This window comes from Ambystoma mexicanum, chromosome 6q, assembly GCF_040938575.1.
Source record: "Ambystoma mexicanum isolate Mex_15411 chromosome 6q, UKY_AmexF1_1, whole genome shotgun sequence".
Classification (NCBI taxonomy): Eukaryota; Metazoa; Chordata; class Amphibia; order Caudata; family Ambystomatidae; genus Ambystoma; species Ambystoma mexicanum.
The window spans coordinates 1,481,922,244-1,482,955,251 of record NC_090937.1 but is presented as its reverse complement, the minus strand read 5'-3'; the positions used below and the strand labels follow the sequence as shown (position 1 = coordinate 1,482,955,251).

Below are 1,033,008 nucleotides of genomic sequence, written 5' to 3'. Positions count from 1 at the left end.
CTGTGTGCTCTGTCTGGCGTCCCAGGCGGTGCTCTGCTGCTTCTGCACACCGCGCTGGGTGCCGCCATTATAAGCTGTTTGTTGACTCACGTTCGTCTCGGGCCGCGCATGCGCGATGGTGTAGTGTCTTAGCGCTGGTCCCGGCGCATGCGCGTCGTAGTGCGCGACTTGCGCATGCGCCGCGGATCAGTGAAAGGCCTTCATCGGGAATTGCTTGTGATTAGATTGGATGATCGGGGGTGGGTGGCCCTAGCCCTTGGCTATGTGGCAAAAGGGATCTAGGTGAGCTTGAAATGATAAAATGTTGTGTGTTTCTAGTCTGTTGCGAGGGGTGTCAATTAGAATGACGGTGTGTGTGGCATAGTCTCATGTCGGGCCGTGTCATACCCACATTTGGGTCACTATCCCTGCCGGGGTTTGAAGATTAAGATTTAGGTAGAGAAAAATTGTAGAAAAGGAGGATGATGAAGATTTACAGGAAGACATTTAAATCATGGTCTTTGTTAAGGCCATTCTTCACACATCTAAAATGACAAATTAAACGTGCTTCCTCTTGTCTCAGTTTCCGGATTCTGTCTCCTCCTCTTGGGCCCAGCCGGACCAACTTAAGTCCGATGAACCTTATGTCACTCTTGTTCTCCATTTGGTGGTTCCTCTGCCAGTGGTTTGCCAATGGCAGTTTGGGGTCCTGTGACTGTATACTGTTCATGTGCTCTCTGATCCTGAAGCGTGTCTCTCGGATGGTGCTGCCTATGTATATTTTATTACAAACACAAATGATTGCATAAATTACAAATTTACTTCTACAATTAATGTGCTCAGTGATGTTGAAGATGGGACAGCCTGAGAATTTGGCGCATTTGGTCTGTGTTGCATGCTTGCACATTGAGCATGTCCCGCATTTCGTGAAACCAATTGGTGTCCTTTTACTGAGCCAGTCCTGTGCCATGATACGTTTGTCTGCAAGAAAGGAGGGGCTCAGTAAGGTCCTTAGTGTTGGTGCTCTGCTGTATGACATGCTGGGATATGTTTCTAGTTGCGGCTTGATATGCTCGTCCATGAGGAGTAGTCCCCAGTGCTTCCTCAAAATTTTTTGTAATGCATAACTGTCTTTGTTGTATCTTGTTACAAATCTGATGGTAGGATTGTCATCGTGTCTTCTCGGTTTGGGTGAGAGCAGTGTTGATCTTTCCAGTCGGCAGGCTTGTTTTCTTGCTTCTGCCAGGTTCACATGGGAATAGCCCCGACTACTGAATCTTTGATCCAGCAGGTTGCATTCTTCTATGAACGATTCATCTGTGTTGCAGTTCCTTCTTGCCCGAATGTATTCTCCTTTCGGAATGTTGCGAATGACACTTTTTTTATGGCAACTTAATGCATGGAGGGTGGAATTGACTTCCGTTGGTTTGCGGTAAGTTCTGGTAGTGATTTGGTTCTCTTTTATTTCAATCTTGAGGTCCAGGAAGTCAATTTGAATATTGCTGATGTGGCTCGTTAATTCAATACCAAAGTCATTGGTATTGAGATAGCTCATATATTCATTAAGTTCATCTTTAGTTCCTTTCCAAATTAAGATGATATCATCTATGAATCTGGCCCAATTGACAATGAGCCTGGTGAATTTGTCTTCTTTCATTGCGTGTTTAAGTTCATAGGAGTGCATAAAACAATTAGCTAATGCAGGAGCATAGCTGGCTCCCATCGCGATCCCTTTAGTCTGCTTGAAATATTCTCCATTGAATATGAATATATTGTTCTTGAGAGAGAAGTTCAGGAAGGCTTTAGTCATTTCTACTTGGTCTAGGTGTGAGGCTGATTCATGTTTGAGTAGAAACCCCATGCTGGTTATAGCCAATTCATGGTCAATTGATGTGTACAGCGCTTTAACATCAAGCGTAGCCATAAGGAAATGCGGTTCCCATTTGATTTTGGCAAGGATCTCTAAGGTATGCATGGTGTCTCTCAGGTAGCTCGGTATTTTTATGACCAGTGGCTGAATGACATTGTTGATATATCTGGCTAATGTCTCCGTGATTCCTCCTATACCACTCAGGATTGGTCTGCCCTCTGGAATAGTGTTGAAAGCTTTGTGGACTTTTGGCAGAAAATAGATTGTTGGCATGATGGGGTGGTCTGTCCTAAGGTAGTTGTATTCATCATCTGTTATCAGCCCCGTCGCTTTGTAATTAGTTAGTAGTTCCTGGTGTTCTTTCAGTATCTTCGCCTGTGGGTTGCTGTCCAATTTGACATAATTGCCGGGTGTTTCCAGATGGTTGAGTGCCATTTTGATGTAATCTGATTTATCCATTATTACTATATTTCCACCTTTATCAGCTTCCTTAATTATGATATTGGTTTCTTTTCGTAGGTTTCTGAGAATGGTCTGTTCTTCCTTGGTTAGGTTGCCCTTGTTCTCTGTTTCATGCGTCCGTTGGTCTTCCAATTTGTGTAGATCCATGGTTACTGCTTGATGAAAAGTGTCGATGTAATTTTCTGCATAGAGTTGCGGCGTGAATCTGGATTTGGTTTTGAGTTCCGGAATCGTCATTGCTATATTACAGATGCCCAGTTCATGTAAGCATTCTTGCTTGCTTTTGTCGTTATCAGCCAGAGTGCTAAGGAGATGAATGTCTTCAACATCCCCGATGGTGAGTGGGCTTGGTTTAGGTATTATTTCCGGTGGTTTGTATACCGATGTCTTAGTGGCAAAGAATTTCTTAAGTTTAAGACGTCTTGTAAATTTAAATAGATCAATTTGTATGTCTACGAAGTTGTTCCTGCTGGATGGTGAAAATGAAAGTCCTTTGTTGAGCACTTTCTTTTCAGGATTTGTGAATTCTCTGTTGGACAAGTTCATGATTAAGTTTTGTTCTGTTTCTGTCCCACAGTTTTCTGTGACTGAGATCTGGTCTGTCTTTGCTCTATTTCTTCTTCCAGCTGTCTTGCGTCTTCTGACTCTTCTTCCTCCTCTGCTTCTTCTTGTTGGGTTCCTGTATTTATCAAAGGTTTTGCGAAGGATACCGTTTTTTTGTTGTTTTTGGGTTGTGGTTTCAGACGACTTGCTTTCTTGTGTAGTTTGATTTGATCTAAAAAACTCCGTTTGGTTGGTTGTATCTCTGTTCTTTTTCCACATGGATCCGATGTTTCGTCTGGTTCACTGTCAATTTCGGAGCTAGCCCCTGAGCTGTTTGGGGTGCTTTCTTTAGATTTGGGCTGTTGTTGGTTCTGGTCGTATTTGGGTTGATAGGTGAAGACTCTGTCTTCTCTATAGTCTTTGTCATCCCTGAAAAATTTGTGGAGTTTCCTCATTTTTACATCATCTTGGTGTGTTTTCAGAATTCTATACATAGTTTTGTAATTTTTCTCTTTGGTAGTTTTTGGAGCGTCATAATCCTCTATTTCTTTTTTTAATTCTTCAAGTTGAATCACAACCCTATCATGTTTTCTTTTGGCGTGTTCTATTAGTAATTCTATCATCCTTGCTGATCCAAGTATCAGGTTCCGTTCCCATTCATCTGCTAGATCTGTGTCCAGTGGGTCGTCAAAGTCCGGGAAAATAAGGATCCTCAGGCCTCTCGGTATTCTCTTCTGTTCCGCGTATTCCTGCATTGTTGTTTTTTCCCAGAATTTGTTGATTTCCTTTTTTGATAGTTTCTCAAGTCTCATAAATTTTTGTTTGAGGTCCTCTTGTAGATTGTTGTCTCTAAATGCGTTGTCTGTTGATCCTCGTGGGGCAAAGAGTGCCTTAATGTCCTCATTCCTTGACATCATATATTCTGACGCAAGACAGCTGGAAGAAGAAATAGAGCAAAGACAGACCAGATCTCAGTCACAGAAAACTGTGGGACAGAAACAGAACAAAACTTAATCATGAACTTGTCCAACAGAGAATTCACAAATCCTGAAAAGAAAGTGCTCAACAAAGGACTTTCATTTTCACCATCCAGCAGGAACAACTTCGTAGACATACAAATTGATCTATTTAAATTTACAAGACGTCTTAAACTTAAGAAATTCTTTGCCACTAAGACATCGGTATACAAACCACCGGAAATAATACCTAAACCAAGCCCACTCACCATCGGGGATGTTGAAGACATTCATCTCCTTAGCACTCTGGCTGATAACGACAAAAGCAAGCAAGAATGCTTACATGAACTGGGCATCTGTAATATAGCAATGACGATTCCGGAACTCAAAACCAAATCCAGATTCACGCCGCAACTCTATGCAGAAAATTACATCGACACTTTTCATCAAGCAGTAACCATGGATCTACACAAATTGGAAGACCAACGGACGCATGAAACAGAGAACAAGGGCAACCTAACCAAGGAAGAACAGACCATTCTCAGAAACCTACGAAAAGAAACCAATATCATAATTAAGGAAGCTGATAAAGGTGGAAATATAGTAATAATGGATAAATCAGATTACATCAAAATGGCACTCAACCATCTGGAAACACCCGGCAATTATGTCAAATTGGACAGCAACCCACAGGCGAAGATACTGAAAGAACACCAGGAACTACTAACTAATTACAAAGCGACGGGGCTGATAACAGATGATGAATACAACTACCTTAGGACAGACCACCCCATCATGCCAACAATCTATTTTCTGCCAAAAGTCCACAAAGCTTTCAACACTATTCCAGAGGGCAGACCAATCCTGAGTGGTATAGGAGGAATCACGGAGACATTAGCCAGATATATCAACAATGTCATTCAGCCACTGGTCATAAAAATACCGAGCTACCTGAGAGACACCATGCATACCTTAGAGATCCTTGCCAAAATCAAATGGGAACCGCATTTCCTTATGGCTACGCTTGATGTTAAAGCGCTGTACACATCAATTGACCATGAATTGGCTATAACCAGCATGGGGTTTCTACTCAAACATGAATCAGCCTCACACCTAGACCAAGTAGAAATGACTAAAGCCTTCCTGAACTTCTCTCTCAAGAACAATATATTCATATTCAATGGAGAATATTTCAAGCAGACTAAAGGGATCGCGATGGGAGCCAGCTATGCTCCTGCATTAGCTAATTGTGTTATGCACTCCTATGAACTTAAACACGCAATGAAAGAAGACAAATTCACCAGGCTCATTGTCAATTGGGCCAGATTCATAGATGATATCATCTTAATTTGGAAAGGAACTAAAGATGAACTTAATGAATATATGAGCTATCTCAATACCAATGAGTTTGGTATTGAATTAACGAGCCACATCAGCAATATTCAAATTGACTTCCTGGACCTCAAGATTGAAATAAAAGAGAACCAAATCACTACCAGAACTTACCGCAAACCAACGGAAGTCAATTCCACCCTCCATGCATTAAGTTGCCATAAAAAAAGTGTCATTCGCAACATTCCGAAAGGAGAATACATTCGGGCAAGAAGGAACTGCAACACAGATGAATCGTTCATAGAAGAATGCAACCTGCTGGATCAAAGATTCAGTAGTCGGGGCTATTCCCATGTGAACCTGGCAGAAGCAAGAAAACAAGCCTGCCGACTGGAAAGATCAACACTGCTCTCACCCAAACCGAGAAGACACGATGACAATCCTACCATCAGATTTGTAACAAGATACAACAAAGACAGTTATGCATTACAAAAAATTTTGAGGAAGCACTGGGGACTACTCCTCATGGACGAGCATATCAAGCCGCAACTAGAAACATATCCCAGCATGTCATACAGCAGAGCACCAACACTAAGGACCTTACTGAGCCCCTCCTTTCTTGCAGACAAACGTATCATGGCACAGGACTGGCTCAGTAAAAGGACACCAATTGGTTTCACGAAATGCGGGACATGCTCAATGTGCAAGCATGCAACACAGACCAAATGCGCCAAATTCTCAGGCTGTCCCATCTTCAAAATCACTGAGCACATTAATTGTAGAAGTAAATTTGTAATTTATGCAATCATTTGTGTTTGTAATAAAATATACATAGGCAGCACCATCCGAGAGACACGCTTCAGGATCAGAGAGCACATGAACAGTATACAGTCACAGGACCCCAAACTGCCATTGGCAAACCACTGGCAGAGGAACCACCAAATGGAGAACAAGAGTGACATAAGGTTCATCGGACTTAAGTTGGTCCGGCTGGGCCCAAGAGGAGGAGACAGAATCCGGAAACTGAGACAAGAGGAAGAACGTTTAATTTGTCATTTTAGATGTGTGAAGAATGGCCTTAACAAAGACCATGATTTAAATGTCTTCCTGTAAATCTTCATCATCCTCCTTTTCTACAATTTTTCTCTACCTAAATCTTAATCTTCAAACCCCGGCAGGGATAGTGACCCAAATGTGGGTATGACACGGCCCGACATGAGACCATGCCACACACACCGTCATTCTAATTGACACCCCTCGCAACAGACTAGAAACACACAACATTTTATCATTTCAAGCTCACCTAGATCCCTTTTGCCACATAGCCAAGGGCTAGGGCCACCCACCCCCGATCCTCCAATCTAATCACAAGCAATTCCCGGTGAAGGCCTTTCACTGATCCGCGGCGCATGCGCAAGTCGCGCACTACGACGCGCATGCGCCGGGACCAGCGCTAAGACACTACACCATCGCGCATGCGCGGCCCGAGACGAACGTGAGTCAACAAACAGCTTACAATGGCGGCACCCAGCGCGGTGTGCAGAAGCAGCAGAGCACCGCCTGGGACGCCAGACAGAGCACACAGGTGAGCTTCCTAGCCCATCCCAGAGACAGCAAGTACCTTGCCCAACTAAGGGATATAGTTAGCTTTTAGCGCTAATCTTAATTTTCTTCATGCTCACTTTCCAACAATAGGAAATGTATTACAAATGCTATCTATGGCTGGGTACACACAAGAGCTCTCTTCTAAAAGAGCCCCTGATGTACATCTAGGACCATCCAATTCACCAACCCCAGTCATTTTCACTACCTGGGGCCAACCATCAGGAAGTACACGGTTAGATGATACCATCACTATCACTACTAACACGCTCAACAGGTGAAAAAACACAAGGGCTATTCAAGAAAAGCCCTTGATGTTTTCCACCTGTTACTTGTGCAATGACCACAGCCGATTAAATCCAATGAGACGAATGTGACTATAACGCACCTTGGGGGCTCTCCTTTTGTGAAAGCTCCCACCAACCATCCCCTCCACTCTCTTTCTCCCAAAGGGCCCAACAGGAGCCGGAACTGCCGTAAAGGACAGTTCACAATTTAGAACCCTACTGAGGGCACACAGCAAGCCACGACTGGGTAAGAGGCAATTACCTCAATCTAATATACCACAAGCCCAATAACCAGCAACTTACTTTTCTTTTCTCTTCCTCCCTCCTTTTCTTCCAATGATTTTCTTACTTTTTTCCAAAACTGTTATATACCGACACATCAATGTGTTTTGATGTAATGTCACTACCTATCACTATGTGTGCACATCACCTAAAACACCACTGCTGAAAATAATGCAATATGTCACTACTTGATCACAAATTGAATATTGTTCAGCCTTGAGAACGACCGTAAGGTCGAAACACGTGTCGGCTGACCGAAAACTTGCTCGTCAAGTTCCAAAAAGTGTTTCTCATAAACACATGTATCTAGATTAAATCACTAGAAAAAACGCTGAATAATAAACGAATTAATTCGTATTAACCAAAGTGTCATATTATTTATTTCACAAACTGCAAGCAAGATAGCCGGGAGCAACAAACCTCTGATTTTCAACTTACCAAACTGGGGCTTAGGCTAAACCCCAAAAAACCGCTCCTGTGATCTTGCGTAAATTCGCAATCACAATAATTGGAGCTTAGCACTGGCAGGTTCCACTCCTAGAGCCTAAAACCCACCCTACTTTTACACTAGGGAACCAGCCTATGCTCAAGCACCCGGAATTTTCCAATAAATACAAACAGGTGGATAAAACGAAGGAATGGCAGAATATATGATGTCAAGGAATGAGGACATTAAGGCACTCTTTGCCCCACGAGGATCAACAGACAACGCATTTAGAGACAACAATCTACAAGAGGACCTCAAACAAAAATTTATGAGACTTGAGAAACTATCAAAAAAGGAAATCAACAAATTCTGGAAAAAACAACAATGCAGGAATACGCGGAACAGAAGAGAATACCGAGAGGCCTGAGGATCCTTATTTTCCCGGACTTTGACGACCCACTGGACACAGATCTAGCAGATGAATGGGAACGGAACCTGATACTTGGATCAGCAAGGATGATAGAATTACTAATAGAACACGCCAAAAGAAAACATGATAGGGTTGTGATTCAACTTGAAGAATTAAAAAAAGAAATAGAGGATTATGACGCTCCAAAAACTACCAAAGAGAAAAATTACAAAACTATGTATAGAATTCTGAAAACACACCAAGATGATGTAAAAATGAGGAAACTCCACAAATTTTTCAGGGATGACAAAGACTATAGAGAAGACAGAGTCTTCACCTATCAACCCAAATACGACCAGAACCAACAACAGCCCAAATCTAAAGAAAGCACCCCAAACAGCTCAGGGGCTAGCTCCGAAATTGACAGTGAACCAGACGAAACATCGGATCCATGTGGAAAAAGAACAGAGATACAACCAACCAAACGGAGTTTTTTAGATCAAATCAAACTACACAAGAAAGCAAGTCGTCTGAAACCACAACCCAAAAACAACAAAAAAACGGTATCCTTCGCAAAACCTTTGATAAATACAGGAACCCAACAAGAAGAAGCAGAGGAGGAAGAAGAGTCAGAAGACGCAAGACAGCTGGAAGAAGAAATAGAGCAAAGACAGACCAGATCTCAGTCACAGAAAACTGTGGGACAGAAACAGAACAAAACTTAATCATGAACTTGTCCAACAGAGAATTCACAAATCCTGAAAAGAAAGTGCTCAACAAAGGACTTTCATTTTCACCATCCAGCAGGAACAACTTCGTAGACATACAAATTGATCTATTTAAATTTACAAGACGTCTTAAACTTAAGAAATTCTTTGCCACTAAGACATCGGTATACAAACCACCGGAAATAATACCTAAACCAAGCCCACTCACCATCGGGGATGTTGAAGACATTCATCTCCTTAGCACTCTGGCTGATAACGACAAAAGCAAGCAAGAATGCTTACATGAACTGGGCATCTGTAATATAGCAATGACGATTCCGGAACTCAAAACCAAATCCAGATTCACGCCGCAACTCTATGCAGAAAATTACATCGACACTTTTCATCAAGCAGTAACCATGGATCTACACAAATTGGAAGACCAACGGACGCATGAAACAGAGAACAAGGGCAACCTAACCAAGGAAGAACAGACCATTCTCAGAAACCTACGAAAAGAAACCAATATCATAATTAAGGAAGCTGATAAAGGTGGAAATATAGTAATAATGGATAAATCAGATTACATCAAAATGGCACTCAACCATCTGGAAACACCCGGCAATTATGTCAAATTGGACAGCAACCCACAGGCGAAAATACTGAAAGAACACCAGGAACTACTAACTAATTACAAAGCGACGGGGCTGTTAACAGATGATGAATACAACTACTTTAGGACAGACCACCCCATCATGCCAACAATCTATTTTCTGCCAAAAGTCCACAAAGCTTTCAACACTATTCCAGAGGGCAGACCAATCCTGAGTGGTATAGGAGGAATCACGGAGACATTAGCCAGATATATCAACAATGTCATTCAGCCACTGGTCATAAAAATACCGAGCTACCTGAGAGACACCATGCATACCTTAGAGATCCTTGCCAAAATCAAATGGGAACCGCATTTCCTTATGGCTACGCTTGATGTTAAAGCGATGTACACATCAATTGACCATGAATTGGCTATAACCAGCATGGGGTTTCTACTCAAACATGAATCAGCCTCACACCTAGACCAAGTAGAAATGACTAAAGCCTTCCTGAACTTCTCTCTCAAGAACAATATATTCATATTCAATGGAGAATATTTCAAGCAGACTAAAGGGATCGCGATGGGAGCCAGCTATGCTCCTGCATTAGCTAATTGTTTTATGCACTCCTATGAACTTAAACACGCAATGAAAGAAGACAAATTCACCAGGCTCATTGTCAATTGGGCCAGATTCATAGATGATATCATCTTAATTTGGAAAGGAACTAAAGATGAACTTAATGAATATATGAGCTATCTCAATACCAATGACTTTGGTATTGAATTAACGAGCCACATCAGCAATATTCAAATTGACTTCCTGGACCTCAAGATTGAAATAAAAGAGAACCAAATCACTACCAGAACTTACCGCAAACCAACGGAAGTCAATTCCACCCTCCATGCATTAAGTTGCCATAAAAAAAGTGTCATTCGCAACATTCCGAAAGGAGAATACATTCGGGCAAGAAGGAACTGCAACACAGATGAATCGTTCATAGAAGAATGCAACCTGCTGGATCAAAGATTCAGTAGTCGGGGCTATTCCCATGTGAACCTGGCAGAAGCAAGAAAACAAGCCTGCCGACTGGAAAGATCAACACTGCTCTCACCCAAACCGAGAAGACACGATGACAATCCTACCATCAGATTTGTAACAAGATACAACAAAGACAGTTATGCATTACAAAAAATTTTGAGGAAGCACTGGGGACTACTCCTCATGGACGAGCATATCAAGCCGCAACTAGAAACATATCCCAGCATGTCATACAGCAGAGCACCAACACTAAGGACCTTACTGAGCCCCTCCTTTCTTGCAGACAAACGTATCATGGCACAGGACTGGCTCAGTAAAAGGACACCAATTGGTTTCACGAAATGCGGGACATGCTCAATGTGCAAGCATGCAACACAGACCAAATGCGCCAAATTCTCAGGCTGTCCCATCTTCAACATCACTGAGCACATTAATTGTAGAAGTAAATTTGTAATTTATGCAATCATTTGTGTTTGTAATAAAATATACATAGGCAGCACCATCCGAGAGACACGCTTCAGGATCAGAGAGCACATGAACAGTATACAGTCACAGGACCCCAAACTGCCATTGGCAAACCACTGGCAGAGGAACCACCAAATGGAGAACAAGAGTGACATAAGGTTCATCGGACTTAAGTTGGTCCGGCTGGGCCCAAGAGGAGGAGACAGAATCCGGAGACTGAGACAAGAGGAAGCACGTTTAATTTGTCATTTTAGATGTGTGAAGAATGGCCTTAACAAAGACCATGATTTAAATGTCTTCCTGTAAATCTTCATCATCCTCCTTTTCTACAATTTTTCTCTACCTAAATCTTAATCTTCAAACCCCGGCAGGGATAGTGACCCAAATGTGGGTATGACACGGCCCGACATGAGACCATGCCACACACACCGTCATTCTAATTGACACCCCTCGCAACAGACTAGAAACACACAACATTTTATCATTTCAAGCTCACCTAGATCCCTTTTGCCACATAGCCAAGGGCTAGGGCCACCCACCCCCGATCCTCCAATCTAATCACAAGCAATTCCCGGTGAAGGCCTTTCACTGATCCGCGGCGCATGCGCAAGTCGCGCACTACGACGCGCATGCGCCGGGACCAGCGCTAAGACACTACACCATCGCGCATGCGCGGCCCGAGACGAACGTGAGTCAACAAACAGCTTATAATGGCGGCACCCAGCGCGGTGTGCAGAAGCAGCAGAGCACCGCCTGGGACGCCAGACAGAGCACACAGGTGAGCTTCCTAGCCCATCCCAGAGACAGCAAGTACCTTGCCCAACTAAGGGATATAGTTAGCTTTTAGCGCTAATCTTAATTTTCTTCATGCTCACTTTCCAACAATAGGAAATGTATTACAAATGCTATCTATGGCTGGGTACACACAAGAGCTCTCTTCTAAAAGAGCCCCTGATGTACATCTAGGACCATCCAATTCACCAACCCCAGTCATTTTCACTACCTGGGGCCAACCATCAGGAAGTACACGGTTAGATGATACCATCACTATCACTACTAACACGCTCAACAGGTGAAAATACACAAGGGCTATTCAAGAAAAGCCCTTGATGTTTTCCACCTGTTACTTGTGCAATGACCACAGCCGATTAAATCCAATGAGACGAATGTGACTATAACGCACCTTGGGGGCTCTCCTTTTGTGAAAGCTCCCACCAACCATCCCCTCCACTCTCTTTCTCCCAAAGGGCCCAACAGGAGCCGGAACTGCCGTAAAGGACAGTTCACAATTTAGAACCCTACTGAGGGCACACAGCAAGCCACGACTGGGTAAGAGGCAATTACCTCAATCTAATATACCACAAGCCCAATAACCAGCAACTTACTTTTCTTTTCTCTTCCTCCCTCCTTTTCTTCCAATGATTTTCTTACTTTTTTCCAAAACTGTTATATACCGACACATCAATGTGTTTTGATGTAATGTCACTACCTATCACTATGTGTGCACATCACCTAAAACACCACTGCTGAAAATAATGCAATATGTCACTACTTGATCACAAATTGAATATTGTTCAGCCTTGAGAACGACCGTAAGGTCGAAACACGTGTCGGCTGACCGAAAACTTGCTCGTCAAGTTCCAAAAAGTGTTTCTCATAAACACATGTATCTAGATTAAATCACTAGAAAAAACGCTGAATAATAAACGAATTAATTCGTATTAACCAAAGTGTCATATTATTTATTTCACAAACTGCAAGCAAGATAGCCGGGAGCAACAAACCTCTGATTTTCAACTAGTAAAATATTGACGCAACAATTCAAAATGCAGAATTAATGCTTCATTCCTAGATGGGCAGATTTTTTGTAGAAATATTGCAGCTGGTATTACTGAAAATCTCCCCATATCAGAGTTTTATACTGGTGTTGGTGGTGTTGCTGCTATATTATTGGTGGTATTTCAACAACCCCAACTCTGTCAGTGGAAACCTTAAAAAGTATATTTTGGGAAATAATGTTGATCCATTTCCAATTGCACCGGGACAGTGGAAATGGATAATGTGCCCTAGTTGCTCAGATCGCTACTGTATATTTTTTAAATGCACGAAAGTAATACAACTTTGTTAAATGGACGTTATGGTTCAATTATTCTAATAAAACAATCTGAAATATTGAGAAAAATCTGGTTAAAGGGATGTTATTGTTGCAGCGCAAAATCGAAAACCGAAGAAATACACCAGTTATAGTCAGATATGCAACCATAACTCTCGCTCCACCACACACTACTCTGGCTAACACCGACGACATCAAAACATTTCTTCACAAAGGACAGCATCAATGACCTAACTACAGTGTCAAGTTGGATTTTCCTTTGGAAGAGCAATTTTTCAGCAACGTATAACTTATGACTTTGCCACTGTTCGACGAATCTCTACAAAACTTTGCAAAACAAATATAGACCAAATGTTTATTTTGGAAGGTTTGGTGTGGTTTCATCAAGCAGAGTTGCAGGGGCAGTCCCAACATTTTCAAAATCCAGTTAAACTTGATTGGGAAACTGCTGGGTTAATTTGCACCAAACTTGCACGAGGAGCAGTGGTCCCGAAAGAGTCCTTCTGCAATTTCAGAGTTAATCCATCCATCAGATTTTGCAAAAATGACCAAAAAGTAGGTACAAAAGAACAGCAACATCTCGGTTTGGTCCAGGGGCTCACTTTGTGATTTGGTCTCCAAAGTCGCCTGTGGACCAATCAGGAAACTGTGTAACATTTGTGGACATTGTGTAAAATCAATTGCGAAATGTGAGGTGCATTAAAACCTTTGAAACAGACCCCATTATTGATTTGCAAACTGCACACCTAGTCTGCGAACATTGCAGTGAGAAAATATTCAAAAACACTATATTACAACCCCTAGAGAGGTGAGGGTTGGAAGGTATGCGGTGGAGTATATCTAGAAATGGGAAAAAATCTTTTTCTTTTTCTCCAATGTCCGCTCGCTGTATTTCAGGGACATTGATGTGGTGTTCTTGAACTTGACAAATGTTTGAGAACATGATATATTCAGAGAAAAATCTTTGTTAAAGGGACACTCCAAACAGGACTCCTTGTAGGGACTTTCCATCAGGATAGTTACAGAGTAGTTATGTGATCGATGATGCCATTTGCGTTGTCATCTTTGGTGTCCTGGGTAATTTCTTTGATTTTTGGTTTTTGCCTTGGAACCATAACGTTCCAAAATGATACAATTCTTTTACTTATATATAAGCTGTTACTCAGTTTATTACATACATGTTATACTTCACAATCTAGAACAACAAGAACTAGCTAATCATGAAGGACAAAATAACACTATTTTGCAAAATATAGAAAATTGAATAAACCAATTATGTGTAGATTTACTTAAAAATCAAATTGTCATTGCCCTACCTGAAACTGTGACCCTTTCCCCCATCAATCACCTCAATCATTCCAAGAGGACATAACAGATTAACGGTTTGATGAGATTTCTAGCCCTCCTTCTCTTAATAATGTAAATATGTAATGGCCATTGGGCAAGGGCCCAGGCCTTCATCACCCCCAGGGTCCTCATGGACCCAGTCCTGGCACCTCTGGCTCATGGAAATGTGTACTTTGCACACTCTGTGCCTAAGACACGTGCACCAGGGCCGGGCGTGGCCATAGAACAGCATTGGGAAGCACATGCTGGAGTCCTTGGGTGGGGCAAGGTGGAGCCACATGGCGTGGCTAAAGGGAGTGGCCGGAGCCAGCCTATATAAGGCCAGCTCATCCACATGCCCTCGCTTTGCATTACTCTGCTTTGCAGAGTGATGCTTACCGCCGTTCTTCACCTTGATTCCAGTTACTTCATCTCTGAAGATCGTCTTACCTACCTGATCCCAGCCGCTACATCGCTGAGGCGCACCTACCTGATCCCAGCCGCTCCATCGTTGAGGCGCACCTTCCTGATCCCAGCCGCTCCATCGCTGAAGGCGCACCTACCTGATACCAGCCGCTCCATCGCTGAGGCACACCTACCTGATCCCAGCTGCTCCATCGTTGAAGGCACATCTACCAGATTCCAGCCACTCCATCGCTGAAGGTGCGCTTACCTGATTCCAGCCACTCCATCGCTGTGCGTGCTCCCTACCTGCATTCCATCGGAGTCGGGGCCTTTTCTCACCCGATTCGGACTTCCAGCGACGCGGGAGCCTTCGCTTCTTCTCCGCTTCAACACGGTATCTTCCTCTGCGGCCGCTGAACTGTCTTCAAGCATCCAGACTCTGCGCCACGCCATCAGACCGCTCCTACAAGGGGAAAAGAACACAACAGGTTAGAAACCTCGTAATAAACTCTTGGCTGCATCATACCCGAGTCTTGACTTCCATTATAACGGCCTGTTACCTGTTGACCTTGACAGTCCAAAGAACTAACAAAGGACTGGGTTTTTTAATATATATAGAAAGGCCTAGGACGGTGCCCAATGGAACTTGTATTATTACAGAAAAAAGGTCCTAGCTCCTCTCAAGTCCTCGCCCTTAAGGATCCAAAATAAATTGTTTGGATACCTAATGACCTGCCCTCCTTAGTTGCAACAAATTGCACTCACAACCATCATTGAAAAACTATATATATATTGCTATGCTTTATTACAAAATTCATTCCATATTAAAACTTTTTTTTATAAAAAACAGCATTTCAACCACAATAATTCATATGTGTGGAGCAACAAAACAACACTTAAATGAAAAAGTAGAAAACAAGTAAGGAAAGAAGACAGAAAACCAAAGATAGAACTAAAGGAGTTCTGTGTTTAACGTGAAAAGAAACACCTGCACCTTTAATAAGCAGAAAAACAGAAACACAATTAATGTAGCAAATGTTACTCATTAGTGGTTGTTATTAATATTACAAACACACATCCAATTGTATACTAAACAACTCATAAAAAATACACAATATGAAACATTAGCATCTTAGGTCCAAATACAAATCTGATGTCTAATTATGAATCTATTAAATTAATAATGAGATCCTATTATTAATTCTAAGTAGACAGCAGCTCTTAATGCCTTGTTAAAACCGTGACAGTTATCTCACAGCCAGAGAAACCCGACATGTTTCATTCCCATAGTTCTTTGAGAGAATTATTAACAGGAAATTCTTCAGGGGGGGGATGTACTGTAGACAACAATCGGAATTACAATAACGAACAATTCACAGTATTAACAGTGCGACCTGATGCAAGCAAGCGGGGGCAGCTCTTTGATGAAAGGCTCTGAACACTGTGTGGTGTCAGCCTCACTGCCAACTTATTATTAGTAGCAGGGGTAAAAGGAGAGTCTTCGCGTGAGGAGGTTCCGCCCTCTTAGGCACAGGGTCTTGTAATATCAATGGCGGCAAGACTTAGAAATCTTCATGCGGCCGAAAACTTCAAAAGAAGACACGGCTTCAAACGTTCTCACACCAGTAGCCCTAAGGAGCACTTCACTGTGTTTTGTTATGCCTTCACTCCGCCTGCACTCGCACTGAGCAATCTCGACAGTCCATCATCCTTAGGGGAATCCCAGGTTCCGCTCCACCCTTCCGATCTATCATCTTCACACCTATAGAGAAGAGCAGAGACATTGCAAGACATCATTATTACTTATAATCAAGTCAAGACTCAGTGTTAAAGACTTTATTGAAAAACAAACAATAACCATAACCAAAGACTTACCCTCCAAGTGGATTGGTCACAGCCGTTCTGGATCGCCACTTTGCGGGCCAGTGAAGCAACTAGGCCCATTCTACGCGCCCCTGCTGAAGGAAGTAGGACGGAGAGCCCAGCATTACAAATAACAGGTGAGCTTGCATGGGAAGGATCTTGCGCACTCCGTTTTGACAAGAAAGGGGTGAGGTAATTCGTAACACCTCCGCGCCATCCTCATTGCCTCTCCTCTTCTCCCAGGGGCGATAACAGCATCCAGAACAACATACTCCGCAGCAGCTGGGGAAGACAGCCGATATAGGGGAGCCAAGTAGAGGGAGGGCTCCAACCATGCCCCAACACTCCCGCAGAGACCAGGTGAGCGTAACACATATACCACCCGTATGTTTCCCACAGTGGTTTAACCACAATTTGATCTCCGAGCACTATCATGTCTGCAACAACTCACTGGAGTACCGTCACCAGGGGTGCCAAAATGTGCAAATTGACCGCCATGTCTGTGGCGTCATAACACACTTTTGTTTTTTAAATGTCTGGGCGTGGCTGTGGTCATTACAGCACAGTGGAATGACAGTCACTGGGGTGCGCTAATGTTTGCAAATGGACCACCGTGTCTGTTGCTTCATGACACAGTTTTAATTGGTTCACAAACATCTGGGCATGACCACGGTCGTTGCAGCTTACAGGAATGACATCACCTGGGTGCGCTAATGTTCACCAACTGACCCTAATGTCTGCGGCATCATGATGCACTTTTAATTGGTTCACCAACATCGGGGCACAGCACAGAGATTACAGTGCACCCGGGTGACCCACCAGGGTGCACGAACATAATGACTTCACTGTGCCCATACAGCGTGATTACATGTCCATGGTCAAGGTCTGTGCTTTCAGACATTTTGGAACCCATTTTGCGCCCACACTACCAACTGTCAAGTTGAAACTTTACCCTTCCACAAATGGTACTAAACTTTTTTGTTGTTCTCTGAATTTTGTACAACTTTTAACACCCTTTATTGTCCTTTGACGTCCACAGGCATTTCCACCAAAGGGGCACACCCATGTCTTATAATCATTCTCAATCTGGCAGTGCAGGAGAGTAGAACAACTTTGGAGTGCTGGACAATATTCTACAATGGTATCTGTCATGGCCATCCCTCCTGCTCAGGGGCCTCCACCACCACCACTACATGGAAGACCTGGAGAAGGGAACAGGGCCATTGTAGCAGATGAGCTGCAGGTGGAAGAGGATGCAATGGAAGAGGTACCTTCTACGTCCGGTGGTCACAAAGAATCCTAGCTGTGGCAGTATTTCACCACTGTTGGGGGACTGCCGAAGGCTCATGGTGTGGCGTCGCACTGAGTAGTGGCCAGAAAGGGCAGTGCTCCTTTGGCACCACCTCCATTTGTTGCTTCACCCGACTGCTCCAAGAAAGGCAGTGCCTCTTTTAAGACATAGGTCGACCTTTTTTAGTGCAACATCCTCTTAGACTCTTGCCCATACTAGAACCACTTCAGTTGGGGAGAGGATTCCTCCTGCTGCATCACAGCTTATAGCAGAGTCAGTTGACCCCTACCTTCAGAAGACAACTGTCCTCTGTATATCCTGTGATGCATTGATCTGCCAGCAGGAGAAATTCCGAAGAGCCTTTGAGGCCAATGTGAAGGCTTATGAAAACTATTGACCCATCCCCTAGTTACATCACCAGTACCCACATCTTCTTTCTCCATCGCTCCCTCTTTTATTGTGGGTGGTTTGTGCCCCTTTCCTCCCCTGACACATCCTACCACCCACACTCCATGACCCCTCTTGAAAAACAATAAAAACTAAAAAACTTAAAAAACCCAAAAAAGTAGGTTCCATGGGGAACCACATTTCAAAGGCTAAAAATAGAATTAAAAAAATAAAAACATGCACAGTAGAACCCTAGTGAGTTAGCTACTTCATGCTAATGCATAAAGCAGGCAGACTCCATAGGAATCTCCAGCATGAAAATCCACACCAGCGCAAATACTGGAGCATTTGTATGGCACAGAGGAAAAAAGATGGCAGAAATGAAGTTGTGTTCCACCCCTCTTCCCTGCCATACAAACAATTGAAAACGTAGTGTGCCATGAATGGAAGGCGTTAAAGCCTTAGTCAAGACCTTTATCCCTTCCATTCACATTACACTACCAAACAACATGAGCTTCCTCTTTGTGTATTTCCACCCATGATGTCCAAGGACAAGCAACTTTGTCCACGGACATTGCAATAAAAACGTGGAATGGAAGCTGTATCAACTCAACTACTTTTTTGGTAGTATTTTATATTGGCTCTTAAAATAGATTTTTTGTTAATGTAAGAGGGTGACCTTAACATTTATTTTATTTATTTATTTGGATTTGTATAGCGCACATCTGCCCATGGGCATCGTGGCGCTGAGGCAATCTTAACTTGTTACAGGCATACATGGTATATTTATAAGAAACAATGCAGAACATGTTAGCATATATACATACAATTGTGCTTATATACATACATTTGTGAAATACAGTAGGATAGGTAAGGTCGGGTGGAGTTAGTTAAACAGCGTGGTTGGAGAAGTCTGCGGAAAATATGGTATGGGTTTTCGTTCCTAAGCACGGTGGGGAGTGCGTTCCAATTTTTGGGTGCTAGGTGTTGAAAGCTCGACCCCCCGGCATTGCTTCTTTTAAATGTGGGTACATGGGTCTGATTGGTCATGTGTGACCTAGTGGGTCTAGCGGATGTGTTAAGGGTGATTCTTTCCGAGAGATAGTGTGGAGCCTTTCTGGAGAGGCATCTGTGGGTGATGGCCATAGATCTGAATAGTATCCGTTCTTATATTGGTAACCAGTGGGCTTCTTTTCTGGCTTGGGAGATGTGCTCCCTTTTGGGGATGCTTAAGGCTGCTCTTAGGGCATTGTTTTGTGTGACTTGCATTTTTTTAAAGTTTTGTACAGATGTGCCCAGGAAGAGGGCATTGCAATAGTCCAATCTGGTACCTACTATGGCTCTTGCTACGGGCAGGCAGTTTTTAGTGGATAGGAAGGGTTTAACAGCGTTGATTATCTTAGTGGTGAGTACGGCAGATGAAGCTATGGCATTGGCTTGCCGTGTCATGGAGAGAGTGGAGTCAAGGTATACTCCTAGCGTTTTTACTGCAGTGGACACTGTGATGGTGGAGTTATCTATGTTGAAGGATTTGTACTGCGGTGGGAGTTTGTTTAGTATTTCTTTGGTGCCAACTAGTAAGATATCTGTTTTGTCCCCGTTTAGGTAGAGACCGTTGGCTGCCATCCAGGCTTGGATGGCAGTATAGATCTTGGTTAGTGCAGCTGCGTCTTGTTCATAGACCCCTGTGAGAGGGAGCAGAACTTGCGTGTCGTCAGCATAATTGGTGTATGCTATGTGACGACGGTCCAAGTCATTGAACAGTGGGAGGGTGAAGAGGTTGTATAGGGTGGGTGCAGTGCAGGGCCCTTGTGGGACGCCACAGTAGATGGTGGTGGGGGCTCGCAGAGTCTGAAAAGACTTTCATAAGTCGACCCTCGAGGAATGATTTGACCCAGGAGGTGGCTTCTGGTGAGAAGTGGGCTTCATTTTTGAGTTGCGTGCCTAAAATATCGTAATTGACCAGGTCGAAGGCGTCAGATAGGTCTAGCAGGAGCAGGAGTGCAGGTTTGCCTTTGTCCATGATGTCATTTAGTTGGATTTCGAGATCTAGTAGGGCCGATTCGGTCCCATGTCCCGGGCGGAAACCTGATTTCCTTTTTCCTAGAATGCGGTTTTCTTCCAGGTATTGCTGTATTTGCGTGTAGGAAACTTTGTCGAGGATCTTGAGCAGGAAGGGAACGGTAGTGATGGGTCTATAGTTGTTGGCGTTTTCGGGATCTAGAGTTGTTTTTTTAAGAAGAGGGCGCACCCAAGCTTCTTTTAGGCTGGTTGGGACTGAGTTTGTGTTGAAGGATGCATTGATGAAAGTTTTAAGAAATGGTGCTAGTGTTTCTACGCAGTCTTTAACTAGTTTGGTGGGGCAGGCGTCGCCTTTACAGTTTGAAGGTTTGATTCTGTTAACGATAACAATTACCTCTTTTTCTGAGACTTCTCTGAATTTGAATAGTGAGTAAAGAGCTTAGACTTTGTTCTCAGTCACAGTTTCGGTATGTACAAACATACAATGTGTAGTCTTGCAGTTTTTCATTACATAGTACTTTTCCCCAATGTAATTTGTTTCACAAAAGAATGCTGCCTGCATTTTGAATATTAGGAACAAAATGCTAATTTCCAAGATTTGTAAGATGTACCCCATCCTTTCTAAAAATGTTTACTCCATCATGTCGCATATTATCATTTTCAAAAGATGACCTTCCAAAAATCTCAAAGAAATGCACATACAGCTTTGTTCATATTCAGCCTTGCTTTTCTATTTGTGGGCAAAACAGCTTGGATCTTTTCCATACTGGTCTCCGTTTAATCTATGAAAAAATAAACATGGTTTCTGAAGAAGATTAATCAGCTTTGTGAAAGTATCTTTCATATCAAACTGCAAAGGTACACCAGTTACATACCCTGAACTATAACCTCCACAATGTTCTACAATAATTTATGTATGTTTCAAATGCACCACATCTTGACACATTGGTAATAGTTGATTCCATTTCATAATCCATACAACAACCAATTATTCTAAGCCAAGATTATGTGAGATACCAAACTGCTCTGTATATGTCTGCAGTCAATGAACTCATGTATCCCCTATAATACAAAGTCTTCTTGTTGAGCTCCATGCCTTCAGCAATTAAAACAAGAAATGAAACACTTGTTGCCCTGTCCTCCCCTATAGTTCAACTTCTCCTCCAAAAAGAAAAGGCCTGATTGGATGAGCCTCCCAACATCTGTGGACATCTGCGATGTCTGCGGCCTCCGCAGTCCTCTTTCCCTGCAGGACATGGTAAAAGTATTGGGATGGCGCATGCTGTCCATCAGCAAAGAGACGCGTATGCCCACAGACATCCAGAGGCACAGGGCAGCCCTCCATCCATGTTTACTAATATCTCTAGCACTCCCTGATTGGCTACATTCAAACAGACACAGACTCATTCACCAATCACACCTGAAAACCCTACATCTAACCCTTTCACCTTAGCTCAACGGTTCTGATGTGTCTTTCAACTCTGACAGTGCATTTGTGCTGTGATTCAGAGCCTGCTCTATCACAATCTACTTTATAAAGATTTACACATTGCTATTTCCAGCACCTACAGGATTTTCATTACAAAATCTACATCCAAGAAGACATACTTCAGGTATGTTTTAATTTTCAAAAGTAGTATTCTATACCACCTTTTTTTAATAATATAACTTGACGAATAACAGTTTTTTAAGCTGCAAAACATTCTTCACAGCAGCCACCATCCCAATAGTTCATTACTGCTTTTGAAGGTTTTTCTGCTTCCATAGTGACTGCTACATGTGCTACTACTTGAAGCAGTGCATAGTTCCATAATTAAAAATACCTCAATTACCAAGCTAAAGTACACAAAATAATGACATCTTTTTAAAAAATGTCTTCAGTCAAAACTGTAACAGTCTTTCATATTACTGAATCAATACAACCTTCCTTTAACTTCACCACAGCTATAACTGGTTCTGTGTGCTGCAAAAGATGCTTCACAACAGCACCCACCCCAATAGTTCATTACTTCTTTTAAAAGTGCCTCCGCTTGAATAGTGACTACCAGATGCTTATAGCAATGCACAATTCCAAATAACTCCATAACCAAGGTATAGTAGAACCTATATTGACATGTCTTTGTCAAAACTATAACACTGTAAACCTTGCCTTTAACTTCACTTCAAATATAACTGGTTTTCTGTGCTGCAAAACATGCTTCACCACAGCACCCATCCAAATAGTTTATTAGTGCTTTTAAAATGACTTCTGCTTGCGTAGTGAATGCCATGTCCCACAATTTTCAAAGTTGCCCACAATCTTTCTTTTACATTTCCTTAAAAATGATTACCAAATAAACCTTCTCAAGAAAGCAAGCTCTTCCATTTCGAAAAAGTAAGTATATTAATGTGGCATGTATGTCAGTACAATTTTAAGAACACAACTATGCTGTGTATTATCTAATCTATTGTCAGCATGTATTAATACTATACTCTGATATTCACCACTTACTCATTCCATTGCTGCAACCACCATCTTTTCCATTACAGCTCCATCACTCTTCATCTTCCTATAACACCACGATAGCACAAACATTTCATCACACAACTCCCATCACCAATGCATCGTTCTTCCACAAACCAATTTCAAATTACAATCTAAATAATTTACCCAACATCCCTATTTGTCTCATTATACCAGAGTTCTACAACCTTTCACTCTACACATCATTTGTGCCACATCTCCAATCAGCTATACTTATTTCTCCCTCATGTTACTTCTGAAATTAAACGTACATTGTTTTCCCAACAGTCTTGGTCCTCATCGCAATACCCAACATTAATTCATATCATTATGCTTACAGCACTCTCCCTCATGCCACTACATGAAAAACAATGCATTAATTGCTGTATTTCCTCCTTATCCATACCATTACTGAAGTCACATTATTTTACATTATGTCTATATCCCTCTTCCTCCTACAACTACACCAGAGGTCTAGAAAAAGTTATCTTCCAGATCCTACTTTACCATTATAATCAATATCAATAAAAACATACTCCTCTTTCTCGTCCTAGTATACCAGCGGTCTAAGACTTGTAACCGTAAACATGTTTTGACCTACAGCTCCTATTACATATGCATCCATATTCCTCATGTTACCTCCCAATCATAACCCAGATCATTACTCCATCACCTTTTCCTCATCCCACTACCCAATATTAATACTTATCATTATCCATACAACACTCTTTCTTATCCCGGTACAATACCACCAATCCAAGTTACCTGCACATTCATCTTCCTCATCCTATTAATCAATAATAATCCTTCTCAAGCTCAACAACCATATTCTTTACTCCACTATTTAATATCTTAACACTCTACAACAAAAAAGTACACACTTTCTTTTCTCCAACAGATACAGAAAGTCATATACTCACCTTCCACTAAAACAAATTATAGAAATTACAAATGGGACTTTGTTCTTTCAAAGTACACCAACACTCGCCACCAACAAAGCTATTGCTCCTGCTTCCAAAACAAAAGTAACCAAATATGTAGTAAAAAAATTACAACTGAATATGAACCTCAAACTATATCAATCAATGTAGTTAAAATAAAACATTTAAAAAAATCACTTTTTACAAAATAAATTCCTGCACAGAGTTCTTGGTGATCTCAGAACAAATCTGAGAAGTCACATTCCTTACTTCAAAATTATCAAACATGTTCAAAGAAAACTGATACTTCTGAACATGCGCAATGTCAAAATAGATAACTTTTGTAACATCTATGCAGGTAAATGCAGTAGCACAACACAGAACTTCCATGAAGAAGCATACAACCAACAGCAAATAAACCCATTTGGCATACTAATTGAAGAGGCTATGAAATAGTAAAAGACAAAATTGTGGCAAAAGAAAGCTTAATTGAAAAATCTTCCCCAACAGATTTTCAACCAAATTTTCCTCATGTCCACACCGCTTGTCCAGTGTTCAAACGCATGTGCATCTCAATATACAATGGACGCCTACAGACTTTCAATTTCTCAATCAATACGTTAAAATAAAAGACAAAAGTAGCATCAAAGTTGTCCCTAACAGGGACTCCTGTCTAGTGTGTATTCACACTGGAGTATGGGGACCTTCATTAGCCTGTGCTCAGGAATAGCTTGTAAAAGCATGTTCCATCACATAAACATTTTAGCAATACACCTTTCTACAATGCACAACTTTGTGCATAATTTTTCAGAGCTAAAAGTCCTACTCTATAACTGCAAATGTGGTTACATCACAATAAAACACAAAATAATAATAACTGCAAAAGCTCAATGACAATCTCCTAAAGGGAACATCCCAAGAAGTGCTGAGGCGAATAGAACACATACAAAGTAAATATTTTTGAACTGAAGAAGAAGTGGAAAAACTTAGAAAATATTAACCAACCACCTTCAAACACTAACCTTCTTACAAACGCATACAAAAAAGAAATGGAAAAGTTTGAAAAAACGTCTGCTGACATTCCAGACAAATTATGTGTCTGTTGTCACAGAACTTTCTAATAAAAAAGTACAAGAATTGTAGTTATGTCCTACAATATAAGACAATAAGGAATCTCAAAGGTTCCAATTGGCCTTGTATCTAACAGTAGAAAATGAATACAACCCAACCAATCCATTATTAGTTTGCACACACTGCAATAATAAGCTTGAGGATAAACACATTGCATCACGAGCTATCAATAATAAATTAAAACATTTCCATTTTCAAATGCTCTCAAACAATTTAAACTTTATGAGAGTATCATAATGCAAACAGTTCACCCACTCCAAGCTATATGTCTGCAGTCCAAGACTGCAAATTGCCTCCATCAGAATTACTGAAAGGGTTTTGTGGCAAGGTAGCATATTTACCATTAGACCTTAATGAAAATGTGTAGACACTAGGAGAAGGGTGACCAGTACATAAGTCTTTTATTGTACTAGTCCCAACAGAAGACAAATACATTTTTGCAGCAACTTGTTGACTTTAGCAAAGTTAAAGACGCCCAAGAGTATCTCAAACAGATCAATGAATACTATAAAGATCTAATCATAGAAGATAATATAAGAAGATACACCACAAACAGGTCAGTTTGAATGTGTTGATCACTGCGGGCAACATTCTTGACCAGTAAACAATTCACTCACTACATTCCAGAGACACCATGGAAGATGCATTAGAAACATATTAAATGCATCAAGCAAAAGGGTCTCAAATGAGGATTTGGAGAAAAGGTATAAAATCATGTTGTTTTCCACTACTCTTCCCTACAGGAAAAGGACAAAAATCGATGACAGACCCAAAATCAGTGCATCAGAATATTATTCCCTACAAATGTATTCTGAAGGTTCAAGATACCAGCCACATTTTGTATACATATTCCATCTCTTGTTTGAAAGCGAACTAGCAACTCTGTTATGGAGCTGCACACACACTTAAAACAGGAACCCACTTACTAAACATGTCAGCTGATGAACTCCTTGAAAAGATAAAAGACAAAGATGAAGCGTTGGAGTCGTCAAGCATTACAAATCTCTTGGCAAATATGCGTGGTGCGAAAGTATACTGGTTCTGATGTCATGCTGATCTCTGCAGCATGTTAAGGAACCTAGGCCCCCCCTCGCATGGTTTGTTACTCTGTTGTGTAGAAATGCATGGAATGACTTACATGACTTCCTACGTACTACAAACAAAAATAAAGGACTAGACATAAAAAGTGCAGGAAAGTGCTGTTCTCTCAATTCTGTAAATACTCCCAGATTTGACCACGACATTGATGATACAGTTTTAAAATTTATTGAAAAGTACATAACCTCTGACATCCCTTCAGAACACATACATAATGATTTACAGGGACACATTTTACATTTCCAATGGCCTAAGCGTGTCAAATATTGCTAGTGTTGATACAGAAACACAATCAAATATGGGGTTTACGCAGATTTTGAGATCAGCAACACACATTAAGGGAAATGTTCTATATTGGATTGCTACCAAGTACATCAGTAGATCAGTAGTGGTGTCACGTCTGCAGAGCTTTGCATAGGGTCTGACCATGCTGGGGCTTTTTTGACATCACACCACCATTAAAGCTTAAGCATTACAGTTTAACAGAAATCTCTCTCCTGTCATTACTACCTCAAACATTAATACTAAGAATATATGGGCCTCTGGATTGTCCAATTGAATGGATCCTTTAATGGCATCTTCCAAAGAACCAATACTCCTGAGGCTTTGGGTGAGGCCTACAACTCTGCATGGATTTCTTTTTTTTGACATGTAAGCCCCCCTGAAATAAAAAAAAGTTCTGTCAAATCTCTAGAGACCAGAAATGGTGGTCTGAGGAGTTGGCTACACTTAAAAAAGATAAACGTGTGAAAGAAAGAGCCTGGCAAAAAATGAACTGCCCAGCTAATAAACACTTGAAAAATGTCACCTCTAAATGATTGTGCAGCCCTAAGCGAATGGTAAATACCCTATTCAAATTGAATGTGTAACTGGACAAGAAATACAGTGAAACAAAGAGTCCAAAGCAATAGATTTTTCAGTCAAAAAAATGATTTTATGAGTTGATGCAAAAACAAGACTGCCGACACGTGTTTCGACCCAAAACAACGGGTCCTTTTCAAGGCAAGACTGTGGTGTTGGTATGATTCATATACATTCCAATACAGCAAAATATTATATAATCATGCCATAAGGATAAGAACATTTGAAATATAAACAAAATTAACCAGCAGAGGAAGAAGAGGGGGCCAGATTTAAAGAAGAGAAATGCAACCAAGAAAGAAAAAATCCCATATGGACATTACATCATGTCAAAGAGCAAAGCAACCATTTCAATGTGAAGCATATTCCAAGTAAATAAGGAGTAAATAAAAAACATTTGATTTGTTACCATATGTTGTCGAGCCAAAAATCACGGTCGAAGTGTCCATATGTGAATGTCCATATAATGAAAACAAAATAATATGAAAAAAAAGAGAGAAAACACCACAAGCCTGAATCCTAAATGAATAAACAACTGATACATTTTAACAATGTATTAATCCCATATACACGCATAGTGCAAAGGTAACAGACTATTGTGCCAAGGATCAAAATGCTCATCCCTCATGCGCCTCATGGTGGTAAAATGTATTATTACATTGTCACCCGTGTGTGATATGAATGTTAAAATGAATAAATGTTTTACTGTATGTTATTCAAACTGAGTTGGAAAACCCAAGCCCTCCTTAGGGGCAGATATATGGGCCAATTCTAAAGTAGTTGATTCTCCTCAAGAATATAAACGGCAAATAACTGAAAAATACATAAACAAAGAAGCCCAAGACATGAGTTGTCTTGACAAGAGATCGACATTTGACTTAAATGGGTTGTCAAAAATATCCAAATGCTTAAAAATAATGGACAGCGATACCTGAAGCAGTCTCTGTTACTGATACATTATGGTACATTCCCAGAACATGGGAGCTTGTTCAAACGTTGCAACTGCCAAAAAAAGACAATGGATCAAAACTCAATTCCGCAGGTAGGTCGAATAACATAAATATTTGTAAGAATCAGTCTAACAGTGAGATATTCTGAAAGTACTGTCAAGCCCATACCTGTAAGTTCAGGGGCTGGTTCCCCACTGTGGCCAGAGTCCAAAAGCTTCACGAAATCAGTGTTGTGCAGTTCATTCCTTCCATGTGTTTAGAGAAAAGAACCTAAAAATGTGTCACGTGACTCAGTCATGTGATTAAATTTAGTGCAAGGAATTATGGTAATGGTAGTCCTTGTATTAAGTAAGGCAAGGGCTTGCCTCTTGTTTGTGCCCTAGACAATGTCTACATGTGTTAACACAACTATTAAATACTAAATAAAAGTCTAATGCATAATAAGCTGTAATGGCAGTGTGCATGCAAAATAAAAATAAAAATAAATATAAAAAAAAATAATTCAAATTGAAAAAATTGAAAAATCAAAAATCTCTGGAATGTTTAATGACGGCGAGGGACGGATGAGCAATTTGATACTGGAAAAGATTCCTGACTGTCTTGGTTGTTTAAATTTGACTAGATGTAAATACATGAAAACAAACAAGGAATAATGAAAATGCAGTTGCTGCAAGTATAGGAAATATGCACCATCATTTGTATAAAGCATTACAAAAATACATTTAGTTCCATGTCCGTGTTGAGACCAAGACTGGTACAACAAAGTTTGGCGATGGTGCGTGCCTCAAGCTGACGTAAAAGTAATTGACGGTCCCCGCCTCTTGGGTGGAATGCGCTTGAATGAGCCCGATGAACTTAAGATCTTTTACTGAATCCATTTGATGATTCTGTTGCCAATGCAGGGCAAGTGGCAGCTTCGGATCTTGGCTCTTTAGGTGTGCAAAATGTTCTTGAATGCGGACTCGCAGTTCTCTTATATTAGAACCAACATATACTTTGCGGCATACGCATAAAATGCCACAAATTTCGATTTACAATTGATAAAATCGGAAATGTGAATTGACAAACCATGGTGGCAACTGAATGTATTTTGGATAAGAGCATATTGGCAAAAAGTGCTTAGACCACATTTGAAAAAACCAACAGGTTTGGGTGGAAGCCAAGTTAAAGGCTGTTCATGAGTAGGCTTTGGTTGTGAGAACGAGGGGCAGAGTTTGTTGCGCAATGTTTTGTTGCGAGTAAAGATGAGTTTGGGAGTAGCCGAGACATAAGGCAAAAGGTCTGGGTCAAGTCTCAACAAATGCCAATGTCAACAAATGCAATGTTTGCTTAACAGGCAATAGAGCATGCAATGGTCTTCTGAATATTTTGTTGTGACCTGTACATACTCCATACTTTGGGTTTTGATGCATTGTCTTTTTTTGGCAGTTGCAACGTTTGAACAAACTCCCATGTTCTGGGAATGTACCACAATGTATCAGTAACAGAGACTGCTTCAGGTATCGCTGTCCATTATTTTTATGCATTTGGATATTTTTGACAACCCATTTAAGTCATATGTCGATCTCTTGTCAAGACAACTCATGTCTTGGGTTTCTTTGTTTATGTATTTTTCAGTTATTTGTTTATATTCTTGAGGAGAATCAACTACTTTAGAATTGGCCCATATATCTGCCCCTAAGGAGGGCTTGGGTTTTCCAACTCAGTTTGAATAACATACGGTAAAACATTTATTCATTTTAACATTCATATCACACACGGGTGACAATGTAATAATACATTTTACCACCATGAGGCGCATGAGGGATGAGCATTTTGATCCTTGGCACAATAGTCTGTTACCTTTGCACTATGCGTTTATATGGGATTAATAAATTGTTAAAATGTATCAGTTGTTTATTCATTTAGGATTCAGGCTTATGGTGTTTTCTCTCTTTTGTACATATTATTTTGTTTTGATTATATGGATATTCACATATGGACACTTCGACCGTGATTTTTGGCTCGACAGCATATGGTAACAAATCAAATGTTTTTTATTTACTCCTTATTTACTTGGAATATGTTTCCCATTGAAATGGTTGCTTTGCTCTTTGACATGATGTAATGTCCATATGGGATTTTTTCTTTCTTGGTTGCATTTCTCTTCTTTAACTCTGGCCCCCTCTTCTTCCTCTGCTGGTTAATTTTGTTTATATTTCAAATGTTCTTATCCTTATGGCATGATTATTTAATATTTTGCTCTATTGGAATGTATATGAATCATACCAACACCACAGTCTTGCCTTGAAAAGGACCCGTTGTTTTGGGTTGTAACACGTGTCGGCAGTCTTGTTTTTGCATCAACTCATAAAATCTGTTTCAACAGCGATTTTTTGACTAAAGAATCTATTGCTTTGGACTCTTTGTTTCACTGTATTTGTTGTCCAGTTACACATTCAATTTAAATAGGACATTTACCATTCGCTTAGGACTGTGCAATCATTTAGAGGTGACATTTTTCAAGTGTTTGTATCTATTAGCAGTTTTTGAGGTGACTGCTGGTCCCTCTTTAGTGCAGCAACCCAATCTTATTTGGTTTGTAAGGGTAGCATTGACTTTAGTTTGTCTTTTCAAATTTAGTTCTAACCCAGCGCCTCACCACACCGGCACACCGGCATACAATTTTCCCACTTCCAAGACAGAAAATAACATAAGCAGTTGTTTTCCATTCTAAATGAATTAAAATGCCCAATAGAAATGGAGGTTCTTGTTTCCCTGACACCCAAGATTGCAGCAGAGCTCAAGATCCCTTTAAAAATAAGATACAAACAGCTAGAGAAAAAAAGCTGCCACTAAATTAGCAGATCCCTCTATTAATATTATAACTGAGATCTCAAAGTTGATCTCTCTGAGCAGAACTAATTTGTTTTTAAACCTAATGTGGTGCAGAACATGCTCTAAATACTTAGAAGTATGCGTCCTACCACTGTTATGTATGATGTTTGGCTAATATTTTACGGGTTTATATTGAGTAATTCGAATTACATTATGTCGAAAGACAATGTCGAAAAAAAAGTCTAAAAACATTTTTTAATGTCTTTTTTTGTTTGTTTTTTGTTCGAAATGGGGGGTTCCTCCCCAACCCCCTCTTTTTTGGGGGGTTTTACCACTTTTTTTTGCTTACGGAACCCCACAAAAACATATGAATGAAAAAATAAAAGATTTGAATGTTTTTTTTCGATTTTTTTTTTTTGTTGACATTGTCTTTCTCGACATAATGTTTTCGATTTTTTAACTGCACACTGATTTTACGTGCATGTTCTGAAATGGTTGTTCCTTCTTTGACTCGATTGATCAACGCTACCTTCCAACAATGCTCAGTGCCAGAGATTATTAAACATGTACAAGTTACACCGCTTACAAAAAACCTGGCCTTGATCCATCTGATCCAAAAAATTATCAGCCAATAACAAACATTCTGTTTTTACTTAAAGTGGTGGACAAAATAGCTACAAGCCAATTTGAACAATATATTGAAGAGAATAATATCCTTCACCATAGTCCGTCACGATTTCATCATATTCATGGTAAAGAGACAGCCTTGTTTGATATCCAGTAACAGTCATTGACTCGGGGAGGGATGGGGATTTTTTATGCTGTTAGATCTTTTTGCAGCATTTTATCTTTTGGACCACGAGATCCTGCTGAATAGATTAAGCAAAAACATGGGTTTCACTGCCAACTCTGTATCCTGGATTTCATCGTTCCTGTCAAACAGGCTATGTAAAATCTGCTGTGAAGGTGACATATCAGAGGAAGAGGCATTGACTAGCTGAGACCCACAGGGTGCCTGCTTGTCACCTTCTCTTCTCAATGTATATAGGAAGCCACTTTTTGACCTATTGCCTGAACAAAATATCTTATTTAGCAAGTTTGCGGATGGTACGCAGTTATTGATTGAACTATCTGAAAACAGGGACGTCATTTCACCAAAATGCCAGGGGTAGCGGAAGTGACATCACACAACCCCTGACGACATCACAGGAAGTGATGTCATTTGACCCCACCCCAAAGTGATATCGCGGGAAGTGATTGAACACAACCTTTCACCCGTTGACAAAACAGGAAGTGGCATCACGTAACATTGTACACTACGAAAATTATGGTTATGCTATCACTATAATGTGATGTACATTTCTTACAAGAATGGATTGCCATATGTATCGTTAAGATCAGTGTGTATTGGCCCATATTACCAAATTACTGTGAATACAAGCAGACGTCCATGATCAAATGATAATGATGTGTTATTATATAGCACTTACGTTTAAGTGCTTTATATAGGAAAAATATATACCCAATATCACCCAACCTGTGTTGGTACTCATTTATCGACCTCAGAAGGATGAAAGTCTGAGTTGAGGCGTTTAAGAACAGACTAAATCAGTGACTCACCCCATGAAGTGTGCCTGAAATAAACCTTTAATGAGTCTAGCACTTATTGTATAGAATTCCAGAGAGACATATTATTTGGTATTCCTATTCTTTCTTATTTAGAGTCAGTGCTGAAAGTGTTATACTTGTGGCACACCAGTTCTTATTTTTCTTACTTTTTTAAGGGGCCTGAACAAGAAAGCCAGCCATTCTAGAAGTAAAAGACTTTTTTAGAGGTCACAAGGGAGAACTCAGAGGTCGAGGGTGCAACCTCTGGTGACCCCTTAATGACGTCCTTGTCTGGAGATTTTATTACGGCTCAAGAAAAGATCAATAACACTTACAGCCTGATTAAATATTGGATGAGCTGTGACTGGTTGTGTTTAAATGGTGCTAAAACAGAGTTGATGTTGGTGGCTTTTGTGTGGAAATTAGCGAGGATAAAACTGGATTACAATCAGTTTTGCATTGATGGTTGTACTTTTCTGAAAGTTAATACTCTCGGTGTTACATTAGACTCTTCCCTGACTATGGATTTTCACACCAGTTTGCTGGTGAGCTCCTCATGCTTTCACTTAAGATTGGTCCAGAAGATTCATCCTTATCTGTCTTGAAAAACTGTTCCACAACTGCTAGAGCAGTTGTCCCTACCTAATTGTGGTATTATAAAAGCCTGCTCGTTGGAACTTGCGCAAAAAACCTCCAAAACTATAAGTTGCACAAAATGATTCAGTCGAATGATTGCCTGCATCAAACGCAGGCAACATACTTCAGATCACAGGTAGGCCTTGCACGGGCTTCCGGTGACGGCTTGAGCTGAATTCAAAGTGCCCTCAATGGTTAATAAGTGCGTCAATTAAGCCATTCAGCCCTATAAACGGACTCAATCTCTCTGGTTCAATTCTCAAGCATTGCTCTCCTGTCCCAGAGTTCAACTAGTCAGGGGTAAGTGGAAATGCTTCTATTCCCTCGGTTCTAATCTTTGGAATGATGTGCCATTAAATATTCAGTTAACATCGAGCTTCTCAGTGTCCAGAAAGTGACTAAAAACTTGGTTGTTTGAGAAATATTAACAACACAAGAGTCTTATTTTGTTGTTTAATTTGGCCTCTTCTGCTGTCCCTTTAATTTATTTGCATTGCTTTGTTGCTGTATGTTTGTTTTGTTATGTTCGGGGGCCTGATGCCTGTGGGCTACAGTGCTTGATAAGTAAATAAAATAAAAAATAAAAATAAGGAACAAAGGGAAATGCTTCTCCAAATTTTGTTTTGGATTCCCTAGATCAGTTTGTACCAAAAGTCAAGTAACTAATTTCATGTTTTCTGTTTGGCAAATCTCCCAAAAACATACAACATTAAAAGAGATGAGGCATCCAAGTTCATCAATGATTACAATCCTATCATTGCACTCTTGTGGAATGCTAACATAGACATTCAATACATTGCAGGCAATACCACTTCAGTTGCATTTTATGTCACAGAAAAACTTAGAAAACTGAAATAAAAGACCTGTGGGATGACATATTATCTGACCAAACTCTCACTAAAATTGTACAATTTTGGTACTGTCACATAGAGAGTGCAGGTCCTACGGAGCTGCAGTTCGTTTAACAGGTACAGCAATGTATGGGAAATCTGAAAGTACTCCCTGACTCAACCTTGGTCCAACTTCATCTCGAGAAAGAGTCCTGAAATCCTACCAAGAAATCAAATCTATAACTACAGAAAATCCAAATAGCCAAAACATCTTAAAAAATGATCTGATTGACACATACTATGCAAACAGAAGTACTACTTGGAAAATGCATTTGTATGACATATAGCCGAAAACTATACATACAAAGAAAGTAATGCCAAGACTTTCAATACCCAGTCTAATTAACCATCTAAAATCAAAATCTACACAGCATAGAGAACTTTACTACATGACCCTACTGAAACTATTCAAACCTTCGAGAAAAGAGGAAGAATTTTTAAGTGAACATGACACATTTGAAGCTCCATATTAGGAAAATGAAAGCAGTATAATACATTTACAATTTTAAACAGTAAAAAGAAATGTTAGAAAATAAAGGACAACAAAAAACAGAGGAAATATTTAGATAAAGACACTCCTTAAATGAGTCAATCATCTCTTACAGGAAGCCAAAAACCACTCATTCATAATTAAGCAGAAATAGCAATGAATGAAGCAGAAAACACCATGAATCCATCCAAACCATGTAAAGAAGATTTGTCAGTGCTCAAATCACAGGTAAATGATGAATAACTCACCATTTACCAAGAAGTCACTGATAAAATTAAACATGAATTAAAACATGAAATGAATAATTGCAGCTGTAAAAATTACAAACCTCTTGTACGCAAGTGGAGAAGCTGGTTCTGGCAAAACCCTCTTAACTAAAACAATCCAGACATTTTTAGAAGATAAAACAACAATCGTTCAGCAGTTGTAACAGCCCCCCAGGTATGGCTGCTTAGAACATAGGAGGTGTAACTTTACACCGACTACTGCTCCTCTTAGTTGACCACCAAAACCAATTAGAATCCTACTCATTTTCTTTTTTTTTTAATACTTGCTTTAATTGAAAATCAATTTTTACAAGAGTCGACATTTTCATTTCTGTTGTCCAGTGTAAATAAAAAGAAAATCGAAATCCTAGAGAGGGAGGGAACAATGAAGAAAAGGTATGGTACACAAGGTAGTTGCTGGCCAGTCTCTGCTTTCAAAGTCCCTGAAAATGTCTCCTTTCATTTGTCAATGCAGGTTCTAATGATCGGTTCAAAGAATACCCTCCCCCGACCCATTATTCACTTTTTTAATTGTTTTTCAGTTGAACTATAGTTTAGCTTTCAATCATTTCCTGCAGTCTCCAGTTCCAATGTCTCAAAGAATTTAGTGACAGCCTGCACCAATGTATCCTTTCGCCGCTAAGCAAACTTGATCACCATTCGTTTTCATCGTAAGAATGAATATCAAAGAGAATGTGTCCCAAATAAGTCTGGCGCTGTCTTGCTAGAGTTTGGCAATTTAATAGTAGATGTTTCAAATTTTCAATTGACTCTTTGGTTTTGCAAAAACGGCAGGAATTTTCACTTAGTTTACTCCTTATGGCTGCCACCTCTTTGCTCTTCAGTAAGTTCAATCTTATTCTCATAAAGTTTTCTCTTAACCTTTTGTTTGGGAATTTTTGAATGTAATTTGGTGGCTGATTGATTTTGCTTGTCATCGGAGGAATATTTTTTGTCAATTTGTTTTTGTTAGCCTGGTCTTGCGTTAGAATCCAATCATGCCTAAGTAACTTTTAAAAAAATGTTATTCAGATTTTTCAATAGGTCTTCCTCTGTACAGCTAATTTGCTCTAGTCGATCTTGAGTATTAGAATGCTACTAATTGTCAGTAGAAGGCGCAACTGAAGAAGGCAGAATTCTAGGACAAATGAAAGTCCTCCTAGTGGTAGCATGGCTTCCAACCTAATGCTTGCTTTAATTCATCTAAGAATGCCGGAGGCCCTAAAAACTGGATACAAAGAACGGTTTGGAGGAAAACATGTAATTGTCTTTGGAGGCCTCCTACAGTTAACACAAGTGAAAGGGCAACCTATATCCAAAATATTAGGTTACAAAGTATGCCGTACTTGACTCGGCAGCATAGGCAATGTGAATGTGTGGCATCTTTTTTGCAACAATTTGTACAAAACTTGTGTCAGTTTGCAGATCCAACATGTGCTCGTATTTTAAAAAACATTCAGATTGGAGTTCGTACTGAACATGCATATTGTTCTTTGAAAAGTATATTCATAAATGAGCTGTATGGCAAAAAGACATCTGATGTACTGGGACAATTAACACAACTAAATCAACAATGAGTGTGTCAACCCTTGCAAACTGTGGCCAATTTAATTTAACAATGTCCAAGAAAGAGATGCCAATCCATAGTCCACATCAGCTGTGTAGACCAACTAGAAGTGCATGGCATGACACTACCTATGTCTTAAAAAGCAACAACATAACTAAATAACCTAGCAACATCTATCTCAATCACTGATGGATTGGAAAAAGTATGGACTCTCTGCTGATAATGCTGCGAGATACTAAAAATCAACCTTGGCATAGACCAAGGTTTAGTTAGTGGAGTGATTCGAACAGTTGTTGCCTTTCAAATATACTAAAACGTAAATAATATCCAGTTTGTCATCAATTTTGACAAACCTGAACAAACTAAAAGAATTCCCCGCACCACATCACATTTGCTTCTTTTTAATGATGTGAAAGGACCAGAAAACAATCCTTCTCTTCCTACGCTCCAAGACTATGAACCCTCTTCCCTGTCGGCAGCCGACTCGACTCCACGCCTCCTACAATTCATAAAATAACTCAGAACCTCCTGCTCAACACCTAGGCCATCACGTCACCCCTCGTGCCACCTTACTCGCTAGATGCCGCCTGCCCGCTCCTCTCCACCACTCGGTACAGCTCTACCCCTCCCCTGTCCCCCTCTGTATCCTACCCCTGCTGTATATCTGTTATGTTGTTACCAATGAAAAGCACGCTGTTATTCATCTGTATTGGTGTATACTGCTGTATAGCACTTCTCAAAGCTAGGTATGCGTACAATGAATACCATAATAATAATAACAATCATAAAATATATGTACACAGAGAACAGTCCTGTCTCTTGCATATGATGTTATCATTCACAAGTTACAAGGTATAACCCTCAACCATGCACTTGTAGAGATTGGCAGCACAGTCTTCAAAGAAGGTATGAGTTATTTAGCAGTTTCACATCTTCATACGATCACTGGTCTATTCTTAGTAGACTTTGTTGCAAGCAAAGTCAACTTTGACATTTCTTGCATCCTGGAATACAACAGACTATGTGCACTGTATATTCCTCATCTGGATATGTACCATGCACCACCAAAAAGAAAACCTTTAAAAAGACAGCTGATACAAACAGAAACTATAGAAGATCTCACCATAATCCCTGCTAAATATACGGAGGATCTTCAAACCAGAGTCACCTAATTCACTGGTCCTTTAAATTCAACAACACAACTGGAGTACATTGCTATGCAAATGTAGTAATCGTTTTTTGATTCCTATTGCCACCAATTGTGGACAATATTTACTTACATTTACTTATATTTACTTACACAGCTCAGAACATCTATGTTTACAATCCTCATCCTGAACCGAAAGGCTACTAACAACCCTGACATTGTCTACAGTGTCTCAGGGAGGATCGGCAAGAATATCTAATGTACTTGCTAGAAGTAGTATAGAGAAAACATATCCCTATAAATTAAATCCTACACATCTCCAACACTTGAAAACATACATGCAGTCTCTGCAACCATGTTTCTCAAGAGTGTGTTACTAATGACTGATTTGTGTATGTATCTATACCAGATTATAATACAATTCCATAGCAACCTACCACACAAGGAACACATATCAGACCATGCAATCTCACTTTCTATGTTTTCCTCTTGACATCAAAAAAATTGAAGATTTTCAAATGTGTGATGGGTTTTGCTGAACCGTCGCAGGACCACTTTCACACCTTGTTGTTTAGTTTCTGCCACCTCTTGACTGAATACCTTTACAGAGACCTTCGATTGAGCACCAATGCAGTGCTGGACCACTCTGTTACTGGTATTGTATCTTTCCTTCTCAAAGTTCAAACATTCATCAGCAATTTAGTTTTTCTCACATCTTACATCACACACATTTAATATTTCAATTCCTGCACTCGTTATACAATGTTGCCACTTGCAACCTTGACTTCAACATAGACCGGTGTTGCATCAGCTTCCCCAAATCACCGGCTGTGTTGATCTCTCTTGTGCTACTCTGTTCTTGGAGCCAAGGACGATACCACAGTAGCTTGTTCAGCTACACAGGACAGCCTTTGGTATCTTCAACATACAATGCAGGATTCTTTAGCCTGGTTTCCTGGCCTTATGTTTTCTGATCTACAAGGTTCTTGAAAGTAACCGTTTCCTGTCGGAAAAGTCAAGGGTATTTCTGTCCATGCAAAACCTTCTTGGTTTGCCGTCTTTTTCCCCACACTCAGCTGCCTTCTCGAAAACGCTGCTCCTTCGTGTGCTTTGCTTCTTTCAGAGTGTGCCCTCATGCTCCGCTTTTTATCCACGTGGGGAAGTTTAATGGATGTCAGGTGTGAGTGATTGTCAGTAATTGCGTGACTTCACCTGTCCATAGTAGTGGGTCATGTCAGGTATACTGCTTGGGTGTAAGTCTGTTTTCTCCCAGAGCAGGCTGTCTGTGTGGAAGTGTTTGTGAAGGGAAAGAGGTGTGGGGGGGTGAAGTTCCCATGTATCCTACCTGGTAGGATGGGGTAAAGGTGTTACAGGGGGATGGATACTGCATCTTACCATCTGTTGTCCCATACCCACTCCCCGAAGACCCCTCACTCAGGTGATCATTCTGCACTGGTTCACTCCAGGGTCTGGATTCAAAGGCGGTGGCCGTTCCCTGGCCACTTGAGAGAGAGATCCCCGGGGACTAGCGGGTGAGACAGCTTCTGGTTTCTCACACCAGATAGTTGGTGGCAATAAACCCAAAATAACTGTACTGTTGTGGGCATGGCCAAATGCAAAGTAAGCGTACTGTTCTGGCCATGGCCAGTTCTCAGATTGTTGAGGGCCTTAAACCCAAAATAACTGTACTGTTGTGGCAATGGCCAGAGGCCAGATTGTTCGAGGCATTTCATGGCCACAACAATATGTACTGTGACTACTACTACTCTACCCAAAATTCCTATTCTGTTTCAAGCCAGAGGTCACATAGTTCAAACTACATAACTAGTCAACCCAAAGTAAGCATACTGTTCTCACCATGGCAAGTGTTCAGATTGTTGGGGAAATTAAACCCAAAGTAAACATACTATTGTGACCATGGCCAGTGGCTGTAAACGTGCTGTAGTGGCCATGATGAAACTCAAAGTAAGCCCACTGTGGTGGCCAAGGCCAGTGGCCTGCTTGTTTGGGGGTATTAACGCCAAGGTAAACATACTGATTGTTCAGGGCATGGCCAGTATGTCCTGAATAATCTGGCCACTGGCCATGGCCACAACAATATGTACAGTAACTTCTGATTTTATACCCATATTCCAAAACTCCCATTGTGGCTGTGCTCATGGCTAAGATTCACATTGTTCAAAGTACATAACTATTGAACCCAAAGTAAGCATAGCCTTCTGGCCATACATACCCAGTGACCAGATTACAATCTGGTTGAAGCCATATTTACTAGTCCGATTACATGTGTTAAACCCAAATTAAACATTGTTGTAGCAAATAACGTAACCCCACTCTTCTCAATGGATATCCACGGACACCGATTGCTTCCCGTGTGAGCTGTGGACAGTAAAAATGACAGTGAACACTGCGACAACCAAGCAGCCATATTTAACCCAATAACACACACATCATTCCCTTTCTTTTCTCCCCCACCATCCCCAGGCACTCTTTCATCCTCAACATAACCAGAAATATATTTTTGGAAGCTTTTCTATATTGCGGTGTCAGTGAACAAAGGGCATACTTCACGGAACAACAAGACTACCATTTCAAAAAACGTTCATGCCCCTCAAAGTGTCTAACTTGGCCAATCAGCGCCTTTACATGATGTGTTTGTAAAAGTGCACATGTGCAGACAACGAACCAGGAAGAAAGCATTTGGCCAATCCAAGATGTCACTAATTACTTTGGGCCTACATTTTGGCCATTTGAAAGAATCTACTGGACGGATTTACATCAAACTTGCAAAATCACGCTTTTGGGACCAGGCCACCACTCATCACGCATGTTTGGTGCAAATAAGTCCAGCGATTCAGGCTGTAGCCATACAAAGCAAGGTTTTTTCCCATTCAAGTCTATCTGGATTTGAAAAGGTTTGCTCCCCCTCTAAAACCTTGCCCCCGCTTAACGGATCTGCACAAAAGTTTGGATTATCATTCGTGGCCAAGTATAAACCTTTTTGGCAAAGTTTCTTGTGAATTTGTCAAATAGCGCCAAAGTTATTATTTTTTTGTTTTAATTGATTTTGCTGAAATTAATCAACTTTTCAATACAATAAAGCATAAAATACGTGAGATTACAATGATTAATAACATTCATTTGACCATAAGAACCCAACTCATAAAACATTAAAAACCTGCAAGACATAATGACATATTACTAAATAAAAAGAACAGAAAAAACAGAACAATTAATATAAGACATCATTTTGATTGTCCTTTTTTATAACACAGAATGAAAATGACATGTGGTGAAAACACTGACAAAAGCATTTAGATACCAAGAAGTTACTATTTGAGAGTTAGTGTCTTAAAAAAGAATAAGAAACTGCTCATTATTCATTGGGCTATAACACATGAGTACATACTCCCAAATGACATCATAAATTGTGTATCACAGTTAAGAGACGATATACTAAGTCATTAAACGAGGTTAATTCATGCAAGGTAGTCACTAGGGGCAAGTCTATGCAACTGTTGTCTCCAATTCATTAGCAGTATCCAGTGCTAAAGCTGTCAAGAAATTAACAGTGGCAATACGAATAGAAGGAGTGCAGAAAATCACTGCCCACCTGAAATCTGGGTGCAGATGTCCAATGTATTTAAATTGTTTGGCAAAAAACCTCAGTCTGGCCGAGTTGAGGGCTGGCAAGTAAATGATCTAATGCTCAAGTGTTTCTTTACATGTTCAATCTCCACAATAGCGACATACACTTTTGTCCAACATGATGATCTTCCATTCGGCCAAAAGGTCTCGAGTTGGCCGTAAATTCAATCGCAGTCGTAAAATGGATGATCTGATAAGAGGAGAGGGTGACTTGCAAAGATAGGGTTCCATGATTCTAAATCTATTTTCCCCAAATCAATTGCTTGCAAAATGTTTGTAATTCAGCACAGTCTCCTTGTCTCAATCCAATCTGTCAGACATATTTTCTGTTAAGATCTGTCAGGATCCCTAATGAGAACTTCCACAGAGAGATCGGCAGAGCAAGTATATAGCAAATGCTCCTTTTCCAATTTCGGACGAACACATTCTCAGAGGAAAATATATAATTGGACAATACTTTGAGGACAAGATTCAGATTAGTAGAAATGAGACATTTTGGAAGTAATGCGCATAGGCGCCAATGATATAACACACTGAGCGAGGTAAGCCAGGTTCATATCGCAGTCATGGGACTGAAGTGCATTGTGGAAGGTGTAAAACTTGTCTCCAAAATTTCCACTCAAGTTTGTTGAGGCAATTGATTGGCAAGATTGCTCTGGTTTCCAACCCATATAGAAGGCTTTTGAGGACTTTTTGATTCCAATATGTCATGGCCGCAGTTATTGAGAACTTGCCATACCTGTGCAAAATTATCCTGGTCTGCGATATGGCTGTGGTTAGCTTTTGCTCCATGGCTATCATGTGGCTGTCCAAATGCAGCATTCCTTCAATCACCATCCCCAAGTACATGTAATGTGGAACCACCTCTAGCTGAACATTTTTTGATGACCCAACTCATTTTGCCTCTGCTTGACTTGATTGGGGTATACGCTAAAATGTGTGTTTTGTGCATATGAATTAACTCACTCTGATCGATATATTGTGTTAAGGCAGTTAGTAGTTTCTGGAGTCCCATTAGAGTTTTAGAGATGACGACGAGATCATCGGCATACAATAGGGCTCGTTTTGAATTTGCATTCAGTTTTGGAGAATCTGAGCTGACATTTTCAAAAGCATGCTTAACATCCTGTATGAAAAAATTAAAGAGGGCTGAATCAAGGATGCACCCCTGCTTTAGCCCTCTGGAGGTGGGAATAGAGGTACAGAGCAGTCCTTCCATTGATAATCTAATTTGAATTGATGTATTTGAGTGGAGGACGTATATAATATCACTCAAAGAGGAAGGACAATCAGCCTTCAGCAATTTGGACATGAGTATGACTGGTGATACAGAGTTAAACGCAGAATGAAAATAAATGAATGAAAAATAAATTGGCTGACTGGAGGAATGGGCCGGAGCTTTAATAGCATTAAGGCATAGCATGTTGACTGCTGTGCCCATCCCTACTACATATCCCGTTTGATGTGGATCACGTTGCTGATAAGCCTGGGTCCAAGCGTTAAAGTCTCGAAGGACTAGCCGGGCAAAGATCTTCCCAGGCGCATCAAGCAGTGCGATGGGTCTGTAGTTTTTTGGTGATGAACAGTCGCCCTTCTTAAATATTGGGACAATTAGAGATTTGCACGAGGATGCAGGGATGACACACGTCGTTATGATGTTTCGGAGGATGTTATTCAGTATAGTGGCCCAGGGACTAGAGTGTGACTTAAGCATAAAGTTGTTCAGGCCGTCAGGGCCCGCTGCTCTCGATGTGCTGGATTTTTTTTTTAATGAGATCTGCTATAATTTATTGGAAGAAAGCTAATGCCCAAGATGTTAAGAAGGTCTCACTGTCTTGTTTGAACATTCTAGCCTTCCGGGCCCGTGACCAGTTTTGATATCTGCATTTAGCAGACTTAAAGACTCTGACCCTGTCAGTATTGGGAAGCCTCATAATATCTTTCCTTTCTTTCTTGTAGTTGGCTCGCTTTTGCTTTAACACATGATCATAGCTGTGTTTATGTAGGCTGCCAGGCCATCGTGGCAATGTTAAAAGTAATTAAGGCTCCTGTATATTGAGATGTGCTTCCAGCGGCTTGATGAAGAAAGAGTGTCTTATTTAAGGCGTTTAAGTTGGAATCTGACCAACGAAAGCCCGTTTTGGAATTATTGATGTATAACAACTGGTGTGACCATTGTGTGTTCGGGATAGGCTTATTAAAGTCCCATGACCAATAAAGTGCGAGCATATGATGGCCACTATGTTGCTGGCTGATAATTTTGAATCATTCAAGTAGATGTAATCAATTATACTGGTGGATGTACCTCTGCTCAAAGTGTGTTGAGCCGGGACATCACCCGGAATTGAACCATTCACCATCCTGAAGTTTCTTTCTGACATAAGCGCTATCCATCTACCAACATCTACCTGTTTAAACGTAGTGTTTGTGTTAATACAGTTTAAGTTAAGATCCCCTGCTGTTATGGTGGCGGTGATGTCAGATGACATGGATGTAATGTCAAGAAGTTGTGCTAAGGCTTGGTAGAAAGCATCATCTGAGATGCCAGCTCGGTTACGATATATATTTAAGAGTGCTAAGGTTTTGGTCATGATGTATAATTCTGACCAATTGAATAAACTTATTTGGAGCTGCCCACGATTTGATTGTCAACCAGCACTTCTTTTTACCGCAACAAGAAGGCCTGATGTAGGCCTACCTCTTGATGAAGTTTTCCCTGGGAGAAAGATGTTCTCATGGTCATTCCATAAAGGTGTGTGAGTCGAATTTATCAATCTGATTATCTGTGGAAGATGGTAAATGGGAGGGACCGTGTGTGTTCCAGCTAGCCATACAAATGTATTTCATTGTGGTTTTCACTATTGGTTAGGCCTCATTATGGAGCTGGGCAGACAGATGTTGTGCATCTGAATTAAGACAGTGGACACAATTAGAGGGTGGCGGGTTCACCCTGGCAGACATGACCCTGGTGTGTTGTTTTCCCGAGTCTTGTGCTATGAGGAACCCCATTTTAAATAAGTCCATCTTAGCCTTCCAGATAGTATTTAGGACCACACCCGAGGGGATCCAAAGCCTAACAATGGACAAATTGTCATCACACATAAATTCCATCTGATCAACATCACACGATGAAATATCCTCAAGCGCAGGCACATCATTGTAGATGTTCAAAATGCTAATTCTACCTAAATTGTATTTTGTGTATAGAGCATCACGACATTTCATGATCAGAGAGTGAGTGAGTAGATTGGATTTACTATTTTGGCCGACAGATTTTCGAACAGCAACATTCTGATTGATTTGAAGATCAGGTTTACCATGTGGGGTGGCTCTGTTTGTGCACTGTGTCTGAATGCCTTGGGCAGCTACAGGCCACGTGCCGTGGTTCAACTGAACAATTGAGGGAATTTGAATAGAGGAACACTGCTGTGTCTGATCATGTTTTAAGGGGATGTGCTGGATGGTTTGAGGACGAGATTATGGGAGCTTTAAGACGCGATTCAAAATAAGTGTTGGCAGCTTTTTTTATCTCTCTAGTTTTTTCCTCAAGCTCTAGATCATTGCAGTTGTCTACCCTATTGGTTGTCGTTCTTGTCTTATGCAGCAGATTCATATGGGGTGGATTTACTTTTAGATGCATCGGACTGTCATTCTGTTCGATGATCTCAATGAGTTAGCGAATGATCCTGGAGCGTTTGGTCAGAGGCGTTAGCAAGAGCCTCCGGTTTGTGCACTTGGACTGATGAGCAGGAGTCAGTGATCTTAGTTGATTTGTGAACAAGATTAATAGCTTGAATAAAAGGGTCTAATGCTCTAAGTGGTAGTCAACTGTGATCGCTGCATGTTTTTGCATTTCTTTGTTTGTGGCAATGGTTGTTGGGGTTTCCTCTTGGGAGCATTCCGACGCTGTTGTTGTGGTCCTTGAGAGGCAAAGGTGTTGAAAGAGTTCTGTGGCGGCACAGCTAAAGTGGAGGCATTAGTAGGATCTATGCTTATCCACGAATCATTAGTTGCTTCCACCGTGGCACACCCTGGAACTCCAACAACAGGGAGTATGACCTGTGTGAAAAGAGGAAGAACTGAGGATATATTAGTGGCTGTAGAAAATGGCGGTCGTTGTTCAAGAGGAACGCCAACAAGGGGTGGATTGGGGACTTGAATACAAGATGCTTTTAACTGTATTTATGCATTTTGTGCTTTATGTAATGAATGAATACTCCTTTGCAATAAAAGATGGTACAGCCCAAATGTTACTACTATTATAGCTTAGGCAGCATTGCGCCTTGTTGTTGGTTGCAGTGTTTGTTCTTTCAAGATAGCTATTTGCAATAGACATTGGTGAATGACTACAGCGTTCGTATGTCACATGGTAAATTAAGCGTAGCATCACAGCAACATGCATGAAATCAGCCACTATGCATTCAGTAAGTAATGGGTTCCTTATACTTCACATCTTTCAAAACAAAAGTGTATTTGTCATCCCATTGCTTAGGTCTTCTGAATATATATTTTGTGGCGTTGGCCCCCCACCTACCTAATGACAGCAATTTGGAGCCATGCTAATAAAAGCATGAATGCAAAATTGATAAATAGGAAAAGATGAGTGACCAAGAAACAATATTTAGCAGCTATTTATCCACAAGAGGAGTATACATAATAATTAAGGTGACCATTATGAATGCATAGTCCCCATGTATGAGGATTGTGCACCCACTTATGTAAGATACTAATGAATAGACATTATTGTCTTGCCCTTCGGTCATCCCTATCAATATAGTTCAACACACTACAATCTCTATTTTCGAAATTGGTGAACTTGCAAGTACACATATTGTGCTTTCTTACTACTCTTAACGATGCTGACTCAGTTCAATTTTATTCTATTTCTGAATATGATTTTACTGTGAATACCCTTCTTTTTGCTCTATAAAAGAATATCCCCTGATTAAGGTCCAACCTTTGGACTGAAACATGTAGGGCAGAAATTGCTTTCCCTAACACTGATGGACAATAATGTAAGGAGAATACACATAAGGCTATAGCATATGTATATATTGTGTGTATAATGTTAAATATGTTTCAGGTGAATTATTATTTAATTCACTCCATGGATCTGTGTATCTGAAATGTATTGTTTGTGCAGTTTATGCATTGCAACATTACTGTTAATAGACGATGGTCTCTCCCATCTTATAACTCATTGAAAAATATGTAGTTCATTGTGAATAGGGCTGGTTTATGATGTATTATGAACATTGCATTAAATGTTTTTTTCAGTGCCAAAGCCTGCAAATGTACAGGGGTTATTGTGTAACAAAGTAAAACAAACATTGTTGGAACCTTAGCTCACCCTTCAAATAAAAAATAAAGTGGCATAGGTATTTATTTACGATATAAATCAACACACTTGCAGAGTAAACATTGAAGGAATCCTGAAAACACACCACATTACCATGTGACCAAATAAAAAAAAAACTAGACACATATAATGTATACAACTATAAATATTAAATTACCTCAAACTATCCACTCACACCGTTTACTAAATGACTTCAAAACCAAGATCACACATTATATTTAATTACATCCAAACGTCCATCTACAATCATATCTTATATGAACCTATCAACACACTCACAAATTAACAACAATCCAAAAAAGGGGCCAATGTTGCTTTTTAGGTTGGTTATTTTTACAATATGTGTAGTGTTTGATAATAGGTTAAACTAGGATGCCTTATCTGTCTAGACTTCCTCAGCTGACTATTAGTTCCTACTGAAAGATTTCCCTATTTATTGATTCATGGTTTGTTCCTTCTAGACACTCAAGTCCCACTCTCGCTTCTCCTTCTGAGCTCTTGTGTTCCTCTCCTATCCCTCTGTCACTCTCCCTTCCTCTTCCTACATGCCTCCCTTCTACACAACCTAGTGTCCTGGCTGTTCTTTCGATTTTCCTCTCATTAAAGGTCTACCTCCACACCACTACTGTTCTCCCCCCTCCATATTACTCCACCCACACCCCCTTACTCAGTCACCCCCCTCTTTCACTCTTCTAGACACCTTCTCATTCACACCCTACTATCCCTGGCCACTCCAATAATACTCATGCTTGTTCAACTTCTAGTACCACTTCCTCTCATCGACCAATACCTCGAAAACTGACTGAATAATATGTCTCCATACTCCTCTGCACCATCCTTCCTCCACCTGGTTTCTTGATCTGCCTCCTCACCCAAACAACCAAAACATCCTTCCTCATGTGTCTCCATTTATCCCACACAGTTTTTCCTCCATTGGCCATCCTACCAGAACAACGTCCTCCTATTCTGCCCACACAAGAGTAGTTACATTATGCCATTATGCAAAAGACATGAAAGGGGCGGGGGATGTCTGAACCCTACTCCTTTCTTGTGTGAGGGTATGCCTGATAATGGTGGCCCACTGCTGTGAGTTAGAGAGTTTGTGTTCCAGTTTGTATACGGGTCTCTCAGGGTCTCTGGCCGTTGGTTTAGCTGGGAAGCTGCTCTGTGATTCCATTCTGGTTGCAGTAGATAGCAGTTTCCCTTCATTCTCCTTGCCATTTGGGTGTGTGGTTAATCTGCAATTTGCAGAATCTTTCTCAGGCTGTACTGTTGTCCTCCATTGGCTCTGCATGCTGGAACCAGTAATTTTGTAAAAGAAAGAGAAATAAACTGGCCAGCATCATGCAAGACATGCATGGGTGATTAACAGTGGTAATCTTTGCAAGTGTACTGGCACTATAAGAAAGGACAGGGGTAGGGACCCTCCCAATAGCCACCTTCCACCTGTGGGATAGGATTGGCTTTGGCTGTCACACTGGTATGCCAGGCTCAGCAGGATCCCCATCTACTCTTGACGGGCCAGGCTACTGACCCTGTCACAATTTTCAATGAGATATACACCACTTACCATCATTTGAAAAAGAAACCATCATCATTTGATCAGGTACTACCACCATATGGCCAGTATAGTTATGATATACCTGTTATTGCTATCAATTGCTCAGATATTCACAACATTGACATGTTTTACCCTCAAATTTTCCAAACCATTGCCAGGAATTGCCAACAAATTCCCAGCTATTCACATCAATGTCCAGATTTGTGTAGCTGTGTGGAAAAAAGCAGTAATGCCGTTAGAGCTACAGGTCACCTCTTGTTTTAACATTATATATTGTGTTTATTATTTTGCAACGCACTACCTTGCAAGCAGAAGGATATACACACAGTACAGAACCTATAGTAGCACAGTTCTTATTCCAGTCTCCTCAATCCTCCTCCACGTGCCAGTAATGCGTCAAAACTAAAAACAGGTGAAATAACACAGCATTTGTTGAATTTCATCTAACATTTTGTACTCATATGATCTTATTTTATGTCACAGACCCTTTACAGCAAATGCATTTTGAGTGATTATGCTAGTTCTCCCTGTTGGTGTTCCATTTTGATATAGTTGATTTTAGTATTTAGAATCACCAGGCTTTGAGGCTGTGTATTTATAGTATAATCATTTTCAATTGAGCACAACCTCATTTGGAGAAATGCAACAACCCACACCCAAACCAGATTCATGCAATTCATTTTCTTTGGTCCTTTTTACGAATATGGGACCCCTCAGTCTCATTGGGAATCATTACAACTTCCCTGGTCCGGACTGCAGTGATTCTGCGGCGGCGGTAACAAAGTTTCTGCATCTGCAAGGTTGCGGAAAGACCGGCCGATTACGTGCTGTCGGTCATGCGCACCAGACAGATGGGGAAACGGTGTAACCGCTGTCACGGAAAAACCCAAGGAAATGGACATAGTGGCCGCACAAGTAGCGTAAAACCCGTTTCCGCCACCGTCGCCACGGACACAGAACCGGAAATACCATGATCGCCAAAACAGGAAACAGAGAGGCGGCCATCATATAAAGCACAATCCATTGCCATCCAGAGTCAGCACAAGCAAAATCCACACTGTGAGAAGCCAAAAGGGACCGCCAGCATATCTGCCAGGATTCCAGCCCAGAGGCAGTGCAAACAGCGCTTTAGCGAGGCAGAGCTAACTGTTCTGGTCGAGCACATAGTGGAGCATGCTGAGATGCTGTTCAGTGCCGATCAACGGCGTGCTACACAGCAGCGGAGGAAGGAAGTGTGGGCGGAAGCAGCACGCAAGTGCACCGCTGTGGGCATGACTGTGAGGAGCATAAAGGACTGCCACAAGCGGTGGGACGACCTACCTCAGGCTGAGGGTGCAGAACCTGATTTCCACACACCGCCAACACAGCAGTGGGAAAGGTGGAGGACCCCCTTCCCCACTGAGGCTGCAAACATGGGAGGAGCGCTGCAGCAGTGTCCTCCACCTTGAGGGCATCCATGGGATTGGGGATGCTGAGGCAGGAGTGAGTCTTTACGAGCGGCTCCGTTTGATTTTCCCCTTCCTACCGTGCTTCTCTAGAGCCTCAGCCTCCGGTGTACCTAGTAACTATAGTCCACCTAAAGCTACCTGTACACCCAATGCTATACAACTAAACGGGTTTGTGGTGACTGCATTATAGTACTTCTCCTAGCCACCCCCGGATGCTTTCACTACCCAATATACGGTCTGGTCTAGATGCCTTTACTCTACTAAACAGAGAAGAGAATTGTGAACAAGTTACTTTGCAACTGTGCAACTGGGGATTTACACCCTTCTGGCGAATTCGCTCTCTAAACATCAGACACTTCGTTATTTATTGAACTACTCTTCAACCACGAATTGAGTCATAAAACCCCCCCTGGGTTTGCACCCCTTGGAAACACTATACCCCTGAAGAAGTTCCCGTAACTCTATTACCTTCCAGAGGAACGAAACATGTAGGGTTAATGTCAATATTAATACCAAATGTTCTGAACAAGATCAATATCCACCAAGGTTGCTTAATAGATCAGTACAAGACAAAAGTACCAACCATAGAGTAACCAGAACTGTTTAGTACTCTACACTTTAGGTGTCCTGTTGTTTTTTCGTATATGTGGTTTTTTAATATGGTTATTAGACATTTGTTCTAATGTGATTCCATTTTTGGACTCTAATATTTGTACCTCAAGTGTATTGTTAAATAGGTGCGTTTCTAGTTATTTGTTGTTTTTTATATTTCCTGCACCTTACACCTTATAGAGGTAGACCCCTTGGAGGTTTTCTACCATTATAAGGTTACACTTACACTTGCACATTGTCACTTTATGAGATTTTTTCTAATGCTTTTTATGATGTTTTATTATAACTGTTTTTTATTAATATGTATTCAAATTGCTATAGTTTTTTGATCAACATTAGTGTGTTTTGGTTGAATGCTCCATACACACAATTACATGATGCCAAGGGTATATATTAATGTGATTCATCCCCCACAAGTCTAGTGATTTGCTTCACTGTACTTTACCGGACCTTAAGAGGCAGGGAGTTTGTTTTGCTTGTGTTAGATATCGTAATATCTGGTTTACTCCCCCCTCCTTGACATTTATAGTCCCTCTAGTGTTGTTTAAGCAGGAGTGAGTCCACCTGCAGATGCTGGTAAGTGTGCAAATTTGAATGCCATATGAGTATATGTAGAGGCCAGGAGTGGCCCAATGGACCCATTAACAACCCCTCCACCCCCCCTAGGCAGTGCATGACTGGGCCAAAGGACCCATTAACAAGCCCCCTCCCCCCAGGCAGTGCATGACTGGGCCAAAGGACCCATTACCACCCCCCCACCCCCTGGCATTGCATGACTGGGCCAAAGGACCCATTAACAACCCCTCCCAGGCAGTGCATGACTGGGCCACATGACCCATTAACAATCCCCCCCCACCCAAGCAGTGCATGACTGGGCCAAAGGACCCATCATGAACCAGATGGTGACCCATATCACTACAATGCATTACCGGCAACAAGCAGATGCATATAAATGCTATTATTTAATGATCAACCTGTATGATGCATGTGATGCACCCATCAGACACCACCATATAACTAAATGCATGCCCTCTGTGTCCCCACAGCCGTATCGAGTGACAGTGATACTGCACAACAGCCCAGGCAATCAGCTCCTGCATGTGTGCAAGCCAGCAGTTCGGCATCTCTGCCCCCAGTAGTAACTGCAACACATGTGCCGGCCACCATCACCAACATCTCCACCATCTCCACGCTGACTGATGCAACACAGGTTCCACGGGCACCCATCATGCCAATGCAACCCACCACAGAGAGCATCTGCACTGCAGAGGAGGCAGCATGTAGTGACAACAGTGCCCCGGCAGTGCAGTCTGATACAGGGCCACAGAGGGAGGTGCCCACCCTGGATGACTTGGAATCGTTCCATCAGCTGGAGTTGAGCCCCACATCACCCCACAGTCCTATGAGGTCACCTACCCCCTCAATGGCAGAGCTAAATTCCCGCATGCAGCGGATGGAGGAGCAGCAGGCTACCCTCACCCAGCTGGTGGAGAGGCAGCTTGAGGAATCTAGGCTGCAGAGGGAGTGCTACAGCACATCTGTACGTCGCCTCTCAAGGTCCATTGGCCGCTTTGCCAGCACTATAGTCACCCTGGCACGCCATGTGCGGGAGGGCAATGACAACACCTTGAGGATGATTGAGTCCATGTTGATTGGCCAACAGGCAAATCTTGCACATATGCCACCTATTCCAGATTCTGTGCCATCCAATACCACCACCCCATCCAGCTCCATCCCTGCCAGTCCAGGGAGGCGCTTGAGTCGGCTAACAGGGCTCTCGGGCAAGGATGCACAAGCACATAATTTCACACGGAAATGATGGCATGTGTGTCGGGCACTGCAGGACACATATGGACTAGAGGGTGTGAAGGGGTGGGTACGTTTGGGTGGTGGGGGAGGACCATTAGGGGGTTTGAGTATTGGGGCCTGGTTGGGGGTGGGTACGTTTGGGTGGTGGGTGGGCACGGGTGTACAGCTTCCCTAACCATTGCACCTCCTTCCCTGTTGTTTATTCATCAATATATCATCATTTCAAAAAAACATACATGAGTGGACATCCATCATTTCATTTCCAGCACAACAATTCATTTATTGGCATCACCATATCTGTCTATCTGCTGTCTCTCAAAAGTAAATGCGAATCAGTGCATCCCGTTCTCGTTGTCCATCTAGTGGACCCCCAGGAGGTGGTTGTGCCATCCCATCCCCATCCCCATCCCAATCCCCATCTCCGTCTCCATCCCCATCTTCATCATCTGCGTTTGGGGGCATTGGACTGTTCCTGCGCAGGCACAGATTGTGCAGCATGGCACAAACGAGCGTGATTTTACCCGTCTTCACTGGGCTGTACTGCAGTGATCCGCCAGATCTGCTCAAACAGCAGAACCGGGCCTTCAGTAGTCCAAATGTCCTCTCAATCATGCCATGTATGCGGACATGTGCCCTGTTGTACGCCTCTTCATGCCTGTTCCTTGGCCTCTGTACAGGCGTCATCAGCCATGGCTTGAGTGCATATACAGCATCACCTGCATGGGATGTAGATGGGGGGACATGTCAGTGTTTGTGGTATCATGTCTTCATCAGATGCAGTGCAATCTTGTGTCATTGTTCATTCATGCATATGTGGCATGCAGTGATTTGACGGTGGGTGGTTCTGTTCTTTGGCCATTGTAGAGGACGTTGGCAACTAGACATTGACCAACGCATTGGTGTGCATGTGTACTCTGGCCTGCGGGTGACATTGGCTTGTGAGTATGGCATTGTGCAGTGATGTGCACACATTTCAGAGTCAGTCCACCGTGATGATGTAGTCGATGCAGGACGTCTCATGTACAGGCATCATGTGCATTGGGAGGGCAGTGTTGCATATTGTGGCTGGGTGTTTGTAGTGGCTCCAGGTGTATGTTCCAGCGGCAGTTCAGGCTGTGTGTGTCATGTGGCAGGCTGTGTACGGGGACACTGTGGCAACCTGTCATGTGTTGCTTTGTGATGTTTGGGTTCTGCTGTATATTCAGTTGATGGGCGGGGGGTGAGGCATGTGCAGTCACAGCGGCACACTCACATTGCTCATTGCCCTGGACACACACACACACCACTTCCACAGGGCCGGTGCATTGGCAGCTGTAGTCACCCAATAGTCATGTGCTTTGTCCAGCATAGCATTCCATGTACCGTGGCAATGTGGAATTCCGCAGTACCATTGAGTCATGGGTTGAGCCCAGGAAACGTGCACAGCAATGTGTTATCACTTGCGTGGCATCACATACCATCTGTACATTCAGTGAGTGGTACTGTTTCCTATTGCGGTACACCATCTCCATTGCACGTGGTACTGTCAGCTCAATGTGGGTGCAGTCGACTGCACCTATGCAATTTGGCATGCCTGATATGGCATGGAAGGCCAACTTGGTGGCAATAACCTGGGGGAGGGTACGGGGTAGGGCTATCTGTTCCGGCATATGGCGCAACAGGGCATCAGTACCTGTACCAGGATTTTGGAGAAATAGGGTTGTGATAGGCCGTGCAGCTCATCAAATGTGTGTTGATAGGTGCCGGTGCCAAGAAAATGTAGAACAGACACAACCTTCAGGAGAACAGGGATGGCGGTGGGGGTGTCTATGTGGCTGCTGATATCGTCCTCTATCATGGCGGTGATGTACAGGATTGTTGGACGGTCCAGCCGGTATAGTGTGTGGATCTGTCCTGGGGTAAGGTTCCAGGGTGAGGCCCTGATGCGTGGTATTGAATGCTGCCTGCGGGGTGGTGCTGGCTGGACAATGGGGTTTGCCATGGGTACAGGGTTGGCTGGTTGCTGCCTGCGCCTTCTACGGCTCCGCCTCCTCCTCTGCAACATTACTTCCATCATGTGCAGTGTTGCCTGTTGGTTGAGTAGGCCCAGTCCCAATGCTACTAGTGCTGCTGCCTGCATGGTTCTGTTTTGTGTTGGGCTGGGTGTGGCCCTTTTGTAGGCTCCCAGTGGCCTGCTGGGTCCAGCTGGGCTGATTAGGTGCACCTGTGCCCAGATTCAGGTCAGCAGGCACTGTTTAACGTCATGTTCGCGGTGGCGGCGGTACCACCACCGTGATCACGGTTTTAACGCCATTTTTCAGGCGGTGTTTCCATGTCCGCGTTAGTTGTGATGCTCGCAGTGTTTAGTATTGCCAGTAACGGAGGGGTTTCCGTGCAGGCGGAGTTTACGGGAGCCTTAACTCTGTGGTGGCGGTTGAGGGTGGTGCTATTTCCGGGTCCGCAGTTCATGATTGGGCGGACGCGGAAACAGTGCCGGTATGGTTAAGTCCGGACCGATGTACTTGTAATGAGGCCCATTGTCTGGTACATCACAATCTCACTCCCACCCTATGGAACAAGCTATAAGACAGGCTGTAACAATTTTTTTTTATTTGACGTGGGCTACAACTTTTATTGCCAGGTCGCTCCCTACTATTAATGCAAGGGAAATACACCTGAAGCACTGTTGACGGACAAGCACATTAAACCAGAATACCAATAGAATACAGCCTTTCTCATTCAACCAACAATTTGGATGGAATTAACTAACACGCTTGCAGTAGCTTCAAGCACATTTTTGTTATGTGTTTAAGTAATGCACTCAGTTTATACGAGTTTTCTTTAGTAAATATGTAGGGAATATTACAGTTTAGATCATTTACATGAAATGGATTCTAAGTTGTCTATTGACCTGCTCACGCATTTAGCCCCGTGATATTTGAAGAACTTGCTGTATACTTCCAAAGAAATCAAGAAAAAACGATTTTCACTGCACAGCTATTCATAGAATTTTCAAATAATCTTTTAGCAATGTAAGAAATATTTCTTTAGAGGTCAAGGTACATGGGAGAAAAGTACAATCCCATTACAAAAGATTAAAAATCACAAACAAAGAGAATAAATTATCCTATGGTAGAGGATACTCCCTTGCATGGCACAATGTCAAAGGCTGGTATTGCCAGTTATGGAAATGTATTCTATGTTATTCCAGATATTTATAAGCATACAAGCAATGGACATATTGTAGAGGGATATTTGCGAGTAAACAATAGTTTATGCATATAGTCGTTAAATTATAACAAAAAAGTTGAACAACAGATACGTGTCAATAAATGTAGTAAACCAATAATCTTAAATGTACAATATTCCTGAAATGTTACCTATTCAGTAAAATATAATCCAGAACATAAACTCTTCATCAGGAGCATCATTTTCTAATCTATAAAGTCAAAATATATCGGGTTAAGGATGCCAATTAATCTGTAGATAATATAATTCAGAATAGACCTCATATAATTATGAGTTGATTTACCTTCTTTAATGAGAACCCATTCTTTTACAAGTATGAAACAATTCTTATTCCTAAAAAGGATAGTTAAGGTTCTCAGATAATGTTGAGACTTAAATAGAGATATATCTGCAATGAGAGAACATCTAATAGCACATTTATAAGCAAATAGAGTGTGCTAAATTATACAAGATTTAAGGGCAATTCCTTACCTCTCTGGTAAGTGGTAATGGAAGTCTCTAGCTGAATGTTTCAAGAAAATCTGTTGTGTACAAAATAATACAGGGATTATATATTTTTCTAATTCCTCCCATGAGAAATAAAAAAGAGGTATAGCATATTAACTACCTTCCTGCTTGATGTATTAACCTAACAAGATGTTCACCTTCATGGTCAGTGGAGGATGTCACAAGCAACAAGGCATCTAAGATGCGCCATATTTATTTTCTGATGTACAATGATGTATTGCATGTTTACGTCAAATAATCATGCATCACGGGCAAAACTTGATGAAAATGTTTAATGGAAATAGAATTATGTGTAATTCTATTATAATAAGAGATTAGGACATGCTTTTTTAAACTATCACACACATTATGTTAAAAAACGAAATATTAAGAGAATCTTCATAAGGAGTAATACTGTAATATGTGTTAATGGGAAAAGTTAAATCAAGGACACGTAATCATATTTACAGACATAGGAGTGTCCTAGTAGATTTGTGAGGCATACATGTAGGATGAATTTAGCATGGTATTGCCTCTCATATTATCACTTGTGTTGTCATTAACACTGATTATAAACATTGTTACAAGAACATGTATTCATATCACACAAAGAATATTTATCACCAACATGCAGTCTAATATCCTAAGATATAAGATAAGATCTACTGGAGCTGGGTAAGCACAATTCTCTCCAAAGATGTTACATATTGAAATGATGGGGAACAGCATAATTGCATGATATCTCCCATCTTATTATCAAATTTCTTGTCATTAGCACTCATTACAAACATTAGTACATGTACTCCTATCACATGCAGAGCAATAAGGTGTGACATATCACCTAATGAAATAGAATTATTTAAATATGTATCATGCTTGGAGATAAGTGTGTTTATTTAGCTCAATAAGATCTCATCTTATATTTCATTTTGGGGATAAATGTCATCCCTATTGCTCTTGATGCAATACGAGTGCATGTTCATGTGACAGCAAGGTAGGAGATATCATGCACCTGTGCTGTTCCACATTATTTCAATATGCAACATCTTTGGGAGAATGGTGCTTATCCAGCTCCAGTAGATATTATTTAATATATTAGTATATATATACTGAATATTGGTTGTAACTCTTCATCAAGTGGCATGAGCACGTTCTTGTAATATAATGCTTACAATCCATGTTAATGATGAGAAATGTTATATAACAGGTAATAACATGCTAAATTCATACTGCATTTATTCTTCACAAAACTGCTAGGAAGCTCCTAATTCTGTGAATATGATTATGTGCACTTGATTGAGCTTTTGATATTAACATATATTATGGTATTTCTTCTACTCAAGATTCTCTCAATATTTAGTTCATTTTTTTAACATAATTTGTGGGATATTTAATACATAAACGTCCTCATCTCTAATTATAATAGAATTGCTCATAATTCTATTTTAATTAAGCATTTTCGTCAGATTTTGCCTGTGATGTGCAATCATCTGACATCATCATGATGTCATCACGTAATACGTCATTGTACGTCAGAAAATAAATATGTGGCCATCTCATATGCCATGTTGTTTGCGGCATCCTTCACTGACCATGAAGATGGAGATCTTGTTTAGTTAATACATTGAGCTACAAGGTAATTCATATTCGACACATTAGAAGATTTTCTAATCCTGGTATTCTTGTTTACACTACATATTTCCTTGAAGAAATCAGCTAGGGTCTTCCATCACCTCTTACCAGAGAGGCAAGCACTTTCCCTTGTATTATTTAGCTCACTCTTTCTGCTTATAAATAGATTGTCTGTTATCTCATTAAAGACATATATGAATGTAAGTGTCCACATTATCTGAGGACCACAACTATCCTTTTTTGGAATAGGAATGGTTGCAGACTTTTACAAGAATATTTTCTTTCTTATTTAAGAAGATAAATCACCTCATGTAATTATGAGGTCTATTCTGAATTACATCATCTACAGATTCATTGGCATCCTTAATATGATCTATGTTTACTTTCTTTACCTTGTAGATCAGAATACTATGCTCTGATAAAGGGATTATATCCCGAAACGTGCAGCCATGTTCTGGATGATATTTTGATGAATAAACAGCTTCTGAGGAGGATTGTACATTTAAGACTATTGGTTTACTACCTGTATTGACACTTATCTGTGTTTCAACAGTGTTGTTCTAATTTAATGATTACATGCATAAACTATTGCTTACTCGCAAATATTTCTCTACAATTTTTTCCATTTCTCTTATTTTTCATAAATATCTGGAATAATAAAGAATACCTTTTGATAACTGCCAATACTAGACTTTGTTAGTGTGCATGTGATGGGAGTATCATCTACCATAAAATAATGTATTCTCTTCACTTCCAAAGAAATGTCATGCTTTCTGGATATTTTAGTCATAGCTAGGTTATCTAACAGGTTTTTAAGTTCCAACTCACATAGTCTGCATAGACTCTAAAGCTACTTTCTCTACACCTGAGTGACTTTGTTTTTGTCTGAATATGCCTCATCTGTGAAGACTGGTCAGGGTCATCTTTCTTATACAGTGCTGCATATCAGTATGCACATGAGGCGTGTATTGGAACCTTACAGTATAGTTCTACTGATCTTTTCATTGATTTTAATGCCCTCATGTACCTGTAATTTTAATAGTCATGAGTCTACAAATGTTGGCATTTTATTTTTAAAGTTGATCTGTAGCTACCGAACGATAATAATTGATGGATTGATCTAGGGGAACTTCTTTTCTATCTTTTATTTCACACATTTCTAAGTTCTTTCTCTGATGGTAGGTTAGACAATTTGGAATTAACATGATTATAGTCTAAGGTTTTATATTCCAGAATTAGTATTTCTGTTACAAAGCTACAATCCTTTACTGTTGTATATAAAGCATAATTCACTATGCCCCAAGGTAGACCATCATAGCATCCCAAACTATACTAATATGTGACAACTCCTAATTTGTGCTGACCCAGATACCCCGGCATGTTAATTATCAATTGAGACTAATCATTTGTGATCAAGTTGTCATTCTATACATTTATGAATCGGTCAAAAAAGATTTATAATAATTGAAAGTGGAGAATTATCAGAAATACACATTCCATCAGCACTATCGTCAGTTAATACGTTTGACCTGCTGCCACTTGATAGGACTTGACTCCAGCCTGGTGTTTGTTTGCGAACACGCACAAAGAAACCTGTGCTAATGAACCATGGCTCATATATCGTACTTTGCAAGTGCTGTGTTCCGTCTGTTGCTTTTTAATCAATTTGCTTGTTTCTCAGAATCCTCCTGATGAACGGATGTGAGGTCATGAAGCCTCCTTATGACATTATCTGTTTCGAGCCGGTGCTTGAACAAATGGAGCAAATACAATATTAGAAAATCCTAAGGAAACATTTGCAAGTGGCCCAAATCTTACATAAGGCATACAAGATTAGCATAGGAAAGTGGTTTGTTTTCCATGGCAAAGATTGAAGGCAACTGTTCAAGTGATCCATTACAGAGAATGAAACGATGAGGATCGAAGACAGTCCAATATTTACTAAGGGGAATAACAGCAAGTGTTATACAAAAGGCTGAAATGAGGAGGGACTGATGTGTTTGGATGCAGCCACAATGGGTCAGGCATGACATCACTACAATTTCATGAAGGGGAAGGGACTGTAAGATGTATTGGAGGGAAGAAAGAGAAAGGAAAAGCTGGGTGAAGCAAAAGGGCAACGAAAAAAAAAGAGGATTCCATTGTAAGCTGAAGGGAAAAACAAGTGATGAGACATTTGTTATAGCATGTTTATACATTTGTTTAAAGTATTTTTATTAATACTCAGCTCATCATAAACAGTTACACTAAGGGGGAAAATCTAAGGGTAGGAAATTAATCGACAGAAATGTTGCATGAACACCTGGCCACACAATGGTCAATCGGACTTGTCAACTACACTACATTATACAATTGTGTTTACTTTATAAACATTTCAATGTTTGTAAAACCGTATACAACAAATGTAAACATTTCTACACACCGTTATTTCAATGGTAATCTTTCAGATGATGTACACATGCAGTATTTGAACATTCTGTCAAAGTCATTTGGAAGGAGATGCGCTGGTTTCATGAAGTTTGGTGCTGATGGAACTGATTTGTTTGAATGAAAGATCATATGATCCCATCAGCCCTTATGCCTCACACTTGCTTGCTGTGAATGCAATCTGATTAGTTCTGAGAATCAGTATGATGTGATGAGAAACGTAATTCCTACAAAACTTAGTTTCATTATAGAATTCAACATGCTAACATTTCCATTCATAGGCTTTACAAAATTGTATATAAAGTTGCTAAGAATAGTAATGGTATGCAATTTAGTTGACAGACCTATTGATTGCTTATTTATTTCTTGCGTGTGTCAAGAGGAAGCCCGAACCCTTAAATGTCAAGAAACCTGTGGGTTGATTTGATTGTCTAGATGTTGAGATACATTTCACGGTAAGAAAAACAAAAGATGTATCAAAGAGTCCACTTTTAATCCCCCTAAACCTCCCACCCCGAACTGTACAGGATTAAAGGATTTAAATATGATGATATTGCCTCAGAATTGGACATCTGAATTACATGTTGTCATTTGTTTACTTTTTAAAGTACTGGTGGGCATTGGCAACTTGATGCTGAAGTCTTGCTCTTGAGCGGTCTTTGAAAAGGTAACTATTGAGACCATGTCATCGCCAATGTCCACTTGGGATCTCCAGCGTCTGCAGACCAGCAACTTCTTCAATGCCCTCTGGAAGTCCCTGTTTAAGAAGGCATAAAGCATGGGGTTGATTGTGGAATTGCAGTAGCCCAGCCAAGTAAGGATTTTGAAGGAGTTGATGAGGACTGCGCTGGCTGATTCTGTCCCCTTTGTGGCTATCCAAACATTCAGCACAAAGTACGGCAGCCAGCACATGACAAAGACCGAGATGATGATGCTCATTGTTCTGGTTGCCTTGTTTTCCAATTGCAAGTTGTTTCTCCTCTTGCTATCTGGATGATAATGGAGATCCAGTGTCTGGGAAACAATACGAGTGGCCTTCAGTCGAGACGCTCGGTAGATGAAGAAATACATGCTACACATGATCATGAAGGGGATGTAAAAGGCCAACGCAGAAGCCACTATGGCAAATGTCCAGTTGGTGACGAAGATGCACTCTTTGCCGGTATCAAAGTCTATGCCGGGTATCTCGTTCCAGCCTTGCATGACCGGAAGAAAGGATATTAGGGAGGAGTAGACCCAGATTGTTATGGTCATAATAATGCACCTGCAAAATAACATGAGAACACGTCATCATTGTGTGCTCTGGAAACAGTCCGATTATTTTACTCACTTCATTCTTTAAGTACGAGTTCATACACCATGGTGGGAAAAGAAAGCATTGAGCAATACGTGAAAAGTACAGATCCATCTGAGTTTCGAGGATCCATTTAATGATCGTCCACATCTGAATAAGAAATCTGGGATTGGAATGAGGCGATGGATGACTTCAGCAGAAATGGTGATCAAGAAATGCCAAAGTTGGTCAACGCACAAAATTAAGGTCTGATACACAAGGTCAGGGGATTATAAAATAGGTGAATAGCTGCAAGAAGGCACAAATGGATCACAAAGGAAAGGTATCATCCCGCTTGCATGAACATACCCAACACATAGAAGGCAACTACAATAATTGAGCAAATTAAAATTTTCAAAACTTAGAAATCTGAGAACACTAGCTGTACTAACATTAAACAGCATCATTGCACTGAAAACCAAAAAGCGCCAACACTCAATGCTCCACATCATTTCTGAACGCTACTGTGCCAAACAGTAAAAACATATTCATATAAGTCGAAAGAATCAGGATTTAGTTAAATAAGCAAATGGAAATTCACAGTGGCTGAGGGTCAGTATTGGGAGAGTGGTTGTAGGCTTGATTTACTTTAGCTGTAATCCTAAAACATCCTATTTAGGGGTTTGCAGGCAGAGGTATGTCCAAGGGCATCATTGAATGTAAGACTGCAAGGTTTTTGGCATTTTAGGTATAAACAGTTCTGAGTTAAATTCAGTTGAGGCTTAAATAACGCACACACCAGGTTTAGAATACAAATTGTGTACATTGGCTACAGCAACCACGTCATTCCAGTCCTGCCAGGGTCCTGGAGAGCACTGAGCTGGAACTCAGGTGCACTAGGTCTGTTATGTAGAGACTAGCCTATTTACATTTGGGACAATCCCAGGATAATGATTCTTCTGAAAACGAGGGGGTATGAAGAGTGATGTGCATGATAGGCAGAGCTTGGGTAAGCATTCTGTGTAATGAAATCTTCTCTGGTTCTCGCATACTTTACAACATGACCTTGGAAGTCAACCTCAACTTCTCTGTGTCTTTCTCTGTCTCTCTCAAGCCACTTTATAATTCACTATACACCCTTTCTCCCCATATGTACTTACTTCTTTCTCCTTTCTCCTTTTCTCCACATTCCTCTGTATGTCTATTCCCATCGACATTCCTGTGCCTCAGCCATTTTACCTTCCCTCTCCTCTCTCATCTCTGCTAGACTCGTACCCTTTTCCACTTCACTATCCTCCCCATCTCATCCCCCCATTTACTTTCTCCATATCCCTCCTCTCTTCTCCTCATTCTAATTCCCCACCCCCCCTTCAGCAATCATCTTCCTCGTCTGGGTTTGAGAGGCAGTTTGCACAGAATCTCTTACCATTCCTTGCATTTTACTGTGGAACCATCTGCTTTCCCCCTGTAACCATACACTCTGCTGCCCTCGTTCAGTCAAGCAGGGGCAATTCCTCTTCTTTTCTAATAGGGCTGAAGAAAGTTGGTGACAGGGCGAGCTAGGTTTCTCGAAATGCTGTGATGTGGTCCGGGGAGGGCGGGTCTCGAGGGCTGAGTCAGACACAATTACATGCCAGACCGAGATTGAGATTTGATTAACTGTGCTCAAGCCTTGTTAGACTTTCAGAAGCAATTGTTTAGAAGTGACTCAGTCAGTTTGCCTCTGCTGATCTCTCTCCTCCATCCTATTCCTCTATACTCTTCCTTTCATCCCACATTTGTCCTATCTTCACTGCCGTCCTTTCTAATCATTTATGTCCTCTTGACCCCTTCAACTTTCACCATTCTCTGTATTACTATTATGTTGTGCCACTGGGTTTGATACCACACTCCACTGCCATGTGCCTGGCGGGTCTGAAGGAGAGAGGAGCAGGTTATGTTATTGGGGATGCATAAATTGGGACTGTGATTTATACCTTTCTTAGAGAGTGGTAGCATTTTGATGTCTGATGTGTACTGGAAGGAGTGCTGTTGTGCAATATTTTGGTGGCTTGTTACGTATGCATATTATGTGAATTAAGCATGTGGAGTAGTTAGGGGAGAGGTTGGTGGATATTTGGGCATCTATCTGTTACGAGTGGCTGCCCCTTTAAGGCAGCCCACACACTGGGGAGACGTCATGGGGGAAGTGACGTGGTAAGAGGAGGAGGGTGCCAGGAGAAGGCACTTCCGGGTTGTATTTCAATAAAGAAGGTTCCTATGCTACCCGCTGGTGTCTGTGTGTTCTTTCGGGCTATCCAGCCCCCAACATTTGGCGACAAAGATTTCTCCCACCAGTGGTCCTCCTTGTTCCGGCGCCAGAGAGCCCTCTGTGCATGCTCCTCCTTCGCTAGTGATCCCACTAGCCTGCGGATCCCTGCTCCCACGGATCCCCGCTCCTGCACCATTCCACGTGCCCAGGTGAGCGGCGCTTCTGAACTCTCCCTCCCCCACTTGCGTGCGATCCCGCCACGTGTGCGTGCTACAAGCACAGCATACACGTGCGATCCCGCCGTGTACACCGCCGCGTGTGCGTCTCCATTTACAAGAACACGTGCGATCCCGCCGTGCTTGCTCCTGCAAGTGCCAGTGACACGATAGATCCGCCATACCCATCTCACAAACAGGTGCCTGGCAGCAAGAAGAACAAATTGAGGAAAAAAAAAATGTTTTCTCTGTTTGCTACTCCTCATCCTCCTGCAACCTTCTTCCTCATCACAGTACTTTTCTCACATGTGACTTACCCGGTGCCATACCACCACAGCAGATGGACTCTGGAACCCCCTGTTCCCACACTTGGCACCAGAGATTGGCGCTGTGCAAGCCATTTCTGCCTGCCGTGGTATCGTCTGATGGCAGCAAGCGGCCTCAAATGCACTCATCATGAGTACCGCCGCAGATCAGGCATCGTCCAGCTCGCAACCACCGCCAGCTGTCTCAAGGTCCACCGTCACAGCATGGCGCATGCCGCTCCCTTTCCCCATGATGCCACAAGCAGATAAAGGTGCAAGGTGGGTGGAATGGTTGGAGGACTTTAATAACTTTATAGATGCAGCAGGGGAGAAACCTCCCCACGACTACGCCGCTTGTTCATCAACACGGCGGGTACAGAGATAAATACGCTGATCAAAACCATACCACCAACTGAAATTACTGACTTTGGTAGCCTCATCACAGCCCTAAACAAACGCCTCGTCATTGCCCCCAATAGAGACTATGAGAGATATGTCTTCAACCAGTGCACACAGCGCATTGAGGAAACGGTGGATGAATTCATCACAAGACTTCGAGTTAAAGGTGCGCGCCGTCAGTTTGATGCGTTTTCGCTAGATGAAGCGATCCGACTCAGTCATCGAGGGCTGCGTGTCATCGGCACTACAGAAGCAACTTCTGAAGAAACCCATCACCATTGAACAAATGAGTGAAATGGCACGCATACTTGAGAGAGTGGAAAAGCAGGCCACACATATGACCACCAACACCACCACGAAACATGACAAGAGTGACATCATAGCAGCAATACAGGCTGGCAACCTCAAGAGCTACGACAGAAGCATCACGTCGGCCCCGCGCATGCAAAGACAATGTTACAGATGTGGAATGGCATTCCCGCATGCAGGATCCTGCCCTGCGCTCTCCCAAAAATGTGGCAACTGTGGCAAGGAAGGCCATTTTCAGTCTATGTGCAGGGAAGGAAAACGTTTCCCACTCCGCGCATGGGTACAGGCCTGCAGGCCAGACCAACCCAAAGAACATTCCCCAGCCAATCTTACCAGTCACGACCCTACCAGCAAGGGCCAAGGAGATACATAAGGCTGTTGGAGGAAGTAAATCCGGACGAAGACAACCAAGAGTATGTGACACAAGGACAAACTGTGCAATTGAGGGATGAGTATGATGGGCCACCACCAGCACGTCATGAGCCATCACTACTAACCCACGGAGAGTTTTCCTATGATAGTGCATATGACCTATATGCCCAAGATGATTTTGCCAATCTTATCATGGATGAAAAGGAAGCCCAGCAGGCACCCAGGATATTGATAGACATTTTCAATCAACAACTCTGTTTTCTGATTGACTCGGGAGCAATAGTGAACATTATGGGAGAAACAGAGTTTCAACTACTGCACAACAAACCGATAATAAGCCCATCAATCTCGAAGATATATCAATGGGGAGCGGATTCCGCGCTGCACTGCATAGGGTCATTCAAAAGGTGACTCACTTTTGCCGACAAGGAACCCCGGACCAAAAATCGAGGACATGATTGTCCAGCTGAACAAATCTGTCCTTTTCTCAAAATTGGATTTGAATCAGGGGTATCACCAAATAGTGATTCACCCGGATTCACCGCCCATCACCACATTCGCATCGCACGATGTACTGTTCCGCTACAAGCGGCTACATTTTGGGATCTCGTCAGCGGCTGAAATATTTCATGAAACAATCTGGCAGATCATACGTCCCATCAAAGGGACTCTCAATTACAGGAACGACATTCTGGTTTTTGGAAAGTCACGCAGGGAACATGATGTAGCACTCTGCGAAGCATGTCGGGCAGTACAGGAGGCCGGACTAACACTCAATATTGAGAAATGTCGATTCAGCAAAGCCAAACTCAAGTTCTTTGGCCACATTTTCTCAGCAGATGGGATGACCACTGACCCCGATAAAGTATCAACCATCTTTCAGCTGGACACACCTACCCAAGTTGCTGATGTCAGATCATTCCTGGGAATGGCCGGGTACTGTGCTTGATACATTCACATTTTGTGTCCATCATTGAACCTCTCAGGTGCCTACTGCAAAAGGAAGTCACATTCGAATGGTCTGAGGAATGCCAAGCAGCTTTCGACACCATAAAACAGTCCCTGACAGAGGCTAGGAAGTTGGCATATTTTGACCCCGAATGGCACACTGAGATAGTAGTGGACGCCAGCCCAGTGGGACTGGGTGCCATTCTAGTGCAAACCAGCGGACAAGACACCCACCCAAGGCATATAGTTGCCTATGACAGCAGGGCCCTAGCCCCACCGGAGTCTGCCTATTTCCAGGCAGAGAAAGAGAGCCTGGCAGCTGTCTGGGCGTGCAAGCACTTCTATAATTTCATCATTGGGAAGAAATTCACCTTGATTACAGATCATCAAGCCCTACTATCACTTTTTGGCAATGCGCGTACGAAAATGTCACCTTGGATTGAGAGGTGGGGAATCCGTCTGCAGGAGTATGACTTTGACATCATTCACCGACCAGGGGGTGAGAACAATCCAGCAGACTACCTCTCCAGACATCCAGTTGGTAGCCCCACACCTCGATAGGGTGACGCGGAATACATCAGCTACGTCACCGCCAATGCGTTACCGCCCGATATATCCATTGAAACAATTGCTGTGGCATCGGCCGCAGACCCATCCATGGCCCTGGCAATCAGTCTGACAGAAAACAACAAGTGGAAGGACTTTCGCAGAGCAGTCCAAAGACACCAAGGTGTATGCTGTGACGAGATCGAGAGACTGGTGAGAGTGCACACAGAATTAGCGGTCCAAGACAAGGCCATTCTGGTACGAGGCTGCAAAATTGTCATACCCTCCACATTGCGTTCTGAGGTCATCTAAACTGCACATGAGGGACACCATGGAGTTGAAAACACAAAAAGACAGTTAAGATGCAATGTCTGGTTCCCCTTCATGGACGATATGGTCGACCGGTGGGTTAAGAACTGCACGGCATGCCAGTGAACAGCAAAACCTGTGCCGCCGGTACCGCTCAGAATAACCACAATCCCAGCCCATCCATTGGGAGAGAGTAGGGGTCGATTTCTATGGACCACGGGAGGAATGAGATTATCTACTATTATTCATCGATGAACACTCCAGGTTCCCCATAGTGAAACGGGTCAAATCGACAGCCTTTGCCCATGTCGCTGCGACATTTGATGAAGTCTTCAGCGAGTGGGGGATACCAGACACACTAAAATCAGATAATGGAGCTCCTTTCAGTGGTCATGAATTCGGGGTGTTCGCAAAACACATGGGATTCCATCACCAAAGAGTGACACTGAGATGGCTGCAAGCTAACGGAATGGCAGAAAGACTTATGGCGTCCATTAAAAAGACCATACAAAGAGCACGCCTAGAGGGGACTGACTGCCATCAAGCGCTATGCAGAATGTTGAGAGACTATAGGAACATACTCCACGAAGCCACCAACAGAACCCCTGCAGAGCTCATGATGAAGTACCAGGTCAGGACCAGACTTGTCAACAACCCAACAAGGCGGCCCGAAGCAGACCAGGAAGTTATCAAATGAGATGGAGCAACCAAAGAGAAAACGCGGGAGCAGACTGACAGAAGGAGGAGGGCACAGTCAAAATAATTCCAAATAGGAAATGAGGTGTGGGTACAAAGAGCCATAACAAAAAAGACAGACTCACAGTTCTCACCCGAGCCCCTTCAAGTAATTGCAGTAAAAGGGACTATGATAACAGCGGAGAATGGAGAACAGGAAGTGACTTGCAACAGTTCAAGGTTCAAGCATGTCACAAGACCTGACGAAGAGGAGCCACCCCCCGAGGATCCTGACCCAGAATACACAGACATTCACGATGAAACGTGGGTCCCCCTCGAACCACAGGTTCAAAGTCAGGTCAACCGTGCGGAAGACACTGACGGCATGCTCCCACCCAGAGACATGAGGAAGACCCCAGAGGAGCATCAGGAGGCCTCCCAGGTTAGTGGAAGAGTGTTGACAGTGTCGTCAGTTGGCCAAGTTTAAGATACTTGTAAGGACATTTGTCCGGGGGTGTTGTTACGAGTGGCTGCCCCTTTAAGGCAGTCCACACACTGGGGAAAGTGACGTGGTGAGAGGAGGAGGGTGCCAGGAGAAGGCACTTCCAGGTTGTATTTCAATAAAGAAGGTTGCTATGCTACCCGCTGGTGTCCGTGTGTTCTTTCGGGCTATCCAGCCCCCAACACTATCTGCTCTGGCCCTGATGGTAGGGCCATTTTGAGGTGAGGTTCAGAGGTACCACGCATACCTCTTCAACCTTCACCTTCTTTTCTGCATGTCACTCTGTTTACCTCTTCTTTCTTTCTCAACCAATCCCCTCACATCTCCCCTTTTTCCTGTCTTTCCGCATCTACTTTCACCGTGTCCCCTCTCTTCATATGTCACTCTTTCCTCCTCCTTTTATCCTCCACTTCTCACTTCTTCTGTTTCATTTCCCCCTCTCCTCTCTTGTCCTATCCTTAGTCTAAGTGGCTTACCTTTGAAAATAAGTTCCAACAGGGAGAAAAAAATAACACCAGATGTCAAAACATGATGCAAGGTGTCAATCACAGGTGTGGGCTCTCAGCGATTGGTCCATTTCGCGCAGCTCAGCAGGTGGCACCTTTCATAGGATTTAGCAGGCTGTGCGTTACCTGGATTCACTTGGCATATCGACTAGGCTGCTCAGACCACCTAGAGATGCATCCTTGCATTTCCATTTGTTTTTGTTGTGGTGGAAGAAACGCTGCAGTTTCTATAATTCCTCAATAGATCTGGTTATCAGATGATAAACTTATTCCTTAGAGCAGGCGCAAACAAACACTGGCGTTTGGGGATCACAGAAGCGTGTGCACTTTCCTTCATTGCTGCTGAATGCCTTTGCTAAAACCATTCCTAACGTGAATGTCCCTGGCCCTGTGGACATCCATAAGAATAGGTCCACAGTCCTCCAGTGTAACAGGACCTAATCTCTGCTTTCTGAATCATTCAAACACATTCATTCTGTATTGTACAGAAAGTTCTCTTCGGTTAGGGTTGGGAATCCTCACTCAGGGGTCAAGCCTTCAAGTCACACAAAAGTGGGAAGTCAATTTAATAGGGAGGGGGTTTCTCCTGATGGAACAGTGATCTGCTACCTGCACACAACCATCCCTGGGTAGTAGAGAGAGTTAATGCAGAGGCTTGGAGTTACTTGTGGTGTGGAGTTGTAACTTTCTTCATGCTCTACAACCTGGCTGCTTTGAAACCTGTCACATAATCTTTGGGCAAGTCCTCTTTGTGAACATCATTCTCACTATCCCCTCAGGCCAGCCATTCCTACATGGCTGGAGTAATCAAGGTTTTTCGAGAGGTAACTATGGAGCCAAGGCTGGTGGTTGCATAGGGAACTTGTGGCGTCCTCTGTATGCCTCCTCTGGGGCCTGCATCACACAGTGAGTGGTGGCACCCAGTTCACCCCAGTCCCATAAACATGCCTCAAATATGTGACCTTTTCAGTACTAAAAAAGTAAAATGGCTATCATGATGACTTATGAAGCAAAGTTGGACCAACCACCATCAGTACAGCATTTTCATTCTGGTGTGATATTAGTTATTCACATATTGTAGTTTATGGGCAAATTGACATTGGGCCTCATTACAAGTTTGGCAGTAGTCTTGCCGGTTAAACCACAGGCTGCCTCCAAACTTGTGAATTTTTCTGGCCCCTGGCAATGGGGAAATACAGGGCCGTTACAACCCTGGCGGACCCTGTATTTCCCCATTGCCAAGGACCGGAAACTTTTACTCGCCATTCCCATTAGAGCCCCATAGGCAGAATTGTGCCGGTACATCCTACACGCTCTGCTCGCGTGTGCCGGTACGGCCGCCAGGACAGACCTGGCAGCTATAATGGCACCCGCGAGCAGAACTCGTAGTTTGCCAGTCCGGGAACTACGTTACCGGCAAACTTAACAGTACCGTAGTTCCCAGACCGGCACACTTGTAATGAGGCCCATTTTGGTGTTCAGAGAATTATTGGTGTATACACTGCACATTTTCCACTGATCCCGAGAAGGGAATACTCACCGTCGATGGGACATCCTCTTTGAATAATGATAGGGAGTCACGACAGAGCAGTACCGGTCCAGACTGATGAAACATAATGTGACGATGGACGCTGTGCAGAACAGAACATCGAAAGAAATCCAGACTTTGCAAAACTGTCTCCCGAATAGCCACATTCCTGTCACTTCATAAATGATACTGTAAAAGAAAGATAAGATAACGTTGATTTGAGATGGTGACCACACACTTGTCCCCAGATATTACATCACTTAATTTGCTATAGTATCATGACCAGTGCTGCGTCTAAGATGATTGCGATCCCTGCCTTTGTACAACATTTGTGATTGTTAGTATTCTGTAGAAAAAAACACATCATGAGATGAGAATCTGACCAATGAACTGGGGATTATGACTCTGCCAGAGATACCTAGACCCTGCTCCAGAGTAAGGAAGAACTAAGAACAACTCAAACAATGAAGAAAGGGATAATGAGGTGATGAGATGCATTGAGAGATTGTGGATAGGGGAAGACTTAGTATGTATGTGTATTGTGCAATGGTAGAAAAATTATCATGATGGAATAAGGAAAATGTGATCTCATGCAGTAGAGCATTTTTCAGTGGAAGCAGTTTTCCAAAATTACAGACAGAAGTGTTTGGGAAATTAGTGAAGCATGGGTGCATAGTGACCGGAACACCTGCTCTGATGATCTTTAGTAATGTGTTCGCCAAAGTTTGTCAGGCACCATTGATAGGAACCCCGCGGTCTCCCAGATATGTAATGACATTGGTAAGCGATTGACCTAGATGTATACACTGTTCTGGACCAATTTCACGGACTACATCCTTGCAACTTGTATGTCATTGATGGTGATCTTCAAGTTGAACCTAAATTCTATCCAACAGGATCAGTCAGACAACAAAGTGGGGTAAACATATGTATTGTGAAAGTATCCTGATCTTTCACCTCTCTCTCTGATCAATAAAATAACAACATAACATCTCACAGACACATATCCATCCAGCGTGACTCCTTTGAAAGCATGCGCGCATGACAGATACAGGTTGGTACAGACAAAAGGTAGGAGTAGCCATTGCAAGAGATGCAACTTCATGCAATTAGTCGACAATGAAAGATACATATGGTTGAGGCAAAATATAATATTTTATTCTTTCTCATGTTGCTACTACAAGAGTTACTTACAAAAGTATTGTATGCTACACCTGGGCAAATCTTACTTGCCCCTCATGGACTACCTTGTGTTTTGTATGGAAATGCACAGCACTTCCGAGCACAATTTGGACATTTAACATTTTCCTGCCGAATTGGCTGTTTCCTCTGTAAATATCGCCATTATTTTGAAAGGAAATGTCCTAGAGATGTGGCTGATACAGTTTTGCTAGTTGCTGTCTGTCGTTTCGCTACTAGCTGCCAACATGTCAATCAACAAGGCACATCATGGCTGCACATGCCTGCTCTCTTCACACTGCATGCAGACCTCTTGGGCTGAAAGCAAATTTATATTGGGTGATGCATGATGTGTCATTGGCAGAGCTCTTGTGGAACAGAGGTTAGAACACTCACCAGGGAAGAGATCAGCTCATGGGTAGTGGGTTCTATTCTCATCACTAATTTTGTAATATGACTAATTTTCCTCCCCATTGTTAAGCATAATACTTATTAGTTACATTTTCAATATGGCCCAATTACTTTTCAGCAGATGATTGGCAAAGGTTTTAGTCTGCCTACTCTGGGAAATCATTAAGTTAGTGGTTCGTTCACTGAAGGGGTGAATGCTGCATTGTTGACACAATGGCACAGAATAAGGAGAAACTAACTGAGATATAGTGAATTGATTGGTCCGGCAGAGTCCCAGTTTGCCCAGAGACTCTCCGTGTGTGTATCTGTGAGGAGCTGCAGCGACCTACGTGGAGTCTGCTTTCTATCTCCAGTGGTTTCATATAAATACACTTATGCCGCGCGGAGAGCGGCGCGGAGTCCGGCAGAGTTCCAGTTTGCCCAGTTCGCCCGGGAGCGACCGGGGGCAGGCGCTGGTGATGGTCGCTACTCCGAAAGCCTGCCTTTCGGGTGGGACGCAGACGCGCCACAAGACACTGCAGCAGCGTCGGATGTTAAATCCATGAACTGCCTTGCCGGTAACTTCGGCTGCTGTTGCCGTTGCAAGCCAGAAGCCACAAGCTAAGCCCGCTGTTTGCGTGAAGCCTGTGGGCCCTCTGGCGAGGGCCACGCCTCAAACCACCGCCCAAGTGCACCATGATGACTCTATTGTTCACCTTGAATCTACTGTTACGCCAGTTCAAGCTGACATTTTTGATCCCATTTCTATTACTGAGCCAGCAGGCACGACACCCTCCCATTCTGCACCAAGACCGCTGGTTTTGCTTTCCCTTACTGACCTTGCATCGATCCTGACGCCGCCAGCTGATTGTGCAGTGGCAGATGTACTGTATGCAGTGAAACTTCCTCCTCCTGAATCCTATTTCTCCCCCTTTGATCTCACGGACGCAGAAATCATAAGCGCCACGGCGGCTACTCAGGATAAAACCGACAAAGTAGGAACTCCGTTGGTTGCTCCTTTCCTCTTAATCGACCAGGGGGGTGTTGATGCTCGCTCAGTGACACATGCAAATGTTGAGTCGGATAGTCGTATTACCGCAGCTGACTCAAGTATCACGCCGGCCTCGCAGCTTGTTTCCAGCAATGGTGCAACAGACCTGATCTCGCTCCTTTCAGGCAATAGAACGCTTGATTACCAAAAAAACTCTCACTGCCGATAACAGGGCTAGTGGAAAACAGCGATTTGTTTGAGGCACCAAAGGACTTGAAATTGACAGCATTGAAGTTCAGTGAAGCAATCACTACTATCAAAGCGCATAAGGTGCAGTGTGCTGCAGCCTCAACCTTGTCTCCTCAGAGCCTTGGTTGCATGCCTGAGAATGCAGTATTGGCCCTTTCTGCGCCCAAAGCTGATAAGCACGTCCCATATCGGCCACAATCTGGGACACTTGATGTGAATTCAGTCCAACATGGCTTGCATAATGATCGACCGATTTCTAATCCTCAGACGACGAATATGGGCCAGAAACATTTAGCGCAACCAATTACAACCTTGCTGGCCACATCCACATTGATTCCTCAAACAATGTTGTGCTCTGGTCTCCAAGAAAAAGGCAAACTCCTGATCTCGATGTGTACAGCCAAACAGCGAGAAGGTAGCAGCTGTTTGAAAGGCGCAAATTATCCAGCACTAATAACCACTCCATCAAAACCCTCCACGTCCAGCTTCGAGCACTTAAATGCTCCAACTCCAGTTAAAGATGGTCAGAAAACACTAAACTCAAAAATCAATTTGTCTGTGGGTGCTGCAATACAGCTGCACAATAATGTGCTTGCGGCGTCATCACAAGCCATATCCCGTTTGTCAAGCTGTATGAGTCGTTAAATGAAACAATTAGAGATCAAGGGGCTATGTTACTGAACCTTTCATCTAACCTGGACCAAATTGATTCTTTTGCCAAGTTTATTCAGCAAGATGTGCAAGCAGGAAAAGATGCAAGCGCACACTGGCATTCTCGTCTAAACGACCTTGTCACCCTACAACAAGAGAGACATGACCTCCAGCTAAAATGTCTTTTGGAGGTCTTGACTGAGATCGCGCCCCTACTCAACTCAGGCCATAGTTCAAACCAGTTCAAAGCTGACAAGCACAGCCTTGTCTCACCGCTGAACGCTTTTTCTAGGCCGCAAGCAGAGAAGCAAGGTGGTGCTTCTTCTGTCTCAGTGACATTTCAAAATGATTGCACAACTGTCCCGCTGGAGGAAAGTCAAGACGCTTGCCATCCAGCTGCATTCAGTGCTTCTCACAGCTTGGTTGGGGCTGTCCAGTATGTTTCGTTGAACGCTACGTCGGCAGTAGCGGATGCGGAACCACCATCTCAAGCTACATCGAGTTCATCATCTGCCGCAACACAAGCTGATACTCAGGCAAGTGCTCCTCCCATAGCTGGCATCTTTATAGGACATGTAAAGAATGACATAGCTGGCTGCTCTACACAATCAAATGCAGCTAGCACAAAATCCAAGCTCATAGTTCAAGCCAAAAATGTGAAGCAAAATACTACGACTAAAAAAGTAAAACCGGCAGCTCACACATCCACGAAAAGGTTCTTCAGAAACTTGACTACAACCCGCGGTTGGGGCTTTTCAAGCGCAACATTGAGGATGTGAATGGTCCTACAGTAACTCAACCCAGTGCATTAAAGCCCCCCCTGAAACAAGGTGCCAAGTGTCGTCGTTCAAACTCAGACGACAGTTCTTCAGTCATCTCGGTGAAATTGGACTCGCTGGATTTATGCGATCTGTCTACATACTCAAACTCTAGCGATGATGAAATATCGCATGGTGCCAGTGATGAAAATCTGTCCGAGATGCAGAGGTTTCCAGAAGCCGCTAATTCAAGACAAGGTCGATCACCACTGAAGAGGCAAGCAGTGCATAGTCGCCATCCAATCACTTCTCACAAAGATGACTCAAACTACATGGATGTAACAACTAATTTAAATCCAAAATTTACCATAAGTCAACGCAACCAGCAAACTCGTCCCACATGGAGATCTCAAGCTCCACACTTACAGCGACAAAATAACTATAAGTGTAAATTGAGACTACAAAACATCCACAAAGAAGAAAATGAGCTGAACTTAAATCGAGCAAACGTTCTACGCTTATTCAAACATATTCCACCTCTGCGGCTGATAAACTCGGATGACATTAAAATCGTCGAATATGTGAATGAACATTGCTCCGATACTGTGCTGTTACACATCGATGCTGCAGGAGTACGAAATACGCTACTCAAAGCAGCCGAGGATCTATTACTGTTTGGTTTTGATATTTCGGTTGAACCAGAAAAGCATTCCTGGAGTTCCAATTCCAATCAGCCGGATTCAGGTTCGGCCGACTTTAACCCAGCAGAGGTGAGAACTCTACGTCACAGCATGGTCTCTGAGGGGAAAGCAGGTGACCCTAGTGCCCAAAAGGAAAAAAAGGCTAGTCACCAGAGAAATCAAAATCAGGACTAGCCATGACTATGTCACCAGGATGCCACCTCTTCCATCATCTTGTGGAATACTCGAGGGTTCCATCATCTGTTCCAGGAGTTTGAGGTCCCCTTGGATGAAGTTTTCACTATTTGTCTGCAAGAGACCTGGTTGAGCGAGGCACCAATGAGAGACGGCTTTGCTACACTGATTAACCCTGTCATTAAAAACAAACAAGGGCGCCCAAGTGCAGGACTATTGACCAAGATACGGCTCTCCCAAAACTGGTCTAGTCCAAGTTGCTCCAACCCAAACCCATATGTCCAAGGATCTATCATGCATTCACGGACTGAACACTCAAATGTCGTTTATTCTCTGCTATTGATAAATTGTTATTGGAACCCAGCCAAAATACAGGAATCTGTCTTCATCTCAGCGATTAGCGCCTTAATGGATGATGCAATGCTGAAATATCACAACCTGTCAATCATCTGCTGTGGAGACTTAAACGGGTCTTGGTTTAAGTGTGATCCACACTCCAACATCTATTGCCAACTTGCCCATGATGAACTAGGGGCGAAAGAGCAACGTTGGTCAAATCTAATAGAGACGCATAACTGTGTGATGTTGAATGGTACAAATATTTGCCATTTTTAGAGAGCTCGAGACACCCACTCCTGTCCCCCAGAATTTCACCAAAGACAAAGACTGGTGTGACGAAATACAAAAGGCCATGCAATCCAAACTTAGCCTCCTCAAAAACAAAATACTAGCCACTAAACAAGCCCTTCCGAACAAGCACATCCCAGTCCCACTGCCTGCCCCTGATCGCCCCTTACCCTTCTCCTTCAAACCCATTCAGGAAGAAGACATCATCAACATAATGAGGAACATCAAACCTTCTAACTGAAAAGGTGATGCATGCCCAGCCTCCATTATCAAAGACTGCCTTTGTAAAAGCCTCCTTTTCCACAGGGAAAGTCCCTGCCTCCCTCAAGGAAGCGTGGGTCCGCCCTCTTCTAAAAAAGCCATGGCTCGATCCCACCTCCCCCAACAACTACAGACCCATCACCACTGTCCCCTTCCTCCTTAAAATAGTGGACAAAGCAGCCTACCTGCAGGTCCAACACTTCATTGAAGAGAACAAACTCCTTGGACTCCGACAATCTGGCTTCCACCCCAGACACGGAACTGAAACAGCCCTACTGGACCTGAAAAATCAGATGGACGATGCAAGAGACATGGGTAAACCAGCTCTTCTCCTACTCCTCGACCTTTCAGCGGCATTTGATCTTGTTGATCATAGCGTCCTATGCAACCATCTCTCCAACACCGCCAAATTCTCCCCTGAATCCACAGCGTGGATCACCTCCTTCCTACAAGACAGAACCATGCAAGTTTTCTCGGACCTAGCCGCAGCTTCACCAACCATCATACTCTGCGGGGTGCCCCAAGGCTCCTGCCTCTCCCCCACGCTATACAACATCTTTACACGCCCCCTCTTCCTCATCCTCGACGCCATGGGCATCTCCTACACAAACTACGCCGACGACACACAGATCCTCCTCACTCTCACAGGTAACTATACCACTGACTCCCTGACCCTCAACAACCTCTACAACACCATCCAAGCCTGTATGGCAGATAACGGCCTATGCCTCAACTCCGACAAGACGGAACTCCTCCTGGTAGGTTCTCCCGACACCCTAAAAAACCTAGATGCCCAATTCAGCCACTTCACCATTGACTCCATTAAAATTCAAGATTCCGACTCTGTCAAAACTCTGGGAGTCTACCTGGATTCCAGCCTATCCATGGACAGACAAATCAACGCAATTGCCTCTGCAGCTCCATATCATGCCAAACTTATCAATGCAGTCAGACCCTTTCTCTCCAAAGAAAACTGCACCAACATAGCCAGAGCCATCACCGGCTCTAGGCTAGACTACTGTAACATACTCTTCCTAGGAACCTCCAATAAAAACTTAGAGAGATTACAAGTAATACAGAACAATGCACTCCGGGCAGCCCAAGGCATTGCAAGAAGAGAACACATCTCGGAGGCCAGAAAACTAGCCCACTGGCTCCCAATAAAAGAAAGGATCTTATTCAAAGCCCTTACACTGACCCACAAGTGCATCCACCTCACTGCTCCTGCATACCTCTCTCAAAGGATACACCTCGTCTCCTCCACCAGGCCAACCAGATCGCCGTATACCAACATGCTCTCGGTGCCACGAGTAAAAAAAGCAAAAGCGGGCGGAACCAGCTTCCCTTATCTCGCGCCCTCTCACTGGAATGCCCTACCACCCACTATCCGTGGCGAGGCCTCCCACACCACCTTCCGCAAAACGTTGAAGACCACCCTCTTCACTTAAGGCCAGACACACCAGCACGAATACCTCCATGTATCATGTATTATACGACCAAAGCGATATATGTAACATTCACAATGTGTCAACAACTTCTACCATGCCTGTAACATGTAACTAAGTTTAATGCAAGTAACAGCGCCTCAATGCCCCTGGGCTGCTTGCGCGCTATATAAATGTAAATAAATGAATAAATAAATAAATAGGGTGCGAGGTGACATGCCGGCTCAACCGACATGGCATCGCAATTCAATGCACAGCATCATTGATTACTTCTGGGTGTCCAGGAATTTTGAAGAGAAGACCAGTGCTCTTCACTCAATAATTTCGACAAAGAGCGATCACAGGGTATTAAAACTAGATTGCCTACTGCCAGCGCCCAACTCTGCACTATGATATTCGGCGCCAGTAGAGGCACACCCAAGTGGCAATCGCTTAAGATTGAGCATTAAGAAGATATGCTCCTTAACGGAAAATCTGATAAATCTGCCAATTGGTGTCAACTATACGCCGCTCTTATCAATACACAAGTCAACAAACAACATGGTACCCAGCCAGTTTACAAATCACAATCATTGGTTAAGCAAAGTGATGGAGGTAAAAAAAAAAGAGCTAAGAAGTGACATCCGCCGTTTAAAAAAACAAAAAAACGTCGCCTGGAAAAGTGTGCGCGATGAAGTCAAAACACGAAGAGCAATCTATAGAAATTGGTCTAGATCCCAGAGACTCATCGTCAAGCAAGATCGTGCTGAATTCATGATGAAGCTGCTGATCACCAAAAATACAGGAGATACTTGGAAAATCTTGAAATCTTCAATAAGTACAAACTTAACGCAGAATACGATTGCTGGTGATATCAGGTGTAAGCACTTCACGGCAGTTTTTAACAGTCATTTTAAGGTCCATATGTTACCTCCTGAAGTAAACCAAGTGCCATGGGATGTAGAAATGTCGCATATTGAAATTGTGGACGCCATCAAGACGCTCAAAAACTCGCGTGCAGCTGGTCCAGATATGATTAGCAACGTGATGCTAAAAAAAAATCCACAAATCTGGGCCCCTTTCATTGAGCTCCTTTTTCAAAATATTGCCAGCGCACGCAGTTTGCCGGAGTCTTGGCTCACAGCATTTGTGATTCCGATTCACAAGAAGGGCAGTTGGGATGCTCTCGAAAACTATAGGCCCATTGCCCTCCTAGATTGCATTGGCAAACTTTTTGGATCCAATTTGAGAGTGAAACTGGCAGCTTGGGCAAAAAAAGCAGGAATTCTTGATGTCCGCCAAACAGGGTTCTCCAAGGGTACTGGAGTGGACGTAAATCTCTCTATATTAACAGCTCTGAAACTTGATGCCCTAAAACAAAAAACCAAATTACACCTAGCCTTCATTGATATGAAGCAAGCGTTTGATGGCATTAATCGTGAACTGCTTTGGACAAAATTAATTAAATGGAATTGTCCTGCAAATATTCTCACCACAATTATGGCCCTTCACGCGAACACTTCATTTCGCGTACGCCTTAGTAAGAACGGAGACTTATCTGGTAGCATCTCCACAACAAGAGGAGTGAAGCAAGGTTGTCCGCTTGCCGCCGACTTGTTTAAATTGTTTCTGGCAGAGCTCCAGAATCATCTCGATCAGGCACACTGTTTTCCCCCGAGAGTAAATATGTCTCCAGTGCGCTACATTGCATATGCAGATGATCTGGTATTGATCGATAAAACGCAGATCGGACTACATCGGCTCTTAAACTGTCTTTTTGATTACCTAACTTTTAATAAACTAGTAATCAATCCAGACAAAAACGAAAATCCTTTCAATAGGGTCTAAAACCAGCAAAAAAGATTGTGCATTTGTTTGGCCCGTTGGCAAATCAATTCGATCCGTTATCTGGGTGTCCAGTTCAACAATTCACTCTGTGAAGAGCAGTGGCTAAATGTTCTAAAACTGAAAGCAGCAAGATTGGCGCTCCAAGCGGCAAAGCTTAATAACAACTTTGGAAAATTTTCGCTAACTCCAGTACTCACGTTCTACCTTCAAAAGGTAGTTCCTATTTTAACATTCGGCACAGAAGCCGGCTCGATCATTAGTGAGCAAAAATGGAACCAACTAGAGGGGCTTTTCTGGAGACGTGTTCTGAATCTTCCGGACTGTGTTCCAATCATTCTGATACGCCATGAACTATCGCTAAACTCTCTCTTCACCCATATGATTTGGAAGTCCATCCTGCTGTGGCGGAAAATAAAAGACGTGAATGGGGCGCCAGCCTATAAAATATTCACTCTCAATAGTGATCTAAGCTCCAGTTGCATGTTAGACCAATGGCAAAAAAAAGTTCAAGACTGGATCGTGGCCGCAGAAATCAATAATTTCGATCTATTTTTTCGTCCCAAATTTCTATAGATTGCTCTTCGTGTTTTGACTTCATCGCGCACGATTTTCCAAATGGTCATGGATCGTCAAGGTTGAAAAACGGACAACAATGGCAACCTCTAAATGGCTAGGCAATGTACAAAAAAAACTTAACTGCCAAGCCCAATACCTGACTCAATGCTATACCCGCTTCTATCGTGAGCAATTCCTACGTTTCCGTTTAAACACTTTGAACTCGAAGGAAATTCTACACCAAAGGAAACATCCCACTGTAAACAATAATCTATGTCGCTTCTGTGCCGCTTCAGTGGAATCACTGAAGCATTTAATTCTGAATTGCCCAGCGTTATGTGACCTTCGCTCTGCCTATTTAGGCAAATTCGCCCCCTTGGATGGGGACATGGCGACATGGTGGCTTTTGATTTCCTCTGGACAAAACAATAAACATGTATGTGCTATTGTAAACTATCTAACAGCACTTCTAAAGTTTCCATTCGACTACAAAAAAAATTCTGTTGTGTAGTTTCAGTAGTTCATAGAGATGCCAGCAATCGATGGTTCCTGCTGTATAGAAATGATGTGACAATGTCTTGAAACAAAAGTTTTTTCTGTATGTTAAAACTGTAGTTTTTCAATAAAAAAATTGGTGGCTAGAGAATCAGGCTTTAACAACATTGAGAACATTGAAATGTGGACTAGACTGAGTAGCCATGATTACAATACATACATTGCTAGGCTTACACAGAGGGGGATACAGCTGGAAAAACAACAGCATGGCTCCAGAAAAGGAAACATCCACACACATATGACAGAACTGAGGAATGGAACTGATGATATCATTTACACTCAGAATCAAATCAATGGAATTGATTCTCCCATTTAATACTACCAATTCCCACTCAGATAAAAAATCGAAATTGATTCTCCCATTTAATAAGATCCCCTCTTCACCTGGCTTCTTTACCCAATTTGTAATCAACACATCCACATAGGAAAATATAGCATCAGTCCTGGTACCTCCCGGGATCATATATTTTGATCAACAATACCCGTCTGAAGTTGGTCCCCCCCACCCCGGGCTTACTTTAACGCCAATACATTACCAGCCGGTTAATGGGGTACACCATCCAAGAGAATAGCTCATGTTTTACACCCATTAAAAGTCCTCCATAGGGACATCCTACAGGCCCTTTTTTGGCCCGAGCCTGATGTATACTAAACCCATCAACAAGAAAGGGAGTAGTTAGCCAAGTTTCTTGGAGCATGAAGACAGAATGCTGTAACAGAAAATCAATGGAGGGACACTTCTGAAGAAAATGGGAATGTCCTCTGGTGTTCCATTAGGCCACAGTGAATTTTAATTTCTCCATACCATCACATCCTGCAAAAATACTCTTTAGCCACAACCAGCATTGGGCGTTGTCAATGGGTACACTGGGCCCCACACTCTTCCCTTTTTCTACAGGTACCTTCGGTTTCACAAGGTGGTAACAGCATTTGCAAAGGTCGCCCGAAGCCTGGACTAGAATGACTTCATCCAGTTCATACCCCAGGAGTTCTAATGACTCAGACAGGGCTCTAATCAATGAAGTAGTCACCGGCACACAGTGGACCCACGCACATGCCCCTACCCAAGTTTTGACTGGTTCAATGAAATCAAAGTCACGCAAACTGAGGATGCATAGCGCTGGAATTTTCCCACAAACTGCAAATAGTGCACCTCTGTTGATATGCTTGATATTGCCTTTGGCTCCCAACTTTCTGATTGAAGCAGTCCGCAGAGTACATTGTACAGGTACCCTAGGAGCCACAAGACTCGCGCCAATCGGGTCGGAGATGACCACAGGACCAGAAGTTCCAGCAAACCTAGACAAAACAGCCGTCTTATGGGAGCATACAATCAAGTCCACACTACCCACTCCACGGAGGATACGGGAGGAGAAGATCCCAAACCCTTGTTATCTTTTAAAAGCCAACTAGTCAATGTGCCTGCACTAAATTGAAGACGCTTGTGGGCTGGCCTTTCCCTTGCCTGCTTGGTTGATTTTACTTTGCTTGCCACTGTCACGATTGTAGAGTTGAGAGGTTGATGGGTCTCATTGCCAGATTTCACCTCTTGAGCTGCATTTCTGGCGGCAAGCCTTTTTTGCTTCTCCCTCCAATGTATTTGTTTGTGAATTAAGTAATTGTGCAGTAATGTCCAATTTTTTGCAGCCAGCTTTCACATCTTGTGAGGGAATAAAAATAGGCAGAGGATCAGATGCCCTCACAGGTAGCAGATTTTGGACCCCTCCTTCGCTTGCAATAACATTGCATTGGCCTGAATTATGACAAGACACCCTGGGGCCTAGTAGATGTAAAATGTAATCATTTTGTTTTTTGTTACTTCTCCATGAATACGGCCACATAATTTCAAAAGGATTTTTACGGCGAAATTTAGGACATTCAATGAAGAGCCCACCTCCAAATTTGATGTCCAGGGGATGGTTTAATTACCCAGGCATGGGGGCAACCCCCTCATCTTGATCCTGATTTCCCACCTGCGTCACCACCCGCTCCCCCGGTGAGGCTGAGGAGGGAAACAAGTTTGGCGATGCCGATAGCCGCTGTGACAAAAAGGGATCCGGCAAGGGAGAACAGGGATTTTCAGATAGACTTCCAGACACATTCACATTGAACATAGTCATAAATCCAATGGGGTCCAAGAAACAGCCACCATTACACAGGGAGTAACATAGCTGTAACAGAGAGTTGTTGTCAATATCCTCAAATGCAGCATTCAACATCATCCCTAATGACAGTGCCCCCATTGATTTATTCAAATTCTCCTCTGGTGAGGCTGTCTCGCAAGGGGCTGGCAGGGCATTCACACCTTTTGATTTAAAGTATTTTGTAATCTCGCATGCAGAGGACCCATCCTCCGCTGCCATCCATGGCAAACCTTGCTTCACATTGGGCCACCTCCCAACTGTCGCTGTGGGCCACAAAGCACTCCAGCCACATCACATCTATAGCCATTGGATTCGCTGTTAGTCTTGCTTTGCTTTTACGCAAGTTGTATGTCCTTTGTTTTGTGGGCGCCATACCTGGCATAAAAAGCCGTGCACGGAACCAGCACCAAAGTGCACTAAGGAGCACAGCAACTACCGGGCTTACTAACGCTAGCAGGCAAGGTACCCCCTGTTTCTTCGCCTAATTAGGGAGTCCATGTCCTGCAGATAGGGGCTGCGCACAAGTACACAGACACAGAAAACACCAGCAACACACTCCACCAGACTACAATCCTTTTATAATCACTTAGTTCCTGCTTAGCTCTGTACAGGACACTTTAAAAAACACTTTACAAAGCCACAGCCGCCACATTGTCTAAGCCACAAAGCAAGGAATATGCTCCTTCTATGATCAAAATAAAATAAATCTAATCGATCAGTGTCACTTGCGACACTCATGCTTCATCAATGAATATTTTATTCAGCTTGTGGAAATCCATACAAAACCAAGTGGATCCATCTGGTTTGGGTGCTAGCATTATAGGAGAACACCAAGGGCTAACTCAAGGCTCAATGATACCTAGTCATAGCTTCTCATCTATTTCTTGTTGTACTAACCTGCATTTGGCCTCCAGAATCCGCTATGGAGGAAGTCACATTCTTGTGCCAGCGATTATTTTTACTTCATGCTCAACTAATGTAGTTCGGCCTGGTAGGTTTGAAAAGACGTCCTTATTACTGGTTTAGAAGTTCACATACTTTTTTTTAGGTTCTTCTGCTAATCTGCTAGATTGCCCACCCCCACTGGACCTCTTAATGGACTGATGTTGAGTACTCTGTCTTCTCCAATGTGTTGAGCCCTATTGTCACTGTGGGATCGTTCCACCATTTTACAAGGTTGATGTGGTAGGTTTTTCAGGCTGAGATTGGTTGGGTTAGGAAACTATGTAACTTACGGGTCCCATTAACTTTACTACAGTCCTCTTTACCTGGCAAGCATCTTGTTGTTGCTGGTGGGCAGGGGGACAAGCACTTTAACTTCTACTTGAAAGGTTTGCATATGGCTCTTCTTGTTGTATTGATTTTTCTGATCTCGCTGTGTTCCTTCATACTCCATCAACGGTTTATCTTACTTTGCCAGTTATTCCTATTCTTCTCAAACTATATCCTGCAGGGTACAAGCTTGTCTTCCGAAGAGTAACTCAAAAGGCGAGAAGCCTGTGGGTGACTGTGGGCTGTTTCTTAGAACATTATCACTATAGGCAGAGTCTCCTCCTAATTCCTAACTTGCGGTCCTACCACTCAGAACAACATCTGTTCAATGGTATTCTTTTAGCGCTCTATGAGTCCATCTGTTTTAGGGTGACAGACTGATGTTTGTATCTGTTTGATCTGTAATCATTGGCATACTTGCTTCATGACAGTCGACATGAAGATTGCTCCTTGATCCCTTATGTTCTCTTTGGGTATTCCAACCCGGTAAAGTCACATATTTGTTCAGCTGACATGCCTCTCAGAGGGAAGGCCTTCAGGTATCTTGTAGAATAGTCAGTTGTTACAAGAATGTATTTAGAACACTGACTTGCTGGCTTTAAGGGCCCCACCACATCAATTCTAATTCTCTGGAATGGTAATTTGATTAGTGGCATCTTTTGTAATGGTACTCCCCGAGGTATGATGGGATTCATGATTGGGCAACTCTTGCAGTATCTGGAAATCTCTCAGAATTGCTTCATCAGGTTTTGTTGGGTTTTCTTGTCTGGAAAGGCCCCCCACTGGTGTGTGACTGCGCTTTTGGCTGAAGCATGGACTTCCTCAGTTTCCGGTTCTTCTCCCTGGTCTGCTTTAATTTATTTTTTATTGGTCATTTGTAAGGTGCTTATACAATTAGTAAAACTGTCTCAAAGCGCCCACAGGGCAAAAGGGTGGGGACAGGTGAAGGTGGATAATGAAATACAACAAAGATAAATAAATGAATTAATAGTACAAAAAAATAATGAGAACGACAGGGAGGGCAGACAAACCTACTTTGCTTGTGGGTGTTCAGAACGTGCAAGTGCAGAGGGAAGGGGGTAAGGGATAGGTGCAGTGGTGCTCATGAAGAATTGCTAGGAGTGAAGTGCTAAGAAGAGATGAACGTAAGTGCAACCTCTCATGGGGAGGGTGAGCCTAGGTAAGTGCAGTTAGTAGACGGCGGCTGGGATGAGAGACGTGTGGGGGGGTCAGGACACCAAGGATACATAAGGGTCTTGCACACTAGTTGCACTACTGTGTGATTAGCAGGGAAGAGATGAGGAGAAGCAAGAGGTAAAGAGAAAGGTCTTGAGGCTTTTCCAGAACTTAAGGATGTCCTGCTCAAGATGGAGAGGGAGGCTATTCCACAGAAGGGAGCCCGCTGAGGAAAGTGATCGACCACCAGCTCTCTGTTGAAAGTGATCGACCACAAGATCACTGTTTAGCAAACAACTTCACACGCAGGGAATTGGTGCCAGAGGAATGCAGGACTCGAGAAGGGGATTATTTAGTCAGGAAGTGTTGAAGAAAGATTGGGCCCGTCCCCAGATAGCCTTGTGGATGATACAGAAGGATTTTAATTTAATCTGTGTGGAGACCGGGAGCCAGTGAAGACTTTGTAGAGCAGGAGAGATGCAGTCCCTGGACTTGAGGCCAAGGATAAGTCTTGCTGCCCTATTTTGGGTTAGCTAGAGGGGTTGCATGAAGGACGCAGGAAGATTAAGGAGGAGGCTATTGCAATAGTCTAGCCTGGAGAGGATCAGAGCACGGGTAACATTGAGTCTCTGGGGAACGGTGAGGAAGGAAGAACTGAAAGTGGGACTTCTTGACAATGTCCTGAATATGAGGGATGAAGGAAAGGGAGGAATCGAAGATGACTCTGAGATTCCTAACTTCAGAGGAGGGGCAGGGGAGACCATGAAGGAAGGTCAGAGTGAAGGGAAGAAGTAGGGTGCAGGGGACCCAGTGGGGAGAATCTCGGTTTCGCTGCCATTGAGGCAGATGTTATTAGCAGTGCACCAGCCCTGGGTGGCAGAGAGGCAGTCTGGGATGAAGGAAGGTGCAATGGAGTTCTGAGGGATGCCACAGGTGGAGGAGGAAGTAGGGGAGGAGAAGGGCACAGAATGGTGTTGGAGGAACAGTCGGTTAGGAAGGAGGTGAGCCAGTCCAGTGCCTGCTCCAAGATTCCAAGGGTATCATGGATCCTTTGTATGAGGAGGGAATGGTTCACTGTGTCAAATGCAGAAGATAGATCAAGGAGGATGAGGACAGCAGGGGCGTTGGAATGAAGGGATGCGAGTAGTTCTTCACGTGTGTATAGAAGAGCAGTTTCCATTCCTCTAGATGCTTGAAATCGAGATTGGTGGTTGTGTAGAACGCCAACAAGATCGGTGTGAGAGTTGAGTTGGGGGGGGCAACTTCTCGAGCAATTTCCTCAGAAAGGGGATGATGGCAAAAGGTCGGTAGATATGCTATTTGAAGTGCAGGGTCTGCCAACATGGCTGCTCTTAATGAAGAGGCGTTGCGTTCTGTGCTTCAATCTATGCAGCCAAGTTTATTAGTCACCATTCTCAAAACCCCTTTTTCATGTAGTACCTCTTCTTCTGACTCTGATTGCTATTCCTCTATTCTGTATTTTTCAGGTTGACCATCTTAGTGGGGTAAGGTATCATATCCCCATGGAAGCAATTTATCATAACCATGGGATTCCGGACTGCCCATAGTGGATTTACGTAGGAGTCATGGCAGTAGGCTGGCTGCCGCGATCCAGCACAGTGTAGGTTGGAGTTCCATCCACTTGAAAAACAAAAGTTTAACATCTGGTGGGATCTGGGTTCTGTTGCATTGCATTGATTTCCATGGTCTCAGAAATGCTCTTTTTTGACATACCCAAGTGATCTGCCCCTATTCTGTGCAGTTGAAACACTGTGGTTGTCTCAGTAGTGCTGCAGGAGTAGACCATCTTAGGTCTGCTCAGTTCATCCTTTCTTCTGGTCCCTTCCATCTTGGTATCATTGGATGTACCAGTCATATTCATTTGGGTCCTTGAGGTGTCCTTGGTCTGTGCTGGGTTCTATTAGAGGCAGGACAGTTATAGCCAGTCTTTTGATATACCAAGGATATCTTAAGGGCTTCTGCGAGATCGGGTTGTGATGCTGGTGTACCCAATCTTACACAGACCACGGTAGAGCATTCAGGTATTGTTCTAGTGTTATCTTTTCTGTTATTCCTACCACTGAGGATGAGGCTGGTTGTAGCTATTTCTCAGCCCTGTCCTTCACCCAATAATATTATTGCTGTGGTTTCTCTCTGGGTCCTAGTTTCTTTCCTCTGAATTTATGTTGGCTTTATTATCCAGTCCTATTCTTTCCAAAATGGCCTTCTTTATATCTAGTGACCTCATTGAATTGGCCACTTGATATGATCCTGGCATTCCCCCCTTGAGCAATGGTGCCACATATTGACCCCATCTTTCTTGTGGCCAATGAGAATTTTGGGCTATTTCCTCACAATTCATGAAAAAGAATGAAGGATCCAACCCTTCAATGTATGTTTGTAGCACTGAGGAAGGGTACCATTAGATGGGCCATCATTGAGGCTACTGTGCTGGTACTATGAATGAGTGCTTATTGGTGCTTCTATTGGATAACTGTTTGGTGACTGCCCTGCAGTTGAATGCCCTGTTGGAAAGCCTCCTGATCCGCTTGAACCTGCTGTGTCTGAAACTGGATCAGATGTTAACGCCTTATTCAGGGTCTCTATGAAGTTCTCTGAATCTCACTTCTGACACCACTTTGTGGCCAAGGACAAGACTTAGAAAATTGTGCTGAAGACTTACGAGCAGTCCAGTGTCTTAGGAAGTGTCTCTCTGGCCTCAGTTTACTTCACTTAGGCTTTTCATACGGGTGTATCTTTTGGGAATGGTAGGGAAGGACCCCCTTGTTGCTTTGTTGGTGTTCCTCTACTTTGTCCTAGTAGGTTCATGATAATATGCCGTTTGTAAAGCTGGTGCTCTTTTCCTGGAAAGATGGAAACAAAAGTTGCACTTGTTATCGAGCCCCTGCCCCTTTCACCCATGGACATCCCCTCCCACTAACTCTCAAATGGAAGTCCTCTCACTCTAAGGAGGGACCCACATCTTCGTCTCTGCCCCTCCCGGTTCGTCAGAACCGCCATTCTGCCATGCTCTGCTATTGCTTCCTTTTTCCATGCTGCCTTTTCCATCAGGTTTGACGGATGCCTCAGGTTACTATTCCGGATGTAGGATGACACACAGGGCAGTCCTTGTTCGCCATCTGGCCCTTCTTCCATCACAATCTTCTTCATCAGCGGTAGCAGGTATACCCACATATGTTCTCGCCCGCCTGGTGGTTTTTGAGTACCTGGGCTCTTGTGCCTTCTCCTCTCCTGAGATCTGTGTCTTGGGGTCCGCCAGGCACGTCATGGCATTGATAGTCAGGGTGAACATCTTCGGGGGTTCTCGGGTCTCTTGACCACACATGCAGACAAAGACATAGGAACAATAGGGAAGTGAAGATGACAGAAAGACTGTAGGTGCCATTCTTAGCATACATAACTGTTTTTTTTTTGCCAATAATGATGTCTTGTCTTCAATTTGTGGCAGTGGGTTTTGTATTTTCATTCCACCGCTTCAGTGTCCGTCAGGATAAGGGCTCAGGAGCGCCACAGTTTGTGGTTCTTATACGCATGGAAGGTCCGAGGGAATATCACAAAGACAACAAAGAAGGGCATACTGGGGCAGTTGAACACCACTAGCCCGGTTAATGCAGATGAGGGCCTCAGATCAAATGTTGTGGAGTAAGCTGAAGTAGCAAAACATATGCTATCGCTTGACTTATACAGACGGACCTTGTACTTGTGAGGCAACACTTTCACTTCTCCCATCCTGATTAAGGCCAGCACAATTGGAGCTAATAGGATACCCTAGGACCAAACACTGTTGTGTCGACTGGTTTTTGTTTAAGTGTGCCAAAATTGGCAAAAAATAGACATTTGTTGCATTTTATATTGTGACATTGATAAACCTTGACAGTACAAGTCACGAGATTTTGTTTTTTATGTTATAAACTGTAAACAATGTTATGTTTCTACGGGAAGGTGTGAGACTCACTACACCAAGATGGTGAAGGTCATTTTTGTAAAATGTATATAAAAATTACGAAATGTATTGTGATCAAACAAATTGTGTGAACAGATTCATTTCTCCGCGTGTTTGTTTGTTCAGGTACGCCCTGATCAATTGCATTTTTACATATTATATAATACCTGGAGCAGTCCGGGAGAAGCCAGGTGCCCCTGTTGTATATTATGGTGCAGAGATACAGCAAGTACAGGAGGTCACAGAAGTCTAATGGAAGAGTGCTTACAATGCAGAAGAGGTACTTTTGCATGCCTGCAAAAGAGACAGACATCTGCAGGGTTCCCACTGTACCATAGGTTCCTGGATGCAGAGGAAGTTCAATAAACTGTATGGTCAGAAGCAGCATTTCCACCTTCTAAGTAGACATGTGCATCTTTCGAAAGACACTGTAGAAATTTGGCATGGGCCGTTGGCAGCCCAGATCAAGCAGCAGGGAAAAACACCATGCACTTTATCAAAGTAAAATACTCATCCACTGTATCATCAAGCAAGGGTCTCCCGTTGTTTCAACCAAGTTTCATTACTTAGTGGTAATTTACATTACATTGTTGCAAACACTTAGGAATACTTTGAATTTTGTAAATATATTTGAGTGTTAAGGGGTAAAAGAGGGGTTTGAGGGCTTGCGGTAGGGGTGGTGGGGAAGGAGAGGCATGCAACCACCCCTAAATAAAAATAAATAAAATCAAATTGATTAAAACGATGGAAATGATCACGTTGTAATAACGAAGACCCCAAAAAAGCCCTAGAGAAGGGACAACTTGTTAATTCTACCCAGCTCTGCAAAGATCACTTTCAGACTCTCTCTGCCTGTCTTCTCCTACACACATTTTCACTGTAATTCGTGTGGTGTCAGCCAAGTAAACCCCCCCGGCAGGGGCCTCCCTCTGGAACAGCCTTCCTGCCTCCCTGAAACTTGAGGAGAACCACCTCTGGTTCCGGAAGCACCTCAAAACCTTCCTCTTTGCTTCTGCTTTCTCTCTCCCTCTCCCCTGCTGAACAGCTAATTAATTCTTCACTAAACTGCACTGATCCTGCAACTGGACCACTCTAAACTGCCTTCGGTCCTGGTCCCAGTCACTGATCCCCTGGAACCCCTCTGCACTACGGGACTGTCTCTGTATCCCTACAGCCCCCCCCCTTCCCCAGCACTTGTTCTGCACTTACCTTGCACTTGCCACTAGCTGGCCCTTTTTTATTTATTACTTACGCCACTTACCTTTACTGCACTTCCCCCCCTCCCCTTCCCCTTGCACTTTTCCCCCCTCCCCCATCCCTGCACTTGCGCGATCTGAATGACACCTGGCCTAGTAGGATCGTTTGTTTTGTCTCCCCTTGTTCCTCCCCTCCCTGCCTCGTCGCGCCTTGAAACACCTGTGTATAGGCGCGTTACAAATACCATATCATATCATATCATATCATATCATATCATATCATATCCTCTGTTAAACATCCTGCCGACCCTTCATGACTGTTACCATTACTGAAACCACCAACACAATCCAAACCCCATTTTACCGCTCTCCTTGACAGAATTGCTCATGACATCTTCCCCCACACCAATACTCCCAGTATACCAGACATGGGAATGCTGGTAACTCTGATCCTTTCTTGTGCACCCTTCTCCTGGTTGGTGCCCATGGTGGGACGTCAATTATCCCTGTCCCATTGTTTCAAAGAAGGCATTGTTATGGGATACCAGATACAGTCACCGGTGTAGATGTATGCCTGCTGTTCCTGGGCTTCAGGTATCTTAACCCCCTGTGGTGAGGTCCTTTCGAGGGGTCCACCTACTCCTGTGGCAGCTGCTCCCTTGGAACCTGTATGGGAGCAAAGTTTCCAATACAGGCCCCTCCTTGTAGTACCCCTCCCTGGACTGTGCCTCAGTGGTGTCACATGCAGAGTTCCTGCCGGGGCACACAAGCACTCCGTGTGGAGCCGCTACCCTTGGTGCAAATGTGGCCTACAGGAGGGGTTGGCGTTTCGTCTCTTCACCCCTCTTGTGGTTGCCTGGCCAGCCTCGGGGTCCACATATGCCAGAGACCCAACAGGGGCTACTTTCCTCTTCACACACGCCCCACGCCTTTGTCCCCGGGGCTAGGCTAGCGCTGGAGGCACGCCCCTGACTCGCTGTTGGCTGCCGCTGGGCCACGCGCCTTTTCTGGGCAACCTCCGGTGTGCCCTCCGCCCGGGGAACCTCAAGGCCCGATGGGTCTAGGGTTCTTTTTTTTTTTTCTTTAATAGTGGACGTTTTCACCACCGGCAGCCCGGGCACAGCGGATGCCCTCCCCCCCCAATGTAGAACGCCGCCGCGGGCTGAATCTCCTGGCCCCCTTCCTTTGTTGTGGGGCCTAGGCCTCCACGTGGCCCACGCCGCAGTCCAGACCTCACCGGCCCAGCGAACGACTGCACCGCTCCCTCCAGGTAAGGCGGCCACCCCTTCCAGCGCTGCCGCGGGCACCCGGCATACTGCGTGGCAACACCCCTGCAGGTCCCTGGGCCCCCTGCAATGCTGCTGCCACCACGCTTCTCTCCCCACACGGCCGGCGACTGCGGCCGTGTGCGCAGGTCCTTTTGTGCGCCCACCCGCCGCGTAAATCAGCAGGCGGAGCGACTTCCTCGTCGCCACTGTTGTGGGCTGCCACAGGTCTCCGGAGGAGCCCACCGTTGGTGTCGGGATCACCCGACACAAGAGGCGAGCCGGGCAGCAGCCGACAAACCTCGCGTAGGGTAGCACCCTACGGCGCCCGGTCACAAGGGGCGCAAGACTCACGGTGCGTGGGTGTCACCCTCAGTTGTCTCAGCCGCGGCTCCGAGGACACTCGGGCCGCGGCACACAGTAGGCCACATCCACGTGGCAGGCCACACACATAGAAACACAGACACGAGTTGCCACTTCCTGGGGCTCAGCTGCTCTGCCCTAGCAGCGCCAGCAGAGCCCCTTTTATTACACACGCATGTGAGCATCATGACACAGACAAGGCACTCACATCAACCAGAACACTAGACCCCCACACAACATCCCTCCTTTATTATAATCAAACAAAAACAAACAAATCCCACCGCAAACATTTGGTGCATTCCAGTGCGCGCACCACCTAAATGCTAATAAACTCAAACATTTTCAATACTTGAAAACAAACAGGTGTGTTCCAGCCCTCACACAACGGGGCCCTATGACGGGCTCGTCCACCTCAGAACATCTCGGGATCAAACTGGCCCCCGGCACCGCTGCAGGACAAAAAGAATATATTCTCTTCGTACTCCTCCCCCATATCATACAGTGCTTCTCAGGGACTCTCCGCCACGTGGACCGTCGCCACCTTGGGAGTCTTTCTCCCCTTCGCCTCACTCCCCGCTGATACCCCTGCCATGCCAGCTGGGGCTGGAGCGAGACACACTTGTGCGAAGTGATCTCCTTTCCCGCACCTTCCACATATTTGTCCCATCGCCGGGCAGTCCTGCGGGTGTGGAAGATCCCACCCACACTGATGACATATTGTGGCGTTGGGGTCTCTCCTCGGCCAGTCTCCCCTCCTCATCACTCTTCCTCCTGGCCACCTGCCGACCGCCGCCACCTCCTCAACCTTCACTCGCTGCATGGGGACCTCCATCTTTAGGTGGTGTCTAGAGGAGTCCATGACCGAGGCCCGCACCTCTGCCAGTTCCTGGGCCCGGCCAAGCTCCAATATTCGATCGAGGGTCAGTGCTAGGTCCCTCAGAACCTGCTTGCGCAGTTTGGTGGAGCGGCAGCCATAGATGATCTGCGTCCGGATCTCGTCCTCCTCGAAATTCCCCAGGCCACAGGAGAGTGCAATTCCGCGCAGCTTCCCGTGGAATGCATCAAGGCTTTCCCCTTCCTCCTGCCTCGCACACCTCATCCTGAACCGCTCATAGTCCCTGTTGACCATGGGTCTGAAGTACTCGTTCAGGACTGCGATGGCCGCATCGTAAGACTGATCTCTGGGCCTTAATGTCTTGAACAGCCTCTGGACGGCTAGCCCAGCCGAGTACAGGAGTGTTGGGCGCTTTGCTGCGTCTTTGATTTCCATCGCCTCAAAGTAAAGCTCCAGGTTTTCCACCCAGGCTGTCCACCGGGGTCCCAGACTTGCAGGCGTACCCAGGACATCGAAGTGGGATATTGGTGCCAGCTGACCCCGACATATCCCCTCGTCATCCGCCATGCTGACTGCAGTTGAGGATACAGTCACCGGTGTAGATGTATGCCTGCTGTTCCCGGGCTTCAGGTATCTTAACCCCCTGTGGTGAGGTCCTTTCGAGGGGTCCACCTACTCCCGTGGCTGCTGCTCCCTTGGAACGTGTATGGGAGCAAAGTTTCCAGTACAGGCCCCTCCTCGCAGTACCCCTCCCTGGACTGTGCCTCAGTGGTGCAGTGGTGTCACATGCAGAGTTCCTGCCGGGGCGCATGATCACGTGTGGAGCCGCTACCCTCGGTGCAATGTGGCCTGCAGGAGGGGTTGGCGTTTCGTCTCTTCGCCCCTCTTGTGGTGGCCTGGCCAGCCTCGGGGTCCACATATGCCAGAGACCCAACAGGGGCTACTTTCCTCTTCACACACGCCCCACGCCATTATGCCCAGGGCTAGGCTAGCGCTGGAGGCACGCCCCTGACTCGCTGTTGGCTTCCACTGGGCCACGCCCCTTTTCTGGGCAACCTCCGGTGTGTCCTCCGCCCGGGGAACCTCAGGGCCCGACGGGTCTAGGGTTCTTTTTTTTTTCTTTAATAGTGGACGTTTTCACCGCCGGCAACCCGGGGCACAGCGGATGCTCTCCCCACCCCAATGGAGAACGCCGCCGCGGGCCGAATCTCCCGGCCCCCTTCCTTTGTTGTGGGACCTAGGCCTCCTCATGGCCCACGCCGCAGTCCAGACCTCACTGGCCCAGCGAACGACTGCACCGCTCCCTCCAGGTAGGACGGCCACCCCTTCCACTGCCGCCGCGGGCACCAGGCATACTGCGTGGCAACACCCCTGCAGGTCCCTGGGCCCCCTGCAATGCTGCCGCCACCACGCTTCTCTCCCCACACGGCCGCCGACTGCGGCCACGTGCGCCGGTCCTTTTGTGCGCCCACCCGCCATGAAAAGCAGCAGGCGGAGCGACTTCCTCGTTGCCAGTGTTGTGGGCTGCCACCGGTCTTATTAAAAAGTCTTTTCATAAAAAGGTAGCACCCTGATAGATAGGTTCAAACCCAGCTTTCAAGGCTGCGCCTTTTGATTCTCTACACTAGCAAGTCTCTTCTTGGGAGGAACATACAACAATACTGTATATTGTTTAAGCTTATTGTATGCGCTGGCCACCAAAAATGCAGGTCACTACATAATGCAATATGTTGTTTAGTTTAGTTTATTTATTTATAGAGCGCACAGAGCCCTTAGGCCTCAGGGCGCTAAACTTACATGTTGCGATAATACAGACATTTATATGGATTAACACACAATGAGTGCAGCAATAACAGGCATCAATAAACAGTAAAGTGGCATAGATTAAAATATACAAGTGGAGGAAAAAGGAAAAAAAAGAGCCTTTATAATATATAGTAGTGTGCAGGGTGATCTATATCGGGCGGGCTAGGCATTAGATAAGGTATCTTGCTCTTGAAGCCACGATTTAGTCTTTTTCCGGAATAGGTGGTGGGAGTGTTCCTCTCTTAATGCGAGAGGGAGGGCATTCCATTTTTTGGCTGTGAGAACAGGGAAACTAGCTCAACCTGCACAATGAAGCCTAAATCTAGGAGTGTTGACAGTGTGCCTTACGGCTCTTCTGGTGGGCCGTGATGATGTGTGCCGGGAGATAGTGTTGGCAAAGTAGATAGGTGCCTGGTTAAATAGGCATTTGTGCATAAGCGACAAAGTTTTTAAGGCTATTCTTTGGCTAATGTTGAGCCATTTCAGTGATAGTCTAGTTTCAGTGATGTGTTGGGATATTTAACTCTGGCCGAATAGCATTATTTTGCAGAACTGGCATTTTATTGATGTTTTCTTGTGAGGTGCCCAGTTATAGTGCATTACAATAATCAAGCTTCGAGAGCAGTAATGCTCTAGCTGTAGTGATGCAGTTTGCTGGGGATAGGTATGGTCGGCACGCAGTGTTGATCTTGCATGTGTAGGCAGAGGAAGAGGCCAATGCATTCGTTTGTCTAGTCAGTTTTAGTGCAGAGTCGATGTAGATTTCTAATGTTTTCTCTACATTAGCGACTTTAATGATGTTGCTGTCAATGTTAAATGAGGAAAATGACGCGTCTAGCTTTTTCAGGTTGGCGGGCGAGCCCTGAAGGAGCAGCTCTGTCTTATTATCATTAAGACAGAGCCCATGCTTCGCCATCCAAGCTTGTATGATGAGATAAATGTTGTTTAGGGTCCCATTGTCTACAGTATAATCACCAGTAATGGGAATGAGTATCTCGGTGTCCTCTGCATAGTTGGTGTAGGTGACACCCAGATAGTCAAGTTCATCAAAGAGTGGCTTGGTGAATACATTGTAGAGAGTAGGGCACACACAAGAACCTTGGGGCACCCCGCAGGTGACAGGGGTTGGTATAGCAGAGGCAGAGAGTGAGAAGACCCTCACAGATCTGTTATTGAGGAATGATTCAATCCTAACATTCTCTTGGTCTGAGAAGTGCACAGCTGATGATAGGTGTTTGCATAGAATTTTATGGTTCACCAAATCAAAAGCTGCTGATCGGTCGAGTAGGAGAAGCAAGGCAAACTTGCCTTTTTCTTTCATAACCTGGATTTGGGTCTTTAGGTCGATAAGGGCGGTTTCAGTTCCGTATCTAGGTCTAAATCCTGATTGCCTTAGTCCTAGTAAAATATTGAATTCGAGGAGTTGTTGTAGCTGCAGGTATGCAGTTTGGTCAAGAATTTTTTAATAAGAAAGGAACTGTTGCAATGGGTCTGTAATGGGCTGGGTTGTTTGGTTCTAGTTCTATTGCACCCCATGGTGGGGAGAGTTGGGAGTTGCAATGATTTTTCTTTTAGGCATTCCACCAATGGAAAAAAATAAATTAGGTGTGGAAGGTACCTCTCCACAATTCCGGGTATCACATTATGGAATGTCAATAAGACTAGAAATGTCCATGACAAGTGCTAGAGGGAGGTGTCAGACAAGAGGACAGCCCATTTATTTGTGTCATACATGTCAGAAATATAACATCGGTGAATGCACATGGTAAAATAGCTTGATTCCAATCATGCACCCTATTTTCCTTGCAGGATTGTGTGTGCATATGGTTAATTATCACCAGAAACCCTTCTTCCTGTTTAATGGGGATTCTTTTTTTGGCAATGGGTTACATTTTATTATGTGCTTGCTGTTGTGTCAGGACAAACATGTCTATTTGCAGCTCTGTCGGAGAAAAACCCTCTCTGAGAACATGATTTGAAAAGCGTTCGTATTTACAAATGTCGGAGGAAGCCTTCCAGCAGCAACACCGTTTAGTGAATGACTTGTGAATTCATGAAATCGAAGACGTGCCCTCTGACTGGTGTGTCTGACGTCTGTTCTTGGGCTCTTAGCTATTATCTAGTAAAGCAACCACAGGAACACTCACTGCCTGGTATTTCCCTCGTTCTCTGTGACAATGCACCAACTGTGAGTCGCTCCCTGCAATACGGGAAGCCAATTTGGCCAGGAAATGGAGGCAGCATAGTTTTAGTTAGGCCGCAGGACCAATTGTGTGACTTGTGGGATGTGCCTGTCCCCACAGTTGCCTAGAGGCGGAGCACATGCGGCTTCGCTTATTCAATAAGCCTTATTGCCATCCAACACAGTAATGAGCTCGCTGACGCAGAGGTGGACTGGGGGCACAGGTGCCGTTACTCATCAGTGCTCAGGATCCAACAGGTGGAACTCTCATCTGCTTGGTAGTAAACTATGTTCCCAGTGGTTAGGCTTGCCTGAGCGTCCTCAAATACACTATTCACGTAGTGATATTGCCCCCACTGCTTCGGGGGCTTTTTCAAAGATAGTCAACAACATAGCCATTTGTTTCTATGGAATAAATATGGCAATAGCATGAATTAATTGCTAGACCGTGTGGCTTAAAGTGTGAGACATACCTCCGTCTAATACAACAATAGATAAGAAAGTAATAACATGTCTACTTTGCTTGATGTTATTTTAAAATAAAAAATAATTAATTAATAAACTACAAAACAAAATAAACAGGAAAGTGCTTGATAACATGGCAATTCAAAGCCGCACAGACTAAACAAGGGTGGATAATTTACAATTGAAAATAAAGTCAGTCAGCAACAGCTTATTCAGTGTAAAAAACAAAAACATAAAATAAACAAGTGCAGTACGTTTCATTCATCAAATGATACAGCATAAAAACATATTTTAGATTTTTAAAACAATCCATGACATCTAAAATCACGATGATGGACATAGGGCGGTGCATACTGCTATTGTTTGATCAATGTGCTTCTCCTCAGCCAAGCCCTATGATATACTTGATAACATGGAGCACAACATTGAGGACACCTGTGGACTTACATAAAGCGAATGCTTCATTTGCATGCATGAGGCCGAACATTCTAAATAACGAAATAACGGATGTAAATAAAGACCCCCGAACGTTGCAAATTGCTGACAAAAGAGCAGTCAGTCATCTGCAGATTCTTCATCCAGACCACAAACCTGGCAACAGACTGCATTTGGGCCCTTTAAATTCTTTGTAACTTCAGCCACCGCTAATGTGCTCAGTCTGCAGTCTATATACGATGCTCTTGCTAAAAATCAAAATGTGGTTTGTTTCCTAGATAGGACTGTCCTTTTGAAACTTGATCTACACAACATGTACAACAAAAACCCAAGACAATCAATGTACAACAAATAAAACATGGTAAACAATACAAGAAAAGCACAGCATTTTAAACAGTTCAATGTACAGAGTGAGATATACAATAACGCAAACCCCCAATAAATCAAACAAATCTCTCAATCACCCCCCCACCCAGAAACCAAAATGTTAGAATAGCTGCAAAAATCTAGCCCATATTGTTTCAAACAAAGCCAATTTACCAAGTCTCCTATACATCACTCTCTCCATATTTGCCAATTCATGCATCTCAGAAAACCACGTCTCAACATTCAATGTCAAAGCATATTCCTTAAGATAATTCTTTTACCAGTCATTGCCCCTCTGAACAACCTCTTCTTCTCACTCCGAGTGAGATCATCCAAAGACGCATCACTCCCCAATATGATCACACTAAAATCCAAGACCGGGAGACCAACAATCACTTTGTCACATATACGTCCAATCTCACCCCAGAACAGCCTCACCAGCCTACAATCCCATAGTAGATGTTCCAGTGTACCAATTTCACATGAACACCTCCAACATTCTGCACTCTCCGACATCCCTCTTTTATGCATTCTCTCAGGCGTCCAATAAATGCGATTTAGAATTTTAATCTGTCGCAATCTTTCTGTGAGTCCCAACGAGCACAACTTCACGTTCATACACATGTTTTGCCACAAGCCCTCCATGATATCCAATCCGATTCTCCTGCCCCACTCCTCTCTTAAAGAATCATTCCCTTGAAAACATGACACAATCACTTTATACAGGCGACTGGCCAGACCTCCACCCGATCCCACCAAATCCAGCGCAATTTTCTTATCCAAATCCACCACACCAATTGCTCTTTTGAGCTTTACAAATTCAGAAGCTCTAAAGTTTTCAATACCATATTGTTGCTGCAATTCCCTTGCGTTCATCCAACAACCATTTGTAAACAGGTCACAAACCCACCTCACCCCACCCAGAAACCAATCTGCCCAAAGAAATCACCTTGTCATCTATCTTGATAGCAGGATTTAGCCACACCGAGGCACCAGGTTCCCTCAAAGCATCCACATCCAAATAACAACACAAACCCCACCAGGCGCTCCTCAAGTCATCCATCAACAAATCATGTCCACAACTCTTCCTGGAGACCGAGGTCAACACAGCTCTGGAAGTAAGAGGTCCATTGAAACTGGTGGTTTCTGCCTCTACCCAAACATCCTGCAAATCCTCCACAAAGGGAACCAAAAATTCGGAAAAGAAGGCTAGGTGATATGCCCTGAAATTCGGCACCCCAAGACCACCCCTATGAAATGGCAATTGTAACTTCCACAATTTCAATCTCGGGGGCTTCCTATCCCACAAGAATTCCTGCAACAACCTGTACAAATCTCTCCAAAACGTATTAGGGAATATCAAGGGAACCATGCTCAAAACATAAAGAATCCTCAGGGCTGATACCATTTTTAAGGCGTTCACCTTACCCCACAAAGAAAGATTCAAAAGACTCCATCTCTCAAGATCCGTCCGAAAACCACTACACATGACCCGCGCATTTTCCTTAACCATGTCACCAATCCCCAGAGTTAGCCAAACCCCCAAATACAGCAATCTATCTGGACACCACCTGACGCCCAAATCCACCACAAACCTCCTATCAACAGAATGTGTCAAAGGCATAATCTCCGATTTCATCCAGTTAATTATGTATCCAGAACAAAGATTAAACTCCGCCATAACATCCATCAATGCCGGTATAGACTTCTTGAGATCACTAAGGACTAAAAGCATGTCATCTGCAAACAACCAAATCTTCTGCGTTATCCCCCAGCACGAGTGACCCACCAAATCTTCAGCCCTTCTGATAAACTCGGCCAGTGGTTCCAAAGCCAACACAAATAGAAGAGGCGACAGAGGGCATCCCTGCCTCATACCCCTCTCCATTCTAATTCTCCCTGACCTCATACCATTGCTAACTACCTCTGCAGTCGGTTCACTATATAACAGCCTGATCCAGGAAATAAACCTAACACCAAAATCCATCTTCTCCAACACCGCGTACAGGAAGTCCCAATTCACCCTATCAAACGCCTTCTCCGTATCCAAAGATAAAACTGCACTATACCCTTCCTGACCACTTGCTTTCGAGACAATATTTAAAATCTTCCTGATGTTACTGGAGGTCTTCCTACCCTTCACAAACCCGATTGATTCACATGTATCACTGACGGAAGTAGACGCTCCAACCTGCAAGCCAACATTTTCGCCAGTATCTTATTATCAACATTAACAAGACTAATGGGCCTATAACTGGAAGGCAGAGTTTCATCCCTCCCTCCTTTCAAGAAGACTGATATCAAAGCATGAGGAGTAGTCTCGGGAAGTAATCCTATGGTCAACGACTCCACATACACATCCAGCAACAATCGTAGAGCCGCATCCGGCAGGATGTTGTAAAACTCCGCCGGGAACCCATCCGGTTCAATTTACCAATCGCCGTCCTAACCACATCCAATGAAAAATCCTCCTCCAGCAACATTGAATCATCCACAGTAATCCTAGACAGGCCTACCTTTTCCAGAAATTGTGCACCTTCACCTGATATCCCAGATTCATTCTTATAAAGTTCCTCATAAAAGTCTTTGAAAATGTTGTTTATCACACCCGGATGATAGCTAATGCTGCCGTCATGAGTCCTAACCGAAGGAATAGACCGCTCCCTCAACCTATAAGCCAACCACCTGTTGCATTTTTCACCCTTCTCAAAGTAGGCGCATTTTAAATAGAAGCTACTTGGATCATTACACTCATCAATGAGCGAAGTCAATTCTCTCCTCACCCTTGTAAGTTCACCCACCACCTCCCCACAAACAGGACCTACCATCACCCTCCTCGACAATTCGGTAAATTTAGTCTCCAACAATGCCTCCCTTTCAACGCTCTTTTTCCGTAACCCACTCGATACACCAATTAGATGGCCCCGTATCATACATTTCAAAGCTTCCCAGACAACACTGGGACGCATCACGCCATCATGATTACTCTCCACAAAACATTCCACTTCCTTCCTCAATGCCTCCAACACATCATCCTGTTGCAGCAATGAAACATTCATCCTCCAAAATGTATGAACATTTAGCGCATATCGCAGCCGTAACTGCAAAACCACATGCGCATGATCCGTTAAGAGTATGCTACCTATTTCACTTGTTTCACAACACTCCGTCATCCGAGCAGCAGTCAAAAACATATCTATTCTCGAATATACTGAATGTTCACCCGAGTAAAAACTATACTCCCTGGTCAAGGGATGTTCCAGTCTCCAACAATCTTGTAAATTATGTTCCAACATCAAATCCGCCAATGCCAAATGTTGCCGGTCTGCACCACCCCTAGAATGACTTCCACTCCTATCCACTGACTCATCCAAAACAATATTAAAATCTCCTCCCAACACAACATTCCTGTGTGACTGTCCTGAACGCAGCTGATGGCAAGCATCCTCCATTTTCCTCCTTGATCGGATGATTGCTTAATGCTTTAGTAGTACAATTGATACGTGTTGGCAGTTCCCATAAAGATGAGAGGTTCAGCTCGGCTAGAACCAACTTCACAAACGTTAACCAAGGGAGCGGCCTTGCTCGCTCTAATGCTGTGATATGTAACAGGGCGCCCCTATAATACTCTAGCCTTGCAATCCTACAGATCCTAGCCCAGTAGAGTAAAGATTTGGTGATGGCAAAGTCCACGATCGTTCTCAGATCGCACTCCATGTAGAAGGTGGCATTTCCTGTACCCTTGGGCAGCATGAGCAAGGATATAAGAAACTTGCTTTCCACAGTTTCCAACAATTGTAAGCCATCATGTCCCCAGATTTCTATCCCATAGAGTGCCAACGCGAGGGCTTGTGTTTTGTATATTTCTAGGGCTGGCGTAACAGCCTCGCCTCCATAGCTGGCAGAAAATCTTGTTATTCCGCCAATATTTTTCTCTAACCTTACACAGGCTTTAGCCACATGGGCAGTCCAGAGGCTGTTCTCAGAAAACCGGAACCCTAAAGAATCATAAAATGGTACCTGCTCTAGTTTATGGTTGCAGACTGTGATATTCAGACTCATATGTCTGGTGGTTTTAGCCCTTAGGACCATCACCTTTGTCTTTGTTTGTTGATCTCTAATATAGCTTTCATGCCCCGGCTGGGGGGCTGCCATGAAGATTAGTGGCCCGCCAGCCCGTTGCTTTGGTAGGCCACAGCTGCGGGCCATTAAACCCAATGTTCGCCCCCCAACTGGGGCGTGAAAGATATTCACACCCCTGCATTTTTTTTTCCATCCAGCGGCAGATGAGCTCTGCACGATCCCATCTCTCATCAGAGAAAAAACAAAACAAATGCAAAAAATTGGCTGCTGCCATAGAATGGCCATGGAAAACACGTTCCTAGTACCTTTTCTATGTTGATGACAGCAGCCGGACGGGAGGAGCATCGGGGACCGGACCGTATGGCTCTTGTCCTCAAGGTAAGTTGGGCTGGGGGAAAGGGAATTGGGGTTTTCTAATATGGGCAGGCAACACGGAGAGCCTCCCTGTGGCCCCCGCAACATTAGAAAAAAAAAGGAAAAGAAAAAGCACAACCCGGGGAAGGCCCTCAGGTGTCTGGAACAGCAGACAGTGATTGCGTATTATTGCCTGCTGTTCCAGCCACCAAAATGGCTGAGTGCCCATCCCCGGGTGCAAATTTGAGTTCTTTGCTCTTGGTAATAAAACTCTCTAGCGTACACCTTAAATCTATTGGTGTAGTTGAGAGCAGCACCGCATTGTCAGCAAAGAAGAGACATGGTATGCTTTCTCCTCCCATTCTGGGTGAGTCTTGAGAGTTTATCAACAGCTCCTCAATCACCTTGTCTATATGGATGCAGAAAAGCGGCGGGGTCAGGACACACCCCTGGTGCACACCTTTCTCTACATCTGTAGGACTAGTTGTCTTGCCCTCTGATCCCCAAATGAGCAGTAATTCCTTTTCTCTAAAGGACAGACCACAATCATTTTCTGGGAACACACTCGAAAGCTGTTTGGAGGTCCACAAAGATTGTGCAAACTCTCAATTTTCCCAGAGACAAGTATTTAGATAAATTAAGCTGCAGATGAAAGCTCTGATCGATTGTGCTTCTTCCTGTCTTCCTGACTGGAACCCAGCATATTGATGAATGAGATTGTTATCAGTATCTACCAAATCTTGTAGGTGTACTCAAATCATCTTTGCAAAGGTTTCCCTGATGCGTCTAAGTGTGATATAGAGCGGTAATTTGCAAGGCATGTTATGATATGTCATTTATAACACGCTTGTGCACAATTGTTTCTAGGTGCATCTCTTGTAAAGTTGAAGGCAGCCCAAAACCTGAACAGTAAAAATAATCCAAAAGTCCAAAAAATCACTGTACCTCTTTGAAAGGGAAAACTGGGTTTATTACTGTAAAGCAACAGACCAAACAAAGCAAGATAATGATATCGTTTATTGCTTGTAGGGATAAGCTGGATACAGAGACCCCCAACCATCCACCAGGTAGCCTCAACTGATCTGCTTAAAGAATAACATTCTAACAACAATGCTAGAGACTGCACTGATGTCATCACTAACTAAGATTCCATCCATAGAACATGTAAACATATTTACATTACAAAGAGATACATTAACACAACACACCCCCCTCCCTTATCTAAACACATACATTTTTGTTTATTTAAAATACATTAATAACACGTGTAAATTGAGATGAACATGTTACACTCACACTCCAACCTAAAGCGAAGAAATACACATCTCCTCATCAGTTATTTCTTCATCCTCGCCACCCTTGCAAGGTTCCACACCTGTCCACTCTCCAATTTCATGGCACCCTCAAAAACTTGCACAACCTTAAACGGATCTGAATACAACAGATCACCCTTTTTCCTTATAACAGCTTTCCTTATCCTAACTAGATCGCCCACCGCAACTGTGGTTCTTTTTCTTGGAAATTTCTCATTGACTTTCTTGGCACGCCTCCTCTTCCGTTCATCCATACTTCTTTTAACTTCCTCCACCACCTCATCCGTTTCTCTGGCCCGGCCCAGCAAAGCTGGAGACAACAAAGTGTTACTTCTCTGTCCTCTCATCAATTCAAATGGACTAACTCTTGTTTCCGCATTCGGAGCCATCCGCAACGCATACATCCGTTCTTTTACTGCAACCTTCCTGTCTAACCCACACGTTTTTGCATTCCTAATGCCTTCCATTATACAGCGATTTACTCTCTCAATCACGCCATTGGCTTGAGGGCAATACAAAGCAGTCTTTTTATGTTTGACACCACATCTGTACATGTACTCTTGGAAGAAAACTCCAGTAAACTGTGGACCATTATCCGTCAAAATACTCCTTGGCAACCCCTCCCTCTCAAATATCTCTTCTAGGAATGCCACAATGGACTGACTAGTAACTTCTCTCACTATTTTAACTTCCGTCCACCGTGAAAACATATCCACTAGGGCCAACACAAACCTACCACGACCTCTGCCCATATCTACTGGCCCTAAAATATCCATGGCAAGGTCTTGCCATACGCCTTTGGGACTTTCAACTCCTTTCACAGGTTGCACTACAGCAGATATATTTTTGCCTGACTTTATGCAATCTACACATTCTCCTACTGTCTTCTCAATTTGGCGGTCCATACCCGGCCACCAATAATCAGCTTTAATAACTTCCTTGGTTTTTATGTACCAATGTGGCCTCGATCTGCAATGTCTATAAGTTTCTTTCTTAAACACACAGGGACAATAAATTTATCCCATCGATATATCAGCCCATTTTTCACCAAAAGCTCACCTCTTACCTCCCACAGAGCCCGCTCTTCTCCAGATAACAATCTTTTCTCAGGCCAACCACCATTGACAAAATCCATTATCCGCCTCCACATTTCGTTAGATAACAACGCTTCAACCCATTCTTCTCTATGAAGAACACCCTCCACAGTAGAGAATACCATACTCTCATCTTCAACAGACTCCTTTTCATTTTCTTCATCTCTAACTCTTACTCTTGATGCATGATCAGCCAGCACATTGTCCTTACCCGCTACTACTTCAATGGTAAACTTGTGACATTGCAATCTTGTTACCCAGCTGGCAACCCTCCTCGAGACCTTGTCCAACCCTTTACATTCAAATATGGCCTTTAAAGGCTTGTGATCTGTCCTAAAAAAAAATCCTGACCCCACACAAAAATGTTCAGCTTTTCTATGCCCCAATGGCACGCCAAAGCCTCTTTTTCCAAAACTGAGTAATTTAGTTCAGGACCTCTCAACATACGTGAAGCATGTAACACCACCAATTCTGCTCCATCCATTCCCACTTGTGACATAACCACCCCAATACCAGTTTCACTCGCATCAACCAACAAAATTGTCCTTTTTTTAGTATCATACATTGCCAAAGGTTTCGCCATATCAATTTCAGACTTAATCTCAACAAATTATTTTTTGCATTCTGCATCCCAAACAAATTCCACTCCTTTTTTTAACAAAGCTCTCAGTGAAGTAACCTTATCAGCATATTTTTCAATGAAACAGTGATAGAACTCTATTGTTGCCAAGAATGAGCGTAACTCTGCCTTATTCTTTGGAGATTCCAATCTCTTAATTCCATCTACTAACACTTTTTTTGGCTTTAAACCCTCCTCCGATATTTCATGTCCTAAGTATTCTACTACTTGAGTAGAAAAGACACATTTCTCACTCCGTAAAGTATTACCTCGTGCTCTAAAAATTTCTAACACAGTATTGAGTTTTCTTTTTAGCTCCTCTTCAGTACTTCCGCAAATCAACACATCATACTGGAAGCACCAGACATTGGTTATACCCTTGAACAAACCATCCATAACTTTTTGGAATACTGATGAGGCTGATATTAGTCCAAATGGCATGCGCCGAAACTGGTAAGTGCCTTCATGAGTAATAAAAGCCGTAAGCTTTCGCGATTCAACATCTAGGTTAATCTGATGATAGGCGCTCGCCATATCCAATTTGAGTATTTAGCATTTCCTATTCTAGATAGAAGTTCTCCCATATTACGAAGGGGATGTCGGTCTGCTACCACACATTGATTCAATTCTCTTAAATCTATACACACTCTCAAATCCCCACTAGGCTTTTTTACAACGACTACGGGAGAAATCCATTCAACCGCCTTCGCTGGTTCAATAATGCCAGCCTTTAGCAGTTTCTCCAATTCCACTCTCACAGCATCACGCATTGACAACGGTACAGATCGTAATTTTGCCGCCACTGGCCTAGAACCATCCTTTAGCACAATTTTATGAATCATCCCTTTTAAACAACCAACGTTTTTGTTAAACACATCTGGAAATTTGGTAATAAATGACTTAGAACCATCATCCGAATTACTGTCCAAAGGTACCTTGTCAACATTTAATACTTGTTCTTTACTATTTGGATCCAATTTAATGCACAGGCCCCTTTGCTCTCTCCACCCCAACAGCGTCACACCTTTCTTGGTGACATATATTTTACCATACGTAACTCTGTTTTTAAATTTAAATGCCGCATGACAGCACCCCACCAAATCAATTCTGCTACCACTATAGCCCCCAGGTACCTTGTCTGACGGGCTTAGATCATCAATCTTACCACCTAGCACATTTTCATACACAGCTTTAGACATCAAAGTGATTTTAGAGCATGAATTTGCTAGCATTTTAACTTCGCAGCCATTCACTTCCACCCAAGCCGAAGGATGTTGGCATTCATCAATCCCAGAACATTGAACCATATTCACAGTAACAATTTCATTTTCTGAACCTTCATATTCATCTGAGGATGGCCCATCAGGCTCCTCAACCAGCATGACACTCCTTCCAGCACCAATACTATAATTAGCACAACAATTTGAAAAGTGTCCCCATCTTTTACAGACGTTTCATATAGCTCTTCTCCCGGGGCACATTGGAGAATTAGATTGATGCCGAGCACTGTCGCACCTAAAACATAGTCGTTCTTCTTTCTTTTTACTACCTTGCACATTCTCCCTTTGCAAAGGTTTGTTTGCTATTTGTGCATTATTACCACCCTTCCCTTGGTACATATCAGCAGATCTAGCCATTTTCCCTTTCTTTTTCTTTTGGATCTTGCCCATATCTTTCTTTCTGTCGCCTATCTTCAAGACTTCAACCTGTTGGATATCTTTGGATTCTTTCACGCCGAGCTTTGCAACATATTTCAAAGTATGTTCAATCCTTTTTGCTATGCCAATTACTTCATCTAAACCAGGATCGTCTTTTAGCCACACTTCTTCCCTGACCTTGTCATTAGCACAATGTAACATGAACTGATCTCTGATATGTTCATCCAGTTTGTCACCAAACTTACAGTTCAGTTACAAGTGCCTCAGCGCAGTAATATAATCCTCTACAGTTTCACCCTCATGCTGAGACCTCATACCAAAATGATAGCGTTCCAACACAGTGCTTATTTTCAGTTCAAAATGTTTGTCCAATTTCACCAGTGCCGCATCAAAGTCATTCATACCTTCTTCAACATCCAACTTGCTCACTTCAGGTAATGTTTCATAAATTCGCTGCCCCTCATACCCAAGAAGATGCATGAGCATTGACACCTTCCTCTCTACTGACATCCCATTTCCACATGTGGCTTTCACGTAATGCAAAAAGCCTCTTTTCCAGGCCCCCCATTTAATTCTGGGGGAGCCCGGGGTCGGTAAAAACATCTGTGGACCCGGGATTCCAGATAGGGCCATGGCACTGGACTAAATCCTCAGTGCCCACCAATGACAGTCACCAAACCTCTGAACACAAAGATATATTCCTTTGTCAAAAGTTGCTGAGAATTCCTCAATGCTTGGCACCTTAGTAATCAATTGTCACACTTTCAAGCTTGTCATGTGGGTGCTCACCTCCTTACAGTCTCATCACGTACATTTCACATATACATCCAATTGCCTGCCGATGCACTTGTGCAGCCATGAGCGTTTGCTTCCTTATCCCTAATCTCTGCTTCCGGTCACATGTCACTACGTGTGACGAGGGACGTCCGCCGACACGTGATGAAGATTACGCAAACAGAGTCGCTCTCTGCTCTGCACTCTCCGCGTATGGAGACGGCACACGCGCATGTCACCAACCGCGGGCAGGCAAATTCGCTATCCTTCGCGCGAGCACCTCGCGCCTGCCAACCTCGCATGCGCGCGCGTCTCCCCCCCTGGAAAATGGGGCTTGTGCGCGAATGCCAAAACAGCTGGTGTATCCCAAAAAGACACTCTCCACGCTCCCAGACACCACAGTGCGATGTCTCCTCTTGCCAGCGGACTCCTCAGTGGTGCATTAGAACCTGGGCCGCTGCCATATAAGATGAAACCAATGTCCAGCTGGACTAGTGGAATTCAGGGGTAAGTGTGCTTATTTTCGGCAGGCTATGCTTCTAGTCCATCGACACCGGCCTGGTGGGGGGCAGCTCCTCTTCCGCGGACCGGCGGTTGGGGGTCTCACTCTAGTTCAACATGCCACTTCTTCTCCAGCAGCTGCTCTCTATGTTGCAGCAAATCCCATCCTCGTCGCCAATGTAAATCAACAGACCAAACAAAGCAGGATAATGATATGGTTTATTGCTTGTAGGGATAAGCTGGATACAGAGACCCCCAACCATCCACCAGGTAGCCTCAACTGATCTGCTTAAAGAATAACATTCTAACAACAATGCTAGAGACTGCACTGATGTCATCACTAACTAAGATTCCATCCATAGAACATGTAAACACCATAAGAAAACATATTGACATTACAAAGAGATACATTAACGCAACAATTACATGCAAAAAGTTCTCAGATGGTCCCATCGAACCAAACTGCCACAGAGCTCATCACTTCCCTACAAGTTACTGGTTATATAGTGTTAAACCACACAATCTGAATACATAGGTTATAATGTTATCCCACCACCCTCATTGGCTGCCACCTATAGAACATGCTAAGATCCCCTTAGAGTCCCGGGACCGATTGGCCACACCTTATTTAAACACATGGCCTACTACATCGTCACTATTGAATCCAAGTATGGGATCGGTTGTTCGGACATATTGACACAATAATAAATCATAACCATCACATGATGTGTACCCCTTCAAACCAACTCTGCTTTGATAAGACAATAGGGCTTCTCAGTATACCAGACACCAAGGTGCACACCAGCAGCCTCCCTGATCTTGTACTAAATTTATTGGAATCACCTCTGCTCCTCCTATCTCAAATCATGGAACGTTCAAGACACGGCTCTTCCCATTATCTGCCTCAAGCCCAAGGTGTCCAGTAATGACGTGACTGGGGCATCGCTCATGAGTCTGAATTTCAGGGATTTATTTGTTTTCGGTTATGCGTGTGCTTGTAATTCAAATTGGATGACCACTCTTGGGTGAGGGCTGTAGTGCTCTAAATCTTCTCATTGCCCCTTGGTATCACAAAACCTTATTCCCTATTCTCATGAGTTTGTCCTTTAAAGGGTGCATATTTTCCTGCTCTACGCACAGTAAATATTCCATTTCCACGACATCCAGGCCCTGCAGCTGTATACAATAAGTGTTTCTTTGTGCACTGCGGGGGCCTCTGACCTCAGCTTGTTTCCTGGCGAACAAATGAGGGGATTTGTTTTTGGCGCAGAGCTAAATTGAGCTGCAGCTCCACAGCCTGTGTTCTGGACTGGCCCGCTGTTGCTTCCACCAGAGTAACACGTAGAGCCAAGATGACAGACTGGACAGACCCACTTAGCTTCGTTTGTTGGACTCGTACGAATATCTTTCTGCAATGGAGAAAGGGAATTAACCTCCCGTAATCTGAGCGTTAACCCGCTTTCCCACTCCCCTTGTCTGCCCACAGAACACTCCTGAAGTTCCCTCTTAATCTCACCTGAAGATTTGGAAAGATGAGCTCTCCATCCTGCGTCGAACGCAGGGGCGCGTAGACTACCAGTTACTTCACTGGCGTGGAGGAATTGGTGAGTTCCAGTATTGACTCTAAGTCCAATTGTTCGTAAGAGTTCAAAAGTCTAAACTTCACTCTGCCAGATTCCTTGCAGGTTGCGGATTTAAACCACCAGAAGAGTTCCAAGTGGCAATTGGTAAGATCCTGGTAAGTCTATTGTGGTTCTCCCCTTTGGGGCCGGGGTACAGCGATGATGCAGAATTAACTGCGCCAACCCGAAATGAGGTGAGTACCCCCCTGGGGTAAATCAGGTAAGTCTTTGGGGTTAGGTTGTATTGTCCTTGTTTTTTCCCCTTAGGGGCCGGGGTGCGGCGGTGATGCGGAATTGACTGCACCGACCCGAGATGAGGTGAGTACCCCCCTGTGGTAATAGGGTAAGTCTTTGGGGGTGATTTGTATTGTCCTTGTTTTTTCCCCTTAGGGGCCGGGGTGCGGCAGTGATGCAGAATTGACTACGCGTGGCAATGCACCTGAGAAGGCCTCTCTCTTCCAGATCGACGATGTGCTGGATCAAGGATTCAGGTAAGGGTTTTGTTCTGACCTCTTCTCCTTCTCCTTTTCTTGTTTCAGGTGTTCCAGGGCTGAAGCGGGCGTGGCTGAAGACTGGAGCTGCTGAGGACACGGTGAGCGTTACGCTGCAGCAAGCAGAATAACGCGAAGCACGTGTGGCTGTCCGGGTGTGGCTTAAATAGCCTTGGAAGAAGTCCCAGGTAAGTATTCTTCCACAGCCCCACCCGAGAGGAAAGGAGTCCCTGAGGTAAAGTAGTCCCTTTAAGCCTCATTTGGCTTGTGGCTTCGTGCAGCATGGTCTGCATCAGGTAGGTATGCAGCATGGCCTGCAACAGGTAAGATTTCTGTAATGAGCCTGGCGCCCATGGCGGCAGGAATGACTTTATTCTTATGAGCCTGGCGCCATAGGCGCCAGGACTGTAGCCAAACAGCCCCTAACTGGGGTTTTTGGGCATGCTTCAAGTGGCATGATGCCTGCTTCCGGGCTTGCTGGGCCTGGTCTGGCTTTCCGGGGGCAGGCATCGTGACAGCTCATCGTGTACTAGGCATTAGCATCCAATATGGTGATACTTCTGCCATGTTAACATGCTGAACTCACTTCTACTACAGTTTCAACTCTTTTGCACACCTCACTGAAAAACATAATTTTGGATACATCTAAACACAGGGCCTATAAAACTGTCCTATATATGACCTCTGCAACTGCAACATTTATACTTCTGTTGCTCCTTCTGGGTTGCTATTTGTGGGTATCTAACATGTGTCAGAACTAACTACAAATCATATGTGCACCTTCTGTCATGCCAAACTCGCTCTGCTCACACAATGATACGTGCTAATAGTTGTTTCCCAGCCTGAACCTTTTTGCCTGGCTTTGGTGCTGTATGTGCATCCCAAAAGTCCCCCCATTAGTTAATACTCCATTAACTAACCATGCTTCCTCCTTCCCTCGATAGTCATCATCCTTGGGTACCCACATCCTACACACATGATGTAAACTTCCTTCCCCCCATGGGCATATTCTTCTGGGTTACCGATCATAAAGCAACAGCCTCCAACTCCTGCTAAATCAACCCAGTGCTCTACGTTGTTCTCTGGGTCTGGTAGGGGTGTGGTCAAGGTACTGGGCATACATAAGCCTGCTATATTTTCACCATCCTTGGTTGATAACCCTGTCCCATCTATCAGTCTAGGTGCACTTGTGTTTTCTGAGAGGAGGAGGTCTACACACTGTTAATAACACCATCATCATTGACTCTTTGACAGGATCTTCGTACAACATCTGAGGATCATCTGACACAAAAAAAGTACAAACAGAAAAACCATGATGGGAAATAATAATTTTACAGCTATTTCTAACTACGATGGGGCCCATTAAAACATTGAATCGAGCCAGTCATCCTTTTTTTCTGCTTCGTTCTCCATGTCAATCCTCAAATTATAAAGGGGCCCTATCGCATGGTTCAAAGACCCATTATCTGTTTCATTAGGGAGGATACATATGCGCAACAGGACAGTCCAATTTTCTTGCAAACACCCCCTTCCATAGCCGTGAACAGATCCAGAACGTATCTGTTCTGGAGGGTTGGAGCCTGATTGCTCTTAACTCAGTCTTTATGGAATTAAGACCCTGCTCCGTTTGGTTCACCAACTGAACCTTCTCCCATGTGGTTGTCTGCAGCCACTTGGCATTGACTGCAGTCTGGTTAACTGGCACCAGGAGGGAGGTGAAAAAAGTTTTCATTTTAGTAAATAATTTGGAATCACTTTTAATTTATTGGAGGAGCCTTTAGACAGATAGTTCGATCTTTTCTGATGAGGAAGCCTTAATGACCGACAGGCCCACATGTCAGATGGATGGGGACTTGGATGGTTCTTTGAGCGGCACATTTATCACAGTCAGATGGGCATCAAGATCTACCAGAACTGCTGAGTACAAGGTGTTCAGTGAACATACACCCATCCATGATGGCGGGAGGTGTAGATATGCATATTGTCCACGCACCAACTCTTAGAATGGACCTGCCCTACCACAACTTACGATCTAAGGTTGTACCATGGTTGAAAACGCAGGCTCTTAAACGCAATTTGGTGTTAAGTCTTTCCACGAGGAGTATAGCATTCTACCTTACTGTCTACATGTACATACTTTATTTAACTTTTACTTGCTCACAATCACTACTGTAAGTACTGCTACAGTATTCCCTCTTGTTTTATAATCCTGATATTACTGTGTGTATGTATATATTCTCGCTGTTGTAACTAAGCTTTGCATATACATGTAACTGCTGCGCCCTGTTACCTGAGGGTAGGATCGCGCATTATAAATAATAAAACAAACAAACAAGCAAACCCATTAGAAATCCATTAACACCACTGTGCCTATGTTCAGGTCAAGGATGAAAAGCGTTTTATTACAGCAAATGTTTGTTGCTTCAGATATAGTGCCATTTCCTCGGAAGCAAAAGGAATACTCTGCTGGCCTCTGTACTTTTGCTGGTGTCTCACTTAACTCGATCTATGTCAATTTTGGCACGTAATTTCCACATGTCCTGCCAAAGTTCTGATTGACATGTGCCACTACATCTTCCAAAACCCCAATAAGCCTCCTGCTGCACAGCTCGCTACTCCTGCCACCCATCTATCTTTTGAAAACAACATTCCCTTCTTCTTCAGTAACATTTTTTTACAACACGCTTGTTCGTTCATCTTGGTACATTCTTCATCATCTCTACCCATTATTTATTACTGCTTGGACCATGGGCCCTTGGAAAGTACTTCATACTCTTGGGTGGGCCCATCGCATGAAGTATCAAAGAGCATACATAGCAGTTCTCATTTGTCCTCTGCCTCCCCACTTCGCACATGTGATTATACTACATGTTATCCGATTCAGGGTGTCAAATGAGAAATTATATCGTGCCTCCTATTGCAATGAATATATGCATACTGGCCTACGCCAAGCTGCTTGTAAGTCACTTGTGAAGAAATCCGTGTTGCAAGGTCCTGACCTGAAAATCAATGTAAGCCGCCATTTTAGGACAATCGGCCATTTTAGGTTCACTTTGTAAAGTCACCCTGTGAGTTAAAATGGTGCATGATGTCATTCCGAAATACAACATGGGTGTCTTGACCTCTGTGTGTAATTAATATGTAACTTGCCTGCAGGCCACTTGTTGAGGTCGTGAACTGAGATCTTGTCCTTCGTTGACCTGTGTGTAAAGGATTACTCGCGTCAATGAAACTAATCCGCGAGCATATGTTAAGAACAATGTATTCAAATACTGAACTAAGAACATTTGTTTAGCTACATTATATTAATGTTTGAGAAGACCTGTATCGGAAATCCCAAAATACACAGTTGCCGTGTAGGCTTGTTGACGTATGTATTAAAGGCAAACTAGATGCATGTGGATATGCAAACTCGGCATGAACCCTAGATCAGTAATGTATTAGAGGAATATTAACCCGAAGTAGGGTTGGACATCGTGTTCGCAAATGGTATAAAAGAGCAATGAATTCTAATGTACAGCATCTCTCACTGAATACACCGAACCACTCTGGAGTTCGCTGTGTTATACTGAGGGCCAATAGCTATCTGATTTTGCTTTGTTCTTTGTAACTGATTCAGTATAAATTAAAGATCTTTGTATGTTTCTTTGTAACCCGTGTTCGGTGTATTTCCTTTTGGGGTACTCAGCCTCGATATTTTGATTTTGTTTTCACAAGGGAGTTGCACATTCACCACAGTGACCAGTATTATCAACCTCTCACTTCATTAAAAAAAACCCAGGACATGCTGTCGACCCTCTCCACCCCACCCCTCCCCTCCCCTCTCTATCTGTGCTGGCTGACCCTCCTTTAGCCACCCCCCCCACCATCCTTCTCATCCTTTCCTCTTTTCTCACCTGACGAGGTTGCTAGACAAGTCTGATCTATGAAAGCCTCATCAAAACAGGTTCATCCCTGTTTGTCTTAAACCATCAAGGACCATATTGACACCCTCACTCCGGCCCTTGCTGATTTTTGCAACCACTCCTTTGCCTCAGGAACCACTCTTTTGCCTCAGGATCCTTCTCCTCCCCTCTGAAGCACTCCCTTGTGCATCCCCTTCTCAAAAAACCCACAACTGATCCTTCTTGTCCAGCTTACTATCGCTCAATTTCCAGTACTCCCTTTCTGGGCAAACTCCTGGAAAAGTTGGCCATCTCTCAGCTTAACCTTCAATCCAATTCTGCTGGCTGTCTCCATGACCACAAGTCTGGCTTCAGAAATGCCAGGGGCATGGAAACTGCTCTCTTGAACATCCGTGAAGATATGCTCTCCAACCTTGACTCTAACATTCCCACTGTCCTCATCCTCCTAGATCTTTCTTCTGCCTTCGACATGGTCAACCATACCATCCTGCTTAACCGTCTCAGTGAAAACCTGGGTATCACTGATCAGGCTCTGGCCTGGCTGACCTCTTTCCTCTCAGATCGACCCTCCCAGGCCCAACTTGGTCCTTCCTATCATCTATCTTCCTCTCTACATGTGGTGTTCCCCAGCGGTCTAACCTCTTGCCCTGGCTTTTCAACCAATACCTGGCAACTCTTGCCCCCTGCATTGCCATTTTCTGCTCAAATTTCCAGTGCTACGCTGACGACACTCAACTCATTTTCAGGCTGCCTCTGCCACATCCTCTCCCTCTTTCATCTCTGATTGCCTAACTGCTATTCAAGATTAGTGTGCCGCTAATGATCTTTGTCTGAATGTCAGCAAGACAGAGATCCTCCTTATCGGCACACCTTCACCATCCTTCCCCCTCACTCTCTGGCCGGCTTCCCTTGGCCCTCCTCCTACCCCCACCTGCGAGGCTAAGAACCTCAGGGTCATCTTTGATGCCACCCTTTCCTTCTCCACCCACATCTCCGAGGTCTCTAAAAAGTCAAATTTCCTACTGCACCTCCTCAGAGGTACTCTGCCTTTTCTCTCCTTCCCCCAGAAGCTCATGGTATCCCAAGCTCTGGTTCTCTCTAGGTTGGACTATTGTAACAGCCTCTTTCTAAATCTACCGGCCTCTACTCTCCCACCCTCTGCAATTAATCCAGAACAAGACTGCGAGACTTATCTTTGGCCTCAAGCCCTAGGATCATATCTCTCCAGCTCTGAAATCTCTCCATTGGCTCCCAGTGGATGCAAGGATTAAATTCAAAACCCTCTGCATTGTCCACAAGGCTTTCTGGGACCTGGGTCCAAAATACCTTCAGCTATCCCTCCGCAAATACCTTCCCTCTCGAGTTCTTTGCTCCTCTACCTCTAACTCCCTCAGGGTCAATCGTTTTCCAAAGAAACGAGCTGGGGGTAGATCTCTGTCTTCGGCTTGGGCCTCCCTCTGGAACAGCCTCCCTGCCACTCTAAAACTTGAGGAGAACCATCTCCGGTTCCGGAAGCACCTCAAGACATTCCTCTTTTCTTCTGCCTTCGCTCTCCCTCTCCCCTGCTGATCTGTTCTCTCTTGGCACCGTGCACCTGGCCAACCTCTGTCCTCTGGGCCCAGGTACCTGCTTACCCTGCCCCCCTCCTCCACTGCCTCCGGTCCATCCCTTGCACCGGGGTCTGTATCTGTACCCATACAGCCCCACCTTTTTCTTCCTGCACTTATCAGACCTACCCTATCTGCTGCCTTAAACCTAGCACTTGCAAATTGCTGGCTGCACTACCACTTTTTGTTGCCTTTATTATTTATTTATTGTTATTTATCTGTTTCTCCTCTGCTTCGCACTTTCCACTTCTCCCCCTTCCATGCACTTTTCCCCTCCCCCTCTCCCATGCACTTGCGCGTTCTCAATGTCACTGGGCCTAGTAAGACCGCTGTTTTGTTCTCCACTGTTCCCCTCCCTTGCCTTGTTGCGCTTTGTGTACGAGCACGATAGAAATAAAATATCAATATCAATATTAACCCTTTTTTATAATTATATTCTATCTCTATCTCCATTTCCCTCCTGGATTGTGTCATCCCCAAAGATACATCTGTGTCATTTTCATTTCTATTACCCCCCTTTAAATGCTCCAACCATATAAAATAACCACACAGAAACACTATACCTACTCCACAAAGAAACCAACATATACAACATGGCAGATATATTACATGACGCTTGTAGGGCTGAACCTGCAGTGGGATAGAAAAACTGAAAAACATACAGAAAAATCTATACTTTTTATCATATCATAAAGATTGACCATGTTTAGAATCATAAAAAGACGTGCTGCAAAGAATACTTTAATATTACTCAATTATATGTTTATTCTGGTGAGAAGGTGGATCGTGCTGGGTGCTCTCCGAACATAGGATACGTGGACCCAGTACCGCACCTTCACACAAACTGCAAATGGTATTACAAAGATGACAGAGTAAGGTCCCTGGAACCACTGATGGTTCCAATGGCGGACAAAATTCCTGACATACACCTTATATTGCTTTGGCGCTAGTGATTTCAGTTCATCAGTCAGCAAAGCTTCAGCTGTGTCTTATCTTCTAGGACCATTACGGTGAGACAAAATCTATATACTTTTTGTTATCTTCCTCAAATACCCCTGCAACTCCTCCATCAAAACACCTGCTGCCCTGTGAGCTTCTGATGCTCTGCGTGTATTAGTGAGATGTGTGTGCATGCTTCTTCCTGTCACTATCTCGTGCGGGGACAAGTGATGATATTTACTGGGCTGCGTTCTCAAGCTAAACAAAGCCAGAGGGAGACAGTGCAACCAGTTCCTCCCTAGTGTAGTACATATCTTCAACAATTTACTCCACAATAGTCTGTTCATTTTTTCGACAATGCTGTTGGCCTGCTGATGATAATAAATTGATCACAGTTTGTGCCTTATCCCTAATAAGGACACAATCTCTTTAAATAATTATTTTAAAAAGTGAGGACCTCACATACCTCCCAGTGAGGCAAGACCTTGAATACCAGACTTTTGGATGGTGATTTTGAATTGGGTTGTGCCCAAGGACCAGCCTCATTCCAATGGGAGAACAGACATACTACAACAATAAGGTAACAGTAATTACTGCACCTGTTAAGCACTTCCACATAATCAATGTGGAGTTCCCAGAAGGGTCCAGTGAGACCAGGCAATGGGCTGTGCAGCATCCTATGAGTCAATCCAGTGCTGTAAAGATGACATGTTGTGTGTAATTTTCCACAAACTGGTTGACATATTCCTGCTGGGGACAAACCAGTTCTCCTGAACATCTGCTGCAATGTGCTTTTTAAAAACATGTACAGGGTAATGCAGTTTCTCAAGAACAACAATGAGCAGTTCCCATGGCATTACTGCTTTACCTTTAATATTTTGTCTCCATATCAAATCGGTCTGTGACTGTAAGCCACCCCCTTTTAACCCACAGCTCTTTCTCTACCTGGTGCACCTGACCTTGTAACATGATGATTTGCATGAGTGGTAATGCAGTGTCTGGAATTGCTAGTTGTATCTGTTGATTGGCCTTAGGATATTCAGTGACATTTGGTCCCCTGTGATATGCCGATTCTTTGGTGGCCTTATCTGCTGCATCATTGCCAAGTTAAACAGAGCCTGTATTTTGGGTGTGAACGTTGCACTTAACCACCACATCGAGAGACAGGTGTGACTGGGCATACATCAATCTCTCAAATAAGGCTGCATGCTGTACAGGCATGCCATATGACCTTCGATATCCCCTCCTTTTCCATTTGGACAATCCTGATTGTATGGCGGTATTCTTGTATGCAGAATCAGATATGGTCACTAAGCATCCTTGCAATGCTTCTAATGTTTCAATTAATGCAATCAATTCTGCTGTCTGGGCTGAATGTGTTGTGTAACCTTTTTTGAACTATTACCTAATATTCCCCATCTACAAGGTGCACCACTACTGCAACTGTTTGTCTCTGTCCCGTGTCCTGGTCAATCGTCGATGACCCATCAACGAAGAGGACCTCCCACACTTCAAGTGCTTCCTCCCCTGCTCTCAAAAGATGATCATCAGGATCTACGTATGTAACATAATGTAACATAATCATGCACTTCTTCACCTTCTTCAACAGGTATTGCAATTGTTGAGGTGGTCAGGATGTTGCGCATTCCTTATTTGTGAGTGGGGGTGCTGCAAAGTTGGTGTCATGTTGCATTTTGATATTTATCCATTGCTGTTAAATATGGATGGTATATCTTACTTTAGTGTTACTTTTTGTTTAAATTGATACATATTAGATTTGCACACATGCAGAAAGATAAAATGCTAAAACCACCAAATGAAGTATAAATGCAATTCCAACATGGTGTGCAATGGAGTGCCCAGATGCAGGCAACAAGAAGTTTCATAATGGGCATGCAAGGAAAGTGGGTCTTTCCTGAAGAAAGATAATATTTATTAAATAATCATGTACACTGAGGAGCGAATGTATACATCTGTATGTAGTGGCCTTTTATGAATTCATTTAGACTTTGCAGTCAGCAGTGCACGTGGTGAATTTCCAATGGCTGGGAAAATCAAGTTCTGCAGGATTGAAGACTGGAGAGGAACAATAATTAACCAAGCAGATGGTCAACCGTTGAACAGCACAAGGTGTTTATGGCTTGGTAGTTCTGCAGGAGGCAGATGTAATCTCTTTAAGTGCATTGATGTTTTAAAGAGGGGTCAGCCATTTGTTTTAACCACAAGGGGTGAAGTAACACTTGAGGCTAAAGTGATCGATACTGAGGAGTTTCAAATGTATTCTCAGATGTGCTGTGCATGTTGAAATGGTAGTCATTTAGATGTGAATGTTTCAATGATGCCAGCAAACCTGTTTATTCAACCTTCCTCATGTTGCTTGAAGTATCCATGCAAAGCATGTACAATTATGTTTAAGGTTAAAGGGCTCAGGCCAGTTGTGATTTGTAATGAGTTATGTTTGTATGTGAATGTGTAATTATGTCATGATGTCACAACCTACCACAGACAAATCTCAAGAACGGGTGTGCTATGAATATAATCTGAAGATGGTAGTTAAGATAACAAGTGGCCAATGAGAATGGCAGAATTGGAGAAGGATGGGATTTCTTTGTATATGTTTTGCCCAATCATGTGTGTTTGGGTGGATTGTAATATTATATGAGAGTGTTTTAAAAGTTGCAAAAGTGTATATAGAGTGTCAACTTATGTGGTTCAATGACACTTGGGTTAGTTTGACTCTTCAGCGTCACCTAGCTCCTCCCTGAATGATTGTACAATAAACTTGCTTTACATCCAAAAGTGCACTTGTTCCTTAGGTTGTGGGCCTGCTTGGGTGAAGGTGATTGGGGGCCCACCCATACACAATAAAGGTGGTGGGTTACACTGTGCAACACCTTACAATGCTTGTCAAAATAAGCTCATATGCCGAGGCCCTCTGTGTGGTTAAAGTGGATTTAGATTGCTCAAGAATTGTAAACAGTGCATGCTCTAGCAACCCATAGTGATTGTTTATGATGTTTCGATGGCAAAGGCTGAAGATGGCAATTGACCCTGCATCACTAAATCTAATATACCACTTTAATATGCTGGGGTTTGTGTCGTAGGGATGTTTGCTGAGCCAACATACCAGTCATTACTTGACCATTGGAATGTGAGAACAAATGCAATTCTTTCATGTAATCAGGGGTTGCCAGTACTGGTGCATTACCTAATGAATTTTTGAGTTCATGGAAACATGTTATAATTTCTCCTGTCCATCTGAGGGACCCTGTGCTTCTCTGAGTCCCTGTAGTATGGGGTTTTGTAAGTAGAATAATCATAATTCTGTGCTCTAAAATAGTTACACAAACCAAATAATGGTTGCATTTCTTTAACCGTAGTGGGCTTTGGTGTGTTCTGTACTGCCGCTGCTCTTTCTGGGGTTACTCTTTGCTGATGATATTATTTCTCCCAAATACAGCACCTCTTTCTGACAGTATGCCATTTGTCCTTATTAGTTGGTATCCTTTGTCCGCAAGCACTGTTAGAAGTGTAATTGAATCCACTCTACATAGTTCTTTTGTTGTGCTGCACACTAAGACATCATCTACATACTGAATGTCAGAACTCTGTACATGTATATTCCCCAAATCCATATACAGTTCCCTGTTAAAAATGCTTGGGGACTCACAGTACAGTGTGGTGTGTTGGAATCTTTGCCGCGGATAGGTAAAGGCATGTTAAAAATGCTTGGGGACTCACAGTACAGTGTGGTGTGTTGGAACCTTTGCCGCGGATAGGTAAAGGCAGTTAGATATTGAGAATTGGGATACAGTGGGATGATGACAAATGCATGTTTCAAATCAATGACCGTAAAATGTGTGGCCGCAATGGGTATATTCCAAAGAATCGTGGCTGTGTACTACTGGGAAATCTGCTTCAACATTATTATTCAATGGGCATAGGTCCTGTATCATACTCCAACTTGACCACTCTGCTTTTTTGACAGGATATATTGCTGTGTTGCATGGGTAGTCTGAGGGTACTATAATGCCCTTCTGCCATAGCACCACAATCGTCTCATGTATTTCCTCATCTGATTCCCTTGACAATGGATACTGTCACACTCTGGGTAACACTACACCTTGCTTCAGCTTTATGCATACTGCCACTATACTCTTCAGGAGCCCCATATCATGAAGGTTGTCAGTCCATAAAGTGCTTGGGACCTGTAGCATGGCCTCCTCTAGGTGTGCAGGCATGTATTTGGCAATAAGAATATTGCAAGGGACATTCCTTTGCCAGATCATTATTTCACATGGAATACAAACCTACAGTATCATCTCACCATCATTATTAGCATCTTCATACAACTGTCAATCCGACAGCCCACTCAGTGGCTGTGCCGGATCAATACACAACATTGTACACCACTCTTCTCCCTCCTCTTCAATCCATATAAAAACTATCTTATAGCTCATACTTAGTACCCCCTCCAGGTCTAGTGTGATAATGGTACCCGGGGTATGATCTTGGGGAACCGCTGGTCTAAACAAAAATTCGGACGGCACACTGAATTGTTTGTTACTGATGCCTGGCACCCAACTCAACATCACAATCAGTCCACGATCAGTCCAGACATAAACAAATCCAGGTGCAAAGGTATTCCTCTCGTGGCACCATCACTATACAATGCTTGTGTTATTGCTAGAACCCTACAAATTCCTGGGGAAGAAAACACTACTGATTCTTCCGTGAATGAAATTGTCATATTTAGTTTGCTTACTAGATCCCAGCCTAAAAAGTTCATTAGTGTTGCATTTGAAAACAAAAGCAGAGCTAACACCTCTTTCTTACCTACCTTGATGGGTAAGTCTGTGAATGAAACCACATGTATTGACCCAGAGAACCCCTGCGTGTCCATTTCCTTTCCTGACAAGGGAAAGCACCTTTCCTTTATACATGATTTTTTTGCACCTGTGTCAACCATGAAAACAAATGATTTGCTGCCAGCTCCACACCTACCAGGGTTTCCTCTTCTGGGTTGGCAGTAACTGATAGGATTAGGTGTGCCAGAGCTCTCTGTGGGCTGCCCTAACCTGGGTATGTGTTCGACCCTGGTAATACAAAAGTGTTACTGCCCAACACACTCCGCCTGTATACAGTGTCACTGTGCAATGCAGCAAAGCATTTTTGTTCCATACTTGGTGCTGGCTATTCTGGATGTTGCTGTGCATACAATGGCATGCTATTGGGTGCTGGGGATTGTATCTGTTGTGGCACTGATGCCTGATAGTGATACTGGGGCTGTTGTCCCTGCTGGGGAACCTCTGCAGGATCTGCGCCATGCGGGGCAATTGGAGACACCATTCCATACTGCTGTTGATATGTGACCGGGGGCGTCGATCTGCTGGGAAATGCACAGGGATCATACCCAGACCTTTTCCTGCTCCTACACTCTTGTGCAAAATTGCCCATTCTCCCACATGACCAATAGGGTCCTGGTCCCCCAATTCTCAGCCCTATCCCTCCAAATATTTCTCCTGTACCTTTTTGCCCTCCTTGGAATCCCCCTCTTGCTCCCTGATAATCTACCTGCTAAACACCCTGGTAACCTCTGTTGTCCTCATAACCTTTAGACCCTACTGTCCATTCTGGTACCATTCTCGTTTCCATTGGTACCGTTCTCAGTCCTACCTGCCCTATAGGCATACCCCTAATCACTGCTCCTTCTATGCTCAACTTGCTAATTTCTGTGCATTATCCACCACTTCCTTCTCTTTCTCCTGCCTTCGCCTGTAATTATGTACTATAATTGCCTGAATCTCTGCCCATCCCTTAGCCACAATCCCCACTACCATGTCCAAATCTTTCTGCATCTCTTTTGGTAGTCCTTTCTTTGACATATGATAGAATATTGTTATAGCCTTATCCCAAGGTTCCCCTGTCTCAGCCCTCCACATCTCCTGAATATGTAGTAAGTATTGTGGTGGGTCTTTGTCTTCTTTCATAGTGCGTGCCATAATTGAATGTATGTCCAGTGTGTTGGGATATGCAGCTCTTAGGGCAGCCCACACTTTAGCCTGACCATTGCTTAAATGCACCCCATTATGATTGGCATCACCTATGTTTCCCCTAGGTAACCCACTCTTTTTCCAAATATCATCTGCTTAATCTCGTAATAATGCGGCAAACAATATTTTCATATGTCCTATAGCTAGTGTAATGCCTGCAGCCTGTTTTTTCAAGTACTTATTTCCACTTGCCTGCTCCTGATGCGAGCAATGGCAGTGTGTTCCTCAAGTTGTTTCTATCCATGTATTGCCAGGTCATTTACTGTGTCCTACCAGGACCTTTATTTAACAATGCAAACTGTGTTCCTACCCGCTTAGGCGGTGACTTTCTCCACACTTGCTTCCCCTTCACCACCTGTGAGGACTGGGAATTGGGGTACTGGTTTGTAGCACTGCGGCAAGAGTCATGTTGTCAGGGCTCAAAGGGTTTGGCAGTGTCAGGCAGTTGGAAACTGCCGGCAGAGGGGAAATCTACACTTCCCAGTAAGCTTGGTGGCATCACATGTTCAGCTACATGGTGGAGGACTGCCTTGACAGCCTATTTAGTCCCGCCCCAGCTTGTGCTGCTTGCTGGTGATTTTGAAATTATGCAGGCACGGGCGAGGTGCAAGCAGGTGTGGAAGCCAAGTTTTTTGTAAGTGTATGTGGTGAGAAGCAGCAGGCATTCCGGGCTTGTGGTGAGCCGGTCAGCTCAATGAAAATGCGGGACGCTGAACTATGCCATATTTGCTGCCATAGTCTCGGGAGGATAGCTCCGGGGCAACGTTCTTGCTTTGGAAGCAAGACGACACTGAGCACCATAGGTTCGATCCCCGGGTCTGCGCTTAGAAACCTCTGGGTATTAAGCGCATTATAAATAACCTATCATATAATATCATTGGAGACATCAGGAGTCGGTGCGCTGATCCTTTACGGCTGCGGCATATTCGCTGGTTCTACTGCACCTGGGACACTGCAGATGGGTCCTAAGGAACACAGGTCCTCCCAAGAGCAAGTGGGTAAGTTGTGTTGGACATACACTCAATTCAGTGGGGCATTGCTACTTCATTCATTTCGTTACTCATGCCATGCTTTTTGTTGTTTGTCTAACTTTATTATGTTGCTTGCTTCTCAGTCCTTACGGACATCATTGTATGTGCTTATCTGTGCATCTACTTTGTTTGGCAACCATCTTCTGCTACTTGGGTTATGACTATACTGTAGGAACATGTTGAGACTGAAGGTCAGGGCTGTTAGGACTGCAGATCTTGATTAAGGAAGGGCATTCAGGTTTCATGGCCAGTAGACTACAGGAACTACTGTGAATTCACTTGTTATGCATCTTCCCTATTTCCCCCAACCATATCTATTAACATTTCCTAAAACTCTTTCCGGTTTTCCTCATTCCCCCTGCCTATCCACAACATCTCCTTAACCCTCTTCTCCCCACTGGCTGCCACGTGGTGACCTGTATTTCTTGAAACCAAGCACTTGTGCCAACCTCGGGTGGAGGGTCGACTTCCATTCGGCTTCCATGGTCAGGGTGAAGTGTGTGTTTCCTCGGTGGGTCTGACACCACCACCATGAGGTCTCGTCACGCTCTCAGCCTTGGACCCCACAAATTCTCTACTCTCTGCATCACTCTGGGCAGAATCTCACTGCCCTCTTCCTCATCTGTCCCCAATTCGTCCTCCACTGCTGCTCCTGCATCAGCATCTGATCTGATTGACTTGTAGTCTAAACTGTCTGCCTGTGGTAGTCCCTCTCGATACCTCTCATCGTTGTGGCCATCATCCTTCTTTTCACCATGTACGTCCCTAATCACAGTACTATCAATTTGAAATAAAATATCACCTGCTCTTCATTCATCAATACCTATCAGTGCCCTTCGCCATATTCCTGTTCTAGCTTTACTTGCACAAGCTCTGCCTCTGTCATTAACAACGCTGTTTCCAAGTCTCTTCATTTCCTATTCTTTGTATTTATCACTAATGGGTCACATGTGGTATTTACTGCTGGAGGCTGTGGGATATTTCCATAGGTTGGGGGGGCTCTCTGTCATGAGGCTGCATTGGGCACATACTAGGGATTAGTATAACCTGCAGCTGCTTGCATCGGGTAACAACCCTATGGGGGTGTTGGGGCTTTGGGGGTGGTTGGTTTATCACAGGACACAGTGCTACACTAGGTGCGGGGGTGACATAGGGTACTTGTATTACAGTTTATCCTTTTTTAGGGTCCTATGGGACATCTTCCAAATCCTCAACCATTCTCAAGAGCTCAAGAATACCCTTTTTATTCTTCAACTTCCTGTCCTTATATTTGTAGCTAAATAAGTGTACATGTGGCCCAAAACATCTTTATTATCTCGTTCCTTCTTTGGGTCACGGCTTGTATATGCCTCCTCTCATATCAGTGACCCACTAACTATGGTACTTCATAATTTACTCCCAGTACAGCGGGAGCACTGTACACATGTATTCGAGTGGTGTGAGGGAACTCGTTGTTATTTCTAATCCTGCACACGCAATAATCTTTTGTTTCCTAAAAACTGTTGCCGACCTACCTGCCCCCTCCAACTACTGTCCACATTCCCTGTTACTCCTCCCTGCTCTCTTCGCCCCACACCGCACCCACTTATTACACCACACCTCCCTTCATATAACTCAAACACCACCAATCCACACTATAACAACTCCAAAAGCACCTTAAATCACAAATGAATGATAACACAATTATATACCCAATGGTTTAGGCCCTTCCTCAGTCTCCTCTTCGAGAAGAGTGAATTTACCTCCTCACGCCCCCTTATGCCGGTCAAAGGGATTCCAGCCCCGCCATATAATGGGGCTACACACCCAAATCCCACTCATTTACACAATGGTTTGGACCCATCCTCTATCTACTTGCCTCAGGGAAGAGGCAATGTATCTCTTCACACTCCCCTTTGCCATATGGAGATATCCAAGGTCCTCCATATACTGGACCTTACCTCTATTGTACTTGCAGCGCTGCCTTTCCTCTGCAATGTAGGAGATCCTGTTACCTCTCTCTTTTCTTTTCCTCACAATATATGCTGTGACGTCACCTTTCCTCTTGGCAGAGGATTTCCCTCTGGCCACTTCGATATATAAAAAAACACTATTTATGGCCATGTGGTCTTTTACAGACCACAGACTCACACACTCTCCTCTTGTTGTTTTCTCCTCCAAAGGTGCACTTACATCTATGCTTTCTCCTGAGTGCCTTCAATACAGGGTCCCGTCAACAGCCTGCAGAATATGGGAGGAGCGTTCCACTCCAAGGAGCAGACAGGCCTTCTGGCAACACACAGTGAAGCTGGAACAATTTTTAGAGTGGAGTGCTGGTTAATGTCATGTCACAACAATCATTGGAGTGTGAACAATCCTGATGCAAATGAGCCAGCAGGTGTAGCAAATTTGCGAAACTCCTTCAGCAGTACTGTGTGCTGTGGGGAAATGCCTTTAATATATTTTTGAAAATATTGACCCACATATATTATTAATATATGAGATGCCCGGTGTTGTACTTTTTTGAAAGAGCAGGTTCACCACTCAAATGGTCTCTTAAGTGCTCCTTTAGGTTGCTGTAAAATGGCAAACTGTACAGTTACCTATTGGTCAGGCTTTTTTCTGCCCCTTTTGATCCATCACTAAGCACGGAGGAGACAGATTAGTAATTCACTTTATGAATGCATTAACTGCACGTGTGCGGTCACACAATAGACATCTGGAACTATTTTCTCTATACAATTCCATAGATTTCACATGTTTGTTGGTTGCACAGAAAAAACTGATATGTGCTTTTGCAGTCAGAATTCACATTGCATGCTTATTCAGAAGTCTGTTTCTGATAATATTGAAAGTGACAAGGTACTATGCTTTACATATATAGAGAAAGATATGAATGTTGGAAAGAATTGAAGAAATTATTTAATTCTAGAGGTAAACGCTAAGGCAACAGAGCAGAGAGTTAAGGGCCCCTCTTTGTGCACCAATGAAAGTCAATTTCATCATAAGCCATATTGCAGTGCACAACATTGGAAAGTAATTAAACCTGTTTCTGTCCATTAAGTGGTGTTGGTCAATGGCAGTGTTATGCGATATAGCATCTTTTAAGTGCAGAGACTTGGCATGTGATATTAAACAAAAAGCATCATGGGATGCTTATGCAGCATAGTGGGAGAATCATATGTTTCTTTCTCAATACAGTACTACAAGCACATGAAACTGAAAACTACAACTGTATTATGTTATACAGCTAATTCAGTATCAGTCAAATGCCAGGTATGGTAGAGGTTGTGAAACGTTTTGTCTTTGTATCAGTGTTCACCCTACTGGTTCATGAGGATCAGATGGAGATCTACTAAAAGTAAAGTAGCTCTTCCAAGAGGCCTGCTGCATTAAATTGTCCATTACATCTATAGCAGCCATGCCGAGAGGTTCTTCTTCTGTCGTTTTTGGAGAGTAACAGCCATTTGAAAAAAGGTATACTGTCCTATAGAAAATACAGCAGTCCTGCTGCAAAATGCTGATCTGTCCTAGGGGGATGGGTGGAACACTGCTACTCCATGTAGTGATATGATATGGCATTTATAACGCGCCTATACACAAATGTTTCAAGGCACGACGAGGCAGAGAGGGGGAACTGAGGGAAGACAGAGACAACGATTTTACTAGGCCAGGTGACATTGAGATCATGCAATTGCAGGGGAGGGGGAAAGGGAAAGTGCAGGGGCAGGGCAGTACATAGGATCAACAGTAAAAAATTATAAATATAATGAATAAAAACAATGGGTAAAAAGTGCGGCCAGCTTGTGGCAAGTGCAGGGGTAAGTGCAGACATCAAGTGTCAGGAGCTGGTGGGGACTGTATGGATACAGAAACAGCCCCCAATTACAGGGGTTGCCTGGGAGGCAGTGCAGGTGTGCAGCTGGTGGGGAAGGGGACCTGGGCCCGAGATCAGAGGGTAGACAGGTGACCAGTGCAGTTACAGTGAGAAGTTCGGCAGGGGAGAGGAGGAGAGAAAGCAGACGCAAAGAGGAATGTCTTGAGGTGCTTCCGGAACTGGAGATGGTTCTCCACAAGTTTCAGGGAGGCAGGGAGACTGTTCCAGATGGAGCCCCAGCCGAAGTAAGAGATCTACCACCAACTTGTTGCTTGGAGAAGCGACTGACCCTGAGGGAGTTGGAGGCGGATGAGCGAAGAGCTCCAGAAGGAAGATATTTAGGAAGAGAGAGTTGAAGGTATTGAGGCCCTAGGCCCCAGAAGGCCTTGTGGACAATGCAGAGGGTTTTGAACTTCATCCTCGGAGCCACTGGGAGCCAGTGTAGAATTTTCAGTCCTAGAGGGATACGATCCCTGGGCTTGAGGCCAAGGACAAGTCTTGCAGTCCTGTTCTGGATGAGTTACAGAGGGTGGAGAGTAGAAGCAAGCAGATTTAGAAAGAGGCGGTTGCAGTAGTCCAGCCTAGAGAGAACTAGAGCTCTGGAGACTGTGAGCTTCTGGGGGAAGGAGAGTAGAGGAAGAATACCTCTGAGGAGGTGCAGCTGGTGGTGTGACTTCTTATAGACGTCAGATATATGAGGAGAGAAGGAGAGTGTGGAGTCAAAGATGACCCCGAGGTTTTTAGCCTCACAAGTGGGAGGAGGAAGAGGGCCAAGAGAGACCGGCCAGAGAGCGATAGGAAAGGAGGGAGCAGGTGTTCCGATTAGGAGAATCTCAGTCTTACTGGCATTAAGACAGAGATCATTGGCAGCACTCCACTCCTGGATAGCAGACAGTGTAGTGGATCAATGCGTTAGGGAATTACTGACACTCATGGCAATTCCAAATCCATGTGGGACCCCTAGAAATCACACCTAACAATGCAGGTGTTCCAGCTAGACTGATTAATCACAATATCCTACAGATGGTGAGACTGATCAATCTGATTAGCTCAGGTAGCTGTTGCCAGGTGGAAACAAATACAGACAGTGATGCTTTCCATTCTGGAATGGGGGCAAAGGGAATGTAAAGCGTTATGTCCTGACAGCATGGACTGTAATGATAATGTTTATTTATAAAGCGCCTATACACAGACAGTTTCTCAAAGTGCTCAAGGAGGGAGGGAACATGGGGAAAAACAACAGTCGCTCAGAGCCCTTGAAATTCTGAGATGATAACGGTCTGCACAGGCAGAGTAAGTGAATATGATACATTTAACAGTTGAGATACAGCAAATAGGCCTGACAGCGATTCTGCTGTTTTTACAAGTGCTCATTAATGGGGGAAGACAAGAGAGAACAGACAGACAATCTTCAGGCAGAGATGCATTCAGATCGTGCAAGTGCAAGACGGCAGGGAGGGGAGAGGGTCCAAGTGCACCCAGTAGAGACTGGGGTAGGTGCGTAGAGAGAAGCTCTCTTGGATTTATTTACAAGTTTAGTGAGGGGGTGGGGTGCAGGGCCCTGAGGCACGTGCAAAGAGGACTGGCAGAGAGGACTGGCGGGGATGCAAGGGACCTGTGAGACTCTGAGGTACACCAGGCGGCCTGTCAGCAAGCTGTATGTAAGAGGAGGGAGAGATAGAAAGAGCAGAGAGCTAGGTTAGCAGGGTAGGAGGAGAGAGAGGAGGAGGAGAAGAGGAAGGTCTTGAGGAGTTTCCGTTACTTAAGAAGATCAGGCTCAAGACGGGAGCCTGTTCCAGAGGGAAGCGCCTGCTGCGGAGAAGGATCTCTCTCCAAATCTCTGCTTGGAGAACCGGCTCACTTGCAGAGGTTAGAGGTAGATTAGCAGAGGGTTCAAGAAGGACAATATTTAGGTAGGCAACGTTGCAGGTAAGTAGGTCCCAGACCCCAGAAAGCCTTGTAGACAATGCAGTTGGTTTTGAATTTGATCCTTGCAGCCACGGGGAGCCAGTGAAGGGATTTCAGCGCCAGAGGGTTGCGGTCCCTGGGCTTGAGGTCAAGGGGAACTCTGGCAGTTCTGTTCCGGATGAGTTGCAGAGGGTGCAGGGCAGAAGCAGGGAGGTTGAGGATGAGGCTGTTGCAGTAGTCCAGCCTAGAGAGAACCAGGCCTCTGGAGACAGTGAGATGCTGGGGAAAGTGATCAAAGGTAGAGTGCCTCTGAAGAGGTGTAGCTGGTAGTTAGACTTTTTTGACAGAAATGTGAGAGGAGAAGGAGAGAGTGAAGTCGAAGATGACCCCAAGGTTTTTGGCCTCTCAGGTGGGGGTGGACGTGGAGCCACGGGAGGCCGACCAGAGTGAAAGTGGGAAAGCGGGAGCAGGGCTCCCAATGCAAATGATCTTAGTTTTTCTGGTGTTGAGGCAGAGGTCGTTTTCAGCACAGCATGACTGAATAGCGGACAGACAGTCAGGTATGAGTGAGGAGGAGGAAGCAGCTGAGGGTAGCCTGAAAGATAGATGTGTTTCATCCGCATAACACTGGAATTAGAGGTGAAAGTGGCGTTCACATGTGCCAAGATAGTCATATAGATGTTGAAGAACCAGGGGGATAGGAACGCTTCAGGTTGAGAGAGTGATGGTTGAGAGAAAGGCTCCAAGTTCCACCTCGGATAGGCGGTCGGAGAGAAAGGTGCTTAACCACGCCAGAGCCTGATCTGTGATTCCCAGGGTGTCACAGAGACGTGCAATCAGGATCTTGTGGTTAACCGTGTCAAAGGCAGAGGAGAGATCAAGGAGAATGAGGACAGAGGGAGTGTTAGTGTCAAGATCTGAGAGCAGGTCTTCATAGGTGTTCAGAAGAGCAGTTTCCATGCCTCTGGATGCTCTAAAGCCAAACTGATGGTCATGAAAACAACCAATTGATTCAGTGTGGAGGTTCAGCTGAGAGATAGCCAACTTCTCCAAGCGTTTGCCTAGGAAAGGCGTGATAGAGATCGGGTGGTAGTTTTTAGGAATGGAGGGGTCAGTAGAGGGATTTTTGAGCATATTGTACAAAATGCATTGCTTCAGAGCAGTTGGGAAAACTCCAGTCGAAAAGGAGAGATTGCAAAGATCAGCCAAGGCTGGGGTGAGGGAATCAATGTTGTCCTTAATGGTTTTGGTGGGGCAACGGTCCACTTGTTTGGATGAGGCCTTCATAGACCGAACTTGCCTGACGACCTCATCCGGTCTGATGGGTGAGAGAGAGGAGAGGAGAAGTGGAGGTGGGACCAAAGGAGGCACTGGTGTTGGTGTGTGCTGTGATGCGGGGGGAAGGGAGGAAAGGTTGTCTTGGGTTTTTGTGGTGAAGTGTCCTGCCAGGGCAGAGCAGAGGTCCTGGGTGGGTGTAACGGAAGGAGAGGCTGCTGCAGGATTGGCCAGTTGCTTGCAGACTTTGAAAAGTTTGGCTGTGTTGTTTGATGCTGCAGAGATGCAGGCTTGAATAAAGATTATTTTCTTGGAGCAGATGCAGAGTCAATATTGCCTTTGAAGGTCCACCAGACAAATTCCATTATACGTTCAGCTGCCCTACACTTGCGTTTAAGGGCAGCCAGATTGGAGTCGTACTAAGAGTTGTACTTTTTGGAAGGCTTCAGTTGGACCCTCATGACGAGGGCAAGAGTTTCAAGAGTGTTGGAGATAGAGAGATATAGAGATTAAGGTTAGTGAAGGCTGTGTCAGGGTGGGATTCAGCTGCAGGAATTGGAGGAGAGTAGGAGGAGGCAAAGGCAGCCGCTGTCACTTTTTTAATGGGTCTGGTGACTTTGAAGCTGAGTGGCTGCACAGGGTTTGTCACTGCAAGAGGAGAGGAGAGCTTCAGGTGTGTAGATAGAAGAGAGTGGTTGGTGCAAGAGAGAGAGAGGTAGTGAGTGGGATAGAGAGTGGGATGTCAGTGGAGATGAGTGCATGTGCGTGGAGCCAGAGGGTAGGATAGAGAGGGGGAGAGAGTCACATTGGTTGCAGAAAGGTTCTGAGGAGTCAGGAGAGTCCAGATGGATGTTGAGATCACTCAGCAGGAGGAGTTGAGAGGAGGAGGAGAAAAGTAGAGAGGAGGCAAGGTCAGCCGATTCCGAAAGGAAGAGAGTCTGCTGTCCGAGAGGCCGATAGAAGGTGGCCATAAGGAGAGAAGATTTAGGAGAGAGTGAGAGCCTGCAGACTAGGCACTCGAAGGAGGAGTAGGTGTGAGTAGGGATGATGGACATAGGTATCCATTTTGGGATGATCAGTGCTACTCCACGGCCTGTCTTCTTTGGCCTGGGCACAAAAAGGATTTTGTAGGCTTCAGGGAGGAGAGTGTCAAAGCTTGTGACTGAGCTATCCTTGAACCATGTCTCAGTGATGGCGATCACATCAAGATCCATGAGTTCAACGAGGTGGCAGATGTCGGACAAGTGTTCCACAGAGGAGGGAGTGTTAAGGGTGGCAATGTGGAGCAGCTTACCAACCTTAAAGGTCTTCCGCGGGGGGCACAGGGGACAGTGGTACGCCCCCAAGGGTGACGAGGGCCAGAGGGATAATAGAGGATAGCAGAGTAGTTAAGACCGACAAGGGTGCTGGGACAGTAAGGCAAGGCACAGGCTCCTGTGCAGAGGAGGAGGAGGAAGGCACAGTGGTCAAGGGAGTCTTTGCAGATGAGGGGAAAGGCACAGTAGCCAAGGGAGCCAGGCCGGAGGGGGAGGTAAGGTTAGAGAGGTGAGGGAGGAGCCTGTCAAAGAGAAGAAGTTTGGGTTGAGGACCCTGATCCATGATGGTTTCTGTTGAAGTAGACATTAATGATGACTCTGGAAATGGCAAAGAGGTCCTGGAGAACCTCCCAGCGAGTGCCACCATTAATGGGAGAAGAGGCGATAGGAGAGAGAAAGCCGACCATGTAGCGAGTCCATAGGTCAGGTGCGTTGATGAAGAAAAGGATGTCAGTGAGAGACTCTCTGGCGGAAGCCGCGACATAGGTGTCTGCAACAGGAAGGCCTGGGTTGGAGCCCAGTATGACCTTCTTAAATTTCTTCTGGGCAGTTTTAGTGATAGGAGAAGGATAGGAGATAGCGAAAAAGTTAGAGAAGATAGGAGAGATAGATGGAGACATAGCTAACGGCGGTGGTGAGGAGGACACTCAGCAGTCTGAAGTACTGAGGCACAAGGAGGAAGGGGGGAGCATAGGGGCTGAGACAGAGGGTAGTGCACACAGATAGTCAATTTTAGCTGAGCAGAATGAAAACACAAAGCAGCAGGCACACCTCATCATACATTACAGGCAAGCAGGCACTTTCTAACAGCAAATGGGGCACAGCTAATTTTGAATCTCATGCAAGCAGGCACTTTCTAGCAGCAAAGGGGTCAAAGCTATTTTCGATTTTCAGGCAAGCAGGCACTTTCTAACAGCAAAGGGGGCATAGCTAATTTAGAATCTCATGCAAGCAGGCACTTTCTAACAGCAAAGAGGGCACAGCTAATTTCGATACTCAGGCAAGCAGGCACTTTCTAGTAGCAAAGGGGGCACAGCTAATTTCGAATCTCATGCAAGCAGGCACTTTCTAACAGCAAAGAGGGCACAGCTAATTTCGATTTTCAGACAAGTAAATGCCCTATGAAGAGCATTGCAGCCATGCTAGCAAGTGTCAGTACTCTGATGATTAAAAGCAATGCCATTTTGATGAGACATACCTTGCAATCCCTTTAAAAAGTATAGTACTCCTGAAGAAAAGTACCATGCTGTTCAATTTAATCTATAGCAGTCCGGAGGAGAAGTGCGACCCCGCTGCATTAAAGATCTACCAGTTAAGTTGATAAATGGAAGGTTAAATCAGGTCATATGTGATTCAAACCCATGATCTACATTGTGAACATGTATTTGTGCATCAGACACATTAACTCACAAAGCAAACTCATCAGAATGGGAACCTTGGATCTACAGGTTAGGCCTAGATCCCCACTGTAGGAGCATTAACTAATTGAGATATGCTTTGTACCAGGCTGGTGAATGCAGACTCTGGGCAGTGTTAGTAACATTTAACACTTCCCTAAATTGTAACTGGCATTGCTTAAGCCCTATGAGATAATGAAAGTTCTGTCCTGTACGTAAATAGGGAGAGTTTTCAATAGGGTGGTGTCTTTGAAATTCTGGTGGGCCTAGCACACTTTTCATGGCATTTCAGTCATGTGAGATGAGAGACCATGAAAGGTGACGGATTGAGCCCACTATGCAGTGTGGCGCCTATAGCAATTCAAATCTCACACTGCCCACAGGACATCATTATACTTGCCCATGAAGAGGGAGAGATGAGTTCAAACATTGCTTTAACTCTCCTCCTAGACAGCCAAGTGTCAGTACAGCAAAACCTCTGAGAAGTGTATGTACTATCGCAATGAAAAAGCATATTAGTCCTACTTAGAAATACTGGCACTGTTCCTGTAAAAGTATATGTTTACTAGCAAAAAGTACCCATAATCTGCATGATTTCTGTAGACAGACATGATAACACTACCATCACTTGTTGAAAATCAATGATCCAGTAGGTCACTGTTCTGAGTCGCTTATCACTTGATTTGCTTTGCACTCTGTAGTAAACTGCACTGAGAATGAGTGCATGTGGTTGGCTAACATAAACCGAAACAGACATTGAGGGGAGATGAGAGATGGCATGCTGCAGCGTACTGGGTGCTTCTGTACGCTCTGCCCACCTGTTGCCTCACCCTGGTGCAGTGCAGTGCGTTGTAGTGCAGATATCACAGATAAAATTTGCCAGCATGTTTTGATCAAGACTGGGCTTTTTCAGTAGTGGGGTCACAGAAACCTTTTTTATTGCCGTAGGCACACAGGATTCCCTAATGCTAGCATTTATCAGGTGAGCCAGAAATGGAAAAAATTATTATTTATTATTTAAGATAATCTGAGATGGAAGGAGTTCTCCTTCACATGTGGATGGTTGTACTTCCTCTGATATATCCCTGCAGGAGAAGATTGGAGAAACATTTTTAACCGACTCCACGTCCAAATGATAATTTATCTAAATTAGTAGCAATTTGCCAGAGGGCAGATGATATTTTCAGAGCAAAAGCTTTCTGTAAAGCTTCACAGTCTGCATCTGAGTGATCCTTCTGTTGGGTCATAGCCTTAGGTTTCTCCAGATCTCTAAGAGTTTGCCCACATTGTTGTTAGCCTGAGCAATTTGGTTATCCAGAAACATGCCTTTAGCTAGGATAATCTCCTTCTTAAAAAAGCTTTTCCAGAGATTTCCATTTGTCCCTGTTCACCTCTGATTGATCTTTCAACCAGGCTCTTTCAGGCCTTCTCTTTTCCCTTTTTCGATCTAACAATACAAATGTGTACCATTTCTGGTTATTACACTTCTCCCTGAACAATTTTAATGCAACCGGCGCAACTCAATTTAGGAATCTGGTAAAGTAATTATCAAATTCCAAGACCAGATGATCACGATGGTCAGTGTCCTGCGTGGATACAATCAGAGCAACAAGACATGACTTTAAGTCTGATTCTTGTACTTCAGTCTTGGTTTGTGTTTGCGAGTTTGAGATATTCTGATTCTGGCATTGCATTAATGGTGGCTCCGGAGTCCAAAAAGAACTCAAATTCTTGTACTTGGATGGATAGTGGCAGTGTGGAGCTGTGTTCAGATGATGTGGGATTGCCCTGGGCATACATATATCTTCTCTTGTGTTCTGTGCTGGACTATGAGTCAGACTCACTTGTGGATGGTGTGTTCGTGTGCAGATGGGAATCCAACTCCTCCCTTTTCGGTGGCTGTCTGGTGACGGTGAGTTCTTTACACGTGTGTGGCGTCTTTCCTTATAATGCCGTCTTTCCTGCGTCCTATTCCTTTCTTCTTGGTGATGCCGCGGTAGGCACTTGTGCCAGTGTGATATATGTTCAGAAGAGCTGTTTCTGGCTTCCTTAGGATTCCGGCACATGGTGAAAAAATGATCTTGAACCCTACAGGCAGAACATATCTGGCCGATGGCTGGACATGACCCGTCGTGTGGAAGTCATAATCGTATCAGAAACACTGCTGTTTCTCCTGTCGGGCGTCTTGTGCTGAGTGTTGTTGAGTCATGAGTTTGTTTATGGCCTTTTCTTTGATGGTTGGTGTTGTAGAGATGTGGGTTTCACTGAATGTGGATATTCTTAGGTCCAGTGCCGAAGATGTTCTTGCTAGGACGAAGATTTCCGCTAGCATATGGAGCACTTGTAGTAGCTTCTTTTTTAGTACTATACTGTCACACCCTGCAATAACCTCGGATTTGATAGTCTCCTCATTTTTGTAAAGGTGAAATTCACAGTGCTTTGCTCTGGATTTCAGGTGTGTTACAAATGTATCCATGCTTTCACCAGGAGTTGTGTCCCAGACATATGGTGTGACACTGGTGACCTTATAGGCTCATCTGTGTTGGTCCAGCTGTGGGCCGAAGTGGGTAATTTATTTGTGCCGGTCGGGCACACTCCAACGGCACTGTGCTGTCTGGCACCACCTGAGTTGTAATGCTCTGTCAGACTGCTGATGCAGCTTTCAGCTGGAAGTCAGCCAGAAAGGGCGAGGAGCAAGGATCAGCTCCCTATCCACCTTGTCGCCAGTTGTTGGGAAGGGCCAGGGACAGCAGATCCCTCCTTAATGACAGACACAAACACCACTGTGTAGGTCTCAGCACCCATGCCTGTGCTTTAGTAGGGTCCCCATTTAGTTGCTCAGTGAAGTAGGGTTTCACCAGACAGGGGGAACATCTTATGTCATAACACATACCTTGCCATTTGAGAGATCCTCTATAGTTTAGTTTATTTATTTGTAAAGCGCACCCAACCATGGGGTAACTGGGCGCATAAGCTTGATACATGGTTACAGTCAATCAGAAATAACAAACTGGTTGAATACAATAGCCAGGCGACTTGGAGTTACAGAGTGGGCAGCGTACAGATTAATACAAGTAAGTGCTGGAATTGCCAATTGTTACAGTAAGATGACAATGCAGAAGTAAGGAGGGAGAGGCTGTTAATAAGACTTGACTGTGATCCAGTTCTTAACTTTGGTTTTGAAGCCAGAAAGATTGCCGGTTCTGATCAAGAGAGGGAGAGAGTTCCAATATTTAGCAGCCAGGACAGGGAAACTGGATCTTCCAGCGGTTTGTAGGTTAATCCTTGGGATGCTCAGGCAGTGTGAATAGCAGGATCTGGTGGGTCTGTCAGGTTGATTTCTAGTGAATCTGTCTGAAATGTATTTCGGTGCAGTGTTGGAAAGACATTTGTGTGTGATAGCAAGCGTGCAGTGCAGGATTCTGTCATGGATCAGGAGCTAGTGGGTGTCTCGTCTGAGGTTTGATACATGGTGAGACCTAGGCATGTTGAGAACTACCCTCAAGGCATTATTCTGATACCTGTTGCCTGTTAAGGTTTCATTCTGAGGATCCTAAGAATAGAGAGTTACAGTAATCTAACTTAGATAAGACTAGTGCCCTATCTAGGGTAATGCAGCTCTTAGGGGACAGGTAAGATTTGCATGCATTGATAAGCTTATTAGAGTAGGCAGTTGTGGATGCAGTAGCGCTCTCTTGTTTCTTGAGTGAGAGCGTGAAATCTAGATGGAGTCCGAAGGTCTTGACCTCCTTGGCGTCCTTAATGGTCAATGTTGAAAGATGTGTAACGGGGGTCCAGTTTGTTCAGGCGAGCTTGTGTCCTGATGATCAAAGTCTCTGTCTTGTCGTCATTGAGACACAAGCTGTGGGCAGCCATCCAAGTTTGTATTTCCTGGTAAATTTTAATTATCAGATTGGAATCATTCTCATAGCAACCAGTGAGCGTAATGAGAACCTGAGTGTCATCGCCATAGTTTGTGTAGGTGACACCCATGTTGTCAAGACGGTCAAAGAGAAGAAGAGAAGCTTAGTGAATATGTTATAGAGCGTCAGGGAGCCGCAAGAGCCCTGGGGTACGCCACAGGAGATAGGTACTGGCTCAGCTGAAGCTGAAGGAGCAAACACTCTAGTGGTTCGGTTTGATAGGAAAGATTGAATCCAATTTGATGAAATTAAGGAGAAGGCAGCAGCTGTGGTTAGATGTTCTGTAAGGATCTGGTGATCGACAACATCGAATGCTGCAGAGCGGACTAGCAGCAGAAGTACAGCCAGCTTGCCTTTATCTCGGGACTCGTCCGTTTGGATTTTTAAATCCTAGAGGGCCGTTTCTGTGCCGTGTATCGTCTGAATCCAGATTGGTGGAAACCAAGTAAATTGTTATCCTCCAGGTGTTTTTGTATTTGAATATGGGCCACTCTGTCCAGTATTTTTCAAAGGAACGGGTCAGTTGCAATGGGCCTATAATTGGTTGGAGTGTTAGGATATTAATTGGGGTCTTGAGGATGGGCATAACCCATGCCTCTTTGAGGCCACTTGAACTAAACCAGTGTTGAAGGAATAGTTGATCACAGAGGCAATGAATGAGGCCAAGTCTTTTGCGGCTTCCTTGATAACTGTGGCAGGGCAGATATCACCCTGACATCTTGATGGTTTTAGGCTGTGGATAATGTTTTCCACTTCCTTTGGAGTGTCTGGGGTAAAGAAAAATGGAGGGCAGATGTGGGTATGAGGATCCAGCAGGGTGTTTAAGTTGGAGCTGTTGGATAGACTTGTTCTTTTCCTTCTCTATTTTGGTTTGAAGCATCGAGATCTTTTCACAGAGAGCCGTCTGTATATTAGCGCACTACGCTGCGTCTTTGACATGAGCTTCTGTTAGTGGGACTGAGGACTCTAGTTCCCTCAGGATGGTGAAGAGTTCCTTGGTGCCAGGTTTTCATTTAGGATTCTGTTATTATTGGTCTCTTTTTGGTATTAAGGATGGCGAGTTTGTAAGCGGCAGCCGCCGAGGTGATGTTAGTCTTGTTAACAACGGTCAGTGATTTCCTCCACAGAGTTTCTGCGGCTCTCTTGGCGTTGCAGAGGGTTTTTAGTTCAGCAGTGAACCATTTATTGAGATGAGCTACTGGTTTAGACTTTTGTAATTTGATAAGGGCAACATCATTTATAGCAGATTTTAAGGTGACATTGTAAAGATTGACCAGATTGTCAAAGCCTAGGTCTTTCTACTTAGGAGGGTCAAGGATGGCACGGAGTAATGGACGTATGTTTTGTAGAGTAATGTTGTGGGTATTTCTGGCTAGCATTTGAGGGGTGATGGTGGGGCTGAGGTTGTTGGGTGCAGACTGTTGAATGGAAAAGGAGATACAATGATGTTCTGACCAAGCAGTAGGTACATTCTGGAGGATAGTGGTTGAGCAGTTGAGATCTGTCAACCAGACCAGCGTTCTGCCTTTGTTGTGCATAGGCCCCGTGATGCAGTGTTTAAAGCCCATTTGGGAGATGGCATTTTCCAGTAAGGTGGAGTTGGAGTCATTGGGGTCATTCAGTCCTAGGTTGAAGTCACCAAGCAGGATGATTTGGGAACCTGGCTTAGTGTTATGAGTGAGTAGATCTGTGATATCTTACTCAAAAGAAGAGATAGGGACAGGAGGACGGTAGATTAGGTGGCGTAGGAGCGTTTGAGTTGCCGAAATGGGGACTTTGACTAACAATAGTTCAGCTGATTGGAAGGGGCAGCGGACATAGTTCTGAAGCCAAGGTGTGTTTTGGCTATAAAGACTACTCCTCCTTCTTTGCCTGAGTCTCTGTCTGACCTTATGATGGTGAATCCCTCTGGTAGAGCTAGGGTCAACACCGGGCCGGCTGCCTGATGTAGCCAGTTTTTGGTGATGGCGAGGCAGTTAGTGGAGATTAAATCAGAGATGTCGAGTGCATGAGCGGCCAGCGAGCGTGCGTTGATGAGTGCTCCTTTGAGGGTAGGCGGCGGTAAGTTGGTGTTTTTTTTCAGGTTTTGTATTCTCAGCCATGATGGGCGTAGGTTGAGTGAAAGTGGTCTTGGTTGTGGTGGTCTGTCTTAGCGGCTTAGTAATAGTATTATGGTTTGGGAGCCGTGATCCTAGTCTCTCATTTCTGAGGTTCAATGGGCATGGTATCAACGGGGTAGGTGGAAGAGCAAAGTGGCTGATCCATCCCGCTGGGCTAAGGGGGCTGCTAAGGTTATCGATGTTATTGGTGCGGAAGGTGGTAGTAGAAGGATTGGGGGGAGTGTGTGTGGAGAGGTGAGGGAGGAATTTAGTAGGTGTGATGGACTGCAACAGTGGGAGGATAGTGGCCATAGTGAGCGTGACTCTACGTAAATAGGCCATGAGGACAGAAAGCTGGTCAGGTAACAGCTAGATAACACGTTATAATAGTGTACAAATGCTAGGTAAGACGTTGTAGTATTGCACACAGGGGGTGGCAGTGGCAGACTAGCGTAGCACAGTTAGGTAGCAGCTAAGAAATAACATGCTGTAACAATGCACACAGGTTAAATAGCGCACTGTAAAAATGCAGATGGGCTAAGTAACATGTTGTAAAGTTGCACACAGGGAGAGGCAATGGCAGGCTAAAGTAACACAATTAGGTAGTAGATAAAAACAAACACGTTGTAATATTACACACAGATTAAGGGACAGGCTGTGATAATGCAGACGCTAGCTAAATAACATGTTGTGGTAAAACACAAAGGAATGGCAATGACAAGGCTGAAATACCAGGGCTTATTGACATAGCACTGTGATCTAATACAGTAAGTTAACACAATAGGCTATTTGCACATTGCGGCATAGCGAGCATAATAGGGCTAATGTGGAGCGTCACCGTGGGGAGACGTTGCCTATACTATAATTCTAGAGACGGGGTGAAGCGTCAGCACCCGTTGCGGACACGTGTACAGAGTAGCAAGCACCACTGCATCAGTGTTCGGTGACACCAAGGGTACAGAAAGGCAAGTATGCGAGTGTCAAAGCGTGACTGGCCCATATCGCGACAGGTTCCGGCTGCTGTTACTCAGATCAGTTGTAAAGTTGGCACAATGACCATGATAGCAAATCACCATAGTGGAATACCTAGGTACTGACGTGACGCACAGCATCTCTATAAACTGTTGGAGGGGTAAATGTTGACAGTCTCTAGTGGCGAATATAGATAGAAGCAGCAATAATCCAAACAGAGAGCTTTCAGCTCCCTCCAGAGGTGGCTTGGTGGAATACAAGTTTGCAGTGACTCTAATGAATTCCTACCGACTGTAGAAATTCTTCATATAGAATTCTAGAAATGTACTGTTGGGAAACCTCACGCTAGTTGCTCACTGCGAATATTCCTGGTCCTGCACTGTTCCTCACCAAATCTGGTGGACCTACTGTCAAGTGAAATGAATGGAAGGAAGGGCTTTCAAAAAATATATTAGGAGTTAATAGCACACAATTTGCCAGTGACAGGAAGAACGCTCTACTGTTTCACTGTCTTGAACATGAAGTCAAAGCATTTCTAAATGTTTTCGAACTTGAACCTTAAGAGTGAGAGGAACTCAATAGTTTTGAAATTGGGCTGGGAGGATAGCTCAGGGGCACCGCGTTTTTCTAGGAAGCAAGGCAATGCAGAGCAATTCCATCTCACGCTTAGAGACTGGTACCCGGTATTAGGCAGATAATAAAATATTAATTAATTAGGCTGATGAAGCTTAAGAGGCATTTTACAGTGAAGCAGAACAGGACTTTTGTCTGATACTATTTTGCCACTAGGAAGCAGAAGGGTGAGGCCACAGAGCCCTTTTAAAGTGTCTTAAGAGGGTTGGCCATCAAAAGTGTATTCATACATTGCCTGAAAGACCATTTCAGAGATCAACTCATGATGACATGTGCCAATCATAACATTTGAGAATCATTGTGGAGGGAGAAAGATACACCTGTTGAGATGACAATTAATATAGACAAACTCATAGAACACACTAAGAGCTGGACAATGAAATGGGAAGCAGACACGTCTAAGAATGAATGTGAGACTAATGTATTACCAAAAGTCTAAAAAAGAAGGATACACCCAAGGATGTGGGAAAAAAGGAGATTTGACAAGCCTCAAGACAGAGGTCAAACGTTTTGAGAGCACGCTTGTTTTAGTTGTCGAAGCCTTGGCCACATAGCTAATGACAAGAAATAATTTTCTGTCCATGTTTGCGGTCCATGTCATGTGGGGGACACATGAGCGAGGTGTTTCAGATTAAACAGTGAAGACAGCATAGAATCAGAGGTGTCTAAGGCTGGTAAACATCACTTCGACATCCAGGTGATACTTCCAGGGAGTGATGAAGAGAGTATACAGTCAGTGGTTCAAGGTGTGGTAAAAGGAGTTAAGCCACATATCACCATAACGATCAATGGCAGAAATCTGGAGTTGTTGGTGGACTCAGGTCAGAATATACTCTAATTAATGCCCACACATGAAAAGCCAAGTTCAAATTCTGTACTTTCAATGAAACAGATGTGATTTTCAATGCATATGGGGACATTCCTATTAAGATAGGGTATATTATGAAAATGTTCATGGAGGGCGCTCCACTCTACTTGGCATGTAGGCAGGAAGGTACACTATACTATCATGGGAGGAGAAAGGCAAAATGGGAACACAACTGGATCCAGATCACCCACTCCATGTTCTATCTGTCTGTTTTCAGGACACAATTGTTAAAGAAGCCAATGAGGACATTTTGAGTCGGGAACCCAGCATATTCAGGATTGTGACTGGTTGTCTCAAGGGCTTTTCACATTTCTTAAAGTTAAAACCCAATGCTACAACTATATTATATGCAGCAAGAACAATCCCATTGGCTCTGAGGGCAGAAGTTGAAAAGGAAACACACAAGATGCTAAAGGATGGTGTTATAGAGCCAGGAAATGCCTCTCGAGGGGGAGTCCCATTGTGGTAGTACACAAGAAAAGTGGGGCTGTCAGGATAAGCATTGATTTGATAGTACTTAATTGAAATGTGGTGGCTGTGAAGGATTGCCATCTGGCAAGGGGGTGGAAGCCCTGCCTTTTTCGGTTTGTATTAGTTAACAAAATGATGTAGGTATTTCTATCTCTGAAAGTGACATTTGCTGATTAGATTCCCCTTTTATGGTGTATACCTGTGTCCTGCTGCACGAGTAGCCTGATCTGCAGCACCTGCTTTCCAGTGGCACAGAGTAGGTGCCAATGTCACAGGTGCCCATCTGAGAGCTGCGGTGACAGCCAAGTATGTGCAGCACAAGGGTGGCAATTAAGACATGCACCCTTCTACAAAAAATATGGGTTTACTCTTCTGGTACATCTTTAAATATAATCCATACCTGAGTTATGGTGTAATGGGCTCCATCACAAGTTGGGCGGTATTCCGGCGGTAAATGGAACCAAATCTATTAGCGTTTCTGTAACTCAGTCCGGCACAGTTTGCACCGGATCCCGAGTTCCAGTGGGGCGATAAATCCCCATTCCCATTGTGTCCATTGGGTTTCTTGGTTCTATTAGCAACGGCGCAATCATCGCTGAAAATGGGCGGAAAGGGGAGATTTTTACCTCCAGCAAAAAGCTGGTCGTAAAACTCCCACTTTCCGCTCAACTCAAGACTGGGTGGAGCATTAAATGCGGCAGTAATACTGTTACGCAAGGAGGGGGAAACAAAAGGTGGGACAAAACAACCATCGTACTAGGCCTTGTGCCTTTCAGATCACGCAAGAGCAAGGAAGAGGGGAGGGGAGAAGTGCTGAGGGTAGAGGGAGGATGGAGAAGTGCGGGACAATGGAGAAAAAACAAGAGTGCGTCTAACGGGTGGCAAGTGGGGATAATCAAAAGTGCAGCCAACGGGTGGAAAATAAGTGCAAAAGAGGGGGCTATAGGGTTACAGATACAGACCACAAGTGCAGGGGAGCCAAGAGGCAGTGCAGGATTGCAGCTGGACAGGCAGGGACCTGGGTCCCGAATTCAGAGGGTGACCAGGTGACCAGTGACTGAAACAGGCAGATGATCAGCAAAGGAGAGGAAGAGAGAAGGCAGAAGCAAAGAGAAAGGTGTTGAGTTGCTTCTGGAACCGGAGATAGTTTTGCTGAAGTTTCAGAGAGGCAGGGAGCCTGATCGAGAGGGAGGTCCCAGCCGAAGAAAGAGATCTGCCACCAACTCTTTGCTTGGAAAAGCGACTGACCCTCAGACAGTTGGAGGTGGTAGAGCGGCGAGCTCGACAAGGCAGATATTTAGGAAGAGAGAGTTGGGGGTAATGTGGTGCCAGGCCCCAGAAAGCCTTGTGGACAATGCAGAGGGTCTTGAACTTGATCCTTGCTGCACTGGGAGCCAGTGACTCAGAACAACCGAAGAAGGAGGTTGAGGTACCACAGCCATGGAGGCAGAGCAGAGAGAGAAGACCAGAATACCTGAAGATGGGAGAAGAAAAGCTGAAACATCCACACAGGAAGAGGTTGAGCAGATCTGAAGATGGGAGAGAGCCCAGCAGATATGAACTCTGACAAGATGCCAGCTACTTGCAACTGAAGACATGGGTTATGACCTCTCATACTCATAATCGAGCAAAGCTAAAATAAAAAACTATATTTCTTAGAATTATTTTTTAGAAGCACAGACTTGCTATTTGAATTAAATTCATAATTTACATTATCCAAAGAGATAAAAGGAAAAGCCTTTTGAGAATAGAATTTCTAGCCAACTAGAAGGTACACTAGGATTAGTACAGAGACAAGGAAGCATTTGGGAAACTCTGTTTTGATTATGCAGTATACCAAGTATAGAAATAAAAGGATCAATATAAGCATGTGTGTTTGAAGTACGAACACCTACATTACAAGCACAAAAGGAGAAGCCTACATTTCATTGTTTTGATAAAGAGTCAATAATAGACAGTATAATAATAAGGAAAATAAAAATAAAATGGGGAATTAAAAACATTGAATCAAGGTTTGCATATCAACCAGCATGTACACATACAGATTAGCAGGTGAGAATTTTATATCAAAAACATGTCTAAGTAGAGTTCAGTTAAAAAAGGAAAAAGGGCAAGGACTATGGGAGGCTTCAGAGGGAGAAGATGGAAAGTGGTTCAGGGAGAACCCCGCCCCCACCGAACAGGTGTTTTCAAGTCAGGTGTTGATAGTATGCATGTTGGGTCAGGGAAAGGACAGGAAACAAACAACCTTACAGACATTTGAGCAACACAAACGTATTATTTGAAAGACCACAAGAGGGCACTCTGACACCATAGATTGTGAATGCAGGGAGCGCTGAAAACGGGAATTCGATATTTCTCTCACAGTTGTTTGCAGTTCGATGAATAACCAGATCATGGTTATAAGAACAGTACCAGTGTTCGAAGTGTATGAAAAGAAGTAGTGGAACACACAATACCAACCCCCAAACACAGGCACCAGCTGTTTAAGGGAACGTTCAGTGCAAGTTTCAAATTCTTCCTACACTTTGATTTTAAAACGAAACCATTCCGGAACGGTTTCTTTTTAAAATAAAAGTATCGGAACAGTAAACCCTAATTTAAAAAAAGTAGAGGAGCACCGTTCCGAATCGCTCTTGCTCACTTCGACCATTGAATGCTTCACTCACGTATAACAACTATGTTTACAGCATGGAGTTAATACACGACATCCCACTTTGTGAACACACTTCACTTTAGAGTACATCATGTCCAAAAAGACAGAAATGTTTTAAGAGAGGAAAAGACAATTGTCACAATTGTATAGTATTTTATTTTAAAGAATGGATTCATGAAGGGTGAACCTCTTTTTTAAGAAGATGCATCAGCCTTGATGCGTTTTATGTTGATTAAGATTGTCAACTGAACATGATAATGTGTTGTTTTTTAGTCAAATACCTTTTTTATAATATACGTATTCTCGCAGCTCATTCAAAACAAAGACCAATGTCTGAGCTAAAATGGATATATTTGTTGACAGGTTACTTCTCCCTACCAATGGCAGGAAAGGCTGGGAGAACCACGGTGTAAGATGTACAGGAAGTGGAGACACAACAGGATCACAGACTCAAGCCAGTATTTCTATTGTTGACTGACGGCTGGATATGCTGCATTTTACACTTATGCTAAATAGACTTTTCTGTGAGCCCGGATTTCAGGAAAATCAGGCAGATTTAAGTGAGGAATAGGAAGCTTGCTCGGTAATTGAATTTGTAATCTTCGTCTTAATTTGAGTTACTTTCTCGCAGGGCAAGAGGTCAAAGTCACCAAAGGTGGAATTCACATTAGGTTAACCGGAGCAACCGACAAGGATAGTGAAATACTCCACCTTGAATAGTAATGACCAGGGTCGGACTGTGACATGAAATAGGCCCGACACCCAAAACAAAGTAGCCGAGCACTCGCCGCAAAAAATGTCCACCCCCACACCTCACGACCTTTGACCTCTGATGACATCACCGGAAGTGATGTCATTTGGCCCCACCCCAAAGTGACATCCCAGGAAGTGATGAAACACGACCTTTCACCCCTTGACAAAACAGGAAGTGGCATCAAATAGCATTGTTCATAAGTACACTATGAAAAATATGGTTATGATTTCACTAATGTGATATACATTTCATACACGAGGGTTAACCATATGTATCATTAATATCTGTGTGTGTAGATCCATATTCCATGTTGCAGGTGGTATTTTTTTTCAAAATGTATTTTTTTTCAAAACCGGCCCAGGAGTGGCCAGAAACCAGCCCCCACCCCCCAGGGACGATTTCGACCCGGCCACGGGTCCATCCGACCCTGGTAATGACTTCTATAACTATAGGTGGCCTGTTGTCCCACTGTCAGATTTATGGAAACATCTGCGTCTCAGCTCTCAAGTTTTCCTCATGCAATTTGTGAGTAGGACATTCATTCCTTTTTTTCCTTTGCAATTTGTGTCTTGTAGTCCTCCATTTAAAATGGCAAAAGCAGAACAATATGTCCCAGAATTCAAATAATACCCTTACAATGCACCAGTTGTGCATGGCATGGAGAAACGTGAGTTGCACAAGTATACATCTAGGAGGGGCAAAGGCAGGGAGACATCAGTTATGTTTTTGAGCCCGAGAATGTTTCAGCAGTATGTGGTTGATGCTGGTAAGCCTGACTGTGAGTCTGACCTCCTTTGCTGTTAAGGATGAATAGACTTGAAGATGGGAAAGATGGAAGGGGAGGATGATGCAGGGGACACAGGAGATGACTACCATGTGTATGGACAGGCCACTGGCGTTAACCGCTGATACCCCACCCTGATTCAGGGGCTTAAATACCTTCAACTCGCTCTTCCTAAATATCTTCCTTCCCGAGCCCTTCGCTCATCCATCTCCAACTCCCTCAGGGTCAGCCGCTTCTCGAAGCAACGAGTCGGGGGTCGATCTCTCGCCGTGGCAGGGGCCTCCCTCTGGAACAGCCTTCCTGCCTCCCTGAAACTTGAGGAGAACCATCTCCGGTTCCGGAAGCACCTCAAAACCTTCCTCTTTGCTTCTGCTTTCTCTCTCCCTCTCCCCTGCTAAAGTCTCGACTGAATCTGCACCAAATCTGCAACTGGGCCGCTCTCACCGACCTCGGTCCTGGTCCCAGCCACTCTCCTCTTGCACTGCCTCCCTGGCAACCCCTGCACTGAGGGACTGTCTCTGTATCCCTACATTCCCCCCTTTCCCAGCACTTGTCTGCACTTACCTTGCACTTGCCACCAGCTGGCCCTATTTATTTACTTATTCTACTTACTTGTACTGCACTTCCCCCTTCCCCTTGCACTTTTCTCTTCCCCCTACCCCTGCACTTGCGTGGTCTGAATGTCACCTGGCCTAGTAGGATCGTTGTCTGTCTTCCCCTTGTTCCCCCCCCCTGCCTCGTCGCGCCTTGAAACACTTGTGTATAGGCGCGTTACAAATGCCATATCATATCATATCCCTTCCTGGCAGTGCTTTATCCATAGTTGGTTCAGATTGTGACTAAATAAAGCCTTTTCATTCGTTGATAATTGTTTTTGCAACGTGCTGACACACTGGCATAAGGCGCAGGCTGCCTGCTTTTGTTTTATTTCTCACAAGAACAGCCCAGGTGGTTTGCCGCAATGGTTGCACGCTGAGATAGAAATGACTTGAGAGAATTTGCTATGGCGGATTATAAATAAAGGTGACTACAATCTACTTGTAACTCAGAACAATAGGTGCCTAGGTAACCTCCTCTTCAGTGTAAAAGCAACCTTTTCAGATGCAGCCCTATGACCTTTGTTAATAATCCTACCTAGACATGTGTAGTACAGTTTGCCTGTAAATCCAATATCAAGAGAAACACATAGCCGGGTGAATGCCAGATTTTTTCCACATCATATAAAATGATGATCTGACAGGCCTGCAAGCTCTATTCCTACTTGAAAGCTTCTAATCCACTTCAGAATCGTATCATCAAAAACACTAGGTGATGGCATGGGCAGTTTTAAGAGCAACAGTGAGTGATAGCTGTGGGTTAAACACTGACAGTGTTCAGCTCTTTGCCATGTTGTGAGACTAAGTGCCACATGGGCGTGGCCAAGAGGAGGGCCACACGAAGCAACTTTCTGCATGAGCTCCTAGCATGCTCCGATAGAAAGGACCTGGTACACAGCTTCCAACGTAATCATGTTAAAAGCACCACCCTTTGCCAGAAAATACTGGGCAGAGATTTCTCCAATAAATTCCTTGAAATTGGCACAGTCAATTTAGAGCTAGGAAATCATGCTCCTGCCTCTGCAGGGACGCAAAAGTGGGCGCGAAAACAGAAATGGTAGCGACCAGATCCCGAAGATATTCCGCCATATTCGTTTAACTTTACGGCCACCAAATTATGAGTGACCTGTTGTGGTTAGTCGACATTTTCATGTCCCTTAGGACTCAATTGGGGTTTGGAGCATTGACCATCACAAGTGCCACTCTTTCTGTCTGCTATAGGTTTTTATTCCTGCTCCCCTCGCGTGCTCCCCCCAACCTCGGAATATGACTGCATAGTGTAAGTGGTAGTACATCTTTTCCATCCCCCATACGCATATGCATTGAAGTCAGGCATGAGATGAAATGTAAAGCTGAAATGGATACATACGTTTTCATACCTGGGCGAAACGAAAAAACTTAAACTGGACTGGGGGAGTGCCAGTTTTAATTACATTTCATTATTGCAAGATTTAAAGTAGCCTGACCAGCATACCTTTTCTGGGAGTTTTCCTAGAGTCCTACTGGTAGTACGACTTTAGTAAGCTATCCCAGTGGTTTGTACATTTTCAACCCTTAGTATCAGTCTGTACTAACTCAGAACCTTGGTAGAGTAGCAGAGCAGTCAGGCTTATCTTAAGAGGAAGATGTGAGCTATAGGTAAGTACAGTGGACCCTAGTTAGACATGTACACCAAAGAAACTCTTACACTTATAATTTATATAAAATGAAATATTTATTATAAATACTCCAGAATCACTTTAATTACTTTAGACATTTACACTAGAACACTTCAGAATACTTGATAATACTCTTCAAAGGACAATTTCACTTTTGTGTTTGTTTATGTTTATTGTGTTTATATGGTGCTTTACGCAAAAGTGTTTGTTCGCGGTTACAGTTGTAGCAACATTAGAAAGGGAAAAGACAATGCTATCGGATTACCGGTTATTACACACACCTGTGTTTTTAACAGTGCATACGGTAATACATGTACTCTGCAAACACATATAGTAAAGTCAATTAAAGGGAGGAAAATAGTGTAACATTAGCTTGGTTCTAGGTTCTAGAGAGGGTTTCATCGCACAGCAAGTATTTTAAGTCCAAACATGCAACCCTAGTCAAAGGTAGTTCAGAGAGGGCTCAAAGTCTTGACAAGCAGCAGAGTACAAAGATTTCCTGAGAATTTCTTCCAGCCTCTAGTATCAAAGAAGCAGCAAGTTAGCAAATGACCAGGGAGATCTGTAAAAGGACTCGATGAAGGGACACAATCAGCGGCTTGTGTCGGAGGTAAGAGGGGGTGACCGTGGACACCTCTTCGTGCTGGATGCTCCGCAATGTTGCAGTCCTGGACCCGACCTCTGGATTCCTTGATATGATGACTGAAGGCAGGACAATGGACAGGGTCTCTAAGCAACAGCCTCAAGGGAGGACCTGGGACATGACTTTCAGCAACTTCTTGCATCTTTTCTGCAGCACTAACAAAGGACATGGATTTCCCGGTCAATCGTCTATGCTTCCTGCAGTCGCACACTATGATGAGGGGGTCTGGGTGAGTTGGATCAGATTTCTGGAGTGTCCTTACGTGTTCAGCAAAGATTTTGATGCATTCAGCCTTTTCTCAATGATGCACTCGATATGGGCAGCAGATCTCCTGGTATTGGGGTTCCACGGCTCTGGAAACTCCTAGGACCTCGGGAGATGGCTCAATTCAAAGTTTGTCTTGGGACTGGTTGTTCCCACCAGCCAAAGGGAAGGAGTCATCCTCTTTGGAGCCTCTGTCACACAGAAACAGAGTCAGGACAGCAGTGGTTGCTTCACAGTGTTGCAAAGGGTCTGCCGGTGTCTCTGGTCGACTTGCTTTTCACTCCAGAAGCCTCATCTTTAATACAGTTCCAGAACACACTCCTCTGCAATCTATATCTGCACTTTACAGAAAGGTGTGTTTGGCTGTCCAATCAGGGCAGCCAGATCCTTTGTGGGAGCTGGTCTTATTCAGGCACTCTGGCAGACAAAGGACAGGGGGGTGGAAGACTCCTCCTCACACTCTGGAGCCTAGGCAGGGATACCCAAGCGTTTCCCCCCCCCAAAGGCAAAACACTCACACTGACCTGTCCTTCCCAGAATGGTAGAAGAAGTGTTAGCAAAGGGCAACCATGCTAGTAATGGTGGAAAAAGAAGGGAGGCTCCAAGTTGGTACTTGGTTGCCCCTATTTTGCATTACCAAGGCTTTGGGCATAGCCTGCGGTATAAAAATGACACAATAGTTGGTAGAACACATCCATGTCCAAGCAAATCACATATATACAGTTTGCAACAATTAATACACTCCCCCGGATACTGTTACAAAGGCATCCCCTCAAATATGATTGGTTGCCCTGTACAGATAAATCGAAAACCCACACAGTTCAATGGACACAGACATTATAAGACAATACCCTAAAATGTTATCATTACAAGGTTTACATTTCCAACACACTCCTTCCCAAAAACCTCACATTATTAAGTGGCAGCCTTGCCTCTTAGTTACATAACAACAGAATTCCTATTGATAACGCACATGGTCCTGCCCCAAAAATACCTAAGCACATGAAAACGAGAGAAAGACACATAGGGACTCATTGCAAGTGTGGTAGTAAGGGGTTAACAGCGCCGGTAAGGATGCCGGTGCCGTTAACCCCTTACCGCCGCATTACGAGGTCCCTTAGCGGGAGCCGCTAAGGTCGGCTGGTTTTAACACTAAGGGACCAGGGAGCTAATAACGGTACCATTATTAACAGGCCTGTTATTAGCTCCCTCCCCATTCCCACTGAGCCCTATGGGGGCTCGAATGGGGATGGGTATTTTGAATGGGGACTGACCAGGTCCTCCAAAGTTGGAATGACCCAGTAAGTCCCCATTCAAGAAACCCGGACGCGAGTTTGGAGGCAGCCGTGGCACTAATAGCAACATGGCTACCTCCAAACTAGTAATGACCACCAAAGATTTACTTTTGACCTATTCGTGTTTGCTAACTGCATTGCCCAAATTTGTCCGGTGTCCAATTTTTATGATTTCTACGTGACTGACCTTTCCTATTCACATGAGTTCCACTCACTCCCTGAAAACACAGTCGCTCTCCTGAAATGTATTACTTCTGCTCTCTGCAAGTGCCCTGGAAGAGGCCACCTGTTCCAAACAACCGAGCAAGTTCACAAATGCCTATCCCTTACAACATTGAGCTCTCCTGTTTACCAGAGATCATATCTTCCCTTCGCTCCCTCCAGCACTTGAGCCATCTGCAAACTGACTGCAGCCACTCCGTTGACCAAGTTACAAAACCTGTTCCCTGACTGCTGACACGGCCTTTGCAATCCTTTGCCACGATTGCGAAAACACCCTTCTAATTAAACCACAATACGAAGACCCATTATACACAGAGCAACCACACCTCATATATTTCATTTCTTTTACTAAATTTGAAAAATACTTCCCATACATGTATACCATTATGTGTGCATTTTTATACCTATTATGATCTCCTTTAATGACTGCCATTCATACAGCTAAACTCCAGGTGCATATATTGATCTCCTGCTTCACCTGAGTGGGGCGGGGCCCTCTGTGTGGTAATGTTTCATCGTTATGTATCTGCACGTATGCAAATCTAAAAACACATGTGCCCTCATTCCGAGTTTGGCGGTAGTCATGGCGCTAATAGCGCCATGACTACCACCAATAACGGGACCGTGTCCGGTCCCGTTCAATGGGGATTTACCGGTCCAATCCGACCTTGGCGGGAACGGTAAATCCCCATTATAAAAGCCATTCGCCATTCCCATTTGAACCCCCATAGGGCTCAATGGGAAGGGGGAAGGCGCCAATTGGCTCTGATTGGCTCTGATTGGCGCTGATTTCCCTTAACGGGTCCAGTCCCTAACGCCTGGTAAAACCAGACGTTAAGGAAGGGACCCGCTAAGGGAACTCGGAATAGGGCGCAAAGGGATTACCGGCTCCGGTGTCCTTACCGGTGCCGGTAATCCCTTTGCGCCAACCTCGGAATGAGGGCCATAGTAACCTAAATGTAACACTTATCCCATTTACCATAAATATTGTAATATTTGTAGCAATTTGTGAAAGGGACAGAAATTATGATGATATCGTGTCCACCCCCCAGTCAGTGGTATGGCACACAAAGTTCAAACTTTTCCAGTTTCCCAACACTAAGGGCCTCATTACGACTTTGGAGGCAGCCAAGCGCTTAATAAGGGCATGGCTGCCTCCAAAATCGGGTCCGGGTTCCCTGAAAGGGGAATTACTGGGCCATTCCGAGTTTGGAGGGCCCGGTAATTCCTCCTACAGGGAACCCGGGCCCAGTCCTTGCCCATTCCTATTTGAGCCCCCCATAGGGCTCAATGGGAATGGGTGCGGGAGCTTACAACAGGCCGATTACGACCGGCCTGTTGTTAGCTCCCTGGTCCCCTCACGGGACCCGCTCTGGTCATCTGGTAAAAACAGACGTCCAAAGCGGGTCCCGCAAGGGGACCTCGTAATATTGCGGAATGGGTTTAACGGCGCCGCCACCATTAGCAACGCCCGTAAACCCATTCCGGCCCCAAGTATCCCTTTGGCACTCCACTGAAGGAGAATCTATCAGACTATAGCATTTTGGGAGAGATATTAAGTAAGAACTGTAGTTATATAAAAAATTAATTTATTTGGATCATGAAATTCCGTCAAAGTTTACAAAAGAGCAACAAAATTTACAAATGCATAACCATTAATAAAATTGGTGATTAAAACGAGAGGGGCAAAAAGGGTAAAATTAGAAATCTTGCACAGAGGCCTGTTCTAACCATGCTCAAAATATATCAAAATAACCTGGAAGGTTACTTCTTCCAATAGATCATTACGTAATGAAAACCATTTTCAATGTAGAAGGAAAGACACTGTGCATCATGTAGGTTCGGGACAGAAAGCAGATACATGAAGGCTGCATGAGCGTGTCTCACACCCCGTGCCCTCAGTGAGGGGAGAATACATCTTTTTCTCACGCTTGAGAACACAGAGCAGAAGAATAGAAAATGCTGAAAATCATGTACATTATACCCGGAACACACACATTTTCTTCCTACAAGGTTTTTATTCTGTGATGAATGTGTAGGTCTATATGCAAAGAGTAGATTCGTCCAAAGGCAGAGAATAATCTCAAAGTAGAGCCCGAAGGGTCCCCAGCAACAAAGCCCATAAGGAACTGTGTGCTGCAATAGTAAAACACAGATGCCTTTAAGAGCTATGGAGCAGACAGACTCCATAGCACAGGTATAATACAAAGAATAGAGTTCCGAAAGGCAGAGCCCACAAGAATGAATGCGTGGAAAAAGAAGTCCAGCAAAACGTGCTGGGGGTCTCACAAGGAGAGGGGATGAAGCATACAAATGATAAATCTTCCTAACACTACCCAACCTTCCTCTACACCACTACTTTAAACACAGTTCGAGAGCTGGCCATTGCAGTCAATAGTTTTGGTAATTTAAGACACGTTTTCCGGAAATATTGTGAGTAGGGGAAATGCTGCAATTATCACACTTAGCCAATTATGTAGAGAATAGCTATGAAATGAAAACCTAGCAAGAGCTAATAGAAGCAGTGGTGTGTCGGGCAGTCTGTTCTTTTTAGTCTGGGCTATTAGATGTCGCTTGCAACACCTTTAAGCCAAAATTATTGCACAAATATGGAGGAATGACATAGATGAGGGACACAGAGTCTGTAGGTGTTTTTTTTCATTTTGTGCCCAACCATTGCCTGCCCATAGCTATGCTAATCCCTATGGCCATTCCCAGCCATTTCTGCCTCTGCTGACAAAAACGCCTCCTCAAGCCTTACCATCAGACTTCACATTCAAAGTGCCTGCCAGTGTTTGTTGAAAGCAGTCTTCTTGGAGTTAAAGACTTAGGCCCTGATTGATGGAATTATTTGCGTGTAAAATGTGGATTTGTGTGCCATTCTGCCCGCAAATCCCTGTTTGACGAATGGGGATTTGCATGCAAAATGGCCCGGCAACATTTTTGGCTTGTGCATATGTTTTAAGCTTTTTCCAGACACTGTTATTGGATGCCCAGGTACTTGCACCATTTTGTACCTTCTGCCAACAATGGGTAGTTAATACCACTACAGCTGTGCCTTGCACGTGCTTTGTCCATGCCTATACAAAAGCCAACCTGTTGGCATTGTCAATTATTGTTTATAATGAAGGCTTCCAGTTTTCCGTTTTTACTGATTTTCACACATAAATACAGATGGAAATCAATCCTTATTACAACAGTTCCTAACTTACAATTTTAAAGCAAAACCCAATACCCTTCGACCACTAGAGGGCAGTGATGCATAGGGTTTTGTTAATCAGGATGGTGGCCAGTAAAAAGATTCTGGAAAACCTAGTGTGTAGTGGAAGGGCTTGTTTTTAAGGAAGGTGGTGTGAGAAAGTGGAGTTTGGGGTTTTTACCCGCTTTTGCCAGGAATATTTCGAAACGTTTCGCTGTGAACTGTAAAATGAACACACTGTTTTAAAATGCATTTTCCGGCACTGTTTTTTTAATTTTAAAATGTATTCCAATGTAAGATGATTTTGAATTGAGCAGTCATAATGCACACAGAGAGGCCAAGTCTCAAATCTTTTTTGTTTTTGTTTGCACAAGTGGAAGATGTGCTAAAAATGTGTAAGAATTTCACCAAACATTGATGTGCGTGATCTCAGAAATACAAATATATGTGATGTGCTATCCTGCAGAATCTGCACAACATCAGGGCAAAAGATGTGCACAGGGAGCAGCAAACGCATGTAAATCAGCTACATTACGCAAGCAAGAGGGGAATGTGCATGAAAATTGGCCAAAATATGTATTTATTTTATTTATTTATCGGACATTTGTAAGGCGCCTTTACATCAAATGGTGTTTCAAGGCACCAAAAGACAAAAATGGGAGGGGGGAGGACATGGGAGAAAGATAACAATAAAGGTCCTAATAGGCCTTGTTATATTCGAATTGTGCAAGTGCAGTAATACAAAGTTTGAGTGAGAGGGGGTTGGGGGAAGTGCCAGTCTGCGCAAATGTGAAGTGTTAGGGTGGGCAGGTAAGTGCGGGGTAAAGAGGAGAGAGTGCAAGTGAAGTGGAGTGGAGAAGGGGGGAAGGTCAACAGAGGCTAGACCAGTGCTAGGGGGATGCCCGAAGGGCAAGTGCATTTAATTGCATGGGATGCAGGGGGTGAGGGTCCACATGCTAGGTGCGAGAAGTGTGGGTGGACTGGAAGAGGGGGCCTAGTGCCCTGCAGAAATCAGAGGGAACCAGGCAGCCAGTCACTGTGGCAGACGGGGGTGTTAGCAGGGGAGATGGAGAGGGAAGGAAGAAGAGAAAAGGAGGGTCTTGAGGAGCCTCCGGAACTTAGGGAGATCCGGCTCAAGCCTGCGAGGGGCAGCGAGAACATTCTAGCATTACTGGCATTATGACAGAGATCATTAGCAGCACACCATGCCTGAATAGCAGTCAGTCAGGGATGAGAAAGGAGGAAGAGGAGGCAGTAGAGGTATGCTTGAAGAAGAGCTGCACGTCATCTGCATAACACTGGTAGGGAGTAGAGAAGGAGGAGGTCAGGTGGGCCAGAGGGCCAAGGTAGATGTTGAAAAGCCACAGAGAGCAAATAGAGCCTTGAGGGATGCCGCAGACGGAGAGAGTGATAAGGGAGAGAAAAGGCTCCAGTTGAACCTGGGATGGGCGGTCAGAGTAGAATGAGGTCAACCAGTGAAGTGCCAGGCCTTTGATGCCACGGCAGTCATGGAGCTGATTAGACAGGGTGGCATGATTGACCGTGTTGAAGGCAGAGGAAAGATCCAGAAGGATAAGAGCGGAAGGAGAGTTGGAATCGAGATTTGAGAGCAAGTCTTCACTGCTGTTCAGTAGATCAGATTCCGTGCCTCTTGCTGCTCGAAGCCAGAATGGTGGCCGTGGAGACAACCAACAGATTCAGTGTCTTGGATCTGTTGGGAGATGACCAGCTTCTCCAGGAGTTTGCCCAGGAAGTGGGTGATGGATATAGGGCGGTAGCTAGTAGGACAGGAAGAGTCGGCAGGGGGCTTTTTGAGGAGAGGATGCACAGGGGAGTGCTTGAGGGATAGCGGGAAGGAGCCAGTGGCAAAGGAGTGATGACAGAAATCGTCCAAGGCTGGAGCAAGGGTGGCAATGTTGTCCTTAATGGTTCTGGAGGAGCAGGGGAGCACCTGTTTGGAGGAGACTTTCATAGAGTGGACTCATCCGATGCTATGGGCGAGAAGGAGGAGAGTAGGAGGGAAGAGGAGAGGGGGCTAAGGGAGGCCTGAGAGCAGGGACGGAGGAGGGAGTGGCGTAGAGGAGAGTGAGTTCAGGATGTCCTGAGTTTTCGTTAAGAAGTGGGAAGCCAATGAAGTACAGGGGGACTGGGATGGCAGGGGAGAAGTGGAAACTGAAGTAGAATTGCTGATTTGCTTGCAGATTTTAAACAATTCACTCGGATTGTTATTGGTCCGAGAGATGCGGGCTTCGATATGGGCCCTCTTCTTCAAGCGGATGGAGAGTTTGTATTGCCTTTGGAGCAGGCGGCAGGCCAGTCCGTCAGAGGATCTGCCTGATGCACGCTACATCCACTCAGCAACTCTGCACTTGCTTTTCAGAGAGGCTGGGTCGGAGTCATAGTAGGTGTTGTGCTTGGAGGCAGGCTTCATGCGGATCCTCATGGCAGGTGCAAGGATGTCAAGGGTGTTGCTGATAAAGAACTAAATATTAGCAAGGGCAGAGTCAGTGTGGGAGTCAGTGGTAGGTGTGGGAGAGGGAATGAAAGTGGCAGCAAAGGTAGCAGCTGACACTCGCTTCTTCAGTCGAAGGACGGAGAAGCAGACTGGCAGTGCAGGCATAGGCTTAGCCGAGGCACCTAAGAGATCCAGATGAGAGGACTGGATGAGAGGACAGGAGAGCATGGACAGACAAGGAGACATTTGTAGTGAGAGAGTTGAAGATGGGGATGTCTGCTGAGATGAGAGCATCCAGGTTATATCCGGCTTAATGCGTCAGACCCTAGGAATGAATAGTGAATGAAAGTCAGAGGCTGCGAAAGAGTTCATTTGCTGAATCATGAGAGTCAATGTGAATATTAAAGTCTCAGAGGAGGAATAGTTTGGAGGTGGAGGCAAGAAGAGAGGATGATAAGTCAGACCACTCTGAGAGGGAGAGGGAGACCGGTGGAGCGTTTTGACAAGAGGGTTGGAGAAACATGAAGCCTGCAGATGAGGCATTCATATGTCTCAGTGGGAATGATACTAGCAGGGACCCATTCCAGGAAGATCAAGGTCCCCCTGCCTCCAGACATGCTAGGCCTGGGCTTGGAGAGGATCTTGTAGCCATCAGAGAGGAGTGTGTCAAAAGCAGTGACATAGCTGGCAGTGAACCACGTCTCAGTAAGAGTGAGAAGATCAAGGTCAAAGATTCCATGAAGGTGATAGATATCAGAGAGGTTTAACAGCAGGGCAAACGTTGAGGGTAGCTAGGTGAAGCTTGTTGCCACCTTTCTAGGTCTTCAGAGGAGGGGTATAGGGATGTGGTATACCAGTCAGTGACGAGGAAGGGCAAAGGGGGGTGGCAGACAGACGAGAGGCAGAAGAAGGGAGGAAGTTGATGAGAGACAGAAGACGCCTATCAAGAAGGAGGAGGTTGGGCTGAGAGCCCTGGAACATGACAGCACTGTTCTGATAGACATTAATGATGCCCCTAGAGGATGAGAAGCACGCCAAGAGTACTTCCCATCTGGTGCCACCATTAATGGGTGATGAAGAAAAAGGGGAGAGAACAGAGACCATGTGGGGAGTCCATAGGTCTGGGGATGGAGTGACAAAGAGAACATCTGTAACTGTCTGTCTGGAAGAAGTATTGACGTAGGTGTCAGCAATGGGCAGGCCTGGGTTAGAGACCAGAAGATCTTTCTTGAACTTTTTACTTCCAGGCTTAGAAAGAGGGGTAGGATTGGTGATAGCGTAGCAGTTAGAGTAAATAGGGGAAATGGAGAGCACCATGGAGGGAGAGGGCAGGGAGATGGGAGGGGAGAGAGAGTGAGGAGACTCTACAAAGCACAATGAACTCACCATGTGGCTTAGAAGCAAGATAGGCACAGACGAATAAGGTGCACAATGTCACCCAGGTTGCCGAGCGGGGTATTGCGCTGCTCCAGCCACAGAGGAGGAAGGTGACAGCTGGGGGAACAGGCAGCTTATCATATACTTGATGATATCACAGAGACTGACATCCAATGACCCTCACATCACAGGACGTGGTGCCATCAAGTAAAGAAAGGCTATCGTGCAGCCCTAGTGTGTAATTCGTGTGGTCCTGATATGCTGGGGTCACACCCAGAAGGACCATCATAAGGCTGGAGCACTGTTTTCTTGGGCCAGTTTTTGACATCTTTTATCTGTTTGAGTCTCATAAGTCAGGCACTGCTGTAATATTGTAAGTGCAACAATTCACAGTTTGTGGTCAACATATGCAGCTACAGCCTCACATGCCCAAGTGTTGTGCTAATTGCCAAGTGCAGAATCAATCGCCCAAATACTGTCAGTTTAAGAAACGGATGGGTTACACCTGGCAATTGGAATGGCAACACATTTTACCTATAAATGAAATAAAATACTTAAGTTTCAAAGTTAGAGCCTCACCAAGTCAAAATGAAATGTATACTAACCTTAAGAACAAGTTGATTACACTGTGCTCCCCGATGACAAAAATAAACAGAACATATAAGGGAGGTTTTCTATAGTTCCAATGATCAGATTCTATACGGATAAGAATCCTTCTCTTTTGTGTGGCCTTGAAGTCTGCCACGAGGTAACCACAACAGATATGTCAAAATTGAGAGTTTAATATGCAAACAAGTTTTATCTTTATCGAATTGTGTTCAAATGAGTGCCCTTTGAGATGAGCTGGACTTGCAATCACAGAAATGCTGGCATAATTGGAAACGGCTCCAACTACAAACTACAACTACAAACTCCTGCTGGACCCCCCAGAAAACTCTTTACATATCGACCTTCACTGGGTTTTGCATGTCCCAGAAATTCAACCTATTGCCCGCTGCAAAGGCTATTGTGATGCTATCTGGAAATCATTGAGTTTGGCACCCTTCAGTTTAAAAACGAATTCATTATCTGTAAAGAGAAGACCCTTTGAATCACATTGGTTCAAAACCATTAGGAGAACATGCAATCTCAAACAATTATCAGTCCCACGTTACTTAATGTAATTTCCTAAAGCTTTTTGAAGATTTCAGTTCCTGCGATTTTGATTAAATCTCCTTTTAACCCAGGAGATCATTAGTATAGGTAATACAATGTTGCCAGCTTTTTGCCTACGCTGAGACAATAGATGTTTTGGTGGATTGTTGGTGGAATGTTCGGTTGTGAACTCCTTACTGATCTCCTTACGCAGCACCATTGTTCATCATGTTGAATGGCTCTCTATTGATGAATGTTGGTATGTTGTATAGTTTATAAAGGGCAAGAGACCTTTTTAACTATTGCAGTCCTCATTTTTAGTAGTAATCACATTCATTAAATTGAATTACATTTTAATTTGTAGTCTGTAGGAATGGGCTATTGTAATGAACTAAAAGAGTATAGGAGGTGATTAAATATTGTATCACTGTTTTCTATTCACTTCAATTATTTTATACATGAAGCAATTTTTATTATTTTTGATTGTAATATTTTTGTATATTGTGTAAGGTTTATTTTTTAAACCAATTCACTGAATAAAAAAAAAATACTGTCAGCTTACGACAGATAAATCCTAAAATGCTAGAACAGGATTAATCTTTTTTTTTGTATGTAATGTAAACTAACCTGCATTACTTTTGGTGATCTCAATTTGAGCAGTTAGGGAACATTAGCTCTGTGATGTAAAGTGATTTGCTCAGGGTAACAGGTGTAAGCTAGGTAGAGATTCTGTGATTTGTGCATATTTTACTGTCTCTAGTTTACTTAGTAGACCACACTTCGCACTATCCAATATTTAATTTTACACCAACATACTAAGACTTCTGTGTTGTGTTCCTCCATGTTCAGAAGCAGTTGTTTACAGCTGTTATTGCAAAAGTTCTTGACCAAGCTTATATGTGAAGCACCAAACCACATTCCACATCAACCTCAAAATACAAATGAAATCTTAATCGAAACTTGTATGGTAAAACCAAGTACGGTTTATTGTGATGGGATGCAGGAGGAAAACAGCAGCTAGCTGTAAGCACTGACATCACTGAACTTACCTTTTTTATATACTGTATCAAAAACATAATTTCCTGAATGCAGATAGGTACACAGAAATAAGTGATATGCAGAGTTTACAATGAAGTGTCACACAGAAGAAATATACAGCTCCCTACACAATAATTTAGAAGACGCCAAGTGCTATTGTGTAAAATATTTTCTCTCCTTACGCAAATGGACAAATCATACTTTCTTTCAGGAATTCCGTGTGGTGGTAGATTCCACTACACACACAATCATAACTTTGAGCAGGTAATTGGGATCAAACTATATTTCTTGACCCAGCAGTGTTTGCGCAAAAGCAGGATGTATTGCTTGTACGCTTCCATTGACTGCTCCGACGCATTTTGGTGCACTGACAAGACAAAGGAGGGGCATGGAGTAGCGATAAGATCTCTGCCGTGCATGCCTCCACCGTCTCCTGCGAATGCCTCATTGCAGATGTAGGACAGATGGATTCCAATAAAATCCCCCTTGCATTAGCACCTGCTAATGAGCAGGCAGATTGCATAGGAATGCATTGCAAATGCTGCCTGCAAAGCGCATTTGCAGGCAGCGGTTACATTTCCACGAGAAAAGTGAAAAAATTACAGGGTAAAAGTGAGTTCACTTCACTTTTTACTGTTACCTTGACCACTCCGCCTAATGGGCATTAGAAATTGAATTCCGGGCACCCCACAGCCATATAAGTGCTAACATTGAGTGGACCCTGCCTGCAAAACCGATTTGTTAAAAATGAGGCTGTAGGAGCAGAGAGGGTGGTGGTATGAAAATACACCGCACGCACGCACGCACGCACGCACGCACACACACTTACCCCCCACGCCCCCACCGCAGAAACAATAAAGGAATGTCCATGTAATATAGTTACTGAGTAATATCTTTATATGAAACTGTGCATTAAAGTAAAATCTACTATTACAGATAAATTATCAGAGATATGTATGAAAAACATCGAGTCTTCTAAAAAGGGACACAACACCTTTTAACTCAATAGTACACAGTTCAACAGATAAGGTACTTGCCTACGCCTTTTTTTGGGACTCTGAAAGTTCAAAAAAAGTTTCGTTACAGCAAACAAATCATGAAACATCAAAGGTAAGTACTACACATCAGATCAATGTCTCCAAAAAAGTCCAGTTCCTGCAGTAAGTAAATATATTCAGTACTTTTAGTACGTTTTAGATAACTTACAAAAGTCTGTCCATTGGGTTGAATGGGACAAAGTCTGCAGGCAGCTCGAGGTTATAATGAAAAGTAAGCTAGGTATTACCAGCATTTCGGAGGAGCTTCAGTGTGGACAACCTTTGGTCTGGTGAATCTAGGGGATCCCGCCAAAAAAATTCCAGCTCCAGGTTTGACAGCCAAAGGCCCGTAGGAGAGAGATTGCAGGCTTCAAGCCAAGCCCTGTTGTAGTGAATGTCGAGGTCAGGAGTTTGGGTGGTGGCTTGAAGGCAGACTTAACATGAAGCTCCTTACTCTAAGTAAAGAAGAGGACCATCATTAGTTTGGAGGTCAGAAGCCTCCAGGAAGATGACCCAGGAGGTTGAATGCCACGAAGGAAGCCTAGGAGTCATGGGTACAGGTTTCAGCTCTGGCAGCTGGATGTAGATTTAGTTCCGAGGACGGTTCCGGTTAAAGCGTCTGTAGGCAGAGACCTAGGAGAAGGCTGGGTGATGATAACGTTGCATGATTCCTCTAAATCAACCCATGAAGTGGACCAATAGTAGTGGCAAGCAACCACAATAGTGAAACTTTAAAACAAGTCATATGCTTCTGTGGAGACCAAGGGCCACAAGGCAGGATGCATGCTGGCCCCAGAGAATAAGCAACTGCAGAGGTACAGGCCAGCATGTTGGTATCAAAATGACTTCTGCTTTCCAGGAGTATAAAGCTGAGTAGTGGCTGAACCGCCTACTCAGCCGCCACACTTCTACAAACCAACAGTGATCCCAATCATACCCAACTTCACAAATGATCAAATGAGAGCAAGCTCCCGCTGGGTCGTATTATGCTGGATGCAGCAAGACAGCCAGTCTCAGGAAAATACACATAGCCTTTTCATGACTGGGCATGGCTTAAAGGGCTGAAATTATTATGATATTAACTTGATGTGGCTTTAATAATTAGAGAGATACTAGCCACCATACTATACCTTGAACACAGGTATGCCTTATTTTTAAAGTTTGGCAACAGAGGTCGATATCTTAAATACAGCCCCCTGCATGTTGCTGTCAAGAGGACACATCTGACCTTCTGAACATGTTCTGTGCCACTAGTGAGCAGGCGCTGCAGATCAGGGTACTGATTCAGCAGGGCACAGGGTTACATTATGCTTTTGGCATGGAGGCTGCTGCAAGGGGTTCTGGTTAGCAGGCCACCCTTTCTGAGATAGAATTACCTGCTCTCTTGTTTCAGGTCCTGTGATGAACACTGGTCTAGAAAGCTTCAGGAGAGCACCAGGAAGCTGCTGTGGAGGAGGATCCAATTGGTCCAGCCAGATCAAGGGAAAGAATCACTTGAAACAGGTTTCCTCTGGTCAGTTGAGGTAGAACTTATCTTTCAGGAGGATCAGGATTAAGCAGGATTGATCCCGGGAGGATAGCTCAGTGATAACGCGCGTGCCTTGGAAGCAAGACGACACAAGCAACACAGGTTCGATCCCCGGGTCCGTGCTTAGAAACCTCTGGGTGTTTAAGCGTGTTATAAATACGCAACTAAGACAAAAAAGCAATTGCGCAACTAAAAAGAAATCAATTCCTGTAACAGCGCCTTGATGCCCGCAGGCTGTGTGAGTGCTTTAAGAATGAAAAATAATAATAATAAAAGCAGGAAAGCTTCCAGCGAGAATTCCTCAATGCCATTGTAGTCTCTTAAGTACATACAGTTCCAGTAGTCGAGTGAGAAATAACTAGTTACAACCATCTCTGGAGTAAAGGGTTAGTTCTGGCCTTCAATCATCATTTGTTCATCTGTCCAAGTTTTGTCAGCCATCTAATTAGGATTATCCTGCCAAACTCAACTTTCACGGGCCCAGATATTAGAATATAAATTGACTCGCCTGACCCTCATCTAGCCTTAACTAGATTCCACTCACTCATGGAAGCCTTAGTGAGTTTTTACTAAAGACTGCATACAAAATGGCCATGTCATTGGACTTTCAAAAGCACTGATAGTCAGTTTGCTTCCATTCAGGGGGAAGGATGCTCCCAGTGCGGTTAAAGGTCTACAGGCTAGTGTAGCCAAAGGTACCTTACACAGCTGCTGCTAGCCCATGACTCAACACACTTCCTGGGTGAGCGAACTCATAAAAGGACAACATCCAGCATTCAGGGAGCACCACAGCCCATATAAGCTACTGTGCAACCTTTGCTCACCTAAGCTACTGTGTTCAGCAAATAAATAAAAAAAATGACTACAGTGAGGCTTTAGAAAATCCTCATTATTGACAGAACACAGTGTAGAACAAAAGATGCCAGCAACAATACAAGGATTGGTCAAAATAGCGACAGAGGGAGACTCAGATGTCCCCCAATAAATTTCAATGGCAATGACACATCTCACACCAAAGAGAAAACACACCACAGTATAAAATGCTAGCAAGTACACATCCCCAAAATGTCAGACCAATTAGGAATTATGCATCTGTAATAACCTATCAGGAGAAGGGTAAGGAGGAAAAGATTTTACAGAAAGAGGGTGTCCTTCTTACAAAGGCCATGTTAAGCTAACCCTCACCACAGGAAATTCAATTAAGCTTCATATAGGCAGCATCCTAACACAGGTGGGGTGAGGGGAGGTAACTACACCTACCTTCAGAGGACATGCCATACCTTACCAGTGAAGCCTTGATTCATTTTCAACTGCCTCTTTTCAGAGGATCAGTGGTATTACAGCAGGGATATCATAGTCCTCAGAGTAACAGTCTCTACACCAGTACCTCAATGTGACTCTCACATCTGCCACAAAACACATCCATGCCCATGAGGCATGTAGAAAGGCATAATTTCACATGGGGGGTTCCATGACAAGTCAGAGTTCCCTGAGGTCTACAGTCCGATTGATTACACCAATGTGGCTCTCAGATCCCCTATGGCTATGGAACATCTGTACAGGAGCAAGGGATGTTGGCATTCCATGAATGTCCTCATGATGTTTGATGCCAGCACCAACATCATGAATGTGAATGCAACTACCCAGGAGCGACACATGGCAGCTTTACCAGCACTCTGCAAAAGCAGGGAATTTGAGGCAGGACAGTATGGAGGTTCCTGGTTGGAAGGTACATCATGACACTTTGGAGCTCATTTTAAATAATTGCATAGAATTGCCTGGTTGGGAGTGCTTATGTTTGCACTTACATGCAAATATGTCCTCTTCAGGCAATTTTCAGCATTTGCACTGTGATGCGCAAAAGGGAAGTGAAACATGTTGGAGTAAGTGCACTTGCATCTGACCTTTACATCTTCCTTTTGCACTCAACGGTGCATAAAGAGTACATGCTGCCTGCCATTTATACATGGCAGGCAGTGTTTACAATGGATTTCTAAAGAACTTGCATGTTAGTGTTAGTGGAAAAAGCAGGCAACTTCCAAATGAGTCCATTGGTTTTACACTAGCATGAAAAATTGTTTTTTGAGGGCAGAGGGGAAAAGGCAGGTGGAAATGTAACTCCTGTTCCACCGCCTCCTTCACCTTCAAAAACTACAACAACAAAAAATGGCAGAATGAAGGTGTTAATATGATGAGCTCTTGAAGGAAGTGAGCTTAGCGCACATGAAATGACAGGCATGGCTTTGTGATTTGAGTCAGAGGAAAGTGGGAACAAAGGGGAAATTTCGTTTTGTAACACACATACAGATGAGATGAAATGCTTTGTAATTCTGGTATGGTGATTTTCTATAGTGGAATTCATTTGAATTGGATTGAATACAATGTGCCATGGGCCTACCCAGTTTCAACCCCCCTACCAACTAATGGAAAGGGATACGTCAGGTAGCTCCCAACACAATTGATGGTTTTTAGATTGGTCTACTTATATGGGAGACTGTGGTCAGGGAAAACAGCAGGGCTTATCTGAGGATAGCACATATCTGGTCAGGGGCTTTCAGTGAAGGATTTTCTCCTGCACCCAGACTCCTTCTGCTCCTCTGATGGGGTCCCAGCTATCTTCTATATTTCCCTATTACTGTATGTGGGTTTTACATTTTGTATTCTGGAAAATCTCACAATGTGGCAACTACCTTAATCTTTCATATAACCACATGACTATATATATTTTTGAGTTCTATATTTTATGGTGAGTCGGAAAATACTAATTTTCTTTTGGCACACCCTTCCTGGGCAGAGCCACCATTTTTCAAGGTTTGCTACTGCACCAAATAGTTACAACTCTGACACCACATATTTCCAACATTAATTTCACTGTCTATTAGTCTATCAATATTTCCAATTCCTCAGAGTTGTGAAAATGCCAGAATCAAACTTTTGATCATAACTTAAGTTATGTGTATCACACAAATTTCGTTTTACATGGTTCCAACTGACTTTGTATCCCCTTTAAAATGAACCTGGGGTGGGCTTGATAGGGCACAACATGCTCTTTTTATTTAAGAAAATGTGTTCAATGTTTAATCAATGGCACTGCAGGCTATGAGATGTAGTTTTGTTTCTCCTCCAAGTTTCCATTTCTCCTGAAGTATGTGACCAGCCACCTGCTCGGGCCAGTGTTTATCCTACCTTCTTCTGCTGCGCTTCAAACGGTCTTTGTTCAGAACTAATGCACATTTTATGTGAAACCTGACCATTTCTGTTGGTCATGTTATCTGTATATCCCAGAATTATCATTGACTTCTATGTATTTCTTAGCATTTAAATTGACAGCCAGACCTGTTTCCTTGGTAGGCCCAGCCCCAATCATCTTGGGGTCAAAGTTTCAGCTCAGAGAGAAAACAAGTTGCAGTTCACAATTCTGAAAGGCTCGCATATTTCATTTACCCACTGTGTACATGTAATTTACAATATTGCGCCAGGGCCTGTTGTTCACAATATGATCTTTCTATATATTCATTAAAAAAAAGTTGTTAAAGGGACGTTATGGTTCAAAGTAAAACCAAAAACCCCTGAAATTCGCCTAGTTATGGTAAGCTATGCAACCATAACTCGCGCCACCAATGTGCATTGCTAAGACTAACACCCAGGATATCAAAGATGACATCACACATTTTACTTTGCACCATAACTTCCCTTTAACACATTTTTTTACTGAATTTCATAGGTTTTTAGTAGCGCAACTTAACCATAACCTCCGTTTATCAAAGTTATTTTTACTGAATACACATATACATAGTGTGAATTTGATAGATGTTTACTAGAATTCCCTTACTTTATATACATGTAACATAGAACATACCAAACCCCCTGCTAGTGATTTTGATGTCCGCGGACTGCAGCAGACAACAGCAACACTACCCAAAAATTAGGGGGTATCTTAGTTTGTTCTATCATGCTATATAAACACTGAACTTGTTCAAAAAGCAGCATGTAAACATATTATATGTAATAATAAATAAGAAGTGAAACCTATATATGTAACACATCAACCATCCATTTAAATACCTTGTACTAAAATGGAAAATACCAAAACAAAAAAGATATGCTTCCACCATAATTACCTCACAGAAACTGCACAGCTAGGAGCAACAGCAGACCTACACAACAGTAAGAACACAACTTACCAGAAACTAGTAAGTAAACTTAATTTTTCTTATATATTTCTAAACTTGTTGTATTAGGTACACTAAAAGTAATATATTTCTTTTCACACAGAAATGTCCAGTACTTTGGAATGGCTTGAGGAAAATTTCCCATGTGAGAAAATGTCTGAAGACAGTGATACTAATGGTAGACACTTCTCTTTATAAGCAAATTAATAATCACTACTTTATGTGCACTTAGCATACATATATTTTTTTAACAGACGATGCAAACATTGAAAATAATACACCAAAAGAGACATTAGAAAATACTCTGCAGCGCATGGAACCAAACATTGACATGCTTATGGAACATTTGTATCTTTTGAAACATTTTGTGGAGGACCACATAAAAGAAAAAAATAAATATCATTGCCCCACATGCACCTGTTGCCCCTCTCCATGTACCAGTCAACTATCCCTAAACCCTCAACACCAAGAAAAACGTTTTGATGAGACTTCCATCCCTTAATCCCCTCCCATCCATCCTCTCCAAACCCCTAATTCCCCTGTATTTGTGTCAGTTTCTGTTTCCCCCTCTCTTTCATAAATGTTGTATCTGTATATAATAAAAGAAATATTATGTGTCTTTTAATTCAGTCCTTTGTGTCTTATTTTTTTTTTAAAAGGCAGTTGGGATGTCCGTGGCCAGTGCGGGTGTCCGGGATGTCCGTAAGTAAACAAAATGGAGGTGTCCTAAGGACACTATACCTGTCCGTACTGTACGCAAGCAAAATGGAACTGTTCTTGGAACACACCCAGTGTCCGAAATGTTCGCAATTAACCCAAAGGAGGGTGTTCTAAGGGTGGAAGGTGGTGTTGAAGCCTGATCAAAGTGGTGTGTCGTGTAAGGGGGTGTTGTATGGTGTGCCGGTGTCCATGAATATGTCTGAGGTGGAGGAGCAGCTGGCGGATGTGGGGGTAGTGGAGGCGTGGAGGCTGGAGAGGAGAGATGCATAAGGGGATGTGGTGTCAATGACTGTGGCAGTGAGGCTTGCGAGAACGGAGTGTCCGGAGGTGGTGGAGATGGGTTATCAGAGGTTCCGTGTGAAAGTTTATGTAGCGATGCCATTGAGGTGTTATAAGTGTCAGCAGTTTGGACATGTGGCGAGCGTGTGCAGGAATGAGAGGCATTGTGGGAGGTGTGGAGGAGATCATGATATTAAGGAATGCAAGGTGGAGACCCCGGAGAAGTGTGTGAATTGTGGGGGGCACTCTACTGTGTTTATGGGGTGTGAGAGCCATAGGGTGGCGAGAGAGGTGGTGCAGGTGAGGCGGCAGAAGGTTTGCCTTATGCGGAGGCAGTGGCAAAGGTGAAACCGGTACGAGTAGTGAATGAGGTGTGTGGGAGAGAGCCAGTGGTGGATGAGGCTGTGGGAAGGAAGAGAGTGGTGGGAGAGGTGAAAGGCGTAGAAATGATGGTTGTCCCGAAAACAGAGTTTATCTGCTTTATAGTGAGTGTGCTGGAGCTGGTTCAGGGGAATTTGTCATTCAGTGTGTCGGATCTTACAAAAGGAGTGGTGGAAGCAGGGAGGAGGTTTTTGAATGTTGTGGATGTGTTGGAAAAGGATGTGTTCAGGACGGTTACTAAAATGCGGAAGCAGAGTGGGGTGTCGGCCTGAGGATTTTGCAGTGGAACGCAAGGAGTTTGTTGAGGAATGGGCAGGAGTTGAAAGCGGCGCTGTGTGGGGAATTGAATGTTGATGTGGTTTGTATTCAGGAGACGTGGTTAAGGGGTGATCTGAGGTTTGTGAATCCGGGTTTTGAGTTGTTTCCTAAGGATATGTTGGAGGGGAGTGAGGGGGGTGTGGCTCTGGCAGTTCGGAAGGGGTTGGCTGTAAGAGAGATTGTGGTGGATGGAACAGTGGAGGCTATCGGGGCGGGGATTCGGGTAGAGGGATCAGAAGTCTTGGTGTTAAATTATTATAATCCGTGTGAGGTGGTGGAGGTGGATGTGCTGTCTGGAGTGATAAGGGGGCATGTGGGACCTTGTGTTTTGTGTGGCGATTTTAACAGTGCCAACACGTCATGGGGTAGTGATTGGACAGATGCGAATGGGGAACTATTGTGCCTGTTTTTGCTGAATGATGGTTCGGGTACGCGGTTGGATGTGAGGACTGGGAAGTTGTCGTGTTTGGATTTGACCTGGGTGTCTGCTGCGATTGTGGGAGAATGTGATTGGGAGGTGCGTGAGGATGGGGATATGGGGAGCGACCATTCTGGTATTTTGGTGACAGTGAGGGGTAAGGTAGGGATCAGGCCACGGATGTCTGGGAGCCGGTTGAACTTTAGGAAGGCTGATTGGAGTTGTATAAGAGATTGTGTCAGGAATTGATTGTTCCTCGGGATAGGGATGGGGGGGTGGATGAATGGAACGAGCATTTGGTGGAGGGAATGAGAGCGGCGTCGGTGGCGGCAGTTCCGGAGGTTGAGAAGGGGAAGGGTGGGAAGGTTGAGGTTCCTTGGTGGTCGGTGAAATGTTCACGGGCTGTGGCAGCGTGTAAGAAGGCGAGGGCCAGGGCGGTGAGAACGGGAATGTTGGAGGATTTAGTGGCATACAAGAAGGCGAAGGCGGTGGTGCAGAGGGTGATTAGGGAAAGAAAGCGTAGATATTGGAGGGGCTACTGTGGGTCTCTGGGGAGTAATTCTGGCGTGGGTGAGGTTTGGCAGCAGTTCAAGTGGATGTCCGGGTTGATGAGGCCGCAGGGTGGTATGTCTGTGTTGTTGAAAGGGGAGGAGGTGGTCAGTGATGATGGGGAGAAGGCGAATTTGTTGGGGGAGCATTTTGCGGGAGTGCACAGTTCAGGGAACTTCCCAGAGGCAGTGAGACTAAGTATGGGAGTGGTTGAGGAGAAGATGCGGGAGTTGTTGGCAAATGTTGGGCCTTGGGAAGAGCAGTATGAGGTTCCGTTTTCTATGGTGGAGTTGGATGAGGCGATTTGGAAGGGGAAGTGGTCTAGTCCAGGGGAGGATGGGGTCATATATGTATTTTTGGAGAAGTTGTCAGTGGAATGTAAGTTGGAGGTGTTAGCATTGTTCAATGAGATCTGGAAGAGTGGAGATTTACCGAGGTTGTGGAAGAGAGTGATTGTGGTGGCGATTTTGAAGAGTGGCAAGGTCCCGACGGAGTGTAAGTCGTATAGACCGATTGCGCTGACTGTTGTGTTGTGTAAAGTTATGGAACGGATGGTAGTTGAGTGTTTGGAGTTTTATTTGGAGTCGAATAGGTTTTTGAGTGATTTTCAGAGTGGGTTCAGGAAGAATCTGTGCCAGATCTGTTAGTGAGGTTGGTGACTGGAGTGGAGGAGGCGTTGTGTGATGGGGAGATGGTGGGAGCATTCTTTTTGGATTTGGCGAAGGCGTATGATATGGTGTGGAAGAACCGGTTGCTGGTGAGACTGTTGGAAATCGGTGTGAAGGGAAGGATGTTTCGGTGGATTAAGGCGTTTTTGGCTGACAGGACCTTTCAGGTGAGAGTGAGGGGGGTGATGTCTGAGGTTTGGAAGATGGAGAATGGGACGCCGGAGGGGAGTGTGATTAGTGCGATGCTGTTTAATGTGATGGTGGATGGGTTGATTCGAGCTTTGGCGGGTTTCGGGTGTCAGGTGGATTTCTTCGCAGATGATGGTGTGGCATGGGTAAGAGGGCGGAGTTTGTTGTTGGTGCAGAGTCAGCTGCAAGCTGCGATAGAGCGTATGGAAGAGTGGTGTGGGAAATGGGGCTTTTCGGTGTCTGTGGATAAAAGTGTCATTATGATTTTCTCAAGGAGAATAGTGCAGCAAGGGTTGGACTTAGTTTTGAAAGTTGAGAGGGTGAAAAGCGTGGAAGAGTTTCGGTACTTGGGGGTGATCTTGGATAGGAAGTTAAACTGGAATTTGCAGGTGAATGGTATGGTGGATCAGTGTAAACATTGGTTGAATTTGCTGCGGGCGGTGACTGGGTAAGAGTGGGGTGCGCAGCAGAAGTGTCTACGAATGTTGTATAAGGGGTTGATTCTGAGTGTGATGGATTTTGGATGCCAGGTGTCAGTGGGTTTCACAGCGAGTCAGAAGTTGCGGTTGGATAGGGTACAGGCGAGGGCATTGATGGTGTGTTGAGGTGTGATGAGGTCCTCTCCAGTGAATGCGGTTCAGGTGCTTGTGGGAGAGATGCCGCTGGGGTTGAGGAGGGATGCGTTGAATATGAGATGGTGGGTGAAGTGCAGTACAAAGAGTGTGGCTCATCCGGTGCGTGAATGTTTGAAGTATAATTGGAGGTTTGACTATTATAGGGACCGGTGGAGGAGGAAGGGGGGCACTTTTGGGTTTCACATGTGGGAGAAGGGAGTGCAGTGGGGTGTGGGCGATTTGATGACTGTGACGGGTACGGATTTGGAGAGATGGCCGAGGTGGATGATGGGGTCTCCAAAGGTGTGTTTGGGGTTGGCAAATGTGGTGTCGAAGAAGAGAGGATTGCGGGGCGAGATCAAAGCTATGGGTCAGGCGTATGTGGCAGGAAAGGAAGGATGCAAGGTGTTCGCGGATGGTTCGAAAGACCCTGTGTCTGGGAGAGTGGGTATGGCGTATTATCTGGAAAGCATTGGGGAGTATAAAGTGGGACGATTGACGAATGATGTGTCGATCTGTACGGCTGAGTTGGTGGCGATTGCATTGGCGATTTAATAGAGTGTGCGAGTTGGGGTTAGAGAAGGTGGTGATGTTTTCAGATTCATTGAGTGGGTTGCAGGCGATTGTGGCAGGGGATGGCGACAGGAAGGATGTGATTTTGGACATCAGGAGGAAGATTGATCTGTGTGTGCGTGGGGGAATGGATTTGGAGTTGGCGTGGGTCCCCAGTTACAGTGGCATTTTGGGTAATGAGTTGGTGGATCTGGCGGGGAGTGAGGGTATGAGAAGGGGAGTGGTCGATGTGAGGCTGCCTTTGAGTGTGGATGAGGTGAAGGCTGTGGTGGTGAGACGGGTCATGGATGAGTGGCAGGAGAGGTGGGTGAGTGGGGTGAAGGGCAGGTGGATGTTTGGTGTTCGTGGGAAAGTGTCGGTGAAGGTGGATGCGGGGAGTCTGGAATGGAGGAGGGGGGAGGAGGTGATGCTGAATCGATTGAGGATAGGGCATGTGGGGCTGAATGACTGTCTGTATCGAGTGGGGAAGCGTGAGACGAGGGATTGTGCAGTGTATGGGGTGCCTGAGACTGTGGGACATTTTCTGCTTAGATGTGAGAGACATGTTGAGGAGAGAGAATTGATGAGGGTTCGGTTATCTGCGCTGGGTGTGGCTGAGCTGAGTGGGAAGGCTTTGCTGGGAGGTGACGGGGTGAGAGGCAGGAGGAGGAACAGTGTGATGTTGGATTTTGTGAGGCAGACGGGGCGGTGGGAGTAGTTGTGAGTTTATGTGAGACAAGTATTGATAGGTGGGTCTGGTGCACATCATCCTTTAGGATGGGGAAGCGCCTGCGTGGGTCCGCCCACACACCCGATAATTAAGAAGAAGAAGGTGTTTTAAGGACACTATACCTGTCTGTACAGTCTGTAGAACATCTACGCACATGTGAACCATATCCATAAGTCCTACGAACATCGCGCCGGTCCGTAACTGTCCGTCTCACTTGTGTCACACATGGAATTAGTTTGAGGACCTGAACACTGTCTGTAGAACACCCAACGCATGCGCATGACCGTTCCGGTGCATTTGGTATCCTGCAGACACCCGTTCCCTTCGCGGACGTGTTCGCAACGTCATCATGTGACCGCACCCACGCTGAGCATGTGCCCTGATTTGCGAACACTGTCCGGGTCCCCGAACATTTTAAAAGTACTTTTTCAGACAATCCAATGTATTTTACAGTAAAAATTCACCATTGCACATGTCCCAGACAATGACCCTGGCTTTCCACGTACTTTTTGGAACTTTTTGGCCCTTTTTGGGGTGTTCGATCTGTCCGCGGAGCGCACCCCTGGACCCCTATAAAAGGCTACACCCCAGAGCTGATCTTCATTGTGCTTCCTTCCAGATTGACCTTTGCTGCATTTGCTGCTCTGCTGAGATTATCTCATCAACCCTGATGGCACCCATGGCTGCTGCTGCTCCAGCTGGTGCTACATCTGCCTCAGCACCACCCGCAACCCCTCCACCACCACCACCTCCCCAAGGGCCTGTAGCGGGGAACATGTGTGAGGATGTAGAGGAGGAGGATGAAGAGAATGGAGAGGATGAGGTAGTGGAAGTCCCTACTACCAGCACTCGCCGTGAGTCTTAGGTGTGGCGGTTGTCCAAAAGCATGTGTGAACAAGATCACCTGCAACCAGTGGAAAATGGTGCTGAGTCGTGGGAGGTGTGGTTCGTACAGCTTTGGTACGACATCCATGAAGCGACACCTAAGGTCGTTCCATGGTGGGGCCATTTGCAAGGTTGTACCTTGTGAGCAATGTAGTAGGTTGAGTTTCTCTACCACATCCTCCGTTTCCGCTCCTCTCACCCCAAGAGACACTCCTGTGGGAGAGCGCATCCCTCCAGCTGCCTCCCAGGCCATTCACAAAGCTGCTGACCCGTACCTTTCGAGGGTCACAATATTGTGTATGTACTGCGATGCAGTCCTCTGCAGGGGGGAGAATTTCAAAGTGCTTTCGAGACTACGGTCAAGGACCACCAGAAGGTCTGCTACCTACCTAAATAAGGCCCACCCTACATATTCCTCTCTCCACGTGCCCTTTCTTATCCCCGTGGTTGGTATCCCTTCCTTACCCTCATTTCTCCTCCTCTCCTAGTGTGTTGTGTGTAAAAAACAAAAAAATATATAAAATAACAAAAATCCAAAAAAAGGCTCTTTTCAGAGCCGCCTTTCACAGTTTAAAAATAGAAGTGGCAAATAAATGGTGCAAGGCCCTGTGCATTTTTTAGAAGTCCAGGGCCATCTAAAATTTTAGGGTGCTGCCCTATCAAAACCATTCTACTTTTGTCTGGGAGGAAGTGGTGGCTCTGAAAAGAGCCTTTTGGTGGTATTTTTGTGTGTTTCAAAAACTTGAAATGGTCAACATCTACTGCAAAAGTAATATATTTCTTTTTACACAGAAATGTCCAGTACTTTGGAATGGCTTGAGGAAAATTTCCCATGTGAGAAAATGTCTGAAGACAGTGATACTAATGGTAGACACTTCTCTTTATAAGCAAATTAATAATCACTACTTTATGTGCACTTAGCATACATATATTTTTTTAACAGACGATACAAACATTGAAAATAATACACCAAAAGAGACATTAGAAAATACTCTGCAGCGCATGGAACCAAACATTGACATGCTTATGGAACATTTGTATCTTTTGAAAGATGGCTGTAATTCCAAAAAAGGTCGCAATGCATTTTGTACATTCCTCATAAAAATCTGATTGCCAGCATAAGTAGGATGGACTCGCACTCTGCAAAAAATGTATGTGCTACGAAAGATAATATTTTCATTGTGAAAAGAGGACTTGCCAACATCTCTTAGAAAGGCACAAACAGCCTTATTGACATTGCACCTGGCTTTCTCCATTTGTGGACCAAATGAAGAAGTACGCAGCCACATTTGTCTCTGCGCAATACGAGAAAAAATTACTCGGGAATTTGGAAACATGTCCATGACCTTCCCAAATCCTTCTTTCATTGCAAATTGCAATGAAATTCCAGACACATGTCCTAAACTGTTCCCTCAACAATGAATTATAATTATGTCTGGATAATGCTCTGTCTCCAAAGTAGCACAGAGAGGTACCAAGTCCAGCCACTTCATTCCACGCACTCCATGCCAGTGCACTTCCACATGTGGGAATCCAAGATCTACAGCTACTCCACAGCGTTCTGCATGCACCTCCAACCAATGTATCCATGAGTCTCCCAAAATCCAGATAATCTGTTTTCTGAAACACACAGCCATAGCTATCTGTTCTTCTCTCAGGAAAAAGACTTTGGCCCTCATTATGACCCTGGCGGTAAGTATCGGCCATTACCGGCATGGCGCAAATATTGTATCTGTGCTGCCCAGAGACTGCTAAAAGCGGCACTTAACGACTTCTCAGGCACGAGCATTGCTCCATGCCGGTAATGTAATCTCTGCCATGCCGCTAAAGGCCGTAAAATAGCACTTACCGGCATCGTATGCCATGCAAATAGCACCTACGCCACCCTAGCCATCGACATTAGCGGTCACCGCTAATAGCGGTAACCGAAATTAACGGGAACCGCTATTAGCGGCGACCGTAAATAAGCGGATCCGGAAGTAGCATCACCGCACAGGAACGGGAAAGAGCACGGCGGCCATCTTTAAAAACACAATCCATTGCCATCCTCTGTAACCAGTGGACACCTGACCCCCACAACCTCCACAAACCTTCTACACCACCCATTCCACATCACAATGCCAAAAGTTCTGAAGAAGAGCGGAGATCGGCTGCGGCAGGAGCGCTTTTCAAGGGAGGAGCTAACTATATCGGCCGAAACCCTCCAAGAGCATGCTGATGTTGTGTTTTCCACGGAGATGACCAGACCGGCGCTGCAGAGAAAAAAGGCCATATGGGCCATGGTAGCCCAGGGGGTCAGTGCCGTCGGCACAACATCCCGCAATGCCAGACAATGCCGGAAAAGGTGGGACGATCTACGTCTCCGCGTCAGGAGCATACTGGCGGCCAATCGGAATCTCGGCATGGCGACTGGCGGAGGAGCTGAGGCGCCCATCAAACTACAGCCGTGGGAGGAGATATGTGCCGCCACTATAGGCACGGAGAGCATTGAGAGAGTTGGAGATATGGAGAAAGGAGCCCCGACATCAGGTGACGCAGGTAGATGCCGTAAGTCCAACTATGCCAATCTCACCACAATGATGTCCAGATGGTTGGGAAGTGCAATGATGCCTAACAGGGTCCACCGGACACATTAGCACAAGACTGCCTACAGGCAGTGCTGACCTCCACTTTGTACACATAAATAATGCACCCCCTTTCTGTAGCCACCCACATGCCTCCATGCTTCTACCACCTAAGAGTGAGACAACCTGTATGTCACTGCCTCCAATGTGAACCATCTAGCAATCAAAATGAATGCAGCCATCACAATGCCTGCTCAATGTCCGTAGACCCATCACTAACCCTCTCCCTCCTTTGGTCCACCACAGGCTCTCATTCGGACAGTGCCGATGAAGACACAGGCACAACACCTGCCAAGAATCCCAGGCCCGAAGAGCCACAACACCGACCCTCCAGCTCAGGTAGAAAAAGCAAACCCCCACAACAGGAAAAATCCCACAGCACAGGCCACGGCACTGATGTCCAGCAAGTCAACCACTTTGGTGCCACCGACTTCAACCATCCACTCAGTGGTGTCCACTGAAGGCACTGGATCCGCAGAAAGCAGCACCATCGGTGAGACTGCTTCCACTGCAGCTATCGCAGACAACGAGGAAGGGGATGTAGATATTGTCATGGGTCCCCCCACTGGCCTCCTGCATTCCCCCTACCTGTCCCCGTGCAGCCAGCATGACACTAGCATACAGGGGCAATCTCCTGGAAACTCTTGGCCGGCTACTCCCTGCCCAATAGCAGATGTGCAGGAGGGGAGCAGCATAACGGACACGCCACAACCATCAGCCACAAGCCACAACACCCAAGAGTCAATGCAGGAAATAATCATGCGGCAACAGCAACTTGCAGGCCTGTTGACACAGCATGTCACAGAATGCGCCAGCGCTAGGGGGGAAATGCGCGAATGTGCTGATACTGTCAGGTCTGCCATCGAGTCCACTTCTAAGGACATTTGTGCCGATCTGGCCGCGGTGCGGCACGTACTTTCAGAGCTAGTCCAGACAATGCGGGACATGCGTCCATGTGAGCAACCCAGTTCCTCCTCGGCTGCCAGTTCAACCCGAACCAGCCCTGTTCGCAGATCGGGCAGGAACCTGCGGAATACCGACAGGGGTGCACCGGGTGCCGGGATTGGGGGGTGCCAATAGGCGCCGCCTCGTGTACTGATGCCATATGATGTACTTGTGCACAGTCATCCACACCATGTTATGGGGAGTAGAGGGGCGAGTGGGAGTGGGTGTGTTGGGGAGTTGAGGGGGCTGGGGGGAGTGGGTGTGTTGGGGAGTTGAGGGGGGAGTGGGTGTGTTGGGGAGTTGAGGGGGAGGAGGAGTGGATGTGTTCACTTAGATTTACCTTTTCAATACACTTTTTGGTTATGCACAAATCACATGTGTGGACATTGCTCATTGCGTACATGTGCTTTATTGGTGAACAGTCTACAGTGTCCATGTCCCTGACACACCCAATGCCCCAAGTGCCATCTCCATGTGACACCCCCATCCATGTGTGCTAGAAGAATTGGTTGATCAGAGTCCGACGCATGTCACGTCCCACCTGTGCATCGCTTCCTCCCTGAGGTGCTGCCCCATCCCCACCCTCCTTATCTTCTTCGTCAGGGGGTTACTGTTCTGCATCAGTGGGCAGGCGCACATTCCGTCTGATGCACATATTGTGTAGCATCACACATGCCATGACAATCTTTGTCACCTTCTCATGGCGGTACAGGAGTGCCCCACCAGACCTGCTGAGGCAGCAAAACCATGCCTTCAAGAGCCCAAATGTCTGCTCAATCACCACACGGGTTTGTGTATGGGCACGATTATAGCCCTCCTCGTGCCTGTTCTGTGGGTTCCAGACTGGGCTAAGGAGCCACTGCTTCAAGGGATAGCCTGCATCACCTGCATGTGGGCAACAATGTATGTGTAAGTTTACTCATCATGTTTGACCTCATTAAGTGATACCATGGCATGCATTTGTTTCTTCATCTCAACCCCAATTCCATGCATGGATGGAGTCACACGATGAGACTGGTATGTGTGTATTCCTCTCATGGACTGGTTTGCATGTCATTTATTAGTGTGCACGGGGGGGGGGGTCCAGTTCCTTGTGAGTGCACATGCACTGTGTCAGTCCACGTCCGTTGTTTCTGTGATCTTGCAGATGTCCACTTATTTGTATGCTGTCATTCTGGCAACGTTGATGTCAGCCTCATGATGCTCTCACTACGCACAACAAATGGTGTCATGCAATTTAGTTGGGCTTCTGTGTCAGTGTAGTGGTGTATTGATGTATTTGAACCTCATGTGACTCCTTTGTACGCCGTAATGGGGGACTGGCCTTTCAGTTCATGGTGTTTTGTGCTTTGTATTTGCTATAGTCGTTGCTTGTGGCTGCATTTCGTTTTGGGGGATGCAGTCGGATTTGATACAGTGCACATGCAGATGTCTGTGGGATGGATGGGACACCGCTTCATTCGCATGGTAGGGCTGCTTGCTTCTTGCATTATGTGGTCAGGTGTCAGGTCCAGTCTGGGCGTATTTTGGGGTGTGAGCTTCCTCCATTCCCTCTGGCACTCGCAGCTAGGTTATGTATGCATCCCCCCCCATCTCAGCCAGGTGAAGTATGCATCTATGCCTCAATCACCTACCCACATCACATTTTCATGAGCCAAACATGCGACTCACCGAGAAGCCAGGATCTGTGCCCTGCATGTCGCTCCATGTAGCGTGCAATCGTGGAGTTCTGCAGGACCATTGAATCATGGGTTGATCCGGGGAATCGAGCACAACAATGTGTGATGATCTTGTTTGAGTCACATACCATTTGCACATTGTTTGAGTGGTGTAGTTTACGGTTGCGGTACACTACCTCCATGGCATGTGGGACCACCAATTCCACACGGGTGCAGTCGATGGCACCAATGCAACCAGGTATGCTGGCCAGTGAATGGAAACCCACTTTGGTGTTTAAGATCTCCTGGGCAGACCGTGGTAAGGAAATGTGTTCGTCTGTGTGCTTGAGGAGGGCATCAAGCACTTGGTTCAACGTACGTGAGAATAATGGTTGTGAAATACCATGCAGTTGCCCCACTGTGTGTTGGTAGGTGCCTTTGGCCAGGAAGTGGAGCACAGTCACCACCTTCAGTAGGGGTGGGATGGCGGTGCATTTTTTAAAGAGGCTGACTATGTCATCATGTATCATGTTCACAATGGTGGTGATGGTGTCCCGGTCCAGGCGGTACAGGGTGTGGATCTGCTCAGCGGTTAGGTTGAATGGACTGGCTCTGATGCGTGGGATTGGGGGCTGCCTGCGTGGTGGCACTGGCTGTGCTGGTGGGGCATGCTGGCCCTGCTTTGCCCTCCTTCTCCTCCTGCGTCTCCTCTGTGCTGCCTTTTGTTGTACTTCTTGTAGCTGTTGTTGTAGCACTTCCACTGCAATCAGGTCCTCCAGCCCCAGCATTGCTAGTACTATTGGATTCATTGTGGAGTGTAACTGTGTGTGGGAAGGGGTGGGGTGTGTTCATTTTGTGCTTGCCCAGTCTGTATTGCCTCCACCTGTGATGATTGTGTGCACCTGTGGCAGCTGGGAACACTGCACATGGCCATTTACGGTTGGTCCGCAATGGCGGTATTAGCACCATGGTGGTAAGGTACTTTATGGCCTTCACAAAGGCGTTATTTCCATGTCAGCGTGACTCGTAATGTTCATGGCGGTATGTACGGCATGGGAGTCGCATGCCCGCACCCTTGGCGCTTTTAACGGCACCGTTGATTATGGTGCCGCTAATAGCGCTATCTCAGGTCATAATCGGCCCTAGCGGTAAGCGATGCCGGTATTCCTTTACCGGCATCGTTTTTCACTTACCGCCAGGGTTGTAATGAGGGCCTTTCTGACAAACTCTCTCCTTACACAACACACCCAGTAAACTTTACTGACCAATCCCTTGCTCTGCTCATTCTCATTTGCATGCCTCTCCACCCCACAATCCCTGTATGTAATACTTGCTGTCCACGGACTACCGCCATGTCCGCGGACATATCGTAAAATCTGAGCTTGGAGAATGTAAATTTAAATAGTGTGCCCCATTTCCCCTTTGAGGTTGGCTCTGATTGACAGACACCTGTTATTTTTTCTTTTTTCTTTTCTTAATTTACTCCTAAAATCTTCACATAACCTTCTCCAAAGCAACCCTTACATTCCAAAACAGAATGGCATTTCCCATAAAAGATAAGGAAATACCATCTTCTTTAAAATAAACAGCATTACTGGAATCAATATTCTCATTATTACAGAAGAACATACCAGCTCTAAGCATGAAAGCACACATGCCTCGGTTGATTGCACACCTAGCAATGTTTTGTTGAGGACAAAAAACAGAACTATTGTCCCATATTGCCCTAGGTACTAATCCAGAAAAAAATACTTTGGCATTTGGAAGGATGTTCATTACTGCTTGAACCAAGTGTTCCAAATCTGCCAACAAAGTAGGGGCTCAGACATAGCCCAAATGGAAAGCACCATAGTGCAAAACTACCACATGGGGACTGTTCATCCTGCCCATATTTTCACAAACTTGTAAAATTCCCTGTACATTGCAATCAGGCACAGTGCTCCACACAACCTCCACTCCTTTAACATCAAAATTGTTTGCCACATGACTGCATTGAGCATTCTGCTGTAAACCATGCACAAACATATCCCCAAGAACCAACACCCTAACTTTCTCCACCTCTGCCATCTTCACTACACACAGTCTCTTTCAACACAAATCCACAACCTCAACATCTGATTGGCTGATCCCTACAGTCCCCTTTCCATGCTGGATTTGCTGGAAAACCCCGGATGTGGCACACCCTGTCTGCGGACAGCCGTGGTGTCCGCGGACTGCGTAACTCTTAGACAGCCCTTCTACCCTTTCCACATCACTCTCTCTGCCATTCCCTCTTTGGATACAGCTAAGCAGTCACAGAACCATCCACCAATCACATCCAAGACCTCTACATCTAACTCCATCATCAGAGTTCAGCACTTCATATGTACTGTTGATCACTCTGAGTACAAGTCTCATATCATTGGAAAGCACCTACTACAAAAACTACTCTACAAGTCTCCAGGATTTCTACTTGCAGCTGCATGCATATCCACATGCATGAATACAAACTACAGGTATGCATATTTTCTGCACAGTACATGTACAACTCTTATGAATCCACATAAACAGAGTAACTGCCACTTAACCTGTATAACCTATAAAATGAACTTACTGTAATTTTTCCCATCTGCTATAATCAACTGTCACTTCCAAACCTGTCTGCTATCTACATTTTTTACACTCACAGCTATCTAAAAAATTATAATATTAGAAGATGGGAGAAATAACAGTATAATTGTAGAAATAAAAACTTAGTAGTGTATTATAAAATGACACACAGCCAGGATAAGGTAATGCATCTTCATACACTCACACACATAGACACTATCATTGAAAAGCTCCCAGCTGCAATAACACCACTGCCTGTAAATCACATCCTTCTGATTTATTACCCACACCTTCACAAATGCATACATTCCGTGCTTTTCTATACAGTATCTGCCATTTACCTTATAAAAATTGCAAAATAAGTATATCATTATTTCTTCTTTCTCCTAACATTAAATAACACAGCCTTAAAAAAACAAGTGAGTTTCATACACTTAGTATTCTACTCATTTGCAAAGCATGTTGAACTAACATATTGTAAGTAAAATATAAAGGCTGCATGTAGTCAAAGGAAACTGCATGCACACAATATATTCAGATATCAAACAAGAATACTACTACAAAAACATAAAAATCAACGTATAAATTAACATCAGTGCTATAAACACACAAAATTGCTGCATCTGAAGTACAAACAATAACTTAGAAGAAACCTGCTCATTCCACACAAAAAGAGTAAGTACAATACTACCATAATTTTCTTACTGTTACTCAAACACACTGTGGGGTTGATTCGTGGGATTTGTGCACTGAAAAAAGGAGATTTGTGCACCATTCTGCCCACAAATCCCCATTTGTTAAACAGGAATTAGCAGGTAGAATGGCGCACAAATCCCTGTTTTTTGGCACACAAATGACATAACTAAGCCCCTAGAATGTTAGTATTACAGAACAAAGAACTGTTTTAAATCTATACCATTAGATTTAGTATTAGTGCTTCTCCTCACCACTAGCTTACTTTGGACTGTCATCTGAACCTCAGTATAGTAACACACAAATAGAAGAATAGCCTTCCCAACTAGTTGTAGCTGCCCAATGCACAATCACACACCACCACATACATCCTTACCCTCATACTCAGACACTCATGCATACAGCACACATATATTGCAGAACAGCCCAACCCATACCTTCTTTTTTTTTCAACAGACCCCAAAGAATGCCTACCAAAAAGCAAGTCCATAGAAAGCAACGCAGAAGTAGAGCAAATGAAAAAAAAAGTGTCCAAAATAAGCATCCATCTCTAGCAGAATGTGTACAAAAAGTTCAAACAAAACAGCTAATACAGTCATTAAGCGAAACAAAACAAGCTTCCAGTACAGAAACTTTGCATCCTCTATCAAAATGTAAAATGAAACAGAAAGTGATTAACAAGAATTCAGCTACCACTACTGCTAACACTGCTCCTATAAATCTTGATGTAGTGGCAAGTAACCATACCAAAAAAAATATTTTAGCAAAAATGTTCCGCCACAGAGTCCTTAAGAATCTTATAAAAACAGGAGACAAATCATGCACAACCCTTAAAACCTACCGTACAAAATTAATCTTAGAAGCTTTGATAGACAGTGCAATCCTTTTCAAAAAGAAGTTATTTATTTTAGTATTCTAAACAGAATGTAACCACTAACAAAACTAACGACTAAACTACAAAAAAGTCTTCTCAATAAATGGAATATCAACAAAAATAACTACAAAAATAGCTTCCTTATTTTAGTGTTAAACAGAATGAAACCACTAACAAAATGAACTACTAAATTACAAAAAAGACTTCTCAATAAACGGAATGTAAACAAAAATAACTTCTTAAATATCTGTGGATGTGAATGGAGTCACACCACGAGCACAGAGCCATATTTCAATGAAGAAGCATACAAACAAAAGCAAACAAACACAATTGCCATACATAGCAGTGCATGACGGTATGAAAAACCTAATAATACCATAATGCAACAAGAAATACTGCTTCAAAAATATCCCCAGAAAACTCAGTATCACCTCTCCATTCGACTGAACCAGAGCGTCCAGTATACAAATGGCCATGCACGTCAATGTGTAACATTGCCAAAAAATCTTTCAAATCTTTACGCCAGTTCCTCAATCAGTATGTGAAAGGCAAAGACAAAATCAAAATAAAATTGCTACAAAATATAGATACCTGTCCAGTGCGCAAATACACAGGTCTACAAGGACATTCATTAGCCTGTATTTCAGGACCTATTTGCAAAAGCACCTTCCATCGTAACAAAATGATATCTTTCAACTATAAGAAATCTAGTCTTTAGCACTAGCCAATTTAAATAACAATCTTCTACATGGTACAGCCAAAGACCTACTCGAAGAAATAGAGCATATCCAGAGAAAATATTTTGGAAGTGAAATCCACTTACAAAATGCAATAGCTTTACAACAGACTAGCAACAATTATACACATGGCAACCTTCTACTACACACATACAAACAAGAAATACTAAAATTTAAAAGTACATCTGCTGAAGTACCAAACCTTGTGTGTGTGTGTTGCCGCAAAACTTTTTATAAAAGTAACACAAAAACTATAGACGTAACATACAAAATAGAAGACAATGAAGATTCCAAATGGTTTGAATTAGCTCTCTAACTTATAGCAGAAAACAAATACGAAATAACGGACCCCTTAATACTTTACAGTTACTGCACTACAAAACTTGACAACAACCAAACTCCTTCACGTGCTATCACAATTAACTTCGAATTATTCCCACTACCAAAGACCCTGCAACAACTCAATGTATATGAGAGCATCATAATTCAAACAGTGCACCCATTTCAAGCAATAATACGCCGTCAACCAAAAACAGCTACATTACCTCCCTCTGAATTAGTGAAAGGCATTTGTGGCAAAGTAGTTTATTTACCATTAGATCTAAAAGAAAATTTGCTCATTCTGGGAAAGCAACGTCCAATAGAGCAATCTTTAATTGTCTTAGTAAATGGTGTACTTACAAAAGAAAAAAAAAATTGGCAGCAACTCGTAGACTTACATAAAGTTAGACAAGCCTTGCAATATCTAAAAGACAATAAAGAATACTACAAAGAAATGAATATTGAAGAAAACTTAAGGGAAATAATTCAAGAGTCACCAGAAACTTCTAGATCCTGCTACAGTATCCAAGATTTTAGACCATTATACAATTCATCCATTACACCATAGATGATGCACTAGAAATGCACCAAATGCGACAAACCAAAGGATCACCAATCAGCATATGGGAAAAAAGTATAGAAGCAAGTATAGAAGCACGTGCTTTTCCTCTACTCTTTCCTACTCTTTCCTACTGGGAAAAGGAGTAAGGTACGATGATAGACCCCTTCAGATAACAGCATCAGAATAACACTCGTTATGAATGTATTCTGAAGATCCCACATTTAGACAAAATGTGGAATACATATTCCACCTACTCTTTGAAAGTGAACAAGCAACTCTATGTTACAGAGTTGCACACACATTGAAATCAGGAACCCACTTTCAAAATATGTCAGCTATGCAATTACTACAAAAAGTGCAAGAAAAACATGAGGTTTTACAATCAAGCATTACAAATCTGTTAGCGAACATGCGTGGTACTAAAGAGTACTGGTTCCAAAGTCACAGATGTACGTTGTATGATAAGAAACCTTGGCCCACCTACTTGGTTTGTTAAGTTGTGCAGAATATGCATGAGAAGATCTACATGATTTCCTATGCATATCAAACAAAAACAAAACAAACATAGATATACTAATACCTAGAGAACTTTGCTCTTTAGATCCTGTTAATGTTTCAAGATATTTCCATCATCGCTTCATTGCTATGCTACACTTTATTTGTAATAAAACTGTTCCTCCCCTCAGAGAAGTGCAGCACTTCTTTTGGAGAAAAGAATACTAAGCCAGAGGAGCACCACATATCCACATGCTTTTATGGATTAATGATGCTCCTAAATTTGGTCAAGACAGTGAAGCCACTGTTTTACAGTTTATCGAAAAATATGTCACTTGTGAAATTCCATCAGAAGCAACAAATAGTGATCTTCATGCATACATTTTACAATTTCAAAGACACAAATATGGGAAATATTGTCGTTGCAAATACAAAAACAAAGGGAAATACTACACCAAATGCTGCTTTGGTTTCCCTAGACCAGTTACAGAAACAGGTGAAGTGACAAACTTCATGTCTTCAGTTAGACATAGTTTTAAAGGTAAATCACCTAAGAACACATATAACATAAAAAGAACAGAAGAAGAAAACTATATCAATGATCACAATGCAATCATTGCCCTCTTATGGAATGCAAACATAGATGTGCAGTACATTGCAGACAATTCCACTGCAGTTGCACGATATGTTACAGCCTACTTAACCAAAGCAGAAAAAACAGAGCTTCACGACCTCTGGAATGACCTATCATCGGACAAAACACTGTCTCAGAAATTGTACAGCTTAGACATAAAAATGCTCTCTCATAGAGAATTTGGCTGCTATGAAGCTGCAGATCGTTTAACCGGTACTGGTTTGTAAAGAAAATCTGAAAATATAGTATGGCTAAGTCTTGGTCCTGCTAAATCTAGAAAAAGAGTTCTCAAATCATACGATAACATAGAAGCAATAGCCACAAATGATCCCAACAGCCAAGTCATTATGAAAAACAATTTACTAAACACATACTACCCAAACAGGAGAACCACTTTGGAAACCATGTGTCTATACCACATAGCCCAAAACTTCACATACAAAAATAATATAGAACCCGATGGAAAAAAAGGTAGATACAGAGTGACAAATTCTGATGGCAGCTTAGTGAAACTTACCAAATGAAGATTAATTAATCATATCAAATTGTCATTAAAAACTCCTCAACCTAGAGAACTATATTACATGTCCCTGCTACAACTTTTTAAACCATGGAGAAAAGAAGAAGAGATACTAGATATCTTTGACTCCTATGAAGACGCTTTCGAAGCAAATGAAAGCACTATCACCGATGTAAACTTTACACAGTACAAAACAATGTTGCACAATGAACAGCAACATGAAGAAGAACTCCAGATCCAACTAGATAAGGACACTACCGGCAGTAGTCAACCTTCTATAATAACAACATAAGCCAAGAACCCCTGAGACAGCCACTAATAGAAAACGAGGCAGAATTAGCTATGACAGAAGTAGAAAACACCATGTGTCACTATGAAGAAGATACAGAAGACTTAACTGTACTACAATCAACACTGAACAAAGAGCAGTGTACCATTTTTCAAGAAGTAACAAAAGAAATTGCACATGGTGTACAACATGAAAATAAAGAATGTACCTGCCAAAATTACAAACCTATACTACTATACGTCAGTGGTGAAGCTGCTTCAGGCAAAACATTCTTAATCAAAATCATCAGCAAGTTCCTTCAACAATTGACAAACAACAAACTGTCAGCTGTTATAACTGCCCCCACAGGTTTAGCTGCCTACAAAATAGGCGGTGTCACTTTACACCAATTACTACTCCTTCAAGTAGAACACCAAAACAAATTAGAATTTTACAAACGTTCTACAGAAGCTGAAATTGAACTACGCAGAGTGTTAAAACAAATGAAAATGCTACTAATAGATGAAGTGAGCATGGTCTCCAACCTAATGTTGGCTTTGATTCACCTCAGATTACAAGAAGTACTCAAAAACAAACTACGAAGAGCTCTTTGCAGGAAAACACATTATTGTTTTCGGAGATCTTCTTCAATTGACACCAGTGAAAGGTGAACCTATTTTTAAAACCTTAGGACACAAACTCTGCCGTAAAACTGTTGGCAGCATAGGAAATGTTAATCTTTGGCAACATTTCCAATACAGAGAATTAACAGAAAACATGTGCCAGTCTGCAGACCTCACCTATGCCAACATTTTAAAAAGTATTAGAGTTGGTGTACTATCTCAAGAAGTACAAGGAATATTAAAAACCTGGCACATCCATGCACTCTATGGCGATAACTCATGTGCTACTGATGTCATGGAACAATTAGCACACCAAAATTTCAATTGTATGTCCTTGATGCCAACTCTTGCAAGCTCTTCCAAATTCAATGAAACAATGTTGAAAAAAGAAATGCAACCAAAATTGAAATTTGCTCCACAGACAAACTGGACGTACATGGTATGACTCTACCCATGTGTCAACAAGCCACAACAAGACTAAATACCTTAGAAAACTCTATCTCCAACACAGTTGGTTTGGAGAAAATATTAAAATTATCTTCATACTGTAGAGTAACGCTTACATGTAACCTTGACGTGGAGCAAGGACTAGTTAATGGAGCACTTGGTACAGTTGTTGGTTTTTAAACATACCCACATGACACCAACATTCAGTTTGTCAATATTCTCTTTGACAAACTATCAGAAGTAAAAAGAATAGGACGCTCAACAGCTCGATTTCTTCTTTTCAAAGCCATGTATGTACGTAGAGAACAATTTTCTCTAACTCTAGCATATGCAGTCACCATTCACAACTCACAAGGTCTTACCCTAGATACAGCATGTATAGATATTGGGAACACAGTCTTTAAAGAAGGCATGAGCTACGTAGTACTAGCATGCTTACGTACACATGACGGTCTATTTCTAATCAACTTTGAGGCAAGTAAAGTAAACGCTGATATTCCTTGCATTTTAGAATACAATAGACTACGTACACTATACACCCCCATCTAAAAACCTATCCTGTTCCACAAAAACCAAAAGGTTGTAAAAGAAAACTACTTCAAACAGAAATGCAACAGGATCTCACTGCAAATCCTCCAAAGAGAATAAAAGAAGCTAATACAGCATCTATTACTACAACTAAAGTAACTCAGGTACTTCTTCAAAGAAGCAGCAAACACTCCGAAGAAATGACTTGGACACAGAACTATCTGGTCCATTCAAATTTTAAAATATAACTGGTGTAAATTGCTACGCAAATGTAGCAATAAATATTCTATTTCAATTGCCACCAATTTTCGACAACATTTATTTACACAATACAGACCAATTGTGTTTGCAAATGTTAGTCATTCATAGAAATGCAAGCAACAATCCTGACAACACATAGTGTTCATGGAATAAGACAAGAATTGGACTACTGTGCTGGACTGGTGAAATTCACTATAAACTCACAAGAAGATACACAATAATTTCTAATATACTTACTACAAGTACAGGAAAACAAAATCATACCTATGAATGAAATCTTCCAGATTACATACATGTGGAAACATACATGCACTCTGTGCAACAATATGGCACAGGAACAAATCCCTAATGAACGTTTTGTGTATGTATCCATACCTAACTGTGAATCCGTTCCATTTCAGCAACTTGTACAAAATGCAAACCATGGCAGATTATGTACTACCTGCAATTCAGATAATCGTTCCACCTTACAAATACAAACACATAGTGAATACGTAATACTTATGCTTTTACGTTACAATGTAGATGGCACCAAAAACAACTGCAAGCTGACTGTTTTCACACATGGTCAAGTATCACTTTGTAAGAAAACCTTCACAACAATAGGTATAATCTACCATGCAGCAGCCACAACCAATGCAGGTCACTACACTGCATATATAAAAAAGAATTGTGGATGATAGTACCATTACTCTAAAAGTAAAGATTACCAGCAAATCTTATAAACGCTTATTTAATATTCTTAAAACCAAAATTTTATATAACTAATCTGTGCATAAACATTAATAAAACTTCAATTAGAAAACTATAAACAGTTAGAATACACCAACAGGTATCTAACTGCCCCAAGATTTTGCAACAACCAAACAAATCAATACCACCAATAACTAATCTGTGCATAAACATTAATAGAACTTCAATTAGAAAACTATAAACAGCTACAATACGCCAGCAGGCATCTAACTGCCACAAAATTCTGCAACAACCAAACAGATAAATCAATACCACTAAATTATAAAAAGAAATAAACAGTTAGAATACGCCACCATGTATCTAACTGCCCCAAGAATCTGCAACAACCCAACATATAGATTAGCAGCTTGAGAATATAAATAAAAAACTAAAACCAGTTACAATTCGACAACAGGTATCTAACATTCTGCAACAAGCCAACCGATAGAACATTAGCCAGAAACAACAAGTAAACACTGAAAACAAAGAAACAAATGCACTGTACCATAACAAAAATGTTTTTTTTTAATCCAACATGGATTTTTTTTCCCACAGACCCAATGATTTAAGCAACAAACACAGAAACTGAGCAAATTGCACAGTACACTGGTTTGTAAACTACTAAATATGAGGGTCGACATAAAGCAGAAATGTCTATTATGCAATGTAATAAGTCTTTATAAACTACCTACACTAACATGATCTTTTCTTTTATCACAGAAATTGACAAAGAATATATCTACTCCAGTTACCCACGTCATGAAAAAAATATATCCAATCACAAAAAATCGAACAGTAGGTATATTATAATAAATACAAATCATAAATACTGCTCCATAACACATCCATTGAAGCAAACATATAACCATACACCGCAATACAAAATGTTTACTTCCATGGATATGTTATACTGCAGTGCTTGTTACCAAACTCTACAATCTTAATGACATGACGTAGCCAAAACTTCACATACAAACTATACAAATCAAATAGTACACAAACTGTAGATTTGTGGATATTTGATAGATGTTTGATTCTATGGGTGTGTAATGCTGCAGTGGTTGTGGCCAGGGCCTAGAGTTTTGGGAGCATGACCTACGGCCTACGGCCTTTGGCCATGCACCCATGATTCTAGACCCTGGCCCCAACCACCGCAGCATAACACACCCATGGAATCAAACATTTTACCTGTGCTATATGGGCTACTACAATGCATTTTGTATGTCCGTGGACAGCCGCGGTGACCGCGGTCATGACAAACACATCAGGGGTGCCTACCACCTAAACAAACACAGCATTTGACCCATCCCCTACTCCCCCACCCTCCCCATGCACTCTTACTCACCAACACACTTGCCAAACTTGTATTTCTCCCTATTCGTCGCCACGCTGTCCGCGGATCCAAGATGGCGGGCACATCGAAACAATATGACGCACTTTGCGCTTCATTCCAGCCAATCAGCGGACATGTCGCATGTCCGCAGACATGACGCAAGCCGATTAGCCATTCGGTGTCCTGTCCGCGGAGCGAATGGGGAAGTGTGTCCGCGGAGCAGACATAGATATCACTAATTTTTTGTGACCTACTTTTTGGTCGTTTTAAAAAAAATACTGGACGGATTTTCACCAAATTTACAAAAGCACGCTTTCGGGACAACGTCGTTGCTCCTGCAGCAACTTTGGTGAAAATCTGTCCAGCGGTTTGGGCTGTAAACGTGTGCAAAGTTTTTTCCCCATTCAGTCTATGGGAAAAAAAGAAATTTTGGGACCCCCCTATAACTTTGCCCCCTCTAGACCAAACCTCACCAATCTTTGAGTGGGGCATATACTTTTTTTGCAAAATTTGGTGTGGATTTGTCCAGGGGGAGCAAAGTCATAAACTGCCCAAAAAGTGCTCTGCCTATGGGATTAGCAAATTAACCATAACTACACAGCCACTAGCGTGGCTGTGTAATACTCTATAAACAGAAATAAGTTCACTCTTGATATTCTTGACAAAATATGCCACAGCTACATAAGAAACCAGTGTTCATTTATGCAAACACGAAATAGGCCTTTCCTTATAAATGTTGTCATCTCAGGTGCTGAACTTAAATCTCTTCATTCCTCTTGAATGCAATTTGTCATTCGACTTTAATATTCAAATGTAAGGCATCATTCCTCCCTTTTAGCTTCCAGATGCGCAGTATTTAAAATGTCTTTTTATTTCCATGTGCACTGTAGCAGTTTTGAATCTGGTTTTGCCAGGCGTTAAGGACGGGACCCGCAAAGTTACTTTGGAGCTAATAACGGTACCGCAATTTGCGGTACCGTTATTAGCGCCTTCCCCATTCCCATTGAGCCCTATGGGCCCTATGGGGGCTCAATGGGAATGGGGAAGGGCCCTGGGGAATGGGGAATTACCGCCCCTGCCAACCTTGGAATGGGGCGGTAATAGCTCCATTGACCAGGGCGGAGTCGGTAAGGATTTGGAGGCAGCCATGGCGCAAATAGCGCCATGGTTACCTCCAACCTCGTAAATAGACCCAATGTCTGATTTTATCTGCGTGAATGCTTCTTCACATTGTTGCGACCATTGAAACACTCCACGCTGCTTAATGAGTTCTCTGAGGGCAACACTGGTGGTAGCAAAATCATGTAGATACCGGCCACAGTACCTAGCCATTCCTAAGAACGATCTAACCTCGCTGATGTCTTTGCGAGCTAAGATTTCTGAGATGGCGGCAAGCCTTGCTCGGGTCAGAGCTCATGCCCTCAAATCAGAAGATGTGACTGTAAAACTTGAGGCCAGACTTGTGAAATATGCAATTCTCGTTATTCAAAGTCAGACCAGCCTATAGTAGGGCAATGCATACCTGTTGGAGGGCTTGATCGTGTTGTGCCGTGGTCGCACCGAAGGCCAGAATGTCGTCACTGTCGTTAAAACAGTTATTCAAATGGTGGATTACTCTTCTCAAGCTCTCCTGGAATATCTCTGCCGCTGAGCTGAGGTCAAAGCTAAGTCTCTTATATCAAAAGAGACTAATTGGTGTGGCAAAAGTGGTGATATATCAGGACTACTTGTCTATTTGGATCTGATGATATCCTTTATTCAGATCGAGTTTTGAGAAAACTCTGCTGCATTGAGCAGGCTGATCATGTCATCCAGATGTATCCCAGGGTGTCTTTTTCATCAAATAGTCTTGTTGGCTTGGCGCATATCCATGCATATGCGTATCTTATCCGGTGACCCTCTTGTCGGCCACTATGGGAGATATCCATGGAGTGAGGCCATTTGTGGGTTCTATTATGTCTTCGGCCAGTAGGGTTTGTATCTCCTTCTCTACAAGCAGCTGCAGATGCGATTGGTATCCTTCTCAGGTGTTTAGCCACCGATGGTAAAGATTCATAAATATGGAGTGTCATGGATTCTCCTTGAGGCATCCCATTCCCTCAAATAGAGTCAGGAACATTTGCAAGACTGAGAGCCCATGTTGCATGGTGTAGGTTACTGCAGCAATTCCTATTTCGAGGGCAGTGTGGCTGCCCAGTAAATTGTTTCCAGGGGCTTCCCCCTGCAGTACATGAAACTCGACTTGCGCAAACTTTTCCTTGTATTGTAGGGTTGTGAAGAATTACCCGTGATTTAGCATGGGCCCTCTCGCGGCCCACTGGAAGACCTTCTGATCAGATGGCTGTAGTTGTGGGAGAGACGTTCTCTTATGGTACTCTGATGCACACATGATGTTTAGGGTGGCGCCTGTGTCAATGAGAAACTTGGCTGGGTGATTTCCCACAAGCAGACCGATATCGCCCTCCGGTGGAGTTGTGGTCCTTTTCATCATGTGCACGCAGACGTGCTGGTTGACCTCCTGAGGGGGTGATGGCGAGGGGGACCTTCTGGTAACTTGCCTGACAAGGTACCACCTTGCACACGCATCTCTTCTAGGACCGATATCATGTGGGCCTGATTCTGGTTTGGAGAATAGGGGAGCATATCCTGGTGATTGTCCCAGAGGGGATTTGCACATGACCGCTAGGTGGTTTTCTCTGCCACACTTGGTGTACGTTTGTCCAAATGCAGGTCATCTGATGCCTTCTATGTGGGGAAAAGGGATGCTACATCAGTAACATCTCCCAGATGATGTAGGCCCCTGGGTAGATGTCCGCTCACCTGAAGTCCTTGAGTCGCTGCTGCAACTTGGCATATTTGCTCCATTCTAGTGGTCTTGGCGCTTTCAATTTGAGAAGCTTGAGTGTCTGCTCTGGATTCCATCCTAGCCATTTGTAGTATAATGGTTATATAGGAGTGGCTCCCAGAGCAGCTTCTTCCTGAATACTGAGCAGAGGCATCCTCCTAATATTCTTAGTCTAATGGTCTCTTTGTTCGTAAACTTTTGGAATTCACAGTGTGCCACCAACTTGTGTAGGCGAGTCGCAGAGGCATCCATGGACTCACCAGCCATCTGGCATGCCATGTTGAAGGTGTGTCTCTCATGGTAGATGTTGCATTGGGGGTCAAAGTATGCGCTTAGTGCTTCTCTGAGGCCTGCGTATGTTTTAATGTCATTCGGGGGGGAATGTGGGTGTGAGATCTTCCAACTCATCCTTCCCCCTCCAGGTACACTAGCAGCCTCCTGGTGAATTTGTCAGGCGAATTTTCATCGTAAGAGTGTAGGTAGTTCTCAAATGTTCTTATCCAACTTAAGCAGCATTGTCCCAGGGCTATCTCGTCGCCCATGTCAAATGGCCCTCCTAATGTGCATGCTCACCCCTTGCAGAATCCGGTTAGGTGTCACTTTCGTGACAGAGCTTCCTGGCTCCATTAACTGTGTCCTCTCCGGGACACTACAGCCTCAGTAGGTATTTTTGCAGGGATGATGGGCCAGACCCTTAGAAGGGTGGGTCTCAACCTTTGTGGCAGGTGTTGTGTGTGAATGATTGCCATCTGGTAAGGGTGTAGAAGCCATGGCTTTTATTGATTTGTATTAAATATAAAATGATGCAGGTAATTCTCTCGTAGAGAGGGTGGTCTGCGGACCAGACCTGCTCTCCACAAACTCCATGCCAAAAGCACAGTGTATATCTGTTCCCCGCTGAATCAGTATCCTGATCTGCAGCACCTGCTCTAGTGTGGCACAGAACAGGTTAATTGTGCACCGGGGCCCTCTGACAAGTGTATCGACAGCCAGGTCATTAGAGCATAGGAGCTGCATTTAGGATATGTAATATAAGCCAAATGTAAGTTATGGTATGGTAGATTCTACCATCTTGTTTTCTCTCTTTATCTCTCTTCCTTCCTGTGCCCTCCGCTTCCTCAAACTAAAAGCACTTTGGGCATGATGTCAGAAGGCAAAGTTCACTTGTCCCAAAGACAGGGATCGGACCCATAATGCTGGCTTGCTTTAGTCGAATCACCTGACACCTTTTGCCTTGAAAAGATAGGTACTATCACTCCTTCACTGATTCACTCCTGGACAAGCACAAGAGGAAGAATTAATTTCGGCCTCTTTTGGGGAGTTGTTCTTTCCAAAGTTCTCAATGAATGGGATAAAGAAGGAACAGCCCAAAGCAGAGGTATGTTCTGCTCCCTACCAACTCTCAGGGCACACTGGTGGTGCTCTTGCTGTTGGCAAGGACCTACCAGTCTGCACCAGATCTCCCTATGCTAGAAGAGCAGATTATGAGTGGAATCATCCTGTCCCAGAGCCCCTGGAGTGGATCTCCCAGCAGCTGGAGGACCAGATCAGCTAAGGTCCCTGTTCTACCACACCAGGTGAACACATTAGAACAATTTGTACCATCTTTGACCCAGAAGACTCAGCTGGTACCGATTCTGGCACTCAACCGAACTTTTGAACCAGCTTGATGCGGCACATGTCCTCACAGAGGCAGTCATCTACTTGAATCAACCGCTAACTGCAACCAGCAATTACCAAACGATTGCACCCAGCTTGATCTCGAACTACTGCTTCATCTAACCGCAAGACAGAACATGAAGATCACTGCTTCGAACCATCGCTGACCTTCGACTCGGACTGCTGAAGCGTCACTAATCGACTCTACCCATGGTGCAAGGCAAGCGGCCTTGTTGGTGCCTTGGATTTCCCCTCTACAGCAGTTGCCAACGTGAGGATGTGAGGGTACACTTACTGAATAACTTGTAAAGTGCCTGCATTTTACTCGAAGTTGCAAAGCCTGGGGCAAGGTAAAGGGCGGTGTAGGCACCTTGGTTTCCCCTCAACAGTAGTTGCAGATTTGAGGACACCCCTGCAAATAACTTTTAAATTACCTGCATTTTCCCCGGAGCAGCGAAGCCCGGTGCAAGGCAAAGGGCGGTGTTGGTGCAGCTGGTGTTTGTGGCAGAGGACTGTCCTAATTATATCTCCGACCGGACCTAATAGTGTGACCAAGTGGAACAGTCGAAAAGATCAAGGTAATAAATGTTAAGGGTACCGTGCTGGGTCGCTGGATTTGCACAGTGTGTAAAATAGTGTGTCAGCTCCCCTATCCCCTAACCGCTTGGAGAGCCTCTTGTGTGGATAACTCCTGAGTACCGGGTAGCAATCTAATTGAAGATCCCTTCGTGTATCGCTAGGGCTGATCTCTTATTTATTTTTATCCCAGCGACAGCAAAAGAACCAGCAATACGCACCGCTGGAATACGTGAATGGTGAAAGAAGCTGAAACCCTGAAAAAATATTTAAGGGTTTATCAAAGACAAGGCTAATTACGCTAACACTGAGGCCGGCACCAGTTAAAATACACATAGCGGGGGAACATCTATCTCTGCTGCTACTGATACTGTTGCCATCTTGTGGAGATTAATCCCTTGCTCAAATTCGGGCACTCTGACATGCAGGGTTTCAACAACATCAAATTGAAATTAAGCAGAAAAGCAGAGTGGAGCGGGGATGGGGAGGCGGACCATGGATGCCCTCTGAGCTGTCGAGCATCCCCTTCTCTCTGCGCTGCTATTTGTTGTTGGATTTTTTTATTCTACGTTCTAATAATTTAAAACATAATATGGACTTAAGGTCTTATAGTCCTATGGTCACATCTAATCATTTTTAGACAACACATTGAGATCTTTACACGCAGGCTTTTTAGAATTTTGTTATCAATACACCAATTTTTAACATTTATTATTTTCATCATTACTATACATTTCTACATTGGGATATTATACATCTTGAACTTGGTTGACCTCTTGGACTTAAACTGGACTGAGTGTGTTTGCTGTACTAATTAATTGGAAAACAAGCACTGTATACTTTGGCACTTTTCCCTTTTCTATTTTAGACAAGTTAATTGTCTGCTTAATTCTTGAGCATTGGAGCACTAAAGCACTTTTCCTTTATGATATGATATGATATGATAGTTTATTTATATAGCGCCTATACACAATGTGTTTCAAAGCGCTTCAAGGCAAGGGAAGGAACAAGGGAAAATACAACGACATTCTTACAGGCCATGAAGAGTAAGGATGTGAAATTAACTATCGTACTCGGCCTGACGACATTTCAGATAGTGCAAGTGCTAAGACATAGATAAGGAAGGGAGCGGGAGAGTGGGAAGGAAATGGAAACAGACAGGCGACTACAGTACTAGACCTGACAACATTTCTGGTAGAGCCTGAGGAAAACAAAAGGTGTGGGAGAGGGGTGCAGAAATGGAGGAGAGGAACAAAACAAGCGACTATCGTACTAGGCCTGACAACGTTTCAGATAGTGCTGGAGGGAGGGGGGGAACATTAAGGGGACAGACGAAGTTGCTATCATACTAGGCCCAGGGACAATTCTGATAGAGTAAGTGCATAGAAGAAAGTAAGGGGGAGGAGATAGGAAAAGGGAGAGGGAGGGGAGGACAGAACAGAGAGTAAGCGGTCAAAAAGTGTGGAGAAGCAAGAGGAGAGAACAAATACAATAGCAGAAGTCAGTAGTAACACATAATGGCCCTCATTACGACCTAGGCGGTAAGGTGTTAACGGCGCTGTAAAAGGTGGTGGCGCTGTTAACCCCTTACCGCCTAATTACGAGGTCCCTTTGCGGGTCCCTACCTTAATGGCTGGTTTTTACCAGCCGTTAAGGATTGGAACCGCAAAGGGACCTTGGAGGTATTTACGGTACCGCAATTTACGGTACCGTAACTACCGCCTTCCCCATTTCCATTGAGCCCTATGGGAGCAAAAATGGGAATGGGGAAGGGCTAATGGTGAATGGGGAATTGCCCCCCCGCCAACCTTGGAATGGGGCGGTAATTCCGCCGTTCACCATGGCGGAATCAGTAAAATACCGGCGGCAACCATGGCGCTAATAGCGCCATGGTTACCGCCTGGGTCGTAATGACCCACAATGTTGCAAGTCTGGATCCAAGATCAAGATCGGAACAGCATGATTCAGGATCACCATGAGTACAAGATGCAAAGGAAGTCCAGCATGAGAGTTGAGAAAGGGTGACGCACCGTGAATCAATGAAGTCCATAAAAGTAAAATCTAGCATTGGCCACAAGACGGTGATGGTGAAACCAGAATGTATCAGAACAGACTCCTGTGTGCAGGAAAGGGGGGGGCACAAGGGAACAACATGGGGGACCAGAGAGGGTGGGGATGGCTTGTGGGGACAGAGGGTGTAAACACATGTTGGTGCATGCTTACCTGCTGTCTTAGCAGGGGGTCGGACCCTGGATCCTCCTGGACCGAACAGGTCCAAACAGGAATTGCCCTTTTCTTTGACTGCCCTTCACTTTGGGTGCCAGGGCGCGAGACGCCCTTGATCTAAGAGTTAAGAGCAGGAAGGAAGAGGCAGGGCTAAGAAGGTGGGTGGTGCTTAGGCCAGGTGACCTAGATCCACTTACACCTGCTCCCTAGCTGCAAAAGGAAAAGAGGCTGGAGGGCTCCTTAAGTATGGAAAAGAGCGGCAAGCAGGAAGGCACGAGGTGGGCGGGGCTTAGGCCAGGTGACCTAGATCCACTTACACCTGCTCCCCAGCTGCAAAGGAAAAGAGGCTGGAGGGCTCCTTAAGTAGGGAAAAGAGCGGCAAGCAGTAAGGCACTAGGTGGGCGGGGCTTGCTAAGTGGTGAAATAGAGCGGCAACCAGGAAGGCACCAGGTGGGCGGGGCTTAGGCCAGGTGACCTGGATCCACTTACACCTGCTCCCCAGATGCAAAGGAAAAGAGGCTGGAGGGCTCCTTAAGTAGGGAAAGAGCAGCAAGCAGGAAGGCACCAGCTGGGCGGGGCTTACTAAGTGGTGAAAAAGAGTGGCAACCAGGAAGGCAACAGGTGGGCTGGGCTTAGGCCAGGTGACCTAGATCCACTTACACCTGCTCCCCAGCTGCAAAGGAAAAGAGGCTGGAGGGCTCCTTAAGTAGGGAAAAGAGTGGCAAGCAGGAAGGCACCAGGTGGGCGGGGCTTGCTAAGTGGTGAAAAGGAGCGCGAAACAGGAAGACACCAGGTGGTCGGGGCTTAGGCCAGGTGACCTAGATCCACTTACACCTGTTCCCCAGCTGCAAAGGAAAAGAGGCTGGAGGGTTCCTTAAGTAGGGAAAGAGCGGCAAGCTGGAAGGCACCAGCTGGGCAGGGCTTGCTAAGTGGTGAAAAAGAGCAGCAACCAGGAAGGTACCAGGTGGGCGGGGCTTAGGCCAGATGACCTAGATCCACTGACACCTATCCTCAGCTGCAAAGGAAAAGAGGCTGGAGGGCTCCTTAAGTATGGAAAAGAGCAGCAAGCAGGAAGGCACCAGGGGGGCGGGGCTTGCTAAGTGATGAAAAAGAGCGGCAACCAGGAAGGCACCAAGTGGGCGGGGCTTAGGCCAGGTGACCTAGATCCACTTACACCTGCTCCCCAGCTGCAAAGGAAAAGAGGCTGGAGGGCTCCTTAAGTAGGGAAAAGAGCGGCAAGCAGGAAGTGTAAGGATATTTGGCGTGTTACAGCACAGAGTACAGCACTACTGCACAGGTAGCAATTTTTTTTTTAATGCAGCGCCACCACATGGGTGCGGTGCATTGCTATATGTGTTACCAGATTAACATGACATATAAGTAAAGCCAGGCTATTCAGTCAAAAACGATTTTAACATATAAGATGCAAATCTATTTTTACAGTTAAAAGCACATGTGCACATTCAAAAATGCACACTATTTTTAACCTGAAATGCCTATGGTGCAAGAGACACATTTGAAAATTAATAACTAACATTATTAATAACTAACCTGACTAATAAAACTGCATTTAACATAACCCACTAATAAAAATGTGTCTCCACTGCAGAAATAGGCCTACTCTGAAAGTGAACTTTTAAACGCACATTCAATTTTTTTCTTTTTCTCTGCTGCTCTGTTCACATAACTCAGGAAGCCAAGGGCTCGAAGATACAGGAAATCAGTTGGTTACAAATGGTTACTGTAAAAAGGAGCCATTGTGTAGAGAGGGAGGAGATGGCATGATTAATTTCTGATTGGAGCAGCGTCATAGCAAGTATCATGCTAGAGGCAGTGATGAGGGTTTTGCTGGGGGGAGTTTGAAGAGAGGGGGAGGACAGTCGGGATTTGGAGAGCTGGGAGAAGGACCTGTTTTCCTGGTTGGAGCATTTCTGCTGAAAAAGCTGAGAGTTCCAGGCAATAACCCCGGTTTGAGAACGAAAGACGCTTGTTTTCACCGGGGTTAATCTTCAAGGGAGCCACATTCAGAAAGAGAACAGCTGAAGAAAACTCGGGCTGAACAGATAAGGTAATTACAGAAGTGTGGGGGCTGAGTGTGTACGAGAATATTCAGTCAGTGTAGGAACGGAGATTCCTGTGCTTTAATCACATGTTAATGTTGCAAATTGAGTTCTCGTCTCCGCCACTCTCTTTTCAGTGTATCACAGACAATGCTGTTACTGTGCTATTTTATTTATTTCTGTAAAGAGTGAGATCGTGTTTAAATGCAACTTTTATAATACACAAAAATATTTGAAAGCAGACGGGTGGTGTGTTTTATATTTACCAAAGCAGTGCTGATGATGTGGGGAGATGTTTAGACAGTGCAATTGTCATTTTCAATGTAGCTAAACATCAAATTTGGTTGCAGCCGTGTGCACAATGTAATTTAGTATGAGCAGTTATAACTAACTGTGTGTGTTGTAGTTTGTCGGAGGTCTATGAGTCGACAAAAAGGGAGGCCCGGGACATAGTTCACTACCGTATATAAGATAGTGAAAATACCACATGATAGCTCGCTGCCGTAGATAAGACAGAGAGAAATTGCCCATGGTGGCACACTAAAAATGAAAATGTGGTGTTCCAGAAATGCAAGCCTGAGGTCTCTCTAGTGATTACACGAAAAATCTAAGCAAAAATAAGGGATTCTGGATATTGGGGCCACAAATAAAACAAGGGAATTATGCTCACCAAAATACCACCAACCACGCATACCAACTACGCATACCAAATATGCATGTCTGGGTGCTGAAATAATGCATGTCCACTGTATTATTGTTGTACATGGCCCAATCTGAATACAAGGAGTGATTGTTGCTAAGTTATTTTTCGGCGGTAAGAAAATACCGTCAGGCCCCAAATCTCCACAAAATACCCTACATATTTATGGTGCGTTGGCCGGGAAAGTGATCATAGAGTACCTACTGGGCGTGGCAAGCGTGTCTCACACTGCCATTTGCACATTAAAGGGAACCCATTTTATAATAGCAGTGTGCCACTAAAAACGAATTTCAGAATGTCACAAAGGGAAACCACATTCTCAGTGCAATATTTAGAGGCAAAGTTGTTTGCACATGGAAATTGGTCGTCGAATAGCACGTTAGAATGGCGTGAACGCATTCAGGGTGAGGTGCAGAAAGAAAAACTAGACAATATTTTTGCAGAAGGCAGAATAATTCAGGTCTGCCTTACAAGATTATTGAATGCAGCCGATAAACGTGCAGAGAAAGACTGTTTAATACAGCTATGCGGCAAAATATGGTTTATTTTAAACAAGTCCCTGCGAATGCAAGAGAATGATACTCAGCTAATTAACAGGTTAAACACTGAATTAGATGGGGCAGGTAAAAATCAGGAAATGTTGAGAGCAGAATTGGATGTATGCCAAAAAGACATGCAATTAAAATGCAGAGACTTTGATACTCAGTTATCCAAAAGCAAGAAACAATTTGAGGATAGTGAGCAAGAATTGGTACACTTAAAAGCCTTAGTGGACCACATTAGACAGGATAAAGATGAGGTTGTTTCAGAAATGCAGATTTTACAAAAAGAACATTGTGAAAAAGAATGTGATCTCCAGAGTGCAGAACAAGAAATGATTAAAATGATTCAAGAAAGAGACAAGAGAAATAAAGAGTTCAATGAATGCCAAATGCAAATGTGCGACATGCAGGAGGTGATTAATAAGATGAGTGATGAAAACAACTATTTGCAAGAAGAAGCCAACAGACTCCTTAAAAAGTGTAAGGACTTAGAACAGCAAATGTGCATTCCCAGGTCCCAGGAGAGGCGGCAGGGTACCACATTCAATGGAGTGGAGATGAATTCTAGCTCTGCCCAAAGAGCTAGTGCTCCAGTGACTGGGCCGGTGACTGAACTTGGTTGCAGCGCCCTTGGGGGATTTGATACTCCCATTGGGGGCAGCCACCAATATCATACACCTGAAAACAGGATTGAATCACAAAATAGTGCAATTCCATGCATTGCAACAAATAGCCCCATAAAAATAATGAAATCCATTAAAGCCCTGATCAAACCATTTAAAAAGGGAGGTGAATGCTGCATTGAGGATCACTTAGAAGCGGTGCAGGACATTTTTAAAGTACTCCAGATACCTAAGGAACAGTACAGACAATATTTTCATTTAATTTTAGATGCCCCGATGGCCAGCATCATAAGGGGATTAAATGAACAGCAGAATATGACATGGTTGGAGTTTGAAAAAGAAATTAGGCGTCATTTTTCTCCTTTTCAGTCATTGCAGGAGGCAAAGAAAGTCGCTTACACAATTACTGCTGGACCTAATACATCCCCTCACCAATTTTTACAAGACTTAAAAAGAGTATTTTCTCGCTTTGATGTATCGTTTGACTCAAATTCCAATGAGTTTAAAACTGCATACTTCTATGGGCTACAGAAAGACATCATATCCCAATTGGTCCGTGAATTTGACCGTGACAAGTCCCTTGAATGGATTGTACATCAAAGCACAAAACTATATGAGGTACTCTATTGTCAGGGTAGAGAAAGTGATAAAATGAAAGATACTAGACCTAAATCTAAAGAACCCTCAGCCACAGTAATGGAAATCAGGTCAGCCAAAATGTCCCTTGAGTCTGCTCAAAGCCAAGGTAAAAATAATGTGACACCTGAACAAAGGGGTAATCAACAAAGATCGCCATTTCCTGTACCAATGTTCCAATCACATGATCCTAGTAATAGAGAGAGCTACATCAGCCCTAGGTATTTAGGGGACAGACCCCGGGTAGGATATTGGCCTGACATGGCAGGTATGAACAATAACCAGAGACAAAATCAAGATCAAAGAAATGATGGTCCATACCAGTCATTGGGGACACAGAGCAGATTTGATCCCAACACCATGATATATGGTAATCAGGATAGGCCCCGATATGTGGATCGATTTACTGATAATGGAAATCAACCTAGGGGCCAGTACCCACAATCTGAGAGACAGGACATGAGGCAAAACGTGAACTACAATCCACGCCAGTACAATGATTCCCCACCAGGGGATTATAATCAAAGGATGGGTGCAACCCGCTCCCCTCCACAAATGAATCAAGAGTTCAGAAACCATCCCAACCGACATCATTCACCTGAGAGGTATCAGAATAGATCCAATCAGGGGGAAAACAACCAATATCGACCTAGACCACAGAAAGAGGATCCTAGAGAGATGGAAAGGTTCCAGTGCCTTGAGGCCCAAGTGAAAATGTTAGCTGAGCAAATAGGAAAGCTCTGTACAGCGCAAAAACAACCTTCCAAAGAGGGGGCTGATGGCCATAGCAATGACCGGGGGGCTTCCGAAAAGTGACTAAGTACTCATGATAACTGCAGTGCCAAAATGACAGATTGCTCTGATATAATTTTGCATAACGACTCTGAGATGCCTAATGGATTAAATGTGAAAGTGCCAGTAAATGAACTTGTGACAGAAAGTGGAAATAATTCTAAAAAAGAGGTACGGTTTAACCTAGAGCTAAATAAAACAGTAAAGATTTGTACAAATGAAAAAGAAACATTAGGAATTCCAAAAGAAAAAAGGGACAGACTTAAGAAAAATGACTCATGCATAGGGAATACCAGTGGACAGGGAGTAAGTGAGGATGCTATAGCTCCTTCCCTGGGCAAGCAAAACAATGACCAAACACAGACAGAAAAAGGAAATACTCACAAGGAGGGTACAAGTCAATCACCTGAACAATTCTTTGAGCCACATATTTTTGAAGAGGCTGAAAGGGCTGGTATCACACTAAATGATCACAAATGCACAGAATTAAAAAATGACAAATTGATGAATGATGTTGTTACACATGTTCAGTTGGAAGGTTGTAATGTGGTCTCTGATGTTACCCAGATGGATTGGCGAACAGTGGCCACACTCCAAAAAACCTCTGATCATGGAGAAATGAATAAAGTCTCTCGCGCAGAAATGGGTAAAAAGGAGGGAAAAATGTCTTTCCATTTACCAATGTGTTTAGCCAAAAGTGAAAAAGACCTGAGAAAGGTGAGCCCTGAAATCAGTAAGAATTCACATTTCTTATGTGTATTAGAGGAAGTTGAGGACAGATATTATGCACCCATCACTGTAGAAGAAAAATGCCACACCTTTGCTATGATTGACACTGGCGCACAGGCCACAATTATGTCCAAGGAGCTGGTAAAGAGTATCAATGAAGGGAGACCCCCACGGAGTCAGATCACAGTGAAGGAAAATCAAGGCCCAGTGCATAACTTTAATGGGGAGGAGGTGCCCATCATAGGTGTAACTGAGGTTGACATAAAAATAGGAAAGCACAGAATGAAACAAGAGGTATTGATCACATCTATTTGTGAAATTCCATTTCTGATGGGGACAGATTGTCTGAAAAGATTGTCTCCTCTAATAGATGGGGTGAATGGAGTGCTGTGGTCCTTAACCAAAAAACCATTGAGGCCTAAGAAACTAAAATCACAAAACAGCAATATAAATGAATGTCACACCGTTGCCAAAACAAATGATGCTGTGGAGGTATATCTCCAGAATAGCTGCATACCTAGTGTCACTGTTATATTAATGTGTCAAGACAAAATGCAGAGCGACAATGAAAAACTACCTGTACAAATATACTTGGACCCAAGGAAAAATTGGCAGACTGCCATAGATGAGCACACATTACGTTTTTATTTAAAAGAGAAAACATGCAAACAGAATATTACTCCTAAAACAGATTCAGAAAAACACATTACCACTCTGGCAGAAATACACATGGAAGATGAGCAACCATGGGTTCATGTTGGTATAAATGACTATTTTAAAACAATAAAAGCCACTTTAGCGCTTGAACATGAAAGGAGTTTCATTAATGAGAAATTGTTGCAAAAAATAATGGAGAGGGAAGAAATCCCGAGATTTAGGATTAAAAACCAATATGTTTCTGGCTTGGACAGTCCAGACTTTGAAAACCGAATTGCAGGCAGATGCATGCTTAAAATTAGCATTGGGCAGAAAACAATTTACCATAATGTATGGATAGTGAGTGGAGCACAAAATGAATTTTACATAGGCAATGACATCATGCACAGAATGTGTATGGTGTTAGATTTCCTTAATCAAAAAATATGGTCACGCCTAGGTGGTCCGGCACCTGAATTTGAAGACAAAAGAAGGGCTTGTCATTGTGCACAACTGGTTCCTTATGCAATCGAATTACAAATGAGGAAAGATACTATTATTCCTGCATTTACAAAACAGTTTGCAATAACACTGAAATGCAAAAATGGACAGCAGATGAAAGGCTCTGATGCATTTGTATGCCTAAATGAATCCATAAAACAGCAAGGCCTGGATTATGAATACATTCCATTGGTAGATATTGGTGAAGGATCTGTAAAAATGATGGTAAATAATAAAGGTTGTCAGGATATTCATTTAGAGGAAAACTCCCCATTAGGAATGGCCATACAAAAATCACATTATACGGCAGATTTAAATAACATGGTGATTGGAAATATTCCTGAAAAATATGTAGATGCCAAGGGTGAGTTGCCAGAACACCTGGACTCTCAGCCCAAAGGAATATTTAAAATTCATTCTGTGTATCCTTATGATTCAAATGAGACAGTGTGCTGCCATCAAGAGGATTGCATAATATTTAATTTAAATGAAAATGAAACAGAAAATCAGCCCATTGAAGTGGAAGCTGATATGCCAAAATATTTAAAAGTGGCAGCTTTACAAAAAGACACAGCCACACAGTTAGAGAAAAGCGCCGAGATTCCCTTACCAGAAGATTTTCCAGAATTCTCCAAAATGGTAGAAGAACAGATCTCCTTAGCGAATGCATGTGAAAGCAATGAAGAGAGGGACAATCTGAGGAAGATATTTATGGAGTTTAAGGATGTATTTGCAAAAGATGCTTATGATTGTGGTTTAACTGATTTACATGTGGCCACACTACCAGAAGGGTGTAGCAGAAATCCAGTGTTTGTACGCCAGTATAGACTACCGCTGGCATGTTTAGAATCATTGGCAGAGATTATTAAAAATTTGGAATCGCGGGGAATCATCAGGCCCATTCATAGCACATCCAATACACCTATTTTAGGTGTGTTAAAGCCAAATGGTCAATGGCGGCTGTGTGCAGACTTGAGAGAGTTAAATAAAAGAGTACCAGTATCTAGATGGCCACTGCCATTCATTGATCAGGGCCTAGCTCAGATACATGGTTCAAATGTATTTACCACATTAGATCTCACCTCTGGATATTGGTGCGTGCCATTGGCAGAGGAGATACAACATTTATTTTCCTTTACATTTGACAGGACTCAATATGCCTGGCTTAGAGCTCCGTTCGGGTACATCAATAGTGGGAGTGAATTTGGCATATTTTTGAGAAAGGCCATGCCGGATGCAGCGGAAAGAGGAACAATAGTTTATGTGGACGATGTCCTGATAAAAAATAAAAGCCTGAAAAGCCATTTTGATGAAATAAGACATGTACTTGGCCAATTGCAGAAAGCAGGCGCCAAAGTATCTTTGCAAAAAGCACAATGGTGCAAGAAAAAAGTGAACTTTCTAGGGCATGAAGTGACTGAACATGGGCTAAATCCACAAAAGAAGAAAATAGAGGCCATACAAAGATTAAAAGATCCTAAAAATGTGAAAGGAGTAAAAAGTTTATTAGGGATGACAGGCTATAACAGAAAGTTCATTGAAAATTATGCAGAAATCACTCACCATTGACTAAACTGCTTAAACTGAATACTCCCTGGAAATGGGAAAAAGAGCAGTCTGATGCAGTGGCTAAATTAAAGGAATGTCTTGTAAAGGCACCATGTTTAGCATACCCCATAAAGGACAGGGATTTCTTTATAGAAATAGGTTTTTCTGAACATTGTATGTCAGCAGTGTTATCCCAAAAACACGATTTGAATCACAAAACCATTGCATATGCAAGTAAGGCATTTTCCCAAGTTGAAATGAAATTTAATGAATGTGAAAAGGCCCTATTAACCACTGTGTGGGCGCTACAACATTGCCGCCCCATTGTTCAGGGAGAAAAGGTGATTATTGAAACAAATCACCAACCTTTGCAATTTTTAGAGAGTAAAAGAATTAGATCAGGTAATCTAGCGCAATCCAGAATCACTTCATGGACGCTGGCATTACAAGGTTTTCCCGTAGAAGTGAGATATGGACAAAATAAAAAGAACCCAATTGCTCAAGGGTTAGCTGACTTACATGACTATGCAGCTGAACAAATACCAAATGAAATGGAAGTAGAAACTAGTTTGCAGGAATTTGAACAATCACCACACAAAGCTTTTGATGAAAAAACATGCAAGGATTTGCCAACTGTATATGTGGATGGTTGTGCTTTTCACATTGAAAATGACAGTAATAAACAGTTAGTGGCAGGAATAGGAAATGTCTGGTTGAAATGTGAAGGTGTCCCCAGTATAGGGATGAGGATTGGAGATAGGAGCAGTCAGGTGGCGGAATTGGCAGCCATTTATAAAGCAATTGCTACTGCAGTTGATAAAAAGTTCAGTGAAATTGTCCTGGTGACTGATTCTGACTATGCACGGAATAGCTTTGTGGAGTATTTGCCTGGTTGGAAAGCAAGAGGCATGGTTACATACAACAAAAAGCCACTTAAGCATGGAAAAATGATACAAGCCATAGACAAATTGGTGTCAGAGTATAAGTTAACAATATACTGGAGAAAAATTCGTGGGCATTTAAAAACACCAGGAGAGGATAAGGAGGGAAATGATAAGGCAGACCACCTGGCTAAGATTGGGGCTGTGATGAGAGAATTGCTACCTATTGATTATTTAATGAGTGAAATACAAATTGATGCAGTCACACGTTCTAAAGCACCAAAGGAGGTAGATCAACCGGTGGTGCAGTGGAGTCATGACACGCCAGACCAAGATTTGATTGAGGCACAAAAGAATGATCAAATTTTGGGAATCTATTATAATCATTTGATAGATCCCGAACAAAATTCTTTGACAGAAAATGATTGTATGGGAAAAGAAGAGTTGAGGGTGTTATTAAAGAACAAAACACGAATTAGATTACAGGATGGACTCATGATTAGAGAGTCCATAACAGGACAAATACAGTGGGTAGTACCCCTTTCATTCAGAGGACTAATGCTACACCATGCACATGATGCCATAACTGCAGGCCATAGAGGTTCACAAAAAACATTAGAAATACTAAAAGATTATGCTTACTGGCCACATATGTCCCAAGATGTGGAATTATATACTAGAGGATGTCTAGTATGCGCCCAATTTAAACCTGCTTCACCAATGCATAGAGCACCATTGATGAAAAGAGGCCTAACTCTCCCATGGTCAGATTTGCAAATAGACTATGTAGGTCCTTTAAAAAGGTCGAGCAGGGGACACCGTTATATTTTGAGTGTGGTATGTTTGATGTCGAAGTGGATTGAATGCATTCCTGCACCCGATTGTAGTGCGCAAACAGCAGCCACATTGCTGGTGAACCATGTGTTCTCAAGGTTTGGGTTGCCACAAAGAATTGAGTCAGACAGAGGAAGTCATTTCACAAGTACTCTAATGAGTAAGGTATGGCAAATACTAGGTGTGAAAAGGAAACTACATATCGCATATCGGGCGGCGTCTTCAGGTACAGTTGAAAGAAGCAATAGGTCTGTTGTGGATATTTTAAAGAAATTTGTGGCAGAAGCAGGTTCCAGCTGGGATTTACGTTTACCGTTGGTTTTGATGGCAATCAGATCAACTCCTGCCAAGGCAACAGGAGTTAGCCCCCATGAGGTCTTGACAGGTAGGAAAATGGTGTTACCACAACACCTACTATACAGAACACATGAGCAGACACTTGTGAGTGCATCCACAGTTCATGAATATATTGATGAACTGAGGAGGCATTTGCAACATGCATTTGCTTTTGTGCAGAGAAATCTGGAAAGAGCTGCTGACAGTGCAAAGTCTTATTATGACAAAAAGACATCAGTAAAGGAATACAGTGTAGGGGATCAGGTGTACAAGTTTCATTTTGGAAAAAGTAAACAGAAAAATTCTAAATTTCTAGCAGCCTGGCAGGGGCCAATTCGAATTATAGATAAGGTCTCTCCTGTAGTTTATACAATTTTGAAAAATGAAGGTGAAACGGCAATAGAGCAGTTTGTCCATGTAAACCAAATCAAACCATGCCATCCCAGACATGAGATCAGGCAGCTTGAGCATGTAGAAACAGATAAAGTCCCTTGAACACAAAAAGAGAAAATAAATAGGTACAATCAGGAGGCAGTGACAAAGAAGTTAAAAAGTTGATTGTTATAATGGCACATAAACACTGTAATATATGTAAAAAGATATAATATAAAATAAATAAATAAATAAATAAAAATATATAATGGAAGCTCATGGTTGGTGTGCAGAGAGAAAATGTATTAAATATTGAATGCTGTTTTATATGTGCTTGTTTTCTTTTAACTTGTGTTTAATTTCAGAAAAAAAAAAAAAAAAAAAACGAAATATTTTTACCAAGCATGTTTTATTTTTGGCAAAAGGGTGAAGTTAGTATTGTGCTATGTACTTAATTTGTTTATTTCCTATTTGATTTAGAAAATTAACATTATTTGGTCGGAGGTTCCGGGATATCAGAGCCCACGGGAGACGATGGAGTCCTGGAGCCCACGTGGACGGATTCCGGGAAAGCCCCAAAGAGGGGTGAAGACCAAGGCTGCAAAGCGATCAGCATTGAAGATGATACCGATGATATGGTTAATGATGATGATATTTGGAGGGATCTTCAAGAATTCAGAAGCACAGGTTGTCATTGAACCTGGACCAGCATCTGGTATCGCGGTGGAAGAGGCACCAGGATTCATCATGAGTGATAGAAGGATGATTTTCCAAAATATATACATACCATTGAATCCTGAGATTTTGATTGAAAAACACTTGTACAATACCGGAATTAAGATTGAACAGACTAAAGAGTGGCTGGAAATAAGAAAAGAGGACACTAAGCAGTCAATAAGAGATATATTAATGCAATTGGAAAAAACATTCGTGAATTCAGCAGACATTAAGAAGAAGAGAGGAAAGAGAGGTGCGGTGATGCTCGCGATATCATTGGTAATGTCTATAGTTGGAGCCATAATAGGTACCACAATATCAACAGCCAATTCTATTTCGGTAGGAACACTGAGTACTAAAGCGCAACAACTGAGTATTGACCTAGAAATAATACAAAAAACATTAGATGGAATTAGAGGGGGACTGGATGAACAAGTAAGATTCATAAATGAAACTGCAATCATTCTAAATGAACAAGCGGATGTAATGCAACGGGCGACTAAAATAATACTTAAGCATGACAGAACTTTAAATGAAATATTGAACATAATGAGTCCTGTTGATAGACTATTAACGAATTATATGAGAGAAGTTCAAACTGCAGTTTCACAATTGATTCAAGGACATATCCCCTTGTATTTTGTTTCGCAGGATATTATTCGTCAAATGATAGAAAGATTGACCAGGAGGGAAATTGATATAATACAGGTAAAAATTGCATTCGAAATGGGTAATGCAATGCCGTTATATGTGGACTTGGAAAGACTAGAGATCGGATTTTTGCTATGCATCCCATATGTAGCCCCTGAACTTATTTATCAAACGAAGTGGGTACACAACGTGGGATTTTGGCAAGAGGACAAATTTATTAAGATTAAGACTCCAGAAGTGGTGGCATTTCAGTCATGGGAACCTGAAGTTTATTTAATACCAAACCTGGAAACATGTGTAAAATTTAAAGAACAAAATTATATGTGTCCAGGTAAACCGTTTGTTCCTGATGCCAAAGATGCTATTTGTGGTTTGAAATCTGACCCAAGTATATCAGAGGGATGTGAAGTGATTATTAGCAATAAGGGGAGTGAAGAAATGGCACAGGCTAAGATGGTCAGAGGTAAATGGTTGATCAGCACCTGTTTAAAGAACATGACGGTAGTACATTTAAACCATGGAACATACGTGGTTAAACAGGTGAAATATAATGTTTTTTATTTACAGGTTCCAAAGGATACAATTGTGTCAATTGGGGGTTAACATTGTTTCATGTAACAAATGATGTTTGGGAAAGCCAAGTGGAAAATATCGATTTTTTTCAAAGGGATACTTTTCCAATAGATCCGGATGTGGAATATTTATTGAATCACAAAGAAAGACATGTTATAAAAATGAATTTGAGAAAAAACAATATTACAATTAGTAATCTGGGGATAATAGAAGTGGAAAGATTTAATTGGGGAACCTGGGGGGAACGCTCAATAGTGGGTTTGGCTGTCCTGGTGTTAATCATGGGTGGATGGTTGATTGTGCTATCAGTAAAAATGAAAATGTTACTGATTTTACTAGCTACGTCAGGAAGAGAAAGATATCCCAATACACATGCATTTAAAAAAAAAAAAAAGAACAAGTTGTTTTTAGGAATTGGCTTGGATTGTAACTAAGTTCTAAAAACAAAAGGAGGGTATGTAAGGATATTTGGCGTGTTACAGCACAGAGTACAGCACTACTGCACAGGTAGCAATTTTTTTTTAATGCAGCGCCACCACATGGGTGCGGTGCATTGCTATATGTGTTACCAGATTAACATGACATATAAGTAAAGCCAGGCTATTCAGTCAAAAACGATTTTAACATATAAGATGCAAATCTATTTTTACAGTTAAAAGCACACGTGCACATTCAAAAATGCACACTATTTTTCACCTGAAATGCCTATGGTGCAAGAGACACATTTGAAAATTAATAACTAACATTATTAATAACTAACCTGACTAATAAAACTGCATTTAACATAACCCACTAATAACAATGTGTCTCCACTGCAGAAATAGGCCTACTCTGAAAGTGAACTTTTAAACGCACATTCAATTTTTTTCTTTTTCTCTGCTGCTCTGTCCACATAACTCAGGAAGCCAAGGGCTCGAAGATACAGGAAATCAGTTGGTTACAAATGGTTACTGTAAAAAGGAGCCATTGTGTAGAGAGGGAGGAGATGGCATGATTAATTTCTGATTGGAGCAGCGTCATAGCAAGTATCATGCTAGAGGCAGTGATGAGGGTTTTGCTGGGGGGAGTTTGAAGAGAGGGGGAGGACAGTCGGGATTTGGAGAGCTGGGAGAAGGACCTGTTTTCCTGGTTGGAGCATTTCTGCTGAAAAAGCTGAGAGTTCCAGGCAATAACCCCGGTTTGAGAACGAAAGACGCTTGTTTTCACCGGGGTTAATCTTCAAGGGAGCCACATTCAGAAAGAGAACAGCTGAAGAAAACTCGGGCTGAACAGATAAGGTAATTACAGAAGTGTGGGGGCTGAGTGTGTACGAGAATATTCAGTCAGTGTAGGAAAGGAGATTCCTGTGCTTTAATCACATGTTAATGTTGCAAATTGAGTTCTCGTCTCCGCCACTCTCTTTTCAGTGTATCACAGACAATGCTGTTACTGTGCTATTTTATTTATTTCTGTAAAGAGTGAGATCGTGTTTAAATGCAACTTTTATAATACACAAAAATATTTGAAAGTAGACGGGTGGTGTGTTTTATATTTACCAAAGCAGTGCTGATGATGTGGGGAGATGTTTAGACAGTGCAATTGTCATTTTCAAGGTAGCTAAACATCAAATTTGGTTGCAGCCGTGTGCACAATGTAATTTAGTATGAGCAGTTATAACTAACTGTGTGTGTTGTAGTTTGTCGGAGGTCTATGAGTCGACAAAAAGGGAGGCCCAGGACATAGTTCACTACCGTATATAAGATAGTGAAAATACCACATGATAGCTCGCTGCCGTAGATAAGACAGAGAGAAATTGCCCATGGTGGCACACTAAAAATGAAAATGTGGTGTTCCAGAAATGCATGCCTGAGGTCTCTCTAGTGATTACACGAAAAATCTAAGCAAAAATAAGGGATTCTGGATATTGGGGCCACAAATAAAACAAGGGAATTATGCTCACCAAAATACCACCAACCACGCATACCAAATATGCATGTCTGGGTGCTGAAATAATGCATGTCCACTGTATTATTGTTGTACATGGCCCAATCTGAATACAAGGAGTGATTGTTGCTAAGTTATTTTTCGGCGGTAAGAAAATACCGTCAGGCCCCAAATCTCCACAAAATACCCTACAGAAGGCACCAAGTGGGCGGGGCTTGCTAAGTGGTGAAAAAGAGCGGCAACCAGGAAGGCACCAGGTGGGTGGGGCTTAGGCCAGGTGACCTAGATCCACTTACACCTGCTCCCCAGCTGCGATGCCAGGAGGGTTAGTCAATGCCAGGAGGGTTAAGTAACCCAACAGGGACTTGTGGGGGTCAGAGGGCTGTTCTTCACATAACTATATGTTTTGTTTATGTGGATGGTAAGGTGTTGCCCTTTTCTTGGCTATTGGTCATTGGGGGCTGTAGCTGCAACAGGCTCCAATAACAGTATTGTAACATTGGTGCTTAGTGACCCTGTGGAGGTTTATATAGCACATATATTGTGTGTAATCAGCACACATAGGTTCATTAGGTTGTTTAGTACACTTAACTTGTGTAAATTGGGTAACCCGTTATCGACTGTTGCCTTTTGATCACTGACACAAGGGTGCAGTGACCTAGTAAAAGAGGTGGTGAAGCGTAAAGCAAACTCCACCATCTCTGCAGGAATGGAACGAAAAAGAGTACACAAGCTCTTTGAGCCCATAAATGAAGTCAATGTACATATTTAGGAAATAAAAGGCTTCTTGCATGACATTAATGGTGGGGCGGCCCAAACCTATCAAATGTAACTGTGCAGTACTGGACAATGGTATGAATGTAATAGGTGTGGTTGAGACAGAAGATGATGTTTGAACTACCTCCAGTCACCACAGTAGCCTGAGAGCAAGATGTGCTAGGAACTGGCAACGAGGACCCACAAGACCAATTTGTGGTGGAGAACATCACGGGTAAAGAGGGAATGTGAAATTACCTTATCCCTGTACATATCCTTAAATCCCTGGGTTCTCCTTCAACCAACGTGATAAGGTGCAGGGAAATTCACACACATAGTTGAATTTGATAGATTGAACTTCTAGCAAATTTGAGGGGGTTTCTATGCGGGTCCGGGTGCTGGCCTGGTAAACCTAATATGGTCAACAGATCTTAGAGAGCTGCTAGAATCTACCATAATTGTACCTGACATCCCACTACAAAAAAAGACATCCTCCATTTTTGGTGCAGGATTTTGGAGTAGAAACACAGCAGAATGCGGGTCTGGAAGCCCCAGTGCTCATGAATAGTGACAGTGGTGCAACTGGGATCGCAAGGTACACTGTGGAGGGGACACATAGCTCCATGAAAGCGCTGCCAAAATCAATAGCATGAATACAAAATGCTAAGAAAAAGTTGACACTGAATCCTGAGTCCGTGTAAGGGATTCCAACCTGTGTGTGTAAATATAATTTAAGTGTTAATTTGGAAAACTTAGGGAAAGGTTGGTCAACTGAATTAACACAACCACTGAAGAGAGGGAGCAGTTAACTAGGTTATATAATGAACAAGCACATCACCTTCCTCAATCATCTGCCATTTTGGTTGGGCAGGTTGTGAACCAGGAAAAGGTCAAGGAGACTTCTTCGACTTATTATCAAAACAAGGCAATTAGCCTTGTCGAGGAAAAAGCATTGACTAAAGTCAAGCTTAAAAAGGTGGGGAAAGCGCCTGACTGTGTAAAAAGCATAACGAATGACATTTACTGGCATGAGGCTGCCCATCCCCCAGGAGGTTTGGCAAAGGAAGATACAATCACCCAACGCAAGTCAACCTATTTTTACGATGGTGGGGCGTAAACAAGGAGGGGTGGGAAGGGGAGCATCTGTCTATATGTATAACATACCCAAGTTAAAGCCTGGGTCCTATGAGACTAGAGAGACATTGATTAATAAGAGTTAGAGGATGCACATATGTGAAAAGAGAGGATATTGTTATGTGTGAAAGATGGACTATGCCCACCGGCTAGATTCATGTATCCAACTGTTCCTAAATCATAAGCAATTGATTGAGTGACTATTAGCAATTGAAGCAAGATTTTATCCTCTGCCAGGAACAATGATATATATGCGGCCTCCCCTCTATAGTGGGAGCCAGTGTGGTATCAGAGAACAACTCAGGACCCAATCTAGGGGTAGCACCATACACTTGGGAGAAAAATAGAAGAGGTTGATTGTCAAGTTCCCTCCACTAGCCCCGATTCCCTAGTTAGATCTAAGGCAGTAAGGGAATGTTGGAATGTTGCCACTATAGAAAGGTATTTGACGGACCCGGTTTGGGTGGCCCTAATTTCTACTAATAAGATCGTTTGTATCCAGGAAACCTGTGCCTTAACTACGGTTGACGTGCCAGGTTTCAAGCCATTGAACACCCCGACGACAAATGGTGCTAGAGAAGACCATGTGGCTGTGGGTTACTGACCCTAATATGGGTTGACTCTGGGTGGGAAACTGAGATGAGTGACCAGAGTACCTGCAATTGGTTGTTGGTAAAAACAGGATGGGCATATCTTGCTTGTGTTTACTTGTACAATATGCCGTATGGCACTAACCCCTTGGGTACTATGACACTTTTACAAGAATTAATCACCAGCCACGACCATATGACCAAAAGGATGCTTCATGTCATAGTCAAGGGTGACTTCAATTTACAGTTTAAACCTCTAAAAGGATTGGAGGGACTATGGGATGAGGTTGATCAGGTATGGCATATTCCTGGCCTAGAAGCAGGTCATCCGCCAAGGGTACATAAACATGCCCTGTATTCAGCCAGATTATTGTTAGGGCTCAATCTCGGAGCCCGTAATGGTAGATGTAGCGGTGACCGCCCAGGCAGGAACACGTTTTTTTGGTCCATCAGTTCCTCAAGGGTTGAATTCATTCTTGTATTTGCGAGTGATTGGAAACTTGTTGACGGATTTACCATCATTGATCACGTAGATTGTGATAACAAACGGCTTCTCTTGGTAGTGAAACTAAATGGTGGGCATTGGCACATGTCGGTATCTAGTGCACTGATAACAGTTTATGGGAATGCCAGGCATGTCATAAAATGGGACACAATAGAGGAGGCTGGGATCAAACATATGCTTTATCAATAGGCCTTGCTTAGTATCGAGAGTATCTGTGGGAGGGGCCTAAGTAGTGGAGAGATCCTGATTGAGTTTGATTACCTGGTTGCTGGCATTAGCCCCCTTTTTACAAGATCATCAAAAAAGATAAAGCAAATGGAATGGTTAAGAACTCCTGGTTCGATGACAAGTGCCGGATGGCTGAGAGGGATTTCTCGGATCTGTCTTTTAGTGGTGGGAAGAGTGAACAAAGAGGATATACGCCTCTGTAGAACTAAATACAAGAACATCATTTGTGAGAAAAAGTAGGAAAGTGAGAAACCACCTAGAGATGGCTCCTAGGAATGATGGTAAGAAGGGAATTAATGATAATGGGTCCACTGCCACATCCTCCCCAGGATTGGTTTAACCACTTTTGTGGGTTTTACGAAGATGTGGCAGTTGGAGAACGTGAGTACACCGGGGGACCAGCCGCCCTTAGCGGGAGCCGCTAAGGGACCATGCAGCTAATAACGGGCCCTCTATTTGCGGGCCCGTTATTAGCTCCTTCCCCATTCGCATTGAGCCCTATCGGGGCTCGAATGGGGAATGGTTTTCAGAATGGGGACTTATTGGGTCCTCCAAGGTTGGAATGACCCGGTAAGGCCCTATTCCGACAACCCAGACCCGGAATGTGGTAACGGGGGAGCCATGGTGCTAATAGCACCATAGTTACCTCCAACCTCGTAATGAGGCCCAATGTAACCAGTTTTTAAAATAATTGGTAATTGCAGGCCTATCTCCCAACTTGATGCCACTGGCAAAACAAAATCTAAAGTTGTTTTAAAACAGTTGCAGGAGTGTGTGACCTCAAGAAACCTCATCTCTATGCTGGGTTCCAGCAAAGGATAAGTACTATCGACCAATGTTTCCGCCTGTTCCTTATTTTACACAAACGCATAATACCCCAGAGAATCAAGGCATACCCTTTCTTAGTAGACCTCCAAGTCATTTTGGGCTCTGGTCGCCGTTAAGAAGGGAATTAATTATAGTGGGCTCCACTGTCACATCCACCCCAAGAATTGGTTTAACCACTTTTGTGGTTTATAGCAAGATGTGGCGGTTGGAGAACGTGACTACACTGCAGGGCCCTTTGGCAATGGTGCAGCGTACACTGACAGAAGTTAGAAGTGCTATTTTTAACTCCAAGTTCCCGAAAGCTCCAGGTCCGGACAGGTTCCATGACGATCTGCTAAAAGATGAGTTAGATGTAACCCGTCCTAACTAAATTGTTCCAATCTGTGGTCCAAATCAACAATGTCCGGACTCTTGGCGAATGGCTGAAATATTGCTGGTCTACAAAAAAGGTGTGGGGGGGAGAAGCCTGGCAATTATAAGCCTATCTCCCTACTTCATGCCACTGGCCACACCTTTGCTAAAGTTATTTTAAAACAGTTGCAGGAGTGTTTAACCTCAAGAAAACTCATCTCTCATCTCCAGACTAGGTTTCAGCAAGGGATTAGTAATATTGACCAATATTTCCGCTTGTCCCTTATTTTACACAAACAAATAGTACTCAAGATAGGAAGGGGTACACAGTCTTTGTAGACCTCCAGATGACTTTTGACTCTGTACCTAAAGATCAACTATGCTGGGTTATACTGGAGCAGGGGGTGCCTGCCGAATCGGTAGCAATAATGAGTGAATTATATTCTAACAACACAGTGGTAGTGAGGTGGGGCTCTGGGGGAGAAACTATTAGCCAGTTCAGGGTGGACAGGGGCGTGCAGCAGGGTTATGCCCTTGCCCCGCTCCTGTTTTGTCTTTACATTAATTAAGTGATTCTGGAACTGTTAAAGAGATGTTTGACCCAACTAAGTTAGGAATTGATATGCAAATATTTTTTGCTGAAGATGCTGCACTATTGGCTACATCTACCATGGGGATACCTAGAATGGTTGACCATACAGAATATTTATCTGTTAATAATAACGAGATGTCGGATAAAATGAGCATGGTGAACCTTGATAGCCAAAATGATACACCTGCTTCCTTTTCTCCTACAAGAGTGGGCACACCTCCACATCACAATTTCCTAACATGTTTGAGAACTCCATCCAAGAATCCCTGGCACTTTCACTCTCAATTACTCGTCCAACACCACGTAGGAGTGGTTTACTACTGGTGGCTTGCAACCTTCATTTGCAAAGCATGAGTCTCAGAGCGCACAGACTATCTTGCTTGAGATTACATTAGCTGCCATGAATATGACCATTCTTTGGCTGTACAAATTATTTGAGACTTTGGACTTTAATATTAGGCAGCAATCGAAACAAATTGATCAGATTGTGCAATGGATGCTTAGTTTACAAAAAGATAGGGTGGCCCCTACTGATGAGCCACCTCGGTCAAATAACAACTTGATGATACAGTCTTGTGGCATGGTGAGTGGTGCGCTCTCAGACGTGCGCTAGTCACTTGGTCATTCATCGTCACATCTAAAAGAAATTGTTCCCACTTTTACTCAAATAATACTGCCCTGCCTTGAAACTATGATAGACCCGGCATGTGATGGCGATGTTAATCTGCGTGTTAAATCTAACAATGCCACAATTGATCTAAATAGAGCGCCACAAAAAGCATTTTTTCACAAAAAGGTAATGAACCGTGCCGGTGCTACAGGAATTCCCATTGAGCCCTATCGGGCTCAAATGGGAATGGGGATATACTGGCTCCGGCACCTGCGAAAGGGCAGTTACTGGGTCCGGCTGGGCCGGAATACCCCAGTAATTACCCATTCGCGGGTGCTAGATTTTCTTGCTGGTATAGAGGTAGCCTTGCCGGTTTTACCGGCAAGGCTACCTCCAACGTTGTAATGAGGCCCATTGCTTAAATCCACTAATAAATCTAATGTTAAACAATTCATACACAAAATTCAGATACCTAAGAAACAGTCTCTGCCAGCACAGCCATGCTTGATAAATACAAAACTTAGCGTGTGCTAAACGAGACAATAATATTCAAAAATCAACTGTACCTACAAACTACCCTCCACTGTGTGGAGCGTACACAAACAGTCTCTTTTCATGCCTACTGCTCTTCCTCTCTTTTTTGTGGTTGTCCGAAGGATCTGCTGTGTATTGCTGCTTTTGTTTAATCTTTACTTGCAGCCATTGGCAGACCTCATCTCAGATTTTGGGGTTCATTTTTACATGTACAGTGACGACACACAGCATCCATCTTGAATCACCTACAACCTATCCCCATGTAAATTGAAAGATTGTCAGCAATAGGGAGTTTGATGTCATCTAATTGGTTGAAGCTCAACAGGGAAAAACAGAAGTCCTTGTGTTTGGTTCCCAGATGGCAAACACCACCTGGAGCTCTGAGTTTTGGCCAGAATCTCTGGGTCCCTGCCCCATCCCCAGCGTTTCTGTAAAAAGTCAGGGTGTGATGCCTCTCCCCCTGGCTCTAGAGAAGCTCAGATTTCGGCTACTGCAACACTGGCTTTGCAAAATTAAAAGTGTTGAGAAAGATTACCCTTTTTTTTTACCTGCCAACTGTTGCACAAAGGTAGTCACCTCAGCGATCATGGGATCGCTGGATTACTGTAATGGGCTCTACCTGGACAGCCATTGCACCTGTTGCAGTGGATAAACAAGGGTTGTTGTTTGGGGACAAGTTTGTAAACAAACTTTCACAGCCCTAGACAAATGCCAAAGCAATTATCAAGAATGCCCTGTCTCCTGGTGTTTTTGTCAGGGCTGGGAGAGGCAGAGCCTGCTCTTACGGCTGCCCATACCAGGGCTCTGTGTGGCAAGCACAGTATGCTACCAGAGTAATACATGTGGGATCATTTGCTGCCAGGGTCAGTGCAGATGCCTTCTTCACGGAGCACGGGGATCAATGGAGAGGATGTGCGTCCAAGCGTCAGTCTGTGGCAGAGCTGAAACAGGTAAGCAGTTTGTCTTTAAATGTTTCTTTCCGGGAAGGTTGGGGGGCCTTTAGCTCTTTCCTCCCAATTGGGCAGCTCTAACCTCAGATGCGTGGGTCCTGCAGACAGTGTCAGGGTTTCAGATAGAGTTTTACTGCCCTCCCCTTCAGCAGTTCCTTCCTTTCCCGCTGGTTTTCAATATGGAGATACAGGTTCTCGTGGACATAGAGGTAGATGACCTAATTTCCAAGGGAGATGTACTTCCCACTTCCTGGAGTCATTCTTCCTTCCTCAGTAAAATCATTTTGGTGGCCAAGATAGACAGAGGATTCTGTCACATAATAGATCTCGAAGTCCTCAGTACGTTTGTGGTATACCAACACTTCAAAATGGAGAGGACTCATCTCCTCAGGGACACTTCTTCTGGGGGACTGGATGGGCAAGATAAAGCTCAAGGACACGTATTTGGTAGTTCAAGTTTATCCCCCACATCAGGATTATCTCCAGTTTCAGTGGCAAGGCTGCCACTGGCAGTTTGCCTCTCTCCCTTTCGTAATGACATCGGCTACGTGGTGCTTCATGAAGTTTCCCCCCTAGTGATGGCAATCCCCCCTATTTGGACAATATGCTTCTGTTAGCCAGTGGCATAACACAAAATGTGGGAGACCCCTGCAAGCCATGCTGATGGGGCCCCCCAAACTCGGCAACAAATCATGGCCAGTGCCACACGCTGGTCCAGCCTAGATTATCATGCTTGCACAATACACACAAACGTGCTGCTGAAGGGGTATGTCGACACTGGACTAGGAGAAAGATATAAATATGTGTTTTCATTCAATATACAGCACACTTTCGGAGAAAAATTGGCTAAAAAGCCAGCGTGTTTCCAATTGTTTTGTAGGTTAACACCAATCCAATACATGCAAGTCACCAACAGTGCATAGGAACATTAATGCTTTGCGATTAGAAATGCCATGCCAGATGCCACATTGAAAACTTGTCCCACTGGCTGCACAATGTATACCAGTGTAGACACATAATAACATTACAGTAAAGCAGGCCAGGCCACATTTATACATACCTAGACTAGTTGCACCAAAATGCCAGTCAAAGCAATAACACTCATCAAGAAGAGAGAACACATTCAAGCCCAGGTCTATGATGCCTATTAACACAGCCAAACTCTTTAAAATCTGCAAGGAACTGGTCAATACTGTTACAGTCTCTACCACTCCTGTTCCCACCCAGGCCCTTTGTATGGCTTTGGTCTCTCACTTCTCCGCTAAAACTCAGGACATCATGTCCTCTATCTCCTCTTCCTCTATCGGCCGCCCTTTGGCCATCTTTACCTTTCCTCCTACTTTCTCTCTGACAACACCTGACAAGGTTTCTAGACAGGTCTGCTCTATGAAAGTGTCGTCCAAACAGGTGCTCTTCTGCTCCTCCCGAACCATCAAGGGCCAGATTGACACCCTTGCTGCATGCTTGGCCAATTTCTGCAATTACTCTTTCGCCAGTTTAACCTTCCCTTCTCCCCTTAAGCACTCCCTTGTGCACCCACTCCTCAAGAAACCATCTGCCGATCCTACCTGCCGGCAAACTATTGCCCAATCTCAATCACCCCTTTCCTGGGCAAACTCTTGGAAAAGCTAACCATCTCCCAGCTTACTCTCCACACTGAATCTGTTGGTTGTCTCCATGACCATCAGTCTGGCTTCAGAGCTGCCAAAGGCACGTAAACTGATCTCCTGAACACCTGTGAAGATCTGCTATGTAACCTTGATTCCAGTATTCCGGATCCTACCTGCCGGCAAACTATTGCCCAATCTCAATCACCCCTTTCCTGGGCAAACTCTTGGAAAAGCTAACCATCTCCCAGCTTACTCTCCACACTGAATCTGTTGGTTGTCTCCATGACCATCAGTCTGGCTTCAGAGCTGCCAAAGGCACGTAAACTGATCTCCTGAACACCTGTGAAGATCTGCTATGTAACCTTGATTCCAGTATTCCTTCTGTCCTAATCCTCCTTGATCTTCCTCTACTTTCGACAGTCAACAACGCCATCCTGATCAATCGATTACGTCAAGACCTTGGCATCATGGATCAGGCCCTGGAGTGGCTTACCTCCTTCCACTTGGACTGCTCCTCTCAGGTCCAACTTGGTCCCTTTCTCTCCGCCACCTTTCTATCAACCTGTTGCATTCCCCAGGGCTCTATCCTCTCACCCTGGTTTGTCAACCTCTACTTGGCCCCTTTGGGCTACCTGATCTCTACCTTCTCCTCTAACTTTCAGTTTTATGCAGATAACACTCAGCTTTCCTTCGGTTCCTCTCCTCTCTCGCTCACTCCTGACTGTCTATCTGCAATTCAGGATTGGTGCACCTCCAACAATCTCTGCCTTAATGCCATTAAGACAGAGATCCTTCTCATTGGGACCCCTACCCTGCTTACCCCTCTCTCATTCTGGCCACCCACATTGGGCCCTCTTCCTTCACCTTCCTGCGAGGCAAAAAGCTGTGCTGTCATCTTCAACTCCACTCTCTCTTTCTCTCCTCACTCACAACTCGGACGTCACCAAGAAGTCCCATTTCCAAAGGGACTCTTCCTTTTCTCACTTTCCCTCAGAAGCTCATTGTCTCCAGAGCCCTGTTTCTCTCTTGGCTGGACTACTGCAACAACCTCTTTCTAAATCTGCCTTCCTCTACTCTTCGCCCTCTGCAACTAATCCAGAACAGGACTGCAAGACTTATCCTTGGCCTCAAGCCCAGGGATCGTATCTCTACATCCCTGAAATCTCTTCACTGGCTCCCGGTGGCTGCAAGGATCAAGTTCAAGACCCTGTGCATTGTCCACAAGGCTTTCTGGGGTCAGGGCCCACACTACATCCAACGCTCTCTTCCAAAATACCTTCCTTATCGAGCCCTTGCCCCAGCTACCTCCAACTCCGTAAGGGTTAGATGGTTCTCCAGGCAGAGAGTGGGGGGTAGATCTCCCTCCTCTGTAGGTGCCCGCCTCTGGAATGGCCTCCCTGCCCCTCTCAAACTTGAGCAGACTACCTGAATTTCTGTAAGCAGCTCTAAAATTTCCTCTTCTCCTCTGCTTTCTCTCCCTCCCTTGCTGACCTACCCGTCGCTGTACTGACTGGTTGCTTGGCTACCCTCAGAGTCTCACTGAGTCCAGGCTCTTTCTTGGTCAGTCACCCTCCGGGCTTACCACGCACTTTGGGGCTGTAACTTTAACCCTAGAGTCCTGTGTTCTCCCTGCACTACCCAGAGCCGCACTGCCCTCGCTGCACTTACTCAGAACATTACTGCCCTGTTTTCCCCTCCCATCTTGCTTGCACTTTCCCACATCCCTTTCCCCTTGCATTTCTCGTTCTTGCACTTGCATGATCTGAATGACACAAGACCTATTAAGATCGTTTGTCTTGTGCTCCCTCTATCTTCCCTCCCCTCTTGTCGCGCCTAGAAACACATGTGTACAGGTGTGTTATAAATGACTTATATCATACTATATCATCTTTTATAACAGATGCCCAGAAAAAAATATACAATGCCGCAGTAAGAAATGGCTAGACTGGCTTCAACCAAATGCTATTCTAGCCAGGTAATTACACATAGCAGGACTGCTTTATCAGAAATGCGCAGTTAAAAAAAAGTCATACCAAACTGAGGAATGACTAGACTGGCTGTATGAAAATGCCTCTATAGTCACTAATAGCACATATATTGCCTGCTTAGCCTGGACATGACCAACCATTATGATTTATTGCACAATCCCGCCCCTCCCCGCTCCCTCCCACCTCTACCCCAACCTCAAAAATCAGCTCCTTGGACCAGAATTACCTTCATGTCCCTCTTCCTTGTCCCTGAGCTTACATATGAGGCTCCTTGGCTCATAGGTAATTACTTGGCAGAGGAAGAGTGGGACTAGGAGTAATGAAGATTACAGGTAGTTAAGTCAGGCATTACCTCCATGTACCGCTACCTCATCATGTTACTCTTCTCTATCTACACTAATCCTCTATCTGTACTTATTTATTCCCTCAATCTTTCATATCACTTTACTCTCTTGACTCACAGATCTCATGATATTTCTCCTCCTTCTCTGACTCTCTTCACTCTGCCATCTCAGCGTGCCTTTCTGCTGTTCGGTCTTGGGTGCTCTCTCATTTGTTCCCCTCCCCTGCCTCTGCCTCACTCTGGTGTCCTTTTCTCTCCTACCTTTTTCTCTTTTTCCTCACTGGCCTTAATCTCAGGGTCACCTTTGACTCTTCTTTATCATGTTCCCACCATATTTCTACTAATGGTCGTGTCTGTTGCTTATACCTTTACAATATACGTTGCATACAACCATTCCTACCATTTCAAGCTACCAAACTTATTATCTTTTCCTCTCTTCTCTCTCAACTCAATGCTTCCTCTGCCCTGGTATTGGGCCTTCCTTCCTCTCATCTTACTACAGTTTTTTCTGTATTTACTTCCAGCATCCGTGTTCTCTTTCTTTAACTTCCAGATCCTCTATTAATTCATCTCTTCTCTGCTTACCCACCTTCCATTTGAATCTTGTCTTCTTTTTCACTTCCTATCTATTGCTTGCAAGGGCAGCCATGGTCAAGCCCCCCTTACATGTCCTCTATTTTAACCCCTATTGCCCCTCCCTCACTCTTCGCTCACAACACTTACACCTCTCTGTTCCAACACACCCCCACCCCACCCGACACCCCATCTCGCACCTGTACATATTTCACTCTTCTTGCACCTGTACTCTGGAGCTCTTTTCCTCCTGACATTCGTCCTTCTCCTTCACTTCACATCTTTCATACCCATTTAAAAGCCCCTTTTCTCGCCTCTCTCTCCGCTAATTTCTCTGTGTTGTTAATCAATTTTGTAATTTATCAAATTCATATCGTGTTCCGTATTCTCTAAATCATGTACATAGCTTTGGCGAAAGCACTTTACAAATCTCAATAAAATATATAAAATATAAAACTATAAAACTAAAGCATGACACATCTTTTCTAGTTGTGAATGTTGCAATAATCGATGATGGGATTGCATTGTTCACTTAGCCGGTCCAACTTGTGCAAAGCGGAATTCCAGTTGGTGGTCTTTGTGTGTTCTGTGGCAACATGTGGTGAACCTGCAATTGCCACAGTATTTCTTACACTGTAGGCCTAGATTAAGTGTTAGGTGATCGTCTGGGCCATGCCAATGATTTCCTTCAGGAGGCTGGCAAATGCAGATGAAATCCTTCACCAGAAAGGGACAGACATGCACAAAGTAAGGACAAGGCATTGTCTTTCCAATTCACAGGACAGCAAGGGTTTTAGACCCACCACCAGCAGAAAACAAGTCTAGAATTAGATGTGGGGTATTAGTCATAGGGCCACCACCTGCTTCACTTTCTCACAGATGTACACTTCACTGGAGCTTTTGTAGCAAAAAATTCCGCTATAGACAAAGTGCACCTGCTGTCCCCTTCCTATACTTCAGTATCGGGACCTCTCTTGCATGGCTGGTGGAGTGAAGGTTACCCAATTTGTGGTCACAGCAATTGAGTCAATGCGCCGCCCACTGGGTCACATGTCCTTGGTTAAATGATCTTTCTGGCCCTCTGGTTGATCTTGTGCCTTCCCAACTTTAAAAAGAACCTTGATGTACAACTCAATTTTTTCTACAAAAGAATAGGGCAACATTATGGCCAGTTAAGGTTCAGCAAGCCCACGCTGTCATGTGACGGCTGACTTTTTGGTCCATGCCAAAATATCTCACTGATGTTGCACAACGAAGATCATTGCTGAGCCTGTGTGCACCATGCACCACTGGAAAATTGGGACTTGGGCTTTGCATCTCATACGATGTCACAACAGCAATGGTTTTGTCAGTAATGGGATGGGGTAGTATGTTGATTGGCATCTGGAGGGCTGACGTTGAGGTCTTGCAAGCTCATCTCAGTCCTGGGATTGGTGAAACATCTCATGGGTTCGCAAAGATGTGTCACTCGGGTTGGTCCACAGTTTAGTTGAGCAGGTGGTGAGATGCTGTTATTCTTTGTACTGCATACGAAAATTCCATATTCTGGAATGTTTGGGAGTGCTTAGATGTGCTCTGCTATGCTTAACAGATTGTGACAGTGGGCTTGGTGGTGGTGCTGCCACACATGGATGTTTTACAATGTCAGATCTGCCATGCTGTGTTGGAAAGACACTGTTCTCAGGTGGAGGAGTAACGTTGCCCTCCCCCCATCTCTGTAACTGTTGTCTCTGCAATATCAGTCCTTTCCATAATCATTTGCTGCAGCCAGGTCTCAGATGGGCCATCACCTTCACCGTGGTCAACATCACCATTAGTCTCAGACTCATAGGTGGATGTGGATGGTAGCAAAGACCAGGCATTTCCCTAATGCTGGTTTTCTACCCTATGAGTTGTTTCTCTCAAAACATACATTCAATCAGATACCATAGATACAATATGCACCTCCCCAAACTTTGTCCCAGTAATAGTGGAGTGAAGCTCCTTCTTCTCTAGCTGCTATACCTGAGCATGTACTACATCCCATTGCAGGTGCTACTGAAGTTGTGGCAGACTCCTTCAATTATTGATACACAATTCAGCCATCTCAGCTCCATACTGCAACTGATGCAGCTGATGTCAAATTCCCCTAACCGCATGCCCTCCCCTCACTATGGCTCATTTACCTAACTCGCCATCATTATACTTTCCGTTGATACAATTGGCTGCATATCACTCAAGGTGTACTGAGTTTCTTTGTTGCATTTGCTGTGCCAAAAACAAAATGAACACATCTTTCAGAACAGTGGCAGCTACCTTGGACTGTCATGTTCAGGCACTGTTTTCTACAGTTTATGCTGAAGTATAATATGCATTTGCAAATTCCCTGGCTCTGTGCATGTATAACTATTTATATTATGTTTATTTATTTTTGTTTGTTTCTTTTTTTTTTTTAAAGAGCTCTTCTTTTTTTGTATTTCTGCATTGTGTAAGAAATATGTCTAAAGGCAGTACCATACATATCTTGTTACTTAACATCTGACTGTACTCTGTTCACATTTACAAAATGTTACATTACATTTGTGAATACAAACAGGGATGTGGGATTGTGAAATGGAGGAAGACAATCTTTTGTTTTCTGTGTGCTTGCATGGCTGGCATCGTCACGAGGGGGACTCTAGCTCTTCTATTCAATGCCTCAGTGTTAGGGATATGCATAATTTGTATGCTTCATCCTCTCTCATAGTGAGACACCCAGCACTTTTTGCTGGACTTCTGGACCTTTTTCTTTAAATCCTGAATGAGTGAAGCCTTTTCACCCTTATTCATTCTTGTGGCATCTGTCTTTTGGAACTCTATTCTTTGTACTCTACATGTACTATGGAGTCTGTCTGCTCCATAGCTCTTAAAGGCACCTGAGCTCGTTTTAATACTGCAGCACACAACTCCTTATGGGTAGTGTTGCTGGGGACACATAGGGTCCTCCTTTGAGATTCTTTTTCTTTATGCTAGAGTAGCTACAGTTCTTAAAGATGGAGAGATACTTACAGGCCGATTCATGGAATTAATGTGCTCGGAAAAAACGGCGCACGCGTGCGAAAACGTGCGATTCGCAGTGAAATAGCGAAAATCGCAGTGAAAGTGCGATTATCGCACAGAAAACATCGCACATCTATTCATGGAAGTCCGTGCACGCGCAAAATGTGGGATGTGCGCTGAAAAAGTGTGCGGCGCACGCTGTCGCACGCTGGCGCACAGGTCATCGAACGCTGTGCGATTAGGCGACAGCGAATTCGCACATAGCGCGGCACACATAACAAAAGTAGGCGTAACACGGGGCGTCACACGCAGAATGGGGAACAACTTGTGAAAATGTGGGCGTCACGGGGGAAGTACAGGAGGCAAGTGCGCAAAACGCCCACACGCTCGCCTACAACACGTATTCATGGAATCGAATAGGGAAAAACAGCGCACGGCCAAAGACGCGCACATGCCCATACATGTCCGCCACACGAAAGCAGGCAGTAGCGTCCCTGCGCAGGAAAAAAATGTGCGCCAAAGTTCTACACGCGCGAGAAGGCCCACACGCGATGGGGCCAGGGGGAGCGTGTGCGTGTATCTCAGAGGTGCACGAGAAGTCTCACACGCGATCAGGCCTGGGGGAGCGTGTGCGTGTATTTCAGAGGTGCGCGTGAAGTTCCACACGCGATTGGCCGCGTGTATTTCAGAGGTGCACGAGAAGTACCACACGCGATTGGGCCTGGGGGAGCGTGTGCGTGTAGTACAGAGGTGCGCGAGAAGTTCCACACGCGATTGGCCTGGGCGCGTGTATTTCAGGGGTGCGCGAGAAGTTCCACACGCGATTGGCCTGGGCGCATGTATTTCAGAGGTGCGCGAGAAGGTCCACACGCGAATGGGCCTGCGGGAGCGTGAGCGTGTATTTCAGAGGTGCGTGTGAAGTTCCACACGCGATTGGCCTGGGCGCGTGTATTTCAGAGGTGCGCGAGAAGTTCCACACCCGATTGGCCTGGGCGCGTGTATTTCAGAGGTGCGCGAGAAGTTCCACACGCGATTGGCCTGGGCGCGTGTATTTCAGAGGTGCGCGAGAAGTTGCACACGCGATTGGCCTGGGCGCGTGTATTTTAGGGGTGCGCAAGAAGTTTCTCACACGCGATTGGCCTGGGCGCGTGTATTTCAGGGGCTCGCGGGTGTTTTTACACGCGATCGGGCCTGGGGGAGCGGGGTTCGTGTATTTCAGGGGCTCGCCGGTGTTTTTACACGCGATCGGGCCTGGGGGAGCGGGGTACGTGTATTTCAGGGGCTCGTGGGTGTATGTACACGCGATCGGGCCTGGGGGAGCGGGTTACGTGTATTTCAGGGGCTCGCGGGTGTTTTTACACGCGATCTGGCCTGGGGGAGCAGGGTACCACGCACCGTCTGCCTTGCGTGTAGAAGAACACGTAGCCAACACCCACCCGCTGTGAAGTAATAGCGTGTGAACCCCAACGCCTGCAAGACACACGCACCGCACCCTACGAAAAGCAACGCCCGTGCGCTATACATCACAGACACGTATACGCGCTAAGGGCCTTTGGTCCAATGGAATCGCGTATGCGTGCTGACGCGCTTACGCGCTAAGGGCCTTTCCTCGATTCACACGCTGACGTGCAGAATTTTCACGTGCCAAATCACTCCGTATCAAGCTGGCCACGCGTAAGCACACGGAAGACCACACTCCTGCCCAAAAGGCCGAATTACTGCCCCCCAGAGCCCCGAGCAGCCTCCCACGAGCCATCTGCTGCTGCCTGCCTGCCTGCTGCCACCGTGCCCTGCCATTTGGTGCCTGCACATCAGCCATCTGCAGGGGTCCAGTTGCTGTGTCCACCCCTGCTGGAACAGAACACTCCCGACTGGGATGCCATCGCTCCACAGCCCAGCCCCAGGACCCAGTTACCCACCCACGCCTGCCTCGGGGGTCGCCATGTCGGGGCAAACACCATCCGAGACCACTGGCGACCCCCAGCCAGAGGGGCAGAGGGCCAACAGCTTCAGTCAGAAGGAAGTTGGTGTCCTGGTGGAGCTTGTCCTGGGGCATTATGATGCCCTCTTCGGATCACCACGCGCCGACAAGGAAGGACGGGACAGGATCTGGGACGACTTTGTGGTTGCTATCAACGCGGAGGGGGTGTCAACTACCATCCAGCTGAGGGTCCTGGAACGCGTACGCCCAGCGCTCCATGCCCAGATCCTTGAGAGGCAGACCCGCCTGGAGTCGAGCGGTAAGTGGCCAAGCATTGCTGTGTGAGACAGGGCATGTTGCAGCGTGCTGGTTGTCTGATACTTGCCTGTATGTGTGGCATAGGCCATGTACGCGTGTGTGTGTGCAGGGGCATCATGGTCATGCATGTGAGACCAGTAATGTGTGAAGCACACGGTTGGTGTATGTGTTTAAATGCAACATGGGGAGCCCTATGCGGAATGGACACATGAGAGCATGCCATTCTCTGTTCCTGGACATGGGTGTGGGTGAGGGATGGGTGCTGATGCCATGTACATGTATGCTGTCCATGTCTGTGTTTCTGACCTGCATGTCTGTGACTTGTGGATGCCATGGATGCATGACACATGTCTGTGACAATGTTCAGATTCACTGATGCAGCCTAGTTATCCTTGCATCCACTGTGTCTGGGGTGGACGCGTCCAGATGGATGAAAGTACGTTGAAGTGTGTGCATGTGATAGGCATGACCCATGATGCATGTGAGTCCAAAAACAACATTGTATGCTTCAAGAGTCCCTTGGACATGTTTGCTTATGTCCATAGCATGCGCCATGCCTGTTACTGCTTGTGTTTTGCCTGCACTGACCCATGTGTTGTGGAGGGACATGATGGAAGTGATCTTTGACAGTGCCACTCATCTGCTGTTGCTTCCTGTCTAGGGGACCATTGTACAGTACCCTGATGCTTGTGTTCTATGTCTCCCTCTACACAGCGCAAAGTGAAGAAGAGGGCGGAGATGGCACTGTGGAGCTAAGCGGCGGGGATGCCCCCACGGCTGCAGTGGAAGGGGTGGGTGAGCCCCCACAGGGGCTTGCAACGGCGGAAGACGGTGTGGAGCCATCTAGGTTGGTGGTTTCCACAGAGGAGGAGGAGGCCGCTACTGAGCCGCACATGGGGCCTGGTGGGGGCATCCCTGCTGGTGCAAGTGGTGCAGTCCAGGGGCAGGGGCAGGGGCAGGAGGCAGCACAGGTCGCCGTGGAGGTGCCTGTGCATGTCACTGTCCCTGACACTGTGACTGCACCACCGTGCACCAGCAGGGATGCCCCATCCCAGGCCCGTCCGCAGGTAGGGGGGATGTCCATGTCATCTGACTCCCCTCCACCTGCGGACGAGGGGACCCCTAGCCGTATGGAGAAGGTCCTGATTGGTGTCGCGTTGCGCACAGCTGTCATTCGTGATGAGGTGCGTGCTTCCCGGGGGAGCACGCACGTCATCACGAAGAGCACCGTGCCAACGTGGCCCAGTTGGGAGCGGTCATAGTCGGGGGTCTCGTACATGTGTCGGGCACTCTGGGGACCCTCTCCTCCTCTGTGGAGGCTATGCGCCAGTCGTACTCCATGCCGTCTTCCGGCCCAGATGCCACCAGGGCCCCCTGTGGACCTGCCCCGACCAATGCAGCCACCTCGGTGGGGATCCCATCCCTGCCACAGTCGGGAGTCGGAGGTCCAGCAGGGGTGGACACACCAGCAACTGGACCACAGCATCATCGGGCAGGGCACGTGCACAACGGCGTCGGTGGTTTCCATCAGCCTGGATGCCATCGTGCTGGCACAGGCAGTTGAGTTGGAGGCAGCGGCAGGCTCGACGTGGGAGGCATCATGGCTCGGGGCCATCAACATCAGGGGTGCAGGCATCGGCCGGAGGGCAGGAGAACCCTGGAATGGGAGTGGCTTCCGTGTGGGAGCGGTTGGGCCAGCAGATAGGTGCGGAGCGGCAGCGGGCAGAGGAGGAACGGCTCACAATGGTCAGGGCGGAGAACTCCATGCGGAGGGTGCTGAGGCGGGCTGAGTACCTCGAGGGTCTTCGCAGGGAGTTGGAGCTGGACACTGCATTATCCCTGCGGGACCTTGGGGCCAGGGAACATGCCCGCCTCCAAGCCATTGAACAGGAGTTTGATGATGCTCTGGCCCATGACAACAACCAGTGAGCCGTCGGACTAGCCCGCTGCCCTTGTAAATAGTTATGTAGTTAGTGTATGTTTCCTTTGCTTTTTTATTTATTTTGGACCTTTTGGACAATGGGCCACATTCTTGTATATAGTTTTATTTTATTAGGTAGTATTTTTATGTAGTTTTCATCTCTTCGGTTGGGATCATGGACCCTGGTTTGTTTATCTGTATATAGTTGAATGTTAGATTTTTTTATTTTTTTTTGGATTTACCCATGGAGCAATGGTTTTCGGTTTTGTATTTACCTTGGATTTACTTTCTTGAACTGTGACTTTGGACACCTTTCCTTTGGATTATGATTTGTCGTTTTTCATTATTTTACGGACATGCTGCTTTTGGTTTTTGATTCCCATTGTCATTTGTTTATTTTTAATTCCATTTATGCTGTTTTTAATACATTTTTTTCATCAAACTTCAATGTGTAGTATCATCTCATTGGTATCATGCATATCATGATATGGGTTTTGAGATTCACTGACACCCATTGGGTGTATGTGAGGGCCATGTGTTCATTTCCAGACTTGCTATTGGGGTTCTATCATGTCATTGCCATTTCTAAGTGGGTGGATGCAATACTCGAGTGGGTGTTTTGCATTTGGAGGCTGACCATAAGGGCCAGGGATCTAGATTGTGATGACATGTTGGCTGGGGGACATGTGTGGGGGCATGCTGGCAGGTGCCCCGCAATGCTGGGGGGTGGGGGTGCAGGGGGACATGAGTGGGACATGAGTGGGGGCCTGCTGGCAGGTGCCCCACAGTGCTGGGGGGTGGGGGTGGTGGGGAACATGAGTTGGACATGGGTGGGGGCCTGCTGGCAGGTGCCCCACAGTGCTGGGGGGTGGGGGTGGTGGGGAACATGAGTTGGACATGGGTGGGGGCCTGCTGGCAGGTGCCCCGCAATGCTGGGGGTGGGGGTGGTGGGGAACATGAGTGGGACATGAGTGGGTGCCTGCTGGCAGGTGCCCCGCAATGGTTGGGTGGGGGTGGTGGGAGACATGGGTGGGGGCCTGGTGGAGGGTGCCCCTGCACTGCTGGGGGGTGGGGGTGCAAGGGGACATGAGTTGGTGATCATTAGTGCAAGGAGACATGTGCCTTTGCTGGGGGGCATGCCCATGTTGGGTGGGCTGCCTACGGGACATGACCAGGGATGCAGGGTAGTCCCCTGTGGTGTGGGCTGCCTGCAGGGGCCGTGGAGGGTGTACAGGGAACACCTGGGAGGACCCACACTGGCAAATCACATATAGGACTCCCCGGCACCCCTGAAATACACGTACCCTGCTGAAATTACGTGTAAAACTTTCCGCGCACCCCTGGTATACACGCACACGCTCCCCCCGGCCAATTGCGTGTGGAACTTCGCGCGCACCCCTGAAATACCCGCACGCAACCCAATCGCGTGTGAAACTTCCCGCGCACCCCTGAAATACCCACACGCAGCCCAATCGCGTGTGCAACTTCCCGCGCACCTCTGATATACACGCACACGCTCCCCCAGGCCAGATCGCGTGTGGAACTTCTCGCGCACCTCTGAAATACATGCACACGCTCCCCCAGGCCAATCGCGTGTGGAACTTCTCACGCACCTTGGAAATACACGTGCCCAGGCCAATCGCGTGTGGAACTTCACGCGCACCTCTGAAATACACACGCCAAGGCCAATCGCGTGTGGAACTTCTCGCGCACCCCTGAAATACACGCGCCCAGGCCAATCACGTGTGGAACTTCATGCGCACCTCTGAAATACACGCGCCCAGGCCAATCGCGTGTGGAACTTCTCGCGCACCCCTGAAATACACGCGCCCAGGCCAATCGCGTGTGGAACTTCTCGCGCACCCCTGAAATACACGCGCTCAGGCCAATCGCGTGTGGAACTTCTCGCGCACCCCTGAAATACACGCGCCCAGGGCAATCGCGTGTGGAACTTCTCGCGCACCTCTGAAATACACGCGCCCAGGCCAATCGCGTGTGGAACTTCTCGCGCACCCCTGAAATACACGCGCCCAGGCCAGATCGCGTGTGTAACTTCTCGCGCACGCGTGTTCCCGAAACCCGTAATACGCGTTCCCCGCTTTGCGTTTGCTGTTTGCCAGTCCGGTAAACTGGTACAGGGTTGGCACAGCCCTTTGCGATGGGTTTGCTATCTTGATGGCTTTCCCTTGCGCTAGGGCGTTCTTGGGGGCGTAACTGGCGCTGCTGCAGGGTCGCTGTGCCACTCTGCGCCACATCTGCTTTTGGAGGCGAGAATCCATGAATACGCTGTGCGCGGAAATTGATTTTATCGCACGCGGCTGGCGCAGACACTTTTGAGAGGAATTACATGAATCGGCCTGTTAAAACTCTATGGTCGGAGAGATTGGCACACACCACCTTATGTGGAGTGCCAAAGGTTTCTCTAGTATCCCCCTTCTCTCTGCTTCTGTGACTTTTTGGTCACATAAACAATCTCCTAGTTATGGCTGGTGGCAGTGGACATGTTCATACAACTATTGTGTACATTTGGTATCAGGTAATAATATCCGTATATATGGGTGCCGTATATAATGTTGCCGGGAAAAGATTGTGGCGACATTGTTTAGGTGACCATATATATAGGGACAGGGGGCACGGGGCGTTGCGGGGGTGACCCCTGGTCCCCTTGAAAGAAAAAAAGGGGTTGGAGTTGCGGGGGGTGTCCCTCGCATGGTCCATGTAATAATGTCCCCTCAAAAAAACAGCCATTTTTCAGCGATTTTATTGCATGGCGATATTTGTAAGGGGACATTATTACATGCAACGGTACATTTTATACTGCGGGCTATGTCCATAGCCTCGGTAGTGCTCAATAGAGGCACCCAAGTACCAACTTGGGGCCCCCTTCTTTCTTTTGCCATTACTAGCGTGGTTGTTCTTTGTTAGCCCTTCTTCTACCATGCTGGCAGAGAGAAGTCAGTGTTTATGTTTTGCCTTCGGCATGAACACTTGGGTGTCCCCGCCTAGGCTCCAGAATGTCTGGGCTGGCAGGAAGTAGGGGAGGAGTTCACCGCCCACCTGTCCTTTGTCTGTCAGAGTGCCTGAAAAGGACCAGCTCCTACAGAGGGTTTGGCTGGCCTGATTGGACAGCCAAATGCTCCTTTCTGTAAAATGCAGAGCGAGATTGCAGAGGAGTGTGTGCAGGAACTACAAAAAGGTGAGGTTTCTGGAGTAAAAAGCAAGTCAGCCACTGGAAGCTAAAGTAACTGCAGAAGAAGGTGACCAGAGACGCCTCCAGGCCCTTTGCAACACCATAAAGCGACCACTGCTGTCCTTACCCTGTTTTCTGTGCGACATAGGAACTCTGAAGAGGACAACTCCTTCCCTGTGGCTGGTAGGAACAACCAGGCCCAAGACAAACTTTAAATTGAGCCATCTCCCGAGGTCCTAGGCATTTCCAGAGCTTTGGAACCCCAATACCAGGAGACCTGCTGCCCACTTCAAGTGCATCCTTGTGGAAAGGCTGAATCCATCAAATTCTTTATTGAGTCCTCAAGGACACTCCACCGATCCGATCTAAAATGATTCTGGTGTAAATATAATAAATACACAATTTTATATACATTATAAGTGTAAGTTCTTCTTTGATGTGCATGTGTGAGTTCAGTGTATTTACTTACAACTCACATCTTCCTCTTAAGATGAGCCTGACTGCTCTGCCAATCTACCAAGACCCTGAGTTACTACAGACTGATACTAAGAGTTGGGGATCTACAAACCACTTGGAACGTATACTAAAGTCTTACCTCCAGGTGGGACTCTAGGAAAACTCCGCTAACACTCAGCAAGATTGCCAAGTTAATTAGGTATTCTTATTGGCGGACTTACTCACCAAGATGAGCGTTTTCAGGGATAAACAAGAGCAATATGTTCAAATGTCATTTTCAAGTATATTAGATGCTACAGACCTGTTGACACACATGATGGTCACTTTTCCTTCAACAATAGTAAAAAAGAAATGCTGCATGCGTTGCACACTGACTGCTACTGCATGTAATCTCCTTCCTCCAAATAACTTTGGTAAACCTTACTCTTGCCTATTGCTCTCTCCTATCACAAACACTCATTGGTAGTCACTTCCGGGAAATATCATGTGTGCGCACGTCATGCAAGGTGGTGTGAGAAACCTGAAGGTGCCTCAACCGCAAGTCCCCGGGGATCTGTCATCCAGGTGGCTAGGAGACGGCCATCACTTTTGGATCCAGTTTCTTGGGGGTGGACCATTGCAGGGGATCACCTGGGTGAGGAGTCTTTGGGGAGTGGGAGACCGGATGGCGAGACACAGTATCCCCTTCCTTGTAACACCTTTATCCCATCTTACCAGGTAGGATACTTAGGAACTCAGCACCCTCCCTTTACAATATAAACACTTTCTCACAGACAGCTCACTATGAGAGAAAAACAGACTAAAACCCAATCTGTGTACCGGACAAATGCCAATACAATGGTCAGGCAGGGTCTGGCAATTACTGACCATCACACACACTGACTTCCATTACGCTTCCCCACATTGATAAAAGGCGGAGCACGAAGACACACTCTGAGCAAGGCAAAACACACGAGGAAGCAGCAGTTCCAAGATGGCAGTTTAACATGAGTAGATGGCAGCTACACAGAAGGGGATCGCAAGGAGAGAAGTGCCCTTGACCTTTTTTTCGACGAGGAACCGTTACTTTCACAATCCCTCGAGAACAGACTGGTACCATACCGATCTGTGCTAAAGCCAAGGTTGCAAGCAGCAACATTGTATGGTGAGCGCTGTAGTGAACATTGTGTTAAAAAATTTGTGATAACCAACGCGAGTGAAGTGGAAAAACAGATGAGTGATTTTACTTTGAAACTAAGATACAATACCTTTGACAGAGTGGTCCAGCACCACGTGTGCTTATTCGAAGATCGCTGTAAGGTATCCAACTAAGAGTAAAGATTGGTAAAAGAGTGGCAAAGAACTGTGCATCGAAGTGGTCCTGAGACGGGTCAAGCACAATCATGTGCACAATCGCAAATCTTTGATATTGACACTACCAAACAAATTGATGAAAAAAGTGAATTAAGCTTTTTGGGATCAAATAAGTATTGTGTTAAAGAGAATTACATTGGTTTGATCCCGGTGGAGGGAGACAGATTGAACATTTTGTTAAACCGGTTCTCAGCCTGGCTGAGAGGGATCTAAGGTGATTAGTGAATCATCAGAGAAATTGGACACATCAAAATTCTACAATGTTTGTATTAAAGGGGATCTGAGCACAGCTGAGGGGGATCTGAGGTGAATAGTGAGTTACCTGAGAAGTTGAGTATGTGTGAAATTCCGAGAGGAAAATAACTTATTGTTTATTAGCTAACTACCTGCTTCACCCAGGATTTTAATTCTCAGATTTTCAAATCTCGGATCAGTAAGTCCCTCTTCAGTTTCTTCAGCAGTTTCATTGCTTCAGTTTTTAGCAGCACAAATTCTCAGATCAGTAAGTCTCGCTTGAGTTCCTTCAGCAATTTCATTGCTTCATTGTTTAGTAGCACTAATTCTCTTAACAGCAAGTTGTGTTTCAGTTTATCCAGCAGTTTCATTGCTTTGTTTTTTAGCAGCACACATTCTCTGATTAGTAAGTCTTGCTTCAGGTTCTTGAGCACTTTCATTGTTCTGTCTGAAAACATGTTGCATTCTATCAGCTTTGTGGTCTTCATATCTTACTTCTTCAGAATGTTGATCGTGTTTCAGCTTTCGATGTTTTGTTTTGATTCGGGTGGGATTAAATACTGCTCTCTTTTTTCGTGGCATTTCTGTAAAAACATATTTGTGGGATGAAAGCATTAATGAAAGTAGAGAATACAGAGGATAGAAGTATTTGTGTTAAAAATGGAATCTGATTCAAATCAACTGATTGAACTATGTCATCTTCAAATTGTAGCAAAATTCCACTTGATGTCCTTTACAATACTTTGCGATAGAAAATAATCAGGTGTTCATCACGTTTCAGCTTCGATGCGCAATGATGAACACTTTCTACAAATGATCTGTAGATGGTGGTGTAACACCACAAAACGTAATGCAGAAAAACAAAGTCGAAAAGCCAAAAGGATTAATTATCTCAGGAACGGGATGACCTATCGTGCCAAAAATAGCTGCATTCAAATAAAGAATATTCCATGAAAAATTCATGACACCAGACCTCACTGTTCATGCAGAGTTACATCCCCAAGAACACCACATACAAACCCACAAACAAACACAACTTTATTTTATATGTATAGATTTGTTGCATAAGGCCCTCTGAAAGAAGAGACTTTGAAAGCCAAAGAGACTGGGTCACAGAAGGACCTGATGCTAAAGTTTAAACTGCACCCTCGTGTCAGAGAAGCCAGAGTTTGTGCTAAAGTTGAGTGTGCAGCCTTGTCCCATGCTGAAAACATGGGGAAGGGTGGCCAACGGCCTGAACATCCTGACATATGGTTAATTAAACACTTTTCTTTTGCATAACATTGTTTCCCATATTATTTGTATTCAGAGATAAGGATTGGCAATAGGTTTATTAGTATAGGCCCTTTTATTTTGACAAGACACCGCTAGGACTGCTTTATTATTATTTGATGGTGATAGCTTGCTCCCATCTTTAGATTTAGGATTAGATCGGCATTTTACATACCATTTCATTTGAAGTTCAATACACACCCTTGAACTGTGGTCAATTGTGTCTGTCTTATTGTTGATACCATGCCTTCCTTACAGTGGTCACTGGTATTCTCTCATCCAACGTAGTTATAGTAGTGTGGCACACTGAAGTACAGGCAATGAATAGTAATTCCCTGCCTGCCTCCAATCAATTGTAGGATTTCCCCTTCCCTAGTCACTGACAAGAAATCTCACATGCATTGATGTCTTTTAAGGGGGCTTCTGAGGTGCATCTGTTGCACGTTCACATATAGCCACTGAACGTTATCTCCTGTCTCAAACCAACTCTGATATTCTCCTAATTAGTCACAAAAGGAAAGGATGACACCCTTAGTTACAGCCACTGAATGGTAGTCTCTTGTATTTGTTTCTTTCTAGGCCCTAACTCACTGACTAGAAATGCAGCATGCACATTTGTTATGCCAGGTAGTCACTGAGATTCTCTCCTCCCTAATAGTATCCGTAAAATGATGGCACTCTCAGTCATAGTCACTGAATGGTAATCTGCCTATTCTCAAAATATAACAAACCTTTCGCATTTTAATTCACTATCTCTTCTTCAAATTAATCTTATTTCAATCTTCTACCTCTCTTAATTCTATGCAAATGTTTACTTTTCTGTTAACTATTCTCCTATTCTAGCAAACTCCTAAAAGACGGATTGCAAACTCCTTCCATGTGTGCCTTATATAACGTCTGAGGTTAAACTGGCCTGAACCTCAGAGGAAGGCACAAATATGTATGCCTGGGTGTACTTTAAAGTCAGTTCACTGTTTTTTTTCAGTTCTGTAGTATATTTCTGGGAATTCATGTTCAAGACAGTGTGCATACAGGTTGTTCAATAGAGAAATGTTTCTATTGAGTTCAAATTGTAAACATGTCAAGTCCTTGCCCTCCTTGTCCAGCAGATCTATATGAAGTATGTCTATGACGTTGTGGTACTCTCTAGTGACTTTCCAAATCCCAAGTGGACATTCTTCGTTTTTGAGTTAAATTGATTTAGTTGCTTTCAGGGTGGTTTTCCCATGCCAATCCTCCATTTTCTGGCGTGAGATTAGGATCTTGTATACATTTTTCTTGCTTTTACTCGCACGTTTAAAGTCTTAACAATTGTATCCTAACATTCTCTTTTTCTTTCTCTTTGATGCTAGATTTTCTACTTTGTTTTTATTTGTTTCCATATTATCATCTACACCTGTCCATGTAAGCAATTCTAATTGTAATCCTAGACAGGATTGGCGCAAATTGGGTGTAAATGTTTTTGCTGTCGAAACTAAAGTGACATTTTACCCGCCTCAGCCACTAACAATGGAGCACAACATGCTGCTTCAACTGTTTATCATTGCTGTGCCCTATTATTTTCTTGTTTTGTATTATATTGGAAAAGGATAACATTGGTGTTTGGACAAAAATGCTTCTCAAAGAATAATGGTAGAAATCTCATTTCTGGGTCCTTACAATTTAAAGAAACAATAGGGTTTTGAGGGCAAAGAAATTAAGGGAGAATTGTATTGGACAAGTGAAATCAATATCCGACTCACAAAGGAAGGATTAAGGAGGGGGACATCAATTGGTTGTTAGTGTCTTCAGAAACAGTCAAAGGGGAAGAGAACCAGCTCGCTGTGAGGGTATAGGCAGAAGTAGTAGCGGCACCCAGAACCATCTCGGGATGGGGAGTACGGTAAGGGGTGAAGGCACCCGCCCAGCACTGGGACAGCCGATCTGGGGAAGAGGAGCACACCCTGAATCAGGGTTCAGTGGAGGGGAAGCTAAAGTGGAAACACCTACCTGAGTGATGCAACAAGATGTAAGAGCACGGCACCTTCCTGGTTAAAGGTATTCATCGTTTTTGGCAAATAGCAACTTTCCCAAATGCTTTTTTGCTGAATTATGTATCTATTTTTTTTATTTACCACCAGTGGAGTAACTTTGCTGAAAATGTTGGGGGAGGACATGACATCTGGATAAAAAGGTGCCCCAGCCAAATGAATGAGAACAAAATGGTGTGCCATGAAAGTTGGGGGTGGGGGGCAAACACTCCTGTACCCCCCTAAAATTCCGTCCATGTTTACCACAGATGGTAAGTATGGGTAAGGCATATAAAAGGGGGTGGTTAGGGTGGAAAGGGGGGTTTGCGGGTGTCTCACCCCACTTTCTGTGTTAAAAAAAAGTGGTAAAAATTGTGAATACAAATCGTCAAAGTTGCCATTTCTCAATAAAAATCAGCAACGCCTACTAGATCCAGGGCAAACGCGCTAACACATTTTGCCTTGTCTGTGCCCCCTCTGCCAGCCTGACAGGCGAGTTGCCCCAGCTCCATTGGTGCAGTGGTAGAGTTAGGCAGTCACATGTTCGACAGGGGTAAATAGGCATGCTCCCTTCTCTGTGAAGACCTCTGTGGTAACTGTGGCCCACGCCCCCCCCCGCGACACGAGATTCAGCAGGGAACCAAGCAGATAATATAGTCCTCCCCAAGTCCTGGGATGAAGTAGCAACCAAAAGAGGCAAGTAGAGTACTGCTCAATGTTTTTGTTCATGAACGATTTTACAGGTTTCGGTTCAATTTGTCACTTGGTGGCCAGAGACTAACCGGCACGGTCCATGGCCTGCAACGGCTTTTATGGACACGGTGGGCCGCAGATCTAGCCCTGATGTGCAGTTTGGGACCTGGCAGATGAAATGACCTGGTTCCTAACCCTTGGAGTTGAAGTGGCACTTCAAAAAGGGTTGCGGTTACACAGTCAATGTTAGACATGAGCTAGTCCATGATGTCATGATTCGACTGAACTGTGCCGGGACCGTGCCCCCTGGGTTTACTGTCATTCATGCGTGTTATACCTTCAGCAGCCACTCTTGTAGGGTTGCATATGTGTGGCCTATGGTGTACGTTTCACTGCTAATACTCCAGCACTGAATTGGGGAAATGCACCTGTTGAAATTGACTCATATGTGCCTCCCTTTGTCCACTTCTCTTGCTCTGCCATAGGAGGGTAAACAGTCTATCACACTCACTGACTCGGAGCTGATCAATATGCCTCTATGCAGTTGCCATAGCTCTCGTTACTACTATGTCTTTCCCTTTTTCCGCTGGAGCTGGTACTCCTGTTGCTGTCTCTGCAGTAGCTACTTTAACTGCCACTCTTGTGGAACCTGCAGCTTAACAAGACATGATCCGTGTCCCAGGAGCTGCAACTTTCTGTTCTTCCCTATGTGATGTTTGCCTTGTTTCAGGGGTCAAGTCCTAAAAATTAGTGTGGGGACTCATCGACAAACGCAAAGGGATGTATCGCCAGAAATTAGCATATCAAGGTGAAATATGCACATTTTATTAAATTGGTTTTGCATAACCACCCAAATTGCACAGGACGAATGGCATTTGCCTTTCATAAAATCAACACAAGAACAAAACCAAGGGAGGATCATTTCTACTATTAGTATTTTTTAAAACGTTAACAGGTCTGCATGTTTCATCCTCCAAGAACCAATACAAATGTTTTCCCTGGAACTTGCAGTATCGAAATAGGACCTGCCACCTTTAGTTGTTTGTTATTTTTCATTAGGTTTTAGTGCAGTGGTAAAGTGTCTGGCCTGCAAACCTGTCTCCGAAGTCGATGGTTCCGAGGTCGGCTTTAATTCCTAAATTTAAAGAGGACTTTCAATGTTTCTCAATCTAGCTTGTGGGGGACTGAGTCCACCCTCTGACAAAAGTGTACCCTGGACTTGAGCCTTGCCTTGTTTCCCCCTGAATGCAAGGAGAGGTGCCTGTGGTGGTGCCTTGATGTCTGTATTAGATAGGGAGCCAGGTGGCACTGTAATATGTGTGGACAGCCCCTGGATTCCAATAGTCAATGCTGCCCTCGGTTAAAAGATGCATTTTTTGCTTTAAGAGCTACATTACCTGTTGACTCCATATGTTGATGTGTAAAAGTTTGAATTACCAAATGCACAATAAAAAAAATAAAAAAGAATACTTAAATATGCATTCCACACGTCCAGCCACAACCCACAGTGTTCAAGAGTACAGTGATAGTGAGTAACTGAAACAGCACTTACAACACGCTATAAGGCATTATCGCCACCCATCTTTAATTAAAAGTTGAGCCTATGGTCCCCTTTTCAATCTCTTGGGGCATGATTTGCACTTTTGACGGCACCAAAAGTTGCAAGGAACCATGCCAGCCTCTACATGACTCATTCAGAAGAATGTTTAAGGCTGCGCACTATGTTTTCACGCTCTGCAGCAGCCAAACACGTCACTCGCCCAGTGTATGCTGGATAATGGTGAGGCTGAAGGAAACTGCTCGCTCTTAAGAGAATTTAAGAATACATGTCTTCTGGAAGCCACTCTGCCAAAACAAGAACCTCCATGAAACCGCGAGGACAGCAAGGCAAATGTGAAAGAGAGTAAAAGGAAGAACGCCAAAATAAAATAAAAGGGTCACGCCTTTGGTAAAAGCCAAATGGATAGAAAACAGAAACTAAAGGAAAGCACTTTTAAGGAATTTAAAAAAAAGTCAGCGTCATTTTATTATACTGTTTAATCAAACCAATGAACAGCAACATTGTAAGTTGTTGTAATACCAATAGAATTTGACACTCTCATGAGCAGAGTGTGCACATTATGCTTTGGAAGCAGCTGAGAGTGTTAGATGAGTTGGATTGTGTTTTACTTCACATCTGTGGATTCCTGTAATGCCAGAATAATATATATATTTGTTTAAAGATTATTGCTGACTGTGCTCCGGGAAGTAGAAAAAGAACGTTATGGCCGGCTGTGAAACTAGAGCCTTGACATGGCATTCATCATGTTCATTATAGATTCTTAGACCATTATATTTTATTTTCTCTGCTTTCCAGCAGCTCCACCAATCTAATACGACTGCTCTGCTGTAGCTAATGCAGCACTGGTCACCTTAATGCACCCACAGGTGTTCATGTGATTATACCGAGCTTTCTATAACAACTGATGTGTCTTTTTTCAGTCCCTGTAGTAGTGTTTCAAGCTGGTTAGTCCTTCAGCAGTTTGGTGGATGCCAGTTTGTGCCATTTACAGTATGCTCAAGTAGTTTGTGGATTTGAGTTCATCGGTGGCAGTCAAGGTTATTGTATGACCTTTAAAACATATGTACGCAACCTCAGAGTTATTCTTGTGCTTCTGAGTCTTACAAATACTTTGAGGTTATGCTGCACAGAACCACTTTTTAGCCCCCTCAGACATGTCTGTATTACTTATGGGGATCTGAAGATTTCTAAATCTCTCTTGAAAATGACACAGCTGGTTGATGAATTGTTCAACAGCCAATCATTAGTATCTTATTCATACATAGGGCCTCATCACGAGTTTGGCGGTAATGCAACGGTTTTCACGTCAGACATAAATAGTGCTAACGCCAAGGCCCCCGGCAGATAATCTGCCAAATCACGAGTTATCATGCACGCGCCCCGGTCCATGGCGTTATCGCAAATAGCGCAAACCCTTAAATCCGGCGCACCGTGCGCTATTGCCATAGCGCACTAGCAGCGCGCACCATGAGTGCGCACTATTAGCGCGCGGGAAACGCGTCACCGCCGGAACGGGAAACAAAGCAGCGACCATCTTGGAATTCACAATCCGTCGGATATCACAGCCCCTGGCAGCCATCCACGCCATCTAACACCAAAACATGTCACAGAAGCGCACTAGGGGCAAGTCTGCCCTGGACAGGGTGAGAAAGCCCAAATTCAGCAACCAGGAGCTAGCTGTACTGGTGGAGGAGGTTGAGACACATCATGAGGAGCTGCAGCAGCGCAAAACCAGTGGCCAGCGCAGAGCACAAATTTGGCGCACCATCAGCCAAAAGGTCACTGCTGTGGGGTGTGTGCCCCGGGATGGGGAGGATTGCCGCAAGCGCCTCAACGACCTGCGTGTGCGAGTCCGTGGCATCCTGTCACAGCACAGGAGTGCAAGTAGGGGCACTGGAGGAGGGCCACCACCACCCCCACCCGAACTCACACCTTGGGAGGAGAAAATGACTGCCCTGATAGATGTTGGCACCATCGAGGGAATTGGTGGAGCGAAGGCAGGCATCGATCCAACTGCTGGTGAGTCCCACCCCCGAATGCATGCAATTGAAAGTACCACACATGCAGACCCTGAGTGAATGAATGTGAAGAAATGTGTGTGAGGAACTGCGGACACCCATAAGTGAGGCCTACATCCATTGAACCGTAGTGCTGCCTAGATGACCCTGCACGTGCAGTGCATCAATGTCAGGGGCAGGGGATAGACATTCATAGCCATGGGACAGCTACGTAGAGTTTGAGTGTGCATGAATACACCCCCAAAACCCTGAGCTCAGTGCACCCCAACCACACATGCAATCTTGTCACTCAAACATTCCCATGCAGTGTACCTCCATACTCACTCACACCAAGCACCACATGGCGACTGAACAGAATGCAATTTGAATGCATGATTGATACTGTCTTCAATCCCACTTGTTAGCATGAACTGCATTACACAAAAGTAGGTGGCATTGAACTCAGACCACACCCTATGTACCCCACAGACACACGTCAAACCCAACAGGATGAAGATGATGGGGAGGAGGCCACACCAACACAGCAGCGAGCCTTCACCAGCACCACCACTCCACAAAGAGGCCGCACGGAAGGGAGACGACCCAGGCCACCCCCCACTTCACCCCAACGCAGCCCTACCAGATGGCAGCAGCACCCACATGCCCGCAGGGAGGCCACCGCCAGCTCGCCCCAAGCCACCAGACACAGCCCCGATGCAGGGAGACTGACCTGTGGATCGGAGCCCGACGTGGGAGTTACACCTCCATGTGCTCATCATGCAGGAGGACAGCATTCACCCGAAAGCAGTGATGCAGAAGGGATGGTCACACCACAGGGAACCCCAATGCCTGGCACACAGCAAGCACAAACCCCACATGTGCATGTGCGTCCTGTCCGCACACCACAGCCGGATGAGGACACGCCATCATATGGCAGCCCTGAAGACCAGCACTCAGAGCCTGGCAGCCCAATCCAAGCTGGCACTATGTCCCAATGCAGCCCCCCCCCGACAGAGCACAAGTGGCAGGCCAGCACATGACACACCAGGGGTGCCCTTCGTCATAGGGGCAGCAGTGATGGCCCGACTCTACGTGATTGAAGCCAAACAGGCCAGGGTAGAATCAATGGCCAAGGTGCAGAGATGGCACATCAAGGCTATCAGTGCATCTATACGCCATGGATGCAAATACATAGCGCGTGACAATGCGCACACACGCAGAGTCGTAGAAAAATGTACCGCTGCCCTGACAGGGTTTGGACAACGAGTGAGGGGGTTGAGCGAGGCAATGTCAGCACTTGCTGAGCAAACAAGGGAGGGAAACAACCTCATGTGACAGCCCATGCATGCCACCGGGTCAGTCCCTTCAACATCAACCACACCCATGGAGGGTTTCATTGAGTCATCTCCTAGGCGACGGTCTATGCGCCACCTGAGGTCACGCACACCAGAGGGGCCCGGAAAAGGAAAGCGCCCACGACCATCCTAGTCATGCATGGCATTGTTTTTGGTGCCCTGATAAGACACATGCACCTATCTGCACAGTTGTGGGTAGTTCACTGGGGGGAGGGGGGATTGTGTTCTGAGTGTTCACTGGGGGGAGGGGGGATTGTGTGCTGGATGTACACTGGGGTTTGTTGGACTGAAAATAAATCACGTTTGAAAAATCACAAAGCATGGACAGTAGTGATTGTTGACAAATCCAATTTAATGTTGAAGTGACATCTGTTCAATTTACCCATCACCCGTGTTAGAAAAATGCATCAATCAATCCCTGTCTGGCCAACCTCCACTCCCTCGGCCCAAACCTTTGTGCATTTGCAACACCTTCTGCCACGTCATCACCCTCACTCCCATCCTCAGGTGGCTGCACATGAGCATCAGGTGGCAGTGGCACTTTTCTGCGACAGCAGATGTTGTGCAGCATGGCACGTCAGTACAATTTTGCCAACTTTTTCTGGTGCATACATCATTGCCCCTCCCGTGCGGTCGAGGCACCGGAAGCGTGCCTTCAGCAGTCCAAATGCCATCTCCACGCAGATCTGTGTACGAGCATGGTCAAGGTTGTATGCCAGCTCCGCTGCCGTGTGTGGATGATGCACAGGGGTCATGAGCCACGTGTATTGGGGATATCCAGAATCACCTGCAGGGGAGAGAAAGCTGGTATGTGGACAAGGTAAGTCCAGCCGGTGTACATAGCTCTGTCATCAGTGTCATTTTTCCATACTTGTCATTAGGTCCACAACATTGTGGAGTGTGCTGTTCTACGGGCACAATTGAAACAATGAGGTACTCTCAACTTGGCACACCTATGTTTCAGGATGTAACAGTACTCATTCACTTGTTGCTGGGTAAGGGGGCCCTTCCATCTACTTCTGCATGACAGAAGTGGCTGCCTCATGTGTCATTGCCATTCCATTTGGCTGCAGTTGCATTTGCTGGTTGTCACTATTCTGTACTGTTCTCCATGCATTTGCTTGGCCATTCTGGGGACAGTGTTTGAGGGATGTACATTTCCATTACTCAGTCTGCTCATGTGTGGTGCATTTGTGGATGTGGAAATTTATGGGTTAGATTTTCATTACTGTCGGGTGGGCAGGGTGGGATTTCTGTACTGTGTCAGTGTTGGGAGCCATAGTGCTACTCACACAGGAGGCTTTATGGTGGTGGGGCTTCCATATGTCACTGTGCTGCCACATGTCTTTTACATCCTGAATGGGTGTGTTCTGCTGTGTTGGACATGTCCAAGGTTTGTCGTGCAAGCTGCTTGAATGTGAATGCTGCAGTAATGGTGCTGCCTATTGGGAATCATGGATTTCATTGTGTTTGACCAGCCCCATCAGTTGTGGATTGACATGCATTATGCTATACATTTCTACTCATCCAGCAGCCAGGTGTTTTGCCCTCAGTGCCTTTCCATGTACGCCGGCAGTGTACTGTTGTGCAGGACCATGGAGTCGTGGGTGGATCCTGGGTAGCAGACACAGCAGTGGCTGTGTGGCTGGCAGTGCGATGTGCTCGTTCACATTCAACAGTGCATCGAGCACCGGTCCCAGCATGGCACTGAATGTGGACTGAGCCATTCCATGCATCATGGCAACGGTATGTTGGTAGCTGCCAGTCCCAAGGAAATGAAGCACAGACACAAGCTTCACTAGGGGAGGTACTGCTGTGCTGGTGGCTATGCGGCTGGCGATTTCGCCCTGGATTGTGTCCAGCAACTGGGTGATGGTTGCCCTGTCCAGCCGATATTCCATCACCAACTGCCCATCAGTCAGGGCCCAGGGTATTGGCCTGACCCTGGGGATGGCTGGCTGCTTTGTTGGTGCTGCTCTCCTCCTCCTTCTCCTCATCCCCACCACCCCCTGCGCTCCGAAGGCCCTGGCCTGGTTGGCTGGCCTCTGTAGCTCCAGGCGCAGCAGGTAGAAGTTAACATCAAGGCTCCCGGCTCCAAATGGCAGCATGGTGTTGGTGAGGGTGTGTTGTGCAGGGGTGGGTCCTTTGTAGGCCTCTGATTTGCATTGGTTTCACCTGAGCCGTTATTGCTGTAGCCTGTGTTCTGTTACCTCCAGCTTTTCACTGGGGGTATTTTCGGCCGATTATCCGCCGCTATTCTGGCGCTAATTGAGGCTAACCCGGACTCGTGATTACTAATGTTTTAGCGCGAATGGTTACTGGCGCTTTTACAGTCGATGCTTGTACAGCCGGCTGTACTTGCGCCAGCTGTAATCGTGCCAGCGGTATTAGGACTCGTGATCCGACGGACCCTTAAAATTGGCACTGATAGCGTTACCGCCGATTTTAAGGGTTACCACCAAACTCGTGATGAGGCCCATGCTATGATATTCACCTCCTCTTTTACTTTAGAAGATTGACAAGGTTAGATGTACTTTTTGGATTGTTGCCTCCCACACGCACATACTAACTTCATGTGGTAGAAACTTTACAGCCAAAAAAAAGAAGTATTCCCTTGGTGACTGCTAGGACAGCAATTACTATGATTCAAACAAACACTGACTCAAGGTTTTTGAGTAAAAGAATATACATTTATTTACACATCAGTTATAACATATTTCACTATTATCAAGCAGTTGACAAATCACAATCTTAATACACTACACCACACCCAATAGATACTGGACAAGTTGAGCTCAAAATGAAGTGTGAGCAAAATGGCACTCCAGTAATTTAAAAGGGAGGGAAAGACAAAGACAAAGTTAGACAAACGTTGAGCAGCACCAACAAGTAAGTAAGCAGGGCAATCTACAAAAAGGAACTACAGTGAGGAAATCAAATCAAGGTGCCTGGGCCAAAGTCAATGGACCAAAGTCTTTGCAGAGGATCATACAGTTCCGGGTAGTTCGCAGTTAAGTCTTTGCCAAGAGTTCAGAACGAAGTTGGTTGGACAAAAAGTTACTTTAAAGAATAGAGAAGGACAAGCCCTCGGATTGGCGAAAGATTTCAAACACTTTCACCGCGGTTGGACAAAACGAACAACCGGGTTAGCACAGTACCTTAAGAGCAGAAGAATGCTGTAGTTGAGGCAGATGTTCCGGCCAGGTCCTGCAGGCTCACATTTCCTGAAGCGACTGTCGGACTAACAAGAAGGAGGAAGACTGGAGGGTCCTGCACTGCCCAGGGAAGAAACCAGCAGCGTGGCAAAACGCCAAATACACGGTGCGCTCCTTAAAACCCAAGCGGGTTCCGATGCTCCTGGCTATCCGGTTCACTGTAGCTGTGCACAGCAAATTCGACCAGAGGAGGGAGGCCTGGCTTGCAGTTTGGCAAACTGGTTGATCCCACCAGCTCAAGGGGAGAAGATTCCTTGCAGATCTTCCCTGTCATCGAAGTTTGGAGATTCGGACCCGCAGCAGGGCTTCACCGGGAGGTTCAGTCATGGTAGAGGTCCTCTTATGTGAGCTTCTCTTTGGTTCTCTCGATCCAGTGTCGACTCTACCTTCTCAGTCCCAGAGACCTGCTTTTTATGCAGTCTTCCCCCAGTCACATAGACTGGCTGTCAATCACACAGCAGGGTGGCTGTCCTGGCAGGACAGTCACCCAGCAAATCAAACAGGAGTGCGACCTGGGTTACCAAGGGAACCCATGGCAGGGGTCCTAAAACCCCTCCCTCTCATCCTCCCTACCCAGACTTTCAGGTGCCTAAGGAGGGCTTCTTTGTAGACGCCCGCCAATGGTCGGCGAAAAAAGCGACCAAACCTGGTTTGGCGCGCAGAGTAAAACACGAGAAAGACCTTTATAAAAACAAATGGTGAATAAACCCACCTGGAACCAAATAAAAGTAAATGTGGTCCAGCGGATTTAAGTTCGAGGCGACTAAGTTGCCCTAAAACAATACCAAGGCTATTTAAAATAACTGCTGTAAGAAAAACAGGGTAGATACCACTCCCACCAGCCAAGTCTTAATGAAAAGGGAACAAAACAATGTTCCATGAGAGACAGACAAAAAGGGATAACTGTTAACCCTTTCCAGTACTCTATGTAAGATAGTTTGTACTGGGTCTGTGGTTTTAAAAAGACAAATACAGTCAATGGCAACTTTACATGTTCTGGGAGACAGTAGTCAGTCCCAGAAAATGAAGTGGGAAGTCTTAAAAAGACAATCCTGTGTCACTGCACTGAAGGTGTCTATGGAGTAGGTGAGGCTTCACAGTCCATGAACACAAAAATGTTAAACACACACAGCAAAACACATGTAAGAGTGGGAAAACAGGCTCACACTCTTACTGGGTGAAAAAAAAATCCTAGAATTCCAGCAAAGCTGCTGAGGGACTCAGTAGTAAGGGAAATTAGCCATTTTGGAGCATTCTCCCTAACACGTGGCATGGTCAATTTCCGCTCTTGTGTTTTGGATTGTCATACAGCGCATCAAGCGCATTCTGATCCCGCTGGATTCATGACATTTTTCAGAATTGTACATTACCTTGTTGGGCCTACAAAAACAAGTGCAACCCGTGAAAAATGATTGGGAGAATGGTAATCGCTATTTTGTTTAAATGCCATCTATCATTGCTGATCTATGCTGTGACCATATGGAGCACTAACCATAGAATCATCATATTCATTTGTTGACACACACATGTGATGTCATGTTCCTGGGCCTTTCACCACATGCATAAAATGACTTACTTGTGCTCTCCTATCTGTATGGATGGGGATCAGAATCATGGGAAAAAGCCTGACCAGTGGGTCTGAGCCAGAGGGAAAGAGCCAGAACCACTGCTCAGGCTCTTTCCCTCAGTTTGCCAGCAGCAATCAAAGGGCCATGTGATTGCTTAGCTGCAGTATTTTAACACTGGTTATGATATGAATAGATGTTGTTGAGAACACTATTCCATCGTAAGGACATGACTATTCATATCTTATGCTATATCCACATGCAGTTTACTAAGCATGGATACTTCTGCTTTGACTCAGGCATTTGGTAGCCAGTGCATATGAGTGGGATCGCTGTATCTTTGCTCTGGAATGAGATCTGTTCTATTTATCCACGCTTACGTAAGGCATTGGAGTATGATGCGACATATGGGCTTTAAAGATGTTTTGTAGATTGATCAAGGTTCTACATTTATTATTTGCGGTCAGTTCGATCGCAGGCAGGTTGAACACATTTTTGGGACCATTAAACACCCATCCACACTTACTGGCATTATTTACTGATGTAATACAAGTCCTACCATATTTGGGGAAAGCGCTAAATAGTGAGTTAGGTCGACCAGTTGGTGACCAAATTGTCTTTGGCCTATAGACGATATACGGGATTGGTTTGCTAAGGTGTGATTGGGCACTGCACAGAGTGGCAATCTTTATGGTATGAACATAAAATCAGATAAAAGGATTTACGAGTCATATTAGAAATGGACAAAGCAAAACATCCTTTATTGCTGGTTTGCAAACGATATAAACAAATAACACCCTATTAGCCCACTGCCCAAACTAATCCAGCCTGACTCCAAGTCACGTTCCCCTTATATTCCCTCCTGGTCTGGCCTCTCATAATAACTGTCATCTCTTTAGGACCTCCCCCATCCCCAAAACATAACAATAATGTTCATTGTATATATCTGTAGTCCGTCATCTGCTTCTCTCTTGTCTCCTCCCATATTGTGGTTTATTATTTTTTATGATTGTAGATGTTTTGTTGACTACTAGGCTAATCTAGCTGATCTTTCTATACCTCCCTGAGCTGAAAGCTTCCTTGGTCATACCTCTGTTGAAGAAGCCTTCTTTGGACCCCACTTTCTCCTCCAACTTACGCCCTATCTCCTTTCTTCCTTTTCTGATGAAGCTTCTTGAATCACTGGTCTCCCCTATCCTGTCCTCTTTTCTTGAATCTTCTAATTTCCCTGACCCAGCCCAGTCTGGCTTCGGCCCGGGTAGAGGCATGGAGAGCGTTCTCGTCTCCGTCCAGGACGACATGGCCAGGCTGGTTGACAGCAGCGGTGTTGGAGCCCTGATTCTTCTTGACCTGTCAGCGGCTTCATGCCATCCTGCTCTCCCGTCTGAGCCAGATTGGTGTTTCAGGTCAGGTACTTGCCTGGTTTCTATCTTTTCTGTCGGCTAGGTCTCAAACTCCCTCTCTTCCTCTGTTCACTTCTAAGACTTGCACCTTAGCTATGGTGTCCCTTAGGGGTCTGGTCTGTCGCCCATTCTGTTTAATATCTATATCTTCCTATTAGTGTGCCTTATCCGCTCCCTCTGCGTCAGGTGCTATTCATACACCGATGATACTCAGCTGCTGATCCGTCTTGATCTTGATCAGGCGGAGGCAGCGGCATGCTTGAATGAGGGCCTGGCAGCTGTTCGTGAGTGGATGGGTCACAACTGGTTGAAGCTGAATGGTGATAAGACAGAGGTGATGGTGGTAGTGGTAGGTTTCCCCCCTGTCCCTTCACTCTATATGTATATGTATATCACACTTTATAATAATTAATAATTGAATATCACACTTAATCTGCGCAGTAATCAATAATGGATAGTCTGGCACTAGCACACTTGTGAATAGGAACAGAAGAATAAGGTGGTAGAGAAGGCTTTTTTTATTTTTTTATTTTATTATAAGTTCAGATGGATGCAATGTTGAATGAAATGCAATACCGAAAATACTCAATATGATTTCAACAAAACAATGTAATCACTTTTCTCTGGCAATCCACTCCCCCCTTTATGCAATGCAAGGAAATGGAAGGAAAGCACACAGTTCTCAGAAATGCAATCAAATGTAATTCAGTTCACCCCAGCAAGCTTAGACTACAGAAGTTTGAAACACAGGCCCAAAATGCTTTTATATGTGCTGGCAATGAAGTGAAAAATATGCTAAAATGCTTTTAATTCCCTCTAGAGGTTCAGGGTGAGTGGTGTCAAGTTAATATTAGTCCAGGCTCACTCTAGCAATGATTCAGGGATGGTTCTTAAGAGGCAAACGAATTTTTAGCAAGGAAAGCAAGGAAGCTGCTGTTTTCACACGTGGAGAAATTTGCAAATCGCTGTAAAATTCGCGAGTGCGTTTTTCGCGATTGCGGGAAAAGTATAGGGGGTAGGAATGCGGTTCTAGGTTCGTTGAAAAGCCAAGATTCCCAGCTTTCAGAGGAAAGTCTCTAAGACAAACGGTCACGGAGATATGAGCGATATGGTAAAGGTCATTTTTCAGATTTGAAATTTTAAAAGTTCAAAGTGACAAGTTACAGCTAGCAACTAGAAATGACAGGTGACAGCTTTGCAAATGACAAGGTACAACTTCTAGGAGACAGTTCTGGTTAGATTAAAATAGATTGAATTATATTATTTTAACTAAGAGATTGGTTCTGCACAGTTCTGCTAGGTACTCACAATATATTTTTGAAATAGAATGGGCCTCGCCACGGATCTGGTCAGGTTTTAGACTGGACTCTGGTCTGGTCTCGGCACTTCACAGTGATCTGGGTCAGCTCTCTGGTTCTGCTAACAGTGGTCTGGGTCAGCTCTGCTCTCTCTGGGTACAGCACTGCTTCTGGATCTTTCTGCACAGCTTTCTCTAGAGATTGATGGATTTGAAGTCTGGATCTCTGGATGTGGTATGGTCCGGCAGCATGCTCCGCAGCAAATGGAATTGAATGTCCCTATCTGTCCTGACTGTCTGCTTTTATGTGTTTTGAAAGTGGGTGTGTGTGCAGCATCACTAGCCAGCCCCTCTCTCAACTGCCCATTGGCCCAATTCTCCCCTCTCCCATGATTGGGGAAGGAACTGTGAGTCAGAGTGATGCTGTAGGTTTTATGGGTCAGAGGATCCTCTCCTGGTCAGTTTGCCCACAAAATCTATATTTGATCAAAAAGACATATTTCATAGCTACACAGTGGTTTGAAATTACATGCACCCATCATGCATATCACATGAGATATACCCTGTTCAAATCTGCTCTTCCTGAGAGCTTGCATTGAGAAAAGGCAACATATTTCACTTTTTGGTCAAGTTACCAATATCAGATTCTTACTCAAATTTACCCAAATGTGTGCAAGGCATGCAGGCATTAATTGATGAAGTATCAGACTTTTCACATGCAGACATTTTAAGTAATACCCTCTTAACTGCTAGTTTGCCCCTAGATCATGCCACCGGTTCTAAAAACCTCTTAAAATGTGGGCAGAAAAATCACAAGAATTATGGTATCATTTAAATAATTATGACAAGTCCGTACTATGAGTTATTCATCTTTTTCTAAAACCATATTCTGGCTACAGGGGTGTGGTTTCCCAAGTCACATGGTGTAGAAACCAGTTTGTCCAATTTCTGCCAGGCTCTGAGGCCCTACCCCTCCCAGCTTCTGCCAAGAGGAAGCTGTTTTACGGTCCCCCAATAAACCATCTGCCTGGGCCCTGGAAGGCCCATTGTTCAAGAGGAAGCCATTTATGGCCACTTCAATACACCCTCTGCCTGGGTCCTATGTTTAGTCTCTAGCAGTCCCTTGGTAATTCAATCAGAGAAGTTTCATATCCCTTTTGGTGGGAACAGCAAAAGGCAGCTAGGCCTGGGAACTGCTGTGGATCCAGTTTCACTCCAATTGGGGGGAAGTTGTCAAGCAGAATCCAGTTCCTTAAGCCAGGCCCCAGCTAATGTCACTTTTAGTTACCCAGTTTTCTGCATTCAAATAAAACTAACCATTTTTACATATGCAGCTAGAATGCTGATTCTAAGTTTAAAACTATGACATTTAAACAATTGCAACCTATGTGACACTCAAAAGTATGTCACTCATTTCTTTTAAACATTTAGATTTTTAGTGTCTTTCAGTCCAAATTTACTTAAACTGCTGAAATCCACAGCTCAGCCAGTCTTGTTATAAACCTTCAAGTCACTTCAGAATATAACTTTACATTGTATCCACCTCTCAGTAAGTCTTTCTTTGGCCTGCTTTGGGTTCATTTATTCAGTTTTACACAAAAAAAAAAGTCTGGTGTTGTTTTAAAACGCCGGCTTTCTGATAGTGGTGAGTACTGGTAATGCACCCATTTTTGGGATTTAAGAAAATGAATTCCCCACAATTCTAGGTTGCTTTTGGCAATCAGCATTGCCATTCCCAATGGTTTCAGACTACTGTGTGGGTAGTCCAATGGTGGTTTTAGGCAGTGCCCTTCTGTGCCCATAACATCGGCAAAAATGGGTGGCAGCCTATTCTTCATGCACTTCCCTGGGCATTTTCTGGGAAGCTCTGGCCATCATGATGTTTTCAATGCCAGTACTGCACAGTTTTTGAGGTAGGGCTCGGATGCATGGGTAAAAACATCCCACACCGTTGCCCTCTACCAAGGTAAAAAACTTGGGGGTCCTTAGGACTAACAATCTGGCCATGGCAGCTCAGGTATCAGCGGTCTGTCAGACCTGCCATCTTCAGTTGAAATTTCAGAGAAAGACCCTCCATTTGATCCTGGACACACTTTGTCCCCCTGTGGTAGCCGCCATGATCATGAGTAAGTTGGATTATTTCAACTCTCTATATCTGTCTCCGCATAAGGGGCTGGTAGGGCGCCTGCAACGCCTTCAAAATATGGCGGCTCGGGTGGCAACCGGGTCCCCCCATGTGGCCCATATTACCCCCGTGCTGCGTTCCCTGCACTGGCTTCCGGTGGTCCAGCACATTCAATTCAAGTCGCTGTGCATCGCGCACCGCGCTCTCTATGACGAGGGAGTGGAATACCTGCACACTAAGTTTGTACGCTATGTTCCTAATCACCCCTTGCGGTCTGCTGCCTCTGGGCTGCTCTCTATGCCATCTTTTCAGCTCACTTGGGTAGGGGGTCAGGCGTTCTCCGTGGATGCTGCTCAGCTCTGGAATACCCTCCCTCTATCACTGAAGCTATTGCCCAACCATCTTTTTGAAAGGATCTAAAAACGCTTATGTTTTGATTTTGTGATGATGTTTCGCTTCTCTGTTCTGTTCTTTGGGCTCCTCCCTCTCCAGCGCCATGATGCCTCTGGGCAACCGTGCACTTTACAAAATCACGTAACATAACATAACATAACCTCTATGCTACATACGTCAATTCACCAGTTTTTTGTTTGTGCACAGAGCTCTATTCTAATCTGCACCCAACTATGGTCCAGTCCTGGTTTTCATCCTCATGATTTTTAGAAGCTTGCAACAATTTCCTCAGCTCCTGTTGCAGCATTTCAAATTCGTGTTGCATTTCTAGCAGGACAGACTGAAGAGGAGACAAGCTGCAGGGTCCATTTTGCATTACAACAGCTCCTGACGAGCGACAGCATTGCATACAGCCCCAGATTATCCTTGTCAAGAGAAGAGAAAATGCTGTGAGACGTAGGGCCCGATTCACAGAACATTTTCCTATGGGACTGCGCCATTATAAAACACGTATCAGAGTCAGGCCCATAATGTGGTGCAAATATAAGGTTGCTGAGACACTTCTTTGTTTACAGCATGTCGAACATCTCCCACAGTACACATTGTAGCTGTTCGATGGGCCACTTTAAATGGCTCTTTTTCTCTATTATACACTGTATCGAACATTTGTAAGCTGTTGGCCACATTGGTCACATGTCTCACTGCAGTTTCTACTTCCTCTAAATCCCTAAATCTCTGTGGCACCAGCTGTGGTCACCCTTTGAAAAACTCCACATTCACCTTTACCATCCTCCTCTATATAGCTGGCCAGAAAAATGTAAACTGATTGGTGCAACTGATTGGTGCCTGCATGGATGGTAAAATACCATCTTATTCAGGTGAAGCTATTAATTCAAACAATCCTTTCCTCAAAGACAACCGTCTCCCAACCAAACTAGATCCTGCTACCTCACTGTCCCAACACACTCTATTTCCAACCAACACTATCTGACCCTCGCGTAATTTACTCAAGCATTACAATGGTGGGGCTGTAAAGCTCATAACTACCAATTTGAACCAGAGATCAGGTATCTGGAGGCATTGTTGGGTAGTTTGATTTCCCACACTTCATGTAAGTCACCTACTCCCAGTTGCCTCCTGCTCAACGTCCAGACAATATTCTGCTAGCCAGTCCACAAAGTTTGTTAATTGGCCTTTGTGCTGTAAACAAACATTCTTTATCTTCACAATACCAACCTCTGTACTTCCAAAAGTTCTGCACGGCCATAGGCGTTCAGGTATCCCAGAGTCATTCTTCAATAACCGTGGCCAGCTATTGTATTGCACATCTCCTCTCATGGATATCAGTTGGGCATTCAAATAATCTTGCACCTCTTCATACGCCATATTCCATTCCATATTTTCTTATGGCTTCCAGCACACTGTCCATCAGTTTCTGCAGTGCCCCTTTGGTAAGCTTACTCAAAGACCCATTCATCGCTGACCTGTGCCTCACTAACTGTCAGCTCTGTCCCAGATATGAGCCCTGTGGCCCTCTCCAGTCGGTCAAGTCAACCCTCTAAATGTGTGCTTTTGTATGCTTCCCTTTTCTGCCAATCATCCGACAACTCCGCTTGCTTTTGAGCCAATCAATGTGTAGTCACCTGGAAATCGGACAAAGAAACAGTAAACAAAACCGTGGCTAAAGTTGCATTTAATACCATATATCTGTATCCGGCTCTTTCCTGATTCGACACAGTGTTGGACCACAGCCTCTGATAATTCACCTGGGCATACTCCATAAAATCTCCTATTTCCATCTCTGGTGACTGTAAGTGCTGAAGCATAGTACATTTTCTATCATCTAAATTGTCTGAAAAATGACACTAGGCATCTGTAGGATTTGAACACACTTTCACGGACCTGGTACTATTCTTCCCATCCACTGACTGTTCCTTCCTTTTACCTACAACTGTACTGAGATCTTCCATCTCATAATACCCTGGCACCACCACACTGTGCATAGCCATGGGAAAATTTACCAAGTCTTCGGGAACTATGCTTCCATTACTAGCAATTCCTCTTTGTGATGTTACCTACGTGGTTCATTGCTTATACCAATAGACAATTTTAGAAATCATTTTGTTTCTTCTCCAAGTAAAAAGAACAGAATGACAGTAATACATTAGATCAGAAACGTGAGGGCACTGGATAGAGTATACTCAGCTTTTCAGTTACCGTATTAGGTATGTTAGTGGTTGTACTTGTTTCTCTATTTCTAAGGTTAGGTTGGGGTCTCGCTGTGGGCTCTTAATATTCCTCAATCATCCAATTCGGTACAGCCTCACATGGAGATGGGACTACCCCCACTGGACATTCAATTGGCCGTGGTATAAATGTCAACCAAAGGTCCACCCTGCTTTCCCACGATCCATGAAGATCACATTTTACCCCTTGCCAATGTACTATCCATCGCTTCTTATACCACAGCCGGGCCCTGACATCAGCTGATGATATGATGTTAGTCAGGTTTTTCATGGTTAGGGTAATTTGTACAAGTGAGTCATTCTCCTACAAGGACATTAGTGCAAGCAAAGCCAAAATAAACACATTAACCAGACAATGGTAACTCTACTGTGGGTGCTAACCCCTGTATGCAGTGACTCATGTGCACCCATATTGAGTAGGATGAGATAGGGCCCCTTCCACCTGGGGGCCAGAGCAGTCTTTCTTTGGTGAACCTTTATCAGGACACCGTCACAGGGCTATAAGGAATGACCTGGAGAGTCTGGTTCCCTTGGCAGGGCAGCTTGAACCTGATTGTGAATGAGACTGACAGAAGACATTAAAGTCTTGACATATTCCAACTGTTGATTATCGGTTAATTTCAAATTATCAGGTACAGTTTTAACCGGTGGTGTACATGCAACCTCATAGATGCTCTGTAAAGGATTTCATACAGACTTAACCCATTTTACTTAATGTGGGAACTTCTCATACTAAACAGAACAAGAGGGAGGGGGATTCTGGCCACTTCAAAGACAATTATCTTTTCAAAACCCTTTTTCATCTCTACTACCTGATGACTGAGGGTGGTGAGGGCAATGCAAATTATGCTGAATGTTCGAAGTGGACAACAGTGTTTTAACAATATTATTATCAAAGCGAGTTCCATGATCACTTTTAATGCATACAGGCATCCCAAACATGGGCACAAATTCCCAAAACACTATTTTTGCAACTGCATCTGCATTTCTACAAGGATAATCATCCACTAATCATGAAAAAAACATCCACTATTACTAGCAGTTATTGCCACTGATTGTATTTTGGTAGTTGTACAAAAGGAATCTGCAACCCCACAAATTGGCCGTATGGTGGAGGATGCACCCTGGCTTAATCAGCACACTTTCCCCCATGTTTTTTTGTAAACATATTACACATCTTTGACAGTATTCCTTTGCCATAGTGGTAAGTGCTGGTGTGAACCAGGATTGTCCCACTAGCATTGCCATGCCATGCATTCCAACATGTGCCTGCCGATGATACATAGGTGTAACACGTGTAGCAGTAGCCAGTTAAAAACGTAAACCACTCGAGTAACAACTGTTTGCCTAAGATTACAACTTTGCGGTTGACATATACAGATTAGGAGGCGCTAATCAAGTGCCGGAACTGGCTTCCTAGTAGTTACAACTTTAAATAAATTGAAATGGAAAGCAAGACCATGATAGTGTGAGAGTGTGTTAAGAAATATAACACTTGAGCACGCATCTTGTTTTCTATCTAGGTTAAATGCTTCACTAGGAGAGGAAGTTGAAACACACAGTGTATGTGAAGACAGCTCCACTAAGAAGTAGAACATAACGTAACCTACATGTAACAGAATTCCTAGCTACTATGAGCAGCAACATGACAAGCCAATATAGAAACATTGAAGTCACAATGTATTGTAGGTACAAATAGACAAAAAGTACTCTATTGGTTTGCAGGTGTTCACATACAAATCCGGATCTGCAACAATTACTAGATTAGCTTATACATTGAGTTAGCTCACAGCAGATTAGTGCATCACATTGACCCAAGAAGACAGGTGAGAAATCCCTGAGAATCTTCTCTTGGTGAAACATAATAACAATGAAGAGTGAAATCAGGAGATTGATGGTACCCCCATTTTCCATTTTCCTTTTAGGGCTGTGACAAAGAAGCCACACTGCCCGGCAGAAACCCAGAGTTATCCTCCAGAATCCACCAACGTGGACATACAAGACAAGAACATAAAACTGTCTCTTTCTTTAAAATACGATGTAATGTATGATTGCCATTACATGTCCTGAAGAAAGCGGCAAGATAGTGATAACCTATGAAACTGGTCGACAATACATGTGGTTTAGGAGAGATGAACTGAACCCTGATACCCACCACAATAGCGAAGTGGGCTCAGTTTAGGCACATCATTTTTTATATTTTGTTACTATAAACAGTGAAAAACAATTAGTGCCTGTCTGATTTTTAAAACTTTATCTGAAGTATCAAGTAATTGTGAAAAATAAGACACACAGACTGGAGGCAACAATAATAAAGTGGATGCTCGACCCCCAAGAAGTGTGCACATAGTTTTAGTAGCAGGAAAGTAGTGAGAGAGGTTAGGGTAAGTACCGTGGTAGTCCCAATTTTTCTAAGGAGGCAGAACATCAGCACCCTTAAAGGTTAGAACTAACCCAGTGAGGAATCACATGATACCAGGCATATGGACATTTAGGGGGTCATTACAAGGTTCCTGAATGGGGAAATACCAGGCCATTCCAACCTTGGAGGACCCGGTATTTCCCCATTCAGGGAACACATTCCCATTCCCATTCAAGCCCCCATAGGGGTCAATGGGATTGGGGACCATGCTAACAACAGGCCAGTTAATAACGGGCCCTTTGTTAGCATGCTGATCCTTTAGCGGGTCCCGCTAAGGGCTCCTGGTAAAACCAGGCACCCTTAGTGGGACCCACTAAAGGACCTCGTAATGCGGCGGTAAGGGGTTGACGGCTCCGGCACCTTTACCGGTGCCATTACGCCCTAACTGCCAACCTTGTAATGACCCCCTTAGTCATTTGTAGGGATTAAGACCATAGGAATAATTTGAAAATTATAATTGTTCTGTCTATATGGTGATACTAGTATTTTGGAGCCACTAACTGACCCTGCTCATCTCACCATAGAGGGTTCTCATGCAACTAGCACCCCTTTCGAATGGATTTATACTTTTTGTCAGATGGTGCATTCTCCTGCATATGCAAAATATCTTCTATTGTTTTATACCGTAGTTCCACCTGCATTGTTTTTACTGGCAACATGTACACATCAATGCGCTCTTGGGTGGCAGCCAATTTGGTGGTTTCATCAGCCAAATCATTTCCACAACCAATAGTGTCATTCAGTGGCTGGTGGGCAGCAAACTTGATGATGGCAATTCAATGTGGAATATTATACCATCTAAAAGAACTCATACATACTGACTATTTTTATGGGTGTACCAGTTAAAATCATGAAACCTCTGTGCTTACAGAGTTAGCCAAAGTTGTGGGGTATGCCAAATACATATCATGAACTGGTATAAACATTAACAGATTTCTGAGTCACCCTTGTACTCGAGGTCTGGGTCTGTTAGTGGTACATCGGATGGGTCTGTGTGGGGCATGACTAGACAGTCAGTTACTGAAACACAGTCTTGTGGGGTGGAATCATGTGCTCTCCCTTCTGTGGAGTCGGTAATAACGATACTGGGTTCAGAACTGAGCATCTAGTCATGCTAATGTACGAAGAATTTTGTAAAAGTATTTCGTATTTGCATATTCTTGAGGCTGACATGTGCTGAGTCTTTGGCCCTCATTACGACCCTGGCGGAAAGTGACTGACCGGACCGCCACAGCGTTTCCGCCATTGCACGAAGGAGCAAAGTGCGGCCCATTCCGACCCATCGGGCACGAGCACCACGGCATGGCGGAAGTGCAAAGTCCGCGATGGCGGAAATGACCCCAAAACGGCCCACACCGCCGCCGTACGGCGCCCTAGGTGCCATACCGCCACCCATCACAGCGGACACCGCAGTGTGCGCCTACCGGAAAGTACGGTGACCGGAAATATACGGAAACGGAAGTAAAAACATGGGCCCGGAACGGGAAACATCCCGCCGTACACCTATAAAACCACAAAAACCACACAACCACTAAAAACACTACCCTGAGACACACCCCAACCCGTCATCCACCCTAGCGAAACCAAGAAAAATGGGAAAAGTAGCGAAGAAAGCGTGCGACCGCAAGCGGCAGGTCCACTTCTCCCGTGAGGAACTCACCGTGCTAACAGAGACCCTCCAGGAGAATGCTGCCGTCGTCTTCTCCACGCAAATGACCAGGACGGCACTTGCGAACAAGAAGGCCATATGGGCTCTGGTGGCACAGCGGGTAAGTGCGGTGGGGACCGCACCCCGCAACCCACAGCAATGCAGAAAGCGATGGGACGACCTGCGGATACGCGTCCGCAGCATACTCTCTGCCAACCGCAACATTGCCACAGCCACCTGGGGAGGTCCTGAATCACCCATCAAGTTGACCCCCTGGGAAGAAATCTGTGCCTCCACCATCGGAATGGAGAGCATAGAGGGAGTCGGACGGATGGAGAAAGGAGTGCAGACATCCGAAGATTCAGGTAGGTGGGCCAGATAAAACAATGCTAAATCCACAATGTCCAATCATGTGAAGTACCATGTGTCCACATAGTGCAACAGAAACACATGTCCAGGAGAACGTCCACACACATCGGCCTGATAGCGCACTTTAAAACTCACAATAAATACATAAATAATTAAAAACCCCTAAAACACGCACTACACGTGCAGCAGGCACACCCTAACTACAGGCTGCCAAACAACTGCACCCTCACTCCACACACAAATGAAAGCACCTCCAAGGCCCCGACCCAAATCACCCTCAGGTACCACCCCAATGCATGTGATACAATGCCATTCCAATTCCCACAGACCCATTAATAACCCTCGCCCTCCTTTACTCCACCACAGGGTCCGATCCAAACGACGAGCATCAGGACACCCCTACCAGCACACCTGCAAAGAGGGCCAAGACCAACGGCCAAAGACCCTCCACCTCAGCTGCACGCATCAAGACACGGCAGCAGCACAAATCAGGTGGCAGCACAGAGGAGGGAACATCAACAGGCACCCCAGCAGCCAGCATGCCCACAACACCACCACCACAGGTCCCCCCAACGGATGCCACAGAAGGCACTGCCTCTGGTGGCAGCAGCACCATAGGTGACACCCCATTGATGGCAGCATGCTCCGACACAGAAGACGGGGATGTCGAAGTCAGATCCATCCATGACCTGTCCCAATCCCCCTGTCTGTCCCATCCCGTACAACATGAGGATACCACGCAGGGGCACCCACAAGACGACGACTGGCCATCCCCCACAAGCCCTGTGGCAAGGCAACATGAGGTCAACAGCCCCTCTGTGACACCCCCGCAAATGGCCATGGCACAGCAGAGGCAACAGTCCCTCGACCAGTTAATCGTGCAACAGCAGCAACTGGCCACGCTCCTCAAGGACCATGCCGATGAATGTGGGGGCACTAAGGCAGACATAGAAACATCAACTGAGACACTTAGGGCAGAAATGGAGAGGAGTACAGAGACACTAAGGGCACAAATGGAGAGTAGCACCGAGAGCCTGAGAGTCCAAATGGAGTGTAGCACCGAGAGCCTGAGAGTCCAAATGGAGAGTAGCACCGAGAGCCTGAGAGTCCAAATGGAGAGAAGCACCGAGAGCCTGAGGGGGGAACTGCATGCGACGTCCAAAGACGTATGTGCCGAACTTGCCGCAGTGCGCCGTGTGCTCACTGAGCTCTCGCAAACCCTTAGGGACATGCATGGACGTGAGCAGGCAGAGACATCATCCGTTGCAAGTTCCGTCCAGGGCAGCCCCCAACGTAGATCTGGGAGGAACCTGCGCTCCACAGGCAGGGGTGCCCCTGATACCCGCAGAGGGGGCTTGCAATAGCGACAGCCCACTGACAATGAGCATCTTTGGACACTGGTGTTCGGGGGGGAGGTAGGAGGGTGGAGGGGGTGTGTTGGGCTCACTTGGGTGGCGGGTCGATAGGGTGTTCAACATGATATCACATATGCCATAAACAGTGCACGATCAACCAATGAGATGTGTGGACAATGATCTTTGTGTACTAGGCCATCATAGGCGTACAGTCCATATTGTACATGTACCAGACACACACAGTGCCACGAGTCCCGTGTCCATGTATCAGCCACCAGGCGTGAGTGCTAGAAGCATGCATCAATGAGATGCTGACGAATGTCACGGCCCTCCGGTGCCTCGCAGACTCCTTGAGGTGCTGCCACATCCCCACCCTCATCATGACCATCATCAGGTGCTTGCAGTTCTGCGTCAGGGGGCATGGGCACATTTCTACGTACGCACATGTTGTGGAGCATGACACATGCCATCACCATCTTTGCAACCTTCTCATGGCGGTACAGGAGTGCCCCGCCAGACCTGCTGAGGCAGCGGAAACGAGTCTTCAGTAGGCCGAATGCCTGTTCAATGACTACACGGGTACGTGAGTGGGCATGGTTGTAGTCCTCCTCATGCTGGTCCCGTGGGTTCCAGACTGGTGTGAGGAGCCATCTCTTCAGTGGATACCCAGCATCACCTGTATGTGGACGAGAAACGTATGATGTGGAATGCCATTGCTACGTACGCACACCCCCCCCCTTCCTGCCAGGTCATTGCCGCATCACATACCCCACATCATCATGCATGAAATGAGACTCACCGAGTAGCCAGGATCTGTTCCCTGCGTGTCGCTCCATGTAGCGTGGTATTGTTGAGTTCCTCAAGACCATAGAATCATGGGTTGATCCAGGGAATCTGGCACAACAATGTGTAATGATCCTGTTGGAGTCACACACCATTTGTACATTCAGGGAATGGAATTGTTTTCGGTTGCGGTACTGGGCCTCCATGGCATGTGGGACGACCAATTCCACATGGGTGCAGTCGATGGCACCAATGCAACCCGGTATGCCGGCAAGTGCATGGAATCCCACTTTTGTGTTGGTAATTTCCTGCTCCGAGCGTGGTAGAGAGATGTAGTCGTCTGCGTGCTGCAGGAGGGCATCGAGCACTTGCAATAGTGTCCGTGAGAACAGTGGCTGAGAAATGCCATGCAACTGTCCGACTGTGTGCTGGTAGGTGCCTGTGGCCAGGAAGTGGAGTACAGACACCACCTTCAGTAGGGGTGGGATGGCGGTTGGGCTATCTATCATGCTGACAAGGTCAGCCTGTGTCATGTCCACAATGGCGGCTATGGTGTCCCTGTCCAAACGGTAGAGGGTGTGGATCTGCTCATCAGTGAGGTTGAATGGATGTGCTCGGAGGCGTGGGATTGCGGGCTGCCTGCGTGGTGGTAGTGGCTGTGCTGGCGGCCCTTGCTGGCTCTGCCTTGCCCTCCTCCTCCTCCTGCGTCTCCTCCGTGCGGCCGGTTGTAGTTGGTGTTCGTCTTCTTCTTGGAGTTGGAGTACTTGCAGTGCTATCAGGTCCCCCAGGGCCAACATCGCGAGTCCTGCCGGTAGCATTTCGGAGTGGGTGTGGTTGTGGGAGGAGACTGGGTGTGCAATTTATGTGTTTTCAGGCTGTATGGCCTCCACCTGTGGTGATTCATTCCACCTGTGCAAACTGCTCTCCCCTTTGGCCGAGCACGTCCCGCACACAACGCTGCAATTCGAGGAATGGCATCTTGCTATTGCAATCATGTATTTGTACCCGATGGCCGTGTAACATTGGTTGATATGTTCATTCTGCTATGGTCCCATTGTTTCACATACTATCTTTGCAGTCGCGAACAGACTTGTGAAGGGTCAGTGGAACGTAGTACTCGAGTAACGGTGGGCCCTCATGCATCACTGTACCGAGTTGCAATGACGGGCGGGGCGTCCCATTTGTGGGTGAAGGCATTTGCCATTTCCACACACAGCCGCACTACATGGATTAATTAGTGTTTTCAAACGGCCACAGATGCCTTTTCGACGTGATGTTGCAAATGAGGAATTCGAAGGGCGGCGCTTTCGGTTTTCAGCTAGCGGCGAGGAGATGCCCACAGGTCTGACTGCAAATATAACGTTCTATTGTTCAATGTCCTTGAGACAGGGGCCATGGCGAGGATGCAATGATTGATATGAATGGTTTGGGATGCGCAATAGCGACGTGGGCGATGAGGCCGGACGTTCCCAAATACATGTTACTTCACAACACTGGAATTACGGGCTGGGGCACTGTGGATTTTGCAGGCTGCATAACGCACAGACTCAATGGATATTTCTAATGTTATGTGAGTAAATATTCAGGCGTTTTTATACCGGGATGAGGGAATGATGAATGGATGCATGGGCAGGTGATTTGATACAGAGTTTGCCATGTACAGGGCTTCTTGGAATCTATCCGCCTCCCCTGCGCTATGTGATGCAGGGCTGCCATAGTGGGACCATCGTCTATCTGGCCTTGTTGAGCCCTCCCTGTCTCGACGCGCCCTCAGACACTTGTGTCCATGCACGTTACCAATCCCATCTGATGGATTCTGTTTTGACAGACGCATGCACAGGTACACTCGTTTGTGATGGTGTTTACACCTCGATATAGATGGTTATGAGTCGCAAGTGGTTTTGGGGTGGTGATGATCCTTTGGAGTGGGCTAGCATGCATATGGCTGTGGATTTAGTGTGATCATTGAAGTGAGTTGTTCGAATGTAGTTCTGATGGCCATTCTGTTCTTTTTCTTTTCTTTTGGTTGACAGGTATCTCCTCCCCTTTTGCCACTGCCATCTGTATGCCACTCCTGCAGATGGCTTTTACTCCCGACACCTGCTGCTTCGTGTTAATCAGTGGAGCAGCATTACGATCTTATGGGACGATCGCCAATGGGCCACATGCCCTTACGCAGTACTAGTGGCTCGGAGCAACATTTCAGCCTTTCAGCTGGACTAGTGCCTCCCCATAGGGACGGCCCTGCGGTTCTGTGCGCTTCCATGTTGCCTTTTCGTACGTGAATGTGGCTCTGTGTACCATGATGGAACAGGGCGTCACACAAGTAGTGGCTGGTCATTTCTTGCGGATGCAGCCCACAATGGTGAAATGTGTTTTGGAGTTCATGGCCTAATGGCTGTATGGGCTTGGTGATTTTGTTGTGCATTAAATTTCTATTCTGATTTGGCCCGTGTAGCGTTCTTCTTTGCAAGTGATGTGGCATATTCCTATTTGGGGAGCGATGTATTGGGAGGAGATCTGCATTGGGTTCCAGCTTCTGAGTTTAGTTGCGTGGTACTGTACTGGGCGCGTTTGCCTACGAAGCCCAGTGAGGTCAGGGATGGGGGCTGCCAATATGACTGTTTGAATGTTGTCATGCTCAGGGGCGGGGGATTGGGTTTTGTGTAACAGATGGCGGTCAGCCAGGTGGACTGGTGGAATGATGTGATTTTCGGAATATTGCTGGTCACAGGTGCCTGTGTTTGCGTGCGTTTCGGGGGGGGGGGGGACTGTGGTCATGTCCATTGGAATGGCTTCTGTATTCGTGCCATCTGTGCCCTGCAGCTCCCATTGGCCCCTCTTGTGATTCTTTTGTTCGTTGGCATGCATGGGTGACTTGTACATTTCACTGGTTGCATTGTGACTTCATTGCACCTACGGGGAGTTGTACTTTGTGGGCAGGGAGCAGTGTACAGGCACTCAGTGGGGCCGTTTACGGTTGATTCGCGATGCCGTACTTCTCACCATGGCGGAATGGTACATTCCGCCATGCTTGATGGCGTTAGGTACATGTCCGCTAGGGTCGGAATTCGCGTACCCTTGCGCCATGGTGGTATTTACGGTTTGGCATGGCGCGCGCGCGCGTACTTGGTGCAGTTAGCGTTGGCGTTCACTACGGTGTCGCTAATGGCTTCGTACTTTGCGGTGACTGGTCATAGTCGCACCGAGCGCTATTCGATGGCGGTATTGCATTTCCGCCATCGTTTTCCGATTTCCGCCAGGGTCGTAATGAGGCCCTTTGTCATCAATAAAAATGATAGCACTGCATGTGGAACGGCCACCTCTAATGGGGACCCCAATACAATATCCACGCTTTGTTCAAATACCAGAGATGCAGCACCACTGATCGCAAACAGGGCAGCATTTCTGCCGCAACCGGGTCCAACTCTTTTCTGTAATAGGCTATGGGTAAGATGTATTCCATGATTTTGGTTACGGGCAGCCAGAGAAAATCGTTTTCTCTCATGACAATACAAAGTTAATCCTCTCTTGTAATTGGGACACCCCAAAGCATATGCCTTCGCTAGCCTTGTTATGCTTGTGAATGCCTATTCTCCTTCTGGTGTCCACTGCAGTGGTTCGATAGTGTTCAATCAGGTGTAGTCTTGGTGTGGTTTGACTATTTCGGCAAATCCAGGGATCCTTTAAAAGCAGTAGCCTACTGCCCCTAGAAAAGCACGGGTACATTTTAGAGTAAGAGGGTATGGGGAAAGGCTAAAGCCTGGTAGTAAATAGGGACAGGTGGATGAGTGTATGGGTATGGTCTTCAGGATCTTCCTAATCTATAGGATGGAGGGTGCCAGTCTAATCGGTATTGGTAACTTGTTCTAGGGAAGGGATGCATAGCAGGAATGGCCCTATTTCCTATTTGTTTCCTCTTGCAGTTCTTTGTTTCCAGCCTGGCGATGTTTTGGCTTCTGGGAGTGTGGGTATTGGCTTCTGGGAGTGTGGTGGCCTCCAGAGAAGGTGAGTTTCTCAACCAGTGCTGTGGTGTTTTGACTTGGCTCCTTTTTAGGTGATGAAGTTCTCTCTTGAGCATGGTTCATGCTTGGAAGGATAGCCAGTGCAGCTCCTTGTGGATGGGAAAGATGTGTTAGTCTTTTCTTGGTCCTGTGATGACGTGTGCTGTAGCATGTTGGATGGAGTTCAGAGGGGCCCAGGTGGCATCTCAAACCATGAGAGTAGGGTGTTGCCACCCTCCAGGTGGAAGATGACAACGTTTGGAAAACGTTTCTGAAACCCGAGACATGGATGAAAGCATTGACTTTGCAGCGGAACACAATCTGATAACATGCTGCTCGGTTCATCTTGGCGATCTCTGTTTTGAAGTAAATATCGCAGTCATTGGTGAAGCAAAGATATTTTGCATTAGACAAGATTTGTGGTATGAATTTGTCAGACTTCATGTCAGTGAGCCAATGCATGCCATTAGGGCCCAACACATGATGTTCATGTAGGATAGCCACTGAGAATGAATGGTTGTAGAATATGTTCTGACATGTCCAATCATCAATGTAACCCAATGTCTGGGCAGATAGTAAAGCCCAGGAAGGGGCAGTCTGGTATGAACACATCTTCCCTAAATATTGTGTTTTCTATTTCCATTGCAATAACCATCATATAGAATTCTATTACAAGCACAAGGCTCACGTGCACTAAACATATTGTTTCTAAAAAATGAGATCTCGGGTGGATGTTCTGCTAGAAATACTTCATGCTATTGCTAGCCTGAGGTCTGCCTTGCCATTATATGTGTTTGTTCTATTTCCCGCATGGCAGCCTTGATGAAAGAAAAAGAAAAAAATATATTATTTCTTAAACGAGGCATGCCAGTGGAACAACATTTGTTTTATTTTTAGTTCAGGGACGACAGTGCTAGAAAAATTAACTTTGCCATTTCTAGTGTGTGACACTTCTTATCATACATCCAGCTAACATCAGCTTAACACTAGAACTAGCATTTTTCGGCTAAAATTACTCTTAATTCGTTCCCAAGCCCTTGTCCTCCCCAAATTAGAAATAAAAAACAAATATGTTTCTCCTTTGGGATGTCCCACACTAGAAGTCATCTATGTTCCTATTCCTGCTCCGTTTCCCAGTCGTCTAAATCCCAGGGTGAGTTTGTGATGACATTTGGGGGCACCAATTGAAAAAATAACATTTGTGAGCACCTAAACTTTAATATAAACCGTGCATGTTTTTGTGAGGTTTTGATGGGTGACTTGCTGCATTGTCCTGGTTCATCTTTCCATGGAATTAGGTCTGGCGGAGGCAGTTTTGTAATTAATAATAATCAAAATGTAAGGATTGACTCAAATTCTTGGACAAAATGTCCATTTTGAAACAAAAAGAAAAACAATTCAAGACACATGTTTAGTCTGTTATGTACAATGTCGTCAAACAAAACCTCTGTCGCTGATTAAGGGTTGTTTTTAGGTGTGGCTTGAGAGAACCTTGCTTACTACCACGGAGAGTGAATGAATGAAGACACATGAAGGGAGGGGCATTGGTGCCAGTCAGCTGCTCGGCCATGCTGGATCAGTACATTCTGCCCAAAGCTCACTTTCAGCAACCACCATTTTTTTAGGGTAAGTGGAGCTGTATAAGCTTAACGATGCTTCAAAGCACTTATTCTGTTTCCCTGCTGTGCGTACACTGAATTATTTCACTGTTAAGCTGCAAGTGGGGAATTCTATTTTGAGGGGAGATTTATGACTGATGCTTTTAAGAGCATGTTTTGTTTCCATGCTGCATGTACCCTGCTGAGGGTTGTTAATTACATGCTGCATTATAATGAGGTTTAGTAATAAAAAGCTAGGCACCAAATCCTGAACATATGAAATAGTCCCTAATGCCTAAAAGTTATGTCTCCAGAAGCTGTCCTGTGCAGAAAAGTTCAAGCTGCACACAAGGATTATTGTTAGACTGAAGTTCACAAAGCAACCAACAGATGCCCTTACAGTGGCTAACACATTCCCTGCAATGCAGTTAAAATTGTGACACTAGACTGCAGTTCTGCAAACAACAAATACGACAAGCAGAATCCTCTGAGGCATAAATCACAGAAGGCGAGTGTTGTACCTGGGTACCAGGAACAGTGTTTGGGTCTCCTGTGAAAGGGAATTGTGGAAACAGCTGTCCAATGCCAACAGCCACTAGTATTGCACACGCTTATCCCAGTGGGTGTTGAATAAAGACGTGGCTCCGTGATTATGACTTTTCTCTCAGCTTTTGTACCACAGGTGGCTGGCATCTTGCCACTGGTATCTGATGGTGCTTGGAGGATAGGCTCAGGGCTACTTGTGCTTCGTTCATTTCAGGCGCGCCCTCATTACAGGTCTTTTAGAGAGGAATGGGCAATGCGGCAGAACTTTACAGGCGACTGATTGGATGGCGGCATCCTGACTGACAGCTGCTGGGATCCTGTGCTGCCAGAGAATGAATGGGACCGGAAAGGATGCCAGGGGAAGTTCCTGTTAGCAAGGACATCGCCCGAGTCAGAGTAACGCTTTTCCAAGGGCCCATCCCTCTTGTAAAGCTCTTCTACGCCCAGAGGTGCTTCCTGTCTTTGATCCTCTGTGCTGGTCTCTGCTGTATTCCACTGAACAAGGGGATAATCATACACAGCACTGCTGCAAACGCCTGGCAACAGACCCTTTAGAAATGAATGAAAGAATCAAACAATACCCCAAGACAAAATGAAACGGATTATAATAGTATGTGCAGTTTAAAAAAAAAAATTGCCAAGTGAGGTTGCTTAACAGTTGTTAAATTGAGTGACGCACACCGTGTACAGCCACAGCATGTATTCATGAATGTGCTGCAAAACTGTGTGAGATCTGCTGACCACGTGTTTGTTTCTTCACAGGTCGATGGCATGAGTCCCATTGAGCTGTGTAGTGGCAGACTAAATTGCTTTTTAAAATTGTGTTATCATTTTGGCCGCCATAACACACCACATTGTGCACCTGGGACAGCTGTGAGTATGCTGGGGCCGTGCTGATCTCCGCTCTGAAATGCGACAATGCCGGTGATGTGATTCTGGAAAAATGGGCAAATACCTGTCAGAGCTGAAATAATATTTCTTGCAAGTCATATTTTACTGAAACAATTTTACTGAAAAATACTATTTTTCTTTGATTTTTTTTTATTTGGATGTGCTCACCTCCCCAAATCCCCCGTGTCCCCATGTTTTACCCCGCCCCAAACTCCCCCCCCCACCTGTTTTCAGACCTTACACAGCCATATATATATTTTAAAAATGAAAACAGTATTTTTTCGGTAAAATTGTTTCTGTAAAAAATGTCTCTTATAAAATGTTTTTTTACTAAAATCACTGGATGCCATGCAGGCATTCTAGTGTCACTCTGCCATATACAGTCACATAGTCGTAGACATGAGCTACCACCACCCCCTGCTTGTTATTGATTCTGCGTGAAAAAAACATATGAAAAATACAGAGTTTATCTCAACAGTGTGAATCTTCAATTCACCAGAATAACATGTGCCCGACAATTCTTGCTTAATCATGAATATTACCTAGATTCAATTTGCTTAGGCTGCACCAAACATGTGGCAACTATATCATCCTATCAGACATCAATTGGAACTAACCAGACCACACATTACTGGCTTACCACCTTCAAATGTGAGATTTATATAGCATATGATGACTAAGCCTCGCGTGTGAGGCTTTAACTGGGGTAGGGTGGCAGCAGCTGGCAACAGACACTTTCTCTGGCTTATGAAGGCTGTGCCCTCGGCCTCTGTGGGTTCTGCTGGATGTATCCTCGAATTAGCCCTTCTATCCTCCATCCACACAATCAACTCATCCACCCAACCCTCTATCCATTCATAACACACATTAACAACTATACACAGCCAGACCTACTGGCTGTGCCAATGCTTGCTGTATTTACTTTCATGATGTCAATCATCATGGCATACAATACCGGTTCTATGTTATTATTTCGATTTTTGCAGGTTGCCGAACCAAAACATCGATTTTATTCAGCCAATTTTAGGAGGCCTAAAAAATGTTTAAATAATGACATTCCCCCGCCCCGACCGGAACTCCCCTCACCCTCTCCTCCCGTTTTTAGTCCATATAGGGTGGTTTTATCCCCCGAATCCCACTCCCTCAGGACCAGCTACCTACCACCAAAGCCCCCCCCAAAATGAACATAAACACACCCACATACACTTCCACCCCCAAACGTACCCGATCCCCCCTCATGGCTGATTCCGGGTTTTGGCGTGCCTGTCAGCCCCTGCGTGCACTCGTGTGTGTAGCAGGGGCTGACAGTTCAATTTAGAAAGACTGCTCTGTGCCGTTACAGAGCGGTCTTTCTAAATCATGTATTTTTCGTTTTCGTTTTTTTAAAAAAAGGACTTTTGACTTAATACCCCATTACCGTCCAGTTCTAATACCTTTTCTAAACTGACAATGACTACCATTCATTAGCTCCACATCTGATTTACAGGTCGAATTCTTCCCTGAAGGATATATTTCTCACTTTATATGTAAAGGTGCATTTATTTAAGGGAACATTTCAGAAATGCATGTTATTAAGACCCCGTTCTAACATTTGCAAGGGATTTAAGCAGACCAAGACAAATTTGACTTGCATACTTCACATCTATTCAACTAAACACATGACTTGTTACTTTGCAATATATTAATCAGTGAATAAACAGAACTACTATTAGACATTCTTTAAATAAACCATCTTGTTTTTAGTAAACTGGAAGCATCGTTGCCTTTAGGCTCACAGGGAATGAATATTTATTTTCTACTTGCATTTACTGTTACGTTGTTGCATTATCCACGCCTGTTCCATTTATATTGGCAGCAGCTACAACATATTACTGCCAACTCAGGGCCATACAGTTCATTATTATCTTAATTATGTTCACATCTCTGTGGAATATATGAATTAGAGTTAATGCACACATCCCCTGGCAAGCCCCCAGGTCCCATATTTGCTGGAGATAACTCTGAAAGCTGAGGATGTAAAACATACATTCTACTCTCCACTCAAAAGTGCGTTTTCCCATTAACATCTAATACTTTCTAAAAATACTGGCTCATCCTAGTAGCTTTGCAGCTTTCACCCAGTAATTGCAATTTCTGTTCAATTTGAAGAGTTCTTGATTCTCTCAATCACTTTTAGCACCATGCAGCTGTCAGATCTGACGGTATTTTATGTATGATATGCTGCGGGAGTTCATGGACTGCGGAGAGAATTAAAGCACAACCATAACTGGGAGATGATATGGAGACCTCAACCATGTTCCCTCAGAACCGGAATAGGATCCTGTGGGCGCTTGAAACTGGATATTACGTGTGATGACAAGCAGGGTCGGACAGGACCATCAAATGACCTCGGGCAGCAATGAAAAAGTGGCCCACCGTTGCAAATGGCAATTCATTCCTTTTGTGACACTGTTTGAATAGTAATTTAGGGGAATATTTTGATGAAGTGTGATCCAAATTTAGCATTTTAAAGGATAGTTAAAGAATACTTATTCAGCAACACTGGTAAAAACTACTACCCACAGAGTAACCTAACTGATCAAACTTTCCAATATTGGCCAAAAAAGTGGCGCACTTTGACCAAAAACAATGGCCCTCCACCAGCATTTTGTGTTTTTGGTTAGGCCGTAGCTCTATTGCCCTATAGGCCCGTCCGAGCCGGATGGAAATATCCACTAGAGATGGTGGGCTTACCACGTGGGTAAGACAGGTGGAATTGTACAGGTCTTGAATCGTGCTGAAAAGTCATGTGACCTAAGTTCAGAGGATGATTCGTTAGGTAGTTCATTGTTTTTTTTTTGATAACATGTTTTATTGTCTTTTTCGTGTTACAATACAATAACATATAAACTTACAAACTTAAAACTGTGCATACATGTGGTAGAGCTACATGAGGGACCTCTGCCTATATGCGGACCAATGTAGAAACACAAGTGAGGTTATGAATACAGTAGATATTGACCATATCAAGTGTCCATTGACATTTCACGTTCAGTTCTTACAGATGACTAGAGGATTTAATGACCTAGCTATTATGCCCAGAGGCGGCGAGGATGTTAAACTACAAGCTGGATTATTTCAAATTGTACCGGTTTCACAACATCTCTTCCCACTTCCCCCATACTTTGTCTGCTTTGCCCGTGCACCCTCTTGCTTGGTAAACCCGTCGTTCCATTGGGATAATTGCGTCTATGTCTGATTTCCATTGTTCAGACTGTGGAGTGATCTCAGAACCCCATTGTTGCGCTATGTTTCGTTTAGCTATGCCGGTGGATGTTAAGACTAATAGCTTTTCAAAGCGCGATAGGTCCTGTTCCGTATCAATACCCAGTAGAAGGAGTTTGGGGCCAGTAGGGATAGGTCGGCCTAAGACTCTAGTGAGTCTATCACAGCAGCTACGCCAGAATTGTTCTACTTGTGTACTGTGGGATGTTTTTACCCATGCATACAAGCCCTACCATAAAACTGTGCAGTACTGGCATGGAAAACATCATGATGGGCAGAACTCCCCGGAGAGTGCACAGGGAAAACATAAAGAATAGGCTGCCACCCATTTTTGCCTATGTTGTGAGCACAGGAGGGCACTGCCTAAAACCACCATTGGGCTACACACACAGTAGCCTGAAACCATTGGGAATGGCAATGCTGATTGCCAAAAAAAGCAACTCCGAACTGTGGGGAATTCATTTTCTTAATCCCAAAAATGGTTGCATTACCAGTACTCACCACTATCAGAAAGCCGGCGTTTTAAAACCACCAGACATTTGTGTAAAACTGCACAAATGGAACAAAACCAGACCAAGGAAAGACTTGCTAAGAGGTGGAAGAATGTAAAACCATATTCTGAAATGACTTGAAGGAAGTAATTATTTAATGTATAGGTACAAATTGTCAGTTTGATTTGAATGTAGAAAACTGGGAACAAAAAGTGACATTTAGCTGAAACCTGGCTTAGTGAAACTGGATTCTGCCTGAGAACTACCCTCGACAGGAGAAACCTGTTCAGCCACTTTTCCCAGGCCTAGCTGCATCCTGCTGTCCCTTGCCAAAAGGAGTTGTCACCTGTCTGATTAGATTAGGGGTGGAGCACCTGGGAACTGGAAGGAACAGAACAATGCAACTCCCTTGACTCAGGCAAATGTTATATTGGGGGCGTCGTAAAGTGGCTTCCTCTTAGGGGAAACTGGGAGGGGCAGTGTCTCTGCTAGCAGCTGAGCTTGGGGGAAGTGGATAAACCAGTTATTCCACCCTGTGATGTGGGAAGCCACACCCCTATTTGACAAGGGCATAATTTTAAAAAGATAGATAACTCATAGTGCGGACTTGTACTATTATAAGTAATATCATTATTTTTGTGATTTTTCTGTGAACATTTTGAGAGGCGTTAGGACCCTGTGGTGTATTCTGGAGGGTTGCTAGTGGAAAATAGGGTCTCACTCCAAATGTCTGCATGTTAAAAATCTGACACTTCATCAATTAATGTCCATACTCCTTGCGCACATGTGTGTAATTTTGGGTAAATGTCCGATATTGCAAAACCAGTGAAAAAGCGCAAAATGTTGTCATTTTTGAATGCAAGCCCCCAGGAAGATCAGAGGCGGACAAGCATGGACCATAAGGAATATATAATGTGCACATGTAATTTCAACAAATTGTATATCTGGGAAAGATATATTTGAATCAAATATAGATTTGTGGGCAAACTGACCAGAGGAGGATCCTCTGACCCATAAACAGACCTCATCATGATGACAATCCATTTCCTTCCCCCAATCATGAGAGAGGGGAGAATTGGGCCATTGACAAATAGGGAGGGGCATGCTTAGCTAGGCCCAGGCACACACCCATTTTCAAAACACATAAAAAGAGACTGCTGGGACAGGTAGAGACATTCAATTCCATTTGCTGCGGAGCATGCTGACCGACGACTTCACATCCAGAGATCCAACACTTAGACTTCCAAGCTAAACAGAGACTACAGAATTTTGAACCAAGAAGGCCCACTGCAAGCATAAGTATTTGTCAGCAGGCCTCAAAATCATTTGCAAACTATTCCACAGCCGGGCGAGCTGTCTGAATTCTTTTGCCAAGAACTCTTGCCAGTACCTGTTACACATTGCGGTAGATGGACTCTGTGGTCCCGTGCCGGCTTGTGCGGTATCATGCGGAAGTGCATTTCCAAGATGGATGCCTGTCGGATTTCTCCAGCCGACAGCTACGGTCTAGTCTCTTCACGTCCCTCCGAGAGACTACGGACCGCTCACGTGATACTATATCCAGACTCCAAGCCAAGGTTTCATCGCGTCGCTTCTGTTACAGACGCTCCTTGAGTTTGTTATTTGAATCCTGTATTTACGTGTCTATTAGTCCTTGATTACTCTTTAAACTGTCCAAATCTTGTCATTATCTATCTCTCAGAGATTATCTCCATTCAACCTTTCCAATCTCTGCTACCTTCGTCTCCAATCCAACCTGGCGAACCCTGCCCAACTTAGCCGTCTATAACACCTCCTCAACGGCATTATCTTCTGCTTTGAACCCCATTTGGGTAAGCTTCATATTCCCTGAGTCCTCTCTTCTAGCCCCGATTAGAATCACTTACCTGTCTGTTCTTGCAGATTTCCTGCCTCTATTCCGTTGTTCTTCCGAAGCCCAGCTCTGAAGTTTCAGTCCCAATCCTTCCCTCCAAGGGTGAGAACTTTTCCCTTCTGCCTTCTCTTTTGGTCTTCCCTTTTTACCTTTCACTGACACTATCTATTCCTCTCGTTTACTCAGAAAGGATATCCTGTGCAATTTCCGTTTGAAACCACCTCTCAAGGAGTCTCCTGCTACTACTACTTCCCGATCGACGAGCTTCCAGACTCGACCAGCGTTTTCTTCCCATTAGAGGGTTTCCCTGGCAATCCTATCCTCTCCCCCGGTTTTCACTTCTTTCCGGGTCGGAGGGGCCAGGATTGTTTCAGGGGAGCTTTCACTGCTGCATTTGACTCTTCCACATTGGATTTCCGTATTGTCAAGGTGAGCGGTTTTGTTGAGGTGTATTACCGCTTTAAACTGTTTGCAGTAATTAATAACAGTACCCAGAAAGCAGTGTTACATCCAGAATCCACTTGATCCGGACCGGAAATCAGAGCAGTATCCAGAACCAGGGGCCTCTGAATCCAGAGAGGCTAGACCAGCAGAGCAGAGCTGACCCAGATCGCTGTGAGCAGAACCGGTGCCTGATTGACCCGCCGAGCAGACAGAACCGCAGCCAGACGTGTTGACCAGATCCGTGACAAGGCCTAGTTGAAATTTATATTGTGAGTACCTAGCAGAACTGTGCAGAACCAATCTCTTAGTTAAAATAATCGAATCCAAACTATTTTAACCTAAGTAGAACTGCCTCCTAGAAATCGTGTCCTCTGTCATTTTTAAAGCTGCACAACTGTCACCTGTCAATTCTGCAGCTGCAAGCTGTCACCTGTCATTTTGAGTTTTACTGAGAGAACTGTGTGCTCCCCTTTCCATCTCCTTCCATTTCTTACATTGCATAGGGGAGGGGGGCGAATTGCCAGAGAAAAAGTGATTATCTTATCTTTTGCTAACATCATATCAAGTATTTCTGTACTGCATTTTATTCCTCATTGCTTTTCCCTTGAAATCATAAAAGTATTTTTGCTACTTTATCCATCCTATACTAACGCCTCATTGATTGCAAAGAAGTGTGCTAGTGCCAGATTACCCATTGTTGATCAACATCATATGTCTAAGTGTACGATCAGATATTCATTTATTATAAAGTGTGATATATATATATTGTTTAAATTCTCAAATAAACCTTTTAATTTGCCAAGCAAACCTACTTCTTGGCTCAGTGGGGTCAGGGAGATTCTAAGAGGGGGGTGTTATACAAGGGTGGTCATCCAGAGTACTGAACTAGACATAAAAATACATCAATAAGGGTTTTTCTCAGCATCCCAGACTAGGCATTGACTTGGCTGTAGAGTTGATTGAATATTGCTTACAGTACATTGCCACAGAATGTGATAGAATGTCCCCTCTTCTTGCTTGCAACGTAAGCATTTTGGTTCAGATGTTTTGTCCCACTTGTATAGCGCCACTCGAGGGTAATAAATTCTGTGGGGTATTTTCAGCTGAATGAGTCGGATTCTTGCTGAGATCACCGTTTCCCTGGGGTACATCAGTCTCTCAATCCAGTCTTCGGGTAGAATCGGGCCCACGTCCCCTTCCTATTTGAGTTTCAGGCTCGAGAGCTCTCTTGTGGCAAAGGAGGAGATAGCGTTATGCATGGTGGATGTGATCCTGGCTTTTACACTGTCGATAACTATATTTCTCTCTATGGGCGTGCACTCTGGCATTTCCAGTAAGCGGGCTCCCTATTCCATTAGTGCATGGTGTAGCTGATTATAATGGAAACTTTCAGTGGCAGGGAGACTGTGTGTGGATGAGATTTCGGCAAACGGGATTATTTGATTATTTGCATATACCTGCTCGATGGTATGAATACCAGCTGCTACCCAAGCCGACCATTTAGGGAGATTGTCGAGACCTGCAAGATGGATGTTGTTCCAGATGGGCTGGAACGGGGTGAGTATGTTGTCCCAACCTATGTACTTATGAGTATCTCTCCATATTTGGGCTGTGTGGGCTGTGATCGTGCCCTTAGGATGACGATTCACACTGGTGTATAGGCTTTCAATCAGGGTCATATAATGACGGCCAGCAATCTCAGCCTGTATGTGGGGGAGCTTTGGGTCTCCGTGCAGAATGTCGTTTGTTGTCGCCATCTGTGACACCCAGTAGTCGACCTGGATATTCAGTAGCCCTATTCCCCCCTCCCAGACCGAGCGTTGGAGGGTTTTAAGCGCTATTCTCTGGTGTTTCCCTGCCCATAGGAGCCTACGTGTTATTCTGTCTATTGTGTGGAATTCTGCAATGGGAATACTGAGATGGGCGTTCTGGAGGATATAGAGGAATTGGGGCAGGGCCAGCATTTTGAAGAGTGCCGCTCTGCCTAACAGCGTCAATGGCAGTGATGCCCAGTGAGCTACATCTTGCGAGTATCTTTTGATCAGGGTATGTAGGCTTTGGGTTACCTAATTGTCAAGTCTGTTTTCTATTAGGACGCCAAGGTATCAGAACTGTGTGGTTTCAATACGGTATGGGGAGCCGGAAGGCGGAATGCAGTCTATCCCCTTTACCGGAAAGAACACCGATTTCACCCAATTCACTCTTAGTCCGCTAAAGACCCCATAATCCACCAGTAATTGAGTTACTTTAGGGCAGGAGACCGCCGGGTCCCCCAGATACACTAGAAGATCATCGGCATACAGGGACACCCTGTCCTGCCACTCTGAGTTCCAGCAGAAGCTGCGCGATGTGGGTGAGCTCCGTAGGATGACTGCTAGCGGTTCTATTATTAATGCGAATAGCATAGCCGAAAGTGGGCAGCCTTGCCTGGTACCCTTACCCAATGGGAATATCCGGGAATGCCAGCCGTTTACCCTTACCTCTGCTAGTGGGCAATTATAGAGGAGTTGGACCCATTTTATAAAGGAATCACCAAATTGCATCTTCCTCATGATCGCCCATAAAGCATCCCAATAGACAGTGTCGAAGGCCTTTTTGAGGTCTATGGCCAGTAATGCTAGTGATTGTTGTAGCACGGGTGCTCGTTCTAATGCCAGGAGTCTGCGAATATTCATTCTCGTCGACCTTTGGGGCATGAAGCCACACTGGTCCGGTGTATCAGTGTGATGACCGCTTGGAGTCTATTTGCTAGCACTTTGGCCAAGATTTTGGGTTCACTATTGATTAGGGATATGGGTCTATATGAGCTGCACTCATCAGGGGTTTTGCCGTCCTTGGGGATCACTATTATGGTGGCCTTACGGAGGTCCGGTGGGAGTCTACCTTTGGTTAGGGAGTGCTCGAACATGTTGAGCATCTGCGTGGATATGTCCAGGTTGTCCAGCTTCTTCCAGATATTGATCGTGAACCCGTTGGGTCCTGGCGTCTTGCCCGTTTGTAGCTGGGAGATGGCCGCAGATATTTCTTCCACTGTTATTTTGCTGTCTAACATGGTGACCTGTTCCATGGTAAGTATTGGGAGATCAATGTTGTCGAGCGTGTCATTGGCTGGTGTGGTGGCTGCGGGCTTGTAGAGATTTTTGGAGAAATCCACAAATCGCTCTGCTATCTCCGCATCAGTGGAGACTGGTTCTCTGTCTGCTGTCTTAATACATTTCACCTTTTGATGCCCCTCTTCTCGTCACTCTCCATCCAAGCGAGCATTTTACCAGCTTTTTCTCCTGTTTCATAAAGGTGTGCCCTCATGGCGTGGTGTGCCGTTTGGGCACAGTCAAGCGATAGGTTATGAAGTTTCTTTTGCTCTAGTGTTAACGCTCGATTCATCTCCGGGGTATCGTTGGTGATGTGCTCTACCTCCCTGGTCACTACCTCTTCTTCGGCAGACTTAATCTGTTCACAGTGTGCTTTTTTCTTTGCTGACGTCCACGAAATGATGTCGCCCCTCAGGACTGATTTGTAGGCATCCCATAGCGTGGTAGGATCCTGAATTTAGCTCATAGTAATTGGAGGTGGCTGTCTCTATCGTCTCCATGTAGGTGGGGGGCACGGTCTCTCTGTTTCTAGTTCCAGGATCAGCGGGGAGTGGTCCGAGATACCCCGTGGGAGTAGGGATGCGTTGCATATTTTGTGCACATTTTGTTTTGGCAGGAAGAAGTAGTCTATTCTGGACATAGAGACGTGCACTCCAGAGTGGAAGGAATATTCTCGGGCATCTTTGTGTATGTCGCGCCATGCATCTCGTAGTCCCAGTGCGGAGGCAAATGCTGCCACTTTGGTGGTGGCAGCGGGATTCCTTGCCCTCAGGTGTGAGCGATCTGAGACATTGTTCATGACCACGTTAAAGTCTCCTCCAAGCACCCATGTATCTGCATCATTTTCTGCAAGGATCGGGGTAATGTCTGCTAGGAGAGCACTGAGTAAAGATGGGGGGGAGTATATTGCCAGGATCGCCAGGGTTTGATTCCATATTGTTGCCTGGACGTGTACATAGCGGCCACCTTTGTCTTGTGTGGTATGCGTGATTTCCAGTGGGAGCCATTTATGTATGAGTATCAGCACTCCTCTTGCGCCCATGGAGAAGCCTGCATGTTCTGCTGTGCGGTAATTAGATCTTTGGAAAAATTTGCATGAGGTTCCTGCCAGATGGGTTTTGGTCAGAAGGACTATGTCAGGGGAGTGGCGATTTAAATGCCGTAACACCAGCCTTCTCTTGATACTGGAGCCTAGCCCATTGACATTACATGTCATGAGTGTTAGGCGCCTATTGGTTGGAGTCGCTTCAGGTGGCATCTGGTGCGTGAAGTATAGTCTCACAGGTGTGTTTCCTTTGGTGCTTTTGCAGCGAAATGGCGGCATGGGCCAAGTTTACATTGCTCTTCGTACCTTTGTATGCTAAAATTTGTAGACAAACGTTGTCTCCAACTCCCCCCTCCCTACGCTCCACCCTCAACTGAAGCATCTGTCGAACCAACAGCAACATGTGAACAGTTAAACTTTACAGCACCTCTGTGTGGTGCTGGAACTTAAGTCTTGGTTCAGGGGGCAGGTGTTTGATTGATTAGCCACCGGCCTGGATGTGTTCTGTGATTAGACTGCTGTAGGGAGCGGTGGCTCCATAGCGTTACATTACTTGGTGACTCTATCGTATTGCTCACAGCTACTCTTACTTCATACATCTCACTGCTGCGGGTTTTCTGGTTGTGGTTGCTGCTGCGGTTCTTTTTCCGGTGGCCACTCTGGTCGAGGGCTATTGCGTTCCCTACTCTTTTTTCCCTCAACGCTCCAGTCCCCTTCTATATGACGCTCAGCCCAGCTCCACGCTTCTCTAGGGTCAGTGAAGTGTAAGTTGTGCCCTTGTGGAATATCTTGAGTTGGGCCGGGAAGATTAGCCCATACTTAACACCCATCGAGTGCAATCGTTTCTTAAGCAGGTCGAATGATTGACGCGCTTTCTGCACCTCCCTGGTGAAGTCAGAGAAGAAGGCTATCCTTGATCTGTTAAATGTGACCATGCCCTTTGATCTCGCCAGTTGGAGAACAGTGTCCCTGTCCCTATAATTCAGAAATCTGGCGGCGACTGTGCGTGGTGGAGATCCCGGTGTAAACTTGCTAGTTGGGATATGGTGGGCACGCTCTATAGAGAAGAACCTGGAGAATGACTCTGCGTCATAGGTGTTTGCCAGCCATTCTTTGAGGAACAGTTCCATGCATTCCCCTTCTGCTTTTTCCGGAAGGCCGACTATGCGGATATTGTTGCGTCTGGATCTGCCTTCACTGTCATCAGCTCTTGTTTCCAGGGTTTTAATGCACGCTAACATGCTCAACACTTGTCGATTCACTCCACGTAAGCCATCCTCGATTTCCAAGATTTGGGTCTCTGCTTCTCCCGTACGGGAGGTCAGCTTTTGCAGGTCGTGGCGCAACAAGGACACGTCTGCGCCAATATTGTCCATCTTTTTTTCCATTGAGGTCCTGGAGCTGGCAATGGCACTCATTATGTCTCTGAGGGAGATATTTTCTTCCACATGATCTAGATCGGCCGCTGGGAGCCTCTCTGGTGAGCGAGGCACTGAAGTAGATACATATTGATAAATTCTACTTTCCTGGGCTTATCTTTACCCATCTTTCTGCTTAGTAGGATGTTGGTGCAGGAGGCTGGTGTTGGGTCTTGATGGGGGGAGTGCTGGTTGATAGGATAGGCCGCTGTTGCCAGGGCTGTGGTGGTGGTTGCAGCGGCGCTAGGCGTGGCATACAAGGCGATTACTTATATCCGCACTAACTTTGTGTGCACCTTTATCTCAATGTCTGCCAACCAGGGGGGGAATGCCAGTTCTCTCTATCCCACCATCTCCCGCTCATTACCGCCCCGCAGCACACTCGGGAGTCGGGTTGTTGGGGTCGTGCCTCGGTTTGCCGGGGGTTCTGTGCGGGCGCTCTACACCGAGCGGAGCGCCCGCTATCACTCCGTGGATCGTCCCTCATTGCACCACCACTGAGCCCGCCTGGGCTTCTCCCACTCTCTCGTGATGGGGAATGGTCCGCAGGTGAGGGGCGCCTTTCCACAGTCCGAGCGCCGCCACTCTGCGCTTCGTCCTTCAGGCACGCCCCGGGCTTGCAGCTCCAGGATGTCCGCACAGGCAGAGGCGCCCGCCCAGCGGTTAACAGTGGGCCGGTACCCGCCGCTGATGAATGGGCGAAGCCCGCCCTCAGCTGCCGCACAACACCTCCGTCGGGATCAGGATATCGGACACAGAGCTGGCTCCTCACGTGCGCCCGCAGACACTGTGCCCGGTGTCTGATTTTGTTTCAGGGGCTCACTGTCCTCTGCCTCGGTCGCTGGCTACTGCAAATGCACGGCGGCCATCTTGGAAACGGCCTTCATTTCGGGTCCCTGGACTTTGCGCTCGCTCGGGAAACCGATCCATGATCCGGTTTCGCGCCGTTGCAGTGCGATTCAGTGCAGCAGAGGTTCTCACTTTGGTGAGCTACTTTGGGGCTCGTCACAGAAGAGTTTTAATGCAGGATCGTTGCAGAATAAGGCCGGTGGCACGGGAGCAGCAAAACTCACATCCTCATTGTACGGCTGCTGGCCACGCCTCTCAGGTACTTCATTGTTAATATAACTGACTAAATGTGTTATACTGACTCTTCTGAATAACCCTATAAAAAGCCTGTGTTCGACGGACATATTTATAGATCTGCAGATCCTCTGTGAAAGTTGCATTTACAAGTATACCCAATGGACACTCTGGATAGTTGCATTTATAAGTGTACCCAATTGCCTCTGTGAGAGTTGCATTTCGAAGTGTACTCAATAGCCTCTCTGGAAAATTGATTTTAATAGTGCACCCAGTAGCCTCTCTGTGGAAAATTTCAAATTTAGAAATGTGCCCAATAGCCTCGCTGAGAAAGTTGCATTTAGAAGTGTGCCCAATACCCTCTGTGAAAGTTCATTATAGAAGAGTATCCAATAGACGCTCTGTAAATGTCGCATTTATGAGTGGCCCAATATCCTCTAGGAAACTGAATTAGAAGTGCTCCCAATGGCCTTTTTGGAAAATTGATTTGACAAGTGCGCCCAGTGGCCCCTCTGTGGAAAATTGAATTTAGAAGTGTGCCAATGGCCACGCCGTGAAAGTTGCACTTAGAAGTGTTCCCAATAGCATCTGTGAAAGTTGATCATATAAGTGTACCCAATAGACACTATAGAAAGTTGCATTTAGAAGTGTGCCCAATAGCCTCTCTATGGAAAATTGTATTTAGAAGTTCGCCCGGTACCCTCTCTGGGAAACATGCATTTAGAAGTGTGCTCAATGAAAGAGCATATAACCCATCACATCACACCACCACGCTTACTCTCTCCTGTACATCACCACTCAACTAGAACACAGAGATACTATGACACCATTCGGTATAACTGTTCTCATACTAACACCCACCGCTTACTCCACATCATTCTATGTAAACACTGCTGGTTTCACACCCCAGCCAGGCGTTTTCCTCAGGCCTAACGCAGCCACATCCGTTCCGGATAAATCCTGCCAGAACGAACACATTCTCCTGATCTCTCAACCACCACATCTACCGCTAAGAAGCAGCTATTACACAAGTACCGCACGAGCTGCACACATACCCGGTGCTCACACGCACCTTTGACTCTCCCTACTCTCTCTACTGATCTGAACTTCGGTTCCTGAGGTTGTTCAACCTACCAGCGCCTTCAGACCATATCAATGGTATATAAGGCGCTATATAAGTGCAAAATAACATAACATAACATAACATAACATAGGGCGTTGATACTATGCCTGTTTCCCAGTTCATGTCTGTGTAAAAATAAATAAATGTTGCCTCTACATTTGCTCCTGAGTGATTACTTGCTGATGGATTTCAGCTCGTACAATTTGGTGCCATCACGCCTCCATTTTGCCAGAGCCAGCTGAGTGGGAGGAGCACACTGCTTCCCCTCAAACCTTGGTGTGCACACAAAGGAAAGGTAAGAGGCCTACATGAAACCCCTGCAAAGAGTTTCAAAGGAGTACTTCTCACGAAGGTTGGTGTTTCTTCTTGTGCTGACTTATAGCCTGCTTTATATAATGATAGAGTCAGCACAGGTAGACAGGGAAGGATAGGATACCATTGGGTACAAAATCAATGCGGGGTTAGATAGAATAGTTTAGAGAAAGAATAAGCCACACCACAGAAATAATACGATTTCAAACTCTAGGAAAATAGGGAAACAGAAAGAAGGAAGCTGAGGACAGGATCAGAGAAGAAAAGTCGAAGAGGACGAGAGCCTTTAAATTGAATCCTGTCAATTATGATTCTGTCCTAAACAGAAGAAAAGTGTTTTTGGGAGCTCAATACTGTAAGTTTGTAACAAGTAAAAACAAAATGCAGGGCGGCTTCTGGAAAACATGTAAAAGGGTGGACCACATTTATAGCAAATTGTAAAGAATCAGTTCAAGGCGCCAAGTGCTCAGGATAGGGGTAAAGCTGAGTACTTCATGTACATCAATTATAGACTAGAGATGTGTAGGTACTTGACAAAGGGGGACATGCATTGTTAATTCGCATTAGATGGGACTTTTGTTTAAACATTTCAACTTGCAAAGTTTTTTGGAAAATAAAAGGAGGAAAATAAACAACCGGAAGAGTGGAATGTCTGTAGTTTGGGCTATTAGGTGTAGCTTCGGACACCTATAAACCACAACTATTGTCAATGAAATAAGAACTTCAGAGTGGAGATGAGTTGAGGGCTTGTAAGTCTTTCAAATGGAGATGGCATATGAGGATGGACACACAGGGCCAGATTCATGGAATATTTGCCCGGTTTAAAGTGAATTTGCACTGCTGAAAATTGACTTTGCACTGCCGACACAAACCCTTATTCATGGATCCGTGCAAAATGTATTTTTGCCGTGCAAAGTCGGCACATGGTAAATTTAGCAGTACAAAATGACTTTGCCAGGACTTTGCACGGCAAAAATACACTTTAGACGGTTCCATGAATCAGGGATTTTGTTGGCAGTGTAAAGTCCCTTTGAACCGGGCAAATATTCCATGAATCTGGCCCATAGTCTGTAGGTGTTGTGTCCACCCATTTCCGCCTATTTGGAGGTGAAACCTATGAGAATTTCCACCCATTCCCACCCATTCCTGCCCAACACCACACCCATTTCGCACTCTCTTTGCATTTGTATTGTGGGCTGAATTTGGCAGCCATTTTTATTTCCAAAATGGCAGCCACCATAGGTTCATGTTCTTAAAAAGTATTTTGTACTCGTTTTCCGCTTTACAAAAATATACTGGTGCTTATAAGTCATGTAATGATTATTTATTTATTTCAAAACATAAACAACTTAACATTTAAAACCAGTTCTGATCGAAAGTGTCCATGTACTTGCTTATGGGTGTTGGTCTATTTTTTTTTTTATGGCTGAGGAGTTTTGTTGTTTAAGTATTCTGCTGTAAGCAGCACCTGATTGGATGTGGAGTGCGTTATGGATGTTAGTATGACTTGATTGGCTTTAATGTATGCTTGTTACACAAGATAGCAATTTTCTTTGGAGATTAGAAGAGAGAGTTAAGGCTTTTAGTTTACTGTGTTGAACCTTATAACGATATGTTGTTTTAACTTCTGTGCACCTCGCAGGATAGAGGCACCACATCAAGTGATGGAAAAATCCCCCCACCCCTCAAATGGGGCTCCTCTCACTACCCTAATGGGTGGGGTGGTAGAGAAAGGAAGGCAGTCCGGTTTTGTTTTTGTTTTACTGCGCAAGTAGAGCAGACTTGGAGGACAGACTTCCTGGAGCATTGCAGGCTCCTTGGCAGCACTTTCTTGCATCATTAGCAAATGTGTGGTGGGGCGGGGTTATTCACTGGTGTTTTCCACACAATTTAAGGGGTAATTCTGTATCACTTGGAAAGCAACATGTGTGCCAAATATCCTCTTTTATTAGTACAGCCTCACAAGCCGTGTTATGGTTTCTTTTGTTCCAGGGAAACATTTGAGTTTTTTTTTAATTCCTTTTAATACAGTGAGGTAAACGTAACGTGGGTCTGTGAAGAGTGTGGCACGGGGCTGGAGTAAAGCATGTTACACGTGTTTAATGCAGTTCAAGAGTGGTTTTTGATTCGTATGTTGTGTAGCTTTTTAAGTTCAAGGTTTTCACTTTTTTTGTTATTAAAGTATTGAAGAGCTACGTCTTATCCAGTGCTTAATACTTCATACCCAGTGTCTAGAACAGCTTTTGAATCTTGGCTTCAACGTCTTAGCCACGTGTTCCAGAATGTTCTTCCTGCTTTTATGTCCTGAGGAATAGTCTTAATTGGTATGGCTGGTCAGTTAGTGTGTGGGATTTTAAATCATGTGCACCCACAGTCCATACCTGTCAACCTGTGCTGTCCATGCTGCGCTGACCCTTTACTGTGCATCAGTCCATGCACATTGATTTAGAAGCAATGACCATTTGCAATACAGTGCACAGCACCACTGCAAAAGTACTTCTTAATCTTTCACCCCAAAAACACCAGGATTTGCAGTACACCTGCAGAGACAAGTGTCCACCAGAAAGACAGATAGTGGCTACTTCCTGATGCCGCCTGTACTGCAATGGGTCCTGCATGACCATTGAACTTCCTCATATACGGGCCCGGTTCATGGAAATGTGTGCAGAAATCCTGCAAGAAGGACACTGCACGAGCCTGCGCGCAGAAAGAAAAATGCACGCCCCGCGTATTCATGGAATTTACAGTGCAAAGTAGCTGTAATCGCAAGTCACAGCCGGAACGCCCCCATATTTTTGCGGCGATATTAAGGCATGGAACCTGCGGGGGACACCCCCGACACCCACGCTCCCAAAAACCTTGAAAATGATCCCCCCCAAAAATATCGCCTATGGCTGTTCCAAAGAACCATATATACGGCAATATTTTTGGTGGGGATAATATGTAGTGATAAGGTCCCAACACACCCATACGTAAAGCAAAAAACGCCAGAACAGCTTGCACGCTCCCCCAGGAGTGAATACAAGCACCCTTCAAACTGTGCATGGGGTCCCCCGCAAGCAAACCTGCATCTCAAGGAACCTGTGCGGGGTCCCAGTAACTGTATCCAGCAATCAACAACATACAAATGAAAAATAACTCAGTAATTACTTGGGAAATCTGTGTGCGAAGCCCCATAAACCGTTTCTGCACCCCTCTAACTGCGTGTGTGCACCCCTAAATTAGACCGGATCCCCGGTTGTGTACATGCACCCCGAAATCCGACATGCAAGCCCACCTCTGCGCTGCGATTCCTACACACAAGTCTATTTAAGCCTGCCTTCGGGTGGCGGATAGTTTGAAGGACTTGCATGGGCATTTCCCAGCTTAGAGGTTGTGCGATTGAATCCATGAATACATATAGTGCAGCGCAATTGTGGGTGTGCAAGGGACTGCCTGTAGACTGTCCCTCGGAACGCCAACTTTTTTGCAAGTTCTTCCCCATTTTTGGTGTTCGCCCCCTTCCCTGCCCTCCGCACAATCCATGTCCATGCTCCGTGTGGAGTCTCGTCCAAGGCCCTCGATGGCTCGTACAGATGTACCGAGCCAGTGCGAACTCCACGCAATTCCAGGAAAAGTTCTGCACATGCGGTTCCATGAATCGATGAATGCGGATTTGCGTGCAGTTTGGCGCACATGTACCCCATTTTTCACGCAAATAATTCCATGAATTCGGGCCTACAGTGTCTTTCTTTGAGAGCAATTAGAGCCCTTCCTGCAACGAAAAGAAGAAGTGAAAATTCAGGAGTTCTGTGCAGAGACACCGAATATCCCCAAAATTGTGCAGGCTCAAAACACTGCGAATGCTCGCTAGTAAAAGTGGATCTGGGCCCGGGTTCCAGGAATGTGGACTGTGCAACTGCAGGGTAACTTTAGGATGAGACCACCCATGTCAAGTGCATGATTAATTGCCTTCAATCGGTTTCGCTTCCTGATTGCACTGTATCACTGTAGTGTCTTGCCGTAAAGATAGCTTTTTGTAGGGCTAGGAATTTTGTCAGTCCTGCGGCACTTGCACGTGACAGTCACTGCTAGGCACGCTCGTCCGTATGTCAGGGTTTTCCCTCAGACTTGCCCTGACCAGTTGTTGGTTCACTTGGAACCTGCTGAGGCTGGCTTTATGCACAAGACATGAACAACGCAGAACTTGTTTTTCTTGCTGGGGCTTGTGCAAATACAGATTGCCACAAGCCTCTGATTGGCCAGGAGATGGTTGAGTTCCATTTGGTGAAACAATAGCATGAATAATAACAACTTGGTGCTTATGTAGCAGTGACTGCCACCGTTTTCCATTTCGTAGCACTGTAAATAGCTAGTGTACCCATTACCCAGAATAATGATACCTCAGTTATGGACCAAGCTAGGATGAAGGATTAAGGCTACAAACCTGTGACTGCACAGGCTGGAAATAGAAATAAGCAGTGAGTGCTTGCGTCACTGGACTAGACATTTATTATGGTTAGCTTGCACTCAGTCAGGGTGTTAATCCATTAGGAATGGCCTGGCCTCTCAGTTCTATGTTTTCGCAGTTTTTGTCCAGACACCTCCAGCTGTGGTACTCAAAGCAACCTTTTGCTGACCTCTGTCCAACTGTCACTTCGGCCATATTTGCACCTTGTAAGAGCAATCGGTTTCCCCAGCACTCATGGTGCCATGCCTTAGGTGATGCTGATAATTTCTGTCCCCTAGGATGTTGATATAGGGGAGTATCAAGCATGGCAGGAGCGTGGGGCGGGGGGATAAGCTAAAATGATTGCATTAGAGTGCAGAAAGGGGAGAAGGCGAATATGAGAAAAAACACACAGCTTGTAGGTGTCCGGTTATTTATCCACCCATTGACTGCCCAAAGCCATGCTAATCCTTATGGCCCTTCTCCCCCCCCCCCCCGCTGTCTGCCTCTCCCACCCAAAGCACACCTTCCTAGGATCTCTTTGAGCTCGCTTTAATCCAGACTTGCATTAAATGTGCCTGCCAGTGTTTTCTCAAAGCAGTCTTATTTTATTTTATTTGTATTGCTTATAGCATAAACCTATCTCTAGAGCAGTGGGGTGCCTTACAACAGGATTGTGCCAGAATTGGACTTGGCATCCGGGAGTTAATGACTTAACTGGAGCTGTAAACATGCTACGGGTGTAATAAAAATGTCTCAATTTAGCCAGGTATACCTTTAGCCACTTTACTTACAAGCACTATGATTGTCCTACACGTAATTCCTGTTAAAAACTAGCATCGGCAAAGCCAACAGTTTTGGCTTGTGTATAAGTATTAGGCATTTGCCAGGCACTGCTATTAGATGCCCAGGTACACGCGCGATCTTGCACCTGCTACCATCAATAGGCACTTAATAACACTACGGAAGTGCCTGGCAAGTGCCTTTTCCATGCCTACCCAAAAGCCCAAACTGCTCGCATTACCAATGCCTGTTTTTAATTGGTTCTTTAAATAGTCAAAAAGAGTCGAGGAATCGAGATTAAGGGGTCCGGAAGACATGAAGGTCAAATTAAGACACAAGATCAAGATCAAAATCTATAGAAAGAAAAGAAAGGACAGGAAGGGAGAGAAAGGTCTACTTTGCCCCTTCCCCCTACCCCCTAGAATATCTTGATTACATCCCTAGACCTGCAATTAACAAAGAAAAATGCAATGAGGAGGATAGAGAGGAAGAAGACATTATTGAGTCTCTTGGCACCTCAAACTTAACACCTAATCACAATGCTAGATACGTCCCAGCAGCACAAGGGCAAGCTCAAGGCAATTGCTCCCAGCAAACGCAGCTTCAGAGTGCAGCTCAAGCCACGGCTTGACACACATCTAGTGCTTCCATCACTGTAAGTCTGTTAAATACCCGTGCATGTGTGATTTACGGTGCATTTGTAAAGAGTGGGTGCTGACGGTGTTGGTACCCTCGTAACAGTGCATGCCTCATGGATACTTGAAGATTTGCAGTATTTCTCTGAAGAGTTTCCTACTGCCAGGGGAGACACAGAGACATTTACTTAGGAACTGAGTGATTCATCATTAATAATCTTCTTGAACTGACATGAAACAGGTCATGGGCTTGTTTGTTTGTTTGTTTTATTTGCTTATATAGCGAACCGAGCCCAAAGGTATCTGGGTGCTTTTCTTAAAGTACATGTTACAATTTTATATACAGTATGATACAAAATACAATGAGTTATACATTGGAAGATAACAACTATTTAACATTTATCGATATATAGAAGATATTTGCATTTTACAAAATGTACAGAGAAGACAGTTTCATAATTAGAGCTTACGTGGGAATACAGATGGTCATGGATGGCCTAGACGTGAGACCTACCAAGGCTCTAGGCTTAGTTGAGAGGGTAGCTGGGGTCTAGTAGTCACAATAGAGCAGAGTGGTTATTTAGTTAGATTGCGAGAATAACCAGCATTTTGTTTTGTTCTGAAATGAGAGGAACACAGGGTCGGTTCTTAGTGCAAGTGGAAGCTTGTTCCAAGTCTCAGCTGCTAACAACGGGAAACTGGATCCTCCTGCATTGTTTAGTTTGAAGGTCGGAATGTTTAGACAGTGGGCATACATGGATCTAGTAGGCCTGGTGGAGTCTTTCCTGGAAAATGTGTTCATCAGGTACTTAGGAGCTGAGTTGTTGAGGCATTTGTGGATGATCATGAACGTTCTGAAGGTGATATAACTTTTTGTTGGTGTTTTGTCTGATTTGTGTGATGTGGTCAGATCGAGGGATATTAATAGCAGCCCTGAGAGCATTATTTTGCAATACTTGTAACTTGTGCAGATTCCTTTGGCTGGTGCCCAAGTAGAGAGTATTACAAAAGTCCAGTTTGGACATTATAAGGGCTCCAGCAAGGGTGAGACAGCTGTTGGTATTCAGTAATGGTCGACAGGCATTTATCAGTTTTGATGTGTAAGCCTTTGAAGAAACAGTGGCATTAATTTGTCTTTAGAGGTTTAAGGCAGAGTCTAAATAAAAACCTAGGGTTTTTGCTACCTTGTCTATTTGATGATCTTACCATTGATAGTGAATGAAGAGTATTTAGGGCCTAATTCGCTGAGTCTTAGTTTAGAACCGATGAGGAGGATCTCAGTTTTATCATCGTTGAGACAGAGGCCATGATTGGCCATGCATCCCTGAATTTTGCATTGAGGAGAGTGGTATCAGATTGGTAGTTGCCTGATAGAGTGATGAGTGTTTGCGTATCGTCTACTTAGTTCGTTTATGATACACCTAAATAATCTAGATGATCAAACAATAGCTTTGTGTTTATGTTATAGAGAGTGGGTGATACGCAGCATCCTTGAGGGACTCCACAACTGATAGGGGATGGATTGGCTGAGATGATGGTGGAGAAGACCCTCATGGATCTGTCAGCCAGGAAGGAATTGACCCCAGCTGCAGTTTGGCTAGAGAATGAAGCAGCTGTGGTTAGATGGTTAGTTAGGATGTTGTGGTCGACTAAATCAAACGCTGCCGATAAGTCTAATAAGAGGAGTAGAGCAGGCTTACCATTATTCCTTGCCTCATCCATTTGGATTTCCAGATCCAAAAGAGCTGTTTCTGTCCCATGTCTTGGTCTGAAGCCCGATTGTTGGAGGCCAAGGAGGTTGTTTGATTTTAGGTGGTTTTAAATCTGGATACATGCGGCCTTGGCTAAAGTTTTTAGGAGTAAAGGCACAGTGGTAATTGGTCTAAAGTTAGTTGGGATATTAGGATCAAGGTTTGCTTTTTTTGATGAGCGGCATGACCCATGCGTCTTTAAGATATTTCAGGACAGTGCAGGAGGCAAAGGATGCATTTATAAAAGAGGTGAGGAAGGGAGCAAATTCTTTGGCACCTTCTTTTATGATGGTGGTTGGGCATATATCCCCTGGGCACCTGGATGGTTTAAGGCTTCTTATGATGGATTCAACCTCTAGTGAGGTGACAAGCGGGAATTTAAAGGCTGTGTTAGGAATACTGGCATGAAGCAGATTGTGGGCTTCGGTTATGTTGCATAGAGTTTAGAATGCTCGTTTTGGCAGAAGTCGATATGCTAGCTCTTTTTGCTTCAATTTTAGTTTGGAGTAATGTGATTTTATTGAGTATAGCCTTTTCTATGTTGGTACACCAAAGGGCATCTTTATTGCATGTGGTGTGATAGGAGATTCCAGTTCTTTGAGGATAGTGAAGAGCTCCTTAGTATTAGATCTGGCATTCGAGATTCCGTTATTGTAACTCTCTCTTTTGGTTTCTAGGATAGCAGTTTTTTAAGAAGTGGAGGCGCTTACAAATTTATCCTTATTGTGAAATGAGTTTTTTTTTCCAAGACACTCTTTTAGCTTTGCATAGTGATTTCAGTTCAGAAGTGAACCATTTATTGAGGTGTGCTACAGGTTATGTTTTCCTTAATTTAAGGAGGGGGCAGTTGGTCCAGGGAATCTAAGAGGTTCTGGTTATAAAGTTCTACCATAGTGGCAGGATCTAAATCCAGAGGCAATTGTTACTGAGTAATAGGTTGAATTAAAGGGAGAATGCTTTCTAAGGATATTAGGCGGTTGTTCTGAGTTAATGTGGGCGGAGCTTGGGTGTCCTTCTGTGATGAAGGTTTGGAATCAGGGATTTCGAAGGGAATGACATTATGGTCACACCAAGCACACAGACCAAGCACACAGTGTATTGGTTAGTGTTTTGGTGTTACTGTTGAGGTTTGCTGCCCAATCTAAGATTCTGCCTTTACAGTGTGTTGGGTCTGAAATCCTCAATGAGAAACCGAGTTCTAGGTGAGTAGTTTGGATGGCTAGAGCGTTGGTATATAGGTTGTCATGTAAGCCTAGGTTCAAATCGCCTCGGAGTAGTATTTGTGAGTTAAGTTTTGTATTTTGCATGAGGGAGCAGGTTACGTCATTCTCAAAGGAGGATAATTGGCCAGGTGGTCCATAGATAGTGTGGATGAAGAACGTCCGTTCTGCTGAGAGCGGTAGTTTCACCAAGAGGAGTTCTCCAGATGTGAACTGGGTGCTGGTACTTTGGCTAGGGTATTTTTGGCAACGATGCCTACCCCTCTGTGCCAATGACTAAGAGTTCCCGAATCAACCTCATTCCCAAGCTCTGGCAGCTGTTAATCCCTCTGGCTCTCCTTCTCCAAACATGAACGTGGAGGATTTCCATCCACAAGTGAAGCGGCCCTGAAAGGAATTGACTGATGTTTCAAATTCTTTTCTATTCCTATACATCAATATTTGATCGACTTTGCTCATTATATGCTTCCCTACACAGAGCAAAACGTTTACCTAATGCCCAGTGTTACTGAAATAGTCCCTAATGCCTAAAAGTTATGCCTCCAGAAGCTGTCATGTGCAGAAAAGTTCAAGCTGCACACATTGATTACATAAGTATTGTTAGACTGCAGTTTACAAAGCAACCAACAGATGCCCTTACAGTGGCTCACACATGCCCTGCAATGCAGTTAAAATTGTGACACTAGACTGCAGTTCTGCAAACAACAAATACGACAAGCAGAATCCTCTGAGGCATAAATCACAGAAGGCGAGTGTTGTACCTGGATAGCAGGAGCAGTGTTTGGGTCTCCTGTGAAAGGGAATTGTGGAAACAGCTGTCCAATCCCAACAGCCCCTAGTATTGCACACGATTATCCCAGTGGGTGTTACATAAAGAAGTGGCTCCATGATTATGACTTTTCTCTCAGCTTTTGTACCACAGGTGGCTGGCATCTTGCCACTGGTATCTGATGGTGCTTGGAGGATAGGCTCAGGGCTACTTGTGCTTCGGTCATTTCAGGCGCGCCCTCATTACAGGTCTTTTAGAGAGGAATGGGCAATGCAGCAGAACTTTACAGGAGACTGATTGGATGGCGGCATCCTGACTGACAGCTGCTGGGATCCTGTGCTGCCAGAGAATGAATGGGACCGGAAAGGCTGCCAGGGGAAGTTCCTGTTAGCAAGGACATCGCCCGAGTCAGAGTAACGCTTTTCCAAGGGCCCATCCCTCTTGTAAAGCTCTTCTACGCCCAGAGGTGCTTCCTGTCTTTGATCCTCTGTGCTGGTCCCTGCTGTATTCCACTGAACAAGGGGATAATCATACACAGCACTGCTGCAAACGCCTGGAAACAGACCCTTTAGAAATGAATGAAAGAATCAAACAATACCCCAAGACAAAATGAAACGGATTATAATAGTATGTGCAGTTTAAAAAAAAAAAATTGCCAAGTGAGGTTGCTTAACAGTTGTTAAATTGAGTGACGCACACCGTGTACAGCCACAGCATGTATTCATGAATGTGCTGCAAAACTGTGTGAGATCTGCTGACCACGTGTTTGTTTCTTCACAGGTCGATGGCATGAGTCCCATTGAGCTGTGTAGTGGCAGACTAAATTGCTTTTTAAAATTGTGTTATCATTTTGGCCGCCATAACACAACAAATTGTGCACCTGGGTCAGCTGTGAACACACTGGGGACGTGCTCATCTCAGCTCTGAAATGCGACAATGCCGACGATGTGATTCTGGCAAAATGGGTAAATACCTGTCAGAGCGGAAATAATATTTCTTGCAAGTCATATCTTTTTGGAGCAAGCTGTCAATCACTTGGCCTAAATGCAGGCTGGTTCTTTGTGATTTTACTGAATGCTTGTTTTTTTCTAGGCATTTTTTTATCGAAACAATTTTACAGAAAATACTATTTTTATTTGATGTTTTTAATTTGGGTGGGCTCACCCCCCAAAGGTCCCTGTTTCCCCATGTTTTTAACCTCACCAACACCGTCCCCACGTGCTTTAACCCCTTACATCCCCATGTATATATTTTAAAAAATAAAACAGTATTTTTTTGTTAAAATTGTTTCGGTAAAAAATGCCTTTAATACATTTTATTTTGCTAAAATCACTGGATGCCATGCAGGCATTCTTGTGTCACTCTGTCACATATAGTCACAGAGTCATAGACATGAGCTACCACCACCCCCTGCTTGTTATTGATTCTGCATGAAAGAAATCACCCCAAATGAAAAATACAGAGCTTATCTCAACAGTGTGAATCTTCAAATCACCAGAGTAACATGTGCCTGACAATTCCGGCTTAATCATGAATATTGCCTAAATTCAATTTTCTTAGGTTGCACAAACATGTGGCGACTATATCATCCTATCAGACATCAATTGGAACTAACCAGACCACACATTACTGGCTCAGCACCTGCAAATGTGAGGATTTATATAGTATGTGATGACTAAGCCTGGTGTTGAGGCTTTCACTGTGGTAGGGTGGCAGCAGCTGGCAACAGACACCCATACTGGCTTATGAAGTCACTGAGGCTTACTCGGCCTCTGTGGGTTCTACTGGATGTATACTAGAATAAGCCCTTCTATCCTCCATCCACACAATCAACTCATCTACCCAATTGACTATCCATTATAACAAACTTTAACCACTATACACAGCCAGACCTACTGGCTGTGACAATGCTTGCTGTATTTACTTTCATGATGCCGATCAGCAGGGCGTACCATTACCGATTCTATGTCATTATTTTGAATTTTGTAGGCCGCCTAACCAAAAGACCCATTTTTTTGCGGCCTACACAAATTGAAATTATTACATTCCCCCTGCAAACTTCCCCCCACCCTCTCTTCCCGTTATTAGTCCACATTGGGCAGTTTCATCCCTGAATCCCCCTCCCTCAGCTCCGCCTCCCTCCCACCCCTCGAAAAGCCCCCCAAAAAATGCTTACAAACACACACACATACACTCACACCACACGCACACACACACACACACACACACGCGCGTGCCCGCGCGCGCCCGATCTCCCTCGTGGCTGCTTCTGGGTCCTAGCGTTCCTGTCAGCCATTGCGCGCACTCGTATGCGTCGCATGGACTGACAGTTCGATATAGATAGACCACTATGCGCGATCACAGAGCAGTCTTTCTAAATCAGTTTTAAAAAAAGGTCTATTGACGTAATACCCCATTACCGTCCAGTTCTAATACCTTTTCTAAATTGACAATGGCCACCTTTCATTATCTCCACATCTGATTTGCAGGTCGCATTCTTCCCTGAAAGATGTTTTTCTCACTTTATGTGTAAAGGTGCATTTATTTAAGGGAACATTTCAGAAATGCATGTTATTAAGACCCCCTCTTAATATTTGCAAGAGATTTAAGCAGCCCAAGTAAAATTTTACATTCATACTTCACATCTATTCAACTAAACACGTGATTTGTTACTTTGCAATATATTAATCAAAACAACTACTATTAGACAGTCTTTAAATGAATCATCTTGCTTTTAATAAACTGGAAGCTTCAGTTATTTTCTACTTGCATTTACTGTTAAGTTGTTGCATTCTCCACACCTACTCCATTTATATTAGCAGCAGCTGCAGCACATTACTGCCAACTCAGGGCTATGCGGCTGATTACCCACTTAATTATGTTCACATCTCTGTGGAATATATGAATTAGAGTTAATGCACACATCCCCTGGCAAGACCTCAGGCCGCGCATTTTCTGGAGATAACTCTGAAAGCTGAGGATGTAAAAAATACATTCTACTCTTCATTTATAGGTGGGTTTTCCCATTAACATGTAATACTTTCTAAAAATACTGGCTCATCCTGGTAGCTTTGCAGCTATCACCCAGTAATTGCAATTTCTGTTCAATTTGGAGAGTTCTTGATTCTCTCAATCACTTTTAGCGCCATGTAGCTCTCAAAACTGACAGTATTTTATATATGATACGCCGTGGGAGTTCATGAACCACGGACAGAACAAAATCACAGCCATAACTGGGAAATTACATGGAGCCTCAACCATGTTAGCTCAGAACCGGAATAGGGATCCTGTGGACGCTCGAAACTGGATATTACGCAGGATATCACTCTACTACCTGTAGAGTGAACTTACTCATCAAACTTTTCTGAATTGGCCAAAAAAGTGGCACACCTTGTCCAAAAACAATATCCCACACCAGCATTTTGTGTGCATTTTGTGTTTTTGGTTAGGCCATGGGCCTATTGCCCTATAGCCCAGTCCGAGCCTGATGGAAAGATCCCCTAGAGATGGTGGGCTTTACCACGTGGTTAGGTCAGGTGGAATTGTAGAGGTCCTGAATGGTGCTGAAAGGTCATGTACTCTTAAGTTCAGAGGATGATTCCTTAGGTAGTTCATTGTCACTCACCTTGGAATGGGGCGGTAAATCCGCCATTCACCATGGTGTAAACATAGTTTACACCATGGTGGTAAAGTTGGCGCAATTATCGCCTGGGTTGTAATGACCCCCATTGTCTCTACCTTTGCTCCTCAGTGATTACTTGGTGATGGATTTCAGCTCGTACAATTTGGTGCCATCACGCCTGCGTTTTGCCAGAGCCAGCCGAGGCAGTAATGGGACGAGCACACTGCTTCCCCTCAAATCTTGGTGTGCACACAAAGGAAAGGTAAGAGGCCTAAAAGAAACCTCTGCAAAGGGTTTCAAAGGAGGACTGCCCATGAAGGTTGGTTATTCTTGGGTTGAGTGATAGTCTGCATTATATAATTAAAGAGTCAGCACAGGTAGACAGGGAAGGGTGGGCTAATATTGGGTACAAAAAGAATGAGGAGTTAGACAGAATAATTTAGAGAAAGAATAAGCCACACCACAGAAATAATAAGATGTCAACAGAGTCGGAGAAGAAAAGTTGAAGAGGGCGGGAGCCTTTAAATTGAATCCTGTCAATTATGATTCTGTCCTAAACAGAAGAAAAGTTGTTTTGTGAGCTCAATACTGTAAGTTAGTAACAAATAAAAACAAAATGCAAGGGGGCTTCTGGAATACATGTAAAAAGGATGGACCACATTTATACCAAATTGGGAAGAATCAGTTAAAGGAGCTAAGTGCTCAGGATAGGGGTGCAGCCGAGTACTTCATGTATATCAATTATAGGCTAGAGATGTGTAGGTACTTCGAAATATTTAGCTACTTGACAAAGGGGGACACACATTGTTAGTTCCCATTAGATGAGACTTTTGATTAAACATTTCCACTTACAAAGTATTTTAGAGAATAAAACAAGGAAAATAAACCGGAAGAGTGGGATGTCATTAGTTTGGGATATTAGGTGTGGCCTGCGACATCTATAAGCCAAAACTATTGTCAATTAAATAAGAACTTCAGAGTGGAGATAAGAATGAGGGCTTGTAAGGCTTTCAAATGGAGATGGCATATGAGGATGGACACACAATGCTCGTTTCATGGAATGTTTGCCCGGTTCAAAGTGAATTTGCACTGCTGAAAAATGACTTTTCACTGTCGACACAAACTCTGACTCATGGAACCGTGCAAAATGTATTTTTGTACTGAAAAGTCAAAATGACACTTTTCAGCAGTGCAAATTCAGTTTGAACTGTGAAAATATTCCATGAATGGGGCCCATAGCCTGTAGGTGTTTTTTGGGTAAGTGTACACACATTTCCGCCCATTTGTAGGTGAAACCTATGTGAATTTCCACCCATTCCCGCCCAAAACTACACCCCTTTTGCACTCTCTTTGCATTTGTATTTTGGGCTGTATTTGGAAGCCATTTTTACTTCCAAAATGGCAGCCCATAAAGGTTCATGTTTTTAGAAAGTTATTTTACTTGTTTTGTGCTTTAAAAGAATATACTGGTGCTTATAAATTATGTAATGATTATTAATTTATTTTAAAAACATAAACAACTTAACATTAACAACTAGTTCTGATCGAAAGCGTACATTTACTTGCTTATGGGTGTTGGTCTAATGATTATTTATTTTTTTATTGCTGAGGCGTTTCGTTGTTTAAGTATTTGGATGTGGCGTTTGTTGGGGATGTCAGTATGATTTGAATGGCTCTAGAGTGCGCTTGTTCCAGATAGCCAATGTGAGGCACCAGGTCAGCTGATGGATAAACCAATCCTCCCTCACACGCCCCCCCCCCCACTATCTTACTGGGCGCCATGGGGAGAAAGGAAGGCAGTCCGGTTTTGTTTTTGTTTCACTGCCCAAGTAGCGCAGATTTGGAGGACAGGTTTCCTGGGGCAATACAGGCTCCTTGGCAGCGCTTCCTTGCATCAATAGCAACTGCGTGGATTGCGGGGCTGTTCACTGGTGTTTTCCACACAATTTAAGGGGACATATCACATGGAAAAGCTAACCTGTATTATTGGGACAGCCTCAAAAGCTTTGTTAAGGTTTCTTTTGTGCTAGTGAAAATGTGAGTTTCTTTTTAAATTCCTTTTTATAAAGTGACGTAAATGTAACGTAGGTCTGTGAAGAGTGTTGCGTGGGGCAGAAGTAAAACATATTACACGCGTTTAATGCATTGCAAGTGTGGAGTTTGATTTGTATATTTTGTAGCTTTTTAAGTTCAAGGTTTTCACATTTATTTGTGAATGAAGCTTTGAAGAGCTACGTCTTATCCAGTGCTTAATACTTCATACCCAGTGTCTCAGTGAACAGCTTTTGAATCATGGATTCAACGTGTTAGCCACGCGTTCCAGAATGTTCTTCGTGCTTTTGTGTCCCAAGGAATGGTCTTAATTGGTATGGCTGGTCAGTGTGAGGGATTATAAATCATGTGCATCCACTACAGTTTGGTACTACAGTGAATAAGGTCCATGCTGCGCTGGCCCTTTACTGTACATCTGTCCACAAACATTGACCTAGTAGCAATGACCATTTGCAATACATTGAACAGCACCACTACATAAGCACTTCTTAATCTTTCACCCAAAGAAATGCAGGATTTGCAGTACATCTGCAGAAACAAGTGCCCACCATAAAGACAGATAGCAGCTCCTTCCTGACGCCACCTGTACTGCAATGGGTCCTGTAGGACCACTGAACTTCCTCATATATGTGGCTTGATTCAAGGAAATTAGTGGATAAATCCTGCAAGGGCTGCACGCCAAGAAGCACACTGTGCAAGCCTGCGCGCAGAAAAAAAAATGCACGCTCTACGTATTCATGGAATGTACAGCACAAAGTAGCCGTAATCGCAAGTCATGCCCAGAACGCCCCCGACACGCCCACACGCAAAGCAAAAACAGCCAGAACAGCCACCTTTGCATGCTCCCCCAGGCACAAATACAATCACTCTTCAAATAGTGCGTGGGGTCTCCTGCAAGCAGGCCTGCATCCCAGGGACCCACCGTGGGGGCCCCGTAAATGAATCCGGTACCCCGCCAACATGCATATAAAAAAAAAATCATAACTCAGTAATTACTTGGGAAATCTGCGTGCAAACCCCCGTAAACCATTCCTGCACCCCACTAAACTGCGTTTTTGCACCCCTAAGTTAGATCGGAACCCTGGTTGGGTACACACACCTCAAAATCCGACATGTGAGCCCACCTCTGCATTTTGAATCCTACACAGAAGTGTACTTATACCTGCCTTTAGGTGGCAGATAGTGTGAAGGACTTGCATGGCCATTTCCCAGCCGAGAGGTTGCACGATCGAATCCATGAATACATCTCGTGATGCGCAATTGTGGGCGTGTGAGGGACAGTTTGCAGCCGTCCCTCGGAACGTCAACTTTTTGACCAAGTTCTTCCACATTTTTGTTGTTCGCCCCCTTCCCAGCCCTCGGCGCAAGCCATGCACATGCTGTGCGTGAAGTCTCGTGCAAGGCCTTCGACGGCTCACATGAATCGTCGGATGCAGATTTCAGCGCAGTTTGGCACACAAGTACCACATTTTCTACTCAAACAATTCTATGAATCAGGCCCACAGTGTCTTTCTTTGACAGCAATTAGAGCCCTTCCCATGCATTGGAGTCATTTCGAAAACATGAAAATGTTTGCATTCACCTGGCAACACAAAAATGCAACAAAAAGAAGAAGTGAAACTTCAGGAGTACTGTATCCCCAAAATCATACAGGCCCAAATACCTGCGAATGCTCGCAAGCAAAAGCAAATCTGAGCCCGAGTTCCAAGAATGTGGACTGTGTAACTGCACAGTAACTTTAGGATGAGACCACCCATGTCAAGTGCATCATTAACTGCCTTCAATCGGTTTTACTTCCTGATTGCACTGTATCACTGCAGAATCACTACAGTGTCTCGCTGTAAAGGTAGGTTTTGTAGGGTGTGATGCTGGAAATGCATCGGAGGGACAGGGCCTCAGTATCCTTGTCCTTTACTGCTTTTTATTGTGTGTTCTGTCGTGTTTTCCGCGCAGTAGTTCATGTTGGACTCCTGGTGGTGCAGCTCTCTCTTTTGGTTTTGGTGAACAGACCCATGGGATACCCTTATGGCACCCATGGGTGGGGGTACAACCCTGTGCCCCTAACGTATATTTTTGGACATATGTGTGTGGCCCACAGAGCAGGGTACGGGCTGGTGGCAGCTCCGTGCTGAATTGACTGGTGCCCTGGTTGTCCTCCATTTTGGGATGCCCTGTCCCTGTCATTGGGATCGGTAGATTCCTGATGGAGACAAGATGGTCCCAGTGGCCTCTTGCCTTCCATCGCCTGTTACCTTGATCTTCCCGAAGTCCCGGGAAGCCCCGACTTTGTACCTTCTCCCGGACTGGCTGTTGGGTGGAAGTTCCATATATGGTAGTGTGGGGAAGTGCCGACCAGACTGGCTGGAGCCTTCCCAATGACTGTATGTTGTAGGTACGCCCGTGGGTGGGACCTGGGTGAATGGAGTGTGTGACGAATATGCACTTCCTGTTGTAGATGTCTGGTTTCTGGTGTTTGACACAATGACTGAGACAGCTCTGCCCGAAACTGGTATGAATGCAGTGTAGAGTGTTGAATGGCGTGGTACTTGCCCGAATCCACATTCTGTGTTGTCAGTGTCTGGATGGAGAAGAATCGCCGGAATGCACCATGCGCCTGATTTTCTGACAGAGTGCTGAATGCCCTTCATAGTGATTGGATGCTCAAGTGTGATCAGCGGAATTAATGGGATATCAACAGTATATCTGGGGACTTCTCACTGCTAGGAATCGTTTTCAGAGGAAGTGTTCAGAGCTGAAGTCCAAACTACGAAGAGTAACTGGAATTAAACTGACGCTTGACCTTGAAGCCCTGCCGGAAGAGAAGAATTGCTGTTGCTCTCCTTCATCAATCTGAAAGCTGCTATGTCTCCAAGGACTGACCCAGAGAGGACCTGGTAAGGCACCCTCTTGCTGAGCTAGGAGGGACCAATGTGCACAAGCTGACCTTTGCCAAAGCTCCCTGGTAGACAGACCTATGACAGGCTGCTGGCCCGAGATGGGGACTGCCGCGGAATCCCAAAGAGAAGCACCCGGACTGTTGTCCGCCACTGTCGATGACTGCCGTCGCCGACCGGAGCCGTTGTGCTCCCATTGCCTAAGAACTCTTGATACAAGGATGCGCTCGTCTGCATCATCGCCTGTCTGATGCTGCTGGAGAAGGCCAGGCCGTTGACGTGCCAAGGAGAATACGTCGGTGGGTTTCCCGCCACCCAAAGACCACAGAGACGCCGACAACTAGACGCCCTTGCTGGGCCACAGTTCTTCAAACTATTTGCGGTCCAGAACTATCGACACAAGGTGCCCCGCACGCCTCTTCCTTGCAGGACGTTTACGCTTCCCCATCGACGAGCACCGCTAGGAAAGAAGCTGCCACTTCACTGCCGTAGTTCACCCTGTTCTCCGTCGGAGATTCGACGACCCCTGACTCAAGTAGGGATGTCGATTCCCCAACGAGGAACGCAACAACGCCAGGTAATTTGGGGTTGCAGAACTATTGGAAAGTCTCTTGGGAACAATATATCGACTGGGCTTGTGATATAACTTTATTCTACAGGTTGCCCAGGTGGGGGGGGGGATCTAACAGTAGGGGCCAGTATTCTGCCAATTGTTTTAACCAACTACTTTCCTCTTATCTCTATTGTTGGTTTCCTTTACAAACTGATTTGTGTGCCATTTAACCGTACAGTTGATGCACTTTAAAGAGATCTAATAGTAATTGTGGTACCACGTAAAACTGTATATTTGCCATTACAGATAACCGAGTACAAAGTGAGGTATCGTGATATTGTACATAACCCTGAATATTAATTATATAAAGACTGTGTTTTAACCGATGCAGTGCGCGGACATTCCTTTGTGGGTACTTAAGTACTTAAGAACCCGCCCGCATCACCTCCTGAGAAGCTAGGCCTTGATTGCTCGTCCATTGCTACCATAATAGAAAATCTTGGCAGGGGTCCTCTGTGCCTCTCCTCTACCATAGAGAGCAGAAGTACAGAGCCCCCTCTGGTCCTTCACACTGGTGGCAGCGGTGGAATGCTTATGGTTTTTAGAATCAGTGTATAACCGTGCCACTTACAAGGATATCTGCACTTTGTTAAATTGAGGTTTAGTTGTGTACAAGATAACTGCATTACAAGCAATGGAATCTATTGCGAATGATAAATTGACTCGGATGAGCTTAGAGGGTCTCCAAGATGCTTGTGAAGCCAGGGAGTTAGACTTTGTGGATACGTCTAGGGCTGAGCTGATAGCTGCTCTGGTGGACTACCAGACTGACGGTGAAACTCTTGAAGTGGGGGATGCAACCAATGAGCATTCTGCCCCGGGGGTTGTCGCTGAATCTGTTTCTGGGAATGCCACCATTCCTGCTGGCTCTGTTCCAAACCCCAGCAATTCCTTGGAACTTGAGTTATTGAGGATGGAATTGGCCTTTGAATACCGCAAGTTGGAAATAGATGCTGAACTTAGGAAAGAGGAGCTGGCACAGCAAGTGGAACTCAAGAATAGGGATCTTGAACTCAAAGACAAGGACACTGAATGTCAGCGAATCCAGTTAGAGAAAGCTCAAGTGGAGACTTAAGCTAAACCAGTTGAGAGTGTCAGGTCCCCAGCAACCAAGCTTATCAAAGATTTGGTTGGTGTGTATGCGGCGGGTTCTGATATCCTCCAATGGAATGAAGCGTTTGAGATGGCTTGTGCAATTCATGATGTTGATAAAAGAGATTGGGCTAAGTGTTTGTTAAGCAGAGTGCCTCAGACTGGATATGACTGTATTCTGAAACTGATTGTGGAAGAAAGGGGTCAGTATGAGTGCATGAAGTCTGCTTTGATTGCCATGTTTGGCAAGATGCCTACCCAATACCTTAAGAGGTTCAGGGATTTTAAGAAACTAGAGAATGTGTCTTGGATTGACCGGGTGAGTGCTGCACACATGAACATGATGGTGTGGATTGATGGTTACAAAGTGAAAACATTTGTTGAATTGTCCCACCTTTTGTTTTTTGAGCATTTTTCGGAAGCCTGTCACCAGAGCTGCGTCAGTATGTTGCTGTCCAGAACATTTTGGACCCCTTTAAGCTGGCTAGTTTGGCTGACAAGTGGGTCTCCCATCGGGTGTCCCCTAAGGACTCCAGTGGGAAGGACAAGGACAAAGAAAAGGGGACCTCTCAGAAAGCTGAGGAGTCCAAGAAGCAATCACAGTCGGGTAAACCAAAACCTTCCTCTCCTAAGACCCAAAAACCTAGTGGGGATAAGTCTGTTGTGGGTGGGAGTAAGAGTAGTGGTCCGCCTGCTGCAAAGCAGGGTCCAAGTGGTTCCAGTACCGTACCCCGCACTCCCGTCACTTGTTATGATTGTGGGGCTCTGGATCACCTAAGGGGTGACCCCAAGTGTAAGGGTAAGGCACTTGGAGTCCAGGCTGTCAGCCTGACCTACCCATACTCTGTACCTGAGGTGGAGGCCACTGTCCTCCCCTCCTCTACTGGGATTACCTTTGGTGCTCCCATAGAGATTTTTTTAGTGTCCCTTGGGGCCTAGGACCAGTACGCAGAAGTACTGGCAACTATCCCACAGACCACTCATAGGTTTTTGAGAAGTGTCCTCTTGAATGGCCAGCTTTCTACTGGTTTGAGAGACACTGGGCAAGCATGACAGTGGTGGACAGGACCCTGCTCAAGCCAGAGGACTATGTAGGTGCTCCTCTGAGAACCACCAGGTTAGCTGGTGGGCCTCCCAAATTATCACCTGTAGCCTTAGTCAACATTATGATTGGAGACAAGACAACAAAGCTTCCGGTCCTGGTTCAAGACAATGTGCCCGAGAGCATATTGTTAGGAAACGATTTGGTCAAGATGGGGATGATCACGGATGGTCTACCCATGGCTGCTGTGGTGGTCACCTGATCGCAGGTCACACAGGATCATGCTGCAAGCCCAGTACCCTTGCCGACAAGGAAACCCAAGGCACGAAGGAAACGGAAGAGTAAGAAGGCCACCTCTGTGGCGGGTGCCCCTGCTCTTCCTGCTGTTCCGACAGCACCCATTGGGATCCATGCTCCGGATGCGCTGGATCCAGTGGTGAACCCTGTCTCAACCCCTGTGGGAGACGAGCCAGAAGACTTTCCCGTGGGAGAGGTGTTCAACCCAGAGGACCACCCCGACCTTCAATGCTTGTTAGCTGAAGGGGGACCCTCCCGGGCGGTCTTCTGTAAGGGACAGAGAGCGTGCCACTCTCGAGGGCCTGAGGAAACAGGCCCTGTCCCCGGCACAAGTAGAAGTGCCTAGGACATTCCGGATTTATTGGAATGGTGAGCTCCTTGTTAGTGAGCCCACTAAGCCTGAACCTGGTGCCCTCAAGAGATTGGTTATACCCCAGGTTTGCAGGCCCTTCCTGCTGGAGTTGGCGTATGAGGTGCCCTTAGCTGGTCATCTTGGTACCAAGAAGACGAAGCAGAGGCTCTCAGGCCATTTCTACTGGCCTCCGATGGGAGTAGAAGTGGAGTCCCACTGCAGGACCCGCCCAACTTGTCAGTTGTCTGGCAAGACTGGAGGCAGTGTCATTGCCCCACTGCAGCTGTTGCCAGTGGTTGTCACACCGTTTGAGCAGGTGGGCATCAACATTGTCGGTTCACTTGACCCTTCCACTTCAGGTGGACATCGGTTCATCCTGGTATTGGTTGATCATGCCACCAGGTACCCTGAGGCTATACCCCTTCAGACTGTTAATGTCAAGGTGGTTGCCAGGGCTCTCCTGGGCATGTTTACCCATGTTGGATTCCCTAAGGAGGTTGTCTCTTACAGAGGATCCAACTTCATGTCTAGTTACATGAAAACCATCTGGAAAGGGTGCAGGGTACAAGTTCTCAACAGCTTTCCATCTCCAGAACATTGGTCTGGTTGAAAGATTTAATAAAACTCTCAAGGGCATGCTAGGCACTTTGGAAGAGCCCCTAAGGAGCCCCTAAGGAGGAAATGGGATCTCCTCCTGCCATGCCTGCTGTTCGCTTACAGAGAGGTACCTGTGGGATGTATTTACCCATGCATCCGGGCCCTACCTCAAAACTGTGCAGTACTGACATGGAAAACCTCATGATGGCCAGAGCTTCCCAGAAAATGCACAGGGAAATGCATGAAGAATAGGCTGCCACTCATTTTTGCCGATGTTATGGGCACAGAAGGACACTGCCTAAAACCACCATTGGACTACCCACACAGTAGTCTGAAACCATTGGGAATGGCAATGCTGATTGCCAAATGCAACCTAGAATTGTTGGGAATTCATTTTCTTAAATCCCAAAAATGGGTGCAGTACCAGTACTCACCACTATCCAAAAGCCGGCAGTTTAAAACCACCCTGTGTTTCTCTGAAGGCAAGCCAAAGTGCCTATTTCAAACATTGCAATATGTGCAAAATATTCACTGAACACCAGCAGACATTTGGTAGAATGGAGTTTTGTGTGCCTACAAAATCTGGGAAATGAAGAGCCCAGAACAATGCTTATAACAAAACTGGCTGAGCTATGGAGTCAGCAGTTAAGTTGCACTGGATTTTTATCTGAAACCTGGCTTAAGGAACTGAATTCTGCCTGGCAACTACCCCCATCAGGAGTGAAACTTGAGTCACAGCTGTGTTCCCAGGCCTAGCTGCCCTTTTGCTGCTCACACTAAGGATATGCCATCTATCTGATAATTGAATTACCTGTGCTCTGCAGGAAAGTGAACAAAGCCCTGTCCTGGCTCAGGCAAAGGTTTTATTGGCAGGAGTCGTAAATGGTCGTAAAAAGTGGCTTCCTCCTGAGGAAAGGGGAGGGGCACTGCCTGTGAGAGCAAGCTGGCTTGGCAGAACTGGAAAAACCAGAAATTCAACCTTGTGCTGAGGGTAAACCACACCCCTTTGGAGCCAGAACATAACTTTAAAAAGATGAATAACTCATAGAGCGGACATGTGAACATTTTATAAATGATACCATAATTCTTGTGATTTTTCTGCCCACAGTTTAAGAGGTTTTTAGAACCGGTGGTATGTTCAGGGGGGTGTCAGCGGAAAAGTGGGGATAACTCTAAATGTATGCATGTTAAAAATCTGAAACTTCATCAGTTAATGTCCGTACTCCCTGCGCACATGTATGTAAAGTTGGGTCAATGTCAGAAATTGCAAAATCAGTTAAAAAGTGAAATATGTGCCATTTCTGAATGCAAGCTCCCAGGAAGAGCAGAGTTTGAACAGGGGATACCTCCTGTAATGCATGATGGGTGCATATGATTTTAAAACAATATGTACCTCTGCAAATATGTATTTGTTTCAAATCTAGATTTGTGTGTAAGTTGACAGGAGGAGTGGACTTTCTGCAGGCTGTAAAATGACATCACTCTGACTCACAGTTCATTCCCCAATCAAATGATAAATGGAAGTTTGACCAATTAGAAGCTGAGAGAGAGGTAGGGTCAGTGATGCTAGAACACACCCACATTCTAAACACATAAAAGCAGACAGACAGGACAGACAGGGACCTTCCAAATCCATCTGCAGCGGGACGCTCTGCCGGAAAAATCCATACTTTACCTCCATCAAACCTCCAGAAAGCCAAACTAGAGACCAGACCAGAGAGAGAAAGCAGTGCTGTACCCAGAGAGACCCAGACCAGCAGAGAGAGCTGACCCAGATCACTGTGAAGTGCAGAGGCCAGACCAGACCAGACCAGAGTCCAGTTTAAAACCCTGACCAGATCCGTGATGAGGCCCATTTAATTCAAGAATATAGTGTGAGTACCCAGCAGGACTGTGTAGAACCAAGCTTTATCTAAATTCATCTAATTCAATCTATTTAACCTAAGTAGAACTGCAGCTTAGCAATTGTGTTATCCTGCCATCATTTTAAAGCTGAAAAAGTGTGCGTTTAAAATTTCAAATCTGAAAAACGACCTTTATTCAATCGTTCATATCTCCGCAACCGTTTGTGCTAGAGACTTGCAGTAACTTTCATTTTGAAGCTGAGATCCTAGGCTTTCCTTAACGATAGAGATAGTCCTTGTGGTTCCTCTGTAATAGCGCTCGGCGCATCCGCGAATTTTACCGCGATTTGCAAATTTCTTCACATGTAAAAACTGCTGCTGCTTGCCTTCCATTTGCCAGAAATTCGTTTAACCTGCTAACTATCCCTGCCTCATTGCTAGTGTGAGCCTGGACTAATATTAACTAGATACCACTCACCCTGAACCTCTGAAAGGGAATTAAAAAGCATTTCCAGCATATTTCTCATCCATTGCTAGCACATATCAAAGCATTTGGGCCTGTGTTTTCAAAACTCCTATCTGTGTTTTAAACTTCTGTTGTCTAAGCTTGCCGGGGTGAACTGAATCACATTTGATTGCATTTCTGAGAACTGTGTGTTTCCTTCCATTTCCTTGCCTTGCATCAAGGGGGGGAGGGGATTGCCAGAGAAAAGTGATCACATTGTTTGGTTGAAATCATATTGAGTATTTTCTGTACTGCATTCATTGAATATTGCATCCACCTGAGCTTACATAAAGCATCCTCTACCACATTATACTTTTGTTCCTATTTACCAGTGTGCTACCTTATCCATTTCATGTCAACTCATTAGTGATTATAAGAAGTGTGCTAGTGCCAGATTCTCCGTTGTTGATCTTTATCATATCAGATTAAGTGTGCTATTCAATTATTAATTTACTATAAAGTGTGATATATAGATATTGTTTAAATTATCAAATAAATCTTTTAACTTGCAAAACAGAACTACTTCTTGGCTCAGTGGGGTCAGGGGGATTCCAAGAGAGGGGTGTTATATAGGGGTAGTCATCCAGAACGCATGAACTGGACCTAAAGATATATCAATAAGGGTTTTCATTCAGTATTATAGACTAGGCGTTGACTTAGCTGTAGTGTTGAATTGAATCCTCTTACAAATTGGGGGCTCGAGCCGAGACGTTGGGTTGGATTTACCACTTGTGCAGCTTAATACAGTGTGCTAACTGACGGGATACATACATCCGGTCGGATCACCACGCTGCATTACGCTGTGAAGCATTCCTCAAAAGGGACACTCCAAGAAAAGTTCTGTTCTGCAAAAATAAAATACAAACTTCTGTAAGTCAGGACAGAGACCAATCTCTAGAATGACGACCTTAGTAGACATGAAAATAGCCAGAGAGCACCTCTTGCATAAGCTATTTGTGAGAGGTGAATGGACCGAACAGGGCCAGGATGTGTGGTTGCAGGCCATCACACAACAGGTCACTGAAACAGGGTCAGATATATATAGAGATCAGGGTCCATTACATGTGGCCCTGAGTGAACTATATATGGCTCCTAAGGCCAAAGATGAACACGACAAGATTGTTAGGATAGCGGCATACCTGTACCTATATATGGGAGACATGCAGGATAGATGTGCTGAAAGCCAAAATCTGGCAAATAGGCAACAGATGGCGTTAGAGAAGGTCCAATCTGACCTGGTCTCTTCTGAGCAGAGGCTGCAGAGGAGCCAGGAGTCAGAAGATGATAGTAGGCAGCACATCATTAAAATAAAGAAGGATATGGATGTGCTGCAACAGGAAAAGGTAGAACAGGATACCAGATTTCTGGCCTTGCAGAAGGAATACCAAGAAGGTTTGGACTCCCTACTGCAAAACCAGAAAAAGCTGGAGCAACAACTGGACTTCAACAGGGTATGTGCTGAGCAGGTAGTCACCCTGCAAGGCCACCTAGATAGAGTGAAGGCAGAGAGCAACAAACTAATTCTGAAAGACCTGGATACCCAGGCAGAGTTTGATCAGGAGCGCCAGAATGCTGGTGCCTTCCAAAGGCAGAGGGACGACCTGGCGGCACAAATGCAGGCTCTTAGTCAGGAAAGAGACGCCATAGGCCAGGAAGTCTGCCATTTAAAAAGGAAAATGGAAGAAAATCACCTGTCCCTCCAGGGGCTGGGTGACCTCCAAAAAGAAAATCAGAACTTGTTAGAGCACACCAGGAGGGTGGAAGAGGCTTTGGCAAGAAAGGAGCAGGCCAATAGGGACATTGCCCAGGAGGTAACCCTCCTGCAGCAAAGACTGGCCCAGTACTCCAGGACCAATCAGGAAGCACAGAGAGAGAATGAGGCTCTCTGCCAACACAATGATAGGCTCCAGCAACAGGTAGCGATGCAGGAGAAACTGATAGAGTCGAGTAAGGCCTTAACAGAGGAACTGAAAGCACAAATGCAGGCTCTTGCATTGCAACAGGGAGCAGGGGCGGATAGAGATGAGGTCCGCTGGGAAAGAGAGACTCCTGACCATAACCGCAGGAGCCCTAACACCAGGGGCCTTCATCTCCCCCAGTCCCTGGACTCTACCACCCCCATGTCCCCTGGCGCACATGAGCACAGGGCCGCAGGGATGGCAGATTACTATCCAGCTAAGAGTATGGGGCTCATAGGCCAGTACCACTCAGGAATGGAGGGGTGGGCATCCGGGTATGGGCACCCAAGTACAGTACAGTTCAATGGGGAACCCCAGGAGAGTAGGCCCATTAAGGGCATCCTGAAAACCTCTGCCCAGTTAGGTCAGTGGAGGGGGTACCCATCAAATCCTGGCAGCAAGGAGGAATCTGAAGACTCCCCTGAACTGCGCAGGACACAGGAGACCAGGTCCCCACATTCTGCCAGCCATTCCCAGGCTCGCAGAATCCGGGAAAACCTGGAAGAACAGACGGGAACCTCTGGGAGCAGTGCCTCTGAGTCCGAGGAAGAAAGGACAAGGGTTACCCGAACCAAAAAGGCCAATAAGGCAAAAAGGGCCTTGCTTAAGGACCCCTTAAAGCAGATTAAGGCGATCAGGAGCGTCATCACGCCTTACCATAAGAACGCTAAGTATTCTGTTTGGGAGCACTTAGAGTTGTTTGAACAAATGATGGAGACTTTCCATTTGAAGGACAGCCAAAGCTGTATTCAATATGTAAAGTGGACCTTCTCCCCGGAATACTCCAGTTTCTTTGCGGGGCTGGAGGACCAAAATCATTTAAGATGGTCCACCTATAAGGCGGCCATCTTGAAACATTTTTCTGTTCACAGAAATCCTCAAGAGGCTCGCAAGGCAGCCTACAATTTGCAATGTGGGGAGGATCAGGCCCCACAAGAATTTGTGCAGGAGTTAAAGCGTGCTTTTGCACAGACCACAAGAAGGGCGCGCACAGATAGTAGAGAGTTCATTAATACGTTTTTCCATGCCTTGCCCAAATATATCATGAGCCAGCTCGTGAGGGATTTTCACGAGAAAAGATCTTTAGACTGGGTCATTGAACAGGCTACCCGGATCTATGAGGTGCAGAAACCGGTAGATAGCAAAAGTAATGCCCAGAAAAACCCCAAAGCCAACAGCACCCCTGCTGCTGCCAAGGTGGCAGAGGTAAAGGTTACCCCCGTTTTGGATTTGGAGATGGGGGGGCCTAAAAACCTACCTGCACCTAATAATGCTAGGCCCAGAAGGTCCTCGGGTCAGTCACAGACAGGGAGCCAAGGAGGCAGCCCCACAAATGGGGTCCCTCGCTCTCCTGATTATGTAAGTCCCCGTTACAAGGGAAATCGACCCATCCTGGGTTATGTGTGGACTCCTCCAGCCCAAGGGGGGGGGGTCCAGCCAAGCACCTAACCCAGGGAACTTCCCTCCAAACTTCCCTCAGGAGGGCAGAAATTTACCAAACCCAGGGCAGAACTTTTTCCCCAGATATCCACCCGACTTTCAGCCCCAAAACCATCCATCCTTCTTTCCCCAATTCCCTGAGCCCAGACCACTGAATCCGGGAGAGGGGAGGCCAAGGGTGGAGGGGTACCCAAATCTTCCCAACCCGGGGTACTACCAGAGGAGGGACAGCTACCCTTCCCGGGATCAGCCCAGGGGAGAAAACAGGGCCCCGTATCAGCCTGAGCGGGTTTCCCAGTTAGAGCGCCAGGTTCAAAACATGGCGCGGGACCTGGGTCACATACTGAGGGCTCAGCAGAACCCTCAGATGGGAGTGCCGGCGCAGAATGCACCCAACTCTGGACCTGGTGCTCCAGAACAATGACGGGGGCAGCACCCCGATAACTCACCGGTTCCCAGGGAGGAGGCACAAAGGGAAGGGGGGTGTAAAGCCTTGGAGGAAGCTTCCTTCCTCACTTGTAAACAGCCCCTGGAAACCCAGGAACCGGAAACGAAATCTCTTGCCCCTGAAAGTCTGCCTCCTAAGGAGCAGAGGGGGGGTAGGAGAAACAAAAGACCCAAACAGACTCAGTTTGAGGAGGAGGTACAGATCTTCCAATTTGAGGGAGAGGGATCCTCAGAGGATCCTGGGAAAAGGATCTTCTCCTTCAGAGAGGGGGGAACTCCTCCCAAAGAAAAATGGGTCCCTAGGGATGCAAATCCAGACTGGGGAGATGTGGAGACTGAGCTACCGCCGCCCACTATCTCATCCCAGAACAAACAGCAAGAAAACCCCCTGGTTCAAACCCATCCTGGTGACTGCCTCCAAAAAGGGGGGGCGGCCCAGAACCGGAACCAGGGGAACCCACAATGGCTCTGATCTCCAGTTGCCAACTGTTTCTTTCAGATTCCCAAGGCTCTCCACAGAATTCTGCCCAAAATTCTTCTCTCGCGATGTCCAAAACCAGAAAATTAGCCCACCAGTTGTCCAAAAATGTACATTATCTGTGCCCCCTAGAGGAGAAGGAGGGAAGATATTATGCCCCGGTACAAGTACAGGGGCAGGGTACAATCTCGGCACTGGTGGACACTGGATCTCAAGCTACCCTTCTGTCCAGAAGGGCCTTTGACGAACTGAATGCAGGAAGGGGAGAGAATTACCAAATTCCTCTCACCTCTCTTCCTGGACAACTGCAGAACTTTGACGGGAAGGAAATTCCCGTTGAGGGGACTGCAGACTTGGACATTAAAATTGGGCGACACAAGCTGAAACACCCGGTCATAGTTGTGACCCCGGAGGGCACCCCTTGTTTACTAGGGAATGACCTCCTGAGAAGGTTGTCACCCCTAATAGATTGTGTAAACAAGGTCCTCTGGACCCAGACTAGCCGACCAATAAAATTGAAACAGAGTGTCAACCATGTTAGTTTAAACGGCACCTGCCACATGGTTGAACAAAAATCTGACCAAGTAGAATTTCATTTCCAGAACAACCAGATTCCAGACGTGACAGTAATAGCAGTAGGACAACAGACTGGTGATGGGGGGTCCTCTCTATTTCTGAAAATCAACCTTCCTTCCAGTCTAAAGTGGTATTCCATGCTGGATGGAAACACTCTGAAATTCTATACTAATCCACAATCTGAAACTCCCACTCCTATAGTCCAGAAAGATGTTAAATCAGCTCAAAGCCTGGCTGATATTCAGCAAATTGGAGAGCAGTTGTTCATCCCTGTTCAGTTAAATGATGGGAAGGACTCTGTTCTCGCTCGAGTGTGCGTGAACAATGGTAAGAGCTTCATCAGCGAAGCCATGTTTCGCCAACTCCCAAAAGATCCAGCCATTCCCACCTTCAAACTGATAGACAAATGGGAAATGGACCTGGAAGCACCCAATTCAAAACATCTCCTGCCAAGCAGGTGTATGCTCAAAATCTCCATTGGCAACAAGAGCATAGTCCATAATTGTTGGGTCGTGCGAGACGTCACTGCCGCCTTTTACTTAGGCAGTGACATTCTCAATCGCTTTGCCATTAGTTGGACCTAATAAACTTCAAAGCTTGGTCCCGATTAGCGGATAATCCCATGGGCTTTGATGATCCAGAAAAAGCATTTAGGTCAGCTCAATTGCTACCTTATGCAGTTGAAATTCAGGTTAAAGAGGAAGTCACCATCCCAGAAAGGACCCGACAATTCTCCCTGGAAGTGAAAGTTAAAAGGGGACAAGAGTTGAAAAACCCTGATGCTTACATACATCTAAATGCTTCTCTCCAACAGCAAGGGTTGGGGGTAAACCCAACTCCATTAGTCAACATAGAACATGACACCATTCCAATAGAGGTGGATAACAGCGACTTAAAGAGTATTACTCTAGCTGCAGGCACCATTATTGGAATGGCGGTTGATGACCAACATTTCTCCATTGATCTTGTAAATGAACTGTTAGGACCAATCCCCAAGGACTGTTTTGACAGTGACAGTGATGACAATACAACACCAGACAGGATTTCTACCCGGCATGGGTGGAACTTCCTGGTGTACACTTCCTGCCCCTATGGTAAGGAAGATGTGACTTGTGACTTCAGGAGGGATGAGGTGATTTTCCAAGTCCATGAGGGCTGCCTTTCCCACCTGAAGCCTCCGGTCCAAATCAGCACTCTGACCAGGGACTGCTCCACCCAGCTGGAGGAGGCCGCGGAGATAGCAAAACCAGAAGTCTTTCCAGGCTTCAGGCAGATGGTGGAAGAGAGAGTCAACCTAGCTGATGCCTGTGTGACTCTGGAACAAAAGCAAAAGTTGAAACAAGTTTTCTTGGATTTCCAAGATCTCTTTGCGGTAGACTCGTATGACTGTGGTCGCACTGACATCCACACAACAACAATCCCCACGGACCCTGGCATGACTCCAGTGTTTGTGAAGCAATATCGCTTGCCTCTCGCATCAATGGAGTCCCTTACTGAAATAATTAAGAACCTTGAGTCCCGGGGAATAATCCGTCCAGTCCACAGCACCTTCAATAATCCGGTGCTGGGAATATTGAAGCCAAACGGCCAGTGGAGACTCTGCGCCGACCTTAGGGAGCTCAACAAACCGGTCGATACTTCCCGATGGCCTCTGCCCTACATTGACCAAGGTCTGGCCCAGATTCAGGGGTCACAGGTATTCACTGCAATAGACCTGACCAATGGATACTGGACCGTGCCTGTCAGTAGGGAGGACCAATACAAGCTGGCTTTTACCTTTGGGGGCCAGCAGTACACATGGACCCGGACTCCCTTCGGATACCTCAACTCCGGCAATGAATTCAACATTTTTCTACACAAGGCCATGCCTGACTTGGGTGCAAGGGGTAACCTGGCTTATGTAGATGATGTCCTCATCAAAAGTTCGTCTGTGGAGGAACACATAGCGGAGATCCGTTATGTTCTGACACAGTTGAGGGCCGCCGGAGCAAAACTTTCCTTTCAGAAAGCACAGTGGTGTAGAACCCGTGTTAATTTCTTGGGGCATGAGATTACTCCTCAGGGCCTCTGTCCCCAGGAAAAGAAAGTGGAAGCACTTCAGAAACTGAAAGACCCCACAACTCTGCGGGAACTAAGGAGCCTCCTTGGACTGACTAATTACAGCAGAAAGTTCATTGAGGGCTACGCAGAGATCACCAGACCCCTGATTCATCTCCTAAGGGGGGGGTCAAGTGGGAATGGGGTCCAGAACAATCCGAGGCAGTAAGACAACTCAAGAGAAGCCTCTCACAAGCGCCTTGCCTAGCTTACCCTGTCAGAAACAAGGAGTTCTTCCTGGAGACAGGGTTCTCTAATACGTGCTTGACGGCCGTATTATACCAAAAGCATGACAAGGTCAATAAAGTAATCTCATATGCGAGCAAAACTTTATCCTCTGTGGAGGAAAAATTCAACGATTGTGAGAAGGCACTCCTGGCAACGGTGTGGGCATTGAAGAATTACCGCCCGTTTATCCAGGGGGAACACATCATAGTGGAGACTCCACACCAGCCTCTGCAATATCTCCAAAGTGACAGAATCCGGGCCGGAAATGTGAGTAATTCCCGAATTACTTCCTGGATTCTGTCAATGCAAGGCTTTCCTGTGGAGGTCAGATATGGCCAAAACAAGAAGAGTCCCCTCGCGCAAGGTCTGGCTGACTTGCATGATTGTGCCAGAGAAAACTGTCTCGAGGACGAAAGTCTAAAAATAAAGGACAACATGGAGGCATACCTTAATTCCCCCCACAAAGTCTTTGAAGAGGACAAGTGTGAGGGAATGCCCACAGTGTATGTGGATGGATGCTCTTACCATGTTGACAACGACGGGGAGAAAGAACTGGTGGCTGGCGTAGGGAATGCATGGGTGAATGAGTCCCCAGAACCCTCCGCTGGATACAAAATTGGTCCCCGAAGTAGTCAGGTGGCAGAATTGATGGCTGTGCATCAGGCCATCCTCACTGCTGTCCAGCATCAACTCCACGAACTGGTCATAATCACAGATTCGGATTATGTACGGAACGGGTTCGTGGAGCACCTGGTTAATTGGAAAACCAGAGGCATGTTATGTGCTAACAACAAACCCTTGAAACATGGGAAGTTGATCCAAAACATTGATGATCTGGTCACATCGACTGAGATGACCATCTATTGGAAAAAGATCAAGGGTCATTCCAAAGTAGAGGGACCAGACAAAACTGGAAATGACTTAGCTGATCAGCTGGCCAAAACCGGGGCCATCCAAGGGGATCTAATTGAGATTGAGTTCCTGTTGGGGGAAATCCAGGTCACTGCTATCACTAGGTCCCAGACAAATGCTCACAACGACCTTTCAATTGCACAATGGAGTAAGGAGACCCCTGATGCTGATTTGATTACCGCTCAGAAGGGGGATCCAATTATTGGTAAATTTTACCAGCACCTGGAGGACCCTGAGAACTTTCCCCTGACGGATACCAATTACATTGGGAAAGAGGACCTAAGAGTGTTGATGAAATGTCCAAAAATGTTCCGGATCCAAGACGGTTGCTGGTAAGGAAATCCAAAGCTGGCCACGCTCAGTGGGTGGTTCCTACCTCATTCCGAAGCCTGATGTTAAGTCACGCCCATGATGCGGCCACCGCCGGTCATAGGGGGTTTCACACAACATTGGAAATCTTAAGAGAGGTTGCATACTGGCCACACATGGGGCAGGACCTCGACCAATACTTGAAGGGGTGTCTTGTGTGTGCACAATTTCAGCCATCATCCCTCACGCACCGTGCGCCTCTCCAAAAGAGGGGGATGACACTGCCATGGTCAGATTTGCAAATCGACTTTGTAGGCCCTGTGATTCGCTCGGCTAGGGGGAATAAGTACATGTTGACTCTGACATGCTTGTTTACCAAGTGGGTGGAATGTCTCCCAGCCCCAAACTGCAAGGCAGAAACGGCAGCTGCCTTGATGATTAACCACATCTTTTCCCGTTTTGGTCTACCTCAAAGGATTGAGTCAGACAGAGGTAGCCACTTCACCAGTGAAGTAATGACAAAGATGTGGGAGATACTGGGGGTCAAGAGAAAGCTGCATATTGCTTATAGACCAGCTTCTTCTGGGGCAGTGGAGAGATATAACCGAACCATTGTGAGCATCTTAAAAAAGTTTGTGGCAGATTCTGGGCCAAGTTGGGATATCCGATTACCTCTGGTCCTAATGGCTATCAGATCTACCCCTTCATCTGCAACCAAAATGTCACCATTTGAGTTGATGACTGGGCGCAAGATGGTGCTTCCTCAGCATTTGCTCTACAGGACCCAAGAGCAGACACTGATAAATGCCTCCACTACTCATGAGTATGTAGAGAATTTAAGGAAACACCTCCAACATGCTTTTGCTTATGCTCAGCGGAATCTAGAAAGATCAGCCGATAGCATGAAGACCCATTATGACCTGAAAACTTCCAGGAAGGAATATCAGGTGGGAGACCGGGTCTATCTATACAACTTCCAAAGGAACCAGGCCAAGCAGCGCAAATTTTGCCTACATGGAAAGGACCCTTTGAGATCATCGACAAGATCTCCCCTGTGGCCTACAAGATCCGCATTCCCAAAGGCGGTTCGGCAGAGGGGGAAGATAAGTGGGTCCACATAAACCAGTTGAAGTGTTGCCATCCCAGGCACACTCTGCAACAACTAGAGGAATCCTCTGGAATCCTAGCGGGTACTGTCTCAGACTAATTCAGTTCCAATCATAAAACATACCACATCTAGTCTCTAAAAATACTGTGATTTGCATGAAACTGTCTCTTAGTTATACTGTTGTTTTTTCAAAATAAGAATGCAATGTTTCATTATGATGAAATGCATATGCTGCCCCACTATCTCAACAGTGGTGGAAAAACGTCTATGAGTAGGTATTGCCGCTTTTGCTTTATCATCCTAGGAGAGATGAAACCATGGAGAATGACCAAGGAGGACGATCCGGAGACCGGGAGCAGAGACGCAACGGGCCCGGGGTACCGCCCAATTTTCCCATCAGGACCGGCGAGGAGAACCGATCGATCAGTACCGGATGGAGGAAAAGATGCTGAACTGTGCCATCTATTGGAAGAAGATGAGGAAACATCCCAGGTCTTGCGAGTCCCATTCGTGAAGTAGAATGGCCATCGCAAGAGGGGGGCTTGTGGGATGTATTTACCCATGCATCCGGGCCCTACCTCAAAACTGTGCAGTACTGACATGGAAAACCTCATGATGGCCAGAGCTTCCCAGAAAATGCACAAGGAAATGCATGAAGAATAGGCTGCCACTCATTTTTGCCGACAGGGACCTTCCAAATCCATCTGCAGTGGGACGCTCTGCCGGAAAAATCCATACTTTACCTCCATCAAACCTCCAGAAAGCCAAACTAGAGACCAGACCAGAGAGAGAAAGCAGTGCTGTACCCAGAGAGACCCAGACCAGCAGAGAGAGCTGACCCAGATCACTGTGAAGTGCAGAGGCCAGACCAGACCAGACCAGAGTCCAGTTTAAAACCCTGACCAGATCCGTGATGAGGCCCATTTAATTCAAGAATATAGTGTGAGTACCCAGCAGGACTGTGTAGAACCAAGCTTTAGTTTAAATTCATCTAATTCAATCTATTTAACCTAAGTAGAACTGCAGCTTAGCAATTGTGTTATCCTGCCATCATTTTAAAGCTGAAAAAGTGTGCGTTTAAAATTTCAAATCTGAAAAACGACCTTTATTCAATCGTTCATATCTCCGCAACCGTTTGTGCTAGAGACTTGCAGTAACTTTCATTTTGAAGCTGAGATCCTAGGCTTTCCTAGGACCCCAAAACGATAGAGATAGTCCTTGTGGTTCCTCTGTAATAGCGCTCGGCGCATCCGCGAATTTTACCGCGATTTGCAAATTTCTTCACATGTAAAAACTGCTGCTGCTTGCCTTCCATTTGCCAGAAATTCGTTTAACCTGCTAACTATCCCTGCCTCATTGCTAGTGTGAGCCTGGACTAATATTAACTAGATACCACTCACCCTGAACCTCTGAAAGGGAATTAAAAAGCATTTCCAGCATATTTCTCATCCATTGCTAGCACATATCAAAGCATTTGGGCCTGTGTTTTCAAAACTCCTATCTGTGTTTTAAACTTCTGTTGTCTAAGCTTGCCGGGGTGAACTGAATCACATTTGATTGCATTTCTGAGAACTGTGTGTTTCCTTCCATTTCCTTGCCTTGCATCAAGGGGGGGAGGGGATTGCCAGAGAAAAGTGATCACATTGTTTGGTTGAAATCATATTGAGTATTTTCTGTACTGCATTCATTGAATATTGCATCCACCTGAGCTTACATAAAGCATCCTCTACCACATTATACTTTTGTTCCTATTTACCAGTGTGCTACCTTATCCATTTCATGTCAACTCATTAGTGATTATAAGAAGTGTGCTAGTGCCAGATTCTCCGTTGTTGATCTTTATCATATCAGATTAAGTGTGCTATTCAATTATTAATTTACTATAAAGTGTGATATATAGATATTGTTTAAATTATCAAATAAATCTTTTAACTTGCAAAACAGAACTACTTCTTGGTTCAGTGGGGTCAGGGGGATTCCAAGAGAGGGGTGTTATATAGGGGTAGTCATCCAGAACGCATGAAGTGGACCTAAAGATATATCAATAAGGGTTTTCATTCAGTATTATAGACTAGGCGTTGACTTAGCTGTAGTGTTGAATTGAATCCTCTTACATACCTCAAGAAGGTGTTGGTTTTAGCCCCTTTGAGTTTTTCTTTGGACATACCGTGAAGGGGCCCCTTGCCTTATTCAGGGAAGGTTTGGAAGCCACCCCTCCAGGTCCTGCCAAGCAAGTGGGGGATTATGTGTTAGGCCTCAGACGGAGGATGACACAGATGATGGGTCAGGTGACAGCAAATCTCAAGGCCAGCCATGAATTAAATAAATACTGGCATAACCTTAAAGCATTGCAAGTGGATTGGACTCCGGGACAGGAGGTCCTCGTGATGGAGCCCACCAAGCCTCGAGCGTTGGCAGATAAATGGACTGGACCCTACAGGATAATCTCCAAGATGGGCAAGGTCAATTATCTGGTTGACTTGGGAGTCTCTTGATTAGCCCCTCAAGTATTCCATGTCTACAGGCTCAAGCCTTTCCACAGGTGAGCAGAAGTCTCATGTCTCTTGCTAGCTACAGAGCAAGAAGAGGATGAGAGTGAGCCCCTTCCTGATTTGCTGCATAGCAACCCTCAGGATGGCTCAGTGGAGGGAGTACATCTCTCTCCAGATCTGATGACAGAGCAGCAGAAGGCCTGCAGGGCTTTGCTCCGGGAGTATGCCTCTCTGTTTTCACTGACACCAGGCCTTACACCATGGTGTAGGCATGAAATTGAAACTGGAGATAGTGTGCCTGTCAAAAGCAGGTGCTACCGTATATCAGATACTGTTAAGAACCACATCCAGGCTGAGGTCGCCAAGATGTTGGATCTGAGTGTTATTGAACCCTCAACCAGTCCCTGGTCCAGTCCCGTGGTCCTTGTCCTCATGGCAAGTTCCCAGGCAGGTACTAAGGATTGGAGGTTCTGTGTGGACTACCGAGGAGTCAATGTCATCACCAAAACTGACGCGCACGCATTGCCCAGGGCTGATGAGCTCGTGGACACCATAGGTGCTGCCAAATTTGTGAGCCCCTTTGACCTTACCTCAGGCTATTGGCAAGTAGCTCTGACGGACCATGCCAAGGAAAAGACGGCGTTCTCAACACCTGAGGGACTCTACCGGTTTAGGGTCATGCCTTTTGGGTTGAAGAATGCCCCGACCACCTTCCAGAGATTGGTTAATCATGCCCTCAGTGGGCTGGAGGCCTTTTGTGTGGCCTACTTAGACGACATTGCCGTCTAAAGTTCCACCTGGGAAGAGCATTTGACACATCTGGATAAGGTGTTGCAGGCCTTGAAAAGGGCTAACCTCACTATCAAGGCCACCAAGTGCCAGATAGCTCAGGGGAAAGTCACATATCTTGGTCATGAGGTAGCAGGGGGTCAAATCCAACCTCTCCCCAGTAAAGTACAGCATGTACATGAGTGGGAAGCTCCCACTACTCAAACCCAGGTGAGAGCCTTTTGGTCCTCACTGGGTATTATCGCAATTTCATGGCGGACTATGGAACCATAGCTGCACCCCTGACAGCTCTGACTTCACCCAAACAGACTAGGAATTTTAATTGGACTGAAGACTGTCAGAGGGCCTTTGATGGCTTGAAAGAAAGTCTGTGTAGGGCACCTGTGTTGTGTGCGCCTGACTACAGCCGACCCTTTATCGTCCAGACGGATGCCTGCGACACCGGAATTGGAGCTGTCTTGTCCCAGTTAGATGACAAAGGGAGGGAAAATTCTATCCTATTCATCAGTAGACAACTCAAGGGTAGAGAACTTAGGTGGGCTACTGTTGAAAAGGAATGTTTTAGCATAGTTTGGAGCCTTAGGCGTTTTAGGCCCTACCTTTGACTGGAGGGCGGAACGACCTCTGACGGGCCCATGGGATCAGAGCTCACCCTCAAGTACTTTAAGACATGATAGCTGCACCTCGAGGAGGATGGAGTGCAGGATTCTCTTACTCCAACACCAATCAATAAGGACAACTCATTGGTTTGGCAAAGGGAAGTCCGTTTAATGACAAGTACAAAAACAGGGAAAAATTAGGAAATCATCGGTGATGACATGGCCCGTCTTGCTTCAACTTCCACAATCTTCATTCAAACAGCAATTTTTATAGGCAATATTCATCATCATTGACATGTAACACTCGAAGGTTTGTCATGCGAGTCTATTGGTTGGAAAAGGTAACTTAAGTATGGATACTATAACTGTATATGGTAACAGAGTGTGAAGATTGGATAACTCTTATCGGGTGGGCGTCTATTCCCCTCCCTCTACATCACTCGTGCTAGGCTTTACTACAAGTACGACGTCTCATTGGGACTGCTAGCTATAGGACCCTAGGTTACTTGGTCCATTGTGATTGGATCGGTTACACCACTAGGCATAAATCTCCAATTTAATTAGTAGCTTGCAGAATGGTTACCCAGATGCGGCATGGCCCAAGATGAATCCTGCCTCCCTTCCATCAATCAGTACTTTAGGGATATGTGTCAATTAGTTGGCTGAGGATGGCCTCGAAACTGCAGCTTATCAGTGAAAGTTATGGCATCCTCTGGTTTTGGGTGACATCAGAAGTTGGTACCTCTTTGCGCTTGGCTGGTCACGTGTCAGTACACCATGAAGCTGCTTCATTTTCCATCTATTTGCATATTTGATTCTCTCTTCGGCCTTGCCACCTGCCTGTGCCTCCTTATCTCGACCTTCATGGCAGGCTGCTATGCTCTTAAGTTTCGATTCTTTGGAGTTGCCTCTCTCCTCCCTTCCTTGGGATGACCTCAAATTCCTAGGCATGAGCTACTTCTTGCTAAATTTCGATTCCGCTCTTTCGTCCGGTTTTGTGCTGGTATATGAATCCTGGCCTGTTTGGCCCCTACCATCCTGGGCTTAATTCTGCGTTCATGTAAAGTGAACTGCACTTAAATAATGTGCTTCATTGAGGTAGATATATATATATATATATATAGTTGGCGCTTGCCGCTATATTCTTCTACTAAGCATAGCAAGCCGTACTGTTTTCTTAGATTCTTGCGTTACAAGCCTAAGTACAGGCGTTAGCTGGTTGCATATTTACATCCTGCTTTATGGTTGCGTTTCTTTATATTTTGACATCGTCTTAACTTCTATGTCTATGATGTCTTTATTCATGGTGTTTCGTCTTAGTGTGTTATCTTTTGGTTGTTGTTTGTTCATCTGTACGTCTGCCCGGGCCCTCGTGACATCACCATTCACCTTCGATTAACGCCCTTTGGGTCTCTTCTGGGACTTTCTGAAACTAGTCTTCATGTCGAGTCAGCTTTTGGTACGGTTGTCTCAATGGGTACCGTCCTACCCATGGTTGTCTGATCATTGACACTTCAACAGGTATTTCAATTCTGATGGGCACTGGGCAGAGCCCCAGTGTGGCTCTCTGTTGATTTATTTGCTTCTCATACGTCACATATCTCGGCGAGTATGTTCCTGGTATTTCAAAATGGGTGGCTAGAGTGCAGGCCATATCTGCGACCTCCTCTACACTCCCCCCCTCTGTTTGGTTCATCGACCACTTCTGCTTCCTCCTTTGCATTCACCTTACTTTGTTCTTCTGTATTCATTTCTTCTTCATCTACTGGGTTTGTACATGATGGTGTGAAGGAGTGTTTCTTTGGAGTCCAAATTTGTATCACTCCTTTCAAACTTCCTGCTGTTTTTATATGTTCGTCTTTGTTCCAAGTCATTAGCTGGCATTGTCCATTTGAGCTACAATAAATCCATTTTCCTTCATACTTCGTTTCCTGGGATACACAAATTGTGGTCCTTCTGGCGCAAATTCGCTGGCCTTCACACAGTTTCTTATTTATTCATCAGTCAGGTCTCTAGGCTTCCAACCTGGTTTGACATCGATCATGATCTTCATCCGAATGGCTTTCTTCGCAGTTTTCTGGCATTGTGAGATAATTATCTTGATAACACAGAATCTTAATAGTATCATCAGTAGCAGGGCTCCCAGGAACTTGAATATGTCTGCTATCCATTGTGTGACCCATGAGAAAAGTGTTCCAAACCAGCTGTCATCATCAACTTCGTCAGTTTCATCGATCATCTGGTTCTGTAGCTTCGTTAGCATCTCTATGGCTTCTGTCAGGGTTCCATTTTCTTCGTCATGAGAAGGTATAAATGTGCAACATGATTCTCCTATTTTTGCACAAACTCCTCCATCCATCGCTGTTATCTTGTCAAGCACATATCTGTTCTGTAGTGTCAACAGTCGGATTGCTCTTGACTCTACCTTGATTGCATTGAATCCTTTTATTGTCGAGTTGATGGTTTTTCAGTAATTCCCATATGGTAATTTACAACCACTTAGTATTTTCTCCAACCTATAATCTTGGCATGATGATCGTTGTGAACGCAGATGAGGTGAGGCTGAAGAGCCTGTATTCATATGGGATTGCATGGAATGCTTCTTCTGATTTGGCGGAAAAGTAATTTTCTCTTTTCTTTCGGGGTACCAGCTCCACAGATCTCCTTTTCCTCAGGTGAGCATCTGATTTTGGTAAATTATCAATATTCAGGTCACTTTTCGGGATCACTAGTGCAGGAACGTGGACGTTCACTATTGTGCATATGCCTCCCCAGTTTTTCGGCAGTCTTATGTATGATTTGGATCTACACGCCCAGTAATGATCCATAATTACTGCGGTTCCATTAGTCATTCCTGGAGCCTCAAAAATGTGTCCACAGTTCTGATTCTCTCCCATCTTCCTCGTGCCGTTGTTCCTGAAGCACAATTTTGGGCTTTCCAGTGGCACTATCTGCAGGGGGCCTCCTCTGTCTTTAACCCATGTCAGTAATCTTGTGAGTTTCGGCCATAAAGGTTTGCACAACCTCTGTGAGTTCTCTATTGCTTCCTTATAGGCTCCAAAGACCATCCATGCTCGGCAGATCGCCACTCCTTCTTCCCATCCGTTTGGTGAAAGCACTGTTCCCCAAATCTGCATGTGGCCTCTGTTCTTCCAATGTTTTGCCTCTTCTTGAGTTTTTCCTTGGACATTCAGCTTTGGGTTCACTTCCCATCTGATTGCTGTTTCTTTAACTCCAGGCTTCTCGTACCTGATCACATGATTCCTTGTATGGGCTCTGTTTCTTGTCCTAATGTCCTGTATATAATAGTCTTCATCGGGGTAATTTGTCTCGGTTGCCCATATCAATGAGGCATCCCTTCCCATGAACTGTCCTCTGGTGTTGCACATTGCTACGTGTGAAAGAGAGTGTGCTGTCGGGACATCAATTTCTACAGCTACAAAGATCTTGGATTTCCTCATGCTGTACGGTAGGAGTGCATGAACGAAGCATTCTCCTTCTGATTTCCTTCTTCAAACTTCTTTCATGTGCTGGTACCAAATGTTGTTTCCTAGATGTGGTGTGGTGTCCAGGTAGTCATTCAGTTCACTGTTATCTTCATGCAGGCTCCTCTTGATCCTTAGTGTCTTCCTGTAGTTCGCTATAACTACATCTCTAAACACGTATGTGTGGCTTTTCCTTGCTGGAGGACACTCGGGCATTCTCGTCGATGGAACAGGTTTCTTTATCTGCATCGATGTGGTAGGTGGAGGTTTTGCAATTTTCTCCTTCTCTTCTTGCATTCTTTTCCTGCCCTCTATAAGTGCCTTTGTTAGCCACCAGCCTGTCACAGGCCCAGTGTATGGCAGCATCGTGGGCCTGGTACTTGTACCTTGCGTGGTTGTCAATACAGTCTCTGCGGTTTTATTTTTCAGTTCCTCATGCCGTTTCTTCGCTCTAGCTATAAACGGGAATAAATGATATATTAACATTTGTGTCTTTGCAGTGAATACTCCTACAGCCACTTCTGTCTTTTTAAAGGCTTGTGTTGAGTCTTCTTTCATTGGCTTTTCTCTTGATTCTTCTCGGTTTATCTCATTATTTTCTGGGGCTAATTGTTTGGCAGGCATTCTCATGCTCTTGATTGCCTTCTCTTGAGGTCCTGCGACCATTGACACATGCCCTGGTTCGTGTGCATTCAGTGTGTGGGTGCGTGTAGTTGTCAGTGCTAAGTTTTTATTCATTCCGTGCTGACCCTGTCTCCAGCTCTTCTCTTCATTCGTTACCACAAGTGTGTATGTGTCACTGTTAATTCCATTCATTTTCAGTTCATTTACTTTACCATCGGATTTTCTCGGCACTGGAATAACTATATAGGGTCTGGGTGCTTTTGTGGGACTCGTGCGTACATCATCAGGCAGTTGCACTGAAATTGGAACGCTTCGTGCACCAAGAAAAAATGCAGCTCTGATAGTCTGACAGCAAAATAATGAGAAATGCAATGCATAGATACATGATGGTACGGTACGTGAGGCAGCAGCATTTCTTTCCAGAGAAGTGAGGGCGCCCCTCTTCTTGTGGGAGGACCAGGTTACTGTTCTGGGCCCCCATCTCGCTCATAACAAAATGTCAATGTTTATTCTTTTCCCCCAATTCATTTGTTCTCGAACAGTTTGTGTCATAAAGTGTCTGGTGCTTCACAAGTGTCCCCCCTCTTGCGGGTGATGATTGTCTCTTGATACAGGATGCAGTATCCTTGCTAGACTATGGAAAAATAGATTAGACTAACACTTCGATAAGTCACTTTTACTGTGTATATTAAAAGTAGGTGAGTTGCCAGTCCACCCCCTGAATCTACTTCAGTCCTGAGGACAGGCTGGAAACTGGTCAATGTGAAGAAATGGGAAAATAGCAATCAAAACAAATATAGGTGAAGTTCTTGTCTCTGCTCCCTCAATCTGTCCCTCGGCAGAAGGTTTCAATGGAATCTCCTCATGTAATCTCTCTGAAAGTTCGACAGCTCCACTTGAAGCATGATGTCGTGGAGGAGCGTTCCCATCTGTGCGACGTTAGCTGGATCTCTGATGAAGGTGAGGATGTCAACCCGCGACAGGTCTCTCCACCATTTCCGGAAAGTCAGTTACTAGGCGGAAGAGGATGTTGTGAGCCAGTCGGCTGTCCTCTGGTGATAGGGACATTTATCCTGCCTTGCTGGGTTTAGGATTATAGTCTCTTCCCTTGACGTGAACAATGCTTGCACTTTCCTGATGCATAGATTGCAACCAGATAACTTAGCTTGGTCCTCAGCTGGCTCAAGAGTTCCGAGTTTGCTGGATCTCTAATAAATGTAAGATTGTCAGTGGTTCTCCCAACGATTGCTGGGCACTTCTCTATGATACGAAAGAAAAGCGTATTGGTGAGTTCATCTACTATCACCTGTGGTGGAAGCATTTGTGTCCTTATCACTGCTATTCAGGCAGTTCAATGAAGGCTTCCGCGATGACAGTAAGTAGTTGACAAATTATCTTCTTGTTGGCAGGGTCGTGGATGAAGTCTGAGACACTGGTGACCCTCACTACTAGTGATGGATAGGATTCCAATACTAACTGAAAGTAGCTTAGCACATCACTTGTGATATTTCTTCTGGGAGACACAATAAGTTCTGCACCTCAAAGTCTTGGTATTGGATGATTCAGGATACTGTAATTTGCTCTTAAGGTAAAAGTCCTTGCTCGCTGTCTGTTTCTCAACAATGCTTAAGTGTGGCTTGGTTTACAGGTTCGTATCAACAAAACGTGTTGTGGCTTACGTACGTATTTTCTTCTTCACCCTGCAACTAGGATGCACAGAGTGTCCGTTTTATGTCCTTATCCCCCTTTTTGCTTAGAGGAAATGTCCAATTTAAGCCACAATTTGCTCAAGAGTTATTTGTCTTAGCTTTGCTGCTCATGCGTCCTTCTTCCTCGTCATGGATCTCGTCTGCACGTGCTGAGGTTCTGCCCCATTGTCTGTAGTTTCTTCGCAGTGGGGTGCAGCTAGAGGACTTTCTCCGATATAGGGCTTAATGTCATTGAGAAAAATCCATGGTCTCCTGGATCCATGGTCTCCTGCCTTGAAGTTTTACAGCTGAAGGAGTGCAGTCCTCTACAATGAAATGGCCATTGAATGTTGGCTCCTCCCACCTCTTCCTCGTATGTTTTTGTTTTACTACCACCACATCTCCAGGAAAGACAAGTGGAACGCGTAGACCTTGAACTGCATCTGTTTCAGTGTCTCCTGCTGTGTTTTGTGCTGCGCTGCACCCTTTTCGTTGTCGCTGCAGGTGGTCTGAAATTATAGTAAGACTCGATGTCATGCAGTTCAGATATTCTTGTAATTTGGATCCCAGGACCTCTCGGGTTGGCTGGGCATCACATCTAGCTCTGTCTCGGTGGGTTAGGGGAGTATTCATTCTCCTTCCTGTGACTATCTTATGTGGCGTAAGATGATGATCGGAGCCTGGTTGGTTTTGAAGAGCATATAATGCCAGTGGAAGGCAGTGCAACCATCCCCTCTTTAGAGTAAGCTTCAACTTGGCTGTCCTTTCTTTCAACAAACAATGGAGCCACTCTCAGATACCATTACCTTCCGGATAATACACCGATGAGAACTTGTGCTTTATACCAAGCAACAAGCTGATCTGTTCAAAAACTGCATTTACAAAATGAGCCCCATTGTCTGATCTCATCACCTCACACCCCCCCCATCGAGCAAACACTTCCCTCACCAGAAAAGTGGCTGCACAGGTAGAGTCTGGCTGCACAGGTAGAGTCTGGGTGTGTACATGGACCTTCTTTTATCCATCTGGAGAATAGACACACCACTACAATTAAGTACCTGTACGTGTTACACACTTGAATCATGTCGACGTAGTCGATATGTAAGTGCTGAAAAGGCCCATTTGGCCAGGGGATGACTCCTCTCACTACGTTTAATGTGTGCCCGGCGGTAAATTGCTGGCAGATTATGCAGTTAACCAAAAATAATGCAACATGCTCTGCTAAATTCGGTTTAAACCAGTCTTCTGCGAGCGTTGCTGCTAAATTTTCCTTTGACATGTGTATGGGGTAATGCAATTGCTCCAATGCTATTTTTAGTAGGGCTACAGGCATTACTGGTTTACCAGTGCTGTCTTGCCGCCACAATCCATCAGAGGGGTTTAAAGAACACCCTTGACATTTCCACAGGTTCTTTTCATCCTGCGTTGCCTCCCCTTGAAGCTCCATTCGTTGTGTCTACCCCATATTACTATAGGCTTCGGGTGTGGTTTGTGCCACCATCATTCTCTCATGGGTACATGTTACTTTCAGTTACATGATCATCTCACTTTTGGGTGCCATACGCTTGGCTTCCGTGTCTGCTGCATGGTTTCAGCGTGACACGAATTCTGTCCCTTTGGTGTGGGCAGCGCATTTCACGACTGCTATGCCCACTGGGAGCTGTAGTGCCTTGATCAGCCTGTCCAATAAGGCTGCATGTTGCACTGGTGTGCCGTCCGCTTGAAGGTAGCCCCTTCTTTGCCAGCATGCTAGTCCTGCGTGCACTGTGGAAGTCACATGCGCAGAGTCACTGTACACTGTAACTTCCTGGTCTGCGTGATTCTCAATGGCTAGTATCAATGCCAATAATTCTGCAGCCTGTGCTGAATAATGCGATGGTATTCATGCACTGACGAGCACTTGGAATTCTCTGTTTGCTATGTGTTTTATAACGGCAACGCCTGTATATCTTTGTCCGTCTTCTTGGTCGATTCTCGAAGAGCCGCCAATGAAAACGATCTCTCCTACCGCCAGGGGATTTTCTCTCACGCTGGGGATTTCATCATATAATTATTAATAGTTTGCACAGTCATGTATCGGCTCTCCTTCAGTGACTGGCTCTGCTATGAATGTAGCTGGGTTCACTGTTTTACATCAAACTATTTTGATCGATGGATTAGATATGATCACTTCATATGTTGACGTCACTCTGAGACTTCAACGTGCCTTTAGGTTTCTCTAAAATAGCGAACAGTGAATGTTCAACGTATAACGTCATGGAACACCCCATCACAATAGTGGTTGCCTTTTCCATGGCGAACGCTGCGGCAGCTAAACTTTATTCGCATGGGAAGTGGCCTCTCATTACTGGGTCAGGATCCCAATGTAGTATGCCAGTGGCTTGTATCCCAATTAAGTTTTTTGAGCGAGCACTGCCGTCATAACGTTGCAAAACAGGTCGATTTCCTCTGCATAATTAGGAATTCCGAGAACTGGATCTGTACAAATCGCTCTCTTGAGTTCAGCAAACCCTGAACCATTGCCTCAGACCATTCAATATTTTCCTTTGTCACCTGGGCTTTCTTTAGAGCCTGAAGCAAAGGCCTGATGTATGAGCTGTAATCGAAGACCCATGCTCAAACATAGTTACATAGGCCTAGAAAGCTCTGTATTTGCTTGATCGTGTGTGGCTTAGCCGTGTTCAATATGGCTTCAGCCCTTTCTGGGGTTACCTTCTTGCCTTCATGTGAGATCAACTGGCCTATGTGTAGCACCTCTGGTTGACAATACTGTAACTTTTCCTTGTCAACCTTATAATCTTTCTCAGGCAGTATAGTCAATAGCCGAATAGAATCGCGTCTGCATTGTTCTTCCATGGAGCTGCAGATCAGGATGCCGTCCACATCATGCAAGACAACACTTTCTAATGCAATGTTGCTTAGGTCCATCTGTAGGACTCTATTGAAAATGGACAGGGACTCACAGTACCCCTGTGGCAACCTCATGCTTTTCAGACACCTTTGTCTGAAAGTGAATGGCGTCAGATCTTGAGAGTCACGGTGCAACGGGATTGAGAAAAAGGCATTTTTCAAGTCAATCACCGTAAAATATTTTGCCTAGGTGGGTATATTACATAAGATTGTAGATGGATTACATACTAGAGGGAACTCGGCCTCAACAATATCGTTTAATGCTCTTAAATCTTGAAATAAACGCCAAGACCCTCCTTTTGATTTCTTGACAGGATAAATCACTCTATTACATGGTGACTCTGACGTCACCAAGATGCCCTGGTCCATCATGGCGGAAATTGTCTTCGCGATCCCCTCATCTGCCTCTCTGGACATTGGATACTGTCGCGCTCTCTGTAAAATTGCTCCTGGTTTCAATTTAATTTTCACTTCCCACACTCCCTTCAGGAGGCCTACGTCATATGGTCCTGTAGTCAGACAGACATCTGGGCCATGTCGTCATCAAAGTATTCCGTACGCATCAGTGCCAACATCATTTTCTGAGGCACTTCTCTTTTGATCATTTTTACCCAAAATATGAGACTCACTTCCACCCTTGTCTCTTCTGAATCCGGTTGTTCTTCAAACAGATTGTCATCGATGACGTCAGTCACTCGGCACCCTTCTACAATGGCGATAACGGCGCACCATTGTCTGCCTTCATCATCGCAGCCTTCAACCAATGCTATTTTCCCTCGCACAGCTGTGGTATGTATCATTAAGTGAAATACTTGTCCCTCCTCTTCATGCATAGGTATTCTTGGTCTGAATAAAAATTCTGCGGGGGTTCTCATGGTACTATCTGCAAGGCCTGGCAATTCTGCCATGAGCACACGCATGCCATATGCGAAGACCTCTGTCTCTAGAGGTACGGCCCTCATGGCTATGTATCCTGAGTATGCCCTGATCATTTTGCACATGTTTGAATAATGCATTCCTGGAGTGGAGCACACTATGCCCTCCTCCGTGAAAGATATTGTCATATTCAATTTTGGCATTAAGTCTCGACCCAAAATGTTTACCAGGGTCTGACGTGAATATAACAAAGGTACATTCATCTCACACTCTCCTACAGAGACTGGGAGTGTGTCTGTAAAGGGAACTTGACTGTAAGTTCCTGCAAAACTCTGAGTATCTATGGCCTCGCTGGACAAGGAAAACTTGCCTTCACGTATACATGAGCGTGTTGCACCCGTGTCAACTAAGAAGGAATATTCTTTACCCCCTATGACTACATTCACCCTAGGTTCCCTATTAGGGTCTGGAGTCACTGATACGATAGAGCACATCAGGGTTCCCAGTGAGCTGTCCTAGTTCATATATAAGTTCGGTCCACTGTACACTTGTGATTCCCTCCACTCCCAGTGCTGCCTCCCCTTTGGGAGATGGTGCCCTGAGAAGATTGCGGTGGTGCCTGTTGAAATTGCCCTTCAGGCAAATTCCCCATGTTCGGGGTTTGAACCCCTTGTTGCGCACCCTGCTGCACTCCTGGTGCTTGCTGCTTCACTGTGTGGTTTTGCGTATTGCCCTGTTGTGAGATCGCAGGTGGATTCGCCGTGCCTGCTCCCATTCCTTGCCTATTCTGCCACACTTCTTGACTTCTCCATGTGCGTGCCAAATGCCCCGTCATTCCACACAGCCAACATACTGGCGGTGGTCAGATTATTTGTCCATTTGACATATCTGGGTTGCCAATTTGCACGTTTTGAAAACCTCCTTGATTACTCTGGAAACCTCCTTGATTACTTTGCCATCCTCTTCCTCTAAATCCCCTTCCCCTCGGGTACAGTCCTACGTTACCCTGGTTGTTCTACTCTGGGTTAGCCACCTGTTGTGAGCTCTGTTCAGCTGGGCTAGTTAGCATGGATCCTTCGAGAGCATACTTTGGGTTATAGGTCAAAGGTTCGAATCAAAAGGTTTGAATTACAATCAATCCTTTAACTGGATGCCCATACTTTGATAATTTCTATTGCACCAGCTTCGTTTCCTCACCCTTTCAAGTTGCCTCCTTTTTCCGATTCTTTTCTTGCAACAATGTACAGTAATGCGCGATAGTTAACTGTATTTCAGCCCAAGGTTTAGCCTCAACCCCTACCAATTTCTTGACCTGTCTCTGCACTGGTTCTGGCAACCCTTGGCACAATATGAGGTAAAACACCAGTATAGATTTTGTCCAAGATTCATGAGTTTTGAGAACGCACGTGTCTTGGAAATTCTGGATATAAATCAACAGATCTTCTGACTCCTTCATTTTTCGAGTCATTATAGCTCCCATATCGGAAGTTTCTGGGTACAGCACTTGTAGCGCTTTCCATACTGCTGCTCTGCAATTATGAAATGGTGCTCTGTCTTGAGCAGTGTTAATTATGGTTACCCCAGGATACCCTGCTGTAAAGGACCGGTAGGGGGTGGTCTGTACTTCTGCTCTCTATATGGTAGAGGGGAGGCACAGAGGACCCCAGCCTAGATTCTCTATTCTGTAGCTATGGTCGAGCAATCAAGGCCTAGCTTCTCACGAGGTGATGCAGGCTGGTTCTTAAGTACAATGTAGTCCCCAAGCCCCCACAAAGGAATGTCCGCACACTGTATTGGTTAGAACACAGTCTTTATATAATCAATATTCAAGGTTATGTACACTTATCATAATAACTCACTTTGTACTTAGGAAAATCAACAATGGCAAATATATACAATTCTAACGTGGTACCACCCTTTGTATTAGATCTCATTAAAGTGCATCAACAATACTGTAACAATGTCACACAGATCAATAGAGTGAAACCAGCAATAGAGAGAGGAGAGAAAATAAGATGGTTGAGCAATGGGCAGAATACTGGCCCCTACCACTAGACACAGTTCTGTGTGGAGATCCCCCCACCTGGGCAACCTGTAAAATAAAGATATAGCACAAGCCCAGTCCATATATTGTTCTGCAAGTCTTATTCCCTCCTATAATGTTTTTACACCCCCCAATGTACCTGGTGGAGTCGAGTTCTTCGAAGAGGCGTCGACAGATCCTTCTTGAGCGACCCCCTTTCAAGCGGGAGTCACGGATCATCGAGAGGCGTCGAGAAGCGTCAAGGAACTCGGCGTTCGGCGGCGGGGAATCGAAGGCCCTTCTTGAATGCCTTCCCTTTCAAGCGGGAGACACGGGGCGTCGAACGTCCGTCGAGGAACTCGGCGTTCGGCATCGGGGAATCGACGGCCCTTCTTGAATGCCTTCCCTTTCAAGCGGGAGACACGGGGCGTCGAACGTCCGACAACAAACAGGGTAGAACGGCGTCGATGAGGCGGCAGCTTCGTCCGAGCGGTGCTCGTCGGCGTCGGAGCGTCGGTGTACTGCAAGGAAGAGGCGTGCGGGGCACCTCGACGACAATTGTTCTGGACCGCAAAGATTCGTGAAGACGGGGGCCCAGTAAGGGCGTCGAGTCGTTCCAGTCTTTGTAGTCTTCGGGTGGGGGGAAACCCACCGGCAGGTTTCTCCTCGGCGCGTTGGTCGTCCTCGACTTTCTCCGGCAGGATAAAGCGGTCGACGGTGTGGACGAGGGAGTCCTTCGATTCAAATGTTCTTAGGCAAAGGAGCGGGCGGCTCCGGTCGTCGGTGGCACGGCGTCAAGTGGTTCCCACGGCTGGGCAACACAACTTTGATGGGCCTCCAGCGGTTACACAGACCTGCGAACCCTGGTCGACGGCAATGGACTTCGACGGCAGCGATGTCCGGGTGCTTCACTTCGATCTCCTCGGCGGTTCCGTCTCGGGTCGGCAGCCTTTCCAGGGTCTGACTTCCAGGGCGCTTCGGCGAAGATGGAGCGGTGCTCGATGATCCCTCGGAGCACGGGAAGAGGGTGCCTTACCAGGTCCTCTCTCGGGTCAGTCTTCGACGATTTCGGCAGCCTTCGGATCGTTCGAAGCAAATGCAGCAGCAAATCTTCTTCTTCCAGCTGGACGTCGAGGATCAGCAGTTCCAGTTACTCTTAGAGTGGAGACTCAGCTCCAGAACGCTTCTGAACAATTACGAGTGGTGAGAGGTCCCCAGATATACTATTCTGTCTCTCATCCACACTGCTGGCACACACTCAGCAGCCAATCATACAGAAGGGCATTCATGCAGTCAGTCAGCCAATCAGGCACACAGTGCATTCAGGCTACACTCCTCCCTTTCAGACACTCACAACAAGGAATGTGGATTGGGACAAGTACCCAGCCATTCAACACTACACACTGCATTCAGGCCAGTTTCGGGCAGGGCTGTCTCAGTCTTTGTCTCTCATGCCAGAAACCAGACAACCACAACAAGGAGTGTATATTGGTCACACACTCCATTCACCCAGGTCCCACCCACAGGAGGTACCCACAACATACAGTCACTGGGAAGGCTCCAGTCAGTCTAGCTGGGCCTTCACAACAACACCATATATGGAACTTCCACCCAACAGCCAGTCAGGGGGAAAGGACAGAGTCAGGGCTTCCCAGGACTTTGGGAAACAAGGTAACAGGCAATAGAAAGCAAGAGGCCACAGGGGCCATCTTGTTTCCTATCAGGAATCAACTGATCCCAATGGCAGGGCCTGGGTATCCCAAAAATGGAGGACACCCAGAGCACCTGTCAAATTCAGCATGGAGCTGCCACCAGCCCATACCCTGCTCTGTGGGCCACCCACAGGTGCCCAAAAACATACACTAGGGGCACAGGGTTGTACCCCTACCCATGGGTGCCATAAGGATATCCCATGGGTCTGTTCACCAACCCAAAAGAGAGAGCTGCACTGCCAGGAGTCCCACATGGACTCCTGGGCAGAAAACACGACAGAACACACGATAGAAAGCAGTAAAGGACAAGGATTCAGAGGCCCTGTCCCTCGGATGCATTTCCAGCATCACACCTGCCCGCATCCACACATCATCTGCTCTCTCACCAAGTATGGCGATCAGGAGACCCTATTGCGAGCTTGACACCCCCTGTAATTTTTTCTAACTCGTGTATCCACTTCCCGGCTCCCATATGTCAGCATTGGAAGCTTATTTTTCAGGTTTTCGCTATCCATGTATAGCCATGGAATATATTGCGGCCTTTCTCCCCCTTTTCTAGCAGCGGAAATTGGAATGCGCAGCCTTCTTTCTCTTTCCCAATAGCTCTTCTGTCTATCACTGGGGTAATAATATTCCCACATCGCCGTCTGCCTGGCAATGTCTTCAACCTGTCTACATAGGTGGGCGCTGACCCCCCCTCTGACCCTGTGGTGTTACGTCATGCCGGTCTGACTGTGTGGCAGACTCTGATGTCCTCGTGCGGACTCACTAGCAACTGACCATCACACCCTCTTATCCCTTGGGAGCCGCTTTTCATGTTGTCTCCCTTCTTCATTTGTCTTACGCTCCGTTTCCTCTCCCGAGTCGGACATTGATTATTCCCAATTCACGCAACTCCTTGTGTCATCATCATTTTTACTGATTTCTCGTCTATCCAGGGACAGTCTCCCACTCCCACTACGTTGGGTGATATCCTCAGTGTCAGACAGCTGAGTGCTCTCCAGGTGCTCATCTTCCCTTTCCCCTTGGGGCATTTGTTCTAACCCCATTTCATCATATATCTGATCGATCATTTTCCCGATGCTTCTGGTATCGAAGTCATCTTAAATAATTGCCCCGGTCATGCCTGGCACTGAGTCATACGCAGGGAAGAATTCTTCAGTGTCTTTCCATTCTACGACAGGATTGGGTTTTTTAACTTCCCTCTCCAGTTATCCGAGATCGCGTGCCCTCTGTCTACGCTTACATTCTATGACATCATCACATTCTTTGCGCTTCCTCGCCTCTTCTCTGACTTTATCTTCTTCCCTACTCCTTTCATTTCTATGTTTATTTTCCCTTCAAACTTCCTCATCCCTTCATCTCCTTATCTTGTCACGTACTCTTTGCTCTTCTGCTAAACCTTGCTGTTTCTGTCTGTCCAAGGCATAGACGGCTCTCTGTTTGCGATCAAGCTGTTTCTCTTGCTATTCGCGATACAGCTGTTCACGCCTCAGTCTATCCTTCCGTTCTATCCTCTCATCCCTTGACTCCTTGTCTTTCTCCTATCTCTGTGCCTCATCTTCTCTATAGGCCTCACATCATCACTTCCTTTTCCATCGAGTTTCAACAATATGTGTCCTCCCATCCATTCGTGAATCCATTTTGCGAATGCTACCTCATCAGTTCTGCTTTCACTTTCTTTCCATTTCTTTCCCTCTCTCTCCTTATCGAGAGATGCACTAATCTGTGCCTGATCCTTCCTCTCATCATCGCGTCTCTCCTTGTCCATTGGGACTGCAGAAGTAAGAATCTGGTCCTGATCCTTCCCTCGGTTTTCATCACTACTGTAAGTAGGTGACTCATATGCGGGGTTGCTGTACCCTGTGGCTGCTTTAAGCTCCCTTAATGGGAAGAGCCCCTCATGCTTACTTCCCTCGGTTTCTGTTTCAGGTGGGACAGGTGGCGCGGTAGGCGTCTCACACCCCTCCAAGCAACAATTTAATATCCAGTCTGCAGGTGGCTCTTCCTCCTTCACCTGTTCAGAAATTTTCCAAAGTTCTAGAACAGTGAGGCGACTCTCTAGTTTTTTTCCCATGCAAGTAAGTCGTCATGTGTTGTAAGACGGCTTTAGCTAAAGACCCACTTTGTGGCCACGGCATAAACATCTTGTGGGCGGTGCCCTTAACCCACTATGTGCTATATTTCTTAAGCTTGGGTGCATGTTTCAGCAGTTGTTTACATAAGTGTGATATTGGTGTAATTTCTTCCATGCTTAAATCTGTTCTACTTTCCTCTTAAACACCACTTTTCAATGCTTCCATGAAATTTTAACACTTGTCAATAATATGTGCGAGCACCAAACACTGCAAGCTCCAATCCAATTATTTTTTTTTTCTGCCAAAACTTTTTTTATCACCAATTTACTGAAGAACATCAATCCATGTGCGATTCCCCCTCAACTATAGAATCGCGTAAAAACCCTATTTGATTTCAAACAATACAAGACAAAATTTCTTCAATATGACATACAACAGAACAGGTACAACAGACATTTGACAGACTAGACAGACACCAGCTGGACATAAATATCTCTTCCTTCTAATTAATACCCCGATATGGAGTTTAAACAAACTCCTTTTACGACATCTTTAAATGTGGTCTTAGCCTAGTCGTCCCCTATTATGTGGGCTCTGAGTTCACGTTTCTTCTGACCGCTATATTAAAGCGCAGGAACAAGGCGAATCCTCTCTCTCCTCGGGTGTCCGCCCTGGAATCCTCTCTCTTCTCAGGTTTCTACCCCTGTATTGTTTAATATCTCAGGTGTCCACCCTGGTATTCTTTACTATCTCAGGAGTCCACCCTGGTATTCTTTACTATCTCAATTATTCTCGAGTCATTATCCCCATATATATATATGTTACCTTTTCCCTTACTTGTTAAGCATTTATTTTTTTTATTTCACTCACCGCTCGCATGGTTCCTCTCTGGATCCTCAGGATCACTGCCTCCGTTACCGCCTTCTTTAGTCTTTCGTCTGTTCCACTGCCCGTAGGAATGGAAGGTTTTCTGTTTATAAAATGGGTTCCTTCAGACCCACTGCAGATTTTAGATAGATTCATACTAACATTGTCCACGGGAATCTTCACAGTATACTCAGCCAAATGGCGAAGGACTTGTGATATTGACGAAGACCTAGAGCTACTTCGTGTTGATGGTCAATAGATGTCTTATTTTAATCTGTAATCACTAATCAATAATTGATGGTCATAAACCATCCTCTGCTACGAAGTGTGCAGGAGGTCGGAGCGTCCTCTAACGGGCCCATGGGGTCATAGCTCACCCACAAGTACTATAAGACGAGATAGCTGCTCCTTGAATTGGATGGGGTGCAGTATTCTCTTACTCCAACACCAATCAATAAGGACAACTCTATGGTTTGGCAAAGGGAAGTCCATTTAATGACAAGTACAAAAAACGGGGAAACATTAGGAAATCATCAGTGATGCAATCCCCCGTCTCGCTTCAACTTCCACAATCTTCATTCAAATAGCAATTTTTATAGGCAATATTCGTCATCACTGACGTGTAACACTTGAAAGTTTGTCATGCGAGTCTATTGGTTGGAAAAGGTAACTTAAGTATAGGTACTATAACTGTATATGGTAACAGAGTGTGAGGATTGGATAACTCTTATCGGGTGGGCATCTATGCCCCTCCCTCTACATCACTCATGCTCGACGTCATTACAAGTACGACGTCTCATTGGTTCTATTAGCTGTAGGACCCTAGATTGCTTGGTCCATTGTGATTGGGTCGGTTACACCCCCCATCTATTTGCGTATTTGATTCTCTCTTCAGCCTCGCCACCTGCCTGGGCCTCCTTATCTCGACCTTCATGGCGGGCTGCTAGGCTCTCAAGTTTCGATTCTTCGGAGTTGCCGCTCTCCTCCCTTTCTTGGGTTTACTTCGAATTCCTAGGCATGAGCTACTTCTTGCTAAGTTTCGATTCCGCTCTTTCGTCTGGCTTTGTGCTGGTATATGAATCCTGGCCTGTTTGGCCCCTACCATCCTGGGCTTAATTCTGCTTTCATGTAAAGTGGACTGCACTTATATAATGTGCTTCATTGAGGTAGATATATATATATATATATATATATATATATATATATATATATATATATATATATATATATAGTTGGCGCTTACCGCTCTATTCTTCTACTAAGCATAGCAAGCCTACTGTTTTCTTAGCTTCTTGTATTACAAGTCTATGTACAGGCGTTAGCTGGTTGCATATTTACATCCTGCTTTATGGTTGCGTTTCTTTATATTTTGGCATCGTCTTAACTTCTATGTCTGTGATGTCTTTATTCATGGTGTTTCGTCTTAGTGTGTTATCTTTTGGTTGTTGTTTGTTCATCTGTACATCTGCCTGGGCCCTCGTGATATCACCATTTGCCTTTGATTAAGGCCCTTTGGGTCTCTTCTGGGACTGTCTGAAAGTAGTCTCATTTCGTGTCAGCTGTTGGTACGGTTGTCTCAATAGGTACTGTGGCTACCCATGGTTGTTTGGTTATTGGCACTTGAACAGGTATTTCTCTTCTGATGGGCACTGGGCAGAGCCCCAGTTTGGCTCTCTGTTGATTTATTTGCTCCTCATACGTCACATATCTCGGCAAGTATGTTCCTGGTATTTCAAAATGGGTGGCTGGAGTGCAGGCCATATCTGGGACCTACTCTACACTTTGCAGGCTCTACCTTCAAGGTCCATAAGCCCCTGAATTCTCATGACCACTGTGAGGGGGCACAAGTTGTGCCACAAACAGGCACCCACCAGAACCCTGAGGGCCTTAAAACCACTGCAAAAGGGCTCCTGGAGCCAGTCCTGGTGCCTTTGGCACCAGGCTCATATGCAGGAAGGAAGGGCTGCTCAAACTCGGTACCATTTATGTACATGGGCCTTCCAACATGGAAGCACCCACACTGCCAAGTTCTAAGAACCAAGCCATGCGGTTTAGTGTTTTGGGTGTGGCAGGCCTGGAACTACTTTCCCAGGTGCTACTCTACCTGTGCTATATAAATCACACCCTGACTGCAGAACACGCTTCGTGTTATTCTGCAACCAGCAGCGTGACGCTCACCGTGTCCAGCTCCTGGTCTTCAGCATCTTCCTGTAGTCCTGCAAGAACAAGAACACGATTATTCTGTAGTACCTGAGAAAACACCATGCAGCACTCAGCATCCACACCAGGCTGCGATCTGTGGAAACCGAGAGAAGATGAAACATCACTCACCTGTGAGTACTAGCTTAAGGACTTCCAGCGAACCGCTACTACAGCTGCTGCTCGAACATCGCGACCTGCAATAACGAGAAAGGAAAATCAATATTAGAATGCGCGCGCTTCCAAAACATCGAATTCCATCAGTTTTACCTGAATTTCATTGCGCTACGCCGCGTTTTCCTCCGGAGCACCACAGCAACATCTGCAAAGGAAAAATACATATTTAAGTTCGCTTTCAATATTAAACAACCGCACAACGCTGTACTTACCTTAACGGATTCTGGGGGCCTGTTTTTCATCGCGCTCTCATCCACTCGCAGCACCACAGCTGCCTATGAGGAGAAGAAAAAGAAAACACAGGTTAGCTTTAAAAGACAATAAAGGCACTGCGCTTTGCGCTACTGTTACCTAGAAACGTGCCTCTCCATCCGGCACACCAGCATCAAGACCTTCGTATCTGAAAAGAAGGAGATAAAGACATTAACGAATTCCCACCATAAACAGAACAAAGACTTACAATTAACAAACCTACCTGCCTACCAGCAGATTCGGAGTCACAGCAGTCCTGGGCCCAAGGAAGGTGTACTGCACCAGTGAAACAACTCGGGCAGCTTGCCAACAAACGTCAAGCGCCCCTGCACAAGAAATGCAGGATGGATAGCTCACCCTACAAATAACTAAGGTGAGAAAAGAACCCAGTGGGAAGGGATTCGGTCAGAGGGAGGTGAAGGATTCACTCATTAGAGACAGTTATCACAAATCGTCCCTTCTGTAATTGCAGATTCATTATTCAGCACTGGGCAACTACGCATGTAGGGTTCCAGATCTCAGAGCCTTCCAGACGCCCCCAGGGATATCAGGTGAGCGTAACAGAAGTGGATTTTTCAGATGAAGGGTGAAAACCCGAAACTGCTCATGTGATCCATTAGCCTGCAAGGGCTAGACTTCACCATAGAGCATAGACCAGGGAAGAGTCACGATAATGCAGATGGCCTTTCCAGAAGGTATGTTAACCGTCTGCAAGAGGGTGTCTATCTCGTGGGAGATTAGGCACCCTAACTTCAGTCTGGGGGGGTGACTGTGATGCTGGAAATGCACCAGAGGGACAGAGCCTCCAGATCCTTGTCCTTTACTGCTTTTTATCATGTGTTCTGTCGTGTGTTTTCCACGCAGGAGTTCATGTGGGACTCCTGGTGGTGCCGCTCTCTCTTTTGGTTTTGGTGAACAGACCCATGGGCTACCCTTATGGCACCCATGGTTGGGGGTACAACCCTGTGCCCCTAATGTATGTTTTTGGGCACCTGTGTGCGGCCCACAGAGCAGGGTACAGGCTGGTGGCACCTCCGTGCTGAATTGACTGTTGCCTTGGGTGTCCTCCATTTTGGGATGCCCAGGCCCTGTCATTGGGATTGGTAGATTCCTGATGGAGACAAGATGGCCCCCGTGGCCTCTTGCCTTCCATCGTTTGTTACCTTGATCTTCGCGAAGTTCCATGAAGCCCTGATTCTGTCCCTTCCCCCTGACTGGCTGTTGGGTGGAAGTTCCATATATGGTAGTGTGGGAAAGTGCCGACCAGACTGGCTGGAGCCTTCCCAATGACCGTATGTTGTGGGTACGCCTGTGGGTGGGACCTGGGTGAATGGAGTGTGTGATGAACATGCACTTCTTGTTGTGGATGTCTGGTTTCTGGTGTTTTACACAATGACTGAGACCGCCCTGCTGAAACTGGTATGAATGCAGTGTGTAGTGTTGAACGGCATGATACTTGTCCGAATCCACATTCTGTGTTGTGAGTGTCTGGATGGAGAAGAATGGCCTGAATGCAATGTGCACCTGATTGGCTGACAGACTGCTGAATGCCCTTCATAGTGATTGGATGCTCGAGTGTCACCTAGCGGAATTAATGGGAGATCAACAGTATATCTGGGGACCTCTCACTGCTAGGAATCGTGTTCAGAAGTGTTCAGAGCTGGAGGCCAAACTACGAAGAGTAACTGGAGTGAAACTGATGCTTGATCTGGAAGCCCTGCTGGAAGAGAAGAATTGCTGTTGCTCTCCTTCCTCAATCTGAAAGCTGCTTTGTCTCCAAAGACTGACTCAGAGAGGACCTATAAGGCGCCCTATTCCCCAGCTACGAGGGACCATCGTGCACCAGCTGACCTTTGCCAAAGCTCCCTGGTAGACAGACCTATGACAGGCTGCCGACCCGAGACGGGGACTGCCGCGGAATCCCAAGGTGAAGCGCCCGGACTGTAGTCTGCCACTGTCGACGACTGCTGATGCCGACTGGAGCCGCTGTGCTCCGTTGCCTAAGAACTCTTGATGCAAGGACGCTCTTGTCTGCATCATCGCCTGTCTGATCCTGCTGGAGAAGGCCAGGCCATTGATGCGCCAAGGGGTATCCGCATGTGGTTTTCCCGCCACCCAAAGACCACAGAGATGCCAACGACTCAACGCCCTTGCTGGGCCACAGTTATTCAAACTCTTTGCGGTCCAGAACTATCGACATGAGGTGCCCCGCACGCCTCTTCCTTGCAGGAGGTTTACGCTTCCCCGTCGATGAGCACCGCTAGGAAAGAAGCTCCCACTTCACCGCCGTAGTTCACCCTGTTCTCCGTCGGACGTTCGACGACCCGTGACTCCTACCTTAAAGGGAGGGCACTCAAGAAGGGCCGTTGATTCCCTGACGAGGAACGCGACAGCGGCAGGTACTTTGGGGTTGCAGAACTATTGGAAAGTCTCTTGGGAACAATATATGGACTGGGCTTGTGATATATCTGTATTCTACAGGTTTCCCAGGTGGGGGGATCTCCACACAGAACTGTGTCTAACGGTAGGGGCCAATATTCTGCCAATTGATCTAACCAACTGCTTTCCTCTTATCTCTATTGTAGATTTCCTTTACGAACTGATTTCTGTGTCATTTAACCGTACAGTTGATGCACTTTAAAGAGATCTAATAGTAATTGTGGTACCACGTAGAATTGTATATTTGTCATTACAGATAACTGAGTACAAGGTGAGTTATCGTGATATTCTATATAACCTTCAATATTAATTATATAAAGACTGTGTTTTAACCGATACAGTGTGCAGCATTCCTTTGTGGGTGCTTGGGGTCCACACTGTACTTAAGAACCAGCCTGCATCACCTACTGAGAAGCTAGGCCTTGATTGCTCGTCCATCGCTACCATAATAGAGAATCTTGGCAGGGGTTCTCTGTGCCTCTCCTCTACCACTAAGAGCAGAAGTACAGACCCCCCCTCCGGTCCTTCATATAGGGCTGGGAATTTTGTCAGTCATGCAGCACTTGCACGTGACGCTCTTCTGGTGGAGTCACACCCGTAGCCTGACAGTAAACTGGTGAACCCTAGATCACCACTGGGTATTCCACCAATGTCACGTGACAGTCACTGCTAGACACACTCGTCCACATGTCAAGGTTTTCCTTCAGACTTGCCCTGACCAGTTGTTGGTTGACTTGGAACCTGCAGAGACTGGCTTTATGCACAATATACGGACAACCCAGAACTTCTTTTTCTTACTGGGGCTTGTGCAAATACAGATTTCCACAAGCCTCTGATGTGCCAGGAGATGGTTGAGATCCATTTGGTGAAACAATAGCATAAATAATAACAACTTGCTGCTTATGTAGCAGTGGCTGCTACAGGTTTCCATTTCATAGCCCTGCAAATAGCTGGTGTTCCCATGGCCCAGATTAATGATACCTCAGTTATGGACCAAGCTAGGATGAAGGACTAAGGCTGCAAACCTGTGACTTCATAGGTTGGGAACAGAAATAAGCAGTGAGTGCTTGTGTCAGTGGACTACAACATTTAATATCGTCAGCTTGCACCCAGTCAGGGTGTTAATCCATTAGTAATTACCTGGCCTCTCAGTTCTATGTTTTTGTAGTTTTTGTCCAAACACGGCCAGCTGTGGTGCTCAAAGCAACCTTTCGCTGACCTCTGTCCAACTGTCCCTTCTGTCATATTTGCACCTTGTAAGTGCAACCGGTTTCCCCAGCACTCATGGTGCCATGCCTTAGGCGATGCTGATAATTGCTATCCCCTAGGATGCTGATATAGGAGAGTATCCAGCATGGCAGGAGGGGGGAAGGGGGAGAAGCTGAAACTATTGCATTAGAGTGCAGATATTGGAGAAAGGGCATATGAGGAGTGACACACAGCTTGTAGGTGTTTACTTATTTATCCACCCATTGACAGGGCTCACACACAACAAAACTACACCTGTTTATAGAGGCAACAGGACTGTGGGATGTTTGGATGGATCTGAATCAGGGGAAAAATGGATCTCTTTTATATTCGAGTGCTCATACATTGTTCTCATGGTTGGACTATTTCTTCCTCCCTGGTGTGTTTATGGGAACGGTAGAAGAGGCTGAATACTTAGCAAAAGGCATTTCGCACCATGCCCCCCTGTGAATAACAATCTCTGGCAGGGAGACATGTATGGGGAGGGGGATGGAGACTGAATGCTTAATACTTAACTAATCCCACAGTCAGGGAAACTTTAAAGGAGGGCACTGAAGAGTATTTTTTTGCTTAAATGTGGGAACAGTCCTTAGTCACATTACAATGTGGGAGGCCTATAAACCAGGGGCCTGGATGTAACCATGATAGTGCAACACAGAAAGGAAAGACAGCTGCAACTGAATCAATTAGTAACCAATTAGTAACCAATTAGTAACCAAAGTCAAGGAAAGAGAAGAAATATACATTAGACAACAATCTGAGGCCAGTAGAAGGGAATATGTGAAATCAGCAGACCACAGCAGATCAGTGGCATTGATGATACAAAAAGGCATATTGGGATAAGAAAGCGAGAAAATACGACGTAAGGGGCACATCTGGGAAAATGCTTGGCTGGTTAGAAAAATGGGAAGAAGGATCTATGTGGGTGTGGGAAATATGGAACAATGAGGGAGAAATACTTCAAACTGAAGCACAGATAGACGAAGCCTTTTCACAGTACTATCAGGAATTATTCCTACTATACCCCGAGATGCACAACAGGCTATGGAGGCAGACTCCACATTAGAAGAGTTTCAAGCATCGATTGGCCAACTGCAATCTGGGAAAACACTGGGCCGTAATGGGATCCCAATGGAGTTCTGGAAGAGGGTAGAGGAACCAGTGGTAGAGGCAATGGGGGAAATGCTCCAGGAAAGTTATCAAAATGAGGTATTGCCCAATGACCTGCAGTCAGCTACAATAGTAGTTATACATAAAAGAGGGGATGCCCAGACCAATGTGCAGCATATCGACCAATTTCCATACTAAAAGGGGAAACAAACTGTTTACCTAAGGTCTTGGTGAATAGGCTATAGGCAGTGATAGGCCACTTGATTTATTCAGACCAATGCAGCCTTGTACCAGGTGGAGCCACCAGGATGAACCATGGAAGGGTACAGAACGTGCTGGATAAGGCATCAATGATGCAAAGGCCACATGCACTTGTGACTCTTGACTCAGAAAATCTTTTGATTCTGTCAGATGGGAATATCTATGGGTGGTCATGGGGAAAATGGTGTGTGACCCACAATATATGGCCTGGGTAAAGCTTCTTTATGGAAGCCCACTAGCCAGGGTGAGGGGCAATGGCTGTTTGTTAAAAACCTTCCAACTGCAAAGAAGCACAAGACAAGGTCATTCCCTCTCACCTCTTTTATTCCTGCTGTCGATAGAACCCCTAATGAGTAAGGTGGGACTGGACCCTATACTGAAATGGTTTAATTGGCCAATGGGGGGAGGGGACTGCAAATCATTATATGCCAATGACGTCTTTATCTGTGTAGGTGATCCGATAAACTTGGGACCAAGGGCAATGCATTTGGTTAAGACCTTCAGGGAACACAGTGGGTTGGAGGTCAAATGGGGAAAAACGGTACTGCTTCCACTTAAAAAGGAAGAGGTGTCGATACCGGTGGATTACCCACTAAAGATCGTGAGGGACACCTTCATGAATCTCAGCATCAAAGTGCGGATAGAGGGAGAGGACCTTGTACAGGCCAACGTGCAACCACGACTACAAGAAAATGCAAAACGTTGGGCGAGATTGCCAATAACAGTATTACAGAGGGCCAATCTCTTCAAAATAATGTCACTGCCAAGATTACTCTACGTGCTCCCAAACAGCCCACCTAGAATTCCTCAGGGGCTATATCAAAAAATAGAAGGCTTAAAAAGAGAGGTCATATGGGGCAGGGTTCCCCCAAGAATTTACCTTTAAACCCTAAGTAGGTTGGTATGGGAAGGGGTGCTGGGACTTCTGAATATCAGGAATTATTACTGGGCATCACACTTAGTGTTTGCAAATGAATGGATTTATGGTGACGAACATTCGGCGCATATTCGACTAGAGTGGGAATTGATGGAGGATCACTCCCCCCCCCTACATAAATACTGTACGGTAGCTCACAGGGTCTTAGGCTACCACAAGCAGAACAAGGTCTGGTGGGGGCACATAGGAAAGTAATGAGAGAAATGGGAAGGGGGCGTCAAAATAACCATTGCATAGCCCCTATGCGAGAATCCACACATACTCAACCAGAAGGAAATATCTCCCTTCCAACATCTGAAAGAAAAATTCAATCTGAGTAAAAGAGACAGATATACATACTTGCAGATAAAACATGCAATGAGTGCTGAGGGTAGAGAGAACTGAGATATGCCGGATCATTCCCCGTTAGAGATCAATCTGATGGAAGGAGAATTTACAGGGAAAGCCATATCGATACTATATCAAGCAATTAACCACTTAACTTCCCCACCACTGAGGAAGCTGAAGACACAATGGGAAAGGGATTTAGGGGAACTAGAGGAGGAGGAGGAGGAGGAAGAGGAGGAGGAGTGGATGTAAGCCCACTGGACGCCAGGGGAAGCCAACATCTCAAGAAGGTTGCACCTAGTTCATTACACAATTCTGCATAGGGTCTACTAAACCTTGGAGAACCTAAATCGTATGGGTGAAGTGCAGGATCCCAACTGCCTGAGGTGCAAAACACAATTTGGGAATGTCGGTCCATACAATCCTACAGGGCAACAATCTATGTGAAAATGTCCATGGTGTCAGCATCCCAAAGACGAGAATGCCTGATATTTGGGCTGCTGCAAATTTGGGATACCAGGGAGATTACTGTGCACAATACGAAATAGTTAGCAACAGCCCTGGTGGCTGAGGAAAGGGATTTAGATGCTAGATGGTGCAGGCCGGATACCCCGAGCATAGCACAATGGAGGTAGGGAATGCATAACTGTTATGCACTAGAAGAAAAGGTGTATAGATCAAGAGCGTGCCCAACGAAACACAGGATATGAGGGAAGAGGCAGGGTAAGGGGTAGATAAGGGATAGGGCCAGAGGTGGATTGTAACTCATGAAGCGAGGAGGACAGGGCGGGGGTAAAGGTATCCACTTAGGAGAAGTGGGTGGGGGAGAAGGGAAGGGATTCCAAAGTTGTTTATATATTCAATATATGTATGGTTTGTATATGAAACATTAAAAAATGAATAAGAGTTCTAAAAAAAAAAAATCACATTCACAAACTGTTTTGGCTACCTACCTGAGGGCTAAGTGAAAAGGGATTTGCAGAACACACTGCAACACCTGGAGATATATGGTTCTGTGTACACTGGCAAACATTTGGAGAATTAAAATTCTTTGTACTGACCTAGCTAGGGAAATTCACATTTATAATCAGACTGCACATAATTAATAAACAGTTGCTGAAGAAGGGAACTGATTCTTCAATTATGAACCTAATGGAAAACCCTCATGTTTGTGCTTATGGAGGCAGCCAAGCCTTTCAAGAGGGTTTTTGAATAGACACTAGGTTATCTAGAAGGAGGAGAAGATTGTACCCATCATGGCCAGGGTTATAGTAATCTGCTAACATATGGGCCCTTTGCCCACTTTGCATGGGTGAGAGCAAGGTGAGCACATTGTTGAGTTGGAGCTATCATTTTTAATTTGTTGCGAATGAGCTTGATATCCTTTCCATGCAAGGATCCTCCTTCCTTTATTCCCATTTCAAGGCCATTTGATATTTTGCTGGTCTGAGATTGCAGACAATATAAGTGTGATGTCTAACATGCTGAAAATAGGGAGGGAGGATTATGATGTGATAATAATTCAGCTTCAGACATTGTACTTAGATGATTAGAAAAAATGTAACTTCATTACATATTTAATAAATATTTCTCTAATAAATAATAAGGGCCTTCCCCTAGGTTACCCCATGTGCCACTTTCAGACCTCTGTCTGCTAAACTATTGGTTAGTTTCCTATAAGAAATAAAAGGGAGATCAGATGAGCTTCTGATAGCCTGAGCAGTATAATGGGCTTAATAGTGTACAGTACTCCATTAGAAAGTTAGAGATGGCAGCAATTTTAATGATTAGACATTGCATACAGAATCACACAGAGCGTCTTCTGAAGATGGCCTGCCTAAGTGCAAAATGGTCTGTCCAAATTATTGGACAAGGAGGGTAATAAAAAACCCATGCTATGAAAGAAACCATATGTCCATATATATATATATATATATAACCATTTGTTGGGCTAGTGGGAGGTCTTCTATGGCTTCTAGAAGACCCTGCAGAGAGAGGGTGAGATTATTATGAGACATGGTGGTAAGCCGCCAAGCAAAAAACACCAACAGCATTAGGAGGCAGAGGACTGGATGGAGATTCACAAAACCATGGCGATTCAGAGAACCTCCTCACCATCAACATCAGACCCACCCCTTCACTTCCACAGTTCAGGAAGAAGCTCCAGACCCTCCTCTGCAAGGAATGGTTCGTCCAGAGCACCTAGGTCCACACACCCTTCACTCCCCATCCTACCTGAGACTGCTACTGTTTTTAGCTCCCTGCTCCTTTACTTCCCCCTGTGTTCTTCCTCCTATGATTATAAAGTGCCCAACTGCTTTCCAAAGCTAGATCCACAATCAATTATTATTAATAATAATACTAATAATAATAATACTACTAATAATACTAATAATACTAATAATAATAATAATGTTATTAGAGGAAATGGAAAGTCACTTGGTGCCTTCTAGAGCAGGAGGAAGTGGTCCAGGATTGAGGAAAAATGAGGTTAAAGAGTAGCAGGAGAAGTAAGACAATAACACAGACTCAGGACACGTGAAGAGGAAGATGGAGAGGCAACACGGGAGGAGGAGGAAGAGGAAAAGAATGATGCATGGTCAGGAGGAGAAGAAGATTCAAGAGGCACAGTTGGAGGTGGAATAAAATGAGGACAATGTGGGGAAGGAAAAAGATGGCATGAGGAAGAAGATTCAGATAGAAGGAGGCCGGGCATCAGGGGGTAGGACATGAGTTAATTGCAGGAAGGATGAAAAAATGTAGCAAGAGGTAGAAAATTAAAGGATAGTTCCGGGACTTTTTTTTTATTGTTCCTATGGTTCGGCCATGTGTTTTTAAGCATAAATCGGTAGATCGTAGAAAACTTTCCTATGGACCTTACCCGACTTTTCGTCCATTAACGCACTCGAAAACATCCGCCATTTTATGATAATCCTATCATTTCCCCCCATCGCCCTGGCTCACCTGCTTTTGCGGCACTAAATCAAATCCCCCGCCCCTGAGCCTGACATCAGCAGACGCGTACCGCCCATTTCCCGTTTCGTGTCAACAATCGCTGCGCCTCAGCTAATGAAGTGTCGCCATGGAAATGGCAGGACGCCTCTTTCCTCAATAAGTATAAACAGACCGTTTCACAACACACAGCAGCAGATTTTCGAATCCATTTCTCTCTCTGTGTTACTTTGAGTATTCTGTGACTCGTTTCTGTGCTCTGGTCAGCTACCTTCGTTGATTGTAGCCCGTGTGAACAGATACCAGTACCACCGCTATAAATTATTTTACTTTCTTTACCACATAATGGCTACAATAATGCCGTATATGTACGAGCCCGAGTACACCGAGGAAGAACTACTGGAAAGGCAAGCACGCGAAAACGATGGGGATTTGGACGGCAGTTGGGAGGACCAGTCAACGGATGAAGAGCCTGGACCATGTCGCATGGACGGCGTCTCCACCTGGTGCACGTGCAATCGGTGCGAGCTAATGCCAACTGAGGAGGAGAACTGCTGCTGCCGAGAAAACTCGGGATGCCTGGCCTACATTTCGGAAGGCGAGCCAAGTCCGCAATGCATCACCGAGCTGCCAGAGTTCAGGGAAGCCTGCCTTTCACGGACCGTGTTGAGGATGATGATGGTGCTTATGCAAGAACTTCGCGGCACTGTTCGTCCGCGTAATCCGAGTAACGAGTAAGTATACTCTGGTTGTGATGTCAGTGATGCCACTACTATGTCATGGTCGTCTCCCACATATAAAATTACATCTACATATCATTCGAATGCATGTAAATTGGTTCCATATTGTGCATTTTCTAGATAGAATTTTTTTCAAAGCAGAATGACATTTTTTACCTGAATCGACAGTGATAAGAAAGTTTTGTCATTTTAATACAGTTTGCATCTTTCATTTTCACAGGTGGTACAGGCTGGTGGCCTATCGTTGCTTCACTTGGTGGCTTCACGGGAGGCTCGGACACCGCGTTCGGAGAGTAATACCTGCCTGTGCGGTACTTGCCATTAGACAACATTTCCCCAGCGACAGTGGACAATACCGCGGATTTTCCCTGGATGTGCTGCAACCGCAAATTTACAATGTGTAATGTTTATTATTTATGTTCAATTGAAATTAAGATCCAAAATAAAACCCAATATATATTTTAACAATGGTTGTTTTGATTTGTTCAAGCGTTGGCAATAAAAGGAAGGCCGTTGTATTTTATCGATACAAAACATGGTTATAGGTAAATATGGTTGATCATAAGACCACCGCCCCAATCCACCCCCCGCCCTATCAAAGGCAGTTCGCACAGGGGTACTTGTGCTGGCAACTGGAGCAGTCAGGGAGCGATAAAGGCCAAGAGGTGCCAAAGACCATGTACACTTCAAAGTGGTCTATAGAGCATGGGTTGTTGTTCCCATGTCTACCTCCAGACCCCGTGTCTCCTGCCAAGCATCCCCCCTCACGCTGGACGGCCCCCTGCAATCCACATAAGTGTGTCTCCATTCACGAGTCTTCCTGTGTCTTGTCTGCACGACCACCGCCCCAATCCACCCCCCGCCCTATCAAAGGCAGTTCGCACCGGGGTACTTGTGCTGGCAACTGGAGCAGTCAGGGAGCGATAAAGGCCAAGAGGTGCCAAAGACCATGTACACTTCAAAGTGGTCTATAGAGCATGGGTTGTTGTTCCCATGTCTACCTCCAGACCCCGTGTCTCCTGCCAAGCATCCCCCCTCACGCTGGACGGCCCCCTGCAATCCACATAATGCCACGACATATACACGTCATTCATTCACAAACACACCCCTGTTTCGAATTCTTTATAACCCACTTCATATTTCTAATGAGCACTTCTTTGCGCTTTGCTAGTCAACCCGTGAAGGTGCTGGTTATCTGCTCTTCGTCTCTGTGAACTTCCGTGACCACTTCGAGGAAACTCGTCAGTTTGCAACCTGTGAACTGCTCCCTGTTCTACGACAAGAAACTACTCTGATCCCTGCATCTAACTGTTTGTTCGTCAAGGTAAGGCCATGTACCATAATCATTTTGCGTCCAATTTCTTTTCGTTCAAGACAGTACATGCAAGGAACTAGTCACATGTTCTGAGTTTACATTGGTATTCATAGAGAATTGTTGATCTTTACTTTTCAGAACTTTCCACAATGCCTGCCTGTTCCATTGGCGGTTGCCCTTCGAAGACCCATAATAAATCTGAAGGTACTATAATGCATGTTTTCCCTAAGACAATAGATCAGATAAGAGAATGGGTCCGATATTGCGGATATCCACCGTCTGAGCTTGAAAGTAGAGTCCTAGAGGTCTTTGCGGACAAGAGGGGTGATCGATACCGCATCTGCAGCAGGCACTTTACCTCTGACATGTACTCCACATCATTGCTAATAAAGAAGAACACACCGCGAGCGAGGCGAAAATTGCTCTCAACCGCTATTCCCACTCTATTCGTCCACATCCCTCCACTGGTGAGTCAAGTTTACGTATTTATCTCTTGGCCTTGCGGTAGTGTGTAGCATTAGCTAACAATAATTTCCCATTTATATATCCACTCAATATGAAGGCGGAAGATTCTCCATCCGTGTCGTTATTGCAGTCATCAGCCACTTCAAGCGCCTATCGGGTAATCTTACTTGGCTATTCTGCCACTGACTTGTTTTAGGCATGTAAATCAATAGTTTTAATTTATCGTGTAATTATGTTACCTAATGGTACACCCTTGTACTCATTCTCTAGTCTTTGTTTTCAGTTATAATTATTGTTATCCAAAATAATGCAAGTACTGTCTTTCAGGGAGATGCTGAGGAGTCCAACGTATTGACGACTACCGTTGATGTCACTCAGATGCTCGAGGTACGTTTCAGGACAGTTCCGTCGCCCTCCTATGTGTCTTCTTTTTTCAATTTTGTGTTCATTACTAATGAAAGTCCTATGTTTCAGGGAGTCGATGGAGCATTAGTCCAAGAAGAAGGGGGAGCATGCAGTTACGGGTCGGCGCAACAGCTTGCAGAAGTGTGCACCGCAGTTACATCGTCCCTTGATGTTCTTATGCATTTCGAGGTATGGATACTGACAGTTCGATCAAGCGAAATCATATGACGTGATTACATCCGCTATACTTCCTTCTTTATTAACGCAAGTACTATGTTTCAGGGAGATGACGGAGCTTCTTCTACAAGAACATCACCCCTAGTAGTTGATGCAGATCTCTGGGTGGTGACACTTCCAACGATCAAGCAAATCGAATCATATTTACATATCCATTATTTATTTTAGACAACTGATCATTTGTGCAGGTCTATTTAGATGAGCCGTTCACACCTGCACAAAGTTTCTGTTCTTTTTATCAAAATAGAAAACCATACTAATGCAATTACTGTGTTTCAGGGAGTCACTGAAGCATCATCTTCAATAATATCATCAATGGAAGTCTATGAGGAGCCCGAGGTATGGATCTTGACAGTTCCATCTAACTAGATCAACAATGCGTGAATAATTGTGGTTTGAATGTTCTACACAAAGCGTTCATTCGTGTTTTGCTATTGAGATGTACGTGGTTATTGGTCCCCAAGTACATTTTGTGTTTTCAATATTATTATACATACTAATGAAAGTTCTATGTTTCAGGGAGTCGATGGAGCGTTAGTGCGTGATGGATGTGCTTATCATGAAAATGTAGTCGTTGCAGCGCAAGAGGAAGTGGAGACATGCACACACGAGTCGGAGCAACAGCGTCCTGATGTTGAAGTTCGAGGCAAGAAAGTTTCAAAGAAAAGAAAGCAAAAGAAGGTTAGTGTCCTGGTCACTATATTATGTTGTTTTTCACTGTTAATAGTTCAATACTGTAAGTTGTGTTTAAACTGAACATCCCTTTTCCAATCTGTCCTCTAGTTGCGAGTGGGTGTACGAACTAGATCTACACAGACAGTGAAGCGAACGAGAGATGTTGCTTGTCAAACCTTTTGGCAGGGACTTGAGACTGGAGATGCATCGTGCCAATGGGAAGAATATGAAGTGATTGACAACGGAGCTATACCACCACCAGCCATTGATAGTGAATGTCCTCCTGGTAGTTCGGATGCAGTTGGAGATAAATTCACAGAATCCACACCCGCAAAAACTAAGACCGCGAGAAAGTTGAAGAAATTGTCCTATTCACCCATTGCCGGAGAAGGAACAGATGTTGCAATGGAAGAGAATGAAGTGGACTACAATGAAACACCTTCAATATCACTGAACATAGCGGAAGACGATATCAGAGATTCTACCTTTCATGTGAGTGACATGTCCTCAACGTTACAGGCCGAACCAGCTGGGATGCAGAGTGACAGTATAAGGAAAGAGGCCAAATTCATTGTATTCGATAGTTGTTTGATTGATATTATTATTCGGTTGAAATGTGGGCATTCGGTAGGTGGGGAAGTATGTGGGGAGCCATTGATTAATGTGACTCGTGCAATTCGAGGCACTAACCTTAAAATACATGCCACCTGTACAAAATATCATCCTTTCTCATGGTCTGCACAACCCACGCTGGGACAACTGCCAGCAGGCAATCTACTTTGTGCAGCGGCTGCACTTTTTAGTGGTTCAAGTTTTAAAAAATTAGAGTCTTTCTTTCAGTTTGTGGGAATCCGTTTCATTGCGAAAACTCAGTTCTACAAATACCAAACCGATTATCTATTTCCAGCCATTAGCGAAGCTTGGAAAATGGAAAAAATGCTTATTGATAGTACATTCGCGGGCAAACGGTTCAGGCTAGCCGGTGATGGACAGTGCGACAGCCCAGGATTTTCAGCCAAGTACTGCACCTACCACTTTCAGGACATGGAAAGTAAGACAATTGTGAGTTCGGTGGTTGTGCAGGTGTCACAAAGTACATCCTCAGTGGCCATGGAGAAAGTTGGCTTTGTAGCATCATTGCAAGAACTACAATCGCGGGGAATGGTGATCGACCTGATAGCCACGGACAGACACGTTTCAATTGCCAAGACAATGAGAGAAGAGTACAAAAATATAAATCACCAATTTGACGTTTGGCATCTTGCAAACACAATCAATAAAAAATTGTCGGCTGCAGGTAAAAAAAAAGATATGCAAGGTATTTCACAGTGGTCCAAGTCAATCAGCAACCATCTTTGGTGGAGCTCAAAAACATGTGGAGGGTCGTTGGAAATTCTACTGGAAAAATGGCGGTCAGTAATGCTACACTGTACAAACGTGCACAGCTGGAACACGAGCCAACATTTCCACAATTGTGAACATGGCCATTTGTCCACAGAGGAGGCACGGAAGAAGAAGAAGTGGTTGATTCCTTCATCACCCACTCACAAAGCCATTGAAAAGATTGTATTTGATAAAACTATAACAAAAGCTTTGAGGGGACTCACGGAATTCTGCCACACAGGAGATTTGGAGGTGTTCCACAATATGTGCAAAAAGTACAGGCCAAAACGATTGCATTTTGGCATGGAGGGCATGATAAATCGGACTCTTTTAGCGGTCTTGGCACATAACCATAATGTCGGCCGTCAACAAAGTAGGACGACCGGAACTTTAGGGACGCTTCGCTACAATAAGGCCTTCACTAAAAGAAGTACACAATGGGTGATCAAACCAGTGTTTGAGGATATGCAATATGAGTTTATTGAGAGACTTATTGTTGACGTCCTAGATAGGCACATAAATGGAGTTGTGAACGAACCTGTGCAGGTGACAACTGCATTGCCACCCAACATTGCCTCTGTTCCATGTCCACCTAAAGAAGAGCTCATTGAGAAATACACATCACGGTTTAAATGATTGTAATTTGATTGTCTGTTCTCTCGAGTCTCCTCATGTCGCAGGCCCATTGAATATGTTTATATATCCAACCTTGTTCATTTGCGCATTAAATTAAACCAAACAGTAATATAAATGATTTTTCCAAAAATATAGAATGTCTCCGTATTTATGGTTCTGTGGGGCAGCAAAGCACGCAGAAAAAATGCAAAGATGGAGTGTAAATTTCAAGTCCTGTAAGACGGCCTTACACTGAATGTAGCTAACTAGGAATGTGTGTTCGTTCAAAGTGAAGGTCAGCTGCTTTGATTTTTTCTCAGGTGCCAGAATGGCCCACGACTCAGTATAAGGTTCTATTGTTATTTGACCTTGACAGGCCGGGACCACGTAAGAAACGATAATGAATATAATTTCAGAAACGAAAGCCATTTCATGTTCGTTCATTAGAAGAAATAAAACGTCGGCATAGAAGGAGTGGTATTTCGGGGCTGCCCTACGCACAGACACAATGGAAAATGCAAATATAATGTAAGTAACTCTTTAGATGAGTTTATACCGCAATTTAATTACTATACAGTAGCTTTAAAGACGGGTTAAGTTGTACTTGTTCATTCTATGTGGCATATTGTTTTGTACCGCGCACTATCTTGGGGAGAACCGTCTCCTTTTACGGAAGCACCTCCAAACCTTCCTCTTTGCGTCTGCTTTCTCTCTCCCTCTCCCCTGCTACAACTTGTCCACTGTCTGCGACCTCGGTCCTGGGCCCTTCCACTCTCCACCTGCACTCCCTGTCAACCCCTGCACTGGGGTACTGTCTCAGTATCCTACAGCCCCCCTTGACGTATAAAACCCAGTTGCACTGTCCTAGCTATGAAATAATTTCCAGACCTAATATATAAAATGAATAATTTTAATAAAGATCTGATGGTGAGACTAATTTCCTTTTTTTATGTTTTTCAAATAGATACATCGTCCATTATTGTCTGTGTCACGAGTACCAGACACCGGCGGATGGCTTCTATAATCGCCAGTTGCTTCTCCGCGTGAACAACGTTAGCACCCTGACCATTTTGTGGGACGATCGCCAAGTACAAGTATGCCCTTACGCGGTACTAACGGCTAGATGCAACATACAGACCGTTGTGGTGCCCTAGTGCCTCGTTGTTGGAATAGCCATGCGATTATCAGTGCGACCGAAGAGCTTATTTTATCGTAAACCAACACCCTGTCTACTGCACACGAACATCGCTTGCCTCAAGACGAAATATTTTGGATCGAGAGCAAATAAAAATTCATTTATCTAAGACCCTGTGTTCAGCAAAGGAACATCGTGTGCCTCGAAACGAACTTTTCGGAACGTGAGCAAATAAAAATGCAAATCGCTGAATATTCTCAAAACATTTGATGTCAAATAAATGTACTTTGCCAAATGTACAATCTTGCCGTTTGCTTTTAAACCACTGTTTCATATTCCAAATTGTGGCGCTGTATTGTGAGATGATCTAAGACCCTGTGTACAGCAAAGGAACATCGTGTGCCTCGAAACAAACTTTTTGGAACGTGAGCAAATAAAAATGCTAATCGCTGAATATTCTCAAAACATTTGATGTCAAATAAATGTACTTTACCAAATTTACAATCTTGCGGTTTAATTTAAAAGTACAGTTTCATATTCCCAATTGTGGCGCGCTGTGTTGTTTGAGCTCATCTGTGTTGATTTCCTGGTTCTGTGTGGAGTCGCGTAGAAGACGCCTGGGCGCGTTTGCCTATGCAGCTCAGTCACGTCACGGATAGAGGCGGGGAATATGAATGTTTTGATCAAGTCTGTTTCAGGGGCGGGGGATTTGATTTAGTGCCGCAAAAGCAGGTGAGCCAGGGCGATGCGGCAACTGAGAGGATTATCATAAAATGGCGGATGTTTTCGAGTGCGTTAATGGACGAAAAGTCGGGTAAGGTCCATAGGAAAGTTTTCTACGATCTACCGATTTATGCTTAAAAACACATGGCCGAACCATAGGAACAATAAAAAAAAAGTCCCGGAACTATCCTTTAAGATGCACGTGAAGAGGAGGGACAGTAATTGTAAAATGACAGGTTGAGCAAGAGGAAGGATGAAGAGCCATAGGTGGCATGACACACAAAGATGCAGACAGAAGAAGTGGCAGCTGGATTTAGAACACACAGAGGTGGTTACAAGGAGAACAGGAAATGTTAGCAGGAGCTAGAAGAAAAACATGTATAGGAGAAGGAGGAGGAGGAAGAGGAGGGACAGGAGGTGGAAAACAGGGGTTAAATAAGAGGAAAGAACAGAAGCCACAGGAGGCACGGAACACAAGGAGAGGGATGTAGGGCAAACGTTGAATGACCCAAATGATGAAGTCGGGAAGGATGTAGCAGAGAAGGAGGAGGAGTGTCCAACTACATAAAGAGTAGCAGAAGGAGGCTGGCATTGCTGATGTTGGTGGCCCCTGCCCTGTGGAGGAGTAAGATGGGCCAAAGGACAGGGACTTTTCCCGCAATGTCTAGAATGTGCACCATATGGGTGTGGCAGTACTTCTCGTTCCCTGAAGAGAATATGCAGGCAATTTAGTGTACAGTTGTTGCACACCTTGCAAAAAGGAACTATTGTGCACATATTTAACTCATAAAGGCTTTCGAATGCAACACAAATAGACCTATAAGATCCATGTGGTACCACTTCCCCCACGGTACCCTCCAGGGGTGAGGAGGACATATCTGTCAGCATGTCTGCAGATGCTGGTTGTACTCACCTTGTTGTCAATTTTGGTTGTGTGAAAGCAGGCACAAACACAGCCAGGGGCACTGGTCAGAATGGCACTGGATGCAGTTATCAGGTTCATTTTAGCTCTCATCCCCTGTTATGAATAGGGTATCTGTGCCCCCATCTGGGGGCAACCACTGTGAACTCCTGTTCCTGCGTGCAACCACCCATTGCCTGCATTGTGGGTTGCGGTCAGCTGGAGAGAGCAGATGGACTCTGCAGTCCAAGGTCCTGCACTGGCTCATCTGTATGCCTATCATACCAATATTAAAGGGAACAAAAGGGGTAGGAAGACCAGCAGCTGCTCTATGTGAAGGAAGCAAGCAGCTATTGTCAAGTAAACCCAGAGAAGTATATGTGGTTGCTTCAATGGCATAGTAGGGAGACAAAGTGAAATATTTGTAGTTGCAACTATTTTATAACAGGGAGACCCAGAGAAATGTTTGTCGTGGCAGATATTGCATTGTGTGGAGACTAAAAGTATTTGTCGTTGGCGCTATTGTTTATTAAGGAATCCCAGATAATTGTTTGTATTTCTGACAATTGCATAGTAGGGACAATAAGAGAAATATTTGCTGTTGCAGCTTCTGCGAGGCATGCAGACTCAGATAAATATTTGTAGTTGGTGCTGTTTTGTATTAAGGAAATCCAGACTTTTATTTTTATTATTCTTTACTGTGTTATAGTTCACAAGGAACTTTTCACAAAATACACACAAAATATCACAAGAAAGAAAAATTTGCATTAAAATTCATAAAAACATTTACAGAAAAAAAGAAATAAGGAAAAACAATTTTAACTTTAGTAACAGAACCGTCTGCATAATACTGTTTGTTAACGACCAAAACCTTTCATGAAGTGTATGGGGGCCAAATACCATTTAAAAGACGTATTCGTTAAAATACATTGCCAGACCCATCCCGGTTCGACTTCCTTAAAATACTTTAGGAGGTGCAGGAAAAAAGTCTTACGTCCGTTGTCAATTTACCACAATGCAAAAGAAGGCGCTGAAGTGTTTCTATGGAGTTCACCACTTTGCAAAATCTGCAGCACCTTAATTTGCCTGCTATACCCTGACGTGCACCAACAATTTCATTTGTAGGGAGCAAATTTAGATGGAGGCGCAAACACTGGGAACGCCAGTGGTGTCCCGGGCATTTATCAAGAAATAAGGCAAAGAATGATAAGGCCTGGCATCCAGGAGTATATCTCTGAACAGATGATACTTCTTGACAAGGTTTATTGTGTCAATCCAGTCCAACCTCTTTTTTACCCTCATTGGGTACATTGGAAGGTATTCAACAGTAGAGTCATCACTGGTTAGTATTTCATGGCAATGGATGGACCATTCTATGAGGCCGGCCGGGAAGCTTGCCTCTAAATCACTCTTTAACAGCCCCATGTTGATCCTTCTTTCGCCAACTAGCTCTTTTGAAGAAAGTTTAAATGTTTCCAATTTACCTATGGTTCCAATGAGAACAGGCCTAATTCATTCCTTAAAACAGGAGCAGGTACACCATGTGGCAGTCCCAGCACTCTGCTCCAAAATGCTCCCTCAAACTTCACCCATTACCCTTTAAGAGCAAAAAATAACATCTCGGCCCATAGACTATTATCGTCACCACCTTTTTGCAATAAAACTCTCGGACTGGAATAATCGAGAAATTGCTCAGTTTCTTGTTTATAGTAGTACGCTGTGTGGTTACAGCCTTCATCTTTAATATTTTTCCCAAAAGAAACCTTTTTTTGGTTCCCTAGGTACACAATGGAATCCACTTTCTCGAGGGTTGAGCCTTTAACACGCCATTTAATGTGTTAACCTACTTTTCCAGAACTTTATGGAGGATTAAGAATTTTGATTTTGGAACACTTACCATTAGCATATTCTTGTTTGTGTATACCCCAGACCTCTTGAACTGACGCTGCAGACCTATAGGTGTATGGTCCAATAGGACCAGATCGTCTGCATACAGTAAATAATTAATCACTCGGTCGTGCAGTTTTGGGGGAATAAATGCGATGTTAGAGAAGGCATCCCCAATCAAAAATAAAATTGGGGCCATTAAGCAGCCTTGCTTCAGTCCTCCGGCCGTATGAATCAGTGCAGATAGACTCTCCTCTCTATCCAAATGGACACATAGTGTGGTGTCCCTATGTAGCGCATTCAGGATTGCCAATACGGTAGTCGGACAACCCCTCTTATCTTATTATGCCCAAAGCCTATTTTGCGGCACGGTGTCAAAGGCAATAGAAAAACCTATGAATACTGCATGAAGTGGATTGTTATTTTTCAATGTCCCCTTTTTCAAAAGTTCCAATATAAAGCCATTCATCTTGGTTCCCACTCCCTGGCAAAACCCTGTTTGGAAGATATCCAATCTTCCATACTCGTTTGCCCATTTTTGCAGGTCGATCTTCGCTGAGAAATCCAGAAGGGGGATTGCTCTGTAATTCAAAGTACTCAAACGGGAACCCCCTTTAAAAATCCAAAATTACAATGGCGGTTTCCATGAAGCTGGTAACACTTTTTCCCTGATCATGGTTTTAAACATTCTGTCAAGGACAGCAACCCAAGTGTCCGGCTATTATTTAACACACACATAGCCAACCCATCTGGCCCCTGAGCCATCGATTTTTTTACTCTTGGATATTAGGTAGGATAAGTCATCTAGGTCCCAAATTAAATCCCACTCTACCCTTTCTGTCAAATCTCCATTCCAGGTCTGCATGTTGGCACCCTCTAATTTATAGATCTCAGTGAAGTGAGACCTCCAATTTTTTTCAGTTATCAGGTTTATTTCGGCCCCCGATTGATGCTTGTCATCATCTTTCAAGACTTTCAAGAAGTTATGCAGGTTTTTAGTAGCCATGACCTCCAGAATCCGACAGGCATCGCCCAGAAGTAGTTGGTGATGGAAGTGGTATAACTATATCTTATAGGTCACCGTCAAACGAGACCTGTTAGACTTATGTTCTTTCACAAGTGCTTTTAGAGCTTTTCGTAGTGCTCTCTTTTTAAATAAGATGGTAATATCAAAGTTATGTTTGTGGACCGCTTTACCCAAGTATTAACCAAATGATACTAAGTGGCAAATGATCACTTGCCAAGGTTTCCACCATAGCTAGTGATTCACACTCTGCGTAAATATCCTCAGACACATATAGATAATATAAAATATTGTCTTGGACACCCCTCTTCCATGTGTTTTGTGGTGCTTTGTCCGCCTTAATGTTCCCATTAAGGATCATTAAACCCCATTCATCCATGAGTTCACCCCATACCCTGCCCCTAACCCTAACCCTAATGATCCTATCGGGACCTGAAAGTATTTTGGCAGCAGGCCAATCAAAACATCTGCAATTTAAATCACCACAGATAATATCGGAAGTTAAAATTCTGCCAATGTGATCGAATATGAGCTCTTCAACTGCCTCCATCATCTCCTGTTGCACCATCTTTAAATTGTTGCAATATATATTTATCAACAGGGTATCTGTTCGGCCAGGGCACAAGTTCTTATTACACACACGTTTAGCTCCCTGCACATAAGGGTTGGGGCTGGTCAGGGACTCAATCTCTGACTAAATCTTCTTAGAGACAGCAATGAACAGCCCAGCTGCATGGCACCCCTTTTTCTCCTTTAATGGCCGGGTTTAAGTAAACCGAGTACCCATTGATGGCGGGGACTTTTGACATCCAACAGTCTTGGAGATTAAACAAATCATAATTTAGCAATTCTACATTGCCCGGCTGCAGCAGGTGTGTAAATCCTCTGCAATTCCAGGATAGAAAATTGAGTATTAAACAGGACTTATGCTTTAAGCCACATCTATGTTGATCCATTTTGGCTTGCATTCAAAGCCCTCTGTCCGCACCGAGAATTCTCTCAAGTTAGCTCCCGTCTCTAGCGTTTTTATTGCTAGAAACCCAGATAATTGTTTTTATTTCCGACTATTGCATAGCAGGGAGACTAAGGGAAGAATGTGCTGCTGCAGCTTCTGCAAGGAATGGAGACTAAGATAATTATTTGTTGTTGCTGCTTCTGCGAGGCATGGAGACTCAGAGAAATATTTGCAGTTGGTGCTATTGTGTATTGTGGAACCCCAGGTAATAATTTGTATTTCCAACTATTGCATAACAGGGACATTAAGAGAAATATTTGCTGTTGCAGCTTCTGCGTGGCATGGAGACGCAGCAAAATAATTGCTGCTGCAGCTTCTTCAAAGCCTGGAGACCCAGAGAAATATTTGCAGATGGAGCTTTCATGTATTAGGGAAACCAACATACATATTTGTAGTTAGAAGCTCTCAAGTGGCAGAGAGAAAACAGACATTTATTATGCTTGTATCCCTTGTGTGGCCAGGAGAACCAGAAAGAAGATCATGTTTATAACTCTCATGTCGCAGGAAGAATCCAAAGAATGACCATGTTTGTGGCCCTTATTTAACAGGGAGTACCTGAACAATTCTCATGTTTGCATGTTGTAGAGTGAAGCCTAAGCATTCTCATGTTTGTTGATCTCATGGAGCAGAGAGGCTGCACACACATCTCATGTCTTGGGCACCTTTGTAGCAAGGAGAACCCGAGATATATGGAACAGGATGAACCTGAGAAATTGCCATGTTTACAGGTGATGTGATTGTGGCTTTTGAGTAGCAGGGCGAACCCAAAACATTCTCCTGTGTGATGTCTGCCTTGTGAGAAGGTAGCTCAGCTCTGTATATTATTTGTATTCTAAAATAGCAGGTGCGATCTCAAGAACTGAACAATGGTAGCACAAACTCTAATTGCATCTCATTATTAACATCATCATCAGTCAACAGACGCATCCATGTCACAACTAAAAGTACCATCAAACAACGCTGCTCTCCTTCCATATATGTGATTTAAAGCAGGGAAGTCATCAACATCAGAGCTAGACATACTGTTTGTTAAATCAGTACTAAATATGTAAAGCCTCCACCATCTGAACTGCTTAGGATCCGCTGTATATTCTTGCAGCCCCATCTTCACTGAAACCTCTAGTCTTTATGAGTGTGTCCAACAGGCTCTCAAAAGCATATGCCACGTTCACAGAAGATGGATTATGCGATTTAGGAGACAAATGGGAGGTACTTCTGTTCTAGCCTAGTGCATAACCTTGCTCTAGCGCTTAGTTTTACATCTGCAAGATCAGCTGTGTTGTATGTGTGTGAGAGCAGTGGAGCTTGGAGTGTTGGTGTGAGGCCTGAAACAGAGGGAGAATGAGGGTTTCAGGAATGACGGTTGGGACAGGCAGGGAGATAGCCAGAGGTGGTAGAAGCACATTACTTGATCTCCAGCCTTACCTTCCTACTATGAACTGTATACTCTAACAATAAAGAAACTTACCTTTTCTACATGCCTGGCTATGGAGTGGTTCCTGTGTGTCCTGCCTATGTTAATTACTAATCCAAGATACATCATTTGGCGATGAGTAAATCCAAGAACACAGAGGAAGGAGAGAGAGTGATGAATGGTGGAGAAGGAGATCCAACGAGAAGAAGTGAGGCCTTGGAGGAGAGGGCAGTCCATATTAGGAGCAGAGTCCATGGAAGTAATGCAGAGGCCGTAACAAGTGGAAACCAGAAAAGTCCATGCTGCTTGAGGGTCTGAGAGGACCAGGACAGGTATAATTCCTTCACTTTGGGGGTACCTGAGTCTGGAGTGAGTACCCAGACAGGCAGCCAGAAGAAGAGTGTACACACTGGTGGTGTACAAATGAAGACATGGGCAGCAGCTGAAGCCGTGAGCGCGCAGTGTTGCTTGGAGGAAAAACAGTTTATGATGAGCAGTCCACGAGTGACAATAACCTGCTTTAAGGTACTGTGGGAAAAGGGAAACATAATTGGATGAATTTGGGGCTATGGTGAGCGTTGTGGGGGCTGTCGGAGTAGTGTGCGCCGAGCTGGCCGTGCGTTACAGCCTATCGGAATAGCTGGAAAACAGAAAGAAAGCCCCGCACCATTCAGTTAATTCTCTGTGTTCAGAGGACGTACATCAGAGGGAAGGCCCCAGCAACGTTGCAGAGCGTAATGATGCTTTGGGAGTAAACAATGAAGTTTGAGGTTAAATGGACGCGCAGGAGATTCTTATCGAATCTACGAGAGAAGTCATTCGTTGTTTTACGAGCCCGATGGAAGGGCGTTTTTTTTTTTTAACTCCGCTGTTGAGGAGGGTCAATGGATGAAAGCTGGCATTGATGAAAGCGTTTTCCAAGTAAAAATGTACTGTGATTTTAGAATACATTGCAGCAGCGCTAACAAATAAATAAAGTGGTATTTAATGGAAGCTACACGCTAAGAATTCTTAAGAACAGCTGATTGATTAATGCATCACTTTGCAAAATCTGCAGCACCTTAATGTGCCTGCTATACCCTGACGTGCACCAACAATTTCATTTGTAGGGAGCAAATTTAGATGGAGGCGCAAACCCTGGGAACGCCAGTGGTGTCCTGGGCATTTATCAAGAAATAAGGCAAAGAATGATAAGGCCTGGCATCCAGGAGTATTTCTCTGAACAGATGTTACTTCTTGACAAGGTTTATTGTGTCAATCCAGTCCAACCTCTTTTTTACCCTCATTGGGTACATTGGAAGGTATTCAACAGTAGAGTCATCACTGGTTAGTATTTCATGGCAATGGATGGACCATTCTATGAGGCCGGCCGTGAAGCTTGCCTCTAAATCACTCTTTAACAGCCCCATGTTGATCCTTCTTTCGCCAACTAGATCTTTTGAAGAAAGTTTAAATGTTTCCAATTTACCTATGGTTCCAATGACAACAGGCCTAATTCATTCCTTAAAACAGGAGCCGGTACACCATGTGGCAGTCCCAGCACTCTGCTCCAAAATGCTCCCTCAAACTTCACCCATTGCCCTTTAAGAGCAAAAAATAACATCTCGGCCCATAGACTATTATCGTCACCACCTTTTTGCAATAAAACTCTCGGACTGGAATAATCGAGAAATGGCTCAGTTTCTTGTTTAGAGTAGTACGCTGTGTGGTTACAGCCTTTTCATCTTTAATATTTTTCCCAAAAGAAACCTTTTTTTGGTTCCCTAGGTGCACAAAGGAATCCACTTTCTCGAGGGATGAGCCTTTAACACACCATTTAATGTGTTCACCTACTTTTCCAGAACTTTATGGAGGATTAAGAATTTTGATTTTGGAACACTTACCATTAGCATATTCTTGTTTGTGTATACCCCAGGACCTTCAACTGACGCTGCAGACCTATAGGTGTATGGTCCAATAGGACCAGATCGTCTGCATACAGTAAATAATTAATCACTCGGTCGTGCAGTTTTGGGGGAATAAATGCGATGTTAGAGAAGGCATCCCCCAATCAAAAATAAAATTGGGGCCATTAAGCAGCCTTGCTTCAGTCCTCCGGCCGTATGAATCAGTGCAGATAGACTCTCCTCTCTATCCAAATGGACACATAGTGTGGTGTCCGTATGTAGCGCATTCAGCATTGCCAATACGGTAGTCGGACAACCCCTCTTATCTTATTATGCCCAAAGTCTATTTTGCGGCACGGTGTCAAAGGCCATAGAAAAACCTATGAATGCTGCATGAAGTGGATTGTTATTTTTCAATGTCCCCTTTTTCAAAAGTTCCAATATAAAGCCATTCATCTTGGTTCCCACTCCCTGGCAAAACCCTGTTTGGAAGATATCCAATCTTCCATACTCGTTTGCCCATTTTTGCAGGTCGATCTTCGCTGAGAAATCCAGAAGGGGGATTGCTCTGTAATTCAAAGTACTCAAACAGGAACCCCTTTTAAAAATCCGAATTACAATGGCGGTTTTCCATGAAGCTGGTAACACTTTTTCCCTGATCATGGTTTTAAACATTCTGTCAAGGACAGCAACCCAAGTGTCCGGCTATTATTTAACACACACATAGCCAACCCATCTGGCCCCTGAGCCATCGATTTTTTTACTCTTGGATATTAGGTAGGATAAGTCATCTAGGTCCCAAATTAAATCCCACTCTACCCTTTCTGTCAAATCTCCATTCCAGGTCTGCATGTTGGCACCCTCTAATTTATAGGTCTCACTTCAGACCTCCAATTTTTTTCAGTTATCAGGTTTATTTCGGCCCCCAATTGATGCTTGTCATCATCTTTCAAGACTTTCAAGAAGTTATGCAGGTTTTTAGTAGCCATGACCTCCAGAATCCGACAGGCATCGCCCAGAAGTAGTTGGTGATGGAAGTGGTATAACTATATCTTATAGGTCACCGTCAAACGAGACCTGTTAGACTTATGTTCTTTCACAAGTGCTTTTAGAGCTTTTCGTAGTGCTCTCTTTTTAAATAAGATGGTAATATCAAAGTTATGTTTGTGGACCGCTTTACCCAAGTATTAACCAAATGATACTAAGTGGCAAATGATAACTTGCCAAGGTTTCCACCATAGCTAGTGATTCACACTCTGCGTAAATATCCTCAGACACATATAGATAATATAAAATATTGTCTTGGACACCCCTCTTCCATGTGTTTTGTGGTGCTTTGTCCACAGCCTTTGTCCATTCAGTTAATTCTCTGTGTTCAGAGGACGTACATCAGAGGGAAGGCCCCAGCAACGTTGCAGAGCGTAATGATGCTTTGGGAGTAAACAATGAAGTTTGAGGTTAAATGGACGCGCAGGAGATTCTTATCGAAGCTACGAGAGAAGTCATTCGTTGTTTTACAAGCCCGATGGAAGGGCGTTTGTTTTTTTGAACTCCGCTGTTGAGGAGGGTCAATGCATGAAAGCTGGCATTGATGAAAGCGTTTTCCAAGTAAAAATGTACTGTGATTTTAGAATATATTGCAGCAGCGCTAACAAATAAATAAAGTGGTATTTAATGGAAGCTACACGCTAAGAATTCTTAAGAACAGCTGATTGATTAATACATCACTGTGAAAATAGTGACGAATAATGCTAGCATTTTTTGGCAGCTAATGGAGATACAGCAGCACTCAGGAGAAATGCTGTTGTTGTTACACCGCCTGAAACATTGTTTGTTAATGCCGTTGGACTAATGGAGTTACGGCTGCACTGAGGACAAATGCTGAGGATTTATTTAATAATGTTCAAGGCCGGCTTAAAGGCAAGTGGTGATATTGGAGAACGCAGAATGCACATGTTATAATAGCAACTGCCATGAATTGGTTGAACGCATACTAAATGGTGTTCAATATATTAAAGGAAGTTTTGGTAATTACTAATTAGACATTTTAAAAGTGAACAAATGTGTATTGGGATCTTGTGTTTGTATGTGTGTGCAGGGAGTGAACAATGGATGTGTTCAAGTTGTTAAATTGCAGTGGGTGCTTTACAGCAAAGATGACAAATACATTGAAAGTAATGTTGAAATGAAACATGCACATTTTGTTGTTTGAACCTCTAGGGCTGTAATGATGATGATCGAGGACTTTCTTAAATGATGATTTTCTTAAATGATGTTTGGAGTTTAAACTAAAGAGTTTTTTTTAAATGATGAAACATCCACAAGATTCAAAGTGAGTTTTAACATAAATGTTTTCTTAAATGATGTGGGTTTCTTGAATGAGGACTGTACAGAGTTAATGGGATTTTTTAAAATGCAAATGTTTGTTAGAGTGTCATATGCTTTTAGAATGATACTTGATCACCACCATGTCTATTACTGTTGATCATCCCTGGAAGATATGTATATTCAGTTAATGTACAAATGTAGTGTTTAGTGCACATGTGTGAGTGCATGTGTTGATGTTGAGGACAAGTATGGCTATACTTGCGATGTCTTGAGTTTATGTTGTGTGAATGGAAGTGAAGTATGTGGAGACATACATGTTGTACAGCGTGCGTGTGATAGTTAGCATGAGCACATGTTGAGGTTGCATTTGTGAATGCAAGTGAAGTATGTGGGGACATATGTGATGAGATGAGTATATATGAGAGGTAGCATGCATAATTGAGAAGGGGTGGCTCACACGCTGGCCAGGTGTGATGCTGTGAAGGAAAACCTAGGAGAAACCCTGAATAATAAAGAGGTTGAACGCTTAGAGCGTAGTGTTCTGATGAGTTGAACCCTAAAGTGTAGGGTAGTATTTAAAGACACTATGGCAAGGGGCCTGAGATTTAGGTAGGAGACTGATTAAGTGCATTTTTGACACGTGAAGTGTGGGAGTGTGGACCCATACTCTAGGATATGGTGCGTTGTAGGTAACCGCATCTGTCTCCGGTTTTAGTAGTTATGAGAATAGTGTCACCTAGAAGTGATGGTTCTGACCCCTACTTGAGGTCTGTGGTGCCAGGCAGTGCATATGTAGAGTTTGAGTGTAGTTCCTGAGCATGCCTAGTTGATTTTTAAATTGTTTTAAGTTGGGCACACAGATTGATGCTGGTGTTAGTTGAGTGTATTTCATTGAGTTGTAGTATGTGACATCAGGGTGAAGTGATGACCAGGTGAACCATTACACTGGCACGTTATTTGGTGAGTGATATATTTATTTAAAAAAATTCTCATTTGGCAATTTTAGCTAGCACAACATTTTTTCATTCTTGGTTGTGCTTGTGAACAGTTTTTTTTTGTTGCATTTTTTATTTGTTGCATAGTTGTGTCTGTGCATATCTTACACGCCTTGCCTTTGAGGTTGCGTCATTGTGTTTTCGTGATCTTTGTGTTGTGATTCACTTTCCTTTAACATTTTCCTTACTATTCTGTGTTTGGAGAGGGGTGGTGTGTGTTGTTAGTGGCAAATAAGTTTGGTGCTAGTGTTCTACTTGTAGGGTTAGAAATATTCAGACATCTAGGTTGATCTACATTGTTGTTTTTAGTTCTGTTAGAATAAACATTTTAGGAAATTGATGTTTGTGTGTTTGCTTGCACTAAGTGACTGGGGTGTCCTTTACTGGGTTGAGGTTGTGCCTGCATGTCGCAGGTCTAGGGTTTGGGCGTGTCAGGCCCTTACAGAAGGAGTGATGTTTTTTAGTGTATATGGGTTATGTCAGATAGTAAGTCGTTTGTTCTGTGGGAGCAGGTGGTGTTTGGGGTTGGCCGCCCTGAGGTCCTGGGGGGCAGCCCAGGACAGAAGGTGTAATTGTTTCTCGATGGAAATTTCCTTATACGCACGTGGATAGTTTTCTTTTCTCCTCTGTTAAGGAGGGGGGTGTCTTGTAGCCTAGTGTCTATCCTTGCCCTAGTGCTTAGTTTTACATCTGCAAGATCAGCTGTGTTGTATGTGTGTGAGAGTAGTGGAGCTTGGAGTGTAAGGCCTGGAACAGAGGGAGCATGAGGGTTCCAGGAATGACGGCTGGGACAGGCAGGGAGAGAGCCGGAGGAGGTAGAAGCACAATACTTGATCTCCAGCCTTAACTTCCCACTATGAACTGTATACTGTAACATTAAAGAAGCTTACCTTTTCTACATGCCTGGCTCTGGAGTGGTTCCGGTGTGTCCTTCCTATGTTAATTACCACTCCAAGATACATCATTTGGTGACAAAGATACTTCAACTTACTAATGATGAAGGAGGCAATGTTCTTGGCATCTCCGGTGATGCGTTGGGCACAGGGAGTGTCCTTCCTGCCTCTGTGCTTCAGACAATTTGCTTTTCAAGCACCATATGAATGCAAAACTGTATTGTTAGTGTGGCTGAAAAGCAGGAACTTAAATGAAATTAGAAAAACATGTATTCATGTTATCTTTCACTGCAGCTATGCATGATTGAGAGCTCATCCCTCAACAGGTGCCCTGCAATCAACTCACCAGCCAAATCAAGAGTGATTTTGTTGGACATGTTCAGTTTTAGAAGGTACACTAGTGGCAGTAGTTCTCCGAGTGATGCAGGGTGCTTGCTAACACATTTGGTGGCATACTCAAAATGCTGTTGCACAGAACAGATATCAGACAACAGATACACTGCCTTGGAGAGAAGAGTGCTCTAGCTTATACTTAGCTGTAACTGTTGCAAACTTTCCTGATGGCATTGCACTGTTTACTACCAGAAGGATCTCTGCAAGGGACTCTGCTGGTAAGGCATCTCTGTTGGCCAAAGCTTGATGCAACACAGCGATTCTATTTTTTAAGGACTGGACTTCAGTTGTTAGATGCTGAACAGTGGCTACCAGTTCTTCTAACTGGGACATACTGTCCTCCTTCTGGTGTTGGAATATGTCAGTTGCTTGTCTTACCTGAGTCTGCCTCTGGGTCACTTTGGGGAAAGGCCTGTCCCTCCGGGCAGCCACCTCTACCCCTGGATGAACCTAGGGACAAATCAAAGTCCTGGGGAAAAAAAACAAAAATGGGGGATACAAACAAAGAGTCTTCGGCAGTGTAGAGGGATGTAGAAATCAGGGGCCGGACAGTAGGTCTTGGTAACAAGGAGCACACACTGGAGAACTGTAAGTAGCAAGGAAGATCACAGTACTAGTGTTAAGTGGCAGAAAGAGCAGAGCAGAAAAACAAGAAGAGACTAGTAGGAGTAACGGCAGGCATGGTTGACGATAGGGCAGAGGATAATCAAGGAAGGCGGAAGGGAAAAAAATTGAGCATCGTGCAAGGGAGAAGGAGGATTTGCGATGCGAGGGCTTACCAGTGCAGCACCTATCTTGTATCCACTGGAACTTTTGAGACACCCCTTGCGAGCCACCTCATTTATTTTATTTTATTTTTTACATTTATAAAGCGCACAAGACCGCCCTTAGGCATCGTCGTGCTGTTACAGGCAGGCTTGCTTAGAAAAAACACAGACAGAAAAATAGTGAGCATAAAGCAGTCTGAGCTTCGTAAGGTTACAGGCGAATCTGTTACAGGCCTCATGTTCCAGTTAATGCTACGTAATGGTAGCCATCTTGGAGAGATCAAGGTGTAACAGTGCGCCCACCATGTTGGAATGGTCACTTTCCTCCGCCAATGCCACCATGAAGATTGCAGAGGATGCAATCTGACAAATTTCTCAAATATTCCAGTGTACACATGCAACAATTAAGTTAGTTTTTCGCTGATGGCACAGAGAAGCGCACAAAGCTTTGATCACCAGATGCACTCAATAACATTGACAATAATGCAACAGCAAGATGAACCCAGAATGCCACAAATGGTAAAATCAGTTCAGTGCACACACGAAGAACAAAGTAGTAAGATGAATGAATTAAAGAAACAGCCCTCCCATAATGGGAATTTTTTCAGAAGGTTTTGTGCATTCTTATGGGAGATTTACTTTATAAATAATGTCAATAACGATGGTTTCTTCGTGCACCTTTGTAAGCTCCTTTAGTTTTTGATAAGTGAGTGTTTGGGAGTGTGAATTTAATTTAATCAAGCCTTACACATCATACTTTGCACTCAAAAATTTAATGACTTAGTTGGTGCTGTAAACGCGCTACTGGTGTAATAAAAATGTCTTAAACAGGTCTTCCTTCAGCCACGTAATTTATAAGCACTCTGTTAGGATAGGCATCTCTGTGTATACTTCACTCTTACAGTCGGTTCTAGGTATTTACATGTCATGAGTGTAGTGCTAGTAATTACATCACATTGCCTTCTGTCACCCATAGCTACATCAGGACTGTATTGCATGGTGAGGGTTCTGGTGTGGAGTGGAGATGAGAAGGTTGACTGAAGGAGGACGGTTGTAAGCCTCCTGCTGGGGGTCGTCTTATGTATGCAGCTTTACCTTCTTAATAAAGGTCTTTGTGGTAAAGCACCAAGTGTCGGGATACTACTTGGCATCATAACACACTCTTCAAGTCCTTCACTGAAGTCCTGTTAAAAACAAGCATTGGAAAAGCCAAGAGATTTGGCTTGTGTATAAGTATTAGGAATTAGCTAGGCAGAGGCCCAGGTATTCACACAATTTTGCACCTGCTACTATTAAGGGCTTGTTAATACCAGTACGGCAGTACCTGACAAGTGCTTTTCCCAAGACTACACAAAAGCCAACATGGTTGGCATTGCCAATGCTTGTTTTCTTGGATGTCTGTGATTTCACCAGATTTACTTCACCTATATTCTTTGAATTTTCTTTTTCTTCGAATTGTTTTTAAATTATGTAGGGGGAGACCTCCCACCCTTCTCTACTCCCCCTACCTTATCCTATCCACTTACCCCACCAACAACTATGTTTTACAATGTATCCACTTACCCAACCAAATTCAAAGACAAATAATTCACTTTAGGTGAAAATGGATTCGGTGAAATGTACAGATGTTAAGGATTTCACACAGGCACACACCCGGGTCTCACCTAGCATGTAATGCACAGATTAAATACTTATTTATTATATCTATAGGGTCAATATTCTGTGTGATATACGACTCATATCACACCCTTCTCAAAATACCCCCCAGGAAACACTGGACCAGGAATCAGGCTGGTTGGTATAGGTAAATATTTATTTATTTAAATCAAACACCAATTAATATATATGGGGCAGAAATTACCAATGTGGTGACAAAACACTCAGTAAGTAAGTAAGGCAATAGGATTCACTTATAGCAAAACAGAAGATAAAACACAGGAAAAAGAACAGTTTGGTTGATGAAAAGATAGTGCTTAGGTTAAAGTTTCCCCCTGCAAAGTTCTCAATTCACAAATGAGTAATTCTACACAGATGTAAGTAAGCAGCAGGTTTTTTTCAGGAATAAGAACACAGTACAGTGTTTGATTATAATCTTCCCTCCCCAAACAAGAGAGAAAAGCATTTTTGGGAAATGTACACTTTTTAAAATGACAGTTGAAAATGGCTTTGTGAAACAATGAAAAGTGTGCAAAAATCCTTAAATTGATAGACATTCCTATGAAGGCAACACTAAACAGTTTCCAACCAACATGAACTACAAGATAAGCAATAGAACACACTTTAAATGGGAAAAGACACATGTAAAACTTGTGCAAGGTCTTAGGTTTAACTGAGAGTTGAAATTAAGTCTCTAGCTATAAAATTGAAGAAGTTATGTAAGTTCTAATGAGAGGCGTTTTGGAAAACATAGAACAGAGAAAAGCAGAAATTCAGTTTTAAAATGACTGATTGGTTTTATTTAAACTATATTAATGACTAATATAAAGAGAATGCCACCCGTGAATCTCCACAGTTATGCACGGCTGATTGTAACCCTTCACGTGGCGGATATTCTGTTTTTCGTTAATGGGAATTACTTTATTTAATCCAAATCACTAATGTTTTATGGTTTAGTAAAACAAATGAGAAAAATCAGCACTAACACTATGGATTACAAAGAGGGTTGCAAAAATGGTTCTGACATTATTCTGACATTATTAGAGGTTCTTAAGTTAAAGGTGGGATAGGTTGAGATTGGGATAGGACAAGGCAAATATACTATGGGTCACTAGGATTCCTATTGATACTTACAGTCCACTGTACATTAAGATTGGACCATCAAGTTCTGGTCATCACAGATTGGTCTACAGGCAGCAGGGCACCTATGGCAGAATTGGATCAGCTGGGTGGTTCTGGTCAATTGGACTGCACCTCAGATTCGATTGGATTGGATTGGCCCTTCTGATCACTGGACACTGTAGTATTGCGAGTTTCAGCAGGAAATCATGAATGGTAGCAAGCCAAACTGGATCAGAATTATTTCCCTGTAGTTCTTTTGGGATGGTTTCAGGATTTGGGCCTAGCTGAAAAGAGTTCAGCAAATGATGAGGCCTCGGCTTGGTAAAGAAATCTGGAACAGGAACAAGATGAAGAATTCTGGAACAGAGCGTCACACAGAAATCGGGATGGAGTCAGGAATCAGTGTGTTTCTGTGTGTTGTGAAGTTCCTATATTTATCTTGCCAAGTGACATCACTCAGTTTATGGTAGGGGCAGAAATTCAAACCACACCCACGCGGCTGTGATAGGTCAAAGGCACTTGCCTTTTTCTGGTTGGAAGTCAGAAAAAGCTGTCATATTTTATGATGTGATTTGGGAACTCACACATTGATTTGAACCACAATTTAACTTTCCCATCAATACACATTCCTATAATTATGCCCTCTAATAAAATCGGACACATAGATTACATATGTTGTGGGTTATCCTTACATCTAACTCCCATTTCAGTGAGAGCTGGCTTTGTCGTTCTGTGGAGTTTTGCCAATTTTAATCATAACGGTTTGGCCTGACAATTCCTAATTCAGTACATATCTCAGAAATTACCCCTTAAACACGGGTATACAATATTATATTTGCAGCATCAATAGTTTTTCTACAATCTTTCTTTTTGTGTAACTTTGGTCTCTTATGTAGTACAGGGTTCACTCACGTCTTCACAGAAAGAGCATAACATTAGATTTATAACTACCAATTTTTAGGTCTGTCCTCCTTCATTCAAGGTTTTCCTTTGATCAGGGTGGGGTTCCAGAGGGAAGTTTCCTGCCCCTCCCCTGAAGGGATCAGTGTGCAGCCTGCCATTGTCCTTGTCTGGTCCACAGATGAATGTCTAATGAGTTCATAGTTCTAAATATGCGAGAACCTCCAGCATCAATTAAGCCTTCCCAACTGGGATTTGACTTTAAGATTCACCTAAACCTTTCATTTAAAAATATAAAAATGAACACAGTTTATAGGGGATTTTCACATTTAAAGAATTAGGCCTTTTACAAACATGCTTTTAAACAGGCGTTTTGCTTTTTTTTGTGGAAACAGAACTTTTAAACTGAATCCTTTACATCAGAGTTTCCTGTGCAGCACACCCATTTTATTCAGCACCAGTTCTTCAGTTAAGTGCTGGGATTTGTCTGCCGTCTGGATGTATGTATTCAGCCTTTGCTTGGAGTTTTCTCTGCACAGCTGAAATTGTTACACGTTTTGCCATTTTTCCTGTGGAACTGAAAGAAATGTTGCTGGGCTGGCTTTTTCATAAGATACATTTCTTAGCTGCTGTCAGCCAATGAGGTCTGGCTTCTCTGGCCACACTGGATGATCTGTAATTCTTTTACTCTCAATGATTAAATGACAAATGAATGGGTCTAGCGCCAAAACAGCACTTTGAAGGTTGCAAAAGCTGCATTTTAAAAGGCATTTTTGGTTTTTAGCCCAATTCTGTGGCCTTGTTTCATGTTAAATGTAACAGCACCCAATGGCCTTCTCCTGCAGTGAGTTCTGTTCCCCCCCCACTTTGACTGTCCGTGGCAGGGGTATGCAACCTTTTGTGATTGTGACCCATGCACAGTTTTTCAGATTTTTGCACGCACAGGGGTTAGCACATCCATTTTTGGCTGTTTCTTTCCATATTGGTAAAGGAGTGCAGTGGGGCACATCGGCATGGGTAAAAATATCCCTCACCGATACGTGTTTTCTTTAGTTTTCAGCATTCACTCATATTATTTGGATGTTTCGTTTAGCCAGGTTGGGAATAAGACAGAGGTGGAGGTCTTTCTGAATATGTTGCTTCTATGAAACGAATGAATTCAATGATACATTGTCTAAATACATCTAAAAGTTTTGTGAAATAGTTAGAGCCATTTTTATAAATATATACTTTACTTTAATATATATATATATATTTCTTGCACACGTGATCTGCTGTACCTGTAATGTCACTCATGATACCATATGCGACGTCATAGGTGATATCATCAGTGATGTAATTTGTGATGTCATCATTGTGCTAAGATGCTGCAAAATCGGATCATCGTAGTTAAGGTGGCACAGCTTCAGCACCTGCTGAATTTTAGGGGGTTTATGGCATTAATTCAGCACCTTAACATCACTTCAACTAACGTTTTTGCAACAAATTTCAAGAGTTTCATTGCATCAGATTGTTTCACCTTAACGTTGCCTCAACGAAAGTATTTTTACGGAATTTGTTTTGTTATTCTATACCTCGCGCCAACTGTTATTCTGTCTTTTATTCTGATAATCTAGCTGATGTCATCTCATAATGTTTATCAAGTAATTGATTTTTTTGTTATGTCCACTAGATATGATGGGGTATGATGGTGTACTGTGACAAGGAAGATCAACACACGGGTTTTAGGAGACTGTGGTGGGGAAGATTGAAGTACTGTGACAACGAACAATGAGGTGGGTAGTTCAGAACTATGATGAGTAACAGCAAGGTGTGATTGGAGGGGGACTATCATGAGGAAGACTGTGTTTGTACTCAAAAATACCTTATACATTATAAACACAGAACATTTTAAGGACTACCTATAAATATGATTTTTTTTTCTCCCAAAAAATACTCAGATTGAGAACTTCAGAAGTACTGGGAGGAGGAAGAGCGACATACTGATATGAGATCTAGATTCATGAACACAATGTCTTTGACTTTTGAGATTTCAATTTTAACAAAAAAGGAAACATAAGACACTATGTGAATCGAGAAGTCATAATGTTATGAATTATTCAGAAGGTACTGAGAAGAAGAACGATACATTGAACAAAATGAAGAGGCCATACGTTGACTGTGACTGGAGAGGTGCCGACAGAGTGACTGACAGAGCAAAACTCTGAAATGAAAAGGCGGTGGGAGTAGTTTGAAAATAAGAAATACTATACTAACAATTGTCTTGTAAGACAATAAGACCGGAAGATATAATTAAAGAAGATAACACATAAATTGGGATTAATGAAGGTTCAAGGTGTTTTTATTGGTGGCAACAACTGACATTTGTGTCATTCATGTAGGCTAGGATGGACTTTGGTAATCTGGTCTCCAGTCAGTTCCTTAGTTGCAGTGAAGAAACAGCCATCCATCTTCAGCAATAGAGGGGCGAGTTATGAAGAGAAATTCAGAAAAGGAGCTTTGCTGCAGTACCTGTACCATTCCTACATAAACCCAATACGAGCGCAGAGTGCAGCACAGAGTGGGGAGACAAGTAGTCTTCTGTGGTCCTCGGTGGGCCTGTGGGCAGGCGCTGACTCTCCGCTCTTCCATGACCGCAGAGACCTGGTCAAATGGATGGCTTTAGGCGGTCCTATAATGCATCAAAACCTAAGGCTTCAAGACGCTGACGCGATTAACAGTCTAATTGGATCCCAACCCTGTATAATTCCTGCGATGTTTATACCTTAACATATGCACAAAACTGTGGTTAGGATAACATCTACAATAGACATTAACAACATCAATAAACCATCTGAGACGACTGCTGTCGACAGTAATACTGCCAACATATGTAACTCACATATCAGCGCTTCACGAAACTGTTTGTGCTAATTTCACCATGATGTCTGAGCTGAACATGCTGAACCCGACCCACCTGCATCTAATTGTCAACTCAGGGAGGAGGCGCCCATGGTCCAAGTCAGACGACATAAAAATAGTGCAATTCATGAACGAGTAACAAATGGACAGGGTAAAACTGCACGTAAACTCGTCACTTTTGAAAGATGCTACCATAGAGCTAGCAAGCGATTTCTTACATTTGGACTTTGAAATATCAACTGACAAAGATCATGTATGAACAATGGAAACTGGCATAAGGATGCCTTAAGACTAACCCTTTGCAGCCAAATACCATATAACAATGGACACCCAAATGTGCCAAACGAATTGGAAAGCGGCAAAGGAGGGAAAATTGCACCATCTCCCCCGGAGAGTCTTGATAAAATTGTATGACTGAGCCAGTAACCCCCGACACAAAGATGAGTAATAATGATGCAGCAGATAAATTATTAACAAAATTGGTCTTGGAATGCAACATCATTATCCGGTAGCTATAATCAATAGATCCAGATAAAAAATCATCAAAGACTGCTAAAAACTGGGTCATGGAAACTGCATGACTTCAGTCACTTCTTTAACACCGTTATTTTTGGTTTTAGAAACATCCCTCCAGTAAACATAGCTTAAACTATCCCCATCTGTGATGTATACGACTTGTACCTTAACTCTACCTTAAAGTTGAAAGCTGCACGACCATATTCCGGTCTGCTCACACTTGTCCAAAGAGGCCTAGGATTAACGGTTAAAGCAACGCAAAACCCAGATGCCTTTGTCCAAATAACAACAGTCAAAAATCTATCGAAGTTCGACCTGAAAACACCAATATTTCTTATATGCAGTATGCATAACAGCCCATATAAGTCCAAGAATGAGACTTGTATTGCCTCGATTCTGAAAGAAATATATGAGACAATATTGACTCACAAAGATCCCCACAATCTTCTCTGCGGTGATCTAAATATGCATCTGGTTGATGATCAAAGCCTGATTATAAATCCTAGAAACTTGAGTACAAATCCCTGGAAATGGACAGAAGAAATTCTGGGACGTGATTTCCAAATGCTGAACACCCAAATCCAAGGAGATAGCCCCAAAAATTCAACCTGAAAGAGGGGTCTATTATTTACCTCTTTAGTCTATGCATTTGTTTCTATTAATTTTGTGCAACTGGTAGAAAGGCTCAATGTTATCCAGATGACAACAATCGATCAAAATCTTTTAGAAATAGACATGGCACTTCAGCATATGACCAACTCCCAGAAATATCACAAGGGAGAAACAGATTGCACTTAAACCCCAAAAATGTAATCGGGATAACTAATCCATTTGACAGATTTCTCAATAGAACCAAGGCCAGCTCTGATTATACATGGTTACTTCAAGATTTCTATGAAACTCGAAGAGCCCATGAAAATACTTCTTTTACACCAATGCACCTAACAAACGCCTTGGTGACGGAAGCAAAGAAACTTTTACGAGCAGACATGAGAAAGATTCTTAAAATGAAACAAATGGTTATCTCGATACTCACAAAAAAAGGAAGCACACATTTATAAACTGGTTAATTGTAACTAAAGTGGCAAGAGCGCAATACAACACTGAACAAATGCTAAAAGCCGTTGGGAAGAACAACACCAGAAACCTATGGGAGCTCAATAACAACAACGGCTACTTCTAGACGGGATTACAAATCATCAAAGTCACAGAGATCGCCTGGATATCCCATTTTTCAGCTCTGTTTGCTTCACTACCAACTGCAATATAGCCAGAACCCATTCCATCAAATTGGATCTTGGGCAATTCAGTGTAACATGGATGACATCAAATCATTGATCCAAACGCTAAATACATCACATCCCCATGGCCCAGATGGCCTGACAAATACACTGCTAAAGGCAGATATTGGTCGGGATTCTTTTGCCTCTTGTTTGAACAAATCAAGAGAACCAGAGTAATGCCAAAATCCTGGACACATGCCATCATGATACCCATCTTCAAACAGGGCGATAGAGAGGACCCAAGAAATGATCATTAGGGGGAAATTATTCGGATCAATCTTGTTGAGGGATATGAACAACTGGGCAACAAAAAGTGGCTGCCTGGACAAAAGCCAAACCGGTGTTGGCAAAGGTATTGTTACAGCCTTAAATCTACTAATAGTAAATCTTCTAAAATGCAAAGTGATTCAGCAAAAAGTGACTTACTATCTCACGTTGATTGACCTCGAACAGGTGTTCAATTGCGTCAATAAACAAAAGCTTTGGATGAATCTCTGAATGTGGGGATGTCCCGAACATTTGGTGAGTGCTATCATTGTTCTTTATTCAGAAACCTCTATTCAGGTCCAGATGCCAACCAAAGGTAACCTCACAAACAAATAATGAATTCCCGTGGCCTTAAGCAGGGCTGCCCATTAGCTGCCACTTTATTTACCCTGTACATACCCGACCTCCAAGATTAAAAAAATGCAGTGATCGCTTTTCCACCGAAGAGTGATAAGCTACCTGTTTCACAGATTCTCTATGCAGATGATCTGGTCTTCATAGACAAAACAACCATTGGCCTGCAGCTTAGGCTGAGCAATTTCTTAGCGTATACAAATAAAAATTCCTAAGGATAAATACAAAAAAGACATATATAATGGAAGTATCCAGTCTCGCTAAGCGGCCTCGCAAAGTGAAAGGTAGTTTTATATGAGCTTGGGAAATCAGAGGTTGTTGCAGGTGAAATCAGTGACATATCTGCGGATCCAGTTTAACCTAAATATTAATGAAAAAGAATGGTTTGAAACCCTAAGATCTAAAACAATAGGAATATCTGCTCAGGGAGAGGTAATTCTGAAACAATATGGGACTTAAACAATCATACCAGTCATCACCTTCTATAAACAGAAAGTACTTCTGATCCTGATCTATGGAGTAGAGACCCTTCTTAGCTTAGCCTGGAAAACATGGTCCATTCTGGAAGGATTGTTCTGAAGGCGAGTAATGAGACTCCCTAAAGGACATATTCAGATATGGATTGGGGCTCCAATCTTTGGAACCTGCTGTCCTGTGGAAGACACTATCCGTGTACAGAAAATCTATGATGACGGACTATCTTCCCCCATTGGACATTATTAGATATTTAGAAGATGATGACTCTGAAACGCTGTTATGAAGATGGAAAAATAAATGTGCGATATGGCTTGCTAACATCGAAGCTTCCGACGACATGCTGATATCCAACCCAAACAAAGTTTAACAAAATCTAAGTGAGTATGATTGGATAAACATGCAAACCATATGATCAAAATATACTCTATCGATATAGCTATGAGGCGAAAGACAAGCTCTTAATTGCTTACCTCCATATCTGGCCAAGTTTCCATCCAGCCACTACCAAGATTTGTTTCTAAGGCTGTGATTAAACATTCTACCAACTGGCGAAGTTCTGAAAAGATGAAGACCAATGTCGACAGACGAAACTTAATGCAGATTCTGTGAAGAAAGTGACTCAAAGGAATCTTTATTCAATATAACAGTTATCTGCAAAAACAGAACTTAGATCCAAACATCTATGCCACCTAGTAGACAAGGTTAAGTCTTTGTCAGCTGAAAAATGGTGTAACTTGCTGCTACAAGGAGAAATGTAGCGATGATACTAGCGACAATGAAATTACTTAAAGTCCTACTAAACCCTTGAAGAATCGATGGTATAAAAAAACTATCATGCCTACATCAAGTTCCTAGGAACACAGATTCACACATGTACTGTTTACTCTGTTATCTAACGTAATTTTGATTTTGGAGCATTTCTATTTTCTTTTTCCTATTTGACCTCAATCCTTGAGAGGAGAATTGGATGTTTAATTTAAAATAAATCAAACAAAAAACCCCAAAAATAATGCAGATCGAGAACCACATATACACCCAATGAAATAAACACTGAATTTGAATCTTCCAATAACTTTATTTTATTTTAACACTACCAAAAAATTGATAATTGCACTCTCTTTTGGAAAAGGTTCATTAAAAATGGAGAAAAATCATACCATATTCTTTCCGATTCACCATTCACGGATACAAACATTCTGCAATCGACCTAAGGGCACGTGCACAGTCTGAAATTCGAGAACTGATTGGTTCATAGACACACACATTGCAAATCACATATATATACTGTAGAAATACTTACAATTCCTCATTGCTTTAGAGACAAATTCAGGTATATACACTGAGCACTTTGTCAATCAAATGTGCTCATTGGCACTATTTCCCAACCAAACATTTCTTCTTTGTTTTATTCCTTTTTTGTCATCTGTTTGTTTGTTTTATATTTGTTTTGTTTTTTTTGTTCAGCTTTTAAGGAATTTTGACCCTTTTCCTTTTCATTTTTCTTTACCTTTTTCTTTTTGATCATTTGCTGAGGAAGGTGATACATGCAGAGGCACCCTCCAGTGATGAAGAGATCGACCAAATCACTGTCCCTGAATACCTGGAAGACATTGAGTCGGTAGGGCAGCCAGCGCCACCCAAGAATTACTGCTCCAGCAGTTTCACACCTTCCCTGCGCTGGCAGCACTTTAAGGTGCCTAAAGACACTCCATTGTCAGAAGCCGATAAGGGCCAGTGCACATTTTGCGGTGAGGTCTAAAAGAGGATTTTCCCTGGTTCCTGCACAGAGCCTGGGTACCACAGCGTTCGTTAATCACCTGATCTGTTACCACTGGCGGAAAGTGGATGAATGTTTCAGGAGCAGGTTTCCGGAAACATGCAATCCACAGTGGCTGCAATGCCCTGCAACCCACTGCTGGACCTGCAATGCCACAGGAGCAAGCAGGACCATCATCACTAGCTGTGCAATCTGCCGACCCTCCCCCATCAACTTCATCTGGTGCCAGTGATGGGAGTGTTGTCTCTACAACCCCGGTGTTGGATCCTCCATGCCAATGCAGGTCTCCAGATGTTGGTGTTTATATGCCAATATTACTAAATGCAACAACATTTGAGGCAATTGAGGATGCCTGGGTGAAGCATGAGCAAAATTGCCAATAGTTTTTTACTCCCCTTTTCAGGTTTGTTTTTACATGACAGTTAATACAAAAATATATACATAAAACTTGAAAAAAAAGTCTACATTCCACATGCCGTCCCTACATCCACTCCGTCCCCCTCCCAGTCCCTCATTAACCTCACAACAGTTATTTTCAGAACCTCCATGAGTTCAAAGAAAGGTCTAAGTTGGTGGGAGGCGGGTTTAATATTAAGCTCCACTGCAACGGGCTAACCTTCCTAGAAACTGCCTACCACTCTAGTTAAAGGCCTAAATAAAACAAGGATCCCTAAATGCAGCTAGTGGTAACATTACCAGCAGTCTCGGGCCGCAGTCGCAGATTATGCTGCAAGGTCATTGGCCCTCATTAGGACCTTGGCAGAGGACCATGGCGCTATTAGCACCATGGTCCATGGCGCTAAGCTGCCAACTCCGCCATGGGGGTTGGCGGACTTACCGCCCCATTCCGAGGTTGGCGGGGCGGTAAGTCCCCAATCCCCATTTACCCTTCCCCATTCCCATTTCTGGCCCCATAGGGCATAATGGGAGTGGGGAAGCCGTTAATTACGCCACCGTAAATTACGGTGGCGTAATTAACAACAAGGTCCCTTAGCGCCATGGATTTTAACGCCTGCTAAAAGCAGGCGTTAAAATCACCATGGCGCTAAGGGAACTCGTACTCAGGCGGTAAGGGGCGCCATAGTTTACGCCGGCGTAAACCCCTTACCGCCTGGGTCCTAATGAGGGCCATTGTATTTTCAAATTGAACACCTTTAGCGCCATGCAGGTGCTAAAGGTGTTTAATAGAAGAAAAAAAAACACAAACACCTTGCAGCACAATTTGGCGCCATGCCATACTTCCTCACATCCATTTTCTCTGTTGATGACTCTGACATCATCAACAGAGAAGCCGACTTCAGAAAGTATGGCACGGCACAATGCCACACCACAAGGTCATATATATTTTCTTTAATTGAATAACCCTAGGGCCATGCAGGTACGAGGGGAATTTAATTTGCAAAATACACACTTACCTTGCACCACACCTCAGCACCAAGCAGTTCTCGGACTGCTCATAGCGCAAGCTTATGCTAGACCGTCAATACAGCCCACCATTCCGATTGGCTAGCGCCCCATTCCACAAACGTAATGAAACGTAGTGGATACACCACTGCCCAATCCTCCGGAACTCTTTTTCATATAAATATAAAAATAACAAAGTTAACTCAACACCATCATCTCCTAATATACAAATGTACAATATGAATCGAGAATCACAGTTCTCAAACCAATACTCATACATCTTTTACTTTCAGCAATTAAACGTCACCTTTTTTACATGGTATACTTTTCATTAGTCACGTTTTACGAATCGAGAAATCATGTGAAACAGTGCAATTTCATCTCTGTGTGCACTGCCTCTTTCCCAAAACTAGCAGCACCTCTCTACCTACTTTATGCCCCTCATATCCACCCTTCAAACAAATCAAACATTAAACAATCCTAAGAACAACTTTTCAAGCTTTTGTACAAATCCCGACTGCGAGAAACTCTCTGTAGCTCTTCAAACAAATAATAGAATATTTATAATAAATAAATAAAACATTAAACAATACTAAAATTAATTTTTCAAACTTCTTTACAAAGTCCGACGTTGCGTACCGATCCATAGAAAACACTGGATCGAGAATCACCTTTTTACATTGTATGCTTATGTATAATTATGTCTAATGAATCTAGAAACAATGGGAATAACTGTGGATTTATCTCCGTGCCCATGGCCTCTTTTCCAATACTGCAAACTCTAATCTACCTCCTTTATACCTGCCACATGCTCCCATCGAATGCATCAAACCTTAAACAAACCTAAAATCAACTTTTACAACTTCTATACAAATCCATACTTTGAGAAACTCTCTGAGGAGAACACTGAATTGAGAAACGTTCCTTCACATCATGTAAAGACCTCACCCAATCAAGACAAATCCCAATGTAACCATGGCTCGGCCATGCAAGTGTCTCAGTGGCACACTTTATATTCACAAACCAACATGAAATAAAACAGTTCTCGATCTCAATACACAAACGTGAGTCATTAAACCACCTTAAAACAACCCCCTAGACATTTTAATTTCATTTGAAAAACATTTTTTTTAAATACATATATATTTTTTCAATTTTAAATTTACATTAAATACTAATCTTCCCCTAACTAGCAACCATGCTGATGATCACATCTCTCATGCCATCTTCTTGAGTTTGTCCGGTTATTTGGACTCAGAATTATTCTGGTGTAATCCCATACAGTAACAGATGCATGTTCCAAGTGCCATAAGTTCATGTGGTAGCAGTGAGGATGGTTTTAGATCTAAACTAGTTTGACTTTAGAGCTTCAGATGATCGGGAAACCTTCGCCATTAGCTGGAAGATTGTGGAGTTCCCTTTGGGGAGCGGCTGATAGAAATAAACTTGCAAGAAGAGCAGAGATGGTAAGCAGGTCCCTCTTTGAAGAAAACCCTGCTCGTTTTCCACTGGCGCTCGTGGACGGAAGGCAACGTGGTCGGATTGGAAGAGGAGTCTATACTGAAGGCCTCAAATTGATTAAATGGATGTAAGTAGACTAAGGTAAATGGTAATATAAAGGGGCGGGATTGTAATATTTATTGGGTAGCGGGAAATGTTGTGTAGATAAAGGAACGCCTAGGTAATCCTATTTCAAGAGAGATAGAGGAAGACATCTCAAATTCCAGGCAGAATATTAAGAGAGAGAATACGTGCAGTCAGGACTGTGTAAGGTGACGTCTTAATCTCCGTACAGGGTTATATAATCGTAGGCAAGGATAGAATACCTCTTACTATAAATGATTATAGGGCAAAGGGAAGGTGATCACAAAAGTTATTAGTGTATTGTGTTATTATTTTGAGTGTTATTCGATGTATGAAGTTTTGAGACATGACAAGCTGTGAAGGTTGGAGTGATGTTGTGTTGAGTTGAGTGTAGTAAACGTTTGGCGCCAATCAAAAGACAGATAAGGCCAGTCAGAAGACAGATAGCTTGTTGAAACAAAATAGGATTGAGCGGCGACTGATGGTGCTTGCTCATATTTATTGATTTGAGATTAAAAGTGTTGAGCAATAAGCTTTAAGATAGATAGAAAGTTATTAATGACCTGGTAAGTATCGACAGTTTTTTGAGACTTGTCATTATGGAGGACACTCTTATGCACCTTTGTAAAACATTACCACGACATGCGTCCAAGGTTAAACAGTACAGAGCAGAATGGGTAAAGGGGATAGCTAATAAAATGTTCATGCCATGGCCGCAAGGGGGAACATTGTCAAAGGCAGTGCTACAACACATGACCACATATGTGCACGCTGCATACACAGGATAGAAATTAGAGAAAAGACTGGCAGTTTTTAGATTTTTGGAAAATGTACCAAGAGGAGAAAGAAGACCCAATACAGGAGGAGTAGATGCTTAATCAGCAAAAAGGGGAGGGCATCGGGCCCTCAGCTCCTCTTACTCCACCTGAGATTAAGAGTGTAGCTGCAGAGGAGACAGGATGTTTACCCTTTAAATGAATCAAAAGGAGCGGTGAGGTATAGTAATCCGACATATGCACCCCCCGCTTATAGTAGTGATGACAGTCCAGAAGTGAGAAAAAGGAAGGAACATGCCTGTAAATTCATACGAGATAAAGAAGAAAGAGGTGAGAGATGAAATATATCAACAGATATAAACAGAGAAATTAAGTGGTAGAAAGGGGAAAAAGATAAGGCTGATGAGGTAACACTTGTACAGATCGAATGGATGGGAGGACAGACATTACTCAAGTTAGATGAGAAAAGTATCAAGGAAGTTAGGCAGAAGGACGACAAGGATGAGCAAGAAAAGAAGGATAGGGAACAAGAAAGGTGGTTGAGGGAGGATGAGCAAGGAAGAAAAGCAGAGAACAATGAGACAAGTATATAGAGGAGAACAAGAGAAGGACGAAAAGCGGGCAGATTAACAAAGGAAATATGACAGTAGGAAGAGAGAAATAGAAGAAAGGGATAGGAAAGAAATGAAGAGAGAAGAAGAAGAGGCACAAAGAGTGAAGGGAAAAAAGTTTACAGAGAAGGAGAGAAGAAGAACGAAGGCTAGAGGTATGAAGAGAAGAACAAAGGCAAGAAGAAGAGAGGGCAAGAAGAGATGCAAGAAAGGAAAGGGAAGTGGAAGAAGAAATAAAACAGAATAGAAGGCAGCAAGGTCTTGATGTCAATCTCGTTCTTAAGGAATGAGTAAGACCGAGCGATGAAACACAGGGACAATTTGACATGATGAGTGAAGTTCTACCAATGAGAGAAAAAAGTCAAGAAATACCGAAAGTAGCACAAGAAGAGGAAATATATGATGGCGAAAATATTGAAGAGAGGATCAATAAGATTTATCAGCAAATAAGGCAAAACTGGGACTCAAGGGAGTGGCAAATGATTGCTGATACCAAAACCACAGGAGCAGAAAAACATGTTCAGTGATGAACGCAGAGCTCTGTCTTTGAGCAGATTAAATTTAGATCTAGAAGAGGAGGATGATAGTCACACCAGTTGGGGTAGAGCAATGTCAGACGAGGAAAGAGAGTCAGGTCATGGGATAGAAGGGGAGGGTACATGCATCCCCTTGGAAAGTCCACATTTGGATAAGGAGGTAAGGTGGTCATATCTGGAGCACCCTAAGGAAAGAACGCCAGATCCTATACCATATCCCGAACTTCCCCAAAGATGATTGTGTAGTGAGAGAGGAGAATCTCCACCTTATGTGAGTAGGTTAAGGTTGTTACCAGCACAAAGACGAATAGGGACGATTACCCCTGCATTAGGTAAATGTATAATGGGGTACGATTATGGGATTGGATTCTCACAGTTCTCCTTGCTAGAGATGGGTGTAGCAAGACCGCAATATATTCTAGGGCCCCAGATGGATAAGGATACCTTCAAATGTAAGTTACCTAGTTTGACTTCGGGGGCTGGGAAATGGATATATGGACTAAAGAAAATGACAGAGGGAAATACGCTGGCCATAGAAGACATAAAAGGTCTACTGGCAGCTATTCTTGGGGAGAGAGCTGACAACATTTGGAGATGAGCGGGATATGCAATTGTGACAGCACAAACCACAGCGCATGATGGAGCACCATTTAATAATTACAGGGCAGATGTTTGGAGGGCTCTCAGGATACCGTATCCAGATACCTCAGATATGGGCACAATTATGACACGTAAAACGAAAGAAGATGAGGACCATATTGCTTATATTCAGGTTATTCAAGAAAGATGGCAGATTGAAACGCGTGAACCATGGGAAAAAACAGTGGCGCTATTCTATCATATTTTGTGTCAGGGGTAGGAATGGAAGCAAAGTCATGGGATGAGATACAGTTAACTATTGTGCACCATTGTTGGTTATTACAAGAGAAGAACAGAAAGAAAGATGAGAACAGGAAGATTGAGGAAGCTAAGTTATTTCAGAAAAATTGTCAAAATGTATACTATTGACAAATGGAGAAGGAGTAGGCACATAAGAAATAACAGCTACATCACACGTGAATAATACACATCCAGCGGATCAAAGTGGGTATGGGTTTTGGCCACGAGGTAGAGGGGGAGGATTAAGATAAAGAGGAGGTTGATTTCAAAATACCCAAAATGGATGTCAAAACTCATCCCAACTCCCAAGGCCGACAGGCAGTCATGCAGACAAGAAGACAACTTGCCTGGGTCTAGATCTAATCGGACCATGATCTGCATGTTGTCAACATATAAATAACACCTGGAGCCATAGGGGTGGATGTGGCCAAACAGAGGTTGGATGTAGATGTTGAATAACATCAGGGACAAGGCGTAGCCCTGAGGGATGCCACAGGAAAGAGAATATAAGGAAGAATCAAAAGGAGGCAAAGATACTGATTGGCCCCTGTCAGTCAAAAAAGAAGTGAACCACACCAGGACAGGGCCTGAGATGCCAATGGAGGCCAGGTGGGCAAGAACCAGGGAGTGGTTAACAGTGTCGAAGACCACTGACAGATCAAGTAGAATCAAAGGCCGCCACTCCACCGCCATCAACCATCCTGGTTATATCATCCATTACAAAAACTAGGATACTCTCGGTGCCTCTCCCGGTGCGGAAAACAGACTGAAACGGTTCAAGCACAAAATAATCCTCCAAGAAAGCAGAAAGAAGTGGAGAGATTAATGATTCAAGAAGTTTCATGAAAAAAGTAATGTAAGTAATGAAATAGCATGAAAATTAGACAGAACAGAAGCATCCAGTGACGTTTCTTTAAGCAAGGGATCACAATAGCCTGGTTAAGTTCTTTAGGAATAAATCCAGAACAGCAAGAGAGGTTAACAGCCTGAGTTACTAAAGGAATAATCGCAGGCAGAAGATCCTTTAATAAAGAGACAGGGTCAGATGGCACCACAGATTTTAGATTAGAGATGAATTTATTTATTATTTATTTATTCATATTTTTAAAGTGCACATCAGCCCGAGGGTATTGTGGCACTGTTACATACAACATTGCTGCGAATGCAAAGTGGATACATTAACAGTTACAGTACAGATTCATCTTATGGTTACATATGTTGGAATTTTACAGAACATTAGAGTTACGTAGTGCCTGGACAGTGGTAAGAAAAGTGGGAATCTTTGAGAGGCCAAGTGAAGAGGTGTGAAGGTTAGATGAATAGTGTAGTTTTGAGAGATTTGAGAAAGGTGAGCAGAGAGGGTTCTGCTCTAAGAGTATTCGGTAGAGCATTCCAGAGTTTGGGTGCTATGTAGGGGAATCCAATGCCACCGGCCTTGCCTCTCTTTATGTGAGGTACCCGGAGTTGGTTGGCAAGGTGGCTTCTGGTGGGGCGGGCAGAGGTGCTTTTGGAAATGGCTTCTGATAGGTAGGATGGGGCGGAGAGGTTGATGCATTTGTGCCTGAGGGTGAGTATTTTGAAGTTGATCCTTTCCTTAACAGGGAGCCAGTGGGCATCTCATCTGATCTGTGAAATGTGGTCTCTTTTTGGGATGTGTAGAGCTGTACGGAGCCTGTTATTTTGTATTGTTTGGAGCCTGTTGATGTTTTTAGTGGAGGTGCCTGCCAGGAGAGCGTTGCAGTTGTCGAGTCTGGCTCCTATTGTGGCTCTGGCAATGGATAGGCAGTTTTGAGTGGTTAGGAATGGTTTTATGGCGTTTAGAAGTTTGGTGGTATGAGCGTTGGCGGATGAGATGGGCTGACCTGTGTTGTCATAGATAGTGTGGAATCTAAGTAGACTCCAAGAGTCTTTACTGATGTTGAGACAGGTATGTTAGTGTGTTCGATGGTGAAGTGAGTGTATTTGGTGTCGAGTTTGGATAGAGTTTCCTTGGTGCCCAGGATGATAATCTCTGTTTTATCCCTGTTTAGGCAGAGACCATTGGTTGCCATCCAGGTTTGGATGGTGGTGTAAATTTGGAGGAGTGCTGCTGCGTCATGGTCCTAATCTCCGGTGAGAGGTAGGAGAACTTGGGTGTCATCGGCATAGTTCGTGTACGCTATGCCGAGTGTATCCAAAAGGTCAAAAAGGGGTTTAGTGAACAGATTATAGAGGGTGGGTGCTGTATATGACCCTTGGGGGACACCACAGTTGATAGGTGTGGGGGCGGCATGGGCCTGGTCAGAGTAGACCTTCATAGCCCTTCTTTCTAGGAAAGAGGTTATCCAGGAGGAAGCTTTGTCAGAGAAGTGGGATGCAGTGGACAATTGGGAGGTGAGGATTCCATGGTCTACAAGATCAAACGCTGTGGAGAGATCAAGGAGGAGGGCAGGTTTACCAATGCCCATTATTTTGGTGATTTGGTTTTTAAGCTCTACGAGGGCAGTTTCTGTGCCGTGGCCTTTGCTGAAACCAGATTGTCTTTTATCGAGGATGTCATTGGATTCCAGATATTGTTGGATTTGGATGTGGGCGGCTTTGTCCAGGATTTTGAGGAGGAAGGGGACGGTTGTGATGGGGCGGTAGTTAGTGGGGCAGGTGGGGTCTAGGGTGGTTTTTTTTATGATTGGGCGAACCCATGCTTCTTTTAGGCTTTGTGGGACTATGCCAGAGTAGAAGGATGCATTGATACATGCAGTGATGATGGGAGAGAGTGAGTCTACGCAATCTTTAATGATGGTAGGGGGACATATGTCCCCTTTACAGGTGGATGGTTTGATGTGTTTGAGGAGGTCGGCAACTTCCATTTCTGTGATGTCTCTGAAGACGAAGAGCAGAGTTTGAGAGAGAGGTTTGGGTGAGGAGGGCAGGTGTGGAGAGTCTTGCGCTGAGTCATTATTTTGTCTTGGAGCATTTTAACTTTGTTGATGAGGGCATCCTGGATACTGGAGCACCACACTTTATCTTTTGTTATTTCATCTGGGGTAGTAGCTGGGTTGGTGCGGTCTTTGAAGGTAGTGAAGATTTCCTTGGTTTTAGATTTGGCATTGATGAGTCTGTGGTTGAAGGATTCGGATTTGGCTAAGAATATGGCCTTTTTATACGTGGATGAGATCATTTTGAATTTGTTTAGGGAGGACTGGTTGGGTGAAGATTGCCAATTGGCTAGCGCTTCAAGTTTGTTGGTACGTAGGGTGGCTAACTCTTCCATAAACCAGGAATTTGTATGTATGGATTTTTTCTTTTTTTTATCTTCCAAGGGCGCTATGGAGTCAATCGCTTGTGGGCATAAGTGTTGGCCAATGAGATGGGGTCTTTGTTAAAAGGGGGTTTGAGTTCAGGGATGTTGAGAAGCGGAGTGAGGTTGGTTTTAGTTAGCTTTTTAGAGCTTCTGACTTTGGTAGGAGGTGCGTATGATAGTATGATAGTATCTTGTGCGTGGGGGGGTGGGAATAGTAAATATAGTAAATTGGATGAGGTGGTGGTCTGTCCACGGGAGGGCTGAGATGTGAGTGAAGGACAAGGAGCAGTTGTGATCTGATATCCAGTCAATAGATCGACCTTTGCAGTGGGTGGGGGCATTGATTTCAAGATCAAATCCGATGTTTGTGAGTTCTTTGGCTAGGGAGGCGGCTGCTTTGTCCTTAGGATCGTGTAGGCCTAGATTGAGGTCACCTATTAGGATAGTTTTGGTCGAGCTTTTTAGGTGGTTCCCTATGATTTGGAGGAGGTGTTTTTGGAAGTCTGATGGTGAGCCAGGTGGTCTGTAAATTATTAGGAGGTTTATGGTGCAGTTGGGGGAGAGGGAAAGTTTGGCAGTGAGGAGATCAGTGTTGTTTTCCCAGTGTTGGTCACAGAGTCTAGTGGAGAGGGAGTCTTTAAAGATGAGGGCTACGCCTCCTCCTTTAGATGAGGTTTTGCGGTCCTGTCTTAAGATAGTGTAGCCTTGAGGGAGTGCAAGGGAGAGGGAAGGACCTGATGCTTCATGTAGCCAGGTTTCAGAGATGGCTAATAGGTCGAGATTAAGGGTGGTGAAGGTCATTGATTTTCAGTGCATGGGCAGGGAGGGATCCTGCTTTGATGAGGGCGCATTTCAGGTCTGGGTATATTGATGTGAGTGGGCTAGGGTGGTTGGTACTGGGGTTTGGGGCAGGGGGTGTGGTGTGAGAGTCAGTGTCTGGATGAGAGGGGTTAAGATTGGGCTCTGTGCATTGGGTGTGGAAGTTGGGCATCTGGTGGTGTGAGATGTGAGATTGTGAGGATGGTATATGGGTGCGAGAGCTGAGTCTGGTGTTTCTTGTGTCAGTAGAGGGTGGTGTGCTGCAGAGAGTGGCGTGTATCTTGGTGCGGACTCTAAGTCTATAAAGCCTGTTGCTGGGGGAGGGTGTCACGATCCCTGCCCTAAGCCTGGATAGCCAGGCCGGGTGGGCTACTTCTACCCCCATCAGGCCCTCAAGGGCCTTGACATTTGCCCCCAGACTCCATTGGAGTCAGTCCTGGCGCCTTTGGCGCCAGGCTCATATGCTAGAGCAGTAATCAGGGCCCATAAGGGCATTGCGCAACAACATGGATGCCTCCACATGGCTCCGTCCTAAACTGAACCATGCGGTCTAGCATTTTGGGTGTGGCAGGCCCAGTGATATCTGGGATGCCTGCAGGCTATATAAACCACACCCGAACTCCAGTACACGCTTCGCGTTACTTTGCATTCCAGCAACGTGACACTCATCGTGTTCTGCAGCATCTTCGAACCTCGAAAAGCCCGCCCCTGCAAAACAAAGGGACATCATTACTTCCAGCAGCTTACCTGAAATTCCACCGCAGACTGCAATCAGCACCCAAGGAACAGCAAGCTTCTTGGATCTTCGAACCTGCAAAAAGAGAGAAAAGAGACATTAGACATTTACATCAGAGCGGGCAACTTACCTCTCAAGTCGCCCATCGACCAGCACCGCTTAGGAGCCTCTTGCTTCGGTGAACGCAGCTGCCAACGGGAATAAAAGACAACAGGTTAGCAGAAGCACGGCACCATAGCGCTATGTATAGCACCCACTTACCGCATCGAGGCGCTCCCGAAACACCATCACTTGCCAGTGAGCCCAAATCCAGCCAACGGTCCACCGCGGACTCTCACGCACCTACTGGGTGAGAAAAGACATCATTAGTAGTTCAAAGAAAGGCTTACAGAATAACAATAATAAGACCTACCTGAGAGACTCATCAGTGAAGTAACTCGATTGCAATCGCCCACAGAGGACAACACACCCCTGCCAAGAAGGCAGGACGGAGAGCTCGCCAAAGCCCAAAACAAGGCGAGGAAGGCCCGGGGAGGCGCTGTGGGCATACCGGGTGTTGGGTGGTTATTTCCCCAGTTGCTCAATCTTGAACATTGCCCACCTGTTTTCCAGAAAGAACTCCCTGCTGATAATACCCGGGAGCGACCGAGAAGGGCACCAGGTTCCCGGCAGCTGGGTGGCGTCCCCGTGGATACCAGGTGAGCGTAACAGAGGGTTGGACGTTGAGCTTGAAGGTGTTAGAGCTGGGCTGGGTGTGCTGTGGTGAGAGCCTCATAGTGAAGTTGTGGAGTGGTGACGGAGCTGGGTTCTGTGAGAGATACGGGCATGCTACTGATGGCCCAAAGGGCGAGTGTGAAAAGTGAGAGGGCGAGGTGAAAGGGGGGGTGGCGGTGCTGTCATGCAGGATGTTAGAGGATACATTTGTGTAGTACAGTAGCAATAGTAAGTTGGGTGCTAGTGCAGAACTCACTAATCAATTTTCGTAGTCATAGTCTAGCTGCTGAAACAGTTCAGGACGTGCAGTGGGAATAGCTAGGTACAAGATGTGAAGGGGTCAGTTCAAGGCATGGGCATGGGTGCGCTAGGTCAGGGAAGTATGAGAGGTGTAAGTCACTAAGACAAGAGAAGATAGGAATAGCCTTAGTTTGAGATAATTAGGGGCAGAGGCAGTAGATCAAATAGGCAATTACAGCGAAGTATGGCAGTGGCAATCAGGGCGGCAGTATAATCAGGGCAGCAACACAGCGAAGTATGGCAGTGGCAATCAGGGCGGCAATACAGCGAAGTATGGTAGTGGCAATCAGGGTGGCAGTACAATCAGGGCAGCAATACAGCAAAGTATGGCAGTACAATCAGGGTGGCAGTATAATCAGGGCGGCAATACAGTGAAGTAAGGCAGTGGCAATCAAAATAGTCTAACTTGATGTAAGGGGGAGTTCAGTCCCAACAGTGTTGATTTTAGTGTGGGTTGCAGATGGGAGCCTGAGGCTGGCTTGCATGTGCAACTCGGTATTGTGTATTGGCAATGTATGGTAGTGCTGATAACGTTCTCTGCAAGGCAGCGAATTACCCTCTTATGACCAGAGTTGCAGCTCAGCATGCAGAGGGAGAGGGCGTTGGGTGGGCAAAGCTTTGTGGCGATGGCGATTGGAAGGGCTGGACAGGGCTCTGTGGTCCTTCGCTCGGTGGGCTGGCTCACGCCTTGCCGGCGTGCAATAGACTGGGAAAAGGGCTCCAGCAGCCAATCCCTGGGACCGGATTCTGGTGAAGGGGTGTGCCGGTCTCGATCAGGCCGAAGGGCGAAGAACGGCCATTTTGGAATGGCTAGTGGCCTTGTGTGAGGCAATGGATTCAGGGCAGAGACTGCATGTAAAAAATGTAGTTAAAGGCTCAGAGGAGCGTCAACGAAATCCAGGTGCAGGCGGTCTGTGCGGGCACAATTGCAGCCCAGTTCCCACAATGATGGCGGAGCAAAGGGACGCTGTGGTTGGGGCGCTGGAAATATGCTGTGAGGGCTTCCCTCAGAGCACCGTTTGTCAAGCAGATGAAACCACTGCTCATAATAGCCATATCAGTGGCACGTCTATCAGATGCAGACAAATTAAGCGCAAATGCCTCAGTGCACATGATGTACTGTCAATAAAAGTATGCATCGCATCAGATGCATCGTAAATGTGAGCCACTAAGGCCAAAAACCATTCAAAACCATGAAGCAGCCTCCTAGCAGTGTCATCCACCAGGGAGCATTGTGCTGCCTGCAGACACATCCAGCAACATCCAGACCCTAGAAATAGCATCCAGCAACAACGATGGAGTAAAAGAAAGCGACAAGGACTGTCGTGCCAACAACTAGAGCCAGGATGAGCTGGATGTCATGGCCAATTCCTGACACACCATGGAGAGACATTGAGCAGTCGACATGGCCAGAGAGCCAGAGTTGCTGTAAAAATGTCCTAATGGAAGAGCTCACTCAAAATGTCAATGCCCTGCTAAAGAAAGAAATAAGCGGTGGGGAGACATGAAGAGGCGTATCAAGGAAAAGGTGGCACACCTCCATGTCAATGGCCCAGGCAGAGGTCAATCTAATGACATCACTCTTACACAAATGGAGAAGCGAGTAGCTGGCATGCTGGAGACGAAAGCAGTGGAGGGCATCGAGGTGAGAAACCTAACATACGGGAATTAATGTCCCAATGTTATATGGTATGTTCCAATGAAAAGCAATGTGCAGAGGCGTGGGAAGTTAGTTTGTGCAGAGGCGTGGGAAGTTAGTTTGTGCAGAGGCGTGGGAAGTTAGTTTGTGCAGAGGCGTGGGAAGTTAGTTTGTGCAGCCAACGTACGTGGACCACTCATTGAAATCCACAGTGGACACCTGTGCTGTCCCTGCACGTCTTGCCCCAACTCACTTAACGTTGTGAAATATATCCATTTGTGATGACATAATCACATGTTCCTCATTATGCCTTAGGTAAAATCCTGCCACATGGACTGCAATCCCAACAGTGCACTCGAAAGGGAAGTGTGACAAGCCACCAGTGGTACATGATGGAAAGTGACAATTATATATGTCCACTGATTAATGGGGTTGAACGTATGCATCTAGCATTTGGACACAATATTTTGACACATTCTCAATTTCCATCACAGATGCTGCAGAATAGGATGGAGCCAGTGATGTGGACCTAGACATAACACCCTTAGAAATGATGAGCGCCTGCTGGTGGTAGCGTCACTGACGGAACCACAGGGCGATGGAGGAGTATATAGCTCTGCAGACTCATAAGTCTCAACTCTGCCACCAGATGAACAGGTTAGTGCAACTACACCCACCACACCAAACGACCTGCTACATCACCAATATGCCAAAGGAGGAGTACACACACAAAAAGGCAACAAAGAACTCCATACACCACCTGAGAAAAGGCAATGCGCCAACACCAGGTCACTGTATGCACCCTGCTGACTTCCATCTGGAGCTCCCTGAGTGGGGGCCTGCAGGACTTCTCAAGAGATATTGTGGGTTACAGCCATGCAACAGAGAAGGTGTTCCAGGCAACCCAAGGGGAGCGCAGGGCAAACTGGGAGGAATTAGGAGAAGTTAAATGCGCTTTGCAGTGTCAGACTAGGAGTCAGGTACGGCTTGAGATGCACCCACATGCCAGAGCATGGCAGCACCAAATACAATTGCTGCAGCATTAGAGGGACATGTGACTTTGATGGTCACAGGCTCTACTCTGACAGCTACTGTGAGAGTTGTCTCAGAGGAACAACCGAGGCGCCATTGACTCCATTTGCAAAACAGGAAGGACAAGAAAGGGCAGCCCCATCACTGAGAAATAAGAACCATGCACACGAATGACTATGTGAAGTCGGTATGTACAATGTTACTGTTACTTTTAGCTACACTGTCATAGTGGTCATTTACTTGCTTTCATCTATTTAGATAATTGTTGCAAACGAATGTCTGATATTAATAGCAATTTGATTTATTTGTTCAATCCATGTCGACTGTCTCTTCCATGGTAAATTCCATTAGGCCAACGAGTGGGTCATACCCTGTGCATGATACAGATGAGCTATCCCTAATAGGGGCACTGGGAATGGTGCTTGGTGTTTCACCTGTTACAGCAAACGCCAATGGAATTGGTAAGTGTCTCGCAAAGGGTATCAACGAATGTCCTGTACCCTGCATTCTATCATTGCCTGATTCATGTTCGGTCCAGTTGATTGGCATTTGTCTGACAACAGAATAGGCACAGAGATTGGCAATGCCTGTATGGGTTGCATGCTTGAGAGGCCCTTACATATCGGTATTGTTCACTGTTCAAAGGCCAGATAAATTGATCATCATACATACCCAGGAATCACAGACGACATTGGACATATTTGCCCCAGATAGCAGCTCTGCTTAAATATCTCAGAACCGTCTCATCCTGCCATATTCATATGCTCAATATCTCCATCATCAGACTATGTTGTGAACGCATATGTGCGCATATCTCCATATGCAGGTCATGTCTGAGGGCAATGTTGTGTAGCACTGCAGAGGCAACTGTGATGTTGCATAAAGTCAGGGGCAAAACAAAAAAGAAAATGGATGGGAGGTTTAGAATTAATCTTAAGATGGTTTGGGCAACCCTCAAGACCATTGTTCTTCGCCTGCCAAGCCATTACAAATATGGAAAGACCATATGCAAACCAGGCTTGGTCCCACCCCAAAAGGGGAAGTCCAGCCCAAACTGCTTGTTCATATCCCTTCTGCACGAGACCACAAGCCTCCCCAGACATGTTTCGGTCTAGTTGGGCCTCATCAGTGAGTAGTGGCTTTAGTCTGTAGGCGAAGTAGGTGCGGCACCCACCTCTGGGCATAACCATCTCACTTTGGGTGACACAGAAAAACAAAAGAGGTGATGACTGGAAGGTTTAGAATTAATCTTAATCTCTGGCATTTCTCTGGGCAACCCTCCAGACTATCGTTCTTTGCCTGCCAAGCATAAAGTTTGGCGGTCATTCAATAGCACTCTCCCAAGTGGACCTCACACCTCAATCGTGACTTCAGCTTCCAAAAACACGCTCAATGTCATTCCTGGGTGGATGTGTGTGTTGAATTGCAACGTTGCTGGGCTCTAGTCGCAGGGTTTCTGTGACGAGTTAGAAGGTGCCTTCTCAGGGGATAGCCATTATTTCAAATTCATACGACTGGAGAGAATGTCTAAAAAAGAAATTGATAAATATTGGGAGAAGGTCTCCCTGGAAAACTATGTGCAAAATTATCAAGTTCCACAGGGTCTTCGCATTTCCGAACTTTGATAATGATGATGACAAAGACTTAGCTGAAGCCTGGGAGGCTAACCTTAGTAACAGTTCAATTAAAATGCTAGACCTACTGATTGAACACTCTACATGTGAACATAAGAGAGCAGTGGAAGGGATTGAAGTAATCAAAAAAGAAACCAATGAGATGAAATCAAGTGAAACATCCAAACAGAAAAATGATGACAAAATGTATGATATCTTGCAGATTTATCAAGACGAAGTAAAAATAAGAAAACTAAGGAAAAGCTACCGTGATGATCGAGACTACAAGGAAGATAGGGTGTACACCTTCCAGGCTAAACATGATACTAATGCAAAACCTTCATCGAAAAATACCACACCTAACACATCATCAGCAAGCTCTGATGTGTAATCTGACCCAGACAACCAAGATGTGGCAGGTACTAAAGCTAATGAAGATAAAGGATATATGAACCAAATCAAACGGTACAAGAAAGGTAATAGAGGGATCATGCAGAAAACGGTCCGTTTTCAACTATCCACAGCCAGTACTACACCCAGCCCAGTGCAAGGAGGAGAGGAAGGAGGGGGGGAATGATACAACAAGAACCTAGAAGCTACAACAGATCTCAAAAGACACACACGGGCCAGTTTGAAAGAAGCCAACAAGAACAAATAAGAGAGGACCTAGTAGTAAACCTCTCCAGGAGAAATATTACAGAAGATAAACGCAAACTACTTAATAAATGACTCTCATTTGCACCAACAAAAGAATTGAAACCAATTGACATACATATTGATCTTTACAAATTCATACCAAAAGTGAAACTAAACACGTTTTTTGCTACCAAAGCACTGTGGCATTACACATCAAGAGAACAGCCACCAGAAATAAGTGAGCTTACAATGACACTCATACTTTTTCGATCATTGACAGAAGATGAGGATTTTGAGATGAGGAATCTTTTACATGAATTACAAATACAACCAGACAGTTCGAAAACAAAGGAACTCAAAATTAAATCTAAATTTGTTCCACAATTACAAACGGACAGCGTAATTGATACATTCTAGCAAGCAGTTACAAGAGAATTTTACAAAATGTCCAAACACGGGAAAAAAGATAACATGAGTCATAGGTATAACAAAGACAATCTAACATTTGGAGCATGGTATCTAACCATTTTCGCACCCCCGGATGCTACGGAAGTTTGAATACAACTGCTAAACAAGATATTCTCATACAGATTAGAGAATCTGTAATGACATGGCACAAAAGAGGACTGATCACAGATGAGGAAAGAGCATTTCTACCTATCAATGATCCGGTGACACCGACAATGTATTTTTTACCCAAAATTCATAAATGCTTTGATACTATACCTGAAGGACGCCCTAACTTCAGCGGCATCGGGTGGGTCACTGAATCTGAATAATTGGATGAAATACTCAAACCAAGGGCGAACCTCTTAGCATCGTACTTACAGGACTCTACTTCAGTCATACGGTTATTACAAACATTCAAATGGCAAGACTCTTTCACCCTGGCCACCTTAGACGTCAAAGCACTGTATACTTCCATTCAACATAAATGGGCAATATCGACAATAGACCACACTTTCAGGAACGACTGCCTCATTTTTTAACAGACACATATGCTAAAAGAAATGTTACAATTGACACTGGATTCAAATATGTTCACCTTCGACAATAAGATATATGAACAAAAGAAAGGGGTCGCCATGGGGACCAAATATGCACCTGCATCAGCCAATCTCTTTATGGGCATGTTGGAAGAGGAAGTTGTGTACTAAGACCCAGACTATGGTACTAGAATTAAATTGTGGAAGAGATATATCGACAATATTTTACTGATTTGGGAAGGATCTAAAGAACTTTTTTCAGAATTTACCAACAGATTTAATCAGAATCATTTTGACATTGAATTCATAGGAGAATGCAATACCAGACAAATTCACTTCTTAGATCTCACAATCAGTGTCACAAATCATCGCTTAGAAACTTGGACATTCAGAAAGGCAACTGAGATCAATTCAGTGTTACACGCCACAAGTTGTCACCAAAGAGCCACCATTGAGAACATACCATTGGGGGAGTAGAAAAGCGCAAGGCGCAACTGCCAAGAACAGAATAGATTGGAACAGGAGTGCAAACTACGCAAACTATTGAAAACTCGCTCTATTAACAGAGGATATTCAATGTCCAATGTCAGGAAGGCTTTTGAAAAAACAAGAGACCTCAAACAGGATGACATCTTAAAAAAGAAAAGTAAATTACCGAATTCAGAAGTAACAGAAATGAAGTTCATCACTCAATTTAACAAGGATCACAACAAAATCCAAAAGGCGCTACAGAAACATTGGTATTTACTTAAATTGGACGAGCATATAAATAAATTTGTAGGTGTCACACCGTCGTTGATTTACAAAAGAGCAGATACCCTCAAATCATTAATTAGTCCGTCATTACTACCAGACATCAAAGAGCGCAGGTTGCAAACCTGGCTTACTAAAGGAGATACAGGTTTCAGGAAATGTGTGTTCTGCTCTATGTGTAAGTTTGCCATAGATGGAACGAAGGAATTCAAGGATCTGAATGGGAAAACAGTACAAATTAAACAAGGTATAAACTGCAGAACAAAGTATGTTGTGTACGGCATTCGCTGTGTCTGTCAAAAAATCTACATAGGCAGTACGAAAAGAGAACTCCGAACAAGGATTCGCAAGCACTTAATTAAAATTGGGAGTCAAGATCCTTCTTTGCCTTTCGCAGCGCATCGACAGAGCCTACATCAAATGGATGACAAATCCAAAATAAAATGTATTGGTCTTCAGCATGTAACCCTGTCCAAAAGGGGCAGAGACAGGGTAAAAGCATTACGACAAGTGGAAGCAAGACTCATTTGCTACTTTAATGCTACTGTAACAGGGTTAAACACAGATAATGAGATGGTATCGTTCCTCTGAGTGTGGGACATGAATGGTCAAACATATATGAATAATGTTATGCATAACATATGTCAATTTACTTTGTGAATGGGTGTTTATGACTTTAACTATTGTAATTGTCTTGTCTACACTCATAAGAATGAAATGGATATCAATCGTGCTCTTTAGAAATATTTGATATGTAAAACGGGAATCTTTATGGAATTATATAATTGACTGCAAAGCCTGTCTGTACAACCGTGTTGTCACTAGTGGTGAAGAGGAGGAAATATGGTCATGAACTGTAAGTATCATCAAAGGACAAGCCAGTTTTTAGATTCAGTGTAGTTAAATGGGAAATCACAAGTAAATGATTACTTAAGTCACACAGACTTGTAGAGAGCATCCTTAACAGCCGGCACGCCGCACTCGCTTGGTACGGCATGGTACAATTTGTGGTATTCAATTTATATTTAATTTCCAAATAAGGAGAATTCACTCAGTAACTATTTAAATAACATGGAATCATAGCGAGCAACCGTAACAGCCGGCACGCTGAGTCGTCATGAAAACCTATATAACAAAGGATTCCAAGATGGCGACGGTATCTAGGGAAACAGCATTCAAGGTAATGCGAGAGACTTTCGAGCTCGAAGTTAGTAATAAAGAGCTTATCCTCATATTCAGATTCCAATGAAGATAAACCTTCAAATACACCTACCAAAAGCCAATGCGTAAAATTGTATGGTAATAATTACGGGTGGGACATAATTGATCGAAATCATGTACACAGTAATGCAATTTGTGTTCCAAATAAATACGTATTATAAAAAGTGATTAATATCCAGATTGAGAACTCGATGTTGCTATAGCAACGCGGTAGCAACAGAGTAACCAAAATGGTGGAGGGCACGCTGCGTCGCCATAGAAACCTTTATAACAAAGGTTTCCAAGATGGCGACGGCGTTCCAGACAACGAGCGCAGAGCCAACACGAGTGACACAGGAGCTTCAAGGTAAGGAAATCAGACATTGTTTTTGCTTGCTAAATAGTCAGACTAGACTCTATTCTATACAACAATGCTCACATAGAGTTAGTTGGTAGGAGCTATTAAGTAGTATAATCATTGGAATCGAGAATGTATAAGCGATTGGGCGGATGCATAAATATGTGCCCTAGTTAGTTCTAACTTTAACTGCTAATATCAGGCTAAAATTAGTGACCATGGAGACTACGGCAGGTTTGAAATGCACTCATATCCTTTCTGGGTTACATCAATAGGGATTAACCTATTTTTCATACATAATTGGCAGGAAGGAAGTCTGGGATTAAGCCCAAGACAAATATCTACCACCACATTGAGCTAATATATCTTGAACAATCCGGGTAAGTGACCCATTACTGAAGAGAACATAACCGTGACATAAGAGTTAGTACTTGGATAATATTGCTAACAAAATGCATTATTTTTCTCTCTCTCCATGTTTGTTATACGTTTTCTTTTATTTTATTTTGTTTGTTTTGCTTTCCCTTACCCACCTTCCCTTTCATATTTGCAAACGAACATTAAAAACTGCAATTTTTATTTCTCACCACCAATGCAATCCTCCCCATTACCCATCCTCAATCTCTGTCAAATTTACTTATGCATTATTATTATGCTTCATGAACAATGTATATATTTGTTTGACTAATTGGTATGTATTGTGGAATCACAAATTGGGGGGTAAATTGGTAATTCTAGAAATGTTGAGATACAATTCTATTGGTCAAAAACTGTTTTTTCGTCTGCCCAGATTTGAAAAAGGCTCTGCTAAGCCGAAACACATGTTATCAAAGGCTTGTAATGTAATAAAATACAACCAAGGTTGAAAAATCAAGGGTTTGTTATACAATTAAATCTAACTAAGTGTGAAAAATGTGGCGCAGAGTCACGGAGTCTCTCCCAATTTTCATTTAATTTTCAACGGCTTAGGCTTTATACCTTTGACTCAGAGGAATTGCGACAATTGATGACAACCATACTAATGAATAGGAGATTTTGTAGTGACATCAACTGATACGGAGAACAAGGAGTCGCCCACAGGACCAGCTGTACCAAACTTCCATATTCATCAACTGAAGATGGGAGAATAATCAAGTGATGTCCTGATGCATGGTGTGAGTGGATGTGTATCAAGTGTGATGTGTCTGCACTTACCCAGCAACCAAGGGTCTCTGTATTCTGCTGCCTCGAATTCCAGTGCAAAGGAGAACTGTCGGTAGATAAAGCTATCATGTGTAGATCCTGGGTATTTGGCATTCACATGTAGGATGATGTCTGCAGAATCGCACACCCTCTGTACATTTATAGAATGCCAGTTCCTAAGGTTGCTGTCTAGGTTTACTTTGACTACCGGGGGTATGAGGGCCACATGCAAACAGTCAATGGCACCACACACTCTGGGAGACCCACTATTTCATCAAAGGCCCCCGCTATGACAGCCCTTGTTCGAACATCATGGGGCATTGTGATATGTTGTATGGTTGATGAAAGGATACTTGGAGGACCTGGTGCATTGGACTTGAGAGTGAGGCCTGGGAGATCCCTGGGGTGATGCCACTGGCCCTTTGAAAGGACTCTGTAGGAAAGAAATGGAAGGCTGACAGTACCTTGACTGGTGGTGGTATGGCATGGGCTTGCATTGTTGGTGTGATAAGGGCCCACTGTCACAACATCTTCAGTATGATATGGGGTGGGAAACAGCAGCTCTGGGTGACCTCTCCATCTGGCAGTTGAAATAAGGTGATCCTGCTCCTCTAGATCAATTCCCTTCTCCTCCTCCGCGTCACACGGCGCTGCAGCATGATGTCTACTGGATCAGTCATTTTGGGGATATGTACCCGTTTCTCTGTGCTGGGCTTTTATACTGTGTTGCTGGATCTGATTGGACGGCACTTTGTGCGTATTCGGCTGGACAAATCAGTTGCACTATTTTCTCGTCTAATTGTGAAATTAGCATTGTGAGGGCATTTTATGGAGGAAATCTGATGGTCAGGTTTTGTGAATCAGGATTTTGGAGAATGTTTACTCCCTTTCTATGGGCATTTCCACTTTACATGCTTAATCCGCTTTATTTGCCTGCTTGCTACCCACTTTGGGCATCTTTTGTGCAAATGTTGTGCACCTTCTGTAATTTGGCACATCTTTGAGATGCACACCTCTCTGAATAAAATGCAGCTATTTCTGGCACATTTCTGTCACATCCCAGATATGCACACTTTTTTTTTATTTTTGACAACCTGGCACAATGTGTATACTTGGTGGTGAGCCAGTCCAAATTGCCAATGTTACCAAAACTATTTGCAAAATTATTGGGTATTGCAGAGACACGGCCTGAGGCCAATGGAGGGCTGAGGCAGAGTTAACATTTGTTGGAGTAGATGAAGGGCAGCGGCTAGCATAGTAGTTGGTGTGTGTGGGAGGAGAGGCGAAGTCTGAGAGGAGCGTGAACGTTGGGGATGGAAGGTAGAAATGGGGTGGGCGGATGCCATGCTGAAAAGACGCCAAGAAAAGTATGAGTAGGATCAGGATTGGCAGGAGCTTAGTAGATGGGGAGCTTTGAGGATGCTGTAGGTGGCATCACAGTGTCTTATGAAACCAAACACTACACGTTAAATGTACAGTGTCTCAGGTGACCAGAAAAAGTTGTAAAAGAATCACAGTCCTAAGCGAACAATCACTGCAAGTTACATAAACAGCATCCTAGGCAACTAAACAAACAATTTAAACAATCACGGGGTCCTAAGCAACCAAACACTGCAAGTTAAAAAGGTGAAAGTAACATATGCATTTCTGGCAGTTTATAACGCAGGTGTCGAACGTGTTACTCATGTGGTAATTCTGAATGAGTGGGAACCTGGATGGAGGGGGACATGGGGCAGAATGGGTGGTCCTAGCATCCACCAGGTCAATTTGCAGAGATTGCAGGTAAACTATTACCATCTTCAACATGGATTGCTGTATGTACAGTACACATGGCTCCTTTCATGCTTTAACTGTATTATCTCTCTGTCACTTTTTTGACAAAATCGAACAGCTGTGTAAGGAAACTGTTGGCATAGTTGTAGTAAGGGTATACCGATAAGGGAGAGTAAACAAGTGGTAGAGTGTCCACGTAGGACAGGTGGAAAGACATACGCTAATAATGATACGGCCATTGAATACAGCGTGTGTTGCAGCGCCGAAGGGCTGTAAGAATAGGTTCTGATATTATGAAATGTAATGGTACTTCATTTATTGGCATGCGAGCAATGCAATCCGGGCTTATCATTTGTGAACTGCAGACTGACCACTGTCTGAGCTGAGCTCTTAACATACTGAGCTATAATACTATGAGGCAAAGAAAAAGTAAGGGGATGAAAGGAGAAATGAACAAGAATGCGAAAAAGTTAATGTCAAACAAAATTAATAAAAAATGTGCATCAACACAAATTGTATGGTAATTTACGACATCTGCAGCACGACTTACATTTAATATACCGAAAAGCAAGATCAGGTTGAGGGGGCCTGAGACCATGAATCAGAATGAACCCGACAATATGAATATACTCTTGAATAACAAACGTGGGCAATGCACCAAGTGAATATAGAACAAGTAAATACAATACCCGTCAAAACATCGCAAATGCTTTTTCTTTTCTCCCTCCCCATCGGTAGTCCAGTTGAAAGGCCAGGCCGGAGGGATTCTGAGTTGAAGTTGGTTTGCTGTGCGGGTCATTAATTCCCGCCTGGGGACACATTGATCCTAACCAAGAGCAGTTTCCATTTCTAGGAATGTCTGAAATCAATTGGTTATGATGAAAGGTGGTGTTATCTGGACGGAAATATGGTTACAAAAGCAAAGAAAAAAGATAGCGACAGGCCGTGACCACCGCTGGGGATATGGCCTCTGTCTCGTCAGCGTCTGCTGCTCTCTGTGATGGAACTCACTGCAGGAAGCCCGCGGAGCTGGCATTGACTTTACAATCAGAGGTCTGCCTGCTGAGGCGGTGGGGGACATTATTCAAGCTACTTGGCGCCTCGAGCATGTGTCTGGGTTGCTGCTAATAGATGTGCCGCCAGAGGGACGGCTCTCGTGTGCAAGTTACTGGGAACTCTGTGGCTTAAGAGATAGCTTTGCTCTTGGAATCCTTACTGGCATCGAGCGACAGCTCTGCTCTCAGAGGATACTGAAGACTGGGTGACCTGAACAGTGACTCAAGGGGCTGAGGCGACGCTGAGTTTTGTGTAGCCTGGGGCACAGTTTGGTTGTCTAATAATGCCCCTGTGAGGAAGTTCCTGATAAGATAGACAGAAGTGTGAGCTTCTCTCTCAATTAAGACAAAATACTGAACGTCCAAAAGAATGGGTATGTGAAAATAGTATACGCATATACGCATATTCCTGATATGAAGACAATGCTTGTGGCAAATATAGGAGCAGCAAGGCGACACAAGCATTAGCGTATACAATAGTTTGGGCTTTTGTATAGTCCTTAATGAGGCACTGTTAGGGTATGCAGTCAAAAAGTCAAAAACATTATGTCGAAAGACTTATGGGGTAATTCATAGAATTAAGCGCACAAGTGGCACACGCGGCTGGCGCACAATATGCGCGTGCGATAGTCTGCGCCAGCCGCATGCGCCAAAATCCATTTTGGCGCACAGCGTATTCATGGATTTTAGCCACCAAAAGCAGCCGCGGCGCAGAGTTGCGCAGCGACCCTGCAGCAGCGCCAGTAACGCCCCCAAGAACTCCCTCGCACAAGGAAAAGCCATCAAAATCCCCAATCCAGCACAAAGGGCTGCGCAAACCCTGGACCAGTATACAGGGCTGCCACACAGCACACGGCAAGCGGGGAACGTGTATTCCTGGGGTTCGCGGGAAGTTCCACACGCGATTGCAGCAGGGTACGTGTATTTCTGGGGTGCGGGCAAGTTTAACACGCGATTTCAGTAGGGTACGTGTATTCCTGGGGTGCGGGGAAGTCTAACATGCGATTTCAGCAGGGTACGTGTATTTCTGGGGTGCGGGGAAGTTTAACACGCGATTTCAGCAGGGTACATGTATTTCTGGGGTGCGCAGGAAGTTCCACACGCGATTGCAGCAGGGTACGTGTATTTCTGGGGTGCGGGCAAGTTTAACACGCGATTTCAACAGGGTACATGTATTTCTGGGGTGCGGGGAAGTCTAACACGCGATTTCAGCAGGGTACGTGTATTTCTGGGGTGCGCGGGAAGTTCCACACGCGATTGCAGCAGTGTACGTGTATTTCTGGGGTGCGGGCAAGTTTAACATGCAATTTCAGCAGGGTACGTGTATTTCTGGGGTGCGGGGAAGTTTAACACGCGATTTCAGCAGGGTACGTGTATTTCTGGGGTGCGTGGGAAGTTCCACACACAATTGCAGCAGGGTACGTGTATTTCTGGGGTGCGGGTAAGTTTAACATGCAATTTCAGCAGGGTATGTGTATTCCTGGGGTGCGGGCAAGTTTAACACGCGATTTCAGCAGGGTACGTGTATTTTTGGGGTGCGGGGAAGTTCCACACACGATAGGCCCTGTGCGAGTGGGGTACGTGTATTTCGGGGGTACAGGGGATTCCTACACGTGAATTGGCAGTGTGGGTCCTCCCAGGTGTTCCCTCTACACCCTCCACGACCCCTGCAGGCAGACCACACCACAGGGGACTACCCTGCACCCCTGGGCATGTCCCGCAGGCAGCCCATCCACCATGGGCATGCCCCCCCATCCAAACCACATGTCACCTTGCACTAGTGATCACCAACGCATTACCCCCTTGCACCCCCAACCCCCAGCTGTGCAGGGCACCTGCCTGCAGGCCCCCACTCATGTCCCCCAGCACCCCTAACCCCCAGCAGTCAGGGGCACCTGCCTGCAGGCACCCACTCATGTCCCCTTGCACCCCCACCCCCCAGCAGTGTGTGGCACCTGCCAGCAGGCCCCCACTCATGTCCCACTCATGTCTCCCTGCACCCCAACCCCCCAGCAGTTCAGGGCACCTGCCAGCAGGCCCCCACTCATGTCCCCTTGCACACCCACCCCCCAGCAGTGTGGGGCACCTGCCAACAGGCCCCCACTCATGTTCCCTTGCACCCCCAGCACTGAGGGGCACCTGCCAGCAGGCCCCCACTCATGTCCCCTTGCACCCCCAGCACTGAGGGGCACCTGCCAGCAGGCCCCCACTCATGTCCCCTTGCACCCCCACCCCCCAGCACTGAGGGGCACCTGCCAGCAGGCCCCCACTCATGTCCCCTTGCACACCCACCCCCCAGCAGTGCGGGGCACCTGCCAGCAGGCACCCACTCATGTCCCACTAATGCCTCCTTGCACCCCACCCCCCAGCAGTGCGGGGCACCTGCCAACAGGCCCTGACACATGTCCCCTGCACCCCCACCCCCCAGCAGTGCAGGGAACCTGCCAGCAGGCCCTGACACATGTCCCCCAGCCAACATGCCATCACAATCTCAATCCCTGGCCCTTATGGCCAGCCTCCACATGCCAAACACCCACCCAAGTATTGCATCCACCCACATAGAAATGCCAATTACATGACACAACCCCAATGGCAAGTATGTAAATGAAGACATGTCCCTCACACACACACAATGGGCGCTGGTGAATCTCAAAACCCATATCATGACATGCATGAAACCAATGAGATAATACCACACATCGAAGTTGGAAGAAAAAAATGTATTAAAAGCAACATGAATGGAATTAAAATCAAACAAACGACAATGGAAATTAAAAAAAGAAAAGCTGCATGTCTGTAAAATAATGAAAAACAACAAATCATAATCCAAAGGAAAGGTGTCCAAAGTCACAGTTCCAAAAATGAAATCCAAGGGAAAAACAAAAGTGAAAACCATTGCTCCATGGGGAAATCCAAACAAAAAAGTAGAATCCAACAGTTAACTATATACAGATGAACAATCCAGGGTCCATGATCCCAACTGAAGAAATTAAACCTATCAAAAACTCCTACCTAATAAAAAAACTATATACATGTATAAAATGTGGTTCATTGTCCAAAAGGTCCAAAATAAAGAAAAAAACCAAGGGAAACCTAATACTATCCAACTATTTACAGGGGCAGCGGGCAAGACCAACGGCTCACATGTTGATGTCCCGGGCCAGGGCATCATCGAACTCCTGCTGGATGTCCCGGAGGCGGTCCTCTTCCATGGCCCCGAGGGTTCGCAGGGACGATGACATCTGGAACTCCAGGTCCCTGCGAATGGCCTCGAGGCACTCGGCCCGCCTCAGGGCCCTACGCATGGAGTTCTCCGCCCTGACCATCGTGAGCCATGCCTCTTCCGCCCGCTGCCGCTCCGCATCTATCGCATGGCCCAACCGCTGCCACACGGAAGACACTTCCCGTCCAGGGTCCTCCTGCCCTCCGGCCGATGCCTGCCCCTCCGATGATGAAGGCCCCGAGCCATCATGGCTCCCACCTTGTTGCTGCTGCTGCTGTGCCGCTGTCTGTGCCATGGCTCCTGCTGCCTGCACATCCTCCTCCAGCTGGGGTGCAGTTGTTGAGGTGGCCACCCCTGCTGGACGTCCGACTCCAGACTGTGGCAGGGATCTGTTAGCACCAGTCTGGCCTCAGGGTCAGAGGCAGCTCCACAGGGCACCCAGGTGATACATGGGTGGGAAGATGGCATGGAGGATGACTGGGGCATAGGGGGTTCAGTTGAGGAGGGGGTTGGAACAAGGTCCAGGAAACTGAGGAATCCGGCCCTGGTGAGCTGTCCCAGTGGGTCACCGCGGTCAATGAGCCATGCGAGAAGACGTGCAGTCTCCTCATGAAAAGACTGCAGGTCACCTCGCATGGCACGTTGACGCAACGCCACCCCACCCAGGACAGGCTAAACCCGGTGCCGGATAGCCACATCTGCAGGGAGAGGAAGGCCAGTTGGTGTAAGCCAATCCCCTCCCTGAGAACGGGTCTGGACGTAGGCATCCCTGCTGGTGCAAGAGGATGCAGTGACAGGATCAGGGACAGGATTGCACACAGGCACCTCCGTGGCAGCCTGTGCTGCCTCCTGTCCCTGGTCCTGCACTGCAGCACTAGCACCAATGGAATCCCCACCTCCAGACCCTGTCTCTGTCCCTTGCATGGCCTCCTCCTCCACAAAACCCCCCACCAACCTGGATGACTCCATGCCATCTTCCTCCGTTGGGCCCTGTGGGGTCTCAGCTGCCCCTTCTTCTGCCGAAAAGTCCAACTCCGACCTCCGTCTCTTGGACCTCCCCTCGGCAGCTGCGACCTGGGAGGCGGCACCGGACTCCTCATTCCCCGACGAGATGACAACCTGAGAGGGGAGCCGGGCCTTGCGTCTCCGGCTGGCAGTGCGATCCCTGCCGCTGTGCTCCAAAGCACCTTCTCCGCCCTCTTCATCAGTTGACGCTGCAGACAGGGAGAAATAAAATACAGGCATCAGGGCACTGTACAATGGACTCATACACACATGACAGTTGTACATGAGTGGCATTGTCAAACTTCAGACATGGCATCACAATCCCTAACACACATGTCATTTCGACTCACACACATGAGCTATTCCACAGCCATATTGCAACAGCCAGCACCATCCATACACATAAAACAGCATGAGCAGCCAAAGGTGAGCCAGACATCACATGAAACACAGGGAGTGCACTACACATGCACACATGCCACCACACTTACATGCATGTGTACACCTCCGCCAACTGTTGCAGTGTTGAGATCAGCATCCATGTCACATCTGCCAATCAGTCTTCCACATATCAGTGTCACATGCATCCATGTTGCATCACTGTTGCACCCTTGTCAAATAGACACACATGCACATGTACATGGTGCAGATACATCCAGCTGGAACCAACATCCATGTGTGACACCACAACCATGCCAACTGACATACACAGTAATCCAAACATGTGTGCTCACACATCTACATTTGGCTTGCATGCTTACCCGCACATACAACATCCATGTGTCTCACACATGAAAGGACTTGCATGTGTCAGCCTCACAGCCCTGTACATACACATCCATACACGGCCCTAGAAAACCACATGTACAACCTGCACACTACTGGCACACCACCACACGCACAGCTTCCAATCAGTATGCATGTACACTTACCGCTCAACTCCAGATGGGTCTGCCTCTCAAGGACCTGGACGTGGAGCGCTGGGCATATGCGTTCCAGGACCCTCATCTGATGTTCCGACAGGTGGCCCCGGCGCCCCTTAGCATTCGCTGCCTTCAAGAGATGCAGGGCCTTGTTGAGGGTCCTGGACCTGAAGTCCTCCCAGCGCTTCTTGACATGTTGGAAGTCGCGGACTGCCACCCCCTCCGCGTTCATGGCAGTCACGATGTCCGTCCAGATTCGAGTCCATCCTTCCTTGTTGGCGCGTCTTGTTCCGAAGAGGGAATCATACTGCCCCAGGACTTGCTCCACCAGGACAACAACTTCGGTGGCAGTGAAACTGGTGGCCCTCTGCCTCTCTGGCTGGGGGTTGCCTGTGGTGCCAGATGGTGTAGTGCCCGACATGGCAACCCCAGAGGCAGGAGTGGGTGGGAAACTGAGTCCTGGGGCTGGGCTGTGGAGCGATGGTATCCCAGTCGGGAGTCTTCAGTTCCAGCAGGGGTGGTCACAGCAACTGCACCCCTGGCTGATGTGCAGGCAGCAAATAGCAGGGCACGTGGGCAGCAGGCAGTCAGGCAGCAGCAGATGGCAGGTGGGAGAGTGCTCGGTGCTCCTGGGGGAAGTGATTCGGCCTTTTGGGCAGGAGCGTGGTCTTCCGTGTGTTTTCGCGTGGCCAGCTTCATACGGAGTGATTTGGCACGTGAAAAATGTGCACGTCAGCGGGTGATTCGAGGAAAGGCCCCTAGCGCGTAAGCGCATCAGCACTCGTACGCACTTTCATTGGACCAAAGGCCCTTCAAGGGTAAGCGCCTCTGTGACGTGACGTGCGCAGGTGTGCGCGGGCGTTTCCCTCATGACGTTAGCATAGTGGTTCAGCGCGCGTGAAAAAACTGCACGTCCACGTGTGAATGCGTGTAATCCGAGGAAAGGGCCCATGCGCGTAAGTGACGTGACGCGAGCGGGCGTTTCCCTCAGCACGGGTTAAAGGTGAGCGGGGGCAGCAGTTTGCTGTACGTGCCTTTCGTGGAGAGCGACGTGTGTTGCTGCTTCCTGTTGTTTCGCGCGCCATCACAACTTCACAGCTATCAAGGATGTATCTCTTCTTTTGGCGGGGTATTGGCTACGCGTGTTTTTCTTCATCGCGCTAGTCAGACGGTGAGTCGCACACGCTATTTTTCCCACTGCGGTACCCCTGTGTATCGCACCCATTTTCGAGGTCATAGTAGCCTGCGTGTCCCACGCGTACGCGTTATTCGTGTTACTGGGTGCCACCGCGTACTGCGGAAGGTTGATTCCACGCACGTAGGCTGCAGGGTTGCGTGCACGGTTTTCCTGCAGTTTTGGGCTGCCTGAGCATTGCGTGATCCGTCACTACATCACCGGGGTCACATACAGCCTTTCAGGTTCCGGGGGGCTGTTAACATCTTGCTTCCCACCCCCTTCACCCCAATTGCTCAGGTCAATTGTGCTGTACACCCACCATTGGCACTACTCCATCTTTGCCGGCACTACAACATCTGTGTCATGGTGTGGGAGGCCAGCAAAGGTGAGGGGCGCCTCAGCTGGGTGTACTCCTCATGGCGGGCGTGGTCGGGGACGTGGCCGTGGTGACCAGGGAGTAGGGAGACTCCAGGGTGTCCATGGCGGCCACAGAGGGGGAAGAGGCAGGGGTGCGCCACTTGTGCACAATGTTGTGCTATGTGTCGGTGCAGTCATGCCACTACCCCCTGTGGTTCCGGGAGATGCAGCTTCTGCATCTGGAACTGGCGCCCGTGTGACCCTGCAGTCCGTTCCATCGACTGCCACGGGCCCAAGGGTAGTGGTAGCTGCAGGTGCAGCTGTGGACACCGCCACCCAGGCTCAGGGTCTGCCAGCGCAGGCTGCGTTGGCACTTGAGGAGCCCTTGGAAGATTTACAACAGGCCAGGAGGGAAACCGTAGGGGCATGCAGGGCTGCTCTGACCAAGACACGTGTCCCTGGGGCAGTTATGTCATCTGCTGCCCCGAACAGCCGGGTGTTGGCAAGTGCAGGGGCAGATGCATCCAACAACACCCCGGTTGTGAGTCTGTGAGTCAACCAGGACCGTTGCGGTCAATGATCCTGCCACAGCGGATGTTGCTGCACAGGGTCCATTAGAGGGCACCCAGCTGCCACTGACACAAGTCAGGCTTCTGGTCGTCCCTCCACCTGCTACTCCCTTGGCTCAATCCACCGAACCCACTGGCCATACTGGTCAGGGCGGCATTAGCCAGCCAGGGTCTGCGCCACAGTCCAAGAGGAGGAAGGTTGCACCTGCAGCACAGGCTGGGACCCCACACACAGCCACAACCTCCTGCACATTGAGGAAGAAGCCTTTCTGCAAGCAGGAACTGGATTTCCTCGTGGACTACGTGCAGGGCCACAGCTGTGACATGGTAGTGGGTGCCAATAGTCCCACTATGGCTGCCCACCGTGACACCCACTGGAAACAAGTTGCGGAACATGTCAGTTCATTCGGCCATGAGGTGCGCACGGCGCAAGAGTGCAAAAAGCGTTGGAATGACCTCAAATGCAGCGCTAAGGCTAAGCGTGCCTCAGATTACAACTTGACTCAGGTGACTGGCTTGGGCCTGCACCAGAGGTGGAAGAGCTCACTCCGCATGAGTCACTCATTGCGGAGTTCATACCACCTGAATCGGTCGAAGGAGTGGGAGAGATGCTGGACTTTTAATGCCCAGTCCAGTGAGTGTTGATGCATATTTGTTGAGGACGTGTGCGTTTTACTTGTGGGATGTGTTGTGCATGATTGCCACTACATGTGATGTGTACATGGTTCTGATGTGCAAGTAATGCAATGCTTCCGTGATGCATGTCTGCTCTGCTGGATGGTGGACATGTGGAGCAGACGGGGACTGTCCGCATCACCACTATTGCACCCTACTCACATGCTGGTTACCAGTATACCCCTCCGGTCCATGTTCCAGCTCACTGGCCCTTCTGCATGTGGCGTGGGGTGACCTTCCTCTCAGCCCAGGCACAATGTCATAGCATGACTGACGTGCATGTGTCCTCTGCCTGTATGTGGGTACTACATGTAGGCATGCTCCCTTGCCCCTCCTCCGCCACTCTGCACCCCAGTTCCACCTTTGCACTGGTCTGCTTCAATCTTGCCATTGGGTACTTTCCTGTTTGGAACATGAGTGCCCATTCATGCTCCATGTGCATTGCACGCATGCCCCTATGTGTCCTTGACTGGTTGATCACTGTAATACAAGTCCTGGGTGACATACATTGCATTGCATCTCATCAGCCTTCCCATGTCAACTGTGGCTCAGTACTGCGTTGCACAGATGTTTAGGGTCTGACAATCTGTGTGGATCACAGGCTGTTTAATGGCCAATGACTCTGTCCGACTGTTGTAGTGTCTTCTTCACACGTGGTTGGCCTCCAGAGTTTTCATCATGTGTCCTGCTTACTGTCCCATCATCATTTGCAGTGTTGTCACTTGAATCACATTAAGCTGTTGATGCCAGTCAACACTGCCAGTCAATACACAGGTCTATGGGCAGCCTTTTGATACCATGCTAGGCATCTCTGCTTTTGCACTTGGGTGGAGGGGTGCTTTGCTTGTAGATATGCTACCCATTGAATGCACATTGCACGTGATGCCTGAATTTGACCTTGCACTGCCTTCACATTTCCTGACACACACCATGGAGTCCTTGTACATGTAGGTAGTGAGTGACATACACATTTGCTAGACTGCATAGACCCACTTCTATGCAACCTGCCACCTTTCAACAGGTCTGATCACAGAAGCAATTCAAAGTTGACCCAGCATGAATGTCAGGTTCTATTTTGTGTGTCACATGTCTGCCTGATGTGTTAGTTGTTGGTGTGTGTGTGTTGTGTGGTTCTGACATGTGTAGTGACCTTTTTTCTCTATATTTTTCAGATGATGATGCAATGGAGCCGGAGGATGGTGTTGTCATGCCAGACACAGGGTTGTTACCACTACATCAACCCCGGCACAAGTGGGGGTCGTGGGGTGGTAGGCCACGAAAACCCCCAAGTGCTACAGTCCATCTTGTCTCTGGCTGCCTATGAGTCCAGCCCTGATGACGACTCTGACGTCCATGTCGAATTGGATGAGCATCAAGTCCATGTGTCAGGGGTGAGTGATTCTGATGTGGACACTCCTCTGTCCGCGACACCTGCACTGAGGGGTCAGACAGTCTTGGTACCTCCGCCCGTGGTGGATTGGGACGCAGGGTCACCCTTCACACCAGTCACTGATGTGCAGGGGTCAAGCCCAGCAACGCGGTCCCCGCGCGCAACCACAGTATACTGAGTGGGAGCAAGACATGACTGCCAATTCAGAACGGCTGGGGGCAGCAATGGAGAACATCGCTGAGAGCATGGAGCGTGTGGCCCGATCTGTGCTCCCCCCTGCTAGACAGGTGCTTCTCCAGTAGCAGGAGGCACAATCCACAGCCCGCTCGCTCAGGCTGGGCATGGCGGCCTCAGACAGGGCGCGCCAGGCTGAAATGTCGTCTCTGCGTCAAGCAATTGCTGCTCACGCAGAGGCACACATGGATGCCCTGAGGGAGGAGTATGCTTCCCTCAAACCCACTCTGGGTGTCCTTCTGATGTCCCAGAGGCAGCGGGCAGAGGAGAGGTTTGCACAGCTTGAGCGTACCATCTCGGCTGAGCTACAGGCTTGCCGGTAGGTGCAGCGGTTGTCCAGCCAGGCCTTGCAGGAGGAACTCCGTGTTACACGTGCTACCTGGCAGACCTACGTCACATCACCACACAGAACCAGGCTCACCCGTCTGGCAGACTTGCTGCTGTCGAGGGGCAAGCTGCGGCTAGGCGTGGCCAGGCTACTGTGCCACGTCCTCCTTTCCAGGATGAGCCAGACTCAGACGACCATCTATCTCCCACATAGATCGGGCTGTGCAGGCGTTGAGCCCATGAAGTTTTTTTTTTTGGCTCAGTATCATCGCAGGTGGGTGTTAAGCAGCACCCTGTACCCCCCCTCCTGGGTGCCTCCCTCCCCCCGGGTCGTATGTGGCCATTTTTGATTTTTCGTTTAGTTTAGTTAGTTAAGTTTCTGTTTGATAGTTAGTTTAATTAGGTAATGTAGGTTTTTCATAGTCAGTGTAATTAGTTAATATACTTTAAAATTGCTTGTCTATTGTGCTTTCATGTGACGGTGCAGTGCTTTGTGGCTTTTGAAAGCATCTATTGTCTGTTCCAGCTGGGCCCTTCAGGCTTGTCTTGTGTATGTGTTTGCTGCTTGGGGTCCTTGTCTCACATATGCCACTCCTGCTTCCCTTATCCATGGGCTCGCAAGGATGGTTCGGTGTAACAGCCTATTACACAAGGGCTTTGGACTGTCATATCTGTGGCATGTCTGGTGCTGTGTAACTTGTGTTAACACCCCTAGTGAGGATGATTGAGGTGTTATTGATCACTGTTCTGCTTTTGCTATATGGGGTGTTTCATGATTAATGTGTACATTCATGGCTATGCATTGTGTAGTATGTTTCTTATCTTTACTGTACACATGCTTGTTGCAATTCATGCCGTAGATAGTGTGTTCCACACTTTGGAAGTGAAAGACGGACTGATGGTGTGATTTCTGATGTACGTCTCTGACATGGTCCAGTAATGAGATGCCTGAAGAGACACACACAGATGACTCTAAAGCATTAATCATGTGTTTAATGCCCTTTATGCAGGTGGATGAGCCTCCAGACCACCTTTGCCAGCAGACATGGCCCATTGGACGTCTGGATTCTGGACACGTTTGTTGGTGCCCACATGCACATTTGTGCGCAAGCAGAGTCAAAGGGATTGCAGACATACATCCTAGAACTGCTGATGTGTTTCAAGGAACTCCAGGCAAGGTGAGCAGCACAGGGGGGCCACAACACAGCAAAGCTTCCACCAGGCCATTTGCACATGCAGGCTTAGTAGCAGCACTGACTGTGAGCTTGGACGAATATTGGTGTTGAAGCGCACAATACAGCTCAGATGTGTTGGTGGACTGATGGCTAGTTGATTGTAAGGTTGTATGGGGCACCTGCAGGGGCAGTGGCACATACCCTCCGGTCCACCATGGGCCATTGAGGCACTTGTTTCACCCATGTAGCCTTCCAAGACATGGAAAGGAGCAGCTCACAGGGACATACAGCAAAGGACAGACTCGGGTGCAGTGCATTTCATTTCCATGTACATTTTGAAACATGCACTGCCTATTTTTTTACGGTCATGGTGGGACACAACTTTTTCTGAAGTCATACCTTGCTATATGCATCTGTCTGCTTACCCAGGGAACATTGCATGTTGTGTGAAATCGTGACACATTGGTGTTCCATTTGCCACGCACCCACCGGCGCCTGACTTACTGCATTGACTTTGTATGAACCATCACAGGGGAATGTTACGTATGGGTACGAAGCATCCACACCAGATTGTCTGTTTGTAGAGTAGTTTGTTGCTATGGGGCATATTTGGTGGTGTGTTTGTGTGTTATGGGCACGCACAGATTATTAACTGTGGCTCTCTTTGCAGCATTGAAGTGCTCCTGTAACCGGGCCTGAGAGTGCGCAGGCAGGAGACCAGCACTCAAAACCAGAGCTGAGCGTCTTGTTGTTTTTCTTTCAAACTGCTCTACATAGGCTTGCTGGGGGGTGCACTGATGCATGGATGAATGTGTAATTCAATTTGGTATGTTTTTTTCCATAATCACCCCGAGTCCTATCCAATTCTAAACCCTGTACCTTCTACCCGGTGTTCCTGCTTCCCGTACCTATCCAACCAACGTTCCCTAACCCTCTTTCCCCACTGGGGTTGCGGATGCCTGTGTAAGCCCCAAGCTTGTAGGCGCCAAAACCCTAGAGGGGGTGGTTGGTTCATGCTACTCCTGCGCCTGGACTCCGGAAGGCCCTGACAATGATGTACAAGTTTGTTCTGATTGTGTACGTGTTAATGCAAGTACTCCATTTTAGTGCATTCCCTACTTTCACGTGTCATTCCTACTCCCCTCTCCTCCCCTCATTCCAGTTATCCAGTATGCCAACGGCTTTCCCGACTGCATATCCCTGACCCTCCTTCCCCACCAGGGTCTCAGAGGCCTGTGCGAGTTTGACCTTGCAGGCACCCAGGCCACGGTGGGGGTCGTTGGTTCGTGCCACTCCTGCGCCTGTACACGGCCGCTGTGACAGTACACATCCATTCGTGGTGCATCATTCTATGTTATGTACCTTACATGGTTCACATCCTGTTGTGACATTGCTTTACTGTGCTACCTTGGTTGTTACATCATTGTGGTAGTACTTGGACTTTGTGAGGTACTGCTACTTCAAGTCATCTACTCGAGGCTGTTCTGGTTCGTTTTTCTGCCTTGGATTTTGTGTCTTTGGAAATGAAGGTGTACTCTGAGGGTGCATGCAACTTTTAACACACAAGGTGGGAGATGGTGACGCAGGGGAAGGGTGATCCTGTGGCCAGGTAAAATTGAGGGTTGAAGGCTCCATGACCCAGGTACAGTTGTTCAGTGGGTCATGGTCATTTGTGAGGGAGGGGGGGGTGTTTTGTTGTTGATAGTTGCCTTGCCCTGCAGTGTGATGGGAAACCTGACATTGTAATTGTGGTATCCTATGTACATGATGTGTTCTGCTGATCAATGCATGTTCATGTGTTGTGTTTACCTTTCAGGTGTGAGGGGATAGTTGTGGTTTGACATGCTGGGGTGTACTCATGGTGAATGTTCACATGTGATGTGTAGAGGACACTGATGGTCACTTGATTGCACATGCATATGTTGAGTGCATGTCCTTGCTGACCCGCACACTCGCACTATGATGCACTACATGTACAACCACCCTTCGATATCCACATGTACACTCTGTTTGCCTTCTGCTGCCCTCTGTGTCCCAGCAGCACATGTTCTGTGACCAATTATGGATCCTGTACATGCCTATTTTGCTTTTTGATGTGGTTTGTCGCTTAGATGTGATGCTCAGGGTGTGCATCACACACAATGGCTGATCACTGTGCTGTGCGCTGAGCGGTGTGTTGCAGGAGTTGGACACAGCACACAGAAGCTGCAGTGTTGATTTTGCAATGCACAATGTGCATGTAGACAGGCATTCTTTGTTATGTTGCGGCTACTACTTTTGTGATGCAATCGGGAATGACTTATTTTGGGTGGGAGGTTGTTGGTCAGTCATTTCATCTGATTCCATGTCAGGCATCATTGTCTGATTCCAATTTACATTTTTCACATGGCATTGTGTACCTTATTGGTACTGTGTGGGTGTCTGGCTATTGCTTGCCATGTCATGTTGTGGTTTGGGAGGGTTTGAGTGACATAACAGTGATGGTCATGGCCTGTTTTGCAGGTGTGTGTGATTCACACCTTGCATGTCAGGGTCAGCCGCTTCTCGAAGCAACGAGCTGGGGGTAGATCTCTCTCCGCGGCAGGGGCCTCCCTCTGGAACAGCCTATCTGCCTCCCTGAAACTTGAGGAGAACCATCACCGGTTCAGGAAGCACCTCAACACCTTCCTCTAGGCTTCTGCTTTCTCTCTCCCTCTCCCTTGCTAATTTCTTCACTGAAACTGCACTGAATCTGCAACTGGGCCACTCTCACCGACCTCGGTCCCTGGCCCAGCCACTCTCCACTTGCACTGCCTCCCTGCACTGCGGGACTGTCTCTGTATCCCTACAGCCCCCCCTTCCCAGCACTTGTCTGCACTTACCTTTGCACTTGCCACCAGCTGGCCTATTTATTTATTTTTTATTCTGCTTACCCTGTACTTCACTCCCCCCCTCCCCTTCCCCTTGCACTTTTCCCTTCCACCTACCCCTGCACTTGCGTGATCTAAATGACACCTGGCCTAGTAGGATCGTTGTCTGTCTTCCCTTGTTCCCCCCTCCCTGCCTCGTCGTACCTTGCAACACTTGTGTATAGGCGCGTTACAAATGCCATATCATATCATATCATATATCATATGTGTGCCTTTTGGTCACACAGGATAGCTTGTGTTTAAGTAGCTAGGGATGCACACAATGTGGCACTTCCATGGCATCAATCTCAGGGTGGTAAGGTTGTGACAGTTGACTGTCTCTTTGTCGTCATCGATTGTCACCTGGTATGTGCCAGGCCTGTGTGCATTCCACAGGGGTGGGAGTTTAGGTGAAAAATGTGGCCACAAGCTGGGTCCGGGCTTCCTCACCACGTGCCCTATCCCCTCCCATGGGCAGCGCTTGTGCCTGTGGTTGATGATGTGGGGGCACCACCATGTCCACCGGTACGCCCTGCCGCGTTGCAACATTGTTCAGGACACATGCTGCCACAATGATCTTGCACACTACTGGGGGTGCATAGAGTAGCTGCCCGCCAGAGCGGTCAAGGGAGCGGAAGCGTGACTTGAGCCCTCCGAATGTGCACTCCACTATGGCCCTGGTTGCAATATGGGCCGCGTTGTATCTTACCTGGGGTGGTGTATTGGGGTTCCGGATTGATGTTATCATGTGGTTGCTCAGAGGGGGAGGTGATAATAGTTAAGATTATTAGGGTTTGGGTATTTGTGTGTGACTTGCATGCATGTGCACAGGCATTTGTATTCACCTAGGAGCCATGTGTCACCATGCTGCCCAGCTTCCAGGGCCCTGCTCAGGGCGGACATTGTGTATATGAAACTGTCATGGGTGGAGCCAGGGTAGTTTGCATAGACAGAGGTGATGATTCCCTGTGCATCGCATACCACCTGTATGTTGATGGAATGCCAGTGCTTGCAGTTTCGGTAGATGTGCTCAGTGGCCCTAGGTGGACGTAGGGCCACATGGGTGCAATCTATGGCACTGAGCACTTTGGGGAAGTGTGCCACCCTGTAAAAATCCAGGACAACGGCCTGCCTTTCTGTGGGTGTTCTGGGCATGTATATGTGCCTGCGGACTGAGGGGCGTGCTGTCATGATTGCCAAGACCTGGTGTAGGCAGCGTGACTGCATGGCCTGTGAGACCCCCCCACTATGGCAGTGGATGGCTGAAATGACCCAGTGGCCAAAAAATGCAGGACATTGAGCACCAAGGGGCTCAATGCTTGGGAGCAAAGGGTGGGGGATGTAAGGTAATCTTCCCACTCCCTGACCAGGTCTAGGATGATATGGGGTGGAAACCTATACCTGCCGTAGACCTGGCCGTCAGGGATCCCAAAAAGGCTTGTCCGTGGTGAGAAAATGCGTGCCCTGGCTATTCTCCTCCTCCTGCGGTGTCCCACGATCAGTGCTGCGACAAATGGGGCATTCATCGTAGCTGTATATACGTGTTTGTTGTTGGCGCGCACTTTTATACTGTGCACGGGGATGCTTCCGCCTGCCTTCGTGTGGCGGAGGCATTGACGTCTGTGCGCGTCTTTTGCCATGCGCAGGTTTCCCGTATTCGAATACATGAATATGGGTTGTTCGCGTGCGTGTGGCCGTTCCATGTAGTTCCCTGCAGTACTTCCCCAGTTACGCCTTCTTTTTCACGCGTTGTTCCCCATTCCGCATGTTACGCCCACTGTTCTGCCCACTTTTGTTGTGTGCAACGCGCTATGTGCGCTTTTGCTGTGCGCGTAGCACACGTCGTTTGATGACGTGTGTGCCCATGTGCGACATGCATGGATTTGGAGCACAACCCGCGGGAAACTAGTGCAGCGCCTTCCTTGTGATTTCTCACGCTTGCGCAACCTTGCACCTGCTTGCGCTGGGATTTTCGGCGCACGTTTGTTCCATGAATCGACCCCTTAATGTAAAAAAAAAAAGTAGAAAAAAAAATCAAATGTTTTATTTTTTTTATTGTATGTTTATTTTGGGTTACGGGAGTCAAAAAAAAGTGTAAAACACAAAAAAGGAGGGGTTGGGGGTGGAGAGGAACCCCCGATTTCGAACAAAAATCAATTTAAAAAGAAAATTCAATTTTTTTTTCTACTTTTTTTTGACCTTGTGACATTCAATTTTATGACTGTAAACCCACTGTTATCATATGCACTGATAAACCGCTTACAAGCTTTTGCCACATTAAGGCCAGGTAGTGCCATCATCAGAAATGTTTTCCCATAAAATATCCATGTACTCAGATCATATGGTACATCATATGTCAGGTACTGCTGTCCTATACTAGGCTTTGCCATCATATGCTCAGGCCATCATATGCTCAGGTAACATCACTGACAGTTATTGCCACTGAAAATCAGGAATTCATACCACCATATTGGAATGGCCCAATGAGTGTGTGAATCTGTCACAATATTCTCTTAGACCTGTGCAATTACTGTCCAAGTATTGTATACAGGGTTAGCCCTCATTTTTTAATTCATAGAATCATTCAGTTGTAGAGGAGCAGCTGCATACTTCTACAGGAAACCCCGCCCCACTACCTCCCATATGTTGGAGGCCTGAGATCATGCCGTGTTTGACATCAGCAGTTGTGCCTAAACCACAACGTGTGTTGGAAAGAAGATAGCCATTGAGACAACCATACCAAATGTATCCCCGATGTGATGACAACCGAAAGGAGGAGCTCCCTTAAGGAACATGAAAAAGAGCAATGAAAAGAAGCCTTTGATGTCATAGAAGAGTATGAGCAACGTCCCAAGATACTGGCTGAAGAGGATGTATGGATCCTACAGAAACTAATAACGAAGTAAAGAATCAAGTGAACCTTTACATTTTAAATACAAAAAAGAAGATTATATGTGCACATAGTGTTGCAGAGAATCAACCGTTCAATAATTGTACAGACACTGAAATGCAAGTAGTAGCTGGCTATACGTAGTGAATAGAAAGCAGGCAAAGCTGCCATTGTATAGAAGCTGGACACCGATATCATGAATTTAGTAAACCAATACTCATGAAGAGGAAAGGGAAAACTATGTTACAGTAAGAATAAGCAGAATCATGGATCTGCAAGACAAGACTGTCTGGCCTGGACCCAAGACAGAAGCAGCCAAGGTCAGCTATCTATTCTGGAAAGGAGCGAACGTGTGAAGAATTACTCATCCATTTTTAAGGTGCAAAGAAAGAACACCAAGTGTGTCAAGTTTGATTCATTTAGAGCATTTAATACCTGCAAAATGGACCAACTCGTGGTCTCCTGTCACGTGAGCCAAGGATGAAAATAGAGTTTGGACTTGGAGTCCCAGAACACAATAGATGTTCCCCTTAACCCAATCCCAACCCTTAGTAGGTTTTCATTATTTGCCACATAGTATGACGTCGCCTCTGACATATTATTGATATATATGTTATGTTTTGTGAAAAGATCACTGAGTGAGATCGACCGTACATCCGTTGATGTTTGTTGTAACTCCCATTTTTAAATAATCGTTAATAAAACAGTACTTTGCCATTTCCGGAGTTGGTTTGGTTATTTGGTCTCAGAGTTATTCTGTGTGATCCCAGCCATTACATGTGCATTCCTAAAGGGTCCTAAGCTCACAGTACACCTCCACCACCTCACTTTCATGGTTGCCTCTGCAAAAGTCTGTGGAAATTGCTACCATAGATGGCTTTCTTATATTTAAAGACCTCACGTCATCCTCTCGTGTGCCCCTGAGAAGTGTCTTGCACCTGCTGGATCCCCCTGCTCAGGCCCCTACTGGAATGTCTCCCACTGAAACACAAGCACCATTAGCTTTGGTGCCGGTGCTTCAGTGTCCCAATTGCCATGGAGTCCTATGAGAATGTGGATTTACCGCTCCGCCACCACCTCTGATATCCCAGTGGTCCCTGGTTTTCAGTGATATCAGGTTAGATGAAACCCGCGGTAGTGTTACCGCCAACCTCATAATGCGGGCATCTTTGACAAGAGTTTGATTGCAAAAATGTTCTAATATTGCCCCGGTTTAAAGTGACAATTAAAGTGAAGAAAATAAATTACTTCAAAGACTGCATTTGTTAATGGAAGAGTAACTTTGGCCTGGAAAGCAACATTGCATGTCTCCTCCAACAGCTACAGAGCTGGAGGTTGGCTTTCCCAAGAGAGAAGAAACTCTGCCATTTAAAGCTGGACCATAAACTTTATGACATTCCTGAATCACCAAATGATCAAATGCTCTCTCTGCTCTCATAAACTAGGACTTGCAAGTAAAACACATGCTACTCATTAATAGCCTCCACTTGTGGCAGAACCCACCAAAGTATTCCCTACACTACAAGGTTGTTCTGAAAATGGAAGACCTGCCATGGTCTTCCCCTGCCCCCAAGTAATCAGACATTCCCATTAGCCACGTCCTTCCAGAAGGATGAAATGCATACTTATAGACATGAAGTGTGGCATTGTAGCATTAAATTGGTATAAAAGAGGACTGTGTCAAAACCATACTTCAATGAAGCTTGTGCTAAAGAATCTCTTGAGAACCAGGCTTCTCAGGGATCATAAATTGCCCATCTCTGAGCTTCAAAGGCACCAACAGCAAATTATCTGCTGCCAGGACAGCAGCATGGAAATTCCATTAATATTTTATTCAACCCATTACATGTAAAGGACAATGACTGCCTATTTAAATTTTGCATACAAGATCATATTTTCTTAAATATCCTGTGATAAGAATAGCACAGCAACTTACGTTTTGTACATTGTTTTGGGTGAAAATGTCTTCTAGCTGAATGTAAAATTAAATGACTGTAGCTATTTTCGTGCAGAAATGTTGCACGTTAGTTGGTCACATACATATCATAGCCCATGTTGGCAGAGCTGTTGTTCTGAGACGGGAATAGGATTTTCGTGTGTAACTATCAGAGGGTAAAAAGCCAAAAACGATCATGTGCACATCACATGTCGTGCAAAAATCATTCTTGCATCGATGGATCCGCCTGAGTAGGAGCAATCTGATTAACTGATTAGTAAGGAACATGATGTTTTAGAAACTCACACTTGTTTCGTTTAGACATTTCCAAGATGATACATCAAGTAGTAAAGAAACTGGATTTAGCATGTACTCCCATTAGACTGCCCTTTTTATGAATTTATTACTATGTACAATGAATACAAAGGGGATGGTTTAGTGTGAGTGACGTTTGGAATATTATCCAATCACATTCACTGACTAATTAGATTAAGGAAATGATGCATACATCTAAAAGGGGGGTTTAAAGTATACAAGTCAAAACCCATAGATTCAAGGGGATACACACACTGAGAGATTGGCTGGAAACTGACTGAAAGAAGGCGATAAAAAAAGAATTGGAAACAACAGAAAGCAGAATGGATCATCCTTGTGGGACTGACACCTGGTTTGTACACTGGTGCCACAGTCAACTGCAGCATAGCTGGCGGTAACCTAGCCGAGGAGCAGCTGTGAACCTTTGGAGTGACATGGTGGTGCCGGCTTACAATGGCACACCGAGACCCCCTCAAATCTGAACCTGGGCCACCACTGGAGCCCATGGTGAGGAAGAATAAACTGATTGGGGGAGGTAAGCCTGTCGCCATTCCATAAACAAGCCCTCCATGTAGGGCATCCACTGGAAACACAACCCTGAAACATGACGTAGGAAGTTATTTAACTCTCAGAACCAAATATCCAGGAGATTAACTACCAAATATCCAGGATATCCACTCACTACTGAGATTTGTGCCATACCCGTGTGGTTTGCTGACAGGTGCAATTGGGCGCACAAGCAGCGGGGCATATCTCCACTTCAAGCGTCATTGGGCCTAACCCCAACCTTCACTCATAATGACGGTAGCAAACATCATGCGTGATGCCTTCCGACCAGAGTGCTGTTGGCGGGCAATACAAGCCCCAGTGCCGATGATCTTTAAAATATGTACAAAAACAGGAGAGCATGGATGCCTTCACCAAATCTATGCTGAAACTGTCTGGCCTGAGTGGTAGGTCTCCTGAGGGTGAGGTCACACCTGCCACAGACAAACCTACAAAACTCTACAGAATATTGGCTAGCATGAGTGAGGGATTTTACTCTGTCAACTCCAAGCTGAATGACTTTACAGTGAATATTTCAGGCATCAAGGCTAAGTTGGAAAAAGCACAGGGGAGAATCACAGTGGTCCAGGCTAGAGTCGGCCTCTTTGAAGATGATGCATCTGGGATTAAGGCAGACCATGCAGCTCTTTCAAAAATGTTATGCAATGAATTTGAATTGAGATCCTGCCACAATAATATCCCTATATAGGGTGTCCCCAATGCGAACATTAGAGGCAGCACAGAGACTTTTGTGGAGAGTATGCTTTTGACATTGCTTGACCATCCCCAATTATCATCCATGTTCATGATTGAGCATGCACATAGGACTCTTGTCGCTCTGCATACACCTGGCGAAACCTGGTTTTTCATTGCCAAAGTCCTCAAATTTAGGGACATGGACACTATCCAAGGGTGAAATGTATGTATCTGGGCTCTACTATTAGAGGATTTCAATGTTGCAATGCAACAAGAGTGTAAACTTTCTTAGGAGTCAAGAAACTACTACATGAGCACTCCATTACTTACTCAATGCTATACCCAATGAAATTGCGTTTTTAATTTCAGGACAAAACATACTTTTTTTACACTTCCAGAAGAAGATCTTGGTCGGAAGACATGTCACTACATTCATGCCTCAGCATACAATTAGCTGGACATAGTTCAAGATATGGAGGGTGCATTTGGTGCATGGTAGTTCACTAAGATTTGCTAAATGTGAAGATCGTAAGTGGTGGCACTATTGCCGTGTACAGCCATCCCCAAGCTGAGTTGCTTGATCAGATATTTTACTAAGGAGGCTTTCTACACTACTGAGGGGTAAGGAGTGCTGTGGGTCAGGGAATGTTGTTGCAGGATAGGATGTATGCTTGGCATTTGTTAACAAACTTTGAGATTGGCAAGATGTTGACAAATATGTTCTGGGGTAGCACGCACGTGATATTGACTAAAGATTTCATTGTCCTTACTCTACATGACAGATGATGTGGTATGCATGAGCTGGAATATCTGTGATATGGGCAGCCCTATTAAGATGTATACAAAGCTTGCTCATATCAAACATCACAGGGTTGGTACTTCATACTTCAAGGAGACACACGCTACTGATAAGATTGCAGTTTGCCTGTACATGGGGAAGCAATACATTTTATACATCATACTCTACACAATGAAGGGGGTCTTAACAATAGTACATAAGCACCTAATGTTCAAGCAGGTCCATACGTATGGTCCTAATTTTGACAACCCCCAATTTTACTCTGCTATAATTGACATATGTCCACCCTTCCCCACGATACCAATACTTTGGTGGAGAGAAATCAATATGATACATGACACTCGATAGAACACTGTGTGAGAAGCTTAGGACCCTGACCAGAGTTGCACATGTCCTGCATGACCGTATGGCGGGCCTGTTCCTTAAGCTAAAGGACACCTGGCGAATGACACATCACAGTGAACGTGAATGTACTTATTGTTCTACTGTTCACAACTCATCCTCTAGGATTGGCCTATGGCGCCTCTCTCCCACCCTTGTGAGAACATATTCAGATACACAGATCCTTTTGGGAACTTACTTGCACCACTTCCCCATTCTAATAAGCTTGCCACTTACACAGCGCCATAATCCTTACAATAAATTGTAATTAAGTTTTAAACCCTTAGCATTACAGGCCTCTGTCTTCTCATCTGGCCTCTGTCTTCTCATCTGATACTTACAACGATATAAACATATTCTTTGAAACCAACATGCAGGTGGGGACACTGTGGCAAACTTTTAAAGTGTACATATGGGGAATTGCTATGTCCACTGAGTTTTGAGCTCTGAAAGCAATCTGCAGGGATATTCGCGACAGTAAGGAATGGAGACGCAAACTAGTTGGAATATACATCTAACCCAATGGTGGAGAAATTGAAAGAAAATCATGAGGCAGTCAACACATTCCGTACCAATTTGGACAGGGAACAGAAGTTTTTCAGTACCTCAGTGTGGCTCGTGACTACAGTGAGACAAAGAGGCCAGGAAAGACACTTGACATGTTGGTGATCAGGACAGGCTGGACAGTGTATCCTGGTAATGAGATAAATGCAGTATTTGCAGACTTCTAGGCCAAACGTTATGCACATCAGGACACATGTATGCAATCAGACAGAGAGGAGTACCTCAATGGGTGAAAGATTCAAGAATATCGAGGCTTAATACCACATAATAGAAATACGCCAGTCACAAGTACTAAGGTGCAAGTAGACTTTATTTTAACAGTACATCTGTCTGGCTCTCAACACACCACAATGTGTGCAAACAGACATCGTGAAATGAGAGAGTGCTGGACATTTCAAAAACATGAGTATTTATACATTTTTCTCACATTCCCAGACACATGGTCCAGCGCCTCTTCGTGTAACACATTTACCTAGGCTACATAGCATATCCACAAAACTAATACATGTTAAAAAAAAACTTGAATAGCTGGTTGTTTTCTGTTAAACACTTCATATGTTTTTCAAACATTGGACACAAAGGTAACAGTCCTCATTTCATTGATTTATATTTGTCTACCATTTGTTCTTAAGTTTAAAGTCAGCTTAGTTTCAAGGAGCGAAAACAAAGATTTCTGCAAAAGCCATGTTCAGCTATTCATCATTCTGTTTTGCCATTTGAACGGGGAACGGGGAAGACACTGTTGGTATAGATGGCATCTAAACTACTGATTACACCGGCTCTTGTTTAGCTCTTGTTTAGCTCCAAGGTTTCCTTAGTGCAGGACAAACAATCCACTTCAGCAGCTTCAGCATGTTTATTTACGTTGAAATGGTGGTGTAGTCGTCCTGTTTTCAGGTTCATTCAACTGCGATTTACAGTGCGATGCGAAGGTGCTTAGGCTAATGTTTACTATCAGGCAGTATTCATGCAAAATATACTTTTACATGGGTGACCACTGATGCAGCTTTCGGAGGATATCAATTTATTATTTGATCAGCCTATTACAGATGATGAAATAGGGAAAGCAATTGAAGATCTCCCATCTGGAAAAGCCCCAGACTCAGAATAACTCAATGCAGAGTTTTATAAACAATACAAATCTATACTCAGTGAACATCCATGGCATATGTGGAAGGAAACACTAGAAGGGCTACTGCTCCCCTTCTCATTGAAGGAAGCCATAATTACAGTGTTACCGATACCAAATAAGCCGGTAGATGAGTGCAATTTCTCTTATTTCTAATCAACACTGATGTTAATATATTGGTCAAATTCTTAGCTAAGAGTCTTATGCCTTTCTTGATCTACATCTTTAAACCTAGATCAATAGGAATTCATCCCAAGACGCTCCATCAGTTGTAATATATGAAGAGTGTTCAATGTTGTGACGCATATGGATCCCAAAATACATGCGCTCATTGCTATGTTGGATGCACATAAGCCATTTGACTTGGTTTCCTGGCAGTTTTTATATGGGGTACTTTCAAATGTGTATTTGGGTCATATTTACAGCTGCTCTATACATCTTCTGTTGCAAGAGCTTGTACTAATGGTGAATTGTCCACACCTATTTATACAGAGAGAGGAACCTTCCAGGGATGCCCATTGTCCCCATTGCTTTTTGCAATTATTATTTAACCGCTAACTGCCATGGTGAGGCTTAAACATGCCACAAAAGGGATTAGAATAGGTGCAGCACCAAATGTAATATCACTCTATACTGATGATGTTCTCCCCTTTGTTAGAAATCCACAATAGAATCTTAACCCCATCATGCAAGATATATCAGAATTTTCTTCATACTCAGACCTAATTATAAATCGATCTAAGTCTGAACTATATCCACTGACAGAATCAATAGCTCGGCCTCCGGGGTGACAGATTTCACTTGGTCCCCTGCTGCTAAAACCTACCTATGAGTCAAGATCTCTAATACATGGGATTCATTGTACAGGGAAATTATGGTACATACTTGGGCCAATTACCACCTTATGGTACGGGCTCCCTTCCACATTAGTGGGTAAGATCTCACTGCTGAAAATGATTGTAATTCCGAGGGTACTGCACCTATTCCAGAACATTCCAACCTGACCGGGACGATCCTTCTTTAAGGACCTATATTCGATTATATTGAAATTAATGTGGCTTTTCGGGAGCATGCCAATACGAAGTGGTAGGATCTTACCAAACACTATTAAAGGGGATATTTTGCATCCCTGAACTGGAAACTCTACTGTATTGTTGCACAAGCCGAATATACTACTTACTGGTATACATCTGACATCACATCCCAACCTCACAGATGGAAACGTGAGCTGCTGGTAGTACGGAACTCAGATCGCTGTTACTAGTCCCCACATACTCTACCAAATGCCTGTATGTCCCAGTCAGAGCCGCTATAATCGCGTGGACACGACTATTTGAAGTATTACAGGTTGATTGCCCATAATGCAGTGAAATTCCTCTTTGGAACTGTCAGGCACTCCTGCCAACGCACACCTAGTGATACAAAAGAACTGGCTGCTGCTCCAATGTATGTCACTAGGCAACACGTATGTCAGTGGAACATTTACCACACTCCAGGATACAGTTCCCAATACACGCCACAGACCTTCATTGCTTTTGCAATAGTACAGCCAGGCTTTGGTTATTTGGATGAGAGAGTGCGGGTGAATGCCCTGGGTGTGGTGCAGCTGAAGCCAATTATATACATATGCTTTGGTCATGCCCATAATTGGCGAATTTCTGGAGCGAGGTATGCTCTATGCTTGCGGCTATTCCGTGTAATTCTCATCAACCCTCGCCAACCCTTTGCCTGTTCAGCCAATTTAATGAAACCCCAAGTAGTATGCTCAAATTATCAAATCCATGCTTCCTTCTGGCAAAAAGATGTATATTACATTTATGGATGCACCAAAAAAAGACCAGTGGGTGAGTGTGATTCACCACCCACTAAGCATTTTCATCTCCTGTACATTCCACATTCTCTCAATGTCTCCAAACCACGAGACATTAACACACTACACTCCTCCCTCTCACCCAACAACAAAATCTCTAAGATACTCAGGACGTTCTCGTCACTCTACGGACATTGGTGTCTTGTGACTCACCTCCTTCACTGCCCCCAGCCCTTTTCGTCTACTATAACCACTTTACTCTCTTCAATCCTCTGTCTAGACAGATTGGCAAAACCTTCCAATAACTCTTCTTGGTGGTGACCATTTCATCGGCCCCTTTCTATGTAGACCAGAAAGTCTCACTCTCACCCACTCACCTTCCCTTATCTCTCTCTTCTTTACATCTTTCCTTTCATCATACCTTTCCTTATTGCACGTATGCATTTCTCTGATGTGTCTTTTCAGTCCATCAACCTGTTCCTAGTGCCACTATGCTTGCTTCAAACAAGGTGTACATAGCTTACTGTTGGGCTTCCTTACTCTGCTTAATTCAAAGGGAGACAGTCCTGCCATAACATGTGGTGAAAATCTATGTGCTACAACTATCTCCATAACTGCTTTCTCCCAACCTACTTGGTTGGTTCATGCCCACCTAATGCAATACCTTATCACTTTATTAAATCTTTCTCTTACCTTATTAGCTCGGGGATGATAAATTGACATGAACTTATCATGAACAATACCATTTTCTTCCAGAAAGCCACACATCTCTTTGGATCTAATCTGTACTCCATTATCAGTAAGCACTTCCTCAGGATATCCTTCCAGTTTAAACACTTCCTCCATGAAATGTATAATTTCATAGGTTTTTATGCTCCTGGTTATTCTCACTGCCACCCATTTAGACAGCATATTTATCAGAACAATACAATATTTTGGCAAACCACAACTTTGGATTGGACCGACTCACTTGTAATTTTGTAATTCATCTCTGATTATCCACAGGCCCTCCAACATCATTCTGGTTACACATTCCTTCGATACAGATTCTTTCTCCACAATCTCTCTTTTGACCCTTTTTTAGAATTGCATCTTCTTCTATGCTGGTATCCCACTCAACTTTTGAAATAATTGTTCAGTACTTAGGACACGTGTATTCATCACCCCCCTCTTTCTCTCCATCTCTGTCATCAACTTCTCTGCGTGTAAACACACGTGACAAGCAGTCAGCAAGTACATTTCTTTTTCCAGGAACATATTCAACATCAAAGGCACATTCCTGGAGAGTTATCGGCCATCTTCTTATCCTGGAGGAAACTCTGTTGAGTCCTTTCTTCTGCAGTGTCTCTCTCAGCTGTTTTGTGATCAGTTTGAACTAAGAATTTTGATCCCAACACAAATGTTCTAAATTTGTCTATGGACCACTTGATCACAAGGAGTTATTTCTCAATTGTTGAATAGTTTGCTTCAGCACCTTGAAAAGCCTTGAATCAAAAGCTATAATGTATTCCTCCCACTTGCATGATCACCACAACTAGCCCTGCGTTGAATTGAATTGTATGTTTACCAACTTTAAAGTTGCTCAAAGATGGAATTCGATCTAGTGCTGTCTTGATCATTTCAAATTCCTTGGCACATTTGACATTCCACTCATATTTAGTTTAATCTTTCAGTAGAAATCTCATATTCACTGTTTTGTCCTCAATGTTCGACATGAATTTGGAATAGTATTCCGTAATTCCTAAAAAAGAATGCAAACTTTTTTTATTTTTCAGTTCAAGAGTTCCCTTAATATTGTTAACCAAATATGTCTTTACATTGATGCCATTGCAAAATAGAATGTCTTAGATAGTCAATGTCTTCTTTATTAAATTTGCACTTTTCCTCTGCACCAACGCTTGTATTCCTCTGCTTAACCTGTCCTGTGGGATGTATTTACCCATGCATCCGAGCCCTACCTCAAAACTGTGCAGTACTGACATGGAAAACATCATGATGGCCAGAGTTTCCCAGAAAATGTACAGGGAAATGCATGAAGAATAGGCTGCCACTCATTTTTGCCGATGTTGTGGGCACAGAAGGACACTGCCTAAAACCACCATTGGACTACCCACACAGTAGTCTGAAACCATTGGGAATGGCAATGCTGATTGCCAAAAGCAAACCCATAACTGTTGGGAATTCATTTTCTTAAATCCCAAAAAGGGGTGCAGTACCAGTACTCACCACTATCAAAAAGCCGGCGTTTTAAAACAACACCAGATTTTACTTTTTTTTGTGTAAAACTGAATAAATGAGCCCAAGGCAAGCCAAAGAAAGACTTACTGAGAGGTGGATCCAATGTAATGTTATATTCTGAAGTGACTTGAAGGTTTATAACAAGACTGGCTGAGCTGTGGATTTCAGCAGTTTAAGTAAATTTGGACTGAAAGACACTAAAAATCTAAATGTTTAAATTGACTGAGTGACCTACTTTTGAGTGTCACATAGGTTTCAATTGTTTAAATGTCATAGTTTTAAACTTAGAATCAGCATTCGAGCTGCATATGTAAAAATGTTTAGTTTTATTTGAATGCAGAAAACTGGGGAACAGAAATGACATGTAGCTAAAAACTGGCTTAAAGAGATTCCAATTTTGCCTGGCAACTACCCCCCATCAGGAGTGAAACCTTGAGTCACAGCTGTGTTCCCAGGCCTATCTGCCTTTTGCTGGCCACACTAAGGATATGCCATCTCTCTGATAATTGAATTAAGGGGAGCCCCCACAGAATACAGGAGCTCTGAACAAAGCTCTGTCCTGACTCAGGCAAATGTTTTATTGGCGGGAGACGTAAATGGAGCTTCCTCCTGGAAGGACAGGGGAGGGGCACTGCCTGTGAGAGCAAACTGGCTTGGCAGAACTGGAAAAACCAGAAATTCAACCTTGTGCTGGGGGGAAACCACACCCCTTTGGGGCCAGAACATAACTCTAAAAAGATGAATAACTCATAGTACGGACCTGTGAAAATATTTAAATGACACCATAATTCTTGTGATTTTTCTGCCCACATTTTAAGACGTGTTAGGACCCGGTGGTATGTTCAGGGGGGTTTTAGCGGAAAAGAGGATATTACTCAAAATGTGTGCATGTGAAAAATCTGACACTTCATCAACTAATGTCCATACTCCTTGCGCACATGTGTGTAAATTTGGGGTAATGTCCGGTATTGCAAACCAGTTAAAAAGTGCAAAATATTGCCATTTCTGAATGCAAGCTCTCAGGAAGAGCAGATTTGGACAGGATATACCTCCTGTAATGCATGATGGGTGCATATGATTTTAAAACAATATGTACCTCTGCAAATATGTATTTGGTTCAAATCTAGATTTGTGTGCAAGTTGACAGGAGGAGTGGACTTTCTGCAGGCTGTAAAATGACATCACTCTGACACAACTGAAAGCTTGGCCAATGATAAGTGGCGAGGGGTAGGGTCTAGTGATGCTGCACACACACCCATTTTAAAAACAGATAAAAGCAGACAGACAGGACAGATAGGGACATTCATTTCCATCTGCTGCGGGACGCTCTGCCGGAAAAATTCCATACCTTACCTCCATCAAACCTCCAGAGAGCCAAACTAGAGACTTCAATCTATCCAGAACTAGAGACTCAGACCAGCAGAGCAGAGCTGATCCAGACCACTGTTAGCAGAACCAGAGAGCTGAACGGAGTCCAGTCCAAAACCTGACCAGATCCGTGGCGAGGCCCATCTAATTCAAGAATATAGTGTGAGTACCTAGCAAGACTGTGCAGAACCAATCTCTTAGTTAAAATAATATAATTCAATCTATTTAATCTAAGTAGAACTGCCTCCTAGCTGTCACCTGTCATTTTATAGTTGCAAGCTGCACTTGTCTTTTTGAACTTTAAAATTTCAAATCTGAAAAACGACCTTTATTTAATCGTTCATATCTCCGTGACCGTTTGTCCTAGAGACTTGCAGTAACTTTCATCTGGAAGCTAGGCTGTCCTAGGACCCCAAAACGATAGTGATAGTCCTTGTAGTTCCTATGTAATCGTGCCCGGCGCACTCGTGAATTTGCCGCGATTTGCAAGTTTCTCCACGTGTAAAAATCTGTCTGCTGCTTGACTTCTGTTAAAGAAAAAATTTGTTTAACCTGCCAATCATCCCTAGATCCTTGCTAAAGTGAGCCTGGACTAATATTAACTTGATACCACTCACCCTGAACCTCTAGAGGGAATTAAAAGCATTTTAGCGTATTTTTCACTTCATTGCCAGCACATATAAAAGCATTTTGGGCTTGTGTTTCCAACTTCTGTAGTCTAAGCTTGCTGGGGTGAACTGAATTACATTTGATTGCATTTCTGAGAACTGTGTGCTTTCCTTCCATTTCCTTGCATTGCATAAAGCGGGGAGGGGATTGCCAGAGAAAAGTGATTACATTGTTTTGTTGAAATCATATTGAGTATTTTCTGTACTGCAATTTCATTCCACCTTGCATCCATTTGAAACCATAAAGTATTGTTGCTATCTTATCCATCCTATAACCACTCATCATTGATTATAAGGAAGTGTGCTAGTGCCAGACTATCCATTATTGATTACTGCTCAGATTCAGGGTGATATTCAATTATTAAATTATTATAAAGTGTGATATATATATCTATATTGTTTAAATTCTCAAATAAACCTTTTCACTTGCAAAACAGAACTACTTCTTGGCTCAGTGGGGTCAGGGGGATTCCAAGGGAGGGGTGTTATATAGGGGTAGTCATCCAGAACGCATGAACTGGACATAAAGATATATCCATAAGGGTTTCCATTCAGTATCCCAGACTAGGCATTGACTTAGCTGTAGTGTTGAATTGAATCCTCTTACAGTCCTCACAAGTCTTTGGTCCTCAGCAAACACCAAAACGTCATGCTGAAAGCATATCACGCCTGGTTCATTATGAAATATCTCATACATGATCCTTTGGAATACTGATGCTGCCGATACTAGACCAAATGTATCAATGCATACAAACTGAAAAAGGCCTTCAGGTGTTAGGAACACTGTAAGTTCTTTAGAACTCGGGTGGAGCCTTATATGAAGGTAAGCAGATGTGAGTTCTAGTTATGAAAATACAAGCTCATCTCCAAGTGTTACAAGGGTCTCCACTATGTTTGGTAAATGATGGTGATCAGGCACCACATATATATTGAGGGAGCGTAGATTCACGCAGAGCCACCGTTTCCTTTTAGCCTTTGCCACACTAACAAAAGGGGAAACCCATTCTGATGCCTCTATCCTCTCTATGATTCCAACACTCTTCAATGCGCTTAGTTCGTCTTTTACTTGTTCTCTGATGGACATTGGAACATTCCTAATGTTGTGCATGACAGGTGTGGAACCTTGATACAATCTGATTTGGTGCACAAAACCATTCAAGCATCCCGCCTTTTTACTGAATAGTTTCTGCATATTGTTGTTATCACAGTACATCACCATCTCATCAGCATTGCGATTGAGCTTGATTTCCAATTTCTTTTCTTGGAGCCAATAAAATAAAGGAACGGATCCTTTCCCCTAATATACACTGAGGCAGACCTTTAAATTCTAAATTTCCCATGACCCAGGCCACCATACTCATCTTCGATCTACCATACACCACTGGCCTGATATCAGCTTCCAGCAGTTCTTTATCTGGAAATTATTGGCTAAAGTCTGCCTTCAGGAGGAAAGTGTACTTTGTACCTGAACCGATTATCATCTCAATAGGTTGTCCATTTATCTTTGCTATATCTCTGGACCCATCTAGTGCTTCCTCCTCATCACCAACTGCAACCACGTGGTCTCTCTGGGTCACATCGCCAGGATCTTACACACTAGTTCACCAGAAATATCTTTTTTTCCTCTTATTTTAGCCATCAACACTTAAACAAAACAACAAAGCATACATATATACACAGCTATCATTCTTCGTGCCCGGGTATACTCACGTACTGAGATTTTTTACTCACGTCCTCCTCATTTTACGTGCATATACCGGTCTCGACGGGTCACACCATTGTGCTAAGGCTAGGACCCTTTGACTTCCTGAGGACAATGGAAACCTTGTTGGGGCCCCCAATTTGTATCCAAGCTCCCAATTATCCACACTTATCCAAAATAAAGGGAGTATACCAAGATGCATGAAGAAACCAGCTTTACATACTCTATTCAGCCAGAAGAAGGTTCACAGAAGTTCTCAATCACTTTCTAACAATTCAAGGTTATAAACTAAACAAAATACTTCATCATTTTCATAAAAATCAATATTCTCAAACTGCCATTAGATACAAAAATGCATCACCTATATGTTCTATATAGTACTGCTCCTCATTGGTCAATAATTATATTTAAGCCTGCCTGGGGTCCCTCCGATAATGGAAAATGTCCTGTCCTGGGCATTTCCGAACAATGCCCTTATTGGTTGGCACCACAACAGGACACTGTTATCTACTGGTGTTCTACTGGTGTGCTATTGGCTGCCTGATGCTTCTGTGGCCTTGAATGTTACACTTGTATGCCACCGTCCAATTAACATTTTGTTGGGAGAGGAGAGATTGAAACGCTGCCTTGGAATAATAACAAACGTACTCCCATCTCATTCTCCACAAACCCAGGACCTTCCCAAACAGTTTGCTAACTTTGAACAGCTCGCCTGTACTCCTTCTGATACATGCTGCTTGGCAGGTGTTTGATTTCATTAACACTTCCGGATCCAGACGTGTTGGGATCCTGACTGCTCAACACTGCGGCACGCCATCAAGCAGAGCTGTTAAAGCACTTTTGGCTAACAACGGCTGTACAACGGACTCCTACGTTTGACAGCACCCAGTGAGGCCGATACACCACAAGGAGAGATAGAAAATAGTAAACAAGAAGTATAAAGATAAAATAAAACAAGCAAAGGCTAATTATTTTAATGCGGAAATAGAACTATCGGACAATAAGACCAGCAAACATTTTGAAATATTAACGAGCGTAGAGAAACCGCAAAACCTTACTCTGCCTTTACAACCTTCGAAAGAAGATTGTGATATGGTGCAAAATCCCTTCTCGGCCAAAATAGCTAAAGCTAGGCAAAATATTATCAATGCCAGAAATAAACTTAAACTGGACATTACCACTAAAGAGACCGATAAAAATCCAGGACAGGAGACATTTATATTTACTCCCATAAAAGAAACAGAGCTTTTAGATGTGCTTGGCCATAGGAAGCCCACGTCCTGTGCGGAAAATATTTTGCCACCTAACATAATTCTTCAAAATAAAGAGCAATTTGCTCCCATCCTGATAAGGATTATTAATGCATCCTTCAAAGAGGGTATAGTTCCAGATGAAATCAAGAAAGTCACCATTACACCATTAGTGAAGAAAGTAGGATTGGATCCGAAAGATTCAGGTAATCTCCGGCCGATCACCAACTCCAATTTTATACTTAAAATTCTAGATAAAATTGCCACCCAGCAGTTGCAGAGCCATGTAGAAACCTATGCAGCTCTACACCAACAGTCCGGTTTTAGAGAAGCACACAGCACAGAAACGGCCATGTTGGATCTGCAGAACCATATGTTAAATCTTATGGACAAAGGCAAAATTGGGATATTGATGTTGTTAGATCTCAGTGCGGCATTCGACCTGGTCGATCATGATTTCTTGGCTAAAGAATTGCAAGATATTGTGGGTTGTTTCGACATGGAATTAAAGTGGCTAGTCTCCTTCCTTACAAATCGCAGAGCAAGAGTTCACTGGGGCGACAATTTCTCCGACCCCATCTTAATACTTTTTGCTGTGCCCCAGAGCGCTAGTCTGCCACCCATGCTCTTCAACTTATATATGCGTGCACTGTGTGATATCTTGACGGAGGTCGGAGTTGTGTTTACCAACTACGCAGATGACACGCATCTTATAATAGAGTTAGAAGGATCTCATGGGGTAGACAGCGCAAAGCTCGATTTAATATATAGTAAAATTGATGAGTGGATGCAATCCAACTGGATGTGCTTAAACGACTCCAAAACGGAACTCATGTTGTTCGGTTCTAGCCGACTACTAGACAAATTGGGGGGAGTACAAATCATTCCAGATCAATGAGGCTATTATAACAGTATCTGATCAGGTCAAGACTCTGGGTATGATGATGAACTCTTCTGTCAACTCAGAGGCTCAGACCAATTTCCTGGGAAAAAATACAGCCTACTATCTGAGGCTCATGCGGGCTATCATACCCTATCTGAGTGAAAATAATATGGCTACCATAGCTAGAGCAGTTGTGTTATCCAGGTTGCATTACGGCAATGCCCTTCTAATAGGTGCCTGTTCCAAAGATATGCAAACCTGTCAAGTCATGCAGAATGATGCTGTAAGACTAGTCAAACATCTTTCGAGAAGGGAACATGTTAACAAGGCCAGGAAATCGCTCCATTGGCTTGGAGTTGAAGAAAGGATCAAGTTCAAATCTCTTACACTGGTGCACAAATGTATTTTCGGAAATGCACCGATTACTTAAAAAAGAATTTAGTAATCCACACACCGAAGAGACTGCTGCGCTCAGCAGGAAACAACCTGCTGGTAATACAAAATTATGAACTCAAACTAGCCAGGGGCAGGTCATTTGTAGTACAGGCAGCTCAGTTGTGGAACTCTCTTCCCTTGAACTTGAGAATACAGGAGAACCATTTACAATTTCGTAAACTCCTGAAGATTCATCTTTTCAAGTAACCCCCCTCATTTATAACACAGCGCTACTAGCAGTCTAGTGAGTCTCCCTAGATAGTTTACGTTCATCTCTGTTAACGCGCCCTGATGCCTGCGGGCTACGGGCACTATATAAGCTTACATTACATTACATTACACCCCCACACGTGTGGCAGCCAAAAATTTACCTTTCGGCAGAAGCCCATAAGAGAGGAAGTGAAAATAAGTACTCTCCGCCGGGCACTTGCAGGTTTTCCCAAACCTACTGAATACCATTTGCTCTCAGCGCTGAACTGTAGGACTAAAAGCTGGTAGATTGTTTGCTTACACCTCTACAGAATAACGTCTGGAACTTCAACAACTGTTACCCGAAAGGCTCATGGTAATACGCAGTGTTACCAGTGGTCACATTCTGAATACATCATCAACCTTACACTGAGAATTTAAGGTTCATGAAGTGTTTTCTCTAGCACTTGTTGAAGTGCTCATTATAATTCAGATTGTTTTCTCAGTAGACAGGAATTTGTCCTGTGTGATTTAGCAGGTTTTGCACATCGCTTATTTCAGTGCACTTTATTTTTTTTCCCCATACAGTCCCTGACGAATTTCCTTGCATCGTTCGCACTTTATGTTATGGTAAGAAACATGTTGGAAGTATTTATCGTTAGCATTTGGATGAATGAGTGATGGAGAGTTTGAATGGATTGTTGGATTTAGTTTGCATGTGTATTTGCACAGCACAAAACTCTTTCTTGACACCTCTGAAACTATAGGGCAATTGATTAATAACCCTTGACATAACTATCTGCTGTCTGTTATAAATTTGCACTGTTCTAATTAATTTGAGTATTCACCCCTACTCGGATGACTTCAGTTTGTGTTTTCATCATTTGTGTATAACCATCTCAATATTTTTTATCATTGTGACCATTTTATGGTGCTATTGTTGTATCTCAATAAAAAAAAATCTGTTTTGCTACATTTGATTGTGCTTCATAATTGAAAGTACTAGGAGCAAATATTTGGTTGAATGTCATTGGTTTCTCCCTGGCTATGACTTGGCAAAAATAGAATTGGTAGCCCATCTAACCTCTGTGTTTGTATTTAAAGGTGAAATACCTAAATGAGGCTCAGTTAGTAGTGGGCATTGTTACTTCCTCAACCTCTTTTTGTGTTTAGTGGTTTGATTTCATTGGGTCATGAAATGCATAGCCATTAATTTTAGTCTGAGGCCAGTATGTGATACCTATTTTCAGCAATGTATACAATTTACTAATGTGTTCTTTGTGCGTGCATTGAACTGCTTTCACCATTGGAGGCGCTGTGGATACACCCTGATAGAGTGCTATTGGCAATGTACTACGTGCACCGGGCAATCGAATCTTTCATGTTTCTCTTCTCCGCTGGCAAAACATGTACTACATTGTTGCGTATCTAGCTGGAACCATGAGAAAGGCTGATTTGCTTAATTTCAGCTATCCTCCCCTTTTCTCTCAGGCTTGGCATTCTCAGCCATCTGGACATCATCGTGGACCAACAAAAAATCCCTATTCATGATCATTTACTACAGTCCAGTGCCTTTAAACCGTGTACTGTGCAGGGGCTTCTTAGAGGGAAAATGGCGTTTCTATTGCCATATTTAATGCTGTTCCATTTATATCCTACCTCGCCATGCTTTCTGCCATGTACTACGTTCCCTTCTTCTACCTAACCCTCTCTACAATGTGACAACTATTTCCCTACAATGTGGCAAACTAACTCTGTCCTGCTTCTGTTACATTCTGCTATTATGGTGGTAACACGTTAAAAATAACAATTTATTCAAGTTTCCTTATTCTATATGCTCGCTCTCACTTGGGGACACCATTGGGCATGGCCATGCAAGTCATTGATCTCACCTGCACCATCACAAACAGATGCTGACAACCCTTAAAACAACATGGCTTCCTCTTGGAATATTCCCACGTCCTTACTAAACTACAGGGGCGTTGCTAGGGGGGTAAGAGGGTTATAGCCCCTGATCTTTTGGTTGTAGCCCCGGATAGAATCTCAGGAGCTACAGCCAAAAGACTAGCTAGCCCCCAGTCCCAACAGTTCCGACATCAGCTTAGCCCCTGGTCTTTTCCAGACCTAGCAAAACTGCTAAACTACCTGGCAATCGGGATGCGGATGTGGTGTTATTAAAACCCATACAATCGTGTGAAAATCCCATGAGGGGTCAGTGCTCTGGAAGGCGGCTGGTATGTTGGTATTGTGTTGGCTTTGTGTTAGAGGTGAGGATGCACGTGGGAAAACCTTTAATCTGCCCAGGGCGGGAACAGTAGGATCCGTGCTTGCTAAAACATTTCGTGATATAGGCCTCCTATGTGTGCGTGTGTAGATATGGATGTCAAGAAGAGCCCCTGCCTAAAAGCACCCCATTGACTGACTATGACTGTCCACTGCTACTGCCCTTGACTGACTAGGGAGCCTCCTTGTGGGTAGCACATGGGCAGCTACTCAAAACTAACTTTTGGGGATCACATGGAAGGATCACTCAGTAAACATCTCTCACATATACAGGTAAAAACAAATTGAGGAAATTCTGAACAAAATCTCAAAAGATCAATTGCACTACTCAGAGGGAGTTCACATCAAGTTGGAACATCAAGTCCATACTTTGTTTCATTGATCCATGTCATCCAACGTCCAGGAAAGTTATTCCTATCAAAACGCCAATGCCTTTTAATGAAGCCGTATTTCATTAGCAGTTAAAGGTTTCATTCTGGGAAGGAAACATGTATATATTAATGGCTGGTACAATCTTTCCTTTTCCAGTGCAGGAAGTTATAGTGAAACTAGTTCAATGTCTGCCAACTTTTCCAAAGTCTGTAAAGACTTTTGATGAACAGGGTAAGATAGAGTTATTTTTTCCGAGCATCTTTATATCCTAGGGCTTTCTAAATGATGGGCCTAATAAAGGTAAAATTGACTTCTCTAATAATTTACTGTATTTTACTTTACTTTGTCTGTTGATGTGCTGTTGAGAACCTTTTTCACCACACCACACGTGCTGCTCACGTGCACTGCCTTATGGGCACAATTCTTGGAACAGAATTATAAGTTTACAGGAAGAAATTAATTATTTTCATGTGTGCCTGTCAAATCAGTTTCAGAAATGATATATGCCTGGCGAGGAACAGAAAATTATTCATTTTTTTACCCGAGCCATCAACAATTGGAGCCTTGCCCCAGTTCCAAGTTGCATTAACAAGTGAAAACATTGATAAATAAGGGGAAAGGGATGTAAAAATGAGAGAAATGTATGGGTGGGGTGAGAGGCTGCCATGGTATTTTGCCCATTCTGTCCTGCGGGGGTATAGAGGGGTAGAAAAGCTCATTCATCATGTTTGCCCATATCAGACCATTATACTTTTGGCTCTTGAGGCTCTAGAATTGTGCAACCTGAATGGGGTAAGCAAGTCCTTTCTGGTGTTTTAAAAGAGATATCCTGTGAAGGCATATCCTACCATGTTGTTAGTGTAGGTAGTAGAAGTATCATTGTGATATATGTTATGTTATATTATGTTGTTTGGCATTTGTACAGTGCCTTTTAGCATTGTTATGATTCCAAAGCGCTGTGGGATGAACGCCCTCGGGGACCGCAGTCCAGGTCAGTGGAGAGAGTAGTGTAGCGCAACGTGCATGGGTGCACTCGATATGTGTGCAGACATTGGCCCTCATTCCAACCCAGGTGGTAAGTTCCCTACTTTACCACCATGGTGTAAACGCTGTTTACACCATGGTGGATGGCGGATTTACCGCCCCATTCCAAGGTGTGGGGTGGTAAATCCCCAATCCCCATTTACCCTTCCCCATTCCCATTTTTGCCCCATAGGGCATAATGGGAGTGGGGAAGACGCTAATTACAGCACCGTAAATTACGCTGCCATAATTAGCGCCAAGGACGCTTAGCGCCTTGGTACTTAACGCCTGTTAAAAGCAGGCGTTAAGGTGGAAATCAGGCGTTAAGGGTTAACGGCGCCGACGGCGCCGTTAAACCCTTAACGCCTGGGTTGGAATGAGGGCCATTGTCCAAAACGGGATGTGTTGCTGCATTCTAGCGCTAGCTGTGGTGCAGTGGTTGTGTAAGGGCAGTCGAATGTGTGCAGTAAAACCAATGGATTATGGCATTCTGGCATCGCTGGTGCTTGAGGATGACGTTATGTGTATAGTTTGGGCACAATTCGAGGGGTATAACTGCATTCCAAAGACTGTCGAGGTGAACGTGGAGGTGTGTAAGTATGTGTGCAGCAAGACCGAATTATTCGAGGGGTGTAGCCGCATTCCAATTGTTTGTTGGTGGAGAGGCAAGGGTTAGCATAGTTGTGTGATTTCCAGGGGGACCTTTTTCTGTTCAGCTTCCAGTGCCTGTCAAGGGTGTGGAATTTTCCTGTATCCTGATAGGTCAAGTTGCTTGGTGAAGACAAATAGGTGGTGATAGGGAGATGAGTCCCAAAACTCATGTTCTAACTGCATTGCTTCTAGCGCTATCCTCGGTCAGCAGTTTGTTAAATCGGATCCCTCATAGGTATTTCTACTTGGACATACCTATTTGGGTTGGGATGAGCAACAAATAAGTGCTAGAGTGTTTTTTCCTATAGTTTTTCATAGGGATATCCTGATGTGTAGGATTAGCAAGTGAGTACCACTCCAGGTGTCAGTGTAAGTGGTAGGTCGGAAAGTTAGGCGAAGAGGCAAGTTTTGAGTGCCTTCCGGAACACCAGGGGGCACGGGGGGTGCAGTGAATTCAACAAAGTTGGGACAAGAATTGAGTAGGCAGAGCCTCTGATCCTGGTCAAATTGGAGGTGGGGACCACTAGAAGAAGGGCAGTGCTTGACCTAAGACTGCGCTCAGGATGTAGGGTGCAATCTTGTCTTGTAGAATTTTGGGGCCTGCTTTGTGCACCACTTGGTGGGTAATACAAAGGAATTCGAAGGTGGCCCTGCATCCAATTGGGATCCAGTGTAGGATGCGGAGGGCCTGTAAGATGTGTTCCTTTCATCGCAATGCAAAAGGTAGTCTGGTGGCCGAGATCTGTACTCTTTGGAGTTCATTTAACTGATAGGCCGGTGCACCCAGATAGAGGGAGTTCACATAATCACGTCTGGGCATGACAATGGATATAATGCCAGTCTGTTCCGGTAGTTAAAGTAGAGGAAGGTACACTTCAGGAGCCTAAGGTGGAAATGGCAGGTTTTGGATGTATTGTTGTTGTAGTGAGATTGAGTTAGGTCGGAGTCCATTGGGCAGTCAAGGTTTTTTTTACAGTGGTGGTGGTCTTGGGGGGGGGGAGGCAAAGTGAGGCTTGCCAGGGAGTTGAATGGGGGAATAGGGCAGACTTTCTGGCTACCATGATCTTCGTTTTAGCTGGGTCCAGAAGGAGGTGATTAGTCGTCATCCAGCAGTCAATGTCTGAGAGACAAGCTACTAGGTCATGTCTTGGGTCTGGGGTAGATTTGGGAATTCTCAGGATGGTTTGTGTGTCATCCGCATAGTTGTAGCAAGTGAGGTTTTGTGTTCGGGTGATCTTGGGAGGAGGGTCAGGTAGAGGTTGAAGAGAAGGGGAGAGAGGCAGGCACTTTGGGGTACTGCAATGTTTACTGGTCGTGCAGCAGAGAGGAATGGGGGGAGGAGGGTGATTTGCTGTCTATTAGAGAGGAATGAGGTGATCTAGGAGAGAGCAGAATCACATATTCCTAAGGAGTGCAGTCTGTTAAGCACGATTGTGTGGTTGATGGTGTCAAAATCTGCAGAGAGGTCAAGAAGAATAATAGCTGTGCATCCTTCTGAGTCTGCTGTCATTTTGAAGTCATCCCAGATAGAGATCGGTGTCCAATCAAAAGGTCGAATGAAAAAGGGTCGAATACAATACGTTCAACTCAAAAGGATTGAAAAAAAAAGGATTGAATGCCTTTTTTGAAATGTATTTTTTTTTGGAGGGCTTGGTATAGGTAAGAATTGTGGTTTTTGGGCAAAAAACTAGGGTTTTGGAGGGGACCCCCCCCCAAAAAAAGGCATTCGATTTTTTTGGTTTTCGGTCCTTTTGATTCAAAACAATTGTATTTCAGATCTTTTCATTCAAACCTTTCACCTACAACCATAAAGATCAGATCAGCATGATTTATGTTCTGTGGCATGGATGGAAGCCTGATTGCCCGGGGTCTAGGAGGATGTTAGATTGCATGAAAGCATTGAGCTGTGAGTAAGCAGTGCAATCAATGTGTTTTGCCAGCAATCTGGTGTTGGAGATTGGCCTGTAGTTGATTGGTAGTCGAGGGTCGAGGAATGCTTTTTTAAGCAGATGTTTGACATGTGCAGTTTAGAAGGCATCTGGGAAATTGCCGGAGGTGAGGGAGTCGTTGAGAATGGATCTCGCCAGTTCTCTTGCATAGGTGAAGGTGAAGATTTATTTGACAAGCAATGTGGGACAAGGATCTAGCAGTGAGCCAGAGGGTCGGCTGGCTGATAGTAATTTCGCAAACTCCTTGCTCGATATGGGGTTGAAGGAGCTGAAAGAAGGGTTCTTGGAGTTGAAGACAGATGGGTCAGGTAGAGCAGGTGCAGAGCAGGTGGACAGGAGGGTGAGTTTGGTGTTGATGGTGTCCGTCCTGCCTTGGGCTGTTTTGTGAAGTGTTCAGACAGGGAATTGCAGAGCGTTTGTGTGGAGGCAATCAGGGCTGCATTGCAGGCCGGGTTCAGGAATTCAGTGATGACCCTTTGGAGCTCTTTGCTGTCCCTCTGGCCATTCAGGATCCTTTCATTGTATTGGGCTTGTTTGGCCTTTCGGATCTCTGATTTGTAGTTTATGTGGTGGTGGGCGTGTGCTGATTTGCTTTGCGATGTTCTGGAAGCTCACCATTTGTGCTCAAGAAAGCATTTCTATGTTTTTAGAGTCTTCCGGAGGGGGGTGAACCATTTGAGCGTGGGTCCTTTGTGAGAGGAAGTGGACTTGGAAGGGGTTAGGGTAATGAGGGAGTCATTTAGCCAGGAGTCGAAGAGTTCTATGGGTACCAGTCTAATTGTGGCCAGGAGTGACGGGAGGGCACTTCGTAGTGCCTCGGCCAGGTCTCGTAGTACCTTGACCTTGTTCCAGCACTTGATCTGTGTAAGGGTAGAACATGGCTTGAGGAGTGGTGGAGGTGTGATGATGGAGAAAGATATGACAGAGTGGTCTGTCCAGAGGAGTGGTTGGGGGATGGACATGGACATGAGGTCAGAGGAGGTGAACATAGTGTCGAGGGTAAGGCCAGCAGTATGTGTTGGTCCTCTGATATGCTGGATGAGTTTGAGTGGCTCTAGGCTGTTGACTAATGGTAGAGAATAAGGTGAGTGTCTGGTGGGTAGCTAGAATACCTGCCAGAGAATCGCATAGGCTGTTGGTGAAGTGTCTGTCATAGCCCGGGGACCTGTAGACCAGTAGGAAGCTGTGTGAAAGAGAAGCAGGAGAGAGAGTTTGACTAGGAGGGATTCACATTTAGCTGTTCTGGGTTGTGTTTCAGTGGAGATAATAGAGAGGTGAGGTTTATGCCTGATGTCAGTTTAGACTTTAGTGCTTAGAAGTGCATTGATGCACCTAAAGTGCTTAAAGCATTTTAATGAACAAAAGAGGTTCCTATAGGAAAAATTAGCCTTGTAGTGGGAAGCAGCATCTATACAGATGCTTTCCGAAGTTATATCACAAACAATGAATGATGTGTTTTTGAGTTAACATTTATTTAACCATGTAGCTCACAGAAGGTAGCATAACAAGGCCCAAAGCATGTTCAGCCTACATCATATATGCATTACAATTTTGAAAAGGGTGAGTATATCAGACAACTACATATTGAGCGCCTGGAGACTATGAAAATGGCAGCGGCACACAGTGTAAATTAACTTAACATAACCAAACATATTAGTCTAGAGAAAGATTGCTAGCAGTGTAAGCCTCAACGCCTCATATTCTACTAAGCAGTACTCATGCTCAATGCCCATTACAAAGGCTAATGAAGTATTTTGCCAGCCACGTGAAGATCTGGGAAAGGGAATGGTAAGATATCCACAGTGCCACCATATTCGCGAAGTATTTTGATGCATGAACTTGGGGAATATTGTTTATATGAACACCTGGAGAATATAGCCAAGAGAACCAGGAAATACGGGGTGTATAACTTTAGCAGTCAGACGGAAAAGGCCCAATGGGAATTAGGATAGAAGGTGATTTGCACAGTTTGAGACCCTTATAAAATCCCCTAGATCTGGGATGATACTGGAATCAGAAGAGAGAGAAGGGGCCTTAATGCTGACCTTTCTTTGTATACATGTGAATTGTGTTGGCCATTGAGCGTCAGTCTTAGATGCTACTCTTCAGTAGTAAAGTGGCCACGGTTGGAAGGTGCAATCCGAATATGCTGAGGTGTTTTCGCGGGGAATCCGAAGTAATTTGTGATACAGACAAGGCGTTGAACTGAGCTAGGTCAACTCAGTGGATTCTGTGTTATTTGAAACTCATAAAAGCTACTGAGAATTCTTGAGGGATATTGTTGTGACAGATGTAAATCAAGTGGGCTTATTTTTATCCCAACTAAGATTGGTTTTCTTGCCCTATTGCACATGTGGGGATGGTGCTACCCACATCAGAGATGTATTGACACGTGCTTATCAAAGCTTAGCATGGTTTGGTACTATGTTTTTTTGCCTCTTCTGTGTATTAGGCCCTGACAAACTTTGGACTGAAAAAAGGTCACCTGTAAGTACATTGCCGATTTGGGGTTGTTCATTGTGATTAAAGGCTACATGCTATGCCCCAAAGAGAAAAACGCTGGTGCCATTCATTCAAATTGGTTGTAAAAGTGAAAATAAATGAACCCTGTCCACAGGAATAGAGTGAGAAACCCTCTTCTCTACTGGTTCAGAGATGGTGTTTCTCTTAGTTTACGACATGGAGCATCCCCACCCTACGTCAGTAGCAGGTATCTGCTGATATCAGGTCCACTGGTCTGCAGGGTGCTTCACCGGGCTTAGGGGATTGTAAACCAGTTCACAACAGTGCATGAGGGGGGCAACCCCCCATTTTAAATAATGCTCAAAAATATATTTCTGAAAAAAGTCCTTTCTCCTTTAAGGTTTTCAAGGTCAATTCGAATTTATGACATGCATCCATCAAACCATGTGTACTTGTTTTTTATAGCCTTTGTGAGCTTTGCATCCCATTCATATGCCTCTACATCTTAGACTCCTTTACCCACAGTCTCCTTTTCTTGCACAGTAGTACAAAGGGTTTCGGTCTACTTGGTTGAAAATAGTTGACCTTTTCCAGACCCCCCCCCCACTTTCCCTCACCTTAACCTATTCGCTTACCCCTCCCCATATATTTATTTTATTTAATTTGAACGAAAAAACTATCAAAACAATTTAGGTCAAATCAAAAAGGTCAAATGTTTTTCGATCAAGTATTCTAATACCATACAAAGAAGGCACCATTTCATGAGTTTGGGCCTCATTTCGAGTACGGCGCTAACCAATGGCGCTATTAACGCCTTGGTTGATGCCGTACCCGGACCGGCAGCGCCTTGGTGGATGGCGGAATTACCGCCCCATTCCAAGGTTGGCGGGGCGGTAATTCCCCATTCACCAAGGCTCTTCCCCATTCCCAAATGAGCCCCCATAGGGCTCAATGGGAATGGGGAAGATGCAAATAACGGCGACCGTTCATTACGGTCACCGTTATTGGCTTGGAGGTCCCTTTGCGCCCTCGACTTTAACACCTGCTCAAAGCAGGCGTTAAGGGCGAGGGCGCAAAGAGAACTCGGAGTATGGCGGTAAGGGATCACCGCCACCGGTCTCGTTATCGGTGGCCGCTATCCCTTACCGCCATACTCGGAATGAGGCCCTTTGTGTCTTTGGCAGTAGGTACGTTAAGATTTGCAGCACGTGCAACAGTTTGGGAGGACATTGATCTTAAGGACTGTTATTCTGGTTTGGAAATGTTGATGTTATATTTTGTGACCCGCCTACATTTTACATTACACCTTAGAGACAGATATTATCGAAGATGGTTGCTGGTGCCAGCATGGCATGCTAGAGCCAACAAACATTTAGGACAATATTTGAGGTGAGATTTGCTACCTAAGCAATAACGTATTTATGTGTATCTTGTACCAACATGCTAGGAATGCCTTGAAGGCTGGCCCACAAGGACGCTTCAATAGACCATCAGAGAAAATGATATATGTATCCTGTTCACAACGAGGCTCTGGCTTTATGATAAACCTGGGCCTTTGCCAATATTAAGCCCTTACTTTTTCTATCTGCTACCAATTATTTTTCAAATGGGGCAACATCTCTATTTATATGAACTATCCACTTTTACTCATTAAGACCACTTTTAATTGAAGGAAAAGAAACACTGATAATCGAGCTATGAGTGGGCAAATAAGATTGTAAAGAGGTTGGGCTGTAAGGGCCAGAGCATCAACCACTATTAAAAGGTGGTCCAAAGGGGTCTATCACCTTACAGTTGCCTCCCATCATAAGTGAGATAACAAAAATCAAACTGGAGAGATTTGCAACATAGATCGATTTCAATGATACATAAGGAGGTTAGCTTGCAATTGTTTATTTCGGAACATGGCACAACAACTCCCAAGCAAGGTAGAATGCATTCTTTGGCATTATTGTGGACATACAAGTGGAATTCATTCTTACCTAAAAGGCATGACCATGCAGGCCACGAGGAGATCTGCCATCGCCAAAGACATTATGAACATGTACGTGACTGTGCGGAGTCTCTTTTCCACAGCAGGGCAGATAAACACCACAGTGTTGCCCAGGAAAGTGACTAGGTCGATGACACTGAGTAACAATCCGACGGCTACCTGCTGGGGAGCAATCACTGCCCCAGACCGGTTCCCTTCCCTTATCATCAGGGAGCAGGTGAAGGAAGAGTTGGGGAGCAGGGATATGTTGGTGTCCACCAGCATCTTCTTCCGACATAGACCTGGAAAACACAAGCCGGCGGGTGTAAGCAAGATTGTTTGGTAGCCTCCAATATCAATTCACAGCAATTGTACATGTGCATCCAATTGTTAGAAGATGCTTTATTGAAATATTATTGATGTGTTAGGAGCCACAATCTGCATGCCGCTGCTTCACTGTGACAGGAGAAACGGGGAAAAGAGGATGTACCCACTAAGAGAAATGAAAATAAGCCTCGTTTGAAAAAAAACACAAATAGCATACCTTTGTAAATGCATCATTTACTCTTCCTCATATATCATGCCACTGCTTTACCTGTATTGTTCGTGTAGACACATTTGGCATTGCTCAGTTGCACATAATATAATTATAATTAATCCATTCGTCAGTGTCATAAAGGGAAAAAAGCAACCAATAGTGTAATACAATCCATCTCCATAACACATATAACAGAGACCAATTAACACGTCATCAATGGGATGCTAGCGTAAATCAGTGATCTGTGTTATACTGGCCTAAACTCAAAAATGCTGGTATTTGGAAACCCCTCACACTGCCGCAGAAGCAGAAACTAGGTGCAAGCGATCAAAGGCCCAAGGACCGAACAGCCTTACAAATAATACCTTTAAGCATAATTCATACATTTGGGCCCATCTCTTGCACCTGGAGTCTTTCCACATTCTTTCCTCGGGTGTGACCCCAATGTCTTGGGATACACCTCATGTATCCTGCTCTTCAAGTGTGGTAGCAAGATGGGTCCATTGAATTATCGACCGATTTCACTTATTGATGCGAATTGTACGATCTTTTTGTCCTTCCTGCTATCACATCTTGAGTAGTGGGCAACATGTATCATCCTCTAGATAAATTTCAGACTGACTTCAGAAAAGGCCAGTGCGTGCAAGAGGCGGCGTGGCTGACATCAGGGGGCTGCACGTACATGGCCTCAATTTACCTGACTGCTGCGTGAGATCGGGTAGATCGAGGCAGATTGTGGCAAAAATTGGCCAATTGGGGCCTGCCCTTAGGGCTCTTGAGGCTAATCAGCGGGGTGTATGAAAATTGTGGGATCCAGGTTCGTCTGAATCAAACATGTGATCTTTCATGGAGAATTCGATCCTATCAGGGGGTCAAACAGGGTTGTACATTGGCTCCCTGGCTATTCAACCAATATTTTTCTGACATAGCCATTTCGCTAGCTAAGGAGGGACTCCTTGCTCCTAAGATTGGCAAGGACAAAATGATTTGGTTTGCATATGCTGACGACCTACACATTTTTGATAAAACTAGGGTGGGGTTACAACGGTCTCTTACCAACTTCGAAGTATATGCTAAAGCCAATGGGCTAATAATTAATCCCAATAAAACAAAATCTTATCCTTTAGGAAAGTGAGGGCTAAGACCTCAGACTTTATTGGTAAACTGGGTGTGATTCCCCTTAAACATTCTAGTGTAGTGCGATAATTGGGGTTTAATTTTTCAGCCTACTAGGGTTCAAAGGTAATAATTGAACCCATTTTACATAAGGCGAAATTGCTGGAGGCTCAGTTGGTCAGGATCGACCGAAAGTTTTGTAAGTACTCCCTGAAATCCGCTTCAATTTTCTATGAGAGTAAAATCATTCCCAAATTAATCTATGGACTGGAATTGCTACCAGAGAGAGTGAGCGGAACACTGAATAGAATTGGGGGTCGCATTTGGAGAAGAGTTTTGGGTGTGCCAAATGCAATCCCTGTTTCTGCAGTTAGGTTTGAATTGGGGATTGTTTGGATGTGGGCCTGGGTAAGGAGGGCCTGTATATCCTTTTACTCCAAAATTAAAATTGGAACGCCAAATATGTTGTACCATCTGATGGGTAGAAACCTACACTTCTCTTGGACACTGATCTCTTTGAGGGATAGGGCGGTAGCCGTCCTTGATGAGATTGGAATGTCCCTAGAGAACATGATTTCCAATCCCATGAATGTAAAACAAGCCTTTTTTGATCTGGATTGGTGTCAAACTGTCGACAAGTTTCACTCCTACCCCTCCTTACTCCATTTGAACCACGAACATAGAGCCCGAGGCTTACCTACCAATGTTATTTTGCAATTCAAGGATAGATTTTACTGATGTACTATTCTTAGGGCCAGATGGAATATCCTACCTACTAGGGACATCTTTGCAAGAAGGTCGTTGATTCCGCTGGATCAAGTCAGATGTAGGTTTTGTTCAGCAAACTGGGAGACTCTAAAACATCTGGTCATGGAGTGCGTGTCACTACAGCCGCTTAATGTAAATTCCATTTTATTTTAAGAAGAGCTGGCATGGAGACGGTGTCTTAACATTCAAACTGTCCATGAGGGTTTAGCGTTGTCAGGATTTATCAAAAGTCTAAACTTGTAATACAGAGCCAAATTTCTTCAATTTTATCTTTAAAGTTGTATTGTGTAGGTTCATGGTTAAGGTCATAAGAATTGGATATTTGTTTTTATCTGATTTACATTAGTATTTTATTAAGTGGGACTTATTTTTTCTCTTTGATTATTTTGGAAAGTGCGGTCGTATTGATTATTGTGTATACTTTTTCATTGTTTTAATTTACTACTAATGGAGATGACGAATTGGAATTTTCTTTTTACTTTTGTAAAGTTTTTGGATTCTATTTTTCTTTTGTTGTTTTGTAAAGGTTTGAATAAACCAAACATAAATAAAAAAATTTAAAAAAACAAGCAGAAACAATTAGGACAAAATAAAAAGAGTTAGAGTAACTACAAAACTTTTATACACATTTTATTAAAACCAGGACATAAAATAAAGATAGAATACAAAGCATTATGGGGCTCCTTGGTGCATCAAACAGGACGGAAATGGTTGCATATCTACAATGGGGAAAGATGAAAGTTTTGCGGAATCAAATCAAAATCACTTTTAATTTCCTAAAACTATTTTATGCAAATCAAGTTATTGCACTACCAAATAGAACAAAATAACTGTTCCGTGTTTTAAATGAGATTTGCACCCATGAAAGGGTGCTGAGCCAATCAGGTGGCTGGAACAGCAGGCGAGAAAACACATTCTTCTGCCACTGTTCAAGTCACTGGAGACCCTTGCCCAGGTGGAGTCATCTTTTTTTGTTTGTAATGTGGGGAGGTAACAGGGAGCCTCTCTCTCACCTTCCTACCTCCCTACTCACCCAAACCCAACCATACCCCTTTCCCACCTCCCCCCACTTACCTGCTGGACCACAGCTATGTGCTCCGATCCCGGCGCTCCTCCCATCTCCCGGCTGCCATAGAAATAATGGAAAAGGAATGAGTCTCTTTTCCATATGGTGGCACCCATCTAGTTTTGTTTTTCCCCCTCAGGAGATTTCTCTCATGAAGAAAAAGAAACCATTTGCACCCCAGATAAACCCGGTGATGCGAATCACTTTTATGCCCTCTCTGGGGCCGGACTTGGCCTTTAACAGCCTTCAGCCATGGCAGACACCCGAGCCTCTGGCTGCTCGCCCATTAAAGGACATGTCTGCTGCCCACCACGTGGGTGAAAGCGATACAAATACAAGAGGTCCCAATGCAAATAGGTCAACTCAAGCACAGCAATCCTGTGACTCTCTGGCTTAATTCTTCAATGGTTAAGTAAACTAGATTAGAGGAGATATTGTAATTCATACACCTGAACTAGACCTGAATGCTAGGTAATATCCCTAATGTATCATGCTGTAGTACAATTCCCTCCCTACATAGATCAGAAATGTTAACTCTCATCTCTAAATGTAAACCAACAGGCTCACCTAGGGACACCTGCTCTGTGAAACGGATAAACATTCTCAGACCTCTCCTAGAACCCGATCTGCAAAACATCATACATTCCTCCTGAAAAACATCTGTACCTCAAAGCTTAAAAAATGCTTTTGTCCTTAAACTCTTGAAGAAGAAAAAGATACATTCTAGTGATGCTAATGTAGGCCAGTTTTAATCCTGGCAGAGGGAATATGACAGTGTTCGTACCGGCCATGAAAAAGCTTGGAAGGATAGCTGATGGTGTCTCGGCTTTCATACTTTTAGATCTATCAGTAGCTTTAGACAGCGCAGGCCACTCCACCCTCCTTGGTAGTGTTCACTGCAATGGTCTTATTTATCAGACAGGGCACAGTCCATAACTCTGTAATGTTATGAATATACCCTTAGGAAGATGTGATGTTAAATCCCGCCAGCATCCATACTGTTTCCCCGTCTCTTTAATCTGTACCTCTACCTACTGACAACACCCGTATGCTCTGACAGGTCATGTAACATGTATTCCAACCACACCCAAAACCTCGTGTGAGGGGGTCAGGACCTTGATCCTGCCAAAGGGGGTGGAGGGGTGATCCTTTTTTGCTTGGAGCTGGAGGATTTCTAAAGCAAAACTCAAAACAAGCCCTACCTTAGGTCTGCAAAGTTGGAGGACACTAAACCCCCGAAATATCCCCCCTTTGTGCCAATTACGACACCACTGATGCCACTTGTAATATCTCAATGTCTCCCAATGCAGTTGCATGCCACAGTTCTCTTTTTTTTCTTCAGAACTGCAACTCCCAGAATCCCTTTGCAGGCAGCCAAAACCACCCGGAAAAGATTCAAACAACCAAAATGCCAGAATTACAGCACTTCAACTGACTGTGAACTGGCAATACCATTCAAACCGCAGCCAACACACCAAAGAAGCAGAGAACTCACCCTCTAAGCAGAAACATGAACTTCCAGTCCACAGCACAACAGAGAAACACCAGAATATTTGTAAAACCGTTATTATTATTATTATTATTATTATTATTATTATTATTATTATTGGGGGAGGGGCTTAGAGGAGTTGTTAAAGCCTCCCAGCTGTGTAGCCCTCTTGGGGAAATGGCAGGCACCAAGATCATAGGAGCACTGCCGCCAATGGGGAGGTGAGGCTGTCACTGCATGGGGACCTGTGGACTATAAAAGCAGCCAGCAGCAGAGGCAGAGTGTGAGTTGTATGGGTGAGGTAGCAGGTGGAGTTGGAGAGGGACCAAGTGATCAGGATGAGGAAGGACAGTGGAATGGAGTGCTGGAGAGGCGGAATTTGAAATGGTGAAGTCTTTGAGAGAGATTGGTATCAGTGGTGAGTAGTGTAGTGTATTATAGTGCAGGAAGAGGTGGGAATTTAGGAGGTGAGAGTGAGAAAGGCTTAAGATAGTTGGGAGATAGTAGTAGAGTAGTGACTGTAGTAGTTAGCGTGAGAGGGAGTGAGTGGTAGTAGAGAGGGATGTAGAAGTGGGGTGCAATGAGTATGGTGCATTAGAGAAGTGGGGAGGCAGTTTAGTTTAGTTTAGTTTAGTTTATTTATTTGTACCGCGCACCGAACCCTGGGGTAGCTGGGCGCCGGAGACTTAAAAACAGTTACAGCATGGCAAAAATATACAGTACAGATTGTGAAAAAACAACAACGGCTTAGTAGACCGGGTTACAGGTGGTCAACAAAGGCAAGCAGAGAGAAAGTGCATTAAACGGCATTTTTGTTGGAAAGCCATGTTTTTGTTTTGGCTCTAAAAGTCCAAAATGAGTGCGAGTAGTGAGAGCAGGTATAGTGAAGGGTTGAGCAGAGCACCATATCCCTGAATTTCATGGATAGAAGAGCAGCAGAAAAAGAAGTGGGAAGAACACTATCAGTGGTGAGGATGTCATAGTAATAGAGAGAGAAGCATAGATGCAATAGAGACAGTAGTAGTACGGTGAACATAGAAATCAAAATCCAATAGTAGCAGTATAGGGCATAGCTGAGTGACAGTTGAAGTAGAGACTGTGGTCATAGTAGAGAAAGGAGAACCAGAGCGATAGTAGCAGTAATACAGGAAGTAGTTTTAGTAGTGGTAGAGCAGGAAGACTTGCAGGAGTGTGGAAAAAGTAGAGATAAGAGGAGAGAGTGGTAGGGAGAAAAGGTACTGATATCTAAGAGTTGTGGGGAGAAAGAGAAGGTGATGAGCTGGTAGGATGTAGGTGAGTAGGGGAAGAAGGGCGTAGTGAAGAGTGAAGAGAAAAGGGGAGATAAGATCAGGAGGCACACATACACCTACCTCTAGAACTAACATCCTGAGGGAGATCTATAGCCACCTTCTCAGATCCTCTGGCTTAGAGAAAGGCACCAAAGAGGCTGTAGGGATTACTGCGCTTTAGGAACTAGCTGGAGCTAAAGACGCCTGGTCTATGGCAGGAATCCCGGGGGCGGGGAGAGAGAGGGAAACAACCCTAGCACCACTTCCCAGACCCCCTTTCCAGTCGGTAACCCTTTTGTTCTACAACCATTGCTTGTCTGTTATGCAACTATAGCGATTTTTACAAACAATCAAACCATATCTCTATTGTGCGCTTTAATAAAACCCTTGACATAAGACTGTGTCATTCATGACATTTGTCTCAATCACTAGCTTGCAGGAGAAACCAGACCATGCAGTATCTTGGTTTAAACAGTGCATGCAGGAAACCATGGTCTGGAGCCCAACATACTTCGCTTTGAAACAATTCTTACTGGTTTGAATCCATAATACCACTCCCAAACCTATTTCTAATGCTCAATACCTGGGCATTGTGGTGGATTCCAAACTTAAATAAGCAATTTAGTAAAAAAAAAAACAGTTTTCTCACATAAAAATGATTTGCCATGTTATAAATCTTTTCTCCCTTTATAGATAGAAGAGTCCTACTTGTACTTTTGTTACCGCTCATCTGGATTATTTTAACACCCTTCTCGGTTTGCTTAAGAAACAAGTAGACCACCAATAACGTGCATAAAATGACTCAGCTTGTTTAATCATCATTTTTAAACAACTGCATTGGCTACCTTTTGTGGGACGAACTTTAAAGAACCCTATTTTACGCATGACAAACATCACCAGTCAGGCCATCTTTTCCTGCAGAATACATGCACCACAAGTACTCCCCTTTAAGAAAGCTTTCGTCGCCCAATCATCAACTACAGACTGCACCTTGCATCCAGTCACAGCGCCCTGTGCGTGGCTCCTTTTCAAATCTTGCTGTCTTTTCTGGAATCACTGTCCAATTTCTCAGATTAGTTGGTGACCATGTTCGCCCCGACTCATGGAATATTTTCCCAGATCAAAGTGAATTTGCACTGCTGAAAAGTGACATTGCACTGCCGACACAAACCCTGATTCATGGAACCGTGCAAAGTCTATTTTTGCCGTGCAAAGTCTGGGCAAAGTCATTTTGCGCTGCAAAAATGACCATGCACTGACTTTGCCCAGACTTTGAATGGCAAAAATGCACTTTGCCTGGTTCCATGAATCAGGGTTTGTGTCGGCAGTGCAAAGTCACTTTTCATCCGTGCAAATTGGAACCGGGCAAATATTCCATGAACCGGGCCCTTAGTATTTTGAAAAATCTAAAAAGCTGGCACTAAATAATATCGCTTTCAAGTCCCCGACAGCGCCAACAGGCTCTTGGGTGAAAAATTGCTCCCCAAAAATCTGTAATAAAAATAACATACCATACCATTTCGAGTTTGGCAATGTGGGGAAAAGTGGCAGGAAATTGACAGTAGTTCCATTATCCACATTTTACCTCCGCTTTACTGCACAATTATATGACAAAGGAACAGTGGTAAAGTGAAGGAGATACCTCCAGTTCATGGCTGGAGGTATCGTCTCCACTTCAATAGCAACCATTGAAGGAATTACTGAAGGCAGAGTTTCCGCCCCCAATAAGTCATCCAAATTCCTCATAGAGTTCTACGGACTTCAGAAATGGGGATTAACGCTGCCATTACCCCTGTCCTAATTTAGCAGTAAATCTGCCAGACTAAGTGACATTTTCAGAAAGCGAGGTTAGCGATATTTCCATTCAATTTACTGCAAACTGTACTGAGACCCTATGGCAATTGTCTAATCCAAACGAAGTTACACACCACCTCAGAGGTTTCTGGCAAATTCTGAACAGTCATCATTTTTACCAGTCAGACATTACTTTTCAGGTCAACCAAGGGGGCATTAGGTGGCGGTCTTCCGATCACTGCCCTCACACAGTCGGTTATGGTTCCCTGGTTAAGGATTATAGGGCTCATAAAGGAATCCCGAGGCACTGGGTACCCTCAGACTGAAAAGGGGGCTAAGGCGGTTTCAGTTGCCCTATATGGCGCAAATACCCGAGGCTTTAATCAAAATGGATTTCTATTCCCTTCGTGAAGAACTATTTACAACTGGTTGTAAAACCTTTCAATCTGCTTTATTTTATTAATTAAGTGCGAATGATGCATTTTCAACCTGGTCACTCTTCCACTTTACCAGTGCTGATAAGATCTCAATTCACAAAATCTATTGGGATTCTGCTTTTTTTTTGTATAGCGGATGTGCGTTTATATCTGCTGTATTCATGCGATTTGTTGTGAATGTATTCTTGAACTACGTTGTATGGGATTTTGCCTCAAATACCCCATTTTGAATGACTAACTGGCAAAAGGGGGAGTTGGTCGACCTTTGTGCTAAAAGGACGATGCTTTAGACTTTAATGAAGCACCTGTAGGCTCAGGCTGTTGACCTTCGTTTCCCGGTGGGCTCTCTTTCAGGCCCTTGGCATGCTGGCACAGGGTTAGAGAGCTCTTTGGTGATTGTGTCACGCCTGCTTGTTGAGACCAGTAGCACGCCTGTGGATGTTTCAGCCAGCCTATTGTTTGTGGGTGTTGGTCCCTAGTTTCTGCCTGTGAGCATTAGGGCCGGGGTGGCTTTCAAGTGCATGGTTATTGGCAGTGAGCACACTGCCACCCAATCTGCATGCTGGTGGTTGGATGTGTTTCTGATGCCTTGGACCTGCGGATGGTTGGAATCTCTGTCTGTGTGGGCAAGTGGACTATGCAAAGCAGGCTTACGTGTTGCTACATACATATACCTTATCAGGAGTTTGTTCTTAAACGATTACCTTTTCAAGTTATATTGCTTTGCTGGATTCACCCTTCTCCCCACATTGTTTGGCCCATTGTACACATGGTACCAGGAAGTGTGTTGCAACTCTCTCACATTCTTGAATATCTCTTGCCTTGGTATTTGCTGGATTTTAGAGTTGTGCTTTCTCCCCCACAAAAGAATAATCTTAGAAAGAAATACGATTAGAAGTACAAATGTTTTATTTATTTTATTGTTTGCTTGTTAGGCACTTATACAATAAGAAATACTGTTTCAAAGCACCCATAGGGCAAGAGAGGGAGCAGGAGTGGGACATACATTAAAACACATAAAACACGATACTTAAGAGCAGTGGGGGGAAAAGGAAAAGAAGACGAAACATGCTATGCCTTGAGAGTATTCAGAACGTGCACGTGCGGCAAGGAAGAGGGCAGGGGGTAAGTGCTAGGGAGTCTGAGCTCATGGGTGAGCCACAGATGAAGTGCCAGGAATGTTGAGTGTTACACAGCCTAGAGCGGCAAGGGATGTAAGTGCGAGCCTCCAGTGCGGAGGGTGTAAGTGCAAGTTACACATCTCCTCACACACTGCAAATCTCTAGGTACACTTTGGATTAAATGTTGCAAAGCTGCACTTTAGTCAAATAAATGTGACTTAAAATAGATTGTAGGTTGTACACATTAATGGTTTAAACTGTAAATTCAGTTGTGAAATGCAAAGAACAGGTGGAATCATGTGCTAGAATGCAATCGTGTTTACAATTCTAACACGTGTACTGCTTTTTGAAAAGGCCAAGAGCAGGAGCTGAACAAGCAGGTACTTAGCCCCTCATATTTAGCCCCCACTTTCACCTGACAATACAGATTTTCAGAAAGTAAGACTTACAGATATCTGTTGTGCAATTGTTTTTGGCCTTACCTGTGACTAGAGGCCCACAGCACTGTGAGTATTGTGGTACACTGCTGTTTAGAAATCTGCGTGGCAGCACCCCGACAGAGAAGAGATTGCCGGAAGCACCCTGCCTACGTCTGAACGTTGGTGTCACCCAGCAGCGGTGCTACTGGAAAGAGTTGTATTGCCTTCAGAGAGGAGGGAAAAAGAACGCACCAGTGCAGCTGTGAATCCCAACATCTTAGGGGTGTCAAGACTAATATTTGTAATTAGTTATTTATAACACGCTTAATACCCAGAGATTTCTAAGCATGGACTGAAACTGTGTTGCTCTGCGTTGTCTTGCTTCCTAGGCGAGTGGGTTGCCCATGAGCTATCCTCCCGGTACAGGAACACGCACCAGTTCACATGACTGTGGGAGCACCAACTCAATTCAGCTAGAACTGATACCATAGGACAGAAAGCTAGGTCCTGTAGCTCCTTCAGCAACAGCAACAAGTTGAACACCTTTACACAGGTGCGTTCTCACTCTGTAGGGAGATGACACAGCTGAATTCTGGCAATAGGAGGACCTTCAGTTCTGGCATAAAGTATAAGGTATGCACAGGAATGTAGCTGCATTCCCGAAAAGCTCCTTATTGCTGGGCACAGTGTAAGGGTGCCTCATGCTCCTCAAGTGTGTTCTGGCACTCTTAAAAACCAAAAGTTTATCCCACTTCAGTCTTCTACAATCAGCTCAGTCAGGGTTGATCCTAGCCATCTGCCTTTACATTCTCCTTTTCCTAATATTACAGAAGAGGTTCAGTGCAACACCTAGTGTCCCAGTTACTTGAAAGTCCTGTCTTAATGCAGGCAAAAGGGTGGTTGTGCCTGCATGTTCATTCTGCCAGTCTCTGCTCCAGAGGAGAAGATAATGGGTGAGCATGGCCTGGAGTAAATCCCTGGAGTCCATGTCAGGGTTCTTTGTGCACTCTTCTAGGATGTGTGATAAATGATATGATTAACAGTCAATGGACATGAGATTCATGCTCAGATGCTGCCCATTCCTGGCTTAGAAAGATTCATTAGATGCAGTCACATTTGCTCCTTTCGGATGATTTAGCACTACATTCCAAGGAAAATAACAGAGGAGGAGGAGGTTGTAGTGGAGAAGGATGAGGTTTGAGAAAGGATAACAGAGAAAAGTAGGATTCTGGAAAATTGAGGTTGGAGGGGACACTGGAGTAGGAGAGGAGAGCAGAAGGAAACATCAGTGGGAGGAAGCAAAAACTGCAAAAGAGAGGAGGTTGTTGGGGAAGAGACTGATCCAACAAGGAGTTTGTGAGGAATTAAGAAAGGGGGAGGAGGATGCCAGAAGATACCATGAGGAAAGCTAAGGAGTGTTGGAGAGAGGAAGGAGGGTAGAATGAGACACCAGGAGGAGAGGAAAGAAGATACTGGCGAGAGGAACTTAAGTCAAAGGAAGTTTCAGGAGGAGGTTAGGAGAACCTCTACAGGAGAGCTGATAGATGAGTGGAAGCAGGATCATCCAAGACCTATCAGAGGTGAGTCCAAGAGGGGTGGAGGTATGGCATGTACCAGTGTGAGGACACACAGGATGGATTGGAGTGGATAGGATTTGTAAGAAAGTCTCCTGTAGGCACGACCGCATAGGAACCCTTTGAGTAAGAGGGTAAGGGCAGGTCAGGATCCTGAGATAGCAAGGTGGCATGAAAATAGTAGCAGATCCTTTAGGCCGACTTAGTCTACTGATTTCCTAGTGGAAGACATGAGTTTTAGTTCATTATTGACACACCCCAACTTCTGTCACTGCCTAGGTCATAACGTGTGGGAACTCGTGGAACCAAAAGATCCTGAATGGGTAAACTGTAAGGAATTTGGATGATTAGCAGAACATCAACTTTTGAGACAAAAAAGACTGTGAACTCGTTTGCCACAGCAGAGAACCTGGGTGGAATTCACCAGCTAAAGACTTGGGGCCTCATTATAGGTCTGGTGGTAATCCTGCCGGTGCTACCAGTGGGTTGCTGATGGACCGTAAAAATGTACAGGTGCCTGACTTTCTGCTGCCACCATCTCATTATGAGTCCAGCAGCCGGGAAGTCAGAAGCCGACAAATTTGTTAATCCCCATTCCCATAGAGTCCGGTAGGACTCTACGGCAGTGGGGACACGGAAACACCAGTACCGTTGCTATCGGTGCTGGTGCTTCTGTGAAGGGTTTGCTTACAGTGACGGCTGCGCCCGGCAGGGTCAGAGCTGTCAGGTACAGCGACGCCAGCAGGCAAACATGTAGTTTGCTGGTCCGGAAAGAAGGCTGATGTCAAGCAAACAAGTTTCTATAACCTTGGATTTATTGGCTTTTTTAAAAGAAGTGTTTGAGTTGCTAACAGAGAAGATGGAGAGAATTGAATTAGCTCATTAATAGTAGGAGGGACTCCAGAATGTAATCTTTGGAGCTCTGCTGGAATGGAGGTTTAAGCTTAAATTAAATTAAATTAAATTCAATTTTGTCCTTTATTGAAGCTGGCTAAATTTAGGTTGATTAATCTCTCCTCTTCGATTTTATTTGCTATCTTTTTCTGTTTACGTCATATCATTTCTTTTTATTTGTTTTTTTTCCTCTTCATCTTGTTCTTATATTCTCACTGATGTAGAACTTAAGAACAGATCTACTTTTACGCCTCTGTTTGGTAATGACATTGGGCCTCATTACGACCCAGGCGGTAAGTTACCGCCTGGGCCGTGACTTTACCACCATGGCGTAAACTACGTTTACGCCATGGTGGTTGGCGGACTTACCGCCCCATTCCGACCTTGGCCGGGCGGTAAGTCCCCAATCCCCATTTACCCTTCCCCATTCCCATTTTTGCCCCATAGGGCATAATGGGAGTGGGGAAGGCGTTAATTACGCCACCGTAAATTACGGTGGCGTAATTAACTCCATGGTCCCTTAGCACCATGGATTTTAACACCTGCTAAAAGCAGGTGTTAAAAGCGCCATGGCGCTAAGGGACCTCGTACTCAGGCGGTAAGGGTCGGCGCTGTTAACGCTGCCGTTAACCCCTTACCGCCTGGGTCGTAATGAGGCCGCTTGTGATTAACACCTTTCATAGAGCTGTTATCTTAGCCATTAATCAAGCTATAGATAGCGGTAAGTCAGGAGGCCACAACAATAACTTAACTCATGCAGACAGCTTCGTATCATCTCTCCCTCTTGTGAAAAGTCAAGCCCTTCCTCCCTCCGGACAGCTTTAGATCCATCATGAAAGCACTGGTCCTATCTCACCTGGATGCGGGCAATGCAGTCCTCGAAGGCCTCCTGTCATCCACCCTTGTGCCCCACAGAAATGTCCTACATGTGGCTGCATGCCTCATCAAGGGTCTACGCAGATACAACCACATCACCCCGGCCCTCATCGACCTTCACTGGCGCCCACTGCATGCACACGAATCACCTTCAAGTCTTGCTGCATCATCTATAAGGCAATCGCCGTCAAGTCACCCTGCTACCTCGCAGAGCAACTCTACTTCTCTGGCAGACCACCAGATGCCAGGACACGTGCAGACTTGAAATCCGCTGCTGCAAAAAGGAAATGCCCAGAAAACAAGCCTTCTCTGGCTACACCCCAATGCTATGGAACCTCCTCCCAGCAGCATCAGACTTGCCCCCACGCTCCTACAACTCAGAAAAGAACTCAAGACCCACCTCTTGAACGAGTCTCTCCTCCTCAAAACTTAGGCCATGACGTCACCCTTTGCGCCACCTGACTCGCTAAATGCCGCCCTCTCCATGCCACCTGGTACATCTGTACCCCTCCTCTGTCCCCCTCTGAATACCACCCCACACTGTATATATGTTCTGTTGTTACCAGTGAAAAGTGCTTCATTATGCATCTGTAATTTCGTACACATCTGTAAAGCGCTCTGTTATGTACCTGTATTGGTGTATATCTCTGTAAAGCGCTTCATTGCTTCCTGAAGCTAGGTCTGTGCTTAATTAATGTCATAATAATAATAATAATAATAGTAATAATAATAATAATAATAATAATAATAATAATAAAAAAGGGTTGCCTTGAATACCTTGAGCAGCGACTCAAGGATTGTTATCAAACAAGCGGATAGAGGTGGTAAAATTATAATTCTTAACAGACTTGATTATATCACTATGGCAATGACACATCATAACACACCAGGCTGGTATGCTACAATACAGACGAACCCTAGTTGTGCAATTGGTGAGCAAGCTAAAGGTCTGATATCCAAATGGACCCATTTTGGAATATTGAAAGAGGATGAAAGGGTGTTTCTAACTGTTGAACAACCAATAATACCTACCATTTACTTTCTGACGAAGGTGCACAAAGAATTTGACAGAATACCATCGGGCCACTTAATAGTTACTGGCAGAGGGTGGATCACGAAAGAATGGTCACAATACATTGATGCCATTCTTTATCCGGAAGCCATAAAGCTTGATGCATATTTAAGAGACATGATGCACCTGCTTCGAATTTTAGGTAATTTCAGTTGGAATGAGGATGATCATTTTGGGACACTTGATTTTAGGGCATTGTATACTTCAATCGCACATGATATAGCCTTGAGAACCATTGATCGCAGCTTTGAAAATCGACCAGCTTCATATTTGGCACATGTATTGATGCTCAAAGAAATGTTATGTTATGTTTTACTTTAACTGTGATTTGTATAGACAGGCATGAGGAGTAGCAATGGCAGCCAATTAGGACCGTTCTTTAGCTAACCCCTAAATGTGATATTTTGAAAAGGTCCATGTGTACACCAACAACGCTTATCTTACTCATGTGGTGAAGTGGTATTGTTTCATTGATGACATCTTTCTAATTTTGCATGGGAATGTAAGTGTTCTTAACAACTTCATGAGACATTTGAATGAGAACCAATTTTGCATTTGTTTTACATGAGCCACATATCCTACAGAGATCACCTTTTTGGATGTCCGACTGTTCATTATACTGTAATGTAATTATGACATCTACTTACAGAAAACCCTCTGGAGTCAACCCTTTTCTGTTAGCATCTAGCAATCACCAAAGCAGTGCCATAAAAAATATGCCCCTTGGGGAGTTTGGCTGGGCATGCCACAACTACAGTGCCACTGATGCATTTACTAAAGAATCTGAATGGACCAATAGATTTCTGCAACATGATTTTGGTGCAAGCTAAGAACAAGTGTTTGCAAATGGATAGGCGGGATCTGCTGAGACCAAAGCAACCATCAAACATAAGTTGTAGCAATGACATCAGGATGATTACCCAGTAATCATCAGAAAGGCACTTGTTATACAGCATTTTCAGGAAACACTGGAATCTACTTTCATTATATCTTAATTTTAATGAGTATATCAGAGAAGTACCAACTTTCACACATATCAGAGGTCCAACTCTTAAGATGTTCTGAGCCCTTCCACTCTTAAACCTTTGGAAAATTGGCTTTGTTCAGATGTAATTGGGTTTTACAAATGTGGTAACAGCAGTGTCTGCCAATATGCATCTGAGTGTAAACCATTCCAGATTGGTACTTGCAAACCTTTCATAATCAAGGATTTTATGAATTGTCGAACAAGGTATGTTGTATACGCCATACGATATGTGTGAGAAATAGTCTACATAGGTAGTACAATTCAGGAGCTTCATACAAGGATCAGAGAACATTTGAGCTCGATTGGCAGCCCAGACTCAAGAATCCCACTGGCTGTCTATTGGCAAGAAAAGCAACAGATAAAATCCAAGAGTAACATCCGCCTTGCTTTTTTTAAGATCATCAAGAAGCAGCGTAGTGTTGGAGAGAGAGAGAGATGTCTTCGACAAGCTGAAGCAAAAATCATCTGTCTGGATAGGACTGTCTGATATGGTTTGAATACTGAACACGAAATGAGTATCTTTCGTTGATGATTTTGAGCTTTGGATCTATGATAGCATGACTGTGGTGCACAAGCACACATCCTTGTGGAGTTATCTTGCTTGCTGAATCATTTATGCAATCTTTATAGTAGCCAAATTTGAGTAGACACAAGTTATTTTGTGATATATGATGTACTAATAATTTGAGGTAATTTACAATGGGTTTATCAATCATGTTCATTTTTATGGGTCTTTGGGCAGCTTCAGTCCTTTATGACAAAATATCTGCGTTCCCCCCCAAACTTAACTTGTTTTTTTTTTGTTGACAGTATTTGCTTGCCAGTTTAGATCCCCCTTTTAGCATGCCCAACTCTAGAGCACAGTAATTTCAGTTTGAGGTACCTAATCTAATGAAATCCAGTCTAAGGGCCTCATTACACGGAAGGCGGTGATCCAGGGTGCTATTAGCACCCTGGACCATGCCGGTAAATTACCGGCACCGCCTTGGCGGTAAGGGGATTTACCGCCCCATTCCAAGGTCGGTGGGGCGGTAAATCCCCCTTCCGCCATTGCCCTTCCCCATTCCCATTTCTGCCCCATAGGGCTCTATGGGAATGGGGAAGGCGCTAATTACGGCACCGCAATTTTGCGGTGCCGTAATTAGCTCCGAGGTCCCTTAGCGGGTTGGTTTTTAACGCCTGCAAAAAGCAGGCGTTAGAGCACCAACCCGCTAAGGGACCTCGTAGTACGGCGGTAAGGGTTAACGGTCACCGTTGCCATTAACGGTGACCGTTAACCCTTACCGCCGTCCGTGTAATGAGGCCCTATGTTTCACTAGTAAGCTAAAACAATATGTCATGCCTTGTAGACGGTTATGACACCACTGTACGAGTATTCAGTCTGTTTTAATCACAGTTTACACACTAGGAATTCTAATATTTGTCTCTGTGGGAATATTGCATTGAAGGTGAATGGTGAGAGTCTTGTAAAGAAGATTTCCAGCCCATGGGGCATTGGGTAAACAGCACTTAACAGTTGCACATGGGTGTCAATTGAGTTCTATTGTTCTTCTCTCGGTTGCTCAACTCCCGTACACGCCATTCTCAGTGCGTGGTGCGTGTGCTGATGAACCCTCATGCAGGTGTACCTGTCCATATTGGTTTTAAGCAGGATGCTAAGGGTCATCTCTCTTGAGATATGGAGTCTCCGAACTACTACGTAAACAGTTTTCAATAGATGTGCATTCATGCATTGACTAACTTCAAATACATTAGTGGTGGTGCAGCAATATCAGAGTTCTGTTAATTTTTTGCAGAATGGTATCAGTGGTCGAAATGAGATACATAATGTTAGAGGTTTAGTACAGTATTTACGGTCTATGCACTGAGCAACTTTTAACATGTCACTGACAGTGCGGGCATCTCGGAGTTGTGGTTTTCTGAGTATGGAATTTGCTTTGGGACGTCAGACGTTCTTATGAGTGACATCATCAGGAGTATTTAAGTAGGAATTTCACTAAATGGCAGCTGCTACACGCAGAACGCCTCTGCCAGATCTACTTAGATCACGGGCTTAAACAACCCATTGGGGGGTCATTACGACCCTGGCGTTAAGGGTTTAGCAGCGCCGTAAAAGGTGTCGGCGTCGTTAAATCCTTAACGCCTGATTACGAGGACCCTTTGCGGGACCCGACCTTACCAGCCGTTAACGTAGGGTGCCGCAAAGGGACCTCAGTGCTAATTACGGTACCGCAATTTGCGGTACCGTACTTAGCGCCTTCCCCAGTCCCATTGAGCCCTATGGGGTGAAAATGGGAATGGGGAAGGGCCATGGTGAAATGGGGAAATACCGCCCCGCCAACCTTGGAATGGGGCGGTATTTCCCCATTCCAACATGGCGGACTCGTTACAACACCGGCACCAACCATGGTGCTAATAGCGCCATGGTTTAGCGCCAGGGTTGTAATATATACTTATTGCTGCATGTGTTCGAGAATCACTACTCGAAATTTTGAGGAGTTTGAGGAGTCCTTGGCACCAAGTCAGAGTGATTTATTTTGAAGCCAAAGCTGTCATCTGTGAAGGTAATTTTCATGTTTTCTCTATGTTTGTCTTTGTTCATTCTATAATGTTTCATTGATAATGTGGTCACATCCCTACATTGAAAAAATTATGTTGTTGGCACTATGGATCTTAATGTTAACAGCCCTGATGAAAACCTTCATTGGTTAAATCGGCTGTACTGATGGCTTATACCTTATTGGCTGTTGTACTGATGGCTTATACCTTATTGGCTGTTGTACTGTTGGCTTATACCTTATTGGCTGTTGTACTGTTGGCGTGTCACTTTTTGTTCTTGTGAATACACATTGGTTTTGATAACTCTCCTTCCAGTACGGATCAACTCTTTTCTGAGTCATTTATCTAAGTTGGTGATACTAAATACACACAATCCTGTTACTTTTTGATGGAAGCGCATTGAGGCCTCGATACATTTTTGCACTTCACCTTGCTCAATGCGGTTCAGAGGCCAGTAACACACCAACGACTAGACACCTTACAGAACGCCATCTGTTGGTATTCATAGGGAAACTAGCTCGAACCCCAGTAGGGCATCATTCTCTTGTAGAGAGGGACTCAACATTTGATCGAGAAGGACTACATATGATGCTTAATGAATAATTGTGAGGCCTCGCCGTCATTTCTTGGGCTGGCGTTTTTCGGTGACGTGTTGCCTTGTCTGTCATTGAATCTAGAATGGTGCCTGTTGGCTTCTGTAGCCGTGTTTCTGCGATAAGATGGATATCACGGGTTCATTCTTCAAGGTTGTAGATTTCGAGGTTTTATTTTTTTGTTGACCTGCCATTTTCTTTTGGAAGGATTGGTTGCAATATAAAGCAGTCGGTGACTCTGGCAAAACACCAGTGTATTGGACTTTCCATTGATCCAACCACTGGACAGCACTGGGCTCCTCTCCAGTGAAAAGTAGTGCTTCAGTTATAACGGAGCTACACATGCATGATGCTATTTCTACCTTGTCTCCATCAAGCCAGCCAGTAGCCTGAGTCAGGGATCCCATGCTTGCTAGTCTCTGATCTGTAACTAGCCAAAATAGGTATCTCCTTCTATAAACCTTTCCCACCTTTTGCACTGGAAGGAATCAGAAATGATTGTTCTCACAGTCAAGGTAGCTATGATGATTGTTGCACGTAAACCTTCCACCCACAGATGTATCTTTTCACTTGAAAGGTTTGCATGCGCTATACAAATGTAATACATAAATAAATAAATATATAAATTACGCCTTCCAAAAGAAAAAGTGCATTGCTCTGTGCACACAGCAATTGGAATACTAACAATACACTTGCAAGAGACAGCGGCTGCTTTCCCAGGGCACACTCTGCATGGTGATTAGAAAGGCCAAACGATTTTTTAAATGTGCTGATAATTTGTAATGTTGGTCTGCGCCTATTCGTGATTGAGGAGGAAAAGGTTTTTTTTTGTGTGCATGCTTAGTTATCAATACTGGTCTACAGCAGCTAATGAGCAGCTCTAAGACACATTTTCTAAAGTAGTTGCTAGCCACCATTATTGACCAGTTAAGAATGGTGAACGGTTTTACCTAAGCACAGCTAGCATCCAATATTTCCTGTAAATGTTATATACGCAGATTTAAAATACATTTTAATGCGTTTTCAAACATCCTGTTTAGGTCTATTTATTGCTACCAGGAAAACATACATTTTTAATTTGTCTAGAAACAATTGTGTACAGGTGCGCTATAAATGACTTATCATATGCAGGGCCTTCTTAAGTACTTTTGGGGCCCTGCATTAAAAATAAGGATGTTTACTCCCTTTAAGTCCCAATACCCTCTTCATTCTTGCTCCAGAACAGATAGAGAGTTCACATTTGCTGCCTAACAGAACGAAAACATTTTCAAGCATGAATAGAGGAGACCAATTGGTAGGAAGGAGAAAGCTACACATACCATATCATGGATAGTGGGTGCAGATTGGATGTTACCAGGATGGTGTCTGTATCCAGACAGACTGAGATTAGAAGTGGGCATGGTTTTCAAATAGTGTTCCCATTAGAGATCAAAAGAATGAAGTGCCTGTGGTGTGCAGTATATCAATGCTCACTGTTATAGTGAAAGCAACACTATAGCCAGTGCAACCATGAGGGAAAACGTTTTGAAGATCATACCCTGAGAAGGAAATCCCTCTGAAGGGCTGACAATTTTGAAAGGTTTAGGGACTGGCAATTTCGAGAGGCTAGGTAATACAAGATTAAATTAGATCCCCAGCAGTACACACACTGGTTAAGGGGTGTATCTGGGAGCTGTGCCAACTCTGCAAATTTCTGCATTTGAATACTTTCATTACCAGTTCTTACCATGAACTAAAATAATCTCATTTTATAAAACTGACTTGGAAAGTACACCAATCACATTCCCAAACATGCCAATTTTTTTAAAACTAAATATTATAGAAGGGTGTAACACAGAATGATTCTAGCTTCATTTTCCCCATCATCAAGAGAACTATATAAGTACCAGCATACCAATCAGTGATTTAACAGATTTAATCTGGGTTGGTCTTTTGTATTTTAAAGCTTGACATACTTCCAAAACTCTGGCTTGTGAAATTGTAATTTATAAACGTGTAGAAAAACCTTTCACTTTTACAAACATGCAAAGCTTTTTTTTGTGACAAATGAGCAGACTTTAAAATATGCTTGCCCAAGTCCTTCACCATCTGGTCTGCTCCCTTCTGTCTACCACCCCTTCCACTCAATTGGCCTACCTAAGAAGAAAGATCAAGTAATGGGCTAAACGATGCCACCAGCATGTGGGGAGGCAAACTTCACAACTTCACACAAGACAGTACATTAATGTACAAGATATTAGATGATTGCCCAGGATCACTGTATTGTCTGCTGTCAAAGCCAGGATACAAGCATGAATGCTTTGGTTCCAAATTCGGATACTTTTTCATCTCTTGGACTAACAGTTTGTGCTCATTGTTGGAGGTGATTGACTAGGTTTTGAAACACCCCCATCTGAACAAACCAATTTCTAGACCTTCACCATAAGGATTACATGTTCATTTTTATAGCAACACCTATCTGGTGCAGGTACAATGCTGATAATAGCACCTGTTGTGCTGCAAGAGCAAATACATATGCAGGCAGGTTTATAAACTTCAGACATAGGAACGGGTCGGTCATCCTTACAGGAATGTGCTATTCTAATCTTGCATAGTAACACATATCTCTGCAAAGAGTGCTTAACACACTGAGCTAACGTCTGAACCATTGTGGCCTTCAATTTACCAATATGCATTTCAAATTTGGCTATTGCACATGATCAACATAATTCCCACAGGAAGGAAAGAATGCTACAGGAGTTGTGCCACATGGAACACACAAACTATATATACCACAGTGAATATAGAAAGCATTACTTGTTGAAATGATTGACGCAGAATGTACTTGCCAAAACAGACAAGCAATAGGTTTAGAGCCTCAGCACATTGCAATACAATATCCTGTTGTGTGCTATTTAAGTCTGGTGAACTAAGGAATTTTACGTCTTTAGATCAGGCAGCATTGTGGGTCCCCTCCAAGGTGGAGGCCCCGGGCTAGTGCCCCTTTTGCCCTCCCACAAATACGTCTCTGATCATATGCATTGGTTGCTTCTGCATTTTGCATGTTTTGATGGTGCATTTGAACTAAGCTGTTTCTTTGCAGCAGAACATGAACCTAATTATGTTTTTTTTGCAATAACCTTTTATTAAACTCGTGCCATTAGTTCATATAACAGTCTTGATAAACTGCATGCAGGCAGGTTACCGTGTGTCGTTAGTGTATACAGTGGGAAGACAGCAGTACAGTTGTGTGTAACAGGGACAAATATTCCCATTTCATAAACGGACCAGCAGAATTAACAATCATTCTGGAATAGACCAATGCAATTTAAATCTGTAGGAATCAAACCAAAAAGCCAGCCAGTAAAAACATAAAAAGGGAGATTATTTTAGAGTAAATAAGGTAAGATACCAGTTATCATCTACAGGGCAAACAGCTGGGATACAGATCCTAAATATGTTTGACAGAATACTAGACTAGGAAAGTTAAAGGTACCCGGTTAGGTCTTAGCGGAATATGCTAATATACATGCAAACAAAACTACTGGATCAAATGTCCCTCCCCCACATAACAAGTTATGCGGAAAAACTGATATGGTCAATGCACAGTCCACCAGCACAAATACAGATCGACGTACTGTTGCTACTCAGACATTCTGTTTCATTATGAATTCTAAAACAGCGTCTAGAACATAAGGAATTGCCCGTGAAAAACTCAACTGGCAAAAGTGAAAAACCGCTCAACTGGACATGATGCTTGCTACGCAGACCTACTAAGACGAAACATATATCGAAGGAGCACAGGGGCTAGACTTTATGGGAAGACCATTCAAAAAAGAGGTAATCCTATGCGTCACTGCTTCAATAGAATCCCTACCATGTTCATTACGGCCATTATCTAGGATCGTAATGGGATTTAGAACCTACCTGGGAAGGAAGGGAGCGCTGTACAAAGGGGACACAACAATGGAAAGAAGTCAGTATTTGATGACCTAGCTTGGTTTCACAAGACTGGATCTATACACACCTTGCTGACTCCACTGGCAAGACAACAAGTCTTCCAAAATCTGTAATGTCTAGATGGTCTATCTTGGCAAACGATCATCATACCATATGCATTTATTTTCTTGGACAATGCCATGACGCAAAGATTAAGGAATAGAAGCATATCTAACTCTACGTAGCAGTGCTATGGTCAAAGTGCATGACTACTAGGTAAGCCAGAACAGTTGACAGTTTGAACATCTGACCTCTCCTTTCGAGTTGAAGCAGCCTTTTGAAGAGAGGGTCCCTGGAATGCCCCTCCTCACACACATGAACCTGATGGCCGGAAGAGTAAAAAATGCAAGAAGCCACTCACTATTCAGACTGCCCCCAGGAGGGCCAAGGTCATCCATGTATGTAGAACGATATTCTCTTAGCCATTCAAACCTTAACCAATCAATGGGCCTCATTACACGGATGGCGCTAAGGGATTACCGGCACCGGTAAGGGCACCGGTGCCGGTAATCCCTTAGCGCCAACTACGAGGTCCCTCAGTGGGACCCGTCCTTAACGTGTGGCCAGTTAAGGAAGGGACCCTCTGAGGGCCTTCAGGGCAAATAACGGTACCGCTAACAGCAGTACCGTTATTTGCTCCTTCCCCATTCCCATTGAGCCCTATGGGGGCTCAAATGGGAATGGGGAAGGGCCTTGGTGAATGGGGAATTACCGCCCCGCCAACCTTGGAATGGGGCGGTAATTCCCCCATTCACCAAGGCGGAATCGGTAAAATACCGGCGGCAACCATGGCGCTATTAGTGCCATGGTTACCGCCGTCCGTGTAATGAGGCCCAATGTCTTTATGGATACAGGTGCTTCAACATTAGTCATAGACCCAAATGCCTCGATGGATGATGTTGGTTAATGCAGCGAAACCACTGTGCTGATGTCGTTAGTGACGCCACGACATAGCAAAGTTAGTCACGAAGCACACTCACTGCCATACATGAAGTTACACAAACATACAGGTGAATAGCACGAAGAACATGCTTATACAGTTCTGTAGATAGAGGACATACACATATACATACTGTCCAAAGCTTTATTATGTTTCTCATTAGCTAAGGGTAGAAATGCTGAATGCAAGGCAACAAATGCAGAGCAAGCTTGCAGGTGCTTATGGCAACTAACCCTATGGAACTAGAGGATCACATAAGGAGCCTGGAAGGACCAAATACAGCAAACCTATGGGAAACATAGCACAGTATAGATACATATAAATCATAGTATGAGCATAATGAGGATTACATGAGGCTAAAAGCCGCAGGATGAGAGGTGAGGGAAAGCAGCACAGGCTGCACAGAACAGCAGGCCAGGGCTCGCAGCCAAGCTCAGAGACAAGCAACACATTACAAACCTAAAACGACAAGGGACTATCGGCAGAAAAACAGAATAAATCCTCATAAATTACAGATCAGAAGCGCTCAATTTCATGGTCCTCAACCACGTGATGCAGCTGAGCCAGACAATGGTCATTCACCCGCAGTGGCAAGATGAACGGTTCTCAGCAACACAGACATGAAGTGAAACATGGAAGTGTTAACAATGTTAAGGGCACTCTCACAGGCAAAAGTGGTATTGCTCACAGTTACATTGGGAACAAATAGTCATTCTCATCACCTTGAAGAGGTGAATAGAGTGTTGGGAACAGAGCTGGGTCCCATGACTGGGGAGACCAGTTCCAGCCAATCATGGATAGAAAATCCAGGTGTGGATGGCAGGGGGCAAGGGCCAATGGTAATCCCGCGACCCTTCAACAATGTAATCAATAGTTTCTTGGAGAAGGGGCAGGCCAGCCATCTGACATGCAAGGGCCAATCAACTAAGATCTATAGGGGTTATCCATAAGGGCTACCGCTCCAATTAACCAAACAAAAAGACTGATAGGTTTTTTGGGGAAAGACCCATATTGTGACACAAAGGGACAACAAAACGCCCCGACACTGGCTTGGGATGGTGATTCTGGGACTTTTCGAATGTCCTGTATGATCCCTGTTGGTTTGTGTAATAAATGACAGTTCTAACTTGTCCTTGGTTGAGTACTCCGTCTGTTACTGGGGAAGGGATGTTGGGCCCTGGGAGCTGAATGGGTACGCCCATAGCAACCCCCAGACCTCTGGCCTACCTAAGCCAACACTTTTCTCTGACCTATAGTCACCTCAAACCCACTCTCCCTACCCACTTCTTGGGTGCAGCAGGTGAAAATACATCCACAGATAATATAACTGTCACAATAACATCAGCATGTAGAAAATGAAGATGAAAGGAGTGTGGGAGCCCCTCTACTGATTTCAGTGCTGGACTGCTCTTGTGGGGCGGACAGAGACTGATATGCAAATAGATTGTTATGCTCTGTGAAGGTTGCAGTGAGCTAAAACGTGGTTGTAGACCCATGTTCCTTCTCAGTAGAGAGGCTTCCCCACTTTTCAATTTTGTAGAAAATTAAGTATTGCATGCATTTGTATATCAGTGGTTACACAGATAATGGGTCTGCAACAAGAGGAAACCTCAAAGGACTAATTTAGAAGAAACTCATTTACCTGAGTCACGCATGGTCACGCAAGTCATTTTGTAACAAATGCATGGTAACCTCAAAATATAAGATATTACAGAATGATTTGTTGTCTATATATGAAGTATGTGGACTATACATATATATATACATAATTTCATAAATCGTATATCATTCCACAAATGTATTTTTGCAATATGTCAGAGAAATCTTACGAAAACTGGAAAGCACATGCAGCACAATCATATTAGCCATTATATCAGCCTTACATCAAATAGCATATTTATTACTTATCATAATTTCATTGTTTCCATTCACTGGGAGATTCTGTTTGTATGAAGGGATCACTGGTGGCGCGTAATACGTTCTTCCTGGGTAGCCTAGTGATCGATGAGGACGTGATGAATATTCATGGAATCTCCAATTCAGGTTAGTGAGTTTCTTCTTACGCATAACAATATTGGAAACATGTGGTAAGTGCTACTCTTGTATTACAATAGTCTGTATAACAGTCTTTTTTAAAGTCTTGAAAAATGATATGTCTTGATTCGAGACACTGGGCCTCATTATAAGATCGGCAGAATGGGTTAACGGGTTCCGCAAATGGGTGCGGACCCGTTAACTCCATTCCGCACGATTACAAGCTCCCCTCGTGGGACCCGGTATGGAACGCCTGGTCAAACCAGGCGTCGTTACCGGGTCTTGGGAGCGGAAGAGGGAGCAAACAACGGGTCGCTCGTAATCGGCCCGTTGTATGCACCCTCTCCCATTCCCATTGAGCCCTATGGGGGCTCAGATGGGAATGGGGAAGGTCCGGGCCCGGGTTCCCAGAGGGAGGAATTACTGGGCCCTCCGTACTCGGAATGGCCCGGTAATTCCCCATTCTGGGAAACCGGTAAAGGAGCCCAGTTTGGCGGTAGCCATGGAGCTAATAGATCCACGGCTACCGCCAAACTCGTAATGAAGCCCAGTCACTCTGTTGGGTGAGTGAATCTCCCATGTCCTCTCTCTCACTCACACTTTTCACTGTCAATACTCTGAAGGCTGTGGGGCACATGCCTACACCTGAGGTTTAATGGGTAGCCTCTTGATCAATTTCTAAGTTCGATTCCTGGTTCGCACTTGTTTAATATCGATCTTATATCTGAAAGAGTGTTAGTGGCACTACCGAGCAATCCTTAGCAATATAACCACCAGACCCTCTTAAGCGCATACTCAATGCTGGGAAAATGCTAAGCCAGAGTTCCTGTATGTCAACACAATTGCAGAGATTTTGACAATTTCAACCCCTGTGCGTAAGGGATAGTCTAAATCAAATCAAAGGTAAATTCCCTGATACAATACCATCTTTTTAGCACAGGCAACTGAAGAGGTAGCCCCAGTAATAATACATCAATGAGCGACTTTGCTGGTAAAAATGATCTTTGGAGTTATGTACAATCTGTTCTGAGTGACCTGCATTAAGAAGGAGACATGATGGGTATTTCTCATCGCTTTGTATTTTGAAATTCATTTAAGATTAACTCATGTGGCATGCACGGAGAGTCATATATTATTGTTTCCCGTTAATTTAAATGGAAATCACTGGGTGGTGTGTTTTTCACACGCAAGGAGAATTAGGTTACTCTTCAGAAGTTGTTTGCTTTATATAAGTAAAGAAAATAAGTAATTTATGAAAGACCAACATTGATTTGGGGGGGGGGGGGTGGGGAGGGTTCTGTGTAGTTTTCTGGTTTGCACTAGCAGGGTTTTATCCCCTACAAATAAAAGGATGGGTGCTTTTTTTGTTTGCCTGAGTCCATCAGTTGTTATTTAATGTTGCACTGCATTCCTGTTGAATGTATACAGCAGGCATCAAGTGACATCTTTGGCACTCAATTATTGATTCTGTTGTCTGATTCTTTCTCATAGTCATTTGCCTGTAGGGCTATCACCGGCCCCCTCCAGTAGATAACTACTACCCACTTGACTAGCATGCTATATTATGTTATGTTACACGAGATGTACAAAGCTCACCTTTGCCACTTGCATAACCTTGCAGGACTGATGATAATCTCAAGTGGTCGCCAATGTACTCTATTTCATCTTTTGTCTGCCATAGTATAGGTTTGGGGAGATGAGGTGAGTTTTCCTGGTGTGTGACTAGTTAGGGCCCACTCATCTCCTACCTGTCCACATTTCTTGGCATGATGTATGGTAATCTGTGGCGTGTGATTGATGCGGTAGAGAGGATTTGTTGACACCCTTACATGGGTCTGGACCAATATAACTCCTACTATTATACTACGAACCATCTTCTCTGCTATTGTTTAACTGTTACTTGGTTTGTGTTAAAGGGCTCTGCATATTCTACAGTGCAAGCTTCAACTTTTATTTTTATTGTGTTGCTTCTGTTTGCCTGTTGACAAATGGAACAAAAATGTCAACCTGCGGGCAATATGGGGTAAAGCTTATGTATGCTTGGGAGAGCAATTAGTCTCATGGCTTGGTGGCCAAGGGGATCTGCCTCAGCCCGTAAAACAATGCTGCTGAGGTGTATATAGGGTGAGAAACCTAAAGGTGTCTCCCTATCTAATCCCAGGGGTTCTGTCATCCAGGGGGCCAGGACACAGCCATCACTATTGGATCCCGTTCCTGGGGGTGGACCTATGAGGGAGGATTACCTGAAGGGGGGTCCTCGGGGAGTAGAAGTGGGACACTGACAGATGAGATGTGGTATTCCCCATCCTGCCATGTAAGATACTCAGACACTCTACCTACCCCCCTTTTCTGACACAAACATTTTTGCACACCACAAAAGACACCAGACTAACACCAGAGCCATTTACCAGACATGTCCCAACACAAGGGTCAGGCAAAGTCAAACAATTGACCAGAATCACACACATCTGATGGCCCTTTCCCTTCCCAACAGGGATAAAAGGTGGAGCATGAGAGCACATGGCGAGCAGGGCAGACGTCATGATGAAATAGCTATCCAAGCAAGGCAGTTCAAGAGGAGGAGAAAAGTGGCAAGAACCAAAAGGGTGACAAGGAGAGAACCAACCTTGTCCTTCCCGACCCAGACCTGCAAAGCTTCCCTGAAAGGAATCGTAAGAGGGCAAACAATAGCCAGCGTGTGTTGCAGCAGATGTCAACGGTACAGAAAGTATGCCTACACTGATAATATAAGCAGCGAGAGATGTTTGCTATGTGGTACTGGCCTTCACTCCAGTGACAAGAAAAGCAAATCAGTTCATCACAGCCGGTGAGTCGAGAGGAGAGCCGATAAGAAACCGAACTGTGCTGAACGAAAATTGCAAATTAAGTAAAGTTCAAAGAACTGTTGACATTAAGGGAAAACCAGCTGCAGAGGGGTCTGGCACCACGTGAGTGCTCATTCGAGAGACTATGGTTGATCACACATTTGTTGAAACTATGACTACCAGAAGGCCCTCAGAAAGCTGGAAGGAGAAGGTCAAAGTGATCATACAGGGGTCTAGCAAACCCCCCTGGTACAGTGGAAAGTCTTTGACCTACACGTAATTGAAAAGCTAAGGGAGGTGAATCCGGTGTAGTGAGAAAGGAGAAAGAACTGTGTATTTGGCAAGAGTGAACACGACGGAGGTATGCCGATGAGAAGGGGCAAAGTCTGAAGTCCCAACGAACAGTGTGTTGACAGGATTGAACCCAACAGAGGGATGTCCTCAGTTAACTGTTTAAAAAGACATTAAGGCTTGTGAATGCCACAGGTGAAATTGTTATGAGAAAAATATGACGTCAACCCGACAGAGGAAGGCTAACATTCAAGAATGGTCTGAGCCCGGAAGAGGGGGATCCAAGGGTGAAAAGCCATTGCCCAAAGATTTGTGATTGCAAAAGGAGAACCAGTATACATGAAAGCCATAGTGAACCCGATGGAGGGAGGCAGGAGTAGGGTCTGATCCCAGAAGAGGGGGATATAGGGGTGAAAAGTGTCTTATTAGGGTTCACTGAAATTAAATTCTTTGGGTGGCCCTCAAGTGATATTTAAAGTGGTTCATAAAAAAGGCAGAGCCCAGGGAAGTTTCCAGCTGCTAAGAAGTAAGACAATTGCAGAAAAGTTGCTCATATTGAAAAGGCCCTATTAGTAGCCTGGAAAGGGAAGGGGCAGTGACAAAAATGTAATGTGAGTGCATTTTCTGTTTATTTTAAAACATGCGCTATGATTTTGATTAGGTTTTCATTTTCTGCAACTTTGATACATTGAACGAAATATGTGATCTTGCACCATTCTCACTGTGGCACTGTTCTGAGTGATGGGATAGTGCATTGGATGAGTGGCGGGACATTTGGCTATTCAAATTGAAGGGGTCGCTTTAAATGATGCAGGAGTTGAGTTTACCATCATATCAGTTTGTGGGAAAGCGTAGGCAGATAGACGATCTCATTTACAAGGTTCACAATATTTCTTAGAAGGCACACATGACGCTTCAGACTGCACACCCAATTGGAAATGCATCATCGTGCATGTGGGGTGGGGCCTGCCAGCAGTGTCTCTTTTGTGGGCACCAATAATGTCTTGTAGCTAAAGTAAAAGTTACTAATTTGGGTTGAGTTTGGTCTGGTGTCATTATAAGCCCAGGCTACGATTCACATACTACCATTAAACATAAACTTTGATATATCACTGGAATAGTAAAAGATAATGTGACAAAATAAAACGTCTGCTCTTCAAATTGGTCTGTGTGGAAGATCATAGGAAGAGAGACAGTCTCAATTAAAAGGTGCACATTGTGTCTCACTGCACAGTCCATAATCTATTGGAAATCAGCCTGAAACATGGGGTGTGAGGCAGCAACATAATTGATGGATGGTCTGAATACCAGTGTATGCATTCAAGGGAGTGTGTTTGAGGTGTGCTCCCAGTTCGGCACTCAGCACTCAGTCATATGTGAACAGGTGTGTGGACAAACGAAAATGTGTAGAGAAGTTTTAGCACAAGAGCTAGTGATTTAGAAGTTCAACCTTTTCTGTATTCACTATGTAATGCCTTTCCAACCACCTTCACAAGGTAATATATAAGTGGTACTGTAAAAACAACAGGGAATAAATAAAAACACCAAATGATAAAGAAGTGACAATACATAGTAAACACATTCCATCCCATGTTAATTTCCAGCACCCTAAAAAAACAATTATTAGAATAGATGAAAACACACCTACAATTTAAGAGGATACATCAAAACAGAAAATAATACATAAATACATAGCAACAAAATACATTATGTCCAATGGTGGATATACGATTTTTTTCGGAGTGATAGATGAGAAAGGGGCAGATCTTGCAAAAGTTAAGGTGATTGATATTCAAGGCAGTAAATGTAGAAGTGATAAGGTGATGGTGCTTAAGATCGCTGTTGTAGAGGGCCCCAAGTTTGTGTGCCCTTTGGTAGGGTGTGAGGAGGTCAGGGGTAAATTAAATTGCAGTGGTATGAAGTGGCGGGTGATAGAAGCTTGGAGATAGATCCGCCATGAAATGCTCCCCTTCCTTGAGGGTTTTAAAATCCACCTCGTCCTACTCCTCGAGGCCCATTCCTGCTGCCTTCCGGCATAGAATTATACCCATTAAGATCCATGACATATGCCTCATTATTCTGCTGTGGTAACTGTACTATTTGTGCTGTTGCTCCATCGTTACTTGTCAATACTGCTCTTTCTATGGCATACTTTGATAATATTTTCTGCACCAACTTCGCCTCTTCCTGTTCCCTACTCTCGGCTTTCTTTTTATCTCTCTCCCTTAATATTCTACAATAATGCATGATTGCCAATTGTATCTCTGGTCATGGTTTTGCTTCCATTCCCGCCTGTTTCTTTAGCTGATGTTGCACTGGCTCTGTACACCCTTGACATAAAATGTTATAAAATAATGCTGCTGACTTATCCCAGGATTCATGCGTCTCCAAATTCCATCTATCCTGAATCTCCCGAATAAAGGTAATGGGGTGTTCAGCCTCTCCCGTTTTACTAGTGATTATTGCCCCAATATCTGATATTGTTTATTGTATCAGGATATTGTTTCCGGAGCTCTACAATTATTAAATGACGTTCCATCATGCACCATGTGTTGTGTGGTGGCTTTCGGATATCCTGCTCTTTTCCAAATGTTGTTGGCTCTCTCCTCTAGAATAGTTGATAACAGGCCTTGAATGTCGCCTATTGCTAAAGTCTCTCCTGACGTACTTTTCTCAAATTCAGAAATCCACTTTCCCACACCAGAAATTAAACTTGGTAGTGTGCACTTTAAATTTGCCTTATCCATTTGTGGCCATGAAATATATAGTTGTCGAACCCTCCTTTCTCTCATAGTGGGAATTGTGACAATCCTGATTCATAATCATACCCGTCCACACTCTTTGTCTTCCATGCAACGTTGTCCTTGCCTGTTTGTTCATAAGGCAGTGATATATTTCCTGTACTGCGCGATCGTGCTAGTGGTCACTCAATATATGGTGCCGCTCAAGCCCCGTGTCTCCCTCATGTTGCCCCCCACCCCCCGCTCATGCCCTGTGTCTCCCTCCTGTTCCCCCCACCCCACGCTCATGCCCCGTGTCTCCCTCCTGTACCCCCCCGCTCATGCCCCGTATCTGCCCTGTTGCCCTCAACCCCCCACTCATGCCCTGTGTCTCCCGTGTGTTACCCCCCACCCCCCCACTCATGTTCAGTGTCTCCCTTGGGTTACCCCCACCCCCCGCTCATGCCCCGTGTCTCCCTCCTGTTCCCCCACCCCCATCTCATGCCCCTTGTCTCCCTCGTGTACCCCCCACTCATGCCCCGTGTCTCCCTCGTGTTGCCCCCCACCCCCCACTCAGGCCGTGTCTCCCTCCTGTCCCCCCCACCCCCCGCTCATGCTCCGTGTCTCTCTCTTGTTCCTCCCACCCCCTGCTCATGCCCCGTGTCTCCCTCCTCTACCCCCCACCCCACGCTCATGCCCCGTGTCTCCCTCCTGTTCCCCCCACCCCCCGCTCATGTCCCGTGTCTCCCTCGTGTTACCCCCCACCCCCCACTCATGCCCTGTGTCTTCCTCCTGTACCCCCCACCCCTGCTCATGTCCGTGTCTCCCTCCTGTTCCCCCCATCCCCACTCATGCTCTGTGTCTCTCTCTTGTTCCCCCCACTCCCCGCTCATGCCCCATGTCTCCCTCCTGTACCCCCAACCCTGCTCATGCCCTGTGTCTCTCTCCTGTTCCCCCCACCCCCTGCTCATGCCCCGTGTCTCCCTCGTGTTACCCCCCACCTCCTGCTCATGCCCCGTGTCTCCCTCGTGTTCCCCCCAACCCCCGCTCATGCCCCGTGTCTCCCTCGTGTTCCCCCCATGCCCCGCTCATGCCCCGTGTCTCCCTCGTGTTACCCCCACCAATCGCCATGCCCCGTGTCTCCCTTTTGTACCCCCCACTCATGCCCTGTGTCTACCTTGTGTTGCCCCCCACCCCCCGCTCATGCCCCGTGTCTCTCTCCTGTTCCCCCACCTCCAGCTCATGCCCCGTGTCTCTCTCTTGTTCCCCCCACCCCCGGCTCATGCCCCATGTCTCCCTCCTGTACCCCCCACCCCCCGCTCATGCCCCGTGTCTGCCCTGTTCCCCCCCACCCCCTGCTCATGTCCCGTGTCTCCCTTGTGTTACCCCCACCCCCCTTCATGCCCCGTGTCTCCCTCCTGTTCCCCCAACCCCCACTCATGCCCCTTGTCTCCCTCCTGTACCCCCCTGCTCATGCCACGTGTCTCCCTCGTGTTGCCCCCCAGCCCCTGCTCATGCCCGTGTCTCGCTCCTGTTCCCCCCACCCCCGCTCATGCTCCGTGTCTCTCTCTTGTTCCCCCCACACCCCGCTCATGCCCCGTGTCTCCCTCCTGTACCCCCACCCCGCGCTCATGCCCTATGTCTCCCTCCTGTTCCCCCCACCCCCTGCTCATGTCCCGTGTCTCCCTTGTGTTACCCCCCACCCCCCGCTCATGCTCCGTGTCTCTCTCTTGTTCCCCCCACACCCCGCTCATGCCCCGTGTCTCCCTCCTGTACCCCCCACCCCGCGCTCATGCCCCATGTCTCCCTCCTGTTCCCCCCACGCCCGCTAATGCCCCGTGTCTCCCTCCTGTTCCCCCACCCCCCGCTCATGTCCCGGATCTCCCTCGTGTTACCCCCCGCTCATGCTCCGTGTCTCCCTCCTGTACCCCCCACCCCCCGCTCATGCCCCGTGTCTACCTTTTGTTGCCCCCCACACCCTCCGCTCATGCCCCGTGTCTCCCCTGTTGCCCCCCACCCCTCACTCATGCCCCGTGTCTACCTCCTGTTCCCTCCACCCCCGGTCATGCCCCGTGTCTCTCCCCTGTTCCCCTCACCCCCCGGTCATGCCCCGTGTCTCTCTCCTGTCCCCCCCAACCCTCGCTCATGCCCCATGTCTCCCTCCTGTTCCCCCCACGCCCGCTAATGCCCCGTGTCTCCCTCCTGTTCCCCCACCCCCCGCTCATGTCCCGGATCTCCCTCGTGTTACCCCCCGCTCATGCTCCGTGTCTCCCTCCTGTACCCCCCACCCCCCGCTCATGCCCCGTGTCTACCTTTTGTTGCCCCCCACACCCTCCGCTCATGCCCCGTGTCTCCCCTGTTGCCCCCCACCCCTCACTCATGCCCCGTGTCTACCTCCTGTTCCCTCCACCCCCGGTCATGCCCCGTGTCTCTCCCCTGTTCCCCTCACCCCCCGGTCATGCCCCGTGTCTCTCTCCTGTCCCCCCCAACCCTCGCTCATGCCCCGTGTCTCTTCCCTGTTTCCCCCCACCCCCCGCTCATGCCCCGTGTCTCTCCCCTATTCCCCCCACCCCCCGCTCATGCCCTGTTTCTCCCCTGTTACCCCCCACCCCCCGCTCATGCCCCGTGTCTCTCTCCTGGTCTCCCCCGCCAATGCCCTGTTGTGTTCTCTTTATACACCCCGCCTTCCCTTTCCATGGTGTCCATCTTGGTAAAAGATTTTCCTTCCTACACCGGGACGCCGCAGGCATTCCGGTTTGGGAAGAAAAATCTTTTTTTTTTCCCCACTTTGAGAACCTAGGATGCTAGTGGTCTTCATCCATTGAAAAGGACGTTATGGTTACGTTGCACTAATAAAAACCTATGAAATTCAGTAAAAAAAAATGTGTTAAAGGGACGTTATGGTTAAGTTGCACTAATAAAAAAACTATGAAATTCAATGAAAAAACTTTGATAAAGGAACATTATGGTAAAATTGCACTAATAAAAACCAATGAAATTCAGTGAAAAAACTTTGTTAAAGGGACGTTATGGTTAAGTTGCGCTACTAAAAACCGATGAAATTCAGTGAAAAAACGTTGTTAAAGGGACGTTATGGTAAAACCGAAAAACCCTTGAAATTCGCAAGTTATGGTGAGCTAAGCAACCATAACGCGCGCCACCATCGTGCTAAGCCTAACACCCAGGACATCAAAGATGATTACTGATGGTCATATAATTACATGGCTGTCTCTGAATTTATTTGCAAAGTTTGCTGAGGTTTGGTCTAGGGGGGTCCACACCCTTCTCATGTCCCGTGTCTCCCTCCTGTTCCCCCACCCCCCGCTCATGCCCCATGGCTCCCTCATGTTACCCCCCACCTCCGCTCATGCCCCGTGTCTCCCTCGTGGTTCCGCTCACTCCCCACTCATGCCCCGTGTCTCCCTCATGTTCCCCCACCCCCCGCTCATGCCCTGTGTCTACCTCGTGTACCCCTCACCCCCACTCATGCCCTGAGTCTCTCTCCTGTTGCCCCCCACCCCCTGCTAATGCCCAGTGTCTCCCTCGTGTTCCCTCCACTCCCCGCTCATGCCCCGTGTCTCCCTCCTGTACCCCCCACAAACCCGCTCATGCCCCGTGTCTCCCTCCTGTTGCCCCCACCCCTGCTCATGCCCTGTGTCTCCCTCGTGTGCCCCCCACCCCCCGCTCATGCCCCGTGTCTCCCTCGTGTGCCCCCCACCCCCCGCTCATGCCCCGTGTCTCCCTCCTGTACCCCCCACCCCCCGCTCATGCCCCGTGTCTCTCTCCTGTTGCCCCCACACCCCGCTCATGCCCCGTGTCTCTCCCCTGTTCCCCCCACCCCCCGCTCATGCCCCGTGTCTCTCTCCTGTTGCCCCCACACCCCGCTCATGCCCCGTGTCTCTACCCTGTTCCCCCCACCCCCCGCTCATGCCCCGTGTCTCTCCCCTGTTCCCCCCACCCCCTGCTCATGCCCCGTGTCTTCCCTGTTCCCCCCACCCCCCGCTCATGCCCCGTGTCTCTCTCCTGGTCCCCCCCCGCTGATGCCCTGTTGTGTTCTCTTTATACACCCCGCCTTCCCTTTCCATGGTGTCCATCTTGGTAAAAGATTTTCCTTCCTACACCGGGACGCCGCAGGCGTTCCGAAGAAAAATCTTTCTTTTACTACCCCAGGTTCCCACTTTGAGAACCTAGGATGCTAGTGGTCTTGATCCATTGAAAAGGACGTTATGGTTACGTTGCACTAATAAAAACCTATCAAATTCAGTAAAAAAAAATGTGTTAAAGGGACGTTATGGTTAAATTGCACTAATAAAAAAACTATGAAATTCAATGAAAAAACTTTGATAAAGGAACGTTATGGTTAAGTTGCACTAATAAAAACCTATGAAATTCAATGAAAAAACTTTTTTAAAGGGACGTTATGGTAAAGTTGCACTAATAAAAACCAATGAAATTGGCCAGAACCATCCGCACCGCTATCAAATGTGCTCTGGCACTTTGAAGCATCCTCTATGCGCTAAATGGAGTTACCAGTAAATATCTTAGACGAAATAGCCGGACAGACCAAAGGAAGGTGGTAATCACTGCTTTAATCTCAATGAAAGAAAGCAGGGAGAAGTATCAGCTATCAAAATAGATGCATGTATATTCACACCTTATCTTGTTTTTACAGAGTTTATATACTTCTACATGAGTCATTTATGATGTCATCCTACCTGGCGTTTGCAAAACCTATTAACGGGAGGGATTGGATTAGGGGAACATGTCTCATTGGCTACCCCTTGTCTGTAGGACACACCTTGAACTACTTCTACATACGTTTTATACTTATTACAGCAGAGATTATGGCAGCAGGTTGATAAATGCTACATTATATGTAAAAGTGTGTGGCAGGCTTTACGATTGGTTGGCAGCCCATCCAACCTTCGCAAGTTGGCTTGTTTAGCAGCACATGAGTAGAAATGAATCCTAGGTGCATGAGATGCATCAATTCATTTCTTGTTTTCCCAATTAGTCCTTCGTATGTCATCAACCTGATCCTTAGTCAAGGCCTTCTGCTTGTAGTTGACCTCGTAGTCTGCTCACTGTTCTGGAACATTCAAGGGAGTAAGAGCAGACTGCTATCTCCCTCTGAGCTTTTAATGAATAGCCCTTGTTTTCGACTTCTGAGTCACATGTTAGGAGACCATGATTTTGGCTATGTCAGCCTCTTATTTATGACTATTTGATTTTATTAAACAGGGTTCCATTACCCTTTCTGCCTTTTAGAGACTTGCTCACTCCACCTCACATAGGCTTTTGCCCTCATGATTGTTCAACACTTGGCACTTGCAGATGTCATTGTCTCTCCTAATCTTAGCAGACATATGCCTAATGTACATAGTCTGTTCATTTGACTCCCTTTGTGCCTTGCACTCATCTCTCAAAATAGCCTCCTTGATCCCAGACCAAGGTACTCCATTATTCTGCACACGAAAACAGCGTCTTTATCAGTTCTTCAATTTGCAATTTAGGCTCATCTTTTGAAGTAGCTGGGTTGATTGTTAACACAGGCCATCTGTTAGGCAGAATTACATGCAGTACCTTTTGGGAACACTACACACAATTAAGACTACAGTTGTAAGCACAATCTCACCTTTGGTATAAGTCTGTACTACACAGTTTTTGTGGTAGCAGGGCTGAGCAGCCAGGCTTATCTCAAGAGGGATGTGAGCAGTGCAAGGTGTTACACAAAGGACTTTGAATCCCAGTTGTTCAAACAAACACTTACTCAAGGATTCTTGGTAAAACAATATTAATTTATTTACACAGTCATTTAGAAAGCATTCCACTAGCAATACGCAGCTCAATATCACATTATAATACACTCTAGTACCAAAGCAATACGTTTCTGAACAAGTGAGACTCCCCAGAAGTGGGAGCAAAATGGCACTTCAGTAACTTTAAATGGGAGTAAAAGACACAAGTTAGAAGAATTAAACGCAAATATTTTCTTAGGCAGGGCAAATAGTTTCAGTTCACTACAAGAAGCAGTTCAATTCAATCCAATCTCAATGGATCAGTGTCTTGGATAGTATAGCACAGTTCTGGTAGTAAACGGTTAAGTCTTTTCCAATGTTCTTAGAAGTAGTTTGCACGAAAAAGAGTTTTTGTCGGATTAGGAGCGAAGAAGACTCCAAAGTTGGGAAAGTTTCACAAATTTTCACTGTGGCAGAGAGGATTTCTCAACCACGTTTGCACAGTACCTTGGTAATGAAGAAAAGCTGTAGCTGAGGCAATTGTTCCTGGCAGTACCTGCAGATCTCGCTGTTCCTGGGCCTCAGTCGTGGGGACAAGAGGCAGGACGTTGGGAGGTTCCTACACTGTGCGGGGACAGATCCACAAGCTTAGCAAAATGTCAGTTTAAGGTGTGAGTGCCTTAAAGTCCACAAGCTGGTATCCTTCTCACTGGCTATCTTGTTTTCAACAGCACTCTGAAGAGAATTCGACCAGTATGGAGATGGTTTCCAGGTGGCCTGTGAGTTGGTTGCTCCCACCAGCTCAAGGGAAGAAGTCATCCTTGAAGGAGCGTCTCTGTCGAGGGAGTTTCAGGCTATTTGGACCTGCAGCAGGGTTTCACTGGGCAAACCAACAGTCCAGGAGTTGCAGCAGTCATCTTCCTTCAGCTCATCTTCGGTTCTTTCGTTCCAGTGGTCGACTCTGCCTTCCAAGTCCCAGAGACCTGCCTTTTAAACAGTTTTCTCCCATTCATTCCAGCCTAGCTGCCACTCAACCAGCAGGGTAGCTATCCTTGCTGGACAGTCAGCCAGCCAATCATGACAAAGTATATTCAGATCTCCTAGGAGACTAAGCACAGGGAGTTTCGGGCACCTCTCTCACTTCCGGTCCACCCCAAACACTCAGGCACCAGAGGCGGTCTTCAGTACTAAAACCCGCCAAAGGCAAACAAACAAAGGGACCAAACCTGGTTTGGTGCACAGAGACAAACACTAGAAGGACCTTTCCAAGAAGAAATGGCAAAAAATTCGATCAGAACCTGTTTTTACAGAGGGGGCTCAGACGCCATCTTGAAAAACATGGCTCCATTTATTTTAGCTACCGGAGAGTTTAAACGGTTCGCGGTTGGGAAAATCATGGTAATACCACTGCCACCAGCCATTCTGAGAGGAAATGGTAGCATTTGAGTGCTGCATGAGTTTTCTAGGCATAGGGAACACTAGGTATTCCCTCCAGCACTCTGCTGTAAGGCAGTGTGTGCTTGGTCTAGCAATTTAAAAAGACTAGCAAAGTCAATTTAACTTTACATTCACTGGGAGACAGTAGTCCGTCCCAGGGAAGGTATTTAAACCTTGGGAAGTCTGAAAGACATCCCTGTGCTACTGCGCTGAGTGTGCTGTGTGACACGAAAATGAAAAGATGATGCCTATGGAGTTATCTAAAACTCCATAATCAAAGAAAATAAACACAGAAAAACAACAGAATTAAAAGTTCAAAGTCCCAAAGGTCAGCAAAAGAGCTGGGGGTCTCTAAGGTAGGGAGGAATTAGAACATTTATAAGAATTCCCTCTAACACAGTCGTCCACTTTTTTCAATGGCCATCCTAAACGTTGTGTATATACCTCTTTTTAGCAAGCTTCTATGTACCTTTTCTACCTTGCATTACACCGTATTTACAGTTATTGGTCAGCACATTACTTCTTTCATATATTCAGGATTACTTCGTCTTTAGCTACATGCTTCTCTTCAGTTACATTGTCAGTTTTAAGTATTTTCAGATCTTTTTGGCATAGGTTCATACATCTTCTTTATGACATTCTTCTGTTGTCATCAGACTTTTTAAGAGTTAATCCAAATTACTCAAAGCCTCTACGTGAGGGTATATTCTGAATGTCTGCGCGAGTGCATATCGTCTTTCATACACTCAACGCGGTATAGGAATCTTGCATGGATTCATGCATGGGTTCCCAATTGTAGCTCTTCGTCTGCTACTCCAATAGGACAGTGGTAAGGCGGTGGGGACCTGAGGAGAGGTGTCCACCTGCTCCTCTACAACTTCTTAAGAGGCCAGCCCCTGAGCTTTCTTTACCCACTGGAGGCCAATGGGAGTGGCTTTAATTGGATATCTCTTTCAAGCTTAGTCAATTTCATCTGCCCCTGTCCTGTCACTACTAGACATCTGGACCCATGCATGATATTATGTGGGACCGGAGAACGTCAGGAGCTGCGGCATAACAAGTAGCCGGCTTACAATATTCTCCTTACTTGCCTTCCACGAGTGTCTGTAAGGATGGATGTATATGCACATTGAGTGGCTGACTACATGGTCAGTTTTCCAGATATTCACATGCACAAAGACCACCATGACTTACTCTTCAAGAGTGAATTATCACTCACCAGTTGTGAATGGTGCATGCGTATTTTGTGGCCTGGCATTCAAATAACCTATTCTGTTAAAACCCTTTCTATTGCTCAAGATGCACGGAGGAAGGCCTTTGACATGTCCACTGCTTAGAGCTGATATCCACAGAAAATATTTAGCAGAACCTTATTGCAACTTCTTGGATTAAATATCTCTCCCCAATACAACCTTGACCGTCTATCCTCTGAACTGAGAGTGCACTTGAAATGCAGCAGAGAAACATACCTACAAGCTAAGTGGCATAATAAAACTAACACGTGATTTAGCATTGATTTAGAAGGCACGGTGCCTCATGAGTACGAAGTGGGAGCGCATATGGCATTAAATATGAAAGTCAGAGAATGAAGTGGTTTTTATGAGACAGCTCAGACATTATAAACAGAGGCCTCAAATCACAAACACTGTCTGCAGGAATGTGCTGTGATTCAGAGACGCCACGTGTGTGTGTGTGTGTGCGCGTGTGTATAGCAGATTGCAAGTGACAGACTCCACCACCTCACAATGAATTTTTCACATGTACACTCCTATTTTAAGTGTACACATTTTTAAATAGAGCATTTCACATTCTGAAGCCCTTTTTCCGTTTCGGAAAGGGCAATGCACCTGGGAATTTGAAAAGCCTGTGGCAGCGTGGGCCAGATGTTGGGGAAAGTGCGGCGGGGTCTTCATTATAAGGGAATGCTCCCTTGATTGCATGTTACACACACCCAGAGAAGCCCACTGCATGCATGTTTTGAGTTACGGACAGTTTTCCTTATCGCAATCAGCCCTCATGCAAACTTCATCCATTTTCCCACTTGTATGCAGGCAAATAGGAAAATTGCGCATCTCCCTAAGAACTGTTCCTCTGATTTGAACAGTTCCACTCTTGCTGCATCTCTGGGCTAGCATCTCTATATAATGCGTTTGGGAGTGACATAGTGACATTTGTATGTGTCAGTCTTTTTTATTGCCCGAATCAGCCATCTCCCCAACACATTTAACACTATTCTGGCCCCAATTGAGCTCTGATACATGCTGGACTCCGGTTTCCAAAATGATGTTTATCATTTTACCTCTATGTGGCTCCTTGTCATTCAGCAGGTGGGGTCGAGTGGGGGGAGGGGCGGATCAACGGACTTGGTAGTGCTGGCTCTGGCCCCAAACGCACTGCAAGAGGATGGCTGTGTGGCACAGACATCCTTTCAAGCACATAGGCTTTCTGACACCTGCCATATTAGTGGACATAGGGTTGAGTACCTGCCTGGTTGGCCCATTACAAATTTGGAGCAATGGTTCAAGCAGGAGGATACCTCATCACAAGGGCACCAGGTTTTGATCCGATCCACCAATGTTATTTTGTCACATAGTATGAGCACCAGGCAACAAGGAGTCTTTCCCTGTTGCCTCTCCCCTATCCCCAAAACCAACCAAGCCCCTTCCCCACCCTCTAACCCCCTCTCAAATCACATGTGGGACCGGAGCTTGAGGTCCCATGCTCCTTCTGACTGCTCCTTCTTGGCCACCACCATAGAAATGGAAAAGGGACTAAGTCCCTATGGCGGCAGACATCCTTTTCATTATTTTTCTCTCTGGAGATTTGCTGCACAAGCAGTGCGAACCTCCCGAGGGGAAAAAGATACCATTTGCACCACGTACCACCTAGTCTAATGGGCCTGGGTACTCATAGCATAAGCCCCTCTCCGGGGGGCATTACCGCATCATGTAATGCCCCGGGGGCTTCGTTAAGGCCCTCAGTTTTCTTAGGACTATAACTATGCACCTGGTTGCATTACCTGATGTGGTAATGCCCCCCGGATCGGGGCATATTGCTTAAGTAGCATGCTTATTTCCATGCAACATTTACTTTGAGAATGTGTTTGACTTGTATGCTGCAATATAATGTGGTTTAATAATAGAACAGCTAGGCTTTCAATCAGTTTCGGTTGCTCCATTTTGGAGTGTTCACATATTCCTTACAACTGTTACAACATATCTCAGGCCTCTGACTCTTGAGGAGAAGGTGAAGCTGCCAAATCGGATTCAATAGGAATGTAAGAGAAAAAAAAGCCAACAGATGCTCTCACAACAGATAACATAGAAGCAGGAGATGCAGGTAAAGTTGTGATGTAGACAGCAGTTCACCAAACACCAGCAGATAGCCTCCCAATGGACAAGAACATTGTTTTGCAATAGACCTAATAGACGGTGAGTCTTGCGCAATATTTTAGGGCATCAAACCAGCTACCCACAACCCTTAAATGACCGACTGAAATGTGAGTCATTGTAGTTTCTATTTGTCTGCGAATCGTTCCTTTAAGGCACATCAATCTAATTTGAATGGACATCCTTTTATATCAGCAGTGCCTAAAGTGTGCTAGTCTTCTCACAACAGTCTAAAATGTGATCACAGTTAATACCTGGAATTCCAATGAGCTATTTAAGGGTACTGCAGCCAACGTGAAGACAGTAGTGCTCCCACAGTTCTTTTTTTGCAACATATGGGTTGGTAATTCTGTCAGTTTTAGTTTACACCTTTAAATAATGAGAATGGAAAACAAAGACTCACTCAGAATGTTATTGGAATACATAGGGAGTCCCATGGGCCACCGGTCTACTTGAGCCTCATATTGTTAGCATGTGCTTCACCTCCTTGTCCGGTCTCTATTGTCACAATGTAAGAGTGATGGAATACTAGTCAGCAGGGGTGGTCACAGCAACTGGACCCCTGCAGATGGCTGATGTGCAGGCACCAAATAGCAGGGCACATGGCCAGCAGGCAGGCAGGCAGCAGCAGCTGGCAGATGGGAGCGTGCTTGGGGCTCTGGGGGGCAGGAAAATGGCCTTCTGGGCAGGAGCATGGTCTTCCGTGTGTTGTCGCGTTGCCAGCTTGATACGGAGTGATGTGGCACGTGAAAAAACTGCACGTCAGCGAGTGATTCGAGGAAAGGCCCTTAGTGCGTAAGCGCGTATGTGACGTGATACGCGCAGGTGTTTCCCTCAGCATGGGTGCATCCGCACGTGTAAAAAAATCACGTCTGCGTGTGAATGCATGTAATTCGAGGAAAGAGCCTACACGCGTAAGCGCGTATGTGACGTTACGCGCGCGGGTGTTGCTCTCTGCACGGATTAAAGGTGAGCATGGGCCAGCAAAACACTGTACGTGCTGTTCGTGGAGACCGACGCGTGTTTTTACTCTGCTGGAATCACACGCGATTACTTCACAGCGTCTGAAGTCTGTACCTCTTCTTTTGGTGGGGTGTTGCCTACGCGCACAAACATGTGTGTTTTTTTTTTCCATGCAAGGCAGACGGTGAGTCGCATGCGTACCGTTTAGAGGTCAGTGTAGCCTGTGTGTTCCACGCGTACATGTTTTTTGTGTTCCTGGGGGCTACACCGTACTGCTGGAGGTAATATTCACGCACGTGGGCTTCCGGGGTCGCGTGCACAAATTGTTTTTTTGTTCAATTTCCTGAGCTTAAATTTCTTTTTATTTTTGATTTTTTGATTTTTTGATTTCTTTTCTTTTTCGGGGTGCCTGAGCATTGCGTGACACGTCATTTCTCCCCAGGGGTCACAGACAGCCTTGCAGGGTCACTGGGGTACCTATTGCATCAAGTACCCTGCCCCCTTCTAGCCAATTCCCCAGGACAATTGTTGAGTGAACCTCCCATAGCCCATTTTCCATCGGTGCCATGGTTGGGAGGCCACCAAAGGCTAAGGGCGGCAGAGCTGGGCATCCTCCCAGGGCTTGATGTGGTCAGGCATGTGGGCGCAGCGACCAGGGAGGACAGGGAGTCCAGGGTGGCCAGGGTGGCTACAGGGGTGGAAGAGGCAGGGGTGCCCCTCTGGGAAGAGATGCCCAGCCACGTGCTGGTGCAGACATGCCACCACCCCTTGTGGTTCCTGGTGATGCAGCTGTTGCATCACAATTTGGCACCCATATCACCCAACAGCAAATTACATCTGCTGTCACAGGCCCACCGGTGGTGGTATCTGCAGGTGCAGCTGTGGCTATTTCCACCCGGGCTCTGGGTCAGGCAGCGCATGTTGCGCTGTGTGACGAGGACTCCCAGGACGATTTCCATCTTGTCCAGAGGTTGGGGTCAGGTGTGCCCACTGTGGCTGTGACTGTGGCACACATATCTGGGATAGTTATGACATCTGCTGCCCCAAGCAGCCAGGTGGTGGTAACTGCATGTACAGATGCAGCCAACCCCACCCTGGCAGTGAGTCAGACCCAAGCAAGACCTTCTGTCCTCATACCAACACCCACTGCCTTGGTCCAGTCCCCCAGTGCCACTGCCCCCACTGATCAGAGCCACATTGGCCACTCAGGGTCAGTACCACCGGCCAAAAGGAGGAAGCGTGCTCCTGCACAAGAGGCTGTTACCCCAGACACGGCTCCGGCCACCGGCACGTCAAGAAAGAAGCCTTTCTGCAATCAGGAACTGGACTTCCTTGTGGGCTACGTGTCGGAACACCAACGCGATATGCTTGTGGGCCCACAGTGCTATACAACACATCACCAGCGTTGGGTCCACTGGCAGCATGTTGTGAATGGTGTGACATCAATGGGATTCCAGGTGCGCACAGCTCACGACTGCTACAAGCGCTGGAATGACCTCAGACGCAGTGCTAAGCAAAAGTGTGCCTCCAATTACTCCATGTCTCTGGTGACGGGTAGTGGGACACCACCAGAGGAGGATTAACTCACTCAGCATGAGGAGATTGCTTCAGAGTTCACCCCGGAGGAACAAATCCGTGGAGTGGGAGAGAGGATGGATTATGACACATCTGGTGAGTATTGATGCGTATAACTCAATGACATGTGTGTTTGGCATGTGTGACCCACCCAGCTACAAGTTGGCTCTTTCCTATCTCAATCTCCCTCTCCACCTGTGTTGTTCACCAGAGGTCTGACCTTTCGGCCTCAATTCACAAAGAGCACCTGGCAGCTCTTAACTTCTGCATTATCATTTTTTTGTACGAGTTCCGGTGCTATGCTGATGACAACCAACTCATTTCCTGGCTGCCCTTGGCCACCTCTTGTCCCTTCCTTATTTCTGTTTGCTTTTGGTGTAATACCAATGGTCTCTGTCTGAATGCCAGCAAGACTGAAATCCTCCTCATTGATGCACCTTTTCCATTCTTTGCCATCAATCTCTGGCCAGCCCCACTTGGCCCTCCTCCTGCCTCCACCTGCAAGGCCAAGAACCTCTGGGTCACCTTTGACTCAACACGTCCCTTTTACACACACATTTGTGACGTATCTTGGAATGGATTAACTTCTTGTTCCGCCACCTCAAGGGTACTGTGTCCACCCTAACATTCTCCTACATGCTCACAGTCTGTGAAGCTCTGGTTCATTCAAGGTTGGGGTACTGTGACAGTCTCATTCAATATTTGACCTGCCTCCACCCTCCACCACTAATCCGGTACAGGACTGCAAGACTTATCCTTGGCCTCAAGCCCTGGGATCCCATCTTTCCAGCTATGAGACCCCTTCATTGGCTACCAGTGGATGCAAGGATGTTACTTCAGACCCTCTGCATTGTGTATAAGGTTTTTTTGGGACTGGGAAGAAAATACGTTCGACAATCCCTCTACCAATTCCTCCCCCCTTGAGTCCTTTTCTCCTCTACCCCACACTCCCTCAAGGTCAGTCGTTAATTTAATAAATGAGGTGGGAGGATATCTGTGTGTACAGCTGTGAGCTCACTTTGAACGGCCAACTGGCCACGTTGAATCTTGAGGAGAGATATATCTGCTTCTGGTAGCACCTCAAAACCTTCCTTCGTGCTCCTGCATTAGCCCCTCTTCTACCCAGCTGAACAGTTTCCTCTGTTGGCACTGTGCCCCTGCACACACTCTGTCCATCGGATCAGGTACCTGCTCACCCTGCCTCCCTGCTGCACTGCCTACAGGCCTCCCATATCAATGAGTCCAGTGCTTGTCCCCATACAGTCCAGCACTCTTTGTCTGCACTCATCAGATTTGCCCTGTCCAAATCATCTTGCACTTGCCACTTGCTGGCTGCACTACCACAATTTGAATGGACATTCTATCACTGCACCTTATTTTACTTCTTTGGTCTCCTCTGTTTGGCACATTCCCCTTCTCCCCCTTCCTGGGTCTTCAACCCTTTATCCCTTCTCCATGCACTAGCGTGTTCTGTATGTCACTGTGCCCAGTATGATAGTTGTTTTGAATTCCTTTTCTCCCTTGTTCCCCTCCCTTTGCTTGTTTGCGCTCCGAGCCACTTGTGTACGTGTGCAATCTTGATGAGATGTCACATCATGTCATACGCATCCTTTGTCCTTGGTGCAGTGTGGCTCACTCTGAGTGTGCTGATGGCAGTGGCTCCCCATGCACATATGTGCAGGATAATGTTACATGTGCATTACATGTATGCCCCTAGGTGTCCTTCACCACCTGCTCATGGTTGTATTTGTCCAGGATGATCCAAGTGTCATCTCATTTGGACAGCCATGTCATGCTCACTGTAGGTCTGTGTGTCATCACTCAGATCTTTGAGCTGTGCACATCTGTATCATGGCTGTGGCTCCCCCAGTTACAGGCCCATGACCACTTTTCAACTGGTGTTGTCTTCTACATGCATGGATGTACTATGGATGGTTCCTCAACTCTCCTCCATCATGTCCACTTCTCATTGGCTGTAGAGACATTTGACTGAAGAAATGCAATAAACGCACGCCCACACTGTCTGGCAATGCACAGTTCTGCGTGGAACATGTCATTGCCATGCAGTACCTCCCTGCTATTGGCCATAAGGCGGGTGTTTCATGGAAACCATGCTACCTGGTGCATGCCATTTGCACATGATGGCTGCAATTGCCGTTACACTGCCATGTTTGAATATTGTCATCACTACGTACATCTTGATGTTTTAAGTTGAGGGGCTACACATGCACTGCAAAACACACACCCACTCCTGTGCCAAGTTAAGCCCTTCAACGTGCCATCATGATGGTTCTGTGTGATGTTGACCTGACATGTATGTACCCATGTCCCTCCCATCACAGTATGGAAATGCACTAGCATAGATGCCTCCTATGACACATGTACTGTGCATAGTTGATTGTAGTTGAGTGCTGCACATGAAAATGCATGTGACATTTATCATGTTGTGTTTGGTTATATTTCTAGCTGTTTCTATCTGTGTGGTAACACATGCTTATGCTAGGTGCTGACTATTTGTTACCATCTATCATTTTGGCATTGGATGTATGCCCTCTAGAAGTTGTGTGTGATGCAGGTGATGTGCAACATGCAATACATGTGTTGCATTCACATTTTGCACACATCCGTTACTGCTTTTGGGATGCCCCTGCATTGCAATGCTACTGGATGCATGTTGGGGTTTGATTTGCCTGTGACATGGCTGTTTCATTATTTGTCTGTCAATGTTGTGAACTGTATGTGTGTGGTATGTGCTACTGACATGCGTTTCCTTGTTTCTTTTCTCTATGTTGCAGGTGTTGATGCACTGGAGGCAGAGGATGAAGATGTCATCCCAGACATGGTGGTCAGTTCACATGACCAACCAGGCACCAGTGGTGGTCGTGGGGTGGCAGCCCACGAGAACCCACAGGTGCTCCAGGCCATCGTGTCCAGAGCTGACTCTGAGTCAGGCTCTGATGTATCCTCTGACCACTATGTTGAGCTGGATCTGCATCATGACGTGTCATTGCCGGTAGGTGATCCTGTGTCGGATGGTCTTCTGTCTTCAACACCTGCAGTAGGGGGCCAGGCAGGGTTGGAATGTCCACCTGTGGTGGTTACGGGTGCACGGTCACACTCGACACCAGTTGGCCATGTTCCCTGGGCATCAAGTCGACGGAGGGATGCAGTCCTGCAGCTGCAGGCGGCACCAACCCAGCAAGGACCACAGCTCCTTGGGCCATGTGGTGTCCGGCAACGCGGTGGCCGTGTGCCACCGGGGTCAACTGAGTGGGAGCGTTCCATGATTGCCATAGCACAGCAACAGAAGGGAGCAGTTGAGATGATTGCTCAAGGTATGGAAGGTATGGAAAGTGTGGCCCATTCCACCCTGCCCTCTGTTAGGCAAATGGTGCTCCATCAGCGAGCTACGCAGTCCACGTGCAGCTCACTCAGGCTGGGCATGACGGCATATGACAGGGCGCGTCGGGCTGAAATGGTGGCGCTTCGTGGAACACTTAATGCTCAAGCAGAGGCACACAATGAGGCCCTGAGGGTGGAACAACAAGCTCTACGATCTACTCTAGCTGACCTCATGATGGATCAGAGTAGGCAAACAGAAGACAGGTTTGAACAGCTTGAAAGAACCATCTCGGCTGAACTTCGTGTAAGCCGGGAGTCACTCTGTTCGTCATGTGAGGCCATGCAAGCAGAACTCCATCTCACACGTCAGTCCCTGCAGGAGGAAGCACGTATGACACGTGAGGTAATGCATGCTGACCTCAGTCTCATTGCCTGCCAGGACCTGGCTTACCAGACTAGCATACTTGCTGCCATTGAGGGGCAAGGCGTGGCTAGGCGTGGTGAGTCAACTGCACCACCTGCACCTTCTGATTCAGATCCAGAGGGTGACGATGACAACCTATCTCCCACATAATACAAGTATGCAAAAGCATGCAAAGAAATCCAGGACATTGCACCCATTTAGGCTGAGAGTGTTTTAATGTTATGAGATTTTCAAAATCGCCCTTTATTTATTGACACGTGTTTCGGCCTTTGCTGGCCTTTCTCAAAACAGGGCTTGTATATTCATACCATACAGGGGGTCATTGCTTCCTCTTATTTGGGTTATTTGTGTTGGGTCAAATCCCATTTATATGTAATTTTGAAGGAGCTGCAGTCATACCCGTTGGCTTCGTACTGTACGAAAATCTCATAACATTAAAACACTTTCAGCCTAAATGGGCGCAATGTCCTGGATTTCTTTGCATGCTTTTGCATACTTGTATTACAGTTCATGACAGGTGTTTCTTGGCTTACCGTCAAATCCAGTGACCTGCGGCGAGACGAGAAATTGCTTTGGACATGTGGAATTAAGGGTTTTTTTCCTGTCCCCATTCCACATGTGTTAAATTTGTTACAATTAGCGGAGTTTTTTGAGACTTAATTGTGAATAACAAGTCGCCTAACAGACCAGCTGTAACAACAAGCCTGGCTTTCTATCTTAATATATCTCCCATATAGGTCGGGCCGTGCAGTTCATTCTCACATTGTGGACTATTCAAAGGACATGTAGGAATGTACTGTTCTTCTCCCTTATTCACTCCCTCATTGGTGCGCTTTGATGAAGTTTGTGTGTTGTTCATTTAATCAATTTCTATGAATCAGTGATGGGTCACTGTCTGCCATTTCCGATGTGGTGTACTCTGTAGATGATATGTTCGGCTGGTCAATGGCTGATGCAATGTAATGATTTCTTTTGACATGTCCGGGGATGGGTGTGGTTTGAGACACAAGGGGGTCCTTGGTGCTATGTTCATATGTGCTGTGTACGGGACACTGGCATTCACTTCATTTCACATGCATGTATTCTAGACATGTCCATATGGACGAATACACTTAGGCAACACCCCCCCCAAATATATTGCACCCAGATTGCATTCTCATGCATGCTGTGTCACGACAATCCATATTCACTTCTGAGTCATTGTTCGTGTACATGCATGACAGAGTGATATTTGGTTGTATGCCATTTTTGAAATGATGCAGAGGGGTTTTCACCAATGCAATGCACACTCATTGTTCTGTGCAGTGTGCAGTGTTTGATATAGCCATTTGCTATTTTCCAGTGTGCATGGCAAAAGGTATTCAGACTTTTGTTGCCTGAACAACTAGTGGCATGCATTTGTAGCACCGTTTTCAGGGTGTGAGGTTTTGGTCACTCCTTTCTTCCGATTCCATGTGAGGTATAATTGTCTGGTGACTATTTGCATTCCTCACATGGCACTTCATGACTATTGTGTCATGTGTTGTGCATATGGTTGGATGTTTTGACGTTGCATGCCATGGTATGGTGTGGCAGTCAGGGTTGAAGAGTGTTGGGAGGGTTTGGGTTGCATGCATGTCCTTTCATGCCCTTTTTAGCAAGGGGGGATGCCTTGAATGTGTTCCCTCTGGTCACATGGGATTGGTTGTGTTTAAGTAGCTAGGGATGCACACAATGTGGACACATTCTCAGGGTGGTAAGGTAGTGACAGTTAACTGTCCCTTTGTCATCATCAATTGTGACCTGGTATGTGCCAGGCCTGTGTGAACTCTGCAGGGGTTGGAGTTTAGGTGAAAAATGTGGCCACAAGCTGAGTACGGGCTGCCTTGCCACAGGCCCTTTCCCCTCCCATTCGCAGCGGCCGTGCGTGTGGTTGGGGAAGTGTGGGCACCACCATGTCCACCGGTACGCCATGCCATGTTGCACCGTTGTGCAGGACATATGCTGCCACGATGATTCTCCACACTACTGGGGGTGCATATAGTAGCTGTCAACCAAAGCGGTCAAGGGAGCGAAAGCGTGACTTGAGCACTCCGAATGTGCGCTCCACTATGGCCCTGGTTGCATTATGGGCTGCGTTGTATCTTACCCGGGGTGGTGTGGTGGGGTTCCGTATGGGCATCATCATGTAGTTGCTCAGAGGGTAGGCACTGTCCCCTGGTAAGGTGATAATAGTGGGGCTTTTGTATTTGTCTGTGTGCGACATGTATGCATGTGCACAGGCATTTGTACTCACCTAAGAGCCATGTGTCCCCATGCTTCCCAGCTTCCAGGGCCCGGCTCAGGGCAGACATTCTGAATATGAAACTATCATGGGTGGACCCAGGGAAGTTTGCATATACAGAGGTGATGATTCCCTTGGCATCGCATACCAACTGCACATTGATGGAATGGCAGTGCTTGCGGTTTCAATAGATGTGCTCAGTGGCCCTAGGTGGACGTAGGGCCACATGGGTGCAATCTATGGCACCAAGCACTTTGGGGAAGTGTGCCACCCCGTAGAAGTCCAGGACCACGGCCTGCCTTTCTGCAGGTGTTCTGGGCATGTATATGTGCCTGCGGACTGAGGGGTGCGCAGTGATGATTGCCAACACCTGGTGTAGGCAGAGTGACTGCGTGGCCTGCAAGACACCCCCCACCATGACAGTTGTCTGCTGAAATGACCCAGTGGCCAAAAAATGCAGTACATTGAGCAGCTTCTCCAAGGGGCTCAATGCTTGGGAGCACAGGGTGGGTGATGTGAGTTCATCCTCCCACTCCCTGACCAGCTCTAGGATGATATGAGGTGGAAAGCTATACCTACCATAGACCTGGTCATCAGGCATTCCAAAAAGGCTGGTCTTGGGCAAATAAATGTGGGGACTGGCTATTCTCCTCCTGCGGTGTCCCACGATCACTGTGATACATAATGTGGAGTCGTGTGTTACAACTGAATGTATTGCTAGCTTCTAATGCCCGAAATAATATGCATGTACCAAATGAGGTAGGCACTTTGAATATTACCTCCACCCGTGTCCGTGAGAGTATGAATGAGGCTTTAGACTCCCTTACCATGCTAGACGAACATCAGCTTACTATGATACCACCACACCTTTTAATAATGAGGAGACTGATGTTGGACCTAAACAGGTGTCTAACACCCCTACTAACACTGCTTCTGAGCCTTATGACAAAATAGTGTTAGACAATCAAGAATGGAATATTACTAACATTGAGAACGATAGTATTTCATCTACTGCGATGTTTAACCTTGTAAAGACCCTTCTGTCTACAATAATAGAAAGATGTGAAAGATTGGAAAATAAAATTGACATCCAATCGATCTTATTACATAAAAGCATCAATAGAGGGCGGAAAACGTATAGAGAGCAAGGGGTGAATACAATTGAGACCGGATATTCTCAGATGGCAGAAGTCAGAATAGATATCCTAAATGCAAAAGAGCAGATTGGAGTAATGCCATCTAAACCTTCCAGTAATAATTGCCTGAAAGGTCGAAAAAAGGAACCTATAGCTCAAGCATTTATTTACAGCAAAATACGGAATAGATATAAGAATGTGTGTGTACTCTTAGAGACCGATGCAATACGTACTAATGCAGAGCATAACACCAAAGAAAATGAAACTAGCACGAATAAGGCGAATACAGAGTGCAAGAATCTGGCACTTTTGTTGTCCCACTGAAAAAGACAACAGCTAAAAATAAAAAGAAAAGAGGAACTGGTATTAATAAAGAAGGGGTATTGGAAGATATTGAATGGCTATTCATCTGTGAACATCACCCAGCACAAACCTGTGACATGCCAGAAAATAAAACCATTGAGAAGCTGCTGGCATCTACCATCTATCAGACAGGAACGGCGAACACAGCGCATTTCCCTACTACTAAAAATTCCAAAGATGTAAGTTGCGACAATCGAGATTAAAAAACAGATGATAGGTGGTATGGAAATCAAAGCCTTGCATATTCGTCCCCTAGCAAAGGTGGATTATATGCCACCCTTGAATCATTCGTATATCCTGAGTCTGTTCCAATCAGTAGCCGCCCTCAGAGCAATTTGCTCTGAAGACATTAAAATAGTTGATCAGGTCGAACATTCACCAGTATCAGTATCTAATATATGGTTCATCATAGACACCACCCTAGAGTACATCATGAGTCATGAACCAGAGATAAACAAACTGGGATATAGCTGCAAAATTGTGACCATTCATTCACAGAAAATGTGACTCCCCGTGAAGATGACTACCAGGGTTAGTGGTGTTTCCTTGTCTGTAGCGAGGGGTCCCATGACCTGTCAGCAAACTAGAGTAGATGACATATACACTACTAATCAGCTGGAGGGTAATGACCTGAACAGGTAAAGAGGGCATGAGGCGCTTGGTGAAGGCTACAGGCGGTGGCGGCCCTCAGTCTTTAAGTGACCCTATTTGCCTGGTTCGAAGGGACATACGCACCTAACAGCAGAAGATTGTCTCCTAGCCTTTATTAATTTATTCTGCTTGGTGGCCTTGCAAGAAACCTGGTTGTTGTAGTCTCCGGAATTTGATGGCCGCAATACGATTCATTGTATTGTAACCAAAGGCCCAAAAGGAAGACCTAAAGGTGGACTTCTTATTCCGATTTGCCACACACAGTACTTGAACGAGTTAGATGGAACATCACCAATGGTACCGCAGCATCTGCCACTCATAATTAAAAAGTGGTGAATATTATAAATATCTACAATCCACTGGGAGCAGTGACGACTACCCAGAATGTGAAAACTGTTAAAAAAATATTTGACATCTGTAACCAGAATGTGCCGCTCCTAATTGAAGGTGATTTCAATGCAAGTATTAGAAATGGTGCGATTGTACTTGATGGGACTTCGGTCTCATCCCCTGTCAAGTCAGAAGTGCGGGACCGCCAGGGCAACGCCTGGGCTCAAATGTGCACTAACTAGACTCAACTGTAATTGTAGAGGTGACCCTCTGAAAGCAGCTACACAAATTAGCGGCAGACTGCACCTTTGCAAATCCGACAGCAATGCTGTTAATAGTTTATTTATTTATTTATATTTATATAGCGCGCAAGCAGCCCAGCTACAGTAATATGGGAGAAAAGTGACCATACCCATATGCATAGCCATTGAAAGAGATAGGGGGTCATTACGAGTTGGGCGGTAAGGGTTAACGGTCACCGGTAAGGAGACCGGTGCCGTTAAATCCTTAACGCCCTATTCCGAGGTCCCTTAGCGGGTCCCACCTGGAATGGCTGGTCTGACCAGCCGTTCTTTACGGGACCCGTTAAGGGACCTTGGAGCTAATAACGGACCCGCAACTTGCGGGCCCGTTATTAGCACCTTCCCCATTTCCATTGAGCCCTATGGGGGCTGAAATGGGAATGGGGAATGGGGAATGGCATTTGGAATGGGGACTTACCGGGTCCGCCTAGGTCGGAATGTCCTGGTAAGTCCCCATTCCACCAGACCGGACCCGGATCCGGGTTTGGAGGCAGCCATGGCACTTGTAGCGCCATGGCTGCCTCCAAACTCGTAATGACCCCCATATGGTCTTGATAATGGTATGAAAGATTTTGAGGAAAATGGTGATATCTTTATCAATAATAGCAATAATCATATCCAGTGGAACCCTAAGAATTTGGAGAAAGCAAATGCAGCAGTGTCCGTTCAAGTGACGAAATTGGTTGAAGAAAGGATGTCCTTGACTATCATAGATTGCCTCCTTAGAACTAACAAATGAGATTAAAATAACAACCAAAAAATGTAGAAAGAACCCTAATCCCAATAAAAGTTGGAATTTGGTAAAATGAATGTGTGCTTTGATAACAAAATTCAAATGGCAAAAAACAGCTGAGGAACCAAATTACAACTATCGTGAAACCCGCTGAAATAACCGATCCATAATGGGAACTAAGTAGGTCAATTAAAAAAATAAAATAATAATAATAGTATTGCAGTGGGCTAAAAACATATCAATGTGCATGTGAGAAAGAAATCTGGTATCATTTGGCAACACATACTCACAGTGGTAACACCAATGGACTGTAGGCGGTAATTAGAGGAGCTGCTAAATGTGCACTACCTATGCAAAGCATAGTTGAAAGTCCCTGGGCAGAACAAATTGGGATTACCCTGAATAGCCAAACTCCCCTAGACGTGGCAGTAGAAATACCAAAAGAAGTATGGAAATGTAAATCCTGAGAACTTAATAGTGATAATTTCCAAATTAAAATTCTCACGTGCTACTGGCCCAGATGGTACATGTAACTGTTTACTTAATAAATCTCAACTTTGGGCACAGGCACTCCAGCTCCTCTTTGTAGAAATAGGGAAGAGCAGCGTCATCCCCCCTTCGTGGAGAGTGAGCCACATCCTGCCGGTCTACAAGAAGATGTTAGACGAACCCAGGCAAACTAAAGGATGTTGGCCGTGTTAGACATTCCCGCGAAACTGTTTGCGAAAATTATCCTGATCGAAATTACTGAATGGATTTCTACCAGTAAGATTATTCCCCCAAATCAAATCGGATTTAGATCTAACTCTATTACTGCCCATAACTTATTGATATAGTGTCAGCAGTGTAATACTTGAATGAAATAAAAAAAATAGCCAGTATATATACCGTACATCGACTTCAGTGCGGCTTTTGATACTGTGATGCTTAATTGGCTATGGTCAAAGTTAATAGATAGGGCATCCCTGGAGGTCTCTTGAACATTTTAAAGCTGCTCTATGGAAATAGTAGTATAAGAATTTGTTTAAATGTTGATGGAAAACTTTCTGAATCCTTTCCTGCTGTAAGAGGAGTTAAGAATGGTTGCATTTTGGCTGCAACCTTGTTTGACTTATATTTAGTTGACTTGCCGAGAGCATTCTTAAATTCGAGGTCCCACTCAATCAAGATAGGCAACCAGTATATAAACTGGTTACGTGGATGACTTGCTGTTATTAGATGAAACGCAATTGGTTTGCAGAATCTGTTAGACTGTCTTAACAACTGTGCGAAAGACAACGCCCTTAAAGTCAATATTAACAAATCTAAAGCCATGTCCTTTAGAGGTAAGCGCCAAAAGGCAGGCCTTACGTATCTATGGAACTATGACGCGTATCCAGTAGAATGTGTAAAACTATATAAATACCTAGGTGTAACCATAGACGAAAACCTAACTTGGAAGCCACATTGGCTGGAGACCAAAAATAAAAGCATGAAAAGAATCTATGCAATGAGTGCATTTATTGGTCGGCAAGGAGGAATCTCTATTCAGCCAGTCCTGTTGCTCTACGCAGCGAAGATCTCCTCGGTACTCATGTATGCTGTGCACGTGTGGGGCCACAATTTAACAGATGGATTAAATTGCTTTGAAGCAAAAATGGTGAGAATATTGTTTCGAATGCTGAAGAGCTTGCCAGTCGAATTTCTCCGTTTGGAGTTCAATATTAAGAATATGAAGGCAGTATACATATCGAGAGTCAGCCTATGGTACGGAAAGCTGCAATTGTTAAATAACTATACTATTATTGTGAGTTACCTAAAATCCTTCCCGTTAATAGAATCATTAGAACATATGGAAATTATCGCTAAAATCAAGACGAGCCAGATGACTTGGTTCAAAGGTTTCAATAGAGAAAGAAGTGGGAATATCTCAGTTAAAAGATGGATGAAACAGAAAACAATGTCTTCTAGTTATGAAGCTGATCTAGTTAAGTTAGCAACCAATGCGAACAGTGTCGGTTTATCTCATACATTATGACATGGGATGCAATGCCCAATTATGTGATGGCCTACCCAAGTAGCTGGCTAGTCAGACAATATTTATTGATACAATGTCATAGTTGTGCTGTGCTTGATTCGATGGGTGCACATTTACACATAAGTAGAGCTGACCCACTATGTAGATTGTGCGGTAATACGTCATTTGAAATTGTTGAGCACTCACTAATTGAATGTGAAAGCTTGAATCTTATTAGAGCAAATTTATTTATTTTCAAATTTGTTTATTGGCATTTATTAATTAACACATTTGTAGGACAACATATGCCAAGGTACAAGGATGTTGAGTGTTAATGAGGAAAGACAACAACAAACAAACCATAAAACATTAACTTTCTCCCAGTGATTCTGCGTGCTGACTTGGGTTGGTGTCGCCAGTTGGGCCGGGTGGGGGGAGAGTTCCAGGCGGTTTGGAGTGAGGGGGAAGGAAAAGGAGGGAAACAGCTTAAAAACTGGCAGACTATGGTCTCAGGTCCATTTTGCGGTTGGCTCTCGTTAATTCACGGAGGCTTGTCAGAGGGATAAAACAGGGAGTCTGTAAGTTCCTTCCAAGCTTCCAGGGACGAACTAGATTCATCTGTCATCTTATTAGAGCGAAATGGATTAAATCATACAATAATAAATGCGCCTCAATGAAGTCAGCTAATTTGTGCCATAAATTCATCAAAGGGAATGACACAAATCTCATTCATGTTCAGGTGAAATTTTCAAAGCAATGTTTAGTGATTTTAGAGGAATTGTCCCGAAATATAGTTTTCTAAAGTTTTAAATCTTTTAATATTGAAAATGTTGTATTAGATGCATGATTTATATTGTTAAGTCATGATGTAGGACGTTTTTTGATATAGTGTATAACGATAGACACAACAGTAAATGAGCTCTCTTTGATCATGCGCTTGATTGTGTAAGTGTTGCCTATTTTTTGTAATATTGTGCTATCATGTAATGAAGTATATATACAAAGCCGTTTGGGCTAAAAGTATATTAATGAATAAATAAAAAAAAATAGATATCAGTTAATTGTTCAATGAAAGCAAAGTAGCTAGGACACAAATAGGTAGTGTGGTCTAACTCTAAGGCAAAGTGCCCTAGAGTAGGCTGAGCCCGAAAGGCCCCATCCTGCTCTGCGCCCTGGAAAGAAGTACAGAAATATCCTGAATTTAGTAAAGGTCCTGACCCGCTTCAGGGAGCATCGCTGACTTGCGGGGAGGACTTTGTGTTCACCATGTGCCAGACTCTGCATTTCTGGCACCATGAATTTGATGGTGTAGGAAAAGTGAGGACAAGTGAGGTTCAAGTACTGCCACAGCTGGTTTAATTTCCTGCAGTAATTACCTAATTAGCATACAAATCACTATGACAATTTCTATGCTAGTTAAGGATTGAATATTCGGACGTAAAAACGAACTGCTGTACACAGCTTTAACGTCATTCCGATTGGTGCAGGTGTTTCAGTTTTTATATTGGCTTTAAATGATAGGCCTATTCTGCGCCAGCACATATAATTTGCACTGGCATGTGTTCTGGTGCACAATATTTGTGAAGTCTAGTTCCGGACAGATGGGTAGGACACCCTGGGAGCAAAATGAAGCTGCGTGCCATGGGCTCAGTGCCCCAATCGGGTCGATGCAGCTCTTCACAACTTCCCTGCCCCAATGGGTAAATTGAGTATCACAAGTGTGTAATAAGAGTGACATTGATTAATACAGTGCTCCATATACTCCAAGTCCGCTGGTAGTCACGCGGCAAAAGATTTCATCCCAGCACTGCTTCACATTTCATGGTTTTGTAAATTCTAAAACATTATCGCCCAACACTGGACAGGCAGGTTCTCCTTGTTTGCATTCACTCGCTCCATGTGTGTGGTAGGATACTTGGTACTTGGGCACTTGGTGACCTCTGCTGTAGTAATGCCCCCGGCATGATTGCGTTATCATATTTCTCGCTTCTGGAAGGCAGAAGGTATAAAAAGATAATGCCCTCCCTCCGATCTGCGGCTGTTATATACTATCACACGTAGTACCATGCTCAGTTAATGATACCCTGCCGCACTGCACACCTGTAAAAGGCGCTCTTCTAAAGGTAGGTGAGTGATCAGAGGCATGTGTGAAAGAGGAGGGAAATAACGGAATCGACATTAAAGTGCAGATGATCCCCTTGTCTCCCGCTCCCACCACACATCAACATGGAAAGGAGCAACCTGCCCTGACACACCAGACATGTGGCTTTTCCCAGTCCCAACCCCCACGCGCAACCATGTGCAGCATGTCCAAACCCAAGCAAACCCTGATGAAAGGACACAGTCCTGTGCAGCACAGTACACCCACACATCCTCCCATTCACATCTATTCATGCGTGGATATCCATCATCTGCCTAAGCAATCACGCTCATCAACCTACTCAACTACACAATCAACTCATCCATCCAATCCACTGTCCACCCGTAACACAACACCAGCGCCACCGAAAGCACAGACCTATCGGCCTTGCCAATGCTCGGTTGCTCTGAAAAGTATTATAACCATGCTCACTAACAAAGAAACGCTCATCAAACAGTTTCAAGGCTATTTATTAATATACAGAAATCCTAATGCACGTTCAGTACAGTGCAAGATTTAATAAATGCACGGGCATTAGAGTGGGCATGAAATCAGTGCCGTTTTCACGCAGCAATACCTACTATAGGGGTGGGGGGCATTAAAAGGCCTGACATGCAGCCTTCACGGAGAGTGCTGATGAGCTCCACTGCGCTGAAAGTGCATGATTATGTAAGATAATGTAAATCAAGAATTGCCATGTTTTCCGCCAGACTCTGTCTCTAATGACGTGTTGGCATGGAGTCTTCCTGTTATAAAGCTGATCATTTACAGTGAGTGCATTACTAGCAGTAGATAATGAGGCCCACCTGCCATCCCACTCCCTCCAAGCTATTGCCTTGACACTTGATGCACAGCAACGCAATGCAAAGTGGTCTACAGTCAAAAGGGTCATATACCGTAGAACAAAACAGAAGCTTTTAACGGTGTTTCAAAGGAAGTGGGTGTAGATATTTTCTAAGAAAACATCTGAGAGCTGTAAAATGCTCCTAACCTTTTCAGATCTGTCTTTTAAGTCAGAGGGATTGCATTTCAGATCTCCAGTCTAAATTACAAAACAGTGGATGTACAGGAAAGAAGTAAGAAGGGTGAGGGCTGTTAATCAGAAGACGGGAAGGAAGGAAGGAAGGAAGGAAGGAAGGAAGGAAGGAAGGAAGGAAGGAAGGAAGGAAGGAAGGAAGGAAGGAAGGAAGGAAGGAAGGAAGGAAGGAAGGAAGGAAGGAAGGAAGGAAGGAAGGAAGGAAGGAAGGAAGGAAGGAAGGAAGGAAGGAAGGGAGGGAGGGAGGGAGGGAGGGAGGGAGGGAGGGAGGGAGGGAGGGAGGGAGGGAGGGAGGGAGGGAGGGAGGAAGGAAATACGGAAGGGAGGGAAGGAAGTGACAGACTAAAGAAGGAGGGAAGGAAGGAAGGTAGGGAAGAGAAGCAATGAAGGGAAAGGGTAGGAAAAAAGGTAAGAGAAAAAGAAGGAAGGAAAGGGAAAGGAAAAAAAGGAAGGAGAAAGGAAGGAAGGAAGGAAGGAAGGAAGGAAGGAAGGAAGGAAGGAAGGAAGGAAGGAAGGAAGGAAGGAGGATGAAAGAGAAGGGGAGGGAGGGACAGAGGAAAGAAGGAAGGAAAGAAGGCAAGGAGGAAGGAAGGAAAGGAGCAAAGGGAGGAAGGAAGCCAGGGAAGGAAGGAAGAGAAGGAAAGAAGGAAGGAAGGAAAAAAGAAGGAGGAAAAGAAGGAATGAAAAAGGAAGGAAAAAAGGATGGAGAAACGGAAGGAAGGAAGGAAGGAAGGAAGGAAGGAAGGAAGGAAGGAAGGAAGGAAGGAAGGAAGGAAGGAAGGAAGGAAGGGATCTGAGGGAGGGAAGAAGGCAGGGAAGGAAGGAAGAAAGGGTAGAAGGGAAGGGTGGAAAGGGAGGAAAAGTGAAGAAAAAAGGAAGGAGAAAAGGAAGGAGGGAGGAAGGGAAGGAAGGGAAGGAAGCTCATCACTGCCTGCCGACCCTTCCTCACACCAGCCAACTGCATTACACTAGCCAGGACCCTGGTTATGTCCAAATTTGATTACTGCAACGCCCTCTACCTTGGCACAAACCAATGTAATCTTAACAAATTACAGATTATCCAAAATAATGCCATCAGAGCTGCGTTGAACATCCCCAGGAACCATAACATCTCTGACACCAGGCGGAGCCTCCACTGGCTTCCAGTATCATAAAGAGTTTCACTCAAAACACTTGCCTTGATGCCTAAATGCCTCGCTAACCAAGTGCCCAACTACCTGGCCTGTAGATTTGCTTACCACACCTCCAACAGACCACTCAGCTCTGCCCAATCCAACTGCCTGTCCATACCTCGTTTTAAACTACAAAGATCAGGTGGGATCAGCTTACCGGTCCTTGCTGCGAGACTATGGAACTCACTCCCCAACCCTCTTAGAGCTGAACCTTCATTCCTTGTCTTCAAAAGCAAGGCTAAAGCTTGGCTGTCTGCCCAAGACCTTTCCAGGCACTAACGTGCCCTTAGCCACCAACTTGCTTTCTGATTCATCGTTTAAAGTTGCTTGTGTATATATTCTGTAAACTCTCTGCCAACATCCCTACTTGTATATTCCTGGTGTTTTGTGATTGGCCCTGCTTATCACCGCTGTTATGACTGTAAATTATGATTACTCTTGTCCTTTACTGTATATTATCCTGTACATTATGCTTTGTTAATCTGCCATTTAACCTGTATATTATGTTTTATATCACTCTGCCATGTAACCTCAGTGATGCGCCCGGATGCCCTTGGGCCAGGTGTGCTATATAAATAAATAAAATACAAATACAAATACAAATACAAGGATGGGAAAAAGGAAGGAGGAAGGAAGGAAAAGGGAAGGAAAAAAGGAAAGAGAAACGGAAGGAAGGAAGGATGAAAGGAAGGGAGGAGGATAGAGGGACAGAGAAAGGAAAGTGGCATGGTGTAAATGTATTATCCAAAAACGTGTGCAACTAAGTGAACCAGAAACCACTCTGAAGGGTTTTGTATTAGGGGATCTCTGCATGCCTGCAACCAATAATTGACCAAAAGTAGTCCAAGAAGGAGCATAGAACAGGCAAGAAGTAATGCTGTTTATTACAGCTGTGAAAACACAAATCAAACAACACAGTGGAACAGAACTGGTTGATGAGAGTCGACAAAACCAACTACTATGACTGGATCTTTTATGCAGTGAAAACATTATCATTGTGAGAAACAGTTGCACTTCAAGTTACAAGTTGTTGGATGTCCCACGAAATTTATTGATGGGGTTATGTCACTCCCCTATAGCCAAACAGAGATTAACAAGAAATAATTGAAATAAACATTCCCACTGTCCCCCTGTCTGTCACCTCCCCTGTGGCGCCACATTCCTTCCCACTCCACCCCAATCGGTACATTTATACTACATGCTATGGTGCTGACCTCCACGTATTGAGAATGACACGAGACATCTTGAGCTTGTCGGAAGGGAGACATTCACATGCCATATGACCAATGAGGGGCTTCGCAGACATCAGCGAGAACACAGGATACTTATTGCTGTTCAGGGACACCAAAATGAACCTTCTGATTTGTCCCTCCACATAACATTGCTCGCCCCCACCTTTCTTCCTAGGCCCACCTGCCAAGGATAGTTTGAAACCGCTGATCATGGCTTCACTGCACCTTCCTGTGTCTGTGCACTTAATTTCTCCCTGGTCCCGGCAAGCACCCAAGGGCTTGCTGACCTTGTGTGCATCAACTGGTTCTGTTCCAGCGCCGCCCATCTCCTGGGAACAGTCAGTTTGTATGCCCCTTCCCCCACCCCACTGCCATGAAAGCTCCTCGCCATTTTTTTTGCGACCTGCTGTGCGGGTTCTGTCTGCACCCTCCCCATGCAGTCTACTTACCTGTCGTTTTCACCTGTTTTGACAAGTGCAGCCTCACTCTATACAACTTACGTCAGCACCCACATCGCGTGCCCCCCCTTGAATCCCTCTCACGAGCACCTCCACCCCCGCTCAGTCCCCTACCGCGTCAGGCTATGTGCATGCTCGAGGCACTTAGCGCTGATGTATGCCTCAACAAGATTGCTGTGTACATTTTAGATCAATCTGGTGCATTTTAAAGCACACATTTCAAGAGAAATTGAATAAAAAGCCATAGGATTTACAAACATTTCTGCAAGACGTCACAGAACATATCAAAAGACTTCAGATGCAAGACCACCAAAAGTACACTGTAGCATTTCACGGCAGAAAATTATTTATTTTCCAATCACAAAATTCCACGTACCATAGAAATAATCCATATACTGTCAGGGACTTCCTGTCACATCTCACAATTTTTTAAGGTACAGATTTAAAAACTCCAAGAACACACCGAAAATCTTCTCATCACCCCACTTTCAGCTCCCATACCATCAAACAAAGGAATATCAACTGCCAGTGGAAAAAATATATAATTCTGGGAGGCAGTAACAGCGCTGTACAGCGAACATGGGCCTCATTACAAGTTTGGTGGTAATTCGGGGGTAAACCTTCTGAATTACACCCAACTTGCTTACCGTTACCACCACTTGGTCTTGTGGGTTTAGCACAGGATCACAAATGGTAGTATGCCAATGTTAATCCCCATTTTCGCAGATCAAAGGACTCAATGTGGATTTCGGCAGAATTGCTGCCAGCGGTAATTCCTGTCAATAATTCTAGAGAGATTAGACCTTAAAATGACCACCATGACCTTAACATGTAGGATTTACATCTAGAATGATGCTGGATGAACATCCACCACTGTAAAGTCAAACTTGTGTGGTAAACATGTTGGTTAACCTGTAACAAGCAAAAAAAGTGCTGCTAACAGAATTACCCCCCATTTTACTTTGCACCACCAATCTCGAACTGAGACCCAATGCTTCTTCGTGAAGGAGTCCCCCAGAGAACCATTTGCGGACCAAGCCAATCACCACCACTTGAAGCTGCCCCGGGCCTCCGACCCCTTAGCCCAATCTGGGCCACTGCAAGAAATCGGACCCATGGCAACGTACCTCTCGGACCGCCTTGCCCCGTGGTTGGGCAGGCTCTCTTCGGAATGTGGGCTGCAAGTTCAAAAGTAATTGCAGGTAGACTCCCTTTGGAATGTGAGTTGGATGTTTAAAATAATTGTAGGTTTGTGTGTATTTTTCAACTATTAAACAGTTTCAGGCGTTGTTGCCTTATTTAACAGTCCCAGTGACGTTTCATAGGCCATTTTTGTGTACATCGTTGAGCTCAGAATCAATGCATTCGCTGTTTATAAATGGGGCCAACGCGTTTTTGGGTGGCTGCAGATAGAACACTATTCAGATTTTGTTTAAAAGAAAACAGCTATTTAATGGGAAGATTTATTTCTATGTGTTAATGTCGTTGGTTTCGTTTCTGCTGCTCATCATTGAGTTGTTGACCTTGCCTTGATTTCTCCTTCTTTTAGGAAGCTTTGTTTTTAGTAGAGAGGTGACCTGCACCCAGGAGGTTCTGCAGAGAACCGACTGCCAGTGGCAGTACCTTTCTCTAAGATGAATGGAACGCGTGTCTCTGCAGCTGAGGAGACTCAGCTTTGATATCTGCAATGTTCACTGTGTGTGGGGGGAGCTGCAGGAAGTGGCTCCAGGGACCTGTTCCCTCCCGCAAGTGTAGAGCATGACATGTCATTCTCTTTTCACACTCCCAGTCAGACAGCAAGGCTTCTATCCATGCAACCCCTAAGCGGAACTGCACCTAGGAAGGATACAATGAGGTCCCAGTCTTGTTACCTTTCCTCACGTCATTCGGAAATGCAAGCATGTCAATTGGCAATCTAATCACCAATGACCAGTTATACCATTTGATGGCATACAAAGACAATGCTTATTAAGCCATAGTCATTGGTGATGAACACATTCTTGACCTCAGTAGCTGATCTGATATAAATATACCTATACCAGAAAGATTTGCCTCATTCAGGATGGCAACAGTAAACATAACAGTGACATCGTCATTTTGTTTCATTTTTCATTATTGGTGTGTTTCAGTTCATATCTTTTCACATATTGCATAGACAAATTCAGATTCAAACATAATCCTCAATAAACAAATTACAACATTACTAAATCGATGCGCCATCCTAGAAATATTAAAAAACCTCCTGAATTGTTTACATTTTGCAAACTACAATGACATGTCCTTATCATTCTTGGATGTCCCTTATCTCTAACCCTAAAAATAGCAAACCTACAGAATCAAAAGAGGGTCAGTTAATTATAATTTATGTAGCAATTAAATCAGTTTCTCAAGGCCCTACCAACTACCAACCATAAAAATTAAAACAACCCTAAAATCTGTTACATTATGCAAATGTATGCATACAGGAGTCGCATCCCATCTATCCCTGATGTTAGCCATAACAAACCTTCCAACCTAAATGCGAGGCAATTATTTAGGATCTTTAACCACCAACGTATCAGTTTCTTTCAGAGCCTTATCAACTACTAGCCATATGATGGCTAGAGTTAAGGAAAGCCTATACCCCGATAAACATTGAAGCCAAAACCATTCAGTTTCAATTTCATCAATACTAATAACAAAATGCCACAAGCATAAAGCATGAGTATCAACCAACGTCCTACGTTCAGTTAATACATGGCGACAACTTCCCAAGGTGTCTGTTTCCCTGCACAAGTGACAAATGGGCCTCATTACAAGTTCGGCGGTAGCCTTGCCTGTAAAACAGGCAGGCTGCCGCCGAACTTGCAGATTATTCCGGCGCCTGGCACTGGGGAAATCAGGGGCATTACAGCCCTGGTGGACCCTGTATTTCCCCATTGCCGGATGCCGGTACTAATTACTCCCCATTCCCATTGAGCCCTAGTGGTCTCAATGGGAATGGGGAGGCCGGATGCACCGGCCCCATTGATGAATGGTGCCGGTGCATCTGTCGAGGTCTGCTTGCGGGTGCCGGTACGCCTGCCAGGTCAGTCCTGGCGGGTGAGAGGGCACCCACGAGCAGTATAGTAGTTTTCTGGTCCGTTAACAACAGTACTGGCAAGCTTACCAGTGCCAATGTTACCGGACCAGCAAACTGGCAATGAGGCCCAATGTCTTTCTGAATCAGGGATATTGTACCATGCGCCACATACTTCCCAGACTTGGCTTTTTTTTATTTTAATTGGAGAAATATTCTCCTGTATTTCCGTCAAGAGAATTGGTTCAAATACCCCTGTGGTCTTAGGTATGTCAAATATAGCCTGGCAAAAGTAGTGCGACTTTCAATCTTCACACATGATCGGGACCTTATAATAGTAGCAGCTTTTCTGATGCAAGCCGAAAATACATAAGCAAACCAAAAGCCACTCTGAAGGAGAAGAGGAAGAGTGTGATAGACGATGAATACTAGTCTGAATAGGTGACCGCAGGAAAACAATAAAAGTAATGAGGTGAAACTTCAGAACCATTCAGTGGGATGTTATTTATTGGAGAGTAGTTTGGGCGAGCAGTCATGTCTTCAGTCTTTTCTCAACGCTCCAAGGTGAGGCCAAGAAATGCTGAAATGCAGCCCAATGACCCTAGAGCTATTAGCAAGAAGCATTTGCTGCGAATAGTGACGAACTGCACCCTGGGTTAAATGACTCATCCCGAACATTGCGGAAGGGCTACACATTATATTTAATGAGACGTTGACTGTCAGTGTTCCATGTAGAAGTTCGTAGGTTGGAGTGAATTCGTGATTCTGTTGCCCGTGCAGAGCAGGCCTGTGTGTATGTGTGTTTGTGTGTGTGTGTGTTAAACAGCATGACTCAGGGGCGAGGCCAGTGCCTTCATAAAATGACCGCGCCTCTCCTGATTTCTGTTTGAGCACTCAGAGACTCTCTGTCGAATTCAGCTTCACAACATGAACATGATCCCATCTTAATGATGCCTTTATAATGCAACGCCAGGATGCACTGAGCAAAATCTGCGATTAGACTGGGTCACGTACAGTGCAGTCTAATGTTTTCAGTGCATGGCCAATAGCAAGCCTTCAATACACGAATGAATCACTTGCTTACCAATCGTGCATCCACGACTGTGCCACTAACATTCCAATCTACTGCGTTCAACAGTGGGATTGACTGCAGAAGAAGAATCTCAGTGGAAAGAAACTCAGCACATGACGGGTGGGAGCTGAGCTGCGTGCAGGAGAAGACCACCAGCAATGGTAGCGCCCTGTCTTTGAATGACTGGATGGGTACATCTGCTGCAACCATCGCTGCCTTTCTGGCACAGGCCCTGTTCCTTGAAAGTGAACACAGACAGTGCTGCTCATAGAAGCAGGACTTCCAGCAGTGGCCATGCTCCCCCCACACAGTGGGCCCTGTTGAATGAGGCACTACACCATACTTCAGACTTGTGATTGCATTTATGATTAAGCCTAACCGATTATTGAAGTATTTGCGGATATCCCAGCTTGTTTAAATACATACCCTGTTCTCATCCACTGCCTATACTCTTCTTTAGAAGTATTTGTTTTAGTATTCATTTACAGGTGTAGATCGCATGCCCCCCAATTTACAATCCCGACCCACAACTAAGGGCAAGGAAACAGAAAGTGTGTTTCTAAAAAAATGGAAATATATTTAAAAGTAGAAAGTAAACTTCAACAAAGGTGGTCTCCAATTTTACACCATGGAGATCACCACCGTATTATATACTCATTAACCAATAATCAACTAAGATTTACCCTGTCTACCCTGATTAGCTCTACAGATTTAGACACACACATTCATTTCAAGTCTCAAATATATGTATATTATACTCTAAAATGTACTATGCATTTTAAAAATTTCTATTGCTTCTATCTAGGCAACCCAGTTCATTGTAATGATAACATTGCTGCTTTATGGCCAGTATATGCAATTTTAAATGGAATCAATTCAACATTTGACAAGAACACTGTGTTTTCTCCTGTATCACGACAGGTATGGTATCAGAGAAAAGTTACTCAAACAACATTTAAAACATATATTCCTTTCACTTAGCTCCTCTATATAAGTGTGGGGTTGTGAATGTATTGGCTATGTGCAAGTCATTTAAATATAGACAATGGCCAGTTTAAATATGACAGGTTTGAAATCGGAAAGTAATTCTCTCGGGGATTATTCACTCGGCTCTGAACATGCATGTGTGCAGTCTTCTCAGAATATGTATGTGAAGCTTCCAGAGAACTTGTGTAGATAACTTTGAATGATATGTGCATGTAAGATTGCTATACATACAACAGTGTGCAGCTTTACATACACGTGTGTGTGTGTGCACTTCTTTCAATCTATTCCTATTAGATTTTCCTTCAGCTCAACAAGTTTGGGCTTGGGATGTAACCTTCCCTAGTAAAATGTTAAATGTTAAAACATCCTTTCCCTTTCACCTTTGTGCATTGTTCCAGTTTTGGTTATTCATAATGTTACCGATTATGACTAGAATCACCCCAGCATGCAAAGTTTTGAATGATATCGCATTAAGCTATATAGTGTGTCTCATATGCACTATGACCTGTAAAACTGTGTTGGCATGAGCCAAGGATTCTATTTAGTGGTTACTCATTTTACGAAAACAATTCTGCATTTAAGTGGCACCAAAATGCATTTGGTTTTAAATTGCACCCCAACTACCTTCAATTGGTACTCAGGAGACACAGGGCCCTATATTTATGAATGCATCTGTATCATTAACACTTTAGCATTCCCTTTCCAGGCAGCCCTCGTTTCTCAGGATTTTCCTCATAGTAGACACTCTGAGCAATTTGAATTTACTCCATCGTTTGATTTACCTTTTTAAATGTGGCTTCTCATTTGGGGAAAATCAGCTTCGGCCCTCTCAGCCTGGAATCACTGCCTCAGCAAAGCCAGCTGGTTGTCGGATGCCAATTTCTAATATGACAGATCATCTGTCTCTGTAAGAACTTCTCTCTCCTACCTGCTAACTGGTTTCCAAATGGTTTCACTTTCCCCAGCCATCTCCAGTTGTACCCCGTATATCTTCAATGTTCATCGCCCCATATTAATGAATCATAATCTTCCTGTTCTGTTTGCATGCTATTATACTTCTTTTGACTCCTCCTGTACTGTATCTAGAAATGGAACAAATGATTGTGAAGTAAAGGCCAAATGATACGCTTTAAAATGTGCAATCCCCAGTCCTCCTTCATTAACCCCCAGTCCTCCTTCATTAACCAGGAGTTAATAATGGAGGCTTCCTGTCCCATAGGAATTCCTGTAACAAACGCTCCAAATCTCACCAGTATTGATTTTTGATTCTCAAGGGTATCATACCAGTTATATAATTGACTTTGGGAGCCAAATTCATTTTAATGGCGTTGACCTTTCCCCAGAATGACAAATTTAGAAGCGACCACCTTTCTAAATTAATTTTGCAATCATTACACATGCCACGCATATTCTCCTCAACCATACCCGATATCGATGTTGTCAACCAAATGCCCAAATAACGTAGCCTAGCATTACACCATTTAAAACCCAATCCAGTAACCAGGGATTTGTCACATCTATGAGAGAGCGGCAGGACCTCTGATTTTTGCCAATTCACCTTATATCCAGATGTTACGTGAAGTCTAGATAAAATCTCCATCTGTCATGGAAGAGAAACATGTCATCTTTGCAAAACTAACAACAAATCATTTGCGTAGAACCAGATTTTTTGCATCACTCCCCAACAATTAAATCCAAACAGATTCTATATTGATTAGATGGATCAGCAAATGGAAGACTTCTTACATTATATTAGGCAAGAAACGAGGTATTTAAGGGAATGACAGTGTGTGGCCATTTATTATAAGGAATACATCACCCCTTGCCATACCGAAAAGGGATGTTGCATGTCACCTTGCAGTTCTCTAACCTTATAAACCTCTATTTGGTCACGAAACTCCTTGTGAGTAGCAATATCCTTATACAGAACGGTAGGTGGTACATTATCCCAAATATCACTAATTAAATGCAGTATATAGTATACTTATATTGTACTCCTGCAAACGTGGTGAGGCAAACATTTTACCAATATGTATCAGATATAAACAAGTGAGGCTGTAACTCAGCCTCACATTTGTATAACACTATATGTATCTTATATGGGTGTCTTCCCTTACATCCAAGAGGCAACTAAACTTAAAAGTGGCAGTCTAAAACCCAATGAATCGCTCTCCTACATCTGCTAGGCATGAACTGGCCAATGATATTAAACCTTATTCATTAGCCACAGATAATATTGTGAGCTCACCAAGGGATCTCACATTTTAGCTCCTGGAAGGAAAGAAGATACATGCTTTAAGTGGCTAAGTATGCTACTGAATGCTGCAGATAATGCAAATGTTTTAAATTTTTAGTAAAGTTTAATTTACGAAGGAAGGAAGAGAGTAGTGAGATACAGAGGCATCCTAATTATCTCAGCCCTTCTTCAGGAATACAAGACTCAACATCTATCCTCAGGGTTCATATCTATTCAGACTTATTTGACCTGGATTTCATTTTCATGTTTATTGGAAAATTACCAGCTATACGCCTCTATAAATACATGCCATTCACACCAGACACACATGCAGTCTAAAGGTTTCCCCTGCTGCTGTGCACTTCTCTAGCTGCCAACCATCATACCAGGAGGCGGGCAGTATGAAAGAGACAGCCTCCAAGCGGCCAACAGGTGACTAAGGTGGAAGCCTTTGCTTACCCATTTTGAGAGGCCTACACTAATGTAGAGGAGCTGGGAGGGTATAGTATCACTGCTCTGCCTGTGCCCCATCCATCTCCACAGATCCCCTGCCTTGTAGATGGATTGACAATATACAAGGAACAGGGAGGGAACAGATACACTGAGAGGAAGGAGAGAGGAAGTTCTGCCATAATCCCTTAACTGGACAATAAACTGTGCTGCAAGTAAATTTGATTTTGCTGTTTGTCCACTCCTGGTTCTCACTTGTAGCTTTGTAAAAGCAGGATAAAGTTTTCGAGAGCATTCAAAACAAACCATCCTCCCACTGCACCAATGTAGACCAACATCCCCACGCGGCTTGTGCGCAAAGTAACAGTTTTACAATTATCCACAATCACATTCCGAAATGCAGACTTACATGCTGGATGGTAGCACTCATGACACCATTGATAACCCACCATATCACCATCACTTCAAACAACCAGACATCACATAGCACGTAAAACAACCAGATAGACAGCACCCACCCACTGCAGTGGCAAAACAGACATTCCCCGGCCAGCCTGGTTACAATAACCAGTACACAGCCACTGAGCAACTAACCTTGATATAATAATGTTGCAAAGCTAGGTAATGTATACTTATCCAACTCAACATGTTTCAATAGTTCTGATTCTTTAGCTCATTATAATTATTCGTATTGTGACTAAACTACGTACACCAACAAATAGGACTTTTGTCTACGGTCAGGCAAATCAAACGTACTGTGCCATCATCAGGGCATGAAAAAAACAAAAAAAAGGTATTGAAAATGAAATGGTATGCCATGCTTGCTGGGGCAATACGCTGACAACTGGTTCCCAGAGCATGAGATCCTTTACATTAGTATTAGGGGTAAAAGGTTCAAGTTGCAAGTTACTAACTAGCCATAAAAAGTCACTGACCATCTCAAATATAAACATACAAACCCGGCCACGTTAAGGGCGGATTTCTGTCTGCACTACTGTTTGGCTGTTTGCTGCTTTGTTGCTGCACCCCACACTGCAACGCTATTGGATTTCTTCTGACAAAGCCTTTCAAGGTAAGAAGTCATATATTCAGACATTCCCCTATTGCCCCTGCTCATCTGAGCTGCCCCTGTGCTGGTGATTGATATCATCTTCAAACCCGGGGACTGCGGGGTGTGATTTCCTTCCCACCCTTTGAACCGGACCTCCAATTAGGAGACACTTACAACGCCAGTACTCACCCCTCAAACACCGTGAAAATTATCCTTCCCCAGCACTTGCAAAGCCAGTCGCAGAATCTTTGGTATACGAACTTTGATTGCGGCTCCCCGACCCTGCAGACTTGTAAGCTTCCATTACTGTGAACAATTCCGACCGACTGCCTATTTATTCCAAACAGCGCTCAGAATTGCTCTGAACTTTGATAACCCACATACGAGCAAATCTTCTTTTTAGAATGAGCCATAAGAAGATCAACATGAAAACAAAAGTGCTTTCCCTAACTCAAAATCCATCAGGCCCAAAGACCCGCCGCAGAGGGAAGATTGAACCATAGCTACAAGAAATTCTACAAGAAATTCTGCCAGATATGAAGAAACAAGCTTCTATTGTGCAAGCATTTGCCATATTGCCCAAAACAAAGACTGCGTCTCTCCCGGCGGCTCATGACACTGAAAGATCAGACTCACCGCCCCGGACCAACTTGAAAACACAAGCTGCCAAGGAAAGCGTGCATAGCAAAACAATCTCAGTTTTTGATATATCCTTTAAAGGACCGCAAGATAGCATGTTAACAATGGAAACCAGACACTGTGCAATGATAAATAGACTTTACAAGCTCGCACAAGCTGAGGTTTCCACACACGATTTTCCCCCAGCTCTACACACTTTGATCCCACCTTTACCTCACCACCCTCTCCTGACCAGTCCTCAGCTGATGCCAATGGCCGAGGAGAACGATACAGCCCCTTCGCCACAAAGGGAGGTGAATCGCCCACAAAGGATGGAGAAAACGAAGGACTTATGTCAACCTGCTGGGGGCCTCGGTCCAAATCTCCCAGCTGATGGCCTTTCCAGCGCGGAACTCCCTGCTGAACAAGATCATGCTCCACCAGCAGGTCCGGCCAAGGACTTCAAGATTAACAAAGCTCCCAGGATTGAAGCGTGTCTTGCTACCCCCCCCTGATTGTCAAGATGAACAAAATACAAAGGAAATCAAACAGTCGACACCCAACAACGACTCTGTGAAAACAAAGTCGATGTCCGGACCATCGATAGACAAAGAAGAAGCTAAACAGATACAAGACGTATATCGGTTCATTCGTTAAAAGCAACCTTCCAGGCCATCTGTAACCCACAAAGAATTTCAGTAGACCAAACACTGCAGGGAACAGCAGTGGTACCCATAAATCTCCAAAGTGCGAGCAATATAAAAGAAAACACAATAAAAAGGAAAGAGAAAGCAATACCAGCAAGGGCGCTATGGCTACAATTGCAGGAAAAGAGGACAATCCAAGCCCTGTAGCCATACGACAGAGACCTCCAACCTTCAAACAGAGCAGCGCGATTATCGCTATATATAGTAGAACTGAACTAGCTGATGACTTCTCACGAGAAGAGGGGAGAATGCGAAGTTCACTTGATAGAGACAATACAGCGACTACCATGTCATACCTCAACCCCGACGGCAAAGCAAGAGGAAGAACATTCCTTTTTCTACTGGAAAGATCACCAAACGGATTTTCATGAGGAAATTACTACCCGTCCAGAAAAAGTGAAAACTCATATGAAGAGAGCCTATACTCATCATTTAGAGAATCTATCTTGCGAACAAGACAGATCAGAAGAAAATCAAGTTTTCCCCCAACTCACTCACCTCCCAACAACAATGATGGAACAACAGAATCTCTTGATCACCATTACCTCACAATCACTAATACCATATAAAAAACTGCACAAGGCGAATTACGAAACAATGAAAGACCAGGCGACCTTGATCGCCCTGATGCACACTAAACAGATCCATATAGAGCATTTTATTATTCAAATACAACAGCATTTAGATCAAGAGGCTGAGACGAGTCATAGCTGGCAAGGTAGACTGGCTGAAATTGCTAGTGCTGATCGAGCAGAAAGATTACAAGCAACTACTGCACTGATGTTGCTCATGAAAGAGATGACGAAAATAACAACAAAGCAGTCTGAATCTCCGATCATAGGACAAATCCCAATAAATACTGTTCTACCACCACTGGCGACGCAATCAGCTACACCGAATGCCACAGCCGGGATTCTGACCCTGTTGACAGTCCCATTTGTAGCAAAACGAGCCATGGCATCAAAAGAACCACAAGCCTTCGGACTTTTCATGTAACAGGATGGTAAAATCGCAAAAGGATTCCCATAACTGAAAACAAACAAAAAGAACGCCAAAACGGTTCACGAGCATTTTTATGTAACTTGTTGACTCCTCAGCTTCCGTCAGGGCTTCTAACGCCTCAAACTACTAACCCCAAACCCCGTAAGAAATCCACAATACATTCCAACATGGTGGAAACGAAGCCCAAGATCGAAATATATAGTCACCAAGATATAGATCAAGAAATGGCAGAACAATAAGCGGCTCTACTAGAACTGTCAACCTATACCATTGCCTCAAACCCTGACGATACAACACCGCCACAAGAGCAGAACAAAAAAGACATGGGGAGTCATTTCGAGTTTGGAGGTAAGGGGAAAACGATGCCGGTAAAGGATTACCGGCATCGCTTACCACTACGGACTATTATGACCAGCCAGACTGTGATTAGCGGCATCGTAAAGTAGGGTCCCTTTAATAGCGGCATGGGCGCAGGCTCGTGGGCCTTCATGCCGGCAATAGCGGCATGCCGTAAACGGGAGGAGATCACAAGTGAAGCGGACATGCAAATATCGGCATCATGAAGGCGTTAAAAGTGGTTACCGGCATGCCGTAAATACCAGCATCTCTGACCTACTATAAAATGATGTGTGCAGTGTACCCAACTGCCACAGGTGCACACAATCAGCACAGGTGGAGGCAATGGAGTCTGGCCCAGTACAAAAGGAGTACATCCACACACAACTCCCCCTCCCACACCAAGATGATTCCAATAGTAGTAGTATTACTGGAGCTGGAGGACATGCTTGCATTGCCACAACAGGAACAACAACAACAACAGCCGGCACCACAGAGGAGACACAGGAGGAGAAGGAGGGTGAGACAGGCCCAGCATGCCCCACCGGTGCAGCCACCGTTACCACGCAGGCAGCCCCAAATCCCTCACATCAGAGCCAGTCCTTTCAACCTAACCTCTGAGCAGATCCACACCCTGTACTGTCGGGACCGGGACACCATCACCACCATTGTGGACATAATACACAACGACATTGTCAGCGTCATTGAAATACGCACTGCCATCCCCCCTCTACGGAAGGTAGTGTCTGTGCTCCACTTCCTTGCCACAGGCACCTAACAGCACACAGTGGGGCACATGCATGGCATATCACAACCCTTATTTTCTCAGATTCTGAACCAAGTGCTGGATGCCCTCCTCAAGCACACAGGGGACTACATATCCCTACCACGGAGATGTTTGATACAAAAGTTGGCTTCCATGCACTGGCAGGCATGCCAAATTGTGTAGGTGCCCTCGACTGCACTCACGTGGAGTTGGTGGTCCTGCATTCCATGGAGGGGGTCCATGGAGGTGGTGTACTGCAACCGCAAGCAATACCACTCCATCAATGTGCAGATGGTATGCGGTGCTAGCAAGATCATCACACATTGTTGTGCCCGATATCCCGGATCAACTCTTGATTCTATGGTCCTGTGGAACTCCACGCTACCAGGCTCATGGAGCGACATGCTGGACAACGTGCCTGGCTGCTTGGTAAGTTGCATGACTGGCACATGGCATTGAAATGGGGGAGAGATGCACACACCACCATGCTGCCAATGTTGATGTGACTGCACGATGTGCACATCACCGAACACTGTGCCCCAAAGCATCACAAACGGTACATGACACCCAAATCCCATAGGAATGAAGTAAGGTTGACACCTACCACTACATGACTAACAGTAAACCACCCCACATCCCACAACACGTGCACCACTCATCAGAGGCCCTCATCCCCCGTAACACCATCCAGCACCATGCAGTGCATACGCACTATGTTGCTGTCTCCAGCAAATCATCACACAGGACAAACATCCCTGGGAGTGCATTGAACTGAACCAACTAGGGAATCCACTGTCTGTCACAGGGCCGCCACACCCACAGGAGTGCTGCATGTCACCATGGGAATACTCAGTGCTGATTGCCTAATATTGCACAAACTACTGCCAAAGCTCCCTCTAAGTAAATCTCACAGAACACAACACATCACAAATTTGATACGAACACAGCTATATGCGTACATGGTGCATGTTCAACAAGACGTCAGTGCACACCATGTATCATCTTGAAGATGCAACCCACACCATTAGTCCATGGCACAGGACACATTGAGGGACTGAAAATGGTGTAAATACAATCAGGGATATGTGCATGTGGCCAACGATAATCTGCAGGCATGTGTGACTAGTACAGCTGTCCATCTGTCTTTTATTGCCTCTCAGGCAGGTGATAGTGGCTATCCCTTGAAGCCGTGGCTCTTCACCCCTGTCCGAAACTCACAGAACAGGCATGAGGAGGACTACAATCGTTCCCATACCCGTACCCGTGTGGTCATCGAGCAAACCTTTGGCCTGTTGAAGGCACGATTTTGTTGCCTTAGCCGGTCGGGTGGGGCACTCCTCTACAGGCATGAGAAGGTGGCCAAGATCATCATGGCATGTGTCATGCTGCACAATATGTGTATCCGCCGGAACGCGCCCCTGCCCCCTGACATTGAAATGCTACCACCTGGTGATGATGAAGGGGATGAAGAAGATGTGGCTGGACATCATTGCGGTGCCGATGCACAGGAGGGACGTGCTGTGCACCAGTCAGTGATTGCACAATATTTCTGACACACATGGCAGCAGAGGGTGACATGATAGTTGGGCAGAGGACACTGGGTGTGGGGGTACATGTACACTATGCACTGTGTATGAATAAATGACACATGTGCAATGATGAATGTCCACTCAGGTCTTGCTTTTCACACAACGGGTGTATTACATATAACAATGATAACAAAAGTGCCAAAACCCTCCACCTCACTCACTCCCCTCCGCCTCTCCCACAACTCCCCCACACACCCTCATCCCTCTCTGCCTCCCCCACAACTCCCCCCCCACACAACTCCCCCACACACCCTCACCGCCCTCCACTTCCATCACAACTCCCCCACACAAGTCCCATCAAGTCTCCAATGCTTACATGAGGCTATGCTGACTTTCAATTTGCACTCCCTGATCCAGGTGGCAGCATGTCTTGCCGGCGCAGGGTACGTGCTGACCTGCGGAGCAGGCTCATCTGGGTCGAGCTAGATGATGATGGTGTGGCCGCCTGCTGGGATTGGGTAGCCGATGCCTTGCCTCCATGGCATCGGTTATGCAGCCTAAAACCTGGCGGAGGGCTGAGACCTCCTCGCAGAGGCGGCTGGTGTTATCTGCAAAGATTTTGGCCATGGAGGCAGTGTGCTCCGTGATAGACCTGCCTAGAGAGGTGAAGTTCTCATGCCACTCCTGTCTGGCCAGTGTGTTGTCCTCGACAAACTGCCGCACAAGGGCAGTCAGCTGTTCTGACCGCTCCGGCCCTGTGGGTGCACCTATGGAGGTTGATGGTCCCTGGCTGTCCTGCTCAACCTGTGCAGCCTCTATACTCAATGGGACTGAAGTGCTCTTCCATTTGCTCCTGACCAGATTGCTCCGGGGTGGTGGAGTGGTCAGTTTCAAGGGATGATATTTGGGGGATGCCGATGAACTGGGCGTGCGGACCACTTCCAATGCATCATTCTCAATGGGCACCCATATGTCATCCTGTGGGTCCTCCACAGCCAGGGGTGCTGTGGCTGCCACCTCCCCAGCCAAACTGGACTCCTCAGAATGTGGTGCCTCACCTGATTCCTCAGGATGGCCAATGGGTGGTGGTGCGTCAGCCTTTATGGCCCTTGGCGGCACCGGTGTACTGGCAATCTGGGGTGTCTTGCCTGTTGGTACACGGCAGCCCCTGGGTTGTCCCCTCGAGGTCGAAGGGTGGTTGGCGTCATCCCGGGACCTCTTCCGGTGTGTGGTCTTTGCAGGGGTTGCGTCCTGCCCATCACTGTCATGGCCAGAGCCTGTGGGGTCAAAGAGAGGGACGGCATGAGTGATGTTTTGATAGGCATCATACATTTGGACAATTGATCATCCACACAATTGGGGGTAATAGGCATTTGTGTTTGGATGAGCACGTTGTTTGATACATGGGTGGGTTATGCAGGCATACTTAGGCGTCACTCATGTTGGCCAAGAGCTATGCTATCTGACATGCGTATTATTTGGGGCCTGCACGCTGTGTGACTCATGGCATTTACATCTTTGCGTGGTATGTGTCAGGTACGGCATTGCCTTGCAGCAGGCATCTGCATGTGTCTGTGATGCGTCCGCCTACTTTGCTGGGAGTGTGTGTGTTGGACCATGGCTTGACTCTTTGGCTGACATATTGGTTGACTTTGATCAGACTCGGCATTACAGTGTTTTCTTAGGACACTCACCTCCATTGCCCGATGTTGAGGCACCACACTACATCTCGCCAATACCTTCTATCCCCTCCATTCCGATCATGCTGGCACAGATGTCCTCCCATGGGGTCAGCTTGATGGGTGAGCTGGGACCTCCTCCTGTTGCCATTGCCTGGCTCCTGTTCACTGAGAGTATATTTCTAACTCTGAGTCGCAGGTCATCCCAGTGCTTACGGCAGTCTTTGGTGGTGCATGGGGTGTGTCCAACAGCACTGACTTTCTGAGCACTGACTTTCCGACCAGCATTTCCAGCTCATCCTCATTAAATCTCTCCTTGCCCTGGTGGGCAGTTCCCTTCGTAAGGACTGTGAACTTAGTAGTATGATTGGAGAATGTTTTTTGAACAACAGTGCTTGTCCTGTGTGGTGAGGATGGAAATGGATTGTGTTTTTAAAGATGGCCACCGTGCTCCTTCCCATTCCTGTGCGATGACGCTACTTCCGGTTCCGCTTATTAGCAGAGACCGTTATTAGCAGTGACCGTTATTAGCGGTCACCGCTAATAACGGTCATTGCTAATGCTGCATTGGACCAGGTCGATAGTGCTATCTGCGCTATGCATGATGCCGCTAAGGGGATTTTTCGTGCCTTTAACGGCATGGCGGTAATGACCTTACCGGCATGGCGCAAAGCTTGTGCCCGCAAAGTCGTAATAGTCCTCTATTAGCGGACTAATGACTACCCGGACATGCTATTTACGCCATGCCAGTAAAGACCGTTACTTACCTCCAAACTCGCAGTGACCCCCATGATCTTGCTGGATCAATACCCGACTGTTGAAAGTGATGCTGTACATCATATACATCTATCCTGCGATGAAATATCAGATGGCGACTTGACATCGGAGCAAACAACCCCCCCCATCAAAAGACCACCAAAGGAAACCAATGAAAAATGGATAACCACATCCACCAATGAAGAGAGGAACTTTGTTTATCCGCAGTTGAAAACCCCCATCTTCGTAGATCCTTTAAAAGTTCAAGAAAAATATGTGATAACACTATCACACTTGTTCTCCACAAACCCTACAGTAATCCTGAACCGAACAAACGTTCTGAGACTAGGTGGAGCTATTCCAGATTTAAAACATATACGCTCCCAGGACATAAAGCTGGTCAAATTTTTGGATGAGCATGATCTCGACAAAGTCGAAATAGAGTTAAAAACCCATGCAATAATGACTGAATTTTTAAGAACAGCCAACCAATTGGAATGCATTGGCTTTTGAATGCAGAAGAAAGAGGGACGATAATTAGAGGATACGAGGAAACCCGTCTGTGAAGTAAATGGACAATCTAGGACCTTTTGGGCGAGAATTAAGAAATGCACATAATGTCAATGACTCAGCAAGAAACAATGAGTCACAACAAAAAACAAGCTCCTATCGCTCACAAGATGTTCACTACTACAGACAAGAGTCTTCTATGAAGGCATGCATTCGAAGAGATTACTCTTTCCAACAAAATGAAGGTAACAGCTCAACCTCAGAATCTTCATAACAGCTAGAGGATGAAACCAACAGATTCCTAACCCTGACCTCTTGGAACACAAGAGGTAATAGTCACCTTTTCCAGCAAACTCACTCAAAGCTCCAGCAATCTCATATAATCTGTCCACAAGAGATGTGGCTAGCTCATGCTCCTACATGTGAAGGATACAATGTTTTAACCAATCCTGCCATTGCACAATCAAAAGGCAGACCTTCTTCAGGACAGATAATTCTGGTGAAAATAAATTCAAATTGGTCTCCAGTAGAGTCCAGAAACCTGAACCCATGGACACAATATCTATTACTACAGAATATGAATGCTCCCTACCAAAACAAAGACTCATTTAAACAGGCAGCAAAGCTAGTCGTCTTCAACATGTACTGGAACCCGCTAGCTGTAAACGAGTCACTATATTTTGATGCCTTTTTAACAGAACTAGACCTGATAATATCCAAATTTAGTATGATTGATATCATCATATGTGGAGATTTGAATATCCACCTCTTTGACAAATCCGGCAGCCGGAAAGTCAACAAAGACCTTGATCCGAGAGCCAAAAACTGGGTCAAAGAAATGAGTGCAAGGAATCTCTCCCTAATTGGCAACTTCCAAGATCAAAATCTGCAAATAATTCCCACACGGTCTCAAAGAAATGCAAAAGCAATATTGGATTATATCTACGTGTCTTCAAACATATTGAAAACAATTGCAAAAGCAGAGAATGTAGTTAAAACAAACAGTTATCATGATATGATCTCCTTTACATGCTCTCAAAACGAATGTCAATGGAAAAAGTTAAAACTGCCATCAATAGAATTAAATGCAAAAACTTTAAGACTCAGATTAAAACCCTCTGGGGCTCATTATGACCCTTGCCGAATGGGTTTACCAGCACCGGTAATGGTGCTGGTGCCGGTAAAATCATTCTGCCATATTACGAGGTTCCCTTGCGGGACCCGGAACAGACGTCTGGTAAAACCAGACGTACTTTCCGGGTCCCGCGAGGGGACCAACGACCTAATAAGGGGCCTGTTATTAACAGGCCCGTTATTAGCTCCATCCCCATTCCCATTGAGCCCTATGGGGGCTTGAATGGGAATGGGAAATGGTTTTGTGAATGAGGAATTACCGGGTGCTCCAAGGTTGGAATGACCCGGTACTTCCTCATTCACAGACCACGGGCCCAGACATGATTTTGGAGGCAGCCATGGCGCTAATAGCACCATGGCTGCCCCCAAACTCGTAATGAGGCCCTGCGACTTGTCCGGTCTATCAAAGATATATCAAGTAACACACCAAGAACCCCGAGATAAACTGAACTATGAATGGTTGTTCGATCCATATTAACAGCTAACAAAAGGATCAAATAATCAAAACAAGAAACATAACCATTGTTACGATATAGAAATAAGGAAGAAAAAAACAGAACTGCACAAACTGTGCAGACAGTTGAATAAGAAAAAAACACAGGAATCCAAACTCTAATTAAAGCATCCAAACAGACTTATCGTAACTGGCTAAAGGCACATAAAAGCATGATGCTGCAACAAAATAAACAAACAAACAAGACTCAGAAAATATGCTCTTATGCCTCAATAACCGCAACACTCGAGATCTATGGAACCTGTTAAACCCACTACAAACAACGCAACACCTGTTGATTCAAAATGTTACCGAAGCCTGTTTGCTAGATCATTTTGCCAAACTATATAGAAAGAGACAACCAAAGAACCTATAGAAACACTGTTAACGGCTAGATGGCAAATAACAAGATCGAAAGACCAAATAAAGCAACTCATTACGAAGCTTAATTCCTCGCAAGCTCCAGGGCCTGATGGGCATTCAAATGAAAAAATAAAGGTCAATCCAGAGATATGGGCTGAAATCATGATACAGATCCTAGAGCTGATTAACCATCTGCAGCAAACACCATCGACATGGTGACAGACGATCTTAATACCAATATTTAAAAAAGGAAGACAAACAAAACCCGGAAAACTACAGACCAATTGTGCTGTTAGATCCTCTTGGGAAAATGTTTGCAACCATGTTATTGAGAGATCTAACAGACTTGGCCATACAAGAAATAAAGTTTGCCCAATGACAAACGGGTTTCGTTCAATCAGTAGGTACCAAAATCAATCTCTTCCTGCTGAACCTCGCAAAACACGAAGCCAAGGCCAATAATCAACAGGTCTGGATGGCCTTTGTAGACCTCAACCTTGCTCTTGACTCGTTCAACCATTGTCTGCTGTGAAATAAGTAAGAAAAGTGGAAATGTCTGGTACATATCTTACAGCCAATAAAACTACTCTATTCATCAACACAAATACGAGTAAGGCTAACCAACGACGGAATACTAACATCTTACATAGAGACATGGAATGGCCTCAAACAATGTTGCCCTTTAGCAGCACCGCTTTTCAATTTATTCACTGCAGATCTACAAAGAGAAATGATACTAGCATTAACAAATCCGCCAAGAATAAATTCAGCGAGATTATCCATGATGTTATATGCAGACGATATTATTTTGCTAGATAAGACCCCAAAAGGCCTACAACACAACCTCAACACTCTCAGAGATTATATGGCCAAAAATGAGCTAAATATAAACACGTCAAAAACCAAAATAATGGCCATCATGAAACCAAAAAAGAAGGAAAAAAAGCCTGTGCTAACTATAAATGGATCCCTCATTGATGTGGTTGATTTGTATAAATATTTGGGGATCATCATTTCTCATACAATGGATGAAAAAGAATGGGAGGGGCAACTAAGAAGCAGAGTAATGGCCCTAGCAGGAGAAGGCTACATCCTCCATGAAAAGTATAGATCGTTTTCATAAAGACCCATTGTCACATTCTACAGGAGCAAAGTCATCCCGATCCTGATTTATGGTAGTGAAACACTACTAAAATTACAAGATAAAATTTGACCTATTCTCGAAGCTCTATTTTGGAGAAAAATAATGAGGCTGTCACAATCTTTTCCAGTAGCACAGATCCGCTTTGAAATAGCATTGCAATCCCTTTCCTCAGTTGTAACATGGAAAAAGCTAGACCTGTTCAGAAAAATAACATGCGAGGAAAAAGTCGCCGCTCTGGAGATACTTAGAAGCAAGACAAATGCTACCGGTGCGAGAGTTTTGACAGAATGGAAATATCAGAAGTCACAGATTCTAGCAAAAGAAGAAATAGAGTCAGAAATGTTAATACTGAGACCGCAAAACGCCAAGAAAAAGATCGTGTTCAACGACTGGATAAACACCAATGCACAGAATAATCGATACAAAGACAATCTGATTCCAGAAATAGAAGTGAGAGCGATTAACAAACTACCTCCATACCTGTTTCTTTTCCCAACAAAAGAATAAGAACTATATTCATGAAACTACGCTTACATATATTACCAACAAGAGAAAGACTAGTGAGAATAAACCAAAAAGGCCAAAAGTCGCTCCCTGCAGAGCCTGTAAAAATCAAGACATTACAGAAACATTGTTTCATCTTATAATGGTCTGTCCTGCTCGTCAAGACGAGAGAAACATTTGCAGGATCTATTTCGAAAACGGAAATTAAACTCTGAGCGCAGAAGACAGATGGGCCCGGATCCTGTTGGGTCAAGACAAAAAGATGATCTTTATAATTTCTCATTTTTGGAACAAGATCATTGATGCATATTCCATGGGATGAACTACAACACAATGAGAACATTTGAGTATATTGTCTAAATGTCTTCCAAAGATGAGTGGTAATAGAAAATGAGAAGTTTAATTTTAAACTAAACTATTTTTAATTAAAAAAAAAATATATATATATATAATAATAAACATACAAACCACACACTATTTTCTTCTCAGCAAGAGTCAATTATGATAGGCTAATAGGCTGCAGGTAAGTAAGCCACCTTGGCTTTTCACACTGTTGGACCCTGTATTTCGGAGCAGACATACATTTCTCGAGCGCTCCGCTATAGCCACGTGCCAGGGAAATGTTGCAAACTGACCATTGAGATTGCAACTGATCAATGAACCCATACCCAGATTAGCCTTCAAGAGAGCAAAAAACATTAGGGAACATCTGGTTCATTCTTCTTTCTCTAGACCTCCACCATGTACTGGCCTTTGGGCTTTACGCAAAACCATAGGTCACTACCCCTGTGGTTCTTGCTCAGTTTGCAGATTCACAAAGAAAATTCTTGCATTCAATATTGGCACCCGACAATGCACTTTGAACAATTTATCCAATTGTAAAAGCACACAAGTTATTTATTGCATCGAATGCCCGTGTGGCCTTTGTTACGTAGGACAAACCATGCGCAAAGTTGGTACTCGCATCTCGGAGCACCGTTCACAAATTCGATGCAAGAATCTCACTTCCCCATTGGTCTCACACTTTCTGGCAAACCACCACACCCCAGATGACATTTTGTGGTGGGTCCTAGACAGAATTCATACTGGTCAGAATATATCAATTAGACTCTCAGAGTTGGAAAGGAGATGGATCTACAGACTTGACTCACTGGAACAGGGTCTCAATGAACAAACCCCTTCTTAAAGACGACCGAGCCCATAGTGACCTTTTCTTCCACTTCCGCATGATCGATGCAGGATTTGTACATTTTTTAGGGACCCTCCCTGGCAATATCCTAGGGTCCCACTTCCTAATCCTTTTTCTTCTGATGCATCTAGTAGCACCCAATTTTGTTCCGCCGAAACGCTTCTTTCAACCAGAGGGGAAACAAGGTCCTTTACAGAAACAATTGTGGACCATCAGGACCGTTTTGCTTATGTGGCACTATCCACTGATGGGACCATGTCATTTATGTGAAGCACCAGCATCTCACGTTGCTTATTTATTCCCCCTGTAGCGTTGGCAGATCCTATCCCGACACACAATACATTCAGTTTTGGGAATTGATTCTAATCACCAAAAGTGTATTCATAACTTTTTGTTGTGTTGTTTTTTGTTGGTTTTCTTTGATTTAATCAAGTATCCCAGTGATAAATAACTGGTTCTCTTTGTCAATATTGAAAATTGCTTTATGTATTTCTTTGCTGTATTAATTCTCATTTTGTGATTGTTTGAAAGTCTCTATATTCAATCTACAAATGGGAGACCTATTATGTTCTTGATTATATATGTCTTTCCAAGTTGGATTTTATTATATGCACCATTTTTTTATATAAAGTTTTAACATCAACCTCTCTAAAAATCTGTTTATTTTCAAGGAGTGTTCTAGGACACACATTTGCATGCAATATCGATAACCATTAAGGTTATATGGGTTTAGACCGGGTGAATATTTCTAATTCATTTACACCTCACACTGGCTAACCCCTAACATACCAGTACCCTTGTTTTGTTGAGATTGCAAACTGACCATTCCCATGAGACTATGTTCACTGGGAGATGTGTCCAACTGACACTTTCAAGGTCAGTGAGCCAGGCCCTTTGGCACTGGCTCAGAAATGAAGACCTTTAATTAATAAATACTGGTAAATAGAAGGAACATCACAGTGGGGTAAGCGGTTTCAAATCGCCCCTTGCCAGATGGTGCTGGGAAGAGGGCTGTGGGGTGAGGGGTGGGGGGTGTGCAGGAGGGAACCAGTCAGTTAGAGGTTTTTTGTGTCCAGAGGTTGCAACAGTGTTTTGTGTCCTTGCCAATGTCATAAGGGTACCTCATTGGGTAGATGCCGTGTGAATGTCTCTTCATTTCCAAACCTGGGTTGGTTTATGTTTCTCTTCAGAACTGGCCACTGGCAGTTGAATGATGTTCCGGAGGTAAGCACAATTATGTTATACAGTGTCTGTCATTGTGGGGTGGTGTGTGAAGGTTTGTGATGTCACGTAAGGTAGGTGTTCAACAGAGGAGGTCAAGATCAGTTTCACCAATCATGAATGAGTAACGTATGGGGTGCCATAGGAGACTGATGTAGTCCCAACAATAATATTTGTAGGACGAGTTAACAGTGTTGCAAACTTTGACTATGCTAATAATGTGAAAACGTACGTTTAACTGCAATGGGGGGCTCTGACAGCTTCCTTCTTTCAGTTCTGTTCCACTTTGCTGATTGAATTGTGCTCTCCCAGCTTGCCTTCACATGGAATTTCAGTAGTGCTGCACAATTAGTTTTAGTGATAGCACTTGTACACACCCAATATCCACGTTTGTTGCCCTCTAGGCCTCTCCGTGTATCCAGGCAGTGTGCTGTTTCATTGGACCATGGCATTGTGGGCAGAGGAGTGTGTTATGCAGAGGTTAGGATCGCAGGTGACCTAGACATTGAGGGAGTGATAATGTTTCAAGTTTTGCTATTCCTCTTCAGATGTGAAAGGTGCCTCCAAGGACATATTTGTGTAGTCAAGATCAGCAATCTCATTGGGCATGTGTCTTTTGCTTAAAAATGTGCCTCCATGGAATTCTCCTGTGTCGATTTGTGGGGAGAGAGATGTACCAGAAAACATGGCACAGGAGTGCTTCCAGCACTTGCATGACCACCTTGGAAAATGTGGGCTGGGTCAGGTCATGCAATATGCGCATGGTGTGCTGAATGGTGTCAGTTGCAAAAAAATAAAGTACTGACACAAGCTTCAACAATGGGGGGAAGGCTGTACTGATGTTGATTCTGCTCTCAAGATCATCCTGGATCAAGGTGAGCAGCTCAGCTATGGTCTCCCAGTTCAAGATTTGCTGATTGACAGTCAAGGTCCAGGGTGAGGGACTGACCCGGGAAAGGGCGTCCGCCTTACATGACAGCTCCTCCTCCTCACTGCACCCTGTACCCTGTGCTGCTCTTCCAGCCTCTGAAAGCAGCTTAATGTCGAAATCCACAAGAACTACTTGCAACATGCTGTTGGACGGTGTGCTGGGGAAGGCATGTGCCTTATGCACCTTTATGCACTCCTCCTGAGTGGATTGAGTGCACTTGTGACTTGATTTCGATCACCTGCATGGATTTGCCTCCACCTTTTAGGTCGAGGTAATTGTAGTTTTTTTGGCAAAACTACCATCCATTTTCATCTGTATTTTGGCAGTATTTCAACTGACAATATGTCGGAAATACAGTTTTGTATCTCAGCAGCAATTCGGCTTGGCATTAGCACTGATGGTAACTCTGTCATACGTTGGTGGTAATTCCACCAGCTCTAATTCTGCCAGGGCTAATTCTGCAGATGGAGTTACTGCTGACTCATGATTCAGTGGTATGGTAAAAGTCGTGGTAATTCCGTTACCACAACTTTTACCTTATAACTGCAGACTCATAATGAACCTGCATGTCCCTATGTACTGTTCACGTATTCCACAACCCGACACTTCTTAATAACCCGTACCATGATATTGAGTATGCATTGCTCTCCTTTGCTATTGCCAAACTACATCTTGTCAACCCTCCAATCAGGCAAGCAAGCAAATGGTTTGATGAAGACCTCACTCTGATCAAAAGGAATGTTAGAAAAATAGAATGCACTTCTTCAAATCTCGCTCTCTAGAAGAGTAACTAAGCTGCAAACCTATTAATAAGGTTTATCACTATGCCATTGATTAAAAAGAGCAGATACTTCTGGAATCGCATCAACCTTCCAAACAAATAATCTACTGAGGTCTCCAACATGTACACAGAACTCAGCAGCCTCAGCCAAACCTCTTTTACCCTCACTGCCTCAGCAGTTCTCACCACTGACCCGGCTGTAGTCGTGCAAGGAAATGTCTTGTGAGCTCTTCAAGGACAACATGCAATCAGCATGTAAAGTCAGTAGAGCTGACTGTGCTCCGCAATCAGTGGAAGCTATTCTGTTAACCGATGTCCACCGACAATAAGCTGATGTCATGGCAATATTCGGGACTTCCTATTCCTTTCCCGCCTTAGTCTCTGTATCTGATGGCATGCCAGTTTCAATACTTTTACCTCATTATGAGTTCGGCAGTGTGGCCAATAACAGTGTTAATAAGTTACGACTGCATTTCCAAGATGGCGGCCAAGCCGGGCAGACGTGCGTGTGCGGAGCTCCGTCCCCCAGCTCGGGCTGCAACAAATTAAGAAATACAAAAAAGAAGATCTGTGGTCTTCAAGACCACGTCTCCACAGAAGAAGCAGCCATGGTCTATAAAACAAATTGCGAAGACCCATCCCGAAGAAATAGGAAGAAGGAGGGCCTGCCCACCACCAGAGCGGAGAGCAGCAGCAACACACACAGCCAAACTGGGACCGCTGCTGGGGAGGAGCGCGGAGAGGACAGATCGGAAGGGCTGAACAGCAGGAAAGAGAGGCCGGGCGTAGGGCAACAGCAGCAGGCCCTCCGACATGATGAACAGCCAAGGAGACCCACTGCACAAACGGATGAGCAGGAACCTGTGCTAGGGATCCAGGCTAGACTCTGGCGCAGACCAGATCCCATCTGGCGGGGCAGAAAAAGAAAAACAGGAAGTCAGAGCCCCAGCCGGGAAATCTAGCAACGCCGCGCCCGAAACACAGACTGATACTCGGGGCAAGTTGAGAAAGCGGATCACATACTCTCCCTGCACCAGAGACATCGAACGGGTGGAGAAGGAGGGGAGCCCCAACACCGACCAGAGGAATCTACGATACGGACCGGGAGAAGAGGAACAAGCCCCACCGCACACATAATAGAGAACCGGGAGTGAGAAAGACCGGAACAAAATCAGAGGCCTAACCGAAGAGGGACTGAGAACAGAACAGAACTCACGGTAAGGACACCGGGCCACGTAGGGTATGGCGACGGCACTTCCACAACATAAACTATCTCCCCTCAAGGCATATGAAAATAAGGGATCCCCAGGAACATAAATAAAGAGGGCAACCGGGAGACACCGAGGAAGGCCTTCACTCAAATAGGATCTAACAAACAGCACAGGGCACAGCATGGGCTGCAATTAGTAGTGGAGGACCCTCGGGTCCCCAGACTTTTTGGAGAACACTAACCCCAGGCCCTACAAAGCCACATTAGAGGAGGCGAGATAATATGCTTCGGATAAAGGAGGGACAAGAGACCCACCATAAGGAAAAGCAGATAAGAGAGATCCCAAACTTACGTCACTCCCACTGCGACGACACGAAAACAAAAGGATAACACAGAACTAAGGACAATATTGGTGGGTGACAAGACCAAATCAACTACGCAGATTTCCAGGGGCAGGCTTCAGGGCGCCACCAAAGACACCAATGGGGGGGGAAAGAAAATAAGCCAAGAAGTAAAGAAGCAGAGGGAGCATACATGTCAAAATCGAGGAATCGCCAAACGCAACTGGCAACACAGGCCCTCAACACCAAGGCGAAACAAGATCAGAACCTAGTCCAACTCTGGGGTACAGACACAGGGGCGACACCAAAAGTCAACACACAAAAGAACAAGGAAAAGAACACACTAAACAGATGGAAGGGGCAGAAATGGCCACCAAAGAAGATATGAAGACATGAATCAAAGAATTTCAGGAACAATTCATATTCTCCATGCACACACAATTTGAAACCATGAAAGGGGAAATGAAGCATGCCATTCAGGAACTGAAGACGGACATAGGAAACCTGGAAGAGCGAACGGACACATTAGAAAGAAGGGTCCAGAATCTCGATGAAGAAACATTACAGTATGCGGAAGCTCAGGATCAACTGGCTAGACTGTCCCAGGACCTTGAAACTCAATGCGAAGATTTGGAAAATCGATCCTGATGGTCAAACATAAGAATAAAAAATATGGCAGAATCAGTGGAAGACAAGGACCTCCGGACGGCCGTACAGCAAGTTTTCGAAGATATTCTAACCGACGACACAGGAGAAGAGATTCAAATAGATAGAATCCACAGAGTAGGTCCACGCAGATCGGGAGAACCATGGGCCCGCCCAAGAGATGTCCTGGTAGCAATGACACAATATACACAGAAGGAACGAATGTTGCGGAAAGCCAGAACTATAGACCACATACGAATGAATGGTGAAGAAATTCTCCTCTTTCAAGACCTGGCTCAATCCACGCTCAGGAAACGCTGGGAGCGGACCCCGGTCACAAAAAACATGACAGAAAAACAGATACGATATATATGGACATTCACCTTTGGTCTCCTAGTCACTTGGGAAGGGGAAACAGCAACATATCACCACCTGCGAGGAGGGCCTCCGGATATTCAACGTACAAGACCAAGAGAAGGAAACAATAGAGAGCAGGGGCGCACAGCGAGGAAGACGTGCCCCACAGGGATGGCAAACTGGGAATAAGAGATCCAGGCGCCAGACACGGAATCCAGAAGCCAGCTAACACATCCCCAACAGTCAGGGGGGAAAGCCTTAACATCAGGAATAGAGACACAACATACCGAAACACACAGAAAAGGACCGAAGTCCGCAACTAAGATGCGGAAGAGCCGAGTGACTTTCTTGGGATCCATAAAGACTTACCAGTGGGGTTTAGGATTCCCCACGATAGAGGTACACCTGAGATTATAGGGGGCATGGTGCGAGGGCCTCACGCCAGAGCAATCATAGGGACCAGCGCACTCCTCAGGGAAATTGTTGGGCGGGTAGGGGAGGAATGGGGGGAGATATGAGACAATTACAAGAGCAAGAAGGGGAAACCACCGGCATCCACGGTCAAAATGGCAAACCAACCCGAAAGATATACGAAAGTTATGACCTACACAGAACAGGATGGGGCTGAAAATCTTAACACATCATATCAGAGGACTGAACTCCCCAGTCAAAACAGAAAAACAGTGGAACACTTTCTACATAAGGAGAAGTACGATATACTAATGCTTCAGGAAACACATATAATGAAAAAAGGAAAAGGGAAGCTTCACCTGTAAGGATATAACCAGATAGTACAAGCAAACGACGGGGAGAAGAAAAAGGGGGTCCTGATAGCATTTGCCAACTCACTCAATGTGCAAATTCGAGAAACGCTATCAGACAAACAAGGACGGTTTCTATTTGCAAAAATAAAGATCGAGAACCACCCACTGACACTTGCAATAGTATATGCCTCAAATATAGGCCAGGATGGATTCATAAAGGACACTCTGAACAAATTAGAAAACTTCACAAAAGAGGAAGTGATATTAGCTGGAGACTTCACCCTGGCCTGGAACCCCAGAGAAGATTGCTCAAATACCAAGCACTCACAACAGGGGACTCCGACACAATCACTAAAGAACTCTATGGAAAAACTGGCGCTAGAAGATGTATGGCGGAGAATCAGGGGCTCGACCCCGGGATACACTTATCATTCTCATATACATGGCACAAGTTCTATGATAGACAACATATAGGCATCGGTGAACCTACTAGGGGAGATTCAGAAGGTGGAGATGGGCTCTATATCGCTATCAGACCACGCTCCGCTGTGGATATCACTTCCCACACTCCGCAAACAATCTGGTCTATGGCGATGGATACATCCAAGAGAAATCATACAAGATTCTTTCATGTGAGAGACAATCAGAGAACGTATAGCAGAGTATTTTGACCAAAACAGCACACCAAAAATGTCGAAAACCACAATATGGGAAGCCTTCAAGGCGGTATTGCGTAACAGATGATCGCGCTTAAAGCACAGAAGGATAGGCAATCCAGAAAATGGGAAAATGAACTAGAAAACAACTTAGCAAAGATTAGAGAGGAAATGTCAAAATACCACTCCCTAAAATTGATGAGAGCCTACCGACACGTACAGGGTCAGTTAGAAGCCATCCGAACCCAAAGAGCAGAGAATCAACTGATTCATTTGAAACACTGGTACGCAATGAAAGCAAATAAAGCAGACAAATTCCTGGCAAGACAAATAAAAGGAAAACAACAAAGTCAAACAGTAAAGGCACTGAGAGACAAAAACAATCAGATGAAAACACAATTGAAGGACATAAAAGAAATATTTAGAGACTACAACCAAAAACTGTATACATCGGACATACCAAAGGAAGAGGAACAGACAGCCTATCTGAGAGATAGAACACTCCCAACAATAGCACCGGAGGAGAAACAATTACTTGACAAACCAATAACAACGGAGGATGTAACAATCAGAGAACTACCTGAAAACAAAGCCCTGGGACCGGATGGCTACACGGCCACATTTTATAAAACATACGCAGGACCCCTCTTTCCTATACTAACAAACCTTTTTAATACCTTCAAAGACACAGCCAACATTACAAACACGATGAATGAAGCTAAGGTACTGGTGTTCCACAAGAAAAGGAAAGAACGGGCGAGCCCGAGTTCATATCGTCCCATAGCACTAGTAAATTTAGATGCCAAACTGTATACTAAAATACTAGCCAACAGACTCCCACCGCTACTCCCCAAGCTGATACATAAGGACCAATCAGGATTCATCTCTAACAGAACAACACAAAACATCAGATAAATTACCCATCTGATTGAAAAGGTGGGAATCACCAACATCCCAGCAGCCATATTAGCGATTAGCGATAGATGCGGAAAAGGCATTCAACCGAGTGGAGTGCTAAATTATGTTTGGCATTATGGGGAAAATGGGCATGGGTGACACATATATCAACAAGATATGCGCCAACTATAATTCACCCATGGCCAGGATTGCGGTGAATGGAGAACTAGCAGACATGATCAGAATTGAAAGGGGCACAAAACAGGGGTGCCACCTCTCCCCGCACCTGTATGCAATCTTCCTGGAGCCAAAATTAGTGAAAATTAGAGAAACACCCGACATTAAAGGCATACATATGGAAGGGACGTCACATAAAACCGTGGCATAGGCGTACGACATGATGATGACTCTAGCGGACCCGGTGAAGTCATTGCCCCTTCTCATTCAAGAAATAGATACATTTGGAACCATCTCAGGATTGAAGATAAATAGGCAAAAATCAATGGTAATGGTATTGGCTGGAGACAAAATAGAAATCCACAGGCGGGCCGGGGAACTACTCCTGCGGGTAAAGGAAGAAGGAGTAAAATACCTTGGTGTCACCCTGACCAGCAAGATTAAAGGCCTCTATGCAGGGAACTATCCGAACCTCGTAGAGCAGGTGAGAAGAGACTGGAAAGATAAAACCCACTTTCAATTACATTGTGGGGCAGAAGACGGTCATAAAAATGACAATCTTGCCCAGACTGCTTTACTACTTCCAGACGCTTCCCATACGACTCCCATCCTCATTTTACAAAACACTCATCAAACTGGTATCTAAATACATTTGGCAGAACAAAACACTGAGACTATCTAACCTACTACTTACAGCGCAAAAATCAATGGGAGGCATGGCACTCCCTCACTTTCAGAAATATTAGCCCAGCTGTGGGTTTTGAAGGAATGGATTCCAAACACGTCTGAGAAACTGTGGGAAGCACAGGACAGGGCAGTGGCAAGGACAAACCTGCGGCAATTACTCTGGTTATGCTCAGAACATAGACACCCGAATGTTCGGATAAGCACAATCATGAGCACAACCTTGGAAGTATGGAATAGTGCTACCAAGAAAGAAACACTGACAAAAGACCCGGCCCCATTCATGCCTATATTCGAGAACCCAGAATTCCAACCGGGCATGGAAATTGGAGCATTTCAGAGATGGCTAGAAGCAGATTGCACAAAGGTGGGGGACATGTATGAAGGCCAACACATTAGAACGTACATAGAATGCTGCAAACTCCTCGGCCTCACGGAAAAGGACAGATTCAAATATGAACAACTCCATCACTGGCTTTCCACCTCGAGAATAACACTAACGGCAACTAGAGCCCTGGCCCCATTTGAATCATACATCATGACACAGCCAGGGACAAAAATATTCGTCTCAACCATGTACAAATTCCTAAACGCCCAGGCAGAAGACACAAAATGGCATTATATGAAGAGATGGGATACGACACTAGGAAGAGGAATCACGCGAGAACAATGGACCTACGTCTGGCAAATAATCCCAAAATGGACGCGGGCGATCCAGACATGAGAAAAATGGACAAAGATAATTATCCTATGGCATTACACTTCGGAAAGGATACACAGTATATACAAAAGCACACAAAATAAGTGCTGGAGGGGCTGTGATGCGGTGGGCAATTGGAGACACATATGGTGGGACTGCCCGAAATTACAGGACTTCTGGACGGAGGTAAGGACCCAAACGCAGGAATTGTTTAAAGGTACAGAAGACCTAGGAGAAGAGGTTTGGCTTTGCGGCATGTGGGATCCCAGGGATAGGACAATGACAAAAACACAAAAGAGGAACTTCATGGGCCTCCTTACAGCCGCCTGGCTAGCTATAGCCCAAAAGAGGAAGCAGAAGTCACCTCCATCCAACTTGGAATGGCTGCAGAGAGTATGGTCATGTGTAGCGATGGAGCGCATCACATACAACATACAGGGGGCCCACCAGAACTTCATATCTGACTGGGGGATGGCGTTAGAATACCTAGAAAGTGATTATATGCTGCAGTGGTGCCCACACCGAATATGAATTTTGGACATGTTTACATGACGAGAAAATGAGTCTAAGGATGTGCCAACGAAACTTGAAGAACGTAACAGCCGGTGGGGGGGAGAGGGAGGGAAGGGAGGAGGGACGATGTTAAAAGTCTCACTGTTTATGTTTATGAAAATGCAAATAAAAACACATTAAAAATAATAAGTTACCACTGCATTACCTCACTGCCGAACTATGGATTTGTAGTTAAGGTGGAGGTAAAAACCTTCAGTAAAAAGCCGGAGGTAATTCTGCAACTTTACTGCCAAAAATCAGCCATTTTGGCAGAATTACCGCTGTGGTAATTCCACTGAAATCCCTATGGAGTCGAATAGATGCCATAAATGGGAACTAACACCACCATACCACCACTTGCGATCCAGCGTTAATTCCGTAGGACCAACTGGCAGTAACGATAAATCTGTTTGGTGGTATCTCAGCGGATTTACCGCTGAGATACAACCAAACTCATAATTTTGTTATAATAGCATCACTTCTTGTTCATGAGTTTGCTCACCGACCACCCCCAAAACTCCTAATAACGGAGCCTACGGAAAAAGGGTCTTATTTCTTTGAAAAGTAAGACGATTCTGTGAACACTAGATAAAAACGATGATAGCAGTGTCAACAACAGTACAGCTTCACCAAGAGAAGCCGAGACAGACTTGACTCGTGCTGCCCAGATAGTTCCTTTGCGCTTTAATCTTCCACATGCACTCAAAGAAATGGAGATACCCACGAGAGGGCCAAGAAGGATGCACTAGAATAAGAGAAATTAGTCATTTACTCACACAATCTATATGGCTTGCCATTAAGTTGTATTCCCTCAAATATATGTCCCCATTACTTCCCTAATTGCTTTCCTAGAAAATACGTGATGGTGGTGAAGAAGTGAGAAATACCTAATGGGACGCACTGGGCCCAACATAAAGGATGCAGCCGCTTTGCTGAGCTAACTATAAAGTAAATAAAATAAAACATCTGACGTTTTTTATTTCTCTTTCCTGTGCTTTTGTGCCAGGAAAGCAATAACGACCCTGCTATATAGCCCTATTAAAAAGCAAAGAGAAATCGCAAATAGCATACAACGCTAGATTCACAAAGAATTGCAAAAGGCACAGCCGGGGCACAGTCCATGTCGCTTTTTGAGTTGTCAGATTCTTGAAAATGCGCGTGTCACTGAACTCATAAAAAAAGAACTGCCCTTTAATTGGTGGCACGGCTGAGGCCAGCAGTCTTCCCAAACTGTGATCGAGATAGGGTTCCCTATGCTCGCACTTGGTGGCGAGGAGTGTAATTTGTTTTGAATTGTCTTGAGCAGGGATTCGAACCCTAACCCCGCAGGTGACATGCCAGTGTCGCATTGCACTGCAGTATTTCGAAGATGCTGTCTTCCTTTTGTTTTAGTCAATAGACTGCTTTCCATATAAAGCCTGTGTCAAACAGTCTATTGAATGAAACAAAAGAAATAAAAAAAATTAAAAAAGAAGAGGGCTATTTCGTAGGGGTGGATTCCTTTTGTTTCTTTCAATAGATTGCGTGACAGATGTGTCCAGCAGTCTATTGAATGAAACAAAAAAAATGGAGCACCTATGAAATTGCACACTGCGCTATGACAGTGGTTTGTCACTGACAAGTCTTGGGTTTGAATCCCAAGCACGGGACAATATAAATAAATAAAAGCAGCACGACACTTTTTTTATTGTCCTGTGCATGGACACTTCAGGCCCTACCCCACTTCAAGCACTGACTTGTGGCCTTCACTAGCACACAGGATTCCGTGCTAGTTGCTCATCTACTCATGCAGATTCTGATGCTAAGCCTACGCCATGACACTCAGATCTTGGTCAGACTAGATCTGGATCAAGCTGAGGGGACAGCTCAGCTCTGCGAGTGTCTGATGTCTGTGAAGGGTTGGATGGACAGCAACTGGTTGAAGCTAAATGGGGACAAGACCGATATACTGGTGATGTGTTCTTCTCCTAACACTAATTCTCTGGCTTCTTCCTTCTGGCTTCCTGCTTTAGGCAACCCTCCCATTGCTGTGTACACGGGAAAGAATGTGGGTGTCTATTTTTCCTCCTCTTTGTCAATGGCGGTGCAGGTGCGCGATGTCTGTAAGTTGGGTTTTTACTCTCTGAGGGTACTACGGAAGTGTCTTCCTTTTCTTCTGGCTGGCCTTCGTCCTCAGGTAGTGGCTACCCTGATTATAGCCCGCATTGACTATTGTAATGCTCTTTAGCTGGCCCAGTCTAAGGGCCTGGTACAGAGACTGCAGTATTTGTAACACTTGTCAGCAAGGATCGCAATATGATCACCTTATATAGCTCACATCAGCCAAGTTTACCGCTCTGTTCAATGGCTGCCATTGGAGAAAAGGAGTACATGTAAAGCTCTTTGCCTTATCCACCGGGCTTTCTATCAGCAAGGGGCTGTGTATTTGCGAGATAAATTCTTGCTATACACTCCAGGTCGTCTGCTAAGGTCTGCAACGGGTGACCTGGTGGTAATCCCCAAATGTTGGCGGTCATGTGCTGGGGGCCAAGCTTTCTCGGTTGCAGCAGGAACTCTCTGGCATGCTCTCCCAATAGCTCCCCAGAGCACAAAGAAACATCTCCAATTTTGTTGCTGTCTGAAAACCTTCCTTTTCTAATCTTTTGGATTCCTGCTGCCTTAGTGTCCTAGCGCCAACATAACTTTTGACGAACGTGCGCTCTACAAGCATTGCTACCATAACATAACATAATGTGTGTCCTCAAAAAATGCGTACACTGAGGTCCAGCACATCAGGCACTGATTGCTTCAAAGGCCCCCAGCACTCACATGGGTTACAGGAGTGAACGCCACCATGACGTGTCCTAAAAGGCGTGTCATGCTAAAATGTCAACATTGCTTCTCTTTTCTAATGTCTGTTAGTGTGATTTTATTGTGATGAAATGATTACGACGCTCCTTCGTAAACCACCAACAATTTTAGGTTTTTAGTTTTGCAACACAATATCCAGTGTGCTGATAATCTTGAAATGAGAATGTAGAAAAAGTTTTAAAGGATATGTGTAGGAATGCACATTCTGTGGTTGTATTTGGGTTACAGCAATAGACTGGCCATGTTGGAATGGATACTTTCTCTGCCTAACCGAATTGGAGCTTATTGTGAAGCATCTATATAATGAATATTATTTACAAAAAATCTCATCTATGCAGGTACTGTACTGGACCCACCTAATTTTTACCAATATTCTATATCTTTGCCACCCCACTTGCTTCCCTTCTATCTGCTGCTGCTGCTTGCATCCCAATCCCTGGTTGGGTTTGTTTGTGTGCTCATCTTACGTTTTGCTACCTCTGTATTGTTATCACATGCATTAATGGTTTAAATCCCTCTTACAATTCTTCTCTTATCTTTGCCTATTCACCCCATCACCTCCTTTACTCCTCTTGTATCTTGTTACTAGTCACTATGCAAACTCCTCATGCCATTCCCCATTGCGCTCTTTCTCTTTTCTGCCCAACTTTGGAATTCTCCCTGCTCTGCTTCCAAGCTTGCCTCTCTCCGAACATCTTTTAAAATTCACCTTCTTACTTAAGAATATAATATCATGTTGCTTGGCCCCAGTTTGCTCATGTACTTCTATTGTTATTGCTCTTTTTTAGTTTATATACAGTTCTTATGCTTATCTGCGCTATAAATTCAATACATAATTAAACAAGAATGCTCTTCATAAGTCTTGGCTGGAAACCACAATCTTCTATAGCTCTTCCAAGATACCATCGGCTATGCCGCTACACTGGTGCTCTCATCATATCAGAAAATGCCCCTCTGACTACTCCAGGCATCCCTGGTCATCACACCTTACACCACTGACTTCATCTAGTTAGTATGCACGGTGACACCATGCCTAGTTAGCACTATAGTAACATCCAGGCAGAGGGAGCGTGGTGAAATGTCCGAAAGCGGTTGGCATAATCCCCATTCTCCCTGCAGCAGTGGCAGTGTCTCAGAAGCCACAAAGCAGCACTGCCAAAGGATCTCCCCTCAGCTGTCTCCCAGGTATTGACTTCACATTATTTTATGAATGGTCGGTCAGTTGAATCTCTCCCACCATAACTGGAATTTGTCTGCTGCCCTCAAAGAGAAAGAAAGTCTCCAGACACCCACCTCAACCAGATGGTCAAAACGTGCAGAATTATTTCATAGAGGCATTTTGGGGGACGCTCTTTGGGAGAGGTGAATTTGTGAGAAGGACATTCAGGAGACTTTAGCACCGGTAGTTCCCAGACTTGACCTAATAGACAAGAGCGTCTCTTAATGAACAGTTTCAAGTCCACCATAGAGAAAGTTTGTAGATACACACATATCTTCTTGTTTGCCAGTGGTTGGCAGTTGTTATGAAGTTGATGATGTGAGTGACAGTAGTCCTTAGTCCTTGTTAGTTAATTGTGAGAAATGTGATGCAGGGGATTATGATATGATATGATATGGCATTTGTAACGCGCCTATACACAAGTGTTTCAAGGTGCGACAAGGCGGGGAGGGGGGAACAAGGGGAGACAGACAAACGATCCTACTAGGCCAGGTGTCATTTAGATCGCGCAAGTGCATGGGTAGAGGGGACGGGAAAAGTGCAAGGGGGAAAGGGAGAGGGGAAAGTGCAGTACAAAGTGATTAGTAAAATACACGATAAATAATAAGGGCCAGCTGGTGGCAAACGCAGTATAAGTGCAGACAAGTGCTGGGAAGGGGGGCTGTAGGGATACAGAGACAGTACCGCAGTGCAGGGGTTGCCAGGGAGGCAGTGCAGGGGAGAGTGGCTGGGCCAAGGACCGAGATTGGTGAGTGGCCCAGTTGCTGATTCAGTACAGTTTCAGTGATTTAGCAGGGGACAGGGGGAGCGAAAGCAGAAGCGAAGAGGAAGGTTTTGAGGTGCTTCCGGAACCGGAAATGGTTCTCCTCAAGTTTCAGGGAGGCAGGGAGGCTGTTCCAGAGGGAGGCCCCTGCTGCGGAGAGAGATCTCCCCCCAACTTGTTGCTTGAAGAAGCGGCTGACCCTGAGGGAGTTGGAGGCAGATGAGCGAAGAGCTCGAGAAGGAAGATATTTAGGAAGAGAGAGTTGAAGGTATTTTGGCCCAAGGCCCCAGAAGGCCTTGTGGACAATGCAGAGGGTTTTGAACTTAATCCTCGCAGCCACAGGGAGCCAGTGTAGCGATTTCAGTCCTGGAGAGATACGGTCCCTGAGCTTGAGGCCAAGGACAAGTCTCGCAGTCCTGTTCTGGATGAGTTGCAGCGGGCGGAGAGTAGAGGCAGGCACATTTAGATAGAGGCTGTTACAGTAGTCCAGCTTCGAGAGAACCAGGGCTCTGGAGACAGTGAGCTTCTGGGGGAAGGAGAGGAAAGGAAGGATACCTCTGAGGAGGTGCAGCTGGTGGTGTGACTTCGTAGAAACGTGAGAAATATGAGGAGAGAAGGAGAGTGTGGAGTCGAAGATGACCCTGAGGTTTTTTGCTTTGCAGGTAGGCACAGGAAGAGGGCCAAGAGAGGCCGGCCAGAGAGCTGCAGGGAAGGAGGGAATCGGTGGGTGTGCTGATGAGTAGAATCTCAGTCTTACTGGTATTAAGGCAGAGGTCCTTGGCGGCACACCATTCCTGGATAGCAGAAAACAAAACAGATTCCAAAACACTTTGGAGGTAGTGTGTTGAAGGGTATGCGGCGATTATCACGAATACCAAAATAACTAATACCAATACCAAAATAATTAATACTAATATTAAGAACAAAAAACAGTGAGCTCGGGTGGGGCAACTGCTCACAAAAACAACACATTTGTTATTTGGGAATTCGTTATTATGGTATTAGTTATTATGGTATTAGTTGTTTTGGATTCGTTATTATTACATGTAACAGTGATGAAGACGGGTCTGCAGCATATTTTGCAGAAGCCCTTTCCCTTCCTTAATTAATAACAAAACACTGAAAAAAAAACAATTAGTATTAATACATATGTATGTAAGTATTGTATCTATGTACTTGTATCTATGTACCTTTTATGCATGTACTGCGTTTTACATACCTTGGACAAATGGTTTCTTTTCAACAAGGGGATAACTTTAATGGGGTACAATAATTGGGACATAATAGGAAGGTTTAGTATGGGTAGACTTGAAAGGCACAGGTGAGGATACAGAGTGCTACAGACTTAGGATACAGATGAAATAGCAAAAGGGAGACCTAGTCTTGCTTAATGATGGTGAAATCCACACCCCTGTTCCCGCTGAAGCATTATCCGTGCGAGTTTCACATGATCTGTCTATCCTTTATAACGCCAGTGTTGTCCCTGGGTTTGCAACAGGAATTCCCTTCATGGCCTTCTTAAACTATACAAAAACGCATCATTCCTCTCTTTTTTAAATTATTTGATCATAACTATCACATAATTGTCTCCGTTATCAAATCATCACTTTTTTGGGGGCTTATGTTTTCGGCTGAGGAATATCTTCAACCCTACACATTTCACAGTTCCGCTCCCATCCATGTTCATTTATCGACTAAGGATCTTGGCATGGGGTTAGATAGGTTATCAGGATCTTCTGATCTAATTTGTTTCTTAGCATATTTCAGTCTTATTATTTTGCTTGGTTTTTAGATCCAATAACATTGTTGCCTGCGAGGTATTTGTACGCAGCTCTGAACAGATCTCCCAATTGATGTCAAGAAAGACTACACTGCATAGTGTGTGATAGCTGGCTGGTTTGAATTGGAGAGGGATCTTGAAAAAAGAGAACATTGTTCCAGGTATGAAAATAAAAGATGGAAATCAGACTGGCACCTTTATTGAATTAGTGATGATTCGTAATGCACCAACTCCTACAAGCAGCCATGCATTCCAAAACACATCGATGTATTATCTGCACAATCTGACGGAATAGGAAGAACAAACATCAATCAACTACATGTGAGAAAAAAACAAAAGTGGCTAGGTAACACTTAATAGTATGGAAAGGGTTAAATGGTGAGAACTCAGGATGAAATGCTATCCACACACATTAGGAAAATAGACGTGTGTATCCTGTTTTGTCCCATTGAACCAATATTCAAAGGTTTTGTTTCCTGGGGACAGATAATTAGGTACCACCAATTAACTCCAGCTTTTCCAGTGCCTTGCCTGATTATTTGCAGATTGATGCTACTGGAGAAGTGCAAAGGAAATGATTCCTAGAAGCTGGTGGTAAACGATTTTCATGGAGACATGAACCCACATACATGTTACAGGATGCTTGCTAGTCGACCATCTACTGGATCTAGCTCCAGTGGGCCTGGCAGGAACCAGGTCTCTGGGTGTCGTGCCACAATTAGGTCAGTTAAAGAGCTAGCATTCCTTTCAGACCACACTGCTGGAGATGCTGGGTATGGATTAAGAGGCTCATTACAAGTACGGTGGTGCAGGGAGAAAACGGCGGTAATGTAGTGTTAACTATGTTACCACTGCATTACTGCCACATTACCGCTCTGTCATACTACAGCTTTGATGGTGAGGCAGAGGAAACGATTCCAGCAAAATGCTGGAGGTAATTCTGCCGCCTTAGCGACAAAAATTGGCAAACTTGGCAAAAATACTGCTGGTCGGAATTACTGCTAGTGGAAAATTGTGCCAAAATACCCATGGAGTCCTACAGACTCCATAAATGGGGACTAACATGTCCATAACACCTCTTGTATACAATGCAGTGGTAGTAACGGCAATTCTGCTTGGCGGTATTCTGACCAAACTTTTGATAAGGCCCAAAGTCACAGAGCCTGGCCTTACATCTTTTATCTATAAGTAAATAGGAAGGGTGCTGTAGTAACTCAGAGATCAAAGAAGGATGTCAGCTCGGGCATAACAACAGACGTTTATAACTTTAACTACCATGCCTCTAGAAAAAGCAAACTGGGATGTGATAAAGGAGGAGTGTGCACAGATTACAGGACTTCATTTGTGTCAAAAAGGAATGCTCAAATCTCTAAATATCCATCCTATGCACACACCATTTCCTCATTCGCACAAAGTCCTCTTTGCCCAATGAGGAGCTTCAGGTGCCAGTAAGATTGGAGATGGGAGCCATGTGTGGAGGCTCTGTTCTATCCAGAGCATTGAAATCAGAAATAGCGTCACAGACATTTTCAAAACATTATATAGTCTCAGGAATGACAAAAAAATCTGCCTCCAACTCAATCATGACACATCCCTTCTGGATCACAATCCTTTAAATAAAATATGACTTTGCTTAAATCTCTATTTTGCAGCTTTAGTGAGTCAGAGCATTATGGAGAACATCTGAATGGGTGCCAAGGTTTAGGGTATGAATTTTTCCCGCAATTGGGAAGTATATCTTGCCATTCATTTGCTCTTTTCAATTAGAATCCCAAAGAATATGGTTCAAAGTACTGCCTTATTATTTGATTTTGATGAATTTATAATGCGCACCAGACAGAGTGAACCGTATTTGGGAGCAGTATTATGGCTCTGTGATAGCGCTATCTTTTCCATCATGTGGGATCATATCCTAAGACTATTGCATTTTTAAATACTCGGAAGGTGTTTTTTTTGGGTAGGGTGTTGACATGTTCTTTAACTGGAAATTTATAAATTACTTAAAACAACGAATTGCTTCTTGAAAGATATATTCATGTTATCATTACCAAAGCGTTCAATGTTTACAGCTCAAAAAGCAGACTTCAGTACATTTCATATTATGACATTCTCAATCTAGTCCACTTCTGCTTTGGGTTCAGGAACTGATTGCATTAGAATAATATTCCTTCTGGTTTCATTCTCAAACCCCTAGTGTTTATATCTCAAGAATATTTCTGGAGCTAGAGATGTCACAGCCTGTATTGTGCAGATGCTTGCTTATTAATAATATTTATAAACACCAATTTTGATTCTTACTATCATGTTCTCATTCAAAGGCATTGGGGTTATTTTACTGGACCCTGTGGGAAGGTCTCAATATGTCCTCATCTGATCTAACAATATAATAAAAGGCCAGATGTATGTTTGTCCCTGTATGTTTGTCTGATGAAGTAGCTCTGCCTGTTGTCACCGCTAGAGGGAGCTATTGCCTTAGGATATATAGAGACAATGCCAATTTGCATAGCTTCACCTGTTGTCATTGCTAGAGGGAGCTGTTGCCTTGGGATACATATAGTGGTCCTACTGTGTTAATGTAAATCTGCACATTAACCATGTGCACGGCTTCTCCGCTAGTTGAGTTAAAAATGGCTCACATTGCTCCCCAGGCTGGCCTAAAAATGTGGTCTGTCCCTAGAGTCATTTTGTTTATGCATGTTTTCCAATGTCTGGGTGGCTTGTAAGACAATGATACATTGAAATGTAACAATATGCAGATGTTATTTAACCTTAGCTCATGGTCTCTTCTCTAGAGAAGGCATCCAGACCCTGACACTCTTCCTGGGTGTGCTTTGTTCTTCTTGTACTGAACCTTGCCAAAATGCAGTTCTTCCTATTACACTATGGAGATTTCCACATCTAGTCCAGAATTGACCAATCCAGCTTTTTCTTCTGTGGACATCTCCCACATGTGTCCGCATAGAAACATCTTTTGATTTTACTTTGGAAACACTCTTAATTATGCATATTCTTATTATCTAACTGTGTTAGGCATCCCACACTGTCTTCTCTAGAGAATTAAAACAATGGGCCTCATTACAAGGTTTGTGATAGCCATGCCCTTAATATGGGCATGGCTACCCCCAAACTTGAGTCCGGCTCCGGGTCCTGTGAAAGGGGAATTACCGGGCCATTCCGACTTTGGAGGGCCCGGTAATTTCCCTTTCGCGGGACCCAGAGCCGGTATGTCTCCATTCACATTTGAACCCCCTCTAGGGCTCAATGGGAATGGGGAGGATGGTAGCAACGGTGCCGTTCATAACAGTACTGTTGCTACCATCTTGGTCGGGTCGCGGGTGCCGCTCTGCATGCCTGGTCTGACCTCTTACAAGTATATCTCTTACAAGTCTTATGAGGTGGAATACCCAAGATTTTCTGGAGCGATATGACTACACATCCGGAAAAGTCAGTGGGAGATTTCCAAAGGCCATGTGTGTGGCACTTGGAAAATTGACTGTGGTATGGGTGGGTTTGCACTTTTTTTTACATAAAATAAAATAACATCTGTTGTTCCAGCCAGAAAAGGAGAAAGCCTCCTTTTTATAGACTGGCTGTTTATAGATTTTCGTGAGTATGTCTGCATCCGCAGCAATTTCAAAGATGAAGATTTTGTCAGGTACGATAACAATTAGAAGCCTACACGTTCCGAATCCTCCTTACTGGTAAACGTGATTGAGGTTCTACCTCTTCTTCTGCAACAGATTCCCTCTTCGACATGTGCTTGGTTTGGCTTTCTAGTATCTACATTGTACTCTAATGCTGGCTGGCATACAGTACTCTGTTGCCCTTGTGAGTAAGCGTGTGCTCTAAAATACTAATGATGATCAATACTAATAAATAAATACTATCTGGATTCTCAGTTGGTTAACTTTTTCATGAGGGATCGTTGCTTTAGTGCTTAATTCTTTTTTGAGGTCAGTCAATAGTCACGTAATGTTCTCTTGAGTTACAGTTGTTTGGGTTTTTACTCATTTTCTCTAGAAAACGTTAATCTGGTGTGTTGAGTAAACAGATTATCAGATAATAAATAGTTCATGTTTCTCTACATCAGAAGAAATGGCCTAGTAGTAACGTATTCCCTAAACTAGGTGGAGTTAAAGCATGTAACTTAATTGTTATGTAGTACATCAGCACCAAGAGATGGTTATATCCATTAATTGGGCTATGTATGTGCTCTATTCACTATGTAGCCACTAACCCAATTGATAAAGGCTAACCATGTGAGAAATGTGTGAGAATTATCAAAAAGCATACTTTGTTAGGTAGGGCTGATCAGAATGTTTGTTGACTACTTATGAATGCTAATATATATTTGTCTGTATTGGTATTAATACAGCGGTCCAACTCGGGTGCAAGGGGAGAGATTAGGAATAACAATCAATTTCAGATACTGTGTATGGAGGTTAGGCTGGAGTACAGGCTGCTGCAGAGCTCATCTGTGGTTAATACGTTGTTCCTTGAAGTGGTGGATCTTCCGTTTCTAAGGATTGATAACGTTGGCTCCCAACTGTTGTGAACCAGCATTGATACATTTCGGTCGTTCTGCTTCAGGATGAGAACTACAGCAACTCACTATTAGCAAGTAAACTTATTTCAAAGTAAACAATGATTGTATAAAAAAAACGTTTAAACTTAGATACTGAGATAGTCATAGTTTATGCCACAGATCCCTTTATCAGTTATAATGGAATACATGATTGTCAGACTATTTTTTACATATTCCCCAAATTGTTCCAAAAAATGTGAACGCATGGTAGATTTGACTCAATTCGGTCACTACCATTAGTTTGATGTTTTGTGGGTACGAAAATACCGAACATGAGGATAAGTGATAGCAGGGGTTTGAAAGAATCAATACTGTATGTCCTCGCTAGCGATATCTAAGGACCCATGGACATTTTTGGAACTAACTGAAGAACATCACTCACAGCGTGTTGTTCTTGTATGGAATTTGTAACTTATTATTCATTGAACAAGTCCTTGCTCACCTGTATTTTCTCACTTCAAGCACGGTTGAACCAATGATTCTGATGCACATACCGTCCGCTTCAGCAAAGTACACAGAAGATTCCCCAAATTATAGAGGGAGTTGATGATGTTATGTAGGTGTATGTAGTATCCCCTATTGTTTTATACCCAGCACTAAGGCTTATTTTGGGTGCCTCTGCATAAAAGGCTGATGCAAGGGTTTATGCCATCTCAGTCAGAGAGTACTGTGGGAACGCTCTCCCTTGCAGTAAGGCCCCATTTCTATGTTTTTGGACCATACACCCAGTGGATTCCCCATACTGGTGGCTCTCTAGGTGGCTACCTGCAAATGACTTATTGCATAACCGACACAGTTTTGCCCTGTCTTTAAGCAATAGTACACTGACATGCCATTAGGAGGCTAAGGGCAAATGAGATTTAACAGTTAATAAAAAGAGCACTTTGCAACCTGGAAAGATCCACTCAATTCATTGTCAGTTAAAGATATAATGAGGAGACAGCTGATGGCACAAGTTGCCAATTATGAGCAGCACAATTCTTATCTGCCATTCGCTTACTTTAAATTGTGTATTTTAAGGACATTGCTTGACTGGCTGTCAGTGTGTCAATAGAAATAGTCCCCTTTCCGATCCTGTTCAGTGTCCTGCTCCTGCTCACAATCAGTAGTGGTCGTGTGTCTCAAAACAGCCACCCAGATTCTGTCACAGGCCCAGTCTCAGCCGACCTACCTGTTTAAAAAATGGCCACAGCCAGTTGGGATATGTTGAATGGAGTTGCAAAGTGCTAAGTACCCGAGAGTATTAAAGTGCTGATACAATATCCCAAAACAACTGTGCTCAGGATATTCCTAAGAAACTGAAGTACATTTGCAAAAGGTGGGTTTTTCGTTGCTTTTTCAAGAGTTGTATATTAGATTCAGCTCTGAGAGAAAGGAGTACATGCACTATTGGCAGCAAAGGTATGCCCTCCTGTTGAGTTAAGATTGCTGTAAAGGACAAGGAAAAACAAAATAGGCACCAAAATAAAAGAGGCCCACATTCTCAAAGTTCACTTCATGATTTAAATGAATGGTACAGCAGTGTTATTGGGAGGACATGTGAGCAATGATGTGTTTTAAAGTAGTTAAGGCCAAACTACCTACTCCATCGTGCAATAAGTAATGGAAATGGCTCAATCTGGAGCACAAGGCTGGCCCACGTGGTGTGTCGAAATGGTCCTTCACACACTGCCCTCTAGGCCATTTGAGCCTGTCCACACTTGTACTTGTCTTCTGATTAACTCAGGAAACAAAGCTTAAGGAAACACGAAACAAAGTCTAAGGAAAGGCAGTAAGCAGGTGATTAGGGCTCTATGTGCTTGGAAAGCCAAGGTTACAACAGGATATGGTATCTAATGTCCACGGAATCTGAAGCACAATATCCCACGTTCGGAGTGCTTTGCGCAGTGGTGGAGAGGGTAGAAGGTTGCAATGTGCAGTGAAGAGAGACTTTCTAAGTGAATATGATATACCCAGGAATGTGTGTGCGTGTGTGTGTGTGCAGTCTGCATCTTGTCTTCTCTAAAAGGGCAAAGGTGGGTCACGTTGGTGTTTGGACATGAAGCTGTCACAATGTTATAGAAAGATAGAAACTGAAATAGGACAGGAAACTGAAATGATACAGAGTGTCATGGTGACTAGGCAACATAAGGGAGACCTAGGAAGTTGTTACATATGGTGTGGGAGACTGGGGACACATGGAGAAGCTACAGCATGTCTTTTCCTGATTGTGTACTAGGTCACAGGGTGGACCCAGAAAGGGAACAGCAATACTTATTAGCGATCTGTACCAGCCAAGGTAACTGGCCAAATGGCCAGAATAAGGAATAATGAGTATAGTATTTCTGGTGAATAAAACATCAGGAGTGCAGCACAAGAGGAAGTATTAGTAATGTGTGAAGTATAAAAAAGTTTTAAAGCTTGCTATGTGCGTCCCTCGCTGCCCTACAGAGACTGGTGCTGTTCGGCACGTCCATTAAACCGCCCTGGATGACATGAATGTAACAAATTCAGTGACTGCATCATCACTGATTCCCCAGTGATTACCTCCTCCCATGTGGCCTGGGGACGGCAGTCGCTAATTGATGCTGACCCTGCGGGTGGCTATATGAGGGAGGATCACATGGGGGAGACAGCCTCCAGGGAGATGTTGGGACTCCTTTGGACGAGACATGGTATCCCTCATTGTTCCTTGAAAATAACATCCCCACATCTGAAACCCTAATGTCTACTGTCATGTATCCACTGCCTTTCCTATGAACAGAAGGGAGCACCCTTTTCCCAAAACTACAGACCAATCTTCCAACCTTGGTCTAATTTGCCAATGTGATGGAATCACCTCTTTCAGTTAAACTTGCCAACCAATCAGAACTTATTTGTCATCAAAACGTTTGAAAATGCTTATCCGAAAACCATAAGTCAATCATTCACAATGGAGTTTTGTTCCAGAATTCACAAAATACTGGGACAAGGAAGAAGAAAGATTGAGCAATATGGAGTGAAAGAAACTGCAAACCTAGTGAGCGCTCTAGTGTTTGCTGGTGCTCTCCTGAGCCGGGGAAATGTAAGCAACTCAAACAGCAAATGAGAGACAGGGGCTGTGGAGACTGGCATGAGAAGGCTTCACCTCTCAATGAGAAGTAGTGAGTGGAGAAGCAGTCATCTGCGTGGTGGAGCCAAGCTACTCACCCTCCACAGAAAGAAGGAACTGCTAGACTGAGCACCGATGAGGGAACGCCAGGAGTGGGATAAGAACGCCTGGGCGTTCGCAGATGCAAAGGAACAGTATTTCGCTTACTGCAGCTGAGAAAACAGCAGCCATGTCGAGAGGAAGCTGCTGGGGAGCAGCAGGCAAAGGAGAGAAGAATGTGAGAGATAAGCAAAGGGGAATCCTTACCCAGCCGACCGCGAGTGAGAATACCAATGCCTACAGAAACCATTGAGTCCTCTGAAAAGCAACAGGGACATCAGGGCGTGACTGCAAATACGCAGAGGGCAAGTCATTGAAAGTTACTTAAATGGGAAAGAGAAAAGAAATGGACATCTTAAAAGAAGGCAATGTGAATGACAAATAAACCCCTTTCTAATGTGTAAGTGTAAACAGTGCCAATATGAAGAAAGCAGAAAGAAGATAATATATAAAGAAGATTCATTATCAAATCCAAAATACAGACAACTTTGGTAATGGGCAATACACCCAAATGAATCAGAAGTTCTAGCATGAGAGTACACCAGACAACCCTATATGTGTGAAAGGAGAGTATACCAGGCAGACTCAAAAAGAGTGAATCAGAAGTCCTGGCAGGAGAGTATACCAAGCAAGCTCAAGTATACAAAACAGAGTACTGGCAGGGACGTATACCAGGTAATTGAAGTGAGAGTGTGAGAGTGTGTTAAAACAAACTGTATGTGGAAGTATTGCATTCGTCAGGAAAGAACCAAATAACAATGGTGTATGAAAATCTTAAGGAGTAAAGAAGACTCCAGGGAAAGGGAACTACTCTCTGGAACCAATAACTTTATCCTTGAAGGAACATTTTGTTTAAGTCATTAATCCTTCTTTTATAAACACAGGCCAGCTTTTAATTTTGACATCCTGACACAAACAGAGCATTGGTTTTTGGTTTAGGTAGTGAAATTCCTCTAGAGTATGGACAGAGAGACATATCCCCAACACCCCTTTTTCCTTAATAAGTGTATTTAACCAGAAACATGGCAAACTTGCGTCTGACTGTCATTTCAGACACCTCACAATGCCTAGATGTTGAATGAATCACAAGAGGGTCAAGAGTAGGTGAAAGGTCCATGTTTTAGGCGCAGTGGAGAGATGTTCTATATGCCATTGCTCTGTGTTCAGATCTCTGTGTGTTAATAAATCGTGTTTGCTATGATCTGTTGTTTTCTGAGTTACAGGCCAGTTGTCCATGGTTTCATTTCATATTGCCAGTGAGGCCAGTGGCTCCTACCATGTGCACCGACGCTGGTGCACTTGTCACGGAAAGAGCCATTAGCATCAGGAGGGGTAGGTGAAATAGGGACTGGGAATCTTGTAGAAGATGAAGCCCACCAACCCATTCTAAATAGAAGTGACTTAATCACTGTTTACGGTGTGATCATATCTGGTGGCAATGGTGGGGCTTGCCAGCAGACATGGTCACAAGGAGACGTCTGATGCCTAAAAAATAAAGGTATGTGCTGATTTATGGTTTCATATTATGATTTCCTCAAGGGGGCATTATTCTCTTGATGAGGCTCTGGTTAGTTAACAAAAGGAGTAACTTGTCTCGGGGGTCGCAAGTGGTTGGTTGAAAAACAGCGCATTGCATAGAATGTCCCGATGGGATGGAGGTGTTGAGGAGAGGCATGTTAATTGGAAATGACTACTGTATAAATGAGTATGTCCCAAAGGGGATGTCGGCCTTAAAGTGATGGCCTGCTTTTTCGCTGGTAAATATTAGTTGCACATGTCCCAGAGGGAATGTGGACCTCAGGGTGAAGGCTTTGTCAGAATATGAATGGGTGGGACCCACAAAATGCACAGACACAAGAGGTCAATTGATGTTGGTTTGTTACTCTTACAAAGTAAATTGATTCTTCAAAAGTATTGGCAAAGTTTCTGGAACAGAGTCTTTATGGCTGGGCTGGCCCTCTCACCCTTTGTTGTGTTCAGTTCTGGCAGAAGTGCTAGTCATGCACAAGCCAATCCTTGAATTGTCAGCAGATGGGGGGTCCCTGGACTTTTCTGTGGGGAGTAGGAGGCAGGCGTTCCTGCCCTCGGAGACTTCCCACCTGCCCTCATCCCTCCTCAAATCTTGGACTCAACAACTTTAGAACATGGTGCCTCATTATGAGTATGCCGGTCTGGTAACAACGGTGCCGGTAAGCTACCGGCATCATTGTTACCGGACCGGCATATTCCAAGTTCAGCGGGCGGGTGCTGTCCCTCCCGCCACGTCTGACCTGGGTGGTGGAACGGCACCCGCTGGCAGACGTTGACGAAAGCACCGGCACTGCTATCAATGGTGCCGGTGCTTCTGTCCTCCCTATTCTCAATGAGTCCTATGGGACTCAAATGGGAATGGGGAGTCATTTTTACCGGCGCCTGGCTTTGGGGAATTACCGGGACTTCCGGGGCTGTAATGTCCCGGTTATTCTCCAATGCCAGGTGCCGGTAACAATACGACTCTGGCGGCAGCTGTGCCATTTTTACCAGCACGGCTACCGCTGGGCTCGTAATGAAGCCCATGCTCTCACCTCTAATGCAGGAGAAACCTGGTTAGACTTTCACCACCTCCTGTCTCAGTGCATCTCTGTACTTCCTTCTGCTTACTAGGCAGTCCTCCTTCCTCATTTAGCTCAAACCTCCTCTATTTTCTCTTTGTACTTTTAACCTCCTCCTTGCTCTTAGCCTGGACCTCCTCCCCACAATCTCCCACCTTCACCTAAACTCTGTCCTCTTCCTCTAGGTGGCGCTAAACATCCTTCTCAAAATATACAGTCATCTCCCTTCGGGTGGCTACAGCCTCCTCCTTAAAATATTCAACTTCCCCCTTAACTCTGCCTCCTTACTCCAGATAACTTCAATTTTCGTCCTCAAATTCTCACCGCCTCGCATGATGTTAAAAGTGGACCTCCAACCACCCTACTTGATAATGCCTGCTCCTCCTTATCCATTACAAACTCTAGCTCCTCATCCTTCCTCCTCCATCACACTCTGCTCTGGCAGTCTACTCCTCCACACTGCTTTTTTATTCTGCTCTCAAATTCACTCAAATGCCTTTCTTCCGGCTCTCCAACAACCCATATTCTGACTTGCAAGTTCGGTCCTATTAGTGGTCAAGCTCCACACCTGAGTAGGTCTCTCATTTGAGGATTTGCTGCTGAGAGGGTGTTTAAACTCTTCTGGGGGATTTGGTGATCCCAATGAGCCCAAGCCTAAAATAGAGAGAGGGACATATTGGATCACCAAAGTCATGTGGCATTGGCAGGAATTTGGCGATTAGGCTGTTGGTCTTTCTGGGTGCCAATCATGGGAGTTTCTAAAATGCTGAGCTTCCTTTCCTTTAAATAAGCTTGTTGTGAGTGTGTGTGCTAGAAATGCCTTTTAAAAATATGTCTTTGTGAGTAGAAGTGTTTCCTTTCGTTTTGTTTACTTTCTTCCCTACTGAGTTTCACGACCCAATGTATCCGGGCTGATCACTTTGCGAGTGATGTGTGGCTTGTATTTTGCACAGTAGGTATCCGCAATGGAATATATTTGTATAATTCTGCTGTGAACGCAGAAATCAAAGACAAGGTATTTTGAAATACCTTGCAAGGCCTTGAGATCCCTCTGGCAAATTAATAAAGTGAGTTTGATTCACTGTCCTAACATTGGTAGCATTTTCTGAACGGGAAAGAGGGAGTTGTGACGCAGCAGAAGCCTGCAGGCTCATATCTGCCTGAGAGGGAATAGGGGTGGGTGCCTGAGAGGGGATTAGTGTCGGGCTCAAAGCCGATTTAGAGTGCCACATGTTCCCCTATGACCAGTGTGTCCTCTTTGCTTTATAATATTTATTCAAAGCTTAGTTTTGATGTGCTGGTCGGTCTCAGTGTCAAATTTTCAAATTATGATGAAGACACCCAGATCGTCCTGGAACTCACAGGTTCTTATGAAGCTGACTCACTCTTGGTCAATAAGGTGTACGATGCCATAAGAGCCTGGTTGCAAGATAATTCTTTAGCGCTCAATGACAGTAAAAGAGAGATCCTACTAGTTGGCAGTACAGCCAAAGTTAAGGCTCTTGGACCCCAGTACGATACCTTCTTAGTGGAGGGAGCCATCATTCAGGTCTCTAGTTCTGTCAAAATGTTGGGTATGCTTTTTGACAGCAATTTAAACTTTGCAAAGCAAGTGGTGAATATTAGTGCCAGTTGTACTTATACCACACACCTTCTATGGCAAATTCGACCCTACCTTTCAGAAGGAAACAGAGCTCTGATAGTGACAGCTACCATCAACTCTAAAATACACTATTGCAACAGCCTACTGGTTGGTACTACTGCGGCCAACATAAAAAACTGCAGACAATACAACATGGCGCTGTACGAGCAGTAGGTGGTTTGGGATGAAAAAGAATGTGTCTCATGCACGGAGGAAGTTGCATTGGTTTCCGGTTCATGAAAGGACCCACTTCAAAGCATCCTGCCTGGTCTACAAGTGCCTTGCAGACATTGCCCCATCATATCTTCAGTCTCGGATCATAAAGCAGCCTTTTAAACATACTTTACGTTCCAATGATAAGGATCTTCTATCTCAACCCTGCTTCAAACTGAGAACATACGGGGACCTGAGCTTTGATGCCTGGAGGCCTAGAATTTGGAATGGCCTCCTCGTTCTCATTAGACAACTGCCATTGTTGACCCAATTTAGGAAGGCTCTTAAAACGCTCTTATTCGACGGAGGTGTCAAGTAAGTCACTCCGACTCTGAATACTATTTGATCATAGTTATACTGTGCCCCATTGTACTTCTCCTTCCTCTTTGCTTGTTTTTAGTTTGTACTGTTTATGTGAGCGAGTTAATTTGTGCTATACAAAAATATACTGGAATAGAATAGAATAGATATGTCAGTCTCTCTTGTCTGTTGTCGTCGTTTTGGTTTGATATTGAGAGTGAAAGCTGCAGCTCCTCCAGGTGTGCGACTCTGGTCGACAAGGCATGGAAAGAAGCCCTTGCATCTGGAGGGGAAGACACAACAGGGACTAGCCAGCCTGGTGATGGCCATCCTGCAGCGGAAGGGACTTGGTGACTGGGCACAGAACAATTACACTCCTGTTGCCTTAAGGAATAGAGATATGATTGAATAAGGGTCTTCCTGTCCTGCCGGGTGAAACTCTCTTTTCTGCTGACATTGGGTCCATAATGTAGGCACTATCCCCAATACTGAGGTGAGACAGAAATGATGTCTGATATCCAAGTGAGGAACTGCAGCTGTCCTCATAGTAGAGATCCCATATTTCTATGTAATAAGGAGAGGTTATATTACTGCTCTGGCCTTGGGCCCTTATGAAAGACTAGAGAAGGGTAAATCTGCCATACATTTGAAGCCTAATTTTTCAACACCATTCTAATGAATTTCTACACACACCATATACGCATATAAAAAGGAACGTTGGGAAAAAAAGTATACAAAGGAAAGAAGTGGGTGGAAAAGAGGGAAGGAAAGGTAGCGGAACGGTTGCAGAGATAGGGGCAATGCATGGGAATAGGGAGTAGAATACTCATGTAGGAAACAAGGAGACATTTTTCAGGGAGTCGCGAAAAAGGGCACTTTTACCTTTCCAACTATTTCCTGTTGCTGGAACTGTGAGGGGTAACACCTAGGTATGGAAGGGGTTATCCAACCTCACATCAAAAAGCCTCGGAGACCCATGTCTGGGCATAGGAAGTACATTACCAGGATACTCTGTGTCAGCCAAAGAAGCAACCAAGGTTACTCTCAGCTGCAACCCGCCTGTTCTCGAAAGTAAGTGGGTAAGGCACCCACCTCCCTCGGTCCCGCTTTATGACTATACCCATGGGACAGCTCAATACCGTTTAGGATTAAGGGATACATATGTGTATTAGAAGATTTACTGCACCTCTGTTATGTTTTAATGTTTTATACACAGATAATTCATTAAAAACATGTTTAGAAAAGGGAAAAAATGCTGTACTGTGCATTAGCCAGGTCAGACTAATCTGCACACTTGTGAAGTAATGCAATACACAGTAGTCTTTTATGGAAAATCTGCAATTTCCAAGGTCTCATCATACATGGATCTGGAAATTTAAGGGTTGAAGGGTGGAATAGTTTGGCTAGAGGGATAGGCAGCTGGAACACTTAGGATGGCAATGCGCATAGGCCAGAAGTTCCTGTCTTGTCTTCTAGTAGGAAATTACAGAGTTTGTGGTGGTAGCACTTCAGTTTATGTTGTATGTGAAAAGGACAACCCAATAACTCTTAGGTGCTAATCCTGGGTAACTGGAGCTGCTAGACTGGGAGCAGGAGGGTATGTGATAGCTCTAAATGTGTTGTTTGCCCTGCACTAATCTTTAAGTGGCTCCCTGGTGGTTTGATGTGGTGGGTGTGGAGAATTGGCAATTTCGAATCTAGGTGTGCTTTTTAATGTGTGCACTAATTGGGCCTCATTACACGGTAGGCGGTAGGGGTTAACGGTCACCGGTAAGGGTACCGGTGACCGTTAACCCTTACCACCTTATTACGAGGTACCTTTGCGGGTTGGTACTTATAACGCCTGCTTTTAGAAGTCGTTAAAAAACGAACCCGCAAAGGGACCTCAGTGCTAATTACGGTACTGCAATTTGCGGTACCGTAATTAGCACCTTCCCCATTCCCATTATGCCCTATGGGGCAAAAATGGGAATGGGGAAGGGCCTTGGTGAATGGGGAATTACTGCCCCCGCTCACCTTGGAGTAGGGCGGTAATTCCGCCATCCACCAAGGCGGACACGGTAAAATACCGGCGGCAACCATGGCGCTAATAGCGCCATGGTTACCGCCTACCGTGTAATGAGGCCCATTGTCTTCCTTCAACACCTCCTCCTCTGTACCTGCCTGGCTTCTAGGCCACTTGTTGAGTTCCTGTGCACTGTGGAGCTCCCCTGCTTATCTCTCTCTCCCCTCTCTACTGACATAGCACTCTCCATCTCTCCTATATATTCCAACTGTTATTATATCATTTATCCTACCTCCTCTTCTCCTTCTCGACCATCACCTGCCATCTCTCATAAACTTCCTCCCTTTTCCAGCCACCCCTTCTTCCTCTCTTCTCACTTCTCCATCACCACCGATGGGAGTACAACACCTCTCTACACCAACTTGGAAAACCTTCAAAGGTGGTGACCAGCTTCAATTAGCTACTCTGAATGCTTGCAAACACTCCTCAGACATCTGTCTCCTTCTTGAAGTCCTTGCTGTTGCCAAGAAGTGGTTCAATGCCAGCTCTATCACTGCTCTTGACACTCTCCTTCCTGAGGGATACAAAATCCTCTCCCAAACCAGACCAAATAGGCCTGGATGTGGAGAGGCCCTGATCGTCCCTGAGTGTGTTCCTGCTTCTATCATTCCTACTCAAGCCTACTCCTCCTTTGAATGCCTCGTCTGTAGGCTTGGGGTCTTGCTTACTCTCTCACTCACCCTCACCACTATCTACAGTCCCCCTGGCCCTAGCTCCCTCTTCTTCTCTGAATGAGTCAACCTTGCCTCATCCCTTTCAAATGCCTCCTCCTTGTTGACTTCAACATCCACCTTGACTCTCTTGAATCATCCACCCCTCATTTCCAGGATCTCTGTGACTCCCTCTCTCTCTCTCTATTCTTCCTTTTGCCCGACTCACTCTGCTGGCCACACTCTTCATGCCCTCATCTCTGGTGACATCCTTATCTCTAATCTGGTCACCCTCTGACCACTCTCTCATTTCCTCCCACCTGGGACTCCTTTTCCCTCTATCCAAGCCACCCAGGCTGGGAGGATAGCTCAGGGGCAAGATGACTCAGAGCAAGACAGGTTCAACTCCCAGGTCTGTGCTTAGAAACCTCTGGTATTAAGCACGTTATAAATAACCAATTACAATTACCCCCTGCACTACCAGCCTCCTTCTCCGTCATTCGACCGATGAAGCTAGTGTCAGTTGCTGCTTTTGCCTCCACCTTCATCCCCCCTCCCAGCCCTGCCCCTGACTCTCCCTCTGACTCTGTCCTTGCTAACCTGCCCCTTGCCATATCTAACATCCTTGACATCCTTGCCCCTGCCATGAGGATATGCTTAAAACCTGCGATCAAGAACAATAGCTGGTACAACTCTGATCTAGCATCTCTGAAATGCAAGTGGAGAATTGCTGAAAGGAAGTGGCAGACCTTGGGTTTATCCTCTAACAAACTGGCCTGCCACCTCCTCCAAAGGCAATATCGCTTCTCTATCCATTCCAAGAAGCGGGCCTACATGCAAGCCTGCTTCTCTGAAGCCACTAACAACAGAATCAAACTTTTCAGAATCTGCGAGGAATTTACCAATCCATTTGCAGTTGCCACCTCTCTCCTTCCTTCCCAGGTTTGATGCGCAGCATTGGCTTCCCACTTCACATCCAAAACTCAAGACATCATGTCCTCACTCTACTCCACCCCTGTCTCTTCTCCCACACCTGTTCCTCTGCCTCTCTTGGACCCTCTTCTCCCACCCACCTCACTCTCCTCCCTCCTGTCCATAGCACCGGATGAGGTCTCTAATGTGGTCTGCTCTATAAAGGCCTCCTCCAAACAGGTTCCCCCCTAATTCTCCAGAACCATTAAGGACAACATCTCCTCTTTCACCCTGGCTCTTGCTGACTTCTGTAAACACTCCTTTTCCACTGGCTCTTTCCCTTTATCCCTCAAGCACTCCCTTGTGCACCTTCTCTTAAAAAAGCCATCTGCAGACCCCTCCTGCCCAGCTAACTATAGCCCTATCTCTACAACCCCCTTCCTGGGTAAACTCTTGTAGAAGTTGGTCCTCCCCAAACTGACCTTCCACACTGATCTTGTTGGTTGCCTTCATGATCATCAATCTGGATTCCAGAGCCATGGAAACTACTCCCCTGAACACCTGTGACACCATGCTTGCAAACTTGACTCCAACTCTCCTGCTGTTCTCATTCTCCTTGATCTCTCCTCTGCCTTTGACATGGTCAACCATTCCATCCTCATAAAACACCTCAATAACACCCTCTGGATCACTGACCGGGCACTGGATTGGCTGACGTCTTTCCTCACTAACCGCCCTTCTAAACTGCAACTGGGCCCTTTCTCCTCCACCACCACCCTCTCTACTTGTGGCTTCCCCCAGGGCTATTTCCTATCGCCATGGCTCTTCAATATCTATCTCACTCCTCTTGCCTACCTGATCTCCTCCATCTCTTCTCAGGTCCTGGGTTAACCGATGACACAGAGTTTCCCTTCAAACTTCCCCCTCTTCCTCATCATCCCTGACTGTGCCCCATTCAGGCATGGTGTGCAGTGAATGATCTCTGCCTCAATGCCAGTAAGACGGAGATCCTCCTCATCAGGACACCTGTGCCCTCTATTACTTCTACCCTTTAGCCACCTTCTTTGGGCCACCTGCTCCCACCTTCTTGTGAGGCCAAAATCCTCAGGGTCATCTTCGACTCCACTCTCTCCATCACCCCTCACTTCATGGACCTTACCAAGAAGTCTCACTTCCAGCTTTACCTCCTCAGGAGCATTTCCCTTTCCTCACCTTCCCCAAGAAGCTCATGCTCTCCAGAGCTCTGGTTCTCTCCGGGCTGGACTACTACAACAGCTTATTTCCCAATCTCCCTCTTTCCTCCCTGCACCCCCTCCAGCTATTCCAAAATAGGGCTGCAAGTATTATTCTTGATCTCAAGCCCAGGGACTTTATCTCTCCAGCCCTAAAATCTCTCCACTGGCTGCCTCTGTCTGCAAGGATCAAATTCAAAACCTCTGCATCATCCACAGGGCCTTCTGTGTTCTGGGACCATGCTATCTCCAATTTCCCTCCCTAAATACTCCCCTGCTAGAGCCCTACCTTCCTCTAACTCCAACTCTTTGCTTGCCAAATGCTTCTCCAACAGAGAGTGGGGGGCAGGTCTCTCTTGTTGGCTGGTGCTTCCCTTTTGAACAGCCTCCCAGCCCTCTAAGGCTTGAGCCGGACCACCTTACGTTCTGGAAACTGCTCAAAACTCTGCTCTTCTCTACCTCTTTCCCTCTTTCCTTTCCCTGCTAATCACCCCACTCCCACTGTGACCGGTGGCCTGATACTCATGAACCCCACAGGATCCCAGGCCCTTTCTCCTAGTAAACACCAGCACCCCTCCCCAACTGCACTGCCCTGCAGGTCCTTACACGGTGTCTCCCCATCCCACCCTTGAGAGTCACATGTACTAGCACTTAGCATAAGGTTTTCTTCCTTGACTCCCCTTAGCACTTCCCTCTCGGGCCGCCCTCTAGCACTTGTCCACTCCACCGCTCCTCATTCCATCCCCATCCTCTGCACTTCTCCTCAATGCACTTGCACGTCTGAATACCACAAGGCCTAGTAGGACCACAACTGTATATTTACTGTTTTTGCCATTGTTATTATTTCTTCTGTTCGCTTCCCATTTAGCCACCTGGCGATTTGACACACAATTCTGTTGTATAAAGCCCCTTCCAACAGATCAATAAAATAAAAAAATAAAAATAATAATCTGCCTAAATTCAACAGTGGCTGTACTTAAATCAACTAGAATCCACAATGGCTTTACTCAAATAGTTCACCCTAGATTCAAAAGCGGCTATATTGTAAAGATTCACCTAGATTCAGCAGTAGTTATTATGTTTAGCCCCGGTTTGCACTTTGGGCAGTGGCAAGTTTCACAGTAGAAAACACATTATTAATGAAGGATGTAAGGCAATAGGAATGACACCATCCAACAATTAGAAACCAAGTCACTTGCCAAGGAATACATCGGGGTGTACGAGAAGACATGCCCATGCAACCATATGTACGACATTCCCCATTGGTAAATAGGTTAAAGAGGAGTATTATGACAAAATTTCAAATACATTTTTTGGAAACTTTCGACGTTATGGGCAAATGGATGGGCTTATCCAGGGTGCAACATTCTCTAAAGCTATGTAGGAATTCTGTCAGCAATCCTAAAGCACTTTTATGTGCTATGTCCAAAAATAATAGATGAGGAAATTAGGATATTCGGAAGAATTGTGTGTAATCCCAGCGCTGTAAATTCTTTTGAATTTAATCACGCTTAGTGGCAGGCAATTGTCCTTTAGTATTAAAGTGTTTGAAATGTGATTTATTATTTTAATAAAACATACTCGACACAGGTACTTAGTCAAATTTATGAAATAATGTTGTCTCTTATAAATGTTACAATTTAAGTTTTTGTCTTTTTTAAGTGATTTCTGACACTATAATTTCATGATGAAATGTATGATCAGGGTGCCTGCCACTTTAGCCACTGGTGGCTGACCCTGAAGTGAAATGTATGAATGGCCGGACAACAATAGATTATCATTAAACATAATCATGAATTTTTGTTGAATATACATCATTGAAAAAGAAATGTGGCACACAGACATTTTTCATATGTACATTCATGATACAACATTTGGAGAAGCAAAGGCTGCACACCGGCATTTTCCATATATATATATTCATGAGACACCATTTATATATAGAGCTATTGTAGCAATTAGTCGCATAGTCACCTGCTCCCATGTATTTGGCAGCGTTATTTCTCTGCTTTTAGTTGTCGCTTGTTGCCAAATAGAGCCAGCTTTTCTTCAGCCTTGTAAGTGATTTCAGTCCGGCACTTCACCTAAGTCAACGCCTAGCGTGTAATGCACAACTAAAATCCTTATTTATTTGTGTCTAAAGTTCTTTTATTCTGAACGATGTAACACTCATATCACGCCCCTCCCTTAGAAACCCCCTGGTCACACTGAACCAGGAATCAGGCTGGTTTGCAGAGTTAAAATAGTTAATCACACTATGTTTAATGGGTATACAATGATCACCAATGGGGTGATGTTACTCTAAGCAATCTCTTTAATGCACAAGGAGCAATTGTCAGCAAAACAATTCAGCACAGAAATAATACTTTTGGGTGTGTGTTGAGAACAGATAGCAGTGTCTTTACTATTTCCCCCTGCACACATCTCAACCCCCAATAGACAATGGAAAGAGATAGGAGGAGAGAACAGGTTTCAGGAATGGCTAAATTCAAACACAATATCAATCCCAATTTCCCCCCAGCAACACAAGAGAGAAACAGAATTGATTGGCAAGCTGTCAATATGGTTTTAAAGTTATCTTGAGAATGGAATTTGCAAAAACACTAAATATGGTTTCAATTGCGGAAATGGTTTAAATTCTTATGGGAGCCACTGTGTATAGTTACAGACAAACACTAGCAATGATTTGGTACTAAGAAGCAATGGGAAATCTTAAAACTGAGGTCGGGAGCAATCAAAAGCAGTTTTACACGTGTCAAAATTTCCCCAAAACGAAATTTGCAGCAAACATTTCAATAAAAAATGTGATTACGGGAGAACTATATGGATTTGGAATGCGGTTTTAGATGAGAATTAAAGCTGTGGATGTCAGCTACAATCAGACGTTGAAATTGTTTCTAGCACAAAATTGAATGAGTAATGGACGTTTTAGTGGAGGTCGTTTTTCTGAGACAGGCGCAAGAAAGGGAAAACAGGCATGCACTTTTAAAAGACAAATGGAATTTATTATACTAGATTATGACTATAGAAAAAGAGAACGGCACACATGAATCTCAACAGTCCAGGCCAGGGACCCTTCATGTGGTGCACACTCCCTTTCTTTCTGGGGTTCAATTATATGCACAACACTAATGATTTATGATTTTAAAAAACAAATGAGAGAAACTTAGTGCAAGAAAAGCTCTGACAATTCAACAATACTCCTAACACTACCAGTTTTGAATACAAGAGAGGATGGATTTAAGACAGGAATTGAACTAAGCAAGGTGCATAGGCTAGTGACACAGTTCTATCTATATATACTCACTATATGGGTTTCAAACGGAACCGTCAGGGATTCTGGTCAGGGATTCTGGTTCTGGGACAGACTGCTGGGCACACCGGATCGGACTGGGTCAATTCACAGCACGGCACAGACTGGATCGGGTCTGCAATGGTTCTGGTCACAGCATGGCACGGACTGGATCAGGTCTGCAATGGCTCTGGTCACAGCACGGCACCACAGGATTGGATCTTGTAATAATTATTTTAGCAGGAAAGCAGTACAGCACATCCCGGCTGTCTATTTCCCCTTAGATTTCTGGGGTGGGTTCCGGTTATTTAAATTTAAGGCCTAGCTGAGAATGGTTCAGCTATATGATGGGCCTTTCTGCTTTCCAAGTTTCTGGAGTCTGGAGCAAGGAAGGTTGGTGGCTCTACTTCCGGGTGCTCCGCCAGCAAATGGTTAGTGGGTGAATCTGTGTGTGTTGTGAGTCTGAGCTGTCTCTATTTATGCTTATGATAATGGGGTGTGTGTGCTGGGTTATCATAAGCATACCCCCTTGCTAGGGATTGGTCAGGGTCTCCCCTCTTCCTTGAAAGGAGGAGAAAAACAGAGTGTCATGATGATGATGTGGTTTTATGAGGCCTAGAGTCCACCCCTCGCCTCTTGATCACAAAATCTACTTTTGATACAATACATATTTACAAATGTGCAACCTCTATAACAATAACATATATAGATTACATATTTTGTGTAGCAGATACTCCTCCAAACCTCGTCGCTGTAAGATCTTGTCTTTTACAGAATTTCGCCCTTTTTGTCCGGAACACAATGTCCAATTTTAGAGCAGATTTCCACAATTGTGCGCATTGAATATGGGCATAAGTGTATGAACTTTCTTGCTTCTATCAAAAATACATTTTGTGTAATATCACTTTTTCCGCCATTTCTTCCTAGAACCTGCCACAGAGTTCTGGCACCTATTCACCCGTGCATCCAGAAATCACATGAACAATGCTGTTATTTCTATAATTTTCACAATTTTACATAGTAAGTTATATGTATTCAAACAAAATGTTCTTTGTGAATGTCCAGCCACAAATGGCTGTTTGTCTCTGCCTTCTTCTTCTCCCTGTAGCTCGGAAGCAGAAAACACGAGGACGGTTTAGCATGGGACGAATAGTGTTAAGATGGACCTGGGATTTATCCCGTGAAATTATTTTGAAAGACATAAAGAATACTAGTAGCAAACAGCACAATTAGCCCTGATTTGAAAAAGATGAGCAAGTCATCGAAACACGTGTAATCACATAGGGCACGAGAAAACCTTGAAATAAACCACAACAAGTGGAGTTTTTTCTGAACTCTGAAAAGGAGGCTATTTGTCATTCTTTTTGGTAATATGTGAGCGCATGGGGCTAAGTCTATGTAGCAACCCAATAAGTTTCATTTTCATATACGGAGTTGAGGAACCAAGTACTCCGTGCTACTTTCCCATGCAACCCTGAAAAACTAAATCAGAATTATAGCTAAGGGCGCTGAGGGCCAACATAGGATAACCCCAACCCAATTAGTTCCTCAAAAGATATACTGACCCTTCACACTTAGCCTTCCTTTGACTGGAGGAAGTCCATTGTCTTCTTCCCCTGGCAGACCAAATTCTTCCCCCACCCTATAAGTATCACATAGGTGTGATATCCTGATGGAAAGAAGGGAGAGGCCCTTTGCCTCTGTGGGGGAAGCTGTTATACTGGTTTGATTGCTTTTAAATTCAAAAGTTATTCTGTTGCATTTTTTTCTTGGTTTAAAATAAACTTGTGATTTCAAAACAAGCAGCTAGAACACTGATTCCAGATCCTAAACCATGGGATTAAACAGTTACAACCTAGGTTACTCTCAATAACAGGCCACTTACTTTTCAAACGTTAGATTTCAGTTGTATAAGTTTACAGTTTTAATACAGGCTTCTGATAGGTGTCATTCAGGCAGCCGAGGGTACTGCGCCCAGATTTTGACAGATTCCACAGGCAAGCAACATTTGCTGTGGATGTTTTGATGACAAATTCAGCTTTTCAGGACATTGTAATATCACCATGATTTCTTGAACTAAATGAATTGTAACACCCAGCAAGAATATTGCATGTTTGAGGGTGTTTTATACCGGCATTCTGCAGTTTCAGCAACCAATAAAAATGATTTCAAAGCAAGATTTTGGATTTCTTTCAGCAAAGCACTGCTTTTCCCTCTGTGCTCCATTTTTACTTGTTGGGAAAACAGTGACATGTTTCAGGAGTGCGCTCTCTCTTCCACCACTGACAACATGCATGACAGATTGGGCAGCTGTCTTTTTGTGTTGCAAAGCGCGATTTCCATAGGTTTTGGCACGCATGAGGGTTTTGCAGCCATTTTGATATTTCTGGCACCATCAGAACACAGGGATGCCACACGGTAGAGCAAAAGTGGGTCAATACATCCCACAGCCTTCTCAAATTCTGGGTATTGCATTCTGTCCGTCACATGGAAAAGAAAAGGGCTGATCATGTGCAAATTATAAAAATATTACAGATACGGTATCCTTGAGAAAGCCTAATGTGTGTCCATTTTGATTCAAGTCAAATAACATGTCGACTTAGTCGCTAAGGAAGAAACAAAGGAGAACATCAATAAGCAATAATGAATGCATAGATGTAGTGTTGATGATAGCTATTTTTGTTTTCTCTTTTATTTCCTATTTCTCTTTATTTCCTATTTTATATTTTTTACTTTTAGATTGTGTCAATGATCATGATATTTTTTAATTATGTAAGATATATGTTATGCTTTAAAGATGAACATTGTTATGTATTAGCAAATATATTGAGTTTTATGTTGAAAAATCAAGATTGATCTTGATTAAAACAACTTAATAATAAAAAAATAAAAAATAAAATAGTCTTCGATTTCATCTCTAGGATTTTGGGCGCCTAATACAGTCACTAGCTGTTGGGTAATCCACTGCTATTCCTGCTACTTTAAAACTTCCTCCAAGAAGATTTGCATCTTTTGTTTATTGGTTATAGTAGTTTTAGAAACATCTATGATTCTAATTGCAACAACTATAAAGTAGCACCTATCTTTTCTTGTTATTTGGTGCAACTGATTAAGAATCAAGACCTTCTTCAATAAGTCGAATGTTACGTTGCTCACCCATCATATCTACCTCCAGCATTCAGCCTTCAGCTGTGTCAATGTCTGCCTGGCCCTACATCCAGCCCGTCGATGCTCACACTCTATATACTCCCAGAGGTTCTATAATGGATTGCCGAAAACATTTTGTCGACCTACAGTTTTGCTGATTTCTTTTAACTGAATTTTCCACTTTCTTTACTGCAAAATGTGGGGGAGGGGGAGACCTCCACACTGCCCTTTATTTTTCATTTTATTGAGCATTTGTTAGGCACTTATACAACTGGATAGTGTTTCAAAGCCCCACAAGGCTAAATGGGCAGGGAAGAGGCGAAAATAACAGTGGCAAAAACAGTAAAATACAGTCATGGTACTACTAGGTCTTGTGGCATTCAGACGTGCAAGTGCAGTGAGAAGTGCAGGAGATAGGAAGGGAGGGGGGAGCAGAGGAGTGGGCAAGTGCAGGTGGAGGACCCGGGAGGGAATTGCTAATGGTGCCAAGGAGGAGGATCTCGGGCTAAGTGCAAGTGCAGGCGACTCCCAAGGGTGGGATGAACAACCATCAAGCAGGGGCCTGCAGGGCAGTGCAGTGGGGTTGTGGGGCTGCTGGCATCGACTAGCAAAAGGGCCTAGAAGGTAAAGAGGTAGAGAAGAGCAGAGTTTGGAGCACCTTACGGTTATTGTGGAGGTCCGGCTAAAGTCTGAGAAGGGCAGGGAGTCTGTTCCAAAGGGAAGCGCCAGCCGAGGAGAGAGCCCTGCCCCGCACTCTCTGCTTAGAGAAGCGTTTGAAAGTCAAAGGTCCGCATTACAACTCTGGCGGTAGCCCTTATTCAGGGCACGGCTGCTGCCGGAGTTGCATTTTTGCTGGCACCCACAAATGGGCAAGAACCGGGTCATGCCGAGCTTGGCGGACCCGGTAATTGCCCATTTGCGGGTGCCGGCATCAAGGGCCTCCCGATCCCCATTCTGCCCCATAGGGCTGAATGGGGATGGGGACGTCGGATGCACCGGCACATTCAGAATTGTGCCGGTGCATCCGACGTGCTCTGCTCGCGGGTGCCGTTACATCTGCCAGGACAAACCTGGTGGGTGAAACGGCACCCGCGAGCAGAGCACGTAGTATGGCGGTCCGGGAACTACGGTACCAGCATGCTTACTGGTACCGTAGTTCCCGGACCGCCTTGCTTGTAATGAGGCCCAAATAGTTGGAGTTAGAGGAGCTTAGGTGTCTAGCAGGAGAGTGTTTAAGGAGGGAAAGCATGGTCCCAGTCCCCAGAAGGCCTTGTGAATGATGCTGAGGGTCTTGAATTTGATCCTTGCAGGCGATGGGAGCCAATAGAGACATTGTAGGGCTAGAGCTACCTCAATCCCCACCCCCATATTTACCTTATCCAAATTTACCACCTGCATTTTGCAGTAAAAAGTGGAAATAGATTTTTGTAAAAATGCATTGACCGAATGTGTAGGTCGAAAATGTGGGCTAGACCTTCCAAATGGGTCTGTGTCAGCTTGGCCTTAAAGCCCATTATCACTCATCCCAAATTTGTTGTTTATTTAGCTATCTTCTTAACTGCCTATTTTCACTGGGGTAGGCCCGAATGTTCCAATGTCAGCCCTCCATCTGCTCCATGTTTTCCAGTTAGCCACACAAAATACATTTGAATCTTAAGGCACCTATGTACATAACCATGGTAATTCTGAAAACATGGCGTGGTTGGGGTGTCTGAGAACTGAACTTGTAGACCCCTATAGGCAACACCAGAACCTGATTGTAAAATATTCTGATGCAAGCTCATTTAAATATTGACCATCTATTTTACTGGTTCATGTTTCACTGCATGTAGTTAACCTGCAGCAGAAATTGACTAAATACATGGCCGTGAATGGCACATTCTGATGCATATTCATGATGTCTATGGCACAGTACTCTGTTTGTTACAAGTTTGTTACAAGTTTTGCAGTGTTTTTCCATACATGTGAACGTGAGACCACTATTTAGAAAAAGACACATGTTCCAAAAAGATGGACTCTGATCTTTTATAAATGTGATTGATATCCATCCAGGATTTAAAAAAAGGGCTAAACTGCGTGGAGCAGGTGTTCAGAACTAGGTTAATAATCCAGCTGCATATATCCTGGGTTCACTAGGTTTACCCACAGATATTTCAAGAAATATCACAGACCGGTATGATGATAATAAGGCATGTGTCCGATTTGGCTCAAAGGGTCGACCACAAATTACTTTCCATTTGAGAGCTGCATGCGGCAAGGATGTGCCCTGCCCCCTACACTATTCTGCTTATATATCAATGATATAGCAGATCAAATCCGTAATTTAAAGGCAGACATCCTGAGCTGACAGGGCAGGTAAATAGGCATTGTACTACATGCCGACGGCACCCTCTAAAACCCCAGTTGGACAGCAGAAACAGCTAGATCTATTTCACAGGTTTTGTAATAAGTAGAGACTGGAGATTTAGGTGGCAAAATCTAAAGCTGTGGTCGTGTGCCCGAAAAATAAGAAAATTAAACCTAGACATGTTAGGGGTGCGAGAGAGGTACTACGCTGGATCATAAAGGGGGCTGGAGTGATCAGGAAGAAAAAAAAACAATGTTGCCTGATCGACCCACATGCTTGCCAAATGTGGGACAAGCATGGGGGGAAGATCTATTTCGGCAGCCATGAAAGTATGCAGTAAACAGGCAGTCACGTGTGAAACATATGGAGTTGAGCTGTGGGGGGATGGAAATAATGGAAAACTGATAAGACCAGAAAGTATATTTAAAAAAAGAATTTTAGGTATTCCTAAAAAGACCTCGAGTGCAACATTTAAATTAGGGCATCTTGATACATCCTCTGTCTGAATACGAGATTCGGACATAGAGTGAAAAGGTAAAAGGTGTACTTGGAAGAGCTTTTGAAAGAGGTGCAGGAGTGGTGAACAGCCAGAAGGAGAAGGAGGAGGATGTAGGAGAATGTGAAGAGAAGAAGTAGTGGAAAAGCAAGGAGGTGAAGCAGTAGGAGGTAGAGAGAGGTGTGGAGAAGGGGTTGAATTTTGTTAAGGAGTAGGAAGGCGACTTTACCTCAGCAGAGGAATGGAAAGAGAGTAGTGACCAAATGAATGCAGTGGATCACACATCCCCATGGGGTTCATCCTGGAGGGGCAGAGGAACAAGGTTGTGGTGAAGCATTGATGATCAGCAGTAGAAGTTCAGAACAAAGGAAGGAGACAGCCACAGTAAACTGACTTCTACCCTGCAGGAGTACAAGAATCAGTGTAGGCTAAAGCACCTACTCTGCCATGATATGATATGATATGATATGGCATTTCTGACGCGCCTATACACAAGTGTTTCAAGGCGCGACGAGGCAGGGAGGGGGGAACAAGGGGAAGACAGACAACGATCCTACTAGGCCAGGTGTCATTCAGACCGTGCAAGTGCAGGGGTAGGGGGAAGGGAAAAAGTGCAAGGGGAAGGGGGGGGGGAGTGCAGTACAAATAAGTAGAATGGAAAAAAAACAATAAATAAATAGGGCCAGCTAGTGGCAAGTGCAAGGTAAGTGCAGACAAGTGCTGGTGGGGGGTGCTGTAGGGATACAGAGACAGTCCCGCAGTGCAGGGGTTGCCAGGGAGGCAGTGCAAGTGAAGAGTGACTGGGCCCAGGACCGAGGTCGGTGAGAGTGGCCCAGTTGCAGAATCAGTGCAGTTTAGGTGAAGAATTTAGCAGGGGAGAGGGAGAGAGAAAGCAGAAGTGAAGAGGAAGGTTTTGAGGTGCTTCCGGAACCGGAGATGGTTCTCCTCAAGTTTCAGGGAGGCAGGAAGGCTGTTCCAGAGGGAGGCCCCTGCCGTGGAGAGAGATCTACCCCCAGCTCGTTGCTTCGAGAAGCGGCTGACCCTGAGGGAGTTGGAGACGGATGAGCGTAGGGCTCGGGAAGGAAGATATTTAGGAAGAGAGAGTTGACGGTATTTAGGCCCCAGGCCCCAGAAGGCCTTGTGGACAATGCAGAGGGTTTTGAAATTAATCCTCGCAGCCACTGGGAGCCAGTGTAGAGATTTCAGTCCTGGAGAGATACGGTCCCTGGGCTTGAGGCCAAGGACAAGTCTCGCAGTTCTGTTCTGGATGAGTTGCAGAGGGCGGAGAGTGGAGGCAGGCAGATTAAGATAGAGGCTGTTACAGTAGTCCAGCTTTGAGAGAACCAGGGCTCGGGAGACAGTGAGCTTCTGGGGGAAGGAGAGGAAGGGAAGAATACCTCTGAGGAGGTGCAGCTGGTAATGTGACTTCTTAGAGACGTCAGATATATGAGGAGAGAAGGAGAGTGTGGAGTCGAAGATGACCCCGAGGTTTTTTGCCTTGCAGGTAGGAGCAGGAAGAGGGCCAAGAGAGGCCGGCCAGAGAGCTGCAGGGAAGGAGGGAGTGGGTGTGCCGATGAGTAGGATCTCAGTCTTACTAGCATTAAGGCAGAGGTCATTGGCAGCACACCATTCCTGGATAGCAGACAGACAGTCAGAGATGAGGGAGGGAGAGGAGGAGGCCGAGGGTAGCCTGAAAATGAGCTGGGTATCGTCCGCATAGCACTGAAAGTTGGGGCAGAGGGCGGCGATGCGGTGGGCAAGGAGTGCCAGATACTGGTTAAACAGCCAGGGAGAGAGATTAGATCCCTGGGGAACGCCACAGGTGGAGAAAAAGATGTCAGAGAGGAAGGACCCAAGTTGGACCTGGGAGGGTCGATTGGAAAGGAAAGAGGTCAGCTACGCCAGAGCCTGACCAGTGATACCCAGGTTATCACGGAGACGGTTGAGCAGGATGGCATGGTTGACAGTGTTAAAGGCAGAAGAGAGATCGAGCAGAATGAGAACACACAGAGTGTTGGAGTCGAGGTTCAAGAGCAGGTCTTCACGGATGTTCAGGAGAGCAGTTTCCGTGCTTCTGGCCACTCTGAAGCCAGATTGATGGTCATGGAGACTATCAACAGCTTCAGCATGGAGGTTAAGCTGGGAGATGGCCAGTTTCTCCAGGAGCTTGCCCAGGAAGGGAGTGATGGAGATTGGGGAATTAGTTAGCCAGACAGGAGGGGTCGGCAGAGGGTTTCTTAAGGAGAGGGTGCACAAGGGAGTGCTTGAGGGGCGATGGGAAGACTCCAGAGACGAAGGAGTGGTTGCAAAAGTCAGCCAGGGCAGGAGCCAGGGAGTCGATGTGGTCCTTGATAGTTTTGGAGGAACAGGGGTGAATCTGTTTAGACGAGACTTTCATAGATCGGACTTGTCTGGAAACCTCGTCAGCAGAAAAAAGGGGAAAGGCAGAGAAGGAGGGAGGAGGGGTGGCTGCAGAAGGGCCAGAGGAAGAGCAGGGAAGAGAGGGGGGAGGTGATAGGAGGAGAGTGAGGACAAGATGTCCTGAGTTTTAGAGATGAAGTGGGAGGCCAGTGCAGTGCAGAGGGCCTGGGAGGGGACAGGAGAGGTAGAGACTGCAGCAGGGTTGGCAAGCTCCTTGCAGATTTTAAAGAGCTCAGCCGAGTTGTTAGATGCCGCAGAGATGCGGGCTTGGATAAGGGCTCTCTTCTTGGTGAGAACAGAGAGACGGTATTGCCTTTGGAGTAGGCGGCAGGCCAGTTTGTCAGAGGATGAACATGAAGCACGCCATTTCCTCTCTGCCACCCTGCACTTGCGTTTTAGGGTGACGAGATCCGAATCAAACCAGGAGTTACATTTGGCTTTGGGCTTCAGGCGGATTTTCATGACAGGGGCAAGGATATCAAGAGTATCCGATATAGCAGAGTGGAGCAAGGAGAGGGCTGTGTCAGGGTGGGAGTCAGCCGAAGGAGGAGGGGGGGGCGAGAAGGTGGCAGCGAAAGCCGCAACTGACACGCGCTTCATGGGTCGGATGACCGAGAAGGTGGGTGGCAATGATGAGGGTGGCTTTGCCTGTGGGGTAGGGAGGGTGAGGTGGGAGGATAGGAGAAAGTGATCACTCCAGGAGAGAGGAGTGGAGAGAGGGACAGAGAGGGGAAGGTCAGAAGAGATCAGAGCATCAAGAGTGTGCCCTGCAGAATGAGTAGGCCCAGACGGGAGAATAGAGAGTGAGAGAGAGTCGCAGAGGTCACGAAAGAGTCCAGTGGGGGATCCATCAAACTTCTACAACCCTAGAGTGAGTGAACCCAATCATAAAGATAAAACATGTACAGTTAGGATATAGGCCTCCTTCGGCTCTGGCTCTTGTTGTAACATCGGCCAAAGGAAGGCTATAGTATCAAGAAGTGTGTGAATGTAAAACGGCTTAAGTGTGGTTGAGACTCTCCCGGTGGCCCTCCACCCAAGAACAAGTCAATGGGCTGTGTTTGTGCCGGTAGAGGGACTCCCAGAATTCCTGTGCATATTTCGAGGTGCCTGGGGTCTCACCCTAAGTTAACTGAGGTAAACCAGACTTGGACCCCTTGCTCACTGGGCTCAGAGAGGCACAGCTCCGCCTCACTGATGAGGCCCAACAAGGCTGAAACACGTGTCTGGGGTGGCTGTTGGTACTCTTGTTCAAAGAAGCTTTGCCTGGCATTTCGGTGCTGGACTGCCCTTGTGGGCAGGACATGACTGATATGAAAATGGATATGCCTCCTACGTGAGCAAAATGTGATGGCTGCGGACTCTCAAAGTGGGAAAAAAACACAGAACAGGTTATTATACCATGTTCTTTCTAGAGAGGGGCACATGCTACCTTTTTTGTATTTTTGCAAGGAACTTGAGGTTGGTCACCCTAAGTTACCTGGGGAAACCCAGACGTGGAGCCCTTGCTCACTGTGCTCAGAGAGGCACAGTTCCACCTCACTGATGAGGCCCAACAAGGCTAAAACACAGGTATTGGGTTGCTGTTGGTACTCTTGTTCAAATGAGATTTTGTTAGGCAGAATCATATGCTGTACCCTTTGGGAACACCACAAACTATTAAGACTACAAGTGACAGTACAAATTCACCTTTGGTACAAGCCTGTACTACACAGTAAAATGGTAGCGATGGCTGAGCAGCCAGATTTATCTCAAGAGTAAAGTGAGCAGTACCAAGAGTTACACAAAGGACAGCAATTACTATGGTTCAAGCAAACACTGACTCACGGTTTCGGAGTAAAAGTATTTACTTTTATTTACACATCAGTTATAAAACCTTTCACTATTATCAAGCAGTTGAAAAATCACAATCTTAATACACTACACCACACCCAATGGATTCTGGACAAGTTAAGCTCAAAATGAAGTGTGAGCAAAATGTGAGTATGAGTGAAAATTGAAGTGTTACCTCCAGTAATTTAAAAAGGGAGAGAAAGGCAAAGTTAGACAAAAGTTGAGCAGCACCAACAAGTAAGTAAGCAGGGCAATCTAGAAAAAGTAACTACAGTGAGGAAATCAAATCAAGAGGCCTGGGCCAAAGTCAATGGACCAAAGTCTTTGCAGAGGATCACACAGTTCAGAGTAGTTTGCGGTTAAGTCTTTGCCAAGAGTACAGAACGAAGTTGGTTGGATGAAAAGTTACTTTAAAGAATAGAGAAGGACACGCCCTCGGATTGGCAAAAGATTTCAAACGCTTTTACTGCGGTCGGACGGAACCAACGACTGCATTAGAACAGTACCTTAAATGGAGAAGAAAGCTGTAGCTGAGGCGGACGTTCCTGGTAGGTCCTGCAGGCCACGGGTCCTGAAGCGACTGTCGGACTGACACGAAGTAGGAAGACTGGAGGGTCTGCACTGACCAGGGAAGAAACCAGCAGCAGAGCAAAGCAACAAATAAAAAGTGCGCTCCTTAAAACCCAAGCAAGGTCCGATCCTCCTGGCTATCCAGTTCACTGTAGCTGTGCAAGCAAATTCGACCAGAGGACTGAGGCCTGGCTTGCCGTTTGGTGAACTGGTTGTTCCCACCAGCTCAAGAGGAGAAGATTCCTTGCAGATCTTCTCTGTCATCGAAGTTTGGAGATTCGGATCCGCAGCAGGGCTTCACCGGGAGGTTCAGTCATGGTAGAGGTCCTCTTCTGTCAGCTTCTCTTTGGTTCTCTCGATCCGGTGGTGACTCTGCATTCTCAGTCCCAGAGACCTGCTTTTTATGCAGTTTTCCCCCATTCACACAGCCTGGCTGTCAATCACACAGCAGGGTGGTTGTCCCGGAGGGACAGTCACCTCAGCCAATCATACCAGAGTGCGACATGGGTTTTCAAGGAGACCCTGTGCAGGGAGTCTCAAACCCCTCCCTCACATCCTGTCCCCCTCACACATTCAGGCACCTAAGGAGGGCTTCTGTATAGAAGCCCACCCAAGGACTGCGAACAAAGGAACCAAACCTGGTTTGGCGCGTAGAGTAAAACACGAGAAAGATTCTTAGAAAAAGACATGGTGATTAAACCCAGCCGGGACCGTATAAAAGTAAATATGGTCCAGCCGGTTTAAGTTCGAAGCTACTAAGATAGCCTAAAACAATACCAAGGCTATTTAAAATAACTGTGGTTGCAAATATAGGGTTGATACCACTGCCACCAGCCAAATCTTAATGAAAAGGGAACAAAATAATGTTCCATGAGAAACAGACAAAAGGGATAACAATTAGCCCTTTCCAGAACTCTAGGTAAGATAGTTTGTACTGGGTCTGTGGATTTAAAAAGACTAATAAAGTCAATTGCAACTTTACATGTTCTGGGAGACAGTAGTCAGTCCCAGAAACTGGAGTTTAAAGTGGGAAGTCTGAAAAAGACATCCCTGTGTCACTGCACTGAAGGTGCAGTGTAACACACAGTAAAAAGATGATGCCTATGGAGTAGGTGAAGCTCCACAGTCTATGAACACAAACATGTTAAACACACACAGCAAAACACATGTAAGAGTGGGAAAAAAGGCTCACACTCTTACCAGGTCAAAAAAATAAATCCTAGAAATGCAGCAAAGCTGCTGAGGGACTCAATAGATAAGGGAAACTCGCCATTTTGGAGAATTCTACCTAACAGGTTTGCCCAGCATTTCGGTGCTGGACAGACCTTTTGGGCAGGACAAAGACTGATATGCAAATGGATATTCCTCCTATGTGAAAAATACAGTGAGCAAAAAACCGATGGCTGCGGACTCTCAAAGTGGGTAAAAACCACAGAACACAAAACCAGATACCAGGTTATCATGCCATGTTCTTTCTAGAGGGGGGCGCCTGCTACCTTGTTTGTATTGTTCTATTGCATAATTCATTCCCTTTTTGCTAATCCCCAGGTGATTTTGCAAGACATTTGGAGTTAAGCTTTGTCATGTGAGCACCTAAGGCTGCGATCTCGAGAGCCATTTAATTAATGAAAAGTGAAAAGATAAATGGGGCGAGAACACACCCTCGACAGGGAAGTATTTTGTTTCTTGGCCCATATACCCAACTTCATTACAGCTCAATTATCAGTGTAAAGTTTTCCGATTCCATTCAGCAATAGTACCTGAATAGTCAGTAAATACAAAATGTCCATAACAATGGTTGTTGAACGCAATTGAAGGCCATCTTCATGTTCTCAAATGAGATACATAATCAAACTTTTTAATGTTGACACATTTCTAGAGTATCAACAAACTGTTCGCTGGGGCGCATCCCATTTTTCGAAAAACCTGCCTGATGTTGTGAAAGAACATGATTGTAATTATGCCACTATTCCAAATGTTTGGAAAGAATTTTACCAAACATCTTACTCAAGCAGTGATAGAGGATTTCGTTAAAAAGGGTGCACATATCTGAAGTTCAGATCTAAAAAGTCTAAGGGAATTGTATCCAAACCCTGATCCTTTGCCTCCTTAGTGGCTCAAGCCGGAAAGGTTACTCTTGAATCATAAACACTATAGGCTCCACAACCTCAAAAGAGGGGGAAGGTGAACAGGCTCAAAGCCTGAATCTACATTTCCTTCTCAAGAATGCAATTTACCAAAATAATGAAACACACCATCATCCTCTTGAATGAGGGAATACAGAAACTGCCAAGAGGTTGCAGAGCCATAAGTGTTTATCCTGCTTATCTAAGCTAATTGACTTTCACCCTTGGTCTATCCTAAAACCATACCCCCACATTTGCTTTGGTCTCCCTGACATATACATAAATCAACAGAATTGAGAACTCGGGAGAAAAGCAAATCCTGCGAATCTGACTATTCCAGACTCCTGTGCCAATTCACGTTACTTTAGAGATACATTAGGAGTCCATTCAATTCACGTTAACAAGCCCCTACTTGGATAGCTATGAGAGCCCTTGGCAGCCAGAATGTGGAAAGCTTGCTGACCCAGCGCCAGCGTATGGATTGGTGACAAGTATGACCATGATGCTTGGAAATCAGGTTAATGTACACCCTGTAAAAAGAATTGGTGACCCATACTAAATGTCATGATGTCACAAGTTACATGCATTGATATAGAAAGGATAGCTCAGGGGCAATGTGTTTGTCTTGAAAGCAAGACAACAAAGCACAAACACAGGTTCGAATCCTGATCCTGTGTTTAGAAACCACATGCTGGTATTAAGCGCATTATTAAAGAACTATTATAGGTGGTGCACATCTAACTAAGTACAGAATGTCGTTAAATGCTAAATAACTTTTAAATATCAGAGTGCAATAACACTAAGCAACCATGAACCTATGATTGCAGAAGAAACACCAAAAAAAAAGCCAGCGGGGAACCACCCCATTGAGTGTCTGCACACCTAATTCTCAGAAAAAAAAGGTCTTTAATAATGGCAAGTTTTCAAATAGCACAAACAATTTAAAGTATCTCAGCTCGGCCCATTTCGGACCAACGGTCCTTTTTCAAGAGCATATACCTAAATACCGTTCTTGCCGGTGAAAATTAATCAACAACTCAATATGTAGTACGTCAAAACGCCTATGCTGGTAACCAACTTCTAGTAACTTAGCACGCACATATGGTATAACCAAACGGCAAGTGATGTCACAAGTTAATAGCTTCCCACACAGCCCCTGTTGTGTGTTTTGTTCAATAGCCTGACCGTGTGGGTTGCTGGTTTCAGGCAGCCCTTTATATTGCATCCCCTCAAATTCATGACATCAACTCAAGGTTCAAAATCACCCCGAAAGGACACCTCTTTGACATTGAAGGTCCCAGTCAAGATATAGCTCATCTCGGGAGGATAGACCAGGGGCAACACACTCATCTTGGAAGCAAGACAGCACAGAGCAACACAGGTTCGTTTCCCGTGTCCATGCTTAGAAACCTCTGGGTATTAAGCGCGTTATAAATAACCAATTACAATATAGTGGCATTATATCCTACCAATATTGCCCCAACGCAATTTGAACCTGCACTTCTTCTAGCTTAAATACTATAAGATACATTGGTCTTCATTACGAATCTGCCAGTAACCCGGTTACTAACAGACTCGCCTTGCCGTTTCCACTGCCTGGTTTCCTGGTAATACCAATGCATGATTTCCTGGTAATACTGGTATATCACAGACAGTGGAGGAACAGTAAGTTCTCATTCACCTGTGGGAATGGCAACACTGAAGGTGCTTCAGTGATTTTTCTGCTGGTAGGGTTTGCAGAACTGGCAGGTCAGGCCTGCCGGTAGTTCTCTGCCCCTACCGGCAGACTTGTAGTTTGCCGGTCCGGAAAAAGTGACAGTAATATTATTACTAGCATCTTATTTCCGGACCGGCAAACTTGTAATGAGGGCACTTTTCTTCATGTTACTGGTGTTTGATGTTGCTGTCCCTTGTTGAATCCTCTTCTCGCCTTCACCACAAGGTTCCTTTAAATACCCTATTACCCATCCTCAATGATAGTTAAGCATTCAGCAATGGGGCTTCTCTCGCTACCATATGAGCTTTTATAAAGTTTATTTGTTTGACAGACAATGCTGTTCTCCATTATTAATGCAAATAAAATATCAAGCAGAGCATAAGCTGTTGCCAGAAGGAGGACATATGCATTTCTGATGGCCATAGATGTACTTATGTACCAGACACTTAACACATATTAGCAACACAAAACATCAATATATAATACATTGAGTGTATGAAAGTAGTTGTGGTGATGTGTGAATAAGCTGAAGGTCACAGTTGTGGCTGAAACATGGGATTGAAATGAACAGTGTGAAGCAGGAATTAAGACTGATGGCCCATACAAAGCTTGCAAGGCCATGGTGGAGTCACTTCAAGTTGTTACTTCTGCCCGATAATACGGATCTCCTAACTTGAACTTTCTAAACAAAAGACTTGCAAACTTAAATTGAATTCTGGACCACTAGGAAAAGCTAGCATAATTTTTGACAACAAGGATCATATGGTCAAATTGACCAACCCCAGTTATTATTGAGGCTGCATTGTGAGGGACCAACAAGGACATGGGAGTCTAAATAAGACAGTGTTCTCAGAGTCAGCGTGGAAAATGACCTATATGCAACAGTATGGTAGAAAGGGTTCTCAAGGAAAAGTTGTTTAATTCACTGAATGAGGTGTAACATTATTCATATACTTCTTCTCTTTATTCCAGTTAGTTAACAGTTAGCAGGATACTCATTCCATTTTTCATCACATCTCAACCATCTTGAAGATACATGATAACATTTTTATAAATTTGATCACTGATTTACTCTTGCATACAGTTGTAAGAGTGTGCGGAAAAAAGTAGTGGAACTCTGACCATGGCGGGGGATGCGGTAGGTGGGAGTATAGTGCAACATGGGATAAGGTGCTGCAGCCGCTATGGGTTGACAGTCAAGTGGGTGAAACGGGCGAAACAAAGTGGTGCCCCTGCATTGCTTTTCTTTTGTTTTCTTGTTCTGTCAGTTAGTGGGATCTTTTATATATTGCCTAGACCTAATGATTGTATCTCCACTACAATGTAGACCTAACATCTACCTGAACAGATGCCACTTCAACAGGGACCTGGAACGAGAAAAGCTTGCGTTGTCATAAACAGAATTTGGTTATTTACTCCGAATCCTTTGTCCCAAGAAAGAAAGTTTTATCTCCTCTTACCTGACAGAGATTTAGGGATTATTGTCTGTGATCCTCCATAGAGCAAAGGTTCCATCCTGGGAGATACTGTGTGATGCTGTTCTGGGGGTAGGCAGTGGAAGCCCCATTGAAGCTTCTGAAAAGGCTGCAAAGATTCTTAAGCTGAATGTTCTACTCAACTGGAAGCCACACCCGGTTCCTGTTAACAGCTTGGACATGTTCACTTTTCCAATGTACAGAAACTAATCAGTTCTGAGCCACCTCGATGTGAATTATTTGATTTGACTCAGGAATTCACAGATCCTGGCTGTTGCCTTTGAGCTTAATAGACAATTATATGTAGACTTGTTTTGAAAGAGACCCACCTTAATTTTCAGTGTCTGGACATAGTTCTGTATTACCCCAGAAGGTACTATGCATTACATTGAAAGATGTGTACGTGTCTGATAGTGTGATCATGTGTTAGCTAAGAGTGAATAGTTGGTTGGACATGAGTACAAGCTCTACAAGTAAGCTTTGCATTTGTTATTTGTGCTGTATGCATCTATATGGTAGTTGACTTGTGAGTGTAATGAATGAAGACCTATTTCAAAGCACAACTTAATAGGTAGACCCCATGTTAGCACAGTTTGATTTTTTTAGAGGTTGACATAAATATGCAAATTACCTGAAAAATTATAAACTATCATAGCTTTATAATTTCATTTAGACCAAACAACTGCCTCTACACTTAATGAGCAAAGGTGCATGATGAATTCAATAGACGTATAGTCTCCGAAAGAAAGATTTTAATAGATTTTTCAACACTCACAGACAGTATTATGTTAATGACCCTGGAAAGGTTGTTTAAAATACAGAGCTGTTTTGGAAGTGTATTTTTGTTTTTTATTTTATATGGCTTAAACCTTTACAGTTGAATTCACAGCCAAAATAATAATCAATCACTATACGAAGGCAAAATATATGATAACATAAGAAATGCTTAAATACATAAGAATTCACATACACATCAAGTATGTAAATATTACAATCAATACAATAAAACCACCAATCATCATGCATTAAGAACATCCATAAAATGTCATCTAAAGAGATACAAAATCAATCACTGTAAACCAATCTCTTAAAAAGACAATCCCTTCAATTAAAATGTTAAGTTTAAGCATCTTAAGAATCCTGTCACTGTGATACCAACTGAGAAGAGGTACCCCACAGGCATCTCAACCAAAGGGATTCACAATCAAGAAAAGCTTCATTTGAGACACAATTCTTAAAATGTATAATAGAAAGTGGTAAAATTGCTTTGCAGTAGATCAACAGATGTTTCCCCATTTCCAATTCCACTTTGTCATTGCAGAATCAACAGTGAGACTCCTCCTGAGAAATACGTTTTTGCCTTAGTAGGATTTCCTATCGTTATAGCAATTTCCACTGATCCTTAAGAATCCCTCCCGATGATAATGAGAGAAGATATTCAGATAGGGCGCTACTACCCCACAAAGTTTATGTTCATGATTAAGTGGAGATAACTATGAATCAAACTGAGTGAACAAGAGTCAGCTTGATAAAAGCAAATTTTGAACTGCTCCGGGATGCTCCCAAGAATCTGTAATACTTTTCCCAGTTTCAAGGAGCAGGCTATCACATCGATCTTTCACTCTCTTCAGTAGATTTACACTTTAGTGCCTAATATGTTATTCAACGCTTCATACACAGATTTCTCCACAGGAAATGTATACTCTGATAGAAGTTCATAACCCTCCATTTCACACTCACTCAAAGAGATTTAAGCCCAAGTTCATAGTGAATGGCAGTCACATGTACCGCTTTAGGAACTCTTAAAACCTTACACCAGAAGTCTCCACCTTATCGAGCTAATTTAAGGCTCAAGGGCATAGCAATTCAAGACCATAAATAATTTTTGGGATTACCTTAACCACATAAAAACACAGCACCAGTTTAAAAGAAAATCTTCCATATTTAATTTTATCTTCAACGTCTGACTTGCAAAGGTAGCTCCCTCCTGTTTCAGCATTTTACAGATCAGAGCTTTCTGTGGTTGACTAAAAAGTGGGAAGCCCATATATATTTGATTGTCTACTTTCATCAGAGTATCTTTACCTAACCACTACTTAAATGTACACTGCCTCTTATTCATGGAGAATTGCATAATTCTAGTTTTCCCAGGATAAATTACCAAAAGCATTATCCTTCGCAAAATCAGAAAATGTAGGTAAAGGTCTCTACAGACCAATGGGGGAGCAGTCAAATAACAAAATAACATCAGCATAAGCCAACCATGCAATTCTAAATGAGTCCAATTTAGGTGGTACAAAAGAAACAGGGCTCACATAATTCCCGACATTAGAAACAAAATGTTTGAAGATGCAGTGAGCCAAAATGCAGCCCTGCCTCAGTCCTGAGTCAGTGTTAATCTTTTGGCTTAAAGAACTCTCTTGATTCAATCTGATCCAGATCGCAGAAAGATCATGCAGACCAATAATCAGTCTAAGAAGACTGTCCAGACTCCCCCACTTTGCCAGTTAAGGGCATAAAAGATGCCAAATAACTCATCACATGCGGCAGAGAGACCTATTGCGGCCACGTAGAGTGATGGAAACTTTTTAGACCAGTAATAAAGAGCAGGGTATGCTAGGTTTCTCTGCACTTATTACATGTTCTTATAAGGCATGGACTGCTGCTCTAGTTGGTGCCAAAAGGTATCTGCACACCTAGAGTTTGACACATGTAGGACTATGGCACTTCTATATAAGGCACTATTCCATAAGGATCTTTAATATTGCATACAATATCGTTTATATTACAATTCAATGTGTTGAATTCAAAAAGAGTCACTCCTTATGAATCACTTTGTGATTTTATTGCGAACAATAACTATCAGCGTATACCCAATTGTCGACATATGTTTCAATTGTGTTTCGGTCTTTCTCTAGACTGGGCTTCTTTGTGAATCAACTTGTATGGGAACATTTCCTGCACAAATATGTTATGGTTAAGAATACCCTGTATCTGATCTTCAGGTGCTTATATTCACACCTTATAATGTGTCATCCCCGTGTTAAGCAGGACATTGTGCCGAATTGGCTATTGTTATGCTGTTTAACTTTTTAGACCATGCTAGATCCTCAAGGCACTTAACAATAAATACATTCAGATTAATATTATGGCCATTTCTAAACCTTGTCTGTAATTTGTTTAACCTTCCCACCCCATGGGCCCAAGACTCAAGGTGGCTAAGAAGGGAAGCAAAGGCCTTACTATCCACATCCATGATGGAAATTGGGCGGCAGTTCTTCAGATTGGTCTTCGCTTCCTTCTTAGATACCGGAATAACAAAAAGAAGTTTGCCGTGACTCAGGAAAACTTTCAGCTGATACAACATTTCTAAAAAGGATGGTTAGTATAGTAGACCACATTGGTGGGTCTCCCTTAAAACTTTTATTTGAAATTCGGTTAGTTCCCAGAGCCCTAGAGCTACTAATTCTAGGAATTAATCCAATAACAATCTCCTGATTAATAGTTAGCTTTTTGAGAAAGCACTGTTTTTTAAGGGCTGTCTGAGGCTGGAGACGCTGCATTTCCTGTGTCTTTCTGCTGGTTTCACGGAGGACATTTGATATGGACTGACCACTTTTGAAGCACCCAGAACTTTCAGGAATTGCAGTGACTATTTGTTGCTAATTCCCGATTTCTACTTTTGCAGTGACTTTGGCTGGAAATTTTCTAAGTGTGGTTGTCCCCGCCCACATTGCCCAGAATCCATTAATGCTGGAAAACTCGTGCTTTATGGGTGCATGCTTTTTGTGAAAGCGCTGTTCTTAAGGGCTGTCTGCGGCTGTCGTGGGCTGCTCGAGGGCTGTCGAGGCCCTAGGTTTATCCTTTTGTTTTGCTTTTTATATTGTACATTGTGCTGATTGGTTAATTCCTGAATGGTGTTGCTTATAATCATTGCAAGAGCGTGACTACTTCACCTCAACTGACGTTTCCCGGGAGTCTGTGTTACAAGATTTATAACAAGCTATCCATACTCGTAACGTTCCAGTTTACAATTGGGTTTGTCTACGTGGCATGTGCTAGTAATGCAGCGTGTACTTCCTATGCTGAAATCAGGTATGCCCCCTATAATAACAGTAAAGAATAATCTGCTAAACTCATGTTCCTTAGCTCGTATCAGTCAACTGCCAAATGCAACGAGCTCTATGCCGATAAGCCGGCTTCCCCCCAAAATAAAGAAATCCATCTCTAAAATGGAGATACTATCAGACATCCGTAAGTACTGTAAAGATCTTTCACCAGTACCGGATGCACAGTCTGACTCAGTAACTGTGGCATGTGAGGCCACTATTGCACCTGTTTAAAAATTGGTGACAAGGCAGGCGCTCTGTTGCCAGTCAGGTTTTCCTGCATTAGCTTCTCCCCCAAAACACATGTTTTCATGACTCCATCAATCTTCACAGAGGCTATGTTTCTTTGCTTTTTCAGGCATGTCTTCATTTCCTTTTCAGGTATGGCAAGTTGATTGACTCTAAGGATTCTGGTACTTGTATTTTTCGCACTTCGTTTTTCTTGCAGGTGACTAGAAACAACTCCCTCCATAGCACAAATCTTCCCCTTGATGGGGGAGGGGGAAAGCCATGGTTGTGGCTATCCATTGTAAGGCATGATGGCCCTGCTGCTGCTGCCTTTTGAGCCCGGGACTCCTGGAACAATGTTTAAAAATTGGTGACAAGGCAGGCGCTCTGTTGCCAGTCAAGTTTTCCTGCATTAGCTAGTAATGCAGCGTGTACTTCCTATGCTGAAATCAGGTATGCCCCCTATAATAACAGTAAAGAATAATCTGCTAAACTCATGTTCCTTAGCTCGTATCAGTCAAAGACAACTGCCAAATGCAACGAGCTCTATGCCGATAAGCCGGCTTCCCCCCAAAATAAAGAAATCCATCTCTAAAATGGAGATACTATCAGACATCCGTAAGTACTGTAAAGATCTTTCACCAGTACCGGATGCACAGTCTGACTCAGTAACTGTGGCATGTGAGGCCACTATTGCACCTGTTTAAAAATTGGTGACAAGGCAGGCGCTCTGTTGCCAGTCAGGTTTTCCTGCATTAGCTTCTCCCCCAAAACACATGTTTTCATGACTCCATCAATCTTCACAGAGGCTATGTTTCTTTGCTTTTTCAGGCATGTCTTCATTTCCTTTTCAGGTATGGCAAGTTGATTGACTCTAAGGATTCTGGTACTTGTATTTTTCGCACTTCGTTTTTCTTGCAGGTGACTAGAAACAACTCCCTCCATAGCACAAATCTTCCCCTTGATGGGGGAGGGGGAAAGCCATGGTTGTGGCTCTCCATTGTAAGGCATGATGGCCCTGCTGCTGCTGCCTTTTGAGACCGGGACTCCTGGAACAATGTTTAAAAATTGGTGACAAGGCAGGCGCTCTGTTGCCAGTCAAATTTTCCTGCATTAGCTTCTCCTCCAAACGCACGTTTTCATGACTCCATCAAACTTCAGGGAGGCTGTGTTTCTTTGCTTTTTCAGGCGTGTCTTCATTTCCTTTTCAGGTGTGGCAAGTTAATTGACTCTAAGGATGTTGGTACTTGTATTTTTCGCACTTCGTTTTTCTTGCAGGTGGCTAGAAACAACTCCCTCCATAGCACAAATCTTCCCCTTGATGGGGGAGGGGGAAAGCCATGGTTGTGGCTATCCATTGTAAGGCATGATGGTCCTGCTGCTGCTGCCTTTTGAGCCCGGGACTCCTGGAACAATGTTTAAAAATTGGTGACAAGGCAGGCGCTCTGTTGCCAGTCAAGTTTTCCTGCATTAGCTTCTCCTCCAAACGCACGTTTTCATGACTCCATCAATCTTCAGGGAGGCTGTTTTTCTTTCCTTTTCAGGTGTGGCAAGTTCATTGAATATTTGCACAACTGTGCAGCAAATAATACCAACGTCGGTTCCCTTACCAAGACTCTCTGAAGTGATTGGTCCCATGGCTGCTGTAGTGGAAGCTCCATCCATCGCTGTTCATCCTTCGCCGTCCGACAGCATGATTTTGAATAATGTATGTCAGTGTCCTGGGAATCCACTCCCAGCGCTATTGGTGCCACAAGTTCCAGATGAACAGGTTGTCATTGATATAGATGCACCCACTTCTAACCATGGAGAGGACATCACACACCAAAATGTATCCAGGTCTCCAGTTATGTTTCTAGTTACCTCTCACTCTTCTATTAGTTCGATAGCCTCCTATACGGCCCCCACCCCTCGTAATATAAAGAATGTGGGGGAGGTATACAAGACTTATCAACCTGACTCAATTACAAATGTGTTGGAGGTTACATTCACCACAATGAATTTAACTCTACAAACCATGACAAAATTGCTTGAATCACCAGAAGGTAAAATGTCTACGCAGCACATACATATAGAACAAATACTTCGTTGGCAGTCGGCAAAGTCTGCTCTGTTACAAAATAGAAAGTGTGCGTGTCTCAAAAAACATGACTGTGATCCGAAAGTTCGTGACGAAGTCTTCTCAAACAATGTCAAACCTTACATCAAATGTGGAAATGCCTAGTGCTGTACCCCTTATGGATAGTCCAATTTATCATGTGCTCTCGAAATCCAAGCATTGAGAGCCGTTGGACATCCATGAAGATCCTGCACACCTTCCCCAATCGAAGTCCATTTGTCTGGTCCTAGACTCACAATCAATTTTATCAAGTCCAGTTAACAATAAAAGATCTGCATATACTATTTTCTCGAAATCCAAAGTTGTAACTACTAAATTACCGAACACAATCAAGCTAACAAAAAATCAAAAATCGAACCCAAAGAATAATGGCTCTAATTCTAAACAATTCTTCAAAGCACTGTCAATGCCAAAACCAGTAAAAAATACCATTGTACTTTCCAAAGCCATCTCTAAAAAATATCAAAATCTTGATAAGGCTTAAAAACCAGTGCTTAATTGCAGTCCAGAGGTGGGCAGAGTCATCATTCCCTATGCCCCTTTAGATAGTTTGGTGGACGCGGCAGAGAAACAAAAAATGCAAGTCACTCAGAAAAACAATAAAGCACAGTGTGCTGATAATCAAGCTCTACAACGGAGAGAGATTCGGGAAGCGGTTGACGCTTACATGTCGGAACGTTGACCTACTAAAATCTCTTCTAGTAGTCATACCTTAGTTGCCGCAAAGACTGCAATAACTCAAATGTGTGGTGATTGTACCAGACTTAATCTCCCACAGCAGGTTAACAATGGGCCGCCCCCCTGTAAGTTGGTTGCCCATATAACTAACATTGCACAAAAACGACTCTGAGTAAATTACCAAAAAATCAAATTGAGTCTGAACCTACCCAATCACTTGAACTTGAGTCTTGCCCGACAGATATCTCCTGTCCGCAAAAGGCTAGTAAGATTTCTCAAGCTCCGTTGAGTTCAATGTAAGCAATCCATCTCCTAGAAACGGCGCTTGCAGGTCTCCTGGCATCAGAAGTTCAAGAGACTCAATCCAATCTTAATGTCAAAAAATCAGTATCATCTCAAGCCAAATGATTTCCTATTGGCATAAAGCGACCAGCCGCTCATTCATTGATACTATCTTGTCGTCCAGCACCCTTCCCACAGTATGCCATTAATAGACATACTGTCCTAGCCATAATTTCTGATGTCCTCCAACTAGAGGACATATTGTCCACTGACATTGCCGTAGTTGAATTTGCCAAAAATAAACTGGCTAACAGTGAAACTCTGGATGGAGTCCAGAGTAGTGCAAAATGCAATATGGTTGGCGAAAGAAGCACTTCATAATCTGGGTTTTGCTTTCGCAACAGAGGATCTTCAGGCTCCTACTCCAAGTATAAAACAAGCCATCCATAGTAACAGACCCTATAAGTCCTTCAGTTCAGACCAAACGGTGTCACAAGAGAAGCTAAACAACAACCACCACATGAGCTCTCATACACAGAATTAGCTAGGCTCAATGTTGTCATCCAATACCCTTGCCTTAATTTGTTGGAACACAAGAGGCTTTAAGCATTTGATTCAAGGCTTTAGTGATCTTGTAAAGTACGATGTGATTATGCTTCAAGAAACGTGGTTACAAGTTTCACCAATTCTAGATGGTTATGACATATGTTTAAATTCGGCCCACAAATCCGGGAATGGTCGTCCAACTTCCGGTCTTCTTATGGAACCATGGCTCAATCCAAATAAATGTATACAAATGGCCGAAGTTACAACACCAATGTACACAGTTGCACTTATTAATTTGTATTGGAACCCGGCTGGCATTATAGAGACACATTTCCCTGAGGATCTTAGTGATCTTATGTTAATGATCTCCCAAGATAAATCTATATGGCATATCATCATGGGAGGTGATCTTAATCTGAATTGTCTAGGTGCTTTATCTTCGAAGACCCAACCGAGACTTAGAGCTTGGAATCAATACATTAAACTTCATAACCTGTGATGCTCAATGGTTCGTGCTATTCTGATATGCCAGCCCAACCAACATGGAGGCGAGGGAACGCAACAGCTTTCATTGATTACATTTATGTGAGTGCCTCTTTATTTCCATGTATTGTTGATTTTTGCATTGTTCAATCCAGTTTCAGTGATAACGAGCAATTGTTTGCAAAATAGATAGCTTGCATTCCACCAAGGCAAATAGACAGGGCCCTCTGCCTAACAAATCTAACTACAAATGCTGGAAGCACTAGACTATGATGCTCAGATAAGCAACTGCATGAATTCCATGTCTATATACAGAACTGTCTGGGTTGACCAAACAGGGTGAGCCGTCAGATCTCCGATACTATGCAATGATGCCTTTTTTTCTTGATGATAAGAGAAGAAATTCGCCATTCCTGAACCCACCTCTTCATATTTTTATTGATGAATTGAAAAATTGAAAATCTATGTTTAGAAATGAGAAAAGAAATGCTTTAATACTACCTATTGCATTAAGAGGGCCCACATTGATTAAGATCAAGTCGCGATATAAAAATTGGCTGAGGGCTAGGTGCGCAAATTTATATCACATAGATGGTCAAAATATGCTCAAATTAATTCAATCCAAAAATTCATCAAGAACATGGGCTATCATCAATGGTGCTACGAGTGGACCACAAGGACTCATTTAAGCTAAAAGTGTTATGGAGTCTGATTGGATATCTCACTTCTCTAACCTTTACGCTCACCCAACAAATAATGCAAGCCTGGATACAGTCAATTTTCCTACTAAATTCAACTTGGAATTTGACCTCTTGGATATCCAATTATGCATTAAATACATAGGTCGATCGAGAGCGTGTGGCCCAGATGGTTTATCCAATCAGACGCTAAAACAAAGCCCTAATATGTGGGCCCAGATCCTCTTTGATATATTTTCTCTGGTGAACGAATCTCAATCCATTCCCCAGTCTTGGAGACATTCGATCACGGTGCCAATTTATAAAAGAGGAAACCGTTAGGCCCCTAACAATCATCGCCCTATTGCATTATTAGACGCGCCAGGGAAAATCTTTTTGCGTCTCATTTTGAAAAAGCTTAAACATTGGGTTCAGAATAAACACTTGTTAGATCCTCTACACGCAGGTTTTGTAAACGGAGTGAGCACTATACCCAATATAATGATCCTGAACATAATCAAGGCGAAGTGTGCAAAACCTGGTCAACCAATTTATTTTGCATTCATTGAATTCAGAGTAGCTTTTGACTCTGTTGACCGTTTACTTCTTTATCAAAAATGAAAGCATTATAATTGTCCCGGTACACTACTAGCTTTAATTGGGCTGCTCCATACTAATACTCATATGCAAGTGAGATTGACTCTAAACGGCATATTATCCGCCCACATTCACACTCAGAGAGGTTTAAAGCAGGGGTGCATTCTGGTGTCAACCTTGTTTAATCTGTTCATTTTAGACATTAGTCTTGCCTTTCTACACACAATCAGTGACGCACCCAAATTAGGCACGCGTTCAATCAATTATCTGCTTTATGCAGATGATTTCATTCTTCTTTCACAAACTCCCTGTGGATTACAAAACATGTTAAATGCATTAAATTCATATGCTTTGAAAAATAACTTGGTCATTAATACTGATGAAACGCAAGTATTAGTGTGCAAACCGAAGACACAGTCGAAATACCACTCTTACCAATGGTACTTGTGAACTGAAAAACTTGAAAAAGTTAACATGTATAAATATATGGGTGTTCTGATCTCCAACTCTTTAAGAAATAATGATAACGAATCTGGAATTATTCAGAAGTTACTTCCTTTGATTGCCCAGGCGAAGTTATTAATGCAGAAATATGCGAAGTTCTCCTGTTCTCATTTACTTCTATTCTACAAACAGAAAGTGATTCCCATCCTTACGTATGGGGTTGAAACTACATTACCCAAACACTGTACATTTTGGGATGTGTTAGAATCCAAGTTTTGGAAATAAATCCTTCATCTCCCCATGTGCATGTCAAAAGCAATACTGCGGTTTGAATTGGGCAAGACCAATGGAAAAGACGCGCGTTATTTAGGAAATGCCTGTAAAATCTTGATTCTACTAATGTAGTTGGAATATTAGCATCTTATCTGGCTACCACATATGACTCCTTTTCCACGAGATGGATTCAGAATGCACTAAATATTCTTGCAGATCCTAACATCTCATTAGAAATATTGTTACATAATCCTGTCAGAGCAAAGTTGAAGTTATTTCAAATGGACTGGATTGTTACTATTGAGGAATGCTCCCGAATGAAAGATTTCGATATAACTGCAATTGGCCACAAAAAATTAGGAACCGTGGCTGGTTATTTGCAAAAATATCCGTCACCGTACATGCACAACCAATACTTGCGATATAGATGTAATTTATGGCACACTAGGTCAGTACTGGCAAGGAGGAATCTAATACCAGAGAATCAAAACTTCTGTAGATGGTGTAGGGTACGATCCCAGAAAGAAACCTTGAAGCACTGTCTTATAGAATGTCTGAACCTTGGTGACTTGCGAAAGAAATACTTTACCAAAGCCACTTCTTCATTACTTCCTATGAATCAGTCTGATGCTTGGAAATGGCTTTTTTTCGACTTCTAACCTGTCTGTACAAATTGCTACTGTTCAATTTCTGAAAGAACTGTTTAAATCTGAAGATGATTGAATAATCAATTCCATTAAGAAATATAGAGCGTTAATTTGAATGAAATATTAATTTATATATGCTGTTGCAAGTACACATTTGATGTTTTCTTGTTTTAAGGCAATGCTAAAATGAATTTAAGAGCAATTAATTTATCTTTTGTAAAGACATATTGGGTTTAATTGGTTTAGAATATGTTAAATTTGCTGATTATATTATTCTCTTTTGTAAAATTTGAAAGGTTCAAAGAATTGAACTAACCAAATAAAAAATAAAAAAATGTTACCTCCCACTGTATTAAACTCCCCTGGAGTATTCTCATCTGCTGTTGATGCCCTACTACCTGCCCCATATAAAGCCTCAAAATGGGAAACGCAATCAACTTCAGTCACATCATTAAGTTGTTTATTAGCTTGATAAAGTCCAAGGCATTCATCAAGTCCCAAAAACCGGCAACGCTCTTGTTTTTTAAAAGATCTATCATAAAATCAGCGTCCTTTTGTAACATGATAGCACAGTGTCTTTTAAAAACATGGTTAAATCTCTGTACAATTTTTTTAATTAGGCACATTCTTTCCTACAGAGCCATGCTTTGTTTATTGATAGCCCTAACTTTAGCACACATCCTTTTAATAAACTCATTATGGATGCAATTTTAGCAAATAGCAAATAGCCCCCTCCCACACAGAATTAACATGTAGGCCTACTAGGGCATCAAAATCTACTTTTTTCATTTGCAAATCAAATACAGCAAGCAGCATGTGGTGATTGTTCCAATCTATTTCTTACCACCCACAAAAGCCTATATTGCTCATAAAATGAATAGTTGATTCACTAGCTCCCATACGCCCTTCATGGTGACGGGATATTCCCCTGGATTTGTACCATTCAGTATTCAAAGGCCAAATGATGATAGACAAGAAAACTATTTCACACCTTACAAGTCTTTATATATCCGACTGACAGATGAAATCATGTAGTTCCACCCCTCTTCTCCTTTATTATCCATTACACAAGAAGAGTTCATATCCCCAAAAGTAAAACCACCTTTTCTCATTCATGTATTTCCACTAGAAAATGCACTTCACCAAATCCTCTAACAATAAATCCAGGAAGCCTTCCACAGTATGCCAGTGAATATTTATCAAGAGTATACATTTAAATGAAGACCATACACAACTATACCTCCATTAAGAGTGACCCATGCAGAGAATCTGTTAACTTGCTTGTAGTTAAGCCATTATAGGTTTGTATAGAAGTCAACAACCCACCGAGGGGAGGCAACCCTTACTAATATTTGTTGCCGGGGGTTATGAATCCTGTGAAGTCATCATCAAACCCCAGGCTAAAATCTCTTCCATGTGGCCAGGCAAAGGCAGCCGCTACATGATCCTAACCCTGGGGGTGGTATCAGGGGGAAGGATCACATGGGATGAGAAGGCTATCTAGGGGAAGGGATGACTCCATTAGGAGAGACACAGTATTCATCTTCTTCTGAGGCTGAAGATAAAATAATTCCCAGATATTTAATTACATACTATCGATGCACCAATCCCTCTAATATCAGTGTAAAAAGAACCTGTTATAAAAAGTCAGATAAAGTGGATACTTCAGAAACTCAGGAACTGAAGAAGAAATCGTGAATTGTCATAATTCTGTTTTAATAAGAAGGCCTACCTCTAATGTGACATTGCAGACTCTTTCCACAAGTTCCAGCTCCCCTTACTTTAGTAACTCTCAGTATATGGAATAATCAGATGTAATTAGAAATAACATAGAACAACATATTGTTATACCTTTTCTATGGACTTTAATTCCCACAATGCTAAAAGTACAGGGATGAAAAAAGAGGAGCTTAGAGGCAATGAGGACTCAGAATGGTGAATAATCAAAGGTGTGGTCAAGTTGTTGCCTGCCAATTGAAATGCCTTAGGGGGTTAGTTAAAACCTTAGGTAAAACCCAGATGCAGAATTTATTTGATGAATATCCGACAGTTAAGGACAATGAAACAAAGTGGCAAAGAGGAAAGTTCCCTCATAAGGAAATACAAGAGTGGAATGATTGTGAACAAAATTACCCACTGCCAGGAGGCTGTCAAAAGAGTTTGGGTATAATGCCAGTGAAGGAAGCCTCAAACCAATACTACCTACAGCCAAGAGACTTTGAGAAATATGTATTAAGACAAACACTGGGAAAAGTTCACAACCAGCATTAACATCATCCAAGAAGTTGTGAAAAACCCTTAAGAAAGCAACTGAATTATAAGACCCCTTTTGAGAGATATACATTCATAAAAGCCTATATCTCACCCTGTCAACAGCCAAGTGATTGTGAAACTTTACTAAGGTGACGCAGGAGCAACTCTTCCTTTGTGGGATTTAAATTTGAGGAATCGTGTACCCTAAACTGCTGTCAATCCAAAGGCTTTTGAGAAGTCATTGAGAAATCTTTTGAGAGTCATTGTTGCACATATTGTTCCCAGTTTAGGGAAAATTGGAACACAGGGTGTCAAGAGCTAAAAGACTATAAAAAGAAACAATTGCTGGTTAAACCTCTCTTCCTGGCAGGCTAGTATAACAGGAAAGGGCTTATAATATTTAGTCCTGTCGTGTGAGTGGACCAGAAAAGAAGATAATGGTTTACTATAATTGAGACAGAAATATATGTGGAAAGAATATGTGTTGAATGACGAGTATGAATCGACTTTATAATTAATTAACAAGCAGTAGAATCAACGAGACAAGTTGCTTTTTGCTATCCTGACAAGTGTTTTATTTTATGAGGATGTATTGAGAAAGAGTATTGTGCTACCTTGACAAGAAAATTTTTTCTTTTGAGTAAAGAGTCTTATGATAACAGAACAATTTCATTTAGTTTTGGACCTGTGTTTTGGGAGAGAGAGTTAATTTTCCTTTGCAAGAGAGATATTGTAGAAGATATTGAGTTGTTTGGACTGACAAATATCTGTTGTAAAAAGAACATTTGTTGAATCTACATGAAAGACTTTGTGGTTGAAAAATACTTCTCTAATTTCTTTTACTGAAGTTGGTTGGAACAGAACTATAATCTGAGTATTCCTGAATTGATCCAGGGGAATATAATACAACCCTGGTTGAAACCCTGGTTGAAAGGAATACTTCCAAGACCATTTGTGGCATAGTAAGTTCGCCTCCTTAACTCTTGTGTATACATTATTGTTTTTTTCAATACCATGTTCCCTCCCTGTTGCAATGTTGGCACTTTGAAATACTTTTACTTGTTGTATAAGTGCCTAACAAACACACAATAAATAAATAAATAAAATACATTCCAAATCTGTTTTGGTGAACCAAAACTCTGCCATATTTTCCTCGTATAATTTGATTGTTTATATTAGTGTATTAGGTATTTTGGACACTAGGGGCCTAATTCACAGAATCCTTTTATAATGGCAAGACCCCACTGGTAAATGAGCTGTGAATTAGGCCCTATGTCATGCTTCTTTAGTTTTAGTTTGCTAGGTAGGGAACTCTAAATTAGGATAGGGAAAGTTAGGAATTCATCAAAACCCTTTTTAATTTGAATAAATGGCAAACTTTGAAGAAACATTACCTTAGTATCTGTCTCGTATTTCTGACCCCTCACACGCCTAAATGAAAACAGAATTGCCATCTAAAACGGACACTCAGAGAGCCAGGCCTCCTGCAACAATATAATTCCTTGAGATCTTAATATGCCCATCAGCTACAAATTAGTAGGTACATGGATATTTCCCTGTGTGTTCCAGGAGATCATGGACAACAGATCAAATGCGCTCAAGGTGTGTTTGTGCGATTAATTTCGATGACTCGCTAGTCCCTTGAAGCAAAGCGGCCAGCCATGACCAGTCTAAACATTCAGGTGCTTGTAGCTGCCACTCAGTGTTAGAGAAACTGCTCTATTGTCAACCCCCCTACATTTAGAGAGAAAACAAAGCTGTTACTGCTGTGATTTACGGGAGACCTTTCCTTATATTCAAGTATTCAAGTATTGCAAACTCCAACTACTACAGGGACAAACTACCCTTCAGGATGATTTCATATACATTTCTTAACTACATAACCTCCCTCCCCTTCCAGACCATGAATCCTGATCTGAGCGAGCAACAGCCTGAAGGGGAGAGTTTTCAAGTAATTCCACACCTCGTCCCTGATATTCTCATATAAGTCCACAAATACGCTAAAAACAGAAGTCAGAGCGGAAATTGTGCAAGAGGTATGTCTAATCCATTTGTCTATATCCCAGAGAGTGGTATGCAATGGAACCCTCCCACTGCTATTCATTGAGCCAGGTGGATCATTATTGTTGAATGATAATAGTTCAGTCAAGACTGTCAAGGTACCAGGGCAGCACTCGCCTTCAATATACATCAACTTGTCACAGCCCTCTCTCAACCCTCCCATATTATTAACTTCAACAGCGATTTAAAACGTTGTGTCTATCTCTGCCATACTCTTATCTTTGATGTGAGATCGGTCTGTCATCACCAAAGCACAGAATGGTTTCAAAGATCGAACTTTCCATGCTAGTTCCTGACTGTGGAAAAACGTCAGTGATTTTTTGTTCAGCAATGGCAGTCATAGTCACTGGGGCCATATGAGAGGTCTTGGCACATACACTACTCCCAATGAATCCAGTGGGGGAATGGATGGGCCTTAGGCATAATAAACTTTCCCCAATGAGAGTATCTCCCAAGAAACCAGTGCTTCTTCGGTTATGCCCCCACCCAATGTCCCACCAGACTCAGCTCTTCCAGCAGATCATTCACCCCCCCTATAAGAGGGTTTGTTATGAGTAGGCCATCAATATAGTTATCCAATATGGGAGCCATTTCGCTACGTAATGCATAAGTAGAGTGCCCTGCCAGCAATAGACTTCAGATCTCCAAAGGCGCAACCATCAAATGAATAATATGGCAAGATTACTAACAAATACCAAAAGCTCACCGAATCACAAGTCCTTCAGTTACTGCTTCATCCACCTTGCTGCCACATCACACTGCCAAACTGCAATGCTGCACATCCTCGCACGCGCTTCGCGCAGCAAAGGGTATTTAGGGTTTTAGCAGGTAGGTTCAGCCCAGCACCAAACTCCCGGGCCACAGCAATAGAAAGCAGAGCACCCGCTCTGCAATGATTTGACACAGGAAACCCCAGAATTACTACTGCAAATACTGCCAAACTGAGATGCTGCACTTTCCACGCACATACAATTCTTTTTTTAAAGAAAATTTGCAATGGTTGGGAGTAAATTACATTCCTAGATTAGTGTGAACAGGGATGTCATTTCACCAAAATGCCAGGGGTAGCGGAAGTGACATCACACAACCCTTGACATCACAGGAAGTGATTGCACACAACCTTTCACCCCTTAACAAAACAGGAAGTGGCATCACATAGCACTGTTACTAACTACACTAGGAAATATGGTTACGCTATCACTGTAATATGCACAAAACTATACATATTTCATACATCAGTAATTCATCCTATACAAACATGTACATTGGCGTGCTAAGTAAATGTTTCATAAAACTAACTCACAACTCAATATAGGCCACACTATTCCAAAGGGGTCTAAAAATGGACAGGAAAACACATAACAAATTAGGAACCATCATATGATGTGCTGTCACACATAGCAAGCAACCTCTCCAACCTATACATGCCAAACAATTGACACTGGAAAAAGGAGACACAGGGTGGAAAATCAGAACCCAATAAGAAATCTGGGGAAATATAAGCACACACTTTTTGCATTTGTGCAAAAAGGCATTGATCGCCTAAAAAAGTCATGCATGGAAAACCAATAGCCCGTTGACTGCCACACAAGAGAGTGCTTAAAACAAGGCCTGTGGCCAGTAATCACAAGGAAGGTGCCACACAGAATCCAAGTTGTTCCAAAGGTACCAAACTACTGTGTCCATGCTGGAATAAGTGTTTTTCAAAGCACATAATTACCAATAAGTATGCAAAGGAGTAAAAATGCCAATATTCTGTGCTAGGTACCTAATGCACACAACTTTGGACTCCGCTACTGATGGATACTACGGAAATTGAATTTATTTATAGCCTTTCCGTTCATGATTGTTGATAGACTGCCTCTGTTAGTCAAATACCGTAGGGTATTGCTGATGACATAAGCACATTATACAGTGCAAGTTATGCTCTAGATTTTATGCAGGTGGTGAACAAATAAGGCTGGTTACTGTCTTAAGGAATGCTAGACAAGTTGTGTCCTTCCCCATTATTGCAATTTGGTGGCAACAATCTCAATGGTGTCTTGTCAACTTTCTGGTACAAAAACGTTTGATTTCAGAATATGCATATGCAAAATATTTTATCCAACTATTCACCAGTATGGTTCTATTGAGCTACTCTTCAGAAAACCCTCCCAGGTCCAACTGGGGTCCTTCCTCTCTGAAATCTTTTTCTCTACCTGTGGTGTCCACCAGGGATCTAATCTCTCTCCCTGGCTGTTCAACCAGTATCTGGCACTTCTTGCCCACCGCTTCGCCACTCTCTGCCCCAACTTTCAGTGCTATGCGGACGTTACCCAGCTCATTTTCAGGCTACCCTCGCCTCCTCCTCTCCTTCCCTCATCTCCGACTGTCTGTATTCCCTCTGCATTGTCCACAAGGCCTTCTGGGGCCTGGGGCTTAAATACCTTCAACTCTCTCTTCCTAAATATCTTCCTTCCCGAGCCCTTTGCTCATCTGTCTCCAACTCCCTCAGGGTCAGCCGTTTCTCGAAGCAACGAGCTGGGGGTAGATCTCTCTCTGCGGCAGGGGCCTCCCTCTGGAACAGCCTTCCTGCCTCCCTGAAACTTGAGGAGAACCATCTTCAGTTCCGGAAGCACCTCAAAACCTTCCTCTTTGCTTCTGCTTTCTCTCTCCCCTGCTAAATTCTTCACTGAAACTGCACTGAACCTGCACCTGGGCCACGCTCACCGACCTCGGTCCTTGGCCCAGCCACTCTCCACCTGCACTGCCTCCCTGGCAAGCCCTGCACTGCGGGACTGCCTCTGCATCCCTACAGCTCCCCCCTCCCAGCACTTGTCTGCACTTACCTTGCACTTGCCACCAGCTGGCCCTATTTATTTATTTATTTATTTTTATTCTACTTACCCTGTTCAGAACTTCCCCCCCTCCCCTTCCCCTTGCACTTTTTCCCTTCCCCCCTACCCCTGCACTTGCGCAATCTGAATGACACCTGGCCTAGTAGGATCGTTGTCTGTCTTCCCCTTGTTCCCCTCTCCCTGGCTCGTCGCGCCTTGAAACACTTGTGTATAGGCGCGTTACAAATGCCATATCATATCATATCATATCAAGCAAGGCTAACTTCATTTTAGTGTGAATTCTTAGCAACTCTGGGTCCTCACAGATGTAGTTTACATGTATTTTAGATGCAACTCATGAAGGGTGTTTATTAAACTGTAAATGCAGGGTGGAAAAACGTCTAACCTGAACCTAAAATGAATTCTTAGCAACTCTAGGTCCTCACAGATGTAGTTTACATGTATTTTAGATGCAATTCATGAAGGGTGTTTATTAAACTGTAAATGCAGGGTGGAAAAACGTCTAACCTAAACCTAAATCTAAGATGGGTGCATGCTTCGGCCATCAAATGAAAAATAAGGCAGGCCTTGTGGCGTCTTGTCAAAGTAAAAGGCCTACAGTAAAGAGAAACTATTGCCAAATCCTTAAAACTAATTACAGAAAGGGTGTGGGATAGGGTTTTCAATAAAGAATAGAAGTGTTCACAAATAATAAGTCAGGATGTGATGGCCATGGGTCTCCCTTCCTCATGTTTTGAGGATGGGGCAAAGCAGATCTCCTGAGCACAGTACATGCTCGAGCTTTACCAGCACAAGCCAACAGTTCAGTTCCAGCTGTCAGGTTCTTCAATAGTTAAGTCTCTTTTCAATGAAAAATCTCTTTCCTTCGAGGGCCTGATGTTGTTCAACAAAACAAAGAGTTCCTTTCCAAATGGACTTTGGGTGATTACTTTTCACCCCTGATTCTCCCTTGGTCTGGTTCAGACCCAAATGCCAAGGGGGACAATCCACTTCCCCTGGTTTTGCAATACTTCTTGCACTCAGGAATTTCAAACAGCTCCTAATTTTTCACCCCTTTTTGTCGGCCTCCCTCTGCTGAGTTCCCTCTTGCCAACTTTTGCTAAACAGTTCACTGTGGACGTCCCTCATTCAGGTTCACTCCTGTCAACACACTGTTCATAGGGACTTCAGGCCTCGCCCCTTTCGTTAGCATCCCTCTGCCGTGTTCACTCTTGCCAACTTTTACTACACAGTTCACTGTGGACATCCCTCAATTGGGTTCACGCTTGTCAACATACTATATTCCGGGACTTTAGACTTCGCCCCCTTTTATCGGTATCAGGTAATATAATCGCCATACATATAGTCTCTGGGAAACAGCATAGGTGACATTATATATGGGGATATTGTGTGGGGTAAATGGGAGCTGGGGTTGCAGGTGTGTCCGTGGCTCCCTTAAAAAATATGTGGGTTGCAGGGGTGTCCCCTGCAGGTTCCATGTGGTAAAATCGCTGCAAAAAAAAGGCCCCATTCTTGTATGGTGACATTTTTACGGGGATATTATCACATGGATCTCTTTTATCAGCATCCATCCTTCGGGTTCACTCTTGCCAATCTTGTAATTCGTATCTTTCTCACTCATTTCTTGTCATGCGGGATTCACTTCCCTTTCCTTCACACAAATCTGTCAGCTGAAAGACTGTCAACTGTACAGAATATTTTACAAGACCCCTGTATGACCACTTTGACCTCCTTTCACCTTTCCTAAGGCCTTATGGTACGGTAGTTTCTACCATCAGGTAATCGCTGGTTTTCTCCCTTTTCCATTGCTCCTCCTTTAAGACTTAGCCGTTTTCTACTTTTTGTTCAACAATGTTTCTTATTGGCTCTCCCATCGACTCACTGACTGTGATGAACCACTTGGCTTTCTTTCTCTGTGGAGTCAAGGTTGGTACCACAGACACAAGAGTCTATCCACGGCTTGGTAATCAGTGGAGGAGGGTCTCGTGTACCGTTGACCTCTGCTGCACCACACGCTGGCTTTTGTTCAGGGCCTTATGATTCCATCTGCAGAGGTTTCACAGAACTTGGTCGGAAAGGGCAAGGTTGCTACTCTCCTTGTCACCCTCCCGGTATGCGCCGTCTTTCTCCCCCTCTTGAACTGCCATGCTGGGTTAGCTCTCACATTGTGCGGTCTGCCTTCTTTGTTCTGTGCTCTTGTGCTCCACCTTTTATCACTGTGGGGAAAGAAAGGGCCGTCAGGTGTGTGTGGTTTTGGTCAATTGCCTGACTCTGCCTGACCCTAGCATTGAAACGTGTCAGGTTAACAGCTCTGATATTAGTCCATTGTCGGCGATGTGATGGGGAAGAGGTGTTTTAGGAAATTATAACCCTCATACTGAGAGGGTTGGTAAATTTAAAAGGCTGGGTTTGGTAGGGTTTGTGAAATACGTGGAAATTGTGGGAACAGTAGTGTTTTGTCAAGGTAGAATGGCTGTTCATAAATTAATTATCAGAGGGACGTAAAGAAGAATGATTGGGAATATCCAGGTAAAAGACAGAATAGCAGGAATTCTGGGAGTTGTGGTTTTTGATGGGTTTACCAGATGCAGATGGTTTGTTGGCTTTGGCTAAGCTAGATTCTTTGGGAGAAAGGGGGGTAGACCTGGAGCAGCCCACAAAAGCGTCATGGACTTCACCTTCCTCACCTTCTTGCCTGGTATAGTACTGCATTTACCCTTGGTTATTTCCCCAAGCACACCCCTGGTTTTCCTTACCCAGGAGATTGTCCCATGTTCGGCTACCCATCGGGTTTGGATCTGAGAGGGCCAGTTCTTTGTTGACCACCAGAATAAGGGACTCATGGGATCTACCTGGGAGAATCCCCTCAGGTTTCCCACAATACCCAATATAATATCGGGGTTTTCTTTTGCTGTTGCATGCTATCCCTGGGGATCCCAGTTCAGGCAATGGAAATATATTGTGAGCACTATGATGCATTGCAATTAGACTTTTAAACACTTGCTTTTCTTTGCACGCTACAGAGGTTAGTTTTCCAGCTCACCAAACATCATCCATGTATAGAGTGGATAATGCCTGAGCATGATATATAACCGGCAGAAGCATAGCCACCCAGAGCATTTTCCAAAACACTGGATCACTCCTATAGAATGAAGGCAGTATTACTAACACGGGGAGACCATAAACCTTTCTTGCTAAATATCCCTAGTTTTTGTTTTTTTGGGCAATAACTAGTGACATATTTGTTGTGCTACTATTGATAGTTAGGTCATTTTCTTGTCAAATATTGTCAATAATGGTGAGTTGCTTCTGGAGTCCTTGTGGGGACTTAGAAACGAATGCTCCTTTTTTTTTTACAAAGGGCAAAATACCCAATGTTTTCCCAACCGAATAGGTGTGCCTGCTTTCAGGTTTTAAATATCCACATGTACGAGGGCCATAGTCTCAGTTGTAAATGAGAATCAATCAACTTTGTCTATATTGAGTATAGCTATCGCGGGAAACAGGTGTGATGTTTGGCAACATCAAATTCATTACATGTATGGCCATTTATTTACGAGTTCATCATTATTTGTACTATGTTCATCATTACATCGATGCATAGGTAGATGTTTTTGGGGTTGACATAATCATTTTAACCCTCATGTCTATAAGAAGACAGGCAGACTGGTGTGCATACGATGCCATTGGGTCATAAATGTCATGGCATCAATGCCTTGAAACTGGTTTGGCTGGTAATAAGTCTAGGGCTTTTCTATTCTATTTCATTCATGTGAACCCTTGGCATATGGCAGTCTGCGAGTGGGCGGGTAGGTTGTTAGGAGCAGTTGACGGGTGACACATTTGCATTTACTCTGGTGTCCATACATGTAGAGCAGAAGGAACTGGGGTGGAGTGACAGGGGTGAATGGGATGGCAGCGGGGCACAAGTCGAGGGTCCACGCGGGTGGACGGAGTCCACCCACTTTTTTCAGAGGGTGGAATCAGTCCCCCCCAGCTAAAATGAGGAACATTGAAAGTCTTCTTTGAATTTATGAATTAAAGCCTACCTCGACCCGCTGTCCTCAGGTTTGCATGTCGGACACTTCACCACTGCACTACATAACCTAATGAAAAAGAAAAACAACTAAAGGTGAAATGTCTCATTGCTGTACTGCATGTTCCAGGGAAATCATTTGTATTGCTTCTTGGAATTTAAAACATGCACACATTTTAAGGTTTTTAAAAACACTATTAGAAGAAAATATCCTCTCTTAGTTTTGTGTGTGCATTGATTTTATGAAAAGCAAATGCCATTCGTCCTTTAAAAATCGGGTAGTTATGCAAAGCCAATTTAATGAAATGTGCATATTTCACCTTGATATGTTAATTTCTGACGACATCACATCCCATTGCGTTTGTTGATGAGTCCCCCAACTTTCATTTTTAGAACATGACCCCTGGATGGCGGGGGGCATGAATAGATTGGCGTAGAGACATGTGGGCGTTTAGATGCATGACTTGAATGGGATAAACAGATTGGTACTAGTAACAGGTTTTCGGAAGTGCTCCATGTCAGTTTCCTCAAACTTCTAACCGCTGAAATAAATGGTATTGAATGTTGACCCAACTGAATGGTGCAGGGGTGTTGCTAGGTCTGGAAAAGATCCAGGGCTACGCTAATGTCGCGACTGTCAGGACTCTAGCCTTTTGGCTGTAGCCTCTGAGCTTTTATCCGGGGCTACAACCCCAATACCCTGGGCTGTAGCCTCCCCAGCACCCCAAACCCCTACCAACGACTCGGGAATGGTGTTCAGTGTGTCCACCTTGAAGCAAGCAATTCCTAAAATTGTCCCGGGCAGGATTTTACCTTGCAAATTGTGTGCTTTCCTTATTACAGCGGTTTTAACCCTCGAGAAAGAAAGATAGATGGATGTATGGATGGGGAGAGAAAGAGAGCGAGGGAGAGATGAGACAAACATACACAGAAGCATAATGGTAGAATGTGTAACAGCATTTGCACCCAGCCCATTTAAAATGTTACTTAACTATTGAATTATTTTCACCTAATAAAATATGATTTAAATCACTGCACCCAATGAGGCAGCACTCTGTGGTGGAACTTGCAACGCTAAAGTGTTCATCTGTTCTTCAGCGCATGCTTCAAGCCACCAGCCGATGAATACTAAACAGTAAGATACCCTTGGATGAAAGTAGTAAAAGTCAACGAGTGCCGCAGGAAAGACAACGAACAATGCTTCTGAAACTGCTGATTGTTTACCAGTGGTCCCCCCCCCCCCACCACTGCTTCCATTGCTGGCATGCTAATTCCAAGACACTAGTGAAAGGATGCGTTCCGGGACACGGATACCTGGGAGGCCCTGAAGTCAAGCAATTGAGGGTAGGCTTCAATTTGAACATTTCGATCTGAGCCCCCTACACTGTGCCCGCTGCCCCAGCGACCCGAACCCTTCCCCATTGCTTGTGTTGCTCCTCTGCTGTGAGAAGATGGGTGGGGGCTATTAATCCAGTGCTCGGCTCTTCATGGAATGCTCCGCATGTAGCGCTACTTCCACGATCACCATGTTCCTATTCACAGTTGTTGAGAGCCTGGTCGGTGGTGTCAGGGGTGTGGCTTGGCTCGTGAGGCTCAGGCAGGGCTTGCCTTCTCTCCTAAGCTGTGCATGCGTGCAGTGTATGCATGGAGCAATGTGCAGGGCAGGCGGTTGGGAGGCATGCCTAACCCTCACAGCCTCGCCTCACCCTGCTGTTGCTGTGTCTGCCACGCGCGGGGATGTTTGGGTGCCCCATGGCTAGATTAGTAACCAAAAGTGGCCCTGATTCTTTTTTTTTAAGTAGCCCCATATTGCACAGATCATGCCAATGTAGCAAGATAGCCCAACCCTCATAACCGCTGGACGCATATGCAGGCAGCTAGCCATTTGTGTACATGAGTATCGTGTGTGTGTGTTGTGTCATGGACCACCCCGTCCTTGCCCCAAGAATTGTAACACTACACATTGTTCCATTGTTGGCAATAAAAAGCCGTGCATTTTTATTGTTACAGATATAGATATGGTCATTGGGACACAAACAATACTTGCATATCATATCATATAGTCCTTTTGGGCACCGGGTCCTGAGGTTAACCCCTCAGGCCCGTGCTGCCACACATAGGCCGGTTTTTGGCGGTCTGTGTTCCCCCAAAAGTTTGTTATTTGCATCCCCTATTAGCTAAAGTGTCAGAGATTTCTCTGTACAAATGTTGCATCCCGTGCCCTGATAAATGCGTCCCGTCGGTGTGAAAAAGATCGGGATCGCCCAATGTTATGCTTGGGTGTTTTATAAACCCTATTCCTCTGGTAATACAGAATTTCTCCAAGCTTCTGTTCAGCTTTCGCCTGGATTCGTCTATGGATTTATAACAATTGGCCCCCTGCCAGGTTTTCCTAGGTAAGATTTCTGGGAGGTATAGTTCTGTTTTCCTCCAGTTGTGAGCGATCCCCGACAGTGAGGCCACCATCTCCTTGTATAGAGTTTTCCTTCCCATGCTTACTAGGTCGTTCCCACCTATATGAATTATTAGGAATTCTGGGGGATCTCTGTAGGCGACCAGTTCAGCCAGTTTATCATGGATGTCGTTCCAAAGGAGGCACGATAGCCCCACCAGGACACAATTGTGTTCTTGAATTGTACCGTCCTTTGTTTCCTCAGCCCAGCGTCCTGTCCTGAATACGAATCAAGGCGACACTATCCAGGCTGATCTTAAGGTTGTTTTTTGCTCGGGGGTGTTTTCTGCGGCTGGGGAGAAAAACTAAATTAGCTCAGGTCTAATATATTTTTTAAAACAGTCTGATTTCCACCCTATTTTCTTTACTTGCTATGCTGAGGTTGCTGCGCCAATCGTAAATGAGTGGGTGCCAAATTCCTTTGGATCCCAACCTGCTTTAGCGATTGCTTTCATGAGCACCCCTTTGAACTGGTACTGGCTCAATGCCGAGGTATCTCTGTGTATTAAGAATCTACCCCCCCACTTAAGGCCGCTGGGCATAGTAAAGATAGGTGATGCATACCTGGCAATTGGGTGCATCGTCTATGCAACAGATATTTATGACCCTTTTCGCCCCTGTTTTTGATTTATTTATATCAATGCAGATGCTATCTTTTCTTATCCTGGTTTCCATGATCCCTAGCCCATTGGTCGCTTTGGTGCTTGAGGCTATCAGTTCTCCCACTCTAAATGCCCCAAAATAAGCAAGCATAAATGCCGGTTTGAATAGTAATACTTCATATGGGTGTGTACATATATGTTCTAAGATTTCCGTTATTTTTAACAGTTTGTCAAAGTCTAGCGGGCGGCGGGTGTCCACCTGCGGTCCCTCTGTTTTTCCCCAGCCTTTCATTGCATAGGTGATGAGGGCACTTTGGGTGGGGTCAGTGTCCTCCGTGATTTAGAAAAATACGGGATTGCCACTAAGTGCCTTTTAGCCCAATCCTTCTTAAAACCTTGCTTGTGCGCCCATTGTAAGAAAATCTCTATGTCTTTCTGTGTTATCAGCTCTACATGGTTTAAATGTGTTATCCTGAAAACAGTCTGTAAGCACTTACTGTATTGGCCCGTCGTGCTGCTGGCCAGTGCTTTCTCTGCCATTTTTTTTAGGAACCCCCAAGCAGGGTTTGTGCTTTCTGTAGGCCGTTGATTGTTGACACCCGTCTTTTAGGTGCCTGGTTGTTGTTGCGCATCCTGGCCTGTGACGCTTGTCTCAGGTGCTGTTGTCGTTTCTTTTAATCCTCCATTATCCCCCAGCATTCTGCCGGTATTAGTGTTCCCTTTACTTGGGCGTAAGGTGCTAGTTCCTGAAATCCTGACCACTGAAAGCCAGATAAAGCATCTGCAATGTTATTATCAGCACCGGCAATATGTCTCGCTTTGATAATTATCTTCCTGTGCAAACTGACAGCTGTGATGGCTCGCAATCTTCTGTTCAGGATTCCCACTGCTGCCATGTTATCGCACCATACCATGAGTTTGGTGTTAGCTGGCTGTTTGCCCCATATGCTTATGGTCAACCAAATTGGAAATAATTCAAGCAGCGTGATATTCTTCGTCCAACCTGCTGTGTGCCAGCTCTATGGCCATTGGCCTGCCGTCCAGTCTGTGCCTAGTATTGCCCTGAAACCAGTGCTCCCTGCAGCATCTGTGTAGAGGACCCTTCTTCCCCTGGTATTCATTGGCGTGCGCCAAAGTGAGATCCCATTGTAGTGTGTTAGGAAATTGCTCCAAATTTTTAGGTCTTCTTTTACCTCTTTTCCTAACCGGATGTGCATGTGTCGTTTGCTGCAAGCCCTGGTTTTCCATTCTAGGCTCCTGGAGAAAACCCTCCCTTGTGGGATTATCCGGACCACATAATGTAGGCTCCCTGCCAGTGATTGTAACTCCCTCACTGTCCCTTTGTCTCTTGTGCATAGTTCTTGTATTTTCTTCTGTAGTTCTGTAACCTTTGCATTTGGGATTCTGCCTAAGCCGCATGCTGAGTCTATTTCTATCCCTAAGAAGGTGATGTTGTTGGCTGGCTCAGTTGTTTTTTCCTCTGCTAGTGGGATCCCGCATTGTCTAGCTAATGTCTGTAATTCCGCTAATGCCTTGCTGCAATCCTTTGTTTTTTCAGGCCCTATTACCAAAAAACCATGTAGGTAATGTATGACTCTGACCCCTGGTAACCGTTTTTGGAACGCCCATTGAAAAAAGGAGGTAAACTGCTCGAATAGTGCGCAAGACACTGCGCAGCCCATGGGCAGGCATCAGTCTATATAAAATTTGTTGTTGAATGAAAAACCCAACCAACGCTATGAGTTTGGGTGGACCGGCAGTAGTCTGAACGCTGATTCGATGTCTACTTTAGCCATCAAATCGTTTTGACCACAATCCTGGATAAGCCTGAGTGCCTCCTGGAAGTGCGTGTATGTGACTTCTGATTCTGTGTGTGGAATCCTGTCGTTTAGGGAGCAGCCCTTGGGGTAGGATAAATGGTGAATCAATCTCATCTTTCCTGCTTCTTTCTTGGGTACCAGCCACAAAGGTGATACTAGGTATTCTGTGAATCGCATTGTTCCCCATGGTCCTGCGATTCTGCCCAAGTGCAGTTCCTTTCTGATTTTTTCCTCTACTAATTTGGGGTTGTCTCGGGCCGACTTCAGGTTTTTTGGGATCATGTTAGACCCCCTTCCCTTAAATGGTATAATAAAACCATCTATGAACCCTGTCCAAATTGCAGTGCTAATTTCTTTGTCTGGGTAGCTCATTAATGCACTGTATAATGTTTGAGGTCTGATGGGGGTTCTGCCCAGTTCTAGCATTAGATGGGTTATCCCACTAGTTCTCCTCTTTTTTTTTTTTTTTGTTGGTAATCGGGTCCAGTTGCCTGCCGGGTGTTCCCCCCCTGCAATTGGCACAGTTGTGCTTGTACCAACACTCCTTCTCCCATGTGCACTGTTTTTTCTCATAATTCCTGCATGGGATGTTGGCTTTAGTGAGATGGTAGCTCTTATTCTGTCCCCGGGCATTTGATTTAGACACCCATGGCTGGTTCTTCCGAAAGGGCTGGTCATTTTTCCTATGTTTAACGTTCTCGTGTCCCCTATTGCTAGATTGTGGTTACGCGTTTCTATTATTATTCCTGTTCATGACTTGCATCACTTCTTCCTCTGATGGAGGTTCCGCATTCATTCTGTACCTCAAACCATTGGATTGCTGGTCTCTCTGACATGTTCCTCCTGAATCTAATATCATAAGCTAACCAAATATTTCCTGTGTGTGCTGTTTTTACTTCCCTTATTTTATCTGCATACACCCATAATTGTATGCCGTCCTCTAGGAATTTTTCTTGGAAGATGGTTGCCAGAATGTCAAATGCTTTGAACCAGGTGTCCCAACTCTGCTCAACTTGTGCATTTCTGGCAATGGCCTTTTCCTCGATCTTTTTTGGATCCCTGAAAGCATCTCTGCCCTTGCATTGCGCTTCAATTAGCGAGAATATTTCAATGAATTCTTTTTGCCAGATTGCCTCTTTGATTGTTATGTCTATGTTCCATGCCAAGGACTTTTTATATCTATTCAGTTCTCTGTCTCAAAGTTTTTGAGTTTTAAATCTAATTGCGTGCTGCTGAATGCCATGATATCTTTGTTGGTGTTGTTGCTAGTGTCCGCTGAGGCTGTCGTGCTGCTATCAGGATTGGCCCGTGTTAGGCAGAATCCTGTGCAGTTCCCCTGGGGAACACTGCAAAAAGATTAAGACTACAGGAGCAGCAGTAAACCCAATTGGTAGCAGTCTGCACCACCCATATTTACCTGGTAGCTGTGGCTGAGCAGTCGGACTTCTCTCAAGAAGTGTAGGGCAGTATGCAGAGTATACACAATAGGGCCAAAACACAGTACAGCAAACAAACACTGACCAGAGAATTGCATAAAAAGTATATAGTTATTTATTTAAAACACACAGGTATTACACTAGTACTCTCAATGAAAAGTAATCTAAAACACAGTCAGGCAAGTATATACACCTCCCTTGATAACTATCAGACAAGTCAGGGTTAAAGCACAACTATTTGTTAAAACAGGAGTGACTGCTTAACCTAGATGGCACTCCAATAGTTTATGTTAAAAAGGGAGGGAAAAGGCAGAGCATAAAATAATACAGTTCCCAACACTTTTAAGAATTCAGAGCAAGGGGAGAAAGGCAGGTTATACTGTAAAGCCAAAGTTCCTAGGCCAGGCCCACTTTAAATGGAGCAAAGCGAAATGTGACCAGGATCACCCGGGTTAAAGTGCACTGAAAGTCTTTGCAGAGTGTTCAAAAGAGGTTGGGGTGGTTCAAAAGATATAGTTAGAGGTCTGGAGCCAACCCAGTATAGAAGCCAAGGATTTAAGGGTCACCTTTAGCAATCTGTAGAAAGGGAAGGCCAGGCAGGACACAGTACCTTAAAGAGAATGGAAGCTCCAGCGGGGGCAGTTGTTCCTGGCAATGGTTGCAGTTCATCGTTCCGACCAGGGGAAGAGAGGATCTCGTCAAGGCGGAAACCTGGAGTCATTGCACTGCACAGGGATGAAACCAGTCGCGGAGTTCCCGATTAAAAGGTGCAGTCCTTTTATTCGCGGTCAAAAAGTGGTGAGCTTGGCTATCTGGCCGCTGGGGTGCTTGGCACGGGCGATTCGACAAAGGGCCGTCTTTGGAAGGCAAAAAGGGTGAACTGGTTGGTCCCACCAGCTCAGCGGAAGAAGACTCGTCCAGCAGAAGATCTTCTCTTGTCGTCGGGAAAGTGGTGAGGTAGCTGCAGCAGGGCTTCACTGGTGGTGTCGTCGTTGCAGATGGCTCAGCTTTGTCCCTCTTCGGATTCTTAGGTCCTGTGGCGACTTCTGAAGTTCCAGTCCCAAAGGCCCTGCTTTTATGCAGAAAATCCCCCATTCATCAGCCTAGCTGTCAATCACACATGCTAAGTGGTGAGCCGGGTGGCTCTCCACTGGGCCAATCAGAGTAGAGTGCGACTTGGGTTGCTAAGGCAACACATACCAGGGTGCCTATTCCCCCCACCACCCCTCCTATGGAACCTAGACAGAGTGGCACCACTTGGAGGGCTTCTGTGGAGAAGCCCACCAAAATAGTGGAACAAAGGGCTCAACCTTGGTCAGAGTTACAGAGGCGGACACAAAAGCCATTTTAGAACCGAGTTCTGGCAAAAAGACCCAACGGTTGATTTAATATTAAATAAATAAACCAGCGGTATCTTTAACATTGCACCAAAAAGTGGTGCGTTTAAAATGAATGGGAAAATCCCAAAGAGAATATTCCGGAGGAATATTTTGTGTGGTAACCACTGCCACCAGCCAGAAACTCGACAAGGGGGGACTGGACAGTGCCCCCTTGGAAACAGACCCAGGGGCAATCGAATTAACCCCTTCCAGTACTTCCACAATATGATGGTTTGTACTGGTTCTGTTCACAATTTTGGACTAGTAAAGCCAATGGTGACTTTACATGCCCTGGGAGACTTTAGTCAGTCCCAGGGTATGGAGTCTTTGTCTGGGGGTCACTGTGACACCCCTGTGGTACTGCACTGAGGGTGCTGTGACTTCCCCACATCAAGGCTCTCAGGTGAAAACTGTGCTTGTGAAAGAGGCTACAATGAGAGCACCCGAAGCTGCTTCATCTCATTACAGGAAATAGGAGTGTGTAATTAATGAACTATTGTTTTCAAGCAAACACAAATTCTTTCAGCAGTGCTGAACCCCAAAAGCAGAGGAATGCCAGTGTTCTAAGAATTGGCTCAGTCTGGGCTGGAAGTGGGTAGCATTGCGAGGGCACTCCTAGAATCTTCCATTCAGGCAAGGAATGGTTCAGTGCCACTGTCAGGGATTATTCCACGGAGCAATTCCTTACTACTGTTGAGAAAGTGTGGCATAGCCTGGGAAAGCTTACATGCTAGAGTGAAACATTGTCCTGTGTAGCTCTGTAAGCTTCAGATTAAGGGTGGCAGTTTTGCCAGGTGGCAGAACACATGTGCCTCTGTTCACTTTCCTCATTTTATACACTTAAAAAGAGTTTCTAGTCCTAAAATGTATTCTTTTCAATATCCCTCCAGCTAGAAGATCCCTTCCATCAATGTGCCTTGATTACAAAGGTAGGTAACCTCCAACTCTCTCTGAAATTTCCACCATTGGCGATTCCCAAAGTTGAACATTAATGGTTAGAACAAGTCACATGGGCGGTTCTGAGCCTTCGAAGCCTGGCCATTTTCTAGGCCTCCTTTATACATATACATCAGTTATGAGCTGGCGGCAGCCTTTTGACAGGCGGTGCACGTGACACCAAAGAATGTAAGGAGTGCAAATCAGTGGGCTGCTGTGAGATTACCGTCTGGCCTCTATGCCTGGGCAGTTTCACGGGTGTTGAAAAGGCACACAGAGCACATCTTAAACCAGTGGGGAGTGCTACGCTTTTCAGTAATCACCTGAATACCACACCTCCCCTAATGCACGCACTGTGTTGCAGTTCCCCTATTCCATTTCAGGGTAGCTGCAGGGTGACCCAGTCCCTGATGTGGCATTGGGCCAGGGTGGGTTACGGTACAAGTACGACTGTTCTCCTTTCAGGCTGCCAACCCGACCCGTCACCCCACCCATAAGCAGAAGGGCGTGAGAACAAGAGGCAGGATAGAAGAAAACTGGGACAGAGAAGGCAAGGAGATACATAGGCAAATGTGGAAGAAATGAAAAGCAGTGTCTATATTTTTAAAGGTGGATCCAAATTAAACACTTGATCACCTATACAATGAACAACTACTGACCTCTGCCCACACCTGAATCCCTGATAGAGGTATACCCCTGCCCACACCGGAATCCCTGCTGCAGGGATACCTCTGTCCATACCAGAATCCCCACTGCAGGGCTACCTCTGCCAACAGCAAGCAGCAAGTGAGACTGCAACCACTTGAATTTCGTTGGTTGCTGCTGCAATAGCAAATAGGATGTGACCGTCCCTGCCCAGCCTGAGACTCAGCATGCAGCATCGCTACCTCAGTCAGCCAGCTCGCTCATGCTCCATGCTTGCTTCGATGACAGTAGTCAGCAACACTGTGACTGGACTCCGGAGGCTATGCAGCGGTGCATTGCGCAGGGGCACGCACAGTTTGTTTCTCACCCAGGCAGTGCTTGGAGTCATATGTGCAGGTGTGTGGCTCGGGCCGTGGCACGCCTCGAGCAGACCTTTCGTCTTTGCATGCAAGTGAAGTTGCAAGCAACTGCCCGGCCAGGGCAGCCAGGGCTCTCACAAGGTGTGGTAAGGCCCGGGAAAAAAAAAATTGGATGAGGCACCCTTTTAATTTTTTGCACTGTGCCAGCGGCGGCACCGCTGCAAAGAGGAGATACGAGAAATCTCCTCTTCAGTTTATTTGGAGGAACCCAAATATGGGTAATTATTAAAACTGCAAATCAACTACAGCAAAGTTAGATTTCTGTACTTAAGAAAGGTTTATGCAAGACTAACTTTTGTATCATATGGATAAAGATATATAGGATGGCATGACGATGTGCAGTGCATCATACAAGCATTAAGGAGCATCCTGCCCCTGTGTGCACATTAAAGCACACATCATAAACAGTGACAGATAGATGATGTAAAGTGGCAGATGGTGAATTTCTGAACGGAAGAGGCTTAAATGTTTGCATCAATTATGCAGGATCGACAAAGCACAGTGAGGGAGATCAAACCAAGCAAGCGGAGTTTGAGGGGTGTCTCTATCCCAAGAAGATATTTGAAACACTGGGTTAAAATCATGCATTTTACGGCACTTCCTTTACAAAATTGGGTAAAAATCCATACAGTTTACATTTGGTTTTATACGGAAGCACATAAAAAAAAACAAAAAAAACAATAGTTGCAAGTCACCAACCATGCACAGGAACATTTTCCAATGTCATGCCATTTTTGCACACAACATATGCGAATATAAAAATATATTTGTGCTGGTTGTTCCCATGTTTGTCCATTCAGGCTGAATCAATATATACCATTATTACCACATAAGGACTCCCAACCAGTAAAAGAATGCATGTCCAGGCTGACTATGCAACATAAATGTTATTACTGACCAGACCAGCGTATATTCAATGTGGTTCAGTTCAGTCAAGTAGTATATTTGCTTTACACTTGATGTGTGCTCCTGTAAATCAAGGGCAAAGGAAAACAAGCATTGGCAATGCTAACAGTTTGGGTGTTTGTGTAGGCATGGTAAAGGCACTGATGTACTGGTATTAACTGGCCATTGATGGTAGCAGGTGAAAAATGGTTTGAGTACCTGCGCATCTAATAGCAGCGCCTGGCAAATTCCTCATACTTATGCACAAGCCAAAACTGTTGGCTTTGCCATTGAATGTTTTTAACAGGACTTCAGTGAAAACACATGGTGCTTTACAATCAAGCGGCTGAAGGCAGTCCTGTTCAAGACATTTTTATCACAGCAGTAGCATGTTTACAACTTCAATTAGTCATTAACTCTCAGAATACTCGTTTGAGAAACCACTCAAAGACAATTTGAGGGCAAAGTTTGATGGTAAGGCTTGATTTGAAGTTAGCTCAAAGAGTTCCAATGAGGAGGTGTTTTGGGTGGGGTTAGGCAGGTGCTTGGTGGGAATTGCCATAGGGTTTAGCATGGTCATGGGAATTTTTCTGCACTGTGGAGCCCAGTGTGGGGGCAAGCTGGCTCTCCCGCCGCTGGACACATTAGGGCATTTCTCAATGGGTCTGTGCCTCTGAGAGGTCAGCAGGGTTGGGATAGACTCTGCCAGTCTCACATCAGGCTCTGATTAACCACTGAAAGACTCTGAAACAGCCCTGTAAGTCTTTCAGAGGTATTGGACTGACAATATATTTATTCTTAGTCCAGTGCATGTTTGATTGTTCTCAGAGTGGATGACAGGGTGAGATGCCTGGGAGGTTTGAAGTAGGCACATTTTACATTTTCAGATTTGCTGCAAATGCGGAAGGCTATAGCTAATTTCAATATCAGTGTTCTTAATGCAATATGTGGATTCTTCCCTCTGTTTCAGAGTGGAAGAAGGCACCCCTTATTTGTTTTGGTTATTAGGTGGTGCCTAAGCGCCACCTATGAGCCAAAACTATTACACTGGATTACATATAGGAGGGATACAGGATATCAGGAGAGACACACAGCTTGTGGGTGTTGTTTGGTTATTGACTCACCCATGGACTACCCCATGCTAATAATCCCTATCGCCATACCAACCCACTACCTGCATCTTCCCAACCAGAACATATTCTCATGAGCAATCTCTATCAAACAGAAACACCAAACTTTGTGCAGTAGAGGGCCTTACAGTGTTATTTATAAGCAGTCTTCTCAGAGTTATTGGCCCAACTTCCCACCTATCCTGAGACTGTGGGATCTGCTCCTCCTTTTTTCTCCCCTGTTTTCTTGCATATCCATTGCTGCCAAACTGCCTAACCTCCCCCACCCCCATTCTTCGCTCCCGATCCTTTGACTCTCTGCTTTCCTCAGTGTGTACTTTCTCCTAAGACTTGTAAAGTGCTTTGTTGCTTGCCGAAGCACTGTTTGTGCTCAATAAATACCCTAATAATAGTAATAGAAATACAAATAATAATTGCAGCTGTAATTGTGCTACTGGTGTAATAGAACATGTCTTAACCAAGTGTGCCTTCAGCCACTTGATTTATAAGTAGTGTGTGTGTCCTTGCATCTCTTCCTTGCACTGAAGTCATATGAAAAACAAGCATTCTCAAAGACAACATTTTTGGATTGTGTATAGGTATCATAGGTGTTTGCCAAGCACTGTTTTCATTTGCCCAGGTGTTCATACCATTTTGCAACCATTGTCGTATCATGGTCAAGTATCACCATTCAGGCAGTGCATGCCAAATGCCCATCCCATGGCTACACAAAAGCCACATCTGTTGGCTTTATCAATGCTCGTTTGTAGTGGTTTCATGCAGTACATATCACTCTTCTGTGTTATTGTGGGTTCATGCACAACATATTATTTTTCCATGTTATAGTGCATTTGAAGATTGAAAGTTTATATTTTACCCATTTCAAGTGAGCTTTATAAAAGGAGAAATGTGCCTTAAACCTGAGTGTGGTTTGGAAGGTTGGCAAGAGTACATCCCACCCTGTTAGAGTTTTGGAAGGTCGGCAACACTCATTCTGACCATGGTGTGGAAGGCCAGCAGCAGGTACTTTTTTCTGGTTCTTTAGCTTAATAGGAGTCACTGCTCCTTCTGAAAATTATGTTCCGTAAGCGATTAGTCAAATCTACGCCATCCTCACGCGATTAACTCCCACAGAGCATGTGTGTATGTGTTTGTGTTTTTGTGTGTGTTATGTGTCACCTCAGTCACAGTATACAGGCTCTCAGAGTCTTTGACTTGCTACCGCCCTAGTTATCAGGGTTATAAAGCTGTCAAGCCAAAAGATGGGCCACTGTCCAATAGCGGCTAGGCTCGCTCAGCATTGCCAGTGCTCCATTAGACAGCATTCCCTGGGTCTCTATAGGCATGGAATGATGGTCAGTTGTTGAATGCGCCACAAGCCTCCCCCCCAAGTCCGAGGCTGGGGCAGTTTGCCCCTCCTGCACCCCCCCAACCGTGACGGCCCAATTAAGTGCAGCAGCTGGACAGTGCCAGTGCACTGTCTGTGCACACCAAGAGATTCTGGGGGGTGGGGACTTATGCCATTATATCCCCCCCACTTAATATTGTGGGGGTATTTCTCCCACCTATTCCCCCCCATGTCCTACGCCCATGGCTGGAGTCTAGACTGGTGGAGTAGGTGTGACTGTGGCATGGGTTAACTCAAGGAAAGAAAACTCAATTGCGAAATTGGGGGCAACCTCACCATGCACTTAGTGGCGAAATCGGTTCAATAATAAACAAATCCTTGTAAATTAGCAATCATACGTACATACTATTACTCGACAACACACAAAAATAATCACTAGCAATACGGACTCAGACGTTCATTAGGACAGTGTGCAGAGAGCATGCACCTTAAGTCACTTGGATCAGTCAGTGTGCTGCTGTGCACTGTACTGTCTGCAGCCAGCAGCAGGTCTTGTCACAGTGACTCTCTCTGACCAGTGTTTTATTAATTGCAGTAGAGCCAGGGGTGGAGGGGGCAGGGATAAGGGGCAGGCTGGCCTTCCTGGGGGTTGGAGGATAGTTTATAACCGAATGTATACACAGCATGCGCTAGTAGGACAACTCCCAGAGAGAGTCAGTCAGTCAGTCGTGGATGAGTTAAAAGTTAAGAGTTCATTATGGAAAAGGAAAGTTAGTCAATTTAAATTTACAAACACAAAACACCAGCCCAGGATATTCCGTTTGTTGTTGCAAGGGAGACCGCAGAGGTAGTGATTTTGCTGCTAAATCAGCAAATTTACTGCCAAATGACCAACAAAGCGTAAACTGCCAACGACGAGTATACTCGTCCTTTTTGCATAGACGTGCATAATTTGGATGATTTTGTGACAGTTTCAATGGCCAGAGTACAACGCAAATTGGATGACGGTTCACTTGTTTCGTACTACATAATATGCAAATGTTTGTGGATAAGGAGAATTTATTGACTACATTTGCCACTGCACCATGATTCATAGATTCCGAGTCTTGAGACAAATAATTGTACATGAAATAATATGTGAAGGACTGTTAGGACAGTTTTTCTAAAGACCTACCCAGACTTAAAACACATTTCTGAGGCAGTACATAAGCTCCACTCTTAATATAAGGCTGTACCACCTTAGAATGTTTTGGTAGCATGGACAGAGCAGCCAGGCTTATATTAGAGGGAGAGAGGGCGTAGCTTGGAGAAAAGAAATTGTAGTATACATTTGGTCCAAAGAAATGCTGAAACACTGTGTATTGTGGCAATAACAGGTTTATTTAAATACAAGAAGGCCCAGATAATTCTTATGGTAAGAAGTACTATAACATCTTCTAACCAATTATAAAAACTAACTCAATACTTATCGGATACAACCCAAACTATAACCTTATTAAGACTAGCAGAAGGTCAAGGTGAGTCAAACCTGCAATACATTCGGAACGGCAGTCAGCTATTCTTGGGGAGTAAGACCAGGTTATTTATACTTTTAGAATACAATCAGTAATTCAAGGGTAGTCGACCCAGTCAGTCATGCAGTGACACTCATTTATAGAAATCACATAATAAACTAACCCAGTTACAAGTACACATCTTACAACATTACTTTTTAGAACTCCGTTCAGAGCCAGTAAAACAACTCATATACTTTCTGGAGGGACCTCAAGCTACTCAGTGATAGGTATGAACACTCAATAACTATTTTAGAATGCACCAAGCAATTCAGGGAAAGCAAAATCCAATCACACTTTAAGAAAGACACAATGTATTTCAAGGTAAGTAATTGACCTATTGGTGCATAACTATCCGTTACCTAATAGCTATTTATATGCAGTATACATTTAAGATGTGTATTATACAGTTTCTATGGTAAGTAAGACATTTATGAAACCATTTCAGAATAGCACTAATGCAATTAGGGTAAACCACAACCCAGGGTTACAAGTTTAAATGAGCAGCAGCCAGTCAAGGTGAGTGAGACCTATATACTTTTAAGTGGGGCTAGAAGCAACTCATAAGACAAGTATTAACTTCCAGACTGTTTTAGATCTGTATAAAGCAGATCAGTGAAAGCAAAACCCAATGGTACACTTTAAGAAAGACACAACGTATTTCAAGATAGGTGAACCCTATTGGTGAGTTTTTACACTCAATAAGTTAAGAATACTAAAACAGTACCAACACTTATTACTGTTTAGAATGTGAAACACTATTCAAAGCAACTAAAGTAACTTGTGTACTTTTATAGGTGACTGCTCAAATAGTAGTGGTTTGCACTAGCAAGTGTTACAGTTACAACACAAAAAGATAAGTAAGTACTTTTATGTGTGTTACAATTTCCAGACAGAATCCTTATCATTAAAGTCTTTCCCTAGTCTATAGCATGAGTTTTCTCAGAGTTGGAAGAGTGGTCTAGGTGCCAGTTGTGGGCAAGTCAGGATAGGCTTCAGATGCAGGAAAGGCAACGTTCTAGAGGATATCTTCTTAAACAAGTAAGTATGAGCTTCAGAGTTAGTTTATGTCATCAGGGACTTCACAGAAGGCTCCCTACTTGCGTTCCAGCATTCAACCTGGGCAAGTGGTATGGACAAACTCCCAACCACACAAATCACCCACTCGGCTTCACACAAAGCACACCAGACATACGGTAAGTATAACCCAAGCCCACACAGTACATAAGGAGAACAAAGAGATCTTCTGAGTGGATGCCTTGAGGACGCAGCCACATTGGACCTGGTCCCTGGATTCTTGGTCTGGAGATGAAAGAACTGGACAATGGATGAGAACCTGCAGCAGCAGTCATCGAAGGAGGCTGCCAGCAAATGTTTCTTCATGGATTCTCATGGCTCTGTGGATACGGTGCTTTTTTACAACAGCCAGATGAAGAAAGAATATTGCCGGTCGGATTCTCTTCACTCTCTTGGTCCTGCACTTTGGTGAGGGGGCTTCAGGTATTCGAGTCTACCAACGTTTAGGATGGATTCAGACTTCAGAAGACCATGCACTGCACTCATTGTGGGATGGCTCAAAATGCAGGTTTCTTGAGACTAGTGGACCTCACCTGCCTCTGGGTAGGAGTCGTCACATTCGGGATCCCGAGGTCAATTAGAAGGAAAGGTTGCATCAGGCTCTGGTTACAAAGCAGGCTCTCTTGTCGCTGAAAATTGCTACACATGTCTTTTCTTCATCTTCCTCTTTGGATTCAGCTTCAGTGGTCAACTTGTCAGCAGCTTCCAGGTTCCGATTATTTATCAGGAACTGCAGCACAACTTCTACAAATTGTCAGCTGCCCATTGGGGCTTGGTTCCTTTCAGGCAAGGTGAAATACAAAGGGCTGCAGAGTTTTGGACTCATCCCTTTCTTCCTGCCTTCTCAGACAATCTGGAGCCTTGGCAAGGAATACAAAGGATTCCTGACAAAGACAAAACATCCACTGAGTTCTTTCCAGCCTAGAATGGCTGGGGAATACCTCTTAAACAATATGCAAATGAGAAATTGGGAAAAAAGAAGGATCCCACCATTCCAGCAGAATGGTGCCCTTCTGTGCATTACCAAGGCTGATTTAACAGCCTGTGAATAATACAACTAAAAAGTCACTAAGGTAAAACCCCTGCCACCAGCCATTCTAGTAAACTTGCAATTGTAACACAAATTTTACCCGGTAAGTAATAAAGGGGATACAGTGTATCCCCTAGCACTCTACATAAGAGCGCCAGGGGACCACTCCAGTGGTGATAGTGCGCAGTACAAATGTCTTTTAACATTAACATTAACATTAACATTAACATTAACATAAGGTGGGGTCTGCTGGCTCACTTATATCAATGTAAAGGGGATGTGAATCCCAATTTGCTTCTTGGGAACAGTAGTTCACCCAAGAAATAATAAGAGCATTAAAAGAAAGCCACTGCCTTTAAAATTAAGTGTGCTGCCATAGTATATTAAAGCAGTCCAAAAATATAGGAAACTATAACTCAAATTAAACACTATGGAGAGACATAAAAAGGTAATCCATAAACAGAGTAAAATACTAGGTGAGAGGGGAAAAAGACTCCCACGCACCTAGGGACAAGGTCAAATAATTGCCAAGTCCAAGCAAAAGTTTCTGGGGTTGGCACAGGTCAGAAAGATGTATCATAAATAGGAAAATCTTACCTAACAAGGACCATTCCAAAAGATCAGCCTGCTCATTTTCACTGGAACGTAAAATCAATCTTGCATTAGCTTCACCGAAGCACCACAGAGAGTCTCCCTTTTAGATTTTTTTTATTAATCTCATAATAGATAATTGGATGTCACAAAGGATTTTACAAAAGCAGCAAAAACAGGGATGTTTTTCTATCCACCTTTATTGTGTGTAGCTACAGCATAAAATAGTTCCAATTTACACACATGGGCTCTTGTTTTAGAAAGGTTGCAGCACTAACCTTATAATGGGAAGAAACATCACAAAAACTGTATGCATTGATAATGGATTTAGTACATGTTAATCTTACAGTCAAACACACAATGAGGACCTATGTTCCTCAGGAAGCTAGCACAATAACCTGAAAATGCTTCTGTACTTTGATCTCTCCTTCTGTTATATTCGATTGCTTCATGTCATTGGGACATCTGTGATAATAATATAATTTGTATTCATGTTATTCCTTCTCCAAATGATTATTCAATTGGTGAAACCCGGTGCCTTGTCTTTAAAAAGATACCTTTGCTACATTAACTTCAACAGAGAGACGACCACGAAGAAGAAATCAACCCAATACACAACCAGACCAAACTACTCAATGAAAAATCAACCCCCACATACCCAAACATGCGATTAAGTAGTAATACCAAACAAGACCAACATGACCACCAAAAGACAAAGATTAAAACCAAACAGATTACAAGAGTCACAAAGATACATGGCATCCTATTTACGCAAGATCCATGTCCAAACACACAACAGACATCTGTGGGGGCAAGCTGGCTCTCCCGCCGCTGGACACATTAGGGCGGGAGAGCATCTACTATGCGATTGAGGCATAGACATCCTATTAATCACTGTAATCTTTCTAAATCAAAATGACCCTAAAACCTCAATCTCAAGCATGCCAACAGAAAAAGAAAAAGGGGAGGGCTTGCCGTGGCATTCAAGGACCACCTAAAAATAACAATTACCTAACCACTAAACATCACAAACTGCGAATCACTCATCATACACCTATCATCTGACCATCAAATTAATAGTATGTTTGTACTTGTCTACAGGCCACCAACATATGACCTTACATTCATGGACACCTTCGTACAAGCAGCCACCAACATGGCCATTATGAACGATCAACTGATCATCCTTGGAGACTCCAACATCTGGTTTGAACAGAACATCAACTCAGTCATAACACTAACATATCAACTAGCGACAATGCATCTAAGGCAAATGGTGAAATGATTGATGCACACAGCGGGCCACACAATAGATGCAATATTCTGCAACAAAAACCTGGTCACAACTGCACACCCAATGCAAATCCTGTGGAGTGACCACCTCATTATACTCTTCATGATCCAAACACCAAAAAGGATACTTGACATTTGCCCTAATAGCCAACCAACCCGAAAAAGAAACTGGAGAACCATCAACACTGTAGACCTAAACACAAAACTCGAAACCATGAAAACCATCACTAACCAACCTAAATGCAATCAGCATAGAAGTAAGGACAGACAAAATCCTAAAATGGATCACAAAGACAGTAGATGACATCGCACTAGAACAACCTTTCTACCCATCACAAAATAAATCAATGGCAAGATTGTTCATGCCCATCTCAAAAAATTAGAAACTAGAATAAAAATGGAGAAAAAACTACAACCAGCATAAAAAAAATATCAAAGACAGATTAGGCTATACAAACCTGAAATGCTACAAGGCTAAAAGGCTTACTACAATGAACACATCACAAAAGCAGGAAAAGCACAGAAAGAAATGTTCAGGATCATGTGCAAGATCAGATACCCGTCCATGTACACAAAAACTATGATATGACCTTGCCAACCACTTTAGGAATAAAATCACCAGCATTCAGAAAATCATAAAAAGCAAAACAAAAGGTCCTGCATACTACCTCAACTAGCCGATGCCGAACCAACAACCAAACTAGCTAGGCCTCTTCCCATCAATGTCAACTGAAAAATTGGGCAAACCTGGTGAGCAACAGAGTGGGTTCCTCAAAAGACCCTTGCCTACCAGATGTCTACAAAGCCATCCTCGCCCAGCAAATACTACTTTAACCTCTTCAACCTCTCACTAGCAACAGGATCAGTGCCCTAAACCTTCACATTGGCCTACATCAAACCACTCCTTAAAGATACCTCAGGAAACATTGAAGACCTTACCAACTACAGAACAATTTCAAATATACAACACCCAGCAAAACTACTGGAAAGCTATGTCTGTGAGGAAGTCTTGGAATATGAGGAAAGCATCCAGCTGCTGGATCAGGCACATGTAGGCTCCAGACCCATGAGAGGAACAGAAACTGCGCTACTGTCTATCTGGGATGACCTAAAGTCCAACACAAACTCCACCACTAACTGTGCACTAATATTACTCGATCTCTCAGCAGCCTTTGACACAGTCAACAACGAGACTCTCATCAAAAGACAAGAAACTTTTGGGATCAGCAACACTGCTCTCCTCTAGTTAAAATCCTTCCTAACAGAAAGAACAGAAATGATCTGGCTGAAGCTGTTCAAATCAGAACCTTGGAAAATGACATTTGGCGTCCCACAGGTCTCATCGCTTTCACTGTTTCTCTTTAACATCTACATGACTCCACTGACCAACCTCATCAAAAACCATGGCCTCCCCTGCTACAACTACACAAATGACACCCAAATAATCTATAAAATCAATACCACCAAAGAGCATAACCAAACACTTAACAACTGCCTCATTGAATTAAACCATTTGGATCAGCACCAACAACCTCAAACCCAACCCGGACAAGACCGAAACCATGGCTACACCCAACAAACTGGTAAACAACTAGCACATTCCATGGCCCGCGGACTCAGAAGAACATTCCAAGGTCGTCGGAAATCTTGGAAATCCTGATGGACAATGAGCTAACACTGAAACCACAAGTAAACGCATTAGTGAAGAAATGCCTGTTCAACCTTCACATGATAAAGTAAGTACAGCCCTACTTCTCTTTCACACGCCGAACGCTCACTATCATCTCCCTCATCATGTCAAGAATAAACTACAACAACAGCATCTACATCGGAATGCCAGAATGCCTGCTAAGGAAGCTACTATGATTACAGAATGAAGCATTAAAACTACTCCTTAAACCGACAAGAAGAGAACACATCCCATCAGAACTGAGAACTTGCAGTGGCTGCCAATAGAAAAACAAATCTTCTTCAAAACGCTCTACATAACACATAGAACAATCCATGCCCAAGGAGCAGAATGCATACATGAGAAAGTCACCATCTACAAACCAATTCAAACACTAAGATCCAGCAACGACATCCACTCAAACACAAACAATACTCAAAACAAAGATTTGGGAGATCATAGCAGAGAAACGCTGGAACGTGCTCCCAAAGGAAATCCGAACAGCAAAGGGCCATCTCAAGTTCAGGAAACCATTAAAAACCTGGCTCTTTAAGACTCCACGCTGAAGAAAATTTCAGAGTGACCTAAATCCACCCACCGCAATGCAAGAGAACCACATGAGAATGGGCCACCCAAATGTCAACCATGAGATCACCAGGAACAAGACTAAGCGAAAGAGTCAACCCATCGCAAAAAAAAACAAAGATCCCCAATCAACCCTACTTATAACTCCTTATTCCTCTAACTCTCAGCACGTCCACGAGCCATTACATGACTGACTTGATACAAGCCTCAGATATGATACACCAAAACCAATAAACTCTACCTTCTCCCATAACACCCAATACACTCAGATAATGACTGCACACAACACACACATGCCAATCTACAGAATTCATACCAGCACACAGTGACGGTTTTTTCCGAACTGAAGCTACCAACAGCATGTCACAGTTCTCTTGTGCTTTACCCTCTCAACCTACTAATTGTCCCAAATCCCCTTCTTTTCAGATCCACCTGCACGCCTGGAAAACATGAAATGGCAGCGGTGCACAGTACAAGTCCAAATAACATAACATAACATAACATAATCACATTTAAAATTTCTGACATGAAAATCTGTGTGCCTTGGAAATGACCTGGGGTTTACACAACATGACAAAGAGCATTCATAAAATGTATAGCCTAATATGTTTCATGTTCTTGTTTTGAATAGTTATCAATAGAAGGGTCTAAACTTTTGTGAGGAATTTCCATCTGGCCGGGGTGTAAAAACTCTCCATTCAATATGTTTAATAATAAAATGATGCTGTAAATACCACATACAAAAGGGTGGTCTGATAGCCTGGCCTTCCTTCAGAAGCTCCATGACCACAAGATAGTACACGCCTGTGTCCTGCTGCATCAGTATCCTGATCTTCAGCTACTGCTCTTCAGTGGCACAGAGCAGGTGTAGTGGTCAGCTGAACCCTGTTTGATAGCTCCTGTGGCAGCAAAATCACTGCAGTGTAGAGGCTGCTGTTAAATCTACACCACTGTTCCAGAACCACATCATTATGATAATCTATTAATCTGGTGGCAGGATAATCTGGAAATGGAAAACACGCCTAGGTTCTGCTATGCTGGCTGGTAGTTCACGTAATTATTAAAAGCCACATATGAGTTGTGGCATACCAGTGTCAACCATGTGAGCTCAGAACAGCTAAGAAAAGTGATGTAAATACCAGGCACCTGTCTGTCTGTATACCATTAAATGGATAACGTTTCACTGCCAGGACTGGTGATTCAAAACAAGCGCTCTCATGGAAGTATGGCTTCAAAGAGGATATTCCATACCAAAGCCCTGCCTCACAATAGGGGATGCACACCAAAGGACTTTAGCGTGAAGGGCTAGGGAAGGGTGTGGGTTAGGCAGACAGGGAGATCAGAGCACAAGGGAGAAAGGAATCCTCCTTCATTTTCTGTGGGCTTCTTTTTCCTTCCTGTCTCTTACACTTCCTGCTCAGCAAAGCACTATGGGTATTATGCAACCAGGCACACGTCACTTGCTATCTTAAGAAGGATTGTACCGCTTAAAGTGGATTGCTTTTAACCAATCCCCTGTGGCTTCTTGCCTGTATAATGTAGGACTCTCCTCCTCTTTCTTGGATTCATTTTGGACCATAAAGACTTTAAGAAGAATTAATGTGGGCCTCTTTTGAGAGGGACGGTTGATCTTTCCAAAGTCCTCTGCTAGTGAGATGAAGACAGAGTGCTTCAAGACATAGGAAAGCTCTGTTCCCTTCCAATCCCCAGGACACATTGGGTGTGAAGTGCTTCTGGAGTAAGACCTGCCTCTCTGCCAGCTAGACTCCCATCCAGGAACTCACTGTAAATCAAGGACTCCTGCAGGTTCTAGCTAGCCACACTCAGGTTGGGAGAACAAAGAAGGACTCATCTTGTCCCTGAGTGCCTGGATTGGGACTCACAGCAACTGAAGAAGCAGGTTTGCTGCATTCTACTGTGCCAAGCCTCCATTGAACACTCTCATCCATTTCTGAGCAATAGAACCCACAATGCTGCCTTTGGAACTACTTTGGATCTCTTTGAACCTCTGTTGCAGCACCTAGAACCAGTTTACCACCACGCTATCCCAGCTGAGCATTGATTGCACCGACTCAAACAATAAGCTCACCAGAGGGGAAGCCTGTGAACTCACATGTCTCGATCAGCACCTCAAACCACAAGCTTTTTCTCACCGACTTCTGTTGTTTAGCCACTACACATCCTTGTACTCGTGTGGGTAAGTAGTCATTTTGTCAGCGCTTTAAACTGATTTAATTGCCATATGTTTTCTGAACAAGATACTATGCCTTAAACGTCTGCACTCTTTTCTGTCCATAACAAACTCCCAGTATAAATGCCCAATTAAGATCTGGACAAACGCGGACCTTGCATTATATTGTACATTTTTGTCACAAATACCATTTCTATTATGAGCACAATCATTAGGATAATCCAGATGTTACAATAAGGCCTTACCAAATCTACTCGTCGACTAGCATTGCACTAGCATGGGCTAGTACTTTTAAGGCATGTTGAGTATCATTCTTATGGTACTCGACCTTGCTGAAGTGCCTAATGTAATGATCATGACTGTCCACATGGTGGCAGCGGTGTGCCCCTTATTTAAATGTCATATTTTCTTCATGTAGAAATAACTATTTTCAAAATCTGTAATTTGGGCAAATATCATGACCATTAATTATTTCCAGTAATTCTTCTGAATCACAACTAAATGGAGCCTTTTTTAAGATGTGATTGAAGATCTACATAGCCCGGCCTCTAGGTAAGATTTCATTATTTTATATTTCATTCATAAGATTTTCATTTACAAATACTCTTGCGAGACAAAGGTATGCAGATACAATACATGAACATATATACCTTAACAACTAAATATACATTACTCTAGGAAGAGGAAAAGAAAATACTTCACCAATATAAGCAAGGAGTATAAATCACGTCTAAAATATGAACCTGAATCAGAAACAATAGGATAGGAAACTAAGCAGAGGAAGGGGGGAAGAGGAAAAAAAGGAAGGGGGGAACAAGTACATAGATGAGCCAAACTTAAAGAAAAAAGTAGTCCAAGCATAACAAAATGCATGTTCGAGAAAAAATAAAAACAACCTTACACAAATAAATCGTTCAAAGGACCTCATATCACATTGTAATCAAATAAAGAGGTTTTTTTTGTGTACGACACCTTCTCTTTTGCTAATATTAAAACCATTCAATATGTCCAGGTCTCATGCAATGGTTTATCCAAACTCTACCATTTTCTTAAAATCATTTTCTTTGACATTATTAAAGCTCTATACAACCCATATTGTCTCGCAAGATACATTTGTGATCACTGATAGCAGACACAGGACAATGAGCAGTGGTAATCTAGGAACAGTGCAATTCGTCACAATCTCCGTCCTATGCATGACATCGTAATAATAGTCGCTAATTCTACTGCATTCCCAAAACATAAGTACGTTTACGTTTGTTCCCTTTTTAGCTTTACATAACCAGCATAAATCTGTTGGTAGGAGTTTACAATCTCTCATCCTCGATGGTCTCCAATACAGGCAATGAACAACTCTCTGTTGGGTGTATCGCAGATCCATAATCCAAAGGATATTTCCCTATATGCTTCACCAGTCTCTATCTGATATAGGAACTTAAAGATCATCTTGCTAAAACAGATGCTTTGAGTCACTGATAGAAGGATTGGGCAGTAGTAAGCGATATAACATGGAGGCCGATGCAGGATATGCCCTCAGAGATAATTCAACTCCGGTTTATTGTGCAGCAACACATTTAACAAGGAGAAGGTAGTTGTGAAGATGCTGGATAATAACTGATATTTATGTACCTCAGATGTAGGCAGCTTAAATTTGAAACGTAAGAATCTGAAAACCGCCAGCTCACTTCCAATCAAGACATCTTTGAATTTCCAAAATCCAGCCCTCGGCCAGTAATGCCAATGTATTGAATTATTTCCCCATTTAATAGCCGGGTTGTACGACAGACTCGATTCATGTGATAACAGGGTCTTTTGATTTGTCTCCGTGTTGGTAGTTTTACAGATTTCCGCCGTATGATGCAACGCTGCTGGTACCAACCTACTCATCCGATGCTTCTCCATTGTCAACAAGCAATCCATGGACCTCGGAGCTACAGCATCTGTTTCAATTGACACTGAAGCTGGGTTTGATTCTGAGTACGTATTTAGCCATCCATGTAGTCCCGCAGTGTGTATGCTGCGTGATCATTTTTCAGAATCGGAAAACCAAAACCACCTTCCTTAACCGAAAACTTCAAGATCTTTATTGAAATATACAGCCTCTTTGATTCACCCCACATGAAATTGTTGAATATCTTCTGTGTTTCCTGCAAAAGATTGCTCAGAAGTGCAAACATATGAAACAAATAGAGTAACTTCGGTTCGAGAGACATTTTGATGGCACTAGTTTTACCCCATAGTATAGGTTTCAATTTTGACCACCTGTTGCATTGAAATATTAGGTCTTGTAACTTGATCCTAATATCGCAGAACAATAATTGTGTAATCTTTTTTGTGATTTGAATTCCCAGGTACATGTATCTCTCCTTGGCCCAACATATCCGCTGATCCCGGAAGAAGCTTTTGCAACATCACCTTGTAATCGGGTAAATCTCACTCTTTGAAACATTCATCTTAAAATTTGAATACTTGCCATACCACAAACGTGTTTCTAGTAGATTCATATAAGAGATTTATGGCTCAGAAATCAAAAGAAGTAAATTATCAGCATACAATGAGACCTTAGATGTACACTTGTGAGGGAGAATCAGTGCTGCATGAGGTTCCATATAAAGATTAAAGAGAAGGGGTAACAATGGACAACCTTGACGAGTTCCACAACACACTTGAAATCAATCAGAGTGTATCACATTAACAAGAAACTGAGTCTTTGATTCATTGTACAAGGCTCTAAAAAGGCTCAGAAATTTAGATCCAAAACTGAATCTTTCCAAGACCAGGTAGAGAAATGACCAGCTCACTCTATCAAAAGATTTTTCGGCATAAATACTTATCGTTAGCTACAAGAGGCTCAGAGCAATCCCTATTGTCGAGATGTGCAAGGCGTCACACTCTGAAACAAGGCACAGACGCAGAGCCTTCATTCAACACATCCTTTATTCTCCACACGATACCCAGAAGTCCTTAACCCCACGTCATATCCCGTCCCTCCCCTTCCTGCTGCCCCGTGTTCTTTCCCACGTGACTAGGGAGTCATGTGACGACATCACACCTATTAATGTAATTCACACCTATTAGTTCTCTCATGTTATCGTAGCTATGTCTACAGGGTTCAAAATTTCTAGGCGCTGAGCACTAAATAGCACCTAGTTTGAGTGATTTGCTTCTGGTAATGCCTTTCACAGAGGCACTCAGGAGCTATGATATAATATCCTATGGCATTTATAACACGCCTGTACACAGGTGTTTCTAGGAGCTGTTCCAGGCGCCTGCTTTGAAAAGTGTGTTTGTGTTGTAATGGCCTACTACTACCACTAAATGGGAGCAGAGCATTACAGCAACTGAGATTTGACAACACACTGGAAGTACATTAAGAGATACTTACGTTTCCATGTTTGCAGTGGCTCCACTGAATTAAGACATCCTCATTTTTAATAGTGTTGGCTAAATTCAGTCCATGCTGACATGTAAAATCGATGTATTCTGCACTCCAGCATTCTGGTGGGTCTACAGAAAGGGGACCCAGGACTATTGTGTTTCTTTGCATGGAGTTTACTACTGTGCTGCAAAAAGAAAATTACTTGCTTCTGCCTAGTGGGCTCCTCCTAAGAGGCCAGGTGCACGTCCAAATATATTGGTGCAAACTGTGTGCATATGTTTGAATTCTACATTTACATTTTAGCACAAGTTGGGTCTTACACTGGTCATCCTCAATGTCGTCAAAATCTGGCATGAGAGCCAATGAGATCTCTGATGAAGTCACTCTCCCGTTGACCACATATTGGGAGATCTAGACTCCCATAAAAACAAGCTTCATTCCTTAGCTTTTATGACTCACAAATGCCCACCGAAAGGCCAGTGCCACGAATCTATCCTACAGCCCACTCCTGCCATTCGGCCCAATCAGATATCACGAATGCATGTTCTTATTCAGAAGGACAAACCACTACAGAGTTACTTTTCAAACCCTATCTTGCATCTTAGTCCAACAAGAGAGACTCCTATATTAAAGCACTAGAGCACGCTTTTAGCAAAGAAGAGCCAGCAATTTAATACCATGACAGTGAAAAGCTAGCCACAGAGACCAATCTATCAATAGAAATGCAGCTACACTGATGGATAAAGTGGCAGACAGATTAGGTAAGGACAAATAGGTAGCAACAGAGAGCAACTCTGTCCCATGGCAGAGGAAGTACAAGTGAAATAATTACAAAGCAGTATGGCAAGAGACAGAGGAACCAATAGACAGAAAGGTGCAAAGTGTGTGGTGAATTAATTTTTAGGGGTGTGCCGCTATCTGACAAGAGTGCATCTCACAATGTTAAATTATTACATACATCCGAGCTGTGTTTTAAACATGCTTTTGTTAATATTTTTTTTATTTTGTCCATTACTCATATACTTTGACAAGAGGACATTAACAACATTTCAGTTTAGCAGCTCCTGGGTCAGGTGGGTAACTCCTGGTTAAAGGAAAAGCCGTAAAACCCAAGAGCTATTTTCAGCTCCTGCTCCATGAATACCAATTTTGACCCCTGTGTCTACCCATGGCGAAACACGTTTGTTGTTATGTACCAAACGTGGTATTGCTGCCCCCAAACGGGAAGTAAATATTTTCATCAATATTTGAATACAAACATTAAACAAAGATATTGGCCTGTAGTTAGTGAAGACATGCCCCTGAATGCTCAGACCAGAGAAAATATAACCCACTAGAAAGGCCCAAGTCGATCTTGTAAGGATAACTTTAATCTCACACGCATATGAGAGCAACAGTAAAGAACTCTGCTGCTTCCAACATTCTGCCAAAAGTAATTCAAGCAGAAATGTATAAAGCAAAACATCATATGTGACACAATACATACAGTAAAGACCTGCGTGGCTGATTGGATGGACCCTATACAGGTACCACCTTTATCCATAAGGGATGGCAGTTTATTGGTCCCAACCCAGTCCGTCCGTCTTCCATCATGTTGGTGCTGTGGGGCTCATCTTCTTCTCACGTTCAAGCTCAGAAAACAAATTAGACTCATACTATACAGCTTGTTTAACAACTTGGCAGGCCTCAAGAAGGACACACATGAGGTTCTGGGGCACCTCGCGCACACCCCAGTGCAGGAAAGCTTCCCGCATTGAAAGCCTTGTAGCACACTTGGCATCCGGGTGCGTACACAAGCCTGCCTCCACCCACCTTGAGAAAGGACAGACCACCACCATGAGGTACTTGGATCCATTACAATGTTCTCCCATATCAGCATAGTCAGTAGGCCTATGCAAGGTGCCCCAAAATGTTTGCAGTGTCACCCCTCTACTAAAACTTTGACATGTGGTGTACTGTATCACCATATCTGTAATGTTCTCCTGGATGTTTAGTGTGAACCAGTCCTCCTGCATGTCTACTGGTATGTGTTGCTTCAAGCTGTGAGACAGGTAGTGCAATTGTTCAAATGCTACTACTAGCAGTTCCTGGGGCATTACTTTGATTTTTATTATTTTGTCTTAATCCTCAGGAGTCACCCCATTCTATTTGGCCCAGAGGAAGGCAGTACCTGGATACTTCACTGCTGAAACATAAAGACCCCCTGGTTCATAGTTAGGTTCTTGTTGGCATGACAGCGGTCAGCTTTCAAATTAGTTAGATAGCAAGGGCCAAGACGTTCCTACACATTATTTTATTTATTTATTTATAATTTATATAGCACAGGACCACTGACCCTAGGGCTTAAGGGGGCTTACATACAAAAGCAGATGGCTAAAAGCCACAAGAAAGAGATACTGCAGGAGGAGAGATGGCGGTAGGACCATAACTGTGTTTAATTAAACAAGTATGTCTTCAGGCCTTTTCTGAAAACTCTGTTAGAGTTTTAATCTCTCAACTTGATGGGGAGATAATTCCAGGCAGTAGGTGCTGCAGAGTAAAAGGCTCCCATCGTGGCCTGTGACAGTCTACATGCTGGGACAATTAGCTGAGAGTGACTATTTGATCTGAGGCTGTATTTACTGGTTTTAAGCCATAATTCATCATTAAGGTAAATAGGACCCAGGTTTTTCATAAAGTTGAATGAAATAGAAAAGAGCCGAAAGAGAATTCTTTCCTTAATAGGGAGCCAATGTAGCTCCCTTCTCGCCTTAGATATGTGATCTGATCTCTTCTTGTCCAGAACAACCCTAACAGCATTGTTCTGCACCACTTGCAATCTATTCAGTTCACAATTAGGAAGGCCGCCCAATAGACTACTGCAGTAATCTATCCTTGAACTTATCAGTGCTCTCGCTAGGGTTTCGCTACTTATTTGTGAAAGAAAGGGACGGGCATGAGATAACAATTTGATATAATAGGCAGACGAGGCCACGAGACTGCTGACCTATGTCTTCATATTGAGATTGCAGTCAAGACATATTCCTAGTGTCTTAACCTTTCTCTTGACTTTTATAGCACAGTCGTCAATCACAAATTGGGAGTATCGATCTTCCAATTTGTGGACTTTAGGACAGTACCCACAAGCATGAGTACAGGCTTCCTTGTATTAAGGGCCAGTCCATTTGAACACATCCAGCTTTGGATGAGAATGTAAATCCTGTTGATGTTTATTTCATCATCCAAAAAGACACCCGTAATAGGGATTATACATTGGGTGTCATCAGCATCATTTGTAAATTCTACGTTATTAGTATCCAGGAAGTCCAAGAAAGGCACTGTGAAGAGGTTATGAAAAATGGGAGAAAGACAAGCTCCTTGTGGGACTCCTTGGGTCAACTCCTTGGTGTTAGCATCTGCAATACTGCTACTCACTCTCCATTGGCGATCTTTCAAAAAAGAGGTGATCCAATCAGCCGCTGATGCTGAGTAACCCGCCACCTTCCTCAACCTGGAGACCAACAATGTATGGTCTACCAGGTCGAAGGCAGCAGACAGGTCCCCACAGCATCAGCATGCTGGGGTTGCCTTGATCCATATGGTGAAGGAGCCTGGATTTTAAGTCTAGCAGAGCACACTCAGTACCATGCTTTTCCTGAAAGCTGGATTGTCTCTTATTCAGAATGTTTCCATTTCTCGAGTGAGCCAATAATCAAGCAATATGACCCGAGCGGCGGGGGCATTACTGACTCAGGTAATGCCCCGGGGTCCATAGTTATAGGCCCGAGCGAGGGTCAGCGGGGGGGCGGAGGCAGCCTCTCAGCCGTGGGGAGGCTCGGAGCGGGGATGGCCCCGCTTCGAGCTTCCTCATTGGCTGAGGGGCTGCCACGCCCCCCCCCCGCCAAGGACAAGGCAGCTGGAGTCCCGGCCGAGAATCGAAGGATTCTCGGCCGGGTAAGGACCCGGCGAGAGCCAATCAGAATGCGTGTTGCATTCTGCTTGACTCTCGTCGGGTACTAATTGAGTATATGCAACTCTATCAAGGATCTTCAGTAGAAATGGGGAATTAGCGATTGGACGATAATTAAGTGGGTCATCACGGGAAAGGTCTGGGTTCTTTAATAATGGAGTCACCCATGGATGTTTGATGCAAGCAGGTACAGAGCAGTCTCTGAAGGAAGCATTAACAAATTTGCATAGAGTGGGAATAAGCAAAGAGGCACAAGCTTTAATCGTTAAGGTGGGACAGACGTCTCCCTTACAGTTAGATGGTATAAGGTGTTGTATTATAACTGTCAGGTCTGCCTCAGAGATAGGTTTAAAAGAAAATAGTTCTTCTTTTTTCCAACATTTAGGTGGTGTAATAGTGTCCTCATGACCCTTCTGTGATAAGGTTGCTCTAGTGCATATGCCTAGAAGTAATGGTTATTACCTTGACTAATGCTGCTATCATTTCATCTATAATATGAACCAACCATGTTATGTTTTTATGTTCTACATGTAACTGTATGTATACACTATTTCTTTAGATATTAATGTATTATGTATATTAATTTGTACATTCATCAAAAGACGGGACATGATTTAATACTTTTGGAAAATAAAAGAATTTGCTAACGACAGATGACATGAAACAAAAACTTTGATTTCTGACCTAGAAAAACATCTGTTGTAAGTCGGGTTTTGTTAGTAATTGTAAGGGTATATAAGAGCAGGGTGACTTTGAAGGTTCCTTCACCACACTCTAAGAGCTGCTTGAATTCATTCCTGATTATAAAATGAGTTTTTTCCTGGCAGGGCATCTCATTAGATTTTTTTTCCTGGGGCATCACTGTCTTTCCAGAGCTCTCTTGCCTCCATAACAGATCTGTTGGAGATTGCTTACACCCTCTCTGTAACCATAACTCCTTCTCCCTTTCTGGTGACCTCCTTTGTAGTTCAATAATCTGGGAGATGGGCAATGCTGTTTAAGGAACTGGGTGTTAATTTTTCGGTGGGACAGTTACAATGTACTCAGCGGATACTACATTTGGCTGACACGCTGCCATTTAGGCAGTTCTTTCCCCCTTCGATATTTTGTCTGTCCCGTGAGTATGGGCGGCGCACTTAACAACCGACACTACAGATGACTGCGATAACTCTTCTATCAGCATTTCTAACAGCACTGCCTGCTGTACTCGGGCTTCATCTGCCCTCCGAAACCCCCTCCTCTTCCAACAGGAAAGACTGGCGTGTACCGTTGTTGTAACATATGCAGAGTCAGAATATAGCATGACTTGACACCCTTGCACATTCTCAGTGCTTCGAAGAGCGCCACAAGTTCTGCTGCTTGTGCAGAATAATGCGTAGGCAATCTTTTCATGACCACCGTCTTGTACTCTCCTTCCTCACTGTTGTACCACTGCTGCCCCTGTCCATTTCTGCCCATCTCCCTGATCAATTGTGGATGACCTGTCATAGAAAAGTACCTCACCTTCTGCTAATGCACAGTCCCTTGCTTTAAGAGTGTCATCCTCCTCACCCTCGTATGTGGCACAATTGTGCGTCATCAGGTCCTCTGTAGTAGGCATATATGTTAAAAGGTAGCAGAATTCACTGTCTTACGCCTGACCACATGAATATGGGCTTAGAGATGATGATCTCCTATGACAACCTTTGTATAGTCAGGGTAGATTTTGACCTTTCCAAAAAAGCAAACAAAGTATGTTCCACATACAACGTTACTGAACACCCCATTACGGTCATAGAGCTTTTCTCTATGGCAAAGCCCGCAGCTGCTAAAGCTTGTTCACACAAAAAAGTGCCCTTGCATCACTAAATCCAGGCTGTCACTATAATAGGTCTATAGTGCTTTTTTTGTGTCAAAATTGCTGTCATACGTTGACCATCAGAATGCGAAAACAAATACAATTCCTGTGTATAATCTGGGGTGGCGAGTACAGGTGTCAAAATAATCACTTCTTTTAAGTCATCAAATTGTCTGATCATTTCAGCCATCCATTGTAACTTGTGGTCCTTTGTCTTCTGTGATTCCCTAAAGGCCCATAGAAGTGGTAATGTTTATGCTGCATAGTCTAGAATCCAGGTCCTAAAGAAATTACACAGTCCCAGGAACTTCTGTATTTCTTTAACCGAGTCTGGTCTGGGGGTGGCGTGTACCCACGCTGCCCTGTCGGGTAGTATCCTTTTTCCATTAGCTGATATGAACTGCCCCAAGTAGGTCACTTCATGCTTGCAATATTGTAACTTAGCCTTATTGACCTTGTATCCCTTACAGCCCAACAATTGTAGCAGTGCAATAGAGTTCATTCGGCAATACTGTTCACTTTCACCATACACTAACAGATCACCGACGTACTGGATAATCGTGCTAGGCACTTGAATATTCCCAAGATCTGCATGCCGTATTCGGTTGAATATAATCAGGCTCTCACAGTACCTCTGTGGTAATCCAGTGTGTTTGAACCACCTCTGGCCCTGTGTAAAAGCCGTGAGGTACCTCGACTCCAGATGGAGTGGAATCGGGTAAAATGCATTTTTCAGATCCACTACAGTAAAATATATGGCTTCTTTTGTTGCAGGATTCGGGACTACTGGAAACTCTTTCTGCACCACCTCATTTAGTGGGTGTTGATTTTTTTAACAGGATATATTTCCATGTTGCACAGGGACATAGATGGCACAATAGTCCCCTTGTCCAGTAGGGCCTGTATTCTTTTTCTAAGGCCATCCTCCGCCTCCCTTGATAGTGGATATTGTTTCAACCTGGGCAGCACCGCACCTGGCTTCAATATTATTCACACAGGTGTTACATCTTTCAATAATCCAACATTATGTGGATTCTTACTCCACAATTTGAAGGCATGTGCTGTAAATCTTCATCGAAAAATGGGGATGGACTTAATGCAGCCATTAAGGGCCACTGCACTCTTCGGTACTGTATCATTACATGGGCCAAAGGAGGATAAGGACAGTCACATGGGATTTAAATCTCTAGTACTATTTCCCACTCGTTTTCTTTATTTCCAACAGCTCATCATCCATCATCTCCTTTAACTGTACTGTTGGTTCTATACAGAGCACTGTGCTCCACTCACACTGTCCCTATCCATTCCCAATAGACAATCCTTTTGACTGAAACCAGCAACCACTGTAGGTCCAGCAATAATATCGTTCCTGCCACCACCTCGGGTGACACAGATGGGCGAAAAATAAAATCAGTGGCTACTCACCAGTATTGCTTGGCAATCTGGGACACCGCCTTCACAAACACTGTAATACCATAGATAAACTTGTCCGGGTCTACAGGAATCCTGTGCTCTAGCACCTCCTTTGTTATTGTGTGTATTATCAACATAGCCCTTATAGCACACATCCTAGGCATGGAACAGACGCCTCCATGATCTGTAAAAGTCATGTTTAGCTTACTGAGCAGGTCCCTACTAAGTAAATTGACAGGGGAACTCTCAGAATACAGTAAGGGTGCCTGTAGTACCTTCCCTCCAACCTTTAAATCCAACTCCTCAGTGTATGGAACATTGGAAATAACCCCAGAGAATCCCTGCACGTCAAGATATTTTACAGATAGTGGAAAGCTTCTTAATTAAATTATTCTTATCCATTTGGGGCCAGGGCACAAACTGTGTACTCCCTTCCCCCTTATATATGAGGGGCATCTGCATCTGTGCTATACATCCCACACCCTTCTTCACAACTCCTCTTCTCTATACCAGTGCCATCCGGCTGGCCCTGTTCCTCAACCTGCCACCACCCACAAACCTCCTCCATGGGGGGTACTCTCAGCCTCCTCTTCACCCCTCTCTTCCCCTTCGCTCAGATCCTCTGTAAATGTACAAGCATCTCATTCCTCCACATCCTCTCCCAACACCATATTCTCCTCTTCCAAGATAATCTACCCACCCCGGCTCCTTTCTTTCTCAGCACCTATACATCTTACACCTACAGTATCCATTTTAAGCAGCCCTTCGTCTGACTTCCACTCTCCCGATTTTTCTCTTAATGCACTTATATCCCACACTGTTCCTGGGGATGCCTGTATCATTTTCAATTCCGTTAGTAATCCAGTCAACCTATCCTCGAACTCCCTAGACCTGTAACCCGTCGATGCCGGTACTTCAGGAATATAGGTATACGGAGGTGGGGGAGTGGTAGCCTGTGATGTTACTGACACTGCGGGTGACCCAACCGCAACAGAAGGGGTCCCTAACAGAGCAGGTACAAAGCTTGGATTAGTGTATCCTTCTGCAGGATATGTTGCCAAGGGATATATTCCCCTCCCCCCACTGGCACCCCGCCATCTCCTTCCTTTCTGCACTTCCCATCCCTCTGTCTCTGCGCCTCCACTTCATTCCCTTGATCTTCTGTGTCTTCAAACATACAACAAAGATCGAGAATTTCTCCTCTGTAGCTGCTTCCCCTTATATTTTGATATTGGAAATTTGAACATGTGTTCAAAAATACCCTTGTTGTATGAGCCTTGCCTGGGCATTGGCAGGGCCTCCCCCTCCTGCTGTCTCTGAGATCCACTGCGTATGATATTTCTCCACCCTGTCATGATACAGTGGCAGGGCCTTGTACATGTGCTCTATTGGAGATCCTCCCACTATGCTAGTGACATCTATTTCTTACTAGCCTGCAAAACATCTTTGATGCACCACCTACACTGCTGCTTCCTTGTAACCACAAAAACAAGAAAGTCAACCCCCACTCTTCTCTACCACCTTTACCTGCGCACACACAGCACCCCACGGGATCATGCAAAACCACACCACACTGCAACACACACAATCACCACCCCTTCTATGGCTTGTTCCTTACCCACAAAGCACAAACACAATACATTAAAAAAATGCGCTAGATTAGCAACAACTACTTTTTCCAGGACTACTACTTACACATGACCACTACACTTATTCTTATATTTCTCCTTTAAATAATATAATATCCTGTGGTATCACCTTCCCTCGCCTTCCGAAGAGGGGATCCATGCCTTACCTTTGCCTTACCTTATAATGCCTTATCTTGCAATACTTTACCGAAAAAGTCCACTCATCCATGTCAAGTTGATGACCTCTCCACGTTCTCACACCTTTCACTCTTCCCCATGCATCTGTCCCCTACCTGTTATCTCTTACAAGAGTCTCCTAAATATGCTTGCTCACCCGAATTCCTCCGTCAACGGGTTCCATAACTGGCCTGCACCATACTCAGAGCTGCGTCTCACTTCAAAGACCAGAGAGGACTTTTCTTAAAATGGTTCCGGCTAAACCACTCGAAACCAGAGCCGGTTGCTGTAGGTGGCTCAGCTCCTTCTGGAGAAGTGGAATGGATGCCTCTGCAGGTGCAGGGGGTGCTGGGATAACCTGGCAGTCACCAATTGAAAGCACACCCCTAAAGGCTCACACCAGAGAGAATACAACCCTCTAGGGAAGAAAGGCCCAAGTTGATATTGTAAGGATAAAAAGTTTAATCTCACACGCAGATGAGAGCAACAGCAAATAACTCTGCTGCTAAGAATGTTCTGCCTAAAGGTAGTACAAGCAGAATCTTATAAAGCAAAACATTGCCATGAGTGACACAATACATACAGTAAAAACCCACGTGGCTGATTAAATGGACCCCGTTCAAGTACAACCTTTATTCAGAAGAGTTGGCAGTTTATTGGTCCCAGCCCAGTCCATCCATCTTCCATCAGGTGGGTGATGCAGGGCTCATATTCTCACATTGAAGGTCAGAAAACAAATTAATTATACTCCTACTATACACATTGTTTGATCTCTCATACTGTGCACTTGGCTGGCCTCAAGATGGATACACAGGAGGTTCTGGAGCATTGTAACCTTAATACACACATTTCACTTACTCCCTCCATGCCATCTGGCTCCAAGGTCTACACCTTTGTGTTTAACTATAATGTATCCTTCCAGCATCTTGCAATACAAATCACACGATTGTCACTCAACGCTGTGCCCTGTCCTTCCTCTTTGACATTTCAGGACTCGTTACTTTGGGGTTGGTGGCCAAAGGTCACCTGGAGTAATGGAATTTGAGGATCTTATGGTTATGTCAGTTATATGGGCTAAAACTTGTAGTAACCCAGGAATGTTTTGCCAATGTGAGATAACATGCACACCAGGTGCCGGTCTCTGATCACGGCCTTGCAGGGCACATTCCTCTTGGGTGAAAAACACATCTTCCAAGAACAAGAACAATGAATAAACAGTGTGATGAGTGGGCGTTCAAACTGTCCTCATGGGAGCTCGGGCATGACTTGAGATTTCGGTGACCTCGTGAATTTGGGCCTAGTGCATGTAATGCTGCATTTGCCATTCATGCCTTCTCTTCTACCTAGGATTATTAGTATCCATGCAAACTAGCAATGCTGCCTGCACCTTGGACCACACCATGTAATTGGTTATATTAACATGGGGTCCTGCTGGACGGGAAGGCATCCCTCTCACTGTTCCTCCCCTCTGGCTCATCATAAAGCCTCGAACACATCTTGCTGTACTTTAAAGTGCCTGCGGGGACAGGGCTGCCCCTTCCCAACATTAGCACAATATGTATGGTCGCTACCAAGTTTAGGATTTAATGTACTGAAAGTCCAAAGCATAGACTTAGTATTATTCTCCTTGCATCAATATATCTGTAAACCTTGCTCAACATTGGCATCAAGGATTACAGAAATATACAATAAAATTCAATTATATGACCATCTGCCCCAGGGCATTTTCCTTTTTTCAAGGATCCTATTGCCTCAAGTATTTCCTCTTCTGTCATTACAGCGTCAATCTTGCTAGATTCAGTGACATTCAAACTATTCAAATCTGTATCTTCCAGAAATCATTATGTTTCATCTTCAACACATATGTTATCATCCCATATCAACCAACATAAAACCGTTCAAAAGACTTGTTAATGTCTTAATTCTTCACTAACGGTGTCCCATTACCCTGCACAATAGACAATATTTGCCCTTTTGACTCCATTTATTTAAGTTTGTTGGCCAGAAAACACCCTACTCTCTTACCATGTTTACAATATGGATTTGTTATATTAAAAAAAATGTTTTACTCTGTTTTATTAGTGAGCCTGTGCCCAAGTGTCGATCTAGACTTTAAAACATCTGCTTTGTGTTCTACCGACGGATCCGTATGCTTTTTTCCCAACTCTTCCCCTTCCACCATTCTCATTTTCTTTTGATGTAAAACAAAACCTATGATTTTTCCTCTAATAACCACCCTCAAAGCCTCCCAAAAGAACAAATATATCATTTACAGAATCTTCATTCTCATCCATATAGCTCCCTATCTCTTCTTTAATATGTTTTTTGAATGCCAAATCATGAAGTAAGAAATTATTTACTGTACCCCAAAGCTTCCCCCATCAAACAATTCAGTACAAAACTTATGTCAGCATAATCAAAAATAACTCACCCACTTCAGCATATATCAGCTTAGAAAATAGCGCTCGGGTAATCAAATAACAATCTATGCACGAAGACCTACCATGGGAGGACGGATGTACCTGAGGATTTATCCATTGTGGAATCAAGTGGTGAGTTAAGGCCACCGGCCATTATAATGTCATAACCTTGACGTCCTCATAGTAACCTGTCTAATTCCATTTAAATAAAACCCACTATGGTCCATATTAGGGGCGTAAACATTTAATAGTATAAGACTATGACCCTCTAGTTTCACCTCTGTATGAATGTACCTTTCTGCGCTATCTTCAATCTTCACTATCAGTCTAAAGTGCAAATGCTTTTGGAATAATATAGTCACACAACCGTGTTTTGGAGTGCAAGCAACTAGAAATCTCAGTATCATATGTTTTATTCAATAAGTATTGTCAGGTTTTATCAATAAAATGCTTTTCCCTGTAAGAAGATTCTGCTTATTATTCTTTAAAATAACAGCTAGTCCATGAGTACCTACATCTGCTAGGAGGTGGTTGGGAACACTCCATGCTAGAGTCTTCAAAGTATAATGTCCCTTTACCTTTTCTTTTCCTTGAACCATTTTCTCTTGGACTCCAATAAATCCTCAAATCACCTTCCCATCTCATCTTACCAAACTACGTTCCAATCATTTCCCAATCCAACTGCCACTTCTTTTTACATGTATTCCCCTACTCCAACTCATGTGAGTATAAATGGAACTAAAATGAACACCGGCCGGGTAAATGAACCTATATTAAATTCAATATTGTAACAGCATGTAGGCAGAAGAGCTTGATGTCTATGTGCAATTCAACATAACCAAGGCAACACCCACAATCCATGAGCATACCGGCAATCCAATAAGCCTTTGCCCAAGTCAGAAATACTTTGCAGCGCATTCCGAGTATGTAAGAGTGAGGAACACCGCAGATGAAGCGCGTGCCAAAGCCTCACTTCCCTGGGGAGCATAGCCACAATAGTTTGGTGATCGGGCTCCCCCACTTGTAGGTCATTTGGTGCCCCATTGTACCAGGTCCGCTCACTTTGCCACACGAAGCAAGCCAACCTTTATGTACAATCCACAACTGCAGAGACTTCTGAATTACAGGCCTGGGCAGCATCACATGGAACTTGGTGTCTTCTACGCTGCCCATCGGTGCATCACACAATTACTGACACACACTCTTGGCAAGGTTACTGTGTTCAATGGCATGCTCGCTATGCATCAGCCTGGTACCTGTATTAGACATCTCCCTCCAAGAGGATGTCCATCACTGTGTGCTACAATGCCATGATGTCATGACGCGATTACCACATTGTAGTTCCCCTTGATCTTATGGTTAAGTTGGACTTATAAAAACCTCTGAAATTCACTGAAAAAACATTTTTAAAGGGACGTTATGGTTAAATTGCACTAATAAAAACCTATGAAATTCTGTAAAAAAGTTTTGTTAAAAGGACGTTATGGTTCCAAGTAAAATCGAAAAACCCCTTAAATTCGCCAGTTAAGGTAAGCTAAGCAACCATAACTCGCACCACCACCATGCACTGCTAAGACTAACGCTCAGGACATCAAAGATGACATCACAAATATCATTCCCAAAGCAGGAACCCAGGGTGCTAAACATAGATTTTTCTTCCTATAGCGGGACGCCTGCGGCTTCCCGCTGTAGGAAGGAAAATCCTTTTCCAAGACAGCCAACACGGAAAGAGAAGGCGGGGCTCCGAACACTGCCCCTCTTCCCTTGCCATGGCAGCCTGCAAAACCCCATGAACATATTACCACAGCACTTTTTCCCTTTCAAACCTATCCTACGAATAACTTTACCACATAGCCGGTCCCAGGTAGACATAGCCACTTTAACACCATTTTTTGTCCCTAGCGGTCATGGCCAGTAGCCAGATTGTCTGCGTCATGACCTTATGCCATGATCCAGACAATCTGGAAACTGCCCACGGCCACAGACTATTCCTCAGTCACCAAAGGTATATGACTATTTTGTGTACCTACATTATTACACTTGTCAAAAAATAAAACACGGTCACATTTGCAAAACCATGCTTTAATGTCCTTGCCAATGCTCCTCACGAGTTTGCTCGAAACCCGCACATGTTTTATTTTTTAAAAAGTGGCAAAATATATGTACATAAAATAGTCATATAACAGCCCCCACTTGACAAAATCCATTCAGTCTTTACACAAACATTGAAGGTTGGGTCTATAATCTTTCTCAAAACTTTTGTCCACATTCATCAAATAGCAACAAAGTTATAAGCCATCTAAAAAGAGACCCCCCTCTAATTTCGCCCCCTCTTGAGAAAATCTCACACCAAACTTTAGAAAACCATTTATATCTAAATCCAAAATCGTATTGCCAAATGTTGTGCAGATTCGTCAAATGACACTACATTTATATGCCTTTACAATATTTTGGCCCCCCCCCCCTCTAATTTTGTCCCCCCTCGACAGAATCCCACAAAACTTTGCTGCAAAACCATTCAGGATTAGTCCTAGAATAACAAAAGTTATAAGCCATCCAAAAATTGCTTTTCCGCAACCCTATAATGCAGAAATAGGTACAGATGTCCTAGGACATCTGAAGTGTCCGCGAACACCACAGGACTGCCCAGGACATCTGGAGTGTTCGCAGACTTTCGGGGGGTGAAACAACTCGTTTTTTGGCTTCTTATGGCCATATCCCATCCCATCCTCATCCCCCCCACCTCCCAACAGATTGTTTGTTGAGTTTGACAAGTGAAATGCTGCTTTTTAAAAAAAGAATCTCTGCGTTGTCTGCGGACCCCAAAAAAGTCCACAAATCCAAGATGGCGGCCGTTTCAGGTAAACTGATGCATTTCATGTTTTCCCACCAGCCAATCAGCGCCCGCGTTCCGATGTCCGGGGACCACGCAAAAGTCAGCAAATTTTTCGGCCAATCAGAAGCGAGTCCGTGGACAGCAAAGCCAATCAGCGGCCAGTCCGCAGACCAAACAGGGAAGTGAGTCCACTGAGCGGACATAGATATCACAAATGTTTTTGACTTACATTTTTGTCGTTTAAATAAGAACTACTGGACGGATTTACACCAAATTAACAAAAGCACACTTTCGGGACCAACCCGCCACTCCTGCCACACATTTCGTGAAAATCCTTCCAGGGGTTTGGGCTGTAGGCGTGAGCAAAGTTTTTTCCCTTTATGTCTATGGGAAAAAGATAAATGTTTGTACCCCCCTATAACTTTGCCCCCCCTTGAACATACCTCACCAAACTTTGCAATAGCATTCAGAGTGGGCCATATACTTGTTTAGCAAAGTTTGGTGAGGATCCGTCCAGGGGGGGCAAAGTTATAAGCCACCCAAAAAGTACTCTTCCTATGAGATTAGCAACTTAACCATAACTACACAGCCATACCTGTTAAACTGATATAACCAGCACCATTTTAAGTGTCACCTAAACATTCAAAATCGAGTGAATTTCAATTTAGGAAATGAGTAAGAAACCCAAAAATACATCACATATGCAGAGGAAATCTTCCTCCTTTTCTCACTAATACCTCAGATTCCGTAAAATGTCTGTAAAATGTCCATAGCTTTCATATGGTCCGTAAAAGTGTAAACTTCCCCATCTATACCCTTTTTCAAAGTGGGTGGATATACCATGCAGTGCTGCAGTTTCATATACCTAGCCTTCAATTTAGCCTCACTGAACAGTGTTCTCTTCTCTGCAACCTCCCGCTCAAAGTCATGAAAGTACATTATGGTATGACCATCACTGCATGTCACATTTTGAATTTCCCTTGCTCTTTTGAGTATCATGTCTTTGACTAGGAAATGTAGGAAGCGGATTATGAATGCTCCTGGGGGCTGCCCTTTCAATTTCTAAGGTTTCTCCTGGAGGGAGATCTAAGATTGTAGGTCCTATTCTTTGTAAGAAATCAGTTGCCTTTCCTCTCTCTACATCTTCTGGGAATCCTGTAACTCTTATTTTAGAGTAATTATCTTGATCCGTAATACTTTTATTAGCCTAGTCTATAGATAGTGTTGCAACTTGTTTTTCCCACAGTGTTACTTTATCATCTGCTGTTGAGACCCTCTGCTCCATATTTTCTCTTAGTTTAGCCATAATGCGGCCATCTTTCATTTCCATTACTGTTTGTCTCATCGTTGTGATAGATAGAGCCGCCCCATCTATGAGTTCCATTAGCTATTCTCCATTTGATTGCACCTCAGCTCTTTGTTTGGGAATTCCTTGATCTTTGTCTCTATCTCTCGCTTCCTGTACCCTTTGAAAAGGTTGTATTTCACCTTCTTGTGTGTTGGTGTCATCCTCCTAATTGTCTTTTGGGGTATCTCTGACCATTCTGCAGGGGTGTTTCTAGGTCTGGAAAAGATCAGGGGCTAAGCTAATGTCGGGTCTGGTGGGACTCGGGGCTAGCTAGCATTTTGGTTGTAGCACCTGAGCTTCTATCCGGGGCTACAACCAAAAGACAAGCTAGCAATTCAACAAAAAGAAATCATTGCATCCCGATATGATCTGGTGACATACTACCTGTGATCGGCATCACAATCGGGTGGGAACGCATACCTTGAAAAGCAACAGGTAATGTACAAGTAAAGGGGTTCAGGAGGTTTCGGGGTTGTCCCCCGCTTACTTCTTATATCTCCTCGTATGTTAAGCTTTCCCTTAAAGGGTTGCATCGTTTTTGACGTTTTATATTTAATTTTCCAGAAATTTTGCATGATTGCGCCAAAATAAGAGGGTCTGGAAATTGCACTCGGTCTCAGCACAATCTTAATAAATCTATTCTTATCGTGTTTTCTCAGTCATTTATAACATGCTCAATGTATGTGTATAAGAAACGCTTTACGAGCGTTTCGTTTGCGCAGCTTTATTATGCGATCAAATCACTTGTGTTAAAGTCACCCTAAACCCTAGGATCTAGGGAAGATATTTAGCCAGGAATATTTTATACCCTAGTTAACCGGTGCTCAATATATGGACCACAGGCCATGTGCAGCCCGCCATATCGCATTTTTTGCAGCCTGCGGCAGGGTTGTGACTTTTACAATGAAATGCGTCCGGCTTCAAGTGCTGGAAATCCAGTAGAAATCAACCAGGCCGCACTTCTTTATGGAAACTGTCAATCTCTTTGTTCAAGAATATTGCTGGCCCTCTTTTGAGTCTGCACATGCATTACCTGTCTGTATGTCCAATAGACAACCAGCAATATGGGAGCCATGGCTGCATATATGTGCTTGTGTAGTCGGTGCCACTGTTATTGCCGGAAGATTATAAATATAATTGTTCTTTCATAACGCGCTTAATACCAGAGATTGGTTTCTAAGCGCAGGATCGGGATTCGAGCCTGTGTTGCGCTGTGTTATCTTGCTTCCAAGACAAACACGTTGCACCTCAGCTATTCCCCCTCACCTCAGATTGCACCATCGGCCCGAAGACCATCAATGGCTGCACTCATCCTGACCTACTGGCATGTAGACCATCACTGGAACCTTTACCAGACTGCACCGTTGACCTATCCAGCGACCCTCGCTGGTCGTAGACCATTGCAACGCTTTGCAGAGTTTTTGGCCAGTATCTCTTGGCTCCTTCCCTCTTCCATCTCATTCGGTGAGAAACTCATGGATGTAGTTCTCAGCTTCCCTCTCTATGACAGAGCAGGTTGGTGCAGTTTGTAAATCCGGCCATTTCAAGCTGTGCCCCTTGAGGAAGGTTCTTCCTTTTATTCCCTGCAAATGTCATGCCCCATTGATAGCCGCACTTGTTCTTAGTACAACAGATTACTTTAATTCGCTGTACTATGGACAACCACGTTATCTAATAAACCGCATCCAATTGCTCCAGAATGCGGTCGCCAGAGCAATCTTGCGCCCCCCTCCGCGAGTGTACACATGTACCTGATTCTGAGATAGTTGCATTGGCTTCTGATTGAGAAACATATTTTGTTTAAATCAATTTGCCTGGTACATCGAGCCTTCTATAAGTTAGGAGCTAAGTACCTCCAGGAAAAATGTGTTCATTATGTTCCCTCTCGCCCCCTCCGTTCTTGGACTGCTCTCTTGTTATCAGTACCTTCTGTTTGACGGTCAGGAATTGGTGGCTGTGCCTTCTCTGTTGTAGCGCTAGGGCGTGGAAAAAGCTGCCCTGGGCTCTCTGAGCTACTTCCAACTATCTATCATTTTGGTGCTCTCTGAAGACCTTCCTTTTCTAGGCTGCCTTTTTGCCTGTTTTTGCAAATAACTTCCTCGTCTCGACTGTTTAGCGCCAAGATGCCCTTTGGCGTATGTGCGCTGTATAAATATATATATAGCATAACATAACAAAACTTTGCTTCTCCATCCAAGGTAAGAGGGGGTCTATATCAGATGTGTGGGATTGAGACAGAGAGGGTGGTGGCTGAATGCAGGGCCATGCCGGCATGCTTTTTACAACCATCCTGGCAGCGGCATTAAGGGAACCATCATTGGCAAATATAGTGCTTGGAAGCAGTACGCCCCTGAAGAAGCACTCTATGTATGCTATGTTACCTGGACAGGAGTTAATGGTACAAGCAGGTGAATGCCATCCATTCACTTTTCTCACAAGGTGGTCGTCATCCACCTGGCTTTTTTAGGGGTCGGAATAAAAGTTGTTTCCTCCCTTTTGCTGCAATAATTGTTTAGCAAGCTTTACAATGTTAACCACATGACCACAATAGCAAAGCGATAAATGCGTGTGTAAAATATCTTCAATTTGCCTGCTCAGCAGGGACTATTATGGAACAGATTCTTTGGTTTAAAAGCTGCTCGCACCTTTTAAAATAAATAACCTGTTTCGAATGTTGAGCCTCTGTATTTAAGCAACTTTACAGTAAAATCACCGCATTTGATTGATTTGTTTGCTTGTTGATGGTTACATTTATGAAGAAACAATGGGCATGTGTTCCCTGCACTTTCTATAACAAGGAAAGTCCCATTTAATGACATTTGCATATTGAACTTTGAGGTTCACTTCTGTGACTTTGCTTTAGATGTAGCAGGTGAGGTTAATAATGTTAGGCAGTACTTGAACCATTTAATCTGTCACCATGCTTTTTACATCTAAAAAAAATGGTTATTCCTTATATGCTTAAATTTTAGCTGCCACTAGTTCTTACTGTCATGACAAAGGCACATTAAATTACATTACTGGGGTCATGTTTCTTCAATGCGTGACCATGTGTTTGTAATACAAAAAAGATGCCATCGAGTTTATGGGTCAAGTACATTTCTCTTAGGTCGAGCAGATAAACTAAGTTCCTCGACCTGCAGGTTGAATCGGATTTGAAAGATTTTTCGTGACCTGCAATTTTAGTCAATCTCCCTTTCTTGCAATTCATTCAACTTCTGCCTTTTCCATTTCAGTGAAAGTGACATTATTTTCCTTTCAAGAATGCATTATGGTTCAACCGCACTGTAATGTGGTCAGGGGTTTGTTCATCATTAAGGCTGGCGTCCTCCATGAGTTACTACAACATTAAATCTGGGACCTCTTTTTGATGCGGTGTTGCATTGCTATTTTTAGATTTCTATTGCATTTTCTTTAATGTGACATTGTCGCGCGGTACGGTAAAGATGGGAAACCTCACAGAGAAGTCAATTGGCAATTTCAGGGCAGATCATTGGAAAGCCTTTGGCTTATTAAACAGACATCTATTTTCCCAGTGTTCTGTGCCTGTGACCTTCATGTAGAAGAGGACAAAGGCAAATGATTCAATGCACCTCACCTGCACCTGTTTTCAAAGTCCTGTGCTCTCCTCTATAATAAGCACCATAAGCACTGCCATGTAAGAGGTAGGTGGAGGAAGATGTCCAGCCTACCACCACCAGCAGCTCAAAGCTGGGGCTAGCCCCCTCCCACCAACCTTCGCTGTCTAGATAACACTGGGGGGTCCTCCACCAATGCTTTGCCCAATCAGGCAGGGAATTTCCTCAGGCTTCCCTTGAGCCAGGAAAGAAGGTACAGGTGGCAGGGCAACTCCAACTGCCCCCAAGCTGGAGGCCACCACATCTTCGCTGCCGGGCTGGATTGGCAGGGGTAAAACGTTCAGGGTACACGTTACTAGCCAGCCATAAGAAGTCACTCACCACCTCAATTCTCACATACACACAAGAACAACTTTTCTTACTCTCAAGAGTCAATTATCAGTAGCTAATGGCTAGTAGCAAGTGCAAAAGAGGCGCTTTTCTATCTTTTGGCTACCCTTGGTGGCCGTCTCTTCTTAAGGAAATTCAGGCTGTCCTCTAGGTCACTAAGTTGAAGCCTTGCAGTAGATGGTATATTCCCTCTCTGTAAAGTCAGGAGTAAGGTGTTGTAGTAAGTTTCTGTCTTTCCCACTATATATTTTTCTCAAAGCACTCACATCTATATTGATGACAGGAGAGGAAGGGATGCTGGTGTTGTTTCCCGAGCTTGCTTTTGCATTCATACTTTGCATCCATCTTGTGATTGGATAATATATTTGGTAGATCAGGCTCTGCATCCTGCTGTCCTCCAGATGTTTAGAGCTATGTCTCCCATGGCCCCTCACCACTGACTACGTTGGCTAAGGTTGATGGGAGTTGTAGTCAAAAGCATCTGGATAGGCAAAGGTTGAGCTCTCTCGGGTAGATAAACAGTGCTTAATTATTTGCCCCTGATACTGAGATGTATAATTTACCACCTATTTCACTCTGAAGCTCAGATGTTATTTTCTGGGTCATTAACCTTCGACTAAAGAGTGCTGAATGTCCTTGTGATTTGGTTCTAAAACATTGTTGCAGTTCAGTGACTGCTTCCCCAGTGTTATTTTAACGTGCCTGCTTCCTTCTATGAAAAAGGGTCACCCACAGGCCAGCACGATAAACATTTGTGACTGGAATTCAAAAGGGAAAGAACATTTGATCCTTTCTTCAAACCATTGAGTTGTTTAGATCCGATGAAATTACATCAGCTTCACCGTGGAAGACATTTTGAATTCCAATGAATGCCAGCGGGTGATGGTATAACTCAGCAAAGAAATCAATTGGATGGTGTCACACATGGACACGTATAATCAAAACCTCATGTACCAGTGTAACATTACCAGTTACATTTGTATTTCTAATTTAATAAGCAGTGTTGTGAAAATGTTATAATGTCAAAAATGGAAACATGATAAACAAAAGTCAGGCAACTATAAAAATATTAAAAATAGGCCATCATATATGCAAAGGAAGCCCTTTTTCTGCAAAAATATAGAATCAGTAGCTAGGAGGTGCTTAAACAAACAGAAATTCAGCACAGACCAATCTAGATACTAAACCACCGAATCCCCAGCATTGCCAAATCACCCAAATATAGTCTGACACATCAGGCCTATCAATTTCTTATTACAAACCTGTCAATAGCATGACAGTTTGATCTGTCAATTCTGGGACATGAAAGGAAGGCAGCCAGGCATCATCAGTGGCCCTCAATTGCCTCTTACAGGGGTTTGCAACCGGCGACTCTACAGATGTTTTGGACTACAATTCCCATCAATCCTCACCATGCACTGTGCTCAGAGGAGATCAGATCAGACCATTACCATGTTACATCCATTCCTCATTCAGTGAGGGCCAATCAACTTCTCCTATGGTTAAATTCGGACCCTTATACATAAGGGGTCATAAAGGGTTGGCCCTAATGATGTCTTCTCTAAGTTCACGGGTATACCCCATACAATGGGAGCTTTTAGAATTGCATTCTAGCTTTCTGAGGGGGGACCAGCTCCCCTCCCCCATATTAGAGGTAGTAGAGCTAAGTTTCATTAACTCTTGAATTATTTTCCTGACCTTTGTTGAACATGAATTACTGCTAGATAAACTCCAATCAGGATTTCGACCAAAATTCGGAACTGAGATAGCCCTACTAGTAGTACAGGATGAATTACTGAAGGCCGCGGATCAGGAGGAGCTCCCACTTTTGGTGATGCTGGCTCTGTACGCGGCTTTTGATACAGTGAATCACGAAATCCTCTTAGAACGACTACAGGAGGTAGGAAGAGTCTTGGATTCAGCATTGAAATGGTTTAAGTCTTTTTTGACTAACCGTCAGCAGCGTGTGAGACTGGGAGAGTTCTTGTCGAACCTTATCTGTTTAAGCTGTGGAGTTCCACAGGGATCCTCTTTGTCACCACTATTGTATAACTTATATATTCGACCCCTCCTGGAAATCCTTAGACGGTATGGGTTGGATTTCCACTCATATGCCGATGACACCCACATATTCCTGTGAATTACTAATTTTCAGGAAGCGTTTAGCAAACTGGAGCAATGTTTGATAGAGGTAAGTAGCTGGATGTCAAAGAACTATTTACAGCTTAACGCTGCTAAGACCAAACTCATATTATTTGGTCCTAAAAATCTGACAGCTGCTAAAAAAATTGCCTGTACCAACACTGCTGGGCAAAAATCTTCAATTTGCTTCAAAAATCAAAAATCTGGGATGTATGTGGCAAGAGGATCTGGGGAGTGAAATACAGGTGGGAGCTAAGACCAAAGAAGTCTACTTTGTCCTGAGAATGCTACTCCAAGCCCTTCCTTATATTCCTAATGAGGCTCATGCCGCTGTGGTAGGGGCATTAACTAGTGCCCACCTTGACTATTGTAACAGTCAATTGATGGGCATCCCTCCCAAACAACTTCAGCGACTTCAGAGAGCCCAGAATGCGGCCATTAGACTGATATTTAAATTAGGAAAATGTATCCATGTATCATCTTATCGGAGAGAGCTACATTGGCTCTCAATTGCCGACCGTATCAAATTTAAAACGGCCTGCATTATTTTTAAATGCATTAAGGGCACCATCCCTCTGTACCTGAGAGAGCTAATTCAGCCATATCACCCAGTAAGACAATTACGCTCCAGTGACAGTCATCTTCTGGTCATTCCCCATGCAATTTGTACCTCTAGAGGTGACAGAAGATTTTCTGTCTTCGGTCCTAGGCTGTGGAACTCTCTACCCTTGCAACTTAGGACCATGAGCTCTCGTCTGCAATTCCGCCGAGCACTGAAAACCTTTCTTTTTAGGTAGATATCCCTGCTTTTTTGGGGGGATCTGTTTCAATCTATATATTCTACCACTGTTGTTGTCACCTGCGCCAAAATACGATTAAGTTCGTCACATGCGCGTTACAAATGAAAAAAATCAAAAATCAAAATCAAAATCAAACCTGACAACGTAATTCCATAAAATAAACATAATTAGACAAATCTAGCATGCGGTTATCCTGTCCAGGAGTCTCGTGCATACCCTTTGAATGCATAAAAACTGAATGGAGGACGGCACATGGGCAACATGTTCCTCATGGAAGCAATACCGCGCAGAGCAATAGAGGTTCAAATCTCGGATCCGCGCTTAGAAACCTAACTCAGGTATGGTATTAGGTGCATTATAAAAAACTAAATGAATTAAATAAATCGCCCATCTCATTGTCAATATGAGAGTGTTAAATGGTCGCTTGACTGATCTCTATTCACGTCTAGAGTCTACCCGGCTTTTCATTCTTCGCAACTTGATATAATGAGTCCCATCAAATGAGGCAATAATTATGAGTACTGTTATAGTGCTTTGAAACTAAAGGGATCTGGAAACAAGAGGTATATACAAGACAATGCATATCATTAGATCGGTCCTGTTCACTGAACCCTTGGCTGTGATTCAGCGAATCAAACCCTTAGCACCACCCATATGACAAGGCCTAGATGCCTGTAACAAAAACATGTGGCATCGCACCCCATCGACACCCCATCGGTACCCTGCTCATTTATTTAAATCCCCATCCAACTGGGAAAGAAATCTGATTGCAGTTATGTGCGCCACTCACCACCTTTGTTGCTGGGTAATTAAAAACAACATTCATTGCTGCACAGCACACCTGAACAATGCAGCAAATTGTGCACTGGCTACTTCAGAAATACCCTGCTGTCGTACATTGCCTGTAATACCGCTGGATTCCGCTTTCCTTCCTCCCTTAGCAATCCTAAAAAAAGAAATCAATGAATGCTGGCGTTAAAAAAAACACTTTCAAAGCAGGTGATAACACCCCTCATTCACGGCCTCTGGTTGATGCAGAAACGGGCAATTTATTTCCATTCATTCCTCTGCTACTTGTGAACTACCGCAATTAAATCGGTCACGTGGCCTAGGCATTTCTATAGCCATCGGATACGATAGCTGGTAAAATCGAAGCCTGACACGCTCCATGGGCCCCCACCTTCAGCGGACGTGATGCTGGTGGGAGCTCAGCTAACTGCCTTCTCACATCATGTGCGAAACCAAGGAGAGGCGCTGGTTTGTGAGCGAGTCCCAAGTCAAGGGGATACACAGAGGTTCAAGATAGGAGCCTGTGAGAGGTGAGGTGCACCAGTGCATATCAATTATCGCCAATAGCAACCACTGCTCCCCGAGATATTTACACAGGAGGGCGGTGATCCCGGCAGTGTTCTAATACCACTTTACCGCCAGTGGTATTGCGTTCCTGCTGGCGGTAGCAAATGCCACCAGTGAAGCACATATTGCCGTGATTCCAAAATAAACACGTTTCTAAAATACTACCAGGGATAAACAATGTCAGCCATCACATACATCCATCGCGCTCTGAAACACTTGTGTACGAGCACGATATAAATAAAATATCATTTCATTTCATTGTTTGGGTAGGCCTTCAGAGGCAAAAGTGAATGTTCAAGAAGCCACTTGACCTACACATCATGCTGTAGCAGCCAGCTATGAGTTTTACCGTAAGATCAGATCAGATCGGATTTTATTGGCAATGGCAGCTATGACCATGTGTAGGCATGTGGGGTGCGGATTGCCTGCGATAATGCAATCGCCACCAGTGCTGACGTATGGTAATTTAAGTACTATCACTACGTTATTTTCGTATTCTGGAATGAACAGCACCCTCTCTGTAATGAGGGACATGATCTAGTGCAGCCCTCTGCAACCTTTGGATCTCCACATGTTTTGAAATAGCCAGTACTGTCAGCGCAGAAGGAAAAGGGGTGCTGTAGCCCAAAACATCTGGAGAGCCACGCGTGGCAAACCTCTGATCTAGTGGCTAAGGAGGTGGCTGTGGAATTCTAAACACATCAGCTATCGGCCATCATGGCATTACCGCATGTGGTCATTGACTTAATTCTTCTTGCCTCTTAGGATTCTATCAGTATGAAGCCGTATCTAATTTTTCGGGCATTAACATATCTGCTTTTTTTATTTTCAAGCATTCATAATCTAGTCCCAACCTAGCTCCAGGAGTCAGTGGACACATGGACATTTATTGCTTGTAGCAGGAACATCTTGACCACGAGATGCTTCAGTGTACAGTGAAAAATATGATTACAATCCATGTTTCCAGGTCTCAAAGTCAACAATTCAGACACTGAAATAAACTAGCTGACCGGATCTTCTGGAACAGCCCACAGACAGCGAAGAGGGACTACAATATGCTAGAGGAAATGCAATAGAGATTAAAAGGGATGAAAGTAGCCGAACCCTGACGGGCTAGAACTGCATAGCTCCCAGATTGATGAAGGCATCACAGGTTTGGACAGCAAGGTTTCCTGCGTGTCGGTTAGCTTTAGGTATAGAAGGCGGCTTGGGCCATTTTATAAATCCTGGAAACATTGGAGAGGGATTTTATTTTACAATGGTTAAAGCCTTTCAAGATTATAGAAAGCACTGGCGTCAAGAGCTTAATGCAAACAAGATGGCGCATTCTGCTGACGGCACACTCGCGGGATGCAGATTCCCGGCTATAGTCTTCTCTCTCCCATGATTAGAACTCCCATCCTGTCCTTCTCTTTCCTTCCACCCATTCCTCTATCATTTCATGCACTTTATTGACCTTATTTTCTTTCGGCTCACCTCTCATCCATTTTTCGCTTATTTTTATGTATTGGGTTTTATATAAAGTGACCCTAGTCAGGAATATCACCCGTCAGACATTCATCTCATCCATTATACTTTCAATTTCCCTTGTGTTCCTCCAGTGGAACAAGGGCTGGTGTGGGGGAGGAGTTTGGGGGGTGGTGGTACGTGGGGGGGGTGGCGTGGCCTAGAGGGGGCGGGGCTCATAGTGGACACCCAGCAATGCTGTAATACTTAAAAAAGGAAAAAAAAGAGGCTGCAACGGCAGCATTGCCTTTTACCGCAGGCTTTGGCACTAGTGGCAATGGTGGCGGTAAAAGGCAATGCTGCTGTTTTTTCTTTTTCTTTTTTTTAAGTATTCCAGAGTGGTTCATGGGCTTGGGCGGCTGACTCTGTATCTCCCATAACATGATTTCACTTATTTTCCTTCCTTTCTCACATATGCGTTTGATTCCATTGGTATTTTGGCTGTTCTGTCATACATCGTCTTTTCTTTCAAATTTTTCTCACCCATTAGCACTCTGGGTAGATGCCACAGCCAATCAAGTTGATTGGAGCGCGGGCTGAACCTTACAGTATAAGCCCATGTTCCGAGCTACTTTAGAGCTGCCAGCTCTTGCCCCGCCCTTTTCTACTCTCCCCCGCCGGCCCCGCTTCTCTCTGCACGCCTTCCCTCCTTCCCATTTACCTGAAGAGGCGCCACAGTCTGCGCACTACCAGCTACCTGAGGAGAGGGCAGGAGCCCCTCCTCCTCCTCGCATCAGAAGTCGGAGCGGGGATCGAGGCACGCGGACGCACGGCCTCCAGTCCATCTCATCCCTTCACACGATTCCTTCGCCCTGGTAAGGCCCTTGCCCTTATCCACCTTGGCCTACGCAAAGCACCTTTGCTGCACTCTCCACAGAGCGGGGGAGCGCATAAATTGCCCGCCTGACCATCTTTGCCTGACCCTGCGATGCCGGGCGCGACGCGGCACCATAACGAGGCTGGCGCCTTGTTGCTAAGCTACTGCTGTATTTAGCAGTGGCCATATCCGCCGGCAGGCGGAAACGCCGGCGGCCGCCTACGAAGGCCCGTACTAAGGCCCCTGTTTGCCCCCTGTTCGCACAATGGAGCATCAAGGAGCAGAAGAAGCCCCCTGCGCCTACTATTGCCACCTCTACCCTCCTACCCATGAGCTCGGCAATGCAACATATCCCTAGTAAGACTTTGCATAAGGTTGTGCCTTATGGTCGCCTACAGACCACATTGATTAGTGTGTTGTGCCTTATGGTCGCCTACAGACCACATTGATTAGTGTGTTGTGCCTTATGGTCGCCTACAGACCACATTGATTAGTGTGTTGTGCCTTATGGTCGCCTACAGACCACATTGATTAGTGTGTTGTGCCTCTGGTCACTAACTAACCACACCTGCTACCCTGTGTACTAGCAACACCCACATCATGTATTGGTGCTTATCAACCCTCCTCCACTTACTGTATACATACAGCAGATATTGGACTAGCCAACCCAACCCTCATCCAAACCAAGACTCCTACACTAGCTCATTTATGGGAACTACCACCCCTTCCTTGTGGCTCAGCACCATGACACCTGCGAATCCGTACCTGGATGATCCAGCACTGTGGATACGCCACTTCACTACTAGACCAACACCTAACCAACCTTGTACAACTGCTATGAGAAACACCAGATTGAACTCAAGAACCAGCCCACCCTCCTCTCCTGTCTCTCGCCAGCCCTTCAGGCATACCTGCCATGATATCATCAACACCTACCCCTGCACAATTCTCAGTAGAAACTTGAGGCTTGGTTCTCGCTTGCGCCTCGTATCACAGTACCCACTCGCTGCAACAATTAATACAGCCACTGGCACTAGCTACCACGATTCGCGCCCCACCACACCTCTAGCCTACAATCCCTCTAACGACAGCATACAGGCTCACCATGCTACCTCAGTTGCTACTACCCAACCTAGCCTACCTTGTGCCTTATCAATCAGGAACCACAAATTAGCATCTAGATGCACACATTGGTCTTACCACACTACCAGCCCTGCATCAGGCAACACTTGCAGTTCCAGCCCTCACAAACCACAACACCTTTTTACTCCTACCTCGAATACTCAACAAGACAACGTTACCACGGTCCCTAAGCTCAAAGGTGCTCTTATAAACGCACGTTCTATCCAAGCTCACGCCCTTGATATTGCTGATCTCATTGTCTCAGACAACCTGGACCTACTTGCAGTCACGGAAACTTGGCTGCACGCAGCCTCTGGACCCTCTCTGACACTCGCTATCCCTGACAACTACACCATAATCAGGTGCGACAGAGATACCAACCAAACTAAGGGCGGCGGCTTAGCCGTCATATTCAAGAATACGCTTAACATCAGAATTGCGGACAGCCTTCAGTTACACTCAGCTGAATCGCTTTCTCTCAAACTATCTATCTCGCCCAATCACACAGCCACTGTTCACCTAATTTACAGGCCTCCTGGACCCACATCTACCTTCGTTGAAGACATCTCCTCTATTCTAGCATCCAGTGCGAAGCCTAGTTCCCAAATCATCATCCTGGGTGACTTCAACCTGGGTTACTTGGACAAGAATGACACCAAAGCCTCAGATCTTGCAAATGTCCTGACTGATTTCGGCTTCACACAACATGTCACAGAGCCCACCCACATCAAAGGTCGTACTCTTGACTGGATTGCCGACATGAACTGTGCCCTTAATGATATTACTGTTTCCCCCTGCGCTTGGTCTGACCACCATCTTATTTCGTTCTCTATTAACACTAGCCCTCCTGAGGACACACAAAACCTCGCACCGCCCACGCGCACACAGAATAAAAAAGACATCACTGTTGAGAAACTCTTACCACTCATCCTCCCATTATTGCACGCAGCTTCAGAGTCCTGCACTGACCCCACAGCATTAGTAGACACTTATAATCGTGTTATGCTAAAAGCCCTTAATACTATCGCCCCTATCAAACTGCGTAAACAAAAACCACGGACCCACTTGAACTCTTGGTTCACTCCGCAACTACGTGACCTACGCAAAGAAAAAAGAAAAGCAGAGGCCTCATGGAAAAGTATCCCCTCCCTGGCCAACAAAAATAATCTTACGCTAGCCACCCTGGCCTATAAAGAAGCCATCCTTGCTGCCAAAAAGGAAGCTTATAATAAAAGAATCACCCAAGCCCGCTCTAACACTAAGGAACTGTTTAAGATACTTAAGGAACTGGAGTCCCCTATCGCTCCTCTCAATAAGTGTACCCCTGACACTGATTGGTGTACAAACATCCAAAATGCTTTACTAGACAAAATCACCACTCTCCAAACTAAAATCAAAGCAAAAAAAAACTACCTCTCAAGTTCAACGAGCACCACCCTGAATTATAAAATACAAGCACTCAATCACAACTTCAAACCATTCAGCTTCTCTCCCCTCTCCATCAAGGAAGTAGAAATCATTATATCTAAACTAAAACCTTCCAATTGCCAAGGTGATGCATGCCCCGCTGTCATCATTAAGGAAGCCGCACCCAAGCTCGCCCCATTTATTACCTCCTTCATAAATGCCTCCTTTGAATCAAGCACCGTACCTGACAACCTTAAGGATGCCTGGGTCATACCATTAATTAAAAAAGCCAATCTTGACCCCAGCAACCCTTCAAACTACAGGCCCATCACCACTGTGCCTTTCCTGCTTAAAATCCTTGACCGCGCAGCCTATCTCCAAATCCAGGAGTATCTCGAACGCAACAATCTACTAGGGCTGAGACAATCTGGTTTCCGTCCCAGGCATGGCACTGAGACAGCTTTACTGGACCTGAAAACCCAAATCGAGGACCTGAAAGACAAGGGCAAATTGGCACTCCTGCTCCTCCTTGATCTCTCAGCTGCCTTCGACCTGGTTGACCACCAAATTCTCTGTCATCATCTCAAAATCCCCGCCCACTTCTCGGAAGCAGCCACTTCTTGGATCAGTTCATTCCTTGCCAACAGAACCATGAGGGTCTTCTCTCCACTAGCAGCGGCTGACCCCTCCCACGTCCCCTGTGGAGTCCCACAAGGATCCTGTGTATCTCCCACCCTTTACAATGTGTTTACTAAACCACTCTTTGATATCCTTGATTATCTGGGTGTCTCCTACACCAATTATGCGGATGACACCCAGATACTCATCCCTATCACTGGTGATTTTGTAACCGATTCAAAATCTCTTAATACGGTCTACTCCGTCATCCAGGCCTGGATGGCCAATCATGGGCTCTGCCTTAACGACGAAAAAACAGAGTTAATCATCCTGGGCTCCCAAACTAAACTCGCGAAACTTGACGCCAACTACAATTCCTTCACTATTGACGGGATTGACATCAAAGTGGCCAATGTCACCAAAACTCTAGGAATCTACCTTGATTCTACCCTGTCCCTCACACGACAAACCAATGCAGTTGTCTCTGCATCGTCCTACACCTGCAAATTGATTACAGCCTGCAGGCCATTCCTGACTCCAGACAATTGTCTGACCCTCGCGAGAACCCTCATCTTATCCAAAATAGACTATTGCAATGCCCTATACCTTGGGACGAGCCAAAGAAATCTGGACAAACTACAGGTCACACAAAACAACACCATTAGGGCAGCATTCAACATACCTAGACGGAATCATATAGCCACTATCAGACGCAACATCCAGTGGTCACCTATCTTGCACCGCATATCACTCAAATCACTTGTGCTCACACACAAGGCACAGAACAAAGCAGCTCCAGCCTACTTAATATCACGTTTCTCGCATCACACAGCCACCAGACCCTTGAGAGCTGCCCAGGCGCACACTTTGGACATCCCCAGCTTCAAATTACGCTCGGCAGGAGGGTCAAGTTTTCCGGTCCTTGCTGCCAAGCTCTGGAACTCACTCCCCAATGCACTAAGGAACATTCCGCTTTGCCACGTATTCAAAACCAAAGCTAAACTTTGGTTACGGGAACAAGACATCCTGTAAATTTGTAACTGCTCACAGCGCGTACCCTTCTACTGTAACCTTGGGTACTGCTACTTTGTTGTTATTATCTATGTCATTTTCACCCGTTATGTTATACTGTATCATTGTCATTTTCACCGTTCATGTTATACTGTATCACTACCTATGTAACTGTTAACCTCTTCTCCTGGAACTTGTAACTTCTCCTCTGCAACTTGTAACTGCCTACTAAACATGCGCCCGCAAGCCTCCGGGCAAGGTGCGCAATACAAATAAATAAATACAAATACAAATACAAATACACAGCAACATGGTGCTGCTCCTCTCATGGCTGCCGGCCGCCATGCAAATGGAAGGCGGGCTCCGATTGGATCCTCTCTTCCATTTCCATCGCAGCCTGGTTACGTTAGTACTTCTTTGAAACAAAGTGTTGCGTCAAGTTGCAAACCGTCTTTTGAACATACTGGGATGTAATCCCGGGATGCTAATAGCCATAATGACACGTTCCTCTGGGCCGTACCAGCTGGTAACACCCCGGGGTGTGTTACCACATGGTACGGCCCTCAGAACATATTATTGCTAGAATATTCATTTTATTTTACTTGTCCCCATCCAACCATGCATTTACCTTTACTTACATACCTTAATTTCTCTCTCCCCTCATGCATTTATTTTCACTTGTGTTCCTTCAGCTTTCTCTCTTCATGTATTTAATTTCACTGGTATCCCTTCTTTTCTCTCTCACATCATGCATTTACTTTCACTGGTATCCCTTCCTTTCTCTCTCACATCATGCATTTACTTTCACTGGTATCCCTTCCTTTCTCTCTCACATCATGCATTCACTTTCACTGGTATCCCTTCTTTTCTCTCTCACATCATGCATTTACTTTCACTGGTATCCCTTCCTTTCTCTCTCACATCATGCATTTACTAATACTGGTATCTCTTCCTTTCTCTCTCACATCATGCATTTACTTTCACTGGTATCCCTTCTTTTCTCTCTCACATCATGCATTTACTTTCACTGGTATCCCTTCCTTTCTCTCTCACATCATGCATTTACTTTCACTGGTATCCCTTCCTTTCTCTCTCACATCATGCATTTACTTTCACTGGTATCCCTTCCTTTCTATCTCACATCATGCATTAACCTTGACTTGTATTTCGTCCTTTCTTTCCCACAGGCTGCATGTACTTTCCTTGTATTCCAACTGCTTTATCCTTTCATGCATTTACTTTCACTTGCATTCATGCCTCTTTCTCCCTTCATGCATTTACCTTCACTTATTTTCCTTTCTCTTTCTCCCTGCATGCATTTACTTTCACATGCATTTACTTACAAGTACTTTCACTTGCTATCCTTCTTTTCTCCCTTCATGCATATACTTTCACTTACATTCACTCCTCTTTCTCCCTTCATGCATTTGCTTTCGCTTTCAATCCTTCCTCTTTCTCCTTTCATGCATTTACTTTCACTTATATACCCTACATTCTCTGTCCCATCATGCATTTACGTTCACTGGTATCCCTTCCTTTCTCTCTCACATCATACATTTACTTTCGCTTGTATTCTTTCATTTCTTTCCAGTCATGCATTTACTTTCACTTGCCTTCCTTAGAAGTGATTGGATATACCCAGCTGGTAAGCTTCTAAGTGATTCGACCGCGGCTGATTTTGCCGCTGCCGGAATTTTCGCATGAGAAAGGTGGTGCGAACTACCAAAGGTTTGCACCTTTCTCATGCGAACACACTTACATACTACGGGGGCTGCAGGGGTTTCCCCCGCAACCCCTGGTCACTATACTGTAAAGTATAATGAGCGGGGTGTAGCGGGGGAAACCCCTGCAGCCCTCGTTTTTTTTACTTTGTTTTTTTTGTGGGTGTGCTGCAGGGGTGTCCCCCGCAACAACCCGCTCACTATGGCACACAATCTTTTTTTTTTTACTTACCTGCAATGCTACCACCAAAGGTTCGAACTTTTGGTGTTCGAGCCTTTGCTGGTAGCATTTTTCAGTCGTTTTGTACGGTCGGACCTTTTTTTCGGTCCGATCGTACAAAACCGCTGGTAAAGGTACCAGCGCATCAAGATGGCCACACCCTGGACTGGCGACTGGTGCATAATGTTCATACTGGTGCTGTTGACACCCTTGGCTGTCCATGGTCTGATCATTTTTTTTGTCAACACCACGTTTATAAAGCCCAGCTCCCTCTTAAGAATGGATAATAATACCAGGTCTATGACTACATACAGAAACATTAAAAACATCACACCAACCATTTTCGCTTCACTAGTAGCTTCCAAATTGGAGGATATTGATTTATACGAAGGTGATAAGCATGAGCTATTTTGTCATATATCATCTGCCATTAATGAGACTATTATTACCTTAGCTCCAGAAAAACAAAGATGATAAAAGTGGAAACTAATAATAAAGCTTGGTTCTGTGACAAAATTGTAGAAGCAAGAAAAATAAAAAAAAAAACATATGAGCAAGAATGGCACAAAAATCTGTGTCCGACTACCTTGGATAAATATAGAAAAATCAGTTCAACAGCATAAGAATGTCATAATTAGGTCTAAAAAGATTTTTTATAATGAATGTATTGACAACGCTGAATCAAGCTAAAAAGAACTATTTAAAATTCTTAAAGACTTTGACAATAACACATCCTCTTTTCCGCCTCTTGAAAAGGACTCTGTTTGGTGGCAACAAATTCAGGATGAATTTACGCACAAAATTGCTGGACACAGTCCAGTAATTGCCAATCAATTGGCCTATCTTGATGTCAAGAATGAATGTTCTAACCTTAATCATCAAGATGACACCTCTTGTGCTCATCTTCCTAACTTTGAATTTTCTGCTCCCTCTGAACAAGAGATTAAGGAGATAATAAATCATTTGAAATGTACATCCTGCCTGGTTGATGCCTGTCCATCTTTTTTTTATTTTTTTTAATTTTCTTTTATTATTTTGGTACAGCTGAAATCAATCAACTTTTCAAAATTACATATAAATAACCATCACATAAGAAAACAATTTAAATTACACTTTCATTTCACAATCAGTTACATTTCACATAGGATACTTGGAGACAGGAAAAGGAGCAATGTTAAAAGAAGATAATATAGAATAAGTAAAAAGGATAACAAATATAGATAAAAAAACAGGAACTCAGCCAGGGGATCAAAACAAATGTAAACAGCTAAAAAGCATTTTAGAACTGACTTCACATTTATCATTTTTACTGTCTCAGTTCTACTTGGTAATCAAGTTATTTCAGTCGGTAAGATTTTTTCCGAAAATTGTACCAGGGATTTTATAACAGCAAACCTGGGGCTGTTTAATAAAAAGCTCCACGTCTCAATTTCGTTCCTTTCCATATGAAAATTTAACAAATTAGAAAAATATTTATTTCTGATGTTCTTCAATTTAGGACATGATACTACCACGTGTTGCAAAGATTCACTTACAAAATGAAGCTCACAAAATCGACAATATTTTAGGTTTAGGTTAGAGGAAAGAATTTGACGCCTCACTAACAGCTCTCTCGTTTAGCCTTATACGCAAAAATTGCTGTCTAATTTTTGCTGAAGGGCACGTTAAAAGGTAATTCGCCACTTGACCCAATTTCTTATTACCAAAGATTCGGATGTCAAAGTCTTTATAATTAGTGCAGAGTTAATAATTTTGAATCCAGGCCCATTGATAAAAACGTTTTTTGGCACTTATTGGGCTATCAAGTAAGAACTGTAGAGAAATATTGGCTTCCACAAGAATTTTAAGAACAAAAGTTCGCCATGTCGTCGGAAAAGTTAAATCGGAAGAGTTCAAATAACGAGCAACTGTGCTCAAAATATTATTATTTGTCACACCCAATAAACATTTGCGAAAGAAAACGCACATGCTCCATTTTATTCTACTAGCTAGTGAATTTATACCCATTTCAAAACGTAAAATGGGCATGGGCACACAATTTGGTAAATGTAGCACCTTTTTCCAAAAAGCAGCTTCTAGCTTGTCCCATGGTTGACCGTTTTAATAGAGTTTTGATTCAATGCCATATAGTAGGTAGGCTGGCAAACACTTTTTGTTCATAAAACATAAAAAGGTGCTTTAAGGTGAATTTGCCATATCTGAAAACCAGTATTTTAGCTTGTGACACTAAGGATAGTAGTTTAGATTGCAACATGGTCAAATGTTTGGGGTCGCCAATAGTATTCTGAACAAACAGACCTAAATATTTATATTCAGATACTATGCACAAGGGTTCCAATTGGAGATTCCAAGCAACATTTTGAGCCATGAATTTCCCCTTAGGCCTACATATCATTATTTGTGATTTTTCCAAATTTATGATTAAATGATTTTTCGCAGCATACTCTGCAAGTGCAGTTATCATCTTCTGGAGGCCCCTAGGCGTTTGCGAAATTAAAACCAGATCATCAGCGTAGAGTAACCATGGTATACGCTGATGACCCAATTGAGGCGCATCTGATATGATGCGCTGAAAAACGTTGCCTATGTCAAAAATAAACAAATTAAATAAGAATGAAGCCAGAATGCACCCCTGTTTGAGTCCCAAGAATGTAGTGAAAGATGCTGATAAAGCACCTTCAAAGGAAAGTCTAACTCGCATAGTAGTTTCGGAATGTAGTTGAATAATTAAGGATAACAAAGTAGATGGACAACCAAGTGAGTGTAATTTATGAAATAACAAATTCCGATTAATAGAGTCAAAAGCAGAACGAAAATCAATGAAGGCAAAATATAAGGATTGTTTTCGATCTGCATATTGGGATTTGAGCATATTTAATGAAATCATGTTAGGTAAGGTGCCAAGGCCGGAAACAAAGCCTGATTGTAAGGGATCCATTTTTGAACATTTCTTCGACCAATTTTTCAATTCTCTAAGAATTAAACGTGAATAAATTTTACCTGGGACATCAAGAAGAGAGATCGGCCGATAGCTGGCAGGATTGGCTCGATCCCCCTTCTTGTAAATTCGGATAACAATAGCCTGCTTCCATGCCATGATGTAGGAATGCTCTGTGAGGCATTGATAGACTCAAACAGGAGATACAAAATATCTGCCCAAATGTCCGGGAATTGTTTGAGATGGATATTAGCCAAGCCATCAGGGCCAGGGGCTCTAGAATTGCTTGCCTGTTTTATAAAATACAGTATATCATCTCTGTCAAAGACCAAGTGAAACGGTGGTAGGACCACTATATTGGCTAAATCCCCAATAGGAGGAGGCTCGGCAAATAGAGCTGAAAAGTGCTGGATCCACATAGACTCCATCACATCATTTGCTTGGACAGCCACCTGATGCCCCGCTGTAGATTGGTTAATAATAGACCAAGATTGAGCCGAATTCTTTGCAGCTAAAACCTTTAACATAGAATAACCATCGGATTGATATAGTTTTGCCCTCATGCCCCTAATCCAATTCCTGTACTTTGTTCTAATTTGGGATAGAACAAGGGCACGCATGTCTGATGGTAGCTTAAGGGCAGCTCTCCTATCTGCTCGCATGGAGGCTTTTTTTACTCTAATTTCCTGGTCAGGCAGATGTAGATAAGGTGTCTGTTTCTGTTTATGAAGAAAAGAGTTTGATTGAAACATTTGCATTAAATTATGGTAAACAACATCACCCGGAGAAGAGCTCCCTTTTCGTTTAATCAATTTTGCTTGATAGTGATCTCTAAAGGCTGTGAGTGATTTTTCCGACCATTTCAATCTGTTCCTCGCAGGGTTAACTTTAATGGGAACTAATATAATTGAAGATTCCAAATTTGATGCAACAGATTTTGAGGAGCACATCATATTTAAAATATTATGATTGCTAGCTTCTGTATCAGTTATTTCAAATGCTGTGATATTATTCAAGAAACAACCATTTACATACATAAAATCAATAGTACCTTGACTTCGACCACGGTGCCAAGTGGCTCTGGGTGGTATATCCTGCGGAAAAGTTCCATTTTGAATAAACAGATTACGAGATTGAACCAAACTCGTCCACTTTTGTAAGCAAAGTTTTTCAGAATTACATGGAGGACTCAGGCAATGCAAGTTTAAATCACCAGCCACTAAAATAAAATCAGTGACACCCTCGAGCACAACTATGTCTAGGGCATTGGTCACAGAATTTAGAAAAGTATTATCATCAATTCCCAGGGGGTTCCAATAAACATTTATCACAGCACATGAGAAATTGTTACCCATGATTTTTGACATTTGTAAAAATGCGTTAGGATAGAACCGTGCTTCAATTTTTAGCAAAGAGGATTGCTTCACCTCAGTTAGTAGTCACGAAGTGGGATGCCCCCGGCCACCCTTTTCAGCTGGATTCAAAAGCACATCATAGTTCTTCCAAGATGGTACAGAAGTAAACCAAGTTTCTTGCAACATGATGACATCACGCCCCAAAAGCTGAGCATTATTATTGTTTAGCAGATGCGCATGTCCTCTTGAATTCCAACAAACAAAGACCAAAGAGCAAATTGTGAGATTGTGAAGCTAGCATTGGTTACTCTTGGAGTCACACAAACAAGTATGTGGGGTCACAGCCTGTGATTTGTTTAATGATTGAATACAAGGAGAAACCTCAGGATGAATTGAAGATGAGTTCGATGTCTCTGACATAGAATGAAGCAAAAAAAACCCAGATTAGAGAGTTGTTGTTTAACGGCCCAGATAGAGTTTACCACAAGTCGCGAGTTTATCCATATATTTACAGATGAGCAATTGCCCTTGTTGATAAATTCCACCAGCTCGATGTCTATCGAGCCGATGTCATCTAATGCAGGAATTTCACTAAAGATTGCGAGAACGGAGGCACGATTTAGCTTATACTGTTTGGCTGGAGCAGGCATACAAGTAAGTGTTAGAGCATGAATCGCTGGTCGTTTAGGGCCGCCACTCAGAGGTTTAGATTTTTGTGGCGGAGGCACAGCTTTAGGCATGTGCAAGGGTACACTAGCAGAATTGGGTTTCACAAAGCCAGCATTTTCAAAAAACTTGTTCAAGGACGTGTGAATCAATTTTTCTATGTCTTTGGTAGTATTATTTTCAGCCATAGTGCCAATAGCCATGGACTGTACAGACACTTGAGAAGTGCCTCGAGATAAAGGTGCATTGATAACATTTAGAGGCGCAGTTTGCAAGTGTTGCGCTGGACAAGTCTGTACAGTAGTTTGAGGAGCAACAGCATTTGCGAAAAGTGGAAATTTTTGCACATGCTCCGGTGGCGGAACAGGAGAATCTTTTAAGGGCAGAGACTGAGGCGGCACAAAGATCAACTTTTTGGTAGTGGAGTTGGATGTCATGTAATCATCAATAGCTTTTCTTAGATTTTTTAGTAGTATATCATTATCTGCAAGGCCCTTAGACAAATCTGTTTTATGTGCCAAATCATTTGTTGTCTGATTCAAGAGTGTGTTTTTGGACATGTCAGTTGCCACTCTTATTAAATCATTTAGCGGGCTATGCTCCACTAGCACTGACAAAACCCTCTCTTTCCGGTTCAGAGACTGCATAGCATATTTTTTTGCAACTAGTTTTGCAGCAGCGATCGTGGTAGCGGCAGGTATAGATAGATTTTTAACAAATACCTTGGTTTGCCTACCGGGTTTGACGACAGATTTGATATTTTTGGATTTTTTAACTGGCGGGGTCTTTTTAAAAACCCCTTTAGTGATGTCACCCGAATTTAGTTTGCCATCGAATAAGGGATTAATTGGTTTCATTGATTTTATTTGCTGAACCGGGGAAGAGTTATGTCCCACACTTATAAGATCTATAATGGGGTTAGGAAAGCACGGAATGGTATGGTATTCTTTTAATGGGGTGGTCGACAAAGGAGAGGTCTGAGAAGCTATGGACCTCCTGATTTTAGAAAGGTCATAAGGTGATCTCAAACTTTCTAGTTTGTTGGCAAATGTAAGATGGTCTGCCAAAACTTGATTCAGTTGGTTGGAGTGTAGATCAGCCTTTGTGGCTAGGACCTCAAACAGTTTGGCTAAAGCAAAAATTGCTGTGTTCATCGATGTCAAGGCTATTCCAGCTTGAACACTCTGTGATTCTGTTGGGCCCAAATCAGGATTACCATGAAAATTTACTTTGCGCGGGGTAGGGGCACTGAAAGACAAATTTGCTATGGAATTCACAGCACTGATGTTAGTGAATAGAATGGGGGATTTAGACAGATTGTCAGAAAGTGTATGCGTAGAGAAAGCAGTGCCATTTAAATTAAGATCTATAACCGGCATATCACTGGAGATTGCACTTTTTGAATTTGAATTTCTAATGGAAATAGCGTGCTTATCTGGCATTGCAGTAGAAGGAACAGCAATTCCGGTTAGTATATTTTTTAGCAAAATACTATCAGACAAAGATACATTTTCATTTGCAAAGGAAACAATTTCTGGGGTCACAAAGCCGGATTTTACCAAGTCTTCATTTTTGTCATTCACCAAAAGATTCCTGGAAGAAAGTCCATTTTGTGAGTCTTTTTGCGGCACAAAGGAACTTTGGACTTCTTGACCGCTTGCTGCTAGTTTGATGTTTTCATTTTCAGTATCCACGGATGAAGCCGCACTTTGATTACTACAAAAGGGTCGAATATCCATGCCAAGGAGAATTTCGGCTCTTGTTTTCCCTTTTATATTTAAATTGCCTGCACGAGGTGTGGAACTCAAGCGAGGTTTTCTTTTAGCCACAGGTGACTTCTCACCATTAGAGTAGTGAGATACTGTAATAGGAGGCATCCCTTTTTTTAAGGTAGAAATGGTTCGCTTCATTTTTTTTTTTTTTTCTCTTCATTCACCCACAACACGATAGAGTAAAAAACGTAATTGTGGCAAATTAATACAAAGAAAAGTAAAAGAAAGGATAAGAACGCCACCTGCGACAAACGCGGCAAAGCGGGACTTCTGGGACTTGCTGGGTGCACGCGCAGCAGCCCTTATGTAAGTCCCGCCTCTGAAAATGAGGAGCAGAGCCTTCTGGGCGTCGGAGTCCGGGAGATACAGCAGAAAGAGAGCACAACAGACGAGTCTCCCGCGGCAAAGCGGGACTTCTGGGACTTGCTTGGTGCGCCTGTCCATCTGATCTACTAAAAGTCTCCATGAACGTGCTGGCACCATGGATCGCTAAAATGCTCAATTCTTCCTTCCTTTCAGGTAAAGTACCTGCAGCTTTGAAGGAGGTATGGGTCCCGCTCTTTTGATAAAGAACTTCCTTGATCCCTCTTGCCCTAAAAACCATAGACCCATTATTAATGTCCCCTATCTATTGAAAATCTTAGATAGAATGGCATATGTACAGCTACAGAGGTTTATTGAGGAACATAAACTTATCAATCCAAATCAGTCTGGTTTTCGTGCCCAACATGGTACTAAGATCACTCTTTTGGACTTAAGATCAAACATTACCAGAATTATTGAAAGAAAACATATTGAGTTGCTGCTATTATTAGATCTCTCGGCAGCATTTGATGTCATTGACCATAATTTTATACACAACAGATTTTTGACTGTTTCCAATTGTTCTGAGAATGCAGCTAAGTGGATTGTGTTGTTTCTGGGCCCTAGAATATCTAGAGTGGCAGTTGAGAGAGCTCAAGCGACACCCATATCTAGTACATGCAGTGTTTTGCAGTTCTCCTGCTTGTCTCCCTTGCTGTTAAATATGTATATCAGACCCTTTCTCGATCTTCTTGGGGATCTGGGTGTTCAATTAGCAAATTATGCGGATGGCGCCCTGATCCTCTTCGAGCTCCCTGGTAACTATCAGAAGGATGTTGACGTTGTAAACCACATTTATGCCAAAATCCAAGTCTGGATGGCACTTAACTCACTAACCCTCAATCACTCTAAAACTGAGTTGCTTATTATGGCATCCAGTCCTCGACTAAAGAACCTCCCTCAACAGTACACATCATTTGAGGTGGCTGGTAATGTTATTCCTGTGAGTAAATCAGTGAAAACCTTGAAAGTGATGCTGGATGATCTAAATGAAAAAAAGGTCTTCCAGATCCGCTCATCTTGTGGATATGTAAATACATTATTACATCAGATTAGACAATATCTTACTCTTTCAAACAGATCTCTCCTGGCTTCCTCATTAATAAATTCAAAATTGGATTACTGTAACAGTTTAAGGATTGGGACATCTCAAGGGAATTTGAAACCGCTAAATGTCACTGCCTTTAGGAAGAAACTTCACTGGCTTCCGGTGAGGCAGAGAATTAGGCACACAATTCTGTCTCTCACCCATAAATGCCAGAATGCTAAGGCACCACTCTTTCTAATAGACTGGTGAAGAAATCATAATGCTGAGTGTACATTCATCTGATACTCTTCAGCTCACCCCGACAAGTGCTCACCTGAAAAATGTTGGCGATTGCAGTTTTGAACTTAATGCTCCACTTGAATGGAACAACTTGCCTATGAATATCAAAACATCTCCATCAGTTTCTCTCTTTAAGAAATAAGTGAAGACTCTGTTCTTCAATTTACCCGAATAGAATCTTACTAATTTTGTACTGTATCTTTCTCATCCTTCTCTAGGAGTGCTCTGAGGCCTACAGGCATGCAGTGCCTTAAAGAATTGAAATAAATAAATAAATTAATAAATCGTGCATTTACTTTCACTTATGTTCCTTTTGCTTTTTCCCCTTCAAAAATGGGCTTTGACTTCTATTCCTTTATCTCCCTTCATGCATTTAATTTGACTGGTATCCCTTCCTTGCCCTCTCACATCAGGCATTTACTTTCACTTGGATTTCATCCTCTCTCTGTCCCCGGCTACATTTACTTTCCTTGTATTCCATCTGCTGTCTCGCTTTATGCATTTACTTTAACTTACTTCCTTTCTCTTTCTCCCTTCGTGCATTTACTTTCACATGCATTTACATTCATTTACTTTCACTTGCTATCATTCCTCTTTCTCCCTTAATGCATTTACTTTGACTTATTTTCCTTCCCTTTTCTCACTTCATGTTTTTAATATCACATGCTGTCCTCCCATCCTCTCCCATCATGCATTTACTTTCACTTGCATAAATTCCTCTTTCTCCCTTCATGCATTTACATTCACTTTCAATCCTTCCTCTTTCTCCTTTCATGCATGTACTTACACTTGTATACCCTACTTTCTCTCTCCCATCATGCATTTACTTTCACTGGTATCCCTTCCTTTGTCTCGCACATAATGCATTTACTTTCACTTGTATTCTTTCATTTCTCTCCCATCATGCATTTGCTTTCACTTGCCTTCCTTCCTCTCCCATCAGGCATTTACTTTCACTTGTATTCTTTCATTTCTCTCCCATCATGCATTTGCTTTTACTTGCCTTCCTTCCTCTCCCATCATGCATTTACTTTCACTTGTATTCTTTCATTTCTCTCCCATCATGCATTTGCTTTCACTTGCCTTCCTTCCTCTCCCATCATGCATTTACTTTCACTTGTATTCTTTCATTTCTCTCCCATCATGCATTTGCTTTCATTTGCCTTCCTTCCTCTCCCATCATGCATTTGCTTTCACTTGCCTTCCTTCCTCTCCCATCATGCATTTGCTTTCACTTGCCTTCCTTCCTCTCCCATCATGCATTTACTTTGACTTATCTTATTTTCCTTCCTTTTTCTCCCTTCATGCATTTGATTTCACGTGCTGTCCTTCCATCCTCTCCCATCATGCATTTACTTTCACTTGCATAAATTCCTCTTTCTTCCTTCATGCATTTACATTCACTTTCAATCCTTCCTCTTTCTCCTTTCATGCTTGTACTTACACTTGTATACCCTACTTTCTCTCTCCCATCATGCATTTACTTTCACTGGTACCCCTTCCTTTGTCTCGCACATAATGCATTTACTTTCACATGCCTTCTTTCCTTTCTCTCCCATCATGCATTTACTTTCCCTATTAATCCTTCTTCTTTCCCCTTTTATGCATTTACTTTGACTCATATTCCCTACGGTCTCTCTCCCATCATGCATTTACTTTCACTTGCATTCATTCCACTTTCTCCCTTCATGCGTTACATTCACTCACATTTATTTTCATTTACATTTACCTGCAATCATTCCTCTTTCTCCCTTCCTGCATTTACTATCACTGGTATGCCTTAATTTCTCCCTCCCGTCAAGCATTTACTTTCACTTGTATTCCTTCCTCTCTCACTTCATGACTTTGCTTGTACTTGTATTCCTTTCTTTCGCTCTCCCGTCATGCATTTACTTTCACTCATTTTCCGCCCTCTTTCGCCCTTCGTGCATTTGTGTTCACTGGCATTCCGTCCTCTCTCCCTTCATGCATTTACTTTCACGTGTATTCCTTTCATTGACTGATCAGTGTATCTATCTCCCGCTCAGCCTCTTCTAGTCCCCTCGTGCATTTCTAGTCCCCCTCCTGTGCTTTTCTTTCGCCTATAGAACATGACCTTCACTCCTCACCCATCGGGCTGCACATATCCCCCACCGGCTTTGCATTTTCTCGCCCGTCTATGCCTCATTATTCCCCATCATCTATTTCCCTCCGACGGCTTTCGCTCGGAAGCATGCCCTGCCTTTTGCTACTAATACATTCTCCTCTTTTCCACATGTAATTGAACACCCTGCTGCCCCTGTTATAAGACCCCCGCTGTGACAACCTCGCCTTCTTCTGATGTTCCTTTCTCTATCCAGCCGCCCTGCCCGAGTTCCACGCTGCCTGCTACTCCCCATTCACACAGTAGACGCCTTCCTGCCGGCAGCAGTTCCCCGACCTGCACACACCCTGCACCAGGGAAGTGCTTTAACAAAGTTGAAGTCTTTCGCAGCAAACCATGACGTGTTATCGATGTGTAAGAGGAGAGCGTTGTCTCGGAAAACGGCAGCATCTGCTCACGCGGACTAAGTAGATCACACATTCATCCATATAATGAACACCACTTCCCGCCCACAGTCTGCATGCGTTTTATTTACCTGCCAGTGCCTTCTCCGCTGTCGTCTCGTCTCTGGGAACTATTTGGAACTGTGGTGCATATCCTCTTATTAAAACTCGGAAATCAGCGCAGCTTGAGAAAAGGGGCATCCTTCCTCGGTCACCTGAAAGGCACGGCCTCGTGCCGCGAGCTGGAGGGGTTCCTCTGCATGGTGCACGCTTATTCGGGTGCCGGCTGCTCGCACCCCAGCACCGCTGTCGTCCATCTAATAGGGGGTGAGTAGGACCCGCGGTCAGGCGCCACACGCCCGAGTCACCGCATGCGTAACACGGTGCATGTGCAGCGGGGGGGCCAGGCCACCTGAAGACCGCAAACCCGAGTCACTGAGAGACGAGACGAGTGCTGCGCCTGCTGTCCCTTGCCGCCAGGGAGCGCTCGCTAACCCGGCAGGGAACCACACACAATCGCAGAAGGAAGAGCCGTGAGGGGCACGTGCCGTTAAGTGGCTCGCACTGAACTCGAGAGCGCGGTGTCCCTCCAAAGAAAGTGCGCTAAATGAAGTATATGACAGCGCCGCGTGCAGCGCCTCCCACTGGCCGCCGGTGGGTGTTCTGGCTCTTGAAATGGACGGAGGGGCTGAAGTGCAGCGTGTTGGGCGCCTCGCTCTAGACGCCGGGAATGTTGCGGGGGGCAGCAGCTCCTGAAATGCCCCTGTTTACCCCCAGGTAACGACGCTGTCAGACCCCCAGAGGCAAGTGTGGACTGCCCGCCACGCTCTGGCACAGGCAGTCTGCTGATGCTGAAGAGGAGGCAGAGGACTCTTGAGAAGATGAAACGGACACCCCCCCCCCCACACACCCCCCGGCTCCCCACTTGCTAGGGACTGCAGCCTACTCGACGACTGCTAGTGCTTATATGCCAAGCCTCCCGGTTTAGACGGAAGACCAGGCATCCGTGGCAAGCGCGAGAGACGGACGTCCAGTGTATTTTCTGTGAGGGTATCCTGCCACCATTGCAAATGAGCCCTAGGTCTCTACGCAGGCATCTGTACACACAACTCCGCAGTCGCTAAGTGCACTCGTCTCCGTCCCTGCCCTCACTAGTGTGGGGGCATCAGTGCCATTGTCAGCACACACGGCAGCTCACTGTGCGATCCTGGGCAAATCCACATATCCGCATGCCCCGCTTATTTTATCTGCAAGCATTTTCAGCACTTGCAAGCAGTCTAGGATGGGCATTTGTGAGCTGAGATTCCGGCAGCTTGCATTTGCTCTTTCAGCGTCTGCTGTCCATGGTGCTGAAGACTACATGGCTAATCACATGTTATGCATTCCCTGGACCAAGGTGGGACATTCTCATCCACGGATCCCTTGCACTCTACCACAAGGTTACTCCACTCCTTATGATGCACCATCTCAGCTAATGTACCCATATCGATAGTCCAGCGGATACATTGACGTCAGCTATGCTTTTTATTAACTCTTAGTTGTGACTATTGATTAGTGGCTGGATGGTTGCGACAGGGGATGTGTGTGTTTCTGTGCGTAGTTGGCTTAAACAATGGGTGCGTGTGTGTCTGTGTGCCTGTGTAATGTTACATTATCTGACTTTATTATTTTTAAAAATATTTCAATATGGTTTAAAAACGAAACCATTACACATTCTTTATAAAAAAAAGAAACACAGTACAAACAAAACAATATCAATGTACAATTCAGAGAACAATCCTAAAAGTACACATACACTACAAACAAACAAAAGAAGAAGACAAAGGAAAAAAAGGAAAAAAGGGGAAAGCAAGTTTCTCAGTAAAGATGAAAATAATAAAAAACATTTGCCATGAAACGTCAGGAAAGGCTAACGATGCATTTATATCGGTGAATAATGCAAGAGTCTTAGTAGAGCATGAAACATCCAGGTACTATTAACTTTACATCGAGATTTTAGATCATCAAAACATTTTGATCCATATGAGACAGAATTTTACAATATAAAAGAGCAATTAATATTACTCCTTTCAAATAACAAGCAAGTAAGACTAACAACATCAGAGTGAGCAGTTTACACTGGCTGCCGCAAGTTTTACAACAATTGGGAAACTACCTTTACTAAGCTTCTGCAGGTTTACTATTCTGTCAATTACAACTAGACTAAGACAGCTTATCCTATCAAGCAGCACCCCAGGTATGGTTTGGATTCCACTTTTTATCAACCATTCAGCACAAAATACATTCGTTAAACTGTAGCAAAATTCAATATCGTTAGAGATTCTTCAATTTTGAACAAAAGTGTAGTTAGTGCCAAAAGCAAACGTGTGCTTTCTCCGCACATACATCTTTCCCAGAAGGATTGTCGCGCCAGTATAATGGCCTCTGGATAGTAAATGCCCAACAATCTTACTCGGTCCTGTACAAAATGAGAACAATGTATTACTAAATGTTTGAGCGTTTCTTGTTGGACCCATCAGCGAGCAAAAATGACATGTGTCCTTAATGACTACAGTAAGTGGTGAGTGCCAACGTTGTGTCCGTTCCAGGGTATCAAATTGATTTAATTTAAATTGAATATAAGTTCTTCTGGCTTTATCACAGGGAAACTTCTGTATATAAGAAGAACGTAATGCTCTTTTTCTAGGGTATAAGGCATATTCGAAGGTTTTATAGGTGCGATTGGTTTCCATAGTCTCAATGTAATCCATTTCGTAATGTTTAATTTTTACACTCAGTAGTCCTTGAGCAAGATCCTTAACTGTAGTGTGGATACGTTCGAGAATTGCCTTCATTTAAGCAACAAAGTAGACCATTAATAGAACATTTTGTCTAACAAAAGCCCATTGCGGTCTTGGTACCGGGGAGGCAAAAGGATTTTAGCATAGCAGCTTAATTTTCGCCACTCAAGTCGCAACGCAAGAGAAAGAAGGCCTAATTCTTGCCGTATGATAGAATTAGGAACAGCAGGAGATAAACCTAAAGTTTGTTCCATAACTGGCCTTGGATAGTATTGAAAAATTGTTCCAGTTTGTGAGAAATATGTCCGTGCCAAACAATACATTCGGCTCCACTTTCAGTAAATAAAAATCAATAAGGGGCAACAAAGAAAATTTACTATTTTTTTTAATACAATTCTCATTTGAGAGAGCAAATGACAGACTTTAATCTTTAGTCCAGCTGACCATGAGTTTAACGAAGTTGAATCAGAAATGTTGGATACTTGAACCAGCAATATTACAATGGTATAACTTTAAACGCTTTTTGTTAGTAAAGATGATCATTTAAGACTTCAGGTAATTGTCCTGCAAATTATGTCTATTGGCATAGTTCGAGAATTCATTTAACTTGAGCTGAAAACCATAGGGGGACCTATCAAAGAGGATAAAGTTGTCAATGAAACACATCCAGTGTAGATGTAATTTGCCCAATCTCGCTGGATACATTGATGAATCAGACAACAAATTGTCCATATCACATATGTAAAGATTGAACAATGTAGCAGGGAGATTGCAACACTGCTTTACCCCTGTAGCAGTTGAAATTGGAGGTGTAAGAGCACCATCCTGACTCACCGTATTTGGAATGTGGTATTAGTATGGAGCATAGCCACAAGCTGCACAAGACGACGGGGAAAACCCAGCTTCAACATCTTTTCCGATGGTGATTCTCTAATTACAGAATCAAACGCAGAAGATAAGTCTAATGCTGACATATATGTTGGCCCTGAACTTGTAGATCTGCCCATTGACAGCATATGGGCTACAATGGTAGCGTTAAGCGATGTTCCCATTGCTTTGCGAAAACCTACTTGATACTTCAAATAAATGTCATGTTCAAAAATAAAGCTCTCAAGATGTCTGAGAAGTAGAATCGAAAAAACCTTTGCAGCCGCATCCATAATGGCATTGGGTCAGAAATTAGCGGGATCATGTGGGTCACCCTTCTTGTGAATGGGAATAATTATGGTGTTACGCCATGAAGAGGGAATGGTATTAGAGTGAAGAATATAATCAAATTTGCTAAATAGAATCGCTGGCCAGAAGTATGGATCCGATTTCAGAATACAAGAAGGGATTCCATCTGGACCTGCTGCTTTCGAAGTTTTTAACTCGAGGGGATCCCACAATGGCCCACAATGGCCGGGTTGGTGGTGGAGTTTGGAGGAGGGGCGGGGTTCAGAGGAGGCAGATTTTAGAGGGGGCGGTGCTGGCTGTTGAACTCTGCTCGAAGGAAATGTTCAAAATAATGGTTTACAAAGTGTGCAATTTCCTTCATGCTGCTTCTTTCCAATAAATATGGTGGCAAAATATAAAAGGTGCTCACTTTTTAAACCCAGCAATCTAGAATGCAATATTACCTGGAAAACAAAATATCCAAAAATGAGACATGTGCTATTATGACAATTTTGTGTGGTCTTTTGGGTAAGCGTCAACACTGGGAACGTGCAACATGCATGAAATTCTTGTAGCAAAACACTTGAGCAAGATTGCCGGTCTCAAAAACATCCATGGGGTGCTGTGTCTGCCCTCTGAAAAAAAGCAACACTGCCCACCAACATGTATCCTTGCCTTGTGCACTGAAAAGCAGCACAGGGCCACAATCAGGGCACATAACTGCTACAGCCTCCGGGATTGTAAACTCTCTTGCCAGATGACATCCTGGGCAAATATTCACAACTTATTTGCATCTCCCCTCCTCACCCCCCTGTTTGGCTTTCAACTTTGAACAATGTTCTACAAAAGACGGCCTGAAAAAGATGCCAACCACTGTAAGGTACGCAAACAAATATATTTAAGGATTTATATATTTGTGTGCATAACTTACCATGGTTTGTGTACTTTTCAAACCATCTTTTCTAAACATAAGGAGAAATCTGGTAGGTAAAACTAGTACAATTGTGGCATTCATCCAATTTTTACTGAGAGACTACGAATACCACAACCCTCGCTGGCATATTTTACTGAGCCCCTAGCTTTGCATGTGTTCTATTGGCACAGCTGGGGGCTCAGTAATATAATATGCTCCGCGTGCGCTCGCACAGAGTAGATTTGATCACTGAGCTGCCAGGCCAGCTCGGGGCAAAGGCAGGCCGGGTCTTGACATCTGGCCAGATATCTGATGCCGGACCTCGGACCTGGCAAGAGCCGGCACATTGTCTAGCGCTGCTTCCGTGTATATTAACCAGGAAGCAGTCTGTGTGAATTAATTTAATATATACATTTATGGACGTATCCAATAAGTACAAACATAATTAAGAAACATCTGAACACCTTCAGTCATATTGCCAATTTATTCTAAAAAATAGGTTTCCGGTTCACTGATATATATAAAAATAGTAGTTATATTAAATCCTCAGTAACAGAGACCATTAACGCCCCCACTTTAAACATAATATCAGGTGCACTATAAATGACTTATGACCAGTTCAGGAACCACAAGCTATTTGATTGTCCAGTCATTTATAATTTCTGGAAAGACGTTTGGAAAAATGATCTCTGATATTCTCCAAATCCAAGGAACTGTATCATTTGCACATATTATTCCTAAATCAGCAGATACTGCTCTCTCACTAAACTCATTCTACAAGAAATTGTTGGATTTGTTATTGTCCATTGCACTTAAAAATGTAACGACTAAGTCAAAATCTGCTCATGCTATGTCTGTCTATACAGAGGTTCTGACATGCTGAAAAACGTGACCAATTGGGATATGCTTCGGGCAGTGTTTGGAATCCTGTTAGCATTTCTTTAGAGTCACATTGGGCACCGCTTGACATTTAAATACGAATTCAGGTCTCTTTGTGCCTTTATCATAATTTAATTATGCATTATTGTAAATGAGTATGCATACTCAGTTTCTTCTGTGTAACATGAGCAGTGGTACTTCTGATTGTGTTTGTGCATTACTCCTATTTAGTTCTATGATTGAGTCATACATTTTTAGATTTACATTCCAATAGATTACCAAACCCATTTTTGTATGTCTATATATTTCATATTTATTCAAAATATCAATAAAAATGTATGGACATGAACAACAAGGCATGTGTGTGTTTCTCTATGAAGTGTGAATACTTGGCTTAAAAATTGGATGCATTATGTGTGTGTGTCTGTGTGCCAGTGATATGTTACATTATTTGCCTTTATACCGCGCCTCACCACTGCAGGGGTACGAAAGCCCTGTAATCTTGCCCTACTGTAAGTGAATTGACACCCTCCCAGGATATAAACCAGGCCGTGGTCTGTGGTACTTAATATATATATATATATATTTACATATATATATATATATATTCAGTGAAAAAAATGTGTTAAAGGGACGTTATGGTTAAGTTGCGCTACTAAAAACCTATGAAATTCAGTGAAAAAACTTTGTCAAAGGGATGTTATGGTTCCAAGTAAAACCGAAAAACCCTTGAAATTTGCCAGTTATGGTAAGCTAAGCAACCATAGCTCGCGCCACCACCGTGCACTGCTAAGACTAACACCCAGGACATCAAAGATGACATCACATTTCTGGCTCACTCTTTTTTCTTTTGCTGACATATCTGGGCCACATGGTTTTCTTCAGTAACAGTCAGAAACTAAAAACGTTATTTTATTTGTAGACGTATCCTTCAAGTAGGTTCTTACGGTAATTCCCTTAGAGTCCAGTCAAATCATATGAAACATATACATACGGGAAGACACAAGCTTGAAAGACAGCAATCCTTTTTGTGCATAAAGATAATCGATGGACTTATGAGCACTTTCTGATAGTTCTGTTGTTTTTTTTTTTTTTTATGGCTGTACTTTCCCTGTGGGTCCAATCACATCAAGTGATACATATACATAGGGTAAATAGCAGCTTTGAAACAGCAATCATTTATTTGAATGAAAATAATCAGTTAGAATCTCATTGGAGGAGCTGCGGAGAGCATCAAAGCAAGAATTAACTAACTTATTATAGAAATTGTAATCAGTGTTGGGAATTGCGAATTGATTTTTGAGCTGCTGAAAAGAAAGGATAGAAGATTTATTTATAATTTGTTGTATAAATCTAATACCCTTTTTCTTCCAGGATTTTCTGTTTAAGGTTTTGTTATTAATCGTTATCTTGCTGTTATGCCATAAAAAAGGTGAGAGGCTTTTTTGGGGGGAATTTGTCTGTGTGAATACAAAGAGTTGGAGGGCTGATATTGTAGCTCTGATAGGGTCTGATATAGACATCGAAGAATGCTTGAATACATAAATGAGGTCCGTTATTTCTATAGGAAACACAAGCTGTTTCTCTATGGTACACCATGTGGGAATATCTGACATTATGGGACAGGCAAACCAATATCTGGCTTGCTTCAAAAGAAAGGCATTATGGTATGCTTTAAAATCGGGAAACTTGACCCCTCCCTTGTCATATGGTGCCTTCAATTTGGTTAGAGCAATTCTTTTACTTTTGCCTTGTCCCCAAAGGAAGTTTAGAAGAATAGAGTACATTGATTTGTAAAAGGAGGAAGATATCGGAACACATAGGAGTTGTAGGTAATATAAAATTATTGGTGATAGCATCATCTTGATCGTGTCTAGTCGTCCCCACCAAGAAAGATATAAGGGGGACCATCTGGATGTTAATTCCTTTAGTTTATCTAGTAATGAATGTGTATTAAGCTTAATGGTGTCCGGGATCGAGGGAGCAAATCTAAGACCTAGGTATTTAATAGAGGAACTGGACCATTTAAAACCAAAGGGGTCAATGTCGTGTTTAAGGCAGTAGGGATTGAGGGGCATAATTTCTGATTTATCTTTATTAAGTTTGTAACCTGAAACTGAACTGAATTGCGATAGTACTTCTAGTAAATGTGGGAGGTGTGTTTTGGGTTTTTTGATGAGAATAAGGATGTCATCAGCATAAGCAGCTGTTTTAATATGGGATGTACCGCTTGCTATACCTGGAATGTTTTTATTAGATCTGATCATTTCTAATAATGGCTCTAAGGAGAGGATGTATAAGATAGGTGAGAGGGGACACCCCTGTCTAGTACCTCTATTGAGGGAAAAAAATGGGGAGGTAAGACCATTGATACAAATTGAGGATCGTGGAGAAGAATAAAGTAAGCTGACTAGGGAAATGAACTTATCGCTACAACCGTGCCAGCGGAGGGATTGAAACATAAAGTCCCAGTTGACACGATCAAAGGCTTTTTCTGCATCTAGTGCTATAACCGCTGCGCCTCGTTTATCTTTTTTATTTTTGTTAGATAGGTGGATAGTATTTAGAAGGAGTCTGGCATTGGAAGAGATGTTTCGCCCTTTAACATAGCCTACTTGATCAGGTTTGACAAGGGAAGGAAGAGAGGATTCAATCCTATTGGCCAAGATTTTTGCAAAGATTTTGCTTTCGACATTTATTAGAGAGATGGGCCGATAATTTCCTGGTAATAACGGATCCTTGTCGGGTTTGGGGAAGAGAATGAGCAAGGCTTCTGAGAAGGAACCAGAGGACGCTTTTTGGGAAATAAAGTATGAAAATAGATTTTGAAGTTTAGGAATGAGGGATCGAGATAAGCTATCATAAAATTCTGTGGAAAGGCCATCTGGGCCAGGAGCTTTACTTTTACCTAATCCTTTAATTGCTTTGGAAATTTCTGGAAGAGTGATTGCAGTGTCTAAATGGGATAAGTCTAATTGAGGGTAGGAGGTTCTATTAATATTTTCAAAAAAGGATGTGATGTTGTTATGGGGTATAGAAATCTCGGGAGTATATAATCCAATGAGATTCTAACTCCTGATGTCTCAAGATTACTACACCTAACAATGCCCACCGTCATAGGTTTTTAGTAGCGCAACTTAACCATAACGTCCCTTTAACAAAGTTTTTTCACTGAATTTCATAGGTTTTAGTAGCGCAACTTAACCATAACGTCCCTTTAACAAAGTTTTTTCATTGAATTTCATAGGTTTTTATTAGTGCAACTTAACCATAACGTCCCTGTAACATTTTTTTTTTACTAAATTTTAAAGGGTTTTATTATTGCAACGTCACCATAACATCCTTTTCAATAGATGAAGACCACTAACATCTTATGTGCTCAAAGTGGGAACGCCGGGTGGTAAAAAAACAAAAAAAAAGATTTTCCTTCCTACACCGGGACTCCTGCGGCGTACCGGTGTAGGAAGGAAAATCTTTTACCAAGATGGCCACCATGGAAAGGGAAGGCGGGGTGTATAAAGAACACAACAGGGCATGAGCGGGAGGTGGGGGGCAACAGGGGAGATACATGGGCATGAGCGGGGGGTGAGAGGGAACAGGGTACAAACGGGGCATGAGCAGGGGGTGTGGGGGAAAAGGAAGGAAACACGGGGCATGAGCGGTGGTGGGGGGAACACGAGAGAGACACAGGGCATGAGCAGCGGGTGGGGAGGAACATGAGGGAGACACAGGGTATGAGTAGGGGGTGGGGAGGAACACAAGGGAGACACGGGGCATGAGCGGGGGGTACAGGGCACACATGGGACATGAGCGGGGGTGGGGGGGGAAGGAGAGAGACAAGGGGCATGAGCGGGTGTGGGGGGAACACGAGGGAGACACGGGGCATGAGCGGGGGGTTGGGGGGTAACACGAGGGAAACACGGGGCAGGAGCGGGGGGAACACGAGAGAGACAAGGGGCATGAGCGGGGTGTGGGGGGCAATAGGAGACAGACACGGGCATGAGCAGGGGTGGGGCCAACAGGAGAGAGACACGGGGCATGAGCGGGGGGTGGGGAGAACAGGAGACAGACACGGGGCTTGAGCGGGGGATGGGGGAACAGGAGACAGATACAGGGCATGAGCGGGGAAGGGGAGAACAGGAGACAGACACGGGGCATGAGCGGGAGGGTGGGGGGCAACAGGAGACAGACATGGGGCATGAGCGGGGGGGGTGGGGGGCAACAGGAGAGAGACACGGGGCATGAGCGCGGAGTGGGGGGTACAGGAGACAGACACGGGGCATGGGTTGGGGCAACAGGAGACCGACACGGGGCATGCGTGGGGGGTGGGGGGAACAGGAGACAGACACTGGGCATGAGCAGGGGATGGGGGAACACGAGGGAGACACAGGGCATGAGCGGGGGGGTACAGGGCACACATGGGACATGAGCGGGGGTGGGGGGGAAAGGAGAGAGACAAGGGGCATGAGCGGGTGGTGGGGGGGAACACGAGGGAGACACGGGGCATGAGCAGGGGGGTCGGGGTATCACGAGGGAAACACGGGGCATGAGCGGGTGGTGGGGGGAACACGAGGGAGACACGGGGCATGAGCGGGGGTGGGGAGAACAGGAGACAGACACGGGGCATGAGCGGGGGATGGGGGAACAGGAGACAGATACGGGGCATGAACGGGGATGGGGAGAACAGGAGACAGACATGGGGCATGAGCGGGGGGGGCAACAGGAGACAGACACGGGGCATGAGCGGGGGGCAACAGGAGAGAGACAGGGGGCATGAGCGTGGAGTGGGGGGGTACAGGAGACAGACACGGGGCATGGGTTGGGGCAACAGGAGACTGACACGGGGCATGAGCAGGGGGTGGGGGAACAGAAGACAGACATGGGGCATGAGCGGGGCAGTGGGGGGCAACAGGAGAGAGACACAGGGCATGAGCGGGGGTGGGGGGGTACAGGAGACAGACATGGGGCATGAGCAGGGGGTGGGGGGCAACAGGAGCGAGAAACGGGGCATGAGCGGGGGGGTACAGGAGACAGACACAGGGCATGAGCGGGGGTGGGGGGGCAACAGGAGAGAGACATGGGGCATGAGTGGGGGGTGGGGGGCAACAGGAGACAGACACGGGGCATGAGAGGGGGTGGGGGGAACAGGAGACAGACACAGAGCATGAGCGGGGGTTGAGGAGAACAGGAGACAGACAGGGGGCATGAGCAGGGGGTGGGGGGTAACAGGAGACAGATACGGGGCATGAGCGGGGGGCAACAGGAGTGACACGGGGCATGAGCAGGGGGTGGGGGGCAACATGAGAGACACGGGGCATGAGCGGGGGGTGGGGGGAACAGGAGACAGACACGGGGCATGAGCGAGGGTGGAGGAACAGGAGACAGACACGGGGCATGAGCGGGGGGTAGGGAGAACAGGAGACAGACACGGGGCTTGAGCGGGGGGTGGGGGGCAACAGAAGAGACACGGGGCATGAGCATGGGGTGGAGGGAACAGGAGACAGACACGGGGCATGAGCGAGGGGTGGGGGAACAGGAGACAGACACGGGGCATGAGCAGGGGGTGGGGGGGAAAACAGACACGGGGCATGAGCGGGGGGTGGGGAGAACAGACACGGGGCATGAGCGGGGGAGCGGGGGACAACAGGAGACAGACACGGGGCATGAGCGGGGGGAGGTGGGCAAAAGGAGACAGACACGGGGCATGAGCGGGGCTGGGAGGAACAGGAGACAGACACGGGGCATGAGCGGGGGTGGGGAGAACAGGAGACAGACACGGGGCTTGAGCGGGGGGTGGGGGGCAACAGAAGAGACACGGGGCATGAGCGTGGGGTGGAGGGAACAGGAGACAGACACGGGGCATGTGCGAGGGGTGGGGTAACAGGAGACAGACACGGGGCATGAGCAGGGGGTGGGGGGAAAAACAGACACGGGGCATGAGCGGGGGGTGGGGGGCAACAGAAGAGACACGGGGCATGAGCGTGGGGTGGAGGGAACAGGAGACAGACACGGGGCATGTGCGAGGGGAGGGAGTAACAGTAGACAGACACAGGGCATGAGCGGGGGTGGGGGGTACAGGAGACAGACACGGGGCATGAGCGGGGGGTGGGGGGCAACAGGAGAGAGACACGGGGCATGAGCGGTGGCAACAGGAGACAGACACAGGGCATGAGCAGGGGGTGGGGGGGAACAGGAGACAGACACGGGACATGAGCGGGGGGTGGGGGGGAACAGGAGACAGACACGGAGCATGAGTGGGGGTGGGGAGAACAGGAGACAGACACAGGGCATAAGGGGGGGTGGAGGGCAACAGGAGACAGACACGGGGCATGAGCGGGGGGTGGGGGCAACAGGAGAGTCACAGGGCATGAGCGGGGGTGGGGGGCAATAGGAGAGACACGGGGCATGAGTGGGGGGTGGGGGGAACAGGAGACAGACACGGGGCATGAGCGAGGGGTGGGGGAACAGGAGACAGACACGGGACATGAGCGGGGGAGAACAACAGACACAGGGCATGAGCGGGGGGTGGGGAGAACAGACACGGGGCATGAGCGGGGGGTGGGGGGCAACAGGAGACAGACACGGGGCATGAGCGGGGGTGGGAGGAACAGTAGACAGACACGGGGCATGAGCGGGGGGTGGGGAGAACAGGAGACAGACACGGGGCAAGAGCGAGGGGTGGGGGAACAGGAGACAGACACGGGGCATGAGCAGGGGGTGGGGGAACAACAGACACGGGGCATGAGCGGGGGGTGGGGAGAACAGACACGGGGCATGAGTGGGGGGGTGGGGGACAACAGGAGACAGACACGGGGCATGAGCGGGGGGTGGGAGGAACAGGAGACAGACACGGGGCATGAGCGGGGGGTGGGGGGCAACAAGAGAGAGACACAGGCCATGAGCGGGTGGGGGGAACAGGAGACAGACATGGGGCATGAGCGGGTGGGGGAACAGGAGGCAGACACGGGGCATGAGCGGTTGGTGGGGGGCAACAGGAGATAGACACAGGGCATAAGCGGGGGTGGGGGGAACAGGACACAGACATGGGGCATGAGCGGGGGTGGGGAGAACAGGAGACAGACATGGGGCATGAGCGTGGGGGGCAACAGGAGACAGACACAGCACATGAGGGGAACAGGAGACAGATACGGGGCATGAGTGGGGGGTGGGGAGAACAGTAGACAGACACGGGGCATGAGCGGGGGGTGGGCGGGAGGTAGAGAGACACACGCGGCATGAGCGGGGGGTGGGGGGCAACAGGGGAGATACATGGGCATGAGCGGGGGGTGAGAGGGAACAGGGTACAAACGGGGCAGGGGGTGGGGGGGAAAAGGAAGGAAACACGGGGCATGAGCGGTGGTGGGGGGAACACGAGAGAGACACGGAGCATGAGCAGCCGGTGGGGAGGAACATGAGGGAGACACGGTATGAGCAGGGGGTGGGGAGGAACACAAGGGAGACACGGGGCATGAGCGGGGGGGGACCAGGGCACACATGGGACATGAGCGGGGGTGGGGGGGAAAGAGAGAGACAAGGGGCATGAGCGGGGGTGGGGGGAACACGAGGGAGACACGGGGCATGAGCGGGGGGTTGGGGGGTAACACGAGGGAAACACGGGGCAGGAGCGGGGGGGAACACGAGGGAGACAAGGGGCATGAGCGGGGTGTTGGGGGCAATAGGAGACAGACACGGGGCATGAGCAGGGGTGGGGCCAACAGGAGAGAGACACGGGGCATGAGCGGGGGGTGGGGAGAACAGGAGACAGACACGGGGCTTGAGCGGGGGATGGGGGAACAGGAGACAGATACAGGGCATGAGCGGGGAAGGGGAGAACAGGAGACAGACACGGGGCATGAGCGGGAGGGTGGGGGGCAACAGGAGACAAACATGGGGCATGAGCGAGGGTGTGGGGGGCAACAGGGGAGAGACACGGGGCATGAGCGCGGAGTGGGGGGGTACAGGAGACAGACACGGGGCATGGGTTGGGGCAACAGGAGACCGACACGGGGCATGCGCGGGGGGTGGGGGGAACAGGAGACAGACACGGGGCAGGAGCAGGGGATGGGGGAACACGAGGGAGACACAGGGCATGAGCGGGGGGGTACAGGGCACACATGGGACATGAGCGGGGGTGGGGGGGAAAGGAGAGAGACAAGGGGCATGAGCGGGTGGTGGGGGGGAACACGAGGGAGACACGGGGCATGAGCAGGGGGGTGGGGGGGAACAACAGACACGGGGCATGAGCGGGGGGTGGGGAGAACAGACACGGGGCATGAGTGGGGGTGTGGGGGACATCAGGAGACAGACACGGGGCATGAGCGGGGGGTGGGAGGAACAGGAGACAGACACGGGGCATGAGCGGGGGGTGGGGGGCAACAAGAGAGAAACACGGGCCATGAGCGGGTGGGGGGAACAGGAGACAGACATGGGGCATGAGCGGGTGGGGGAACAGGAGGCAGACACGGGGCATGAGCGGGGGGTGGGGGGCAACAGGAGATAGACACAGGGCATGAGCAGGGGTGGGGGGAACAGGACACAGACATGGGGCATGAGCGGGGGTGGGGAGAACAGGAGACAGACATGGGGCATGAGCGTGCGGGGCAACAGGAGACAGACACAGCACATGAGGGGAACAGGAGACAGATACGGGGCATGAGTGGGGGGTGGGGAGAACAGTAGACAGACACGGGGCATGAGCGGGCGTGGGGGGAGGGAGAGAGACACACGGGGCATGAGCTGGGGGTGGGGGGAGGTAGACAGACACACGGGGCATGAGCGGGGGGTGGGCGGGAGGGAGAGAGACACACGGGGCATGAGCGGGGGGTGGGGGGCAACAGGGGAGATACATGAGCGGGGGGTGAGAGGGAACAGGGTACAAACGGGGCATGAGCAGGGGGTGGGGGGGAAAGGAAGGAAACACGGGGCATGAGCGGTGGTGGGGGGAACACGAGAGAGACACGGAGCATGAGCAGCGGGTGGGGAGGAACATGAGGGAGACACAGGGTATGAGCAGGGGGTGGGGAGGAACACAAGGGAGACACGGGGCATGAGCGGGGGGGTACAGGGCACACATGGGACATGAGCGGGGGTGGGGGGGAAGGAGAGAGACAAGGGGCATGAGCGGGGGTGGGGCGAACACGAGGGAGACACGGGGCATGAGCGGGGGGTTGGGGGGTAACACGAGGGAAACACGGGGCAGGAGAGGGGGGGGAACACGAGGGAGACAAGGGGCATGAGCAGGGTGTGGGGGGCAATAGGAGACAGACACGGGGCATGAGCAGGGGTGGGGCCAACAGGAGAGAGACACGGGGCATGAGCGGGGGGTGGGGAGAACAGGAGACAGACACGGGGCTTGAGCGGGGGATGGGGGAACAGGAGACAGATACAGGGCATGAGCAGGGAAGGGGAGAACAGAAGACAGACACGGGGCATGAGCGGGAGGGTGGGGGGCAACAGGAGACAGACATGGGGCATGAACGGGGGTGTGGGGGGCAACAGGGGAGAGACACGGGGCATGAGCGCGGAGTGGGGGGTACAGGAGACAGACACGGAACATGGGTTGGGGCAACAGGAGACCGACACGGGGCATGCGTGGGGGGTGGGGGAAACAGGAGACAGACACGGGGCATGAGCAGGGTATGGGGGAACACGAGGGAGACACAGGGCATGAGCGGGGGGGTACAGGGCACACATGGGACATGAGCGGGGGTGGGGGGGAAAGGAGAGAGACAAGGGGCATGAGCGGGTGGTGGGGGGAACACGAGGGAGACACGGGGCATGAGCAGGGGGGTGGGGGTCTCACGAGGGAAACACGGGGCATGAGCGGGGGGTGGGGGGAACACGAGGGAGACACGGGGCATGAGCGGGGGTGGGGAGAACAGGAGACAGACACGGGGCATGAGCGGGGGATGGGGGAACAGGAGACAGATACGGGGCATGAACGGGGATGGGGAGAACAGGAGACAGACATGGGGCATGAGCGGGGGGGTGGGGGGCAACAGGAGACAGACACGGGGCATGAGCGGGGGGCAACAGGAGAGAGACACGGGGCATGAGCGTGGAGTGGGGGGGTACAGGAGACAGACACGGGGCATTGGTTGGGGCAACAGGAGACTGACACGGGGAATGCGTGGGGGGTGGGGGGAACAGGAGACAGACACGGGGCATGAGCAGGGGGTGGGGGGAACAGAAGACAGACATGGGGCATGACCGGGGGAGTGGGGGGCAACAGGAGAGAGACATGGGGCATGAGCGGGGGTGGGGGGGTACAGGAGACAGACATGGGGCATGAGCAGGGGGTGGGGCAACAGGAGAGAGAAACGGGGCCTGAGCGGGGGTGGGGAGGTACAGGAGACAGACACAGGGCATGAGCGGGGGTGGGTGGCAACAGGAGAGAGACATGGGGCATGAGTGGGGGGTGGGTGGCAACAGGAGACAGACACGGGGCATGAGCAGGGGTGGGGGGAACAGGAGACAGACACAGAGCATGAGCGGGGGTTGAGGAGAACAGGAGATAGACAGGGGGCATGAGCGGGGGGTGGGCGGTAACAGGAGACAGATACAGGGCATGAGCGGGGGGTGGGGGGCAACAGGAGTGACACGCGGCATGAGCGGGGGGTGGGGGGCAACATGAGAGACATGGGGCATGAGCGGGGGGTGGGGGAATAGGAGACAGACACCGGGCATGAGCCAGGGTGGGGGAACAGGAGACAGACACGGGGCATGAGCGGGGGGTGGGGAGAATAGGAGACAGACACGGGGCTTGAGCGGGGGGTGGGGGGCAACAGAAGAGACACGGGGCATGAGCGTGGGGTGGAGGGAACAGGAGACAGACACGGGGCATGAGCGAGGGGTGGGGGAACAGGAGACAGACACGGGGCATGAGCAGGGGGTGGGAGGGAAAAACAGACACGGGGCATGAGCGGTGGGTGGGGAGAACAGACACGGGGCATGAGCGGGGGGGTGGGGGACCACAGGAGACAGACACGGGGCATGAGCGGGGGGAGGGGGGCAACAGGAGACAGACACGGGGCATGAGCGAGGCTGGGAGGAACAGGAGACAGACACGGGGCATGAGCGGGGGGTGGGGAGAACAGGAGACAGACACGGGGCTTGAGCGGGGGGTGGGGGGCAACAGAAGAGACACGGGGCATGAGCGTGGGGTGGAGGGAACAGGAGACAGACACGGGGCATGAGCGAGGGGTGGGGGAACAGGAGACAGACACGGGGCATGAGCAGGGGGTGGGGGGGAAAAACAGACACAGGGCATGAGCGGGGGGTGGGGAGAACAGACACGGGGCATGAGTGGGGGGGTGGGGGACAACAGGAGACAGGCACGGGGCATGAGTGGGGGGAGGGAGGAACAGTAGACAGACACAGGGCATGAGCGGGGGGTGGGGGGTACAGGAGACAGACACGGGGCATGAGCGGGTGGTGGGGGGCAACAGGAGAGAGACACGGGGCATGAGCGGGGGCAACAGGAGACAGACACAGGGCATGAGCAGGGGGTGGGGGGAACAGGAGACAGACACAGGACATGAGAGGGGGGTGGGGGGGAACAGGAGACAGACACGGAGCATGAGTGGGGGTGGGGAGAACAGGAGACAGACACAGGGCATAAGGGGGGGTGGAGGGCAACAGGAGAGACACGGGGCATGAGCGGGGGTGGGGGGCAACAGGAGAGACATGGGGCATGAGCGGGGGGTGGGAGGAACAGGAGACAGACACGGGGCATGAGCGAGGGGTGGGGGGAACAGGAGACAGACACGGGACATGAGCGGGAGAGAACAACAGACACGGGGCATGAGCGGGGGGTGGGGAGAACAGACACGGGGCATGAGCGGGGGGTGGGGGGCAACAGGAGACAGACACGGGGCATGAGCGGGGGTGGGAGGAACAGTAGACAGACACGGGGCATGAGCGGGGGGTGGGGAGGACAGGAGACAGACACGGGGCATGAGCGAGGGGTGGGGGAACAGGAGACAGACACGGGGCATGAGCAGGGGGTGGGGGAACAACAGACGCGGGGGGTGGGGAGAACAGACACGGGGCATGAGTGGGGGGTGGGGGACAACGGTAGACAGACACGGGGCATGAGCGGGGGTGGGAGGAACTGGAGACAGACACGGGGCATGAGCGGGGGGTGGGGGGCAACAAGAGAGAGACACGGGGCATGAGCGGGTGGGGGGAACAGGAGACAGACATGGGGCATGAGCGGGTGGGGGAACAGGAGGCAGACACGGGGCATGAGCGGGGGGTGGGGGGCAACAGGAGATAGACACAGGGCATGAGCGGGGGTGGGGGGAACAGGACACAGACATGGGGCATGAGCGTGGGGGGCAACAGGAGACAGACAGCACATGAGGGGAACAGGAGACAGATACGGGGCATGAGTGGGGGGTGGGGAGAACAGTAGACAGACACAGGGCATGAGCGGGCGTGGGTGGAGGGAGAGAGACACACGGGGCATGAGCGGGGGGTGGGGGGAGGTAGACAGACACACGGGGCATGAGAGGGGGGGTGGGCGGGAGGGAGACACACGGGGCATGAGCAGGGGGTGGGCGGGAGGGAGAGAGACACACGGGGCATGAGCAGGGGGTGGGCGGGAGTAAGAGAGACACACGGGGCATGAACAGGGGTGGGTGGGAGGGAGAGAGACACACGGGGCATGAGCGGGGGTGGGCGGGAGCTAGAGAGACACACGGGGCATGTGCGGTGGTGGGCGGGAGGGAGAGAGACACACGGTGCATGAGCGGGGGTGGGCGGGAGGGAGAGAGACACACGGTGCATGAGCGGTGGTGGGGGGAAGGGGAGAGAGACACACGGGGCATAAGCGGGGGGTGGGGGGAGGGAGAGAAACACACAGGGCATGAGCGGGGGGTGGGGGGGAGGGAGAGAGACACACTGGGCATGAGCGGGGGGTGGGGGAGAGGGAGAGAGACACACGGGGCATGAGCGGGGGGTGGGGGGAGGGAGAGAGACACACGGGGCATGAGCAGGGGGTGGAGGGGAGGGAGAGAGACACACGGGGCATGAGCGGGAGGGGGAGAGACACACGGGACATGAGCGGGGGGTGGGCGGGAGGTGGAGAGACACACGGGGCAAGAGTGGGGGTTGGCAGGAGAGGGAAATACACGGGGCAAGAGCGGGGGTGGGCGGGAGATGGAAAGACACGGGGCAAGGGCGGGGGTGAGTGGGAGGGGGAAAGACACGGGGCAAGAGCGGGGGTGGGCAGGAGGGGGAAATAGACACGGGGCAAGAGCGGGGGTGGGTGGGAGGGGGAAAGAGACACGGGACAAGAGCGGAGGTGGGTGAGAGGGGGAAAGAAACATGGGGCAAGAGCGGGGGTGGGCAGGAGGGGGAAAGAGACATGGGGCAAGAGAGGGGGTGGGCGGGAGGAGGAAACAGACACGGGGAAAGAGCGGGGGTGGACTGGAGGGGGAAAGAGACACGGTGCAAGAGCGGGGGTGGGCGGGAGGGGGAAAGAGACATGGGGCAAGAGCGGGGGTGGGTGGGAGGGGGAAGAGACACAGGGCAAGAGCGGGGGTGGGCGGGAGGGGGAAAGAGACACGGGGCAAGAGCGGGTGTGGGCGGGAGGGGGAAAGAGACACAGAGCAAGAGCGGGGGTGGGCGGGAGAAGGAAAGAGACACGGGGCAAGAGCAGGGGGTGGGGGAGAGGGAGACAGACACACGGGGCAAGAGCTGGGGTGGGGGTAGGGAGAGAGACACACAAGGCATGAGCGGGGGGTGGGCAGAAGGGGAGAGACACACGGGACATGAGCAGGGGGTGGACGGGTGGTAGAGACGAGCGGGGCACGAGCAGGGCATGAGCGGGGCATGAGCGGGGGGTGGGCGGGAGGGAGAAAGACACACGGACATGAGCGGGGGTGGGCGGGAGGGAGAAAGACACACGAACATGAGCAGGGGGTGGGCGGGAGGGAGAAAGACTTTGTGTGCAGGCGGCAGATCCTGCTCCTCGGTCCTCCGCTGGCCACCGTGTGCCGATGGCGTGAACGGGGGGCTGGAGGAAAAGGGAAGGCACGGAGCATGAGTGGGGGTGAAAAGAAGGACACACGGGGCATGAGCGGGGGGGTGGGAGGAACAGGAGACAGACACGGGCATGAGCGGGGGGTGGGGAGGAACACGAGGGAGACACGGGGCATGAGCGGGGGGGTACAGGGCACACACGGGACATGTGCGGGGGTGGAGGGGAATGGAGATAGAGAAGGGGCATGAGTGGGGGGTGGGGGATAACACGAGGGAAACACAGGGCATGAGCGGGGGGTGGGGGGAACACGAGGGAGACACAGGGCATGAGTGGGGGTGGGGGCTAACAGGAGACAGACACGGGGCATGAGCAGGGGGTGGGGGGCAACAGGAGAGACACGGGGCATGAGCGGGGGGTGGGGGGCAACATGAGAGACACGGGGCATGAGCAGGGGGTGGGGGGAACAGGAGAAAGACACGGGGCTTGAGCCGCGGGTGGGGGGCAACAGAAGAGACACGGGGCATGAGCATTGGGTGGAGGGAACAGGAGACAGACACGGGGCATGAGCGAGGGGTGGGGGAACAGGAGACAGACATGGGGCATGAGAAGTGGGTGGGGGGGAACAACAGACTCGGGGCATGAGCGGGGGTGGGGAGGACAGACACGGGGCATGAGCGAGGGGTGGGGGAACAGGAGACAGACACGGGGCATGAGCAGGGGGTGGGAGGGAAAAACAGACACGGGGCATGAGCGGTGGGTGGGGAGAACAGACACGGGGCATGAGCGGGGGGGTGGGGGACCACAGGAGACAGACACGGGGCATGAGCGGGGGGAGGGGGGCAACAGGAGACAGCCACGGGGCATGAGCGAGGCTGGGAGGAACAGGAGACAGACACGGGGCATGAGCGGGGGGTGGGGAGAACAGGAGACAGACACGGGGCTTGAGCGGGGGGTGGGGGGCAACAGAAGAGACACGGGGCATGAGCGTGGGGTGGAGGGAACAGGAGACAGACACGGGGCATGAGCGAGGGGTGGGGAACAGGAGACAGACACGGGGCATGAGCAGGGGGTGGGGGGGAAAAACAGACACAGGGCATGAGCGGGGGGTGGGGAGAACAGACACGGGGCATGAGTGGGGGGGTGGGGGACAACAGGAGACAGGCACGGGGCATGAGTGGGGGGAGGGAGGAACAGTAGACAGACACAGGGCATAAGCGGGGGGTGGGGGGTACAGGAGACAGACACGGGGCATGAGCGGGGGGTGGGGGGCAACAGGAGAGAGACACGGGGCATGAGCGGGGGCAACAGGAGACAGACACAGGGCATGAGCAGGGGGTGGGGGGAACAGGAGACAGACACAGGACATGAGAGGGGGGTGGGGGGGAACAGGAGACAGACACGGAGCATGAGTGGGGGTGGGGAGAACAGGAGACAGACACAGGGCATAAGGGGGGGTGGAGGGCAACAGGAGACAGACACGGGGCATGAGCGGGGGGTGGGGGGCAACAGGAGAGACACGGGGCATGAGCGGGGGTGGGGGGCAACAGGAGAGACATGGGGCATGAGCGGGGGGTGGGAGGAACAGGAGACAGACACGGGGCATGAGCGAGGGGTGGGGGGAACAGGAGACAGACACGGGACATGAGCGGGAGAGAACAACAGACACGGGGCATGAGCGGGGGGTGGGGAGAACAGACACGGGGCATGAGCGGGGGGTGGGGGGCAACAGGAGACAGACACGGGGCATGAGCGGGGGTGGGAGGAACAGTAGACAGACACGGGGCATGAGCGGGGGGTGGGGAGGACAGGAGACAGACACGGGGCATGAGCGAGGGGTGGGGGAACAGGAGACAGACACGGGGCATGAGCAGGGGGTGGGGGAACAACAGACGCGGGGGGTGGGGAGAACAGACACGGGGCATGAGTGGGGGGTGGGGGACAACAGTAGACAGACACGGGGCATGAGCGGGGGTGGGAGGAACTGGAGACAGACACGGGGCATGAGCGGGGGGTGGGGGGCAACAAGAGAGAGACACGGGGCATGAGCGGGTGGGGGGAACAGGAGACAGACATGGGGCATGAGCGGGTGGGGGAACAGGAGGCAGACACGGGGCATGAGCGGGGGGTGGGGGGCAACAGGAGATAGACACAGGGCATGAGCGGGGGTGGGGGGAACAGGACACAGACATGGGGCATGAGCGTGGGGGGCAACAGGAGACAGACACAGCACATGAGGGGAACAGGAGACAGATACGGGGCATGAGTGGGGGGTGGGGAGAACAGTAGACAGACACAGGGCATGAGCGGGCGTGGGTGGAGGGAGAGAGACACACGGGGCATGAGCGGGGGGTGGGGGGAGGTAGACAGACACACGGGGCATGAGGGGGGGGTGGGCGGGAGGGAGAGAGACACACGGGGCATGAGCAGGGGGTGGGCGGGAGGGAGAGAGACACACGGGGCATGAGCAGGGGGTGGGCGGGAGTAAGAGAGACACACGGGGCATTGAACAGGGGTGGGTGGGAGGGAGAGAGACACACGGGGCATGAGCGGGGGTGGGCGGGAGCTAGAGAGACACACGGGGCATGTGCGGTGGTGGGCGGGAGGGAGAGAGACACACGGTGCATGAGCGGGGGTGGGCGGGAGGGAGAGAGACACACGGTGCATGAGCGGTGGTGGGGGGAAGGGGAGAGAGACACACGGGGCATAAGCGGGGGGTGGGGGGAGGGAGAGAAACACACAGGGCATGAGCGGGGGGTGGGGGGGGGAGAGAGACACACTGGGCATGAGCGGGGGGTGGGGGAGAGGGAGAGAGACACACGGGGCATGAGCGGGGGGTGGGGGGAGGGAGAGAGACACACGGGGCATGAGCAGGGGGTGGAGGGGAGGGAGAGAGACACACGGGGCATGAGCGGGAGGGGGAGAGACACACGGGACATGAGCGGGGGGTGGGCGGGAGGTGGAGAGACACACGGGGCAAGAGTGGGGGTTGGCAGGAGAGGGAAATACACGGGGCAAGAGCGGGGGTGGGCGGGAGATGGAAAGACACGGGGCAAGGGTGGGGGTGAGTGGGAGGGGGAAAGACACGGGGCAAGAGCGGGGTGGGCGGGAGGGGGAAAGAGAAACGGGGCAAGAGCGGGGGTGGGCAGGAGGGGGAAATAGACACGGGGCAAGAGCGGGGGTGGGTGGGAGGGGGAAAGAGACACGGGACAAGAGCGGAGGTGGGTGAGAGGGGGAAAGAAACACGGGGCAAGAGCGGGGGTGGGCAGGAGGGGGAAAGAGACATGGGGCAAGAGAGGGGGTGGGCGGGAGGAGGAAACAGAAACGGGGAAAGAGCGGGGGTGGACTGGAGGGGGAAAGAGACACGGTGCAAGAGCGGGGGTGGGCGGGAGGGGGAAAGAGACATGGGGCAAGAGCGGGGGTGGGTGGGAGGGGGAAGAGACACAGGGCAAGAGCGGGGGTGGGCGGGAGGGGGAAAGAGACACGGGGCAAGAGCGGGTGTGGGCGGGAGGGGGAAAGAGACACAGAGCAAGAGCGGGGGTGGGCGGGAGAAGGAAAGAGACACGGGGCAAGAGCAGGGGGTGGGGGAGAGGGAGACAGACACACGGGGCAAGAGCTGGGGTGGGGGTAGGGAGAGAGACACACAAGGCATGAGCGGGGGGTGGGCAGAAGGGGAGAGACACACGGGACATGAGCAGGGGGTGGACGGGTGGTAGAGACGAGCGGGGCACGAGCGGGGCATGAGCGGGGCATGAGCGGGGGGTGGGCGGGAGGGAGAAAGACACACGGACATGAGCGGGGGTGGGCGGGAGGGAGAAAGACACACGAACATGAGCAGGGGGTGGGCGGGAGGGAGAAAGACTTTGTGTGCAGGCGGCAGATCCTGCTCCTCGGTCCTCCGCTGGCCACCGTGTGCCGATGGCGTGAACGGGGGGCTGGAGGAAAAGGGAAGGCACGGAGCATGAGTGGGGGTGAAAAGAAGGACACACGGGGCATGAGCGGGGGGGTGGGAGGAACAGGAGACAGACACGGGCATGAGCGGGGGGTGGGGAGGAACACGAGGGAGACACGGGGCATGAGCGGGGGGGTACAGGGCACACACGGGACATGTGCGGGGGTGGAGGGGAATGGAGATAGAGAAGGGGCATGAGTGGGGGGTGGGGGATAACACGAGGGAAACACAGGGCATGAGCGGGGGGTGGGGGGAACACGAGGGAGACACAGGGCATGAGTGGGGGTGGGGGCTAACAGGAGACAGACACGGGGCATGAGCAGGGGGTGGGGGGCAACAGGAGAGACACGGGGCATGAGCGGGGGGTGGGGGGCAACATGAGAGACACGGGGCATGAGCAGGGGGTGGGGGGAACAGGAGAAAGACACGGGGCTTGAGCCGCGGGTGGGGGGCAACAGAAGAGACACGGGGCATGAGCATTGGGTGGAGGGAACAGGAGACAGACACGGGGCATGAGCGAGGGGTGGGGGAACAGGAGACAGACATGGGGCATGAGAAGTGGGTGGGGGGGAACAACAGACTCGGGGCATGAGCGGGGGGTGGGGAGAACAGACACGGGGTATGAGCGGGGGGGTGGGGGACAACAGGAGACAGGCACAGGGCATGAGCGGGGGGAGGGAGGAACAGAAGACAGACACGGGGCATGAGCGGGGGGTGGGGGGATACAGGAGAAAGACACGGGGCATGAGTTGGGGGTGGGGGGCAACAGGAGAGAGACACGGGGCATGAGCGGGGGGCAACAGGAGACAGCCACGGGGCATGAGCAGGGGGTGGGGGGGAACAGGAGACAGACACGGAGCATGAGTGGGGGTGGGGAGAACAGGAGATAGACAGAGGGCATAAGGGGGGGGTGGAGGGCAACAGGAGACAGACACGGGGCATGAGCGGGGGGTGGGGGCAACAGGAGAGACACGGGGCATGAGCGGGGGGTGGGGGGCAACAGGAGAGACACGGGGCATGAGTGGGGGGTAGGGGGAACAGGAGACAGACACGGGGCATGAGCGAGGGGTGGGGGAACAGGAGACAGACACGGGACATGAGCGGGGGAGAACAACAGACACGGGGCATGAGCGGGGGGTAGGGAGAACAGACACGGGGCATGAGAGGGGGGGTGGGGGGCAACAGGATACAGACACGGGGCATGAGCAGGGGGTGGGAGGACCAGTAGACAGACACGGGGCATGAGCGGGGGGTGGGGAGAACAGGAGACAGACACGGGGCATGAGCGAGGGGTGGGGGAACAGGAGACAGACACGGGGCATGAGCAGGGGGTGGGGGAACTACAGACACGGGGCATGAGCGGGGGTGGGGAGAACAGACACGGGGCATGAGTTGGGGGGGTGGGGGACAACAGGAGACAGACACGGGGCATGAGTGGGGGGTGGGAGGAACAGGAGACAGACACGGGGCTTGAGCGGGGGGTGGGGGGCATCAAGAGAGACATGGAGCATGAGCGGGGGGTGGGGGGAACAGGAGACAGACATGGGACATGAGCAGGGGGATGGGGGCAACAGGAGATAGACACGGGGCATGAGCGGGGGTGGGGGGAACAGGACACAGACATGGGGCATGCGCGGGGGGTGGGGAGAACAGGAGACAGACATGGGGCATGAGCGGGGGGCATGGGGGGCAGCAGGAGACAGACACGGCACATGAGGGGAACAGGAAACAGATACAGGGCATGAGCGGGGGTGGGGAGAACAGGAGACAGACACGGGGCATGAGCGTGAGGAACAGAAGACAGACACGGGGCATGAGCGGGGGTGGGGGGAGGTAGAGAGACACACGGGGCATGAGCGGGGGTGGGGGAGGGAGAGAGACACATGGGGCATGAGCAGGGGGTGGGCGGGAGGGAGAGACACACACGGGGCATGAGCAGGGGGTGGGCGGGAGGGAGAGACACACACCGGGCATGAGTGTGGGGGTGGGCTTTAGGAAGAGAGACACACGGGGCATGAGCGGGGGGTGGGGGGCAACAGGAGAGAGACACGGGGCATGAGCGGGGGTGGGGGAACATGACACAGACATGGGGCATGAGCGGGGGTGGGGAGAACAGGAGACAGACACGGGGCATGAGCGTGGGGGGCAACAGGAGACAGACACAGCACATGAGGGGAACAGGAGACAGATACGGGGCATGAGTGGGGGGTGGGGAGAACAGTAGACAGACACGGGGCATGAGCGGGTGTGGGGGGAGGGAGAGAGACACACGGGGCATGAGCGGGGGGTGGGGGGAGGTAGACAGCCACACGGGGCATGAGCGGGGGGTGGGCGGGAGGGAGAGAGACACACGGGGCATGAGCGGGGGTGGGGGGGTGGGAGAGAGACACACGGGGAATGAGCAGGGGGTGGACGGGAGTAAGAGAGACACACGGGGCATGAACGGGGGGTGGGCGGGAGGGAGAGAGACACACGGGGCATGAGCGGGGGTGGGCGGGAGGAAGAGAGACACACGGGGCATGAGCGGGGGGTGGGGGGGAGAGAGACACACGGGGCATGAGCGGGGGGTGGGGGGAGGGAGAGAAACACACAGGGCATGAGCAGGGGGTTGGGGGGGAGAGAGCCACACTGGGCATGAGCGGGGGGTGGGGGAGAGGGAGAGAGACACACGGGGCATGAGCGGGGGGTGGGGGGAGGGGGAGAGACTCACGGGACATGAGCGGGGGGTGGGCGGGAGGGGGAGAGACACACGGGGCAAGAGTGTGGGTGGGCAGGAGGGGGGAATACACGGGGCAAGAGCGGGGGTGAGCGGGAGATGGAAAGACACGGGGCAAGAGCGGGGGTGGGCGGGAGGGGGAAAGACACGGGGCAAGAGCGGGGTGGGCGGGAGGGGGAAAGAGACACGGGGCAAGAGCGGGGGTGGGTGGGAGGGGGAAATAGACACGGGGCAAGAGCAGGGGTGGGTGGGAGGGGGAAAGAGACACGGGGCAAGAGCGGAGGTGGGTGGGAGGGGGAAAGAAACACGGGGCAAGAGCGGGGGTGGGCAGGAGGGGGAAAGTGACACGGGGCAAGAGAGGGGGTGGGCAGGAGGAGGAAAGAGACACGGGGAAAGAGCGGGGGTGGACGGGAGGGGGAAAGAGACACGGGGCAAGAGCGGGGGTGGGCGGGAGGGGGAAAGAGACACGGGGCAAGAGCGGGGGTAAGTGGGAGGGGGAAAGAGACACAGGGCAAGAGCGGGGGTGGGCGGGAGGGGGAAAGAGACAAGGGGCAAGAGCGGGGGTGGGCGGGAGGGGGAAAGAGACACGGAGCAAGAGCGGGGGTGGGCGGGAGGGGGAAAGAGACACGGGGCAAGAGCGGGGTGGGTGGGAGAAGGAAAGAGACACGGGGCAAGAGCGGGGGGTGGGGGAGAGGGAGACAGACACACGGGGCAAGAGCTGGGGTGGGCGATAGGCAGAGAGACACACGAGGCATGAGCGGGGGGTGGGGGGAAGGGGAGAGACACACGGGGCATGAACGGGGGGTGGGCGGGTGGTAGAGACGAGCGGGGCACGAGCAGGGCACGAGCGGGGCATGAGCGGGGGGGTGGGCGGGAGGGAGAAAGACACACGGACATGAGCGGGGGGTGGGCGGGAGGGAGAAAGACACATGAACATGAGTGGGGAGTGGGCGGGAGGGAGAAAGACTTTGTGTGCAGGCGGCAGATCCCGCTCCTCGGTCCTCCGCTGGCCACCGTGTGCCGATGGCGTGAGCGGGGGGCTAGAGGAAAAGGGAAGACACGGAGCATGAGTGGGGGTGAAAAGAAGGACACACGGGGCATGAGCGGGGGGGTTGGAGGAACAGGAGACAGACACGGGCATGAGCGGGGGGTGGGGAGGAACACGATGGAGACACGGGGCATGAGCGGGGGGGTACAGGGCACACACGGGACATGAGCCGGGGTGGAGGGGAATGGAGATAGACAAGGGGCATGAGCGGGGGGTGGGGGATAACACGAGGGAAACACAGGGCATGACCGGGGGGTGGGGGTAACACGAGGGAGACACAGGGCATGAGCGGGGGGTGGGGGGCAATAGGAGACAGACACGGGGCATGAGCGGGGGTGGGGCCAACAGGAGAGAGAAACGGGGATGAGCGGGGGTAGGGAGAACAGGAGACAGACACGGGCATGAGCGGGAGGCGTGGGGGCAACAGGAGACAGACACAGCACATGAGGGGAACAGGAGACAGATACGGGGCATGAGTGGGGGGTGGGGAGAACAGTAGACAGACACGGGGCATGAGCGGGCGTGGGGGGAGGGAGAGAGACACACGGGGCATGAGCGGGGGGTGGGGGGAGGTAGACAGACACACGGGGCATGAGCGGGGGGTGGGCGGGAGTAAGAGAGACACACGGGGCATGAACGGGGGGTGGGCGGGTGGGAGAGAGACACACGGGGCATGAGCGGGGGTGGGCGGGAGGGAGAGAGACACACGGGGCATGAGCGGGGGGTGGGGGGATGGAGAGAGACACACAGGGCATGAGCGGGGGGTGGAGGGGAGGGAGAGAGAAACACGGGGCATGAGAGGGAGAGAGACACACGGGGCATGAGCAGGGGGTGGGGGGAGGGAGAGAGACACACGGGGCATGAGCAGGGGGTGGAGGGGAGGGAGAGAGACACACGGGGCATGAGCGGGGAGTGGCCGGGAGGGGGCGAGACACACGGGGCAAGAGTGGGGGTGGGCAGGAGGGGGAAATACACGGGGCAAGAGCGGGTGTGGGTGGGAGGGTGAAAGACACGGGGCAAGAGCGGGGGTGGGTGGGAGGGGGAAAGACACGGGGCAAGAGCGGGGTAGGGTGGAAGGGGGAAAGACACGGGGCAAGAGCGGGGGGGCGGGAGGGGGAAAGAGACATGGGGCAAGAGCGGGGGGTGTGGTAGGGGGAAATAGACACGGGGCAAGAGCAGGGGTGGGCGGGAGGGGGAAAGAGACACGGGGCAAGAGCGGGGGTGGGCGGGAGGGGGAAAGAGACACGGGGCAAGAGAGGGGGTGGGTGGGAGGAGGAAAGAGACACAGTGAAAGAGCGGGGGTGGACGGGAGGGGGAAAGAGACACGGGGCAAGAGCGGGGTGGGCGGGAGGGGGAAAGAGACACAGGGCAAGAGCGGGGGTGGGCAGGAGGAGGAAAGAGACACGGGGCAAGAGCGGGGGTGGGCAGGAGGGGGAAGAGACATGGGGCAAGAGCGGGGTGGGCGGGAGAAGGAAAGAGACACGGGGCAAGAGCGGGGGGTGGGGGAGATGGAGACAGACACACGGGGCAAGAGCTGGGGTGGGGGGTCGGGATAGAGACACACGAGGCATGTGCGGGGTGTGGGGGGAAGGGGAGAGACACACGGGGCATGAGCGGGGGGTGGGCGGGTGGGAGAAAGACACACAGACATGAGCGGGGGGTGGGGGTGAGGGAGACAGACACACGGGGCAAGAGCGGGGGTTTGGGGTAGGGAGAGAGACACACGATGCATGAGCGGGGGGTGGGGGGAAGTGGAGAGAGACACAGGGCATGAGCGGGCATGGAGGGGAGAGAGAGAGACACACAGGAGATGAGCAGGGGGTGGGCGGCGGGTGGGGAGAGACACACGGACATGAGCGGGGGGTGGGCGGTGGGTGGGGAGAGACACATTAACATGAGCGGGGGTGGGCGGCGGGTGGGGAGAGACACACGGACATGAGCGGGGGGTGGGGAGAGACACACGGACATGAGCGGGGGGTGGACGGTGGGTGGGGAGAGACACATGGACATGAGCGGGTGGTGGGCGGCGGGTGGGGAGAGACACACGGACATGAGCTGGGGGTGGGAGAGACACACGGTGCATGAGCGGGGGGTGGGCGGGTGGGAGAGACGAGCGGGGCATGAGCGGGGCATGAGAGGGGGGTGGGCGGGAGGGAGAAAGACACACGGACATGAGCGGTAGGTGGGCAGGAGGGAGATAGACACACAGACATGAGCGAGGGGTGGAAGGAACAGGAGACAGACACGGGCATGAGCGGAATGGGGGACTTACTGTGCAGGCAGGATATAAAGCCTCTCATGCCAGGAACAAATATGGCGGGCGTCTCTGAAGCCAGACGCACTGCACGCTTTCACGCATCCAATGAGAGAGCACATCAGATGTCCGCGGACATCACGCAAGCTGCTTGCCCAATTACCGTCCTGTCTGCGGAGTGAACAGGGAAGTGTGTCCGCGAAGCGAACACAGATATCACTAATTTTTTTCACTTACATTTTTGTCATTTTTTTAAAAACTACTGGACGGATTTACACCATAAAGCAAAGCACGCTTTCGGGACCAAGCTGCCACTCCTGCCGCGTATTTGGTGTAAATCCGTCCAGCGGTTTGGGCTGTAGGCGCGAGCAGAGGTTTTTCCCATTCAGTCTATGGGAAAAAAAAAGTTTTGGGACCCCCCCTATAACTTTGCCCCCCCTGGATGAATCCTCAACAAACTTTGCAAAAAAATTCAGAGTGACCCAAATACTTTTTTTGCAAAGATTGGTGAGGATTCGTCCAGGGAGAGCGAAGTTATATGCCGCCCAAAAAGTGCTCTTCCTATGGAAACAGCAACTTAACCATAACTACCATGTAATATATATATATATATGTATGTAGAGTTGCTTTGTACCACGGTATAAAGCTATTGGAGTGCACTCCAGAAAACAGACCTGCGTAGAAGTTCCACACTGGACCCAGAGTTCAAAAATAACCCACGAAGCTGCAAGCATCCAAAAATATTCTTTAATCAATAAATGTCATGGACAAGAGAAAAAGTGGACGAAAACAACGCGTTTCGTAGCAAAACTGGCCGCTTGATTACATTTAGGGTGCAGAAACAAAAGAAGGACATTTAAACCTGCGTGCTCTCTATGGTATGTATGGATAGAGTAACGTGCATAATTGTAAGCATGCATTTACACAGAATCTGCCATGTTTAAACATATTGTGTACCCTTGTGGATCGTGTGAAATACACTAAAATGCATGGAAACACATTTGTTTAAAACATTGAATATTTCTCTTTTCTCAACATTTGTAAAACATGCACAATAAGCATTATTGTATTCGCAATTTGCACATGCTGCACACTTTTGTTAATTTCATGCTAGAATTTCCTCGTGTTGAACCTGCTCTTCATATAGAGCTAGTCATTAACTTTGTTTATCAATACGGACATTTTAAACTATGTCCGTGTTAATTTGTGAATCAAACACGTGTGGGAACTGCATAGTAAATTCATGAACGAATGGCCAGTTAACTTTGAAATAAATGTTAAAGTAAGTGTTTATCATAAACCATGTTATTTAGCAAGGTAACAAATAATATTCCTAGAATTCACATTTCAAATTTCTGATGGCAATATCAGGACGTGATATGTGTGCTTTATTGGAGTATTTGTCCAAATGAGTATTATGATGTTGGGCATTACCTCTTTAAAATGCAAATGCCTCTGTGGACTACCTGTGCAATTAAGCCAAGGCCAGTCTACTACTAATATAATGCTCAGTGCATAAAAAGCAGCTTTTTGAGTATACCACATGTATGAATACGTAAAGTGCAAGTGCCTATGTGCAAAAATGCAATAGCCTACCCAAATGGGTAAAGTGCAAATAGCAATAAAGCAGCTAATAATGTATCATTTATGGAGATATATAAAGTGCTTAGTGCATGCAATGCCTGAGTATTCAATCAAAGAAAACCACACTGCCATATGAATAATAGTACAATTAAAATACATGGCTACGACAGTAGATAAAACCTTAATGGTAAAAACACGCAAAATTATATGCTGGCCATATGTGCATTGGAGAAAAGACATATTAAGTACACGATAGTTAAAATACGGCCGCAGGTTTAACTAATGTTCCTAGATAACACACACACACATATATATATATATATATATCTACTGACGTATCCAATAAGTACAACCATAATTAAAATTCAGCATAACACATTTAATCATCTTTCCAATGTATTTAAGCAGAAATAACTGTTTCCAGTTCAGTGATATATAAAAATAATTACTGAATTAAATCCACATTAACAAAGACCATTAAAGCCCCCACTTTAAACATATCAGGTGCACTATAAAATACTTATCATAATAATCCACTGTTACTTAAGAGACCATTCATTCAAATGTATAACAGAGTATGACCATCATTTAATACTTTTCAATTAGGTTCGTTTTTACGTAATTATTGTTAACGTTAACATTTGTTTACATTCATATCATCAAACAATCAACAGATTTACGTCAGTCATTTAATTGTGAATAACATGACATTGCATATTAGTTTAAAAGTAGGTAGCTAGGAAAGATATTGCTTGGTAAGTGGCTGCATACAGCATAGTAAGTGTTATAGTAAGGCTTGGTAAAAGGATTAGCTATATCAATGTTCAAAGCCCTTTTCTGCTCTCTTTTTTGAACTCCCTTTCTCCGTCTTCTGCCCCGCGCCCTTGTTGTCCCCGCTTCCTCTCTGTCCTCTTTTCTTCCCATTACTGCTGATGACACTGCAACCTTTCTCTCTGAAGCCCACCCTACTTCTACTCGTATTGATCTACTCCCCTCAGAATGAATTCCCATGGTCTATCATTTTCTTCTCCCCATCTTACCTCTCTCTTCAATGCTTCTATCCAATCTTGTCTCCACGGCATCAGGCCAGAACAGGCCTCTCACCAGGGTGCTCACCACCACTGACAAGAAACAAAGGTAAGCCCTTAGGTTTTTTTTGGGCCCATTATCACCCCTGTGGAAGTGGCGCAGTTGCACCACTCTAAATCCTCCAGATTTGCCTTCTTTAAAAAGAAGGAAAGAAAAAAGAAAAAATCTTGATTTTTTAAAATCGCATGCACTTGCATTGTGAGGCTGCTTCTTGCCCCCTCTCCAGCATGGCCACCCTGTTCCTGTAGGCACTGGAGTGCCTGGAGCCAGGGAAGGGCTCCCATCGATTGGCTCCTGATTTCCTTATATGGCCAATAAGGACTAGCCGGCAGGGGAATGCCGTCCAACCCCCAAGGCCCCACTTCTAAAGCCGCTGTCTGCCCATGTCCGGTCCCGGCAGGGCGTTGTGTGCCCCTCTAGTTTGGCCTACCCCTCATTATGCACCTGGTAGATGGGGGAACTATCCTGGCGCTCTTGGGCTTTGTGATCGCCCCCCTAAGTGCTGCCATTTCTATGCTACCTGCATCATCCTCCAGACTTTGAGCCTCTCCTGACAGTATCGACTAACTATCCTCAGTAGTCACATTCATCTCTCTTTTGCAAAAAACACCAAACCATAACACCAAAGTCTTCCTGGACTTTGCCTCCACTGCTACACCTCTGTACTATATTGATCTTAAATCTGATTACCACAAAAAAGAACATTGTTGTTCAGCACGTTATGATTGCTGCTTTTCTAAGTTCTAATTTAGCTGTGCGGACATCCTAATTTCTTGCTGCTGTTTTAGATTCAAATTTAGCTGTGTGCACATCCTGTTTTTCTTGCTGCTGTTCTAAATTCTAATTTAGCTGTGTGCACATTCTGATTTCTTACCGCTGTTCTAAATTCTAATTTAGCGTGTGCACATCCTGATTTATTGCTGCTGTTTTAGATTCGAATTTAGCTGTGTGCACAACCTGATTTCTTGTTACTGTTCTAAATTCTTATTTAGCTGTGTGCACACCCTGCTTGCTGCTGTTCTAAATTCTAATTTAGCTGTGTGCACATCATGATTGTCTGCTGCTGTTCTAAATTCGATTTTAGTGTTGCGCACAACCTGCTTATCATGAGACTGTCCTGACACTTACACCTCCTCTCTTCTCTGTCTAGTCTGCTCTCTGTTCCCTCACCCTCATCATGTCCAAGTATGTTCACACTGTTCATTGGGATGACAGTGATTGGTTACCCCCTCTACTCTTGGTTGTTACCTGCTCCCTCACCCCCCTCAGTTCCCATTGTCTCTCTGTTTTGTTATGCCATTCAGCACAACACCCGCCATTCCCTTGCCTCTGCATGTTCACTGTGTTCTTTGCATATTATTTTCCCAGTGTTTTTCTCCCACTCGTGTTCCCTGTCCCCCCCTCCTACCTACTGCTCACCCCATGCCTCTGTGGCCTCAGCCTGGTTAAGTGCACCTCATTCTCTGTAGTTTGCTATGGCGCTCTCTATCTCTCCTATCTTCTCCAACTGCTTCTCTATCTCTTATCCTTCACCCCTTACTAAGTCTGGCAGGAAGAAACTCAAGAAGGACACACTAGGCTCTATCACAGGCCTTCCAATTGCAGACACCTATGTCACTGCCTCTGCCAGAGAGACTCTCACCAACATCCTCTTTGTTGGTCCCTCACTTGACATATGGACTCTCCACATGGTCGCTCTTCTCTCAGCTTTCCCTTCCTCACCCATCAATGGTGGCACCCACTGGGAGGTCCTTCTTGCCCTCTTATCCACCTCCAGGGTCATCCTCAATGTCTACCACAATGGTACCATCATGGTACAGGGTCCTCAACCCAACCTTCTGCTCTTTGATAGGCTTCTCCCTGCCTTATCAACCTCCCTTCTCCTTCTTCACCATCTCCTTCAACATCCCTGGCTCCCCTTTAAGCTGTGCTCACCCAGGCTCCCATGCTGCCTCCTAACCACCCTTCTACCCTCACCACGGCCTCCTTGCCGCCCCCCACCACATTGACAACCTTGTTAGCCTCCTCCTCTTTTGTGAACCTGCCACCCACTAACACTGCAACCCCTTCTGCACTGGCTCCCTTTCTCAACCACTGTGGACCCGGCTACCTTGCCGGCTTTGGCTCCTCCTCCCCCTTCCACCTCTGTCCCTCAGGCACTCTCGCCACTTATGGGGAATATCTCTGTCCCCTGCTCCCCCCGTAAGTCTTTCACTGATGAATCTGCTCCACATAGCCACGCTTAACACTTGCTCAGCTGTCAAACACTCCTCTGACATCTGCAACCTCCTTGAACTTCTGGATCTTGATGTTCCTGCCCTCACTAAAACATGGTTCAAGGATAGTTCTGTCACCAGATTTGACACACTTCTCCCAGAAGGCTACAAGATACTCTCGCTACCTAGACCAAGAAGACCAGGTGGGGGAGTAGCAATTTTCTTCCCTGAGTGGATCCCTGTGTCTGTCATTCCCACTCAGGCGTATTCATCCTTTGAGTGCCTGGTCTGCAGGCTCTCCGTCTCTCCTAGCTCTTCACTCCTGCTGGCTACCTACTATCGGCCACCTGGTCACCCCTCCCTCTTCCTTTCAGAATGGGCTGACCTGGCCTCCTCTCTCCTTTCCTCCTCCATTCAACTCCTCCTACTGGGTGATCTCAACATCCATCTCGACTCACCCGTTTCCTCAGGACCTTTCCGCAATCTTTGCGACTCTCTCTCTCTTTCCATCTTACCCTTTGGTCCAATGCACACTGCTAATCACACCCTGGATGCTCTCATCTCAACTAACATGCCTCTATTCATCCCTCTCACTACTTCTCTCTCCGTCCTCTTCTCTCACTTGAAGTGCTCTTCACCTCTTGCATCGGTAAGCCCAACACTGCTTCCCGTCTACAAGGTCATCCGACCCATGAAAAGAGTGTCAGTAGCTGCCTTTGCCTCCACCTACCCCTGTGTCTGACTCCCACCCTGATACAGCACTCTCTAACTTTAACCTCTCCTTTTCCAACACTCTTGATATTCTTGCCCCTGTCATGAGGGTACGACTGAAGCCTACCAAAAAGTGCAACTCTTGGTATGACGCTGAACTCTCTGCCCTTAAACGCAAGTGCAGTGCAGCAGAATGGAAATGGGATTCCTCGGGGGCACCCTCTGACAAACTAGCCTGCCGCCTCCTGCAAAGACAGTAAAGACTCTGCATCCACTCCAAAAAAAGAGTCTTTATTGAAGCCCCCATCTCCACGGCATCCAATAACATGGCCAAACTTTTAAAAGTCTGCAAGGAACAAGCAACCTTAACACAGCCTCCTCCACTATCGCACACACCCAGGCCCTTTGATCAGTCCTGGGTGCACACTTGATCTCACAAACAAAGGAAATCATATCCTCTCTCTCTTCCTCACCACTTCATGCACCAACATCTCTTGCACCACCCCTCCTCTCCTTCTCTCACCCCCGCCACACCTGATGAGGTCACTAGACAAGTCTGGTCTATAAAAGCCTCCTCCGAACAGGTGCTCCTCTGTCCCTCAATAACCATTAAGGACAACATTGACTCTCTTGACCCAGCCTTGGCCAAACTCTGCAACTGCTCATTTTCCACTGGAGTTTTCCCTACTGCTCTTAAGCACTCCCGTGTGCACCCTCTCCTCAAGACACTTTCTCCTGACGCTTCCATTCCGGCAAACTATCGTCCGATCTCTATCACTCCTTTCCTAGGCAAACTCCTCGAAGAGTTGATATTTCTCATCTTACCCACCACACTGAATCTGTTGGTTGTTTCCATGACCAACAGTCTGGCTTTAGAGCATCCAGAGGGACGGAAACTGCTCTTCTGAACACCCATGAAGATCTGGTCTCAAACCTTGACTCTAATGCTCCCTCTGTCCTCATTCTACTCGACCTCTCCTCTGCCTTCGATACAGTGAACCACAACACCCTGATCACATGCCTCCGTGATACCCTGGACATTACTGATCAGGCTCTGGTGTGGTTAAACTCCTTTCTCACTGACCGCCCTTCTAGGGTGGAATTGGGGTCCTTCATCTCCACTATCCCTCTATTTACGTGCGGTGTCCCCCAGGGACCTAACCTATCCCCCTGCTTTTTCAATGGCTACATGGCCCCCTCGGCTCGTATGATAGCCACCTTCACCTACAATTTTCAGTGTTACGCAGATGACATGCAGCTCTCCTTCAGGCTACCCCCAGCCTCTTCCTCTTCCTCTTCCTCACTTATACCTGACTGTCTGTCCGCAATTCAGTCGTGGTGTGCTGCAAATTACCTCTGCCTCAGTGCCGGTAAGACAGACAATTTATTCATCAGGATCCCTGCTCCTGTCTTCCCTATTGCTCTCTGGCAAGCCAACCTTGGCCCTGAGCCTCCACCTACCAATGAGGCAAAAAATCTGGGGGTCATCTTTGACTCCACTATATCCTTCTCATCTCACTAACATCTAAAAGAAGTCCCACTACCATCTGCACCTGATCAGAGGTATTCTACCTGATCTCACCTTCCCCCAGAGGCTCACCATCTCCAGAGCCTTGGTACACTCTAGGCTGGACTATTGCAACAACCTCTTTATCAACCTGCTCTACTTTACCCTCTGTCCTCTTCAACTCATCCAGAACAGAACCACAAGACTTATCCTTGGCCTCATGCCCAGGGACCACATCTCTCTGGCACTGAAATCCCTTTACTGGCTCCCTGTGGCTGCAAGGATTAAGTTCAAGACTCTTTGCTTTGTCCATAAGACTTTCTGGGGTTGGGGCCCACTCTACCTTCAATGCTCTCTTCCTAAATACTCACCTTCCCCACCTCTCCGCTCAACTTCCTCCATCTCCCTGCTGTTGGGCGCTTCTACAAGCAGAGACTTGGTGGGATATCTTTATCCTCTGCAGGTGCCTCTCTTTGGAACAGCCTCCCTGACTCTTTCTGTCTTAAGCCGGATTGCCTTAAGTTCCTGAAACTCGTCAAGGCCTGCCTCTTTGCCTCCTCCTTTTCTCTCCCCCTCCCTTGCTAACCACCTCTTTCTGCTCTCTCGCTCTCTCTTCTCTACTTCTGTTCAGTTCGCCCACTGGCAGCCTGGTGCACCTTCTGAGCCTCAAAGTCCCAAGCTTCTTCGCCAGTCTTCTACACTTGCCCCCGGGCCGTGCACTTGCCATAGCACAACTCAACTCATTTATGACCCATGAGTGTGGTATCTCTCTGCAATTAAAACAGGTTCTGACAGGACTGGGCACACTTGGCGACTGTCTGCCACCCCCCAACACCCTTCCCAGTTTCTGTTCACCTGCATAATCTGAATGTACCTTGCCTAGTAAGATCATTTGTCTTGTGTACCCTATATCTTCCCCTCCTATGCATGGTTTTGCTTTGAAACACTTGTGTATAAGCGCATAATAAACAATCAATCAATCTTCTAACTTCCCATCAGCTTTTGACCATGCTATCATTCTTCCTATTCTTAAGAAACCATCCCCGGATCCTGCTCTTCATTCTGATTTCTAACCTATATCTCACCTTCCTTATCCCTCTAAGCAGCTTCCACTCATCTTAACTCTAATTGCCTCATTCATCTTTTCCAGTGTGGCTTTTGTCCTTGTCACTCTACAGACACTGCTTTTCTTTCTGTTACTAACTTCCTACTATCGACTCACAATGCCACACACTCCTTGCTACTGGTACATTTGGATATGTCTGCAGCATTTCACACTGTCAACCATTCACTTCTGTTTGTTTCACTTGCATCTCATGGCTTCAGTACTTCTGCTCTTCATTAGTTTCATTTCTATCTCTCGAACCATACTTAATCTGTTTTCTGGGCTGGTTATTCTTCTCCTACACTTCTCTTCATATTGGTGTCCCTCAGGGTTCTGTCCTGGGAACCCTCCTCTTTTCACTTTACCCTATTCCTTTTGCCTCTATAATCACTTTGTTTGTTCTAGCCCATCACGTTTATGCTAATGACTCAGAACTCTTTCTATCCTTCTCTACATTTACCCATGCTATTCCCAATACAATCATTTCCTGTCTCCTTACTATCCAGTTTTTCATGTCTACTCAGTTCCTTCATCTTAATCCCTCCAAGACTGAAGTTCATTTTTTTCTCGCTACCGCTATCCCTCCTCCTTTTTCCATTTCCTTTCCCCCTAATTGTTTACCCGTTTCTCTTTCTGTCCGGAATTTTGATATATACATTGAGTATTCTCTTTTTTCTCACACATTGCTGTACTCTCCTGCTCCTGTCGATTTAACCTCTTTAATATTCAAAAAGCTAAACAACTAAGCTTTTTGTATCTTCTCTTGTTTTCTGTTGCCTCTTCTAATATTCAAGTCTTTTTCTAGGCCTTGCAGCTACTCATCTTTCTCCTCTCCTCTCCATGTATTATTCTTCTATTGGTCTTCTCTTCTCCTTATCCTATCTCTCCAGCACTGGCTTTACTTCGCTGGCTTCCTTTTTACTCCTGTTTGCTCTTTAAGTTCTGTTGTCTTGTCTTCAAATCTCTCCATAATCTAGCTCCTCTTTATCTCTCTTCACTTATATGAATCTATTCTCCCATGCGTATTTTACATTCTGAATCCTTGTTTCGTCTTAATGTTCCTTGTCCTTCCTGTGCTTTGTCTCGTTTCCGGTCCTTCTCTTTATTTGTACCTCTTCATTGGAACACACTTACTATCTCTACTCCTTCCTCCTATCCCATGTTACGTTCGCATCTCATAGACTATCTTCTTAAATTTGTATAATTTCTTTAATCATTTGTTCTCTTTGTTACCGTTTATAGTACTATGTAAAACGCTTTTGCGTAAAGCGATCTTGAAATATGAATACAATTCAAATGTATTGATTTAAACCTTAGCATATGCTCTGTATATTGTCACTGTGAATTGATTTGTTGAGTTTATTGTTACTTGCTTGTGTTTCTATGGTGTTTCTGGAGTGTAGGGAGTGAATTGTATAGTGGTCTAAAATACTGGAGGCTGCACTAGGATCTAGGCGTTCAAATTGGCCACTTGTTGAGGAGTCCTGAATTATTTCGGTTGTTTCTCTCTGGTTTTCTTCAATGTTTGTTTCCTTGTAGTATTCATTGTTCTCTTTAAGGTACTGCAACGCCTCTCTGACTTTGGTTAAGTCTTTTGTAGCTACACCATTTACCAGGATTATCAAACATTCGTGTATTGGCCTTTGCACTCGTAGAGTGTCTACATTTTCTTTCAGATCTAACAGTAAATAAATTACTTTACCACAAATGCCTTTGAGTAATTTGGTGGGAGGTAATTTAGCAGTTTTTGGTTGAAGGCGTATTATTGCTTGAAATGGGTGCACTGTTTGTATTATAAAGCTCTCATACAAATTAAGCTGCTCGTGAAGGCCTTTGGTTATTGTCAATTTTTGAAGTGCAGTATGTGCACAGTATGGAGGTGTTGGTAATGTTGTACTTGATTTCTGCTAGAAGGTACAGAGCTAATTGAAACCATTGGGATTCCTTGTTGCCTTCTATTTTCAGAATGCTAACATTTTAATACAGTGGAAGGTGCTTTTGCATGCTGTTCCACAAATGCAGGTGAAGGAATGTCAGCGTATTCCAGTGTACTTGCGCACTGGACAGAAGTCCATAGTTTGTAATATTTTCATTTTTCTATTGTTGGTGCCTTTGACATACATACTGATTGAAGAATTGCTGCACATTATTTATTAGACATGGGCTGACATTGCACATTGATGTGCAAGTCCATAAGTAGGTGAGGCGTGTTGGTTTGATGGATTGGAGAGTGCCATCTAAGTTTAATGGAGATATTGTGAAAGAAGTGTTTCTTCTTTCATTATGGTATTGGCTATCTTTTCCTATCCTCTTCCACATTGATGTAAGGCAATTTGGTTAGTTAGTTGTTGTTTGTAGGATTCTTCATTGAAGTATGGCTCTGTGTTGGTGGTGTGACTCATCTCACCTGCACATATGTGGCCAAAGGTATCTATGGTGACATTGCATTTGTTTCATATTACTGCTTGTAATTTACCAATTAATCTTGTTAGTAGTTTCATTCTCTTTAAAGTTACTATAAACAATGTCCACTTCACACTTATAGCAGTGTCTATAAGTGCTTCCAGGATGACTTTTTTGTGGTAGGTTTTGAGGGTGCTGGCCTTGGAGGCAAGACGACACGAAGCAACATAGGTTCGATCCCCGGGTCCGCGCTTAGAAACCTCTGGGTATTTAAGCGCGTTATAAATACGCAACTAAGACAAAAAACTATTAAGCAACTGAAAAACAAACAATTCCTGTAACAGCGCCTTGATGTCCATGGGCTGTGTGAGCGCTTTAAAAATGCAAAATAAATAAATAAAAGGAAGTGGTTGAGTGTGATTTCGGTCCTCTATTTGTAAGGGTGTGAAGGACTCTGTGGTGGAATTCTTTTTGTAAAATTAGTTTTCTTGAATGCTTGCTTGTGATTACACTACTATTTGTACTTAGGAGTAGTCTGGGTTGGACTGTATTTTGTGGTTTCCTTTACATTCTCAGATTTTACCAGATCACCTACACTGTCTTTACTGGTAGATGGATTAGTTTTCCTTACTATCTGGATTAACTGTTCTCCTGAACCTTTCTGTTTACGTTCAGATTGCAGTGGATGGGTATTTTCTGTGTTTGTAGGTTGTGTGGCTCTCTTTCTGCGTTGCTTTCTAAGGAATTGCCATTTAGTAGGCATTTTGTAGTAGCTGTTGGCGAAGAAAGGGAAGTGTGGGTGTGCACATTTTCACATGCATATGTGTACAATGTGCGGCAGTGGGTGAATGGGAGGGTAGGCAGCTAGTTAAGTGCAAGTGTGTGGCAGTGTAGTGGTGTGCAAGGTTAGGTTGGGGACACTATGTTAGTATGTGGGTGTTATTGTAATGGTGGTGACATAAGAAACACTTAGCACCTGTAGAGGTGTGATTAGTAACAATGAAGTACATACTGCTGGGTGGGCACACATGTATATGCTACAGTAGAATATTAGTGCACTGGTTTAGTAAGACACACACGAGTATACTGCTATTGTACTTACTTTGTTGATTGCAGAGAGTAGGCTTCTTCTAGGCTGTATTTTGAAGTGTGTACACTCCAGTAGCTTCCCAGAGACTGGTCGGAACTGCTCCTGTATAAGAAGACGGTAAGAAAATATGTTGGCTAATGACACACTTCTTACATTTGTACATTACATTTTTGAGAACTGTAGGGGGATGTCTTGGCAGGAAGATGAAGTGTGTTTGTATAAGTGGAAGGTCTACAATATGAAGGGTGGTTGGGAGTAAATGCATATTTGTTAAGGGAATTGTAAAAAAGACGGAACAAAAGAACACAGTAACCTTTTTTGTCTACCAATGCGTGTTGCAGCCAAATGGAATCTTTGCCACCACTGTAGGAGCATTTTCACGGTATGTGATGGGAGGCACAGTAGTACAAATTTTGAGTATGTTATGGAGATGTAGACCTAGGTACTCTGTTGCTACGCATGGTGGTTAGTTCTCAACCTTTCATGGCTCTTGGCGGGTGAAAACAACTGATGTTGTAATTGGCGTGTGAAAGCCCATTCATTTTTATGGGCGTTTAGGGAGCTTGGCGGGTGAGACAGCTGCATAAGTGGTGGGTGACAGCCGCCAAAAGCATGTGATTTGAGAGGTATGCAGATGTATAACACAGTTGGCACTGTACTGTAGAAACATAGTAATACCTACTGGGTGTGCTGATGGGTAGTGATGCTGATTTTAGTGGATGCACAGCACGAAGATCGTTCACCCGTAATTGCTCGTGGAGGTGCTTTTCATTTAGAAGATATATCACCTCTGAATCAGTAACAGCTGTTACGCACTGTTCATTAGATGTGATACAATTAAATGCACACTTCTTGGTTGCAATTGGTCTATGCGTATTTAATAGTTTAACAGTAGCCAATCAGGGAGTGCTGCTGAAAGACTACTTGAAAGGGAAGAAGGACTGGACATGCTCTACTGGGCCATGGCCCTCGTGGTAGCAGGGGAAATCACACGTGCTAAATGGTGTTCTTCGTAACATGCTTGGTATGGAAATGGGACTACGGTTAAGCGATTCACGTGTATGCATGCTTTTGTTTTCCATGGTAGGATGTTGTTTTGTGCCCATGATAATGTTAGTGCTTGTAGTGTGAGGTTTGTTAGTGGCAGCAAATTTTCTTGTCCTGTATTGCAATTAGTAATCTGTTACAGTACATCCTATGTACGCTGCAGACACACATGTAGTAATATACAGAGGACAAGCCGAGAGCAAAACATAACAAGGAGCACAGAAGAAGCCAAAATTAGAAATGTACACTTGGCATAACTTCTACGTAGGCGCCGATTTTTCATTATGCTTCAAATGTTTTTGAGTAGCCCGGTACACTGGACAATATGTTGGCAAAAGCCACACCTTTTGGAGGAGTGCACGTGCTACATCCAGGTATTGTGAGGGTGGCTGCAATGGAAATGGGACTGTGCAGGAGTTGGGATTGGTCAATATTTTTTTATTTTTTATTTTTATTGTTTTGGTTGAAATTAATCAACCTTTCAATATTTATATTTAACATGTTTAGAAAAGCAGATCATACAAAATGTATAAAAGAACAGATAAAAATGTCCCATGGAACATATTTTTCACAATCTTTAAAACAAAACCCATTTGACAAGGTGGAAGAAAAGGTATTAATCTGAAAATTTGCAAAACAAAGTGCTTTTGAAAACTTCTAATTGTTCCCTTTGCACAAAGCTCCCCCAGCAAACAAAAACATCCTCAGTCAGCATGTGTTGTTCAATGCGTGGTCAGATCAAAATCTGACAGTCTCCAATGTTTGTATTGACTAATAGATCGCTTAGTGATGTTATTTAGGGTGCTTCTATTTGCAGGCTGTCCAAGAAATTAATGGTTGCTATCTGAAGCACTAATTGAGCATTGCGCAAAATGATGTCCCAACATGCACCATATTGCGAGTTACCCAGGAACCTACAGTGTTTATCATAGTGGATTTGCCTTAAATACCTCAATGCCAAACATTCTGTGACCAAGTGTTCTAGAGTTTCTGCGTTTTTGGCATCATTACAAAATCGGCACACATTTGCATGGGGTTCCAACAAGCAACGCTTAACCAAAATTTCCTTTACAGGCCACAAATTGAAACACAGGCGTAAGATTGACTGTCTATAATGTGGCGATGGAACTCTTAAGGCAACGTCTGCAGTTTTCTTGGAGGGACCTACTAACACTGCCATCTTTATAAGTTACACATCTGTCACATGCAGAGATCCAGTCTAAATCATATATTTTCCTTTTCGCTTTGTCCGGATTCAAAACCAGCAGCTCAATACTTATGTCATTCTTAGTTAGAATTTCGCATATATGATGTACCCATTTGACCATGAAAGAGTGCTTTGTTGAAAACATATAGGTAGCCAGCACTTTCAACACAATGTTGACATCTTTGGACATTAAGCATTTTCAAAACAGTGCGCAGCATCTCCAATTGTATAAAGCACACAAAGACACCAAACCCAATTCATATATTATCCACGTATGTGGAACACAATTCGGGATATGCAGAATCTTCCTCCAAAATGTGATTTCCCATTTATCAAACTGAGAACCTGCTATTTTTGGGAAGGATTCTAGGCCATACAAGATGGCTGGTACTGCCTTCTGTTTCCAATATGTCAATGCTGGATTGAGAGAGAACTTCCCATACCTATGCATTATGTTTTGTGTCTGACAAATGGCGGTGTTGATTTTACTATCAATATAATCAAATTGGCTCTTTGAGTTTGAAACTCCTTCAAAGCATGTGCCCAAATAATTATATGTAGTAACCATTTGCAACTGTACTTTGTTTACCGCCCAAGAGAATTGACTCCAAACTACTTTCGCTGGTGAATATTCAACCACCCGTGTTTTTTCATGATTTATTTTAGGTTCATTATTTTGTATACATTCCTGAAAAGCTGACAACAATGTTTGGAGACCCATTTGTGTTTTTCAAATTAAAATGAGGTCATCTGCATATGCATATAGTAGATGTTTTATAGAAACATTGGCAGCTTTGGGGGAATCTGATTGTACCTCAGAGAAAACATTTTGCACATCCTGAATATAATAGTTGAACACAGAGGAAGCCAATGAACAACCCAGTTTGAATCCACGGGCTGTGTAGATCGGTGCAGACAAACTACCTTGCATTGAGAGTCTGACACAAATAGACGTGTTTGTGTGTAGTTCTCGAATTATCTCAAAGATGGTATGTGGGCAGTTGTCTCTAGTTAATTTCTCAAATAATTTCACTCGCAACACTGAATCAAAGGCTGAATGCAAGTCCACAAAATCAAAAAATATTGGTTGTTTTGTGGAAGGGCATTGTGCCTTAATAGCATTCAAGCACATTAAATTGACATGCGTACACAAGCCTCGCACAAAACCAGTCTGGTTCGGGTCACGTAAATTGTTAGCTAGTGTCCAATTATTAAAGTGTTTCAGTACCAATTTGGTAAAGATTTTCCCAGGCGCATCTAGCAGCGCAATTGGCCGATAGTTCAGTGGAGACATGCGATCACCCTTTTTGAATATTGGTATAATCAAGGACGTTTTCCATGTCATTGGCACTTGTGTTCTTATTGTAGTTTTAAAGATGTTACATAAAATTCGTGCCCATTGAACTGGGTTATTCTTAAACATGTACTTGGTAAATCTATCCGGACCAGCGGCTCTAGAGGAGCTTGCATGTTTGATTAAGTCTTCAATGTCTGATAATTCAAAGTTCAATTGCCAATTTGAGTTATCTTGGGAGGTATATGGTGTTGAAATGAAGATTGGATCATTATACAGAGTGGTATAATGTTCAATCCACTTATTTTCATTTATCATATTAAGTTGTGCATCAACCTGCTTGTCAGATGTTTGACCATTTAGGATCTGCCACATCTCTGCAGAGTTTCTATTTTTCATTGCTAAATTCATATGCACCCCATCGTGTTGTAATAATAGATATTTATGTGCTTTGAGCCAGTTCTTGTATGTGTTCTTTGCATTCTTCAAGGCCAGTTGACATGCTGGAAAACCCAAGGCTAAGAGCTGTCTTCTCTATTTCTTATATGCTGCACGTCTACTTAAAATTTCAGAGTCATATGTATGCTTGTGTTTTGGATGACCATTCTTCTTTGTTGTTAGGGTGTTAGTATAAAAGGCTAGTAACTCTATATATGGCGCTGGAGCAAGTGATGTATTGCTCTCTAGTTGGTGCATGAAGGACGATAGCTTGGGGGCAGTCCAACTTATCCTATTTTTTGCCATGTTCATTACTAAGCCTGTAGTGGCAAAATTCTCCCTGGGAGTGGGTAACCCACACATCATGGTCAGTGACAGAAGTTTATGATCACTATATGATAAAGTAATAATGTCCAAATGCTGTAAACATTGAAATAATAATTGATCAGCATAAATGTAATCAATTGTACTTTTCAAGTTGTTACGAAACCAGGTTGCTTTTGCCGGGATGTCACCCTGAGTGGCTCCATTTACCATATTGTACTGTCTTTCTTCCATAAAGGAAGACCAGATCCGAACTTGGAGGGGAGGGGGGGGGCGTTTTGTATGCAAGCAATCCAAATTAATGTCTCCTAATATGATGGTATAGGTGATATCCTTGGCAATGTATACTAACTGTAGTATACACCTTAATCCTGTATAAAAGGCCTCATCATTTAAGGCAGCAGGATTTCAATATACATTTATTAATGCAATTTTGAAGTTGCTAGCCAAAATTTTTACCAATAGTATGTGTTCACTTTCAGCATCCCACTTCACAATGGATAACCCTGAGTTTAAATTCACTGCCACCAACAGTCCAGATGCTGGTCTTCCTCCAGTTATTCGAGCAGGAAATAGCACTACATCGTAGCCGTCCCACACTGGTGGACATGTTAACCATGTTTCCTGTAGGTCAATGATGTGAAACACATGTGGAAAGTATGAAATGGCAGCTCTTAAATGTGAATTACCCCTTGAGTTCCAGCAAGCAATAAATAATTTATTAGCTGGAGATGGCAGTGATGGCTACTGATATGTTGCCATTTGAGCATTCATACTTCTGATTCTGGTTGCCTCTGTCCGTTGATAAATGTTTGTTTTGGGTGTGTTTATAAGAGTGTTTCTGCCAACTCTAGCTCGAACTTCAGAATGAATTTGTGGGTGTGGTGTGTAGGAACAGATTGTGGCATAATGTTTCTTTGCCAATAGGAGTGGACATGGCTACAGGGATGGGTGTCCCATTAAGTAGGTGCACTATATGGCTGTTGGGCAACTCATGGATACATTGGGTACAACTTTACGCAGAGTGTTGTGCACTAGCAGCCCACCTTGGTTTTGATAATGTTGCCGTGCACTGGCACAGAATACGTGGTATGCAGTGGGTCCATGTGGGTCCTTTTTGTGCTAGTTTGGTGACGCTTCCTCATCCAGACATTATTATTGTTAATTGTGGAGGCAACAGTTTAGGGCATGTTACTGGCATTTCACTGCAGTTTGCAATGAAGAAGACATTTTGCCAACTAATGGAAATGTTTCCAAATTCACACATAGGGCCTCATTACGACCCAGGCGCTAAGGGATTACCGGTACCGGTAAGGTTACCCGTACTGGTAATCCCTTAGCGCCTGATTACGAGGTCCCTTTGCGGGACCCGACCTTAACAGCTGTTAAGGAATGGACCCACAAAGGGACCTTGGTGCCAATTACGGTACCGCAATTTGCGGTACCGTAATTATCACCTTCCCCATTCACATTATGCCCTATGGGGCAAAAATGGGAATGCGGAAGGGCCATGGAGGAAGGGGGAATTACCGCCCCGCCAACCTTGTAATGGGGTGGTAATTCCCCCTTTCTCCATGGCGGAGTCGGTAAATTACCATCCTGGACCATGGTGCTATTAGCACCATGGTTTTCCGCCTGGGTCGTAATGAGGCCTATAATCTTTTCTCGCATTGCCCAGAGGCAGAAGTAACTGCGTTCTTCCTTCAGTGGTCCACAAATGGAGAAAGTGCGGCACAATGTTTTCAAGGCTGTGTGCGCTTTTCTCCGCGATGTTGGCATGTTCTCATTCCACAATGAAAATATAACCTTTCATAACAGGAATATTTTTTGTTCAGATGGAGTTCATCTGACTGATGCTGGCAATTAGATCTTTCTGCCTAATATCCAAAATGCCGTACAGCGCTTTAAGCAAGTGTAGGATGCATTTTCCCAGTGGTCCTTCCCCATTTGTAATGTTTAAAATATAAATACTACCAAAAAGCTCTTTCAGAGCCACTACTTCTTTGTGGAAATGCTTACAATGCTTTTGAAGGCGTCTCACCGCTAATTGTTGCCATCTCTGTACGCAGTGTTAATAGGCTCTGTCACTGCCTGCATGCTTCATTTAAAGTTATATTTTTGAACACTGGAAGGTGGCTCTGAAAAGAGCCTTTTTGTTCGCCCCGCTTTCTGGCTGTGTAGCTTTTCTCCTGTTTTTATAATAGACATCAGAGAAGAAAGCAGTGGAGAAGCTCTTGTAGACAGTGCAATGATCGTGAAATGGAAATTGTTTATAGTAATTTTGAAAGGAATGAAACCACTGACAAGATTAATTAATAAATTGCAAGCACTACTTCGCAACAAATGCAATTTCAACGTAGACACATTTGGCCACGTCTGTACATGTGAGTGGAGTCACATCACCAACACAGAGCCATATTTCAATGAAGAATTCTACAAACAAGAACAAACTAACCAAATTGCATTACATCGGAGTGGACGAGGGTTTGAAAAGATACACAATACCATAATGGAAGAAGAAACACTGCTTTCAGAAATATCCCCATCCAACTTAGATGTCACTCTCCATTCCACCAAACCAACACGCCTCACCTACAAATGGCCTTGCACATCAATGAGTTACATTCGCCAATGCCTAATCAAATCTTTGCAGCAATTCATCAATCAGTATGTCAAAGGTAACAAGAAAATAAAAATAAAAATACTGCAAACTACATACTCATATCCAGTTTGCAACTACACAGGAATACAAGGACCTTCCTTAGACTCTATTTCTGGACCTGCTTGCAAAAGCACATTCCACTGTATCGAGATGTTAGGAACCCAACATTCAACAGTCAGAAATCTAGTTTACAAACTATACTATGCAAAAGGTCCAGCTTTAGCACCACAATATTTAAATGATATTCTCCTACAAGGTACAGCCAAACAAGTGCTCGAAGAAATAGAGCACATCCAAAGTAAATATTGTGGAACTGAAGAGCACTAACAAACTCCAGCATTGTCAGACAACAGTCCTGACAACAGTGCAGCTATCAACTTTTATGTCACACATACATAAAAGAAATAAAAAAGTTCAAAAGCACATCTTTTGAAAGGCTAGACCAAGTATTTGTGTGTTGTCATAGAACTTTCAATAGAAAGAGCACCAAAACTGTCGATATAATGAAGAAAATAGAAGGCAATGAGGAATCCAAATGGTTTCAATGAGCTCTGTACCTTATAGCTATATACACTGCAGCAGCTTCATTTGTATGAGAGCATTATAATCCAAACAGTGCACCCATTTCAAGCAATAACACTGAGAGGCATTTGTGGCTAAGTAGTTTATTTACCATTAGACCTCAAAGAAACTGTAGACACTCTACTAGTGCAAAGGCCAATAGAAGGACCTTTTATTATCCTGTTAAATGGCATACCTACAAAAGACAAAACAATTTGGCGGCAACTACTGGATTTAAGCAAAGTAAGGGACGCATTGCAATACCTTAAACAAAACAATGAATACTACAAGGAAATAAACGTTGAAGAAAACCTGAAAGAAACAACCGAAATAATTCAGGACTCCTCAACAACTGGCCAATTTGAATGTCTAGTTCCTAGTGCTGCCTCTAATATTTTAGACCACTATACAATTCACCGCTGTACTCCAAAGACACCATAGACGATGCACTATAAACATATCAAATGAGGCAAGCTAAAGGGGAGCCAATCAGTATATGGGAAAAAAGTGTAGAAGCACAAGCCTTTCCTCTACTCTTCCTGACTTGAAAAGGTGGGAGGTATGATGAAAGAGGCACACAAATAACAGCATCAGAATACCGCTGTTTATGAATGTATTCTGAAGACCCTAGATTTAGACAGAAAGTGGTGTACTTTTTCCACCGCCGTTTTGAAAGTGAACTGGCAATGCTATGCCATGGAGTTTCCCACACATTGAAAACAGGGTCCCATTTCCAAAACATGCAGGCTACACAGCTACTTCAAAAGGTGCAGGAGTAGGATGTAGTTTTACAGGCAAGTATTACAAATCTCTTGGCAAACATGCGTGGTGCAAAAGAGTACTGGGTCTGACAGCAATCAGATGTACGGTGCATGCTACGTAACCTTGTCCCACCCACATGGTTTGTCACTTTAAGTTGTGCAGAGTATGCATGGGAAGACTTACACAGTTTCCTACGCATAGCAAACAAAAACAAAACAGGCGTAGACATAGATCCTAGATTTAGACAGAAAGTGGAGTACTTTTTCCACCTCCGCTTTGAAAGTTAACTGGCAATGCTATGCCATAGAGTTTCCCACACATTGAAAACAGGGTCCCATTTCCAAAACATGCAGTCTACACAGCTACTTCAAAAGGTGCAGGAGTAGGATGTAGTTTTCCAGGCAAGTATTACAAATCTCTTGGCAAACATGCATGGTGCAAAAGAGTACTGGGTCTGATAGCAATCAGATGTACGGTGCATGCTACGCAACCTTGTCCCACCAACATGGTTTGTCACTTTAAGTTGTGCAGAGTATGCATGGGAAGACTTACACAGTTTCCTACGCATAGCAAACAAAAACAAAACAGGCGTAGACATGAAAACACCAGGAAAACTTTGCAGTCTTGATCCAGTAAATCTTTCACAGTACTTCCATCATAGCTTTCTTGCCATGCTGCACTTCATTTGCAATAAAGCACTTCCTCCCTTCTAAGAAGTGAAACATTTGTTTTGTAGAAAAGAATATCAATTCAGAGGAGCACCACACATCCACATGCTTTTGTGGATTAAAAATGCTCCTATATTTGGTGAGGAGAGTGATGAAACTGTTTTGCAGTTCATTCACAAATATGTCACTTACGAAATCCCTTCAGAAAGTACACATAGTGACCTACACGCACACATTTTGCAATTGCAAAGACACAATTGTGGCAAGTATTGTCAATGCAAATATAAGAGCAGAGGAAAATACTACACCAAATGCCACTTTGGTTTCCCTAGACCAGTGTCAACAACAGGGCAAGTAAACAGCTTCATGTCTTCAGTTAGAGACAGTATGAAAGGGAAATCTTTTAAGAACACATACTGCAAAAAAAGGAGCAAAGCATCAAAGTACATCAATGATTACAATGCAATAATTGCCCTCCTATGGAATGCTGATGTTGATGTACAGTACATTGCAGACAATTCCACTGCAGTTTCACGATATGCCACAGCCTACTTAACCAAAGCAGAGAAAACAGAACTTAATGACCTCTGGGATGACATTTCATATGACAAAACACTGGCACAAAAATTGTACAGCATTGGCATAAAAATGCTGTCCCACAGAGAATGTGGCTGCTACGAAGCCGCAGACTGTTTAACCGGCACCACCTTATATGGGAAATCTGAAAACATATTGTGGCTAAGCCTTGGTACTGCTGCATCAAGAAAAAGAGTACTTAAATCGTACAAAGACATAGAAACACTAGCCAAAAGCCATCCCAACAGCCAGGACATTTTGAAGAACAACTTATTGGACACATACTACCCGAACAGGAGTATTACGTTAGAACCCTTGTGCCTGTACCAGATAGACCAAAACTTTGCATACAAAAATAACATTAAAGCAGATGAGAAAACAAGTAGATACAGAGTGGAAAGTTGTGAAGGCAGCCTGGTGAAACTTACCAAACACAGCCTAATTAATCATATGAAATTGTCATGAAAAACTCCTCAACACAAAGAACTATGCTGCATGGAGAAAAACAGAAGATTTATTAGGCACCCATGCCTCCTATGAAGATGCTTTCAATGCAAGTGAAAGTACAATCGCAGATGAAATCTTTGCACGGTACAACAGCATATTGAACAATGAACGCCAACAAGAAGAAGAAGTCAAGCACAACTAAATGTAGACACTTCTGAGAGCAGTGAACCTTCTGTAACAGGCAGCCAAGAATCAAATGAGGCAGAATTAGCCATGACGGCTGGTCAAGTGGCACAGCGAGTAGAGCGCTCGCTTTGACATCTGTGCAGAGCCTGCTAAAGCAGGTTCGAATCCCGGCTGGGCCAAACTCAGCCTTTCATCCTTTCGAGGTCGATAAATGAGAACCACACACCGTGGGTAATGCCAAATTATTATTATCATTATTATTATTATTAGCCACCATCATCATGTTTAAGTATGAGCAATCTGCAGAAAAGTTGGCTGTCCTGAAATCCCAACTGAACAATGAGCAGCGTACCGTTTTTCTAGAAGTAAGTGAAAAAATTGAACATGGTCTCTACAGCACAAAAGTAAAAACTTGCACCTGTGATAACTACACACCTGTACTTCTGCATGTAAGTGGTGAAGCTGGGTCAGGGAAAACATTTGTAATAAAAATGATCAGTAAATACTTCAGATAATTAACAAATAACCTTTCACTGTTGTAATCGCCCCTACAGGTTTGGCTGCCTACAACATAGGTGGAGTCACTCTACACCCATCGCTACTCTTTCCAGTAGAACACCAACCCAAATTAGAGTACAATAAACTTACAGCAGAATCTGCTATGGAGCTGCGCAGAGTTTTGAAACAAATAAAAATGCTCCTAACAGAAGAATTGAGCATGGTTTCCAACCTAATGTTGACTTTGATTCACCTCATATTGCAAGAGGTCCTCAAAACAGACTACGAAGAACTCTTTGTCATTGTTTTTGGAGATCTTCTTCAATTAACACCAGTGAACGGTGAACCTAACTTCAAAACCTTAGGACACAAAGTGTGCCGTAAAAGTCTTGGATGCATTGGGAATGTAAATCTCTGGCAACATTTCCAATACAGACAACTAACTCAAAACATGCATCAGTCTGCAGACCTCACCTACACCAACATTTTAAAAAAACATACGGATTGGTGTGCTAACAAAGGAAGTGCAGTCTACCCTCAATACCAGACACATCCATGAGCAGTATGGGCGTAACACATGTGCTACTGATCTCATAGAACAATTAGCTCACAAAAAAGGCACCTGTGTGTCCGTAATGCCAACTCTAGCAAGCTGTAGACAATGGGCCTCATTACGACCCTGGCGGTAAGGGGTTTACGCCAGCGTTAGCTGCGCCGACCCCTTACCGCCAATTACGAGGTCCCTTAGCGCCATGGAGGTTTTAACACCCGCTTTTAGCGGGTGTTAAAATCCATGGCGCTAAGGGACCATGGAGTTAATTACGCCACCGTAATTTACGGTGGCGTAATTAACGCCTTCCCCACTCCCATTATGCCCTATGGGGCAAAAATGGGAATGGGGAAGGGTAAATGGGGATTGGGGACTTACCGCCCCGCCAAGGTCGGAATGGGGCGGTAAGTCCGCCAACCACCATGGCGTAAACGTAGTTTACGCCATGGTGGTAAAGTGACGGCCCAGGCGGTAACTTACCGCCTGGGTCGTAATGAGGCCCAATTTAATGCAACAATGTTGAAAAAAGAAAAACAACCACTCGTGCAAATTCATGCCACAGACAAACTGGTCGTACACGGTATGACAATATCAATGTGTCAAAAAGGCATAGCACGACTACAAACTTTAGAAAACTCTATCTCTAAAAAAGCAGGTTTGGAGAACATTTTAACATTATGTGTCAACTGCAGAGTAATGCTGAAGTGTAACCTTGAGGTAGAGCAAGGGTTAGTTAGTGGAGCAATTGGTACAGTTGTTGGCTTCCAGACATACCCATGGGACAACAGAATTCAGTTTGTCAACATCCAGTTTGACAAACTTTAAGAAGTTAAAAAGATTGGACGCACAACAGCACAATTCTTTCTTTTCAAAGACATGTATGTATGCAAAGAACATTTTTCTCTGTCACTAGCGTATTCAGTAACTATTCATAAATCACAAGGACTAACCTTAGATCAAGCATTGATTGATATTGGTACCACAGTCTTCAAAAAAGGCATGTGTTACGTAGCACTGTCACAGCTACATACACTGGAAGGACTGTATCTAGTGAATTTTGAGGCAACTGCAGTCAGCGCAGACATTCCTTGCATCATAGAGTACAATAGACTGCGTGCACTGTATACATCCCATCTGAACATGAACCCTGTTCCTCAGAAACCCAAAGGTTTGAAAAGAAGGCTCATGCAATCAGAAGTTGTAAATGATTTGGCAACACTATCAGCAAAGACATTGAAATCAACTCATACTACATTAACTACCAAAAGCACAGACAAAAGGAGTACACAAGACAAGACATACTCAACTCCACAAAAAAAGTGCCTCTTCAAAGAAACCACGTACCCTTCCATCAAAGTACTCAGACACAGAAGTACCTGGCCCATTCAAATTTTCCAGTGCAACAGGTGTTAATTGCTATGCAATTGTAACAATGAATGTTCTATTCCAAATGCCAGCAATTGTTGAACAAATTTATTTGAATGGCACAGACCAGTTGTGTCTGCAAATGCTTGTCCTTCACAGAAATGCAGTAAGTAATCCAGACAACATTTACAGTGTCTCAGGAATAAGGCAAGAATTGGACTACTGTGCTGGAATAGTGAAATTCACGTTAAAACTGACAAGAAGATCCACAGGAATTTCTAATGTTCTTACTACAAATACTGGAAAGGAAAAACATACTCATCAATGAAATCTTTCACATTTCCTACATGTGGAAACATACATGCAGTCCCTGCAACCAAGTCATTCAGGAACAAGTCCCTAACAAATGCTTTGTGTATGTAGCAATACCTACCATTCCATTTCAGCAACTGGTGCAAAATGCAAACCATAGCATATTGTGTGCATCATGCAATTCTGATAATCATTCAACACTATATATACACTCACATAGTCAATATGTAATATTAATGCTGATGGAACCAAAAACAACTGCAAACTTACTGCCTTCACACACGGACAGGTCTCACTTGGCAAGAAAACCTTCACAACAGTAGCCATAATCTACCACACAGGCGACACAACCAGTGCAGGGCAATCTACTGCATACAATAGAAAACCATGTTCATGGTGGGAATGCAATGATACTTCCATCATTCCAAAGCAGAGATTACCTGCAAATCCTGCAAATGCCGACATAATCGTTTGGAAGCCAACATTTCCACCAAAAGTCACTTAGCATACAGCAAGCATTGAAGAAATACATTACAGTGTGTGTTGGAAAATTCTATCCCCAATGAACCCAATGAGTACACTCACACAAACTTTATGTGTACAGAAATCACAGTCGCTGTATTTTTCACAGGATACGTAAAAGGGAAAGTACTAAGTATGAGGGCTCAAAACTATCCTCAGTAACCTCTGAAACCACAAAGTACGGAAATGAGTCATCTGCTCTCTAAGACTCCTCATACAACTGCAAGACAGATGCAACTATCACTACATAAACCCACAATGGGAGACTAGCACTTCAGAATGTACACAGATGTGAAAGTAGCAATAGGAATGTAGGAGCTTGTAAACGTACCCAGTAGGAATGGGACACTGAAAACAGTTAGACTATGCCACCTGGTATCTAACTGGAAACAGAATGCTACAATGTTATTTGCAGCAGTAAAACAACCCAATTAAACCTTCAACAAAGACTGTGCTACAAATATATCCTCAAACACTTCCAAAGTATGAGCAGTTACAGTACGCCAACAGGTACGTAACTACCATCACAATTCTGCAGTAGCACCGTACAATGCACAATACGTGCAAACCAGCAGCAACAAACAAACGCATAAAGAAACAGTGCTACCAAAAAGGAACCAAGTAAACATTTACAAAAATCTAAAAGCTAAACAACGCCACCCACCCTACCATACATATAGGGCACAAAGCGTAAACCATTACATTTCCTCCTACTGCAAGAGTACACCTTAAAAATGGTTATAGCCACTCCAAACGTTAGTGTATTTCATTGTGCAGCATAGCAGAAAATCTGATTGGAAGGTTTTTTTAATCCAGCATGGATTTTATTTCCCCCACAGACCCAATGATTATGCAAAGAAACACATGAACTGCGCACATTGCACAGTACACTAGTTCAAAGCGTAGTACTTATAAAGTACTAGTTATGAGGGTCCACAAAGTAAATACATATATGCAATGTATTGGACTACAAAGTAACAGAATACCTGCTCTAACATGTTCAGTTCTCTTTTCCCACAGATATTGGAGCACTGATGACTACAACATGTCACAATCCATACAGAACAAACAGCACAGAAAGTATGCAATTAGTGGTATCATACTTCTATACAATATCCACAGTGCAATGTGTGCACTTATTTCTGCCATGCATATAGCAGTGCCACACTTTGCAATGCACACCTACAGTACACTAAACACCTTGTGCCTACGGCCTACACGCTTCACTACACCCAGGGTCATATCCTCTTCGCCATCATGTTGCGGCCCGAAACACATTGTGTATAGGTGCATTATAAATACCCAATAAATTAATAAATACATCCTTAATAGCCAATAGTGTAATGTCCATATGTGTAGGCCGACCAGGTACACAAGCAACATTGCTGAAATTGAGACCAGTCTCTCACTGTGTCTTATTAATAATATTGAAAAAGGCATTGAAGAAGCATTGATGCAGTATAGACTGACTCTTCCTCCACCCTTCTACAATACCTCTATGACAACAAATACTTCCTCTTGTGTGTGTGTATATATATATATATATATATATATTACATGGCCACAGTAGTGGCCATGTAGTTATGGTTAAGTTGGTGTTTCAATAGGAAGAGCACTTTTTGGGTGGCTTATAACTTCGCTCCTCCTGGACGAATCCTCACCAAACTTTGCAAAAAAGTATATGGCCCACTCTGAATTGTTTTGCAAAGTTTGGTGAGGATTCGTCCAGGGGGGAAAAGTTATAGGGGGGGTCCCAACACTTTTATTTTCCCCCATAGACTGAATGGGAAAAAACTTTGCGCACGGCTACAGCCCGAACCGCTGGACGGATTTACACCAAATTTGCGGCAGGAGCTGGGGCTTGGTCCCAAAAGCGTGCTTTTGCAAATTTGGTGTAAATCCGTCCAGTAGTTTTTTGTGAAATGACCAAAACGTAAGGCAAAAAAATGAGTGATATCTGTGTTCGCTTCGCGGACGGACTTCCCTGTTCGCTCTGCGGACAGCACCCCGATTGGCCCATGGCCTTGCGTCATGTCCGCGGACATGCAACGTGTTCACTGATTGGACGGCGAGGGGCGTGGAGGCCATCAGATTTTCTGTGGCGCCCGCCATCTTGTATTCGCCGTCGACCGCGTACAGCGTGGTGAAACGTGGATAACATTTTTTATTTTCTGCCGTGTGTTGGTGTGTAAGAGTGTTTGGGGAACGTGGGGGAGTATGAGATAGGTTCAATGTTTTGTTTTTTTATGTGCTAGACGTTTTTGTTGCATTTGATTTGTCCGCGGAGAACACGGCTGTTCTGGCATTTTGTAAATAAACTAAATGGTGGGGTGTTTAGAGGACGGAGTATGTGTCATTTTTGTTCGCAAGGAAGGTAAGAATGAGCTATGAACACTCGCAGTGTACTTAATTGTTCGTAAATACACAAACTGGGGGTGTCCTCAGGACACTGTCCATATTGTAATCTGTCTAGTTGAATGTGTTCTAAGAACACTTGCGGTGTCCCGAAATGGTTGCAATTACACAAAATGGGGGTGTTCTGAGAACGTTGTTTGTATCGTTCGTTGTCTGGGTGAAAGTGTTTTAAGACCACTCCTTTTGTCCGCTAATAGTACAATTTCCTATGGGCGTCAACCGACTTTTTGTCCATTAACGAAATGATAAATCTGGCTGGTGTGCGCCGACATTATGTGATAATCCTATGACTGGCGCTATTGACCTGGCTGACTTGCTTTTGCGACACTAAATCATATCTCCCACCCCTAAGCCTGATATTATCAAAGCATTCATATTCCCCGCCTCTCTCAGTGACGTTACAGGGTGCGTCATCAAACGCCCAGTCCTCTACAGTCCTAAGTGACTTTACACAGAACCGGGAAGACAACACATATTATGTCACAACACAGCGCGCCACAATTCGGAATATGAAACAGTGATTTAAAAGCAAACAGCAAGATTGTAAATTTTGTAAAGTACACTTATTTGACATCAAATGTTTAGAGAATATTCAGCAATTTGTATTTGTCTTTGTTGTCGATCCGCAAAAGTTCATGTTGAGGCACGCGATGTTCCTTTGCGGTACATAGGGTGTTAGATCAGCTTACAACTCAGTGCGCCACAATTCGGAATATGAAACTGTGGTTTAAAAGTAAACAGCAGGATTGTAAATTTGGTAAAGTACATTTATTTCACATGAAATGTTTAGTGAATATTCTGCGATTTGCTATTGTCTCTGATGTCGATCAGCAAAAGTTTATTTGGAGCCACGCGTTGTTCCTTTGCGGTAGATATGCTGTTGGTTTATGATAAAAGCAGTAAATGGTCGCTCTGATAATCGGAAGGTTGCTCCAACAACGAGCCATTGGTTGGTATGTTGTTTGTAGCTGCTAGTACTGCGTAAGGGCATATTGGTCCTTGGCGATTGTCCCATAAAATAGTGAGGGTCATGAAGTTGCATATTTGGACCTGCACCTGGCAGTTGAAGATCCCATCCGCTGGAGTCTGTAAATCGTGACATAGGCAAAATGGGGCCACATACCTGTTTTAAAAAACATAAATTAGTCTCACCAGCCGATCTTCATTAAAAATCATCATTTTATTTATTAGGGCGTGAAACTATTTGCTATCGAAGATAGTGCAACGGAGTATGTTAATAATAAAATAATAATATTTTCCCATTCATATAGCGCCAAGAACAGTGAGGTATCTAAGCGGTGCTTATTATTAACCACGGTGTGTGGTGCTCATTTATCGACCACGGAAGGATGAAAGGCTGAGTTTGGCCTTGCCGGGCTTCGAACTTGCGTTAGCAAGCTGTGCACGGATGTCAAAGCAAGCGTTGTACTCGCTGTGCCACTTGACAAGCTACAGTGAAGTGGCACAGCGAGTAGAGCGCTTGACCGCCTATAGACCGTTTAATTTATTTCTATTAACCCACCCTGTGTCGTCTGCCTTTTTCAGAGCCCTCTAAACGACAGGGGATCAATTCGGCGGTGATAGTGCGCGGTAGAAAACATTATGCCACTTTCAACGAACAAGTTCAACTTGAGCGGGTTTTAATGCTACGCTATTGTAATTATATTTGGTATAAAATAATCTAAAGGGTTACTTACAGTACAATTGCAATTTCCATTGTCTACGAGTAGTGCAGTCCCAAAATACGACTCCGCGTGTGCAAACGATCTTTTGCATAGTGATATAATATATAAAAGTGGTTTTGTTTCAGAAATTTCATCCTTATCTTCTCTTACGTTTTAGCAACACTCCTTCAAGAGAAGTCTTTCATCACAATCTCTGTCTGTCAAGGTCAAAACACAATACAACCTTATAGTCCGCTTCGTGAGCCTCTCCGGGCCCAAGAAAAAAATGGAAGCAACTGACCTTCACTGTGAACAAGCATAAATTCTTACTTTGTAACATTCTGTGTAAAGCCATCTGTGAGAAGTTGGTTTTTGCACGCCATGTTTGTATATTGTTTGCGTGATATTAAAAAAAGTTTGTTTAAGGGACGTTATGGTTCTAAGTACAGCCGAAAGACCCCTGAAAATCGCAAGTTATGGTAAGCTATGAAAAATAACTCGCGCCACCACCGTGCACTGCTAAGACTAACACCCAGGACATCAAAGATGACATCGCAAATGTCATTGATGAAATCACTGATGACATCACAAGTGTATGTACTTTTCATGGAATTTGTGTACTAGGGATTTTTATTATAATGTTGCGAAAAAAGTGTCAAGGATATTGCAATAAATATCAGATCGTTATTAGTGCTTTGAACGATGCATTGATATAAATAGCATTGTGTTATGGGATTCAATCTAGTATACTGAGCTACTAATGGAGAAACATAGCATTGTGTGCAGAGTACAAGATGAAAGTATAATATTTGTAATGTTAATATGTTGAATAATGAAATGATAATTGTCCTGAAATGTTAGAAAATTCACAAAATGGGGGTGTTCTGAGGACGTTATTCGTATTGTGTGATTGCTTAGCTGTATGCAATGAGGGAATGGCACAGAGAGTAAAGTGGACGCCGTCCGCGGACACCGCGGCTGTTCGTGGACAGGGCGTGCTACATCCGGGTTTTTCCAGGAAATCCAACATGGAAAGAAGGCTGTACGGATCAGCCAATCAGATGTCGAGGTTGTGGATTTGTGTTGAAAGAGACTGTCAAGCCGATTCATGGAATTATTAGCGCGGCGCAAGTGGCCAAAAACGTGCGAATCGCAGTGGAATAGCGAAAATCGCAGTGCAAGTGCGAAAATCGCACGAAAAGCAGCGCACATCGATTCATGGAAGGCCGTGCACGAGAAAACCATCGGATGTGCGATAAAAAAGTGCGCGGCGCACGTTGGCGCACAGGCCATCTAACGGCGTGCGCCAGGTTACAGCGAAAATCGCACAGGCCACAGCGAAAATCACACACAGCGCGGCGCACGCAACAAAAGTAGGCGGAACACGGGGCGTAACACTCGGAATGGGGAACAACTTGCCAAAATGTGGGCGTCACGGGGGAAGCACAGGGTACAAGTGCACGGAACGCCCACACGCTCGCCTACAACACGTATTCATGGAATAGAATAGGGCAAAAAAGCGCACGCTCAAACCAGCGCACAGGCACAAACACGACCGCCACAAGAAAGCAGGCGGTAGCGTCTCTGCGCCTGTAAGAAATGTGCGCCAAAAGGTGCGCCAACAAATAGCACCTATATACAGCCATGATGAATGCCCAATACTGTGGCCCTCCAGGACAAATGACGTGCAAAGGGGTACCCACAAACACAGACACGCGCTGACAGAAAAAAAACGTGTGCGTATATACCGGGGTGCGCGGGAAGTCTCACACGCGAATTGGCCGGGTACGTGGATTACAGGGGTGCGCGGGAAGTACCACACGCGATATGGCCGGGTAGGTGGATTTCAGGGGTGCGCGGGAAGTCCCACACGCGATTAGGCAGGGTACGTGGATTTCAGGGGTGCGCGGGAAGTTCCACACGCGATTTGGCCGGGTATGTGGATTTCAGGGGTGCGCGGGAAGTTCCACACGCGATTAGTCAGTGTACGTGGATTGCAGGGGTGCGCGGGAAGTTCCACACGCGATTTGGCCGTGTACGTGGATTTCAGGGGTGCGCGGGAAGTACCACACGCAATTTGTCAGGGTACGTGGATTTCAGGGGTGCGCAGGAAGTTACACACGCGATTTGGCCGGGTACGTGGATTTCAGGGGTGCGCGGGAAGTTCCACACGCGATTTGGCCGGGTACGTGGATTTCAGGGGTGCGCGGGAAGTTCCACACGCGATTAGTCAGGGTACGTGGATTGCAGGGGTGCGCGGGAAGTTCCACACGCGATTTGGCCGTGTACGTGGATTTCAGGGGTGCGCGGGAAGTACCACACGCGATTTGGCCGTGTACGTGGATTTCAGGGGTGCGCGGGAAGTACCACACGCGATTTGTCAGGGTACGTGGATTTCAGGGGTGCGCGGGAAGTTACACACGCGATTTGGCCGGGTACGTGGATTTCAGGGGTGCGCGGGAAGTTCCACACGCGATTTGGCCGGGTACGTGGATTTCAGGGGTGCGCGGGAAGTTCCACACGCGATTTGGCCGGGTACGTGGATTTCAGGGGTGCGCGGGAAGTTCCACACGCGATTAGTCAGTGTACGTGGATTTCAGGGGTGCGCGGGAAGTTCCACACGCGATTAGTCAGTGTACGTGGATTGCAGGGGTGCGCGGGAAGTTCCACACGCGATTTGGCTGTGTGCTCCCAGGTATTACCTGTACACCCTCCACGGCCCCTGCAGGCAGCACACACCACAGTGGACTACCCTGCACACCTGCTCATGTCACCCACCACCCCCCAGCCACCAGGGGCACCCTCCACCAGGCCCCCACCCATGTCACCCACCACCCCCACCCCCCAGCAGTGCAGGGGCATCCTCCACCAGGCCCCCACCCATGTCTCCCACCACCCCCACCCCCCAGCAGTGCAGGGGCATCCTCCACCAGGCCCCCACCCATGTCTCCCACCACCCCCACCCCCCAGCAGTGCAGGGGCAGCCTCCACCAGGCCCCCACCCATGTCTCCCACCACCCCCACCCCCCAGCCACCAGGGGCACCCTCCAACAGGCCCCCACCCATGTCACCCACCACCCCCACCCCCCAGCAGTGCAGGGGCATCCTCCACCAGGCCCCCACCCATGTCTCCCACCACCCCCACCCCCCAGCAGTGCAGGGGCATCCTCCACCAGGCCCCCACCCATGTCTCCCACCACCCCCACCCCCCAGCAGTGCAGGGGCATCCTCCACCAGGCCCCCACCCATGTCTCCCACCACCCCCACCTCCAGCAGTGCAGGGGCAGCCTCCACCAGGCCCCCACCCATGTCTCCCACCACCCCCACCCCCCAGCACTGTGGGGCACCTGCCAGCAGGCCCCCACCCATGTCTCCCACCACCCCCACCCCCCAGCAGTGCAGGGGCATCCTCCACCAGGCCCCCACCCATGTCTCCCACCACCCCCACCCCCCAGCCACCAGGGGCACCCTCCACCAGGCCCCCACCCATGTCACCCACCCCCCCCACCCCCCTGCCACCATGGGCACCCTCCACCAGGCCCCCACCCATGTCTCCCACCACCCCCACCCCCCAGCAGTGCAGGGGCATCCTCCACCAGGCCCCCACCCATGTCTCCCACCCCCCCCCCACCCCCCAGCAGTGCAGGGGCATCCTCTACCAGGCCCCCACCCATGTCTCCCACCCCCCCACCCCCCAGCAGTGCAGGGGCAGCCTCCACCAGGCCCCCACCCATGTCTCCCACCACCCCCACCCCCCAGCACTGTGGGGCACCTGCCAGCAGGCCCCCACCCATGTCTCCCACCACCCCCACCCCCCAGCAGTGCAGGGGCATCCTCCACCAGGCCCCCACCCATGTCTCCCACCACCCCCACCCCCCAGCCACCAGGGGCACCCTCCACCAGGCCCCCACCCATGTCTCCCACCACCCCCACCCCCCAGCACTGTGGGGCACCTGCCAGCAGGCCCCCACCCATGTCCAACGCATGTCTCCCACAACCCCCACCCCCCAGCACTGTGGGGCACCTGCCAGCAGGCCCCCACCCATGTCACCCACCACCCCCACCCCCCAGCAGTGCAGGGGCATCCTCCACCAGGCCCCCACCCATGTCTCCCACCACCCCCACCCCCCAGCCACCAGAGGCACCCTCCCCCAGGCCCCCACCCATGTCTCCCACCACCCCCACCCCCCAGCACTGTGGGGCACCTGCCAGCAGGCCCCCACCCATGTCCAACCCATGTCTCCCACCACCCCCAGCCCCCAGCACTGTGGGGCACCTGCCAGCAGGCCCCCACCCATGTCACCCACCACCCCCACCCCCCAGCAGTGCAGGGGCATCCTCCACCAGGCCCCCACCCATGTCTCCCACCACCCCCACCCCCAGCCACCAGGGGCACCCTCCACCAGGCCCCCACCCATGTCTCCCACCACCCCCACCCCCCAGCCACCATGGGCAGCCTCCACCAGGCCCCCACCCATGTCTCCCACCACCCCCACCCCCGTGCCACCATGGGCACCCTCCACCAGGCCCCCACCCATGTCTCCCACCACCCCCACCCCCCAGCAGTGCAGGGGCATCCTCCACCAGGCCCCGACCCATGTCTCCCACCACCCCCATCCCCCAGCAGTGCAGGGGCATCCTCCACCAGGCCCCCACCCATGTCTCCCACCACCCCCACCCCCCAGCAGTGCAGGGGCAGCCTCCACCAGGCCCCCACCCATGTCTCCCACCACCCCCACCCCCCAGCACTGTGGGGCACCTGCCAGCAGGCCCCCACCCATGTCTCCCACCACCCCCACCCCCCAGCAGTGCAGGGGCATCCTCCACTAGGCCCCCACCCATGTCTCCCACCACCCCCACCCCCCAGCCACCAGGGGCACCCTCCACCAGGCCCCCACCCATGTCTCCCACCACCCCCACCCCCCAGCACTGTGGGGCACCTGCCAGCAGGCCCCCACCCATGTCCAACCCATGTCTCCCACCACCCACACCCCCCAGCACTGTGGGGCACCTGCCAGCAGGCCCCCACCCATGTCACCCACCACCCCCACCCCCCAGCAGTGCAGGGGCATCCTCCACCAGGCCCCCACCCATGTCTCCCACCACCCCCACCCCCCAGCCACCAGGGGCACCCTCCACCAGGCCCCCACCCATGTCTCCCACCACCCCCACCCCCCAGCCACCAGGGGCAGCCTCCACCAGGCCCCCACCCATGTCTCCCACCACCCCCACCCACCTGCCACCATGGGCACCCTCCACCAGGCCCCCACCCATGTCTCCCACCACCCCCACCCCCCAGCAGTGCAGGAGCATCCTCCACCAGGCCCCCACCCATGTCTCCCACCACCCCCACCCCCCAGCCACCAGGGGCACCCTCCACCAGGCCCCCACCCATGTCTCCCACCACCCCCAACCCCCAGCAGTGCAGGGGCATCCTCCACCAGGCCCCCACCCATGTCACCCACCACCCCCACCCCCCAGCCACCAGGGGCACCCTCCACCAGGCCCCCACCCATGTCTCCCACCACCCCCACCCCCCAGCAGTGCAGGGGCATCCTCCACCAGGCCCCCACCCATGTCTCCCACCACCCCCACCCCCCAGCAGTGCAGGGGCATCCTCCACCAGGCCCCCACCCATGTCTCCCACCACCCCCACCCCCCAGCAGTGCAGGGGCAGCCTCCACCAGGCCCCCACCCATGTCTCCCACCACCCCCACCCCCCAGCCACCAGGGGCACCCTCCACCAGGACCCCACCCATGTCTCCCACCACCCCCACCCCCAGCACTGTGGGGCACCTGCCAGCAGGCCCCCACCCATGTCCAACCCATGTCTCCCACCACCCCCACCCCCCAGCACTGTGGGGCACCTGCCAGCAGGCCCCCACCCATGTCACCCACCACCCCCACCCCCCAGCAGTGCATGGGCAGCCTCCACCAGGTACCCACACATGTCTCCCTGCCCCCAGGTCCTGACGATACTCAATCATGGCAGTAATGGGCAGCATACCCAGCACAAACACCCAGTCAAGGATTGCATCCACCCACATAGTGAATGCAATTACATGATACAGCCCCAATGGCAAGTATGTAAATGAACACATGTCCGTCACACACACATACACAATGGGTGCAAGTGAATGTCAAAACCCATATCATGACATGTATGAAACCAATGAGAAAATACCACAAGTGAAAGTTAAAAAAACATGTATTAAAGATGAAAAATAAGTAAACAAATCAAACATACAACAATGGGGATAACAAAATAAATGGTCCATGTCCGAGAACAAATGTAAAAATAAAAAAAAGTAATCCAAAAACAAATGTTGTCCAAAGCAATATCATGTGGAAGGAAAATAATGAAAAACCATTTCCTCATGGTGAACACAATAATTAATAAAAAAAATGTTTCTTCAAAAAGCAAACTATATACACGAATATTCCAGGGTCCATGAGCCCAACACCATAAATGAAACCTACTACTACCTAATGAAAAAAATATATACAAAAAAGTGGCCATTGTCCGAGCGGTCCAAAAAAATAAAAATGAATAAAGGAAACCTAACACTAACTAACCAAATAACTATATACAAAGGCAGCGGGCAATTCCTGCGGCTCACTCGGTGATGTTGCTGGCCAGGGCATCATTGAACTCCATGTCGATGTCCTGGAGGCGGGACTCTGTCCTGGCCCCGAGGTCTCGCAGGGATAACCCCATGTTCAGCTCAAACTCCCTGCGAGCTTCCTCGAGGCACTCAGCCCGCCTCAACGCCCGACGCATGGAGAACTCCGCCCTGACCATGGTGAGCCGCTCCTCTTCCGCCCGCTGCCGCTCCGCACCTATCCACTGGACCAACTGCTCCCACACGGAAGACACCACCATCCCAGGGTTGCCCTGCCCTCCGGCCGATGCCTGCCCCTCTGATCTTGATGGCCCCGAGCCATGATGCCTCCCACGTCGAGCCTGCTGCTGCCTCCGACGCCACTGCCTCTGCCAGCACGACGGCATCCAGGCTGATGGAAACCACCGACGCCGTCGTGCACATGCCCTGCCCGATGATGCTGTCACATCTTCCATCTGCTGGGGTCCAGTTGCTGTGTTGTCCACCCCTGCTGGACCTCCGACTCCCAACTATGGCAGGGATGGGATCCCCACCGAGCTGGCTGCATTGGTCGGGGCAGGTCCACAGGGGGCCCTGGTGGCATCTGGGCCGGAAGACGGCAAGGAGAACGACTGGTGTATAGCCTGCACAGAGGAGGAGAGGGCCGCCAGATTGGCCAACACATGCAGCAAACCCCCGAACATGGCCGATCCCAATTGGCCCACGTCGGCACGGTGCACTTCGTGATGACGTGCGTGCTCCTCCCGGGAAGCACGCACGGCATCACGAATCACAGCCGTGCGCATCGCTACCCCAATCAGGACCTTCTCCACACGGCCAGGGGTTCCCACGTCCGCAGGTGGAGGGGAGTCCGGTGACATGGACATCCCCTCTACCTGCGGACGGGCCTGGGACGGGGCATCCCTGCTGGTGCATGGTGGTGCACTCACAGGGTCAGGGACAGCGACATGCACAGGCCCCTCCACGGTGACCTGTGCTGCCTCCTGCCCCTGGCCCTGGACTGCACCACTTGCACCAGCAGGGATGCCCCCACCAGGCCCCATGTGTGCCCCAGTGGCGGCCTCCTCCTCCTCTGTGCAAACCACCAACCTGGATGGCTCCTCACCGTCTCCCACTGTAGCAGGCCCCTGTGGGGGCTCACCCACCCCTTCCGCTGCAGCCATGGGGGCATCCCCGCCGCCTTGCTCCACAGCGCCGTCTCCGCCCTCTTCTTCACTAGCCGCTGCGTAGAGGGAGACAAAGAACACAAGCATCAGGGTACTGTACAATGGTCCCCTAGACAGGAAGCAATAGCAGATGAGCACCACTGTCAAAGTACACTTCCATCATGTCCCTCCACAACACATGGGTCAGTCCAGGCAAAACACACACAGTAACAGGCATGGTGCATGCCATGGACATTTCCATGCATGTCCAATGGACTCACATGCATCATGGCTCATGCCTATCACATGCACACACTTCACCTCAGTCACATCCATCTGGCCCCAAACACACCAAACACAGCGGATACAAGGGTAATTTGGCTGCTTCACTGAATCTGTGCATTGTCACACACATGTGTCATGCATCCATGGCATGCACAAGTCACAGACACGCAGGTCAGGCACACAGACATGGCTACCATATATGTACCTGGCATCAGCACCCATCCCTCACCCCCACCCATGTCCAGGTACAGAGACTGGCATGCTCTCATGTTCAAAATCTGCATAGGGCTCCCCATGCGGCATTTGAACACATGCAACAACCATGTGGGTCACACATCACTGGTCGCACATGCATTACTATGATGTCCCTGCACACATACATGCATACATGGCCTATGGCACACATACAGGCAAGTATCATAGAACCAGCACACCGCAACATGCCCTGTCTCACACAGTAATGCTTGGACACTTACCGCTCAACTCCAGACGGGCCTCCCTCTCAAGGATCTGGCCGTGGAGCGCTGGGCGTACGCGTTCCAGGACCCTCATCTGGATGGAACTCATGCGGCCCCGGCCCCCCTCCACGAGGCGCCGGGCCTTCACAAGGGTCCTGGACTTCAAGTCCTCCCAGCGCTTCTTGATCTTCTGGACGTTGCGGGTTGCCACCCCCTCCGCGTTGATGGCAACCACACAGTCGGCCCAGATCCTCTCCCGTCCTTCCTTGCTGGCGCGGGACGATCCAAAGAGGGCATCATACTGCCCCAGGACATGCTCCACCAGGACACCAACTTCGGTGGCAGTGAAGCTGGTGCCCCTCTGCCCCTCTGGCCTGGGGTTGCCACTGGTGCCAGATGTGGAAGTGCCCGACATGGCAACCCCAGAGGCAGGTGTGGGTGGGCAACTGGGTCCTGGAGCTGGGCTGTGGAGCGATGTAATCCCAGTCGGGAGTCTTCAGTTCCAGCAGGGGGGGACACAGCAACTGGACCCCTGCAGATGGCTGATGTGCAGGCACCAAATGGCAGGGCACGGTGGCAGCAGGCAGGCAGGCAGCAGCAGATGGCACGTGGGAGGCTGCTCGGGGCACTGGGGGGCAGTAACTCGGCCTTCTGGGCAGGAGCGTGGTCTTCCGTGTGTTTTCGCGTGGCCAGCTTGATACGGAGTGATTTGGCACGTGAAAATCCTGCACGTCAGCGTGAAATCCGAGGAAAGGCCCTTAGCACGTAAGCGCGTCAGCACGCATACGCGATTCTATTGGACCAGAGTCCCTCAGCGCGTAAGCGCGTCTGTGACGTGACCCGCACGGGTGTTCCCCACTCAGCACGTGATGACGGAGCACACGTGGAAATACTGCACGTCAGAGTGTCATCGCGTGTAATTGGACAAAAGTGCGCGTACACGCGATTGGCCTATGTACGTGTATTTCAGGGGTGCGTGGGCACTTACACACGCAAGTACGTCAGCGCACCTGTATCCCGTGGTGCGTGGGAATTTCCACACGCTATTGGACTGGGAACTGGATTCCAGGGGTGCGCGGGTCACACGCTCGCCTAGAACACGCGCAAAGCATACATTTGCGCACTTTAACAATAACAAGCTCAGACGCCAGGATGAACATACCGTTCCTAGCAGCAGTGGGCGTGGGCTACCAAAGGAGGAGGAGGAGGATAGTCAAGGCCAGAATATTCACACCCAGAACCAGCCTTTTCGGGATGCCTGATGACCAGGTGTATGGGAGGTACAGGTTTCCACCACACATAATACTGGACCTGGTGAGTGAGTGGGAGGATGACCTCACATCACCCACCCTGTGCTCCCAAGCACTCAGCCCCCTGGAGAAGGTCCTTAATGTACTGCACTTCTTAGCCACTGGATCATTTCAGCGGACAAGTGCCATAGTGGTTGGGGTGTCACAGGCCACCCAGTCACGCTGCCTACACCAGGTCTTGAACATCATCACTGCACGCCCATCAGTCCGCAGGCACATATACCTGCCCAGAACACCTGCAGAAAGGCATGCTGCCGCCCTGGATTTTTACGGTGTGGCACGATTCCCCAAAGTGCTAGGTGCCGTCGACTGCACCTACGTCCCCCCAGGGCATCTGAGCACATCTATAGGAACCGCAAGCACTGGCATTCCATCAACGTGCAGGTAGCATGTAATGCCAAGGGAATCATCACCTCAGTATATGCCAACTATCCCGGGTCCACCCACGACAGCTTCATTTACCGAATGTCCATCCTAAGCCGGGACCTAGAAGCTGGGCGGCATGGCGATACATGGCTGCTTGGTGAGTATGTATGCCACTGCACATGCATGCATGTTGGATACTGAGCAAGGTCACAACCCCACCAATGATACCAATCACCACCTCCACAGGGGACAGTGCCTACCCTCTCAGCCCCCACATGATGACGCCAATTCGGAACCCCACCACGCCACCCGAGGTAAGATATAACACAGCCCACATTACGACCCGGGGCATAGTGGAGCGCACATTCGGAGTGCTAAAGTCACGCTTTCGCTCCCTTGACCGTTCTGGCGGGCAGCTGTTATACGCTCCCCCAGTAGTGTGCAGGATCATAGTGGCAGCATGTGTCCTGCACAACATTGCAACACGCCGGGGCCTGGCCGTGGACATGGTGGTGGCCCCACATGCACAGCCGCTGCGCATGGGAGGGGAAAGGGCACGGGGGGAGGCAGCCCGTACACAGCTAGTGGCTAATTACTTCACATAGTGATCACACCCCTGTGGAGTGCACACTGGCCTGGCACATTCCATCTGACAATCAATGATGACTCAACCTGACACTGATCCTGAATGTCTGGAGATTCAACCGTGAAAAGCATATCAGCCTGAGATTGTTCACCTGGAAGTGTTACAATGTGTGCATCCCTACCCACACACACCACCAATGCAGTTTTGTGAAGAAACACATTCAAGCAGCTAAAATGAATACCCACTTGCTAAATGCAACAAGAGGACAGTGCCATGTCACCCAACCCATCCCCAGCACCGCCACACAACACACCGTGCCATGTCATGCTATGTGCAGGTAAACAAAGTAATCCCCACAACATGACAAGTGTCACGATGTACAGTGTCCCCAATTGAAACTTGCTACACCTGAAATGCTCACTGTAATGCAGGACCAACAACAAACTTGAGCAGGTACTACCATTAACATGACTTCACTAATGTAATAAATCAGTAGTCTCACCACCTGGAAATACCTGCACTCCCACCACTTCCAACTGTACAGTGTTGGCACCATGTAGAGTTGTAGGTGCACTGCTGCCAACAAGGACACCATCTCCAGACTAGAGGGCCTTGTGTAGACATGAGGAAGGGACCTGCAAATTGGGAGGCAGACACAGATGATGAGTTACACATCAATGCAACATGCAGTGTACAACAGAACAGCAATATGCACTAGGAATGTATACACAGTATTGACTAGACTACCCACACATGTAGTGGGAGTCCAATGTCACCATGTACTTCAATGTCACTCGGGCACACCCTTTGCAAGCCCATGGAAACGGGAAGCAGGAGGGGTGTGTGTGACTCAAACCCAGGCATCTGAACCAAATACATGACAAGCCTGCATGTGCCCAGCCACAATGCAGCGTATGCCCACAGGAACCACGGAAGCCAAACAATTGTCCCAAAAAAATTGGGAAAAATATAAAAATAAAAATAAAAATAAAAATAAAAATAAAAATAAAAAAAAATAAAAAATGGCCATTAATGGGCCCGGGGGGTTGGGGAGGCCACCCAGGAGGTCCGAGGACAGGGTGCACACCAAAACCCACCTGTGTGGATCCTGGGAAAAAAAACACCTCCATGGGCTCATGGCCCACACGGCTACCCTATTGTGGGAGTATCACTGCTGTCGCTATTATCACCCTGTGCAGCTGCATCCGGAGGTGGTTGCACTATGGGAGGCAGCCCACGCAAGGCCCTACTCTGTTCCTCCATGGCTGCAAGCATGCGGGTGTGGTAGGTCTCGTTCTGGAGGATGAGGGTGCGGAGGTCCCCATGCAACAACTCACGGGATGCCCGGACCTCCGCCCTCGTTGCTTGCATCTCAGCTGAGAGCGTACGGGTGAGACGCTCCAGCTGCTGTTCTGTACTTTCGTGTGTTGAAGCCTCAAGCTCAACAAGAGTCGTCCTGAGTTGATGGAGCTCCTGCCTCAGGGCTTCCCTGTGGCCCTGGGACTCTATGGAGATGGCCTCCTGCAGAGTCGCCAGTGCCGCCCGCCTGTCCCTGTTGGACACCAACATGTCCTCCCTGTGTGACTGGCAGATGGAGTCGGTTGCCTGCTCTAGTCGCTCCATCAGCCTTTCAGGGGGGACAATGGAAGTGGCCACCCTATCCATGGCCTGAGCCATCATCTCGGATGATGCTGCCTGTTGGGTAGCCATACCGTAAATGGATTGCTCCCATGCGGTATTGCCAGGTGGCGTATGGCCACCACGTCGGCGGGCACCACACCTGTCTGGGGCAAGGCGGACTGCGCCTTGCTGTGCCGGCACTGCCTGAGGCTGCAGGACTGCATTCCCCCTCTGATCTGCTGGCCCAGGAACATGATCAGATGTCGCGGAGTGTGACCCTGCATCCGTAACCACCAAAGGCCTAGCTGCCAACACTGACATCCCCATTGAGGGTTCTGACCCTGGTGCAGGTGGGTGGGACAGAACAGAATCCCTCCCTGGAACACTCACCTGCGACGGCACGTAGGTCTCATCATCCGAATCAACAGCTGAGTACAGCTCGGGGGAGGTGCAGCCAGAGACACCCCTTGAGAGCATGACCTGCAGCACTTGTGGGTTCTCACCCACCAGCACACCACGTCCCTCATTGGTGGTTGGTCGGCCCTCGGACCCCTCCTGGCTCTGCACCATCTCCACAACCCCAGCAGTATCAGGTGCGTCTTCCCCTGCAAAGACATAATAACAAAGAAATGGAAACAGGCATTAGCACCATGGCACACAATGAGGGCTGAGAAGCAAGATAACCAGTACTTGATTGACACATGTCCCACATGACTAAGACCCTCCCATGCATGCACCCTCACTGCGTATGAAGGGCAGGCAAATGGCACACACTGATGACACAAAGATGGAAGATGAACACATTTCCTGCATGCTGCCTGGCAGTGGCATCACACATTGGCCTGTGATTGCCAGGTGACACACACATGCCATCACACAGATGGCATGTACCATTGCTATTGAGGCAAGATGGAGAGGAGGGCAGCACTTATTCATTCAGTCCAGTTCCCGCATGTAATAGCTTTTCTAAATCAAACAGGTCTGATTTTCACCTGGAGCTGGCAGTCCTAAATGGTCCAATTGCACAGGGACATGTGTGAACATATGTTATCCAGGTAACAAAGTCACTCCACTTTACCATAGCCATGCCAGACATGTGACTAGAGGACTGAGAAATGCCTAGTATAAGTGGTGGAATGCAAACAATCTGTCTGAATGAACAGAGAAAAATAAGCAACAATGTTGTGGCAAGGTGACACTTCAAGGGCAACTGGCGTGCTGTTGTGCTAGATGTCTACTGTTGGCAGAAGGGATACTGCAATGGCCAAATGCAGCTGCGCAGGATGTATTGCATGAAGCACATGGCTGACCCATACGACTCAGGCGCACACACTCTCACCTGGCACACAAACAGAAGCCCTCACACACACACCATGCACATGGATGACACACACATGCATGTGCACTCACCGGACACCTCCAGTCACTAGAGTTGCGGCATGACTTGAGGCCAGCTTCTTCTTTGCCCTGCACTTTAGGTCATTCCAGCGCTTATAGCAATCATTGGCTGTGCGCCTCACGATTCCAAGGGCACTTACGATGTCCGCAACGGTCTGCCAGTGTGCCTGGCGTTGTGCAGGTGTGGTCTTGGATCCTGCAACAATGACCATCTCGTTATCATGTCCGGACACATACTCGACAAGTGCATTCAGTTCGTCATCCGTGAAGCTGGGCTTCCTGGACGGGCCGGACTGTGTAGCCGTGTCTGGGGCATCAGCCTGTGCCGGACGAGCACTCTTCCTCTTCCGCTTGGAAGGTGGTGGTGATCCTGAGTGTCCTGCGCCGCTCTGGACACTAGGGGCAGGAGCCCTGGTGGGCTCTGTATCAGGTGTGTGGGATTGCACACTCAGCATGGGAGTTGGTGCAGGCATTGGCTCAAGTGTAATGGTGTCAGGGGGAATGTCAGCAGGATGGACTAGGACCGACACTGTCCTGGCTGGGTGTGTGAGAGCTGGGGTGGATGGAGCCGCAGCTGCCCCTGCAGCCTCTCCGCCCTGCCTACTTGGGGCAGCAGATGACCTTGCTGCCCCAGATCCACGTGGCATGATGGCATCAACGTGCACCAGCGCACGTGTCGTAGCCCTGCTGACCTGGAAGTCAGCCATGGAGTCAGCCAGGTCTGGTGCCACAATGGGCTGGTCCAACAAGGGCTGAGCATGGATGGTGTCAGCCACATGAGCCTCAACGGGAGGGGGGAGGGGAGGGATTATGGGTGCCCTTGACTGGTCCTCCACACATGGGGGGACAGGCTCACCCTGCAAGTTACGACCACGTCCCCTACCGGATCCACCACGGCCACCACTTGTGGCTCTTCCACCTTTGCCACCCTTACGGAATCCTCGCCTCCCAGCCATGGCACTGATATTAATGTGCGTATGGGAGTGGCTGTAGACTATTGTCCTGGGCAATTGGGGGTCAAAGGGGTTGGGTACCAGATGGTAATTGTACCCTAGTGCTCTAGCAAGGCTGAATGTAACCCCTGGGGAAAGATGACGGGTCACGCAACGCACAGGAGGCCCAAAAAAGGGAGATGACGTGCACGCAACCCCTCCTAGACCACGTGTGCAGAAAGAAAAACCTGCACTACGCTGTGGCACCCAGTAACACAAGAATGAACGTATGCGTGTCACACGCAGCCTAGAATGACCTCTGAAGGGGTAGGCTACACACGGGGCAAGCACAGATGTTAGATACGTGCGTGACTCACCGTCTGCCAGGTAAAAGAGCGTGAAAAATGAGCGCGTTTGGTTGGCAACACCCCCGCCAAAAGAAGATATGTACGCTGTCTGAGGAGACAGGACAACAGTAGAAGGAAACACTGTTTGAGGGAACAGGCCCAGGTAAACCAGTACAAGAGAAAAAATAGAAAAAGCTGTCAGAGGTAACAGGGAGTACGAACTTGAAACGCCGTGAAGTAAATCGCGTGTGAAACGACAAGAAGTACAGAATTCACCCACTCGCTCGCCACGAAAAGCACGTACAAGGAATTGGTGTTCTACACGTACCTTATATGCAGGCCCACACGTACAGCGTCACTTACGCGGCATGTACGTGCTAGGCCCATTCCCACCAATTACACGCTTTGTCACTTCTGCGTGTAGGTCCATTTGCACCAATTACACGCTTTGACACTTCTGCGTGTAGGTCCATTTGCACCAATTACACGCTTCTGCGTGTAGGTCCATTTGCACCAATTACACGCTTTGACACTTCTGCGTGTAGGGCTATTTCCACCAATAACACGCTTTGACACTCGGACGTGTCACGCAACTTTTTCCTACGCGTGCATGTGACTTCATAGACGCGCATACGCTAGTGACGCGTTTACGCGCTAAGGGCCTTTCATCGATTTACACGCAGACGTGTGGGATTTTCACATGCAAAATCACTCCGTATCAAGCTGTCCACGCGTTCACACACGAAAGACCACGCTCCTGCCCAGGAGGCCAAATTACTGCCCCCCAGAGCCCTGAGCACGCTCCCACCTGCCATCTGCTGCTGCCTGACTGCCTGCTGCCCACGTGCCCTGCCATTTGCTGCCTGCACATCAGCCAGGGGTGCTGTTGCTGTGACCACCCCTGCTGGAACCAAAGGCTCCCGACTGCTTTTCCGTCGCCCCACAGCCCAGCCCCAGGACCCAGTTGCCCACCCACTCCTGCCTCTGGGGTTGCCATGTCGGGCACTACAACATCTGGCACCAGTGGCAACCCCCGGCCAAGGAGGCAGAGGGGCACCAGCTTCAGTGCCAGGGAAGTTGGTGTCCTGGTGGAGCATGTCCTGGGGCAGTATGATGCCCTCTTCGGAAGGTTGCGCGCCGACAAGGAAGGACGGACTCGGATCTGGATGGACATCGTGACTGCCATCAACGCGGAGGAGGTGGCAGTCCGCGACTACGAACGTGTCAGGAAGCGCTGGGAGGACTTCAGGTCCAGGACCCTCAACAAGGCCCGGCGCCTCATGATGGCAGCAGATGCTAAGGGGCGGGCGGGGCCACTTGTCGGAAGATCAGATGAGTGTCCTGGAACGCATATCCCCAGCGCTCCACATCCAGGTCCTTGAGAAGCAGACTCGTCTGGAGTCGAGCGGTAAGTGTACATGCATACTGATTGTAAGCTGTGCGTGTGGTGGTGTGCCAGGAGTGTGCAGGTTGAACATGTATTTTTATGTGGCCAAGTAGGGGGGTTGTACAGGGCTGTGAGGGTGACACATGCGAGGGGTCTCATGTGTGACACATGGATGGTGCTTGTGTGTGTGGGCTTGCATGGCACAGGATGTGGAGGAATGATTGTCAGGTGTGACATGGATGTCGATCGAGACACTGCGACAGTTGGCGGAGGTGTACACATGCATGCAGGTTTGGTGTTGTGTGTGCATGTGTAGTGTACTCCCTATGTTGCATGTGATGTGTGGATGGCCTTTGGCTGCCCATGCTGTTGTATGTGAATGGATGGTGCGGGCTGCTGCATTATGGCTGTGGTATGGCTCATGTGTGCAAGTTGAAATGACATGTGTGTTGGGGATTGTGATGCCATGTGTGAGGTTTACCAATGCCACTCATGTATAACTGTCATGTGTGTATGAGTCCATTTTACTGTGCCCTGATGCCTGTGTCTTCTTTCTCCCTGTCTGCAGCGTCAACTGATGAAGAGGGCGGAGAAGGTGCTGTGGAGCACAGCGGCAGGGGTCGCACCACCAGCCGAAGACGCAAGGCCCGGATCCCCTCCCAAGTTGTGATCTCGTCGGGGAGTGAGGAGTCTGGTGCGGCGTCCCAGGCCGCAGCTGGCGAGGGGAGGTCCAAGAGGCGGAGGTCGGAGTTGGACTCCTCGGCAGCAGAAGGGGCAGCTGGGACCCCACAGGGCCCAACGGGGGAAGATGGCACGGAGTCATCCAGGTTGGTGGGGTGTTTGGTGGAGGCAACTGCGGCAGGGGTCGCACCACCCCCTGCACTGCTGGGGGGTGGGGGTGGTGGGAGACATGGGTGGGGGCCTGGTGGAGGCTGCCCCTGGTGGCTGGGGGGGTGGGGGTGGTGGGAGACATGAGTTGGGCATGAGTGGGGGCCTGGTGGAGGCTGCCCCTGCACTGCTGGGGGGTAGGGGTGATGGGAGACATGAGTGGGGGCTTGGTGGAGGCTGCCCCTGCACTGCTGGTGGGTGGGGGTGGTGGGAGACATGGGTGGGGGCCTGGTGGAGGCTGCCCCTGGTGGCTGGGGGGTGGGGGTGGTGGGAGACATGGGTGGGGGCCTGGTGGAGGCTGCCCCTGCACTGCTGGTGGGTGGGGGTGGTGGGAGACATGGGTGGGGGCCTGGTGGAGGCTGCCCCTGGTGGCTGGGGGGGTGGGGTGGTGGGAGACATGAGTTGGGCATGAGTGGGGGCCTGGTGGAGGCTGCCCCTGGTGGCTGGGGGGTGGGGGTGGTGGGAGACATGGGTGGGGGCCTGGTGGTGGGTGCCCCTGGTGGCTGGGGGGTGGGGGTGGTGGGAGACATGGGTGGGGGCCTGGTGGAGGCTGCCCCTGGTGGCTGGGGGGTGGGGGTGGTGGGAGACATGGGTGGGGGCCTGGTGGTGGGTGCCCCTGGTGGCTGGGGGGTGGGGGTGGTGGGAGACATGGGTGGGGGCCTGGTGGAGGATGCCCCTGCACTGCTGGGGGGTGGGGGTGGTGGGAGACATGGGTTGGACATGGGTGGGGCCTGCTGGCAGGTGCCCCACAGTGCTGGGGGGTGGGGGTGGTGGGAGACATGGGTGGGGGCCTGGTGGAGGGTGCCCCTGGTGGCTGGGGGGTGGGGGTGGTGGGAGACATGGGTGGGGGCCTGGTGGAGGATGTCCCTGCACTGCTGGTGGGTGGGGGTGGTGGGAGACATGGGTGGGGGCCTGGTGGAGGCTGCCCCTGGTGGCTGGGGGGGTGGGGGTGGTGGGAGACATGAGTTGGGCATGAGTGGGGGCCTGGTGGAGGCTGCCCCTGGTGGCTGGGGGGTGGGGGTGGTGGGAGACATGGGTGGGGGCCTGGTGGTGGGTGCCCCTGGTGGCTGGGGGGTGGGGGTGGTGGGAGACATGGGTGGGGGCCTGGTGGAGGCTGCCCCTGGTGGCTGGGGGGTGGGGGTGCTGGGAGACATGGGTGGGGGCCTGGTGGAGGCTGCCCCTTGTGGCTGGGGGGTGGGGGTGGTGGGAGACATGGGTGGGGGCCTGGTGGAGGCCGCCCCTGCACTGCTGGTATGACATGGGTGGGGGCCTGGTGGAGGCTGCCCCTGGTGGCTGGGGGGTGGGGGTGGTGGGAGACATGGGTGGGGGCCTGGTGGTGGGTGCCCCTGGTGGCTGGGGGGTGGGGGTGGTGGGAGACATGGGTGGGGGCCTGGTGGAGGATGCCCCTGCACTGCTGGGGGGTGGGGGTGGTGGGAGACATGGGTGGGGGCCTGATGGAGGCTGCCCCTGGTGGCTGGGGGGTGGGGGTGGTAGGAGACATGGGTGGGGGCCTGGTGGTGGGTGCCCCTGGTGGCTGGGGAGTGGGGGTGGTAGGAGACATGGGTGGGGGCCTGGTGGTGGGTGCCCCTGGTGGCTGGGGGGTGGGGGTGCTGGGAGACATGGGTGGGGGCCTGGTGGTGGGTGCCCCTAGTGGCTGGGGGGTGGGGGTGCTGGGAGACATGGGTGGGGGCCTGGTGGAGGCTGCCCCTGCACTGCTGGTGGGTGGGGGTGGTGGGAGACATGAGTTGGGCATGAGTGGGGGCCTGGTGGAGGCTGCCCCTGGTGGCCGGGGGGTGGGGGTGGTGGGAGACATGGGTGGGGGCCTGGTGGTGGGTGCCCCTGGTGGCTGGGGGGTGGGGGTGGTGGGAGACATGGGTGGGGGCCTGGTGGAGGCTGCCCCTGGTGGCTGGGGGGTGGGGGTGGTGGGAGACATGGGTGGGGGCCTGGTGGTGGGTGCCCCTGGTGGCTGGGGGGTGGGGGTGGTGGGAGACATGGGTGGGGGCCTGGTGGAGGATGCCCCTGCACTGCTGGGGGGTGGGGGTGGTGGGAGACATGGGTGGGGGCCTGGTGGAGGCTGCCCCTGGTGGCTGGGGGGTGGGGGTGGTGGGAGACATGGGTGGGGGCCTGGTGGAGGCTGCCCCTGCACTGCTGGTGGGTGGGGGTGGTGGGAGACATGGATGGGGGCCTGGTGGAGGCTGCCCCTGGTGGCTGGGGGGTGGGGGTGGTGGGAGACATAGGTGGGGGCCTGGTGGAGGGTGCCCCTGGTGGCTGGGGGGTGGGGGTGATGGGAGACATGGGTTGGACATAGGTGGGGGCCTACTGGCAGGTGCCCCACAGCGCTGGGGGGTGGGGGTGGTAGGAGACATGGGTGGGGGCCTGGTGGTGGGTGCCCCTGGTGGCTGGGGGGTGGGGGTGGTGGGAGACATGGGTGGGGGCCTGGTGGAGGCTGCCCCTGGTGGCTGGGGGGGTGGGGGTGGTGGGAGACATGAGTTGGGCATGAGTGGGGGCCTGGTGGAGGCTGCCCCTGGTGGGCGGGGGTGGGGGTGGTGGGAGACATGGGTGGGGGCCTGGTGGAGGCTGCCCCTGGTGGCTGGGGGGTGGGGGTGGTGGGAGACATGGGTGGGGGCCTGGTGGTGGGTGCCCCTGGTGGCTGGGGGGTGGGGGTGGTGGGAGACATGGGTGGGGGCCTGGTGGAGGATGCCCCTGCACTGCTGGGGGGTGGGGGTGGTGGGAGACATGGGTTGGACATGGGTGGGGGCCTGCTGGCAGGTGCCCCACAGTGCTGGGGTGTGGGGGTGGTAGGAGACATGGGTGGGGGCCTGGTGGTGGGTGCCCCTGGTGGCTGGGGGGTGGGGGTGGTGGGAGACATGGGTGGGGGCCTGGTGGAGGCTGCCCCTGCACTGCTGGTGGGTGGGGGTGGTGGGAGACATGGGTGGGGGCCTGGTGGAGGGTGCCCCTGGTGGCTGGGGGGTGGGGGTGGTGGGAGACATGGGTGGGGGCCTGGTGGAGGCTGCCCCTGGTGGCTGGGGGGTGGGGGTGGTGGGAGACATGGTTGGGGGCCTGGTGGAGGCTGCCCCTGCACTGCTGGTGGGTGGGGGTGGTGGGAGACATGGGTGGGGGCCTGGTGGAGGCTGCCCCTGGTGGCTGGGGGGTAGGGGTGGTAGGAGACATGGGTGGGGGCCTGGTGGTGGGTGCCCCTGGTGGCTGGGGGGTGGGGGTGGTAGGAGACATGGGTGGGGGCCTGGTGGTGGGTGCCCCTGGTGGCTGGGGGGTGGGGGTGCTGGGAGACATGGGTGGGGGCCTGGTGGAGGCTGCCCCTGCACTGCTGGTGGGTGGGGGTGGTGGGAGACATGGGTGAGGGCCTGGTGGAGGGTGCCCCTGGTGGCTGGGGGGTGGGGGTGGTGGGAGACATGGGTGGGGGCCTGGTGGAGGCTGCCCCTGGTGGCTGGGGGGTGGGGTGGTGGGAGATATGGGTGGGGGCCTGGTGGAGGCTGCCCCTGCACTGCTGGTGGGTGGGGGTGGTGGGAGACATGGGTGGGGGCCTGGTGGAGGCTGCCCCTGGTGGCTGGGGGGTGGGGGTGGTGGGAGACATGGGTGGGGGCCTGGTGGAGGATGCCCCTGCACTGCTGGGGGGTGGGGGTGGTGGGAGACATGGGTTGGACATGGGTGGGGGCCTGCTGGCAGGTGCCCCACAGTGCTGGGGGGTGGGGGTGGTAGGAGACATGGGTGGGGGCCTGGTGGTGGGTGCCCCTGGTGGCTGGGGGGTGGGGGTGCTGGGAGACATGGGTGGGGTCCTGGTGGAGGCTGCCCCTGCATTGCTGGTGGGTGGGGGTGGTGGGAGACATGGGTGGGGGCCTGGTGGAGGGTGCCCCTGGTGGCTGGGGGGTGGGGGTGGTGGGAGACATGGGTGGGGGCCTGGTGGAGGCTGCCCCTGGTGGCTGGGGGGTGGGGGTGGTGGGGGACATGGGTGGGGGCCTGGTGGAGGCTGCCCCTGCACTGCTGGTGGGTGGGGGTGGTGGGAGACATGGGTGGGGGCCTGGTGGAGGCTGCCCCTGGTGGCTGGGGGGTGGGGGTGGTAGGAGACATGGGTGGGGGCCTGGTGGTGGGTGCCCCTGGTGGCTGGGGGGTGGGGGTGGTAGGAGACATGGGTGGGGGCCTGGTGGTGGGTGCCCCTGGTGGCTGGGGGGTGGGGGTGCTGGGAGACATTGGTGGGGGCCTGGTAGAGGCTGCCCCTGCACTGCTGGTGGGTGGGGGTGGTGGGAGACATGGGTGGGGGCCTGGTGGAGGGTGCCCCTGGTGGCTGGGGGGTGGGGGTGGTGGGAGACATGGGTGGGGGCCTGGTGGAGGCTGCCCCTGGTGGCTGGGGGGTGGGAGACATGGGTGGGGGCCTGGTGGAGGCTGCCCCTGCACTGCTGGTGGGTGGGGGTGGTGGGAGACATGGGTGGGGGCCTGGTGGAGGCTGCCCCTGGTGGCTGGGGGGTGGGGGTGGTGGGAGACATGGGTGGGGGCCTGGTGGAGGGTGCCCCTGGTGGCTGGGGGGTGGGGGTGGTGGGAGACATGGGTTGGACATAGGTGGGGGCCTGCTGGCAGGTGCCCCACAGCGCTGGGGGGTGGGGGTGGTAGGAGACATGGGTGGGGGCCTGGTGGTGGGTGCCCCTGGTGCCTGGGGGTGGGGGTGCAGGGGGACATGAGCAGGTGTGCAGGGTAGTCCCCTGTTTTGTGGGCTGCCTGCAGGGGCCGTGGAGGGTGTACAGGGAACACCTGTGAGGACACACCCAGCCTAATCGCGTGTGATAATTCCCTCGCACCCCTGTAATACATGTACCCAGCAAAATGGCGTGTGATAATTCCCACGCACCCCTGTAATTCACGTACCCTGCCAAATCGCGTGTGAAAATTCCCGCGTACCCCTGTATTACACGTGCCCTGGCTAATCGCATGTAAGACTTCACGCGTACCCCTGTAATACACGTTCTCTGGACAATCGCGTGTTGAACTTCCCGCGTACCCCTGTAATACACATACCCTGGCTAATCGCGTGTAAAACTTCCCGCGTACTCCTGATATGAAGGTTGCCCGCTTTGCGTTCCTTGTTTGGCAGCCCTGTAAACTGGTCCAGGGTTAGCGCAGCCCTTTGCGATGATTTAGCGATGTTGATGGCTTTTCCTTGCGCGAGGGCGTTCTTGGGGGCGTTACTGGCACTGCTGCAGGCTCGCTGCGATACTCTGCGCCACGGCTGGTTTGGGAGCATGAAATCCATGAATACGCTGTGCGCGGAAATCTGTTTTAGCGCACGTGCCTGGCGCACACAATCGCACGCGGACACTCTGCGCCAGCCGCTTGCGACACTTTTCTGCGAAATTCTATGAATTACCCTGTGTGTGTGGTGAAGATGGCAGAAGTAGAGAAAGTCAGGGTGTTGGTGCTTGGAGATATGTTTGTGTGTGGTTTACAACAGTACACTGAATGCAGGCATGTTGCAAAGAACTTTGATGTGAAAGGAGTGGAGGTGGTGTGGAGCACTGTGCCTGATTGCAATGTACAGGGAATTTTACAAGTTTGTGAGGATATGGCCACGATGAACAGTCCGCATGTGGTAGTTTTGCACTATGGTGCTTTCCATTTGGGCAACGTCAGTGCCCCTACTTTGTTGGCTGATTTGGAATGCTTGGTTCAAGCCGTAATGAAGATCCTTCCAAATGCGAAAGTAATTTTTTCTGGATTACTACCTAGGCCAATATGAGACAATAGTTCAGTTTTTTGTCCTCAGCAAACCATTGCTAGGTGTGTCATCAACCAAGGCATGTGTTCCTTTATGCTTAGAGCTGGTATGTTCTTCTTTAATAATGAGAATATTGATGCCAGTAATGCTGTTAATTTTAAAGAAGATGGCATTTCTTTATCTTTTACGGGAAATGCCTTTCTATTTTGGAATGTAAGGGTTGCTTTGGAGAAGGTTATGTGAAGATTTTAGGAGTAAAGTAAGAAAAAAAACAAGAAAAAAAATCCAAAATAACAGGTGTCTGTCAAGCATCTGTAAAAAAAAACGGCTCTTTTCAGAGCCAACTTCAAAGGGGAAATGGGGCACACTATTTAAATTTACATTAACCACGCTCAGATTTTCGACATGTCCGCGGACATGGTGGTAGTCCGCGGACATGAAAATCACTACGAGGGGGTTAGTATGTTCTATGTTACATGTATATGAAGTCAGGGATATTATGGTTAAGTTGTGCTACTAAAAACCTATGAAATTCAGTGAAAAAACTTTGTTAAAGGGACATTATGGTTAAGTTGCGCTACTAAAAACCTATGAAATTCAGTAAAAAAACTTTGTTAAAGGGACGTTATGGTTAAGTTGCGCTACTAAAAACCTATGAAATTCAGTGAAAAAACGTTGTTATGGTTCAAAGTAAAACCGAAAAACCCCTGAAATTCGGCAGTTTTGGTAACATAAGCAACCATAACTCGCGCCACCGTGCACTGCTAACACTAACACCCAGGACATCAAAGATGACATCACAAATGTCATTGATGACATCACTGATGACATCACATGGCTGGCTCTCCCTTTTTATCCTTTACTGACATATTGAAGCCACATAGTTTTCTTCAGTAACAGTCAGGAAGTAAAAATTGAAAAGGTACTATATTTGTAGACTTAGGGTCAAGTCACATCATATGAAACATATAAATAGCGGAAGACACAGGCTTGAAAGAGAGCAATCCTTTCTGTGCATGAAGATAATCATTAGGGTTATCAGCACTTTCCCATAGTTTTATTTTTATTACTCTACCTTCCCTGTATATGCTCATATTTGTATACATTATACTCACTCTCCTTTCCTTTGGGTGCAGTCACATCATGTGATACACATACATATGGTAAGTAGCAGCTTTGAAACAGAGCAATAGTTTCTCTGCATAAAGACAATCAGTTAGGTTATGAACTCTTTCTGCTACTACTTCTGCTTTTTTGTTTACTTCACTGTCCCTGTATATACTCATATTTGTATGTGTTGTTGTCTCTTTGTGTTTTGTCTGTAATAATTATGTATTAAGTGGGTTTTATTATCTACTTATTACATGTTTCACAGTACGCAAAACTCTAATAAGAAAGCAGTTATCATTTCAGTATTCAACATGGCAAGATTATGAATATGGCACCCTCATCATGTATGCTGCACACACTGCCTATGTTTCTGCATGAGTAGCTTAGTATACTGGATAGAACTTCATAATAGAATGCTATTTATATCAATGCATTGCTTAATGCACCAATTATCTCATGATATTTATCCCAATGATCATTGACAGTTTTTGGTCAGCATTATAAGAATCCCTCTTACAGAGTTTTTATGAAAAGTAAATGCACATGTGATGTCATCAGTGATGCCATCAATTACATTTGTGATGTCATCTTTGATGTCCTGGGTGTTAGTGTTAGCAGTGCACGGTGGCGCGAGTCATGGTTGCTTATCTTACCATAACTGCTGAATTTCAGGGGTTTTTCGGTTTTACTTTGAACCATAACGTCCCTTTAACAAAGTTTTTTTACTGAATATATATATCCATCTATATATATCAGTCTCTCTATATCCATCTACTTCTTTTTATCCATGTCTATCTATGCATCTCTATATCCCACTGTATCACCTCTCTGTCTGTCCTTGCCAACCTGTCTTTGCATGTCTCTATATGAACAGGTGCATCGAGCTCCATCATTCTCTCTGTCTACACCTCTATTAATCTTTGCATATGCATATGCATTTCTGTATCTACCTATATCTCTGCCTCTGCATCTCCATGTATCCATACCTCACCCTCTATCAATCTCTCTATCTACATTCATCTCTATGTCCACACACATATTTAAATTAATAAATATTTGTGTTTTTCAAATTATATACACATATCTTTATTTGTTGGCATGTATTTATATCTCTATATCCCGCACCCTGATTGCATCTCTCATTTCTGCCTAGTTTTTCGATGTATTCATCTATTTAGCTTTATACAACTCCATCTGTGGGTTTATCTATGTCTATCCATATCTCTCTATACATGTTAATCTATTGATCTCTTTAGCTCTATCAATCTACATATTCATCTCTGTCTATACACCTTTGTACATCGAAAGGTATGCATGTCTCTATGGCTCTCTATCCATCTCTCCCTGCAAATGTAACTGTATGTATCCTTTTTCATATATATCAATCTATGCATTGATCGCTCTATGACCATCTGCATTTATTCATCTCCCTGTATGTATCACTCTATATCCCTCTATCCATTTCTCTGTATACATTTATATCAATGCATTTCTTTGTCTGAATCTTTTTTTATACATCTCTCTCTATGCATCTGTCTAGATCTCTATACATTTGTCTGGTGATCTATCCACATTTTTTTGCGAACTCTGTCACTCGGTAGACCGGGCGCCCCTTGGACCTGTCACTTACAACCTCTGTATGTATGCCTGTCAGTCTCTCTATATGTCTGAAGTATTGTGTCTTTCAGGGTATATCATGTATAGCCTGCTATACTAGCCAAGTGTGGCTTCAAATACCCTAATAATTCTATTATATGGTTGGTAGAGTCACAATATGTAGGGTAAAACCCAAATGTACAAACCCAAATGACACAGCAATGCCAATACCCTGATCACACACCCACTAGCTCACATCCTGCCTACCCAGAGCACACGTCCTTTACCTGGCATCCTTTCCAACAATCACCAAGACTGCAAATTCCACACTGGGTTTATGACCCTGCCCCCCCCCCAAACAACTACAGCAGAAACCCAGTACTGTGCACCTATTGGTGCCAAGGTATCAGCACGTAAGTTCATTCCCCTTCCATTGGATGCTGGCTTTCTTCATAGAGAGGAAACCAGCACAGCCACCCAGGTCCACACTTGCTGACTGGGTCGAGAGCTGGTGGGGGGACCAAAGGGAGGCACACAATTTTGTATGTGAAACATGTGTCCTCCCTGGCCCTACCATATATATGTCAATGTGTAAGAGAGTACTTTGTTTTACAATTGTAGACCAAAATGACTTTATATTATGAACCGTTAATATTTAATTTAACTACCAGTAAACATTGTATTGAAATCTTGTTGTTAGTATAGGACACTGTTTCAACTGGTTTAAAAAAGGTTATTCGTTATTCATTTTACCTAAATAAATTTGACTGTGAAAAAAAGTAGCAATCTATTTGCATTGTAAAAGTGGATGACCAGATGCAGTACCAGAACACTCCTGCATGCACATGGGGTCTTGTTTGATAAAATAATAATAATTAAACATGGTTTGATTAAGAATGTGTATATTTTTTGTAACTTTGAAACTAAATATTATGTGCTTTTGAAGAGTAAAAATATGTACTTATTTTTCCTGTAGGGCTTACAATTGAAATAGCAACATAAATAGTTGTCATTGCTGCGGAAAAGCCTAAAACAAAAGCAAAGGGTAGCTTGGAAATTAAAGTGCACAGTACAGAGTCTCTTTGTGATTTGTTGCTGAATTCCTTGTAGTAAAAGTTACAAGGATTCAAAATAGTAAGTCATCTCAAAGAAAAGATAAGATGCACTTGAAAGAAACAGAATGGGCGAATATCAAGTTTCTATTCGTAAGAGGTGTCGAAGGTGAACAAGCTTCATTTTACATTGCTAAAATGGAACTTCAAGCTAAGTTTTCATTATCACTATAATAGTTATGCCAATGTATGCTGGACGAGAAATGTTGTGCCACATTGATCTCCAAGTTGATGCACAATTTCTTTAATTTCAATGTAACGTTTGCAGAAAAAGTAATATTTTATTGAAATAGAGTTAATTGTGTTACTTATTTTGCCGAACGGTCCTAAAATATATTTTTCCTTTCCTAAATTTGCATAGTTATGTCATGAGGATGTGCGTGTGTCATGGAAACCATCTGCCCATCGATGGGTTCTTCAACCAGTATTGGAGTTTGCTATCACAAATTGAACAATGATTTCTACCTTCTGGGATGATCGAGATGCCCAAGTTTGCCCATTTGCGGTCCCGGTCATCCATACCAACATGCCAGCATTTCTGCAATGAAGAGATGTGGATTGAAACATTTGGTTGTCAGTGTGAAACAAAAATGTTTTTCTCACAAACGGGATGCCATGTCGATGAAAACAAATGATGTAACACAACTGAATTATATTTTACTCCACAGAACTTAAACTTTCACAATTTAAGTACAGGGATTAAATCATCGATGAATGGATCAGAAAGATTGGAAGGGATGTGACCGTCAACATAAAAATTCAAACTATGGCTTGTAAACTATCTTTTCTTCCATTGATTATGTGCACCAAACGTTTGAATGTTTTGTTTAATGTATTCAACTGTTTCCATTGAATTAAGAAATACAACGACTTGGTAAATTCACAATAAAGATTATTTATTGAAAGGTGTAAGTTGTTTGCTTCTTTTTCTGATAAGAGAGTACTCTTCTACTGTGTGTGTGTATGTGTGTGTGCTCATTTTCCAGGTTTTGCATTAGGTAACGTTATGACATTGTTGATGACAAGGTATGTTTGGCTACACTGTGCACCAACGTCATGAGAAGAGGCGCTGCATATCAATGACATTTCGATGTCGGATTGCGGGGTGGGTGCTATGATTTACTGCCGTGATGGCACTTGAAGTTAGAGCAATGGATCAACAGATACGATTATCACAAGATGGTGGTTTAAAAACCCATGAAGTTTGCAAAATGGTAAAATGATGTGGAAAATGATTTGGATCAATCAATATATATGCCCAAAAATACATTCCCTATCCATAGGGCCAATAACATTCATGAGAGAACTCCCATTTCAGTAAAATCTGTTTTGATTTAAGAGAACAACATGAATGACCATACAGGAGGTATGGCCACTAATCTTCCTTTCCCAACCCCTTCTATTGCCAGGTGGGTTGCAGGCCACTCTTCCCTTTCTTTTTTATTACAGTAGTACTTTTTATTTAAAGAAGGATACAATTCCCAGTGCTATCTGCCTCCATTCAAACCGATGACTGCAGATTGCACTTCAGCTATTTAACTTGCTGAAGTACCTTAATGGCTATTAGCACATGGAGATTGTTATTGTCTCTTAGCCAATCAGAATAGTCAGTGAACAGTCAATAACTACTAGTATTGACTGCATTCTGAGCATTTACTTCAAAAGCAGTCAAGAAAACAATGATGCAATTTCCAAGCATGATGTCTTTCAACAAGACACTTCGGGCCTCATTACACGGTAGGAGGTAACCATGGCTACCCCATACCGCCTTCTGGATCTGGGTAGGCGGTATGGGGACTTACTGGGTCATTCCGACCCTGGAGGATCCAGTAAGTCCCCATGCCAATTACCATTCCCCATTCCCGTTTGAGCCCCCATAGGGCTCAATGGGAATGGGGAAGGAGCAAATAACGGTACCGCTATTAGTGGTACTGTTATTTGCTCTGAAGTCCCTCAGTGGGTCCCGTCCTTAACATGTGGTCTGACCACACGTTAAGGACGGGTCCCGCTGAGGGACCTCGTAGTAGGGCGGTAAGGGATTACCGGCACCGGTGCCACTACCGGTGCCGGTAATCCCTTACCGCATAACATGTAATGAGGCCCCTCATCTTTAGGAGGATCTGTTTTTCCACTGTAACAGCCTATTTAACACACCACAGAGAAAGCTAAAACATGGGAACATTCTTTCACTTTCTTATAAAGAAACAGTTTACTCTATCACGACCCCCAATGCATGCTCATGTTAAACCCTCTCCAGTTTAACCAAGTTTGCAATTGAAATGCTTAATTTATGAAAACAACCTTGTTTTTTAAATGCGCCAACTAAAGCACATTTAATTTACGATTTATGTTCCCATTATTAAACTCACTATTCTCACACTGGCTGGGACCACTAAGGGGTAATAGACCTTCCTACTGAGTGGGAATGCATATACTTAATAAACCAAAGCCACTCCAGAAACAGAGAGCCACATGGGTAGTACAGGAGAACACAGGGGTAGCAAGGGAGACATCAGGGGTCGTAGTTGCGACCCCTGGCAACACCAAAATGACGTCCCTGGGGGGTTCTTGTATTTTTGTAAAGTATATGGACTGATATTTTCCCCATAACACAGTGTCATTGTCCATTTAGAATGGATGCTTCTTGTTTGAAACTCCCAATTGCTTGGAGCTGCAGAAATTATATAAGTATACACAGTTGTAAAGGCAGATTGCCTCAATGTATCACTGACAAAAAGTTTATCTGATTTAAACTTACTTGAGTGAATAGCTCTCCCGAGAACGTTCTGATGTGGAGTCCTAAGTTGTTAGATGTTAAACTAACATTATTATTTCACCACCAAACTACAAAACACGATTATCTAGTGTAACTATGTGCTCTTGCGCCTTATAGATCTCAGGATGAGGTCATTATCGCCTGGGATAATGACCCTTCCTCAACATTACTTGGAGGTGGGTGCATTGCCTTGCGATAATGACCCCTCCTCAGTCTATAAGGCTATATTAATGTACACTTTTATGAGACTGACTCCAAGACCTAGACGCGGGGCAATGAAAATAATAACACAACATTATAAATGAAAATCAATCATTCGCTCATCTCAGCAGTTAAAGATCAAAGCTAAAGGAAAAGGCTCATCATACACGTACACATAATTATGTTATGTTGGCCTTTTTTACTAAAACGAATTCTGAAATACAAATTCATAAAAGTGTAATTCTGGAAACAGCAGCATTGATACTATTTTGTATGCAGTTATAGTTCCATGGCAGCTGCTTGCAGGTGGACTGTTTTGGAAACAAGATCCCCAAAGGAGTCAGCAAAGCAAATCTAAGTTCTGTTTTTCTCCAAGATGAGATGTTTAACCTCTGGGTGCCTTTCTCTCAAGCAACCCTTTGTTTGGTGCAATGTTGTGATATAGGCACCCAGTAATTAGTCTAGCATTTCCATTTGCTGCGTCTACTATATCCACTTCTGTAGATTGTAGTCAAAATTCTACAACATTTGTCTAGAATATTTGCTGCTCCTGTTAGGATTTTCATTCATCTTGGCTGTGTTAGCTGATAGGTTTTTATCTCGTGTGTTTTGCAAAAATGAATGTTCTTGTTTTATATGAAGACGCAATGATCCGGGTCCAGGTTCCCTGAATGGAGAAATACGAGGCCATTCCGACCTTGTAGGGCCCGGTATTTTCCCATTCAGGGAACCCAGCCCCTCTGCATCCCTATTCCCATTCGAGCCACCATAGGTCTCAATGGAAATGGGGAACATGCTAACAATGGGCCCGTTAATGACCAATTTAATTTACCAAATGGACTTCATAATGATGCGGTAGGGGGTTAACGGTAGTGGGTTAACGGGGCCGGCAGCTCTACCGGGCCTGTTAACCCCCTACCACCAGGGTTGTAATGACCTCCCGAGTGTAGTATGCATTACTAGTTCTCCATGGGTACAAGTAATTAGGTGCCAGTCATTATTTTACTTCAGCCCATGACTGATTTTAGTGATCTAAAAATATGTTTAGAAAACAAAATATTCAATTTCCTGAACAAGGGTTAGCTTACCTGATCCTGTCCCTGTTTTACCAAAGGGCATAATTCCCTGATTGCATTCCATGTGACTTTCAGCCACAGACGCTATTTTGAATTGTGATTATAATGTTGTTGTTAAGGATTTCAATCGGGCGACACACACCTTGGTCTCGGCCTAGTATGCAGCACACAACTGAAATGCTTATTATTTTATATTAGATTCAATATTGAGATGGTACACCACTCATATCACACACCCTTTTCAAATACCCCGGGTCACAATGGACCATGAACCAGGCTGGTTGGTAAAATACAATATTTATGTATTTATTTTAAACTTCAAAAGAAATCATACCATTTATAATATGGGGCTGCAATCACCAATGGGGTGATAACAACAATAGGAATGTAAGCAATGCACCTAGTTTAACCTTCTATTGACACATGTACAAAACACCAGGGAATAAAACCACTTTTAGATTTTAGGAAAGATAGCACTCGAGTTAGGATTACACCCTGCAATGTTCTCTGAACCCACAAATGATCAATTCTGGATATGAAGAAACAGCAGGTAATCAGGAATAAGAAGCTGTACACGGAATTCAAATCCGACCTTCCCTCCTCAAATAAGAGTGAAAAATGGATTTTAAACCCTTCAATGTTAAAAATGACCCTCGGAAATGGATGAATAAAATAATGAATGTGTGTAAAAACCTTGAAGCAGATACAATTCTTCACTGAAGCAACAATGTAAAGGTACAAACAATCACAAGCAATAAATTAGCAAGAGCACACAGTTTGAAAAATGAGTGGAAGATTTAAAACAGTTTGCAATCAAAATGACACTTGGAAACTTTGCAAATATTTCCGTTTCCGTGTAAAATTACTAAAACGGGTTCTTTTAAAAACAGGTGAAATATTGCAGGATAGATAGGGAGATAGATATATATCACTGGTATATTATAGAAGTGGAATTAAGTCTCTAGCTGGTAAATTGAGTGAGTTAAGCAAGATCTAGAAAGGTGCACTTTGAGACAAATAAAGGTGCGAAAATAGGAAAGTAAATCAGTTATGGCAAGAACAGTTTTTCTCTACATTAGAGTATTCAAGCTAGGCCACCAAAGAGGGACACAGCAGAGTCAGGGTTGATTTGCGATTTCAACCCCGCCACCCCAGCTCCCAACCCTGAAAGAACTAGTCCGATCACTCGAAATAGGACTAATGGCTTAGGACTACACAGGGCAAAATTACTAAAGAGATGGCACTAGCATTAGAAATCACAGGCAGGGTTGCAAAAATGATTCAGACAGTTTGGACATGTTATCAGGATAATGATAGGATGACTTAGAGAGTGTGATAAGGACAAATACAAGATAGGCTATGGGTTTAGATGTGTTTCTATTGATACAGTCCACTTTAGTTTAGGATTTTGGACCATCAGTGTTCTGGTTACCACGTGGATCTGGTCTAACAAAGGACAGCCGGACAAAATCAGCAGGACAGGATCAGCTGGGCAGGGACTGGATACCAAATGATAGTTCTGGTCATAGGATGGCACAGGTACCTCTGGATACAGTTATTGGGCAGCAATTGGTGGGCCGCAAGCCAGGCTGATTTCAGGAGGTTTCCCACAAAAATACCACTGCTTCTCCTATTTGGTATTGGGATTTTAGAATTGAGGCTTTGCTGGAAGAGTCAGCAATGCTTGGCATGGTAGTTGGATCTGGAATCTGGATCAGTGCAAGATGAAGGAAACAGGAACAGGACGCCGCACAGGAAATCAGGATGAGAGTGTGTCTAGAGTCTTGTCAGAGACCCTTATTTATAATGCATAAATACATTTTGAAGTATAGGCTGGGCAGGGTTAACCAAGCATGCCCCTAAACTACTTGGATTGGGCAGGTGTGCTAGTCTCTGCCTTGCACTCAACTGGTTGGATTTCCAAGGGCATGATGTCAGGTTTATGATGTGAGTTTTACAATGTCCAAAAACTCCAACATTTTCTTAAAATCCGATTTTGTCACGAACAGACATTTATACAATTGCACTCTCTTTGTAAATTATATACACAGATAACATATTATGTGCAGCACATATCAGTCCAATCCTCAAGTCTGTGGGACCTTGTTTTGCCCTTCTGATACCTTTTGGTAATTTTTAGCATTAAATATTGGCCTAAAATTCCATAACTTTCTACACAGATGCAAATTATCCCCAGGGATGTATGTACAAAATGGTATGTTTGCAACATTGATACTTTTTGACTTATCCCCAATACTTTGCCCTTTCTGCCCCTGAGGTGTCAGTGAGTTCTACCATGTATCTAAAGAAAGCACAAAAAAATCATTTTTAAACTGTGACATTTTTACAATTTGCTGCTGAAATAGTCTTTGCGACCAAATGGCAGTCCCTTTGTTTCTGGGTCCATTTTTTCCTGTCCTTCACTGTTGCCAACTGTCATTTCCCTTAGAGCATGGTGGGGGTTTCTCCCTTGAGTGAAGTTATATTGCCCTTTTCACACCTCAGGCTTCCTTCCCTGGGAGCTTTATTGTTTGGGTCCCAGCAGAGACAAAAGCGTCTTCAGCCCTTTAATTATCAGTGGGGTTGTCAGTATCTGATGAGAGGGAGCCCTCCGTTTGGGGCCACCCCTCTAAGCAGAAACCTGTTTTTCAACTTGCAGCTCCAGCCACCATAGTTTTAATCTTTAATTTCTGATCTTAGATCCAGAATTAAAGCAAGCTGGTTGCATAAAATACCCATGTTATATAGTCTCACCATCCACACACCCCTTCATATTGCTAAAGACTGGCAGGCTTTCATTCACCAGTGTACTGTTCCAAAACACAGGTATTTGTTTTTCTTAAATTTGCAAAAGCCCATTTGGCCTTTCCTTCTTGAATACAACTTTTCATCTCCAGCAGCTTGAGACACTGTCTTGCAGCTATAGTTATTCTCTTGAATGCTGGAGTTGCTCTGCAGCACAGATACATTGACACAGATATGGCTCAGCTAATTAGAGTCTCTCTCTGAACAGTTGAGTTTTGGATACTTTTGCAAAGAAAATGAACATGTTTCCCATATAAGTAAAAGTAAAGTTCCTGGTTGATTTTTTTAGAGTTGGTTTGACTGGGCTTGTCAATTCTTAGGCACAGTGAAACACACAGGGCTTGGTAGGACCTTTTAATCACAGTGGCTTTAAGAAACTGAGGGAATTCAGCGTCAAAGCCACATTTCTTTTTTAAAGGTGAAAAAAAGGTTTTCAATTGAGATTTTGGCTTTTGCAGCGCAGCAATGCTGCTTTTTCCACTTTCTTCCCTTGGTTGATGCTGGAACACATTGGCAATCTCCTTTAATGTGCCCCCTTTGTTCCTTAATGCCTGATGTGTGCTTGGCAGGATGGTGCAGTCATTTTTTGTTGTTGCAAAACACAGTTTTGAGCAACAGCACTCACAGGAGCCAGCGCAGCCCTTTTGTGGTTGTTTCTGCGCAATTGCAGCTTAATGATGTGGGGCAATGCCGTTGAGTGGGTGAATATATCCCACATTGTGTACATCGTGACGTCACAGCCTATGTGTGTGACATCACATGATTTCAGTGGCAATCTTGCCTGTTTTATTATTGAGGAGTACTTGCTTTCATTATTACAGCATTCCACAAGTATTCGATACTCTGTATATATATTCAATGAAAAAACTTTGTCAAATGATATTTGCGATGTCATCTTTGATTGATGTCCTGGGTGTTAGCCTTAGCAGTGCATGGTGGTGGCATGAGTTATGGTTGCTTAGCTTACCATAACTGGCGAATTTAAGTTTTTATTTTATTTTACTTGTAACAATAATGTCCTTTTAACAACATTTTTTCATTGAATTTCATAGGTTTTTAGTAGTGCAACTTAACCATTACGTTCCTGTGACAAAGGTTTTTCAGTGAATCTACATATATAGATAATATAAATTTGATAAATGTTTACTAGGATGCCCTTAGTTTATATACATATAACATAGAACAAACTGAACCCCCCACCAGCGCTAGTGCGTCAGATGTCTGCGGACCATGCGCCTGTTCATGGATAGACTCGGACAACATCAACACTATCCAAAAACTCAGGGGGTATCCTACATTGTTATATCATCCAAAAAACACTAAACATGTTCAAAAAGCAGCACATAAATTACATTCAATAATAAATAAGAAGTGAAACTCTATGTAAGACACTAACAGTCCAATTACATAGCATAAGCAACATAGTGGAATATACCAAAACACACAATACATATGCCTCCAACAGAATTACCTCACAGAAATTGCACAGCAAAAATCAACAGGACACCTACGCAGCGGTAACAGAAAAACGTAGAAAGAAACTAGTGAGTACACTACATGTATTGTATATATTTATAAACGTTCTGTATTAGGTACACTAAAACTAATATTTTATTTTTACACAGATATGTCTAGTACTTTGGAATGGCTGGAAGACATTTTTCCTCGGGATGAAATGAGTGAAGACAGTGATACTAATGATAGACACTACACTTCTCTATATACGCCAATTAATAACCATTACTTGGTTCCATGTAATAATGTTGCCACAAAAATATCGGCATACAAAAATATCGCTGAAAAATTGTCCTTTTTTGTGGCGACATTATTGCATGGAACATGCGGGGGACACCCCCGCAACCCCCAAATCTTTGATTTTTTTTATTTTGAAATATTTTTTTTTTGCCCCTATCGCCACATATATGGTCAACCAAATAATATCCTCACAGCATTTTCCCGGCGATATTACTTACGGCGACCATATATGTGGCGATATTAATACCTGATACCCATTACTTTATGTGTACTTAACAATTTTTTTTTTAACAGACCATACAGACATTAAAAATAATATACCAAGAGAGACGTTAGAAAATCCTCTGCAGCGAATGGAGCTAAAAATGGATCTCTTAATGAAAAATGTAATTCTTTTAAAAAACTTTGTGGAGGACCATATAAAAGAAAAAAATAAATATCACTGCCCCACATGTACCTGTACCCCCTCTCCATGTCCCAAACAACCATCCCCAAAAACTCCCCAGCAAGAAAAACGTTATGATGAGACTTCAATCCCTTCCTCCCCTACCACCCATCATGTCCAAGCCCCTAAATCCTCTGTTTTTGTATCCGTTTCTGCTTCCCCCTCTCTTTCATAATTTTTGTACTTTTATACAATAATAAAATATTAAGTGTGTTGTTAGTACATTCCTTTGTGCCTTATTTTTTTTAAAAGGCAGTTAGGGTGTCCGTGGTCAGCGCGGCTGTCCGGGATGTCCCCAATTAACCAAAATGGGGGTGTCCTAAGGACACTATACCTGTTCGTATTGTTGGAAATCAAAATGGAGGTGTCCTTAGGGCACACAAGATATCTGCCTGTCCGTAATTAACCAAAATGGGGGTGTCCTAAGTACACTATACCTGTTTGATTTGGCCGTAGTCAAAATGGGGGTGTCCGCAGAACACTAAAGACATCCGCATGTTCGTAGCTATGCAAAATAAAGTGTCCTAAGAACATTTACCTTGTTCGCATTGTCCGTAACCAGAATGAATATGTCCGTAGAACACATAGCCCATCCGCCTGTCTGCAAAGTTCTGACGCACATTTGTTTTGTTCGGGGACCTTAACACTGTTTGTAGAACACCTGCGCGTATGCGTACCAGACCCTTGCTGCTACGAACATCGTCCCTGTCCGAAACGGTCACCGCACGTGTGTCGCACTTTTAATTAGTTTGGGGACTGGAACACTGTCTGTAGAACACCCGCACGCATGCGTAGACCCGACCCGTGCATATGGTGTCCGTCCCATTCGTCAACGTGTCCTCAACGTCATCATGTGACCGCACCCACACTAACCATAATGAACACTGTCCATGCCCCCGGACACCTAAAAAGTGTTTTTCTCAGCAATCTAAGGTATTTTCATGGGAGAGTTTACCCTTGCACATGTCCCACACTATGTCCCTGGCGATCTGCATATGTATGGGAATTTTTTAGACCTTTCTTGGTGTGCAAAATGCTCTAAATTCTTTGCAGTGCTGCCATGTCACAACCATGGCATTTTTCGCTGGGAGAAAGTGTTGGTTCTGAAAAGAGCCTTTTTGTGGTGTTTTTTTTGTGTTTCGAAAACTTCAAATGGTCAACACCTACTGCAAAATGGATTGCTGTAATTCCAAAAAAGGTCGCAATGAATTTTGTATATTTCGCAGAAAAATCGGATTGCTGGCATAAGTAAGATGTACTCCATCTCTGCGAAAAATATGTGTACTACGAAACATAATGTTTTCATTGTGAAAAGAGGACATACCAACATCTCTTAAAAAGGCACAGGCAGCCTTGTTAACATTTCGCTTTGCTTTCTCCATTTGTTTACCAAATGAAGAAGAACGCCGCCGCATTTATCTCTGCGCAATACAGGAAAAAATGACTCTGGTGTTTGGATACATGTCCATGACTTTCCCAAGTCCTTCTTTCGTTGCAAATTTCAAAGAGATTGTAGACACATGTCCTAAACTGTTCCCACCACAATGAATAATAATAATGTCTGGATGACACTGTGTCACCAAAGTAGCAAAAAGAGGTACTAAATACAGCCACTTCATTCCAAACACTCCATGCCAGTGCACTTCCACATGAGGGAATCCAAGATGTACAGCCAATCCACAGTGATCTGCATGCACCTCCAACCAATTTATCCATGAATCTCCCAAAATCCAGACAATCTGCTTTCTGAAACACATAGCCATAGCTATCTCCTCTCCTCTCAGGAAAAAGACTTTCTAACAAACTCTCTGCTCACACTTCACACCCAGTAAACCCTATTGACCAATCCCATGCTGTGCTACGGCTCATTTGCATTCCTCTCAACCTCAAAAATCCTGCATGTAATACGTGCTGTCCGCGGACAACCGCAGTGTCCACGGACAAATCGTAAAATCTGAGCATGGGTAATTAAAATGTAAATAGTGTGCCCCATTTCCCCCTTGAGTTTGGCTCTGAAAAGAAACTTTTTCTTTGTTTTTTTTGCAGATTCTTCAGAAACACCTTTTATTTTTTATTTTTGTTTTTTTTCTTTTCTTATTTTCCTCCAAAAATCTTCACATTAGCTTCTCCAAAGCAACCTTTATGTTCCAAAACAGCATGGCATTTCCCATAAAAGATAAAGACATGCCATCTTCTTTAAAGTAATCAACATCAGCAGAGTCAATGTTGTAATTGTTGCAAAAGAACATGCCAGCTCTAGGCATAAAATCAAACATGCCTCGGTTGTTTAAACGCCTACCAATATCTTGCTGAGGACAAAAACAGAACTATTGTCCCATATTGCCCTAGGTACCAAACCAGAACAAATTACCTTGGCGATCGTTTAACAAAGTAGGTGCAATGACATAGCCCCAATGCAAAGCACTACAGTGCAGGACAACCACATGTGGACTGTTAACCCTAGCCATATCTTGGCAAACTTCTACCTTTGCCTGCAAATTGATACCAGGCACAGTGCTCCACACCATATCCACTCCTTTTACATCAAAATTGTTTCCCACATTCCTACATTTTGCATACTGCTCCAAACCATTCCCAATCATATCTCCAAGCACCACCACCCTGACTTTCTCCACCTCTGCCATCTTCACTACACACAGCCTATCTCAATACGGAGCAGAACCTCGACACCTGATTGGCTAATCCTCAAAATACACTCCCATGTCATGCTTGGAAGCCCCAGATGTGCATGTCCTGTCTGCGAACAGCCGCGCTGTCCGCAGAGCGCGTTAGTAACACTAGGACAGCCCTTCTACCCTTTCCACTTCACTCTCTGCACCATTCCGTCATTGGCTACTGTTAAGCAGTCACAGAACCATCCACCAATCACATGCAAGACCTCTACATCTAACTCCATCATCACAATTCAGCAGTTTAGATGTACTGTTCATCCCTCTGAGTACAATTGCGCTGTAACTTCAAAGCACCTACAGCAACTACTAGTAAACTCTCCAACATTTCTACTTGCAGATTCATGCACATCCACATGTACAGGTATGAATATTATTTGCACAGTACATCATACATGCCAACATTCCGACTCACCTGGAATAGACATTCCCACTTGTGTCATAAGAATGCATTAGGCAAAGATGTATTTTCGGCAGGAGAACGGGAAAAAAATAACAATATTTTTCATGGAAAAATCGGGAGTCTCCTGCAGAAATCGGGAGGATTGGCATGTATGGTACATGTACATCTCTTCTATAAATGCATATAAACAGAGTAACTGCCACTTACCCTGTGCAACCTGTAAAACAAGCTTACTGTCATTTCCGACCATCTGCTATGATCAAGTGTCACTTGCAAAGTTGTCAGCTCTCCACATTTTTAATTACCCATATTATTAAATGCAGTGTGCAAACTGTTATTTTCTTCATTCATTCTATCATTTCTGTAACGAATGCCAAGTATTTAACCACATTACAACCATGATCGCATTTAATGCATTATAGTGCATAAGATGTACATACAATTTCCTTTCTATACATTCTGCATATTTCACATACATTCTATCATTTCACCTTCCTTTACAAATGAAAATATTAGTAATCAGACACAACACACACAGCTATCTAACAAAGTGTAATTGCATGTTAAAAGATGGGAGAAATAACAGTATAATTATGGAAAAAGGCTTTCTGGTGTGTTATAAAATTACACGCAGCCAGGATGAGTACCTGCATCTCTATTTATGCAGACAGATAGCCAACATCATTTCAAAGGCACCCAGCTGAAACAACACCACTGCCTCTACAACTGTTCGTCCAATCAAGACAGCTCTCTCATTCCAGCTCATTGCCCATTGCGTTCTAGGTTTCACAACAGAATTCAACTATGCACAGGTGCAGTCATATCTATCACATCATCTACAACTATGTACAGTGTTATAAAGCAAGACATTAAACATCTCCCCCTTCCCTTCAGTCTGCAACACAAGCACCAGGTCCTTCCTTGCAAGCCTTACTTTATTTTGGACTCTTCCATCTCCAAGCACCACAGAAACCAGTACTCACATTTTTTAAAACATTTCCCCTGAGCAGCCCACATACCACAGTCAAAATGGTAGCATTGTAGAGTTATGCTGCGGTGGTTGTGGCCAGAGCCTAGAGTCTTGGGTGTATGGCCTATGGCCTACGGCCTTCAGACAACGCCAATTAGACAACACGTTGCGTGTCCGCGAACATGATGCAAGCCGATTATCCAACCGGTGTCCTGTCCGCGGAGCGAACAGGGAAGTGTGTTTGCGGAGCGGACATAGATGTCACTAATTTGTGTGCCTTATGTTTTGTTCATTTAAAAAAAATGACTGGACAGATTTACACCAAATTAACAAAAGCACGCTTTCGGGACCTAGCCGCCGCTCCTGCCGCAAATTTGGTGAAAATCCGTCCAGCGGTTTGGGATCTAGGCACACCAGAAATGTTTTCCCATTATGTGTATGGGAAAAAAAAAGAATTTGGGACCCCCCCTATAACTTCGCTCCCCCTGGACGAATCTTCACCAAAGTGTATACAATTTCAGAGTGGGCCATATACTTCTTTTGCAAAGTTTGGTGAAGATTCGTCCACGGGGAGCGAAGTTATAACCCACCCAAAAAGTGCTATTCTTATGGGTTTAGCAACTTAACCATAACTACACGGCAACTACCGTGGCTTGTGTAATGTTTGAAAAAGAAATTCTCAAATAATGACTATTGAGGCAAACATAGTGAGCATTATGTGACAAATAAATAACATTACTGACTCCCAATTAATTAACACATTCAATTTATTTTTCTGGCGGCCATCTTGCCAATGTTAATTTATACCAAACATTTCCTCTTATTGAAGCATACCCACAGGTATTCTTAGTATTAGCCAAAGTACTCTCTTTATTAAAGCATATATATTGAGCACTGTGGGCAATTATATCGCATTGCTGGCTGCCATTTGGTTAGCCTCTTTCATTCATCATATATTGTGGTGTACATTGTGATGTCACTCACACTCCGAGTGACATCCTACATTACCGGCAACCCTCTTACTAAAAACAAAATTCTTGATACATGTTTGTTTGACATTATTTTAATTCTAAATTGGTTTTCCACAGAAACCTATAAGGATATTATATTTTTCTCTCGTGATGTCTGTTGAGGCTTAGACATCTAAACCACAAGAGACATCATGAAAGAACAATATAACATCCTTATGGGTAAATGAACACTGGGAGAACAGCTGTCAACACTTAGATCAGTTGCACAGAGCTAACAAAATGGAAGTTGGTAGAAATGTGAATTTGTTGCGAATTTCTTGTTCTGCAACTGAGAATGTAGATCATAATACTACCATTACAAATATGGAATCATCCCATAAATGGATCATTGTGTGTAACAACAAACAATTAAAATGATTTAAATATGTTTTATGGAAATGTATGGAAACAGCTATACTAGTACAATAGCAGGAATAAGGGTGATTGCTATCCCAGATGTACATGTTCGGGAGAACACTTTTTCTAATTAAGTTGATAAAAAAGGTGAGCAAATACTTGGCCAGCACAAAGTAATGGATAATGTAGATGAATAAAGGCAAATAGGGTGGAAGACCATAATGCATGACAACTTATTTAAGATTACACAGGTGAAGCCTTAATACACTTCTGTTACTTTATGAAAAGAAGGAGACTGATTGTGGAGATATATATCACAAATGGGTGAAGGTCACAATTTGACAATACCATTGATAGGCTACATATATAATACATTTATGTAAATTACAACATAACAGTACAGGAAGGAGGAGCGCACTGCGGTTACCTGCACAGGTAACCTACTCAGTTACTGATGTTCTCCTCCTACTGGTGTCTGTGCTCTTCACATTGTCAGAGAGGTAGTCTATGCTTGCAGCTCACAGCCAGTGCAGGTGTTATCAATGAGTGATGGTTCTACTGCAAGGACTTCTGGTAGCTGTAGTAATCAGGCTTGCAGGGAACCCACTCACACTGAGACCCACACTGGGGAAAGAGGAGAGTAGCCCGCAGTGTGTCACCCTCATGCAGCACTCTATGGGATTCTGAAGCTTCGACCCTTCAGAAATCCATGAATAGTAACCGTCCAGGAAATAGGGGCACACTCTAGTTCCCTACATAGTTCACCTCCTCAGCCACTTACGTTCTCCTCCTACCGGTGTCTTTGCTCTTCACATTGTCAGGGAGGCAGATTTGCTTGCAGCTCACAGCTAGTGCAGTTCTTATCAATCAGTGATGATTCTGCTCCAAGGACTTCAGGTAGCTGTAGTAATCAGGTTTGCACGGAACCCGCTCACACCCAGACCTGCAGTGGGGAAAGGTGGAGGAGTAGCCCACAGTGTGGCACTCCAAAGCAGGGCATGTGTCGCCCTGGTGCAGCACCCTATGGGATTCTGAAGCCTCCAACCTTCAGAAATCCATGAATATGACTACAGGAAAGAGGGGTGCACTTTGGTTCCCTGCACAGGTAACCTACTCAGCCACTGATGTTCTCCTCCTATTGGTTTCTGTGCTTTTCACATTGTCAGGGAGGCATTCTTTGCTTGCAGCTCATAGCCAGTGCAGGTGTTATCATCACAATGATTCTGCTGCAAGGACATCTGGTAGGTGTAGTAATCAGGTTTGTAGGAACCCGCTCACACTCACCCACAGTGGGGTAGGGGGTGGCGGGAGTAACCCACAGTGTGGCACTCCAAAGCAGGGCACGTGTCGCCCTGGTGCAGCACCTTATGGGGTTCTGAAGTTTCCACCCTTCAGAAAGCCATGAATATAACCGTACAGGAAAGAGGGGCGCACTCTGGTTCCTTGCACAGTAAACCTACCCAGCCACCGATGTTCTTCTATCGGTTTCTGTGGTCTTCACATCGTCTTCGAGGCATTTTCGGAAATTGGAAATTTGGAAACACAATTTACCTGATATATATGCGCCTTACAAATGCACAATGAAATAAAATAAGTTAGCTCTAATAATTTGAACTAATATGGACAGGCACCATCCAGTGGTGTTACAGTACAACATCTTTGGGCATATTTTAAGGAAGTCACTCATACCTCCACTGCCATACAGCAAGAGACCAGCAAACATCCTGACAGTATTGAAATCCAAGATTTTGCTGTTGTTTAAACCAAAAGCATTGATGGTTGATTTTGTTATCCATAGCAATGGTAATACAACTGTGAATTCTATGGTGCATGTCAACTACTTCCATGTGCCCTCTTTGCATACTGGTTGAACCTCAGAGAACAGGCCTTTTTTTTAAAAGAAACAGAGGGTGCCAAGATAATGGCAATATGTTACACAATGTGCGGTCATTTCAGCCATTTTGTTAAAGCTTGGAAAATGCTGATCGGAAACTGCAAAGGGATTTCCTCAGTTCATTCTTATACAGGCAAAAGGTTTCCAGCCAATGGAATCCAACCCTATATGTGCTGAAATGGATCTTTGATCAGCACAATGCTATCCCTTTGCTTCCTTCCCATCTAATTTTAGCCAACAGCGCTGGTCCTCACCATCTCCTTCTCTTACCTCTCTCCTACTTTTGCCTCTTGTGGTATAGACCCTTCCCCATGCATCTTTCCTTCCTCATATTTACTTTCCTCCTTCCTCTGGGACCTCGCTGTCTCCCTTTGCTTCGCTAACCTTCTCTGATATAACCATACATTTTCCTCCATCCTCATCTGTACCTTCTGCAGCACATTTCCCTGCCTACATTGTTCTTTCCTTTCCCAGCCTGACCTCCCTCCTCAAATCTGCTCTTTCCCTCCTAAATCAGTCACTTCTCCCTGCCAAGCGTTCCCTCCTTCCTGATCTTTTATTCTCTGTTACTTTTTCTCTTTCCTCTCCCCTACCACAGCCACTCACACTGACAAGATTTTCTTTCTTCTCCTTGGCTTCTCTTTCATGGCATGCCTTCCTCTTCCTGCTCTTCCCTAACTCCTCCAGCCTTCCGCTCAACACCACTCTTCTCCAGAGCCTCCAATTATCTGCAAATGTCCGTCACCCTGAGGAAACAAAGCCTCTTTTATGTTATAGGTAATGGGATGATTGGAATCACCCATCTGGTTGGCTGACCACTGTCTTCCTGGTTTTTGCAGGCCCTGAACCTCTCAGTCCACCTGGTTCCCTTGTGAGAAAACCCTCCGCCCTCAACTCCAGGATAGGAAGGGTTTCTACAGGCGCTGGTTGTTTGTTCTCCATCGGGTTTTTTTTTTTCATCTATTTTAGGGTCAGGCAAATGTATCATTTATGGTTCACTACTTTGTCTATCACTATGGGCAATGTCTTCTCTGCAGTTAACATGGTTTAAGCAGGAGGATGCTCTAGTTTCTTTCGCCTCTTTAAGTTCCAGGGGATAGCCCTGCAGCTAAGTGGGGATCTGCACATGCCACTATGTGTGTTTTGCTTCAATGGGGAGAATAACAGGTACCCCTTCTCATACGAGGATGGGTAGCACCATGAAAAGGGTCTTCCCAGCCTGGCCTTCCAGAGATCTGGTTTTGTAAATCCCTAATCAATTGCATGTTTTCAGACTGAAGGAGCAATGTAGTCACAGATATTCCAATTCTGTGATGATCTTGGCAACTAGTATATTGTATGCATTGGGATATTCGGGTGTGGGTTGATGTGTATGGAGAATTGGAACGGTTTGGAAGGAGGAACAGTTTGGAAGGAGGGTGTCTACCTTCTCAGTGAACGAATGGAAGGGTGATAAGACCCCGGATAATCCCTCATAAACTACCTCTAAGTGTTGCCTCAAGTACCAGCCAGCTTCCTCAGGCCCACAAGGTCTCCCTAACTGGTTCATAATATGTGCCCTTACCAGAGTACCCAACAGATGATCTAGCAAGGCCTAAGTAAATCATAATATATAATACGCTGACAAATAAAGGTATGTGCTGAGGGTACTTGTACCTAGGACAGCTTTACACTGTTATATGGAAGACTCCAGAGTGAAAATCACCTCTGGAAATGATCACAAACAGATCAGGCTCAAGCAGAAAAACAAAGAACTCATGAATTGAAGAAGACATAAAAGACGGAAAATATATATGTTTATTTCTGTTTCAACGGCAGCTGATTTATCTTGGACTGAGAGACTGGGGAGTACCTCATCTATTCATCTAAAAGCAAAAGGTTTTTACTGTTTTCCAAAAAGTCTTCAGGTTTGGAATGACTTGCTATATGGTGGTAAGCTACACCCAAGTCGCTCAGCCAGCACAACTAAGGAATGGCCTCCAATTGCAGCTTTCTGGAATCTGGGAGTTCCTAGGGAGAACATTCAGGCTGAGCAAAGCTTGTGACAAGGTTTATGTTGGTCACATTTCTTTTCACAAAAGGTGGGTGTACAAACCTTGTGCACAAGACTCCGTCCAAAATGGATAGTAAACGTTTGACTCATCAGCCAATAAAGTGTATTCAGGCAATGGGATATTTGGTCGATAGAGTGCATTACAGTAATCTGAGTGACCCAAAATTGAGCTGTCAACTAAAGTAACTTGATCAGTAGAGTTGAAATGGAGGATTTCACTTTGTTAACAAAAATGGAAGAAACCTTTATATCATACATGGGGTATTTAAATACCCAACATAAAGTGTGAATTGATCTTAGTGACAGGACTGTTTGTACAGTATTTTATGACGACCTGTGTGACACGTTTTCACTAGTTTAATATCATTGTACGGGTAATATATATGAATTTGTATTACCGCCATCGTCATCCGGTTATTTTAATCAGCCACAGGTATCTTTGCACTCAGAAGATACAAACAAATATGTGTCTTTGTCTGTCTGTCCCACCAGTGTCAGAGAAGCCGAATGGAATTGTCATCCTTTGAAAATAGTGTTCTATGTTTAAAGGCCCCATTGTAATTTAAGCATCCAAGCAAGGAAGCTAGGGCCCTTCTTTTGAGGTCAATAACCCAGAATTTGATCTCTGAAGAAGTGAAAAATGTGGTTTGCTATGCTTGCCAGTGATTGCTATTGAAATTTAAGCAATGGTGGGCAATAAATATGCATGCAGGTTAGACTACCTATGATAAGGTATGTATACTTTTTTAGTGTCTCTATTTTGAAAAGACAAACAGATTTGATTGCATTTTTAACAGACCATTGTTTCAGGGAAGCAGAATGCAATATAGACACATCTAAGTGAGCAATCATTGGGTGAAGCTGAATTTGAGCACTGATCTATGCAAATGTTTACACATTGAACATATCTACCTGGTTTGTGTTTGCTTACAGCCATGAGGTACATTTCCCACAGAAATTGAGCTTCAGTGGAAGCATACAAATTGAAGTGTTATCTCTTTTGGAAACCTGAGCATGTCTCCACGCACCTGCATCTAGGTGAATCCTTGAGATCAACGTTAGCATATTCCTGGATGAAGAAAGCAGAACATAAATGTTAGGGCTCAAACATTTCAGTGCAAACAACACAATCCACAATTGAAGTGGAAATCTGGGAATCTACTAACAACACAAACATTTGCAGAATAGATACAAGACATGTCTCTCCTCCTGAAGACCAATGGCGGGAAATAAACCAGAGTCCATTGATATAGGGCGTCATTACAAGTGTGCCGGTCCAGTAACAACGGTGCCGGTAACCGTACCAGCACCATTGTTACTGGGATTGCACAAGACAAGTCTGCAGGCGGGTGCGGTTCTGCCCGCCAGGGTCAGACCTGGCGGGTGGAACAGCACCCGCTCGCAGACTTTTACAGAAGCCCCAGCACTGTTATTAACACTGCCAGTGTTTCCGTCATCCCCATTCCCATTGAGTCCTATGGGACTGAAATGGGAATGGGTTGTAACAATTTACCAGCGCCTGACTTCACGGATCGATGGGGTTGTAATCCCCCAGTGATTCTCGGCAAGCCAGGCGTTGGGAAATATTGAAAGTCTGGCGGCAACCTACCGGCATCACCGGCAGGGTTACCACCACACTTGTAAGGAGGCCCAAAGTGATATAATGAGGGAACCCAACTTTGCATTGTGGTCTTGCACCATGTGTGCTCACAGCACATACTCTTCGTTGTATCATTGTTTCATAAAATAAAAACATTTCATGACTAATTTATAACACAGCTTTGCACACTAGGCATACTTCCTAGGTTCAGTTGCATAACTATCCTGTAAATTGCCACGTGAGGCCCTTGTCATTGGCCAACCTTCACCTGGAACACCTGAAAAGCTCAACGTTTACTCCCCTACATTTTAGAATACCTGTGTATTCCAATGTCACCATCTGTTAATAAGTCTCGGGTGCTTGCCTCATTCCTCTCGCCTAGAAATCATATTCAATTGTGCAAGCAGCCAAGCCTCTATTTCAAAGTATCCCTGTGTATTGTTTACCAAATACAATTGAGCAAGGTACACTGAACCCGTACCATATAAATACACTACTTCTGATGCTTTCCTGGCAGACACGGGACGCATTTGCTTGTACAGGCTGTTTCCTGAAAATTATCTCGCAGCCCACTGGGCGGACACCTACAATCAAGGTGAATTTCTCCATTGTGGTGGATTGTGACAGGACCAGCCTTGCCCTTATTTGAAAATTGTTTTCTACACAGTGATCATATGACGCTCGTAAACCAGTCTGGATCACACTGACCAACTCCCTTCTGATGACCCATAGCATCAGTCTACTCTGCCAATGTGCCATCCGATATGATCACATAGGACTTCCTTGCTCTAACTCTTCCCATCCTGATGAAGGCCGCCTAAATTACAGCTGCACAAGAAATGCAATTAGACCGAAACATAGTTGTGTAGACCTTGTTGTTATGTCATATTGTGTCTTTTATACATGAAGTATTGAATGTACTACAGTTATATCATTTTCTATATGGTATCCCCAGGAAGGGACCCTGAAGATTGTAACTGTCATTGATAACATTGTCCAAAAGGAGTTCTTTTGGCACATGTATTCATTCATTGTTGTATGTATGTTATATATATTTTATCGAATGTCCTATGTCTTTTTTACATTGTTGTGATACTTTCCCGATGCATTACATTTATTTCACTTGCAACCTTTTGTCGCTACCATCTATAAGTAACCTCACTATCAGAAGTACTGTATTTTTATGTTACGGGTTCAGTGTACCTTGCTCAATTGTATTTGGTAAATGTTCACCCACCTGGGCAGAGCAGGGACGTAACCAGGCACTCTTTCTTGAAAAATAGTCCCCATGTATTGTTACAATAATAAAATTAACAGTGTTCTAACCCCTTTACTCCTTTCTTGTTTTGTTTCTCCTCGTTCTTACCTTCATGGCTTGAGGCTAAACAGCATACCAACTAGTGAAGCGAGAGTGAAGTCCTGTCCACGTGCAACGTGGAGGTAATCTGTGGACCAAGTCCGAATCATAATCACTGAATTTCTGCTTGTTCTCATTTTGTAGCATATATTGAGATCCGCTTTTGCTGCTTCTACAACACGGAATGGAGCAGCAGGATTCACCCCCTTAGCCCAATCCCCACCCCCACACCCACCAATCCATTTTACATGGACCTGTGTCACCTGCCAGCATGCTCGAGGACAGAGGCAATAGATAACGCTATTTCATCATACTTCAACCCAAGACAATGCATCGGAGAGCGCACATTTCATTTCATTTAGTTGATTTTTAATGCAATGCAGGGCTAAGAAAAAGTTTTCATTTTTACAATGGGAAGATTATATTTGTTTGGGAGTAACATCCATTTCTTTTTATGTAACACAGAAAACATAGCACACAAATGAGACTATCTTGGCCCAGTGGAATAGTTTTTATTTACCATGGATTGGAGGGAAACCTGTGTGCTCCAATCAGTATTACACGAGCAGCGTAAACTGAAGCTGCGTAATCAGCTCACGGTGCAATCATTCGTCACCCCATCCAATGGCTAGAGCTGAGGGATTGAGATGCTTGCAGTGACACTCTGCATAACATACATGCTCATCTCCATACCAAAAGACTGCTTTGCTCAACGCTTCCGGAGCACATGTTTGGCTCACGCTTCTCGACAGGGAACCTATCCTCTTTGCTGTGCGTCTGACTTCATATAAAAACAAGTACATACATGTATCGTTGGGAAACGAGCGAGATGCAAACCTATCAACGGACACAGCCCAGTCGAATGGGAATCCCGACAGGGGCTGCAAATATTCCAGACATATGCTGCATCATTTTTACTACAAACTACTAAAGTGGATCTGGTAGACGCAGCAATAGGAAACGCTGGAGTAATTTTCAAAATCACTGGGTGCCTATATCACAAGATTTCACAAACAAAGGGATGGTTGAGAGAACGGCACCCGCAGGTTAAACATCTCATCATGGAGAAAAATAGAAGTGAGATTTGTATTGTGGGCTCCTTTGGAGGTGTTGTTTCCAAAGCAGTCCACCTGCAAGCAGCAGCCATGAAATGGACGCCTTCCTATAACTGCATACAAAACAGTATCAATGCTGCTGTTTCCAGAATGGCACTTTTGTGAATTTGTATTTCAGAGTTCGTTTTAGTAAAAAAGGCCAACGTAACATAATTATGTGTACATTTATGATGAGCCTTTTCCTTTAGCTTTGATCTTTAACTGCTGAGATGAGCGAATGATTGATTTTCATTTATAATGTGGTGTTATTATTTTCATTGCCCCGCGTCTAGGTCTTGGAGTCAGTTTCATAAAAGTGTACATTAACATAGCCTTATAGACTGAGGGAGGGGTCATTATCGCAAGGCAATGCACCCACCACCAAGTAATGCTGGGGAAGGGTAATTATCCCAGGTGATAATGACACCTCCTGAGATCTATAAGGCTAGGAGCACATATGTGTACTAGATAAGCATATCTTACAGTTTGGTGGTGAAATAAAAATGGTAACATGTTTTATTAATGGGAACATAAATTGACAAACTTTATCTTGCTTTTATTTTGGGGCATTTCAATAACAAGGTTGTTTTCATAAGTTAAGCATTTCAATTGCAAACTTGGTTAAACTGGAGAGGGTTTAACATGAGCATGCGTTGGGGGTCGTGATGGAGTAAACTGTTTCTCTATAAGAAAGTGAAAGAATGTTCCCATGTTTAACTTTCTCTTTGGTGTGTTAAATAGGATGTTGCAGTGAAAAACAGCTCCCCCTAAAGACAAAGGGCCTCATTATAATGCTGGCTCTCCCGTAATGAAGGGGGCCGGTACGGGTCCGGCCCCCTTCATTACGGGAGCGCCAATTACGAGCTTCCCATCGCGGGACCCGGATCAGATGTCTGGTAAAAGCAGACGTCTTTTCCGGGTCCCGCGAGGGGAAAAAGGAGGCAACAACGGGACACTCGTAATTTGCCCGTTGTTACCTCCCTCTCCCATTGAGCCCTATGGGGGCTCAATGGGAAAGGGGAGGGGATCTGCAGGAAGGATTTCCCGGGTCCTCCTATGTCGGAGTAACCTGGTAAGTCCCCATTGAAGGAACCCAGTATTGGAGCCCGGTATCGAGGCAGCGAAGGAGCTAATAGCTCCATGGCTACCTCCATAATCGTAATGATGCCCAAAGTGTCTTGTTGAAAGACACTATGCTTGGAAATTACATCATTGCTTCCTGCAGTGTCTTCTTTTGAGGTTGTAATGCTCAGAATGCAGTCAATACCATTAGTTATTGACTGGCATCTGACTATTCTGATGGGCTAAAAGGTGATAACGATCTCCATGTGCTAATAGCAGTTACAGTAGCTCAGCAAGTTATATAGCTGAAGTGCAATCTGCAGTGATAGGTTTTAATACCGGCAGATAGGACTGGGCCTTTTCTCCTTCTTCCTCAAATTGGAAGTTCTACTGTAATAAAGAAAGCAGTGGAAGTGTGTCCTGCAACCCACAAGGGGATAGAAGGGATTGGGGCAGGATGGGCAGATGGCCATACCCCCTGGATGGTTATTCATGTTGATCTTTTTAATGAAAACAAATTTTACTTAGCGTGGTAGTTCTGTCTTGAATGTTATTGGCCCAATGGATAGGACATGTATTTTTGGGGATATATATCCATCGATCCAAAAACGATTTCAATGCATCTTACCTTTGATTTTCTGGCATTTAGCGATACAAACCTCATGGGTTGTAAACCACCATATTCTGATATTCTTGTCTGTTAATACATTGCCCTAACTTCAAGTGGCCTCCCGGCAGTAAATCATAGCACCGGCCACTCAAGCTGATATCGTCATGTAACACCGATATGCAACCCCTCTTCTCATGATGTTTGTGCACATCGTAGCCCAACGTACCCTGTCATTAACAATGGCTTCACATTACTGAATGCAAAACCCAGAAGATGAGCACACAAACACACATATACACACACACACACATTAAACGTTTACTCGGTTTTCACAAAAAGAAACAAACAACCAACATTTTTCAATAAATAATCGTAATCAGGAATTTACGTCGTATTCTTAATTCAATGGAAACGGTTGAATACATCCAACAAAACATTCACATTTTTGGTGCACATAATCAGTGGAAGAACACATGGTTTACATTTAGGCTGCATTATATGTTTGCCGGTTCGGGAACTATGGTACCGGTAACCATGCTGGTACCGTAGTTCCTGGACCGGCAAACTACGAGTTGTGCTTGCGGGCAGAAAGGCACCCGCGAGCACAGATGTCAGATACACTTACACCGTTATGAACGGTGCCGGTGTATCCATCTTCCCCATTCCCATTCAGCCCTCTGGCGCCAAATGGATTGGGGAGCATCTTTTTTCCAGTGCCCGCAAATGGGCAATTACTGGGTCCAGCAGGGCCGTAATGACATGGGCCCTCATTAGGACCCTGGCGGAGTGGGTTTCCGCCAGCGCTAATCGCGGCGGACCCGTCCGCCGTACTACGAGTTCCCTTAGCGCCATGGAGGTTTTCTCCGCCTGGTTTTACCGGGCGGAGAAAACCATGGCGCTAAGGGACCTCGTTGTTAATTACGCCGCCGTACTTTTCGGCGGCGTAATTAACTCCTTCCCCACTCCCATTATACCCTATGGGGCAAGAATGGGAATGGGGAAGGGTAAAATGGGGATTGGGGATTTACCGCTCCGCCAAGGTCGGCATGGGGTGGTAAATCCGCCAACCCCCATGGCGCTATCGGCGGCTTTCCGCCATGCTCCGCGGTGCATTTAGCACCGCGGATTCCGCCTGGGTCGTAATGAGGGCCATGGTATTTGCTCATTTACGCGTGCCGGAAAAAATTGCAAGTTTGGCGGCAGCCTGCCGGTTTTACCGGCAAGGCTACCGCCAAACTTCTAATGAGGCCCATAGTTTGAATTGTTAGGTTGACCGTCACATACTATGTTTTAATCGGAGTACTTGAATTGGAAAAGTTTTGTGGAGTAAAATATAATTCAACTGTGTTCCATAATCTATTTTCTATCGAAGAACAAGGCATTCCGTTTGTGAGAAAAACGTTTTTGTTACACATTGACAAACAAATCTTTCAATCCCCATGTCTTCATTACAGAAATGCTTGCATGTTTGTATGGATGACAGGGACGGTAAATGGGAAACTTGGGCATCTCGATCATCCCAGAAGATGGAAATCATTGTTCAATTTGTGATAGCAAAACTCCAATTCTGTTTGAAGAACCCATCGTTTGGCAGATGGTTGCCATGAGGCATGCATATCCTTATGACGTAACTATGTAAATTTAGGAAAGGAAAAATATATTTTAGTACCCTTTGGCAAAATAAGTAACACAATTAACTAGGTTTCAATAAAATATTACATTTTTCTGTATACATTATATGTACATTTCTAAAATGGGCTATCTTTACATCAACTTGGTGATCAATGTGGCACATTGTTTCTCGTCAAGCACACATTTGCATGAATATTATATTAATACCGAAAACTTAGCTTGACTTTCCATTTTAACAATGTACAATGAAGCTCGTTCTCGTTCGCCAGCTCTTACAAATACAAACTAGATTTTCGTCCAATCTGTTTCTTTCAAGTGCATCTCATCATTTCTTTGAGGTTACTTACTATATTGTATCCTTTGAAGTTTTACTACACAAGGGATTCAGTGACACATTGCAAAGAGACTCTGTACTGTGTGCTCAAATTCCCAAGCTCCCCTTTGCTTCCTTTTTCGGATTTACTGCAGCAATCAAAAATATTTATGTTGCTATTTCAATTGTAAGCTTTAGAGGAAAAATAAGAAAATATTTGTACTCTTCAAAAGCACATAATATTTAGTTTCAATGTTACAATACATATACACATGCCTAATGAAACCATGTTTAATTATTATTAATTTATCAAACAAGAGTACATGCCCATGCCGTGTTCTGGTTTTGTATCTGGCCAGCCACTTTTACAATGCACTTTTTTTTAAACCAGTTTAAACAGTGTCCTATACTAACAACGAGAATTCAATACAATGTTTACTGTTACTTGAATAAAATAGTAACAGTTCATAATAGAGATCATTTTGATCTACAATTGCAAAAACATAGTACTCCCTTACACATTTCGTCCTTATGGTAGGGCCAGGGAGGACACACTTTTTACATGTGTGCCTCCCATTGGACCCCCACCACCTCCACCCAGGCAGCAGATGTGCACCTGGGTTGCCGTGCTGGTATCCTCTCTATGGAGAAAGCCACTATCCAATAGAAGGGAAATGCACTTATGTGCTAATACCTCGGCACCAATGGGTGCACAGTACTGGGGTTCGGCTCTGGCTGGTGGGGGAGCAGGGTTATATGTGTGGGGTTTGCAGTGTTAGTGATTGTTGGAAAGGATGTCAGGTAAAGGGCTTGTGCTATGGGTTGTGAGGAGGCAGGATGTGAGCTAGGGGATATTTACTCCTAGCCTTGGCATTGTTGGGCAATTTGTGTTTGTGCATTTGGGGCTTTACCATACATATTAAGACTCTACCAACCATATACTAGAATTATTAGGGTATTTGAAGCAACACACTTGGGTATTGTAGCAGGCTATACATTACATACGGTGAAAGACACAATATTTCACACATATAGAGAGACAGACATACATACAGAGGGCCTAGGCGACAAGGCTAAGGGGCAACTGGTCTATCGAGTAACATAGTTTGCAAATAATGTGGATAGATCACCAGAAGTGGATATAGATATAGACAGATGCATAGAGAGAGATTGATAGATAAAGATGTAGACAGAGATATGCATTGAGATAAATGTATACAGAGAAAAGGATAGAGGGATATAGAGTGATGCCTACAGGGAGAAAAAATAAATGTAGCTGGTTATATATGTATATTGTATTGTTTATTTGATAATGCACACAAAACCCAGGGGTAGCCGGGCGCAGCAGGTACAAGGTTACTTAAGCTTGGGTTACATACAGAGTATAGGCGAGAAACAACATAACAGTTCAGTAAGAACATATCAATACACGCCGTGTGGAAGGAAAAAAACTAGCATATTGTAGTTTTGAGGGAGTGTACAGGTATAGGTATGAGAACAGAATCGTTTTGGACAAAGGTATCATGGTCATTGGGTGCCACGAGAGTTAGTTGTCGTTTGTCCAGAGCCAGTTTTTTACCTTGCATCTAAAATTGGAGTAGGGTAAGTTGGCTCTCAGTGCAATGGGCAGTGCGTTCCAGGCCTGGGCAGCTTTGACAGGGAAGCTTGCTCCGCCCGCTTTGGAACGTCTGAATCTAGGGTTTTCGAGCAGGTAGTGGTTAGTAGCCCTGGTATGGTGCCTGGATGATTTTCTAGTCAGTCTGGCTGAGATGTAGGGGGGAGCAGTGTTGTTGAGCCCTTTATGGGTAAGCGATAGTGTCTTGAGCAGGACTCTGTCGCTGATTTTGAGCCAGTGGTGGTCTTTCCTAACGTTTGAGATATGTGCTTTGCGGGGTATGTCAAGGGCTGCTCTAAGAGCGTTATTTTGAAGGATTTGCATTTTATTTATGATGGATTTGTTGGCACCTGCATAGAGGGCATTGCAATAGTCCAGTTTGGACATGACTAATGCATTGGCAAGCATGATGCAGTTGGTTTTAGAGAGGTAAGGTCTACAGGTCCTGATTAATTTGCAGGTGTACGCTGTAGAGGATGCCAGGGTGTTAACTTGTTTTTTGAGGGATAGAGTGGAATCGCGGTAAAAGCCCAGGGTTTTTACCTCGGTGGCCACCTTGATTGTGTTGCCATCTATGTTGAAATTACGATAGTTGGGGCTCAGTTTTTTTAGGTTAGAGTCGGAACCCAGTATTAATATCTCAGTTTTGTCGTCATTTAGGCAGAGGCCGTGGGAGGCCATCCATGCCTGAATGAGGAGGTAGATTTTGTTTACTAGAGCCGTATCTTCGACAAAGTTGCCTGATAGAGGTATGAGAATCTGCGTATCGTCCGCATAATTCGTGTAGGTTACCCCTAATTTGTCAAGTTTGTCGAAGAGAGGCTTAGTAAAGATATTGTACATAGTCGGGGAGACACATGGGCCTTGTGGGACACCACAAGTGATCTGGATTGGGTCCGCTGCTGCTACAGGGGAGAACACTCTCATCGAACGGTTGGCTAGGAAGGATTGTACCCATGCTATAGCTTCACTTGAGAAGTAAGCGGCAGTCGCTAGATGGTTGCATAATACTGCGTGATCCACAAGGTCAAAGGCCGCTGACAGGTCAAGGAGGAGGAGCATAGCTGTGTTACCTTTATCCTTCAGCTCGTCGATTTGAGTCTTGAGGTCAATGAGGGCTGTTTCGGTACCGTGCAGTGGTCTGAAGCCAGATTTCCGTGTACCTAACAGTTGGTGCGTCTCCAAATGGTTTTGGATTTGGAGGTAGGCTACTCTATCAATGATTTTAAGGAGAAATGGGACCGTAGTAATAGGCCTGTAGTTAGTGGGGATAGCTGGGTCAAGTGTCTGTTTTTTGAGAAGGGGGAGAACCCAGGATCCTTTAAGGTTGGTAGGTGCAGTGCTCGTGTTGAAGGAGGCATTGATAAGTTTCGAGATGAAGGGTGCTAGATCTCTAGCTGCATCCTTAATGAATTGCGCAGGGCAACTGTCGCCTTGGCAGTTTGACGGTTTAAGGGACAGAATGACCTTTTCAGTTTCCAATATAGAGATATTGGTGAACCTGAAGGGTTTACCGTTGTTTTGGGGGGGTATGCTGGGTAACTCCTTCAGTGGGGTGGTGTGAGTACCATGAGGGCGCAAGGAGGCTTTTTTCTCAGCAATTTTAGATTGAAGGGTTGTGATTTTATTTGCTAGAGCATTTTGGATGCTAGTGCACCAGGATTTGTCCTTGGGGACATTGTCTGTGGGGGCAATAGGGTTTTCCAATTCACGAAGAATAGTGAAGAGCTCTTTGGAATTAGAATTGGCTTTACTGATTCTATGATTGAATGAGTCTTTTTTCGTTTGAATAATTTCCTTTTTGTATTTTTTGGCAAAGTTGGCAAGTGTGGTTTTATTGTCGGCAGAGGGAGTATGCCTCCAAATAGCTTGGAGTTTGCGTTTTTGGATACGCATTTCTTTGAGATGGGGGGTGAACCAAGAGTTAAGGTGAGTTTCACGTTTACTTTTATGAAGTTTGGTAGGGGCAATCAAGTCTAGAGCTTTGGTCAGGGCGTTGTTAAATGATTCAACTAACTCACTAGGGTTGGAATCATTAGGACTAGCTATGAGAGTTGGTAGGAGAAGTGGAAGTAGTTTTTCAGCTGTGATTTCTTTTTTACTTCTTGTTGGCATGGGGGGTGCTATTTTATTCTTATTGGGTTTGGGAGGTTCGATGTTGGCTGTGAAGCATATAAGATGATGGTCAGTCCATATTTGAGGTAGGATACTGGAGATGGTGATGTTGCAGTTGTGGTTGGCTATCCAGTCTAGCGTGCGGTCTTTTGTATGTGTAGGAGCTAGGACATTTTGGGTGATGTCGTGATTGGCTAGAATAGATTGGATTGCTTGTGCTTGTTTGTCTTCAGCGTCATTAAAGCCTAGGTTAAAGTCGCCTAGTAGAAGGAGCTGAGTGGAGTCTTTAATGCTGTCAGTGAGGAGGCTAGATAGGTCTTCCTCAAAGTTGCCTAGTGGGCCTGGTGGTCTGTACACAAGAAGTATTGTTAGTGTGCTGTTGTTTGAGATAGGTATTTTAGCTGAGAGAAGTTCGCACGATGTGAGAGCTGGGTGTGGGGTGAGTCTGGCAGCTAGATGTGTTTTGGTTATGATGGCCAGGCCACCTCCTCTAGTGTTGGGTCGGTCGACTCTAAGGATATTGAAGTTATCTGGTATGGCAGTCGAGAGGGCAGGGCCAGCTGCATCATGGAGCCAGGTTTCAGTGACAGCAAGGATATCTAGATTGTCCAAGGACAGTAAATCTGCTATTTCGGTATTGTGTGCTATAAGGGACCTAGCATTAATAAGGGCTCCTGATAGTGTTGGGTTTATCGTGTTACCTTTGGCAGTTCTGGGAATGGGGTGGTTGGGTCTCCTCTGTTTGTAGTATGGGTAATCAAGTGGTTGAGGACGATTTATCGTCGCAGGGTCTAGGAGGTTAGGATTAATGGTAGTGGAGGTGCGTGTGGGTACTGGTGGGTTGGTTCTCTTATTTTTGATGTCGTAAAGTCGTGGGAGCCTAGCTCTAAGTCGCAGGTTTCTCTCTTGCAAGTTGCAGGGTGTAGAGTTGGTGAGGGCCATTATTATGGTGGTGGTTAGGAGAGTCCAGGCTATGGTCCCACGTGAGTGTGAGAAGCAGGTAGTAGTGTACATATTGTGGGAGTGGCAAGATAATGCTTGTATTTGGTGAGTTCGGAGGGGATTGGGGTGCAAATGTACTATCAGTCTAGGTTGGAAGATCCTGTTAGTATCTGTAAGGCGGGTATGCTACAGCAAGGGTTCAGGCTTGGGAAGTTGTAATCGTAGCTAGTAATGCCAATATAGTGGGGCATGGCACTTAGATATTGACAAAGGCATAAGGCACAACACAATTTAAGGGTGGTCCGAAAGCGACAATAAGGCACAACACAGTTTAAAGTGGGCTGAAAGCGACCATAGGGCACAACACAGTAAAAAGCGACCATAAGGCACAACACAGTTTAAAGTGGGCTGAAAGCGACCATAGGGCACAACACAGTATAAGGTGGTCTAAAAGCGACCATAAGGCACAACACAGTTTAAAGTGGGCTGAAAGCGACCATAGGGCACAACACAGTAAAAAGCGACCATAAGGCACAACACAGTTTAAAGTGGGCTGAAAGCGACCATAGGGCACAACACAGTATAAGGTGGTCTAAAAGCGACCATAAGGCACAACACAGTTTAAAGTGGGCTAAAAGCGACCATAAGGCACAACACAGTTTAGAGTGGGCTAAAAGCGACCATAAGGCACAACACAGTTTAAAGTGGGCTGAAAGCGACCATAGGGCACAACACAGTATAAGGTGGTCTAAAAGCGACCATAAGGCACAACACAGTTTAAAGTGGGCTGAAAGCGACCATAGGGCACAACACAGTATAAGGTGGTCTAAAAGCGACCATAAGGCACAACACAGTTTAAAGTGGGCTGAAAGCGACCATAGGGCACAACACAGTAAAAAGCGACCATAAGGCACAACACAGTTTAAAGTGGGCTGAAAGCGACCATAAGGCACAACACAGTTTAAAGTGGGCTGAAAGCGACCATAAGGCACAACACAGTTTAGAGTGGGCTAAAAGCGACCATAAGGCACAACACAATTTAAAAGTGGCGAGTATACTCAGGCCACACAGCCATACACTAACAGTGCAATACGTTTGCAATAACGGTTGGGGTTGTATGCTGGTGGTGAGCTTCTTACCCTGAATAGGTGCCGGCATAATCAGGATGTTGTTGGTGGGTTTCAGAAGGAGCATGAGACCTTGCACTCGGCATTTTATGAGACCTGGACCAAAGGTACTTTTTATGGAAAAGGGTGGCAACAGGTGCAGCAGGTGGATGTCTCTGATAGAAGCAAGTTCAGTGGCAAGGTTCGATAGGGGCGAGCGCCTCGCGCCTGCCAGCGGCGAACAGGGGCTAACAGGGCAGCTTGGCCTTATAGTGGCCTTGAGGTGGCCGCCGGCTATTCCGCCTGCCGGCGGAAGTTCCTGTAGATGTGGAGCAGGGACGCGTTGCCTAGCAACGAAGACGAGGCCGAGCCTCGCTTTCATCCCGCATCGCGCCCGACATTTTGTTTTTCGTAATGTCGGCGCGAGCGGGTTGTAGGACAAAGAAGGTGGTGGGCCTGCAAATGGGGCCCTGCAATGGTGGCAGGAAGGACCCAGGAGGGGTATGAACTCCTACCCGCTTCGAGGGAGTAGAGGTGGGGGCTCCTGCCCGCTCCGAGGGAGTAGAGGTGGGGGCTCCTGCCCGCTCCGAGGGAGTAGAGGTGGGGGATCCTGCCCGCTCGCCGGAGGGATCCTTGAGATTATAGATTGTTATATATGAAAACAGATACATACAGTCTACATTTGCAGGAAGAGATGGATAGAGAGCCATAGAGACACGCATACTTTAGGATGTACAAAGGTATTGCACGGCCACGTTATTGGCCTAGTAGTTATGGTTCAGTTGCTAATCCAATAGGAAGAGCACTTTTTGGGCGGCTTATAACTTCGCTCCCCCTGAATAAATCTTCACCAAACTTTGCAAAAACAGTATATAGCCCACTCTGTATTTGTTTTGCAAAATTTGGTGAGGTTTGGTCCGAGGGGAGGGGAAATTATTGAGGGGGTCCCCAAATTTTGGGGAAAAAACTTTGCTCACGTCTACAGCCCAAACCGCTGGCGGATTTTCATCAAATTTGCGGCAAGAGCAGCGGCTTGGTCCCAAAAGCGTGATTTTGTAAATTTTGTGAAACTCCGTCCAGTAGTTTTTTTTAAATGACTAAAAAGTAGGTCACAAAAAATGAGTGATATCTATGTCTGTTCCGCGGACACACTTCCCTGTTCGCTCCGCGGACAGGACACTGATTGGGTAATCGGCTTGCGTCATGTCAGCAGACAGACGACTTGTTCGCTGATTGATTGGGATGAGGCGTGAGGTGTGTCGGATTGTTTTAGTGCGCCCGCCATCTTGCCATCATCAATGACAGTTGTAATGTCATCTTTGATGTCCTGGGTGTTAGTCTTAGCAGAGCACGGTGGTGGCGCGAGTTATGGTTGCTTAGCTTACCATCACTGGCGAATTTCAAGGGTTTTTCGGTTTTACTTGGAACCATAACGTCCCTTTGACAAAGTTTTTTCACTGAATTTCATAGGTTTTTAGTAGCGCAACTTAACCATAACGTCCCTTTAACAAAGGTTTTTTCACTGAATTTCATAGGTTTTTAGTAGCGCAACTTAACCATAACGTCCCTTTAACTAAGTTTTTTCATTGAATTTCATAGGTTTTTAGTAGTGCAACTTAACCATAACGTCCCTGTAACATTTTTTTAAACTAAATTTTAAAGGTTTTTATTAGTGCAACGTCACCATAACATCCTTTTCAATAGATGAAGACCACTAACATCTTATGTCCTCAAAGTGTGAACGCCGGGTGGTAAAAAAAACAAAAAGATTTTCCTTCCTACACCGGGACGCCTGTGGCATCCCGGTGTATGAAGGAAAATCTTTTACCAAGATGGCCACCATGGAAAGGAAAGGCGGGGTGTATAAAGAACACAAAAGGGCATGAGCGGGGGGGGAACAGGGGAGACACATGGCCATGAGCGGGGGTGAGAGGGAACAGGGTACAAACGGGGCATGAGCAGGGGGTGGGGGGAAAAGGAAGGAAACACGGGGCATGAGCGGTGGTGGGGGGAACACGAGAGAGACACGGGGCATGAGCAGCGGATGATGAGGAACATGAGGGAGACACAGGGTATGAGCGGGGGGTGGGGAGGAACACGAGGGAGACATGGGGCATGAGTGGGGGGGTACAGGGCACACACGGGACATGAGTGGGGGTGGGGGGGAAAGGAGAGAGACAAGGGGCATGAGCGGGGGGTGGGGGGAACACGAGGGAGACACGGGGCATGAGCGGGGGGCAATGGGGAGCGACAGGAGACAGACATGGCACATGAGGGGAACAGGAGACAGATACGGGGCATGAGCGGGGGGTGAGGAGAACAGGAGACAGACACGGGGCATGAGCGGGGGGAACAGAAGACAGACACAGGGAATGAGCGGGGGTGGGGGGAGGGAGAGAGACACACGGGGCATGAGCGGGGGGTGGTGGGAACAACAGAGACAGACACGGGGCATGAGCAGGGGGTGGGGGGAAACAGGAGACAGACACGGGGCATGAGCGGGGGGTGGTGGGCAACAGGAGACAGACATGGGGCATGAGTGGGGGATGGGGGGCAACAGGAGACAGACACGGGGCATGAGCGGGGGGTGGGGGGCAACAGGAGACAGACACGGGGCATGAGAGGGGGATGGGGGGCAACAGGAGAAAGACACGGGGCATGAGCGGGGGGTGGAGGGAACAGGAGACAGACACGGAGCATGAGCGGGGGTGGGGAGAACAGGAGACAGACACAGGGCATGAGCGGGGGGTGGGGGGACAACAGGAGACAGACACGGGGCATGAGCGGGGGATGGGGGGCAACAGGAGAGACACGGGGCATGAGTGGGGGGTGGGGGGAACAGGAGACAGACACGGGGCATGAGCGAGGGGTGGGGGGAACAGGAGACAGACACGGGGCATGAGCGGGGGGTGGGGGGAACAACAGATATGGGGCATGAGCGGGGGGTGGGGAGAACAGACACAGGGCATGAGCGGGGGCTGGGGGGCAACGGGAGACAGACACGGGGCATGAGCGGGGGGTGGGAGGAACAAGAGACAGACACGGGGCATGAGGGGGGGTGGGGAGAACAGGAGACAGACATGTGGCATGAGCGGGGGGCGGGGGGCAACAAGAGAGAGACACGGGGCATGAACGGGTGGGGGAAACAGGAGACAGATATGGGGCATGAGCGGTGGGGGGAACAGGAGACAGACACGGGGCATGAGAAGGGGGTGGGGGGTAACAGGAGATAGACACGGGGCATGAGTGGGGGTGGGGGGAACAGGAGAAAGACACGGGGCATGAGCGGGGGCGTGGGGGGCAACAGGAGACAGACATGGCACATGAGGGGAGCAGGAGACAGATATGGGGCATGAGCGGGGGGAGGAGAACAGGAGACAGACACGGGGCATGAGCGGGGGGAACAGAAGACAGAAACGGGGCATGAGCGGGGGTGAGGGGAGGGAGAGCGACACACGGGGCATGAGCGGGGGAACAGAAGACAGACATGGGGCATGAGCGGGGGGTGGGGGAGGGAGACACACGGCGCATGAGCAGGGGGTGGGGGGAGGGGGAGAGACACACAGAGCATGCATGGGGGGTGGGCAGGAGCCCGAGAGACACACGGGGCATGAGCGGGGGTTGCGGGGAGGGAGTGAGGCACACGGGACATGAGCGGGGGTTGGGGGGAGGGAGAGAGACACACAGGGCATGAGAGGGGGTGGGGGGAGGGAGAGAGACACACGGGGCATGAGCGGGGGTTGGGGGGAAGGGGAGAGAGCCACACAGGGCATGACCGGGGGTGGGGGGAAGGGGAGAGGGACACGGGGCATGAGCCGGGGGTGGGCGGGAGTATGAGAGACACACAGGGCATTAGCAGGGGTGGGGGGGAAGGAGAGAGACACACGGGGCGTCAGCGGGGGTGGCGGGAGGGAGAGAGACACACGGGGCGTGAGCGGGGGTGGGGTCGGAGTGAGAGAGACACACGGGGCATGAGCGGGGGGTGGGGGAAGGGGAGAGAGACACACAGGGCATGAGCGGGGGTGGGGGGAAGGGGAGAGAGACACGGGGCATGAGCGGGGGGTGGGCGCGAGGGGGAGAGAGACACGGGGCATGAGCCGGGGGTGGGCGGAAGTATGAGAGACACACAGGGCATTAGCAGGGGTGGGGGGGAAGGAGAGAGACACACGGGGCATGAGCGGGGGTGGGGGGAGGGAGAGAGACACACGGGGCGTGAGCGGGGGTGGGTTGGAGGGAGAGAGACACACGGGGCATGAGCGGGGGGTGGGGGAAGGGGAGAGAGACACACAGGGCATGAGCGGGGGTGGGGGGAAGGAGAGAGAGACATGGGGCATGAGCGGGGGGTGGGCGGGAGGGGGAGAGACACACGGGGCATGAGCGGGGGGTGGGGGGAGAGGGAGAGACACACGGGGCATGAGCGGGGGGTGGGGAGGAGGAGGAGAGACACACGGGGCATGAGCGGGGGGTGGGCAAGAGGGGGAGAGACACACGGGGCATGAGCGGGGGTGGGGGGGAGGGAGAGAGACACACGGGTCAGGAGCGGGGGTGGGGGGAGGGGGAGAGACACACGGGGCAGGAGCGGGGGGTGGGGGGCAGCAGGAGAGAGACACGGGGCATGAGTGCGGAGTGGGGGGTACAGGGGACAGACACATGGCATGGGTGGGGGGAACAGGAGACAGACACGGGGCATGAGCAGGGAGTGGGGGGAACAGGAGACAGGCACGGGGCATGAGCGGGGGGTGGGGGAATAGAAGACAGACACAGGGCATGAGCAGGGGGGTGGGGGGCAACAGGAGAGAGATACGGGGCATGAGTGGGGGGGTATAGGAGACAGACACGGGGCATGAGCATGGGGTGGGGGCAACAGGAGAGAGACACGGGGCATGAGCGGGGGTGGGGGGCAACAGGAGAGAGACACGGGGCATGAGCGGGTGGGGGGAAAAGGAGACAGACACGGGGCATGAGCGGGGGGTGGGGGGTACAGGAGACAGACACGGGGCATGAGCGGGGGGTGGGGGGTGTTAGGCAGAAACCTGTGCAGTTCCCTCTGGGACCACTGCAAATGATTTAGGACTACAGGTGTTTGGCAGTAAACCCACTTGGTTGCAGTCTGTACCACACAGATTCACTTGGTAGCTGTGGCTGAGCAGTCAGACTTCCCTCAAGAAGAGTTAGGCAGTATGTGGAGTATACAAAATAGGGCGATTTACACAGTAGAACAAGCAAACACGGAACAGAGCTTCGGTGTAAAGATATATAGTTATTTATTTATAAAAACACATCTATGAAAAACACACTGGCACTAATACGGCAAACAACTTCAATCACAATTACTATAAGTAAATCAATCCCCCTAACAATAGTTTGACAAGTCTAGGTTCAACGGTACCACTTATTTGCAGACAGAGGTGAATGCTTTAGCCTAGATGGCACTCTAGTATTCGTTAGGACGGGAGAGAAAAGGCAGGGTATGAAATCAACTCGGTACCAACACTTTTACGAACAAATGCAAGGCAAGTAAGGCAGGGTCTACTGTAGATCGCAAAGTTCAGAGGCCAGGCCCACTCGGAGGGAGGCAAGGCGAAATGTCCCAAAAAGTATCACAGTGGAAATGCACTTCGAGTCTTTGGCGCAAATTGTCACAGAAAGATTGGACCAGTTCAGAACAGAAAGTTAAGAAGGATTGGAGGCGACCCAATGGAGAGGCGAGGATTAAGACACCTCACGCTAACCGACACAAGGGAAGCCAGGCGGACACGGCACCTTGTATGTGGAGAGACCCCTAAGGCGGGGGCAGTTGTTCCTGGTGGTGGATGCAAGACGGGGCTTTGCCAAGAGAAGAGATGCTCTCATCGTCGAAGGAAAGTTGAAGATCGTTGCACCACCAGGGAAGAGACCAGCCGCGGAGTGCTCCGTCACAAGGCACCACCTTTTGGTCGCGGTACGGGTTAGTGGCTATCCGGTTGCTGGGGTGCTCAGCACGGGCAATTCGACCACTACGCCCTGGAAGCGAAGAAAAAGCAAATGGGACTGGTTGTTCCCACCAGTCAGGGGAAGAAGACTCTCCAGCCTGGAGATCTCCTCTGTCATTGGGAAGTGGTGAGTCGGTTCAGCAGGGCTCCACCGGAGGTGTCATCGTTGCAGGTCGGCTCAGCTTTACCCTCGTCGGATTCTTAGGTCCTGTGGCGACTTCTCAAGATCCAGTCCCAAAAGCCCTGCTTTTATGCAGAATCCCCCATTCATTCAGCCTAGCTGTCAATCAAAACACGCTAAGTGGTGAGCGGGGTGGCTCACCACTTGGGCCAATCACACCAGAGTGCGACTTGAGTTGGCAAGGCAACTCAATCCAGGGTGCCTAAACCCCCTCCCACACTCCCTGTGGTACCCAGACAGAATGGCACCACTTTGGAGGGCCTCTGTGCAGAAGCCCGCCAAAAGTGGAACAAAGGGCTCAACCTTTGGTTTAGGAGTCACAGAGACGAACACAGACGCCATTTTAAAAACCGAGTTCTGGCAGAAAATACCAACCGATAGATTTATTTAAGATAAATAAATTTGTGGTATGTTAGAGATTAACGAGAAAAAGTATTAACCTCCAACAATGGGAAGAATCCCATAGGGCTATATTCAGGGTCGAATATAACAAGTAGTTTCCACTGCCACCAGCCAAAACTCAACGAGGGGGGACGGGACAGTGCCCCCTCGAATAAAAGACCCAGGGGTAATCGAATTACCCCTACTAGTACGTCCACAATAGGATGGTTTGTATTAGTTCTGTTAGTAAATTTAGGTCTAGTAAAGCCAATGGTGACTTTACATGCCCTGGGAGACAGTAGTCAGTCCGAGGGTATGGAGTCTATGGTGGGGATCCTCTAGGACGCCCCAGTGTTACGGCACGGAGGGTGCGGTGTAACACACATAGAAAAACATATGAGACCCTATGGAGTAAAAGACCCCATAGCCCATAGAACACATTGACATTCAAAGGAATTAACCACATACATGTCCAAGAGTGGGAGAAAAAGTGTCGCACTCTTGGCAGGATGGAAAAAACAAACTCCAGAAATCCAGCAAAGCTGCTGGGGGACTCACTAGGTTAGGAAATTCAGCCTAAGCAGAGAATTCTCCCTAACACTCGCCCCCCCAGTCTAAGGAACAGGAGGATTTCATCCACTCCTGGATGAATCTCATACCTCTAGTCAATGACATACATCCTAGAGAGACCATCAGCATTTTGGTGGTGACACCCTGACCTGTGCTTAATGGTGAAATCAAACCCTTGCAGGCAGATCGACCATCTCAGTAGTTTTGGGTTTTCACCTTTCATTTGCATTAACCATCTCAAGGGTTGGTGGTCAGTCTGAATGACAAAAGTAGAACCATACAAGTATGGCCTAAACTTCTTCAGAGCCCACACTATAGCAAAGCATTCTCTTTTGATTGTTGCCCACCTTGTTTCAGGATCCTTCAGCTTGCGGCTGATGAAGCAAACGGGGTGCTCCCTACCTTTCCCATCCAGTTGAATGAGTACGGTACCTAATCCTACATTTGAAGCATCTGTCTGCACAATGAAAGTTTGGTGGTAATCAGGAGCTCTGAGTACTGGGGCTTGGCAAAGAGCTTTTTTCAGGTTTTCAAAAGCCTGATTGCACTCCTCGTTCCACCTAAACTTTTTAGGAAATTTGGGAGAGGAGATGACATTCAGAGGAGAAGCTATGGTCCCATAGTTCTCAATGAAATTCCTGTAATACCCAGTGAGGCCTAGGAAGGCTCTCACTTGGGTCTGAGTAGTAGGTGTTGTCCCATTTTGCACAGCTTCAATCTTACTGAGCAAAGGCCTTATTTCTCCACCTCCTACCCCATATCCAAGATAGACTACCTTACTCTGTCCAATTTGGCATTTACTCGCCTTTATGGTCAGATTGGCTCGTCCAAGAGCCTGCAAAACATCTCTCAGGTGGGTTACATGTTCTTCCCAGGAATTGCTGAACACTGCTATGTCATCCAAGTATGCCATGCAGAAGTCCTCCATCCTATTCAGAACCTGGTTTACCATCCGTTGAAATGTAGCAGGTGCATTTTTCAATCCGAAAGGCATTACCTTAAACTGGTATAAGCCAACGGGGGTAGAAAATGCAGTTTTCTCCTTGGCATGGTCTGTCAAGGCTATTTGCCAATAGCCTGACGTCAAGTCAAATGTGCTGAGGAACTTGGCTGCGCCAAGTTTATCCACCAACTCATCTGTTCTTGGCAAAGGGTGGGCATCAGTCTTGGTGACTGCATTAAGAGCTCTATAATCCACGCAGAATCTAAGTTCTTTAGATCCGGCCTTTGGCACTAACACTACTGGGCTAGACCATGGACTAGTTTAGGGCTCTATTACCCCGAGATCAAGCATCTTGCTGACCTCACATTTTATGTGGGTTTGTACGTTTTCTGACATGCGGTATCCTCTGCTTTTGACTGGCAGACAGTCACCAGTGAGTATGTCATGCTGGCCCCAAGCGGTCAAGCCAGGTGAAAGCGAGAACAGAGAGGCAAACTGATTCAACATAGATTTGCACTCTTCTTGTGGCTCGGGTGTCAGATTTCAAGAGAGGTTTACTCCTTCAATTTTTTTGTCTAAAGGTAAGCCTCGGAGAAGATCCAGAAGAGCTTCACTCTCTTCTTCTTCCTCTGATGATGCTAGAAGCAACGCTCCTACATCAGGTCTTGAGACATACGCTTTGAGTCGGTTGGTCTGGAAGACTGTCAGAGCCTCCTTGGGATTGCCCAAGTCCACCAGATAGTTGACCCCTCTGAGTTTACCCACAACTCTGAAGGGTCCCATCCATTTGTCTTGCAAGGCCCTCTGCCTTGTTGGGATCATAACGAGAACGAGCTGGTCTTGAGCAAACTCAACCATGTTAGCCTTTTGATCATGCCAGTGCTTGACCAATGCTTGTCCAGCTTTCAAGTTATCGCTTGCTTCTGTCATCATGTGTGACATTATCCTCCGGAGACCTATCACGTAGTCAGTCACTATGACTGGCTTGGGGGAAGGAGCACTCTCCAACCCCTCCTTAATCAGGGCCAATGGACCTCTGACGGGATGACCATAGAGAAGCTTGAAGGGAGAATATCCTACTCCCTCCTGAGGGACTTCTCTATAAGCAAAGAGAAGGCATGGCAGTAGAAGATCCCACTTTCGTTTAAGGGGTTCATCTAAAGCACCTATCATGCTCTTCATGGTTCGGTTGAACCGTTCTACCAACCCATTGGTTTGTGGGTGGTAAGCCGTTGAGAACTTGTAAGTAACTCCACAGGTTTTCCACATGGCTTTCATGTAGTGGGACATAAAGTTTGACCCCCTGTCAGAGATTACTTCCTTAGGAAACCCGACCCTGGTAAAAATACCAAGGAGGGCCTTAGCCACAGCCAGAGCTGTAACAGTCCTCATAGGAATTGCCTCAGGATACCTAGTAGCATGGTCTACTACAACAAGTATAAACCTGTTGCCTGAGGAGGTTGGAGGATCAAGGGGACCAACAATGTCAATCCCTACTCTCTCAAATGGGGCTCCCACAACTGGGAGAGGCACTAAAGGTGCCACATTCTTGGAGCCAACCTTACCAGAGGTCTGGCAGGTGTGGCAGCTCCTGCAGTGTTTTTATACTTCGGCCCCCATCTTCGGGCAATAAAAGTAGAGAGAGAGCCTTTCCTTAGTCTTCTTGAAACTCAAGTGATCAGCCAAAGGAATCTTGTGGGCTAACTGCAAGAACTGTGGTCTGTTCTCTTGGGGTACTACAAGCCGTTTGTAGTCTCCAGGTGCAGACTCGGTCGGTTCACTGTAGAAGAGGCCATCTTCCCAGTGCAACCTGTATTTCCCAGGCTCTCGCCCATCAGCCTGAGCTTCTGCCTGGTGGCGAAGACCTTCCAGAGTTGGACATCCTCTCTGTCCCTTACTGAAGTCTGCCCTGCTGGGTCCACCTTCTGCCAGTAAAGACTGCAGCTCAGGAAGGTCAACATGATCCAGATCTCCAATGAGTTCCTGGCCTTCCATTAGCTCCTCTTCAGAGTCTAATTCTACCACACAGGGTTGTACCTCCCTCTCAGCCTCAGCTGGAGCGGGAGTTACGGGTGTAACTTTGGACAACCGCGGGGAAGTCCTTGTTGGCTGCACTGAAATGCTGGCTGCTGGTTTCGGTATATAGAAGTCTTAGGTGTCCCTTTCGCTTCTGATTTCTTGGAGACAGCAGCTTACAATTCCAGTGGAGCAGGAGTGATATCTTTCTTCATCATCTCCTGGAGAGTACCTCGCATGGTTCTCTCCCTTGCAGTCTGGTTAGCTCCTGTAACCGTTTATTAGGATGTCTGGGGGTATGCGACACAACTCTGAGAGTTTTCAAATCGTTACACAACAGAACACGTCCTGGTACCTCACTCTGTATGCTGACAGGGATCTTCACAGTCATGTCGTTACACTGGATGAGAACTGGTAATTGGGGAAGCATCTGCACAGGCCCTCCAGCTAACTTGGTGAGGCGGTTGGGTGCCTTAGCAACATCCTCAGCCTGAAAAAAAGATGTATCCACACAGTTATGCTGGCCCCAGTGTCCCTAATTGCAGGAGTCTCCTGACCATTCACCTGGACACTGTCCTTATAATACTCTTTAGTATTATCGGGGATGGAGTTATAGACATCTAAATTCTGTTGTTCCCACAAGCCCAGAGACACTAAAGAAACACTGGCTGAGACTCCAATGGGTACATCAGCCAGCAGTAGAAAGTTTCCACTTGCCATTTGGACTTCCTCCTCTGGAGCGAAGGCTACGGAGACAAGCTGGACCCTTGAAGGTTTACCCTTACATCTGGGATCTCCTTTCACGTGGTCAGTCGAGCCACAAACAAAGCATTTCCTGAATGCTTTCTGCAGTGGTGGCTTGTTCTGGCCTCCTTACGGTTTGGCACCAGAAGACACACTATTCTGCTGCGGTTTTCCTTGTGGCTTACCCTTATGGTTTTGTTTGGGGCTCTCTTTGGAATGTGAGTTATTAGAATTCTCTTTTGAGTCTTTCTTAGGCTGTTTTCCCTCATCCTTTTTCTGAGTTGCCACAGAATCCTTATGAGTAGCCCTGTTGGTAACCCACAAGTCAGCAGCCTTAGCTAGCTCCCTGGAATCCAATTCCTTCGAATCCGCCAAGTGCTGTCTGAGCTCAGGAGAACAGGCATCATAAATAGACTCCAACATAAAAAGATTCTTCATACCCTCATAAGTGTTCACTTTGTAACCCTCAATCCATCCCTCTAAGTGTTTCAACCCTTCACTCACCCAGGTAGCCCAAGGGGTACCATCATGCTTTTTGAGGGTTCTAAACCTCTTAAGATACTGGGAAGGGGTCTTCCCGAACCCAGCTATCAAAGCTAGTTTCACACTTTCATAATCATTCTTATCCACGTCCCCCAACTCCATTACCACATCAGTCGCAACAGGGGGAAGCCTAGAGAACAACCAGGGTAGTAACTCATTCCCTGTGATGTCCTGGAGCACATGATTATATTCAAACAGTTTTAACCAATCCAACACATCCAATCTCGGTTCATACATACCCACTTATTCCTTAGGCATCCGGGGTCTTTTGGGACTGGAACTTCTAGAGGAACCATAGGAGAGAGAAGCACTTTCCACAGATAACTTTTTCATCTCTAACTCATGATTAAGTTCTATTTCTCTGAGTCTTAACTCAGCTTGCTTCTGCTCAGCCTGGGCATTCATCCGTCTGAACTCTAGCTCTTGGTTTCTTTCAGATTGAGCCAAAAACCGTTTGTATTCTAATTCGAGCTTCATTTTTTCAAGTTAAAAAAAAGCAGGGTTACATGTGGGACCTGGTATGGGCACCGTAGGTACAGTAGGCAAGGCAGACAGAGGCTCAGAGTGGCTAACTTCATTAGGTTCACTTTCCTCTTCTGACTCATTTTCAAGACTTTGATTTGGATCAATACCATTACTGTTTTCTACATTCGCTGGAGAAGTTGGTTCCTCTGAACCAGTACCCAGACTTTGGTTTTCCAGCAATCTCGCTATCAGTTCCACTTTCTTGCCTCTTACAGAAAGATTCTCTTGTCTACAGAGAGCTCTCAAACTCTCAGTATTTTCACCTGACAATGATTCTTGACTGTAAACTTCCATAGTAGACATGTTTTTGAAAGTTGATTTTTAGTGCTAAGCTTTGTGGTTAGTTATCCTAAAGTGTTGAAAAGCACTCTAAACTGTATACTCGATACAAATCCCACCGCTGTACACCAGTGTTAGGCGGAAAACTGTGCAGTTCCCTCTGGGACCACTGCAAAAGATTTAGGACTACAGGTGTTTGGCAGTAAACCCACTTGGTAGCAGTCTGTACCACACAGATTCACTTGGTAGCTGTGGCTGAGCAGTAAGACTTCCCTCAAGAAGAGTTAGGCAGTATGTGGAGTATACAAAATAGGGCAATTTACACAGTAGAACAAGCAAACATGGAACAGAGCTTCGGTGTAAAGATATATAGTTATTTATTTATAAAAACACATCTATGAAAAACACACTGGCACTAATACGGCAAACAACTTCAATCACAATTACTATAAGTAAATCAATCCCCCTAACAATAGTTTGACAAGTCTAGGTTCAACGGCACCACTTATTTGCAGACAGAGGTGAATGCTTTAGCCTAGATGGCACTCTAGTATTCCTTAGGACGGGAGAGAAAAGGCAGGGTATGAAATCAACTCGGTACCAACACTTTTACGAACAAATGCAAGGCAAGTAAGGCAGGGTCTACTGTAGATCGCAAAGTTCAGAGGCCAGGCCCACTCGGAGGGAGGCAAGGCGAAATGTCCCAAAAAGTATCACAGTGGAAATGCACTTCGAGTCTTTGGCGCAAATTGTCACAGAAAGATTGGACCAGTTCAGAACAGAAAGTTAAGAAGGATTGGAGGCGACCCAATGGAGAGGCGAGGATTAAGACACCTCACGCTAACCGACACAAGGGAGGCCAGGCGGACACGGCACCTTGTATGTGGAGAGACCCCTAAGGCGGGGGCAGTTGTTCCTGGTGGTGGATGCAAGACGGGGCTTTGCCAAGAGAAGAGATGCTCTCATCGTCGAAGGAAAGTTGAAGATCGTTGCACCACCAGGGAAGAGACCAGCCGCGGAGTGCTCCGTCACAAGGCACCACCTTTTGGTCGCGGTACGGGTTAGTGGCTATCCGGTTGCTGGGGTGCTCAGCACGGGCAATTCGACCACTACGCCCTGGAAGCGAAGAAAAAGCAAATGGGACTGGTTGTTCCCACCAGTCAGGGGAAGAAGACTCTCCAGCCTGGAGATCTCCTCTGTCATTGGGAAGTGGTGAGTCGGTTCAGCAGGGCTCCACCGGAGGTGTCATCGTTGCAGGTCGGCTCAGCTTTACCCTCATCGGATTCTTAGGTCCTGTGGCGACTTCTCAAGATCCAGTCCCAAAAGCCCTGCTTTTATGCAGAATCCCCCATTCATTCAGCCTAGCTGTCAATCAAAACACGCTAAGTGGTGAGCGGGGTGGCTCACCACTTGGGCCAATCACACCAGACTGCGACTTGAGTTGGCAAGGCAACTCAATCCAGGGTGCCTAAACCCCCTCCCACACTCCCTGTGGTACCCAGACAGAATGGCACCACTTTGGAGGGCCTCTGTGCAGAAGCCCGCCAAAAGTGGAACAAAGGGCTCAACCTTTGGTTTAGGAGTCACAGAGACGAACACAGACGCCATTTTAAAAACCGAGTTCTGGCAGAAAATACCAACCGATAGATTTATTTAAGATAAATAAACTTGTGGTATGTTAGAGATTAACGAGAAAAAATATTAACCTCCAACAATGTGAAGAATCCCATAGGGCTATATTCAGGGTCGAATATAACAAGTAGTTTCCACTGCCACCAGCCAAAACTCGACGAGGGGGGACGGGACAGTGCCCCCTCGAATAAAAGACCCAGGGGTAATCGAATTACCCCTACTAGTACGTCCACAATAGGATGGTTTGTATTAGTTCTGTTAGTAAATTTAGGTCTAGTAAAGCCAATGGTGACTTTACATGCCCTGGGAGACAGTAGTCAGTCCGAGGGTATGGAGTCTATGGTGGGGATCCTCTAGGACGCCCCAGTGTTACGGCACGGAGGGTGCGGTGTAACACACATAGAAAAACATATGAGACCCTATGGAGTAAAAGACCCCATAGCCCATAGAACACATTGACATTCAAAGGAATTAACCACATACATGTCCAAGAGTGGGAGAAAAAGTGTTGCACTCTTGGCAGGATGGAAAAAACAAACTCCAGAAATCCAGCAAAGCTGCTGGGGGACTCACTAGGTTAGGAAATTCAGCCTAAACAGAGAATTCTCCCTAACAGGGGGCAACAGGAGAGAGACACGGGGCATGAGCGGGGGTGGGGGGAACAGGAGACAGACACGGGGCATGAGCGGGTGTGGGGAACAGGAGACAGAGACGGGGCATGAGCGGGGGGCAACAGGAGAGAGACACGGGGCATGAGTGGGGGGTGGGGGGCAACAGGAGACAGACACGGGGCATGAGCGGGGGTGGGAGAACAGGAGACAGACACGGAGCATGAGCGGGGGTGAGGAGAACAGGAGACAGACACGGGGCATGAGCGGGGGGAACAGAAGACAGACATAGGGCATGAGCGGGGGGTGGGGGAGGGAGAGAGACACACGGGGCATGAGCGGGGGGTGGGGGGACAACAGAGGCAGACACGGGGCATGAGCAGGGGGTGGGGGGAAACAGGAGACAGACACGAGGCATGAGCGGGGGGTGGTGGGCAACAGGAGACCGACACGGGGCATGAGTGGGGTGTGGGGGGCAACATGAGACAGACACGGGGCATGAGCGGGGGGTGGGGGGCAACAGGAGACAGACACGGGGCATGAGCGGGGGTGGAGGGAAGAGGAGACAGACACGGAGCATGAGCGGGGGGTGGGGGAAACAGGAGACAGACACGGGGCATGAGCGCGGGGTGGGGGGCAACAGGAGACAGACACGGGGCATGAGCGGGGGGCGGGGGGCAACAGGAGAGACACATGGGGCATGAGCAAGGGGTGGGGGAACAGGAGACAGACACAGGGCATGAGCGGGGGGTGAGAGGAACAGGAGACAGACACAGGGCATGAGCGGGGGGTGGGAGAACAGGAGACAGACACGTGGCATGAGCGGGGGGCTGGGGGGCAACAAGAGAGAGACACAGGGCATGAGCGGGTGGGGGGAACAGGAGACAGACACAGGGCATGAGCAGGTGGGGGAACAGGAGACAGACACGGGGCATGAGTGGGGAGGTGGGGGGTAACAGGAGATAGACACGGGGCATGAGCGGGGGCGGGGGGAACAGGAGACTGACACTGGGCATGAGCGGGGGTCGTGGGGGGCAACAGGAGAAAGACATGGCACATGAGGGGAACAGGAGACAGATACGGGGCATGAGCGGGGGGTGAGGAGAACAGGAGACAGAGACGGGGCATGAGCGGGGGAACAGAAGACAGACACGGGGCATGAGCGGGGGTTGGGGGGAGGGAGAGAGACACACGGGGCATGAGCGGGGGGAACAGAAGACAGACACGGGGCATGAGCGGGGGGTGGGGGGAGGGAGAGAGACACACGGGGCATGAGCGGGGTGTCGGGGGAGGGAGAGAGACACACGGGGCATGAGCGGGGGGTGGGCGGGAGGGGGAGAGACACACGAGCATGAGCGGGGGTGGGGGGAGGGAGAGAGACACACGGGGCATGAGCAGGGGGTGGGGAGAAGGGGAGAGAGACACACAGGGCATGAGCGGAGGGTGGGGGGAGGGAGAGAGACACACGGTGCATGAGCGGGGGTGGGCGGGAGGGGGAGAGACACACGGGGCATGAGCGGGGGGTGGGCGGGAGGGGGAGGGACACACAGGGCATGAGCGGGGGGTGGGCGGCAGGGGGGGAGATACACAGGGCATGAGCGGGGGGTGGGCCGGAGGGGGAGAGACATACAGGGCATGAGTGGGGGTGGGCGGGAGGGGGAGAGACACACGGAACATGAGGGGCGGGTGGGCGGGAGGGGGAAAGACACATGGGGCATGAGCGGGGGTGGGCGGGAGGGGGAAAGACACACAGGGCATGAGCGGGGGTGGGCGGGAGGGGGAGAGTCACGGGGCATGAGCGGGTGGGGGGAACAGGAGACAGACACGGGTCATGAGCGGGTGGGGGGAACAGGAGACAGACACGGGGCATGAGCGGGTGCGTGGGGGGCAACAGGAGACAGACACGAGGCATGAGCGGGGGGTGGTGGGCAACAGGAGACAGACACGGGGCATGAGTGGGGTGTGGGGGGCAACATGAGACAGACACGGGGCATGAGCTGGGGGTGGGGGGCAACAGGAGACAGACACGGGGCATGAGCGGGGGTGGAGGGAAGAGGAGACAGACACGGAGCATGAGCGGGGGGTGGGGGAAACAGGAGACAGACACGGGGCATGAGCGCGGGGTGGGGGGCAACAGGAGACAGACACGGGGCATGAGCGGGGGGCGGGGGGCAACAGGAGAGACACATGGGGCATGAGCAAGGGATGGGGGAACAGGAGACAGACACAGGGCATGAGCGGGGGGTGAGAGGAACAGGAGACAGACACAGGGCATGAGCGGGGGGTGGGAGAACAGGAGACAGACACGTGGCATGAGCGGGGGGCTGGGGGGCAACAAGAGAGAGACACAGGGCATGAGCGGGTGGGGGGAACAGGAGACAGACACAGGGCATGAGCAGGTGGGGGAACAGGAGACAGACACGGGGCATGAGTGGGGAGGTGGGGGGCAACAGGAGATAAACACGGGGCATGAGCGGGGGCGGGGGGAACAGGAGACTGACACGGGGCATGAGCGGGGGTCGTGGGGGGCAACAGGAGAAAGACATGGCACATGAGGGGAACAGGAGACAGATACGGGGCATGAGCGGGGGGTGAGGAGAACAGGAGACAGAGACGGGGCATGAGCGGGGGAACAGAAGACAGACACGGGGCATGAGCGGGGGTTGGGGGGAGGGAGAGAGACACACGGGGCATGAGCGGGGGGAACAGAAGACAGACACGGGGCATGAGCGGGGGGTGGGGGGAGGGAGAGAGACACACGGGGCATGAGCGGGGTGTCGGGGAAGGGAGAGAGACACACGGGGCATGAGCGGGGGGTGGGCGGGAGGGGGAGAGACACACGAGCATGAGCGGGGGGTGGGCGGGAGGGGGAGAGACACATGGGGCATGAGCAGGGGTGGGGGGAGGGAGAGAGACACACGGGGCATGAGCAGGGGGTGGGGAGAAGGGGAGAGAGACACACAGGGCATGAGCGGAGGGTGGGGGGAGGGAGAGAGACACACGGTGCATGAGCGGGGGTGGGCGGGAGGGGGAGAGACACACGGGGCATGAGCGGGGGGTGGGCGGGAGGGGGAGGGACACACAGGGCATGAGCGGGGGGTGGGCGGCAGGGGGGGAGATACACAGGGCATGAGCGGGGGGTGGGCCGGAGGGGGAGAGACATACAGGGCATGAGTGGGGGTGGGCGGGAGGGGGAGAGACACACGGAACATGAGGGGCAGGTGGGCGGGAGGGGGAAAGACACATGGGGCATGAGCGGGGGTGGGCGGGAGGGGGAAAGACACACAGGGCATGAGCGGGGGTGGGCGGGAGGGGGAGAGTCACGGGGCATGAGCGGGTGGGGGGAACAGGAGACAGACACGGGTCATGAGCGGGTGGGGGGAACAGGAGACAGACACGGGGCATGAGCGGGTGCATGGGGGGCAACAGGAGATAGACACGGGGCATGAGCGGGGGTGGGGGGAACAGGAGAAAGACACGGGGCATGAGCGGGGGGCATGGGGGCAACAGGAGACAGACATGGCACATGAGGGGAACAGGAGACAGATACGGGGCATGAGCGGGGGGTGAGGAGAACAGGAGACAGACACGGGGCATGAGCGGGGGAACAGAAGACAGACACAGGGCATGAGCAGGGGATGGGGGAGGGAGAGAGACACAAGGGGTGTGAGCGGGGGGTGGGGGGAGGTTCGAGAGACACACAGGGCATGAGCGGAGGGAGGGGGGAGGGAGAGAGACACACGGTGCATGAGCGGGGGGTGGGCAGGAGGGGGAGAGACACACGGGGCATGAGCGGGGGGTGGGCGGGAGGGGGAGAGACACACGGGGCATGAGCGGGGGGTGGGTGGGAGGGGGAGAGAATCACAGGGCATGAGCGGGGGGTGGGTGGGAGGGGGAGAGACACACAGGGCGTGAGCGGGGGTGGGCGGGAGGGGGAGAGACACACCAGGCAAGAGCAGGGGTGGGCAGGAGGGGGAGAGTCACGGGGCATGAGCAGGTGGGGGGAACAGGAGACAGACATGGGGCATGAGCAGGTGGGGGGAACAGGAGACAGACACGGGGCATGAGCAGGGGCGTGGGGGGCAACAGGAGATAGACACGGGGCATGAGCGGGGGTGGGGTGTACAGGAGACAGACACGGGGCATGAGCGGGGGGCATGGGGGCAACAGGAGACAGACATGGCACATGAGGGGAACAGGAGACAGATACGGGGCATGAGCGGGGGGTGAGGAGATCAGGAGACAGACACGGAGCATGAGCGGGGTAACAGAAGACAGACACAGGGCATGAGTGGGGGATGGGGGAAGGGAGAGAGACACACGGGGCGTGAGTGGGGGGAGGTTCGAGAGATACGCGGGGCATGAGTGGGGGGTGGGCGGGAGGGGGAGAGACACATGGGGCATGAGCGGTGGGTGGGGAGAAGGGGAGAGAGACACACAGGGCATGAGCGGAGGGAACGGGGAGGGAGAGAGACACACCAGGCATGAGCGGGGGGTGGGTGGGAGGGGGAGAGACACACGGGGCATGAGCGGGAGGTGGGCGGGAGGGGGAGAGACACACGGGTCATGAGCGGGGGGTGGGCGGGAGGGGGAGAGATACACAGGGCATGAGCGGGGGGTGGGCGGGAGGGGGAGAGACACACAGGGCATGAGCGTGGGTGAGCAGGAGGGGGAGAGACACACAGGGCATGAGCGGGGGGTATTTGGGAGGGAGAGAGACACATGGGGCATGAGTGGGGGGTGGGGTGAAGGGGAGAGAAACAGGGCATGAGCGGGGGTGGGCGGGAGGGGGAAAGACACATGGGGCATGAGCGGGGGTGGGCGGGAGGGGGAAAGACACACAGGGCATGAGCGGGGGTGGGCGCGAGGGGGAAAGACACACGGGGCATGAGCGGGGGTGGGCGGGAGGGGGAAAGACACACGGGGCATGAGCAGGGGTGGGCAGGAGGGGGAAAGACACACGGGGCAAGAGCGGGGGTGGGCGGGAGGGGGAGAGACACACGGGGCAAGAGCAGGGGTGGGCGGGAGGGGGAGAGTCACGGGGCATGAGCGGGTGGGGGGAACAGGAGACAGACACGGGGCATGAGCGGGTGGGGGGAACAGGAGACAGACACGGGGCATGAGCGGGGGCGTGTGGGGCAACAGGAGATAGAAACGGGGCATGAGCGGGGGTGGGGGGAACAGGAGACAGATACGGGGCATGAGCGGGGGGTGAGGAGAACAGGAGACAGACACGGGGCATGAGCGGGGGACCAGAAGACAGACACAGGGCATGAGCGGGGGATGGGGGGAGTAGGAGAGACACACAGTGCATGAGCGGGGGGTGGCCGGGAGGGGGAGAGACAAATGGGGCATGAGCGGGGTGGGGGGGAGGGAGAGAGACACACGGGGCATGAGCGGGGGGTGGGGGGAAGGGGAGAGAGACACACAGGGCATGAGCAGGGGGTGGGGGAGGGAGAGAGACACACGGGGCATGAGCAGGGGGTGGGCGGGAGGGGGAGAAACACACGGGGCGTGAGCGGGGGTGGGCGGTTTGGGGGAGAGACACACGGGGCATGAGCGGGGGGTGGGCGGGAGGGGGAGAGACACACAGGGCATGAGCGGGGGGTGGGCAGGAGGGGGAGAGACACACGGGGCATGAGCGGGGGGTGGGCGGGAGGGGGAGAGCCACACGGGGCATGAGCGGGGGGTGGGCGGGTGGGCGAGAGACACACGGGGCATGAGCGGGGGGTGGGCGGGAGGGGAAGAGACACACAGGGCATGAGCGGGGGGTGGGCAGGAGGTGGAGAGACACACGGGGCATGCGCAGGGGGTGGGCGGGAGGTGGAGAGCCACACGGGGCGTGAGCAGGGGGTGGGCGGGAAGGGGAGAGACACACGGGGCATGAGCGGGGGGTGGGCGGGTGGGCGAGAGACACACCGGCGAGGAGCGGGGGTGGGGGGGAGGGAGAGAGACACACGAGGCATGAGTGGGGGGTGGGGGGAAGGGGAGAGACACAGGGCATGAGCGGGGGTATGGGGGAGGGAGAGAGACAAACGGGGCATGAGCGTGGTGGGGGAAGGGGAGAGACACAAGGGGCATGAGCGGGGGGTGGGCGGGAGGGGGACAGACACACGGGGCATGAGCAGGGGTAGGCGGGATGGGGAAAGATACACGGGGCATGAGCAGGGGTGGGCGCTTGGGGGAAAGACACATGGGGCATGAGCGGGGGTGGGCAGGAGCGGGAAAGACACACGGGGCATGAGTGGGGGTGGGCGGGAGGGGAAAGACACACGGAGCATGAGCAGGGATGGGCAGGAGGGGGAAAGAAACACGGGGCAAGAGCGGGGGCGGGCAGGAGGGGGAGAGACACACGGGGCAAGAGCGTGGGTGAGCGGGAGGGGGAGAGACACACGGGGCATGAGCGGGGGTGGGAATGGAGGGAGAGAGACACATTGGGCATGAGCAGGGGGTGGGGGAAGGGGAGAGAGACACACAGGGCATGAGCGGGGGTGGAGGGGAGGGAGAGAGACAAACGGGGCATGAGCGGGGGTGGGCGGGAGGGGGAGAGACAAACGGGGCATGAGTGGGGGTGGGCAGGAGGGGGAGAGACACACGGGGCATGAGCGGGGGTAGGGGGAGGGAGAGAGACACACGGGGCATGAGCGGGGGTACAGGGGAGGGAGAGAGACACACAGGGCATGAGTGGGGGGTGGGGGGAAGGGGAGAGAGACACACGGGGCATGAGCAGGCGTGGGGGGAGGGAGAGAGACACACGGGGCATGAGCGGGGGTGGAGGGGAGGGAGAGAGACACACGGGGCATGAGCGGGGGTGGGGGGAGGTAGAGAGACACACGGGGCATGAGCGGGGGGTGGGGGGGAGGGAGAGAGACACAAGGGGCATGAGCGGGGGGTGGGGGGAGGGAGAGAGACACACGGGGCATGAGCGCGGAGTGGGGCGGAGGGAGAGAGACACACAGGGCATGAGCAGGGGTGGGGGGAAGGGGAGAGAGACACGGGGCATGAGCGGGGGGTGGGCGGATGGGGGAGAGACATACAGGGCATGAGCGGGGGTGGGGGGAGGGAGAGAGACACACGGGGCATGAGCGGGGGTGGAGGTCGGGAGAGAGACACACGGGGCATGAGCGGGAGTGGGCGGGAGGGTTTTAGAGACACACGGGGTGTGAGTGGGGGGTGGGGGGAAGGGGAGAGAGACACACGGGGCATGAGCGGGGTGGCGGGAGGGGGAGAGACACACGGGGCATGAGCGGGGGGTGGGAGGAAGGGGAGAGAGCCACACAGGGCATGAGCAGGGGTAGGGGGAAGGGGAGAGAGACACGGGCATGAGCGGGGAGTGGGCGGAAGGTGGAGAGACACACCGGGCATTAGCAGGGGTGGGGGGAAGGGGAGAGAGACACACGGGGCATGAGCGGAGTGGCGGGAGGGGGAGAGACACACGGGGCATGAGCGGGGGATGGGGGGAAGGGGAGAGAGCCACACAGGGCATGAGTCGGGGTGGGGGGAGGGAGAGAGACACACGGAGCATGAGCAGGGGTGGGAGGAACAGGAGACAGACACAAGACTTACTGTGCAGGCGGCGAGGAACAAAGATGGCGCACGTCTCTGAAGCCAGACGCACTGCACGCTTTCACCGCATCCAATGAGAGAGCACGTCAGATGTCCGCGGACATTACGCAAGCTGCTTGCCCAATCACCGTCCTGTCCGCGGAGCGAACAGGGAAGTGTGTCTGCGAAGCGAACTCAGATATCACTAATTTTTTTCACTTACTTTTTTGTCATTTTTTAAAAAAACTACTGGACGGATTTACACCAAACCAAGCAAAGCACGCTTTCAGGACCAAGCCGCCGCTCCTGCCGCAAATTTGGTGTAAATCCGTCCAGCGGTTTGGCTGTAGGCGTGAACAAATTTTTTTTCCATTATGTCTATGGGAAAAAAAGTTTTGGGGACCCTCCTATAACTTTGCCCCCCCCAGACGAATCCTCACCAATCTTTGCAAAAAATTCAGAGTGACCCAAATACTTTTTTTGTTTGGTGATGAGTCGTCCAGGGAGAGCGAAGTTATAAGCTGCACAAAAAGTGCTCTTCCTATGGAAACACCAATTTAACCATAACTACATGGCCACTATCGTGGCCATGTAATTCACTGAAAAAAACTTTGTTAAAGGGGCATTATAGTTAAGTTGCACTGATGATAAAACCTGTGGATGTTATTGTAAGCTAATGTAAGGAAGGCATAGTCTCAAAGTAAGACAGACACAAGTAATCACAGTTCAAGGGTGTTTATTAAAATGTAAAATGGGTGAGAAAATTGCATAATCTAAACCTAAATCTAAGATTGGAGCAAGCTACGACCATCAAATGGGTGAGATAAATGCCTAATCTAAACTTAAATCTAAGATGGGTGCAAGCTACGACCATCAAATAATAATAATACAGTCCTAGTGAAGTCTAGTCAAATAAAAACGCGCTATACTAAAAACAAAACTATTGCCATTCCTTTCTGCTATGCTACAAAACAGTGTGGGATAATGTTAACAAGAAAAGAAAGAAGTGTTCACAAAATGATAAGTCAGGATGTTATGGCCGGGGTCTCCTTTCTCCATGTTTTTAGCACGGAGCAAGGTGGAACTTGTGAGCACAGCACTCTCCTGGGCTTCTCTGGCACAAGCTTACAGTTCCTTTCCTCTATATCAGGGCCTTCTGTGCCCAAGTCTCTTCTCATGCAAAGTCTCTCACTTTAAAATGACCTGATATGCCAAAACACAACAAAACAAAACGTTCCTTCTGTTAGTCTTCACGTCGGGTGATTATGGTTCACCCTTGGATCCCCCTTGAATCCCCTCAGCCGGGCTCCGATCCCTCTCTCAGTCGTAAGCTTCCCAAAACACTTGCCAATTGAAACAGAGACTTCCGAAGGGCAATCCTGTCTCGCTCGGTCACTCTGTCAGCCTATGGCAAGTGCAGGCTTCACAAAAACATAGTTTGCATGGCGTTCCCCTCAGCCGGGCGCAAACGCCTGTTACGCAATTCCTTCAGTCAGGTTTACAATTTCACAATCATCATAACCCCTGCAACGTGTAAAGGACTTTCGATTGTACAAGGGGTTTGGCTTGACCTTTGTATGTCCACCATGACACCTCACAACGGCCTTCCCTATAGCCTCTTAGTACTTGTAGTTTCAGTACTTTTGTAATTTCACATTCTCTTGGTTCAGGAGATGGGTATCAGCTAGAGACATTCAAATGAGCGCCTACGTGGCACCGGAACATTCTGGTACCAAGTTAATTCACAAAAAAACCTCTGTCTATTAATCTTGTTAATGTTGCCACTGCAACCTTGAGCCTAACACAGCCTGGGCCACTTATCAGGTTCTACCGACTCACAGAATATGCTGAACTCATTGGCGTTTCCTTTGCCGCTGGAGTCAAGGACGGTTCCACAATGGCAACCGTGTCCCCCCGCCCTGGCTATCAGTGCGGGAGGGTTCATGTACTGCTGACATCCATCACACCAATCGGCAGCTGCGATTCACGGTCTTCAGATTCCTTTGTTGGAGCCTTTGCAGGTCTGGGTTGAAAAGGGCAAGGGCAACTTCCTCCTTGACATCCTTTCAGGTCTCGCTGCCTTTCACCTCCGTTTGAACTGCCATCCTGGAATAGCTACTTCTTCATGCACTCGGCCTTGTTCAGAGTCTGCTCTCGTACTCTGCCTTTTATCCCTATGGGCAAAGGAAAGGGCAGTCAGGTTTGTGTCATTGTCAGCAATTGCCTGACTTTGCCTGACCCTTGTGTTGGGACATGTCAGGTAAATGGCTCGGGGTTTAGTCTGTTTTCGCTCACGTTTTGAGAAAGTGTTTGTGCTGGAAGGTGGGTTGGGGGGTGGAGTTCCTAAATATCCTACCGGGCAGGATGGGGAAAAGGTGTCATAAGGAGGGGATACTGCATCTCACCCTTCGATTTCCCACTTCTACTCCCTTCTACTCCCTGAAGACCCCCCCATCCAGGTGATCCTCCTGCACTGGTCCACCCCCAGGTACTGGATACAATAGCGATGGCCGTGTCCTGGCCACCTGGTTGACAGACCCCCGGGGACTGGCGGGTGAGGCACCTTCAGGTTTCTCGCACTAAGCCATTGCCTATGTGTATGTATGATTAGGTTCCTGTATTAACAACAACACTCCAATAAAATGTTTTGTTTAGATTAATACATTCTTTAATAGATTAAGTATTTCATGATAGGTCTCCCAATCACTCCTGACATCTTTTTACCAATATTATAAACACAACTCCTTGTAGGGACTTTTCATAAAAATGTATTTCGCATGTAATGTCATCAATGACATTTCTGATGTCATCTTTGATGTCCTGGATGTTAGTCTTAGCAGTTCACGGTGGTGGTGCGAGTTATGGTTGCTTAGTTTACCATAACTGGTGAATTTCTCAGGTTTTGCGGTTTTACTTGTAAACTTAACGTCCCTTTAACAACGTTTTTTCATTGAATATATATATATATATATATATATATATAATGTAGGCACAAAAAAAGTAATATACCTTTGGTGATTGAGGTATAACCTGTGGCCATGGCAGTGGGCAGATTGTCTGGGTCATACGCTAAGGCGATGACCCAGACAATCTGCCTAATGCCCATGACCACGAGGACTAGTAATGGGGTTAAAGTGAGCATGGCCACCAGGGACTGGCTATGTGGTAAAGTTTTTCAAACTTGGGATATGTTCGAAATGGGAAAAAACATTATGCATGTGGGTACAGGTTGAAATGCTGGATGGAATTGCAGCAAATATGCACAAGGAGGGTCAGCAAGAACTTCAAAGCATGGCTTTGCAAATATGTCCTGTATTTCATTTTTTGGAAAGTGTGAAAATGTAAGTACACAACACAGTGATATAATATTGGTGTCTGGGCAATGGGCCTGGCTGTCAGCAAGGAAAAATGTGTACTGTAATGTGCTTATTGGAGCATGCGGCATGGGTAGAGCGGTAGGTTTGAATGGAAAAAAATATTCTGCGTGCGTTTACAGTCTGCAGTGGTGGACTAGATTACAACAAACTTGCGCGATGAGCGTTAGCAAGGAACTAAAAGCATGTTTTTGGAAATATGTCTTGTGTTTTATTTTTCCAAAGTGTAAGAATATAAGCAGAAAAACTAGTGATATACATTTGGTACCTGGGTAGTGGGCCTGGCCCTTGGCAAATGCAAATGTGCACTCTGATTTTCTTATTGGGGAATGTGACATGGCCAAAGCCCATGCCCCATGGATTTGGAGAATGGCCATGGCTGCAAGCCATGAGCACGGACCATTGGTTACATTATTATGGTATAGTGGACACTGAGCTAGGATGCAGGGTAGGTTCAGTGAATAATACGGGTGGTTTGGTATGGCTGGGGCCATGATGGAGCGTTATGCCATAGGCAATTGAACGATGAATTACATCCCCAGAATGCGCTGCTGATAATGACAGACATAAGTATCTGTTGCAAAAAAAAATGTTTCTTAAAGGAAGTTTATATTTCTTTCGTAAAAATGAAAAGAGTAATTATTAATAACTTATATACACTGATTTAACACCATGAAACAATTTCACTTATAAAAACCTATTCAATTGACAGAAAAAACTTTGCTAAAGGGATGTTACAGTTATGATGCATCCCACCTGTTAGGGAGAATTCTCTGTTTAGGCTGAATTTCCTAACCTAGTGAGGCCCCCAGCAGCTGTGCTGGATTTCTGGAGTTTGTTTTTTTCCATCCTGCCAAGAGTGAGACACTTTTTCTCCCACTCTTGGACATGAATGTGGTTAATTCCTTTGAATGTCAATGTGTTCTATGGGCTATGGGGTCTTTTACTCCATAGGGTCTCATATGTTTTTCTATGTGTGTTACACCGCACCCTCCGTGCCGTAACACTGGGGCGTCCTAGAGGATCCCCACCATAGACTCCATACCCTGGGACTGACTACTGTCTCCCAGGGCATGTAAACTCACCATTGGCTTTACTAGACCTAAATTTACTAACAGAACTAATACAAACCATCCTATTGTGGACGTACTAGTAGGGGTAATTCGATTACCGCTGGGTCTCTTATTCGAGGGGGCACTGTCCCGTCCCCCCTCGTCGAGTTTTGGCTGGTGGCAGTGGAAACTACTTGTTATATTTGACCCCGAATATAGCCCTATGGGATTCTTCCCATTGTTGGAGGTTAATACTTTTTCTCGTTAATCTCTAACATACCACCGGTTTATTTATCTTAAATAAATCTAACGGTTGGTATTTTCTGCCAGAACTCGGTTTTTAAAATGGCGTCTGTGTTCGTCTCTGTGACTCCTAAACCAAAGGTTGAGCCCTTTGTTCCACTTTTGGCGGGCTTCTGCACAGAGGCCCTCCAAAGTGGTGCCATTCTGTCTGGGTACCACAGGGGGTGTGGGAGGGGGTTTAGGCACCCTGGACTGAGTTGCCTTGCCAACTCAAGTCGCACTCTGGTGTGATTGGCACAAGTGGTGAGCCACCCAGCTCACCACTTAGCGTGTTTTGATTGACAGCTAGGCTGAATGAATGGGGTTTTTCTGCATAAAAGCAGGGCTTTTGGGACTGGATCTTCAGAAGTCGCCACAGGACCTAAGAATCCGACGAGGGTAAAGCTGAGCCGACCTGCAACGACGACACCTCCGGTGGAGCCCTGCGGAACCGAATCACCACTTCCCAACGACAGAGGAGATCTCCCGGCAGGAGAGTCTTCTTCCCCTGACTGGTGGGAACAACCAGTCCCCTTTGCTTTTTCTTCGCTACCAGGGCGTAGTGGTCGAATTGCCCATGCTGAACACCCCAGCAACCGGATAGCCACTAGCCCGTACTGCGACCAAAAGGTGGTGCCTTGTGACGGAGGACTCCGCGGCTGGTCTCTTCCCTGGAGGTGCAACGATCTTCAACTTTCCTTCGACGACGAGAGCATCTCTTCTCTTGGCAAAGCCCCGACTTGCATCCAGAACCAGGAACAACTGCCCCCGCCGGAGCTGTCTCTCCACATACAAGGTACCGTGTCCGCCTGGCTTCCCTTGTGTCGTTTAGCGTGAGGTGTCTTAATCCTCGCCTCTCCATTGGGTCGCCTCCAAGCATTCTTAACTTTCTGTTCTGAACTGGTCCAATCTTTCTGTGACAATTTGCGCCAAAGACTCGAAGTGCATTTCCACTGTGATACTTTTTGGGACATTTCGCCTTGCCTCTCTCCGAGTGGGCCTGGCCTCTGAACTTTGCGATCTACAGTAGACCCTGCCTTACTTGCCTTGCATTTGTTCGTAAAAGTGTTGGTACCGAGTTGATTTCATACCCTGTCTTTTCTCTCCCGTCCTAACGAATACTAGAGTGCCATCTAGGTTAACGTATTCACCTCTGTATGCAAATAAGTGTTGCTACTGAACCTAGACTTGTCGAACTATTGTTAGGGGGATTGACTTACTTATAGTAATTGTGATTGAAGTTGTTTGCCGTATTAGTGCCAGTGTGTTTTTTATAGATGTGTTTTTATAAATAAATAACTATATATCTTTACACCGAAGCTCTGTTCCGTGTTTGCTTGTTCTACTGTGTAAATTGCCCTATTTTGTATACTCCACATACTGCCTAATGCTTCTTGAGGGAAGTCTGACTGCTCAGCCGCAGCTACCAAGTGAATCTGTGTGGTACAGACTGCTACCAAGTGGGTTTACTGCCAAACACCTGTAGTCCTATACTTTTGCAGTGGTCCCAGAGGGAACTGCACAGGTTTCTGCCTAACACTGGTGGCAGCGCTGGGATTTGTATCGACTATACAGTTCAGAGTGCTTTTCTACACTTTAGGATAACTAACCACAAAGCTAAGCACTAAACAGCAACTTTCAAAAACATGTCTACTATGGAAGTTTACAGTCAAGAATCCTTGTCAGGTGAAAATACTGAGAGTTTACGAGCTCTCTGTAGACAAGAGAATCTTTCTGTAAGAGGCAAGAAAGTAGAACTGATAGCGAGATTGCTGGAAAACCAAAGTCTGGGTACTGGTTCAGAAGAACCAACTTCTCCAGCGAATGTAGAAAACAGTAATGGTATTGATCCAAATCAAAGTCTTGATAATGAGTCAGAAGAGGAGAGTGAACCTAATGAAGGTAGCCACTCTGAGCCTCTTTCTGCCTTACCTACTGTACCTACGGGGCCCATACCAGGTCCCACATGTAACCCTGCTCATTTTGAACTTGAAAAAATGAAGATCGAGTTAGAATACAAGCGGTTTTTGGCTCAATCTGAAAGAAACCAAGAGCTAGAGTTCAGATGGATGAATGCCCAGGCTGAGCAGAAGCAAGCTGAGTTAAGACTCAGAGAAATAGAACTGAATCACGTGTTAGAGATGAAAAAGTTGTCTATGGAAAATGCTTCTCTCTCCTCTAGTTCCTCTAGAAGCTCCAGTCCCAAAAGACCCCGGATGCCGAAGGAATTAGTGGGTATGTATGAACCGAGATTGGATGTTTTGGATTGGTTAAAACTGTTTGAGTACAATCATGGGCTCCAGGACATCACCAGGAATGATTTACTTCCCTGGTTGTTCTCTAGGCTTCCCCCTGTTGCGACTGATGTGGTAATGGAGTTGGGGGAGGTGGATAAGAAGGATTATGAAAGTGTGAAACTAGCTTTGAAAGCTAGATTCGGGAAGACCCCTTCCCAGTATCTTAAGAGGTTTAGAACCCGCAAAAAGCATGATGGTTCCCCTTGGGCTACCTGGGTGAGTGAAGGGTTGAAAAACTTAGAGAGATGGATTAAGGGTTACAAAGTGAACACTTATGAGGGTATGAAGAATCATTTTATGTTGGAGTCTATTTATGATGCCTGTTCTCCTGAGCTCAGACAGCACTTGGCTGATTCAAAGGAATTGGATTCCAGGGTGCTAGCTAAGGCTGCTGACTTGTGGGTTGCCAACAGGGCTACTCATAAGGATTCTGGGGCAACTCAGAAAAAGGATGAGGGAAAACAGCCTAAGAAAGACTCAAAAGAGAATTCTAATAACTCAAATTCCAAAGAGGGCCCCAAACAAAACCATAAGGGTAAGCCACTAGGAAAACCGCAGCAGAATAGTGTGCCTTCTGGTGCCAAACCGGAAGGAGGACAGAACAAGCCACCATTCCAGAAAGCATTCGGTAAATGCTTTGTTTGTGGCTCGACTGACCACGTGAAAGGAGATCCCAGATGTAAGGGTAAACCTTCAGGGGTCCAGCTTGTCTCCTTAGCCTTCGCTCCAGAGGAGGAAGTCCAAATGGCAAGTGGAAACTTTCTACTGCTGGCTGATGAACCCATTGGAGTCTCAGCCAGTGTTTCTTTAGTATCTCTGGGGTTGTGGGAACAACAGAATTTAGATATCTATAATTCTATCCCTGATAATACTAAAGAGTATTATAAGGACAGTGTCCAGGTGAATGGTCAGGAGACTCCTGCCATTAGGGACACTGGGGCCAGCATAACTGTGGTGGATACATCGTTAAATTGTTTTTTCAGGCTGAGGATGTTACTAAGGCACCCAAACGCCTCAACAAGTTAGCTGGAGGGCCTGTGCAGATGATTCCCCAATTACGGGTTCTCATCCAGTGTAATGACATGACTGTGAAGATCCCTGTCAGCATACAGAGTGAGGTACCAGGACGCGTTCGGTTGGGTAACGATTTGAAAACTCTCGGAGTTGTGTCGCATACCCCCAGTCCTCCTAGTAAACGGTTACAGGAGCTAACCAGACCTGCAAGGCAGAGAACCATGCAAGGTACTCTCCAGGAGATGATGAAGAAAGAAATCACTCCTGCTCCACTGTAATTGTCAGCTGCTGTCTCAAAGAAATCAGAAGCGAAAGGGAAACCTAAGACTTCTATACTGAAACCAGCAGCCAGCATTCCAGTGCAGCCAACAAGGACTTCCCCGCGGTTGTCCAAAGTTACACCCGTAAATCCCCCTCCAGCTGAGGCTGAGAGGGAGGTACAACCCTGTGTGGTAGAATTAGACTCTGAAGAGGAGCTAATGGAAGTCCAGCAACTCATTGGAGATCTGGATCCTGTTGACCATCCTGAGCTGCAGTCTTTACTGGCAAAAGGTGGACCCAGCAGGGCAGACGTCAGTAAGGGACAGAGAGAATGTCCAACTCTGGAAGGTCTTCGCCACCAGGCAGAAGCTCAGGCTGAAGGGCAAGAGCCTGGGAAATACAGGTTGCACTGGGAAGATGGCCTCTTCTACAGTGAACCGACCGAGTCTGCACCTGGAGACTACAAACGGCTTGTAGTACCCCAAGAGAACAGACCACAGTTCTTGCAGTTAGCCCACAAGATTCCTTTGGCTGGTCACTTGAGTTTCAAGAAGACTAAGGAAAGGCTCTCTCTCTACTTTTATTGGCCGAAGATGGGGGCCGAAGTAGAAAAACACTGCAGGAGCTGCCACACCTGCCAGACCTCTGGTAAGGTTGGCTCCAAGAATGTGGCACCTTTAGTGCCTCTCCCAGTTGTTGGAGTCCCATTTGACAGAGTAGGGATTGACATTGTTGGTCCCCTTGATCCTCCAACCTCCTCAGGCAACAGGTTTATACTTGTTGTAGTAGACCATACTACTAGGTATCCTGAGGCAATTCCTATGAGGACTGTTACAGCTCCGGCTGTGGCTAAGGCCCTCCTTGGTGTTTTTACCAGGGTCGGGTTTCCTAAGGAAGTAATCTCTGACAGGGGGTCAAACTTTATGTCCCACTACATGAAAGCCATGTGGAAAACCTGTGGAGTTACTTACAAGTTCTCAACAGCTTACCACCCACAAACCAATGGGTTGGTAGAACGGTTCAACCGAACCATGAAGAGCATGATAGGTGCTTTAGAAGAACCCCTTAAATGAAAGTGGGACCTTCTACTGCCATGCCTTCTCTTTGCTTATAGAGAAGTCCCTCAGGAGGGAGTAGGAAATTCTCCCTTTGAGCTTCTCTATGGTCATCCCGTCAGAGGTCCATTGGCCCTGATTAAGGAGAGGTTGGAGAGTGCTCCTTCCCCTAAGCCAGTCAGAGTGACTGACTACGTGATAGGTCTCCGGAGGAGAATGTCGCACATGATGACAGAAGCAAGCGATAACTTGAAAGCTGGACAAGCATTGGTCAAGCACTGGCATGATCAAAAGGCTAACATGGTTGAGTTCGCTCAAGACCAGCTCGTTCTCGTTATGATCCCAACAAGGCAGAGGGCCTTGCAAGACAAATGGATGGGACCCTTCAGAGTTGTGGGTAAACTCAGAGCGGTCAACTATCTGGTGGACTTGGGCAATCCCAAGGAGGCTCCGACAGTCTTCCACACCAACTGACTCAAAGCGTATGTCACAAGACCTGATGTAGGAGCGTTGCTTCTAGCATCATCAGAGGAAGAAGAAGAGAGTGAGGCTCTTCTGGATTTCCACAGAGGCTTACCTTTAGACGAAAAAATTGAAGGAGTAAATCTCTCTTCAAATCTGACACCCGAGCAACAAGAAGAGTGCAAATCTATGTTGAACCAGTTTGCCTCTCTGTTCTCGCTTTCACCAGGCTTGACCCCTTGGGGCCAGCATGACATACTCACTGGTGACTGTCTGCCAGTCAAAAGCAGAGGATACCGAATGTCAGAAAAAGTACGAACCCACATCAAAGGTGAGGTCAGCAAGATGCTTGATCTCGGGGTAATGGAGCCCTCTACTAGTCCATGTCCTAGCCCCGTAGTGTTAGTACCAAAGGCCAGATCTAAAGAACTTAGATTCTGCGTGGATTATAGAGCTCTTAATGCAGTCACCAAGACTGATGCCCACCCTTTGCCAAGAACAGATGAGTTGGTGGATAAACTTGGCGCAGCCAAGTTCCTCAGCACATTTGACTTGACGTCAGGCTATTGGCAAATAGCCCTGACAGACCATGCCAAGGTGAAAACTGCATTTTCTACCCCCGTTGGCTTATACCAGTTTAAGGTAATGCCTTTCGGATTGAAAAATGCACCTGCTACATTTCAACGGATGGTAAACCAGGTTCTGAATGGGATGGAGGACTTTTGCATGGCATACTTGGATGACATAGCAGTGTTCAGCAATTCCTGGGAAGAACATGTAATCCACCTGAGAGAAGTTTTGCAGGCTCTTCGACGAGCCAATCTGACCATAAAGGCGAGTAAATGCCAAATTGGACAGAGTAAGGTAGTCTATCTTGGACATGAGGTAGGAGGTGGAGAAATAAGGCCTTTGCTCAGTAAGATTGAAGCTGTGCAAAATTGGACAACACCTACTACTCAGACTCAAGTGAGAGCCTTCCTAGGCCTCTCTGGGTATTACAGGAATTTCATTGAGAACTATGGGACCATAGCTTCTCCTCTGAATGTCATCTCCTCTCCCAAATTTCCTAAAAAGGTTAGATGGAACGAGGATGGCAATCAGGCTTTTGAAAACCTGAAAAAGGCTCTTTGCCAAGCCCCAGTACTCAGAGCTCCTGATTACCACCAAACATTCATTGTGCAGACAGATGCTTCAAATGTAGGAATAGGTGCCGTACACAGTCAACTGGATGGGAAAGGTAGGGAGCACCCTGTTTACTTCATCAGCCGCAAGCAGAAGGATCCTGAAACAAGGTGAGCAACAATCAAAAGAGAATGCTTTGCTATCGTGTTGGCTCTGAAGAAGTTTAGGCCGTACTTGTATGGTTCTACTTTTGTCATTCAGACTGACCACCAACCCTTGAGATGGTTAATGCAAATAAAAGGGGAAAACCCAAAACTACTGAGATGGTCGATCTGCCTGCAAGGGTTTGATTTCACCATTGAGCACAGGTCAGGGTGTCACCACCAAAATGCTGATGGTCTCTCTAGGATGTATGTCATCGACTAGAGGTATGAGATTCATCCAGGAGTGGATTAAATCCTCCTGTCCCTTAGTCTGGGGGGCTGAGAGGGGCAGTGTTAGGGAGAATCCTCTGTTTAGGCTGAATTTCCTAACCTAGTGAGTCCCCCAGCAGCTTTGCTGGATTTCTGGAGTTTGTTTTTTTTCCATCCTGCCAAGAGTGAGACACTTTTTCTCCCACTCTTGGACATGAATGTGGTTAATTCCTTTGAATGTCAATATGTTCTATGGGCTATGGGGTCTTTTACTCCATAGGGTCTCATATGTTTTTCTATGTACGTTACACCGCACCCTCTGTGCTGTAACACTGGGACGTCCTAGAGGATCCCCACCATAGACTCCATACCCTGGGACTGACTACTGTCTCCCAGGGCATGTAAAGTCACCATTGGCTTTACTAGACCTAAATTTACTAACAGAACTAGTACAAACCATCCTATTGTGGACGTACTAGTAGGGGTAATTCGATTACCCCTGGGTCTGTTATTCGAGGGGGCAATGTCCCGTCCCGCCTCGTCGAGTTTTGGCTGGTGGCAGTGGAAACTACTTGTTATATTCGACCCCGAATATAGCCCTATGGGATTCTTCCCATTGTTGGAGGTTAATACTTTTTCTCGTTAATCTCTAACATACCACTGGTTTATTTATCTTAAATAAATCTAACGGTTGGTATTTTCTGCCAGAACTCAGTTTTTAAAATGGCGTCTGTGTTCGTCTCTGTGACTCCTAAACCAAAGGTTGAGCCCTTTGTTCCACTTTTGGCAGGCTTCTGCACAGAGGCCCTCCAAAGTGGTGCCATTCTGTCTGGGTAGCACCGGGGGTGTGGGAGGGGGTTTAGGCACCCTGGACTGAGTTGCCTTGCCAACTCAAGTCACACTCTGGTGTGATTGGCCCAAGTGGTAAGCCACCCCGCTCACCACTTAGCGTGTTTTGATTGACAGCTAGGCTGAATGAAAGGGGGTTTTCTGCATAAAAGCAGGGCTTTTGGGACTGGATCTTGAGAAGTCGCCACAGGACCTAAGAATCCAACGAGGTTAAAGCTGAGCCGACCTGCAACAACGACACCTCCGGTGGAGCCCTGCGGAACCGACACACCACTTCCCATCGACAGAGGAGATCTCCCGGCTGGAGAGTCTTCTTCCCCTGACTGGTGGGAACAACCAGTCCCCTTTGCTTTTTCTTTGCTTCCAGGGCGTAGTGGTCGAATTGCCCGTGCTGAGCACCCCAGCAACCGGATAGCCACTAACCCGTACCGCGACCAAAAGGTGGTGCCTTGTGACGGAGCACTCCGCGGCTGGTCTCTTCCCTGGTGGTGCAACGATCTTCAACTTTCCTTCGACGATGAGAGGATCTCTTCTCTTGGCAAAGCCCCGACTTGCATCCACCACCAGGAACAACTGCCCCCGCCGGAGCTGTCTCTCCACATACAAGGTACCGTGTCCGCCTGGCTTCCCTTGTGTCGGTTAGCGTGAGGTGTCTTAATCCTCACCTCTCCATTGGGTCGCCTCCAAGCCTTCCTAACTTTCTGTTCTGAACTGATCCAATCTTTCTGTGACAATTCGCGCCAAAGACTCAAAGTGCATTTCCACTGTAATACTTTTTGGGACATTTCGCCTTGCCTCTCTCCGAGTGGGCCTGGCCTCTGAACTTTGCGATCTACAGTAGACCCTGCCTTACTTGCCTTGCATTTGTTCGTAAAAGTGTTGGTACCGAGTTGATTTCAGACCCTGTCTTTTCTCTTCCGTCCTAACGAATACTAGAGTGCCATCTAGGTTAAAGCATTCACCTCTGTCTGCAAATAAGTGGTGCCGTTGAACCTAGACTTGTCGAACTATTGTTAGGGGGATTGACTTTCTTATAGTAATTGTGATTGAAGTTGTTTGCCGTATTAGTGCCAGTGTGTTTTTCATAGATGTGTTTTTATAAATAAATAACTATATATCTTTACACTGAAGCTCTGTTCCGTGTTTGCTTGTTCTACTGTGTAAATTGCCCTATTTTGTATACTCCACATACTGCCTAACTCTTCTTGAGGGAAGTCTGACTGCTCAGCCACAGCTACCAAGTGAATCTGTGTGGTACAGACTGCTACCAAGTGGGTTAACTGCCAAACACCTGTAGTCCTAAATCTTTTGCAGTGGTCCCATAGGGAACTGCACAGGTTTCCGCTTAACACCACCCTTGGGTCTCCTATTATCAGGTAGTTAGTCAGTGGCATCCCACCGTGGCATCCGAAATGCAGATGCAAAAGATTTGTTGAAGATTGTTAAGCGGCAAATGGTGTGTGGAATCTTAATATGGTGATAGGGTTATATGCACAGCTTTTGGAAGTGATTGGTGCATGGATGTGACTGTTTGAAAGCAGGCATTGAGGGAGTGTTACAAATATAAAATTAACAAGTGTAGAAGGGCTACCCTGTGCTATGGTGTGCATGTGCCATCCAGGTATTTTAATGATCCATGGCCTGAAAAGGGGACTGTGGAGACCGTAATAGTAATAAAGGCTGATCGATTATGGGCCTTATTGTATGCTAGAGAAAAGCATCTGTGATAGAAAATTATTTCTGTCCTTTTATATTTTTCTCTAGTATATATTTGTTTATTAGCATCCTGGGCGGGGAGCGAGTAAATCAGGTGGTTAGGAACATGGTCTTGAACCACCGGATATAAGCCCCTGTTCCAACCCATCTGATGGCTGGGTTTCCCCACTGCCATCCCCCAACCTTCTGTTCCATTTCTTTTTTTAACCCCTCAGCCCCCTACTTACCTTATTTCGGCAGCGGCAGGTACCGCCGCCACATTCACTCTTTCTCTTTGTCTCCCGCGCACTGCCACGGAAAGGGAAGAGGGGCTCCATATGGAGCCCCACCTTTCCTTTCAGTCCCTCTTTCCTTTCCATGATGGCCATCTTGGGAAATCATTTTTCTTCCTAAATTAGGACGCTGCACGAAACCTCTGTAGTAAGGAAATTGCTTTTTCTAGCACCCCGGTGTACCACTTTGGCATCCTGGGGTGCTAATGGCCTTCATCCCCCATTGCAGGGGCTAGAACGGGGGATAAACATCACATTATTCCCATTAGCATAGCATAAAATGCTAACGGAAATGTTGGAGAGTCTATGGGCCTCATTACGGGTCGAGCGGTCTGGAATTAACAGTGGCGGTAAACCAGCTGCCACTGTTAATTCCGGACCGCCCGATCCCGACCCCTGCAGGCGGAAGGTGATCTTCCCGTCTTCCCGTCAGGTCTGATCGGGTTGAACACCTCCCGCCTGCAGGCGGATGTGGAAACACCAGCACCATCACGAGATAGTGCCGGTGTTTCCACTTCCGCATTCCCATTGAGTCCTACGGGACTCAATGGGAATGGGGATTAACACCATTCCGCATCCGTGACTCCCGGGACACCGAATGGTAAAACGAGTCCGGAGGTAACCAGGCGGTTTTACTGCTGCGGTTATCACCAGACTCGTAATGAGGGCATATATATCTAAATCTATCTACTTTAATGAGAAATGTAAAGTAGACAGAGTCTATAAGATAATTTCTTTTAGTTCATTTTTTAACTGTGAAAGGTGGTTCCTAAAGGAACCTTTTGTTTGGAAGGAGAGGTTAGAAAGTAAGGTGAGGAGGGAAATGAGGGAGGAGGCACCAACCACTAATATGGAGGGGCAGGGGGATTGGGTAAGAGATTGCGCGTGTGTTTCATCTAAGGTAGGGGGGAGTGTTTCTAATGCTCCTTGATTACAGCTTCAAAAGCACTTTGACATTGCTCCTGTCTGCAGAGTGGTGTGTTGCAGTAGCTACATAGGACTCTTCAAAGTAAAAGTTAGTCCGATAATACGTCTCCAACTATTTCCATGTAATACAGTCATTGTTATCTGATGAAACGCAGAGTTTTTCAGACAAACACAATGATTTACCTTAATTGAAAATAGCAATAAGCATCATAGGTCACTCTTGATTCCTTTACATTAAACCAGTGCTTTGTCTACTCTATTCGCAGTTACCTCTGCTTCCACGAACTGCAATCTGCAGCAGACTTTACAAGCAAGTGCATGCTTGTTGCATGATAAAAGCCAAGTAGCCTCAACGTCTCAACGTCTTTGCTATGCATTGTCCAAGGGCAGACCCAGACCAGCAACCACACAACTAATGCTTCTTGTCCTATCTGTCCTTGTCCTGTCCGCAATATACTTCTTAAATGTGAGTGCTGTGTAGAGTTTCTTATTGAGTGTAGTACTTATGGAGGTTAGGGAAGCTTGATGTTCTGTTGTATGTCACTGCAACATCTTCCAGAGTATGGTACTAGTCCCGCAGGCCAAACGTTTAAGGTTCTCCGATTTTATTGTGGCATAAGGTTTACAAATGGATCTATATTCATTCAAAGTTGGGAAGTGCAACTTCTTCAGTTCATACATTATGAAAACAAAAGAACAATTTAAAGTCACATCTGGCACCTCTGTGACTCCAATGATTAGAAAGTGCCAGTGCTTTCATTGGCACCTATGTGCCTTTTCTCGTTTCCCATAATAGAAAATAAACAAATTCCATACAAAAAATAGCCCCCAAATGTATGTTGCATTTTAAGAATAAATGAACTTTATAAAGATTCAGCCTTTATAGTACAGTCACAACATGTTTTCCATTCACATTTATTTTTATAATATAACAAAAGACTATATATGAGAAAGAAATATGCAAAAATGCATAAAAATACAAATTTAATGAGACAAATAGATTCACTTTTATTTAACGGAAAACTACATTAACACATGAAATGTTAAAAAAATATGTACAGTTCGACATTCTTTTAAAATGTACACTTTATATCATTAAGGTTTTTTTTTTAAAATAGCAAATGATTGAAACTTGAACAGGACAACATGATAATAACCGCACCGCTTCATTTGAATCTTGCACACATTTATCAACCTTTCTATGTATTATGTCTTGCATTCCAATGTTAGTGTACTTTTTAAATATGTAATGTTTTTTCATCTCTCTTATTGTTGGAAGTCAACTTTTGGAGGATTAACCATATTTGTATTTTTTTGTCGCATGCACTGCACCCTGGAAACATAATCTGTTGTCAGTCCATGCATTTGCATGACCAGCACAGTCAACATCAGATGTCAAATTCTATCTGCTCTAATTTTGGCCAAACCACTCATTGCTTTTTCCCTTTTCTAAATGCCATGGTCTAAAAAAGGACACCAAAGTCGCTTAATTGAATCTACTTGAGAATCCATCAAAAGGGAGGAAGAAAACTTGATTCCCAAGTTTTTTACAACTGAAACCGTCTTGGGAAGAGGACCGAGGGTGGGGGCCAAAAAGCAGAAGTCCAGAGAGAGGCACCCGAAGGAGGGCCCACCACAAGAAACTCAGTTGTATTGCCATTAAGGCAAAGCCAGTTATCACTCATCCAGGTATTCACTGAGTGAAGGCAAGAGCGAAAACACTCAACATTGGCTTGATGAGAGAGATCAAGGCATACCAAAATCTGGGTGTCATCTACATAAGAATAACAATGGAAACCAAAAGAATTTATGAGCTTAACCAAAGGTTGGATATAAACATTAAAGAGTAGTGGGGAAAGAGCAGACCTCTCGGGAACACAACAATTGATAGGAACAGGAGATGAAAGATAAGGAGATCAGCTAGAAAATAGGCGAAACCAGGTGATGCTGCCACGGACAGCCTGTCCATCAGAATGGAATGATTGATTATGCAGAAAGCAACAGAAAGATCTAACAAAATCAGTGCTTGGTGACCATCCTGATCCAACAGCTGGGTCAGGTCATCCAAAACAAACACCAGAACAGACTCGGTACCTCGAAGGGTTGGAAGCCAGACTGAAAGGATCAATAAAACAAGAGTCCCCCAAAAAAGAACAGAGCAGAGGTGTAACCAAAGATTGAAGTCAATTCATGAAAAAAGAAAGAAGAGTGTTCGAATGGAAATTATGAAGAAGAATATCCAGGGAATATTTCTTTAATAAAGGAATCACCAGAGTGTGTTTTGGAGATCAGGGCATACAACTGGTGGAAAACGAATTGTTAACCATGGATGACACCACAGAGGCAATGGAAGGCATGATCTCCTTAAGAATAATAGGCGAATAGGATCAGTGGGTGAGGCTGATTTGAAACCATCCGTAGGCTGAATAATATCAGAAATATCAAAGGATGGAAATGTAGACCAGGAATGAGGATTACAGGTAGGGTCAGAGACGGCTATCCACGGAGGGGACTGTGAGCCGGAATCAGAAATAATCTAGCAGATAGTAACAATCTTATCAAGAAAAAAAGAAACAGCAAATTACAAAGAAGGAGTAATAGAAGTGAAAGAAGGATCAGAAGATAAAGAATGGACCAATTTAAATAACTCCCTAGGTTCATTAACTGCAGATTCAAGATGAGTAGTGAAATATGTGTGCTTAGTTTCAACAGCACCTTTGTAGGTAGCTGTGGCCTTGCACAAAAATAGTCGTATGGAAGAACAATAAGAAACACTCGACTTGCGTTTTGCTTGCCAATGCAAGAGGCGAAGTTTGGCCAATCCAGAAGAGACTAACAAAAAAGGTTAAAACACCTAAAGCAATTTTAGTGCAATTCACTAAACATTGAATAAGCGGTGAGATAAGGGTCTGGGTCCTTAATATTCTGTTGGTGTCATCTGTGTAGGAGCAGAGATCTATAAAGAACAGGAAGAGCAGGTAACTATCCTTGCCTAGCAGATAGCTAATCCCTAGCAAGTGCTCTTGTGCCGCTTATCTAATAGAGGACAGAATAAGAAGAATAGTCAATTACATCTTTATAATTTAGGAAATGCTCTCTTCTCTCGTTATGTATATCAGTGAGTCACTTCATTCTTCTTATGCTTTTTACTTTCAAACACTTAATTATGAAATACTAGAACAACCCAGAACGCTATATGGCAACATAATTTGTATTGGCCAATAGTCTGCGTTCTCTTATCATCCTATTTTAAATACAAAGACTTTGAACACTTAAGTGATCAATAGGAGACATTTTCTTTTTCATCAAGATCAATTGTAAACTTTTTTATCTGTAGGCCAGATTGCTGAATGCCCTCACTGCAGTTATTATGTCTACTGGTTTCAGGGGTTTTGTATTGCTTGTACCGACTTTCTTCAGGATAGTCTTCACAATAAACGTGCGGCATACTCAAAGTTACTTGGTACTGAGGCTTCTTACCACACATCTGTTGTGCTATATCAGTGTGTTGATCTGGGGCCATGACTCTGAAACAATATATAGAATCACAGTGTAACAGTGCTGTTGCACATAGTCGGAAACAAATTCCTTTAGACAATTATGTGTCACATAGCAACCCCTGTGGGCAAATATTGCTCTAAATTGTTAGTCCCATATGAAGTGACCTGTACTAGAGCTCCCCTCCTGCCTGGGACTGGGGATTGGTGCCTCTAATTATAAGTATATATATATTGTGCTCTATGCTTTTAAGAGCTGACCAAACTTGCTTAGCTCAATGTGGTTACAGGTTACCACGTTTTACTGTAGACCACCTTCTGTTAGCCCAGTCTCAAGTTCTGTATCAGGAAAGTAATGAGGGCCCTTCCGTGCCCTGTAATAGAAAGCCAGAGAGAGAGAGCAGAGAGGCTCACTGGTGCGGCTTGACAGTCCTCTAAGGTCCTTTCCTCTAATCAGGAAGTCAGCATCGCATTGCACCGAGCAACGAGCACCGTACTGAGCGGAGGTGAGGCGGAGGCAGGGCGAGCTGCAGGAGGAGCCGATAGAGCTGAAGCTGCTGGGCGGCAGGGCGGCTGGGCTTTGTGGCGTGTGCCGGAGTTCTTGCTCCTGTGCCCCCTTACCCGCAGCAGCTCTAAACAACGCTAAACAACGCCTGCCGGAGCCTGCCGGAGCCTCACACTGCTACGCTACGCCTGTGAGAGGTGAGAGGTGAGATGCAAGGTGTGAGGTGCGGGCGAGGGGTCCCGTGGTAATTCACATATGCGGAGTCAAGCGTAGAGTCAGTGGACTATCCTTTTTTTTTTTTTTTTGAGAGGAGCTGCAGCAATATTGTTGGACATTGGGCATTGGACATTGTTGGAGTCCTCCCGCGCTGTGCTTTTAAACCTGCTGGTGCTGGTGCCGGTGGGCCGGTTGGCTTATTCTATTTAAACTTACCCCAAGCACGGAGTCAGTCTACGGCTGGTCAAGGCTGTGAGGCTCCTAGCGATCGCAATGACGGCGCAATCAGGCCTGGCGGTTCCAGGCACTAGCCCTCTCACCCGACGAAAGACAATCCAACAACGTCGGATGCAAAATCCATGGACCACCCTGAAAGCCGACTCGTCGCTCGAGTCCTTGAAGGTAAGCACAATGCCACGGAAACAAGTGCCTGAGAACTGCTTGGACTTACGTTCAGCACAAACGGTATCCTGTCACCACGAGAGTCCTTCACCTGTATCTAAGAATAAGCTTTTTAAATGCTTATCAACTGACCCATTTCCTGCCAGTACAGACACCTCTATTGTTGAGAACGGGGCAGAAATTGCAGGCCCATTGAGCGTGACCATCTCTCTCGACAACTCCGATAGTACAACTTGCCTACTATCATCTGGACACGTTGACCTAAATGAGACTGTAACTGTTGTCGATGAGTGCCTCACTGAAATGAGACCATCGAGCTCGGTAACAGATTTTGTGGCCACAGGCGTGACCGAGCCTGACCAAGTAAACGAGGTCGAAAATCCAATTGCAATCATGGATGTAAACAAAGAAGAAGCTTTACTCCCACAAAGACCTTTACTATCCTTACTTGATCTGCCCTTCCTTCAACGAAATGTTGTGTCACCAGCCGTTGTCACTCAAATTCACTCCGATAAAGGAGATGAGTTTTTTACGGCTTTCGATTTGACTGACGCCAAGCTCATGGAAGCTTCGCAAGACGAGGAGGGCACCTTATCACAAACCGATTTGGACGCACCATCTTCAAAACTTTTGAAAGAACCTGCTACTCGCGTCAACAATCATGACGACACCATTCTGGCCGGCGGCACCACAGCAATCAATTCGAATAATAAGGATCACATTGACCCTAAAAATACAGGACAAAGAGCCTCCTCGTGTCGAGAAACTGAAGTAAAATCTCTCAAAAAAACACTCCCTTGTGCTTCATTCGTTCACTCGCGGGCTCAACTTCTTGAGACAGACGATGCCACGTTGCGAACGTGTAGTTTCCCGTCCGCTGGCCAGATCCAACGAGTCCAGGAGACTTTGCATGACCAGGCCCACAAGTTAAGTAACGTGCTGTTAAAACCTTCTTGTGATGCGCAAATTGACTCTTCGTCGGGGTTCGCCCCACACTGTGGAAACTTAGTACACAGCCGCAGTAGCTTTGATGATAGAGAAATCCATGCTCTAAGTCGTCGGTCACACATTTCTTGCATCCAGCAGCACAGGATGTCGCCAGTGCTTTCTTCGAGAGACAGGAGAACGCTTTTAAATCCACCACATGACCCAAAGGGTGCCGTTATGAATGTAAATGGAGATTCATCTCTAACATCTGATCCCCAGTCTGATTCAGTAAATAGTTCCCATTCAAATACGGCCGATAAAACTAGTGCTGAGTCTAAGCCTAGCCTCTCGTCGGCAGCTGCCATGCAGATTTACAATAACGTCTTGGCCGCCTCGTCAGCCGCACTTCTGCCCTTCTTGAAGATGTACGAATCACTCCACGAGGCCCATAAAGACCAGTCTTCACTCATCATTTCTTTAAAAGAAAAGATGGATAGCTTCAACTCAGTTACAAACTTTCTACAAAGCCAGCTCACCCAGGAAGCTGAGCGAACCTTGCGCTGGCAAGAGCGCTTAAGCGACCTCGCCGCACGCCATCATTGCCAAAACGACTCTCTTGCAGAAGGTCTACTTGAGGCAGTGAAGTGGATGCGGCACTCTACTGCTGAGTTAATATCCAGAGTGGACATCCAAACAACTGGACTATCATCAGTAAGCACAGCTAATGCAAGTTCAATTTCTTCATCAGAGTCCTCGAGCCAAGGCTCTAACAAATTAAAAGATCGGCCATCTCCCAGCTCTACAGCCAATTTAATACCCAAGGCTATCCCCGCAATAGTGTCTCAAATGAATCAAGAATCAGTTCCAAGCAAGCACAAGTCTGATTTAACTGGCTGCTGCAGCGACCGTTCAACTTATGTGCCAATCAAAGCTTGATTCACCAGTGATACACATTGACACAATGCCAACAGTGTCATTTGGTATCTTTCAAGGACCGTCAAAACAACAAGAAACCCAACCAATAACTACTGAAAGCTTTTTAAAGGGGCCATCGATACAAACACGACCAAGAAAATCGAGGCAGGCAACCCGGAAAGGTGTACCGTCTCTAAATACACGAAACCTGATTCGCAATCTACCTATAGATACGAACCCAGGCCTTTTTAAGCGTGCTGATACAACTAAGCAGGCTGTGGCTAACACCGCAGAAGATCAAGTTAGATCAACACACGCTGTAGGGCCATCGGAAGTCCACTCCAGTAAACGTCAAAGAATGGACTCCGATCCTGAAAGCTCTGCAGGGAATATCTCTGAATCCATGATCGATATTTGCGATCTATCCACATATTCTGACAACACGTAGGATGTTCAACACACCGCCAATCTTGGCGTGGCTTTGGAAGTTCCACAAGTGGTGCGTTACTTGAATAGAGTGTCAGCATCAAGCAGCAATGCGAATTTTGATAACAAGACGTCTGTGCAAAACAAGGTACAAAAGTCTTCTCGCCTGAATCCAAAATATACCAGCTCTCAAGGAAATAAGTCTGCGCGCTACATCTCAAAGGCTTCCGCATCATTGAGTTCTCGAACCAATCTTCCAATTTGCAAATTACGATTGCAATATTTTCATCAAGATGAGGATGACTTGAACTTAAATCGGCGTAATGTGATGAAATTATTCACCTGTATTCCATCACTACGAACAATTACATCTGACGACATAAAAATCGTGGAGTATGCAACTGAACGTAGCTGCGATCAAGTTCTTTTGCATATCTCGTCTGTCTTAGTCCGCAACACCATCATGAACGCTGCGGACGCCTTACTGAGCTATGGATTCGATATTTCTCTCGAACCAACAAGCACCAGTCATGCCAATCTAAAGTCTAGTCCAGAACAGGCCAATCTCAATCAAAAGGACCAAAGACGATCGGACCCATGGCAGACTGACCACATTACCGACTGCCAAAGATCGCATACTGATCAGACTAGTAAAAGCAATACGAGAAATGGCAAATCAGACAGGTATAAGCCATTAATTCCCGGAAACGAATGTCTGCGTGATTTCATCTCTTGGAACACCAGAGGGTTCTCCCATTTATTTAATCATTTTGATGTGGATGTGGGAAAAGCTTTTGTCATATGTTTGCAAGAGACATGGCTAAGTGTGCCTCCAACCAGAGACGGGTTTATAATCTTATTAAATCCTGCAATCAAAAACAAAACAGGGCGTCCTTCATCTGGCCTTCTAATGATGATTAGGATTAATACATGGTGGCAGCTCAAGGATGTATACATTCCCAATCTGTTTGTACAAAGCGCCTTACTATATTCAAATCATCCAAATATAGGCGCGAGGAAGCCTTTGCTCATTTTAAATGGGTACTGGAACCCGGGGAAAATCACTACGAAATCCTTTATTGAGTCTATAATTGACATCCTATCCTATAAGAATCTCTCAATAATTTGTGCAGGAGACTTGAACTACAATTGGTTCAAGTACGACGAAGGAACCCAGAGTCACAAGCCAGCTCCTGCTAAAGAAATAGCGTCTCGGGGTCGTCAATGGAGTCAAGCACTCCACATGAGGAATTGCCAAATGGTCAACGGGCATGTGACAGGCGACCGCCCTCCACAGCAAACGTGGTCAAACAATGAGGCTCATTCAATCATTGATTATTTCTGGGTATCGCAAAACCTGTTTGAAAAAGAGCTTTCATTAACAATCATACCCATGACCAATAGTGACCACAATCTTATGCGGCTCACCTGTCCGGTGGAATGGCCAACAAAAAATCGACGCTACGACATTCCTATCTTAGTGAATGCAGGTGGCAATCGTCTAAGGATCGACAAAGCAAAAATTCAAAAGATCAGCCAAAACTTCAGCAATGAAGAAGCAACAGCGGTCGATTATCTCCCCTTGCTCTCCGATTTTGTAACTGTTCGAGTGGCAAATTCTACCATGGGGCATAAACACAAACATATATCATCGTCAATTCTGACGCAAGCCAAAAAAACGATGCGACATGTCGTGAGGAAGCTGAAGAAGTTGCTCAAGATTACCAACGATACGAGCTCCATTATCTCTGCAATCCATAGACGACGTAAAGTATATCGTAACTGGTTAAAATCTCAGAAAATAATAATAGAGCAGGACAAAGCTGAGTTACTAATGAAACAACTAGTCCAGAAAAACTCACGGGAAATATGGGCAATCCTCAATTCTGGGAATACCAAACATCAGCCCACGGCGTCAAATGAAATTGATTCAGCACAATGGATGCGTCACTACGCAAACATCTTCAGTAATCCGCAACATGAAGTTGCAAGTAGCTCTAAGCAAAATTCTTCGTCATGGGACTTGCGTATTTCAGCCGAAGACATAAAACTCGCAATTCGTTCTTTGAAGAACTCTAACGCTGCTGGTCCGGATCTCATAACGAATGTAATGTTAAAAAACAATGAGGCGGAATGGGCTATCTTCATAGAATCCCTATTTGCTAGAATATCTTCAACGAAAAAAATACCTGTTTCTTGGCGGGATGCTATAATAGTTCCCATCCATAAGAAGGGCAATCGGGCAGATCCTTCCAACTACCGCCCGATTGCCCTCTCGGACACCATTGGAAAAATGTTTGCCTCTTTTCTACGTCAGCAGCTTTCTCAATGGTCATGCGTGGAACAAATCCCAGACATGCGACAAACAGGATTCACAAAAGGAGTCGGCGTTGAAGTGAACTTGCTGCTAATGACCATCTTAAAACTTGAAAGTATAAGGGCTAAAACACATCTGTATGTCGCCTTTATCGATCTACGTGGCGCCTTTGATAGTATTAATTGCTCTAAGCTATGGCAAAAATTGGAAAACTGGAACTGTCCAAGTAACTTGATTGAACCAATAAAAGCACTTCATTCTGACACAGCCATCAGTATACGCTTAAACAATCAAGGAGCCTTATCTGATCAAATACCTACAAACATGGGTGTGAAACAAGGCTGCCCACTAGCTGCTGAGCTGTTCAAACTCTTCATTGTTGCTTCATTCCAGCTCATCGTACAAATGTGAGATGTTTTCCACCAATTCTAAATAACACCGAAATTGGATGTCTCATTTACGCGGATGACGTGGTCCTCTTAGACAAGACCCAGATAGGCCTACAACGGCAATTGACAAACTTACACGAATACTTCTTCAAAAACGATCTGGAGATAAACACTGACAAGACCAAGATCGTTGTCATTGGTAGACCAAACCTTAAAAGACAAAAGGCCTTCACTTGGTACATTGACAAGAGCCCGCTTGATGTAGTGGACTCAATAAGATACCTAGGAATCTCTTTTAATAATTCCCTTTGTGAACATCACTGGAAAACCGACCTAATAGCTCGAATGACTCAATTCAGCATACAAGCACAGCTCTTGAACAAATTATATGGGAAATTCACTCTTACACCCATACTGACATTTTATTCTCAAAAAGTAGTTCCGGCCATTACTTTTGGCTCGGAAGCAGGATGGTGCTTAGACGTAGCTTTTTGGCAGAAACTTGAGGGCACTTTTTGGCGGCGAGTCCTGAGGCTGCCAACATACATTTCAATGACTCAGCTAAGACATGAGCTTTCTTTAAACTCGCTACACACCACGGTCTTGTGGAAATCTTTAATGGCATTACGGAAAATGATTGCATCGCCCATCTCTCCTGCTTATCAGATTTTTTCCAAGAGTGCTGGACCTGGTCACTCCAACTTACTTGAAGAATGGAAACATCGTTCGACACAGTTATTAACTGGTGCCGATTTAAATATCGACGAACTAATAATGAGACCACAATCTGCGAAAAAAAAGTTTGAGACTGTGAAGTGGATTTAGAATAACGAACAAAGGAGAAAGATGGCCTCAACACTAGATGCTGGAATAGGTGAACTTAAGCATGGAGTTCCATGTAACTATCTGACGAACTGCCCGTCGAGACACCATCGTGAGCAGTTCCTGCGAATACGGTTGAACGCCATTGACACAAGAGCCATGTTGTGGCTTCGGCATTCCAAAGAAGTAACTGATGACACATGCCGATTTTGCTTGAAGGAGTCCGAAACCCTTGAGCACTTAATAACTAAATGCATGTCAATTAAGGCAAAACGTATTCTACAACTTGGGAACTTTTGTCCTGCGAGCCCAGATTCTCGAGATTGGTGGTCTCATGCAATGGCAGGCAACTCGGTGAAACTGTGCTGTGCGATAGTTGATTTCATCGCCTCTCTCAACTTGAAGGCTGTGGGTCAATTAACTCAGTCTGTGCCGCCTTAATCACGAAGCTAGATGGCACTTGCACGGTGGCTTTGGTTGCTCCTGTGTGTTCTTCTTGCACTTATTTTTATTTTTTAATGTATTTTCTCCCTCGGTTTGATCTAATGGTTGCGTTTTTGGAGGAACACGCGAAAAAAAACGTTTGTAATAAAAGTCTGATGTCACAGTGTTACGCTGAGACATATTAGACTGATGTTGCAAAAAAAAAAAAAAAATACAGAAAGCACTAGGTGTTACTCTGGAGGGTTAACTCCTAATAGTCTCACACATTCTGAGACTATTTAAAGACTTGTAGAAGTCAAACTTAGACTAGACTTGTGGTTTTTGTTTTCCTAATATGCACTGCATCAGTGCATCGATGAGCCGCCTAGAATGTTTCTAACTGTAATTTGTGCCTACCTGTGTAGTTTGCTCCCACGCTGTGATTCGCGTTCGAACAACACTGTTGCACTCGATAAACTGGTGTCCATGATTGCTTGCTAACTATGAGCATGTCCTTCCTGGTTGATGTATCACGTGTTGTGATGTGTAATTTTCACTGAAACTGACGTTCCAGCATATAGGTCAGGCAGTCACTGTATGTTCTACTGCAGTGTAGGAGTTGCTTGCCTGATCTCATATACACAGTGCATCCGGCATATGTGTTTAATCAGGGCTGGTGCAAGGAATTTTGCCACCCTAGACAAACTGTTAGGTTCGTGCTCCCCCCACTCCAGATCCTAACCGTTCTCAACCAACCATCCTCATTTTGTTACCGATTGCAGCAAAAACCATTCTACTTCATCATATACTTGTGCATGAGGGCTTCGTTCAGTGAAACAGGTGCTGCTTATTCCTCTTCCTTCCAATATGATGAACTAGAAAAAACAAATTTGTGGCAGCTACCAATTTTATTAAAAGTTTTAAAAGTTACCTTACCACAACCACATTTCCTTGTAAGGCTATCGGACCCCGCGCTCCCTCCCCTAGTTTCATCCTGAAAGCTGTTGGGGAACAGACTTTTGGGAACGGGATTGGATAATCATCTACAGAACCTCCTAGAACTGCAACTAAACATAGGAAAGTAAGCCATAAGATAGATGGTGGGTTGAGCACTCACTGCAGCAATCTGTTTGTGATCTGCAGGTGCATGTTGAAATCCCGTCATGGCCAACTCAGCCTTTCATCCTTCTGAGGGCGATAAATGAGTACCAGATTTACGGGCCGATTCATGGAATAAATGTGCGCCGAAAAGGGGAGCGCAAGCAGGAAAATTGCAGCGCAAACATGAAAATCGCAGCGCACGCGTGCCAAAGCCATGCACATCGATTCATGGAATTCAGTGCGCATGTAAATCCTGGGATGTGCACTAAAATTGTGGGTGGCGCACGTGGGCGCACATGTCAATAAATGGTGTGCGCTACGCGCACAGGGAAAGCGCACATAGCGCAGCGCACACACCAAAAGTGGACAGAACACAGGGCATAATACGCGGAAAGAGGAACAATGCGCGAAAATGTGGGCATTACGGGGGAATTACAGGAGGTAAATGCTCGCAAAGCCCACACGCGCACGAACAACACGTATTAATGGAATCGAACAGGGGAAAGACATGCGCCAAAAAGACACGCTAATCCGGAAACATGTACGCCAGCAGGAAGCAGGCATAAGCGGCCCCACGCAGCATAAAAGTGCGCGCAAACAAAAACAAGCTCAGACAATACGATGAATATACCGTTCCTCGCAGCAGTGGTCGTGAGACACCGCAGGAGGAGGAGGATAGCCAGGCCATGCATTTTTTTACCCAGGACCAGCCTTTTTAGGTTGCCTGATGACTAGGTGTATGGGAGTTACAGGTTTCCAACACACATAATCCAAGAACTGGTCAAGGAGTGGGAGGCTGACCTCACATCACCCACCCAATGGGTTGGTAGAACGGTTCAACCGAACCATGAAGAGCATGATAGGTGCTTTAGATGAACCCCTTAAATGAAAGTGGGACCTTCTACTGCCATGCCTTCTCTTTGCTTATAGAGAAGTCCCTCAGGAGGGAGTAGGAAATTCTCCCTTTGAGCTTCTCTATGGTCATCCCGTCAGAGGTCCATTGGCCCTGATTAAGGAGAGGTTGGAGAGTGCTCCTTCAACCTAAGCCAGTCAGAGTGACTGACTACGTGATAGGTCTCCGGAGGAGAATGTCGCACATGATGACAGAAGCAAGCGATAACTTGAAAGCTGGACAAGCATTGGTCAAGCACTGGCATGATCAAAAGGCTAACATGGTTGAGTTCGCTGAAGACCAGCTCGTTCTCGTTATGATCCCAACAAGGCAGAGGGCCTTGCAAGACAAATGGATGGGACCCTTCAGAGTTGTGGGTAAACTCGGAGTGGTCAACTATCTGGTGGACTTGGGCAATCCCAAGGAGGCTCCGACAGTCTTCCACACCAACTGACTCAAAGCGTATGTCTCAAGACCTGATGTAGGAGCGTTGCTTCTAGCATCATCAGAGGAAGAAGAAGAGAGTGAAGCTCTTCCGGATCTCCACAGAGGCTTACCTTTAGACGAAAAAATTGAAGGAGTAAATCTCTCTTCAAATCTGACACCCGAGCAACAAGAAGAGTGCAAATCTATGTTGAATCAGTTTGCCTCTCTGTTCTCGCTTTCACCAGGCTTGACCCCTTGGGGCCAGCATGACATACTCACTGGTGACTGTCTGCCAGTCAAAAGCAGAGGATACCGAATGTCAGAAAAAGTACGAACCCACATCAAAGGTGAGGTCAGCAAGATGCTTGATCTCGGGGTAATGGAGCCCTCTACTAGTCCATGTCCTAGCCCAGTAGTGTTAGTACCAAAGGCCAGATCTAAAGAACTTAGATTCTGCGTGGATTATAGAGCTCTTAATGCAGTCACCAAGACTGATGCCCACCCTTTGCCAAGAACAGATGAGTTGGTGGATAAACTTGGCGCAGCCAAGTTCCTCAGCACATTTGACTTGACGTCAGGCTATTGGCAAATAGCCCTGACAGACCATGCCAAGGTGAAAACTGCATTTTCTACCCCCGTTGGCTTATACCAGTTTAAGGTAATGCCTTTCGGATTGAAAAATGCACCTGCTACATTTCAACGGATGGTAAACCAGGTTCTGAATGGGATGGAGTACTTCTGCATGGCATACTTGGATGACATAGCAGTGTTCAGCAATTCCTGGGAAGAACATGTAACCCACCTGAGAGAAGTTTTGCAGTCTCTTGGACGAGCCTGACCATAAAGGTGAGTAAATGCCAAATTGGACAGAGTAAGGTAGTCTATCTTGGACATGAGGTAGGAGGTGGAGAAATAAGGCCTTTGCTCAGTAAGATTGAAGCTGTGCAAAATTGGACAACACCTACTACTCAGACTCAAGTGAGAGCCTTCCTAGGCCTCTCTAGGTATTACAGGAATTTCATTGAGAACTATGGGACCATAGCTTCTCCTCTGAATGTCATCTCCTCTCCCAAATTTCCTAAAAAGGTTAGATGGAACAAGGTTTGCAATCAGGCTTTTGAAAACCTGAAAAAGGCTCTTTGCCAAGCCCCAGTACTCAGAGCTCCTGATTACCACCAAACATTCATTGTGCAGACAGATGCTTCAAATGTAGGAATAGGTGCCGTACTCAGTCAACTGGATGGGAAAGGTAGGGAGCACCCTGTTTGCTTCATCAGCCGCAAGCTGAAGGATCCTGAAACAAGGTGAGCAACAATCGAAAGAGAATGCTTTGCTATCGTGTTGGCTCTGAAGAAGTTTAGGCCGTACTTGTATGGTTCTACTTTTGTCATTCAGACTGACCACCAACCCTTGAGATGGTTAATGCAAATGAAAGGGGAAAACCCAAAACTACTGAGATGGTCGATCTGCCTGCAAGGGTTTGATTTCACCATTGAGCACAGGTCAGGGTGTCACCACCAAAATGCTGATGGTCTCTCTAGGATGTATGTCATCGACTAGAGGTATGAGATTCAACCAGGAGTGGATTAAATCCCCCTGTTCCTTAGTCTGGGGGGGGGCGAGTGTTAGGGAGAATTCTCTGTTTAGGCTGAATTTCCTAACCTAGTGAGTCCCCCAGCAGCTTTGCTGGATTTCTGGAGTTTGTTTTTTTCCATCCTGCCAAGAGTGAGACACTTTTTCTCCCACTCTTGGACATGAATGTGGTTAATTCCTTTGAATGTCAATGTGTTCTATGGGCTATGGGGTCTTTTACTCCATAGGGTCTCATATGTTTTTCTATGTGTGTTACACCGCACTCTCCGTGCCGTAACACTGGGGCGTCCTAGAGGATCCCCACCATAGACTCCATACCCTGGGACTGACTACTGTCTCCCAGGGCATGTAAAGTCACCATTGGCTTTACTAGACCTAAATTTACTAACAGAACTAGTACAAACCATCCTATTGTGGACGTACTAGTCGGGGTAATTCGATTACCCCTGGGTCTGTTATTCGAGGGGGCACTGCCCCGTCCCCCCTCATCGAGTTTTTGCTGGTGGCAGTGGAAACTACTTGTTATATTCGACTCCGAATATAGCCCTAAGTGATTCTTACCATCGTTGGAGGTTAATACTTTTTCTCGTTAATCTCTAACATACCACCGGTTTATTTATCTTAAATAAATCTAACGGTTCGTATTTTCTGCCAGAACTCGGTTTTTAAAATGGCGTCTGTGTTCGTCTCTGTGACTCCTAAACCAAAGGTTGAGCCCTTTGTTCCACTTTTGGCGGGCTTCTGCACAGAGGCCCTCCAAAGTGGTGCCATTCTGTCTGGGTACCACAGGGGGTGTGGGAGGGGGTTTAGGCACCCTGGACTGAGTTGCCTTGCCAACTCAAGTCGCACTCTGGTGTGATTGGCCCAAGTGGTGAGCCACCCCGCTCACCACTTAGCGTGTTTTGATTGACAGCTAGGCTGAATGAATGGGGGTTTTCTGCATAAAAGCAGGGCTTTTGGGACTGGATCTTCAGAAGTCGCCACAGGACCTAAGAATCCGACGAGGGTAAAGCTGAGCCGACCTGCAACGACGACACCTCCGGTGGAGCCCTGCGGAACCAACTCACCACATCCCAACGACAGATGAGATCTCACGGCTGGAGAGTCTTCTTCCCCTGATTGGTAGGAACAACCAGTCCCCTTTGCTTTTTCTTTGCTTTTAGGGCGTAGTGGTCGAATTGCCCGTGCTGAACACCCCAGCAACTGGATAGCTACTAACCCGTACCACGACCGAAAGGTGGTGCCTTGTGACGGAGCACTCCGCGGCTGGTCTCTTCCCTGGTGGTGCAACGATCTTCAACTTTCCTTCGACGACGAGAGCATCTCTTCTCTTGGCAAAGCCCCGACTTGCATCCACCACCAGGAACAACTGCCCCCGCCGGAGCTGTCTCTCCACATACAAGGTGCTGTGTCCGCCTGGCTTCCCTTGTGTCGGTTAGCGTGAGGTGTCTTAATCCTCTCCTCTCCATTGGGTCGCCTCCAAGCCTTCTTAACTTTCTGTTCTGAGCTGGTCCAATCTTTCTGTGACAATTTGCGCCAAAGACTCGAAGTGCATTTCCACTGTGATACTTTTTGGGACATTTCGCCTTGCCTCTCTCCGAGTGGGCCTGGCCTCTGAACTTTGCGATCTACAGTAGGCCCTGCCTTACTTGCCTTGCATTTGTTCGTAAAAGTGTTGGTACCGAGTTGATTTCATACCCTGTCTTTTCTCTCCCGTCCTAACGAATACTAGAGTGCCATCTAGGTTAAAGCATTCACCTCTGTCTGCAAATAAGTGGTGCCGTTGAACCTAGACTTGTCGAACTATTGTTAGGGGGATTGACTTACTTATAGTAATTGTGATTGAAGTTGTTTGCCGTATTAGTGCCAGTGTGTTTTTCATAGATGTGTTTTTATAAATAAATAACTATATATCTTTACACCGAAACTCTGTTCCGTGTTTGCTTGTTCTACTGTGTAAATTGCCCTATTTTGTATACTCCACATACTGCCTAATTCTTCTTGAGGGAAGTCTGACTGCTCAGCCACAGCTACCAAGTGAATCTGTGTGGTACAGACTGCTACCAAGTGGGTTTACTGCCAAACACCTGTAGTCCTAAATCTTTTGCAGTGGTCCCAGAGGGAATTGCACAGGTTTCCGCCTAACACTGGTGGCAGCAGTGGGATTTGTATCGAGTATGCAGTTTAGAGTGCTTTTCAACACTTTAGGATAACTAACCACAAAGCTTAGCACTAAACAGCAATTTTCAAAAACATGTCTACTATGGAAGTTTACAGTCAAGAATCCTTGTCAGGTGAAAATACTGAGAGTTTACGAGCTCTCTGTAGACAAGAGAATCTTTCTGTAAGAGGCAAGAAAGTAGAACTGATAGCGAGATTGCTGGAAAACCAAAGTCTGGGTACTGGTTCAGAAGAACCAACTTCTCCAGCGAATGTAGAAAACAGTAATGGTATTGATCCAAATCAAAGTCTTTATAATGAGTCAGAAGAGGAGAGTGAACCTAATGAAGTTAGCCACTCTGAGCCTCTGTCTGCCTTACCTACTGTACCTATAGGGCCCATACCAGGTCCCACATGTAACCCTGCTTATTTTGAACTTGAAAAAATGAAGCTCGAGTTAGAATACAAGCGGTTTTTGGCTCAATCTGAAAGAAACCAAGAGCTAGAGTTCAGACGGATGAATGCCCAGGCTGAGCAGAAGCAAGCTGAGTTAAGACTCAGAGAAATAGAACTTAATCACGAGTTAGAGATGAAAAAGTTGTCTATGGAAAATGCTTCTCTCTCCTCTGGTTCCTCTAGAAGCGCCAGTCCCAAAAGACCCTGGATGCCGAAGGAATTAGTGGGTATGTATGAACCGAGATTGGATGTTTTGGATTGGTTAAAACTGTTTGAGTACAATCATGGGCTCCAGGAAATCACCGGGAATGATTTACTTCCCTGGTTGTTCTCTAGGCTTCCCCCTGTTGCGACTGATGTGGTAATGGAGTTGGGGGAGGTTGATAAGAAGGATTACGAAAGTGTGAAACTAGCTTTGATAGCTAGATTTGGGAAGACCCCTTACCAGTATCTTAAGAGGTTTAGAACCCTCAAAAAGCATGATGGTACCCCTTAAGCTACCTAGGTGAGTGAAGGTTTGAAAAACTTAGAGGGATGGATTAAGGGTTACAAAGAGAACACTTATGAGGGTATGAAGAATCTTTTTATGTTGGAGTCTATTTATGATGCCTGTTCTCCTGAGCTCAGACAGCACTTGGCTGATTCGAAGGAATTGGATTCCAGGGAGCTAGCTAGGGCTGCTGACTTGTGGGTTGCCAACAGGGCTACTCATAAGGATTCTGGGGCAATTCAGAAAAAGGATGAGGGAAAACAGCCTAAGAAAGCCTCAAAAGAGAATTCTAATAACTCAAATTCCAAAGAGGGCCCCAAACAAAACCATAAGGGTAAGCCACAAGGAAAACCGCAGCAGAATAGTGTGCCTTCTGGTGCCAAACCGGAAGGAGGCCAGAACAAGCCACCATTCCAGAAAGCATTCGGTAAATGCTTTGTTTGTGGCTCAACTGACCACATGAAAGGAGATCCCAGATGTAAGGGTAAACCTCCAGGGGTCCAGCTTGTCTCCTTAGCCTTCGCTCCAGAGGAGGAAGTCCAGAGGAGGAAGTCCAAATGGCAAGTGGAAACTTTCTACTGCTGGCTGATGAACCCATTGGAGTCTCAGCCAGTGTTTCTTTAGTATCTCTGGGGTTGTGGGAACAACAGAATTTAGATGTCTATAATACTATCCCCGATAATACTAAAGAGTATTATAAGGACAGTGTCTAGGTGAATGGTCAGGAGACTCCTGCCATTAGGGACACTGGGGCCAGCATAACTGTGGTGGATAAATCGTTTTTTCAGGCTGAGGATGTTGCTAAGTCACCCAAATGCCTCACCAAGTTAGCTGGAGGGCCTGTGCAGATGCTTCCCCAATTACCAGTTCTCATCTAGTGTAACGACATGACTGAGAAGATCCCTGTCAGCATACAGAGTGAGGTACCAGGACGCGTTCTGTTGGGTAACGATTTGAAAACTCTCGGATTTGTGTCGCATACCCCCAGACCTCCTAGTAAACGGTTACAGGAGCTAACCAGACCTGCAAGGGAGAGAACCATGCGAGGTACTCTCCAGGAGATGATGAAGAAAGAAATCACTCCTGCTCCACTGGAATTGTCAGCTGCTATCTCAAAGAAATCAGAAGCGAAAGGGAAACCTAAGACTTCTATACCGAAACCAGCAGCCAGCATTACATTGCAGCCAACAAGGACTTCCCCGAGGTTGTCCAAAGTTACACCCGTAACTCCCCCTCCGGCTGAGGCTGAGAGGGAGGTACAATCCTGTGTGGTAGAATTAGACTCTGAAGAGGAGCTAATGGAAGGCCAGGAACTCATTGGAGATTTGGATACTGTTGACCATCCTGAGCTGCAGTCTTTACTGGCAGAAGGTGGACACAGCAGGGCAGACTTCAGTAAGGGACAGAGAGAATGTCCAACTCTGGAAGGTCTTCACCACCAGGCAGAAGCTCAGGCTGAAGGGCAAGAGCCTGGGAAATACAGGTTGCACTGGGAAGATGGCCTCTTCTACAGTGAACCGACCGAGTCTGCACCTGGAGACTACAAACGGCTTGTAGTACCCCAAGAGAACAGACCACAGTTCTTGCAGTTAGCCCACGAGATTCCTTTGGCTGGTCACTTGAGTTTCAAGAAGACTAAGGAAAGGCTCTCTCTCTACTTTTATTGGCCGAAGATGGGGGCCGAAGTAGAAAAACACTGCAGGCACTGCCACACCTGCCAGACCTCTGGTAAGGTTGGCTCCAAGAATGTGGCACCTTTAGTGCCTCTCCCAGTTGTGGGAGTCCCATTTGATAGAGTAGGGATTGACATTGTTGGTCCCCTTGATCCTCCAACCTCCTCAGGCAACAGGTTTATACTTGTTGTAGTAGACCATGCTACTAGGTATCCTGAGGCGATTCCTATGAGGATTGTTACAGCTCCGGCTGTGGCTAAGGCCCTCCTTGGTATTTTTACCAGGGTCGGGTTTCCTAAGGAAGTAATCTCTGACAGGGGGTCAAACTTGATTTCCCACTACATGAAAGCCATGTGGAAAACCTGTGGAGTTACTTACAAGTTCTCAACGGCTTACCACCCACAAACCGAACCATGAAGAGCATGAGAGGTGCTTTAGAATAACCCCTTAAACGAAAGTGGGACCTTCTACTGCCATGCCTTCTCTTTGCTTATAGAGAAGTCCCTCAGGAGGGAGTAGGATATTCTCCCTTTGAGCTTCTCTATGGTCATCCCGTCAGAGGTCCATTGGCCCTGATTAAGGAGGGGTTGGAGAGTGCTCCTTCCCCTAAGCCAGTCAGAGTGACTGACTACGTGATAGGTATCCGGAGGAGAATGTCGCACATGATGACAGAAGCAAGCGATAACTTGAAAGCTGGACAAGCATTGGTCAAACACTGGCATGATCAAAAGGCTAACATGTTGAGTTCGCTCAAGACCAGCTCGTTCTCGTTATGATCCCAACAAGGCAGAGGGCCTTGCAAAACAAATGGATGGGACCCTTCAGAGTTGTGGGTAAACTCGGAGAGGTCAACTATCTGGTGGACTTGGGCAATCCCAAGGAGGCTCCAACAGTCTTCCACACCAACCGACTCAAAGCGTATGTCTCAAGACCTGATGTAGGAGCGTTGCTTCTAGCATCATCAGAGGAAGAAGAAGAGAGTGAAGCTCTTCCGGATCTCCTCAGAGGCTTACCTTTAGATGAAAAAATTGGAGGAGTAAATCTCTCTTCAAATCTGACACCCGAGCAACAAGAAGAGTGCAAATCTATGTTGAATCAGTTTGCCTCTCTGTTCTCGCTTTCACCAGGCTTGACCCCTTGGGGCCAGCATGACATACTCACTGGTGACTGTCTGCCAGTCAAAAGCAGAGGATACCGAATGTCAGAAAACGTACGAACCCACATCAAAGGTGAGGTCAGCAAGATGCTTGATCTCGGGGTAATAGAGCCCTCTACTAGTCCATGGTCTAGCACAATAGTGTTAGTACCAAAGGCCGGATCTAAAGAACTTAGATTCTGCGTGGATTATAGAGCTCTTAATGCAGTCAGCAAGACTGATGCCCACTCTTTACCAAGAACAGATGAGTTGGTGGGTAAACTTGGCGCAGCCAAGTTCCTCAGCACATTTGACTTGACGTCAGGCTATTGGCAAATAGCCCTGACAGACCATGCCAAGGAGAAGACTGCATTTTCAACCCCCGTTGGCTTATACCAGTTTAAGGTAATGCCTTTCGGATTGAAAAATGCACCTGCTACATTTCAACGGATGGTAAACCAGGTTCTGAATGGGATGGAGGACTTCTGCATGGCATACTTGGATGACATAGCAGTGTTCAGCAATTCCTGGGAAGAACATGTAACCCACCTGAGAGAGGTTTTGCAGGCTCTTGGACGAGCCAATCTGACCATAAAGGCGAGTAAATGCCAAATTGGACAGAGTAAGGTAGTCTATCTTGGACATGAGGTAGGAGGTGGAGAAATAAGGCCTTTGCTCAGTAAGATTGAAGCTGTGCTGTGGACAACACCTACTACTCAGACCCAAGTGAGAGCCTTCCTAGGCCTCACTGGGTATTACAGGAATTTCATTGAGAACTATGGGACCATAGCTTCTCCTCTGAATGTCATCTCCTCTCCCAAATTTCCTAAAAAGGTTAGATGGAACGAGGAGTGCAATCAGGCTTTTGAAAACCTGAAAAAGGCTCTTTGCCAAGCCCCAGTACTCAGAGCTCCTGATTACCACCAAACTTTCATTGTGCAGACAGATGCTTCAAATGTAGGAATAGGTGCCGTACTCAGTCAACTGGATGGAAAAGGTAGGGAGCACCCTGTTTGCTTCATCAGCCGCAAGCTGAAGGATCCTGAAACAAGGTGGGCAACAATCGAAAGAGAATGCTTTGCTATCGTGTGGGCTCTGAAGAAGTTTAGGCCGTACTTGTATGGTTCTACATTTGTCATTCAGACTGACCACCAACCCTTGAGATGGTTAATGCAAATGAAAGAGGAAACCCAAAACTACTGAGATGGTCGATCTGCCTGCAAGGGTTTGATTTCACCATTGAGCACAGGTCAGGGTGTCACCACCAAAATGCTGATGGTCTCTCTAGGATGTATGTCATCGACTAGAGGTATGAGATTCATCCAGGAGTGGATTAAATCCTCCTGTCCCTTAGTCTGCGGGGCCGGGGGGGGCAGTGTTAGGGAGAATCCTCTGTTTAGGCTGAATTTCCTAACCTAGTGAGTCCCACAGCAGCTTTGCTGGATTTCTGTAGTTTTTTTTTTTTCCATCCTGCCAAGAGTGAGACACTTTTTCTCCCACTCTTGGACATGAATGTGGTTAATTCCTTTGAATGTCAATATGTTCTATGGGCTATGGGGTCTTTTACTCCATAGGGTCTCATATGTTTTTCTATGTACGTTACACCGCACCCTCTGTGCTGTAACACTGGGACGTCCTAGAGGATCCCCACCATAGACTCCATACCCTGGGACTGACTACTGTCTCCCAGGGCATGTAAAGTCACCATTGGCTTTACTAGACCTAAATTTACTGACAGAACTAGTACAAACCATCCTATTGTGGACGTACTAGTAGGGGTAATTCGATTACCCCTGGGTCTGTTATTCGAGGGGGCAATGTCCCGTCCCCCCTCGTCAAGTTTTGGCTGGTGGCAGTGGAAACTACTTGTTATATTCGACCCCGAATATAGCCCTATGGGATTCTTCCCATTGTTGGAGGTTAATACTTTTTCTCGTTAATCTCTAACATACCACTGGTTTATTTATCTTAAATAAATCTAACGGTTGGTATTTTCTGCCAGAACTCAGTTTTTAAAATGGCGTCTGTGTTCGTCTCTGTGACTCCTAAACCAAAGGTTGAGCCCTTTGTTCCACTTTTGGCAGGCTTCTGCACAGAGGCCCTCCAAAGTGGTGCCATTCTGTCTGGGTAGCACCGGGGGTGTGGGAGGGGGTTTAGGCACCCTGGACTGAGTTGCCTTGCCAACTCAAGTCACACTCTGGTGTGATTGGCCCAAGTGGTAAGCCACCCCGCTCACCACTTAGCGTGTTTTGATTGACAGCTAGGCTGAATGAATGGGGGTTTTCTGCATAAAAGCAGGGCTTTTGGGACTGGATCTTGAGAAGTCGCCACAGGACCTAAGAATCCAACGAGGTTAAAGCTGAGCCGACCTGCAACAACGACACCTCCGGTGGAGCCCTGCGGAACCGACTCACCACTTCCCAACGACAGAGGAGATCTCCTGGCTGGAGAGTCTTCTTCCCCTGACTCGTGGGAACAACCAGTCCCCTTTGCTTTTTCTTTGCTTCCAGGGCGTAGTGGTCAAATTGCCCGTGCTGAGTACCCCAGCAACCGGATAGCCACTAACCCGTACCGCGACCAAAAGGTGGTGCCTTGTGACGGAGCACTCCGCGGCTGGTCTCTTCCCTGGTGGTGCAACGATCTTCAACTTTCCTTCGACGACGAGAGCATCTCTTCTCTTGGCAAAGCCCCGACTTGCATCCACCACCAGGAACAACTGCCCCCGCCGGAGCTGTCTCTCCACATACAAGGTACCGTGTCTGCCTGGCTTCCCTTGTGTCGGTTAGCGTGAGGTGTCTTAATCCTCACCTCTCCATTGGGTCGCCTCCAAGCCTTCCTAACTTTCTGTTCTGAACTGGTCCAATCTTTCTGTGACAATTCGCGCCAAAGACTAAAAGTGCATTTCCACTGTAATACTTTTTGGGACATTTCGCCTTGCCTCTCTCCGAGTGGGCCTGGCCTCTGAACTTTGCGATCTACAGTAGACCCTGCCTTACTTGCCTTGCATTTGTTCGTAAAAGTGTTGGTACCGAGTTGATTTCAGACCATGTCTTTTCTCTTCCGTCCTAACGAATACTAGAGTGCCATCTAGGTTAAAGCATTCACCTCTGTCTGCAAATAAGTGGTGCCGTTGAACCTAGACTTGTCGAACTATTGTTAGGGGGATTGACTTACTTATAGTAATTGTGATTGAAGTTGTTTGCCGTATTAGTGCCAGTGTGTTTTTCATAGATGTGTTTTTATAAATAAATAACTATATATCTTTACACTGAAGCTCTGTTCCGTGTTTGCTTGTTCTACTGTGTAAATTGCCCTATTTTGTATACTCCACATACTGCCTAACTCTTCTTGAGGGAAGTCTGACTGCTCAGCCACAGCTACCAAGTGAATCTGTGTGGTACAGACTGCTACCAAGTGGGTTAACTGCCAAACACCTGTAGTCCTAAATCTTTTGCAGTGGTCCCATAGGGAACTGCACAGGTTTCCGCCTAACACCACCCTTGGGTCTCCTATTATCAGGTAGTTAGTCAGTGGCATCCCACCGTGGCATCCGAAATGCAGATGCAAAAGATTTGTTGAAGATTGTTAAGCGGCAAATGGTGTGTGGAAGCTTAATATGGTGATAGGGTTATATGCACAGCTTTTGGAAGTGATTGGTGCATGGATGTGACTGTTTGAAAGCAGGCATTGAGGGAGTGTTACAAATATAAAATTAACAAGTGTAGAAGGGCTACCCTGTGCTATGGTGTGCATGTGCCATCCAGGTATTTTAATGATCCATGGCCTGAAAAGGGGACTGTGGAGACCGTAATAGTAATAAAGGCTGATCGATTATGGGCCTTATTGTATGCTAGAGAAAAGCATCTGTGACAGAAAATTATTTCTGTCCTTTTATATTTTTCTCTAGAATATATTTGTTTATTAGCATCCTGGGCGGGGAGCGAGTAAATCAGGTGGTTAGGAACATGGTCTTGAACCACCGGATATAAGCCCCTGTTCCAAACCATCTGATGGCCGGGTTTCCCCACTGCCATCCCCCAACCTTCTGTTCCATTTCTTTTTTTAACCCCTCAGCCCCCTACTTACCTTATTTCGGCAGCGGCAGGTACCGCCGCCACATTCACTCTTTCTCTTTGTCTCCCGTGCACTGCCACGGAAAGGGAAGAGGGGCTCCATATGGAGCCCCACCTTTCCTTTCAGTCCCTCTTTCCTTTCCATGGTGGCCATCTTGGGAAATCATTTTTCTTCCTAAATTAGGACGCTGCGCGAAACCTCTGTAGTAAGGAAATTGCTTTTTCTAGCACCCCGGTGTACCACTTTGGCATCCTGGGGTGCTAATGGCCTTCATCCCCCATTGCAGGGGCTGGAACGGGGGATAAACATCACTTTATTCCCATTAGCATAGCATAAAATGCTAACGGAAATGTTGGAGAGTCTATGGGCCTCATTACGGGTCGAGCGGTCTGGAATTAACAGTGGTGGTAAACCAGCTGCCACTGTTAATTCCGGACCGCCCGATCCCGACCCCTGCAGGCGGAAGGTGATCTTCCCGTCTTCCCGTCAGGTCTGATCGGGTTGAACACCTCCCGCCTGCAGGCGGACGTGGAAACACCAGCACCATCACGAGATAGTGCCGGTGTTTCCACTTCCCCATTCCCATTGAGTCTTACGTGACTCAATGGGAATGGGGATTAACACCATTCCGCATCCGTGACTCCCGGGACACCGAATGGTAAAACGAGTCCGGAGGTAACCAGGCGGTTTTACTGCTGCGGTTATCACCAGACTCGTAATGAGGGCATATATATCTAAATCTATCTACTTTAATGAGAAATGTAAAGTAGACAGAGTCTATAAGATAATTTCTTTTAGTTCATTTTTTAACTGTGAAAGGTGGTTCCTAAAGGAACCTTTTGTTTGGAAGGAGAGGTTAGAAAGTAAGGTGAGGAAGGAAATGAGGGAGGAGGCACCAACCACTAATATGGAGGGGCAGGGGGATTGGGTAAGAGATTGCGCGTGTGTTTCATCTAAGGTAGGGGGGAGTGTTTCTAATGCTCCTTGATTACAGCTTCAAAAGCACTTTGACATTGCTCCTGTCTGCAGAGTGGTGTGTTGCAGTAGCTACATAGGACTCTTCAAAGTAAAAGTTAGTCCGATAATACGTCTCCAACTATTTCCATGTAATACAGTCATTGTTATCTGATGAAACGCAGAGTTTTTCAGACAAACACAATGATTTACCTTAATTGAAAATAGCAATAAGCATCATAGGTCACTCTTGATTCCTTTACATTAAACCAGTGCTTTGTCTACTCTATTCGCAGTTACTTCTGCTTCCACGAACTGCAATCTGCAGCAGACTTTACAAGCAAGTGCATGCTTGTTGCATGATAAAAGCCAAGTAGCCTCAACGTCTCAACGTCTTTGCTATGCATTGTCCAAGGGCAGACCCAGACCAGCAACCACACAACTAATGCTTCTTGCCCTATCTGTCCTTGTCCTGTCCGCAATATACTTCTGAAATGTGAGTGCTGTGTAGAGTTTCTTATTGAGTGTAGTACTTATGGAGGTTAGGGAAGCTTGATGTTCTGTTGTATGTCACTGCAACATCTTCCAGAGTATGGTACTAGTCCCGCAGGCCAAACGTTTAAGGTTCTCCCTTTTTATTGTGGCATAAGGTTTACAAATGGATCTATATTCATTCAAAGTTGGGAAGTGCAACTTCTTCGGTTCATACATTATGAAAACAAAAGAACAATTTAAAGTCACATCTGGCACCTCTGTGACTCCAATGATTAGAAAGTGCCAGTGCTTTCATTGGCACCTATGTGCCTTTTCTTGTTTCCCATAATAGAAAATAAACAAATTCCATACAAAAAATAGCCCCCAAATGTATGTTGCATTTTAAGAATAAATGAACTTTATAAAGATTCAGCCTTTATAGTACAGTCACAACATGCTTTCCATTCACATTTATTTTTATAATATAACAAAAGACTATATATGAGAAAGAAATATGCAAAAATGCATAAAAATACAAATTTAATGAGACAAATAGATTCACTTTTATTTAACAGAAAAACTACATTAACACATGAAATTTTAAAAAAATATGTACAGTTCGACATTCTTTTAAAATGTACACTTTATATCATTAAAGGTTTTTTTTAAATAGCAAATGATTGAAACTTGAACAGGACAACATGATAATAACCACACCACTTCATTTGAATCTTGCACACATTTATCAACCTTTCTATGTATTATATCTTGCATTCCAATGTTAGTGTACTTTTTAAATATGTAATGTTTTTTCATCTCTCTTATTGTTGGAAGTCAATTTTTGGAGGATTAACCATATTTGTATATTTTTGTCGCATGCACTGCACCCTGGAAACATAATCTGTTGTCAGTCCATGCATTTGCATGACCAGCACAGTCAACATCAGATGTCAAATTCTATCTGCTCTAATTTTGGCCAAACCACTCATTGCTTTTTCCCTTTTCTAAATGCCATGGTCTAAAAAAGGACACCAAAGTCGCTTAATTGAATCTACTTGAGAATCCATCAAAAGGGAGGAAGAAAACTTGATTCCCAAGTTTTTTACAACTGAAACCGTCTTGGGAAGAGGACCGAGGGTGGGGGCCAAAAAGCAGAAGTCCAGAGAGAGGCACCCGAAGGAGGGCCCACCACAAGAAACTCAGTTGTATTGCCATTAAGGCAAAGCCAGTTATCACTCATCCAGGTATTCACTGAGTGAAGGCAAGAGCGAAAACACTCAACATTGGCTTGATGAGAGAGATCAAGGCATACCAAAATCTGGGTGTCATCTACATAAGAATAACAATGGAAACCAAAAGAATTTATGAGCTTAACCAAAGGTTGGATATAAACATTAAAGAGTAGTGGGGAAAGAGCAGACCTCTCGGGAACACAACAAGTGATAGGAACAGGAGATGAAAGATAAGGAGATCAGCTAGAAAATAGGCGAAACCAGGTGATGCTGCCACGGACAGCCTGTCCATCAGAATGGAATGATTGATTATGCAGAAAGCAACAGAAAGATCTAACAAAATCAGTGCTTGGTGACCATCCTGATCCAACAGCTTGGTCAGGTCATCCAAAACAAACACCAGAACAGACTCGGTACCTCGAAGGGTTGGAAGCCAGACTGAAAGGATCAATAAAACAAGAGTCCCCCAAAAAAGAACAGAGCAGAGGTGTAACCAAAGATTGAAGTCAATTCATGAAAAAAGAAAGAAGAGTGTTCGAATGGAAATTATGAAGAAGAATATCCAGGGAATATTTCTTTAATAAAGGAATCACCAGAGTGTGTTTTGGAGATCAGGGCATACAACTGGTGGAGAACGAAGTGTTAACCATGGATGACACCACAGAGGCAATGGAAGGCATGATCTCCTTAAGAATAATAACTGAATAGGATCAGTGGGTGAGGCTGATTTGAAACCATCCGTAGGCTGAATAATATCAGAAATATCAAAGGATGGAAATGTAGACCAGGAATGAGGATTACAGGTAGGGTTAGAGACGGCTATCCACGGAGTGGACTGTGAGCCGGAATCAGAAATAATCTAGCAGAGAGTAACAATCTTATCAAGAAAAAAAGAAACAGCAAATTACAAAGAATGTGCGAAGGAGTAATAGAAGTGAAAGAAGGATCAGAAGATAAAGAATGGACCAACTTAAATAACTCCCTAGGTTCATTAACTGCAGATTCAAGATGAGTAGTGAAATATTTGTGCTTAGTTTCAACAGCACCTTTGTAGGTAGCTGTGGCCTTGCACAAAAATAGTCATATGGAAGAACAATAAGAAACACTCGACTTGCGTTTTGCTTGCCAATGCAAGAGGCGAAGTTTGGCCAATCCAGAAGAGACTAACAAAAAAGGTTAAAACACCTAAAGCAATTTTAGTGCAATTCACTAAACATTGAATAAGCGGTGAGATAAGGGTCTGGGTCCTTAATATTCTGTTGGTGTCATATGTGTAGGAGCAGAGATCTATAAAGAACAGGAAGAGCAGGTAACTATCCCTGCCTAGCAGATAGCTAATCCCTAGCAATCGCTCTTGTGCCGCTTATCTAATAGAGGACAGAATAAAAAGAATAGTCAATTATATCTTTATGATTTAGGAAATGCTCTCTTCTCTCGTTATGTATATCAGTGAGTCACTTCATTCTTCTTATGCTTTTTACTTTCAAACACTTAATTATGAAATACTAGAATAACCCAGAACGCTATATGGCAACATAATTTGTATTGGCCAATAGTCTGCGTTCTCTTATCATCCTATTTTAAATACAAAGACTTTGAACACTTAAGTGATCAATAGGAGACATTTTCTTTTTCATCAAGATCAATTGTAAACTTTTTTATCTGTAGGCCAGATTGCTGAATGCCCTCACTACAGTTGTTATGTCTACTGGTTTCAGGGGTTTTGTATTGCTTGTACCGACTTTCTTCAGGATAATCTTCACAATAAACGTGCGGCATACTCAATGTTACTTGGTACTGAGGCTTCTTACCACACATCTGTTGTGCTATATCAGTGTGTTGGTCTGGGGCCATGACTCTGAAACAATATATAGAATCACAGTGTAACAGTGCTGTTGCACATAGTCGGAAACAAATTCCTTTAGACAATTATGTGTCACATAGCAACCCCTGTGGGCAAATATTGCTCTAAATTGTTAGTCCCATATGAAATGACCTGTACTAGAGCTCCCCTCCTGCCTGGGACTGGGGATCGGTGCCTCTAATTATAAGTATATATATATTGTGCTCTATGCTTTTAAGAGCTGACCAAACTTGTTTAGCTCAATCTGGTTACAGGCTACCACGTTTTACTGTAGACCACCTTCTGTTAGCCCAGTCTCAAGTTCTGTATCAGGAAAGTAATGGGGGCCCTTCCGTGCCCTGTAATACAGAAAGCATAGGTGTTACTCTGGAGGGTTAACTCCTAATAGTCCCACACATTCTGAGACTATTTAAAGACTTGTAGAAGTCAAACTTAGACTAGACTTGTGGTTTTTGTTTTCCTAATATGCACTGCATCAGTGCATCGATGAGCGGCCTAGAATGTTTCTAACTGTAATTAAAGTATTTGTGCCTACCTGTGTAGTTGCTCCCACGCTGTGATTTGCGTTCGAACAACACTGTTGCACTCGATAAACTGGTGTCCATGATTGCTTGCTAACTATGAGCATGTCCTTCCTGGTTGATGTATCACGTGTTGTGATGTGTAATTTTCACTGAAACTGACGTTCCAGCATATAGGTCAGGCAGTCACTGTATGTTCTACTGCAGTGTAGGAGTTGCTTGCCTGATCTCATATACACAGTGCATCCGGCATATGTGTTTAATCAGGGCTGGTGCAAGGAATTTTGCCACCCTAGACAAACTGTTAGGTTCGTGCTCCCCCCACTCCAGATCCTAACCGTTCTCAACCAACCATCCTCATTTTGTTACCGATTGCAGCAAAAACCCTTCTACTTCATCATATACTTGTGCATGAGGGCTTGGTTCAGTGAAACAGGTGCTGCTTATTCCTCTTCCTTCCAATATGATGAACTAGAAAAAACAAATTTGTGGCAGCTACCAATTTTATTAAAAGTTTTAAAAGTTACCTTACCACAACCACATTTCCTTGTAAGGCTATCGGACCCCGCGCTCCCTCCCCTAGTTTCATCCTGAAAGCTGTTGGGGAACAGACTTTTGGGAACGGGATTGGATAATCATCTACAGAACCTCCTAGAACTGCAACTAAACATAGGAAGGTAAGCCATAAGATAGATGGTGGTTTGAGCACTCACTGCAGCAATCTGTTTGTGATCTGCAGGTGCATGTTGAAATCCCGTCATGGCCAACTCAGCCTTTCATCCTTCTGAGGGCGATAAATGAGTACCAGATTTACGGGCCGATTCATGGAATAAATGTGCGCCGAAAAGGGGAGCGCAAGCAGGAAAATTGCAGCGCAAACATGAAAATCGCAGCGCACGCGTGCCAAAGCCATGCACATCGATTCATGGAATTCAGTGCGCATGTAAATCCTGGGATGTGCACTAAAATTGTGGGTGGCGCACGTGGGCGCACAGGTCAATAAATGGTGTGCGCTACGCACACAGGGAAAGTGCACATAGCGCAGCGCACACACCAAAAGTGGACAGAACACAGGGCGTAATACGCGGAAGGAGGAACAATGCACGAAAATGTGGGCATTACGGGGGAATTACAGGAGGTAAATGCTCGCAAAGCCCACACGCGCGCGAACAACACGTATTAATGGAATCGAACAGGGGAAAGACATGCACCAAAAAAGACACGCTAATCGGGAAACATGTACGCCAGCAGGAAGCAGGCATAAGTGGCCCCACGCAGCATAAAAGTGCGCGCAAACAAAAACAAGCTCAGACAATACGATGAATGTACCGTTCCTCGCAGCAGTGGTCGTGAGACACTGCGGGAGGAGGAGGATAGCCAGGCCACGCATTTTTTTACCCAGGACCAGCCTTTTTAGGTTGCCTGATGACTAGGTGTATGGGAGGTACAGGTTTCCAACACACATAATCCAAGAACTGGTCAAGGAGTGGGAGGCTGACCTCACATCACCCACCCTGTGCTCCCAAGCACTCAGCCCCTTGGAAAAGGTGCGCAATGTATTGCACTTCTTGGTTACTGGGTCATTTCAGCGAACAAGTGCCATAGTGGGGTGGTGTGTCACAGGCCACACAGTCACGCTGCCTACACCAGGTGTTGGACATCATGACTGCACGCCTCTCAGTCCGCAGGCACATATACATGCCCAGAACACCTGCAGAAAGGCAGGCCGTGGTGCAGGACTTTTATGGGGTGGCACACTTCCCCAAAGTGTTAGGTGCCATTGATTGCACCCATGTGGCTCTACATCCTCCGACGGCCACTGAGCATATATATCGAAACCGCAAGCACTGGCATTCAATCAAAGTGCAGGTAGTATGTGATGCCAAGGGAATAATCACTTCAGAATATGCCAACTATCCAGGGTCAAGCCATGATAGTTTCATTTTCAGAATGCCAACCCTAAACCGGGACCTGGAAGCTGGGTGGCATGGCGACACATGGCTGATTGGTGAGTATAAATGCCTCTGCACATGCATTCATGTCAGATACTGAGTAATGTGAGAACCCCACTAATGATAGGCACCATCACCTCCCCAGGGAACAGTGCCTACCTTCTGAGCACCTACTGATGACGCCAATTCAGAACCCCACCACACCACACCACCGAAGGTAAGATACAACACAGCCCATATTGCAACCCGGGGCATAGTGGAGCGCACCTTCGGAGTGACAAGTCACGCTTTCACTCCCTTGACTGCTCTGGTGGGCAGCTGCTAGACGCGCCCCCAGTAGTGTGCAGGATCATAGTGGCAGCATGTGTCCCGCACAACATTGCAAAACGCCAGCACATGCCGGTGGACATGGTGGTGCCCCCACATCCCCAACCACATGCATGCCCGCTGCGCATGGGAGGTGAAAGGGCATGTGGTGTGCAGCCCGTACCCAGCTTTTGACAAATTACTTCAAGTAAAATACCACCCCTGCAGAGTGCACACAGGCCTGGCACATACCAGCTGACAATCAATGATGATGACAAAAGGGACAGTCAACTGTCACAACCATACCAGCCTGAGATTGCTCACCTGGAAGTGTTACATTGTGTGCATCCCTACCTACTTAAAGACGCCCAATGCTGTGTCACAAAAAGACACACATTCATGCAGCAGGAATGACTACCCCCTTGCAAAATACCACATCAAAATAGTGCCATGTCATCCAACCCCTCCCCATCTCAGCTACCCAACACACCATGGCATGGCATGCAATGTGAAAGCAACTAAATGAATGCACAACACATGAAACAAGTGTCACAAAGTGCACTGTCCGTAATGTAAACAGTCCACAGACAATATGCTCTCAGTAATCAATAAGAAAAACTATACATGAACAAATACTTAGCAGCAACACAAAAGATCAGTACAGGAAGAAACCGTGGCAATATATGACAGCAAAAAATTAAAGTAGTGCAAGTCTCACAACCTGACTAAGGCAGCACATCGACCCCGTCCAACTGCAGATTGTTGCTGTTAGGCAAATGTCTCAGTTTACTGCATACAACATGAACTGCATCTGCAAAGGAGACAGCCTTGTGAAGACATGAAGAACCTACATGTATATAAGGAGAAAGACATGGATGCACAAGCACATATCAATACACCATGCAGTGTAGAATCCAACAACAATCCCCACTAGGGATGTACACACAATTTTGACTACAGACTGCCCACACAACTCATGGGAGCCCAATGTCACTGTGTAAGTTACTGTCACTTGGTCACTCCCTTTGCAAGCCCATGGAAAGGGGAAGCAGGAGGGTTGTGTGTGTCAGGCAACCAAGCATCTAACCCAAAGACAGGACAAGCCTGCATGTGCCCAGCTGGAATACACAGTGATGCCCACGGGAGCCACACAAAGCAACACACTGTAAAAAAAAAGTTTTAAAAAATAATCAAAAATGGCCATGTGTGACCAGAGGGTGGGGGGGCACCCAGGAGGGACAAGGTACAGGGTGCATCCCAACACCCACATGTGTGGATGTTGAAAAAAAAAATACCATGGGCTCATGGCCTGCATTGCTACGCTACAGTGGGAGAACTGCCGTTGCTGTCATCATCCTCTGCTGCTACATCAGGAGGTGGCCTGGTATGGTCCTCCATGGCAGCAAGCATGCGGGTTTGGAAGGTTTGGTTCTGCAGGATGATGGTACGGAGATCCCCATGCAGCACCTCATGGGTAGCACGCATTTCTGCCTGCATGGTCTCGCATGATGCCCGGATCTCCTGACGGGTTGCCTGGAGCTCAGCTGTCAGTGAACGTGTGAGTTGCTCCTGTGTGAGTGGCAAATGGAGTCTGTGCCTGCTGCTGGAGCTCCATCTGCCTTTAAGGGGGGAGAATGAAGTGGCCACCCTATCCATTGCCTGAGCCATAATTTTACACAATGCCCCCTGTTGTGCTGCTATACTGTAAATGGAGTTCTCCCACACAGTATTGCCTGGTGGGCCATGGCCTCCACGTTGGCATGCACCAGACCTGTTTGGGGCAAGGCAATCTGCACCTTGCTGTGATGGCACTGCCAGAGGCTGCAGGACTGCATTCCTCCTTTGATCTGCTGGCCCAGGAACAGGAGCAAATATTGTGGAGTATGACCCTGCATCCGTAACCGCCACAGGTGGACTTTCCAACACTGAAAACCCCATAGAGTAGTCTACCCCCGATGCAGGTGGGTTGGACAGAACAGCATCTCTGCCAGAAACACTCACCTGCGATGGCACATATGTCTCACTGTCTGATTCAGCACCTGATTCATAGAGGTCTGCGGAGGTGTACCCAGAGACACCCATGGACAGTATGGTCTGCAGGAGGATTGGGTTTTCACCCACCACCACCCCATGTCCTCCACTAGTGCCCGGTTGTGGCTGAGATTCCTCCTGGGTCTGCACCATCTCCTCCTCCTCAACAGCATGAAGTGCCTCATCACCTGCAAAAACATGAAAGACAACAAATGGAAACAAGCATGAGCACCATAACACATACATAGGCCTGACGAGGCAGAGATCCAGTACATAAATTGCACATGTCCCACATGACTATAACCCTGGCATGCATGTACTGTCAATGAGTTGGAAGGGGAGGCAAAAAGCACACACTGAGGACTCCAAGATGGAAAAGCAACACATGTGCAGCATGCTGGATAGCACTGGCAGCACACATTAGCCTGTGAGTGGCATGTCCAATACACATACATGACACATGCCATCACACAGATGGCACGAAGCATAACCATGGTACATTTGACAACTACAGCCATATGGTAGGAAATCAGTACTGTCACCCATCCATGTGAAATGGACATGATGAGATGAAACATGCAAAATAGTGTGACAAAACACGCATTTGCCACACGCTGCAACCGATCCAGTGTTCACTGATACAGTGATGGCAGGCAGATGAATACATCAATGGTTGGTCACTTCAACATGACAGAACACAACAGTCATGTTCAACATTCAAACAGGGCCCAAAAATGATTGTGTGCAGCCCATTACTCAATTAGCCTGAATGGTTAAATCATTCCCATAACAAGGTAATAAATGTGGGCCATTGTGGGGTGTAATGTATGACAGAAGTATGTCACATTTGTGGCAGTACGTCAATAAAATGTGTCCTAAAAATGGCAAGGATTGAAACAATCAGACAATGAACAGGAAAACATTTTGAACAATGTTGTTGCAAGGTGATAGTTGAAGGGCAACTGCAGTAATCTGGTGCAAATCGGCATCTGTGGTCAGAAGGGATACTGTCATACCCAAACCTAAGTCCGGGGAATGGTTTGGAGGGACCACATGGGTGGCCCATAGCAGTCATGACTACACAGCCTCACCTGGCACTCAATCAGAACACATCACCCAAGCAACATACACATGAATTGCACACACATGCATGGGCACTCACCGGACAATGCTTCAAAATCTGGTAGGTCTCCCACGCCTCAGATCTGTTCCTCTGTGATGAAGGCTCCAGCGACAGACTCATGTTCAGTGAGTTGGTCGTCCTCTGGTGGAGACCCACCGCCAGTCACCAGAGTAGAGGCATGATTGGAAGCCAGCTTGTTCTTTGCTCTGTGTTTCAGGTCATTCCACCGCTTATAGCAATCATCAGCTGTGCGCCTCACAAATCCAAGGGCACTAATGTGGTCCGCGATGGTCTTCCGTGGGCCCTACGTTGAGCAGGCGTAGTCTTGCACCCTGCAGTCACCACCATTTTGCGGCTATCTGCCAACACATAGGCCACAAGTGCATCTAGTTCGGCGTCATTGAAGCTAGGCTTCCTTGACTTGCTGGAGTGTGTAGCCATGTCTGGGGTCCCAGCCTGTAGTGCAAGAGCACCCTTCTTCTTCTTGGAATGTGGTGAGGATCCTGAGTGGCTTATGCCGCTCTGGTTGGTAGGGGCAGAAGCGCAGGTGGACTGGGTACTTGAAGTCTGCAAAGGCACAATGACCAAAGGTCTCACTGCAGGCATTGGCTGCAGGGTGATGTTGGCAGGACCAACCTCGGTGTGAAGGACTTGGATCGACACTGTCCCGGCTGGGAGACTCAGAGCTGGGGTGGATTGAGCTGCAGCTGCCCCTGCAGCCTCCTCACCCTGGCTACTTGGGGCAGCAGATGACATTGCTGCCCCAGATCCACGTGGCCTGGTGACAGCAACTTTCACCACCACATGTGGCTTAGACTTGGTGACACGGAAGTAAGCCTGGGAGTCATCCTGTGCTGGTTCAGTTGACAATATGGGCAAGTTTAACAAGGGCTGAGCTGGGATGTTGTCAGCTACATTTCCCACAACCGTTTGGGGGGGGTGGGGGCATAGGTGGCCCCGATTGGTCCTCCACACACTAGCCTCTTTGACACCCTGCACATCCTGGCCACGTCCCCTACCGCGCCCACCTTTTGGAGGTCGGCCACCTTTGTCTCCCTTACTGCTTGGTCGCCTCCCAACCATGGCACTGATGTTGTTGTGCATATGGGAGTTGCAGTAAACAATTGTCCTGGGCAATTTGGGTGAATGGGGTAGGGTACTAGATGGAATTCGTACCCTAGTGCTCTAGCAAGGCTGTCTGTGACCCCTGGGGGAAGATGATCGGTCAAACAATGCACAGGCACCCCGAAAACAAAATTACATGTGCATGCAACACCTGGTAGACCACGTGCGTGGAAAAATGAACCCGCACTATGCTGTGGCACCCAGAAACACAAAAATAAGCGTACGCGTGATACACGCAGCCTACAATGACCTCTGAAGGGATACGCGACACACGAGGACAACCACAGTTGGAAAATACGTGCACGACTCACCGTCTGCCTGGAAAAAGAACGTGAAAAAGTTGCGCGTATGCGAGTTGGCAACAACCCTGCCAAAAGAAGAAATGAACGCTGTCTGAGTAAACAGGGAGTACAAACTGGAACTGTTGTGAAGTAATCGCGTGTGAACCCACAAGAAGTACAACAATCACCTGCTCGCTCTCCACAAAAAGCACGTACAAGAAAATGGCGTCCTACATGTACCTTTTAAGCCAGCCCACACGTGCCACGTCACTTACGCGCCTACGCGCTAAGGGCCTTTCCTCCAATTACACGCAGTACCATCCGGACATGCAGTTTTTTCACATGTACAATGAACATGCACCCGTGTTGTGGGAAACAACCGTGCGCGTTACGTCACAGACGCGCTTATGCGCTAAGGGCCTTTCCTCTAATTACACGCTGACGTGCACTTTTTTCACGTGCCAAATCCCTCCGTATCAAGCTGGCCACGTGACGACACACGGAAGACCACGCTCCTGCCCAAAAGGCCAATTTCTTGCCCCCCAAGAGCCCCGAGCACGCTCCCACCTGCCGTCTGCTGCTGCTGCCTGCCTGCTGCCCACGTGCCCTGCTATTTGGTGCCTGCACATCAGCCATCCAGTCCAGTTACTGTGTCCACCCTTGCTGGAACAGAAGACTCCTGACTGGGATACCGTCGCTCCACAGCCCAGCCCCAGGATGCAGTTGCCCACCCACACCTGCCTCGGGGGTCGCCATGTCAGAGCAGACACCATCAGAGACCACTGGCGACCCCCAGCCAGAGAGGCAGAGGGCTACCAGCTTCCGTGACAAGGAAGTTGGTATCCTGGTGGAGCAAGTTTTGGGGCATTATGATGCCTTCTTCACACCATTGCGTGCCGACAAGGAAGGACGGGAGAGGATCTGGGAGGACGTAGTGGTTGCCATCAACGCGGAGGGGGTGGCAACCCGCGACATCAAGCACGTCCGGAAGCGCTGGGAGGACTTCGAGTCCAGGACCCTCAACAAGGCCCGGTGCCTCTTGAAGGCAGAGGATGCAGAGGGGTGCCGGGTCAGCCTGACCAACATCCAGATGAGGGTCCTGGAACGCATAAGCCCAGCACTCCACATCCAGATCCTTCGAAGGAAGACGCATCTCGAGTCGAGCGGTAAGTGGCCATGTATGCTGTGTGAAACAGGGCATGTTGCCCTGCTGGTAGTCAGCTGCTTGCCTGTATGTGTTACATAGGCCATGTATGGATGTGTGTGTGCAGGGTATCATGGTAATGCATGTGAGACCAGTAATGCGTGAACCACATGGATGGTGCATGTGTTCCAATGCAACATGGGGAGCTGCATGCGGAATGCACACATGAATGCATGCCTGTCTCTGTTCTTGGACATGGATGGCGGGTGGGAGATGGGTGCTGCTCTCATGTACATGTCTGATGTACATGTCTGTGTGTCTAAGAAGCGTGTGTGTGACTTTTAAACGCCATGGATGCATGACACATGTCTGTGACGATGTGTTGATTCGCTTATGCAGTCTAGTCACCCTTGTATCCACTGTATCTGTGGTGTACGAGCCCTGATGCATGACCCTCCGGTGATGTGTGTGCATGGGATCAGTATGAGCCATGATGAATGTGAGTTTGAAACCAAACCTTTATGTCAATAGAGGCCCTTGTACATGGATGTTGATGTTGATTGCAGGTGCCATGCCTGTTTCTGCATGTGTGTTGCCTGCATTGACCCATGTGTTGTGGAGGGACAGGATGGAAGTGATATTTCACAATGCCACTCATGAGTTATTGCTTCCTGTCTAGGGGAGTATTGTACAGTACCCTGATGCTTGTGTTCTATGTCTCCCTCTACGCAGCATCGAGTGAAGAAGAGGGCGTAGACGGCGCTTTGGAGCAAAGTGGTGGGGATGCCTCCACCGGACAGCGACGCAAGTCCCAGCCACCCTCCCAGGAATTGCCATCATCTGGGAGCGAAGGGACTGGTGCTGCGTCTGCCACTACGGAGGGCCACAGGGGTTTGCAATGGCGGAAGATGGTGAGGAGACATCCAGGTTGGTGATCTCCACAGAGGAGGAGGAGTCCGCTACTGAGCCGCACATGGGGCCTGGTGGGGGTAGTACCACTGGTGCAAGTGGTGCAATCCAGGGCCAGGGGCAGGAGGCAGCGCAGATCGCTGCGGAGGTGCCTGTGCATGTCGCTGTCCCTGAGCATGTGACTGCACCACCATGCACCAGCAGGGATGCCCCGTCCGAGGCCTGTCCGCAGGTAGGGGGGAGGCCCACGTCATCTGGCACTCCACTACCTGCGGACGAGGTGTCCCATGACAGTATGGACTCCTTCCTAATTGGTGTCGCGTTGCGCATGCGTGACATTCACGATAACATGTGTGCTTCCTGGGGGTCCACGCACGCCATCACGAAGAGCTGCGTGGCAACATGGCACAGTTGGGAGGGGCCATGGTCGGAGGGTTCCTACATGTGTCGCGCACTCTGGCGGACCTCTCCTCCTCTGTGGAGACTATGCACCAGTCGTTCTCCCTGACGTCTTCCGTACCAGATTCCACCAAGGCCCCCTGTGGACCTGGCCCGACCAACACAGCCAGCTTGGTGGAGATCCCATCCCTGCCACAGTCAGGAGTTGGCGGTCCAGCAGGGGTGGACACCCCACCAACTGGAGACCAGCAGATGGAGGATGTTCAGGCATCATCGGACAGGGCACATGGACAGCAGCAGGCTCAAGGTGGGAGCGATGATGGCTTGGGGCCATCAACATCAGAGGGGTAGGCAAAGGCCAGAGGGCAGGAGGACTCTGGAATGGGAGTGTCTTCCATGTGGCTGGGTCAGCGAATAGATGTGGAGCGGTGGCGGGCTGATGAGGCGTGGCTCACCATGGTCAGGGTGGAGTTCTCCATGCGCCGGGTGTTATGGCAGGCTGAGTGCCTCGAGGCAACTCGCAGGGAGTTGGAACAGGCCATGACTGCATCCCTGCGAGACCTTGGGGCCAGGGCAGAGGCCCGCCTCTAGGAGATTGACATGGAGTTTGATGATGCCCTGGCCCACGACATCACAGAGTGAGCCGTAGGACTTGCCCGCCGCCATTGTATATAGTTAGTTAGAGTTAGGTTTCCTTTCTGTTTCTATTTCTTTTGTGACGCTTTGTCATGACCACTGCTTCCAAGGAGTCAGGAGCAGCCCAACGCCCTTGGAAGCAGGCTCACAACATTCATTGCAGACGCCAGCAAGTCCCTTTAGGGACCTTTTGGGCCTTGTCCTGGCACCGGTGGTGCCAGGCTCATTGTGGGGACTGGTCCCGGCACAAGAAGCGCCGGGCTCATAGCAAATACAGAAGTGCTTGGGTGGACCTACCTGCAGCAGACTATGCTGCTTCCTTACCGACAAGATGATGTCTTCATCCTCTTCTGGCAGGAACTACTTTTCCTCTGGGTGGGGTTGGCACCACTCCCTAGGACTGGAACTCTTCTGGAAACTGGAACTCTTTTTCTTACCTGGCCGAGGCTGTGGAAGAAGACGCCTAAGCACTCCTGTGCACTATTTAAACCACACCCGATTGGTGCAACGTGCTTCGCGTTATTCTGCATCAGCAGCAGGACGCTCACTGTGTCAGTTCCAGGGAATCTTCCATTCCGGCTCCTGTGAACGCGAAATCTCCGGATTTACCTGATGAGAATCCAATCTTCAGTCTTCAGCAGCATCTGCAAAACAACAAAAACACAGATTAGCAAAGTCAAGGTCAGCGCTTCAACTTACCCGATCCACCGGAGTGTTTAAGGTATTTGCCGCATTCTTTCTCCGCCATCGAGCCGTGCAAAGACAAAAGAACATTGGTTAGTAACGTTCTGTTTCTGAACCGCTTACCTGTGCGACGTACGCTCCAAAGTCAGCTCGCACCGCACTCCGCCACCTGCAAGGCAAAAGAGAGACATTAAGGTGCGTTTAAAGGCCTAGAACAGACTTTCTACTTACGTGCCTTCATATGCTCCATCATCTTGTTCACTCTTCGGCACAAACCTGGGCATCATCTCCGGCGCCTTCATCATTCTCCATCTGAAAGGAAAAGACATTAAGGTGCGCATTAAAGTACTGTGGCATTCATTCTACTTACGTGCCTCCACGAACTTTGGCATTCTTTCGCCATCATTTCTTCTCAGTGAACCCTGCAGAAAAGGGACGTTAAAAGAGAACATTAAGGACTTTGATATATGCAAAATACGCTCGTGCAATTAACGGCGGCATCGCTCTCTACTTACCCTCTGCAATCAAGAGGCTGATCCCAAATCCAGTGAAGTAACTGGACCCAGAGCCCCTGCACAAGACGCAGGATGGAGAGCCCGGCATTCACCTATTTAAGGTGAGCACAGTTAGCAACCGAGTACCACGGGAGGAGAGAGTGTGGGGGTAGAGACTTCATCCAACCTTCCAGCTACTAATCCCCTGATTTTTCCACTTGTAGACATCTCACCCTCCAAGTCAAGCTTTCGGTGAGAAAGGGGCCAAACCAGGGAGCCAAACGAACCCTACACCTAACATTGAAGACGGTTTCACCGCCCAGCCAAGACCCGCGCCTCCGAGGGAACCAGGTGAGCGTTACACGCTTGGACAATGCCCCACATTTTTGTATATAGTTCTTCATTAAGTCGTTTATTTTTAATAAGTTTCATTTCATTTGTTGGGCTCATGGACCCTGGTTTCAATCGTTGTACATAGTTAAACTGTGGATTTCTGAAAAATAATTTATTTTAAATCACCATGGATCAATGGATTTTACAATGTATGTTTCCTTTGGATTTGCTTTGGACGACGGAGAGTTTGGACTAACTTTCTTTTGGATTACTTTGGATTGAGACTTCATTTCTTTTTTTCATTTTTGGACATGCATTTCTTTTCTTGTTTAAAATAATTTTCATGGTTTCATTCCATTAGCTTAATTTTGTGCAAAATACAGTTTGATTTATTACTTCCATGTGTGGTATTCGCTCATTGGTTTACTGCATGTCACAATGTGGGTTTACACAATCACTGGCACCCAGTGTGTGTGTGTGACGGGCATGTGTTAATGTGCATAGTTGAAATTTGGTTTGTGTCATGAAATAGGCCTTCAGTGTGGGGTGGATGGGAAACTTGATTGGTTCTCAGACTGGGGTGGCATGCAGTGGGATTTGGGTGGACATGAGGCCCATGAATGTGCATCTTTATGACATGTTGGAGGGGGACATGAGTCGGGACCTGCTGGCATGTGCCCGTCAATGCTGGATGGGTGGGGGTGCAGGGCGACATGAGTCGGGGCCTGCTGGCAGGTGCCCATCAATGCTGGATGGGCGGTGGTGCAGGGGGACATGAGTCGGGGCATGCTGGCAGGTGTCCGTCAATGCTGGATGGGTGGGGGTGCAGGGAGAGATGAGTCGTAGCCTGCTGGCAGGTGCCCGTCAATGCTGGATGGGTAGGGGTGCAGGGGGACATGAGTCGAGGCCTGCTGGAAGGTGCCCATCAATGCTGGATGGGTGGGGGTGCAGGGGGACATGAGTCAGGGCCTGCTGGCAGGTGCCCGTCAATGCTGGATGGGTGGGGGTGCAGGGGAACATGAGTCAGGGTCTGCTGGCAGGTGCCCGTCAATGCTGGATGGGTGGGGTGCGGGGGGACATGAGTCGGGGCCTGCTGGAAGGTGCCTGTCAATGCTGGATGGGTGGGGGTGCAGGGGGACATTAGTCGGGGTCTGCTGGCAGGTGCCCGTCAACGCTGGATGGGTGGGGGTGCAGGGGGACATGAGTCGGTGCTCACTAGTGCATGGTGACATGTGGGCTGGCTGGGGGACATACTGGGGGACATGCTCAGGGTGGATGGGCTGCCTACGGGACATGACCAGGGGTGCAGGGTAGTCCCCTGTGGTGTGGGCTGCCTGCAGGGACTGGGGAGGGGGTAGAGGGCACACCTGGGAGGACCCACACTGCCAATTCACGTGTGAAACTCCCCACGCACCCCCCAAATACATGTACCCCGCTTGCACAAGGCCTATCGCATGTGATTCTCCACACACACCCCCCAAATGCCCGTACCCTGCTCGCACAGGGCCTATCACGTGTGATTCTCCATGCGCACCCCCCAAATGCACGTACCCCGCTCGCACAGGTTCTATCGCATGTGAAACTTCCTGCGCACCCCAGTAATACACATACCCCGCTCGCACAGGGCCTATCGCATGTGAAACTTCCTGCATACCCCAGAAATACATGTACCCCGCTAGCACAAAGCCTATCGCGTGTGATTCTCCACGCGCATCCCCCAAATACATGTACTCCACTCGCACAAGGCCTATCGCATGTGATTCTCCACGCGCACCCCTCAGAATACACGTACCCCGCTCCCCAAGCCCTATCGTGTGTGATTCTCCATGCGCACCCCCGAAATACACGTACCCGCTCGCACAAGGCCTATCGCGTGTGAATCTCCATACGCCCACCCAAATACACATACCCCACTCGCACAATGCCTATCGCGTGTGATTCTCCACGCGCACACCCCAAATACACGTCCCCCGCTCGCACAAGGCATATCGTGTGTGATTCTTCACGCACACCCCCCAAATACACGTAATCTGCTCACACAAGGACGATCGCGTGTGATTCTCCCCGCGCACCCCTCGGAATACACGTACCCCACTCGGCCAAGGACTATCGTTTGTGACATTTCCCGCACACCCCCAGAAATACACGTACCCCGCTCGCGTGTTGCAGTGTAGAGGACCTGTAAGCTGGTCCAGGGTTAGCACGGCCCTTTGCGCTGCATTGGGAATTTCAATGGCTTTTCCATGCACAAATGTTATGCCTTAAATAACTCTACCAAGTGACAGGTCAACAACGAGGAAGGACACATGCTGAGATTTAAAATTTGAGAAACAGAAAAACTTAATGAAACAAACCCCACTTACACACTTCAAAACTGTTCATGTTTTGTTTAAAAGAGCTGATTCATGTAAAAGCATGCTCCCAGGTTAAAGGGCTGAAGACAGCTGTTGGCACTTCACTCTCATTGAATTGCCCCCCTCCCACCAATCACACCCTCCACAGCCTTGTGTTCATGAGGTGTGAATTGCCCTGTTGGAGGGTCTGACTTCTAGGCCAGAATGCCACACCACCAAAACAAAAGAAACAAGCATTGGCAATGCCAAAGGTTTGGATCTTTTTGTAGACATGAGAAAGGCATTTGCCAGGCACTGCCGTAGTGGTATTAACTGGCCATTTATGTTAGCAGGTGCAAATGGTGCAAATACCTGGGCATATAACTGCAGTGCCTGGCAAATGCCTAATACCTATACACAAGTCAAAACTGTTGACTTTGCCAGTGCTTGTTTTTAACAGGACTTCAATGAAGGAGAGCATAGTACTTATAAATTGAGTGGCTGTAGGCAGGCCTGGTAAAACATGTTTATTAAATCAGCAGCACATGTCAGCTCAAATTAACTCTCAGAAGACTGCTTTGAAAAAACATTGGCAGGCACTACAAGTGAAAAGTTGTATGTTTAGGATTGAGTAAAGCGAGCTCAAAGATATCCCAGTAGTGGATGCATTTTGGGCAGGAAGTGGGTTGGGATGGCCATAGGGATTAGCATGGCCTTGGGCAGTCAATGGGTGGGTCAATAAGCAAACAACACCGACAACCTTTGTGTCCCTCCTCATACGCCGTTGCTCCCCACTCAGATGCAATAGTTCGGATTATAGGTGGTGCTTTCCAAAACAAAAAATAAATGCTCTCATCACATGGCCTGCGTGAAGTCCAGGACTGCAGGACAACTGCCCATTCTGCCCGCCACCTCCATCCCCATTTTGGCAGGCCTGGGCCGACTGCATTTTATTCTTAAAAAAATGATAACCAAATCTACAGTTACCAGGACGTATCAGTTGACTGAAAGCCTGGGGCTGGAAAAAAAGGGCAAATGGTCACGGACAGGCTCCTTGTATGGTGGGGCACGGGGGAGTTGTAGATGTGGGTATCTTCTCAGCATCCCGCTGCACAGAATTTTGAGGGTTTCCGTGGACCATAGTAACCCTAAGATTTTCTTACTGCTAAGCCACCTCTCTTCTTCCTGGGCAGCAGTCGCAGGGGACACTGGAATCTCAAATGGCCACACTTGTCCCACACATGTACCGCCCAGCATGACCAATGCAGAGGAGATTAGATTTACCAGGCATTGGATTATTGGATTAATAGGTGAGAGGGCAACGGGTGAAGGAGAGGGCATTGCTGTGAGATTTGGGAAGAAAACAGTGGGAACAGGACAGGAGGACAAGAACAGGAAACAAGAGAAAGAGAAAAGGGGGCATTTGAAACATGAGGGGATCAGACAGAGACACGAACGTACATCCAGGATAGAGCAGTGGTAATATGTGGATAGGGCATAGGGACAGGTGAGTGGTGGCAGAAGGAAGGGGCTGGACAGAGGCGTGGACTGAAGGACACAGGGATGATGAGTGGCGAATGAAGGGCGTTTAGACTAGAGAAATGGAGATGGCACCCCAACCACAGTGTTGTGGACACAAAGATGGGGCCAGGGAGCATGGCAGAAGCACGGATGGTGTTAGGCAGAGATAGGGCAAAGCCGCAAAGACACATGGACAGAAAGACAGTATAGAGGAATGCAGGGCAAGGGAGGGTGTTAGTAAAGAAGGAAATTCACAGGTCACAGAGAACGGGTGAGGAGTGGGACAGTGACAGAAGAGTGGTGGTGACTGGGACAAGAACACAGGAGCAGGGCACAGAGGGGGCAGCCAGGCAGTGACAGGAAAGTCGGCATGCTGCATTCAAGAATAGGGTCACAGGCGGCAGCGAGGACCATGAAGTGTGCAACTGAGAGAGGAGAGCAGGGGTTGAATGTCCTGGCGGAACAAGTGGTAGAGTCGTAGCCAGGTACACACTTGCATCAGGGCATAAGGATTATGCAGTCTAAGCTAATGATGTGAGCAACTCATATAGTGAAAGCACCATAACAATAACAAATTATCAATAGATTTCCTAAAAATGGATTCCATTATTTTCCATAATACTGTCGTAAGCCGCTGCGGCTGACTTGAGGCCGCCACCTGCCCCCTCAGGGGATCTTATTGTTAGAGCCTGCAGCCTGAGCCATTGCCCGTCAGCCAGGCATAGGCATAACATTTAATTAAGACAGAGAGAGTGTTGGGGAGCACTGCATGCATGATGCACCATGGCGTTAGTCAGCAGTAGTCGGCATGGCACCTCAGTCCTCACTTGCGTCGGACTGTTACTCTCTCACTCTCTCAGCACAGCACAACCATGGCCTGACCTCGGGCCACTCTTACAGGTACAGCAAGGGGCACCGCCCCCAGGATGGGTCGGATGGCCTAGTACAGGCACTGGTATGGCTGACCGCACAGCAAAATGCTGCTGCAGGCCTGCAGCTAGCGCAGGGTGCGCAGGCTGTCACCACGTCTGACCGTCCGGACTAATTCAAGTTAACAGGCTCAGGGGGCTCAGCCAGGCTGCACAGTGCACTGCAGCATTCACTGGCTCATACCATCAAGTCGACGATTGGTCAAAAGAGGGCACGTGCAGTGCTTTGTGGGATGCTAATGTGCAGGTGCCAGCGCTGACACGCCCAACCACTTGTATCCCTGACCCGACCCTGAGTCCCAACCTTCATGGTGCCACCTGGTCTCCTGCTGCTGCAGCCAGCCTGCAGACATTGTAACAACAGGGCAGGGCCGTGCTATCACTACAGGCAAGGCTGTAATTTGTGTGTAGGTGTTAATGCAACATTTTGCCGCTCTAACATTTCCATTTCCAACATATAGGCAAGCGCCTAACCTTGCCTAGTGATAGCAACGGCCCTGTGTTTAATGTGTTTAATGCAGCAGTCATACGGTCTATAATTCAATAATGATAAGACATTTATCTCATTATTTGTTCTTAAACTTAGAGCTGGGACATTATGTGTGAGCGTTTTGCTCAGCAAATTGTATTGTGGTTGTGGTAATCAGGGTGGACTACTAATGAAAGTCATCTGCTGTTCACTTTGCAACTAGCAATGTTTGTATATCATGTGCAGCGGCCAGTGTGGAGCATATTACTTACTCTGCCCTCTTTTTTCAGCACTAATATCACGTTGGAGCTGCGTTACTTGCTTAACGCATTGTATTATGAAAAATGGTCTTCATGAATGAAATATCAGTCAGGCGGTCTGTCGACAAAGTATGTAGTCCATAGATATATTATCTCCTTTATGTGCTTTCATTAATTTTTCATTGTTGCCTGGCAACAAAGTTGTTGTAGAACTGCTAATGTCTGCCCGACAATTAACTCATTCAGAATATTAATTTTTGTTGTCTTGTCAGGAGGAGGGCTTGTATGTCAACCCCCCCACCCCCTCCATGAGCAGGTCACCTTTTTGATAATCATCCACCACAGATCTTTGGGCATGTGACAGTGTATCTGAAAGTGTTCTGCAAGTGGTGTATTAGTCTGCCCTGGCCAGATACAACACCTGTGTTCTTGGATTCTTTTGTTCACTGGTCGACTCATCATTCCCACGTGATTAAGATTACAGGGGTAAATGATGAGACATAATACATGTCTCGTCTTGCAGTTTGTTAGGTTCTGCTGTTTCCAAGGGCTTGTGGTCCCTTGGTCTATTGTCCGTTTGCGTGTTGAAAGTGTGCACACAGAACATTGACTGCATGGAGAATGTCCTTGTTGGCGATCTGAACTGCAGATGGTGTCTTGCTGCTCGATTATGGATGGTGGTTGGTAGGACTGCACCAATGTGTCTCTGACATTTTTCCTTTTCTTTATCGCAAACCGGGGTCTGGGCAGGTTTGGGGAGCCCACATTTAGTATTTGCCATAGTTTTAGGATTTATTTTTGTATTCTGCTAGTTCTATAATCAGCTGTTATCTGTTGTTCACTAATCAGTCTGTTGCCTTGTAAAGTGATCTCTTGTGGAATGTTGTGTGCTCTTTTTTTCACATGTCTGATTAGTTTCTTGGGTATTCTCTTTCCTGAAGGTATGCAGCCACTAATTTGGCCTGTGTGTCATAGTCTATCAGGTCGTAGCAGTATCTCCTATTTCTGAGAAAGTTGTCTCGCAGGTTCCTAGGGTGAAAGCTGGTGTATTCGAGTAGGGAATTGTGGTTGGTTTCTTTTCTAATAATAGAGGTTCAAAGCATCCCGTGTTTTGCCCTGATCTCTACATCCAAGAAATTAAATATCAATATCACTATCAATATCAATGGATCAGTTCCTTGCTCAGAGTGTGGGTGAATTTGAGGTTTCTGTTTATCAAGTTCAATCATGCCATGAATTCCTCAAATTTTGCCAAGTTACCAGTGACGATGATCAGTATATTGTCTATAGTAGTCTCGGGAGGATAGCTCAGCGTCGACGTGCTCGCCTTAGAAATAAGCACAAAGGTTCGATCCCCGGGTCCATGCTTAGAAACCTCTGGGTATTAAGCACGTTATAAATAACCTATCATATCATACACCTGGTCCAGAGTGTTATATGTTCTTTAAATGGGTATTCATGTCCATAGATGTGTTTGGTCTTAACATTGGCCACATAAGGATTTGCTAGTGCTGGTGCAAATGTGGCCCCCATAGTGGTACCAGAATTCTGGTGGTAAAAGTCTGCTTTGAACATAAAGAAGTTCTGGGTTAGGGCAATCTCGGGTAGTTGGAGGACAAATAGACATGGGATCTCCATATCTGGTACTAGCAATTCCAGGACATTGTCTATTCTCATTAGTGTTTCCATTGGGGGTATGTTTGTATAGAGGGATTATATAATAAGGGTGGTCAACATTTCAAATATATTGTGAAAGTCTGCCCGGTGGAGGAGATTTCCCTTTGTATATCTTGGGGAGGGCTTAGAAAGTTGGAATCATTGGGGATTTTGGGCACAGAAATTCTGCTTCTTTGGGGCTTATGCGTCCTTCACAGAGTGCTACCTCCACTATCCCTCCACTATCCAAGCTATGTTATAGTCAGAAACTCATGCCCTCTCTCAGTTTCAATTTCTTCTAGTTTTTTCAAAATGGATTACTCAAATGTGATAGACGCAGCTGAGATAGTGTTCAGATAGAAGGTTTTGATTCATTTTCCCCCTTCTAATCTACCCATCTCTGACCACGCGCGCAACCTAGGCATCCATTTTGACTCCTCTCTCACCTTTTCCCATCACATTTCTCTCACGTCTCGTGCCTGTCACTTCCACCTCTTTAATATTCGTAAAGTCCGCCCCTCTCTCACTTTCCATGCTACTAAACGCTTAATCTCCTCCCTTATCTTCTCTCGCCTCTTCCACTGCTCCTTCTTACTCTTTGGACTTCCTACTTCTCATCTTGCCCCTCTTAAATCTATCTACCACTCTGCCATCCACACGCTCTGTCTCCTCTCCCCCAGTGACTCCATCTCTGCTTCCCTTTCCTCCCTTGGCTGGCTTCCCTTTCACTCCCATCTCAAATTTTAATTTCTCTACCTAGTCTTTAAATCTCTCCACGGTCTTACACCCCCTTATCTCGCCTCCCTCCTCTCATTCTATACTTCCTCCCGCTTCCTTCGCTTTGGCGACCACTTCTTTCTCACTGTTCCTCCTTCCCCTTGTGCCTCATCCCGTTTCCGCTCCTTCCATCTCCTGGCCCCCTATACTGGAACTCCTTACCTCTCTCACTCCGTTCTATTTCCACCTTTTCCTCATTCCGAACTTCCCTCAAATCTCTCCTCCTCCATTCCCCGCCTTGAAACCCCTCCCCCTTCCTTCTCCCCTCCCTCCTTGCCTTATCTCCTTGATCTTCTCCCTCCCCAATCTCTCCCCTTCCCCTTCCTTTACCTTCCCCCTCTTCCCCTCCCTCCCTCTCCCTCTCAATTCTACTGCACTTCTCTCCTTTTCTCCTCCAGTTAATTGCTCTACTTATTGTTTTGTTAGCCTGATTCTCAATTTGTTTATTGCTTCTACTGTTACTGTTACAATGTTATTATCTTATGTATCCTGTTGTTATAAGGTGCAGCGCCTTGGTGTAAAGCGCTATATAAACAAAAATAAATACAAATACAAACTTTGCATGTAAGTCAGTGGGCCTCATTCCGAGTCTGGAGGTAAGGGTTAACGGTCACCGTTAATGGCAACGGTCACCGTTAACACTTACCACCATATTCCGAGTTCCCTTTTGCGGGTTGGCATTTAACGCCTGCTTTTAGCAGGCGTTAAAAATCCAACTCGCAAAGGGACCTTGGAGTAAATTACGGCACCGTAATTTACGGTGCCGTAATTTACTCCTTCCCCATTTCCATTGAGCCCTATGGGGGCAGGAATGGGGATGGGGAACCGGTATGGTGAATGGGGACTTACCGGTCCCTCCAACCTTTGAATGGACCGGTAATTACTCCATTCACCATGCCGGATATCCATGGAGTAAATAGCTCCATGGTTGCTTACCATGGTGCTCTTTACTCCATGGATAGCTCCAGCCTCGGAATGAGGCCAAGTGACATGTTATTGTTCCTTCTCTTGGTCTCCTTCCTCTTTGTCACCAAAGTATTGTTTAATTGTTATCTTGTAAAGCAAACAGGCTTCTTTAACTCATGTTTCAAAGGGATCATACGTGGCTGTAGGTACAAAACGGAGGCCTTTTGTTGTATCTTTGCCTCGTCTCCAGATAGTAAATAGGTTGACAAATGTATTACTAGAAGGTCTGTGAGGGGAGCCTCCCATGGCTGATTGTAATTCTGGGAGAATTTGGAACTTGTCCTCTCGCTCTGCCATTACCTCTTCCTTGCTGGTATAAAAAAGATCTCTTGTATTGCTCCTGTCCTTGTTAATTGAGTCTGTCTTGAAACTGGACATGATGGTCTCTTGATTGGTCTCTTCCCCTAGATAGATTACGGTCTTCTCCCATAGATGTCCCTGGGTGGGCATCTTCCACTGAGCTTGCACTCAAGAAGCTCCAAGCTGCTGGTGTATTCCTTCTGAATTTTATTTTCCGGTTGTCACCATCTTTGTTGATGCCCCCATGAGGGATCAATGCCTGCTGTCTCTTCATAAAAATAATTTTTAGTGAATTGCACTAAAATTGCTTTGGGTCTTTTGCCCTTTTTTGTGTTAGTATCTATATCTCAGTGCTTACCCTGCTTACAATTTGCCCACCCCACAAATTAACTACAATTCAGAAGTGAACCATGGCTCAGAACGGCGCCAACAAGATTTAGCTTTTTTTAGAGGAGCAAGTAAGTCTGTCATGAACCGTCGTCTACGTCCTTTCTGAACCTCCTGGTCACTGACTCGCAGGGGATTGCATGCAGTTATCCTTCCAACATGGCCACCCGGAACAGAATACTCCGGATCGGTCTATGCGTTCCAAGCTGCTCATCCTACAAAACGGACACGTCCCCGTGGCTCTGCTTGTTTCAACGCTTCTGCTACCTGTAGTCGGATGTGCTTAGCCGGAGTTCGATCGGGGCACTCGCTTGATTCCTTGTTCCCAGTCCCTTAAATTCCCTCCTGTTCCCTTTCCTCCACAATCTCCTGGAAAACCTACTGCGCTCGATTCACAGTTACTTCCTGGAATTACCCTGGACTTGTAGAACAGTCCTGGAAACTGAACCGCTACTCTCACGCTGGACGCCGAAGACCGGCGTTCAGAACTATACAAATCCCGGACCATAAAGAAGAAGACATCCCAGAAGGTCGCAAATACACAACAGAAACAGGTGAGAAGGGGAGAAACTTGTGACAAAGTCAGCTGTAGAGGAAAAAACAAATACAAGGGAAGAGAGACCGTGAGTACCAGAGGAGCCACAGGCTTCATTAATGTTGGCGGAGATATCAGATGCTAAAATATAGCACCATCTCCGATAGGGCGGATGGGAGAGGGCCGACGAAGCAAAAGAAGGGGATAATTGAATAATGAAAGGAATGATAACATGATCTGACCAATGATATTGATATTTTATTTGTATCGCACTCTCACACAAGTGTTTCAGAACGCGACAAGGCAAGGGAGGGGAACCAGGGAGAACAAAAACAATGATCTTACTAGGCCCAGTGACATTGAGAACGAGCAAGTGAATGGGAGAGAGAAGAGAAAAAGTGCATGGAAGGGGGGAGAAGTGAAAAGTGCGTAGCAAAGGAAAAACAGATAAAAATAAAAAAATATATATAGTAAAGGCAATAAACAGTGGTAGTGCAGCCCACAAGTGGCAAGTGATGGGTTTAAGGCAGCAGACAGGGTATGCCTGATAAGTGCAGGAAGAGAAAAAGGGGGGACTCTATGGGTACAGATACAGACCCCAGTGCAAGGGGTAGCTCTGATGCAGTGCGGGTGGGTGGTAGGGAGCAGGTACCTGGGCCTGAAATACAGAGGGTAGGTGCACAGTGCCAAGAGAGAACAGAATCAGGAGGGGAGAGGAGGTGTGAAGGCAGAAGTAAAGAGGTAGGACTTGAGGTGCTTCCAGAACTGGAGATGGTTCTCCTCAGGTTTCAGAGTGGCAGGGAGGCTGTTCCACAGGGAGGCCCCAGCCAAAGACAGAGATCTTCAGAATTTTGCTGAATGTGCCAATTCTAGTCTTTCATTTGATTATAACCAATGCATTTTTCCTCTCGAACTCCATGCTTTTGGCATTAGACAAATACGCGGCCACTCCTGCAAGCATCTGCTTTCACATACAACTCGAATGACACTTTGCACAACATTTCTGCTTAAGAATATAGCTACCTTTCATGACAAAATTCTGACTGGAGCTACACACATAACTAACTATCCTTTTACACGCCCCCTCCAGCTTATTTCCCTAGTGTACATCGCCCACCCATACACATGCCAATTAGATTATAGGTCACTAGCAGAGACTTCGCCAAGCCCTCATACCCTCTAATGGCCATTATGCACACACGCATACTTGCACCTCACAACTTTCCCATAATTCAGACTTCGCTCCCTCTGAGGGCTTAACATATAGCGCGTTGGGCCCATACCCATGGTGAAAGGCGCTATACAAATGACGAAATTAAATGAAATAAAAAGGAAATTAATCCAGCCAGGCAGCATGACAGTATTAGATGGGGCAAGTTAAAGAAAAGTTTCACGTGCTTGTACCATGCGAGGAATAGGTGCAGTCCAAGGCCTGTCCGATGCCCGGATGGAAACAGATGGGCTGGATTTAGCTGCACCTTTGGCTCGCTGAGAGCGCCTCTGCTGCGCTCGTCTGCTGTGCTTCGGGCCTGCTAATTTGTTATGCAAAACATGGTATCAGCAGGAGCCAATCAGGCCGGCTCTGTCAATAGACAGAGACAAAAGACCCAGCAAGATGTGTTTGAGTTTGAAAGTAAAAGAAATACAGCGAAGGCTGGGTAAAAGACCCCAGAGCCCCAGGGAGGGCAAGCACTCTCTGAACAGATATAACAGCTACAAAGAAAATAATTAAAACTGTAAATAATTAAGTAAACACAAAATACTAAAAGCAAGATGGGCTGAATGCAAACCTAATGAAAAAACGGTGTCCTGTCACTCGCTTTATACAAGGGCAGAACCTGCATCTATAAAAGGAAATAAAAAAGAAACCAAAAAGAAATAAAAGCAAAGTAACAAATCAAGAGAAGAATATAAAAACACAGCAGGGCATCAACCCTTACCAGTTACACACAGTGAGTTTCACATGGTATTCAGCACCTTGAGCGTTCCCATCCACCCCCCTTGCAGGCGCATTTGCCCAGGTGAGAACTGCCTTTTGATGCGGGCGGGGGATGGATAAAGATGAAGCAAGCGCAATATGCCTTGCACCTTGTCAAAGGGTACAGGGATATGTTGATTGCAGGGACGGGGTCAGGGCCCAATTATGTAAGTGATGCTCAACGCGGTTTGGGGAATTAGTCCCCTTCTTCAGGAGCTACATTTAATACAAAGAAAACAATTTACTTAACTGTTTCATTATTCACAAAAACCTCAATAAACCACAACCACAATTTGTGACTGAATAAAGTTACATGCCAAGGGTTCACCGTGTAATCTATCTTCACCAGAGCCACTACCAAGTTCACAAACTATGGTACACCTATCGGATGCTTATCTACGGTGTTCCCCAATTTAATGAGGGCGCTTCCCAATAGTGACATGCACTAATCGTGGCTGCACCTGAAACCACACCTGAGATATTTTGGAAATAAACAAAAATTATTTAGTTATACCTATTTACAATTTCAAATTCATGTGGATGGATATAAATAACAAAGAACCACTGGTCAATAACTGCATCCAGCACAGGCTTCCTCTTTTGGGACACTGTAAGGGAAAAACAGATCTATATATCACCACCTGTTTTATTTATTTATGTGCTTATATAGCACAAAAGCCTGCGGGCATCGGGGTGCTAACATTTAGACGAGGACAACATATAGTTAAGACTGGGCACCTAGGTGTGTTACATAACCTGTGAATTTTTGATTTAATTAAAATTGGCTGTCTTCAAAGCTTTGCTGAATGCCAGGTGGCTGCTCTCTAATCTGATTAGTTTTGGTAGTCCATTCCACATTTTGGTCGCAATGATTGTGAAGGATCTACCTAGACCATTTGATCTTTTGAACAAGGGGCAAGCAATCTGCCCCAGTGATTCTGATTCCAGCAATCGACCTGGGATGTATTGGTATATCTGTTTCCTCAGATATTTAGGTGACTTTCCATGGATGCATCGATGGACTATAGTCATATGTTTAAACATAATTCTGCCCTTAATTGTCAGTCAGTGGAGGGATCTTCTGTCTGGGGCAATGTGTTCCCGTTTAGATGTCTTGCTCACTTTTCTTACAGCACTATTTTGGATCACCTGGCACCGGTGTATGCACCTGTTATTGCCAACAGAGCATTACCATAGTCTAGTCTAGATAGAATTGTGGCCCTTGCTATGGTTGCACAATTCTTCTCATTCAGATATGGTCTGATGTGCCTCAATAATCGCAGATGATATTGGCATTTCTTATTTAGGTAGTTGATATGAGATTTGGGGCTTAACAATGCTTTTAGGTAAGTTCCCAAGGTATTTACCTTTTCTGTTACTTAAATGGGTGAGTTTTTTATCTGGAAGCTTTCGTATTCTTTACCAAGTTTCGCTTGTGCCGGCCGTGAACCAAATATCACCAGCTCTGTTTAATTCCCGCTCAGGCACATCCATTTGGCTTTCATCCATATCTCAATGTAGTTATAAATCATCTCAAAATTACGTGTGTCTGTATCGTAACAACCAGTCAGCTCCATCACCATCTGTGTATTGTCAGCGTAATTTGTGAAAAAAAAGCTCTGATTCTCTCGAGCACTGTGCAAAAGTCTCTGAGATATAAATTGAAAAGTAATGGGGATAGACTCGCCCTTTGTGGGACCCCAAAATGAATGGGTTCTGATGGTGCGAAGGTTTCTCCCCAATGTATTTTAGACTTTTGATTAGCTAGAAAAGAGAGCAGCCATTAAGTCATTTTTGTAGAACATCCTCCCATATATTCCAGTGCCCAGTGGAGCACTTTATGGTGTAATAAATAAAAGGCTGCCGACAAATCGAATAATATCAAAATACCAAACTTGCCTCTGTCCATTTGTGCTGTGATCGCTCCTAAAACCGGACTGTTGATTGTGTAATAGGTCATTGGGCCTCATTTTGAATGTGCGGGTCCGGTAACAATGGTGCCGGTAAGCCTACCGACAATGTTGTTACCAGACCGGCTCAGTACGACTGTGCAGGCAGGTGCCCTCCTGCCTGCCAGGGTCAGACCTGCCGGGCAGAACGGCACCCGCCCGCAGAGTTACACGGAAGCTCCGGCATCATTATTAACATTGTCTGTGCTTCTGTGGTCCCCATTCCCATTGAGTCCTATTGGACTCAAATGGGAATGAGGATTAACAATTTACCGGCGCCTGACTTCCCGGAATTCCCGGGTTGGAATACCCTGTTGTTACCGGCAAGCCAGGCGCGGTAAATATTGCAAGTCTGTCGGCAACCTGCCGGTAGCACAGGCAGGGTTACCGCCGGACTTGTGATGATGCACATTGTCTTCTACAAAGGTGTGTAGTTGTACTGCAGGTATCTTGTCAAGAATCTTCAGAAGATTGTCGCAGTTGGTTATAGGGTGCAGATTATGAGGATCTTTCTGGACCATGCCTGTTTTTTTTTACTAATGATGTTACAGTAACCGTATTAATGGCTTCTGGATGTAACTGTCGCTAAATGAAGAATTCACTAGACGGGTTAGCAAAGGTATGAATATGTTGTTGTGGACTAGTATCATCTTTGGAGGTAATATGTTTTCTGCACATACCGTTGGTTTCATGGATAGGAGGGTGGACCTCATGTCCTTCTCTGTTATTGGTGAAAAGTCAAATTTCTCCACACTTTTGTATGCCTGAGGGCTTGTTGTAGAATTTTGTTGAGGGGCACTCAAAGTCTGTTTGCTCATGATTAATTCATGTGCCTTCATGCTCCTGGCTGTGAATGCCTCCTGGACTTTAACACATTCTTCCTGTGTAGGTTGAATTGGGGGGGGAATAGAGCTTTTGGGTTTCCTGTGGATTTTAGTATCTCGAAAAGTTACTTGTAGAGTTAGCTGCTGTTGTTATTTGCTCATTATAGTAGTTCTTTTTGGGTTCAATTATGTTTTGTTCATATTTTTAACTCTGCTTCCTTCGTAACACCCAATGTCACATCTATGCCTACCTTCAACTATGTCTCCACAGACTACTGACAGGAAACTATCGGTTCATCCAACTCTTCCTAGTTTATGGCCAAATTGAAAGTAAGGGTCACTATCTACATGTGAACTTTCATTCACATAGACTCCCTCTTCTTAATTGCAGACTCACTACACAGATGTTCGACACACTTCCCAGATCTTAGGAAAAGTTCTGTGGACCAATAGTTTTCTGTGGATTAGTCCATGGAAACATAGCTGAAGGTAGACATAGACGTGACATTGGGCCTCATTCTAAGTTTGTCGGTCCGGGAACTACGGTACCGGTAAGCATGCCGGTACTGTAGTTCCCGGACCGGCAAACTTTCTCTGCACTAATGTGGCACTCTGTGCTTATCTAATGCTACGGTCGCTGATTGATTACTGCATTATTCTCCTACCTCCACTAGTATGCGAACCATAACAGCGCAAATTCATACCTTCATGTACCTCATAGCTAACGTGCCTCTATGTGTCCTTAATGTTGCCACCATGCTTTATTTAGTGTTTTAACCTGTAAGCTTGTAAATGCACATATGAGTCTTCTTACACACCGAATCAGTATGATTACTGTCATTTTTCAGCAAAACATGCACATATCTGCACAACTTTGCCACTATTATACACTCTACTTTATTATAGCGTCCCTGTTCTTGGATCCTACTCTTTGTACTAGTGTGTCTCTACCCTTCTACCTCATGGCAAGCACCTCAACCCAACCATGGCAGACCCCACCTGTCTCACTACTTGCCCCCCCCCCCCAGTCATCCACTGTCCACACTACCCCCTCACGGTCAAGCCACATGCCCGCAACAGAACATCAACACTACCACATTACATAGAAACGTAGTTGGCTCTAGATTTGGAAATGACCTTGCTGAGCTCTGTTGTTCCTGGTGCATCGGGTAGGAAAATAAGTTGCAAGATCACAGGTAACTGTTTGAGGTTTAGCCAAACACCTCATTTGTTAAGTATAATAAAGGGGGGTGTTTGTTCCTGGCTATCTTGCTTTTGGGTTTCAAAGAGAATATTCTTCCACACTGTTAGCTGCGATATGATTTCGCTTTTATTTGTGAAAGTGGTTGGTTCTCCTTCAATTTGTAGTACACATTTGGAGCTCTTGGGTCCCCATGTTGTCAGCTGGCACGTGTTTTGACCCGTAGGTCTTTATCAGCCTTGATCAGAGGACCAACCACTTTCACAAATAAAAGCGAAATCATATCGCAGCCAACAGTGTGGAAGAATATTTTCTTTGAAACCCAAAAGCAAGATAGCCAGGAACAAACCCCCCCTTTCTTCTACCACTTTACATAGCTCACCACTCACCAATCCTTACCTGAACGAACCGGCCCTCTGGCTTAAACATTTTGCAGCTAAACCTACGCCCAATCGACCTTGCGCATTAAATATTCGTAAAACACCAGGCAAGGCTATAGAACCACTCGCACCACTTAGCAGATAAGCAACCACCCTAAACTTCATAAACAATCTCCCTTGACACCCTGCCACAGCACCTCCTCTGCTGACCTACACATTAACACTCATGCACTGTCAACCTCAGGGTCTTCCATCAAAGGCACCCTTATCAACGCTAGGTCACTTACTGCCCATGCTCTTGATATTGATGAGCTTATAACTACACAAGACTTAGACTACCTCGCCATTACTGAGACCTGGCTGCATGCCGCATCAGGCCCCCTCCTATCAGTGGCCATTCCAAATGACTACACCATCATAAGATGCAATCGCACCTCTAACCGATCCAAATGCGGCAGCGTAGCCTTCATCCAAAATAAATCCCTAAACATGAGACTGATACCTAATCAACAAATCCCATCAGCTGAACACTTATCAGTCAAACTCCCTATCTCTCACAATCAAACAGACACTTTGCACCTCATCTACAGACCTCCAGGGCCCATCTCCACATTCGCTGAGGATCTCTCATCTCCCTAATATCTGACAAAACAAAGACTAATTCACAAATTATCGTACTAGGCGACTTCAACCTGGGCCTTTATGACCCTAACGATACTAATGCCTTTGAAATTGCTAACTCCCTTACCAGCCTGGGTTTCACTCATTGCATCCTCAAACCCACGCATGAAAAGGGAGAACTCTTGACTGGCTAGCAGACTGCACCCTTACCTCTATAGTCAACTCACCATGTCATTGGTCCAATCACCACACAATTACTTTCAACATTGTTGCCAGTTATCAACACCTTAGTCCCAACTTGGCACCCCCTACCTGTACCAGAAACAAAAGAGACATCACCACAGATAGCCGTCTCCCACACATTTTACCAGCTCTTAACAATGCACTACTATCTTGCTCTGACCCAACTGCCCTAGTTGACACTTAAAATAACACCATCCTCAAAGCCTTAGACACTATAGCCCCTAAAGAAACTAGGAAGGCCAAACCACGGGCGCACCTTAACTCGTGGTTCAGACCACACCTGCAGACCTTGCGCAAAGTAAAAAGAATTGCCAAAGCCCGTTGGAAAAGTCACCGCTCAGAAGCAAACAAGGACAGCCTTGCTATAGCCTCACTCAATTACAAGGAGGCCATTCACTCAGCTTAGAAGGAGACTTACAAGAAACACATCCTACAAGCTAAATCCAATACAAAAGAGCTCTTCAAGATCCTTAGAGAACTTGAAACTCCTGCCCCGCTGCCAGATAACTGCAGCAAAGATAGCACTTGGTGTTTAAACATACAGAATGCGCTCCTAGACAAAATCTCAACACTCAAGTCTAAAATCAATACAAAAAAAAGCAGCCTTCAGTCCTTCACCCTACTCAATTTCCTCCTTAACAAAACCAACCTTACGCCTCCCACGGTCAAACCCTTCAGTTTCTCACCTTTAACAATCCCTGAGGTAGAACATATTATCAATACCCTTAAGCCTTCGAATTGTCAGGGTGACACCTGCCCTTCTCCCATCATAAAGGCGGCCTCTCATGAACTGGCTCCTTTCATTACCACTCTTATAAACTCATCCTTTAGCTCATCTACGGTGCCAGACAATCTGAAGGATGCTTGTATTATCCCTCTCCTTAAAAAAACATCCTTGGACCCTAATATAGCAACTAACTACAGGCCTATCACAACTGTACCTTTTCTGCTAAAAATCTTATACCGAGCTGCATACATACAGATCCAGGACTACCTAGAACAAAACAACCTCCTTGGCCGTAGGCAATCGGGCTCTGACCCAAGCATGGTACAGAAACAGCCCTATTAAATTTAAAAACACAAATTGATGACTTGACGGATAACGGCAAGATCGCACTCCTCTTACTTCTGGATCTTTCCGCTGCCTTCGACCTGGTCAAGCACCAAATCCTATGTCGACATCTTGAAACGACAGCACACTTCTCTGACAAAGCCACTATGTGGATCCAATCCTTCCTGGCCAATCGCTGCATGAGGGTCTTCTCCCCATCTTCCTCTGCAGCTCCCTCGCCAGTACTGTGTGGCGTACCTTAAGGTTCTTGTGTATCTCCTACACTGTACAACGTGTTCACAAAACCACTCTTCAATATCCTCGACTATCTGGGTGTCACCTACACTAATTATGTGGATGACACATACTCATCCCTATCTCTGGCAACCACATTGACGACACCAAAACTCTAAATGAGATCTACTTGGTAATCCAGGCTTGGATGGCCCATCATGAGCTCCGTCTCAATTATGACAAGACAGAGCTCCTCATCCTAGGCTCTACTAACAGACTCAACAAACTTGACAGTTCCTTCAAATCATTTGTAATCGATGGTAACATTATTAAGGTTACGAAAAACACCAAAACTCTAGTTATTTACCTGGATTTTGCACTCTCACTCACAAGACAAACGAATGCTGTTGTTTCAGCATCTGCGTATACTTGTAAACTGATCTCTGAATGCCGCCCCTTCATCAACACAGCTAACTGAATTAACCTTGCACAAGCCTTAATCTTGTCCAAAATAGATTACTGTAACGCCCTCTATCTTGGGACCAGTCACCGTAATCTTAAAAATTACAGGTCATCCAAAACAACGCTATCAGGGCTTCCTTAAACTTCCCTAGAAACCAGCATATATCAGACACCCGATGTAACATGCGTTGGTTAACTGTTCCCCAAAGAATTGCCTTCAAATCTTTGGCCCTCATTCACAAATGTATGAATAACAATGCACCTCCACACCTAGCCACTAGATTCTCAAAACATACCTCCAACCGACCACTACGAACAGCCCATAGCTACTGTCTATCCATCCCTAGGTTCAAACTACAAAAATCAGGTGGCACCAGTTTCCCTGTCTTAGCATCGAAACTTTGGAATTCGATGCCTGCCTCTCTCAGACTCAAACCTGCCGTTGGTATGTTCAAGAGCAAAGTCAAAGAGTGGCTTCTGGAGCAAGAATTAAACAATCTACCTCCACTTCCCTACTAACTCTGCATACTACTCCTTAGAATTGTATATCCTCTTGTACATATTGTAGAATATTCTTACATTTGTATCCTGAACTGTTATGTTATGCTATATCTGTCAATCCTAACCTTATGTGTGTAACATGCCTGCATCTCACCTGCATTTTGTGCTAATCAATTTATCTGCCTTACAACTGATTATTTATGTCACATACGATTACCCTGTACATACTTGCTGTCATCCTTATGTGCCGCATAACTGTTATGTCTGTATTAACTTGTGTAAGCTAAGATATGTACCCAGATGCCTTATGGCCAGATGCGCTATATAAATAAAGAAATACAAATACAAATACGAGTTGTGTGAGCAGAAAGGCACACGCGAGCACAGCGTGTCAGATTCCTCATCACAGTTATAAACGGTGCCAGTGCATCCGACCTCCCCATTTCCATTCAGCCATATGGGGCCGAATGGGATTGGGGAGCATCTTCTTTCCGGCCCCCGGAAATGGGCAATTACTTGATCCAGAATGGCGGTAATGACCCGGTAATTGCCCATTTGCGGGCGTCAGATATTTTCGGAAGTTTGGACGCAGCCTGCCCGTTTACCGGCAAGGCTACCGCCAAACATCTAGGCCCATTGGGTTTTACACACCCACTAGTCAAGAATGCCTTGATTACCACTATTTAATAAAACCATGGCAGTCTCAGAAGGATCATCAGAAAAATCACCATCCTGGCACAAATGTAAAATGCCTTGGTAGGAAAATACATTGTTACCATTCCATAACAAGGCTATTTGTGTGGTGATGGTGCTGAGCAAATAGCAGCAGTGAGCTGTGTTAGAATGTCTGCTCCAAGTTCTTGTATCATGCATCAGGTCACACAGCTTACTCTCAGCCCTGGTAAGTAAAATATGCATAGGTAAATCGTTGATAAAAACCACAGCTATTAATTACACTAAAGACAGGGTATGAAGATCCAAATGTGTCCATTTTTATTTCAAAGAGGTACTCTTCGATGGACAATTACACAGTCACTTGTATGTATATAAAATATTTCTCAAATGTAAAATGTGAACATATTTCAAGGTGGCAGTGAAAATTTGTGAACAGTTTTATGCGTAAAAACAAAAATATTCAACAAGAATGTACAATATACTCACCAGTAATGAATCTAAAAAAGGTAATGAGAAGCAATCATGTATAGGTGGCATGCAACTGCAAGATTGTAAAATATTTAAAAAGGTAATATCTGAACAAATAAAATAAGAAGTGTGTGTGTGTTCTTAAATTTGGATAGATATGCAATATTACAGGGCCTGGTTTAGCCACCTTGTACTTAATGGTTAAGTTGCTCAACTCATAGAAAGAGCTCTTTTTGGGTAGTTTATAACTAGCTTATAAAGTAGGTCAAAATAAATGAGTGAGATACGGGTCCGGTCAGCAGACTAATTTCCTGATTCAGAGTCCGCTCACAGTCCTGGCCCATTCGGGGTCCGTGAACATTGTATGAGCCAGCTGATTGGGTGTTAAAAAACGTGATCTGACTCATTTTTTTTTTTAACGTTTGTCATGTTGGATCCGCAAACAAAAGTGTGAAAAAAAGGGTTGCAGGTGTCACTTTGTCCGCAGACATTACCGCTGACCGCATGAGCGTGGTGACATGATGACATTTGGTGGGCGGGAGATGCTGAGCACATTTGTGGGGATGTTTGCAAACTGGCGCGTTGTCTGTGGACTAATTTAAGATGCGTCATGTGAGACCAGACATGCATTCACAGGGTGCGATGTTCACGGAAACTCCATTACGCAAACGACCCTCCGAATGGTCGAGATTTTTGCAGACTATTGATTGGGGTTTTAAAAAAGAAATAAGTATTTATTACATAATAATATACAAGAAATTTATATTAGAAGAAATACATTTATTTATGAAAGAGATTATGAAAGGGATGGGGTATTAGAATGAGAAACATAGATAAGAGGGTTTGGAATTTGAAATTATCATCTCGGGAGGGAGGTAGGAAGGGAGGGAGAGAAGTTTCCCAAAACGGTGCTTGATTTATGTTTTCTGAATTTGATTGGGGTGAGTGCTGGGGCAAGGAAGTAGGTACAGGTAGGAGAATGATAATCAACATTTTGTAATAACATGCTTTTTAACATCATTTAATAGTTCTTTAATAGTTCTTTAAAGTTTGTGGGGTTTGGGATTGTATTTCTGATTGTTGGGATTCTGTATAATATATCTGTGGTGTAGTTTCTTTATGTAAACTATGTACTATAAGAAAAGAAGAAAATATTATTTCAATGAGCGCTCCATACATTGTTAATGTTGAAAGATGTAATGTTTACCATTAGAGATGTTATCTTCACTCATGCATTCTTTGGGCTAGTTTTCTTCTAGCCACTGAAGTGTGTTTGCCATTTCTGTTAAAGTAAGAAATGGTGATATTTGTTTATGAGAAATGTTTATATAATGAATGGTAACAATATCTTTGGTTAAGTTGCTGAACGTATAGAGCAAGTAATTTTTGCAGCTTATAACTTTGGGGTTGCTTGACGAATAGTCACCAAAGGGTGCAAGCGGTGCATGCAGATTGGATGTTAGAAAATATGTGGTGCATCATAATTTTAAAAATGGTCACCCTATTGGATGTGCAGATTATGGCCTTTGTACGAGGGAGGAAAGAAAGTCTGGAAAATATATTTAGGGTTATTTTGTGGATGAAAGAGCACATGGAAAGGTTGGGGGAGTGGAAAAAAGTTGATATAGAGCTATCTTCATAGGTAGAAAAAAAAGCTGTGCAGATGCTGCCATGTCTACCGTTAATTTTGTTGTCCCCGGACGCTATTGGGATTGGGGGGGGGTGGATTCTTGGTGAGTCCTGTTATTTGAAGGTGTATTGTACATACTTGTTATATAGTTTAATTCTGTTGTGGTGGTGGTTGTGTCCAGTGCCCCCAAGAATCTGGCCACTGGCCACGTACAGTACAATGATATGTCTATAGTTATTTTAGGTAATTTAGGGGGAGTATACCGTATTTGTAATATGGCGGAATTATATAATTGTCTTATATATGGTCTTTATGATAGTACTCCTTGATGTCTCCACTGCCTTTCACATGGTCAACCCTTCTATCCTCATTAAGTGGTTACATGACACCTTTAGCAAAATGGACCAGGCACTGGACTGGCTGACCTGTTTTCTTCACTAACCGCCCTTCCCAGCCGGCACAGGGCCGTTTCTACAGCACCATCTCACTCTCTACCTGCAGCGTATTCCAGGGTTCTATCCTACTTTTGTGTATCTTTAATTTCTATTTCGTCCCTCTGGCTTGCCTGATGTCCTTCTTCTTTTCTCATTTCCAGTGTCATGTTAATGAAACAAAGCTTTCCATGACATTTCCCTCTACTAATTTCTTCTCCTTGTTTTTTATCCCGGATTGTCTGACTGCAATCCAGGCATTGTGTGCAGCTAACAAGCTCTGTCTCTGTGCCACTAAGATGGCACATAGTGCCATGTTTTTCTCCTACCCTCTGGCCGCCCTCTTTGGACCCTCTACTCTCACTATCCTATGAGGCCAAAAACCTTGGGATCATCTTTAAACCCTCTCTCACCTTCACTTCTTACATTTTGGAGGTTTTAAAGAAGGCCCACTTTCAGATTCACCAACTTACAGGCATTCTACCATTTCTCACCTTCCCCTTTTGTGCTCAACGTATCTAGAACCCTGGTCATCTCTAGGCTGGACTACTGCAACATCCTCTTCATCAACCTCCCCTTTGTCCCTCCCGCCTTCGGCTAATCCAGAATAGGGCTGCAAGACTTATCCTTATCTCAAGCCCAGGGATCGTATCGATGCAGCCCTAAAACGTGTACATTGGCTCCTGGTGGCTGAAAAGATGAAAATCAAGATCCTCTTTATCATTGACAAGGCTTTCTGGGGCCTGGAGCTGTCTCCCTAAATACCCCCATGCTAGAGCGTGTCTCTAACTCCAATTTTCTGCCTGTCAAACATTTTCTAAAACAGAGAGTGGGAGGCATGCCAGTCTCTTCGGCTGGTGCCTCTCTTTGAAACAACCTTGTTGCTCCTCTTAGACTTGAACTGGACTTCCTTAAGTTCCAGAAACTTCTGAAAACTGTCTTTATCTTTTCCTGTTTCACTTCATGTCTTCCTTGCTAACTCATGCCACTGCCACTGAGACTGGTAGCCTCGTACCTCATGAACCTCACAGGTTCCAGACCCTATATCTAGTTGACACCAGTACACCTCTCCCCTCTTCAGCAGTGCCCTTGTGGGTCTACCGCCTGCCGGCTGTGTACCCCACCCTTAGGACTCATCTTCCTCAGCAGTTATACAGTGACCTCCCAGCTTGTCATCCCTTGGCACTTTCCTACTGGGCTCCTATAAGCACTTGACAATACCTACTCCCCCTTCCATTCATGCATGTCTCTTACTGCACAATGCATACGTGCATGTATAGCAGCAGTGTGTACAATTCTTTTGAATAAATAAGAGGAATGCAGATGCAAATGATTTCTAGAACATTACGTGGCAGTTGGTGTGTGCACATTAAATATGTTGATAGTGTTATATGTCGAGTTTTTGGAAGAGATTGGTGGATGTTTGAAAGCAAGAAATGAGGGAGTGTTACAAACACAACAGTAAGAAGGGTAGGAGGGTTGTCCTGTGTGATGGTGTGCATGTGTCAGCCAGGGTCTTTTAATGGTGCATGGCCTGGTAAGGGGACTGTGGAGACCAAAGATATTCATGAACGTCCATGGATTATGGTCCTCATTGTATGCTAGAGAAAAGTATTTGGGACAGAAAATAGTTTCTGTGTTTTTATCTTTTTTATAATATACAATTGTCCATTATTTCTATTAGCATAGTACACAATGCTAATGGAAATGCTGGAGAATCTTATTGAGTCTAACTACTTTACTGAAAAATGTAAAGTAGATGGAGTCTATAAGATTATGATTTCTTTTAGTTTTATTTTCCAACTGTGAAAGGTGGTTCCTAAAGGAACCTTTTTTGGTGTTTTATGATTTATTCTTGTTTTTTTTAGCAGGAGAGGCCAGTAAGTAATGTGGGGCAGGGAAATGAGGGAAGGGGCCCCAACCACAGAAATGGAGGGGCAGGTGGACAGAGGAAGATGTTGGGCATGCTTTAAATCTAAGGTAGGGGCAGCGTTTCTCATGCTCTTTAATTACAGCCTCGAAAGCATTGCAAAACTGCCCCCCCTGCATAGTAGTGGTTTGCAGTTTATACAGAGTAATGTTGTCTTGGAAATACATAGATCAACATCCTCTTTTTTGTGGGTTGCAGGGTAGCTGGTGGGATTTTCTGCCCCACAGGAGTAGCATGTGTGGTGGCAGTAGCGATTGAGGAAGATGAGGTAGAGGAAGACAGCCTACGACTTTCTAAGAAAGGAACAGCATTTCTCAAAGTACCTGGGTGGTGCGAGCCGGTGTGGCAATGCTTGGAGGTTGGACCAAAAGTGTACCGCCTGTGTTGTCCGGGACTGAGTAGGATTTCACACTCAATGCATTCAGCATGGGTAGCCCGAGCCTTTGGTACCCCTTGTACGGTCTTGAAGAACCGACAAATACATGATTCTCTTTGGGTGCTGGAGGTAGGCATTTCCTCTATTTCATCTTCCTGGTCCTCTTGATTCTCCTCTACATCATTGTGCCTTTTCCCTTCTCCAAGCCCTCCAGCTGGTGGTGGTGTCAGTGGTGATGGCTCTTGGGGACGAGAGATGGCCACGGCTGTAGCCATTGTTGAAGTTAAATAGCAGGTGTGCCAATACTCTTCCAAGCAGGTGCTTTCCCCTGGATTGCAGATGGAAAATGAGTAAGAATGGATCTAGGAGCTGTGGAAGGGTACACTTTTTGCTTGAAACTTCCTAGATTGGCTGAAAAGGCAGTTTTAAGCTGTTCGCAGACACGTTTGTGAACATGCCATTACGCTGTGCACGTATGCATGGTCATGTTATACTGTCTGGAAAGTCTGCGATGATGTCAGACATTTTCAAATGTCGGCCAATAGAAAATGGTGCACAATGATGCAGAAAGATTAAAGAAGTGTTAAAAATGTTGCTAGCAGGTGGGGAATGGCACAGTTTTAAGCTGAAACTTTCTAGATCGGCCGGAAATGCTGCTTTAATGGGGTTAAGCATGATATTAGGAAGTTGTAGCAAATTAGGGTGCACTGGTAAAAACCCATGAAATACAGTGAACAAACTATATTAAAGAGAGATTATGGTTATGCTGCACTAATAAAAACCTATACAATTCAGTGAAAAACTTTGTTAAAGAGACACTAGGTTTACAATTAAAACTGAAAAACCCCAGAAATTCACCAGTTATGGTAAGCTAAGCAACTAGATGACATCACAAATGTCACTGATCACATCACATCCCTCAATGATATCATCATATATCTGGGCCACTTGTTTTTGTTGATCGACATATGTAGGCCAGGCGGTTTGTTTACTGATGCCATATTGAAAGACTTCTCTATATCCTGGAACAACACCTCTCAACTCAGTCCAGTAGCTGTTGCTGTGCCATAAGGCTCTGTCTTGGGTCCGCTCAACTTTACACTCTTTACACTCTACACCTCTGCTCTTGGGAACTTATTTGGTGCACTTATTTCCTCCTTTGTGTTCTCATAACACATCTTCATGGACAACAAATAAATCTTCTTCTCTTTTCCTGAACTCTCCTCTGATCTCTGTATCAACATTTTCACTGTCTCTCTGCCATCTAATATTGGATGGCTTCTCACTCTCTGATGTTATAGTCCTTCAAAACAGAGGTGCTCTTCTTCTTTGCTAAATAGTCTCTCGCATCTCCTCGCCTCCCTATACAGTTCCCATCAGGAACTTTCCCCTACTCCTCTTCAGCTGGAAAACTTGTGTCATCTATGACTCTCCTAATCCTTCTCTACCTACATCTTCAAAACTGCTACAGTAGCTCACCTCAACCTCCTAAATATTAGGAAAAGCGGGCACCTCGTTCCTTTTAACACTGCCAAGCATCTCTTAACCTCTCTTGTCTTCTGTAAACTGGAATACTGTGCAAGCATCCTTTTTGCTCTCTGCAACAGTGCTTTCTGTTCTCTCAACAAGATCATTAACTTTCCTACCAGGACTCTCGTTGAACAACCTCACATCACACCTATGGCCTCTAACCGTCATCAGGCTGGATGTTTGACAATGCAAAACAGCCAGATTTAAATGTCTTCTCTTGGTTCTAAAATCTATCCACAGTAAGGTACCACCAAATCCAACTTTACAAGCCTTCTCGTAATCTCGGCTCTGCCTCCTCGACTAATTTGTGCCACCTCACCATCAATGTGCTTCCTCTTGCTGTGCTCTTCCTCTCTTCTTTCTCCTCTTGCATGGAATTCTCTTCCCCCGAACATCCGAGATGAAGTCCACATTGATTTGTTCAAAGTCCTATTTAAAGCCTACCTCTTTGCCTCAGAGTTACTCTCTTAACCTACCTTTCATCAGCGTTCAACCTAAAATCTTTCCCTTGCCTCTATCCTGTCTATGTCCCTCACTTTCTCTGCCTCCACTCTAGTAATGGATCCATCTTGGTCACATCCGTAATGTTGGGATGCACGTTCAGATCCCGGCCTCTCCCAAACAATTCAGACTGCGTAAAGTATACTATCATGCAGGAAAATAAAGGAGTGGATACAGGGGCTTGGGGTGCCGGCAGATATAGGCAAATAGTTCAGGGTGTGTCCATTATGGGAACATATATAGAGTTAAGGTGCAGTCCTAGAGAATATCAGACAGATACTCTGCATGTGCATGCCACGCATAGTATAAATCCCTGTCCACCTTTGAGAACCATTGAAGTGTCACCTCACACAAAGGTAGGTCTGGACCCTTACAAGCCATGTTGAGAACAAGGAATACCGAGGCCTCATGCTCAAATATTCTACTCCCACCCCAGGAGAGGTAGGGAACGTACACACATACAAATGTATCCTGTTAAAGCCTTTGCGAAGTTAGAAAGGAAAGTGAGCGGCCTAATACCAGTAGGGCTGCAGCTGGCTGTGAAGGGCAGCCCCATGGGAGCCAGGGCAAAGGTCTTGAGCTGCCAAAATAACAGTAGCGATTTAGGACATTAGCACGCCCCAGGATAATGGCCATTCCGTTTGCACTACCAGATGTTTGTGAGCAAACCATCTAAAAGCGTAGCCATTTAGATGTATTAGTGAGACCTGCAAAAAAAACAAGCCTGCCCCTTGGGAGGAGCAGCTGATAAGGGGGGAGCAGAGGAGACTGTGGCCTGTGATTTGTACCAGGGAGAGCAAAGGGTGATGGCAACTTTTATAAGATTGCAACGGGGAAGCATGGCAGGGGCGCCTATGTGTCTGGGATGAGACGAAGGTTGCTTTGTTTGCAAGGACCAGATTGAACTCGAAGTTATCCACTGAACTCATGTTGACAGCCAGGTGCACATCACATGATTAGGCCTCGGGGCAGGGTAGTAATGTAACCAATCATTTAAAAGCATCCCAAGATGAAGAGATTGTCACGCATGTGTGAAGAAGTTGGAGTCATTGAAGACACGGCCAATGAAGTGGGGATCTATATGTGATCAGTAGTATATATATGGGTGGCAGCCAATGAGGGTGGGGGATGAACACTGTATATTGGACCTAGTGTCATTTATGGCGGAAGACCGCATTGTTTTACAAGACTCTCCCCTTTCTGCGCTCCGACCATTATTTGGTCTGACCATGGAAGAGAAGCAGACAAGAGATGTTGCAGTCCGTACTTTTTCACTGTGATCTTGCCAAAATTCCAGGAGAGGAGTTGCTGGTGAGATTGACAAGCATTGACAATACAGTCCTAGTTGAGGAATACTTTAATGTGGGTACCACAGTACTGGAAGAAATCTGTTCCAACTATGCACCTTTAAAATCAAAGAAGACTAGGATCTCAATGCCCTGGTTTAGGCTGTCACTGGCTCTGCTTCGTAAACAGGTTCAATTAACCAACAAGCTGTGGAGGAAAAGTAAGCTGAGCTTGGATGCCAACAAAGTGAAAAAAACATTAAAAACTTATAAGGTAGCTATCGTTGAGGCAAAAAGGGACTTTCTACATGGGCACATCGAGCTGGCCGGGCACAAGTCAAGGGCAGTGTTTTCAGTAGTGTCCAAATTCTGTAAACCAAACTGCATTGCTGCATCCCTCGTCCCCTCACAGAAAAAGGCTAATGACTTTAACATCTTCATTGAGGAGAAGATTACAGCAATACAGAAAAGAGTTGAGATCACGAGAGGTGGGGGGCGGAAGGCCCTAGCCTCAAGTTCAGGATTTAGCCCAGTGAATTGGGGTCTTGAGGAAAGCTTCAACTTTCAGCCTTTGACGGTGGAACTGATTTATTCCCTAATTCTTCTACTTAAGCCAACTAATAGTTTGGCATTTGTGCTACCTGCTTGCACCGCTAGGTGGTTGGCTGTAAATATTACACAATTCGGTACCATGTTTGTGAATAAATCCCTAACCCAAGGTCGGGTCCTGGATGCCTGTAAAAATGTGATAGTAAAACCGTTGTTCAAACAATCCAACCTAGAAACAGCTGTCTTAAAGAAACTATCGGCCAGCCAAAGTGCTGGAGAAAGTGGTAACTTCTCAATTTCAAGCATTAGTGGATGAAGATGGGTTGTTGGACGAACTTCAATCCAACATCCGATCTAAACATGGGACTCCGACTGTGTTGTTAGCAGTACATAATGATCTGCTGGAGGTCGCAAACTGTTAAGTTGATTTTGGATCTCTCCGCTGCCTTCAATACCGTGGACTATCAAATCCTGTTGTTTTGTCTTACGAGAGTGGGAAAGGTCTCAGAACAGGCATTGATCTGGTTGATTCCTTCTTGATGGACAGATCCCAGCAGGTGTTAATGGGGGAGCTTCACCTCTGAGGCTATTGTCCTCGGTGGTCATATTGTCCTGTGGGGGCCTCCAGAGATTCACTGGCCCCCTGATTAATATCTATATGTGGCCAACCCTAAATATAGTGATGAGTCACAGCCTGAGTTTTCACTCATACCCCGATGACACTAAAATCTATATTGAGACGAATAATATTGAGGAAGTGTTTAAGAGAGTCAATCAGTGTTTGTTGGACATTGATAAATGGATGACGAATAATCAGCTACAACTCAATGCAGCAAAGACAGAGATCATCCTGTTTAGGCCAAAGGGGAGAATTGCGGCTGAGAAGCAATCCGTCTCCCCATATATTCTTGGCGAGAAGTTACAATTCGCCAAGAAGATTAAAAACTTGGCCTGTATTTGACAGGAGAATTTCGGTTGAAGCCCAGGTGGGGGCCAAGGTCAAAGCAGTTTATTATTCACTATGGATGCTTACAAATGTACTCCCCTTTCTCCCATTAAAAGATCATGTAGGGGTGATGACGAACGTCCATCTGGACTCTTGTAATAGTCTGATGGCAGGAATTCCAGCCAAGCAGATATATAGACTGCAGAAGGCCCAGAATGCAGTGGTGAGACTGGTAGGGCAGTTGGGAAAAAGGGACCAGGTCTCACCACTCCGTAGATCTCTGCACTAGCTGGCGGTCGATGACTGAATTAAATTCAAAGTAGCCTGTCTGAACTATAAATGTTTCAACGGGCTTGTTCCAGAGTATCTTACTGCTAAAGTTTGTCGTTATCACCCCGCCAGATCATTGCGTTCAGGAGACAATCTTTTAGTCCCATACTCCAAATGTGTCTCCACAGGGGAATGGAGATTTGGAGTTTTTGGGCCTAAATTTTTGAATCTCTTCCCTTTGGAGATCAGACCTTGCCAGTCATTGGCCAAGTTTAGGAAGGTTTTAAAAACCCACTAAACCCACTTCAACTAAACCCTTCCGGCTTAGGGATAGCGTGTGCACATGATTTGCCTAGTACCTCATTTTGAGGTTTTTGTTCATCTGCACCCGGATACAATTGAGTTTGTCTTGGAGCGCGATAACCAAATCAAATCAAATCTTTCACCACTCCAACGAATTAGGGATTCACAGAAATTGGGGGTAATTCCTCTGGCAATATTTTCATCAGTGGAATTAACACCTGCAGAATTGCTGCCGAAAGCTGGTTAAAATAGTTTGGCGGAAATTCTGCCAGCGGAATTAATGCTATCACATACAATTGTAATTTTGCTACATTACAAGGTGAAATAATGCCAAAATATTGACGAAAATGGGTGCTAATTCTGCCAAAAACACAATGGGCCTCATCACGAGTTGGGCGGTAACGCCGGCGCTAATAGCGCTGGCGCTATCTGCCCTACCGCCAAACCCACCAACGCTATAAGCGCCGGATCACGGGTTTGGCGGATTTTGAATTCCCCATTCCCCATTGAGCCCATTCGGGAATGCCCTATTCCCCATTGGGCTCAATGGAGAAATTTTGCGCTCATACCCCCGGCGGATTTCCCGCTGGCGGTATGAGTGTGAATTTTCAGCGGACTTCCCCCCAGCTCAGAGCTGTGGAGAAATCCGCTGAAGCCCTGATTTGGCGGCCTCTTAAATCCGGCCGTAATAGCGCTACCACCGGATTTAAGGGTTACCGCCAAACTCGTGATGAGGCCCAATGACTTTAACTCCAGCCAAAAGGAGGTGGTAAATGCAAACAGGTGAGTCACATTAAGTCTCAGGTGCACACATTGGACTCAGAAAGGGTGCAAAAGGGCCACAATTTCCCCACACTCACCTCCGAACACCATGCGTCCACTAGCAGTTGCTAGCCTTGAAATCCAGCAACTTTTGCTGTGCATTAAGGTGCAAAGGCAGGAACAAGAGCTCCACAGCCACATGTAGCAGAAAAAAGGAGATGCCATTATTATTATTTATTATTATTATTTTTACATGTGTTAATAGGCCAAAACCTGGAGGTATCACAGTGTAGGTTATATGACAAATGCAAGGCAAGCGGTCGTTCCCCAGTTCAGGACATCATCCTGGGCTTTAACAGATGGCCAACTGATAACACTGAACCGGCTCAACCGGGAGACTACTACTGAGCTACTCTCCCTGAACCAGGATGACATCCAGGGCAGAATCAATATCCAAAATGCCATATCACTGGTGCGCAGGCTTGTGTCAGTGCTGCGCTTACTTGCCATAGGAATCTAAAAGTACACTGAGGGCATGCCATGCTGCATGGCATGTCACAGTCCAACTTTTCCATCATGCTCGGCCAGGTGCTGGATGCACTCCTGTGGCATGTACCTCAGCATATCTTCCTGCCCAGCAACCTAGCCCAGTTAAATTCTGCAAAGACAAGAATTTACTGTACAGCCCATACCCCAAATTAACTGCATCCCTGGAATGCACGCGTGAGACTTGGTGGCCTCCCAGGAAGTGGAAGAGGTCTACAGAAACAGGAAGCAGTGCCGTACCCTGAATGTACTGGCGACCTGTGACGATCTACCTCACTGCCAAACATTGCTGTGCCTGCTTCCCAGGCTCCACCCAAGGCAACAGCCTACTGGATATCTACATGGAGAGCCACCGTGGGCAACATAGATGGATACTGAGTAAGTAGAAGCACCATCACACATTACATATATGTGCCACAAGCAAACAGGGTCCAGGAAGGGGGGCACCCATTACATTGACAAATCAATGCATGCCCTGTTACAGACTTGAGAATGCAGGACCTGCCCTCTCACACCACACATAAGGGCCTCCACTCCACAGGACAAGGCACTGCAGGACAATGCTGTAGCATGACAAAGCAGCATGCAAAAGCAAATACGAAATCCACTAAGAGTGAACTACAGGAATCACAATACACAGGGAAAGCATACATACACAGGCAACAACACAGTTTACCAGTGCACGATGATAGCTTGACACTGACAGATAATGATGGAACGTACGCTGAAAACCATGAATGTAATTCCACAAGAGCTGGAATGCTAATACAAAAAGATCTGCAACGAGAACCATACATCGCTGCACTAGAGCCCAGAACAGGATTACCAAACACAACATGTTCATTGCTAATCCTGTCACAGTGTATGACTGTTATATTTGGTGGTTGAATAATTTGTAAAAAGGTGAATCCCAGAGAGGCATTACCCATGTCTCCCCGTAGTACATGACACATAGATGAATGTAGGGACATACAACCATAATGTTCACAAATACACCCTGACTTCATTTAGAGAGGGTTGGTCAACATGCCCTGAACAAATGCCACACATCCTGATTTTTCTGTCACTGACACCTGTGCACTTTGCCCTTGCAGGTGACTAAGGAAACACACAGCTGTTGTGGCTTATAACACCAGTCCAAAATCCACACACACAACAGGAGGTGGCCTACAACTAGGAATACTTCAGAACTGGACTGTGCAATGACCAGGCCTTCAGACTACTGAAGGGACATTCCTGGTGTCTCCATGAGGCTGGAGTCACCCTGATGTATAGGCCAGTGAAGGTGGGTAAAATATTTGTAGAATGTGCCATGCTGCACAACATGTGCCTCAAGTGACATGTACTCCTGACCGCAGATGTTAATATGGCTGCCACCGAGAACAACAATACACATGCTGGTGATCAAGGGCTGCCACACAGTGAGCGTGATGAAAGCAGGATGCCACTAATCTCGCTCATTTGTACACAGGCATGTATTAAATGTTCACAATCACTCACAAATCATTGTCCTCACATTCATTCAAAGTTAAATGTGATTTATTGTGTAGTGGGCCTAATTACAATGCCCTCCCACGTCCCTCAATCCTAAACACTCATTCCCTGCCGGGTCCCTCAATCCCCAACACCCATGGCCACCCGGCTCCCTCAACCCCAACACCCATGCCCTAGCATCTCCCATGTTCCCAGTATAAAATGTCTACTCAAATGCAGTGTCATTTCCATTCCCTCTTGGGCATGGATGCTAGTTCAGGCTGTGTGAGCGCCACGTTACTCTGTGAGCGGCTACAGAGGCTGCCATGTGAGCCCTCCGTGGAAATGACAGATATGCTGGCCCCAGACACATCCCCTGTATGTGCTGCAGTTTGAGTATCATGGTGCTCTGCATGTTTTCTGAAAAGGCAGAGATAACCTCTGTCAACATCCAGAGGATCTGGCTCACAACTTTATTGGGAGAAAGTTTCCATAGAGAGATGGCAGCGGTGCCAGTCCATGGCCCTAGCCATCCTGCGGGATGAGTCCTGCACCAAATCCCTTATTGCCTGGAGATGTTAGAGCTGCAGTTATGCAATATTTTCTATGCACACCTTGCTTTGTTCAATGGTTTTATCAAGAGAATGATGCGGCACACTCTCCGAGCTGTGTACAGGGCTGGGGCTGATGTAAGAGGACCTGAACCCACTACCACATGCATACACTGGTTCAATACCATCATTATCACCTCCTGTGTCAAAGTCACAATGCTGATGACACTGGGTCAATGACTCAGGTGGGGAGGGGGAGTAAGGGCCAGATGCGTGGGTGTGTGTGACAGCATGTGAGTCCTCCAGTGTCTCCATAGGGGCAGCCAAAGAAGTGGTCCCTGTAGCTTTTGGGGGTGAAGCTCCTGCAGCCGTGGAGGCTGTAGTGGCAGCAGGTGATGAGCCAGGAGTGACAGAGCAATGCTTTTGGAAGGTCCGTGCCCACAGTTGCTGGCGTAGTGGAAGTATGCTGCTTCATGCAGCTGCCATGCATCTGCTGCTTGTGGCAGGTGTTTTACTCATTGGTGTCTTCCTGCACATCCGACGGCTGTGGTGATCAGGGCTGGAGGCAGAGATGCTTGCTCCAGTGGATGTGCCCTGGGATGTGCTTGGCGGGATTCATCCCCAAGTGGTACATGAACACTTTGGGTAATGAATGATATGCAGTCGGTCATCATGCATACTTGCACACAGCATTTCAAGACATTCATGTACTACGATGGATGCTTAGCAAGACACATATGGTGCCATGGTGTTTAACATACTGCCGGACGTGTAGTACATTTTGTACACGTTTGGCCTCTGAGGCACACGCACCTTGCAGGATGTGAGGACTGTTTCTTGTGTGACATGTTGTTTTGTGATAAGTCATCACATCAAGGTGTCTGGGGGAACAACAAATCAACGCTTGAGTTAATCATCTAACACTAGACTTGTTCTGATCCTGCATCGGAAGCACTAAATGTCCCTAAAGAGAAAACCATGTCCATAGGCAACGGTGGTGCAACACCTATCTAAAAGAAAAGCAGAAGAAGAAATCTCCCTCCACTAAACTATCACTAAAAAGGTTATGACCCCAAGAAATGTACACAGTCATAGAGTAGTTATGAAACAACCCTAAACCAATAAGATTATGCTACAAGTACCTGATCACCCCAGGACTGAGTCCTAACCTGGGGCTCAACATGAGGGCATTCCAATGGGGATTTGTATATGTTTATTCACCCATTCTGCAATATGCTCCAAACAATGGGAGCCTGCTTTGTGTTAAGACAAACAAATGTGAACACCTAGTGCCAACAAATACTCACAATCACAAACAACAACATATAATCACATGGGTATTCCAACTAAGTAAACACCTTGGCACATGGCTATGGGATGTTCTGATGGGTGCGTCTTATGGATGCATGGGGTCACATATGCATGTAGAGTATAGTAGCTATCTCTTTTCACAGTGTCCCATCTTCCCTGGCACATGCATGTTGCTGCTGAGCCATAGTTCCCATTGCCATTTAGTAGGGCATTCTCCTGTAAATCTGATTATGCAGGAAGACACATGTATGGCATTGGGAGTTTGGTCTTGCATTGACATTAATTCTCACCATCCTGAGTTTCACTGTTTGTTCCAACATCGGCACTTCCTATGCCCTAGATGCTTTCCATGCGTATGCTGCTGCTTGCCTTTTCATCTCATGATATGGGGGCAAGTGGCTCAACAGTGCCCCCTCCTGTGGCAGCTTTCTCCCACCAGTAGTTAGACAAGAAGCTGCAGACCCTGGCCTTGAGGCCATTCCACCTCTTCCGGCAGTCCTCCCTGTCATGTGGTACGGTGCCAACTGCCACCACCTTGTCACTTATTTCACCCAAGATGGCACTCTTCCACTGGGCAGGTGTTTTCCTTTGTCTTCCTGCAAAACGCTCCTCTGCATGGCTGTCAACTTCATCAGCATCACTGAAATTTTTCATTCTCAGCAACATTTCGTGGATTTTTCCTACATTCTCAGCAACATTTCGTGGATTTTTCCTATCCGTTTCCGCTGGGACATTTTTAACAGCATTTGTGCTTTGGATGCCTGCAGGAAATGGGTGATTCAGAATGGATTGTATTTTTAAAGATGGCCACTGCAGGACTTCTCATTTGCCACATGATGCTATTTCCACCTAGCCCTAATTTCGCTGGTGGAAATGACAGACAGTAATTCCGCTGGAGGAATTCTGCTGATTTCCCCAGCAGTAACAATAATTCCACCAATATTTGGCAGAAATAACGCCCGGAGTTGCTTGTCAGTAGTAATTCTGCTGGACGGAATTATCGTTACCATTGATGATTTGTACACGCTCTCATCCACTTGTAATGTGGCAGTAATTCCGATGGACACGAGGGTGCAAGCATTAATTTCGTCTGGCAGAATTACAGTCCCTAAATCCTGTATTTATCTTTGAACAAAAAGTCTTCAAAACTACCCATTCATTTAATTCGGTCCATATGTGATTAGTAAAATCACCTTATTATTTTGCTACAAGGTGACACGTGTTTACTGCATTCATTGTATCTGCAAGGGTACTTAAGTTTAGACACAGCACCGAACCTGCACAAATCAAGACGTGAGCATTAATGGTAAGAACCTGCCAACTATACTTGGCATCGGCCTTTTTAGCTCTCAACATTCAGCAATGTACTCATATCAACATGTTCTAATGATCCCCAGGTGGTCTAAGGTTCCAGTACTATCACCTAAAAGCGTCCCTTGGGTGGTGCAAAATACTTCTGATGGACTTGCAAAGGCAAAGGGTTTTCCTCCAAAGCGCATTTGGGATACCTACAGCCACATACATGGGGCTCACCAGCGACCTTTAGCCTTCCGATGAACTGGGCTAAAAAAGTACAATGGATATCACAGAACGACCCATCAAGGGGCTATGAGGTTTCTTGATAATATGAAATACCAAATGAAGTCTGAAACTCAACAGACAGATGCTCGCCCATTTCCTGCATGCTATGGTTGTGAGAGCGGGGCCCTGGCCTACGTATGTGTCACTATGGAGGAACGCCAAGTCTAAGCACCGTCTGTGAAGCCTCATATATTAAGTATGCTAGCCTGCTGCACCTTTCAGCCTGCCCAGACCCAGAAGGCCGCACATTGTTCTGACTTACCCTAGATATTTAAAGAGAAATACCCAGTCTGGGTGCCAGATTAAACAAACAGTACAGCCCGTATACCGATGGGACGCTTCCTCAGCCCTCCATTTTCTCTGGACATTCCCTTCTCAGGAACCGGGTGCTCTGCCACAACCTCTCAGAAGTCCTGAAAGAAGACATAGAATGCATGGCAGGGACTCAAAGCTGGCTCTGTTGGGGCATCATTGACCCATTAAGCCTGTTTGGTGCCCAATAAGCCCAGTGGGAGCTGTTTGATCGTCAGTGGGAATGGCGGATGTGCCAGGCACTCTCCGGCATCCGGTTTTCTACATACAGTTGGGACTTGGGGATGAGCTGTTGCTGCACTTTACCGGCCCCCCTTCTATGTCTACAGCTTCCAATGAGAGCAGGAACTCTGCAAGTTCCTGAGGGAGGAAGCTAGTTCTGCCTTCCAGCTTGCCCTCTGCTGTGAAGAAGCATGCAGCAGTACCCATCAAAGGTAGCGGGAAGCTGTGGGGCAACACGCTTGCAGCACAGGTTCGATCCCCGGGTTCTCTGGGCATTAAACACATTATAAATAACCAATTACAATTACAAAGCCTAACTGCTGTGCTAGCCTGCTCCCTCAACTGACCTTTGACTGTGACTGAAGGTAAGCACCAATGGAAGGGGATTCCTTTCAGTAAGATTAAGGGATTAGTGTGAATTCCTGCAAGTGAAGGTTGAACATGTATGAGGGAGAGGGCACTGGACCAATCAAGGTGCATGGAAAGCTGGCCAATGACAGTCAGCATACCACATCAACCCCTGGCCTCATCAAAGGGTTTGTCTTTTACTTAGCCGGGCACCGGTTTCCCTCTCACATCACCTCCACACCTCCCCCATTGCTCTGATGCCCATCCCCATCCTTTTACCAACCTTCCTCAACTGTCTTCTGCCTCTGTGCCAACTACACTCAGCTGGGACACTGAACATACAATGTCACTTTTCCATGTTGCAGGTGGACATCTTCTATTGGTAGCATTTTTAAGGGGATTCGTGGCCTGTTTTCCCTTCAAAGAAACGTATGGCCACCATGGAAGGAAAACCCTGGAGTGCTAATAGTGTCAATCACCTAATTGTGAAAGTAAAGAGCTGTTAATGGCCCTGAGCACTGACTTGTGTTGACAGGCCATTAAGGGGCATGTTCGCCCCTGTGTAGGCAGCTAAAAGTGTAGAGGAGCAGCCAAATTCCTCTGCATGAAGTCCCGGTCCTATTCTGCCTATATGTTGGGAACCGGAAATTGCAACATGTGCAACGCAAGCAAGGGTACCTATTCCGCAAAAAAGATAAGGTATCCATTGAGAAAACCCTACATGAGGTATCCCCAAAGAAATGACAGTCTCCTGATAGAGATGCCCGAAGAAGTATGAAGATGTGAAAAAGAGAAGCTGGTGACGTCACAAGAAATGAGCGTGACGCACTGAGAAGGATGACCAAAGGAAGAGAATGCACAGATGATATAGAATCTGATGGCGAAGTAAAGAATCAAGAATACTTTCATGTGCGGAATGAAGATTGCACAAATAAAGAAGCACTGCAGAAAATACAAGTTTTTTATAACTGTACAGATGCTGCAACGCGAGTAGACTAAGTAAACATAAGGCTGGCTATACGTAGTAAATAAACTGCAGGCGGTGCCACCAATATATATATATATATATATATATGTGTGTAGAATTTGGACATTCAAACACTTTCTCACAGACAGACCACCATGCACGACAATGGACTAACACCAGAGCCGTATACCTGACATGTCTCAATACAATGGTCAGACAAGGTCAGGCAATTACTGATCATTTAACACACCTGACTTCCATCACACTTCCCCACACGGATAAAAGGCAGAGCACAAAAGCACACTCTGAGCAAGGAAAAGCACACAAGGAAACAGCAATTCAAAAATGGCAGTTTAATAGAAGGAGAAAGAAGGCGAGACCAGAGAGGGTTGCAAGGAGGGAAGTGCCTTTCACCTTTAAAGACTGTTACTTTCGCAAACCTTGGAAAGTAAGAAGCCCAAGACCGGCAACTAAAGATGAATAAACCTACACTGTGCATCGAAGGTATCCAGGGCTCTCCCATGTCAATCACCAAGGTGGGGAGAAACGATTGTTGCCATGGTACTGTCCTTAGCTCCTGCAACAAAGTAGTGCCATTAAAGACAGCACAGCCGGTGATTCGGGGTGACTGATACCAAACCAGCTTGTGTTTGAACCAAGGTTGCGAGCGGCTACATTGTATGAAGAAATCCAAAGAGGACAGTGTGTGAAACGCATGTGATGAGCAACACAAATATATTTTGAAACCAAAGGAGTGAATGAACTTTGGGGAGGCCAAGCGAGATACCATATACAGAGGGATCCGGGGTCATGTGGGAACTCATTCAAAGGTCTCTATTAGGCATCCAACTGAATGGTGTAAGGAACTCATGGTGGCAACAAGTAAGACAGACACACAAGTGATCACAGTTCCAGGGTGTTTATTGAACAATAAATGCTATATTCAGGTTGGAAAAAATGCCTAATCTAAACCTAAATCTAAGATGGGAGCACGCATCGGCCTAGAGGTGTTGTGTCAAATAAAAAGGGCCTATACTAAGAAACCTTTTGCCAAACCTTACAACTAATACAAAAAGGGTGTGGGACGGTTTTCATGAAAATAAAGAAGTGTTCTCAAATATTATGTCAGGATGCAGTAACCTGGGTCTCACTTCCCCAGGTTTAAGCACAGGGTAAGGTGGGATCTTAGAGCACAGTGCACTCTCGGGCCTCTCCAGCATGAGATGAGAGTTCAGTTTTCAACTCTCTAGCTTTTCCAGCACGAGATGACAGTTCAGTTTTCAGCTATCGGGGCCGTCGATGGTCATGTCTTGTTTCACCTGAAAATCTCTGGCCTTCGAGGACCTTAAATGTTCAAATTACAAAACAAAATTTCCTTTAGCCAAATGAAAGGGCACTGACCCTTCTCAATTGTTAGCCACTGTTCACATAGGGTGATTGTTTCACCACTGGTTCCCCCTCTTCTGGGCACTGACCCTTCATGTATCATATTCCTTTACTCATAAATGCAATTTGGATGATAGCTTCACCCCTGGATCACCCTCGGCCGGGCTCAGACCCCTCTGGACTGACAGTCCTTGGGTGATGGCATCCCCCCTAGATCTCCCTCGGTCGGGCTCGGACGCCTCTTGAATGTCAGTTTTTGGGTGATGTCTTCACCCATGGATCTCCCTCGGATGGGCTCGGTCCCCTCTTCTCTTCAGCGGGATTTCTCTTCCCTTAGTTTCACAATGATTATTTTAAACAGTTCATATTGGATATCCCTCGGCTGGGTTGACGTCTGTCAACACACTGTTTGTCAGGACTTTGCAACTTGCCCCTTTCGTCAGCATTCCTTGGTTGGGTTCACTCTTGCTAACTTCATATTCACAATTGCTCGATCATATTATATCCTGTCTCTATACTAGAACAGAAGCAACCTCTTCGTAGACTGCTAATGTTGGCCTTCAAATGCTACTTGTTTATCATTCTGATTAGAGCAAGAATTAAGAGGACAAAGGGATTTAAAGAGAGTAAACATGCTTGTTTTAAATGATGCAAGGCAGCATAACCTATGGGTTGTGATCATGGTGGGCGGGGGGGCTACCAGATATTCTTCATCACTTAATATCTTTGGGTTGCTGGAGGGGTGCCCCCAAAGATGTCTGTGCCCAGGACCCCAAAAGTGCATAAGATGGCCCTGTCCACCTGGGCCAACTCAGGCTATCATGCCCGTATAAGTTAAGAACCACAGAACTGGACAATGCTACCACTTATTATTACAGAGTGTAGAAGCAAGAGAATTTTTATGGAGCAAAGTGCTAAAAGATTTGTGTTATTATTGTTAACATTTTCCTATTAAACAAATCAAATGTTACAGCTGACCAATTTAAATGTCGTATTCCTTTAAACACATGAAATAATATTAATAAACGGTGACTGATATATAAATATAGCTCTTTTTTCTGTAGTTAAACATTTGTAATAATGACGGGATTTTAAAGCCTTGACGCTAGAAGGTAGACTTAGGAAATTCTGAATCATGCAATTACCCCTCTCCTCAGAAACAGCAGCTTTATCCGGTCAGCGATTTCCGCGCTCTCTGCTGACCTTTACAGCGTTAAGCTGTGTGGATGCCATCAATTGATAAGGATTATCTCTGTGAGCAGCCCACCCGTGGGATTCAATTAAAGAACATAGTTCTGATGTTTTCACTGCATCGGATTTTAGCATCTAGATTTTTGACTTGCTACTTTTTTTTTTTTAAGCAGATGTATAACCGTGATCAAGATTCACATGACACCTTTCTTGCATTTAATACGCATGGGCCTAATTACTTTACAATGTGAGGGTAGAAAATATTATTGATGTCACAGTGCCACCTAGTAGCCATCCTTGGAATTACACCTGTAGTTCGGAACAACTGAGCAATGCACTAAGGGTATGTAGCCATTACATGAAAAGCTTGCACATGCTAGGTTTTTTTCCTGAATTTTCTAAACCTATTTTCTAGTAATGATAGTACATATTTTCTTAATACACCTGAAGAATACAAGGTGCTGTTTAAACGAAATGATAATTTGTCAATGTGCCCCTCTAGAGGGGCAGTTATTCTCGCGTTTCAGGTATTGCATTCGGATTGTACATGGGTTTGAGAGATCAGTGAAAATAGGTCATCTCACTCACACTTCCAAGGCCACAGCTGAATGCATCTCTTTTTTCTCCAGGGAAATGGCCCCACCCCACTCCTTTAACGAGCAATCCGTGCTCCTTCCATAATCTTGTAAATTGCTGCCTTATCGCTCCACTTCTCCAAGATTGGCCTCAACTGCCAGATACCCATCAATTATATTATTTTCTCTTGTCGGTTTTCTGATAAATTCGATCTTTTGCGTGCCCTTTTCTGATCTCCAGAGGGCATGCTGCAAGCCCCTTAGTGGTACCCCGTTTGCTTTCTGCACTACATAGCTTAAGCAATTATAGATAGTCACACCGCCACAGCCTTGACTTTAAATGACATACTTGTTTGGCTTAGTCCTCTACCATATTGACTTTCCACACATCAAACACTCTTGTAGTGGAACAAACCCGCCTGACGCTCCTTCGATTCCAGAAGTGGTATAACACTGAATCCTTTTTTCTTCGATGTACTGTGCTAGCAGATTTGGAAAAGGCTTCCTTTGTTCAAAGAATAATGTTTGCTTTTGGGATAGTGGTTCATGGTCTGAGATAAGGATCTTGAGAAGGGCTATTGCCACATATGTGCTAATACCCCCACTCCCTTTGTGTGATACAAGACAGTCTTGCGTAGATTTGTCCTAGATTTCCCCATTTTTAATCAGTGCTACAAGCCTCAGAATCTAAAGTAACATACATTGGCAAACACTGACTCACGGTAAAAAGAATATACATTTATTTACACATCAGTTGTAAAACAATTCACTAAAGTAAATCAGTAGAAAAATCACACTCTAATACACTACACACCACCCAATAGATTCTGGACAAGTTAAGCTCAAAATGAAGTGTGAGCAAAATGACACTCATGCAATTTAAAAGGGAGGGAAAGACAAGGTTTAGACAAAAATTGAGCAGCACCAAGAAGTAAGTAAGCAGGGCAATCTAGAAACGGCTACTACGGTGAGGAAATCAAATCAAGAGGCCTGAGACAAAGTCAATGGACCAGAGTCTTTGCAGAGGATCACACAGTTCAGAGTAGTTTGCGGTTAAGTCTTTGCCAAGAGTTCGGAACGAAGTTGGTTGGAAGAAAAATTACTTTAACGAATAGAGAAGGACAAGTCCTCGGATTGGCGAAAGATTTCAAACACTTTCACCGCGGTCGGACGGCATGAACAACTGGGTTTGAACAGTACCTTAAATGGAGAAGAAATCTGTAGCTGAGGCAGACGTTCCTGGCAGGTCCTGCAGGCTCACGGTTCCTGAAGCAACTGCCGGACTGACACGAAGTAGGAAGACTGGAGGGTCCCGCACTGCCCAGGGAAGAAACCAGCAGCAGAGCAAAGCAATGGATAAAAGGGGCGCTCCTTAAAACCCAATCAGGGTCCGGTCCTCCTGGCTCTCCGATTCACTGTAGCTGTGCACAGCAAATTCGACCAGAGGAGGGAGGCCTGGCTTGCAGTTTGGCGAACTGATACGTCCCACCAGCTCAAGGGGAGAAGATTCCTTGCAGATCTTCCCTGTCATCGAAGTTTGGAGATTCGGACCTGCCGCAGGGCTTCACCGGGAGGTTCAGTCATGGTAGAGGTCCTCTTCTGTCAGCTTCTCTTTGGTTCTCTCGATCCAGTGGCGACTCTGACTTCTCAGTCCCAGAGACCTGGTTTTTATGCAGTTTTCCCTCATTCAGACAGCCTGGCTGTCAATTACACAGCAGGGTGGCTGTCCCGGCGTTACAGTCACCACAGCCAATCATACAGAGTGCGACATGGGTCTCCAAGGAGAACCTGTGCAGGGAGTCTCAACCCCCTCCCTCGCATCCTGTCCTCCTCACACATTCAGGCACCTAAGGAGGGCTTCTTTGCAGAAGCCCGCCAAAGGTCGGTGAACAAAGGAACCAAACCTGGTTTGGCACACAGAGTAAAACACGAGAAAAACCTTTACAAAAAGAAATGGCGAATAGAGCCAGCCGAACCAAATAAAAGTAAATGGGGTCCAGCTGATTTAAGTTTGAGGCTACTAACTTAGCCTAAAACAGTACCAAGGCTATTTAAATAGACCGCAGTAGGAAAAATCGGGTAGATACCACTGCTACCAACCAAATCTTAAAGAAAGGGGAACAAAATAATGTTCCATGAGAAACAGACAAAAAGGGAAAACTATTAACCCTTTCCACAACTCTATGTAAGATAGTTTGTGCTGGGTCTGTGAATTTAAAAAGACTAATAAAGTCAATGGCAACTTTATATGTTCTGGGAGACAGTAGTCAATTCCAGAAAATGGAGTTTAAAGTGGGAAGTCTGAAAAAGACAACCCTGTGTCACTGCACTAACGGATCTGTGTAACACAGAGTAAAAAGATTATGCCTATGGAGTAGGTGAGGCACCACGGTCTATGAACACACAAAATGTTAAACACACACAGCAAAACACATGTAAAAGTGGGAAAAAAAGGCTCTCACTCTTACCAGGTGAAAAGAAAATCCTAGAAATCCAGAAAAGCTGCTGAGAGATTCAGCAGGTAAGGGAAATGAGCCATTCTGGAAAATTCTCCCTAACACAGAGCAGGTGAGTTGATTCCATGCCTTGAAGACCCCGTTGGGCTTTTTTGTTAATTTTGTGTAGCTGTTTGGCCCCTAGCCCGTCTGTTCACCCGTCTCCTACCCAGTTCTCCTTACTTCCTTTTCCCCATTCATTTCCACCTCCCTCCCGCCTCCCACACCACCCACACTCCCTGATTGGTCATTCTCTGGGGTTAACTGAACATCCCAGGGCAGCCCTCTGCCAGGCAGCCCCTGCGGCTAAGGGTGGCTCTTTAGAGGCGGCTGCAGCTCATGTCTGCAGGTGTCAGTAGGGGAAGCCAGTGCCCAGACGTCAACCAGTAGCAACTAAGGAAGGTAGGAGTGGCCAGGGTTAGGTTCAGAGCCTCACTTGACCCTGCAAACCTGACCATATAGCAGACTCACAAACTTAGGTGTGTTTTTATTCTATACACAGAATTGCATTGTGAAAGTATTTAAATTGCATTCTGAAATCTAGGCCTTTTCCCCACTATACAGGACTCTCAAACCCTGGTGCGTTTTTCTTTTGTATGTGAAATTGTATTGTGAAAGTATTTAATTGCATTGTGAAAGTATTTAAATTGCACTGTGAAACCTAGGCCCTTTCCCCACTATTCAGGACACTCAAACGCAGGTGTGTTTTTCTCCTGTACTCAAAATTGCATTGTGAAAGTAGTGCCGTTCTGTGGCTTTGCCTCCTAGCAAAAGCACTCATCTAGCAAACCTTTATACCACTATCTAAGCGCCTGTCAGCTTTTCCAATCGTCAACCTGTCTGTTCCCTGTCTTGTCTGCTTGGACCCTGCCCTGTGTCCTTCCCTAGTGTTCCACTGTACACCATCCCACTCCCTTCCTCTTCTCTCCTCTACCTACCTACTCTATGGTTTTCTCTGTCTCCCCTATCTTTTCTAACTGCTTCTCTATCGACTATCCTCACTAAATCTGGTAGGAAGAGGTTGTAAAAGGACATCCTGGTCTCCAACCTAGGCCTCCCTATCGCTGATACTTATACCAGTGCCTCCTCCAGGCACACTTTCACCGTCATCCTCTTTGTCTTGCCCTTGCGAGACCTATCGACTCTACATATGGTCTCTGTGCTCTCTCCCTTCTCTTCCTCTCCCATTAATGGTGGCACCCAGTGGGAGGCCCTCCTGGACCCCTTCTACTCCTCTAAGGTCATCATTAATGTTTACTTGAATGGTACCGTCTTGGCCCAAGGCCTTCAAGCCAACCTTCTCCTCTTTGATAGACGCTTCCCGCACTTCATCAATTTCCTTTCTTCACCTGCTGTCCCCTCCCTCCCCCCACGCCTTCCTCGCCTCCCCCTGCTGTCTCCTCCTTGGCTACCTTTCCCTCTCCACCTTCCTATTCTGCTTTTACACCTCTGCAGGGTGTACCTCTGATTTGTACCCCTCCGTGGAAGTCTTTCAAGGACGGCAACCTTCTCCATATTACCACTCTAAACACTCGCTCAGCTGTCAAACACTCTGACATCTGCCACCTCCTTGAGGAACTTGACCTCGATGTCCTCGGTCTCGCAGAGACATGGTTCACGGCCAGCTCTGTCACAAGTTTTGACACTCTCCTCCCCGATGGCTACAAGATCCTCTCCACGCCCAGATCCAACCGTTCTTGAGGGGGTGAAGCCCTGATGTTCCCCGTGTGGATTCCTGCCTCTGTCATTCATACGCAGGCCTACTCCTCTTTTGAATGCCTCGTCTGCAGGCTCTTTCTCTCTCTCTCTCCTGGCCACTCCCTTGCTGTGGCTACCACCTATCGGCCACCTGGTCAGATTTCCTCCTTCCTCTCTGAGTGGGTGTAACTCTCCTCTTCCCACCTGGTCTCAACCACTCAACTCCTCCTTCTTGGAGACTTGAACATCCACCTGGATGCTTCTTGTCCTTCCACTGGACTTTTAGGTCTCCTTTCCGACTCTCTCGCACTCACTATTCTCCCCTCTGTTCCGACTCACTTTGCAGGGCACACTCTGGATGTTCTGATCTCGCCAGACCTTCCCCTTTCAACCCCTCTCACCACTCCTCTCTCCTGGAGTGACCACTTTCTCCTTTCCTCCAATCTTACCCTTTTTTACCCCTTAGGCCAAGCCAACACTGCCACTTCCCTTCTCGGTGATCCGACCCATGAACCGTGTGTCAGTTGAGGATTTTACAGCCACTTTCTCAACCACCCACTCCCCACTTGGCTGACACACCCTGACACAGCCCTTTCCATGCTCCACTCTGCTATATCTGGTACTCTTGATGTTCTTGCCACTGTCATGGGGATCCGTTTGAAGCCCAAAGTCAAGTGCAACTCTTGGTACTACTCAGACTTTGTCGCCCTTAAATGCAAGCACAGGGTGGCTGAGACAAAATGGCATGATACGGGCACATCCTCTGACAAACTGGCCTGCTTCCTGCTCCAAAGGCACTACCGGATCTCTGTCTGCACCAAGATGAGAGCCCACACCCAAACCTGCGTCTCCGTGGCATCTAACAACTCGGCCAAACTGTTCAAAATCTGCAAGGAGCTGGCCAATTCTGGTGCAGTCTCTACCTCTCCTGTCCCCTCCCCATGGCCCTCCCCATGGCCCTGGCTTCTCATTTCATCTCTAAAACTTAGGATATCCTGTCCTCTTTCTCTTCCTCTCCAAAACCATTGAGAACCACATTGGCACCCCGGATCCTGCTCTGGCTGACTTCTGCAACCACTCCTTCACCACTGGAGTCTTCCCTTCCTCCTGAAGCACTCCCTTGTGCACCATCTTCTTAAGAAACCCTCTGCCTACCCTTCCTGCCCGGCTAACTACCATCCAATGTCCATCACTCCTTTCCTTGGCAATCTCCTGGAAAAACTGGCCATTCCCAGCTTAATCTTCCCTCTGAATCTGTTGGTTGTCTCCATTACCATCAGTGTGGCTTCAGAGCTGCCAGAAGCACAGAAACTGATCTTCTGAACAATCATGATGACCTGGTCTCAAACCTCGATTCCAACACCCCCGGTCTCCCCATCTTACTTGATCTCTCTTCTGCCTTTGACACGGTCAACCATGCCATCCTGCTCAATTATCTCCATGATAACCTAGGTATCACTGATCAGGCCCTGGCTTGCCTGACCTCTTTCCTCGCCGATTGACTCACCCAGGTCCAACTTGGGTCCATCCTCTCCTCTATGTCTATCTCTACCTGTGGTGTTCCCCAGGGGTCTAACCTCTCTCACTGGCTGTTCAATCAATACCTGGCACTTCTTTCCCACCGCATTGCAGCTCTGTGCCCCAACTTCCAGTGCTATGCGGATGACACTCAGCTCATTTTCAGGCTTCCTTCAGCCACCTCTTCTCCCTCTCTTAAATCTGACTGTCTGTCTGCCATCCAGGAGTGGTGTGCCTCCAATTATCTCTGCCTCCTTAATTCCAGCAAGACCGAGATTCTCCTCATCGGCACATCTGCTCCCTCCTTTTCTGTCACTCTCTGGCCGGCCTCTCTTAGCCCTCTTCCTGTTCTCATCTGTGAGGCTAATAACCTCTGTGTCATCTTCAACTCCACACTTACCTTCTCTCCTCACATCTCTGACATCTCTAAGAAGTCACACTACCAGCTGCACCTACTCAGAGGTATTCTTCCTTTCCTCTTCTTCTCCCAGAAGCTCACTGTCTCCAGAGCTCTGGTTCTCTCCAGGCTGCACTACTGTAACAGCCTCTTTCTAAATCTACCTGCCTCTACTCGCAGCCCTCTGCAAATCATCCAAAACCAGGCTGTACGACTTGTCCTTGGCCTCAAGCCCAGGGATCATATCTCTACAGGACTGAAATCTATGCACTGGCTCCCAGTGGTGGCAAGGATTAAGTTAAAAACCGTCTGCATTGTCCACAGGGCCCTTCGGGGCCTGAGACCACAATACCTTCAACTCTCTCTTCCTAAATACCTCCCCTCTCGAGCTCTTCGCTCAACTGCCTCCAACTCCCTCAGCGTTAGTCGCTTCTCCAAGCAGCGAGTTGGTGGTAGATCTTTCTTCTGCTGGGGCCTCCCTCTGGAACAGCCTCCCTGCCTCTCTGAAACTTGGGGAGAACCATCTCTGGTTCCAGAAGCACCTCAAGACCTTCCTCTTTGTTTTTCCTTTCTCTCCTCCTATCCCCTGCTGGTCTCCTGGCTGAATCTGAAACTGCACTGGTTACCTGGCAACCCTCTGATCTCGGGCCCAGGTCCCCCGCCAGTTTCACACCTGCACTGTGCCCCTGGCAACCCTGCACTTGGGACTGTTTCTGTATCCCTACAGCCCCTACTAGCACTTTACAATTGATGTCTGCACTTACCCTTGCACTTGCCACCAGCTTGCTGCACTTCTATTTATTGTCTTATTTATTTTACTGCTATCCTATGTACTGCACTGCCCCCTCCCCTTCCCTCTGCACTTTCCCCTCCTACCCCTGCATTTGCGCAATCTCCATGTTACCTGGCCTAGTAGGATCGTTGTCTCTGTCTTCCCTCTGTTTATCCTCCCTTGCCTCGTCACACCTTGAAACACTTGTGTATAGGCGTGTTATAAATGCCATAGCATATCAAATCATTTCATATCATAACAAAGTAAGTGTAAAGCTAGGAAGCACAAGTGTGTGGTAAAAGTGTTGAGGGACAAATGAATATGTCCTCCATAGCTATTGACCCTCCCAAGGTCCAACATCGCCCAGGTGAGAGGCGTTACTCGCTGAGGCAGCCGCACCTCTCATATCCTAGTAAGGTACAGCAGAATATGAAAGTGATCTAAGCTAAGGATGGCAAGAATAAACACACGTACAATGAAACAACACATGTGTTTATTTTTATTTATTTCTATAATTTATAAAGTACACAAAGCAGCCCTCAGGCATTGTGGTGCTATTACAAGCAAGGCTTGCTTAGTTACAGGACACAGAATGAAAAACGGACAGCTTGTCTGTGGTTCTTGGTGACAGGGAACCTAATATCAGATAGGTAGCAGTTAAACGTAGAGTGTTACAGAGGATGGTGAGCTCTACGGTTCAAGGGTTACAGGAGAACCGGATACAGCTGGTACATAGGTGTCGAAGTGGAGAGATTAAGGGTGAGGTGTGACTAGTTCGAAAGCATTGATTTGAGGCCCTTGCGGAAGGACAGGTGCAAAGTCTTATTCCTCCGGGACGTTTGTAGGGCATTCCATTGTTTAGGAGCTATGAAGGGGAAGCTTGTGCCACCTGCTTTGGCTTGTTTGAAGGTGGGGTATGTTCAATTGGTTGGAATAGTGGGATCGTTTCGGTCTGGTGGAGCTGGCTCTGATTACTTTCTCTGAGAGATATGAAGGGGCTGTTAGAGCGAGGCCTTTGCGGGTAATGGCTAGGGTCTTGAAAGTGATGCGTTTTTTGATGGAGAGTCAGTGTGCAGCGCGCCGAGCAGTGGAGATGTGCTCCCTCTTGGGAATGTTCAAAGCTGCTCGGAGAGCATTGAATAATTTGCAATCTGCTGAGAGTCTTTGCCAATATTTTCTGCAGAGATAGAGTGCATTTATCCATTTAGTCCTGAATGAGTCCGATGAGGCAATGGCGCTGACTTGGCGTGTCATGGAGAGTGTGGAATCGAGGTACACCCCTAGAGGGTGAGACTTTGATTTGGAACAGTACAAAAACTATTTTCCAAATGTATCTAAACAAAACCTGATATTACAGTGTTGTTGTTAATACAGGGAACTAATCATACATACCCATACATACACATAAGAAATGGCTGCAGCATACACTAGAGAAGTAGAATATTTTTATTCTGGTAAGTTTGACTTGTAAAATAATGAAAGCTATCCTTAGAGAGTTTTCAGTAATGTTAAGCATGAAATACATAACTAATAAGTCAAGATTTACTACATACTTCAGTTAGTACAACAATACAAATAGGGCCTCATTATAAGGTTGCCGGTCCGGGATCTACGGTACCGGTAAGCATGCCGGTACTGTAGTTCCTGGACCGGCAAACTACGAGTTCTGCTCGTGGCTGCCAATGTTGCTGCCAGGACTGGCCTGGCGGCCGTATGGCACTCGCGAGCGTAGCACTTCGGATGCACAGGCACTGGTGCCTGTGCATCCTGCTTCCCCATTCCCATTGAGGGAATGGGGAAGAAGTTTTTCAGTGATATCATCAATGAAAATTATGATATCATCTTTGATGTCCTGGGTGTTAGTCTTAGCAGTGCACAGTGATGGCCGTTTGCCCGTATGTGCCTCTAATTTGTATGCCTTGTCGGTCTCTATATGCATTGTCCCCCCCTATATGTATTGTCGTTGTGCCCCTGGATACTACACCTATCCGGACATGTCAGCTTGCATGTGTAGCACTTTTAATTAGTTAAGGGCCTCCGCCCCTGTCCTGTGGACCCTGGCAGGCATGCAAACCTGATCTCACTGTAGCCCCGGACATCGTGGCTGTCCGGACATGTCCGATCGCACTTTTAATTAGTTTGGGGATTCCGCCCCTGCCCTGCGGATGCATGTGCACCTGTAATCACTATGCCCTGGACAACATGCCTGTCCAGACATGTCCACCTGCATGTGTTGCACTTTTAATTTGTTCGGGGACTCTGCCCCGGTCCTGTGGCCACTGGCACGCATGTGCACATGATCTCCCTGTACCCCCTGACACCAGACCTGTCCAGACATGTCCACTCACACATGCCACACTTTTAATTTGTTTGGGTATTCTGCCCCTGTCCTGCGGCCACTGGCACACATGCGCACCAGATCTCTCTGTACCCCCGGACACCGCACCTGTCCGGACATGTCCGCTCACACGTGTTGCACTTTTAATTAGTTGAGGGACTCCGCCCCTGTCCTATGGACACTGGCACGCATGCGTACATCGTCTCCCACCCAATAGTTGTACGCACCAGTGCGGCACAACGGAAGTATCCGCGGACAGTGTCCTCACCCCCGGACAGTTTCAAACTGCATTTCGGCCAATCTAGGGTGTTTCAAGCTGAAACTTTACCCTTGCAGAGCTCCTAGACCGTGTCTTAGTTGGTCTGGTGACTTTTTATAACTTTTTAGGTGCCATTTCTTGCTCAGTAGTCTGCGGACAGTGGAACCGTTTGCGGACAGCCCCTCTAAAGGGATCCACCCATTACTGCTCCTCATTTTCAACCTGGCTGTCCAGGAGAGAGCACCTGCTGGTTTTTCTGTGATTGTTGGAGACTACTATGGCCACTGAAGATCCCCCACCACCACCATCTGGAGGGCCTGGAGAGTGGAACAGGTGTGGTGATACAGAAGTGGATCAAGAGGAAGATGAATTTGAGGTACTGGATGTCCCTCTCTCCAGCTCCCGTCATGAATCCTGGGTGTGGTAGCTTTTTACCACCATTGGGGGTGTACCAAAGGCTCAGGCAGGCGTGGTTCTATGCACTGAGTGTAAGTTTGTATTCCATCGTGGAAAACCAGGTCTGTACTCCAACGGGACCACCTCCATGCGGCACCATCTCAAGTCCAATCACAAGGGAGCATTACCTCATCCTCATCATCCGCTCCTGTGACCACAAGGGACACTACTGTGGGGCAGAGAATCCAAGCAGAAGCCTCACCTGCCATTCATAACACAGTCAACCCTTACCTTTTGAGGGTGACAGTGCTGTACATGTAGTGTGACACACTTCTCTGTAAGGGGAAGCAGTTTTGGCCGCGATCAAGGAGCCTGAGAAACACTGTCCCCTACCAAATTAAGGCCCACCCAACATCTTCCTCTCTCCACCTGTCCCTTCATCCCTGTGGTTGTTGCCCCTTACCTCCCCTCCCATATCTCTCCTGTGAAAAAAGAAATATATATATATATAAAGAAAAACACAAACAAAACTGTTCCTTTAGGACCACCTTTCACAGTTGAAAAATAGAATCACCCAAACAGGTCACAGGCCCCTACACAGCCTGTGGGGTCCGCGGACAGCATGGTAGTCCGCAGACATCAAAAAGATGTGTTTGGTGGTGGCATCAAAAACATTTAACTGTTTTGCGTGGAAAGTGGTAGCTCTGACAAGAACCATTTTTTTGTATTTTTTTTAAATGTTTTCCAATTTTAAAGTAAAGTAAAGAACATTCTATTAAACTGGACTATTTCTTTGAACTTGCAAAAATGTATGCTTTTTGTTTTCCTCGTGTTTCCATGTTTTTTTTTTTTGCTCCTTCTGGAAAATGCTTTCTATATTTACAAAAACAGCCTCAATGCATTTTGAATGTTTTTCAGAAAACGCTGATTACTGGTAAGATGTACTCTATCTCTGTGGAAAATATTGGCAATGTCAAATTTAATGTTTTCATTATGGAAATACGTCATTCCAAAAATACACACACATCCTTGTTGACATTGCACCTCACTTTCTCCATTTGTGGACCAAATGAATTTGAGCGCATCCACATCTGCCTCTGGGCAATGCGAGAAAAAATCAGTCTAGAATTCTGGAACATTTACTTCAATTTGCCAAATGTCTCCTTCATTGAAAACTGCATCTGAAATTCTAGTGACATTCCCTAGACTGTTCCCTCCACAATGAACAATGATAATGTCCCAATGTTGCAGTGAGACCATATTTACACAAAATGGGAGCAAGTCCACCCACTTCAGGTCACACACTCCATAACACTGCAGATGAACATCATCAAATCCAAGATTTTCAGCCACTCCACAGTGCTTTGCATACACCTTGCAGCCAATGGTTCCACGAGTCCCCCAAAATCCATACACTCTGCCTCCTGAAATACATATCCACAGCCATCTACAGTTCTCTCAGCAAACAAAGCTACTGCCAGAGTCTCTCCTTGTGCACCACTCACAGGAAACCTGATTGGCTAATCCCCTTGGCTGTACAGTCCCATTTCCATTCCTGGCATCCTCAAGAGACATCTATGTGGCTCGTGCCATCTGCGGACTACCACGGTGTCTGCGGATAGATCGTCCAATTGAAGGGGGTGGGGAGAGAAATTAAACACATGTAAGTTATTTCATCTTTAGTGGTGGCTCTGAAAAAAACCTTTTTTCAGTTTTGATTTTTTTGGGGGGCTTTTCGTTTTTTTTCTATAATGCACTCTATATATCATTTTCACAGGCACTTTTGGAGTGAATTTTGAATTTTTTGGAGAAAGATTGCATTACCAAAATCAATGAAAGTCATGCCTCACTGAATAAATTATGTCCACGATCTGGCAGTGCCCTAGGAGGTATATGTGAAAAGATTATCTTTCCACATGGAAATAGTTCCATTAGTGCTTTCAGCATATGTTTCACTGCAATCTGCAAAGATATTGCACTGATGTAGCCCAAACTATGTCCTCGACAATGGACCACAATGATATCTTGACATTGGGAATGAGACATGTTTTTGCAATGTGCAAATAAAGTCTCCCATTTTTGGCCAGGCACACCCTACCATGAAACCTCTGATCCCCCAATCCAGTTTTAGCAGAAATGCCACTCAGTACCTTTTTTCAGATTCACTATCCTGGAATCTCCCACCATCCACACATTAAGTCCTCTCATCTCAACAACCACAGCCATCTTCCCTACACATGCAATGAAAAGAACTGCTACTCTCTCTTCCTATAAACCACAACCAGAACACCTCACTGGCTAATCCCCACAGTCCCCTTTCCATGACAGGCATCTTTAAAAGATACCGATGTGGCAAGCCCTGTCCGCAAACTACCACGCTGTCCATGGATCCCTTTCCACTTTAATCTGTGTAGCACTCCCTCATTGGCTACTTTCAAGCAGTCACACACCCATCCACCAATCACATCCAAAAACTCTACATCTAACTCTGTCATCTTAGTTCAACACTTCAGATGTACTGTTGAACTCTCCAAGTACAGGTCATCTGTTACTCACAAGCACCTGCATCAAAAACTACTATACAAATCACCAAGATTTCTATTTGCAGAATCAACCATACCTTCATCTATCAACACAAAATACAGGTATGTGTATATTTTTTAAATTATATTTCCAACTCTTTTACAAATGCATATAAACAGAGTTCCTGCCACTTAACCTGCATTAACCTAGTTAACAGTCATACTCTCTTTTGTCCCAGCTCCTGACATAAAGTGGCAGTGACTAAAAATGCTGTGGGTGCAAAGTTTCCTTGTAATGAGCGTTTTCATAACAGTTTAAAAGTACATATTTGCAATTCCAGCAGCAGTGTCTGTGACTTTTTTGTGAAAGAAATGAAAACCACATTTAAAACTTTTCTACAAAATGTTTAAATGACAGATCTTGTATGAAAGTTCAATATATTGACAGTAAATGCCTACTTGCAAAATTACCCATTATAATCTACCAAGTGTTACTTTTTTCTTTCATTCTGCCACTTCTAATACCACTTCTCCCACTAACAAAGTTACACTAAAACTCCCACAATGCAAAGTCAAAAGGAAAACTGCATGTATGTTACTAAAGCATGGTATGTAAATGGAATGAAAAATGGCAAAATGCAATGCGTTAAAAAGTATTTATTGCAGCACCATTTCAAGTGAAACTAATACATGCATGAATACATTTACAACAGTACTGTGAGTAATTGTTAAAATATAAAGGAAATAAAATGGAAATGATTTGTGCAACATTTTGAAAATAACACACGACCCTGGAGGAATGGGTTAACTGGTGCCACTAATGGTGGTGGACCCGTTAAACCCATTCCGCCTCATTACGAGGTTCCCTCGCGGGACCCGATGTGGACGTCTGGTTTTACGAGATGTTCATACCTGTTCCCGCGAGGGGACCAGTGAGCTAACAATGGGCCGGTTGTAATCAGCCTGTTGTTAGCTCCCTGCACCCATTCCCATTGAGCCCTATGGGGGCTCAAATGGGACTGGGGAAGGTCCGGGCTCGGGTTCCCTGTAGGGGGAATTACTGGGCCCTCCAAACTCGGAATGGCCCGGTAATTCCCCACTCAAGGAACCCTGACCCGGTTTTGGTGGCAGCCATGCCCTTATTTAGGGCATGGCTACTGCCACAGCCGTAATGAAGCCCAGTGTGTGCAATTTATTAACTTTGACACACATGCAAACTTGCTAACATTCCTCTTTCTAATCTGTATGTGCTTATTGGAATCTCAATTTTTCTCTGCATTCTGGGACTTGTAGTGCATATTTTTTAATGCAAACAGTGCAACCACAACTCCCACAAACAAAAGAACCATCATTTAATATGCAACAACACATTGGAATGCATCTTACTTACAACATAATAAACCTTCACACAAGTGGCACTTAAAAGTGTTCTAAACATATTTTCCATCTCCATTCCTTTTTTATAAAAAAAATGTTATGCACAGTGCTGCTATAAATTCTCAAAACCATTCTCTTTTTAAACCCTCAGCATTTTCATTTTTGCATTGTATAAAAATGTCACACATTCCTGCTGTGGCCCCATTAGGCATTCTTATCACAGGACCACCTGCCCCTTTAGCAACAGTGCCAGTGCTCTCGTATACCCATCCCCGTAGAGTCCTATGTGACTAATGGGAATAGGGACTAACATTTTCCGGCACCTGACTTTCCAGGCCAACGGGACTTGTAATGTCCTGGTGGTACCAGGAAGCCAGGTGCCGGAAAATGATTAGGGATCTGGTGGAAACCTGTCTGCAGCACCGTCAGGGTTACCACAGTACTCGTAATGAGGCCCAATGTTATTAACTCTTCTTCCAACAACTCCTTCATTCATAAATAATGTCTTCTTGTACTAAAATTACTTCACCATTACCATATATACCCACTATTTTTCTTCTATCAAAATTGCAGTGACCAACAACCTCCTGGAAGACAACAAGCTAACAAAAACTACTCTTCACATCCTACAAAGTAATGTGGGATATATTGACCCACTCAACGGCATTGGCCCACATCAATATGCTGCATTTGTGCAAGAAACAGCAACCTGGCTGCGCTGGCTCCTGTGCGCACCAGGACCTCAAAACAGCGTTTTGGCAGCAACAGAAAAAATGGCCACACCATCCTGCCTAACACACTCCAGGCAAAATGGAACCAGGGGACACACTGAACAAGGATGCCAGTATGTTCTGAAATCTATAAAGGGAATCATGTGAACAATGGCAGCACTGCTTTGCAGAAAATGCCATTAATCCCCCTCAAAATAAAACTTTTACACCCTTTCAAAATGTTGTTTTTACGCTTATTCCATCTGTTCATTTTGAAAACACTGAGTTAAAAGGCCCTGGCATGCCCAGGATATTTCAATGTGCTTCACCAAAACCAGGCATAATTCCTGAGTGACAGGCCCAGTCAAACCAACTATGAGGGAAATCAAGAAGGAACTTCATTTTCACTTGCAGAGGAACACGTGTTTATTTTCCTTCCAAATGTATCCAGGCTCAGCAGTTCAAACAGACTTTAACTCTATGAGCCAGGTCAGTGGCAAAGTATCTATACTTTAGATAAGAGTCCTGTTTCAAGGACTTGACTATTGCTGCAAAGACAGTGTGGGCAATCCGAGGCAGCTACCAAACCGAATTTAAAGAAAGAAATGCTAACAGTTTTAACACATGTGGAAAAATGGGCTTTGCTGACTGAAGAAAAATTGGCCTGTTTAAAAATAAATTGTTGAATAAAAGCCTGCTTATTTAGCAATGTAAATGGATTCTATTAGTGGTGATAATACACACATGGGCTATCTTCTTTCACAGGTTTGTTTAATTCAGGACCCAAAATAAGAAATGAAAGAGTTTAAAACACATGAGCTGGAGTTGCAAGCTCTCAGAAAAAACAGTCATTCCAGTTGTCAACTGAGGAAGGGAGACACACCATAAATCCAGGACACGTAAGTGAACATTGCCAGCATGAAAAACTTTGTATGGGCCAGGACAAAGCCAGTTCACACGCTCATCAGACATTTGTCTGTGTTCCAGGCTGGGAAAATAGAAGTCCTGGGACACTAACCTGTCAAGTGTAAGGGACAATAAAACCTTCAATTAAGATGGGAACCCCCCCCTTACCTTGAAGGAAATGACAGTTGCTTGCAGTTGGAGGAAGAAAAAAAAGGATCTAGTAACAATGGACTGTCTTTTGGTTACAAAGACTATCTTATAAAGAAACGTTAAAGACTTTTTATCTCTGCAGCGAGAATTAGTAAAAATGTTAAAAGTTTGCAGTTTCAAATCAAATTTTACATGCTGTCTCTGAAAACTTGGTAGAACTTATTGCTGCATGGGGAACAGAAGTCACAAAACATGACCGATTCCAAGGAAAGTATTAATGTTGCAACATAAATTGTTGTACATACATCCCTGGGGGTAATGAGCGTCTTGTGTATGAAGTTACAGAATTTTAGACCAAATCTTTCATGTTTAAAATTACCAAAAGGTATCAGAAAGGTGCGATAAGGTCACACAGACTTGAGGATTGGACTGATCTGTGCTGCAAATTATATGTAACCTGTGTGTATAATTTGCCAAGAGATTGCAATTAAAGAAATGTATGTTTTTGGAAAAATCGGATTTTCAGTAAAGTAAATGTGGGAGTTTCAGGACATTGTAAAACTCACCTCATAAACCTGACATCATTCCCTTAGAAATCCAACCAACTGAGAGCGAGGCGAAGACTATCACCCTTGTCCAATCCCTTTGTTAGGGGTGTGTTTAGTTAAGCCTGCCCCAGTCATATACTTGGATGATGTCATTAGGCATTATGAATAAGGGTCCCTGACAAGACCCTAGCCTAGATACACACTCTTCCTGATTTCATGTGCTGCATTCCTGTTCCATCTATCCAGATTCCAGACCCCAACTACAAGGCCAAACATTGCTGATCCTACTCCAGGGCCCATTGCCAAACCCAAGCATTGCTGATCCTGCTCCAGCAAGGCCTCCAATTTTGAAAACCAATAAAATTCTCAAATAACTAAAAGGGGAAAAACTGTGGTACCTTTGGCATCCTGATCCAGCTTGGCTTGCTGCCACTCACTGCATGCTGCTGCCATCCTTCTACCCTGATGACCTATATTATCCAGTAACCAGTGTTGCCAGTCCAGAAGTGCTACCCAGTATCCCGGCCATGCCCAGCTGATCCTGTCCCACTGATTTTGTCTGGCTGTCCTTGTTAGACCAGATCCGTGTGGTGACCAGAACAGCTAACTGTCCAAAATCCAAAACTAAAAAGTGGACTGGAAGTATCAATAGGAACCATAGAAAACCGCAGTATAACTTGCCTTATCTTGTCCTTAGTTCCCCTCTCTAAGTCATCCTATCCTTATCCTGATAACTTGTAATATTCTCAAACATCATTCTTACAAACCTGCCATTGAGTTCTAGTGCTAGCGCCAGCTCTTTTAGTAATTTTTTCTTATAAAATCCTAAACTATTAATCCTATTTCAAGTGATTGGACTGGTACTGCCAGGGCGGGCACTGGGGAACTAGGGATGAATTTGCGAATCAACCCTGGAGCCCACTGTACCTCTCTTTGGTATCCTAGCCTGAATTCTCTACTGTTGAGTAAAACTGTCCTTGTCAAAACTGATTTCCTTTCCTTTTTCACTGCTCCATTTTTCTCAGAACGCACCTCATATTGTATCTATGATCTATAGCTACACCCCAACACATCGCATTGCGATTCATAATATTTCACACATTTTTATTAAAAACCGTTTTGGTAATTTCAGGCGGGAATTGCAAAGTTGCAAGTTTCCAATGTGTAATTTGCTGCAACATGTTTTAAAAACCTGCCACTCACTTTCAAACTGTATTCTCTTATACATTCCTTGTGATTGTTTGTACTTCTACATGGTTGCTGTATTGAGGAATAATATTTTTTTCAAGGTTTTTGCACACATTCATTAATTCATTTATTCATCCATTTCCGAGTGTCATTTTTAGCATTGCCAGGATATAAAATATGTTATTCTCTCTTGTTTGGGGAGGGGAGGTCGGAATACAATTTTGTTTTTCATTTGTCATTCCTGATTACCTGCTGCTTCTGTTTATCCACTCAGAATCGATTATTTGTGGGTATAGAAAACATTTCAGGTGTAAATTCTAACTCAAGTGCTATTTTACCTAAAATCAAAAGTACTCCTATTTCCTGGTGTTTTGTAGATGTGTCCACAAAAGGTTAAACTGAGTGCAATGATTACATTCCTATTGTTTTTATCACCATATTGGTGATTGCTGCCCCATATTTAAAATTGTTGTATGATTTCTTTTCATTTTCAAATAAATAAATAAATATTATATTTTACCAACCAGCCTGGTTCATGGTCCACTGTGACCCATGATGTTTGAAAAGGTGTTGTGATATGAGTGGTGTACCATCTCAATATTGAATGTCATATAATAACATAAGCATTTCGGTCATGCGCTGCATACTGGCCCGAGACTAAGGTGTGCGTCGCCTGGTTGAAATCCTTACCAGTAAGTGCATTAGTGTAGTGATATTCTTTCTGTTACTCATACGGTATAGTTTAGCCACATAGTACCCCACAAAATTCCTTTCAAATCAACAACATTTCTTTTGCTCTTATTCATTACTCCTCAACATTTACACTCTTTGTATTCTCACCTAAACACCATTATTATAACACCCTCTATTGCCCTGAAAACATCATAATGTCCTTACTTATTCATTCACACTACCACTCTCTTACGTACTAAGCCAAGCACTTCACACATCTACACACACAACTACTCTTATAACCTTCCCAACCACAACAAGCAGCCCATTGCACAATCACACAGCCCTTTATTTATGTCTGCCATCATATTCACACACTCATTCACAATACAGGCAAATACATTACACAACTTTCAAACCCACACTTTCCTTTTTTTCCAACCGACAGAACAGAATTCCTACTAAAAAGCAACTCTGTAGAAAACAAAGAAAAAATAGAGCAAATAAAAAGCAAAGCATGCCAAATATTAATCTACATCTAGCAGAATGTATAGCAAATATTCAAACAGAACAGCTAATATAATCAGTCAACAAAACTAAACAAGCAACCACTAAAAAAACTAGGACCCTCTTCCAAAAACTAAAAATAAAAGAAATGTCCAAAAATGAAGAAATCTGCTAATGACCCTACCACTATATGTAACAATGTTAACATAGCTACAGTTAAGCATTCCAAAACATTTATTTTCCAAACCATTTTCCACCTTCCACAATCTTATGAAAACAGCTGAAAAGTCACACTCTACCCTTAAAAATCGCTGCAGAAGACTAATCCTGGAATCTCTAATTGACAGCGCAATTCTGCTGAAAACACAATTGTTTATATTAATTTTTAACAAAAGCAATCAGTAAATAACAAAAAGTACTTCTAAACATGCGCAATGTTAACATAGATATCTTTTCTAACTTCTGTGGAGGTGAATGGAGTCACACAAGCAGCACAAAACCATATATCAATGAAGAGGCTTATTAACCGGAACAAAAAAATCCAAATTGGCATACATAGTAATGGCTGAGGGTATGAAATGGTACAAAGAACCATTATGGCACAAGACAGCATTATCGAAAAAACATCCCCAGCAAACTTTCAAACAACTGTTCCTTTCACCCGACCAATCGTCCAGTCTACAAATGGCCATGCAGCTCAATGTGTAACATACAGCAACAATCCCTCAAATCCTTACAGCAATGCCTCAATCACTATGTGAAAGGAAATGTCCTAATTAGAATAAAAATGTTACAAACCATGGACTCCTCTCCAGTGCACAGCTACACTGGGCTGCGTGGACATTCATTAGCTTGCATTTAAGGAATTACTTGCAAAAGCACCTTCCTTCCACCACATCAAAATGTTAGGAACATACCCGTACACTATACGGAATCTTCTGCAGAGACTGCCCTATACAAAAAGTCCTACTTTACAACTGCAACATTTTAATGACATTCTCCCACATGGAACAGCCAATTAACTCCTTCAATAAATAGAACACATCCAAAGTAAATATTTTGGAATTGAAGATGACTTTGAAAATTCAGTAACTTTAGAGAACATTAGCGAAAACATTACAAACACCAGTATTCTAACAAACACATACAAAAAAGAAATAGCAAAGTTTAAAAATACATCTGCTGAAGTAACAAAACAAGTATGTGTGTGTTGTTGCAGAACATTTATACAAAATTGTAGATATGACTTACAAAATAGAGGACAGAGAGGAATCCCAATGGTTCCAATTAGCTTTATATCTTATAACAGAAAATAAATACAAAATAAGTTACCCCTCCATACTTTGAAAGAAAGAAAGATGAAACAGAAAAACACCAAGTGCTTTTTATTGTCGTGACTGAGGGTCCCAAAGCATAGTCCGACCCAAATCGGGAAAACCAATGTGGTGAGGAACGGCAAGCATACATTTTTTGAAAGAGCACAGCCAGAACTTTTCAAGGGTAGGTGACTTGTGCAGGTTACAAAAGTGTATGGTGCCTATAGCAGCAACTAAATGTAGGTCACATTTGGGAATTGAAAGGGTTGTGTGACAAAGGGCACCAGCAACTGGGTCAAAACGTTATGAAAACAACACAAACACAACAAATGTGTCTCGCCATGAAAACGGTACCTCACATGTGTGGGTTCACCTACCTGTGCGCCAAGGGGAAAGCCTAAAACACAAGTAGCCCCAAGTCTGTTTTCACACCTGAATTTCACACTCTCTGCAGATGGGCACATCATACAGATATGGGCCTCGGGTGTCCAAGCCACCAAGGAAATCAGGGAACCCCATGCATTCCCAAAAAGAGGACACCCGTGGGAATCCGCAGAGGTATGATTTGCAGAAATCGGACCAGAATGTATTACCCAGACACCCCGCAAAGTTTGAAATGTGGGGAAAAAAACGCATTTTACGCACATTTCACTCGGCTCACCCATCGAAACACGCTGACAACAACACATGGCCTACCGTCCTGCGTTCCCACAGGTGTCCCAATGAAAACGGTAGCACACATGTGTGGGTGCACCTACCTGGGCGCCAAGAGGAAAGCCTAAAACACAACTAACCCATGTCTGTTTTCACACCTGAATTTCAAACTCAGACGGGCACATCATACAGATATGGGCCTCGGGTGTCCAAGCGACCAAGGAAAACAGGGAACCCCATACATTTCCCAAAAGAGGACACCCGTGGAAATCCACAGAGGTCTGACTTACGCAAATCGGCCCAGAATTTATTACCCAGAACCCCCGGCAAAGACCCACATGGGAGTAGGTTGCCCAAGGCCAGGGATATTACCGTTGACTTTGTTGGAGCCCTGGCTGTCCTGTGTTACAGCTTCTCCCCACCAAGGAGTCTTGGCAGTGTGCCAATACCTCCCCGAAGGGAAAAGCTGTAATGCAGCCGAGCCGCAACTCCAGGACAGTGGAGGTGATATGCCCAGACGGGCCATTCCCACTCACACCACCAAAAATCCAGTCCCAGTCTCACCCACCCCAATGACAGTGGGCCCTAAGGCTTGTTTTACCTTAGGTGGTCATTCATATTGCCACATGTGGTAAAATCTGAAATAGATTGTTTTGATAAGTGAGTTCTAGGTGTGCCAGACGTGTGTGTGTGTGCATACAATTATTTGTTTATGATATGTATGTATTTTACATTTCGGCAAGAAGGTTGTCTCCGCAGGATAGCGCAGGGGAAACCTGCTCGCCTTGGAAGCAAGACGTAACGGAACACCACAGGTTCGATCCCCTGGTCCGCGCTTAGAAACCTATGGGTATTAAGCGTGTTAGAAATAACCTATCATATCATATCATAAGGGCATACTTTAGCATTGTACATACAATGCTCTGAGTGGAAATAATAATTACCACCATCCCACTGAGTGCATGAAGTCCAGTATCTGGTGCAATGAGTAACCCTGGTAATAAGTACAGTTGTTAGGCAATATTCTGAAGTGAGTCTTACTATTGTAAAAGGGAAAATACCAACAAATTACCACAAGAGATATTATACCACAAAATAAGATACCACTATTTACCACCATAGTAAAATACCACAGTATTAGGTGTAACTCCAGAAAATATATCCCACATGTTTGGTACATTGGCCATTGGGATCTTTAAAATAGTTACTGGGTGTGGCATTGCAGTCTAAACATAGCCATTCTGTGCACTGTAAAGTGATTCAGTACTGTTGTGATCACTTGACTCACACAATAGCATCACCATGTCAGACATTGATGCTGAGTTTTCTGATTTGGCAAACTATCTTGAGGCAAAGCTTTTTGTCCATGCAGTTTGGTCTTCAGAAAATACAACAATATTGAAGGACAGGATTTGCACTGAGGTACAGAAAGAGTCACTTGAAAACATCTTTGAGGCAGGAAGCATTGTGCAGGTATGCCTCATGAGGCAATTTAGAACCCCAGATCGAAAGGAAGAGAAAAATTGCATCAGATTATGTGCAAAGTTATGGTTTTTATTACACTGATCTTCAAAGATGCAAGGAAATGATACTGAGGTGATTAGTAAGTTACAATGCAGTTTGGAGGGTGCAGTTGATCAAACACAGAAATTAAAAGCGGAATTAGAACAGTGCAACACAGAATTGCATTCTAAATGCAGCAATATGGTTATTCAATTTGTCTCAAAAACAGAAACCATTTGATTAGAGTGAGCAAGAATTAATGCACTTGAAAGGATTTTAGATGCACTAAGACAAGAAAAAGATGTTGCCATGTCAGAATTAATAACGCTTAGAGAGCATAACATGGAAAAAGACAATGAATTCCGCGCTGTGGAACAGGAAATAGTTAAATTGTTGGAAGAGAATGACAAGAAGGACAGAGCATTTGATCAGTGCCAGGTACAAATAAGCGAGTTGCAAGCATTGATCAATAAGATTAGGGATGAGAATTCTGATCTATGTCATGAGGCGCAATGACTTCATGGACAGTGCAAGAATTCAGAACAGCAAATATTTAGGGGGTAATTCATACAATCCGGTGCACAAGTGGCACACGCGGCTGGTGCACAGAGTGCGTGTGCGGCAGTCTGCGCCAGCCGCGTGCGCCAAAACACATTCAGGCGCACAGCTATTCATGGATTAATACATCCATAAGCAGCCGTAATGCAGAGTGGCGCAGCGACCCTGCAGCAGTGCCAGTTAGGCTACCAACCCCGCCCCGTGCGCCAAAAACATTGCACAAATCCAGTACATGGCGCAACGGCCCGTGGACCAGCATACAGCCCCCAACCACGAATACGTATGTAAAACTCCCCGCGCATGCCCCAGAATACACGTACCCCGCTCGCGCCAGGCCTATCGCGTGTAAAAATCCCTGCGCACCCCTCGGAATACACGTACCCCGCTCGCGCCAGGCCTATCGCGTGTAAAACTCCCTGCGCACCCCTCGAAATATGGCTCCTATGGGTCTGGCCATAAAAAAAAAAATCACAGTTCAAAAAAAGGTAAGTATTCCACCATGGGTCCAAGAAAATGAAATCCACATCGAAAACTATTTACAAAAGAACATCCAAGGGTCCATGAGCCCAACAATCCAAAGGAAACCTGAAAAAAACCCTACCTAATAAATAACTATAAACAAAAAGGTGGGGCATAGTCCATGCACCCCAAATGAAAGAAAAATAGAAAGGAAACCTAAGACTAATGAACTATATACAATGGCGGCGGGCAAGTCCTACGGCTCACTTGTTGATTTCCCGGGCCAGGGCATCATCAAACTCCCGTTCAACGTCCTGGAGGCGGGCCTGTTCCCTGGCCTGCGGTCTTGCAGGGATAAAGCCATGTCCACCTTCAACTCCCTGCAAATTTCCTCGAGGCACTCAGCCCGCCTCAACGCCCTGCGCATGGAGTTCTCCGCCCTGACCATAGTGAGCCGTGCCTCTTCCGCTCGCCGCTGCTCCGCATCTATTTGCTGGCCCAACCGCTGCCACACAGAAGACACTCCCAATCCAGGGTCCTCCTGCCCTCCGGCCGATGCCTGCCCCTCTGATGTTGTTGGCCCCGAGCCATCATCGCTCCCACCTTGAGCCTGCTTCTGCCGTGCATGTGCCCTGCCTGTTGAAACCTGCGCGTCCTCCTCCTGCTGGGGTCCAGCTCTTGGGGTGGCCACGCCTGCTGGACCTCTGACTCCCGACTGTGGCAGGGATGTGTCCTCCACCAGCCTGGCTGCTGGGTCAGGGGCAGCTCCACAGGGTGGCCAGGTGATACATGGCCAGGAAGATGGCACAGAGGACAACTGGTGCATTGGCGGTTCAGTTGAGGAGGCAGTCGGTAGAAGGTCCGGCACACAGAGGAACCCAGCACTGGTGACCCATCCTAGTAGGTCGACGCAGTCAATGGGGCATCTGAAATAACGTGCAGAGTCCTCACGAGAACCCTGCACGTCATCCCGGATGCCACGTTGATGCAACGCCACCCCAGCCAGGACAGGCACAACATGGTCCCGGATTGCCACGTCCGCAGGGAGAGAAAGGCCAGTTGTTGTTAGCAGATCCCCTTGCTAAAAACGGGTCTGGGCGAAGGCATCACTGCTGGTGGGGGATGATGCAGTCACAGGATCGGGGACATGATTACAGACAGGCACCTCACGGCCGCCTGTGCTGCCGCCTGTCCCTGCCCCTGGACTGCATCACTAGCACCAGTGGAATCCCCCCTCCAGACCCCGTGTGTGGCCCTTCCACAGCCTCCTCCTCAACCAAACCCTCCACCAACCTGGATGACTCAGCGCCATCTTCCTCCATAGGCCCATGTCGGGTCTCAGCTGCCCCTTCTGCTGCTGAGGAGTCCACCTCCGACCTCCGCCTCTTGGACCTACCCTCGGCAGCTGTGGCCATGGACGCGGCACCAGACCCCTCACTCCCCGACGAGATGACAACATGGGAGGGGAGCTGGGCCTTACGTCTCCGGCTGGCAGTGGGATCCCTGCCGCTGTGCTCCATAGCACCGTCTCCGCCCTCTTCATCAGTTGACGCTGCAGACAGGGAGAGACAGAACACAGGCATCAGGGCACTGTACAATGCTCTGATACACACATGACAGTTGCACATGAGTGGCAGTGTCAAACTTCACACATGGTATCACAATCCCCAACACACCTATCATTTGAACCCACACACATGCGCAAATTAACAGGAATGTTGCAACAGGCAGCACCATCCATACACATACAACAGCATGAGTATCCAAAGGTTAGCCTGACGCCACATGCAACACGGGGAGTGCCAAACACATGCACAGATGCCACCAGACATACATGCATCTGTACATCTCCACCACCTGTCGCAGTTAAATCATTGGCATCTATGTCACATCTGCCAATCAGCCTCCTACATGTCGGTGTCACATGCATCCATGGTGTATCACAGTGGCACACATGTCAAATGCACACACACGCTCATGTACATTGTGCACATACATGAAGGTGGAACCAGCATCCATGTGTCACACCACAACCATGCCACAGTACATACACATAATTTTAAACATGTGTGTACCGACACATGCATTTGGGCACCATGCATTTGAACACATACACCATTGATATGCCTCACACATGACTGGACTCACATGTGGCAGGCTCATGTCCCTGTACATACACATCCATACATGGGCCTTCCAAGACCTATGTCCAACCTGCACACTCCTGCCGCACCTCAACATGCACAGCGTCCAATCAGTACGCATGTACACTGACCGCTCGATTCTGGACGGGTCTGCCTCTGAAGGACCTGGAGGTGGAGCGCTGGGTGTATATGTTCCAGGACCCTCATCTGGTTGTCGGTAAGGCAGTCCCAGCACCCCTCAGCATCCGCTGCCTTCAAGAGGCGCCGGGCCTTGCTGAGCATCCTGGACTTGAAGTCCTCCCACGCTTCCAGACGTGTTACATGTCGTGGGCTGCCACCCCCTCCATGTTGATGGCAGCCACGATGTCCTTCCAGATCCTCTTCCGTCCTTCATTGTCGGCGTGTGAACTTCCAAAGAGGGCATCATAATGCCCCAGTACTTGCTCCACCAGGATGCCAACTTCATTGGCACTGAAGCTGGCAGCCCTCTGCCTCTCTGCTGGGGGGTTGCCACTGGTGCCAGATGGTGGTGTATTGGAGATGGCAACCCCACAGGCAGGTGTGGGTGGGCAACTGGGTCCTGGGGATGGGCTGTGGAGTGATGGAATACCAGTCAGAAGTCTTTGGTTCCAGCAGGAGTGGTCACAGCAACTGGACCCCTGCAGATGGCCGACATGCAGGCACCAAATAGCAGGGTACGTGGGCAGCAGGCAGGCAAGCAGCAGCAGATGGCAGGTGGGAGCGTGCTCGGGGTTCTGGGGGCAGGAAAATGGCCTTCTGGGCAGGAGTGTGGTCTTCCATGTGTTGACACGGGGCCAGCTTGATACGGAGTGATTTGGCACATGAAAAAAGTGCACGTCAACGTGTAATTCGAGGAAAGGCCCTTAGTGCGTAAGAGAAGTGACGCGCACTGGCGTTTCCCTCAGCATGGGTTAAAGGTGAGCGGGGCCAGCAGTTCGCTGTACGTGCATTTCGTGGAGACCGACGTGTGTGTTGCTACTTCGTGTTGTTTTGCGCGCCATCACTTCACAGCGGATCAAGGACTTATCTCTTCTTTTGGCAGGGGTATTGGCTACGTGTGTTTTTCATTATCAATCTAGTCTGACGGTAAGTCGCACACGCTATTTTTCCCACTGCGGGTGCCCCTGTGTATTGCGTACCCGTTTGAGGTCATAGTAGCCTGCGTGTCCCACACGTATGTGTTTTTCGTGTCCCTGGGTGCCACCGCCTATTGCGGGAGGTTAATTCCACACACGTGGGCTACCGGGGGTTGCGTGCATGGTTTTACTGCAGTTTTGGGGTGCCTGAGCATTGCGTGACCCGTCACTTTATCACCGGGGTCACATACAGCCTTGCAGGTGCAGGGGTGCTGTTAACATCTTGTATCCCACCCCCTTCACCCCAATTGCCCAGGACAATTGTCGTGTACACCTCCCATTGGCACTACTACATCTGTGCTGGCACTACTACATCTGTGCCATGGCTAGGAGGCCACGAAAGGTGAGGGGCGCCTCAGCTGGGCATACTCCACGTGGCGGGCGTGGTCAGGGACGTGGCCGGGGTGACCAGGGAGTAAGGGGGACTCTAGGGTGTCCAGGGTGGCTGCAGAGGGGGAAGAGGCAGGGATGCGCCACTTCGGCAGAGGATGGTGTTGTCATGCCAAGCACAGGGTTGCTATCACACCAGCAACCCTGCACAAGTGGGGGTCGTGGGGTGTTAGAGCACGAGAACCCACTTGTGTTACAGACCATCTTGTCTACGGCTGGCAATGAGACTAGCCCAGATGATCACTCTGACGACAATGTCGAGTTGGATGTGCATCGGGTCCATTCGTCAGGGGTGAGTGATTCCTCTGTACGCGACACCTGCACTGAGGGGCCAGACAGTGGTGGGACCTATGCATGTGGTGGATCGGGACTCAGGGTCACCCTCCACTCCAGTTGCTGATGTGCCTGGGGCATCAGGTCAATGGAGGAATGTAGTGCTGCAGCCGCAGCGGTGCCAACCCAACAAGGACGTCGGCTCCTTGGACCCCACAGGTGTCAAGCCCAGCAATGTGGTGGCTGCGCACCACTGGGTTATACTGAGTGGGAGCAAGCCAATTCAGAACACCAGGGGACAGCCATTAATAACATTGCTGAGAGCATGGAACGTGTGGCCCAATCCGTGCGACCCCCTGTTAGGCAGCTGGAACTCTAGCAGCGGGTGGCACAGTCCACGGCCCACTCGCTCAGGCTGGGCATTGCGGCCTCAGACAGGGCACGCCGGGCTGAAATGGTGTCTTTGCGTCAAGCAATTGCTGCTCACGCAGAGGCACACATGGAGGCCCTGAGGGTTGACTATGAATCCCTCAAATCTACTCTGGCTGCGCTCTTGATGTCCCAGAGGACGCGAGGAGAGATTGGAGAAGCTAGAGAATACCATCTCGGCTGAGCTACTTGCTTGCCGGGAGGTGTACCAGTTGTCCAGCCAGACCATGCAGGAAGAACTCTGTGTTACACATGTTACCTTGCAAGAGGAAGCACGCGTATCACGCGAGGTTCTACATGCTGACCTATGTGTCATCGCCGCACAGAACCAGGCTCACCCGTTCCGCAGACTTGCTGCTGACGAGGGACAAGCTGCTCCTAGGTGTGGTCAGGGTACTGTGCCATGTAAACCTTTTCAGCCAGAGGTTGATGAGGACGACGAGTTATCTCCCACACAGGTCTGGCTGTTCAGGCGTTGAGCCCATGGAGGTTTTTTATTTTGTCTCAGCATCATCACATGTGGGTGTTGAGGTGCACCCTGTACCTCCCCCCTCCTGGGTGCCTTACCCCCCTGGGTCATATGTGGCTATTTTTGATTTGTATTGTTAATTTAGTTAGTTAATATGGTTTTTGATAGTTAGTTTAATTAGGTAATATAGGTTTTTAATAGTTAGTTTAATTAGTTAATATAGTTTAAAATTGCTTGTTTATTTTGCATTCATGTGACAGTGTGGTGCTTTATAGCTTTTGACAGCATCCACTGTCTGTTCCAGCTGGGCCCTTCAAGCTTTTCTCGTGTATGTGTTTGCAGCTTGGGGTCCTGACGCACATAGGCCACTCTTGCTTCCCTTATCCATGGGCTTGCAAGGATGGTTCGGTGTAACAACCATTTACACAAGGGTTTTCATCATATCTGTGGCCTGTCTGCTGCTGTACTACTTGTGTTAACACCCCTAGTGGGGATTGAGTGGGTTTTATCCACGGCATGTCTGTAATCAATTTGGGTGAGTACATGATTGATATCTCCATTAATTGATGTGCATTGTGATGCATGTTCTTTTCTTGCCTGTATATGTGCTTGATGCACTTGATGCGTGTGTCCAGGAGCTCCAAGCAAGGTGAGCAGCACAAGGGGCCACACCGCAGCCAACCTTCCACCAGGCCACTTGCACATGCATGCTAAGTAGCACCAGTGCTGGGGAGCTTGGCCAGGCATGGTTGTAGAAGCGCACAGTACAGCTAAAATGCATTGAGGGACAAATGCCAAGTAGCTTTACAAGTTGTCAGGGGCACACGCAGGGGCCGTCGCACATATCCTCGAGTCCCCCTGCTCCATAGAAGCTGAGTTATTAGCGCAGTAGTGTTCCTAGCCAGAAATTAATACAGCGCACAGGGACTCCCAGCGAGGCACAGACTCATGTGCAATGCATATCATTTGCATGTGCAAATTGCCATGTGCACTACCTATTGAAATCTGCGGCTGCCAGAACACGACTTGTACTGAAGTCGCACCTCATTATACACGTCTAACAGCTCACCCAGGGACCATTCTATCATGTGTGATTCTTGACGCATTGGTCTTCCATTTACCGCGTGGCCACGTGCGCCTGCCTTACTGCATTGACAGTGTATGAACCATCAAGGGGGCAAGCTAACGTATACGTACAAAGCAGCAGGCAAGAGTGTTTATTAGTGGAGAAGTCACTTACTTTGGAGCATGAATGGTGTTGTGTGTGTGTGTTGTAAACACACACAGATTACTAACTCACGTGCTTTTTGCAGCATTGAACGTCCCCTGTTACCTGACCTGAGAGTGCGCAGGCAGGAGGCCAGCACTCACCCCAGAGATAAGTCTCTCTTTGGCTTGCATTTGACTCATTTTGTACAATGTACATGATGAACATGGTTTCTCTGATTAAGTATGTGTTATTGTCAATAGTTGTATTTTGTATTTTGCCTACTTTCCCTTGCCAATCCAACTCCCCTCTCCTGCCCCTCTTTCCGGTTATCCTGAATACCAATGCCTGTCCAAAAAACAGATCCCTGACCCTCTTTCCCCTCCGGGGTCTCGGAGGCCTGTGTAAGTTTTACCTTGCAGGTGCCCAGACCATGGAAGGGGTAGTTGGTTCGTGCCACTCCTGTGTCTGGCGACCGGAGCTGTGACACTACCCATCAGTTGTTGCTTCATCATTGTATATTGTGTCCTGATATGGTAACCATCCTGTTGAACCATTGTTGAACTGTGCTACATTGGTTGTTCTAGCATTCTGCTTGTACATGTGCTAGGACATTTTTTGCAACTTCAAGTCATCTACTGGAGACTCTTCCAGGGTTTTTTGGTGCCTAGAGGCTTTTTCCTGGTTTGGGGGTTTGGCTCCTTGGAGTTCTCTGCGATTTGGTATTTTTACCAGTCAAGGTGGCCTCTGAGGGGGCTGGACCCTATTTACGTGCAAGGTGGAACATGAAGACCAAAGGGTAGGGGGATCCTGTAGCCAGGTAGACTAGAAGGAAGAAGGCTACATACCCCAGACACAGTTGTTCCGAAGGCCATGGTGATGTGTATATGAGGGAGGGCCTTTTGTTGTTGGACAGTAAGCTTGGGCTACAGTGTTTGGGCACTCCCTGACATTGTAATTGTGGGGTACTATGTACATGATGTGTCCTGCTGGTCAATGCCTATTCCTGTGTTGTGTTTACTTTTCAGGTGTCAGGGGATTGGTGTGGTTTGACATGCTGGGGTCTACACATGGGCAATGTTCACATGTGATGTGTACAGGACACTGAGGGTCACTTGATTTCACATGCATATATTGAGTGCATGTCCCTACTGACACACACAGTTGCACAATGCTCCACCACACTTACAACCACCTTCCATGCCCACAGGTGCACACAGATTGCCTTCTCGGGCACGCTGTGTACCTGCAGCGCATGATCAATTACCATTTGGGGAACCTGTAAATGCGTCAATAGGTTATTTATTTTGTTTGTCCTTTTCATTTGATGCTCAATGTGTATCCCCAACACAATGGCTGTTCACTGTGCTGTGTGCTGAGCAGTGTGTTGCAGGAGACACACACAGCACACGGGTTCGGGAGTAGCGATTTTGCCCTGCCCAATGTGCATGTGAACAGGCATTCAGTGTGTTGTTCATGCTACCACTGGTGGAATGCATTTGTGTATGACTTGGTATGTGTGGGAGGTTGCTGGTCAGTCATTTCATCTGATTCCATGTCAGGCGCCATTGTCTCTGGCCACTTTCCATTGATCACATGTCACTTCGTATCTTATTGGTCATGTGTTGGGCTTTTGCTATTGCATGCCATGTCATGGTGTGGCAGACAAGGGTGATGTGGGTTGGGAGGGCTTGGGTGACATACCAGGGATTGTCATGACCTGTTTTGCGGGGGGGGGGGGTGATACACACCTTGCATGTGTTCCTTTTGGTCACACGGGATTGGTTATGTTTAAGTAGCTAGGGATGCATACAATGTAGCACTTCCATGGCAACATCCTCAGGGTGGTAAGGTTGTGACAGTTGACTGTCTCTTTGTCATTATCGATTGTCACCTGGTATGTGCCAGGCCTGTGTGCACTCCGCAGGGGTGGGAGTTGAGGTGAAAAATGTGGCCACAAGCTGGGTCCGGGCTGCCTCGCCACGTGCCCTTTCCCCTCCCATGGGCAGCGCCTGTGCCTGTGGTTGGGGATATGGGGGCACCGTCATGTCCACCGGTACACCCTGCCGTGTTGCAACATTGTGCAGGACACATGCTGCCACAATGATCCTGCACACTACCGGGGGTGCATATTGTAGCTGGCCGCCAGAGCGGTCAAGGGAGCGGAAGCATGACTTGAGCACTCCAAATGTACGCTCCACTATGCCCCTGGTTGCAATATGGGCAGCGTCGTATCTTACCTGGGGTGGTGTGGTGGGGTTCCGGATTGGCGTCATCATGTGGTTGCTCATAGGGTTAGGCACAGTCCCCTTGGGGGGTGAGGATGGTTGTGATTAGTTGGGTTTGTGTATTTGTCTGTGTGTGACATGCATGCATGTGCACAGGCGTTTTTACTCAATGAGGAGCCATGTGTCGCCATGCTTCCCAGCTTCCAGGGCCCGGCTCAGGGTGGACATTCTGTATATGAAACTGTCATGGGTAGAGCCAGGGTAGTAGTTTGCATGGACAGAGGTGATGATTCCCTTGGCATCGCAAACAACCTGCACACTGATGGAATGCTAGTGCTTGCGGTTTCGATAGATGTGCTCAGTGGCCCTAGGTGGACGTAGGGCCACATGGGTGCAATCTATGGCACCGAGCAATTTGGGGAAGTGTGCCACCCTGTAAAACTCCTGGACCACGGCCTGCCTTTCTGCGGGTGTTCTGGGCATGTATATGTGCCTGCGGACTGAGGGGCGCGCAGTCATGATTGCCAACAACTGACTGCGTGGCCTGTGAGACCCCCTCCACTATGGCAGTTGTCCGCTGAAATGACCAAGTGGCCAAAAAATGCAGAACATTGAGCACCTTCTCCAAGGGGCTCAATGCTTGGGAGCACAGGGTGGGGAATGTAAGGTCATCTTCCCACTCCCTGACCAGGTCTAGGATGATATGAGGTGGAAACCTATACCTGCCATAGACCTGGTCGTCAGGCATCCCAAAAAGGCTGGTCCGGGGAAAATAAATGCGGGGCCTGGCTATTCTCCTCCTGCGGTGTCCCACGATCAGTGCTGCGACAAATGGGGCATTCATCGTAGCTGTATATACGTGTTTGTTGTTTGCACGCACTTTTATACTGGCGCAGGGATGCTTCCGCCTGCCTTCATGTGGTGGACGTGTTGACGCCTGTGCGTGTCTTTTAGCCTGCGCGGGTTTCCCGTATTCGATTCCATGAATACGTGTTGTTCGTGTGCGTGTGGGCATTACGTGTATTTCCCTGCAGTACTTCCCCAGTTACGCCTTCTTTTTCACGCGTTGTTCCCCATTCCACGTGTTACGCCCCGTGTCCCGCCCCCTTTTTGGTGTGAACACGCAGAGGCCCTTCCATGAATCGCACGCATGCCCGTGCGCTTACTTTTTCACGCTTCCACCGGCTTGTGCCAAGATTTTTGGCGCACATTTGTTGCATGAATCGGCCCCTAAGTCTAAAATCTCAGGAAAGGCGACAAGGCATTACATTCAATGAAATTGAAATGAATCACAACTCTGTTCAAGGGAACAATGCACCAACAGCTGTTCTTGTGGCCATACCTGATTATGCAATCATGGGGTATGCATCATCAAAAAATAATTACAATCATTCCTGCCCACAATAGAACAGAAATTAGTGACAACATTTCACACCTCAAAATGCACCATGTAGCCCAATCAAAATCATGAAATCTATAAAAATGCTGATTAAACCTTTCAAAAAGGGAGGCGATTGTTGCATGGAAGACCACCTAGAAACAGTTCATGACATATTTAAAGCCTTCTAGATATCAAGGGTACTATATAGACAGTATTTTCACCTAATTCTTGATTCAGCAGCTGCTGGTATCATTTGGGGTCTGAATGAACAAGAACATTTGTCATTGGCGGACTTTGAGAAAGAGGTTAGACATCAATTTTCACCTTATCAGTCCATACAAGATGCCAAAAAAGCAGCATATACAATGACTGCACAACCAGAATGTCCCCTCGCAAGTTCCTCCAAGATTTAAAAGGAGCATTTTCACGCTTTGATGTGGCCTTTAATCCTAACTCTGTAGAATTGCTGCTTGAGTCAGCCCAAACCCAGGCAACAAACAACATGACACCTATTCAAAAGGCCATGCCTCCACAGAGGACATCACCTCAAACTCCTATGTTCCAATCAGTTGATTCCAGCAATAGAGAGTCTTACATTAGCCCTAGAAATCTGCGTAATGCACCCCGAGTGGGATTTTGCACCTGATATGACAGGCCTAAAAATCAGTCAAAATCAAATATACAATGGTCCATACCAGACGCTGGGGGCTCAGAGTAGATTTGACCCCAATACAATGGTGTGTGGCCACCAAAGTATGAGGATAGATTCATTGAAAATGCAAAACAGCATAGAGGACAATTCCCACCAATTGAAAGACACATTATGAACTATGTACCTTGCCATAATAACAAATCGCCGCCACCACCAGTCGACCATGGTCAAAAGATGGTCATACTCCACCTCCTATATCCCATGAATTAAGAAGTAACACACGTAGAAATCAATCTCCTTAGAGGTACCAGAACAGGCCTAATCAGGGTGAATTTAACCAGTACCGGCCCAGGCCACAAAGAGAAGTATCCAGTTCACAAAGAGAAGTATCCAGTATCCAGGCCACAAAGAGAAGTATACAGTATCAAGTGTCAATGTTTAGAGCCCCAAGTCAAAATGTTGTCTGAACAAATAGGAAAGCAATATGCACTTCAGAAACAACAGCCAAGTGAAGGTGCAGAATGTCAAAGGAGTGATCTTATGTATTCTGATAACAAGTGACTATATAATAACCCATGCACTGGTAAAAACACAAAAATTCATGACTCACATTTGTATAACGGTCCTTAAACACTTACCGACTTAAAAATAAGAACACAAACGAACGGAAGCGAGACAGGGAATTCCAACACACACAAAAGGTGTGGTTCAATTTAGAGTTGAATCAGACTATTGAAGTGTGTGAAAATGAAGACCGAAGAGGGGAAAATGAACAAGACAAAGCTGAATAACAAAGAAATAGATATAAAAAGAGCATCCAATGTGAAAATAAAACACAAGGTGAAGAGTTAGGATCAACAATTATAGTATCCTCGCTTGACAATCAGCATATTGTTGAGCTCCATACAGAGAAAATGGTAGCTCAAAAGGAGGTTGCAGGTCAATCACCTGAGGAGTATTTTGAACCACAAATATTCCAAGAGACAGAAAGGACAGGCACCATGCAAAATACAGACAAGTGCCATGTGCCAGAAGTTGACAGGCTGCCATATGACACTTGTGTGAATATTCAGTCAAAGATGTGCATTGTGAATATTGGTAGTCCCAAGTCAGAGGGGCAGTCGGTGGCTACAATCCAAATTGGTTTTGAGCTCTGGAAAGTAGGGAATGAAGTTCACAATGAAGTTGGCAAAAAGGAGGGGAAATGTCAATTCACATGCCCATGTGTCTAGCAAGAAGTAAAAAGGAGCTAAGGAAAGTGAGTTCTGAAATCAGCAAAAATTCACACTTTGTATGTGTGCTAGAAAACGTTGAAGACAGATACTATGCTCCTATCACTGTGGTAGAAAAATGTAATGCATTCGCAATGATTGATATGGGTGCACAGGCCACGATAATGTCAAAAGAACTAGTAAAAAGTATCAATGGAGGGAGATCCCCAGAAAATCACATAAAGGTGAGACAAAATGAAGGCCCTGCGCACAATTTCGATGGTGAAGAAATACCTATCAAAGGTCTCACTGAGGTTGACATAAAGATAGGGAAGCATAGGATGAGACAGGAACTATTGATCACATCCATCAATGAAATACCCTTTCTCAGAGGGACAAATTCCTGAAGAGGTTGCCACCCCTCATTGATGGGTTAAGTGGGATATTGTGGTCCCTAGCTAAAAAACAGTGAGGCCTAAGAAAATAATGACACAAAACAACAGTGTAAAATATTGCCATACTGTTGCTAAATCAGAAAGTGCAGTGGAAGCGTAACTTCAGAATGGCAGTGTGCCTAGCGTCACTGTCATTCTCATGGGTCAGGGTGAAATTCGGTGAGAAAAAGAGAAGCAGTCTTTGGAGATTTATTTGGACCCCAAGAAAAAATGGCAAACAGAAATAGATGAAAACACATTGGCCCTCATTACGACCCTGGCGGAAATCGAAAAACGATGGCGGAAATGCAATACCGCCATCGAATAGCGCTCGGTGCGACTATGACCCGTCACCGCAAAGTACGAAGCCATTAGCGACACCGTAGTGAACGCCAACGCTAACTGCACCAAGCACGCGCGCGCGCCATGCCAAACCGCAAACACCACCATGGCGCAAGGGTACGCCAATTCCGACCCTAGCGGACATGTACCTAACGCCATCAGGCATGGCGTAATGTACCATTCCGCCATGGCGAGAAGTACGGCATCGCAAATCAACCGTAAACGGCCCCACTGAGTGCCTGTACACCGCTCCCTGCCCACAAAGTACAACTCCCCGTAGGTGCAATGAAGTCACAATGCAACCATTGAAATCTACAAGTCACCCATGCATGGCAACGAACAAAAGAAACACAAGAGGGGCCAATGGGAGCTGCAGGGCACAGATGGCACGAATACAGAAGCCATCCCAATGGACATGACCACAGTCCCCCACCAAGAAACGCATGCAAACACAGGCACCTGAGACCAGCAATATTCCGAAAATCACATCATTCCACCAGTCCACCTGGCTGACCGGCATCTGTTACACAAAACCCAATCCCCCGCCCCTGAGCATGACAACATTCAAACAGTCATATTGGCAGCCCCCATCCCTGACCTCACTGGGCTTCGTAGGCAAACGCGCCCAGCACAGTACCACGCAACTACACCCCGAAGCTGGAACCCAATGCAGATCTCCTCACAACACATCGCCCCCCAAATCGGCATATGCCACATCACTTGCAAAGAAAAACGCTACACGGGACAAATCAGAATAGAAATTTTATGCACATCAAAGTCACCAAGCCCATACAGCCATCAGGCCATGAACTCCAAAACACTAATCACCATTGTGGGCTGCATCCGCAAGAAATGACCAGCCACTACCTGTGTGTCGCCCTGTTCCCCCATGGTACACAGAGCCACATTCACGTACGAAAAGGCAACATGGAAGCGCACAGAACCGCAGGGCCGTCCCAATGGGGAGGCACTAGTCCAGCTGAAAGGCCGAAATGTTGCTCCGAGCCACCAGTACTGCGTAAGGGCATGTGGGCCATTGGCGATCGTCCCATAAGATCGTAATGCTGCTCCACTGATTAACACGAAGCAGCAGGTGTCGGGAGTAAACCCCATCTGCAGGAGTGGCATACAGATGGCAGTGGCAAAAGGGGAGGAGATACCTGTCAACCAAAAGAAAAGAAAAAGAACAGAATGGCCATCAGAACTACATTCCAACAACTCACTTCAATGATCACACGAAATCCACAGCCATATGCATGCTAGCCCACTCAAAAGGATCATCACCACCCCAAAACCACTTGCGACTCATAACCATCTATATCGAGGTGCAAACACCATCACAAACGAGTGTACCTGTGCATGCGTCTGTCAAAACAGATTCCATCAGATGGGAATGTTAACGTGCATGGACACAAGTGTCTGAGGGCGCCTCGAGACAGGGAGGGCTCAACAAGGCCAGATAGACGATGGTCCCACTATGGCAGCCCTGCATCACATAGCGTAGGGGAGGCGGATAGATCCCAAGAAGCCCTGTACATGGCAAACTCTGTATCAAATCACCTGCCCATGCATCCATTCATCATTCCCCCATCCCGGGATCAAAACGCCTGAATATTTACTCACATGACATTAGAAACATCCATTGAGTCTGTGCGTTATGCAGCCTGCTAAATCCACAGTGCCCCAGCCCGTAATTCCAGTGTTGTGAAGTAACATGTATCTGGGAACGGCCGGCCTCATCGCCCACGTAGCTATTGCGCATCCCAAACTATTCATATCAATCATTGCTCCCTCGCCATGGGCCCTGTCTCAAGGACACTGAACAATAGAACGTTATATTTGCAGTCAGACCTGTGGGCATCTCCTCGCCGCTAGCTGGAAACCGAAAGCGCCTCCCTTCGAATTCCTCATTTGCAACATCACGTCGAAAAGGCATCTGTGGCCGTTTGAAATCACTAATTATTCCATCGAGTGCGGCTGTGTGTGAAAATGGCAACTGCCTTCACCCACAAATGGGACGCCCCGCCCGTCGTTGCAACTCGGTACAGTGATGCATGAGGGCCCACCGTTACTCGAGTACTACGTTCCACTGACCCTTCACAAGTCTGTTCGCGACTGCACAGATAGTATGGGAAACAATGGGACCACAGCAGAATGAACATATCAACCAATCTTACACGGCCATCGGGTACAAATACATGATTGCAATAGCAAGATACCATTCCCCGAATAGCAGCGTTGTGCGCGGGACGTGCTCGGCCAAAGGGGAGAGCAGTTTGCACAGGTGGAATTAATCACCACAGGTGGAGGCCATACAGCCTGAAAACACATAAATTGCACAGCCAGTCTCCTCCCACAACCACACCGAAATGCTACCGGCAGGACTCGCGATGTTGGCCCTGGGGGACCTGATAGCACTGCAAGTGCTCCGACTCCAAGAAGAAGACGAACACCAACTACAACCAGCCGCACGGAGGAGACGCAGGAGGAGGAGGAGGCCAAGGCAGGGCCAGCATGGGCCGCCAGCACAGCCACTACCACCACGCAGGCAGCCCGCAATCCCACGCCTCCGAGCACATCCATTCAACCTCACTGATGAGCAGATCCACACCCTCTACCGTTTGGACCGGGACACCATAGCCGCCATCGTGGACATGACACAGGCTGACCTTGTCAGCATGATAGATAGCCCAACCGCCATCCCACCCCTACTGAAGGTGGTGTCTGTACTCCACTTCCTGGCCACAGGCACCTGCCAGCACACAGTCGGACAGTTGCATGGCATTTCTCAGCCACTGTTCTCACGGACACTATTGCAAGTGCTCGATGCCCTCCTGCAGCAGGCAGACGACTACATCTCTCTACCACGCTCGGAGCAGGAAATTACCAACACAAAAGTGGGATTCCATGCACTTGCCGGCATACCGGGTTGCATTGGTGCCATCGACTGCACCCATGTTGAATTGGTCGTCCCACATGCCATGGAGGGCCAGTACCGCAACCGAAAACAATTTCATTCCCTGAATGTACAAATGGTGTGTGACTCCAACAGGATCATTACACATTGTTGTGCCCGATTCCCTGGATCAACCCATGATTCTATGGTCTTGAGGAACTCTACAATACCACGCTACATGGAGCGACACGCAGGGAACAGATCCTGGCTACTCGGTGAGTCTCATTACATGCATGATGATGTGGGGTATGTGAATTGGCAATGACCTGGCAGGAAGGGGGGGGTGTGCGTACGTATCAATGGCATTCCACATCATACGTTTCTCGTCCACATGCAGGTGATGCTGGATATCCACTGAAGAGATGGCTCCTCACACCAGTCCGGAACCCACGGGACCAGCATGAGGAGGACTACAACCATGCCCACTCACGTACCCGTGTAGTCATAGAACAGGCATTCGGCCTACGGAAGACTCGTTTCCGCTGCCTCAGCAGGTCTGGCGGGGCACTCCTGTACCGCCATGAGAAGGTTGCAAAGATGGTGATGGCATGTGTCATGCTCCACAACATGTGCGTACGTAGAAATGTGCCCATGCCCCCTGACGCAGAACTGCAAGCACCTGATGATGGTCATGATGAGGGTGGGGATGTGGCAGCACCTCATGGAGTCTGCGAGGCACCGGAGGGCCGTGACATTCGTCAGCATCTCATTGATGTATGCTTCTAGCACTCACGCCTGGTGGCTGATACATGGACACGGGACTCGTGGCACTACGTGTGTCTGGGACATGCACAATATGGACTGTACGCCTATGATGGCCTAGTACACAAATATCAATGTCCACACATCTCATTGGTTGATCGTGCCCTTTTTATGGCATATGTGATATCATGTTGAACACCCTATCGACCCGCCACCCAAGTGAGCCCAACACACCCCCTCCACCCTCCTACCTCCCCCCCGTACACCAGTGTCCAAAGATGCTCATTGTCAGTGGCCTGTCGCTATTGCATGCCCCCTCTGCGGGTATCAGGGGCACCCCTGCCTGTGGAGCGCAGGTTCCTTCCAGATCTACGTTGGGGGCTGCCCTGGACGGAACTTGCAACGGATGATGTGTCTGCCTGCTCACGTCCATGCATGTCCCTAAGGGTTTGCGAGAGCTCAGTGAGCACACGGCGCACTGCGGCAAGTTCGGCACATACGTCTTTGGACGTCGCATGCAGTTCCCCCCTCAGGCTCTCGGTGCTTCTCTCCATTTGGACTCTCAGGCTCTCGGTGCTACTCTCCATTTGGACTCTCAGGCTCTCGGTGCTACTCTCCATTTGTGCCCTTAGCGTCTCTGTACCTCGCTCTATTTCTGCCCTAAGTGTCTCAGTTGATGTTTCTATGTCTGCCTTAGTGCCCCCACATTCATCGGCATGGTCCTTGAGGAGTGTGGCCATTTGCTGCTGTTGTACGATTAACTTGTCGAGGGACTGTTGCCTCTGCTGGGCCATGGCCATTTGCGGGGGTGTCACAGAGGGGCTGTTGTCCTCATGTTGCCTTGCCACAGGGCTTGTGGGGGATGGCCAGTCGTCGTCTTGTGGCTGCACCTGCGTGGTATCCTCATGTTGTACGGGATGGGACAGACAGGGTGATTGGGACAGGTCATGGATGGATCTGACTTCGACATCCCCGTTTTCTGTGTCCGAGCATGCTGCCATCAATGGGGTGTCACCTATGGTGCTGCTGCCACCAGAGGCAGTGCCTTCTGTGGCATCCATTGTGGGGACCTGTGGTGGTGGTGTTGTGGGCATGCTGGCTGCTGGGGTGCCTGTTGATGTTCCCTCCTCTGTGCTGCCACCTGATTTGTGCTGCTGCCGTGTCTTGATGCGTGCAGCTGAGGTGGAGGGTCTCTGGCCGTTGGTCTTGGCCCTCTTTGCAGGTGTGCTGGTAGGGGTGTCCTGTAGCTCGTCGTTTGGATCGGACCCTGTGGTGGAGTAAAGGAGGGCGAGGGTTATTGATGGGTCTGTGGGAATTGGAATGGCATTGTTTCACATGCTTTGGGGTGGTACCTGAGGGTGATTTGGGTCGGGGCCTTGGAGGTGCTTTAATTTGTGTGTGGAGTGAGGGTGCAGTTGTTTGGCAGCCTGCAGTTTGGGTGTGCCTGCTGCACGTGTAGTGCGTGTATTAGGGGTTTTTAATTATTTATGTATTTATTGTGGGTTTTAACGTGCGCTATCAGGCCGATGTGTGTGGACGTTCTCCTGGACATGTGTTTCTGTTGCACTATGTGGACGCATGGTACTTCACATGGATGGACTGTGTGGATTTGGCATTGTTTGATCTGGCCCACCTACCTGAATCTTCGGATGTCTGCACTCCTTTCTCCATCCCTCCGACTCCCTCTATGCTCTCCATTCCGATGGTGGAGGCACAGATTTCTTCCCAGGGGGTCAACTTGATGGGTGATTCAGGACCTCCCCCGGTGGCTGTGGCAATGTTGCGGTTGGCAGAGAGTATGCTGCGGACGCGTATCCGCAGGTCGTCCCATCGCTTGCGGCATTGCTGTGGGGTGCGGGGTGCGGTCCCCACCGCACTTACCCGCTGTGCCACAAGAGCCCATATGGTCTTCTTGTTTGCAAGTGCCGTTCTGGTCATTTGCGTGGAGAAGACGACGGCAGCATTCTCCTGGAGGGTCTCTGTTAGCACGGTGAGTTCCTCACGGGAGAAGTGGACCTGCCGCTTGCGGTCGCACGCTTTCTTCGCTACTTTTCCCATTTTTCTTGGTTTCGCTAGGGTGGGTGACGGGTTGGGGTGTGTTTCAGGGTAGTGATTTTAGTGGTTGTGTGGTTTTAGTGTTTTTATAGGTGTACGCCGGGATGTTTCCCGTTCCGGGCCCATGTTTTAACTTCCGTTTCCGTATATTTCCGGTCACCGTACTTTCCGGTAGGCGCACACTGCGGTGACCGCTAAGAGGGGTGGCGGTATTGCACCTAGGGCGCCGTACGGCGGCGGTGTGGGCCGTTTTTGGGTCATTTCCGCCATCGCGGACTTTGCACTTCCGCCGTGGCGTGGTGCTCGTGCCCGATGGGTCGGAATGGGCCGCACTTTGCTCCTTCGTGCAATGGCGGAAACGCTATTTACGCTGTGGCGCTCCGGTCAGTCACTTTCCGCCAGGGTCGTAATGAGGGCCATTGCGTTTTTATCTAAATGAAGAAAAATGCAAGCCAAATGTCACTAAAATAAATACCGAAAAACACATTTCAACTCTTTTTGAAATACACATGGGAGATGGGCGGCCATGGATTGCTATCGATGTAAATGGGCATTCTGAAATGATAGAAGCCACTTAAGCACTCGAACATGAAAGAAGTTTCATTAAAGAAAAAGTACTCCAGCAAATTATTGACAGGGAGAAGATCCTACAATTCTGAATAAAAAATCAACACATCTTTGGTCTAGATGATCCAGTGTCAGGGCAAAGGATTGTAGGGAGATGCATGAAAAAAGATGACAATTGATCCTAAGAGTATCCATCACAATGTGGGACCCAAAACACATTTTATTTGGGAAATGGCATCATGCACAGCATGTGTATGGTGTTAGACTTTCTAAATCAAAAGGATTGGTCCAGGTTAGGAGGGTTGGCACCTGAATTTGAGGACACAAGACTAGCTTATCATTGCCCCCCGATGGCACCCTATGTAGTTGAACAGCAGATGAAAAGGGATTTTACCATTTCTGCATTCACCAGACAAGTTGGAATAGCATTAAAATACAGAAAGGGACAACAGATAAAAGGTTCTGACTCATTTGTGTGTCTACATCAATGCATTAGACTGCAAAGGCTAGAATGGAAATATATACCACTGATAGAGATTGGGTATGAACCCATTCAAAACCTGGTGGACAATAAAGGGTGCCAGGATATTCACTTAAAAGAGAGTTCAGCAATAGGAATGGCAAAACAGAAATCTTACAAAACTGCAGATTTCAGTAATGCAGTGATCAGGAACATCCCTGAAAGATATATGACTGCGCAGGGTGAATTACCAGAATTATTGGACTCTAAACCCAAAGGAATATTTAAAGTTCAATATGGGTATCCTTATGAGTCAAATTAAATAGTGTGCTGTCATCAAGAGGATTGCATCCTATTTGAATTAAATGAGGCCAAAACAGAAAAGCAGCATAATGAAATGGAGGTGAGTGTTCACAATAATTTAAGAATAGTGACCCTCCAAAGAGATACGGCCACATGGTTAGATGAAAGTATTTTATATGTGTATTTGTATTTATTAAATTTTATCGAGCGCTTTACATGAAACAACAGAGAAAACATTGCAAGCATTACATAACAAATCATGAATCAGGTAACTGAGAACAGTATACATGAGAATTATGGGTTAACATGTGTAGTATAGGACAGTAGCGAGAGAGGATAGTAGAGAGCTGTTAGGATGGGGATTGAAGAAGGTGAGATTTTAAAGAAGTACAGAAGGAGGAGTAAGAGGTGATGGAGCGGATGGGGAGAGGGAGACGGTTCCAGTGGAAAGGAGCAAGAAGTTCGGAGGAGCAAAAACAAGAAGGGGTGCAGGGTGCAGGTGGAAGAGTGAGTAGGAAGTGATCGGCAGAGAAATGTGGGCGAGAAGAAGAGTAGAAAGTGAGGAGGGAGGAAAGGTAGGGAGGAGCAAGACCATAGAGAGATTTAAAAACAAGAAAGAGGAAGTTGAATTTGAGTTGAGAATGAAAGGAGAGCCAGTCCAGAGAAGTGAGGGAGGAAGAGATGGAATCACGAAGAGAGAGAAGGCAGGGAGAACGGATGGCAGAGTGGTAGATGGATTTAAGGGGGATTAGATGTGGAAAAGGGAGACCAAAAAGGAGGGCAGAGCAGTAGAAAAGTCGAGAGAGATAAGGGAGGAAATAAGAAGTTTAGTGGTGTGAAAGGTAAGGAAGGGTTGGATTTTGCGGATGTTATAGAGGTGGACACAACAGAAACAGGAGATGAGAGAGATGTGGTCAGTAAGGAAGAGGTTAGAGTCGATGTGTAGGCCAAGATTGCGGCCATGGGGGAGATGGCGAGCTGGGAAGGAGGAAAAAGGATAGAGGGAGGTGGGGAGGGGAGAGGGTGTTAGCGGGAAAGAATAGGACTTCCGTTTTGTCAGTATTTAAGGTAATAAAGTGGGAGGACATCCAGGATTTCATAGCAGAGAGGCAGGAAGAGATCTTAAGATGGATGTCAGGGGTAAAGGAAGAGAAGGTGAGAAAAAGCTGGGTGTCATCTGTGTAGAAGTGGTGAGAGACACCAAGGGAAGAGATGATTGGAGCTAGGAAAGAAGTATAGAGTGAGAAGTGAAAGGGGCCGAGGACGGATCGTTGGTGGACACCGTAGTTTAGAGAGTCGGTGGGGGAGGTTTTACCACCCCAGGAGACAGCAAAGGTACAATTGGAAAGATATGAGGTGAACCAGTTAAGGACGGAGTCTTTAAGGCCAAAGGATGATAAAGAGTCAAGGAGTAGAGGGTGTTCGACAGTCTCAAAGGCAGCTGAGAGGTCAAGAAGAATGAGAATCGAGGCGTGCTTAGAGTATCGAGCAGAAAGGAGGGAGTTGAGTACAGAGTTGAGAGTGGTTTCAGTGGAGTGGTTGGTGCGAAATCCAGATTGGGTAGAGGGGAGAAGAGAGAGGTGGGAGACGAAGGAGGAGAGTTGAGAATAGATGATGCGTTCAAGGAGTTTAGACAGGAAGGGTATAAGAGAAATGGGCCAAAAATTGGAAGCCAGGTGGGGGTTGGCTGAAGGCTTTTTCAGGATAGGGATGATGGTTGCATGCTTGAAGGATGAAGGAAAGGTAGAGGTAGCTAGACAAGTGTTGAAGAAGGAGGTAAGGTAAGGTATAAGAAGGGGTAAATTTGAGGAATGAGAGAGGTAGGAATGGTATCAGAGGGAGCGGGGTTAAGGTGAGTTTTAGACAGGAGGAGGGAAACCTCAGATTGAGTAACAGGAATGAAGGATGACATGGAAGAGGATGGGGTGGAGGGAAGAGGTACTGGGGGAGAGTAGGAAGAAGAGCAGAGAATGTCCTGACGTAGAGTGAGGACTTTAGCAGAAAAGAAATTGGCACGATCGGTAGCTGAGAGAGGAGAGGCAATAGAATGATCAGGGGTAGGGGAGAGAGTAGGCGAGTCAGAGTTTGGTAGATTCGGTGAGGGTGAGAAGATTGAGAGTGGAGAAGGTCTGAGAAGTATGTTTGTTTAGCGGAGTAAAGGCAGTTGTCATAGAGGGTATGGTAGGAGAAGTAAGCGGATTGGTTAGTAGGGGAGGGGTGTTTAAGCCAGTGTCGTTCAATGTGTCTGCAGTGGCGGCGCATGGAAGAAAGGTGAGGAGAAAGCCATGGTTGGGCAGGTTTGCGAGAAGGGCGAAAGGGAGAGAGAGGGTAAAGCATGTCAAGATTGAAAGGGAGGGAAGAGGATAAGGTGGAAGAAGCCTCATAAGCCGAGATAGAGGAGACATGAGAGAGAGGGGGGAGGGAAGAGGAGCAGGAGGCATAAAAAAGAGAAGGATTAAAGTTACAATGGTCACGCCCGGAGAAAGAGGTGGAGGGTGAGGGGGGGAGAAAAGGAAGGGGTGGTGAGGGTGAAAGAATGTAAAGAGTGGTCGGATAGATAGTTTGGTGGGGTAGATATCGATGAGGCAGAGAAAGAAGAGGTAAAGATAAAGTTGAGAGTGGAGCCAGAGAGGTGTGGGTGGGGAAAGGAGAGGGGTAAGAAGGTAGGAGTCAAGTATGGATAGCAGAGGGGAAGTTGGGGGATTGGTGAAGAGATGGAGGTTAAAGTCACTAAGAACAATTAAAGGTGTGGGACTGGGGTAGATGAGGCCAAGGAGGTGGTCAATATCCTCGTAGGAGGATCCAAGAGGGCCAGAAGGACGGTAAATAATGAGAAAAGATATGGCATGCAGGGAGTTGAAAATGTTGTACATAAACTCAAAGGAGGGAAGGACTGGAAGAGGAAAGGGACATGAGTAGTAAGGCATTTGGATGAAAGAGAAGACCAATGTCACCTCCACGACCTTTAGGTAGAGGGAGATGGGCGAAGGAAGATGAGGAGGAAGTGAGAGATGCAGGAACAGAAGTATTGTGGGGGATCCAGGTTTCGGTAATACAGAGGAAGTGGAGGTTCAGACATAGGAATAAGTCCAAGACAGATGCAATTTTGTTACAGAGAGATCTAGCATTCCACAAGGCGACGTCAATGATGTTGTAAGTGTTCATTATTTGCGGATAGATGAGGTTGTGATTTCGAATTGTGGTGTTAGGGTGTTGTCCAGGAAGGCGTGGGAGGTGAGGTAAAGTTAAAAGGGCATATAGTCATGATTATGCGGCATAGAGACTTGGGGGAGGGGTGGGCAGGAAAGCAGGGTTGGAGGGGATAAAAGGGTGAGGCTGGTGGGAGGTATAACACATGTCAGGGAGGACAATAGGAGTGGAGTGGTGTGGGCAGATATGTAGTAAATGGAATACTGTGTTCACAGGGGGTGAGAGCATAGTGATGGTATGGGCGTAGTAGAGTGGGAGTACTAGTTAGGTAACAAAAGTTAATTGAATAAAATGGAGATATGAAAGTGAAGTGTTAAAAATAATGCAGGAGAGCGTCTCAGGGGGTCGGGGCAGCCAGATGTGTGAGAGAGCATTCGGAGGAGACAGGGGCTGAGGCACAGTCCAGAAGATAAGGGTTGCATCGGCAGAAGGAACCAGGTGGTAGTGGATAAGATCGGAGGGAGTGAAACAGAGCTGTAGGGTATGAGGTACCAGTCTGAGAGACTCTCGAAGGGGAGTCGAGGGAATAAGGGAGCAGTCAAACGTCGAGGGATATGCTTAAATACTGGGGTTTCTTTCAGGAGGCAACGGAGGATGCCGTGATGATGAAGGTGTCAGATGAGGAGGCGAGGGAACAAAGGGGTGCAGGCAAATGCAGAGGGATGTGCCTCAAAGCAGGGACTCCTTACTGGAGTTGATGGAAGATGCCGTAGTTTTGAGGGAGCACACTGAGGAAGCTTCAGTTAAGGCAGAGGTGTGGAGCCACTATGAGCTGGCTAACAGCTCTGTCCAGAGGCTGTGCCAGTCACGGTGGCTATAGCTGCAGGAGTGGAGGAAGGAGTCTGTAGGAGAGGTGGGCACCACACCACTGAAGAGCTCGGGAATAGCAGCAGTTGTGAAGACCTCACTGTGGGCAAGGAGTGAAGAAGGAGAGCTCCAGTGAATGGGTCGGATGGAGCCGCAGTCGCCGGATAGAAGAAGGCATCTGAGCAGCCCAGTCAAGAGACCGTGTCAGCACTGGCGGTCCCCGCTATGGGTGTGAGCGAGGGAGGAGGCAGGATGATGCCATGGGAGTGGGGGTGCTGCACCCTCGAAGAGCCCAGCAACAGTGGTCACAGTGCGGCCTCGCTGTGGGCAAGGAGCAAGGAAGGAGGCAAATGTAGTTGCAGATGAGAAGAGAGCGGTATTGTAAGGTGATCCAGTGACAGCCGGGCAGCGCCATCACGGGTTGATGGTGGCGCCTCTGAAGAGCCCGGGAACAGCAGCAGTTGTGAAGGCTTCACTGTGGGAAAGGAGTGAAGAAGGAGGGCTCCAATTAATGGATTGGGTGGAGCCACAGTCACCAGATAGAAGGAGGCAGCCGAGCAGCCTAGTCAAGAGACCTCATCAGCACTGGCGGTCACCGCTGTGGGTGTGAGCGAGGGAGGAGGTGGACTGATGCTGTGGGAGAGGAGGCACCGCACCCTCGAAGAGCCCAGCGACAGCGGTCACAGTGTAGTTTCACTGTGGTTAAGGAGCGAGGAAGGAGGCAAACGCAGTTGCAGGCGAGAAGAGAACGGCACTGTAAGGTGATCTAGTGGCTGTACAGAGGTTCCTCCCCTGGAGGACTTCCCAGAGTTTTCTAAAATGGTAGAGGAGCAAATTCAGGCTGCAGATGCTTGCACAAATGACTAAGAAAAAGACTAATTGAGAAAAAATGTATGGAATTCAAACAGGTTTTTGGCAAAGATGCATATGATTGTAAGTTACCAGATTTGCATGTTGCCACATTACCAGAAGGACATGGTAGGGAGCCAGTATTTGTACAGCAATATAGGTTACCCATGGCTTGTGTGTAATCACTAGCTGAAATAATCAGACATTTTGAATCTAGAGGAATTATTCGCCCATTCATAGGACCTCAAATACTCCCATATTAGGTGTGTTAAAACCTAATGGCCAATGGTGTTTGTGTGTAGATCTACGAGAATTAAACAAAAGGGTACCTGTTTCAAGATGGCCCCTTCCATTTCTTGATCACGGTCTCGCACAGGTTCACGGGTCAAAGGTGTTTACCACATAAGACCTTACAGCTGGATACTGGTGTGTACCACTGTCTGAAGATATCCAAAGAAATGTGCGTTTTCTTTTGACAAATCACAATATGCATGGTCCCGGACACCTTTTGGGTATGTCAATATTAGGAGTGAGTTTGGAATATTCTTGAGCAAGGCGTGCCCGGATGCAGCTGAAAGAGGGATAGTTTAAAGGGATGAAGTGCTGATTAAAAATGAAAATCTAAAAACCATTTTAATGAGATCAGACATGTTCTTAGCCAGTTACAGAAGACTGGGACAAAATTATCTTTACAGAAAGCACAATGGTGTAAAAAGAAGGTGAACTTCCTAGGTCATGAGGTGACAGAGAATGGTTTAAACCAGCAAAAGAAGAAAGTGGAGGGGATACATATGTTCTTAGCCAGTTACAGAAGACTGGGACAAAACTATCTTTACAGAAAGCACAATGGTGTAAAAAGAAGGTGAACTTCCTAGGTCATGAGGTGACAGAGAATGGTTTAAACCAGCAAAAGAAGAAAGTGGAGGGGATACATAAACTGAAAGATCCCACTAATCAGAAAGGGTTAAAATGTTTATTAGGGATGACAGGTTACAACAGGAAATATATTGAGAATTAGGCAGAAATTGCACAACCTTTAACGAGATTACTGAATCAGGGTGTACCCTGGAAATGGGAAAACAATTATATTGTTCAGGAATTTCCTGTGAAAGTGAGATATGGGTGAAACAAAAAGAGCCTGTTTGCCTAGTGGATAGCAAACTTGCATGATTGTGCAGCCGAATATGCGCCTGATGCCCCAGAGCTAGGCAGGCAGACATTCAGGAACTTCCTGAGAGAGACATGCAGAGCCTTGCCGAATGCCTGGATGAGCAGGACTGTGAATTCCAGGACACAGTCCAGTGCTGGCAGGCTTCCTGGGAGTGTGGCAGTCCTTATCTGTGTACGAATGGAGTGAGGGGTAGTCTCCAATTCCAGTTAAGCCAGGAAAATTGCACCCTATATGTGAGATAGGTCAAAGTGAGGCGCAATCAGTGTGCCTGGGAAGGTGTTATAATATCAAATACATTAGTTTAACAAAATTTAGGATTTTCTCATGTTATGTGGGCTCCATTTACAGAGTAAGTTTTATTAGATGACAGGCTCTTATCTGTTAACAATTCAAGGTTACCGTCAAGCATTGTTGGCCAGCTGGTAACAAGCATTTAAGTGAAAATCATTATTAGAAAGGCTATTTTATGTGTGCAAACACTGTAATGGATTTTTTTTTCAGATCCAAGCAATTTGTATTGCATAATGGAATTGTCTGAACAGCTTTGAATTATAGTATTTTATAAAAAACCAAAAGATTTGCAACAATCTGGGTGATGTTCTCATTAAATGGCTGCATTTTATTAGCACATAGACTGAGGTCCAACAGGGGATAGGCTTGTATACCATAGGTCTTAATTCATATTGCCACATGTGGTAAAATCTGAAATAGATTGTTTTGATAAGTGATTTCTAGGTGTGTCCGATGTGTGTGTGAATATAATTATTTGTTTATGATATGTATTCAGTGAAAAAACTTTGTTAAAAGGGACATTATGGTTAAGTTGCGCTACTAAAAACCTATCAAATTCAGTAAAAAAAACGTTGTTAAAGGGACGTTATGGTTCAAAGTAAAACCGAAAAACCCCTGAAATTCGGCAGTTATGGTAAGATAAGCAACCATAACTCACGCCACCGTGCACTGCTAACACTAACACCCAGGACATCAAAGATGACATCACAAATGTCATTGATGACATCACTGATGACATCACATGTGCATTTACTTTTCATGAAAACTCTATAGGAGGGATTCTTATAATGTTGACCAAAGAGTGTCAAGGATCATTTGAATAAATATCATGAGCTAATTAGTGCATTAAGCAACACATTGATATAAATAGCATTCTATTATGAAGTTCTATCCAGTATACTAAGCAACTCATGCAGAAACCTAGGCAGTGGGTGCAGTATACATGACGAAGGTGCAATATTCCTAATCTTGCCATGTAGAATAATGAAATGATAACTGCTTTCCTATTAGAGTTTTGCGTACTGTGAAACCTGTAATAAGTAGCTAATAAAACCCACTTAATACATAATTACATTATTACAGACAAAACACAAAGAGACAACAACACATACAAATATGAGTATATACAGGGACAGAGAAGTAAGCAAAAAAGCAGAAGTAGTAGCAGAAAGAGTTCATAACCTAACTGATTATCTTTATGCAGAGAAATGATTGCTTTGTTTCAAAGCTGCTACTTACTGTATGTATGTGTATCAAATGATGTCAGTGAACCCTAAGGAAAGGAGTGTGAGTACAATGTATACAAATATGAGCTTATACAGGGAAGGTATAGTAATAAAAATAAAACTATGAGGAAGTGCTGATAACTCTAATGATTATCTTCATGCACAGAAAGGATTGCTCTCTTTCAAACCTGTATCTTCCGCTATATATATGTTTCATATGATATGACTTGACCCTAAGTCTACAAATATAATAACTTTTCAATGTTTACTTCCTGACTGTTACTGAAGAAAACTATGTCAGTAAAGGAAAAAAAGGGAGAGCCAGCCATGTGATGTCATCAGTGATGTCATCAATAACATTTGTGATGTCATCTTTGATGTCCTGGGTGTTAGTGTGAGCAGTGCACGGTGGCGCAAGTTATGGTTGCTTATCTTACCATAGCTGCCAAATTTCAGGTGTTTTTCGGTTTTACTTTGAACCATAACGTCCCTTTAACAAAGTTTTTTTACTGAATTTGATAGGTTTTTAGTAGCGCAACTGAACCATAACGGCCCTTTTAACAAAGGTTTTTCACTGAATTTGATAGGTTTTTAGTAGCGCAACTTAACCATAACGTCCCTTTAACAAAGTTGTTTTACTGAATTTCATATTTTTTTAGTAGCACAACTTAACCATAATATTGCTGACTTTATATACATGTAACATAGAACATACTGAACCCCTAGCTAGTGATTTCGATGTCCGCGGACTAATGCCATGTCCGCGGACATATCAAAAATCTGAGCGTGGTGAATGTAAATTTAAATAGTGTGCCCCATTTCCCCTTTGAGGTTGGCTCTGAAAAGAGACTTTTTTGGGGGTTTTTTTGCAGATACTTGACAGACACCTTTTATTTTGTATTTTTTTATTTTATTTTTCTTACTTTACTCCTAAAATCTTCACTTGACCTTCTCCAAAGCAACCCTTACATTCCAAAACAGAATGGCATTTCCCATAAAAGATAAGGAAATGCCATCTTGTTTAAAATAAACAGCATTACTGGAATCAATATTCTCATTATTACAGAAGAACATACCAGCTCTAAGCAGGAAGGCACACATGCCTCGGTTGATTACACACCTAGCATTGTTTTGCTGAGGAAAAAAAACTGAACTATTGTCCCATATTGCCCTAGGTACTAATCCAGAAAAAATTACTTTGGCATTTGGAAGGATGTTCATTAATGCTTGAACCAAGTGTTCCAAATCTGCCAACAAAGTAGGGGCACTGACAGAGCCCAAATGGAAAGCACCATAGTGCAAAACTACCACATGGGGACTGTTGATCCTGCCCATATCTTCACAAACTTGTACAATTCCCTGTACATTGCAATCAGACACAGTGCTCCACACCACCTCCACTCCTTTAACATCAAATTTCTTTGCAACATGCCTGCATTGAGCATACTGTAAACCATGCACAAACATATCTCCAAGCACTAACACCCTGACTTTCGCCACTTCTGCCATCTTCACTACACACAGTCTCTTTGAACACAAATCCACAACCTCAACATCTGATTGGCTGATCCCTACAGTCTTCTTTCCATGCTGGATTTGCTGGAAAACCCCAGATGTAGCACGCCCTGTCCGCAGACTGCATAACTCTTAGACAGCCCTTCTACCATTTCCACTTCATTCTCTGTGCCATTCCCTCATTTGATACAGCTAAGCAGGCACACAATACGGAGAACGTCCTCAGAACACCCCCATTTTGTTTATTTTCGAACATTTCAGGACACCGCGAGTGTTCTTAGAACACATTCAACTTGCCAGCGAACAATACGGACAACGTCCTCAGAACACCCCTATTTTCTTTATGTAGGAACATTTCAGGACACCATGCTTTTTTTTATTTGGTGTAAATCCGTCCAGTAGTTTTTTTTTAAAATGACAAAAATGTAAGTGAATAAAATTAGTGATATCTGTGTCCGCTTTGCGGACACACTTCCGTGTTCGCTCCGCGGACAAGAAAGGGATTGGGCAAGCGCTTGCGTGATGTCCGCGTTTATGTAACGTGCTTTCCCATTGGCTGCAGTGAAGCGTGCAGTGCGTCGTATTGTGAGAGACGCCCGCCATCTTTGTTTATCGGTTCATCAGAGTGTTGCACAGTGCACAGTAAACTCTGTGTGTTCCCCCCGTTTCCCCCACCCCCGCTCATGCTCCATGTCTCTCTCCGGTTCTCCCCACCCCCGCTCATGGCCTGTGTCTCTCTCCCGTTCCCCCCACCCCAGCTCATGGCCTGTGTCTCTCTCCCGTTCCCCCCACCTCCCGCTCATGGCCCGTGTCTCCCTCCCGTTCCCCCGACCCCCGCTCATGGCCCGTGTCTCTCTCCTGTTCCCCCACCCCCCACTCATGGCCCGTGTCTCTCTCCCGTTCCCCCCCACACCCCGCTCATGCCCGTGTCTCTCTCCCGTTCCCCCCACCCCCCGCTCATGGCCCGTTTCTCCCTCCCGTTGCCCCCACCCCCGCTCATGGCCCGTGTCTCCCCTGTTCCCCCCACCCCCGCTCATTCCTCGTGTCTCCCTACCGTTCCCCCCCACCCCCGCTCATGCTCCGCATGTTCCTCGTGTTCCCCCCACCCCCGCTCATGCTCCATGTCTCTCTCCCATTCCCCCACCCCAGCTCATGGCCTGTGTCTCTCTCCCATTCCCCCCACCCCTCCCGTGTCTCCCTCCTTTCCCCCCCACACCCCCTCATGTCCCGTGTCTCCCTCTTTTCCCCCCACCCCCCCGCTCATGGCCTGTGTGTGCCCTGTTCCCTCTATCCCCGCTCATGCCCCGTGTCTCCCTCCCATTCCCCCCACCCCCTGCTCATGCCCCGTGTTTCCCCTGTTCCCCTACCCCCGCTCATGCCCCGTGTCTCCCCTATTCCACCCCACCCCCTGCTCATGCCCTGTGTCTCCCTCGTGTTACCGCCCACCCCCCGCTCATGCCCCGTGTCACCTCTGTGTTCCCCCCACCCCCCGCTCATGCCCCATGTCTCCCTCATGTTCCCCCCACCCCCTGCTCATGCCCCGTGTCTCCCTTGTGTTCCCCCCACCCCCCGCTCATGCCCTGTGTCTTCCTCGTGTACCCCCCCACCCCCTGCTCATGCCCTGTGTGTCTCCTGTTGCTCCCCTACTCCCTGCTCATGCTCCGTGTCTCCCTCGTGTTCCCCACCCCCTGCTCAAGCCCTGTGTTTCCATCGTGTCACCCCCCAAACCCCCGCTCATGCCCCGTGTCTTCCTCGTGTTCCCCCCACCGCCCGCTCATGCCCCGTGTCTCCCTCGTGTTACCACCCACTCCCCGCTCATGCCCCGTGTCACCCTTGTGTTCCCCCCACCCCCCGCTTATGCCCCGTGTCTCCCTCATGTTCCCCCCACCCCCCGCTCATGCCCCGTGTCTCCCTTGTGTTCCCCCCACCCCCCGCTCATGTCCCGTGTTTTCCTTGTGTACCCCCCACCCCCTGCTCATGCCCCGTGTGTTTCCTGTTGCTCCCCCAATCACCGCTAATGCCCCGTGTCTCCCTCGTGTTCCCCCCACCCCCCGCTCAAGCCCCGTGTTTCCATCGTGTTACCCCCCAAGCCCCCGCTCATGCCCCGTGTCTCCCTCATGTTCCCACCACCCCCTGCTCATGCCCCGTGTCTCCCTCGTATTCCCCCCACAACCCGCTCATGCCCCGTGTCTCCCCCATGTTCTCCCCACTCCCCGCTCATGCCCCGTGTCTTCCTTGTGTTTCCCCCCGCTCTTGCCCCGTGTATCCCTTGTGTTACCCCCCAACCCCCGCTCATGCCCTGTGTCTCCCCTGTTCCCCCTGCCCCCACTCATGCCCCGTGTCTCCCCTGTTCCCCCCACCCCCGCTCATGCCACGTGTCTCCCTACTGTGCCCCCCACCCCCCACTCATGGTCCGTGTCTCTCTCTTGTTCCCCCCACCCCCTCTCATGCCCTGTGTCTCCCTCCTGTACCACCGACCCCCCGCTCATGCCCCGTGTGTGCTCTGTTACCCCCACCCCCCACTCATGCCTTGTGTCTCCCTTCCGTTCCCCCCAAACCCCGCTTACGCCCCGTGTCTCCCTCCTGTACACCCCACCCCCCACTCATGCCCGGTGTCTCCCCTGTTCCCCACCACCCCTGCTAGTGCTCCGTGTCTCCCCTGTTCCCCCACACCCTGCTCATGCCCCATGTCTCCCCTGTGTTCTCCCCACCCTTCACTCATGCCCCGTGTCTTCCTCGTGTACCCCCCGCTCATGCCCTCTGTGTCTCCTGTTGCCCCCCACCCCCTGCTCATGCCCCATGTCTCCCTCGTGTGTTCCCCCTACCCCCTGCTCATGCCCTGTGTCTCCCTCGTGTTTCCCCCTACCACCACTCTTGCCCCATGTATCCCTTGGTTTCCCCCCACCCACCGCTCATGCCCCATGTGTGCCCTGTTCCCCTCCACCCCCCGCTCATGCCTCGTGTCTCCCTTCCGGTCCCCACAACCCTCGCTTATGCCCCGTGTCTCCCTCCTGTACACCCCACCACCTGCTCATGCCCCATGTCTCCCCAGTTCCCCCCCACCCCCACTAGTGCTCCGTGTCCCCCTGTTCCCCCCACCCCCTGCTCATGCCACGTGGGTCACCTGTTCCCCCCCACCCCCTGCTCATGCCCCGTGTGTGCCCTGTTCCCCGCCAGCCCCACTCATGCCCATGTGTGCTCTGTTCCCCTACCAGCCCCCGCTCATGCCCCGTGTGTGCCCTGTTCCCCCCCACCCCTGCTCATGCCCCATGTCTCCCTCCCGTTCACCCCCACCCCCGCTCATACCCCATGTCCCCTTACTGTTCCCCCCACCCCCCGCTCATGCCCATGTGTCTCCCTCCTGTTCCCCCCACCCCCCACTCATGCCCCGTGTCTCCCTTGTGTGCCCCCACCCCCCGCTCATGCTTCGTGTCTCCCATGTGTTACCCCCATCCCCTGCTCATGCCCCGTGTCTCTCCTGTTCCCCCCACCCTCCGCTCATGCCCCGTGTCTCCCCTGTTCCCCCCACCCCCTACTCATGCTTCGTGTCTCCCTTGTGTTACTCCCCACCCCCGCTGATGCCCTGTGTCTACCTCATGTTACCACCACCCCACGCTCATGCCACGTGTGTGCCCTGTTCCCCCCGATCCCCCGCTCATGCCCCGTGTTTCCCCTGTACCCCCACCCCCCGCTCATGCCCCGTTTCTCCCCTGTTCCACCCCACTCCCCGCTCATGCTTTGTGTCTCCCTTGTGTTACCCCCCACCCCCCGCTCATGACCCTGTCCCCCCTGTTCCCTCCTCCCCCTGCACATGCCGCGTGTGTGCCCTGTTCCCCCCACCCCCCGCTCTTATGCCCTGTTCCCCCCCAACCCCGCTCATGCCCTGTGTCTCCCACCCGTTTCCCCCACCCCCTGCTCCTGCCCCGTGGGTGCCCTGCTCACCCCCACCACCCGCTCATGCCCCAAGTCTCCCTTGTGTATCCCCCCACCCCCGCTCATGCCCCGTGATTCCCTCATGTTACCCCCAACCCCGCTCATGCCCTGTGTCTCCCTCGTGTTCCCCCCACCCCCCGCTCATGCCCCGTGTCTCCCTTGTGTTCCCCCACCACCCGCTCATGCCCTGTGTCTTCCTCGTGTACCCCCCAGCCCCTGCTCATGCCCCGTGTGTCTCCTGTTGTACCCCCACTCCCCGCTCATGCCCCGTGTCACACTCGTGTTCCCCCCCGCTCATGCCCCGTGTTTCTGTCGTGTTACCCCCCGCACATGCCCTGTGTCTCCCTTGTGTTACCCCCCACCCCCCGCTCATGCCCTGTGTCTCCCCTGTTCCCCCCACCCCCCTCTCATGCTCCGTGTCTCCCCTGTTCCCCCCACCCCCCGCTCATGCCCCGTGTCTCCCCTGTTCCCCCCACCCCCCGCTCATGCCCTGTGTCTCCACAGTTCCCCCCACCCCACGCTCATGCCCCGTGTCTCCCTTCTGTTCCCCCCACCCCCCGCTTATGCCCCGTGTGTGCCCTGTTCCCCCCACACCCCCGCTCATGCCTTGTGTCTCCCTTCCGTTCCCCCCAACCCCTGCTTATGCCCTGTGTCTCCCTCCTGTACACCCCACCCCCGCTCATGCCCCGTGTCTCCCCTGTACCCCCCACCCCCGCTAGTGCCCCGTGTCTCCCCTGTTCCCCCCACCCCCGCTCATGCCACGTGTCTCCCTACTGTGTCCCCCACCCCACACTCATGGTCCGTGTCTCTCTCCTGTTCCCCCCACCCCCTCTCATGCCCCGTGTCTCCCTCCTGTACCACCCACCCCCCGCTCATGCCCCGTGTGTGCTCTGTTACCCCCACCCCCCACTCATGCCTTGTGTCTCCCTTCCGTTCCCCCCAACCCCCGCTTACGCCCCGTGTCTCCCTCCTGTACACCCCACCCCCCACTCATGCCCGGTGTCTCCCCTGTTCCCCACCACCCCTGCTAGTGCTCTGTGTCTCCCCTGTTCCCCCACCCCCTGCTCATGCCCCATGTCTCCCCTGTGTTCTCCCCACCCTTCACTCATGCCCCGTGTCTTCCTCGTGTACCCCCCGCTCATGCCCTCTGTGTCTCCTGTTGCCCCCCACCCCCTGCTCATGCCCCATGTCTCCCTCGTGTTTTCCCCCTACCCCCTGCTCATGCCCTGTGTCTCCCTCGTGTTTCCCCCTACCCGCCACTCTTGCCCCATGTATCCCTTGGTTTCCCCCCACCCACCGCTCATGCCCCATGTGTGCCCTGTTCCCCTCCACCCCCCGCTCATGCCTCGTGTCTCCCTTCCGTTCCCCACAACCCTCGCTTATGCCCCGTGTCTCCCTCCTGTACACCCCACCACCTGCTCATGCCCCATGTCTCCCCAGTTCCCCCCCACCCCCGCTAGTGCTCCGTGTCCCCCTGTTCCCCCCCACCCCCTGCTCATGCCACGTGGGTCACCTGTTCCCCCCCACCCCCTGCTCATGCCCCGTGTGTGCCCTGTTCCCCGCCAGCCCCACTCATGCCCATGTGTGCTCTGTTCCCCTACCAGCCCCGGCTCATGCCCCGTGTGTGCCCTGTTCCCCCCCACCCCTGCTCATGCCCCATGTCTCCCTCCCGTTCACCCCCACCCCCGCTCATGCCCCATGTCCCCTTACTGTTCCCCCCACCCCCCGCTCATGCCCATGTGTCTCCCTCCTGTTCCCCCCACCCCCCACTCATGCCCCGTGTCTCCCTCGTGTGCCCCCCACCCCCCGCTCATGCTTCGTGTCTCCCATGTGTTACCCCCATCCCCTGCTCATGCCCCGTGTCTCTCCTGTTCCCCCCACCCTCCGCTCATGCCCCGTGTCTCCCCTGTTCCCCCCACCCCCTGCTCATGCTTCGTGTCTCCCTTGTGTTACTCCCCACCCCCGCTGATGCCCTGTGTCTACCTCATGTTACCCCCACCCCACGCTCATGCCCCCGTGTTTCCCCTGTTCCCCCCCCCCCCCCGCTCATGCCCCGTGTGTGCCCTGTTCCCCCCACACCCCCGCTCATGCCTTGTGTCTCCCTTCCGTTCCCCCCAACCCCTGCTTATGCCCTGTGTCTCCCTCCTGTACACCCCACCCCCGCTCATGCCCCGTGTCTCCCCTGTACCCCCACCCCCGCTAGTGCTCCGTGTCTCCCCTGTTCCCTCCCACCCCCTGCTCATGCCCCGTGCATCCCCTGTTCTCCCTCCACCCCTGCTCATGCCCTGTGTGTGCCCTTTTCCCCCACCCCCCGCTAATGCATCGTGTGTGCCCTGTTCCCCCATCCCGCTCATGCCCCGTGTCTCCCTCCCGTTCCCCCACACCCCCGCTCATGCCCCATGTTTTCCCTGTTCCCCCACCCCCCGCTTTTGCCCCGTGTCTCCCCTGTTCCCCCCACCCCTGCTAGTGCTCTGTGTCTCCCCCGTTACCCCCACCCCCACTCATGCCCTGTGTCTCCACAGTTCCCCCCACCCCACGCTCATGCCCCGTGTCTCCCTTCTGTACCCCCCACCCCCGCTCATGCCCCGTGTGTGCCCTGTTCCCCCCACACCCCCGCTCATGCCTTGTGTCTCCCTCCCGTTCCCCCACACCCCCGCTCATGCCCCATGTTTTCCCTGTTCCCCCACCCCCCGCTTTTGCCCCGTGTCTCCCCTGTTCCCCCCACCCCTGCTACTGCTCTGTGTCTCCCCCGTTACCCTCCACCCCCTGCTCATGCCCCGTGGGTCACCTGTTCCCCCCACTCCCTGCTGATGCCCCGTGTGTGCCCTGTTCCCCCCACCCCACGCTCATACCCCGTGTGTGCACTGTTCCACCCCGCTCATGCCCCGTGTCTCCCTCGTGTTACCCCCCACCCCCGGTCATGCCCTGTGTGTGCACTGTTCCTCCCCATCCCCTGGTCATACCCCGTGTGTGCCCTGTTCCCCCCACCACCCGGCTCATGCCCTGTGTGTGCCCTGTTCTCCCCATCCCCCGCTCATGCCCTGTGTCTCCCTCCTGTTCCCGCCACCCCCCGCTCATGCCCCGTGTCTGCCTCGTGTTCCCCCACCCCCCGTTCATGCCCTGTGTGTCCCTCATGTTACCCCCCAATCCCCGGTCATGCCCTGTGTCTCCCTCCTGTTCCCGCCACTCTCCGCTCATGCCCCGTGTCTGCCTCATGTTCCCCCACCCCCTGCTCATGCCCTGTGTCTCCCTCGTGTTCCCCCCACCCCCCGCTCATATCCCGTGTCTGCCTCGTGGTCCCCCCACCGCCCGCTCATGCCCCGTGTCTCCCTCGTTTTCACCCACCCTCCGCTCATGCTCCGTGTCTTCCTCGTGTACCCCCCCACCCCCTGCTCATGCTCCGTGTGTCTCCTGTTGTCCCCCCACTCCCCGCTCATGCCCGTGTATCCCTCGTGTTCCCCCCACGCCCGCTCATGCCCCGTGTTTCTGCCGTGTTACCCCCCACCACCCGCTCATGCCCCGTGTCTCCCTCGTGTTCCCCCCACCCCACGCTCATGCCCCGTGTCTCCCCCGTGTTCTTCCCACCCCCCACTCATGCCCCGTGTCTTCCTCGTGTACCCCCGCTCATGCCCTGTGTGTCTCCTGTTGCTACCCACCCCCCACTCATGCCCCGTGTCTCCCTCGTGTTTCCCCCCCACCCCCGCTCATGCCCCGTGTCTCCCTCGTGTTTCCCCCCACCCCCGCACTTGCCCCGTGTATCCCTCATGTTACCCGCCAACCCCGCTCATGCCCCGTGTCTCCCTCCTGTTCCCCCAACCCCCGCTTATACCCCATGTCTCCCTCGTGTTCCCCCACCCCCCGCTCATGCCCTGTGTCTCCCTCGTGTTCCCCCCACCCCCCGCTCATGCCCCGTGTCTGCCTCGTGGTCCCCCCACCCCCCGCTCATGCCCCGTGTCTCCCTTGTGTTCCCCCACCACCCGCTCATGCCCTGTGTCTTCCCCGTGTACCCCCCACCCCCTGCTCATGCCCCGTGTGTCTCTTGTTGTCCCCCCACTCCCCGCTCATGCCCCGTGTCTCCCTCATGTTCCCCCCACCCCCCGCTCATGCCCCGTGTTTCTGTCGTGTTACCCCCCAACCCCCACTCATGCCCCGTTTCTCCCTCGTGTCCCCCCCACCCCGCTCATGCCCCGTGTCTCCCCCGTGTTCTTCCCACCCCCCACTCATGCCCCGTGTCTTCCTTGTGTACCCCCGCTCATGCCCTGTGTGTCTCCTGTTGCCCCCCACCCCCCACTCATGCCCCGTGTCTCCCTCGTGTTTCCCCCCACCCCCCGCTCATGCCCCGCATCTCCCTCGTGTTTCCCCCCACCCCCGCTCGTGCCCCGTGTATAGCTCATGTTACCCCCCACCCCCGCTCATGCCCCGTGTCTCCCTCCTGTTCCCCACACCCCCCGCTCATGCCCCGTGTCTCCCTCCTGTACCCCCCACACCCCGCTCATGCCCTGTGTCTCCATTGTGTTACCCCCCACCCCCCGCTCATGCCCTGTGTCTCCCCTTTTCCCCCCACACCCTGCTCATGCCCTGTGTCTCCCCTGTTCCCCCCACCCCCCGCTCATGCCCTGTGTCTCCACTGTTCCACCCCCCCGCTCATGCCCCGTGTCTCCCTCCTGTACCCCCCACACCCCGCTCATGCCCTGTGTCTCCCTTGTGTTACCCCCCACCCCCCGCTCATGCCCTGCGTCTCCCCTGTTCCCCCCACCTCCGCTCATGCCCCGTGTCTCCCCTGTTCCCCCCACCCTCCGCTCATGCCCTGTGTCTCCACAGTTTCCCCCACCCCACGCTCATGCCCCGTGTCTCCCTTCTGTACCCCCACCCCCCGCTCATGCCCCGTGTGTGCCCTGTTCCCCCCACACCCCCGCTCATGCCTTGTGTCTCCCTTCCGTTCCCCCCAACCCCCGCTTATGCATCATGTCTCCCTCCTGTACACCCCACCCCCGCTCATGCCCTGTGTCTCCCCTGTTCCCCCCACCCCCGCTAGTGCTCCGTGTCTCCCCTGTTCTCCCCCACCCCCTGCTCATGCCCCGTGCATCCCCTGTTCTCCCTCAACCCCTGCTCATGCCCTGTGTGTGCCCTTTTCCCCCACCCCCCACTAATGCATTGTGTGTGCCCTGTTCCCCCCACCCCCGCTCATGCCCCGTGTCTCCCTCCCATTCCCCCACACCCCCGCTCATGCCCCATGTTTTCCCTGTTCCCCCACCCCCCGCTTTTGCCCCGTGTCTCCCCTGTTCCCCCCACCCCCGCTACTGCTCCGTGTCTCCCCCGTATACCCCCCACCACCTGCTCATGCCCCGTGGGTCACCTGTTCCCCCCACTCCCTGCTCATGCCCCGTGTGTGCCCTGTTCCCCCCACCCCACGCTCATGCCCAGTGTGTGCACTGTTCCACCCCACTCATGCCCCGTGTCTCCCTCGTGTTACCCCCCACCCCCCGCTCATGCCCCATGTGTGCCCTGTTCCCCCCCACCCCCTGGTCATGCCCCGTGTGTGCCCTGTTCCCCCCACCACCCGTATCATGCCCCGTGTGTGCCCTGTTCCCCCCACCCCCCGCTCATGCCCCGTGTCTCCCTCCCGTTCCCCCCACCCCCTGCTCATGGCCCGTGGGTCCCCTGTTCCCCCCACCCCCTGCTCATGCCCCGTGGGTCCCCTGTTCTCCTCCACCCCCTGCTCATGCCCTGTGTGTGCCCTTTTCCCCCCACCCCCCACTCATGCCCTGTGTGTGCCCTGTTCCCCCCAGCACCCGCACATGCCTCGTGTGTGCCCTGTTCCCCCCCACCCCGGCTCAAGCCCCTTGTCTCCCTCCCGTTCCCCCACACCCCCGCTCATGCCCCATTTTTTCCCTGTTCCCCCACCCCCCACTCATGCCCCATGTCTCCCCTGTTCCCCCCACCTACGCTAGTGCTCCGTGTCTCCCCTGTTACCCCCCACCCCCTGCTCATGCCCCGTGGGTCCCCTGCTCCCCCTACCCCCTGCTCATGCCCCGTGTGTGCCCTTTTCCCCCCACCGCACGCTCATGCCCCGTGTGTGCAATGTTCCACCCCGCTCATGCCCCGTGTCTCCCTCGTGTTACCCCCCACCCCCGCTCATGCCCCATGTGTGCACTGTTCCTCCCCATCCCCTGGTCATACCCCGTGTGTGCCCTGTTCCCCCCACCACCCGGCTCATGCCCCGTGTGTGCCCTGTTCTCCCCATCCCCCGCTCGTGCCCTGTGTCTCACTCCTGTTCCCGCCACCCCCAGCTCATGCCCCGTGTCTGCCTCGTGTTCCCCCATCCCCCGTTCATGCCCTGTGTGTCCCTCATGTTACCCCCCAATCCCCGGTCATGCCCCGTGTCTCCCTACTGTTCCCGCCACCCCCCGCTCATGCCCCGTGTCTGCCTCGTGTTCCCCCACCCCCCGCTCATGCCCTGTGTCTCCCTCGTGTTCCCCCCACCTCCTGCTCATGCCCCGTGTCTCCCTCGTGTTCCCCCACCCCCGGCTCATGCCCCGTGTCTTCCTTGTGTACCCCCCCACCCCCTGCTCATGCTCCGTGTGTCTCCTGTTGTCCCCCCACTCCCCACCCATGCCCGTGTATCCCTCGTGTTCCCCCCACCCCCGCTCATGCCCCGTGTTTCTGTCGTGTTACTCCCCACCCCCCGCTCATGCCCCGTGTCTCCCTCGTGTTCCCCCCACCCCACGCTCATGCCCCGTGTCTCCCCGTGTTCTTCCCACCCCCTACTCATGCCCCGTGTCTTCCTTGTGTACCCCCGCTCATGCCCTGTGTGTCTCCTGTTGCCCCCACCCCTCACTCATGCCCCGTGTCTCCCTCATGTTTCCCCCCACCCCCCGCTCATGCCCCGTGTCTCCCTCGTGTTTCCCCCCACCCCCGCTCTTGCCCCGTGTATCCCTCATGTTACCCCCCAACCCCGCTCATGACCCGTGTCTCCCTCCTGTTCCCCCCACCCCTGCTCATGCCCCGTGTCTCTCTCTTGTTCCCCACACCCCCCCACTCATGCCCCATGTCTCCCTCATGTACCCCCCACACCCTGCTCATGCCCTGTGTCTCCCTTGTGTTACCCCCCACCCCCTGCTCATGCCAAGTGTCTCCCCTGTTCCCCCCACCCCCCGCTCATGCCCCGTGTCTCCCCTGTTCCCCCCGCCCCCGCTCATGCCCTGTGTCTCCACTGTTCCACCCACCCCCCGCTCATGCCCCATGACTCCCTACTGTGACCCCCACCCCCCGCTCATGGTCCGTGTCTCTCTCTTGTTCCCCCCACCCCACTCTCATGCCCCGTGTCTCCCTTCTGTACCCCCCACCCCCCGCTCATGCCCTGTTCCCCCCACCCACCGCTCATGCCCTGTGTCTCCCTCGTGTTTCCCCCCACCCCCGCTCATGCCCCGTGTGTGCCCTGTTCCCCCCACACCCACGCTCATGCCTTGTGTCTCCCTTCTTTTCCCCCCACCCCCGCTTATGCCCCGTGTCTCCACTGTTCCACCCACCCCCGCTCATGCCCCATGTCTCCCTACTGTGCCCCCCACCCCCTGCTCATGGTCCGTGTCTCTCTCTTGTTCCCCCCACCCCCCGCTCATGCCCTGTGTGTGCCCTGTTCCCCCCACACCCGCTCATGCCCTGTGTCTCCCTCGTGTTCCCCCCACCCCCGCTCATGCCCCGTGTGTGCCCTGTTCCCCCCACACCCCACTCATGCCTTGTGTCTCCCTTCCGTTCCCCCAACCCCCTGCTCATGCCCCGTGGGTCCCCTGCTCTCCTCCACCCCCTGCTCATGCCCTGTGTGTGCCCTTTTCCCCCACCCCCCGCTCATGCCTTGTGTGTGCCCTGTTCCCCCCCAGCCCCCGCACATGACTCGTGTGTGCCCTGTTCCCCCCCACGCCCGCTCATGCCCTGTGTCTCCCTTCCGTTCCCCCAACCCCCGCTTATGCCCCGTGTCTCCCTCCTGTACACCCCACCCCCGCTCATGTCCCGGGTCTCCCCTGTTCCCCCCACCCCCGCTCATGCCCCGTGTCTCCCTCCCGTTCCCCCCACCCCCTGCTCATGCCCCGTGGGTCCCCTGTTCTCCTCCACCCCCTGCTCATGCCCTGTGTGTGCCCTTTTCCCCCACCCCCCGCTCATGCCTTGTGTGTGCCCTGTTCCCCCCCAGCCCCCGCACATGACTCGTGTGTGCCCTGTTCCCCCCCACGCCCACTCATGCCCTGTGTCTCCCTCCCGTTACCCACACCCTTGCTCATGCCCCATGTTTTCCCTATTCCCCCACCCCCTGCTTTTGCCCCGTGTCTCCCCTGTTCCCCCCACCCCCGCTAGTGCTCCGTGTCTCCCCTGTTACCCCCCACCCCGTGCCCCGTGGGTCACCTGCTCCCCCCAACCCCTGCTCATGCCCCGTGTGTGCCCTGTTCCCCCCACCGCACGCTCATGCCCCGTGTGTGCAATGTTCCACCCCGCTCATGCCCCGTGTCTCCCTCGTGTTACCCCCCACCCCCGCTCATGCCCCATGTGTGCACTGTTCCTCCCCATCCCCTGGTCATACCCCGTGTGTGCCCTGTTCCCCCCACCACCCGGCTCATGCCCCGTGTGTGCCCTGTTCTCCCCATCCCCCGCTCGTGCCCTGTGTCTCACTCCTGTTCCCGCCACCCCCAGCTCATGCCCCGTGTCTGCCTCGTGTTCCCCCATCCCCCGTTCATGCCCTGTGTGTCCCTCATGTTACCCCCCAATCCCCGGTCATGCCCCGTGTCTCCCTACTGTTCCCGCCACCCCCCGCTCATGCCCCGTGTCTGCCTCGTGTTCCCCCACCCCCCGCTCATGCCCTGTGTCTCCCTCGTGTTCCCCCCACCTCCTGCTCATGCCCCGTGTCTCCCTCGTGTTCCCCCACCCCCGGCTCATGCCCCGTGTCTTCCTTGTGTACCCCCCCACCCCCTGCTCATGCTCCGTGTGTCTCCTGTTGTCCCCCCACTCCCCACCCATGCCCGTGTATCCCTCGTGTTCCCCCCACCCCCGCTCATGCCCCGTGTTTCTGTCGTGTTACTCCCCACCCCCCGCTCATGCCCCGTGTCTCCCTCGTGTTCCCCCCACCCCACGCTCATGCCCCGTGTCTCCCCGTGTTCTTCCCACCCCCTACTCATGCCCCGTGTCTTCCTTGTGTACCCCCGCTCATGCCCTGTGTGTCTCCTGTTGCCCCCACCCCTCACTCATGCCCCGTGTCTCCCTCATGTTTCCCCCCACCCCCCGCTCATGCCCCGTGTCTCCCTCGTGTTTCCCCCCACCCCCGCTCTTGCCCCGTGTATCCCTCATGTTACCCCCCAACCCCGCTCATGACCCGTGTCTCCCTCCTGTTCCCCCCACCCCTGCTCATGCCCCGTGTCTCTCTCTTGTTCCCCACACCCCCCCACTCATGCCCCATGTCTCCCTCATGTACCCCCCACACCCTGCTCATGCCCTGTGTCTCCCTTGTGTTACCCCCCACCCCCTGCTCATGCCCTGTGTCTCCCCTGTTCCCCCCACCCCCCGCTCATGCCCCGTGTCTCCCCTGTTCCCCCCGCCCCCGCTCATGCCCTGTGTCTCCACTGTTCCACCCACCCCCCGCTCATGCCCCATGACTCCCTACTGTGACCCCCACCCCCCGCTCATGGTCCGTGTCTCTCTCTTGTTCCCCCCACCCCACTCTCATGCCCCGTGTCTCCCTTCTGTACCCCCCACCCCCCGCTCATGCCCTGTTCCCCCCACCCACCGCTCATGCCCTGTGTCTCCCTCGTGTTTCCCCCCACCCCCGCTCATGCCCCGTGTGTGCCCTGTTCCCCCCACACCCACGCTCATGCCTTGTGTCTCCCTTCTTTTCCCCCCACCCCCGCTTATGCCCCGTGTCTCCACTGTTCCACCCACCCCCGCTCATGCCCCATGTCTCCCTACTGTGCCCCCCACCCCCTGCTCATGGTCCGTGTCTCTCTCTTGTTCCCCCCACCCCCCGCTCATGCCCTGTGTGTGCCCTGTTCCCCCCACACCCGCTCATGCCCTGTGTCTCCCTCGTGTTCCCCCCACCCCCGCTCATGCCCCGTGTGTGCCCTGTTCCCCCCACACCCCACTCATGCCTTGTGTCTCCCTTCCGTTCCCCCAACCCCCTGCTCATGCCCCGTGGGTCCCCTGCTCTCCTCCACCCCCTGCTCATGCCCTGTGTGTGCCCTTTTCCCCCACCCCCCGCTCATGCCTTGTGTGTGCCCTGTTCCCCCCCAGCCCCCGCACATGACTCGTGTGTGCCCTGTTCCCCCCCACGCCCGCTCATGCCCTGTGTCTCCCTTCCGTTCCCCCAACCCCCGCTTATGCCCCGTGTCTCCCTCCTGTACACCCCACCCCCGCTCATGTCCCGGGTCTCCCCTGTTCCCCCCACCCCCGCTCATGCCCCGTGTCTCCCTCCCGTTCCCCCCACCCCCTGCTCATGCCCCGTGGGTCCCCTGTTCTCCTCCACCCCCTGCTCATGCCCTGTGTGTGCCCTTTTCCCCCACCCCCCGCTCATGCCTTGTGTGTGCCCTGTTCCCCCCCAGCCCCCGCACATGACTCGTGTGTGCCCTGTTCCCCCCCACGCCCACTCATGCCCTGTGTCTCCCTCCCGTTACCCACACCCTTGCTCATGCCCCATGTTTTCCCTATTCCCCCACCCCCTGCTTTTGCCCCGTGTCTCCCCTGTTCCCCCCACCCCCGCTAGTGCTCCGTGTCTCCCCTGTTACCCCCCACCCCGTGCCCCGTGGGTCACCTGCTCCCCCCAACCCCTGCTCATGCCCTATGTGTGCCCTGTTCCCCCACCTCACGCTCATGCCCCGTGTGTGCACTGTTCCACCCCGCTCATGCCCCGTGTCTCCGTCGTGTTACCCCCCTCCCCCGCTCATGCCCCGTGTGTGCCCTGCTCCATCCCACCCCCTGGTCATGCCCCGTGTGTGCCCTGTTCCCCCCACCACCTGGCTCATGCCCCGTGTGTGCCCTGTTCTCCCCACTCCCCGCTCATGCTCCGTATCTCCCTCCCGTTCCCCCACCCCCTGCTCATTCCCTGTGTCTCCTTCCTTTTCCCCCCCACCCCCCGCTCATGCCCCTTGTCTCACCTGTTCCCCCCACCCGCTGCTCATGCCCTGTGTCTTCCCTGTTCTCCCCACCCCCACTCATCCTTCGTGTCTCCCTTGTGTTACCCCCAGCCCACGCTCATGCCCCGTGTCTCCCCTGTTCCCCCTACCCGCCGCTCATGCCCCGTGTCTCCCCTGTTCCCCCCACCCCCTGCTCATGCTTCGTGTCTCCCTTGTGTTACCCCCCACCCCCACTCATGCCCCGTGTCCCCCTCGTGTTACCCCCACCCCCCGCTCATGCCCGTGTCTCTCTCTTGTTCCCCCCACCCCCGAGCCATGCCCCGTGTCTCCCTCCTGTACCCCCACCCCCGCTCATGCCCCGTGTCTCCCTCCTGTACCCCCCACCCCCCGCTCATGCCCTGTGTCGCCCTGTTCCACCCCACCCCCCGCTCATGCTTCATGTTTCCCTTGTGTTACCCCCACCCCCTTTCATGCCCCGTGTCTCTACTGTTCCCCCCTCCCCCTGCACATGCCGCTTGTGTGCCATGTTCCCCCCCACCCCCGCTCATGCCCCGTGTGTGCCCTGTTCTCCCCACGCCCGCTCATGCCCTGTGTCTCCCTCCTGTTCCCCCCACCCCCGCTCATGCCCCGTGTGTGCCCTGTTCCCCCCACCACCCTCTCTTGCCCCGTATCTCTCCTGTTCCACCCCCCCTGCTTGTGCCCCGTGTCTCCCTCGTGTTTCCCCCATCCCCTGCTCATGCCCCGTGTCTCCCTCGTGTTTCCTCCCACCCCCCGCTCATGCCCCGTGTTACCCCCCACCCTCCGTTCATGCCCCGTGTCTCCCTCCTGTTCCCCCCACCCCCCGCTCATGCCCGTGTCTCTCTCCTGTACCCCCCACCCCCGCTCATGCCCAGTATCTGCCCTGTTCCCCCCACCCCCTGCTCATGCCCTGTGTCTTCCTCCTGTACCCCCACCCCCGCCCATGCCCCGTGTCTCCCTCCTGTACCCCCCACCCCCGCTCATGCCCAGTATCTGCCCTGTTCCCCCCACCCCCTGCTCATGCCCTGTGTGTCCGTCATGTTCCCCCCCACCCTCCGGTCATGCCCCGTGTCTCCCTCCTGTTTCCCCCACCCCCGCTCCTGCCCCGTGTCTGCCTCATGTTCCCCCACCCCCCGCTCATGCCCAGTGTCTCCCTCGTGTTCCCCCCACAACCCGCTCATGCCCTGTGTCTGCCTCGTGGTCCCCCCACCCCCCGCTCATGCCCTGTGTCTCCCTCGTGTTCTCCTACCCCCGCTCATGCCCGTGTCTTCCTCGTGTAACCCCCCACCCCCTGCTCATGCCCCGTGTGTCTACTGTTGTCCCCCCACTCCCCGGTCATGCCCCGTGTCTCCCTCGTGTTCCCCCCTCCCCCCGCTCATGCCCCGTGTTTCCCCCCACCCCCCGCTCATGCCCGTGTCTCCCTTGTGTTCCTCCCAACCCCCGCTCATGCCCCGTGTCTCCCCTGTTTTCTTCCCACCCCCCACTCATGCCCCGTGTCTTCCTCGTGTACCCCCCGCTCATGCCCTGTGTGTCTCCTGTTGTCCCCCACCCCCCACTCATGCCTCGTGTCGCCCTCGTGTTTCCCCCAACCCCCGCTCATGCCCCGTGTCTCCCTCGTGTTTCCCCCACCCCCGCTCTTGCCCCGTGTTTCCCTCATGTTACCCCCACCCCTGCTCATGCCCCGTGTCTCTCTCTTGTTCCCCACATTCCCCCCGCTCATGCCCCGTGTCTCCCTCCTGCACCCCCCACACCCCACTCATGCCCTGTGACTCCCTTGTGTTACCCCCCGCTCATGCCCTGTGTCTCCCCTGTTCCCCCACCCCCCGCTCATGCCCCGTGTCTCCCCTGTTCCCCCCACCTCCCGCTGGTGCCCTGTGTCTCTACTGTTCCACCCACCCCCCGCTCCTGCCCCATGTCTCCCTACTGTGCCCCCCACCCCTCGCTCATGGTCCGTGTCTCTCTCTTGTTCCCCCCACCCCCCGCTCATGCACCGTGTCTCCCTTCTGTACCCCCACCCCCCGCTCATGCCCTGTGTCTCCCTTGTGTTCCCCCCACCCCCCGCTCATTCCCTGTGTGTGTCCTGTTCCCCCACCCCCCGCTCATGCCTCGTGTCTCCCTTCCGTTCCCCCCAACCCCCGCTTATGCCCCGTGTCTCCCTCCTGTACACCCCACCCCCCGCTCATGCCACGTGTCTGCCCTGTTCCCCCCACCCCCGCTAGTGCTCCGTGTCTCCCCTGTTCCCCTCACCCCATGCTCATGCCCCATGGGTCCCCTGTTCTCCTCCACCCCCTGCTCATGCCCTGTGTGTGTCCTTTTCCCCCCACCCCCCGCTCATGCCCTGTGTGTGCCCTGTTACCCCCAGCCCCCGTTCATGCCTCGTGTGTGCCCTGGTCCCCCCACCCCCGCTCATGCCCTGTGTCTCCCTCCCGTTCCCCCACACCCCCGCTCATGCCCCATGTTTTCCCTCTTCCCCCACCCCCCGCTCATGACCCGTGTCTCCCCTGTTGCCCCCACCCCCGCTAGTGCTCCGTGTCTCCCCTGTTATCCCCACCCCCTGCTCATGCCCGGTGTGTGCCCTGTTCCCCCACCCCACACTCATGCCCGGTGTGCACTGTTCCACCCCGCTCATGCCCCATGTCTCCCTTGTGTTACCCCCCCACCCCCTGGTCATGCCCCGTGTGTGCTCTGTTCCCCCCCACCCCCTGATCATGCCCCTTGTGTGCCCTGTTCCCCCCACCACCCGGCTCATTCCCCGTGTGTGCCCTGTTCCCCCCATCCCCCGCTCATGCCCCGTGTCTCATTCCCGTTCCCCCCACCCCCTGCTCATGCCTTGTGTGTGCCCTGTTCCCCCACCCCACGCTCATGCCCGGTGTGCACTGTTCCACCCCGCTCATGCCCCATGTCTCCCTTGTGTTACCCCCCCACCCCCTGGTCATGCCCCGTGTGTGCTCTGTTCCCCCCACCCCCTGATCATGCCCCGTGTGTGCCCTGTTCCCCCCACCACCCGGCTCATTCCCCGTGTCTCCCCTGTTCCCCCCCACCCCCGCTCATGCTTCGTGTCTCCCTTGTGTTACCCCCCAGCCCCCACTCATGCCCCATGTCTCCCCTGTTCCCCCCACCTGCTGCTCATGCCCCGTGCCTCCCCTGTTCCCCCCACCCCTGCTCATGCTTCGTGTCTCCCTTGTGTTACCCCCCACCCCCGCTCATGCTCCATGGTTCCCCTGTTCCCCCACCTGCCGCTCATGCCCCGTGTCTCCCCTGTTGCCCCCACCCCCGCTAGTGCTCCGTGTCTCCCCTGTTATCCCCACCCCCTGCTCATGCCCGGTGTGTGCCCTGTTCCCCCACCCCACGCTCATGCCCGGTGTGCACTGTTCCACCCCGCTCATGCCCCATGTCTCCCTCGTGTTACCCCCCCACCCCCTGGTCATGCCCCGTGTGTGCTCTGTTCCCCCCCACCCCCTGATCATGCCCCGTGTGTGCCCTGTTCCCCCCACCACCCGGCTCATTCCCCGTGTGTGCCCTGTTCCCCCCATCCCCCGCTCATGCCCCGTGTCTCCCTCCCGTTCCCCCCACCCCCTGCTCATGCCCTGTGTCTCCTTCCTTTCCCCCCCACCCCCCGCTCATGCCTCTTGTCTCACCTGTTCCCCCCACCCGCCGCTCATGCCCCGTGTCTCCCCTGTTCCCCCCCACCCCCGCTCATGCTTCGTGTCTCCCTTGTGTTACCCCCCAGCCCCCACTCATGCCCCGTGTCTCCCCTGTTCCCCCCACCTGCCGCTCATGCCCCGTGCCTCCCCGTTCCCCCCACCCCCTGCTCATGCTTCGTGTCTCCCTTGTGTTACCCCCCACCCCCACTCATGCTCCATGGTTCCCCCGTTCCCCCCACCCCCTGCTCATGCTTCGTGTCTCCCTTGTGTTACCCCCCACCCCCACTCATGCTCCATGGTTCCCCTGTTCCCCCACCCCCTGCTCATGCTTCGTGTCTCCCTTGTGTTACCCCCCACCCCCGCTTATGCCCCTTGTCTCCCTACTGTTCCCCACCCCCCGCTCATGCCCGTGTCTCTCTCTTGTTCCCCCCACCCCTGACTCATGCCCCGTGTCTCCCTCCCATACCCCCCACCCCCGCTCATGCCCCATGTCTCCCTCCTTTACCCCCCACCCCCCGCTCATGCCCAGTATCTGCCCTGTTCCCCCACCCCCCGCTCATGCCATGTGTCTCTCTTGTGTTACCCCCCACACCCGCTCATGCCCTGTGTCTCCCCTACTCCCTCCACCCCCTGCTCATTCCCTGTGTCTCCACTGTTCCCCCACTCCCCGCTCATGCCACGTGTCTCCACTGTTCCCCCCACCCCGCTCATGCCCCATGTCTTCCTACTGTTCCCCCCACCCCCACTCATGCCCCGTGTCTGCCCTGTTCCCCCCACCACCTGCTCATGCCCCGTGTCTCCCTCATTTTCCCCCCACCGCCCGCTCATGCCCCGTGTCGCCTCTGTTCCCCCAACCCCCAGCTCATGCCTCGGGTCTCCCTTCCGTTTCCCCCCAACCCCCGCTTATGCCCCGTGTCTCCCTCCTGTACCCCCATCCCCCCATCATGCCCTGTGTCTCCCCTGTTACCCACCACCCCCGCTCATGCCCCGTGTCTCCCTCATTTTCCCCCCACCGCCCGCTCATGCCCCGTGTCTCCCCTGTTCCCCCCACCCCCAGCTCATGCCTCGGGTCTCCCTTCCGTTTCCCCCCAACCCCCGCTTATGCCCCGTGTCTCCCTCCTGTACCCCCCATCCCCCGCTCATGCCCTGTGTCTCCCCTGTTACCCACCGCCCCCCGCTCATGCTCCGTGTCTCCCCTGTTGCCCCCCAACCCCTGCTCATGCCCCGTGTGTCCCCTGTTCCCCCCCACCCCATGCTCATGCCCCGTTTGTGCCTTGTTCCCCACACCCCCCGCTCATTCCCCATGTGTGCCCTGTTCCCCCCCACACCCCGCTCATGCCACGTGTCTCCCACTCGTTCAACCCACCCCCGCTCATGCCCCGTCTCTCCCTCCCGTCCACCGCACCCCTGCTCATGCCCCATGTTTACCCTGTTCCCCCCACCCGCCGATCATGCCCCGTGTCTCCCCTGTTCCACCTCACCCCCCGCTCATGCCCCGTGTCTCCCTCGTGTTACCCCCCACCTCCCGCTCATCCCACGTGTGTGCCCTGTTACCCCCACCCCTGCTCATGCCCCGTGTGTGCCTTGTTCCCCCCCTGCTCATGCCCCGTGTGTGCCCTGTTCCCACCCACCCCCCGCTCATGCCCCGTGTCTCCCCTGTTCCCCCCGCTCATGCCTCGTGTCTCCCTTCCGTTCCCCCCCAACCCCCGCATATGCCCCGTGTCTCCCTTCTGTACCCCCCGCTCATGCCCCATGTCTCTCCTGTTCCCTCCACCCCCCGCTCATGCTCAGTGTCTCCCTCCTTCCCCCCCACCCCCTGCTCATGCCCCATGTGTGCCCTGTTACCCCCCACCCCCCGCTCATACCCCGTGTGTGCCCTCTTACCCCCCACCCCCCGCTCATGCCCCGTTTGTGTGCCCTGTTCCCACCCCCGCTCATGCCCTGTGTCTCTCTCTTGTTCCCCCCACCCCCTGCTCATGCCCAGTATCTGCCCTGTTCCCCCACCCCCCGCTCATGCCCCGTGTCTCCCTCCTGTACCCCCAAACCCCTGCTCATGCCCCGTGTCTGCCCTGTTCCCCCCACCACCTGCTCATGCCCTGTGTCTCCCTCATGTTCCCCCCACCGCCCGCTCATGCCCCGTGTCTCCCCTGTTCCCCCCCCACCCCCAGCTCATGCCTCGTGTCTCCCTTCTGTTTCCCCCCAAACCCCGCTTAAGCCCCGTGTCTCCCTCCTGTACCCCCCATCCCCCGCTCATGCCCTGTGTCTCCCCTGTTACCCACCACCCCCCGCTCATGCCCCGTGTCTCCCTCCTCCCCCCCACCCCCCGCTCATGCTCCGTGTCTCCCCTGTTGCCCCCCAACCCCTGCTCATGCCCCGTGTGTCCCCTGTTCCCCCCACCCCTGCTCATGCACCGTGTGTGCCCTGTTCCCCCCCACCCCCCGCTCATGCCTCATGTGTGCCCTGCTCCCCCCCACCCCCGCTCATGCCACGTGTCTCCCACCCATTCAACCCACCCCCGCTCTTGCCCCGTGTCTCCCTCCCGCTCCCCCACCCCTGCTCATGCCCCGTGTTTACCCTTTTCCCCCCACCCCCCGATCATGCCCTGTGTCTCCCCTGTTCCACCTCACCCCCCGCTCATGCCCCGTGTCTCCCTCGTGTTACCCCCCACCTCCCGCTCATCCCCCGTGTGTGCCCTGTTCCCCCCCACCCCTGCTCATGCCCCGAGTGTGCTTTGTTCCCCCCCACCCCCTGCTCATGCCCCGTGTGTGCCTTGTTCCCCCCGCCCCCCGCTCATGCCCTGTGTCTCCCCTGTTCCCCCCCGCTCATGCCTTGTGTCTTCCTTCCATTCCCCGCCAACCCCCGCATATGCCCCGTGTCTCCCTTCTGTACCCCCCCGCTCATGCCCCATGTCTCTCCTGTTCCCCCCACCCCCGCTCATGCTCCGTGTCTCCCTCCTTTCCCCCCCACCCCTGCCCCATGTGTGCCCTGTTACTCCCCACCCCCCGCTCATGCCCCGTGTGTGCCCTGTTCCCCCAACCCCCCTGCTCATGCCCCGTGTGTGCCCTGTTCGCCCCCACCCCCGCTCATGCCTTGTGTCTCTCTCTTGTTCCCCCCACCCCCCGATCATGCCCCGTGTCTCCTTCCTGTACCCCTCACCCCCCGCTCATGCCCGTGTCTCCCTCCTGTACCCCCCGCCCCCTGCGCATGCACAGTATCTGCCCTGTTCCCCCCACCCCCCGCTCATGCCCCGCGTCTCCCTTGTGTTACCCCCCGCTCATGCCCTGTGTCTCCCCTGTTCCCCCCACGCCTTCCTCATTCCCCGTGTCTCCACTTTTCCCCCCACCCCCCACTCATGCCCTGTGTCTCCACTGTTCCCCCCACCCCCCACTCATGCCCCGTGTCTCCCTACTGTTCCCCCCACCCCCGCTCATGGTCCATGTCTCTCTCTTGTTCCCCCCACCCCCCGCTCATGCCCCGTGTCTCCCTTCTGTACCCCCCACCCCCCGCTCATGCCCTGTGTCTGCCCTGTTCCCCCCACCCCCCATCATGCCCCGTGTCTTCCCTGTTCCCCCCCACCCCCAGCTCATGCCTCGTGTCTCCTTCTGTTCGCACCAACCCCCGCTTATGCCCCGTGTCTCCCTCCTGTACCCCCCACACCCTGCTCATGCCCTGTGTCTCCCCTGTTCCCCCTGCCCCCCGCTCATGCCTGTGTCACCCTCCTTTCCCCCCACCCCCGCTAATGCTCTGTGTCTCCCCTGTTCCCCCCACCCCTGCTCATGCCCCGTTTCTCCCCTGTTCCACCCCACCCCCTGCTCATGCCCCGTGTCTCCCTCATGTTACCCCCCACCCCCCGTTCATGCCCTGTGTGTGCCCTGTTCCCCCCACCCCCTGCTCATGCCCCGTGTGTGCCCTGTTCCCCCACCCCGTGCTCATGCCCCGTGTATGCCCGCTTCCCCCCACCCCCCCGCTCATTCCCCGTGTCTCCACTGTTCCCCCCCGCTCATGCCTCGTGTCTCCCTTCCGTGCCCCCCAAACCCTGCTTATGCCCCGTGTCTCCCTCCTGTACCCCCCCGCTAATGCCCCATGTCTCCCCTTTTCCCTCTCATCCCTTGCTCATGCTCCGTGTCTCCCTCCTTTCCCCCCACCCCCTGCTCATGCCCCGTGTGTCCCCTGATCCCCCCTACCCCCTGCCCCGTGTGTGCCCTCTTCCCCCCCACCCCCCGCTCATGTCCCGTGGGTGCCCCGTTCCCCCCCACCCCCCACTCATGCCCTGTGTCTCCCCTCTTCCCCCCACCCCCTGCTCATGCCCAGTGTGTGCCCTATTCCCCCACCCCCCGCTCATGCCCCGTGTCTCGCTCCCGTTCCCCCCACTCCCCGCTCATGCCCCGTGTGGGCCCTGTTCCCCCCACCCCCCGCTCATGCCCCGTGTCTCCCTCCCGTTCCCCCCACTCCCCGCTCATGCCCCGTGTTTTCCCTGTTCCCCCTACCCCCCGTTCATGCCCCGTGTCTCCCCTGTTCCACCCCACCCCCTGCTCATACCCTGTGTCTCCCTCCTTTTACCCCCCACTCATGCCCCGTGTCTCCCTCCCATTCCCCCCACCCCCTGTTCATTCCCCGTGTCTGCCCTGTGTTTTCCCTGTTCCCCCCACCCCCAGCTCATGCCCCGTGTCTCCCTCCTTTTCCCCCCACCCCCCGCTCATGCCCCGTGTCTCCCCTGGTGCCCCCACCCCCCGCTCCTGCCCCGTGTTTCCTTCCTTTCCCCCCCACCTCCCGCTCATACCCCATGTCTACCTCCGTTCCCCCCCACCCCCCACTCATGCCCACGTGTCTCCCCTGTTACCCCCCACCCCCTGCTCATGTCCCGTGTCTCCCTCCTTTTCCCCTCCAACCCCTGCTCATGCCCACGTGTCTCCCCTGTTCCCCCCCACCCCCAACTCATGCCCACGTGTCCCCCCTGTTCCCCCCACCCCCCGCTCATGCACACGTGTCTCCCCTGTTCACCTCCACCCCCCGCTCATGCCCTGTGTCTCCCTACTGTCCCCCGCCGCTCATGGCTCGTGTCTCTCTCTTGTTCCCCCCATGCCCAGCTCATGCCCTGTGTCTCCCTCCTTTTCCCCCCACCCCCCGCTCATGCCCCTTGTCTCCTCTGTTCTCTCCACCCCCTGCTCATGCCCCGTGCGTGCCCTGTTCCCCCCACCTCCCGCTCATGCCCACGTGTCTCCCCTGTTACCCCCACTCCCGCTCATGCCCCGTGTCTCCCTCCTTTTCCCCTCCAACCCCCGCTCCTGCACACGTGTCTCCCCTGTTCCCCCCACACCCTCCGCTCATGCCCACGTGTCTGTCTCCCCTGTTCCCCCCATCCCCCGCTCATGCCCACGTGTCTCCCCTGTTCCCTCCATCCCCTGCTCATGACCACGTGTCTCCCCTGTTCCCCTCCACCCTCTGCTCATGCTGTGTGTCTCCCTACTGTTCCCCCAACCCCTTGCTCATGGCCCGTGTCTTATTCCCCCCACCCCCTGCTCATGCCCTGTGTCTCCCTCCTCCCCCCCACCCCCACTCATGGACTCATGGCCCCTTGTCTCCCTCCTTTCCCCCCACCCCCTGCTCATGCCCCGTGTGTCCCCTGATCCCCCCTACCCCCTGCCCCGTGTGTGCCCTCTTCCCCCCCACCCCCCGCTCATGCCCCGTGTGTGCCCTGTTCCCCCCCACCCCCCACTCATGCCCTGTGTCTCCCCTCTTCCCCCCACCCCCTGCTCATGCCCAGTGTGTGCCCTGTTCCCCCCACCCCCCGCTCATGCCCCGTGTCTCGCTCCCGTTCCCCCCACTCCCCGCTCATGCCCCGTGTGGGCCCTGTTCCCCCCACCCCCCGCTCATGCCCCGTGTCTCCCTCCCGTTCCCCCCACTCCCCGCTCATGCCCCGTGTTTTCCCTGTTCCCCCTACCCCCCGTTCATGCCCCGTGTCTCCCCTGTTCCACCCCACCCCCTGCTCATACCCTGTGTCTCCCTCCTTTTACCCCCCACTCATGCCCCGTGTCTCCCTCCCATTCCCACCACCCCCTGTTCATTCCCCGTGTCTGCCCTGTGTTTTCCCTGTTCCCCCCACCCCCAGCTCATGCCCCGTGTCTCCCTCCTTTTCCCCCCACCCCCCGCTCATGCCCCGTGTCTCCCCTGGTGCCCCCACCCCCCGCTCCTAGCCCGTGTTTCCTTCCTTTCCCCCCCACCTCCCGCTCATACCCCATGTCTACCTCCGTTCCCCCCCACCCCCCACTCATGCCCACGTGTCTCCCCTGTTACCCCCCACCCCCTGCTCATGTCCCGTGTCTCCCTCCTTTTCCCCTCCAACCCCTGCTCATGCCCACGTGTCTCCCCTGTTCCCCCCCACCCCCCACTCATGCTCACGTGTCCCCCCTGTTCCCCCCACCCCCGCTCATGCACACGTGTCTCCCCTGTTCACCTCCACCCCCCGCTCATGCCCTGTGTCTCCCTACTGTCCCCCGCCGCTCATGGCTCGTGTCTCTCTCTTGTTCCCCCCATGCCCAGCTCATGCCCTGTGTCTCCCTCCTTTTCCCCCCACCCCCCGCTCATGCCCCTTGTCTCCTCTGTTCTCTCCACCCCCTGCTCATGCCCCGTGCGTGCCCTGTTCCCCCCACCTCCCGCTCATGCCCACGTGTCTCCCCTGTTACCCCCACTCCCGCTCATGCCCCGTGTCTCCCTCCTTTTCCCCTCCAACCCCCGCTCCTGCACACGTGTCTCCCCTGTTCCCCCCACACCCTCCGCTCATGCCCACGTGTCTGTCTCCCCTGTTCCCCCCATCCCCCGCTCATGCCCACGTGTCTCCCCTGTTCCCTCCATCCCCTGCTCATGACCACGTGTCTCCCCTGTTCCCCTCCACCCTCTGCTCATGCTGTGTGTCTCCCTACTGTTCCCCCAACCCCTTGCTCATGGCCCGTGTCTTATTCCCCCCACCCCCTGCTCATGCCCTGTGTCTCCCTCCTCCCCCCCACCCCCACTCATGGACTCATGGCCCCTTGTCTCCCCTGTTCCCCCCACCCCCTGCTCATGCCCCATATGTGCCCTGTTCCCCCCACCCCCGCTCATGCCCACGTGTCTCCCCTGTGCCCCCACACCCCTCGCTCATGCCCATGTGTCTCCCCTGTTCCCCCCCACCCCCCGCTCATGCCCCGTGTCTCCCTACTGTTCCCCCCACCCCCTGCTCATGCCCCGTGTCTCCCTCCTTTTCCCCCCACCCCCGCTCATGCCCCTTGTCTCCCCTGTTCCACCCCACCCCCCGCTCATGCCCCGTGTCTCCCTACTGTTCCCCCCACCCCCCGCTCATGCCTCGTGTCTCCCTCCTTTTCCCCCCACCCCCCGCTGATGCCCTGTTGTGTTCTCTTTATACACCCCTCCTTCCCTGTCCATGGTGGCCATCTTGGTAAAAGATTTTCCTTCCTACACCGGGAAGCCGCAGGTGTTCCGGTTTGGGAATTAAAATCTTTTTTTTACCACCTGGGGTTCCCACTTTGAGGACCGAAGATGCTCGTGGTCTTCATCTATTGAAAATGATGTTATGGTGACGTTGCACTAATAAAAACCTATGAAATTCAGTTAAAAAAAAATATGTTACAGGGACGTTATGGTTAAGTTGCACTAATAAAAACCTATGAAATTCAATGAAAAAACTTTGATAAAGGGACTTTATGGTTAAGTTGCGCTACTAAAAACCTATGAAATTCAGTGAAAAAACTTTGTTAAAGGGACGTTATGGTTCCAAGTAAAACCGAAAAAACCCTTGAGCTAAGCTAAGCAACCATAACTCACGCCACCACCGTGCACTGCTAAGACTAACACCCACGACATCAAAGATGACATCACAAATGTCATTGATGACATCACTGATGACATCACATGTCTGGCTCACTCTTTTTTCTTTTGCTGACATATCTAGGCCACATGGTTTTCTTCAGTAACAGTCAGAAACTAATCATTTTATTTTATTTGTAGACGTATCCTTCAAGTAGGTTCTTACAGTAATTCCCTTAGAGTCCAGTCACATCATATGAAACATATACATAGGGGAAGACACAAGCTTGAAAGACAGCAATCCTTTTTGTGCATACAGATAATCAATAGATGTATCAACACTTTCTGATAGTTCTGTTGTTTTTTTATGGCTGTACTTTCTCTGTATATGGTCATATTTGTATACCTTGTACTCACACTACTTTCCTTAGGGTCCAATCACATCAAGTGATATATATACATAGGGTAAACAGCAGCTTTGAAACAGAGCAATCATTTATTTTCATGAAAATAATCAGTTAGGTTATGAATTGTTTCTGCTACTACTTGTGCTTTTTTGCTAACTTCACTTTCCTTGTATATACCCATATTGGTATGTGTTCTTGTGTCTTTTTGTTTTGTCTATAGTAATGCAATTATGTAATACATGGGTTTTATTAGCTACTTATTACATATTTCACAGTACACAAAAATCTATCAAGAAAACAATTATCATTTCAGCATTCAACATATTATCATTACGAATATTATACCTTCATCTTGTACGCTGCACACAATGCTATGTTTCTGCATGAGTAGCTTAATATACTAGATAGAACCCCATAATAGAATGCTATTTATATCAATGCATCGTTCAATGCACTAATTAGGGTATGATATTTATTGCAATGATCCTTGACACTTTTTTCGCGACATACAAATAAGAATCCCTTGTACACATATTTCATGAAAAGTACATACACATGTGATGTCATCAGTGATGTCATCAATGACATTTGTGATGTCATCTTTGATGTCGTGGTTGTTACTCTTAGCAGTGCAGGGTGGTGGCGCAAGTTATGGTTGCTTAGCTTACCATAACTGACAAATTTCAAGGGTTTTTCGGTTTTACTTGGAACCATAACATCCCTTTAACAAAGTTTTTTCACTGAATTTCATAGGTTTTTAGTAGCGCAACTTACCATAACGTCCCTTTAACAAAGTTTTTTCACTGAATATATATATATATATATATATATATATATATATTACTTATCGGCCATAAGGGCATACAGCAGCATTGTACATAAAATGCTGTGAGTCAAAATATTAATTACCACCATCCCACTGAGTGTATAAAGTCCAGTATCTTGTGCAATGAGTAACAGTTGTTAGGCAATATTCTGCAGTGAGTCTTACTACTGTAAAAGGGAATATACCAATGAATTACAACAAGTGATACTATACCACGATAAGATACCACTATTTACCACCATAGTAGAATACCACAGAATTAGAATTAGGTGTAACTCCAGAAAATATATCCCACAGTCCTTAATGCCAACCCTGAGACAATGTTAAAAAAGGAAATGCAATCAATAGCGCATATTAGTTCCACAGACAAACTGGAAGTTCAAAGCATGACACTCACCATGTGTCAACAAACAACAGCACAACTAAATAGCTTAGAAATATGTATCTCCAACACAGCTGGTTTGGAGAAAATGTTGTGTTTAAACTGCAAAGTAATTCTAAAACATAACCTTCACGTGGAACACAGTTTAGTCAACGCAGCAATTGGTACAGTTGTTTTCTTCCAGACGTATCTACATGACAACAACATTCAGTTTGTAAACATCCATTTAGACAAACTTTCAAAAGTTATAAGGACAGGACACTCAATAGCACGATTCCTTCTTTTTTAAAGACATGAATGTACGCAGAGAACAATTCTCTCTGTCTCTTGCATATGTGGTCACTCTTCATAAATCGCAAGGTCTAACCCTAGATCAGGCATTGCTTGACATTGACAGCACAGTCTTTAAAGAAGGTATGAGTTATGTAGCACTTTCATATCTACATACACTCAAAGCTCTATTTCAAGTCAATGTTGATGCAAACAAAGTCAAGGCTGACATTCCTCAAATCCTAGATTGCAACAGACTATGTGCACTCTACACACCCCATCTAGATATGTACCCTATTCCTCAAAAAGGTAAAGTTTTAAAAATAAAATTAACTTATAAGAGATCTCCAAACAATACCAAGAAATAAACAAAAAACAACTGCTACTCCTTCAAGCAGTACAATCACAAAACTATCTAGTACAAACACAACTGCACATCCATCAGCAGATATAAAGAGAATTATTTCTTCTAAAAAAACAAGTGGAGGTCCAGCAAATGACATGGAGACAGAACTCTCTGGTCCCTTTACATTTTCCAACAGAATCAGTGTAAATTGCTATGCAAATGTAGCAATCAATCTTCTGTTCCAATTGCCACCAATTGTTAAAACATTTACTTGAACGGCTCAGAACAATTGTGTTTGCAAATGCTTGTCCTTCATAGAAATGCCACAAATAATCCTGACAACTCTTACAGTGTCCCAGAGATAAGGCAAGAATTGGACTAATGTGCAGGAATGGTAAAATCCACCATAAACACACAGGAAGATCCATAAGAATGTCTGATGTACGTACTGCAAGTACTGGAATCCAAAAACATACCTATGAATTAAATCTTCCAGATTTCATACACATGGAAACATATATGCAGTCTCTGCAACCATGTGTCACAAGAGCACATCCCTAATGAACGATTTGTGTATGTATCTATACCAAATTGTGAATCCATTCCATTTCATCAGCTGGTGCAAAATGCAAATCGTGCCATATTATGCACTTTTTGCAATTCAGACAATCGTTCCAACAGCACATAAACTCACATAGCCAATATCTGATACTAATGCTTTAAAGGTACAACGCAGATGGTACCAAAAACAACTGCAAGCTTGCTAGCTTCACACACAGGCAACTATCTCTTGGCAAGAAAACCTTCACAACAGTAGGCATAATCTACCACACTGGTGCCACAACCACTGCAGGTCACTATACTGAACACATTAAACAAAGATGTGGTTGGTTTAAATGCAACAACACTTCCGTTACTCTAAAACAGAGATTACCAGCAAACCTAACAAACGCCTACTTAATATTCCTTAAACCTAAATGTAGTCACTGGCCTGTCACACTATCAACAGTTAGTGCTCTTTAAACATTCCCTTAAGTACTGCACACTTCAAACATACTGTGAAAGTTAAACTCACATAAATGTAGTAGACTTTTTTTAATGCTCTATAGATTTTTTTTCCCAATGACCCAATGATTGTGAAAATAGAAATAATAACTGTGCAGAACACACAGTAATGTTATTTCAAACATAGTACCTAGAATGTACTGATTATGAGGGTCTACAAGGTTTAGTCACTGGCCTGTTGAACTATCAAAAGTTAGAATATGCTAATTGGTATCTAACTGCATCCATAGTACTGCAATGCTACTTTTGAATAGCAAAATAGTTAAATATGCCAACAGGTATCTAACTGCTTCAAAAATACCCTAGAGAACTATAAAACTATCAACAGTTAGAATATGCCAACTAGTATCTAACTGCATCCATAATACTGCAATGCTACTTTTGAATAGTAAAATAGTTAGATATGCCAACAGGTATCTAACTGCTTCAAAAAATACCCTTCAGAACTATAAAATTATCAACAGTTAGAATATGCCAACTGGTATCTAACTACATCTATAGTACTGCAATGCTGCTTTTGAAAAGCAAAACAGTTACAATACTGTATCTAACTCCTTCAAAAATACCCTTCATTACACTTCATTGCAAATACACCATTACGATTCTTCATACTGCAACACTGCTTGTAACAACAAATACACTTATTTGTGCACTTAGACATTCCCTTAAATACTGAACACTTCAAACAAACACACTGTGAAACTTAAACTCACATAAATGTAGTATGTTTTTTCTAATCCTGTATGGATTATTTTTCCCAATGACCCAATGATTATGCTAACAGAAACACCAACTGTGAAGAACACACAGTAATGTTGTTTCAAACATAGTACTTAGAATGTACTAATTAATGGGTCTAAAAAGTACATGATATCTGAGATTGTATGCAATGAGACATTGTAAACTATCCTGCCTAACATATGATACTGTGTTTTTTCACAGAGAAAGGAGCAAAGAGTTCAGCTTCATTACCACGTAGAACAAACTCAACCTGTACCCCCAATGGTACAGCAATCAAAGTACTATTTGCACTTCAATTGTATTATGTCACCATGTTACAAATCACACATCATCTATAATTACTATACATATATTATTATAATAGTTGTATCCAGTGGCCAGATTCAATATCTGTAGACATATTATAATTTCTGTAGACGTATTATGCTGTGGTGGTTGTGGCCAGTGGCTGGATTCTTGGGTGCATGGGCACTGGCCACAACCACCACAGCATAATATGACCAGGCACCCAAGAATCTCGCAACTGGCCACAACCACCACACCGCAACTTTCCCTGAACCTCCCAATTCAAATGAGGTCTGCAGACATTGAAATGGACTGCTAACCCTATTTTTCACCCATATCATCTAGATTCCACTCCCCTACGCTGACCAGGCCCTTTTGCAGTCACAATATAACCCAAAATAAGCATCTACAGCTGTCCAGCCAAGCCCTTTTTCAGTCACCAAATAACCCCAAATGTGTGTCTCAAGCTGTCCGCCCAAGCCCTCTTTCCGGCATCAAATAACTAAAGCTGTCCACCCAAACCCTCTTTCAGTCACCAAATGACCCCAAATGTGTGTCCACAGACTACTGCACCACCCATATGCTCTTATTCCATCTAAACAGAAAAACCCCATATCATCTTATTTCCACTGCCTCACCCTACCCAACCCCTCTTTCCAACACCAAATTACCCAAAATGTGTTTTCCAGACTTTTTCCCCACCAATCCATTCACGGTCATTTGCGGCTGTCCGCGGATCCAACATGGCGGGCGTTTCAGTAAATATGACTCACCTCACGCTTTTCACCATCCAATCAGCATGTGCGTCTGATGTCCGCAGACATCTCGTCGGCCCCTGGAGCAATCGGAGGCCCGTCTGCGGAGCGAACAGGGAAGTGAGTCTGCGGACCGAACCCAGATATCACACATTTTTGTGTACTTACTTTTGGCTCATTTTACAAAAAACTACCAGATGGATTTACACCAAATGTATACAAGCACGCTTTCAGGAGCAAGCTGCTGCTCCTGCCTCAAATTTGGTAAAAATCCATCCAGCAGATTGGGCTGTAGACGTGAGCAAAATCTTACATCCATTGAGAAAATTCTTACATCCATTGTTTATATGGAAAAAACAGAAACGTTGGGACTCCCCCTATAACTTTGACACCCCCTTGACGAAAACTCACCAAAATGTGCACAATCAATCTAACTGGGCCATATACTTCTTTTGCAAAGTTTGGTAAGGATTTGTCCTGGGGGCAAAGTTATAAGCCACCCAAAAAGTGCTCTTCCTATGAGTTGAGCAACGTAACCATAGGTCCAGGGCCCGCTACTGCAGGCCCTGTAATTCAGAGAAAGAAAACATTGTTATAGGGACGTTATGGTTGCAGTGCAAAATCAAACAGCGAAAGAAATTCACCACTTATGATGAGCTATGCAACCATAACTCGTGCCCTCTTTCAGACTAACACCCAGGACATCAAATATTACATCACAAATGGCATCATCCAGGACATTATTGGTGATATCACATTTCATGGAAAGTTGTTTTTGTTTAGTGACAGTAAGCAGGAACTACATACAATTGAAAACATGACATTATACTTTGAGCTTAAATGTAAGCCTTCACCTTGCACAATGTTCTTAAATTGGTTAGGTTGGAATGAAAGAAACACCCAACAAACTCTCACCACAATACAGCACCTTTATCGTAGACAACACCATCATCAAAGTATCCTCATCAGTAAAAACACTAGGGGTGTACATCGACTCCACCCTCTCCATGACCCACCAGGTCAATGCCATAGCCTCCTCTGCAGCACTCACCACCAAAATCATTAACACAGTCAAAACGTTCCTATCTACCCAAAATTGCATCTCCATTGCCAGAGCTAGAGTCAGCACAAGACTTGAATATTGCAACGCACTATTCCTCGGCACATCTGCAAAAAACATCCATAAGCTACAAGTAACTCAAAATAATGCCCTGAGAGCTGCCTTGAGCATTCCCAAAAGGGAACACATATTCCAAGCAAGAAAAGAAGCCCATTGGCTACCTGTCAAAGAGCATATTCTCTTTAAAACTTTGGCAATCACACACAAGTGCCTCGCCAACCATACCTCTCCGAAAGAATCACCCCATGTACATCAGCTAGACCCAAGTGGACACATCTCACTAATCAGATTCTCATTCCCTCTTTCAAAAGAGCCACAGCAGGAGGCACCAGCTTCCAACACCTTGCACCCAAGAGCTGGAACGCCCTCCCCACTGTGCTCAGAAATGAAAAATCTTACACTGTATTCCGTAAAATGTTAAAAACGAATCTGTTCAACTAACCTGTACAAGCTCAACAGCCTGCCTGACTACCCATTAAGTCAAGGTTCCACTGTAACCAAGGAACCCCTTGTCTGTATTCCCAAAATGCTAACCAAATGCTTTATATCATGTAACTGCAATCTATAAGCCTTCTGTAACAAGCACAATGATGCCCCAGGGCCGCTGTGTGCTATATAAATGTAAATAAATAAAAATAAATAAAATAAATTAATGTCCTTAGGGTTTGGCCTGAGTTCAGTGTTAGGGAGGAATTCTCCATAGTGGCTAATTTCCCTCAACTAGTGAGTCCCTCAGCAGATTTGCTGGATTTCAGGGGTTTATTTTTTTCATGTTAAGAGTGTGACCCTTTTTATTCCCACTCTTACCTGCATTTTTGTGATAAGTGTTGTGCTTTTTATGTGTTCCATGGACTCAGAGTCCAACCAACTTTTGGGGCATCCTCTTTTTCTGAGTGTCGCACAGCACCCTTAGTGCAGTGACACTGGGTTGTCGTTTCGACTTCCCAAGACTCCATTGCTGGTGCTGACTACAGTCCCCCAGCCCCAGCAAAGGGAAAGTTGCCATTAACTTTATCAGGCTTTTTACAAATTGCCAGACTCAGCACACACTATCTTTTATAGAGTGCTGAAGGGGTCGCTTTGTGCCTCCTTTGTCTGAAGTCCTATTTGACTTGCATTTGGCACCCATAGTTTAAAGAATTGGCCTGTGGCATTGGTACTACTACACTTTTCTTTTATTACCGTATTACATTAATACGCGGTAACTGTAAAACCTACACGTTAGCTCTAACCCTAAACCCCGCCGGGTTATATTGTTAATAACTTTACTCCGGGTGTGTTTTTCACCATTTTCTTTGCTAGGGGTTCCTTCTCGCATCTTCCTTCGTGAGTTTCACTCACTTTGGTTTTCTTTGTTTGCCCTTTTTGGTGGACCTCTGAACAGAAGCCCTGCCAAAGGCGCCTGGGAGTCTAGGGTAGGCAGGATGTGAGGGAGGGGTTTGAGGCCCCCTGCCCTTGGTTCCCTTGGGAACCAAGTCACACTTTGGTGTGATTGGTTGGGGCACTGTCCGGCCTGGACAGTGAGCTCCTGCTGAATGATTGACAGCCAGGCTGTCTGAATGGGGGAATTTAGCATAAATACCCACCACTTTGGACTGGAAAGAAGTCGCCACAGGACCTAAGAAATGTGAAGAGGGGAGAAGCTGAGCCATCTGAAACGACGACACCACAGGTGGAGCCCTGCTACAACGACCTCACTACTTTGCCGGTGACAAGAGAAGATCTTCTGCTGAAAGAGTCTTCTTCTTCTGAGCTGGTGGGATCAACCAGTTCGCCATTTCACCTTCCAGGATGTCTCTTGGTTGAATCGCCTGTGCCAAGCACCCCGGCGGCCGGATAGCCAAGCTGCACCACTGTGACCGCCGAAAACCAGGAACGCACCTTTTCACCGACGAACTCCGCGGCTGGATTCTTCCCTGGGTAGTGCAATGAATCCAAGTTTCCTCCTCGACGAGATCCTCTATTCCCCTGGTCGAAACCACAAACTGCACCCACTGCCAGGAACAACTGCCACCGCTGGAGCTTCCTCAACTTTAAAGTACTGTGTTCCACCTGGCCTCCCTTTCTTCGGTTTGCCCAAGGTGACCCTTAAATCCTTGGCTTTCCAACTGAGTTGGCCCCCCAACTTTATCTTTTGAATCACCCCAACATCTTTTGAACATTTCTACAAAGACTTGAATGCATTGCTAAACCTTGTGATCTTGGGCACATTTCGCCTTGCTCCATTCAACGTGGGCCTGGCCTATGAACTTTAGCTCTACAGTATATCCTGCCTTCAGATTTTGTCTCTTAAAAGTGTTGGGAACTGTTTTATTTTTATGACCTGCTTTTTTCTCTCCCTTTTAACCTAATTATTGGAGTGCCATCTAAGTTACACGCTCACCTCGGTTTTGACAAAAAGTGGTGTTTTGACTTAGACTTGTCTAGTAATTGCTAAGGTAGGTGTGAATACTTTTCTGATTGTGTTTTGAACTTGCTTTGATTAATAGTGCTAGAGTATTTCCTAAAGTGTGTGTTAAATAAATAATTATATACTTTTGATACAAAGCTCTGGTCAGTGTTTGCTTGTTCTACTGACTGTTTAGCCCTATTGTGTATCCTCCGTATACTGCCTAACTCTTCTTTAGAGAAGTCTGACTGCTCGGCCACAGCTACCAGGTAAATCTGGGTGGTGCAGACTGCTACCAATTGGGTTTACTGCTTATTCCTGTGGTCGTAATCTTTTTGCAGTGTTCCCCAAGGGAACTGCACAGGATTCTGCCTAACACTCATGGTGCACATAACTAGAGAAATAAGCAGGGCTCAGACAGGTAATGCAATTTGTATCATGTACATGTGTGATGACTGACTCTAATCTTATTTTCCTTCACTTGCCATAATATTTGCTTCCTACTTGCTAGATGCTGCCTGCCTGTACTTTTACATCAACATGTCTAGTAATTCTTGTATACTTAGCCCTTGGCTCCAAGTTTAACATTGCTCAATAGGCTTGGAATTATATTTCAACTGAGCAAATCTTCCAGATAAAGAATACTCTATGTCTATGGTCCATGCTGCAGCTATTGCTTATGTTAATGTATTTTTAGATTGCTATATTATCAACAGAACTTCAGTAGTCAATTTCTGTTTGAATAGATATAATTGTGATACATGGAATAATTCATGAGAGGTCATCCTATAACCCTTCATAAGGTGGTAGCAATAATCTAAACACAGCCTTTGCAAGGACTTTCTATCAGGATTGTTACAAATGAATGATGTCATATGTGAAGTCATCAGTGATATCATCGATGATGCCATTTGTCATGTCATCTTTGATGTCCTGGGTGTTAGTCTGAGCAGAGCATGGTGGAGTGCGCGTTATGGTTGCATAGCTTACCATAACTGGTGATTCTCTTTGGTTTTTCGATTGTGCACTGGACTGGGACTCCGAGAATGGCTCCAGCAAACTATAAGGATGAAGAAACATGATTCACATTTGCAATGTTCTTAACCATAACTTTCAGAGTTAAAGTCGCAGACACCTTTCACTGAGCCAATTCATCTGTGTGACTGTACCTGGCTTGCATAGAAGTGTTCATCGTAGGTGGAATCTGTTGTGTGGTTTTCCAAGCGATGGGGCTGTATTTGCTCAGGGCTTGTGAAAAACTATGAATCAACAACATTCTCTGTTTCGGTGGTGCAGAAGAGTGGTGCATTGTGTCCATTGCCTGCAGTTTAAGGTGGGAAGCTGCAATGTCCCCTTTACCTTTTGCCAAGTATGTGGACAATGCAGTTTCATGTGGTCACATCGAGACAATGCTCAGGGACACCCTCGTAAGACATTTGTCTTGTTTATATGGCAGAAAGCACGATTAACCTGTTGATATGGGTTCTTACCTCACCTCTGTCTTGCGGTATGCTCAGTATAGTTTGCAGTGTATGCTGTGTAGGTACTGCCACCTGAGGAGTTGGTGCTGCTGATGTGAGTATTTTCATACTGTTTTTGGAAATGACTATATACTTGCACAAGGAGTTTCTGAAACTAACTTAACTCTGTACAGTGCTTGCACTTGAAAACGCAATGGTTTTATCAATGCCTCCACACTTTGCTTTCTTTTGGTCTTCCACTCTATCTATTATATTGCAAAAGTAGCAGTCTCTGGGTCTTGTTCTGGAGATTTAACCTAATATTTGTCATGTTCTTCACTGCCATCTGTTTTCAAGGATATGAGAGGTGGGGAGCTTCCAGGAATCACCTTTTCTTCCACATCTGCTGATTTTTCTCTTTGTTGCTGAGTTTATGTAAAGAGTTCTCCCTTTTGAGTCTAGGTTTGTGGCAGCTCAACTTCCTACTGTTCATCCTACAGTCCATCCTCTTGCATCCAATGTATGCACAAAGGTGATGCATGCACAATTACATTTCTTCTCAATGGACCAGATTCTTTTGAGACAGATATTCCTGTTCTTTGCAGATGAAGAGATCTGCAACTACTTGTTTACTCATGTCTCTTTCACAGAGAACAAAAGTTATCAGAGCTGCTCCAATGCAAACAGCTGCTACTGTAGCAGGTGAATGATGGCCAACAGATGCATTTGTTCCCTATCCTTTTCTCGGTCCCTACCAATGTTTGGTTACTGCAGTAGATTCAGACATGCACATTCAATTCATAACTTCCCTGTAATATATTCATTTGGTGTTATTAGTGATCTCACGTTTTCCTACAGACATTAAGTAGACACGTGATTCTGATTTCTTTGGATTGCTCCTTCGTGTCATAGGTACACACAAAGCTCTCAGTAGTTGTGCCTTCCCCTACACCTAGTAAATGCACATGGGGTTCTCAGTGCTTTCGCCTTCTCCTATGCATTCTAGATGCATGTAGACTAAGCCTGTGATTAAGCCTTCTCTGCCTACTAAATAACAAGGTGATGCCATTGTTTCGGCTATCTTCTCCACTCACTGAATGCATATTGGGTTCTCTGTGCTTTGGTATTCTCCTTCACCTACTAAATGCATGTGGGAGCCACAGTCTATTGGGCTTCTCTCATGCCTAATAAACACATGTGGGGTGCTCAATGCATTGCCCTTCTTCTGCGAATAATGAATGCTTGTGGGGTTCTCAGTGCTTTGGCAGTCTTCTCTGCCTACTAAATGCATGTGTGGTTGTGGTAATGGAGCTGAGAGTTGCACCTGTACTGGCCATGCCCCCAATGGCCCCACCTGCTCCCATGACCCCCTCTTGTTATTTGCATATTTTAGGTAACTTTGGGTTTCACCCTAAATTACTAGGGGAATCCCGACGTGGACCCATTGTTCACTATTAATCGAGAGGCACAGCTGCACCCTACAGATGAGGTCCAAAGAGACCAAAACATGTCCCTGGGGTTGCTGTTGGTACTCTAGTTCAGAGGAGAATTGCCTAGCATTTCGGTGCTGGACTGCCCCAGGGCAGACAAAGACTGATATGTTTTGGATATTTCTCCTCTGTGAAAGAAAATGAGCTAAAGACTGGATAAGTCTCTCGTAACCGGGACTAAAGTCCAGCAGAGGGGCTCCCATGACCCCTCCTCCCTTGTTTTTTGCAATTAATATTCCCTGAATAATAATAAAACATATATATATGTGAAGATCACTACAGGTGCAGATTACTAATTCTAGCCCTCCGCCATCTCTTCCGCTCCCTCTCAGCACTGTTTCCATGCTGTAGAAACCAAGAACAGACTTTACTACCTCAACTGCGCAGCAACAGATGCAGTGAACTATGTTCTCTCTTTCTGTGTAATGAAGGTGGTGCTAGGGGAGCTGTTGGTTGCACCACAAACTTGGCTGCCTAGGACCCGGGCACGTGCGTCACTGCCTGCTCCAGCTGTCAACACTGCCTCCTATATGACCCTCAGCCCTTGCACCCTCGCTTCGCTTTCGCTCATAAAGCGGGCTTGCAGCCACTTAAGAAGCTGTATTGCATGGTGGCACAGGCAATCATGCTCAGTAAATGGTAGCCCTTATACAGCTCCCCTTAGTCAATTAGAATGCCCTAAATGCAGTCTTTAATCTCTGATATTGACATAGGGACACACATTGTGACTAGAGCAGCAGTCCAACAAGCAGGACTGAAACAATTGTCTTCAACTGTGTACAGATAAAAGGTGCCTGGGCAGTTCAAGTCACCTAATTAACAAACCACAATGAAGCAAAAAAAGCGTACAGTTTATTTTTACTATTTCCATGTTAATCGTATTAACATTACTGGTTACTTGTTTGTTCCACAATAAAACACTTGTGTTTGTAGTTGCACAAGTTCATGCGCTAATGGCTTTATAGACCAGGGGCAGGGGCGTTCCAGCTTGGGGTAATATTTTGGAGAAGTGAGATTAGAGGCTGGAAAGACACAAAACAGTAAGTCAGATTGGTAAACCGCAAAACATATGCTGCATAAAAGTTGTTTCGCGATGGGCATGTAGTTTGAGAGCTGTGAAAACCCTGTGAACCGATCCCATGTGCATTGAGTGAGAGTATTTAATTGATTTTCTGATGTGGATTCCCGTGCATGGGGCTGTGCATAGATTGTTTCGTGTGCAAGAATGAACAGGCCTCTGTACCCGAATGCATAACATGTGCACAAATGAGGAGAAATCACAGTGATCTTTTCTTGCAGTTTGGTTGCTTCTGGTCCTAGCTCAGGCATCTGCAATCTTTTCTGACTACAATTCCCATATCTGGCTATTGTGTATGCTGGTTAGGGGTGATGGTAGTTGTAGTCCAAAACATCTGGAGAGCAAAAGTTTGCAGACTCCTGTGAGCTGATATCAAAATGGTGATCACTGAAAACATGACGTTGGGATTTGATAGTTTAGCCTAATTCTATGAGGTCTCCTAAGAGAGCTGCACTCGATAAAATCCCCAAGGAAGCCTATTGTACCAGAAACTTTTTTCAAAGGGATAAATGAGGTCACATGAACATTCATCATAAATGAAAAGAAACCAAGAATATGTGACTTAAGATCAAAAATTCTACTTTGATAATAATAACTGAATTAATGTGGCTCGATTACCATGGGCCATCCTTTTCCCAGCATTGCCAAACGAATCATTAATTTAAATCCATCGACCTACATGATTCCGGGAAGGAAAAGGATTTTATACGAAACCAAAACAGCGGTGAAAGATGGAAGTGGTTGTAGCTATTCCTATGATAAGAGGGATACCGGGGTCATCCTAAGAAGCAGCAGTGAACTTCCTTCGGCTACTCATTAGTGAAGTCTCTGTAAATTAAGCGGAAACACCGAATAGGGAGTATAAAAATGTAGGTCATTTGGAAGCCATCAGGCCACAGATTATGTGGCGTTTCAATGGTACTGATATTTGAGCTCAAGCTCGAGCCACTAGTCTTCCTGCTTGTGGAATGGGGTAAAGAGAGTTTGCCCCATCCATATGACCTTAGGATATCTGCAATGGATATTCCCATTATTCTTGGGAGCTTGAAAGGGAGTAGAGCAAACAGGGCTGTGTCACCAAATGCAGCTAGAATCGTATCACATGACTATTTCGACCAAGACAGGAAGACTGCGTACGCAAACTGATTTTTATATGTTTCTTTTCATTCATTAAGTTGCACACAAAAAAAAGATGCTCTTCAGTTTTCAATTGTGAAATATGGGTCTTTGAGGCAAAATCATTATTATTATTATTATTATTGTATTTATTGAGCGCTGACCTAGCTTCCAGAAGCAATGTAGCAGTTTACATAACTGTATAACAATTCAGATACATAACGGAGTTATACAACAGTACAGATGCATGAATGAGTGCTTTTCAGAGGTAACAACAGCACAGACATACAGCGGGACTAGGATACAGAGGGGAACAGAGGAAGGGTACAACGGTACCGGGTGGCAGGGAGGAGAGGGGCGGACAGCATCTCGTGAGTCAGGTGACGCGAGGGCTGATGTGACATCCTAGGTGTTGAGGAGGAGAGATTCCTTGGAGAGGTGAGTCTTGAGTTATTTTTTGAATTGTAGGAGTGTGGGAGCAAGTGTGATACTGACGAGAAGGAGGTGCCATAGTCTTGGGATGTCGGTAGAGAAATCTTTTTTTCATTAAAATTCCTATGTCACATAGATAACATACGGTCTGATTTACCAAAAAAGCGATACGTCTGTGCCAAGTAGTTCGTACGACCAAGAACATTACGAGGAGCACATTTACAACGCTGAAGCACCCAGAAACTTGCAGCACAAAGAAAAATGAATAGCACCTGGCATGCCCACAAACTGCCCACATAGCATACAGATCATAGCAATGTCAAAAAACATTTTGCGCCAGACCCATGGGAAATAAGAAATCAAGGATTACTTACCAGCAATCACCATTACTTCCACTCTTCTCCTGTGACCAACAAGACCTCATCCCAGTACCCCTACTAATCTGCGGCCCAACCCATCTCCATTAAGTCACGCACAAGTCCTCCCTTGTCCCAGTACCCCACTAATCTGCTCTCCAACCCCCTACCTTAGGCAGTACTGGCAAGTCTGTCCATGTCCCAGTAGCCCCACTAATCTGCACCCCAACCCTTACATTAAGGTTGCACCGACAATTCTATTCTTTTCCCATTACCCCCACACTTCTCTGCCCCATTCTCCTGCAGTAAGGCAGCACCCTCAAGTTCACCCTCATCCTAGTAACCCCACCAATTGGTGCCCCAACCTCCTATATAATGGTTGCACCCAAAAATCTGCCCTCATCCCAGTACCCCGACTAATATGCACCCAAATCACCTAGATTAAGGCTGCACCAACAAGGTTGCCCGTGTCCCCACTAATCTGCACCCCAACCCTTTTCATTAGGGTAGCACCCACAAGTCAGCGCTCATCCCAGTACCCACACTAATCTGCACCCCGACCCCCCTACATCAAGGCAGCATCCACTAGTCCACCCTCATCCTAGTACCCTCACTAATTTGCACTCAAACCCCTATATTAAGGCAGCATCCACAAGTCCTCCCTCGTCCCAGCACCGGCACCAATCTTCACCCCAACGCCCCATATTAACGCAGCACCCACAATTCTGCCCTTGTCATCACTCTATGCCCACTCCTCTCCCACATAGTACTTGCCCCAACAAGGTGCCACCTCATTATAATGCACCCCAAATACACATCACGCCAATACCCACTCTCACTCTTTCAGAGTACAGTACTGCCTCCAGGAGTTGGATGAAATGTGAAATGTCTGACTGAATATCCAATGAACCATCTTGCTTGCAGAGGTCTATGATGAATCGCCAGTCCACATATGTATACCACATACACTCTCATGTTATTTAGCTACAACACTCCTCTGCCAACAGCTCACTGGATATCCACCCATATCACTTGCACGTAGGGACACATCAATCAGGCTCCCACAGATGAACACATCTTAATGCCTGCAGAACAGACAAAGCAGTATGCTGGCACACAATCATGATCTGTTGGGGAAAGAGTACAGTCAGATACATAAACATACTGGATACCACACATATTCACTGTCCTTACAAGGTGACAAACAGGCTTGGGGGACTTGTTCTGTACAATAGTGTTGTTAGCCTTACAATCATTGTAACAGGAACAACACTTGTCAGCTATGCATATTGAACACCCATGGTCCAGGACACTGTGGTGCACATGCCTACCACATCTCGTCTGGCTTCCAGGAACTACACATCCTCCAACATGATCACTTGGAAGCAGTGCTTTTGAGTCCAGGACAGTCACCTCTTCCGTCGCTTACCCTAGGATCACACTCAGCTGCACAACAACAACCAACCATATTGTTACTGCATCTACACTTTGGTCCCTTGATGTTCTAGAGACAGTCCACATGTGAGGTGTGTATCCCAGAGACCACATCTCTTCTCACCATGCTCTACAACAGCTCATGAGTAACTTGCAAATCATAATGGATAGATGACTGCTTCCTCAAGTCACCCATCAGCAGTGGCAGAACTGCATCCTGGATGGCCACATTAGCCGGAAGTACAGGCTTTTTCTGGCTAGAGGTATCAGTGAAGGTGGGTAGTGCTGTAGCAGATGGCCCTGGGACAGGACGATGTGCTGACCCCTCCACAGTGAACTGTGCAGCCTCCTGTCTCAGGGCCTTGTGCAGCCTGCATAGCCCCTAGGCACCCCCAACTGATGACAATGTGGTAAGACCGGCAATGGCCGCCTCCTCCCGCAACTCCTCCATAAACCCAGACACCTCCAATGAGGTCATATATATACTATATGTAGCTTAGGAATGTGAACAAAGAGCAATAAAGATAGATGTCCATAACTCAGTGATCATGATGACATTATAATGACCCATTTGTATTATATAAAATGTTTTTTCTGTTCAAACAATGAAGAATTTGAGAGAGAGATTGGCTGTTGATCTTGTTTTCTCCCCTGCTTCTACATACTTCCAATAAAGCTGGGTTACCTTGCATTTGGTATACCACAATCCACTCTGTATTGTCTTTTTATTGACAAATACCATGTAGAGGGCTGTGCTGTTTTAGTGCCTGTTTTAATCTGGTAGCAGAGGACAGTTTGGATTTTTGTGGACTTTGGGGGGTTCCCGCCACCCCTCCTTTTTGAACAGCGGTTGGGTCAGGAGACCAGTATTTATTGTGCACAAATTGACATGAGGTCATCAGGAACCGGCTTTGGAGTGGAATCCAGCCAGGTCTTCCACCGCCCGCTGGAAGCAAAGGAGGAGCTGGCAGATTGAATGGACCCCAATGTCCAGAATCCTCAAAGTTCCACAGATGTAAGCGAGTATGATATGTGCATGGTAACTTTTGGGGTTTTGGGAAATATATTGTGTGATATTTAAGAAACAGTGAAGTTTATAAATGATATTCCTTGACAAGGACTTGGAAGGCTGCACAGTAGGGCGCTGAGGGCCCATCCTTCTTTTGAGGGTAGAGTAAAAGAGATAGAGAGATAAGTATACCCCGGTACAAAAAACAGAAGACTACTGTATTTTATTGTGTTGTATTGTGTTTAAATTGATTAAATTATTGATTGCCGCCATTGTGTTGTGCTGTATGATAGGTCCTGTAAACGTGTTTTTCCTTATGTATTGTGAGCATAGCAGATAGTATTGTTTGATATAGGTTGTTGGGGTAAGTGTGAACATTTATATTGTGAGCGGATTTTGTTGTTGTGACCCAGAGGTAGGATTTGAACATTTGGGCGTGGCCCCAGACAATGAAAACTGATTTATTGATGGTGTATATTTGAAGTAGAGAGGAGGTGTGAGTAAGGGAAACGTATGAGAGAATTGTAAAGAATATTTTTGTTCTGATAATTGGTAAACTGAACATTATTTGTATTGTTTATTCTGTGTATTTGCCAAGCTGCACGCTGCTTAAAAGTTGTCACAATGAATGTCAGAACCCCAATGATTCACCTATGCAAAGCGTTACCTAGATATAGTACTCAATCATTAAGTAACATGCTGAGTAGGGATGTAACGGTATTACGGTATACCGTTAAAGATACCGTGAACCAATGAATTGAACAATAATAACCGTCACATTGTTTATACCGGTATACCGTTCATACCGTTAAGTGTGCTTTTCAATCTGATTTGGAAAGGCTGCAGTAAGCAAGTGCTGCACAGTCTTGGTCTTGCACTGTTGGATGTGCCGTCTGCCAAGTAGTTACAGTTTGAGCAGTTTTTAATGCCATTCCATAAACCACACGTGCCTGACACAAAATCGATATGTTAGCAATAGGAAGAATAAATACACTGCCAAGAAAGAAAACGGTTTGCTTTTTTTTTTATAGCTCTCACACAGCCCGCGGGCATCGAGTCGCTGTTAAAGAAATTGTTTTTGTTTATTTAGTTGCGTAATTGTTTTTGTCTTATTTGCATATTTATAACGCGCTTAAACACCCAGAGGTTTCTAAGCGCGAACCCGGGGATCGAACTTGTGTTGCTTCGTGTCGTCTTGCTTCCAAGGCGCGCACGTTGCCGCTGAGCTATCCTCCCGGGACTTTGGGTTGGTGGCTTTGGGGTTTATATATTTACAATGGATAATGTTTTCTAAACATATGACAATGGGGGATTTCCCTGGTTCTATCATTGAATTTACATATAATAAGTCACACTGTGAAATTTACTAATCTCTGTGGGTATTCCCTGCTGCCATACCAAAGGGTAACATGTCCGTGATTACTGAACACCTTTTGGGCCGGAAGTAAACTAAAGGCTGTAACGTAAAGAGAGAGTGCGTGTGCATGCGCACAAGCGTATACTACCATCAGACTCCATTGATCTGTGGCATGCAGGTTATCAAGATGGCAACATGTTCATCTTCACCAGTAGCCAGTGGGGGAGCTAAAAGCCTAAATGACCACTTAAGAAAAGCTATTCAGTTTGCTTAGTCAGTCACAGCAGGGCTCCCCCCCTCCTCCTCCTCTCCACACGCGTGTTTGGGTTTGGTGGAAGCAAGGGGTGGCATTTCAGTGGAAAGTATGTTGAAAAGCCCAATTCTGGCCCTGGGTGCCTGGTTTTGTTTGTGATGAATAATCTGACAATGTATGACCTTTTAGAAAATATTTGTTAAGATTAGTTAACTCCACCTGCTCTACCGCGATAACCATGATATACCGTCATTTGGCAAGAAGGTTATTGTACCGTCATAAAACTAATACCGTGACACCCCTAATGCTGAGTGGGTGAAAGGGACTGCTGTAAAGATGTACATGGCAGGGCCACAAGAAGGCACTCATTTGAAAGTTGTACTCCAACACATGGGCTCATACTTACATGCCATACTAAAGGGCAAGTAGCTTAAGAACGGGCCAGGTATAATAGAGCTTTGGACGGTCTTTGAGGAAGAGACAGAGGGGCATAAGAAAGAATGGATGCTCAATATGAGTGAGTGGGAGTGCAAACAGCCCACAGTGCTGCTACCTCCTCCCTCTGAGGGGAGCGCTCAAACACAACCAACATCCCCGCCATCACCCGCTGAGGCAGCCGTCCACACACAATTTACAATACCGCCTCTGAATGAGGCGAGCACACATGCCCCAACCATTCCAGGAATATACCCACTACAATCAGCAGCTGTAGGGTATAGTAATCCCATATATTAATCACCTGATGAGGAAAGTGATGATAGTAGGAGGAGGGCAAAATTGGCAAAAGGAAAGGAGCCATTAATGCCAATGGAGAATTAAGCATGTCACAGCTCAGTGACACCGTTAAGGGGTGAGGAAGAGTATACAGGGCTCCGCAGCTTAGAAAAACAGTTAAAAGCAGCTAAGGAAGAGCTCAAGAGAGTAAGAGGCATGTAGATAGATGGTCACAGGGTGGGAAGTGTACCCGTAGGTAATTGAGATAGTGCAGAGACTATGATTGAACCAGAGAAATGGGTAGGAGGAAAAATATTGTTGAAACTCGATTGGAAAGACAGAGTAAATAATAATGTCAAGGTAGTGGAGCATAAAGAAATGATGGAAGTAACCAAAGAGGAATTCAGGAGGGAGACACAGGAAGAGTTAGAGCACAATGCACAGAGGGGGAAAGAAAGGGGACAGAGAGAAGCAGCAGAGAAGATGCAGAGAGAGGAACTATTCGGCAGAATTAAATGCAGTACCCTTTGGGAACACCACACACAATTAAGACTACAAGTGACTACAAGTGACAGTACAAATTCACATTTGGTACAAGCCTGGTACAAGCCTGTACTACACAGTAAAGTGGTAGCGATGGCTGAGCAGCCAGACTTATCTCAATAGTAAGTGAGCAGTATCCATAGTTACACAAAGGACAGCAATTACTATGATTCAAACAAACACTGACTCAAGGTTTCCGAGTAAAAGAATATACATGTATTTACAGATCAGTTGTAAAACGTTTCACTAAAATAAAGCAGTTGAAAAATCACACTCTTAATACACTACACCACACCCAATAGATTCTGGACAAGTTAGGCTCAAAATGAAGTGTGAGCAAATTGCACTCCAGCAATTTAAAAGGGAGGGAAAGACAAAGTTAGGCAATAATTGAACAACACCAACAAGTAAGTAAGCAGGGCAATCTAGAAAAAGGAACTACAGTGAGGAAATCAGATTCAAACAGTGCCTGTCCCAAAGTCAATGGGTCAGAGTCTTTTGCTCAAGATCACACGGTTAAGTCTTTGCCAAGAGTTCAAGACGAAGTTGGTCAGCAGAAAAGTTAGTTTAAAGAATGGAGAAGGACAAGTCCTCGGATTCGCAGCTGGACGAAACGAACAACCGGATTGGAACAGTACCTTAAATGGAGAAGAAGGCTGTAGCTGAGGTGGACGTTCCTGGCAGGTCCTGCAGGCTCACGGTTCCAGAAGCGACTGTCGGCTGACATGAAGTTGGAAGACTAGAGGGTCCTGCACTGCCCAGGGAAGAAACCAGCAGCAGAGCAAATCAACAAATAAAAGGTGCTCTCCTTAAAACGCAAGCAGGGTCCGTTCCTCCTGGCTATCTGGTTCACTGTAGCTCTGTACAGCAAATTCGACCAGAGAAGGCAGACGTGACGAGCAGTTTGGCAAACTGATTGTTCCCACCAGCTCAAGGGGAAAAGATTCCTTGAAGATCTTCCCTGTCATTGGAGTATGAAGATTCGGACCTGCAACAGGGCTTCACCGGGCGGTTCAGTCATTGTAGGGGTCCTCTTCTGTCAGCTCCTCTTTGGTTCTTTCATTCCAGTGGTGACTCTGCCTTTCCAGACCCAGAGACCTGCTTTTTATGCAGTTTTCCCCCATTGACACAGCCTGGCTGTCAATCACACAGCAGGGTGGCTTTCCCACTAGGACAGTCACCAGAGCCAATCAGATCAGAGTGTGACATGGGTCTCCAAGGAGACCCTGTGCAGGGAGTCCTAAACCCCTCCCTCACATCCTGTCCCCCCAGATATACAGGTGCCTAAGGAGGGCTTCTACACCACGAAAGGACAGTGAACAAAGGAACCAAACCTGGTTTGGCGCGTAGAGAAAAACATGAGACTTTTACAAAAAGAAATGGTGAATAAACCCAGCTGGAACCGTATGAAAACGTATATGGTCTAGTGGGTTTAAATTCGAGGCTACCAAGATAGCCTAAACAATACCAGCGTTATTTAAGATAACCGTGGTAGGAATAATAGGGTATTTACCACTGCCACCAGCCAGGTTTTAATGAAAAGGGGTAGAAACATTGCTCCAAGAGAAACAGCCAAAAAGGGATAAGTATGAACCCTTTCCAGAACTCTATTTAAGATAGTTTGTATTGGGTCTGTGAGTTTTAAAAGACTAATAAAGTCAATGGCAACTTTACATGTTACTGAGAGACAGTAGTCAGTCTCAGAAAATGTAGTCGGAGTTGGGAGTCTGAAAAAGACAACCCCGTGTCACTGCACTGAAGGTACTGTGTAGCATACAGTAAAAAAGATGATGCCTATGGAGAAGGTGAGACTCCACGGTTTATGAACACAAGACAATGTTAAATACACATCCAAAGCTGCTGAGGGACTCAGTAGGTAAGGGAAATAAGCCATTCTGGAGAATTCTCCCTAACAGGAACAGGAAAGACAAAGAAGGAAAAGGGAGGTAGGAAAAAGGGAGGAGTATGTAATGAGGCTAAATTAGAAGAACAGGGGAATGGCAAGAGAAAAGGAAGACATTGAAAAAATGAGGAAGAAGATGAGCCAAAAGGTGAGCAGAAATATGATGCCAGAGGTGTAGGGAGAAGGGAGTGGGACAATAACCCCAGAGACAGGCAGAGATGTGTTGCCAGAGATAATGAGTGGAACATATATAAGGGAGCCTGTTCAGGGAGTAAGTTTTGATCTCATACTTGAGGATGACGAGAGTGGAGAAAGTGACAGAGAGACTTATTGGGTAGACATTGATGATGAAGAGAGGGGAGAGGAGGTGGCGCAAGCCCAACAAATGGACACTGCAAGACCAGGCGTAGGAGAGATAGCAGATTTGTTGCTCCTAAACTTAAGCCTAAATCCACACCTCACATCAGTACTCCCCTTTAATGAAGACCAAAGATCACCATATTTGTTAAGAAACTTGCCAAAATGCCAGCGGCACGGTGTAGCTGAGACATTGAGAAGGAGAACTTGCGCAGCATCACCTTTGCCAAGAAAGGGATAACACAATTCCCACTGCTCCACAAAGGATTACGGCATCTCATGGAATCAGACAGACAAAAATAACTTGATGGATAAGCAGCCATCACTCACAGCAGGGGCAGGCAGCTGGATCTACAAGCTAGAGTGAGAGACAGCTGGGATAGCATAAGCTAAAGATGACATGAAAAGCCTATTTGCATACATAATGGGTGACCAGGCAGAGGACGTGTCGAAGCAAGCAGGCTATTTTGCAGTGACATAACACCACTAAATATGACAGGGCACCATTCAATAATTGTAGAGCTAATATATGGAAGTCACTGAGGGTGCTACGTCCAGACCAATCTGACATGAGCGCCATAATGACTAGGAAGATGGGGCCTACTGAGGACCGTGCTGCCTATATTCAGGACATTAAAGAACAGTGGTTTAGGAAACTAAAGACCAGTGTGATTAGAATATACCAGTGTTTTATCATATTTTATGTCAGGGCCTACCTGAAGTACAGAAACAGTTAAAAAAGATTGTGGGGATTGTAATGAGACCATGGCCAGATATAAAATTGACTATTGTCCATCACTGTAGGTTAAAGCAGGAGAAGGATCAAAACAAAATAGAGGAAAGGTAAAAGGAAGAGGGAAAATTGGTGCAGAACAAATGAACCAAAATGGCAGTAGAATGAATGGTATTGACAAATACAGTCAACTGGAATAATGAACAGGGAGCTGCCAGCCACAACAGGGCATGGGTGGTTATTTTGCAGGAACAGGAAAAAGTCGTTTTTTATCCCAGAGTAGGAAGAGGATTTATTCACAGAGGGAGAGGATTTGGTTTTGGAGCACCACAAGGAGGGTTTTTGAGAGAGAGAGCTTGGCTCTTGATCTTGTGTTCTCCCTCACTTGTGCATACTTCCAATAAGGCTGGGTATCCTTGCATTTGGCATACCACAATCCAGTCTGTGTTGTCTCTTTATTGACAAATACCAGGAAGTGGGCTTTACTGCTTTTGTGCCTCTATTTCAGCAGACTCAGAAGCAAAGTGTGCAGCATGTTTTGGGGAGTGACTAGAAATGGCGACTGTATCACATGCCAGAGACTATGCGAGAAACATGGTACTGAAGGAAGGGTACAATGCATTGCCACCAACACAACTAATGGAATTGCAGGGACCTGCACCCAGAGTGCAGAAAGAACTGTGGATGAGCAGTGGATGTGCAGTATCTCCGACAGACGCCCTGGTGGCAGAACAACATAGGGAAGGTGGTGATATCATTAGCATTATTGGACATTGCAATGACACACTTACATTATCCAACACACACAGGAAAGCAAGCGATTGCTACCCATATTGGAAAAACATGGTTCTGTCCTAATTTGGTGGAACACGTGGTTGAATTTGTGAGCAACTGTTTGACATGCAAGCTGTTCACTGCAGGACATACATTGAGCGTTTTGAGAGGATTCATACCTCGCCCAGCTGACCCATTCCAGCATCTACATGTTGACTAGGTTAATCCAAATGTTCCAAGGATCTTGCTACATGATAGAGGTTGTGTGCCCATTCTCTCAGTGAATTGAGGCAGGCCCCTGTTCACATCCTGACGCTCTGAGAGCAGCAAAGTTCTTGGTATGGGAAGAATTCCCAGATGGTGCGTGTGCGAGGTCCTGCAGTCTGACAACAGCCCTCACTTCGCCAATGAGATGTTCAAGCACATAACTACATTGCTGGGCATTCAACATACGTTCCCTTGTGCATATCACCCAGAAGCAAATGGGGAGCCTTTTGAAAGAAATTATAGCAAGACACAAACAGAGCACAAAGAAGAACTGGCTCCACGGCTCCACTGCCTACCCCTTGCACTGTTTGCATTGCGTGATTAGCCTGGGTCCAACCACCATTTAATGCCCCACAAGGTGGTGACAGGACGGCACATGCAACTCACACTGGCTCCTCCCATTAGGGCACTGAAGGAAGCTGAGAGTAGTGCATCAGTGTTAGGACAGGGAATGTTTGATTACATTACTTCCTTGATTGCTAGTGCCTCTTTTATTTCTCGCCAGGTACAATGACTCCTGGGAAGCCCAGAAGACAGCGGAGTAAGCAACAGTGACAGCAAACTCAAAGACTGTGTACCAGAAAGTCCTGTTCACATTAGGGACACTGCTTTACTAAGGAATTTTATATGAAGGTCGGACACGCTTAGATTTACAGGTCCCTACACTGTGGAGAGAGTGGCAGATCGAGCAGTGAAACTCAAGGGAAAGACACTTGGAACCACATCTCGGACATCAAGCCCTACAAAGCAGAGGCCTCGCCTGGCAATGTGATTAACGTGCCAACAATCAACAGCCCAAGGAGCAAAACGACAATTCTGGTTAGTCGCTCAAGGTCAGCAGAGCTAGGGAACTGACTGTCTACATACATAGAGTGAGGATACACTGTCTGTTTGTTATTTTATTCTCTACATACATTCTTTGAGGAAGCCGATTGTGATAATTGATGATTGTTTATATTACCCACTGACTACCACCCTGATACTTTCTTGAACTGATTTTTTCACAATGTGAGAAGGTCGAGCAGATTTCGGGCCAGTTCACCCAGATTATACTATCTTGCCTTTATAGAGTATCTGACCCAAGTGTACCCACAACTCGGACAAGGACATCTTTCTGTTCTTTCCCTATTGGGAGAAAGTGGAATTAGAGACATGTGGCAGCAATTGTCTATATTCTCTATCAATGATTATATGTTTGACAGGGTTTAAGGAAATAACTTGAAACTAACACAATTACACTCATTTCTGTGCATTTGAGGCGGGCAACTATATATTCAAGCTGCACAAGGATCAAGCAGCACAGGTAAAGATGGGTGAAATAATGCACAATGTGCTTATATTGTTGTGTCTCTTTATTCCAAGTGGAGTATTTGTGTTGATATTTTGGAGAATTTCATGTGTTGCTGGCAAATCTGCTTTATTCTCTACTAACATTACCCCAACCCCAGCAGGTGGTACAACCATGTCAGGTGGACAGGAGAGCACTGAAAGCATGGTACGGAGAGTTAAGCACAGTGTTGAGACAGACATGAAGAGGGTAGATCTATATCTCACCAATACTGCTTGAGTGTCTAATAACATGTGGTGTGAGCACAGCTGTTCTGTATGCTCATTAATCCCCTATGCCATGGGTGCCTCCAGAACATTTATAGCAATTGCAATACCAGCAGCAAGAGCTCAATGCCTTAATGTACTTGTCAATGGTAATGACTCCAGAAATATTTCAAGCGAAAACTGCAACATAGCTATGGATGTCTCAAGCGACGTTCCCACATGAGGACAATTACATAAAAAAATTTGACATGATGAACAATTACTGACAGTTAGACAAAGCCATACAGTATATAACTGATGGGCCACAGAAAGGAGACACAAAGACTATAATGTTGAAACGATTGCCCTGCCCATGGACAAGGGTGAAGGAAACAGGAGGAGAACCTGGATGCTGGGAAAAACTGCAGAAGCCTGTATATGTTCAACTATGCACGGAGGATGGATGGAAGGATGAAGTGGTGGTAAGGAAGGCGCTCACCCTAGTGCAATCACTAGTGAATAAAGTATAAGAAGAAAATGACAAGTGCCTGAAGGTGAGGGATGCAAGTGCAAAGTTGGTCACCTGGGTGGAGAACAAAGCTGGACCAATGCCTATAATGCCCCTGAAAACACCAGCACTCTTACCAAATTTACGGTGAGGTCGAAGTTGGGGAAAACACAGGATCCTGAAGCATAGAAAAACATGCTGCAGTTAAAACAGGAACTACCACACTGATGGACCACTACTGGGCATGCACTCCAAAGCATACGGGAAGCTGCCACCCAACTGGGGAGGAGTTTGCTCATTGGTACATATCAATATGCCATTGTTGGTCGTGCCATGAAAGGATGTAAAGCATGATGACTTCGTGAAGATGGACACTAACAAAAGAAAGAAAAGGTCTGTGGAAGAGGATCAAACAGGCAAAGGGGAAAGGCAAGCAAAAATAAGTAAAGAAAAGCAACTATTTCTCATGGAAATCAGAAGCAGCTCTGGTGCCAGCATGAGGTGCCAGCAATACACAGGTTGTTCAGCAGAACGCAAATGATCTTTGCATTAGTAGTTCCATCACTTCAGACGTATACAAATGCGAAGTGGCTGCAGATTACCTCGTGGGAGTTGATGATGAAGATAAACTCTACAGTGAATGGAATCAATGCAATAAAGGAAGAACCCCAAGCAGTAAGGTTGATGGCGCTCCAGAATAGCTATGTTCTGGATCTGCTCACAGCAATGGTAGGAGGAGTTTGCCAAAAAATTGGGAGTTCCTGTTGCACATTCACAGCTGCCAACAACAAAGATAATGGCACACTGACAGAAGCGGTAACACAGCTATCTCAGATGCATGCAAAGATGGAGGAAGATGCAAAGGAGACTGATAAAGACCACTGCTGGATAACATACTTATGGTCATGGATGCTCTTATGCTACCAGATGGACTGAAGGTAATTGCAGGAGCAATGGTATTGGCACTAGTGACACTAGGCGTTGTGAAGATCAGTATCACCCAGTGCAAGAAGACAGCAGAATAAAGGTCCTGATGGATGTGAACATAGGCAGAGCAAAGGACAACATAGTGGAGGAGAGAGACAAGCTGAGAGAAAGAATAGCAAACTGTCCACACTTCCCACTTGAGGCAATGAAGCTAGATAATCCATTTGATGCAAAGTACTATGAAGGTAAGTGGGTATGGTGCAACCCAGAAGGAGTGTGCAGTTATATGGAGTGGACTTTTGACAATCATGTGAATTATTATGGACACCTCTGAGGAATTACAAATATATGGTGACCAAGCGCTACATGCTTAACATATAAGGATGTGGTTGACAGGTCGAACAGAGGGGGGACAGAAGAGAGGGTCTCGAAGAAGCCCCTCCTCACCCCCAGATTCATGTTGAGACGGAAGGCCAGAAATGCTCACAGCCACCCATCTTATTTCAGACGAATCCCAAGTACACTGAAAACTATCCTCTCAGGCAGCCATATAGATCGAATACAATGCAACTCTTCCCAGGTATAGGAGAGGAGCCAGAGATTGTGGACAGAGACACCTATATGGACATCCTCAAATAAGCACCCCGAAGCCATGGTGCTGACATCATTAGCGACTGCACTAAGTTGCAGCATTAGTCATGAAGCACACTTAAAGTCCTGCACTGCACCAACCAAACACACACTTTATACATGAAGAACATGTGTGCACAGTTCTATAGCTAGAGGACAGATACATATACATACTGTCAATGCTGTTCTTATTTTTTCATTAGCCAAATGCAGTAATGCAGAACTGTAATGCACAAGGGATCCTGAGCAAGCTTACAGATGCTTAACTTGAATAACCCTATGGGATTACAGGAATAAATAATGAACCTGGTAGAACCCTGTGTGATTAACATATTAAGAACCTAGCATAACATGCACAATGAAGAAACAACATTATAAAGCTTAGCAAAATTACAGTAGGCCTCAAGCCACTGAACATGAGATGAGCAAAGCTGATTCAGGGTGCATGGAGCAAGAAGCAGGCTCACAGCCAAGGTCAGAGATACGCTGACACATTCCAATCTCAGACGACAAGGGGACCAGTTGCAGAGGAACAAAATAAATCCTCATAATTGCAATCTGAAGAGCTCGGTTTTGTGGTCCCTAAACATGTGCTACAGCTAAACTAGACAATAGAGAGTCATCCGTGGTGGGAAATGGGAGCCGATCTCAGAAGAGCAGACACAGGCTGCAACATGTGTTTGTGAAGTGAGGAGCACATTTTCATCTGCAAAGGTGGTACACATAAGTTACAATACAAACACACAAACTTTCACATCAGCTTGAAGAGGTGCACAGCAAGCTGAGATCTTGATCAAGTACCAGGCCTGGGGAGATCAGCTCTAACCAATCACATTTTACAAATCCAGGGGTGGATGGCACGGGGCATGAACCAATGGTAAGCCCACTACTCTGCAACAATGTTTTAGAAAGATTCTTGGGGATGGGATATGCCAGCCACCTGACATGCAAGGGCCAGTAGAATAACACCAATAGGGTCTGCTATAGGTAGTAAAGCTCTCAATACCCAATCCCTCATGATAAAAGGTTTTTTGGGGACACCCTGATCCACCTATTTCCACCCAATTCCCCATTCACTGTGTTGGTCACGAACCAATACAGAGGCTCAGTGTTAGGTAGAGGTGGTTAAGGATTCACAGCACAACAGCACCAGGTAATGTTGTGTACTGTCAGGCATTTTCATGGCTGGTGACATATGCATCCCAATAGTGGCATGATGCAGCACACGTAGTGTTGTGCAAGTCTAATTATATACAGTGATGATTGGATGATGGTCTCTGTCACTGAAGTTGTGAGTTGTCCTCCATAATTGTGTGTGTGCATATCCCCTTAATCAGCTATGCATCTGCTTTGTGTTACTGGTTGCGCCTCCGTGACTTACTGCTTTGAGTAAGCCTCTTCAGGATTTTCCTGTTCACATGTTTTTGGTGAGGGCTGATGCAGTGTTTTTTTTTTTGGTGTAGCATTACATTTTCAATTCTGTCATGTCTGTCTGCGTTGCATGCCATCTCCAGACATTTGTCATGTCAAAAAGCCACTCTATGATCAGGGGTGGACTGGCCTATAGGGTAATCTGGAGGTTTTTCTGTTAGGCCTCTGTAGCCTGGGCCTCTTTTGTGTTGTATTCGAACATTTTCTCATAGGAAAAGTGTTGGCCTTGTCGAAAAAATGTGATATAAGTCAACTTTCAGTATTATTTCCAGGTTCTCTTTTGGTTTGCGGTCCATATTGAATGGGCATGCAAAACACCTGACTCTCACAAACCATGTAAGAATATGATCCAGATGACAAGCATGCATGTGGATGATGTGTGAAGTATGCAGTTCATTGCTGATGAGGTGCAGGAGGCCTAAATGTCTTTTACATGTGTCATGTGTAATGTTGCTGCTGTTTTAACATTGATGTGATCAAGAACTGTTGACAGCGATAGCGCCATTGTTTTTGTGAATAGGGTTACTTACCGCTTGGTGGGGCATGGTGGTTGTTTGCACAGATTTTTCCTCCCCATGCCCATGTTCTTCCTCATTTTCCTCCTTTAATGAGGATTTTGCATGTTCTGCCCCCTATTTTGTGCTTCACGTTGGCCCGTTCCATGCATTGCACAGCTATCTGTGGGAAGGGCTAGCGCAAATTCTGATCTGTGAACCAGAAAAAAATAATTTAGTGCCACGCTACACTTTTTGTAAATGATGTCCATAATATGCACCAGTGCCAAAATGTTTCCATACTATGGGCCTCATTACGAGTTTGGAGGTAAAAAAAACGTCATTACTGGCATGCTGGTATGGACGTGTCCAAGTAGCCTTGATACTGCGTACCAGCATACCGGTAACGGATGTACTGCCATGCGGATGTACCAACGTATCACAAACCCCCGATAGCGGCATCTTGAAATGCGCTGATACCTCCTCCTCCATCGACATCCCCTAAATAACGGCACCGCTAATACCCTTAGCGTTATTACCGGGTCCCTCATTACTGGAATCGAAAATAACGACATTGTGCAGGAGAGGGAAATGCACCGGTGGCCATCTTCAAAAACACAATCCATTGCAATCCTCTGCAGGCAGGACGTGTGCAGGCAAAATCCCAAACACTCCTGGAAGAAGATGTCCAAAGCTATGAAGAAAGCCGCAGCTCTCTTGTGTAAACCAAGATTAGCAATGAGGAGCTAAATATGTTAGCCGACATGCTAGTGGAGCAGGCCGACGTAGTATTTTGTGCAGACCTGAGGCATCCAGCTAGCTAAGTAAAAAACAGATATGGGAGGATGTTGTGGAAAAGGTGAGTGCGGTTGACACCACCGCACGTACCATAAAGGACTGCAAGAAGTGGTGGAATGACCTGCGCCTGCGAGTATGCAACATCTTGTCGGCCAATCGCAGCCAGGGGCTGGCAACAGGTGTCGGTGCACACTTCCCCATAAAGTTGACAAGATGGGAAGAGACCTGCAGCTCGACAATCGGTATGGAGGCCATTGAAGGTGTTGGCGGAGCGGAGTATGGAGTCCCATCATCGGCTGATGAAGGTGTGTGACCCTTTGCGCACAACATAAGTCCCCACAAACACCTGACATCCAAAGTACAATGTTGTCCAACAAAAGTGAATCTGATGAGAGTTACTACATGGCCCATCATACACACATTCACATATCCATTCTAGATTCTGGTCCCACCACTGTCACATCAAAATGCATGCTGCATGCCGCTCCTATACCCAATACACACCCGATACACAGAATAACAGCACATGTCACACAGCACGCAAGCCACAACACCTCTGTAGGACACACAGCAGACACCATGCTAAACATGTCAACACCTGAAGGATCCCAATACTACCTCCCCCATCTTGCACACACCCTGTACGCCACAACAACAAGCATGTAAACATCCACATGGCACAAACTGCAAAAACACCAATGCATGCATGATGCAAGTACTTCCATCACTGATGCCCTGCCTTTCTCTGTCCCCCGACCAGCATGATGCTGCTGCACAGCCCAGGACATCAGTCAAAACGTCCCGGGGTCGGGATGATGGCAACAGGCCATCTACATCCAGGGGCACAAGGTTGATCCAATTGGCAGACAAGGCACACACCAGTGCTCAACCAGCAGCACAGCCCCGAACACATAACCAGCAAACACCTGGCCCATAACACCTGGAGACACATGTCTCACAGGATGAGCCCACATCTGTTGAGACTGAGCATGACGGCACACAGTCGGCAGACGCTAGTTCTGTTGGGGAGGTAGCTGCATCCGCACCACATAGTGCCAATGAGGACGAAGAGCATGAAGAGTACACCCATCAAGGATGCATCTTGTGGGGGATGTTGTACAAATGCCCATCCCGCAGGACATCCCACAGGAGACCCCACAGGGCACTCCTTAGCACGAGCCCGAAGATGAGGGCAGACATGAAGAGTGGGCTCCATCTGAGGACAGCCCCGTATTGCCCACATCAACACCAGAAAATCAACCATCCACTTCCACCGCAATACGGGACATTGAGGGATGTTTGTCAAGGCTGTAGGGCCACCAACAGGGAATGCACTAACTTGTAAAGCAATATGTTGCCGATGGGGAGGCAACACGCCGTGCCATGAGGGAGAACACTATCAAGGACGTTAACAGAAATTCCAAGCGGGTCCATGAGGGCTTTGCTACTGTAGCCCAGATCCATGCAAGAATGGCCAACACCATGGAGCAGCGGCGTCCAGCGGCATCCGAGCCACAGCCATCAACTTCGTCAACTGACACGCCTGCCAGCTCAACGCAGACCAGCCCTGTGCACAGGTCCCTGCGCAGCATGCGTCGCACTGACATGCACCCCACTCCTCTGAAGAAGGGGCGGCTGCAGCAGGGGTACCCTGCACGTGTTGACTGGCAGTGTATCTGGACACATGTTGTGCACTTGATGTGTGGGGGTGTTGGGGGGAAAGAGTGAGGAGGCTGGAGGGGATTTTGGGGGTAGGGGGGTGGCTGGAGAGGGTGTGTTGGGGGGAGTGGGAAGGGGGCTGCTGGAGGGGTGTGCAGGTGTGTTGGGGGAGGGGGAGGCTGGAGACGGGTTGTGTGGGGTTGTTGGGGGTTGGGGGATGGAGAGAGGGGGTGTGTAGGGTTCATTCATGTTGTAAATACCATCTGTACAATACGCCTGTTGTGTTAAAAAAAAAATCACATGACTGGACATTGTTTCTTCAGCGTGTGTCAATTTCATCCCCAAACCCAATGCCCATATTCCCCCTGTCACAGTGCCCAGGGTCCCACATTCATGTCACCCTCTGCATCCCAGTGCATCAGAAACTATGGTTTATCAATGAACGGCGCACAGCACGTCCCTCATGTGCATCGCGGCCTGGTCGATGTGCAACATATTCTCCTTCCTCATCTTCTTCTTCACCTGGTGATGGCTGGTCCATGTCAGGTGGCAGAGGAACGTTGGGCCGGATGCACATGTTGTGCAGCATGGCACATACCATAATGATCTTGCCCACCTTCTCAGGGCCGTAAATGAGTGCGCCAACCGACCTGCTGAGGCAGCGAAACCGTGCCATCAACAGGCCAAAGGTCTGCTCTGTGACCACACAAGTGCATGTATGGGCACGATTGTAGTCCTCTTTGTGCCTGTTCTGCGATTCCTGAAAGGGGTGAGGAGCCACGGCTTCAAGTGATAGCCAGCATCACCTGCATGGGAGCACAATAAGGTATGTGTGAGGGTATTTCCTCTGTTCCATTTGGGCTCAGCAGTACATTGTTCATGCTCATATGCAGTATATCGTGAATGGCAGCTATTGACTTCACATCTGCGCAACTATCTACCCTGTACACAACTTGGCACTCCATGGTGATGGTCTTGGGTGACGTACAAGACTTGGGGGCCTTGACATTGGAATCACCAACCACCCAGATGGAGTGACAAGTACCATGATATACTCACATGTGAGGGTTGTGTGGCAGCGGATGAGACCAAATGCATGTTGGGCTATGTTTGATGCATTAGTCTAATGCCCAACGTGATACAGCTTGTTTAGTCTATCATGCTTTTGGATAATTGTTGGCACCATTCACGTGTCCCTCGATGTCTTCACACCAGTCACAATGGCACAGTATGATTGTTTGTAGGGTCCCCCAGTGTAGGAATGTGTTGCTTGGATGTTGCAGGGTATCGACTTGCAAGCTAGTACTCATGTGCAGTGGGTGATTCCCCCACCAATCACACCCATGTAGGTGTTGTTCAATACATAATGGCTCCAACTTGAGGCATCCTTGTCACGTGTGTTTTCCCATTTGTATTCATCTGCACATGTTGCCATGGTATTATGCAGTGTTACTGTTGGGGAGGGGCAGTGACAGGGGATTTCCCTGAGGGGGAATTCATACTGCACACTCATAGAAGCATGACCTGTTAGGTGCTTCGATGCGGTCATGTGTATTCAGCTCTGTGACTGCATGATGGTGTAGTGTGGTGCTGTGGGTATGGTCAGGTGGTGTCCAGAGGACAGATTCAGGGGTGTGTGCTGATTGTGAGCCTGACATTTACACATTGGTGTGCAGCCCGAATGTGTCATGCATCTTATTTGTATGATAATGGGCACGTTGTTTGACAGCATGGACAGTGTCCAGACACCCCATTGAGGACACTCCCATGGCCCAGAGGGCAGATAGGTTGCATATGCATGTCTTCCCCACCCCACAATACACTCCCATGGCCCAGAGGGCAGAAAGGTTTCATATGCATGCCCCCACCCCACAATGCACTCCCATGGCCCAGAGGGCAGACAAGTTGCATATGCATGCCCCCCACACAATACACTCCCATGGCCCAGAGGGCAGACAGGTTGCATATGCATGTCCCCCCACAATACACTCCCATGGCCCAGAAGGCAGACAGGTTGCATATGCATGCCCCCCCTGCACAATACACTCCCATTTCCAAGAGGGCAGACAGGTTGCAAATGCATGCCCCCCCACAATACTACACTCCCATGACCCAGAGGGCAGACAGGTTGCATATGCATGCCCCCCCACAATACACTCCCATGGCCCAGAGGGCAGACAGGTTGCATATGCATGCCCCCCTGCCCCACAATACACTCTGATGGCCCAGCGGGCACACTCACCCAGTAGCCTGGCACGTTGTGCAGCATCTCATTCCATATAGCAGGGCAGCGAGGAGTTCCGCAGCACCATTGCATCATGCGTGGATCCTGGGAATCTGGCACAGCAATGTGTTATCATCTTGCTGGCATCACACACCATCTGCACATTGATGGAGTGGTAAAGCTTCCGATTGCGGTACACCACCTCCATGGCATGCGGGACTACTATCTGCACGTGGGTGCAGTCGAGGTCACCAATGACATTGGGCATGCCTGCCAGTGCTTGCAATGCTATTTTGCTGTCATTCACCTCCTGTTCTGTCCGTGGTAGGGATATGTGGGTCCTTGCGTGCTTTAGGAGTGCATCCAGCACTTGGTTTAGCAAACCGGAGAAACATGGTTGCGAGATGCCATGCAGCTGCCCCACTGTGTGCTGGTAGGTGCCTGTGGCCAGGAAGTGGAGCACAAACACCACCTTCAGCAGAGGGGTGATGGCGGAGCGGATGTTGATCTGGCTGACCAGGTCTTCATGTATTAGATCCGCTATGGTGGTGATGGTGTCCCTGTCCAGGCGGTACAGGGTGTGGATCTGTGCTGGGGTTAAGTTGAATGGACTGGCCCTTATGCAAGGGATTGGTGGCTGCCTGCGGGGAACCACTGCCTGCACTGGTTGGATTTGCTGAGGCGGTCTCACCCTCCTTCTCCTCCTGTGTCTTCTCTGTAATCCCTGATTAACTGCCTGCTGAAGGAGTAGCAGTGCAGGCATGTCCTCCAGCTCCAGTATTGCAACTGTAAGTGGAATCATTTTGGTCTTGGAAGGGGCGTGGTGTGTGGGTGTGCTCCTTTTGTGCAGGGTCAGGCTCCATTGCCTGCACCTGTATTGATTGTGTGCACCTGTGGCAGTTGGGAACACAGCAGTTTGCTATTTATGGGTGATCCGCGATACCGGTATAGCCGGCATCATGGTGGCCCTTATTACCGGAATCTGGATGCCGGTATGTGCATGTCCGTGCGACTTGCAATGTCCTCTTCCTTGCAGCATGCCAGTGTTACTGGCACGCGCGCTCGCCTGTATGATGGGGCACGGCCATAGTGGTTGCCTGTTGATGTTGGAAGCACAGGCATCTAGGGTCGTAATACTCCAGTCCGGTAATGGATGCCAGTATTGCCTTACCGGTATCGTTATTACCGGAGCGCCAACCTTCTAATGGGGCCCTATTAATCTGTTAGCTCCACGGTTTAGTACACAAGCAGACAAACTGTTGCTGAGTAATCACTGACATATGTTGCCAATCCCCCTAACCACCTGCATTTCCACTATCTTTGTCACTTGCCAAACTTATTATTTTTTAAATAAAATCTATGTAATTGAATTTGGACAGCCAATTTGTCAGTCTGTGTAAGGAACAAGCTTCTGTAGTTCTCCATCAATTACGGGGATCTTTAACAGAGAGGAAGGCTGATGTCTTTAGCTGTTTGAAAACTGGAGTGTTTTCGTTTAGGGAGCGCTGTTAGGCATTGATTTTTACTAATGATTTGGTCCGTGCTGAACAGAATATAAATTAATTTTTAATGTTTACAAACATCTGTAAAAGGAATAATCTCTTTTTACTAGAAATGGCATTCACGACTTGAGGGCTCCCGGGTTTTGATTGAGACGGATTTCAATTTCAGTTTTGTTTGCTAAGCCTATAACAAGCATGGTTTCATATTTTGTGGGGGTGTGCTTGGTTAATTTAATGCTAACTTAATTTGGTTGAGAAAAGTAGGAGTAGCTGACCCAAGCAAGTGAATTCTGCCAAATTTTAAATTCATGGTTGAGCGGAATATCCGACGTGAGCATCTTCATTGTCTTCGATATCTTTTATCACACTTTGAGGGAAGAGAAACATTGTTAGGGGCATATTAGGGAAATGTTTATGCAGGTTCTTGCTGATCACTTAGGTAGTAAATTCGCCCTCTGTCTAAGCAAAGGTGTGTTGTCAGTGGTGGCATGATTGAATGCGATGTGTGCCCAGATGCAAGATTTGGTTTAGCGTGTTAGGGAATATTCTACAGAATGGCTCATTTCCCTTACCTACTGAGTACCTCAGCAGCTTTTCTGGATTTCTGGGGTTTATTTTTGTTCACCTGGTAAGCGTATGAGTCTTTTTTTACCACTCTTACATGTGTTTTGCTGTGTGTTTAACATTTTCTTGTGTTCATATACTGTGGAG

At 46.1% G+C, this 1,033,008-nt stretch overlaps 1 protein-coding gene across 3 annotated transcripts; it reads right to left on the bottom strand.

Moving 5' to 3' along the window:
* Positions 1–58,603: 58,603 nt before the first annotated feature.
* LOC138516797 (histamine H2 receptor-like) lies at positions 58,604–682,056 on the bottom strand. Of its 3 annotated transcripts, none has more exons than XR_011282313.1 (5): positions 681,267–682,056; positions 452,278–452,569; positions 236,599–237,094; positions 69,607–69,783; positions 58,604–60,720 (listed from the first exon to the last, which is right to left on the bottom strand). XR_011282313.1 is itself a non-coding variant. In XM_069632203.1 (5 exons), the coding sequence occupies exons 3-5, from the start codon at positions 452,550–452,552 to the stop codon at positions 60,015–60,017; spliced, it is 1,158 nt and encodes a 385-aa protein (XP_069488304.1). In that variant the 5' UTR covers positions 452,553–452,569; positions 611,546–611,602; positions 681,267–682,056; the 3' UTR covers positions 58,606–60,014. The 3 variants fall into 3 exon arrangements, 2 of the variants coding, with proteins under 2 accessions (XP_069488304.1, XP_069488303.1); XM_069632203.1 differs by lacking the exon at positions 236,599–237,094 and adding an exon at positions 611,546–611,602 and having other exon boundaries at positions 58,606–60,720; XM_069632202.1 differs by lacking the exon at positions 236,599–237,094 and having other exon boundaries at positions 58,608–60,720.
* Between the last annotated feature and the right edge of the window lie 350,952 nt (positions 682,057–1,033,008).

Excerpts from the sequence above, each read along its gene's own strand:
- LOC138516797 (XM_069632202.1), bottom strand. The coding sequence starts at position 681,375 with ATGCCCCTTTTCTCAAGCTGCGCTGATTTCCGAGTTTTAATAAGAGGA. Across the intron at positions 452,570-681,266 it reads AGCGGAGAAGGCACTGGCAG|GTCTATGTCGGAAGAAGATG; the intron begins GTAAATAAAACG and ends TGTGTTTTCCAG. Across the intron at positions 60,721-69,606 it reads AAGAGGATGTCCCATCGACG|GTGCATTATTATGACCATAA; the intron begins GTGAGTATTCCC and ends GTTATTTTGCAG.